General features: G+C 36.7%; 14 protein-coding genes and 4 long non-coding RNA genes across 81 annotated transcripts; 8 read left to right on the top strand and 10 right to left on the bottom strand.

Annotated features, from left to right (window-relative positions):
• Positions 1-64,804: 64,804 nt before the first annotated feature.
• Positions 64,805-84,094, bottom strand: LOC110834424 (uncharacterized). Its single transcript, XR_002544586.2, has 3 exons — positions 83,924-84,094; positions 83,237-83,282; positions 64,805-65,908 (listed from the first exon to the last, which is right to left on the bottom strand). It is a non-coding gene; the product is annotated as an uncharacterized LOC110834424 (long non-coding RNA).
• A 4,941-nt stretch (positions 84,095-89,035) lies between these two features.
• LOC110834425 (uncharacterized) lies at positions 89,036-130,165 on the bottom strand. Of its 2 annotated transcripts, none has more exons than XR_002544587.2 (4): positions 130,072-130,165; positions 97,208-97,477; positions 89,518-89,714; positions 89,036-89,410 (listed from the first exon to the last, which is right to left on the bottom strand). It is a non-coding gene; the product is annotated as an uncharacterized LOC110834425 (long non-coding RNA). The 2 variants fall into 2 exon arrangements; XR_015533931.1 differs by having other exon boundaries at positions 89,037-89,404.
• On the top strand, positions 101,723-148,128 carry Sdb (SAXO downstream of blistered). Of its 3 annotated transcripts, none has more exons than XM_087344260.1 (5): positions 101,723-103,264; positions 130,080-130,322; positions 131,389-132,940; positions 133,410-135,822; positions 136,096-148,128. In XM_087344260.1, exons 1-5 carry the CDS (start codon positions 101,865-101,867, stop codon positions 146,598-146,600), a joined length of 16,113 nt encoding a protein of 5,370 aa, XP_087200386.1. In that variant the 5' UTR covers positions 101,723-101,864; the 3' UTR covers positions 146,601-148,128. The 3 variants fall into 3 exon arrangements, with proteins under 3 accessions (XP_087200386.1, XP_087200385.1, XP_087200387.1); XM_087344261.1 differs by having other exon boundaries at positions 101,724-103,264; positions 133,410-136,851; positions 137,398-148,128; XM_087344259.1 differs by having other exon boundaries at positions 133,410-148,128.
• Positions 148,129-150,741: 2,613 nt separating this feature from the next.
• LOC110834426 (proton-coupled zinc antiporter SLC30A5) lies at positions 150,742-174,159 on the bottom strand. Of its 6 annotated transcripts, none has more exons than XM_087344262.1 (14): positions 173,828-174,159; positions 173,368-173,609; positions 165,640-165,857; positions 164,666-164,820; positions 160,946-161,113; positions 160,153-160,256; positions 159,605-159,792; positions 157,666-157,875; positions 157,032-157,188; positions 155,237-155,419; positions 154,004-154,116; positions 153,279-153,505; positions 151,883-152,011; positions 150,742-150,955 (listed from the first exon to the last, which is right to left on the bottom strand). In XM_087344262.1, the coding sequence occupies exons 2-14, from the start codon at positions 173,556-173,558 to the stop codon at positions 150,794-150,796; spliced, it is 2,205 nt and encodes a 734-aa protein (XP_087200388.1). In that variant the 5' UTR covers positions 173,559-173,609; positions 173,828-174,159; the 3' UTR covers positions 150,742-150,793. The 6 variants fall into 6 exon arrangements, with proteins under 6 accessions (XP_087200388.1, XP_087200389.1, XP_087200390.1 ...); XM_087344263.1 differs by having other exon boundaries at positions 173,895-174,159; XM_087344264.1 differs by having other exon boundaries at positions 154,004-154,104; positions 173,828-174,157.
• A 25-nt stretch (positions 174,160-174,184) lies between these two features.
• Positions 174,185-179,976, top strand: LOC110826787 (uncharacterized). 2 transcript variants are annotated; one of them, XM_022057774.2, is made up of 2 exons: positions 174,185-174,510; positions 177,587-179,976. In XM_022057774.2, exons 1-2 carry the CDS (start codon positions 174,407-174,409, stop codon positions 178,524-178,526), a joined length of 1,044 nt encoding a protein of 347 aa, XP_021913466.2. In that variant the 5' UTR covers positions 174,185-174,406; the 3' UTR covers positions 178,527-179,976. The 2 variants fall into 2 exon arrangements, with proteins under 2 accessions (XP_021913466.2, XP_087200396.1); XM_087344270.1 differs by lacking the exon at positions 174,185-174,510 and adding an exon at positions 176,402-177,452.
• Positions 179,977-182,585: 2,609 nt separating this feature from the next.
• Positions 182,586-240,167, bottom strand: Crtc (CREB-regulated transcription coactivator). Of its 12 annotated transcripts, none has more exons than XM_022057763.2 (13): positions 240,012-240,166; positions 234,949-235,050; positions 219,091-219,364; positions 218,061-218,184; positions 217,513-217,663; positions 215,422-215,652; positions 212,994-213,047; positions 207,960-208,256; positions 204,711-204,797; positions 203,013-203,198; positions 194,191-194,259; positions 192,925-193,141; positions 182,586-192,035 (listed from the first exon to the last, which is right to left on the bottom strand). In XM_022057763.2, exons 1-13 carry the CDS (start codon positions 240,123-240,125, stop codon positions 191,809-191,811), a joined length of 2,133 nt encoding a protein of 710 aa, XP_021913455.1. In that variant the 5' UTR covers positions 240,126-240,166; the 3' UTR covers positions 182,586-191,808. The 12 variants fall into 12 exon arrangements, with proteins under 12 accessions (XP_021913455.1, XP_021913457.1, XP_087200391.1 ...); XM_022057765.2 differs by having other exon boundaries at positions 215,422-215,631; XM_087344265.1 differs by having other exon boundaries at positions 192,937-193,141; positions 215,422-215,631.
• Positions 240,168-240,219: 52 nt separating this feature from the next.
• On the top strand, positions 240,220-243,907 carry LOC110826789 (m-AAA protease-interacting protein 1, mitochondrial). Of its 6 annotated transcripts, none has more exons than XM_087344271.1 (4): positions 240,220-240,270; positions 241,158-241,348; positions 241,703-241,904; positions 243,003-243,907. In XM_087344271.1, exons 1-4 carry the CDS (start codon positions 240,225-240,227, stop codon positions 243,233-243,235), a joined length of 672 nt encoding a protein of 223 aa, XP_087200397.1. In that variant the 5' UTR covers positions 240,220-240,224; the 3' UTR covers positions 243,236-243,907. The 6 variants fall into 6 exon arrangements, with proteins under 6 accessions (XP_087200397.1, XP_021913473.1, XP_021913471.1 ...); XM_022057781.2 differs by lacking the exon at positions 240,220-240,270 and adding an exon at positions 240,330-240,453; XM_022057779.2 differs by lacking the exon at positions 240,220-240,270 and adding an exon at positions 240,463-240,621.
• Positions 243,908-244,798: 891 nt separating this feature from the next.
• Positions 244,799-256,409, bottom strand: LOC110826788 (mucosa-associated lymphoid tissue lymphoma translocation protein 1 homolog). Of its 2 annotated transcripts, none has more exons than XM_022057775.2 (13): positions 255,792-256,409; positions 255,201-255,352; positions 254,338-254,518; positions 253,234-253,495; positions 252,391-252,486; positions 251,955-251,997; positions 251,662-251,865; positions 250,603-250,792; positions 248,836-249,041; positions 248,509-248,604; positions 247,863-248,053; positions 246,655-246,726; positions 244,799-246,015 (listed from the first exon to the last, which is right to left on the bottom strand). In XM_022057775.2, the coding sequence occupies exons 1-13, from the start codon at positions 255,929-255,931 to the stop codon at positions 245,878-245,880; spliced, it is 1,971 nt and encodes a 656-aa protein (XP_021913467.1). In that variant the 5' UTR covers positions 255,932-256,409; the 3' UTR covers positions 244,799-245,877. The 2 variants fall into 2 exon arrangements, with proteins under 2 accessions (XP_021913467.1, XP_021913468.1); XM_022057776.2 differs by having other exon boundaries at positions 255,619-255,927.
• A 23,982-nt stretch (positions 256,410-280,391) lies between these two features.
• Hr51 (photoreceptor-specific nuclear hormone receptor 51) lies at positions 280,392-330,943 on the top strand. 2 transcript variants are annotated; one of them, XM_022057782.2, is made up of 9 exons: positions 280,392-280,821; positions 293,379-293,706; positions 295,207-295,310; positions 298,036-298,101; positions 311,951-312,065; positions 319,922-320,019; positions 326,665-326,903; positions 327,445-327,688; positions 328,418-330,943. In XM_022057782.2, exons 1-9 carry the CDS (start codon positions 280,737-280,739, stop codon positions 328,654-328,656), a joined length of 1,518 nt encoding a protein of 505 aa, XP_021913474.2. In that variant the 5' UTR covers positions 280,392-280,736; the 3' UTR covers positions 328,657-330,943. The 2 variants fall into 2 exon arrangements, with proteins under 2 accessions (XP_021913474.2, XP_087200395.1); XM_087344269.1 differs by lacking the exon at positions 298,036-298,101 and having other exon boundaries at positions 280,401-280,821.
• Positions 330,944-334,168: 3,225 nt separating this feature from the next.
• LOC110826792 (spatacsin) lies at positions 334,169-360,197 on the top strand. Of its 3 annotated transcripts, none has more exons than XM_087344251.1 (35): positions 334,169-334,455; positions 334,814-334,962; positions 335,297-335,500; positions 336,309-336,513; positions 336,951-337,058; positions 337,649-337,773; positions 338,600-338,931; positions 339,193-339,343; positions 339,720-340,333; positions 341,705-341,886; positions 342,978-343,138; positions 343,810-344,116; positions 344,615-345,274; positions 345,816-345,986; positions 346,071-346,285; positions 347,191-347,450; positions 347,763-347,948; positions 348,430-348,681; positions 349,030-349,230; positions 350,020-350,139; positions 350,655-350,832; positions 351,036-351,259; positions 352,197-352,366; positions 352,699-352,852; positions 352,937-353,152; positions 354,028-354,199; positions 354,510-354,706; positions 355,439-355,613; positions 355,768-355,929; positions 356,191-356,321; positions 356,420-356,527; positions 356,864-357,139; positions 358,203-358,360; positions 358,858-359,019; positions 359,378-360,197. In XM_087344251.1, exons 1-35 carry the CDS (start codon positions 334,253-334,255, stop codon positions 359,589-359,591), a joined length of 7,503 nt encoding a protein of 2,500 aa, XP_087200377.1. In that variant the 5' UTR covers positions 334,169-334,252; the 3' UTR covers positions 359,592-360,197. The 3 variants fall into 3 exon arrangements, with proteins under 3 accessions (XP_087200377.1, XP_021913476.2, XP_021913475.2); XM_022057784.2 differs by having other exon boundaries at positions 336,306-336,513; positions 336,957-337,058; XM_022057783.2 differs by having other exon boundaries at positions 336,306-336,513.
• Positions 360,198-360,852: 655 nt separating this feature from the next.
• Positions 360,853-374,547, bottom strand: LOC110826795 (sodium channel protein Nach). Of its 2 annotated transcripts, none has more exons than XM_087344252.1 (11): positions 374,416-374,547; positions 371,567-371,786; positions 370,815-371,021; positions 370,218-370,374; positions 369,412-369,560; positions 366,121-366,253; positions 365,550-365,835; positions 364,845-364,898; positions 363,838-364,003; positions 362,128-362,237; positions 360,853-361,584 (listed from the first exon to the last, which is right to left on the bottom strand). In XM_087344252.1, exons 2-11 carry the CDS (start codon positions 371,743-371,745, stop codon positions 361,310-361,312), a joined length of 1,716 nt encoding a protein of 571 aa, XP_087200378.1. In that variant the 5' UTR covers positions 371,746-371,786; positions 374,416-374,547; the 3' UTR covers positions 360,853-361,309. The 2 variants fall into 2 exon arrangements, with proteins under 2 accessions (XP_087200378.1, XP_087200379.1); XM_087344253.1 differs by having other exon boundaries at positions 365,607-365,835.
• On the top strand, positions 366,247-624,490 carry retn (retained). Of its 5 annotated transcripts, none has more exons than XM_087344255.1 (8): positions 366,247-367,597; positions 484,634-484,756; positions 485,696-486,085; positions 548,896-548,968; positions 604,519-604,702; positions 614,521-614,810; positions 616,892-617,329; positions 618,372-624,490. In XM_087344255.1, the coding sequence occupies exons 1-8, from the start codon at positions 367,547-367,549 to the stop codon at positions 618,479-618,481; spliced, it is 1,659 nt and encodes a 552-aa protein (XP_087200381.1). In that variant the 5' UTR covers positions 366,247-367,546; the 3' UTR covers positions 618,482-624,490. The 5 variants fall into 5 exon arrangements, with proteins under 5 accessions (XP_087200381.1, XP_087200380.1, XP_087200382.1 ...); XM_087344254.1 differs by having other exon boundaries at positions 485,696-486,094; XM_087344256.1 differs by lacking the exon at positions 366,247-367,597 and adding an exon at positions 392,348-392,890 and having other exon boundaries at positions 485,696-486,094.
• Positions 368,422-369,042, bottom strand: LOC147874607 (uncharacterized). The gene is made up of 2 exons (XR_015533930.1): positions 369,003-369,042; positions 368,422-368,921 (listed from the first exon to the last, which is right to left on the bottom strand). It is a non-coding gene; the product is annotated as an uncharacterized LOC147874607 (long non-coding RNA).
• LOC110826797 (uncharacterized) lies at positions 455,940-457,453 on the bottom strand. The gene is made up of 2 exons (XR_002542154.2): positions 457,175-457,453; positions 455,940-456,210 (listed from the first exon to the last, which is right to left on the bottom strand). It is a non-coding gene; the product is annotated as an uncharacterized LOC110826797 (long non-coding RNA).
• A 2,017-nt stretch (positions 624,491-626,507) lies between the features above and the next one.
• Positions 626,508-720,561, top strand: Pde8 (phosphodiesterase 8). Of its 7 annotated transcripts, XR_015533929.1 has the most exons (22): positions 626,508-626,711; positions 643,643-643,792; positions 644,974-646,066; positions 678,421-678,518; positions 691,800-691,853; positions 698,936-699,126; positions 700,957-701,016; positions 702,001-702,058; positions 708,201-708,368; positions 712,119-712,333; positions 712,673-712,821; positions 713,708-713,835; positions 714,500-714,607; positions 714,796-714,980; positions 715,162-715,440; positions 715,759-715,886; positions 716,353-716,492; positions 716,719-716,880; positions 717,749-717,878; positions 717,975-718,144; positions 718,388-718,453; positions 719,782-720,561. XR_015533929.1 is itself a non-coding variant. In XM_087344228.1 (21 exons), the coding sequence occupies exons 3-20, from the start codon at positions 645,913-645,915 to the stop codon at positions 718,100-718,102; spliced, it is 2,535 nt and encodes an 844-aa protein (XP_087200354.1). In that variant the 5' UTR covers positions 626,508-626,711; positions 643,643-643,792; positions 644,974-645,912; the 3' UTR covers positions 718,103-718,144; positions 718,388-719,788. The 7 variants fall into 7 exon arrangements, 6 of the variants coding, with proteins under 6 accessions (XP_087200354.1, XP_087200353.1, XP_021913481.1 ...); XM_087344228.1 differs by having other exon boundaries at positions 718,388-719,788; XM_087344227.1 differs by having other exon boundaries at positions 717,975-719,788.
• A 4,046-nt stretch (positions 720,562-724,607) lies between these two features.
• Positions 724,608-803,770, bottom strand: nAChRalpha6 (nicotinic acetylcholine receptor alpha6). Of its 11 annotated transcripts, none has more exons than XM_087344239.1 (12): positions 803,186-803,770; positions 768,765-768,904; positions 765,818-765,862; positions 756,910-757,019; positions 750,720-750,900; positions 744,606-744,681; positions 742,936-743,130; positions 737,202-737,288; positions 735,418-735,504; positions 735,087-735,173; positions 731,765-731,874; positions 724,608-731,337 (listed from the first exon to the last, which is right to left on the bottom strand). In XM_087344239.1, the coding sequence occupies exons 1-12, from the start codon at positions 803,247-803,249 to the stop codon at positions 730,849-730,851; spliced, it is 1,671 nt and encodes a 556-aa protein (XP_087200365.1). In that variant the 5' UTR covers positions 803,250-803,770; the 3' UTR covers positions 724,608-730,848. The 11 variants fall into 11 exon arrangements, with proteins under 11 accessions (XP_087200365.1, XP_087200364.1, XP_087200369.1 ...); XM_087344238.1 differs by lacking the exon at positions 765,818-765,862 and adding an exon at positions 762,515-762,559; XM_087344243.1 differs by lacking the exon at positions 735,087-735,173.
• A 27,924-nt stretch (positions 803,771-831,694) lies between these two features.
• Positions 831,695-836,193, bottom strand: LOC147874606 (uncharacterized). Its single transcript, XM_087343822.1, has 7 exons — positions 835,162-836,193; positions 834,416-834,503; positions 833,899-834,060; positions 833,137-833,233; positions 832,545-832,649; positions 832,175-832,330; positions 831,695-831,883 (listed from the first exon to the last, which is right to left on the bottom strand). Exons 1-7 carry the CDS (start codon positions 835,910-835,912, stop codon positions 831,830-831,832), a joined length of 1,413 nt encoding a protein of 470 aa, XP_087199948.1. The 5' UTR covers positions 835,913-836,193; the 3' UTR covers positions 831,695-831,829.
• Positions 836,194-869,936: 33,743 nt separating this feature from the next.
• On the top strand, positions 869,937-998,010 carry LOC110826798 (neuronal acetylcholine receptor subunit alpha-7). 14 transcript variants are annotated; one of them, XM_087344233.1, is made up of 12 exons: positions 869,937-870,370; positions 955,108-955,247; positions 959,360-959,404; positions 962,160-962,269; positions 969,002-969,182; positions 970,799-970,874; positions 973,283-973,360; positions 973,515-973,709; positions 975,584-975,670; positions 977,570-977,653; positions 985,173-985,282; positions 987,942-998,010. In XM_087344233.1, exons 1-12 carry the CDS (start codon positions 869,941-869,943, stop codon positions 988,458-988,460), a joined length of 2,055 nt encoding a protein of 684 aa, XP_087200359.1. In that variant the 5' UTR covers positions 869,937-869,940; the 3' UTR covers positions 988,461-998,010. The 14 variants fall into 14 exon arrangements, with proteins under 14 accessions (XP_087200359.1, XP_087200360.1, XP_021913489.1 ...); XM_022057797.2 differs by having other exon boundaries at positions 869,952-870,370; positions 973,166-973,360; XM_087344234.1 differs by lacking the exon at positions 973,283-973,360 and having other exon boundaries at positions 869,943-870,370.
• Positions 998,011-1,004,620: the final 6,610 nt, after the last annotated feature.

The raw sequence follows: 1,004,620 nt of genomic DNA, 5'->3' as shown, positions 1-1,004,620 counted from the left end.
CTGGTCGGAGTTGCATCGAAAACCATACGTGACTGTTGCATGACGTCACTGGGAGGAAGAGAAAGATAATGACATAAAACAAGAAAGTGACAGAGTGAGTAAGTACATGAGAAAGAAAGGGAAGACAAAAGAGAGTATGGAAATGATTGATGTAATGAAAAAGAAGATGGAGTCAGGGTAGCGACAAAGTGGTGACTGTAGCTGCGTAAGTTCGAATGGGAAATAAATCGTTCTTGAGAGACCAAGTGATGGTTATTTGAAGGTGAAGAATTTTGTGTGGCTCATGTCATGACGTTCCCATAGCTTTCTGCCTCCAAATGTTTTATGAGATAAAACTACAGCTAGACGTTCACGCTGTCTCAACTTGGCCGGTATAGCACAATTCTTGCGTCGCTTTCAATTTGGATAAATACATACAAAATTTTAGTCTCAAAAAACCCGATGGGAAAAAATGACTCAGCATATCTAGCGTACATAAAAAGATGTTATTAAAATGGACCTTAAAGGAAACAGGACACGAAGTGCATTCATCTGCCTTAGGGTAAATATCATTGAAGCATTCTTGTGTCAAAGCAGTAAGAAACTCGGTGTTCTATATAAGGTAGCGGAAATCACGGATAGATGAGCAAATACTAGCTTATGAAAAGGTTGTCTGCTCCATTACGTCAGTTTATTCAGTTAATTTTAAATACCGAACATCCGGAAATTTGACAATTTGGGATATAACAAGACGAGGAACTTTGCGATTAACAGAATTCCTCAAGCATGTTAGGTCAGTAAAATTTAAGAGCTTAACACAGGATGCGCAAGTTGCTATGTTGGAAAGACAAAAAATACACACAAAATTTTGGTTTGTAAACCTTTTGGAACACTTCCATTTGTAAAATACATTAGACTGGAGGGTAATAGTATTAAGATCAATCTTAGAGACATATATTTGATCAAACTCGCTCTAGGTCATGTCGAAATGCGGGCTTTGGTGTTAGTGTTGTTTAAACTTAGGTTTAGTTAGTCAAATAGTTCGTGTTTATTAATATTCATGTTGCTGGTATTCCTATTCGTACTTATCTTGCAGCAGTCAGATGTTAAAATACATCATAAACCTGCAAAATTTTATAGCAATTGTAATCAATTTTAATAAGACTGTAATTAATTTTGTAACAAAAAATAATGTCTACACATGTATTTACAACAAAGCATTATAATATTATGAATAAACTAGGTATTTACTTTTACTGCTTCGAAGTAGACATTTTCCCCTTTAGTGAAAAAAATAAACTTGCACATTTTGCTTTTAATAAAAAAACTGTGGCACTAGAAATTAGTCGTTTAACTGGGATGGGATACGGGAGACACGTGACAAACATAGCATGCGGAATAACTGATAACTTTTGCCACTCTGTTAGAAAATTAAATTAAAAATTCTGCTACAAATTTTATCTTCCCCTGTCTCTGAAAGAGTAGTAACATACAATTACTACACTTATCAGGAAATTGTAATTACAACTGCACTGAACAAAAGTTACTCAAACTTTCTTTTACTTATTCATCTTGTTTGGCCTTAATCAAATATAATAATGTAGACAACTTCTCATTTCTGTTTCTGCTTATTTCGTTCTCTTATACTGCAATGCATAATTTCAGAAATTAAAGCTCTTTGATGTCGCTGTACGTGGGAATCTTGTTTACAACAGAACTGTAAACAAGACGAGACCAAATACTCAAAATTCCTTTCGCTTCCACTGCATAGCGCTTATGCCATCTACTGTTTGCACAAGTTAACTTAAGAAAATAACAGCGAAAGAGAGAGGGTAACAATACATTCAAATAAACCGACATCCAGACGGCTTCATTCTTCGTGTATCATCATTATCATATTAATTCAAAATTTTCTTCACTATCCTACACCCAGCTTACATCCGCACGCCTTCTATACTTGTAAATACTACTCCAGATCTGGACAAAACACGAGCCACAATATTAAACTAATTTAACTCCTCGATTAATCATATATTATTATATTATAGTATACTTCTGGATAACCTGATAGTCGCTGAGTAAATCACGAACTATCCTTCCCACTTTGTAAGGAAGGTGGGTTAATGTGTTAAAAATAGAATTTCTACCGCCACCCGCCACCCGCCACCCTCCTCCGACAGACCCTGTGCGTCAAATGCCTGCTTCAAGTGTACCCATTGGCCCGGCTCTGTCTCTAGCTCACTCCATCGAGTTTGACGATTTCCTTTCTCCCTAGAATTAACAGGATTATCACTTCAACCCTGAAGACGGAGACAGTAAGTTTCTCCAAAATGATGGCGTCTACCGACCAGTTCAACGACGTAAAAACCCAGATCATCATTAGAATCCCACCGGTTCATGTCCTGAGCCAGAGGAATTTAGTTCGCATCTTTCCACCAGGCTTCAAGTTTCCATTTGTAATATTCTCGCATCTATATCCAGAACTTCCAAGTTGCTTCTTCCATTATTAATCTGTTATTATTAACTGCAATATAAGTTAATTCGAAACTGCCAAAGATTGTGCTTGTTGCTTAATCTACCCACTTGTTTACACATTCATAAACTATATGTAACAATCAATATTCTTAAAGGTTTCCATTTGGTTTCCAGGAAAAGAACAAAAGTTTTCCTAAAGAAAATTAGAACAGAGTCGTAGAGTGTTTTCTCGGAGGTAAGAACTGAGTTCTAAAATATTACATAGATCAGTCTTGTACTTTCTCATACCAGAAGGGCGAGCGGGCAATGCCTGGGAACCTTCGTAGCCTTAAACCAACGTTACACCCCCCAGCCCATTTATAACAGTAGTGCCTATCGCTACTCCCCCACTTTCTCTTCTCTCTCTCTCTTGTAATTTAAGATAATTTGGAAAGTTAAGTAATTTAGTGGCCTCCGTTTTCTCTGACTCAAGCTTTTTTTGCTTACCCCCATTCGCTCAGAAGGACGAGTGGGCATTGCCTGGGAACCTTCTGACAACAACACATCCTCTTTTTTCCCTCAGAAATAAAATGTCTTACTTCTTCCCATAAATTTCTCTTTTCTCCTGCTATTCTATCCTCCTCAACTCTGTCCCTTGTCCTTCAAAGGGTTAAATGAGAGATAATTATAACTACTAAATACGAAACGCCTCTCTGCAATTTCTTTACGGGTAGGTGGTAGATCGAGGGGGGGGGGGGAATAAACTGGGGTAGAATTGAGCAGGAATAAAACTAAAATAAAAAGCCTCGTCTTGTTAAGGGTACATATAACTAAGCGAACGAGGCATAATGTATTTGGAGATGGGTAATTACATGAGACTAGCAATGAAAAATTCAGACCACATACACTCTCTTCGCCATAGCAATGGAGCCACGTAGTAAGCAATATGGCTACTACCCCCATCCCTTATACCCTTGTAATGACCACAGAAGCGTGTTGGGGCCCAAGCGTGTGGATTATTCATCACACAAACCACCCCCTTCCGCCCTCTTACTCCTCAAACCCTTAGTCCAAGCTCTTTCACTGTATAATCCTGTGTTGTTCCATGAATGCAGACAAGTGGGAACAATATCATGAATTTGAACTTTATTCCGGGAGAAGCATCAGTCAGGGTTCAGCTACTAAATGCTGTTTTAAACAGAAATGTCGTTAACAGTTTCATAACCGAAATGTACGACTGACTGTCTATTGTCTATAACAACAATAATTAATGATTATTGAATCTGCATTACACAAGGCCTGATCGCTATATGGTTCAGGTTCTGACCTCTAGAGCAGTGGCAGTCGAAATCGGAAATACCAGTTCGCTGTAGTTAAAATGGAATAAACAGAGAATGTATATACTCCATACAACAATTAAGATTTTGTTGTTATATGCGCCCGTAAAATTTTGTATCGCAGTCTAAGGAAATAATAATGATACAATGCTTTAAAAAAATATGCTGACGGTTGATTAATTACCACTTTATTATTTCATTTCAGGGTGTAGTCTAAAGTAGAATTAAACTAAAGTAAATAAAAATTAATATATACCAAAATATAAAATATATAAGCTAGATGAGCAGTCAAAATAATGTAAACTCAATGTCTGGGAGTCTGTCGGGGTGTGTTCCTGATTTATCCCGTCTGATTTAAAGTAAAACAGCGGGAAATGTTGTACCACGACCAAGGGCAACGTAATACTATGCAGATAATATACCCAGACACAGGAACCTGTATCGCGACCATTAAAGGGTACAGTATCCTTGCCTAAGCATAAATGTAAATATTCTGTCCCTTAATCATAAAAATTTTTTAGAAGAACAGCGCTTCAGAATATTAAGAAGCTTCCCACATTCAACCTGGACTGTACAGTAAAATCCGAAAGATTCTCCGACCTTTAGTTTCTCTCAATTACACCCCAAATAGTACCCCTTTATGTCTGCTTTAACGTCGGAATATACTGTGCGTATGTGTACATCAACATCCCATGCGATAAATCAAATGCCGATCTGAGATTCACATCTCTATTACCGAAACGTGTACACCGGATGAATGACGACTAATCAAATTTTAACCTAAACCCCGACCCATTACGTAAACCGTTGCATTACAAGTAACCACCTAGCCTCATGTGACATAAATCTGTACTTCTCTCTCTGAATCCATGTCCATGGATACAGCAACTTATTTTATTCCGAATGTTTGATCCATTCCTTCCTTTCAAGCCATTGACGTAATGGAACGTAAGTAATAAAGCTACAGAAAGCGCACTGGGAGTCTGCCCGACAGAGTGAGGCTCTGACAGACAACCTGGCATGCTAACAGTCTGCCAGACAGGCCGATCCAGTCTTACAGACTGTAAAGACAGACTGAATCTGCGTGCAGATGGAGAACGCACCTAAATTGAACACTGCAATATTCGCCACAGTTTTCACAAAACCCCATCGCCAGATACTCTCCTGAGACAGAGTAATCAAATTCACATATCACAACCATTCATCTTATGCCTAATATTATCCTTAGTTTTCGTCATATATAAGGTTTTATATTAAAATATTACATTTATTTCTTGTTTATCCCAGGCACGATATGTGTCTTTATCTACAAAATACAAATTATAAGTTTACGTGTTTGTTCCATCATAGCTCGTTAACGGACACATCGATTTGCACCAAACCTGGCATGAGTATTTATTTAGACAACAAAGAGATCACATGAGGCTCAAAACTAAGGAAAAGTGTCCTGAGTTCGATTCCAAATGAGGTCGTTTCCTGTAGCTCATAAACTAAGCACAATAGTAGAATATCACCAAGAACAAAATTGTTGGTTTCGTAGAGGAAGAAATGATGAAAACCTTGCTTCGAAGAAATCAGCGCTTTACGCTGTAAATCAGTAGGCAAAGTGAAGTTTAAGACACGATTCTTCTATTCTGAACAAAGAAGAAAGAAGTTTTAGCCTCCGGTGCTGTTATGAACATTCGAGACCATTTCAGTGAGAACTTTGGTTGAAGGCGCATCACGCCACGGATTGACTGGGGGGACTGAACCCGAAGCGGTTTGACTTCATATTATATTTGTTCGGTCTTCAGTAACATAGTGAAATTGTTGGTAGAATGTTTGGGTGGGGGGGGGGGGGGGGGGGAAACAGCCCTGCAGACCGAAAGAAATGTTGCATGAATTACGGAAAAGTGTCAGTTCGACCGCACTCGAGGATAGCGGGTTCGAGTCCAATTTCAGGAATATATTCTTCACGTAAGTATTTTTCATCTAACGACATAGGCAGTGTTATGACGATTCAAATACAAGTCTGGTTTATGTATAAAACCGTGAGACGGAGGAGGAGAAAACTAGTGAACTGGTTTAAACTCTTGGTACTAGTAACGACTTTCATTAGTCAACCACATATTGCAAACAAAGTATGGATAATAGGCCTACATATTCTGAATACATTCTGAAAGAACGCATAATTTTTTTCAAATTCTCAATATTTCAGGCTCTCGCAGCTTAGAGAATCAAGAAGACAGCCTTCTGATATACTGGGCCGTGTAGTCCCGTAGAAGTTGGCCGACGTTTCAGAGGTGATTACTACCTCCATAATGAGGGCGATCGCAATTTTCCAGAAGACTATAATCGTCATTTTACGTTTGTTTGTGGTTTAACTGCCGAAAGTTTTACAGATAATCCTTGTTCCCCACATACGCCACTAATCTCATCCTGTTTCATTTTATCATCTTAAAATTATTATCTTGGGTATCAAAACCCACGCTATGTAATTTCCTCCAGTCGCATTTTGTATTCCGTAGATTCAAATATATTTATCAGCTATATATCAGAACTACGGTCCATACATTGTCCTTGAAAAGCCTAAATATCGATCACATTAAATGTTCCCATCAACAGTCGCTGGAGTGTGATGTGTATTGAAAACATACAATTTACCAAATGTTTCTGACCCTGTATTAGAGGTTCAAATCATGTTCACTACTGACTGAGGGCGAAATGAAATGTTACATACATAAACCTGTTCAAGTTAGAGATATGAGGTCTGATCCCTTTATGTGGGACAGGGGGGCCCTTTATACAGCTACTGTTCCCACAGATGTCACTGGTCCCTAATGAAAAGGAGAAAAAATTTCGATTCCTCTAAAACTCTAAACTTTGACAATGTCAATGATTGGTTTGATTCCAATATGAATGCTACTTTTGTTTTTATGACATGGGAGCCATCTCTCGGATGTCAACTATCATACCAAAACAGAAACATACGCAACTTAATCAACTAACAATTCATGAGCAACTGTTTGTAACTGTATAGCTCGATAAACACAAATCACTTTACGTCACTATACGGATTTTAAAGTAAAATAAATTAAATTAAAAATCCGAAGTTTTGTTCCATCATGGCTGACTGCTAACTGGCTGGTTGATTAGTTCGGTGGCTGGTCAGTTATTTTCGGTTTACTAGAAACAGATATCTAACTTTTTATTTGATTCTTTCGCTACTGAAAATGTAGCTAGAAGGTACTAGATAATGTTAGCCTCTGTGAACATTACAGCATTAGGACGCCACTGAGACCAAGTTGGGAGATTCGTTGTAACGTGTACCTGCAGCTGACACATCTTGCAGAAAATAGTTTCTTCATCGTACACTCCTTGAGAACACGCCTTTCTCAAATATTTTTAGGAAACAGTTGCAACAATTTTCGTGCTTAGAACTCATTTTCAGAGATTGCTACAGAAAATTGGAATCCCCAAAAAGTTGACACGATGGTAACAATGCAAGTACTAATTCACTCGCACTACATTTCGACTTATCTTCAGCGCCACACTTTGCTTGTGGCCAGTTCCAAAACTCCTTCAGTAGCGGATCTGGCCAATACTATACGATTCTTGAGTTCATTAATGGCGCCGTATCAACTACATAAGTTATAAGCGGAGTGTGTCGTGGCCTACATAAAGATACTATGATGGCAACAGTGTAGAGAAAATGAGAAAAAATTACGAGCTGAGAATAGTAGGTTAATGTAAACTGGATTGAATTGGCTCACGAAAGAGAATACATGCTGACTTTAATCAGCATAATAACCAAACTTCAGGTTCTACAAAAGAAGTCAATTTATGATCGGCTAAGCGACTATAGAGTTTAAGACGATGGTTAGATTAGGTTAGGTTATGTTGGGTAGGGTTATGTTAGATATATTGCATGATTTCATAATTTGCATAACTCCTGTTCGTTGTATAAGAATTCAGTGAAACAAACCAAAAAATCTCCCAATTATAAAACCATAAACCAAGGCTAAAAATGAGACGTGAATGTTCGGGCCTTAATAAAAATGGAGCATAAATTACTGAAAACATAATAATTAGCAATGTGTGTAGATGTTATAATAAGCTCTACTATATCTTATATACGAGTTTGAAATGCGATTAGTTATACCCTTACACATTAATAAATCCTTTGAAGCCAAAGCTCATCTAAATAAATTTAAAAATTCAGTCCGTATTTCAAACAAAACATAACACTCCTCCAATACAAACATGTTTGTTAATGCTGTTTCAGGACACAATCGTCGTTTATTTTGAGAAGCACACAAGCTCCATAAATATACTCTGTGAACAAAATTCAGAGTTACTGAGTATCACACCCAGTGGTACCAATACAAGATGTAGACGTACCACTTAAAAAGCAGCCCAATAACAATTATGTACTAAGGCATACAAATTAAATCAGAAGCTGCTCCACCCCCCCCCTCCCCCCGGAGTGACATTTGCTTCACGGTTATCTATGTTGCTAGGCCGCTGCTCAGAACACTTTCGTAAAAGTTTTGTAGTACAAAAATGGCGTATTAACTAACAGAACGTGTGTTAATCCACTAACATTACTTCTCATCAAAATAATTTGCTGTTGTTCGTAAAGCATTTAGTGATGTATATGCTGACACCGAAATACCAAATAGGACAAAAATCTAATAACACATTTTCGGGACACAGAAATTGATTGTCTGTGACAAGTTCTCATCGAGTAACAGAACAGCTGAAATTATTTCTGTACCGATTTCAAGCAGTGCATCGGATACAAGGACGAGATACGGCAGCAATAATTCAATATTGCCATTGGTTTAGTCGTTTCGTGCGTGTAGGGATTCATGTTAGCAGTTAGGGTTGCGTTTTAAATGGAACTTACTGTAGATCTCAGTTTGAAGTCTTGGAAAATATCCTTCCAAGATACTGCTTCTTTCTTCTTTACAGAGAGACGAATCGTTTCTAATTTACGATGCTACTATGTGCCAAGTGAAACTTCAATGCGACAGAAACGCAGGAGAGACTAGGGTACGAAGCAAAGACATTGTTTTAAAACACAGCAAGGAGCTGATTAACCCTTTAAAGCCGAAGTTCGTCTAAATAATACTTAAAACTTCAGTCCATACCGCAAAAGAAAAATAACACATCACTATCACAAATATCAAGTAGATAACGCTGTTTAACGAAATGATCATTATCGTCTACGATAATGGAAACGAAATCCATTTAATACAGAATCAGTAAATGCAACTGCATTTACGCAGTTTTCTCCATGTCACTCCCAGTTCATCTTTCCATTTTATTCTCCCATATTGTGTTTTGCAACGTATGTAACTGAAACAATGCTGTTAAATAATGTTATATGAGAAAAGTTTCAAACACTAAGTTCCGGTTCCACTTCGCAAATATTAAGTTCAGGCGGCCAGTAGCAGACGTCAGAGGGCGGTGTCCCAGGTTCGAGCTCAGGGCAGCCCATGTAGGATTTGTGCTGGACAAAATGACACTGAAACAAATTTTTCTCCTAATCCTTGTGCTTTCCCCTGTAAAAATCATTTCACCAATGCTTCATATTCCCTCGTGTATCATCTCAGGGATGGTCAAAGGGCCTATTAGCGGGCCGCAGTTTCACAGAGGCGTAATATCACCCTATCCAAAGAATAAAAAAAATATATTAACGCGTATAGGTAGACAACTCGTAAAACTGGTTGGTAGGAAATCTGTTTTTTTTTAAAATGATCACCCACATTAAGACAATGGTCCACGATAGAAAAAAGAAATAAAAGAAAACAAGACTGCAGACCGCTGGACCAGACCGTATTTCAACATTTTGTGTCTGAAACGCATACAGAAGCACGGAGGTGTAATGTACCAGAAAAGAAAATGTAAATTTATGGCTAAAGAACTGTGAGCTCTGACCCCAAGCTCGCGGGAGCGTAAGTTGGGCTGCTATTTCTTTAGTCAAATGGGAGTTGTTCAAAAACTACGAAATTTGGTTTAAACTATATGTCGCAATGCCCACAGCAGGAACCAAGTGGCTGTGGCTTTGGCTTTGTCTTTTGACGTGAAAAGAACAGAATCCTACAAAATGATGATAAAAGAACTAACTACTTTGTGAATTTAAAACAAAATCTGATGTAGTAAAGCGCTTCCTATACAAGTTATTTTTAGTGCCCCGGTATGAGACACTTCTCTCTCAGAACAGTTGCACTAGCATGTGTAATCTTTACTCCAAAAATATCCCATACTTTTGTTGCCAAATTGACCGTTACTTTAACATGACCGCCTCATGAGTTTCGCCATGTAGTCTACTAAAAGTTTATTGAAGCTTCAAAAGGTTCTTGCTGCCTCCATCATCAGAGCGATAGCTGAAGCAGAGCTGATTCAATACAATGTACCCAGCACCACCTCAGATTTAAAACAACACAACATAATTTTCTCTCTATTAGCAATGTGTTCTACTGTGTGCCTCTTATATGTTTTTATGTTTTTTATGTTTAAATCTTTATTTACATAATTATATCACTCAATGTAGACAGTTTATGTATTTTGTGGGGTTAGAAACTATGACATACACTTAAACTCAGCCTACTGCTTTGTATTAAAACATTCCTTTCCTCACTGTGCACATATAAATCGCTAGTACTACATATATTTATATATTAAGTTCTAAACAAATACGAGATATTTAGATAATTAAATTATGTGAAATACTTGTCACAGGTGTGAGGATAATATTAATTAATTGAGTCTTGACGGTGTTTAATTGATCCATATGGCATATTTACCAGTGGATCCATTTACATGTTACGATATATCTGAAGGATCACATGAGAATTGCTACAAAGCTGTAAATTAATTCTGAGCATAAAGTGTCTAATACTTTGTAAACTTCAAGAGCTAGCAGCTAAAATGTGAGAAAGTTATACTATTTTAAATAATAATTTAGGGTTAAGACGATTATAGTTGTCTTTAATACCAGAGAAATGTAGTTGTAACATACACAAAGACATTCTATGTAGTATATCAATATTTTTGTTAGCGTAACCATTTGAGTTGAAAATTGGATTCCAGCATTCTGTCTCGACAGAAAGGAAACGGCTAATGGAAAGGCAGTATCTACGAAGCTAGATATCTGGAAAATGCCATAGGCAGAAATGAAATGCTTCAGTTTCAAGAGGCTTTGCAGCTTTATAAACTATTCATCTTCTTACGGCCTGAGGACCCGTTTATTTACAACAAAAGAATGACAAACTTCAAACAATGAAAAAATAAATTTATTTTTGTAAGCGTTTCGTAGAAACAACATTAGAGAAGAGCCTACTACTTTCGTGTCCGTCTGTCGGTTTGAAGTTAAAGATTTCTAGCCAACGGGCCCGATTTTAATCATTTAAATAAAACTGTGTCGAGTCATTTTTATCCGACTTACTTCAAAGGCAATTAACGTCGGGTAAGCTTTGCGTATCATCTCTTCAGCTCTTTGAGCGTTTAGTAAAACTCCATGTGGTCTATTACATTTGTGTCAGGCATAGTCCCAGCCCTTTGAAATTTGTTATGGAGATACATTACAAAATTATCTGTGCATTAAATTTTCTTTACACATAACAAATATTACACGACGACATTGCGAAATTTTGAGATTATGTCCGAGGAATTTAACGCAGGTAACATCTTTATTCATAACTTAAATTATTCTCCAAAAGCATAAAATAATAATAATTCGACACACGTTTAAAATTGCAAGCACTAAAGTAATTTGGATAAGGAAAAAGATTTATAACCATCTGACTCCGTGTTTTTATTTAATTTATGGCCGGATAAAGACATGAACTGATCCTACTTTGAAGTAAAAAAGCCGTTTGGTGCAGTAAAATCTGAAGCTACACAACTTTGAGTAGTAAACTGTTCACGCACTCGAGATGGGAGCCTGAAATGCGTCGTCATCATCATAACTCGTATCTACAGCTATAAACATAGGACCTGTCACTCCACTTCACACCACACTTCATCATACAGCGTGTCTGTGGATTATTTCCAATCACACGATTCGATTCCTCTTGACACTGCTGAACACAATCGAATTTCCATCCACTGTGACCGCCCCTAGTGGTCCTTCGTGCAATATGACTGTACTAAACCACTGCAGTCAGGGTCGATGGCGGTGTGATAGTTACATACCTCCAGTTTATGGCCATGTAAACTTACGTCCAAAGTGAATCGCGCTTATTTCTTTAAACTTTGGGGTCTTCTACGACTACTTTATGAAAATAACTATAGAATTTCGAATCACGAATAATGTTCAATCTAAAGTAGTAATAGAAATACATTTATATTCAAAAGCTTAACAAAGCAGCAAAAAAATCAAAAACGTTACTTACATTCCTTTAATAACGAAAGCTTTGAAGCGTTAACACATAATCTTCTGTTTTGTTGCCCTGTGTACAACTACGCGTACATTACAGACGATGGGCAATGTTTTCTGTTTCGGCGTAATATTTCCACAATTCTGCATATAAAAAACTGAATTAAGTAATGTTGTGTAAAACATTAATAGCACTATTATTTTGATTAATTAAAGAATATAATAATACTTCATGTAGCGCAATCCCAAGTATGATCTTACAGATAAAATGCAGACCTAACCGAACACTATTACTATGGCAACGGTTATAATATTACGCCATAAAGTCCAAAATCCAGTAACTGCAAATGATCACCATACCATGGTAAGAATAATAAGAATACACGAATTCATCAAAATCTAAAATCTCATAACACCAGCAAAAGATCAGTCAAGAAACCAAGCAACCAATACAACTCGTTATATAGGCAGATGGTACTAGACACAGAGATATATGTACATAACTGCATGAAGCATTGCCCTTCTTGAGAAGCTAATAGTCGCTCAGCTAAATAACAAGAGAAATTTACCACCTATGAAACGATTCATTGTGCAATATTTTCGTCTTTTTCCCCTTTATTTTTCATCGAAATATTTCCCTCAGTATTCTGTTGTATTTGTTACTATTTCGTATTCCTGAAAACGACCCTGAAAACCATAGCGAATCTGACAATTACAAACAGGTTGAAGGAGTTAACAAGAAATTGTTTCTCAAATGGTGTGGTGGCGATACCCCCTCCCCATTTCGGGTGTCAGGAAAACCAGGGTTACTGGCGCTGGCTTAGAAACCTAAGATAAAGTATCCGAATGGCTGGAAATATTTTTTATTGAAAACGAACAGACTGGGGCTAATGTCGCGTGAGATTGCACAAGTAGAGATGTTTGTTTCTTCATTTTTCTTCCACTCTTCTTGGTTTGTACATTTGTTACTTGGATATTGTTTGGGGTTGTACTTCTATTCCAAACATCAGCATTCACAGCAGATGCAAGTACAGTGTGGGCTTGCTTCTTTCAACGCGTTTCAATCACAATTCCAGTATTAGAGTATTACTTTTACAGTTATTCAAGTGTTCCAGAAATAGTTTGTTATCGAATCCGAAAGTTAATCACCACTGTCACAAAATTCTGGCTTTTAACCCAACTCTATTCTCCTTCATACATTCACAACCTATTAAGTGCCTAAGATTCGTTTTAATAATATCCTTGCTGAGCGTTTTCGTTGTTTATAACCCATGTTTCATATTCTGAAGTTCTTGGAATCTATCCAGGGAAGAATACAAGAGATATATATTGAAGTTCGTGGTTTTCCTTGGTTTCTCCAGGTATATACAGAAACTACAGCTGAAGTCCACATATTATTAATTCATTTTCATAACCACTTTGTCATTCAGTTTTACAATACACAGCTGAAACAGTCTTAACTTACGTCATGTAGCAAAGTCCTTGAAGGACGACGAAGCTCTCAGTTGTTCAAGAAATTCTCCTTCATTTATAAAACCTGAATGTTCATGACCGCGTTCAGAACAGCCCGATAAAAAACCCTATCCTGGGTCAGATAAATAAAGTCCAAACCCTTCACGACCTACTTTTTAAGATCCTTTTTAATATTATTATCCCACTTGCGTCTAAGTTTCTTCTTCTTTTCTTTGTGTGATTTATCTTCACGCTCATCAATGAAAAATATCACATCCGTTTCCCCTAAAAATGATGATTCCAATAATATTGATGAGCATTACAAATCCTATTACTCCCTATTTATAGGGCCAATATACTCGTATCTGTAGTCTGAACTCAAATATCCTTACACTGTAGTTTGTATTAGGGCGAGAGGCGAAATTTCACAGCCAGTATGAAATAATAATTATTAAACAGTTGAAATAGAGTCGTTAAATAGTTTGAGTCTATCATTATTTCGTAGTGACTGAAGAATTTACCAGACAATTCATGTATCACGCTTATTATAACGTACGACTTGCGATTTGAATTGGGTTTACTTCAGTAGAAAAAAAAATGGATATGTATTTTCAGTAATCCACCATGTGGGTGTTTAAACCTGCCAAATCAGCACCGGTTTGAACGAAAATAGGTGACACTTTCTAAGAAACATGCCAGTCTAGGTGGCGCCCTCTACGCGTATCCTGCACTATTTGTCTTCGCATCGATCACTTGGAGACCAAGAATCAGATCCCACAAACTTCCCCCGAAACAGCTTTATTTTTCTTCCTCACTTTCTCTTTCGTGGCTTCGAGGATTTCAATAGACCAGGAGTCACGTATGCTTTTTGCTATACAGAAGGTTAAAAAAACAACAAAACCAATGAAACGAGAAATAAAGAACTACGTAAACTACAAAGCTAAAAAGTAAATTCATCCACTAAATTAAGTAACTCGACAGGCGAGACAGAAAATAGGTTCCCATTCCCGGAATCCTGAGTTCAACATCCCTACAAACAAAACTGTAACAATCTCCTGTCCATCAAGTACCGGGATTAAAGCGGGTGGGGCCTGAAGTTGACCACTCACCACCTTCTAGTGCCGAGGTCAAGAAAGGGCGGAACTACCAATGCGTCTTCATAGCGCGGTGCTTAGGTAAGCATCAGGATTTATTTTTTCAAGAAACTGCCGTCTCTATTTCCCGCGGACAAGAAGTGAGGATCCCAAAAAGGCTTCATCTCCTACATCGATTTTACCAGCTGTCAAGTAAATCGAACACGGACAAGCATTTGCTTTTGTTATTGTCTGCTGTCGGGACCACAAGGTGACTTCGATTCGACTATTCCTCCTGCGTCATCGTGGCCTGAATCAACAGATGACGACTTCAATCTCAAGAAAGCATAAAATAAAGTGAAAAAAGGCTCCAGCACATCACCGATGTTCAAGGGTTCGGACGTGTTTTGTATAGAGAAATATCTCAATGGGTCCACAGTGGAACGTAAGGGTATCTTACTTCGTGCTGGTTTGCGGCACAACGCAGAACTAACCATCTATAGCCTCAGTGTATTTGAGACATAACAGTAAATTCCATTGGATACCATAATAGTCTAAATGTTCCTTATGGACAACACTGTGAAACTGAGCAGTAGTATAGAAGTTACAGAGCAAAGCCTTTAATACGTCTGCACACCGATAAGTGTAAAATTGTTCATCTCAAGAACAGGAACATGATGGCCGGCCATTTTGTCTCCAAGGCACAAACGCAATGAAAGTTGATGTCAGACTTCCTTCACTTTACACGCTCAGCGTCTGTATCACACTTTTCATGACATGTCTGACACAATTCAAAATTGCCTTACGCTTACCACAAGCGGAAATCTTCCTTCCGTACAGACACTCCGTCGGCTTGAAGCATATAGCCATAAACACGAAGTTCTTATGGCGCCTTACTTTAATAGCATTCAGTCAAACATGGTACCATTATGAGTTTATTTATTGATTTTAAATCATGATTTTTCGAAAGTGCAATGTCCGCCTTCACGCAAATTAGCTTCCTTGTGCCCCTACTTATTTTCCCAAACGCTCAACATGGCTACGAGTTTCAACAAATTTTACGGTGTGATGGATATTTACTATTCATTTCAATGTGGAATTTTCAATTAGGCATTTGTAAGGCAAACGCAAATTCCCGTCCACTTAATCTAGGCTTTTATTCCTACGTCATAAAATCCAACATAGTACACAAATTGTTCATTATATCGCATTCTATAATATGACAGCACTAAATAAATCATTTATTTAATATGAAACTTCGCTTTTCTGAAAATACCTACTACAGAAATTACTCAATTTGATTTATAGACTCGATTTTAAACATAGCTTCAGTAGAATCGAAACTTTACAGAGCCAGTACGACCCGAGGGCAACTAATATTTTATTTATACGTAAGGTAAAATTACACTGAGAACTGATAAAATGTCTGCAGGCTTCCATTCTCACCTCTAACGAAACTGATAAACTTCGACGAGCTATAATATTAACCATCAAAAACCACGCACCCTGAACATAACTGAATCATGACAATTCCTAGCTAGACATAGCAGACAGTGTGTTTACGATCAAAAATGTAAGCAATAATGCCAACAATCCTTTAGTAGCGTTACCATAGTGATGGTTATAATACTTTAAGAATAACACAAACGCAACATCATAAACATTATTGTATAATAACCACTACAAGTCTTATTCTCAGACATTCACATGTTCACAGATTTAGGCTTTAAAGAAAGACGAAACTAACAAACAAACAAATAATATTTATAGTCAAGTTTCTTTGCTACCCAAACCTAGGCGCGTGCCTATACCGACATAAATCCTATATTTCAGTATTATAGCAATACTGTGTCCTCTGAAAGTAATATATGTTCCTCGTTTTCAATTTCTTACCGTATCTCTGTATTTAATAATCGTGTTTTAAATACTTCACTGACATCTTTTTCATTACAATATATTTCCCTTCACATTTTAGATATTTTAATATGTAATTACCGGTCAGTCGTATCGATAGTAAAGCACTTTTTCTATAGAATATATATATATATATATATATATATATATATATATATCTGTATCAGAAACGTAATATTTATGCACTTAAACCATAACAAAAACAATTTAATTTTAATGGAGAGTCTGACGATACGTTTCGATAGTTTGCCTGTATTGCAGAATGGATTTATTACTTGTAAGTATAAACACGCAGGATTAAGTGATATTTTAGGTTCTCACGGCGGAGGGTATAAATATGATATTCCTCTCGGATGTTTACTGTTGTCCCGTAGATATTGACAGAGGCCATCAGCAGGCAAATGAGTTAGCCGGAGCTAAAATGAGAGTGAAGAGAGAGAGGCAGAACAAACAAGGTCAAAACGTTATTTGACAAATGGATGAACGGGGGAAGAGTACTTTTGTTGCTGATCTATGAATTCGTAGAAGTATGAAAGAATAATTATTTTATTTTATCTTTCCGCTTATGTAATAATAAAACACAGTTGACTTTTTCCTCGAACGATATCACTTTTAGAAGTTAACAAACGCACAAAGTGATCATAAGTCACCTCACGTTCATATTTTACACTCATTGTATTGTGAATTTGGCTTTTGTACAGTCCCATTGTAGGATCGCCCTATTATCATCCACCTGTTCAAATCTTTTTTCTAACGCCTCTCACGAACAATACTGTGGCATTGTTCTTAACGTTTGGTAAATCTCTGGCGCTCGGGAGAAAAAAATTAAAATAATCACAGTACACATATCACAAAATTAAAATACTTCTAAATGGAACTTCAAAGAACTGTCAGATGCAGTAAATCAGAACGAAGCCTCTGAACCAGGATATGTTACACTGGTGATCAACCCTTTAAAGCAGATTCTCGACGAAATAATATTTAAGAATTCAGTCCGTACCGAAAATAAAACACTACACCTCACCGTTACAAAGAGCAAATGTTACTGTTTGTTTATTGCGAAAATTATACAAAATCCACAAATACAAAATGAAAAGTTACTAACTGCAGAAACAGGTAGGCCAACTATTTATTGGTAGAAATATTTACCAAATTAATTGGTGTTGGTAGCGTTATTTCATACTAAAGCGAGTGTGTCTTCATTTATTTATGTTTTATTAACTCACAGTGCACAGGGTGGCGGTGGTAGGGGGATTTGTAAATGCTGTACTGGAAAGTGTATGGAAGGAAACTGTAGTGGTGTAATTCAATGTAATGCCCCCAACATTTTCTTAGAGTAAATCAGGAAAACCAAAAATAATCTCTGCCAGGATATCCGGTCTTCGGTCCGAAATTTAAACACGGAACAGTGTCGATCACTCGACCGGAAATTTGTTATATGAAAGTGATACTGGAGGCGCAATGTGGCAATGTTAGAAAATCCCTATTAGTAAATCTTACTAGATTACAACAAACTGGGAAATCAATGTTTCATTTTAATAAATAAATAAATAACTCGATGGAACAGAGTCTTTCTTCAAAATTTAGTAATCGTTCGTTGCTCCTGAAAACGGTGCAAGCATGTTTTTTTCCCGAAATGTTGGTATCTATCTACCAATCTACTCGACTTTACAACCCAGAACAAAAATATCGTCATTTAGTAACCTTGAGATAACCATATTTCATTCAAAATAAGTCTGTAGACCTCATACAGATGTTGCGTGGGCCTATACCTATCTGCCACAACCTTTCATGATGAGGCTGCAACCAATCTTTCTTATCGATTTCCGGGCGTCCCGATTATAAACAACGATAATTTACTGAGACTTCAAGATGATTTATTAAAAATTATTCTAACCTACCAACACAAAAAAGTTCACATATTTCTTATTCTTTTATTAACCACTTTGCTCTTTATTATTCATTTGAAATAAAAACTGTAAATCCGTGTAATATATAAACAGAGCTGATCAAAGTATCATCTCACGGATACGGTGAAGAATTCTTTACATAGTTTAATGCAGACCTTCAATACCAAGTTTAATCAAAATATTTTAAATACTTTCAAATAGGACGAATAAATCTCCCATGCAAATTTTCAGTTTCTTCCTACAGGCAGAACAATAAAACACTGGAACAAAAATAGTCTAATAAACAAGTAACGTTTATTCAATGTCCCGCCTGCTTTAATAATCAGACAGTCTGCATTTTTATTTATCTGTTTCGTATGATTCTCATAAAAAACAGTGGGTGTTTCCTCAAACAGCATTAACCTGTTGATCCTTGTTAATGTTAAAATTTTCTTTGAGGTAAGGACTGAATTCTTAAATATTATTTAGATGAGCTTCATAAATTTCTATTACCTTGTTGTAAATACGAAGCTAGGCCTACCTTCAATTCACATAATACTGAGCACATGCTATTAAATACCTGAGATTCTTTAAGTGGCATTGGAAAACACGTGTCCTTTACGTGTTTGGAAAAATAATACAAATAAACATCCGCCGAACTGCATTTTCGGTCCTCTACAGTTAAGCTGTCAGGTACATGTTCTTTTTTTTTACGGACTGCGCGTATATTTGAACCCGTTTCCGCCCGGCGCTCTGTGAGGACATTCTGAAATAGCTGGTGCGAGAATATCGTATGTTATACATTGAGTTCTTCTACCATACCCAGCATGACTCCGCTCCACAGTGAAAAGTCTATATCCCTGGGGCAGTAAATAAAATGTCCGATCATTACGACGCCATGATGAAAAAGCGCTTGCCTTCTGTACCGGGCTGTTTTCCTTTTCAAAAACAACTAAACTCTCGACATATCGTTTCCTACAGCAATAACACTACCCACCGAACTGAGGATTAGTTTGGCGTGCTTAATTTCTGAAAAATGCCATGATTGTGCCTTAAAACAGATCGAAAGACGATTCCAACAACTCCTAGAAAAAGTGTCCTTCTTGAAAAGCTAAAATTATGCTCAGCTAGTCAAGAAATTACCCACTTTTATATAGTCCGAAGGTTCATTACCGTGTTCAAACAAGCCCGCCACTACTCTATATATTTACTTACTTAGATTCTCAGACGACACGTTCTTCAGTGCCTTGATCATCTTCAGGCCCCAACTTTCGTTGGCTTTGATCTATAGACATTCGGTAGGACTCCTTGGACGAGGGATCGGCCCGTCGCAAGGCCTCTACCTGTACACAGGACAGCACAACACAGAAAAACGCGGACAAACATCGATGGCTTGAGTGGGATTCGAACCCACGGTCCCAGTGACCAAGCGGCATAAGGCCCACGCCTAAGACCACGCGGCTACTGTGACGGCACACTAGTGTATAACCTGACTCAAATTAATACATTCCACATCCTTCAAGACTACGTGTCTAAGATCAACTTTAATATTATCCTCCCACCAACGCTGAGTTTTCTAATTTGTGCCCTCTTTTAAGGCCTTTCAGCCAAATTCCATCACCCAAAAAATACCAGGCTACAGGTAGTTATTTAGTCCAGTACTTTGGGTATTATTAAAACATTCTCCGTTCATTCTAACTTTTGTCGCTAAGATAAACATAAAAAGGGAAGAAAGCTATACATCTACCTTTACACCGAGACCAACCAAGCGTCCGGTCAGAGCGGAAGCCCCTAATATGGGTATGATAATGTGCTGCTTGGTCAGGTCTATCGTGCACCTCGCGAGGTGGTGATCGATGAGTGTGGGGCAATGGTGCAATGATGATTAGCGGACAAAACTGAAGAACGAAGAGAAACCTGATTCAGTACAAATTCGTTCAACATTAATCACACTTGATATCACCCGGGATTGAACCCGGGTCAGTGGATGTCAGTATAATGACAACCAATAATAAGAAGATGAGAGTACACTCATCTACAGAGCCATCTTGTAAATCTATGTACAGTTCACCTCAAAAGTTACTACATGCCCATCATAATATTAGTTTAGTTGTTACAGACAAGACGTAGATTAGGCATTGTACTTTTAGGCACTTATTTATTTTATTTACAATGACTGTCAATTTTTGCTAAGTGTTGAATAAATTTATTTTGATGGAATCGTTTTATTTTTCTTAGGCATTGTACATAAATCACAAATACTGTATGAGACGCCAAAAGTCTTAATAGGACAAACCTAACGTAACCAAAAACAATGTGAAATAACCTAATCTAATTAAGGTAACTTAACCTAACTTAATCCAACCCTTTGGAAAGTAACGTAACCTAACCCAACCCGATATAAACTAACCTAACTTAACCTAGCTCGATGTAAAGAAATGTGACGCAGTGTAACCTTACCAAACTAAACTAAACTGCACATACAATGCTGATAATGTTTCAGTTTGTTAAGCTTGCATTTAACACACTACCAGAATATCTTGGCATTTTGAAGAATGCCTAGACAAACTTTGAAACCGATAAGGTTTAATCAACACTTTGTCTTATTATTTATTTTTACATTTTATGTAATTCCTAGTCTTTTTATACAGCGCCGCATTCGGGACTTCGCCTGTAACACAGTAAATATGATATATTTTGTTCATGCTGCAATATTTTGATTGATTTCGATGATCAGATGATTCTGGAACAGAATATATTGCTGATGAAGGCTGGTGAGAAGAAACTTTTTCGTGAAATATAGAGGCTGGCACCGTCAAGGAGTAGGAAAATAAATAAGGGATGTCGATCACTTGGTGAGCAACTCGGTAATGGATGTTCCAAGTTGAAGCACCGTATAAACGAGGCCAAACACAAACACAGAACGGATTCAAAGCGATTAGCATACTGTCATGAACGCTCATATTTTTGTACTTTTCAAGAGCAACCACTTCTCCATACATAACTTTGAGATAATTTATAGTCTCTAAAATCTACGTACGTAAGAGGCGGGTAGTGACTAGGCTACTGAGTGGACAAGTCGGGGTTCGATTTCTGGCAGGGGAAAGGTATTTTTCTATTAGTTAGAACGTCCACGCCGCTATGGAACCCACCCAACCACATGTCCAAAGGGAACCTGGAGTTCTTCCTCCGAGGTTAAAGCGAACAAGACGTGAAGGTAATCATTCAGATGCATCTACTGCCACGTGAAGAAACATTAAATTTTGAAATATTACTCATGATCTTCGTGCTTCATAATTCTGATAGAATGCAGTAATATCCTGTTCATCTTCTCTCCGAGCTACACTTTTCATTTATTTAAATTCTCCACTTCTAAACGCCTTGCTTTCTATTAAACCTACCTCTATTACAAGGACGAGTGGTCACCGCCTGGGAACCTTTATAGTCGAAAATATATGTTTCCCGCGTTAAATATATCATCTCTCACCTTCCCATCTGTCTCAATCACTTATTTATTCCTTCATGCTTCAGAGTTAAGGATGATTCTGTATGTCATTAAATTTTATCAGAGGCTCACAAAGTTCCGTCACTAGTTCCAATTCCCCTCGTAGCGTGGATAACAACCCTGGTGTCCTGGGTGACCTACAGGCACTGCGATGGCTAGATATCCCACCAAACCGCCTTAGCGAATGCTTTATTGTTTCACAGCTTCAGAATGAACGCTGTATCTAAAAAGGCCGAAGGGCCTTACCAGCTGAAGTATATGATGCATATTGTATTAACTGTACAGTTGGGTGCATGGGGACTGCAGCAGGTGTAATGGCTGGGTTCTGAACCTGCAGTAATAAACAAGATTAGCTTGTGACTTGTAGGTACGTTACTGTAGGTAATGGAATATGAGTCACTTTATCACGGCACGAGACAAAAATGTGTGCGGATATTACTTATACGGGTCTGCAAATTTATATTTAAATTTGTATAATTAAAATGGCGGTGAATAGAAGGCACATGGGGGAAACGAGAAATTCATATAAAATTTTTATGACAAAGTCTGAAGGGAAAATACCACTACTAAGACCTAGGGATAGACGAGAGGATAAAGTTAAAATGGATCTTTGAAAAACAGGGTTGCAGGGCTTACATAGGAGCCGTTGAAGTGTTCTTGGGAACACGGCAATTGCATTTAGGTGCCATAAAAGGCTGTACATTTTTTGGCTACATTAGCGACAATTAGTTTCTGAATATGAATTGTACAATTAATGAGAACGCATGAGGAAAACAAAAGTGTATTTGCAGTGAAAAGACACTGAAGGTCTAAAATCTATTGTTTTTATAAATATCTGAATTTCTGAATTAAAAATTTCCTTATTTAATCTGTTATGAAATGTAGTTTATATTGGAGACGTGTTATTAATCTGTTTAAAATATTATATTTTGAGGTCCAGTCCTAACACTCTGTGTAAGAAGTTGTTCCTTCACAAATGAGGAAAACTCGAAGTAATTTTAGTCCGTGAAACACAAAGCTAACATTCTCACATTATCATATAACACACATCAAAGCACAAGAATCATCCGTCTACGCCAATTATATTTAATTATGAAAGGGATATTTTACATTTCCAAACAATGTGCTTGCAAAACGGCAGCTTATAAGATTGAAAATCAAAGATAGTAAAATGTGAAAATTCCTTTGATAGTTGCGAATGTAAGCCCAATTCAGGTAATACGATAACAAGCTTCTGGTGCGGACAGACCGATTACTCTAGTAACGGTAGAAAGGGCATAGCTCGTTAATTAAGGTTTGTACACGAGCTTAATTGGAGAATCCCCACCTCCTGTATCAACACTCGGAATGGAAAGGTTTTGTTTGCCGTAAAGATGGAAGAACAGATAGAGATTGATGACTATTATTAGCAGGGCTTGGAGTCGGAAGTGAAAAGACGGCTACAATGTATTTTGCATTCTTTCCACATAGCTCCTTGGTATCGCTTTTAAGGAAACAGGATTCAACTCTAAGGAATTTATTACAAATCGTGAAAAAGACATGAGATTCTTATGAAGATCTATTAAATTAAGCTTGATTTTAAACAATAAAAATTGAGAATCAGGACTGTATTCACGAAGATGAGGTCAGAACCAGTGGTGGGCTGCTGTGAACACGGTAATGAAAAATCTCGTTTCATTAAAAGTGAAATTTATTGACTACGTGAGGTCCTATCTGCTCCTTATGAACTGTAATTCATGGAGTTAATTTTATATTAGCGTTCAAATACAATGATACAGGGAAAGGATCAAACACAAACTAATTGGATAGATAAGCTTTTATTTTCAAACGTAATTATTTTAAAACAATAAGTGCCACTAATGAGAATAACTGTTTAAAATTTTCTGGTAGATGCTGAAAATTATATGCTTTAATACATATCACATATTGAGGGTTATTTACTCTTTAGTTTAAGCGAAAAACACATTATAGGCCCGATCATATCTGTCTGTCGCTTCTTTCAACACATTGTTATAATAATGACCTCGTAGGACTTTATTGCAACAATGTGGGCCGAGATAATTGTTTAAACAATGTCGACAACGTTACTTCAGGAATTACCTTGGATGCCATTGTTGTCATTCCCTTGGTTTTCCTGCTAACGTCATTGTGGTGTTATTATTATTATTTAGTGTTCTGTCTGACGACAGGTCCATATGAACAGGATCCTTCCATCCTTTTCTCGGACTGGGACCTGTTCATATACGTTCTTGGCAGATGATCCAGAAGTGGTCTGCCATTGCCTTCTTCTGTGTGTGAATGGAGTAATTGTTGAGATGCCACGGAGAAACCGGGGAAGCCCCCGGAGGAAAACTCCGTGTTGCCTAGACCACGGCCTTGCCCAACACAAGTTATAAATTCGGGCACCGCCGGGAATCGAACCCGAGACCCCAGGATTACAAGGCCAGCGTTCTAACCGCTAGACCACCGTGGCTTCATTGTACTGTAGTGTAAATAATGTATTTGAAGTTTCATTGTACTCCACAGAGTACACATGTCCAATCTTGTTACAATATTTAGACCTAAATTCTAGTCTGGGTTAGGTTCGCTATGGCGCTGAAGCAGTAGTTCTGCGCGGACGCATATCCTTACTGTAAGGCAGGAGTTTATTTTAGAGAAAATCCCGGAATCCTCGATTTAGACGTGCGGCACAACAATTAAATAATACATACAATTGTGTTTCCATGGAACAGTTCAATCGATATCGAGCACAAATAAATTGCAAACACACTAATTTTATTCACTCCGTTCTGTTGGAAGAGAGATAGTCTGTGAAATGATTTATTGCCACAAACAGAATTTATCAGCTAGCTAAAGATATGAATAATTATGTAGGACTTGAGGTTCACCGCACTGACGATGAAGGCAGTATGACCTCTGAAACGTTGGTAAACATCGACCAGACTACACAGCGCAACAACCCAGAAGACAGAAATCTTCATATGAATTTTTATTTCGCTATGAAAGTTAGAAATGAAAACAAAACTGAGCACGAAGATGTAACAGTAACAATTTAAAATTATATTTGGATGATCACCGGTTCGAATCTCATCCAGGTCACCCAGTACACAACTTCAGCGGTCTTCCTCTCTCTTTCCAAGCTTACAGTGAAACAATACTCGTATACTGAAATACAACACAACTGACTCCTTCCAAATTCACACCTCATATTTCATTAAATGTTCCTATCTTATTCCACCTGTATAATTACAAATTATAATTGCCTCGATTTAGTTAAATCTTATCTGGCTATCAACTTTGTGAAAATGGAGTTGGTACCCAACTTTTCGGAGACTATTTCTGCCTCCATCATCAAGGGCCAATATCGTGAATGACGAGAGTGCTCTTTATATTCAGACAAATTCATACACCCGCTTCCAATTAAATACCTTGTTTTTGACACACGGTTTGTAAGCATACAAACATAAACGACGCTTATATAATACAGATTCTGCATTGAATTCGATGAAGGCACGTGGTAAAGTTCGTGAGGGAAACCAGCGCATACGGGAACTGCCATCACGTTCTTGTATAAATATGGAAAACACAACTGTGGGTCAAGGTTACATATTAGGTAGCTACACGCAGAGTAGCAAGGAAAGGATTTTAAATTCTATCCGATTATGAATACAAAGAGTGACGCCTGCGGGACAGCGTTTAGATGAAATGCTCAACACATGGGTAAGAGACGTTGCCGGTACGGAAGGAGATCCTGACATTGTTAATGGCTTAATGAGAAAAATACACGCGGAATAATTATCGCAAAGGAAGCTATTGTGAACCGCACGTTACTGGACAAAGTTAAAGTTGATCACTAGACCTCTAACATAACACACACTTTATAACACTACCATTTGTATGTGGTTTGATATTTACTACGTTTCGGAAAATGAGTAACAGAATTGGTGTTCTTCGCATAACCCGAAAATCATGATTTGACACCCGCGTAAAACAGGAATATTTACTGTTCCGTATATTTATTAATGAAAGCTAAATTATAGTACCGATGTTTATCATGTGGTTGTTTACACATTTTTATTTTAAGATAATAAGATTAACAGGTATAATAAAACATAGCTTAGAGAATATCATGCTGTAGGATTTGAGGTTATCACGGTGGTGAGTCTGAAGATGGCTGTCTGCTGGGTTGTTGCGCCGTACAGTCTGGTAGAAGTTTACCGACGTTTCAGAGGTCCTTGCTACCGACTTGTTGATGGATGCAGCAAGGATCTCTGAAACGTCGATAAACTTCTACGGGCAACAATCCAGAAGACGGCCATCTTCAATATCATGTTGAATTCATCTAATATTAGGACTTGTTTATAAAAGGAATGTCTTTGTATTTTGTCCTTAGCACTGTTTCATCAAATAACAGACTGAGTTGTTTCGGCATCAGTAAGCTTTATACAAAGAACTATCAGAACAAATGTTATCCCTTTCACTTTTCGTAATGTGTGTTCTTTTCTTATTTCAGAAACTATTAGATCCCGATTTCTCTCACTCTTTATTTTTCACTAAAATCTGCGCTGATGTCTATAACAATTCCGTTCTTCTCTGTTTTATCAACATTACGTATTTTTAATAACGATTTCTGCAAGTTTCGTCTTTACTCATCAAACCAGCCTCCACTTGGTAGTCCAAAATTTCTTCGTTTTATAATTCCATGTTTTAATAAACGTTTACGTATTCTTTCGTCATCCATTGACTGCACCTGTTCCATTACTCTATAGCTCCATTCCCCTTATTCATATTGAAATTAATTACGTGCACTGCCATTTCAACGGTTGGCATGTCGGCTTACTAATTTTCACTAGATAAAATAATCCACATAGGAGGCGGCCAGCGCAGTATTTAATTTTCATTTCAAATGATATTAATATTCAGCTTTATAATATGAAAATACAGGTTAATTAAATTTAAGTAACTTTGGAAATACTCTTCAAATATTTATAGCTTCTGTAACTATAACTTTATACGGGATGTAAACATTCACTAATATTTAAGTACAGACTGGTATATGAGGTTAAGTATGCTGTAAGCCAGGGGTTCTCAAACGTTTCCAGACCTGGGTCCATATTCAGCCTTCTTATCGAACTGCGCGCCACCAAGTTATATAAATTAGTACAATTTATTGAAATCCAAAGGCAATTTATTAGATATTCTACGAATATACTATCACAAACCGATTCGTATAGCTTTCATAAACAGAGTCAATTATTGGAGAGATATTTTAAACTGCTTTCGCTTGTGTAATCCTTCATTAAAAGTTTAATTTCTGTTTTGATTTTTCTATTTTCATGCATCCCTCAAAGTGTTCGCCAAGAAGACGCATTATAATTCTTGATTTGAAGTTCATCATTAAGATATATCAGACCTCCTCACAGCGACAGATACTGCCAATTACTGACAGCATTAACAAAACGTGTTTTCTGATCTCAGCGAAACATTTTTTTTTTCACTATACATGTTTACAAAGTTGTCATATTATAAAAATGTACAAGGGTCACACAAAACACAAGGGGTTGAAAACCTCTGTTGTAAGGCTTGATAAAACGGTAGCAAAAATGAGTTCAGATGAATTCGTGGTAAATACAATGCTATTATTTAACCATAATACAACCGTAAGAGGAGAACAGAGTAGGGCTGACAAACACGTTTACTCAGAATGAACACATCTTAAATGTTTTTTAATGAGAATGCTGGGAGTGGTAAACAGTCTGTAAAAGAAACCTCAATAAGGGCTTATTAGAGGGACTGGAGACTCCTTATTCGATTCTTATGTAATTTATCGGTACTATTTTAACTGAAGAAGTTAAAATAGTACAATTGCGTCATATTGTGAATCAAAATCTACTCTCTCATCTTTGGTATGTTTAATTTTACTTTCCAATTTTTAATTATTTCATTTTATTTTCTATATCCTTTCGTATTCATAAGTGTTTCTTTGAATCATTTGCTTTGCAGACCGATGTAGAACATCAAACGCATTCACTCCAAACAATACATTCGCTCCAATATGTGAAAATAATATGGATATGAGCATCACCAAAAAGCTACACAACAGAAATTGTAGTTGAGTTTTAAGTTTATTGATATAATTTTACACCTGAAGATGGTTCGATGAAACCAAAACATGTAAAAATGTTCCAAATGTAAATCGATTATTCGATGTGGAACATAAAATGATAATTTAATTATCTTATTTGTAAATTTTAAATTTTAAATATGATTGTGATTAGACGGACAAAACCGAATAATTAATTGAAGAAGTTAAATAAAGCAGAAACAAAAGGGGAGATAAACAAGAATGATAAATAGATATGGATTCATGATAAAACGTTTCTGACCTGTTCCAAAGAACTTCTTCATGTGTATAAAAAAGGTGGTATTTGGTAAGGGCGTACTGTATTTTCTTAGATCACTGCTTTTAAACTACTTCTGTAATATCCGCATAACCGTGTTCAGAACAAAAAGCCAGAAGTCAAGAGTCTGCATACAGAATGCTGAATGGAAAGCTTTAAGTTGCGAGCAGAGACTAAATCTGCTTGATAACGTACAAAGTTTGAAGAAAACGACCCTTAAAGCTTTGCGGTGAGTGTGTTTTTTTAACACAGCTTCATAAAACTCGATATCATATGCTTCGATGGATAAATCACAAAACTGTATTGAAAAATTTAATGGCGCCATATCACGTGCAAAAGTCATTTAAAGTTAATGCTTAAATTAGATCGATTGTGCTGTCAAACGGTTTTCCGGCAGAATTTAGTTTCATTAAGGAAGAAACTTGGTCTGTCATTCCAAGGGCTGTAAACACTGCCGAATATTTAAACTGAGTAGGACAGAAGATTTACGTAATACCGAGTTTAATAATTTTTACTCTTCATGAAATATTAATAGTATGATCAAATGAAGTATGATATGCCCAGAGCATGTAGCACGCATATGGAAATGAGAAATGTAAACAAATTTTTAGTACATAAACGTAAAGAAAAGAGACAATACAACATACTTGGACGCAGATAGGAATATAATATTAAATTGGGTGTTGGGGAAACAGAAATTAGACTGAATTAATTGGCTTAGGCAAGGATCCAACAGCCGACTTCTATTAACACGGTGAAGAACATTCACGACTCCATAAACCAAGGAATGCGTCGACTTGCTGAATAATTATCAGTTGGGAAAGAAACCCGTGTACCACGAAATTGGTGGACACAAGTGGTCTTTTTACCCTTCGCCCTTAATTAAAATAAACCCTTAGAAGAAGAAATCTCGTCTAAATAATATTTAAACACGTAGTCCTCAACTCGACACGCAACGTGTCTCCATGACAACGATCAACTCGTTAACACTGTTCAAAGAAATAATCGATATAATCGATGATTATTTCGATAATCGCATAAAAACCATAAAACACTGTGGTAAAAATTCAGGGTTGGTGAATGTCGCAGGTGATACGTACAGTTACCACAAGACTTTGAAGGGTTAGTAGTAGTATACAGGAGAACAGAAACTCAATTTAAAAATGCTACACTCGGTTGAACAGTTTCTCGCCACGCGTTTGGGGCCAGTTCCTGCGGTTTCGAAGAGGGGTTGGGGGAGGGTCAGTCATAGTGGCCGTCGCGTCATGTCAGGAGTTTCCTGGAACTATCAGTTTGTTGGTGACATGTCCCCTTGCCCTCGTGAGAAGCCATGACTCGCCAATGACCATTTGCGGTTTGGGTATTCGATAATGGCGACTTTAACTACGTGCTGCGTTGTAGGTAAAGGATTTTGGGTCTTGATAATTGAATTTCGTGCAGAGACTTGTAAACAGTCTAGTCCCATGACCCCTCAACACTTTTCTTTCTTCTTCTAGTCATGTATCTGCTGGCCTCTCGCAACGTCACAGCCTTGGTTCGGGGACCCTCTGTGCTACTTCACTGCTCACCACTTTCCACAAGCAGAGCAACAGAGGTAACCCCGCTCCCCGCCACGCGTTCACACGTGCTACTGCATGCCCCATCAGTTCGTGTTGGGAATACACATTACGTCACACGTCTACTAAAGGAATGTACTGAAATGACCGGAGACGTTGCATTTCTTGAAGAACACTAAACACATATCTCATATACAATCAGAAATACTTAATCTCCCAATATCAAAGTTATCCTTTTCTGATTAAATGCCATTCAAACCCTCTTCACTGCCTTCCTAAGATCTAATTTAATATTGTTTCCATCTCCTTCACGCTCTTCTAAGAGGTTGTTTTCCAAGACCTATCTGTATCGAGATGCTGCATGCATCTGTTTCTCCCATCAACTACATCGTAATCTTTAAGTGCCACAAATATAGGCTACTTTTTGAAGTGCATAAACAGCAAAGTTATTAATTTGTAATATCCATCATTTCAAACTTAATGTTACTTATAATGCTATTCACTTCAAAATAAAATCATTGTAGAATTCACAAAATAAGGCTGACAGCAAAGGATATGCAGAGTTGATGAAATTATTAAATAAAAGAAATTTAGTGAGATCTGAGATTCTCAAGGTGACGATTATGAAGATTGCTAGCTTTGTACCAAAGTAAGAGATTTTAAACTAAGCAAACTGTAGTTCCCCCTATACACTGACTATTATGGCAGTGGTGACTGACAGTGTGGTGTATAGGGACTCTGAAAACAGGTCAGTCTCTCAGCTTGTAATTTACAAATCGATAGCTGTTCTTATATTAGCAGTTCATAACTCTAGGGAAATCTGCTGAAAGAGCTCTTACCTAAACCAGTGAGAGTCGATCCCAGGAGCACCAGAGTAGTAATCAATAATTTAGGAAACCAGAACTTTAAAGGCAGCGACAAGATGGCAGGTGCAGACTTTCTATTTCAAACCTAAGCTACCTTTACGGAACAGACACTGAAAACGAAGACTTCCCTTTCGTACCTCAAATACAAAATTCGGGCGTGGCGAGGTGGATTAGAAATTGACCCACATATCTTGAATTCTCCTTTTTACTGCAGAGCCAAGACAGTTGATTCTGATGACCAAAGAGCCTGTAGTCTTAACTTTTAAAGCACAGTGGTATCTTCACGTACCACCTGATTTCAATACAGTGATGCATTTTGCCTACAAAATGTATTTATGGGTTTCGTATGATTCTCAGATTAAACAAATATTATTCCCCTAAACAGTATTACAGCTGATCTTTGCAATGGTGAAGTTTTGTGTTTTCTTTGCGGTACGGATCGAATTCTTAAATATTATTTAGATTAGCTTCGGCTTGAAAGGGATAGCAGGTACGTCGGAGAACATGAAGTTTATATTCTTCAGTAGGACGTGACCAAAATCAGCCATGGCATATTTTAGGGTAGCAACTACAGCATTTGTGTTTTCTTTGCGGTGCGAAATGAATTCTTAAATATCATTTAGATGAGTTTCGTGTTTCAAATTGTTATGCAGCCAATACGCTACGGCAGTGGGTTCAAAATCCGCTCTGCCCATGTGTTCTGTGTCATTCAATTAAAGTACGGACCTTATAATGAGCTAATACGTAAGTAATCCAACATAGAAGGGGTTATGAATTGTGTCTTGAATCGTTCAATCATAGGAATAAGCAATAATTTAATCACTCGTTATAAAATATATTACAAATGCACGCTCATTTTTTGATATCACAGTCCGATTCAAATGTTTGTCGCAACTAAAGATCTACAGGATTTTTGTATAAAGAATCGGGCTATCGCAAGGTACTGTCATCACAGGACAAAAATTAAGGCTAAATTAAGGCAAGGTTCCATGACCCGAGCAGACTTCAAAGTAAAGTTATCTGCACGCGTCCTTTAACCACGCACTAGTTTCAAGGCATGGCCACCAGAAGAAGAATTGTGGCCGTCTAAGCGCTTGTAATACGCTCTGACGGTAACGAAGACTAAGTCTAAAAGAGTACAATTAGCTAGTGGCAGTATAAAAGGATTTAAATCAAAAGGGCTTAAGAAACGAAAAACAATTTCTGATAAGTTTTCACAAGTCATGCTTATTGACCTTCCAAAGATTTACAGAAGTATTATAAAATACTTTAAGCATAAACGTAAGGCTCAGGTGATACTTCAGCTAAATTACAGGTACTATGAAATATATTCTGCAAAGTGGCAATTATACTTCGGCTGGACATATGCCCCTTTACTCTTAATCAGGCAAAATAGTGAATTTTAGAGCAGTTACAGAGAATTATTTGTTTCAACGTGAACTAACAATCTTTTCGATTCAACAATTCTGTACACCGTACAGTGTCCCTTCTTACAGTGGAGCAACTTCTTGTGTTCTCTTTAAGACAGTTCCCTCCGGGAGGAACTTGAAGTCCACTGGTGTAAGGACTCCTTGGGACAGCTAATCATTTGGTAGTGTCCGCTGAATACACGTTCTCAATTACATTGAGTTTCTTTATCTACTTCAAGATAGGACAAGAAATGTAACAAGATAGGAGCCAGTCCGAGGAGAATTGCGAAATTCGCGTTTGTAACATCGAATGAAACCTTCCCATAAGAATGATAATTTGTCTCGCGCATAGCGGACGTGAGCGTTATTACAAAAGAGAAAAGCAAAGGCGCGTGGGTGAGGGAGCGAAAATTAGATAACGAACAATCGACGAACCAAGACGCGTGTCTGAGACTTGAATTTCTTTACGTTTCTGTGATCACTTACGCTCTCCAGTTGCGTGTAACTTGTATTTGATATATGGAAAACATAAATAAGAAAAAATCAAAATATAAGAATAATGCATTCCTCAAATAAGTACCTCGTTGCTGACTTTTATGATAGACTGATTATAAATATCAGGATATACGTCCAGGTAATCTGCGTAATAAAACTTTAGAAATTTCATTTTTATAGTCATTAGTAAGGGAATTTAAAAATGTATTATGTAATAAAAGTTTTATATTAACTACTACAAAATGTTCCATTTAAAATACAATCCTAGCTATACCACATGAACTCCTTCACGCACAAAATGACGAATCGAATGCAAAATTGAATTCTTGCAACTTTATACCGTTATTGACTCGCTCATTACTTCACTGTCAACACACACATTGCTACAACGCTTCAAGAACAGCGGCAAACGATTTCCTTCCGTTGTAATATTTTCCCCGTTTCTTTTTTAAAGAACTAGAGCAGAGCGCTCCTTTCGGAGCTCCTCGGGGGGTTGGTCAAGTTTTTAAAACGCAACCAACCCCCCGAATGAGGAATTAAAACACTTGACCAACCTCCTTCGGGGGGGGGGGGGGGGGGGGGGTTTCGTCAAGTTTTTAAAACGCAACCAATCCCTCATTCCGGAGAGGTTGGTTGCGTTTTAAAATCTTGAGTAAGAAACTAAACTAGTTTAGTGTCCTACACAAGTCATTTGTCAAGTCATTTCTTTACTCGGCATTGTTGTGTTGGTACAACAATGCCGAGTAAACAAATATAACGTGACATTGTTTGATGACGTCATTTTTTGACGACAACGACAAATTACAATTTTTTATAGTAAGAAAGAAGATTAGGCTATCATAATCAGAACATGGGTACCATTGTTGGGATATGTTGCGCAACAATAGTAAATTAGTAAATGTAGTAATTTTTACAAACACGCTGAACAACAATGTTATCGGACATTAGGGCAAAGATGACCTAAGGACATTGTTGTGAACACTGCTCAGCAATGCCCTCGGATGACATTATTGCAACAATAATGCACGCAATGTTTCGTGAATAACAACACGGAATATTGCTGTATTCCAAACAGTACACTATTCCAGTCTGATAATATTTTACGTACCATACGGCATTATTCTCCTAATTACAATTCACACTTAACAATCATCCCTGTTTCGAAGTGTCCCTTGGAACATAACCAGCGCAAACACAAATCCAAGCTGGCACGCGCCTGCATTGTAACAAAGGCCTCATAACTTTGACGCCATGCTGAGAGACGTTCAGCGTTACACTCTGTATTGGCTGCAGCCATTGTTTATTACCCCTGTAACCAGCAGGGCTGAACATCCAAAGCTCCGGGACCCCTGAAGTTAACAAGAACAGAAGGAACAGTGTTATGAACACTTTGGAAACAAAGTGGCTGTGCCCCCCCCCCCCCCCCCCCAAATACAAGGCCGTTATAAATCCGTGCCGTTGCTCAGGCGGTTAGACACCGGCATGTACCAACGGAGGCACGGCTTAACATGTCAGTCCATTTGCCTCTTTCTGATTATCTTTATTTACATCCCAAAAGATTATCTGGAAATCTCAGTTTTGGCCATCGACGTATTTCTACTATTTGGCACAGCATACCCGAGTGATAAATAACTTTTTGGCAATGGCATGACAGCGATTAAAACAAAACACCGTAAGTTCCTTTAGCTTCAAAGTGGCTAGCGAATTGCCGTTTGAACGAACAACGATAGAATGTCACCTATTCTCAAATATGCAGGCAATCCTAAATACTTACGAATTTATTTATTTATTTATTTATAAAATAGAACATGGCGCATAAAATTTTGTTTTGTATTTCAATGGTGACGATAGAAAACACTACGCTGTATCGTCTGAAAAACGATGTAATGTAGTGAATATTTCAAAATAAGGAAATAAAGAAAAACTTATTTATAAATCCTTCCACTACTTCTAATACCACAATTTTTGTTCACCCTCACCATAAAGCAGCCCTTCTAGAGACTCTGGTAGCAGCTATTCACAAAACTTCCCACTTTTACCAAATCTAAATGAAATGTCATTATCATTTACACAAACACCCTAAGATGATTCCTGTTCCAAGCTACTTAAAAAGCTTCCAGTAACTTATATCTTATACATTTAACACTTTGAATAAAAATTTCCTTGAATATTATCCATCGTCTAGTAAATATAAAACGTAAAAAACGACGTTTCGGAGATGGGACTCAGGAACCTGAAGACGGAGATAGAGTCCCATCTCCGAAACGTCGTTTTACGTTTTATATTTACTAGACGATGGATAATATCCAAAAAAAATTTTATTCAATTGACTCTTCACCATCGTCAAGAAGTTTTCGATTTGATTTAAAACTTTAATTAATATTCTCCCATTTACGACTTGGTCACCTAAATAGTGTTTTCCTTTCAGGTTCTCCGATTAATATACCACATATATTTATTTTCACCACGACATGTGCTACTTTTCCAATTATAAAGCTCCTCATTATGTAATTATCTCCATATTTCTGTTGCTTAGTCTACCTCACTTGCAAATATTCTCGTTACTTCTTTGTCGTCAGACGCCCCTAATCTATGTTCATCTCTTAGACCGTCAAATGTTCACACCCATACAAAAGAGGAAAGAACTAAAAGTATAAACAGCAGTGTCTTGTAAAGGCTAGACAAGCAAGCAAGATACAAACTAAATTAACTGCTGAAAGGCGCACGTGGTAACTTACGGTGACGTCAAGTTAACTGCAAATCGAGTTATAATTGTCGCCGCAGGGTTACAGAGTTTGAGTCAGCAGTGCGGTGGGAGAAAATCCAAACTCATTTAATAAGATAGCGTACCAATTAAATTATAAATTAAATCGATCAAAACTTTGCCTAAGGTGGCAGATTGCTTCATTCTTTGCATATGGATAACAGAGTCGTTGTAGCAAGAAAAAAACTGTTTCATGAAAATACCACAAACAGTTATTTGTAATATGTAAATATATTAAAAAGTACCCCAAAACGTAACATCTTCAAAAGTTTCAAGAGACAGAGAACAGATAATCAGTTTAAGCTCCAAACAAAATTTTCCACAGTCTGCAGTCTCTTATAGGCGACAGACACACTAGAAGTTTGGTTTTGCAACAGGAAACTTTCCGTATTGAACTCAGGGCTACAGCGTTCTCATCTTGTTTTGAGGCGAGGTTCTGTCACGTCACACCAACTAAATGTGGTGATCGGAGATCACAGGCCAACAAGTCTTTTTATTAACCTCCGCTATACTTCAGTCACAAAAACATCATGAAAATAATGAAAGTTGGTAGTAGAGTTGTAGGGCTACTATTATGTGCTGGAAGAACCTGGTTCGACCGACCCTGAGAGTCTATGGACACTTTATTTCTCATTTCCTTTCTTCTCCAGACAAACACCGAGATATCATTAAATAACCCATGGTCACTTCCTTCACATTCATTAATTACAATCAATTATCATCTTCAGATCTCAGTGAGATTTCAGATTCTCGTGGCGGCGAGTATGAAGATTATAGTCTTCTGGGATTTTGCGTCATGCATTCTCATAAACACTGCCCCGTCATCATCGCCCTGATGATGAAGCAATAAGCATCTTCGAAACATCTGTAAACTATCACGCTACACGGCGCAACATACCATCTCGTTTTGAGAACGCGGTGTCAAAATGACGATCAACCTTCACAATGAAACAGACCTGTAAACACTTTCGCCCGTCCGTCCGCATCTTTCACTTCGAAACTACAGCACGGATTTCGGTCAGACTTGATAGTGGATTTCCGTGGTTTTCCACAGTCCCTCCATGCAAATTCTAAGACATTACTTTAAATTAGGCGACTACCGCTTCCTTCCACATATTATCTAATTTATTTTTCTATAATAACCTCTCATTCGATGTTATATAGCCTGCTATACTGAAAAAGCGTCTTTAAATAAAGTATGAATAAAATAAATAAATATTTGTAGTGGAACTTTGCACAGCATTTTCGGGAGACACTGGTCACATGTAACGTCTACAATACGTAAAGCTTAAATGAAATATATAGCTTTTAAACGTATAATAGTATAAAAATTTATCCTTCGTTTACAGAGAGCCCTCAGCTAATCAATAAATTCATTTATGGGACGTGCAAATGAAGCAGAAGGGAAGATAATACATATCGATCTTAGGGAAACTGAGCTGGGGATTGTGGATTGGGTTCATTTGGTACAAGATGGGGACTAGTGACAGATTTTTGTGAACCAATTCATAAACCTTCTTTATCCGTAAAAGGCGGATAATTCCTTCAATAGCTGAGCATACTATTAGCTCATATAGAAGGAGTCTGTTAAACGGAATTTTTTGGTTTAAAGACAAGAAATTCTGAACCCAATGGAAGCATTCAATCTCCGATTTTGATTTCGTCGTGAAGTAATTTTTTAATTACTGTCGTTTTCAAACATTTTAAATTCACGAATTTTTTTAAAATTATTAATCGCATCTACTGTCTGGTTTTCCTGCCTGTGGCTACTGTCATAATAACGACTGTTTTACGTTCTTCAACTTATGTCTTCTTGTAGCTACTTACAACATAGAAGTAGCAACATCCAATGAATGGTTAGTTGGTTTAGAGATCACGACACTATACCAACTGCAATAGTTTAATGCAGACGGAAGACGCCATGATGCATTGTGAATTAAACATTACATCCCTTATGTTGCCCTAGAACTGCGGTGCAGCAGAAAGACTTTGGTTCACTGATATTGAAACTGAGTACCATCTGAATATACCGTTCGGAGCGATACCGCTTGGTTAGACTCATCTGCACCGAAAGCTAAGAAGCACTCTGGAAAAAAAGATGTATAACCTCAAGGGGTACCTGAAGAAATCCCTCTCTTTATTCCTTCCATCTGTAAGGATTTCCGCTGTTGGCTCTTGATTCTGCAGCGAGTCCTCGTGGGATGAAAATCGAAGTAAAAGGGGACGCATATGGAGCCCTTCTTGCGGTGTAAAATGTGCGTTCGTCGAGTAATATCACGACACACGATAGTACAACAAACATTAATTTTAACAGCATATCTCTCACGTATAATATTAAAAAATATTTCTGTAAATTATTTTATTTGTAGTCTATTTAACGACACTGTCAATAACTCAGATCATATAGAGCCGAATGACAGGACGATTAATGATTAATTAATTCTAAAGGACACGGTCATTAAGTAATTTAAGATACTGTACGAGCGTTTGTCTGGATGGAAAACTACGAGAAACCTCAGGCAGGAAAATCGGTCTGCGGGACGAGATTTGAACCCGGAACCACTCGAACATGAAACAGGAATGCTAACCACTTGACCACGGTTTCTACGAATTAGGGTTTCTTGTCTGTTCCAATTCAGAATTAACTTCTGAAATTATAAATCCTTTTAGACGCTTGGTATAAACCCTTTGGCCAAAGATGGATCCTACACAGGACAGCACAATACGTAATAACACTGAAAAGGTGTACTCTTCGAGTACACATATTCAAATGTGTTCTTTACGCCACGGCATGTACGTCATTGTTGCACTGATGTGATCCGACTTAAGTTGTATTTTTGTACTGTACATGAAATATCGAAATAAAATCAAAGGGACATGTTCTACGCGCAGCAAGCATGAAACATGAAAACAATTTAATATAAACCCGTGAAGGAAAGTGATCAGTTGCTTACATGCAGATGGGAAAGCAGTGTGTGAAGATATTGATTGAATTAAGCAGGCTCAGGACAGAGTTAAGTTAGCGCCGCTTGTGACAAACGTTACGGACCCACAAAAGGAAAAGAATTTCTGGAAAGGTAAGCGACAATTAACTGTTCCATCGAGGTAACTGAAAAAACTTTCCAGTCATTGGTAAATTAAAATACAATAAGTAAACCCATAAAATGGTAAGAATAAAACGTAACAGGTAATATACCTACCAGGAAAAATAATTTTGAAAAACTTTAATAAATTTATTATAAGCCTTTCATACTCTGCTTCCTTCTTGGGAACTCATAAAAAGAAAAGTGTTCATCTCACGCGTCCGACAGAATTACAGGACTGAGTATTTTGGAACGTAAAACGATGGCACGGTGATATAGGTGATTAATGATCCGTGCGGTTTACTGGGCTCAAACCCGTAGCCCCTGTCACGAAAAGTAACAAGTTTAAGCTTCAGGACATTCCGCGAGCCAAGTTGAAGCCATCCACACACTACGAAACCAATGGGAGGTCGTGAGAGGAGATTCAGCATTTAATCGGGCATTCATGGAAAAGGCAGGAAGAAGGCACAAACAGTAAGAAATGGAGACATGGCGAGCAGAGATCGAAATATTATACAGACATTAAAAAATACATAGAGTACGATCGTGTCCTCCGTGATTATCTTCAGATCAAAAAGGCAAACTAGCAAAACTTGGCAATTAGCTGTTTATCCTCAGAAAACACGTTTGATTAACAACTTGTATCTAAGATCTTTTTGAGAAGCTGATAATCGTTTAAATAATCAAGAAATTACCTGCACTGCATGCAACCCGAAAGTTCATTACAGTGTTCAAAAGAACCCACCATGAGGCTACATCCTGAGCCACATGAATCCTGTCGACATACACCAATAATTATTTAAAACGACGTTGTAATTACATGCACAACCTTCTTTAACATTCAGTCACTCTACATTTTCCAATAAAGTATTTACTACTTCGAATGATTTTCAAAATAAACAAAGATTATTTCCGAAAATAATATCAACCAATTTATCTTTGTAATGGTGAAGTGTCCTATTTTATTTTAGATTATAATTCGTCCTTTACATACTGTTTATAACATCTTCGTGTTTCAAAGAATTAAGACTCATTTTAATTTCAATTTTAGATTCATATCTACACTTAAGTCTTCGAAGTAGTTTCTCCTCTTCAGTTTTCCATAAAAAAATTGTGTATGCATGTTTTATTTAATTCCATCTCATCCTCTGTTCCTTTGCCCTATTAGCTACTGCTCAATGGATGTGGTCTAGGGCTACGTATCGTAAGAAGCTGGTTCTCAGACCACGTAGATGGTGATGACTCTAATGGGCTAAGCCTCAATCTTCGCGGTGTGGCTGACACAATGATGAAATGTATTTCTTTGCTTGTACTGATCTCCGATGTTGCGGTATGACAGATTACCTTTCGTGCAGAAGCTGCAGTTTCGAAATTGATACCAGCGCCTGCTTGTCCCCGCTGTGGATGCCAGATCACGTTCACAGAGCAGTGGCCTAATATGGCGGCCTCATTGAACATTTTCTTCTTTTTTTGCACAAATAATGGGACGAAATAAATCATTGTCTTTCTCATGTGGCTTAATGGATGGGATTCTAGACATAAATAATTAGTATCAATTATGGTTCACACGACCAAGTTTTGAATAATAAATAGGATTTGAGGTTTTCACGGCGGTGAGTCTGAAGATGGCTGTCTTCTGGGTTTTACACATCGCGCTGAAGATGGAAGCAGCAAGGACCCCTGAAACTTTGGTAAACTTCTATCAGACTGCGCAACAACTCTGAAGACAGTCGACGAAATTACAAATCTAATTCGACATTGATATCTGCTTGAAATATTAAAAACTATACATCGCATTGATTCTCGGGGCACTCTTTTCGTGTCGATAAGAGAGTATCAACATGTGAACTAGGCCGCTCTTCTGTTATAACGGGGTGATGTAGCAAAGAGGATGAAGGGTACAGGACATTCGGTGTGACGTGAATCAAGCCAGATATGTCACTCCATTTTATATGCTTTCCTTTTTGGCTTAGTGAAAAGTCGTGTTGACGAAACGAACATTTCAGATGCAGGGGTTGGGTATACGTGTAAAAGGGATGGAGGATCTGTTTGGGACGGAAGGGGCGGGAAAGTTTCCTCCAACTCTTAGTGGTAGAAACCAACATCACCACCACACAAAATTAACAACTCATTAAAAAGTCTGACTCATAGAGTCAGAGTGGTCCTACACTTACTGCTCATTCTAAAGCCTAATTTAAAACCTCAGAGAATAATGAGATTTTATATTAAGAGAAGAAAAAGCTGGGAGAGTCGTAAAATGAAGATAAGAGTGAATCCTATCGCCCAGGACGTATGAAGTAAACGCTGTTATTTATAAATCTTGAAAGTTAAAGTTGAAGCATTCACTTCCACTCACGTATTTTGAAGTTAATGACCTAAGTAATTAAGAACATTTAACTGTAATCTGTGCAATGATACACGTCCTCTGATACAGGATTCACACTTACATTCTAGACAAGAGATATTCAATCGCGTGAAATAAATTACTTTTACGTTAGTAATATCATCGCACTATATATCAGCCTCTTAATAACTACGGATCTCGATGCAGTTATGAAGTTCACATTTCTTCTCATATCATCTAATATTATCCGGATACTGAAATTTAAGAATTTGCGATGGTCTGGGCATGTGTCTTAGACGGAGGAAACAAACAATTCATATAAAATCAGTGGAGAGGCTTCTTGAAAAATTATCACTTTGAAGATCAATAAGGAGATCGGAGGATAATATTAAAATGGATATTACAAGAATACATTGTAAGGAGAGCGGGTTTGTATAGCTGATTCAGGGTCTTGTTAGGCAATATTCGACTGTTCTTCTGCTCCTAAGTTCTGAACGTCTCCTATTCTCATACTTCACTCGTTTCCTAGTCGACCAGATATGCAAATCCATAACTCACATCCCTAATCTGGATTCCTGCCACTAAAAGCGATAATGTGAACGGAAGACAATAAAGTAAGAAGTTGAACAGCCATTGGAAATAAAACTATATGAGGAGGGAGCACATATTTTAAAATAAAACAATTACAGTTTCAAGAACCAAAGAACAGAACAGCTCACGTGCGTGTGTGTGTGTGGAGGGTAGGGTAAAAGTAAAGTAAAGTTTGTCCCACTATACGCCATGTAGGCGTTTGGGGGGAGTGGAGGTATAGCTCCTCTCTTCCTTGACCTCGGCACTAGATGGGGGTGAGTGGTCGGCATCACGCCCCGGCCGGCTTTACCCCCGGGAAAGGACCCCGGTACCCATTGTAGAGGAGGCTGGGTGGGCCCCAGAGCCGGTCTGGACGCAGAGGCTAGAGGAAAAACCCTCTGCGGAAGGGGGGGGTTACACACAGTTAAAATGGGGTAGCGATAACATTCAGACTCTCTGTAGCAGGAGATAAAAGAAGTGTAAACCGACCGAGATATTATTTAAATGAAATAAAAAATCAAAACACGTTTAAAAGTTAAATCAAAAGTAGGAGACGATTAGCAAAGAAAGGGAAGATTAAACGACAAGAACAAATCACAGCATTCGGGCTGTACTTGCAGTTCCCCCTCCCAAAATTACTTTGCAGTGTTGTTTCAAAACTTCGCTTCCCGTCGTCTGTTTTACAGTGGTTTATGTGGGTACTAGCTTCTTAACAGTTGGCTGTTGGCTGCTTCAATTCCTGTGACATACCGACAGTTGATTGGACACAATCTCGCTGTCAAGATGTCATTCAACGTAACAGACTGTTGTTTAGAAACTTGCTATGGAATTTCTGAAGTTCCTTTGTCACTCGCTGTAAAGTTCTCTCCCATTACATACAACCACCCTTCCCAACCCTCAAGCACTGAAACATTCTGTCCTACTGAAAATATATAATTGTGACAGACGTGTTCTTTACTCGCAAATTTCCTATAGAATTACGACAAATATGTTTCTACTTGATGTGAGTAAATTCACACGGTAAGAAAATAATTGCTTTTCTAACATCACGTCGTTCTTACTGAAATGGGTACAGCGACGCAGTGGCCCCTGCAAAATGGCAACGGTAAAAGTATAGACTATAGTCTATTCTATTCATAACGTTTCGACCGTCACCCACCAATGGCACACAAAATATTATGAGTTATATATGATATGTAGTTCCTACATCCAGCGCGTAGCCTCGGATGACCCAATTTGTAGGGAGAATGGCCACGTCCTTTGTGTTCCGCCTCACCGAGCACCTGTCCTAGAAGAGGTACCCACGCTGGTTTATCCATAACCGAGACAAATCCTATCCCGTTGCGTCACGCTGGGATTAACTTATCCGGTCAGCGTCGCACTGGTTACTTCGTCGGATATTTAACGACGTTGTACTATCTAACTCTATAATGAAGTCTTATTTGAGCAGACGACAGGTATTCTGGTGGACATAAACTCCATCCTTAATAAAACCAAAGGTTCAACCTCAACCCTGATAATGGAGGCAGAATTTCTTCAGAAATGTTGACGTTTACCTACGAGTCTGCACGGCGCCAAAACTCAGAAGACATCATCCATCACGAATTTAATCCGAAAATAAATAACCATTTTAGGCACATACCCAAATTAAGCTGGGGGGGGGGGGGTAAGCCTATCACAATACCCCTACCTACACAAGACTACACGATGCAAAAGCCACATACACAAATCATGCCACAAGTTTGGTTTGAGCTACTGACCCAATGTGTGAGTAGCCTTCTAACGCGCCTTAGAGCTTATATGATCGGTATATAACTAATCCCTTTCATTATCTTAATTACCCATAATAGTTAATATATGTAATTAAGATAATTTGCATGCTTGAACTCACATATCACATTAATATAGCTCGTATGTCCCTTTGATGTTTAGTGACCTCTGCATTTGTATATAATTATTAATGTATTAACAGCAAACGCGTGGAATGCAAACCTCGGAGTATGTCTCTATTGTGAATTGATAAGGTACAGGCTCATCCTTACAATAAATTATACACGTGCATGTACGGTCAGCGTAGAGCAGGACAAAATCGAAATGTAAAGGCAGTTGCAGTACAGAATGTTCAATTTAAAACGCAACCCAAGAACAAACATATACTACGGCACATAAATTAAATCAGAACCAGGTCCGCCCCTTTTAATAGACTTCCCCCTTAGCACTCTAGTCAAGGTCACCCTGGTTGCTAAGCCGGAGCTCATACCGGCTGCGCAGAAGCTATGCAGGGGCAAGCATGGTGTATTCACGCCAGAACGTGTGTTCATTCTCGAAAATCACTCGAAATCTCTTTTGTTGCTCGTGAAGTGTTTCGCAGTGTGTATCCTGACAAGGAAGTATCGAATAATACAACAATAGACACACTGATAACAAAATGGCAGACACAGGAAATGTCTGTGTCTGACACGTGAGTAGTGGACCGGAATCACCTGGTGCAAAGGTGGCATCCTGAGAAGAACGATAATAAACTACGTTTTCTTCTGCGTTCTAATGTCGAGTGGACTTCTAGGTAGATATCGACATTTCGGAGGAACATCCTCAGGGCTGAAGATGGAGGCAATATGTTCTTCCGAGACCTTGTTAACCACCTACAAGACCCTACCGCGTTGCAACACAGAAGACCAACATCTGAATCTTCGCCACAGTGAGAACCTCAAATCTCATATACGTTATAAAGACTCGGGTTTAATTAAATCAGGAAATTTTAAATCTAAAATATTCATTATTTCGTCCCATTGTTCTGCCTCACAGTGTTTGCTGCCTTGGACGAACGTTTCCAGCGTTTCAGAAAGTATGAATTAGTCAGTCCACAACTCAGCTCCTTAAATTCAAAAATGATAGGGTGACCGGAACTGGGGGAAAGTTTTCTGACACCCCGGGCTAAGTTCTAAAACTTCGTAAGTTAATTTCTACTTGGAATCCCTTCCTGAAAACCTTCAAACCCTGAAAACTTTAGAATTCTTATGGTTGCGGTCTGTAACCTTCAATATAATCTCGTATTGAAAGTGCCGTAGAGCTGTAATATGGAAAAAAAGTCATTCAACGTTTTAAGAATATTCTGTAACCGGACTTACGATTGGCTAGACGGCAGGTTAGGATTCTTGACATGTGTTAATATTTCTATCTTAGTCTGCGAGTTCAGACTGGCTCTGGAGCTCGCTCAGCCATATTGCACCACCTTGTGAAATTTCTGAGAATTTGTTCAGTTGTACATAATAACATTGTCATGAACCGTATCATATTATATGCGTATATCGTCCTTGATTTAATGTATTAATATCAAGTATGCTTACAGCTTCCAAGATCGAGACAATGTCCGTATTAATTGCTTACTGATACCACATGTCGTCATTTCAATACAGCCTACAAGCGAATGGAACACTTCCGTCTTATAGTGTGCATATATATTTTTAGGACAACTGTACAGACAAAAACATTTCTTTCCAGGAGAATATCAGCCAGTGCAGCACTGATAACCGGCACGGTAGATTTGAAACTCTACAAGCTACGAGGGTATGTAAATCTGAGTATCGACGCATCACTGCATACTTCGAGATCTCACAGCCATGCCAATTTTTTTAGCTTGTTACTGTTTAATATATTTAGTGGTGTAGTTTTAGCTGTAATATTGTAATAAATGGACAAAAATAAATGTGGATATAAATTTCAAAACATTCCTTAGATCTGAGTTCGATTTTTCGTTATGCAACCGCAAGAAATTCTATGGGATGAACTACCATTTTCCGCTACTTTAACTTATTTCGTTCGAAAGACTAGCATTATAAGATCTCAGGATTTTTTTATATGATTCTCTATCTCTCAGTACATCTGTATGCTGTGAAAGAATTTTACACAGTTAACACCCACTACATTTACACTTCCGATAATTAATAAAACTGGAAAAAGTATATTACTTCCTAAACACCATCCTTGCAATTTTTAATACCTTATTTTTCTTACTGCGTTACAGACAGAAATATATAGTGTAACTGATCACGTTAACGACAAAAATTATTAAGTCTTTAATCATGTGAGATCTGAAGTCCTCACGGCAGAGAAAATTTAGGTGTTGTTCTTCTGGAGTGTGACACACTGTGGATTTGCAGCAGGAAGCAGGAAGTTTTCCAAAAAGTTTATCTTCCTACAAGTCTACAAGGCGTCACAACCTAGAAGAACATTGACAAATTTATTTTACAATCACGCAGTAAAATCTATCAGAAACTGACCCTCGACTCAAAGGAAACCTATTTGGGGAGGGAGTTTTTATCTGGCCCAGAAGATTTGTGATGAACAGAAATGTAAAACGTAAATCCAGTGAATGTAAAGTGTATAAGAAGAAAATAAAGAACAAATTTTAGCGGTACATAACCTGACTGAATATTTATTGTTTTATTTTCACATAACAACTGCAGACGTATAGGAAAATGGAGGTAGAACTCGGCGCATTCCATTAGATACACGTGAAAGGTAGCGAAATGAGCCAGTCTAGACGTTATGGCGAAGACAAAAATTATCAGGTACAGGGAACTTAACCCCGACCATCCAGCCCATGGTGTAGTCACCATGCTGACGTACGCAAAAGTTTGTTTTTATACGGCACTGAAGACAATCTCAATTTTCAAAATATATTTAAAACACTAAACATATTATGCGGTCAGTTAAACCTGTACTGAATCATCGTTTTATTATTACATTGGACATGTGCTGAATAATTCCGAATTCAGGCAAAGCTGTGAGTTTCGCTGAAGCCATTAAACTAATTCACTAATTCTCCTGTGTAATTTTGGCGTATATAACTAGTGAATTAACATATTAATCGACCTATGTTTATTCTATTGTAAATGTACAGTGTGCAATTCACATTTCCTTCCTATGGAATTCAAACAGACCGCAAACCACGGTCATAATGGTATCATGGTCTAACCACAAAATACACTTGCTGAATAGATCGGAAGAACAGCTGACATCACATGTAATACTGCTCTGATATGAAGCACCCAACAAATACTTTGGCGCCTTATATCATGATTAAACGAGCGTCGTTAATCGTCAAAACACTTGCTTCTAACTGATTACGTATCGGTCTCGACTACTTGTTTGCTGTCCTTCGTGATATACACTGACCCCTCCATAAGAAACCATGAAGCACGTCACTACTAATTGCACAGAGCAGAGTACTTCTTGAGAAGCTAACCAGTACACTTAGCTAGTCAAGGAATTCACCACCTTTTATGGAACCAGAAGACTTGTTTGTCCCTATCCTGAAACACATGAATCCAAACTACGCACTCTTTCCGTATTTGCCCTAAATCCATTTTAATATTATCTCCCCATTTAAGCCTAGGTCTTCCGAATGGCGTTAGAGAAACAGGGCCCGCTACCTGTCCCTATCCTCAGCCACTTGAATCCATTCCACATCCTTCCGTCTCATTTATTTAAGACCGCTCGTATATCCTAGCGATGACGTAGATTCAATTATCTGGTTCAACATAGGCTGGCTGGTGTGAACATGGTAATGAACTTCCTGATTTTATAAAAGGCGGGTAACTTCTTGACTAGCAGAGGGTACTATTTGCTTCTCAAGACAGACTCTGCTCCATGGAGTTACATTAGTTTGTTAATATTCTTCACATCAAAAACTAGGTTAATTAACATGCAATAAATACTGGACCACACGACAATGCTTTTAGCCCAAAAAACCTCACGAACAAAGCTAATCGAATATATAAATTGAAATAGTAAAAAATACGCTTTGACTGTTGGAGAACAGCATTGTGGGTACCCGTAGTGAGCGCGCGCTTGGCATTGTGGGATTTCAGATGGTCGGATGATATTAATAGGGGTGTGGGATGAGAAGCTACAGAGTGGAAATGGAAGGGGAAAGCGATTTAACAATAAACCTAAATCGAATTGTCGGTCTATCTGAATCGGTTCCGCTCAGTGACACCGTGTACACTTATTACTGATCTAATGGACTCTCTACTAGCCCACAGCGAGCAATTTTGTGCATCTCAACATCAAAAATGGCTAGGAAAAATTTGTTTGCTTTCGAAATGGTTAACATGAATTAAAATAAACTATTTTAAGAAGTCATAAATTTAAACTTATAGATATACGGATAATATATGACAAGATGATGATACTGTACAAGCTGACTCGTTACACATGGTCTCGCTATTAGCGTATTCGCATATCCGCGGTATATTTCAATATGAGTTACGCGCAACCAGTTTCACTGACTCCCCTCATCATTTTGACTCCGGAGACAGCAAATTAAGTCCTCGCTCAGGAAAACCACGGACATGTAAACGTTTCCCGTTTTACGTGTTTTAAATATACGCGGCAATTCGCAGGAACGTAACACCCGCGTATAACGAGAGTCACCTGTATCCCGTTATAGGCATTAATATTGAACCGCGTTCTTTTATGGTCGTGTGTAAACACAGTCGTCGCGATGGGCCGATTTCCATCCAAGGTATCCTACAAAATGACTAATGGGTTCATAGTTGCAAAAGTTAATTCTGAATCGGGCAGGCCAGTGGGCACGAACCGTGATATCTAAAAAACAATAAAAAAAATACCTATACCGATATTAAAATTTCCCTCGGTTCTTTTTGCCGGTCTTTAAAACATTCTTTCTCCCCTGAGAACAATAATTCAGAGACTATATCTGGTATACCACTTTATTCCATCTTTTTGTGTTCACTTTATTGATTTCTGTAGTTTGAAATACATTCTACGTTATTAATCTTCTCCCTCTTTTTATTTTTTTGTTTCGGTATTTATCTTCTTTCTACTTCACTTTTAATTTTTATCTACATTTTTATTTTATCCTTTCTTTGTTTCTATTCTGTTTGCTCCTTTGTTTCTTAGGTCCTTTATTTGCTACTGTGTACATTTCCATCTATACACATTTGTATTCTTATTTATTTTTTATTCACTTTATCTCATCACTTCTTTCGTCCTTGTTTTCTATCATTCTTCACTAGCTTCATTTATTTTTCCTTCCCCCATTAATCTCCCCATCACCTTCGTGTGTACACACCAATACAAATAAATGAAGCAAGCGAAATACAGTTTACTATTCAAGATGAATTAATGCCATTAGAAAGTCTAACACATGGTCCAGTCCGCTATAATTACTAACATAAAGACGGAAAAAAAACTTCTTAAACCTTCGTTGTTTAGTACATTACAACACACCCTCTCACGACCTCTTAATCGTTTCCAGATATTTGAATACAGTTTCGTATAATTGCACTTAACATTCTCAAGAAAATTTAAGTTACGACGTGTTTCAACAGAAGAATAGTGAAATGATCTCCATCAGACCGCTACTAATCAGTATTAAATTTCGTCTGTCATGCCATGAAAACAGTAAATTATGAAAATTTAACTCAAAAATGCATCACCAGAAGGAAATTCTGACCCACAGTGCCTATTGGAAGCACAAAATGCAGCCTTATCTCAGTCATTGACCTTGCCACTTACTGGTAAGAAAGCAACTACCTGTTGGAACTTATTGCTTCAAAAGGAATGAGTGGACAACATTAATTTGTCTTTTTCCTTTCGAAAAAATCGTAAACATTTTCGAAGTCCTAATTTTTGAAATTTTTTAATAGAACTAAAAATTAGTGTGATAACAGATCATAAACATTCGTATTAATTTTGTTATAAATATTTTTTGGAAGTTAACAATTTTAAAACAAGGCAACGGTGCGAAATTTTGAGGCTGCCTTATAAAATCTGTATTAAACTAATAAGTTCTTCTCAACAAGAAAATAGATACAACAACAACAACAAAAACAACAACAACAACGCTCTGTAACACATTAAGAATTTTGAGCACACGAATCCAGAATGCTAATCCTAGAGCCAAATTGTGTGTCAGTATAAAACCATAAATTTACATTAGCTAAGGAAGATATTAACAAGAATGCGAGATTTTTAATGCTTCAATTAAATTTGTATATTTAAAATAACAAACGTATTTTATGACTAATTTCTTTCTAAAACTGAAACATTACGAAAAATCTTTACAACCCATACATTACATGAAATGAATAGTTTTTAGTATATAAATATAGAGTCACTGCCCTCTATTAATTACACTACAGTAAGTTCCAGTTTGTTTGTTTTTTTTCCGCGAATAAGACATAAGTCTTCAACACAGGTATTCGTTAACAGCTAGAAGCATTCAGAGCTCAATGATGTAAAGAACGCCTGCGGATTACACTTTTCAATCCCGCTTCAGATATGATCCCAGTGAACTAGTGGTGTACGCTGATAAGCGTCTCCTTCCGTCGAATCTTCATGCAGTGTACGCACTTAACGCCATCTTTTATACAGACGATGGAACAGGATAAGGTAAAAAGGCCACCGCGACGTCAAAATTGGGCCAGCTAAGCTGCTTTCAAGGGATTCCGCAACTGAAAATAGCCTTGTCGTGTCAACACGCAGTCTCATCTGCTAAACCGATCCGCGAGGATTACTTGGGCACAAAATAGCACGCCACGCGAGAATTAGTTCCAGAAGCTCGCAGAGAATATTTCTAGCTACTACGGTGGTTCTTAACATTTATCGTCTGCCGTCTTCCAACGTCGGATCTTCTAGAATGGTACATGTTCCCTCGCTTCGCAAAAAAAATGCTTCTGTCTACGATAGACCCTAAAGATTTTTACAAAATATTTATAATCTTAATTTGTTCTTTTATATTAAATGCGATCATTGCCCAACTTTAGATCTAATAAATTACACCTTATATCAAATAAAAAAGCAATAAATTTTAAAAATAGGGATCCTTTCTATTCAAACGTTAGGAAACGTACGCAGAACGTTAACAGTTCTGACAGGTTCGCCAGAATTTTACCATTCACCTTCCATTTACACATCTACACTAACCGCGGTAATAAATACAGACCTGAAGATTCCCCACTTTCAAGAGCATATACGAATGTGTGTCTTCATGCAAACAACCCGTTATTGTTAACCAAAATTGGAATGTGTCGACCAATGGTAGTAGAACTTACCAACATCGAATTTCATACAAATTCGTTCAGCCGTTTTCAAATTGATACAGACGAATGGTCAGACTTTTATAAGGGAACCGCGAAATTTCGATCTCGCACAAAAATAAAAATTCACCTCTCACTCTAACCTAACCTTACCACTGCAATATATAAAACGTCTGTAAATTAATCAATAAAACAAAGCATCTGTTTTCAGTATAAAGAAAGAAAATATAGCACATTCTGAATATGACTGTATTTTGGTGTCCGACGTTTCAGAGATGCTTTCTACCTCCATCATCACGGACATGAGTTTTATGTCCTGATGACGGAGCCAATAATAACGAGTAAAACTTCCGCCAGTTTCTACTAGACTGCACGGCACATCATCCCAGGAGACATTCATCTTCAGATTCGGCGAACTGAAAACCTAAACTCTCACAACACATATTCTGTTATGTCTCTTCTTCTGGCTCTTTCACTTCACTTTCACCTTCATTTTTATCTTGTTTTCCTTAGCATTAAAGCTTTCTCAAATTTGTCAGAATTCCCTCTCAAACAAACGGCAGTAGTTCTTAGGCAGAATACATCACGCAAGGCCTCCTTCTTTACAGAAAAATGTTGACGAAACATATACAGAGCTGGATTCGAACTAGCTATTCTTTTGTACGTTTTCTGGCCACGGTGTATGCCGTGAACAACTCATGGCAAAATCGGTCTTGTTAAACTTCGCATGAGAGGAACAAAAAATTAATATATCCCTTGGTGACAAACGTTACAGCATGAATTCTGTCATTACAGATGAGTCGAGAATAAAGCAACGCCTTCACAAAAAGAAGAATTCACGCAGATTAAAAATAAAAAGGATGTAGATATTACAGGTTGGATGATTCTACTGTACTGGGTATTATATTGTTCAGCGAGGTCAGTTTTTCATGTTTAAATAATCAAATCAATGTTTCTACTTACACGAAATAATTAGATTAAATTCTTTTGTTTGGGCTTGCTAGCTTAGGTCAGATTTGTTATTATTAACTGCTTGCAGAGAGGGAGAGAGACCTAAATTAAGGCAGCTCCAGCAATTAGCTCTGCTCCGCACTGCAAACTGTTTTAATTAAATCACGCTACTTTATTTGCATGTATGGGCCTAACTAAATTTTCCAAAAAAAAAAGTACAACACTTTTAAATGTATGTATATATTTAACAAATTATAAAAATTTCAACTCTGCCTTAATTTAATGTCGAGCTTTGTCACGTGTTTTTATTGTGTTCAGGGCCTTGGTTCGAGGTCAGACTTCAGATAAATTCGGTTTGAATGTCAGCCAATTTGTAGACTATCCTAATCAAGGCATTTGGTGATTCCACTCAACCACTCAAAACAAAAGCCTGTATAGTATATTTAAATAATCCATAACCTTCTACTTCCAAATCCTTGTTTTCTGATCATTTATATTCGTCTTCCCATCTCATTCGACGATAATTTCTGAAGTTGAATTATTTTCATTAAAAATCTTAAGAATCACCTGACCTTCTTCTATTCAACAAAGTCTTGAATAACCCATCAAATCGTAAACATTTAAGTTACAAAAGCAACATAACACCGAATGATGTGGGAAGACGAAAATGAATTGTAAGTAGATGACGGTCTGGAATAAGGATGCAACGTCCTATTTCAAGACACTATCCTGGCTCTCGACAAGCTAATACAAAAAAAATATTTCGTACCAACATAGGATTCACGACTCACAGTTTGCCAGTCACTGCTATATGCAATACTGGTCTTATGTCCATGTTACATTTGAATAATATGTACCCACTGTAGCAATTCAAATGAGTGAATCTGCCTTGTACCTTAGAACCTCACCTCTGTACGTGAAATGCATTATCGTACATTCTCTTCACAATACCATGGAAACCCCTTCCTTGATTACAGCTGTGTTCCTTTTGTTGTGACGGAGCTGCTTTACGGTACAATAATCGTCCGTGGTTACTATAGCAACTTGAATCCTTAGGAATAACTCGCAGAAACGACTGGATAGTGTAACTGAGCTGCTTCCTCCCAGACGGCGCTAACACCATAGTATAGCAGAGCGTAATAAATACTTTATGGGAATTCTCTTCGGCTTACTACATGAGGCATCTTTCGGCAAGACCCCGTGTCATCTAATGGAACAGTGTCATGTTGGAGAGACATCCTTACAACGGAGAACAACAATTAAGGAAACACAAAGAGGGAGAACAAATTATTGAGGACATTTCAGAATCCTTTGAGGTGCTAATAACATTCACGCCTCAGAAACGAGTGTCCTCCATCTTTTACGACAACTAACAGGTAATGAAAACAGAAAATGTGTGGTGATTTAAATGCTTAATTGCTTTCTGCTTCCCGTGTAAAGAACCATCTTGGATCTTTCCACTGTAAGAAGATATAATTCGTCCGTTTACTCTACGTGTGTATGAGTAGATTTATTCGATTACAGTCGGATGATCAGACGAAGTTTAAAAGTTTCTGATAACTCTATAATACAATATGTAGCAGTAATTATTCTGTTGGATTTTATCCATCGCCTACGTATTTTCTCTTAACTGAAATTAAGAGACAAGTTCCTGCATATGGCACGGGTGTTTTTCGTCGTAGTTCAGTCTTCTATAATAATAAAAGCTTTAAAATAGACTGAACATCATCTATTTTCATTTGTGGTACATTTAACGACCATGCAATTATCTCAGACCAGATTTGAATGGGAGGATAATCAATGGATTGAAACCGATAATGCAGGAAGTGGCCATGAAATCACTTAATGCAGTATCCCGGAAACTGTGAGGAGGGTCTGAGGAAAACCACAAAAATGTCAGTTGGGACAGTCAGTCTTCGAGCCAGAATTTTAACCCGAGACCTCTCGAACATGAATTAGGAGTGCTAACCACTCAGTGCATGTTCAGCTAAGTAGTCATAACGCTCATCTAAAAATGATTACAACAAACAAACAAACAAAGGAAGTCCTAGTAAGAGTCATGCTCTGGCGGCAGGAAGAAGGATTAACAAAAGAGATCTGACATATTAGGTGATATGTGCAGGTTAAATCATGATGTTCCTGGACACGTGATTTACCTAGATTCCTTCGATTCGAACATTTTATTCAACTTTTTTAACAAACACCTGTAATTTATGTTCTAATCTCAAATTAATAAACTATGACACTCAGACATATAAATCTCGTAACAGAAAGTAATTTTCTTACTCATATTTCTTCCGTAAAGTTCAATTACATAACTGGTGCTTCACTTGTTCACAGGGGCTGTACCTGTCTCATCTGACAGAGGCTACAATGGCTCAAGATTTCCTGCTACATAAGCTAGCACACTTTAACATCGCATGGAAATTAAGACGTCCCTCTTAAAGAGAAACGTTGAGGGTCGCCGGCTTATTTGAATCCCTGCCACCGGTCCCTTGTAATAACGTTGGCAGTACCAGCTGGAGGAACGGATCCAGAACTATTGCAATTCAGTCTTGGGCAAAATAAAACAAAATGACAACAGACGAAGAGGGAGGGTAGGTTCCTGAATTTAATCTGTGAAGTCGTTCTTTCTGCAGTAGTCGTTTTGCCGCTGACAGGCTCTGTCCTCATAACACTTTGCATACACCTCTCAGCTTCCCACATCGCACTCTGCTAATGTTACAAAACACTCCTGAAATAAATTCGCCCATTTACACAGCGTTAAGACGTCTGTCTCGCGTTCTTAAGGTACCCAGTCCAAATCCCATACGAGTCCCAAAATATTATTAAATTACTTAAAAATATCACCTTCTTCACCATCACTGTTATACATCCTTTTCCGCAAAATTAAAAAAATAGTGTAAAATTGGGAGATTCAGTCTTCAGATAGAATCACGAAATCGAGGAGGATGAGATAGACGAGGCATATAGTATGAGTGGGAGAGAAGAGGAATGCATACAAAGTTTAGGTGGGATAATCTAGAAGGAAAATTTGCAAGACATAGAAGTAGATGTAACGATAGTATTGAGAAATATTTAAATAAATAGGTAAGAAGAGTGTGGACTGTATTCATCTGGCTCAGAATCAGGACTAGTGGTGGGCTTTTGTAAATACGGTAACGAACCTTACGGTTCTATAAAAGGCAGAGAATTTCGTGTCTAGCTGAGCCTACCATTGCTCTGCTCCTTGTGTTTCGTTACTTAGAAAATAAAATGTGTGTTTGAACACAATACACAGAGACTCCGTACGGTAACATTTACTAAATACGAAACTACGGGCTACTGTCAACCAAAATACTCCCTTTATTTATATCAGAATGTTTTTCTTAACTGTGCACATTAAAGACGGGTGGATTTACATCGAATAAAAAATTTATGATGAATTGGGAAGGAAACAGCAGTGGCACATATTAAGGTATTATCCTAACTTTTGCATGAAGGGCCTGAAAAAATCTACAAGAAAATTCGCTGAGAATATCTGACCTCTGTCCGAGAATCTACAAAAATATGGACTTTACCAGAACAAAGCACCGCAGCTTTTGGTACAATCCCTAGCATCATGAAAGTTACCTTGTTCCATGTTTTATCTTACTACAAACATAGAGAATTACCTAACGCTACAAACTTCTTACTATGTATACAATTCAGCAAAGTTAAGTGGTTTTGCTTTAATTGAGTACTAAAGATGCTTAAGTAAAGTACGAAACTTCTGGAAATATTTCAGGATTTCACAAGCGGCACTTCATTTCCACGTTAAATTAATAGCAACACGTTACCATTTTGCTAAGATCAGTTCAAAGATTCGCACAATGTAGCATAACGTAAAATATTTTTTATCATGTAACAATTTACGATAATACGCTGACTTCTCAAGAGAAGCAAGCGATCAGTATGTCTCGACAATGAATACGGGTGAAATATCTTTAAGGGAACCCAATGTCGAGTTGCGTACGTCTGTCTGTCAGATATCGTCACGTACATAAGTAGTTCTGCAAATAAATAATGGCGAGTAATTTCCATGAAATTATTCATTCTAAGACTACCAGAAGTATAAACTAATAATTACATAATAAATTTAGTTATCCATCTATCTGCATTATTTTCATTAGCACTGATTCCCAAGATGTAAAACTTGTGAAATATAGTAGGATTTGAATTTCTGACGACAGTGAGTACGAATATTGCTGTCCTCAGGGCTATGAGGCCACATTACCCTGATGATGGAGGCAGCAAGGACCAGACTGCATGGAGCTACAGCCTAGAACACCATCGTCTTTGAAGAATGTAACCTTAAATATTCTCACGATCGCCATGTTTATGTCTTCCAACAAACAAAAGCAAGTGTCATACATAATATGTACGTAACCGATCTATCCCTTAAAAGTCCCGTTACCACACGTTTTATGATCCTACAATAAAAAATATTAGTAAACAGCGTTGCAAAAAATGTCAACGTTGTATATAAAACAAAACACGACAGACATCAGGTGCGTTTTAAACCAATAAACCTTACGCTTCAAAACAAATTTCAAAAACATGAGTTTTGCCTACAAACTGATTAAAAACTGCTGGTTGTGGATTCGTACCTGCAAAAACATAAAGAATGTTTATCAAAGCCGAACATAAGTTAGTTCCCTGTCCCTAGCACTACATGCTGCAGTATTGTTTGTTGGTTTATTCAACGACGCGCTTTGCAAACTGATGTATTACGAACTGAGAATATTGTAACAAGAAAGAGTATTGGTTAATTACAGATGATGATTTATCCTGCAATCAACTACACTAATTGTTAAATTTTCAGGCTTTCGCAACGGTTATGATATCTTTCTAGATTTAGATGCCATGTAGACTCATAGGTAGATACCAACGTTTCGGAGGAACATACTGTCTCTGTCATCATGACTAAAGTTATAAACAGTATGTTTCTGAAAAAACGACATGAACGCCCAAAACAATAACATCGCCAACTTCACTAGTAATAAACAGCTGATAACATCACAAAATTTCCCTGAAGTATTGGCTAAAAACCACTAATAATCCCAGTCAGGGTAGGCGGTATTCGGGCTGAGATATGAGGTCGTGACCTTACGAAAAGAAAAAGAGTTAAGACGTTCGGTACAAAGTATAAATAAATTGGTATTCTTCTTAATTTATTTAAATTATTATCACAAATATACTAATGTATTTAGTAGCAATTTTCTTGTGTATTAGCGTCCTCCGCACTAATGCATTATTATATTCTGCTTGTTTTATCTTCTATGTTTTTATTGTGTTCGTGCACTCATCTCTGTGTTGTATCTGTAATTGGCCTTCTGGCTGTTGATACAGCACACTAATAATAAAGAATTTAATTAAATTGAATTATTTGTACCAAATTAAGTTCGTGAGAATTCAACTGAACGTCACTGCCGTGACAATGCAGTGTTTTCACGAAGTTTATGCGAACCACCACTCCACTGCATATGGGTATACCTCGCAGATCAGCCTGGGAATCTGAGCATAGACCATACACAAACATTGAATAATATGTATCTATTATACCTCTATATTGAGACAGTTCAGTGCAACTCAATGAGCGATTACGCACGCAAACTGAGCCCGACCGCCAATGTTCCCAGGGATTCCTTGGCCACATTTATTTTATACTGCAATACGTGTTCAGCTACAACAGACATTAAATAATTCTCCCAGCTAATATTTATATTCCTCACTGCTTTATTTATAGCATATTTACCTTTTTAGGTTCATCACCGAATTAACCAAAGCCTTCCAAACGGACCCTGTTGTTTTAAACCTACATGTAATCTTTATTTCTGTATATCCTGATTATTTACCTATTTAGTTATTAATTTATAAATCTTTATATATGTTGCATATGACATATTTACCAATACAACAAAACAGAGTCTTTGTCCAAAAATGATAGTCTATTAATTAATCAAAAATCCACGCCTTTTATGAAACCCAGGACGGATAATTTTTTAATCAGCTGGGCTACAATAAGATTTCAATAAAGACTCTGATCGCTGGAGTTACTTAATTAGACGGCCAGCCAGTCAGATGTGCCCCACATATTTCAAAATTGTTCTCTGGTGTCAACAGTGTCAGCTTAGACCACATGTTTTCATTAAACGACACTTGTTGACACCAGAGAGGTAATTTGGCAACGCATACAAGATGCAGCAAACGAGATTTATAACGCACCTTGAGTGTTCAAAAGCGTCCGAGCTTCGTTGAACTGAAGTATGCGTTCATGACCATGGAGGACATTTCAAGCATTTCTTGTAATACGTGTAACAAGTAAATTCTCCCTTACTTAAGCATTTCGCATTTAAGAGATGCTGCAATAATATAAACTTATAATGTTATCCTCTGTAACTTACACAAAAAGTATTTCCAGATCTATGTTCATTGGACGTTTTTGGTTCATATGACATTAATCTCCCCTATCTTTTACGGTACACAATTCAGAAACACCCTGTATATCAACTGTACTTTCATTAGCTGTCATTAAAACCAAATTGAGTGTGTAATTCGCAAAGGGCGCATTCATAAACTGTCCATATTCGGAAATTTGACTATGCTTTCGACTTTAAAGTAGCTGTTAGGGTAACCAGAAACCAGTAGTATCAACTCAACACGAGTATCAACTACACACAACGCTCTAGTGAAATGAGATTTCTAAAGTGCCATTCCATATCGTGGTTTTCACTAATATAACTGTGTAACCTAATCCCTATTACATAGTCCCTATTTTCATTTTGGTAATTTCATAGAGATTGGAAGATTATTTGCGATTAATTTTGTAACGTAAATGAGAGATGTAATCTAGAATAAATACGTCTCTAAATAAGTGGATTAATGACAATCATTTCTGAAATAAAAATATATAGGCTTACTGTATCAATGCTGAGATCAGGCTTATCAATTCCTGTGTTTATATATAATGATGAAGCCAACTAAAATAGCATTATTTCTCTAAAATAAAGTTCTCTGATAGCTTCCATTGTCATACAGAGTTCATACGCAATGAAATATATCCACTTCATTATTGAAACTGATTTGGAATGTGAACACAAAGCCACCGTATTTAGGGACATCCGGAATATGATACTGGAGAGACTGCTGTTGCTAATCAAGGTTAAAGCGGTAATTAACAAAAATCCTCTAAACTTATAGTATTCCTCGTTAATCTTTAATCTACAGAAACAGGAACAAAGTGGCATTTCATGATCAGTACCTTGCATAATCAATTCATGTAGCTTTATAAAGGAGATATGGAATTAATTCTACGACCTGAAGATGATAGACTTCTGGGACATTGTACCGTGTAGTCTTGAATAAGTTTACCGACGTATCAGAGGTGCCTGCTGCCTTTAAATATTATTTAGACAAGCTTCGACTTCAAAGCTTAAATATGCTGACAGAAGACTGCTTGTTTCATTAAAACTCAAAGTTAAAATAGAATAAAATTCGTTCTAAATGCGTAAAGAGTTAATTTATTATTGCCGCTTTCATAAGCCAAGTTCTGAAGTTTATAATAATAAGCTGTTATTAATATTATGTACTTAAGGTTACTGTTAATTTAATTTTGAAATATTATTATATCATCAGATTATCTTTCGTCTCGTATCCGTTCTCTGGATAATATATACCATATTTTCCTGCAAATATATTTCATTATCCCAATGTTTTACTTTGAGTAATCAGTTTAATATGCGTCAAAACGGTCTATTTTACACTCATTCATTTTTAAGCTGCTACTTGGTTAGTTTAGGAAGGTTTGGAGCCCAATTGTAAGTAATTGTTATGGGTAAGGTTTTAAATAAAATAGCGTAGAATGTGACTTGACTCTCGTTGTCCATTTCCCCTCCTCTCATGAATAGCCTTTTTCCTACCCTAGGTCACTTCAGCTCACAGTTTTATGAAAGGGACGCTAACTGGAAATAATTACACCTCCTGCTTTTCAGGTGCCCGTGTTGGCACCACAAAAGGAGTACACGTATGTCTGTACTGTCATTAACAGAAAATAGGTTTTGTTTTGAAAGACACTTTTTCTCTGAGAGAGAACATGATGGCCATAAATATATCTACACAGTCAAACCTGCTTATAACGGCAACCTAAAACTTCCAGGAATTAATTCCGGCTCAAACCTCCCTTCGGTTTCATGGTCGATCCAAATAGCTTCTTCCTTTTGGTCAGGGTTGTCCAAATGTTTACTTCTCTCGGGCCAAGAATAGTATTGCCGTTGGCCTCAAGGTCAAATATACATGTCCTGACACTAATAGACAATTTTTGTTATCTTTAAAAATCTTCCGACCAGGTTACACGGCGCAAAAACGTAGAAGACAGCCATCTTCAGACTCACCGCCGTGAAAACCTCAAATCCTACATACTATAACACATGCTCTAGAATAAATATCTTGAAATGTTCACAAATTTCCATAGATTTACATGTTATTTTAAAATTCTCCCTGCAACACCTTGCATCTGACACGAGTTTTATCTGGAAAACCTAAATTTTAAGAAAGGCTTTTAAAGTCAGTAGCATATGTGGTACCTGGGTAAAACAGCATACGACATAAGAACCACTCATTTTTTTCCAAACCTTCGGAGTAAAGAAAACAAATGGGCTAATAGTAACAAGTTACATAATTCCGCGAGCCTGGTTACAAGTGGTCTCGGGCAGGATGTGGTCAGCGGGCCGCCAGTTTTATCACATTGGTCTATATGTTTGTTATGGTATCCTCCAGGACTAATTATCTGAAGATTTTCCAGCCGTCGAACTTTGCATTCTTTACTTTTCTACTGAAAACATCGTTTCATGCGTGTTTCCATTTAACACATGTACTTTATTTCCACAAAACAAAACACTACATCCGGTGCGTCGTATATATGAGCCAAATCACGGGTCAGAAATTCGTGATGCATACCAAGGTCTACAAAAACAAAGTTATTGAGTGGTGCTCATTTTCAATTCTCTTCGTGTTTTACTTTGTTTTGCTTGTGTGTTCGCTTTATTTCTATTAACCATGCTGTTCCATTAGTTTGCAAAGACCGAATGTTTTTATTACTAAAACTTTGAAACCGAAACTCATTTAAACAACATGTAAAGACTCAGTTCCTACTGCAAAGAACAAACATCATACGACACCAACAAATACACTCTGTAGGTAAACTTTAGAATTACATATTGCTAAATCAAGTGGTACATACAATTACCATTGAGCTCTAACGTTTTAAGGGGAGCGCCACAGACTTAAAAACGTTGATCTTTCTCTGAATAACTAATTCTCCGAAAAGCAGTGTCAATTCGTTTGCATTAAAGTCCTTAAAATTCCCTACACCATAATATTTCCTGATCAGACAAGCGTAGCTGTCCCCAGAACAGATCAGAGTAATCGACCCTCTCCAACTTGTGGCAGACTGGTAACTGGGTAACTGTAGGACCAGTAAGAAACTAGTGGTGATTTTGATGATGTTCGCAGCAGTTAACGAGCCATAAACTACAGTTGTGTTGGTAGGATTAACACAATTCACGGAAAAGTTGCAGACATTGCATATGTCAAGTTCTGTCACGTTCAACTGCAAAGAGCTTGTTATTTATAACAGAGTCCGCAGTGCTCGGAAATCCAACAGACGTTCATATTTATTATCAATTTTTACCGCCCGAAAGCTAAGCCATAGACCCCATCAGTCGAAACGTATTGTTGAGTATCAGAATATAATAATAATTATTATTATTATTATTATTATTATTATTATTATTATCAGCAGCAGCAGTAGCTCTAAACCCTATATCTTCACCAAGACTCAAACCTAGGAGAGTTTTCGGGTTTGTGACCTTAGCTCCTGCAACATCATCGCCAAAAAAGACGGGTTTGTACTTTGTGCTGGTCAATCGTGCTTGGTTTCCGAGCTTTATGTGTCGTATAACCGTTGCCATGGTAACGTCATTGAGGGATTTTTGGCCTTAATAAGATAATATTAAAGGTTATGTGTATTTACTACTTTAAATTTTCTTATCATTATTCATGAGCAATTTACTAATTATCTTATCACTCAAGATATATAGTTGTATTTATTACTCTGAATTAGATCTACATATAAATAAAATTACATCATCATTTCGAAAAAAATTATTTGCTTTTGGTCTAGTCTGGAAATTTCAGCGTTTAAATTATCCACGAAGGCTTATAAACACTATTTTCATGACCCTATGTTAAAATCCTGTAATAATTTAGAATTCGGACAACATAATAGGCATGTCCGAAGATATCGGATCCAACATTTCATACTTCTCTAAATCACCCTGTATTGCACGTAATTAAATTCTGGTAAAAATTTTGAAAAACAGAGAACCGGCTTCACGTTTGTGTTATGAAAATCTTCTCCGAACTGTTTATATATAAGAACATATATTTCTCAGAATCACCCTGTATTACATATAATTAAATTCCGACAGTGGTTTAAAAATTCGATCCCTGTTCAAGTTTGTGTGGTGAAAATCATGACCATATCATTCATACATTAGCAGACATGCTTTTATGAATTGCTCTGTATTTGATTCAATTCAAATTCGTCGTTGATTATGAAACTGGGATAGAGACTTGCGACTGCTGGCGAAGAGACGCGACTTGCAGATTCACAGAGCTCATTAAGGGTCTGGCATGGGATTTTAATAAACGCCCGGCTCCAGTGATAAAAGCGAAAACCCGAGGCAGTGCAGGGAACACGCGATACGAGCAGTAAGGCCTACTCGCTTTGAGATGCAGCAGAAATGGCGTTATCTGTGCTTAAAATCTTATCTTTATGCTACCAACGTACAGATTATTCAACCCACTACAACATAATCCGTTTATTCACTTATTCGCGACACGTTAACAATTTAAATGTCAAATATAGTCTACATAGTAATAATTCGGTTCCTACCGCAAATAAAACACGTTGCATTACGGCTGAAAAGTGTACAGTTTAATTACATTTAAAAAACTTTTGCTGTTTATTCTGAGAAATAAATGAAGTACCTAAAGAGACTGTGTGGTAACACACCGAGTTACTGAACGTTACAGTAGGTGGTACACATAGTTACCAATACCTATAAAGGATACAGAATTGGTTTTACCATTCCAGATGATACCCAAAAACAATAGCGTCAACGCACAAAAATTAAATCATAAGCAGGTCCAACCAGGTGTAGTAGACTCCCCAATCTCACCACTTCTAACCCGATGACCTGGTCGCTAGGCAACCGCGCAAAAGCTGTGCAGGCACGAAAACAGTACATCGAAATCGTCTGTCGCTGTTCCTGAATCATTTAGCAATTCGTATCCTGACGATAAAGTAACGAATAAGACAACAATACACCGACTGGTAACACGGTACAGAAATTACAATTTCTCTTTAAAAGGTGCAATCTGTATAAGGCTCGCAAATGGAGGCAGTACGTTCTGCCGAAACGTTGGTACCCATCACAAGTCCATATGGCGATAAAACCCGGACTAACATGGACACAGTCATATCCGTGTGAACCTCAGATCTAACGTAACCTAACCGTAAATCCACTTCAGGGTTTCATTTCAACACACGATCCACCCACCTTCGAGCCTCTACCAACAAGGACAAAAATCTGTGAAGTTACGGAAAAAATATTATTTCTCCGAATTGACTTTAAATACTTAGTTCTATATGTTACAAATGGCAAGAATTGCAAATTAGTAATTATACGAATTATCTATTCTCACACACAAACTTCAATAATACCTTACACTGGATTCGACCCCAGGCCCACTGCTTTTGCCACGCCTCAAACCATGCCGTAGATCAACGCTCAGTCTCCTACTGCAGTCGTCTACAAATCTCTCTGTATTCTCAGAGCAATACCTATATAAAAACATCTGTTTCAATAAAGGGGCGGATAGGGAAATTACGAGCGTCGGTTGGCCCATAAGAGAAGGAAAAGGGGGGAAAGTGGGTTCCCGTATCCTGACTTATAACCAGGAGACACTGCACCAGTCCTGGCTCGTACTCCACGTAGTCAGAGACCACTCTCTGAAGCGACAAATGAGCTTAACGCAAACAGCAAGACCTCATGTAGGTCAGCTTTCAGAATAGACCGACTAATGCTTGGGATTAGTGTGGGGAAGCTCGGGCAATACATACCTCAAAAGCCAGACTTCGACGAGGTTACAGTGACAGCAACACGGGCGTGCACCTGGGGTGTGACTACATGATCGCAGTCATATCCCCGTGGTCACAACCTCTGCTTCCATTCCCACCCTGGAGGTCACATATCCTGTAAGATTACTCCTTTTTCTTCAGTCCCTGCAGACAATGTTTTAATACTCCCTCAAAATAGGTCAGATGACTTCTACCTGGGTCCATCCCTATTCATAATCCACAGTAAACGTTCGATTCCATATAATATCTTAACTCCTTAAATAGATTAAGGAAACATACATTGTATTTAAATCACCTCTATGCTTTCAAGCGTCTCCCGACCGGACAGCACACGATTTTTTGTTACTATTAATCCATAATAGAACAGAAATAGATGAGTTTTATTATACGTTCATCACGCTATATAAAAAACATAAACACATAACAGGGATGTCCTTGCCTCTCCGCGTGTTTATTTAAGAACAAGTTCTATGGGTTCCGATTGATTTTATTTGGTGCTTTATGTCGTAGAATTTAATTTTAGTTCTGTCGATTTACTCAAAAAGAGCAAATCGTACAAAACACAGACTTCATTATGATCCCCTTCATTTACGACATTTTTCAAAATGATACATATTTAAAGAAATAAAATAAAATGATCTATGTCTATACAAAGTGATTAGCTTCTTAATAACATATATGTATTTGCAACGCTAACTTATATTTACAATTAACTCCTAAAAATAGTGCGGTAACTAGAACAACAAAGAACAGAAAGAGAAAACACCATTCTCGTTGAATAAATTATCATTCTGCATAAACATCAACATACAAATTAGATTCGGTCACTTGCATAGTTAATATTACCCACGATGTCATTAACGTCGGCATAAATTCACAATTTCCATGAGCTGCAGCTATTTTGTTTATGAATGAAAATTTAAACATTGTTTGTCCAATGATATTTCTCAAGAAGCAATTTAATTCATTCATGTGTACCAAATTCGGCATTAACTTCAGGAGAATCGTTATAGCCTATATATATATATATATATATATATATATATATATATAAACAAGTTTCAACTTCAAACAGTTAATATGATGCGTTATTACTAAATCTAATTATAGTTTTAATTGATGTGTCTAAAAAGTAAATTTGTTAGTTTTCAAAAGGAATAATTCAATTCATTTAACAAATATGAAACATTTAATAACTCATACTTTGCAGCAATTAATTTCACACATGAGCTGTGCTGGCATTGTAGCACTGTAACACATACCGCACGTAATTAAACTTAAACGAGAGTATCATGACCACGTCGATGCCATACTAAATAACATTGAACATGTTCCTGACGCATGGTATTACCGCTTCAGACATCTTATCACAGCATCAATTTATTTTGGTTTAAACACACCTGAATGGTCCTACGGCGGATGAGTCACTAATTAGAAGTCAGACTTTAGAAAAATATTAAGGTCTATAACACAGAACGTGAAAAACGTAAACCAATTTAGTAACGAGACTTTTTAAGAAACGGCACAAACGATGGGCGTCCAATATTTAAAAATAAGGCACGTACCTCAAAGAAAACACAACGTTCCTCCGTTATGAAGATCAGCAGGTTAGTGAAGTTTAATTAAATAATATTTGTGACATTTTATGCTGTCGCGGCGGTAATATGAGCGTGGCTTTCTTCTCAGTTGTTAGGTGGCGTACGATGACCTATCGCCCTGATGATGGAGGCGGCAAGTACCAGCGAAGCTTCCACCAGGCTACGCGGCGCAACAAGTAAGAAGACATCCATCGAAATGCCCGTTTATGATAACAGAAATACATCTTGGGGGACATTCCAAGTTACTGGACGCGAAATAGATGGCACTGCTCTGTACTCAGTTAATTGTTTGCAGAATCGCGTGGAGCTCGTCACACACATGCCAGGTACAAAGAAACGGCAATCACAAGGCAAGCGAGACGCTCTCGAGAGGCGCTCGTTGGAGTAACAAGAGCAAAGGACGAACGAACGACGACTGCAGCAGGCGAGCAGACAAGCAGTCGCCCAGGTAAGCAAGATATATCGTTGCTGTACATCACCAGTGTTACATTCAACACAGGCAAACATACTGCGCTCCTCAGCGGCCTGCAATTTGATTAATGAGACGGCTGAAATATTGTTGCAGATATACCCCTGTATGTCAGGCAGCATGCACCACACACACACACTATCCTGAAACAGTAAAAATGCGTCAAACTATCTGTATATTCGTCTTTTTCTGCCCTTTTTATTATTTACAAACGTTTCAGCTAATTCCTTCAAGGCACTGGGAATAGAGTAACAGATATAACTGTCATTACAAATGGCTCGAAAAAAAAGCCATGGCGATCTAAAAATTTCAAATATTGTGAACGACGTTTCTACAATTAGGTATCACACCCCGGCCGAATTTAGGGGCCTCATCAGAGATCCGCACTCGGCTAGTCTCAACTAACGCATTTTTTAAATTTTATTAACAGTTCTGCCAATCCGGGTCAGAAGTAACATGTCAGCTGGTCAGTTCTATCTCAAATCCCAGGTATCGAAGAACTCTGACAAAAACGTACTATTCTATCGACTTCGATACCACATGTAGTGTTTCGGGAACGAGGTGTATATCGCCTTGGTATGCGGAAAATATTCTAGCATTGTAAGATTTGAGGTTTTCACAGCAGTGAGTATGAAGATTTCTGTCTTCTGGGTTGTTGCGCTGTGTAGTCTGGTCGATGTTTACCAACGTTTCAGAGGTCATACTGCCTCCATCATCAGGGCGATGAATGTCATCGCCCTGATGACGGAGGCAGTATGACCTCAGAAACGTTGGTAAACATCGACCAGACTACACAGCGCAACAACCTAAAAACAAATCTTCTTACTCTAGCATTACTGTTGGGCACATAGTCTGAACACAACTCCACAGGCGTTTGCTACAGAATATACACCTCGCTAAGATTTTTCCAAAGAAAACAGTAAACTAAGTAGAAATATCTATTCGACAGAGACGGGATCGTTCCAATTTATGGAACGTGCTCTTGAAATCGTTTCAAGGTTTTGACGCAATTGTCCGTTTTCTGAATCTGAAGTACGTAAACACACAAGAGGTTTTGAAACAGGTGGATAACAAAGATTGTGTACAAAAGAAAGTGGATACTGTATTTTCAAACAGCATCTGTCTTTCGGTTTGTCTTCTTGAGAAACTGCGTGATATAGCGTATTTTACAGGAAAAACGGAAAATTCTACATGACAGCCTTCATTGTTTTCTATTTTCACACAGGCCTACGGTATGTAAAGATTCTATGTAATTGGTAGACCAGTAAAGAGAACAACTTCTGTGTTCTGAATATTAAAACTACAGTATCACACGTCCTCTATTCAATATTTGGACAGCAGTCCTGCATAACATTCTACTAAGTGAGAACATTGTGTAAAATATAAAACTGGACGAAATATGAATATAATTTTTTTCGACAACTTTCACTCAGACTTCCGGTCATAAAAACTACCATAAATTCGACTTGCAATCATTTTAAATTTCATAACTTTTATATTAAAGCTCCAAAACTTTTTAAGTACTAACGATAAGTACCACCACTTTCACCGGGATTCATAAGAAAACTTCTACGCTTTTTATGATGGTAACATTTCACACAGTGCTCTGTACACATTCTCTGTTTCAGTTCCTCTGACGTGTTCCTGGACGATTAATCGGATGCTGAATTTCTTACCCCGTTTAAATAAATTCATCTTACTTAAAAATGTAATAACCCTGTAATTATAAAACAATCAATAATTTTAGAACACGACTTTTATCAGAATCTCTTAACTCTCTCGCCTCTAGATTTCAAATAATAGTCTACGTATTTTCATATGTCAAAAAGTAAAAACTTTCTTTGGATTAGAAGATGAAAGAGATCAATGTTACTGAAATTTTCCGGTTGATCAATATTAAACGTAAGGATTAAAAAAAAACATTTTATAGTCAAATAAAATCATAAATTTTACTAACTCAATAGTAAATCTGTGTACAGCAGTGTTCTATTGTACGACGAATGACGTTCATACGTTGGTAACCACCTCCACGTTTCAAAGTCATTATTAGCTTGCTTAGACAAAAATAAAAACTAGTTAACCAAATTAATTTTTGCTTTGGATAAACATTCGCTATACTACTAATTAATTAAAACTGATCATTATGATCACAAATTATGTCATGTTCAGTTCAGTTTTTCCATCGCGATATATTCCGTCCTCTCCCTCAAATTTTATTTACCAAGATTTAAACTATTTGTACCTGCATCACTGCGTTGTCACGCGATTCCTAAAAACTTCACCTGAATTACACGGTGATACGATCCCAGGAACTGTACCAGGCTCCCTGTTGTGGCTCGAACTTTGTCATCAGTCAAAGTCCGCTGCCACCTTAGCTAGGACCTGAAGGCGAATTATTGCAGTATCGTAGCAGAATACTAACAAGTAATGACACGGTCCTGTAAGGGGGCTTGTAGCATTTTATTAGCAACACAAAGAAAGGCCTTAAAGGAAATCAGATCGAAGTTTTATTACATTTTTATGCGAACTTACGATCTTATTAAGTACACACCTTCAAATATTTCAATGTGTTGATACTAAAGCAATTTATTAGTTCTCAGTGTATAAAATTGTATAAAATAACGCATAACAGGCAGACAGCGTATTCGTGTTTCATCTCCCAAACTTTAATGTATTTCGGCGAAACGTGGTATTAAAAAACCAACAACTCACTCTATGGAGCAGGGACTTTCATAACAACCTGACAGGCGTTCAGCTAGTGAAGAAATCATCCGTCTTTTACGAAACCCAAATATTCATTACCGTGTTCATAAAAGCTCGCCACCGGTTCCTATCCTAAGCCAGAAGAATGTAATCCACACCCTTCAACTCTTGTTTCCGTAAGACCCAACCTCCCATCTAAATCTAGGTCTACCGAGTGGTCTCTTCGCTTCAGGTATTCCTACCAAACGTCTGCACGAATTTTTCCAAACACCCATGCGCGCTGCATGTCCCGCCCACCTAAGTCCCTTGATTTTATAATTCTAATAATATTTGGTGAAGAGTACAAATTATGAATCTCCTCTTTGTGTAATTTTCTCCAGTCTCCTGTCACTTCATTCTCCATTTGTCCAAATATTCCCCTCAACACCCTATTCTCAAACATTCCCAATCTGTGTTCCCTCCTTAACGAGAGAAATCAAATTTCACACCTACACAAAACAGCGGTATTTTATATTATAGTCTATAATTTTTTTTAGATGTCTGGGACCTATAAAAGTATTTTGGTAGTACATACTGGTCAATGATAACTTCCACGCATCAATTACGGAAGGGAGCCCTGCTTGAGCAGAAATTAATCCCTCAGCCAGATAAATATTGCAAATATTTAAAGATCTGTTACTGTACGGTGCTTTATTTAAGGACTCTTAAATTAAGTGGCTGCAATGTCGTTTCAACCCCACAATTTCGAGTGTTCGCCATGATGTTATTATCAATTGTAGGAAATTTAAAATTACGAAATTCAGACGGCCTCCAATGACATAATAGCCATACAAAATGTCGTTAAATTCGGTCAGTTGGTTAAAAAATTAAAGAAGACACACCCATAGACAAAATTATGGTCACAAAGTGTGCAGTTAATCTATGGCCGTGTAGCACCTCTACTGCTGATTAGCTCTAATGATAGTAGATTTGTGTCGTCGATACATGACTATCAAAACCAGTGATGGAAGTATCGGAAAGAATGAATCTGTAAACTCAGACCCTTCAAAGGGGAGTACACTTCTTCACATCCGCTAGCAGCACAGTGATATAAACAAAATGCAAATTACGTTAGAGTGGCCAACGGCGAACCTTCCACACCGAGTTCTATACGAACACAGAGCACCACCTACAAATCCGCAAGTCAAATTCTCGTTGCTAGGATACCGATTGACACCAGTCAATAATTTCGCCTTTGACTTGTCATAAACAGACTTACGTGAAAACTACATTAATTTTTATGGTTTAGGCATTATCAATTAGAGACTTTCAAAATTCATTTCTACAAGAATTTCCAAAATATGTCTGTCAGAACGGGTCACAAAATGTGAGTAAGAAATTAATTTTTAAAATATTATTTAGATAAACGTCTAGGTTCAAAAAGTTAACATTAACTAGTGAAAATCTAGAAAAAGAACTACAGTGTGAGAGGGCATGATAGTTTTGTAATAGTCCCATAGCACTATCAGCTAATCTTAAGACATTTCTCACCTAACGTGCAATTTTAAGTTTTCTCTAATTTCCCCCTCCTTATCTGTTCCTTTCCCAAGACTTGTTTAATTTCGTTCTCATTATGGGCAGGAACTTATAAACCTATTACTCGTCCTCTTTCATTTAGACAGGCTGTATTTAAACGATGCATTCTGGTCGCCATATCTTCTTATCTCTTAAGGATCGTCGACGGTCTCCGTCAATTATAAAGGTCAGTCACAGTGAGTTTCTCTAGGCCTGAGACCCAGTTGTACTCCGGAAAATATTTAAAATAACTGATACAATCCGTTTGCTTTACCCGTTAATGTTGTTAATTTATTATGCCTTTTTCAACAAAAAGGTCACTGGAGAGAACACAGCCAGATCGTACGCATATCTCAGCCCTGCCATGACTTCAGGCAAGCAGCAGCTTATTTAGTTCTATCTGTTGTAATTTGCTGGTTCCGAAGGATGATAATGTGTCTATTTATATGAGAGTCTGGTGCATTTTCGACCGCTTAATGTCTTCTAGGTTCAGCTCTACTTGACTACGCATGCTAAAATAGAACTTAATGCAGGCTTCATTTTGCCATTTTATGTTTTCGCCTTTAGGTAAGTTTGGGCAATCTCGTAGCATATTTCAAAGCCTCTTAGAATACCAGACAATTTTTGTTGGTGCTGTTGTTGTTATTATTTTTCGGCACTGGAAACTACCTCTTATTACACAGAAAATACACTACTCGTCCATCTACTGCTGACATAATTGATGTTTCATCTAGTCCTTCACCGTAAACACCTTCAAATTAACTTTGTAAAAGTAACAAAGAGCATAAGTCCTTCTTGAGAAGCTAACAATAGCTCAGCTGGTCACGAAACCCCTTAAGAAGAGCCCGCAAAATTCGAAGCCCAAAGTAACATTTCGTAATGTACTGTTCCTTACAGTTATAAGTCGTTAGCTCCCAACCAACCCCCGAGCTGAATGACTGCCCCTGTTCAGCTGTCTCCAACTGCTTATTCAACATATTTTCAGCTACCCTCCATACGTGGATACCGTCTACTCCTGCCGCAAGCCGAGGACGTACCATGCAGCGTACAAGGACACGCATTTACAAGTAAAAGTAATATTAATATGAACTATGAGCTAATAAATTTGTTAATACATTCTGGTTTTATGGCGTGTATAAAATTTCTAATACAGCGTTAAATTAATTTTCGGTGCTGCTTTGGAAAGTGCGCATCAAGTTTCGAGATTAGGAAACTTTTACGCCCAGCGGACAGAAACACCGACCCATACGTTCCAATCCTCTGTAACAGCCAACTGCGGCACTAATCTCTTCGAGAAGCTTTTCAATCCCACACGCGCGCAACTGAATTACGCCACGCCACTGGTTAAAATGCTTCTAGTCTCTGCGATCAACGAAATACTTTTGTATTTAACAGCTTTATCCATGCGCCCTACTTGGCACCACGAGTTCAGTTGAAATCTTAGGAGATTATTTTTGAACGAAAATGTTTCAGGGCTCCACTGCTTCCCTTTCGTGTTTCAAGGGTTTATATTTGATATTAAACGTATAAACTAAAATCAATAGGTTGAATTTAACTTTCCTGTACTACGCAATACGTCCCACTTTACAAGAAGACAAAATGGAATATTATTACATTTTCAAAAAAACTCATCATCCTAAATAAATATGTATAAATTATTACGTAAAATATCTGTACCTTTAAGCTATAAAACATGATTTTTTTAATATTCTACCAAATACGAAGAAATAAGTTCTGAAAATTTGTAATATAATTAATTTAAATATTACGTAATTGCATCAATAATAAATTAACATGGAAGCTAATTATGAAGAGCGAAATCTTTTTGAAAATACGTAAATTCCACACTTTTTCACAGTGGTCCTATTCAAAGTTCTTCGACGTCAATACGCTGCCCCCCCCCCCCTTTTCAACAACACTCTGTGGTGGTCTGTTGGGGCATAAACTGACCGTATTAGTGACTGCCAATCGCTCTTACCTGCCAGGACAGTCAACAATAAGCGAGTAAGTTCAAAGTTTGTGTTTGTATCTCCCAGTTTCTACCTCCTCACAAAGCCAATCTATCATCCTCCTATTATAGTCGTCTCATTAAGACTATTATGCGTTTACATGAACAAGTACACAGCTTGCCTGCAAGAAGAAACTATCAACCACTATCACACCTATTTTTTTTTATAAATTCCTTGCCTGGAATTTGGATGCTGAGAAAAAAGCCTTGTTTTGTTTAGAAAAAAGTTTTATGGCTTTAACTGTAATGTGGCCTTTAACTGAATTGTTCTCAAGCCTGGGATTTCTCTTTGTGTAAAGCACTAATCTTTAAACCGTGTAAATCTTCACTAATAGTCTGAATTCCCACAAGAGATGTTCTTCTGTTCCAGTTTATTGCACTGTAAATTTTATTTATCTTTGCTACTCTACTGCTAACATTACTTCATACCTCGCTTACACAATACAGCCCAGGTTTGAACCGACGTCTACTGAGCACGTATATCTCGCGATAACATCCTAAATTTGTAATCAGGACGCATCTCGGTTCGAATCCCGACCGCGTCAGCCTGTGTGCCGTAACGCCCGGATTTTGTATCATCCTCCAGTTAAATTCCAGGAAAGTGTCTAGAAGCGGGTCATGGCCGTCTCGTTTTAAGTCCTTATTTAATATTCATGACACTCTTTCCATCTCTTCAGACAAATTATAAAGTTAAATTACATGAAAACCAATTAACCAATATATGTCACAACGGTTTTGACGTAGCAGACACTGGCTGGTTATAGGATTATTTCACGATTCTGAATCAACTGGTGATTTAACGTAAGGTCGAACGGAATAACTACTAATTTTCCGAATTTCATCTCCTCTTGTTTTCAACATAAATGCTTTAACTGTGCAGAGCTAAGTATCCTTGTCTGTCCGGGATCGAAGAGACGAGATATTAACGTGCACTTAGTTTTTTCTGCGTTTATTTCCAGACCAACGTACTTAAAAGACTTTTACAGGGTTTCTGTTGTTTTAAATTCGTGGAACTTCGTTCTCCCAATACAATGGCAGACTACGGATTTATGATGTTTGAAGACAAACTGTAGAGGAGAATATTTTACCCTCTTTCTTATGAGAATGTAACAAGAGGAAAGAAAACAATTCATAAGGGAGTGTTCATCTGATATTGTAAACATGACTGAATCAAAGAGGATAAAATGGACTGAGTGGATCGGTGGGAGAACTGACAAATACTTCCACAATTTTAATCAGAAAAAACATTTATAAAAGAGACTACTTGAAATAACTACGCGTGGATGGGAGGTTAACGTATCTTGACAAGACAGGGTTTACAAAACTGGGTCCAAATATTGTCCTTAGAACTTTAGTCTTAAACGCCGTCATTACTGGGAGAGACCAAGTTTTATACTCATACGAAATACACAATTATAAGCAGGAGAAAAAACAGAAAGTTATAATGAGAAGCTGAAGCATTTGTACCCTTCGCCTCTCATTATCGAGGTGTTTAAATAAGGGAGGATGGGGAAAACATTTGGTAGGAATGATGGAAATGAAAAATATATACGCAATTATGATCGGAAAATCTCAATATTTTCCACGCTTGAGTACATAATATTGTGAGGGTAGTGACAGTTTTAAAATTACTGTCTTCTGGGGTGTATCGCCGTGTAGTTTGATAGACGTTACCGACGTTTCAGGTGTCCCCATCATCAGGGAGATGAGGCAACAAGCAACTCTGAAATGTCGGCAAACTTCTAGAAGACCACACGACGTCACAACCCAGAACACAGCCTCTTCATATTTTCAGCCGTGAGAACCTGAAATACTGCTCAGTGTCGGTTTATTTCTATTAAAAAGATTCAGTCACAAATATATGGAGGATGTATATGAGGCAGAGGAAGGTAGTTAAATGGCTGCGGTGGGGGGGGGGGGGGGAGTTCTAGACTTGCGTTGTCAGTTTTGTTAGGGAACAGATTAATGATCCACTTAATCGCTCTTGATGATGTGTTTTGTCGCACTATGTGTTCGTGGAAGCGTCTCCTTTAATACGTCGTCTCCACAGAAATGAAGTACCGCTTGCTTATGTCTGTCTGTCAAGTCACGGCCCTGAGAAATGACTTTCCGACGCAAACACTTCAGTCCATACGAGCCGAAGTGTAATCTTCGTAATTTTAATTAATTGTTTATAAAATACTCAATAGAACTGAAATCCTAAACACTTGACGTAAATGTTTGAACAAAAACCTGGGATACTGTTTACAATCTCCGTGCTATTATCAGACTAAAATTCGACCCCATGCTACGTTTCAAGTTCCGGCATTTATTTGAAAAAATGCGCCCTATCTGCTCTGTCAGATTTGAAGATGTCGGTGCTGTTATGCATAGGCTGTGGCGCCGATTGAACTCTTAATGTAGTGACGACTCCACACATCTTACAAGAACATCGTCAACAAATTATCTACTTATATAAACTATAAAATGCGAATTTCATAGCTGAGAAGAGAAAGTTAAAAAATATATTACTTTATTTTTAATTATTTTAAATTATAGTTTATTTGTCCCATCAACTCTCATCCAAGAACTGTTTTTATCCCTTCATCACGCGAGGTCTTTTTTTTAAAGTGAATTCGTAATCTCCGCTAATCTACACTTGTATCTTTGACAAATTAACATAGCCAATGAATTACGTCAATTCGCAAAGAACACATTTTGAAAATGTGTACTTGAAAATAAAAAAAATGAAAACATACAAAAGTGTTCATATTATTTTATACGTAAGTGATACTGATCTATACTAATATCTTATGTTAAGTGATCAATGTCTATTTCGTGCGTCTGAGAACGAAATTACAAACACTGGGACCTGTGAGAGGGAACAAATTTCTCGAGACAACTATGTTATAAGGAGCTTCATAATTTTCTCTTTCATCTTATATAATTAGGGTCATAAAATCAAGAAAAATCAGATGCGCGGGGTTATGCAGACCGCATGATTAAAACAATAAATGCATACAAAATTTTTACTGTAAAAACTGGATGGGAAAAGATCACTTGAAAAACAAAAGCTTCGTTTGTAAGAGAGCCAAAATGTATCGTAAAGAGAGAAGATATCAGAGCATAAATCTGTTTCAATCAAGTCATCAGAATCCATTACAAATGAATTTGTTCACCAGACGAACAACAAATATCTGAAAAGTACACAAAGGGATGTTGCATTACAGAGTTAGTCTGATCCGTTACTGTACCACATCCCCAAGAAAGTAACTGTGAACTCTTTATGAAGTAGTGAAAGCATTAGAATCCGTAGTTTCGTCAAATGGGACCTATTGTCTCCAGAACTTCGTATTCCCTCATTGTACTGCTATTCAAGTAACCACTCTGCACCTCTACAATGTTCGTTGCATCTACTATGGCCTGGAACTATTTCAATCATGGATCCATATTGTCTTTATTACAGGCATTAATTAAAAATACACACACGAATTTAAATTCCCTTTGTTCCTGGACCTAACTAATGGTAATCGAGATTTTCTTCATATCTCCTCTCACAAGAAAGGGATCTCTTGTCAGGCACTCTGATCTGTTTCAAGTAATCGTCTAGGAGCTGAACAATGGGATACGAACACACACAGCAGTGAAATCTACAATGCATGACAACCTGTCACTTGCGAGAAAACACAGAACCTGGAGCGCCTTGATGCAGATTATACGCCACACAATGCACAGTACTGAGTGATGACGTTCTGATGTCACTCCGAGTATTACGAAGTTAAAAAACTTGTACAGAGCGATTCAAATGTATTTCATCCAACAGTGATAATTATATGTGCCACCTGCTTTAACAGTCAGTAACCCTGCAAATTTACCCACAGAATATTTTACTTGGTAAAAATTTTCTAGCCATGAGGGGCGATCACTATTTAAAAATCAGCAATGAGATCCAAGGGATTTCATTGTTGCAAGAAACACTTGTGGTAACGGTCTGAAGACCTTGGGTAGCATTCGTGCAAGAATGTCCTATGACGCAACAATGATCTCGGATCGCATTTGTGCAACGACTACCTATACGGTATGGCGTGAATAACAGCTTTGTAATGTCGGTGTACTCCATGGAGTATGCACCTTTCCAATCTTGTTTCATACACGTATCCCTGTGCTTAAGAAACAAGCCATGCAGACGTATGGGTGGAAGAGTTAAAGTTCCACGAATTCTCAAACTCGACACTACACAGCTTCAAACTCCGGCCGCTCTACAACCAGCGAAAGAGTCTAAACACTCATTTTATGAAAATGACCCAAACCAAGACTAGACACGAATCGAACCCCGGACACCTCCGCCATGGTTAGGTACTATTGACAGCTCATTTTCCTCGATGTATTCCTTAGTGCATTTCTGGCTTGAAACATGTGTAGGCCGCCGAGCCGGCCTTATAATGTAACTTCTGACGTACTGCGCTGTGCTGTAGTGGCAGATCAAACCGACAGAGACCCATAACATACCGGAACTACAAGCCCATCATTTAACGTCGCAAATCAGCGGTAATACTGATGACGAGATGCCCCCGGTGGCCACAGCACACAGTACACACCGAACACACTGCTCACGGAGCTGACACACGGCTCTGAGCTTCAGCTATTAGAAAAGACAGAACATGTGATTCTTTATCACTCTTCTTCTAAATGCACGTCCGTTCCATTACGCTACCTTCTCTTAAACCGTATGAAGTCGAAGAGAGATAGATAAGAAGGGCAGCAGAAGATTAGAAAAAAAAATTGGTGGGGAGAAGTGAGAAACACTTCGATTTCATGTGGGGAGAAAGGCCATCTTATAATAAGAAGGTTCCCAGGCAATGCCCGCTCGTCCTTCTGGTAAGGATAATGTAAGAGTGAAGACGTTAGGGCTATAATTAGTGACAGTTTGCTAGCAGAAACGACATAATATGATGGAGTGCAGATTATCCATGTTTCCATTATCTTCTTCAGATGTTATCTTCTAAGTCTGTAGCTTCTAAGTCTGATAGATGGCAGGGGATGCAGCCTAGAGACTGGGTCCTCCGATGAACAGATTGCTAAAATGAAAAGAGGTTTGCCCAAAGTCCTGTATTATTGCACCCAATGTACAAAAATATATCAATAAAGCCTATGAAGTAGAAGCTCGTCTAAATAGTATTTAAGAATTCAGTCCGTACCACAAAGAAGACACCACACTTCACCATTACAGAGATCAACTTGTTAAAGCTATTTAAGGAAACATTAGTTGTTTTTTTCTGAGAATCATACCATAACATCACAAAATGAATAGTTGCTGATTGTTTCATGTAGCTGGCACAAGTCGTCACCACTGGCTTTAAAAGGTCAATTATATTACTTTAAAGCCCTTTTTATTACTTCCCTTTTCTCTCTCCCACGAGAAATAAACAATATTTAGGTTTAAAAATGAGGGTTAAGAGAAAACTTGGAAGACCTAGGCATAGACGGGAGGATAATGCTTCAAATATTCCTAAGAAAATAGGATGCGTGGATGTGGCATAAATTCATGTGGCTCAGTACAAGTTCCAACATTCCTGAAGAGACTGAGAAAAACTACGAAAACCTCAGTCAAGGTACGCGGTCTCCTGGCCGAGATATAAACCCAGCAGCTCCCAACCTGCCTCGACCTTCGATAACCCACGTCTCACTAATCTCTGCTCATAAACATCTTTATGACTAATGTTTTCGTGTTCTTCCTCAGTGCCGTCAGGGAATATGTTCAAATTGTGCTTCAAAAAAGCCAACGTCCTTACCAACGCCTAAACGCCCATAAGCGTCCTGTTAACTGACACTGCTTAATGAATGCAGTTAATAAATACACAATGAATCGATACATTATCGAATGTTAGTGAGCTTTGTACGTGACACAGTGACACAGATTTCACATGCCGCGGGTGCATGTCGGTATCGAAACATGAGTGACCGTGTTGAGATTGCAATAAAACAAAAAAACGTAAAGCGTCTATGTGCAATGTCAATTAATTTCTGGTAACTGACCTGACCTACTGGCTGTAGGTCGCAGAGATGGCTTTTTAATTAATATCGAACTTTTAAAAACCATGTTTTGTATCAATAATGTTTTCACATTTAATTAAATTCGTTAATTGACTTGTAGACTACAGTAACGGACTACAGGCCCCAACAATATGTAATTAAGTAGTTAGGTGAGGTTAACTGGAGTTGAAAGATGTAAAAATGGAGGTTAAATACTTTCCAAATGTGTCATCTGTTATTGTACTATATTGCTGGACTTGGGAGGATGAGACTGACGGGACATGTAGCACGCAAGGAAGCGATGCGAATTTATATAAAAAAAATTTTGGAGAAAGGTAGGGAAAAGAAAACTTGGATTACACGGGCCTGACTGGAACGATAATACAAAAATGTAACTAGAATAAATAGGATATTATAAAGTGTGATTAACTCTCTGGCTCGAAAGAGGAAAAACTGGCGAGCTCCTCTGAGCACGTACCTGCACATCTTCGTATTCTGAAACAAATGGTCGATTTCCACCAAACTTGGTAAGAACGTTATGCCATTCGAAGCTACCCCAGAGTGAGAAATTACGGGAAATTATTGACCAGCTGAGCGACTATCAACTTCTCATCCTCCTGTTTCTTTCCGTCTCCTCAGCATCCAGCTTTTAAGAATTCACGATCTATGGAGACAACCTACTACCTGTCAGAATTAGTACTCATGTAATTTTGTTAGAGCAATATGAAACCTCTGTCGGACACCAGGTGTTGGCATTTTGGTTTCCTCTTCGGACACTTTTCCGCTGACACAGATGGGAACATCTTGATGGCAGGGAAGGCGAACAATTACCCGTCCCATTGCACCCACTGACGAGGGTTACGTGGGAGAACGACACTCAGCGTTCAGTCTCCAGACTGCCATTAAGCACACTTACTGTGAGCATTACTTCAGATACTGTGCCAACTGTTGAGGTCGAATGACATGTGGTAAGACGACTGTAGACCGTAAAGTGACCTAAATGTTATGTATTTAAAAACGATATTCCAACTGCGGGGGTTATAGAGCATCAAATGTAATGGGAAGAGGTTAAATAGGTGCGTATTTGAATGGATGAGGTCCAGAATGAGCCTGTTACTTTGAAGTAACAAAATTCACTAAAGGTCAGTGTAAGTTGTTCTTGTGATTAATTTTTCAAAGCTCCGTGGTAACTATATATTCCATTTGCTACAGCAATCAGTAAAGCCCCATTTTGTATTTATGGATTTTGCATGATGCTAAATGTAAACAGTCACTATTTCCTTAAACAACATAGACCAGTTGATCTTTGTAGTGGCGAAATGTTGTGTTTTCTTTACGGTACAAACTGAATTCACAACCCCAGTAAAAGACCCCCTGTACACATTGGGTAGTCCTCAACACGTATCTGGAAATAGTTTCAAAGAAAAAATTCATCTGCCGGGAATTTAATCTCAGTCAACAAGCTCGTAACCTCGTTACATGGACAAGCAACGACCTCTAAACGATAATTTATTTGTTATTATTTAACGGTGTTACAGCCACACAACTCTGATAGGAATTATGTGAATAGGAGACCGGCTGTGTGTGATTATTTCCGAAATGATAATGCGTTGTATTGAAGTGAAAGCGGTTGACGTCTGTCCGTCCATCCGTGTGTATGGCTGTAAAATGCACGGTTGAATATTCACTGTTGTTGTTGTTGTTTCCATGGAAGGAAACGACCGATACAGTCCGCAGGGACGACAAAACATGACAGTGGCTCCCTCTGGGACTCAAGCAGATTGAAATGCTGACATCCAACTGCATTAATTAGCAACTATAATGCAGTACATCGAACAGCACCAAGTGTGGAAATCTGCCTGGCTTTCACTACATGAATAGTGTAATCAAGGGATATTTATTTGCATTATACAAACTTCTATTTTGCATATAACTTATGCTCGTGTGGTAATATTTTTCTCACTTCAACTATTCGTTAATGTAACGAGATATGCCACAGTAACACTACTAACTGTTTGCAGTACCAATATAAAAATTTTGCGTTCATAACCCTCATTACAGATTAAACAAAACTGTGAAGACGTATTCTAATCTCGAGTAAAAATATTTCCTGAATACTTTGTTTGCAATTCCGTATTATTCGACGACACTGAAATGTAACGGAAAGACGTCAATTTAGGGGTCTAGGCGTAGAAACACTTATAATATTAAAATGGATCTTAAATAAACAATATCTGAGTGTGCGAACTGTATTTAGCTTGATCTAATGGCAGACTCTTATGAACAGGGTAATTAACCGCGTTAGTTAATTAAGCTGAGTTTTACGGTGCATCAATTGTTATATCTTTGAATTCGCCTGGAATGACTAAGCAAAACAACGAAAACCAGAGTCAGAATATCCGTTATCCGTGTGAAGAGGTCAATTCCTTCATAAAATTCGGGCGCCTCAGCGCTGAGTCGACAAAGTAGAAACTAAATTTGCTTCTCATGCAACGGTTTAATAAACTCAAACTGCGCATTTCATTATCGCCAAGGAAATATCTAACAGCGTACCTCCGAAGTAAAAGTCTTACGCTTTCACCGTTATTCAAACCTGATCCGATGGCAGGAAGATAGTGTAAAAATGTTCCAGTGCTATTTGTGTAAATTTCTAAATACATTCCATATCATCTCTGCACAATAATCCAGTATGCCTTTAAAATACGTAAGACAGAGTATTAAATGCTTAGTATAATCTACCAACTGCCTACAAAGCTCGGTTCACTTCTCTTGACACATCCTGAACTCGTTGTCCTATCTCCGACTTTATTTTCATGAGCAGGATAAATAAATTAACAGCAGAGAATCAATGACGACTAATTTTAAGTTACAGAATATTTCTGGAGGGGCTGAGGAAATTCACGTAAATCCTTTCAATATATCAGAAATCTAGAAATAAATCCAGTGGGATGCATCTTGATTCAAATTGGGAACATTCCACAACATCAGGCCTTTTTGACAGGGAAATAGTCATGCTTCAGTAAACTACCCTTTGTAACAGTTTCCGCACTGCGAACGAATTATATCGTTAACACCACATTCGGTATTGAAAAGTAGTGTGTAATAATAGGCCTCGTAAGATAAGTCTGTTGACAATTCAAGGTAAGTTTACGACATGTTAATAGAAGTAAATTACACGTTACGTAAACGAAAGTCAAGTTTTATACAGATTAATCAGCTCCGATAGGTCTGATATGTAACTTCCATTGTCTGCCATCACTGCGAGACAACACGCCCACGAAAAATCCACCTGAAATGAACAAAACCTTATATCTGATCCTGCAATTGTTCACATATCTTGCATATTCTACTCCACCCATTCAAGTAAGAATATCACGAGGCCAGTACACGAGTATACTGTCTGATATGATGAAATCGGTGAAGCGTTATTTTCTGTAAATAATGAAAAAGCGAAGTAGGAGGGTTGAAATATGAAGTCGGCTCAAATTCACGTATCTTTTATCAACATTCCTTCAGTTCCAAGTCATTCTTCATTGAATTCTGAGGAGCCAGTAGATATATTTTCTTCTTTCCAAAGCTGTTGACAGGTAGTCGCATCCCGAAACATGTCTCACACACACTGAAACCAACTTCTCGTCGGTTTCCCGTGCAATGAAATCAACTGCAGGGGCAGAACGCTACGTGACTTTGTGAAAAATTGGAAAGGCGGTAACAAACCTATGACGCGCGGTATAACTTCAATATCGAAAACCGCAAACAAATTTTAATATGAAATAGAAATTTTCTGAGGAATCCACGTTCATACTCGGTACATCACAGAAAATAAAGGATATCAGAAAATTCAAAAGGTCCTGAGCCTGACCCCAAACGTCTCCACTGATCTTAAAATAATAATAAAAAAGTATATCAGTATAATGGCAACAAATCATGAGAGTATAGGACAAAATAAAATCCTGAAATGTTGTGTATATTAATTTTACCTCCCATAATAAACAATATTCAACATGACATTGGTATAATTAATCAACAAGTGTCACAAACCTCTACAGAACCAATTCTGTTATAACAGTTATAATATTTGAACAATTTGTTCTGTGAATTTCGGACTTGCGTATCTGAAACATGCATGGAATAACTGTAACATACATGTATCCGAATAATATCAGGATAAAAATATTAACAGACTCATAAAGTGATCAAAAGATATAGGATCCACAACGTAACAAAGATACCAGATTCACGCTGTAATATAAGCCCATCACATCCACATTGTAACAAAAAGGTACCAGATCCACATTGTAATAAGAGGATGTGAAATCCATACCATGTTAAAGTGTATCAGATCCAAATTACAATTAAAGATTATCAGAGCTACGAAATTCTTCCCTGAAATAAATTAATAAGCGCCAGGTTTACAGAAAACGTCGGTAAATTTCGTCATTTCGACCGGGTGCTATATTAGCACAGTCAGTTAAGTACAGATAGAACTAATAAAACTAGAATTGTCGTGATCAGTATTTGATTGTGTTTCAAGCCATTACAACACCAAATAAAGTTGCCATATCTAATAAGTACCACACAATATTACAACGGGGCTCCAATTATCCAACGGAACGGGACCATAATTGCCTCGAATAAAAAAAACATTGTTTTTCGTTCGTTAAAGCGGTCTGGGAATCATTTATTGCGCATGAACAATTTCAACTGATGACTAACTGATTCAGACCAGGGAAGTTTTACCGCCTGACAAGTTTATAAAGGACTCCACTACACGAGGCGTGATGCTTAATGAAGCAACCTATGGTTACTACTTACACCTGCGCAGAAACATTAGGTAGTGGAGGTAGTGGTGTGAGAAAACCGCTTTAATTATATGGGGAATGAATATTTTTTTCAATTCCTTATTCTCCATCTTCTTAGCCCTTCTTCCAAAAAACTGCCATTACAGAAGAAAAACTAACTAAAGAAAATAAGACGTACTACATTATTTGAACGTCTAGAACGAGGCATACACCCGTTTATATACATCGCAAGTAAGGATAATACAAGCAGTTTTCTATAAACTACATAATCCGAATGTCTTTCGTGGAGGAAAATTGTTCTACTTGTTAAAATATACTGAGGTTAGTAGCAGAATCTTCTTACAAGCAAGGTCCCACTGCACATCAAACATGTCTATGCAAGAAACACTTACCTGATTTGCTAGTTGTTGCTGACCTGAATGGTACTTATTCCAACACCTGAAACAAAATTAAATTTGAGGTTCTTAAGCCGGTCAGTATAAAGATGGTTTCTTCTGGCTTACTGCGTCGTGTAATCTGATACAAGTTTACCGATGTTTCGGAGGTGATTGATGACTCCATCATCAGGGTGATAAATGGGACAGAAATCATCTCTGAAACGTCAATAAACATCTACAAGACTACACTACGCAAGAAGCCATATCACATCCAAAAGACAGTCACAAGAAAATAGTGTCTCAGATAATTATAATACGATAGACTGTCCATTACAAAATAAGCACTCAGTTCTCGAAGCAACTGCCTTAACCTACGATTTCGTATGAATCTATACGAGGTGTGAAAATTAAGTTCCCGGAATGCCCGCATACTTGTTGTATCGAGTAAATGAGTGGGCAAGAACTAAGCTGCCACGTGTTACGAATTGTCTGCGCTTGCGTCTTGTGGGTTGGTGATGCAAATAAGGCAGCAGTAGCTAGGCAGTGGCAGAATTTCACAAGACTGCTTTTTCGCCCCGGAGTGCGACATTTGGCATTTCCCTAAACTGGAGACCGCTTGAACGGCCACATTTCGGACATTGCCAACATTCAAGGACATGCTACAACCATCATGAAGAGAATTAACATAAAGATTATAAATACCTTACGAGCAGGACAGCTTCACAACGTTCAATAAGCCACTAGATCACACAAAATATTACACAATTCACAAACAAACACATCACAACACAACGCAACACAACCCGACCCAACCAACGCTACACGTTAATACAAACAGCAAAGACGCTTCCTCTTGACTAGTTTAACAAATCTATCAAAAGATGTCGTTGGATCGCATCGAAACAAGTGACAAGACAACGGCGCAGCAAAAACAGCAGAAGAACATCGAGGCAAGAAGCAATCCTACACACTATCGATAGAGAAATAATAGGTTATAAAATCTTAATTTCCAATAACTCTCATTCTTAAGTGTGAATTTGCGTCAATAAAACGTGGAATACATGTATTCTGCAAATGTGATCTTTCCTATTTTGTGACCTTTATTTTTTGATGTGCATTTGTTTCAGATATAATCAACAGCACAGATACTACACTACATGAAATAACAGTCCGGTGCTGTCAAAACTGTTGAACAGTGAAGATACCACACTACATCAAATTATAAATTCGTTAGCGCATTTTGTATAACATACACAGATACGTGTGTGGTGGAAATTACTTCTCCTTAGATGGTGAAGGATATATTTTTCCAATTACAAAATTGTGTGAGAAGATAATAAGAAACAGCTAAGAGAGAAATATGTATGTTCAGTAACAAAAGCTATATAACTTCATCCAAAATAACAAAAATAAAATAGTTTATGTTACTGACATCAGAATTAAATATGTTAGAATAAATACATCGATAGGTTATAAATGAAATGTAGACGTGTCAGAATCCAAGATTATATGATTAACTGCAAACTACACGTAAAAAGAATGAATAAGAACAAATAACAATGCAGATTAACTATACAAGTGTTGACAGAAGAAAAGTTAACAGGACGCTGAACAAACAGCATATTACCGTAACAGGTCATACGACTTAATAGCTAGTAATATTACGATTATTATTATTATATCGCTGTTTGATACATTTTATGATTTGACCTGCTCTGCTTCAATAGACGGATGGGCCTATCATTACAGTTTTGGTATCCGAAGCATAAGGCGTCATTAAACCATAAGCTCCAACGAACTGCATATTACAAGAATCGCTAAACACATCTATTGTTTGTGGGACAGAATATTCACTCCGTTCACCTGTAATACAGCGCAGTTCCATTTTAATAACAAAAATCATGCAGAATCCATTAGAGTTCGTATTAACGCGGTTGGGCTGAATGAAGAAATTTACATTTGTATGACACATTATTGCTTTGTAAAACTGGATTCACACAACGCTTTTTCGCGTGAAATGATCCTTTTCACGACTTATCACTCGTATTACAGGGGGGACAAAGTGTACTGAGCTGCATTTCACTCATTCACGCCTACTGTGAAATTTTAAATTGATGTTGGGAACAGAATTTCTCAGATGTTCGAAAAATGAGTAACTACATAACATCAGCCACGTACAGTAACATATAATTTAAAAATTATAATTCCGTAAGAGCAAGAAAATGGCTTTGTTCTATGTTGTTGCGCCTTACAATCTGTTTTACCGACGTTTCAGACTATAAGGCGCAATAAACCAGAAGACAACCATCTTCATACTCTTCATACTTGCCGCTGTGAGAACCTCAAATCTCATTCTGTAAGGATAAGTTTGTAAAAACAACGTCATTTTATTAATATGTGATTATGTACGGAAGCCAAGTCCCACACTAACATGTTACAAATATAATGGGGTACTTGAATATTAACAACGCTCCTCTAAAATTCATACGAAATGTCTGCAAATTAAAATAAGACAAATAAGCTTCGGAGAAAATATGTGTGTGAAAAATCTGAAAGGAAGAAACATCTTGGAAGACCTAGGCATAGCTGGAAAGATGTCACAGGTTTAATTAAAGTTTAATCCTTTTAAACTCAACGGTAACTCTAAGCTTTAAAAATCATTAACTATGCGTTTTTATATATTAATTTCGTACGATTCTCGCTGCAAACAGCGATTATTTCCTTAAACAGCTTCAACCAATTGATCTTTGTAATGGTGAAGTGTTGTGTTTTCTTTTCGGTACGGACTGAACTCTTAAAATATTATTTCGACGATTTACTGGAAGGATGTGTGGGCACTGCCGTAAATTTGCTTTGTCAGGCCCCCCCCCCCCCCCCAGAACTTTCTATTCTTCGGCAACAAAGGGCTAAACAGTACCGTTTCAATATATCACCGTGCTAAACGATCAAAACATTTTATTAACATTCGTTTAAATTTCGCGACGTCTTCTCCTGTTTGCATTAAGAACACACACAAGGCACATGCTTTGCAGATAGGGTCGGTGCAGCAAACATCTCATTCATGTCTGTGCGTAAATAAACCCACTGCACTTTAATTAATCCACGCCCTCTTCTGCATCCTGTTTAACAGACATCTTTCTCTCTGTCTAATGAAATGTCAGTTCCGGATAACATCAACGTTCCTTCCTGCCTCTCGGCTTCTTCTTGTCCTGATTGCTAAACCTCTGCTTCCCTTCTAAACCTTCCGCCTTTACAAACCTTCAAATGTTAATACAACCCACACACCACCTGTAAAAGACTGCCATCTTTGGTGGTAACTTACAAAATGCTCTGTTGTCTTCCTCGTATTTTAAAATGTTCACAGAAAACTAAAAGTAAAGTAATGTGTGTAAAAGTACGTTATTTTGTAATACTTTCAAATGGGTAAAACACTTCAAATTCTTAGCTGACTAGGAAGTCGTATGTCACGTGGTGTCATTATCTTTTTTAATGGGGGCGACTTCTGCTTTGATTTTCCGGTCGCTACTTTGTTAGAAAATATTAAGTTAATTGGATGGTTGCCTGATTTGCAGACCACAGCGAGAAACTCACAAGTACCGTTGAATACCCCACAATGTTGATTCAAAAAGAAATATGTACTGCAGAAAAATTATTGCATAACCAGGGGACATGTAGTACGCATGAGAGAGATCAGAAATGGACACAGAATTTTGGTTCGAAAGCCTGAAGGGGACAGGTCACCTAAAATACCTAGGCGTAGTTGGTAGGATAATATTAAAATGTATCTTAAAAACATAATGTGTGGACTGGAATCATGCGACTCAGGATAAGAACCAGTGACCGTTTTCTGTGAATATGGCAATGAACCTTCAAGTTCTATACAAAGCGGGAAAATTCTACAGTAAATAAGCGTCTATCAGATTTTCAATAAGGGCTCTGCCCATGGAGTTATTTCACATAGCTTCAGTATAATCAGATTTCAAACTTTAGAAATATTGTCACTGTGTAAAATGTTTTTAGTCACACTAATTTTCATTTATTAAAAATAAAAGTAAATTTAAAAAAGAGCATAAATCTTATACTAAAGCCTATATCTTGGGTTTACAATTTTCTCTAGCACTGTTTCACTACTTTCGATGTCTAAAATATCGATTCAAACCCATATTAGAAATTATATTTAACATATGTTGATAACTGCATAACACTTCGTTACTTTAAGTGGATAAATCAATGCGGTGGTGTAGTGAAATACAGGATAACAGTGGACCACTTGGTACTTGAACCTGACCGCTCTTTTTTTTATATTTTATTTTTATTAAAACCTCAAGTACGACGTCCGAAGACCTATCTTATAAATACTATATCCCCCCATTCGAGCATTCACTTCAAGCGCATTGAAGTAAAAAGCATACAATAAAAACCTTTTCTCACAATGGAAACAACTTGATCTGGTTCTCTACTTAGACCACAGTCAAAAATGTTCTGCTCACTCGTCAGTCATGACCATTTATTGGCGCTGTCACGTCTCATAATCCGACTATCTTCTCAATTTCACTCATAGCCCAGTGCTTCAGATCGTAGTAAGTTTGGCTCCACATCGTGAAGTGAAGTCCCAACACCGAAATCCCAGTTTTCATAATGCAAGAATTCTAAACAAAATTACGTAAAACAAGAATATTTAACAAAAATTATACAAAGATTTGAAGTTCTCACATTGGTTTTGAAGCAGTGCAGGCTCGTGTTTCGGAGAAGAAAATTGTACCCATTATCAGTGTGCTGATGGAGGTTGTAAGCGCCTCTGAAACGTACCAGGTTACACGGAGCACATCCCACATTCGGCGCCTTGAGAACCCAAAATCCTTTTTACTTAGCGTGCTTATAATTATGGATAAAAGAAGAAGGAAGACTTTTAAATTAGCGTTCAAAGAAAAGTAGGTGAATGTATTGCCAACAGAATCTTGTTCTTTAATTTCCAGCCAAAGCCGAAATCAATTGTACACATCGCTGGGTCTGTTTCTGCTTGCTACACACACCAAAACACATCCGACTGCGCTTATCGTAGCCTGGATATTTCTTTGGTTCTGTTACTGTCTCTTTACATTCTTTTTCTTCCTTTGTAAATCAACTTGTCCCAGCCATTTTTCCCCTACCTTGTTCGCCTTCTTTCTCTCCACCTACTCCTTGCCTTTCCGCATTTCCTTTCCGTACATAAAGAACTCCAGTGATTTCTTTAATGGTTGCTAGAAAAGTTCTCTCCCTTTCCTGCAGTTCTGTTTGTTTCTCTCATCGCTAAGCTGTTACGTAATTCGGGTCATTCCTAAATAAGGATCGTTCATCACTCACTGACCCACCCATTCGCTCAATTAGACTCATATTACTTACACAGTCTCGATTATACGGTTCAGTTCCGGTCCTAACAACAGAACGTTGAGTTCTCTTGCATACACAAACACACATTCCGCTAAATCAACTAACTAAACAATGTTTCTGGTTTGTATAATTGATTGGTTAGCATCAATCGGACTTGAGGCATGCCTCTCAAAGCTCAAACAGATAACTGACTCAGATTTGTCGGCACTGTACCTCATTTCAAGCAGTGTTTATTCGTAAGATATTAAATTCGGAAAATGCTTGATACATTTCAGTCCATAATCTCTTATTTTCTACCGAAAGAAACTTGAGGATAAAAATATGCAAAATTATAAATTTTAGCTGTTGTTTTATATGGGGATTAAATTGTTACTCAGTGTATTATAAGGATAAAGACTGAGGGCAATTAACAACAGGGTGCTAAAAGTATATTTAATCGTAATAGAGAAGAATTGAAAGGAAGATGAAATATATAAATAACTGGTTCATATTTTGTACAATTCACTAAATATCAAAAGCTGAATTTATCGTATTATAAAAGAATCCCACAAATATCTTCGGCCGCTGATCTTTGCAGAAACCACACATCGACTTACCTACCGCCTATACCTGCATCTCCTCGCTTTACACTGACATTCCTGCGGTATCGTATTCGATTCCCAACTTTCCTAAAGATGACTGTCTTCTGGGATGTTGCGCCATGCAGTCTCGTGGAAACTAACTGACTCTTCAGAGGTGCTTACTGCTTCCATCATCAGGGCTAATCCTGTGCTGAGATGTTCTACCTCAAAATCGTCCGGATGCAGCCAGCAACTAAAACTAAAGGAAATACCGAGCTCGAAGATTTTAAGTTAACTAAAATATTAGATACCGAACTGCCGTATACTCATCCATAGAATAAAACTTAATTAATATCTAAACTGTACCTATGTTTCGATGATCTTCCTTTGTCTCTGGCAGTCCTCAACACATCGTGTTGGTTCTCGACGTAAAATCCGATGCGAAAACTAAGACTGCGGAAGGGAGACAATCAGGACTCCTCATTCTCTGCTCGTAGGAATCACTCTTTGAGGTTCACTGCACCGCGCATCGCAAGCCACACAGAGAGACATCGTGGATGTATCTGACAAAGCGAAGGGAGACGCAGTTTACTAACCGGCAGCATTTCAACATATTCCCGAGCAACCAAATGTTCCAAGGAAGCAGCTAGCAATTATGAAACTCTAACAACGAATCTACAAATTGTAAAGGTAAAATCATTCCTGCGCTTCCTAAGTACGAGGCTGTCAAGGCGTACGGGGTAGTGGAGATAAACCTCCACCAATTAAATCCCCGCACTACAAGGTTGGCTTCACGCTCTGGCTGTTTTCTCCCGGAAAAGAGTCACCTGTACGGACAGGAAGCTGTGAGGACCCACAGCCGGCTTTTACACGGTGACAATAAATCCCTGACCCTGCAGGGAATCGAACACCGATCGTCCAGGTTGCAAAAATTCGCCTCAAAGGCTTAAATGTAGGCCTCGCATTGAAGTAAAATTCGTAAAATTGTTCGGAAGAAAAAAATTATGAATGGAATGACAAACAAACTACAAGACACGAACTGCTCATTTCGCATTCTTTGTAGTCCGTGTAAGATCTTAAAATGCACAGGGTCACTGAGGAAACTGAAAGTAATTGACGCTGGAAATGTAACATACGCCCCTTTGAAGTAAATTGTTCTGCCAATGGCAGCTATCTACGTGTTGTGTAGGTGATGAAAGATGAAAAAGACCTATCTGCCCTCTGTCGTGAGATGGACAGTTTATACTTTGACCTCTCAGTAAGTAGAATCTCGTTGTAAAGAGACTTCTGTCTCATCGCATTTGGCACGAGTTTCCTCTACGATCAATAATACGTCTGCCTGGATAAGACAGTGGTAGCAGCAGGATACAATAATCTCCATTCCATGATACGTCTGTTATTTTGTGACGTACGCATGACCGACCTTGATCACAGAACCACGAAACAAATTAGTATGACATCTACGATATCCAAAGTAATGAAGTCTCATTAGGCATGAGCTGACGATGATCGTACAGACTACAGAAACGTATAACCCATCCATGTAAACCGGAGAAAAGGAAAACTTTCTACCGACCACGATAATTGAATGCTACTGCATGAGGCACAACGCGGACCCCTGGAAAATGCGAATTTGGAATTAGAATTTAGCTTTCACTTGTAAAGCTGTAGTTATCCACATTCGTCTTCTGTAGACACTGGTGACTGTTCTTTGTAATTGCACATTTGATACAGGATTAAACGACGTTTCAGGAGCATATTTCTGGCTCCATCAGTGTTGCCAATCGCACGACAAAAATATTCTAATGTTGCCCTCACTGTTTTCATTCTCTTCGTGTTTTTAGCTTACACAGACACAAGAGAAACATGATAACGCAAAGAACAATATTTCCTGATTACAGTGACACAGTATCGTTCCAGGCTAACACTGTGGAGGGAAGCCCAGAATGTACTCGGGATGGTTTTGAAACAAAACAAGAAAATGAAGGTAGATCGGTTTAGGATTGCAGTAACTAACGGTTTTACGATCAAGTTTTGCAATGAGTGGCATTTTGAACACAACATTTAAAAACAAAACCTGAGAGGAAGAGACCACGTCATGATTATTCTATTTAGTCGCTATTTTAATTACGTCGTTTTAGATCCATCTTTAACGCAGTTCGGTGGTTGGTAAACTACAAAATGGTAGAAAAAGATGTGGCGTTGAAGAAAATTGATGGAGACTCCCTGAACATTTTAATATAACTCTAGACGCAGATATATAAACATTTTTCATGAATAACATGTCCATAATTCGTTATTATTTGAGAGTTAAACTCTTCATTTACGTGGGTTTTTTCAGTAACTTGTGTACTGCGTAAATGAAGCACTGATTGTATAATCGTAGTCCTGGCAACTGCTATTTCACAAATGTAAACGAACAGGAATATTGGATTTCTCATCACCTGCAATTGAACTGAGTTTCAAGTCCTGCCACTGGCTGCGCTAGAAGGCGTGTTTTGTTTTGCGTTTTGCAATGCAACCGTTGTTGATCGTAAGTTAAAAGTAAACTTTATTGACAGTAACATCTTAACGTAATTACGTCTCCAGTAATTAACAATAAAACAATTGTTATGGTTGTTGAAAGAAAGTAAAAGATTTATAATTTGTAATGTTATTTCACAGACAATATTAAGGTCTCTGGAAGTTCTTAAGTTTTTTATATCTACAATTATCAATTTCCATATGTATTTTGTACGTTCTGTTATTTAACTGTGCTGTATCAACTGATAAGGTTGTGGAGACTCATGATTTTTAAGAAACAATGCTTTATTTTCAACAGTAAGTCTGGAATTGTCGCATTGGCTATTAACGTTTTATCAACCCAAAAGGTTTCTAAAGGATCCTAATAATTGTGAAGAGGCCTATAATACATCTGGAATTGATAGATTCGGTTTTTGTACAGTACGAAATGCTAGGAACCATAACGGGATTCGAACGTGTTACTCCAGGGTCCGACCGAGACCCTACACGTGCTTCGGAGTTCAAACTGCGAATGTTCAGATGGTACTTGGTTACGCAGCATCAAACAAGACGTAGGGTGACAAATCAGGATGAATGTGGGTAAATGTGTCTGCGAGTTTTTAAGACTTCTCAGTGAGGCTAATATCTCGGCCAGTAATATGAATGGCTGTACGCTGGATGACCGCTGTTCGAATCCCAGCAGGGAGCAGGATTTTGGTCTTCGTCACCAGACCCAGAGTCTCTCGGAGGTCGGAATAAAGTGTGAGACAGCATAGTACACATCGCCCTGATTATGGTGATGATGGAAGTAGAAAACACCTTCGAAACACTTTCAAACTCGACAGCCATCTTTGCCTTAATGTAATATAACAATTAAAACATATCCAATGAACCTTAAAGACGTCTATGTCGTAATTTTCAATTAGCTGCATGTTCATAATTTAATGTAATTTTAGTTACATATGCTAAATATATTAAAACTAATTCAGCATGTTTGTTTAGGAAAACTTTTTGACGGTCCTTCGCGGAGCCGCAACTTCCATTTTGCCAAATATAAAATAGACAACCATGGCTCAGTCCCAGGTACTGGCAGGTATCTTTTCCTTCTCCTCGAAGTCCAGACCAGCTCTGAGACGTATCTAGTTTCTCCACTGGGTACAGGAGGCTTTTCCCCAAGGTTAAAGCAGCCGGAGTGTGCAAATGACCACTCACATGTTGTTTCGAAGTTAAGTCAGTTCTGGTAATCACTTCGGATGGCCACTTATTTTCATTATTTTGCTTCTTGGTGTAGTCTGCAGCTTCCAGTATATTATTCTCTTTTCGTTCCTTTAGAATTCAGGTTTTCATTGTCTTAATTCAGCGTTACAGACCAACATTTTCTTTTATTAAGCTTCTGTTCTTACTCTCGGCTCTCTGCAACACCTTTAGAAACGTCGCTACCAAAACACTCCATATACAAGTTACTTAACTATAAGTAATTAATTTACACAGTTCGCTTCTCATATATTACGTTTAAGTTAGGTTAGGTTACTCCCATTTCTGATTAGGCGGATAACAAAAGACTTGCACATTTAAATTGAAGTCGCCTGATTACGGAAATCGGAACTAGAACGTAAAATGGGGGGTTTCAATGCTGTCTTTCAGTAACTGAGATGGATGAGTCCCTCAGGAGTCTACATTATACTCTTCTATGTGAAAACGAAGTGAAATTCTAGGGTTGCTAGGATACAGTCTCAAATGAGCTGCAGTTAGACTCCCCTACTTGTTCTAACCTGCACAGAACGTCAAAGAAAACAAAAAAAACTATCGTTTCTTACGACATGAAGAATCCCGACAGAGGAAGGTATTTTTTTTTCTCTCCGTACTGCGTTCAGACGGGCCATGTGGCCCACTTAGTCACCTATCCAGTGGGTGTAGGGTAGTTCGACCGTAAAGCTGACAACTCACTTCCATGATCCCTGAGGCTGAAAATGCATGGAGCTGTATCTCCACTCCGCACTACGTTTTCATAGTATCAGCTTAAGTAGGGTAAACCTGAGCACAGGAAAACTTTTCTTTTACCTTGGAGCCTATTGTGAGTGTTCTGGAGGACCAATTAAACTATTCCCTTCTTTCTGGTACGTCTTAAAAATGGTTCGTGTTTATAATCGCGATTAAGTATTTCCAGAATCAGCATAAGTCAGGATACATTAATTTATCAACAAAATAAATATTATGAATGACATCTTTTTGCGATCATGGCTTCAGATCACATGAGTATAAAGTACAGTACCAACTTTCAACAAATGAAAGCAGTGCATATTTTCTGCACACAATATTTAACTAACTGCACAGAATAAACTTCAGCCAACAACTCGACTTTCGGGGAGGAACAAAACGTGATCGATTGAATTGCATAATAAACTAACGAATAAAAAGGTATTGTCGACTTCAGTTTATTTGGCGTCTGCACTCCGTAGCACTAATCAGATCTGATCCTGTGCTGCCAATATTGTACTTTATGTTAATTATTATTATTATTATTATTATTATTATTATTTAGCTCAAGCTGTGACTAATGGTACATAAAGATTAATAATGGTCTCTACCATTCCTAACCCCTCAGGGTATCGAATTTGTCAAAAACACGCCGAAAGTTGCTGACGCAAACAACAACCATCGGGATTATATAACTCACACACGAAGGTGCACAAGATGAAAACTTAACAACAAATACACGGTAACCGGGTTAGATTCCAGGCTAGAACATGAATTTCATTTTTCCGACACTACTGAGTAGGTCTGCCAGGTTTTGATACACGTGAGTGTAAAATTCAGAAGTTACCTACTAACTAGGTTAAGATTTACCTACACGCCTCCCATACACCTCCAGTGCTGGAAAAATATTGGGTCGCGACTAGTGGTTAGCACTCCTACTTCTTATTCGGAAGGCCTCGGGTTAAAATCTCGACCAGAAGAACAGCAACCACAAAATTCTGAACAATAAATTATTTCCTGTGATTCTACATTTATATTCCGCCTCAGCTACGAAACGTGATAGTGCTGCCATCTAGCGGATGTTTTCAGAACTATGAAGTAATTGTTAAGATCCTCGGCTACGTGTAAACGTGTAAACGTTAGTTCACCTGCCACCTAATGGCTGAATTTTGAATCATTTCGAAAATAATGGCTCCAATCTGAAGGTCATAGTGTAAGTAACGGAAGCAATTATTCACAAAATTTATGCACATGGAACTTGGAAAGTTCTTTGTGAAAATATGGTTCCTCAGCAATGGTTCAATATTTATAAAATGTCATTTCGGCTGTATTTTGAGAAAATTAAAGCAAACTTCAGCCTATTTGTGGTTTATTTGGCGACGCTGTCAGTATCAAAGACGACACAGAGTCGAATAATAGGATGATCAGTAAGCAGAGAAATTGAAAAATTTGGAAATAAGCGGTCGTGGTGTAATTTAAGGCAGGCCACTGCTTTATCGTTAACGCAGAGCAAATTTATTCACATAAAAGTGGATTATTACGAGTCGAAGTTACCCAAGTTTAACAAAGGTGTTCAGAAATGTGATGCGTTTCTCACGTCATCCATGCGTTCTACATGTCCTAATCATTTAATTCCCCTTGATTTAACGACCACAATAATATCTTTAACCTCGTACTTCTCTCTCTTAGGTTCACTCCCATAGAAAATACTAGATAAAATTATATCTTTGCCTGTTTTAATATTTTATGTATATACGAAATAATGAACATCTTTCATTCAATTTTTAAAATGTTCACGGCAATGAAATTCCTAATTCATAACTCGCTAAGATCTGCCAATGAAAGATAACTTATATTTTAATTAAAATCAAATCTGTTCATCAAGACTTCTCCAACGTTGATATTCAGTCGATTAATCTGGAATTCTATTTCACGTTACACCAGATGAAAGTTGGAAAGTTCTAGCGTTTTGCATTCATAAGTCGTCACAGCCGTACCCAGTCGCCCTGAATTCTCTGTTTAAGGACAATGTCCTTAAAAGCAGCAGGGACTCCATGGTCATTATCGAGTCTAAATGCAACCTCACCGGGTGACCTCACATACAATCGCTTCGTCAACTTGATTTCTCATCTCCGATTTCCCTCTACCCCGCGTAAGTCACAAGACATTTCTAAGTAAGACGCAAGAAACACATGGCAATAAATCTTTAAAATACTGTAATGGAGATCTTAAAATAAAGACAGGTGATTCTCTAAATTAATTCTTTTGTGAATTTGTATACATCATCTGGTAGTGACGTTTCACTGTTGCACACGTCATACAGATATAAATATTTTTCCTTTTATTTAGTTAAATATATAGGGGCTCACCCAGCCTCCTCTACAATGGGTACCGGGATCCTTTCCCGGGAGTAAAGCCGGCCGGGGCGTGATGCTGATCACTCACCCCAATCTAGTGCCGAGGTCAAGGAAGAGAGGAGCTATATCTCCACTCACCCCAAACGCCTACATGGCGTATAGTGGGACAAACTTTACTTTACTTATATATAATATCAAAGTTATACGGGTCATCACAATCAAAATTTCATACGGTATTTTCAGAACAGCCATCGAAATATGTTCAGAAGTTTAAAATATAAAATCTGCAAACAAAGTGACTACTTGATTACGCATTCGTTGAGTAAGGCGTTTAAAGTTCTTCCCAGAATGTCTTTCTTTCAGACACACACTTATCTTGACCCAAATATTTTCCATTTTAGAAGCAAGTGCCATATTTTTCATCGCTCATTGCTTTCCTAGCTTCCCGCTGCTTTATCTATGCCTGTTTGAGTCAAACATTCTTTTTCTTACGGTTTACTTTCTTATCACACATTCCTATCAGCCCTTTAAAACCCAGTGGTAACCATAGATACAACACGATTTAAAATTAATAACTGAATTTTGTCCACAGAGTGTTTTTATTAAACCCATATGATTCTCAGGCTAAAAATCTGTTATTTAAATACTGCTAGCATTAAATAACTTATAATTCGTAATTATATAGGCCCAAAACAATAAAAGTGAATAAAAGTTAAATTCTATGATCATAATAATAAACCCAGGGTTCCATAATTGACGGGAAAGTTATTAACCAGCTGAGTGACTATCATCTTCTCAGTGAGGGCTCTCTTCCATTGCATTACTTCTCAGAAAATAAAACAATTACAGTTGCTACACAGACGAAAATGTGAGGATAATATTAAGTTCGATCTTGGGGAGAGTAAAAATGCCTCGTATCGTGTGCAATGGCGGTGTTTGGTAGAATCTATATTGCATTTAGTTTGCTGCTATTAGGGTATATATACAATAAAATATATATAATAATAATTTCATGTTCGATATCGTATTCTGTCAATGAAACAGTTCTTAAGTGTCTCTGATGACGCAATCCAGGCCAAGACATCAAATTATACAACTGGTCCGAAATCAAGTATAATTTTTAAGGGAACGTAAGCAGATTTTGGATCTGGCAGAGAAGTAAAGCCACACAAAGCACCTGACGAGAAACAACGAAGAAATCACACAAATAAGGCACTTACCAGGGACTGTGAACTGAGTCAGGTTGCACCCGTCCTCAGCGGCGCTCACACATTCATTATGGCTTGTCTGAAGTTGTTGTGGGCGTACAATGAATGAGTCCTGTTACTTGGTGTTTTGGTGTGAAGTTACCATGGCTACGCGTGGTGGAGCGTCGTGTGCAGACGCGGGAAGAGTTCAGTATGTGCAGTGCGACGCCGGAGCATGGCTCCACGACTCCACGCCTCTCTTGGGACGTCGCGGGACGAGACTGCTGTCAATCGCAATGTCTTCTGAAAGAAAGAACAGACAGAAATCGGGAAACGTGGAGAAATTAAGCGTTTTATTTCAAATGATACAGATAACAAAAATTACAGCTGCAACATTAATTTCGTAATTTGCATAAAAATAATTTAGGTCTAAATATTACGTTAAACTTCATCATAAAATACTAGTGAAAGATTTAATTTTATCAGGGTAGCTGCAGAGAGTTTGGCTCGTAGTGACCGGATTTAATAAATTAATCTGGTACTAGCACATTAATATTGAACAGCGTCGCAGTAGCGTCACATAAATTGTTTCGTGATGATAATCCTTAGTGAGTCTGTTCAGCTGATGATTTTTACGGTACCAAGATTTGACAGCATACGACAGATGTTTAAGCTTTTAAAGCACAGTTGTAACTACATAAACTTACGTTTAAAATTCCATAACTGTACATTTTGCCCACAGAGTGTGAGTTTCTCACGATTCTCAGAATAAACAGTGATTATTTCCTTAAACAGTGTTAACCGACTGACTTTTGTAATGGGGACTGGTTGTGTTTTCTTTGGGATAGAAACTGAGTCGATAAATATTATTTAGACAAAAATTGTGCTTCAAAGGTTTAAACTAATACTTTTATCATTTTTTCCCTTATTTAAAAGACACAGTTTTTATAAATTATAATCTCAAGCTTTGACGGCGATAGTGTCTATTCGGTCAGATGCCTTAATAAATTGAAAACACATTCCGACAACCTTTGCAAATCACCTTCAAATTCTTTTGTAACAAATTTCCTTTCGCCCAAAGTACCGACAAAATATTCCACTGAGTTTTCTTTATACATTCACAGGAGTACATACTAAATATTAATCTAATTTAATATTAAACTCAATTTCTAAGTTATTATATCATCTTTTAAGTTTACCTAATTCTGTATCAAAGGAATTGAATATATTCATAATTGTTAACATAGTATTCGGTTGTATGACGTGATTGGCATTGACGTTATGATGCTTGTTAAGTACAAGACAATTTATTTGTAAACAGTAAAGAAATCCATCGGTAAAATGCAACTAGGAATAGTCATTATCGTGTCATAAGATTATACATTTTGAAAGAACTAATTATCTGAGAAAATTCTGAATCGGAAATAAATAAGAACAATGGACAATTCATAGTATTACGTAATGAAATGTAGCCGTGTACACTCGTAGGTAGATGCCACCGTTTCGGAGAAACATTGTGTTTCCATCTTCAGGCTGATTATATACAGAGACCATTTGTTAGTGTCCTTCGAGTAGTGTGAAATTTGATAGTTTATGGTGGGGCTTAACATGGCATTGGAGCTAAGAAATGATAACAGAATTTTGATGAGAAAAAAACTGCTAACAGTAAGTTTGATAATATTAAGTGAAACGGGTTGTGAGGACGATTAGTGGATAAAACTGGCTCATGACTGCGCCCAGCGGCCTACTGTGGTATCAGAGGCGTTAAAACCTTCAAGTTTTGCTGTCAATATTAGATGTTAGACGACGTATTAATATGACATTCGTACCAAGAGGTGAATCTAACAACGGACAATAACGGGATAACAAACATAACGCCATGAATATTTACCAAAGTAATCGACAATTCTTCACCGTTGTGAGTCACAGTATTTGAATTATGACTGGTTTTCATTATGACAATTAGAAAAACAGATTTTGGTACTGACGTATAGACGTAGATATGTCCGTACCGATCCGTACAATCACAAACCAAATTAGAGATAACAAATGAACTGACATGTATTTAACAATTCAACAAACGAGTTACTGTTTGTTTCTTATTTTATTTAAGAAGAATATTACGTCAAATGCGTAGCCTAGACGATATAAAAATTCGGGATAATTTTAAATTTTAAATTTGGAATAAAGTGCAAATAATCTGTCGTGTAATATTTTAAAAAAAAAATAGTCCAGTAGTTTGCTGAAAATAAAACCCATGAAGAAACTTAATCTGGACAGACGTTCTTTGGGAAAACGCTTCCTTGATACAAATCAAGAATACTAACCACTGCACTTAAGTGTGAATCTGTAACAAACATAGATTTTACTTTTACTTCTGGTAACCCCACGTTGAAAATTAAAGCCTAAACATGAAAATGTGCCGACACAGTGACCTGTTTCTTCTTCTTCTTCTTCGTGTTCCTGCTAGCAGCAACAGAGAATCGGGTAGCTATAAAGGAAGGTGACCGCTAGAGTGAAAAGATGAGATGGCACCGGAAGAGAAGAGTTGCGGAACGATTAACAAGGTCACTGCGATTGCCGGGAACTTGCAATTGTTAACCGACGTATGTGATGTTGGCTTTTCCATTGTGTGTCCATGAACCGTGAACAAGTGTGTGAACCTAAACCAAACTTCGCCTTGCAGCTGTGTTACAAATTTCGGACGGGTGTGTTAATAGAGTCTTAGATGTGCTTACGTTGTTCCCATATTATTTTAAGACAAAAGTAACATTGGTAGTTTATTTATTTGCTTTATAAAACCACCTAAGTTTGTTTCACTTGCGTAGTTGGTATGTGTAATTGCACGAAATACCTTTCTCTCCAGATGAGAAATGACTTTTTAAGCATCATGTGGAAATTTAACTGCAAGCGTGTCTTAAAGGTAAATAAGAGACTCCTACATGAGAAATACTTGAGAAAAAAAATACTTTTGGATTTGGATCCGCGTAACCTGATCCTCTTCATGGAAGACGATGATGAAGTGACTGGATGTGACGATCTGTCTTACGTTTAAAAAGTGATAGTTGTCTGATGTAAAATGATATAAAATTTTGAAAATTGTTATCGCAACACCAAGATAAATTAGCAAAGGAATAAACAAAGCCGGTGTTCGACTTCCCTCCAGCGAACATCATGACGTCATTTATCTAACGTCGTATAAGGACTGAAATAACTGCACTTTTCAGAGGCGAGACGTGCCATCGCGTTATACGAGCCTTGGCTGATATCGTGAAGTGCACTTGGTTGCTGTTTAACATGATGCTGTTTCTCGTTAAACTGGAGGATAATATCATTGCACGTATGTATATGTCTACTTAAGAAATTGTTACTCTCTTCATAATTAATTCTGTTAACAACTTTCTAGTCATTATTTAATACTAACTCAATTTAATGCACAGAGCCAGAGGTTCTTGGTTGCAAAGAATGATTTAGCTTTTCCGATGAAGACATCCAACAAATTTCATACGATTTAAAACGGACATACTTAATTTATATTTGTAAACACTGAACACTGGTGTTACTTTAATCTCCTAAATCCAAAGTAATAACTTGAATCTGCTACTCTACGTGCTTATATTACACTCATTTGCTGTTGTTTCTCGGTTTTCAATTCACGTTGATAACGAAGAGACTGCATTTTCGCTGTTCTAATTACAGATCACAAGCTACATATGTAAGAAAAAGTCTTACTTGACACACAATGACATTTACACACATCACCTTCGACACGCTTCAGACTATAAAGTCCCGTGTTAGGCCAATAAATCTAATTTCCGTCTCTGAACTCAGAAATCGAATTGAGAAAGCTATGGATTCAAATCCCCGGCTGAAATTACACAAGCCTGCCTGCTAACCACCACGTCCAATTATCGCCGAGGTTAAAAACACGTGGAACTTTACCTCCACTCCTCCATACGTCCTGATAGATTGGAAATTAGGTACAAGAATAACTTAACATTTTACATCTCCAGGAATCGCCCTACCGTTAGATATCTCTGGCTCGTGAATTTCATGAATGTATCACTAGGCGGTCTGCATATCCTAGCAGGCTGAATTTGTACGGTTTCAAGAACAGGTGCAATGTGCAACCCCCCACTCCCGTCCTATTTCAACGAGCATGTGAAATTAACTAATTGATTATCCTGCTACACGCTATTGCTGGCCCGTATATAAGAGTGACGTAAACTTAACAGTGACGTTGAAATGACGTAGCAGGTAAGCTAGATTTTCGCAGTCATGCAGGAATCATTGACCAAAACAGGAGTAAAGGAAAACCGGCCCTCAACCTTTTCCTACGACACCTCTCGTGCTACATCCACTGATCAATTTGTCCTTTTCCCAACATGGACCACTTAATTTGACCTCAAGTGTCATGTCTGCAATGCGTAATGTTAAGTACTGGTGTCTCCTCGGCCCGCGCGTGGTTGTGGGATGCCTTCAAGGCCCCGAGCTGCGATTGGCCAACCAGAAACACTATTACGTGTAGGAGACGGCTCTGGTATCCAACACAACCAGACAGTCACTTCAGTAGAAGATGCCGTCATGTAAGGCGGTAACACCGACCACTGTCCAGTAGTAGTGACTAAATTCGCGAATTGTGTAGAAAAACGAACGTGACGTCGTGACAGTTAAATAAACGGGTGATAAAATGACGGTGACGAAAAAAGATGTCACGCCTAGTGGCAGTAAAAACAAAACAAAAACAAATGTTACGAAAGTTAAGGATTCGACATCGGAAAGCAGTAAGAAATCTGAATCAACCAATAAGCAGGCATTTACGACTCTTGTAAAATCATCAACTTCTGCTATTACCAAGGGCATGCAATCTTCTTTCTCAGGATCAAGATCTTCCTCTTCAGGTACAAAGGCAATTGAAGTCACAAATGGTGAGACGTCAGCTGCGCTTATTGACAAAGAAGCAGCCGTCAGCAAAGAATCTGCTTTTGCAAATGGGACATGCAGTGACATCAAAGACACTTTTGATGCTTCGACGAAGATGATCATTGCTGGATCTTCTGGTGGAGTTACTTATGACACTGTATCGTCCTCTGCTGAAGAAACTGTAATCAGTTCGACTGCTGCTAGTAAAACCAGCAGCAGTAACAAAATAGTAGAGTCCGTGTCCAGTAGTTCGTCAACCGTGGTTACTGGAGGAACCACCGAATTTGTTACAACTAACGAGAGCCAACAACTCCAACACGGATCTACCGGTCAACATTCAACTCTTGCCATCACTCAAGCAACAGGAGAATCACCGGTAATTAACCAAGAAAGTTTGTCGTTAAAACACGAGGTCGTTTCGGCTTCTGCGTCTGTTAGTGAATCTTCTCACAAAAGTGAATCTTCATCGTCCAATTTCAATACTGCTAAGTCATTTAGTAATAAAAAATCTTCCAACACTCAGAATATTCAATCACAACTGGACCAATCACTTGCTCTCACTCAAGATTCAGCTAGTAACGCTTATGTTGAGGAATCTTCATCTTCAGTAACACAGGTGTCACAAAGCAAACACGAATCAATATCAAGTTCCTCAACGTCGGAAGTCGTAACTTCTTACACCACACAGTCTTCAGGAAATCTACAACTTCAACACCAGAGCCATGAAGATTTCCTGGCAGCCTCCAGCAGCCACCACAACGACATTGTTGATAGTCAACAGCATCAACTTGCTACTTCAACGGAGACACGTAACGTTAGTCAGGAGTTCACCACTTCCAGCACCTCGGAGTCATCACAAAAACACGTGTCCAGTGGTCAGTCATCAGAAACGGTGGAGTCCCTAAATCAACAGATGTTAATCAGCGGAGACTCAGCATCGTCCGTTCAACAGGGCGGGACTGCAGTTCAGCATTCAACGACCGTCATCACTGATGTTCAAGGGTCCAAAGCAGCTGCCACCACTAGCAGTACCGAAATCACATCTAAGTCAGTCAAGAAGTCTGGGACGACAACCGACAAGAAGGAAGAAGGGAAAAAGGCGGATTTACACTACAAATATTCGGGGCCCATCAAGGAACAATGTATCTGTGAACTCTGCACGTGTGGGTGAGTAACACAAAGCCTTCTTATATTAAACAAAAAGTCACAGATGCCATAAAAATGTAGACACTAGAGTTAATGCATGTATTAATTTAAAAATGGCACAAATAATTTATGGGCCTACATTACCCGGAGTAGAATTCAAAACGCAACAAACGATATCCAGATACATCTTTGGTGTGTTACAAAATTCGTGTTGAAGATTTTATTATTCTGATGACTCGATGACCGGGGTTCGATTCTCGGAAAGGACGGATTTTTCCGGCCAGACGGGCTTTGGTCCGTACCCAGCCTTAAATCCAAAGGTAGCAGGAGCCAGCCGGGTGTTAAAGGTAACCAATCATGGGATTGAGAATGCTTAGAAGTTTATCTCCACACATTCAAGGCACAAAAATCGACCACTAAACTGTATACTTATTAATTCGTATTTCTTGCAACCCTCACAATTTTAAAGACAGCAACATCGTAAATTCTTGCCAAAACGTTTGGTTTTACCTTGGGAAACTGATTGTTTTAATCTCTCGTAAATAATTCAAATTTGTTTGTCCACACGCATGTGTTACAAAGCTTCGAGCGAAACCTCGCTCACTGTAAAAGCTTCTCAAGATTAAAACGACATTCAGACTGGGTAATTTCAACCACGAACTATGATGCGTCAGATTCGTATCAATGAAGTCGACTCATTTTTTACATCCGCTGAATTTTTCTTCTACTCTTATGACAAAACCGCTTTGCGGTTATCTATTTCAACATATGTCATGTTTATCATGAAGCTTGGTGACGTAACTATGCAGTAACGCAGCTGACTCTCGTCTGGAACACACCAGGTTCAAACCCTACCCACATGATTGGTTGATTAATACCTAGATTTCTAATGCTATTGTTTCATCAGCATACTTATTGCAGTCGCATGCAGTGGGAAGATGATAGGAACATACGTACACGTATGTGAGTTTATAAGAAAGCCGTCGTGGCCTATTTTATAGTTATATCTCGGAATTCATCTGGAGAGACTGAATAAGGCCTTATGACATCCGTTAGCAACGAACTAAGTAAAGTTTTACCGATACAACACACTGTTCAGTAGACTATCTTAAACTGTCACTGGACACCATTTAACCTCTGCAGTTGAAACAGTTTCTTCAAATAACCTAAAATATATCATTCTTGTGTGTCCGCCATATCATAGTTTCCTGCATAAAATAAGTTGGTTTCTATTTTTGTAGTTTTCCTCAGTTCCTCCATGCAGTGGTCAGGGGTAGTACCTTAAAATAGGTCTCGGTCACTTCCTCAAGGTCTGCCGTAATTTCGCTAAATAATATCAGCGGTTAATACAGTGAAATAACAGAATTAAAGTCGTGAGCTATGATATAAATGTTGCAAGCAATAAAAATGTTTCTAGGTCAGAAAGTCATGAAGTTCAGTACAGTAGCAAAGTCGAATGAGGATCATTAATTCAGCTTCGCTTTCTTTGCTACTTTTCAAGCCCAGCTGGACTTAGTGTCGATTTGTTGCAGAGACAAATCTGAGACAGGGATTAGTGGCGAGCTCTTGTGAACACGGTAATAAACTTCCGGCTTCCATAAAATACGTGAATTTATTGACTAGCAGAGCGCAGTATTAGCTTTCGAAAGACTCAGCTCCATGAGTTAGTAGGTGGCTGAATTAATCCAGCATTACACCACACACTCTAGAACATTCTCTTATTGAACTAACTATGGCTGTACGACATGGTTCTGGTCCTCTCTGAATCATACAGGCTGTTCACTTATTTGTTGAACATTCCTTATACAGAATGTCCCACTTAAGATGGAACCGGCCATGACAGAATACCGAGATCACAGCGAGCGAACTACCGGGAAATGAGTCGGTCATAACGCACAGCATTGACGTCGCATGCTAGTAAGTGGGTCCCAAGTTACGTGGGACATTCTGTAACAGCTCCGCACTCAGAAATACATTTTTCGGAGCTACGGTCAGGGAATTTGTTTTATGTAAGTGTGATCCATGTCCTTTGTCAGTATTCAGCGTGATGGTAATTTATTTATCAGAATATTTATCTACATGCTGATTATACAGCAGTGAATTGCTGCGTGATATGAATGATGGATTGGTACGAACGTAAATTTAAGCCAGCTCACCTTTTACGTCCATACGTATATCTGGAGGAAGCCACGAAAACCATTCAGTCAAGACAAACGGTATGTAACAGATAAAATCCCGTGGCCTTTTGATTAAAAAATAATCTTGACTTCCACATCATGATACTGGGTTCTGCGCTAATTATATCATTAACGAAAAGTGCTTTTGCCTCGAAAAATTACACTGAAGCTGAAAGACGAACATCCTTCTGTTTCTTTGTGTATGCTAGTGGTTATGTAAATTAATTTACTGTTACAATGTACTTAAACATGCAGGTGTCATACCTTGCCATCACGTGATGTCTTGAAAAGAAAGTGTAACTTAAAACTTTCAAACGTTTAAACACGCCAACATTCGCTCTGAGCTCCGAAATGCGGTTTCTATTAATGTTGCAGCGCAAAACCTGAAACCATCTTTCAGTATTAAAATCAAAGAATAGATTCAAACAAAAGCAATGCATGATGACAACAAATATTTTAGGGTCCCGAAGTTGAAAACGTAATTCACAGCGACATTAAACGAGTTGCGAGGCCGTCTGTCAAATTGTTCACTGATTAAATTTCAGGCGTCAATAATATAGACCCTGATCAAATAATTTAAACCAAAGAAACTTCATGAACATATAGAGATTTTATTTCAAGTGTTTCTCTACGTGGTAAATATTGAAGTAAATATAGTGAAACATAATTGCTTACTGCAGTGTGATAAGCTACGTAATGTGATTAGCCACGCGATGATTTGTGCACGCAATACACAAACGTCAAGGCCAGTGACGTAAGCAAAATTGCAAAGAGGGAAATTAAAAAGTATGTATACTCCATTGGAGTATACCTGGTAAACTTCTAGGAATATTGTACCTATTTATGTTGCATATCTGAGCACTGTTTCCTAATTTTCGTGTTGTTCCACCCCATTTTTTTAAATACTGGCGTTCTTGTTTTATGTCGTCTGATCCTATAAACAGCCATTCTGTTTATTTGAACGTTATAACAGACGTGGCACACATTTCGTATTCGAAACCAAAACACTTCACTGGTATAAAGTCATTACGAGACTATAAGTGTGTCGACATTCTTAGTCACAGCTGACATTGCAGAACAGCAGACAGCAGGTATTAACTGCTTTCTCTGTTAGCATGTTTCATTTTACAGTTAATATCATAGCAGTCATGTGTTTTCCCATGTCCAGTTACAATAATTCGTCAGTTATCGTCATCAAATGGAAATATGTCGTGCGGTCGTGTTCCTACAAAAATTGTCGTAATAAAAGTCTCATTTTCAATGTCAAGCAATTGAACAAACTACCAAGCACTCTACACTGAATTTCCAGCGCCATCTGTCTGTTTCACGAAAACAGGCCAATAATTTAATTGTAATATTGAAGTCTGTAATAAATAAGGCGGAATACGGACAGACAGACACTCGGTTCGCTAATAGATTCCAAAGGATAAAAATGTAACATAGAAATAATTGTGACTTCTGACATCACTCTTATCCTGTTGCATTGTTACACATTTAACGTCTCTATGAAACTGCGGCCACTTATGGGTCCATCCTCCGGATGGCAAGAGTGGAAAGATACGGAGAGCTTGAAAATTGGAATTGTAAATTCGAATCCCATAGACGTATATTCGCGTATTTGTGGACTCTGCTGTCCTGTGTATAGTACGCGAGTGTAATATTGAGACTTGCAAGGAATGCAGGAAGTCCGAACTCCTTCACCCCACTTCATCACCCCGCAAGTCTCAAGATTACAGTCTTAGACTGTAGATAGAAATAATGTTCAGGGCCGCCTCCCGTTTAAACGAATCCTTCCAAATGTCTTAACGGAAGGTTTGGAAAGCTGAGAATTATCAGGAGATCGTCTCGTGAGGGTTGTAAGTACCTTGAATAATTTAATTCATTACAACCAGTTGTATAACTTAATAGTTAATAGCCCAGGATGTAATTCGAATAAGCGAAATAGGAGATTCAAACGAGATTATGGTGAGGGAAACCGTCTGTAGATGGAGGTAGTGGAATAAAAATACAGATCAGTGAACTTGGGCACTCAATTATTCAATTAGGATCAGTCAGTTACTCGTTGGATAAAATAACAGTCTCTGCAGTTAGACGAACACTTTTGCTTATAGTTCGATTTTCTGTAACTTCAAACCCCTTTGTTACTGGAAGTACGAAACAGTTCCAGGCTTGCTTCCACAATACAGCACGGCAAGATAAATGAACATCATGGTCTTTCAACGGACGTGTCACGACTTTAATGGAAAACAGGTCACGTGATTACTGCAATAACACGTTTCTAAGCAACCAGTGGCCCTAATGGACGTGAATAGACTTCACGCTTTACCACTAACATTGAAATGATGTCATTTACAACTGATAATTTCGTTTAACAATCTGAATGTAACTTAAAAGCAGTCTGCAGGACACAGACTCGATAAATGCAAAACAATTTTATACGTTTTATTCCAACTTGACATATTTACACACGGCGTATATAATTGACGCATAATAGCACGGCAGGAGGTGTTCGCCACGGCTTGTGTGTTTTATCTCTGAAACTACTGAAGGATTTCGATTAAATTTCGTACTTGAAATCCACAGTTAAATTGTCAGACAAGTTTAATTTTGATGTGTTTGTATCAGTTAAACCATCTGCTTTACATGAAACCCTTAACTTTTATTTAAGAAAAAAAAGGGTTTCATCACAATAAATATGTAAAATAATTTTGATCCAAAACTTCCTTGACAGTCCTCTGGGTCGTAACTTCCTGTGGACTTGTATGAGACCCAACGTTTCGAAAGAACATACTGCATCCATCTTCAGGGCTGGTGGCAATATCTTCCTCAGAAACGTTGGTATCTACGCACAGGTCCACGCGGAATTATGATCAAGACCACCGTCAACACAGCTCAGGTGGTTAGTCGCCGGAATTTTAGCGCGGAGGCCGAGGTTCGCGCTTAGGGCAGTCCAGGTGGGATTTGTGGTGGACAGAGTGGCACTGGGACAAATTTTTCTCCGACTACCTCTGTTTCTCCCTGTCAGCATTGTTCCACCACTGTTCCGTATTCACTAATGTGTCAACTGGGGCTGGACAAAAGATCGCTGTTCCAACGTCGTCAACATGTCTACAGCCGTGAGCGCTTCAAATCTCGTACATCCCCGATGAAATCCAAACAAACAATTCCTTTCAAGCGGACGTTATCACCTATAAGTAGGAAGCGCAGGAATGTTAAGCCCATCCCATACCACGTCCGTCCTGTCTCCTCCACCCAGCTGTTTTTTTGGAACACACGACTAACTATTTCCCTTACTCGAAGTATCCAAAAATTGGAACAAAACTATTAATGTACCTTAAAAATCATGATGCAATTGTATATTCTTGTCACAGTGGCTTAGAACATTCCAGCACTTAAACACGGTTCGACTCCCGTTCGGGGTATAAATGTTCAGCGTTGTTTGTATAGGTAGAAGCATTGCTATTGGCCGACAGCCTGTAATCGGGAGTGCATCAAATGTATTACAGAACAAATTGAACATAAGCCTCTATACCGTTAATATATAAATGGGAAAACAGGATCAAAGAAACAAAGAAACGAAGTAACAGGGAAAAATGTAAAATTGCGGTATGAAAATTACATAATTTATATTCTTTACCACGTGTTTTATGATCAAATTAAGAGATTGGTAGGACATGTAACATGCATTTGAGAGAAAAGTAGGAAAACCTCAATTCAGAGGTTCTCAGTCCGTGATCGACGGAAGTGCATAACGTGGCCCGTCAACATTTCTGCTGTCATTCTGTATATTCAAAAATATTTGCCACCTATGGAAATCACACTACGTTACTGTAGTATCTGGCAGCAAATATCGCCGATAGAAAGTGTGCAGCTTAACAATTAATACAAAACCAAATCTATGACGCGTTTTAACTGATGAACACTTGCAGGGATGTGGAAATAGCAACAACAGAAATTAAACCCGATATTGAAAGTTCACTCGAGCAAACGCTGTGTCAAATATCTCACTAACGACTAATTTTGTTAAATAAAACTGAGTAACAACAAATTAACATGTTAAAATAATAACTTGGTAGCATTTTAATAAAGTGTCATGAAGTTTCAATACATCGACCTATTCTCATTTATTACCCAGTCATCCGAAAGTCGATGAACAAGGGTGAATGTGACTTTACGCCGATAAAACTTTTCAAAACCCTGCTTTAAGGAAATCGACCATTTAGAATACCTAGACGTATATGAGAGAATAATATTAAAATGTGTCTTAAATAGGGTATGAGTGTATGGACTAGATTCATCTGACTCAGATAGGATCCAATGGCGCGATCTTGTAAGCGGACTTTAAAATATGATTTGCCCACCAGTTAACAAATTTATTAATATCTTCAGCAATAACAGTTACGCATTAAAACGAACGAGTCAATTCTCGGCCAGTGTAATTATGAGATTTGACGTTCTATCCAGCTGTTAGTATTAACTCATCTGTCTCTGTCTAAAATACATTTCATACACAGTAGCGTTACTCTCCCCTGCATCTCACAGAGACACAGAATGACGTAAGGTTAATGCAAAGTAATTAACACACTTCTAAACTCTTAAGTACTGGTCTAGTTAGAGTATGATGATGAACATTTCTTTTACCATCAAAGGATAAAATCAGCAAGTCAGTTCATATGTGTGCTTCGATCGTCTAGTGACATTTAAAAGCCTACTACAATTGTAAGAGTATGGTTATTTTCACGAAACAAAAATCAAAGTACTTTAATTTAATTACAAAAACGAAAGAACACGAAATGAATAATGAACTAACGTCGATAAGTATTACTGTAATGCACTTAATACGCACCCAAAGAATTATTTATGATTTCAATTGGAAACGGCAGCTAGGCATTAACCAAAGGTTGCTGGTATGCGTAAACAGATATAAATAGTCCTGACTACAGTCGTGCTTACTGAAGTGTTAACTAAAGTCGTCCGGAAATGCTGAAGGAAAATTTCTTAGTAAATGTGGTACCTGGATTCCTGGAGTTTATAACAGAACATGCAGACAATATAAAAATCATTTATGTAAAGGCAAAGTCTTATTAACCCCCTGAATCCGAGGCTCGTCTAAATAATATTTAAAAATCCAGTCCGTACCGCAAAGAAAGCACCACACCTCACCATTACAAAGATCAAATGGCTGATGCTGTTTAGGGAAATAATAGTTGTTTATTCTGAGAATCATAAGAAACCCATAAAAACATTCTGTGGTAAAAATTCACTGTTAAAGTACGTAATAAAACAGTAAACACTATGTACAAAATGCTCAAACAAAAGAAAAGGCATTTGCTAGGAGAAGTGAGATTTTCCAATTCGAAACACGCGTCATCGGAACATTGTTTATCATGTCTAATAACTTCAACGTGCCTCATACCAGCATGACCGTATATACACTAATAACATTATACACTGTTAACGATGTCCAGCAGTATGTGACACCGCACATCGGCGTTGCCATGTCGTCAAAAGTAGCACGATGACCTACAGTCTCATTATTTGGTTACGTGCGTACTACCTTAATACCATAAAATTAATTATAATCGAAAATGTCCTCTCCTCCACTTTCTTCAATGGATTCGCAATTCTATGAAAGTTGCTGGGAATTTTATACCAAACTTGAACGTAAAATCATTGAAATTTAAAAGTTTTTATCGTTGTTGTATGTACAAATCACCATTAAAATGTGTACGTCTAATGTCGAATCACACTGTAAAACTAGTGTTTTCGAGAAAAATTATTAACGTTTGATTAAGTATTTTCGACACCTAATATTTTAGTGTAACTTGGTTTAAATAAAAGAAAAATGAACGCAACAAAAAATTAGAAGAAAAGATAAATGTACTTGAAGCAATGAAGATGAGAATGGCAGGACATACAGCACGCAGAGGTAAATTATAAAAGCATTAGAAATAGTGGTCTGAAAACCTCAAGACAAGGGAATACAAGGCATAGATGAAGGATAATATTAAAACGGGTTATAAAGAAACAAATATGAAGTTACTGACTGGATTAAACTGTTTCACGATGTAAGAATGGTAATGAGCAATCAGGTTTCATAAATGGCGAGGATTTCTTGACCTGATTAATAATCATCATCAACTCTTCAAGGTAGACTGTCTCGATGAGTTGGTATCTGTTTCAGACGCTACGTGATTTCGAATGAGATGAGAAATAAATTGCGGACAGACATGTTTGTTGTCACAACGGTATGACGCATCTTCTGGTTTCGGGTAAAGGGGGACTGAGAATAAGCAAACGCTTGCTGCAGTCAATTAGCAGACCTCGGACTTGGAGGGATTCTTCAGGGAACATAAAAGACTGGAATTCCTTAGTAGCTGAGCGACTATTAAGTCCCCAGAAGGCCTATGTTCCACGGAGTTTAGTTAATTAGATGGTCACAAATGGTGAGAATTGAAAAAGAACTTTCATGACAGTTCAAAGATGTCCCAGAATTATTCTGAAAGATCTAAGAAAAGTTACGAAAACTTCAGTCAGTACACGCGGTGTTCCGACCGAGATTCGAATCGGCCACCTCCCCAAATCAAGTCTGATGCATTCTCATTATTCCAACCTGTTGGGTGGCTTTCACTTCTGAGACTGGACCACTGTGGGATGCTGGAGAAAGCTACTCTGACGTGTTCCCGTTTATTTTAATATTCTAAATAAAAAAGAAAGATAAAACCGGGTAGTCCTTCCGCTTGACGGCAAGGCGTGGGGGTAACGCCTCTCACATTGACAACGATCCTTTTGCGAACGGTAAAACAAGGCTTTTTGATGTAGCAGTTCTGAGGGAAAACATGGATCCAAGACATATATCGACGCTTTATAGTCTCTAATCAAAAAGATCGTCAAATAAACTATAAATAAATAATATATATAAATTAACACAGCACCCTTCATAATTATCTAATGTAAATCCAATTAATCTGTTATTGTGAAGTTAATCTCAACACGGACGTCATAAAACACGGGCAGACTTTCACTTGTAAATCTTGCAAAGGGCGGTCCGACCCCAGTGCACTAGCATCCCAGAACTGGACGTTCATTAACGCATTGCCATCATTTCAATATTATTGAACAATTAATGAAGTTCGAAGTTTGCTATCAAACCCGATGGCCTACGAGTGGCGATGTAAATAAATGTAGGACATGTTGCTTACGTCAAATTAACTTGCAAGGGAAAAGTGGTGTCAGGAGGACAGACACAGCAGCGCACCTTACTCGGACATACAGACGCATTCATTTAATTCGTTCCAAGAAAATAACATGAAATAAACAAAGAAAATAAATGAACTTGTATCTGGCTGCGCGCTCCCTTATAAGGACAGTTTCAATATGAAAGAGAATTTCTAAGAAAACCATTTGATTAACTAACTCCATAGAGCAAAGTTGTTTTGGTCAAGAAATTTCCCGCATTTTATGGACCCTGAAGTTTCATTCCTGTATTCACAAGAGTACGCCACCGTTTATTATCCTAAGCCAGATAAATCCAATCCACACCCACAAACCCTATTTATTTAAAGTCAATTTTAAAAAGAATTATCCCGTCTACGCCCAGCTATTCCTAGTGGACTCTACTTTCCAGGCTTCCCAACTAGAATTTTGTACACATTTCTCATCTCCCCATGGGCGCTACATACCTAGCCCATCTCGTCATCCTTGATTTGATCATCCTAGTAATGTATGGTGGAGAGTACAAATTACGTAGCTTCCTCCAACTTAACTTCATCCGTCTTGCGCCCAAATTCTCTTCACAGAAGGCAACTCTCAGACACCCTTAATATATTCCCTTCCCTTAAACTGAGACCACGTTTTTCATACACATACAAAACTATATGTAAAATTACTGTTTTGTGTATTTTAACTTTTACATTTCCAAAATGCAAACAAGCTATTTAATTAGTTGCAAATCACTCAGGAACGCATGAAGCAGTTGAACAAGATAATAGTTTCTTTCTGAGATGACATAAGCTGATAAAATATTCTTATTGCACAGTCCAGGCATTGAGGAAAACATCCATCATTTCGTTACAACAGTTCAATCAACACAAGAGACAGATAAATATATATAAAACGCGCACTTTAAAAGGCAATATGGGTATAAAAGGAATTTGGTGGCTCACATCAGAGCTGAAGCTATCTTGACCACACGCTATATCGCACACACAGCCCTCACTCCATGCCATTCATTCACCACGCAAGAGTGGGAAAACGTACACAAGGAATAGTGCACTCTCTGCTCAGACAAGTTATACACAAGTTTAAATCACAGCAAATTGTACCATCAGTGTTTAACTATATGGAGACTAGCTTTTTAACGATCCGAATTTGTAAAATCTTCTCAAAAACAAAATAGATACCAGCATTTTTTATTGTTATAAGAACTGGGACAAACCCATAGCGAAATCCTTGCGTAAAGAATAAATTTTGGTCATAACGAACATATAAGGAATGTAAAAACACAGACTGTCAAATCAATAAACCTTGTTCTTCAAATGGGCAGTGTTCATGTAGACCTATAAAAACATTTAAAAAACGAATGAATTAACGTTTAATAAAACAAGTAACTGGTAGATAACGCTGTGAATAAATTACGTAAAGGAAAAATGGCACGTCATGAGAAATATGTGACGTAATTTGTGATATCTTTGAATTGCATGAGTCAGTTTTAGGTCACTCTGGTTCTAAGAATACTTCCCACATATGCCCACTTCCAGCACAGTGAGGCCGCCAGAACGTGTTATCAGTCAGATAATTACAAGCACAGGGGTACAGGAAACCGTTAATCAGCCGAGTTAGCGAGAAATGAGATATCACCTTCTATAATAGCAACATGACCTTAAAATATGCCGGTTTCCTAAAAATCAACAAAGTGGTAACTATACGTCCTACTTACTTCAACAATCAATAAATCTGCATTTTACCCACTGCGTGTATTTATGTGTTTCTTATGGTTATCAGAATAAACAGCCGATTATTTCCTAAAACATCGTCAACCAGTTTATCTTTGTAATGGTGAACAGTTGTTTTCTTTGCGGTAAGGACTGAATTCTTAAATATTATTTTGACCTACGTGTCTCTCACTTCTCCCCCCACCAATTTCCTCTTTGCAAATTCTACTCTTCTGCTACCATGTTATCTTCTCTCTCTCCACTTCCCAACGCCTTGCTTTCTCTTCATCGTACCTTTTCCTGAAGGACGAGTGGGCACTGTCTGGGAACCTTCACAGTCGTAAATTTTTGCAGTTTAATGTAGCATCTCACACTGGACTCCCTACAAGCCTGAAACACCCTTGTTCTACCGGTTGTAATGTCACCAACTGGCCCTTTGCTACAGACCTGCACAAAGCCAAATGTTCTGCAGAAATTCTTCTTGTGTGTCTAAACATTATAGGACACTGTATAATAGGGCTACATTTCACATTAATGATAAAAACACGTATGATTTTGATCAGTAACAAATTTTGTTTGCATAATTGAGAAAAATATTTTTTTCTGATGTTTAATTTAACACCATAACCTCAATTTGTTTATTTTAACTTACAATATTGTAATATTCTGAAGCGTGCACGCATATAAAACATGCGTGTGCAATATCAACTAACATTACATAGTAACTTTCTGTTTTCTAGAATTGTGTGCGTTTGTATAGATTGAATATGGTACCTCGGAACAAAACACGTAGCTCATACACAGTTCAATTATGTTGATTAATTATTAATGTTGTGTGGAACATATAACTACAATTCTTTTTTTATGAATACATATCATTGTTCCTATTTCATATTATGTGAAGGGAAGTCTTTATTCGGGTCTCTAAATCGTATGGGCAGGTCATTGCCTCTGGAATGATTTCTTCGCGGGCTGTGCCTTGCAGACGCTTGGCGTAGGAGATCTGGTTTCGGGATTTTATTTCAACATTTACACAACGAAGTGGAGTATAGGACACATACTGGCCTTCTTTCTTCAAGAAACACTGAACAGAAGTTGTTAATGTCATCAGTATTTTGTAGTGTAAGCAACTTTCCAATTAAGAACGTCAAATCAAGAACTGGGACGCGTCTTACTGACGAACACTTGAAAGTATTCATGCGATCGCAAGAGAAATTAAACCTGATATTGAAATAATACTCAGGCTAAATCAGTGTCAAATATCCCCCACTAACGATTGATTTTGTCAAATAAATGTACTGAGTAGCCCCTAAAGTCTCAACCTGTTTGCATAAACAGCAGAAGTGATCATCATTTTTAGAAGACTATCAAGACGTTTCAATAACATATTTTTATTTATAACCTTGCGGCCCTCGAGTCCATGAGGACCTGGGTTTGGAAAAGGTTGAGTACCCCTTTTGTAGATATTTAAATGATTAAAAAAATCTTGAGAAATGCATTTCATGAGGCTGTAATAGTGGACTGTCTGCTCGTCTGAATAATTTTTAAGAATTCAGTCCGTACCGCAAAGAAAACGCAACTCTTCACCATTACAAAGATCAACTGGTTAACGTTGATTAAGGAAATGATAATTTTTACATTTATAATCATACGAAATACATGAATACAAAATGCAGAGTTAAAGATTGCCAAATCAGGTGGTACATACGTATAGTTCTCACTGGGCTTTAAATGGTTGAACAGTTTCTCAAAAGTGTTGCTAAAGTTGATTACTTTTTGTACATGTAAGTAAAAGGAATAAATAAAATGTAATGTGATACCGGCGTCGCACGCTGAAAGTAGGAAAGTGCGCCGTTTGATAAGAAGGCCAGGACAAGTTTTCTTGTCAGCTACGGATGGACCAATCAGAGGAGAGAATATCGAGAGTGGTCCTTATTAGGATGCTGCATTGTGGGGGCCGTACTAGCAGCTGAAGGCTGCAGAGAACAAGAAGTAAGTAGGTGTCAGCCACTCGCTGCAACTTGTTTCCAGCCTCACTGCTAGCTGATCATAAATTCCACAAGACAGCAGAAGAGTGAAAAATAAATCTGTTATCGTAGGCAGTCACGGGTCAACGCGAAGTCAGACGATGCACATTTCAGTCTCTTCCGAAGTCTCATTTCAGTTCTAACAAAGGCATCTTTAAAGTTTGCTTTATCTGTGGAGTATTTTAAGACCCTGTCAGCAGCTCGAACTATGTATAACAAACAAACAAACATCAAATGATATAATGATTCATGAAAAATAATAGGATGATTAATAAATAATGGGAAAGGACATGGAAGGAAGCGACTGTTTCAGTTTGCTATTTTGGCATTTGCTTGAAAATACTGAGGAAAACCATAGGCAGTCTCTGGACCAATTTTTAAAACGAGACCTCCCGAATACGAACCACTAGATCACAACATTCTTAATCTTAGTTCGAAAGAGCACGTCAGGAAAAGCTGAACGAGATGTCATCACATTTGGGGCGTTCAGTAAGCGAATGAAGTAAGGTTTACTGCACCATGGAAACGTATTATCCGAATTCTCCTTATTGTAAGCCACTCTTCGCCAGATATTAGGATCATGAAATCAAAGATATTCATATGAGCAGGGCGTGTAGTGTACATGGGAACGATGAGAAATGCGTACACGTAACACATCAGAATAATAACTTTAAGAGATCGCTTGGGAGACCACGGCGCAAATGCAATATTAAAATGGATCTTATAGAAATAGGGTACATGCCGATGTGGACTGGATTCATCTGGCTGAAGTTAAGGACCAGTTGCTTTCTGTTTTGAACACGGCAATGAGCCTTCGAATGTTATAAGAGGCGGGAACTTCTTCAATGGCTAAGTGTCTATAGCTATCCCTCGATTTACGAACTTCAGATTTAAGCATTTTCGCTGTAACGATGAATGTAAATTAATACCTATTTTTCAATTCACAAACATTATTTTCGCTACACGAATAACTATTAATTTTTATCATTAATTCCTTCTTCTTATTATTATTATTATTGTTATACGTACAGTAATTAAGGTTATAATAAAGGGATATGTTTGTTTATTCTTTGTCGAGAACCAGCCAGAATTTTATTTATATGCAAATTAATGGGAACTTCATTTTATATTTACAAATGTTCACCTTACGAACAGTTTCTATTGAATTGATCACATTTGTAAATCGAGAGGTTGGTGTATTATTAGATTCTAAAGAACTCTGCTCCATGGAGTTGGAATATGTGGGCCTGTGTATTTTAATGCCGTACAGACACTGACTAATTCAGCAAAGTTCAGTCTACATGTATGAGGTTTTAAGTAGTACATTCCTTGGATTTCTCAAGTCAGTTGCATGTTTGTGCTCTTCTGCGCAACGCATTTCGTAGCGTAATCTTCCAATTACACCAAATAAAAATGAACGTCCTATCAAAGGATCACAGAGGAAGATCAAAGCGTTTCTGGTTCAAAGAAGAGACATGCAAAAGTATGCTACATTGATGGACGTCTACCCAGACCGTCTCACAAAACTGGACATCAACACGCAGCCTACAAAGCAGCGACCTCGGAGTTCCACCTTCGCGCTCTTCCATAAAGACTTAATTATCACTTGTAGATCGAGCAGCCATTTTGTAATTTGCCGGTTAGAAGTCGAGCTACAGAATACAGACTGCTTTTGATTGCGTATTCCTATGTTCATTATTTTCTTGCCTAAATAAAAAGTAAAAGAAACATAATTTGCGGGAAACAGACATGGCCTTTGGGGCAATTCTTAGAACTGGAACCACACCTTACTACAAACTCCACCGAACACAAAAACTGCAGTTGGATAATCGTCCGCGACTACAGCTTTGTTTTAGAACAAAAAGGTTGTCAGATATGTCTTTTTTCCCCTCCCAATTTTACCAGAGGTTACTGCACGTAACATAAAAATAAAGGTTAAAATTTGTCTCCCGACTTGAACACTAATCTGTTACTGTGTATGGAGATCATGGAAGTACAGTTCCACTTATTCTTAACCTTGGCATATGACTGAGGCCAGTGGTCAGCCTCAAGTTCCAGCCACCTCACCCTCCAGTGTATATTTGAGGCTAGATAATCCCCACATCTGCTTTATAAATGGTCAAAATATGATAAATAAACCCATAAGGCCCAAAATTCCTTAACAGCAAATGAACACGTACCAACATTCGTTTATTACAGAGACAGGAGATAAAAAATCGGAGAATGAGATTCCAAAGCCTGAAGGAAAAAGACCGCTATTAATAAGTAGAAGTATTGGGAGGATAATATTAAAATCAATCTTAAGGAAATTGAGCGGAAGTGTGGATTGGATTCATGTGGATCAGTAGAAATGAGCAATCTTGTTCCATAAAAGGTGAGGAACCTCTAGCCTACCTAAGCGACTATCCGCATCTCAAGAAAGACTCTGATCCATGGAATAGGTCAGTCAGTCCGATTCCCGGATAGGCAATTTCACTTGTCTAAAATGTCGCATTTGATGGACATCCCATGTGGCAGTTTTTAAATGTCTTTCCATGCAATGGAAATGGAAAACAGATGTCATTGATAAAATCGAACTACTGTGTACATATTTTCTGGATATCGATTATGTTACCCTACGGCAGGAAAGTAGGTCAGACTTATACTCCAACACTCTCTACACAGCAAGCTATGTAACCCAGACACGAAACGAACCAAGTGCGGGCAGGCAGATTGTATTATAAATTTGTAATAACTTAAGAGCAGAATTAAAACGCAGTGAGTGCAGTTTGCTTGCGTTTATCTACGAGAGATTAGCAACAGGTTGAAGTGAAAGCTACACCTAATGTTCTGATGAAGGAGGCATCGAGCACATCCGAAACATCGATAGACGTCTACCAGGCAAACCAGAAGACAACCATCTTCAAACTCGCCACCGTGAGAACCTCAATCCTGAGCCAATTTTCGACTGAATCCTCCGTTAATCTATAAGAATCTAATGCATTACTTTGCGTCAATTCTAGAAATGAGAGTTACTTAATTGCGTGTAACATTTAAATGATAAATCAAAGTGACATAAAATCGATAGGCATTCTTGTGGCATGTACGGGACAAGGAAATTAATATATCCCGTGCAGCGGCTGAAGTCCGAAAAAAGACACTTTATCTTAGTCAAGTCAAGTGCAAGGACAAAAACAGAACAACATAAACATTTCTGAAGCCTGTAATTAGCATAAAAAATCATAATTTATGACGAATATAATGACCTTGATTTTAGTAGTTCATTTCAAACTATAGTAACGGGAAAGCACCTGCATCCAGTGCCGAGGATAAGAAAACGTGGAGCTAAAGATCCACTCCCCCCTATGCCTTGGTGGCATGGTGCTTAAATAATGAAATGTTACAGCGTCGAAAAGAAATTTCAAATTTATGACGTGGGTGGTGTTAAACAATTTTTTATCGAGTTTGCTAGGGTTCTATGACATAAGGCAGTGCTCTGTTTTCTTAGGGCGCTAGAGTTACGCCGCCACCATGGCGAGACGAAGTCCTTTATTGCTTTCAAAGTACTTTGGCTTCTGGAGTGGTCAACGGTGGTTCTGTAGCGTGACGCGCTATGGCGGGGAGAAGGGGTTCACAGCTGATGAATGGAATGTGAAGAATGAAAAGACGTCACTTGACTTAGACATGTAGCTTAGTTGTCAGTATCATTTGTTAGCAGCAGGTTACGTCATTTGTCCTTTCCCTATTTAGAATTAATCCTCTGGAGAACGTATATAATTTTAATAATATATTAAATATTCAGTCCATGCCAAAAAGGAAACACAACATTTCACCATTACAAAGAAATAATCGCTGTTTACTGTGAAAATTTTACGAAACCAATAAATTCTCTATGGGTAAAATGCAGAATTAATGGTTGTTAAAGAAGGTGGTACTTATAGTTTCCACTGGATCTGAAATGATTTACACTGAAACTATGTATCTTGTAGGCTATATATTAGAAAAATAGCTCCCTTGACATGGAATCGGCCCAATGCAAGGGTTCTATGTTCAGCACAACACGCAAAAACACGTATCCATATACATCCATGCCGCAATTTGGATATTTAATTGCATGTACCACGTGATCTAACAACCAGTAACAATGCATTTCGCCCACAGGACGTATTTATGTGTTTCGTGTGATTCTAAAATTAAACAGCAACAGTTTACTCAAACAGCACAAAAAATTTTGATGTGAAGTAGCGGTTATAATTTTGAGGTTACGATTTTACGGGCATGTGGGAGGGTTGGAGAACACAATGACTTGATACAAAATTCTGATAAGGAAACATCTTAGAAAACAAATTTTTAATACCGAAAGGGAGATGGAACAGATAACATTGATGGCGTAATTTGTGAAGACGGGAGGTGGGTAAAACTCCCTCAGCGCTGTGTAAAACAGCGGCCCATGGTATTAGAAATGCTGCGCCTTCCTTGAGGCCTTGTTTTTGCAGTGTTATTGCCCCAGCGCAAATAGTGAAACGTCAGAGCATTTGTAAGCAAACCAACCGGTTTAGCTGGTTATTTTCCTATAGCCAGACTTTTAAAGTTCGTGAGACGCCTGCAACAAGGTAAAAGTACCACATGTGGTAGGAAATGTAAGGTATCGCCAAACATGCGACGAAAATTGGACTGCGCGTGACGTCATCTCTCATCATAACTACCATTTTTAATTAAGTGATACTGTAGTGAATATTTATAGAAGGAGAATATAAAATCCATTAAACGCAGGTATTTTTCATGTCTATCCGAGCAAGCTAACGAAATCAGAAACCTTTCTTGCCGTGTGGATATTTGTACGAGAACTAAGAAACCAACTTCCATTCTGCGCTGTTCATTTTTTCAACAACAGACGAGTCCTCGTGGGACGATTTTCACTTTTATCTTATATTCTTGGCCACGGTTTATAAACCCCCCTTTTAAGAACGCTTCATTCAGAATCGAGACAAGTGGAGTGGTAATTCATGACTGCGAATACAGGAAATTAGTCAGAAGAAAACTTGTAAAGAAATCTAAATTTGACTGCACTACCGCACTGAGTAGGTTTTCTGGAATTACAAAATGAAATTTCCTCCACTGTAAATGCAGTGGTTATGGCGCCATGTCTCCGTTCAACAATATCCAAGTTTACCACGTAAAGGTCAGGTTAGCATTAAGTTAAATGAGGTTTTACATTTTATTGCGAATCAAATTGCCGTCTGAGGAAAAAAAAGATGTCATTTATTAAAATTTAACTTCCATAGTATTCTGATGCTCCCTTCTTTATACCTTATTCGGAAACCACCATTTTCTCCTCTATACTGCACCAGATTTGCCTCACACCCATAACTTTCTCACCTGCCGCCTACCTGTTTTGCGATGACGTGATGCATCTTACAGCATCCCACGTCCGGACCAGGTGACCTGAACCAGTCCATACACGGGACAACCGCAGCCATGTTGCATTTATTATCCTACACAAAGGCACAGCCAACATGAAGGTCAGTACTATCTCCGCGCTGTTGCCGTATTTGCAAAGCTCATTTAAATAATATTTAAATATTCAGCACGTACCGCAAAGAAAATACAACTCTTTACCATTACAAAGTTCAACTGGTTAATGCTGTTTATTCTGAGAATCACTGAAACCCATAAATACAAGCTGTGGAAAAAATACAGAGTAATATATTTGAAAATCATATGGTACATATAGTTACCGTTGGGTTTAAAAAGAATAGTCACAACGTTGTCAGCATCTCCTGGCCTTTACACCACGTGCATAAAAAACTATGCTTAAATTAAGCAATCAAGTAATCAAAGGACTTACAATTAGATTAAATTTTAAATTTGGATTCTACCTAAAATAATAGTAAAACAAATTTTATTTTAATTTATATGGGAACCAATATAACCTCCGCTTTACGAATAACAATTTATTTGCAGCGTAAATCACTTAGACCTTGGAAAATTAATCTGACCATTATTCATTCTGCATTTAATAACTCTGAAATTAATATAAAATATTCATTACTTGCATCGAAGGAACAGCATAATCTCGTTAAAATTCTAAGAGATGCTTCTAAAAAAGATCGAATAGAATAAAACTTTTATATTTGTATCCACTTAAGACACGAAATTATTCGAATTGCTCCAAACACTACGACAGCGTTATCTTGTACTAATATTCAAGAATTCAAATTGAGTTCTTCCTTGTCACACACAAGCTTCCAGCCCACTTTACTTCAGTGCTTTTAACTCTATAGGAACGTTCAATATTACGTGGCTGATTGTGACATCAATGTTGCCGTAATAATGGTCAGAACAGTACTGTGAGACTTGTGTGGCTTTCGCTGCAAATAAATGAGAAGATTCCCGTGAAGGCGAACCTTTATACACTGAAACATGTTACGCGTAAAATAAACAGGTCTATAACATGAATGCTTGCTGTAATTGGATGGGTATTCCAGTATGAATTATGTGTATTACAACGGTGTGCATCCAAATGTAAAACATTAATTTCATCGATTTTCTCAAAAACTGCTATTTATATCAAAGCGTGATTTCAGGTTGACACCCGCGAAACATCGATTTTATATCCACTAACTTCCATTCGAATATTTTTATAAAACGCACACGTAACGAAACGCGTGGAATAATAATATAGTCTTAATACGGTGTACTTGATTAACTTTGCAAAAACACATTTTCACCTGCAGCAAATGAAAAGAACAGAGATGCAAATTAGCCGCTATTTGAGTTGTGCGCTATTGGGTTGACAAATCAAATACCAAGTGTAGAATCCTAATGAAACAGAAACCATACTTCAAGGTTCTATGGCATCGGGAACAGGCCCGAGGTCAGTGAGTCTCCTCGACTTGTGATTGCCAAAATCGTCGAAACAAATACAGGTAGCCTAGATTTACGCCGGGGATGTGTTCCTGGACGAATCAGGGCAATCGGAATCGGAGCAAATCGAGGGCTACCTGTACACTCAACCTACTGTTCCCACAATCCACCAATGCAATGGGTGGATTCTTCGTATAACGCCACCTTCTCTATTCGCCCGGACGAGTGCATGACTCACGAATCATTGCGCACTTCTGGTTACGACTGGAGGAGACGGCCTCCAGATATGGAAGGTTGCTTCGAATATACGAACAAGTCATCGTAGACAGCCGATAATGGGTGCTACTCTAGAGTGGGAATTGAGCATCTCACGAAACGCAACACAGAACCTCAGACTTGGACTTCGTCTCTTACCGTAACGGAAGAAAACCTGAACTGAAGAGATTACTTGGTAGACCTAAGTATAGATGGGAACATAATGGAACTTACATAGCGATTGTAGCTCTGGGCTGAATTCACCTGGTTCGTGACGCCTCACCGTCTCGAAAACCTCAAATCTCGCATGGTGATGCATGGTTTACATATTTCGCTTTAAGATACCATGCAGTCTTATACTCCTGCTGCACATTAAGCCAGCCTTATGGGTCACGTGTCAAAAAGTCACTGCAGGAACCAGTTTACGTGTCGACAGGAACTTGGCATTTGAACTCTTGGCTGTGTTATCGATTGAGATATCTAAACAAGAATAGCATGTTAGGGTTTGTTGTTAAGTAAGGGGCGAGCAATGGCGTGTGTTTTGGGGGCCTTGACCCGTTCAAGACTCTTGAACTTCACCGGTCGATTAAAAATTCAAAAGAAATTCTTAGAGTAGTTATAGCTTGTGCCGTTCACATGTGCCAAATTCTGCCTCGCACAGACCCTCCTACCTCACCTAGCACGATTACAACCCTGCTTTCTCTTGTCGACTGCAGTCTTCTGGGTTGCTATACGATGAGCTACATAATTTGTACTCTTCAGCAAATATTATTAGGTTAATCAAATCAAAAAGGAGGAGATGGATATGATATGTAGCGCTTATAGGAGAGATGAGAAATGTCTACAAAATTTTGGTTGGACGACTGAATGACAGAGATACTTTGAAGACAAAGGCACAGAAGGAGGATACTATTAAATTTGAATTTATAAAGATAAGTTGGGAGGCGGTAGACTGGATTCAACTGCCTTAAGATAAGGGCCAGTGGCTGGTTAGTTAGTGAGTTATTTAGTGTCATATGTCCTGCTAATCTCGCCCTTAATTTATCGCCTTAACAATTATATATGAAGAGTGTAGACTGCGTAAGTAAGTAATTTTCTTTAGTCGCTTATCAGTGATTAGCTCTGGAAAAAATATGTCGAGCCCTTGTGTCACGAAAAATAACTTCTGTGGAATTGGCCCTTATCAAGATTCCAGTCAATCACGAGTTCATTGACATTATTTTGGAGGTGTCTGTTGGGGCATTTGCCTCTCCTGTCTGACACAAAGGAGCTTGAAAACCGCAGTACGCATGTCTGGTATCGACACAGTGCCCACAACTTTTGCGGGCAAGCAGATGATCGCCCAGCTGGCAGTCTACGGGAGACGTGTCTTATGGCTCTCGTCTGCGCTACTTCGTCGGTTCCAGCACATCCGCGAATTATCCATCATCTAGTGTCAGCAAGGGTTTCTCAAAACGCTTCAGCCAGCATCATAACGGCCACACCGCTACTGACAGAATATGGCTATTTGTATAATTGTTTCCCCGTTGCGCCTTCAGCGGAGGTTCGTCGGATATCTCCAAATCGATCCTCCAACAGACATGTCTGGTGAGCCCTCGTTTGTTATATGTATTTAAAGTGCACGTAACGGAGATGCAATCACGTGGTACTGTAATACGGTTTTCGAAATACCCCACATCACATTAATCCCTTAAGCCAAATGGTAAATACATATACCACCAGTCTTAACTTTGCATTTTGACCACAGTGTATTTGTGGTTTTCGTATGATTCTCACAATAAACAGTGATTATTTCCCCAAACAGCATTGACCAATTTGACTTTGTAATGGTTAAGTGTTATGTTTTCTTTGCGGTACGGGCTGGATTTTCAAATACTATTTAGTTGAGATTCGGTTTCAAAGTGTTAAGCGAAATATACCAGCATGTAGCAAAGTGCATTAGCCTTGTAATGTCTAACTTTTCAATCTAAGTAATCGAGCTAATAACAACACTTTATCAATCGCATTAGTTACACAGCATGGAATCTGAAATTATATAAAATAACAAATGATACCGGTGAAGTTGGTGTACCTGGTTCAGATCCCGGTAGGGTCACAGGTCATTCTTACTGAAGTGTTTCGTTCTTCTCTTCAGTTCTTACATATAAATGTTTGGACAGCAGTTTAAAATAGGTCACGACAGCCTCCTATAACCTGAGATCCGTTGAATATTTCGGTTTTGGGTTTCCTAATTATCTTCAGTAGGCCAAGACAGTTTCTTTCCACGTCTCTACATACAAATCATCTTCCCAATACTGATATAATATTACACCTGTTGCTGAAACAGGATCGTTAAACAATCAATCAATCAATATTTCGTTCATTGAGAGACAACCATATCTACAAAATAAATTCGTAATCTGACATAATCCGTTCCACTAGATGTCAGCAGTAAAGTCTATGTTAAAGTTCTATCCACACTCTTAAATAATCAGTGTTAATTGATGGTTTAAGCCATCCACCTGCTTGCCTTTCAAGACACTCACACGGCAGTAAATAATTTCTATATAAAAATATAAATAATTAATTGATGCCACTAAGTATATTCCAAAATTTTAAAATTCTATGTGACCTTCCACCTAATTACATAAAAATGGGGTTGGAGTAGTAATATTAGGACTCTGGTTATTATTAACCAAGGACATATGAAATGCAACAATAGCATCAAAGACATTGTTTCAACGATGCGATGGATGACGCGAGAGGCAGACATAGACAGGCCCATATATGTTATTATAATCTTGTAAATGATATGCAATTCCTTCCCTTGACCGACTTTACTCTTGCAACTTTATTGACTGGTTTATTCGCGTCCTCCAGATCACAAGTAGCACATAACACTTCTGACCTGATAAATTTCAAGCTCAGCGCTGAAGTCACTTTGCCCGGCCAGAAATCTGAATTGCAAACTTAGAGCAAAATATTCTGCCGACTACAAGAGAACCAACACATTACAAAATATTTCCTAGTCGTTTGTGGAGTTATTCCACTCTTCACGGAAAATTAATAATAACAAACGCCACTGGCGCAGCGAATTAAATGCGAAGGATGAAAAGTTGTACATTTAATATAAATCATAAAGTAAACCGTCATAATTCTTTCAGCTGAGGATTATGAGATGAACGACTAGATTTGATACCCAGGGATAAATATGCCGGAGCGTGAAGCATCTCATATCCACTGCCGACATTCAGAAGGCGTAGACATATTCTTTGACTCTCCCTACATTCCTCTATGATGTGATGGATACAGACAAATCACTAATTTGCCATTACTACTTAAAATTGACACTTTTATTCAAAACTTCCTTCTTTTCTGTACTAAATAATTCAGGTTATAAACAGTTTAACAGTACGTCCGGACGCGAACGCAGGTATGAAGATTACTGTCGTCCGGGTTGTAGCGCCGCGTATTTCAGTAGAATTTCACCGACGTTTCAGAGGTATTCCTACCTCCATCATCATCCACCACCACACATCATCGCCCTGATGATGGAGTTAGCAAGCACCTGTGAAAACGTCGGTAACCTTTTACCATACTTTATGGCGCTACAACCCACAAGACAGCCATCTTCAAACATTTCCTCTTTTTTTTTTTTTGGGGGGGGGGGTTATTTAACAACTCTTTTACAATAACAGAGGTTACAGACCATGGATGCAGACGGCTGTCACCTGTTTCAATGACTGAGATCGACATTCGTTTGAAGAGAGTGAAAAATTAAAAAACGAAAAATTTCAGTCAGATTAACTGGTGACCTAAACGAGATTCGAAATGGGTACCTTCCTGACATTAGTGCAGAGCGCTACCGGTACATCAAATTGCTTTGTCAGACAGTATCGACTGAAATATAATGGTTCTATGCCGTGACAGTTCATTGGTCCCACGAACACGCTGTTTTCATGTACACGCATAGATATTAAAAGACGCAGACGCACGCATTTCTATTTGTGGGGGAACAATGAAACGCGAAGTAGTCAAATTCATGTAACCAGCGAAGTGTACATGCTTTTTAATGTCGTGCCTTCACCATCGTTCGTGAGGTCCCGGTCAGAGAGCGTGGGCAATTACGATACACTTCCTGGATCAATGCCACTTGTGCTTTGCGATCAGAACCCACAACCATGGAATTAGACCCAATTCCATGGGGAAGTTTCATCGAACTCGTGTGATTAAGGAATTTTGTTTTATGGGTCCCAAAGGTTCATCTCCGTATTCACGAAAAGTCAGCCACTGTACCACATACTAAGCCAGGTTAATCCAGATCACACCCCCACATCATAATTATATGGATTAATTTTAATATTATCCTACTATGTACTACTATATCTTACATGCCAACTTTTGTATAAAGTTTTTAAAAACCAACATTTATACGCTTTCCAATTTCGTCTAAACGAATTGCCCAATTAACCCATGAGATAATCATCCAAATAAAATTTGATGAAAATCGTTCATTATAGAATATTTCGTGCGTATTTCTTAGTTCATCTCTCCTAGCTCCAAAATTCTCCTCAACACTTAGTTCTCAAACATTCTCAAACAATGCGAGACTTAAGTCGGCCACTTCTATTTTTTTTAAAGAAATAACGGTGCAAGTGTAAGTACCAAAGATTTAGGTGAAAATGAAGGTGGATGGCCGTAGAAGACCGGATGAGACAGTTCTTTAGAGGGAGTTCAAATAATTAAAGTTATAACAATTAAAATTATCTAAAATTCCCTTATGTATTTTGTTCTAAGAAGCCTTCCCTAATCAATCTCACGACAGTTTCCGCTGCCACTGCATAAAAGGTCTGAGGAAAATCACGAAAACCTCAAATCATGATAGTCGGCCACGAGGCCAAGATATGAGTCCCGTTCCGCCAGGATACGAAGCGGGCTGCTAATCAATCGACCGCTGTGTTCAATATTCGAGATTCAAACCGGGTACCTATGGAATATAACTCCACGTCTTTACTCCTACACCGAATTGTTTTCTGTAACAAAGTTTGACACTCTGCCCGCGGGTGTTGACAAATTTATCCTTCACCTACTTACGAGCTCCTAAGGTTTTAACTATATTGGCCTTGTAAGTTAAGAAGTAAGTGAAGTCGACACACAATACGAGGTTCGACTGACTTATTCCATGGCCGACCAAACTTGGAACAGATGAGTATAGAGGCAATGACAGAAAGATGATTAGCAGCGGGAAATCAAATAACTCGGAGAAAAACCTTCCCCAGTGCCACTTCGTCCACACGAGTCTCACTTGCATTTACCCGGGATTGAACTCGGGTCTCCTTGGTCTACTCTTCTGATAAACAGCTGTAGAGCGAGTTGAGTTTGGAGTTAACGCAGGTTCAGAACTGTTTCTGACCAAGAGCTCTGAGTATCGGGATAGCGTTGTACTTGTATTCGAGAAGCACTGTTTGAATCTCGGCTGGACAGTACGCTATACGTGGTTACTGGGTCATGACTGTCGCCTTTGAAATTCTCTTAGTCACAATTCATAACAATCTTCTTACCCCTGAAGGGTAGAGACATCTCGGAAGACCTAGACTTAGATGGAAGGACTATGTTAAAATGTTAGGAAATAGGATGGTAGGATGTGGAATTCATTCTTATACTGAGGACAGCGGCCAGTGACGGGCTTTTGTGAACACGACAATGAACCTTCCGGTTCCATAAAACTCAAGCAATTTATTTACTATCTTAGCAAATATCAGCTTCTCGATGGAGCTAGACTCTGTTTCTCGTAGTTCGTTTAGTCAGTTACGAACGATAAAGTCTGAAACATCGGAAGTAAATTTTGTGCATGTATGTCCACGTTATTTTTCGCATATAAATGCACTTCTCACTCCTCATAGTCAAACCACACTGCTCTGTTAGAAAATAAGCAGGATCACCGCAGAACAGGCTGGACGGATGTAGAACGGCAAGAATTTATCACGTTGTTGCGCGTAAATTCTGGCACTCAAAATCGCTCAAGAAATGAGAACGTAAGTTAATAGTTCTTCCTCTGGTAACCGGAGATTACATGCGTAAACTATCTGTGTTGTTGACGAAAATTCTGGTAAACCTTTCCTCTGAGTAGTCATTTTAAATTTAGGTGGGCCTCAATATCTGCCATTATTAAATTCCTACATTAATGTATGACGGAACATTCCTAGCACGGACAATAATTCTTCAAATCATCAGAACCTCCCATCCAGCAATTACTGGGGGGGGGGGGGGGGGGGTACTCTTCCTGTCTTCGCCTCCTTTTTTTTCCAAACAAGAAGTGCTTTATTTTAATTCAGGAGTCTTTTTCCTTGTCAATAAAAATAAATATGTCAACCAAATTTTATATGGAATGTCTGAAGGGAATAGGAAGTATAGGAATAGATGGGAAAATATTATTAAAATAGATCTTATGAAACTGAATGTGGACTGGATGCATTTAGCTCAGGATAGGGTCCAATGATGGACACTTGTGAAAAGATTAATTAAACCTTCGAGTTCCATAAAAGGCAGGGAATGACTTGACCGTCTAACAACTGTTGAGCTCCTCAAGTTAATAATAATTGTGTACATACGTTCACAGTCGACATCGATGTCCTCATCGTACAGAGTCGGAAAAGCCTCCGTTCGACCTGCAGCCAGATGTGGGACTCGGTGGTGTTACTTCGCAGTCGCACGCCGCTTACCACCCATACACGTCAGAGGAGGCGCAGCGCCCCAAACTCCATCGCCTGCACACTGCCTTGGAACTGCCTGATGGACAACTGGACACAGTATCTTCTTACCGCGCCGACTACGACGAGAAACATGCAGACAGACAGTCCAGGTAAGACAAAGAGGTGACCACGCCAGCAACACTAGAGGCATCGTAGCATAGTCACAGTTTTCAAACTGGAGGTAAACTGCAGTGGGGGGGGGGGGGGGGGGCACATGTGAAATGGAGGGTCAGGAGGTCATCCACTGGGAAAATTCAGAGGAAAAACATGATTATTAAGCTATTGGAGCATGGTTGAAATTGCATATGGATTTTGACAACTTAATCTCCAGTAGTTGAATATATTTTTGGGCACATTTACCCGTGGGTTTAAATAAATGTACAGTTGTAGTAAAATAAAAAATATATAAGTAAATCATGTGACACATTTCTATTGTTCTTGTAGTAAAAATATGAGAAAAAACACAGTACAGTGACTAGCTACAGGTTGGGGAGTCAGGGTTCGATCCTCAGATGGGATGTTGGTCGTTACTTTCTTCATTTCCATGTAAAATACTGCTCTGATGCACCCTAACACCTGTTTGAAGGATGACATGCTGTTCCCAGGGGTAAAAACAGATGGATCTTGATGCTTTCTACTCAACTTCAACTAACATAATTAATAATGCACATAATGTAATTTCCATGTCGCCCTACATGCCCTCATGACACGAGCAGTTTAATCAAACAAGACACTCTGCCAAGAAAAGACACTTTTATGTAAGATTTGAGGTTTTCAGAGCGGCGAGTATGAAGATTTCTGTCTTCTGGGTTGTTGCGCTGTGTAGTCTGTCCGATGTTAACCAACGTTTCAGAGGTCATACTGCGATCGCCCTGATGACGGAGGCAGTATGACCTCCAAAACGTTGGTAGACACCGACCAGACTACACAGGGCAACAACCCAGAAGACAGAAATCGTCAAAAGACACATTAACAATATTTAATGGATGGTAACAATCACACATGTGGCAATGAAAAATTTAGTAAAATCACCACTTTTAAGCAAGTTCAGCATGAATGGCATAATATCAAGTGTAAACTGGACAAACACCATAATTGATCTGTTTTCTTCTTTGCCAATGCCAATCAGCTGCATACAAGACAAAACTAGTAACACTATTAAAACCTTCTTTCTAGGTATAAGTACGAAGATCATCTTCACCTAGAAGGCGAATTCCAAGGCACCCCCCATACAAGAGAAGATTTCAAGCCAGTGAGAGGAGAGCGGGCGCCTGTGCTTAGACATGAAGATCACCTGAAACTGGAAGGAAAATTCGGTGGCCAGAGTCACCTCCGAGAAGAATTCCAAGTTGTTCGTGGTGAAAGGGCAGAAATTCGTCGCCATGAGGATCATCTTCGCTTAGAAGGCGAATTTCAAGGCACCCCCCACACAAGAGAGGACTTCAAGCCGGTGAGAGGAGAAAGAGCTGAAATTAAGAGACATGAAGATAATTTGAAACTTGAGGGTGAGTTCAGGGGGGAAAGACGAGATGAATACACCATCACTAAAGGAGAACGTGCAGAAATTAAGAGACATGAAGATAATTTGAAACTTGAGGGTGAGTTCAGGGGGGAAAGACGAGATGAATACACCATCACTAAAGGAGAACGTGCAGAAATCAAGAAACATGAAGATAACCTCAGGTTACAAGGAGAGTTTATGGGTGAGAGACGTGATGAATTTACAGCACTCACAGGTGAAAGAGCACCTGTCAAAAAGCCAGAAGACAATCTGAAACCACAAGGGGATTTTACAGGTAGAAAGAAAGACGATTTTCCTGTTGCAAGGGGTGAACGGCCACAAATAAAGAAACCACAAGACAACCTGAAGCCTGAAGGAGAATTTGAAAGGCCACATCCTACTAAATATAGTCCTGGAGAAAGAGCAGATATTATCAAGCATCCAGACAACCTGAAAATGGAAGGTGATTTTGACAGACCTGAAAAAATAAAAAGCAGCCCAGGAGGACGCTCTGATATCATTAAACACCCTGACAACTTGAAACTCGATGGTGACTTTGATAGACCTCAACCAAGAAAATATGGTCCAGGTGATAGGGCTGATATCATCAAATATCCTGACAATCTAAAACTAGAGGGCGATTTTGAAAGACCTCAGCCATCAAAGTTTAGCCCAGGGGAAAGGGTAGAAGTCAACAAACCAAGAGACAATCTGAAGCCTGAAGGAAATTTTGAAGGAACTCCTAAATCTAAGGATGACTTCAAACCCTTAAAATATGAACGAGCTGATGTTAAAAAGCCTAAAGACAACCTTCGACCTGAAGGGGAATTTACAGGCCAAAAGAGAGATGAGTTCACAGCCATCAGAGGCGAAAGAGCTCCTGTAAAGAAGCCAGAAGACAATTTAAAATCAGAAGGAAAATTCATTGGTGAAAGAAAAAATGAATTTACAGTTGTTCGAGGGGACAGGGCTGACATTAAAAAACCAGATGACAATTTAAAACCCAGTGGAGATTTCACTGGCCAACGAAAGACCATTACAGAGTTCACAGGTGAACCGGGTGAGCGCCCTCCCCTCATTCGACGTAACACATGGACCAAACTGGAAGGAGAGATATTTGCACAGACCACTAGTCGTAGTGAGTTCCGAGAGTTCCAAGTAGTAGAAAGGGCTGAGAAAGTTCGTCGGCGCAGTGACAATCTCATTGTGGGAGGAGGAGAATTCCAGGTAAGGCATTTTTGATTATGAAAGAAATTCCCAAGTCATTACGAAAAGTTTCTTTGGAAATCAGGGCTCAACAAACTCAATAATCTGCTTGAATACGATGTGAGGAATAAAAATATATCTTTCGAACAGTAAATATATTACTGAAGTGGGTATGAAGGCCTTTGTTAATGTGACACTAAAGTCAGGTTGTAGGAAAACGTTTACTGCAAAATACAATTTGACTACTGTTTTCTATTCATTACTTTGCGAATAATTAATTGATTTAACACTGCAAATGTCAGATTTAATCAGTTCCTTCCAGGTTGATTACCAGAGCTTTTCAATTACACTACATCCAATCATAAGATCACATTCATTGCACTGAATTTCCTGCAACCTGTACATGATTACTAAATGCTATAACATATTCATTCTGAATAATTTCTTTTTAGCAGTTTAATTCATTACTTTGTCCAAAATGTATGTTTAGGGAACCTCCCACCAGAAGGAAGACTTCAAAGCTGTCACACCAGAGAGGGCAATTATTCAACGACACCCAGATAACCTTCATGTCCCAGAAGGCGAGTTTGTGAGTGCAACAAAGAATCGTGATGATTATCCCGAACGCTGGGCTGTTAGACCAGAACAGCCTCGCCGACACCGAGACAACCTCGTGCCTATGCGAGGTGACTTCCAGGGCATCTCCAGCTCTAAAGAAGCTTACCAGGCACACCAAAACACTGTGAGGACTGAAGTGAAGAAACATATTGACAACTTAACTACTGAGGGTACTATGACCTTTGAATCCTCATCTAAATCAGAATTTACAGAAAAGACTGGCAGGCGAGAGAGAGCTGAACGTCGTCGAACCTGGACAAAACAGGATGGAGAAATGTTCTTTGAGACAACTAATACAGAAGAATATAAGACACCACAAACACGGCAGGGAATTCAACGCATCATCAGACAAGACAACTTGTGTGTTGATGAAGGAAATTTTGAAAACTGCATCACTACCTCACAAGAAGTCTATAGGACATTCCATGACAAAGATGTGAGACAGACACAAAAGCGTTATACAGACAATTTAAGAATTGAGGGTTCCTTTGAAGGAACACCAAAATCAAAAGAGGATTTCAAGATGGTAAAAGGTGAAAAAGCATCTATGAAGAAACCAAAGGATAACTTAAAACCAGAAGGGGACTTTGATGGAAAAACTCACTCTCAACATGACTTCAAAATGGCAATAGTAGACAGACCAGTTCCAACTAAACCAAAAGATAATTTAAAACCTGAGGGTGAATTTGAAGGATCGCCAAGGTCCAGAGATGATTACAAACCAAGCGTGGGTGACAGGGCAAATATAAAAAAGCCTAAAGATAACCTGAGAACTGAAGGCATTTTTCAAGGATCACCTAGTTCAAGAGACGACTTCCAACCAACGAAAGGTGATCGTGAACCAGTGCGAAAACCAAAGGACAACTTAAGGCCTGAGGGTGATATTGAAACGCCAAGACCTCATAAATATGAACCAGGTGATCGTGCTGAAATTAAAAAACACCCAGACAACTTGAAACTTGAAGGAGAATTTCAGAGGCCACAAACACCAAAATACCAAGCTGGTGAACGTCTTCCAGCAACAAAACCCAGAGATAACTTGAGACCTGAGGGCGATTTTGAAAGACCAAAACCCACATTATATGGTCCAGGCACCACAGCTGACATTATAAAACATCCTGACAATTTAAAATTGGAAGGAAATTTTGAGAGGCCTCAACCAATACAATATGGCCCAGCAGAAAAATATGATATTAAGAAACCAGCAGACAATTTGAGACCACAGGGAAGTTTTGAAGGTTCTCCAAGATCCAGAGAGGACTACAAAAGACCTTCCAAAGGACAACGTGCTGATGTAAGGAAACCAAAAGATAATCTTCGACCTGAAGGACAGTTTGAAGGTACTCCAAGATCACGAGACGACTTCCAGCCAACAAAAGGAGATCGAGCTGATATAAAGAAACCAAAAGACAATTTGAGGCCAGAAGGAGAGTTTCAAAGACCTCAACCAGGTGAATATGGTCCTGGTGATAGAGCTGACATCATTAAGCATCCAGATAACCTTAAATTGGAAGGTGATTTCGATCGTCCTGAACATCAAAAGTATGGCCCTGGAGAGAGGGCTGATGTCAAGAAACCAAAGGACAATCTCAGACCAGAAGGAGATTTTGAAGGAACACGAAGATTAATGGATGACTATAAGCCCACCAAGGGAGACCGTCCCAATGTAAAGAAACCTACCGATAATCTCCACCCAGAAGGACAATTTGAGGGAACACCTAGGTCAAGAGATGATTACCAATGCACTAGAGGTGACCGAGCTGAAGTTAAGAGACCACAAGATAATCTCAGACCAGAAGGAGACTTTGAAGGAACACCGAGATCACGGGATGATTTCAAACCAAAACATGGTGAGCGAGCAGATGTCAGAAAACCTAAAGACAATCTTCGACCTGAAGGACAGTTTGAAGGATCTCCAAGATCAAGAGATGACTTCCAGCCAACAAGAGGTGACCGTGCTGATATAAAGAAACCAAAGGACAATTTGAGGCCAGAAGGAGAGTTTGAAAGACCTCGGCCAGATGAATATGGTCCTGGTGATAGAGCTGACATAATTAAGCACCCAGATAACCTCAAATTGGAAGGTGATTTCGATCGTCCTGAACCTCAAAAGTATGGCCCTGGAGAGAGGGCTGATGTCAAGAAACCAAAGGACAATCTTCGACCTGAAGGGCAGTTTGAAGGATCTCCAAGATCAAGAGATGACTTCCAGCCAACAAGAGGTGATCGTGCTGATATAAAGAAACCAAAGGACAATTTGAGGCCTGAAGGAGAGTTTGAAAGACCTCAGCCAGATGAATATGGGCCTGCTGATAGAGCTGACATCATTAAGCACCCAGATAACCTCAAATTGGAAGGTGATTTCGATCGTCCTGAACGTCAAAAGTATGGCCCTGGAGAGAGGGCTGATGTCAAGAAACCAAAGGACAATCTTCGCCCTGAAGGACAGTTTGGAGGATCTCCAAGATCAAGAGATGACTTTCAGCCAACAAGAGGTGACCGTGCTGATATAAAGAAACCAAAGGACAATTTGAGGCCTGAAGGAGAGTTTGAAAGACCTCGGCCAGATGAATATGGTCCTGGTGATAGAGCTGATATCATTAAGCACCCAGATAACCTCAAATTGGAAGGTGATTTCGATCGTCCTGAACCTCAAAATTATAGCCCTGGAGAGAGGGCTGATGTCAAGAAACCAAAGGACAATCTTCGCCCTGAAGGACAGTTTGGAGGATCTCCAAGATCAAGAGATGAATTCCAGCCAACAAGAGGTGATCGTGCTGATATAAAGAAACCAAAGGACAATTTGAGGCCAGAAGGAGAGTTTGAAAGACCTCGGCCAGATGAATATGGGCCTGGTGATAGAGCTGACATCATTAAGCATCCAGATAACCTCAAATTGGAAGGTGATTTCGATCGTCCTGAACCTCAAAAGTATGGCCCTGGAGAGAGGGCTGATGTCAAGAAACCAAAGGACAATCTTCGACCTGAAGGACAGTTTGAAGGATCTCCAAGATCAAGAGATGACTTCCAGCCAACAAGAGGTGATCGTGCTGATATAAAGAAACCAAAGGACAATTTGAGGCCTGAAGGAGAGTTTGAAAGACCTCAGCCAGATGAATATGGGCCTGCTGATAGAGCTGACATCATTAAGCACCCAGATAACCTCAAATTGGAAGGTGATTTCGATCGTCCTGAACGTCAAAAGTATGGCCCTGGAGAGAGGGCTGATGTCAAGAAACCAAAGGACAATCTTCGCCCTGAAGGACAGTTTGGAGGATCTCCAAGATCAAGAGATGACTTCCAGCCAACAAGAGGTGATCGTGCTGATATAAAGAAACCAAAGGACAATTTGAGGCCTGAAGGAGAGTTTGAAAGACCTCGGCCAGATGAATATGGTCCTGGAGATAGAGCTGATATCATTAAGCACCCAGATAACCTCAAATTGGAAGGTGATTTCGATCGTCCTGAACCTCAAAAGTATGGCCCTGGAGAGAGGGCTGATGTGAAGAAACCAAAGGACAATCTTCGACCTGAAGGACAGTTTGAAGGATCTCCAAGATCAAGAGATGACTTCCAGCCAACAAGAGCTGATCGTGCTGATATAAAGAAACCAAAGGACAATTTGAGGCCTGAAGGAGAGTTTGAAAGACCTCAGCCAGATGAATATGGGCCTGGTGATAGAGCTGACATCATTAAGCATCCAGATAACCTCAAATTGGAAGGTGATTTCGATCGCCCTGAACCTCAAAAGTATGGCCCTGGAGTAAGGGCTGATGTCAAGAAACCAAAGGACAATCTTCGACCTGAAGGACAATTTGAAGGATCTCCAAGATCAAGAGATGACTACCAGCCAACAAGAGGTGACCGTGCTGATATAAAGAAACCAAAGGACAATTTGAGGCCAGAAGGAGAGTTTCAAGGATCTCCAAGATCAAGAGATGACTTCCAGCCAACAAGAGGTGACCGTGCTGATATAAAGAAACCAAAGGACAATTTGAGGCCTGAAGGAGAGTTTGAAAGACCTCAGCCAGATGAATATGGTCCTGGTGATAGAGCTGATATCATTAAGCACCCAGATAACCTCAAATTGGAAGGTGATTTCGATCGTCCTGAACCTCACAAGTATGGCCCTGGAGAGAGGGCTGATGTCAAGAAACCAAAGGACAATCTTCGCCCTGAAGGACAATTTGAAGGATCTCCAAGATCAAGAGATGACTTCCAGCCAACAAGAGGTGACCGTGCTGATATAAAGAAACCAAAGGACAATTTGAGGCCTGAAGGAGAGTTTGAAAGACCTCAGCCAGATGAATATGGGCCTGCTGATAGAGCTGACATCATTAAGCATCCAGATAACCTCAAATTGGAAGGTGATTTCGATCGCCCTGAACCTCAAAAGTATGGCCCTGGAGTAAGGGCTGATGTCAAGAAACCAAAGGACAATCTTCGACCTGAAGGACAATTTGAAGGATCTCCAAGATCAAGAGATGACTTCCAGCCAACAAGAGGTGACCGTGCTGATATAAAGAAACCAAAGGACAATTTGAGGCCTGAAGGAGAGTTTGAAAGACCTCAGCCAGATGAATATGGTCCTGGTGATAGAGCTGATATCATTAAGCACGCAGATAACCTCAAATTGGAAGGTGATTTCTATCGTCCTGAACCTCAAAAGTATGGCCCTGGAGAGAGGGCTGCTGTCAAGAAACCAAAGGACAATCTTCGCCCTGAAGGACAGTTTGAAGGATCTCCAAGATCAAGAGATGACTTCCAGCCAACAAGAGGTGATCGTGCTGATATAAAGAAACCAAAGGACAATTTGAGGCCCAATGGAGAGTTTGAAAGACCTCAGCCAGATGAATATGGGCCTGGTGATAGAGCTGATATCATTAAGCACCCAGATAACCTCAAATTGGAAGGTGATTTTGATCGTCCTGAACCTCAAAAGTATGGCCCTGCAGAGAGGGCTGATGTCAAGAAACCAAAGGACAATCTCAGACCAGAAGGAGATTTTGAAGGAATACGGAGATTAATGGATGACTATAAGCCCATCAAGGGAGACCGTCCTGATGTCAAGAAACCTACTGATAATCTCCACCCAGAAGGACAATTTGAAGGAACACCTAGGTCAAGAGATGATTACCAACCTACGAGAGGTGTCCGAGCTGATGTTAAGAGACCACATGATAATCTCAGACCTGAAGGAGACTTTGAAGGAACACCGAGAACACGGGATGATTTCAAACCAAAACATGGTGAACGTGCAGATGTCAGGAAACCTAAAGATAATCTTCGACCTGAAGGACGATTTGAAGGATCTCCAAGATCAAGAGATGACTTCCAGCCAACAAGAGGTGACCGTGCTGATATTAAGAAACCAAAGGACAATTTGAGGCCAGAAGGAGAGTTTGAAAGACCTCGGCCAGATGAATATGGTCCTGGTGATAGAGCTGACATAATTAAGCACCCAGATAACCTCAAATTGGAAGGTGATTTCGATCGTCCCGAACCTCAAAAGTATGGCCCTGGAGAGAGGGCTGATGTGAAGAAACCAAAGGACAATCTTCGACCTGAAGGACAGTTTGGAGGATCTCCAAGAACAAGAGATGACTTCCAGCCAACAATAGGTGATCGTGCTGATATAAAGAAACCGAAGGACAATTTGAGGCCTGAAGGAGGGTTTGAAAGACCTCAGCCAGATGAATATGGTCCTGGTGATAGAGCTGACATCATTAAACATCCAGATAACCTTAAATTGGAAGGTGATTTCGATCGTCCTGAACCTCAAAAGTATGGCCCTGGAGTGCGGGCTGATGTCAAGAAACCAAAGGACAATCTCAGACCAGAAGGAGATTTCGAAGGAATACGGAGATTAATGGATGACTATAAGCCCACCAAGGGAGACCGTGCTGATGTTAAGAAACCTGCCGATAATCTCCACCCAGAAGGCCAATTTGAAGGAACACCAAGGTCAAGAGATGATTACCAACCCACTAGAGGTGACCGAGCTGATGTTAAGAGACCACAAGATAATCTCAGACCAGAAGGGGACTTCGATGGAACACCAAGAACTCGGGATGATTTCAAACCAAAACATGGTGAACGGGCTGATGTCAGGAAACCTAAAGACAATCTTCGACCTGAAGGACAGTTTGAAGGATCTCCAAGATCAAGAGATGACTTCCAGCCAACAAGAGGTGACCGTGCTGATATAAAGAAACCAAAGGACAATTTGAGGCCTGAAGGAGGGTTTGAAAGACCTCAGCCAGATGAATATGGTCCTGGTGATAGAGCTGACATCATTAAACATCCAGATAACCTTAAATTGGAAGGTGATTTCGATCGTCCTGAACCTCAAAAGTATGGCCCTGGAGTGCGGGCTGATGTCAAGAAACCAAAGAACAATCTCAGACCAGAAGGAGATTTCGAAGGAATACGGAGATTAATGGATGACTATAAGCCCACCAAGGGAGACCGTGCTGATGTTAAGAAACCTGCCGATAATCTCCACCCAGAAGGCCAATTTGAAGGAACACCAAGGTCAAGAGATGATTACCAACCCACTAGAGGTGACCGAGCTGATGTTAAGAGACCACAAGATAATCTCAGACCAGAAGGGGACTTCGATGGAACACCAAGAACTCGGGATGATTTCAAACCAAAACATGGTGAACGGGCTGATGTCAGGAAACCTAAAGACAATCTTCGACCTGAAGGACAGTTTGAAGGATCTCCAAGATCAAGAGATGACTTCCAGCCAACAAGAGGTGACCGTGCTGATATAAAGAAACCAAAGGACAATTTGAGGCCAGAAGGAGAGTTTGAAAGACCTCGGCCAGATGAATATGGTCCTGGTGATAGAGCTGATATCATTAAGCACCCAGATAACCTCAAATTGGAAGGTGATTTCGATCGTCCTGAACCTCAAAAGTATGGCCCTGGAGAGAGGGCTGATGTGAAGAAACCAAAGGACAATCTTCGACCTGAAGGACAGTTTGAAGGATCTCCAAGATCAAGAGATGACTTCCAGCCAACAAGAGGTGACCGTGCTGATATAAAGAAACCAAAGGACAATTTGAGGCCAGAAGGAGAGTTTGAAAGACCTCGGCCAGATGAATATGGTCCTGGTGATAGAGCTGATATCATTAAGCACCCAGATAACCTCAAATTGGAAGGTGATTTCGATCGTCCTGAACCTCAAAAGTATGGCCCTGGAGAGAGGGCCGATGTCAAGAAACCAAAGGACAATCTTCGCCCTGAAGGACAGTTTGAAGGATCTCCAAGATCAAGAGATGACTTCCAGCCAACAAGAGGTGATCGTGCTGATATAAAGAAACCAAAGGATAATTTGAGGCCTGAAGGAGAGTTTGAAAGACCTCAGCCAGATGAATATGGGCCTGGTGATAGAGCTGACATCATTAAGCATCCTGATAACCTTAAATTGGAAGGTGATTTCGATCGTCCTGAACCTCAAAAGTATGGCCCTGGAGTAAGGGCTGATGTCAAGAAACCAAAGGACAATCTTCGACCTGAAGGACAGTTTGAAGGATCTCCAAGATCAAGAGATGACTTCCAGCCAACAAGAGGTGACCGTGCTGATATAAAGAAACCAAAGGACAATTTGAGGCCAGAAGGAGAGTTTGAAAGACCTCGGCCAGATGAATATGGTCCTGGTGATAGAGCTGACATAATTAAGCACCCAGATAACCTCAAATTGGAAGGTCATTTCGATCGTCCTGAACCTCAAAAGTATGGCCTTGGAGAGAGGGCTCATGTTAAGAAACCAAAGGACAATCTTCGACCTGAAGGACAGTTTGAAGGATCTCCAAGATCAAGAGATGACTTCCAGCCAACAAGAGGCGATCGTGCTGATATAAAGAAACCGAAGGACAATTTGAGGCCTGAAGGAGAGTTTGAAAGACCTCAGCCAGATGAATATGGGCCTGGTGATAGAGCTGACATCATTAAGCATCCAGATAACCTCAAATTGGAAGGTGATTTCGATCGTCCTCAACCTCAAAAGTATGGCCCTGGAGAGAGGGCTGATGTCAAGATACCGAAGGACAATCTCAGACCAGAAGGAGATTTCGAAGGAACACGAAGATTAATGGATGACTATATGCCGACGAAGGGAGACCGTTCTGATATTAAGAAACCTACCGATAATCTCCACCCAGAAGGACAATTTGAGGGAACACCAAGGTCAAGAGATGATTACCAACCCACTAGAGGTGACCGAGCTGATGTTAGGAGACCACAAGATAATCTCAGACCAGAAGGAGACTTTGAAGGAACACCAAGAACTCGGGATGATTTCAAACCAAAACATGGCGAACGTGCTGAAGTGAGGAAACCAAAAGACAATCTTCGGCCTGATGGACAGTTTGAAGGAACTCCAAGATCAAGAGAAGACTTCCAGGCAAGAAGAGGTGAAAAAGTTGATATCAAGAAGTATCCTGATAATTTAAGACCGGAAGGTGATTTCAGTGTTGAGAGGAGCAGGGATGATTTTCTTCCAATTAAAGTTGAGCGAACACCTGTGAAGAAGCATGTAGATAACCTAGTTATTGAAGGAGATTTTGTTGACAGCAGGACAAGAGATGATTTTAGAGTTGTTAAGGGAGAACGTTTTGAGGTACAGAAACATGTGGACAATTTAAAACTGGAAGGAAATGTAGATGCTTATCGATCAAGGGATGATTACTCTGGAACAAAAACCGAGAGGGTTGAAATCAAGAGATATGAAGACAACCTCAGAATGGAAGGTGAGTTCATTGATCTGAGGAAAAAAGATAATTACAATGTGTTTGTTGGAGAACGGGCACAGGTGAAGAAATATGCTGATAACTTGAAACCTGAGGGTGAATTTGGTGGGACCAGGACACGAGATGACTTTACTCCCCTAAAAGTAGATCGGCCAAAGCAGATTCGCCATCCAGACAACCTGAAATTGGAAGGTGATTTTGAGTCTCACAGGCCCAGAGATGATTATATGCCATTGAAAGGTGAAAGACCGGAAGTGAAGAAACACCTGGACAATTTGAAACCAGAGGGCGAATTTGGTGGAACCAGGACACGCGATGACTATCAACCTAAAAGAGGAGATAAGCGAACACCAATTAAGCATTCGGACAACTTAAAGATGGAAGGAGAATTTGACCGTCCAAAAGAATTTACACCTGCTAAAGGTGAAAGAGCTGAGATAAAGATACATCCTGATAATCTGAAACTAGAGGGTGAATTTGGTACATTTAGGTCCAGAGATGACTTCACTGCCATGAAAGGTGAAATGTCCAAATCAGTTCGTCATCTAGACAATCTAAAACTTGAAGGTGACTTCAATGACCTACATCCCAAAGATGACTACAAACCTGTAAAAGGAGAGCGATCTGAAGTGAAGAAACATGTGGATAACCTGAGACCCGAAGGAGAATTTGGTGGGCCCCGTTCTCGAGACGATTATCAAGTTGTAAAAAGTAACAGGCCTGAGGTTGTAAAGTATCCTGACAATTTAAAACTTGAAGGTGACTTTATAGATACTCGTGCCAGAGACAAAGATACCATAAGTTGGACAGAGAGAACACAGATTACTAAACATAAAGACAATCTGAAAATGGAAGGCAAATTCCATGTGCAAAGAACACGTGATGATTTCACAGGCTTGAAAGGAGAAAGAGCAGAAGTTGAAGTTCATAAAGATAATTTGAAAGTTGAGGGGGAATTCTCAGAATATCGATCTCGAGATGATTATAAGGCAGTACAAGGGGAACGAACACAATTGATAAAGTATGAAGACAATCTTAAGCTTACTGATGCTAAGTTTGGAGGTAGAAGAACAAGGGATGATTATCAAATTGTACCTATTGAACGGGTTCAACCAAAAAAGCATGCAGACAACCTTAAGACTGAGGGAAATTTTGAAGGTACCCCAAGTTCCAAAGAAGATTTCAAACCAGTTCGAGGAGAACGAGCTGAGATAACAAAGCACGAAGACAATCTCATACTGGAGGGAGTATGGGATGTACATCGATCTCGTGATGATTATACTGCTAAAACAACAGAAAAGGTCAAAATTAGTAAACATGAAGATAATCTGCATATAGAAGGAGAATTTGTCAATATTCGAACCAGAGATGATTACAAACCAGTGAAGGGTGAGCGTCCTGAAATAAAAAAATATCCTGATAATCTAAAACCAGCAGGAGAGTTTGGTGGCCCAAGATCATATGAAGATTTCACTCCCAGTAAAGGAGAAAGGCCATCACCTATTAAACATCCTGATAATTTGAAATTAGAAGGAGACTTTGAAAGACCAGTACATTGTAAGACAGGACTTGGTGACCGTTATGATATGGTAAAACATCCAGATAACCTAAAACCAGAAGGAGACTTTGGTGGCCCCAGAACTCGAGATGATTTTACACAAGGGAAAGGGGAAAGGCCATCACTCATCAAACACCCTGATAACTTGAGATTAGAAGGCGACTTTGAGAGACCTCTACAAGAAACACCTGGTCCTTGTAATCGTGCTAGTATTGTAAAACATCCAGATAATTTAAAACCTGAAGGAGAATTTGGAGGGTACAGAAGCAGGGATGATTTCACTCCTTCCAAAGGAGAACGACCTAAGCAGGTGAAACATCAGGATAATTTGAAACTGGAAGGTGATTTTGAAAGGCCCACTGAAGTTAAACCAGGTCTTGCCGATCGTGCTGACATTATTAAACATCCTGATAATCTAAAGCCTGAAGGGGAATTTGTTGGTCGAAGATCAAGAGATGACTTCCAGCCACAGAGATCAGAAAAACAAACACCCATAAAACCTTCAGACAATCTTAAAGTGGAAGGTGAATTTAGTGATCATCACCCCAAAGATGATTTCAAACCTGTCTATGGTGAAAGACCAGAGATAAAGAGACACAGTGATAATTTAAAGCCTGAAGGCACATTTGAAGATCATAGATCCAGAAATGACTATACTGCAGTCAAAGGACAAAGAGCAGACATAAAGAAACATACAGAAAATCTCAAAGTTGAAGGGAATGTTGTATATACTAGATCCAGGGATGACTACATGGCAACAAGAGGGGAGAAGGCAGAAATCACTAAACATGAAGATAATCTGAAAATTGAGGGAAGATTTGAAGACCTGAGATCCAAGAATGACTATGGCTTGGTGATGAGAGGTGAGAGAATAGAGGTGAAGAAACATGAAGACAATCTGAAAATAGGAGGCACATTTGAAAGCAGGCGATCTCGAGATGATTATAAAATAATGCAAGCAGAGAGAGCAGAATTGAAGAAACATCCTGATAACCTCAAGGTAGAAGGAAGCTTCAATGGCAGTCCTAGGTCTAAAGATGACTACAAACCAGTTAAAGGTGAACGAGCCGAAATTACGAAGCACCAAGATAACCTCAAAGTTGAAGGTGACATCGAGATCCACAGATCTAGAGATGATTACCAGCCAGGTAAAGGGGAGAGGCATGGAATGAAGAAACATCCAGACAATTTGAAAGTTGAAGGTGAATTTCAGGGAAGTCCTAGAACCAAGGAAGACTTTAAACCAGGTAGAGGGGAGAGAGCAAACATCAAGAAACCTCAAGATAATCTAAAAACTGGAGGTGATTTCCAAGGTGTATCATCACAAAAGACACAATTCAAAGAGGTAAAGGGAGAAAAAGCAGAAATTAAGAAACATTCAGATACACTGACTGTAGGAAGTGGAACTATGGAAATCAAGACTACAAGCAAAGATACTTTCCAACAAAAGAGAAAACAGTCTGTACCTGCAGCAGGCAAGTCTACTGGCACTTTCAACAGAAAACAACACATGCAGTCACACATAACTCTTGGAGATGATAGTATCAATATGACAGCCACCAATGAGACAATAAATAATTCCTCAAGCAAGTCAGCACATGAAGACAGGAGCCAGAAACATAGTGGAGATACTACGAAGTCTGTCTCCATAAAAGAAACAAGAACTCTAGATGATGGAACTATAGTGATGGTCACCAAACAGGTGACTAATACCATCACAGGACAAGAGACCAAGGCAACTAAAGCCAAGTCTCTTCAGCAGCAAAGTGTTACCCAGTCTATCAGTGGCACTTCAAGCACAAAACTTACATCAGTTACCCCCCATGAAGCTAAGAAACTGGAAGTTTCTTCAAAACAGGCTGATATTTCTGAGAAAAAATCTGTTTTGAATGAACTCCACACATCATTTGATGCAAAAAGCCAATCCACAAACTCCCAGTCTTCCACTTTTGAAAGGAAGCTCTCAAAGACCCATGCTAACAGTAGTGAATTTAGACAAGCCATCAGTGGCACATCTGACAGCACCATTCAAAGCACAGTCACTGATTCTGGTACAAAATCAGGTAGCCATCACAGGAAAAGTGTTATTACTTCCTCTTCTGCTGATGTTACCAATGCAGTTCTCCATCGAAAAGGCACAACATCCTCAACAGAGGCCCTACATACCATCTCGTCAGCTGCATCAGCTCAAAGGAAAAGCATTTCGAACCTCTGTGAGATGGGTCAGTACATCAGTAACTCTTCACAAAGTCAGGACAGGAAAAGTTTAAGTGCTCTTCACAGGCAAGGTGTCTCCCCTGGAGAAGTACTTCACCAGTCAAACATCCTATCTTCATCAGATCAGCAAAGTCATCAGGGAGCTGTTCGAAGAAGCTCAGCATGGTCATCTTCATCCATTCAACAACAGCAGCAACAACAAGTACGGTCAGAGAGAATTATGAGGAAGGACAATCTCTCCGTTGGTGAGGGAACATTCCATGGACAGAGTGAAGCAAGGGCATATGGTAATTTCCACACAAGCAAAGGCACGACCGAGCGAGTCACTAAGACTCGACATTCCAACACTTCCCATATAATGCTTGGAGATCACTCTTCCTCCCATACGGCTTCGTCTTACAAAAAGGAATTTGCTCCAAGGGTTACAGGACCCTGTCCTGCCTCTCTGCTTGAAACAAAGGAGCCTCCATTTAAACATACAAGAGACACGCCGAAACATCGGTTTTACCTGCCAGTTGTTTCAAACTAGACTGCCAAATAGTTGTCCAGATATACGTATATAGCTGAGGTCCTCCTCTAGACTACCTTTCATACTTGATTTACTATAGCTCTCTGATAAATTTTAGATTGGCATGCATACATGAATGCCAAAGTAAAGGCACTTAATTTTCCTTACAATTAGACTATTAACTTATTATATAGCATCCACTCCATTCTTACATGAGATTAATTTCTTCCTGAAACAGAATCTAACTACTACAACCTGAGAAAATATAATCATTTAGACAGAATCTGAATACTAATGCATTAAACATATCTAATGTGGTTTAATGCATGTAAGAGAATATGCTAGATAATTAAATTAATAAACATTTGTGAATGGCCCAGTTCCTTCAACTGTGTTTAAAAACCCACGGTAAATCTGTGATACAAAGCATACCGTCCTTGTGTTGTATTTGATAAATGCCTTCTCTATTAAAAAGTGTTAAAGATGTTAACTCATATTATTATGTATTTAGCAAACATTTATTAACAAAATGATGAAAGAAATATATTTTAATAACAAATATGAAGTTGGTTGTGGGATAGAATATTAATGATATGCTTATGAAATTTTACACCGCTAGCGATCATTTTGTGGAGTATGTATGCATGCATGTTTGTATGTATGCATGCATATGCGTACATGAGTGTGTGTATGCTTGCAGCTTGAGTGATATATATTTCTACATTTGTAAGGTAAATATGTTCCTGAATCTAGCATGAAGTTTTTTATATGTATATTTTGCTTGGAAAGGTGAACAAATTACACAGATAATTTGGATAAAAACTTTGAGGTTTTCACAGTAGCAAGAATTTGTATTGTGGTCATTTCGGTTATGATGCCATGTATTCTAGTATGAGTTACAGGCCTCTGTAGGAACCTACTGCCTTATTTTTCAGAACAGATGATGTAGGTAACAGGTTCCTACAAAGTTTTTAGGATCACCATCCCTAAGATTACACAGCATCAACCCAGAAAACTACAATACAAATTAACATGTGTTTAACTTTGTTGTATGAAAGAATGACTTATATTTAATGGCAGTTGTGAAATGAAGCTCTTGTAGAAATATATAAGCACAAGTTACATTTATGAAAGCAAGATTGTGTAATTCTTTCAGTGACATTTATAGTATAACTTTTGTTTTACTCACGGTTTATGTATAATTCAATTTTGGTTTTAAAGTTTTGCTTCAGGGGATTTATTTGAGACTCTGCGCTTACTAGACAACTATTTCGTTTCAACCTTTATCGTCCGTATGATGCATCTCACGTGACCCAGCTCGTGGTGCATGGCACTAGCATTCTACCTTTAGGTAAAGCCCATCCACCAGTCCCATAATACAGAGATTCCCTATTCCGATACGATAAAGGTTGAAGTACAATGTCACTACTCAGTTTTGCAAAATTTCAATGAACAGCATGCATTATTAATGTTACACCATTATGTTTGCTTCAGTAGTGCCCAACAGTGTTAAGATTCAATAAAGTAACTTCATGACAGTTTCTCTTCACTTCTCTTTTTCTTTTGTTTTTTCAGCACACCACTCAAAGAATACAGTGTGTCACAAATCTGCTTCATAACACCACATACAACTGCACCTTTCATGTAATTTATCGACTTGTCCTAAAAAACCCAGACACCTTATAACCTAATATTTCAGAACTATGGTGTTCTATGTATCATAGAACAACTACAAGTTCTGTGAGAACTTTCACAGATTAAAAATCCCAAATTAATATTTTTGGTTATAAAGATAAAAGCATTCATACATGCATCATGAATGACACTTCCCTGTAAGATCACAAGCTTACAGGACAAGTGTCCTAAGTTTTTAAATTCTGTCACATTCTAAAATCTAACTCCCTTATACAGTATATCCACTGACAGTGTTTAATGCAAGTGTTACTTCTGGCTCCTGGTAGGAAAACTACATGAATCACTGAAAAGTGCTAACAACAATTGTTTTTATTTTTCATATGACAGTGCAACTGCATTTAACATCATATTAAGTACTGGTTATTGTGTGTGGATATGGTCTGATTTTACATTGAACAGTGTTCATCTGTATGAATCATGAAAAATGGTTCTGCTAAGTGTCAGAGAAAATGTCATCATAACTTCCTGGGACTGCAAGTGGTATTTTCAGTCAGTTCATGATGGCGAAGAAATGTTGTTTCATTTGCATGGACATCTTTCCTCCAAAACAATTAGTACAGTGTGCAATGATTGGTAAACAAATTATTGGACCAATGTTCTAGGCAGAAACAATTAGTTCTGATACGTATGTGAGACTCATATTGACAGAAGTGCAGCTCAGGTTTCAGCATAATTTTGCAACTGTCCGCACTGCATACTACTATATGACTACTGGAAGGGGTGCTGGTGACAATAAGTCAATTAACTTGAACCTGCCCCATTTTACTTGTCTATGGAGTAATATGAATTACAAAGCTTACAGAATAACCCTATATGGAAGAAAAGTCACAGGGAAACATACAAAGAGAAATTTTGGAAGAACTTCTTCAGGTAAATTTCAACTTATTTAAACAGTACAGAGACTGCACTTGTAAAGGGACAAAGTTCTCAGCACATCTTATAATATAGGTAAGTTGATTTTAATGTTTTTATGTAATGATACCTCAGTCACATAGAGAAAAATCTTGTAGCCCTTGGGAGTGAGTCATGCAGTTCCTACAAACAGCCAGGAAGTGACATCTGTGTTTAATTTTGTTAATGGATGCACTTTACAAACCCACATTAGTCGCATATATCATTAAGCAATTCTGAAACATACATTTGCTGTAGCCATATATACCAATAAAAGATTCTCAGTGGCAACATTCAGCTTTCAATAAATTATGACACGTGTTCTAACACATATATGCAGAAGAGAAACTTCCAAGATTAGATGAGACCTGACACCTCCAATAATCAGGTTATCTGTAATTATTTATTTTTCACTAAAATGACTGGAGCCTGCACTTGATATCACTGAACCAGAGTAATAAGATAACAATGCTACATAAGAATATAATCAGTTCCTATCTTATATGTTACTGCCAAGAATAATTACTACCATACCCTCTTAATTAACCTTAAAGACTGTTGTTGATTAATGATAAGTTTGTGACTGTCTTTATCTCCAGGAACACAACCCTCCCCATACTGTGAAGTACTTCAAAGTGAATTACACTATAGTAAGCATAATCAGTAAATCATGACAAAATTGTGTGGATTTAATAAAATTTCTCTGAAGAACACCAGCCTACTTCAATTTCAGTTTTACTCTGCAGATATACACCCAAAAAAAGACAAACTACTTCAGAAACCAGGCAAATAGCAATAGCTTTCAGATTTTAATTCAAAATGTTTTGTAAATTGTTGCATGACAAAAGACCAGACTAATAATTGCTTAGGTGAGCAATTTAAAATGTGACAATTCTGTGTTTGTGTCTACCACATTTCTAGCTCCAGACCTCTAGCTTCACCAGTTGCATACTCATAAGGAACACATCTCCAAATGGAAAGGGGAGAAACCACTGATTCATCAAAACTAACACATGGGAGCTTTCATGACCCATTTACAGTATTATCATTGCCTTGCATGGCTACAGCAATGATATCAACAGCCAAATATCCTTGATTCAATCTACATTGACACATTCCATGACAACCCTTTAGTTCTTCGTGCATCTAAAAACGGTAATTTAATAAAGTGGTACAGAACATCAAAGTGGAGTGGTTTGCTCCCCTACTCCATGTTCAGGTGATCTGAGGTTCAAATCTCAACCATGAGACTGGCTACCCTGACTGAGCTTTTTCGTGGTTTTCCTCAGTCTCTTCAGGCAAATGCCAGGATAATATCTCAAATTAGGCCACAATCGCTTCCGTCCAAATCCTTTCCAATTCATTACTGTCATCATCTCATCTGAGGATATACAGTCTAGATACTCTAAGCATTGTTAAATAGACTATAAATAAATAAAGTGTGTATACCTGTAATTAATGGTGATGGAATACATAGGAAATAGATTAAGATTATATATAGTGGAAATATATAGTGTAGTTCCGCAATAAAGGAATTGTTGGAATGATAGGTTTCTAATATTACTTACACAAACAATGAAAGATAGCAAACACGTTTATTCTAAATAATTTCTTACAACATAAAGACATTAAATGGCCTTAACCAAGATCAAAGAATCCCTACCTTCACCAGAAAAAGCAAAATCTGCCTTCAGCTGTGAACTCAGTCCTGCCAAGTGTGTGAAATACTGTTCTTTTTCCACCTGGACACTGAACTGGTAGAAACCAATCTCTTTAAAGACTCCAATAACCTGAAATAACATAAGTATCTGGTGAAACATCTAATAAAGACAATACAAAGGACAATACTAACCCTTAAATTTCTGGTGAAGAAAAATATTTCAGCTGTGTATGAATCACATCAGTGTTTACAACCTTTTCTACTCTTGCACTAGGTGGCGTATGAACATATGGTGAACAGCTCATGAAACATGTAGTATCATAAAGTTGAGTGTATGTATATGCACAAAATATGTTTATTCCAGTCTTCACTTACATAACTTTCTGGCCATGTTCACACTTTTGTGAAGGTCATATTACTGAAAATGCTTTGTTCATTTGTCAGCACAAATGAAAGGACTTATTAATAGCTGCACATATTTTAATGAAATTTTAAATAAGGAAAGTTTTTCTTGAATTGGTTAACACATTCCAGTTTTGGTTAAAATTTTACAAACATGACAGGCATTTTACATGTTGGTTACCATGGTTATCTTGGCTAGAGATCCAGCCAAATCCTGGCAAACACTACAGAATTATGTTATGCATTACAATTCCTTGAAAAATTTAACAGATCAACCTTTACAGAATATATAACACATTACTCTTTGATCTACCTCCCCATATGTGCGCTGCATGTCCAAAGAAACCATCCCATTTTCCATTATCTCCCACAGATTCAAGTATTCTTATTCTGTTCTCAAACACCCTCACATTCAAAACATATCAAAAATCAATGAATAAAAAGATATCGTTCTATACATAATCTTTATTTGGTGGGGGAGAGGAGGATAATTCGGAACATAAAATTATTCCGAAATGAATGGTAGCATGTATTTCCTATAAAGAATCTGCTCTTAATTTCACCATATTTTCATTTGTACACCCAATGAAAAGGTTTTTGCTATTTACCCTAACACTAGATCTTTATATTGTATTGTGTAAACATTTGCATATACCTCCTGAATAATTTTCTGTTCACTGGCTTCTGGCAAAGCTTGTACATGTATGGTCCCAATGATCATGTCTGATGAGTGTTGCCAAAAATGTGGCTGGCGAATTCCTACTACACCTTCTATGGCAGTTACCTATAAACAAACAAGTGAGTGAGCATACTGTCGTGTATAAAGTTTTGCACAAAAATTGCCATGGTTGCTGGTACATTATACACATGAAGTACAGCTGACTCAATTAATTTTGTCCCTCAATTAAATTACTGGCCCAAAGATGACTGTCTTCTGAGATGTTGTGCCATGTAGTCTGGTAGAAGTTTACTGGAATTTCAGAGGTCCCTGCTGCCTCCATCAACAGGACAATAAGTTTGCCTTGATGATGGAAGCAGCAAGAATGTCTGAAACAGCAGTAAACTTCTACCAGACGACATGGTGCAACATCCCAGAAGAAAGTCATCAATAATACCCCAGAAGTTTTTTAAAGCAAATGGCGGTAAAAAAATGTTACAAATGTTCCGCAGAAATACCTCAAAATAATACCATCTCTCATATGAAGTATGTAAATTTAAGTTTTACTAGACACAGTTATAATTGTATGCAGTGTGATTTTTAAAAATGTCTGTTTAACACATTGTAGCAAATTTCTCTGGATAATTTTAAGCATGCTGGTAAGAGGATTCTGAGCAAAAGAAGCATATTCAAGTCTCAAATTGAGTAGGCTGCTGTAAAGCATTATCAATCTGTCTGCAAAAGCAGGCAGTCATCAATCGAGGGAATATGGTGAAAAATATGTGTTAACATCAGCATAGAGAATAAAATTACGAAATAAATTTTATTACACAGATCATTAATGTATGTATGAAACAACAAAACTCCCAGAACAGAACCTTGGAGAACATTTGACAGCACAGTAAAAGTTGATGGAAAAAAAAAAGTTCAGAAAAACAAACATGGCACAGCCTTTTAGTTGGGTAACTACAAAACCAGTTGACAAGCTGCAGACCAGTAAACAAGCCTTAATATCATCATTACCCTGAAAATAATATAAATCAAATACTACACTGTGCAAATCTCATCTGTATTCAGATCAACTTGCAAAAACACAACAAATGACAGTGTAATATGTAAACACTGCAATGAACAAAGACAAAGAAGTATAAATAAAATCCACCAGAGGTAGGACCTGTCAGGAAACTACTGAACACTTGTTCCATCTAGTGAGACGCTACTCAATTTGCTGTTACAAATTTAAAAACAAGGATAATAATTCATAACTGCAAAATTCTAACTAATACTAGTTAACTTTTGAAAATACAAATATATTTAGAGGAACATTTTTAACCTCAGTTAATCAGTATAATAAGTGAAGCTGTTAAGTAAGATATAAATAAATAACACTAACCTTGCTAAGAGCTGTAGGAAGCTGATTCTGCACTCTCACAGGTGTTCTCAGCAACAAAACAAGTGCTGCATTCTTTAGAAGTGGTAACACACTCACAAATATCAGGACAGCAATAAATATAGAGCATATTGGATCTGCTATGTACCATCCAAAATGTTCAATCAGAATTGATGATATAATAACTCCAACACTACCCAGTGTATCAGCCATGATATGAAGAAAAACACCTGCAAATCAACATACACATGACTGACAAAGTGTGTGAATCCACGTAGTTTTGTGTTCACAGTGCAATTTTGATACATGAAGCAACATTTCTCAATTTTAAGCAGTCATAACACTATACAAAGTGTTTCATAAATATAACATTGAGTATCTGATACGTGTGATTTGTAATAACTGATCATTGTAACTAGATCTACATTACATGTCCTATAAACAAACTCAAAGTACTATACGAGAAGATTAAACAGGAATGTCATGTAAAATTTACATAAAATATTATTATCCACCCATAATACACAACAATTTCACATGTCATCACAGGTGAATTAAACACAAAACTAGGTGAAATTCCCTACACCTGAGGATGAAACAGATTCATTTTTTTGAAACATTGTTTTTTAGAATACCAGATGACAAAGTCCAAAAACTCAGTAATGCATACAGTGAAATTGTTGTGTATAGATGGATAATAAAAATATTTTACTGAAGAAGAAACTTACCTTCCATATTTGAATTATGTGAATGACCATGAGTCTCCCCTGAATAAATGTGGCCATGTGCATGGTTATGGTTGTGATGGGGTCCATGAAAATGACTGTGTCTGAAATAGGAACTAAATTCAAAATGCCTGAATACGTTGATGGTAACACTGACATTATCACCTTTTATTACCACTACCAACCACACCTGAATGTCTAAAAACATAAGAAAATGAAGTCAGTGCTTTCTTGTGGTACCAGGCACCAGTATAAAGTACCAGCACTTTTTCTCCAAAATACGATAAATTTTCAAACAAATAACCTCAAAGTACTGCCACCCATTTTCTTTAAAAAAAATTAAAAATAGAAAATTGTTTATAGGTAAAGGAAAAGTTGTCCCTGGTACTTAAAAATCCTAAAAATATATCATGGATAATTCTTTGGACATTTAACTAAATTTTGCATCACTTTAACAAGGATCTACATTGACGAAATAGAAAATGTTATTGCTATCACTGTGTTGCAGCAAAAATACATATGATTAAGCCGAAATATTGGCCACAGGCTGATAAAAATATGTGAGATTAATACATCACTTAAATGTTAATTTCTTTACTCTGAGTGGCATTAGCTTCTTGGAAAGAATTCTACTCCATAAAGTTAAGTTACTTTGTTGTTGAATGTTGGAGGAAAGCAGTAAGAAAAAAAATTTAACCGGTGTATTCTAGAAACACAAAAACTGTTCCAGTGCAACATTTGGACACAGTGCCAAGACATACACACAAGGAAATGTTTAACGGCATTTTTATCTCCTAACCAAACCAACAGAAAGCTAGAAGAGAAAAAGAAGATTTATATTTTGTACCCAACATTAGCCACAGGGAGATTTAAAAATATGCAAAAAAAAGTTTATTTTTACCACATTTCCATAAAAATAAGGAAACTGTAACAAATGGAACTGCCACAGAGAGCATACAGCAATATATACATCTTCATCTGCTCATACAAGAAGACCCTTAGTCTTGAATTATATTAGAAGTAAAAAGATCTCATCTTATAGTTAGACAATTCTATTAAATAAATGTTAACTATCATACTTCCTTAGTATAAGATGGACTTTTCCTCCTGGAAGATACGGCCTAACACCTGCATGCATTTTACAGTCAAAAGGTTAAGCAGGTTCTTTTATCAAATCAAATCTGTATTTATCTAACACTCCATTGCTTCTTATAGTCTATAAAATATGGTACTCACCTAAATGCAAGAATGCCGACTAGATTGACACACAGACCAGTGACTGATACAACCAACAGTCTTTGTGTATTGACATGGGGAGGATCTAATAGACGACTTACAGCTTCAGAAAAGACAAATAATGAGATGACCATCAAGAAAAGACCATTAACAAAACCAGACAAATCTTCCACTTGACTGTACCTATGAAAAGAAAACAAATGCAAAACAATATGCCAGATCTTGTACACATCTTTATATAAACACACATCATATCTGTAAGTGAAAGTTTCATGTACAAATATTGCCTAGTTTTATCCTTTCTTCTTAGTATCACGGATAAATTTCATATTTGGCCTCTGTATTGTTGAGGTCTCCAATTCCTTATTATGACAAGTAGTAAGAATTCTTGAATGAAGGACCATACTACTGTAAGGCCTACACCAATACAGGATAGTACAGACAAAAAGTAGAGAAGCAGAAATCAAGCTAGAAGCCTCAATATCCGAGTAGCCCTAGCCCAAGCAACTACTAGAACTGGTATGATTTTATTCTTTACTAAGCAAAATTAATAACTCCATTCTCTTCCTTCTTCTTCCTAACACATTTCAACTTCAAACGGGTCATCTGACACCAAGCTTCTCCACCTGTTTGTCTTCCTCAAATTCTTCCCATGGTCTTCTTTCCTCCTGTGACATCTTTCCTAATCTTTTATTCCCATCTTATTTTTATTTATAGTTTATTTAATGACAATTTCAGTATCTCAGACTATACTGTGTCGAATGAGAGGATGATAGTGAACATGAATTGACGTTACAGCCCATGCCCCACCTGCCTTAAGAGTCAACAAATCTTGCAGTTCATATATATGGGTTTTGTTTGATTCTCACTGTAAACACATATTATTTCCTTAAACATTATTAACCAGTTGATCTTTATAATAGTGAAGATTTATGTCTTCTGGGTTGCTGCGCTGTGTAGTCTGGTCGATATTTACCAACGTTTCAGAGGTCATACTGCCTCCGTCATCAGGGCAATGAATATGCCAATTGGGTGGGTGGGGTTAGGTTTATAGGAGCCAGACCGTGAATGAAGTGAAAACCTCAAATTTTATGTGAAGATTTATGTTTTCCCTGCAGTATGGACTAAATTCTTAAATATGAGCTTTAGCTTCAAAGGGTTAAATGGAAAAATGGAGAAACTACCAGTATATCAAAAGTTTCTGTCAATTACAACTTATGTCACATCAGGACTTTTCTGAGCTCCTTCTCTTCCAGTATTTGATATAACAGCAAAACCTACCTATTTTAAATCCTCACTTTCTTCTCATATTTTCAAAATCTTTGATCTCATCAAGTATTCTTCCATAACAAAACAGTCTTCAACATATTGTAGTTTTGACACAATATAAATTACACATCTTCTGTTCAACTGCAGCAAAATGTAAATTCAAAATTCACATAGCCATCAAAGAAAATAATGCAATCAGAAAATTATACATTTCTGACTTGATTTAAACAGCAAGCTTGGATCATTTAGTATAATATTGTGTTATCTTCAAGTGTGTCCTTATGTTTAAATTTCACATCACTTAATGATAATCATCACATAAACCATATTTTATAATGTATGATTAAAATATTTACAAATATCTTGATACAGTAAATACAATCTCCATGTTTTTACACTATTTTTAAAATCCACTTCTACACAATTCTGCATGCAACTGGAATAATTCTTTATTCAAAGAAAGAAGTATAACAACACAATAAACACAATACAGTACAGACTTGTTATTTATTTTCAGAAGTCTTACCCATAAGAAAAAGTTTTGGATGGCTTCCACCGAGCCATGACTGAGGCAAGAAGCCCCATTATTAACGCAGAACAATCAAAGAGCATGTGAAAACCATCAGATATCAGACCAAGGCTATTAGTCCAAATTCCATATAGAAACTCAATTACAGTAAAACCTGAAAAAAAGAGAAAATTATCGGAATGCTCGAAACCAAATCCAAAGTTCGGAGGATCTTATTATTACTATTATTAATGTGAAGATATATTATTAAATAATTAACAATTTTAAGATTTACTTCTTTGTTGTGTTATCAACCATAAATTCCATACTTGTATAATAATTACACAGATAAAAAGGAAACAGTAATAGCTAGTGCGTTCAAGAAACAATATCAGTATGTTTCTGCAGCAGCAATTGTAATGGAAGTTAAATTCTTTACATATTCAAACACATGATAAATTAAATTTCTGAATGATGTTGAACAGGAATGAATATTTTCAACTGATTTGCAAGTTTCCATAACATGAGGTAGAATGGAAATGACACAATATGAACATAAATTTTAATAGGAATTAAATCTGAATGAAGTTATAGGAAACAAAGTAATTCACAATTGTACAAATTTCACATTAAGTTCAACAATCAAACTTACTCAGATTCAAACACAGGAAGTAGAATATGCGTCTGCTGTTATGATCAGTCAGTATCTGCTTGAGGAATGAACTGGCTTGCATTAAAATTGATTGCGATGTTTGGTGCAGTGCACTGCTGGTAAAGTTGTATAAAGGCAGACCACTAGCAGAATAGCCTATGAATGAACCTCTTGCTCCACCCTTTGTAGTTGATGTGAGGCCTAAAGAGGCTGTTAAAAGAAACGGTGAAGTACTTCATACTACCAATTTCAGTGATACAGAATACATTATCTGGGAGATACAGATGCAAAAGATGGCTTGTGTCCCCTAAGCTAAGCTGACCCCACCTAAAACATCAAACAAAATGAGGAAAATCACTGGAATAAAAGCTTTGCTAATATATCATGCTGGGGTATCCAAGCCACAGTCTATTCTTTAACCATGTTGATGTGGTATAAATTTACAGACTTCACTTAATATTCCTGCATAACCTAAAACAAGGACATTATGAAGAGTTAAATATTTAGCAAACAAGAAAAATTAATGTTAAAGATGTTTGGTTGAAAAACAATAACAATTACGATATTGGGTTCTACAACAAGACAACAATAAATGTCTTAATTCATCTTACAATACCTAATTGGTTTGGTTTAGTCTGTAACAAAATTAAATTATTGTTATGATTAACTCAGAATCAAAAACCATCTAACTTGGCCTAAATTTTATGCCAGTCATATTATCGGTTCATCATTTCGTGAGTAATACTTGGAATGTTATAGTCACATTTATGACAAAACACTAACCTCACTGCTCCAGAATTCTAAAACGTATTTCCACTAAGTTTAAACTCCAGAAATCTCTGCTTCCTTCCACATCCTTTCCAATTCATTATTCACTATCATCCTCCCATTCGACGCTATATAGTCTGAGAAACGGAAAAAGTGCCGTTAAATAAACTCCATATATCTCTTGTGTACGATTTCAAAAGAGCCGCCGCGCTGGGGCAATTGAAAGTTTTTCATATTACATTTTGTTTCCAATCGCGAGCTGGTTATTTGCAACCGAAAAACTCAACTCCGCTGCCTATTATTATTTTCTTCCGTTTAAAATGCGTAAAATAATTTCATCACCTCATCCACGAAACGAAAATACCGGTCACCATATCAATATCGCTCATCCACTATCGAATGTCCTTCTACATGGAGTCGATAACAAGGCCACAGAATTAAAATCCGAGTCGATATTAATGAAGTCAAATATTCGGTGAAAATACGCGCCGATTCAAACGTAACAGCACTGTTTAAAGTCTTTTGAGCTAATTTGGGCGTTTCACAGCAATTGGGTTCAGGTTGTTGTCTTCTGGTTTGTTACACTATGTAGTGTTCTAGACTGTTGCAGAAACATACTACCTCCATATGAAAGTTACCTACTTAGTGTCAAAACCCAGATGACCACTGCCTCAATTAAAAATGTTCTTTATGATTTTGTGTGCCTCAGTGGATTTCAAGACATAAAACATAACCAACAAGATATATCAGATATTCAATCACACTACTATTTTAAACACATAAAAACAATCAATACAAGTTAGAGAAATTAGTAGTATGAAAATTCTAATTACAACATATTCATATATATTTCTGCATATTTCACACAGTTTTAATTCCCACTGTAACATACACAATTTAAACTGAATGTATCAAATAAAAACATGAAGGTTTTTGTAAATTATATTCTTTTGTAGTGGGAGTTAAAAAATTTTAACATCCACCAGACTACACGGCGCAACAACCCAAACACAGCAATCCCCAAATGTTAACAAAATAACCTTTAGTGTCAAATAGACGGGAGACAGTTTATGCACCAGAGTTGGTATGGGTATTTGGAAAAGGAAAATGTACTTGCTTTGGTTCCTTGTTATATATTCAAGCATATTAACATACTCATCATTCAGCTTACCTAATATGAACAACCCACATGCAAGAAGACTTCCAGCTGACAACAAATGTTCCTCTACAACAGTTGTAGTTTGAACATCATCTTGATTACCACTGGTTAAGAACATTGACTGCCACAACAATGCAGCAAGCAGGGCAAATAAAAACAATGAAATTGACCCAATTCTTGCTACTCGAGGAACCTCAAGCCTATGGAAAAATTAATTTTGTGAGATTTGAGGTTCTCATGGAGGCAGGCCACAAAAAATATTAGCAACAGACATGACTGATTTTGAATCTAAAATCACATACAAGAAACATCACTATCTTACCATAAGATCATCAAGTAACACCAGTGACCATGAAAAATATTGCTAAAAACGGAACTTCTATTGCATATTTCAGTCATACACCACAGTAAAAATTTTGAGTCACAGTTGAAGTTAGAAAAACCTATACAGCCAATGAAAACAGGCTGAAGAATAAACAAAACAGATTCATAAATTGTATGCATAAACATAATTGCCAATAGTCAACATCTGTTACAGAGAAAGAAAATGTTCAACTTACCTTTGAATGCATACACTATCCACATAATAACTGACCACAAACATCAGTGTAGCAACTGTTACAAGGAGAATAATAAATGATACAACAGAGATATTTTCTTTTACCTGTACAAGGACAAAAGTTAAATTAGTAACTATATAAACAACTGAAACACAATATGTTCTATTACAGACATCATCTATTAACATGCAATAGCTATTGCATAAAACTACATAGATCACTGCCTGAATTATAATTTATTAAACATGTTTTGGAAGGAGGTACTATCTTTTGATGAGCGGTTATAGTTGTAGTGCCAAATTTATTTTGTTTTTTCATCTAACTTTACATTTCTTTTAACTTTTAACATAGGTGGCAGCAGTCAAGACCAAACCTAAAATTCTAATAATACCAAACTTGTATGCTACCTACTAGACCAACGGGGGTTTTTGTTTTTATTTCAAATATTTTCAGTATTAGTGGCAATGGTCAGAAATGAATGCAAAATTCTTCTGATGATTGGTAAATAGGTTTCATACATAAAGAGTTTCAGATTAAATCCCAACTGCTGCCACTAATATTAGAAATAAAAGCAATAAAAATGTCAGTACAATGAGAAGAAAACACAAAACAATCACAGAAGTAGAGACAGCTTCTGAAATGTCTCAGATATCAAATATACCTCAGCTAATGGAAGTATTCAGTATACAAGTATAACTCTATTATCATGGCTCAATTTGTGTCACTATTTCCAATTATATACAGTAAACTTATTTTTACAATGAATATAATACACTTTAATATCTACTCTAACCTGTGTTACAAGTAATACAACCATCCATGGAAAGAGATATATGCCTTCAATAAGTGTGACAAGTGAATGCAGCTTCTTTACACCACCAATATCCGCTGCAATACGCTTCCCAACAGCGTTAACCCCAACTTGAACAAGGAGTAACACAAACAGCAACATCACTCCAAACTAAAAACAAAGATAATACATCAGGTCTGACAGTCAAATTTGCAAACTGGCAATTCTGGTGATGTGACCTGTGTTTGATCACGTGACTATAATTCATCAGTTTTGTGTCAAACAGGTCGGATTAATTTTCATTATGAATGCAGTGGTTTATTCCTTCTCGAAGGTATCACCACCTTGTCGAAGGCAATCTGCCGGGTGAGGAGGCTTGCGTGCTCAAATGACCCTTAGGGCTATGCCGGCCTGAGCTTCGGCTCATGGTAGGGTCACCCAAGCCGGACAGGTCTAAGGAGAGGCGCTAGACTAAGAGTGATACCCTGGTCCTCCAGGTTGGGGGTTGGGTGTAGGGCTAACAACCTTTCACCTTTAAAAAAAATATGTGTTACGAAAAAATCAACCAAGCCTCGGATCAGGACGGACTCTTTGGCACGACCACGGCAATTGAAAAAGGACATGAGATTTGGTACCTGGAACATTAGGAGCCTCTATAGGGCTGGGGCACTGAAATCAGTGTGTAGGGAATTAGGGAATTATAAGTTAGACTTAGTGGCAGTGCAGGAAGTGCGATGGGAGGGGGAGGGCACGATCCCAGTGGACAATTTTACATTTTTCTATGGAAAGGGGAATGACAATCATCAGCTAGGGACGGGTTTTTTTGTTCATAGCAGAATTAGGGCAGCAGTTAAGAGAGTAGAATTTGTTAGTGACAGGTTGTCTTACGTAATTTTGGAAGGACGTTGGTGCGACATCATTGTCCTTAATGTTCATGCCCCAACTGAAGACAAAAGCGATGATATCAAGGATAGCTTTTATGAAGAATTGGAATCAGTATTTGATACATTTGGCAAGTATCACATGAAAATTCTGCTAGGAGATTTCAATGCAAAAATTGGGAGGGAGGATGTCTTCAAACCCACAATAGGCAGCGAGAGTCTCCATGCACTTAGTAATGATAATGGCGTCAGAGCAGTGACCTTCGCTACGTCAAAAGATTTAATTGTAAAAAGTACAAAATTTCCACACCGTGATGTTCATAAATACACTTGGACTTCCCCAGATGGCAGAACACACAATCAAATAGATCATGTTTTAGTAGATAAGAGAAGGCAGACAAATGTAATTGATGTGAGATCATTCAGAGGAGCAGATTGCGACACTGATCATTATCTGGTGGTAGCAAAAGTGAGGGAGCGGCTTTCAGTAAGTAGACGAACTAAACAAAATTTTGACACAGAAAGATTTGATTTGAAAAAATTAAGTGAGGGAGAGGCAAAGGAACAATATCAAGTTGAAATTTCGAATAGGTTTCAAATTTTAGAGACAAATGAGGATAATGAAAGTGTGGACATCAACAGGGAGTGGGAAAATGTCAGAAACTGCATCAAAATTTCAGCAAAAGAGAAACTAGGATACTACAGGAGAAAGCAAAATAAACCGTGGTTTGATGAAGAATGTTCAAAATTAATAAATCGAAGGAAGCAAACAAAATTTCAATGGTTGCAGAACCCAAACAAAACAAATGCGGATAATCTATGTAACGTGAGACGTGAGGCTAGTAGAACCTTTAGGACTAAGAAAAGGGAATACCTGAAGGGCAAAATTGCTGAACTTGAGACAAATAATAAGGAAAAAAACATCAGAGACCTGTACAGAGGCATTAATAACTTTAAGAAAGGATATCAACCCCAGACTAATTTGGTAAAGGATGATAGTGGCAATTTGCTTGCAGATCCAATAAAAATTGTGAATAGGTGGAAAAATTTCTTTAGCGAGCTCTTAAATGTTCATAATACTGGTGATATTAGACAGATTAAAATGCATACAGCTGAACTGTTGGTGCCAGAACCTAGCTTAGATGAAGTGGAACTAGCCATTGGGAAGTTGAAAAGTTATAAATCTCCAGGAATTGATCAGATTCCGGCCGAATTAATTAAAGCAGGTGGCAAAGGGTTGCATATGAGGATCCATAAGCTTATTCAGTTAATTTGGGATAAGGAAGAGATGCCACATCAATGGAAGGAATCCATAATTATTCCTATTTATAAGAAGGGGGACAAGACTGAGTGTGGTAATTACCGAGGAATATCGCTGCTATCAACCTCATACAAAATTCTATCCAACATTCTTTTGGCAAGATTAACCCCATATGCGAATGAAACTATTGGGGATCATCAGTGTGGGTTCAGACGAAACAGATCAACGATTGATCAGATCTTTTGCATTCGTCAGATACTAGAGAAAAAATGGGAGTTCGGTGGGACTGTACATCAGTTATTTATAGATTTCAAAAAAGCCTATGACTCTGTGAAGAGAGAAGTGCTATATAATATTCTTATTGAATTTGGTATACCAAAGAAGCTAGTGGGTCTAATAAAAATGTGCTTAAATGAAACCTGCAGCAAAATTCGAGTAGGTAAATATGTATCTGAGACATTCCTCATCAAGAACGGTCTAAAACAAGGAGATGCTTTGTCTCCCTTGCTCTTTAACTTTGCGCTAGAATACGCCATCAGGAAGGTCCAAGGTAGGCAGGAGGGTTTGCAATTGAACGGGACACATCAGCTATTGGCATATGCTGATGATGTTAATTTATTGGGGGACGATATAAATACAATAAAGAGGAACGCAGAAGTTTTACTAGAGGCTGGTAGACAAGTGGGGCTGGAAGTAAATTCAGAAAAAAACTAAGTACATGTTAGTATCTCGTCATCAGAAGACAGGCGGGCAAAATTATCTTAGGGTAGCTAATAAATCCTTTGAAAGGGTTACAAAGTTCAAATATTTGGGAACAACAATAACAAATCAAAATGATACTTGTGAGGAAGTTAGGAGGAGACTAAATTCCGGAAATGCTTGCTACTTCTCAGTCCAAAATATTTTGTCTTCCCGTCTGATTTCTAAGAACCTGAAAATTAAAGTATACAAAACAATAATCTTGCCTGTTGTTTTGTATGGGTGCGAAACATGGTCTCTCACTCAGAGGGAGGAACACAGATTGCAGGTGTTTGAGAATCGGGTGTTGAGGAGGATATTTGGGCCTAAGAGGGAAGACGATGGGGCGTGGAGAAAACTGCACAATGACGAGCTTAAAAATCTGTACTGCTCCCCCAGTATTGTGAGGGTGATTAAGTCGAGAAGAGTGAGATGGGCGGGACATGTAGCGCGCATGGATGGGACAAGAGGTGTGCACCGGGTACTGGTTGGGAAACCTGAAGGGAAGAGACCGCTGGGGAGACCTAGACGTAGATGGGAGGATAATCTCAGGCGGGATCTATGGGAGATAGGAGTTGAAGGAAACTGGATTTTGTTGGCCCAGGACAGGGTCCGGTGGAGGGCTTTGGTTAATTCGGTGATGAACCTTCGGGTTCGGTAAGCCATCTAGTTAGTTAGTTAGTTAGTGGTTTATTCCTCCAATGTTTCGTTTGACTGCCTAAGTATAAAAACAGCCTTGAATACGGAAGCAGTACATTCCTGGAAAATGTTGATACCCACCTACAAGTACAGATAGAATCACAACCATGGACATACTTCACAAATGTCAAAGTATCACATTACCTTGTGGTCTGCAAACCCTAACCAGGAGCTTATGTTCGAAAACAAATGATTATCTCCTGGATGTTGCTGTCCCTCATCATGATCAATAAATAGCAGCGACAATATGGCACCTAGAAATAACATTGTGCCACGATACACTGCTGGAACACCCACTCCTGAAATACAGTTCACCCTGTCAATTAGCAGGTTTAACCCTTTAACCCCCTGAAGCCAAAGCTGGTGTAAGTATTCCTTAAAGACCCAGTCTCTACCACAAAGAAAACACAACACTTCATTACTACAAAGATTAACTGGTTTAAGCTGTTTAAGGAATAATCAAAGCTTATTCTGAGACTCATACAAAACCTATAATAAACACACTCTGTGAGCAAAATCTGTAACAGACTGTAAAAGTAGGTGATACATGTAGGTACCAATGGACTTTAAATAATTAAACTAGTGATATCTACATGTACAACCTAACCTAACCTAACTCCACTTTTCCTACAGTTCCCAACTCCAGCCAATTCACAAACTCCTTGTACCTCTTAAACATAAATAAACTTCCACCAGGCTACATAGCGCAACATCCCAAACGACAGTCATCTTCATAATTGCCACCATGAGAACCTGAAATCTCATCTACATTACTGATTTTAGTGAATTTACCTCAAAATAGTAGTGGAAGGGAAAATCTGCTAAATGAATACATTTTCAACCAACCCTCCAAAATAAGAACCAAAGTTTTTACAGCAGTGTGACTTAAGATATGTTTTTTTGACCATTACAATTCAAGGGTTCAATCCTGAACACTGAAGATGGAAGAAACATGTTCCTCCAATACACTGGTATCTACCAATATTACATGGTGTAACGATACATAAATCTAAAAACCTCTAAACATAACAGAGTCTGGAACTCATGTTATAGAATGATTCAGTCTGGCCTATACTCATTCAGAGTTATTACCATCTTACTTGATATAGAATACCTACCAGAAAACAAAGCTCCAATACCAGTGATGATGGCAAAATCATAGTGCTGAGTGATGAGAATGGTACGGAAAGGCCCACACAAACTCAAACCATAGAACCACAATACACTCTGCACTGTCCTCAAAAGAGAGAACTGAATCACATGAAACCATTGCGCTTGAATTAAAGGATGACCGACAGACAATGGCTTTTGCACATACACAAATATGCCACCAGCTCTGGAAATTTAAGACGGAAGAAAATTAAGTATACCACACTTATTCAAGCAAGTTATATCTCTGCCTACTTATTTTAATTCTAAGTCTGGGGTGCATTAATTTCATACATAAGTTTTCAGGAGATAATTTATTAATGAAAATGGAGATTAGGATTGTTCAAAATGAATACTATAATATTATGGTCTTTCTATAAATTCATATGATAACAGTCTTTCAAAGAATCCTTTTAGTTTCTCTCAAATACTGTATGTACTAGGATTGCCACTGGATATGATCTTGAGAGATGTTGATCCATTTCGCATCATCATAACTTCATCCGTAAGATTTACTTCAATATTCACCCTCATAAATTGTCTTCCAGAATAACCAGCAGTACAGATTCACATATCTTTAAAAAAAAAATGTTGATAGCAAATTACTTATCTCCAAGCATCTGATATCAGTCAAGGTAACTGATAAATACTGGAAAATACAACACATTAGTATCTTAATATCACCTAAGTATGAAATACTGAGTAACTCAGGGGTTTATTTCAGGACCAGTAGGCCAATTTATTTAAAAGGACATTAAACTGGGGACTGGTTGAATGTCTATAGGTTTTCATTTTTACCCTAAGTAATAAATAAACTTTCAAGTGTGGCAGTAATAACCTTAAAAACCTACACACACACTGGAAAAAGAAACTCTAGGTAATGACAACTCTCAGCCAGACAGAAGGCAGTGGATTTATGGTCAATAATGCAAACCATAAGCCCAAGAATCCTTTAACATTACTGATTCCATTATGTATAACTGACAGTCATAGACACAACCTATTCTTATATAAGAGTCTTTGTAAGTACTAAATCCTGATATAAATATGCCTTGTGAGCCAACAAAGGAAATATTAATTTTGAAAAAAGAAGGTTAAGGTGAAAGCAGAAGAAACAGACATGACTACTTACCAGACCACCAACGGTGTACATACCACATATTCTGAATACAAAGTAAGTTTTTAATATGAAGCTAACCACTCTTTAAAAAGTACTGTGGAAACTTGGACAACTCAGAGCTATTTATAGGTTTAATGAATGACATCTGATTTCTGGCAGGGGACAGATTTTTTAACCATATGTACTGTGGCCCACCCAGCCTTGTATCAAGTGAGTACCCTGAGTAAAGCGGCCAGAATTATGAACTGATCATTTGCCTCCATCAACTGCTGAGCTAAAGAATGTGTGAAACTGTGCTACTGCTACCCCTATATACTTGAAATACCAAAAGTAATGATAACATACAGGGGGTATGTATATGATGCTTCACAAATTCTTAACCTTGGCACTAGATGATGTTTGGGGACAATTTTTCACAACCTGGAAAAAGCCTAAGGTATCCAGTGGATAAGGATGGTTACAAATTTAATGTTCATGTTATGCCTGTGTGCATATGACATCCATAAGCTTAATCCTTTCTCACCTGCTCTTCAACCTATAAAACACCATATTATTTCACACAAACCTTGACAAAAAGAAAATATAAAATGCATCTTTTATGGCACATGATTTAATTTTCACAAGTAACAAAGTATTTAAAAACTTTATGTAATGTAATGTAATGGAATAAATGTTTTGTTTATTATCTTCCTGAACCAAATGATTATTTCATGTGTATGGAATCCTGAATATGTATCTTTCTTAAATGCAAAATAACCCATCATTATCTGATCCAGTGCACTGAAGAAATGATGGGAGTATATTAACAGTATCAGCCACTAAGTATGTCAACAGGATGCAATATCAGTAAAATCAACAAATACTTGTTTTATGTTCCTTAACTGCAAATAAAATTCTACTTAATTTACAATCTATATACAACACTACCATAATATTTACAAAGTTCAATGTAGCATCATTAACAATTATACAACAATTTAAATTAAATGACTACTCTAAAGAGACAACAGGGCATTTGTAGCTTTTGCAATTACAGTCCCCTACAGAACAGAATAATACAATTTTCAGTACACAGAAAAGAAAGAGAATAAAACAGATGGTGGTACAAAGCACAATTTATTACAAATCTTTCAATAGTATCATCAATGACAATGCTAATTATTACTTTACATAAGGGCCATGCAAAGTCCAGTCCACGCAGTCTCAGAATCTACGTATATTAATATAATGTATGTAATAATTCCATCAAGTCTTCATGGACAATCAGACATGTCAGGTAGCAGTAAAAAAAACATGTTTTGAGAGCTGTCTTGATCATCACCCAGGATATGATAATGAGGTCGCTGATGACAAGGGCTGAGACAGCTCTCAAAATGTCAGTTTTTTACACCCACTTGATGCGGCTAATAGCCTGTGAAGACTTCACTGAATTCAGTCAATGCAAGAGCTATAGATCATACATATATACCAATATCTTGTGAGAGCCAATTTTGCAAATGTCTAAATAGCTTCGTGTTAGAGGACAGGTTCCATAAAAGTTGGGAACTGCCCAGCTGAGCACTCTATTAGTTTCACAAGAATGACTCTGATCTGGTCATAAACAAAATACTGAATGAAATTTATGTACAAGGAAATTTGAATATTTTCTGCACCTCTAGCCAACTACTAATGTAAAAAATGAAGCCCATAAAGGTGTCTGTAATCCTGACTCTCATCTTCAGTTTGCATATCCCTGTTTTATATGTATGTATGTGTGTGTGTGTGTGTGTGTGTGTGTGTATATATATACACACCCCACTTAATGGTACCTGCACCTTGTTGTGGTGGTGGGACTTGAGTACCTCAGTGATCCCAAGAGCTATGCTGGCAGTAGCATAGCTACTGGTAGGGCCTCCCTAGCCAGATTGGTTGAGGGGGAGAGGTCAGACTAAGACAGGTACCCTGGTCCTCCAGGTTGGGGGTTGGTCGCAAGGCTAACAACCTTGCACCGTAAAAAGGAATATGTTTCGAGACCTCGATCAAAGCCTCGGACAGACAGACCTAACAGAGGACTGAATGGAAGAGGAGAATTGAGGAGGCCATGGACCAAATACAGACCGGAGAGTCATAGAAGAAGATATATACACATACACACATCATAACTTGTTTCACATATTTGTCTATCAACAAAGAAAAAACGAATTTCACACACAAAAATGATGTAACCTGAAAGACAACTTATCATGTAATAAATTCACACTGTATATGCAAGAGGTCAACTGTTAAGTTACACTTACAGCATATACTAGCATCTTAATATACTTATGACACTATTTTCAATGGTAGATGGATATTTTTGATAAAATTTATAATTATATACACAGAAATAACTGCTTATTTATCATTGCTTAAATCATCGATACATCAACTGAGGTTCATGTAGACTGAGTGCCATTACTTTGACCATCTTTTGCTGCAACAAGCAATGCTTCTATCAGCGTCTGCACAGAACTGTTATCACCACCAGCATCTCCATTCTCAGTTAGCATTATGCTAATCACTTTGGAAGGCTCGATATCTGCTTCATTAACATAATGAACAGGGCTACTGTCCACTTCTATGGTACTTGGCCCTCCTCCAGACACCTCTACTACTTGTTCTTCCATCACTTCTGTAGTCCCTGGCTTGTTCAGAGTGGCCTCGGCAAAGTCCTGTGTCTCAATAACAATTGACTCCTGATCCTGCGACTCCTCTGCTTCTACAATTTCCAACATATCTTGAGAATTTACAACGTGAATTAGATTGGGGGCCAACTGTTGCTGAAAACTTGGCTGTGTATGCTGAATAGACTGTAAAGCACTGCATTCTGAATCAGACCCATCAAACTGAATCACTACTGCTTCAATTCCCCTTCCCTGATTTTGATTAACCACTTGAGTGTATTGCTCAAGGTTTCTGTTTGTTTTTGGTTGCCCCATTTTTACCAAACTAGATAAATTTAAGTTTTTAACATTGATGAATTTTATTCCTTCCTGTCTTGATACATGATTGACATATGGCAATGTAACCTCTGGACTGACTGCATCATCTGTTGCGTGTTCCTTTGACTGGATTGAATTTATGGCAGCTGCTGCCACAGCACACTCCTCGCCCGGATCATCCACTGCTAATTCGTCTTCACCAAGTAAAGTTTTGGTCAAGGTTCTCAAACGATCTTCAGTCTCCTCTTCGTCATCTATTCTTTCGATATTATTTTCATCAAGTTCCAGACCACCTGGGATTGGATGGATAAACCTTACATGATTTTCCCAGTATTCACGCTTCCCAAATTTGAAACCACACACCTCACACACATAAAACAGCTTCTTATCATGATTCATAAGATGCCACCGGAGATTCTTCTTATCCCCAAAAGCTCGCTGGCAACGACAACACTTAAATGGTTTCTGCTTATTGTGCACAATGCGTACATGGCGTTCCACATCACCCTTGCGTGTGAATCTCGCCTCACAAACTTCACAACCAAAAGGCTTCTCTCCAGTGTGAGTTCGCAGGTGCTGCCGGAATGAAGATGGCTTTAAAAGTTTGTGGCACTCATTACACTCAATCTTATCATCAGGACTTAACTGACTCAGTTTCTGAATTGCATCTTGACTAAGACAACCTTTCTTATATTTACGTTTCATTTTCAGCATAGCTGTATCTTTCACCAACCCATCATGTTCTTCCTCAAACATGGCTTCGTCGTCAATGTCGGCATGCACATTTACAGCTATTCGCAAGCCCAGCCCTTCCTCGGCATCAGACTCTGGATCAAGATGAACCCCATCCTCAGGCAAGTTCTCCTTCTCTCCTTCGGGAAGAGAACCCACTTCTTCTTCCTGCAGACCTGTCATATCGTCCCCTGCCAGCACTGTCTCCAATTTAATTCGCTTAACTATACAGTCAACATTCCCAACTTCCTCTTCACAGGCCACTGTCATAAGAGGCTCACTTTTTGAGTAAATCTCACCAACAGCTTTTGATGTTTCTGTTTCATTCAAATATTCAGCTCTGAGCTTTTTGGCTCCTTTCTCTTTTAAATCCACAAGTCTGAGAGCAGAATCTGTAAAATAATGCTCTTGACTTTGGTTTGGGTGGATTTTTCTGGGTCTGCCACGAGTTCTTTTCTCTGGAGACCCATTAATCTTCATATCTGACCCCTCACTTGGGTCTACCAATTCAGTCACTGTAACTAAATGTGTATGAACCTTGTTTTCTCTCTGTTCCTTTATTGGTTTTGTAGTAGGTGCATCCAAATGTGAACCAATTTTAGAAAAGTAGTACTCAAAATCTTCATCCAACCTTTTTTTTGCTACTTTTCTGCGAAGACCATAACCACCATTAGATCGTTTCTGTCTGGAACTCATGGTACAGTAAACCTGCCTGATCCTTAGCTCCCTTCACAACCTACAAGCAAAGAAAGAGAGCTGATTCAATATCAGTACTAGGTCAGTGATCAAAACAATTACATATATTCTAAGACATGAAGTAACTGACCATACAAAATGATGAATTTAATAGTTTTGTTAAGGTTGACATAGGTGGGTCAAAGTTCTTATTTGGAAACAGAGTTTCCTGGGAAAAATCAGACTTAAACATGAATATGACAGACCATTAATTCTGTGTTTAATTACTACTACTTGGCCAAATGTCACACAATATGAAAAAAACCATCAAACTTACATTTGGTTCATATTGCCAGAGTTGCCATCAAAGATTAAATGAATAAAAATTATAAAGAACTGTGCGAGTTATGAGGTCCTCACAATGGCGAGGATGACGATGCTCCTGTTTCGGGTTTTGATGCTGTGTATATTCATCAGTAAATACCAATGTTTCAAAAAAACATACTGTTTCCATCTTCAGGGCTGATGATGGACACAGTTTGTTTCTCAAAAAAATATTGCCATCTACATACAAATCTACGCAGTGTCAAAAGCCAGAAGAACATCACACCAGTAAAGAACTGCTTACTAAATTCACAATTTAAGAATAGTATTAAAAAAATTAAACTGACTGACATCAAAGTTTAAATTAAATGTTTTGGGAAAATAATATATGTAATTCACATTTTATTAATGTTCAAAACTATCTATAATTACACATAGCTTAAATGTACCTTGTCTTGTTAGATAAAGTGATACCTTCAACTGGATCAAAGATACTAAAACAGGCACTCATCATTTTAAACTCAATTAGCATGAATCGTCATTCCATTCTTTAAATGCACTGAGACCTTTTCAACACAGCTTCAAATAAAATTGAATCAACTCCCTTTCACAAGCTCCTTTATCCTGATTTGTACATACTGAGTAGAAGGAAAACAAACAGAAATATGAATCACATAATTAGGAAACTCAAGTATTCAGTAGTTGCATTAAACACATATGATACAAGAAAGATCAAAATTTCCTTTACTAAAAGGAAATTATATGATTATGTATCCATAATCAGCTTTCAATTTCACTGATATTCATTCACAGTGTTATCAACAGAGAAGAAAACTTTTAAACTGCTTCATAAAATAAGTTGACAGCTCATCTGTTTTTTTTACCAACATGGCTATTTACAGTGAGACAGAATGAAGAGAAAGGCAGAAAAGCAAATAGCAATTACAGTGTTATGTGCATATATTGTCCATAAGCTGAATATTAAAATAAATCCTATACAATTCCCAAGTGTCTGAGCAGATTAACACAGCAGAGAGAACACAACCAGGGTAAGCACAGTGATTGGCTTTTAAAAGGTTTTATAAATGATCTTTAAAATCTCACCACGAGCACATTCTTCCAGTTCTTTCTACATGTAGGGCATATATTATATATATATATATATTGTGTGTGTGCATGTGTGAATGACAGAGAGACTAAAAATAGAGTTCAAAAAGTGTTGGAAAATCTGGCTGTCAGACAAATCTCATTATGGTGCTTACGAAGGCAGTGAGCTCCTTTGAAACATCAGTCAATAGCCACCAAAATACAAGATGCTACATCCCAGAAACCCACCACCTCAAAGACAAATGCAATCAACTGATCTTGGACAAATTTCAACGTACATCTACCTCTGTAAAACCATACTTCCAGCATTCACATGTTAATGAATTCATATGATTATTATCCTAACACAAAACGGCAGCTAGAACAGCATATGTTTAATATGTGCAAACTGAGATAATTACTGAACATAACTTCAGTCATCATAGCAAAAAGAAGAAAGGGTCCATGTTTGAAGTTTGTTTCTCATTACTTACAAAAGTACTCAAATCCTGTTCCAGTTCAGTTTAATAACACACAACATTTGTAAACACCAATACACAGAAAACAATGCATACTTTTTTCAAAGCAACAGGTATTTTATTCCACATCTTACTGTCATCTGGCTAACATATGGATCCATGGAAAGTAATAAAGATATATCTATGTATGGAAAAATAGTTTTAAGGTGCATGAGAATATAAATATTCACAAAAAATTAATATAAACAGCATGTATAGTTCTGCTTGAGAACAAGGCACCAAAAACACGAAATAACTATTTTGTTTTGAAAATATACTTACACCAATTTGAGAAGGCAAACAAGCAGAACAACATTGGCAACTTTCAGCAGATCATATGCCAGGAAAATTCCCACACAAAGCAATGCTTTACAGCTGATAATAAGAGTAATATACCAACTCTGCTTCGATGATGGGTAAATTGCTCTTGAAGTAGATGTGTCCCTGATATATCTTACAGGAATGCCTTTCATAATCCAAAATTCTAAACGTTTCTACGTGCAAGTTCTTCGCAGGCAAATATTCTGGGAACAAAAACGACAACTTCAGTGTTTGAACTACATTTTCATATAAAAATAACGGCATTCATTTGCAACATCGTATATTTATAAGCAAAATAGCACATTGTTTTCATACAAATACACGACCACGTCAATATTAATTAAACACTGCTCATTTTCAAAATCCCATCCCACGTCACACACATAAACTGTACATTACTTATTATCATTGTACTACTCACATAAAAGGAATAAAATGTTACACAATAAATTTAAGCAATCCCCAGTCATAAACCGGATAAGACCTACAATCGCTCAAAACGCAAATTGGCCATCTTGATTCTTCTTGCTTGTGGTTACAAACAGTAAACATAGCGGGCGAGTTGTGTATTTAAGAATGATGATTGTTACTATTGTCTACCTAATGGCGCTGCACACGAAGTACTACCTCGCAAACGATAAAGCTTAAAATACTTTAATTTGTTATGACATTCACATGCTTTCATGACATAAATGACGTAAAAGCTTCGCACAATGATCAGTTATTGAGTACTTGAAAAGTCTGCTTAATGGCTTATATGGAGGTATTAATAGAATAAATCCATGACAATTTTGTTTGAACCTATTGTTTACATGTTTATTATTGTCTGCAATTGTTTACACAACGCAGAATTAAAGTCATTATTGTGTTTCCATGGAAACGTATTACTGCAATAAACGTGTTGTTGTAGTATAGAATCATCCACAGGGTTCAAGAACTTTGTGTAAAGTGGTATACGTAAAAGTATAATATAAAAGGATTTTGTATTTGTGATATTACAATGAAGAAAGCAATAATGTTTACATTATTTGCATTCATTGCAAGTCTGCAACATGTTGACTCGGGATACATCCGGAATGTCTACCGCCACCCAGAAGAAACATTGTAAGTCACGTAATTTTAAAACATTCATAGTTTTTAATTTTTAAAAATATGTTATATTCATAAATAACTAACTAGATGACTTACCGAACCCGAAGGTTCATCACCGAATTAAACCAAAGCCCTCCACTGGACCCTGTCCTGGGCCAACAAAATCCAGTCTCCTTCAACTCGTATCTCCCATAGATTATCCTCCCATCTACGTCTAGGTCTCCCAGCGGTCTCTTCCCCTCAGGCTTCCCAACCAATACTTGGTGCACACCTCTTGTCCCATCCATGCCCCCCACATACCCCGCCCATCTCATTATTCACCCTGACAATCCTGGAGTAGGAGTATAAATTTTTAAGGTCGTCATTATGTAGTTTTCTCTAGACCCCGTCGTCTTCTCTCCTAATGTTATATACGTAGTTATGTTATACATAACCACCACAGGGAGTCCATAATGATTTATTTGTAATTGTAATTTGATCACTTCTCAAATGAACAAACTATTACATACTATATTTACGTTATCCCAATCGTGGATTAGAAAGATTTGTAAGGGCTTGTAACGCAAGCTGGTTATAGATAGTCAACATGGCGAACTGCGCATGTAAGACATATGAAAATTTATGTCTTAGCATAATGAGCACCTACTGAGGAACTTAAAAATGTATGCTTTAACAAGTATTAGATGGCTTATCATGAGCTATTTACAGATTGAAAACCCAAGTTTGTTTTGAGTGCATTGTTTCCATAAAGCAACATTAAAGCCATTATTGCATTTCAATGGAAACGTTTGAGCTCGGCTGACTAGCTGTGATAGCACGGAATGCGTATTTACGTTCAAGAATTTTGTATGAAGCGGTATTAGTAATATTATAAAACAAATTTTAATACGATAATTATAACGACGCTTTATGAGTACGAGAAAAGCTGTTATATATTGACTACATTTCCTGCATGTCTGCAACAAGTTGTTCAAACATGACCCATCTGGACTGCCCATCGCAGTCCAGGAGTAATATTGTAATGATTTCATACACAGCCACCGTATTAATAGGCTAATTAGGAATAGTGGAATGAGACTGTGGTAAGAAGAATGACAATTAGTCAGTACTTACGCCCTTCACTGTTTAAGAATGACTGGGAACACACCAACAAACTATCATTAATGTTGTTCTCATGAGCAACTGATATTGTATCTAGGGCTACTCTTCCAAAACTACTTACTAAAGCACCAGGTCTTTTTTTAATACATGTTAGAAAACAGTTACTGTGACTACTATATAACATTCACATAGGTGTGCATAAATGATATTCATGAGGAAGTTAAGAGGAGACCAAATTCTGGAAATGCTTGCCTCCTGATATCTAAGAACCTGAAGATTAAAACATACAAAACAATAACTCTGCCTGTTGTTTTGTATAGGTGCGAAACATGGTCTCTCACTCTGAGGGAGGAACATAGATTGCAGGTGTTTGAGAATAGGGTGTTGAGGAGGATATTTGGGCCTAGGAGAGAAGAGGATGGGGTATGGAGAAAACTGCATAATGATGAGCTTTAAAATTTGTATTCCTCCCCCAATATTGTCAGGGTCATTAAGTCAAGAAGAATGAGATGGGTGGGTCATGTGTCATGTGGATGGGGCAAGATATGTTTATCGGGTATTGGTCGGGAAGTCTGAGGGGAAGAGACCTCTGGGGAGACATAGATAGGAGGATAATATCAGGTGGGATCTATCAGAGATAGGAGTTGAAGGAGACTGGATTTTGTTGGCCCAGGACAGGGTCCAGTGGAGGGCTTTGGTTAATTCAGTGATGAACCTTCAGGTTTTGTAAGCCATCTACTTAGTTAGGTGTGCATATGTGTGTATGTATGTATTGATGTTGTACAGTTTATGGATGACAAAACACATGGGTTCATTTTATGCATCAAAGCCTTTATGCTGAAATGCTTGTTGTCATATTATTCACCCATTACTCTTTGTTGATGTAAGAACCTAAAATATCAGAAGTATTGTTCTTTAAAAATGACAAATTGTTAAATTGTTTTATTCAAATTAAGACATTTTAGTACCATCTGTATTTTAAGGGACATGAGTAATAGTACTGTTAAGTTATATAAATGTGATGGCTAACTCAGAAAACATGACTGCAGCAAAAGGCACTTTTGTTTAGTGCAACAAAATCTATAGCCATTTTAGCAAGTTACATTTAATTTGGCTAAAGAATTCAGTGGCCCCATGATATGACTAACCTGTCTGCTTATTATGCTAATACATTATAACCACCTGACATGCCTTTTTGGTAATAACTCACATAATACAGCAAAATAAATGTCAAAAATTTGGGTAACAATGTGATCTAATCATCATTGAAGAATGATTATAGTTTTATCAAATGGGAATAATAATTAAGGAACCTGTAGGTCATAAATTATTAAAATAACCTAACCAGCCTACTGACTGCTGTCCTTGGCAAAAGGATTTTCTCCCGGATTGCAACGTACTATAACAGATATGAGTATAGGAATGCTGAAAGATTATTATCTAGTATGATTGCAAGATTAAAGGAACTAAACATTTTGTGTGTTTACTGCACTTAAGTTATGTCTGTCGGTCTTTATGAATCCATTTCACATGAAGCTGAACCAATTTTTTTCAATATAAGTGAATGTAGAGGAAATGGTAAATGAAATAAGATACAGATCTGATTAAAATCTTTGTCTTCAAGATAAAAATTATTTTTGTGCTGTTTATGTTAAGAAATATTACATAGTACTGTTACATTACTTTTCCTAGTATCTGCTTCTTTTCTTACCTCCACAACATTGATTTGTACAAGCAAATAATTAAAGTTAAGATGAACAAAGGATGAAAAAAAAAAATAAACAATGCATTTGGTGAAACTGAGCTATATGTTCTCACTTATTGGACATGTGCAAAAACATTCTGAGTCAAAGGTAAAACTGTTTTTGAATTGATCATAGTTTTGCATTACCATCATATCCTTGCTTGTCCCACCCAAAGCTGTCAATAATAATGGATGACACAAGCACTAATTAAAATCATCTGATCATGTGGTTTCTGTTCACAGAATAAATAGACCTGCTCATTACAGAGGACATTGGCCAGTGTCTGAAACTTTGAATGGTGCTAAATATGACACTCTACAGCACAGTTTTGATAATGGACAAGACAAACTCTATCCTGAAGAAAGGTATTCTGAAAGGGAAACACCATTCCCAAGAAAGATTAAAGATGATACCATTATCAACAGACATGGTCGCAACTTCAGGTCTTCTCAAAATGAAGACGAGGAAGAAAACAACAGGAAAATTGAAAGTAACATTCAGTCTCGTATTGAAGCTTTGAAAGATGCTGTGAGAAAAGAGCTCAATTCTGGAAGGGAAACACCATTCCCAAGAAATATTAAAGATGATACCATTATCAACAAACATGGTCGCAACTTCAGGTCTTCTCAAAATGAAGATGAGGAAGAAAACAACAGGAAAATTGAAAGTAACATTCAGTCTCGTATTGAAGCTTTGAAAGAAACTGTAAGAAAAGAGCTTGCCAGAGGGGAAATGACAAGAAGGAACGAAAATGGACAACATAAGAGGAAAGCAGAAGAACCCCTATCATATAAGAACGATGCATATTACAGTAAGCAAGGGCCAAGAAGTTTCCAGCTTGGACAAGATGAACTCTATTCTGAAGAAAGAGATCGTGACAGGGAAAAACAATTCCCAAGAAAGGATGAGACAGAAAATAACAGGAAAATTGAAAGTCACATTCAGTCTCTCATCGAAGTTTTGAGAGAAGCTATAAGAAAAGAGCTCTATTCTGAAGAAAGAGATTCTGAAGGGGAAACACATTTCCCAAGAAAGATTAAAGATGATACCATTATCAACAGACATGGTCGCAGCTTCAGGTCTTCACAAAATGAAGACAAGGAAGAAAACAACAGGAAAATTGAAAGTAATATCCATTCTCGTATTGAAGCTTTGAAAGAAACTGTAAGAAGAGAACTGTAAGACAATGTAAGAGAAAAGCAGAAGAACCCTTACTGCATAATAATGATGCATATGACAGTAAGCAAGGGCTAAGAAATTTCCATCATGGACAGGAAGAACTCTATTCTGAAGTGGGCCATGCTCTTGGAGAGCCTTCTTGGCAGGAGGCCCACCATCTTGACTTACCTGGGTTGAATGTGGTGCAGCTCTCTTAGTTAAACTAAGAGACTGGAGAATCTGCCATTTGCTGTAACCGGTGTCCCAGGAAGTGTTCTTTAGGAAGATTTATTAAGTAGGATTTGAGGTTCTCGTGACAGTGAGTATGAAGATGGCTGTCTTCTGGGTTGTAGCACCATCTAGTCTGATAGAAGTTTACCAATGTTTCAGAGGTCCTTACCTCCATCATCAGGGCAGCAAGGACATCTGAGACGTTGGTAAACTTCTACCAGACTAGATGGTGCTACAACCAAAAGACAGCCTTGGCCCTGTGATCCAAAGTGGAAGCAGAGGGTATGTGGACGTCTTGTCCCAAAGAGCTGTCACGTCTCCTTTTTCCAGGAATGGAATATGGCCATCTGTTCAAGCCTCTCAGCCTCCATGGTTAATTGTTCATTGGTGTGGGGATGCTGCTGAAGTGCAGTAAGAACTCATCCAGTTTCTCCTGCCCATGTTTCCAGATCACCTTCACCTTCACCATGGAGGCTGAGATGGCCACATTTCCTTCCTGAATTATGATGTTCATGGGAGACCTCATGAAAGGATATAGAGTATACAGGAAACCCTCTATCTGAATGCCACATCTCATCACCATTGCCAGGTGATGATTGTGCTGTCCACCCTGGCTCACATGGCAAAGGCTATCTGTGATTCTGACATTCTTCCATTCAAACTAAAATTCCTTCATAACACCCTCTGAGACAGTGGTTACAGCAAAATTTATGGATTTTCTGGATACTCAATCCACCTAAGCGAGCTCCACCGTCGTGCAGAGAGGATCTAACTTCAGTGGCAACAGCAGGGTACTACCCAAATACAATGTCAAGGCAGTGGGCTTCCTGCCTGCCAAAAAAGCTCTCATTTTCTTTGCCAAACATGGATATAACCTGCCCCAAAAACATCAGGTGTATGCACCATTCTCTCACTAACTGTGCAGTCAACACTCTTTGACTTTTGTATGGAGACTCCCTATTGGCTTGTACCATTTCCCCTCTTGCCTGATTGTCCCACGCCCTCATTCTTCCACCAATCAGAAAATATAACAGGCTCAAACTTGGTAGCAGTCAAATTTACAACCATTCATCACTAAGCTGCCATTATAGCTCAGTTTAAGTAAGATAAGGCATGATCTGTTGTAGAGGGCCTCGACTGGCAGACTTCTTGTAAACATTGTACATATTATGTTTGCCTGACATTGTCACTTCAGGAGCAGTATAATGCAGATTCAAACAAAATAAATTTAAATTTTGTGTTACCCTATGAGAACATTTATTTCCTGGATTCAACAAGACATTCAAATTTCAAACAAAATGTAAATAGCATAAATATAAATGCTGACAAGACCAGTGTGATTCTTTTCACTGCTCAGGAATCATCATTGAAGATCATAATCTGTTCAGGATTGTATGTTCTTCATTTAACTTCTGTGGACTACAGTGCCTTGAAAACCAGTGTCATTTGCTCAGGACAAAATACAGATTTAAATAAAGTAAACGTAATTACTGAAACGTTCCCTTCTGCCCAAGCATCATGCCATGGAGGCATGTAGGAAGCATGACGGTAATGCTTCCAGTCCATCCTCAATCTCAATGTCATTGTCCTTAACACATCAGATGAAGAGTACAATGGGACAGATGAGCAGTGCATACAAAAGTGTAGTAGGAAAACCTGACAGAAGAGACACCTTGGGAAGGCCATAAATGAAGATAATATTAAAAATGGACCCTAAGGGAACAGAGGGTGGACAGGATTCAGCTGGCTGAAAGGTCCAGTGGTGGGGTCCTGTGAACACGGTAATTAACCTTTTGTTTTTTTAGAAAGTGGAGAATTTCTTAACTATAACTATAGTTTAGTATCAGCTTTTCTAGAAAGAAACCTATAACATCAAATCTGTTAATTACTGAAACATCTAGATTTTGGTGATGGAAAAAGTCACCAGGTAATGTGATTACTGCATATTCACAAATGTGTTACTCTTTTAACAATCAGGTGACAATATTACTTACGTTCATAAGTGATTTAAAAATAAGTGACTAATACTTGAAATACACATCCAGAATATAATATATTCTGAACACTATTACTATTAACTGCGAGTCATATTTCCATATAACCACATCTGTAACACAATATTAAAATTTCAGGCACAGCGTGCTTACTCTTCAGATATGGAGGGTGTTACACTTGCATTCATTACTTCAACACAAATGTCTAACAGGATAACTAATGTGTTCAATAATCAAATGATGACAATAACCTGCACATCCCAAAATGCCGTCAACAACCATCTTCCAGTGTTCAGTAGTCAACGGTGATTAAAAATGGGTTCATCACTTTACTGCATCATCAAATGAGTGAAAATGCACCACATCTCACCCAAAAGGGGGAGGGGGGAATCAATAGCATTCCTCTCATGAAGGTCCTTGACAATGGAGAAAAAATTAATACTGATCACTACTGCACAACACTGCAGTACATGAAGGGCACTATCTGGATGAAACACCTGTCTCACTAACAGAAAATGTTCCTCCATAACTATACAGACAGCGATACAGCCAGTGTAGTGACACAGTATTTCTTAGTCAGTTTCTCTGTGATTACACATCTTGCCCATCCAACATACAGCCTTGACCTTATGAAAGTGAATATTACTTCATCAGACTACTGAAAAAGGCCTTCAAATGAAAATACTTTTGGTACAATGATGGTGAAAAGCCAAGGTGTGCCTAATCATGCAAACACCAATCCTTGATTTCCTATCGGCAGGAATGAAATAGTATGTCAATGAGACAAATGTCTCAATCTATCTGCCTATTATGTGGAAAATAAAGAGTTTGTCTATTAAAAGTGTTGTGCTGGACATCTATGTGGTAGTAGCACTTCAGAGTGAAAAACGTTCCATTTCAAACTTCAAAAATAATTTTCTGTTAAAATCTTTAAATTAAGATAAGATACAAATATGTTCCACATAAATTTACCTACCAGTCCAATACTATTCAACACCATGATTACACTCCTGAAATAGTAAGTGGTAACTTGTACACAATTTTTGTTTTGGGAGCGTTGGTGAACTTTCCTAGATACTACATATGATCTAAATGGTACAGTAGGGCCCCGCTTTTCAATTGCATGCATATGCCCTACGCGCTCAACAGCTGAGTCAGAGAACTGCGTCTGGCGGCATTTTCTCTTCGCTGATTCAGTCTGTTTAAAGCTACTACTGATATTCATTTTACTTTCATATCGTTTTCTTAGGCCTAGCGCCATTGTGCACTTACTAATGATAGCGTAAACATCTTATTAGGCTTTGATATGCATTTGCAATTGAAAAAAGGCAAATATCTGCTTTTCGGCGGGGGTCTGGTCCCTAACCTGCCGTATATGCGGTGCCCTACTGTAATCAATGTCACAACGTTTTGTCATGTTAAGCGATATAACCACAAAGCTTAATGTAGTACATATAATGTGTACTGGGGGTTTAGGAAGTTTTAATACAGACCAGACAGGCAGCAAATGGGATGTGAAAGACCTGACTGGCAGAACAAGAGAAGGCTGCTATCCAAGCGGCAGCAAACACAAAACTGAGGGAAAAACTTTTTATGGGCTGCTGATAAGGATATGAGGTGATGAAAGCACTGGAAAAGGAGGTAATAAAAACACATTTACCCTGAAAATGGCAAATGCAATGTTTGCCAAAATGGAAAATCTACAACATTCAACACCAAAATTATACACATAATTCCAGCTGCAAAAACTTCTGAATAATTACAAATAATGGATCGAACTGAAGTGTACGTCGATGAATATACACATGTTACAAATCTGGAGAAGTTAGACTAACAGGGTTAGAAATTATACTCAATATTTACCAGAAAAATCATTTAATGAAAATGGTATCGTAATGGTCTGTGTGGATGAAAGGTAAATATGTTCCATTATGAGCAGTACACTTAACAATACTGTACAAAGTTAGAACAATATCAGACTGTACAAATCATTAAGGAGGAAGATAATGTTACTGCAGTAAAATATACTGAGAAGTACTGCGCTGATTTCTACTAACTATACAGCCCAAGCAGTCACAAAGAAACAAGAACTGTTAGTAGCTAACAAAATTTGTACTCTACCATGTAATGACTATAAAAAGATCTAGTAAAAAGTATCAAATATAATGAAATTATGAAATTACTTTAAATTGTAAAGAACAAGAAATAATGTCAACGAGATGGTTTTAATGTCTCATTAACGATTTGGTGCTTACAAGGTATAAGTTCATTTTGCTGGTCATGCCACTTACTTGTGGAAAAATATTATCTATTTGTGACTAGTGCTTAGGCCCTCCAAGTTTTGGACTGAAAGAGTTGCATTAAATATAACTCTTACCAGGTTAGTGACCAAATTATTTAACTTCCAAATTACTGATACATCACAATGCAGCATCAACATATTGAAGCAATATGATACTGTATATTAAATTTAAAACTGATATGCAATAGAGTAGCCTTGTTCTTGTAAGTTTAATTCAGTATCCATTCTACAGAATTCCATAAGCATCTAAATACCAATGTTGGTTTACTGTCTCTCATCATCACACACATTACTTGATGTGGAAATTTATAACAAATTTATGTTACAAAAACAAGGTTAGTCTTGAAGCAATTTATGTTGGAACAATTTTAAACAATGATTCATAACTATTGACATAAAGAAGGCATTCAAGAAAACCACATACTGTGTTTCAGTATCTAAAACAATTAACATTCTCAAGGAAATTGAAATGTGTAAGTACAGGATATAAGGATATATGCATTGTTGTGCTAAGTTTCTGGCTGATCTATGTAACTATTTAAAAACATAAAAGAGTGGAAAGAACTCTTCAAATGTATCATTCCAGGTAATATTATTTTAAAAACGTTTGTACTCACTCACACATTGTACGAAACATAAAAAATTGTCATTATGCACAATATCTAACAATACAATCTAAATTTTATAATTCTTATCAACCAAACGAGTAGTGAACGTGACGATGACGACTGTGAAGGTTCAGACAGTGGTATTGATGCAAGCCTTCAAAGAAAATAATTCCTGTCTGGCTGTATTGTATATGGACCCTTATGGTTTGCACAAGTCCTTTTACAAAATTAGATTCAAATTTAAGACTAACAACAATGGCTTCAATAAAGCATGCTATGTGACATTTCCAATTAAATTCACAAGGTCTATAATATTTATATATATATATATAGTTCTGTAAAAATTGTACAACTAAATATTTGTTTACCTAATATGTACAATAAGAATGGGTGTCTTTTCACCTTTAATAACAACAGCTAGGAGTAACACTTTAATGTACCCACAATCATGCATGAAAAACACTCACTCTGTGTGAAAAAGAAACAATTTCTCTTTAAAGCATTTGAACCATTTACTAACACATACTTCCCACAAAGTACCATGTTGGTAAAGACTGACTGAAGAAAAAATAGTCTAATTAACAGTTGATAATGCCAGATTATCAAACATTATTGTAACAATTGAGATCTGATGTTCTTTATACAGGCTGAATGTCCAAAACACTTTTAGTATACTGTATGCCCTCTTTACATAAAGTGATGTCGACAAAACCTTAAAGTCATTAGATCAACTAGCTCCAATTTAATTAAATCAGAGTAGATTAACTGAGTATGGCATGTAGCATACATGGGAGAGATAAGAAATGCACACGTGAACAGATTTTAGTTGGTAAACCTGAAGGGAAGGGACCACCTGTGAAATGAAAATGCAGATACAAGGATAATTAATAGATCATGAAGACATGAGGTGTAATGAAACACATTCATCTGGATCAGGCTAGAAACCAGTGGTGGGCTCTTGTTAACATATTAATAAACCTTTGGGTTCCACAAAACGCAGGGAATTTACTGGCTAGTTAAGTGGCTATCAGCGTCTCAACAAGGAATCTGCTCAATGGATTAAGATCATGAAGGTAACATTATAAGACTGAAAGTCAGAAAAAAAATTACTAATTTGCTATTTGATACTGTATTTTATATTACAGTTGGTAAATAGCCTCATAACATTGGTTCAGTGTTAACATGTAATAAATATCTCACTGATAAACATTTTTTTCACAAAAAAAATTCTTCAATAAAGGCAAGATGACAAAATGATGGAACCACACTGACCACGGAAAAGATAAAGAAATAAATATATATATTGACTCAAGAAAATGTGATAGAAGGTCTCTTAGGCAGGAACAGTCTAGATGAATGTCCTAAAAACACAACAGAAAACAGACACAACATTCATTTTGAATCTCAATTCTTCCTTGGTCAGGCATTTCTTGTATTGGTCTCATAAGAATATACAAAAAATGTTCCTGAGAAAAACAATTAACAACAACTGTTATCTCTTGTGTGTGGATATTCCGCATTAGAAATATTTCAATTTGACAGTAACACACCAAATAACCTTAAGAGAGAGAGAGTACTGCTACGGTGCGTACATGTATTTTAATATGTACTTGAGTGAAGTTTTGTCAACATCATTTAAAAAAAGGGAACATGAGCAAACATAAATATTTTCAGTAAGGTTTTGCTGAAGTACACAATAAATAAGATGCTTGTAATGACATAAACGTAAGAAAGCGATAAAACAAAACAGAAATACAAATACAGAGAGCAACAGCACTGCTTTCATTAATCTATCAATTTAAGCAGATATTTGTATAACATAATTTATAAAGAAACATTAGATCAATTTAGTTCTTTTGAACCAGCCACAGTAGTCATCCTGGACAACTAATGGCACTGGAAACTGGTTGTGAGGGAAGTCTACAGACAAAACATCTGCTCCTCAAAAATAATAATAATTACTTGTCAGAGAAAAAATTATTTTATAAGTAATTCAGATTAACATGATTTATATTATCCTGCATAATATTAAAGTTTTAAAAAATTTAACACACATCTAATAAAATATGACCAAATACAACACATATAAAACTCAACTTGAAAACAACATAACAAAAATTTGAGGGGGGGGGGGGAGAAGTGGCAATGACTACTGATGCAATATGCGACTATTAATGTGAAAATCCCTGAACATCTTAAGGAGAGTCAAACCTGTAACAGCATCCCTCCAGAAAATAAAATGTTAAAGCCAATGACTCAAATAAATGTAAAACCAGATTCACACATGAATGATCCATGTAATAGCAACACATTTTAAAACTTTTAATTTTGCTACTACAGTTAAAATTAAAACTCTCTCATACCTGCAGAAATTCCAGCATATAAAAAAAGATAAAATCTTGTATTTCATATTTTTAAAATTTTCATGCTTCTGGTATGAATATGTACATATATATGTACACACACTTCTCTAATAACTTATAAAAAACATTTAGAATTCTCAGCTATATTTATAAATTTGAAAATCTTAAATGTTGCTGTTTTATTCACATTTATCGCTCACAGGCAACAGAGTCTATTTTTATGCAATATACTTTATACAATACTTTTAAAGTAGTTAAATTTGTGCGTTCTTTTGTATGTATGTGACTACAATCTATTGCACATTACTTTCAGGGCATCTATTAAGAGTTTTTGCCAATCACAAAACATATACAAAATCCCTCAAAACAGTAAATGATTTGAACTCCTCTCAAGTGTACAGAAATAAGCATTGTAGATAACCAGGAGGGGGGAGGGGGTCCTCACTTCACACCACATGTTCTATTTAGTATATATTATATATGTTTACTAATATTTACTTTCAACCCAATAACAAAGATCTTGTAATAAATACTGTGCATGCTTAAACTCTTTAGACACAAAGTATTAAGTACTGATGGATCAACCATCTTCATATATTATTAATTTCTCTTTCTTAGCAATAATAATTAACTACTTACCCCTCCCCCTCACTCTTTTATCATGGCAGTGCACTAGAATGTCAGGGGATCAGAATATTGTATTAGGTGGTGTTATATAAGACACAAAGTAATAGTGATTTTTCAACAATAAAAGTAAGAAAGTATTACCAGAATTCAATTACCATATTTAGGAAGTGACTGTACATATTACTACAATCACTCTTCATTCAAATTCCTCTAAATCCACTGACATAATCCACGATCCATCTGACAGGCACCAATTATGTCTCCTCTAAGTCAACCGTAAAAGAAATACATGAAACTTAAATATGGGACTGAGTAAGCAAAGAACTAGGATTTGCAAACTTTTCTACTCACAGCAGTAAATTTGTTAACCATATATACAATTTTGAATGTGTTATTTGCCACATTGTACAAAATATCAAAATTGTTAAGTTCCTATGCTTTACAGAGTTGGCACAATTTGTGAGATACATGGTGAATATGCTTCATGTGTGTACTCAGAACAATATCCTACATTAACTTTTAATTCAATGTAATGAAGTAAAAAAGCAATACTGCTTGGTGCAGCTGATCTAAGAGTTACAACACACTGACTTCATGGACTAGCCATGTACTATTTTCATTCACTTTAAAAACCTCAATTTGTTCATATATTTTAAGATACAGTATTACTGCATGGCTCTCAAATGTCAGTTCCAACAACAAGTTTGATAAAAAATGAAACAAACTGCAACCAGAAATCAGAATTTAAGAATACAATTAAGATTGCACTCAATCCATTTACAGTACTGCTCAAGAAACAAATTCAAGACTAAACAATGTATGTGTGACAAAATACTACAAAAACTTTATATTAAATTAGCATGTGGTCATTGAAATAAATGATATATAACTTTTTCCCCTCCCTGTGCAAATAATGAACTAATCCTTACACTACCACATACCAGAACACCAAAATTATATAAATAACAAACATTTTGAGTACCTTCAAAGAAGGTATACAGATTACATTCCTTTTTCAGTGATGATAAATTAAACCTTCAGTCTCAAAAAGATTTCCAAAATATATCCTGTTACTTTTGTGAACTCCTATGCTGCGACATTGAATTTCAGATGAATATCCACACATCATCATAAACTGCACTGACTTTAGTCTACATCAAAGAAAAATACTCTACTCCTTTAGCTGCAACATTCCACTTTAACCTCTGAGCTATAAAAACATATTCTTTTGGTTGGCATAATACTGCCATAGAGTATGTAGAGTTTTAACACTTCAGCATTTCTCAATTTTAAGCAGCTATATGTAAAAAATTATGTTATAAATATAACACTGTTTTTTGATTGGTCTGTTTGTAATTATTCATATAGCATGACAATCAAAATAATCTTAACATTATGTTCTTCTAGCAAAGTGAAAAATACTGCACAGCACAAGGGTTAAATGCAATTTTGGACCCGTGAGCTCTAAATGTGACTGCCTTGCTTGGCTATGCAATGTGCCCACTGTATAATGTTCCATTCATCTGAACAGTACCTCAACACTGACAGAGGAATCCATAAAATGTCACACTGAAATCTATGGATTTATGGTTTATTCAATGACAACTGTCAGTAGCTCAGATCATACATCATCAAATAATGAGATGATAAGTGAATTGGAAAGAATGTGGAAGGAAGCAAGTCATGGCCTAATTCAAGGTACTATCCTGGTGTTCACCAAGGACTGAGAAAAACAACAAAAGAACCTCAGTCAGGATAGCCAATCTCTTGGCTGAAATTTAAATCCAGGACCCCCAGGAGTGACAACCACTTAGGCATAATGTTCAGTAAGGTCTATGGAAGAAAATAATGTGGCATCATCATGCTACTGATACCAAGTGGCTAAAGATATGGCAGACAAAAAGCAGATAAAAGACACCATTTAAACATAACCTTAAAATCTACTATGTTACTCACAAAGCATCACAGCATTGCACCTCCTAATATCCCTTTCACTCTTCTAGTATCTAACAAGGGGAGAATTAATAACACCTGATACTTTGCCTGAATAAAAAATTGTTTCCAAAAGACAAGGAAAGAAGCAATAAAAACTACTATGGTTCAGTAACGAATTGCAAGTTAGTTTATCATTGTATAAAATACAATGCTGCCATTTTTATATTATTCAAACTTTGTAACAGGCTACATAATATAAAAATACTTAATACATTTTCTGAATGCAATGGGTGAAATAAATGCATAATGAAGAAACTGTGCCCATCCATCTATTTTCATATTTATCTCCAACACTGGCCTACAAATGTCAACAAATTTCATATAGAAGTCTACACGTACCTACACTTGAAGTTGTCACACAAATTTAATTATGATTTGCAATTAGTTCATAATAATCACCACTTTACATAAAGCAGAAATCAAACTTTAATAAGACCCTAAAAAAATTCTGATCATACAAATGCTGCATGTGACATAAAATATAAATGTTATTAAGGTCTATAATTTAAATTTGGCATATTTTCCATATGGTGCATATTTTTTCAAAAGGCAAGGAAATCAGTTTATGTCTCTCTGCATATTTAATCAACTTTGTCAATAACAGATTTGGACAGAAGCAATAAATGAACATCAAGATGAATGAGGGATGCAAACCTGTGAAGAACTGATTTTCAAAATTATGTACTCCTGACTGGAATACATCTTCCTACTCTCTATTCCTCCAAAACATAATTGAATTGTATGAGTTAAGTAACACATCAGTGATAATGAGTAATAGCAGCTGATCAAATGTATTCATTTCAAAGTACCTAGTTTCAACATGAAGCTTAAAAAATGTCCACTTTCATTCAATGTGTACACAGATTAATATTCACATTAAAATGTTTAATCTGTCATTCATGGCAAGAAAATATATGGAATCTAGTGACCAACACTGTAAAGATAATACACAAAACTCAATGACAGAGTTAGGGCAAAATGAATAGTCAGCCTGTGAATGAAAATTAAACTCAGACATCGGTATAATTATCTGTTATACCCTATCAGAATTTTTTATAACAAAGAAAACAGAGTTCAAGCATAATATAACTTAAAAAAATATGTTTTTACATATTATGTGCTAAAGAAACTACACAAAATACAAAATTTTGAGTCATCTGGACTTACATGCTTAATGTACTCCACAGTCACAGAAGGGAGATAAAAGATAACTATATAAAAACCAAGTACTGTGCAAAACTTAGCACATCTAACAATACTGCTTATAATGGGACATCAATGTCTTACAAAAGTAAATTTTCAATGTGCCTCTAAAAAGAATGGTATTTACGTGCCAAGCAGACAATGAAGTCAGAAATTATACACAAAGAAATCAGTCTACTGACATATCACTACAATTTATTTCTCTAAAAAGCAAAGATAAAATTCAAAGTCTTCCTAGGTAATAAGATGTGAGAAGTCTGAAGTTACAATGCTACATTTCAGACTGTCCTGATGGTCAGACAGTCTCTGAAATGTTTGATTGTAACTCCATACTTACATAGCTGATTACCCAATAAGACTTCATTGTATTCCATTGCATCATAAGGGAAAACTGTCCCTGTGCCTAACACAACACTGTCTCAATGTATGGTGGGCATGGACATAAAGCTCCATGCATTCTAGGAGTTTGTAAATGGTCAGCTTCATACTTTGGCCAATTTTACCCCACAGAAGGAGCTTCTGGTACCCAGTGAATAGGAAGGACACTGCCTGCAACATAGACTAGGTGAGCATGTGGTGACTAAAAGTTCTTGCTTTTGCCAGAAATTAAATTTTGGCAGTATAGCCCACTGTTAATCATTTTACTGTCCTGCTTACAAAGATCTCCATATTAATCAATTATTTGGCACTCATCTATTGTCTGTCACTGCTACCAGTTTCCCATTCATCCAATTTTATTTCTCTTCCCAATTAGAGAATCCATTCTATTATTGCATGCACACAGCAGTCACAACTTAGAACTCACACATAACTGTTAGTGTAGAATCTTTTGTGAGGTTATGTGTTTCACTTAATGTTAGTCACAAAACAGTCATGAATATATTTTAAGCAAACTGACTGCAATTTGTTTCATTTCTACAAACCTGTTACATCTAAAGTGTATGAAATAAAATATAATGGTTTATTTCAAACCACTTTCAACTCTGAGCACTTTGCAAAATCAAATGTCTGTTAAACTAAGAACATTCTCAGTGACTACTTTCTCAATGCAGAAATCACATTTATAGGGCAAAACAAGATACCACAACTCTAAGCAAATTATTGTCTCATTTTTGTTTAAATTTCAGTAGCAGAATGTATAAGTAATTCAAAACTGAAACACATTTTTCTATAACAAATACTTAAAAGACATTCCTCTAGAATAGTATCTATTCCAGTGGTTCACAGTTTACGTATCTCTCAATAATTTCATGACATTAAGGTACTTTCTGGTGACAGACTTTGATTTTCTTTACCTTCTCTTAGCTTCTGAAGCAATATGCTGTATGGTCATTATAAACTTAAAATGATGTGCCCCTACATCAAGCAAACTGATTACACGTTGGCACACTCAGAACACTCAATCTGCAACAGCAGATGTCTGTACAGTAGGAACATAAATCAGCAACCCAATCTGCATTCCTTATATTAGAATAAACTTATTTAAACACACCTTGTGATTTTAAATTGGAGAAAATATTCCTCGTGGTGTATATACACAGACAAGTTAAAACAAACTCCAACAAGTTATTTATAATTCTGTTTTTTTAACAAAAGACAGACTTCTTGGAAAAACATGTTTTACACAGAAATTACACAAAAATAAGTGCCTTTAAAATATTGTCATATGGCATTGCAGACAAATTGGTGATGGTTCAAGGAAAGGAATGTTAATATCAAAAAGTGGAGGAAATTTTTTTCTATCTCCATGCTGTAGTTTCCAAAATACATGATGAGTGGCTCTTCACCTCGAAGGGTCCATAACTCTAGGCATGGCAGCGTGTGCTTGTCTAGTGCATCCGGACTTGCAGCAACAAACACTATGAATGGCACACAATGGATGTGGTCACTCACCTTTGGACACAAGACACTCTCCTTGGCTTGGTTGGTCTGGTCATGGGGGAAACCTCAACTTTGTTCGGCACTGAGGCCGTCATGCTGCTACTACAACTTGTCTAAACGGAAATTATCTTCTGTTGCAGGGTCTGTTATAACATTCATTTCTGGGTCTGTTAACATTTGCAGACCATCAAAGTCAATGGGCACAAGACCTTCCCTCAGCATTTCATCTGATGGAAGCAGATCTGTGTCAAATGATCCTGACATAGCCGAACCCAAGTCTTTGACAAATTCTTGCCGAGAGAGATCATCCCCTGTGCTTGAAGAGAAATCTGTAATTACAAAGCAGAACATCAATGTGGATCCTGTTTCAGGGTGAAAACACCATGTAAATGTATGAGTTATGAAGTTCATATAACAGTGAAAGTACTCATTATGGTTTTCTGGGTTATGAAGCCTTGAAGGTGGTTATCAACATTCTGGTGAAATACACTGTCTCCATTATCATAACCTAAAGACCACATTAATTTGCAGCTGTAGGCATCCATTATTTCAGAGATTATATTTCCACCTGTACCTACACCTACACGGTGCCATCACCCTGAAAACGGATACACAGTAGCACTGAATCACCATGAAAACCTGAAATACTGATCCATACTAGGACTGAACTTGCATAAAAGCCTGAAATTTTGCAGAGCATAATGTTATCATTTTACATCAAAAACGCCATACTACAAATTACAAATGAAGACAACAAGAAATTGTGGTAAAAACTAAGATTCACATTATTTAATGAAAATGTATTTTCTCACGATGTCACAGTGGTTATAATTTTTAACATTTAGCAAGAATAGTAAATACAAACTCTGAGAGGCATTATAAAGACAGACTTCACTTACACATGATGTCAAGGCAGGGCAGTAGCAGGGAGTCAGACAATGCACTTGACACACAACACTTAACAGATAAAAGGTAAAATTGTCTTGGTTCTTTTAACACGTCTAAACATAGCAGTAAGGATTAGAAATGCAGACTTTATTTGTATGTTACACTGAGGCAGAGAGGACACCAGTTCTCAGAAACCCTGCTGTCATTTTACTGCTCCATGACTCTGATAAGGCTGAGAACTGTCATGTTATGACATCAACTGCAGCTGTAAGGTATTAATAAATTTACTTCATATCCATACTAGATTTAACTTTCCTCATTTATATTTACCAGCAAGTATACCTGTCAGAATTATGTCTGGAATACTGGAAGGAGTGTTTGGAGTCTGCGGTGTGGTTTGCTGCGTGCTGCTCCCACTGGGATTGATGCTCACTGGACGGTTGTACTGCAGCTGTGACGGAGACTGGCTGTAGAAGCCTTGGTCTGTTGATAACTCCTGCGTTCCAATTTGGGTCAACCCATCCTCTGGACTGCCATGACTAACTGCCTGTAAGGGATTTACGCAGTACCTAGTAAAGTTTTAGTTTTAAAAATTCTCAAAATAACAAAGCACAATCAGAAAATAATACCAGCCATTACAGACAGAAATAAAAGTTGAATCTCATCATTTAAAATCAATATGGCATGCTATACAACAGACTGTAAACAAATTATATAATTTCAGGTCTCCATGATTAAAATGTGTTGCAGTCTTCTAGGCTGCAAAACAAGTTAGGAAATGTACACACAACATAACAATTCTGGTGCATTCACTCTAATAGTGCCATCAAGTCTTTCAGTTTGTGAATGCTAATGTGTGCTCTCTTAGAAACAGGCAAGGCAGATATGCAAAGATCATGAATATAAAATCTGAACAAACTCAATCTGATGGTTCTGAATGAAATGACCAATAGTTTACATTTAAAAAAGAAACATGAATATTAGCTTCAACAAGCCCACATAGAGGAGATACCTTCTTACCTGAAGATGAATATACAGCATCTCCAAAACACAGTATATTCCAGAAATGTTTAATTTTTGTATTGATATAATTTTAGTGAACACACTACAAAAAAAAAACAGGTCTAAACAAAACATAATAATGAAAGTCTGTTCACTTTTTCAACTTCAGAATTAAAATACCATCTGAACAATACCATCATTCATTACACTCCAATCAGATAAACTACATAATATCAAAATTCTGTCATCATCATTCTGCTTTTTAAAAAAACGCGGTATAAATCATGTCACTGCAATAATTTCAAATCAGTATTTTCACCCACTACAATTTTATAACTGTGATGAACTTCACTGTTCTCTCCATAAATTTTCTAAACAAAGATGAAAAATTGTCACTGAAATTTTGATGAGATGACTCTCACAAACTTTTATCTCAATCTGCTGATAGCTCTATACAAAAAGTTTCAAGTGTGAAATTTAATTATGGTGATACTCTTTTTCGCTGACCAAAGAATATAGTGATTAACCAAACAGTATATAATCATTCAAGCTTACAAATCTACACAGAACAGCACATCTACTATCCTCACTTACTTGTGAATAGTGCGTTGCATTACTTTGCGAACCAATGTAATTGATGCTAGTAGACACAGGATTGTCCATCTGTAATAAATAACATTTCACAGTTCACAAAATTTTGCAATTGGGGTATCTATTAAATGTAATACATGAAACACGAATTTAAAGATATTAAAATATGGTGTTAATTACATGTAACAAACATATTTGCTACCACAATCAGTGTCTGAACACAGTTTCTCGTCTGTTTGCTTCAGCATCTAATAAAACTGTGCAAAGACACTTTGTTCAAAGTTTATTATGTTCATCCTCACGCCATGACATAATTTACCTTTCTCTCAGTACATTAAACTTCTAAAGATATAATAATAAAATACACGATATAAGCTTAAAATACTATCATATTAAACAGAAATCTTCACACAACTGGAGCGATGCTGTGGTGTTTTTTCATTCATGGATTGCAGCGAACATGTTGAGGAAATACTGTCATTAATTCTTAAATTCTAAAATTAACAGTGACTGAAAAGTTATGCAATTCACACTTTTGACCTAATATTCCCACAGAAATATACAAGTGTATGGGGCAATTCTGGTGTATTCCAATGTGGGGTGCAGTGGGGTAATGATCTTCATTTACCAAGTATGATGTCAGCAGCAAGTTAGCCTCTGAGTTATTTGCAAGATCAATGTGTGCTCACTGTTTTAATTTATCACTTTATTTTGTCATTAAAACTAGCTGTATCATGATGCTATCAACACAGTTAATTATAATACTTTCTCCTGCACAAAGTGTCAGTAATTTAATACTTTGCACAATTCAAAGAACATTAAATTCTGCTACATTAGAAAGGGTTAAGAATGTGTATTAAACAAATAGAAACAAGCAAGCATTTTCAGAGAGCATGATTAATAACAAATTAATATTTTAATTTTACTGGATATGGAGTACAGAAAGTCTGGAATAAAATGTGTGCCACAAAGAAACAGTCACTTGCAAGAACTTTTATAAATGTGTATGCAATGTAAACAAAATTGATCAGCGTCAAGATGAAATCCAGTGGCGAGCTCTTGCAAACACAAAAACAAATCTTCGGGAAAGAAAAGAAAAAGCAGAAATTTCTTGACCAGCTAAGTGACTAATAGTTACTTGTGAAAGACTCTGGTTTATTAAGTCAGTGCATTGCAGAGTTATGGGATATGTTGGTAACATTATTCCATTTACACAGAATTAAATACAGGCATGAAAATTTAACTCAATTCATTTATTTAATTGTTTGCCAACAGCAAGAAGCCAATAACAGGCAAACACTGATAATACATACAATAATAATAAAATAATAATGAAAAATACTGCAAATGATAATTTGATGTAAACACATCGCATAATACAAGGACAGGTGGTATGTTAATATAATGAAAGTGTAGGAAAATGTACATGTTGGGGTCCAACTTATGACAATTTCCTAAAGGGAAATGCATAATTCCAATATTTGTAACACTAAAATCCATGCTTCCTGCCACAAACACAGAGAAACAAATTAGGGCTAATTTGCACTAGAACAATTTCATCATACCAGCAACTACCATGCTGTATCTTGCCTGCAAATCTTAGTATGCTATACTTAATGCGTGATTTAATTCAGAAGGGTATGAAAGCTAAAGATGTAGGATTTGAGGTTTTCATGGCAGTGAGTCTGAAGATTGCTGTCTTCTGGTTTATTGCGCCGTGTAGTCTGGTAGATGTCCACCAACGTTTCAGAGGTCATGCTGCCTCCGTCATCAGAGCTATGAATGAGCCAATCGAGTGGTAAGGGCTAAGTTTACAGGGACCAGACAGTAAATGGAGTTGCCTCATCCTAACCAATGGGAACCGGTGTCAAATCAGAAGTGGGTGTGGGGACCAGTAGGAGTGTGTGGGCATGTCATAGGGTGTGTGAGAGATAGAGAGAAAGGAGAGAGAGAGAGAGATAGGTCCAAGAAACAATTTACAACATACTGAATACACACTACAAAGAGATATATGTATACAGTATCCTGATATATACATACACACACACAAAGATTAAATATGTGAAAATCACAAAATTATGTTACAGATAATGTTCGTGGCAATGGGTGATCCTGTAAAAAGAACATAAAACTGAAAAACTGGATCTTAATAAGTGATGCTTTACTAAGACAGACAAAATGTAGAAAAAGTACTTTAGACACAAAATAATGTTTGTACTTCAACTTTGTTGAGAACAAAATATTGTTATATATAAAAAAAGATCAAACATGTAAATCTACCAGTTATGTAAAAAAGTAAAGTAAGTAAAACAAAAATCTATTACTTAAGCTCTACTGTATTTGTCCTCAAGAAGGAATATACATAAAAACTTTTATTTACAGAAAATACACCTGCATGAAATTCATATTCATTTGTGCCAATGTAGCAGTAAAGAATACAAATCATTTGACAAGTAATATCAAAATATAACTTCCATAAGTGTAACAAAACTGCGTTATAAGATAAGGTTTTCACGGCAGTGAACATTTGGAACCAATTTTTCGGATTATGAGACTGTAGTCTTACAGGCAGTTACCTTGAAGATGGAGATGACAGGTTCCTCTGAAATACTTGTGATCACCTAAAGACTAGATGGTATCATAACCCCAGAAGCTCACAACCATCCCTACCCCCATACAAAATATTAAGGTTCATTACCATAAAAATCTTCATCAGACTTTTCATCAAATCCAGTCTGCTCCTTTACATACAGCTCCTTCAGCATAATTTTAATATTATCCTCCCATCTATGCCTTTGTCTCCCAACTGTTCTCTTCAAGTGTTTTATTAAAGTTTTCAGACTAAAGTTTTGTATGCAGTTCTCATTTTTCAATGCATGTCACGTCCTGTACAATGGATCCTCCTTTATATAATCACCCTAGTTACTATAATATAAAAGACAGGGTATGAATTATGAAACTGCTCATTACGTGATAGCTACGTGATACCACATTCATCTCTCGGTGCAAAATATGTGCAGTAGGACTGACTGTCGAACTGATGCCCCAAGCCATATTTACCCTGACAACTATGAAATACACTTGGATCCACAGAGAGTAAACGAGCTGTAATGTTAAATGTTTCATTGCACACAATTATAAAGCCTTTATATATTTACATATGTTGAAAGGGGAATGCAATATATAGCACTATTACTAGCAGTATAGTGACTAGGTTATGGGCTGGGCAACCAGGGTGCAATCTGTAAAAGTGGTGTTTTGGACTTCGTCCAACATCTATTTTTCAATATAATAACATTTTGGAATCTGGACCAGGGTTCAGTTTTCAGTAGGGAGGATTTTTCTCCTCACCACAATGTCCAGACCAGCTCTGGGATCCACCCAGCCTCCTATCCAATGGGTACTGGGTTCTTTCATCTGGGGTACAGTGGCTAGGACATGAAGCTAACCACTTTTATTCATCTAGTACAGAGATTATGAATGCTTAGAGTTATAACTCCAGTTCCTCATACATCTGCATGCTGTGGTGCTTAGTTTATCACCAGGAACAACTTTACCTCATCGTTAACAGAAAACAAAATTTCTAATGACAAACAACATACCTCACATAAAAAATGTTTTAAAAACTCAAGATTTTGACACTCAACTTATTAACTAATCAAATTAAAACTAAAATATAGTTCCAAACTACTCTCGTCTGAACTATGATGAACTAAGAGACAGTAGTAAACTGTGTGAACATTTTTATTCACCTCGGGGTTCCACATCCCCCCTTACAATTTGAACAAATCTCTCACAACTCAATGTATTAAAAATCTTGAGTTGTCTGGACCTACTGCTGAAGAGAAAAATCAAAACAATGTCCATTAAAAGACCCCTCCTTTATTAAATTTACAGACATGATAATAATATAAGCACCATCCACAATCAAATTTACAGACCTACATCTCTACTCTTAACATAAAGAAAGAACTTCAAAGTGAAAAAATACTCAGACAATTATTTCTACATATATGGAATAAACAAAACAAATACATTATTCTCTTACAAATACATACATGTATAAATCATGCAATGACTTAGCAAAAAACACTTAGAACTACAACAAAACAAAAACCATTAAATATAGTCTGGATAAGTCAAAATGCAGTAGCTAAGTAGCAAAGTCTCTGCTGTTGCAGCTTGGGTGCCTGCAGATTCTGTAAGTTCCTTTGTGCTAGCTGGAACACATGCATCTCCTTTACCAAAGGAAACTATTGAGTTGCAACTGCTTATACATGAGAGCTCTCAAGTAATTCAAGACCAATTTTCTGGCCAAAACCAAATCAACTATCATTCTCCAATCAACAGAGATTATTTAATAATGCAGCAGCATAACTTGTTTGAGTTATTATTAAAAGTGTATAATCTGTTAGTAAGGAATGTTCAGAAATTTAAATTTGAAGAGGGGAGGAGTAATGACAAAAGATTTTAAATGCTTATCGATAGTTTTATTCAAAATTTGTTACGTTCTGTTTTCAATATGAGTGCATTCTTATAGGGCAAGGACACATATTTATGGCCATGCATAGGTTTGTACCTCTCTTTCATAAGGCAAACATTTGTGGTAGGCCTTGCAACAGGCCGATCCCTCATCCAAAGAGTCCTACCAAATGTCTATAGATGAAGCCAACGAAAAGTTGGGACCTGCAGTGCTCAGGCACTTGAGAACGGGTCGTTCCCAGTATCCAGTACCACTGAATATAAGATGCTAAAGCCAAGGTGTTGCTACATCTGAGGTCACTATGACCAAGTTCAACTGTACATATTCTGATCATTTGAACTGTGATAAAACTAATCCAAAAATCTTAAAGATCAATCAAAGACATTCCTCAATGTTATGCAAATCAATGTTCAACCAGAAAAATAGCCACGAACTGTAACAGCTTGCTATATAATAAAATATGATGCACTACACTCTTCAGCATACAACAGATAAAGGATTGCTAAAATTGAGAGTTCATATTAAGACATGCATAATAAATAATGATAATGAAAATTAGTTTTTGATGGCGGACAATCACCTGCAGTTCCGCGCTCCAGCTGCAACTAGTCTCCACTAAGCTGTGAACAAGCTGGCACCAATCCTTGCATGTTGCCAAAAGGGAATTATTGGTATAAATTTCTCTTCCAATACACATCCTTCTAAAGCAGTGGTTCTCAACCTTTTTTGATTCATAGACTGGTAGTACAGCAGTGGGTTTTCAGGTCCAGTACCCACCTGCCTCACATTATACAATAGAAGTAACAGTCTACAAATCTAATTATTACTAGCACATCTACAACATGTTAATTTACAATATAAAAATTACTGTTATATCTTCAAAGCAAACAAAGGTTAACTTATGCATGAGGACAAATGAAATAATTTCTGAGACCTACAATGTCAGTTATATTTATTTGTTATTTATTTAATGTGCTGTCAGTAGTTCAGAATATAAAGCATTGAGTATTAGGATGATTACTAAATAGTACATAAGGATATCATCGCTTAGGTTGAGGCATTATCCACGCTAACCAGTCACAAGGACAAGATCTGACAGGATATCCTGCATGCAAATGAGTGCTAACCAACAAAAGTTTTTGAATACTGTGTTCATAGTATTTAAAAACCTTTGTCGCTTAATACACACAAAGGGCCGCTACCCTTTAAGAGTGCTAACTACTTGGATGTGATGTTCAGTTTCATCTCGTATTAAAGAAGTGCGTGTGAACATATGTAAGCCCTGTATCCCTACTGTTGCCAGTTTAGGGTCACAGCATGAAAAGGTTGGTGACCACTGCTTAAAATTAAATCTACTCATTACCACTGTGACACTGCTCCATGTACGGAGTACATAAGATGGGTTATATAAAGAGCATCCTTTTTCAATAATGCAAGAAATATTATTCTTTGTTCTTTAAGTACCAGTAAAAATTCTTTCAATCAAAGCAACAAAGAATTTTTTCATAATTTAAAATACCCAAAATTCTTGCCATCTTATGTACAGGCTTTCAACACACAATGTTATTCAAGAACACCAATTTAGCCAACTTAACATGAAAATATTTCAGATTTCGTTACACTAAAATATGTGAAATTATGTGAATTATGAAAAGAACTTTTATATAAAAACTGAATTCTGGTAAGCTATTATTTCAACTCCTGAAGTTAAACATGTCAGGATGTGAACAAGCACCATTTCTTTAAACATGGCATTGACCCACCGACCCCCACCTTTAGCAGTAGAATAACAATAGCACTAAACTTACATTCATTTATCATAAACACAAACAAATTACAATATATATGAACAGCATAAGATTAATCTTTATGAATGGTGGCAGTGACACACTTTGCACCGATGGCCTTATGAGGGTGAAATGTCTGATGCCTGTCTGTCCATCTCATCACACAGGATTCTGCACACAGTTGTGTGTCTGGATGGGGATTAATGGCTCAAGATTACCTATCCAGTCACTTCCTTCTACAAATATGCATGCAGGTCTCCCTGAAGTGCCCATTATTTTTGTCCTATCACAGCCAAAATTGGTGTAGTGGCAAATTTCAGTAGAACTCCTCCACATAAAATACTACAAAAATCCATTTATCAGTTCTGAAGTTGTTACATGTGGACAGATGGACAGACAGACATATGGTGAAGCTAATAGCAGTATATTTGTGACTTTTGTGAATGGACCTAAAAAAGAAATGTTTAAAAGGTGCTGCTAAAGGTGAATGAAGGAAAGTAATAAGTAAACAAATATTCTGATAAAACTTAAAATGTAATTCTGAAGAACAAAGCAGTGAGATAATTGGCAGTAAGAGTTTCAAGAATGAGTTACGTACATAAATCTAAGGTTATGTCAGAGAATATCAATAAGAAGTCTGTTTTTGTTTGGCTATCTATCTGTCCTTCCCTCTCATCTCTTTCACTCACTCCTTTTCAGTCTTATTCCCTTCTGCTTTTTGTTTGCTATGTACAGTCAATAAGAAACCATCCAAAAATACTGTATTTCAGACCCACTTGTTATGTGTTAACCAACAGTGAAATCTGAAACAGCAGGCAATTATAAAAATAATGAAATTGAAAAAGGTACACCTATAATTCCTTTTTTCTTTAATGTGCTGTCCACAACAGTACTGGTTATTAACTTGTACTTAGTATGTTATATTCAACTAAAATATCCCCAAAATATGGAAACATCTTCAATTCTATGGTAACAAGAACAACATAACATTGTAAGTTCCAAGGGAAACTTTATTGCCTGTACAAATACTATGAAATGTGCACGTATAAAGTCCATTGTATATGAAACTCTGCTTCGGGCCATCACTCATTTCTCCTACTGAATTTAAATGAAATTACTGATCAGACTAGCACAGAACACTGTAAACTCCAAGTGACACACAGTACTCACAGTACGAGGAAAAATAAAAACTTTAATACAGAATGAATAAATATAGTCAATACTTACCACACCCTGGAAGCAAAAGGGATAAGAAATGTAAAAGTGATTTGCTCTTAGATGCGGTAAATAACACTACATACGTATCTAAAATTACTTGTATCAGTATTCTGAAATCTGAGATACTACAAAATATGGTATTTTGAACAGCTGTTTATGGTAGAATGCAAATCTTAATCGTCACTTCTTCATGCATAATAAATACTGAATTAAACCACAGTATTAATGCATATAAGATACTCGCGGGATATTTTATAACATCACACGCTGACAACCCAACCATTATAATTTATAATTTCAAGATTATTTTCAAACCTTTTCATTCTTCAGTTATAAATATTTCTGAACAAAATATCTTTACAAATTGTTAATGAATCTACATCTATTTTCACAACACCGCTGATGTATGTAATATTATACTTCTATTATCAGGTGACTTCAAGAAGAAACATCTACATATTTAATGAAATTCATCAAATTTTCATAAAGATTCACATGCCCACTAACAAGTGTGTTACAATTTCCCATGATTTTCAGGCCTGCAAGCACAATTGCCTGAAGTAATAACTAACTTAGATAAAAAATTTCTGAGTGGGTATATTAATATTATGATGCTTGCAAAGCATCTCTGATAAACAATTCTTAACACTTATGCTGCACAATATTTGTTCACCACTTTGCTAAAAGAATGTAATTTTAAAGTAAAAATCTGGTATTATTGTAAGGGTTACATTATTATATACGTGCAAAAATTTATATAAAATATTTAATATTACATTTAGAAAACATGCTTTTATGGTCTTATGACTGCTTAGCACCAAGAAATATCATGAGAAGTGTAAAAAAAACATACTCAAAAAATGAAATTCCAAGAGCATAACCACATGTAAGATTTGAGGTTTTCACAGCAGTGAGTATGAAGATTTCTGTCTTCTGGGTTGTTGCGCTGTGTAGTCTGGTCGATGTTAACCAACGTTTAAGAGGTCATACTGCCTCCGTCATCAGGGCGATGAATATTCATTATGACCTCTGAAACGTTGGTTAACATCGACCAGACTACACCATGCAACAACCCAGAAGACAGAAATCTTCATAACCACATGACATTTACATACAACTTAAAATTCTTTGAACTAAATGGCAGCACTATACAGAGGAACAAAAATGGTTTTGTTTTGCTCAGAGCAAAAGGAAAATATTATTATTTGATGTGGAACAAAGTTCAGTTTCAAAGTACATGGTAATGCATGAAAATTCAAACAAATTTTGCAGCATATTGTTTAAGAAAAATAATGTTCTTGGTATAACTACAGTGAGAATATTCAGCACTGACTCACCATACTGAACTGTTCGAAGTGTTGCTGAAGGGCGTTTGCCTGTGCCTGGCTAATGAAATAGTTGTTTTGGTCCGAGAATGGACTCGTGCTAGGTCCTATACCTGGGGAACTGGCTGGGGAAACAGGACTCTGTGGGCAGCTGTGACTTGTTTCACCAGGACTTCCACTTCGGTAAACAAGAGAGCCCTGAAATAAAACATGAGACTAAATGTACTCATACATCACTGGGTTATACATTATAATATGGTATTTTCTTCAAACAATTTTATCACCAGTTTCAATAAGATCTGGTGAAAACTTATTTCAATTCAGTGATGCCAGCATTATATGAAAATCCTTATCAATAAAACAACCAAAATATTTAATATAGAGAAATTTAATCTAAGGAAGCACATACAAACAAGTGCTTTATACTTGTTAACAAAATATTTTCACGAACAAACTGCTATAATGACTTGCCACCTGTTGAAACTCGCAAGCTACTGAGTAGTATAACATAAGTATTCACTTTTAACCATATTTATAGTACACAAGAAACTGTACTTTATTTTTATAAAAAATAATATAAAGTCAACATACCTTCAGGCAGAACAGCTTGTTAACAGAACACCTTACAATGCACATACATAACATCAGTAATGCAATAGCATGTAACATTAAGCAAGCTACTACAGTCACAAAGTCACACAAACTACTGCCTTCAGAACATGTAATTTATTATGTAACCTACATTTTACTCTTCTTACTGGCAACCACATGTCATATTTTCATACTACAACTGCCTACGTTATGTAACGTTGAATAGCAGGATGATCTATGAGTAATGAAATGGAATGATTGTCAACAAATGCCATAGTCTATTTAGAGTACTATCGTTTCCTGTGAAGGACTGAGACAAACCATGAAAAATACCATTCAGGATACCTCTGCACCAAGACTTGAACCTGGGATGCAGGTTTTACAATGTTATCATCATCGTGTCAAGTTAGGTAGCAAATTGCATTTTAATTGTCGTGATGATTATATATGTTCTCAGAGAATAAAGATTTTAAGGCTTATTCATTATCTTATAGCCAAAGATGATTTTAAATGCCAAAATGGAAGGTGACAGAAAAAGAGTACGTCCAAGGAAAAGATGGATAAATGATGTAGAGCAAGATCTCAAGAAGTTAGGGATACGTAATTGGAGGTCAAGAGCCGGGGATCATCAGCAATGGAGGACTGTTGTGAGGGAAGCCAAGGTCCATCCAGGATTGTATAGCTGGAGATCATCATTCATTATCTTATGTTTCTTTAGCAGGATTTAAAGTTCTCATGATAGTGAGTATGAAGATGGCTATCTGGATGTCTGACTGTGAGGGTGATAATCACCTTCATGATGGAGGCAGCCAAATGCCTCTGAAATGTTGATAAACTTCTACCAGACTACACGATGCTACAACCCAGAAGACAGCCATCATTATAATGTTTCTTCTTTAGACAGTCCTGCTGTTTCATATAATGCTTTAGTTACATCAAAGCTAGAGTATGACTCAGTTTTATGAAATAACCTTACATTAACCGATTATTATCAATTAAAAAGCATTAGGAGAAAATCTCCAATCTGTGTCATTGTGTGTTCTTTCAGCAATAAGCTGAAATGGATGCCAGTAAGAAGTGGAGCTCTGCAAGTTACATTCTGCTTTTCTTATTACTGACCTGTACGATTAAGCCAGGGGAAGTCTGAGGACTGGGCCTACTGAGGGGCTGTGGACTTCGATATGTACTCAAGGAATTCAAGTGATGCTGAAACATCAAACATTTCTAATCATGGAGAGAGTGATGAGGGTATTAGGTCCATTGCAAATTAAAATTTTATTCTGACTGAAGGGCAAATAAACTTCCCAAACACATTCTTCATGGAACTATAGACCATATACACATATTAGCTAACTATTTTGTCATACATAAAAACCAATTTACACACTAAAAATGCTTCAAAAATCATATGTTGATATATGATCCGCAAAATTTCTTTTTCTCATTTCTCTGCCCATTTGTTGATGGCCACTGCAAAATGGCAATAAATTACTGAACGAATGCCCTGTCTGGTATTGCTGTCATCTGGCACAAATAATTCAAACTCCTCAAAAAAATATGTAGTGACTATATATGATGGGAATTTATAATTCAAAAGGTGTTTTTATATCCCCTTGATGTCCTAGCTGCATAAATTACTTATAATGTTATGATGAGAAAGGGTTAACACTTCTTTAAATAGATGAACAAAAAATGCATAATTTTAAATTAGGTTCATACTGATGTTAAAAATCTACAGCTGGCCAAGTTACAGGGTGGCAAACACAGAATAACATCTAGAAACACAAGTGTAGTATGAGATCTTACACAATTCCTCAGATAATTATTCTTCAGGAATGGCAATAAGTATATCAGTTTAAGTTGGCTGAATATTTTGTGCTACAAACATCTGATACAACCCAGAATCTATTTAAGAACACAATCATTGCTGAAAATGTGAAATATCATCATTTTAATATAAAGTTGTCAATGTAATAAATTAAAAACAAGATATAAAATTTTTATGTATATGATTAAAGAGGCAAACTTATATAATGGATATATGGTCTATATATTCTATGCCTTCTAAAGTAAATGCTTAAACAACAACATGCATTTCAGAAATAACAACATCAAAAACAAAGTGCCAGAGACTATGCCCCACTGTATTTTGCTCTGACAAGCTTTCCCCTACTTGAATATCACCCTCTACATAAGAGGATGAACATGGGAACCAACAGAGGAAATGCATGAAGATACAGGTAGATGGAGAGGGGTGGCCCACAAAAAGTAAAACGTCTTATAAAGAAAAAGAGAATAAAAGATCATCACTGCCTAGGGGCAATGAGAAAAACCACAAACTTCAGTCAAAGACAGTCTCCAGAAACAAACGTGAAACCTGACCACAATGCATTAGTTTTCATCAGTATACAGTGATGTTCAGTCTTTGAACATAAGAAAACCATTTTAAACATATTAGTTTAAAGATTTTATGAAATTATTCAAGCTAAACAGATTACAAATTTACCCCTCCACAAACCTTCACTTCCTTTATAATAAATTTACTTTAGCTGAGTGAGATTTAAGGTTTTCACTGCAGTGAGAATGACAATGTTGCCATTCTGGGTTCTGATGGTGTGTAGACCCATAGGTAGGTTGGTAGATACCAGCCCTGAAGATGGAGACAGCGCGTTTCTCTCGAGCAATGGTACTTACCTACCTACAAGTGTACACAACATCAAAACCCAGAAGACCAATATCATTATCTGCAATGAGATAATGCTCACTAAGTTATGCTGCCTTTAACACATAAAACTGTGACCTGTGTCAGCACAGAGATCGATGGGTTACAGTAGGATAATGGGGCTAATTTGTAAGAAGTTAAATTATTTTATGCATCTGTTTTGTACAAGCTAAGCTGTCTGGATCATATAACTGCATTTTATGTCCAGCATCTTTAACTTTTGTTGGCCATATGTCACAGCTTTCAGCGGCCCAGTTGCGTATCATAACAGGATGCCACTAAACTGTTAACCCTGCAGATGAAGCCTGGCCAGTGGCCTCATATTACAGGGGTTTAAATCCTGCATTCCTGTATTGTAGAAACTAAAGTGCATGCATTGCTAAGTTCTACATATTATTTGATAACATTAATTTCACAATAACAACTACAGCAAATATTAAACACATTTGTAGTAATAACTTTACGATATCCTCAAGCGAACTATCAGATACTAATTTATAAAATTGTAAACTACTACATGACTGAAAACATAAAATAATGCATACAATGTCTATTTTAAGCAATAGCATCAACATTTAAAATTCTAAAAACTGTTTAAACACCAAATCACAGTAAAACACTATTGCAGATCCTTTCAGGAAACTCTGATTAATGAATATGATAATTAAGGTATGACATACGAGGGGCAGTCAAAAAGTTCCCGGAATTGTGGTATAGCACTGAAATGGTAGGACATATGGCAACACTTACCTAATCAGCTTCAAAGTAGGACCCTTGTGCGCGCGCACACACTTGCTCCATCGATCCTGCCATTGTTGGAAGCACCGGCGGAAGGCTTCGTTTGGAATCTTCCGGAGTTCGGCCGTCACATTCGACACATCGCTGTTTGTGCAGCAATTCCTCACCAAGAAAAGCATTGCCGTCATCACCCAACCACCATACTCTCCGGATCTCACTCTGAGTGACTTCTGGCTGTTCCCTACTCTGAAAATGGGCTTCAAGGGGACGCGCTTCGCAACCATGGAGGACATCAAATCGAATGCGACGGCCGAACTCCGGAAGATTCCAAACGAAGCCTTCCGCCAGTGCTTCCAACAATGGCAGGATCGATGGAGCAAGTGTGTGTGTGCGCAAGGGTCCTACTTTGAAGGTGATTAGGTAAGCGTTGCCATATGTCCTACCATTACAGTGCTATACCACAATTCCGGGAACTTTTTGACTGCCCCTCATACAGTATCAGTATTAAATTTTAATGGGTTACATTTTTTTTGCATAACATCAAATGATGTGATCATGTACAATGACATGGAATCAAGGGGATTTGCATTACACAATATTGTCATTCTTGTTACGATGCTAATTTTAAATTATCAGTTACACCAAAGAAAATAGTAATACAAGTCATGGTAAATATCCAGAATTTCTGATAGGCGCAAACTCACAATTATGTGTGTACTGTGCAAGTTATGTGCAAAAATGTAACAATAGTTTACTGTAAACAAGTATACAACATAAGAATTATGAATCTCAACAGCTACAGACAGAACGACCTTTAATAATTCCTCCAGAACTTCATCAGGCATGAATGCTTCTACCGTGAAAACAGTAATGACTTGTCATGCACTGCAAAAATCATGCCTACTTACAGTTTGCATGTTCTGTGAGTTTGAGATCAGACTTTGGCTGCACTGCTGCTGCTGCTGCTGCTGTTGTTGTGTTTGTTGTTGGTGTTGAGTGGTTGTTGTTGTTGTTGGCGACTGTTGTTGCTGCGTCTGTTGAACACATTGCGGAGATGTCCGATGACTCTGCATCTGTTGCTGCTGCTGCTGTTGTAGTGACTGAGGTGGGGGTTGCGGCTGCTGTTGATGCTGATGTGTTGGTTGTTGATAAACGTATTGGTTCTGTGGAAAGTTGTCAATTCCACTGTTATCCAGGGTCACACCCTATACAAAACACAAACAAAAGAACTTGCATCAAGCAATTTATTTTGGTAATTAATTCTGTTACTTATTGTTCCTAGTTGATACTTATATTCCAAGTTTTAAATATTAGATTATTTTCTTTAGCAGTCTCCATGTTATGTTAAATTAAACATAATTCACCTTTTATTGTAGAAGACATAGCTTTTAATATTTTTATAAACATGTGATGTTACCCAAAGCAAAGTAACCATGCGTAGATGAAAAATAGAACATAAAATCTGGATGTGAAACAAAACAGTGTGAAGAGAATACAGTACACAAATTGGTAAAGTGTTCTCTTAGGAGTACAGACAAATTCCAAAGGTGTTCTTCATGCCATATAATGCAGGTCATTGTTGCACTTATGTCAGTAGTTACAAAAAATGTTATTTGGTCATTGTTGCACTATGATCTGAGTTCACTGTTACACAATGTGCTCCAACAATTACTTTGTTCCCCACTGTTGCATAGCAATGTCCTTAGAACATTGATACACACTGCTACACTGATGTTATTTGATGCTCATGCTAGAGCATGGAAAACACCCAAAAATGTTGCAGATGTAGGATCATTAATGAAGAAAAGGTCCACTCCTGGCTGCCAGTCATATTTAATGTAAAGGCTTCAACAATAATGTCTTCTTGGGTGATAAGCCATGTCAATACAGGACAAAACTCAAAACTTCTGTAGACTGTCTCTGTCCATCAGTAAGTGTTGAACAAAGTGACAGACAAATCTGTTGATATACAGTGAAACCTCTATCTATCGTTCCCGGAACTATCGTTTTCCCGGATGCATCGTCCGTTTTGTTCGGTCCCGAATACATCCCATATAAAATAATGTTACATTTTCCCGCTTCTATCGTTCCTCGAACTATCGTTTTATCGCATCGATCGTTCAAAAATCTTAGTCCCGGCCAACAATTTTCCCGCAATGATCGTTTCTGAGAAATTAAAATGCTGGGTTTTGAGATAAATTAATACCGAAAGACGCACAATGTTTTTGGAATACACAGTAGCGGTAACCTGTTATGTCGCCCAACCAGCACAGATCCTTTTGGAATGAGGGGTCAGCGGTGCAGGGGTGATAGTTGGAGTGAATGGCGGTGCTCATTGTCAGAAATTTTACGATTTTAATTAGGGTGCACTCATATTTCGTTCCAGCGATGCCAAATGGCATGTGCACTGTGAATTTCTTCACAAATGCTTTTATTACAAGTACAAAGGAAAGGCTGGCGGCACTTTTCATTCTTCTGGTTCATCTCGTTTCCAGTGGTTCAGTGTCTTCTACGGCTACGTTTCGTCGTGTTCGGCAGTAACAGTACTTCCATTCTTCCTGTTATTGTTCCAGTCTATACTTTTGTTGTTGTTCCTGTAAATATTTTGTTATTCCTCTTACTCCTGTTAATTATTTTGTTATTATTCCTGTACCATGTCTCGCCCACTAAAGCAAGTCAGAACTCTTCAAGAAAGATTAAAAATCATAGAAGAAGTGGAGAAGAATCCATTTGAAAAAAGAATCGACATTGCTAAACGCCTTGGATTAGCACCATCTACTTTAAATTCAATAGTTGCAAAGAAGAAAGAAATCCGAAAACAAACTGACAAGTGCGGTAATTCATGCAAAAAAAGGAAATCCGGAAGAAAATCAACTTTCAGTGAGCTAGAAAGTGTCCTCTTCACTTGGTACCAGCAATCGCGGGCCTCAGGAATTCCTGTTGATGGCAACATCTTGCGGGAAAAAGCCAAGACGATAGCCGCAAGACTGAATATTGAAAATTTTGCAGCGTCGAATGGCTGGATTAGTAGGTTTAAAGAACGACATGGTATGGTCTACAAGAAGTTAGCCGGCGAAATTGCTGCTGTGGATGTGGAAATAACGGAGCTGTGGCTCGAGAGACTGCCAACACTGCTGGAGGGATATGAGCCGCGGGACATTTATAATGCGGATGAGACCGGACTTTTCTACAACGCCCTCCCGGATAGGACTCTGGCATTGAAAGGTGAATCTTGCCACGGGGGAATACGTGCAAAACACCGAATTACTGTTCTTCTGTGTGTTAACAGTGACGGTAGTGACAAACGGGTTCCGATTGTAGTTGGAAAATCACGAAAACCGCGTTGTTTCAAAAACATGAAAAAACTTCCGGTGAAATATCACGCCAACAAAAAGGCTTGGATGACAACAGACATCTTTACGGCGTTTTTAAGTTCTCTGGATGCCTCCATGGGCGCACAAGGCAGAAAGATTTTGCTGTTTGTTGATAATTGTGCCGCTCATCCGAAGGACACGACATTTCTACGAAATGTGAAAGTCGTGCAGTATCCAGCAAATTGCACGAGCGTCTTGCAACCGCTTGATTTGGGCATCATAAAATCTTTCAAGCAGTTGTATAGAAAGCGCCTTGTGCAAACAGCTGTATGTGCAATGGATGCTGGGAAGGATGTCAACATGAAAATTGACGTGCTACAAGCAATTCATTTCACAGTGGCAGCTTGGCGGCATGTCTCCCAACCAACTGTTCTGAATTGTTTTCACAAAGGTGGCTACGGGTGTGAACTTCGCACAGAAGCAGACTCTAACGTCAGTGTGGATGAGCATGATGGCTTTCACGAAGACTGGAATAGATTTGGCGCCGTGAAAGACGTGGTTAAATTTGGTGACTACGCGGCAGTAGACAGCGAGCTTGCTACATGCGGAGTCGACACGATTGATAAGTTGTGTGACGATCGCGAAGGGGGTGGGAGCGGTGAGGAAGACGACGAATGCGAGCCCGAAGCTGTGCCGAGTTTTGCCGAAGCACACGCTGCATTGGCAAAAGTGAAGTCGTTCTTTTATGCCCATAATATTAGCGAACGTGACGAGGAAAACATTTTGAACGTGGAAAGTACTCTGTTTGGTCTAAAACGTAAAGTTTCGACAAACCAGTTGTCCATTAAAGACTTTTTTGGTAAAAAGAAGTAACTTTGAAAGAGAAACATTGTTTTTTTTTAAAATTTTTAATGCTTTCCCGCATCTATCGTTTTCCCGCATCTATCGTTTTTATTTCCCACCCCCGCCGAAAACGATGCATCGAGGTTTCACTGTATATACATACAGAGCAAATTACATTCCCAGTATTTTCATATTCCTACCTTAGGTGTATGAGGAACATCTTATTAAATTAAGAAAATGTACACGTGACAAAATTAGACCAAATGTCACAGCAGAATAGATAGCATTTCTGCTTCATATTTGGGAGGTCTCAGGTTCAAATATCAGCTATCCTGACACTTTTGTGCTTTTCCTAAATCCCACCAGGCAAATGCTGGGATAGTACTGGTACCTTAAATCAGGCAATGACCACTCCCTTCCACATCCTTTCCAATTCATCATTCAATAATCACACTATTATTTGAAACTGCAGTCTGGGCAACTGACGGCACCATTCAACAATCCACAGGTAATAACAATGAACTTCACAAATCTTAAAATAACATACAATATAGCCAGATATTGAAAAGGCAATTTTCCATAACGACCCTCATATAGTTTCAACATGAACTTTTATAACTTTCCAGTCTTCTAACACAACTCACTTAATTTATTTCTACATACCTGAATGCTGTCAAACAGGATACTTTTTCCTATGAATGGCCAGTACCTATGCATATTACAGTGAAATGCTCTTATAACAGAACTAAGAAGACCTAAAATAATTTTTCAAACAAATAACTGCTAAAACAAAAATTAATGAAAATGTATACAATCTTGTACAATACTATGACACCTCAACACCATATCTTCCAATGTCTAGGAATGTTCACATCCTTGTGGAACACCATTAAATTGCTCCATCTGTCCTTTTGCCATCTGCATACATGTAACAACTACAGAATGGCCAAACAGATTTTCATAAAATCATATACTGGGGAATTTAATTAAAACTGTAATCACTTCAGCATTAGTTAAAATCGGATAACCCCAGCTGGATAATTCAAGGTCATTCACAAAGATCAAAGGTCCTCAAATTCCTGAAAGGGGACTCCCAACAGGGAATTTCCTGTCCATTTACAAACGACAAATTCTGACACATGTTGTAACTGTCATGCTGTATATACATTTCCAGACTTGTTATACGTCTCAAAATGTCATCTTTCAAGAAATCTAACAACTAAAAAACATGGTGTTATCCCAATTACTTCACACTTGTTGCTTTAGCAAGACAGATTTCTCCGGATATATAAAATTTAAATATCGTGGCTCTTTTAACATTGTGATATTTGAATGTATCAATGTATCTTTATTTTATTCTGGCTACTTCTTTAAGTGAGACAGTATATAAAAAAACACATCTTTTTCCCAAGTCATCATGAAGCAACACTTTCTGTTGTAGAAATAGTAGCCATGATGAATGATTTAAGTGTCCCTAATAAATACTCCCCCCAAATGATTTGGACTGGCTAACATTTTATTACCCGACACAACTTAATTCTCAACCACTCATTAAAATGAATTTATACAAAACCTACAATATCAAGCTTGCCAGGAAATAAAATATATTTTACATAGATAAAAGCCTTCATGAACAGAATATTAATTTTATTGGCATTTCACTGTATATGCTATTGCAGAGATTGGAGAGTTAATGAAGTTAACTTTTAAAGACTCATTTAAATTCTGCCAGTTAATCTTCCCAATCAATCATTCAATTTTTACATAAATCATGCATTAACTAACCTTGCAAGTATGAAGGTACCTTGAGTTCATAAGAGATGGCACTGAAAGATGATTCTGAAACAAACATGAAGAACAGAACAAAATACATAAAACTAACTACAAAAATAAAATGCAGATTAGCATGCAAAAAATAAATTAATAAAACTAAAACCATTAATATCATGAGAATAAGAGAAAACCACTTTAAAAAAATTAATGTACCATACAAATCCTAGTAAGATTAGACCACAAGAAAATCAAGCTAATTACAGTAAACCCGCTAGAATTTTATCAGATGCAAATATTTCTTTCCAAATCCATTCTAGTTCAACATTCACATAATTCTTATGTGATGTCACATAACCACTTCAGTTTAATAACTGCTGTCAAATAAATAAATATAATAAATCAGTCACTTCCTAGCACAGAATTCTTTCCTGTGTCTTCCGTGCGTTGAAAGTTCTTGATATAACGTGTACAGGATAACTAATAGGTCTCAAACAGAAGGGATAAATCAGCCCAAGCATGAAGCCGATCTCTCACCTCAATTCAGTGTGTGGTATATTTATTACCCCTACTCCCCCTAGATTTGTTCAAGTTTAAATATAGGAACAACTTTACCTTTCAAGTATGTTAAAAGTTCAGTTCTAATATAAAGTTTTAGATTTCTAAATTCTGAAGGGTTTACTGAAATAATGAAACAAAGCTTGAATTAATAAAGCCATGTTTACTACACTCACAAAATCATTAAAATGATAACATCATTACCATATGCTTATCGCAATACTGTATTCTATTAGTTCAACAGCTTTTCCATGTTATGCAAGTCACATCAGAAAGTTAAGTGATCACATGTAACTGTATTAACATTAAAAGTGCTTCAATTACAATGCATCTACAACAGAACAAGACGTACCACAATTACCTGTTTTAACAAGATGCTGCCTTTCAACTGCAGAGTACTTCATGTACCACATCTACAACAACTACAACTTATTTCTAGTACACCAATAGTTTAAAATTTGTCTCAACTTAAATCCTATGTATTCTACACTCTACTTAATATTAATATCATATTGAATATATTCTGTTATCTTAGGCAATATACTTTTACCCAGCAAACTTTAAGTGGCTGGGATCCATCATAACTAATTCAGAAACGCATCTGATTAAGAACTGGAAAAACGCAGTTCAATTCTCTGTAACGTTGTGAAGATTTTCCTCTTCAGATCATGGTCTTCTGGGATACAATGTTATCCAGTGCTGGAGGAGATGAGCTCATAGACATTTCCGAGAACCCTACACCAGTGGTCCCCAACCTTTTTGTGCCTACGAGCACATTTGAAAGTTTATGAGATCGTGGCGGGCACCAACCAATTAACAAAGCCAAATAATATGCAAAACAACACGACGTTTAATGATACAAGAAACCATGCAATCAAAAATATGTAGTTTTGCAAGTACAATTATTATTACTCAAGTGGGAAGTTAGTGTGATGTTTGGCACTGCATTTCATCGGCCAGTTTTTCAAATTTGGGAGTGTAGGATGATGTTGCTGCTCACAAACAATCGTCAAGTTGGGCGTCAGTAAGTCGAGATCTGCGCTTTGATTTTATAATGTTCATGGTTGAACGGCCTTCATTATTCAATATAACCTCTTTCTGTAACAACGCGGGCACCCAAAAAAAGGCTTGGCGGGCGCCACGTTGGGGACCACTGCCCTACAGCATCTACATTCTACCCTCAATATGGGGGTGAAATGTCCATCCAAAATGCTAGTAACCGAACATTCGTCAATGTGAAAATTTCATACCCAACAAAATATTTTCTCGTTATATACCACATACAGAACAGCTATGGGGTCCATTCAGCTATAAAAGCTGTATCAGGAAAGACTGGGCTATGAACTGAATGACCAGGGTTCTATTCTGCTTAGGGCATTGGGAGTTCTCCCTATAAAATATTCAAATCAGCTCAGCCCTTCTACACTTTACCACCTACTCACGCCCATGAATATGCATGCAGTATTCAACCCTCTGTCATCAACAATATCAACATGGCTGCCATACAAACTTGGTATGTGGAAACACTAACTTGTCATTCAATTACAGGGTCTTGACAAATATTTTGGAAGTAAGAAACTTTTATTAAATCAGCTAAAAAGACAGGAAATAAATAAAATGTCAACCATGTAAAATACTGTGGTGTGAAAATTGATAAATCATACTAACCTGATATATGAAATTCATATGATTACATGGTGTAAAACCATCTAAATATAGATAAAGTGGCATTAAACAATGATCCACATCAAGAGTGAGTGTTTTAACATGTATTATTTGTTATGAATCACATTCTATTGAGGTAAATCACTTTATACTGCCTTATTCCCCGTTGAATACAAAACATGTAAAGCTTGAAATCGTAGTGGCATTCCTTCAAACTTACTGCTGTTTGTGTGAGCTGTGTTGGGCTTTGTGGACCACCAATCACGAGGTTCTGTAGATGTTGCGGATACTGTCTCCGCCTTGTACTAGGTGAGTGGCCCGGACTGGACCCTTGAGACTCCTGAGGTGAGCCTCCAAACGTGAACCTGCCCATTTGTCGGGAAGACAGACTGGTGGGAGAAAGTGTGGATGGACTAACAGCCTGCGGACTCTGCACCAGGAAATCAACCAGCTGTATTAACAGGTTATCATTATATGAAATTATAGTTTAGATTGCTAAACACCACTAGTATGTGATATGTCCCTGTGATAAAACAATAACAAAATTAATTCCACAGAACCATAGAACAGCAATTCTCAAGCCATTTCCCACTAAAAAGGAACAATATTTGAGGTTTTAACAAGTTTCATTACAGTCTTGAATTTATTCTTTCCTGCATATGATAAATAAACTTAGTAGCTAACCAACTAACCAACCAACCAAAGATATAATTAACTAACGAACTCCACTGAGCAGAGTCCTTCTTGAGAAACTGACAGTCACCCACCTAGAAAAAGATTCTTTACTTTTTATGGATTCCATACCTTCATTACTGTGTACAAGAGTCCACCAGTGTACCCTAATATGGGATACTGGGGGATACTGGGAATGACCCGTTCTTCAAGTGCCTGAGCACTGCGGGTCCCAACTTTTCGTTGGCTTGATCTACAGACATTCGGTAGGACTCCTTGGACGAGGGATCAGCCCATCGCAAGGCCTCTACCTGTACACAGGACAGCACGACACAGAAAAACACGAACAAACATCCATGGCTTGAGTGGGATTCGAACCCACGGTTCCAGTGACCAAGCAGCACAAGGCCCACACCTCTGACCGTGCAGCCACTGCAGACCCCACTCTAATATGAGCCAAATGAAACCCATCCATATACATGCTATTTCTTTAAGAAAGATTATAGCTGAGTGGTTAGCACTCTGCTTTGTACTCAGAAAACCCTAGGTTCATATCTTGACCCAGAGACAGGCTATCCTGACTGAGGTTTTTCATACTGAGATGTACCTTAAATGAAGTCATGACAGCTTCCTTCCATATCCTTCTCAATTCATTATTCAATATTATTAATATTAATTCAATATAATTATTAATTTCTGTCGTTGCAATTTACATGCATCACTCCCAGCTGTTCATCTGTAAAAAGCGTCCTCATTCTCAAGCTGACATTCTTCATTATGCTTAGTGAACAACTGATCAAAGCAAGAAGTACTGCCAAATACAAATGATATTAAGAAACCGTAAATAAATATTTTTCATCATACAGTGTGAAACAATATTACAAAAACTGTATGTGGGCCACAGGTTGAGAACCACTGCACTAGGTAAACATACAATGCAGCATACTGTCTCTCTAGGCACACCACGTTATACACAAACACACATGCACATAATTGCATAAAGATTGTATTTTGTCCCAGTTACTTAAATTTTAACAAAACTGGACTGTGTTCTTTGCAAATTTTGAATTATTAATAAAAGATTATATCAAATATCTTACTTAGACTACTTTAGTTTCTAACCATACAAATCATGTCATCTTAATGCCATCGTTAAGTAAAGTAAATCAATATTGATGTGCCACATGAAGCATTAGCTCTATGGTAACATATGGGACTTGTATGCATGGGGTTATGGGATCAACTCCTGGTCAAATTGAAACATTCTGTTTTCTTTTACGCATCCACCATACTGTTATTTTACATTGTACAAAAAATCACTGCAACAAAATTTTGAATTTTCCAAAAAACCTATAACCATACATTGTATGACCCTTCTGCAAATGGAGCCAGTGTTGACCCCAACTTACAAATTTGTTTGGCTGCCATGATGGTATTACTGATCACAGGAATTTGAAAAGTATGATTTTAGGGTATTCCCCAATGGAGAAATGTCCATACCAAACTTAAACCAATCCATCCAGCAGTTCTCAAGTTAAATCATGCACAGGTTGGCAGGCAGAGACACATTCAGACATGACCAGACCTGCACGTGGTCATTTCATGCACACTGTGCAACCAAAAACAATATTCCACTTACTGTACTGTAAGAAGAACTGCTTGGATCCTCCTGATCCAAAGGTGTAGGCAAAGGTGGTGGAAAATGGAAACTGGTAAGGTCAGGTAGTGAGCCTGTATTGTTGCCGATGGGAATCTGAAGTGTACCGGGCTCCTGCTGCGATGGATAGATGCTGCAAGGAAGATAATACTGTACTGACATCTATCTGTTGGCCATCAACCAAATGAAAAAATTTGCAATGAAACATAATTTGTACAACAAAAAAGGTGAAATTGAACATACAGACTGGTGGAAAAGTCAGGACATACTGATCATCCCAGTCTACAAAGTTGCATCAACATGGAAGACACATACAACATTAAATTAAATTCAAACATATAAAGAAAAAACATATTCATATGCGTCTTCATTACGAACATGTCCTGACTTTTGTACCAACCTATATAAATTTAAAAAAATCCCTACACTGTGTGGCCCTAATTACTGCAGTAGCAATCAACAAAATGAATTGCACTGAAGACACAAACCACAGTCGAGAGAATAAACAGATGAAGTTACTAGAAACATACTTAATTCCTGGAACCCTTGGAACCTCACAGCATGACTTGGGTCTACCGTCGGAAGATAAATTCAACTGCTTTCTGCTAGGGTCAGTGTCACCTAACCCAATTCCTAACAACTGTCCATCAGTCACTGAAACAAATATAAAAAGCATTTGTAAGTACGAGGTTAGACTATGTCTCTGTGGAACTGTCACCACTGTCTTTCCCAGATGAGACACGAATGAATATGATGTAACAGTGCAATGACATTAACAGGGAAAAATAAGACTCAAGAAAAACCTGTCCCAATGCCACTTTGTCCATCATAAATCCCACACGGACTGCCCTGATAATGAGCTCAGACCTCCACAGTGAGAAGCCAGCAAATAACCACCTAAGATATGGCACAGACCGAAGTATGTGGTTACACATCGATGTTCACTTAGAAACATGCTTCTTGTACTGACATATAACAAAAGATTTCTAATTCTGATCTTGTTTTGGGGTAACGACACCACGTGGAAATTTTGCCAATGTTTCTGAGATTCTTATTTCCATCATATTCAAGTGACTTCTATGACTGTTTCTTTCATCTACCTTCTCAATTCATCAATTATTAACATCATATTAATGATATAATATTACTCGGACAGTTGATATGTGCTGAGATACAGTCTTCCACATTGGCAAGCTTTTTATGCAACTGCACGCAGACACAGGTGAAGTCTCTTTAAGAAGTTTATATATCTGCATGAAGCGACAAACAGGTTGTTTATTTTATTTATTTATGTTTTACTTAATGATGCTGTCAGTAGCTCAATCTTTACAGTGTAAAAACATAAGATGACTAATAAATAATGAATTACGAAGTACACAGAAGGATGTGGTAATGGCCTAAGTGATGGTGGTATTATGAAATTCACCTGAAAAGGATAAGAAACCTGTCCAGATAGCCAGTCTCCATGCCAAGATCTGAACCCACAATCTCCTAAATACAATGCAGAAGTGGTAACCACTCAGCCGCAAATTTTGGTTCGCAGGTCATAAAACAGCTCACCTCTCCTTTGTGAACCTGAGCTGTGTAAAGAAGTTTCACCTCCTATGTTCATGGCGCTCTGGTGTAGAGCTGAATCCGAGTTTGTGCGTCGCCAACTAGTGTCTGGAGGAGGCGAAAGATATGCGCCACTACTATACGGTGAGGTGTCTATCCGTTTCTCATTTGGTCTTGACCTCATTGGACCCACTCCCACACTCCGAACAACCCGTTCGCGATAAACCATAGGGCTGTCACTTCGTCCTGCTTTCATCTCTTCCAAGTTGCTCAAAGCACTCTGTAACAAAATGGAAAGCAAACTATGTGTATCATTTCAAGAAAATGCAAGACAGTATTTGCCTAAGGGAACTTAACATTTAAACAATGGATCATTTGTAATTCATCATCACAAATTAATAAGCACCAACATTATTCAATTTAAAACTAAATGTGCATTAGCGAAGGACAAAACCAATCAGAATGGTATAATACAATTTACTAAAACTTGTCCCGTATATGTACGCGCATGTAAGTTCTGTTACTACTGACACCCAATTCTAACTCCCTATTTCCAGTTCCAGCATTCATCTTACCAATACCTTCTTTTATACTGCTTGTTCCACATGACCTGTCCAACCTCTCCTAGCTTTGCCATGTTTTCACTTTCCTAACAAGGCCCATATCTATACTTTATCCTGCTTGTTTTACGCACATGTTCAAGATATCCACGTTGTATTAGCTTTCTGATTCAACTATAAACTTTATTTCCCTCCACTGTTACAACAATAAACTTTATAAACTGTCCTTCCGTATCCTTAAATATTCAGTATTCTATAATACTGCATTTAACTTATTCCTTACAAATTTTCCTTGTCGATCCTGTCTTACATCTTGATGACTTGATAAGTTTTTAGAAGTAACAACTAGCAAGCAACTTTTAGTGCATACAGGAAAAAAATACAGTATTTACAGAAAAATGACAGTGGCTGATCTTACTTAGGTCAATACATTATTTAAAAAGACTATACGAGGGGCAATAAAAAAGTTCCCGGAATTGTGGTATAGCACTGTAATGGTAGGACATATGGCAACGCTTACCTAATCAGCTTCAAACTAGGACCCTTGCGCACACACACACTTGCTCCATCGATCCTGCCATTGTTGGAAGCACCGGCGGAAGGCTTCGTTTGGAATCTTCCGGAGTTCGGCCGTCGTATTCAACACATCGCTGTTTGTGCAGCAATTCCTCACCAAGAAAAGCATTGCCGTCATCACCCAACCACCATACTCTCCGGATCTCGCTCCGAGTGACTTCTGGCTGTTCCCTACTCTGAAAATGGGCCTCAAGGGGACGCGCTTCGCAACCATGGAGGACATCAAATCGAATGCGACGGCCGAACTCCGGAAGATTCCTTCCGCCAGTGCTTCCAACAATGGCAGGATCGATGGAGCAAGTGTGTGTGTGCGCAAGGGTCCTACTTTGAAGGTGATTAGGTAAGCGTTGCCATATGTCCTACCATTACAGTGCTATACCACAATTCCGGGAACTTTTTGATTGCCCCTCGTATATGCCACGGAAAGTTTCACACTTATAAGACAAAAAAAGTATCACATAAGCACATTACATTAAATTACAAAAATAATGGCTTGCAAATACCACATAGGATTACACAAAGTACTCATACTGTTACATAACGCTTCCAAGTGTAATTACAAGACACTCGTTAATACCATTATAACAGCCTGGCAAATGTGCGGTCCAAGAGACAAGTTCTCTTGCCTGAGGGCTCTCGTCCAGCTCCATACAAAAATGCTGTGATAGCACCTTAAAGAACGGCCATTACTGATTTTCTGCATTTCATCGCTCACAATCACCATGCCATTTCAACATCCTACTGAACTTCCTTAACCACCAAAAACCATATACTTGCTGAAACTAAACAGAAAAGCTATAACACACAAGGCTTACGGACCAAGATATGAGATGTTTCACAGCTCACAGTCATAAAAAAGAGTATGCATAAGCATAATTATAACAAAACTTTGTCGTACAATACCTATACGGTCTGAGCTACTGACAGCATCATTACACACACCACAAACAAAATCCATCTTTCTTGAGAGGCTAATAGATACTCTGCTACTCAAAACTCCCTACTCTTTACAGAAACAGAAAGTTCATTACTGCGCTCACAAGATCCTGTCACTGAATCAGATAATCAACTTGACCCTACATCTTTAAGATCTATTTTAATATTATTCCCCCATCCATGTCAAGGTCTTCCAAAAGATCTCTTCCCTTCATATTTTCTGACAAAATGTATGCAGCCTATAAATTTATCGACTCATTTCAAATAAAGAAGCCATCATTCTCTTCCTGGAAACATTAGCCTCAATACCTACAGAATGGGGTCTCCCAACCTAGCTGGATATTGATGGTTCTCTCATGGAGGTTAAAGAGGCCGAAACTTGATGCTGATCACCCACCTCCATCTAATGTCAATGTCTAGAATGTGCAGAGCTTTGTCTCCATACTCCCTTGCAGTTCATACTAAGGAACAGAAAAATGTTATATTTACCTACACAAATAACTTTGTGTATAAACTTCGGCCTCTGTCTCTGCTAACCTTGTTCACCAACCCCCCAAGAGGTCCCACAATTTCTGTCTCTGCTTTCCTGTTTTTTTCCACACTCATTTTAACGACTTAGAGAAACATCGGGGAAATGAAATATCGTGAACAGTTAATCTTTTTCAGCTTTAATGCGAACACACCACAATGTTCATATACTTAAAATGCTAACGTCTGTTGAAATCTCACGTTCTTCAGACACATATTACATTTTCTCCATTTCCAATTACTTGTCCCTGTCATAATATTATCCACATGTCAAGAAGCCTGTACCCATTCAAAGTTTCATTCATATGTAATTCTAGCACAGCCTCACAAACCCATTCTCGGTACTATCTCAGGTATTCAATCTGTCTTTGTCATCTTCTCCTATTATATCACGTTGTTGGCATGGCCACCTACTGGCTACTACTACTACTACTATTGTCCACCACGTCACCTACCAGCAGAAGCCTTGTATTACCACAATCTCATGCAGTTCAACATTTCTATTGAATACAGAAACTAGAAAAGTGCATGAAAGCAGCTCTACAGCAGACCAAACCTATTTGATAAATGCATCCTTCATATGTAACCTGATCTCTGAAATGGTGAGGGCACAGACTTTTCCCATCATGTTAAAATCTTCAACTACAATACAACAAACATTCCAGTCGTCCAAATTCCCAACGATACTACACACTCCCAACGAATATTTTTCCTAACGCAACAACAGAAACTGTTAACACAAAGTCCACCTTATAATTCAATACGACGTTCTAAAATAATAAACAATTCAAACCACAGCCAACATCTGCTAGGAATACAGATGACACGTAAATAAACTCTGACGTCAAATAATGAATACAAATGAAGATATATAATGAGAAACAGACAATTCTATCTGACGAACAGTATAATTTTATAACATTAATTCCATTGCTTCCTTCATACGTTAGGTTAAAAAGTTAACAAGAAATTCCATGCAGAGGTACACGCCTTTTACAGAAAACATGTTTTGCGCTATAAGCTTAAGGAATCCGCTTAAACGGATAAGTTGTATGTTCCATCGTCTCTACAAGAACGTGTCAGGTTTACGAAGTTATGCATTTTCGTTTATAAAATGCCATAAATAAATTTATCTACAACAAATCTTCCGAAATAATCTCCACCACTATTTAAAATTGGCACATCAGTACAGTTATGCCTAAGTAGCAGGTAATGAAGTCGGGCAGGGAACTGATGATATATCACTACGCAATCTTAACTTCGACACTAGATGGAGGTGAGTGGTCATCTTCACGCTCCGGCCGCCTTATCCTCACGAAAAGAACCCCGGTACCCAACGGATATATAAGACCCAAAACCCGTCTGGGCGCTGGGACAAAGAAATAAATCCTGCCTTACGGGGAATCGAAGCCCCGTCCATCCAGCCTGTAGCACAGTCGCCACACTGACTGAAATACCACATGAAATATGAGAGAAATATTTTCCAAATGCGGCTTTCACTACTTTGCATATGCCATTGGCCTTGATGTTAATTTGTTGCAGATATGAGTGTATAGTCGTAAAACAAAGTTCACTGTCTGCTGCACACAAGCAGAAAGGATTTCCCTTGCATGTCCTTAATTATCAACGACGATATATCTGATCTGAGCGCCATGCAAAGTACGCTTCGCCACAGAACTGTCAATGTACATCACAATACTAAATTTCGACAAAATCCGTTCAGTATTTTCGAAGATGGATAAATCTCTCTCTAAACGCGTTAGCTAACTTCAAGGTTATGCAGTGCTTCCTGAGAAGCTAACAGTCGCTCAGTTACTAAAGAAATTCCCCGCCTTTTATGGAACACTACGGTTCGTCATTGTGTTCGCAACAGCCCGCCACTGGACCCTATCGTGATCGTGCTGAACACAGACCAAACATTCAAACCTCATTCCTTTAAAATAAATGCTAATATTATTCTTCCATCTGCACCTAGGTCTCCGAAGTGATCTCTTCCCGTCAGGTTTTCCAACCAAAATTCTGTATGCATATAGACCACATAGGACCACGCTAATATTTGGTGGAAAGTACACATTATGATGTTTCTCATGACAATTTTCTCCAGCCCTCTTAAACACGACTATTATTCTCAACACCCTATTAAAAACATCTCCGATGTTAACTGCTTCCCTTAAGACAAGTGGCCAAGTTTCAGTCCCATACAACACCACAGAAAAAGTACAGTGGAGTGTGGTATTCTGGAACGTACCGTCTCCACCTTCACTTACACCCTAAAGATGGAGGCGATACATTCCTCCGAAAAGTTGGTAATTACAAGATCAGGTGGTGAGGCACTAGTTATACATTCATATATTTCTAATTACGATGCATGACACGTCGAACTAGTTTCCGTACCAGTAACGTTATATGTATGTATTCATGAAGCATTCGATTTGACTCACGTTTATCATGAACGTTTCTTGTGGTAGTCCTAAGTCTCATAATACAAATGTCGAGATACAGGCAATGGACATCCAATTCAACATTTTGAAACGGCATCGTGAAAAACCTAGCGACACACAAATAAATGAATGTATTCATCACCATCTTCACAAGCATTCAAGGTCTTCAGACAACTTCCACATTCCAGTTATGACCCATTAGTTTTTTCTTTCTTTCTGTAACATGTTTGCCTTGAATGGCTCTAACTTGACTGTTTCGCACGATCCTTATCCCTTCATGTACGTTTCAAATATATACGTCGTACAAATTCCGAAATCGAGGCAAAAGTCAAAATTTCTGTCCCTATGGTAACGAGCGTGAGCTGGGCAATCAAGTAACTGGAAACGGATTGGCCTACCGGGATTCGTTTCCTGGCAGGGGTTTTACTCCGTCACTACGTCCAGACATACTTTGGGGCCCACCCAGCCTCTTCCCCAAATACTCAAAATTGGATGAAACGTGAAGTTAATCACTCACATTTAGTTCCGCTTTTGATGTCAAGGTTGCGATAAGTTACGTAAAGTAACAATTTCACTTTACTCAACATGTGAAATGTTAGGTAAATATAAAGTTACTCACAGCTCCAAGCACGGCGCCATGAAAGCGTAAAAGGGGCTCGCAGATAAAGCTACACATTAAATGCAAAATGAGTGGTCAATTAACTCTCTATAGGCGCTTTATCGCTGGGCAAAGAGACCTCATTTTCAGACTACGATCCTCTGGATTCTGACATTATGTAGTCTTGTAGGCTGACAGATTCCTCTGAAAGGTGGCAGACACCTACAAGACTGCATGTTGCCACAAGTAAAATGCCACGCTTCAAGCGTTATGAAGTACGACAGACATGTATACATAAACATTCATACTTGTGTGTCATTAGTATTACCGCATCCAGCTAACCGCCACACATAAACGTTATTGATCACAAGCAGGAATACAGCGTCAAGTAAGATTACTCCACCATCTGATTCACTGCTGATATCCAGCGGCTCGCGGACAGCTCCATAATTCTTAATTATCCCATGACAAATATTAATTCACTGGCATAATTGAAAGTCAACATCGGATACCGGTTTAAAACACAGACATATATGTCATTTTACCGCAAATATTTTGAGCAGACAAAGCAAGTAGTAGGCTTATATCAGGTTGGTAATATTTACTACTCATTCAAACGAAAAGAGAATTTATGTTGCGTAGAAAACAGACATTGCGTGACCGAATGACATACAATTTATTCTCTGCAATGCCTTAATTCCCTCAAAATTAGAAATTAATTTCTTCAGACTAAATATAACGATTGAAGATGTATAAAGTTCATTCCAAAGTCCGATATATTTGTAAGTATCTTTTATATGCATTTAAATCCGAGATTTATTACGCTGCATGATGTCTTCAGTCCATTACGATAATTATAGCCTATAAAATATTTCCTTCCTTAACCCTTTGAAGTCGAAGCTTATCTAAACGCACGCAAAAATTCAGTCCGTACCTCAAAGAAAACACAACTCTTCACCATTACAAACATCAACTGGTTAACGATGTTTTGGGAAATAATCGCGGTTTACAATGAGAATCACACCAAACCCACACACAAAAGTCGAGTTACATTTTACAAAGCAGGTGGTACACATACCACTGGGCTCTAAGAGGTAAGTAAATACATCCAATGGATTTGTGTAATTATGTAAGTAAATCGCTCCTAAATAACTAACCATAATTACATTCCGGTCGGGGTTCTTGTCCAAATACACAGAACTCGCTTTGTCTTTTAGCCAATGATTATTACGGCGACACATAGAAAGTCAAGAATGTCTAATCTTGATGACGTATGTATTATTTCCTTGTTCTCTGAAACCGAATGTGATCTGGGACTTAAATCACAAGATACGCCTTTATAACCTGGAATAATAGCCACGGTGGTCTAGCGGTTAGAACGCTGGCCTTGTAATCCTGGGGGGGGGGGGGGGGGGGGTCTCGGGTTCGATTCCCGGCGGTGCCCGAATTTATAACTTGTGTTGGGCAAGGCCGTGGTCTAGGCAACACGGAGTTTTCCTCCGGGGGCTTCCCCGGTTTCTCCGTGGCATCCCAACAATTACTCCATTCACACACAGAAGAAGGCAATGGCAAACCACTTCTGGATCATCTGCCAAGAACGTATATGAACAGGTCCCAGTCCGAGAAAAGGATGGAAGGATCCTGTTCATATGGACCTGTCGTCAGACAGAACACTAAAATAAAATAATAACAACCTGGAATAAATGTGGGGTTTGTGTTTCCGCAATAGTTAAATGAACCATAATTGGTACTTCCTCCAGGTAAACGACACTCTGAGCTTACTGAATGCAAGACTGGTCCCAGTGACATGCTACAGGGGTACTACCGAAAACAGGTTCACATATTTACGACTCCAGGTTCTCAAGACGGCAAATATGAAGTTCCACTACTCGGTGTAATATTATATAAGACATTTTCAGTTTCACATAATTACTCGACAATTTTCTTCGGCAAATTCATTCACTGATGACACATACGACACTGCTTTAGCCTGAGCTACCTTTCAACATCAGGTTTAATTTCTGCTGTTGCCATTACAACATCCCTCCACGTGTTCATCAGCAAGACAAGTCCTATTTCTTGATTTGACGTTCATCATTAAGCTGATCAATGCTCGCAGAGGAAGGTATCGGATACGGATCGTAATTATCTGGACACTTACTTCATGGGTCTGAGTCAGTAAATTCTATCTTCAGAAAATTCGTATTTACAGAAGTGTACAACTTTGATCGACGATGAGAAACGAATAAACAAAGTTACACATAATTTATCTCTTGTTACAGAATTTACGTCAATGTGGAATTAGTGCGTTTATTGTCATCCTGCCAGCAATGACGAATCCAAACTGACGCAATTAGATTATCTTATCTACAAAGTGGCGATATGTGCGAGAAATTTACAAATGTTATGTTCGATACACACTTCATTTGTTAAAGAGTTACAAGTTATCAACAGTACCATCATTTCCGCAAACTCGGGCAGATCACAGAAATGAACCAACTCTGACGTAAGGCTTCCTTCTTCAGAAGCTAATACCAGCTCACTTAGCCAACAAATTCCCGAAGCTCATTTCTGCATTCACAACAAATCACAACCTAACCCCTATCCTGAGCCACGTGTCATTGCTAATATGGGTAAAATATCGTATTGTAATCGAGAGAAGAAAATGACTTTTATTCTGAGATACTGCGCTGTATTGCCCTGATGATGGAGGCAGTAAGCATCTTTGAAACGTCAGTCAATTTCTACGAGACTACAAGGCGCAATATGCCAGTAGCCATTCATACTCGACGCAGTGAGAACCTTAAAACTCACCTACAGAATGCAATTCATGCTGACATATTACAATAACGAAAAGAATAAGACTTACCGTCACAATACCGAACCGCGTTTTTACGAGTCAAACATTTTAGAATTTAGCAGTTACACGCAATGAATTTTACTAATATTTCGGACCAGGTTTCAGTCAGGGAATGAAACTGCGCACTTCAGAACTTCCTGTATTTATGCGTAAGCGCGGAAGAGGATCTGACTGGTCTGACTGCTGGTAAGGAAGCCTACAGTCGATTTTAAGGTTAATGTAAATAGCCTTCAGGTGGAAGTAAATTTCATGTGCCATGATTACAGTATTCGCAAGACTGGTGTATCGAGGCACTTGCTACAAATACATGCTTTGCTGTTCACAGTAATCTGCAGACCTAAGTAAACAACAAGATGAGAGGTTTAATTTATCATAATAAATCACGATTTCGCTTGATATCGAAGCATTAAGAACAAACACAGAGTAACATCTTAGTTTTTTTTTATCGAATCAATCATTATCAACAAGGGGTCCACGAGTTGAGTAATTCTATATTGTTTTTATGCTGTATTACAGCAAGTTTCAAGCTAATTTTCATCAGTATTTTTTTTATTTCCACGGTGGAACAAAACTAAAAAAAAAATCCATACCTTACATCTATATTTCAGTTGGTCTACCTTCCATTTAATCAAAATGTAAGAGTTAATTTGGGGTAGGGGGTCTACGGTACTCATTCCAAAAAGTCTGAGGAAACTATTCGTGTTCATCACACTTTCCAAACTTGTTGGATGGATTCTGCCCCAAAACTACTGCCAGCAAACACATCAAGCCACCCAACAGAACGTTTTATTTCCGTTAAACAAGACACTTTCTCACAATAAACTGCGAATGATATAGTGAATTTATTTCAAGCGAAATAATTACAGTATTTAGACAGCAAGTTTACTGTCAGAGCACTGAAGAACTAATACATTACAGGTAAAATATGATTGTCTACCAAACAGTACGTCGAGACTCAAGGATAGTTTTGCTATTAAGGAAGTCGCAACTCAGAATTACGTGGCAATATGCCTCAGCGGATCTGGCATGCAGGAAATAAAGCAAGTAGAGAGACAGACTACAAAATAAATACAGCTAAAAAGAAAATCTATAAATCGCTCGCCACATATAATTATGCGACTTAAGAGTAGAGGTCTGTACGGATCTGGGCCTGGTTTAAATGACAACATTCAAATACAAAATTTCGGACTTTCTCCAGCCATTCTTTTTTCGACGCATTTATCTTACGCTCGTGAAACAGTCGGGCTCCGGAAATAAATCTTACAAAACTGTATATCCCATTGACTTGATTTTCTCGGAGATTTTTCACAGCTGTCCCCACCCGGAAATAGTTCGAGACAACACTTTACAAACTTGACATCCGATATCTTTGTACCATTCCCCAAACGCGAAATAATCTGAGATGTTTCAAAGCGTCGTTAAATAATTCACTAAATAATTACTGGCGTCTGTGTATTAAAGAAAACATGAATTAATGATACTACAATCAGGACGGATTGTAAATAGATCGGGCTTCATTCGGGCTGGAATAGAAGAAAGACGGGCTTAGGTCGGGTACGAGTAACATATCTGAACATAAACTTCGAGATCGGGTTAATTTCTAAAATACTGGCCCGTGCAAACCCCTCCTTCAGTTTCTTAAATGCAGCTATGGTCTTGAGACATAGCAATCGGTCTGTATGACAGGATTATACCAGATGTGAATTCGATTGAGTTCATCTAGCTTAGGATAGCGACCACTCTTGTGACGAATCTTCGGATTCCACAAAAAATACCAGGAATTTAATTACTAGCTGAGCAACTACTAGCTTCCCAAGGACGATTCTGATCCACAGAGTTTGTTAAAAAGTGTTCTGCCGAAAAATTAATAAGATACAAAAGAGACAGTGTTCCTTTAGACGTATACAATGAATATCAGAATATGTTGATAGCACACCATTAAATATTTTAATTCACACTGAAGCACATTCATTAAGGAATATAAAAGTATACCTTAAGTCTTGAATATGCAAGTTATTTCTATACCAGTTAATTTTAATCTCTTAACAACGAATAGGATATGAGGGCACGTATACATATTCATGTGCCACTAAGAAAAACTTTACTTAGCGGTTGGTTGCTAGGGAGGAACTAAACATTTCCTTACACATTACGACCAGCGAATGTCCAAACATTACTGGGCGAAAACCACAATGAAGCTAAAGATACACACTGGTAGCTAAAATTCATATTCTAAAATGAATTAAAATACATAATATAGAAAAAAAAATCAAGTTTCTCAAATACTTATTCACCCACTCCATTCACGTAACATTAGACAAACATGTGCAATTTTGGACTACTACTCTGAAACAGAAAATAATTTTGGTACTGACACAACGTAATTAGATAACCTATGACCTTATCAGTTAACAGAACTGCATCAATGCATAAACAAACTTAGTTCACCGACTTTCTAACAAAAACTCCCAAATGTTGTACTCATTTAAAACACATGCTCCACATTCAATTTAGGTCATTTCTAAAATCTCTGCAGTATTCATTTACAGTCCACTTTCCTCATTATATAAAGAAAGAGATAATTACGGTCAGGTCTACACAGATCTTGTGCGCCACTAACATAGCACCTAAAATGTTCAAGATTAGGTCTGGAATTTTCAGCACATAATATAATGGTTTTATATCTTATTTCTCAAGCAAAATATCTTCCACTCATGGTAAAAAAATCCATTCATTATATATCACGTTTAATGACCTTGCCATATCCAAAAATAAATATAAAATGAAGTCAACTGAAAAAAAACAAGTAAGCAACAAGTCTATTAAATAATGCGTATAAACTATATAAACAAATTTATTTATTTATTTAGTGTTCTGTCTGACGACAGGTCCATATGAACAGGATCCTTCCATCCTTTTCTCGGACTGGGACCTGTTCATATACGTTCTTGGCAGATGATCCAGAAGTGGTTTGCCATTGCCTTCTTCTGTGTGTGAATGGAGTAATTGTTGGGATGCCACGGAGAAACCGGGGAAGCCCCCGGAGGAAAACTCCGTGTTGCCTAGACCACGGCCTTGCCCAACACAAGTTATAAATTCGGGCACCGCCGGGAATCGAACCCGAGACCCCCTCCAGGATTACAAGGCCAGCGTTCTATCCGCTAGACCACCGTGGCTGTATAAACAAATACCAACCAATAATAAAGCGTGTCCACAGGAAATCTCACCCATTAACAAACCAATCAAAGTGACTACGACGTATAGAAACACGCGGCTTGCGAAACTCGTAGAACAATTCGAAAAGTTTATTTTCTTTGTTCCAGGTCTTTTAGGCAATCAGTAGCGGCGCTGAATTCGATAATACACTAAATGACGTCTCCACAAGAGAGAGCTCAATGTGTAGTTTGGTTTTCGGAAACGAAATCGCCGATTACAGTTCAAAGAAGTTATAACCGTGTTTTTAAATAGGATCCACAACACAAGAAGACAATGAAGGCCTGGTATGAGAAGTTTCTGGCTACAGGGAGTGTCTTATGGCAGTCAGGTTCAGGCAAAAAACCGCACGTCTGGCGAAAAGGTGGAGCTTGTCATGGAAGCCTTTTTGAGAGAAGTCTGACAAAGTCGATTCGTACATCGTCACTTGAGCTCAACATCCCACGTTCAACATTTCATAAGGTGCTTCATAAACGACTTCATTTATATGCGTACAAAGTCCAAATTGTGCAAGCCTTCCAGCCAAATGACCGACCACGACAACAGTTCGCCATCGAGATGCTTGACCGTATTGATCAGAACCCTAATTACTTATGGAATGTGATGTTTTTAGACGAAGCAACCTTTCATACTTGTGGTAAAGTGAATCGCCACAACATACGCATCTAGGGATCAGAAAACCCACACAGTTTCGGGAACACGTCAGACACAGCAAGAAGGTCAATGTTTGGTGTGGGATGATAAAAGACAGAATTATCGGACCCTTTTTCTTCATTGAGCCAACTGTAACCGGAAACATTTACCTGGACATGCTTGAACAATCTGCCCTCCCTCAGTTTGTCTCAGTAACCCAATGCGATTTTATGGACTGATATCGAATATCGCTTAGATATCCTGAGAGCTACTAACGGAGCTCATGAGGAAGTGTACTAAGTAAAACTTTTTGAGTTACTCTACATAACGCCACAAATCACGCAGCTTCCCCCCCCCCAATTTAATCTGTTAATGGGGGAGAATTCATGTGGACACCCTGTATAACTCAGAAAAACAACAACAGAAGGTGCACAATAATTTCTAGGAAGGACAATCACACACTGACTCACTAATCAGACAAAAATAAACCAGAAAACACAACACAAAATTACAATTACAAACATAGTAGTAAGAAGCATCTTATGCAAAACATTAAAGAAACTAAGCACAGAAAACCAACTTTAACCAGTCACAAATATAACATCAAACTAAATTCATCAAAGTTTAACACAACACAATCACTTACTTAAAAGGCATAAATGGAACAAAAGTATGTACAAATGCACCAATGAAGCACGTAACATCACACATGTTCCATGGTCCCGATGTCCATTTACTGCGTGAGTTAATTACATTACAGAGACATTACTGAAATCTATATTTTATGTGATGTAACAGTCTTTTGAATGATGAAGTGTTTGTAAGAAAATCATTAATACTTGATTTGAGCTTTATGTACATTGAAATGATTCAAATCAAAACATTGTGTTCCGGTGCTTAACAAAGATCCTTCGCTCTCCAAAAACACAATAACTGAAATCTCTTTAGAAAGTCTGAAAATATACTGAATTTCCTCAAAATTAAAAAAGCACTTTTACTCAAAATTTAAAATTTCTGAAATCAGAGTGTATCTATAAATCAATAGCGTTTTTTTCCTGAAAACCTATTAATATATCAAGGGTGCATCTTACAATCTATGGCAGGGGTCTCCAACCTTTTTGTGCCTACGGGCACATTTGAGAGTTTATGAGATCGTGGCAGGCACCAACCAATTAACAAAGCCAAATTTTCTTTTCTCTGGACAAATAAGAAATGGACACCAAATAATACACAAAACAACACGACGTTTAATGATACAAGACACCACGCAATCAAAAATACGTAGTTTTATAATTACAATTATTATTACTCAAGTGGGAAGTTAGTGTGATGTTTGGCACTGCATTTCATCGGCCAGTTTTTCAAATATGGGAGTGTAGGATGATGTTGCTGCCCGTAAACAATCGTCAAGTTGGGCGTCAGTAAGTCGAGATCTGCGCTTTGATTATATAATGTTCGTGGTTGAACGGCCTTCATTATTCAATATAACCTCTTTCCGTAACAACACGGGCACCCAAAAAGGCCTTGGCGGGCGCCATGGCGCCCGCGGGCACCGCGTTGGGGACCACTGATCTATGGTATATTAAAATTAAGGAACTATGGTAACATGCAGATGGACAAAAATTACTACCCCTACATGTGTTCATTCAACGCTACATAGTCTGAGCTACAGAAAAAGCATTGTTAAATAAACTATAAATAATAAACATGTGTTCACTCTGTACGAAGAACACATTTGGCGGAAATCAAATCTGCTCTGTAGCAAGTAACTACGCTGACTTATCAGAGGTTCCAATAAAATTACCAGGGCTATTTGAAAAGCACAAATTGGAGAAACAAAATCACTGTATTTTACAAATAACGCAACAAGCCAGAGCACCCCCTCCCCCTGCCAACCTGTCTAGACACTTACCACTGAATCTCATACTGAGCTGGTTCAATCCCTTTGCGACATAACACATCATTTGTTTCGAGGAGAGACCGTTAATCCATGCCCAACCTCAAGCTATAAGATCAGCCTTTGTCAGTGACTGTTTATTCTCCTCTATTTGTAACATCGAGAATTGCGCCATGCTGCACATAACACAGACATGATCAAATGCTGTCATAAAAATTAATGTTATTTCCATTTTCAGTTCATGCCTGCAGGACTTCTGCTCCGAACAGTTTACTCAGACAATTCACAATAAGTCAAGGCCAACGGAATGTTTCTGCATCAAATGTATTTGCTATTAGAACACAGCGGATCAAGCAAGACCAGCATAATATAAGCTACTTTCTGTTTATTTTAAAAAGTAACTTTAAAAATAAGATTTGGGGTTTTCACAGCGGTGAGGATGAAGATTTCTGTCTTCTGGGTTGTTGCGCTGTGTAGTCTGGTCAATGTTTAACATCGACCAGACTACACAGCGCAACAACCCAGAAGACAGAAATCTTCATAACTTTAAAAGATTTATCACCTTGTTGGCACTCTGAAAACACATACATTTCACATATAGTTTATATGCTTATAATATCCCACTATATAAAATGTTCACACATTTGGCTACTACTGTTCATTAGAACACTTCCAGCCACGAAATTAATTTTCTTAAGATATTCATTCTTTAAACGTCCTGCACTAAATATTGATACGGTTGCCACTACTTCAAAATTTATATAATCACTGTGCTGGAATCAGTGACTCAGTAACAGTATCAGAAGTCCTGGACATTTGTGAAGAACTGACGACATCAGTCTCTCCAGTTTTTGCAGTATGGAAGTGTGTGGTTGGTTATCGGGGTTGAGCCCAGACTCTTAGGCAAGGCATGGATAATCCCATCATATGTCTTAATAACCGGGGCAATTATATTGAAAAATAGTACAAATATGTACCATGATTTTCATCTAATAAGATAACAAAGTCCTCTCACAAAAAAATGTACATTACTTTTTGGACTCCTTGTAATAAGTATCTCTACTAAACCTGATTTTGTGCAACAGTCTGGCCCTAATACACTTATTCTGATCACTAACACTAATGTCAGTATAATCTTTTCATAATGAAAAATTCATAAATAGTGAAGACGTACAGAATACTTTTTTAATTAAGTCTCTCGTCGTGTAGCTTTGAATAATAAAAGGTGTGCTAACTGCCTGTTTCCAAGAAACTTGCATTACTGGCTACATAAACAAACTTGTGTTTTATCCTTAAAATGTCACAAAATCCAGCTTCGTTTATTCAAGTTGTGCCGAGTTGTGGGTAGCGGTGGCAAGTTGTTTGGTGGTAGCCATAAATTCTTTTATGCATAAGCAAATTGCATAAGACAACATTAATAAATGTTTATTTCTGATTCTGAACGAAGCAGTCTAAAGAATGAAACAAAGTCAAAGAATTTTGTTACGCAGCAAAAAAATTAAGAAGCGGGTACAACCGTCGGTTTCACAAAGCACAGAAGCTGATGACAGCCAAGCTGAATATTGTGCAACAACTATTATGGGCAAATAGCAGGCAAGTAACAGCACACCATTTACCCCTACCTTCAAATCTACTGAGTTACTGCCTATGTGGTTGACATTGGGCAGAGACCCACCTCGGTAGGAGCCAAGAGATTGGTTAATGAGAAGATGTTGCTTAGGCACCTAGAACACAAAAGCACACACAACTACTGAAAAGCACAAGCCCGATGCAAAAATAGAAGGAATCCAATAAACATTAGCCAAGATGCAGTTGAACCAGCCTCCCATCTACAAAACACATCTAGGCATCCAGAATGTGAGGCATAACAGAAACACAATCCATCAGAGTAACAGAACAGGGCTTAATTTCTAGAGGTGTGAGGACTGAAACAAGCTGGATACCCCTGACCAAAAGATAATACCATGCATAAAATTTTAAACCTTACACTAATTAGGTGCAAAAGATTAATTCTAAAAGAAAGTATTCATATTCCATGCAGTTATTATTTATATATAATCATTCTGAATTGTTCCCAACAGAAATTAAGCTCTGATGAATAACAAAATATATATTAACAAGAAACCATCTAGCCAGAGATACCAATAAGAATAGCGTAACAGATAATAAAAACAAGAAAATACAACTTTGGTCTCAGAAACTACTCTGAACTATAAATTGAAATACCTTAAACATAAATGGTTAAATAATATATTTTAATTTCATTCTCCCTACTTACCATTCGACTAAACTTTAAAACAAACTGAAATCCATTTCTTACTTTTGCAAATCTTGTAAATATGTCAGAGTTTATACGCACATATAAAATATATTATATATTTAAGATTAATTTTAATGGTGGTAAAAAATGTGGATCGGAGTGTGATGGGTTATAATGTCACAAATTCTTGTAAGTAGTTCAAATGACAGAAGATAAAGGTGGTATGTTCCTCTAAAATACTGATAACCACCTACAAGATTACATCACATTATAATCCAGCAGTCAAGAATCTCCCATGGTATAACTGAATTGTAAGTTTTGATGTTTTTGTGCCTCATTACCTGGTCATTTGACCACACAATACAAGGAAACAATGACCCATTATACTGTAACACTGAATTTGATGTGCAGGTACAATGAAAGGGCAAATATCTACAAACTGATTCTGGTTTATCATCAGAAGTATGAACTAAGTATCCATTAAGTGAGCTACTGAAAGGTTTAGCTTTATTAGTTATTTAATTATACTGTGTCAGTCAAAGGAGCTATTTAGTATCAAATGATAAATTGTAAGTAGCCCATTAACAAAGTTTCGAAGTGAAGGATTTGAAGTTCTTAGGATGGCAAGTATGAAGCCAGTTATCTTCTGGGTTGTACCAACATTTCCGAGGTACTTGCTGCCTCCTGATGACATACACAACAAATACCTCTGAAACGCTGGTAATTTTTTAACAGACTAAACAGCATTACAACCCAGAAGACTGGCAATCTTCAAGGTTTTTAAGTAAACGTAAACTATTTCAAGGTACTTTAAAAAACCCAGACAGCACGCATAATTATCTAGTTGAGATACAAAGAAACTTATATATTTAATAAAGGGTAGAAGAAAACGTAATGTGAAAAGCACTCTTAAACCAAATACACTCAAAGCAACAAATAACTAAGCATTTATTCTCAACATTCTGTTAAGTATTGGAGTAATTCTTCACAAAGAGCATTGATAAATCAGTTTAACCATAAAAATACCAAGATCTTACACAACAATATCTAAAAAATAAGTAAACAGAAAGCCAACACCAGTTAAACTGGTCCCATGAATCTAAATTGTCTGCCATTTTGTATTACAAGTAAATGCCCTCTGGTTGTAAAGAAACACATTTCATTCTTCAATGATTCAAGCTCAAAACATTCGCACAAAATTTAAACAAGTTGACAGTGAACCCATACACTTATTCCTGAAGGTGAACAGGGATGTAGAAGTAAAGACATGAAAATAATTCTCACCTTGGCCAACATTTGAAAAAAACAAAAAAACAATGAAATTTCTTGTCTATATATTATTGGCTATTAGGAGAATGACAATGAAAGAATTCATCAAAGTGACAAGACACTATCCCAGCATTTGCCTGGAGAGTACTGAAGAAAATCATGAAAAGCCTGTCAGGAGAGCCAATTTCTGAATGAAGATTTGAACCCAGGTCCTCCCAAATATGAAGCGCTGACCACTTGGCTGCAACATTTGGGGGCATCCATTTTGCTCTCAACAACAGGATGATAGTGAAGATGAAAATGGCAGCTGAAAGAGAGGACTTGCTGCTTATTGTGTAATCCCAACTACTATGATGGCCTGTAATACCTCACAAAGTTCTGACCTTGTAAGAGATATGGAATGGTGAAGACAGGCTTAAAAATCTGCACTGAATCAAGCTAAAGCAAAATCTGGAACCTTTTGCACGAACAACACCTTATTCTTAGACCACTAGGTTCCTGTGTGTCTTCTGTTCATTAAAAAACATTTAATTAAATATATTTTAAGACACATAATAACCTTACCTGAAAAATATTTTCATCACAGTTTCACTTACGCTGTCACAAATTTCAAAGGAATATGTGACAAAATAATCATGTATAAACGAAAATATTCCCACATAAATATGTATCAATCAAAGGAAAGTATACCTTTAAAACATATTAACAATAATGAGGGAATTTAATTTAAAACACAACCCCAACAATAATACTTGAACCCCTTCATGCACAAAATGACAAAAGCAATGGCAGTACTCAATTCTTGCAGATGTATCCTGTTGTATATATGCTGAATTGCTTGAAACAGGTGCAGCTATAATTTCAGCTGTTTTGTCACTTGATGAAAACTTTTCATAGACATACACTTTTTGCATTCTAAAATTTTGTTACCAGTCAGTGTATTGTTTCCTTACACTACTTCCTTGTCAGGATACATATTGCTAAATGTTTTGCAAACAGCAGCAAATGATTTCAGTATAAAGTAACATTCAAGAATAATCATGTTCTGCTCATAAATATACCATGTTTGCACCATCACAGCTTTAGCAAAACTGGTATGAGCAGCAACCTAGCAACCAAAGTGACCTTAGACTCTAGTGTCACAGGAGAGATTGAGAGTCTATTACACAGAGTTGGACATGCCTCCAAACTAATTTCTTTTACCACTATATATGACTGTTGTTGGGCTACATTTTAAATGGTATACCTTGCACTTCATCCTCAACAACACTACTAATACCGTTTTGCATGCACCAATAACCAACTCCATAAAGCAAAATCCTTCTTCACGAGACTGAATCCTATCCTCTGCCATCTGAGTTCAGTCCATAACCTTTCTTTAAGATATATATTACTATCCTCCCATCTATACCTATGCCTACCAATTATGTCTCATTCAGATTTTCAGTATGCACTTCCCACCTCCACCATGTACAATACATATATCATACTTCCCCCTCCCCAAGGCTGAAGATGGAGACAGTATACTCCTCCAAAACATTTGCTGGTATCTACCTACAAGTCCACAAGATTTTAACAACCAAGATCAACACTGATATTGTAGGTTACATTTTAAATATTTATAATACAATATAATCTTTATATTAATCACATGCTTCATAGAAAATGGTTTTATTTCCATTGTGTACTACGTATATACTCCCCACAAACAGCCTGTAGTCTAACACAAATCATTCTGACACCATAAACAGGCAATTTTTGTATGAAAGTTAAAACTGAAATCAATATTTGAATGTTGATTTTCACATTTTATCAGAAAGCTAATCATTACAATGTACCAATGCTCCTGACATTCAGTCACACATGGGCAGAGAACCCCTTGTGGATGTTGTACAATATGCAACAGGAAGTACATGAAAGTATATATTTAAAAAGTTATAAGCCAGTAATTTTACTGTTGTCAATAACTTTACTCTAGCAATTAAAAAGTATATTCTCTTCTTAGATCCTAGTCCTTAAAACTTTAATAACCTAACAGATATAAATGTACTTGGATGTTCTCACAGTTCTCTCATTTGAATATGAAGTAAACCTAACATCACAGAACTAAATGTTATAAAAACATTTTTTTCTCAAAGCTAAAACTCCTAATTCTAACCAAATGCATGTTTTCATGAAATAATATACACATCAAACTTTAGATTCAACTATATCAAATACAGGGCATTGCTATATCATCAAAACTGACAGAGCTAGTAGAAAAGTTCAAAGTGGTAACTCCATCTGGTCAACATGATTTATAAATTTAATATGAATTAATCATGATTCGTATTCTTTCAAAGCAAAACATTATCTCCAACATAAGATGTTCTATAACATGTAAAAATTGCTTGAAAGGAAAGAAAACATGTATCAGTTTCTCAAATGTTATTACTTTACATTTATTTCCGGCAACTTTTCCTATCTTAATTAACTTTTTGACTTAAGGAAAATATCTTTGAGAAGTTGTATGTTTACATAGAATGTTGGTTAAATCAGTCTTACATATGACAAAAAGGATATCCTTTTATCAAATGTCACAAGGACAGTTATCGACAGGTTTCTACAAAGATGTACAAAATTGTAAACTGTGTATGTCAAGATAATAGAATTACTAAGTACTCACACACTTCAGTAACCTCGTATTACCAGTTCATTTAGACTTGAACTTGAACAGCTAAGAGTTAAATATCTGACCTTGACTGATATTTACCAACAACACAGTTAAATAAATGACGTCCTCAAGCCAAAAATCATATTAAACGTTCGCTCAACGTTTTAAATTAAATTATGTCAATCGCTCAAAATGTAAACAACAACAAACGTTACAGATCTTTCGAAATAAATTGCCTCTTTTCCATGTGTTTCGTACAGGTGTCATTTCCGTAATTCATTAAAGCTGAAACGATTAACTGTGTGTACACTTAACATCATAAAGAATGATACCTCATACTTCTCCTAGCACAATTAGGCATTCCATTTCTCACACACACATCTCATTCTACAACAAATAACACTGGAAGCAAAAACTTAGGCTAGTTTCCTTCGTGGCTTGTTTATGTTAGGGCTAGAACAATAACTGTAGGAATAAAAACAATCAATGTCGCAATTGCTTACTTTACTAGTTGCATCTGACACTTCTCGCATGATCTGTTCGAAGGCAGCTGTTTCTTCTGCTTGCTTCTGAGTGTGTAACGCAATCTTCTCACTAAATTTTCTTGGGTTCGCCATGATGGCTGCTTTAGTTTTGACTTGCAAGGCAAGGCAAATAGCCAATGAAAACCTATTGACACAGTTTCCCACGCTATCTGTTGGTACAGTTTTATGAACATGGCCAACTCTAATACATTAAAGTTGGCAGAAATGTTTAGCAAAGGTCAATGTTGCTTTCAATTTTTTAAACATGTAACATGTTACATTAACTTCTGATAGATAAATGTCACTTCAGAAACATGCTACACATGTAAATCTAAAATTTATAGTTATGTAACCGTGTTTCCACAGACCGTTACATGCGCTTATAGAGACAAAAAATAGATATTCAGCGCGACTCTCGCTGGTAAAGTCACATTTATACAATATACCAGACTGAACCAAGTACTGGTCATGCTCATGAGTTTTTTAAATATTGTATTAGTGAGGCCTGCGAGGAATTTACAATAATTTTATATTTCTTGTAAAAACACCATTTTTCGAGAATGAGTGACAAATCAAGTTGTATTGTGAGGTAAATGGAATCATGGGCATTAATATAATATCAGCTAGCAACAATGTATTGCTGGTATAAGAAATTATGGTGGATTCTCAAGGACCCGTAGTTTAAGCCGAAGAGGGCAGAATCGTAAAGCTGCCTTCTACTCTTTTTATTCTTCTGTAACTCTTACGTGCCGACGAATGGCGCCTATACTATTATACCACTACAGTAGGATGATGTGTTTGCTTCGAAGATGGCCGCTTTCATGTGTAGAAGTAAAGTGATTTGTAGCCATTGGATAAAGATAGGTCGTTTTTACTACTGTTCAATGGTCGGCATGACTTACAGATCAGTGTATAATATTTCAACCTTTCGTAACGTAACTTCCATAACAGAAGTGCGCCTAGAAAGGATGGAACAGAACTTTAAAAATGAAAGGTCTTTATCAAAGAACAAAACTAACTGTATACATAGGCACAATGTAAGTTGTTTTCACATGATAGGGAGTTGTGACGTTGGTAAAGCAACACAATCAAAGAATTACCAAACAAGAAATTCAAACATTACAGGCATAAGTCGGTGGTACTCCGATGGCAGAGAACCACCAAGGGAAAAATTACCAAGTTTGATGGACTTTCCAGAAATAGTATGGCCTAATATTTTTAAGACACTGAGGAACTGGATATTGGCTAATCTCATCATTAGGCCATATTTTGATCAAGAATTTGGTCTTCCAGATTTTGTACTTGGATCAAAACAGGTATATCAAACAATGCAGTATTTTGCATATTAATCCCATTTAATTACAGGCTGATATTACAAAAAAGCCCATTTTTGTAGAAAAGTCTAGCATTTTGAAGTTCTTAAAGTATAGGTTTGAGTTGTCCGTGGTGCATTACATATATACCAGAACATATACTTTGTGAATACTTTTCACATTTAGTCCACTGTAAGTAAATTGTGTATTTATCTTTTATCGTGAAGATACAAAGTAATTTAGTTTTCTTAGCTTAGAGGGACCAAATCATACTGAACATGTGTACAGTTTCCACTAGAGTTCAAAGTTACTTATTGCATAGCAAGGCCATACAAGTTGATACATCCTAATTTGCAGGCTGTAGAATGTGTGTCAAATTGTTTATCAAGAGGAGACTTTGCAGCTTTGGAAAACATGGTAACACAAGATACATTGCAAGTAGTGAAAAGGAATATATCCACTTTCACATTACATCAGCGACAAGAACTGGCTCTTTCAAAGGAAGATGTCTACTTCAGTTTTCCATATCAAATTGGAATCATGTTCAATGATGATGACAGTAAGTTTATTAGGGTAAGGTTGAATTAATAACCTGTATACCTATTTGTAGAATTCTGATTTTTTTAAATGGTTGACTATACATATTATCATAATACAAGTGCATGACTTACATTTAGGACAGGATCTGATTTTAGTTTTGAATGGGACTGAGATTTTTTGGTTTTCATCTTTCCATTTCTCCATGCACAATCATTCTCCAACATCACAGTCATTCCATGAAAAAACAACATACCCACTGAATGCTGAAGTCTAGGACTGTGATTAAATTTGGCATACAAATTAGTTCTGTTACCAGTCACCTTTGTCTATTTTTATTTTAAATTTCTGTTAAGTGGGTTTTGAAATATGAGGTGATAACGTGTAGAGAAAAATTGTAGAGTTCACCGTAAATCTTGTGAAATTTATTGTCTGTATGTAAAAATATACATCACAGTTGATAAAGACTCAGAGTTCTAAACAGTCACATGTCATGAATTTTGTAAATTAACTGCAGAAAAGTAGCAACGTGGATTTGTTTAAAAACCTGTCACATGTAATATTGGGAATGTGGTAATTGTAATGTTGGGAATAATACAGTTTAACTTATCTCAGAACATGTTTTTATCCAGCTTCTATGTAGAAGACAAAATAAATATGAGAGCAATAATTTATGATTAACTTTGTAAGTCATGAGTTTTAAGAGATGCATCCTGTTGCGTGTTTATCAAGAATGTATTTTTAATAAACACTGAAACTATAATTTAAAAACTGTTCAGTAGACGGACTGTTAACCTAACGTTTGTTAGGTGAGTGGCACCCCTGTAGAGCACATATTAAAATCGCTGTCTTTCTGAATGCATGCAGTAACTTGAGAACTGGAAAACAATTTTTCAGGAAATTTCATATTGAAGTGTTTTATTGAAATTTGTTAACATATTCCAAATTTGCTTAAAATTAGACATTAAGACCATCAGAGTTTGCACACCAAGTGACTGGGCTTAAAATATCCATGGTTTACTATGGTTACCTTTGTTAAAAGTCAAATTTTGGTAAAGATGTCAGAATTATTATGCCAGTTACTTCTCCATTATTATATTGCTTTTTTATTTTATTTCAGAATATCAGCAGAGATTTGTAGAAATAACAATGTGCTATCATGTTCTGCAAGGCCTGAAGGAACTAAGACAGCAAGGGATAACACCACCTTTAAATATGGGCATGTTGCCTGAGTACAAGCACAAGATTTACATTTGCAATTATCGTTTCATCAAAGAATTCACCAAAGGTGTTGAAGACCAGTGGACAGTGAACATTGTGAATCACTTCAGGCCATCAGATTTTGTCAGTTAATAAATGTCTCAAGTGTGACTAGTACAAATATAATAATGCAAAATAAAATTTGTGCTCTTGAAATTAATTATAAATACGTGCACTTTCTTCTTTTGTAGGAATTCTTTTATACAGATTTGTTATTTAGAGCCACATGTGAAACTATAATGCTTTATTTGGAATGGCAGCTCATGATAAAAACATGCTTCATAGAGTTTGTAGAGATATGACTGCAGTTTTGTATTTGAATGACATGTAAATGTAATAAACTTTGTATGTGTTCTAGAATTAATTTCCTTGTAATTTTCATGTTTATTGGCAAGAGTATTATCCCTTAAATGGGTGTATCCGGGGTTCCAAAATACAACTTAAAACAGGTAGCTCGGCAAACAGTCGTGCAGTATGTTACATATATGTATTTTTTACTTGCCACTATCTTAACTTGCCTTTGGAAACTAAGTGATTATACTTTTGATGTCCCGAGTGTATAACGGGAGACTGAATTCATGTTTGAATAACTGGGGTGTGTGAAGAAATCAATGCAGGTATGGACAGTGTGTGGTACATATGATAAAATTGTTACTTTTAAGAGACTTAATTTGTGGGCATTCACTGGATGCTACATTTTGCAGAAAGGAATGGACTGATCTACATATACTGTAGTTTATTGAAAATATATCAAAATGAAAATGAGTTCCATACAGATTTCATCTATCATATGTGCTGTGAAGGTGATGTCTTATTCTGAATTTATTTATTCACAAGAAAAGAGCCTTTTATGCCCGTGAGATACGAGGCTTAGCCATTCTGGACATGGTGGTGAAGAATGTCATGAGCTCTTGACTCCACCCACCAGTTGTGATTGGCTAGGGTCCGGCCACGAGCACTGGCCGGGCAGGTATACATGGGAGACGACCGCAACATCCAGTCACATCAGAACCCTGATGATGGGGGACAGAGATGGTCCCTAAAATGTCAGTTTCTTCTTTTAACCAACTGATGCAGCCGATCGCCCAAGAAGATTTTATTGAAACATCAGTCCCCCTCACTTGGCCCATTGAGAATCAAAACACAACTGCCTAGTTTGTAGTGTACACAAAAGAAAACATAAATGATGTGAAATTAAGGAAAACCAAGTTCTGAGACTTTTTTCATAGAGATAACAAATTTACTAGAGTTATTTATGCAAACATGTGCTCTTGAAATAATATATTTAAAGATTCAACCGGTAAAATTTCCACATATAATTTAGTATCATTTGGCTCAGTGTGTTGGACATGTCTGAATTGTGTACTGTTATCTAAATACTGAAATATACAGGGTGGGTGGGAAGTAAGTAGGCATTGAGATGGTTATAACCTCTATATTTCCGATGCAATAGTGATTATTTAATGCCTACTTACTTCCCACCCACCCTGTATGACAATTTCTTTGGTTCTTTTTAAAAAATATGCATCGTTTCATATAATACTGAGCTCATAGTACCTGATATACATAAAAATGGCTATATGACCATAAGGTATTCCTGAATGCATTGTTTTGCCACAAAACACTGACTCAGATTCTTAATAAACACTTCTGACAGTGGTTATGGATGTTTTTTATTGATAATTCTATACATACATATACACATGCATTCACATCTTTATTCCATGGATCCATAAGCTAGTCAGATGGCAATAGGATGTGGAATAAATTGTACTAATACAATATATATTATACATCAGTTTGTACTGTTATAAAATTTCACGTTATAAACAAAAGTTGCACATAATTCTTAATATGGTACAAGTATATCTACCCATTACATACAACAAATAAATTATACTACTTATTTATGTTACATGAAGACAAGATAATGAGCATTATGACTTATTTGTGAACAGAAGAAATTCATCACAAGAGTAATAGGAGTGTATAATTAAGTATCTTTTTAGAGCTACTTTAAATTGTGCCTTTTTATTTCGAAGACTCATGAGACTTGATGGTAAATTGTTGAAAATGTTGATGCCTAAATAATATGCATTCTCGTGAAAACATGAGAGATTGGCATTTGGTATGCTGAGACACCTGGGACATGATGTGGTACATGGTTGCCACACCAAATAATTGCAACACAATTATTTGGACCCAAGAAGACGTAAGGGCAAGGTGGAGAAAATTGCATAATGAGGAAATTAATAATTTATACTATGTACCAATTACAGTTTTATTATGTTGAGCAAAACAAGATGAGATGGGCAGGGTATGTAGCATATCGGGAAAGATGATAAACTGCACACAGAATTTTAATCAGAAAATCTGAACAAAGAGACCACTTGGGGACGTACATGTAGACACAGGTTGGAGGATAATTTTAAAATTAATTTTTAAGAAGTAGTATGTAAGGGTATGAACTGAATTTATCTAACTGAGGATACAGGGAAGTGGCAGGCTCTTGCGAACACAGTAACGAACCTTCAAGTTCCATGAAAGGCATGAAATTTTACAGATGAGTGAGGAATGTTATCAGTAAATACTTTTAATTGTCAACATGATCATTTAGATTGTATTCAAGGCTTTAAAACTAACAAGTTTTTTTTTGTGGTTTCTCTAATTTTTTTGAGGCAAATGCTTGCTTCAAAAAGTCATGATTCACTTCGCTCTTCTTCCTATATGGTATGTTACGGACTGCTGGGTCGACTGCAGTTAAACCACAGATGTGCCTGAGTGATCAATGGCATTTCCAAGTCAAATGTGTAACTGCTAACCTCCTTCTTTGATTCAGGATCTTTCAAAATCACAGACAACACTATTGGCATCTGAAAAAGTGCAAATATGGCTGTATCATTCATATGATGAATCAGTTATTGAAATTATGAGCAATATGTTCAGTTGGAGATACTTTAAAATGGAATTTGCATTAGTGTTATTAAGCAATACTCTTTAGTTATGCTATACATAAGACATTTTTGTTCTTGTATATGTATCTCTTAATCTAGCATTTCCCCCAACCAAGCTACATATTTAATTATTAGCTTGTAATAGAATTTCTGCATAATTTTCTATGGTATTTATATTTTTTCCTGTTAAATTAGCAGTAAAAGTCTGTGGAACAAATTGATTTAATTCTGTCTTTACTAATCAATATACAGTGTCATGAACTGAAAATGCGCCATTAAATTAAAGGAAACCTGATATCCAAAGATGTGAAAGCCACCTTTTTCAGTAAGATACTGCCACTACACATTTATTTATATGCTATGTATTTTCATAGAAAATAGACTATGCAGCATATGGACAGCAGCTGCAGATGCTGACTGTTACATGTTAATGTAATATAAAGGACATTAGAAGCATCAATAAAGAGATTTTAGTTCAGGAAATTTATTTGGAATCTTAAAAATCACACATGGAAACAAGTGACTGATTTGCATACTCTATAATATGATGAAATTTACCTTTGTCTTCTGAAGGTTGTGAATAGTTATTACTAGGACATCTCCTTCTCTGTGAAGTTCTAACTTCAATTTCTGAAAAGTAAAAGTAAGACTTAAGTTGATCACAAAAACTCTCTTCACCGCCAGAGTTACATTTCATTCTCATCGCCATGATGAAGGCAGCAAGTACTCCTGAAATGTTTGTAAACTTATACCATACTACACAATGCTACAACCCAGAAGACAGTGATTTTCACACTTGCCACCATGAGAACCTCAAATCCTACTAAGGTTTACTCACACCATACATCTTGGCACTACTTTCCTCCCTCATACAAATGTGGAACATTATTTTTCGTATATACGAGATGTGACAAATAAGTTCCGGTATTTCCATGTCACATCGAGTAGCAGGTGAGCAGTAACTAAGGAGTGGCACATTACAACATGCCTGTGGCTGTGTCTTGCATGTTGGTAAAGCATTAACATCATGCTTTGTTCAAAGTTAGGCAAAAGTGCAAGTCAAACTCTGCAGATGTTAACAGATGCTATGAAAAAGTCTAGTGTCTTTGAGTGGCATAAAAGATTTAAAGAGGGTTGGGAAGACTACAAAAGAACTGGACCTTTTGTTAAACAAGGTAGAATATTGAGCCAAGTGAGGTAAATTGTTACACATTAATAATATAAAATGTATTAAATTATTTCTAAATACAGTAAAGTATCAATGTGTTAAATATTTTAAGTGTTAAGATTTCTGTCTTCTGGATTGTTGCGCTGTGTAGACATCGACTAGTCTACACGACGCAAACAACCCAGAAGACAGAAATCTTCATACTCACCGCTGTGAAAACCTCAAATCTTACATTTTAAGTGTTGTCTCTACATATAGAAAACAGGATCTACAAAATAACATTTATGGCAGCAGTGTCTAGTCAAATACCTAACAGAACTCAAAGTAAATCTTTCACGGGTTATTTGGAAGAGAAAGTATTTAGGCCCTTACATAAAATGGTCTTTTAAATTCTCATCTTAATTAAAACAGAAACATTTTTTTAAATTATCCAATATCAAATTTAATCAAAATCAGTTTACTTATTCAAGTTGTTTCATGTGTGCACAGTGATAGAGCAATTTTAATATTGGTCTGCAGGTTGCAAATATGTCTAAAACTACTCAGACTTGACTACCAACAAAATGATCCTATGTGGCAAGAATCAAACCAGTCTTACCTCACACGCCATGCAACACACCACAGCCCACTGCGCCATATTAGTAATGTAGATGTCAAGACTATTGTGGAAACAGTCTCTGTGTGGTTGAATTTTCACCACTGACTTCCATCCTATATTATCAAATACAATAGTATCCACTGCTGGTAATGCCATGAGTTTCTGGAATCTAATTTCAGTTTCTGGGTGTCCTGTCAAATGTACAAAATAATTTGATTGTGAAAAACAGTAACAATCTCAGGAAAAAGATCGTTGTCTTCTAGGTTGTTGTGGAGTGTAGTCTTATACCTCCAATCCACTATATAATATAGACATATTTTGTCATACAAAATACGTTATTTGTATATTGCCATGGATATGACATCCACAGATGTATTTATTTTAGTTTCACATGTATGTGGTATGTACTGGAGATCTCTAATATGTCAGTAGGCAAACTGAAGTATGAATGCAGTATTAAGTTTATGTTGTCTTCTCTCTTGGTTCTATCCGGCTGTTTGGTTACTTCTGCTTTCTCAAGTATGGGTTGCAGGAAGTAATGTAGCAGCCTTATAAGACTACTGAATTCAAAAAACTCATTATGCACTGTAAGGAACAATAAAAATATCTACACCCAAGTGAAATAAAGCAAAACACATAAACATACCTGTTACAGAGTCTGTCAGACAGAAATCATCAACCACATTTGAACTTGTTAATGGCATCTGTTTATCAGCTGCATCAGCTGATTCATTTGCAATCTCTAAAAAACAAAGATGGCAGTGGTCTGCTGCATTAGGTACGGCAAAGAGTGAAATAAAAAACTAATGCTAAATTAAGTAATTTAAATTTCAATTACTTGTCCAACTACAAACATCAGAAATCACGGGTGTAATAATAGCAACCAGTCAAAGCTTGGCATTTATGTTCACTACAACTTTTATGAAAATATCTAGGTGTCAGAATTTCAATCTCATATAAAATTAAGATTTACCTTTTTGAACCATTTTCAGGATATTAAGAATGGTAATATTCTTTTCCAGATGTTTCTTTAAGTGATTCACATATATGCCATTTACTTCAGTAGATCTCTCGTATGCCCCTAAGTTACTTGTCGTGGCATACTGTTGAATTAGATTCCTCTTTGGCTCATACAAGAATGCCTTTGGCAGTTCTTCATGGATGCCTGGATTTTCATTCCTGTGAATACAACAGGTTACCAATACAGATATTTTCTCTTGAACATCTTTTATATCACATTCCTGATTTATAATTTATCAGACTGTATTTTAGTTATTTCTTTGTGGTTTAGTTAATAATGCTATCAGTAGCACACAATTAAGATTAATGAACTGGGAATGATATAGAAGGAAGCAGTCACAGCCTAATTCAAGGCACTATCCTGGTATCTGCCTATAAAAAGTAAAGTAAAGTAAAGTAAAAAGAGAGAGAGAGAAGAAGCTCGAACATCTGTTAGGATAAGTAGTTTCTGGGCCAAGATGTGCACCTGGGACCTCTTGAATAAAATGCAGACTTGTTGACCCCAATATTATGAAATCTGGTGTGCTGTTTATTGGTTTATATAATGACAGAATAAAGAGAACATAATTTATTTACATTCCATAGATCCTTCAAAGGCCTAGATCAAGGATGTAGACATAGTGATAACAGTGATTTACAGTATTGCAACAAAAATGTTTACACAAGAAATCATAACCAATATTGATTACATGTATTTACAAAAGCTGAGAATTTTTGGGTAGAGAAATTCTTCTATGGAGTACAAAGGCTGAGACAGGAAATACTCATTTATTACTGCCTTGAACCTCTTTGAGTCATGGTTCAGACTTTTTATATTGGGGAGGGGGGATTAATGAATAGCTTAAATCCAGTATAGTAAACTCCTTTTTGATATTTACCGATGTTAGTGTTTGGCACAGGAAGGTTATATATCTGGTTTGAAAATTTTCAATGTTGTCCACTACAGATGGTAATAATGAGAGCAAGAACTCACTGCCTAGCAGAATACTATAACATTTCTTAAATAATTCCCTCTATGAGACTCTTTTTTAGCATCTACCATTATTCTAATGATTTTTTTATGTAAAATACTTCTTTGCTGTGTATTTTGATGCCTTTAGTAATCCACTCATTATTTATAAGTCTGATTCATTTCCTGTAATTATGATAACTGGAGATTTATCCCATACTTTTTGTAACTAGAAGTTCTGCATCATGATCAAATAGCCCATTTATCACTGGTGCAATAGAAACATGTTCTTTCCTGGAAATGTCTATAAAAACATTGTCAATGGCAGTAATGGAGTAATTCTGAAGTTACATGAGATTATAAGATGTCAGTAGGGAGTTCAGACATTACTTGTGGCAAATTTCAGTAAGATAATTAATATTAATGTTGCCACAAATTACAAATTTTGCTGTAGGTTTATAACAATAATTTATAATGCTTTCTAACTTGTTAAAGAAGGGTTCAAAATCAACTGTGGGAGCTGTGTATACAGCTAGGGCATCTATATTGGAGTGTTTAGATTCCAATTGCACAACACAGCGTTCCAAGTCAAACTAATGATGTTACATAGCATTGAACAAGAAATAACAGGATGATGTGAACAGATAATTATTTGACCTGTGGCAGGAAATGGCTGCACCATACTTTAACATCAGCATCTGTCTAGAGAAGAGATAAATCATAAAAGATCTTGATAGCTTGTTTCTTAATAAAGTGAGATATAATTCTGACCTGCTAGGTATTTTGAGACACATATCTAGCAAAATCAGAAACAGCTTTGGTTTTACTTTCATTACATCTCGAATCACTTCTTTTTCACACAGACTGTTACAACGGCGATATTCATTAGATCCTGGTGCATCCACTGGCAGCATGAATTTATCCTGGATTTCAAAACCATGCCCCACAAAGTAGAAAAATCCTAAAAATAAAATGAACAAACATTCCAACTAGTCATACAAGTAAAATAAAAAAAATACAGATTTGTGAGTCACATAATATTCAGAAAGATGTTTACATTTAGAAGTCTGCAAAAGCACTAATATGAAAATCTGAAATTCCTCCAGGTGTAAAACTTTAATAATGGATACTCATTAACCTTCACAGTGTGAAGTAACTAACCACATTGAGCACAGTCCAGCTTGAGAATGTGACTTGCTTAGCCAGTCAAGAAATTCCCTAACTTTTCGGTTTATTTAGTCGATCCTCTTCTACTGCTTGGCGTAGAGTCCCTATCTTTTATGGAACCTAAAGGTTCCTCACCATGTTCACAAGAGCCTGTTACCAATCCCTATCCTGAGACAAATTGATCCAATCCACACCCCAAAACCTTATTTCCCTTAGATCCATTTTAATGTTATTCTCCAATCATGTCTTCTGCATCATCTCTCCCCTTCAGTTTTTCCAACTAAAACTTTGTATTAATTTCTCATCTCTTCCATGTGTGCTACATTCCTTGCCCATTACATCCTCCTTGATTTGATCATCCTAACATTTGCTGAACAGTACAAATTATGTAGCTATTCCCTATTCAAACTTCTCTGGTGTCCTTTCGCTGCATACCTTTGTAGATGAAAATATTCTTACTGCATACAGCCTGTACATGTAAATATAGGATATGTATTTAACTACTGACTAAATACTGGTTACATCAAAATCCCTGAAACAAATAATTTTCTTGACTCTCTGATTTTGGACATAGACATGCTTCCTCCAGCACAGTACAATGAAATACAAATCAATAACGAAGTTATCGGAAAGTAATAATTAAATAATACGATGATGTCTTACCGTATCCTTCTTGTGGTAACAACTGACAAAACTCATATACAGCATTTCTCATCTCATTGAGCGTCAGATTATGTAGAGCAATCACCTTAAATCCGATGTCTTTCAGAATCGAAGCGATGGTAGCCACATCATTCCTCGGTGTGTTGAGATCACTTAGGTCTGTGTATGTGTCATTACCAATGAGAAGTGCTACCTTTTCTGTTGCTGAAATAAATAATTAATTTTCCAAGTTGTTTTAGTGTATACCATATGAATAATGTCACAGCACCGGCAAAGCCTTTTGGCAACATTACCTGTAATTCTGGTCCGAGACTCATCATCGGGGTTAGGAACTATCTGTAAAAAATTAAAGTTACATATTTCACACATTACAAATCTACATACAATATTATGAAAAAATGATTGTGTGAGATCTGAGGTCCTCATGCCAGTGTTAGTTTTCTGAGTAGTAATGTGGACTTGCAGGGAGCCATGAAGATGGAGGCAATATGTTCCTCCAAAACACTGGTATCTACCTACAAGTCCACATGACATTACTACCCATAAGACCACCACTGACAAATTGTAGGCTTAGCTCAAAAATACAGTGATCTATTTGTAGAATATAAGAGAAGTCAAAAAAACTACCAAAACAAACAGTTTATTCCAAACTTTTTCTTCTTCTAACAGAATTTACATTTTATCTATCATAAATCAAGGGTTAATAGGTGCTAAAGAAAGCAAAGTTACCATTGACAGGTTTGAGTGATTTGACCAAACAGCACCACCTCTGTTCTTTACATAACATCTGTAACTGCCTTCACAGCTTGCACCAACACCACCAATCTGAAATCAATACAACAAAAAATCACATGCATTTGAACGGCGAGGAAAGGGCTTGCTGTGCTGCACATAGGTATCGATCACATGAAACAGATCTGCACTCTGATATAGTCCACCAAGTTAAGGGCTTAATAAATAAATATTCATTAAACTTTTCTAGTCTCTCCTACACTGTAAGACAAAAGACAGTCTGCACTATGAGTTTTGATGTTATAAAAATCAAAAATGCACTTTGGCTTCACCTTTATAATATTAGCTACAAGGAATTTTTTTGGCTCTAGCTATATTAAAGCCTGATTTTGGCAGGGAATGTATTAAATGGTTGCATACTCATGAGAATGAATAATAATGACACCCTTATGAATGTGTTTAAAAGTCCAACCTAAAATCAACTCTGCTGCTGGCTTTACAGTAGTGAAAAGTTAAAAGTAATTATTTATGAATACATTACACGTGATTCTCATTATATGCTCTTCTGTAACCACACCTTTTGCATATCCATGATTTTACTTCAGTACATGTGGAGTATCAACACACTATCTGTTGCCACATTTGAAGCTGTCACACAGGAAGAATAAGTTACACCAACTCAACCCATTTTGACTCTGGAGACTACAAATTAAGGCCTCTCATGGTGTTTCACTCAGAACATCCATAAGCATGTTAGTCTCCCATTACACGTTTTCAATATTCACAGTGATGAAACCCAAAATATAACAAAAGCCACCTATATTAAGAGATCAGCCTTACAGTTAATGTATTGGTTTCTTCTCCAGGAAGCTGAAAATTCTCTTTGAACCACTCATACTGAGGCTCTGGATATCCAGTAGCAAAGCACGAGAGCGTTATGACATCACCTTCTCTAAATACAACACAAGGCACTGGGTGTTCATGTATAGTGGGAGGTACTGGGAGTAGCTCAACGTTAACAGTGTGGGAGTACACCTGGCACACCTCTTCGCCATCAACGTCCTGACTTACACAGCAGTAGTATTCACCCTCATGCTGCACGCTAGACAATAAAGAAGCAATTTATTACTATGAAATGAAATACTGTTTTGATGAAATTTGAGTTTAGGTGCTCACAGTGGCAAGAAAAAGATGGCTGTCTTCTGGGTTGTTGTGCCATGTAGTATGGTAGAAGTTATAGCCCTGAAGTCGATATATTTCTACCTGACTACATGATGAAACGACCCAAAAGACAGTGATCTGATAAATTTGTTTAATGAGTTATTTTATGGCACACTATACATTGCTAGGATTAACATAACACTGACTGCGAAATTACACAATAATTATGAATGATGAATAAAGATGAATGTGGTTTATACAACATTTTTAAGACAAATTCCTTATCTGGTCTTTCTGGGAGAATGAAGCATGACTTTGCAGGAATAGACTCTTATCCAGAAACAAAAAGGTTAATGTAGATATACTGGCCATATGTGAAGGCACCATGATTAAATTTATCTACAGTGACTAAGGAAGAAACAGAACATATTGGTCAGGTCAGATGTTCTCATCAAGATTTGAACCCATTACTTCCAAAATGTGGGTCACACCACATTACAAGCGTGCCTACTTGCTTGGATGTGTTGTTTTATAATCTTATATCCTGTATGTTTTGTCTGAAAAAATTAAAATTTAACAGGTATAACCTAGAGGTTATTTAAGCCTTCAAGCTTAGGAGCAGTCCTGACTAGCTGAAGTGATCCAAAGCTTCATTCTAAGTTCCCATTCTAGGAAACTTGAAACTAAATCTGTTCTGAAACTGGAAACAGAACTAACAAATTACGGGGCACATCAAATAATACATTGGAATAGAGAGAATTATATATTATATTGCAATTTTACCTGAAATCCCTTATGAGAAGAATGCTAGATGTCTGGGCCTTTAGTTCTTCATTGCCTTGAAACCATACATATTTGGGGGGAGGAAGCCCAAATGCTCGACACTCTAATCGTAAGTCTGTACCTTCAGGAATGTAAATGGTGTCTTCATCATCACTTGGCTGTTGTGTAATAACCACACGTTCTATAAATATAAACAAAGACTGTGGACTGACTGCACGTTGTTTATAAAGCAACAGACTTCCTTCAATCTTCAAGTAACATGGTACTTAATGAAAATAAGATACATTTTCAGCAGCATATTATAAAAATCTGGTAAATAATTCACAAATTGAATACCTGACAGATGGATTGATTCATAAATTATTTAACAACGCTGTTTTAAATGAGCTGACACCGATTTCAGGCAATCACAATGAACAGAAGGAGAAAAGTCATGTAAAGCCCAAGCCAGACTTATATGATAATTTGGTTGAAATCAGAACTGGGTGTAAGTATGGAGTGTTATTACTACAACCTACTCAATATAACAAAAAGGAATTATGTAATATATCCTCATCTAACTTTGACAGGTTATATATAATGGAGATTTAATGTTTAAAACTTTCATTTAATTTTATTTTCCATACGCTGAAACACTTTTGTATTCTCTTCAATGTAAGAAACAGTGGTGAAATGGCCTGCATTTTGATGAACACTTTTACCAATGATTGATGCCCATTGGGTTAATGTATGCTGTAACCAATTCTAGCACCAAGTTATAAGAATAAATGTGGACATCACTTTGAAATAATAAACATCTGTTTGAATGTTAGATCATATTTCATCATGAGCAAATTATTTTGTAAAATTCTAGTGAAACTTACCTGGTTCTCTCAGTAATGCCAATGCATCATACAGTTGACAATTCAGCAATATTTCACAAAGAACTCCAACAGTACAAAACCGATTTCCGATCTCATGTAGAAGCATCTCTGATGGTGAGGATTTACTCTGGAACATTCTTATGTCACATGCACTGCAACAGAAATAAAAAACTAGTTAAAATTCATACATAACAGCTGATTCCCCCTTCCATCATGATGACTGATTGTTAAGTTATTTAACTACACTGTTTCAACTGCAGAGACTTTATGAGATAAAAAAATTGGGACAAATCAGTAAGAGTTTGGAAGGAGTCAGATGCAGCCTATCTGAAGGTTCTATCCTAATGTTCACCTGCAAAAAATGAAATATTATGTAACTCCACAGGAGTGAGTTTTTGATAAGCTTGGAATCACTCACCTACTCAAGAAATTCCCCACATTTTATGGAACCTGAAGGTTCGTTTCAGTGTTTACACGAGCTCACAACTGGTAGATATCCTGAGCCTGACGAATCCAGTGCATAATCACAAATATGATTTCCCAGTGGTTAAATTTCCAATAAACATTCTACCTCCCTTATATGACACTTACCTAAATATACCATAACATTTATTAAAACCTTCAGCAAGCAACTTCCAGGAGTCATTGGTATCAAGTAACACTCTCAAACGTCTAGCTATTTCAAATTCAAGATTTGTTACTACAACATCGGGATGAGGTGCCTTTGACATCGCCAATATAAAATTCAATTGACTGTTTGTTTGCTATGTCAATGAAATTATACTTAAAACATTATAAATACATTACTATCCTATGACACTTCATTCATCATGGAACCAGCAACACGGAAAGTTCGCACATGTTTAATCACAAGGAAATAGTATGTGATTGGTCGAAATTTGATGGCAGACTCGTAACTAGTTTATCAATAGAATGACCGAACAATTATGAAATCGAATACTGAGAGATGCCAAGGATGGCGATGTGTATAATTAATGATCGACCTATTTTGAGAGAACTTTTACTCCAAATTTCGATATCAGAGTGCCAGTAGATATAAATATTGCAGATTTTTGTCACGAAAGTTAGACGAATCAAAGAAACAAACATGCAACTGGGATTACAATCCCTGCTTGCAAAAAACGTAGTTTTAAACAATAATTTTATATGACCGAAAGATGCTGTATAAAAACTATTCCAAAACAAACAATAAGAGTGGTTTACTTATTACCCAACAGATGTCGCGGAATGTGCAATTTGGCGGTTTATGGTGACTGCAGTGTGAATATTTTGTTTTTTGTGAAAAGTGCCTCTGTGTGTTTGATTTGAGGTTAAGGTAAAACAGCGGCAACTATGAAACGTCGGGCAGACTATAAGGCGCAGCAACCCAGAAGCCAGTTGTTTCTTAAGTAATGGTTATTCGTGATTCTCTATACATTAAATAATTGGAGCCAGTAAACTTCAATTTACCATACATTTGTGTTGTGGAATGTCTTCAGCAGCAGATGTTGGTTTATATTACCATGAATCTGTCTCGTTGTATTAAGTAATGGCATTCTAACTACTGCAAATGTAGTCTAGTCTGTGAAATCAAAATTGTAATTGGTAAAAGTAAGGAATTTCTTCACCCAATTAAAAAACACGGCACGTCGTTTTTTTATATATATAACGTGCAGAAGTAGGTCCTTTTGATACATCAGAAGGTAAACGTTATCGTGAAACCACGTTCGTACAGAAACATGAAGCTAATTATTTACTTTATTATTTATTCCATGCCTTGATCACATTTTTATGAAGGTCAGGATATTGAAGAAGAAGAGGACGAAGAAGAATAAGGAGGAGGAGAGAGGAAAACAAGAAGGAGGAAGAATATGAAGAAAATGTGGGAGAAAACTAGAAATTGAAGAAGGTGAAGGAAGGGAAGAGGAAAAGTCGAAGGAGGCGGAAAAGGGCAATAAGACGAAGAAATAGAATAAGGTAAGATAAGAAATAAAATTATTCTTCCTTATGTCATCAGTGTTGTTCAGAAAACAATTTCACGAAATCTGAATTCTTTCTAATGAATTGGGTCTGGAAGGGAGAGCATTCTTTACGTAAGTTACACCTGTTACGATGTACTCCACATTTTCAAGTTCCATTTGTGGGGCAATCGATGAGATAACGAAATATGTTATTCATAGGCAGACGCAATTTCAGGCCCACAGATTCTTCTCCAGAACTCAAGTAGGAAGCTACGTACGTCTTTTCGCTCCCTATTTCAATTATGGACGTCAGTAATCATGATGAACAAGAGCTGACCGATTTCCGTGAATCAGTAATTCTATGTTTTGCCCACAGAGTGTGTTTATCAGTTTCGTATGTTTCTAAAAATAATCAGAGATTATTTCCTTGAACATCATTAACCAGGTGATCTCTTGTTGTTTTCTTTGCGCTATGGACTGAGCTTTAACTGTTTAGATGAGCTTTGGGTTCGTATGAAGAAAGGCTAGGACGTTCAAATTTTTCTAATGGGTTTATATATATATATACATATATATATATATATATATATATATATATATATTGTTTTTGTTTTTTGGGATAGTTTGAAGAGCAAAGAGTAATACATTGCAATTGAGTTCAATGTAGACTGATCACCCGAAGAACATTATAACTTTTCCTGAAACAGACGAATTGCCATTTATCTCTCTTCTGCTTTCCTTGCCCCTTGAGCATTAGAGTATATGTGCAGCAATATCCTTCTGTCTCTTCTAGTTGCCGACAGGGCGGCGCTGTGGTCGAATAACAATTTTAGAACTTGTCTTTCCTGAACATGGTTCGCGCATTAGTGTGATTGGTTTCAGCTAACCAAGGGGGAGGTGGCGGGAAAACAGAAACTGGACAGCCAGGTCTGCGTCTTATAATAATTGTCTTTACTCCAGACTAGAATTAGGCTTTCTCTCCCTTTCATGTCTGACTGAAACTGATATTGAGAATATGTCTGGTTAGAAACTACAAAAACGACAATGAATATGGCTTCTTCTGAGTGTTGCACAGTGTAGTCTCGTTGATATTGAACGACGTTTCAGAAATCAATATTCCAGGAGACAGTCATTTTCAAGAATGAAAGAATCTTTAAAAATACGTGTAATATATTGATAATTGTTTATTGTAGGCTATTAGAAACTACCAAATAACAATGGAATAACTGATGGTTTGGAAACATATCTTAAATGTAAGCTCTAAAAATTACGATTCGCATGGCATCCAGAGGAGTTTTAAATTCTGAAAAATAATGTACGATAATCAAGTTTTAAGTATTTTAACTGTTTGTTTGTGCCATCTGTTGAGAGGATTTGAAAAAGCTAAACGCATTATTTAAGACGGTAGAGATTGAACAGCTAATTTGAAATTCAAGAAATTGTTTAATAATATAGATATAATTAGAGTTTATAAGGTAGTATATTTGCGTCATATTGTGAATTAGGTTAATATTTTAATATTTTCCGTCAAATCACAATTTTTAATAAGATAATAAAATATAAAATATTTAAAATATCATTTCACGTTCCGCATCGAATGATCGATTTACAAATTGGAACGTTTTTTACGACATGTTTCGGTTATATTTAACCGTCCTCAGGTATAAATTAGATTGGTAAATTTAAAACTCGAAATACAATTCTTTACAATGTTATGCAGTTTATTGAAGATGTTCTTATCAGATTACTCTTATATATTAGAACGAAGGTATTGTTTTTTATATGGCGTGGTTCATCTGATGTTCAATATTAGTCTGTAAAGCAATGATTTAAAGAAAATATTAATAAATATGGAGTAATATAGAAAACAAAATGATGGAAGTAAATAAATAGTAGAATGTATAAGTAAAATAAAGTAAATTACTTTAAAAACATACCGGTGATGAGTTGATAGAGACATGAAGTGTCTAGCGGAAGACATCTAGAAGTATTACTGTGTCGGGTCGAGGTTTAATACTGAATTGCGGTTGCTCGTGGAGTGCGTAGGTGAAAGGAGGTTGTTATGGTTGGGGTCAAGGATCTGGAGGGCATTGAAGATGGGGTTATTAAGAAAAATATTGTTGTCGTTTAGGGAAAGGTTTTGTTTATATGTTTGTTGTATGTAATATTTCTCTATTGTATCTCTATGTCTTTTGTTACGTTCCAATTTGTAAATCGATCTTTCGATACGGAACGTGAAATGATATTTTAAATATTTTATATTTTATTATCTTATTAAAAATTATGATTTGACGGAAAATATTAAATAATAATTAGAGTTATACAAAGTTGCTAAGAAGCCTCACTACGAAACAGTTATGATGACAGATTCTGTATGTGACTGTAGGCTTAATATTTTAAATATACTATGGTTTTGTAAAACTGTATGTATGTTTGAACCTATGTATATTTATCCCACATTGCAACTACACACATTACAAGCTCTTGTTTTACGTCATCCCAGACTCTTCTAGTACTTGTTCGTATTCCCAGGCTATATTTAAGATAATAACACTGAGGGGGGGGGGGCAAGTTATTCGTTTTACCAAAACATTTCTTTACAAAAAGGAGAAGTTTGCCTGTAAAAGAGAGAGTTTTTAACGGCAAGATATGTATTCAATCAGTGTTTGGAAGTGTGATTAATAGAGTGTTATCTTATATCCTTGGATGACGTAGATCAGCGTGATCCAATTGGCTGCCCGCGAGCCGGATCCGGCCGGCGACCACTTGTAATCCGGCCCGCGAAAGTATTTGTTATTTTTTACTAGTTAGTACAACCAATTTATTAAAAATAATTGTTGCAGGAGCAAATTTAAAATAATATACAACTCTGTAGTTGACTAGAACCTCGGTTATTTAGCTCGTAGCCTAATCACTAAACTGATTGACCACCCCCTGTGTCTGTTATTCGTTCTGTAAAGTCGTAATTCGACGCTTTCTTATGCCGTCAGTCTTTACCCATATTCGAAATACGTTCATGTGAGTCGTCGCAAACAGCATCAACGTATCCGAGTCCGTGTTGCAGACATCGAAACACTTTCTCCTGTGTTTCTAAATCACGTAAACTGAACGATAGTCCCCCAACTCCAAATGGTCAAAAAGTTGCTCCCTTTCATTCCACTCCCCTGACGCCACCACACCTCAACTTTTGAAACTAATTTGCTGCCCGTGTCTCTCAGTAACAGATTTGGAAATAAGTGTGCTATTGAATACAGAGAACCATATTATCTTCAAGTGCCTCCATGGAAAAGTCTCGCAGAAGGAGAATTGAAACTTGAACTGACTGCGTGAGGGGTGACCAAACTGAGATGATTTACAGCAGCGGTCTAGAATTAAGAAATCGATTCGCCTGTAATAAAGTTAAAAGTTAAAATCGGCGTATTTCAGTCAGTAAAGTGACTGGATGACCAAGTTTCGATTCCCGGGAGAGGTATAATACAAATGTTTCTTTTTGTCATCATGTCGAGAAAGATTCTTTGTCCCATCTCGGCCTCGTGAGGGTTCTTCCTGAGACAAAAAGGCTGGAGGGTGAAGTTGACCGCTTGAAAACTGGGGTCGGTATTTCGAATGAAGCTCGAGCATAAATAGGGTTCTATGTCTATTATGACGTATATATTCTTCTGTTCAGGTAGAGGCCTTTCGATGGATCGATTTATGGTCAAAGGCGTTCTACCAAATTAAATTAAATCCGTGGCGTAACAGCTCCAGAGAGCCAAAGCCGACTAGCTTGACTGCTGGCCTCACATTCACATGCCAAAGCAGAGGTGAACGATCATCCAACCAGATATAGGCTGACGTGTGGTCAGCACGACGAACCCCCAGCCACTGCTACCAAATATCTACAAAATTAATTTTGAAGGTGAAAGCAAAGTTTGCCTAGGCCTTTGCTCAATTAAGCACCAAGTCGTGAAGACGTTTGAGTGGAGTTATAACTCCACACATTCTTAGCCCCGGCGCTGTATGAAAGTCAGCTTCAGGCTTAGGGTCCCTTTGTGTTGGAGGCTGTGTGGGCCCCAGAACCAGTAAGGGCAATGTCAGAAAGAAACCCCCCCCCCGTCCCTTCTGGGAATGAACCCCCAGCCAATCGCTTTCCTGACTGATCTCTCCCGGCTCATAACATTAGAGTTCCCTAGTTAATTAATTGAAAATTTTATAATGGAATATTCTCCACATCAGTTGAAATAATTTATTGCACCATTATTCAATATTCTGAAAGTAGACAGTGACAAAAAATGCAGTGGATATGTAGCCACAACTCGATCGCCTGGGACTCGTTGATAAAAACGGTTGTACAACGTGAAGAAGAGACCTTGTGCTCCCCTCAGAGGACATGTAATGTTGTTGCACTAGAACCCGAGCGATGGCGAATGTTGGGTCGGTAGCGCGAGCTGTAATTGCAAGAGATGCGTGTCACGCAGTTGGGTCCCCCCCCCCCCCACCACCACTGCCCCTTTACAATATACATGTATAACCCTTCCCCAGCACAGATTCAATCAAATCATCGCACCGGGAGATAAACTGGTTAGTGTACCGGCATCTGACACCCCCCTCCCTCGATCATTCGCATAGGATTGTGTATGTAAAACCCACCCCATTACCTCCATCCCCACTCCAGTCACATTACAACATCACCCCATATACTCGACCATACCACACAGACGGACACCAATTTTATCATTACTGCACCAGGTTCTCGACTGGGTGCAAATAAGTTTGTTCAAACACAAAGATAATTTAAAATATGTTTTTAATAAACTACATGGAACAGAGACCTTCTTGAACAGCTATAATCGTCCATCTAACTAATAAATTCTTAACTTGTTGCTTGCAAAACCAGGAGGTTTATAACTGTGTTTACAGACCGTGTCGTAAACCAGAAAAATGTATTTTGCAGATACGCAATGTGGTTTCTAGTTCAGAATCAATTTTTGTAATCTTATTGATTTATAAAACACATTTAATGGTCATATCGGAACATCTTATGTTGTCCGTTTCTATTTCTGAATATTTTTATATCGGCCTGTTTATAATCTTATTTATTGTAAACGTGGGACTAAAATACATACTATTTTTATTCTGTACATGCTTTGGAAAGTGAATTAACTGTTCCACGTCTTATGACGTAGACTTTTAAACGAACTATATTTCGGCATAAATATAGGTGCACCAAACGATATTTATTCCGAAATTTCGTTGAGAAGAATTTCTTTCTTGCCTAATTTATTGCCAGGAACCTAATATTACTTGAGGAGCCGGTTAAGGTTAGGGACTGACTCAGAATGGATGACCGGGATTCGATCCCCGACGAGGGCAGTGTATTTTCCTCTAGCCTCTGCGTCCACATCGGCTCTGAGGCCCACCCAGCCCACTATCCAATGGGTACCGGAGTCCTTTCCCGGGGTTAAAGCACGGCCGGGGCGTGACGCTGACCACTCACCCCCATCTGGTGCCGAGGTCAAGAAAGAGTATGAGCTATATTACATCTCCTCCCAAGCGCCTACATGGCGTGTATCGGGACAGATCTACTTTACTTTTTACTTATTACTCGTTGTCGTCTCTGAAATTAAATTTCGAGGGAGAGATGTGTAATTTGTAAACCCGGAAAACCTCTATTAAACTCACGAAGCCTGAGTTTCGATTATTATACCACGATTTTCGACAGGCTATGTCGACCTGAAATTTGATTGCGCAGGGGTAAGTGATTAGTGTATGCTTATTTTCGGACAATCAAGGCGGGTATATATGGAGTTTGCTCTAAATGTGTAAATTAACGCACAATGGGTAGGATTTACGTACCGTTTGCATGTTTCGTCTATGTAATTACTCGGTGGTAGGAACCTGGATGCCTCAGTCAATACAATGACCAGACTACAGGGTAGATAAACAGGGTTCGATTCCCGACAGGAATCAGGTATTCTTCACTTGGGGTAATTAAGTATAGGAAGGTTGAGATCGGGATGTAGCACACACTAGAGAAATGCAAACAGAATTTTATTTTGAAACCGAAAAAGACAATATTTATATAATTATACCTTATAAGATAGAAAATGAAACATTAGGGTATTATTTTAATATACAACAGTACACTGGTAATTACACAGTTCAAGATTTGTAAATGTATTTTGTACAGTGTGCCCCGCTTAAAGTAGAGCCCGCTAGGTCAGAATGCCGTAGCAGAAATGTTTTAGTCACGACGCAGAACATAACCGCCGCATGTCAGGAGGCGGGTCCCGAGTTACGTGGGACACCCAGTAGTAAAATTCTTGGCTTTGTGTTAAGCGTCCTAGACGACATGACTTCTAATACCGATGGGCTTTTCCTGTTCGCCATAGTTTTACTCACATGGGCTCTGGGATTCGCCCGGTCTTGTCCATCGAATGCTAACGACTGGTTCCCCGGGGTAATAGTGGCTGGAGCTTGAACCTAAACACATCCATTGTCATATCCAGTCCAGTATGTAAGATCTACCTACACTCTTTTAATAGATCTAAGTCTTTATAACGCCGTGTTTAGGCACAAGCAGAACTGAACAAAACTATTTTAACTCACGGTTTTATTAATTTTACGGACTATAAGGATACAAAGACCTGAAGAATTCGTGATACTCAGTAATGACGGAAAAGTCGCGTTCTCATTAGGTCTACTGACTGTTCAGAAATAACGCATTCACTGTTTTGCCTTGGTACATATTGGCCACATTAGAAATTTATTTAATGATGTATGAGTCTGTAGGCTATATTAAACAATTAGGAGCCCCATTTCTGTGGATTCCTGAACGTGGATCTGCTACACACACGGGTTGTCTGACATTTAAATTTATTATACATCAGTTTATCCCCTGAAAAACCCCGAAGACTAAACCATACAAAACAATAAATCTCTCTATTGTTTTATACGTTTGCGAGACATTGTGTCTGACCTTAACAGAATATCATAGATTGACGGTGTTTGAAAACAAAGTATTAAGGAGAATATTTGGATGTAAAAAGAGAAAAGAACGAGAATGTGGAAAAACTTACAGAAAGAAGTTCATGGTTTGTAACCTTCACCCAGTTTTATTAGACGGTTTAAGTTAAGGTAGATGAGACTGGAAAATACATGAAGCATATGTGAGGAAAGAGATCACTTGGTAGACTTAGTAGTAGATGGGAAGATATTATTAAAGCTATCCTGTAAAACTAGTCTTAGTCCTAAGTTGATTTTTTATTTTATAAAGATACTTATGGTTTATCACAATATTCGTTATGTATGTTATGTCATTGAATGCCACGGCGTGTTCTTATCCTTTACATCATATCATAAATAACACCAACATGGCGGCTAAGCGAACTTCTTTGTTGGAAGCAGTACTATTGATGTTTAATATAGGACCCTGAAGCTTTGTATAGTGATACATATGGCCTATTGAAAAATTTATAACTAGACTAAAATATTTTTAAGAATAAAACAATATGAAATTATAGAAGGCTGGAAAAAGTTATGATATTGAGGAGATTCGTAATTTGTGTATTTATCAAAGTATTAGTCTCTTAGTAGGATCAACTCAACGAGAATGACGTAGGTGGGGCATGTAGAACTGACGGGAATTACAAGAAATACATGCGGAATTTTATTTGGAAAGCGTGAATTAAGAGACTACCAGAAAATAGAATTGAAAAAGGAGGATAATATTAAAATGGATCTTAAAAAATGGTGATGTAGCGCTGTGTATTGAATTCATGTGACTCGGAATAGAGACCAGCGGCGGGCTCTTGTGTATACGGTAATGAACTACCGGGTTCCATAAAAGGCGGATAATATATTTACCAGCTGAGCAACTGGTAGCTTAATAAGGACTCTGTGGTATGGAGTTAGTTAAAACTATGTGTTCATATTTAATAAGTGTATGTGGTACTGAATATTTTATTTTCATCTGTGAAAGTGGTATTTTGGACTTTGTCCATCGTCAGTATTTCAATAAAATTACAACTTTTAAGGAAGTTGGACCTTCTACCGTCTTCGGGTGAAAAGGGAAGGACAGAAACCCTAGATGTTGGGCCCTCTGGTTGAGCTGGCCGCAGTAAGAGATATCGCTTTTGCAGATTATACCGTACCATAATGCGACTTTATTTGATTTTCAGTTTATCACATTAGGCTTCTTTTAAAAGTATGCAAACTGTTTTTTTTTTTACGAAGACCAGCGATATCCACGTGCGTATTTGACCTGAGCAAACAACTGCTTGACGTGAATAACAACTCATGTACTATGCATGGGAACAAAGACAAAAAAACGTATAACTATATCCATTTGAAACATTGCAGATAAATTCGTCAGTGTAGCATATACGGAGAATGAACTGCCTGCTACGTGTAGGCTATATAGGCACCTATGGGGGTTGGGTGGGGAGGGCTTTATAACGTTTCATGGGATTATCGAATTATTCCATGTACTATGCGTGTTATATCGATCTAGGGACCTCGCTAGTGTCTAGGTTAATTCGGGGATAGGATGCACAGCTGGGACCAACTGGGATGTGGCAGGGGGGAATCATGGCTGTTTGACCCACCACCGTAGCACCCCCTACTTCTGGGTGTCAGTGGCGTATGCTTCCCTCAATAAACTAAAGGTTTCTGCAATGCGTCATTTCATACACAGAAACAATTGTGTGGGGGATGAGAAATTTAAGAGAAAGTGAAATCTCTCTCAGGCCTACTGCTCTCTGAGAAGAAGGTGCGCATGTGAGGATAGTACTGGATGTGTAAATGTGGACTGAATTAGTCTGAATCAAGACAGGGTCCAGTGGCGGGCTGAACCATTGGTTTTCATAAATGACAGAATTTGTTTACTAGCTGCGCAACTGCCAGCTTCTCAAGAAAGATTGTTTCGTGGTGTTACAACGTAAGACAAACTGTCTGCCTCTTATAATTCTAACATAAACAAGGCATTTGTACGAAAAGTGACAAATGCGTACACAATTGTTTGACGCATGGCTCAAGGAGAGTAGTCTACTTTGAAGGTAGCTGTTTCTAGATTGAGTCCGGGAACTGTTTGACGTATGGCTCAAGAAGATTAGGCTACTTTGACAGTAGCTATTTCTAGGTTGATTCCAGGAACAGTTTGACGTATAGCTCAAGGAGAGTAGGCTACTCTGAAGGTAGCTATTTCTAGGTTGATTCCGGGATTTGTTTGACATATGGCTTAAGAATAGTATGCTACTTTGACGGTAGCTGTTTCTAGGTTGATTCCAGGAACAGTTTGACGTATAGCTCAAGGAGAGTAGGCTACTTTGACAGTAGCTATTTCTAGGTTGATTCTGGGAATTGTTTGACATATGGCTTAAGAATAGTATGCTACTTTGACGGTAGCTGTTTCTAGGTTTAGTCCGGGACGTTTACTGGCCTATGTATTATGTTACTACGCACAGATGAAACTACAGTGCAACATAATTCATGGTAGTGAACTCCTCATACGTAACAAGCCCCTTTTGCCATGCACTTAAGGTGAGATACAAATCGCGCGCGAGGGTGTGTATTTGTGTTGAGGGGGGAAGGGGTAGTTTTGTGATTAAACCTCACCACCCGTCAGACAGAGAGACCAAATTGGTTCCATTATGTGCCCAGCACAGCCAGACTATGTTCGTGTTGCTTTATCCTCCGGCCGCCTCTGATTGGACTTGTATCAATATCCACGGTGCATGAGTCCGTTCTCATGCACCGATAATGTCATTGTGCCTTTCGCTTGCCCAAATTTGTATGTTCAGAGGACAGGTGCTAACAGAATTCACACCATTGCGGTCGGATTATTTTATATACTAAGGATGACCAAAATGTGGGTAGTCTTTGATGGTATTGTCACTTTGCAATTTTCCATCAGATCACGGAGCATTCTTCAGTATTTTCTCACGTCTCTCAATTCTGGAAGTCGCTTCTCGACATCCTCTTTTGTTATTTTTCTGCCTTTTTTCATTTTTTCGTCCTATTTTCTCGTCTCATTATGGTAACTTTGGCGATAAATTGTAGGCCTATGTATAACGACGATTTTTAGCACTTGGTACTCATGTTTAGAATTGTGCAGTCCTGAGGAATGTATTTCTAACAGATTTTTGATATTATTCACTGTTTCCAAATTAATAATTGATAATCATCATTACATTCTATGCTATGTGCCTTTTACGCATGTAATTCATATATCGTGTGTGTATATATATATATATATATATATATATATATATATATATATATATATATATGTCCTGACTGTCACATACTCCTGGATTTAAACATAAGGAATAAAATAACATCTTACAAATCTTGTCAGTATGTGACTTAGTCCATTATTCTACTTTCTGCCGCTGTGGTTCCTTACAGAAATTCGTTTAAATGTTCTCATGGTATTTCCTTCCCTTGGAGTTAGATACCAAGTTGCACACACGTATAAAACAAAATTTTATTGGTTATGTTTTTGTGTATATTAATAAATACTATGTTCTTTATTGCAAGCTTCTCCTCGAATATAATTTTTATTCTTTACTGTCGTTCCCAAATATATGAACTACCATATGCTACATTTTAGAGTCATTTTTATCTGTCTTTATATTATGATTTTGTACTGCAGTCTGGTGACGAGACTGCGTACGTTATAATTACTTTCTTTACTCTGTATGTATAAATTTTTGTTTATATAAATTTCCTTCCAGCTTATAGTAAGAAATTAAAATTTGTGTTTTTCTTTATTAAATTTGTTTTGCCTGGTGAAAATAATTAACAAGTTTACATGCAATAAATATTGAAATGTCATATATGAAGACAGGCAGTCGAGGATAACATGATATTATAAACATACGTGGCTAAAAGTACGAGGGTCGCTCATTAAGTAATGCCCCACATTTTTTTTCTCAGCCAATAATGAAGATAGAAAAGTGTACTTTTACATGCTTGAGATTTGATGTTTCCCGCGTTCGTGTACGGAGTTTCAAATGATTCCAACCGATAGCGGAGCTGTAGTGAACTGTTAAAATGGCGTCTGTGAACGACTCTCGTTACAAGCAACGAGCTGTAATTGAATTCCTTGTTGCTGAAAAAGAAACGGTGGTGAACATTCATAAACGTTTGTGTGCTGTGTATGGAAGCTGTGCAGTCGATAGGAGCACCGTTGGTCGCTGGGCTAAGAGAGTTAAAGCTTCAGGAAGTGAAGAAACCGAGCTCCGTGATCTGCCGCGCTCTGGGCGTCCTGCCACAGCCACCACTCCAGACATGTTGAACCGCGCGGATGCCATTATTCGTGAGGATCGGCGCATCACAACTCGACAATTGGCCCAACAGCTTTCAGTCAGCAATGGAAGTGTGATTGCAATTATCCAGGCTCTCGCATATTCGAAGGTGTGCGCAAGATGGGTTCCACGAAGTCTCACAGCAGACCACAGGATTCAAAGGAAAACGATTTCTTCTGAATTGTTGGAGCGTTTTGATGCTGAGGGAGAGGTCTTTCTGTCCCGGATCATTACAGGTGACGAAACCTGGATACACCACTTTGAGCCAGAGACAAAAAGGCAGTCAATGGAGTGGCATCATCCTCAATCACCGAGAAAGAAGAAATTCAAGACAACTCCCTCCGCCGGAAAAGTCATGATGACTGTCTTTTGGGACAGTGATGGGGTCATTCTTGTGGATGTGATGCCAAGAGGTGCGACCATCAATTCAGACGCGTACATCAGGACCCTGAAAACCCTCAAGAAGCGTTTTCGACGAGTTCGGCCTCACAAGCATCCAGCAGAAATTTTGCTCCTGCACGACAATGCACGCCCTCACACAAGTCTGAGAACCCGGGAAGAAATCACCAAATTGGGTTGGACGGTGCTACCCCATCCACCCTACAGTCCAGATCTGGCACCCTCCGACTTCCATCTCTTTGGGCCACTTAAAGATGCTATCCGCGGAACAAGATTTGAAGATGACGAGAGCGTGATTCAAGCAGTGAGGACATGGCTACGTGCACAGGACAAGAGCTGGTACCGGCAAGGCATGCATGCACTTGTTCCACGCTGGCGTAAAACCGTACAAGTTGATGGGGACTATGTGGAAAAATAGTATGTGTAAAGGAAACATTGATTTATATTGTCACTAAATTTGAGCCATCTTGAATAAATATGTTCTGAGGAAAAAAATGTGGGGCATTACTTAATGAGCGACCCTCGTAGAAAGGGTTTTGATAACTGTACAGACATTTTAAGTAAACCAAAGTTTTATTTGTTAATATAATAGAAAATTGACGTTAGTATGAAGTGTGGAACACGAATCGAAATTTAATCACCCCTGATACAATCCATTTAAAATTGACAACAGGAAACTGGTCTCAGTTTGTCTCTTTCTGTCTCGTGTTGGGCCGTGTAGGGGAGCTTGTGTCCGTGTGTGTCCTCTGGTTGCTACAACGGCCGAGGGTTCTCCTGTGCCGCCTGGAATATATGCATGGCAAATCAAAGCTACACTTCCGCAAATTACATTAACAACTAAAATATGGCGTTTAGCGCTCTATGTTAGTATTTATATGTGTCAGACCATATTCGCATGTGTCTATTAGGACGCATTTTCTACTCGTCTGGGTTGTCGTTCCTGACGACAAAGCACACACCCGCGCAATTGGTGTTTATGTCTGTTTGTGGAAAAGGATATCCAATGCTATTAGTAACCAATGAGTACACAAAGGTTCTCCCACGTGCGGATTGAAATAACTGAAGCGAAAAAAGTATTTTAGGCCTGCGTCATCAAATATGGGCTGCATGTATTAATATAAGCGGAAAATTACAAAACAGATTTCAACATAAAAGCGCTCGTGTTTCGGAAATATGTCTGCGATAACACAAGCCCACATTTTGTTTTTGTTTTACGCATGGTTTCCTGTGGTTGTCACTGTGAACTATTCTTTCCAAAATAAGTTTTCTTTTTAATCACCTTAGCCTCAAAAATATCAACATGGCGGACTTGATAAATTATGACGTGGTAACGACAGTTGTGTCACTAAATATACAACATAAAACCCACAGGTATAGTTTGTGGGCATCTCATCGCTGCATGTTTAAATTCAGACTTACAGACTAGTGATTCAAATGGCACATATAGTTGGTTACTACTGGGATAGAAAGGGTTAAGGATTTTTTTTGTTGAACCTGAAATAATAGCGCGAAATCTACATTTTTGTTTCCATTTGGTATCCACCACTAATGGATAATTAAAGCTAGGCTGTGAAATTTTGTATGCAGATGAATCTGAAATATATAGAACTATAAATTATCTATGCATGATTTGTATGATTTAAATTACAGACGCGTTGAGGGGATGAATTTTATATGGGAATTTTAATTTATAGTCCGAAACTTACTATGGAAATTAATACAAAGAAATTATTCACTAAATTCTATAATAATTAATTTTCAGTTTATTGCAGCATTGCTATAATGAAGGGTCTAAGATTAAGCCATTTGATACGAAAGTAGGCGCCATGAGAACTTTCCAGTAGGCTACCTCATATTGAAAAATGCTTTATTTTAATCCATTATTCACAGAGCTAGCATAAGTAAATGTATTTATAAAATAAATTAAATGTGGAAACTTCTTCAGGGCGACAGAAGCCAGACTTCTGCCAAACTTAAGACTCCACTACTACAGGTGCAACAGCCTCGTTCAAAATTTCTTTGCTACCAGGGTCGCCACGATCAGAGCCTGATTTTAATTTTTCTGTTTCGCACTGACGTTGCTTGCGTAGTCAGGCGTGACGGACATTGGCTTTTATGTTAGGAGTAGGTTTGGAAAGTGTCGACCGTGGTTTATTTAAGGGCAATATCTCAGTTTTCAAATTGAGAAACTGAAAAAAATATAATAACGGCCTGAGTCAGTATGTTACAGCTGGATGCAAACTGTATATCTCCGGAACACAAATCTGAAGCGTTACCGCTGTGATAACTTGCTCGGATTGACCGTATTTCGAAGTGCTTTATACTAATCTGTGGAGAAATTTCGCTAACACAGTATACCCAACAGCAAGTTCGAATACAATGATGTTATAACAATGTTGTTGCTTATGGTTTTAGTATAGACGTTTTCTTTGACTGTCCCACAATTGAATTACTCGTTTGTATAGAAGCCTAATTTATAAAGGGAACCCCCCCTTCTCACCCCTCTTCCATAATTCGATGAACATTCGGCTGCAGCCGACTTCTCCCGCAGTGAGAGTTTCATTTGTTTCTTTTAAGAGTCGCGCGCGTCTGTATGGCGACTCTCAACTCCCTCTTCTTTTTACGGATTCTACTTTTTCCCTCTCTGCCGCCCACTTGGACCATTTTTCAAATTTGTACTGCAGGAAAGTAAAATTACAATGAAAAATAACGTTACATCTTTGTAAGGAAATATGCATCCAAAATCTGCGACAAATTTCGTGTTGTTTGGTGTTACGTGTAACATTTTCCTTGATCGTCAAATTAGTTTAAAATGATTCGTTAATTTTTGTTGTTCCTTTGTTAAATTTCGAATATTGCTCTCTTCTGTTTTGTTCTGCCGTTTAGTTATGTAGGTGGTTACCAGGTTTCAACCCTGAAGATGGAAGCTATACGTCCCTCCGAAACCTTAGTACCAACCTATAAGACCACACGGAATCACAGTCAAGCCTCAGGGCTGATAGAATTATTGTTATTTGTCATTAAATTAAGGTTCTGTATCACCCCACGATAATAAATCTCTCTTGCGATACATCGCTTTATGCATTCGACCTGTATGGTGCCATAGCAATCAAGACGTTGACATACGAAGAAAGCGGAAGGGACAAAACAGTTACACGACGTTATGTTATCGTGATGTTATCACTGAATCATTCAAGAAATATTCACATCGAACTCATGGCTGTAAAACCTACTCTGATTGGTTAGCGCTGCTGCTGTGTTTTCGGGAGGTTCCGGTTTAAAATCTCGGTCCTGATACCGGCTATCCTGCATTAATATTTTCGTGGTTTTTCTCAGTCGTTTTAAGCAAATACCAGGACGATTACCTACCTTCCTGCCACGTCCTGTTCTGTTCATTATTCACTTATTATCTTCTCATTTGATACTCGTCACCTCTGATGTGTTTACCGAAGATTAAATTAGCCACACATAAATCTCGTGACACCACAAACCGACAATGGGTCATGAGCCTCAGGTTGGAAATCACTGCTCCAAATTCATGTATAGACTATTTTGGTCTAAGCTTGTAAAAATGGTTAAGCTTCCATGATTAAATTATATAGGGCTTGGTATAAGCTGTAGTAATGATTTCTTGCTTGAGTGTAAAGGGAAATACCTGTTCAAAATTAGAGATACGGTAATAAAATTAACATTTTATTACGTGCGCGTCAGGAATAAGTACGAGATCCGCAGATGAATGTAATTCCGTTAATTAACCTTTAATATCCATTGGTAACAATTTTAACTTATCACCTGGCTTAACTATAGGCTAACTTAAATTTATTTTTTTGTGTTTATGTGCTTCGCATGAATAAACAACGGTTATTTCCTTAACCAGCGTTAACGAATGGCGAAGAGTTGTATTTTATTTCCGGTACCGACTGGATTCATAAATAAGATTTAGACCAGCTTTAACTTCAAAGATTTAATGACCGCACATAATGCCTGTCTCTCGTTAGCAAACACATTCAACACCACTAGTACCGAGCCAGTCATTGGACACGATCCTTAACCCATCTTGAGAATCTACAATCCTATAGTCCATTTTCTTAATATTGTACTTCCATTGCTTTCTTCGTCTTCCAAGTAATCGTTTTTCAGAAGATTTTAAGAAATATAGAACATGTAAGATTTGAGGTTTTCACAGCGGTGAGTATGAAGATTTCTGTCTTCTGGGTTGTTGCGCTGTGTAGTCTGGTAGATGTTTACCAACGTTTCATCGCCCTGATGACGGAGGCAGTATGACCTCTGAAACGTTGGTTAACATCGACCAGACTACACAGCGCAACAACCCAGAAGACAGAAATCTTCATATACAGAACAGTTAGCGATACCTGCATGATAAATTCTTCAGTATAAGAGTTTGGCACGTTAACTAAGTCTGCAGACCTCCGATTCGTCCGTCTTTATGCAGCCTCTCGGCATCTGTATCCTCCCGCACGACCTCTGCGACACTATTGCCTGCCTCCAGCCAGCGCACTGTGCTCTTCTTTTGTTCGCCTCCAATTCAATTACCGCAGCATTAGGTTATGATGGAAGAGAAGAGACGAACTGAGAGGATGGGACACACAAGCTGTCACCGCCACTATTTGTCACCACTAGCTGCCTTCAGCGGCAAATCGTAACCCTGTTACTGCTTACTTACGCGACGTTTTTTACAGCAACGACACATTTCAATGGTTGCCTTCAGTTTTAAATAGGCGTGAACGGCGCTAATATAGGCCTATGAGGAATTTTAATTATCGGCTGAGCGAAACAAATGTAGGAGGTTCTATGGACTTTATTCTCGGCATGATACGAAAGTAAAGTTCAATGGAGTAAGCCTATTTTACAAATGATGTGCCACCTGTCTTGTGTCCGGCCGGGGCGTGATACTGAACACTCACCCCCATCTAGTGCAGAGGCTGAAAATGAACAGAGTTAGTGCTAGCTATATCTTTGATGCTTGATAAGAAGAGTTGAAGTGAAACGTAGTTTGTGTTTATTCAATCCTGTGAAACATGAAGTTTATCTACATAAGTAATTTCTTACGTCAAAGAAAACACATCGTAACACATTACAAATCAATCGGTTAAAACTGTTTAAATAAATAATTCTTGTTTATTCTGTGAATTGTATAAATCTGTGAGAAAAATGCAGAGTCAATTAACGTGAAAGCTGATGGTAAATATAGTTACCACTGTGCCTATGAACGTCATAAAGACATTGTAGACGTTGGTACTACTAGAGAGAGGCGATGTTTACTTTTCGTTTACTTTACACTGGGATAAATATTCCCCAGGACTTATCGGCGAAGATAAAAATAACTTTTTCTGCCGGGAATCGATAAGGATCTTCAGGTCCGAAGTCAGACCTTTTCATGACCGAGATCGCTCTGTAACTGCTTTATGGTTGTTGTAAGTCACTGAGAGATGTCATAGGTTTGATGGTACGGTAGACATTCGAATAAAGAGACTGTAATATTTTGAACGTGTGCTGTCTGCCACGCCTCACTAAGCCCCCCAGAGAATAGCACTCCTAGCAGGGTGCCACACACGAAAACCTCCAGGCCCTGGAGTTTGTGATAGCAATGTGACTGTTAACAGGGGATGAACTTGGGATGAGAAACACATTTTCATGTCTCCCACAGGAGAAAAATTCTGGGTCCACGGTGTAGACCTATTACAGACCTGTTAAACGCGTGGCACAAGAGGCTATGTCACGTGGCTTTGTTGACTTCGAAATAGAAGGAAAATAGACCATTCTGAGGCCGCAGTGTCGAAAGACTGGAAACGGCTGTGGGTATTCTTGAAAGTAAAATGAATCTTCAATAATTTCCATGTTATGAACGACGTATTGAATATAAATACTCGCACTTCTAATCAGGATTATTGTTGTGTTTGAGTAGATAAAGATTATAAAAGTATCCTTCCATTTAAACCTGACTATGGTTAACAATTTTAGCTTTCCAAAAATAAAAATTACTTTTTGCCATGAAAATTATTGACAAAACAAGGTTTTTAAAATAGAACTCAGCATGGAAATTAATAAGGAGATAAATAGCATAAATCAATTTTGGGAATCATTGGTTTAGAAAAAATAATCAGCCATTAACTATTTCAGTGTTGTGAAAAATCTAGCGAGCCTAGAAATACTGTCAACTTTATCGAATAATTCTTTAATTTTCTTTTTCGATTTCGTACGTACATGTCACGGATTGAGAGGCCATTTCTGAAAATAATAAATCGATTCGAAATCTCGAAGGAACAAGCCTGGCCGTCATATTAAATGCTACCAAAATGGAACCGTCATATTCACGTAACGTAGGAGTATGTTCGAATTATTTTTATTGTATAATATTGCATATGAAATTAAGTATACATAAGCATACTCAAAATGATTAATTTGGCATGTCTGTAAAAAATAGATATAGTTTTCTTAAAGCATCTTTGAAAATCTGAATCACACAGCCTATTTTAATCATTTAACAGTTGAATTAGGCTTGAAGTATACTTTTAGAAAGGCGTAAGCCTGTGTCGAATTTTTGACACGTGCTAAACCTAAGTTGAATTTATTATATTATCTCTGTGACGGTATGAATTCAGAAGTGCCCAGACATCAAGATGTAAACCAAGTGGTTAGTATAAAGGAGTTATGGAGGCGTAGCTCCATGCATTTTAAGTCTCGAGACTAAATATAGTTGAAAGGTGAATCTTTATCCCTGGGAAAGAGCAACCAATTCTCTTTGGATATATCCAGGTCTAAGACAGGGTAAGCCTCTGGTAATATAGAAGTAGACTCGAAAAACATTGCTACACCTGTCAAGAACTGTGCCTAGTCGCTTGCCAGTTACGTCACTGACTTATTTCGACTCGTCTATGTAGGTGCAATAGATAACTCATTGTTAAACAGAAATAAACCTAAACTGGTAGGCCCTACACTAAATAAAATATATTTTTTTCAATTTCCTCAGCACTTCAGAGTAAACGCCAAGAAATTGAAAATATATGGGTTCTTCTTCTTTAACGTCTCGTGTTTTTCTGCGCATCGTGAGGCTTATGCCCCGTTAATGGAAATGAATCGGGTACTTAATTACTTAACTAATTAATTAATTACGAAAGGAACACAGAAGAGATTTTATGTTGTTCTTTTTTCGATGTGTCATCCGGGCGAAGACGGCGACCGTGAATGTTCCGCCCCTGTTTCATAGTCCAGCAGTGAGACTGTCTGTCTGGTCTATGATACCAACACACACACAGCAGTTGCTGATTACTCTTGACAAGAAACTGAGTTGTTTCTTCCTTTCCCGACAGGGGGTCTGCAGGTTGTTCTGACACACTGCCGCTCTCGTCCGTTCGTACTCCTCAATGGTGGTCTGCGATGTCTCTAGGGGGTCTATCAAATAAACTACAATATAGACTGCCCTGTCACTCCGGATGCTGCAGCTACATTACAGACTGATCTAGAACACAAAACATCTAAAAGCAAGACCGTAAGGAAGTCATAATCCAATCCCGTCAATCAATTAGGCCTAAAGGTAACTGTCTTCTGGGTTGTACCAACGTTTCAGAGATTTAAGCCCTGATGATGGGGGTAGCAAGCACGTTTGAAACGTCAGTAAACTTCTGCGGGACTACATGGCGTTATAACTCAGAAGACAGTCATCTTTGTACTCGCCGCTGTGAGAATCTCAGATCTTAATTATCTCAATTAGGCCTTTCGACACCACGCGTCCTCGTTGATCACAATTCTTTCTTCGTGTTCGAAACGTGTGGGGTTATATACCCACCAACTTTTAGTGTATCCTTACAGAGGTGTTTCGAGGTTTTTCTCAGATACTCAAGTCAAATGCTAGGGCATTATGCATGTCTTTCCATAGACTATCAAGCCGACCCTTCAAAATTCTTAGTCACAGTGATGAGAAATCGCCCTTTAATTGAATTAAGAAACTGCAAAACAACATCTAATATCGGAGATGTAATGTCTGCATAAGTGTTTCTCCGTGGATCTAGAAACCGACGTTTCAGAGGTGCTGTCTTTCTCCATCATTTTCGAGCCTACACGGAGCAAAATCCCAAAAAGAAAGTTATAATCAAACTCGTCGCTGTGAGAATGTGAAATCTCACCAAAATCTGACCTTTACCATGCTGAGTTGCTTTTTTTTTTAAAACGTTGCCTCGGGTTACGTGTTTATTAGCGCAGTTTTGTACTGTAACCTACGACGTTGATAACTTCGCTGGTGCTGTCCACACGAAGTAACGCCATCTTACAACGTATTGGTACATCTGAGCTTGTAATTATAGGGCGTAATGCGCGGAAAATGAAGGGTGTAGGGAGGGAAGTAGGTTCTTCAGATTAGACCGCGGTTCATGTGACGTCAGTGCATGCTCACATCTGGTGCCCGTTTATACCACGGCAGCTCAGATTTCTCAATCGGCAGACGGGTCACAAAGGAGTTCCAGTTTTATCAGACAGTTTAACGTCGTGTGGGGAGACGGGGAAAGGGCCCTTAAAGATTTCCTCAGTATCTCGGTCAGTTGCAACGCCTACATGCTCGATAATTAATTTTCAATGTTTGTTCCATGTACTCTCGTATTTCGTATTGACGACAGTTCTTAGTTTAATAGTGTTATGATTTTAAAGCTGTCATTTAGTACAGCTGTGACATAAATATGCCTGCATAGAAATTAAAATGAAACTTTGGTGTACACTGTATGAAGGCAGGAAAACCTGTCTCTTCTTTTTAACTACGCATAATGCCATGTAGATGTATGGAGAAGTGGAGGTGTGTCTCCACGTAGTTTTTATTTAGGCACTAGATTAAGACGTGTTGTTAGCTTAATGCTCCAGCCATACAACCATAACTACACTCTGTGGGCAAAATGTAGGATAATTATTTGTTATGCAGGTGGTACATATAGTTACCATTGGGTTTTAAAGGGTTAATTTCCTTAGTTATTGTGTACGTTGTAGGGTTGTTCTGTTTTCTTTAAAATTCTGTACAAGGTTTGAAGTAAAATAGGACTCCCGTGTCCTGTGACAGACTGCTTCGATCGCATCCGATGAAACCCAACAGAGGCTGTGGTGTTCCATCCATCACACTGTGTGACGTGGATCTGACGGTTGTATCCGGACATGATCGGACCGTGGGACGTAGAGCGTCATTGTCACGTTCCTGGGTGATATGTTGGCCACGCCCGAACGTCCAACTGAGCAAAAGGCCACACAAAGAAGCTACAAATATTATTACATTATTAAAATGACCACTGTCAGACAGCTGGCTCTACGAGCAGTATGGCGTGGGGGCTGGGTTCAGTTTCCATCCGGTATTTCCAAGGATTGGTTGATGATTGATTAATGGGTTTAAAGTCAACTCCACTGCACTGGTCACTTCGCGTCTCACAATACAATGAACAAATTTAAACCTTAAGTTACGCACTAGTCTATGTTCAACGTTCTGAAGCTTTTCGTCAAAATAATGTTTAAGAAGTCGGCTCTTACCTCGAATAAGATGTATCTCTTTACTGTTACAAAGATTAGATGGTTAATGCTGTTTAAGGAAATAATCATTTTCTATTCTGAGAATCATACAAATCGCATGAATATTTTGTGTCGGCAAAATGTAAATTTACTGGAACAGGTGGGACATGCAAAGTTTATTTTTTCTCTAGACTTTTATAGACCTAATACCTACGTGACTTAGTTCTTCTTAATTTAGATCTATTGTACCTTCTCTCCTTTGAAAGTCTACATCCAATCGCAAAGACGCAAGAGAATTTATATTAAACAAGATCAAGTTAACCGATTAAAAGTAAACGTACTGCAGAAACATCAGTGTTACTGATGTCTGAAAATAAATGTTTATTTTAAATTACAAAACTTGATGATATTCCTTCATAACTTTCTCAAATTAATTAAAATTTTTCTAACCTTTAGTTTTGTCTAAAAGCGGCTGTATTTTCTGTTTGATAAACGCAGAATTATGATCCTACAACTTACAAGAAGTTACGGGCCTGTGTTTACGTAAAACAGTAAATTTATATATTACTTTACATGGTTGTGAAACGTGGTATTTTGTTCAAATTAATTTTTTTTTAAATAAGTTCAGAAAAATATTTTTCTTAAAGGAAACTAAGAAAGTGGTAAATCATAAAACTAGTATCATGATTTGTATGCTTAATACCACTAGCAAATTTAGAAGTTCGAACTTCGTACGATGTATCTGGGACGACACGAAATGCAACCCGCTGTTTTCTGACAAAACTTAGGTAGAAAATGTGATGTGGGATAACATTAAGACAGGTGTAGCTGGAACCCACTGAAATACGGGAAAGAGCCCTATGCCCGTCGTAAGCCTACTCTTTAAAGCAGCATTTCTGCCCCTTAAACCGTGTGACTTCCTTGTTGCTAACCTACATTGAAACATAATTGGAAAACGCAGAAACTGTTGGAAGAAATATGTTCGGGAATTCGAACCTCGGCCTACGGGCTGTTGCCTAAACATATTTTTCGTGATCGCTTTCAGTGAGGCCATTTCGAGACGAATATCGGATGCGACAGGTTCATTTCAAAACCTTACAATTCGTAAAGAAAGAAAGATAAATAGTGAAATAAATAAATAAATAACTAAGTCTGAATAAGCAGAGGAAATTTAGTTGAAGAATGAGGGAAAATAAGAGAGAAATAAAAAGATGGAGCGAGGTACACGAAAGAAATACAGAAGAAGGGAGCAGAAGAGAATGAACGATGCTTATATTTCTTGACGGGAAGAGAACTCCAGCAGCGTCGGATGGTCAGACAGAGAGAAAGACAGTAGATTCACCCGGGCTAAGCTAGAGTCACAGTCTCCCTCCACCATCTCGTGATGTCCTTGCTTTATTTTCATCTCCGTCTTGAGCTGGTTCTCTACTCCAACTCGGATCGAAGTCACATTTACTTTGCTGTTCGGGAGGCTAGAAGCTTTTTGAATGAGAATTAAGCTTCTTATCCTCCACACACCCCCTGCCTTGCTAAAATGCAGCGACCACTGCTTCCCTTCATGACCCCGCAACCCCTTACATCCCTTACAATTCCCGCCTCCTGATACACACTGCTTTTTCGGTGAGCCAATGAGATCACGACATCACGCTTCAGCCGACAGCAGCCGACGACCAATAGGATTAAGGCATGTAGGCACTTGCCAGCAGCGTCAACCAATCAATGGTGAATATCACGATGATATTATTTGTGATAGGAGGATCGTAGGGTGGATCTCCTCTTTGCCGACAGAGCTCTTCGACTCGTGGGCCGTATGGTTAAAATGAGAGCAGGGGGTGGGTGGGAAATCACGCCTCAAACATAACAAAGACGAAGCAAGCCGCTTCCGAATACTTATAATTCTTTTCGTCTGATCATCCGATTAAATTATGATCGTCTTCCACGTGTCTTGAGCAGTGACAAACTTCTGTCACAATCAGTAAAGTTTTTTTGTAGGCGGAGGGGCGGTAATGATTGACGGGTCACGTATACTATATACTCTGCTTGTCTCCCACCACTGGTGTCATGAGTAAGAGCAATTACTGTAATGCCTTCCTCCCCTCCCGCGCGTCACTCTTCACCCTGTGCGCTCCTTCAGTTTTGATCGCATGTGTACGACTGCGCTTGTCGAGATGGTGATGCTGGTAGGTGCATCAACAGCTACGCCAAGAGCCATCGTAGCGAGATTAAGCCACGTCACAGACGTCCCGCGGTTGCTATGCTAAACGTACACGAACTGCGTACTTAAATGTGGGAACAAAATTTGTAGGCTGTTTATTGGAATAACTAAACTGTAGAATAGGATTGTAATAAGCCGTGTGTTATTACTGAGAGCACCGCAGAGCCACCATCGGATGGAACCGGCAAGTTCTTCCCCGCCGGCAACCACAGCGGTAGGATCGGCTCAGCCGTCACTCGAATCGGAAAACGTCACTCGCGGTAAGTATTTTAGAGCCACTGTTTCTTATGAGGGTCACAACGGGACTGTGATTGTGAGTTTGATTCTGTCAATGGCTTGGTAATTGTTTGTGTGTTGGAAAAATAAAATGTTTGTGTTAATTTGAAAGTGATTTATGAATACATACACGCCTGTAGTCTACGTAAACACTTAAACCTTTGTTTATTTGCGATATTCATTTGACAGTGAACCGTTTTAAAGTTAACCTGTATGTAAATTCTAATTTGTATGGACTGTGATTATAAATCGGTTGCCGCATAACGCTTATTGAAATTATTACAAGCTGTTTTACTGCTTTTGTAAAAGTGTCGGGCTATTATTGAACGTTGTAGACACAGTGTGTAGTACAGGTTTTTAGATGTAATAATTTAAAAAAAACAATTTAAATCTGAATTAAATCGGTGTTTCTCAACCCTCGTTCCAAGTATATTTTTCATGTATTATATCACCTTGTAAGTATATCGTCTAATTAATACATTAATGCTACTTAAATTAAATATTTAATGTCAAGTGAATACTTTACAAAAATATAAATAATCATCGTGAATTGGTTTCCTCAAAATTGTTAATAAATTATCTTAATGTTTCACTTCAGAACAGACTTATTTACAATCTAAGTGCTAAGTAATTTCTTCCTAATCGAATAGGACCGGATGATTCTCATTTCATCTTATTATCATAATTTGTTGGTTTTGGGTAGGCTACAGGATAGAAGCCCAGGAAGTATTCGGTTTGGTTGGTTTTGTTTTGATATGATGTTTGTAGGGCTCTGACGTTTATAAACATAGGCCAAGGTCAAGTTTGTTTCTCTAGGCTGTGGACTGTTTCATATGTTTTAATTTGGTTCATTATGTCACACAATACGACACTGTCCGTTGTAGTCTTTTGAGTTGTGACGTCGTGAAGTCTACTCTGATGATAGAGGCGATGGGTTTCTTCGCAACTTTGGTATTTATCACACGGCGTCACAAATCACGCTGAACTATCGAAACCTCAAATCTCATCTGTTTTACAGTTTGCTACTTATCATTCATGTAAATATTGTTATTGGTAAGATTGTTGTTATTAATATATTAGTTAAAGTAAACAATTCTGCCAATTCGGTAGGGAATTTACATTTTTATTTTGACGGACAAGACCAGACCATGGATGCTTATCTAGACTCTAAGCATTTTAAACATCAGTGCCAATTTAATACCTGTTTCTTTGTGGCTAAGTGTGTTACGCTTGTAATATACGTTCGCTTAATATCAACATTAACTCTTTTAAGGTTTATCATTTACATTTAATAACTTGATAGGTCTGTCACCATGCAACACCGTTACTTAATGGACAATTTTACGGCATACGGGCAATAATACCGATAACAGAGCATTACAGTATGCTTTTGTGTTTAATGAGTCAGCATGTGTACTGTGAAGTCATGTTTTAATAGATTGAAGGTTAAAATATTTCAGGAAAACACAGGTAGATTGTAGCATATTTATTAAAAAGCATAACAAAATACATCGTGATAGATTCGCCGCAAGGATTTAAGCCCTGAATATAGCCTACAAATAAACCCATGAATCTGCTCTGGGAACGTTTTATTTATTTTAACGTCTCCAGAGGGTTGATCATTTTATGATTTGTAAGGCTGAATACGTAATGAGCGCGTTTCTTTAAAAATAATTTTGCACACACACGAGAGATACAGTGGAATGTTCATACAAACATGAGGGAATTTTCTTTTTAAGAAAAAATAGTAAGAAACTTAATGTTGTAATATCAGTAAGCCTAAATCATTTAAAATTTATTTTCCGTGCCATAGGGTCGTATTAAAAATAACTTTTATGATTATAATTTTCCGCTGAAATATTAAGGAGAGTGTTACATAAAATATATTTCTTTTGTTCATAATTTAGGCTAGTTAGGAAACGTAGATACTGAGCCTGTTTCGTGTTTAAGGTACAGAAATATGTGCAAACAGCGTGGTTAATAGGCTAACTTACGTGAATCTAGTTAAGTGTGTTTAATTGTGTTTAATGAGATGCAGTTTCTGTTGACTGTTTTAAAAAAAATACTTTCCTTTATCAAACCCAATTAGACATTTCTTATTATGATGTATTTACCTCTGTATCAAGTTCAAATAAGTACTGGTAACAACTTAATTCAACTCTTACTTAAAGAAGATATTAATAATACATAATTTCGCCCTATAGGCCTGTGTGCTTAATGATGAATTCTAGGTAAACTGTGCTAAATATTAGTTCGATCACTTATCAAACCTTTAGAGAATTATGTTTCTTTCCAGGCATTCAAAAATAGACTTATACTCTGCAGTGATTTATTGTCATTTTATAGGGCTAATGTACAGAGATTTATTTCACCCGACGAGGAGTTAATATAGTGCTAATTATTAACAGGCTAACCGCAATGATATTGAATATATAAACAGTACATGGTTTTATTCCTTCATCAATCACACCACGAATATACGTACGTATGAGCGTGTAACTCATTCCTCTTTTAGCTTTGGCATTAGGCTATTTAAGCTGTTTAGTTTTATCCATTTAGAGGTTAATAGTACTATTTCGAAACTATATGATAATATTTTTTGCCTTCTGGCATGGAAAATGCACTATTTATTACCAATCCACATTTAGACCTATTAAATTTAGTACCAAACCACAGAGACATGTGGGATTTTAGCATGTTTTGTAAACATGTGAACAGTAGTTGTAGTTATGTTGTATTTATTTGGTTCTTGATTTATTTAACGACACTTTGACAACTATATGTGCAAGATACAAGATTATAATGTTATCTGTGTGTCTCCCTTTCAACTTTTGAACCAGATTCTCGATAATCACTGTAAAGTGTTATGCCGATGCAAGCCACCCCCAACTTGACACATTCTAAAGAGCCGAAATTCTGAGATGGGGGCGAAACTAACGCAAAATATGCAATTCATTTTGAGGTGATTAATGCGAAATTTTTCTGTAGCTTTCAGTTTGACAGCGATAGACCTAATTGATGAAATACTGGAAAGGCATTTGAAATTTTATATTTAAACAGGTCATTAACACAGCCTACCTTCAAATTATGTATAAAATACTGACTGTAACTTAACGATTACATGTACATGGCGACATCGCGAAATTTTAAAGTTATATTTAACAAACTTAACATAGGCTTAGACTGGATCATATACTTTGGGGTAACTAATAAGTTTAAGTTCTTCCCGAAGTATAAATAATAATAACAATATTCTAATTAACATTCTGGGACATAATTAGAATAGCACGCAACAATAAAGAAAATGTGACTTAAGCATACGATTCCAAATATTTAAGACAGTCTTCTTTTCTAGAGAGCCGTTTATAAAAACTTTTTACGTTAATAATTGCGTCTGGTTTTCCTTATGAGAGTTATGCTTCACTGCACAAATGAAGGTACCAACTGCAAACCTCCCAGTTTCCTCGTTTCACGTTATATCGATGCTTAAAAAAATGTGCAATTAAACAAACATCAAATTTCTACGTGTCTGTTTTACTATTGTACATTATTTTTAGATTTCAGTATATGGCTTCAACCCTACAAAATTCCTCCAACGTCACATTTTAAGCCTAAAATTCTAGTGACCACAAAACAGAAGCTTTTGAATCTATTCGTGTAATAACAGTCTTCCTTCCTTCCCCCTCCCCCCAGAGCCCATTTCATGCTCAGTGTCATTTATGAGTTTCATCATAATCCACAGTTAGGATATGCAGAAAAGCCTATAAATTAGTGGCGAGCACAGTTGTGATTGCAGCTGGACAGACAGTGTTTTGGCAATTCGTCACAAACTGCAAGCGTATACATAAATCCCAAATGTATTATATCTGCATGATATGTATGTTATATATATAAATGCATGCAGGGTCCAGTACTAATTCTCATCACATGACCTAACCTCATCATTTGCTCGTTACTGGGAGTTTTCTGCGTTACTCTAGGGATCACATTTAGCGCTCTCTTCCCTTCGTAGTCATTTACCCTCCTCTGCCCCCAGAGTTTGTGAAACGTTCAGTTACATTTGCAGACCCGGAAACCCTGGATAACGAAGGAGTTAAAGTCTCAAATTAAACATGGCGGAGTAAGCACGGTTATGATAGAAAGATGAGTCACGTGTTATGAGAAGTATAAATCTGAACTTACGTTTCACTGAAGTAGAATCAGTCGGTACAGTTGAAAATTCGGCAGCGATGATTTTCCATCTTGTTGATGTTACTTAAATTATTTTAAAATTCTGATATTTTTATAGAGAAATTACTGAGGAGAACATTTGAACCTAAGGTTGGAAGAAATAGGCGGCAGGAATAAATTACGTACTGTACTCCACAAAATATTCCTATCAGGGTCACCAAATTAGAAAAAAATATGACTGTCGGAGAGCTGAAAGGAAGACGTTACTTGGAAGACCTAGAAATAGAGAGGGGGTAACATTAAACTCAATTCATGTGGCTCAGAGTAGAGAATAGTGGCGGACTATTGTGAACGGTAATGAACTCGAAACCCTGAAATGGAGTCAGTATGTTCCTCTGGAATGTTGGTATTTAAGTTTATCTACACGTCCACATGGCGTTACAATCCAGAAGACCGTAATTAACATTTTGGTTCCGTAAAAGTTTAAAAAAAATTTTGATTAAAACTATTGTTGTTTTATGAGTTGTAGCTCTGTGTAGTCTGATGGACGTTTTCCAGCGTTTCAGAGGTACTTGCTGCCTCTATCATCAGGGCGCTTGCCGCCGCCAGAACCTGAAATATCACAAATTCATCTGTTTGATTCGTTCAGTGACTGTTACCTTCTTAAGACGGACTCTGCTCTGAGGAGTTGGTCACGTTTTGGGTTGCAGGATACTTGGACCCATGTAAAGTGATGTCGACTGAACACAACTACTCCCGTCTGAGCGGTGTTTCCTGGTCTCAGGTGCGTTGTTTGATACCGCGGTTAAAATTCTGGCATTTAATCGGCGATTGAATAATGTACCGAGTTTTCTCATGGGTAAGGAATACGATACAGCGGTTGGTTGCTACACGAGGCAAGTCTTTCAAACGGGGAAACAGTGAAATGTTGATGTAACAAGGGACAAGTCTGCTACCGAATATTAAAACACCCTTATTAATTTTTCTTCGCCTTTCAAACATTAGTTCATGGCATGTCCCAATTCAAAAATACGGCACTACTTCCGAAATTATTAATCCGAATCGTCGTTTGGTAGGACTCCTTGGATGGGAGATCAGCTATATACACAGGACTACAAAACACATACATAAGATAATAAATGTGTGCGTCAGATATAATTCGAATCCACGTGAAAATGTTAATGCCTATCTACAGTTCGTTAACTTTTTAAGCGGCGATTTGTATCTGCGATAAACTGAGACGGAGATCAATGACACAGAACACATTCGGTGCAAACAAGAACAGAGGTTTGTAGTCTTGTTGCACCACAAGCTGACGACACTCGAGTGGGATGTACTCCGATGTGTGTCACCAGTCCGACACGTGTCTTCAGTCCCCGGCACCCCCGACAGGGCACGGAGTCAACACCCCGGGCTTTACTCTACTTACATATGAACGGATGCTTGCTTCCTTGCTTGCCTTAGGGGTGGACAACAACTAACTGCAATTGTTCATATATTTAAACAGAGACGGTGAAGTATTTTGAAACGTGCTTGTTTTGTCAAAGGAGTGTACAGTTTTGGGTCACTGCAATTTGAAGACCGTAGGTTCTAGTTCTTCTGTGGCCACATGTGTATTTGTGTCTTCTTTTCTTTGTGTTGTCTTGTGAGGGTAGATGGGTTTATAACGGGTGACGTACTAAAATGAATTTGGCAGTAGTGCGAAGAATTTTAAAGGGGTGAATAGATGAATAAGAAAGTGGAACTGACGAAGGAAATGGAGTGGAGAAAGAAAAGAACAAATAGAAGAAATAGAAATTGAGGAGGACTGAAGAGGCAAAAATGAGGGGAAAGACGTAGGAGAAGAATATGGAATAGGAACAGAAGTTGAAGAGAAGCATAATAAGGAAGTCTGATCTAAACCGTGTTTATTGGTGACGATGTGGATGCTTAGATCTTAATGTTTATGATCATACTTCATTTGTTTCATCATAAGCTAATTCTTTTGGACGTTATCCGCTGTTTCTCACAAGCTGGAACTCAGTTAACACTGTTCAACTTCGTCCAAGGACCAAGAAATGGATATATTTCTTGAGAAGCTAACAGTACGCTGAGCTAGTCTAGAAATCCCTACCATTTATGAAACCAAAAGTTTCATAATTATCTTCACAACAGCTCGCCACTGGCCCCTATCCTGAACCAGATGAAACCAATCAACTTTCTTCAATCTTATTTTCCTAAGATAAATTTCAGTATTATACTCCCATCTATGCCCAGATCTTGCGAGTGGTCTCTTTCCTTCAGGCTTTCCAACTAACATTTTTACGAATTTATTATCCCCCAAGTGCATCACGTGTCCCACCCAACCACACCCCCTTACTTCATCATTCTAATAATATTTTGTGGAGTGTAGAAACTGTTAAGCTTTGTTATGTAGTTTCAAGCCATCATTTCTCTCACTTTCTCTTTCTTAGATTCAAACATATTTATGTACATTTGATAATTGTATTTCGGAATATTTCTGAAATGAAACGCTAACACACTAAATAGAATGATGAGTAACATTCATACGCCTGCAATTAATAAGCGATCAACTTAATTGTTTTTCATTAAAATGTTATTTGTGGTCATTTTACTCTTAATTACCTTTATTTATAAATCATGTGACCCTCTAAATTTTTCACCAATATTCTGCTTGATATTACCTCCCAGTGTTATTTAGCTTCTAAAATATGTAACCTCAGACAATGCACTCTGAATGCTTTAGCCTTTTAAAAACAACTTGCAATTTTGCGGTAATTGCCGGAGTGTACTTCGGAGCGAGCCTATACGTCACGTCTCACACTGGTTTTGGAGTTCGCTCCCTATTGCACGCAACGTAGACAAAAATACACCATGAAACAACCTGAAAATAAGGTACGTTCAGCTAATCAAGAAATTCCCCGCCTTTTATAGAGCAAAACTGCTCATTGCCATGTTCAAAAGAGCCCGCCATTGGTCCTTATACGGATCCAGATGAATCCAATTTACGTATTGCAATTCTATTTCTCCAAGATACATTTTATTATTATCTTTACGTATGCCCGTGGGTCTTCTGAATGATTTCTTCTCTTCAAGCTTTCTAATAAAAATTCTGTATGCATTTATAAACTCTGCAATGCTCGCTGCATGTCCTGCCCGTCTCATCTTCCTTGATTTGACCGTCCTAACGATATTTGGTGAAGATCGGAATTATAGAACTCTGGGGATTTACATTTACCAAATTCTTCGGACGTGTTCTGGTTGAAGATTGCAGTTTTGTGGAACAGAAATTTCTTCTTCTTGTAAAATGATAAGGTAAACCATTTATTATCAGCCCATCACTGTAAAATCTGAAATCATCTACCAACTCCAGTTAATTATGTTATAAAAATTGCTACCTTCTGCCATCGTCCTGATGAGGGAAACAGCAAGTACCTCTGAAACGTGAGGAAATCTTGTACCATACTACACGACGCAACCACTCAGAAGATATTCGTCTTTTATTCGCCTCTGTGAGAACCTGAATTGTAACTTGTGTTGAATCGATCACTTTACGTACACTTACTTACCTATAAGCATATTATTATTCGTCTCCAGTCTTAGATTTGGTCATATTATTTATTCTGATTAAGGATTAATTCCAAAAAAGTTTCTCTTTTGAATATTCGGTGCGATTCCTTGGATAGTGGATCGTCCTGGACTGCAAAGGACAGCGGGACTTTGTTAAAACGCGGGCATACCCCAGTGTAAAGACGGATGCTAAGATACGCGATCCGAATATCTGAAAAGTCAATGAGTTCCGAATATTATTTTATGTTACCTTTGATTTGGAATTGATGACAACCGGTTTAGGAACACGTTGTTCACCCCTGGTGCTTAGGTTATTCATAGTGGAGCAAACCCTGTATTGTAAGGGAGGCGGGAACGAATTGGAATAACATTTGTCAGCCAACACGAGGTGTAATCAAAGGCCAGGATAAGCGAGGATTTGCTTAATAGAAAAATTTCATCAGAATTCTAATAAATATTTATGATTCCTTCTGTACAGAGAAAGAGGGAAGTCAAAGTTTTGCGTTTTGAATCCATCGCTTTTGCTGGCACACAAGTGTGTGTGCGTGTCGGCCCGAGGGGGGGGACTAATGTTTTGACCTGATTTGCAATGGTAAATTCACGCTTCGCTATTTAAAAGCATTGAGTCTTAGGGACAAGTAATGTTACAATGTTCCTATGCTCCTGCAGAAATTTAAAATGAACTCATAATTGTGATTGCGAGGTAATGTTTATAAGTGGGCTATATATTATTTGCAAAATTACTTTACGGATTTCGGTAATATTTGATATTGGAGGGGGGGGGTGACAACGTTCAGTTCAGCTCTGGAGCCCACCTAAACTCTTATCATCAGGGATAAAGCGGTCGGAGCGTGAAGCTGATCATTCACTTGTATAGTGCGTGGAGCTATGCCTCAAATTCCACATACGTCTGCATAGTGCGGAGTTTAGTTAAGTATCAGAAATATTAAATTTTGTGTACGTTGTTCAGTATGGCGTCTTCTTTGTATAAATATCGAAACATGTTTTATCTATAAATAAATTGTAGACCTTACATAGGTTATTGTAGGTGCGTCATATTGTGATTTTATTTAAAATAGTATTAAAATATATTAAAATTGTCCGTCAATCACAATAAAGTAATATAAGATAATTAAATGGTTAAAATATTATCCTTTGTTCCGTATCGAGTACTCGATTTACATATGGAACATTCTCGACATGTTTCGGCTTTCATAGAGCCGTCATCAGGTGTATGTTATAAACTCTTAATTCAATTACTAATTTTTAATTTTCGTGTCATTTCTTCATTTTTCACATTGTGTCAACATTTGTTGTTGTATTATATATCATTGATACAATCGTATTGTCGGAGTGATGTTAATGCTGCGTATATTGGTCTGTGAATTAAAGGATTCAAAACCATTAATGAAATTGAATATAGAAAACAAAATAAATAAATGAAAGTAAACGTATAAACTTACCAGAGAAGTAATATCGAAGTTGTAAGAGGAGAGATCAGAAGTACATCGTATCGGAGCGAGGTTGGTTATTGACTGCGGTGTTAGTGGGTGAAAGGCGGTTTGTCAGGGTTGGGGTCAAGGTACTGGAGTGCATTAAAAATGGGGTTGTTAAGCAAAATGTTATTGTCATTAAGGCATATGTTTTGTTTATAAGTTTGATATATGTGATATTTTTCTATTGTATCTCTGTGTCTTTTGTTTTTTTACTATTTTTAATATGTGCATTGTTTCATCAATTGTGTTGTAAGCATGTCCTGTATTGAGAATGTGTTTAGAGTATGCAGAACTATCTTAAAACACAATAAGAATTGCGTCACATGAAAGTAGGGAATTTATCAGTTGAGGAAATATGAAGTTTTGAACGACGTTGAGCGCCACGTTTTTGGAACCCCTGTGAACCACCCTCTGGTGTCCACTGACCCATCACTAACAAGTAGAAGTGAGTACCATTCTTGTCGCAGCCGATGATCACTGCTGACAGCCAGAGCTAACCTGATTGCACTAGTGGCGTGTAACCTTGTTAATGGACGTGGTGTGACGTCCGTCCATTGTCGTGTCGTGATGTCAGGACCCCGTTACTGTACGTGTTTCCTCTTGTGGAAGGAAACAGTCAATAAAAAGGAGCTTCAGCACACATCATTTGGCACAATCCGCTCTACACAGGCCCAAGCGAAAACAGGTTGAGACGAAGGAGAGAAGATAAAGCTATTCCTCGGTTGATTTCATTTAGCTTTATTTAACGACGCGAGGAATGCGTATAAACTTTCGATCAGGAAACTTGAAGGAAAAGGACAACTTGGAAGAACGACTGTACTCCATGGAGTTGTTTAACTTAAGTAGTCCTGTTGTATTTGCTAGTGTATAAAAATAAATAAGACTAAATTTTCACTATATTTACTTTAAAAAAATTTCAGTGTCAAAGATTCATAGTGAATTTTGGGGTAATATTTAGTGGAAAATTATGTCTTATAAATTTTTATTAAGTAGATTAATTGAAACAAAATAGTTTTGAAGACAGGCTACTGTAAAATAGTTGTGAATACATGCAACAATATCAAACTAGTATTTTTCGTTCCTGAGAAAAATTACGATTATTGCAAAACATCTACTTACGAAAATTGTGAATATTAGCTTCGACGTTAGTATTTTCTATAAAGGACTTTGGCGTTTCGAATACGCTGCAGGTAATTTCATAAGTTTATTGTAAATATTAATGCTATAGCATTTCTGAGGGAGATAATATTAATAATTTCCAGACTATGTTTTACGTGTAAATGAGCCAGTAGTAGATATGGACTAATGAACCCAGGGTTTGTATATCATAATTATAAAGGCGCACAGCACCTCCTCCCTGAGGTGTACCTACTTTTACGTCTGTATATTTTGCTAAACTATCTTCCTTTCCTTTTATGGCTTCGGCTCCAGGTTGTGGTAGTACATTAGTTATGTAACCCGCCTGCCACATGCGTGTGTTTTGCTCCCTTAAGCCCTATGGTTGTTTAGTTCTGCGGGAGGTGTGGGGGGTGTGAAGGGTGAGGTTGCACAGAAGTAACGTTAGCACTGAAAAGCGCACGTAAGGAAAATTTAGCAGCATCCACTGTGTTTGTTCGCATTTTTATCCTCCGTGTTAGGATGAGGAACTGCCTTACGGAGGCTAGAGGTGTTTTTTAGACGGTGAGGGGATTTTAGGGGTGTTAGGGGTGGTGGAAATGGGGTGGGTGGCAGGAATGGTAGGTTTAAAGGGATTGCTTGTAGTATACACTCAGCATAAAAAAGTGGTGTAAGATGGGGGATGAGAATTTGAGAGAGGTGTATATGCATACGTGTGTGTGTTTTAAGACGGAGAAGAGGTGCAAAATGGAGAGTGAAGTTTGTAGCTAGACAGACGATGGCGCTAGCAGCAAGCAGAAACAAGAAGCGACTCTGCAGATATATATGAAAGGAGCAATTTGCGAGATTTCATTAGCATATCTATTACCACGTAACGGCGTTCGCCCTTGCTCCGTCCCTCGCTTACTACGAAAACCAAAAGGGAAAGACAGAGAAAGAGGGTGTGTAGTGCCGGAAGAGGGTAGGTTCTACAGGAAGAGGGCGACCCCTTTCCGGCTTGATTAAATGGTAGCTCTGGGACCCCATTGGGGATAATTAATTTTCGATTGCCCTCCAATCTTGGCACATGCACCACAAATAAAGCGAAGTATGGGGGCGGGGGTGAGGAGACAGGGAAGGCAAAGGAAGATGTGGAAGGTTAGTCCCAGCCGCTCCCAGCTTCCAGCTTCAACAGTGATGGACCATTCGAGGCAGTTACGGCAGGCGTCCCTTCTAACGTGAGTCCTAACTCTATTGACACTCCCGCCCCCCGATAAAGCTGGAATGTTACTCGTGAAATGGCGTTACATCGGGAAGAGAGACAGAGATGGTACAAGCAGCCATTTTCTGAGGAGGGAAGCAGAGGTTTAACCTATGCAACTAACCAGACAGGGGGGACGGATCTGGGGATGCTTTATGCATGCCATTATGTTAGAAGCCGAGTCTTAGTGAATCCCTTCTGCGTGTTTTGTGTCTGGTAACCGTGGATATCCTTTTCGTATTACGGTTCTTGCTGATGGAGGTTTATTTTGAACACCAGATGGCACGATGAAACGTAATCTTGACGCTGGTAGTTTTAAATAAAGGTTATGTTGTACCTATTATTATGCTAAACGTATTAATAAATAACCAGTATGTCACGTATGGAAATTATTATATATGCATATAACTGCTGCAGAGTGTTGGAGTTAATGATTTCTTTATAAATGGGTAACATTTGCAGTGGTAATCGCAAGAGAAGAAATATGGGTGTCATGCTTAGGGTATACAAATCTTCTGTACGATTTTTCGTCCGTCATTGATCGAGTTTGTGGTGATTTTCAATGTATAGGTCGCAAATGTTTTGATACGGAATTACTATATTGATAAATATTTTTCTGTACCGAATATAAATCATTAGTAAACAGGATGAGAGATGATTTGGCTCATGGCAGGGACCAGTGGTGGGTTTTTCTGAACACGATAAACAACTTTTCGGTTGCAAAACATTCTTACATCCGAGCTGGAGCTGCAAGACATTCTTACGTCCGAGCTGGAACTTCCTACGTTCCACGCAGGTGGATCTAGGAATAAATATACATCAGCGCTAGTATAGTGCCTTTGTCTCGAAGGCGTGTCTGCCTCCATGTCCCTTATACGCCTGGAACACAAGGGTAGTTACACCACGGGACTGCCATTTGAGCGAGAATTTTTGTGTCCGATTGTTTCAGAGGCTGTGCCATCTCCGTTGTCACAACGAGAGTGTTATTCACCGGCGTCCTCGAGTCCTCATCCCTTGGCGCTCTGCCTGGGTCCCCCGTGTACTCCGTCGGCACATCGGACGCCCCCGCCGGCGCCTCCTTCCTTCCTGCTGGGGCCCGGTCACGGTCACGTGTCTTGTCCGTCGTCGCCGCCATCCGCCGTCAAGAACAAAGCGTCGCTGGGCCTGACGTGCGTCGTGTGCGGGGACACGAGCTCGGGCAAGCACTACGGCATCCTCGCATGCAACGGCTGCAGCGGTTTCTTTAAGCGTAGCGTCCGGAGAAAACTTTACTACAGGTAGGGAAATTTTGTCAGCAACTGGAGGTTGGTGGTATTTGAGGTTTTCGCTATGATGAGCGCCAAGATGGCTTTCTCCTGGGGTAGAGCACGTATTTTTGGTAAATACTGCGTGGAATCAACTACCGTAGTGACTCTGACTAAACAAAGCAAATGACTGACTCATTCACTAGGAATTCGCTTAAGTAGTCGAAAAATTACCTGCCTTTTGTAAAGCTCGAAATTTCACAATAGCCTGCCATCAGTTCCTAACCCGAGCCTTATAAATGTAGTCCATATTTTTTCATTCCATTTTTTTAAGATCCAATTTAATATTAACCTTTCGTCCGCGTCTAGATCTTCAGATTTTTCTAATTTTTAACATGCGTTCTACTTTCTCTTCCCATCTTATTTTCCTTGATTTGGTGACCCAAATAAATTTGACGAACAGTACAAATTAAAAAAAATACTTGGATATACCGATAACTAAATCTGTTTTTGTTACAGAATATCGTTATGTTTGATTGCCGGGAATATAGAATATATTTGTAAATCAATCCGTGTTAATTATCTTAACAGCTACCAGTCGCGGTGATTTAAAAGCTTTCTGCTGTCTGTAATTGTGGACTATATCGGTAAGTTGACTCGCAACCCTCCCGCCCTCACATCCTGGTTATCGCTTCAAGTGGTGTATCATGTCTGCGCGTGGTGAAACCCAAATCAATTAGTTTTGCCTCCTCTCCCCCCTTCCCGCCCCTCGTCCTACTCACCATAACTGTTAGACTTGAACTTGTAAAGGGAACCTATTGGGTTATCAGCTGGATTTAATCGAGACAAAATCCTTTGGAGTGGGGAAGGGACATGGAGGATCTTTCATAATCCGGTTTGCTTGGCTCAATAACTGATGCTGTCATGAATCATTCACCCGTCTGGACCAGATCCCTACAAAAGCATCCAATCCCAGCAAGCACTCGACCAAAACCAATCCTGCCCGCAGATGAATTCCGCCAACTTGGGATTTGAGAAAAATCCCCAAGGGGATTTCGGTTCATTTCACCCCCTCTAGAAACTATAACAAGCTATAGGTACTGCTGTTATGTCCTAACACTGCGAGATGGCCTCAATTTTGTATGGAAGGGTCAAGTAGATAGTTCATAAGACATGCGTCACTCGCCCAATCTTTCATTAAATTACTCGCCCAATTGCTCATTCGCTCAACCAATCACTTAATCGCTCGCCACTCATTCACTAACTCAACCGCTCATTCATTCTCAAAATCACCCATTGAATCCCAATTCATTCACCCACTCGCTATCCCAATCTATCGATGAATCGCTCATTTATTTCAGTAATTTCTTCAGTAGCTCGCTTATTCGCTTGTTTTCTCGTTCGTCCTGTGTCCTGTGTCCTGTTCGCTCACTCGCTGAATCATTGACTCGCACTTGCACAGAATATTTCAGGATCAGATGAGTGAAACCTGAATGTTCGTGTAGTTAGCTTCTCTGTTTCTGTTGTCCTCAGATGTCAGGCTGGCACGGGCCGTTGCATAGTCGACAAAGCGCATCGAAATCAGTGTCAGGCCTGCCGACTCAAGAAGTGCTTGCAGATGGGCATGAATAAAGACGGTAAGATTATCTCAGATTGCTATTTTAACATTTTCCATGCTACGAACGAATTATATCGTTTTGAAATCGGTTTTGTTTTGTGTGTGGAAAGAAACTTGTCGTGCAGTATGTTGACATTTTAAACTGACAATTTAAAGTATCTCTAAAATAAAGGTATACGTTACCAGAGAAAGGTAGAAACAAATTTGTTTATTATAGGATTTGAGACTTTCGCGGCGAGTACAACCAATAAAATCTTCTCGGACAATCAGCCGCGTCAACTGGTTACCGTAGTAAACCGACGTTTCGGGAACAAACTCTGTCCCCATATTCAGGGTTATGATGTCCGGTCACATTAGAACCCTGAAGATGGGGACAGAGTTTGTTCACGAAACGTCGGTTTACTACGGTAACCAGTTGACGCGGCTGATTGCCCGAGAAGATTTTATTAAATGTGTTTATTCCTCAAATCTCAGCATGTAAGTATTTAATACTCAGATTATTTACAGTGAACTTAGTGTTCCGTTTGCTAGATTAAGATATGGAAAAATTTTCTGTGTCATGAAATTGAAGAAAGGTGTGGGGGCAAGTTACCGCTTAATCTTAAGGAACTTTGCTGTTTAGTATTTAACACGTCTGCTTCATATTCAGGAGCATTACTTTACATTACTTTAGGTTTACTTCTCGGTTCATAGATTCTCCATACTACCTGATGGTTTTCGTGACCCTGTCGGGCTTTTTTCAAGGAAATACTGATTCGCCGTCTCGTTGACGTCTTTCCGAATTTTTAATTAATAACTATCCTAACATTCGCAACGATGTAAGCTGCAAGTTAATAAACCAGAAACAATGTACTTATTATTAACCATGGCACCAGTTAAAGTTGAACCAGTTTCACGCTCCGGCTGATTTTCTCTATCAGACAGATTTAAAGTTATTTCTTGTAAGGGTATTAATGGCTCTGTATCGACTCTGAAAATTGTGACGTACAGAAAGATCGCTGTCAATTCCCAGAATCGAACCATGCCCATCCTTTCCAGGTTAACATTTACGTAATGGGAGAGGAGATTTTACTTCTGTCAACTTCGAGTTTTTATAATCGATTTATTTAAAAACTTAGTTCGAAAGAGGAATGGGATTTATTTCGTACGCTATTTATGATCCTTAACAACTTCCTGGCTGACTACGACTCGGGTTCGAATCCAAACTGACATTTTCTTTTTGCCATTGCTTTAACATCATATCCAAATGATACCTTCGTTTTTTCCCCTTGAAGGTTAAGGCGAACAAATCTGTAGCCCTTTAAAGCTCAATGGTAACTATTTGCACCACATAATGTAACAGTCATTAACTCTGCCATGAAGGGTTTTGTGTGATTCTTCGTATTATTTCATTAGACGATATTAAAAAATTGGCTTTCGTAATGGGGGACGCGTTATATTTTCTTTGGGGTAAGAACTGGGTTTATGAATATTATTCAGGTGAACTTGAAAGATAAGGACTACCATTAGGGTTCTCGTATTTAAATTCCGGCTACAAGTCGATATGCTTCTGGAAGGTCCTGCGACCGTTCAACTTGATCAAGGTTATCTGTACTTTTCCTCCGTAATAGAACAAATTCTGAGTTGGTACCCAAACTCCACGCCTCTTATGCAAGCCTCCTAATATTAACATAAAATTTATCACTACAGTAAGTCTGTCTATGTCACCAAATACCGCCCTCCCAAATTTAATGTCAAAATTTAAAATCGTATATGAATTTCGCAGTAAGACCGCATTTAACGTCTATATTTACTCCATTTTTGATTACTATACCTTCTCAACTTTCGAAAGCGTTACCTTTTTAACCTCATTCACACAAGGACGAGCGGGCACTGCTTGGGAACCTTCATAGTCTAAAATGTATCTGTGTTTTCCAGGTTAAACACAGCGTCTCCCAGTACTCCTCCTCTCTTCTCGTTCATTCAGCTTCGTACTTCGTAGGTTTAAGTAGCATTAGAAAATAAGAATGAATGGGGATTTAGTGTCATATAGCCTACACCTTTATGACGTCATATTTATCGCAACACTAATACCAATGCTTGAATGGTTTACTCTCTTGTAACTTAAACAAAATGCTTAACCCGTTATATGAAAAGTTACTTATCTTTTTGTGTTTTGTGCAAGTCTTTGCTAATTCTAATATGCTTATTTAGTCTGCTCACTAAAGCAGACAACATGCAAAATGTTAGCTGTCAAGAGCACACGTTTAAAAATAAGAATGTAATAATGATCTTGCTAAATTTAGTATTTAAACATTGCTACGTTTCTATGCAGTACAATTGAACGTAAATTTTAATATTATCTTCTCAAGAGTGCCTACAACTTCAAAGCAGTTTCGCTTCATGCCATTAGTAACCAAAGTTTTATATTCATTTCTTATTTCCCTCATGCATGCTACACGTCTCGCACAGTTTATCAGTCTTGATTGATTTTAACACTATTCTTATTTGGTGGAGACTGCCTGGAAGCTTATCGTTCTATAATTTCCAACAGGCTTTTCAACATTTTCTTTCTTGAGTCCAAATTTCTTTCTCAGACTGTTGTTCCAATACGCTTTTAATCTGTAGACTTAGTGTACACAAAGTTTATGAAACGTAGTCAAATAAGACCGATAAAAGATAAACCCATATTGAAAACGCAGTAAAACAGCATGATGAGGTGTCTGTGTGTCTGTGTGTCCCCATGTCCCGGCCGGTCGCTGCAGATGTCCGCGACACTGACCACCGCTTGTTCGCTGCGGTCACCCTGTTCCGCTCCGACCAGTCCACAGGTAACAACTGCAGTTCCACTGTCAGACAGTGGCGTCTGCATTGCCACGGAAACCTTAAAATCATTAACAGTACTGTGCAATGGGATGTGTTTAATTCCGGTGGAATTTTGAGCTTGAAAGAATTTTAAATTAAATAAAATACCATAACATAAAAATTCTAGTTATGCAGGCCTGTATATTATAACATTTACTTCTGAGGTCGAGTAGAAAGGGTTTAATTTCGGAGGTGTTTAAAAAAACAAAAAGATTTTATTATAAAAATAATCTACAGGTTTTTATTTTTGTCAGTTTAACTTGAAAGAATTCTCCAACCCAAATATTTGTGTATGTTCAATACAGACCCTACTTTTGTGAAATAACGCATAAAGAATTTAGTTTTGGATCTATTATAAGAATAAACTAAACTTTACTAGTTGGATAAAACATTGTTTAATAGTAGTAGTGTAATAATTATTAAAATGGCTTTACAGGAATAAATAGCTAAAACTGTCGGTGTTTTTGAAGTGGGTTCTGAAAGATACAAATTTTTCTGAGGAACAATCTGCTCATTTATGTTTAATGTTTGCTCAGAAATTAACTATACGGCTGAAAACAAATTTAAATGTATTATTTCCAATTATTATAATTCCATTTTTTTAAAATCCCTCTCCCTCACTTTCATGGTTCGAAAGTTTTATAAGGGTTTAAACCCTCAACCTCTCCTATAAACAAGGCTTTATTCCACAAATTTCTGTAAGATATAGCTATTTTTAAAAAATCCTACAAATATCCTTCTAAGTTTTACAAGATCCTGAATTTGAGTATTTGTTTTAAATTGTTCATAATACTGCTTTTACTACCGGAGTTCCATTATTCGCAGAGCAGAAATTCTACTTCCATACCGGCTCTGGGGCCCATCCAGTCTCCCATCCCAGGTCTTAAATTGGCCGGAGCGTGAGGATGGTCACTCCCTTCTAACTTAGTGCCGAGGACTGCCATCCCGGTACCTTATAGCTAAATGACGCAGAAGAATGTACGATTTGAGGTTTTAACAGCGGTGAGTCTGGAGATGGCTGTCTTCTCTTTCAGAGGTCTTTGCTGCCTCCATCATCAGGGGAATTATCGCCCTAATATTGGAGGCATCAAGGACCTTCGAACGCTGACAAACTTCTACCAGACTACACGGCGCGACAACCCAGAAGACAGCCATCTTTGTGTTTCTAGGTCGTATGAGAGATCAAAAAAGTAAGGATTGTTTCAGAAGTAATTTAAATTCTCAGCTATCAATTACAATTCCGTTAACGTCCGCGTAAACAGCATTTCACATTCGCTTTTCCTCAGAGCCATAGACTTTATAGCACCAGTGCGAAAACGCCTCCGTGATTAATGTGTTTTGAAGCCACGACGTAAGCTTGAGACCAAAAATGTTGTTCGCGTGTAGAGTCGAAAGCTACTGGCGCGAAGTTTGGCTTCGATTTCAAGCTTCGATTTCTTTTTATTTGTACAGAGTTTTGGTACTTTAGGCTGCGAATCCAGAAAGGACGTTAAGCCGTGTGTAATTTACGATGTCGGATGAGAAGTGGGAAGATTGTTTCGAGTACAGGGAAACTTCCACAAGTGAGTAATCCTCATGTTGTGTGTTGGGACGACACTCGTGGAGGGAACCGTAAAACATGGCTGATAGGGCTTCAGTCAAAAACTTCTTCTTCTCTGTTCCTTTCCACTGTCAAATCTGAAAATTGTTTCCTTCTGTGACAGATCTGTCGAAAATAATGCCAGCGAATAAGTATGAATGTTGTTTTACTGTAAAGTAAACGGATATTAGATATTTCGGGGTAACTTAAATATCTACCGAGAAAATCAATATAAAATTTTCTCTAATAATCGTATAAATATAACAGAAAAATTGTCAATCAGGAATTAATTACTTGTTTATTTAGCGTAATGTTTGTGTTCATATTATTTTGTACCATAGTTTGGTTTCTGGGATGTTTAAGAAAAGAAACATTAATGTCAAGAAAGTGAAGAGATAAAGTCCGTTAATAGACAAAATATGTGTAAAATCGTTTATTTATAACGAATAAAATGTAAAGTTGTCCCTGTGTCTAAGCACCGAACCATGAAGGTATACGGACCACTAGGTGGAAATGAGGAATTGTCAAAATATTCATCATCAATGTCTACCAGAATACATAGTGTTATATCCCAGAAGACAGTCGTGTTTAAATAAATATTTTGGAAATGTGTGGATTACATGATCTGCCTCAGGACAGCGAATAGTGATGGGGCTTTTGTAAAGTCTAAAATAAAACTCGAGGTTCCGTTAGAGGTCGGGAATTTATTGACCAGTTGAGTAACTGTTAGCTCATGAAAAATAATTCTACTTCATGTAATTGGTTGGTTCTTATCCGAATCTTTAATTTTAAGTATACACAATGTTTCATATAAGTCACATATTAAGTAGGCTGCCCAAATTGTAATAACTATTTGGTTTTGAAAATTTTTCTTAATATCTGCTTGATCTAAATACCAAATAAAGCTAATTGCGAAATCAAAGTTTGTAATTACATTATTACAACATATGCTAAAAGCATCCCCCAACCTGCTGCAGATATAACTCAACCCGTTTCGACATATTCAGAGAAAATTTGCTAAGAGTGGCGTCTACAAGTCGAAAAATGTTTCATTTATTTGGTACAGCAGCATCAGAAAAATCCACCTAATATTCCAGTAATACAGCGGAACAAATATAGATTACTGTAAATTTTATTTTAGTAATAGCTGAAAGTTAAAGCAGGCAAACTCAATCATTCTGGATGGCATTAATGCCAATATGATTACAGATTAGTTATTAATAATCATCGAGTGTAAGGGATTAGTTTTAAATGTGTAACCCACGTCAGGTTGCTGTTAAATTTTGACAAATTCAATATAACGACGTACAAAAATATATTTAAAATTAATTTTCGATATAGTATTATGTTTCTCCGTCATTATTTATCTGTAATACAAGTACAGATTTAAATTAAGCTCTTAATATTCTTAATTTTAACATCAAATCATAATGAGAAGTATTATTATACAAATATCAGCCTTGTGTTCTATCTAAATAAGAATCATTTTAGTCATTAATATGTAATGACCCTCTACCTTCACCATTTTAACCTTGACTTTGCGCGAACATGAGAGTCACCAAACTGTTAAACAGTGTTTAATAACTACTAAGTACTATGCTTAATTCTGAGAAATAAATATCCTAAAATTACAAAATTGTGAATTCTGTTTTTAATTTCTTTATCTTTTACGTTATTTGCGTATTTTATTTTTTGTTCTTCTTGTGCTGTTGGCGTTTAGATTTTGTCTATATTTGCCCTTGTTTAGCTGAATAAATTAAATTATTCAATTATTAATTTTTTGTAGTTTCTATAAAGATGATCTCAGTAGGTCAGATTATGTAACGTCGAATGCTCATGCATTGAAGATTGTTGTCTTCTGGGTTGATTCATCGCCCTGATGACGGAGGCAGTATGACCTCTGAAATGTTGGTTAACATCTACCAGACTACACAACGCAACAACCCAGAAGACAGAAATATTCATACTCACCGCTGTGAAAACCTCAAATCATACAGGCATTGATTTTGAGTGATGAATTGGAAAGGATATCAAAGGAAGCGGTCGTGGCCTAATTCAAATTAGTATTATCACATTTGCCTGGGGACCGAGATTTTGACCCAGTAACGGGAACAGGTTATGTGCTCTGCATTATACACAGTGTGCACAGAGTGTTAATTTCTCAAGAACTTCTGTAGAAAAAGTTACATGTCTATATACGCCCATGTAGATTCTATATTAAATTAGTATGTTTTATGTGGTATTAGTTAGGTACTTTGAAATAATTTTATAGAGAAAATTTTCACTGAGTAGTTAGCAATTTTGCTTATTGTTTGGGAGGTTTTGGATTTGATTTCCGGTTTTGAGGTTCCATCTCTTGAACAGCTTTATACATTGAGATTTACCTTTGAAACAGAAGCTCGTCTAAATAATATTTAAGAATTCAGTCCGTACCGCGAAGAAAACACAACACTTCACCATTACATAGATCAAGTGGTTAACTCTGTTTAAGTAAATAATCGCTATTTACAGCGAGAATCATACGAAACACATAACTTCACTTTTGTAGGCATAACGCAGAGTTACTGGTTGTTAAAGAAGGTGCCACTACATTTTAAACAGTTTAAAAATCAGCTAATTAAGATTAAAAGTGAGAGAAAACCGTTAAGTCTGTTTGTAAATAAACACTTTAGTTAGCCACCTCAATTAAAATACGAAAATGGTGTGGTCAGACGGGCGTACAGTCTTTCATGAAAGGAAAAATAAACAAATATTACATTTTTAATCTGTTATTTGTTCATGTACGATATGAATCTTTTTGTCGGACTGAGCTGACACTTGCCACAGGGCAGTTCATTTGCACAAATCAAACAGAAATCCACGGATGACGTGCTCAATATTCTCTTGTGCCAGTTTTTTAAAAAACATTTTTTTCAGGATACGTGACTTGTTTAATATCTAAACGGAGAAATTGTGCAATAACTAACTATCACGTATAACTCATAAAATTGAACACTGTATATTTCTAAATTACTTTTATATGCACATTTACCAATAACTGTAAAATACAGAGGCGGTTATTGTAAATTGAAACGAAGCACGCTGGCCTCTGATTACAAAATAACGAAAGAATAATTGAGAAGAGGGGGGTACTGCGCCAGTACAAATCTCCGTTGCCAAAATCTCGTCACGCTAATAACTTGTAACGAATCATTCGGTTTTTATTTTTATTTTGCAGATTCAGAATTGATGTTGTGCAGACGGCCTTAGAAATTAGTAATATTTCAAAATGATTGCTAAATTCGTTTGCCATTTTGCTTCTTCTGTTAGGTCAGAATATCAATAGAATGTGTAAAATTCAGCTTGGTTTTTAAAATAGGGTATAATATTTAAGAGATCAATTAATAAAAACTAAAATTTATTGTACAAAACTTACAAATTATAGATGCTTTATGAGAGTTGAAGTTTACTGCTGGGAAAATGTCGATCTTGGTCTTGTGAGTTGTTACACTGTGTGAATTTGTAGACAGACATCGTTACAACCCAGAGATTAACATCGAAATGTCGCTGGTGGCAGGGTAATGGTGCAGAAGTCCCAAAATTTTAGATGCAGAATGATTCCTACTTTGAAGCCTAAATTTCGTATTAACCTATAATTCAGCAAAAGTTCGCTTTATGCTTAAGTTAATCTATAATTTATATTATTATATATACATTTTTTAAAAAAAATAAAGAAACTTTTTGAAAATAATTTTTGGTTTCCTGAACTTTTATGACTAATACTTCTTTACTTAGGCACCTACAATATAGCCTATGTTCTGTGTGTAAATGACTTTGACCTTACTATTAAGCATGATGAAGGAATAAAAACAGCCAATTTATTGACTAGACGAATACACCTAGCTATGTGCAAAACAAGTAGGAGCAAAAGAAGGCTTGTCTTCAGGTGACGTTATGTTCACTTTAGTTAACGAAGATCATTGAACTGTTTCAAAATTATTAGGCGTGTTGATACAGTATGCCTAGTCATCTTTACAAACGGACGATGTTCCAGACTAAAGTAAAACAGAAGTCATTCAAAGTAATTTTAATGGAGCATTTTACAGCTGCTTTTTTCGTATATGCATGAGTGACTTGGTGTTGTGTGTGTGTGTTCGCATCTCTTTCTGTACAAAGATGTTAAGTTCTCTGCTTAAAGAAGTTTAAAGCCCTTATTAAGATATTTTGAACCTTTGAAATAAGTTTACCTTACAAATAAGTTGTTAGAGATCTCTATATGGCTGACAGGGCTTATTTGCTCAGGTGAAATTTACCAGAAATCCATAAGACACAGGAGAAAAGGGTTTCTCTAAGCGTAAAATCGTTCTTTACTTCATATTAAGTTGTATACAAAATAAGAAAATGAATCTGAATTTTGATAAAAATTTGAAGAAGAAAAAGAATTTTACGAAAAATTGTTGAGACGTTTCAGACTTAACTTAGATCGAAAAAATTCAACAGATATTTTACATAAAACCAAGAATATTTTTTGATCTCATCTCAGTAACGTACTTGCCAAGAACAGTTTATAAATGAATTTTTTTTAGCTTACTTGCATAAATATAACAACATTAATTTTGAGACCAAATAAAACAGTGTAAGAAGAGAACCTTTTCCCCTTGCCAAGAATTGAACCCAGATAGTCTAGCGCGTAGTCAGTTTCTACTAAATTTTACGCGAAACCAAATTTGCATCTTTTCAGCAGAAGACTGAAACAAATTCTTGATTGATTCTGGACTGCGTTGAAATTAGACTCCTTTCATTTTGCTAATTAGTGTTCTGTAGGACTGTGATGTATAATAATGTATTAAACAAGTTACATAAACGTAATATTCTCTTGGTGCGTATAATAATAGTGAACAGCATCGTGAAATAACCTAAGTTTATGCAGTGTTTTAAAGTAATGGAATAAGCAGCCACAATAACCAAACAGAATCAAAGCAGTTTCACAGTGAAATGTTCACGTAGTGGAAGATTTGGTAACGCCATTCAAATTTAGCCAATTTGGCTGTAAGATGAAGTTAGTTTCCTCCAGACCCAAGACTGTAGTCACCATTTTTGAGGTTGGAGAATTGTGTTCAGAAGACGTAAGGACAAAACAGAGCGCGTTGAGGACCACATCGGGGTAGGAGGTTGAACAAGGCCGTTAGCCTACCTTTCTCTTCCTTCTGTCAAGTTGCTCACAAGATGAGGAAAAGTTTGATCAAGACTTGAATCTGAAGACTTATCTCTAACTGAGGCAGATGGCGTGATAAGCTGCCACGAAGTATTTGCATCGAACCTGTAAATGAATGTAATGCGAGACGGAAATCCGCCTAAAGACACGAGGGTGGAGAAAATTCTGCTTGTTTGTCGATCCTAGAGGAGAATGGTTTTCACAACAGGTTGAAGGGTGGAAGAAAGAGAAAGCTGATGTTACCTCGATGCCCAAAAGGGATTCGTGGCCCTAGGGACGTCATGTTCGTGCCATGTTACAAAGTTACCGTCATGCAAATCTGCGACACCAGCTAGCAACAGATTCTGCATGTATCTGCCGTTAATTATGAACTACCCCTGTCATCCTCACACCCTCACAGACACGAATAAAGTTATTGGCCTCGTTACTGGAGTCGGTCGACTTGTGGAGAACCCAACCGTACCGCGACGCTCATTTGCATTTTGCTGCGTCTTAACAGCGACCATCCTCATGCGTACGCCCTCCATACGCAGCCAACTTGAAGTACACTCGTGGAAACAAAAACTTCATTACTTCACGCGATTGGTAAAATGATACCTGTGTCTAAGCACCACAACATGAAGCCGTAGGTGGAGCATGTCTGTAAAATGCCTGGTTACGGACCGAAAAAAGACGTTTCGAATTTATGGTACTGGCATCAATTCCAGATTGGTTCTGTTGGCATTTCAACTTCTTCCTATTATTCTCTGTTGTCCGGCGAAGGAGCTGGAGTACATTAAAATACGGTACAACCGCTTCCTTTCGCATAAAGTTTAGTTTATCAGACAAAATGTCTTTTCATTCTACACTAATTATTCTGATACTTATGTTAGTAATATAGCTGAAGAAGCGACGTGAAATAACTAATAATCAAGCATTCATAATGGTGAGTAGGGGAAAGGATATAAATGTGTGTCAATTTCAGAGCCTACTTGTCTCTCACGCGTGCTACATGCCTCGTCCATCTCACCTCTACCTTTAGTAGTATATATTATTACACGTTAAAATAAATAAATCAGTGTCACTTCTAGGAACATAAATATTCAATTATAAAAAGTGAGTAGTTAATTTAATCATTTAAAGCCGCAGATTGTATAAATAATATTTTAAAAATTCAGTCCGTACCGCAAAGAAAACACAACACTTCACCATTGCAAAGATAAACTGTTTAACGCTAATTAAAGAAATAATCCCCGTTTACAATGAGAATCATACGAAACCTATAAATACAAAATACAGCGTTATTGATTTTAAAGCAGGTGGTACACATAGTTACCACTGGGCTTTAAAGGGCTAAGATCATGAAAGAAAGTTCGACATCATGACGCCTGTAGGAGCTCGTTATATGTGTTACTCAATTTCTTTGTTGTTAAATCGTATTCAAATTATGTAGTCAGTCAATCCTGAAGCAACCACACATCTCGTGAACCCTTCCTCGGATTCCCTTTGTTACATGCCCGAAAGGACTCAAGTTAAAGGATAAAATAATGATGGGGAAAGATAACTGTTTCGGCGAACCGTGAGGACAATAAAGGCCTGATGATGATGAGATGTTTGGAGGGGTACAGAAGACGCCCTTCTGACGCTGCTGCAGAATTTTTCGTCATATTTCTCCCTTTCCACTTCTAACTCCCTTCCCTTTGAAACAGGGGTCGTCAGTGACAATAATCTGCATTGTAACGCCGTGTGGATTTGTGGTAGATATGGACATTTTGGAATAACTTAGTGTCTCCATCTTTAGCCCTGAAGATGGAGGCTTTATGTTCCTCCAAAATCTTAGTATCTAATTACAGTCCACCTGGCGTTACAACCGAGAAGTTTATTATTGTCATCTTCACCGCCTTGAGAACCTCAGATTTTATGCAAATTTGCGTTCGTAACAGAGGCTCGGTTCTAAATTGTATAATTATTTTATTAATTTAGCTGAATTTGTCTATAATGTTAGACCAGCTGGCAGACATTTTAAGTCAATTGGATAAGTAGTTTAATCGCAAATTTGTCGTTTATTTTTTACGTACAAAATAATCATGTAAGTATAATAGCGAAGGAAATGCATTCGATTGCTCAACTAAGTCTGTGTTTCTCGATCTTTTCCACGTGATATATCGAAACTGATAGCAATTATTTGCTTTTACATTACGAGGTAGACTGAATATGTAATATTTTTTGGATACAGACTAAATGTTATCCTAATTAACCCTCCTTAAACGCTTGATCGAATGTATAATATAATTCCGTATCCCATGCCACACCAAATCACTTTTTTATTGCTAAGTTATGTGTAATGTTCATACAACAGGGTGTTCACGAAAGCTCTGAATAGCAACTTACAATAAGCACCCTCTGTTATGTCGTGCAAGATGCAGTTATCACAACTCGTGCTGTCAGACCAAACGCCGAGCATTATTTTACGCAAGTTTACCAACATCAAAACAAGAAAGACGTTCAGAAATTAAAAATGTCGTTTCGTGAACACACTGTGTTTTTAATTATTTGTTTTCTTTTGATTTTCTTTTGTATGTTTTTAAAACAACAGTGACTGGAACGAATAATTCATTTCTAGAAGATCAGAAACTGAGGCCGAACAGGGGTGAACAGTAATGTGGCTACGCTAACCTGTTCGGAGAGCCTTTAATGGCTCTACGGTTGTGCATCCTTGAATCAAATCGGCGGTAGGACGACGGTCGCCACAATATGCAGAGGATCATTAACTGACGCAAACAAATTATTAGACCAACCGCACGTTAGGGACGGCCTGAAGCATCGAGCGATGTTCCGATGTGTGGAAACTGATGGAGCATTGCGGTCACGCGTATTCAAATGAGTGATCGTCCTCCCCAGCCTCATAACCGTAGCGGTGAATCCATCATTAAAACCGCGAATGTTACAATCATCAAGTACGTGACGGATTCAGGACGCACAGCGATAAAAACTATTTGGGACACGAACTCAAAAGCATTGCTTTCGATATTGTTCTCGTTATATGAAAGATGGAACAACAGAATTTTATAAATGCTTTACTCTAAGAACATAAAACGCATAATGCTAACAAGATGATAGTTACCCAGCTGCTCAGTAAATTCCTTGATTTTATAAAGCCCCAAAGAAAGAATACTGGCACTATTTTATTTTACTATCCACAAAACGAATGAATTCCATTCTTTAGGATATTTCTTTAGATGTTTATAGTTCCTGATCAGTTACACTACTAAATGAACTGAACTATATATCTCGTGCGTAACGTGGAAAATGTTGAAGTACTTTCATCTTATTCTTTTTTGAATACTCTGTACTGCAGTCAGGATGACTAGCTCTCTAAATTAAATTCAGCGAAGAATTAAGTTACGCGATATTTTCATGTCATCTACCCATTCTAAGACCGTATTATAGCTAAGTAAGTCAAACATCGGCTTTGTAGGATGGAGGCCCAGTTTCAGTCCTAGGGCAGTCAGTGTGATACTGCGTTATTTTTTTTAAATAACACAGTCGTCGTCATTAGTCCATACTCATCTGTTAAAGCTCCTAATATGTGCGACAGGCCTGACCAGCCAGCATATCATTACAGTCTCAGATCTTAGTGGGTCTTGAGTTCTAACCTGTAGTCGTCTAGTAAAAGAAGTTAGCTTGGAGGTATACGCCCTGGATACTACATTTAATAATCGGACCAGAAACTGAACGCTGTGTTTAAAGAGGTAGAACACCCATTTGCCATCTTCCGCTGCAATTATAGCCATTGTGGTTCTGACGTCACGTGAAATGGATTCGTTCGACTGGCTAGTCTGTGTGCAGACATTAGGCCTAATGGGGGATAAATACATTTTGCCTACCTGTCAGGGACAGAACTGTTCTGAATTGTACAGCAGAAACACTTCTCTCGGTTTTCGTCGTCAGTAGCGGATTGGTTGAGAAATCGTCCCATGGTATTTCAGTCAGGGTAACTGATAATAAAATTATGCATGAAATACTTAGACATTTTGCTCTGAATCAATTTTACAGTAAATATTCTAATACCAATGGGGAAACATTTACATTTTCTTTCTGAGCTGATTCATTTTCATAGTTTTATTTACAGTGAGTCAAATTAATTAGCCCTTGAAGCCTAGTGTAAATAATTCTGCACACGGTATATTTATTTTTTTGTCATTCTCAGAATAAGCAGATTGTACATACAGGTAAAAATTTTGCTTTAAAGAGATAAAATATATTTTTAAATGTTGGGATAAACTGATGTGGTAATTATCTGCTTGACATATAATAGTTATAAGTATTGGATAATAGGATAATAGCTCTATTAGAGGCGGTTTTATCAGAGTTGTGTACCGATAAAACATGTTAGACAGACAGTCTTCAGTATATAAAACTCAACTCAATAAATTATTTATTCGTTGAAATGTGGCATATGAATTTTTTTCTCTTACCTACTGTCACATGTTTCGTAACATAACAGATGAATCATAACCAGATGTATTGATCAGCGTCATGACCATGAAAGAGTCAAATGAAGCATAATTTGAATCTTTTGTACTGTATTCGATATAAACTTGCCGTTGCATGATATATCATGATTATAACGTGTTACATTCTTCAGTACCCATTAGACTGTGATCGAATGAAACTTTGCCCATTTACCAGCCCGTCTCCCCAGTCCAACCCTGATGTAAGTCCACTTCTTTCTCCCCTATAAGCTGGCAGTATCTGCTGAGGTAACTCGGCATTTGGTAGTGACGTCCCGAGAGACATGTTCGTCAAACCTCCCGCGGAGTCCATTTTATGTAATTACTGAACTCGGTGCGGTAAAACAGTATTTATAATGCTCGACGGACGGACAGTCAAACCAGCAGAACGTCTATTTGTTCACGCTCTTCAGCTACAGGATCAAAATAATTGAATACTAATGGTTAATGCTCTAACTTCGGTGTAGGCCTAGTGTACTCCATAAGAAGTTCAAAATTCAGGCATATTTGACCTGATTCACAATTGTCGATGTTAGGCTGTTTTTAATTAGGATAGGTTTAATATTACACAATAATAATTAAATTCTTTGTTATTGTTTGTGCTGTATCAGCAGCCAGAAGGCCAATTGTAGATACAGCACAGACGACGAGCACACAAACACATTAATAAATATAAAAAGGTAGGAATAAAAATTACGTGAGTGCATGGTACATTAATACACAAAGGTAAATTTCTGCTGAATACATAAGTATTTTAGTAATAATAATTTAATTAAATTAAGTAAGTTGGATTATTGTAGAATGCAATTGAGGGAAGCAATTGTTGTTTCAAATATGATGACTAGATGAGCGACAGGTAGCTTCTCAAGAAATAAATCTTCAGTGGGATTAGCTAACGATTTGGAACCGTCACCGTGTATCTAAGACAGACTTATGAAATACTTAATACTTTCAAAATTGCTGCGTAAGAAACAGCTTATAAGTGATCTGACACAGCCAGCCGAAGTTACTAAGAATACATAATGAAATAATAATTTTATTGATTTAGTAACTTTGTACATTAAACTTAATTAATAAAGTTAGTCACTTTCATAAAAAATATGGCTAAAACTTTAATATCAAATGAACTTTATCGCAGACTCAGGCTATCTTTTGTCTTGAGCAGTTTTGAAGTCTACTTTACAAAGTAAGATTTTGAACCCAAAGTGTTTACTTCTGTTTTCAGAACATAATCTGTGAGCACATTGCAGCTTTTGCAACTTTAAGAGGGTTGAAGTAATTAATGTCGTCTTATATACAAAGTTTAAATTGTGGGTACGTGTGTTCGCTTATAGTTTGAGAAAGGATAAACCGATTTGAACCAAACTTGGCAAGTTTATTCCTTGAGGCCAGAAAGAGAATTACTACTTTAGATTTCGCGTCATTTTTGACGGGAAAATTTCTATTTATATATAACAAAATGTTGGTCTAGTGAATTGCAGACTACGATAATAGGATATGGCAATTTTAAGACAATTTGCCGAATATACACTGACAAAATAGACAAAGTAACGGATCGAACTCGGGACTTTTTGAGTAGTTTGACACGTTTTTATAGTAGGTGTTCAATTATACATTAATTTTGTTCTTAGTATATAAGACTTACCTTTGTTATGTTTTATAACATTTTCATGTTTTCATTGCAGGTTATTACACAGTTCGTCGCTATGTATTTATGACCTTATAATATGGGTTTCGTATTATCGACACAGATTTGAATTATATAATCTTACTTCTACAAAAACACTCATATCTGAAAACGTATTTAACTGTTTACGTTTATATAAAAACTGTCTATTGTAAATAATATTTTCAGTGTGATGATGACATTATTTGAAATATTTATTTAATATATGTATGGTTTATCATAAGAAAGTAAAATAGGGTTCTCTGTCTGCTTTCCAAACCACCATTGGCTTCTTTCGGTTCCAAACGCTGTAACTAATATTGAAAATAAAAATGACTGAAAATAATTATCTGTCAATGTAATGACATATACTTATCAAATTACCAATCAATCAACCAATCAATCACTTATTAAGTTGAGTTCTCTATACAAACGTATGTCCACCTAACACCAGTTTTTTTCGGTCTACAACTCTATTGTAACTACCTCTAGCAGAGCTTTTGTTCTCTTGTTATATAAATATTCATTATTATAAATATACATCTACTCCCCCTTCCCTAATTTCAATATAATATTACTGACTTTAATATCCGCTTTACGTATAATGTTCCAGGCTACATATATTTTCTTATATTTCTTATTTTTGAACATAAGTACAATTTATTATCCTCTCTTAAGCTGCCTTTTCAATAATAAAAACGATCTTTTATTAAAAAAAATTTCCCTCCGCGTTCTCTTTCGCGAACATTTCAGTGATATATTTAAAGCTTAAAATTACCGGAGATGGTAGCAGGTTGATTCTCGAGCCATGTGCAGGGTTCGACGTAATGACCCTGGGGTTCAGTTTGATGTGACGATGCCTTTTGTGTTTGGTGTGTCGCAGCTGTTCAGAACGAGCGCCAACCCCGGAACACAGCCACGATCAGACCCGAAGCGCTACTCGAAATGGACCAGGAAAGGGCGTTACGAGAAGCCGCAGTAGCTGTTGGTGTTTTTGGGTACGTATTTTTCGCCTTTACTTAAAAAAATAATCGTATAAAAAAGTTTATTTTCCGTAAATTGGTATTCTACGATGATTTATATCGAACTGCTCCGAAACATGTAAGTGACGAAGTTGCAAAAGCTTACGTTTTCCGACAAAATACAGAGTGTTCAATATATAGGATGATTCAAAAGGTTAGGGTCAAACTGAAGGAGCGTATAGAGAGACTCAGAGAGAACAACTTTTGAGTAGGAATCCATGTCCTCCGAAGTTATCCTGAGTCAGTCGAGGTCATTGAAAGTAGGGAAGTCTGATAACATACCGCTGAAATAGTTTAGTTTATAAGATTGCTAATGTAGTCCTTGTACATTAATAAAAAACAAAATTAAGCTAGTACGAGAATAGCAAAGTACGATTATTTCAGCGGTATGTTATCAGACTTCCCTACCTGTGAAATCAAGGAGATTGTGATGGGTTGGGCATGTCGATAGAATTGGGCAAGGAATTCGTACAGATGCTTAGTGGCGAACCGCTTAGAAAACGGCCAACTTTTAAACCAAGACGGAAATGGGACAATAACATTAAGATGGTTTTAAAGAGAAATTGAGTTGGCTCAAAATAGCGCCCAGTGGCGGGCTTTGTTATTAGCAGCGTTGAACCTTCAAGTTTCTTCAACAGAGATTTAGTTAATTTTTGTAGTTTATATAAAATTTTGAATACAATTTGAGAAATTTGCTAATTCTAAAAGAAGTCATAATCGTGTATTTCACATCCAACAGTACCAACAGAACATAATTATCTAACTAGCTTCTTCATAAGCCATAAGATTAACCTGGATACAATTGTGAGAACGAAACTAAATTGCAATTTGAATTTTTTGGACGCAATATGGGATAGTAACATTGATTTAAGCAGATAAATCACCTCCAAATGAAGGGCCATCATTTCACATTCCACCTCTTCAGCAAGTCATAGCCCACCAATAATAGCAACTACCTAAATAATCCTTTTACCAGAACATGGAACTTTATACCACATAAACCAACAACACCAATCCCTACACGGATGGGTTTTTGCTAAACAACAGACAACCAATAATAACAGCGAATCAAACAATAATAAAGCTATTGGATATACACGCCTCTGCAAAGGTTATTTTGCTCGTTAAAAGAAATAACTTAACAATGCATTCTCGTTTTGCATTACGTCATGATTCTACATTAATTTAAATGATAACGCTTCACATAACATGTTGTAAATACCATTTATTTTAATGGTTTATCTTTTAATTTACAGCGGAATTAACAATTTCGAAGACATGTTATACTCTGTGATATTATTATAGACCTAACCCAAAACTGTACAATTCAATTAATTATAGTGTATAAATTTTGGATTAATCTAATGCAATTCAAACGTAGTGTCATATTTAACTGTGATTGATTATTGGGAACAGACCAATGAGTCGTCATTAGCGATTTAAATGGTTGGAATTTTGGACATCAAACCGTGACGTAAAACTACATAATTCAGCATTATAATGGATTAATAAACTGTATTAAAATCCACGCACGTACCCTGTGATATCACATACAACAAAGCATATCTAGTAGGACTGCAGCCATTCATCATTATTTAGGACTGACAGATTTTCAATTTTAAAATGTAGGCAACAGACCTCTGTGCGGCGTGGGCAGAACTACAGTACCTGAAAATACAAAATCTCTAAAACAAAACACACAAATGGACATTATTCTGAACCACTTAAGTCTATTCATTTTCCCATAATTTACAGATTCATAACTTCTCTAGCTTTAAACTGATTGTTCCAACCAAAATTACGAATGTGTTTCTTGTTTCCTACAAACAAGCTACATGAAGATTACTCTTTGCATGCTACGCATTAGATATCTCATATAAAATATTGCCTCTTTCATTTTGAATTTATTTCGTGTTTATCAAGAACAATGTTTTCCGCCGACTCTTAATAGGAAAAAGTTAATTTTTATGGCTATTTAACGATAAAAATTATTCATCGTTTGAATACATTTTTATTTCGTGTTTTAAATGTCACGGGTTCAAATTTAGTCCCAAAACCGGTTGTTCTAAAATTTATCTTGGATTTACTCAGTCCCTCCAGGCACAAAACTTTGTCTATTTTTTTTTAATTAATTATTCATTAACCGTCCTGGAATTTAACTTCTGGTTATATATAATCTGATACGTTGAACGTATCGTTGAATATGCCTACACAAAAAATAATTTAAAATTGTAATTGAAATTGGTTAGAAAAAGATCTATTTAGCCTAAGTATAATTTTGCATGCAAAGAATGAGAGGATTTTAGTTGTCATTATTATTATTATATTTAAAATTATAACTGTAGACCAATTCGAGAATCGATCCCAGGACTTCGAAGATTCAAATCAGGACTACTGATAGCAAAACTCTCGCTTTTAATGTCATTTCCTTGTGCTGGAATCAGCAGATGATCTTTGCTGTGTCGTCGCTGAACTACATTGGACTGCAGAGTGTAACTGGTGTGTAACGATGTTTTCTCACCCGACTGAGAGCCATCTTTGACACATAACACGTGTGTCAACAGACCCGCAATGCTGTTAGGTCGTGCGTTCACATATTCATACGCGCCAGTTGTTATTTGAAGCTCATGTTTTCCACCTGACGTGCCAAGTCTCTCTTTGTACCCAAGGGAACTCTTGAAGCTGTTCTACGCAGCTGGATCAAAGTTTTCCTCTCTCCATACATATTTATACGGTGTTGCTTCTGTTCTGACCAACTGAATCAATAATTGACGCCATCACCTGAATCTGCCATAAATTAACGGGATAAACATTTTCATTCTCTATAAGTGTTTAATTTTGTGGAAACAAAAGCATACAGCGTCCCACAATTCTTACCAGAAGGTCATTGGTATCTCTGCGGTTATTTTAGGTTACGATGGAGATCGAAAATCTGACGACTCACATTAGAGGCGTTCTTTGCACAGAGCGTTTAAAATAAATACATGATAGGGAGGTCCCTTTTTTCAAACCGTTTGCTTTATCTTCAAAACTACTGAACCGATTTCGATAAAATTTGGTTTTGTGTGTCTATATTGAAATTTTTGAACAAATTTAAATTTTATTGTTTTGAATCTGTGTTCATCATGTTAATATAGTTTTGTAGCATTGCGTTCACTATTAACAGAGCTTGCTGAATTAAAAACAGAATCAGATGAAAAATACTAACGTAACGCTTAGCGGAATTTTATTACGTTTTAATTTAATCTCTCTTCAGCTTTTGAATTCCGTTTCTGTCCACATAATAGCGCACATTCCTCACTTCATAACAGAAAATATACCTGTGGTATACTGCGCATCTCCCATAATAACTCTTGAACTGACTGACGGATTTTCATTAAAATATTTATCATGTTAGTATAAATCACTCTACAGTTCCGCTTTCCCCTTTCCTATCAGTTTGTTTAAGAGCCGGGGTAGCTTAGTCAGTTCAATTCGTAGTCAGTCATTGACTACGGGTTGGACGACCGCGGTTAGATCCCTGGCAGGGGCAGAGAATTTTTCCTCTAGCCTCTACGTTCAGACCGGCTCTGGGGCCCACACAGCCTCCTATCCAATGGGTACTGGGGTCGTTTCCACTCGCTTTCATCTAGCGCCGAAGTTAAGAATGAACAGGCGCTATACTTTCTCCCCCCCCCAAGCGCCTATATGGCGTGTAGCGGGACGGCTCTTATCAGTTTGTTTAATTTACACATTTTACCAAATATTATTGACATAAATCAAGGAGGATTAGATAGGAGGGAAATTTAGCTCGCATAGGTAAATGAGAAATGCATATCAAGTTTTAGGTTGAAGACCCGAAAGGAAACGTCAACTTGTGAAACTTAGGCATAGATAGGTTGGCATCTATTAAAACAGGTGTTATAGATATAGGGTTTCAGGTCGCGGACTGAATTAATCTGGTTTAGGATAGCATCACAAACGAGTTCCATTACAATCGGAGAATCTCTTGGGCAATCATTCAATCTATTCTGCGAAGTTATCGGTGCCTTGCATATATTGTTATAACTGTTGTTGCTGTTAATACAGTTTGTTCTTTCTAGGTATTTCACTAACTAACTAACAAACTAACTGCATGAAGCAGATTTCTTCTTGAGAAGCTAATAGAGTACTTTCAGCAAGTATGGAACCATCGTGTTCACAACATCCAACCACTGGACCCTTGCCTGAGCCACCTTAATCCAGTCCACGCCGTTGATTACTATTTCTTTAATAACCACTTTAATACTATCCTTCCATCTACGCCCAGGTCTTCCCAGTGGTCTACTCCTGCCAGGTTTCCCAACGAAAATTTTGTGTGCATTTCTAACGTCCTCCATGCGTGCTATATTCCCTGCTCATCTCTTTCTCCTTTGTTTTATTATCTTAGTAATATCTAGTTCATAGTAAAAATCAAGAAGGTCCTTATCATGTAATTTACTTTAACCTGTTGGCACTTTATTCTCCTTAGGTATCCTCAGGGCCCTGTCCTCAAACACCCTCTATCGGTGTACTACGTAAGCAAACTCGCCAATCTGTGCTTTGTATGCCATGAGTACTACGTAATCAAATATGGACCAAAAATACAACTTTTCCTTTCATAAAGACTTTTCACAGAGGTATTAACTAAAAATAGCGAATGTCTGCTTCTGTGAGGACCAAAGTTCAAACTGCACCCAAAGCGATGGGCATGTGATTTGATCGGACTGCTGTGTTCTCTCACGTGAAACATGGCAGCCGTTCTGACGTCAATGCGGTTCCACGACGCTTTATCTGTTCCCTTCTTTTTTTAGATTTTTCTAGTAAAGAATTTGTAATAGAAGCATAAACTGACATAGCAGGACACGTTTGTGTCCAAATAGTGACTGTAACAAACTATTTATTTCACTTCGTCTATAAATGGGCCTTTCTGTAAAACTTGCTTATAACGTAGATTTAAAAAAAGTTTTGAACATTTTTTTGTATCATCAGAACTTCGGTTTCATGCAGATAGACCTACTTTTTATACTGCACAGTACAGGACCCATAAAACGCGAGTAGAAAAATCAAGGACGAGAGAAGGAATATTTGATGTTTTTCGTAAAAAAAACCCATACCGCTATAAATTTTAATTTTTCCACAGATAGGAAATAATAAGTCTTTAAATGGCGTTGGTATGAAGGTCTTTGTCAACTCAACACAGACGTGTGAGATAGGTTGTCAATCCCTGAAGATGGAGAGAGTATGTTTCTCCGAAACTTCTGTGTCTACTTATTGATCTAAACGTCACATAAACCCAGAACAACAACATCCATAGTTCGCGACTGTAATCTTGAGACTTGTGGGGTGAGGAAGTGGGGTGAAGGAGGAAGGAGGAAAGATAGCGTCTGCCTTTAAAGCTATGGACTTCTTGCATTCCTTGCAAGTCTCAAGATTACAGTCGCGTACTGTACATTGAAGTGTTTGTCGTTGGGATGTGGGGAAAAGATAAGAGTAAAATATAATTCGCGGATTGTTTTTGTTCGTTGCTGCGTGAATGATGGGTCGTTTGTTTCACTCCTACAGTATCGACACGTGTAAGATGCCAACAGCTGCTGATGATAGTGACTCACCTCTCCACTGTAGGTCAGCTGTAGTCAGTTGTTTCTCGACAATTGTGTGTGGAGTTGTCCTTGTGGAAGAAATTTCTCTTGGAAATAATTTTTGTCTGATTGGTGAAATGAAGCGACATTTGTTGACCTCTGACCACGTAGACTTATTTATATACTAGACAGATGTTGGACGATGATCTTTAAAATCACTATTACAGTTCAGACGATATATTAAAACATAAGTATTTCTCTTTAACTTTTATTTATTGACTTTTACCTACTTATTTTGTTATTAATCTTCTAATTACAGAAATATCGAATTGGAATCTAATGCGTGTACTTTCTACAAATTTCACCGGAATTCATAATCATACGTTGTAAATATTATTTTCTTTTTTCTCTACTTATTCAGTTGTTACAGGCAAACATAATATAAAATTTAATTGCCACATAATGTTTGAAATTTTCATTCGCTTGTTAGTTTAAAAAGCTAGAAATGATTAAGAATACGACGTTTGTAAAGCTGGCTCTGTTTATTTCTTCAGGTGAAACTAAACAAGCTAGTCATTTGGGTCAATTGGAAAGAACTAATCTCAATCCGTGTCCTGTTATGGTTTCATCCGTTGGCGGAAACCTTCCGAAACGTCTTATGTTTTAAATTTAAGTTAATAGACGAAGGGAAATATCCAAGAATATGCATAAATTTTATAACAAACCGTCACAAAAATCCATTAGTCATAACAAAAATTTTATTAAATAAAATATAACTTTTTATTTTTATCGTCTGTCTTTAAGCCCAAACAAGTTTTCTAGCTTTTAAATAACATTACTATATATAGCATTTGATGATAATATTGATGTAATTAGCATGCGTGTTCCACAAGTAATGTGCTTGTCTGGTATCAGTTACATGAAGCGTGTGAGAAGGTCTGTAAAGCCTCTAATAAACTCTGCAGTCGACTGTGCTGACAGTTTGTCACGGCTGTTGTAAATTCCCCCTACTGACAACTCCTCGCATCTCATTAGCATTACAACGAACTTTGCGCTAGGATCTGCAACTTGGAGGCTATGCTGTATACTTATGTTCAACAGATGGGCTATCACTAAACGACAGACGCGCAATTATATCCGTGATCTCTTGAGGGAAGTGCTTGATATTTTGTATTTCAAGTCTACCGAAGTGTTAACCTCATTTCTGTTGTCAATCGCCCATTAACGAAACTGCAATGCCCACTTAGAATACAATCTGATCGGGTTCACAGGTGCAGCAAATACAAAAACAGGAAGAAATGGGATAACTTTCAGTGTAGCGAATAGGTTATGGGACTGGTGATCGGGTTTACATTCCTGACAGGGCAGGTTCTTTTTTTCTGGGGTCCACCAAGCCTCCTACCCAGTGGGTACTGGTATTCGACGTATGATGGCTGCTGGAGACAGCAAGTACCTCCGAAACGTCGGTAAATTTATGCTAGATTACACGACGCTCCAACCCAGAATACAGTCATTTTACTACCGGGGTTCTTCTCTCGTGTGTAAAGTGGCCAGAGCATGAGGCAACCGCTACTGGAGCTTTATCTCCACTCACACATACGTCTGCATGCCTTGATACTTAATCAGGGTCAACTTTAACTTTACTTTCCAACACACGTAAAGGCATGATACCGAAAGCAATCGACTGTGTTAGAAAATACGAAGAAACAAATCTTGGTCTTTTTCTGTGACCCTCTGAAGCCGATAAAAGAGAGACAGGAAGAACAGCAGAAGAAAATTCAGGGGGGAGGTTCCCAGGCAATGCCCGCTCTCCTTCTGATAAGGATAAGACGGAGTGATAAGTAATGAGAGTTTTATAAGAGAGTCGGAAATTAATTTTCTTGTTGATGAATGTTGAAATTATAATTTTAAATGTTAAATTTCCAAGTACTTACGTATTCATTATTCATAATCATTCACCTATCTCAAGAATGTAGACTTGCAACACTTTGACGGATATTATTGGAAATAATATTCAGTTACATGTGTCTCAGGCTTGATACTGTCAAGACAGTGAAGATGCCTATCGTGTTTTCTTGTGTTAAGTTGCCAACGTTTCAGAAGAAAATACTGCATCCTTCTTCAGGGTAGTATGTTCCTCCGAAACGTCAATAACCACCTACAAGACCACATGGCGTCATGTCCCATTAGACATTTTTGGACTTGGAAGCACTTGCAAGAAAAATATAATTGTTCATTGTGTCCTGTTTCTAGCCCTCCAGTTACTCTAGCGATGGGTCTCTCGCCAAGGTATCACACTGGCATGCTGACGTCACCCATAGAACTGCCACCTAAACAGGAAGCGGAAGATGGTAAGTATTATTTATTCTTATCACACACGGCGAGTTTTGCCTGGGAAATTCAAAAACTCTACCGATCAAAATTCATCTAAAACATTTAACAAGTGCGAAAGACATGCCATACTAAAATTTCAGTTCATCTTTCTTTAATGTGCTATTTTAAATTACATCATTATACTTTATTTTTTATGTATTGATGAAATATTTAAAATGTAATTATTCTTTACGACATTAAACAGAATTGTCATTAGTAATTTAAATAAGACTGGAAGATAAAATTATTATCGAAGTACACAGTTTCCACATACGTTATTTTAACCTCTGCATTCTGAATGTGTCTAGCTGTGTGTGTTTATAGATACGTCGAGAAAACATTTCCACAAAGTCAGTTAACAATCTAGTCTTATGGTAACTGCTCTGATTATAATCATAAAATATTATTTTTTTTTAAGTTTTATATTGATTGTATTGTGCATATAAGAGTGGATAGTGAATTCAGTTTAATATTATTTCCTGTGAGCTGAGTTGTATAATACGTTGTAATTCATGAGTTGGCGTTCGTGACTCGTGCGCAGATGGTCATACGATCGAATTCCACTCGGTTCAGATATTTTTATTATTGTTCGCCATTTAATATATGTCGCATAACGTTAATTAACATTCTAGAGTAAACCTATTTTTAAACTTTGTAAGAACATGTTATATACAGATTCTATCCTCAAAATTTCGCCGTGTTTGTAATTGTTGACGTAAATAGAGTTTGTACTTAATGAGTTTATGTTTATAATTTATCTTCATGAAGAATTTTACAGTGTTTCATTAGTTATCGTAGTTAAACTGACGGCTAAATAAAATGTTCGCACTGCTCCATATTATTTTATATTCTGCATAAAATAACTTAAAGTTACATATTTTTAATTAATTATGGTAGTATTACACATATTTTCAGTATGAACCATATTGAAGTATGATCAAGGACATTTGTTGACCTCAGCAAGGTTTAATTTAGTTGTCTCGTCGATAGCTCGCAGTTTATATCAAAAGCCTCGACGTTGTCAGGGTATTCGATGAGGACGCACTACGTCATACGATCCAGCTTGTGTTTTGCTAAATTTAGTTCTTACAAAGAAGCAACGTTAATAAAGAGAATTACAACTTTATTATAAGTTCTTTACATTGGCGTGAAATAACCGAATAAGTGGAAGATAGTTTTCACCGCCTGTCTGTCCGTTCTTCTGCATACCTAATTTTTAAAACTACTGAATGAATTTAGATTAAATATGGTACTGAGAGGTCTGCTCTAAATTTCTGCGACGAATTTTATATTCGTTCGTTTCTGTCAACTTTTGATTAATGCTCTAACTGAAAGCGGAACAGGTGTTTAAATGTACTGATTCTCTTAACGACGCACTTAGGCCTATAAAAATTACTAATTATATTAAAATGTATATGTCATTAAGATTTCATCTGAAAATTTTTACATTTGGTGAATATTTAGCGAAATACAAAAAAATCATCATTTTTTACTCCCTGATAACATATTTGAAATCAAGGCCATTCATACAGAGCAAGAAACTTATGATCCAAGTCGAGTACACCACTTTTGCTATTTAAAATAACAAACAGATTAACTCGCAGGCAATTAGCCGTGCGGACTAATGTACTGGGTTCGAGTCCCACATGAATGTGTGTCCCCCTTTCCATGATGTGCAGTCCTGTGTAGGTAGAGGCCTTACGACAAACCGATTCTCCTTCCAAGGAGGCGTACAAACTGTCGAAAGTATTTATAAAATTTTAAGATTTCAGATTCTCACTGTTTCGAGTATGAAGATGATTGTCTCATGGGAAATTGGTAGAAATTGACCGATGTTTTAGAGGTATTTACTGCCTTCGTGATAAAAATTGTCTAGAATGGTCAAGATTCTTATTGAGCTGTAACGCTTATGCTGTAGTTTTCGTGGCAGAAGAACTCAGAGATAAATAAAATGGAAGTAGTGCTTGTACACGAGTTGTCATGATCGCGGGCGGGATTTCTTCTGCGGATTAGTTTCCCCATCTCTCTCTGGCTTTCAATATTGCTTCTACTTCTGAAGCGGGACCAAATCCGCTTGTGACGTCGGCAGCTTTTATAGGTGAAGCAGGGCGTAGTTCGATTTGATGGTAAAAGGCAGCCCGCGGCATTCGAGATTGAGATATCGAATTGATGTTGTTGTTGTTGTTGTTGCTTGCCTCACACTGCCTAATTCCAAAAAATTACCGAAGTCGTGTTTATGATTTATATTTCTTGCTTTTATTCTCCGATGTTTTATAATTGCGTACGGTCAAATGTTGCTGTGTTGTTGTTAGTATGATTGATCGACTCAGAGCTCATTTAATGATTGTTTCATCATCTCTAATTTATTTACCATAGTCGTCCACGGTTCTTAACCAAGCACCACGCTATGTATGTATGGAGAAGTCGATGGATAGCTCCATGCATTTTTGACCTCGGCACTAGCAGGAAGTGAATGGTCAGCTTCGTGCCCTAGGTAATTCACCCCAAAAGAAGCAACCCCGTTACCCCACTGGACACATGGTTGGGTGGGCCCCAGAGGTAGTTTGGACGTGCTGGTGAAGAGGCAAATCCTTCCCTGCCTGGAATCAAACCCAGGTCTACCTTAGTCATTATAGAAGACTCCTATGTAAGTTTATAAAGGGTCTGAGTACAATCACAAACACCCTCAGTCAGTCTACTGTCTCGGGGCCATATTTATATTAATATTTGTATATGTAACGACGTTGTTTCATCTGCAGCTGTTACAAATGTAATTTCGAATGAGAGGGGAAAGAAAATGCAAATATTGGAAACATTCGGCTGGAGAGACTGAGTAAAACCACAAATAACCTCAGAATAACTGATTGCTTGGTGAGTTTTTAACTGGTTACCTTCCTAACACATATAGAGATTGTGACCTCTACACGAAACTGCGTGGTACCAAGACTCGAACCCACGACGTGCAATCAAGTCGCGCTGACCAGCAGACTATTTCCCCCTCCCCCCATACGGAGAACTCGTTATGAAGTCCCGGGGGCCGCGGTGAGGGGCTGCGATGCTGGCGTCAGCTCATACGGGTCTCCTGTAGCCCGGTCGTTGATGTGACGTTGAGCTGAGCTGCCACCCGACCGATCGGTTCAACCTGGAGTCACATCGATTACTCGATTCGCGTTCCTTCACACGCAACACAGCAACAAAGAGTGTGTCGCTTCTAATTAACTTCTCTTTCTGACTTGACTTCAGTGGAAAGCTTTAATTTTAACTCTGTAAAATCATGTTTTATAAGCTGTACGTACACGAATCTAGTCAGTTTAAATTATTCGAGAGTTAATACCAAAACAAAGTTAACCGTTTGCAGCCGAAGCTCGTCTACGTAATATTTAAGAATCCATTCCGTACCGCGAAGAAAACACAACATTTCACCGTTACGAAGATCAGTTTCTTAATGATGTTTTAGGAAATGATATCTACTGAGAATCGTACAAAATACACAGTTACTGATTGTTAAAATAGGTGGTACATATGGTTACCACTGGGTTTTAAATGGTTAAAATAATGTTCGCAAGTATTTGCTTATTTTTACAGACATTTTAGCTTACTTGTCTTGTTTAATAAAGAAAATATACGTTCTACCCGTATGGCTTTATCAAATCCTTATTACTTAATACGTGTGTGCTCGTCCCTTTAAACGAATTTAATTTAAAAGACTGTATTAATATCATGCCATTAGCATTTGCAGATTTGTAGCATATGCAATTCAAACGTAACAGTAATGCAAACTTTCAATGTGGGAGAAATGCTGGATCCATTTAGGTGCAATGTAGAAACCTGACATTTTATTTGGGTTATCCTATAAGAATTTTTTATGCGGTATAAAATTTATTCCTTAAAAATTTGTGTAGTTTTCTGTTTAATAGCTGTAACTAGACACTCCTATATTCTTATCCATGGCTAATTATCACAATTCTTAATTTAAATATCGACAAGCATGAAAGCGAACTTTTCTAAATTCTATACACGGAGGAATGTTCATACCCATGCTCTTATATTGATTCTAATGTTGAAATTAAAATAAGAAGAAATGAAATGGCAGAAATGCATTTCTTCAGAACGGCTAAAGGATACAGAATTACAAGAAATAAATGTAATGATTATATTAGAGAAATATGGAGACTGACAAGTAACAAGAGAGGCATATGAGCTATTAAAAGAGATGGCTGGACCATTTGGAAAGAATATCTGAAAACGTAATCCAGGAGCTGCCTTTGACTCGAACGGAAAGAAAAGTCAGGGACGGCTTTAAAAAGATGGATGAAGCAGTTTTATTCCATGTAATCAGAACAGGTAAAGAACTTGATAATGATGATTATGACGATGATAGTGATGATTAATGTATGCACGTATGAAGAGTAGAAAGTGAAATCAATTTTCTTCCCTTGTAGTGTAACAGTTATTTCATTTGCCCCTTTTACTATGGTCCAAACATCTTCATCTTGTGTTCTTAGTTCATTTAATAGCGCCTTTTCAACTACGTAGGTTATATAGTGTTGAGGAATAGATTTGAAAAACGTGGAACGAAGCTGTCATGGGCTACTTTAACTGAGAAATCTACGAAAACTTTCAAGCAGAATATTCTACCTTTGAAGTCAGTATCGAACCCTGGACCTTTTTAGTACGAAGCAAGTTTGATAACCACTGCACATTAATTTCTTTCCCCATGATGCGGGGTTTTTATTTAGGTAACAGCGTTTGGTTAAACAGCGCACTATAGTATTCAGATACAAAAGCTCTTCTGACAGTTGAGCATCTCCGCTTTTGTGATTAATATAAACACAAGAAAGAACGGGGAAAGAGGGGAAAAATACGCCAGATTAAAATGACTAATTGGTATCAACTCCCGATGGAACTAAAATTAATTAAGAAAGTGATTTCATTTCACGGTTTGGAAGCCCCTGTCAGGACATAGTAACGTTGAGAGCGAAGTTAACGTTCGGCTCTGAATAAAGTAACTAAGCCTTCTCATACTTGTTCTCAAGTTTTAGAAGCGGAGAGAGAAAAGAAATTAATGTCTAGGTATTTAAACTTTACTCTATCACTTCCTTCTTTAGGCCTGCGCTTTGCTAAAGCTGTTCCCTTTCTTCGTTTAAAGTACTTAGTACTTTACGTAGGCCTTGCGATAAAGGTTAAGTTCTCATCGACCCAAGTACCGCGCCCTAACCCTTTGAAACCGAAGCTTATCAAAATTATACTTAAGAATTCAGTCCATACAGCAAAGAAAACACATCACTTCACCATTTCAACGATCTTCTGGTTAACGATGTTTAAGGAAATGATCGCTGTTTACAGTAAGAATCACACGAAATCCATAAATACAAAATACAGTATTATTTATTGTTAAATCAGGTGGGACACAATTACTTTAAAAGGTTAAAGTGTAGGCCAGTAAGTGGATTGGAAGTGAAGTTTCACGCATACTCAAACCCGATGCTAGGTGGTGATTAGTGATGATTCGCCCTCAGAGAATTTTGTCCCATAATGACAGAGACCCTGATACTTGTTAGATAAGACGTCTGTCTGGGCCACAGAATTAATCTGGTTCGCGGTTACAAATAGAACTGATTTCTATCCCTGCCGTGAACCGTTTCACTGCGATTTTGCATGAGTACAAATTCTACATTTCGCTGATTCGCCGAAATATTCGACTATTTAACGTCTGCTATTTGTGTGTGCTATCTTAAAACGTAAAGATTAAAATATAAAGAAATATAATTTTACCTGTTGTTTTATATGGATGTGAATCTCAGTCTCTTATGTTACTAGAAAATGAAACATTGTCTACGATGCACGAGGTTCTCACGTCGGTGAAGTTGTCGATGTTGGTCTTCTGGGTTGTAAAATCGTTTGGACTTTTAGGAATACAAAAATATTTTTTAGGGCTGAATTAAATAAACGCAACGTTGGTGTTAAATGATAGAATTTACAACGGATATGTAACGTGGACACTGCTTTACGCCTGAAGATGGAGGTAATTTTTCCTTCGAAACATTTATATCAGCTTACAAACTTACACGACGTTACAACCTACTAGACCAACATAACACAGATTGAGGGTACTGAGGAGAATGTTTGTGTTCGAACGGGATAAAGTGACAGAAGGCTGGACAAAACGGCCAAATGATTATCGCCATAATTTGTATTCTTTCCAAATATTATTAGGATGATCAAATTAAGGAGGATAAGATGGACGTGACATGTAGCGCGCATGGGGTAGATAAGAAATGTTTACCGAGTTTTGGTTTGAAAGCCTGAAGGAAAAAGACCACTTGGAAGACCCAGGCAAAGATTGGAGGATAATATTAAAATGCGTATTAGGGATATAACGTTGTTGTGTGTGAATTTGATTGATCTGGTTCAGGATAGAGATTGGTTTAGGTTTCTTATGAACCTTCGGGTGTTTAGAGTGTTGGAAACTTCTTAACTATCTGAGCGTCCTCTCATCTCCTCAAGTTACGTACGAACATACACACACCGCCATCGCGTCTGAATTCTTCTAGACGCCCGATTCGGTTCCGGGTCGAGATCCCGTATTTCAGTACAGTGGTCTTTGAACATTTTTCCTCCAGAGGACAGCATCGACGTTACCAACGAGGAGACCCTCCCCCCGGCACCCCGACCCCTCACCTGCTCTGCACCAACTCCGACGGTGTCATCGCTGGCATCTCAACAGCGGCCTGCTGAACCTACAGCCATTTATCAGCCGATCCAAGAGACGGTGTACGAGACATCGGCCCGACTTCTGTTCATGGCCGTCAAATGGGCGAAGAATCTGCCTTCCTTCGCTAGGCTTCCTTTTCGTGATCAGGTATCACACATTATGATCTATGCATTTATTATTATAAGTCGCTTTAATCTAAATAGTATCTTAAGCAAAGATGATTCTGAATTGTGTGTTGGGATATCTGTAAAACGAAGCTGTCACTTGGTACAAAATCTGTTTCATCTTCCTGTTAGCAATTATAAAGGTTAAAATCTTTTAAAGTATTAATTTTTTCTGAGTAAGATTTAGGGTTCCCATGGCGGTGGTTATGAAGATGCCACTCACGACGACTGATTTTGTTGAAGGTAATTAGTGAATAATAGTTTGTGAATCCGCTGATAATAATTAATTTAATTTTAACAAATGTCCATGAAGTTTAGTTAACTGTCCTTGAGGCCGGCGGGTTTATTAGCAAGGTTTAATGTGGCCTCAAGTTTGCAAAATGTTGAGAACCTCTGGTACAGAAACAGAAAACAGTAAATGCACTTCGCTTATTCAAAACCGCCCAGCGCTTTTAAAATTCTGCCGATGCATAAAACAGGTTTTATGTAGACTGTTAAGGGCAATATTACGTTGGCCTTTTCAGGTAATCCTACTGGAGGAAGCGTGGGCCGAACTGTTCTTGCTGAACGCCGTTCAGTGGTGCATGCCGCTAGAGACGAGTCCCCTGTTCTCCGTTTCTGAACACGCTGCTGGTGTGCCGAACGGCAAAGACAGCCAAGTGGCCTCAGACGTTCGCATTCTGAACGACACTCTACTGCGGTTTAAGGCTGTCGGAGTTGATCCGGCGGAGTTCGCCTGCCTTAAAGCAATTGTCCTTTTTCGATCTGGTGAGTTTCCACGCCTGCAGGACGCTTTGAATGTCTTACATAAGATACATGTAGGATTTTGTAGAATAATCTTCTTCAGATTGAACATTTAAAGACCATACATGACGTGAACTGGACTGAACTGGCTAAGGAAAGATTGACTATGAGAACATGATAAGAGCGAACAAAATGTAGGGGGCTAAGGAGGGAAAACCTCTTCAAATCTACCATTTTTGAGACAAACAATGAAATGAGAGCCAAGTATTGAAATTAACGCATGCTTATCTAGAACAGGGTCCTTGGGGGATCTGATAGTCGCTTGGCAACAAAAGTATGTCTGCATTTTATGGAACCCCAAAGTTTATTACAATGTTCACAATAACCCACCACCGGTCCATGACCTAAGCTAAATAAATCCAATACACATCCTCCAACCCTTTTATTTAAGACCCATCTTAATATTATATTTGCATATGTTCCCAGATCTTTCAAATTGTATTTTCAATTTAGTCTTTCAATCCAAATATTTTACGCATTTATCATCTGTCCCATGCCTGCTACATGCATCGTCCATTGTAATTAATTAGGTCGTGTTTGAAATAAATTGTGAGGGTGTGAATTAGGTTTAAGCCGAAAATGGATGGTTTAGGTATTAGCCATGTTAACGCTTTCTGTTCTATTAGTTAGGACGCCTAATTACTTTATTTAGCGAAAGTAACACAGAAAGTGCTTTTCCGGTTTGTGTTGCAGAGACACGAGGTCTGAAAGACCCTGCGCAGGTGGAGAACCTGCAGGATCAGGCTCAGGTGATGTTGGGTCAACACACTAGGGGTCAGTACCCAGGACAGGCCGCGCGCTTTGGCAGGTTGCTGTTAATGTTACCACTTCTTCGGCAAGTCTCCACAGGTCGCATCGAGCAGATTTTCTTCCAACGGACCATTGGCAACACGCCCATGGAGAAGGTCCTTTGTGACATGTACAAGAACTGAACTGATCTCGTGATGTTGAACTGTGGTGGGGGAGACCACATTGAAACAGGATAAGGTCTGCTTGTACTGATTACGGTGATACTAAGTCTCTTCCGAAAGAAGAAATGTCAGTGTTTGGTTGTAAAGTGTTGAAGGACAATTTTATATTTAGCAGAGGTGAACTAATTAACAAAGGATTGGATACAGTTACAGAATTACAAACATTATACCTTTTACTCTAAATCGGATATTGCTGGGGTGTTTAATGAATAAGTTAGACGGAAAATGTAGCATGCGAGGAGCTGCGAAATGTATTTTACATTTTTATCAGAATACTCAATACGTATATCAGACGTATCTGGACACCGTAGCGTAAATGAGAATATAAAATTGATCTTAGAGAAGTAGTTAAGCCGTGGTTAAACAGTGTGGAAAATGGCGTGCTTCGGACTGGCAGACCAGGGTTCCTTTCCTGATAGGGACAGGAACCTTCCTGTTTGTCGTCACGCCCAGATCGGCTCTGGGGTATACCCAACCACGTATTCAACGAGTACAGAGGTTAAGGTGGCTTCAGTGTGAAGCTAAATACTCAGTTTCTTGTTCAGATGTCTGGAATGCATGGAGATTTACTTGCATTCCGCGTGATGCTGAAGTGTGAAGGAAATTCTACCCTACATCGTGAAGAAATGTTCTTTGTACGTGTGGGCTGGATTGGACTAATTCAGAATAAGATTCAGTGGCGAGCTCTTATAATTATAGAACTCTATAGCATGGATGTCCTTAAGGAATGCCGTTCTGAGAGACGCAATAGACCCGCCTATTTTAAGTTGGTGTATCTCTTCTGCTGGTTGAAGCAAGGGACACTCAAATGAGGGTGAAACTCCTCCGTGTTATTTAACCAGCGTTCCAAATCTCAATTTCGTAACTAAAATATTTGTTTCAGATGCTTTTTTTTGTTGGATTGATTCTGTGCGAGACGGCGTATTGATTCCATTTCGGAAATGCCCACGACCACGCTGTATGTAATTTTTTAAAATAATATCACATAATGTTTCCAACTGAGTCAAACATAAGACCTAAAAAGATATGCTAAGTAAATATTTTAATAATTGTACTTCACAAAACATAAGTAGACATTTGCTCTAGCATTAATCTCAAAATTCGGCAGTTACTGTAACAGAAAACGTCTTCAGCAATTACAGATAAATCAGTCTTTCGACGTTTCTATATTGTGCAGAGATGTTTAATATTAAGTGAAAGTTAACAGCCTAAACAGATAATGGCTTCTATCTGTAATTGTCACAATTCCAACAACTTCCGGTTAACAATCCAGCAAATAACTAATTTTTAGAATATTTGTTACGTAGGATTTAAGGTTTTCACTGCGATGTGATTTCAGATAGTGGTCGTCTGTGTTAATCTGCTTCCATTTTAGGGTTGAAGATCTAGGCAACATGTTTCTCCACGATCCGTAACCGAGGTTGGATGACCGCATATTCAAAATACACCTCGGAGAAAACACAATTAAGTTGCTGTCCATTGGTATTTTAAAGGTCTGTGGGAATATTTGAATAATAATATTGAATTTATGTTGGGAATTGTCTATTGTCTAGAAGAACATAGGGTCACATACGACGTTTCGGGAGTTCGTTTTAAAATTTTGTGGAATACTCATCATAATCAGATGACAACCGTACAGCGAAATAAGAATATTCTAATGTCTGTGTATTTTATTTCACCTGTTACCATTGATTTAGAAAATAAAACATCGGAAAATAAATGTCGTTAGACTCTACACTGACAGCCAGTTATCTGAAGACGTCAGTAGAGCTAATGTCGTGTAGATATGAAGTACATTTCATGAAATTAACAATGCGATGTATTTCTTATCGAAATTTTGTTTTTATTAAAAGTTTATATAAGAGCGAAAGCTGAAATTTTACAAATATTTTGATTCATATTTGTAAATATTACAATTTACATAGTGATTAAAATTTCATCATGCAAGATGCCGGGGCAAATGTCTGCTTTTTATTTTCGTTGTAAATAACTTATGGATATAAATGTGTTCTTTCTGGTATAACAACGATGTGAATAAGACGAATAAAGTCATGACTGTGTTATCATGTAAATATTAGGGTGCATGCGCACGTATTTTGAGTCCAGAAAAAATAAACACGAAACACATTATGCAATTTATAGATTTTGAGCGTAATAAGATTAAATAAGTCTAGTCTCCTTTTTTGCTATAATATGTTTAATTGTGTAAATGTACACTGGTAATGTATTAAAGATGTGTGTAATCAAATTTTTAAAGTTGTTGAGTTCATTGTCAGGCTCGTACTTCGTTCACAATGAATAAAAAACATTCTGTGAAGAACGGAAAGTTTGATTTATAATGAACCGACGGTTACAGTGTCAGAGTTTGTAATTCTTAGAGCCACTTATCACAGCTTTTACACCAATAATGATGTAGCCTATGTGTAAGTTTATTCTACAGTATTCGTGAACAAAGTATAAACAGAAATCATATAACCCAAACAAAATATCATTACAATACTCCGCACACCGTTGTCAAACAATTTTAGAATGATGTTTAAACTAAATTGAGCTAAAATCAGCTAAAGTAAAGCTTTGTCCATGAATATATTAAGTAAATAAGGAAGAAAGCACAAATGACTTGTTAGCTTAGTAAAGAAATTAAGTCTGAAACAATGGAAGAGGTGTTAAAAACATCATAGCATATGAAAAGCCGTCGCTTCCAAAACGTCTATTTCATTATTTTCCTTCGTCTCGTTGTCTCGTTCAAGAACAACGAAATTTACTGTGTTGGTATTCGCCTTTAAATTGCACTTTGATTTGGGTGTTAAAAAAATACGCAAGGTTTTACGTGTTGTAGGTTTACTTGTAGAAAGAATAACTTTTATACATTTGTTAAGGGTGTACAAAAATAAAATAATTCAAGATTGCAACTAAACTTGATGACACTTATAACCGTTTAGAGCCCAGCAGTAACTGTTACAATCATCTGCTTTAAAATTAAACAATTGCGTTTCGCCTACGGAGTGTATTCATGCGTCTTGTATGATTCTCAGAATAAACAGTGATTATTTCTTTAAACAACATTAATCAGCCTAATGTTGCGTAGTGTTTTTTTACAGTTAATTGAATTTGTTCGTTGATGAACTTTGTGCTTCAAAGGGTTACATCCGATTTCTTCTTGTATGCCATACATACCTTCCCAAAGTCCATATAAGGAATGCAAAATGTTTATATTTCTCCGTCTTTCAGCAATTTTCGTGCGCATCTCTTCGATAGATTTCTATTAGATTTGGTATTTGATGTCACTTTTTATTTTGGAGGCCCCGGATTCAAATTTCGTTTCAGAAATCATCAGACAATCGGACAATGTCTTAAAATGAGACACGACCACTTCCTTTCACGTGTTTCCATTTCGATAGTGACAATCACACTACATTCCAACGATATGTACTCTATGCAGTTGAAAAATCGTCATTTAATAACCTACTCCGTAAATTAGATTATTTGTAGACGATCCTTTAGAATCATAAAGACGTAACAAAATTAAGAGATTTTTGTGCCTTGTCAATGTCATGTTTGAGAAGCTAATATTTGGTTATCAAAAAAAAAAAAAAAAAATACCACCTGTCATGGAACCAGACGTTTTACTGCTTTTATGAGTCCGCAACTGATCTTATCCTGAGACATTTAATCCTCTCTTATTTACAACATTTTAATATTATCCTCCCGCCTAAGCTTAGGTCTCCCAAGTGGTGTCTTCCCGTTAAGTTATTCTCATAATATTTCGTGTTTTACAACAGTTTTAAAAATATTGATGCTGTCGGATATTTCTTATGAATTTCTGTAATTGCATATTCGACGCTAGTAAGATTTTTACGTATTCCTACTATTTCGTTCTTGTTACGAATTCACTAACGCGGTTCATACACTACATTCAGTATCTACCCAGTTTACGTGAGCATTTATTTAAAAAGGGGGAGGGTGCGAGATATTCAGCCCCCCTCCAAAAAAAAAGCCCCAGTGATGGAGTTTTGGTGTAGAGCAAAAGGACTTTTAAGGGTTGGGAAAGTGGAAAGTATCAATCATGGCGTCTGAGCTTGCGCGTTAGAGTCCATCTCGAGAAAGAGGAACTTGGTGGTCGAGGGCGGGGGACGTCACTGCTGGTACAATGGTTCCCCTGGGAGATCGTGAAGCTAGGCTACTTTCCTGATGGAGCTATCTATCTGTTGCACTCTTCCTTTGCTTTTCTCACTCTCGTGTTAGAGCGATGGCCCTCCTCTCCTGCCTGTGCACATTGATTTATTTCCCCAAACCTCACACCGTCTTCCATCACTTCTGATGGTATCCGTTGATCAAAATCCTTCACAGGATTTATCTCTCTAGAATTAAAAATCTCTATAGGTATGTATAAAATGCTAAGGTACTTATCACATATTTAACCTTCAGAAGTGGAAACTCGTCTAAATATTTATTAATTCAGTCCGTACCTCTAAGAAAACACAACACAGCTCTGAAACGTTGGTCATTATCTACGAGATTGCACGACACAACATCCCAAAAGAATTTTTTTTTTTTGGGGGGGGGGGGGGAGAGATATAACTCTCCCACCAGAATTGTTAGAATGTTACCTGTTTCTGTATTCAGTTTGTTCTGTGCAATATTTTCAATTTTGAAATAAACGCAGCTGTCAGTGGCAGATTCATTTACTACGAACTGTCTGTATTTGGAATGTCACCATTTACGCCGCTGTGTAGGGCTTCTAAACCCTTACTTAAGATAAGTTGTAGGATTCCGCTCCAGGATGAGACAATCGCAAATCTTATGCCAGCACAGAGAAACACGAATAAATTCGCCTATATAACCCCCCCCCCCCCCCCACTAAGTTGGACCCGAATTTTTATCCCAATGTTTGTTTGATCTAAGATCTCAAGACAACTGGACTCGCCTTCATTTATCAATCCCTAAATTAATTCTGCATTTAAGATACTTTTTACTTTAAAGTATGTGCATGTGAGTTTTGTTCAATGATTGTGGTCTTTTGGTTTGTGACACCATGCAGTCTTATAGGTGGGAACCCTGAAATGGTGGTGATTCATTAAACCAAAACGTGACACGACTCGCTGTAACTAGTATATGGCTTCACAACCCAGAAGACTAAAGGCAACAAAATTTTATTTAGTTTTCTACATTGGTCACATAAAATAGGGCAGTCACATGCAAACAAACTTCGAGGAAATTCGTATGTTCACTCCATTTATGAATAAATACAAATTGTTCTCCTTACTGGATTAAATTGCTCTTGCAAAGCCTTTGAAGACAGCAAAGAAACTGAAAATTGCTGTCATCTGGGTTATGTTAGTCTGGTAGATTTGAAGCATAGTAGAGCTTGTGAGCCCTCTGGTGGACGTGATGAGAACTTACGAGAAAGATTTGTTCACAGATGAAACCGTAGACAAATCGTAAACTGTGACAATCGATTTACGACGTATTAATGACCCGTGATACAGTTCGTTTTGGATCGGGCGGTGTTATGTCGCCTTTGTAAGTGGTTGTTGTCATGTGTTCAACGTAATAAATGGAGCAAAGAACCGTCAGTTTGGTGAAAATATCACCAACACTCGCCATAACAGATTGCCATATTGCAATTATTTCACAGAAACTTTGCCATTTGTGTTTAATATCTAGTGACAAATATGCAAATGTGTATTCTATTTCAAGTAAAACAGAAAATGGACCATGTCTAACACTCATCTGGAAGAGCTCTTGGAAAGTTGACAGGTAACTAAATAGCTATAATCCTTGGGCTCACCCGCCTTAGAAGAGTTCTTTTCTGAGGGTAAAATAGACACATAAAAGTATTCCAATAACAAAGTGCCACTTCCCAGAAATCCACATATGTAAATATTGCTGTTTTATCAATAAACATCTTTACTGATTAAACCTCACATAACGTTGTAACACCATGTGGACTTCTATGTAGGTAGTTACCAGTGTTTCGGAGGAACATACAGCCTCCGTCTTCCACATGGTGTCAACCCAGAAGACTAATGTCAACATCTGCAGTGTCATGAGAGCCCCAGGTCACATGAATACAATTTGTTTCGTGGGAGAGAATTTATGTTTTCTTCTTTCTCAGTTGCAAATTTTCAGAAGATGGACAACAGTTATTTGTCATATTGGAAACCAAATCTTTTCAAATTTACAATATACATGATACCACGCTGGACTTTCTAGCTGAGGAAGACACCATACTGTTATCAGCTTTGCTAGAAAGCACTGGAATTGGTAAGAAATTATTAGATAAACTGAATATATTTTCAATATATTGAATTTGAAGTGAAATTGAAGAGTATTTGTATCGTTTTGTAAATGTGAGTGACTTTTATTTTTAGTTAGACTGAAAATGTAATGTAGAATCTTTGCTCATACAATTTATTGCCCATATTATTGACAAACAAACAAGATACTGAGCCAGTAAAGCACATACTGCAATCACAGAATAGAACCTCATATTTTTTGTTGATAACAGTGAAAGGGATATTGATGAAGATGCTAATTTTAAGGGAATTTTATATTAAAGTATGTGAGATTTATAACAAAATTAATTAATCTTTTGCAGATATAACAGAGTCTACTGAACTGAAAACAGTGGTATTTTCTAAATCACAACTAACAGTTCTGGTTGAAAATAAGTGGCTTGTAAGTTTCTGGATTCAGTACCCCACGCCGCTTTCCGTCACAAGCATTATCGAGGTCTCATCATGCAAAGCAGTTGGAAGTTCTAGTGAATATGTTTATTCTCTGACAGCTGGAGGAAATGTCAGTATCCTTTGATTTTGAAAGGTTGAATGATTGTTATGCACTTTCATGCTGAAGTGTGGAGTGTTTTTGATATTGAGTTTGACATGATATTATATTGTGTTCTATTTACCTTTAATAAATTAGTTCTTCTGCTTTTGATAGAAAACTTTAATTGATTAAATGCGGTAGTTAGGTTATGTATTGTCAAGGTGATTGAATACAGAAGCATGAGATTAGTAAAACATTTTCCAGGCATGGTGGAGACAATAAATCTAACAAAATTTTGGTTGTGAAACCAAAAATGAAAAAGTTATTTGAATGAACTACGAATAGACAGGAGGAATGGGGGTAAAGTGTGGTCTGGATTAAATTAACTCTGGATGGGGTATAGTGGTGGATTTCTGTGAAGATAGTCCAGACCCTCTTAAGTTTCAGAATGGGATTTCTTGATCACGTAAGTAAATATGAGCATTTAACTCTTTTATGAGTACAAATGTAATGGAATGTTCAGCATCCAAGTTGCTGCATGTAGTGTGAACATGTTCATATGTTTTCTACTTTCTGTGTCCTGTAAATTTCATACATACAGCAGTTCTTTGATTTTCTAAGGACTATACCTGATATCTATATTACATGAAGTTATCAGTGTGGCTCTCTCTTTTTTAAGTTTTTGAAAGTGACATGATAGGATTTTTTTATTGAGAAGAAAGAAATTCACTCTGGTTATGTTTTAGGCTTTTTAAACACCTTTCCTAAAATATTCTGTTCAATCGTGTTTTTAACATGTCATTAAATGAAAGAATGGAACTTCTTTAACTTTCTAACAGCAGCATATTCTGTCAGGAGTGGGAGGCAGATTGGAGTAGTAAATCTGTACTCTCTGTTACCACATGGTCAAGGCTCCGAGGTCCTTGAAACATTTTCTGCCATGACAGTGTCTACAAACGGAGACTTCATTGCAGTGTCTGATATAACCGGCAAAGTTTTTATCGCTAGGGTTCAGGAATATTTCAGCACTGATCTTCAAGAGGAAAGGTGAAATATGCGTGTTTTAAAACATAAATTTTAGCAGAGCCCATGTATAATCTTTAGATTAGAATATTTGCCTTGTTAATCTTACTCTTATCAAATTTTGGACTAGCAATATGTTCTGATGCTAAGTTGTTTGATCTTCCACTGCCTGTTTGATAATTTATATTTTTTATTCTCAAAACAAATTTTATTAGCAACTGACTGACCTAATTTGCTGTAACCTCTGACCAATCACACGTCATGATGCTTGAAAGATCACAATATTAAAATTCCACGTGTTGGTTTCTCTGAAATGTTGGTAGTCATTTTTAAATACATTTTGAAGTATTCATGTGTCACTTCAGTTGTATGATTTACCATAGACATTTGTTTTAATGTTTGATTCATGTAATGTTATGTCATGAGTAATGAGGAAACAATTTGAGAACCGAATTGTAAAGTTCTAGGTGGAACTGTGGAGACAGCGTTATCTCGGCAAGTTCTGGAACATCTCGTACTTCTGTTAGAACAATCAGTAGCCTGCTACGAATCCAACCATCAAGTTCAGTGTATGTGTATATCTTTAATTATTTTCAAGAATGTAATAGCAAATATGTAATGTTCATGCCGTCACAAGAAAACATCCTTTGAATTGATAAATTGAGACTCTGATGCTGTCTAGCAGCTAAAATTGTAATTGATGTGTTAGAAAACCTTTCAGCTTCAGTTAGATTCTCAGAAATACAAGTTTTCTTGTCAGGGTGGAAATTGTCTGTGCTCTTAACTTAAGGGTGCTAACAAAATGTATAACATTTTAGCTGTATGTCAGGGGAAATTGTGTTATTATCTTACATGAAACTTCAAAAAAAGTCTCATAACTATTTGGGTACTTCTGAAATAAAGTAAGTTTTGAAATGTGTGGTTCTTACGGCAGTGAAGATTTTGATGGTGGTCTTCTGGATTTTGACACTGTGTGGACCTGTAGATGGGTACCAGTGTTCCAGAGGTATATACTTATGCGTATATCTTCAAGCCTGAAGTGTTACCAACTTACAGGTCCGTGTGGTGTCGCAATCTGGAAGACAGCCATCAACTTTTAATGTCATGTACAATGTGTGCTCTTTATCAGTAATGTTGCATTACATTTATTTTTTGACAGGGGAGACAGTTCTTCCATATATATGTTTGAATTAACAGAGAAGGATAAAGTTCATTCCTACAAAATGACGTGGGATACCTATTTGCATTCACTGAAGCAAAATGAGTGTACAGAAAGTGTAACAGGTATGGTAATACTTTTTCATGTGTCACATTTACATCCAAGGAAACTTTATATTCTAGTGATGAAAATATGGATTTACGTCTTGAATTTAAGATCATCTTTGTCCAGTTCATATCATTACAAGGCAGATTTATATATAAAAAAATGAATAAGGAATATGGTTGGAGCTCATGTATTTGTATAAATCTGTTTCATTTGCACTGTACATATGCTGATTAACACTAGCTCTGTTATTTATGAAAAATCTGAAAGTTCAGCTGCATGGTAGTAGGTCAGAAAAAATTACTGTCTTGGTGTTGGTAACAGCCTACAAGACCATGTGACAAAATAAGAAAGAAGACTACAAATTTCACCATTGTAAGAATTTCATATCTCAAATGACTAAAGAAGCCATATCTGAGGTAGGGCACCTATGCAGATTCGAAGACATTAACGAGTTTTGCTTTTCTCAGAGATGAAGAAAGGGAAAGATACACAGAAAAGTATTGGCACATCCAAAATCTACATTTACAACATTTGTTTCCTGAAATATGTTGCATTCCTTCAAGTAATGTGCAAATCATTGTTTTGGAATCACTGATGTATTCTGATTTTTATGTTCATATTTCCAGATGTTGCACGTATAGAAGTAATAGTACTAAAATATAGCATGACCACTTAAACCATTATTATTGTGATCAGGTGTGTAAATTCAGAGCAGAAGTCATACGTTTGAGAGATCTTTCCCATCTCCATCATTAGGGAATGATGTGACTGATCACATGAGAGGATTGTAACACTTTTAGTCACTGTGAAAGCTTTGATTCTTACTTACTGTCATCCTTTCAGGGAGAAATAGAGGACACAAATCACAAAACATTAGAAGAGTTAATGAATCTGGATTACTTTGTGTGTCTGAGCCACCAGTTGGATTCGGTGTACAGGAGCTGCATATGACAGCTGCAGGATTGGCAGTTTGGTACACAGCAAGTGGATCATCTTTCGGTGGGGTGTATCGTCTTTATGATGTGGCATCAGGAGCCTTTCTTGCTGAACAGGTTGTACCCACTGACACAGTCGTGATTCCAGGTGGCTGCTTAGGGTTAATGGATGCCTTCCTCTCTCCCAGCTGTTTATGGTTGTTTCTAGGTAACCTGTCCAGAGATGTACTTATGAACAAGGTAACTATTTATTTTTCTCTTTACTGTACCTAATTTGTTTGTTTGTAGGTATTAACAAAACAATATTATTAAAGACTTTTTAAGCATATTCTTCTTCTTGAGATAGTTTGCATTCTTTGCATGAGATCCACCTGTATTTCCAATTATGTTTATTTTTATACTCCACATTGCAAATTTATCTCAGTTCTTTCCAGCTATTTAATTGATATGTGTTCATTATATATTTTTTTATTTGACAAATCATTTGTGTCCTTGATTTAGCTATTACACTGTGTGGAAACAGAGTCAGTTGGCCGATTACTGCGAGGAGGGGAATGGGGTGATTTGATTGTTCCCCTTCCTGCATTAGCTGATGGTCTTAGGCAGCACCAGATGGACGTGGTTCGATTGGCACTGAGTTTGCATTCTCAAGGTTTGGTTTAACCCACTGTTTCATGACGTTTCTTACAATATTTTAATCTTCACTGATATTTTTATATTTTTACAATTTCATTAATGTTCAAAGTATGTACAGGACAACATATGTGTCAGTATAAATTATTTTGTCTTTGGTTGCATGTGTTTGGTGTAAGATGGAAATGGGTGAACCATGTGGCCATCGCTAACTAACTGTATGGAGCAGAGGCATTTTTGAGGAGCTTATAGTCTCTCAGCTAGTCAGTCAATTATCTAATTTATCACAGTCACTATGCACCTTGTGCATCTCTTAAAATTAAAACTTAGATACTTGCAATCACATCAGTTTCTTATGAATTTTACATGGCTCACAATATGTTTTATTTTTTCAGCTTTCAGGACCTCATTTGTAATTAATCCAGGTGATAGTGATGCCGTTTGGCAGACAAAAGTCCAAAACATCAGTTTGAATATGGATAAGCTCTTTGCTACTGTGTTTGATTCATTGCTTGAAAACAAGAACAAGCTGTCATTCTCTGAACAGGTTGTTTTACTTTATTTAAATCACGCAAATGACTTACTTCAGTTTTTGCACGAATATTTTGGCACAGAGTCTGCACTACATTCTGTTGCGTTACATGATACATTTGAAAAGAAGAAAAGTGTGTTGGTGAAGCAAATAATGTTGCATGTTGTGGAACTTCGGAGGTACTTGCGGAAACATTCCAGAGATAATGCTGTTGCAAGTGGCACGTATCAGCCGCTGGGCTGTCTTGGTGATGTCTTGAAGAAAGAATGGAGCAAATGGCAAGATATGGAAGACTGTGATGTCATTTGTGAAGCAGTGGCAAGCAATAACATCCCTCTTCTTCAGACGTTTCTATCTACGTGTCGTGGCTGGAGCTCTAGTAACTTGTTTCAGAGAATTAAACAGGAAGTGTATGTCTGGGTACAGCAACTTCTGAAGCAAGACATTGAGAAAGCAAAGCAGATTTTAGTTAATCTTGTAAGTAATTCTTAGGATGACTAAATTATGAAGTCAGATTTGTTTCTCATATGAGGGAAAACATGAAATGCATACTCTCTCTCTCTATTTTTTTTAATTATATTGGGCAGTTGCCATCTGGCCAGCCTAGGCATGGGTCAGAATATAATATTACAATTAATTTAGGGTCCAGGGGTGGACTAATTTGCAGAGTGTCTGATGACTTTATGTCAGTACTTAAAGATTCTGTTTCTGAGGTCTTTCCTGTGCAGAAGTGAACATGGATCTGATTCTTATTCTATGTTATATTTCTTCCATTGATTTCTATTCTGATCTGTTGGGAGAATAGCAATTGTTTCGGGCAGTTCGTTATTAAAAACTCGTGATTGTATTTTGTGTATTTATTATTTTGAGGTTAAATTACAAAAGTAGTGATATGGGTAGTGTTACTCTGTTTTATAAAAGTACATATTAACTTTGTTTGTACATTCTTTGAGTTGGTAATATTTTTCCAGAAGAAAGTTGCTGAAATGATGTGCATGAGATGGGTCAGGTCTGGTGACTATTTGAAGGGAAAGAGGAGGTCATATAAAGGAGAAATTCTTAAATAAAATAAATGATTTTAATTAAGATTTACTTTTATAGTTTAAATGCGTCATGTTTGTGTTTTATAATTAAAATATATAATATAATTCAGGTCTATACACAAACTTTACTTACAGATGTTAAAATTTAAAATTTGCGCTATTCATCGTTACTACGATGTTACAATACTGCGCCTTCATTACTACATGTTTCGATGCGTAGCATCATCTTCAGGTTTTTCCTTTAAAACTACTTTATATTTCAATGCAAGTTTTTCATTTATTCATTTATGTTTTGTTTTCCATTATTATATATATATTATATAATGGAAAACAAAACATAAGATGCATAAAATAAGAAGATCAACAGAACACATACTATAATAATTTACAAAACAGATGAATAAATGAAAAACTTGCATTGAAATATAAAGTAGTTTTAAAGGAAAAACCTGAAGATGATGCTACCCATCGAAACATGTAGTAATGAAGGCGCAGTATTGTAACATCGTAGTAACGATGAATAGCGCAAATTTTAAATTTTAACATCTGTAAGTAAAGTTTGTGTATAGACCTGAATTATATTATATATTTTAAGATTTACTTATTCAGATTTACAGGAGTGGGGGTTTGTGGGCAGATGAAAATTTAGAGACACTGATCAGTAGGATAATTTTAAGAACTCAGTAGTTTATATGGTCCAATAAAACCTCTTCATCACTGTGTCTGATCACTTGAGAGGACATTGAAAAATAATTATAGTTTGTTGAATATGTAATTAAATTAACATGGTCTTTTGTTACAACAGGGCTGTGAACCATACAAAGAACTAAGAGATATCTGTTTGAAATCATTTGATAAGGAACTGCGTGATAATTTGGCTGTGTACCTTGCTGGCAGAGATCTGTTTACCTCAGATGAGTTAGAAGCTTGGGATATGTTAAAGTTAATGGAAGAAATACTTCATTCTAAATGTATTCCTAATATCAGGTGAGTTATTACTTGAGCTAATCAACAGTGTCTTTTTTTGCAACTTTTTAATGCTGCAGCTTGCATCAGACTGTCAATTTTCAGTTTCTGCCATATAATTTCTGTGACTTATTGAGTTATTGACAGTTCATAAAATTGAACAGTGTTGTTTCACAAGTATTTATTAACAAGCTTTAATTTTTGTTCTCTTATTATATAAATGTGTTTTTTCAAGTTTCATTTATGGCATCCTTCCCGTCCTGGGGTTGGCTAGAACCAAACATCGGTGACTGCGTGCTGCTCTACACAATTTTATAATTCAGAAGATGCAGTCCTCTTATTCATTGCTGTGAAAATTGAAGACCCATATTTTATAGGAAATGGTGGCTTATAATATCTCCATGAAATAAAAATGTTGTCATGCTGTGTGAGACCATGGTAATACAAATTGTCTGTTGGTAGATGGCTGTTCCAGTAACAGTGCCTTATTCTGCAAATAGGTGACTGCTAACAGCATTTATAGTATCTAATTCTACTGTAGATGGCTCTGAGATGATGTCAGGGGCAAGCTTCTATTACTATAAATACAGTAGAGAAAAGGTGACAAAAATAGTGAGAATATTAGTAATGGCACCTGGAACAAAATTATTAGACTTTTTTAGAATTATGGTGTGTAGCAAATATGAATGAAACGTGGTTTGAATGGGTATGGGCTTTTTGATGTGTGGATAATTGAATGAAGATGACTGTCTTCTGGGTCATAGCACTATGTGGTCTGGTAGAAGAGTACCTATGTCAGGCAAGACAGAACCCACTGGTCCAGTTAAATTTCTGTCTTGACTGACTAGTTCCTATATCTCAAAACCGATTTTTACGCATTGTTAACTCATCACCCTGGTGATGGAGGCAGCAAGGACTACTGAAATGTTGGTAAACCGTGCTACAATCTGGAAGGCAGCCATGAGAACCTCATTGTTTTGTTGTGTCTTATTGTAGGACTACTGCCACCGGGTAAAAACCCATTTGCAGTCAATAATAAATAATAATAAAAAATCGTACTTAATATGAATGAAGCTCAGACAACACTTCAGCAGACTTGTCTTCTTTCACAGTTTTCCTGTCAGAGCAGTACCTTCACGTCAGAGACATATTCAACCATATGATATGCCAGAGATATCTGAGAACTCTGATAATTTATCTATTAGCACAATCACACAACAATCGAGAGACTGGAGAGTTACGGTATTAGTGGAACTGTACTTTAATACCTTAGGTGAGTTAGTTCACTTGGCTACATAGTTCATTTTTTAACTCCGTTAGTTACAGGGAATTGAATGGTAGGAGGTTATGAAGAATGAATTGGATAGGATGTGGAAAGAAGTGGTTATTGTCCAGTTTAAGGTAATATCCCAGTATTTGCATGGAGAAATTGTGCCCATGAAGATACTCAGGATAACCAATCTTTGGTTCAAGATTCAAATGCACCTCAGGACCGTGAAACAGCAGTGATGATTATTGTATGTTGGGTGTAGAAGATTGGCTTTTCAGTTTGAGCTGCATTGTCTGTTGAAGTCCTTCTATGTCATCGAACATTGTAGCTGTTGTGGTCTGTGGAAACCTTTCACTTTTTCATTAATTGTTCAAAGAAAGGTTTACATCTCTTTCTGTACCATGTACAGAACTTTTTCCGTCAAATATAAATTCCATATTTTTAGTGAGATGAGCAGAGATAAGTGTTTAAGAATGTATTTTGTTATAGTGTCAAGTGTACATGAAAATAATGTGTAGTGTATAACCACTGCCTAAAATTAATTTATTTCCAATCCATTTTCAATTTGCATCCTGGTCCATAATTATTGTTAGTGGCACATAGATCCGTACAATATTGATACCGATAATCTTTATTTGGTATTCACAAGATATTGATTTTTTTATGTTTAACAGATGACAGACTGAAAACATTTATTGAACCAAACATAGCCTGGAAATATTTGCTTTCTAATAACAGAGAAGATATTCTGATAACTTGGATCAACACTTACTACAGTAGATTTGAAGGATGTATAGACATAATTACCAGAATCAGTGACCGGTCATGCACAAAGAAGCAACCAAATGCTGAAGGCACCGAAGAAATGCAGATACAAAAGTTATTTTCAGAGTGGGATGTAACACAGTCTATGATAGACAGTATTCATGTTGTGTGTTCTATGACAAGAACCAAAGAAGTGGTATTGGACCACTTAAGTAGGTGAGAGTTTTATTTTTATTTTATTTTAACTTAATTTTTGTATGATTTTCTATAAAACAAACTATAGGCATATGAAATCATGTTTACATGTCTGTCAATCTATTTATCCGAATAATATTTGGACCAGTGAATTATTTTTCACAAAACTTGGTATATTATTATATCACATGGCTTTTTTCTTTGGAATTAGTTTTAGAATGTAAGGTAACATTGTGACGGCCTTAAGAACTCATTATTTAGCTTTCAAATGAACCACTGGAAGGAATCATGTTAAATTTTATATGATTTGAAGCTTTTGCAGTGATGTAACTCAATAAAATCTTCTCGGGTGATCAGCTGCATTAAATGGTTAAAAGACAAAACCAATGTTTCAGGGACAATCTCTGTCCCCGTCATCAGGGTTCTGGCAAACGTTAACATTTTAGAGAGTTTGTCTTCGCTTTATGTGTGAAATTATATTATGAAATTTTGTTTGAACTAATATTACGTATTTTACAGGTTTGGAGTGTTCAGCAGCAGTGAGAGAGCAAATCCATGCACTATTCTTACAAGATTCTGCAGAACAAAATCCCTTAATGATATTGAACAAATTTTAAATCAGCCGTTGTCCAGTGTATCATACTGCAATTTTGAAGATTTGTTTATCAGTTTTTGCATTAAACACAAACTGTTTAATGTAATTTTTCCTTGTTTCCAAAACTCTGATTTTTCAAGTGATAGGATTGATTCCCTCTGCTCTTTGTCACTAAGTAAGCAAGAAGAAAAGGACTTGTTGAGGTTATGGTTGACTATGAAACAGCTGGATGGCAATTTATCTGATGAATCCATTGTGCACCAAGCAGTGTTAAGTGCGACTCATTTTTTGAGTAAAGGTAATACTGATTCATACCTTCAAGAACATCCTCTTGTGACTTTGGCAACAATTGTTTATGGAAACAATATGATAAAGGATGTGGTCGAAAAGAAAATTTCAGCGGATCTTCCAATCGACAGTGATTCCGTTCATTCTGTCCTAAGACATTTTCCTGTCTTGAAAGTGGCTCTATCGTCACAACAGAGTGATTATAATACCCGACCAGATGTGACGGTGTATCAGCTGCTCCAGGGCTGCTCACCATTTGACATTTCAAAGCTGTTTGGTTGGCAGAGCACACACATGTATGTATCATGAAGACGGGAATTTATATTTTGTATCTTTGTCTTTATAAAGCATGTATACAAACAAAACTGTTTACACTTTGAAGGACACTAATGCCTTTTACAGTATGCAAGGTTTTAAGATCTTTGTCTTTACTAACCTTTTGAAATGCAAATTTTGTATACTCCCATAATGAAAGGCGTGTGAACAGTCAAGTTTTTAACTGTGACAAAGCTTGTCATTAGAGCTTTATGTTTAACAAATTCAGTACATTTTACATCTTTGCAGCCAGTTTTTCTAAGATACGTTTTTAATATTATAATATTCATGCCTAGGCTTCATGTAGAGTGATGTAATGCAGTGTGAGACAATGTTTCATACAGAAAAACAAGACAGATGATCTACAAATTGTTCTCACTTAATTTATGATATTTTGAGACTTGTGTGTTTCAAGACACATTTTTGATTTTAAGGTATGTGTTAATGAACTGTTAAATTAACTTACAATTTTTCCCTTTTTCTAACATGAATGCTTAACAGAATTATTGAATGTGATTTCAGAATAAAGGATGAAGAATTTCCTCACTTTTCTTCTGAAAAACTGTCTGCAAAATATGGACACAATGTAACTTTAAGTTACATGTATTACTTGAAACAAGGGCGGCCTAGCATTGCAGTAAATGTGTTTATTGTAGATCAGCTGAGATTACATAGAAAGATATCCAGAAAAATGTGAGTATCAGTGTTTAATGATATTGTCTGTGTTGTTGAAATTCCATTTTGAACAGTTTTATTAAATCTGCTGTCATTTACCAGGAAGAAACAGGCATGTAACTTTGCCCATGGCTTGGCATTAAAACGTTTTGCAAATCAAAGCATTACTTGTGCCTGCATATCATTTATTGAAATGCTGGGCGTAGATTCAGGAAATGTGAGGATTCACGTGGCTGCAGCAAACAAGATCCTGAATTACCTAAACTCTTCTGTCTCTCACAGTACTGGCAAGGAACAGCTTCATGAAGAACAAGTTGGTAAGCTTGAATTGTTTTGGGTTGTTATAATGGGCATGTAGTAGAAACATATTCAAGAACAGGAACAGGAGTTGCATTAGGCTAGGTCACATTAATTGCCATAAGGATTGAGTCATGAAGCAATTGATGTCTTCCTTTTATAATTTTCTTCACTTCACCATTCCAGTGTTGTGATATTTATTGAGTTTCTTCACAGTCATCGTTTATTCAACATTTTCATGTTTGTTGCTGGCTGGTGGATTGTAAATAAATAGTGTGATGATGTAGATTCTATTTATCTGGTTCAGGATGGGGTTCACGGGTGGGCTGTTGTGAACATGCCTTCTGATTCCATAGAAGAAATGGAATTTCTTTAGCAGCTGCTAAAGGAGGACTCTGCTTTTTACAAATAATCATAGAAGGCTCCAGAAATATCCTTGCCACTTGTAATGGGTTTACGAACACTGTTGGTTTTTTTCATTTTTATTCCCATTTGAATGTTTATTAAAATGTATTTTTTAAGTGGCTAATAGATTTTATGTAGTTTTTCTGGAGCCTTGTTGTGAAAAAGGCCCTCTTTTTGCCGATGCATAACGTGTGTCCATTCCATTGTAATCTTAGTTTTACTAACTTGTAGTGTTTCTTCTGCTTTCAACAACATCAACAAAATATTGTTCATAAGCAAGAGAATAGACAACTAAAATTAAAATTGCAGGTTTGTGTGTATTTATGCTTTTCAGAGTGGGAGCATGGTTTATAAAACGTCATGGTTACAGAAACATTTAATGATGTTATTATCATCTTTCAACAGTTTTCATCTCTTTTAAATAACTAAAATAAATTTTCAAATTCAGAACATCTTTACTTACAGAATGACATAAATGTTGTTATAGATTTTATTTGGTTATTATAGTTTTCTGCTCTAGGTATGTTGATGCATGGGCTGGTAGTTTCAAAGGAGCAGATAGCGACAGAAATTCTGCTTCTATTAGAAACTGCACTTCTTCATAGTCACTCTTCTGATGATTCCACTGTGAAACAATTTCTGCATTGGGATTTGGCTGTCAAGTTTGCCAAGTTACACCAGGCAAAGTTACCAGAACAGTTTTTAAGGCATTGCGCAAGAGCAGATTTGTGGCTTCCATTTGTTTTGTTCATCCAAATTCACCAGTATCCTGTTGATCAGGTTAGTTCAGTTGTTGGTTTTCATAGTAGAGATTCAGTAGTATTTATCTAAAATCATAGGAAGAACCTAATTAACTGATGGAAACAAAACGCCAAACACTGCTAATACCAGAGTTAATCATTGGACACATCTCTGGGCCACTTACATTTTCATAACCTCCTTAATATCAAATGTAATGCTTGTAACATGTTACGAGTAGATTGAAGTTCATACTTTTTATGGTGTTAAATGATAGGTTTGTCTCCATTATTATTTCAGGGTAGCCTAAAACAACTGAGTGGTAATTTGGTTGCAATCTTTGACATTTTCTAGGTACTGTTACTTGTCAAAGAATTTCATTCGAGTCATCTTCAGGAACATCTGTCACATGCATTGAGTCACAAAATGGCTGTGAAACAGGAACATGTGGGAACTAAGGACAGAAGTAAACTGATGGCAAGGGATTCACGAAAAGTTCTGTATTCAACAATAGGATTTCAGAAAGGAGAGGCAGGCAGTGTAAGTTCTGTTTGTTATAAATTCTACAATATGTCTGTCAGTAAACTGACTCACTGCAGGCTTGACAAAGGTAAGAAACCTATAAACTTCTGGATTAAATATATGGGTGTTTCTGAAGAGAATCTGTTATAAAGGAATTAAAAGTTGTTAATTTAGCCATAAGAAATTGACATTGAATGTAAGTAGCATGTGACCTGCTTTATTGTTGTAATGATGAATTGAGACTATACTATGCCTCTGGAACTGTGGCCGCTAACAGGCCCATTGTCCATCTGCAGATGATACATGAGTGAATATAGAGTACCAGTGAAACGATGCTGACAGGAAAACCAAGGACCCAGAGAGAAACACCACCACAAATCCCACATTGACTAACCTGGTCATGAACCTTTTGCCCTTCGCTGTGAGCAGCTGGTGACTGCCTGAGCTATGTCTTGGCCCACCACATATTGTGTTTATGCCATACATTTTATCATTGTAGGAATCATTGAGCGAGTCTCCAACCCAAGGAACAGAGGGTGCAATGCATGTCAGCAGTAGTTCAAGTGAAGACTCATACCAGTCTAGTCTGCACGCTGTTACCATTTCAGAATTGACAAGCTATGAGGACAGTAATGATGTGTTTTGCACTCTCCTGAGTTGCCACAGAAGTCAGGATCCACCACGAGCTTTATTAACTGCTTGCCATACTCTTCGGAATCCACTGTTTGCTATTTTTGCGACGTGTTATGAGGTAAGGGAAAAGTCACCTTTACAGGTTACAGCCCTTTTCTTATTTTTAAAATTTCCAATATGGCGTTGTATTTCTGTAGCTTCACCTTAAAAGTTAAATAGGGTCTTCATAACAAGTTCTCAGTATGCTGTTTTTGAGCTATGAACCTTTTGCGTGTCTAATAATTTATGACTGCTTCCTTTAGTGCCCTTCCTATTTATTCATAGTCGTCATGTCATCTGCACTTAGCTATTGATCCGATGGTCCGGTGGCCGTAGCTGGTCTGTGGCGAGCCGTGGTTGCGTCATCCGTACCTGTGAACTCCAGAATAATATACTGCTAATAATTATAATTTTACAAATGTTACAGCCTTCATCAGTTTTGGCTTGCTTCTGTACATGGCTCATAACTTCCTTAGGCAGTTGTATATCAGCAAATTTAAAATCAAAACTTTGCTCTGCATTGCAACAAAATGTTTGGCCTGTGCAACAAGTGGAGTCACTCCTTAAGGAAATTGTTTCCACAGGTTACATAACGACACTTGCAAGAGGTTTCAGCATCTTTTTGCCTGTAAGTAAACAAAGTATATTTGTTGTTCATTAAGTATTTTAATGACTGACAAAGTTAGTGGCTCAGGATCGGACTTTTATAATTGACAAACGTGAGATTTAATGTTCTCATAGCAGTGACGATGATGTTCTCCAGGGTTGTGACACTGTATGGACTTGTAGGTAGATCTACCTATGAGTCTGCATGGTATCATGGCCCAGGACAACAGCGTTGTCATCTTGTTGATAGATCTTCGGGGGGAAATTCCCTGCTTTTATGGAATTTTAAGATATTGTAGCTAACTACATGATATAGGCTGCAATAACTCAAGTTAGTGTAGCAACTGGTTGCAGACTGGACCACTGCGGTTTGGTTTGTGGCCCAGGCAGGGACTTTTCTTGTCACTACATCTGAAGTTGCTCTGATTACCATCCATTTTCCTATTAATGGATATGAGGGTCTCTTTCATGTGGGGTAAAGTGGCTATAGCGTGAGACTTACCCTTCACATCCGTCTTGTTCTGAGATTAATATATGGAGCTGTAACTCCACTCCCACAACATCGTCATGGTGTTGTGCGAAAGCAAGGGCAATTTTATCTTTACCTTTTATATTTAATTACTTCTGTTAAAGAGTCATTAAATAATCTAAGCATTATCAGGACTTTACATGTCTTTCTCTTACTTCACCTTTCTTACACTTGTGATGAGCTCACATATGCATTAGCTTCCTGGGTAATAAATGTATCGCAAATTGCGTGACTTTTAACTTCTATAATACGCAGAGTAACAACAGTTACGTGTGTTTTCAGGAGAACCCATTATGTGCTTTTACTGAATTTTTAATGGAATGTGTTGCAAAGAAGAATTTTAAGGGGAGCACTGAGAGTATGAAAGCGTTCAAAGCTGGTTGGTGCAACATGAAGATAAATGTAAGTCTCTCTGCATTGTACAAGATTTACAACCACGTTTTTCCAAAATTAATTTATTTCTTTGGGGGTGGAGGGAAAAACAGGGTTCAGTATTGTAGTTAGACAAACCTGTATTTGGATTTCTTGATTTTACATTGGATTTTCTTTTCTATACCTCAGTCTGTTTTTAGTTTTGATAAGATATAAGAAGGTAACTGGAGCGTGTATTAGGTGTGATTGCTGCATTGGCAATGGAGCATACCCATTTCTGAGTTCAATGGTGAAGAGTAAAGTTACAAGTATCAGTGTTTTATTAGTCTTGTGTCATCTTGGAATTTATACTTTTAGGTAACAGTGGCTGATTAACTAGACTAATACTGCTTTAGGGATTTTACTTTAATACAGGGATAGAGAATGATTTGACAGTGATGTATAATACCAAAATTTGTTTTTTGTTGCTATGCACATAGACTATATAGCGTGGATCAGTCTGTGGTCCGGCACATCATCTCATGATGACTATTTGCTATTTCCAGCCATCCATTATGGCATGTGAAGATTTGGAGGCTACGTTCATCAACAGTGGACACTGGGTTGCATCTATTGCAGTCAGTATGGCGTGCATTGCGTTAGGAAAATGCTTCAGTTCATCGCATCACCAACTGTTATTTATTAACACACTTTGCAAGACTTCGTTTACAGAAAATTTACCAGGTAAGTTATTTGTTTCCTGTGCTTGAATAAATATTTTATTTGTTCTTATGCATATTGCATGAAATGAAGACATTTGGAAGAGGTTGTGTCCATCCGTTTGTCTGTCCATCTACATGTTTCATATTGAATATATATCATTTAAATTATCTTGTAACAGACTCATTAGTATTATAGCACATACGTTACTTATTACATGTGACCAGTGAGTGCTTGTGACTTCAAACTCCTGGCTCAGTTGGCGGAGTGTCTGGAAGGTACTGGAGTACTTGCAGATTGGGCTGCCCTGTGTCATGACAAGGGTTGCACTGAATACCAAGCGGAATTGAAGCACTGCGTAGACCAGCTGGTGGAAAATGGCAGATACCAGCAGGGTCTTGATTTTGTGTCTCTTGTTGGACTACCTAAAGATTCTGTAATGATTGCTCAGGTTAGTGTGTCATGCATGCCAAGTCATTGTTTGTTGTATAAAAAGGATATGTTTGTTGGAAGTCATTTGTCAGGTGAATGTTAAATTAAAATGGATTTTCATTAATTTCAATGAAGTAGAGATAATTTCACCAAAGACAGTACAATGATAAACAAAGGTAAATATATGCTACGCGTTCAGTACTATATAGTCTAACCTACTGACATGACATCATCATTAAATAAATCACTAATAAATAAATATAGTACATATATACATATCTATTTATTCATTTATTATAATAAGCTGATATTAATTTGATGAAAGATTCTCGGGCTACAAGCTGCATCAGGTAGCTGAATGTTGAACAGACCATATCTTCTGCCAATGTTTTGAGAACAATTTCAAATGCACACCACTAATAAAAACAAATATGCAGTATATAATAAAAAGAACAACAAAAAGTGTAAGATTTCAATGATGCAGTCATGTTTTTCTCATAATTGAACAATAATTTATTCAATGGGTAAGGTCTGTTGACTAAGGTTTTGAGATTTTTCTTGGCATGTGTTTGGTCTAGCATATTTCCATCATAGAAGAAATTTTGTTACCTATAATATTAATTTTTTAAAATGTGTTTATATAAAAATTAATTCCATAAAGGAGAATTTGATGTTCAACTTGTATAAATAAAACCATAATATATTTATACAATAATTTTATTCACCGTCTTTACACAAGCTTATAAGCTTGTGTAAAGACGGTGAATAAAATTATTGTATTGAAGAACACAAGCATGACGCAATTAAGATATAAGTCATAATATATTTACCTGTTCTGTGAAATTCTGACTTTGGTGGAAGACCTAGACATAGATGTTTTAAATTTTTGTTTTTTAGAAATATGACTGTGTGGACAGTCACATAGTTACAGCTGCTATGTGCTTGGTGTGTTACAGTGGTCGCATGAATTTAAAAATCTTCATGTGTTGAAGAACCAATCAGAAAGTGAATGTACAGCGTTTTGGTACAGATGTCATGAAGCATTTTGTGGTAATGGAGTCAGTCCTAAACATGCTGCTGATTTCTTCAAGGAACACTCAAAGAAGGTGTCATCAAATAAAGAGAGGTGCTTGATATAATTGGGTATAATATTTAATTATAGCACAGTAAGAACAGAAAAGAAGGAGCAATATTTTTATGCTCAAATAATATTTTATTAGGTTCTTAAAAATTATTCTTTGTGTTGAATTACGTAATATATTTGTCTCAAGTTCTGTAACTTCTGCATGATACATTTTTTCAGTGATTATTTCCAGTTTTTTCTTTAGTGTTTTGTAAGGACTGTTATTGGTGAAGTCTGCAGTTTTGCCATTATGTCTGCAGTCCTTAATAGCTACCTTTTGTTTAAAAAAAATTATAGCATTTATAGTGATCTGAATGTCTGAATACATTTTTAAGGTATCATGTTTTGAAAATGGCTTTAACATGGCTGAAAAGGATCCAGGAATGTGAAGACTCTGACAATGATGATTCATCAGTTACAAATTTTGAAGAAGACCATGTGGAAATGGAAATGTGGAAATGTTTATTACAAGTGGATACAGAACTGGAGGTAACAGCAAATACAAAGAGTTTTATGAAGGAAGTTCCTCAGCCTCACACTCTGAGTTACAGTAAAAATAATTGTTCTTTACAGGAGACTGTGCTGCAGAATCTCACTACTAGTAATACTACATCTAAATTGCTCTGTAGTTTGAAAAAAGATCTCCAGAAAGTTTCCAGAATACCTCGTGAAACACTGGCTGAAGAGCAAGAAATTGCTCGCCTTGATATGTTGATTGGTAGGTTGCTGGATCAAGCAGATATAAGTACTGCAAGCAGAATGGAAGCTTTGTTCAACCATCGTAATCAGGTATCATGTTACACTACAGATGTGTCTGACACCATGTTGTATATTTAATATTCATGATCTGCCTGTACTCCCATGTTTAGGACATTGTTATTATATTGTCATGTTGTTACTGTTTTTATTTTTGATAAGTGGCAGCAATTGGGATAGAACCAGGAACCCATAAATTAACTAAACTTGTATGCTAACCTTCACAGTCATTCTAGTGGTCTGTTGTACAAAAAATATAAACAAAATATCTCTCAGTATAATGACAATCAGTAATCTGAAGACTGAAGCAGAGGAAACTCACAGACATTGTGTGTAATTAAAAAACCTTAGACGAGGGGTATGCAACTGGCAGCTTATGAACTGCATGCTGCTCTTTAAGTATGTGACCTGTTGGTGATTTAAATCCTTTGTGGAGCCATTTTTGAGTGTTTAACATGAGTATAAAACACTTAAATATCTTGGTAACTGTTATTTGCATTACATTTTTAGGTTGCCTTCAATTCTACTGTGATATCTTGTATAGTTATTTATTTCCATGTAAATATTTTGCTTTTCCACACTTCACATCAGTCGCCATTACACATATGAGGAAACCACATGCTTACAGTAAAACAGAGATTTGTTTTATGGGAGAATATCACTTGTAAGTACATAAATTGATCCATCAAAGCTTTCTTCATTATCTGCGAAATTTTGAATGCATTTGAATGACATCTCTAGGAGATAAGAGCAAGTATATTTATGTCAGTGAAGGTGTTTGGCACTGGCAGTGTGATATAACTAAAACATTGTTTGACATGTTTGCCAGTGAATGTAAGAGAGCAATAGAGGGCAACTGATAACCAATCATAGAACAGGATTGTATGATGAAAATTTCTTTGATTTAGGATTTACAACTCCTGTGGACATGTATGAGTCTGGCTGAGGGAGAGATCACTCCATACCAAATGAGTGCAGAACACAGGATGTTACTGTCAGAACCAGCAAGTACATCCAGCAGCACCTACAAACGAAGAACTTTGAAATCAGTAAGGCTAACGTCTGTGTCATCAAGTGGAAGTAAGTGAATCTGTTTGATCTAGATTTAGATGTTGGTTGCTGAGTAATATTTTATAATCTGTAAAATTTGTATTTTGGACTTTGTCCATTGTCTGTATTTCAATAAAATTAAAACAATATGGAAGCTGGATCTTCTGTTTTCAGGTAAAACATTTGGACAGAAACCCTAGCTGTTTGGGCCCCTGATTTTGCTAGACTCAGACCTGAGGTCTGAGGTTATTCATATTTCACTTTTACAGTATGAAGTTATGATATAGTTAATTTATGTAATACTTCTTGTTGACTTTTAATGACTGTTGTTTCTTCTCAGTTAATAGTCCTGGGTCATCACACAGTCTATTGAACCAAAGCATCAGCTCAGACTATGTAGATGATAATGTCCGAGATAAGCAAGACACGCTGTCAGTTCTGGAAAAACTTGTTGAACATCTGCAACATGGGAGAAAGTTAGGCAGTCGACTTGTCTGTTGCTTCCGTGTCGCCATGAACTTGGACATGCCTTATCAGGTATTATTTGAGATATTTTCTTTTATTTATTCATGTTAATAAGTCCTACATTTTCAGTTGATCATGTTTATTGACTCGTAACAGACCGACCTCAGGGCCCACCCAGCCTCCTATCCAATGTGTACCAGCAGCTCATTCGATGTAGGGGTAGTAATGTTGAGATGTTCACTCACCTCTATCTAGTGCCTAGGTTAAGAATGTATGGAGCTGTGCCTTCACTCCTCATATATCTTCATAATGTAGTGCTTAATTAAGCACAGGACAACTGACCCTTACCATTATCATCCATTCTGTAGTTACGCATTTTATCTGAACCTTACATGAATTTATATAAATGTAAGATTTGAGGTTTTCACAGCAGTGAGTACGAAGATTTCTGTCTTCTGGATTGTTGCACTGTGTAGTCTGGCAGATGTTAACCAACGTTTCAGAGGTCATACTGCCTGATGGAGGCGGAATGACCTCTGAAACGTTGGTTAACATCGACCAGACTACACAGCGCAACAACCCAGAAGACAGAAATCTTCAATGTATAAAACTACTTAACAGACTTCTGTAAAATATGGTATTAAGTTTATTCTGTGTCATATGTGTGGTGAACTTGAATTTGAGACGACAGGTTTTTGTCTGTAATGAACGAATGAACATTATGGTTAGTAAGGTAAGCAGGAAACATAAAGCATTTACTGTGTAGATTCTCTTTTGTTTAGTGGCTTGAATTAAATGTTTTAGGAAATCTTGAAGTTGGAAGATCCTTTGAGGTTATTACACACTTCCCTTGCCAATGACTGTTGCAATAAGTTTGTTGTGGCTAGTGACCTTATGTTGGCAGCTCAGATGAACAGTGAAGAAGTGTCAAGATTTCTTTGTCAAGAAATTGTTGCAGCTGTCAGTAATCATGTACAAGGTACGGTATTTTAAGAAATTTTCCATGAAGACTTTGAGATCTTGGGTGACGGGTTTGATAATTGCTGTCTTCTGGGATTTTGCACCATCTAGTCTGGTCTTTATTCTTATCGTACATGTGTAATACTGTTTTTTTATGAATGTGTGTTGCATAGGTGAGAGTAACGTGTTCTCTGGAGTCACACTGTGGGACTGTGATCTGGATCTAAACTGTCATCTTGTTTTGGAGCTTTGTGATGACTTGTCTGGACTTGGTACAAATCTGTTGTGTGAGGCAACTCAAATTGGTGCCTCACAGCTGGAGGCAAATAAGGAAGGTAAGATCTGAAGATTGCTGTATTCTGGATTGTAGTGGTATGTAGTCTAGTAGAAGTTTACCACCATTTCAGAGGTCCTTACTGCCACCATCATCAGGGTGATGAGTAGGTTGTATGCATGGAATTGGTTTGAGATATAGGAAACAGACACTCTTGATATAGTGGGACAGCTTTACTTTAATAACATGGTTGGTTACTTACTGTTATTGTTACTGTTGCAACTTTGCAGTATGTTGGCATTACTTTTTGTGAATTTTGCAGTTGTGGAGATACTGATCCGTGCCCATGATTGCTACACAACAGCTTTGAATATGGAAGGAATTGTAGCTGTTCTGCATCGAGCACACATACTCACCAATAATCTACTGCAGAGGCAGGACTGGGCTCTAATGGTGACAACATTGGCATTAACCATATTTTATTTTCATGTTGAAGCACTGACATAGAACCAGCTCACCTGCTTACTGTATTTGTTTTATCCCTTATACAGGTTCGTTTGTTGACTGGAATTGGAAGATATACAGAAATGAACTACATTTTTCAAATGTTGAAAGATAATGAACAGTTTGAATTTCTTCTTGGAAAAGGATTAGATAAGGTAAGCCATTATGAAACTAACCGGCTAACAACCTTGCACCGTAAAAAGGAAGATGTTTCGAAACCTCAATCAAAGCCTCGGACAGACGGACCCAACAGAGGACCGAATGGAAGAGGAGAATTGAGGAGGCCATGGACCGAATACGGACTGGAGAGCCATAGAAGAAGAAGATTATGAAAGTAACCTCTACTCAGTAAATCAGTACCATTTATTACAACAGTAAATTTACTGTTTGTGCAGTGGTTCTGTTTGCTTTCATGGTATGGAGTTTGGGTGTAGGGACAGTTTTATCTCTTTAAATAATATGTGTGTTGCTGCTAATAATGTGGATTTTAGGTTCCAAATCTGAAGCTGGCCGTGCTAGATTTTCTGAAGCAGCACTGCCCCGAGGACCGAGAGCTATTCCGGCTCGTTTCTCTTCACTTTTCGTTGTTCAGTGAAGTTGCAGATCTGTGGGAAAGTGAGGGATGTGCTAGAGTACACACTTTGCTGGCAGTGATGGGACAGCAAACGGCAACTGCTCCTGTGTTGCTTACCAATACAGAGGACACGAAACTCTGCCTTAATACGGCAATGGTCAACTTTATGCATGCATCTGAATACTTCCTGCAGGTAAGACATTGTTTGTGGAAGTCTCTGCATTTCACCCAATTGATAACTTCTTATTAGGTGTTTCTCCTTGTGGTAGGTATTGGTACATCATATCAGCACCTGTTTTTCATAAATCACAGAAAAAAATGAAAAGTGTGTCATGAAACTTCCTCAAAGGCATATTAACTTTTTATAAGATTTATTTCTGTTGTTAACTTTCTTAAAAGGTTGTGTTGTTTTCAAGAAGGTTTATTTTTGTTCAGAGAGCTTAAAAATTTTGCTCCCTCACCTTATGTACTCTGTTCATTTGGGGTGGGAGGTGGCAGGCAGAGGAACTGAGCTGCGCAGATATTGATGAGCCAAATGGCTCAGATGCAGAAATTCTTAATCAGTATATTTATAAACAAAAGCCTAAATTACATTTTGATGTGTGCATTCTGTCTATTTGATAAAAGTAATTTTGTCATAACTTATATAGGCCACATTACAAATGTAAATTCATGTATATGTGACAATATATATTGTACGGCGTTCTTAGTTACTGTTGTTTCCGTATTAACAGTTTCATACCAACTTTCACAAAACCAGAGGTATTTATATTTGTACATAATATTGTTATAAACTGCCTTTCAACAAAGAAACTCCTGTATCAGAGAATGTAGTCACAGTTGAAAGTAAGAAAAATGTGTTTTTTATGCTAATTCCTCATAAAGAGCACAATTTGAATACATATTTTTCTCCTATGGTGGCACCTGAACTACAATATTAGGTATAAATGTGAAGATAACATTAAAATGGATCTTAAAGGAATAGGGTGTAAGTGATTAAAGTTTAGAAGTTTACCACCATTTCGGAAGTGTTTGCTGCCTCCATTGTCAGAGCAGCGCTGCAGGCACATGGATACAACTTGGAACTACAGCCCAGAATGCAGCCATCTTCATACTCACTAACTACTGTGAGAACCTCAAATCTTACTTAATTTGTAAATTTGTGTTTCTTCTTTAGAATAAGAGGCAGTGTTTCACAGCTAAGGCTAATGTGTATATTATCTTTGACGTAAGTGTTTTGTATGTTCTGGTTACAGACTAACAAACTGACTAGGGCCATGACTGCAGCACATCACGCAGAATTGGTTGCTTTACAATTATCTCTTATCAATTCTCTACCTCTTGGTCAGGGGGCAGACTGTCTTCTAGAACTGGATTCTGCCCAAGTTGCGTATATGGTCACACACAAATTGAGGTGTGTTGTACAGTGTGTAATTACTAAGGGGAAGGAAGTAATGAGTCGGGAGAAAACCATATGATGAGGAGCTTGATAATTTGTCTCTTTAATAATTATTATAGGTGTGATCAAATTAAGGAGGATGAGATGGTTAGAGCGTACAGCATGCATGGAAATGTTGAGAAATGCATACAAGATTTTAATAATAAAATCTGAAGGGAAGAAATCATTTTGGAGACGTAGGCACAAATGGGAGGATAGCATTTAAATGGATCTTAAAGGAATAGGGTGTGAGTAGATTAAACTGGCTCAGGAAAGAGACCAGTGGTGGTGTGTTGTGAAGAAAGGATGAAACTTATGAGTAGAATTATTAGCTTCTGAATAATGATTTTGCTTCTTTGAGTTAGTATTTAATTGTAATCTGGAATATTCTTGCCAAACAAATTAAAATTATTAGCATTTTAAGCATCTTTGTGTTGATAAGTACGCTGACAGTTTGTATTATTTCTTTATAGTTTTCCGCAGGCCTGTATTATGACTCGGGCATACAGCCATCCCGTCGACTGGGGGGCCACCCTTTACCAGCACTGCATTGTTCAGGGAGACGCAGCGTATCTAACAGACTTCATGTTTAACATGCCTCTTACTTCAGCGTTAGTAGAAGATGTGGCTAGAAGGTCAGTCTTTATGCCATTGGTGGCAACTTCTGTCCAAGTGAGTTGGGGGGGGGGGGGGAGAGAGAGAGAAGACACATTGCAAGATTTTTATCAGAGTAAAATCTGCCGAATGTGTTTTTACATATTTTGTTGGGATATGAAAAACAGTTTTTAGAAAGTCCTCACGAGTCAGGTTTATTAATTCTTTTTTTTTGGAATTTGTAAGTGCATAAGGAATAAGTTTATTAATATATTCTGATAAAATCAAACCTTATCCTTTAATTACAATATCTTATCACTGTTAGGAGGAGCAGCACGTTGAACGCCACAAAGGACGCAGCACAGTTGCTAGTTTTTTTATGTTATATTTCTCAATTAGATTTCAGTTGGAAGCAAATGTTACCCAGGAGATGGCTCAGCAGATGAAGAAATTTGTGTTGGGAATATCAGACGTCGAAATTAAATATCGCGTGGCTAGCCAGTTGGGCTTCCGAGATGTTATTGAGAGCCTGCTGACTGGTCCAGCGCTACCGTACCTGAAAGATACTGTCTGGCGGAGTGGATTCAACAAACACCGCAACTACCTTCAATGAAAACTTCACACTGTATGTTTAAAAGATGATATATATATCAGACCAACCGTGGCGCCTGTCCACCATTATCTGATGGGTACCAGGTGTTTTTTCCATAGGAGTAAAATTCTGGTGCAGGAAGTTGACCATTTAACTGCATCTAATGCTCAGATTAGAAGTGCGTGGGTTCTTAAGTTCACTCCCTTATACTTTGTCGTGGTGGCGAGCTTGGTTATAATGAAGTCAAATTTATAAACTTACGCTGAATGTCACATCTGAGTGGTTATAACTCTTGCTTCTTGTTTGGGAGATATTTGGATGCCAATCATTCTAAGGTTTTTCATGGTCTTCACGATTCTGTCGAGGCAAATGTCAGTAAACTTCTGTCAGACCACACGGCGCATGAACCCAGAAGACGGCCATCTTCAGACTCACTGCCGTGAAAACTTCAAATTCTTCATATTAATTGTTGGTAACAACCTACAATACCATATGGCATCATGGCCCAGAAGACCTTGCGTCGTTAATTAAGCCAAGACTTGTTTCCATATATATTTTGTTGTATGGAGTACATTTGTAACCAGAGCCAGAAAATTATTGTGCAAAATATAAATATTACGTACCTTACGTGTGTTGGTGATTTCACCAGGCTCTTATAATGACCTTGAGTGCCTCCCTACAAGTTAATTTTGAATCATCAGATGTATGGAGAGTGAAAACATGTTTTTCACTTGTCTTATTTTTGTAATAATTTTACTGTTATGAACCAGGATAGCTCAGTCAGTATAGTGACTAGCTACGGGATGGACGACCGGGGTTCGATCCCCGATGGGGCAGAGGATTTTTCCTCAAGCCTCTGCGTCCAGACCGGCTCTGGGGCCCACCCAGCCTCCTGTCCAATGGGTATGGGGGTCCTTTCCCAGGGGTAAAGCACGGCCAGGGTGTGATGCTGACCACTCACCCCATCTAGTGCCGAGGTCAAGAAAGACCCCAAGAGCTTGTATGGCACGTAGCCGGACAAACTTTACTTTTTAATTTTACTGTTAATGAAGATGTACATGTTACTCGTCTGTACATTAGCTAATATTCACCAATTTATTATCAGAATACCGTCATAATCTAATTATTTGAGTTCACATTTTTTTCGTTAGATTCGTATGGTGCCCACTATAAATTATAAGCTCTGCACAGTTGCCCATCACCCAGAAAGGGTTTGTGATCCCTGCGGTAGAGGAGAAATGCTTATAGATTCAAAAATAGTGGATATGTTGGATACACAGAATTGATTGATCAGCACACTTACTTTATTCAAATGTTTTCTTTAATTTTTCTTATACTTAGAAGACATTAATTAAATGACATTTTTTAGGCTTTTTCATGGTTCACAACTAATTTTGGTTTTAGAGTGATGATATGATGTGGTGGATTGGTTTGCTGGTGTTTCAGAAAATGTATGACGTATTTCACATTGTGATTGGTGGGGCTAATAGGAAAGCTCGTACACTTGCATTATAAAATTCACCATTTTTTTTCTTCTGGAAGGATTTTATGAGACACGTGAAAGAAAACCACAACATAGTGTTGTTACCAAAGAATGAGAAAAAGATCTCGTGAATTATAATTTCATCAGAAAAATTACATGCTTTCTAGTTTATAAATTAATAACACGTGGAATATTGTCTGATGTTTCATAGCCTCGGTAGACAGTACAGTGTGTATATTGCCGCTTGGGATGGATATTACGGAACCTCTGCTATGTCATACATGTTTCTGTTTCTCCAGTTGCCATACTGGATCGTACTAACACGCTGTGTAGAGATGGGGAAATTAGGTTGCAAGGTGTCATGCGTGCCGATATTCTGATCCCTTCTCATGTGTAGTTGTGACAGAAGCATATGTTCAGCTGCACGAGAACGAATCTTGTAGTACAGGCGGAATGTAAAGAAGTACAGAAGTTCGACTCCTCCGATAAGACTGAAGCCAATGAACAGACTGAGCAGGCCACCCAGAGATGCTGGGAAAAGTTAAACCGTCATTGTCATTTTGATAATACCGGAAAAACTTAGGAAAGGCGTCTAGGTAAAAGTCTAGGAGGTGCGACTCAACATAATCACAGTTGATACTTATTCATCTGGTCAAGAAATTCTGTTTTGGAACCCCAAATGTTCAGTTCAAATCTACACGTAGCTCCCCTCGAGATTTGCGCAGTAGCACATTCTGTTGTAGTATCATTTTCAGTAGATTTTGTTTTAAACCTTACTTATTTCTTCACGATCTTGTGATTCATTACAAAAGAGTAACTCAAAATTTACTACAGTTATTTAAATTATTTTATATTGAATTTTTAATTAGTCATATTTATTATTTTGTAATTTATATTAGATGTACCACAGGTCACAAAAAAATATTTTTTGCAACAAAGGTAAGCCACTGAAACAACAGGAAATTTATTTTTCGAACATAACGTAATCAGGTTTACCAGAAATATAAAAGTATATATTGCAATACCACACTATATAGTGACAAAAATGATGTGCATACATATTTTGTAACTCACCAAGTAGTCCCTTCCAGCTGTAAATTACATCTCTTCGGTAACGTGTTACCAAAAAATTGCTAAAATACACGTTGAAGACGCTGTTATTTTCTGTTTTTATGCCACTGCCACTGGAACATAGAAACGAACTATGTATAACATCTGCAGCATACATTAGGATAAGGGTTAAATTGTAGGATTTATGCCTCTCGTGCACGTGACATAGAACATTATTCACCTTTCAATTTCATAAGAATAATGGTGTAATATAGTTTTGGTAATCTCACGCATATTACAAAATTCTGTTCGTACAGTCTGGACCAGTGGTCCCCAACGCGGCGCCATGGCATCCGCCAAGGCCTTTTTGGGTGCCTGTGTTGTTACGGAAAGAGGTTATGCTGAATAATGAAGGCCGTTCAACCGTGAACATTACAAAATCAAAGCGCAGATCTCGACTTACTGACGCCCAACTTGACGATTGTTTACGGGCAGCAACATCATCCTACACTCCCAAATTTGAAAAACTGACCGATGAAATGCAGCGCCAAACATCACACTAACTTCTCACTTGAGTAATAATAATTGTACTTATAAAACTACGTATTTTTGATTGCGTGGTTTCTTGTATCATTAAACATTGTGTTGTTTTGCGTATTATTTGGTGTCCATAACTTATTTGTCCAGAGAAAAGAAAATTTGGCTTTGTTAGTTGGTTGGTGCCCGCCACGATCTCATAAACTCTCAAATGTGCCTGTAGGCACAAAAAGGTTGGGGACCACTGGTCTGAACCTTCTTATTATTTATTGGCTGCTTATGTTCTTCACCTCTATTCAGCATCCCTTGCTACATAAAGAAGACGGAATATATAATAATGCCACATATTTCAATATTTTGTGTGTTGCAAGTATGTGATCACTATTACATTTTAACTTTCATCATTTGAGATATGGGATTTAATTTTTGTTTAAACCAGGTTAATCTGCCCCTGGATAATCAGGAGGTTACTTTAGTTCTGAGATCAGGTGGTGGACTTTTGAAGATTATGATGCCAGCGTAGTAACTGCCTTTTCGATAACATTTATCAGTTGTAAGAGAACAACGATTCAGTTATTGAGTAATTTATAGGGCATATCTGTCTTGCAATTTTACCAAGATGGTAGTCAGACTCTTCAATGAATCTCTTGAATGGATGATGTTAGTTTATTGATGTAAAAAATGTTCTTATGTTATTAGTCACAAAACAGTGATTTACTTCTCCGATGTTTTCCATTTTGTTCTTTTACAAAATAGGAGTTTTGATGATTTATCAAAACTTGGCGTCTAATACCAGTACTAGGATAATAACTTAAAACAAACTAAAACTTTTAATTTCTACATCCTTCCTAATACCTCATTCACAATCATGTCATGTATTCTAGACTAATGACCGATTCTGTTGAAAAAACATCGTTAAATAACCAATAACCAACCTGTTTTACCTACTATGGTTAAAGCTGGAATAATATAAAAATTAGTGTCTTCTGGGATGTTGCACCATGTAGTCTAGTGTAGAAACAGACCAATGTTTCAGAAGTGGTTACTGCCCTCCATCATCAGGACCTTTGAAACATCAGTCAGTTTGTACCTGACTATAAAGTGCAACATCCCAGAAGGCGGTCATCTTCATACTTATTGCCATGAGAACCTGAAGTCTCACAACATGAATTGTAACCAAAATTAGCTGTTACTTACTATATCCAGTCCTTATTGTTGACTGTAACAGCTGCAAGTACGCTTTCTGAAGATTCTATGGGGTAGTAATAATTCAGACAGTCGGGGAGGCAGTTGCAAGGATAAGAGAAAGGTTCATTTTCTTTCCTGAAATCTTTCTGCCCTGGATTCATTATCTCCAGTTTGCCTAAAATATTAAAATTACGTGTAAGATTTAATTTCATTAAATACAATTTAGTGACGCATCTGGATGCCGGCTTAATCCTTTGAAGCATAAAGTTCATCAAAATAATGTTTGAAAATTTAAGTTCCTACCTTAAAGAAAACATGGTGCATCCCTGTTAAGAAGGTAAATTGGCAAGTGCTGTTTATAGAAAGAATAATTTATTGTGATACTCGTACACGAAAGAAATAAACGCGCTGTTGCTAGAATGCAAAAGTATTGAATATTTAAATATGTGACGTATAAGTGACGACTGTACTTCAAAAAGTTAAATGTGTGGACTGGCCATCAATTTCTAGAGCTGTTTGATTCATGATGGGTTGCTCTCCTGTGCAGATATAAATTTCATGCTGACAACAACAAAACTCTTTTCTTCAGTTTGCCAAATTTTATCTTAGCAAAAAATGCAAAATATATTAGGAAAATAATACACGTAGTTTAGTTTCATGATTAAATATGCATTTTTGTTATGTTTGTACAAAGATTGAAGCTTAGAAGGTTGTTTTAGAATATATTTTGTTATGTAATACATAATTTGTAAACAAAATTAAATGTAACGTTTTAAGATCTTAATACTGAAAATTCTAAAATTGACACATTTGATGTGCAGTTGATATCCTCTGGTTGTTACTTATGATTTCAGGCCATTATTCCCACCATGTTCATAAATTTCTGAGATTACTTCCATGGTTTTAGACTTCATGAATTCATAAGACTGAATCTCCTTGTAGTGTATAAAGTGTAGCAAGTTGATAATCAGTATACTCGTCAAAGAGGCGATAGGTAATATCGAAGTATGACTTACGTTTGTTCTTAGCCAAGCAAGGGATGTCAGTTAAATTACATATCCTGTAATCACCTGAAAACACGAGCATAAAATTAATATTGTTCTTCCTGCTCTGATGGAACGAACTGTTTTCATCATTGTAATTGCAATAAATTATTTGAATTTATTTCACATCTTCACAGCCTTGGCACAAGCCATTAGTTTATGAAGATTTCTGTCTTTTGGGTTGTTGGGCTGTGTAGACTGATCGATGTTAACCAACGTTTCAGAGGTCATACTGCCTCTGTCATCAGGGCGATGGCTTTCGCTCTGATGACCTGGAAGACAGCCATCTTTGGACTCGCTGCCATAAAAACCCTAAATTCTACTGAACGATTTTTGCTTTGTGGGTTTATTTTTCATTCTGCATTTAAAAGTGTAATGCTATTAACAGCGAGAAATGTCTCATGTTATGATTTATGCCTGTTTCAAGCTGCGACTGCATGCCGTGTCACCTGTGACACTTTGGTTTTTGAGACTACGCCCCTGCCACTGATCATAATTATATTTTGATTGAGTACCTCTGGGTTTATTAAATTTACAGAGCTCACGTCATGCATTAATGTTTCAAATAATGTATGAGAAATTTGATAAACTGTTTCAGAAATTTATATTCGGAAGAGTAACAAGTCCCCATTCTATGCAGAATAATACTACAGTATGTTGTTATGTAATTAGTGGTACCGTTGTTAGGATAATAAAATGGAGTACATCCACATATTTGAATGGTGTAATTCTCACGACACTCGGTGATACAGTTGTTGTAGGAATATTGCTTCATCTTGCGCATGTCCACCTCATCTGGGAAAACACATCCTCTCAAGCCACGGTTCTTTATGGGAATGTTGCGCACTTCTGGTGTTGAATATGTGACCCATGGTGGAATGGAGAAAAATACATCTGATCTCAAGGAGACCATCTTCTTCACTGTATTTACATCTGGATAATCATATGGGTCATGAACCAGTACCTAGTGATAGGAAATACAGAAGCTTATTCAAATGTAAAATTTTAGGTTTTGCCAATACAGTTATTGAAAGTGGTTATAAATCCTAAATCTAAACCTCGGCAGGAATTGAACATAGGTCGTGCAACCTATATTATTTACATTTACTGAAATGGGGGTCTAAAACTTTATTTGAAACTAAAATTAATGACATGTTTGTTCCTTTACATAATTTTTTTTTTCAGCATACATAAACTTTCAAAGAAAATAAAATAACAAACAAATGTTTATTTTGATTAAATTTCTTACCTTTACTCCATATGATGCAAGATTTGTGGCATAATACTCTTCAGGCTTGGTGCGTATCAGGACTGTAAGGCCCATTCGATAGCCACTCGTCGTTGTCTTTTGGGGTATAACGCGCTCATGTTCAAATTTGAACCTGTCAGAAGTAAATTTATATAGGAATCAGTCATATTTATTTACAGCAGTGGATACTTTTGAATGGAACGTACACAATCCAAAATATAATTGAAAGAGCATCGATACATTTAGGTGTAAGATAGAACAAATGAATGCCAGGTTGAATATTAATCTTTTTAGTGGTCTTTGAAAAACTGATTTTGCATTTCACGTCTGGTTTCCATATGCAACAAAAAAGATTGATCTCAAGATTTGTGATTGATAAATCTGATCACTAACTATGTCAATGATTAGTGCAAATAAAAGTAGAAAGATGTAGAACTACACATATTTTATGAGTATGTTCTTTGCTGAACTGCTCAAATAAGAGCAGTCAAATGTGCTAGGAGGTGAGATTTCAGGTTCTCATGGTAGCATGTATGAAGATTACAGTCTTCTGGGTTGTTGCACCATGAATGATAATTTGTGACATATGTGGGAGAAAATGACAAGGTATGCATGAGCATTCGCATGTAATATCCTACCCGGGTTCCAACCAATACCTCCCTCATAAGAATCAGACATCACCACTGCACTAACCTGGCCTGCCAGAGACGTGAATTAAATTATTTAATTTTCCTGATAAACTATGCAACCTATACCAATACACTGACAACAGGGCTTGCAATTACATAACCTGTTTACTGTTTATAATTATGTGGCATTATAATACCATCTTGAAATTATTTGTTGTTACGTTTCACTCTTGGAATTCCTCAAATCTTCCTGTCCGTTCAGAGTACCTTTCTTCAAAATTACTGCCTATAAACTAATTTATTTGTTCCTATGCCTGTTTCTAAATTTCTCATACACTGACGGTCAGCGTTAAATCAACATCTTGCTGTTACTTTCAAAACACGGCTTTGTAACAAAAGTTAGGTGGGGGCGACAACATCTGTGAAATCTTTAAACAAGAAAGTAGGGTTAAGTTGAAGGAAGTACTCCCAAATCGTGAAGTAGCCATATTGGTAATAATCCGTGATAGGATATGCGTCATCATACTAATCATGCCACCTGACTAAAGTCAAATAAAGTATTAAAATTAAAATTTACCGGGGGAAAACAAGTGATACGCTTTGGTTGTATATATAACGTGGTCGATGTTGTGTAGTGAAATGGTACTGACAAGGTTTCATCAGCAATTTTTAAATACCGAGATTATCATATGTAAAAGTGTGGTAGGAACGTTACATTTCTGAATTATCTGTGTCTTCTCTCAAAGAACTGTGACATCATTATAAGATTCCAGAATTTTGAAAATGATTGTGAAATCATGATGTGGCAAAAGGATGTTTCGTCATCTCAGAACACTACAGGAGACAAGGTAATGTTGGCATGCTATCAAAGCTATTAAACATGGGCTCTAAGGTTTGTTATAAAATATAAAGTTAATCTGGGCTTAGCACAATATTGGGAAGACGTTTGTAGGAGTGAATATCTAGCTTCACGCACTATTATCCGCGGTACGAAGTCAAGGTTATCGGCTAGCCGGCCACTTTACTTCTGCGTAAAGAGAATGCTGGGTGAATCCAGAGCCGGCGAAAGTAAATATTCCTGCCTAAGCTGAGAATCAAACCACTGTCGTCCAGCCCGTAGTCTGTAATTAGACTGATTTATCTCATCTGAAAGACTGTTTTATTTGTGCAACAGAGAAAATACATTTTTGTAGAACATAGGTACCGGTATTCGAGATTGAAATATACAAAATTATAATTTTGTTTTGTTTGGCATGGGTGTAAAACTTAGTCCTTCACCCTAAAAGAACATTATTGAGGATGTTTATAAACAAAGTACTGTGGAGAATGTGTGGATCTAAAAGAAAAGAATAAACTGGAAAATGGAGGGCGTTGATCAACTTGGCTGTACCGAACAGGATAATATTAATTTAATCAAATGAGGGAAGGTGAAATGAGCTGGACATGTAGCGAGCATGAAAGAAATGATAAATTAAATGTTTACTGCAAAACTTGAGGGGAAGAGACCACTTGGTAGGCTTAGATGAAAATCAGATGATAATATTAAAAAAAATCTTACATAAATGAAATGTAAGGGTGTTGATCGGAGACGTTTGACTTGGAACAGGATTAAATGGTGGGTTTTTGTGAACACGGTAGCTAATGAACATTCTAATTTAAAAACATGTTGAGGTTGGTTAAGCATGCTTTTATGCATCAGTAATAGTGACAGAAGAAATTATGATCCATTTTACAAGCGCTGCTACAATTAGACATCTTTTAAAATTAATTATAAAGGCGATAAAGGTACGAAATGATTACGGGAAAGGAAGGAACGGTGTAAGGGGTGAGGTAACAAAGAAATGGCTAGTATTAAAAATATATTAAAATTGGCCGTCAATCACAATAAAAGATAATTAAAAGATTAAAATATCATTTTTCGTTCCTTATCGAGTACTCGATTTACATGTGGAACATTTACGACATGTTTCGGCTATCAATCGTGCCATCATCAGATGTTATGTTATAAACTTTTTAACAGAATTACTGAATTTTACTGATTTTTTAATGATTTTTAGTTTTCATTTTTCTTATCATTTTCTCATCCTTCATATTGTATCTTCATCCGTTGTTGTGTCACATGTCACTAATATGATTGTATGTCGTAGTGATGCCAATGTTGTGTATATTGGACTGTGAAGTAAAGGTTTCAATACTATTAATGAAAATTGAATATAGAAAACAAAATAGATGAAAGTAATCATGTAAACTTACCCGAGAAGTAATATCGTAGCAGTATTAGGAGAGATTGGAGCTATACTGACTGTATCGGATCGTGGCTGGTTACCGACTGCGGTGCTAGTGGGTGAAAGGTGGTTTGTCAGGGTTGGGGTCAAGGTACTGGAGTGCATTAAAAATGGGGTTGTTAAGTAAAATATTATTATCATTAAGGCATATGTTATTATGGATGTTTTGACGGCGGAAATCTGTGTTTTTACAATTCTGTTGGGATTTATCCATTGTCAGCGTTCTTTTTAAACCATGACTTTTCGGAACTTAGTTTCGATTCTGAATAGATGCCCGGTTTGGGGGGAAAAAACCTAGTCTGTTGGGCTCCTTGGTCGCGCTGGTCCAAGACTGAAGTTAATTTAAGTCTTGAAACAGAACGTAAGCCTGTACATACTTGAGAATTTCTTCTTTGATGCCGATATAATTGAAAGAGCAACAGTAGCCTTCATAGCTCTTGTGTAGTCTGAACAATGTAGAGCATGATTCCTGAACACGACCCTTCCATCCACATCGCATCAGAAAGTCCTCACATTCGGGCGCAACCTAAGATAAAAGCGAGAATCAGAGAAGCTATTCTTTCTCTAGAATATTGCTCTGTAAATGACAAACAATTTTGAAGAGGAACAATATGCGAAACGTGTTCAAAGGTCATCAAACATTAAACAAAGGCGTATGGAGACAGCTCCACACATTAATAACTTAGGCACTATTGTAATTCTTTGCTGACATTTTCAATTAATTTTCGTGTAGAATGGAAGTTATATTGGATCGATTCATACCAAAATGAAATTCTTTCGGAAACTTTTATTTTATAAATTTTTCGGTAATACCAAATTTAATAGAAATCCGCTGGAAAGTTTCGTATATGATACATACGGACGGACAGATCATGTTTTCCTACTACACGTTTATTTATTTTTTGTTGTTGCAGTTTTTGCAAATGTCGTGAAGGGAAATAAAACTAGCATTTTCCACAATCTTGTAAGTAATCATTATTAAGCCACTTGTGTAACTGGATGATAGGAATCAGTACAAAATATATTAAGCTCCAAACAAGCATTAGCCAAAGACATTAATTAATCACATTATGTGACCTCGATTTTAAAATAGCATAAATTTAATTTATATTTCCATATCTTTGTGTCAGGTGTCCCTGTGACTAAGCACCATCCCATTGTTAGTAGAGATACTACAACTTACTCGCCTCATTACGGTCTCCACCGTGACGTTGTTGTAATCCAGGACTGACTGAAGTTGTAAAAATTTAGTCTGATTTTGTTCACTAGGCTCTAGCAGTTCCAATAGGAATTTCATGTCACTGAACACCATTTCCTTTGTTACTCCTGGCGGTAGATTTCTGTAACACGAATTTACACGTCACACCTTTGTTGTGTTGAGGTAGCTAAGAATAATTAATTGAACGGGAAAATTTTCTTAATGCCGCGTATAATAAGTCATTCAAGTTCGTATTAAAACAATATACCTATTATAAATCTGTTCAGAACTTTAAAATACACGACATATGTTATAATACTGTTTCGAAATATACAAAGTTGGTTTTTAAGTATAATTTATCAGGGATAGATTCAAACGAGAATTTATTGCGTTAAGATAAAAAGACTCTAGTAAAATATATGTGAATGTTGTTTTAAAATATGACAGTACGATTATTAACGTATCTTCTTCATGTCTCCTTGACCAGTTCCGGCCTCACAGAATGAGAAACCGTGGCTTGTAATCAACACAGCCACTGAAGCAGACTTTTTTTGTTGTTGTTGAATTTACATAAATACGTACAGTTCTTTGATTAAATCAATGGCTTGCGATCTCTGTACTTTGTTGAACCCGCAGACGGTGACGGCAGGAAACGGTACGCTCCACAGTGGGTGGTGCGCTGTGTCCACGCTCGTTATTGTATATTTGGACAGGTGGAAATTCCATTCGATTCCCATTATCAGAACTGCAGAAACTACGGCAGTGAGCACCAACACACTCCAAAACATCCTGTCCGAACAACACTTGCATTAAACGATGCAAATAGACGAGATTCGGCTTCAAATTATTGGGGAAAAAAAATTAGGAACGGGAAACAAGGAATTTGACACTTAATGACACACAGTAATAACGGACGAATGAAAATGTAAAACCACAAGAAACAGAAAATGTAATGATGGAAGAGAAGAATATGAAGATGTACTGGGATACTGGGAACGACCCGTTCTTCAAGTGCCAGAGCACTGCGGGTCCCAACTTTTCGTTGGCTCTGATCTATAGACATTCGGTAGGACTCCTTGGACGAGGGATCGGCCCGTCGCAAGGCCTCTACCTGTACACAGGACAGCACAACACAGAAAAACGCGGACAAACATCCATAGCTTGAGTGGGATTCGAACCCACGGTCCCAGCGACCAAGAGGCCACTGCGGACCCCATATGAAGAAGGAGAAGACTAAAGAAGAGGGAAAGATGAAAGATTAGTAGGAGATAGATGAATGGATGAAGAGTGAGAAGAAGACATTGATATTCTTGTTAGTTTCGACTGTGACTCACCTTTCAACGGGCGTCGCCTTAGGTTGAGCTATGTACTTGTAGCCGTGTTGCGAAGTGTACAGGAAGAATTCTCTTACATAGTCGAAGTAGAATCTGTGTGCAAACCACTTACTTCTTACTTTCTTCAAAGCAATCCTGGCGTTTCGTGTTCGTAACCTGTTTTTCACGAATACAGGCATCGCCTTAGGCGTGTCAGTTATTTCTCTGATAAGTTGCCATTCTGAAATAATTAATATCATTATGAGATTTGAGGTTTCACTGTGATGAAGATGTCGATGTTTACCTTCTGGGCTGAAGATGGAGGCAGTATGTTCCTCTGAAACTTTTGTATCTGTGTATGTCTACGAGGAGTTTCAAATTAGAAGACTTTTCCGTCGATAACAATTTCCATTTTCCGGACATGGGCCAACGATACAGTGACACTAGCTTTGGTCCAGCCTAGTCGGTACCACGAACCGACTCCACGCAGTTCCTTGCCGTCTGTTGTGATTGATTGCCTGAGTGAATGACCTGTCTCGTGGTAATCAATGCCCTGTCGGTCGCCTTGTACGCCAACAGCTCGAAGTTCCCCCACCCGCTTCGCTAGCTTGTCGCCAACTACGCACTTTGACGTGAGCAATGATCATAGTGGAGGTACTAAGAGCAATTATCTATAGCGTTAATCTTCCTGGTTTGCCTCAGTCCCGTCAGGTATTTTTATATGTGAGGATTGGGATTGTTTACGGAAATACAACAAAATATTTTCTGGCTATGTGAATTGTGTTGCGATTAGCGTGGTAACAAGGGGTTTCTGTCTGCAACAAGTGAACATCCACAACAGTGGGTTATGAAAAGTCGGAAAGGACACATTTAAGAAACTTTTTACAAGACACATTTCACTCATAGGCCTATTTTTCTTAAACGTTTCAATATTGTTAGTTTAAATTAAACTTACTTCCGTGTCTCTCTGCCATTCATCTCTGAAATATGAAAGTACATGCATTCCAGACTTCAGTGTTGTCCTGTTTTTGTTACATACAGTTTACACTTTAACGTGTCGTTACTGAATTTCACACGCTTTCAACTTTCAGGTTTTACAAACCGTTAATTACATTCTTCAGCTAAGATATGCAGGTTTCAACTTTCCTCACATAACATACGGTAGTTCATATATAGACTCCAAACTTTAATATCTTTATAAATTTTAAAGTAATACATGTAAAATGCAGGATACAGTTAACTAACATCCTGGCGTCGTATAGGCCTGTGTTAAGATATTTTATTGTTACAGAAATACATTCTTGACGTCAATAAGAAGGACCGTCCGTGGGTAGATATTAGACTATTTTATTCCAAATTATATGGCCTAACTTAGTTCATTAACCCTTTCAAACACGAAGTTTTTTCTGAATAATATTTAAAAATTCAGCCCGTACCTAAAAGAAAACACAATATATTTCCATTGCAAAGATAAGTTGGTTGGCGCTCTCAGGGAATTAATCGCTGTTTCTGAGAATCATACAAAACCCATAAATACAAATTGCAATTATGTATTGTTACAGCATATGGTGCATATAGTTACCACGGAGCTTTAAAATGTTAAGATCCACTTTAATATACCTCAATTTCCCGTCTCTTGTGTGCTGTATCTTTCGCCTAACTAACATTTTTCTTTTCATTACCAAAATGGCACTAAATGAGCATATAAATCATATAGTTTGTTTTAATTTGATACCATAAAATGCCTACTTACTTGATCCCTCTTATATTTTCCTGATCATTTTGCATTCAGACATTTATAACTTACGTTTTTCCCTCAAACTGAAGGACTACGCTCAATACAGATATATATAAATCGTTTATTTTAAATTACATTAATTTGATTCAAGTGAAGAGACATGGATTTTACCGAAAAGTAAACAACATGTAACGAATTATTGATAGCCGTATGTCCTTGTACTATGCAAGGACAAGCACATTTGGGACAGACATATTTCGTAATCTGAGAGTGGTTTATTTTTAAGTTCGTCGTTTCTTTGAAATTTAATCTAACTGTAGGTTGATTATATTCTAGTTATAGACATCGTGATTTTAAAATAAATCTGAATGACTGTAGCTAACCTGTAACGAAGGTCTGTTATAAATCGAATGCTCAAATACACCTTCAAAAGACCTGTATATTATAAAAGATTCATACAAGAACAAGAAGGTACGTGCAATTTGAGAGAATCGACCTTGTAAACAGTTACATTTATTTCATTCTTCGTATAAATGCATGAATTTTTCCTTTACTCTCACTTGGTACTTATCGGTGCGAATTAGTGCCTACATGTAGACGTGTTCGTAGAACTTGTGTTAGAAATGAGAAAGAAACACAGAATTTGGATCAAGATACACGGAGGAAAGAGAACACTAAGGACACCTATGAGTAGATGGGAGGTTAATATTCTTGTCTGGTTCGGAATATGATCCAAGGCCTCCGAGGAACATTCAGATTTCGTAATAGACATGGAGTTTCTTCACCAGCTGAGCTACTGTAAGCTTCTCAATGAGGACTGTGCCCCATAGAGTTAGTTAATATTCATGATCTTGTACTATTCCAAAACTTAAATGCTTCGACATCGTGATCTGCCGCTAAACATCTAAATACGTAATTTACTATGTAAGATTTGAGGTTTTCATAGCGGTGAGTATGAAGATTTCTGTCTTCTGGGTTGTTGCGCTAATCGCCCTGATGACGGAGGCAGTATGACCTCTGAAACGTTGGTTAACATCGACCAGTCTACACAGCGCAACAACCCAGAAGACAGAAATCTTCACGTAATTTACTGTTTTCTTCGTTTCAATATTTCACAAAATAGTTTACTTACAGTATTATTGGTGAAACTTTGCCTGCTCGCTGAGTGCTTTTTCCATCTTATGACACATGCTAGTTCCGTCTCATATGCGGCGTTGCTTTTCTGCTGTTTGATATGTTAATGAGCGTCGAAACGAGGCGTGTGGCGGTTATAAAGGCATATAAATCAACAGCCTGCTTCCTTGCCCAGGGTAAAACTTGTCACGTGACGGGATGTGGACAGGTTCCTCAATACACATGGTCTTACTCACCGCCCCCGGATATCGATTGTACATAATTCAAAATGTCGGTAACCCAATTAGTAATAACGACGTTATACATAGCACCGAGTTACTTTCTTTATTTAACGACGGAAATGCTCAATAATATTTAAGAATTCAGACCGTACCGCAAAGAAAACAACTCTTTATCGTTACAAAGATCAGTTGGTTAAAACTGTTTAAGGAAATAATTGCTGTTTACACTAAAAATCATACGAAACCTATTAAAAATGTTTGTTAAAGCAGTTGGTACATATAATTACCACCACGCATTAAAGGGTAAAACTTGTGGTATCTTAGTTTCCGTGTATCCCCCGTCTAACACGAAAATTGGTATGAACATTGTGCCACTGGAAGTCATAATATCACTGTAATTTATAATTTCCTACCGGCAGTAAAATTTACATAGAAGCCATGCGAATATTTGAAGCTGAAGCGAGTCCCAGCATATGGGATACTGTGATTCGGTAAGGCAATCGAAATAGTAAGATTTTTTTGTTTAATGTAAAATAAAAATATGGCTGTCGCGCAAATTTTATATTTAGCTAGCGGTTTGATGGCGTTAAGTTATGAATATTTATAGAATCCTTTCGAATCCTTATCTGTTCATCATTTATATTTATCTTCTCGTCTATGTTGGCGTTATGTAAACAAACCTAAGAATGATACAGACACACACGCGTACGCACATAAACAGCTCGTTCAGAATAAAAATAAATCTAAAAATTGTCCCTGTCTTAAGTCTTACGCCACGAAGACATGTGTTGAAGTTAATGTAAAGCTCTTCTAATTCTTAGCGTTTGTAGTAGACAGAATGGGTAGTTAGCTTTAAGCTTCATCCGCGTTACCACGGAGGAAGTAAGCCCAAGTACCCACACGATGTACCCCAGAGCCGGTAAGAACGTGTCTGCCTGCCTCAGATCGAAACTCGGTCGTGCATTTCCCAGCTGCTCGTTTTACAGATTCGTCTATGGCATAGTTCGTTATACTCCATTATGGAGAACGCGTTTCCCCATCCATTGGTATTAGTGTTATGACGTGTGTATGTGTGAAACTAATTTGTTGTTCAACTGAAGTTGTGTTCTCCCTCAGTTTTCATTTTAAAAGAATTAGACATTAAAGTGTTTGTTTAAGGAATAAAAAATGCATTTGTTGAATCTGCATATCTCTTAAATAAACACAAAACTAAACAGCTAAAAACAAGTGAAAGTTAGACTGGAATTGAGATTATACATGTTTTGAAAATGTTTTATTTGCTATTGTTGGTTTCGGTCATTGATGTGTTGAGCTTTGTTTTATGTACAAATTTGTTGTTTATAGACAAGGATTACTTTTTAAAATTGTAATTCCATAGGCCTACTCCAATATAAAATTGTATAAATTAATTTAAATTAAATTGGTTTAATTTGTTTTAGACATTTGATGACCATTTGAGTTTCTTGCCTAAAGCTGCCTGGACTGTATAATGATTCAGTAGGAGCTAGCATGAAATACGCTTGAGAGATGTCATTGTAGGCTCCAAATCCGTTAAATAAATTTGGAAATACGACATTCGAACGGTCAGAAAGGACACACTCTACCTCTCCATTACACGTTCATTCTATTTGATTTGTGAAAAGAACATGTAAAAACTGTATGGACTATAGGCAGAGTAAGATTTTACGTCATGGTATGGCGATAACCAAAAAGCACACTTTACAAATGACCGTTGTATATTTGTAATGTCGCTTGTAATTCCGGAAGTGTCGGACGTGTTAATTCGATTGTTGACTCGCAGATTATCGACTGTGTATGATGTCTGGCAGTAAAAACTTCTCTATTTATGTAAATATTTCTTCAGGTACATTTCATTGGTCCAGTTTGTAGTCCCATATTGTGATCTATACGTATTCGTATATTGAGTTAAAAGGATGAAAAGTTTTGTAAATAATAATCTAAAGTACAGTTCAATGCGTTGCATGCAAAAGCACACAAAATTGAAAAATAAATTGAATTATATCTTATGTGTCATCTCCAAAAGTGCTTGAGTATTTGGTATTGGTGTTCTGTGTTGAAATATCTTGAGCGAACTTAAGTTTGGCGCATATCAGTGAAGTAAATATTAAGTCAGGTTGCTTTCGATACTCGAAACTCAGATGAACTTTATCGACTTTCTTAAAAACGGTTTATAGTACAAAAGGTCGATATAATACCAAAATATGAAGGTTGTCATAAATTACAGCTTTGTGTTAAACATTTATTGACAAGTTGATTTTAAATTAAATATAAGGAAATACATTTTATGATTCTCGGTAGTTTTAATAAATAACTTTGTAACAAGGCTGCAGAAAATGCTTAGTTTAATATCTAAATAGCGAGTCATTTTGAAAATAAAATAAAATTATTGGAAACAAAATAAATATGTGTTCAATAAAGTAAATTTGAAGCTGTTTGTGGTTCTTAAGTTGGAAGCACGTCATGAAGACGTATGGATTAGTGGAGGTATAGCTCCATGCATTCTTAACCTCTGCATTATATAGAAGTGAGTGGTCGGGGACTGAGAACCCGGTGAATACGCATTGTACAGGAGGCTGTGTGTGCCCCAGAACGGGTGTGGACGAGGTGGCGAATATTCCTGCCGGGAATCGAACTACAGTCGTCCAACTCTCGGCTCATATCATTATCCATCTGGCAGGATTAAATGCTGTGATGAATTATCCTTTGACCCTTTGAATTCCCAAGCTGAAGGGAGAGAGAGAGAAAGATAAAAAGGATAACAGAAGAGTAGAATTTGCAAAGAGGAAATTGGTGGGGGGAGAAGTGAGAGACACTTTGATTTAGGGGGGAAGAAAGAGCATCTTATAGTTAGAAGGTTCCCAGGCAATGCCCGCTCGTCCTTCTGTTAAGGATAAAGTAAGAGTGAAGACGTTAGGGCGATAATTGGCAAAAACGACGGAATTTTGAATTGTGTTTTAGAAAATGCCGAGGCTATTAATTTGGAAGTTTAGGACATATTTTAGAGGTTTCTACTGGGATCATATTGACCTAATTGCCTGATTCGGGAGTTCTCACTTAACTGACTTTTAACGTAAAATTTATTTGCTAGCTTCCTGACGTGGTTTCGGAACGTCTCCATGTCAGTTTGCTCATGTAAAATTTCGATTGACGATACCCTTGGGAGTTTCGTGATAATTCTTAGTAACTTGTTCTAAAAAACTTGGAGCTTGCTAACGTGTGTTTTAGCCTCGTATCCCCATGCAGCGGCTGCGTACGTTATTATTAGGCGTAGGAGTGTTTTATAGATGGTAAGTGCGAGGTCAAAGTTGATGGAGTAATACTTGTTAAGGATTGGGTAACAAGTCCTCCTCCATCAACATTAGCTCATGTACCTAAATAACATTTAAGAATTCAGTCCGTACCGCGAATAAAACACCACACGTCACCATTACAGAGATCAATTGGTTAACGCCGTTTAAGGAAATAATCGTTGTTTACGGTGGGAATTAACGAAGCCGATAAATATACTCTGTGTGCAAACTAACTAACTAACTAACTAGATGGCTTACCGAACCCGAAGGTTCATCACCGAATTAACCAAAGCCCTCCACCGGACCCTGTCCTGGGCCAACAAAATCCAGTTTCCTTCAACTCCTATCTCCCATAGATCCCGCCTGAGATTATCCTCCCATCTACGTCTAGGTCTCCCCAGCGGTCTCTTCCCTTCAGGTTTCCCAACCAGTACCCGGTGCACACCTCTTGTCCCATCCATGCGCGCTACATGTCCCGCCCATCTCACTCTTCTCGACTTAATCACCCTCACAATACTGGGGGAGCAGTACAGATTTTTAAGCTCGTCATTGTGCAGTTTTCTCCACGCCCCATCGTCTTCCCTCTTAGGCCCAAATATCCTCCTCAACACCCGATTCTCAAACACCTGCAATCTGTGTTCCTCCCTCTGAGTGAGAGACCATGTTTCGCACCCATACAAAACAACAGGCAAGATTATTGTTTTGTATACTTTAATTTTCAGGTTCTTAGAAATCAGACGGGAAGATAAAATATTTTGGACTGAGAAGTAGCAAGCATTTCCGGAATTTAGTCTCCTCCTAACTTCCTCACAAGTATCATTTTGATTTGTTATTGTTGTTCCCAAATATTTGAACTTTGTAACCCTTTCAAAGGATTTATTAGCTACCCTAAGATAATTTTGCCCGCCTGTCTTCTGATGACGAGATACTAACATGTACTTAGTTTTTTCTGAATTTACTTCCAGCCCCACTTGTCTACCAGCCTCTAGTAAAACTTCTGCGTTCCTCTTTATTGTATTTATATCGTCCCCCAATAAATTAACATCATCAGCATATGCCAATAGCTGATGTGTCCCGTTCAATTGCAAACCCTCCTGCCTACCTTGGACCTTCCTGATGGCGTATTCTAGCGCAAAGTTAAAGAGCAAGGGAGACAAAGCATCTCCTTGTTTTAGACCGTTCTTGATGAGGAATGTCTCAGATACATATTTACCTACTCGAATTTTGCTGCAGGTTTCATTTAAGCACATTTTTATTAGACCCACTAGCTTCTTTGGTATACCAAATTCAATAAGAATATTATATAGCACTTCTCTCTTCACAGAGTCATAGGCTTTTTTGAAATCTATAAATAACTGATGTACAGTCCCACCGAACTCCCATTTTTTCTCTAGTATCTGACGAATGCAAAAGATCTGATCAATCGTTGATCTGTTTCGTCTGAACCCACACTGATGATCCCCAATAGTTTCATTCGCATATGGGGTTAATCTTGCCAAAAGAATGTTGGATAGAATTTTGTATGAGGTTGATAGCAGCGATATTCCTCGGTAATTACCACACTCAGTCTTGTCCCCCTTCTTATAAATAGGAATAATTATGGATTCCTTCCATTGATGTGGCATCTCTTCCTTATCCCAAATTAACTGAATAAGCTTATGGATCCTCATATGCAACCCTTTGCCACCTGCTTTAATTAATTCGGCCGGAATCTGATCAATTCCTGGAGATTTATAACTTTTCAACTTCCCAATGGCTAGTTCCACTTCATCTAAGCTAGGTTCTGGCACCAACAGTTCAGCTGTATGCATTTTAATCTGTCTAATATCACCAGTATTATGAACATTTAAGAGCTCGCTAAAGAAATTTTTCCACCTATTCACAATTTTTATTGGATCTGCAAGCAAATTGCCACTATCATCCTTTACCAAATTAGTCTGGGGTTGATATCCTTTCTTAAAGTTATTAATGCCTCTGTACAGGTCTCTGATGTTTTTTTCCTTATTATTTGTCTCAAGTTCAGCAATTTTGCCCTTCAGGTATTCCCTTTTCTTAGTCCTAAAGGTTCTACTAGCCTCACGTCTCACGTTACATAGATTATCCGCATTTGTTTTGTTTGGGTTCTGCAACCATTGAAATTTTGTTTGCTTCCTTCGATCTATTAATTTTGAACATTCTTCATCAAACCACGGTTTATTTTGCTTTCTCCTGTAGTATCCTAGTTTCTCTTTTGCTGAAATTTTGATGCAGTTTCTGACATTTTCCCACTCCCTGTTGATGTCCACACTTTCATTATCCTCATTTGTCTCTAAAATTTGAAACCTATTCGAAATTTCAACTTGATATTGTTCCTTTGCCTCTCCCTCACTTAATTTTTTCAAATCAAATCTTTCTGTGTCAAAATTTTGTTTAGTTCGTCTACTTACTGAAAGCCGCTCCCTCACTTTTGCTACCACCAGATAATGATCAGTGTCGCAATCTGCTCCTCTGAATGATCTCACATCAATTACATTTGTCTGCCTTCTCTTATCTACTAAAACATGATCTATTTGATTGTGTGTTCTGCCATCTGGGGAAGTCCAAGTGTATTTATGAACATCACGGTGTGGAAATTTTGTACTTTTTACAATTAAATCTTTTGACGTAGCGAAGGTCACTGCTCTGACGCCATTATCATTACTAAGTGCATGGAGACTCTCGCTGCCTATTGTGGGTTTGAAGACATCCTCCCTCCCAATTTTTGCATTGAAATCTCCTAGCAGAATTTTCATGTGATACTTGCCAAATGTATCAAATACTGATTCCAATTCTTCATAAAAGCTATCCTTGATATCATCGCTTTTGTCTTCAGTTGGGGCATGAACATTAAGGACAATGATGTCGCACCAACGTCCTTCCAAAATTACGTAAGACAACCTGTCACTAACAAATTCTACTCTCTTAACTGCTGCCCTAATTCTGCTATGAACAAAAAAACCCGTCCCTAGCTGATGATTGTCATTCCCCTTTCCATAGAAAAATGTAAAATTGTCCACTGGGATCGTGCCCTCCCCCTCCCATCGCACTTCCTGCACTGCCACTAAGTCTAACTTATAATTCCCTAATTCCCTACACACTGATTTCAGTGCCCCAGCCCTATAGAGGCTCCTAATGTTCCAGGTACCAAATCTCATGTCCTTTTTCAATTGCCGTGGTCGTGCCAAAGAGTCCGTCCTGATCCGAGGCTTGGTTGATTTTTTCGTAACACATATTTTTTTTAAAGGTGAAAGGTTGTTAGCCCTACACCCAACCCCCAACCTGGAGGACCAGGGTATCACTCTTAGTCTAGCGCATCTCCTTAGACCTGTCCGGCTTGGGTGACCCTACCATGAGCCGAAGCTCAGGCCGGCATAGCCCTAAGGGTCATTTGAGCACGCAAGCCTCCTCACCCGGCAGATTGCCTTCGACAAGGTGGTGATACCTTCGAGAAGGACTCTGTGTGCAAAACGCACAGTTAATTAATGTTAAAATATTTGGTATATATAGTTACCACTGTGCTTTAAACGCACAGTTAATTAATGTTAAAATATTTGGTATATATAGTTACCACTGTGCTTTAATTGTTTAAAGGTTTGACGGTCAGGGTTCAAATTTCGATAGTAGCAGTGAATTATTTGTACAAGACAGGTCTTAGGGTTGTCCAACTTCCTACCCTTATCTTCCTGGGTATAAAATGACCAAATTGTTGAGCTGACAGCTCTGCCCCGAGGCTGCCGTGGGTATTTTCTGCGTACTCTGTGCTTTCATGGCAAGTTTACCTTCGACACGTAAGAAATCGATAAAGCAAAGAGCATTTTGCCTTCTTGTTAAAAGCAGATTAATCTGGATATATTTATTTACTCCTAGGTTACCGAACGTCGCGACAGATTGAATAGTAGTCCTTCGTATTTGTGATGTCTCAGGTTCTCATCTCGTGCCGGAATCCGACTATCATGATAGATTTTTCGTGATTTTTACTAGTCCCTCTAGGCAAAGGCCGGGACATTGCCTTAATTTAGACCATTTCCTTTCGAATTAATTATTCATTTATCATCTTACCACTCGACGCTGTGTATTCTGATTGACTGATAGCGTCATTAAGTGAAACACAAATAAATAAGGAATTCCCTAAACCAGAGAATCAGAAAATCCCTTCTCAGACGTTGCTTGTTTTGTTATCATTTGTATCGATTGCATGTGTGTTGCATAGGCCTATGTTGTTTTGTCAGAGGATGTAATAAATAATGACTACACAAATAACTACGTAGTGGTTTAAGACAGAGTGGAATTCTGTACTGTCGATAAGTCTGTGTGCTAAATGGGCGACCTCCTTACCATTAATCATCATTTGTTAATGTTAGTGAATACCCTAATCAGAGACTAGTCATCTTATCCCAATTATTTGAATCTTTGTCGCGATCAATAAATATCATTTAATATCAAAGTATCTTTGGAGGATGGAAAACCCTTTTTTCATAAGTAATCATTATTTTCTGATGAAGGCAGTTCTCCGTTAACATCTGCCTCATTTTGCGAATTCATTTGTGGCCGCTTACTTAACCCTCTATCATACTCCTTTATGAATATTTGCTTTCTTAACTTATAAAAACTTTAAACTGTGACAGCTGTGGGACATTTTAGTGGGCCTCGCTGCAGATTGTGAATTAATATCATAGGGACACCAGAGCATAAAATAACATTTTGTATCATATTATTACGAAGTTCATGGTGACGGGGTTTTAGCAGCAGGTCTTAATTAAATTATTTACGTTTTTGCTGGAATTCCATTCAGTAACTAAGAATTATTGACAGCTGTTTTTTTTAAATTTTAAAATTGTGTAATTTTCATCTTGAGACTTTTCCTATCAGCGGTCACTTCGAAATAACTCTTGACTAGCTCCCTATTACAAATAACTTTCCATCCTTGCTTTAGCCCTGTGATGCTGGACATAAACCTATGTAATTTAATGTTTTATCACGCTGTAAAGGCTTTTTGAAATAAAAGTTATTCTTTTCTGTTTAAAACGCGCATTGAAATTAACAGTAGAGCTGAGAAAAAGAGAGGGGGAGGTGTGGTGCCGTGCAATTAATTATAAGTGCTAGTTTCTGTCGTATAAGAAGACAAGCACAAAGTTACGCTGAACCCTGGTTAGCAGTCAACCCGCACGACAGCAGACATTTGTTTATTGGCAGTTTTAGTATTAGACTCTTCTTGTGTGTGTGTGTGTGTTCCAAAGCTACAACCCATTGATAACGAACTCTACATAGCGAACCCTTCCTTATAACGAACTGTTTTAGTTCGTCCGCGGAAAGAATTTTGTTATTTCGAGTCCGGTTATGTGTCGAGTTGAAATTGGTGCCCCAACTATTTTAGACTCTTCTTGTGTAGCGATCTTACACGCAGAGCGACTTTTTAGTAGGAGCGTTTATGAATCAGGCAAACGCTTTGAAAAAAATAAAAATTCGAGTGCTCTTCTGTCTTGGATTCGTGTTACGTTGGTATTCCATTTTCTTGGCCATGAAACTAAGAGAAAATTCCTTTTTTTTAATCTTCAGAGTGTTAGCTGGGATAACACGGCTGACACGGTTAACATGAACGCTTCGACACTGATGTTGAGTACCATAATTTTTTTTGTTATGCAGTCCCGCACAGCGGAAGTCTGTTATGTTGGTCTTTTTTTCAAGGGTTTGATACCGACTAATAGCCAATTTCTTGTTTCATTGTACAGGTTTATAGTATTTGTAAAAACACTGTGATGGAGTACAGTCATGTTCACAAATGAAGATATGGAATAAGATGGAGGAAGAAGGGGGGGGGGGGAAGAAAGAAAGAAAGACGAAGACAGGGTCATCTCTCCTGCACTGTCTGTCAATAATAGTGATTACTCAGAAGTGCTTACTCATTCGTCCCAGACGTTACCTGTTTGTTTAGTCACGACATCTGCTTTAGAAAGTCAGATAAGCTGCTTGTTGCTTTAGAACCAGTCAGTGATGACGATCAGACTGATCCAGCAGAAACACTTTACAGTTGTGTTCTGTTCCAATATTGGCCATTACCATTATCTTATAATAGGCCACAACCGCTTGCCTCCAAACTCATTTCTGGTCAACTTTTATGATCGTCTTCCAATTACATTCGACGTTTTATTATCTAATCTCTGCATTTGGAATGTGGTAGTTAAATATTAATTAAGAATCAGTCCACTCAGTTATAATTTGGTCTCTCCTGAGGGAAATTCTTAGCAGTAGGCCTAATTATAATTTTAATTTTAATAACGTGTCCCACTTGTTACTTATAGAAGGTAAGTTATCTGTGCTCGAAGGCTGAATAGTGTTTTCGAGGTATCGATACGTGACGAAACAGTTTACTTTTTTAAGAAGCTAAAGTGTGAGACATCAGAATGGCTTGAAAAATACGTCGAAATGGAGAAAAGATTTGAATGAAAATTGTTAGTAGATATTTATTTTTTGTTACAGACGAAACGTAAATGATTACACATCAAATAAATGTAAGCTTTTTTGAGAAACTGTAGTTTTTGCACGACAGAATTGAGGATGGACTAATACATTCAAGGGAGCTGCTAGCAGGTATTATTTATCTGTTCGTGACAGAATTAACAAAATATAGCCATCTTCAATTAAGAAAATCATTGTATATAAAATATACTGTATATAAATGATCACAAGATCGTGATATTTGCACATTACGACAGAATAATACAATTCATCTGACAGAGAAAGGATTCTGTTATGTTAGTGACTGAGGATCCGAAGAGCATTGCCATCGTTAGAGCGGTGTTGTCGTTTCACGGGCGTTCGTTTCATCGCACTTCAATACTGGAAGTTGCTGCTGTGTATCCTTCGTAGGTCTCCGCTGACGATGTGGTTCGGGAGTGTAATTAATTTGCATAGCGCGGTGCTATTGCTGGCAATTACAACAGACAAGGCGAAGATTAACGATTGGCCCTGTGACGTTTTATTAAGCTCGCTGTCTCTCACGCCTACATTCCACGCGATTTTTGGGAACCTCATTTTCATAGCTTCTACAGAAAGACGCCATCAGTTAGTAGATTGATGACCTGGCTGTCACTAACTCCTGGAAATGGGACTCACACGTCATGATGTTTGGTGTTAACGTTTCTCTTTCTTGTCCGTATTGTCGCTCGTTAAATCGTAAGATTAGGTAAAATTTTATCTTATATTATTATTATTATTATTAACTGCAAATGGGTTTATACCCGGTGGCAGTGATGCTACAATAAGACACAAACAAACAATGAGACACAACAAAACAAACACACACCACACAAAATAACACACCACACTCAAAATAAAAGAACTCATAAAATTACAAAACTATAAGGCACACACATTACACAAAATAAAAACACAAGTATATCAAATCTAAAAATTCTTGACGATGGTGAAGAGTCATTTGAATAAAAATTTCCTTGGATATTATCCATCGTCTAGTAAAATATAAAATATAAAGTTGTGCATCGAGTTTCAAATTAATGTTCATATGTATTTATTCCCACATTTTGTGAGTTTTTGTTTTATTTGGCTTTATCGTGTTTAACGAATTTTATTTCTACTATTTATTCTTTTACGTCCCACGGATGGATGGTGTGGTGATGTCTTTTTATTCCGGGACTTTCACTTTTTTATTTTGTCCGGAGATAGGGATTAGCTCTATCTAGTGAGCCCAACTGTGTAGGAACCTGAAGACGGAGATAGAATCCCATCTCCGAAACGTCGTTTTACATTTTACTAGACGATGGATAATACCCAAGGAAATTTTTATTCAAAAAACACAACAGGTAACTTAAAAATTAATACCAACTAGACATAAGACAGTAACAGTAATGAATTACATACATCATGAACTGATGCACTCACATTTAATCAGGACCTTCTCTTCACTTCAATACAATTATGAAGCCTTCCCATCCTCACATCACTTACTTCACTGCACCCACCCTCGTATTCCCTTCACTTTACCTCATTTATCACTTTTCTAACCTTCTTCCTAAAAGTTCTTGGTTTACAACGTTATTATAATTGTACTTGGAGCCGGGGAAGCTTTAGAATGAGTCTGAGCTTTATACCTCTCATCCCAAGCGCCTACATGGCGTGTAGCGGGACAGCTTTAACCTTTTTAATAACTCTGCATAGTAGACATACCTTAACAGCATTACCATGGCAACGGTATCCGATAAAACCCAAAATCCTTTAGCACCAAATGATCACTATACCACACTCCCATTCATAAATGTTATTACATAAGACCCAAAATTCCTTGACAACAGGAAATGCTGGCCAACCAATATATTTTATTAAATAATTACGAAATTTAATTCTGTTTCACCGTCTTAGCGTTAAATTTGTAATTTAAATTCTCCCCACCTCTGTTTTCGTGTCTCATTCAGAGCAAACCCCTCTCTTCATTATGCACTAAACACAAAGGACATAACCTGTAAGTTCAACGACTTGAGGCAGCTTCGTTCATCCATAATTACATTAATGTTTGTATAAATAGCCTATCTGTTTACCCATTACGTGTCCTGCTGAGAACTACCTATCCCACACATTTCAAGGAAGAAACCAATGCTTATACAAATATTTGTTTAGTGAAGTTTGTTTAAAGCCTGTGCATTATAAATCTGTCCAGAGAGATATTATCAACCGGAATCCATCCTTGTTTTTACCACACCTTGACTCAGTCGTGCATCTGCAACAAACTTTCAGCGTAGCCTTGAAAATACTGTACATCCTGCTGTAGGGACAACATATAGGCTAAATCATGCCAGCGATTTATCAAAGGGCTTTGCTGAGGTAATCCTTTACATTAACCTAAATTACAAAGGGAGGTGTAAGAATTATAAAATATAAAGTTGTCCAGGAACAGCACGCCGTTCAGATGGCGCCATGTTCTGGGTATATATTGATTGTCGATTTATATGAAATCACTGCCTCCATCGTCAGAGTGACGAAGCCTGATTATGGAGGCGTGTAGTGTCCGGTATTTATGTCCGATTTATCCAAAATTGCATTGTTACCAAAGCTTAATAAAATTCTCCAATATCAGATTTCATAATAATCTGTTTATCACCTCAAGAGTTGTTACACGCGGACAGTAAATTAGGCCTGTCCAATAGGCGTATTTTTTTTGTATATTTCCCTTGTGAAAGTGCCTCTAATATTGAACAAAGGCAGAGCATGTACAGATTAAATCTGTAGGATCTATTGAAAATGTTGCCTGGAAGGTCTACAAAGAGTGGCCACTTTAGATACTTAGGCTCAGGTGGGATGATAATATTAAAATGTAAGTAGAGAAATCGGTTTGGAGGATATTAAATGGATTGATGTGGTTCGGGATACTGGCTGATGATGACTGTTAAGAAGTTTAAAGTTCCATATCCTATATCACTGAGTATCATGGAGTATCATTCAATTAGAATGCTAATTATAGGCCTAGTGCTGATAATTTGACGGAATTCTAAATTATCTTGTTTTGTCTTCCTGTCTCCTTCTTTCAAAGTAAATGTGGACATATTTTTAGGAAACTGTTAGCGGTTTATTTAAGCATCCACAAAAATAAAACCATTACAAATATATAGGCCGTTTCGTACTGAATGATATTGTGGTCAAATAAAATCAACTGTTTTGAAGGCATGTGTTGATAATTCTCTAGGTACTACATGACATATGAAAAAGCTATTGAACGACGTAAAAAATATATTTATGTCTGAAATATAACGCAAATTATTCGGTAAAATACAATTTTGTTCAAACTCATCTCAGAATCATTTCTTTGGTCAATATTTAAAGCATACAAATTTTACTCAATGGTAAGACATGAGAAGAAAGAAGTGTTCTATACAATAAATAATTCTTGAAACACGAATGAGCAACATGGACGTAGACCAACTTATTTATTCTCTTCCTTTCTTTTTCTTACACGGAGAAGGGGGGTACTTGCCCTTTACAGAATGAGAATTGATTCTGACATTATGTTTTATAGACTTAGCCTAACACGATAGGTCTCCACGGCCCATAGTCCTACGGAACGGTCTGATATAATAATTACAGTGTGTTCACACTGCTACACAAAATTTGAGCATAAAATATGTTACAATTCCTTTATATTTTTTTAAAAATTATTTTTCACTCTTTCCGATAATTATGCTGTTTGGTAAATTGGGTGAAAATTTGAGACGCACAGAAGAAAGCTTGTAACAGTTCATGTAAAATGCGGCATTGTCGATAGATTTTAATAAGAATTGGAGTTTGTTGACATTTTGGTAAAAAATCTCGAAGTGTCAAATTCCATTAAAATCCGCTTACCTGTTCTCAATTTATTACATTCGGAAAGGCGTATTCGCAGACAAAAGGACAGACGGGCAAGTCGGAACTAATGGTCATATTTTTACAATTTTGGAGTAAGTAATTTATGATAGGCCTTTGCGTTACTTCGTTATTTTTACTGGTCCCCAATCTGTGTAGCTAAGATAAAGTACACATGACTTCCATACAGAGTTTGATGGTTAAACTTAATGGAAAACGTCCATTTGTAAGGCCAAGAAGGTGATGGAGGCACAACATTGAACTGGCTTATTGCCCTGTCGATTGGCGAGCTTAATTGTTAGCGGCGTTGAAGGGTTCTTCTACCAGAGAGTTAGTCTTGGTGTTATGTTTCCATGGGAACTGAGACGAAAAAGAGATTTGAGGTTCTTACGGCCGCGAAGATGTTCTGGGTTCTAGTTCCGTAGAAACGTATAGCAAGGACAAAATGAATGTTTTGGAGGAACGTAGTACATCCAGATGGAAGCAGTATGTTTTTTTCTGAAATGTTAGTAACTACAAGTCCATAAGGCAAACTCAAATTACGAACGTTGACAACATGGTCTGTGATTTCTGCCGCAGAGGTGACACAAATAGTTGGTTTAACAGTTCAGAGATGGCGGATGACATTTCCTCCTCTAATCGGAAACGTAAAATAGCTTAAGACTTAAGCGAAATTCTTCGTGTGTAGCATGAAAAGGGTTAAATACAGACTGCGTAAAAATGTGGAGGCATTCTTAGCGTTCTTTGTACGATACTTTAGATCAACCGTTGTACGAAATTTGATAAAAATTCGTGTTGTGCCATTGGAAGTCAACTTTTTAATTCTCTGCCATCGGACGTGGAATTTTTATAGGCGTGGTTGACGCGATAGGCCTTAACAGTGATTAATGCATAGTTTTGATAAGTTTTTGTTGTTGTTGTTGTTGTTGTTTCTTAGCTCTACAACCCTGTTGTGGGTGTTTGCCACCTCCTTTTTAGGAGGTTTCCTAGCCTTTGAAGCGTGCATTTGTGAGTAGTGAGTGACCAGCCCACTGACTCTACACAATTTCTACTCAATCCTGATTTGACTGCCAGGAGTTTTGATAAGTAGTGACCAGAATTTGTAAAATTTTCTGTTGCAACCGTCGGATCATTGTGAAATAGGCGTTACACTGTTCAATGTTATATCCAGTCCATATAAATGTTGAATCGAGCATACAAAGATGTGCGAGAAGTGGGAATCGTGTATTGCCACAGTACCCAAAGCACGCATCATACATTCATTATTGCATTGATATTTTGTGTTGCTTACAACAAAAGTACGCGAAGTTCTAATTAAATAAGGCAACATCTTTTCTTTGACTTTCGTGAAGAGGTGGTATGAACGCATAATTATTGGACACAAAGAAGTCAGTACCTCTAAAGTAAATCAACACCTTCGCCTGCCCTTTGATATTCATAAACACGTCGTCGAACGTGTCGTTTAAGAAATGTCGAATCCATCCGGTGAGAAAGTTCAGTAGTTCTCAGACTGTGTTCGGCGAAACCCTAGGAGTTTTAACGGTGATATATCTAGTAGGCATAGGCCTATGTAGCCTGAATTATGGCGTATGTTTACGTATTGTAAGATCATATATTCTGAGCATGCAAATATTTATAGGAGGTAGAAGGTAGTGGTGGCCTACCAGAATAAAATAACAACACCTGAAGACGCTGATGAAAACCACAAAGAATCGTAGTCTAGATAAATATAGTTAAGCCAGGTTTTGTCAGAATGTAGGTCTAAGTCTAAAACGGGGGTTGTCAACCCTTGGCCCGCATAAATTTTTGTTCCTATTTTGTCACTTTGTATATGGAGAATAGTTACCTGATATTGGAAAATACTTTTTTTATGTGTTCAGGACTTGGAAGTATCATTGCAGGTTTATCATATCTGCAGTATAACCCTTTGAAGCACGAAGCTCGTCTAAATAATATTTAAGAATTCAGCCCGTACCGCAAAGAAAGCACCACACCTCACCATTACATATCTAAGCTTGTTAATGCGATTCAAGGAAATGATCGCTGTTTACACTGAGAATCCTCCGAAACACATAAATACACTATGTGGGCAGAATTCGTGATTATTAAATTTAACAGCAGATGATATGTAATTAATCTAGAATTTAAGGGGTTAATGAAGAATGTTAAATCAAGAAGTAGTTGATGAGGAATGCATTTGGTTCTCTACAACAGAACTTTAGGCTGATTCCGTCCCTTTTACAGGACGACAAAGTTCTTTGCACTGGTAACAGGTGCCTGTCGGTGGTCCAAATTCTGAGCCAGATGATAAGAATTCTCATTCTGAGATCTGTCTTAAGGAAATGTTGTATGAGGGTGAGGACAGAACGCATTGCTGTACTATTTGGAAATGGTGATGAAGTTTTGGATTCCAAAAATTTGGAATTTTTTTGACCAACTGAGTGACTGTCAGCTTGTCAGCAAGGATTCCGATGTATGGAGTTAGTTTTCTGTATGGTGAAGAACTAACATTTAGCTATGTCTGATTTGTTAATGCTTTTAACGTAAACCCTGAAGATGCAGGTTGAACATTTCTTAGAAATTTTGGTAACCACGTACAAGTTCACACTGTGTCACAATCTATACCAGGCGTGTCAAACTCAGTTTCTGCTAGGGGTCGCTTAAAAAAGGGACTAATCTTCCGGAGATTATTTCTGATCCAGGTGGGGAGAATCAAAACCCCTACATTTACAAATTATCAAGCTGAATAAATGTTATATTTTTCGTCCCTCTATTTTGTTACTAGCAAACAAATATTAATTTAAGTGAATTTAAATATTTAAAATTTATTCAACCTCACTGAAATACGTTAAACAGGATCGGTTCAGAAGTGACATACATTTGAAACCTAAAAATTTATTAAAATTGGGACACTTTGGGGCCGCACATCATGTGTTTTTCGAAAACCGTTTCAAGCCGCGTAAAACAGAAACATGTGGCCCGAGGTACCTCAAATCTCACGTCTTTTCGTAACTATTTCAAATACTGCTTTCTAGAAATGACATTTTAAAGTTGTTAGTTATCATACTTAATCACAAAATCTTTCTTTTGTGACTATATGCTGTCACAATATGACTGCCAGTGGAGTTCTGAACGCACAAATTTCCCCTCCCGTTATTCACTCTTAAACGTTGTCCCTCCTAATAGACTCTAATAGCCAATGTCCGTCACGCCTGACTCAACGACTGCGCTGTCCGTGTGATGCGGAAGAAATTGCAATTAAGTTCTGAAGGTGGCGACTCTGGTAGCAAGAAATACAAACGAAGCAAAGGTGATGCCTGTGGTGGGGTCTGGCGTCAAGCAGTCACTGTGAAAATATTTTCATGTTTAATTTAACTTCTTAAATTTTATAAATCTCGTTCCTTCAGTTCCGTTTGAAAATATAATAACATTAGTATTTAACATAAAATATGTTCATTTCAGTCAACTTTGACGTGTTATACGTTGGTTTACTGGTGATGCTGATAATAACAGTGGTCATAGAGTTGGATCATCAATGAACTTAAAGTTGGCTGAACTGAGAGAAAACATTGTGGCAGGAAGATGACATTTCTCGGGCACTGAACCCACAGTATGCCTTCCGAATGATAATGTGACGCTAGTGGCATTTTATCCATTGAATATGAGGCTAACCGTTACACGTTACCTCACCTCAGGTTTTGGTCTCACGTCGAGCGCTAAACCAGTCTATACACATGATAATTATTTCCTTTATTTACTTGTCATAATAACACTTAACAATATAAAATTCACGATTGCTTGTCCAGTGGAACATTCCACTGCAACTTCATCCCTCATTCCCATTGGTCAAACGCAGTCTTACCTGCTGTCTATATGCATCACGTTATTGGCTGAATTATCCGATGTTAAAAAGAGAGAATAATAGTCCCCGCCTCCAACAACCAAGCCTATCACGGCATGCCCCGCCCTCGTCTAATTCGATTGGCGTGTAAGACACGCATTTGACGGGACTCAGTGTGTAATAAGCGGTTGATCGTGGTTTTATGGCAGGGCCGAAGGGAGAGGGGTTGTATAGTTTGATGCTGGGGAGGAGAAAGTTTGGAACTCACTAATAATCCAGTGTGGGTTAGCAGCGGTGAGTAGTTGTGCGTGTCGAAGATTTGATTGAACTTTCTGCACTCTTTTGGAAATATAACATCGCCTGTCTACTTCTTCAGTTTTATTTATTGTGTTGTGTTTGGTGTTTTGAATTCGAACGGCTATCCCCAAGTCGAGGTTATTGTTTTTTTTTTTTTGTGTCAGAATAATAACAAAGTAGATCGAATGTAACTGCTAATAAACTTTGTCGTTTTGTTGATATTTTTATCTCCCGCTAAAACACGCGTTTGAGAACGCGGTGAGAGATATCCCGTGCTACTTTCAAGATTTGTTGTAATTTTAAGAAGCTTGGCTCTTTTGTTTTCCTTATTGTGTGTGGGTGTTACCCTAAAAAGCAGTCAAAATTCGGGTCAAAAATAGAGAACCTGTACCAGTCTACCAGATGGACCCCCAAGACAGCGACCTCGATGGAAGCATGGTGAGTTACGAGTTATTACTGGCCTGAGACTGGTCTGAGCTCTAGAACAGAATTTGACAGCGTTGCTTTGCCGGCAAAGAATGGCCTGTGTTGTTTAGTTTGTAGTGATCAGCTTTCATGAATGGCAAACAGCTCTGTTTATTTTAACGCGTCATTTGCGCAAGGTGAATAAACTGAACGCATAATTGGGAGGTCGTGTTTGTCAGTCCATATGTGTTTTTTTTTTCCTTCCGAAATGACACGAGTAATTTGGTTTGGATTTCGTAGTTTTCTTAACTGTTATTATAATCTACGAAAATTTACTTCCTGAACGTAATTCTGGCGCATTTAGATTCAAAATAACATCTTTATACAAATCAAATGTTGTTCCTACGGCGCGTAGCGTAAAAGAATAGTCCGACGTCACAAAGATGTAACTTATTATTACTTTTATTAAATATTTCTCGATGCTGTGAATGTTTACGTCGAGTGAAGTGAATGGACAATTATTTCTTTACGTTGCTATGTGAGTTCAACTGTCGCTCAGGGTCTGTGAACTAGGCCATGCAAACAAGAAACCGGAAATATTTAAGTACATATTCGCAGTTTTTCTTTTAGTAAAGAATATGCCACACTTGCCATAAGCCATCGTTTGTTGTACATAAAAATCATATTTGGACTAATGGATTCAAACTTCACAGTCGACATCTTCACGGTAGCGATAATCTCAATTCTCACATTTGGACGACCTGTTTGTAGATTGACAGTGAATGGTATCACTGAAGGAAGTCAAAAAGAATCAACATTACGTTGTTTTTAAACAATACACCTTGTACGAACGGTAACTAATTTTTTCTGTTCTTCAGTCTTAAATCGAAAGGTTACATTAAATCTCACATCTGTTGTGTTACTAATCCAATAGCAAGAAACGCCACACAACAGATGTATTTTTTGCTTTGCTCTAAAATGATTGGCTCGTTGACCCCTAGTCTTAAAGTTAATAGACAATTAGATCATTAATCGCTTTGATTTTGTCGACGTGCAGAAATTGATAATCATTTATGAAGCATGTTACAGTAACATCGATTTCACGTACCAAATATTACTTTACTTGCATTGTTTAGAATTTACATTGACCGATAAACAAGAATCTGAAATACCAGTTGATAGCAGTATTATTACCGTCAAATAATTTTCTATGTGCGAAAAAAGTGCAATGCTCAATCTCTCTTCTGTGTAAAAGTGTTCCACTTTTTTGTAAGTCTCATTGGTCTATGGACAGACACACAGAAATGGCCATAATTCGTAACAAATTGTTATCGTCTGTACGAATTCCTTTGCTAAGATTCCATTTTATGGAGCGTCTATGCTTGTTATTTTAACAAACCTGTCAGTACCTCAGATTAATAGCATCGATAGAAGGGTTATGAAAAGGGAAAGATGTGGAAGGAAGTGGTCGTAGCCTAATTTGACGTGCTTACGTGACAGATCGAAGCATGCTGTTTGCTACGTGACCAAGGAGACTTTGTTCATGTCTTTATATACATTTGAGGGGAGCTTTGGAGCCCCTGGACAAGTGATTTGCGGAATGGTCCGTCCGGGCTTTGTCGGCAAATTTCGCCCGTGGTTGATCCGTCGGTTCGCCATGTGATCGCTTACCGGCCGGCAGATCTCTTTCGGTTTCTAACTGTGGGTCGTGACCCAGCTATCTGCTTGCTTATCTCTTGATCAGAAGTCTGTGTTAGGCTTCACGTACGAGCTTAGGCACGTGTCATCAAGATATGTGACATGTTTGCTGGTATGTAAAGTTAGTGACGTGTTTTTTTACCACTTCTAATTTACAGTCAGCTTCATAAGTATAATCAGATTGTTCTTGTCGACATTTCTTCTGCTGGTATATAAACTATGTAGGCTAATTGAAAAATCTTTTATTTCCAGTTTATGCTCTTCAAAGTACATATAATTGTATTTTTATGCTTAATGGACAGAGCTGTGTAAATTCAGAAGAAAATTAATTGTAAAAGGATTTGTAGGTACTGATAGATAATAATTTATTTCTCTGGTTGAGATACTTCTTGGCTGTATAAGTAAACATTTTAGTTACGACAGTTTGTGTTTACTCGTTTAAAGCCTGAAGCTTATCTACATATTATCTAAAATTTCAGTCCTTACCACAAAGGAAACAAAATTCTTCTCCAACTGGTTGTTGCTGCTTCAGACGAAATAAACGCTGTTTATTCTGATAATCATATGCTACACCTAAATATTCTGTGTTACTGAGTAGTGAAGTAGGTGGTACATATAGTAACCATTGAGTTTTAAAGGATTAAAACAAGTCTTACATAAATCTGCTCACATTTAGCTTATTAACGCCATTCATCCGCTTGGCTTTTGACGTTGAAGCGCTGTCGGAACATAGGATACTTCCGCTGACTGTCACGGAGCGGTTTGTGGAAATATTTTACCTCAGAGCGTTTTGGCAGGCTGTAAGGTGTTCTTCTTGGTTAAATAAACGCATAGCATGGCGACATTCATAGATTCTGCCTGTTCAAGCCGGCTGCTACAGAGATAAGTTGGTTTTGCGACTTGTTTGTGCTTAGAATGCATGCGAATGGGTGTATGATTTGTTGAAAATACTTTTGCAAGATGAAGTAGATTGAATTCTAACACTGCTGCTATTTTATATTTTGGTTTCTGAAGAATCATCGAAGTACGTAAGTATACAGGATAGTAAATATTGTTTTTATCGGAAAGTTTATAATATTTGAACACGCTGAAGATGTACGAGGCTCTTAACATTAAACGTGTCAACGACCCACAGTAGGGGGAAAAATACGACGTTCAAACTATTCAGTTATGTTTTATCAACGAAACTGAGAATGTGCCTTCGATGTGTGGAATCCTCCTCAAGGGACAGGAAGTGTGTATTTCTCTGTTGTTTTACCCACTGTGGAATGGGCCTACTTTCTTTTAATCTGCATTGCCGTAGTGCGCCTGAGGTTGAAGAACGTGGAAACAGAAACGAGCTGATTTCTGTTTTCTTATACGTAAAACATAATAATTCCCACACGAAATTACTTAAAAGAAGGAAAAGAAAAATGGAATTCTTGGACTGACAGACTTGTTTGTCGCAGCCTGGTTCCCACAAATGTAATGTAATAAAATGTTTTACGCTTTGGTTCTTAATACTAAAACAGCAACAATTTTAACTACTGTAAACTGTCTCGTGCAAAGTAGAATTACTTCGTACCATTCGTGTCCATTTCTTTCTAGAAATGCGCACCAAATTAAATGCTGAAAAGAGAATAGGATTCAGTTGTTAAATGGAAGTGGACCTTCGTATGTTGATTCCACATATTTATGGAAAGAAAATGAAATCGAACTGTCATTTTCTGATATTGAGAAACCTAAAGATACTGTGTGTTCGTCTGTCCGCCGGCGAACACCAAAACGTGAAAGTTTGCATCAGAAACAAAACTTGCGGGAATTAAAGTTTTCCCCCCCCACACACACCTTTTCTTTTGCTTTCATGAACATTTCATTTTAAAATTTTCTGCACAACGTACAGTCAGAAGTGGTCTGAAATAGGCGTAAATGTGGGGCTGCTAATACTGACAGGTTAGGACCTGACTAGAAACTTTAGAAATATGAAGATGATGATAAGCCTGTAAGTTTATTTTCGTTATATAGCGCAAACTTATTTCCTGATGTAACACTTTAAAATTTTAGTGGTAACTATATATACCACCTGCTTCAACAGTCGGTTTGGCAGTAAGTCGAGTTTTATTTTGTATTTATGGGTTTTGTACTGAATTTCTGTATGTTATTTAGACGACCTTCGGCTTTGAAGGGTTGAAGAACAATCACTTTGTCATGTGAATAACTGGTTACAACACTTGATTTAAACCAGATTACCTTTTCCAAGAAATTGTCGTAGTTGATTTAGATCACAGGTTTTACCGAGAGTATGACAGTTAACCTGTAAGTAACGCCTAAGTTTCCCTCGCTTTGTCAGTAAGTTCCATCAGTGGACAATCTGCTGGAAACATAAGCAGGAAAAAAAACTACGATCCTTGGGCGGAATTATTTGTATTAAATCAAATATAGCAGAAATAGTAAATTTAATAATCCTTCATCCACTACTGATATCTCTTTCAATCGACATTTGTTTTCGGTGATAAAATTAATTGATTCAGTTCCGTCCCTAATTCTCTTTATTCTTGGTTTTATAAACATGTCTGGATTGTTACTGGTTATAATTAGATTCTGTCTGCAAATATTAACGTTAGTGACAACTATAACTGAAGTGCGTGCAATGTGCAAGTTCATTTATTCTTGTCACAGAGTTATATACCTAAATGCATTAAAATTGGAAACATTCCAGAATCTTGGAAAATATCTATGATAAAAATCTTGTATGAATACAAATCAGCCTGCATATAGTCTATTAAGAAACACTTAGTGAAGTTATTTTATTCGAAAACAGTATTTGACGGAAGTTTATAAGGCTCTAAATTATTTTAACCTAAGAATTTATCTGTTAATGACTTATCGGCAATACGTCTGTTACCATGGAAACACTATTCTTTATAAGCGATCACAGCAGTAAGATCTGCATTGCTACGTAGCCTAGTTACATAACAGGCTTTGTAAAATTAAATATTTTATAACCTATTCTATGACAAAGCACTTGTCTGTCATTCATCACAAAATGTTGAGCCTGTGAGAACTTAAATGGTTTGCTAATTTCTCTGTCTTATCCAGCAGTTATCGTTACAAATTACTGATTACTGAACGATTTATGACAGCTATTATGAAGTCGTACAAAAAACTTAATCTTACATTGTTACATAACGTATATATGGGTTTAATTTCGGAGTGCTTAGATAAATAAGTTTAGGGTTATTTTGTAACTTCGATTCACAAGTTAGCTAGACCTATGTTAATTACGCAGTTCTTAGTAGTCTATCTAAGCCAGTGGTATTCAACCTTTTTTGTTCGCGTACCCCCAGATATAATTTCTCTTCAACTTTGTACCCCCAAAGTTGTTGGTGTATAAGTCAAGTGTATATAATCTACATCTAAAATAAATTAAATAAATTAAATTACTGATTATTCAGTGTTTATTATAAAACATATATATATATATTAAATTTCACGTACCCCTTAAGATGTCTTCGCGTACCCCCGGGGGTACGCATACCCCAGGTTGAATACCACTGATCTAAGCCATAAGCCTTTCATGTAATAACTCCATTTGTCAGAAAATAACTATGTAGGACCATTTCAGCTTAGAATTTGTATTGATTTCATCTATAACTTATCTTCTAGACACATTTTGCGTTTTGTAATAGGCCTGTTTGATCGTTAGAAGACTTAATCGGCCGAAAGATAGGGTATAGCCGAAAGATCAACCCTTTAAAGGCAAAGTTCGTCTAAATAATATTTAACAATTCAGTCTGTACCGCAAAGGAAACATAACACTTCACCATCGTAAAGGTTAGTTGGTTAATGTTGTTTAAGAAAATAATCTTTGTTTATTGTTAGAATCATACGAAACCCCGTGATAGTCTATGGGCAAACTGCATAATTATTGAATGTTAAAAGCAGGTGGTACATATCGTTACCATTTGGCTTGAAAGTTTTAATTTTAAATCTAAATATGCCTTTAGAAATACGCTGTTTTATAAGTGAGTTTTCAGAACCTTTTTTGTTGTTGTTGTTGTTTTGAGAAGTCTAATTTGGGGTCGTATCAGTTTGAGTATTTCTGTACGACCTCGCGTACAAAGCATGGCTAGCAAGGTACTTAGTGTAGATATAGTTCCTCGTTGCGAAGTGCTGCTTTGTGCGACAGAGGGGCCTTGGGCCGCGAAGCTGACTCACACTTACCATTGATCCTGTTTCTACCCTCTACCCCATTGCGACCTGTGTCTCCTTTTTAACAACTGTGATAAATTACGAGAAAATGTTTTCGAGGCAGAATCCATTAAATCTTAAGTTCCTTCCTAAAAATAAATGTTACTACTTTCAGCAGGGACCTACTGTATTTTTTTCACTATTTCTCACATTTAAGATTCTCAATTTTACATTTATAACAAACGGCAATAATAATTTTGCTACATGATAATTATTATGATACTCCGCTTAAATTATACCTTTTTTTTAAGAACAGGAAGTTCTGTTAGCAGGATAGCGTTATTTAATATTGTAAAGGACTTACGGAAGGCGGCAAACGAAGTTTTTCCCAGGGAAGTTTAATTTTACAGTATTGGATGTTGTAACAAGGGGTAGAACGTGGTTGGTACTGGCTGTACGCCGTGTAGAGGTGAAGAATTCTGCAGATCGGGGAAAATATTCAGTCCTCAAGTACTGCAGTTGTATGAAGGATATACCGTGACTTTATCACGAACTAGCTACTTGTTGTCGCCATATTGGCGAGAAAAGTTGCCCTGGTCATTTTGTCGAGGAAACATTTCCTGTGGCCATATTCGTGAGTAACATTTTTTATAATTAATCAAAATTTACCGTGATCGCATCGCGTTTAGTCATTTTTGATACGAGAAACAGCAAGTAAACACTACCTTTATTTTACATACGCAAAAAATACGAAGACGATTTAAAGTAATTTCGTGTCAAATTATTTTACGAAACTCAGTAATATATATTAAAATAGATCTTGAAGAAGAAGGATATGAGAGTGTGGACTGAATTCCTCTGCCTCAGGACACGATCCATAGGTGAGATTTTATGAAGTCGGTAATGAACCTTCGGATTTCAGATTATGTGATGGATTTTGTGGCTATCAGATTCTGAAGAATGACTGTGCTCGTTGGGGGCAATTAATATCAATTTTACCAAAACTTTCTCGCAGGAAGGGACATGATACTGAAGGCGTGCCTTGGGGGAGGGGGAGGGTAGCTTGTGGTTCGTCCATGTAGAAATAATCCCTATTGTGTGACAAAAATGTAGAGACCACAGGAGGACGTAGCATGTGAGTGGGCACATCTTGATTTTGATTCTTTTTGTACTTGTTACATGCAGTAGTTTGAGTACCGTATTCAGCCATTCAGTCAGCCGAATCAATCGTGTTAGATCTATAACTTTCGCGGAGACTAAATTTAAAACGAAGTTTTCTGGGGGCAAACAGCAGCGTCGGGTGGTCCTAAAATATTGATAGTTCTCGAAACTTCGGTTTCTTGCGACCACCTCCCGCGGCTGATTGCTCGAGTAGCGAGGGCATGAAGCTGAATACTCAACTCTACTGCAAATGTAAAAGAATGCATGAAGTTATACCTTCACTCCTCCATACATCATGACATGGTGTTTAATTTAGTAAAGGGACAGTTTTTACTCTGCAGACACTTCACAGTTTGGCGTTAGGGGAGTTCAGGTATAGATCTACGCATTGTAACCTTTGTACTGGACGTTTCGGCCGCCTTGGAAGAGTCCCCAATGCTCACTCAGCTGCTGTTCGAACCACGGACATTCATGTACAAACCAACTGTGATGTAAAAGAAAGCCGACCCATCTCTAAAAGTCAAGACCTCGTGTTTAGCTCTCATTCTTATTCGGAAGGTCCCGGGTTAAGATCTTTGCTCGAAAACTAAGGATGTTTGTGTTTTACCTCAGTTCCTTCCTATCAAATACCGGGATAATAGCTTAAATTAGGCCACGACCGATTTATGCAGTATCCTTCCTAGTTCATTATTAATTAATTATCATATCGTTAGACGCTATATTCTATAGTCTGAAGATATCCTTGTTTACTAATTTACCGTGAGGTCCCGGGTTTAATCTCAAGGTAGTTGTTTGGGGTGTGGGCAAAGTGACATTGTGGCATTGTTGCATGGTCTGTTTTCGTCTGAGTTTATGCTGCAATAAGAACTTTTGAGGGCACAGTGCCAAGAGACAAGCTCATAATACATGAGTATACCCATGGAGCTGGACATCCATTTTTCTTCCGATGACAGGGTGATAGTAAAGATGAAGGTAATAACTGACGAAGTAGACTTTAAGCTCAATTGGAATTCGAAACAACATTTAAGGACCTGGTATTCCCTATATTTACAAGGATTTTTTAACTCTGTCAAGGAAATTGTAACATTTCTTTTAAATACAGGTGTGACAATTTTACAGTCCTGTGTAAAACATAAATTGTTTGTGGGTATGTACAAGTAGCCTATGTTCGCTAAAGCTCTAGGGGAAATCCGTCATCTTGTAACAAAATTGAAACCAGGAAGAGAATTTCAGTAAGGTTAAAATTTTGAAAAAAGTGCCCCGGTTCGAGTCCAGGTGATGATAGTTCTGTAATGTCCTGGGTTCAATGATTTTTGTAAGTTTTGATACCAAACACAATGAAAGAACATCACCAAGACTTTGTCGGGGACATCAGAGGAACAAAGGTCATAAACTTAAAAGAAATACTCCTGGGTGTCATTTAAGGTGAAAATGTATTCTGTACCTTGGAAACTAATGACGATAGAACATAGAGATGTCCGAATTAAAGTTGAATTGAATATGTACAGACCTTTAATTATTAGATCATCGTTTTATGCATTTAATAAGTCAGCAGTTTATGCTGTAAATAACGTGAGGAAGCGGAACGGGGACATATTTCCGTTGTATAAAAAGCGAAAAACCCCTTCTGCTCAGCTGATTTGCGTACCTTCCATGCAATTCACATTTTATGCATGCGAAATGCGGCATTGCTTCGCTCGGTGTCAACGTGGAGGTTGTGACGAGATGTAGGCTGTCGGTCTATGAACATCTCCCGGTTTTATTTTCATCACACACACACAAAGTGTCGGGAAGTTGCTAGTTTTATTTGGCAAGCGCCCCTGATAACTGAGTGACGCAGGGACCCTAACTGTGCTTATAAATAGCACATCGGTCTTCAAGGTTCGAATGTAATTAACTTTGTCACAATAAGTGATAAAACAAATGTAATGATTAGGCCTATGCGTTATTTAACCTCATATCCAAACAGAAGTTTCTAAATGCGCTGTTTGATATTATGTACAGCTCACGGACCTTGATGTTCATTTATTACAGAGCTATTATTGACACTTTGCATATACCACACAGCAAAACGTCAGAACGTAATTTCCCGTGTGTTTCATCAGATATTTGTCATATCGAGAAACGTTTCAAGTGAAAAATAGAGATCTTAATCGATCGATGTTTTGCGTGGTGCAACATTTTTAGATGTACAATACATACCGTTTTCTAGAGAAAATAGATGAAGCAAGATTTGAGATTTGTCAACCTGATGATGGATGTAATAAGCTCCTCTGTAATATCGGTCGGTATCTATCGTCCTCTACATCCAAAAAAGTCAGTAGATGCGGTAATTACATGCATTCTGTGCAAAGAACTTTATCATGTACAAGACGTGTTCTCAACCAGCGGCCCGCACGTTATGTGCAGTCCACTTGTTGGCAGTTTGTTGTAATAAAGTGTCACTCTGTTTGATGACAAGTAGTTACCTGATACCGGCGAATACGATTTGTTAATGATGTCTTTATTTGGTAGTGCCTGTCGTTTGCGTCATATTAATGAACACACTGAGAAATGCATTGGAGTAGCAACATTAAAAAGTAATCCTCATATTTATTACTCTAGTAAGAAAAGAGGAATCAAATAGCCCAGTAATGACTGATTTTGTTGAAGACATTTAAGAAATGTTTGAACCTGTTTGTAGTAGTAGTCTACGTTAGTATCATGTTTACAAATCTTCCATGAAGTTTCAAGAAATTACTCTCGTTTGTAAAACTGCGGCCCGCGAGTCTATAAGCAATTATCAATACAGCCGGAGTTTGATAAAGGTTGGGAACCGCTGATTTAGGCATTTTCGGAACATTAGCTTACATTTTTTATATCTGTTGTGTTTGAGGTTATATGTTTTACCATACAGAATTGTACCCCGTCGTGACTTACCTCTTATCAAAAGAAAGTACAACCTCAGACCCAAAAGTCGTAATTGTATTAGGCTTACTTTCGTATGTGTCATTGAGAATTCCCCTCACGTAAGACACAGACGGTATCAGGTCACCTCGAGACCTGAAGGCCGCAGAGAGCCACTAATGATGTATTGAGAACCGTAAGTGAAATCCTTGTAAGATAATACAGACTCAGTAACACAGTAGCTACATATTTTCGTCATTTAAATCAGCTGAGTGACAAAACAGTTGCATTATCCATGTTGTTGTTGGCTGAACTGCTTCTTATGCGTGAGGTCCTTGGTTAGATTTTTAGGTCCGAGTCCACATGTCATTAGAGGTTTTCCACAGTTCCTCTGTCCAGATTCAATGACATTTTGTTTCATCATCAATACCACTTCATTATTCGCACTTATCTACTCTTGTTATATTAACCTGTACAATTGAAAATCGTCGTTAAATAGGCTAAGAACCTGAAACAGTCTGATATATATATTTGTTATTGGTTTAATAAGTAAGGGTCAAAACGTGAAAATCCTTAATTTTAAGTTTTATTTGTTTGTAAATTTCTAGATCAAGTGTTCTAAACCCTTTCGAGGTCTAGGTCTGCATTTAATCTTTCTTATTGGTTACAAATGGTGATAGTTTATTGAAATATTATGATAATTAAATATTACTAAATTAGGTATAATGTTTCAAATAGATTTACAAATGATTCAGTATTTTTCTTTAACAAAATCAGACGTTAGTGAGATATTTGACACTGATTTAGCTTGAGTCTAAACCTTAAATATGAGGATAAATTTCTGTTGTTACCATTTCCCACGCATCTCTTGAAGCGCCCGTCAGTAAGACGAGTCCTGGTTATTAATCTGGCGTCCTTTATGAAGCTGAAGTTGCTCGCAGCGATATTCCTAGCTGGTGCTGAATGCTGAAGGCATTATCAAGACGTGTTTTCTGATATCAGGTAACTGGTTTTCATCGTACAGGGTTGGTACAAACAATTACTTGGGCTGCATAAAACACATCGACGGACCACTGGTTAATAACCAATGCTCTAGAAGATCATGGACAAAATTTGCAATTGTTTGAAAACAGGTTTATATGTTCATTATTGTTTGGGGTCTTGATGTTCTTAGGATGTGAGAAACAGGAAGTACACATAGAATTTCAGTGGTGAAATTTAATGGAAATGTTATTTTGTAAGTGCAGGAGATTAAAGGATAATATTAAGACGGAATGAAATTGATAGGTCTCTCAGTGGACCTGACTGTAAAATTAACGAATTTTCTTTCTGACTTCGTCCGTTGTGTAAATTTTAAAATTATAAATTTACTACGTTCCCGAAGTTCTACAGAAATACCCTGGATCAGCTAGCCTGAGACTTGTCCAGATACTTCAAAATAATTTTTGTTCTAAAAATTAATATTCCGGGAATACTTCTTTTCAAATGAATAGATCTTTCGCCTTCAATAGAAGCAGGGGATTTATTGTTTATCTGAACAACTATCGACTTTCAACAAACACCTGTCCATGTGTGAGGCTAGCTCAACCCCTTTGTTTTACCCGAAGGTGGAATCGGAATCCAGAGCCCGAAACGTTTTTAGTAAAAAGAACAATTTTGCATATTAATACGCATTTTCTTCAGGAGCGTTCAGACTATGTCTGGATGTGACTGGTCTCTGAATATGTCAATAAGAGTTGACTTTGATGTTAGTAGCATTTATTACTGGGATTCTGTAATAGGACACAACATCGGAGAATTTCAAAACATGTGAACGGCTTTCTTTATGTGCCGCGTGTGTGTCACATGGGAACAGGGAAAAGTGGTTCTTGCAGTAACCACAAAGGGTCCGACATTAAGCACCTGAGCTCGTAAAATGCTCTTTGCTTCAACAGCTGCCCCACACAACTCTTTGCGTATTGCTTCATACATGACAGTGTGGTTATTGTTAATTTGTAATACTCCTTCTATATGTCTTGAATTTTGCATAATTTTAAGCAAGCCACTTTCTAGATATAAGTTTAAAAAAATCTGTTATCTAGAAAGTAGTTAGTATTCCAGGATTCCTCTTAACTGAATAGATACTTTGCCTTCCGTACAAGCAGGGGATTTATTGATCATCTGAGCAACTATTAATTTTTAATAAGGACACTGCAATATGTAGTTCCTTAAATTATTAGCCAGCTGAAGAACTATATATTTTCTAAAAAGAAACCGGCACCAAAACGTTAGCTACGTAGATATATTTTTATAGTGTTTAGTGTAGGATTTTGTCGAATTGCTGCAATTTTAGGAACAAGTTCTCAGGATTATTAAGCCTTGTTTTGTGTCCAAGTATATTTAACGATGCTCTGCAGAGATTTTTTAACACTTTGAAGCCGAAGTTTGTCTACATAATATTTTAAGAATCCAGTCCGTACAGCAAAGAAAAGACTTTACGCCACAGTTACAAAAATTGTCTGGTTAATGCCGTCTAAGGAAATAATCGCTGTTTGCACTAAGAATAATACGAAGTACATAAATAGAAAACGAAGAGTTAAATGGATGTTAAAACATGTGGTACGTATAGTGGCAAAAAGATGGAAACTCAATTGGATGCAGAATGTAACGCGTTTGGTGACAATCGTTCAATTTATATGCGTAACACTTAGGTTTGTGCCCAATATTTAATTAGGCTGACGGACAGACGTAAGCGGTTTTTTAATACCATTTCCAAAATGGGCTTCTGATAACAGAATCATAAAATCCGTAACCTAGTACAGCGCTGTATGTCAGCATATATTCAAAGTCACCGGCTGTATATAGGGCTACTTACAAATCGTGCTTACATAAAAACGTCTTGCTGTTCGCTTCAACTTTTTTTTCAACTGAGTGTACAGGTTATCACCGAAAAGACCCTCTGCTGTATTTCAGCAATTGCTTGCTTCACCGCTTTGCGGTAAGCCTCTCAGTTGTGTGGTGCACAGACCACAGTTAAATTAGACAGTTTTATAATTAATCATTCGAAGTCTAACTTCATACAAATAATAATTAAAGATTCAGTCCGTACCGCAAAGAAAACAACACTTCACCATTAGAACGATCTTCTGGTTAACGCTGTTTAAAGAGATAATCACTGTTTATTGTGAGAATCACACGAAACCAATAAAAAAATTTGTGAACAAAATGCAGAGTAGTTGAATGTTAAATAATGTGGTACATATGGTTACCAATGGGTAAAGGTTAAATTATCGCTGTGCGTAAACACTACATTTGAAGGTGTATGGGAGCAAAATTTTTATGGATATTTATTTGAACTTTATTGTAAAATATTCAGTAGGGCTACAAGGCTTATGAGGATATATATTTATTTAATATAGACGGAAGTTGAACTGGGCCTGTAGGTTTATATAAATGAAATGAAAACAGAATAAGGACAACAGAATTATAAAATTTAGTACAGGATTAACAGTGTACTCCTTTGGAGTATGAAAGAAATTCAGGCATAATGAAAAAATTAAATACACAACCAATAATGAAAATTGTAGAGGGAACTGAAAAGAAATATGTTTATCGATTGTCCTCTCAAGAATAAAAATCAGTGTTCTTCGTCATCAACCAAATTTCGATGATCTTTGGCGTGACCAGGCAATGATGATGATTCCCTCTTCAGCTGTGCTCAGTGCATAACAAGAACAACAAAACGAAAAGATGCGAACCCCATGGTTGCTTCGTTTAGCTTAATTTAAAGTCATCTCAAAAATTATAAATCGTTTTTAACACACCGTATCAATGTGATTGACGCTCACTTACGTACTGAAATATTGTAGTATGCTGTTATATATCTTTAATGACGTAATGAGAATTTCAACAGGTTAATTGTTGCGTTATTTCTAACCACGTGATGTGTGTGTTCTTAGTTGTGTAATTTTGTTAAATTTATTAGAATATTGATAAAATACGACGTATGTTTTATCGCTGGAAGTTACGCAAAGCCTTGAAACTCACTGTATAATGTTTAATACCTCACGATAGGACATATTTTATTTAGAAACTACTTCATACTCCGATGTAATTAGTGTGTAATATCGATAATTTTTTTTGAAAACGTGCAAGTTCTTACATAAAAATATTATGTGTTTAGTATCCATCAACTATAATTTCGAAATGTTGTAATAATTTATACTGAAATTTTTAAAATAAGAAGTTTATAACTCACACGGAATGATACTGAAATTGTAATGTATAAGCTGTGTGAATATATACGTATTAAATATCGAAAATATATTTAGAATGTGGCCTAATCTTGTAAAATATTTATTTTAATCTAAGTTTGTTGCTACTAGGCTATTTAAACACACAGTAACTATCAGTATATTGATTTTGGTACTTTGGGTTGTAACACCGTTTCTGGTTACCAAGGACACAAACCGACATTCTCACCGTATCCGAGAAATTCATATTCTTGTTATCGCTAGTAGCAGGAACAGCAACTTGTCTTGATTCCAGAATTATTTGGGGCCGTGTCTCCTTTAGTATCAACGTCTTATTTCATATATCTCTTTAATAAGGAGTTGATAATCAGTACTTTCAAAGCTTACTTAATGATTATTTATTTGTTCTTAAAGAATTTTAGGCCAATTGTCACAATATTTATGATCAATGGACCAGCTGAAATGCTAATTCCGAGTTGAAATAAGATCGAAAAGAAACTTGGAAGTTAGGCATAATTTATAGTTTCTAAGACACAACGAGAAAAGCTATTACAGTTAGCTGCATTATCGCCCACACACGTGCTTTAACCCTCACACTGGTAACCCCATATGTTTACCATCTCCTTTATGATGCTGTCATCTGCTTCTTGTATCAACGCAAGGGTTTTGTGACATTTCTTGTTTTTATCTCTTCTTTCCACGAAGTGCATAAAATTAACGCATACTGGGGGCATCGTTTCTGAAACGTCTACTTCTGTTTCACACCCAAAACTGCTTAACGAATTTCATACATATTCACATCTTCATATTATTTTAATCAAATCTTAAAAGCTGATTTGGACTCGTTAAATTTACTGCTAATTTAATTCAGTGTACTGCTTGTCTCACTTGTTACTTTGATTAAATGGCAAAGTGGAATTCTTTTGTAATTGTTGTATTTAATCAACTTTAAGATTCTTTGAACTGTACTCCAGTGTTTTCCCTCCAGTTAGCCAATCCCATAATGACGACCTGGCTTCGTGTACGTTTAATTCGTACCTAAGAGTATAATTGAAGTCTTCCTCTCTTTGGAGTGTCATTGCCCCCAATTCAATAAGAGGGGGTTTGCTTATGACAGTCTTGTAGGTCATATGTGTGTTTGCTGGATGCGAGATGTGAGATGTTTGCGTATATACAGGTGTGTAATAACAAGCACTGCATGGCATTTACCAAACAAGTAAAGTTCATTCACTTCCAGGTCAATTCCTTTAAGGTGTTATAGGAAGCTACGTCTCGTCACATTCGACTTACCAATACTCTGATCTGTTAACCTTTTAAAGCGTAGTGGTAAATTTTTTTGAACATGCTATTAGAACCAATAAATTACATTTTTATTCATGTGTTTTATGTGATTCTCACAATAATAGCGATAATTTCATTAAACAGCGTTAAAATATTCATATTTGTAATGGTGAAGTGTGGTGTTTTCTTTGCGGTACGGACTAAATTATAAATATCATTTAAGGGAGCTTCGGTTTCAAGGAGTTGATAAATATGATTTTCAGTAGGATTTGAAGTTTTCACGGCGGTGAGTCTGAAGATGGCTGTTTTCAGGGTTGTAGCGACATGCAGTCTGGTAAGTTTACCGACGTTTCAGAGGCGATGGTGACCCTGGTGAAGGAGGCAGCAACGACCTCTGAAACGTCGATAAGGTTCTACCAGACTACAACCCACAAGACAGCCATCTTAAGATCTTTAGTGTCAATGTTTTTCTCCTAGTTTACAACACTGTGTGGATCTGTAGGTGGACATCAACGTTTCGGAGGAACTTATTACCTCCATTTTCAGAGATGAAAATGAAGGCAAGACCATACACCTATGTGAATAATTTACAAAGCTAGCTAGTATAATTGCCACTTAGCTCTTTGAAGCAGTATAATTGCACGATTACCCCCTATATCCCGCGACTCGTAGACGTACTTAGAATAAACTCAGAATAAACATTGACTGTGTATATATTAACAATGGATTTCAAAAATGTACTTTTCCTACGTGTGAATGTCAGTAATGTGAGAACTATGTATCTCTCCTAAATGCAAATTTTCCGGGAAATATACTGGGTTTTAACTGACTTAAATGCGTCGTCGGGTTTTTCCTGAAACACATTTATTGCTCATACATTCCCTTAAAACGAAGTAGGGCTGGGAAAAGTTTCTAAAGTTTTTTTTGAGGTCCGATATTGTTGGCCTATTCTAATATAAAGAAGTTTTCCAAAGACATTAAGACATTTAGACAATGATGCAAGGATTCTACCGTAATTACACAAAATGTAAGAAAGTGGACAAACATTCTTGCTTCATGCTGGATTGTGAACGCTTGCTACTAATGTTCGCTTTACGTTTGTTTGCAGACAGCAATATTTTTTAATTTGAATTTTCGGACATCGATAATAACATTGTAGTATTTCGAAATTTTGAGATTCGAAAGACACGGCAATATTTAACCTTTATAGCACATTGGTAACTATTTGAACTACATCATATAATATGCATAACTCTGTATTTTGCCAACACAGTGTATTGGTGTTTCGTATGATTCTTAGCATGAAGAGGAAATATTTTTTTTAACTACATGGTCTTTGTAATGGTTATGGGTTGTGTTTTATTTACGTTACAGACTGAAATTTTAAATAATATTCAGCGTGTACGAAATGGTAAAATTAATTCAAATTTGTTAGATCTTCGAGAAATATTCAACTCTTATTTATAAAATGTTTATTCCCTTTATTGTGGTGTGTGACAACAAATTCGTGATCTTGTGAAATCAATACTCGACTCTCCATTTGACAGCAGTAACTAAGGAGTCCCTTAGATTTAGGTATTTTGTCATTTGGTATCGTAACACGTTATAAAGTTATGTAGACTGTACTTTCTATCACGTAGATCCTTTTTATAATTGTTAAAAATTACGAGTTTGTGGCGCGAATCTTTCGAGATTGCGTGTGCAACTAATTGAATTTGGAATTTATAGAATATTTGGGCACAGACAATTTTTTTTTTGTATAATTGTTGCTATAGTCTTTATTTGGGCGTAATAATTGTAATTAGTGGTTTGATGTGAATGTGCCATTGAAGTGCTTGGCTATTGGTACAGTGGTTTACGTATGAAACCACGTTCAGTGGAATGTGTAGTTATAGTGGTACAATACCGGTTCGAAATCAAACAGTATCCATCAAACTAGTGGTTTAAAAACGAATAACTTTCAAAATTAATTTACTTTTTAAAGGAAAGTAGGCCTAGGCGGTTCTGCGGGGGTGAGGAAATATCGGAGGAGGGAGGAGGTATAGAACATGTGGAGCCCTACCTCTATGCCCCTTTGTATCTTCGTGACAGGTACAAGATAAATGTTATCTTTATTTTGTGAACGGTTAGGCTGCACGTGTGAGTAGGCCTTGATGAAAGGACACATGACCATCGAGACAAGAACATGAACGTGCTTTTCATATAGATCTCCGTCACGGTTAAGTGCCGGCGAAAAGCCGTTGTACTCCCTCTGTAGTTAAACAGTCTGCTGCCATCAGCATGTCACCCCCGAGTTTAATAGTGGCCGAATACCGAATGAATAACCTTTAGTGGAAATATTTATGTACTAATTTTGTCTGCACAGAATCCCGATGCGCTTTCATATGATAAAAATCGAACGTTACGTCTGAGTGGTTACCAGCCTTGCTTCTTGTATTTTAGAGGTCCTGGCTTCAAATTACTTCCTGGAAACTACCTATCCCGACTGAGATTCTATATGGTTTTTCAGGCAAATACCGGGACAATGCCTTAAATTAGAACACGGCCGCTTCTGTCAGTAACCTTTCCGATTTATTGTTCATTAATCATTCTACCATTTGACGCTATTTAGTCTGAGCTACTGACAGCGTTGTTAAAGAAGCCACAAATAAACATACGCCAGAAAAACGTAGGAAGAAAAGTGATTGGTTTTTGAATTCTCATATCATAAGGGATACAGATAGAAAGCGTTTAAAAGAAAGTTGACTTAGGCCTAAAAGTTCTTCCCAGAATTTCTTGTTTGTTTTAAAGTAAGTCTTTGTTAACCTTTTGTTTAAAGAAAGATTCCGACAGAGGAATGTGACGACAGAGGATTAAGCTCACGTGGAAGGCCAACACGGTGTTCGCTTGCATTAGCTGTGAGGCTGCAGGTAGAACAAGTTCCTCGTCACAACTCAACAAGGCGTCATTGAAAGACACCTCACACGGATTTCTTTTTTTTTGCTACTTGTTATCATTCACACGACGAGAGTTAAAAATCTTTTATGTATAAACAATGCGTAAGATTACAGACCTGTAACATTTCGAAATCCGGGATAAATTAATAGTATGATGGCGAGAAAAATGCGTATGATATAAGAAGAAATATTTTTATCTCTCTGAAGACAAATCATTTTGCTTAATCGAAATGTTGTATACAGAGTGATTCCAAGCTCTAATACAACACTTAAAAAGGTTGTTAGAAAAATCATTTGGAACAGAAATGAGAATACAATTTTTTTAGATCAGCAACCGTTTTAGAGTTACGACGTTTTCCTATGTCGATTTTACAGAGGGGAGATGATTTGTTTCAATATAACATGTTAGCTGGTTTCCTTGCTCACAATGAAAGGAATAAGTCAAGAAAATTTTGTCCTTTGTAGCATTTATTTCTGAGCGATTTTCTATTCGTATAGTGTGTATATGTGTGTCAGAGTCTGATAACTGCTCTACAGATAACTGCTTCCGCGAAATCAAAACGCGGAGCCCTCGTTAAACGATCATAAATATAAGGCGACATCAACGTAAAACTGTAACCACTAGGAAACAGAAGCGAATGTTAAAAACGTTTTCTGCTCCAATTTATTTCCCGGACCTTCATAATTATTGTACTATATCTATTAATGATCCTGTATATCCCGTCAGCGTTTTTTATCTGTTACCACTGTGTCCTGACACGGCCTGGTGGTCTTCCAGACCTCGATCCAGTGCATTTCAAGGGGCCGGAATATGAAGTTAAACACTCATGTCGATATTGTATCGAGTTTAAGAACGTGTGGAGCTTTAACTCCATTCCGCCAAGAAATCCCTCACTATTTTTGGAACCCATAGGTGGATACATTATTGGGTTTGTAGTAGCCGCCATTAGACTCTTGTCTGAGTCTGTCGAATTCAGTCTAATCTTATAACCTTTTATTTTAAGATTCAGACTTATTATTCTTTCGTCTTTGGCAAGGTTTCGTAGATTGTCTCTTCTCTCAGATTTTACAATCAGGATGTTGTATACTTGGGCTTTATCATGTCTCCCGAACATGCTGTATGTCCTGCCGATCTCATATTGCTAAATTTAATTAACCTTAATAACGTGTTTAGTGAACAGTTTTGTGTAACGCGTGGAGATCGAGTAGTTTAGGATATTCTGTGATTGAGCGAATGACCATAGGTTGTGGTTGTCCTAAAAAGTGGATCTTATGTCTCCATTTACTGACTACATACGACAGCTCACATTGCGATGTGTCGTCACAAACTTGATACTAATATGAACCGTGGGTTGGGGGAAATTTATAAGGGCCTACTTTACAGAATAAACTTTTAACTATTATAAAAAGTACTGTACTAAACGGCCATAACGAAGAATTATTTACAGATACTTGTAAAATGCAATTTAACCACTTTACCGTCCTGTACCCCGTAAATTTGGCACTAGACTCAGTAGGTATTTCTTGCTAGTAAGTAGTAAATTGATTTCTGTTCCACATATATGAAGACTTTATACGTATTTAGGTTTCATTTACGCTCTGACGTAAGCAAATAACCTCTTATGGTTCCGTCCATCATCACATTGCTGCAAAAATGTCCTCAAACCACGTTTAAAAAGTGGCATTATTATTTTATTTCCTTATCTTTCTTATTACCGTGTTCAGAAGAACACCCTATCCTGCCACATGATTCCAATCTACATCCTCACACACCGTTTATTTAAGATCTATACACTTTTCGTTTCCGCCTATATCTTCGTATTTTGGGACTAAAATTATGTATTTTCCTTTCCCATGTATGCTACATGCCCTGCCTACGTTATTCCCTTGATGATATTTGAAGAAAAGTGTGGCCTACAAATTGCTAAGCTCAACACAGCGACCAGTCTGACAGCTGCCTGGCACTGCATTGCTGGTGACATTAGCACAAGGAGGTGAAACTTCGTTTGGCTCGCAGTGCACTGCGTTCTGCCTCGCGTAAGCAAAGCTTACTTACTCTCTTGTGAGTTGCGCAAATATTTAGTCTACTTAGCACTTGAAGAAAACCGCCAAGTACTATGGCGGTCAGTGACTTTAAGACGACAGGTAAATCACGTGGTCAGATTAATAATACATTCAGCTGTGGGTGTGGGTGTATAAAATCATCTCGTCTCCCGAGTTCTGTCGTTTTTTACATCTGCTAGGCACCTCTGGGATGAGTTCACAATTCTGCGGAGCGCGTATTAAAATTACTGTATATTCGTCCGTCCGTACGATGAAAAAATTCGAAAATGGATAAACCGATTTTGATTAAATTTGATACTGTACATTTTTTACTAACAATTATCGTGCCTTATTAGTTTAATTTAGATCGGACAATTATAATTATCCTTTACGTAAGGGAATGAATATCTTTTTGTGCTTATTTCGTCATACAGAGAAACATTTTTTGTTGGTAACACAACACGTAATTTTACCGTCGGTATCCTCTCAATTCATTGTTGTGGGGAAAAAAGAACACAAAATGTTTTTCTTTTTCCCTTAATTACTATGTCATTAGAATTTTGATGCGGTAAATAGAAGTAATTAGGCCTAATTTCTCTCTTCTTTTCACCTGGTGATCCAAGTTCCAGTCTCGTACAACTCGGTTAAAACCGTAAGGGAAAATTATTTTTTTCGAAATTCGTTACTTTCATGGGGGAAAATCAGGCCGGGGCTTCTGGCAAGGGAGTAGGTATTATTGAACAAGGCCAAAATGTCATTGACCGAAGACAAATAATGACGTCTCTGGTACTGGCACTCATCGAAATAAAATTTAAGAATTCAGTCCGTACCGCAAAAAAAACACCACTCCGCCATGATGAAGATCATGTGATTAGTATCGTTTAAGGAAATAATCGCTGTCTATTGTGAAAATTGTACTGTACACGTAAATATAAATGTGGAGTTGTTGTTAAAGTAGGTGGTTCATATAGTTACCACTGGGCTTTGAAGGACTGAGTTCCGAAACGTGTCGTAAGCCTATTATACTGCACACGCAGTCTATTATATGCACCTCGGCAGAATGTGATTTTGGATTCCAATTTTTCTTGTAAAACATAAGGTTTATTCGTGACCTCTTTAGAAAGCAGTCGTGCCAACATTTATGGCCTCCCCGGGCAGTGGAACTAGAGCATGCAAGGGTGGGGCGTTCGGCAATTGTCATCTTCCATCTGGTGTAGGTGAACAATGGAGTCGCTGCAAGCAAGTCGGATCATATGGTCGGATTCTCGTCTTATTCCTTCGCACGAAGTGAGTAAATTGAGCAGGTCATATCTTCGTACGGATTTCGGTTACATTTTGTGTTGGAAGATTATAACAAGATTTTTGTGGATAAAAATATTTCGATTTACGTTGTGGGAATTAATTGGATTCGTCTGGCTCTGAATAGGTTTAGTGATTGCTCTTAGTATAAACGTCTTTGGGGTCCCGTGCAACGCGAAATTTTTTTGGGGCTAGCTTAGCAAGTATCAGCTTCTCCGGAAAGAATCTGTCCCTTAGAGTTAGTTTAATAAATGAGCGTCTAGACTCCATATGCATAGATGCAAAGCGCCGAGGACGCATTTGAAGAGCCTTCCTCTACCCCCCACCTGTTTATATGACGCAGAATCAGAATCGACGTGGTTTCCCATTGGTCGATATGTGCAAAACAACTCCTCCCTGAAGCAGAATCCCAGAGAGAGTTTTATCGAGCCGAACGAGGGTTATCCTGGGTTTTGTTGCGGGTTTGTAATCGTTTTCGTTTTATGCCCGTGGCAACCCGTTGCTTTCTCATCGCGATAACAGTGTCTGCCCCCGCCATTAAACAAGGGCTACCAAACACGTAAAGTTTTAGAAGCGATTTATACCTCCTTCAGTTCTTAGTACAGGAACAGAACGTAATTATTTTCCTCTTACCAGAGCTATGGTCACTGTAGATGTCCCAACGCAAATTGATGTTCATTTGACGTTTATTGAGTCTGTTGGTTGCAGACGAGTAACGTCGGGTATCACACCCTCAACTTCTGTGTTTTGTCCTTAACAATCTTTACTGCATTCTATATTTTTGTATAAGACTATACCACTATTTCACATCTTTGCTTCACCTCCTAATTTGTGAATATTTTTCATTGTATTATTTCGTTGAATTTTTTCATTCGTCTTTATATTTACTTATTTTTTTGCAATTTGTTTTTATTTTTATTTGCAACTATCTTTATGATTTTATTTTATGGATCGACATTTGAAAATCTTTTGTCTACAAAATCTCCTCTCTTCAGTTTTTAGCTTTAATATGTGACTATAATATCCTTCCTTTTCGTTACACATAGCAAAAATTTCCTGATCTGTATTCTCCCTTTAATCGCGAAGTACCCATTTTCCACCATTCTGTACATCTTCTAGCCTCTTGGGTACATACTTACATGATAATACCTTCTCACAATTACTCTTTGGTTCATTGTAAAATACAAATAATCGTTTCTCTCTCTCACTTTTCACATAAATTGGTGTTCGACAGATAATGACATTAATGGAAAGACAGATATTTATATTAACATGGAAATTGTAGTTTCCGGCATCTTAACGAATATTGAAACGTTATTAATATAATATAATATAAAGAAAGGCTCATCTTGGCAGGCGATCGTGCATGAAAATATTAAACCATGATAAACCGTTGGGCATCATGTGCCACACGGCGTCATATAGGGAAGTTAAATTTTCACACAAAATAATATTAACTTATTTATTAGCGATTAAACTTCGATCATTCATTTGTAATATAACACACGCATATATTATTAAGGTTTAAAACTTCCCTTGTATGAATTTCTTATCTCTCTCATGCACTGCAATGTCACCCACCAATTCCATATATATTGATGCAGTTAGTCTAAGAGAAATTAGGTGAAGTTTTTAAGCAGTTTTCTCTACTAACTTTTTAATTTTATTACACCAAAATATCCTCTGCACTTTGCGTGAAAGGCGATTACACTGCAGTGAGTTTTAAAGATATAAAACAGAATTTTTATGAATACCGTTAATAAAATCATAGAATAATTAAAAATAAATCTGTGTGTGTGGCCAAACCAAAGCTGTGTGTATATATATTAAAATAATAAGCTGGCTATAAGTGAGTTTAGAACAGTAATGATAACAGTATTAACAGTTAGTTTATTCGTTTTAATTTTACCAGGATTAAATGGAAGGTCGTCCTTATCTGATTTAACTCACAAGTCGATCTTATACGAAACTTCAAACCGTAACTAGAATCACTAGACTTTGTTCACTGTTTGTCTTGGTAGACTCCAACTTCTGTCACAAATTGATTAATTTGATCAAAGGTCGATCGTTGTGACTAACTATGTCCAGTGTGTAAAGAAAAGAGAGAAACGAGGCTCAAATCCCTCGAATATCGGTAGTTCAGACTTTGCATGTTCGACCTTTCTCGTCTTCTTTTGTTGCGTTCTTATCTGGTACTGCCATTGCGTGAGGTATTCATCCATGATTCCCGTATTTGTAACCGTCCTAATAAATTGCTTGAAAATTTTTAAAAATTTAAATATCTGCGAAGAACAATAATTCTGTGTGAAATTTGAGTTTCTCATGGCGGCGAAGATGCCGATGCCCTGGGTTGTGACGCCGTGTTGACTCGTTTGTAAATACCGACGTTTCGGAGAAAAGTTCTGTATCCATCTTTAACGCTTTCTATTCAAGGCGCCCGTGGCCTGTATTCTAACCTACCAAATTTCACACATTTTTTGAGTCATTTGTCGTTTCAGTCACCCACAAGTCTCACGCGCCGACCTCATGTTCCTTACGCCTAATTCATGTCGATAGCATCATGCCAGAAGGGCGTATCGGCAAAATGGTTGATTTACAAAGTGCATTATTAGTGTACATGCTCCCAAATAGAACTGGCTGTGTCTCTGCGTAAATCAGCGTTAGCATTACGCCCTTATCACTTTATGTTCCAATACCAAATATGTCATATTATGAAAATATGTTAATACTCCCTCCTGGTGTGATGCCCTCAATGTGGTTGTTGATTTGTTAATATTTTGGGAAGTTAGTCTGCATTTCTTGTTTTTCACTCGTTGTCTAACTGCACGGACACATCAAACACTGAAGTCTAGTTCTAAGGCCTTGTAATATTCAGGACATATTTGTTGCAAACGACTTATCCAGTATAAATCCCAAAATTATGATGATTCAGATTTGTAAAAGTAGTTTTATGTGGGGGTAAAAAAAAAATAATTCGTGGTTGAACGGAAATAACGCTAACCTTAAAGAACTAAGATATTTCACTGTATTTAAATTCGCGAAAGTTATTAATTTGTTTTTTTTTAAAAAGTTTACATTTCTTGTACATCAGCAGCTGCTATTCTACGTGGCACTGTCCTTAATATAGGCTGTATTTAAAGTCCTATTACAACAACACTTTATCGCTGACTGCCGATAAGAGGAAGTCACGCTAGTGTTAAACTGATGGTTTACGAGCGACTCCATGCAATAGGGATGTCCCACGTAAGACCTGGTATTGCCATAAAGAAACGATAATTTTAATCCATCGTGAACGATAAAAGACTGTTAACCTTGTTCATTTCACTGTTTTTATGGCTTTATTATAATATTAACAGAAATGTATTACAAATATGTCTTAAAACATTTCCTTTTAGGCGTATAGTGTCCCTGTAAGAATCGCATGAAAGAAACCTTTTAAGATTTTGTGTGCTTTATTTACGTGAAGTACATGGAATGAACACGTATGGAATGGTGATGGCTGTCCGTCTGTCCGAATGTTTTGTATACAAAACTATTCAAATTTTTTTTTATTTGCTGTTGGTCTATAGGCTACTAATGCTGTGAGACTAACTTATGTTTGCCCCCCATGTTGATCCAATATAAGCCTAATTTAACATGAAAATTTTCTATTTATTTGTGTTTATTTACGTTACTACAGGCAACAAACAAGTGCATGGTCAGAAATACTAAGTGCGTTTTGATCTATATAGAGTAATGAATATTCAAAACTCTTAAAAGGCAGTGTTTTCTTGGCCAACTAAGCAGCTCTCAGCTTCATAAGAACTGATCCATGGAATTAGTAGTTGTGTGAGGCAAAATATTGACACTTCGCTCAAGTACAGATCAGTTATGTGTACATAACATTTTGGCTTATGTTTTATTCTAATTCCTACAGTTTATTATTATTATTATTGTAATATATGGTTTTATGCCTGTTTAAGATAGACATTAAGGTATGTAAACGTTCTTCAAAATGAAATTGGGACGATGGAAATCTAACATGTCAAACGTGGGTCACAACAAATATCTGGATCTCACTTTAATTGCAATACCATGTGGCATATTGATAGGTTATTTAGAACAAAACAATCCCCCAAACTTTCTCGCGAAACAATTCCAGGTATGATTCGACTAACGGTGTTCCCTCGATGTGTTAGGGTTTATGGTTAGTAACACACGCCAGTCTTAATATCTTTAGCCGCAAAATTTCACTGCACGGTTCTATAACGTGATAGGTATTTGGACGATAATGGGTGGATACTTTCAGTAACATACCCTAACCGCTTTCTCTGGTGTTATGACTTCAGTTTGTGTGAAAACACTATGGCATGATAAATATTCCAAACAAAGTTATTTAATCAAATTATTTTAGAAAGTATGTAACTGACATTCCTTTTAACTTACGGTCGCCTTAGTTCATTCTATTTTCAAAATTTTCCCTACCCGATAAGGGGTGGATTGATTTTCTAAATGTTTGTGACAGTGGCTGATTCATTACACCCAAAATTCTTTCATAATTTTTCATTATCTGAGGCACAATCATAGGAATCATAAATACGCCAATTGCTTGTAACACTTTACCGTAACCGGTCTAGAACATAAGAAGGATTGGAAAGGAGCAGATTCCCTTTGAGGCATATCTACATCGAAATTCCAATGGTGTTCGTCACGCCCTTTCAGGGACGATGACGTGAGCAGGGTGACCAGTGAGACGACAAATACAATAGTGGTATCAAATGAAAGCACGGTTATTGTTGCAACAATGCGACCCTTCAGTGATCTCGGGTTACATTGTTGCAACACTGTGCTCCAAGAAACAAGAAATGCCTGAAGACGCTCAGACAAACAGACTTCGATGAGCCCATAAGGCGTTCTTCGCCCACGCTAAAGCATGAAGAACACTAAAACAACTACGTAACTCTGACTTTCGGGGATTGACGTCGAGAGTGATTTACCCTGAAGATGGCAACTGCAGTGTTTGCCGAAACATTCGACAAGGCTCACCTCCGAACGCCTAAGCCACGCATTGAACCCCAGCAACCGAAATCTAAGGACAACTGTTGGTGGTTACAGTCTAAATTTTGACCCACGTCGGCTGGTGACTTGAGAGACCTCGACGATGTCTGTCCGCCAAAACGGATGAACTGGAGCCCAGAAGTCGCCGGCTGTACAAGTGTAGAAGCGTTTTAATTGTCATCCTTGTTTGTGCCATACTGAAATCGGGCCCTTACACCCAAATGTCTGCAGTTAAAACGACCCTCGTGGTTGATCTTTGGAATACAAGAAAAATGACTTTTTCCTTGCATGGCTCCTACAGTGACGGGTGCTTTGGAGGGACGGGCGGGTTGACGATACAGGACGTGAATCCTCGACTAGGGGTGAACAGATTCTTCGGTCGTGCAATTTGTTAAGAGGAGACAGTTTAAGATTTTGTATCCTGTAAATTACATTCTGCTCTCAGTTATACAGAACGCTGTTTGTTTAATGTAATTTAGGCCTGCTGTAATGACACATAGGTCTACAAGAAGAAATCTATTACGATTTGAGGTTCTCACGGTGGTGAGTTCGAAGATGGCTGTCTTTTCACCGTGTATTTATTTATTTATAATTTATTTAACGACGACTTTTCAGTAGCTTAGACTTCGTATCGTCGAATGAGAGGATGATAGTGAATAACGAACTGGCAGTGAAGTGGAAGAAAGCGGTCGTGGCTTATTTTAAAGTACTATCCCGACATTTGCCTGAGGGGGATAAGAAAAACCACGAAAACGTCAATCAGGATAGTGAGTCTCCGGGCTGAGATTTAAACCCGGGACCTCCCGAATTTCCCTGATGTTGGATTTAGGAAAAATGTGACACGTTTGTTAACTTCTACCAGACTACATAATGCAACAACCCAGAAGACAGCCAAGATACCATCCTTTTCAAAGAACATACTGCCTCCACCTATTGGGATTGTGTTTTTAGTTGCAAATTCATCTGTAATATGTTAACGGAGTGAACTCGGCGTTGTGACGCTGCGTTGATACAGCCGGTCAGTCTTATTCTCTGTTGGAGTGGGTAGGAAATCAGAGGCGAACATGTGTTGTTTGACTCTCTCCCAGGAAAATTAGAACACCCTTATCTTCCATTTCAGGCAGAGGGCTCTCTTCCATGCGGTTCAGCCTTTCCCAGCTCAAGGCCGCTGATAGTGTCACTTGGGAGACCAACATTTTCACTTCCGATAAACGTACATATATTTCTAATAAAATCTTCTCGTTAATAGGACCAAGACTGCTTAATATATGTTACAAAATGTACATTTACTTGAGGTTTTGAACTACCCCCTTCGTGAAATGAAATCCCATGAACTACCAGACTACACGACAACCCAGAAGACAGCCATATTCTTTCTCGCCGCCGTGAGAACCAGAAATGTAAAAGCATTGGCCCGTTTTCCAGCCTTGATATTCATCAAGGAATATTCTTTCGGGCTCCATAAAATATTCTGCGACTGTACCATTGCCCTTCTGTCCCGAGTGGTACCCGCTAACACCCTCTCGATGCTTCCCTCCGCCTCCCGCCCCCGAACCCCGGAAAGCTCGTCTTTAAATATTTTCTTGGAAACGAGGCAAAAATGGGAGAGGCCAAATGACCATTCTGGTCGCAGAAATGACAACGTCGCTTCGGCGGCTACAGTAGGTCAGTTCTCAAAGGGAAGGACAATGGTAACCCTATGAGGTTGCGGACCTTGGGCGATATTCTCAAGGTTATGTGTTTGTGAATCTGCAGTGGGGCTGTTAAAAATAACCAGGGCTACCAATCCATTAACTCTCTTCGCCTTCGCCTGTTCCGTTAAATGTGTTACGAATTCATGATATCAATCTTTTTTGAAGTTGAAGCTCGTTTAAACAATATTTAAGAATTCGCAAATAAAACGCACTTCCCAATTTCAAAGATCAACCGGGTAGTGCTATTTTAGGAGATAATCGCTGCTTGCTGTCTTTGATTTTTGTTCAAAGATGGTCGTTCTTGCTGTATCAAGTCACGTTTTCTACCCGGGAGATGAACGCGATTCGTCCCTCAAAAATGTTGGTAACCACCTGCACTGCGTCACATTTTCAATGACCACAGGACCTGGACAGGTCACGGATTTTGTCTTTTGCCTTTGGAAAGAAGTCGTTTGGCAAATAGCCAATTTTTTTTACTGTTGTACCTAAATTATCTCCTGTAGTATAAGAGACCTTAGTTTCACAGCTTTAAGATCTCCTTGGAAAAACAGAAAATATGATCTGATCGTTTCTATTTGACAGCTAATAAAGTTAACTTTGCCATAAAATGTAGCCTTATGTCTTCGTTGTCTATTAATTTTATTTGTGCTTTTTATTTATTTCCTAGAACTAATACTTTTGCACATAAAACGTTGAAACATTTGAAATATCACAGAAATTAGTGTCGACAAGTAACTTTTCTTTTTTCCGCGTCTCTTAAACTTTTATGTTCAAAGTACCCGCTGTTAAAACATCCGCTCTTTTATAATATGAATTGTGGAATATTTGCATAGTAGCCTGATTTTGTCAGATATAGTCCATTTAAAAGGAAAAAGTTTGTGTTACTGTAGAAATCGCATTGGAGTGGTAGCACTGCTGCTTTGTATCTGCTTGTCCCAAGTAGACTGGAGATTCGGTAGTTCTGTTGGTTGTACTCAGTAACTTTTAAAATAGTTTTATATAACATGCCTTTTCTCACTCGGTTCTATATTACCCAACAAATTCACTAGGCGTTATTAAAAAGGCAAACACTAAATGGAGCACCTTATACCTCCAATTTATAGATAATAACTGCTTTTATAAACATTTGCTCAGTTACAAGATGTGAGATTAACCATTCAAATTATTTCCATTGAAATTGCTTATCTTCCAAAGCACAAAAAGTAAAGCAATGTCGTGCCTGGTGCCTTAAAGACGTATGAAGGAGTGGAGACATGGCTCTACTCATGTTCAGTATCATTCAGGGTAGTCTACCTTCCTTGTGTCTACTAGCTGACAAACATCCTTCGTTCTCATGCAGTTATAACCTGATTCACTTTTTAAAATTAGTTTTTGTTTTACAGGGTTGTAACAATTTAACCGGCATGACAATACCTCGCGAATCTCATCGTATGGCTTAAGGTGATCTGCCCAATGTCTCTTTTGTGAGTCATGGCAGTGAGACAGCGCAGGCAAGTGGGATCAAGGCGACAATGAAGTACTTCTTCATGCACATGTGATAGTCTCGTTTTATCTTCATTGTTTCTTCAATTTCTTTTTCCCTGCCTTCAGTATTTTCCCGCGTTCTTTCTCGTGTTTATTTTTATCATTTTCCTTTCTCTCCCGTCCTTATTTCTTTCTTTTCCTTATTTGCTTTCTTATCCGTCTTTTATATTATTTTTAGCTTGTTCTATTTAATTCTTATTTCGTCTTACTTTCTCCGTCTCTGTAATTGTTTGTTGTGTATCTCGCCCCATTCTCTTTGCTCCTTTCTCTACCCAGCTGTATTTCCTTTTCCTAACTTTATTTATTTCTTCGTTTACGTCTTTTTCTAGTTTTGTCTTTTTCCATTATTTCTCCTTTATTCGTTATTCCTTATTGTAACTTCGTTATTCTGCTTCCTATTATCTTTCCGTGTTTGTGTCTTTCTTGTGGTAATGTTTTCTGGGGCTCCCACTGTGTTTTAAATTCTCTTGGTGTTGTCCCGGATATTAGACCGAATGTTTTTGGACGCTGGGAGTTTTCGCATTCTTCCACGCATCGGTCTGACTTTCCCTTTCTCAGTGCTACTGTACCTGTGCTATGCAGGAGCTACCGCTGAGAGTGACGTGCGACGATAATGACCTGCAGGCAGGCCTGAGCGACCGCTTGTTCACACATGTGAACTGCTTGTTATCGGGAACGTCGCAGCCTAGACCTTTCGTGCGCATTGCGTCTACTAGAGGTACCATCTTATGCTCGTTTCAACTCGAAATTAAATGTGCAACTGGAATAGTTGAGGAAAGTTTAAATGCAGACGAGGAAGTTCTAGAACTGATGAGCCCTCTTTACACTAACGCACAAGTGTTCAATATGTCCATGGTTATTACCTGGTGGGAGTAAATAATTAAGTAAATATTTTACGTTCCTGTATTCGCAAGTAATTAGATAAGCTCAAAATGTATTCACTTGTTCATGTTAAATAGTCGTTAAAATTGTCAGAAATTCTTTTATAATTTTTCTAAAAAAAATCTCCAGTATCAAATGTTATTAAAATAGGTTTATCCGTTCTCGAGTTTTCATGGGTGCTCTGTAAGACGTCAACTCTCTTCGTCACATTAACCGCGCGCGAACAAACACCTTACTGATTCCCGCCACATGGACATCTATAGGACTGACATCTACAAAATGCGGTGTAGCAAATCGACCACGAGTTTGTACGATTTAAATTGGACGATTATCGACCAATTTTTGTGTTTGTGTGTGGGCTAATCTCAATTTGATACAGTTACTGTCAGAACAGACTCAGTTCTTAAATATTCTTTAGACGAGGTTCGACTTCAAAGGGTTGAATTGTAAGGCTACGTTTAACATCCATACAGAAGATTAAGTCAAATTATGGTTGTTTCTATTTTAGCTTTCGCTTTTTCATAAGGGAGACTGAAAGACGAAAGATTCTGAACTGAGCGCGGAAGGCTTAAAACACAGATAAAATTATATGTTATTTAAAGGTTTCCATAAAAATATCGTTTTATGTTTTGCCGACAGTGCAGAATACGAATGAGCATAGTAGGCAGGCCCGTGGCAACGAGCATAAATGGGAAATGGTCGGTCGAATTCTCCAGTGCGTCGTGTAAAATTTTGCCAGCGCACATTAATGCAGCGACTGCAGGCAACTTTAGTCCCTCTCAGAGGATAGACCGTGTGGGGGGAGGGGCGGTAAACATGGAAAGAGGAGGGTTTTAATACTAATTAAATTTCGGACTTAATTTCCGCCGAATTCTTGGAGCTCGGTCATAAAAGTTTGAAATGGGTTGGAAGGAATTGGTAGAAAGAGGTATGCTTGCAATTTGATTGGCTGTTTTTGGAGTTGATGGTATAATATGCATTCAGTTTAGTGCCTCGTGGCTATATTTTTATGAAGGCTTAGAACCTCTGTGTAGCGCGTGGAGGCCATATTTTTGTGTTTCACAGAAGGCGGGTGTATGGATTACATAAAACGTACACACCAATATTAATCTAATATACCTGGGTGTGTACACCTGAAGGCCTTTTGGTGCCGAGACTCATAAACCTGAAATATGTAACTTACAAGAAAATTCGGCCTTTAAGATATTGCAGTATATAATAAAGACTGAGTTGAGAGGCTAAGTGTTGACCCGTAATTGCATGAAACTTATATGCATTTTACATCTGACGAATGTACGCTTATTATTAATCTTGAATAAACCATGTGAAAGTTTTTAAGACACTTAGTTACCAAATAGTTTTTAAGTTTTTAGTTTCGCCTTCTGTTCTTATCTAATTAGGTAGTCTATGATTCTTCTATTATGGTTTTTAGGGTTTCTGTCAAAGAAATCTGCAACATTTTATTCATTTAAACAAGTTCAGGATAGCAGGACTAATGTTAATCAGTTTTAGAATAAAAATAATGAAAATAATGAAAATAATGAAACTTAAACCTGTAAATAATTGAAATAGCAATAAATCAATTCAAATGATTCATAATAATAATAACAATAACCTGATAATTTAATCTTCTGATAATTAAGTTATGAGAATTAATTGCGTATCTCAGTGTTGTAATCTTGTTGTATGTGGTTTGTTTGACCCCTTGAAGTCGAAGCTCGTCTAAATTGTATTTAAGAATTTTGCCAGTTTAGCAAGGAAACACCATACGTCAACATTACAAAGAACAACTGGTTAACGCTGTTTAGGGAAGTAATCGCTGTGTACTGTGAAAATCATAAGAAATCCATAAATACACTATGGGATCAAAATGCACAGTGATGATTCTTAAAGCAGGTATTTGATGTAGTTGACATTGGTCTCGAAAAGTATAACATTTGACCAGATCTTGTCCATCGACAGGTCCATGTTATTTTGGAATCTTTTTTCTGTGGTCAAATAATCGTCAATTTGTTTCATTATCCAGATTTAAAAGTAATTTAAGAATGTTGGAATAGCTAAAATGTTTCATAATTTTAATCGAAACTGTGTTTGATTACTGGCTAATGATTCATAAGAGATCTGTGTAATCTATTTTTTAAGCAGTCGGCGTTAAGCTATCATAGAGTAAGTAGGAGACGATAACTAATTTGGTCCAAAATGCTTTGTTTACTTGTAACTCTTCCCTACGAAGCCGTATGCAAATGTTTGGAAGAGAGGGCGCTAGTTTGTTAAGTTGTCCAAAATACAAATGTACAAACAGCCCTGTGTTCTGCAGTTGCGTGTTGCATATTGCCTTGTATAACTTCCTGGCAATTTTGCATTGCTGTTTCAAAGCAGGAAATGTGCAGAAAGAACTCATAATGTAATAACTAACTTTATTATATTGTCATATTAAAGTATATTGAAATGTCACAGTAAATTTTATTTTAAACAATTTTAATGTCAAGCAACAGAACAGTTCTACCTTGGCAGAAGACTTGCTATTGTTAAAATTATGAATAGTTTGTTGTAATGGAAATTGCTAGGTTGTTCTTGAGAATAATTAATTGCATTTGAATATACTCATTCTAATGTATAATTTATAAACAATTAACGCAACCATCACTGATTAGAACTCTTTATAGGAAATAAAATGTTACTATTAAAATATTAATTGGTGATTGCTTTTTAAGGAAATACTCGCTTTTTGAGAATTATATAAAATCCATAAACAGTCCTTGTTAGCAAAACGCAGAATTACTGATTATAAAATTATGTGGTATGTATAGTTACCACTAATATACTAGAGGTGTTGAAATCACAAGACGAGAGTATTACACGGAGATACTGATATTTTGACCACATTACGTATCACATTTATTTCGTTTCAAACTGACATCGTATAATTTTACATTCTTTTTTCAAAGACGGTACTTAATTACACTTTTAAGGAAGTTCAGTGACAGGAAATTAGCCACTTGTTACAGATAATTTCTGCCAATAAATGTACACACATTTCACTTTCAGCTGCCACATATCAAGTTTTTCCTGCTTTGTTTTTACACGACCTAGATAGGTAAGACCTGTTCATTTAATTGTAATGAATACGGCGAAGTAAATATTTTCTTCTTCAGCTATCACTGATTAGACACTCAGTACTGTACTGATACGCAATTAATTCCGTCACAAAGAAATCATTATATCTGGTAAGGCTCCTTGTTAGGGGTATTGACCTAACCACTAGTATACGACATTCGTGCATTGAGCTGATCCAGACCTCACGGTCACAATAAATAATGCAGAAATGAACTTCTCTGTTACCAAATGCAGCGTTAGTCCACCGTTCGATTAACCATATGAAGCCCAAATTTCATCTAAATAATATTTAAGAATTCAGCCCGTACCGCGAAGAAAACACAACTGTTCACCATTACGAAGATCAACTGCATAATGCTGTTTAAGGAAATAACATCTGTTTATTTTGTGAAGATCATAAGAAGCCCTTGAACGCACCCTGTGGACAAAATGTAAAGCTGTTGATCGTGAACACATGTGGTACATATAGTTAATACTGGAATATAAAATATTAAACGCCTAGACTATAATATTAGCCGTATTCTAGCCAAATTGCGTGTAGCTAATGGTCGAGTATCAAATAGTATATAGATTATAAAAAATAAATAGCTTGCCGGCAAACTGAGGTTATTCCAGAGTGCTTCTTTACAAGCTGGTAGTCACTCAACCAGTCAAATTTCCCTCCGATTACGTAACCCGACTGTTCATTACCGTTATTTCGTTTCAGCCAGAAAAAATTTGGTTTTCTTTGGCAGATTGAAATATGTCGGTCACAAATACGAAAACCATGATATTAGAGTGACGTGGTGTGTCCACTTGTGGTTGAACACAAGTCGAACAAACGTGAAATGATCGTGTTCTGTTGTGCAAGGATGTGAAACAATTCTATAAAGCAACAAACGCTTCAAGAACACGTGTCAGACACTGTCACCCAGACCACATTCAACAAAACTCGGTTTCTAGACGTACTTGTAGGTTTTCCACAGATTAAATTTTTAACTGCAAAATTTAATTTCTCTTGTGATCGTCTATAAAAGTCGTGATTAGTTTCGTTTTATTGGCAAAATTTTGCTGTACGTACGGAATTCTTAAATATTAAGATGAGCTTTGACAACAAATGACTAAACCGTTTGTAACCAGATTTAATTAATCGTATTTTGTCAATCGAAATTTTAATTCAGTCAGAGTCGACAGTGTAATGCTTGAGTTTCTTTTGTAGAATTATGTTCCGTACAAATTACTGTGGACTTTTTTTTTTAAATTTACGACAGGTTCCATGCCCCTTGCGTGGACGGATATTAAACTTGGTCTGAGTTTCGTCATAATTTCGTAACAATAATTTCGGAGTTGTCAACAATATCCTGTTATTTGCGAGTGCCATTTGGGCTTACTTTGGTTACATCATAATAATACTAATAGTGTGGTAATCAATATAATAATGACAATAAAATAATGTTATTGTGATTTTGATGCTAATGATGCTTCTGGTGAATTTCTTCGTAGTTTTGTAGAAGGAAGGCGTATAATGTCTAAATATTTCCACCTCTTTTTTTCTCTCTGTTCATTCTTCTCCAGCAACAAAGATTATTACCTTTACGTAAGATAAAATATTTGATGTTATGCAAATTATTCTGATTTATTTCTTATTTCCCTTAGTGTTGTTCAATGATGATCAACATATACAGATTTCCTTCTTGTCTCGTACTGTAAAACAACCTCAAAACAGTTCTGTGGATGATTTATTAAAAAAACGTAGCTCCTGGGGAATATAATTATTATACTTATTTCAAAACTGCTTACCTCTACAACACAATATTCCCGAAGGAAAATAACTTTTGTTTTGGCTGTTGCTAATATTGTTTAGTCTTTTTAGTTATTGGATCAAATTATTTTTGCCAGAAATCTGTTATAGGTTTAATTTTAATTCCTGTTCAAATTGTATTCATCTTAAAAGTTTTATCCCTGCAGCGCTTAATTTCTATCTTATTTATCTGCTAAAAGGAATTTCCTTATTATGTATTTGACGACGTTTTTTAAGTAGTTCAGACTATACCGTCGAGAATTTTCTTATTGATGAGTCTGCGTGTATCATCACTGTCATCAAGTTCATTTATCATCTGAGTAAAGTTTGCTTAAGGAATTATTTTTACCGTAGCTACAATTTGAAAATATAAATAATGAAAGTCATAGTATAATAGAATAAATTTCTGTGTTTCCTTGTTCACTTCCTGATTGACCAATCTCAGACGATAGACTTTGCTATTTATCTTTCACCTTATAATATTTCCCCTTTTCGTTTACTTATCTAATTGCCGTATGATTCATCTTTATTTTTGTGTTACAGGTAAGTTTCGAAACCCAATTTGTTGGATTCATATATTCTGTTCATCCAGAAGTCATACAGCGTTGCCATGTAAGTACTGATGTCATATTCAACTTCAAACTCAGTCGTTTTACCTCGATTGGATGCTTAAAATTCTCATTTTCTTTTTACATTTTAAGGACAAGATTTCTTATATCCCCAAACAATAAATCCAGTTTTTTCCCCCTCAGAAAATGGTCTCTCGGTCAGGTACCTAAACGCTAACAAAATTCCTCCTCCGTTGGGAATAATTTGTGATTTTATTGTTATCTCACGAACTTTGACCATAAAAATGCCTATGTTTCCCACTATTTTTCTGATACAATTTTGTCTGGATTTCCCTGTTTTCTTGAATAGTGGGAATTACCTCGGAGAATTTTTCGTCTGGGGGTATTCCATTTCTTAACCACAAAATTATTGGGGGGTGGGGGTGGGGAGAGGTTACAAATGCTCTAGGGTTAAATAAAGCATACTACTCAAAAATGTAATTACTTTTAGATATTAAGTAAGCTAATACTGGATACATTATTTTTACACACTGACATTTATTCTCAAGTACGAAATGAATCCATCTCACAAGGGCCAGTGCTTTTATGTTAAGTACACACTTCAGAGCGTAGCATTGAGAAGCTGATCACGAATTAAAACTGTCACGAATTGAAAATATATTATTTGTTGTCCCGGTTTTTCTTGAATTTTAAATATAGAAATTATGAAGCCCGAATATTAAGAATGAGACAGACATTTTTGTCCTGAATTTTCGGACACAAAGACTTGCTTATGCCTGAGTGTCACTGATTAGGAAACAGGGTATTTTGAGGCATGTACTGAAGTATTACACTGGTATTATTATCGGACCTAAAAGTAGATCTGAGTCAGTGATTCTCAATTAATCTTTGACAAGTGAATAGTTCGTTTCTGGACTGCAGAAAGAATTTTGTGTCGTTGTGAGTAAGGTAGGAGTGAATGTTGTTTATTCTGTGTTTGTGAATAGAAAAGTGACCTCATTGGCCCTGCAGTTAGGCTTAGTTTTATTGTATGTACATGTCTTGTTTGATTAATGTAGGAATGAAGTACTTCTTTCTGACCTTCGTCCGGTATAATTTAAACATAGTTTGTTAATATTTGGTGAAGCGTGTAATCTCTGTGATTTGTTGAAATGGTTCAGAAATACGATCTAAAGTTTATAGTAGATATTATTTATCGATCAGTCTAAAAGGCTTTCGACAAAGCTGTGTTATGAAACTGAAGCATGTATTTGAAAATCTTTCTTATGATAAGTTTCGGAAGCTTGTTTTGCTTCCGTTATCAGGTGAGAAACATAAACAGTTGTGTTCATTTGGAAGATTTACTCTCAGTCCCTAGATCGAGACTGAAATTAACTGTTTCTTATGAACTCAAATGATTAGTTTGCGTACCTGGTAACAGAAGGATAAGATACTTTAGCCTAGTTGTTCGTCAATGTATCGATGCATTGTGTTCACATTCCAGTATTAAATAATTAAGCTTTTTCTTGCAATGGGACGAACCTGGACGTCGGATTAGTGTAACCCGATATGCTGCTTATTGCATGGCAATATTCGCGAAAAAATATCAGGCAAGTGTCGTCCTTGAAGTTAATTCTGTACTTCATGTTAACCATTGACTTTTGAAAGTAGCCTATGATTAGTTGGATGACCTCTCTTTTCGTGTTTATGAATTCATCGCTGTGAAATTCCAAATATCAACGAATTTTCTGGAAGTTCCCATTGTCTATTAACGCACAATGAATGTTACAGTGGGAATGATCCTGGGAAAGAAGTAGTAGTAGTGAACTCATGCAGATTTAGACAGGAGATTCCTTGTTCTAAAATAAACAATTCTCCTTAGGTAATAATTCTACCTGCTCGTCGCGATGGTTCACTAAATGATTTCGAGTTCCTGTGTTAATTGATATTTGCATGTGCAGCTGCTGTGGTATGCATGGAAGCACTTCAATTTCATTATTTTAATTAGAACTTGCGGAAGCTTCAGGCTGATACTTAAGTCCATTGTACGTATATCTCGTCTCTGTTCATTTACCTCTTCTTCTGTACGGATGCGAAACTTGGTCTCTTACATTTAGGAAAAAACGCAATTTTAGCTTCGGATTCGAGGTTCTCACGTCTCTGAACATGTCGATGTATTTATTCTGGATTTTAACGCTGTGTAAACATGTGGGTAGGAACCATCTTCAGCCCTGGAGATGGAGCCATTTTGGGTAGAAATCATCTTGAACCCTGGAGATTGTGCCACTGTGTTATTTCAAAACATTCATTTATGTCTATAAGCCTACAATGCTTTACAACTCTGAAGACCAACATCGACTCTTCGACCTGTAGACTGAGAGTATGTTACTTGAAACTGGACTGCCTTTTATAACCTATTTATAACAAGTGTCCCAAAAGTCACGCAACTAAAAGTTGAATGTCATGCCTATTATACGTATTAAGGCTATAATTACATAATTACAACGTATGCTGAAAGTGTCCCCCAACCTACTGCAGACATAACTCAACCCGTTTAAAACATTCGTAGAAACTTTGTTAAGAGCGGCACCTTCGATTAAGAAGTTGGAAAATGGCCGACTTACTTGTTTCAGAAACATTACAAAAGTCCAATTGACATACCTGCTCAACTGCTTCGATATGAAACTGCATTCAAGATTAATGTTGAACAGTTTACACTCTACATTTTTGGAAACGAAATTTTGTTTGTCACACAAACAATTGATTCAAAGAGCAACGAACACGAAGTCACTACTTCGAACAACCGACTTTTTCGAGTGATTCAAGTTCAGTGTTGACACTGGATAACGCAATTTTAAATTTACTTATCGCATTAACGAAATATTTATCTTTAAACTTCGGTTTGTATGACTTTTGAGACATCGTATTGCATTAGACACTTTTGAAATCGTGATATAAGCAGACATTGTTGCATGTTCACACTTGTTTCTGTGCAGAGTGTACACTGCGTTGAAAAGTTCGAGGTATTGTTTATTATATAAATTGCAATGCATTATGGGCTGATTCTGCGTACTGTGAGAACTGAGGAATGGGACTCAGGATACTAATTGATGCTAAAGCGATAAATGAATTTGCACGCCACTGTCAATACTGAATACATGACGACACACTTATTAAAACTTACAAAGGAGCTTTGATTTCTGAGAATAAAATCTTAAAACTCTAGACTTGTATTATGTCCCGCTGACATTGCTTCAAACATGACAGCCAAGGGAAATGTGTTTTTCTCTCTGAGTTTCATACTGTTAATCTGTTTCTTTTCATGTCTCCTTTTTCTTCTACCCTCCTTAGTATCTTCTTTTCGCAATTTTGGTTTCTTCCGTTTCTCCGTTAATTCTTATAAGTTATTATTTTTCTTTGTCTGTCTAGTGTTGTATTTATTTGTTCTTAATTTCTGTGTTCCGCGTCTTTCTTTCTTGCATTGATTATCGTTGTTTGTATCTGTTTTAATTTGTATTTATTTCTCTATCTCTCTCCTTCCTTTCTTAATCCATTATTATTTTTTTATTCTTCGTCATTTCCAGTTTGTTTTTCGTCATGATTAATTAAGATTTCTTGGAAAGTATTCTTGTATTTATATATTAACCATTTTCCCAACAGCATTTTTACACATAATGGGAGACAAGTCACGTACTACCGTTCAAAATTAGACATTAGACATACAATATCTTGTATTATGTATCCAGAGTAAGGCTAATGTAATGGGGGCTCCAGAGAAGGCGTTCGAGCATCTGGACATGACATCTTAATCGTTAGATTTAAACGTAGGGTGGATAGTAGTATCAAAATTAATTTTATATGAAACGTTTTTGAGGGCGTGGATTGGATTAATCTGGATGGGGATAGGAACCGGTGACGAGCTTTTGTGAACACGGTGATAGAACCTTAAAAGTTGTGTAATTTCTTGAATATCTGAACATAATGTTAGTTTCCAAGGTGTTTCTCCATGGCTGGAACTGATTAAGTATATAAATTAACGTTGGAGATAACAAGGCTTTCAGTCGTTTCACGTCGTAAAAGTGAAGGTCACAGTGTGGCGCATGTTTTGTCGGCCACCAGCTGCTAGTAGGTGTACGTTACCCAGGACTTTAGCCGAACTTCATAAAATTACGCATAGTCGATCCACGTGTCTGTTGTACGAAATTTTAAACGGATTTGAACTAAATTAATATTGAGAGCGAACACTAGAACGTACGTTAATGGGAACCCGTGATAACTTTTGAGACAAAACGTAGATTGGCAGTCACTTGTTTAATGGGTGTCCAGAGTTGTTTGTCATTGTGCCACATTTCTCAAATTTTCTCCTTCACTTACTAAGATGACAGGCGAAAGACCGAAAATACATTAAATAAAGACCATCTAAATCATGTGCTTTCTGTTACATTCTTACGTTCTAACTTCCATCGTGCGGAGTCCTTATTGAGAAGCTAATAGTCACTCAACTAGTAAGAAAATTTATCTTCCTATATGGTACCCGAAGTTCAGTTGCAGTATTTATCACTCATTGGTTTCTTTCCTGAGTCAAATTAATCCAATTCACACACTGTTTTCTTCGATTCGTTTTAATATTATTCTTGTATTTATGCTCACATCTTTCAGTGATCTCTTCCCTTCAGGTTTCCCGGCCAGACGTTTTTACGCAGTTCACATCCTTTCCATGAATGCTACATTTACAGCCCATCTCATCCTCTTTGACTTAATAATTCTAATAACATATAGGGATGAACAGAGCTTATGAAGCCCTTCATTGTTAATGAGATTTTGACTTGTTACTACGGTTTCTCAATATCTTAATCTGCCTCATTTTTAAATGATTTATTAACTTCATTTATGTGATAATTTGTCCCAAAGTCCAGTGCAAATTACTCGGGTTTCTGTTCGATTACCTCCAGATCAGCGTTCTTGCTTGCATGTAATGAGTTTCTGTGGTTTTGTTTATGATATTTATAGTTTCACCCAATAAATTGACGTCATCAGTATAGACCAGATGCTGATTGGCCTATTCAGTTTCTTCATCTCTGTTATCATGGGCCAGCCTAATGTATACTTCAAATACACTTTATAAAGAAATGACGTTAAAGCATCTCCTTTACTGCAGCTGTGTTAAACACATTTTAATTAACGTAAAAGTTTCTATGCATTTACCGAATTCAGTGAGAATATTGTAGGATGCTTCTGTTCTAATTGAAAGCTGTTTTATAAGTCTATAAATAGCTGAGTTACTGCCCTATTGTAATGGTTTTTAATTTAGACGGTTTGCAATACTAACAAAGGTTTCTGAAATGTATTTTCACTTATTTGAAGAAATGTATTGTTAGACTTCAACAAAGGGTTAACTGATCCATCATTACTGAATTTTTAAAGTTGAAAAGGATTGTCAAATTAACGAGCACGCGGTTTGAGAAGGGTGTTTCTGTTGAGTCCCGTTAAATATAATTTCTCCTTCTCCACCCCTGCTACCAGCCACCCACTGCAGGTGGGGTCTTTTGGAGAGCGGTAGTAATGTGTGTATCCGTCAACCATTATTCATTGCACTTGGAAATGCAAGTGTGCATTGCACGTCAGCAGAGAATTGTACAATTTGACGGAAAGGAATAGAGACCAATCCTAATTTTTATAATTGTGAGTAAGAAAGAGTCTTTTACAGCAGCTAACTGTATCAGCGAGTAATTCTGCGTTTTGTTACCGATCTACACGCTATTTGGCCTGACTGAAATTTCAATTTTTGCCGGATTTTCTCCATCTTTCATCGGCCACAAAGCAAAAGTGTTCAGTCTCGGACAAAAACATAATTTAAGTGCGCACCAAATAAGTACTGCGATGTAAAAGAAAATAGAACTATTTGTGACTAATGGTTCTGAAGATGGCTGTCTTCTATGTTATTGCGCTTTGTAGTCACGTAGAACTTTACCGACGTTTCAGAGGTGCTTATTGTCTCAATTATCAGGACGATGAGTGTGTGATTATGAAGGTAATAAGCACTTTTGAAACGCTTGCAAGACTATACGGTGTAATATCCTAGAAGGTTGTCATATTTATTGATAACTACTGCGTCTCTTTCGTTCTCAGCTGCCACCCACGTAGTTGGGAAGTATGAATATGTTTTAGGATGCTTGTCTTTTATGGGTAAGTGCACAGTGTACTTTAATATTGTCATGTTTACGAACAGTGAAGTAATCCCACTGTCTTAATACACATGCTGATCTAAGAACGTTATCCGCATTGCCCTAACACTTCTTGCTACCTGATATGAGGAATGTTTTTACGACCGATAGTACAAAATAAACATTAGCGTTGTAGGGTTATTTGCACTGCAGTATATGTTAGATAGGCAAGTAATTTTGATGAAGTTGACTGAAATCTTATTCTCTTCGAAGTTATATCTTGCCTTGTGGCAATTAACAAGATTTCGTGTGTAACTTGGACATGATTTATGAATCACGGAGTTTAGAGCACGGAACTGTGTTTCTGATCACGCCACTCACGATAAAATTTCCCTTATAAAAATAATTTATCAGCTCAGATGTTTAATGTGATGTCAAATTTGAATATGTGATTTTCAAGAAGTTTTATGTCATAAGTTGGTTTCAGTTTTTACTGAATTAGCATGACATCTTTGTTGACTCTATAAAACAAAGGATATATCAGCCCTGATAATGGAGGCTACAAACATCTCCGAAACGTCGGTATATTTATATGTGATTACGCCGTCGCAACAACCCAGAAGAATCATCTTAAACTTGCCACCGTGAGAACCTTAAATCTCAATTAACAGCTTTTGGAGTTAATATAAATGAATATATTTTCATATTTGAAATACGTAGAATATCCATTAATTTGCGTGTGTTCTTGTCACTACAAATTATTAAATACTCTTCTTGTATATATGACATTCTGGACTGTTTAGAAAGGAACTTGGTGTTCATTCTCAAACAAGTTAACAAAGGGGTTAGTTCTAACGGTGTGGATGCACGTAGCGTGTTCCTCAGGAGCAACCTGCCTTTGGGAATGGTCTTGAAGCCTTGGTGGGAGGCAAAGATTCCACTCGGCTTGGCTTCATAACATTCTTTACACTCTTCTTCGCCTTTGTGCTGTGTTGTTTGTTAGGAGAATGCCCAGTGCATACCTAGAGGTGGTCACTTGTCAGTGTCCATTTTAAACAAATGAAACGAGGACATTTCGGACCAAGTCCCGTTACAGCGGCAGATTTCATCGTTGCATGAAGGGTCATTGGACTGTTCTGTCTAATGGGATCCCAGTTGCCGGATCATAATTAAATTTACACTGTGGACTTTCTGTATGTTTGTTCACACCTCACACGAAACTTGCCAACAAGACTTTGTATTACACTTGCTGTGGTAGTTAGTGATATATTTCAAATTCATGGAAAGAAAATTCAGGCTTTTAAGTTATAAGTGACCTTGGTTTATGGTACCAGTTCTGTAACAGCATACAGAAACTACTAATTATCTTACTTTAGGTTTTTGCTTATTTACAAATTGATGTTACAGATCTCGACCCTGTGCTAACTTTACTATTACAGCAGACTTCTGTAAAGTTCTGTTTTTACAGCTGTAAAAATTTGAATGGTTGTCATCTGGGTTATGATACCGTATACATTTGTCAATTTTTACCATGGTTCGGTAGGCAATATGGCGGCGATGTGTTCCTCACGTACGTTGTTAACTGCCAACAGAACAACATGGTGTCACAACGCAGATGAGTACAGTCTTGATTTGCAAAATATTGAAGGTATCAGTTGTTAGAGAACGCTGTGAACTGATTCAGAATGGTTTGCCACAAAATTATGACGTCAGGCAGAGTTTATTGTTTTGAAAGGATTCAATTATCGTGGAAAAATAACGGATCTGGATATTTATTCTTTCATAAATTTTCTGCTCTTTCATTGGACCCCTTCCTGTCAAACCTTCTGCCTTGGCTTTATAAGGCCCATGAAGCTGATAAGTTGTCGTTAAATCTGCAAAGAAACAATAACAATCTTACGATTTCCATAACCTATGATTTTTCAATAGGAACTTGCAGAAATGCTGAAATCTGTTTTTGGCATATTTGTTTAGTTTCGAAAAATGTAATAACAGTTGAAATCTAACATATTCTTGCCTGGCATTCGCCCATTACCGCCCTAATATAAATTGACCAGGTAATGAAAATGAAATATACTGAATAAGAGTCCTTAAGGACATGGAACCTAAAAGTTAATTTCCGTGTTGATAATAGCCCACAACGAGAACCTGTCCTGAGGCGAATGAAACCAGTTCACACGTTCTGTGATCTGTTTGAATATATTTTTCCATCTACTCATAGATCTCCCTGGTGGTCTTTTCTTCACACTTTGTATTCAAAATTTTATACGTATTTTTTTTATAATAACTTTGTCTCATCCTCGTTTTTATCCCTTTAATAATAGTTGTATAAAGTGTTTTATTTCATTAAGGTCCACATTTCTTTACCTCCGACTCACAACCTACTGAGGATGAAAGCCCATGGCACGGGACACGTCGTTTAGTCTCCTTGCAGGGGCGACTCGTTTTGCATTGTTCACAGTGCGTAACGCAATGTAACCAGAGTATATTTTTTGTCGTATGGATGGACGGCTTGTTTACAGGGACACCCAATATCTCTGGAGCCAAGGGTCAGGTATAAAGTCCGCAATAAGGCTATTGTATTCGGGCTTCCTCTCGTATAAATTATCCTAACGTCACGTCTTGGCAGGCCAGTCATCAATGCTAGAACCGTACCTCAGTGTTATATGACACATGCAAGGTGATGGTAGGACGAGAAGAAAACGGACTTTCAAAAAGTCATTATCAAATACTTCGGCGAGGGTCAAGTGGATGGAAAAAGCCAAGTGGTTTATAGCACTAGTACACTCCTGCGCCTTGTATTCCTATGTCTTCCCCATCCTATGGAATTCAGCTACGCTCATGTTTAGTGATTTGTTGCCCTTGGAATAGACCATACAAGACAATTTTCAACCCCCCCCCCCCCCACTATAAGGAAGCTTTCTTCGATTTTTCTTATCTCTTATTTTGACTTGCATTTAATACATTTTAAATCCTACAAGGCTGAACGTGTTTAATAGAATTATGACAAGTGAAACAAAAAATGTCACAGAAACTATTTTATCCCTTTTTAACTATTACAGATTATTTTCGTGCCAGCATCGTCATGGATAAGGATATTTATTCATTTTAATTTTTAAATGTACTTAATAGGTTGAATGGTGTTTAGGCTTTCAGTCGTTGTAATATTCATAAAATGTTTCTGTAGTTTATGTGTAGAAGAGTTCAAACCGGTGTCTCGCATGCATCTGCATGGTCGGGCGTCTTCAATTCTGATTACCAAGTGTTCATGAATTATCGGTAATACCTGGATGTATAAATATTCCTTCCTTCATAAATATTAGTTGCGTTTGTGATTCGTTTGGCTGTAAAGATTTCAATGTTGTTACTCTCGGTTGTAATGTCATGTGGACTTGTAGAAATATGCCGACGTTTCGGGGCAGCACACTGACTTCGTTTTCAGGGGCAGATACTTCCATGTGATGTTGCAACCCAGAAGAACATCGACAATTTTCTGTGTTCTTTATTACATCTGCGGGCATACAATAATGAACTTTCGGGTCCAATATTGATGATATGGCCAACTGTTAGCTTTTCAAATACGTCTCAGCTGCGTGACGTTATTGGAGCTTTGACTTGATGCCATAATGACATGGTTTATAGGCACTCCGTCACAGTACAGCAAAATCTAATTCCTCTGAACTAAAAGCATCTTTCTGGTTGAGATAAGGCAGGCAGTATTGAAGTTCTTATTCTTTTAACCATTCTGTCATTGCATCTAAAAGGGTTTTCCTGACCGATCTGTCTTCCTTATTCAATAGATTGTCCCTTTCTCCACAATGGTTGGCCAATAAATAACTTCAACATTTTGTGTCATTCAAAAAGCTATCTTTTAACAAGGCTGTGTCATGACTGTGTGTCTAGATTCAAAATGATTTGCTGGCACAAGAATCTGTTACACTTCATGAAAAATTGAGATATTTTTCTGTGAATGTGAACTACTCTCATGAAGGAATGAAGTATTGAATTATTTTCGTTTTATTGGAAGAGAATAAGAAATGTTTAGCTGTTATTCGTGTTCGTAAGTAGATGTTTACTTTCATATGTTATATAACTGGGAGAATAAACATTAAAGGAAAGTATAAATTGCAACGAATGAGACACTTGGTTACTCAGAAGACGTGTCTTCTTATATGTACACTTTTTCCTTGTATGTGAACTTATGTTTGTTTAGTTGTAGGAACACCGACGTAAATTGGTATAAATGCAAATATGTTATGCATTTATTATTGGTTTAAGGGGACGATCTGGAATAAATTTCACGATGTCTTGATGTCACGATATACCAGAGGTTTGCAGTTTCTGGTGGGTTTGTTGGTACAGAACAATGCACATGGTATGTGCGTGTTACATATGAGGGGTGTCCAGATGCTGTTGGTTGGGTAAGTTTGTCATTCATGTTGTCCACCTTTCCTACTGCATTTTGTGTTTCTTCTTTTGTATGTTCTGACATCTATTTTTTATGTTTTTATTTCATTTCTTCTTCCGCTGCCATTTTCTGTTGTTCGTACTTTCTAAATTATGTCTGCTTTAAATTTTTTCTACATTCTCTTTCATTTGTAGTATATTTCCCTAGTAACTTCATATAAACTTCGGTACTTTTAATGTTTCTTTCTTATTGCATTACATGAAGTACTTAGAATTAGCATATCTGTCTATACATCCCAGTGATTCATATCTGAAACATGGTATCAGGAAAACACATTAAAGGTTGTAGAAACAAGTTAATTAACTTTATATCTGTACTAGATTTTAAAAAAGTAGATTTTTATCTGCAACGAATAAACATAAAATCAATTATGTGGGAATGAGAAAAATGCATTTCGAAAACAGGCCTGTGTGTGTTATTGCACTGATCCTTTGCAATTAAGTTTTCTACAGAATGTCCCAAAAAATATATATACACATTACAATAAGGATTATTAACCTTATTATCGATCCCCATGTGTTGTATTTGCGGAAGACATGGATGGACGGTGGTCATTTTGAACATTTACACTAGATATGCAAATTCACTAAGTGCCAATGCTGACGTATGTAATGGTTTAGTTTATTAAAATGTCTTTATTCCATTCATTGATTGTGTTTGAAATTTTTTTGGAGACATTCTGTATATAACATATGGTACTGTTAAATTCCATATAGAACTTGCATTATTAATGAGAATTGAAGATGACAGCTAAGCATTTGTATCGACATGGGGCGTTTGGTGGTTCTTTAAAGGAAGCCCTTCGGGAAGAAAGTTACAGGGTTTCATATACCGTTGTATTGACCTCCAATTATCCGAAGTATTAAGGAATATCGCTCGGAGAAAATAAGACATATGGCTTTATAAACCGTTCCTGAACAACGACTTCTTTTGTAATGAATATTTCTATGCGTATTCTTTCCGGACAATAATTTATTATTGACCGTGTCTTAGTAGGTTGACGATTTAACACAGTTCTCAAAAGAACAAAAATAAATTCAAATAGTTACTATTGTCATTGGAATCTCCGTTGACTTTTCATGTTGAAAACATGTTGAATTACTATAAGATACTTTGGGGTGTCATGGCGGTGAAAATGTCGATGTTGGATTTCTGAGTTGTGACGCTGCGTGAATTTGTAGGTGGATGTCAATGTTCGGCAGAAAAATATTGCCTATTTATTTGGCCTTCAAGATAGAAGCTGTATTTTTTTCCCGAAATGTTGGTATCTGTATACAAGTTTACACTGCGTTGCAACCTACACTAAGACAAATGATTCTGTACTTAATGTTATCAAGTATTACCCAAAATTTATCGGCTTTTAATTTCTTCGCGAATTCGGTTTTCTAGTTCCCAAAGACCCACAGTTTTAAAATATTTATTAGCTACCTTTATATTATGAATTAACGTAATGGAGCTCGTCAGAATTTTCGAAAACGAAACTTTTTTATGCTGAACAATAATACAAGTTTCTTCAGATTTTTCACTGTAAAGGTATTGAGCCGTTCATTTTTAATAATGTCTTCATAAAGATTAAATGTGGAAAGATCTTCACGGTCAAACACCCCAATGTAAAACGAACCGCCAGACCCCATCATAGCATAGACCAGTGCTTCCCAAACCTCGGTAAAAGTGGTTTTTCTTTGGGTAACGACACACCCATTTCTGTGTGACTTGACTGAAATCCCCGATAGTGTTAATGGTTTTGCAGAGCGAATGATGGAGCTTAGGTCATGCAGTCAGTGCAAAATGTTATTTTGTAGAAAAAAAGGACCATTTGAAGTCTTTCTGGTTAACAACTCACGATGAATATCCTGTGGTAGCTGGGGAGGCCGTGATGCAATTATTGCAGTTTCCGAGCACCTGCATGCGTGAAGTAGGATTTTCCACTCTCGCCTTCATAAAGAGCACAAAACGAAACTGTCTGCTGAACCCCGAATACGATGTGAGGTGAGCTCTGTCTCCAATTGCCCCCAATTTTGCGGAACCAGTAAATAAGAATTAGCAGTGGCATTATATGCATTAGCTGGGACCTGGGTGATGAAATATTCATGGTGAATAATTACCAAATTGTTTGTGGCCGCTGAGATGTTTAAAATGAAGAAATTGCACCAAATATATTTTTTACTTCCTATTTTTTACCGATCTCTCTTGTCATATATATTCTCTGTGCATTAGTGTTTTACCTACATTGGGTAAAAAGGACCTTCTGATAAGCGGTTTTGGGTAATGAAGGAAAAAGTTTCGGAAGCAGTGGCATAGACCTTCATAGCCGGGACCTTAGAGCCACTCTCTTGTAGAATCAAGCGTGACGGACATTGGCTATTATATCACGAGCAGATCTGACTCGCGTTTTGGTTTTCGTGACAAGCCACACTGTGGTGCATTCTTTAAGTATAATTTGCTTGGGCCACGTGAAAGTGTTGCTACTTGGTCAGGCCAAGCTGCAGTTAACTGGAAGGGAGCGGCTGCCGAATGCCAATGAAGCTGATGTTTGATTTAGGTTGGCTGCATGTTGTACCACAGCAAACAGAACGAAATCTTGGCATTTTCTTCAGAGGAACCTTTTCCCTGGTTTCAAAAGAAATAACAAAGAAATTGGTACTTAAAGGATTGTTGGATGAAATGTTTTTCTTTTGAACTCACGGACAGATGGGTAGATACCATCTCTCTCAGGGAGAAATGACAAATCCTCTTTGGTCACTGTCAGGTAGACTACACTTACAATGATCTTCAATCTAACGAAGATTGTGGTAGAAATTTTTGGAAATACCTGCTAAACTGTTTTTGGATAGGTTGTTACAAGAGTGCCATTATTAGTTATCGTCTTAATAATCTTTTTCGTCATCAGTCTCGACCGAGTGTTTAGGACTCTGCTTCTGGTGTTCCCGTGCTCAAATATCCATTAGACGAAGAATAAGTGGAGCCTTACCTCTGCGCCCTTCGTAGCGTGCATCACAGAAATAATCTCTTTAAAGCCTGCTTTTGTTTTCAGCAACGCTAGTGTTCTTTTGTCAAAACAATAGACTAGTTTTGATATCAATACAAAACTATACTCGGCTTTATTTTGTAGATAGGCTGCAGTTTATTGGATGTGGATGCCCGTTGAAGCTGTAATGTTTCTACCTGAAGAGGAAATATCATGGCTCTTTTGGGGAAATATGATTTTAAACCTTACAGCGATTTATTGTTATTGTGATTATAGAAGCTTTTACAAAACATTTCTAGATCGCGGAACCTTACAATGAGAACATTTTATGTTAAATGCATACCACATTAACGTCTGAATGTAACACCGGAATTAGTAATACCCACATAGCTGGCACCTGCTTAAATCCCAGTTTCGGATAAGGGGCAGGTAGCGTGCCTTCAGCTTAATCAGAAGGGCAGTAGCTTTAAGGAGGGTCTGATTTCAGTTGTATATTTGGGTGGTGAGGGCGGAACGTGTCCTTTTATCCTAAGGTAAAAACATAGACTGAGAGCGAAGTGCTGAGGAGGATTTTCGACCTAAGAGAGAGGAAGCATTAAGGGGCTGTAGAAAAACTGCATGATGGAGAGATGTTTGTGTAGGCGTTCTCAACACATGGTCAGTTGTTCTATGTGTTTTGTGCTGCCCGCATGCAATTTGTTGAGTATCACATCACTCTAAGTAATTTCCGACTTCATTCAATAGGCCATATTCGTGTTACGTTAACACTAAATACAAGTCACGAATGGTTAACACGTCTGCTTCGGATTTGGGAGGTCCCAGGTTCAACAAATGTCGGTCCGAGGACCGGTCATATTCACTGATATTTTTCATGATATTCCTTGGTTATGTCATTAAAAAGTTCAGATTAGCACTTAAAATATGCCACGACCCTTTTCTTCGATTCATTATTTATTAATAATTCTTTCTTCAGTGTTGTATAGTCTGAGTTACTAACAGCGTTGTTAAATAAACCAAAAGTAAATTAATAACTACAGTTCAGCAGATTTGTTAGGGGAATTAATGAGCAGGTTAATATTTTGGATCTGTTTGTGTCAGTAAGGAGCGTTTCAATAATTAAGTACTAATAAATTTTCCCTTCTATAAATAGGCAGCCACCAAGTCGGTAAGAATGTGACCCCAGGTCTTAAAATATTGAGACCGCTTGTGTGTATTATCAAACCAAGAATGTTTGTATGGGCGTGGCATGTAGCATGCATGGGAAGGTTGAAATGCACGCAGAATATTGTTCGGAAAACCTGAAGGCAAGATACTACTTGACAGACTTAAGCTTGGATGGAAGGATAATATTAAAATGTATTGTGTATATATACAGTATATTAGGAGGATGTCAATTGGGTTAATCTGCCACGGGATAAAGACCGGTGGCGGACTCTTGAACTTTCAGTGTCTGTATAACAGATGGATTTTTTTAAGTACTTAGGCGAATATAAGTTGCTTACGGACTGCTCTGGTCCAAGGGGTTATATTGTGTATCTTATTCCTGATTGCTAAGATTCTGCGAGCAGTTGAAGACAGAGGGAATTATCTGAATCCAAATAATATTTTTTTGAAATTCTTCTCCTAATTTGGAAATCAAAATTATTTTGTTCACCAACATAGTTTCACTTTTATACAAGACTATCTGGAAATAGTGTTTGAATATAGTAGTCGATTAGATTATGATCGGATCGCTTCTTAATTTTTTTATTTTATCAACTGCTGGGTTTATTTAAGCGTGGAATGAGATGAGGCCGAATTATTGTTGATTCGATTTTTGTAACGTATTTTACTGGAGGTTATGAGGAATAGCATGAAGATTCAATATGGAAAGGTGATCTGTGAGGATCCAAAACTAGTGACTCAGTCTTGAAGGAGAGTCAAGATACCTGTTCATGCCTGCTGTATGTCTAATTGTGCTGTATTTACTTATGGAACGGCTTATAATTCCAGGTAAATGGGTCCTTTTCTCAGAACCGCCTGCTCAGTGCATTTGAAAGGTAAACAGTTTCAGGTAGGGAGCTGCAATCCGACCGGCGCAAGGCCCAAGCATGGCGTTTTTCCTACTAGAGTAACGCCAGGGAGCGGATTCGCGTCAATGAAAGCGTTGTACCGGAAAACGAGCGAAGGAGCTGCAAAACGCTGTTGTAGCTTCTAAGGAAATGCACCTGCTTGCAAAATGCTGATCTCTTTCCGTTTTTTAAAACTTTAAAAAAATAACTTGTTTTTCGAGTGATAACGTACTCCGAAGGTTAAGAGCTGTAGGTGTTAGGCGGAATGTATGGACATGATGAAGAGAAAATGATTCGGTAAAGATAAGTATTAAAATACACAAGGGGAGTTTTATAATTTATGCTTCTCGCCATCAATTTTTCGGATAATCAGGAGGATAAAATAGACGAGTCATATAAGATGAATGTAATAAATGAGACTTAGGTGTACGTAGAAATATGACCTTAAACTGAATCTTAAAGAATCGGGGAAGTGGCGGTGTGCTCTGGATTAAACACTGAGACTTATAACCATAATTAAAAACCTCCTACCACTTGAGCTTTGTAATCCCAATGGTGAAGTGTTTTCTTTGAGGTACGGACTGAGTTTTTAAATGCTATTTAGATAATCTCCGGTTTCAAACGGTTAACCTATATTCATGCCTTACGACGAGAGACGGCATTGAACTCTGCAGTACAAAAATGTAATAGAATCACAGTTCGTATATTGCATTGCTGAGGACTTAAAAAAGTCTCTCATTAGAAGGCTAATTGAAATTATATATGTTTTAAAGACGGTGGGTGATGTAGCAGGAAGGTAAGGAGAATTTTATGATGAGGAGCTCCATAATTTATCTTGAACAAATAATATTAGAATCTAACCGAGGACGATGAGATGGGTGGTACATGTAGTACGCATGGAGGAGATTAGAACGGCGTACATAGTTACTGTCAGAAATCCTGACGTGAAGAGGCCACTCGCACGACCTGGACATAGACGGGATAATATTAAAATGGTAGGAAGTATGGCTGGAGGGTATGGCCTGGATTAACGTGGCTTACTGGGGACCGGTGGCGCACTCTTTTGAACGTGAGATTGAACTTTCGATTTGCAACAGAGGCGGGAATTTTGACTGACAGAGCGACTCTATTTCATGGCCTTAATATTATTTATGTTTTTTCTCGTGTTCTTTGTCTGTTCCCTCGTCTCTTTCTTCAGGAGCAGACACGTAGAGCTCGCTGCATGTTGGCGTGGTACAACTTCAGAGGAGTGGCGAAAGAGTAACTGTATCATCAGCAGCTGTAAATGCACTAACCCTACTCGTTCGTGCGGTGTTCATCTAAATTGTACCATTTCATTGCAGTCGGCTGGCATTTACAACCCGACATACACGCTTTATTAATGTCATGTGACGTGTCCGGACTACAGACGTATTATATACGCTCTAGTCATAAAGCAGCAATGTGCTGTCTCTTCCCTGCACTGAACTGCTTCTCATGTGACTTTACTTTCTAATTCAGTTTTTAACACATGAGAAATCTACACGTCGCGAGGGCTTCAATGCCAAAAGACACGGAATAATGGGGCTCAAAGGGAATGTGTTTGCCGTTGAGTAAATAGTTACCCACCACGTGCCTAAGCATGATGTCATAGGCGTGGAGGTAAAGCTCCATGCATTCTGAGGGTAGGCCGTGTCGGTATTTCGGCTGGGATACTGGACAACATTTCGGGGTTCGGCGCTAAATTGCCTTCATTTACGCGAGAAGCCAAACTTTATGTGGTTTTATGTATAATTTTAGATATATATTTTAATTAAAAATAATTCAGAAGTTTGATTTAGTCGACGAAATATGTCATCTCTCGTGGACAAAATGTAAAGCAAACAAAGTAAAGCTGTCCCACTATACGCCATGTAGGCGCTTGGGGGGGGGGGGGAGGTATAGCTGCTTCTCATTCTTGACCTCAGCACTAGATGGGGATGAATGGTTAGCATCACGCCCCGGCCGCGGTTTACCCCCGGGAAGAGACCCTGGTACCCATTCGACAGGAGGCTGTGTGGGCCCCAGAGCCGGTCTGGACGCAGAGGCTAGAGAAAAGAATCGATGCCCCTGTCGGGGGTCGAACCCCGGTCGTCGAGTCCGTAGCCAGTCATGAGAAATGTATATATACCATTTTAGTGGGATCACTTAAATGGAGAAGATAACCTGGTAGATCTAGTTGCAGATGGGTAGATATTACATGAGTTCAGATACAAATAGTGCGTATGAAGGAGAGGAATGGATTTAAGTGGCTCACGGTGGAGTGTGCTGGCGGATTTTGATAAAAATTTTAACAACTCTCCCTTATATGCCGTGAATTCCTTGGCCAGGTGACTTGTGTCAGTTTTACATAAATAAACTTATGTGTGAGATCGTCGCATATGCAGTGAGATTAAACAATACCTTTAGCGTACTTAACATTTCTAGTCTTTTGTTTCTGTCAGTGAAGATTATTTTTTTTAAAAAAATTTGAGGTTATCTCGGCGGTGAAGATGCGGATGTAGGCCTCCTGGTTAGTGACGTCATGTGGCCTTGTAAGCAGATAACCAACTTTTCGGAGGAACATACTGCCTCCTCCTGGTAACTACGTACAAGCCCACATCGTCTTGCTTAGTAAAAAGATGCATGGGGTGAATTTTATTTCTTCCAGCTGCAAAACGAAGACTTCTATTTCATCTTAATAACTTTACGGACGCTGTTTACTTTGCTATGCTCATCTTTCGACGGAGTCAAAATGGGTGGTTGTGTGCTTATTGCTTCATTAGCTCAGAAAGAGAAGTCTCAGGTCGACGCAGTTTTTTTTTTTTTTTTGGGGGGGGGGTTGCACGCCGTTACAATAGTCGTACACTTAAATTAGGAGATGAAGCTCCTAATAAGTACATGAGTGTTTCTCTCTACATTTGTTTTGTGTTCCTTTTATTTGCTAAGTGGCAATTCATTCTTGAAAACAATCAGTGCTTCTACTCAGTGACAAGCCACTAAAACCCACTCCAAAAACTAAATTTAAGAAGAATATAAATAAATACGAACGAACATACTAGTGCGAGTTGAGAATCGCCATTCATTTTATATTTCTTACGACGTCATAATGGTAGAGTATGGTCCATTCATAAAATGGAAAAAAAGCTTATTTATTAATCTTATTTTTGTCATTTCTAATTCCGGTTATTGCGTGTTTTAAATTTAATTTTCACAGAATTTTAATGCGTTTTTTGTGTACAGAGAACAGTTTGTATGTACGCAATGTTACAGTAGTTTTTTATAGCCCACAATAAAAACTGAGCTACTGTCATGTTTGTGTGTGAAGTGAAATCCAAATTTCTTGGTCATCCTATACTAGACAGTCTTGTTTGGGATTTTGAATTATTGCAAAGGAAACACTTCTAAGTTACGACGACTACTTGGAAACGCAGTTTCTTATGAAACACATAAATACAAAATGAAGCATTATTGATTGTAAAAACAGCTGATACAAATAAAGTACATTTTCTATGATTCTAGCATAATTCTGGATGAGGTATTAAGCCCCTAACTTAGTACCGAGGGTGTGATAATGTGCTGCTTAGCCATGGCTATCGCATACCGCGTGGGGCTGTGGTAGATGAGTTGGTAGCAGTGGGGACGGAGTGTCTATCGGGGTTAGGTGTGACACAGCCTTATTCCCCGTCTTGACGGAAGAGAACCATTTCTTACCTACTCTGTTGTATTGATATTGTGAGATCCTGGAGGTAAGCTATTGGACAGGCGAGTTAGTGAAGCCGTATGATGATTAAATATTGCACGGTGATACTGGGAAAGACGAGTTTGAATTCCATCGGGATTCGATTACAGATGCTTAGTCATAAAGCTAGAACTTCTTCACGGTCTTCTCGGTCTTCCCTGAAGCCCCACTGTGCCTCCCTGCTCTATCGTTTGCTACAAAGACAACAGCCTTATAGTCAACTGTTGTACGTTGTACGGAGCTTGGACGTTCTAAATTTTAGTCTGTTACATTACTGCGAGTGAATAAAGAGTGGAAAGGGATATTTTAGGTTCTCAAGGTGGAGAATATAAATATAACTGTCTTCTGTGATGTTACGCCGTGTAGTCTCGTATAAGTTGGCCGGCGTTTCGGAGGTACGTAATGCCTCCATCGTCAGGGTTGATGCCCCTAATTCTGACAGGGGAAAAAAGTTTAATTTGTAGTTGTTTCAACTATATTTTAAGCGACAAATGTTATTTAGTTTTAAATGCAATGATTGTTTATTCTTATCTGAATAGGACTTGCGAATCACATTTTTATTTTCCACTACCAAATAATATGCCTGGCATTAAAACCCTTAAATATGGTAACGCGTATCATGGTCGAAATTCAAACCGTGTACTACCTCCCTAACGCAGGTTAGCTGTATTTCCTCTTCATGTTCAGGTGTGGGTACGGTACAAAACGGAAAGTGACGAAGTACTTAGCAGATATGGCAATTCTTCGTTTTTTTTTGCGTGGTGATATTGCCCGCATCTCCGATGCAGTTATAGACCTTCGCCCTTTTACTAATCATTAGACTGGTACCAGTACAATATGGTCACAATATTTTACGTGCCGGTAAATTAAAACGCGATATCGCTGTAAAAACGACGAAAATTTATTGATTTGGTATTAGAGACATTGCTTCCCGCACGGAGAATTGACCTTCAAGTTTCTTGGCAGCATGGAATTTCGTGAACCGGGAAACTTTCCGCATTTTCTTCACGAGATTGCTGATTGACTTTATCTTAGTATAAAACATAGCCGCTCCAGTACCTCACGAACTCGCTGTGACGAGTTATTATGAACAAATAACTTGTTAGTTGACGCAGGTACGTTGTCAGAATTACAGCCCAGCTATTTTATACCCTGAGGAAGGAGGTTGGTACTCGGCAGAAGGATAGTTTGATCGCAAAGCCATTTTGGACGCACTGGAGTTTGCCTCCGTCATACTAGTCGCCTTCACAACTTCAAATCTCACCATCGCACTAATATTGTTTAACGAAGCATAAATACGAGGCGATGACAACTGAATATTTGGTATTTCTGTAATGATATAATAATTATACGGAAGTCAAATGTATTAATGACCTACTTGCACTCCGTTATTGTAACTGCAGTTTCGCTTTAATAAATTGCTTCATGACGTCTTCGTTCGTGTCCGCTGATTACAATTCCTTCCCATTTTGCACAGGAATCGAACTCCGATTGCGACAATGGAAAGAAATAAGGATTTTCTTGAGGTCTTGGGTTGTCACCTCTGCGACTATGAAGAGGGCTGCCCTGGGGGTTGTTACGCCGTGCAGTTCCTTAGAAATTTAGCGACATTCCAGAAGCGTTTACCGCCTCAGTCATTATGGCGATTATCGTCGGTTACTTTCCACGAGACTTTGCAGTGCAACATCCCAGTAGTCTGTCATGTTTAAGGGTGTTATTGACGTTTCTTAAGAGGGGTCCGCAAGTTGAGTACATTTTACTTAATTTGTTTTTTCATGACGTTTAAAGCTTATCACATTTACGTTTACTTCTACATCCAATTAAAACATGATAACATGTATCTTCTACCGATGAGATAATTTTGGGGAGGGGGGTTCCGTGGAACCACAAAGGTTTGGAAACACTGATGTCGACGTTTCGGCAAAAGCAATGTTGGTTTCATCAGTTGTGTCCTGTTAGTATTGTGGGCTGCGGTGTCTCTGGATTAATTAAAAGTACCACCATGCAGAAAGGAAGTTGACATGTGTAAAGCAAGTTTGTGGAAGGGATTTATGTTGGGATAATTGAAAGAAAACCGGTTGTATCTTATAGGCCTACTTTTTATTACGTACAGAGACCTATCATTACGGTTGGTAAACGGTTAATAAATGACAGAATTAAAGTATAGAAAAAACAAGACAATTTTTCGTAAATTGTAATTAGCCCTTATTACAGTCACATTTTGTCCTTTTGGTTAGTAGTTATTTATTAATGGGTAGAATGCAAGATGTCTTGTCCATTACACGTGATAATATAACAAGTATGGATTCAAAGAAACCTCATGTTTGGGCAATAGACGAATTAAAGTCAGTTTTTACTTAAATGAAATTAAGTCCAAGGTTGTTATATGAAATTAATTCAATTGTGTGGCTAATAATGACCTCGAAGCCACGATAAAAACATTTGCATGAATGCTGCCAGATACCAGATTCGTGTCCTTCTAAGACGACAACAGACTACCTGATTTTTTAATGTATAGCTGTTAACACATTTTTGTATCCTGCATATTTTAGACACACTCTGGGATCTTCAGGCCTGTAGCTGTGAACTTCAAAATTCACTGTTACGCACTGAAAAATAAATAATGCTTATTATTTTAGTGAAGGGATGACACAAGAAATATCTTGAACACGTTAATAAATATTATCTGTCAGCTCAGCGGTTTAAAGTAGCTTTCCTTAGTGCCTTAAGCAAAATCCTGCGATACTTCCTAAAAATCACACACGACTGCTGTCAGAATTAAACATTGACATGTATCTGGAAGCTGTATGATATGAGTTAGTAACAGCATCGTTAAATAAAACAAATAAATAAATGAATTCGCAGTTGTCGTGCCATTAGATGCTGAATACTGTCTGATAGAGTGGGTGTGGCTGAACTAAGACAGGTGAATGTGATGGTTGCAGAAAGAGTGGAGTATCCTAACTCCTGAATGGCATTCCGGTGTCTGACTGCTCCTACCAGCTGACTGACTCAGCAACTTAGCTTCAAGTCGATGGAGTTCATTCAGAGAACAGGAAAATGAGAGACATAAGCTTGATAAGTTCACTTAAATTACGATTTGTTGACTTATTCTTGGGTTATATTAGGGTGCTATTTTAACTGCATCCAGTGAGCATACGGTCTTGTTCATGAATGGCAAGACAAGAAGGATTTGAAAGGAGACGGACTTGAAGAATTTCAAGATTCTATTCCATGGATCGTCTAGGGAAAAATATAAAATATATCAGTCTGGATTGTTGGTAACCCGGTTTCAGAGTTGCTTTGTTTATTTGTTGTATTTGCTGTTCGCTAAATAGATGTACCGTACTAAATGTACGTGTGCTCTCTGAGGACCTGTATTTGCCAGGTTCAGAATAGGTTAGGAAAATAAATTTAAGAAGCGAATATGAAAACATGAAAAATTGTTGACGCGGTGCCTACATTTCACACACACACACACACACACACACACATTCTTTTCTTTTGTTTTGTGAGCTCTTTGAGTCTGCGAAAATGTATGATCCCGGTAATGGTAAACGAAGTGCATCATCCAAACTTTCCTATCTCGTAATGACGACAGCCTTCTAACCCCCTGCCCGTCTTGGGTTCAGATATTTATTCTAAACACTCTTTTCTCAAAAAATGCCTTCATTGATATGGGTATCTCAGTTTTTCTGAGCTATTTGAATTCTATTAACGTCTTTAGACTATTTCAGCTGTATTTTAATATTATCCCCATGTTATGTATAATAGAATAAATTAATAGGAGAGGCCAGTGAGAGACGGATTATCAATCGATTCACTAGGAAGAGAAATTACTTTGCGTTTTGGATTTTCCGTTACTAGTGTCACACCTTCTTCTGTGCCACCAGCCACAATACAGCCAGCGCAGCTAATTGAAGGAATTGGAATGGCTTTCTTCACTTATGCTATTTTTCCTGCTTGCCATTCATTTTATTCTCCCCCTCTCCCTTTCTTTGGAAAGGTATGTCGTGTATTCAAGGTTGCAGCCGTTCTATAATGTACAGAATGTTCTTATCGGCAAATTGCTTCCAGTTACCATTTAGATTCCTTGATCGTTTACACAAAATTCAAACCTCACTTCTCCTTTTCCTTGGATCTGTTGCTGTTATTGTAGTCTCTGCCACGTCTGGCGCCTCGAATATTGCTAGGAACAGCTATATTCAATGCGTGCTTAACTTGATAACTCATTTCAAACTTTACAGTTGTTATTGACTGTAGAATTTAGCCTGCGGTATGAAGGAAGAAAATGTTAAAGTAGGAGCAAATTATGCACAGAGGAAGTTAATAATTTGTAGTTTATTATTATTTTTATTATATTATTCTATGTTCAATTAAAGACAGTCCTGTTAGATGCTCATCAGCTGCTGATGTCTGCAGGGACTTCGATGTATTTGAAAGAAAAAATTTGTTTCCCTTAATCACACACGACAATAATTGTGCTGCTATTCATGTATTAGATAGTAATTACACTCAATGAATTTATACATTCCCCCCCCTCTCTCCTCTCAACTACTCTCGCCTTTGACCAACAGTGTGTTATCATTCTATTCATGTGAATTCTCTGGTCTGGTAACTTGTTTTGCATATTTTCGTCTCATGTTGATCTGAATGACTGAAGTTATTTAATTATTTAATCTTTTAGTACAAAGATTTGTGTTCAATAGCTAGTTTCCTTTATCATGCCTATAATCATGTAATTTTAGATAATCTTTTTGTTAACTTTTTATATTCATTTTTGTAATCTTATTATTATGTGCTTACTGTTTTAGATTTTACCGTCATTCTTGACGGGCAAATTAATTTACTAGTTAATCAATATAAGAGGATGTATGCGTTCTGAAGGTTAACAAAGTGACCACAGATCAATTCCCGGATACAGGAGTAACGTACCAACCAGCTGCTCAGGGTTAAAGCTGTCTGGTCGTTTCTGCGACTACTCAGCTGCTTCTAAGTCTTAGGTCTGGAATGCGTTGGGTTTTGCCCCATGGGTGGTGGGTTAGTTGAGGGGACTTTGAATAACTCCATAAAGCAGAGACCTTTTAGAGAATCTATTATAACTATTACTATATGGAAGCCGAATGTTCATTACCGCATTCACAACAGCCCACCACCTGTCCTTATTTCGAGTGAGAAGAATCTAGTCACTAGTGACCTGTAAAAGGTATCATATATTTGAGGAGAAGCAGAAATAAAACCATTCAGCAAGTACTGTGTGAAATATTTTGATAGTTTAGTGGCAGCTGATGAAATAAACTTCATGTAATGACGTTTACTGATATTATTGCCTTAAATCCAGTACGGTGTATTTATTCGGATCCCTTGATATGCACTGAGCAGGCAGCTTATGCCTTTTCACTTGTTACTCTAAGAATACAGAATTGTATTCGCAAAATAATGCTGAATGGTAACTGTATATGGCAGCTGCTTCGACAATCAGCAACTCTGCATTTTGCATAATGGATTTCGTATGATTCACAGACTAAACACCGGATTATTTCCTTCAGCCTCTGAAGTCGAAGTTCCTGTAAATAAGTTTAAGGAATTGACCCGTACCGCAGAGAAAACACTTTACCGTTACAAATATAGACTGTTAAATATTGCTGTTTAGGGAAATAATCGTTGTTTATTCTGAGAATCATGCGAAACCCATAAATACATGTATAACTTACTTATTATAATTTGAATTGTAAGGTTTTTGAACTTTGGCCATCGTCTGATGTTATAAAATTACACAACGTTCCGAGGACTGGATCTGCCCTCGTCTTCAGGTGTGGTGTAGGGGAAGTGCTCCTACTCTGTGGGTTTCTTAAGAATGAGCTAATCTCAGTTACCCCAACAATCCGGATTGTATTACACCATCGTCAGAACCCATCAAAATAGTTTTTTTATTGTTGATGCAGGTGGGACACACAGTTATAATTGGGCCCTAAAGGGTTAAATAACATTAGGAAACTGATTTTCGCAATGGTGAAGTGCATTTTCTTTGCGGTATGGGCTAAATTCATGAATATAAAAATAATTCAGAGATGATCTGCTTTGAAGGGGCTATCATATTAACTATATTTTGACTATAACCGTGTTTTATATATCTGGATGCTTTCACTTTTCGCTCTTATCCCCACCCCAATTCCATCCCTTCATCTTTCTAACCAAAGCCACCCTCTTTGTCCCCAACTGAGATCACAGCCAGATTTAGGGGTGGGAAGGTTCTTCAGAGCCGATGTTGGAGTGACAACAGACCGTATACTCCATGTAGACCACCAGCCGGGGTGTTTTCTGCAGTTTTCTTATCCCTCTTGGGACATTTCGTTTATGTATTCATCCTGATAGAGTTTTATTTTTGGATCGTTGTAGAACTATCGTGGAAAGCGCCTGGAACCAAACATCGCGACATATTCGGACGGCCTGAGGTTCAAATCTCGACTCAGAGACTGGCTACCTTCATTGAGGATTCCGTGTTATTTCTCAGTTCTTCCGGGAAAAACCTACCTTCATTGAGGATTCCGTGTTATTTCTCAGTTCTTCCGGGAAAAACCATGATAATGCCTCGAATTACGCCACTGTAGCTTCCTTCCACATCCTTTCAAATTCATTATGTGTTAAACATATTATCATTGACACTACATAGTCTAAGGTGGTGGCAGTGTCGTTTAACCATGAACAAACTAAATAGGGCAAAAAGATGTACGTATTTTTTTCGAAATGTCGCCGTTGCGAAGATAATAAGAGTTTTTATAATGTTTTGTGCTGAGACTTGGTTTTATGAATTTCGTAAATATACGTCGGATACAAAATTCACACAAAGATGCTCATTAAGTTACCGTATTTTGTATTTTATAGACTGTGAACCGCTTTTAATCGAGTGGACAAGTTCAATTTGACCTTTTAAATTGCAGTTGGATCTCGGAAAATAGAGAGAGGATCGCTCACAATACGTTCAATTTATACACTTGCAAAAAATAATTTAACACAATTTTAATTGTGCTACGGGTTAGCTTTTTATTCTTTTCCTTATTTTGGCGTAAAATGTGCAGGGTAAATACGGCCAGTTTTTTCATAGCATTTTAAAAATTTGGGTTTCATTAACACAAACAATTTCATGAGCAACTGTGTAACTGTTTACGTTATGTCTTTGAGAAGGTAATTGTACAAATAGTCGAGCCGAACCATTTCTCTTCTCTTCTTTGAAACAAAATTTCTTTTAATTCGACTTTCATGTTATTCTTCTTTCTCTTTTTATCTTTCTATTCCTTTCTCCTTGCTTCTGAACTGCTGTATCCTACACAAATTCTAAGTGGTTCTTCAAAAAAGAGACGGAAGTGGACTCGTTTTGTAAATACCACTTACAAAAAACTTTCATAACAGGCACAAAAATCATTACATATATTTAACTGGCTTTGCCTCTAGGTAATATAATAGTGATTATCAAATTACAGGTCGAAAGATGTGTATGAAACGTAATTATTATCAGCTTACAGGTACTTGAACGCAGAGATGACGACTGTTAAAGCAAGGTGTTTGAATTCTGGATGATATAAAAACAAACAGTTGGATCAGCAGTCAGTCCACTGTTATGTACGTGTCATTAACGTAAAGTGGAGATTCCAGAAGCTGGATACTTTTTGTTGCCCTAAAAACAAAGAAACACATGTAATACATAAGCTTATTATATTAAATTTTAATAACATTTCTCATTTAGGTAAAGTTATTGCACAGCTGAGAACCCACCAGCTTATCAAGAAGTACGCTGTTAAATTTAGTTTAGTTAAGTTATTATTACTTAAGTGTTATTACGCTTTGTTAAATTTGTGAAGGATATCTAACTCTATGAAGCAGATATGTTCTTGAGAAGCTAATAGTTCATAAACTAATCAGATTCGCCGTGTTTTGTGGAATCAAGGGGTCAGTTCTGTGTTCTAAAGAATCCGCCACTGGTCTCTGTTTTGAGCTAGACTAATCTAGACCACAGTCTCTTATCTCTTTCTTCTGATATCAGTTTTTGTGTTATTCTTCTATCTTTACCAACGTATTCCAATTTTTCTCTTTACTTAAAAATTTGTTGCTAAAACTCTGTTCTCATTTCTCTTCTGTGCTTGGTAAATGACCCGTCCAAAAATATATTCAAGTCATATAAAGTTTATGAATCAACTTAGAGATCTGATATGCCTGCAAAACACCTTAGTATTTATTTGGATAACTTGAAATTTTGTACTTTGTATGTGATTTTCGCTTAACATAGGTCATGAATATGTTGATGGAACGTTTACGCTGAGACACTTGACTACCTTGTCAGGTGAAATTAGTTTGCTTAACGGTAGGTTCCTATATCTCTAGTGTATTGCATTGGCTAGGTTAAAGCTTGTTTGCATTGGTGTTAGTATCTGGGAAATTTCAAAAGTTCTCTGACCTCGCCTGTTGTGTTGGTATTTGTTTGTAGACGGTCTCCTAGATTTGACTCGTAAAGAAACTAGTTTCCCTGCACGATTTGAGTGTCTTTGTGATATCAGCTACCTACTTTATAAAAATAAAAGACAAATACTGGATTTATTTTTGTATAATATTCTGCTAACAAGAAGGCTAAGTGACCTACTCACTTTTAGGTCGCTGGTGACATGGCACGTTTCTCCGCGTCCGCCGTGTAGTAACTCGGCTGTCCATTGTGTTTCCTTATTTGTGTCAGGTTGCTGGTGAGTCGACTACAAACGATGGCCCACTGTGCAACTTGACTCACCCCTTAGATCGTAAACACGCAAGGCACTTGTGCGAACCAAGGGCTGTCTGAAGTCACCAACTGTTAACTGAGGATATGCCCAGCAAGACAGTCGAGACTGCTTCTGATAAGGAGGTGAAATCGAAACGATTAGTGTCCAACCTATTCGGCTACTGTCTGAGGTTTTACTTGATTTCCTTCAGTTGTAAGGCAAATGCTGGGGTATAGTTCAAATGGGGCACGAACAGCTTTCTCCAATCGTGGGGGCTTACAGCCTTTGAAATCCTCTCCGGTCTCAATGGCCTTGTGTTAAACCGGTCCCAAAAATTTCCTGGGTTCAATCCCCGGATTCAAAAGCCCATAGAATGAACACGTCAGAGCCATCAACAGAGACAATCAAACCGCGTTAGCGTAAGCATAAAAGGACTGATCAAGATTTCACTGCTGATGTCAGTACTTACGAACTACAGTATTGCAAATTTGGGTTCAGAATATTATGACACATCTATTCAAAACGGCACTGCATACAAATAATAGGAAAGTTGCTTAGGGAACCTCGTGATTTTACTAAGACATCTCCGAGAGGCAGGTCAGGCGTGTGACGTCATAGGTGTGCGTGATTTGCTGCTACTATTCGTGGCGGAGTTCTGTGCATCACACATGAAAGTACGAGTGGAGTTAAGCAACCTTCATTATTTCCTACCAGTTTAAGGTAGGTTTTTCCTCTTTTATTCTTGTTTCGCTTCGTTTTCTTCCTTCCTTCCTATGCGCCCTGTTCGACCCGCGCCGGCTCTCTGTGTCAGTAACAAAACTTCCCCAATTTAGGCGTTCATACACCCTTTGCTTTTGTTAAGTTGGTGTCATCGTTGTCTGTTGACCCAAAACTCTGAGGAGGGCTGGGCGTATAGCACGCATACACACACAATACGTGATGAAAGGAGACCATTTTGTAGATTTGAGCTGAGATGGGATAATAATAAAATGGAGTTGTAAGTTTCCCCTTTAAAAGCTACTGGTAACTATATGTACCATATCCTTTAAAAATTAACAATTCTTCAGGTTGTATTTTTGTCTTTCGTATTATTTCCGCTGTAAACAATAAATATTTTCTTTAGCAGTATTAGTCGGTTGAACTTTGTAACGGTGAAGACATGTGTTTTCTTTGCGGTTCGGACTGAATTATTAAATATAATTTGGATGAACGTGGCATTCTAGCGCACGCCCAGGGACCTGAAGCTGTTTGTCTTGCAGCCGATACCCCTGCCTTCCGAGCTACGCCGGACTATGGAAGATTCTTTGCTGGTGACGTCTTTGAGTCAGTGAGCCCAACTTGTTCTTTTGTGCTGACGTCTCCTGGTGTTGGGCCCTCTTCACGTAACTAGAAGCCATTCAAGAGACGCTAGTAGTCGTGTGCCATTGGCGCAACAAGCGTCTAAGTCTGCCTCAAGCATTGCTCCATGGTTCGGTTTATCCCCACAGTCATCTTGTTAAAATATGTTTTTCTGTTACGGATTCTAAAGTTTTGTCACTGTCATAACAACAGATTGAAATTATTTTTTATCCCCGGAAATTTCAAAGCAGTTTGCTTTTTCGAGAACTATTCGATTAAAACCAGTCTCTTGTTTTGTATATGGTTTTCTGAATCAAAATTTTGAATGTATTTCAGCAATCTAACCTTTAATGATTTAATAACTCTATGGATTATCCGTCAGCAGCTAGTAGCTGCTTATCTGCTCAATAAATTCTGAAGGTTCATTACCGTGTTTACAACAGACAGCCTCTGCTTTCTTTCCTGAGCCAGATGAATCCAGTTCACACCCTCATATCTTATTTCTTGACGATATAGCCTGTTATAATATTATCCCACATTTATATCCACTCCTAGATCTACCAAGTTGTCTCTTTCCATCAGATTTTTCCGAACAAATTTCTGCAAATGCAGTTCTTTTTTCTCCCATAGATGTTGTAGTTCGTCTTTCTTCATGCATTTGCCCCTCTAGATCACTTCTTGGTACACCCGGTCTCGTGTCCTACGTCCATTCACTTCCATCTTCTGCCGAGATGCAGAATCTTCAAATGTAATGCCTTTAAATACAATGTAAACTCTATTTACTCATAAACTAGTATGTTGCATATATGTAGTCGTATTTTTACAAGTTTGTGGCTACTAATGAAGCAGTTAGTTTGTTAAGTACACGTTGTTTTGAGTTTCTTTTTTGACTGCTTTGCAAACAATTTTATTTCTCTCATTTGTCTCATCTACCCGAACGTTGCAGCGTACAGATTACATTCCTCAATATGTAGCAGAGCCCTGGATAAAACCTCGGATAGAACATTGTCTGCAATGAAAGAGATTTTCCTGGAACTTTCTCTCTCCCGGTAAACACTGGACGTCGAATCTCAGAGTGTACCACGGCCGTTTATTTAAACACCTTTCTCAAGTCAGGATTTATGTAATAACATATACAGCTCACATTGCATCAGGAAATCATGTAGCTAAGTACTGCGGAAATTAAAGTGAGTTACAGCATTTCGTGTTATTTGGTTGTGGATGGACTACATTGAATGCTCACCATCAGACAGATTACAGGGGATGGTTTTACAGCTTGGAATTCAGTGGAGGCTTTTACTTTTCACTGTAAAATACAAATATATTACGAAATGTTAGACAGGGCTAAGGAGCCAAGGAGCTGGACGGATACTTTGGGTCGATTAAAATATATGTTGTGATAGTGTTCTTCCGGTTTTAAAACCAAGTACCTTATGTATTAAAGACGGTTTTTCCATCGCTATGATTAAGCCCAGAGGTATGTTCGGTGACCTTCCGAAAAGTATTATTTTACGTGTTATATGTTGTGGAAGTGAATCGCGTTCATAACTGGAGGAAAATGATACAGACGAAAAATGTCTGAGGTCGGAGGTACTGAGGATATTGTGTGTAAACAAGGAAAAGGAAGTGACAAAAGAATGGGTGAAAGCATATAATGAGAAACTGCGTAATTTATTCTCTTTACCTGATATTGTTTTGAATGGGTGCCAAACTTGGTTTCACACGTAAAGGGACAAGAATATTTATACCTAAGGGGGACGAAGTACATGATTTTGGAGAAAACTGCACAGTGAGGAGCTCTATAATTTGGACTCTGTGCCATTATGATATAGGCTGATCAATTGCTGAAATATGAAATGGGATGGTTATGTAGCACGCGAGAAATTCGTTCATCATTTTGGTTGGAAAGCCTGAAGGGAAAATACAGCTCTTAAAGCCGACTATTGGATGTGTGGATAATATTAAAATGGATCTTAGGGAAATAGATTTTCATGGTGTGGATTGTAAACATTTGGCTCAGGATAAGGACTGGTGGCGGTCTCTTGTGAACACGGTTATGAAACTTTGGGTTTTATAAAAAGCAGGGTAATTCTTAGCTAACTGAGGGTACTGTTATTAGCTTCAACAATAAATCTTTTTGACGTAGAAGAAACGTTTAATACATGTGGGGGAAACGTAAAATATAAAACTTTGATCTGGTATATACCACTGAAAGACTCGGTGATTTGTGTAGTTAAACTATTAGAGACATAATGTGTGAATGGTAGACTGAACTGGCTCAAGATATCTGATGAATCACCTTCCGGTGTCTGAAAATGGCGGGGAATTACTTGACCAGTTGAATAACCATAAGCGTTTAAAGAAATAGGCCTACTTTTCACGGCGGAGCGAAATCAGTAGACTCTTCGAGTTGAAGCCAGACATATAATGTCACTAGAATACCAAGATATTCTGTGCACTGAAATATAAAGATACGAATGGGCACGTGACGATACACAATGTATCAGCCACTTCTGAGTGGTTTAAAGGCAGATAGATTGCCCTTAATAGTTAGAATCACCTTGGATCGTCTGGTCTGTAATCTTCTGTCTACAGTGGCTCCTTGATAACATTGTTTATGGACCTTCACAGATGCTGGCATGTAACTCGCCTGCATCTGAGAAGGACCTGACCTAGGACAAGATTGGAAGCCTAGAGAAAGATCCTAAGTTGCTTATGTTAGAGAAACTGCTGCTGTTTGCTTGCCTTATAGCCAACTTTTGTGGAGTAAAAAAAAGCCGTGGTCTCTTGGACTTGATGGGCGGTCCTGAACTTAGGGGGATGGAGGCCCGCCGTGTTGACGCCCTTCCTGTTGCGGGTCGCACGCCTAAAATTAACCCCCGACTAAGAATACAGGGTTGGATCAGATTGCAGTAAAGCTGGTTAAGTTTCAGTTTGGATTTAGTCATCTGCTTTACAACAGAAAATGAAATGTACGTATATAGGATTTGAGGTTTTCACTGCGGGTTGTAGAGCCGTGAAGTCTGGTAGAAGTTTACAAACGTTTCAGAGGTCCTTCCTGCCTCTATCATCAGGGCAATGGGTCTTGATTGTGGAGAAACGACATATGGAACGGTTTGTCGCCTTATTTCGGTCTTCTGGGAGTACACACTTCTAATTTCCTCCACTCTAATCTCCGGCTGGTACCGAGGGCAAGAATGTGTGGATCTATACCTCCTTCACTCCGTGCATCTCCATGCCATGGTGCTTTATTCAGAACGGACTTATTTTATTTGTGTCTGTCCAAGGCTGTACAGATTCTTGGCTCATATTGCCAACTAGCATTTCCTCCACACCAGTTTCTTAATTATACAGCCATAGTTCTTTTGGTATTAGATTCGTTTGTAGAAACTGAATGCTTCAGATACACGCCAAATCGCTTACTGTACAAAGATACTGCATCCTCTATTCCAGTCCTATTATGTGTCTTAACGCTTTGATGCCCAGCGTACTATATGCATTCTATATGAACGACATGTACTTTATGCATTTCAGTTTTTACAGTACATTTTCACGTTTCGTATGATTCGTGTTTTCTTTTCGGTACGGGCTGAATGTTTAAATATAATTCAGATAAACTTCGGATTCACATGCAGCCCTCCCAGTGTTAACATCAAAATCTGACCCTACAGTGTCACCCGTAACAACGTAAACGTTTCGTCAAGATTTGCCCTCTTAAGGATAATAACATTCAAAATTAAAATCGAATGCAGCAAGATCCTTTTCAAATTCTCCCATTCCTCGACTTCTTATCACTCCACCTTTACTTCCGAAAGACTTACCTTCTCTAACTTACCTCTGCCACAAGTACGAGCGGGCACTGCCTGAGAGCTGAAATTTCTCTCTTTCTCCGGTAACATACAGTTAATGTCGCTCTCGGCTTCGAAGGGCTAAACTACTCGTTGAATTACGTGTGTATGGCTGACAGCGTTAACCAAAGTTGTTGCAACCAAGTGGGGGATGTAACAACACTGAGACAATGTGTGAGGGTACACTAGAACATAGGTGTTTCCATGAATAAAGTCCAAAGGAAATGCAATTTAATTGATTACCATCGTCACAATGAGTTTTCTTTGCTAAGTAGGTGTATGGGTGGATTGTGTTAGCTTTATAATGGTTTAATTACAGTTGTAATGTTTGCTCAATGCATCTAGTTGGAATGGAGAAATAAATAAGGAACTTCCGGTAATACAAACACGACTTCATCAAAATGCGATGTTGACAAACAATAGTCTATTGAAACTTTTGCTCAAGTCTCAGTATTGTCTAAGAAATATAAATTTGATACACCCGACAACAAAGTTATGTCCTTTATATTCCAGTGTAAGGAATAATATATGTAATGAAGTTTTGTATTTAAAGATGGCTATCTTCCGTGTTGTAGCGTCGTGTAGTTTGGTAGAAGTTTGACAGCGTTTCAGAGGTCCTTGCTGCCTCCATCATCAGGGCGATGACTACCAGTCTACACGGCGCTACAAACCAGAGGACAGTCATCTTCGTATTCACCGTCGTGGAAAACTCAAATCCTACTAATGTATATATTTATTCAGTTTGTAATTACTTTTTATTAAACATAGAAGGTGTCATGACGATGCTAAAATTTTGGTCATAACAGTGAAACATTTTAATAATACTTATCTCACGGTATACTTCTGCAAGATTATTAAAATATTACTTTCCAAGTGGGTTGGTTTTCCGGCGAGGTTTCGCCGTCCAAGTTTTGTTTTCTCCGTGTTTGTTAAATGTTCCGACAACGTTTTTTTCCACGGACGTTAAGTTGGTAACTGAAGCACTGTATTAGTTTCTTGCAGTCCTGATGAGAAACGCAGATTTATGCACTTTATTCTTTTATTTATTTAATTAAATACAATATTTGATGGACGTCTACTTTGAACCGGATTATTATATAATTCTTCATGACATACTGTGGCTTTACTCCCGGTCTAAGACATCCTGCCAATGTGTTTTAAGGATTTATAATTTCAAGTCTAATTGAGAATTACATCAGCATGATTAATTAACAACGTAAACACAGTAACTATTACCATGGAAACCAAAAGCCTCAACAACACATTCTTGCAACTAGCTATACATTATCTGAAACAGTAGTGACTTGTGAAAAACTCCTAATAACGTATGAAGATGGCTGCCTTCTGGGATGTTCCTACGTTTAGCCTGGTAGATATTGACCGACGTTTCAGAGGTACTGTGTATGCATGCCACCGTCTCTCTCTTAGTTGCTTTTATTGTGCAGATTTGTGTTTTTGAGCACAGTTTTAAAAATTAAGAGTTTTTCCTCACTTAAAACTTGGACCTGTGTGTATTTTTGCGATCTTACCCTGAATCCATTCCATATGTTGGCATGTCTTGATTGGACCAGTTCATCAGTGAAGCCTGGAGGCTGTGCCTAGTGTATGTCAACCCTCCTCAATCTTGAGGACTGCATCCTATCCCCTGCCTGCTGTATGTGGGGGATGTTAGGTTAGGTTAGTTTGTATCCTTTCCCCAAACCCTGCTGCATGTTGTATATATCAAAGATATAAATAAAGTTGTACAGAAATAACACAGTTCCTTGCAGTCTCCCCTAGGTTAGCTTCACATGGGTTTGCTTAAGATGGATTGTATCTGTACACAAAGCTTCGCAGCACTGTAATGTTTCTACATCATGTGATCTACATAGTAATAGAATTGTTGTGTTTCTGTCTGGGGAATGACAGGATGGAAGTGCATGAAAATTTGGGACGTCATTTTATGTCGATAAATTGATACGATATCCTTAAAAAATATTCGATTTCCATATAAATTTAGTGAATCGATGTATCGCTTGATAATTTTATTATTTGTAAAGAAAGAACGTTCTAGACTAAATTTAAATCTGTACCCAGTTGTTTGCAGAATATTTTAGCCAGCTACAGAGAAAGTACATATCTGTTTTATAAAATGTCGACAGCAGAACACGAAACATCAGATCTTATCACTGATACCAGAACAGAACATTTTAAGTAGTAGTGAAACTTTACATTTAATGTTGATTTATGTACGACAGCTTCTAATGCAAACAAGGGCAAGACGTAATATTTGAGACTGAAGTTAATTAGGCGCTGGAACAACTAAAAATTTTCAATACCGATAAAAGATTTTATATCTATTTGGTATTCGATATCGATATGATTAACATTCAAAATAATGACAAAGACGGAGGAGAATATTTGTCAACACAATAACGTCATTTTGGTTCCGTAAAAAGTGGTAACTTCCTCAAGGTTGTTGTCTTCTGGGATCTGGCAGAAATTGGCCGACGTTTTGTCGCCTTGATAATAGAAGCCAAAATAATATCTGAAACGTTTTGGCACAATATCCCAGAGGACAGGCAACTTTATACTGGCCGCCGTAAAAACCTGAAACCTGAAGCTGAAATTTCGAAATTATAATTTGTCCATTTATTGTCGCCCTTACATCTTCCTAACTGTAGTTATCACAGTGGTTATTCTCATGTTACGTTGAGGTCACTCCTAGGCCAAGGACAAGGCAAGGTCACGACAACATCAGTACAATAGTTTCCCAGATACAGGTATTTAAAGTACTCAAGGTCATATATTTTCACGCTTATTTCTGCCAGACCGTAAATACCTGGTTGACCATACTCATTCCGAAATGAGATCACGTATAGGTCAAGGTTATATGGCAGTCACAACAATATTGACCCAATAGTTTGCCAGATACATGCAATTAATATTCTCAAGGTCATATATTTTCACGCTTATTTCTGCCAAACCGTTAATACCTTGTTGACCATACCCATGTTAAAATGAAGCCAGATATAAGACACGGTCATATGGAAGTCACGACAAAATCGGCCTAATAGGTTGCCAGGTACAGGGCTTTAAAATACTCTAGATCATATATTTTCACGCTTATTTCTGCCAAATCGTAAATACCTGGTTGACCATATATATGTCAAAATGAGGTGACGTATGGGTCAAGGTCACATGGAAGTCATGACAAAATTGGACCAACAGTTTGCGAGATAGGTCTTTAAAATTATCAAGATCATATGTTTTCATGCTTATTTCTGCCAAACCGTAAACACTAGGTTGATCATACTCATGTCAAAATGAGGTCACGTATAGGTCAAAGTCATATGGAAGTCACGACAAAATCGGCCCAATAGTTTGCCCGATACAGGTATTTAAATTTTTCAAGGTCATATATTTTCACGCTTATTTCTGCCAAACTGTAAACACTTGGGTGACCATACTCATGTCAGAATGAGGCCACGTATATGTCAAGGTCATGTCGAAGTCACGACAAAATCGGACCAATAGATTGCTAAATACCGGTCTTTAAAATTCTCAAGGTCATATCTTTTCACGCTTATTTCTACGAAACCGCAAATACCTGAATGGCCATACTCATATCAGAATGAGGTCACGTATTGGTGAAAGTCATATGGAAGTCACGACAAAATTGGCCCAATAGTTTGCCCGATACAGGTATTTAAATTTTCAAGGTCATATATTTTCACGCTTATTTCTACGTAACTGCAACTACCTGGATGACCATACTCGTGTCAGAATGAGATCACGTATAGGTCAGTCATATGTAAGTTACGACAAAATCAAGAGATGAATTGAGGAAATCTGATAACAATAAATTCCAAGACTGTCTTATCCTCACGAAATATCCAAGACTTGACGATCAAAATATGTAGAAATTCGATTAATATTTTTGAAGCCCTGTTGGTATTGTTTTGACCCCAAACTGACTTCAACAGAAGAATTAAATAAAAAAATACCTTTCTCAAAGAGGAGCTTCTCGATTTTCTCTCTTAATCTCATTTTATATCTTAGACAGAGGACATGTAACGCTTAAGTAACACGATGTATATATAAATGCGTAGGTCTTAAGATGGACCTTTGCTGACCCCGTGTGACATTATGTGAAGCACAATTTCTAATGGACTTATTTTTATGCAGCTTTGCCAACCAGTCTATGTTTTAAGGTGATTTGATTATATGATTTTAGTGATGATTATTTCCAATTATCTGGTACAGATGACTAAATGGAAATGCTTGTAAAGCATTCTGGATACAGCCCATCGGATTCGAATCTCTGGATAGTTACCTCCGGATTGATCGAGGCTGTTCTCCTCAGTTCCTCCACCCTGGGGAATGCCTTATAAAATTGTCACATTATCATCTATGTCGTTGCGAAATAATTATTTTATGATAGGGGGTGATTTTTGAATGCCTTAGAAGTTTCTTTCTTGCACGGGCCCGATCAGCAACGTGCTGCACTCTAGCTTGAAATCATAATTACAGTTATTTATTTCTTTATTTGTTTTTACGTTTACATAATGCCTTATCTTTTCTTTGATTTTTTGTACGTGACTGTACTCCGTTACGATGTTTTTGCGAAGGTTGTATGTGTTCAAAAAAGGAACTGGCTGTTAATTCGTTAATGCACAGTTTATTGTGTGTGCTAAATTTCCATATTAAGTGCTTGAAATAAGACCAGTACAAGGGACATCAATGCGCGAGTTAAAAATAAGGAAACAATGAAATAAAGAGGCACTGAGACAGAAACAAGTAAGGCAGAAGAAAGTATCGAAGGAAAGATATTTGAAGCGATTTTCATTCCGCAAAGATGCTGAGTGTAGAATAGTTATTATTATTTCCGATGTAAATATCTGGTTGAACATTCAGCGAGGATACTTATTTGGCCGTTGCTAATGACTGTCTGAATTTTCAACTGCTTGCCTGTCATTCGCCGTGAGTCACCTTTTCAATTTATACATTTGATCTGACACCAGAAAGACACAAAAATAAGTTGGAACCCTTAAACATGAAACAAAAGCTATAAAAGAATATGAACAACACCGTGGAGTTATGAATAGATTTTTAGTCCTCGGTTTTAACCTTAATTACCATTGTAGTTGTCTTTGTCTTGTCTTCCGTGCTGGCACGATATCTATTTGGCAAGAAAACAAGTTTTGATGTTCCGGCCACACATGAATTAGGGCGTTAATAAGCGAAAATGAAATAAATAGATGCTTGGTAATTCTCGTTTGATATACCATTCGCCTTCACTCCCTACACGACCTTGATTATGTTATTATTCGTAATGTGTCGTGCATACGTATGTTATTAGTTATTATTAACTACAGGAATCGTATTTGATATTACATCAACCAAAATGCACAGGATGTTCTAATTAAAACATTATCTTAACTGCAAGAGCATTTGTAACATTTGGTGACGTCAACATACCAAGAGGAACAATTTGTCTCTTAATTTTTATGCGTTAGTACAAACGTACAGAACAGCAAATGTTAAAAATGTCTACCGTCAAACCCTAATTTTTGTTGCCAGTCGGTTTATTTTCGTCCTTTCTTTTCAGGATAACCATCCCGTATCGCTTCACGAACTATTTCCGTGCGAAGTAACGTTCTAGAATGAATGCATTTTCTGCTCGCCAACACACCATGTTCGCACTTTCACAGCTTTTGTGTGAGCAGAGGCCTAGCAACTAGTGTGGCCTTGACTTGATTGTCACGGTGAAGACTGAGTGTTTATTGCACGGGGGGTTGGTGGACCTGCTTTTGAATTAATTTCTGTACCTTAGTACGTGATTGTTTTGGAATTGCTTTTTCAGTTTCGCATTCTGTGGATGGAAGCCATTTTGAAATATATTGCATCATCTCCTCATTGTTAATTGATTGTACTGTGAATTCAAAATCCATTCTGCATTTTATATATATATATATATATAAAAGTAGTGGTAAATTCCTGTGGAAGATATGAGTTTGAGGGTTTAGGTGTGTATAGGAACGTAATGTTGAGAATATAATATTAATTGATGGAACACGAAAGAAACATTCGGAAAAGAAGAAGTGTATTAAAAATACTGGTTGAGAAATCTTGACAGATGGGACAACTCGAGCTAATAGTCGCTTGACTGTTCAAGAAATTTGCAGTTTTTTATGGTATCTGAATCATTCTCGGTTTTACAGGAGGTCGTCACGAACCGTTTCCTGATCCAGACTAATCAGTTCCACATCCTAACAAACTTTAAGATACATTTTAGGATTATTCTCCCATCTACGTCTAGGTCTTCTTAGTTGATTTTAGCCTTGAGTTTCAGCGACCAGAACTTTGAACGTCTGATCTCGACGGACATATTATATGCTCGTTCTATGGAATCGTACTTGATTTATTTGGTAGTCCATTAACACTGTGTGTTATACATACCGAATGGCCGATTCTCACAGTCATTAAGTAATTATTACTAATATTATTATTTGTCAGTTATGAAGCTTCATTTTGCATGCTTAAATAACAGTTTCTTTGTATGAATATCTTAATAGTATAGCAAAGTAGTAACTGTATGAATCACCCTCTGCTTCAAAATCAACGACTCACATTTTGTCTGGATTAAATATTTATGGGTTTTGTATGTTATCAGAATAAACAGCGATTATTTCGTTAAACAGCTTTAACAAATTGATCATTTTTATGGTGAAGCGTTTTCTTTGCGGTGTGGACTTACTGTTTAAATGTTTTTGAGAGGACCTTTGGTCTTCACAAGGTTAACTTTTTTAATTAAACGGTGGTTTATTGATATTTTTGATGCTGTTCTGTAATCTGGTCGTATGGGGCCCATATGCGTAATATGTACGTTGTTTCTGATTTTAGTTTTACACCTCTATTTAACTTGTAGGCAGATAACGCTGGAAAATTTGCTTTGGGACAATTTTAATGTGAGGGGGGGGGGGGGAACCTGAGAAAGAAACTTAGTCATTTAGACATGGATTGAAATGGAATAAATTACCTTTAATTTTTAGTTTGATATGTCAGACTGTTATAATGACTACTGTTCTTAATTCCAGCATGGAGGTTTACACGCAGGTCTCGTATTTTTCCTGTACAGTCATATCTGGATAAGTTAACGTTTGTACGTAAGCCTACACTCAGCATGGTCTTTTTGGGATTCTCAGATGTTAAAATTACCGATGTGGTTTTATTAACTGAATCATAAATCGCTTGTGATTTTAAGTGGCTTTTATATGTAACCTTGGTACATGATAAATGTTTGGAATTTGGCGGATTATTATATAGAGCTGTTAACATTTTTTAAGGATATTGTACTAACTCCTGTGTTATTTAAAATTGGTATATGCCCCCAAACAGATGTTTTAAATCATGTTCTACCAGAGAAAATTTAATGTATTAATTTGTTTATACACGTAAATTGTATGAGCATTTGATACAGAACATATAAATAAGTTACACAGGTGACAGTTGTAACTTAATCAAAATGTTGATTTCGCAGTGGGATTGTCATTTGTTTCTATAATAAATATTTTAACATTTTCCGTTATTTACGAATGTTTCCGCTACCAGGTGGGCCTACATTTAGAATTAAAGGTAACTTATATACAAGATTATATAGAATTATAAACACGTCAGAAACTTATTACATGTCACACATTTGAAACAGTTATTAGATAGGTCTGTAGGTAGGGATGGACAGATCATGTAGATGGAATGGGTAAGGGAGATGGACGAAAATATATGGGATTTTTAAAATTGATGGCCAAGTAGACGCCTAATTTTACGTTGACTGAACCTGGAAGTAATTAATATTTTGTAATTAGTGTAGATAAGACAGGGTAGATGATGGTAACATGGCTTCTGGTAGAATTTGGCTTCCATATCAATGAGTAGAAGCCCAGATCTTAGACATGAACTTTTGGTAGGAATCCAAGAGACTAATCACAAAATATGTCCTATTAACTTGCATGGGATTGTGTACGCTAATTATATACTTAAAAACTTGGCAGCAGTTGCGCAAAGTTTTGATTCACTTTTATGAATGAAAACGTGTTAAGTGAATATTACAGAACATTCACAGACGTTGAATCAATGTGATACTGATCTAAGATTGGCAAGAAATGTTGAGTTATTTTCTCGATATGTAAGATTTTGTTTTTTCTGTTTCTGTATTTCTATGCCTATTTATTTCCATCTCTTTTCTCTCTTTCGTTAATTCTCACACATGACGTAGATGTGTGGAATGTACAACTTAGCGTAAAAACGCGGAAGTATCTGGTTTGAACTCCGGCCAGGATTGATATATCAAGGTTCCGTGAACGTGTTTGGCGCCTTAACCACCTGAAAGCTGAATGGTAACTATATTTACCAACTGCTTTAACAATCAGTGACTCGGTATTTTGTATTTATAGGTTTGTTATATTATTCCGAGAATAAACAGCGACCATTTTCTTAAGGACCGTTAACCCGTTAATTTTTTTGTAATGGCGAAGAGCTGTGTTTTCATTGCGGTGCGGACTAAATTCTTAAATATTAATCAGTAACATCTAGATATTATCTTAGCAAATGCTGAGACAGTTCCCAAGTTCCAAGTTGCCACTGCGTGCTTCTTATGCAGCCCTCCGGATTTAAATTCTCTACGGTGACAATACATTTATGATTTATGATAACTTTCCAAAAACTGGTGATGTTTATTAATTTTTAGAAGAAATTGTAGAAATATAATGTTTTATATTTTTTTATAAAATTGGATGTGATAGTTTTTAATTTTGGTCGTAAAAACTGAATGAAAAAGAGCATTTAAAAAGATCTGTCGTTAGACATATAGAGAAATGTAGTATGTCGGTATTGGCACTGCTCAGCTGTTCAAGGAATGTCTAATGGAGATTTTTTGTGGACTTGTTAGGCATCTCAGAGTTTTGTCAGAGCAGGGAATTTATCAAGTAACCGAGCGACTATAATTTTCTTAAAAGGAGGTCCCTGTAGCGTGAAGTAATTAAAGTTTTCAGATGATATGTGAGAGCTAAACTTAGTCCTGTGTGCCTTCATAAGGCCCTCGCTTTTTGGTGTGGTCCCGGAGATTGATAGTTGTTGTATCATTTGTTACATTGGCACTTTACACCCCCCCTCCACCGCTCCTACTGTCATTAATCCTAGGATCTGTTAGCTTCGGAATCTGCGACAGCAGAAAGCGTCTTCCCTCCGTTTCTGTAGCCATCATGAGGTCTACTAGGGCCTGAACTTAATGAAAATTGTTGCATAGTTTGTGGATGAAGTGTTTCGCGAAGCCCTCGTGTTGAATTTTCCTTATGTTGTTTAACGACTCTGTGTCGACTGCAGAAGTTATGTAACGTCGAATAAGATAGGAATTTGATCATCTATGGTGAGTAGATATAACTTTTGAAGGATACTATCATGCATTTAACTGTATTATTTGTGTATTTGCTTGGAGAGACTTAGGGAAACCAATAAAGTATCTTAGGACAGCTATAATCTTGCCAAGATTTGTAATTGTTGCATGTCGAGAATAAGTTACCGCCACGCTAACCTACTCTGTTGTTAAGTCATGTTCAGAAATAAATGAAGTTGGCTTTGATCGATGTTGCACAAATAGTGTAATGCGGGTAACCTCTTGTGATGGTATAGTAGAGGTGGTGTAATGCAGGCGGCCTAGGCTGCTAGGATTTCGTATGTGCGTGAATAAAGCTTTCAAGAAGTATGAAGAAGTTTTATTTATTTTTTTGTAAGTTCCATGGAACGTAATAATAAGTGTAGTACCACACGACGCAAAGCATAAACCTACCATTACTTGGTGTGTTTGTGCTTAATTACACTTGAGAAGGTCAATCTTGGTCATGGCGTTCTTAGCGTCCAGCGTGGAAACATCAAATGACATTAAACCGTACCAAGGCTGATCTTAGAATCTCTGCAGCTCAAGGCCTCAGGGTGTCCTCTGCGCTGCAATTCGTGGGTTATATTCCCGCCCTAGGCATACAAGGCCGTATTTAGAATGGGATTTAGTCCCTTTGTCACCAAATGTTTCTCTCTTAAACACGTTTTGTCAGGTTATGTTTCATCCGATACTCTTTAGTGGGAGTATGAATAATGAGTCAGATCTGCGGCATGGGAATATTTAATATATCTTTCGTAGTAAAAAATTGCATTTTTAAACATATAAAAGATGAAGTAGGCCTAAAGTATAGAACATTAGGTCTTCGTAATAAAAAGATTGACAATTTATTATTGTCTCCTAGAATTATAAGATACATTAAGGCGTACCAATTTAATTTAATATTGAAGTTATAAGAACCATAGACTGAAACAGTAGTGATATGAGAGGATAATATTAAAAACGGATATTAACGATGTCGGATGTAATGTATTACTACACGATAGTGTACAGTGGAAATTTGTGCAGACCCAGTCTAATTATTCGGGAACCGTGACACATTTAGATAAACGTCCTCTGCGTTCTGAAGAACGTCTGCATGCCACGACAGTAGGTCGCTTATATCGTGTGCGAGGACAGCGATAGATCGATATTTTTCGACTTGGGAGGTGTCTGCTATTGCTGGCAGGTAGCCTTTATTACCCCGCGACAGAATTCCTTCGATGACTAAGCTGTGTCCGTGTTGTCATTAAAACGCCATTAGCTCACTTCAAATGACGATCATCTCCCCCACCTTTGACCCATATATCTTCGCCACGGCCCTGATTGTAATGGTTACATTTGACTAATTTGCTGACTTTTGGTCGAAGTATCTTTTGATTTCAGAGTTAAAATATTCTGACAGTATAATGATTTGTATAAATAAATAAATTTATAATTTAGAACAGCAGTGATTGGTCTACTGATCGTCTCATTTATCAAATTTTGTTGTCATTTAGGAATTTGGCCCATCAGTCGGTTTGTACTCTAAATAAAATTTATAACATTTTATGAACAACTCTGTTAACAATTATAAAGTCTGAAGCAAGGAAATGCAACACGTGGTTCGCATGCGTTGTCATTGACAGTTACACAAAATCATTTAGTAGACCCATAAATCTGAGTATTAGTGCCCAATTTATACTTAGTTACTATTACCTATTACGTTCCTGCTATTTCAAGTAAATTGCCATGGAATCTCAATAAATGTTTTGCATTTTATAACGTGGATGTCCGCGAGTCAATAAGGAAGCTTGTTTGTCTGTGTGCCTTAGTTGTGTTAACCAGTGTTAAACTGTGTGTTAAATCTGAGCAACATATTCGTTCATACGGATTCATGTTTTTATATTACTTACTACAATTGCTCTGCCATATCATTCCTACATGATCATGTCATCTTATTTTTTGCTTTCTCCTCCTCCTTCTTCTTCTTCTTCTTCTTCTTCTTCTTCTTCTTCTTCTTCTTCTTCTTCTTCTTCTTCTTCTTCTTCTTCTTCTAGTCACTGTCTTCGTCACCCCAAAATTGCGTGACTTTTTCTGAAACTCTCATATCTTCTTTATGGATTTATAATTTGTGTTTTTTACAACAGATTTTCGCACTACTTTTAAAAGAATTTTCTTCGGGTTATTTACCCACTTTGTTAATGTTTACACTTTCGATAATAAAGACTAAATTCATTTATTAATTCAATTCATTTATTGACTTCAGTTCTCTACACGCAAAGCTGAGTCCCTCAAACACCTGTTTTATGGAGAAAGAGCGCTTGGAACATGTAGATGGGAGGATAATATTAAAATGTGCGTTAAAGGAATAGTGTTAATGTTCAGAATCGTTTCCACTGACTAAGGATTGGGTCAGTTGGTGGGCTGTTTTCAACAGGGTCATGAACTTTTAAAGGCGGGTAACGTCTTGACAATCCGAGCTTACGATTGGTTCCTGAAGAAAGACTCTGGTCCAAGGTCTTAGTATTATGCTATTAACATTTCAGTACGCTTATGTCATATGAAACTTGAGACAGTAACCACAGAAGACGAGTGTGTTATTATATTTCAAATCGAATATTCTAAAGTACGTCGAACTGTTGACCTCGTGAATTTCCAACCCGTAGGGTATAATTTTTTTTCATGTTTTGTTCAAGCTTATTGTTCTTCAATGCCATCTACTCCACTGAGATACTATCAACATGGGATTTTCTGTTGCAGTAAATAGCCCGTCAGTATGAACAAATCTTGTAGGCGCAGCAGCCGATAATGTACACAATTTTTACGTGCGTACTCCGGGGTTTCCAAACGCGTTCCTGTGATCCCCAACAGTCCCTGTGCCTGCCCGAGCCAGTGTTTTAATATTTTCATCCCATCTATACCTAGATCTTCCTAGTGTTCTACTTCTTTTAGGCTTGCACCCAACATTTTGTACGCATTTCTAATCTGCCCTATGCGATATCACGCTCCTTGATTTGATCATACTCGATCAGCCTAAATTTGAACTGGGGTAGTCCCTTAGAATGAAATTACACTTTTGTGGAGCCTGAAAGTGTGTTACAATCTGAACGTGAGCCCGACTCTGACCATATGAATCCAATCCACTTGTTCAGCTCCTATTTCTTTAACGATTAATTTTAACGTTTTCTTTTTTCACTTCAAGATTCCCAAAGAAAAATGTATGTGTCTTCTCTCCGTGACTACTTCATATCCCGCTCAATATTTGTTGATAGGTACGAAGTATTAAACATCTTCACAGCCTGGAGCTCACTTAGTTTTGTGTCTGACTTCGAACTGGACCACCAGGGTTCGGTCTTCAGTAGGGGCAAAAGATTTTTCTTCTGACCCCTGTTTCGGGGCCCACCCAGCCTCCTCCCCAATGTGTGCTGGTGGTCCTTTCCCCCCGGGGAGGGGGTAAGTCACGGCCAGGACGTGACGCTGACCACTCTCTCCCCATCTAGTGCCGAGGTCGAGAACGAATAGGAGCCGCACAGTCTCTCCCCTCAAGCGTCTTTATGGCGTATATAGAGAAACATAAAACCCGGTCATTACCTTGTTATTGTGCTTTCATTTTGTGTCATTCGGGCAAATCAATCACGGTATATCTTTCTGCTTATTTTATGATAATCTTGGATGTTCACGTTGGGAAAGTGATGCCGCTGTGCGCCGAGCGACATGTTCGATAAAGTCGTGTAGAAGCTGCTTTCCCATCGCTGTCGCAGGATGATTTATCTTCGGAGATGATGTCGGGCTGATACTCTCGTGTCCGTGAGCACCCCTACGAGGTGGCTCTGCCCCGCTCTGAGATCATGCGCCATCGCTATCAGTGATGGGACTGTGTGGCGCCTTGTGATTATTGATATTTGATTTAAATCTACACAGATCCATTTATGAGGAGTGTTAAAAAGTAAACGTAGTTAATTTCAGTCTACCTGAGAAGTTATTAATTTAGTTTTACAATAATAAGTACTCGAATTGCTGTGTTACATGGCTCACATATTTTTGAAAAGTGAATATTTCACAGAATTACATACAAATTAGTTAGGGCTTTTCTTAGGAATATTTATCTGAAGATGGAACTAACATTTTCTCCAGAAACATTGATATGTACCTACAAGTCTACATGACGTCACAATACAGAAGACCGCCAATGACAATTTGGTATTTGTTATGAACTTGTAAATAGCAAATGAAGAGCGCATTCTGTTGATCATATTAAGCCCGATGCACGCCTAAATAGTATTTATAAATTAGCAATCACAAAGGGAAGTTGTTAAGGACATGATTACGGTTATATTGAAAATCTCTGTGGGTGACATCCGAAGTTGTTAGTACATGTGGTACGTCTAATTACCGCCGGGTTTTGAACAGTTGACGCGATGTGCGACACGTTTATGTAGCTTTTTATTCTCCCATGTTCCTTGCCAGTAGCATGTGCTACCAGGTAGGCGAATGATCTGACCCGCCCCTCCATCTAGTGGGAAATGTTTTTATCGCAGACCAAACAACAGCACTGGATGTATAGGGGACAGGCACACTGTTTGCCGGAGTCATGGTTATATTATACTAGGACCCAGGAGGTCGTTTATAGATTTATTTTTCTTTCTTACTAATTTGAAATGACAAATCGTTTCTTGCTGTGAGAAAGGTGTCTTGGGGACAGGCCAATAGAGATGGAACCCTCCGTAACATTTTTACCGGAAAATGGCCACCGGCTCATCGTCTTTATATCGAAAGTCCTCACACGACCTGAGCAGTAACGTTATCAAAATTCGATCTTAATTTCAGTAGAGGACAATTTGAAATGCAGGGTCATATTTTGAATTATCTGTTTAGTGGATTTTCTTATTTTTCCTTTTAGCATATTTTTTGTTTTGCGTTGTCATATGTTCCCACGTTGGGCATCATTTATATAGCGGAAGGGCTCGCTCATTTGTTAAACAAGTGGTTAAAATTCCATCAAACATATATCAATATAATACAACATAAATTACTTGTTTTATGAGACCCACAAGAGGTTGTTATCTACAAATTGCTTCTTTGTGTTGGACATGGTCATTTATATTCGTGGATTCTATTCTTTAACACTGAAGTACGAAACCGGAAACGAACATTTCCGTGTCGTTATGTTGACCGTTAGTCATTGGAATGGAGGAAATTTGAAGTAAAACTGTTTGTCGACGTTTGATTCCGGGTAATAAGGTGCGATATTTTTCTTTTCACTTCAGTGGCTTAAACGCCGATATAACCACAGATTCAGTTAATTTCCACGTGGTCAATCAGACGGAGCATAAAATAACCACTCACGTCCATTTACTGTGTTCATGAAGTCTGTGGTGTTGATAAGAATGCGACGCAACAATTATTGGGACAGTAGTGATAACATTTTGTCTGTTGCGGCCTGTTCCTTTGTAGCAGTGAATGTGGGGCTTCGGAGGAAAGATTACTTACAATGGAACACCGCCCGTGTCACTTTTCCCATCGCAGATTCGATTATAAGCTGTTCTGGGATCGAACCCTGACTGTCTCTACGAGAAACTGTTACGTCACTGCGATACTGGGTATAACGCAACCAGGAGGTCTCTTACCGAATTCTGACACACTATTTTCTCTGATGTCATTTAATAACCATACTATTTGTAAGAATCTAATTTTCTTGTTTTAAAAATCGTTTATTTGTTTTTTCCTATATAAATCTCTGCAATTGAACAGAACCTGAGCCAGTCCCCATAAGATGTAACCTAATGTTATTATATAATTTTCTTCTTCGTGGTTTTCGCTATCTAAGACAAATTTACGGGTATTTATCTCCTCCACTAGACCTGTATATCCAGAAATTTCGTGACCTTCTTTATTTTGCTGTTCTAACAATAATAGATGACACTCAAGTTGGAATATCTGCTTACAGACTGGTTGTCGTGAGTCAGAGTTACCATTGTTTTCATACGTTCTGCTGCAAATGCCGATATGCTGAAGTAGGCCACGGCCGTGTCTTTATTATCGTTAATTATATTATAATCCTAGTCTGAAAATCCTGAGCTATTGATAGCGTCGCCAAATAAAGTAAAAATAAATAAAACAAAAAAATAACAGCATGACCTTTCCACATTTATCCTCCTTGGGTTCAAATACTTACCAAAGCACTTTGTTTTCAGACTATTTATATTCTTCCTTAAAGTAAGAAACCGTGTTTCATGATTATACAAAACAACTTGCAAAATTATTTTGCTGAGATAACAAATAAATTGAATTCCTTGTAAAGAGCTTCTGTACAAGAAATGACAGGCTTGTAACATGTATAGCTACTTGAAACCCATAGCCCATTACAGCATATGAGAAAGCATTTCGTGGGCTTGCTCTACACTCGTAACGTTCTGACGCCTGTACTTGTTTGTAAACTATTTTGCTAATTATTATTTTTTATTTATCGTGCTAAGTACTGCATACCAAGAGCAGCCTCATGGTACTCCCCGGCGACCCGCATACCATCAACGTCTGCCCTTTACCTCCTGAGTCAACACACGTGTATCAATAGAAGGAAGGAATAGGACAGAGGAGGGGTTAAGAGTTGTCCTACTCGAACAAAAACGTGTTTGGCTTGTTGGCTATATTGCGTTCAGCAATGTTTGCATTTGGCCTCTTTGATGGGCTTTTGATTTGAGGTTGGGAAGAAGGTGGAACGGGTCCCAGGGGCAGGTATTTCTGTCCTTCTGGTTGACCGCGACGGCATCTGATGGGCATTGAGAATAAGAAGGCATGTTATCTCATGGGTGTGCTCCCTATTGAGGGCTTATCCTCTATTCAAATTCACTAAAAAACGCGATTCATTAATGAAACCTGTTTTGACGTTGAAAGTTTTGCGTGGGCGGAAATCACTTTCATGCTGAATTGCTCTTTCTACATCCAGTGATGTTCATTCATAGTTGGAACATATTCTCTCTCTCTCTTTTTTGTTCTCTGCAGTTTGAACAAGTCACATGAGAACGCAGTGCACTATGGGATAGGTCATAGGTGGCCGAACCTCGCCTACAGCTCTTCAGCTCTGATGAACTTACAGTAGGAGGGAAGACTATGGACAGTAATTGAGTTGTATTGTTGACTTTCTTCTTTATATTGTTGTTGTTTCTAGGCTTTTTATATTCATCGCTGTTAGCTTTTCCGTCTCTGCGTGGGCAAACCTCAAGGGTTCGATTTGGACGATGTGACAGACTGCCATTATAGGATCTTTGTGTTGACCTAAGAGACTTGTCACGGATTGCGATGTATCAGCACTTTGTACTTAGAGCAATTTTAGCTTCTCAGATGGAATAAAGGTTCTTATTACTTGAGACCAGCTGAGACCTCTTCTTGTGGCTCTGCAGTTTTCGGAGAACCTTGGCATCGTCCTTAAGTGTCCGTACCGCGAAGAAAACACAACTGTTCACCACTGCAAACGTCAATTGGTTGATGGTGTTTAAGGAAATAATCGTTGTGAGAATCACACAGATACAAAATGAAGAGCTACTGATTGTTAAATTAGGTGGTGCATATACTTACCACTAGGCTTTAAAGAGTTGATGTGCACGATCAATAACTAATGCTGTCAGAACCACGGGTACCTGAAGGAAATGATAGAATGTGGGTGGGTTGAATCGTGGGGCAGAAGTAAAACAAAACTAATATTGTCTCCTGATGTCCTGCTGGGACAGTCCCATCTCCGGACTGTTATGTTTGCTCTGTATTATTTATGGTCCGCCTCGAGTCAGCAAGGTCAGCAAGCTGCTAGGGTCCGCTGTATGTGTGACTGAGCCGCTGCGGGTGGTTGAATCCTGAAGTTTTCCCTGAAGCAGGGACCTCGATATCACAAATATATTATCTGAGACGACCGCCTGACGTACTAGCTGTAACGAAAGCATCTTCGTTGTTGACTGCGTCAAATATCTTAAAGGTTTGCGTCTAACACCAGGTATTTGACGGACTCCATAGTACAGGTTTTTTTTTCTTGGTCAAGGAATTTCCTGAAGGTGGCCCTGTAGTCTGATGGAAATTGACCTACGTCATCGCCCTAATAATGAAGGCTGTAGGCACTCTTGAAATGTTGGAAAATTTCTGCTAGAATTTACGCCGCAAAATCCGAGCAGACAACCATCTTCATAATCATATCCGCGAGAATCTGAAATCTTTCCAAGATATTTCCTCTTATTATGGTACCTGAAGGTTGATTGTTGGGACCGATTATGTTCACAATATAAATTCTAATCTGTTCTTAATTTGTCCGTCGTCTAGTGCCTTTCAAAGAACACAACGCTTTGGGGACTGGATTTATTTCCGTCCTCAGGATGAAAGGTGACCCATTAAACCCCAGTGGTATCTATATACACCACCTGCTTTAAAATACAATAACTCTGTATTTTACTGAGAAGCGTACTTTAAGATTTCGTATGATTCTCAGAATAAACAACGATTATTTTCTTAAACAGCGTTAACCAGTCGATCTTTCTAATGGTGAAGTGTGGTGTTTTCTTTGCGGTACGAACTGGATATTTAAATATCATTTGGATAGCCGCTATGCTTCGTAGGGTTGAAGATAAATTTCCTACATCAGAGTCGCTCTTCATATACGTCGAGCATTGCGTTAATATCCGATAACGTAATGTGTATAGTTACGTAAGAATTTGATTTATCTCCGGAGGAAGTGGAATTTAAAACACTATTATTTACATGCGTTCAAGGTTCATTAATTAACGAGCGTGTGTGTACAGAATTTGCTGTACGTTTCCATCATAGCATTTTCTGTTTAACGCATGTCTCAACATGGACACTTCATAGCAGTAGATTTATATTATTATTGACCTTTGCAATGAGAAGGAAATTACATAATTAGGAGCCTCGCAATATGTCGATTTCACTATATATTATTTTGTCTTCTGTATTACAACGCCATGTTAGACACCAATGTTTCGGAGATACATACTGCTTCCATCTTTAGGGTCGAAGATCTCTTCTCAGTGTAAGTAGTTAATTAGTTGCTAACCCTTTGGAAATCGAAGCTCGAGAAAATGATATTTAAAAAATTCAGTCCGTACCGCAAAGAAAACACATTTCTTCATGACAAAGATAAAGTGATTAATGCTGTTTAAGGAAATAAACGTAGTTTACAGTGAGAAGCATAGAAATACACTGTGGGAAACATGTAATTACTTAATATTAAAGGTAGCTATTCTTAAAGGTTTAAATGTTTATAGAATCATATTTGAAATTAGAAAAATACTACCACGGCATGTAGGTTTGAGAGACGAATGTAAAAATCTAATATTAATATTACCATGCATGAAACGTCAAGTGTGAGTGAATTAGGAACACATTGTTTCCGTGACGGTCGTATGTCTTAGGTCCAACAAGCGTGTTCTCATTAGAAATTAATCGATACAACACACCGTAATCTTATTTTCAATTCATTTGCATTAGATTAATACATTCAGAGCTAAGGTCAACAGCGATGACGCCACCCTCGTTGGTAAAGGTACATAGTGCAGTCAGTTTTATCAAAAGTATTCATGCTAGGAAAAATTCTCCCCCCCCCCCTCCTACCACATCTTCAAATAGTGACGTGTAAATATTAGCATTCTTCATATTATTCACTTCACGTTCTTCATTTGTCAATCACATGATGGTACGCAGATCATGCATTTAGTTAATATTAAACGTCGTCACATACTTATCTGAATAATAATGCTTGCAAAATATGTCCAAGGTCCAAGTAATTTTAATCACAAAGGCGACACAATTTAGTAAGGAGCTGTTTCTTTGTAAATCAGTGTTAGTACTTACTCACTGTGATGGCATGTGAGTGTAACAAACTGCGTCATTGCGTCGATGTACTGAACGATTTGGACGAGTTGTTGGCACCCCTGCTTCGTATTCGGTAGGTCCCGGTTTCAAATCTGGGCCGGGAAATCGACGGGCTTCACTGAGGTTTTCGTAGTTTTTCTCAGTCTCTTTAAGCAAATTTAGAGGCTGTGTCTTAAATTAAGCCACGACTGCCTATTTTCAAAATGCTTCTTAATTCGTTTTTTTATTAATAACTACCACAGATTTGCTCGACTTGTATGCAACTCAAATATTCATTACCGTGTTTACGAGAACCCGCCATTTGACCCGGTCCTGAGCCAGATAAATCCAGTTTGTCACATCTTTAAAATTTATTTTATCCTTCTACGACGAATTGTGATCTCTTCAAGTTTTCTGAGTAAAATCTGTTTCTCATCACTTCTATGCGTGCTTTATGCCTCACCCATTTAATCCCACCTAAAAAGTGTACAGTTTATAATATATTCCTATCCGATTCCTTTAGGCTACTTCACGGATGGAAGTACTGCTGTCGTCATAAGAATCAACAACACGGATTTTAATTATCGTCTTAGCCGTTCCTAGCTTCTACTAGGCCCACTCTTTGTGAGGTATAACGTTGTCACGGCAATGAAGCTGTGTGGGCTTCTTTTTAGATAGAAACTATTTAGAGGAACATAATGCCTCCATCTTCAGTTTATACTTATAGAGGGCTTCGAAATTCAAATACTCAAAAGGGTGATATCTTTCGGTTTTTATAAAAATTTTGCCAAGATTAGTAACTAGTAGCTTTCTAATGTAATTTATATCCTGCATTATGGATTTAGTTGGTTGATTGGCTGAAGGAAGTTGAAAGATTAGTGACTTCAGAATGCCCAGCCCATGTTTTGTTTTGAGATGATATCACCAATGCTCTTGTAGAGTCAAATGGTGTAGTTGGAAAACAAATGCAGACGATTTCCGTTTGATTAAGTCCAGTTCAGTGTGAGGTCTTCTGTTTGGTTTATAATTTTGTCGTGCAAAGTTTAACAGACCGAATTTGTATCTCTGCTTCTACGAAGTATTTACACTTACTTGGGTCTAAACATCGTGAAGAAATTGTAGCTTCTTTACCGACTGAGAGATCTTTGTAGATACTGTCTCCACTTCTTGAGTGGTGTTAAGAACAATTTAGATTCCATATCCAGTAGCGCCATGTTTTCTCACTTCGGTTCCAGCCCGTGTATAATCGATGAATGACGAAGGGAGTTTACACACGCACAGTTCGTTTTGCGTGATTTTATGCTTTTACAGTTCAGTTGTATAGATCTACAAGATTAGTTGTTTAAATAATAAATTTTGTAAGAGCTTGTTAGTTAAGTTTTTATAGAGCACGAAGACAGTCAAAGATATTATATTAAGAACGGAATTTCGACGGCTTGTGCGTTGTTTATAAAACTGAAATTAGATTTAACAATTAGTTGAAACACATCATTATCATCTTGTACAGGAAAAAAAAGGTTTCATCAAGATTTTGGCCGTGTGCAGCAGGTAAACTACACTTTTTTACCTCTCAGTTTTTATTATTTTGCCTTCTATTACCAGTGTTCGTGACCGCCCGGAGGATGGAAGTTTGCGTGTGGCCAGTTACAAGGAAAACTAGCCTAATTTCTCGACAGGATATGTTTGCTACTGGGCTTTTAGAAGACCAGTTGGTGTCTCATTATTGTTTGATGATAAGTTACCACAGTCTGCTGGATCGCTCTGTCTGTACAAAGTTACCACAGTCTACTAGATACTCTGTACCTCTTCAGTAAGAGGTATCTTGTCACTATATATTACGTTTGTAAGTGGCATTGAAATCAGTGTTAGAATTTTTCTTGCTTGAAGTCATGCATGCGGTGTTAGCTGGCATTATCATTATAATTATTATTAGTTATCCTACTTGCATTGACAGAGAGCCTCAAACGATGGATCCACTGTGCTAAGAGATCAATAGTATGTACAGCTGTTTGATTTGCCATCACTGCATCTGTTCAAAACCGGACAACATAAAAGACACGATGCGGACTTGAAAAATGTTGTACAATCTTATTGCTGCATGTCTTTCTCGTTCATTCTTTCTAAATTATTTAACTATATGCTTTATGGGCGTGGTAGCTCAGTCGGTATGATGTGTGGCTGGGGTTCGTTTTCCGACAGGGACAGGGTTATTTCTTTTCCCACAACATCCATGTGTTGTCTGTGGGGTTCAATCAGCTTTCTGTCTCATGGATACCGGGTTTGTTTACTCTTGACTCTGACAATTATCCTTCATGGAATCGATGGATGTATACATCCACTAATCCACACGTCTCTATCTTTGTCTCTTTCACCCCTTGCTACCCCTATGACTTTACTTTCATTCAGTAATCATCAGAATGACGAGCGGGCATTGCCTGGGAACCTTCTGACAGTAAGGAAATAAGATTCTTTTTCTCTCATTCTCCCCAAGGAAATATAGTGTCTGTCACTTACCCCCCGATTTCTGTCTGTTCTTCTACTCCCTTGCTATTTGTTCTCCCTGAATCTTTATCTCTTTTGTTTTAGAATGTTACTTGAGGCAGTTTCTTGTCTCGAAATAAAATCAGTATATGCAAGGTAAAAAATATTTATTATAAAGGATGTGGGTTCTGTACCAGGTGGGGGCAGTCATTTCTCTTTTGCCACACTTCCACTTTGGCAGAAAGTCTAGTCTCACGGGCACCCAAAACTCTTTCCACGGGGTTGAAACACTCTTGGGCTAAAAGTCGATGAGGTTTATTATGCGCGAGGTCTTACTGCAACGCCTTTAGACCTTGGTGTTCAGGATCGGAGGAGGATCTGGTGTTATTAAGACCTGCGAGTGGTGAACAGACAGACCGTGACTCTGACTTTCTCTTTCAGTCTAACAATGACGATGAACTGAGTGAGGCGGAGATGCCAGACGAGGACAGCGAAGACACTCTATCCAGACTTCCGGTGGAGGATGTGGGAGACCCGGAGGTCCTCGCCAGGCTCAAACAGCAGGTCTGTATCCATATCATGACTATCCACATGGACTTGTGTCGATTCCGAAATTTGTAGACGAACCACCCATTTTTTAAAAGTCTTTCAAAAATTCCTTAATTATTGTGAAAATTCGGATTTTTTAAAATGTTTAAGTTCTGTTCCTTCACTAGATAATTTAAATATCATGATATCCCATATTATGGAAGTGAACAAGAAGTTCTGGGAAGAATTTAATGACCCTACGTTGCTTCAGATCTTAACGCTTGAGAGTCGTCGAATCAAGGAGGATAGTCAGATGGGCGGAAGTGTAGCACGAACTGGGAGATGAGAAATGTATATAAAATTTGTATCAAGACATCTGAAGAAATAGACACTTTCAGAGACCTACGCTTAAATGGGAGAACGCGATTAAAATACAAATAGCCAGCGTAAGCCGGCTGGATTTCTCTTGCTCAGAATAAGATCTAGTTTTAAGCTTTTGTAAAGAGAGAAGTGGACCTTCGAGCATCGTAAAAGGGAAATCTCTTGAACAACCGAGTTTTTTGAGACTTAGTTTATGGAAAGAACAGAATATCACGCGAGATGCAATATGTGTAACAGATTAATAATTACTTGCAGACGAAAATCGGACTCGGAAATTGTGTAAATAGTTAAGGCTGTTAATATTATTAATGCACCAAGATCAGCGAACTGGTACTTATTAAAATTGCATTTATTATGCGTTAAAGTAATTTTGAAATTGAACAAACACACGGAGGCACTTCCACATTAGAGAAGAATCGGCTTCAGAGGGATAATTTATTCTCTGCACGCGTTTCTGCGGTTTTGTATGAAGATTCGTTTGTGTGAACTTTAATATTTTAAACACGGTTGCAATGCTGATAGTCGGTATTCAGATTACAATTGCGGTTTCACGGCAGTGAAAATATCGATCGCGATTTTCTGGATTTGTTTCAGGAACGAGAGGAACGCGAGGAGATCGAACGGGAGCTGAAGGCCCACGCTCAGTCACAGTCACACCACCAGCCTCCATCCCCCCGCAAGAGCCCCCGGGAGCATGGTGTCACCCCATCGGCCAACCCCATGGTCCCACCTGCCTTTTCCTTGCCACTGTCCTTCCCTTTCCATCATCCGACGTCCGCGTTCATGCCGCCCATCAGCTCCGCCAACTCAGCACCGCCTCCCATAGTCGCCGCCACTCACACGTTCCCGCCGCCGCCGGCGGCAGCAGCTGCAGCAGTCGCCGCCCTGCAGAATTCCATCAACGCGGGGTCACCGCGTTCTTCCGAGTCGCCCTCGCCGTCACAGCAACAGCAGACGTGGAGCTTCGAGGAGCAGTTCAAACAGGTGCGGCAGGCAAGTGACGTCCATTTTTTATCAACCTAGTTCACTAAGCGTCAGGCAATGAGTTTTATTGTCAGCGCAACCGTCAAGGGAACTTCCCGTGCTGTGGGTCGGCCTGACTTCACGGTATAATAGAAGTGACAGACTCCTTCGCTCGCAGTAAAACTCATTGTAGAATTAAAGTCTAATTAATACAAGTTAGGCTACACCTCCAAGTGGTCAAAGTACACTAATACCGATCAGGAGAAGAGAGTTTTCAGTAAGCTAGCTGTTTCTCCATCTTTGGTAACACAATTGCTTAATTTGTTTACTGGTTAAATTATACAGAGTATATGCAAATACAGTTGACTGTAACGTCATGTATTAAGTCTAGAAACTATTTCTGTTAAATTTTCATAAGAACTATTTCGTTTTTGGATGTTGAAGCGTCGTATTAAAGCGTGTCTCTTGTCACCACGTCATAGCACGTCGTGTTCAGGAGGCTAACAAACTTTTTGTTGTTACGAAATGTTGGTATTATTTTTGAAAATGCGAAGAATAGATGTTTCTTCTTTAGAATCGTAAAACGTCACGAGGATATTCTGTTAGTGTTATTCCAATGATTGATTATCTGAAGTTTTGTGATAAGAGTGGATTCATTATATGGTTTCTATATTGGGCATTGTCTGTTGGCTGAAGTATAGGCTTAGTTTGTATTTAATTCACCTTCGTCTTCTTGGCATTCCACCCAGAATAATTAATCTTTATAATAAATGCGCACCAACCCTTTTAAATGCGAAACTGATCTAAATAGTATTTAAGAATTTAGCCCGTACCTCAAAGAAAGCATAACGGTTCATCGTTACAAATATCATGTGATTGACTTGTTTAAGGAAATAATCGTTATTTGTTCTGAGAATCATATGAAACCTATAAATACAATCTGTAGGCAAAATGCAGAGTTAGTGAATGTATAAAGCAGGTGGTACATATCGTTACCATCTTACTTTAAAGCGACAAAGTATAAGAAATAACAGGCTTAGTGTCATTGAGACTAAACATGAGGTCCTCTCTCCGGCTTGACTTTGCTTATGTGTTCATTAGCTTACTTTTGGTTACTTGTTAAGTACTATGCCACCATTAGTTTAAGCATTATGTGTACTTATTAACTAACGATCAAGCAACAGGATCTACTTCAGTTATCTAATTGAAGACAGATGTATTTTTCTTACATCAACTTTAATTCCCTAATACCTTTATTTCATGTACGTGATACAGGAGGCGAGGTATTTGTCCACCAGGCTACATGCAACATGTATTTTACAGATATATTAAGTGTTGTTTAATAATACACTTAGTGCATGTATCGTTATCTACTATACTACGTTGTAGTTTTGGTCATAATTTCTTCAAATGGATTACAACAAACAATTTGGACTTCGAGCAGACGCTACGTACATAGAATGTCCATATAAATTATATATACAAGTTTATTGAAAGGAGTAAGGACATTTTAATAAACTGAGCAATTAAGTACGTCAGCATTGGGAGTTAGTGAATCCGCGAATATAAAATGACCACCGTTAGCTTCGTGGCATAGTTGACGGCGGTAAGCAACCGACTGGCATGAGACCACCGTAATTGCTGCTAGGGCTGTATGATGTTTCAAATGCTGATTCTCTGCTCTTTCTCTGTAGATCGATAGGAGACCGCCAGCCTCCGAAACGTCGCATTTATAATGAAATTCACCATTGAACATGCTTTTAAACAGTTATTAAAAATTTAAGGCATTCACTTGACCATTTCGGTTTGGAAAACGTTTTACTCGTAGCTTTTTGTATGGCACGAAATGGAAGAATATTGTGTATTTATATTAATCGAATTCCGACAAAATATTACATATACTGATAGCTTTATTTACTGGTTCTATAGTTTGTCAAATCTTTTGTTAAATTTCGTAGCTAGAGGCCTTAGATTCTACGGAAGTGGCATTTATACACAATTTTCTGTCTCTAACTTTACCTTATAGTACACAAAACACGAAAGTATTTTAGAAAAATCAAAAGTTTCAGAATCTTGCCAAGGACAACATGTAGTCAAGATCTGCATAATTCCGTAATCTTCTCCCTCCAACAAAAAACAAATCTCATCAAATTGTGCCCGGTGACAGATTTTTGGTAAATTTCAAGATAATCTTGAAGGAAAATGGGAAGCTTTGAATATTTTATTGTAATTGAACTTGGATTTTGAATAAATATTTTGCATTTTGCACACAATAAAGCTTTTCGCATGCATGTGCTTTGTTGCTTCTAAGACTTTGTGGTGAGTATAAAATAATAAATCATTGGAGAAATTGGCATGGGTCTGAGTTTCGACTTACCGCCAGAGTTCTTTAACCGACTCCATGGAGCAGAGTCCTTATAACAATTTAAATTCTCCGGCGTCCGTTATCTAACCGACAAATTATCCGACTTTTATAAAATTAAATATTAACAGGCCCTCATTCCCTAGTTATTTCACATGCGTTCTAGAACAATTCCTTCTACTACTACGCGCCGTAAGTGGCAACTTTAGTAAATTCTACGCGGCCCCATTTTGTGTGGGCTTATTTTATCCCTTTTCTCGCTTTATGTCATTTGCTTCCTTGAATTTTATCTGAACCGAAGCTCACACACATAATATTTAAGAATTCGGCCCTTTATTCAAAGATTATACAACATTTTACCATTGCAATGATCAACTGGTTAATCCTGTTTAAGGATATAAACACTGTAAGCACGTACTACCGGTACACATCATTACCACCGACCCTTAAAGGGCAAAAGGAGAGAATACACGATTTTTCAATAACTAAAATTTTTTAACGTAGCCTTCGGACTTAAAACTGCTTAAATACTCGGCGGTTTACATCGTGGCATTAATTTTATCATAAAGCATTGTCTTCAGCTGTCGCCTTTGTGAGTCGATGGCGGAATCCTATACGCGCCGCCGAGCGCCGTGGCAGCGGTCTCTGGTCTAAACTGCGGATAATTACAGTGACGTTCCCAATAAGCGTCACTCCACCCCACACTGCTGCATTAATTATGGCGTCATTTGCATGGAATAAGTGTAATGGAGACTGTTCTGTGTTGTGTGATAACTCTACTTAATGCACTCATAATATCTGATTCTAGGGAGAATTTGTGTGTGAATCTGTAGGCGTACATTTGTGAATTTTTTCGTTGTTATAAATCTTTTGATTGATTTTCTCCTTTCTTTATGTCGCCTCCAATTTTGTGTTTTACGTTCCCTTTCTTTGTTTCTTTCTCTGTTTCTTAATTATATATTTCTTCTATCTTTTACGTTTCTATTTTGGTGTACACACTGAGAACAGGTTACTGGGGGGGGGGGGGGGGGGCAAACAAATCGATAATATCTCGTCTGGTGAATCGTTTCCGTGACTCAGAACTTCCCTGATTTTGAACAAGACGTTGTTCTTGTAGCTCTTTTAACTTTTAAGGCTCAGTGGTAACTATTATTACCTCTTGCTTTAAGAACCGCTTTCTCTATATTTTTCCCACGCAATTTATTTGTGATTCTCACAATAAACAGCTGTTATTTCGTTAAAACGCATTAATTAATTGATATTTGTAACGGAGAACTGAATTTCTAAATGTTATTTAGATGAGCTTCAGATTGAGGCTAGGTTCGCAAAAGGCTATTAAAATCTGTTTTTGTGGGTGCAACTTAGACGCCATATTTCAGGTTTGCTCGGAATTTGTCAAGTTTTTGAAAAACAACGCACATATCACTGAAACGTAAGCAAACTAAAATTAAAATAACGCTTTCAAAGTTCATAAAGCTTCTAGAACACAATTGGAGTTAGTAGTTAATTAAATATTGAAAATTCTCCATCTTCACCGTTTTGTCATTTGTACTGATAGTTAAATAAAGTGTTTAATTAGTATATTGCTTATACATGAAGTATCTTAATTCGTAAATAAGTTGTTGAAGTGACAAAGCAACCCAGAAGACAGCCATCTTCAGTCTCACCGCCGTGAAAACCTCAAATCCGACAAGACAAGACAAACCGAACAGACATGTGTCCCTTGTACGTACTAAGAAAGGAAATGACCAGATGACATGTATCTTTTTATATAAAACTAACTTTGTATTGTGAACTCTAATTGAGACTTCAAGCGGTTCCAACCAGCACGGAGCATTTAATTTATGTCGCAAGTAAATAATAGGTTTAGGCATATAATTATCTGTTTTAAGTTTCTTGTGAGACGTTGAAAAGCAAATAATGTAACTTAACGTTGTATTGTGCATATAACCATTTATAAAACTACTATTTATTGCGTGTATAATATAAGAATTCTGTTTAGTATCCTGTATTTCAGGGATGAAGAAATCAGTGTCTACTAATGAGCCCTTTAAAAGAGTAGACTTTCTGGGGCCATCACGTAGGTGCGCAGAGTTATTAACCGAATACTTTTATTCTGTACTTAAGTTATAAATATGTTTTTATTTCCGTTAATTTTTTCGGAAGTTAACAGAAATGTGAATTTTACCGAAACACATTTCAACTCTTTTTATTTCAAACACAAAAAAGTGCACAAGTCGCTATTTGACGTACATTTGAAGTTCAGAATTTTTTACAATTGAGACATAAGGGACCTCGTAAAACATACGAGTAGAGGGCCGTACGCGGCCCGAGGGCTACGAATTTTACATTCCTTGTGCTTTTCTTACATTTAATTCCCCTGTGGTTTTGGCGACATTTCTTCTATGCTATAATTTTCTCCAAATTTAGTCTCTAGAAGAGGGAACTATGCATTACAGTTGTACATCGAAAAAATAATTCCAGTAGTACCATAACAAAATTTATATAAACTTACACAAAATTCTAGTAGTTTAATTAACATACGTCACTTATCATTAAATATTTTAACTACTTTTGAAAATACTAGTTTACGATGAACGACATCTGAAATGCTTACCAGGTCAAATGCCACTTATTATTGTGACTTGTTATTTTATCGCAAAATTTTTATTGTTACTTTGTGTTGTACAATTATAATAACAATAAATGTAGTATACTTTTGTGCGTAATTTTTACTAGTATGATAAGAAATTAGATGGCGCGGAAATAGAGTGATCCCTAGTGTCATGATGTTGAAACCTAATTTCATGAAAATAAATCATTTTTCTGAAAAACTGTCTGTACAAATCTGACGAGGACATGGACACATGATAATGAAATACGAGCATCTGTTTCTGTCGCCAACAGAGGAGATATTTAAATGAAAGTGAACCTCGTGGAAAACGACGTGGTATGGTTGATTATAAAACGTTTTTAGTAATACTGTAGATGGCATAATGCTACCATTTGGAAATTTTTTAAAAGTACTGCTATTGTGGGTTACGAAGAAGTTTTATTTGTTCTAAGTTAATAGGGATGATGAAGGAATAAAGTAGAAATGAGATAAGGCACGAAAGGCACAAAGAAAATAAAGAAATAGGATAGGGGATGGAAACACGAAATAAATAATTTCCCGTTTCATTTTAACGGGATTTTTCTTCTAGTGTTTCTATAAAATAAGAAAAGTATGCCTCGTACAAGGTACATCTACTTAGTTACATTTAATAGAATTTAATATAACTACAAATTAGTTACTACATGGTAGGATTATCAATAATTAAACAAAATAGGTGTATATATTTCTGATGAAATTACTTCAATTTTTAATAATTTAACGACCAAGTTTGTAACAAGGTGTCGAGTGAGAAATGAGAGGATCTTTAAGAAACTTTTGTATCTTATTTAAGGAACTGCCCTGTAATTTATCTCCTGAGTTAGGGAAACCTGAATACCCGATTTCCCAGTCGAGATTACGTCCCAAATATGAAGCACACATTTTAACAATTCTACGTAGACGTTCGGTGATTATTCGATATTGTTTTAACTCTTTAAATCCCGACTTTAACTATACGTACCACATAATTTAATTAATGGATTTCGTGTGATTCTCAGAATAAACAGTGATTGCTTATTTAAATAGCTTTAATTTGTTGATCTATGTAATGGCGAGTTGTGTTTTCTTTGCGGTACGGGCTGAATTTGTAATATTTTGTTCCAGCTGAAATAAATGAATGGCGTTGATTAATTAACTGATTAGCACTCTGGCAGGGAATGCTAGACGCAGTGTTAAGTAATAATCTAAGGTTATTCCAGACGTTTTGTGCTACTACAGCATGCAAGTAACGAGAATATTTCTCATAGCATACACTAGCTAGTTTACTTTTCATTGTGTAAACAACTTTACAACTGAAAGAAGGGGTGTTTTACGACAATTCTACAAAGTGCGTCATTAAAAGCTTTATGACATCAATATGGCTATCATACCACCACTCCTAAGACGACGCTACAATGTTTTTAATTTTTTAGCCTACATTTCTTATACAGAAACACAGACTTACGGTATCTTCATGTTCATAGCCTTATTCTCCACAGTAACTTTGGAATCTTTTAACGGATATGCTTGTAAATTCGTGTGAACGTAATGCCTTAAAAAACCTAGTGGTAACTATAGGTACTACCTGTTTTAATAATTATTAACTTTGCACTTCGTCTATAGTTTGTATTTGTGGATTCTTTGTTATTGTCAGAATAAATAGCGATTATTTTCCTAATTGGCGTTAATGGAAAAACAATGATTTTTAGGTAACTAGTGAACATGTAAATGTCATTTAGGAATTTTTTGAGTTGAAGGGGCTGTGGATCGAAATGTCTACAACCCGAAAACATTATTCGTCTGGTTTCGTTATTTTATAAGGAAACATAAATGTTGGTATTATAGTGTCCACCGTTCATCCATATGTCTGATAACTTTTGAAAGAGTCGGCAGGTTTTCATGAAACTTCGTATGAATGTTACTAGATCAGAATCAAAATATTCACTCACCAAAATGCTATAGTGTCATTTCTTGTGTGTGTCCAAAGTTTTAAGTTTTGAACCATACATCATAACCCATTTTTATGCTTTTAATTTGTCTGTTGTAAGAACATAACTATTGAACTACTGGAACAGGACACGTGTTATCTTGTATGTTTTATAACGGTCTTTTATTTATCAACAGTGATTAAAGTTCTACCTCGAGCAAAGAACACCTTGTGGTCCATTACCATATCTGTCTGTCTGTCGCGTTATTCGCGGTGGTACTGAACCTCCATTACCGGGAGTCATTGTTCCTCCGAGGGTAATCACGTGTTGCTGGGGCTATTGTTCTTCGGGTTACTCAACCTACATGACCGGGGTCAGTTTTCCTGCAGGGGTTCTCAACATACATATTTGTTCCTTTCGAGGTTCTCAACCTGAATACCCTGGGATGATATTATTGCTAGAATAGACTCAACAGTGGCCTCGGATTATATCAGTGCAACAGTGACCTACGTGAAAAACAGTGGTATTCAACCTGGGGTACGCAAAGACATCTTAGGGGGTACGTGAAATTTAAAAAAGAATTATGACAAACATTGAATAATCAGGGCCAGATTTAATACATTATTTTTGATGTAATTTATTTAATTTATTTTAGATGTAGATTATATGTTATGTATAACTTGAATTATAAACCAACAACTTTGGGGATACAAAGCTGAAGAGAAATTATATCTGGGGGTACGCGAACAAAAAAGATTGAACACCACTTGTCTAAAGAATACATTTGGAATGTCAGTGTAATCCAGATAGTGCACCTTGCTGATTTTCGTTACTATGGTGTAGCGCTGTTAAGGGATTTTAGACCTTGTGGGGTTATGTTGTTATTCTTAAATTAAAACCTTTGCCATGGTAACTTTCTTACGGCTTGCATAACTAACGATGAAACCACTGCTTCGCACGTCGGACTGTTAGCTTCCATAACTCACAGTTCTTTCAGTAGGCGTGTGTGTAATTCTTGGTTGTCATTGTCACACGCGAAAGTTTATTAATTTTTGGAGGTAAAACATAGAATTCTGCAAACATTCGATCAGTACCCAATTCAATTTTACTTTTAAATAATGGTAGTTGGCCGCTGGTTGTACTAGTAAGCCTATATAATCGTAAGACTGCCAACATAAATAAGCAATTTCAACATTTCAGTACAATTTATTTCAAGATACCCTGGTGATGAACAAGAGCTTTCGTCATTATGCAACCAAATTGTTTATTCATCCTTTATATTCTGTGAAGCTTGTGGGAATATTAGCACAATAAAATACCATTTTATTGTATTGTTGGGCCGTTATGTATACCTATATTATTTTCGTAGACAGTGTTTTGTTAAGTAAATTATATAAATTATCTGTGTAAATAGAATTACCGATATGCTCTGTGTTTCCTGTTAAAAGTGCCGTAGCTGTAGGCTGACACTCGCTTCGAAGTTGCCATCAGCTGGCAAGCGAACATCAAAACCTGCGTATCAGGCGCTGTGGTGGCATCATTGGTGGTAACCGAATGAGTTAGCACATTGTCTAACCAAACTCGGTAAATACCTGTGTTTCAGATTTCTAAGGCAGATGCGTCAAAGGAATTCTTCCCAAAGCATCCATTATAGCTCATTCCTACACTGAAATAAATAAAGAAATAAGCAAAATGTAGTAGACCTTATGAGTTAGCAGTGAAGTTTGGATCTTCATTGTCCAACAGGAAAACTATGGAATTGGACAATTAAGATGCGACGACTACAGGGAGTTTAAAAGGTGCAATTAATTTTAAGGGCGGGAGTTCGAAAGAATAGACATGGCCGCTTTGAACCGTACAGAAATGTCTGGAAGATCAGTAAAACATCTTTTTGACAAAATTCACATATCGGTTAATTTACGATGGCCTTGCCTAGCGCAAGAGGGGAATCAAGGTAGGAATAGTGGGGGAAAGTGTAACACCGAGCTCTAATATCAGTGGCAAAAGGAGGGCTAATGGCTGAGTAGCTACAGATCTGATGGAGTACATTAATCTTTTGTTGTGGGATTTGAGGTTTTCACGGCGATGAGTCTGAATATGGTTGTCTTCTGGGGTGTTGCGACGTGTAGTCTGGTAGAAGTTTACCAAAGTTTCACACGTCCTTGCTGCCTCCATCATCAGGGCTATGGTGGAGGCAGCAAGGATATCTGAAACGTCTTTGTGTTTCAATGATATTTTCCTTTAGACGTTTTGTTTTGCGTTTATATGAAAATTTCTTTTATACACTGTGGACTTCGTTGATTAAGCCGGATCTTTAGTATAAATTAATGATTAATTTCCGTTAAATGTGCATTTTATAAACAAAGAAATAAATAAATAGGCGTTTTGAGTTTTTCGACTGTGTCATTTTAAATTTTGGAGTATTTCCAGGCACAACGTTATGTACTTCATAGCCTTAGTGTTTAACATTGTCTGTACAGAAATTGAATGCCGAGCGATGTCTCCAGACTGCTTTGCGTTTTCCTCTCGTATGATTCCATTAAAATACTAATATTTGTTTGTCCTCGGTCTCTCTAGAGTGTTTTAATAAGAGGCGAAGCAGTGGAGGGGTACCAACTGTAAGGCACGTTTTTATAGCCTACTCTCACTGTTAATTTACATAATGGAGTCTCGTTAGTGTCTTGTTTTTCCTACTAGCTTATTCCTTAAACGATACTTCGATTAAATGTTGTAACAAATGGCGTAAGAACAGATTACTTTATATTTTTACTTCGCCTCCATAAATTCTGCGGACTGCCACTACTGAGTCGGTAAATTGACTCTCTGCTGTCTGGACAATCTGATTCGATTCTCGGCAGAGGATTTATCTCTTTTCTGCTACAGCGTCCTTGCTGGGTTTGAGGTCAATAGCAGCTCCTTCCTTGGGGTTATATCGGCTGGAGCATGAAGCTGATCACGATTCTCCGTTTAATGCTGAGGAGAAGAGGCTATAATTGTGGGTTCGAATTCCGCTAAGGTATTTTATGCGTATTTTGAATATCGTAAATTATTCTACTCATGACCCTGGCAACCCCCCCCCCCCCCCCCCCAATACAATAAACCCCAGTATAGAATTGTCGGAGTTGGTACTGAGAAATTTACGAAGTCGGAAAGTCTGAAACAAGTGCTCCGAGTATATGCTTCTACCATGTCTGAAGTAAAAAAAGTGTGTGTTATTTAGAATATTTTTGTAAGTTGTGTTTAGTGACGTAGTGAACACCAATGGCGGGTGGCTGAGATCCGGTTTCGAATCCCGCTCGGAACTTGGGTCATATTCTATGAAAGACGTGTTTATGAAAGGCTTTCTTACGTGTCTTTGAATGAAAATGTGGAATAAGGCACGCGTCTTGTGGGACAGTAGCGTCACGATGACAAATAAAGGAGTGGCGGACAAAGGAGAATGTAGAGAATAAGATGATGAAAGAACGAAAACCTGGAGGTGGAGTAGAAGAATAAAGGATGAACATCTAAATGAAAATAAGAAATCATTATGAATAAGTGAATAATGTGGAACAGAAGAAGATAAATAAGGATAAGAATACGGCGAGGAGCAGAAGAAGAAAACAAATAAGGAAATACTGGGAACGACCCGTTCTTCAAGTGCCTGAGCACTGCGAGTCCCAAATTTTCGTTGTCTCGATCTATAGACATTTTGGTAGGACTCCTTGGACGATGGATCGGCCCGTTGCAAGGCCTCTACCTGTACACAGGACAACACATAGACAATCATCCATGGCTTGAGTGGGATTCGAACCCACGGTCCCAGCGACCAAGCGGCACAAGGCCCACGCCTCAGACCGCGCGGCCACTGCGGACCCCAGAAGGAAATACAGTAAGTTATATTTTTTCTTTGTTGTTTGCCACTTCTGTGAGTCCGTCATAGAATTTCTGATAATTGCAATCGAATGACTCAGTCATTGTCAGCTGAACGGTGTCCGCCATTTGCCTCGCTACACACGCAGACAGAAAGATTCTGTTGTATGGCGCTATTTAATAAATGAAATCAATCATTCCATAGTTATTTAACAACTTCTAATGTATAGAATTTTATTCGTGAGGATTCCCTGCACGCAAACATTAAAATCCAAAATCTGACTTCGAACCACGGACTTTAATTTCCGAAACTAGTTTGTACGGCGTGATTACCCGGGTCAGTACTAGTAACCTAAATATCGGTTTGAGGTCCGTCTTGAATATCGGTTAAGAGCGTCATTGCGTGATTTCGCTGTCAAGTACAGTTGTATGCCCCTGGCGGACCCATCCACCCGCACCACTTCCACACATCTGAATTTAATTATACTATTCGTGTGGATTCTGTGGCTCATGTTGCATCCTCCAATTCCATTTCTAAGAAGTGTTAACCAGAAGTGAAATTTAACAAGAGCTAGGTGTTCTTCAATTCCGATTGCTGGTATAAAAATTACAGTAACAACATTGCAACAGACCTTGTATGCCTCATTGTTGTCGAAGTTGATCTGATAGATGCTGAAGGCTACACAGTCTACGCTAGTCTGCAAGGAGAAAGAAGTTATTTCTCCTTTTAATTCCTAATGTGTCTGAAAATAGTTCAAATAAAAGGTATAAATTAATATTATCAGCTTTTTAAGACTCTTAACCGTATTTATCCTTCGTTATCGGCTCGCGAATCGCCATGTTGTAAATGAGGCTAGCTTATGAAATCTCCAGGGAAATTTATTAAAAATGATTCGAAATTATTGTTTGTAAACACGTGCTTATTAGCCTATTGCTCAATTTTTATTAACAAATTTGTTTACAGTGATTATTATTATGATTATTACGGCCTACTTAGGTTTAGAAGCTAAAAAAGTATCATTTTATTATGACTGTTTCTTCTTAACACTTTAACATAAAAATAATATTCAAGAATTGAGTTCGTACCGCAAAGAAAACACCACCATTACAAAGACCAACTAATTAATGCTGTTTAGAGGAATAATTCCGGTTTATTCTGATAATCGTATACAACTAATAAGTACAGTATTGTAAAATACAGAGTTACTGAGTATTAAAGTATTTAGATATATATTTAATGGTATTTATTCTGAGAATCCAAATAAATACACTCTGTGGACAAAATGCAGTTACCGAATGCTGAAGCAAGTGTTATACATAGTTGCTGCTTTGCGTTAAAGGGTGTAAGTCTTTCTTACCTCCCTTTCTAGCAAACAAAAATTTGCAGATTTATTCTAAATTAAACAATAGATAAATTACGCTCGTACATTCTTTTCTACGGTAACATCAAATTCAATTTTTCTTCATCATATCAGAACATTCAGACACACGCCATGTTAATAAACATGTAGCTAGCTTTCGTGTGTTTTTCCTCTCTGTCTCTGACGACTAGGTACACACAGATATTGACAGGCCCTCAAAACGACCATGAAGCCTTACGATAGATGTCAGATGTTTAGGTCATATAATGCAAGTGTGTGAACACAGCGAAGGGGGGTTTATTCAAACGCGGGCTGGGCTGGTTACTGGGTCGATTGTGGGTGTATATTTTTACAGAGTTCAATTCATAACATGTCACTCCTCTTTCTTTTGACTCGTGCTTTTTTTTTATTTAGTGTTTCAGGAGTCCGCGTGTTTCCGAACGTCATTTTTTGTTGTCTTTTGTTGAAAGAAAGGACTAAAGGAACAAACTTGTATTCAGAAATCTTTACGTCTCTCTGCCCCACTATCTGTCTTTTTTTATTTTAAATGTGTGATCATATGCATATGTGAATCTATTATGGTATCTTTATGAATACATGACATATCTTATGTTTATGTATGTCTTAGGAGTGTATGTGTGCAGCTATGGAAATCACTTGAGCATATGCATCACCTGGGGTCAATAAGACCTCATGGGGTAGATACGTTTGTGTTTGGAACTCTACAGTAATTATTATTCTCTCTATTCAAAGGCAAAACGTTTTAGACTTTATGATTATCTGTGCTTTATTCTCAAGAAGGTGAATGCTGTTTGAATCTATGGTCTCAGGGCACTGTGGTCAAAGTATCACATCTTTAGTCTGAAAATAAACGAGTAGGAGTTTGGGATGATTTTCAAACTGTATTCCTCGAAACGCGGATGGTTTTATAAACTGATCTGTATGAAATATTACGATCTGCGCTTGTTGTGGGGCGGATTTAATTTTCAGTTGGTATTCGGATCTAGTTACATCCATAAGCCATTAGTTATGTCCAGGGGGTAACAGGGACTCTTTCGTTAGGACTAAAGCGGTCGGAACGCGAATCTCTGAGAAGTCTGAAGAGACTGGAACTCGCTGAATTCCTTCATGACGTGAAGTCGAGGCACAGACGTGACTTTGCTGTTTAAACCTCGCTTGTAGCTTAAGTTAAGTATGAGACCAGCATGTAGCCGAATGATGTGACCATGTGGTAGGAAGTTCTGGCTGCTGTACACATCCATAAAGGTAACGACTTGGTTTTTGAGTAAGGACCAAGCTATGAGGACGTTAGGTATAACTCCAGCTTACTCAACATCGGCACTAAATGGAGATTACCTATTCTTATATAAACTTTATGAAGGTAACAAGGAAAATAAATATTTGTCGAGTTTTATAAATTATTCCCACCGCGCGCTGTAGCGTAATTAAATCAAGGTTAAGATGGGTGAGGCACGTAGTACGCGTACAAAAATTTCTTGGAAAATGTCTTGCAAAAACACTTGGGTTACTTGAACGTAGATGGCAGTGTAATTATAAAATTGACGTAGAGTTTGAGGTGAATTGAGTAAATAGTGTGTTTTGGTGTTATGTCTGTTGGATCTTTGGGCTGTTATTTGGCTAAATCCAAAAGAGTGAAAGCAGAAATCTTTGGAAGAAGATATTACGCATGAGGGAGTGAGAAGGCATGACTGTGACCCTGGCACTGGAAAATTACACACATTCCTGCTGAGTGTGGAGGGTTGGTGTTTTAAAAATAACCTCCGTCTTCTTCGCCCTCAATATAAAAACTAATCTGATGTAGGGGAATCCAATCCGGCGTATGGGGGGAAGGGAAGGAGACAGACCCGGCTTGTGTTTACATTCCCCGGCCGACCAGAAGGTAGGACGCCGTTGCCTGCTTGCCCGAGTGCTCCTTCTGTGCCTGACCTATACCAATAACGACACTGTTTCCTGTTCACTGCAGTAGCTTTCGCTTGAAACGTTCTGACAGCTACGTAATCTTCATTGAAAATGCTGGAAGTTATTTCACTGATGAAGACTTTAAAAACAGAAAGTTTATCTATGCGATTCGCAGTATTTTGCACTTAGATTGAGCCCTTACCTACACGTACGTTCAAAATTTTAATCTATCGTTTAGCCAAGATATTTACCGAATTTTATGGAAAACGAAAGTTTATTACTATGTTCACAAGGACCCCTCATTCGTCCCTATCCGCAGATGAAACTAATTCACACCGTATTTCCTGAAGATACGTTTTAATATTATCATGTATTCGGTGGTGAGGTCCTTCAAGTCGCTTTTCCCCTCCGCAGGCTTTCTGAAGTAATTTTTTGTAAGTATATATTCGACATCAGTTGTAATATTATATTTTCATCTACCGCAAGGACAAGTGTGTATTAAGGTTTACTTTGGCTGTACGATTTGTTGGACGATTTGGATAAAATTTGGAAACGGGAGTTTGTACGAAAAGTTTTCTTAATTTAATGTTTCCGTATTGGTACACTGCAACATTTTTTGTCAAATTTCTAAAAGGTTATTTATTCTAAAAGAATGACGGCTCAAATGATATGTAGATTTTACCTGTGATTTTATATATGCTATAATATTTTATATTATTATTATTTAAACATGTACAGGCAGACTCAGTTCATAATTCATTGCAGTGAGTATAATTTATTAATTATCTTTGTTGTCTGCATTGAATGAACATTGCTGAATTATTCAGTAGTGTATGTGAAATCTGAGTTATTGCATTATTAGTCTTTCCTATAAATTGAGGTGGGAAATAAGAATTTGTAGTAGTCTTACATTAACCAGGAACCAAGATATAAATAGTCAATATATTTTTCTCCCACACGGAACTCTACGTGTTTTGACAAACCATGTTTCTATATCAGGCTTCTAAATTTACGTGTATAACTCTCCAATATCCACAACAAATAAGATATTTTTAAAAAATCTAAACAAACAAACGAATGAAATAAATCCTTCTTTCTGCTCTTTGCACTAACATGTTTCTTCATACCTAAATAACAAGGATACGTGTTTTCCCAGAAATGGAATGAGCATACGATGTATTATGAAATTGTTCTCTTTGGCCGAATAAGGATATGAAATTCCTAAAGGTAAATTATACGTGGCGCGTGTGAAAAGGAATCGGTTTGTTGCTGACAAACGTATGTGAATTATTATAAATACGAAGCAGAAAATATTAACGATTGACATAATATGATAAAGTATAAAATGATAATATAGTAGGAAGTGATGAAATTAAAATTAAGATCGCGTAGCCGATAATAAACATGGGAAGTGACGAACATCTTAACAAACAAGCATCAATACAGGCCGATGTGATGGTAGAACAGGGCTATCACACATATAAACATTTGTAAAAGTATTATAAAGCTTTTTAATTCAAAATGTCGTTGTCACACCTGTTGAAATGCGTTCAACTTGTCCACTGTATCACTTATATTAATTCGTTGTAATATTGTGTACCTTAGAACTTGTACGTTTTATTATGAATGGTCCTCCGTGTAATGTATGTATGTGTGTCGCGTAAATATTGGGCCGTATAAAAATAAGAAATATATAAAGTGGGAAGAGTTGTTTAGAAATCCATTTTAATAGTATTTAATCGTTTACGTATGTCTCAATAACAATTCTAGATGAACGGTATAAATTGTGAAAATATTTATGATTCAATTTTCGCATTTTTGCTGTTGAACATCAGGTACCAGTGTGGTTTCGCTGTTTGTTACTCTCATCATGACAACCGTGTTTCACATTGGCAAGGAACAGAACATGTACTATATATCTAGCAACTCCACTTTGGTTTGTCGCTGCCAGTCGCCTGTCTCTCTGCGTTACTAAGACGTGTCCAGGTTACTTTCTGAAGCACAGTCCATATGTCAGTCATATTCCGAGAACGCTGACTGCAATGTCAGTGACATGACATGCAGAGTGGTCATTGTTATTGGGATGCCTTTCACTGCAAACCCATTCAAATGTCTTGATACGTGCGTCTTCATTTCAGTCTAAAAAGAAAGTACGAGTTTGTCTGGGATCTTCGCCCCCAGTAGACCAAGAGTGTAGTCACATTAAAATATTGCTAGTCTCGTTACGAGTGTATAACTCGAGCCAAATAAATCGACCGATCGTCTTTACGAGAGAAAGTTTAACTCTAAGGATTGAGAGACAGGTGACATTATTATAGTGAAACTGGGAAGGTCTAAACTTATACATTTGTCACATAGTCTGTCTCCTGTGTGAATTGGGAACATCGCTTTACCTTTGAAGTCTGAAGTTAGTCAAAATATTACTTTAGAATTCAGAACACACAACATTTCACCAATACAAATATCAGCTGGTGAACGCTGTTTATTCTGAGGGTCATATGAAACAGACAAATGCACTGTGTAGGCACAACGTAGAATTATTAGTTGTTAAGTCAATGATACATACACTTACCACAAGGCTTTAAAAGGTCAAACGTATTATATGTGCTACCAAATTTCCGCAAAATCTATCTGAATTTGACAACCGCGCATGGTGACCAGGGAATGGCACATCGACTCTAACAGAACATGCCACCACAACGGCCCAACAGATGAGGACATCCCAGGCTACTGGACAGATGAGTGGGCAATGTTAACAGCACAGTGGCTACGAGTAGACTGACGATGTAGTAACAATGTTGATGGAAGAGAGGGGGATATGGAGAGTGCGGGACTTTTCAATTTTGATGTTCTGCGTCATGGCAGATTTATTTGACACACAATCTATGTAATGGGTTGTCTTCCTCGAACTTAGAAGTTGTTAGCTTTAATGGTGTCATTGCGAGGTGTACCGTACATGTCTCAGAAAATCAGCAAACGAGAGTGACTGAAGTGTATCGTGTTTTTTCTCAGCCCTGTTCAAGCAAATGCTATTATAGTACCTAGACCACTTACTTTAACACCTATTTTAATTCATTATCAATATCTGCTCTCTCTTTTGGCATTATATGCCTTATAAAGATAAGATAGTGGCGGTTATAAAACAAATAAATAAATATATAAATTAGGAGACAAACTGTTAGCACGTCCCCTAAATAAGACCTTGCCTGTTGCTAACTTGGGTTAGGTTAACCTTTCCCTTCAGAGAGACATTCGGAATTTTGATCACCGGAAATGGGGTTGTCTGTATCGTGTATGAAAGATTTTATGTGGGCCATTTCACCCCTCCTCCAGATTGCGCTGATCTGTCACATGGAAGTAATGGTGGGAAGTGAGCGGGTTCGTAGGCAGCCCGGAACAGCTGACCGCGGCTGCAGCCTGCAAGCCATCAATCCAACTACAGCTTCCCCTCGCTAACGTCAAAGTATCCCCAAACCTAATAATGACGTGGTACTTATTGCTGCATCAAGTATTAATGTTTCATCGCTTTGACTAGCGTAGCTTATCTTACTGTGATAACGACGTGACAATTATACAAAATTCTGATTACGTTACATTCTGTTACTCTGTGGACCATTGCGTCGGGATGTGAGTCTGAAGGTTTTATCTTGATTTCAAACGCGTTTTTACTCAGTAGTTCACAGTGTGTAGAAAAATCTATGATATCTTGTTAACAACAGTGCAACAGTGATATAGAGTGATAGAACATATTTTTACTGTAGTGTAGCGTTCAAGGTATAGACCTTTCTATTCGAATCTCATAGTTCTGTTCTACCACGTTAATTTTCTGAACTTACGAAATACCTAGTACCGGGGTTCGATCCCTGACGAGGGCAGGGGATGTCCCCCCCCTCCCCAAGCGCCTGCACGGCGTATATTAGGACAGCTTTACTTTACTTTACTTTACGAGAGCAAGAAAGTTTCTCTTCGCTGACACGCAGACGAGCCCACAGGTCCACCGAGTTTGTCCAGTGGGATAAAGCGGCCGGAGCGTGTAACTAACAACTTATTTCTTTCTATTTCTGAGGGTGATGGGTGTGAGCTATGCCAGGAACAAGCAACCGCCTGCCACTAATAAGAAGCAGGAAGCGATATAATAAAGTCTTTCTTCTAACAGAGCATTTAAATGAAATATTAAACTAAATTAATTATTTGGTTGTTTGAATGGGCATGGAATTCTTAATTAACCTCAGATGGTTTGGGACTAATAAAAGAACAGGACGGGAAAAGACCAGGGGGTGAGGTGCTCGCCAGCTGGGCGGATTCTCACCATGGCGAGGATCTATCCTGCTCGATTCGTCCCACAACGTATTGACAGAGAGGTGGAGGGCAGAGGCTTGGGGAGAAATGTTACCAGACTTAAAATTAACCCCCCCCTCCCATATACACACTGGTCGTGTCTAATGACCGTAGTTTCTCTATGCCATTGCGTGCATTCGGTATGATAAAGACATATATTTCCTGAAATCCCATCTGAGTAACTTGTTATAGTTTCTCAGATCCTGGTTGCTTAATCAGGGCCTGTTAATTTGTTTGCTGCGATGGGGAACACATTGCCGGTAATGCTGCTTTCTGCAGCGGAATCAAAATCTGCTAATCGATCGAAGATCAGTCTCCTGGGATATAGAGCCTCATTATCAGGAGGCTTTGATATTTTAGGCAGCAAGCATCCTTGAAACGTCGGTAAAATTTTGCCAGACTGCACGTGAAAAAATCCAAAAAGACGGTCATCTACACGTTTGTCGCCGTCACTACCTGAAATCTTACTGTTAATTGGTTGTTGTGATGGGAAATACATTCACGATGCTGAGGGTATCTGTAGATTTTTCAATAGCAATAAAGTTGTTCTTTGTATTTATTGGGGAGATTAGGTTGTTAATGTGGCTATTTGGATTTGTATAAAGAATTCAATCGCATGCTGTGGTCTGCAACAAAGTTTCACAAGACGTTTCGGTGCCTCAGAAAATGATAGTCTGAGAATTATGATTGCAGATATTAAATATGCCTATATAAGTAACCACAGTCTGTAAGCCATAAGTTAAATAACATATTTTATTCCATGGAGCAGAGTCTACGAAATAATAGTTACATAGTTGGTCAAGAAATTCACCGTTTTTTGTAGAAATCAACAGTTCTTTGCCATCTTGACGAGATTCCAATATCTGTCCTTATATTGGCTAGTTTTTATTAGTAGTAGTTAATTTTGTGTCCAAACAACGTCATATCGAAAATTTAAATCATTAAAAAGAATCGAACGATACAGGCATTCTTAGTTCAAATTATGATACGTACCTTGTGTACAGTTCCGTTGTTTAAACGTGGCCTCCGTAGAAGCTCTGCGCCATAGACTTGAAAGAATCAATTATCAGCTGCATGGAAATAAAGGGGTGTGTGGGGTAATTCAGCAGTAACTTAACTGTTACCACTGCCCCTTTGACTTCAACTCCCAGTATTTTCCCTCACGCGCTTCTCAGCGGCCACGTCAAAAAAATTGGACTGTACGATTACAGATGATAAGTTTAAGAAGACATCTGGATACATGACATGAAAGTTCATCAGGCCATACGGCCTGATATTTGACAGGAAGTTAATGATGGATGATATCATATTTCATATTTTCCAAAATTAATCGCTGAAATAAAACACGAAAGCGGTTTGAGCCAAATAAAACAATTCTTGAGATCTAACAGAATGATGCAGAGAGATTTAGGACAGGACACATTGAACTTATGTTGTGTTATTTCTTTTGTAACTGATATCTTCTGTTTTATGTTTGTTGTACCGGACGGGGGGTCAGAAAAGTTTTGCTCTTTATATTTCTTGCTTCCTGAACATTTTATATCAAATCTATTTCTGTTTGCACTTGACAGAACAATACGTATGGATCTAAACAGTGAGTGTTGTATTTTTATAAAGTCATGACGGCCGAGAATCCAAGAATAGCGTCAGATGTCATACAGTTATAACACAGACTTTACGAATAAGCTGCGCAAATTATTCTATCACTATTGGCACTGTCTTAGGGCTTCGGTTTGCATTTTGCTGGGTGACTTTAGCTTCTTTTAAATGTAATATTATGTTATTAAGCATTTAATATATATTTCATGCTGTATGTATAGCTAATGTAATCAACGTATGGGAATAATTAGAATTTCTGTACAGGTAAATGCTTTTCCATAGAGATCTGCACGTTAGGATGATTAAGTGAAATATGTTTTCGTATAAAAAATGCAGTAAATAGTCCTCCTGTAAAATGTAACAAGAAAATAGAATGATTTCCAAATAACTTGAAGTTATTGTAGGTCTGTACTCCATCATAAACACTACCCTCGTTGCATTCTTGCTACCACAGTCGTCACCGCCAGAACTTAATTTCAATGTTTTCCGCATCTCGCGAATGGCGCACTCGTAGAGTCAAGCTCGACGGACATAGGGTTTTATATAAGGAGGAGATATTTCTTTAGCACTTATTTCCGAAAAATAAGTTCGCTCGAAGGAATGAAGTAAAAGATTTTCGGACTGCGGTTAGATACACTTAATGGTAACTGTAAATTACTGAACCTGTAGCAATCCGTGAACCATCGCTTCAGAAACAGAGCTTAGGATTTTATTTAAAGTTACATTGCAGCTAAAGAAAATGTTTTGGCTTCAACCCTACAGCGGACAACACATTTCATTGGCCAGAAAACAGTGGAGTTCTGTGTGGCCTGGAATCCCTGGAATACTCGTATAAATGCTATACTAAAAACAGGTTCGAATATACACGAAGCTGCGGTTTTCAAGCAAAAGCTAAATTTAACCCCCCCCCTCCCCCCTTCCCAGTGAAGAAGAGGTTCACAAAGTTAAGAAACAAAGACCAAGTTGAAACAGACGGGACCTATTGCAACAGCATCAGAAGCATCTTGCCTCGGAGGAAAATTTATTAATCACACAAAATGGCATTTACAGTTGGTTTTATGTGGTTTTGGGAAGAAGGAGAACAAGAAAAGGATGGAATTATTGCAGTTCTCAAAGAAGAGAGAAAGAGATAAGATGGATTTCACTGGTCGTTCATGCCTTCCTTCCTTCACCGCACAAGACACGAACAGCAATGCAGATGGCTGGCTGTGACGTCACACCCACAAAGCGACGGAATTAAACTCTTTGTTCTTTGTCGGGCGAACCGCGACGCGGTTGGTGCTGGGTCGGTCCGACATTTACACCAGAGTGAAGACACTCCCAGACAATTAGAAGCGGTTACATCCTAGATGAACCTGTGCAAAGGAATATTACTGCCAGAGTTCTCTAATCTTATTGTGGTACAACCAGAATGCAACTTACAAATTATTAACACTATGTATCCGATCCTAGTCTAAGTATTAATTAAGAATTCAGTCTGTACCGCAAAGAAAACACCACATTTCATTATTATAAAGATCAGCTGGTTGTTGCTGTTTATTTTTAGAATCATATGAAACAATTAAGACAGCGGGCATAATGCAGAGATATTGATTATTAAACCAGGTGGTAAATGTATTGACTTTAAATGATTTGGGGATAAATATTCTGTACACCAGGTGACTGCGAAATTCCGAAGAACGTATCAACGACTAGAAGCTAAGTCGTGTACTTCCGCTCCACTCGTAGGTCTGAAGCTATTATATTTGCATCAGAGAGCATAGTGAACGTTTATAGCCGTCACTGGAAGCCCCTTCTATTGCTCGTCCATAGGTTAGTGGCCGTTGGTCAGGAAGAGCCCCTACTTATCGGCGTGTAATTAGCATCTAATGGTACCCTTATGCACACGCTTGGCTGGTTTAACAGTCCGCCGCAACGTGTAATACGTTTTCCTTATTTTTATATTGAAACTAGTCAGGATTGAAATGTTGAAACCGTTAACACGAATCTTGGCGATTTACATTCATTTGACACTATTATGTAAATTCCCTTCTGGTCATTATCGCGTGTGATCTCGTAGATTTATACAAACGGGGACGAACCTTGCATCTGCTCCCGCTGTTCGGGGCGTGTTCCCTGCGTGACTGTCGCCGAACTTCATTTTTAAAGCAGGATTTGCATATGATTATCGGAAAACGTCGTTATGACGTATTACATTTTGAAGTAATTGAATTTTCCGTTGGTTATCGTGTTACTTAACAACGCTGTGTCGACTACAGAGGTTATTTAATGACTTCTGATAACACAGATCATTAATTAACGATTCTGTGTAGGATTTGAGGTTTTCACGGCGGTGAGTCTGAAGTATATCGACGTTTCGGACGTTCTTGCTGCTTCCGTCATCAGAGTGATGAATAAGCCGTGGTATACTTTTACCAGACTACAAGGCGTAACAACCCAGAAGACAACAATCTTTATTTAACGATTCTGTTTCAACTGTTTCTTTGTGTAACGTCGAAAGATCTACTCTGTGAATGTGGGATGTGAAATTAAAAAAACTGTTGCTTGTTCTGAGATACTAGCCTAACTTTTGCCTGGGGGGACTGAGATAAACCACGAATAGCAAGTCATGATACGTCTGACCAGATAGAGTTTGGAACCGTGACCTCAAAAATACTAACCACTTAATTTTGACGTTAGGCGACAGCTCAAATCGGAGGGCAGTTACACGCTTTACATAAAATATATAGGTGATGTGTTGTATTAATTGTCAAATAATGGAATAGTCTTTCGTCCGTTCTTTCTTTGACGGCATTAAATCAATTATATGTTGTTAATGCGGTGATCTTAATGTATGGTCGAAATATCTCTAGCGAAAAAAGTATTTGGGAGACACGTGGAGCAGAGGATATTATTAAAACGAACCTTAAATACATATGGCATGGACAGGATTAATGTGGCTTAGGAGAGGGTTCACTGTCAGGCTAAGTGTGAAAGACGCGAGCAATAACGAAGTTTCGGGTTCAATAAAGAAATTGATAGGTTGTATACTTTATGGCACTGTAATAAGTTCGTTGGTCCCTGAGTGCTTCAGTGAATATTCTCTTGAGAAATTGATATAGCGTCGATTAATAGACCGCGTACGAATTGTTATTAACTGTGAATATATTTGGAAAGATTTCAGGTTCTCACAGCGAAGAATGCGAACCTGAATATCTTATGGTAAGTTGCGCATTGTAGTCTGGTAGAGGTTTACCGACGTTTCAGAGGTGCTTGCTGCGTCCATCATCAGGGCAATAGTAGAGGCATCAAGCATTTCCGAAACGTCGGCAAACTCTACCAGACTGCACTGCACAACAACTCAGAAAACAGCTATCTTCATGAATGTAATTGTCTGATATGAATTATGTGTTAACAAGGCACTTAACGTTAACAGGTTATATTTTATTTTACGTGAACTACAGAAAGAAACGTGTAACTTATTCCACGTTCTAATATGAAATAACCTTCAAACGAAAACGTACCACTAAATGTTATAACTGCTTGTGTAATTCATGATAACAGAACGTTAGATGTTAAATGCTTTGAAAATGCTGGTTTAAAAGCCTGAAGAGAAGAGAGAACTCGGAAGATCTAGATGTTGATGGGAGGACAATTTTAAAATGTATCTCAATAAAACAGGAAGGTGGAGGTATGGTCTGAATTTTTCTTGAACAGTAGTGGGCTCCGAATACGATAATAAACCACCCAGTTTCATAAAATGTGGCAATTTTTTTTTAGATCTGAGCAGCTTTCAAGTTATATAGAAGGTCTCTGTTCTATGGAGTTAGCTGGCAAGTTTATTCAACCGAATAGTTAGATTCTATCCTTCACTGGTTTATTGAAGTCCGTAACTTGGGGATATTAGCCGCCACGGTGGTCTAGCGGTCAGAACACTAGCCTTGTAATCCTGGGGTCACGGGTTCAATTCCCGGTGGTGCTCAGTAACTTGTGTTGGACAAGGCCGTGGTCTAGGCATCACGGAGTTTTCCTCCGGGGGCTTCCCCGGTTTCTCCGTGGCATCCCAACAATTACTCCATTCACACACAGAAGAAGGCAATGGCAAACCACTTCTGATCATCTGCCAAGAACGTATATATGTATGAGCAGGGCCCTGACAACCTGAAGAGGATGGAAGGATCCTGTTCATAATATATGGACCTGTCGTCAGACAGAACACTCATAATAATAATAATAATAATAATAATAATAATAATAATAACTTGGGGAACTACTTTAATATTATTCTTCCATTTACAAATAGGCAATGTTCTCGACTTTTCTACAAAATGTTGTGCATGCTTTTCCTAGTGCCACTTCTGTCTAGTAACAGAATATCTGCAACTATACTATAACTGCAAAGAAACCTTCACGACCTGGCAAGTTGTAAATAACTTCGCCTTTTTGAGATGCGTGTCTCACGATTGGCCGCCTTCTCCTTCATTTAATCACCTTAAACAGAATAATCGCGTGCCTAATAGAATGTTATCAGTTTCTTTGCTGTTTCATCTTTAAATAAATCAAATATTCCTCAACAGATGAAACATCATTGTCCTTATTGTTTACCATGAACGCCGTTAGAACTTCATCTGTTCTGTTAATTACTGCATGTGCTCTCACGTAACGATGTGTTAATTCTCACAATGGTCTAAGAGATGCTTTATGTCATGTGATGGGGCCATGAAAGAGAATCCGATGAAATATTAGGATCGATACTGATTAGTCCTGTTAGTTGAGAGTCGTTCCCTGCTGTAGGGTGCCTGATGATGGCTATATTTTGCAGGGAACTGCTTGTTCATTGCCGTGTGCGAGCTGTCCTTAGCAGATTTAACATCTGCAGCACAGTGATGAAATGCTCTGTACATCTGCTATGCGTTCTTTGTACCAGATAACGTATGGATGACTGTTTCTGTACAAGGTCCGCGTATTGTATTTCGTAAGATTACTTAAAACTTTAAAACCTAGTGGTAACTATGTTTACCATATACTTTAACAATCAGTAACTCTTAATCTTGTATTTATGTGCTTTGTATCATTCTCAGAACAAAAAAAGATTGTTTCCTTAAAACAGCATAAATCAGTTGATCTTCGTAATGATGAAATGTTGTGTTTCCTTTGCAGTACGGACTGAATATTTAATCCTAAAATGAGCTTTGACTTTACAGGGTTAATGTTATGTTGCACGCTGTGTTCTGAGTGGGAAAGGTTTTAGCTCTGTGCTTCGAGTTCAGAAAATCGCTGATTAAAATCTAGGTCGGAGGCTCCGTCCGTCCTGACAACCATAGTATCTCAAATTAGGTCATGGCCGCTTACTTCCATATTCTTTCTATGTTATTATTTATTAATCATGTAATCGTTCACGATATATAGTCTGACAAACTGATAGCGTCATTTAATAAATATAAATAAATAAAAGTGTTAATTCATAAGTTTATTACTATCGATTCGCAGAAATTCTATGGTGTGTGACCACGTGATTACTTAGTCTATTTTAACCATTATTTTAACTATTTTATTTTTAACTATTTTAACCCTTTAAAGCCCGGTAGTAATATATTTACCAGCTAACTTTGTGTTTTGCTCATGGAGTGTATTTATGTGGTTCTTATGATTCTCAGAATAAACATCGATTGTTTCCTAAATAGCATTAACCGTTTGAACCTTGTAATGGAGAATTGTTGTGTTTTCTTTGAGGTAAGGACTGAATTTTTAAATGTTATTCAGATGAACTTCGTGCTTCAAAGGGTTAATGAATGTGTCAGTGTAGCTCTTGGGTTGAACCGCTCATATGTTATAGGCTAGTCGGCTAGTCTACATTGGAATAACCTGTCATGATATTGAACCTCGTCTAGCATGATAAATTGTCGATTTCTGCAGCTATAGGCTGGAGGCAAGGAGGCAGAATGCCCAATTTCCCTCAACGCACTGACTGTAATGCCTCTTTTCCTCGCATGGAAAGCTTAATTAAACACAAGCAACTCATGATGTACTTCGACATGCTTTCGGTCAAGGGCAGTTTGGTCAGACATTAAACATTTAAACGTTTGTGATTCTTTGCATCCGCTTTGTGTATGTGCTAAATGCAATTATATTCGCTGTAGATTCATTTTTTCTTTGTTATTGTCCAGTTCTGTACATCAGAACAACGCACGTGTCCAAATTTATTTGTCCTCTGAAGGTTATTTGCATAGCGTTTTTGAAGGATTTGATAAAAAGAATTATATTTCAGATATACGAAATCGATTTAATACTTTGTAAAAACTGTAAACGATAATCGATGTATTAATTTTGTTTTAATCCAAAGCTCGTCAAAATAACCGTTAGTGAAACCAAACTCCTCAATTTGAAGAATAATTCCGATATCTAAAATAAGTATGATTTTAGATTTTTACACCGGTGAGTACGAAAAGCACTGTCTTCTGGGTTGAATCTTTGATGTCTAAAGTAGTTGATGGTGAAATGCCCTAGACTAGATTCGAACCAGTTATTCTATCTCTTGTTCGATCTGTAACATTGAGTATGGAACCATTAAGAAATTGAGTCTGCGCAGAACGGAATTTTGGTTTAATGTTCATTAAATGTTCTTTGTGTTGTCATTTTTATGTGATGTGTGGACGTTGACTATAAAATTTAACGAGTTGAAGTTGCCAGTTCATTATGGTGATGTTTTACCCGTTACAAGAAGGTGAATATTTGTGAAGAGAAAATACATTTTTTTTGTACACCACATTAATTTCGAGTTCTTCAGCGTTTAGATTATATCTCGAACTGTAATCGTAACTGGACTGACCGGTTCGATTAATCGTCTCCTTTAATTGATGATGAAATCTTTAGTTGATTCAACACATAAGAAACAACTGTGTTTGAAATTGTAATGAAACAGAGATACGATCTTCTGGTTCAGAGTTGATTAAAATTCAATTCTTTTATACTTGTATGGTTCAACATAACTTTTACCCCTCTGGAGGCGAAACTCATCTTAATAATATATACGATTTCAGTCCGTACCGCAAAGAAAACAACACTTCGCCATTACAAATATCAGCTGGTTAATGTTGTTTAAGGAAATGATATTTGTTTATCCCGAAAATCATATAACAAACCCGTAGGTAAAATGCAGAGTTACTGAAAGTTAGAGCAGGTAGTGCATATAGTTACCAGTGGGTTTTAAAGGTACTTAATACTTGTAGTGCATATAGTTACCAGTGGGTTTTAAAGGTACTTAATACTTATATTTTCAGTGGAAATGTAGTGCCTTTAATGTGATGATAATGACCCACATATTGACAATAATAGTAATGTTTTTTTGTAATTTTATTAATGTATCCTTATTCTCAGCTGTGGTAGCTTAGTCTTTAGTGATTTTATATTTGCTAGGGGACATAGTTTCGATTCCTAGTGGGAACAGAATTTTGTCTTCCCTTCCGCGTGAGGTTCATCCAGCCTATCCTATGGGAACCACACAACTTTCCATTGTAGTAAATATTCTGGAACAGAATCTGCCTATCACCTCTTTTATTAATAATAACAGTAATAAGGTTTATTTTATAATTGGGGCGATCAAACAAGATTATGAGTGGAGTAAAATTAGAATTGAAACTTAACCTTGGTTTTAGTCGGTTCATCAGTCTGCACTTTTATTGCCACATATTATCACCCCTTAAGGTCGCCATGTTAGTATTAAATTTTATTAAGGCACGATATGTTTTGGTAGTTTTTTCCATGTAAAGTTTTGTAATTGAATTTTGAACGTCGCTAGTGTTGTTTTCAAGTCGCTATTTCGCGCGAATGTGATGTTTATAGAAAGGACGTTTTAGGCTTGTTTGCAACGGAAATACAGAAATGTAAGCATTGAGTCACATTTGTCTTTCCATCTGTCTTCGATTTTGATAACTCTAAAACTGCTGAATGGATTCTTATGAAATTTGATACTGTAGAGTTTAAAACAATTTTGGTACAGTCGAATTTTGATTAAGATTGGGCATCAATAACGGAAATTTTACATGAGGATGTTTCTGCTTTCTAATGAATCGGTGGAGAATCTCGAGGTTACTGTGGGGAACCATGGTCATTTCTTGTTCGGCTAATGTCACCTAAAATACACCTGCAGGGTCACAAAGGAAGAACAGGGCCTTTATGGCTGCCCATGTATTGTCATCGATTCGTTTTGAAATCTGAATTTACAGGTAGTATATCTTCTGAAGCAGTTTACTTGTTGCTTGTGTAGAGTTGTAAATCAATCGATGTTCTTACAAAACGCAAGAAAGAGAGGACAGTGAAGCTCCGCGATTGAAGAACAACATCTTATCGAAACGTCTTAAAAGAAAATCAAATAACTGAATGGAAGGTAAGAATTTCCCTGTCATTTTAACGATCCATCTCGACGCTAAAGCTGATTGTATGGATTATTAATGGTTGTTACAAACCAAGTAACTGTAATTGCTTCAAAACGCGTATTTTTACATTAATATGGGCAATGGGATACTAAAATTCTTTGATATTTTGTTTACGGTCCGAACTTTCGATTCGTCTGTGTTCTTGTGCCTTGTACTGAAGAGCTAGTTTAAGGGAACCACATTATCTATCCTGCTCAAATGCATTAATAATTTTGTGTGTGCGTTCTTAAGAAAAATTCGAAAATCACTTGTTAATTTCGTATGTGTCTGCCACTTTTCTCCAAGCATGTAACAACACCCTGTCTACATGATCCACTTGTATCGAACTAAGTATTACCGGATCTTATTATATTGTATTCGGATGGGTTAATTTTAAATTTACTTTTAAGACATTCGACAAATTTTAACGAAACTAGATATATGTAGACATATACTGTGTTACTGCTTTCCTCTATGGATTAGAGTCCTTCTTGAGAAGCTTATAGTCGCTCAGCTAGTTAAGAAATTCCCCACTCTCTGTGGAACTCTAAAAGGTTAATTGCCTGTTTCACAATAGCCCTCCACCAGTCTGCATCCCACACGCTGTTTTCCGAAGATCCATTTTAATATTATCCTCCCGTTTAAGCCAATGTGTTCTGAGTGATCTCTTCGTCTCAGACTTCACAAAAAGTATTTCGCAGATATTTCTAATATCCTCATGTTTTCTACGTGCCCGGCCTATCTCATCCTCCTTGATTTGATCACCTTAATCCCTCCGAGGATAGACCTCGGTATCCATTAGATAGGGACCTGGGAATGTATCAGAGTGTGTCTGGACGTTTCGGCGAGAGAAAAATCCTGCCTTGCCGGGAATAAAACCCCGGTATTTCAGGTCGTAGACACGATATTGAAACGCAATATTTCAACAAAACTCACTTTTTCAGAAACATGACTAAGCCCATACATTACGTATAAAGGATGTGTAATCTCCGTGTCTGTCTGGTGATGGAGACTTAAAAGAGGAGCCAGTGGACTATTTGAAATTTATCAGATAATCACTTCTGTTATACACAATGAAATATTTTTTTTATTCTTTTAGTACTGCAAGCGCGTACATGACATACAGTCCTCATGCATAAATGAAATACACCTTTCTAATGTCCTCAAAAGTTGTATGCACATTATAACTTTCGTAGTTGTTCAGTGTCAGCTGTACCATAAAGCTAAAGGTGGTAATTTTGAACACATACAGTAGATACGCTAATTAACTGCTGATTTTGTTGTGGTATAGTTTATTAAAATGTATTTGTTTTATTTATTTAATGTGTGCATGCAAAATTTGAGACATTCTGTATTTGTAGTCACATATCCTTCAGCTTATCAAATAAATATTTAGTCCTGTGTCCTTACCGTTCGTTATGTATGTTATCATTTCAATAAAATATCGAGATTTTTAAAGGCAGTTAAATTTTACTCATTTTATGGGTTTTCATTGTGATATTTCTGACAGTAATTTTGAGGATACTAGCCTCAAGTTATTGTTGATATTGGTGTTCTTTTGGGTTCTGCAGATAGCGTGGAAATACCAGTTGTACGATCTCTTAAATATAAGCAGAATTATAACCAGAAAACATGAAGTTTAATAGAAATCGTTTTGGTGAGTCTTGTCATAAAATTCTTCTTTCATTTTGTATTACCTTCTTCTCTTTCATTTTTCTTCGTACATGTTGGATAATGGCTGTTTAGGGATGTTGAAGGCAATTTACGAGACGGCAATAAATTATAAATAGGAGGTGTACTCGTATTATGCCGGAAGATGGATGGATTCTTGTATGTGTTAAATATCTTGTGCATGTCTCGACGTTGTTCTGAGGTGGTCTCCCAGGCGGTCCAGCACGTCCTTCCGGACTCAAAGCTTGTCCCAGTAGGACACAACTAACGTGCCGAACTGCCATCACACTGTAGCAGTAGATTAGAGTCGGTACAGTTTTGATATCGCCAAGTACATTTTATGACTTCGTTTGCTCCCACAAGACACGGTTTTAAATTTGTGCCATTAAATTGTAACCGTAAGCCTATGTGACTAAGATGAAGATTGGTAAAAGGAAAATGAAAGAAATAAGAACTTGGTAAGATTTGAGGTTCTCACGGCTTTGAGTTAACTTCTATTAGACTACAAGGCGCGAAATCTAAAATGTTAGTAATTTGTACTCAACTCCAATTAGACGTACATTTGCGATAATTAAATAAATAACATCTTGATGGTCTAGATACCGATTTCTTTCTCACTTTAACATTTCTTACCATTAACCTTTTAAACCGAATGGTAACTATGCTTACCAGTTGCTTTAAGAATCAGTAACTTTGAGGTTTGTATTTATATGTTCTGTATAGTAACTAATTAAACAGTGATCATTTCTTTAAACAGCGTTAACTAATTTAACTTTGTAATGGTGTGGAGAGTTGTGTTTTTTTTAGGACGGACTATTATTTAGATGAGCTTTTGCTTAAAGCCGTTAATAACTCCATTTAGCCTTCTTGAATAGTCGATAGCTGCTCAGTTAGTCAAGAAACTTATCGTCTTTTATGAAATATGATATGTCATTGCGGTTAATACAAAAAATATATTTTGTTGTAGGACAAGTTTGGAAATTAATCTGTCTGGAAGGTTTTGAGACTAAAATTTTGTGTACATTTTTCATCTCAGGATTTCATGTCACCCTCCTTGATTTGACCACCCTTATAAAAAATATATCAAATTATTAAGTTCGTAATTTTGCAAAGTTCTTTTCATCTTGTTGTTCTTTCTGTCTTCTCAGTCACTCGTGGTCCATACGTTTTCTGACTTCGAGAAACGGCAGCCCATATTTTAATCTGACGTGTGAAATTTGGTTCTATTCACGATTTTGAACGCTGCTGAACTTGTGACTTTTTTGCGACGGTGAAGATGATATTTTTCTTCTGAAATATTGAACAAATGACAGACTGATGTTTTGGATTTTCACTGAAATTTTGTTATATGCGTCACACATTTCAAGCAATGGTTAGTTCTTGTATTACGATGAAGGAAATTTCTGATACGTAAGTTAACTTTCCTGATTTTAAAATTTAGTTCAAGGAATTCACTATCGACAACTGAATTTGCAATTTCATGAACAAAACCCTGCTCACTGAGGTCTTGTTTATAGTCGAAACATACACAATTAAATAATTTTGTACTAAAGGCCGATATGGCACTTTAAAATTGGTAGGCAGTTATATATTTTTTTATAAACTAGATTTCTGAAAAACCTTTTCTATATTTGTTTTGTTTAATTCTGATATGATTTATGATAGAAACAACCTTACTGCAGAATAATTTGTAATGAATATGTGTGTGGGGTGTAGAGGGAACCTGTGATCGCTGTTAGACCTACAGGCCATGTTTTGTGGTGTTCTGCAGTACGATGCCGCGGTGTGTTTCAGGTATGTATCGGCGCTTTGGCTAGGCAGATCTGGATGCTTGCTGAGTGATAAGTGGGTGGTACCTTTACATCTGTTAATGTCTGCCGGTTCTAATCGAGAAAACCACACTAAGCTCACTCTTTTTGTAACCAATTAGAACCTTTTGCGCATGCATCGCCATGCCCACCTCAATAATTATACCTTCCTCTTTAGATACCACTCCCCGACTTGTTCTTTATAACCAGCGCCCACCCTCGAGGAACTCACAAAATGATCTCCTTTTATTTTCGTCTTATTTCTTCATTTAGTTGTATCAATCAAGTTTCTTATCCAACGAGACACAATTCCTTTGTGTTCTAATTGAACGTCAAATCAAGCATGTTACAGGAAAAGCTCTGCTTTGGCCCTTTGAAACCGAAGTTCGTTTAAATAATATTTAAAGAAATCAATCCCGTACCGCAAAGAAAACACAACAGTTCACTATTACAAAGATCAACTGGTTATCGGTGTTTAGGAAAATAATCGGTTTCTTCTAACAATCGTACGTAACCCATAAACTCACGCAGTGTCAAAATGTGGGGTTGATAAACGTTAAAGTAGGTGGTACATATGGTTACCATAAATTTTTAGTCTAAGTCGAAAGGAACAGAGGTAAATACATATATCACTTGCGTTAATGTTAAGTGGACTTAACTCCGTTTGTTTCGCTTCTTAGATTAGCGATGCGGTGTTTTATGGGAGTTAGGAAGAGATTGTTAAATGTTAGCTGAATGTAGTCCCTTCTTTGAAAGACTTAAGCGAGGAACTGTATAACGAAAGAGATGACAGGGCAAAATTAAGGGAATTTGAACTGATCTTAAATGGGTAGGTAATGTCTATAATGGTGGCCTGTGGTATTAACAATGACGAAAACTTCGGTTTGTCTCTCCAGATAGCCCTATTGCTTTACGATGATGTTTTTTTATTTATATTATAGATCGCAGATTATATAGGCTCATGCACTTGACTATATTATTTCTTAAAATTAAGATAATCATGTTTAATTGCAATGGAAATAAATATATTTTGATTCCTGAACTATGAAGGTTTTATGTTTGCGATGTTGTTGACTAAGCCAGTGTTGGCACTTACGCTGATGATATTAGCGTCTGAAGACAGGCGTCTGAGGTGGATAAGGGACTTCTTGATCTATATTCTTCCAGTGATTCATTTCTCCATTCTGGCCATTGTTCACTAATCACTGGTGTCATCAGCGCTAAATAACTAATACAATTGAAATGTCTTACCTAAAACTTTCAAGGATTTCATCTGACATTTAGTCACATCCGAAAGGCTTGTGTCTTGACAGTGTAAGAAGAAGAATAAGTCTGTGTCGGGCGTGTTGGGGAATGATGTAAATATTCACTTTCTTAACTTCACCTTCTCCATGATGTATCCGCTTTATCCCTTTAATACATCCCTGCATACACAGGGTAAAAAATGGCCCTAAGATACTTCCGTCCGTCTGCATGTAAAAACTCGTAATCCACGGAACGGATTTTCACTAAATTAAATATTCCAAGGCTTTTGTCTAAAATTTATCAACACTCTTCAATTTTAGTTGAGAGCGGACAATAATTTTACACTAAGACGTACATGAGTTTTGACACCCTCGGCAAATATTTGGGCCGTTTGCAGGAAAAAATCTTAGTCCCATCACGAAATCAAGCAGGAAGGTCGTCTAGCCTGTAACCAGCCCCATTACTGACTGATCTATCGTCGCAGAAAAGACACATATCAGATTTTCGGTAGTCGCTGGTGGTTCGTGTGTTTGTAATCTGTGAGTAAACAAAATTAAATAGCTTCTTAAGTTATGCCAGACATTTTGGTCTAGTGATGATACTGGATAGTCAACGTAATGAAGGTTTTAGGATCATGATAAATATTTTTGAACTATATGTGAGTGTAGACCGCATTTGACATGGGTTTACAGAACTCAGAAAAGACGATATTTGGAAAAAATATTGAAGTGCGTTACATTTTGAACCGTGAGATGTAGGACAACTTAAAGATATGAACAAGAAATATGGGATTCACCAGTGCACTAGAATGTTATATCCCGAAAAAGGTCGGTGAGCACTAATGTCAGTGTCTGACTATTAAATATAAAGGTGAGGTCTATTTCCTACCACGTAATACCTTACCTCGTTTTCGGTTATTTTACGAAGCTGTATCAACTGACGACTATAGATAGGTGTGGACTGAAGTATTCGTACAAAAGTGACTGAAAATGAGCATCATGAAACACTTCAGGAAAGCCGTTCCTCAGGAAATGATTCGAACGAGACGCATTGCTGCTGTAATATCCCAGTCGGGTCCACGTTTTTTATTCACTCTGTTTAACGGTACGACTTTCAAAGACAGGCGTTAATTCACAACTCACGTTTTATCAAACTACCTGGTGTAATTTGTTCTCATGGTGTTGTATACATGTTTTTGAATCAGTGTGTATTTATTCGTTTTGTAATTAAGAATCCCATATACCTTTTGTACAAACAAACTATGAGAAGAAAGCTTTACTGTACCCACTTTTCATTAACAAGCATCCACTAAACAGGTCTACCTGGTTTCTTCTTGTTAACTGGAAGAAGCTTCTGTCTGTCTGACTGAAGTATCAAGAATCTGTCTGTATTTGTGTGCACAGTGGCGGTAGTTTCATAGATTAAGCCGCAACGTATAACACAAGTTGGTATCAGTAATTATATCCTGATATCTGTCAATTTTATCTCTCATATTAGATTTTAGATTTATTTTGTACCCATATTTGAAGGTTTTGTTAATAAAACCCGACCCGAGATCGCTCTATCAATTTAATAATTGGCCAGAAGCCATGTGACCGGGTTTTGAGTCCTGGTTGCTGCAGAAATGTTTTTATTTCGTCACTACTTCTGGTCCGGGATCTTTCTCAGTTGCTTTCTGCAATCGACTGTTGTTCTCTAGTGCGGATGAATGCGTGTTCCTGTTATGGTGATTGTGATTTCAGTGGATTGTGTTTGGTTATAAAATCTCGATATTTGGCTAAAATAACATTACTTGTCGTCATTGTCAACCTACGTATTTAGACATTTTAAAGCTTCTTTAAATAATACACCTCTCTGATGGTTCTTTCACTCCTATTTTCTCTGTGGTTCCTGTTTAAAAGAATATTTATGTCTGTTACTGCTCCAAAGTTTGCAAGAGAATGGTAAGTAGTGAATGGATTGCTAGTTGAGAATGACCAGTTCTTATGCATTACTGTTTCGCATTTATTTCTGTTAGAGTAAGAAAGAAAGACGAATTAAGAAAGTATAGTATCTTCGATTAAGAGGCGTGCACCGGGTATTGGTTGGGAAGCCTGAGGGGAAAAGACCGCTGGGGAGACCTAGACGTAGATGTAGGATAATGTCAGGCGGAATCTATGGGAGATAGGAGTTGAAGGAGACTGGATTTATGCTGGCCAGGATGATGGTACTTATTTTGTCACAGTTTTATCAACTATTTGTAACGTTAAACAATTTATGTATTTTCTGACTATTTTTTGATGGTTCAGAGATGTATTCTATCTTGCTGTTTCTTTAGACCTGATCCATCTTTCCGTATATTATTTTTATCGGTATCTTATTTTTACAATTATATGATGGATTTAGTTATGCTCCTGTGATTTCTTTAGGTTTTAAGCTTTCAGATATAATACCAGAAGTTTTATTTCATACCTTCTTAGCCCATTTATCAGACCCAATAGAATAGGTATTTCTTCCTGAAGAAGGGAGCAGAGCCAGCTACCGAAATTCTGTGGCTGGCTTAATTTCCAGTGAAACAGAAATGCAGAATGCATCATCATCTTTAGAGCTATTTTACAGTTTTAGTATGTAAGTAGCTTATTTGCATTAACAGGCTAAATTGCAAGACAGTTATTACATTTAGAACAATGTTTTACTCGGAAAATGTATGCAGTTGGTCGTGATTGAGAATTAAATTCGACCCGCAGTGTTATAAGCACGCTTACCGTATCACACCTCGGCTATATACGACGCGGTGTAGGACCCCTTGTTAACGCCGCGGGGTAAGGGTGGATGGAGCGGTATGAGGAATGAAGGAAAATGTGTTCACAGATGAAATGGAGTGCAAATGAGGTACAATCCCAATCCTGGGAGGCCAAACCCTTTGATTTATGTGCTTTTGAAATTAACTCTAAAAACATATGACGGATCCGGGCAAAAGGCAATTTATTTCTGTAATTGAGCTCTGTTCCGTGGTAGTGCTGGCTTTTGTAGTTGGGCGGTGGGGGGAGGGAAACTGGGAGAATTTAGGGATTGGGTGTTAGTCGTTGAAAGCCGTGTTGTCTTGAGATGATGTCTGGCGGTGGGGTGATGATGGTTCTTGATCGGTTCAATTATAGAGGATTGGTGATTGGAAGGCAGCGCTGCTTCGTGGTGATGAATCAAAACTTCATATACGGTTAATTCCGTGAAAGAAAAACTGCACGGATGAGAATAGTTAGGCCTCTTCAATCACGTATTTACAGCTGGTTTCTTACGCAATAATGCGTAAAAAATCGGAATAGGGGAAGGGGAGATATTTATGTTTTATTTATGTTTTCTTATATTTAGCAGTTGGGTATTTTCACTATTTTTTTCAAGTTTATTTTAACTACTAAAACACACTGGAACAAGAAATTTGGTGATTAATATTATGTTCTGCCTGATACCGTTGAATTGGAAGAAATAGGGACCTTACAAAGAACTCTTTTATTGTTTATCGGTTTTAGAAAAGCTTATGGTCCAATACCGCACAGTTATGGAGTCCCTAGTGACAAGATCTATGAAGGATAGTACCGGGTGTCCATAAATTAGCGAAATATCTGAAGGGCGTGTAATTATTTATTTATAACACATACCAAAAAACTTCATGTAGTACAAAACAGTCACACAACGTTCAAGTTTTTTCACATGTGATAACTGGAGTTAATACGTAAGTTTCACAGTCATTTTATTACGTCCATTTTATTAACAACCGATTGATAATAGCATAAGATGAAGATGATCTGGTATGCGTGACAAGGACATTACAAGTTGGATATAAAATATGAGGCATTTCATTAAAGTTAACAAAATGTGTATATCAACGTGAAACCCAGCGACAGTTCATCTGTCGAAGAAAAATAAACTACAAACCATCGTGATACGGGGATAAAAATTAATGAGCATAGAAGACATGATTTAGAAATTTAGGTCAGAATAAATTTAGTGTTATATACAACTTCGATGTTGAATATAATATTATGTGTTAAAAGTGTCACAATGAAAATTAAACAAACTGTTTACAAGAAATGAAAAGTGCTGTATTATAATTTTCACTGTTTTTAATTAGATATATGTGAACACTGTTGCCGCTACTGTTGTGAGTTCTGATGTTAAAATTTCTTTATTTACAGGTAAGTGCAATGCAGTGTCAAAATTTCTGCATATGACTGCCAGTGTAATAAACACTTAATCATGTCATTGCTGTGGTGAGTAGCTCTGTAGTCGTACATATCCTGTAACTTACTGCCCATTGAATTATTTGTACTGTTTTATTTTGGAATCAGTGTATTTACCAGTTCTTCACTTTATTACTCAAATCAACCATATTTTATTTCAACTGTAAGACTTCGGTTTCATTGCTAAGATATAGCTGCTGAAGTTTCTTCCACTGATTTCATGAAGCAGCATGTTAGTGTTTATAAGCGATGTAACTCGTGCGTAACACGGAAAGGCTGATATTCTCCTTTTATGGACGATACATTTTTAATTTTGCTATTAATACGACAAACGACAGTTTGAATCTTGCCACCGTCTATAAACTGCCTAGTAGTTCTCGCTTGTTATGTTTTCAGCTTGTTAATTCTTCTAATTAGGACACGAGTGACATTGAGAGTTTCATGAGTCACAAGGGGCAGGTGGGTCACTGACTGCTTGTCGTCTTATTCATAATTTGCAAATGGAAGACGGAAGTATGTGCGACAAATATGCTTAATGAAACAGGCAAACCAATCAGATTTCAGCTTGTCTTGTGCTTGTCCCTTCTCCTCTGCTACCTTAGTTAAATCCGAAAGTTATCTGAGTTATTTATAAAAACTTGTTGAAATTTTAATTAGTAGATATGTATCACTTCTATTACTTACTTTATCTAATTACCATACCCCGCGCCCCCTAGACACCTGTTAACGATGGTGTCTGTGCGTGATGTTACGTTTTCCACCGGAAATGTGTTCGCGAAACTAGACCACTGTGGGTAATTTGTGTTGATTTTGCTTTAATTTTGTAAAGAAATGTAATTTGTTTTAATTGGTGATACATTTATTTTATATTAATATAATCAGAAGTGGACTATCATAGGTAGATCCTCTTAAAATAATAGTTTGGATTTAAAAGAATTTGTATGTGTGTGTCTATGAGTGGACCTGTTTTCTATTCAACTTTTCCCTATATAATTTTGAAAGCATGCACCATTTTATATTCGACAGTAAAGATCTTGCTTCGTATTACTAGGATTAGTTTCCTGTCGTTTTTTGACCCAGAATATGGTCCTTTGGATGGGATATGGCCCATCATGTCGTCACAGAACAACATATAAAATTAGCTGACAACTATCACTGCCTCGAATGGGATTCGAATCCATGGACAAATGGTATGCATGTAACGAGCCATGGCTTGACCGCGTGGAATCGTCGCATTGGGTCAGTCATTGAACTGCAAACATCGCGATTAGACTTTGATATGTTGTACCATCAATTATAAGCCTATAAACATCTGTGTCCCTAAAACCTTCGTAATTGAAATGTACATTAAGTGTCGGAAGATTGTTTGTGTTATTCTGGGTTATAACGCCTTGCGGACTAATAGATGCTAACGTTTCGGAGGAAAATACTGACTCTAATTTTAGCCCTGAAGATGGAGGCGATTTGGTATTTAACTAAAAGTCTGCACGGCGCCACTACCCAGAAGACAAACATCTACATCTTCACAGGCCTGAAAACCTCAAGTCTCACATTGGAAAATCGTTGATTTTTTGGTACAATAATACGAAAAACTAATTAAATTTAGCCTCAGTATTGTTTGGGGGCACTTTTGCCAGCTGGATAACGAACCTGTTTCATTAGAAAGAGAGGGAAATTAACTTTATTACTTGGAGGAGTGTTTTTAATTAAAGAACACATTACACTTGGATACTTTAGTGGAGTTATAAAACCACTTAAATTATACTATGAGAACACAACATCAAAGCAGGTGAATCTAAAGAATGGATTTAATTAACAGAAAATTTATACAAGAGATGAATACCGTCCCCTTGCATGTAGGTGATATTTTAAATAATTTTTCACTTAGGCGTGTTTTTTGGCTCCTTGAACTCTGCGTTATTGAACTATTAATTTAATACAAAATAATTTTTTGATTTAGTATCAATTTAACCCATTACATGCTACAGACGAGATATCTAGTTAAGAAACACTATCCATTTTGTTAGCTAACAGTTAGATAATATAATTGAAAAGTTATGTTCTCTTCCACATGTTGGAAATTCAGTCTAAACACATTTGTTTTCTACAGCCAAAATTATAATTTTGCGATTTAAATACAAAAACAGAAGATAAGATTTGTTTTACAAATTGCCTCAGTACTTAAACTTTAGTTTGAAGTTGTTTCGAAGAAACCCGCTGCCTGCCGCATTTAAACCCTGAAGATAGAGACTTTGATACTCATCTGCATATCCACACGGAGGCAGGACCTCGAAGGTCTTCACCGTCATTAGAACCTCAGGTATCAAGGACTTCCCGTGGTTTTCCCGTCCCTTCAGGTAAATTTTGGGACAGCAACCTGCTTTAAAATAGGCCACGATCTCGTGAATATGAAGCACGAGTGGTAATCACTAATGAGTGACAAACTGAATAAGAACGTAATGATTTTTCGCTTGAAATTCAAATGAAGTTGGATACAAAGCCGTTAACAGCAAACTGGGTGTCTCGTGAACGCGTCTCGCTTCATTCACCCAGGTACAGGGGCTGCTTTACCTAATTTTGCATTATAATTGGGTTTAGCTGGCTCGGAAGTGAAGGGCGAATAAATTAGCCGTGGTTTAATGTGGTTGGATGGAGAAAAGTAAAGGGTCGAAGGACTTGAAGTCAGATGCTGTACGGGACAGAGAATCAGCCAATGGATTCCACTACCCCTCCACCGTGAAGTCTTATATCGGCTGTTATAAAACATCGTTGTCCTTAAGTATTTTAGTTATATATTATTTATCGACGCATTTTCAGTGCGTCAAACTATATAGCATCGAATGAATAATGAAGTGGAGAATATGTGGAAGGTCATAACCTAATTTAATGCCTGGAGGAACTGAGGAAATCTACGAAAAACCTCAGTGAATAGCTTGTCTCCGGGCCTAGATTTGAACACGAGATCCCCCAACCAATACGAAGGAGGAATGCTAACCACACAACGATCCGAATTTTGTATGGGTATTTGTGTTTTGGAGAAGCGTTTCAACTTTGAAGATTTAAATTAACGTCTTATCTTATATTTTCATCTTTAACTTCTGCTTGGAGCTAAACTTTCAATTCAGTCTTGGGCATTATTAATATTTGTTATTCCTTTCTAACTAGCCTTCTTTCCGTCTTTGCTTTAACGTCAGTGTAAAATAATTGGGATAGAAATTATTATAGTCTATAAATTCTCATGATTCTTCGTCCTTTCAGCAGAGATTATCGAATGTTTTCAATTAAGCAGTTTGAAATATCAGTGATATTCCAGAAAATGAGGTAATCAGTTGAAATGTGTGACTAAGTTTTACTGCGAAAAGATATGATATTTGTGTGAGTTGGGAAGTAATCTTGGATATTGTTTGTAAGAGAAACAGAAGATAGATTTATCTTGTTAAATTCTAAAGCAAACATCTGGGTTACATAAAAATTCCAAGAGTCATGACACCTCCTTGTTTAAATATTAACTTTCACAACGTGGGTCGAGATGAAATGTTTTATAGGTAAACTGGTTATTTGAAATTGTGTGAGGGAATTGATGAAATTAATGTTTAGTGCAATGTTAACATAAGTATTACTTAAGGAGACATCCTTAGTACAAAATTTACAGATCTAGCTAAATCAAGATAAATATACGCGTTTTATAACAATCTAATTGTTTTAGTATGCTGGCGAATTATCGAATAAATAAGTACCTACTATGTAAGACTTGAGGTTCTCACAGTACCTACTACTCAGTATTTTTTCAACATGTACCAAGAGTCATAAGAGTTTTTTTAAACATACATTTACAATGCAAAACTTTTGATAAATCTTATTGGATTAGACATTGTAATTGAAATTACCTATTTTTTATGCCTTCAGGTTTTTTCTTTTATCAGTTTGCAAGCACTTTTTTGGGATTTTTCCCGTTCTTTTACTATGTGGAATAAATCACGTGATAAACTATGACTTATCACTTGACCGTGCGTTTGCAAGGACAGAAATTAATAAATTGTTTGCTGTTGGGGTCTTATGAAGTGTGACAATGTGAATCGTTTAATGTTTGTAGAACTATGTATAGCAAGTTCAAATCCCACACTTGCAATTATGGATATTCCCGTTTATCTACATTGACCTTCGTGGTCATTGGCTGTGTGTTGGGAATACCCTGGTACCTCGTGGGACTGAACAGAATATAAATACATTAACCGTCATCTGAAACTATAGAAGAATTAAGGCTCAAAGTGAGAGGAATAAATGCGAGAGAGAAACTTGGGAATATCTAGAGAAAAAGTATAGAAAATTGTGAAAATATCCACTTCTTCACAATCGCCTGTCTTCATATTTATCATCTTCATCAAATCACCATTAATTAAAAGGCATAATTTTATAACCAATAATAATTTCTAGGGAATTAATGATAGCTGATAAAATTTGAAGGGAATTTATATTTAAGGTGACACTCCTAACAGACTATTATCGTGGTCTTTACTTCCTTCAAAAGCTTATGGTTTCTTAGTCGGCCAGATATTTGTGAATGTTAGTAACAAATCTATATTGATTGCATTTATGAAGAAATTCAGAGAAGATTAAATTCTGGAATGTCAATGCAATTAAACACTTTTTCCTCTTCTATTTCCGGAAAGCAGCTTGGCGGAGAACATAACTAACAGCTGGCGACGTGTCGTAACATAACAAGAACGTCGATAATTTTAACACAATTTTATGAAAAATTAAACGAACGTTGTACACCTTCAAATGATACAGCTTTGGCTGATTTACCTGCCGTAGAACGCATTGCGTGTTTAGCGCTGACATTTAATTTTGAAACCAAGTGATAGCAATGGATAGTGACATAACACACTGAGAAATTTGTTCTCTCTGTCATTATTATGAAATATGCAGTGGAAAATAATGAACAAAGGACATCACAAAGAACACCGAAAAATCAAATATAATCAGGTACACCGCTTTCGTTAAAGAGAACATATGTGTATCTCACTGTAATTTTATCCAATGAAGACCGTGAATGTATTTTTCATATAAAATTTTCGTAGCACGAAGATTCTGGCGTTAATATTTAAAAGCGGATCTAAAATTGCGGTAGAGCAATTTTTCCTTCCACGTCCTATATGTTGAGACCTGAAATTGGTCGTTTTACGGTCTACTCTTTCCAGAACTTGAACAGTGCGAGGAGAAGCGATAGAACCCAGTTTGCATGTAGAAGCGTCTTCGTGTTCATGCTTGCAAAAATTCGAGGCTTGATTTCACTCAATCATTTTAAGCACGAAGTTTTAAATAATATTTAAAAACTCAGTTCTTACCGCAAAGAAAACACACCACTTTACCATTACAAATATCAAATGATCAACGCTTTTTTCGGATATAATCGCCTCTGAGATTCATACAAAATACATAGAAATGCACTCTGTAGGCAAATTGCAGTGTTATTGAATGTTAAATCTGGTAGTGGATGCACGTAGTTACAACTTATATGCAGGGATAGGGTAACAATATGTAGTTTTGCATAACTGCATATAAAGAATCACATAATCAATGTTAGAATAATACATATGTTACAAAAACCCATCTGTGTAATATAAAATATGATTGCATCAAATTGCATGTATTATGGCGTCTGGTGGCACTGAATTATTAACGTTCGTTTCGTGACGTAATCAGAGGTCGTATCTACCGGGCGGACTCACATGATGATTTTGTCATAATGCATTTCTGTCTTTCAAAGCAGTACTTTATTATAGACGTGAGGTAAATCTGTCATGGCAGCCCGCGAGGTGTTAATAGACGCGACGGACGGAGGTTATATCTACCAGTGATGTACTCCACCGAAACGGATGGAACGTCACAATTCGTGGGGCTGAAATGTGACCGTTTCTTCTGCTCAACGGAGAATTACATTTATAGGACAACGCTATAAAGTCGATCGTGTAACCAGGCATCACAACATGAATGCTTACGGGGAGAATAGAAGTGAGACACGGCACATTCCCGTCTCCTCGCCGAGTTTCGAACCCGGGGTCTCCCGAGTAACTAATTACATAGGACATAATCCTGGTGAAACTGATAGTCGCGTAGCTATCTAGCTATTGAAGCAGGTCTGTGACTTTTGGGAAGGGTCATCTGTTTACAACAACCGGTCCTTGTCCTGAGAATAAACCTACCTTCTAATCGTATTTCCCCAATATAAATTTTAATATTTTTCTGCCATCTGTTTATAAGTCCCTCGAATGGCCTCTTTCCTTCAGGCTTCCCAGCTAAACGTTTGTACGCATTTCTCATCTACCCATGCTCTCTTTGATTTGATCCTAAAATTTGGCGAGGAGAACAAATTTCGAAGCTTCTCATTATGTAGATTTCAGTTTTGTTTGGCACTTCGCCCGTCTTTGGACCAATATTCATCTCAGCACCCTGTTCTCAAATACCCTTATCTGTGTTCTTGTAACATGGCAGACCGTGTTTCACACCCATACAAAACAACAGGAAAAATCGTGTAGTTTTATCTCGACGTTTTAGACGGAAGATGGGGGGACACGAAAGATTATAAACTGCCCGGAAGCAACCATTTATGAAATTTTGTCTATTCATTTTGGAATGTCCTAAATAAGAAGCAAAACTTCTGCGTGTTTTGAATAATAGCAAATTGAAGATTCGTGTGTGTGGGGAAGAGATTATACTGACGACCCCGAATGAAGCTGAGTATCAAACGTTGTCTGCTACGTCTTGGCGCGAGTGTTGACTGTAGACATTCCATCCCCGATTGTTTGCCTCTCACACACATAATACCCCTCTTCAGTCGGCAAGCCGTCGTCCCGTAACACCAACCTTCTTCTCGGAATGCAATTGGAATGAATCTTGGATTTCCTGTACCAGGCAACTATTCAAACAAGAGGCTGGACGGAACTTGTGTTACTTAATGTAAATGTCACTTCCAAAGTTGAGTAGGTAAAGAACTGGGCTGACTGCACGCAAGAAAAATGGCGTGTGTGTGTGTGGGGGGTGGGGGGAGACGGTTCTTTCTTCTATTTGAGAATCACGAATTGACCCTTTCAATGCTGAAAACGACGTACCTCGTTTATAAAGTTTTTATGCGGGCTGTGTTTATTACTTAGTGGTCCCTTTTAACAACAAATTAAGGCCTGTATGTCATAGCATTTTTATATATGAAAATTTATCAGTTGCCCCATACGTCAGCAATACTTAATTAAGTTATCCCTGGTACTTAACTAAGTACTGCTGATATATGGGGGGAGTGGAGGTTTATCTCTTTGCATTAACCTCGGCACTAAATGAGGGTGAGTGGTTAGCATCATTCTTTGTTACCTCCGGGGAAAGAACCCCGGTACACATCGAATAGGATAATGAGTGAACCCAGGAGTTGGTATGGACGTTGTGATAAAGATAGAAATCCTGCCGTACCGGGAATCGATTCCCAGTCGTCTAGATTGTGTACTGACTCACATATCTGGTCAACACAGTTATTATGGAAACCTAGAAACTGAAATATTCATTTAAAAGTGAAGTTTAGAAAGTAAAGTAGCAAATGATTTTCTGGTGTTCGATAATACGTCATAAATTATTTTTCTGCATAGTTCCCCGTGGAGACGTGAACTTGCAATGCTGTGGGACGATTTTCTTGTCTGACTGTCCATAGAAGTCATTGTCCCTTTATTTTAATCATTGTTTTGCAAAGTGTTAAACTTATATTTTAGTTTTGTTTGAAGTACGTGTTTTGAACTGGAAATGACAAAAATTACGAGCAAATTAGCGCGAAAGACGACTGCGTAGAATTCCTTCTTAAATCAAGGGCTGTTTTAAGGCAGTGGTGGACCCCGGAGCACTACAGGATGGGTGGGAAGTAAGTAGGCATTATATAATCGCTATACATTTGAAATATAGAGGTTATAACCATTTCTCAATGCCTACTTACTTCCCACCCACTCTGTATATGATCTTGGGGGTTCCCTTTCTTCAGTACTCTGAAGATGGAAGCAGAATGCTTCTCCAAAATGTTGGTCTCTAACTACAAGTCGTTAGGTTATTACAATTCACAACCCAGAAGACGACTAATATCGAAAAAGTTGAAGAAATATACTATTTTCATGCGATATGTCGAGGCATGGCAGTGTGTATCAGGCGTATGCATGAGAAGGGAGATTTTAATGGGTAATGCAGTATTAAAGAAAATGTTTGGAAAATTCCATTTATCCCTCTTACATTTTTTAGTACTGCTCTGAGAATTTTTTGGAATCGTATGGAGGCCTGACAAATGAAAGAAGTGTTCACATAAATATGTAATCTTCATAGAATGTACAATACAGGAAAAGAGGACAGGCGCTTTTGCAAATATTGAGGCAGGGACACGAAGAATTCCACTCTATCCTTCACCTTATTTTAGGTTTTACTTGAGACGAAGCCAAAATAAGACAGGGAGATGTAACTCTTGTTTGTCTATTTGCAAGTCTCATGTTTTCATTGCTACGAAAAAAAGTTAATATGAAAATCTTTTAAATAAAGAATGCATGTTTACTGCAGTTCTGTTTAAAACGTTGAATTGACTTGAAGTCCTGAGATTAAAATGCATTTACGAAAATTAATGTTGCCTCTCGTTTTATATATGTCTCTGGAGGAAGAAAGTAAGTCAATCTGAATAACTTTATTAATTATTTATTTTATAACGCCATACGTAGCTCAGACTACATGATAGGATCATAAATAAGCAATGGATTGGAAAGAAGCAGACAATATAATATAAAGTACTGCCCTACACATGCTTATAGAGACTGAAGAACACCCCAATAAACCTCCTTGGGCCGGAGTTTAGGTAAGATTTAGCCTGGAATCACAACTGTGTATAACAATTTCTGTAAATAACGTGGCCCATACATTACTCCGATAACATGAAGTATACACACGCTCAAATTGCATTTTCAACAACGAAATGCCTTGCGCGGAAATTTTTTACGGTATTTATAATATTTTATCGACATACACGTCTGTTCTTAACGCTCTGGTGAGCCCGACTATGTCCGTCTGTCGTGAGTTTTCTGGCATATGGGTAGTCCGCATGGCAAGGCCATTGTTAAGCAACAATATTAGCTGAGATCATTGTCGGAACATGTTCAAAAATGATGTCGGAATACATCAGCGCAAATAACGCCTTTGAAATGCTACCGTAATCCATGATTTGTGGTCTTAATCTGGAACAGAAATTGAATGGGCACTTTTCAGTGAGGTTAATTTTGATTTGAGATTCTCAGAGTGGTGAGTCCGAAAATGACTGTTATCTGGGTTTTAGCGCCGTGTAGTCTAGTAGAAGTTCACCAACGTTTCGGATTTCCCTTAGCCTCCATCATCAGGGCCCTGACTGTACGGTTTTACAACCCAGAAGATGGTCATCTTCATATATTTCCGACAGTTTTATTTCGCGTGTGAGTATCACCTTTTATGACATTAGTCGTAATATGTAGATGTTTCCAAACTAAAATACCACTTGTGTGACCGCACAAATTCGCAAGGCATTTTTCGGAACTGAAGCAAGACGAATCACAATAAGCCTGATTGCTTTTTGTTACTCTTATTTCATCTTTGGACGAATTTTTGAATAGAATTTAATAAATTAGGTAAATTCACATGGTGACTGAGCTCATAATTTGAAATACCTACTTACATTTTTTTATATCTTACCGTGAGACTCTGCACTATATTGAGTCCCGGGTACTTCTTTGAGCTATGATTCAGATGTTATATCTGGTTTACGTTCACTGACGGGTGAAAATATAACAAGGCATCTCTCCTGAAGAGATAACTATTGTTAAGGGAACTCTGACATGAGAATTAGAACGTCCACGAGTGATTTTTCATACCCTCTTCTCTTTTAGAGGTGTCCATGCGTATGTAAGAGGTGGTATCCTAATACGAGTTTGCGGAGCCGAAGGTAAACATCGGAAGGAGGCAACAGACGGAGGGATGAATAGTCCCTATAGAAGGGCAGAGGTTGAAGATCAAGTTGGGTTTGAGGTCACACAAGTTGTGCAAGTATTTTCCTGTCAAAGGCAAATAGATTCACTAGCTTTGTGTGAAATACGCCTTGGGCTGAGAGAATATAACAGATGGACCCTAACGCCTCATGTATTTCCTTTCACAATTAGTCCTCTGATATTATAAAAAAAACACCAGGACGTACCGCAAAGAAAACAACGCTTTACCATTTCAAAGACGAACTTGATAACGATGTTTAACGAAATAATCGCTGTTTATCCTGGGAAACATGATAAACCCATAAATGAAGATTTATTTAATAGAAAATCAGGTGGTTCGCCTTTTTACCACTCGGTTTAGAGGGTTAATTTCTCTCTATTCTGCTGTTCGACTAGAAATAATACGTTGTTGTAGACGTGCCTGATAATTATGGAATTAACGCCAGGTTTCTTCCAATACATAGCTGGATAATGTGTTTGTATTTAGAAAAATATATTCAGGTTATTAACTGTTGTGAGCGTGATGACTGGTTACAAAGACAAATACTTTATGATTTTAAAATCAGTTATTCTGGAAGAATACAAATGGCACAGTTGGAAAATTCTTGAAGTTTTTCTTTCTTTTTTCCCCCCCTTGTAGGCAGACCACGTTCCACGTACTAACACGTCAGAACTTGCAAAATTGTCGTAAGGAAAGTGCGTAGGAGTCTTAAGTGATTTCAGTTTCTGGAGCTGTGTCAAGTCGCAGGTTTACACACAAAGAATAATACGTAATAACGTAATTCAGAAGCGAATAAGTGCGCAGTTTCTAAACTCAGTTACGCTAGGACAAATTCCAAGAGACGTGCATTGAACACCTTAAAAATAACAGTAAAAAGGGAATCTTATGCAGCCTGTGTTTACGTTAACGATGATACCAGCATCTTAGATTATAAAGCTTCGAATATAAGATGATTAGTGCACAATGAATTGGAAATGTTTTGGAAGGAAGCGGTAGTGGCCAAATTAAAGTTACTAGGTCAGAATTTGATTAAAGAAAGCGAAGAAAGTCTCGGGTTTGTCGGTCTCCTGGCCGAGATTTAAACCCGTAACCTTCCGAACACGAGGCAGAGTTTAATGTCTACGCCCCTATGCATCTTATCAGGCATGGTGCTTGGTCACAGGGACATGTATCTTATTTAAAATAATTTTAATTTTAAGGCGTCAGGTTCACTTTACTTTATTTTATTTGGGTGAATATCCATATCCTAAGTGAAAATTAATGGCTGCTTGTAGGATATCACGTGGTCAGAACCTGGTGCTGTCGCTAAAATGTCTCTTCGCCGCATTTGTTTTGAATTTAAAAAAATATTTTATAGGTATTATAAACTCAAGTAATATGTAACATGTTAAGTAGGCCACGATTTATTCCAAGTTCTTAATTCATTCAGAACCTTCGACCCGTAAGATATGCTGTTGGGCTAGTATCGTTAAATAAACTAAGAGACAGACAATTTCCTATCTGATATAAAATATTAGGAAAATACTGGAAATGTGGTTGTTATGTAAGACTTTTTGATGATTGTTATATAAAGACAATGAAAGTGTTCTACATTTTTCCTACTATTAAATCATAATCAATTCATTGTTGTCATGTCACTTGTCATTAAGTTCTTTTACAGTATCAATCTCAGAAAAGAACCACTAAAAATTAATGTATACGCACAGATAATACTGTAGGTTTTTTTTACCAACGATGGGTTACTCCAGAAACACGTTTTAATATTATAGGTTTTGAAATAAACCCTAAATGTCAATTAAAAGGTAGTAGTTGGCAGTAGGTATTTGCCAACAGAAAAAGATTTCTTTGTAAATCCCTAAAGATAGCGGTTGTAACACACCCCCATTTCATGTTCGCATCTCCCCCCCCCCTCGCAAACCCCCTATCCTTCCACCTTGCTTGATTAAGTAGAACTGCCCTCTTTGCTTTGACATATGAATGCGTGTCATCCTTGGTTAGACTTTTTCCTTTGCTGTTGCTTGGCATTTTTCAAAGCTATTCTACGTATAAAATCATAGAGTAGATGTTCTTTCTAAATAGTCCACATGTGTTCGTATTCTCACAAGCAGTTTGCCCGCCTGACACAAACGACGCCTTGAATATCTTTTTTTCTACTACGTTTTTGGATATTGGAATGATAACCTTCTTTTGTAAATCAAGTTTAAATTTATCTATTGTTCATATATTAGATACGTCGAAACTTCCGCAAAGAACCTATACCTAGTAGCTGACCTAGTTAGTAGAGAGTCTATTAAATTAATATTTAAAATATATGTTATATGTTACTTTTAATGAATTTATGTGCAGTATCACACATGTCTTACGTTCTATGGACTGTGGATGATATGTAATCGTTCAAGTTGATACTGTGTCATTCATGTATTCCTGGACAAGATGTATTTACAATCTGATTGGAGTAAGGGGTAAGCATATTTCGCATTATCATTGTTATCAGCTTTATGGTTCATTTTGTTTTGATGTGACTACCTTTCATTTGGCTTCCAACGGTCTGGCCCCATCTGTCTTGTTTGGATATTCTGTATTTGCTTTATATCTCTTCATATTTTGTGTTTTGAAAAGCAACGAGACGATAATGGTTTTGGAACTGAATATTAAAAAGCATTCCCTTAATTTATTCCTCTCTCAATTTATTAATGAACCCGTTCTTTATTTGCTTTTCGTTCCAATATTTATTTTTATTTTCAAAATATTGAATGCGTATAAATATATTAAGGCGTTGTTTTTGTAACACACTTACGAGAAACGAAAAAGAAATTTACACAAAGATTTAGTAGGTAAAGCTGAACGGAAGAGACAGCTAAGGGGTTCAAGTTATAGAAAAAATTGTAATATTGAAATTTATCTACAAAGTTAAGTGAACGTGGAGACCTTGAACCTTCGAGTTTGTTAGGGGTATTTTAATCTGCTTTTCATATAATATCCGGAACGATGGAACTAGAATGTTATTACTTCTCTCTTTCCCCTATCGCAATTCGCGGTGATCCGATGAGTAGACTTACCACAGAAGAATACTTGATCTGACGTCCAGGAGCGGTGTCTTAGTAATGGATTTGTGGGACTTAATTATTTTCCCATCTATGCACAATTGAGTGATAGGCCTGTATAGTACAGTATAACGTTAAACAATCTATCAATCAATGTTGGCATTAGACAGCCATCGATTCGTTGTTAGGGGTAATGAATTATTTCGGTAGCCTCTTTAGGGCGCCAATCACGAACGATTTTCAAGGAGGCAAGAAGTAGGGGCAGACCGTTGCAGTTGAACGCTGTTTAACACCCAATTCAATCGGTGAGTCTGTTTGAACAGGATGTACACTGGTTCTCTTCAGCAGGTGGCTTGAACCTCTTGTCAGGGACAGGCAAGGATGAAGACCAGTCTCGTTTATTACCAGGGCTTAAAGGAAGGGATAATAATGTTGAGGACTGAGCATGCATGGATTCTTGGTTTCTTTCGTTTGAAAGAAAAAAGAACAAGTTTTTGGTTATAATCGTGTTTTGGGGGAAACTACATTGGAGACGACATTCAAATTTATTTTTGAATAGAGATTACTGGACCTTAATCCTGTAGCTTGATTTGTTTAGAGTCGTGATTCATAAACTGCTGTCCGTTTGCTTACGTGGCTACTGGCTCACCTCATTTAATATCCTTGAAAGTAGATAAGGAATTGACAAAATACGACCAAGGCCATATTTAGTGAAGCATTGTTAATAGCACTTTTACCTTCTTACGAATAGCATAGATAGTATTATAAATGCAAAATGATATTGTCCCCGTGTTTAAGCACCATACTGTTTGAGGCTCGTGAAGGAATGGTACTATACCTCCACACATTCCTTACCTGGACAGTCGCTTTACCGCCGGTTAAGAGCTTCTTTGAGGTGGTGAGTTGGCCTCAAAACCTGTCTAAACGGGGCGGCGAATAGAAAAGTCTTTGCTGGGATCGAACCTAGATTATCCAGCTGGTTATCACGCTGTAGACTTAAGTATAGGTTATTCCATTTAAAACATAAACGGAACAACTGCACATGAACCCCTTCACGTAAAAAAATATGAAACCAGTGTAAATATTACCTTCAGCAAGCAATATGCTCGCAGACTATGCAATTTATTTTTATAAATTATGTTGTTATTATTTTGGGTTTTTTTCATATTCTACTTAAAATATTTGTTGTGTAATTAATTACATTGCTAATTATTCGATTGAATTATTCTTGCCTGATCTTGAGGCTTGTAATATAAAATTTCACGTTATCTAGGGATTGTAATTGTGGATTGATTCTGTTTGTTTCCACATCGTCTTCTTCTTTTCATCACGGTTTTATGAGCAGAATCTGTGTCCCTCTCACGGCGTATCCAGGAGTATTTGAAATCGATGGAATCGTTCCATTGGCGTGGAATAAGCTGTCGCAATGCATCGCTTGGTTGACTCTCCTTTTCTTACCCTCACAAAGCACCGCGCCATCTTAATCCCTGCGAGAGTCTTCAAAGAGACGCACACCAATCACCAGTACCCACCATATCCCTGGCTGCAGTGATTATAGGGTTTTGGCGCTACCATCGCGTATGGTTTTACAACTTTTTTGAAAGAAGAGATTGCGAACCGTATTAGAGGAAATATGTCTTGGCTTCTGGGTTGCAGAGCATTGTAGTCTGTTAGAAGTTCACCAACGTTTTAGAGGTTCTTGCTGCCTCCATCATCAGGGCTCTTCAACCCAGAAGACAGTCTTCTTCTTACTAACCGCTGTGAAAATCTTATATCCTACTTGTATTAGTGGATATTAGAGCGTGGATTAAAATTTAATAATCGTGAATGGAAGAGGCCATCTGGAAGACCTACGTATAGATGAGAAGACGGTTAAAACGGTTTTAAAGGAACTGATCGGGAGTGTAATGGATTTATCTGCCTCAGGATAGAGACTTGTGGTGAACTATCGTGATCACGTTAATGAACTTCTGGGTTCTATAACACGCGTTCTTTTTATTGACTAGCTGAGCGTACTGTAAGCTTCTGAAGACAGGTTCTGCTTCAAGAAATAAGTTGTTTCCTAGTTTTGTGCTGGTTTCTCATGCGTGCAGTTAAAACATTTTGTCAGCAACGTGTAGTCATTTTATTTGTCTACATTAGTGATCAGTAAATCATCATTTAAATGACTGTGTTGTTGTAGCATTTGTGGCGGCAGAATTTAATGTTCAGTCCGGTACCACAAAACTGCCACAAAATGTGCTTCCTGGTGTTTGACTCCAACGCGAATAGCTTGTCATTTGTCTGTTCCTGATACCTGCATGATTACACTTTCTTGCCGGTCACCTGATGTCTGTTATTCAGTTGCCGTGATAAATTGTTTTCCTGCACATTAAAACAATGTCGTCTATCTACCCTCACAAAACTAATTAGTAATACACTTCTTATCGCCGTAATGTAGAATTTTCCTGGATGACGTTTCCTGTGCGATCATTATTCCTTTTTGCAATTTGGTGTTACTCAGAACAATTAAATAAACCCAGCGGGAAAAAAAATCGATAACACCGTAAACAGGCGTGTGGAAATTTTATATAGAGTTGACATATTTACTGGTAGGTTAGATAACTGGTAAGGTCCATTAAAATTATGTGGTGATAACATATTGGAATTAAAGAGTTTGATGCAAGAATGGCATAGTTCCAATTTTTTATCTTCGAGAACAGACAGCCATGTCGAGAGGGTTCTTTGTCATTATGACATGACGTATCCTCAGGTTGTACGCGAAGAATACAGTGACAGAAATCACATTAATGTGGTAGCAAAAATGAATTGTCGTTTCATAAATCCAAATTATATCCAAATACAATTTAAAATTTAGCTATGTCTCTTTTGCGCTAACAAACTTACTTTGTTGTTTTCAAAGAAATAATAAAAGGAAATAGTTCTGTAACGTCATAAGCTTGTATCATTGGCGGAAATAGACCACTAAAGGTTTTAAAACACAGTGTGTTGGTTCATTGTTGCCCACAGACCGTCATGCAAATGTTCACAGGCCGTAAACAATGGAGGACTACGAGTGTGGCTGTTTCTAGCCATTTGATATTTAATTCCTTTGCCAGGATTGATTAAATACGTTTGGTGACAATAATGAATCTTGGATTTCGTTTTGGGGAGTTCATTGTTCTAAAAATCAATGTTGACCGACGTTTCAGAGGTTTTTACTGCCTCCATCATTGGGAAGACGATTGAAAAGGACAGTGACTTGGAGCTATTTGGGGGTTGGGGGAGTCTCTTAAAGTGTATGGGGGAGAGATGAATGCAGAAAGGAAGATGCAATGTGAAATGAGGACAGGAGAGAACGAGTAATGAATTGACATATAAGAAAAGAATGAAAATATCAAATAATCTTGGCGATGTAGTCAGAAAATGCCCCTGAAACGTCGGTGAATTGCTACGATACTTCACGACCCAGTATCAAAGAAGGCGATTATCAACAGGAAACGACATCTTCTTTAAATGAATACTCGATGATTATGTCAGCTTTATTCAATTTCTTGTCCATAAACGGAGCTTGAATATTACTGTCGTGTGAGATGTGTTCTTTCTGCGACATTGTAAGCATAAACTCACAATGGTAATTTATATTAAATGACTTTGTTACAGGTTCTTGTATTTCTGTTTTTTAAACGGAAATTAACCCAGTGGTAATTATATGTTGAATAACTCTGAATAAAATATTTAATAAGTTTCGACCAATAAACCGTGTAAACAAGTTGATCTTTGTAATTGTTAAAGTGCTGTGTTTTCTTTGTGGTACGGACTTTGCAACAATGACGGGTAGAACACGACACGATTCTTCAATCTTTGATAACGATACCGATTTATCATTACACACGATATGAGAAAACTATACATCTAAGAATCTACTTCCTTAAGTTAAAGCTTATTGTTGTCTTGCCATTTACTACTCGGTCTTCCAAATGAACGTTTTTCACAAAACTTTATTAACTATATAGATAGTAATTTGACACCCCTGATATTTCTAAATAACCAGTCGTAGGATGATGTCTTATTTCGGTAAGGGAACTGCGTTGCAAGCATAAGTGTCATTAATCATTTGGTTAGCTTCAGCTATCATTTCACGGGCTAGATAGTTTAACCTATAATATTAACTACATTATAACAGTAGGTTCTTAATACTCTGCCCGTATAAAATGCTTCTTTAGTCCACAGAATCTAAGTATATTCTGAGACTTCAAGGCACATTCAAAGGTTAAATGACGTCATTAATAATACTCGTAAACTAATCAATGCGGAGTTCCTCTCATCAACAATGTACAGTCTCGTCAAAAGTGAAGAGCAGATGTTTCCAGCGACGAGGTGAACAGTAGTTTACTGATAACGGCGCTATTTTGTATGGTTTTTTTGTTACATAATTGTGGAATCGAGACCTTATTTATAAGCTGATAGTCGCTATGCTGAAATTTAGTAGATATACAAGAATGATTTTATAACAGCGGGACACATAGAACCATCATACAAAAGTCCATTCACTGCTTTGATGCAAAACTCAAATTACACATCTCGTCATGATCTACTGGTGCCGTGTACGATGATGTTTACGACGTACGTTGCAAAATGCAACAGATAGGATAAAATGTTATTTTTAACTTTGACCGTCAAGTAGTAGCTTCATTGGCTGTGACGTTACACTGACAAGGGAGGAAATATAAACCCAGCGTAATTTTCTGTGAGTGTACACAAAGAAGCCAACGGTTAGCCGTTTTTGTAACACGTGAGTGTGCAGTGTTCAGGGTCGAAAACCTTTGCAACGAGGTTACGTGAGTGTACATCTTCAATATGATACGCGCAAAGTCCTGTGTGGTGTCACGTGAGTGTACATTTTAATGTGACTGTAACGTGCCTCAGATGACTAACTTTTTAGAATAACTTATGTTTAAACAAAGCCTGGTCTAAAATTATATCTCTTCGCCCATTGTACGTGGTTTTTAATATTATTTTTTTGGGTAATGTTTTTCTTTATCGCATTATGCTTCCTTGAGCCACTGTGTGCAATTATGAGTAATTAGAATGAATGATAAACTACCATTGTCTTCCAGTTCTCTGTGCTGTCATAAATCAACAGACCGAGTCGCAAACAGAACATTGTACTATCATTACATTGCAGAACTTGCTTGATATCAGTCGCTCGCAGGGCCATGTTTGTCTTTATTCGCCATTGTAATCGACTTTTGTGCGATTATCACAAGCCATGCACCTATTCTATTTCAGCACATATAATCCCAACCGAAATACAGAACTAAGCGACAAACTTATTAACTGATTAGTTGGCTAATTGCGTGACTGACTATCCTGCTTGAGGTTTGTAGTTTCATTCTGTCCCTCGAGGCAAATTCTGGAATTGTATCTTAAATTAAGCCACGACCGCTTATTTCCACATCCCTTCCAATTCATTTTTCACCACTATCGTCTCATTAGACGCTGTACGTCGTTAAACGAGTTATAAGCAAACACAAAATATAGTGATGATTAATCAACTAGAATAAGGTACAAATTAAATATTTGGCAAAATAATTATAATATGACAAAGTAACTAAATAACTAACAAACAGTGTTACAGATGAATGATCCAGTTTTTTTTTTGATTATTATACACGTGCACCAATAAAATGTCTTGAGGGTAAGAAATTAGAGATTACAAAGGCTGGATAATGTTTAATGAAAATCTAACTAGTTCGCAGTTAAACAGGGAGAATATACACACGGAAATTAATTGTGTCTATCAGAGCCACGCAGAATACAGAGAAAAAATTTGTTGTATAAAAATAATGACAAGGCTATACGAGTCTAGCGTAACAAGATACTAACGAAGGCTATTAACGCTTTGAAGAGGAAGCTCATTTGAATAATATTTAATAATTCAGATCGTACCGAAAAGAAAACAACACTTCATCATCACAAAGAACAACTGATTGACGCTGTTTATGGAAATAATCCCTGTTTGCTCTGAAAATCATACGGAACACATGAACACGAAAATGCAGCGTTACTGATGGTTAAAGTAGGTGGTATATATAGTTACCATGAGTGTGGTGATAATCAGTACTGTACGATAACGAACTTATCTGCATCGTGTTCTGCTCATCGTTGTACGCAGCCCGTCAGCTGTTGGTGGAATGATATAATTTATTAATCGTGGTAATTAAAATAATGCAGTTGTTATCGGTTTGTTGATGACAGTTAAAGTTTTGATGCAACAATGATCTTTTTATTTTAGTTGTAGATCAACGTCAGATGAACATTTGTTCCATTTTGAATGTTGACGGTAAAGGTAGTTTTGTTGTATATAAGAAACTTGGAAATTTATTATCGGCATTTTTCTTCACAATGTATTTTTTATTTATATTTAACAATTATAATTGTCAACGTGTTTTAAACAGAGGGCATTTCCACGTGTAATCTATCGCACTTATTACGACTTATAATTGTGCTGGGGTGTCATTAACATGAGTGAAACGTGGCAAACAAGTTATAATTTCTAGTCTTGTCTAGCCTTCAACTGTCACAAAGGCACAATACTTTATTAACTGTTATTTAGCTATTGTACCAGCTGAATGTGAATTTTAACTTCATGGTAATGAACAGTCTTTCTTGTTACCGTTTGCCTTCGGATGTAGAGTTTGGGGCATAATGTTTTGTGTGTGAACACTTTCAAGGCCAAGTGGTCAAAATTTGGTCAGATTTGGGGAACTGTGGTTTCCTGAGCAACATGACATGCATTTATTATTACTGTCTCCACCTGTTGGCGCATTATTGGGGCCAGTTAAACGTGATTTAGACAACCAGAAGTTCCTACAGTGGGGTATTCAAACGCCACTTGTGATAAAATATGGTACTAACCATTACATTTGGAGTACGCGTTCTAAAATACTTTATGATTGCTCCAAACGGTAGTGTCTTCTTTGTGAAGCTAATACTTGTTAAACTTGTCAAGAAATCTCCCGCGTTTTAAGGAACTCGCAAGTTCTTTATCGTGTTAATACCATTTCGCCACTGGGCCCTATATTGAGCCAGCTGAGTCCAATTGACGCTTACATTTTTATTTGTTAAATTTTGAGGAATTTAGGTATTTGAAACTTATGTAGCCTATATACAAACAAGCTTTTAGATTTCATGAGTCTTTCTTCGCATGCGTGCTAAACCAAAGCACGCGAAAGCACTTAAACACCGCGTGTTATATAATTTTAGACAATTAATATATCGATATTTTCATTTACGGGAACCATTCTTTTCGTGCGCTGAATTTATATTGATGACTGTAACAACATTTTGTAACGTCATGAAATTTCAAATACGTATTTTTACTAAAAAAATAGAGACATGTCTTTTATTAAATAAATATTTGTGTGTATATGTTTTTCAAGTCTCAGTGTATTTTATTAAGAGGTTATGTGTCATAAATAACACAATGTTGATGTTCCTGTTTGTTAATTTATTTTTCAAACAATAATTTACATTTAAGTCGTATTATGACTGACTTGAGTGAGGCTCAGTCAGGAAAAAATTAGCAGATTTTGGACTCTTAATCTAACGACGAATCAGTTACATATTTCCAGTTCTTCCCTTATCACAAAGGATATTTCTTGCTGCTTACGAATTGTACATGAATGGCAGTCTACATGTACATTTATGTAAAATAATCAGTGATTACAGAGATATGATCCACTGACTTTAATATTTTAGGTAGACGTTTACTATTAAAATTAAGATGAATTATTTGTGTTTTACGTGGAACAATTTAAACGCGTATATCTTATAGTTATTGTAAATAATGAACTGGGATAAATGCCACTTGTGTGTAAATAAATGTAATGTTTTTGACGTAGGTGATTTTCCATGCCTTAAGTATATTTGCATTTTGTCAGCGTGATTTACTTGACAGGATACATTCGGTAGTATTTTTTGTGATACGAAGTGCAAAATGGACTTCAAGGTGTGAGATACATAAAAATAACTTTTGAAACGATAAGGACGACATTTTAACTACGTAGGAGTTTAAAATTGGAAGGTTTATTTAGATATGAAAGTATAACAAGTAACACTTATTTTTTGTGATGTGGCAGAATTTGGAGTTAAGCTTAAATTAGTTGTTGGATACGATGTTTTAAGGTGGACGAAGGAGAGAATAAAAATAAGTAATGGAAATAAGATAAAAAGTAAGAAGAAAAGTTGAAGAAAAATAATGGTAGAAGGATATAAAGATAAATAGTGAGAAGAGAGGAAAATAACGAGACAAAGGAAGTGAAAATAATCTTTCATTTTTCGTAACGCTTAATAGCCAGTCCTCCATATTAACAACATGGAAGCCGTACGAAATTGTGAGATGGTTACAACACAAACTTAATCCGTTCATTATAAAGTGTTTAGATTTTATAACAGTAAAAGCGCAAACAATCCGCAACTCTAGTTAAGATCAATTTTGATGTATATTTATAATAATGAACATGGCCAGTGCTCGAAAAATTTTAGTCTGCTGACGTAATGTTATCTTTTGTTTTTTTATACAACGTCAACATCCAAAAGGAAATTCTCTGAGGAAGTTAACGTTGACAAGTCTCTATTTTGAAAAAAAATAATTATACGATGAGCCGTTTATAATATATCCACGAACGACTTTTATTATATTAGACTTTCTTCTTTACCTTCATCTTTATAGTAATTCTCTACGATTGTTGGCGGGCAAAATAATAATTTCGGGACGCAAAGCGGCCAGCTTCATAAATTATTAATAATACGACCCTCTTTTAAAATGTTACTTTACGATATATTAATGTAGATACAGTATTATGTTTTAAAAGTCCATTCAGAAATGTAAATTCAGTTGCAAGTCTTGAGACCCTTCGTAAATTAATCTATGTGTTATTCACATACAGCTGTCGAGTACGACTCACTCCATATTCGTGTTTAAACAAATTGTGGGTTAACTAATTAAACAATTTTTGAACCAAGGAATTTTTCCCGGTGGGCTCATCGATTTGTGATCACTTCAAAATAGTGTTTTTCCTCCTATGTGGCGTCAAGTAAAAATAATATGCCTTCTTGAAAGAGCGACAAGTTGTCTGCTCATAAGTACAATGAAGACTTTCCGAGTACCTTTATCCATTGCGGTACCCGAGTATAGGCCAATCAAAATTTTGTACGTACTTGATATATGCAACTTAATGAGCAAAGGACCTTTTGATTTCAAGCCCTTTTTCCCTTCGTTTCTTCATCCATCATGCCACATGATTTTATTCATACCGTCATCACGAAGAAACAAAAAATGTTATAATTAAAGCTGGTTTCAGATTTGTTAATTTCTTTTCTTTATGGTCACTATTCGAATAATTAAAAAAAGGAAATTTGATGTTCCCCTCCTTATTAAAGAAGAAAAGATTCTCTAAAGGAAATTAAAAGTGTACAGGAGGTGTGGGAGAAACGTTCCATGATTTGGTCAAGAAAAATGAGGGTTATCAGTTACCGTCTTGAAGGGTCGGTGGGCTTTTAACCCCGTAACAGCCGAGCGGTATACATAGATATTCATGGGACCTCTCTTTCTCCTGGCTGGCTGATATAAAACAGCAACCAACACCTCTCCTGCGGGTTCCCTGCGAGTTAATCTATCATGCCTTTATCGTGCGATGTTGACGGCCAAGAAATTAAAAAGGAGGAGGTAGGTTTCTATACCAGTGAATAATGAGCCATCACAGGGTTATGAAGATCGTCGGATGAATGGCTCGGACTGTATCAGTCAGACCAGACCTTGAGTGTACATCTTCATGGAGATGTGTTTTTGCATTGTACTGTTCGGGGTTCGATCTCTGACAAGGATAAGTTTAAAATTCCAATCGAAATTCCTCTTCTGGGATATTACACCATGTTACAGACGTTTCTGGGTTGCTTGCTGCCTCCATCATCAAGACGAATCACTTATCGCCGTGGTAGAGACAGCAATTATCTCTGAAACGTCGGTAAACTTTTATCAGACAGCACGGCACAACTTCCTACAAGAAAACGTGAGAACGTGAAACTTCATCACGAAATTCAATTTATTTTTGCCTACTTTGTATACACACGTAGGCCCTTCATGAAGTTGATTCAGACATTTTTTGGATGCCAGTACATTCCTTAGACAGAACACACCACCGCAAATTGTCTGTCTGTTGAAATGGAAAGCAGAGTTGGGGGAGGGTCTTCACCCTTACCTGTAGGGTGTGGGACTTGATACATCTCAGTGTACGGTTTTATACTTGACGTCTGCATGACGTTTTAATAATGAAAGCAAACCACTGGTACAGTCCCAGAAGAACTGCGAAGTTGCGAGATTCGTGTTGCTTCTCGCTTTAAAACGAAATAAATTTTAGCACGCACGTTCTATTTGCGTTCCTATAAGGCTGTTTTGTGTTCACGATGGAAAACGAAATATTGATTGAACGACCAGAGTTCGATTCCTGGCAAGGTCATGGGATGTTCTTTTTGCTAACACGTCGAGATTGCTAGACTCCTACCCAGTCTTTTTACTCGAAGATTGTTCACGGGGGCGGGGAGGAGGCAAAAGCTGAAACAGATCAGTCGTCTCTTAGGCTTAGGGGAATTTTTTGTCTTTATATTTAAGAATGGATGGTTATATTTTATTGTTCTGTGTTGCTAATTAATTTTCAGCCATTGATATCACAGACATTATCTTTCTTTTGTGTAATTAGATATGAATATCATACAAATGTGAAGTAAATTGGAACTTTCCAAACTTCGTATCAGTAGTATTTAGAGAATAATGGTTGGATGATATTAAAATTGGTGCTGAAAGAATAGGGTTTGACGGTGTGAACCAGATTCTATTTCAATTTTCTCAGCGTAGAATCCGATGTCAAACTTTGAAAACGCAGAGACGAATATTTGGATTCTATAAAAGTGAGGGATAAATTATTATCTGAATGACTATGAGCTTTTTAAGAAAGATTTTTATACCATAACTTAGTTATGATTGTTTAATATTAAAAATATTTTCCGAAAGATTGTGTATTTATTTTTCAAAAGTTTAAGCAAAATAAATATCGTAATCTTAAACAGAAAGAAACCGCACAGTTAATGAAAGAGGTTCTTCCTTTGTTAGTTAACAAGGGAGTTTTCTTTCACTTCTTGACGAAGTGTTCAAGAACCGTGGTTCAGATTATGATGCATTAGACATTTGACAGTTAGAGAGTTTTCTATTGGTATAACAAATTTCGTTGTTTGTTATTATAATGGCCGATCATTATTTTCGGTTATTGTGTTAATGATTGTCGAACACAGAAAACTAAACTGAGGTGCTTGGGGCTTCTGGTTTTAGAATTTATTGGGGGCCACTTTGCCAGTAATATCTGCGTTCTTCAACCACCCTCAAGTTGGGCTGCACACATTTATTTAGACTGAGACAGGGCCATTGTTTTATCTTTTTTTTCTGCTGGAACTTGTGATCCTGTTGATTTACGTAGATCAATCACGAGGATTGTAATGAGTTAGGGTACAAATGGGTCAAGTTTTTTAATATATTTTTTGTTTATGGCAAACAATTAATTTTGCACTCTTTGCTACATCTTGAAGCTTCTTGTGACTGAAAGAGAAGACGAACTTTTTAAAAGGAGAATGAGACGAAAGATGGGGCAATAGAAACAATGCAATAGATTGTTGTGAAGAGGCGAGAATGGGAGAGGAGATTATTAGAGGAAGAAGAAGAAATAAGAGGGACAAATGAGGTGGGAGAGAGATAAAAAGTGAGTAAAAATAAAAATAATCAGTTGTACAGTCAAGTCAAGAAAGTGGCTGATTTGCGTCGGGTGTATGGTATAACGATACTGTTTCAGCTACAGAAGTTATGTGTAACATAGAATAGACAAAGAAGGTGATCATAATATCATAGTGTATATTAGGGATTTTGAAAGAGTCTGAGTGGAAAATTACTGTGTAAATATATAATAATAATATTAACTCTTTTAAGCCGAAGCTCGTTTAAATAATATTTAAAATTTTAGTCTATACGTCATAAAAAACAACTCCTCACAAGTACAAAGATCAAGCAGTTAACGTTGTTTAGAGATTTAACCGCTATTTATTTTGAAAATTATACAAACCCGTAAATATGCTCTGTGGGCAAATTCGGAGGTATTGTTAAAATAGTGTTACATATAGTAACCGCTGGATTCATAGACTATCGTTTAAAAAATGTTTATCCTTCATTCTGAAAACCATACTAGGCTGAGTGACATGCAAAATTTTGTACGTAAAAGCAGTTGGTTGTAGTTCTCGCTGGCTTGCGAAGGGTTACAGCCGTGGTAAATACTGCTGGTTGATGGGATGAATTTGTTTTAGTGACAGTTTTTAACACTAATCTGATAAACAACGCCATTTTTCTTCTTACAGCTGTACGAGATCAACGACGATCCCAGAAGAAAGGAATTCTTGGACGACCTGTTCAGTTTCATGCAGAAGCGAGGTAAGTCCACCTACTATTATGTGACAGCTAATAACACAAAGATCTTCTGAGTTTACGGCAGACCCAAGATTATATTTTGTTGCAGTTATTGAAATCTCTGCATCTACGCATTTTAACCTTCGTTTCGTCTTATTTCACTCATTTCATTGCGTAATTATATTTGCAAATCGCTTAACTGGACGAGTGTGCTTCTCGGGCAATGCGGAAAATATTTAAATTGTGTCGTTGGCGACACTGGTAGGAAGAAATGCAAACGAGGTGCTTCTGGTCGGGTCTGACGGAGTCATCGTGTAGTGGGAATCTGGAATAATGTGGTCGGATTTGTGTTGGTGCATTTGTTAGGGCTCTTTAACACATTATGTTTAATTAAAAATAAATTTTATAAATTTCGTATTTTCAGTGCGATTTATAAGGATAATGCTGCAATAAATTATATTACTTTTTAAGTCAAGACTTTCATTTCCTTTAACTATGACGGACTAGAAAAAAATATTAATAATCTTTGTGTTCTGACTTCATTATGACTTCATATACAACGCCATTTGTTTTCTGGTTATTTTAAAAAAAAAAATAATGAAATTAAGGGGGGAAAACATGGAATATTGTGCCTTGGGTAATTCAATTGTCGTACATAAGTTAATGTTAAATGGTTTTCAGGACGCAGTAATATTTATTTTACTGATAATTTTGTGGTTCTGAATTATTTGTCATACTCTGTAAACCATTATATTTAAATGTTAAACAATGCGGGTGGCAACAAGGAAGTGTGTATTCTAATTACTTCCCTTTCGATACAAAGTTTTAATTTTTTTAAAAATAAACCTTATCAGCTTACAGAAAGGCGGAGGGAAGTACATTATCAAACACGCATTAACACTAGCTGATGAAACAAGACCAATGGTTTCCACTACACAACGGTTATCATGTCAAAAACGTAGAATCAACAATAATTAATCAGTTTTCCCCATTGATGTAAGATATTTCTTGGAGTCGTAATGGTGACTTGCTAATTACGATTTCCTGATATCTACACCAATAAATGTTACGGTTATTTAATTTTAATGCAAACGCTCTTGAATTAAATACATATTTAAGACCAATAACAGTTACATGAATTATTTTCACAGAATACTTTACATGTCAAAGAAAGGCCCTGAGGCTTCTGATAGACACTTTCCATTAAGGAATCCCCGTTTAAACGTAAACATGTTTTTCTCCGATACAATTCGTGATATGTCATAAAGAATAATTACCAAAGACGGTAAGTGTTGTGATTGAAAGTAAAGCCATAACGTCGCTTGGTGGCAGACGGGCGGTCTACCCAGTCAAATCCTGGATATTATAGTTTCTCTGTTGCTCACAATTTCTCTCTCTTCTTACATCAGCGGCTTCTTTTATCGCCTATTTCTTTTGGGGCCAAACTTTGGAGCTTAAGAATTCCAACATACTCTCGTCTTCTCTATTAGACTCACGTTATTAAATTCATTTTAAATGCGTTTTTGGTAGGAACATAAAACAGTTTTAAAAATTGCTTTATGGTCTGTGTAGCTTCAAGGATGAAGTAACAAAAAGGAAGTATGTGAAATTAACATATGGATAGTATAAGGCAGCAAAATTAAAGCCCAGGCAACCGTGTTTGAAATTGTAAAAGTGTCAGGAATCGAAAGTGGTGTTCATTTCTTCAGCTGCATGCAGTGCGCAAAGTCAGCGGTTACCTATTTCTACGTGATTTTAAGGGCTCCAGCCGTGTCAACTTCGGTAGACCTACCATGTGCTTAAATTTACAGAATTTTAAATTTTTTGATGACTGGTCTGTCTTTAAATTCAATTCACATAACTTGGGAAGGAAACATGGAAATAACGAAGGGTTTTAATTAGTGTTCCTACCTCATCATATTTCTGATTTTAATAAGTACAAGTTGCGTGTTGTGTTTTCGAAGAAAACACTAAACCTAGATAATCTTTAGGTTGTGTTTTTTAACCCTTCTCTGTCATTTGTTCTTATTAATATCAGTAAACTAGTATCAAATTGTAGGACTTGAATTCGAGTGTATTTCTCCTACCATACCAACAACTGTTGAATAGTTTTTTAGATTTGAGGTTCTTATAACGAAGTTGTAGATTAAGGCTGTCTTCCATGTTACATCGCCGTGTATTCTGATAGAAGTTTACCAGTGTTTCGGAGGACCTTGCTGCTTTCATAATCAGGGTGATGGAGGCAGCGAGGACCTCTGAAACGTCAGTAACCTCTTCGTACTCGTCCTTAAATCATACGAGTTGTAGATTTTTTCTGGGCTATGACACCATTTGGACTTGCAGGCAGAAACAGAGGGTGAAATTTCAGGTTATGACAGATTTAAGTTTCAAGATGGTCGTCTTCTGGAATGTAGCGCCGTGTAGTCTGGTAAATATTGACCGACGTTTCAGAAGAGCTAACTGCTTTGACATCCAGAGACTGGCTAGTAATGTTTTTATCGCACTACTGTCTTTATGTATGAATAATGTAAGTAAACCACCTGGAAGAACTAAGAATAGAGAGAATATTGAGGTGGATTCGAAATAAATATGTTATGTGGTGTGGATTGGATTAATATGGCTCGAAATAGGGACTAGCAGCGGGATTTTTTCAACACGGCGAACCTTCGGGCCCCGTGATATCGGGGGAATTTCTTGACCAGCCGAGCGACTGTTAGCGTTGGGGATAGTTTGTTATGCACACCCTTTCCCATGAATATCTTCTGTAATATTTATAAAAATATTTTCTCTTTTTTAAAGATTTCTATACCAAAATTTCCTGCACATTTATTATGTCGACATCGATTTTTATGTCTTATTTTGTTGGATTGAATTCATATACATTGTTGGGTATTTGATACACTCAATGAATGTAAATGCTTTAGCATCCTTCGGGGGACAAGTGTTGTGTATTCTTTTTCTGCCGTGAAATTTAAGACCGCAATCAATGTACTGTGATTTTAGAGGGGCGAGTAGGCTAGTAATTGGGATGAGGGGCGGTCTCTATAAATCTAAATTTATATCGTAACGCTAAAATGACGCAGTTTAATTGAAAAAGCCTCTGGGAGAGTTGGACTGCAAAGAACGCCATAAGAAAGTTTTTATTCTTTGTTTCTTGATTTTGTTCTTCTGCAGTTAAAATGTTTTGTTTCTTTGTGGAAGAGCGGGATTTCTTTCCTGTTACACTGTTATTCCCAATCTTGCAAAGTCGCGTCGCGTCTCCACTAGATCACTCTACAGCAGAAATGAAAGAAAAGTTTACTGTACCTGCTGGGTCAAGGGTGCGCGGTTATGGGTCTTATTGTTTAATTAGTCATATAGAATTTCTAATTGTTCACAACCGCTTTTTTAAACGACAGAGTTCAGACAGTCACCGTTCTTAAGAATAGTTAAGTTTCTGGACAAAATTCTTAGAACAATTACATAAGCTCAATGTTATAACTGAGGTTTTAGTTTCCGACCGACAGAAAAATAAAGTTATGAAACAGTTATATTGCATGAAATAAAATATGCAGATAACGGAAACTAATATTGCATGTGTTATGAAAATATAAAAACGGGAAACCAGAAGCAGAGAAATCTTCCAGATTATACACCTCGAATCAGAGCGTAAGGTAATTCGTAATTCTCCAAGTTTTAATACTGATTCTACGGCGTTAATGTCAGAAACTATAAACAGTGACTGGATACTAGCACAAGAATTTAAATAGTGGCTCGTTCTCAAATTGTAGGTGGATACTAGCACAAGAATTTAAATAGTGGCTCGTTCTCAAATTGTAGGTGGATACTAGCACAAGAATTTAAATAGTGGCTCGTTCTCAAATTGTAGGTGGATATTAGCACAAGAATTTAAATAGTGGCTCGTTCTCAAATTGTAGGTGGATATTAGCACAAGAATTTAAATAGTGGCTCGTTCTCAAATTGTAGGTGGATACTAGCACAAGAATTTAAATAGTGGCTCGTTCTCAAATTGTAGGTGGATACTAGCACAAGAATTTAAATAGTGGCTCGTTCTCAAATTGTAGGTGGATACTAGCACAAGAATTTAAATAGTGGCTCGTTCTCAAATTGTAGGTGGATACTAGCACAAGAATTTAAATAGTGGCTCGTTCTCAAATTGTAGGTGGATACTAGCACAAGAATTTAAATAGTGGCTCGTTCTCAAATTGTAGGTGGATATTAGCACAAGAATTTAAATAGTGGCTCGTTCTTAAATTGTAGGTGGATACTAGCACAAGAATTTAAATAGTGGCTCGTTCTCAAATTGTGGTAGATACTAGCACAAGAATTTAAATAGTGGCTCGTTCTCAAATTGTAGGTGGATACTAGCACAAGAATTTAAATAGTGGCTCGTTCTCAAATTGTAGGTGGATACTAGCACAAGAATTTAAATAGTGGCTCGTTCTCAAATTGTAGGTGGATACTAGCACAATAATTTAAATAGTGACTCGTTCTCAAATTGTAGGTAGATACTAGTGCAAGAATTTAAATAGTGACTGGTTGTCAAATAGTAGCCGCGTACTAATACACTAATTTTAAACAGAAGAACGTCTACTACTAGAACGTGTGCAACAGCGTGACGGCTTACATATGTATCACAGCAAACTGGAGCCAATCAAATTGAGATGTAAGTGTGACGATGCCAAGACTAACATTTCGACCGGAAGTGAAGCTAATTTTAAGAGGACTATATAGTCAGCGTAGATCACTGTTGGGATCCACCTGGAAGGTCGGAACGCATTGTTCACTTCAGATAACTGGTACACACGATTCACTAGCTGTCTACATGGATATCAGCCGGTGGACGAAAAGTGCTACAGTTCTTTGGGTTTCCTGAGATAAGTACAGGCTGCTTCAGTTAGTATAGTGACTTATCACAAACTGGATGACCGCTGTTCGATTCACAGCAGACGCATTATATTATAGCTGACTTCTCCAGATAACCTCTGCAGTCAACTGTGGTCTCTTTCATGGGGGTAAAGTGCCCTGGATATAAAACTGACCATTTACATCCAACAAAGGGCCGAGGTTAATAACAAATAGATATTAATTATTTATTTATGATTTATTTAACGACGTTCAATAGCTCAATCTGAGGAGTTACGTAATTAGTACTGTTCAAGAAATATTGTTTGGAGCATGCAATCGAGGAGGACGAGATGGGTGGGACATGTAACGCGCATGGGTAATATGATAAATGGGTACATTTTGGTTTGGAAGCCAAGAGGAGAGAGAAAATTCGGAAGACCTAGGAAATATGATATTCAAAAGAAACTTCTGGAAATCTGGTTGGAGGGAGTGGATTGGATTCATGTTGATCAAGGAAAGCAGTGGACTTTTGCCAGACCCAAGAGTACTTCGCTAAGTCACACGAAACATATATTATGCTTTTTTCCATAATGTGGTCGGCATTTTCATCGTCTTGCGTAGATCCGTTCTTCGTAACAAATAAAAACTGAAAAAAAGCTGCTTTTTCTTGCAAATTCTGTTGTAGTTAGGGCTGCGTTCTGTATTAATTACTCAAGACGGACACTCACTGCTTCTTCAGAGTTAATTATTAAGCAGCTCAGGCTATATAACACTGAAATAATGCGGGAAGCTATAGTGTCACTATCCTTTATGTCTTTATGATGTGATGCTTAATTAAGTACTGTTACACACCTACCAATGAAGCTGAGGTGGGCTGAAAGGATATCAATATACGTTTTACAAACAGAAAGTAAAAGTTCTAAAGGCTAGTTCTAGTAGCCATGTTGTTTACGAATGTATCTTCTCCCAAATGTGAAATAGACATTTTATTAGGTGTGAATCATTTTAGGTGTGGTCAGAGCAAAATCTGTTTGAGGAAAATGTGAATCATATATAAATAAGTTATAACAAGATGGTCACGAGTGTAACAGGAAGACGTGACAATGTTGTGTTTGTTGGAAGGTGTGATTGTGCTTCTACCCACCTTGTGATGACCAACTTATTAGATAAATGGTCAGGGCATTATGCCTTAGACTGGCTGAATTGATGTTTGATACTTCACTGAGGCTTTATATTTCAACACTTTAACAGCATAATGTGAGGTGGGGCGGTTTATTTAGCATATGAATGAAACTTGACGTAAAGGATTTTAAATTTCTATATTAAAGAAAAAAGAAAAAGAAAGAGTTAATGAAAGAAGAGAAAGAAGTCTGTCACCAGAAGCATGTTTAAAAAGTCTGGAGAATGTCAGTAAGGACCTTGAAGCAATTGTTACATTACTTTTATGATGCCGTATCAACTACAGAAATACGATGAATCGAAAAGGTGTATCGGAAAATGTTAAACTTGTTTTCTGGACGCTTTATCAACTGTTAATATTAGTACTGAAATTAAATGTGTCATGTTGATGTTTAATTACAGTGAAGCGTATCTTTATATATTTTTCCTTTAGATAGATTCTAAATAGCATGTAACATAATATTCCGCCTTTTTTGAAGAATATATGTCAAACTGATATTTTTTTTTTTATTTTCCTTCGTTTGACGATTAAAACTTTTCTTGTGTCGTTGGGTGAAAATACAAAACTTAATTCTGCTAAGATCGATAATGATTTGGAGATCGAGATTAACTGTATCGAATGGACTCAACATGTCAGGTTTTGTACCTTTTCCTGATGACGAAATACGTGTTTTTAGCCAACAAGCAATGGGAAATGCCCAAAAATTTACATCGCTTTTATGTGGAACATGCTTTTCTTGTTAGAAATGGCCTAAATTCAAACACTGTAGCAGGAAATAATAGTATAATTAATGTTCAAGCGAAATTGAATATGTTGCAGGAATTCTGATTAAAGAATTATGTTTTACACCTCTGAGGAAACCTGCTTGAATACTTCTATTATTCTTTCTATCATTATTAAGTGAAGTGCTACATTTACAGTTTGAAGTAAATATTGTTGGACGTCTTACGATTGTATGACTCTAAGGCATTTAATTGAAACCCTATGCAGTGCAAATTTTATTAGCAGCCGTTACTTAAGTATGGAAAAAAACAGTCCACGTTTTGAATCTGAATGGTTTCTGACGGTGCAGCCACCTCTTATTTCAAGTAAATATTTATTTCGTTCTACTTAATTCTTTTGTATTGTAAGTAACTGGTAGTACACCGCGAAATTAAAATAAACTTTTGCTAAGGTCCGCCACTGATCACATTTCCCCTACTTTTATGGGTCTTTAAATATGCCCACGCCACTGTAGCCATCAATATTTCAGTACTACAGGGTGATAATATTTTTTATTTACCCATGTTTCTTACATCAGAGAAATAGTGTCGTGGAATTTAGCAGAAGGAACAATTCTTGTGTTCTGACACTACTTAACATTGTCACAACTGATGTTAAAAATGTTGAACTGCACGTCGAATCGTTCTCAAAGACACTGCTTATAACTTGATGGGTGTGGTGGTACTTTATAGGTTCACAAATAAAATAATGAACCTGTACAAATCGTGTTATCCTTATATAATATTCTAAATTGTTCACTTTCTTATGTTTAGATGTCTTCCTTATAACTTCATATCCTAACACTTCTAATTTTTCCCCCCTCAAAGAAATCGATCACTGATAACATTTGTACGAAACAGTGGCGAAATATTTTCGTACCTAAACACATTCCTTGATTCTTTTTTAAAAAGTAGACGGATGTTAACTATCCCACACTTCTTCATGGCGTAGTGTTTAATTGTAAAAAAATAAATTATCTTTGTTAAGCTACATAGCAATAATTATCTAATCAATAAGATGTAAACCATTTCAGTGTTTAAAGTTATGATTTTTATGTGTACTTGTGGTGTTACGTTTCGCAATTGATTCTAACCAGTTGGTTATAAAGATCTTTTTGTATGTGCTGGACCATAATCTAATAAACATTTACATTTTTGCATAATACGTAATTCTTTACGCCGTCTTTCCGGGCATCTGTAAATAAGTTATTAAATGCGATTTAATTTACACAGGATGAACATGGACCAGTTGTTTTCGAAGAAATATGACATGTTGGTGAATCAGTATGCATATCCCTTACTCTGTCTCAATACGCCACATTCATATGCAAATGGCATATTTAACGTGTTGGCTGTGAATGCAGGCTGGGGTATTTGAAAAGTAATGAATCGGTGCGATGTGTTTAAAAAAAATAACTTGTTTGCTGATAGCATCTCGAAAAGAAGGATGGATGCTGAGGTGTGGAGAAGAGACGCGGTGGGAGAATGCAGTGGCGGACTGGTCTAACAGATGTGATACCTCTGTAATACCTTTTGTTTCTTCATACAATATTGCCTTCAAATTACTGCATTTATTTGCATTTTTTTTTAATTTTTACTTTGCCGTTGAAAATCATGAATGTGATAAGGATGAAATTGTCCCTGTGTCCAAGCACCGCGTCATAAAGGTGTATAAGAGGAGTGGAGGTGACTGGTAATACAGACATTTTGACGTCAGACGCCGTCTCGATTTGTTGGTAAACATAAATACAGCCTCTATAGAGATTATAACACCAATCCCATGTTCTGTATAAGCAATTTGAATCGTTGTACTATTCACACTATTACTCTAGTGGATTTCATGGTTTTTCTCAGCCCCTTCTCTAATGTTCAGCAATAATTTCTAAATTATAATTACCGTTGCGCCATACGTCATTTGTTGATAAGTGACATCCTTGAATAAATCGAGAAGCAACTTAACTTTAATCTTTTACATTTTTCATACGTAGCCTGTGGAAGGAATGAACGGGAAGCCATTAGAGCTGTATTATACAAACAAATCGATTCGCTGCGACGAGATAATGCAGATGTATACGTCCCGGAATAATTATGGAGCACGGTACAAACATAAGAAGGAATCAAGGACAGAGTTTCAAGGATTTATCAGGCGAGCAGACCAGACCGTGTCAACAAGTTATATAGATCCTTGATGCTGATACTGATAATGGTGACGATTTTCAGTTTCATTTTACTTTAAATGGATGTATAGAATGTTTGCTCACTCATTTGAGAAAGGGAGTTGAGGAGAATAATAAGTAAGCGAGACGAAGTTAATGGTGATAATCATTTAACAAGGAAACTTATTTGTCATCTTTACCAATTGCCTTTACGGTGATTAAATTAATGTTTTTTTTGGAACACGCAGATGATGGGTACATGAAATGCGTAAAAAATTGTTTGTTTAGATTGCAGACAGCGTAGATGGATAGTATTAAAATTATTTGAATAAGAATTGACATTAGATTTGCATTGTTGTTAGTGTAAACCCGGCCAATGTTACCTATGTCTGTCTTAATGAGTTCTGCGTGCAAGAAAACTCATATTAATTGACCGCTGTGATGCACTCTACGAACCAGACTCATCGACCGAGTGGTTAGGACTCTTGCTGATTTGTATTTGGGAGGCCTAGGGTTCAAATCTCGCCCCGGAGACCAGATATACTGACTGAGGTTTTTCGTGATTTTATTTAGTTCCCTCAGAAAGGAGGCATAGTACCTGATATCAGACCAGTACTGTCATTCTACATCGTTCCCAGTTCATTATTATTCTCTCTGAGATACTGAAAGCATGTTTAAATAGACTGTGATAAATATATACTCCAAGACTTCATAGTGGCGTTACACGAGATAAGATGTTGAGAAACGTCGATGAACACCCGAAGAAATATGTGAGATTTTAAGTTTTTCACGATGATGAAGATGATGTTTTGGGTTTTGGCGCAACGTTTCGGAGAAACATTTTCAGCTCTGAAGTTGGAAATGGTATGTCTCTCCAAAATTTTGGCACCTCCGTACGAGCTCCAAAACCCATAACATCAACCAAATAATCAGTCTGTTAAGTACATTAAGGCTTTAATTACGCGTTTCATATCAGTAGGCACTAAAATATTTCCACAGAGAAGTCTGTAGTTCATTCCGTCACTGAAGGCGTGTATAGTGATCTAGTAGCATAATTTATCGAATGGAATATGTGAAATAAAGAAGGGACGAAGGAGAACTGAATAAAGATGATGGGTTGAGAATCGTGACAACCCTCATTAGTATACATCACGTATTAATGCGTGGACTGTGAAGTATATCACGGTCCGTGTTGTTCTTGCGTTGACAGTGTATCTGAATTAGCCGTACAGTGATCGTCTACGAATGCTAAGCTTCACACCCTGCATGACGCTTGTTGGAAATATAATCTATATTCACGTATTTTTTCATTAATTTGATTTGAAAGTTTCGGTATTTAGGGATAATCTTCTGACGCCAGCGATAAAGTATAACATTGAGCCAGATACAAGTGTAATTAATGTGAAGATTCAAGGTCATATAACCGTAGAATCATGAAGTTAACCTAAGTAATATTTAATAATTCGGCCCTTATCTCTTCCACTACACAACGTATTTCCATGACTACTCTCAGTTGGTTAACGCCTTTGTGAGAAGTAGTCGCTGTTTGTATTACGAATTACACCAAAATCGCTTAAGAACACTCGTGGGAAAAATAGAGAGTTACATATTAAATCAGGTGGTACATATAATTACCACTAAACTTTAAGGAGTTAAGAGTTTCTTTGATAACCCCAAATATGTTTTTATGTAGGTATGATGCATGTCATTCTAACCCACATTCGGTATTTGCTTTGTGAACGTTTTAAGTTTAATTTCATTTTAGAATATGTAAATTTTGCTCCTAAAATCAAAAACATTGCAGTAAAGATAATTTACTCCTGTAACGTCTGAAATGTTGAATTAATTTCTCATTTGGGATTTATCAGTACTATAGAAATGTAGTTTTGAAGTGCTGAAAATATTTCAGTTCAGTAATATTCCCCTGTCTCTTCATTTTCCATTGAATCTGGATATTACTTGACGGCTTGAATAAGGAAAACCCCACAACATGAAGTTAATCATTCAGTAAACCAGTTATCTTACACCTCCTTGTAAATGACTTTGGCCTGAACAGTCGATTCCCGACAGGCCGCTCTGGGACCCACCGAACCGCCTATATGCTTCTATAGAAGACTGTTTCCACTGGGGTAAAGCAGGCGGAGCGTGAACGTGACCTCATATCAGTTTAATACCAAAGATTGTTTGGAGTTTTGCCTTCGTTTACCCAAACGTATTGATGGCGTGGTACTTCAGTTAGCCGCCACCTCTCGGGCTGTACCTAGTTCTTGGCTTCAGAGCGCTGGTGGCCAAAAGCAGGAGTGTGTTTTGTTTCTGTGTGCTAGTACGAGCACTGTGTAGGGTTGTTTGCTGTAATTACACTGTGCCAGTGTCCTGCAGACGTACGGCTCAATTAGCTAATCACCAGCGGCATCCAAGGCTTCTACTAAACACACAAGAAAGTGGGAAGGACAACTGTTTATTTTCACCTTTGTTTTACTCCTCTTACAAATACAACTAATATAACCCGAAGCTTAACACCGCCAATATCACCGGAATCATCAGAGCCCTCTTCACTCGAGTGCACAGACAGTTTTACTAACGCGCATTTGAATTTTATTTCTCCATTAAAAAATTATCCATCAAGAATGACAGGAAAATCGAAAGTAATAAACACACATTGTAATAAATATTATCCCTTAATGATCGTAATCCCATAAACATTATCACGACAGAATGGTCATCAAGCAACCAACGTACGGACAGAAGACGAAACGTCCAAATTCCCTTAACTGCATTAACATGGCAAAGGTTTTAACACAGTATATTCTTAAATATTATTCCTTTCAAATTCTTCATGTTCATCGTACATTTCGATGATAGTAAACTAGTGTAGTTGACAAAGCGTTTGTTTTATTTAAAAAAAATCATCAGTAGCTATGACTGGGGTCGAGTAATGTGGTTAACTAATAATTAATTGTTAATGATATGGAAGGTGTGACCACGATATGATTTAAGGTATTATGTCGGCATCCATGTGGAGGGACTGAGGAACACGTCGATGAACCTCTCAGGGTTTTCGGTCTACGGGCAGGGATCTCCCGTAAACGAAGGCTTTACTTTGAACTGTCTTAATTTATGCAGTAATACGTAATATGAAAATTGCGACAAATTCAGTGACTGGAATTAGGGCATTTATTTTGTAAGCTGCTGTGACCAGACTCATAAATAACCTGCTTGTCTGTGTCCGTATCTTGTATTTATAGAAGGGCCTGGCCTAATGAAAGGTAGTCTGCAATTGTATCAAGATTACAGGTTTTATTTCTTGATAGTGGCTGGGGTTTCAAATTGGAAAATGAGGTAGGTGGCGTTGGTTCCCCGGGCCTCAGTTCGTGAGGCACTTCGCCGCAACGCAGCAGGTAACATTTTATCCCAGTGGGCGGCATGAGTTTGTGGGGGGGGGGGGAGATGGGCACTGATCTATGTCAGGGCTGTCAAAACATTTTCTTGTGCCCCTGTTTCATAAGTCGTATTTATGTTAATATTTCATGCGCCTCTATCTGAATTGTAGCCTTCACAAAATATTATTACGGCGATTACATGAAGAATGCCATCAAACTAGCTCAGGAGTATGATTTGAGGTTTTCACAGCGGTGAGTATGAAGATTCCTGTCTTCTGGGTTGTTGCGCTGTGTAGTCTGGTCGATGCCAATTGGCACATTCATCGCCCTGATGACGGAGGCAGTATGACCTCTGAAACGTTGGTATACACCTAACAGACTACACAGCGCAACAACCCAGAAGACAGAAATCTTCATAGCTCAGGAGTGTTATCAGTGGCGTTATTTTGTAAACATAACAAGTCAGTATTCGGGTTCTGTAAATAACCGGAATTTTTTTTCTGTTGGGCGCTTAATACTTATATGCACCCCTTAATACGCAGTAGTTTTTGTGTATTTAATGTATTTAACACAAGACGATAAAACGTTTGATTATTTTTAAGTATACAAATATATTCCTAAGACTTTTACTTTCAATTATTTAAATTTATTTAACGGCGTTGTTATTCAGTAGGATTTGAAGATCTGACGGTGGTGAGTACTAAGATGGATATATCTTGGGTTTTTGCTATGTGTAGCCTGGTAGAAGTTTACCGACGTTTCAGAGGTCGTTTCTGCCTCCATCATCAGGGCAGCCCTCGTAAACACAACGCACGCGGATCGACAACAAGGTTAATATTCCGTATTATAATGTATATACGTATTTTGGGAAACCTGTATGTTCTGTCGTGGAATATCTGAGCTATAGTCCATCGGAAGTCTTTATCAAAGACTAAGATGGAAGTCAGTATATTGTTTTATTAGGTGTTTTATTATGTTAATGCGTTAGATCGTGACACCCCTGTGCTTTGGTTGGATACGCTGATTATGATGGGCCCGTTCAAGCTGGGGTGTCAATAATTGTTTTTGGATATAAAGATTGATGGTGTTTTGATCGAAAGTTGATAACTGTAATCAACCGGTTGTCGGATTCTGAATCATGGGGCTGTTAGGCATGCACGTTTCCTTTGATAAAGTTGTGATTGTAGGGTGGGCGTGTGAGAACCTGTGGCTTTTAAGTACAGGATTCGTATCGCTTAGCCAGTAAATTGTTTTGTTATAATAAATGGGGCCTACGAGCTGCTAGTCACATCTTAGTCCATATTACCCACCATATTTGCCACTTTTTAAAATGAACTAGCAGAGGTACGTGTTTTTCATCCCTCTTTATAAATAAAGTTTAAGGGCTACTTAAATAATGACAGTGCTAACCTAATACGACAATTCTGTCCTTCGCCGCATGGCCTGTTTAATTTAAAAGAAATACTTTTGAAATTATTTATGTGTTTAGACATTTGGTAGCACTCCTTCCACTGGGCTTCAACTCTTCGCAAGCCCTCTAACTGCACACGACAGCACTACACAGAACAATATTGAAGCGTACACTAACACTCTAAACGTATTTCAATTAATTCAAGTTACCTCTTAAAAATTATGTCCACTGGTCGTGTAGGTTGAGTGTTCCTGTAGGAACATTGATATAGGACCGCGCGAAAAATGCAGACGGGCCCAGAAGTTGTTCTTAATTCATGTCAGGGCGTGAAGGACACCAAAAATAAGAGACGCTCTAAATGGGATCGAAAATTATAAAATTATTTGGGCGATATTTCGTTTTAAAACTTTCTGTAACAGATTTTGTACTAAAAAGGTTTTTTTTTTATTTTTCTCTAGAGTAATGGAAGGAAATTTTAAATTCTTATAGGACTTTGGTATTCAAGGTAGTGAAAATGAGGATAGTGATATTCTAATTGTGACATCTAAAAGTCTTAAATGTTACCAACTTCCCTCGGAAACTTTGCAATGACCAGTTGGTCTTTGTAAAGGAGACGCGATGTTTTCTTTGAGGTAGCAACTTAATTTTTAAAATATTTAGAGAGGGTTTCTCGTTTCAGAGTGTTAATAATATATGTTTCCCGCACTTTAGCATAAAAGGGGAATCATTAGTTTTACGTTATTTTACGTTTTGTTTGGCTGATGAAACCTAAAGGTGAGACACACCACGGCGGACCCAAATATCTAAAAAACTGTACATGAGTTCATTGAAATGTTTATAAGCATGGTAGTGCTTCAGTCTTCTTGCACCTGGAGGAGGGATATTGTGGCTAGAGGAAGGGTCCATTTTCGCGCATCGATGACTGTTGATTGGCAAGACTGGAGGATGGGAAGGTCACGGTCACGTCGATACAGATTCATCGACTAACGAGGATTGAACTCGATTATGAACACACTATAGTTTAGCAGTGTTAAGTGTGGTGTGTGCTAAAGTACATAAGTAATTTCAGTCATTGGAGATAATTGATTAAGTCCATGGAAGAGAATCGTTGTGGAGATGCTAATGGTCACTTAGTTAATCTAGAAATTTCCGAATTTTATGGAACCATTAGTTTCATTACCGTGTTCACAACAGCCAACCACCTGTCCTTTCTCTGTGCCAGAGTCTCGGGCTTTTGTGAACACGGTAAGGATTCTCTGTGTTCTATAAAAGACTGGATGTATTTCGCTAATTGTGCGACCGTCGGTTTCTCATAGTACTCCATGGAGTAGTTGAAATAAAGCTCCATATAAATTCAAACCTCGGCCTAATATGGAAGCCAGTTGTGAGCTTCACGTTTCCCCTGCTTTACGCTCAGTAGAGCCACACGGTGTTTACTAGGGAGGTCGCTGGTTTGAGCCCAGATCTTATCTGAAACTTGTGGATAAGGAAAGAATTTCTGTCCTCGTGAATTACAGAAACTCAAAGTGTCTTAAACATAGTTTATATTTTGTTTCTAATATCAAGATTAAGTAATGGGAATATACATTACTCGCACTCCTTAGAATCTGAAATACAAGCGCAATATTTAGTATTGTCCTTTCGATGAGACATCTGCATTCCTGGAACGTATGATTCAAAGTTCCAACAGCTTGAAGGATTTCTATTTATTTATGTCGTTGCATCATAGCGCAGACAACGGAGTTGAAACCGAGGAAAATATATTAACTATGAGTGGAGATTCCACTTCTGCCCCTGCTCTTACGAAATCCCCTCTGCTTAGCCACACTTTCTCTATTTTGCCGGTCGTGAATTTTCTTTAACACTGTTGTCAAAGTTAACGTAATTGAGTTATGCTAACATGGCAAACGACGTTTACAGTCGAAATACAAGTTAAAACTGTGTATCAGTGTGAAGAATAGTTTGCAATTTATAGTAGAGCTGTAATCCAGTCTCATTATAATCAATTAGTTCAGTTTTGCCCTATCAATACTAGAACTTCGTTACTGGAGAGAGAGAGAGGATTCCCCCAAAACTGCGAAAACGAATTCAGAGTTCTGACCCTTGACGCGGGTTCTGGATTTCGTCAGTTCTGTAGAAGATATTTTTCGCGAGACAGGTTTAAAAAGAGAGGATTTTATGTCGAATGTGGATGCCTGTGGTTCAATCTCTGTCCACCTGTCTTCACACCATTTGGCGCTAGTGTTTTGCTTTGAGAGCCTCTTCAGCTGGACCCCACCGGTCCTATAACACTCCCTTGTAACAGGGCATAAGCTGTATCTCCCGTTGAAAGACTGTCGTAGCAAACGATACCGCTTGAATGCTAACTTTAGAATGGGATCTTTTCTTCTGGAATTTTTCCTGTCTCTCCCCCTTACAGATGGAGACACGGTGGAAGTGAATTTGCGGATTCTTCTGAACTGACTGTGATAGAGTGTTCAAAATCCTGTCGCTTCTTTCTTCCACAAGCTGGTTCAGTATTAGTAGATATTAAGTGTCGTATTTGAAACGGGGTATTATTCATCACGGATTATCGCCTTTAATACCAGTACTGTCAAATTAAGTTTTTAAGGGTCATTCATTAATATAACACACCTTTACATTCAGCTGTTTGGCTTAGGTTGTAATATTTTAAACTTGCATGCAAGCCGTACCCGGTTCGAATATCGGCCCCTACACCCCTTAGTGCATTTATCAGTATAATGTTTGGATAATACCTTGAAATAGTCAATAACTGCTTATGTAGTATTTCCAGTGCCATTTTGCTTGTCTCCGCCAATTCCTTACAGACTAATCGTAACTTTGCATGTCTCTCGTCGATTTATATTTTTTAAATGTTGTTTTCGCTATTAGAAGTGAAACGTTGTTTTTCTAAAGATAATTAATGCAATTAACCCTTGTATCGGTTGTGTGTTCTCTTGGAGGTAGGAATTCATCTAAATATTAATGTTATTTAGTTGAGTTTTGTCACATTTCTGGAGGAAGAAAGCGTCATTTTGTTTAAGGTTCCCAGACTTTGCCCGTTCGTCCTTCTGATAAGGATAGAATGAAAGTGAAGAAGTTCGGACTGTAATATCCAGAAATGAAGCGTCTCACGCCTTCGCCACTTTTGTATCCTTGCTTATATTTTTCTTCCGTCCTTTGTAATTCTCTCTCCTTTTCTTCTTTTTAGTTTAAAGCGATAATACAGTAGGCAGAGACCCATGATGGTGTATGGGTGTGGCAGGCAGAGTACAGAATGGAGGTCTGCTCACTTGAGCTACAAGAGGACCTCGAACAAGAGTCTATAACTTTTGCTTTTAAAATTCTTAAAACTATACGACTGTAAAAAAATATAAATCCTCAGTATTCTGTCAGTACTGCCTACGCAAAGCATTAATGCGCCTGACTGCCATATTGCTTGAGTCATTGTCCAAGGTACAGCGTTTCATTCTCCTTGTTTCATTAGACACGTCTAATATTCCCAAGCTAATTTTAATATAATGCCAAGTATTGGGTCAGCCAATGATATTACAGAACAGACTGTCAGTGCATTGTGCAGTCATTGAGACTATAGTAATGCCATTTTCCTATACAATAGAGTTTCAGTGTAAATCAAAATCACAGCTTTGTGCTGAATGTGTTGTCACCAGTAGAGTCGCGTAACAGACCTGCATTATCAGGTTCCCAGTGTATGATTTGCATCAGCACTTTTCTACGTGCTTTAGAGACCCATACAAAGATCAGGCACAAACGGAATATTTATCCCCTGGAACACTCGCAGTATTTTTATAGCTCCACGTGGTAGCTGTAGCTACTTACGTTTCGTTTTGTTGGTTTGTTATCGGAACAGGTGTTGCAGACTTGCTACATTGTATTCGAATTGTAAATAACAATAACAGAAACAACCAAGGGCCTGTATGTGATTTAGGTTTCTTTACTGCAACATTTTCACCGCTGCATATACAGTGTGTTCAAAAGTTTCTATGCAGTAGGGAATAAAACTTTTGCTTAAATATTTTACTAGAAACGTTGTTTCCTGTAGACACAATGCCATTTTGCATTTAACATTATTCCAGTAGTAACCAGCTGTCATAAATTAGTGCTGCAAACCAAGAACGAGAATTACCACGTTGAAAGCATGGAAGTACGTGTTTACAAATGAGCATTTTTGAACATTCTGTAGATATATTGCTATTCTTTGAAGTGGTGTAGGAGAAAAGAGGAATGAAGCAAAGGAACAAAGAAAATGAGAGAGCGAAAAGAAGGAAGGGGATATAAAGAGGGAAGAAACATAAAGAAAGCGAATAGACGAAGATAAATAAAATATATAAAATAAAATAAGAGAAAAGAATAGAGAAGGAAATAGAAAAATAAAATAAAGACTCGAAGAAAAAAATCTATTAAGAATCTTAGATATGTTTCCGTCTGCCAATTTAACAAAAATACACATATTAAATAATAACAAAGTTTTGGTATGTTACGGACACTGAATCTTTATGGACATTCTGAGACATATTCATATAGATTAACTGGTTGCTAGGCATCTGTGCCGCTTCTCTGCACTTGGTAGCCTGTACCGTGTAAGGTTCTGGGGTAGGCATTTCTATCAACAGGCTCTATAAATAAGCTATTGAAGTACTGTTAAGTAGACGCATTCCCTGTCGCTCAATTATCAGCGGTGAGAGCTCAGACCAGTAGCTAGGTGGCGGGGTTTGGATTTCTTGCCTGGATCTTCTATCCACTGCGTCGCAAATAATGAAGGGAGGCAGAACTTTAAATGCACACAAAATTTTGTTTGGAAAGCCTGGAGGCAATGTACATCTCGGAGGACCAAGAATAGGTGGGATGATAATTTTAAAATGAAACTTAGAGAAATAATGTTTGCCCGAACTGATAATACCACTTGTGTACTTACAGTCATATCCTTATAAACTTATAATCTCCGAGCCTCATTCAGTATGTTAAATTTTGTAGAATGAGACTTGTGTGAAAATTTATTTTTCTTTTACAAGTCTTTCAACTTGATAAATGAAGAAACCTCATAGATTTGACAGCTGGTATCAATCTTTGAAAGCAGCATCCCTGTCTCTCCTTCCGGTTTCAAGAGAGAGCAACCCCTGACCGGCTTAGTGCAACACCAGACCACCCCCATAGCACCAAATCACCACCCATGAGCAGCATTAGCTACGGGGTTGATCTCACGGTCATAAATGTGAAAAGCACACATCGTGTCACAAGTGTTGGTCATATGGACACCATCAGTTTTAAATTATCTTTTCAAAATAAATATCAGAGCATTTCGTGAGGTGTTGGTTCAGCTGGGAAGAGGATTGTAGTTTTTAATTTCTGCTAGAATCGCAGTATTTCGCTCTAAAATAACCACGCACATTCATGATGTCTAACAGCAACTTTCTGAGGAGAACTGACACTCATTTCAGTAGGGACTGGACGTCCATGTTAACCGTGTTAGCCCGGATAACGCAATTTGAAAAAAAACGTTTTCTGTCTTCCGTGATTCAGTAGTACTGCATACACTGCGATACAGCAAAAACTATATAAAATGCGTCGATAGCCAATTCTAGCCAGCCAGGTGTTGTTAGCCGAGTAATCGACTCTCGACTTACTCGTAAGCCTCAAATATCTGGCTAACAACGCAATATTTTTAATAAAAAATGTAATAAAATCTTAAATTTCATTTCTACGCCTTCGGTTGTAACTGCTCACACCCGATTATATTTGAAATGTTTGTTAGAGTGTTTTATTCTGAAACCACGAATCGGATGAGGGCTTAAAAAATGTCTTAATCCACAAGTCAAGGTTTCAGTAGGGTGGCAGAGATGAGAATGATTTGAGTCAATGAGCACCCTGATGATAATTTGAGCACCAATAAAGGTTAGGCGTGTTAGAAGTTGAAGATCTCACAACTCACCGGCCGGATTTCCTGCCCTGAGCTTTATTTTCTAGCACGTCCGTTCTTTTACTTCTTTGTCTCTGCTTGACTGATTATTTTTTAAAAAAAGCGATTCGTTTCAGAGGTGAGAAAGTACGTGTCATTTTCTCTAACTGTGTGCCAGATAAGGACTAATAAGCTGGAATATATAGATGCTTAAACGACGCATTGTTGAACAAGTATTTACGTAGGGTGCTAAATGTGAAAATCTATGGAGCGTCTTTCGGCCAATATTGACATAACATGAATGTTCGAATAGTAAGCCGGGCTATTTACAGTGTGTGTGACTACATTTCTGATCAAGTCAAAAAAGGATTAGCTCGGCGAAGCATGTAGCACTCTTCGAGACGTGAAATGTATACAAAACTATAATAGATTTACATGAAAGAAAGATCTCACTTGGGAGAAGTATATCCATGTAATTTTAATTTATTATTATTATTATTAATAGAACTAAGGGTAATACCAAAATGCTTTTAAAGAAAAATATTCTGAAAGTGTTGAAGGGATTCAACTGGCTCAGGATAGGGACCACATAAAAAGGCAATGAACTTTGTGAGATTTCAGGTTTTCATGACGGCGAGTAAGAACATGTCTTCTGGGATGTTGTACCATGTAGTCTGGTAGTTTACCGACGTTTAAGAGGTACTTGTTGCCTCTATCGTGATTATGGAGGTAGCGGGAATCTCTGAAACGTCGGTAATCTTTCAGACTAATTGTAATACATTTAAAAAATGTTTGTGTGATTAAACAGTATAATAATTATGATTAAAGTTATAAATATGTCTTCTACATGGACCTGAATAAATATTTACATAACTTTAATTTAATACATGATTGGGTTTAACATTGGATGATAAACTCTGTTTTAATATTCCATCGTCTCACAAATTTTATTTTGGATTTGCGGGATTTAACCCTCGATATATGAAATGGATTTATTTGAGTAAATTTATTTTCGCTTTATATTTCTATTCTGCCAAGAAAAGTGTTTATGAAGCCACCAGTCTATGACATTTGCTGTTATGCGTTACTGAATGTGGTAGAAAGTAGGGAGTTGGAATTTAACTCCATCAAACCGCAAGCTGGATCTTTGACTTTGTGACCGCACCGTAGAGGGAGACAATCTAACCACATAAAACTACGCCCGCGGTCTTCCCATCTTTTAAAGTAAAATTTTATTCCATGAAACGAACAATGGTTCACTTCATCTGTTATGCACATCTGTGATGCGTCTAAAGTATTGCAGGAAGATATGTAAATGAAAATATGGTCAAAGAAAGCTGAAAGGTATTTCTCGTACGATTATTGTTAAATTTATACAATTGTTTCTTGAGGACAAGATTTTATACATTAAATTAAATAAAATGTTTCAACTCCTTCAGTGTTAGAAACGAGACATCTCGTTTACAAATACTGCACCATTTAGGTTCTACGTCATGTGATATTGTCAGTTACAAATCGACTTTCGCCGTAGGGAATTTAACTAATTATTTGTTGAATTTTCAAATAATACGTTTCAAATACCTTGTTAAACTGCAAATTCGCGTGTAACCCTTACAGGTCTCACTTCTAAGTTCTTCGTGGCTGAACACAAATGTCTCGCATATAATTTATCCAGGATTGAACTCACATGTCTCATGTCTAGCTCCTTCGGAACTGACGCATGAAAAACCCTAATCAGTATTGCTTAGCCATAAAACGGGGTACCACATAAATGAGACTTTTCCCTGTTCTGTTCTGCTGGAAGTATTAAACATCTACGTTAAGACGAAAGTGTGATACCAGGTTTGAGGATAAGCAGTGTCATTTGGCTGATATTACGTACTGAAGGGGAGAATGGGTTAAGGTATGGTAAGCACCAGCAGTGGGCGGAATCCTTATGAAATCCTGACTTCTAGGAATTGGTACGTCGCGCTCCGCCATATTTACTCAACGACCCACAGAAAACCCGTCCATAGCAGTAACTATGCCAACACTTAAATACGTGTTCTGAGCTTCACCAGAAAGACGATAATTGGTTACGGTCAGTATTGTAGCCTTGACTCACGGGTTCATGTCTGCGGAAGTTGAAGTTAGATGAGAGACAAGTCCAGTTTTAGAGCAGATTTAAAATAAAACGGTTTGTAGTTCATAGTTCAGTATTATGTTTGTCTTGTTGTCTTCTTTAGGCTAAATAAGACGCGAATGTGGCTTATAGCTTTTTGTAACGCCCTGTAGTCTTATATGTGGTACAGATTGTCGGAGGAACATATCACCGTTTATCTCTATCTTGATTTCTACACTGAAGATGTGCTGTCTTTCTTCGAAACGTTTGTAACCTCAAGGGCATACAGGAAGAAAGGGCTTCACAACCCAGAAAACCAACAGCTCACATTTTTATTCCCGCGAAAAATTCAAAACATAAGACCTGAAAGGTTTGAAACCGATCATGTTATAGGCATACATCAGAGTTTATAATTATTATAGTTTCTATTACGTTAAGTAAAACATTGAATAGAAATATGTTTTATTTAAGTTATATTTCCTTAATGAGCTTTGTATTTTGTCATGTACCAATCGTCCATAAGACGAGCCTAATTTTTTCAGAAAATTAAGCTGAATTTAACAGCCTTCTGGGGGACTGCGTCTGAAGTCTCATAGTTTTTGACCGGTGTTTTAGAGGTGCTTACTGCTATGCTTAGGACGAAGAGTCCTGATAATGTAAGCAGTAAGATCCTCTGAAACGTCGATCAAGTTCAACTAGATTACGCGCCGTAATATCCCAGTTGTCATTATTATCGCCGCGGTGAAAATCTGGAATTTGATTTCAGAAAATTAATTTGAGCCTCATATAAAAGTCCGGTAATTCGTAGGTGAAACGTGCGTATAGACTGACTGATGGACACGTCCTCCCGATTTTGCGTTCACTTTGCGCAATTTGCTGTAAGAATATGCACTGAGGGGTGCCGCAGACCTGCTATGGCAGTGCGCAGTTGGTACAAGGCACGCCATTGTCCAGTTTCACACCTTTCTTGAAAATGGGCCTCATTCGTATCTTGTAGCAGTTTTGTGTGGGTTGTCGAGTGTCCCACATTTGCCCCCCTCTTCTGTGTTGGAACTTCAATAGTACTCATTAGACGTGCATGTGTGTTGAGCCAAAGCCTTATTTGTTAAGGGCATTCCCCACTTTCAGCGGTCAATTATAACAGTCTCTATCAACTTGTACTATTATATTTTCTTATTATACATATGAACAGTTTAAAAATGTATGCACGCAAATTATTAGATGCTTCGGGCAGTTCATACACGAAGGATATTATGTGATATTGAAAGGTTTTTTATGCAGCTTTACAGATGGTCGGCAATTTGGCGTAATGACAAACTGGGATTCAACAGTCGTGATTGCCCGAGAGTAAGAAAAAACTGGGAGGGGGGGGGCTGCAGTGTTCTCCGTTTTATAGTCATATTCCGTGGGTGTCATTGGCGATTCCAAGAAGAAGCCAGTGGGCAAATATTTTAATAAGTACAGCAGTAGAACCACGTCTGTAGCGGTTGCCATGGACACAACGTACAACACAAAGACACTAAAAATCTAAACGGATATTAACACATTTGGTACGGCTGGACACTCAATGCATGACCCGTCAAACCCGGTCACTTGGCGACCAAGAGGTAACTTGCTGTCTGGTGTCGTGTCCCTTGTCACCGAGTCATTGCGCGTTCTCATGATGTGGACAGAGAAATTAGCTTCTAGATACGAAAGATATATGTGAATATGTTTAATGCGCAGTCGAGGACAGCCGACAAGGGGTGGGCCTCCAGATGGGGTGTTTGAGCGGGAGCCAACAACCACAAACTGCTAATAATATGAAAGGATACGAACTGGGTTGATCTGACTAAGGACAGGGTCCAATTGTGGGGGTTTGTGAGCACGGCAAAGAACGTGGCTGGCTGTATTCTGGGTTTTTCAGTCTTGTAGAAGTTTATTGACGTTTCAGATATGCTTGCTGCTTCTTTTTCGCCTCTGAAACGTCAGTAAATATCTGTCCAACTACACGGCGCAACATATCAGATTACGGCCATATTCATTATCGACGCCGTGATATCCTCAAATGTCGCAAATTCGGATTTCTTAAACGGCGGTGAATTCTTTAACTACCTGAGCGACTGTCAGTTTTTTTTAAGTATTCAGTGGATGTGACTCTTCTTATCTGAATTATTCAAATGCAGCATTCTGTCTCTCTCCCTCTCTCTGAAATGAAAGTCAAGACCCATCTTCGCGTGCGCGTGTAACGTTGGTATTATACGAAGGCGTTGTTGGTCTCTGCAATTCTATAAAGGAAGACACGATTAATGCCTTTTGCTAACAGAGGAACACCCAGGTTACTCTGTCTTTGTCCTATTGATTTTACCGTGAATTGAATCACCGTGTTTAAACGGTACCACTACGTGTTGAATATAACTGAGAAACAAACAGTAGAATTCACAATGTCACCAAGGTCCTTTGTAACATGCATTTTGCATTGAATAGTGAGTCTTATAGTACGATGTATATAAGATTGTTTTATCTTTTGAGGTGTGGATTTATATTGCGTTTGGAAATACCAAATCGGTTTTATTTCAAGACTAAATGTGTTACTCTTTGTCTTAGCGGAACAAATATTAAATATTTGTTTAAGTATTTCCTGAAGAAATGGAATATTCATGACTTGTTGACTTTATAATAATATTCATGAATTTCCTTTATTGCTCAACGTTGAAGATGCTGAAAGTCGTATACGATACCAAAACTGGATATACAAGAGCCCGCCACCGGTCTCTGTCAAGATCTGTTTTAATATTATATTCCCATCTATGCCTCAGTCTTCCGAGTGATCTTTTTCTCTTTAGATTGTCTAATCAAAATTTTGTAAGCGGTTCTCATGTTCCCCATTCTTGGTACGTACCCCGCCAATCCATTTCGCCTAATGTGATAATTGTGATAATAGTCTATTTGATTAAAATTACAAATTACGTAGCTCCTCAATATGCATGTTTTGGTCTCCTGTCATTCAACCCTCTTAGCGTTGATTACAAATATTTCCCTAAACACCCTGTTTTCAAATATATTTAGTCTGCGTTCTTACGTAATGCGAAAGGCAAAGTTTTTCGTCTTTTGAGTCCGAGGATGGTTGTAGCGCCGTGTAGAGAGACTACACTGCGCTACAATCCAGAAGACAGCCATCTTCTTAAATTTCTCGTCGTACAAAACAGCATAACATCTGAAGATGTTAATTTGATATGACGTCATTCACCATTAACTGCAACTTTCACTTCGAGCTTTGTTTGTAAGAATGACATTAATATAATTCGTATAAACGTTTTAAGACTGTTATTCATCGGTGGCGGGAATACGGAGGGCGGGGGTAGCCCAGGTGCAAAGTTCCCACTGTGCATGGTACCCGACCGACGTTCAACCTCATCTCGTGCCGCGTTTTACCTTTATAGCAAATCGCTGTGGTAAATATTTGTATTATCTGTTTAAAACATGAATAACCCTGCATTTTATCAAAAAACTTGTATTTCAATTTTGTACGATTTAGATAATAAATAGTGATTATTTCCGAAAATAGTTTTAATCAGCTGATCTTTTAATGGTGAAGTATTTTTTTAAGGAACGTATTGAATTCTTAAATATTATAAACTTCGTCCTGAGGATGGAAGACAGCGTAGATGGCTCTAAACTGAACTGTAATATCTTGAGAAAGAATAAGACGATTGAACAGATGACATAAAACGAGAGAAAATAAGTGAGCGGAAGAAACAGACTGAGGAGGTTTCTGCTGAGTTTGGATTGAATGCTCAGCTTTTATAGCTCACTGCCAGGTTTTACAGTCGAGAGATGCCCATTTAGGAAAGCGGGGCTTATTGGTGTGAAGAGGCGACAAGGAGTGCCTTTTCAGGGTTCCTGGAATGGAGTAAAACCGTGTGTTCGAGTCATGATCATTCAGATATTTCAGTCGTCGGCTTATTTTTATTTGCTTCTTCAAGGGATTGAATTTTGTCTATACCTCTTACGGACTACAGGACTGAAGATTGTTTCAAATTCATTTTAAAGATATTTGAAGGCGCAAGGGTTGACGCGTGTGTAATCGCTGTTTAGGAAAGCATCCACCATCTTTTGACACAGTCCTATCGTTTGACATTGTCCTCAGCAATTTATATTCATTTCGCATCTTCAAGCTGTTTTCTTAATATGGTTAAGTAGAAAAGAATGATGTGAAAATGCAAGAAAAATGTTTTTATTAAGAAGTTTAACAAAGAAATTATCTTTCCTTAATTTCGAAAGCTGCGACGAGTTAACGCAGTACCGTGGTAAAGGTTACAACAACACTAATATAAATTAATAAAAGCGCAGAAGGACTATTTAACAACAGCAAATGTTCACCAACGGACGTTGCTTACTATATATATAATTTGAAATATCTTCCCATATAAGATGTCTCAAGTGATACTTCCCTTGAGTATTCGAACCAAAATTTTGTATGCAGTTCTTGTTTCAATTATGTGTATAACATGTCATATCCGCATAATTATTCAATCACATTACAGTTAGCCAAAAGTTGTGAACTGTACAGCTCAACTTCACGTATGTTTCCATAATTTTATTTCACTTCTAAATATTGTTTGTGGCCCTATAGAAAAAAGAGTTAACACAGCTGAAACAAATTTCTTTCCACAAAGTTCTGTACCAGAATTTTATCTTTTCAGTGTGAAGGTGTGCTTAAGATTTTCAAAGGATTGTATTTTCACTTTGAATTGTATTAACTGGTGTCAAACTCGTGATATATGAATCCTAAGGACTGTATCCTGTAATAATGCTAAAGTGTTTTCAGAGTTATTTCTGTGAAACTGACAAGTGAACCCATAGGCTGTGAAGCCAGGCCACCCGGACTGTAGTAGGCCTGCTATCGGAAAGAAGGAAGCACTAGAACATTTTCCCAAACGTCTTCGCTGTCCACCCTGCTGCTGTCTGCCAGTTTCTGATTTACAGCCCCAATAAACCTATCCTACTGGGGTCCTCTCGAGGAACTGAACTTACTCTACACTTCTTTGTGTCCTCGCCATTCGCATGGAACAATGATGTTTTCTTCTAAGAAAAGGGAATATCTTTTTTGTTAAACATGGCTTTCCAATTTTGTGTTTCTCATTCAAAGAAATCTGTATTCCCAGTTCTGGAATTACAGACGTTTGGACACTATAATCCTCATGACACATATACATCCTCTTTCTTACATCGCTTAATGCAATTAGAGGAAAAGGAAACAGCAGCTGTTGTCCATTTAATTTCTTTCCATAGAATTTGGGTTCAGGAGAGAAGTGCAGGTAGGCTAATGGATAGACATTCCACAGAGACACTTCACGATTAATAACAATCTTATCACAATACCGAAAATGGCTGCCTTCTGGGTTGATGCGCAGTGTAGTCTGATAAGAAATTTACCATTTCAGACGTACTTGCCGCCTTCCATTATCAAGATAGTAATACACTTTATTACGGCATTATCTTTCCAAATCGCATTGCAAATTTAAAATTTTCTTAAAAAGCAAAAGTGTGAAGACTTCTTTATTGGCGACTGGAGCCAGAATCTGGTCAAAATCACTAACACTTAACGCCGAATGCAGTCTCCGCCAGACCCCACCGTAGACCTCACCATAAACCTCTTTTATTTTTTTTCTTCCAGACTTATCAGTGTCAGAATTTTTTCCCCCCTGCATAGGAAATTGTGACTCGTACAGTCAAAAGTGTGACGTACATTAGCTATTATATTGGGAATAAAATCTAAATCCTGCCTTTAGGCATGATTCTGAGGTTAATTTTTTTAAGTTCTTCATGACAACCACATATTTTCATAAGATCCATCTTAATGGGTAGTTTATTTAAAGATGCGGCAGCGATCGTCTATTGTTCATTTCCATGACTATTGGAAAATTATTGATCACAGTGCGATTAGGCAAAATTTTCATTTTCTCGCTTGATAATGTTTGTTGATTTAGTCGAAGTTTGTGTAAATAATTTTTAGGGATTAAGTCCTTACCGCAAAGAAAACACGACACTTAACCATTACTTGACAACGGTGTTTAAGGAAATAATCGCTGTTTGCAGTGAGATTCATACTTAACCCACTCGTACAAAACAAAAAAAGAGTTGCTGATTGCTGAAGTAGGTCGAAGATACAGTTTCCATTTGGCTTTAAAGGGTTAGAGCAACTGAACACTGTTCTTTGTCCCACTGCTGTCTTCAAGAATGTAATTAGTTTCAAACAAAACAAGAATATTAAGGAAATGTGTTTCTTATGCTATTTTTAACACGCGATAGCGTCACATCTTTAAGAAGACGTTAAGCATAGGAACTTGACAGTCGTTTCTTGCGTGCGAATGAACATCTAGTATCGGTTCGTAAAGTGTTCAGACAGACAGCAGAACGTCTGTCCGCACTGGTAAACAGTGCGCTGTCTTCGTTCCGATGCCAAATTACGTAGATGTTAATTTTATGTAAGAAAAGACGCTAACGATTTGTATAAATATGAAACAACAGCATGCAGTTTATATTACAATACACTTTTGTGGCAGTCTAGTTAGAATATGGCCGTCGCTTCTAATTTAGGAGTTTATTGGATCAAATGTCGTAAATCCAGAGACCGGAGAGAGAGAAAGGAAGATTAATTTTACTATTTTCTGCTATGAACGGATATATCGGTCTGAAACTTATGTATTTGGCATTATCTGTTAAAATACTGTTACCTGCCGTGTCCACACTTTTTTAAAAATAATCATTTGGAGTTTTATTCAAAATTATTTACGGGTTACTATGAAAATTTGAAATTTTATGTCTTTCTACGAAAACTCAGCACGGAATGTGTAAAAGAAAGTGTATTTATTCCTTGCTTTTATTGAAAACGGATGTTCACTACCGAGTTCATAAAATCCTTACATTTTTAGCCATTTGAATTCAGTCGACAACTTCACGTGAGATCAAAAATTTGATCTTTTACCTACTATGTTTCTCTGCCAACATTTTTATATAACCTATTTTTATTTTCTGTCCACGAGTAACATTACGTGTCTTGTACATCTCATGTTTTCTGTTTGTCTATATTTTCCACGTCCGAGGTATTACCTTCTTTAGCAGAATGACGAATGGGCACTGCCTGGGAATCTTCGTAGCTAATGAATTTATTTATTTCCCCCCCGTTAAATGTAGTGTCTCTTACTGCTGTTTCCCACCTTCACGCCTGTCTCATTCATTCTACTTACTTTTCGTCTTACGTGTTTTTCACCAGGTAGAACGTCACAACATAACTTTCTACACGTCTTCATGACGCTGTGTTGAGACACTCAGTTTCATCGCTACTCCGTTTCTGTATCACATAAGAGTATCTGATAATGACAGTGTTTTGAAGTTGGGTCCATGCGGGGGTGGTATATACCCGCCCTATTGTGTAATGCATTGAACTAACGAGGACCCTAAACAACTCATGATGAACGTCCGAACAAATGTTATTAGAAGTTGGATAACAGGTGTGATTTATTCTCACTCACAGAGAGGTGGGGCTCTCTATATTTTAAATTTTATAATTACCAGAACCCTAGTAATGTTTAAGTGTGGGCTGAAAGTACAGAATCGTTCATTGAAAATATCAACCCATTTTAATTTGTCGAGGGAGTACCGTTGTTTAAGGGAATGATTTGTGTGTTACCGATATTGGTATGAACAAATGCAAATAGTTTTACGTAACACGTTTGAATTATATTTACTTAAGCAGGGACACCTTTACCTTTTACCTCACCGTGAACTACGCCCCTACGTATAATTAGTAAAAATTTTCTTAAATTCTACTCTATCAATTTTATGTAAATGGAACGTGTTTTACGGTCGAATGCGCCTATTAGATGGGTGTTTACCCTCCGAGCGTAGTGGAAATTATATGAACACCTGCTTTAACAGTCACTAACTCTTAATTTTGCCTATAGAGTGTGCTTATGGGTTTGTTATTATTCTCACAATAAACAGTGTTAATTTCCTAAACAGCATGAAGCAGTTGATCTTCGTGATGAAGGCTCGTGTTTTCTTTTAGGTACGGATTGAATTTTTTTATTAACTTCTTGCTTCAAAGGATCTAATGATGATGTTACGTGTCTGATGTCTCCAGTTTTGTCATTAATTAGGTGCGATACTGTTATGGTTAAAGGAATGTATGATTTTAAACTTGCACTGCTGTTAGTAGCTAATTTTTATTGGTACTGTCTTGTCTTGATGGAGTCAGTAGAATAAGGATCTGCGAAACGTCGGAAATACAGTCTACATATACACAGCGTAATCACCCAAATACAAGAGTCACGTCAGCATTTTCGAAATGGACTATCCTTCCTGTTGGCACGATCGTAAAATTCATGGTGGTATGGGGTAAGACTGTGGGCACACGAATGGACAAAATTATCGGCGAGTACAGTCATTAAAGTTACTGACTGCTGGATGGAGTCATGAGATTCAACAATTTTTGTAACATTCTCCGGAATCAATTATGATAAAATCGGTTTACCCGTTCTTAAGGTGTGTTATTCGTACGGTCCTAAACGGACGGACAGACGGAGTTAAGTGATTTTAGTAGGCTCCTCACAGGGTTTGCGAACACGTTTGAAAGTGAAATGAAGGAATTTCAATAAAGTTTCTCGTGATATAGACACAGCATGCCTCAGAAACTAAGAGAAAGATACTTTTGATCATTTTGCTGATAACTGCGTCTGGGTATTTTAAAGACGTCTTAGTGAAATATCACATTTTTAAGGCGGCGACGAATTTTAAGCTATCTGTCTTGTGGGATGTTGTGACATGTTGTCTGATATAAATTAATTGACGTTTCAGAGGTTGTTGTCATAATCTGGGCGTTAATAGAGGCAGTAAGCACATCTGAAACGTCGGTTAATTTCTAGCCGACTGCATGGTGCAACCATCGAAGAATGTCATCTTCATAAAGAGGTATATTTATTTATAGTTTTTAAGTATCTCAGACCTTATAGCGTCTCGTTAGAAACAAAATATGTATGTTGTATCGGAAGATGTAATAAGACTGTTGCTATTTCAGTTACCAGAGATGTATGCATGCACATGTGTTTTATACGTAAGCGATGTTAATTTTTTTAATCTCATTTTGGGGTGGGGGCGCTGGCGTGCTAAGAGGCATAGGTTGGGCCCCCCCACTGGTGTAGTAATTGCAGGTCCAATAGAGCGATTACCAGTTCTGTCTGCTGGTAACTTTATGACCCTCCAGGAGAGGTAGAGGCATCTGGACACAAGAAGTGGCTCTGATGCTCCTAGATTACATCTCCAGCTCATCAGCCCGTACAACGTGAGAAACAGAGAGAGACCGATAATATGTGTTGCAGCGCTACATCATGCAACATTAAATTATTCAAGTTCTTTGCCTCTATCCCATACATCATGTTGGAAACTATGTTGAGGCTATTTTAAGCGTGTAAGCTAGCATCTTTTGTCTCTCTCTTGTGATATTAGATTTATGTTTCATAAGAAATTAATGTTACATGATACAATTTTTTTAATACTCGAAACAATAATTCATACTGCATAGCTTTCATTCCGATGTACGCTCACAGCAACATAAAAATATGCGTATAACGAAAACCGCGGTTGTGTGATTAAAATTCCTAATTTTGGTTCTGTAGCTGTAGGCTTTGCCTCTCAGTTCAATCGCAAATTTTCTCGTTTTTCTGCCCAGTTCCTTTTTCTGTCAGTTTCTAGGATAGTGCCTTGAAATAAGATACGCCCGCTTATTTGTCCTTTGTAATTCACAATCATGATCTCACATTACGTAATTTATGTATTTCAAAAATCGTCATTAAAAAAGTTGGAAGCCACCAGGTTCTAGTGAGGAAGCTAATACTGCAGTAACACGTTTGAATCTCATTCTGAAGACTCCATTTCGAACCTAGACCAGTTTCACTGTACCCTGACTGAGGGTACTCGTGTGTTTCCTCAGACCCTTCACATTTACCAGGATATAACTTTGATGTAAGTCGTAGCAACTACTCTGCATTCATCTGTGTTTAATATTCCATCTTTTGCGAGGCTAGATATTCCTTGTTGTTGATACGACGTCATAATAGGAAAGCCACATATCCAGGATCTCGGATAGAAGCGCATAAATTTAATCTGTCTTGAGGTAAAAGTCTAGTGTAATTTGTAGGGCCCAGTCGATAGAGCTAGACCCTATTTGTGGACTAGATAATGTCCAGAAATGTCGTCGTTTTAACGATACACCATCGCCACAAACTTCCATATTTACCCTTGATTTTATTTTATCCTTGCGCAGTAAGAATTGGTAACTGCAGCGAGGCCGGTGTTATAGCTCTCTGCCTTTATTCAAGTGTGGTCAGCCCTTGAGTCAGCGTAACCAATCACAATTGATGACATGAATGAAACGTGTATTACATGGCCTGAGGAATTGTTTGCGGGCTATATAACCATTATTTACAGCGACCATTTGTAACTCAGTGTCTGGTTAACCTTCATTTGAAATATTGGCCCTGCGCGACTTGACAGGGACAAATTTACCTTTATCAATAAGTTTTAGGACACGCCTAAACCTCTACATACAACCATAATCTTTTTCTTTAACCGAACGCTGTGCCTCGTTCGTTCAAGCTTGTCCGTCTTAATGTGAAAAACCTTTAAATTTTTGTAAAGATTTTAGAAGCTGTTAAATCAGTAATAGATTTTGAATTAAAACTCTGAAATGACATTTATTGATAAGAAAGTATTTTTATAAAGCTTTTCACGGTTCGTACTACGAGTTTTGAAGCGATGTACAGGTCAGTCTATTGCTTTTGCTTATATGCGTGGTCTTCACTCAAGACCTTGACGAACGAATAGTTCCTAAGAATTAATCAGACAGTGGAACCAAATATTAAAACAGGCCGCGACCACTTTCCTCACTACTCTGCCATTTCTCATTTGGTCATATATAACACCACGTTAGGGACCCTGTCGTCATAACTTTTAAAGCTTTTGAACCCAAACGGACCGAAAATCTAAAGTCTTCTTGTCGAGTTGGTAGTATTGGGCCCCTATCCTGAGTTAGTTGAATTCGAGAAACATGTCTCTAAAGCCCTTTTTAATATTATCTACCAGACTGGAAATTTGTTTCTCATGTCTCTCCAACCCTAATTGTTATGTGAAATTTTCATTCCTGCTAGGTAAAGTTTTAGTGGAAATATTGTACCAAGGCGTGCATATTTTAAATTACATAAAATGTTAATCAAAATTATGTTTACGAAACTTCGCTATACCATTAACGTTAGTAGCTGTTAAATTGTTTCGACCTGTTTACCCATTATCTTGAAGTGTCAGCCATTTTGATTGATTTTAATTACGTTTAGTGAGAAGGTCTGTGGTGACAGAAACAAGTGACAGTTACGAGATGAAACATTTAACTCCTTTAGATTGCTCAAGAAAATGCCGACATATGAGATTTATTAATATCGATAATTAACATTGATGAAGAGACTTTCTGGTATGGAAAGACATTGACATATTTTGTACAGCTGGGAATGGCACTAAACCTTAAGCTTCGCAGGTTTTAGTGCAAGCGGAAGAAACATGACGCTCTGAAAATGATTTTGAGGCCGGTACAAGCGTAAAATTAACTCGGTGTATGACAGTAACATTTTTAAGTGTTATAAGCAAGAGTTATAAATGCTACTGAAAATGTTTCCCGCTTTATAAAAACTTCATACAGAAATGTTTTTATATCGATCAGCAAGTATTTAGCTGGTTTTGAAATAGCACGCTATAGATGGCAGACTGAAGCAGGACCTTCGTGTTTTCACAAACAAGACCACGATGTGGCCCGTAGGGTCGTAACCCTGCAAGTGGTAACCAGATGTTGTAGTGGTAACAATATTTCCTTCCTTGTTCTATTCCACCATAGAAAGAGGATAAAACTAAGCAGGCAACCCTCTCCGCCATGTTTACGATGTGTAAAAGAACTGCCACGAGTTACTGGCTACTTTTCCACGTTTATGGTTTGGATTCTGTAGTCTGTGTGCATTTTAGTTGGATTCTTTAACAACTGAGCAGAATTTTTGTTAACACCTACTGTGGGAGTAAGGCAAATGGAACTGTGTTCTGAACATCATTTCCTTGGAGTAATAAGTTTTATATTGTATGCTGCTTTTCAGACCTCCAGGTTTATTTGTTACAGAAAAAGCAATGGTGAATCTTCCAGTCTGCCTCTCAGTGTCACACCAAGATTCACCACTGATACATAGGCTGTTTGTTGTCTGATGCAAATTTAAGGCAGCAAAGTGTAATAAGTAATTTATCGTTGTATTTCTGTAAGAATGTAAATGATGATGATGACAAAGTGAAGTAGCAAGAAAAGTTGCTGAATTATGAAAGCTACAAATGAATTTCCAGCACGTATTTCTCACCGACATATTTTTCTCTGAAGTGTGGAAAACTTAATTACTTTTTTTCCATTAGAGTGATTCACAATTAATACATTGACGTCACTTCGCTGGTGGTTTAAAAAATTGTCATTAATTATAACATTCAAGTTTATTTTAAGTTCCAGACATAACCGCCCGTCCCCCGTCTATACCGTAGTTCAGTCAGTATAGTGATTGACTACGGGGTTCGAGTCCCGTAGGAGACAACAATTTTCTCCTAGCCTCTGAGTCTACACCAGTTCAAGGACTCACCCAACCTCACCGGGGCTCTTTCATTGGGATTAAAATGGCTTATCACCTCTTTCAAGTGCCGCGGTCAAGAAATAGTGGAGCTGTACGCCCACTTCTCCATACGTCTTCGTGGTGTAGTGCGTAATGAACACCAGTGACGACTTTACATTTACCAATCGCTCTCTTCAGCATAGAGGTGCGGTGCCCCAAAGTTTTGAGTCAGCATTTCTGTGTCTGAGGTTTGCAATTGGCGGAGATCAAAGGGAAGGAGCTAACACATGTCGAGAGGCCAGGAAATATGGCCCACTCTAGAGCAGTGAAAACAATCCGGGGACAGAACCTTCCGGGTGAAGCGTCTTTACGACCAAAGTTAAACTCGGTTTCTCTCCTATTGACACCCCCCCCCCCTCCGGTCCTCAACATCAACACGCTGTCCCTCCCACAGTTAGCCGCGCGCCATTTTCATGATGATGATTATCATTATGATGTCCTTATTTTTTTTCTTATTCTTTCTTGTGGTTGATTCTCGTTTTGCTTTTTGATTTCTTTTCCTAGAAGTCGTTTCAAGTCGTGAAGTGTGGGATTTGTCGTTCTCGTCTGTTGTATGTTTCCGGCCCTTTGGTCTGTATTATTACACAGTATACTTCTCCCCGGTGAGATTCGGCGATTCCAAGAAGTGAACAGCTTCTGTTTCATGCAATTGAAATGTAACCGTTCCTACAGATAATTATACGCACATGTAATTTATTTGTAATACCTAAATGCTTGGGCTATATGTGCTCGCCACTATAAGCTGTAAAGTACAGTAGCAATACGGGGCAGACAGTTATATAAACGCGTTACATCTGCTTTCTTGTTAATTGTTATTTTAACTTTATCTCTTTCTCAGTTCTGAGAAGAAAATGATATCTTGTTTTCAGGTGGATTTAAAATTACTGTGAGGTTGTTTTAATAGCGATATTATTGAACTGTGCCGTAGAAGAAATTCACGAAAAATGATTTGCAAGGTTCTTACCCATAAATTCAGGGGCTTTTGCATTTACTGAATGAAAAGGGAGGGGTAAGATAACCTTGGATTGAAGAGGCGCGAATGTATTGGAGTCTTTCTTTATGTATCACGTACCGTGTCTAAGTGCTGCATAAAGGAAAAGCTTGCATCATCCAGTTAGCCACAGTCTGATGAAACTGTGATTCCACGTTTTATAGTGTGTATCTAATTAGATGAGTTTCATGGCAGTGTTCTGAGGATTTTGTCTCTTATGTGCGTACACCTTTACTCTGGTACATGCCAAATGGAATATTTTTTGTTTCTCTTTGTCTATATATATATGAAATATTTTAATTCGTAATAACTTTTAGGTATTTGATTATTTGTAGTAACTAGGTCGATTGACGAGAGTCTTTATTCACAAGTTAATACATACTAAGCTAGTCAACAACTTCCCTAATTTATAATCAAATCCAAATCCTTACACCCTGTTTCAGTACAATCCATTTTAATATTATATTCCCATCTATTACGTATCCCAAATGTTCTCTTCCGTGCGGACATTAAGACAAATTTGTATACCAGCCCCACACACACACATAGCCCATCTTCCTTTATTTGGGTACAGAATTTTTTCACGAGGTCGTTTTTTGCTGGCTGTCATATGGAAATGACCCCTTCCTGTCCCTTAATATAAATAATTGTCCACCCCTACTCCAGAAACAAGTTTTTGAAAGAAAGTCCGGGTTAAATTAAAATCATAACGTAAATATTGAAGAGTTATGAGAATAACACAGAAAACATAAGGCAGGAGGAGGTTTCGTTGGATGTCCTGGCACCATCATCCTATTATACAGTGGAATTAGTGTGACATTACAAAGGGTAACATTTAAGGTCTACGTTAATTTCAGAGCGGACTATGAACATTAAATCACTGCTCAGGTAATAGAATGTTAGATTCTAATGACTTGTTTTCTTAAATTGGCTTGTTCTCTTAATTTCTTTCTTTCCCTAGGTTATATTTCCAGTTGTTGATATACAAGGATCATCTGTAAAATAGGGATTTTAAGTAAAGGGAAATTTAATGAGAGCAACTTGTATATAATTTTAGGTACTTATACATAATAATTGAGATAATGTTACAAACAAGCTTGGTGTAAGGATATTCTTATATTCATAATAATTCCTATTTTACATTTCTCTCGCTCACCAGGGCACTTCACTTCGCCCCTCTGTTCTTGTCGGTTATTATACTGAACGAAATTTCCTTTTCATGTCCATTTAGAAAGATTTACGCTTTTCACGTGTATTACAAGAGCTTCTATGAATACCGACTTTTAGTACAACAGCTGAAACAAGTAGAATTATAATAGTATGTCTGGAAATACCGGCAGTATTCTATATTTATATTGTACATGGATAAAAAGATTTTAAACCTTATCTTTGGAGTGTTTTAATTTTATAGGCTGCGTCTCCAGATAGTCACCCAAAATAAATTACATCTAATGTTGTATCACGCCCACCCATTGTGAATGTAGTACTTAAATCACGTATCATTGTGATATGTCTGATCATTTTTTTTCGTTTATTTATTAGATTCTGAGACACACTTTTTCATATTTTAAATTTTCTGAAATTGAGTTGTGTCTTGCATTTGACGGCATCTGAGAATCGATACCAAAAAATTATACTATCTGACTAAAGTGCAAGGTAAATCTTCATGTCCATTGGAATTCGTCGTGGGACAGCAAATACTAAGACAGGAACAAAGAAGGTTTCAAAGTATTAATAAAAAGAAGTTGCATGTTGAAGATTCGTGTTGTGAATACGTATTTGTTTTAGAAAATCTATTACTTAAATAAGGGTTACGGTTTATGATCTACGACGTCTTAAAATTGAGGAAGTACGATATTTAACCACTTCGAAGGAAATGTAGCTTGATCATTATGGTGACTGTGCTAGGGACTGGACGACCGAGGATGGATTCTCGACACACAAGCAGGCTTTTGGATGTCCTGTTACGGGTTATGATCTGGGTGATGTTCGTCATTGTTTTTCATAGTTGGAATGGATGGGGAGAGAATACGAGAGATGGACCGAAGGAGGTAAAGGTGTGTAAGAGATGAATAACAGGAACGGCTGAAGGGGATGAAGGAATGAAAGAAGTGGAGTCTAAATAATTATGACAGCGGCGTGTTAACATAAAAATGATTATTATTTTGGGCGTCGCCCATTTTTTTTAGGTTTGAAACCGATGAATAATGCCCAAAATAATTTTGTATATACCCTGTTGAATTTCGTTAAGTAAGGATGTGTGGAGGAAACGATTATGACGTAGTTCATGATCATGTCCTAGCCTGGAGGCTCTGTGATTTCATGGAATCTAAAGTGGATTATTGACTTATGTGTGAAGTGAAGCTTTCGCGGCGACTGAAGTTGATGAATGATTCCCGGGTGTCAATCCGCGTCAGGTGGCTGAATGGTGAATAAACCATATCTTCTGCTCTCATCCTCTGGTAGATTTGTTACCCAGCAGCCCTGAGGATGACAGCAGAGATTGTTCTCGAAATGTTGGCAGAAGATATGGTTTATTCACCTAACGCGGAATATTGTCTGTTTTTCGTTGTTTCATTAAATCCGTCACTGCTGAACCGTTTTTTTAAGCTCGTTTTTAACGTGTGTACTTCCATTTGATGGCATATTACTTGTTCAGTTGATACAATACCATTATATAAGAGGCAAGAAATAGCATTGGAAACTTTCTCTTCTTTAAGAAACTAAGCGTTTGAATGAAGTTGCCTTTTCTGCGGCCCTCCATAGAAATGGGCAGGCTGGAAAGTAAATTATGTCAGACTTTTGCCAGACAAATTGTCTCATTTTAATGCCCTATTGTGTCCCGAGGACTGAAAGGGCGAGCTTTCAGGTCTCTGTGTTGCCAGGATGAAGATGCTACTTATTGATATCAAGGACAGTGGCAGGAGCTATTTAGGATCGTAAGGGAAAGGATAATAGGAGGGGAAACAGGCATCTTTTTTGTGTGTGTTCTTTTGAGGATCCCTTTCTGAAATGTAAGCACGCGCTCAACAGTTGTGCCTTTTTTTTTTTACCAAGGCCCTCTTCATACTATAAAGAGAATGCCATGTGAAGTAGGCCTATAATTGTATCCCTAGTAATGCTACAAACAGGGAGTCTTAACCTTTTTATTTACTTCAAATATTCCAGATTGAAATAAAGAGATAGAGTAAATTAACTCCGTGGAGTCGAGTCTTTCTTGAGAGGTTAATTGTTTACTCAGGCGCTAAAGAAGCACCTTTAATAGAACCCAGAGGTTCACTACTGTGTCTATAAGACTTCTTATCTGAATTCTGAGTCCTGTATACAGACTGTTTCTTTAAAATGAGTTTTTAGTACTATCCTCCCATCTCTGTTTAGGTCTCCCAAACATCCCCTTTCCTTCAGATAAATGTCGCATGCCAGATCATCCTTGATATTAACATAATAATACATAATCCTTTAAAGCCGAATTATAACTGTTTTACCAGCTACTTTAGCAATAATTAACTCTGTATTTTGTATTGATAGATTTTGTGATTCCCACCGTAAATAGCGATTATTATCTTAAACAGTATTAGTGTATTGATGTTCGTAACGTCGAAGTGTTATTTTCTTTGCGGTACGGACTAAATTCTTAAATATTATTTAAACGAGTTTCGGATTCAAAGGTTTAAGAGAAAAAAATATGAAGCTCCTCTTCATACGACATGTTTTATATTCTGGCCTAATTATAGTGTTATTCTTTAATGAATTATTCACAGACACTAGTATTTGAGGTTAACTTCGGTAGTTACACAATGACTATAAATTTATTGCATTTATATAAATCTAGCATTCAACTTTTTTCACATAAGCTTGCATTTGCACTACATGCCACGAAATGAAATAAGACAAACCATAATATTCAAGAGGATTATCAATTCAATTATTGCATTTTATTTATTTTTAACAAAGATAATTTAAATATTGCTTCTCACTCTATTCTATGTTCAAGATATATTTTCCAAAGACAGATTTGAGTTTGATACCTGTTCAGTTTTAAAGAAATTTTACCCAGAATGTTTTTCTATCAGAACAGGCTGGTTGCTTGAAGAAATATATGACTCTCCTGTGTATAAGACTGGCCGTTCCTCAACTATACAAAATGTCCACCAGTCTATTTGTCTGACTCTGCATCAATAGGATTCATGATGTAAAAGAAAATCGACTGATTTATTATTTTATGACTTCCTTCATATCTGTTGGAGGCCATTTCTCTGGGTAATTTATGACAATGGTTACAGAATCTTGTCTACAAACTACTACTCAGACGAAGCTGTTAGAAGTCATAGTGTGCTAAGCAATTTACGTTACATAATTAGTTTAACAGTTCTGTTAAATGACACTCTTCTTCAGCCCTACTACTGCTACTTCTACTACTACCATCAACAACAACAATTCAATTTAATTAATTTAATTCAATTAATTTATTTAAGTGCTTGACAACAGCCAAATAAGGCCAATAACAGTCAAGCACTGAACAACTTTACAGGATGAAATATAATACAATGATTACATTCATTTCAATAATAATAAAAGTATAACTTTACAAATACAAAATCAAACAAATGAAACTAAATATAAAAATGTATCATATTAGTAATAATAATAATTAAATTCAAATCCTTTATTGAGTGATAATTCAAAAGAAAATGGGCTAATTAATATGCCTAAGTAATATAATAATTCAATTCATTAATACTAAAAGAACAATAAACAATAAAAAACCAGAAAAGACTTACAAGATTAAATACCATAAAATATAGTCAAAATAAAGAATTTTGAATAATAATAATAATAATAATAATAATTCAGTTAATTTATTTACGTGTTTGCCAAAAGCAAGAAGCCAATAACAGCAAACACTTATTAATACATCACCCGAAAGACGCCTGTGTAAAATATATAGTATATATAATAATGCTTCAAAATAAAACTATATAATACATGCAACATGTATTAAGAACAAAATGTATTTCAGAAATAGCTGCTGCACTATGTACCTCAGGGGCAAGGTGTGTCTCAGAACATAGAAGTAAATACTCTATAAAATAATGAATGGATGGAATAATAATAGAATAGAGAATAATCATGTAGACCAGGGCGGTTAAACTTTTCCCTCAGCCAAGAATAGTTTTTTCCTGAATCAAAGAGCCAAGAAATTTTGGAAATATAATAGCAAATTTTCGTTTTTCTTTAGAATATTTATTCAGAAACGTTAAATTAACATCGTATATGCTACGATATAAATGTTATTCCTCTACAGTTACATGTTATTTTATATTTACTCCTGCAACGTCTTGTATCTTACACAATTTTTACGTTGCAAACTTTCATTTTACTGTAGCCATTTGTAGTCGAAAGCGCAGACTACACGGGCAATAAAAAACGATATTATTGCTACATCGAGGGCGATATGGAGACAGCTGATGCCAGGAGAAGGTGGGAAGTCTTAAGCCTCTTTTCTAAGTTGGTAATTAAGTAAGGACATGCACTTTTTATTCGTGGGTCCTATGATTACGCCCATTTATTCAGTAAATCAAACACAGCTGTCATTAAACCGCAAATACTGCCATTTATTGAACATGGTTTATAGCACCTGCCACTTTTTACATGCTTTGTACTTATTGTACGTAAAACAAAGTCTCCAGTATTATCGGTCTATTAAACACGGGTGTCCCCTTGTTCGAATCTTTCCCAGGACCGGGTTGTATTTTTGCTTGTGTTTTACATAATTAATTATCCAGTTTATTGCCATAATCAGTTTGGGATTAGCTTTACTGGAGAATAATATAAATACGGATGTCAAGGGAATTAATTGTGAGGAGCTTAGGTGGATGAAAATGGCTTCTCACAGTGTCTTGTTATTAGCTATGTTGACACTTCGGTTTCTTCTGCCATAGTCTGTCGTCGTGTAAGAAGATAAGGGAAAATGTAGTACAAGGTCTGACCCTCTTTTTGAACTTTGTACTTTAATCATAATAATGATTTTAGTGCCAAGGATAGGGAAGTAATTTTATTATTCACAGCAGCTTAATAAAGTGGCCTGTACTACCTGAATCTGAATTGCAGAATAAATGTTTTACCAGAATTAGTGAAGTTTCGCGTACATTTAAGAACGTCATTCAGCGCACTTTATCGCCAGTGTACAGCTGTTTGCTAACAAGTTCCGGAAGTGCACATCTACACGAGTAGGTACCATCTGTGCACTTAGCCACGGGCTAAATTCGTTACCAACCGGCGAAACTTATAAAAGAAAATGCTACACGCCTTTTGTCATTAGTTGTATACAGTTTATTAAGTCTAAAATATCAATTATGTTTCTGTCAACAGAAATTGTAACACTGGATGATTATTTCAAAACCCTTAGAACAGATAAGTAGACTAATTATACGTAGAAGATACATTTTTTAGAAGCTGATAGTCGCTTAATGCTCAACTGTAAGTAAATTATCCGCTGTTTATGGAACGGGATGTCTTACTGCCATGTTTACATGAGTCAGCGACTGAATCCTATCCTTAGCTACATCCATGAATCCAGTACACTACCTCAAAGCGTGTTCCTTTGAGATCCATTTTTCTCTCTCATCAGTGTTGAACACCGGAACGAAATTATAGTTACAGAAAACAATAAATGTTTAATAAGCAAACTATTTATCTTAAATTATGGGCTCCTATTTCCATTTTAGACACGTTATATTGTGTCCTGAACAATGTTTTATAACACTTGCTAAGATAAAGTCCTAAGTTTGCAACGTTGCAATTTGTGACACGTGTGTGTGACACCAAGCCAGTTTAAGTTGTGAACACACGTGGCGCTGACCTCTGTATGAAACTACGTATCTAAACTATGTTACTTGCCTGTCAACTTCCTCGTGATATTGCCAACATCAAAGAGGCTCGTTTAAATTAACATTGTTTCGTATTTGTGGCGGTGGAAACTTAAAAAAAAATAAACATCAACTTCATCGTCACAAGAATATAGTCGTGCGTGTCACTTACCAATTTTAATATCCCATGGTATGGGTCCCAGCTTTTATGAACGATCTACTGTCCATGTAAAGATACACAAGGAGATAAACACAAAAATGTCCTTTGCCGCATGTAGGCTATCATTATGGGTTTACTTTACGAGATTCACAAGTCTACTTGTAGGTGTGATGGATTTTTAAATTATTCAGCCTTAACGAAGAAGTCACACAGAGCATAATCCTTCTCATACATTTTTAGGTTCTCACGGAGGCGAGTTTAAAGGTTACCTGGGCCTCGTGTTGCCTCGTAATTCAACGACGTTTTAGATGTGTCCATCATTAGATTGCCATTAATGATGGAGGCAGTAAGCTCCTCTGAAACGTCGGCCAATTTCTACCAGACTACACCATGTAACATCCGAGAAGGCTGTCATCTTGAAGTTACGTGCAAGTGATAATTATTTGGATATGCGCTCGCCTTAAAAAAATAATAGTCGCTTAGATGTTAAAAATAACCGTTGAATAAAACGTAAATTGAATAGATAAGTAAGTCCCAAGAGCTTTGCTACTTAAGGTTAGTTAAAATATGCCTTGTGTTATGTGTATTAGAAGGTAAAATCTAACAAAGAGTCGTCGTTTTTATGATGAGGCTGTCTTTAGGTATGTTGAAACGTGTAGCATGGTAGACGTTAACCGACGTTTCGGAGGTTCTTACTACCTCCGTCATTAGGGTGATGTCAGACTACCAGAGTTCACGGTAAAACGTCCGAGACGATGCCACTTTGAAAAAAAACTGGATTTTCCGCTGTAATATTAACATCGTCTCGAACCGAATTTATTATTTTTCGAATACCTTATCCATAATTTGGGCAGTAAACAAGAGAGAAAAGGCAGAGCCGAATATAAATTGAGTTTCTAAATTTGAAAGCGATAGGAAACATTTTGGCTGGCTGTCGTGAGGTGATAGAAATAAACACGAGGCTGCATCCAATAAGAAATTTTATGACAGTGCAGTAAACCGTGTACCAATAAATTAATTTTGTCAAACAGCCATTTTCCAAGGCCTGTCTGAACTTTGCATTCACGATTCTGTAGTTTATTTGTTCCACTTTTACAGAAATGTTATACCACGGTTATAATGCTGCTTTCCGTGCACAAAGAGACGCGTGTAGGGGTTTCTGGCGCGCGAACACGGGCGGAGATTGTCCTATCTAGTTCCTCGCAATTCCATGTATATGTTTTTATGGCCTGGCACAGCTAGGTCTATTACCAGCGGACATGACATATTCTGGTATAAGCCATAACATATCTCACTTCGAAGACTTAGACGTTTACGGTAGGATGATATTAAAATGGATATTAAATAAATCGAACAGAACATTTCTGTCTTCTGGGTTGTTGCGCTGTGTAGTCTGGTCGATGTTAACCAACGTTTCAGAGGTCATACTGCCTCCATCATCAGGGCGATGAGTATGAAGATTTCTGTCTTCTGGGTTGTTGCGCTGTGTAGTCTGGTCGATGTTAACCAACGTTTCGGAGATCATACTGCCTTCGTCATCAGGGCGATGAATGTGCCAATTGGCATCGACCAGACTACACAGCGCAACAACCCAGAAGACAGAAATCTTCATACTCACCGCTGTGAAAACCTCAAATCTTACAAATCGAACAGAGTCGGGATGAATCAGTGACTACGTAGGGATTGGTCGACTGCGGGTTCATATACCAACAGAGGTTGTGGATTTTATTTTCACCACTGCGTCCAGACCGGCTGTGTGTCCCACCCAGACTTGAAAACACAATCAGAACGGGACATGGAGCCAACGACTCACCCTCGACTAGTGCGGAGGTTAAGGATCAGTGGAGCTACACCTCCACCCCATACGTCTTTGTAACATGGTGATCAGTTAAGGACATAGGCAATTTCGTTATAAAGAAATTAGAGGTGGCGATGTGGATTCAAGTGGCTCATGTTATGGTTCAGTGGAGGGTTGTTTTAAATACGGATTCAATGAAGGACTGTCATATTCGCAGGTGTTACCATGGAGATGGTTTGTATCGGAATATACGTAGTTTTACGGAATTGTTGTTATAAGGCATAGAAAAAGTCGTTATTAAAGTTTAGGCGGAGGGACTTTTGACCTCCATCTTCAGGGCTTCAGTGTATGTTAGCACGAAATTTTGAAAATGTACCTAAAATTACACTATGCAAAAGCCCCACATCGGCACGTTCACTGTCTTGAGAACCTCAGATCTTATGTAGTAAGCTTATACATGATTAAAAGGGTGTGAAACGTGACCTGTTACTCAGAGGAACCATCTTAGATTCGTAGTACTTAGAACAAGCGCTAAGATAATATTGTTATGCGTTTTTCATATCCAGTTTGCGTGTTACATGTCCCCCAACTTCACCTTTATTGATTTTATAATTCAAATGACATTAGAACAAATATTATGAAGGTTATCTTTCGTATTATTACCGCCTTTGCCCATTTATTTTTTCGTGGGCTCCGTGTTTTCATACACCGTTAATCTGTGTTTTCCATCCAGAATGAGAGAACAAGCCTCATACACACATAACATATGCATTTGTAATTTGTGTGTTTTTAATTTTTGGTAGTTAGCGGAAACTGAGAGATAAATGATTTTTAGGGGCACGAATTTACATTTTTTTCAATTTTATAATGGGCATAACTTTACATTTTTTAAAAAAAAAATTTGGTTTATTTAACGACTATATCAGTAGCTCAGACTACATGGAGTCCAATGAATTAGAAATGATATAGAAAGAAACGGTCGTGACCTACTTTATTGTAATGTTCTGGCATTTTATTAGAGATACCGAGGAAAATCACGAAAACCTTTAGTTTCAGATCGAAATTTGAACAAGGGCCTTGGAAAATGTGTGTTATTTTAGTTACCAAATAAAATGGTACGCAAAAACCAACTCTGACTGATAATGGCCGAACTACAGAGCTCTGGAAATGCAGTTACTACATTGACCTTTCATTTCGAAGTCCAAAATCTACATTCGATTATTACATATGAGTTCAATTATTTCAAAATCTCCAATTAAGCGTGTTCTGCCACATGGACCTCCTGCGCCTTTAATTTTTCATCCGATCTTCACAGAAATATTCGGTGTGTGGCCAAGACAAATTGTCGCTTCTTCCATGTGTACTTTTCTCGGAAGTAACCGGTGATATCTATATTTTACTTTCGTGAGAAAAAAGAAAAATACTTAGTCGGCAGCTTTGATATTTAAGGTTAAGGACTGAGTAGGTTTTTGTGACAGTAACGGAACTAAAGTTGTAATCAGGATCATCCCGGGATGAATATCCACGTGGTTACCAGGTATCTTAACCCGAAGTTTGTCGTGATTCTTCTCATTAGTGCCGGATAAATATATAGCTATGTTGAAGCCTTGAAACCTTTGTTGAACTAGTGAGATGTGCATTCATTTAGATCAGTGAAACACGTATCGGATCCCACCCATAGAGCAGAGTCCTTTTTGAGGACTCGATAGTCGCTCAGCTAGTCAAAAACATTTCATTCATAAAAACCTGAAGGTTCATTAACGTGTTCAAAAGACCCAGTTAGTAAACCAGTTGAATCCAGTCAACACATTCATATCCTGTTCCGTTAAGAACCATTTTAATATTATCTTGTTTAAGTTGTCTCTGCGTTTTCGGCTTGGATTTTAAGTATTGAGGTAAGCGAGAATTTAAAACCTATGCTTAATTTTGAAGGCTATATTAATATGTTTTGCAATATGTTAATTGTTATCGAACTTTTATCGTTATAAACCCATTTACGGCAGTAGGGTCGAATCTGCCCCCTTTTGCCTACGCCACTAGCTTGTGGGTAGAATGAAAACAAACAAATATATAATTTTGTTTGTTTGTCATCAGTCTTTCGACTGGTTTGATGCGGTTCTCCATTTTCGCCTATCTTGCGCCAATCTCTTCATTTCCACATCCTCAAAAATCTGCGTCACATGTTCCAATCTTTGTCTCCCCCTACAATTCTTCCCTTCAAATGCTCCTTCCATTAACAAATTAACAAATCCCGGGTGCCTCAGAATGTGTTCCACCATCCTACCTCTTCTTCTCGTAAGATTTTTCCATAGACTACTTCCTTCGCCTATCCTGTCTAAGACCAGTTCATTTCGTACTCAATCAGTCCACTTAATTTTCAACATCCTTCTATAGCACCACATTTCAAATGCTTCTACCCTCCTTCTTTCTGGCTTTCCCACTGACCATGTTTCGCTTCCGTAGAGCGCTGTGCTCCAAATATATAACTTCAGAAAAATCTACTATGTAAGCTAAAAATATTCGATTTAGGTAATGAGACATCAAACTATATACAAAGTACAGCCTCTAGTTAACAATGTTCGTGGTATTGACAGTGTATTCTTCCTTATCTGTTATCCTTTCCGGCCCTCTGATTACCACGTCTTTTACTCGTAACGGATCTAGAGCGGGCGCAGATTCGCCCCTACATCTGTAGAGTTTATTTTTGGTTACTCTTAAAGCCAGCTGTACCCATCGGTATTAGCCATGCACATAGGACAGAAAATTCTGGAAAGGGGAAGCAGAAGGAATAGATTTCTATAAAAAATGTTATAACTTTGAACGTGTTAAAAAGTTTGTGAGTCATTGTCTTTGGTCGACTTTCACTTTTTTTAATCTACGACTTATTTCTAAATTACTTATGGGGGCCCATAACCTGTTTTATGCTAGCTTCTGATAATATAGCTCCAAGCAGATATCGAATTTTACGATATTCAACAAGGCCTTTTGTCCTCTTGTGTGATAAAATGTTCATGAGACTTCAACTATGTTGTTGTTTAAAAGGAAAAGAAACGAATTATTACCAGTTTTTTGTTGCCTAGGTTACACCGTTCACATTTATTTCCTTGTTATTTGGGTAGCTCACGTCCCATTTGTCAACTGTAGAGTCGATTTGCTACATTGTAGCAAAGCTTTTGAAGTTTTTAACACGGCCCGAGTCCAGACTGTCACTGTAGACGGGGATAATAAAATGTCCCATATTTTACTATTTCGTTGTTTTAATGGCTAGACATTGAGTACATGTGTTGCAGTAATGCGGGACTCAGCGGGGCCAACATTTAGCTGGCTTGGTGTTCTTTCATTTCAAAGCGTTTTATGACATGTGTTCCAAATGAGACCACTCACTACATAGTTTATACCAAGAGAAAACATTCCGTATCTATAAGTACACGAGTAATTTGCTTATTAGACATAAAAATAAGAGTTGTATGTGATTTTTGGCGGCTTCAGTTCCACCAATAACGCCTCGTAGTTCAGGTGTAGGAGTAACAAATGACAAGTGTATAATGAGCGAATTGTTGCAAATTCACCCTTGTCATATCGCATAAATTAATACAGGGAGATCATCGGATGAATCAGTCAACTATCTCGTAAATATGCAAGGAATCACGTTCAAACTTTAGGTCAAAAATTGGAAGTTATGTTATTTTAGGACACTAAATTTGAGATCGTATAGTGTCGAATGAATTATAGTGGAAAATTTGTGAGTGATTACTTGAAGAAGTGGTCGTCGCATGTTTAAACTTATAACCTGAATATTTTTGTGTTTTTGAGTGAAACTACAATAAAGTTTCATAAAGATAGTTCCAGACAGAATTCAAGCCGTGTAACTCTCAACTGTGATTTCTGATTTCCTGGCTAAAGGAATAATATAATAATAGTTTTTTTTCAGGTGGTCACACTGTAGGATGAGGGGAGAACACGTTAATCATATCTGTCAGTTGCGTTTTTCAATTGTATTTTTTTATATTTTGTTATTCATATGTTAAAATATTCATGTTGCTATTATTCTCATTATTGTTATTCCTGCTATTATTGACAACTTTCCAATTGTTATTTTTATTCCTTTTTTATTCTTATCTCAGTTCTTGTTAATTTTCTTATCGAAACTGTGGTTGTCACTCCCATTATAATTGTTTTATTGTTATTCAGCAGTGAATGAAAATCACATTGACCTAAGATACAATTGTTGCATTTGTTATTGTTTTTGGTCGCCCTCCTGATGTCAGCGTCCGTGATGTGACATGAACAACTTTGGAACGCCCGTGTACTCCAAAGAGTACACCTTTCCAGTCATTAACTATGAAATATGGCAATGTTTCGTTTGTTATATTGGAATTATTTGCAGGGTGTTCTTGCAAACATAAAATTTTAAATGTTATTGTATGTGAAGAAATGTTTGTTATTTATGAAGTAGTATGATGTAATTACAGAATGGTTAACAAAAAGTGTGACATTAATAAGAAACAACTTCGTTCCTGTAGTACAAGAAAGTCAAAGGAATTATATAGGATTACAAGATGTCGAACAGTTTTCGTCTAATGATACTAATAAAATCACGTAGACAATTTCAGCAAGGGTATGATGTGCAGTTCGTGCAGCACGCATACTGAAAATTACATTTTTAATGTACTGTAGGTTGGAAGGCGACACCAGAAGAGTCACATGTTAGATCTAGAAGTAGACGGTAATATTACAGAAATGTGATACAGTGTACGGGCAGAAATGGATTGGACTGGTCAAGGTAGACTCATATCAGGGTTTTGTGAACGTGGCAATAAGCATTCTGCTTCTGTTATAACATAACATATAATATCATCATGTGTTGAAAGTGATTTCTGAAGATGAAACTAGGCCTTCCGGAACACCTCATTGTGTAACAGTTTCTGACGTTGATGGGTTTGTTATGGGAAAACTAGGATTTACAGAAATTTTGATTGCTTTAACAGCATTGAATGGTTATAGAACCCTAGTGCAACTTTAACTTACAATTTTGCTTGTTCCACGATGTTTGTTTCAGTTCATGCAAGACCCTTTGACTTGTGTCTTGCATACATTTGGCGTGATGCTTCTCCTTTGCATGACAAAAGTACGCCGTACAATACTGGGCCGAGAACAATTAAGATACGTCAGGATTGTCCAGAATGCATTTAACTGGCTTGAAGAAAAAAAGTTCTTGATCTTAGGTGATGTGTTCTAATCCTGCTTGGAGCGTGGAAGTTTTTTGATGTTGTTTCTAGGAGCTTTTGGGTGTTATTTTATCATAGCAGAGACCTTCTGATGGCGTTATTTTCCATCAGATAGTCTTCTGAGTGTCGGAATGTCATTAGCTTAAAATTAGGTAGTTTTAGTCAGAACAAACAAAGGGAACTACATGATTTTTTCTCTTTACCTATTATTTTTAGGAATAATAAATAAAATAAGGATATTATGGGTGAGTTATGTATTACGCATGGGAAAAGCGACACGCGGTCCCAAGTTTGGTTGAAAACCTCTAGGAAAAAGACAACTTGGATTACCTTGGTGTAGATGGCATTATGTTAGAATAAATTCTAAAGCAATTTCGGGTGAGGGATGTGGAGTGGAGTGAACTGGTTCAATATAAACAGTGTAATGGCAGGAATTTGTGAATACAGTAGTATTTTGGGTTCCTTAAAAGCAGTGTAATTTCTTGAATAAGAACCTGGACCATAAAATTATATGGTTGGGTAGTTAGTTTCTTTGTTTGATAGTTATGACGGCGTGCCCCTCCGTAGGCATTGCGTTTTGACATTGTAAGTTTTGTAATAGGCTTATATATTTCTAAAACTATTGCATAGCTTAAACACGTTTCCTTAGTAGCTGAGATTTATAGCTGACGGTAGAAAGAATCACGGTTCTACATTGTATCAGTATGTGTGCGTCACATTTTACGCGTTACACACAAGAGTTTATGGGTCTGGTAACGTTGATCTTGTAGTTACCACCCTCAATACACACACATATGAGCTACCGACACTTGGAGCGGGTCCATGAAACGCACATTGGATTCATCCATCACGCGTTCACATTCTTGTGTCGAGGAAGAAAAACGAAAAACGAGTTACGTGCTGACTTGAAATAGTCACTTCGTTAGTTGCTTTTATTATCACCAGAGGCTGTTACTAAATTTATTCTTGTGTTTATTGTTTGATTTGTTGCATTGAAAGGATAGGAGGAAGTTAATGACATTGATGGTTTCTTTATAGAACTTACCGTGGACGTTTGGTATTTAAAGCGATATTCGATAAGTCCAACAACGACTACTTCTGAGCACCATCTTGAAGAAAAGGAACATTGAAATTTGTTTTAATACCTTTTAAGCCCGAGATTTATCTTCTTACTTTTAAAATCCAGTTCTTACCGCAAAGAAAACATAACTAATCTTTATTGAAAGATCAATTGGTTAATGTTGTTTGGGAAAATCACAGTTTTTACTGACGTTATTTTGAAACACAACACACAGAGTTGACATAGGTGATACATACAGTTACCACTAGGTTTTAAAGGATTACGTATGCGTGCTACAAATTGGGGCTACCAGTTTTCATTCATAGGTAAAGTTGCAGATGAAGGAGGTACTTTTTATAAACTTAACTTTAAACTAAAGATACTGTAATCCATGTTGTGCAACAAGTCTTGTCATCCTTCGCATTTGTTCATGAGGAGGTATGCAGTTCTGGAATGAAATGCTTCTGTTCATGAATGTGGTAATTCTTAGCATTGAAATAATCGGTTTAAAAAGTGTTGAATTTCTCAGACATACACACGCGCATAAAATGAGTGACAATTAATGATTGCACCGAATGTCGCGCCCAATTGGTTAGCATTCCTTCGTACTTGAGAGGTCACGGGTTCAAATTTTGGCCCGGAAATCGGCTGTCTTGACTGAGAATTTCATGGTTTTATTCAGCCTCCCAGGTAAATCTCGGGACCGCTTCCTTCACTGACTGACGGACTAACAAAAGTATTTAATAATATTAATTTTGTTATTTATAATTCGTCTACTTACTTGTGACCTTGGAAATAGACAGAGGTGATTAGTAACATTTGAGCCGCTTTATCCCCGTGGAAAGAGATTCCATGCTCATTGGGAAATATAACGAGTTGAGTCCCTGAGCTGGCATGGGCGTGGTGACCAGTGGCAGTTTTAATTGAAATTTTAAGACGACCTTCATCAAATCGTTAACTTTACGTGCTTTGTCAGTATTTCGTAATAGTGAGAGAGTTACACGAATGTCAGTTGTAAAATTGTGACATTTACACTACTTGGACAGTGACGGAAGACGAGGGCGCCGTTAAACTAAAAAAAATGAGTACCTAATACAAACACTGCAGAATGTGTGGTATGTTGTTGAACACTGATATTCTAATCCTTGCCGAAACGTACGGTGTAAGCTGTGAGAAACGTTAAATCTTTCAGTACCACATTAACAGGCGTCTTCCTGAAGAAAGTTGTCTAAACGTTCTCAGCCTCTTCGCAACTGTGCTCTTATTTTATTGGTTTCATTGGTTATTTTGTGTTCCTTCCCATTTCGATGTTTGTAAGATTGCCTACGTTTCTCTCTTGCCCTTACTTTACTTCGTATCGCTTTAAGTCGGAACTACTCAGTCAGTAAAATGACTGGCTTCGATATCGACGACCTTAATTCGATTCCCGGAAGAGGTCAGGTTTTCTTCTGTAACATACAGACAGGTTATGCTTCCCCCCTGACTCCAGCATCCTTAGTTTTCAGTGTCGCTTTTCCTCTGAATAAGACGGCTACAGCTTTGAGCTCACCACTAATGTGTATCCAGTGCTGTGGTTAGGAATGTATCGAGCATTGCCATTATGGCTTCATGACGTAGTGCTCAGGTACAAGGAAGATTTTGTGATTTTATAACTGAAGTCTTTTCCGATTAAAAGTATTAACGTAATTTTGTCGCGCATTATTATGGGCACGTATTTGTGAAAGTCAATAATTTGTGTTCTTTGCAATGTTGTGTCATTTGTGTGTCTCAATAGTATTAATTTCGAGATGACGACCTATTGTTAATAAGTGCTAATCAGCAATACACACACACACACACCACTTACAAATCATCTTACAATAAATTACTTTTTCCTTATGCAGTATTTCGTCGACTACACACTGCAGTGATGAATAATTTAAATGCGATTTATATAGTAATTACTAATTGTATATTTAGTAATTATATAAAGTAAATAGAAACCACCTTTTTAGATCCGTGAGCTTGCTTTTACATAAGGCTTTTTAAATTTTGTATAGTGAAATGTTTGTCTCCTTACTGTTAACGCAAAACAAAATTTCGTCTAAATCTTTCGAGTAGATTGAAGATGCAAACGCTCTGAAGGTCTGCCGGCAGTACAAAAACATCTTTCGCGGTCTGTGTTTGTACACTTTGTGTAAAGGACGTAAATTTCCCTCTTGCATCAAAACTGCTTGGTTTAAATTTCATGACCTAGATGTAAAATATTTTTGACTGATTCTCTGAAAGATTTTGTGCCGTGATTGATTCATTATACAATTACTGTATTGGTGATGCTCGTTACCACAGAACTCTGGTCTTTATTTAATTGACGTGGTGTTGAAAAGAGTCCCGAGTGTAATCACAAACATCGCTTCCTATCTTAAGAAGAATATCAGTGTAATGTCGATTAGCCACCTGGAGACGGGAGAAGGGCCAACTCTCGAAACGTCATATATATACATTAAGCAATGGACAATGTCCAAAATAGTGGGCCCAATGCTGTAATGTGTTTTTTGCGTGTGATATTGTCTTACGTGTTTCTTTCTGGATCCTGATAATTCTATGTCGTTGACTGTATTTGTACTTCGGATTCTGCTCCTCTCTTGTTTTCATTTTTTTAGTCTAAAGTTTTGTAATGCCAGTAGCTATCTGAGACATCTCGTGTGTACAGTTCGCATTATTCTTTTGTCATTCTTTCTCATAAGTCCATGTTTAGTTTTCAAAACACAAACTCGGTTTGAATACTGTGTTGTGTTGCCTTAGTAAAATATTTATTTTTGTATTTCGGTCTTGAAACTTACTTTTTCAAACAACCAGTAGCTAGTCTTAACATTTCAAAGCCCGGTGGTAATTATATGTACCACCTTCTTTAAGATCAATGAAAGTGCATTTTGCTCACAGCGTTTATTTATGGGTTTAATATAATTCTCGCTGTAAACAGCGATTATTCCCTTAAGCAGCATTAACCAGTTAATTTTTGAAATTGTGAAATGTGTTTTATTTGCAGTATGGACTGAATTCTTAAATATTATTTAGATGAGGTTCGTGCTTCAAAAGGTCAACTGTGACTCCAATTGAAAATATTTTCTGTCAACAAGTCCATGTTCTAGATAAACTTGTCATTCTGATACAATAACTGGATAAACTTGTCATAAACATGTGACTTCCTTACCACTTAGACTAAGTGATGAAATTTAAACTGATCACTTAACAAAAAACCAAAAAAGAATTGAAGATACATTTTATAATTTGTGACTTTTACATTAGCATGTTTTGTGAATGTGAGTAAGTACATTATTTATTTGAATATCAATAAAATTCACACATGAAATATATCTTAAGAAATCGTATTAAGTTCTGTGCATACGGCAGTTGTGTATTTACATAACATGACCATAATTTATGAAAAGAGATTATAGTTTTACACTATTTTCTAAAGTTCACGATTGAATTTTAAATAGAGGTATCAGGTCACCAAAATTCTTATTAACTTAGATACTAAAATACAAAGACACAGGACAAAAACTATCATAAAATAACTCGGAGAACATCAAGGGATAAATTAGGTTTCGGTATATACACGACACTGATATTTGAAGGTCGTAATTTCGGTTTACCCCTCCTTTTTCTTCCCCACCAGACAGTTCATTTAACCTTGCGTTTAACTTGATTTCCTTTCCATTCTGAATTGGTATATGGAATTATGATGGTGCTTTGTAAATTTAGAGGCGGGACTTACTGGTAGTGTGAACTATAAAGGCCAGAGGATGTAATTAGGCACGCTGGCGGTTGTAGAACATCATGTGAGGTTAAGTATTAGGCTAATCACCATACAGAGAAGGCTAAGACTGAGTTTCTTGATAGACCTAAATTAAGGTTTAGAGCAAGGTGGACTAGATTGGCTGTCTTATTATACAGGTCATTTAAATAATATTTAAAAGGGTATATCTTATGGAAACAAAACCTAACTCGTCTTCATTACAAAGTTCAAATTAGTTAACGCTCTTTAGCGAAATAATCTTTGTCAATTCTGAGAATCTTACGAAATAAAAATGCCCTATGTGGACAAAATTTAAATATTTATTTATAGTTTATTTAACGATGCTTTTTCAGTAGCATGAATGAGAAGATGATAGTGAATAATGAATTCAAAAGGATGTGGAAGAAAACGGTTGTGGCCTCATTTAAGGTACTATTACAAAATTTGCATGGAGGGAATGAGGAAAACCAGACAAAATGTAAGTTATTGAATATTGACATGGGTGGTACATGTAGTAACCATTAGGTTTTAGAGGGCTAATGGAAAATACTATTAAAATGGTGACGCAACTTTTTTTATTCCTTGCAAGATACTTGTTCTTGGACTCAACAGGTCATAAAACAAAATGTTATATAGCATTTATATGTAGCATAGGGGAGGATTGAATTTAAATTTGACTATCATCTATTTCTTTGTTGTTCTAATGTTATGTCTTCTAATTTTTTTTTTTTACAAATTCTCGTACCATATACTGAATATCATATGCAAATGCAAAGAAACTACGTCCTTCTAGAGACTTATGTTATGCGTTAATGATTACGGTACTTCGCGACAGCTTGTCCTGTCACCAACTTAACCTAAATGCGCATGCTTAAGAAAGCAACTAATAACGGTTCTTGCCTTGTTAATTAATAAGGAAGATACAAGCGCATTCTCGCCCGGGCTTCATGATCATAAGAATATGTGGATACTTCAGTACGTGATTGTAATTTCTGTTATATGCTGTAAACGCTGAAATTTATTCCAATTAAAAGTGTCGATATATTTTTAAATAATGTATCTATAAGTGTAACCTTCATTGTAGTTTTTCATAGGTTCTGTCGTTTTAAGAACTGCGTGATTTGTTGTCGAGAGTTGGTATATTGGACATAAATTCTTGGCAAGAAATAGGCGCAGTTTAACTTGACCATTTGTTCTTGTTTGCGCAGGGACGCCTATCAATCGGTTGCCCATAATGGCGAAGTCCGTCTTAGATCTATATGAGCTGTACAATCTAGTCATTGCCCGTGGCGGTCTCGTTGACGTCATCAACAAGAAGCTATGGCAAGAAATCATCAAAGGACTGCATCTTCCTTCATCCATCACATCAGCCGCTTTCACTCTAAGGACACAGTAAGTAGAAGGATCTGTACAATCAATTTAATATTTCCAAAGAAATTGTTGAAGTCGTAGCGATAACAATATGAAGTACCTGTTTTAATTAATAGTCTTCTCGGGCTATCAGCCGTGTTAGATGGTGATTAATCGCCGACGTTTCGAGTACCATCTCTGTCCTCGAAACGTCGGCATATATCTGTTTTAACTTTCAGTAACTGTGCATTTTACCTGTTGAGTGTATTTATGTGTTTCGTATGATTCTAACTGTAAACAGCGATTATTTCCCTAAACAGCATTTACCAGTTGTGTTTGTAATAGAGGAATGTTGTGTTTTCTTTTCGGTACGGACTGAATATTTTAATGTTAAGCTATTTACATGAACTTCGTGCTTCAAAGAGTTAGTATGACAGAGGATAATGTTCTCGTTCACATTTCTGTTCCCGGAAGACAGCATTGAAATAGATTTTCGCTTTGCAATATTTATCACTACTGTTTAAGCTGACCTCCATGCTACTGGTAGAATTTTGCTAATATTGGTCAAATTTATTTTAATCTTATTAACTAATAATTGTTTCCATTTCTTATGAGTGGTGAATATTTTATGAATTAAAAGCAAACTGTCTGTCAAATATTGTCCGTAGGCGTATTTAAATCTTGCTTAAAAGTAGATTATTATTAATTTTGCTATGTCATTTGTTTATTTTATTGTTTCGTTTACACTTCTGAAATGTAATTAAATTTCAGTTTAGGCTATAGTTCAGGGAGCTTTAGCGAAGACCTTTCTGTCTTAATGAAATATTGAGTGAAGTCAGATATGCCAGTACAGTCCAACGTGCTTATAAAACTGTTTTAAAATGGCATATTAACTCGAAAGAATAAACATAATTCAGTTGGAACAGTCGAGTTGGTTGGAATATTTCCATATTCCTGGAGTATTTATTAACACAAATTTAAATGAGAGACTTAGACCTATTTTCAAAGTTTTACAGTTGGAATAATTTGTAAAATTTGAAATAGAGATGGTTTAATGCTTTTAATAGAAATACTTTAACAATTTGTAAAACGAATTCTTAATATGTACGCTTTGACTTGTGTCAGGCATTGTAATTATTCCTGAGAACGTCATGAGCACATTGTCAGTCCATCACTCTGTGAATGTGTTACCACCCTCTCATGTCATGAAAATTGACACCCCTGGAACAGGAACCTTGTAATTACACTCACTGAGCTAATGAGTGTGAACGAAGTATGTAATGGGATAGGGTTTGTTCCAGCGGTTGAACTGCAACGAACAAGAATTTGCGTAGTGTGGATGTCGGATCGGATACGTGAAATTTGCTGATGTGGTATTATGGAAATGTCTGTGGTTTGTCGTGTTTAATTTCCGTCTATTAAAGAGAAGTAGAACTACATAATGATACAGTTGCAAATGGTATATAGTTTCATTACGAGTGATTAATTATGAAGTACTTGAAAGATTGAACGTTTCCTTGGCAGCTGAGTCAAATGGCGATAAATCTCAAGTAACCGTCGTCCGGCCCGAAATCGATTTCGGAACAAGTACGGAATAGGGGCGCTTTTTCGAAAAAAAATAATCGGTTACAAATAAACAAAGGAATGGAGAAAATTACATAACTCGAAGCTCCATTGTTTGTACTTCAGACTTAATATTACTAAAACGAATATAGGTACAGTTTATCAGTAATTGACAATTGGATAATTTAACGCTGCTCTGCAAGAACATAAGTTAAGGTGGACTGAAAGTGTAATATGGGGGAACAAAAATTATTTTAAAATGCTTTTTGGAGGGCCTTGAGATACATGGACAGACGGAGTTGTTATTTTAAAATGGATTGTATGAAAAAAATCGAGCATGAGGACTGACTGAAATTGATGTGTCAGAGGATAAAGTCTAGTGGTAGGCTTTTGTGATGACGGTAATGGATTTAGGATTCCATGATACAGAATTTCGTAGTCATCTGAGTATGTAGAATGTGTCAGAATTATATATCGCATCTTTTAACGTGGATTCTGTGATATTAAAAAATACTTACAACATGCCCGATTTTGATTCCGCGTAGACATAGAGGGCTATAAAATAAAACTAAACCACCTTTCTTAGAGATAATTCTGTTTTACGAGCAGATACATGCAAGTAAAAGTGAATATAAATTGCTGTTAACATCTCCTATAAATAATACTAGTAAGTGCCTTATTTAAAGTAATGTTATTGCGTCATGTTTCAGCGTAACTCAGGTCCTTTGTAGGTCCGGAGTAAATTATAATCGGAGCAGAGTTATAATGATCATATAATACGTCCTGTAACATAGCAACTAAAATATTTCTGATATACGCTGTATATCGCTGAAGTTGGCTACTGCAATGTGATTTTAGGACGAAAAGACCTACTTTTTCCGCGGAAGAGAGACGGCTTGGAAGACTCGAGCGCAGAATGAAGGATAATATTAAAACTATCTTAAAGACTTTTAAGGAAATGGGATTTGGGATGTGGACTATGTTCAGGATAGGGACACGTGGAGGGTTTTTGTTCAACACTGTAGGTAAACTTGGGATTTCCTTCGTCTGTCGTAGTTAAGTTACAGTAGGTGGTAATCGAAAACCTAGCACGAAAACTGAGTGGACTCCTGGAGTTTTGCCTCACATAAAGATTACTTTGCCAGAACACAATGCTATGTCCTGTTAAGGATCGCAGACATTTTTAATGTTAATACGCAAATAAAACAGGGCCATACGTCTCCAAAATACTTGTTATTAAAGACGTCAATAATTTCCCTATAAAACGAAAGCTCGTTAAATATCGGTTCAGCTTTTAACACCAAACTCCCGCAGGGAAAGACTATAAAATAAGTATTCACCTATTTACAGTCGATTGATTAAAGAACTGTTTCATATTCATTTTTATTACTACTGACAACTCTTCAAATTCTTATTTGATTCTTTTTCGTCATTGTGGAAGTCAGAAGAATTAAACTTTTATTACTTATTCACGTTGCTTCTCTTCCTCATTATTATTTATTATTGTTTTCTCTGTTGTGGAGTTATTTTGGAATGTAGCCGTGCCAAAGAAAAGTCATTTTTTATAAATAGTCACTAAAACTTAAATAGCTGGTCTCTATGAGAGGCTGTTTTTTATAATCGTCATTATATTGCGTAGAGTTAATTACAGTTTCTCAGTCATAGTCAATGACCTGACATCAAGGACACTGGGATTCGGAAAAATGTGTGTTGTGTAGGAAAATAAAGCAATACTGGAAACAAGCAATTGTTTCTTAGTTATTTATTTATTTATTCAAAAAATAATTTAGATTTTGATAAAATGTTCCCCGGTCACTAACCCTGGTGTTCTGTTTCTACAGATGCAAATTTATTGTCGCGTAACTCAAGTAATTATGTTTTATTTGTATTTTGTTAAATATCTGTCATATTTAAAACTGTTACAATTGAAGGTTTAATATCTCAGCAAGTTATGCACAAATATTTTTGTAGCAAGGCAAAATAAGTGACGTCAAATTTTTGTTTTGTGCATCTCAGACCCTAAAGTAAGGTTTTTCTTGTACAAAAATTGAAGAAGATTAAAACAAATTTAATTGAATTCCCTTCAGTAGTTTAGAAGCTTAAATACCCTGTTGGAGTGATCGACAAGACCTCTCTATTATGCTTTCATTATACTGATTTTATCTGCTGTCTTCTGCGTTTTATTACGACGGCCCCTTAAAACACCAACACGATATGACATTTAGTGTATTCCAATTCAGAAGTTTGTCTGTGAAGCGTTTACATTTATTTCCAGCTTGTAACGGAAGTGTCACACATTGTGATTGGGTAGAAATATAGACCGTTTGGTTTATCATCCGTGCATCTTGTTGAGATTGGCTTATTTCCAAAGCTTCACCTGGCCAGACTTTGGCCAAGCTTGATGAATTAATCAGCTAGAAATAAGAAAGACTTGACATTAAAACAGGGCAGGATGATTGATGGCAGATTCAAGTATCACTTCCTTGAGTGCAGAGGAATGACGGAGGGGGGGGAGTGTTTTTTATAGGAAATACTTTTCATTTGGATGTTAGGTGTGTGTGATTATGTCACTGAGAAACAGAAATAGCCACCCGGTGCTCTTGAGCTCCGTGCGACGTCAAAGGAAATCAAGGAAGGGCAGCCTGACACATGGAGATGGCATCAGACAGCAAGATCTAACTCTTATGAAAGTATGTGAAATAAAAAAATACATCGCAGGATGGTGTTCGCACATCATTTAGAACGAAACGTTAGACATCGCGTCTGGAAACAGAACATTCGTATCATCACATCACTGTCCGTCCTTTTTGCCAGTTCAAACGGTGGCATAGTTCAGGGTGTTCAAGAATCATCTCAGAAATTAAAAAAAAAACTTTGGCTTTTCCCCGATCAGACAAAGCTGTAATACGTCAAAAACTTAATATTAATATGTAGGATTGAGGTTTTCACGGCGGTGAGTCTGAAGATTTCTGTCTTCTGGCTTGTTGCGCTGTGTAGTCTGGTAGAAATATACCGACGTTTCAGGGGTCCTTGCTGCCTTGGATGAATATTTATCGCCCTGATGATGGAGTCAGCAAGGACCTCCGAAACGTCGGTATACTTCTACCAGACTACACGGCGCAACAACCCGGAAGACAGCAATATTCTTAATGTTAATAGTAGGCGGCCTATGTTTGAAGACTTTACTGCTCATACAGATAGAAAGAGTTGAAATGTGGACAAAATAGGCGAGGAATTGTGACACGAAAATTATAAGCCTACAGGAGGAAACGTGGAGATGTATTATACGGCCACATTCGTAAATACAAGAAAAGATTAAGTGAAAACCGTAGCGGATTAAGACAGAAGTATCGTTAAACAGAATTTTCGTTGGGAAAATGGAAATGAGACCTATACTTAGATGGAGTGATACTATTGGAATTGATTTGAAATAAATGGGACTTGGGATTGTGGACTTATTCTTTCGTTTGAGACCAGGGTCCAATGGCTGGATCTTTAACTATTGTAATTAACTTTCGGGTTCCGTAAAAGCCGTGTAATTTTCTCATTAGCCGAGAGACCGTCGGCTTTTCGGAATAAGTTGGCTCATTGGTTCCTGTTGGCTTCGTGTACTTTGATTTTCAGGTAGGACATTGTATGATTAATGATTTTGAACTGCATGATTCGAACTTCATACACAGACGCATACATTTCAATGACAGTATTGTATGACGGGAGAATAATATTAAAATGCATCTTTTAGAAATTGGGTATGAGGGTGTGAAGTGGAATTAGTTGCCCCAGGATGGGGGTCATTGGTGGTCTCTCGTAGTGAGTAATGAGTCAACAACCGAGTTGCATAAGGGGGAGGGGTTAATAGCCGAACGCCTGTAAACTTTTCAAATATAATTCGTGAAAGATAAAAATATTTCGGAACCAAAGTGTCGTCAATAATAGCTGTGTGACCAATTAGCTGGAACGTGTCCTAATGATATATCTAAATGAAATTACTCACAAACTTCAAGAATCTATGTTTACATGAACGGGTTAGGGGGCCTAAGAAATGATGAAAGAACCAGTCTTAAACATAAGTCTAATGGCTTAAGCCGGGATGTATAAATGTTAATGTTATTTGATTCACATTCTTCTGTGGCGCATTCTTGTGTCATTAATTATAATTATTTTATATTTGTTTTTATTCCAAAGGTTTTTGTCCGATAAAGACAGGATTATTTTCAGTACTGATTCCGTTTTAGGCAGGTGTTACTGTTTACGGTCGTGTATGGATTATGACGAATTTTAAAGATCTGGTCATGGAATAGAAAACATGTCGAGAAGGACAATCAACAGGTGTTTGACGTCTGGCGGGAATTTAACGCCGTGGAAGAAAATAATTGATTGAGACAAGTCAAATAAAGTGTTGAAAGGTTTGGAAGCAAAGAGACAGACCGTGAATCTTTATATAATAAACATAGGACACGTACAATATCCTGTATCCTTTTAGCATCTTTTACTTAAAAATCTTCACCGTCATTCTCAAATAAGTGGATTTGCATGTTAATATGGTATCTGCCACGCCTTGCAGAACTCAAACATTGTCAACTGTCAGAGGAATGTCTGGTATTTAAAACGCCATAAAATTTTTTTTGCAAAGCAAATAACGAAGTTTCTTCCAAACACTTCACAGGAAAGTTGGCTGAATGTTCAAGTAATTATGTTTAGTGTGTTTAATCTGGCATGAGAAAAACGCATACATAAAAGTTAAAGGTCTCGGCGTATATGTTCAGAAATGCTAAGATCGGTTGCTTAGCAATCGCTTCAAGTTGTGTGAGGGCGCGCTGGATGAACGTCGTCGCGTGTCTAAGCACATTGAATGGCTATGAGAAATACAGAGTTCAAATGTGCACACTCTTTTTGGACTACACATGTCTTAATGCATTTGTGAATTTGCTTACATTACTCATTGCTTTTCGAACTTCATTTACTACAGATGCAAATGTATTATTTACACAACTAATTAACAGTGCACGTAACTAACTCCATGAAAAGCAGCATCATTCTAGAGCACCTGATAGTCGCTTAGCTCGTCAAACTCTTTCGTCTTTCATGAAATCATGTTACCATATTTACAAGAACCTGCTCGTCGACATTGTCAACTCTGAATTCGGTCCTTACCGTAAAGAAAACACAACAATACCATTACAAACATCAGTTGGTTATTGCTGTTTAGGGAAATAATAAATATTTATTTTGTAAATCTCAAAAAAATACGAAAGCATAAATATATTCTGGACAAAATACAGATCTAATTAATGCAGATGGTACACATATTTACCACTGGGATTTAAAATGCTAAAATTGCATATGGATCTATAACTGTTTAAACGCTGGCTATATAATAAGGCCGCAAATATATTTAGAGTTAATGAGGTCTACATTTTATTTTCTGCGCGTTGAGTTTCATATAGAGGCGTCCTCTTAACGATATAATGCAGGCTATATCAAGTTTTAGTCTTGGGACGGATCACAATGACTTAAAACCTGTCGAAGAAGTAAAGTTTCGAGTTTCAAGTACACGGCCAGCCATAGATTAAATCCGTCCGACAGTTTTGTATTTTCCACCAAATTTCGTACGTAAGGAAAAATATGACCACTCCATCGCGCAATCCGTTTCATGCATTTTAGGCAGGGAATTAATAATAAAATCATTATTTATGCTGAAAATTATGCGCATTTATAAACACGGCGAAATGCCATGACACAGAAGAATAAAGGCTGCTTTATAATATGTAATAGGATACTTCTGAAAGAAATGCTTCAGCTACATTTGTGCGTGAGTTATAATCATAAATTCAGCATCCTGCTTAGATATTACATTTTAAAAAGACCCTACAACCTGTTACATCCATAACCTTAAAATGTACTCACCACATGCGGGTCAAAGTAGACCCCTAAAACTTAGTGGTTGCTTCAGTTTAATGGACAACCAAAGGAGAAAACACGATAATACATTTTATATCTAAAGTTTGAGTGAGTCACGTAATAAATCACACATCATGGCGACGTTAAGTGTCAAAGCTATAAATCGGTTACAACACGGAATCAAAACGACTCCACACATCGCGAAGAACAGTGTTTATACGAACCTCATCCCAAGTTCATGACCGCAGTCAGTAGCACATAGACCAGTCCTCATCGCTTGACTGTACTCCCCCCCCCCCCTCCTGTTCTGCAAGTACAAAATTGTTAACCCTCGAAGCTCGTACCGCAAAGAAAACACTACACTTCATTATTACATAGATCAAATGGTCAGTGTTGTTTAAGTAAATAATCGCTGTTTATTTTGATAATGCTAAACTTGTCGACTCTGTGGTCAAAATACAGAGTTACTGAATTCCGAAATGGGTTTTATTTATATTTACCATTGTGCTTTAATGCTTATATTTATTGGGAAATTGTCTGACAGTTATTGACAATCGTGAATTAAAATCTGTGTACTCGCTTGTCTCAAATATAAAAATAGGTGTTCCAGCTTCTAAACACCAGTTGCAATTAATTGTGTTGATAATAATACAATTAAATTACTTATTCTAAGAACAGTTAGAAGTAGGCCTTGTCTGAAAGTTTAGACTTATTTTGTCCACCATGATTCATCTTTTTACGCCATGTTTTGTAGACGAGGGAACAGAATGACTTACGTACGTGGCCACAGCTGTTTTTTTTCCCAATCAGGTTAATATATTGCATATGTCCGTTTTTGTAACTTCCTAATATTTTACTCAGTTACCTGTCATTACATGATGGAATTTTTAATCAATAGCCAATAAAATCAGAAAATATACGGTTTTGATGATGCTTTTTCCCCATTCGTGATCTGTTACTCAGACTATAGGCCTATACCACCGAATGTAAACAACATAGAAGAAAGCTGTCGTGGCCTAATTTATCCAATCCGGAACATTCCTGGAGGGACTGAGAAAAACCTCAGGATATTTAGCCTCCGCGACGAGATTTGAACCAGGGACCTTCCGACTACTCGGTCGCTATGTTCTGTAATGCTAATGATGATTATGATGATGTGTGTCGGTCTATTAATACTCAGACACAGTGTTTCCGCAAGCTGACAGATCATCAAGGTGGTCTAGCACCAGGGTCTTGTGACCCGTTGCTAGGCAGCGGGCCAGATCACTGTCCGTCTCTTACTCGCACACGCTCATTGTGATTCACAAGTCATTTTTAATTCCGTAGGTGGAAGGGCGTGGACCAGGAGGGGGGGAGTCCTTCGGGTGTGCCATGTGTGCACATGTCTCTTCGCTCTGAGTGTCAGTCATTTGACGTTTTTGTCTCGTTGGAACCAACTCTTCCCATCGCCTGTCTTCTTAAGTGGCGTAGGATAGGTCTACATAATTTAAATTAACATTGGGTAATCGAAGATTTAAATAAAATGGTAATATTGCAACAGAACGTTTATCTTGTTATTTAATTCAATTAAATTCTTTATGAGAGCCAGGGTAGCAAAGTCAGTATAGTGACGGGCTACAGACGGAACGAAAGGGGTTCGATCCCAGACGGGGGCAGAAGATTTTTCGGGGCTGCGGAGACGAAGACGTGGAGTCGGTAAAAATGTACCGACTCCGAAATCGATATAAAATCTTAAGAACAATTTCTAGTGCCGAGGTTAAGAATGACTAGGAGCTATATATCTCTCCCCCCAATCGCCTACAAGGCGTGTAGTGGGTTAGCTTTACTTTGCTTTATGATGACGCAAGAACCCAGAGGCCAAAATAGTATATTGTAAAAAATATTATTAAAAATTTAGATAATTGTTCCATGATAGCGGAGATTTTGATCTGATGTGACTGTCACATTATCAAGATACATCCTGTGTGGACGGCTTGTGTGTTATTATCGTTCACTACTTAACCGGTTTGACCCTGAAACAAACTATATTTAGTGATGTATTTCGCGGTTATTCTCAGTCCCGCGAATTTGCTGTCGAGAAAGAACATTACATTTGGCCACAACCACACCCGTTTCAATATGTTGCTATTATTCATTCATCGTCCGATCATACGTACTCTTGAGTCACTGCGTCGTCAAATCAGAAATGAATAAGTTATATAAGTCCTGTCATACCCTGTTTATTTTGGACGCACTTCTATATAATTCTCCTTGGTCTGCTTGGATAGCATCAAGTCAGTGTTTGTAATTTGTATGTCGCCATTTAACATTCCTGATTCCCCCGCTGACGCCACTGTACATGTCTTGAAAGTGACGACTTTCTGCCGTGTTATATGTGTCCTGCCATCTTTTGACAGGTACATGAAGTACTTGTACCCGTATGAGTGCGAGAAGCGACAACTGAGCACGCCTGAGGAACTACAGGTAGCCATTGAAGGAAACAGGCGTGAGGGGCGTCGTAGTAGTTATGGTACTTACTCAGAGATGGTACAACGGAGTCCACTGCCTAACCTGCCGCCCACACACCCCTCACAGATGTCGCCCCTCAGCCTTGTGACAAGCGGAAGGCCTGCCATGAATGGCAACTCAAATCATCATCATCACCACCCATCACATCCACAACCACATGGACAGCCCCTGGGAGCAGGTATGCAACACTCAACGCTTCCGAAGAGAACATGTGAAGTGTCACACTGGAATTTTTTAGTGGATTTTCCGTCTAATTCTAGGCCTTTGGTGTTCTCAACGTTTTGGTGCTCACAGCATATTTCAGATTCTTTTTTCTTACGCAGCATAATAAAATCAGATTAAAGAAATACATTTATAGGACTACACATATTTTTATTGTGTAATATATAAAATTATTGCAAAACAGGAAGATGATGACATTTAATTAATATACTCAGTTACAGATAATAATGTGAGATTAACGATTATTTGATTTTTTAATTTGCCTTTATAATTTTGTGTAATCATTCTTCTATTCAAAGCCTCGTGGTACACTTGGCAAAAGCTTATGGCTTGTCTTATGTGTATTTATTGACTTTAATGTCACTGTTGTCTTCCGATTTACGATAACCATTCATCTCTATCCATCCACAGTTCTGCCACTCCCCTCTCTGCCGTTCTTCCATCCATCTTAGTTCTACTGTCTTTAATCCTATCATCCTTTTCTTCCAGTTCTTGGTTAATTTCTTTCATTTTATTCCCCTCATGTTCTACTTTTATTTCACCTAACTTTACTCCACCTTATTTCTATTTATACTTCTTCCATATTGTTTATTTCATACATATCCTCGTGAATATAGTAAATGTTTGACCAGCTAAGTGACGGTCAGCTTCACAAGGAGTGTTCTCCATGGGGTTGCTTAATTAGTTACAGATATGATATGCAGCAATTCACAAGAAGACATATCATGAGACGTATCCGTTAACTAAACTGTGGTTAAACTTTTCTGCGCGATAGATTCGATGTATAAAAACTTAGACTAATCCCTTGGGCTGGTAAAAGAAGTGATTAATTCGTTTGTGTGCGCTTAAAAATTGATCCACTAGCTTCATTACAATGCCTACAGAGAGCAGCGTGTCAATCATTCCGAAAGCTCGTTAGCGGAAGCTCATCCATTATCGCCTTGTCTTACCTCCCACCTTCTTCCAAAGGGACGCTACAGAAGTGTGGAACAGCGCCAACTATCTGTCCAAGCCAGAGCCTTGCTAACGCTATCTGTCATTTAAACTTGAATCATTCGTTGTATACATCTGTTAGCTGATTTTATCCAATCTTCGTAAGCAGTTGACTTGTATTGAACTCTGCTGTACTTAGTTCAGATAATGTTTATTCATTTATCCACTCATTGCAGTTCCTTCATTAGTTATATCGCATTCTGATGACGGTATATTCCAATCTACGTAGTATTCTAAAAAAACCCACACATATTGAAAACTAACCTCAATTACTCATTGGACCATCACGTGATTGAGCTCTTTCTAAAGGATCAAACAAAGGCGGTGTGTATGTGCACCTCCTCTTTACACCCGAGGACAAAGAGATCCGGTTTGTGCTTTCTAGAATACCCAGGCAATGGGTACAGTCCAAAAACTCACAAATCCAGATCAGTTTATTTACGTTTGTGTGTTCTCATGACGATGTATAATTTTTAACCAAATTTCTTTATCATAATTATATAATGTTTATATCAGAGCCTTTATTTATATAATTCATTATTTTATTTACTGTTAATGCAGTTATTAAATAAAGTGTTATTACATAATTTTTCAAACTGCAACATGTTTAAACATAACCTATAATCAGGTTTTTGATTTATGTGTAGTCTTACTGCATTTAATTTGAAATTTGTACTGGCCATTGTATGTATGCCTGGGCTTAAGGACTTACTACTACATGCATTAAACCTTCCTTCTTTCTTTATAAAACATGACTGTATGGTTGTGAGCTTAATCTTTAGCGGACAAACACAGGAGACTATTAATTTTGCCCAACAACTTTTATTATAGACCATTAGTATCAAATTTAACTGAATTTTATCGAGGTGTGCACCGTTAACTAACTCAGCGGGGCAGAGTTAGTTTTGAGAGGCTCAGAAGAAATTCCATACCTTTTATGGAACTCGTTGGTTCATTACTGCTTGCTCGAGAGTCCACCAGTGTTTCCTAGCTTGATTGATCCATTTTAATGTTACCTTGGTTTTTTATTGATATTATTTGCAGGTCATATTCCTGGAATGGCTCCATCAGAGTTTGAGGCCAGGATGATGGTGGATTATGTCAAATTTCTTCGCAAGGAACTTGGTGGTTCGACACCTCCTGGCAATGGAAGCAGTAACAGGCAAGGATCGAGCTCACCCCCGTCCTCAACGTCACCTCACGAATCTGCCCTAAATGCTCTGGGCATGTCCCGGCTTACGTTGTGGAACCTGTGTAACAATAACACATCAGTGGCACCTCCCTCTCAGGAGCCGCAGAAGGAAGCCCTGAACCTGGAAGTGCGGGAACAACAAGCACGGGCACTTCAGGACTCCATTGTGAAGAGGGAGAGCGAAGAGCCTCTGGGACCTCCGCCTCCCAAGAGGATACTGTCGTCAGAGGAAGACAATATGAAGGTGCACAGTGGAGTTGCAGGCACACACATAAAGATTGCCAGTAGAGGTAAGTACGTCTACACAGTTCTGGTAGTAATAGTACAGTGCGTCCACAAAGTCCCTTTGGGGCTTTGAAAAATTGTGGCGCGCAAACAAATTGAGCTAGCCACATGCGGTTTGTGGCAGATTACAGTGAAACTCTGGAAGTTTTTTACTGACCTCAGTAAACCTCAATGTGGGCTCCCTTGGTAGCACGGAGAACGTCCAGATGCACGTACCTGCAGACCCCAATGAGGTGGAGCACCATCTTGTTGCAGAATGATGTGTGGCTGTAAGTGCTCAATTTGAGGTACTGCGTACAGTTCCAGCATGTCCAGGTAGGTGTTCATGTTGATCGTCTGCTCTTGAAAAAAGAGACATTTCCAGGAAGATGGATCGGCAGAGATGGTCCAATGCCTTGGCCTCCACGTTCACCAGACATAACACCACTGGATTTTTTCCTGTGGGGTTATGTTAAGAGCAATGTGTTCCGAGCACCAGTTAACGGACTTAACGTGCTACCAAGGGAGCCCACATCGAGGTCTACTGAGGTCAGTAATAAACTTACAGAGTTTCACTGTAATCTGCCGCAAACCGCATATGGCTAGCACAATTTGTTTGCGCTCCACAATTTTTCAAAACCCTGAAGGGACTTTGTGGACACACTGTAGTATTAAAAAACCCAGCATTGCTCCTCTGATTACAGCTGTGGTCTTCCTTAGGAACCTTTCTAGTACTGCATAACTGTTGATTACTCATGTCTCCCTTTCATGAAATTCCATCCTTCCACCCCTATAAATCCAGTGTTAATGCCATCAATATGCGTAATGTAAAAACAAAAAAACTTGAGTTAATAAAATAACTCATTTTTTTACACTTTCCATTATCCCCATATTTAATAACAAATTTTAAATTACTCTAATTTCTATGTTTTATTAAAACATCCAGTATGCCTTACCAATGTATCACCAGAGTGAGCAACCCTGTAAATTTGTATTAAAAGTTGTTGTTTCCAGTCTCGTCAATCTACGCTCAAAACACTGTTATTGAATTGCTGTTGTTGCTTGCAGGAGATGGTCGAGCAGGAATGGACAACTCATTAGTGGTGAGCATGGAGATTAATGGTATCATGTACCAAGGTGTTTTGTTCGCTCAGAGTGCAAGGACTCGGATGACATAAGCCTTTCCTTGAGGCGCGGTGGATATTGTTTAGTAATGTTGTTTTGTGCCTTCCCTCACCCTCGACAGACCTCGTGACATTCTCCTTGTGGTAGTGTTTATGCAAGCTGACAATTCATTATGATCTGAATGGAAGGATGTCAATGGAAGGTCATAATTTTGAAGCACACGACTGACTCAAGTTTGCTAACGGCTGCGCATGCGTAATAGCGAGTGAGAACAGTGTGAATGCGTTATTTTAGAGTAGTGATATATATTATAATAATATATATCTTCTGATATGATGAGTGAATCTTATTAAAATTTTTATGTAGGGGATTTTTATATGACTCAATATTTTTATCTTACTTTTTTATAATCAAAATTCATAAAAGAGACATATGAATAGTTGAAATTTGTTGATTTAACATTAATTGATTTTTGAAATGTGCGAAGTTGCTTCCTTAATTCAGTTCTGGATTCAGGGTAGTAATCGTAAAGAAAAATGTTATGGAAAGAACTTACGGCATGTACTTAACTTTAACTTTCCTTGCTGAGGCTAAACTGTGAACCACGATTGCATTATTTAGTGATCCCCTTATTCTGACTGTAAAATTTGATGCCACAAATAAATTTGAAATTCCTGACATGTAAACGAGAGGTAATACAGAAGTTTTACGTATGTGATTTGTGGGACTTGGGAAATAAATATCTTAATGTTGGTCTTCTGGGTTGAATCACTAACATATTAGTACATATGTTTATGATGTACCAGTGAAATATTCTCACTGGTTCATTTGACGCGACCTTGAAATGTACATTTATTGTGACTACACTACATTAAGTGGCACTAGTTTTATTCCCACCTTACTAGTTTGCACAATTTGATATTATTGATGGTATGAAAATAAAATAAGGAATATAATTAAGAGATATTATGGAAAATCAGAGTGTATTTTGTTCATATTAAGATATCTGCCAATTTGCATGTAAAAGGTGTTACTGAAGTAAAGGGTGGAGAATCAAAGTAAAGGATGGATTTACAGACATGATGGTACTATAAACCTTCCACAAACTCCGATATGACTAATGGGGGAGAGACAGTGTCTCGACAAAAAATGTTAAATGACATGTGGAATTAATTAAAATTAGGAACTTAAATTTTAAAAAAAAATGCTTATAATTATTTCAGCTCGCACACATTTTAGCAACAGATATTTAATTTAATTTTATTTTTTGTGTTTGTATTAATGTTGGTGTTACAGTGTGCCATCATGTGCCATTCGTTTTGTGTAATACACGTGATACGTTAACCACGCTGTTTCAGTTTTATTGGACGTACTGCCCTCTTCTTTCATAATCTGTCACTGCGCGTTTTTACAATGTTTCATTTCGGTGTCTTACGGTTGTGGAGTCACTGTTCCATTTCAGTCAACGTATGCAAAAATGGCTGTTACATTTTTGTTAAATTTTAATTCAGTTTTTAAAAAAATGTAATTGTTTAGTAATTGAACACTTATATTTCTCATTGCTGGTGGCATAGTTTTTACCTTTTCTGTCATGGGGCACTTTTATGTTAAATACAAAAGGTTTGACACATAAGGCAAGAATTTGTAAAAGTTTACGATAACAACTTATTTATTATACCTCAATTATATTTGATAATGGCCATTATCCGAGCAATAATATGTCTGGTATACTATGTATTTCGAAATTTGGCTCTGGTATCGCCTCCAGGTGACTGACTGCTTGTCGTTATACTAGCAATATTTCTTGTATTTTATTATTCCTTTTTATTTTAAGATTAGTGGCAGCACTTGCAAATGAACCCATAATACAAGGTCTATATGCCACCCTGGTTAACTAGGATGGTAACAAAGCGTTCAGAATGTTCTGTGCTTGACTCCATCTGTCATCATTAATATTAAAATAAAATATCTTTCAGTATAATGACGAGAGTAAAGCCAATGCGGAACATGTATATGAAATACATCTCAACGGACAACATAATATTGGGGTAATGCCAAATAATGATGGTCTATCTTGCCGAGTCTTCAAATGCTTATATTTACTATCTTTCTAGCTGATCTTCTCACTATAAGTGTTAATATATTTTCATTTATTTCTGAAAATAATATAAAAGATCAGATTGAAGAATTAACTTTTATCTTGTGCTCTACACTGGATCCATAACTGTTTTATAGATAGATTTATTGTTCAAAGTTCAAGTATGAGAGACTAATTAGTTATCACAGTTCAGTTATTAATGACATACGCATGTGACAAATTAGTATTCGAGATGTATTTTGAAATCACTAGAAGTGGTATTTATGTGTGTACATAATGTAGTGGGTAAATGTTAATATGTTTTACCCAGTCGTCAGTATTTTCTTTCAGTAGTCATTAATTCATTATTGTATTCACCATGTTAACATTTTCTAATAACATTCAATACCAATAATTCGCTCTTCAATGGTACGTCAATATTTACATATAGCAAAAATGTGATATTCATTCACATGTGCGATTTAAGATGTTTGTACTACTATATTCTATACCAGTGGTCCCCAACTTTTTTGTGCCTACGGGCACATTTGAGAGTTATTGAGATCGTGGCGGGCACCAACCAATTAACAAAGCCAAATTTTCTTTTCTTTGGACAAATAAGGTATGGACACCAAATAATACGCAAAACAACACGACGTTTAATGATACAAGAAACCATGCAATCAAAAATATGTAGTTTTGCAAGTACAATTGTTATTACTCAAGTGGGAAGTTAGTGTGATGTTTGGCACTGCATTTCATCGGCCAGTTTTTCAAATTTGGGAGTGTAGGATGATGTTGCTGCTCACAAACAATCGTCAAGATGGGCGTCAGTAAGTCGAGATCTGCGCTTTGATTTTGTAATGTTCACGGTTGAACGGCCTTCATTATTCAGTATAACCTCTTTCTGTAACAACGCGGGCACCCAAAAAAAGGCTTGGCGGGCGCCGCGTTGAGGACCACTGATCTACATTTTTGGTTGCAATTACCAAAGGCGATCCTCATTGGTATAAGTCGAGATATATCAGGCGGCGAAGAACATACATTTAGTTGTATTGTACCAATGCAGAGAATGACCATCAATCAAACAGTAGATAAACAAATACAATTAGTCATATTTCTCTTTGTGTGATGCGATATGCATGTAAAGAAATTTGTTTCTAAATTTGTGTACGAGTTGTCAGTTATTGGAGATTTATATTTGCTATTGTAAATCATGTTAAGACTTTCTTGTGAGGAGGCTGTTTTTTCAGTTTGCATGCGATACTGAGGACGGTAGATACCGGCTGTCCAGCACTTCATTATATAAAACATTAAAAGGGCATGAGTTAAAAACTAAAGTGAAATTAGATTCAAATAAAATCATATTATTCCTTCCACAAACTCAGAATTCACAGTCGTTATGGTCAAGTTATTTATTTCTCATCACACATGAATGTTTGGAGTTTTTCGTTATGGAAATGCGTAAGTTTCTGTATGTATTTGCTGTATGTAGAATTCAGTTACGCTCCAAAAGGTACTGCTGAGTATAAAACGATAGAAATAAATTGTATATAGATGAAACCTGAGGTTCTCACAGCGATAAATATGAAAATGATTGTCTTCTGGGATGTTGTTCATGTTGATTTTTTCAGAGGAGCTTACTTTCTCCATCATTGGTAAGTTTCCCTGAAATGTTGGTCGTTATTGACCAGGAAACAACCCAGAAGACAGCGATTTTCAAATACAAAAGAGTTCACCTTCATACTGTTCAGGAAACAATACTCCCTACAGATTTTTTATATTAGAAGGCTCTTGGCCTGAAAGTGCTGTTTTAGGTGTAACTTATTTTAAAACTTTATTGTATAGCCGTCAAACAGTCCCAAATACTATGGGCATATTTACAAAATGAAGTTACATTTTATGTTAGTTTGTTATGAAATGTAGTTGTATTTACTTCCAGGTTATGATGCACTTCTTTATCATTATGTACTTTTCTGAAGTGTTGGTTACTTTCAGATTATAAATTTAATAATTATACTGTGAAGTTTTTCAAATTACTTTTTATGCTACTTCAAATTATTCTTGGTCTTTTACCCATATTTAGTATCGTCCCACAAAACAGAATAATTTAATCGTTCTCTTTTCAAAATTTTTTCAAGATATATATATATATATATATCTGGACAGCCTGTATTATTGTTATCAGTATTTTTGTTTCATAAAAGTTTTACTATTATTTTTGTATTATAAATTATTGGTATTTTAGAGTGACCAGAATAACAGATTGTTGGACATCATACCAATTTTTGAATAATGCTTTGTTTGGTGAACTCACTTTCAGATATGTCGTACAGCAATAGTTATAAACATGCTAGGTGCTCTTAAATAATCTTTCTTGTAAGATATGAGAATTAAGTACATGAGAACATTGTCTTGAAGGCCCCTGACAAAGTACCTTCGAACTAAAATCCAGTGTATGTTTCTTCTGAGTAGCCGGGATAGCTCAGTCAGTATAGTGACTGGCTACAGGCTGGGCGATCGGGGTTCGATCCCTGACAGGGGCAGAGGATTTTTCCTCTAGCCTCTGCGTCCAGACCGGTTCTGGGGCTCACCCAGCCTCCTGTCCAATGGGTACCGGGATCCTTTCCCGGGGGTAAAGCACGGCCGGGGCGTGATGCAGACCACTCACCCCCATCCAGTGCCGAGGTCAAGAAAGAGTAGGAGCTATACCTTCGCTCCCCCCAAACGACCTACATGGCGTGTAGAGGCACAGCTTATGTTTCTTCTGAGATAATCAAGAATAACAGAAGATGCCATAAAGGCGATAAACATTTCCATGTGATGGAGTGATGTGAACCTATTCTGACCTGGGAATGGTAGGACAATAGCTGGCCTGAATTTTGATGTGTTCTCTGGATGATGATGAGATTGATTACAAAATTCATAATTTATTTTCCAGCAATCTGCTTCTAATATTTATCTCATATATGCAGTTCTTTTACTATAATATTACTTTTTTGTTAAAGAGGTGTGATGTTTTGGACAATGCTGTGTATTTTAAAAGACTGTTAGATGTTATTTCCATCGCACTGTATTATTGTTTTAAATTATTAAGATTATTTTGCATTTATAAGAGAAACTTTGGTTATGTTAGAAGTGTGAGACAGTATATCGTTAGTAGCACTGGTTACTTTCTAATTTTATGCTTGACAGATTAGAATCACAATAATTACTTTTCATGTATATTTGAAATATTTTTTACTTGTTACTTTCAGATTCAGCCCTCCCAATTGCTGGTGTTTTCTGATGATTTATATAAAAAAGTTGAGAGTTTATCATCATCTATTCAGATATGGGATGGTGCAGAGGAAGTTCCAGGGTTTCTAATGACAATAAAAATATTGAATTGTTTCTGGTAGCGGTCGAGATAGTAAATTAATTAATTTGTGATAATAAAACGTAATGGAGAAACCGCAGTCTGACTGATAATTATAACAGTTCAGAAGGAAGACGAAACTACTTCTGTTAATGAATTTCCAATTAAACTCTATAGTTTAATGACTGGTTTCATATATGAAAAGTTTTCATTTGAGTTTATTCTGACGTAGAACAATATTTATTCCAAAGTCAGCCCTATAAACTGTAAGCTGAATAGATGATATGTTATTTATAGTGGAGTGTGCAGTACGAAACTGTGCAAGCATAATACTCAGGGATTTACGCAGTATCGTTGTGTACCTTTCATTGTTTGTCTTAATGATGTGAGCGTCTGTAAAAATCTTATTCATATGTGTTGTACTTATTACCATGTTATATTTATGTAGCGTAAATCATTGTAATAGGGTCACTGGGAATATATCAACCCAGCCAGAAAGCAATGAATAATTTAGTGTGGAAATGTGTACTGTGTAACCATTTTATTTATAAGTTACCACTTGGTTCCAAAGTACCAAAAACACTTGAATTGATAAAAACTATAAACAATTAAATATTAAAAAAATTATATGTTGTCTTTTTAGTTATCCTGTATTTTCAGTTTTTTATTTTATTTTTATTATGGACTTGTTTGGAAAGTTTCGTTTTCTGAGACAAGCTCATTGAAGCTGCCCCTTTTGGTTATTTGGATTTTGATATTTTACGTCATATGATTAGTGATGTAAAATTTGTGTGTATCGTTTGCATAAAATTAATGTGCAAGTGGAAGGTTGTTTATCTTTCATCGCCAAACCTTTTCAACCCATTTAGATAATTCTGATATTGGGGGTTAATCAAAAATTGTCACATCAATTTAGTCCATAAGAATCACCTAGTACCCATTATTATATAAATTCTAAATCAGAATGTGTTGAATTTCTTGAAAAAAATTCATCATACAAAACATCTTCTTCTTCTTCTATGGCTCTCCAGTCCATATTCGTTCCATGGCCTCCTCAATTCTCCTCTTCCATTCGGTCCTCTGTTAGGTCTGTCTGTCCGAGGTTTTGATCAAGGTTTCGAAACATCTTCATTTTTACGGTGCAAGGTTGTTAGCCTTGCGACCAACCCCCAACCTGGAGGACCAGGGTACCTGTCTTAGTCTGACCTCTCCCCCTCGACTAATCTGGCTAGGGGGAGAGGTCAGACTAAGACAGGTACCCTGGTCCTCCAGGTTGGGGGTTGGTCGCAAGGCTAACAACCTTGCACCGTAAAAATGAAGATGTTTCGAAACCTTGATCAAAACCTCGGACAGACAGACCTAACAGAGGACCGAATGGAAGAGGAGAATTGAGGAGGCAATGGAACGAATACGGACCAGAGAGCCATAGAAGAAGATTATTTGAAGAATCCCTCATGGATATGGATAATGTAAATTACTAAAAATTGTTTGTACTGTTATTCCATCTAATGTGTTTAGTGAGAGGTTAAGTAATTGCTGATATTTTGCTAATGTTTCTGCAGGTCAAACCGTTAGATGGTGTACTTCAGCGTCAGTGAAATGGCTGTCAGGGACTGGTTTGATTACCTAGAGAAGAACTGTATCAGATGTAACTTTTATATAATTTGTCCCATCTGAACTTCTCTAAAATTGAACCTGAGTTTGTATGTTGGAAGCAACCATCTGATATAAGCACAGAAGAAAAGTTAAATTGTGAAGTTTCACAGTCAGTCCTGTTTTATTTAATTTATCTAATCAACAAATATCCTTTATAGCATCATATTTTCAGAATAGCTGCATTAATGTGCCCATATCATATTTACTGATTTTGGTGGCATTTGTTTAGTATTCAGACTGACAACTGCTGTTAACCTATGGCTAACACTGTAAACCAAGATGGCTGCTGCTGGGTTCAGTTGTCACAAGACAGAGGCTTAAAAAATGAAATAGCTTTGACATGTGCATCATAGGACAGAAAATTTTCTGTGAAGAAACCAGCTCAGAAGATGATAGTAGGTAAGCAGCTTTTTCCACCACAGTTAATTTATTCTGAATTCAAGACCATATTTAGACAACTTCAATGCTCTCACTGAAATGTTTTCTTGGAAATGTTTAAGAGTGCTATGGCAGGGATCATGTGATGTGATACCATGCATTCCTGTTAGTAGTTAACTGTGTTTTGGTAGAACATATAGCCTCTATCTTCAGGGCAGACTACAATCGACACTTTCAACATCGTGAGAACAGCAAGTCTTATTATTATGTTCACAAATCCCCGCCATTGGTTTTGAACCGGAGCCAGATGTTATATGTAATCTGTATGCTGTTCAAAAGACCTAAAATAACTAAGAAACAATCGTAAGTTTTACCTGTGTCGTAAAGGCATGTGTCAATATAGTATATCCGCTTTATATCACGTCCTTCAGTTAAATTATCTAAAAGCGAAATTAAACTTTCTCCGGCCACCTTTGTTACGCTATTATAATTTACTGCTGTACCGATCGATCCACCGACATATGTAGAATAAAGTTACAAATATTTGCAACTAGATGTCAGATGCATCTCTGCGCCGTCGCATCGTGTCTTGCTTCCGTCTCAGAGGCAGTATGCAGCGCAACAGATTGCTGTCTGCAGACAGAGAGAGTGAGTTTAATGCGGGTTGTGGTGGTTTAGACAGGTTGGCTTCTGTCAAGACAAGCGTGTTTTACTTGTTTACGTGTGGCGGTTTGGTTTAGATTGTTTACTTTCCCTCCTGTTGCCACTGAAATATTGGAAAATTATCTTTGGACTCGTAGCATTGGATTCCAAGGTAATGTATGAACCAGCTGTCAACAGAAACCTTCTGCTTTTCCTGCCTCACACTGTCTGTACTATGTTTCACTTCTTGTTTTATAGGTCACTTCAGTAATGACCACGTTTGTTTTAAATGTAACAAATATAATCGACGTATAATCTACGTTGTGTTGCTGCCTATGTTACTGTTTCTTATATAACAGAATATTTTGATTTAAGGCTGTGATTTGAACAATAGAAGATAAGGGAAATATTCGTTAATAGGTTTAATTCGTTCGCGTGACATTACCTGTATTTGTGACCTTCATCGTCTGTGTTTTTGTGCTGTCATAATTTCCCATTCTTCTTTGCCTTTCAGTTTATATAAGCCACACTTTCTGGAATGAAAGTTGTTTTGTTACCAACACCCATCTGCCTTTCCACCACCATTCTCTTCTCATTCATCTTGTCTTGCAGTTTATCATTTTCCTCTTTATTCTGTCCTTCCTGCGCTCATTGTTTCTTTCTCGCATTAGTTTTTTCGTCCTTTTCTTTGTATTCCTAATCAATTGTACTTGTAATCCGCTTTCATAGCGTTACCATTATACCGCTACGAATATGAAAGAAAATTACCCAGAATTACTTGCTCTACAAAAAGCCGTTGCATGTTTGTTAGCAAATAAAAGGAAGCTTAGAACTGGGAGTATCCTGGGTAGAATTTTGAAATGTTATAGATGTTAATAAATTTGATATAGGAATGTATGAATAGAGAAAGAATGGCATTAAATTTTATTCTTTAGTTTCTGACGCTAATTTGATGTGACTTAACTTCCTGTCTTCATAAAACTGACTGCAGATTTTCCCAGTGAATTTATTTGCTTCCAACAGATCCACATTTAAATTCAAAATGTATGAGAACATCACTGTTCACAGTCGTTCTGCTTTAGTTCATTTGGGCCTATTAAACAATTTTATTTTTAGCCACACAGCGTAGCCTTCCTAGGATATTGTATGCGACAATGGGCGGGATTTGTAGCACGCTATGTAGTATGGTAGAAGTTTACCGACGTTTCAGAGGCGATGATCAGCCTGATGATGGAGACATCGAGGTCTCTTGGATTTTAAAGTGTTATCTTTATGTTTTTGATCTTTATGTTAGTTTATTGCAGAAACAAATTTTTCATAAAACTAATTACGATTGCTACAGTCATCATATTATATAATTAAAAAAATTCCTTTGTGTTCCATTAAATGTAAAGTATTTAAAATAAAATCTGTACATGATAATGAGATCGAAAAATTTAGTAAGAATTTCTTCTAAACCAGTTCTAATAAGTTTTTTCAAACCTTTCTGCCAAATGCTGGGTTAGTACCTTAAAGAAGGCCACGACCACTTCCCAATTAATTAATTAATTAATTTTCAAAGCCATTCTCTCACCCGAAACCGATGCTGTTGAGAAACTGAACTCCCGCCATTGGACATGATCTTGAGCCAGTTCGATCCTGTTTTCTATTTTAGTATTTCTTCAGACCTGCGTCTTCCTCTGTCCTATAGATGAATCCTTATGCTAGTTGAATGGTTAGCATTTTCTTCCGCAGTATAGAGGTCCTGTGTTCGACCCTCGGTCTGGAGGCGGGCTGGTTTCCCCCGCGGTTTTCCTCAGTCCTTCCAAGAAAGCTGTGTTATGAATATTCTCTTCCATTGCCTGTATTAATCGTTAATAATCATCCTCCGATTCAATGATGCATGTTACAGCCAACTGAGAAACAGTCTTTGAGTAAACTAAGAATACAACTGCTAGAATCCGAAAGAGGGATTTATTTACAGGTAAACATGAGTTCGAAGAGGGCAAGGCACGTTTCAGTTCTTGCAAGATCTCTGTTTACAGTGTAGCTACCATTTACAGTCCTCGTAAACCACTTAATGCATTCCTGTGACATTAAGTTAAGTGCGTTGTAAATACGAGTGGACGACCACCGGTTGAGCAGCCAAGAGAAGGCAAATTGGAGATTACAGCCGGTCAGATCCGGTGAAAACAGGAACGTGTAGTAGTCCTTTCTGCCACGCCGTTAGTCGCTCAGCTAGTCATTAAACGTCCTACCTTTTATTGAACCTGAAGCAAAATTTATGTGTTATCGTTGGATCAGACCCCGAGCTAACACAAAATGTATACATTACCCATTTCAATATTATCCCGTAATCTACGCGTAGATCTATAAATTGGTCTCTTTCTTACCCCCCCCCCCCCCTTGGTTTTACGACCAAAACGTTTATATGCGTTTCTCGTATCTTACATTTGTACTCCATGACGAAATTCCTCCTTTGAGTGACGTAATAATACTTGGTGAATCTTTCAAATTTTGAAGGTCATCATTATGTGATTTTCCCCCCTTTCTTTCCTGTCGTCTATAACATTAATATCTCGAAGCTTTCTCGTAGAATTGATTTTTTTTTAACTTACAGCGATACCAACCTCAGTTGAATTTGAGGTTCTCACGGCGGTACGTAGATGGCCAGGAGACAGTTATACCAACCTCGATTAGAATGCTAACTGTAAGGTATATCGATCGATATTGAATATCGAAAGTTAGTGTCCGATAGAAATGTTTACAAGTACCGGTTATTTTATTCATAAAGACAGAATGCGCCTGTCAACGAACACCCAAGTGACGTCAATGGGACGTATTGGTTGCATACTTTACTCATAATTTAGATGAAGAGAGGGTGGGGGTAAATATTGTTCTATAGGATGAGTCTACCTGCCTAGTAAAGGGATACTCTGATAGTACCTTAAAGATTGTGTACCTAGAGTTTGCAAACGTTTCTCGCATCGATCATGACATTTACTTGTGCAGAAATTCATCTGACGTTAAGTTGGTCATAAGTTAGATTTTAACAAATTAATTAACTATTGTAACATTATTTATTGCTTGTATTTTGTTAAATATCTGTAGAGAGAACACTTTTTCTTAACAGGCTAAAGTCAAGAAATTCCTCGCCTTCTTTAGAATCAGAAGGTTCATTACCATGTTCACAAATTCCCACCACCGTGACCCAGATGAATGAAATCCATACTTTTACTCCCTGTTTCTTTCAGATTCGTTTTAATATTATGCTCCACTATGTTCCTAAGTCTTTAACCGTTCAAGGTCCAGCGGGAACCATACATCGTGCCTCTTTATTTTGTATTTATCAGTTGATATGACTTTAACTGTGAGCAGTCATGTTGGTCTTCGTAATGGTGAACTTCAGAGACAAATGTCTCAAATCTTTGAGGCACAAGCTGCTTACGTTATGCGAAGTTTCGGACTTGGCGTGTGTGACGTTCGCCTTGTTTTGATGTCAATGACAGGTCAGAATGCACAATCAGCAGGTCTTCCGTGTTATCGGAAAGGAAATAACAGCGTTTTAGTAGAAGACACGCTTTCCGGTGCAGTGTTACATATCCAATGCGAAAGGAGAGGCTAGCAAAATAAACTGCTTTCTGGGCCAAAATAATTGGATGTTCTAAAATTACTGAGCTGGTTGTATATAGTTACAACACCTCAATGTCTACCTCGGGACTTTATTCATCCGTCATTTTGTTATCACCGCTCGTAGGATATTAAAATGTACTATTCTGAGGTCAAGCAGACTAGCCCAACATCGAAATCAAATTTCATCTAAATCCGTCCAGTGGTTTTGAAGTTGAGTCGGCTGGACAGACGGACGGACGGATACCAGTTCAGCACATAATGCGTATTGCACAGAACGCGTAAAACACCACAAATTAAGTGGATTTTAAGACTATGACCAGGGATGCCTATGAGCCGGGATAGCTCAGTCAGTATAGTGACTAGCTACGGGCTGGACGGCCGGGGTTCGATCCCCGACGGGGGACAGAGGATTTTTCTTCTAGCCTCTGCGTCCAGACCGGCTCTGGGGCCCACCCAGCCTCCTGTCCAATGGGTACCGGGGTCCTTTCCCGGGGGTAAAGCCGGCCGGGGCGTGATGCTGACCACTCACCCCCATCTAGTGCCGAGGTCAAGGAAGAGAGGAGCTATACCTCCACTCACCCCAAACGCCTACATGGCGTATAGTGGGACAAACAAACACAAAAAATGACCAGGGATGCCTGGGTTAGATTCTCGGCAGATATTTTACAGTTATCTTCTAAATAGGATTTAATTTTTCAGCAAGTTTTTTTTTTACCTGGGGAATCTGTTTCCCTGGGATAAAGCTAGATGGATCATGAAACTCACCACTTACCTTCTTCTAATGCTGAAGTATAAAATTTATGGACCTTCAGCGCTTGAAGTTACGTGTAGGGGGCTTGGTCGTTTTGTCTTTTACAGTGTTCTTCGAATTATTAATGCCAGGCGGCGTAGGTCAGTTGCTCTCTGTCGCCATGAGTTATTAAATATTAAACGAGCTTTGAACGCACTTAGCTTTGTAATGGTGCTCTTTATGATTCCGAAGGATTAGATATTATAGTCTTGTAAGTGGGTGAGTTTGTAACATGGAGTAGGCGGATAAATAGCCAACATGGCGGTGTGCTTTTAATTTTTATTTTAATATTTTAATTTTCCTTCCTTATCAGTGTGTTTATTCAGAAACTTTTAAGACTTTTGTTTATTTGTATTGTGATTTTTAAATATCTTTCTGGAGCCTTTGTAGAAGGTGCAACATTTATGTGTGTGTGTTAAATTTAGATTTTACCCCCATAATGCATTTTTTACCGATCGATACAAGATACGTCTCCTTCGACATTAAAAGAATGGTAGTTCCTTAACACAACACCTCTGTTTTTTTGAAATGCATTTCTGTTTATTGGTGTGTATTTGTTCACGCTTTCCAATGCCTATCAGCAATAGTACGCTGGAATATCTGACGGGAATGCAAGATCACCGAGTGTGTTGATTTTACAACTTTCCTGCAATCTGAGAGATAAGCGAATGTGGACTGAAATTTGTATTCATGTGTTCACAACTCACTGTGTTTATTTGTAGTTAAAAGCGGGAGTGAAGGTTCGTAAATACACTGTATTTGTGGCTACTTATTACTGTGGGTGTACCTTTATTTACACAAAAGTTAGTTTCCGAAGAGCTAGGCGTAATGAGGGAATAAGTAAAGCGAACGTTTTATTTATGGACTCAGAGTTAACAAGTTAGGAAATTTCAAAACAATTCAGGCGCGTTCCTTTTGCTAATTGAAATCAGCGTAATGGTTCTTGAGTGCTAAGGAGGCCCACCATAAAAATTCCTTTTGTTTAATTATCTCAAAAATCGTAAGACGTACAAAAAAGTATACTGGGCATAAATTGTTTTATTTTTTTATGCAGTTTTAGTTCGAAACATTTTTCCTTCTGATAAGTATTTGCCCAGTGACGCTGTAGAGGGAAGCAGAAATTTAGTTGTCATGTTTAGTGCCCTTTATTTCTGTCCGATTTTGAGCAAAACTGAAATGTTTTCATAAATTTTACTGAAACTTTTCAGTGTCGAATTTCATGAACTCCTTTTAAACTGATCTGGTGTCAGCATTCTACCGTAATAGCTAGCTATGACTTTCCTGTAGGTTAACTTAAACTCATTCCATTATTTACCCGGGTCGGTGGAGAAATACCACCAAATATATGTTAGGATAGTTGATTCTTGACCAAGATTCGAACACATGATATATCTAGAAGGAAATCACTCGTCTTAACGCTGTGTTATCCTGCTGTGTACATTTGTCGAAAGGACAAATATCACAGCAAACGTTATCACGTAGGCATTAGGTTGTTTTAAGTTTCCTGTGGCTTTCCTCAGTCCCTCCAGGAAGAAACAGGAATACGTCATGACCAATACTCCTTTTTTCGTCCTTTCGAGCTCACCTTCCGGTTGATATAGCGTTGTTAAATATCTTACGAAGCCAACTATTTGTCGGGGTACAAGTACATCAGTATTTCTTGTTTGCCTTTTTTTTTTATAGAAACATGAAGATAATAGACTATAATGTTGCTATAAATTTCACTTTGCATGAACACTTTAATGTGTGCCTGGCCTTAAACTTCAAACTCGACTTTACCTTGGCTTTCCGCTGGGAAGCCCGAACACTGAACAGACTTCTTTCATGTTATGTTTACTATTTTCGCTTTGCAACACACGCCGAACCTTATTAGAAGTTTATAAACACTGAATATTGTTTTCGTGTGTTAACGACCACATGACGTTTTAATAGGATATAGGATGATGTTAAGAAGGCTTCCTGATATTTAAAGCAGAAAGGTGTGTGAGCATGTCTTGTAAGACACTAAATACATGGTTTAGGGTCTTTACTGAAGGGTGAATACTTGTTAAACCTATCAAGAGATTATTCTCTTTTAAGCAACAAGTAGGTTTATTACCGCGTCCATTCAAAATATGATCACTGAACCAAACTTTAATTCATCGCTACCTTAACCAATCCTTTACATCTATTTTCTATACATTTTAATATTATCTCTGCCCGGATTTCCCATGTAGAATCTTGCTTTCTGAGAGCCAACAGACTTGAAAAATAGTAATCTAGGAAGACAAGTGAAACGATGGTTGAAAGAACAGGACACTGATATCGCACGACTCTCTCTGTTTCCAACAGGATCGTGTAGAGAAATAGTTAATAGGGCTTAACATTGGCATTATACGGTGTTATTATTCCAAAGTGCCTCTGCGTCTGAAAGAATACAAATATATATGTAATGCTGAACCCGCAAAACGGTAACAGAAAGTTACAAGCATTGAAATTGACGTACGTGCGTGCACAGGGACTTTCGATTAACTCTGTATTATTCGTATGTAAGTTTAACTGATTCATGCTAGGGTTGACATATAAACTTACTTAACGTTTGCGCGTTGAACATGCCTTGCTTTTTGATATAATCAGGCTGTTGTGTAACAAATGAGGTTTTATATCAGTTGGTGTTATCAATGCGTTAACCATATCCAGTAACTAACTCTTTTGTTCTGTAGTGGAGTTCCGCGAACAGACGCGTGTGTTACGTAGGCCCAGGGTGTTTCTTACATTTGTCTAAACCAGTGAATAGCCAGCCATACGTGTTACTGATAATCTCATATTATGCAGAGTAATTTAACCTGTTGATATACATGAATATGAAAAATTGATCTTTCATCTTAAGCGAAGAACAAACATTGACTACGAAGATGGCTGTCTTCTGGGTTGTAGCGTCGTGTAGTCTGGTAGAAGTTTACTAATGTTTCAGAGACGATAATCGCCCTGATGATGGAGGCAGTAAGGACCTCTGAAACGTCGGTAAACTTATACCAGACTACACGGCGCTAAAACCCAGAAGACAGCCATCTTAAAACCAGGGTATATTTAAAATTCGTGATAGTTTGGAAACAGACCGTTATTAGATTCAGAAGCCAGTGTGCGTGATCAGTTCTAATTGATTGATTAATCGGTTATTTAACGATTCTTGTTAATTGTTATATGGGGCCTAGAGAAAATGACTTGAAAGAAGCAGCCATGGCCTATTTTAAAGTAATATCCCAGACTTTTTTGAGGGGTGGGGGGCTGAGGTACTCTATGAAGCACAGCACTTCATGAGAACCTGTTAGCCGCTCAGCTGGTGGAAATAATTCCCGCCTTTTATGTAACCCGATAATTGGTTACTGTGTTCACAAGAACCTACTACTGGTCCTTATCTGATCCCGTGGAATCTAGTCCATATACCTCAATCCTTATTAAAATTCATCTTAAATATCAGCCTTTTATCTACGCCTAGGTTCATAAAGTGGTCTTAGATTTCCAGTTAACATTTAATATATATTTCTTATTGTCAGCATGCCTGTTATAGTCTGATCAGGATTGGATTCAGTGCTAGAATTCTGAATACACGTCGATAAAATTTATCTGTTCCGAAAGATCTGTTAGGTTATAATATGTTTACGGATTGAAAAACCGTCATCAGTTGCTGAAGGAAGATTGTACAGTGGAGTTGGTAAACTGAGTAGCGTTGAACTAAAGGCATCCAGATGTGTAGCTTTTGAGCTTGAGGGTAAATGAAGATGGATTCAAGTGATTGCACTGACTCACTGTAAAGAAAACTTCTCAATTAAAAGTCGATAAACAGACGCCCACTTGTATGTACAGAATGTTGGCGTATCAGACGAATCTCATCTGCCAACTTCATAACTAAAACCCGAATGACCTGCGTGTATTATCAGAATACTTGGAACGAAATATTTCTGGTTAAACTCGGCATTGGATTTGATTCTCTGTGGACTGAATTGAATCTGAAGTAGATGACTTCAGTCTTTGTTTGTGTGTGTGTGTGGGGGGGGGGATACAGGATGGACAGAAATTAGACACAAATAAATCATTTGAAGGCAAATATCGTCTAAATAGTATTTACAAATTCGTTTCGTACTGCAAATAAAACGTGCCTTCATTACAAAGATGATTTGGTTAATGTTGTAAACCTTTTGAAGCCGAAGATCTAAATAATAATAATTATTATTATCAAGGATTTAGTTGAGCGAGACAATTTGCTTGCTTTTTACATCCTTTTAATAACAGTGTTGGTTGTCATTTTGTAGTACTAATATACGTACAAACGCACACGTATCCGTGGAAATGCAATAGTTAAGTATTAGATGCCTCTTCTGATATTGGTAAGTTTTTCCTAAAATTTGTCGCCATATAAATAACGACAACTTTTCAGTCTGGGCAGATTCAAAGAAGTTTTCTTCATCACTTTGCTCTTACCGACTATGGTGTTTAGTCACATGGAAACTTTGCCTTTACATTACTTAAATAACGAGCTTAGTAATATGAGAATTTCTCGTCGTCGTCTAAGTTTCGTTTCACCTTTTAAACTTGTAGAAGGAGAGTTGGACTGTCAAGGATACGACGACGTGTGTCGTCAATAGCAGCAGGCAAGGCTTTGCGGGTTTTATCCGAACCCTGTGGAGATCTCCTTGCAAATTTAACAATTATAACTAATCTGAAGAAAGTGACTGACATTTTATGTAGGCCTCTGACGGGTTTTTTCAAAGTGACGTGAGAATTTGGTGCATTGAGTCCGAAAATAATAACACTGTGTTTGAGTTTGAAGCCGAAGCTCGTCTAAACAATAGTTAAAAAATCAGCCCATACCGCAAAGAAAACACTTCACCATTATAAAGATAAATTGCCCAATGATGTTTAAGGAAATAGTCCCATTTTACAGTGAGAATGATACGAAATCCATAAATACAAAATTAAGAGTTACTGATTGTTGAAGCAGCTGGGACATAAAATTATAATTATTCTTTAAAGGGTTAATATGTATCTTGTACTTGAAAGTTAGACTTCATTGTTTTTAATATTAATTCATTTGACAGTTTTAATTCTTAGCCTTAGTAGCCTGTTATTTTTATAATACGAGTCCACGATTTCTGCCTCTTATATATTTTTTTTATTTCTAACAATTCGGCTCTTTGTCACAGCTCGACTATTACATACGGCCTATCTCAAGTATTTATGGCCCAAATCGCTTGCCAAGAATCCATCTTACATATGTACGCCTACACTGCTCTGATTCTGAACGGTACATGTTTACAGTTTTTCTGCATAACTTCACTATCTGAACAAAAGTGTACAACGGAGTCCTACTTGAGAAACTGAGCTAGTCAAGAAATATCCCGCTGTTTTGAAATTTTAAAGTTAATTTCCGTGTTCACAAGAGCTTGACACTAAACCCTATTCTAAGGCAGGTGAATCCATTACATGCCCTCACATCCTAATGTCTGTTTTGGTGTATTTATTCAATTTAAGCCACTTTTCTTTTCTTTGGGCTTCCAAACCAATAATTTGTACTCATCTCTTATGTGTCCATATGTTCTAGTTCATCACTGTCTATCAAAATACTCGGCATACATTTTGTCTTCTGTCGTACGTCATATATTGTCCCCATTTGTCACAGTTTTCCTCAGTTAAGTTTAACAAGACTCCTACGAATTACATGAACAGAAAAGAAGTTTTGAAGTGAACGTTTTTCGTGAAATTCATACTCCACTTTTTCGTTTTCGCGTTAAACAGATTATGAATATTAAAACTTGTTTAGCATTAGATTTCGATCTGTGTTCACTATACCGAACACATTTTCCGATAAAAGCATTTTCCGGTCTAATTAAGTTTTCACTTTAAACAGGTGTTTATACGATGTGTTATTTATGTCTTGGGGTTACATGTTAATAGCAGCTTAAATAGAAATCGGAATGAAGTTTAAAAACAGATGGCGCCAGGAAAATTAATGTAACGATATTTTGTAATTTAGAAATGTCACCATACTGTTAAATTAAAACTCGTGTTTTTTCTCCATCGGAGCTTCGAATTACCACTGCGTTAGCTTGGTTATTTGTTTTTGACAATTGCTTACTGCGTTTCAGATTTCTCGTAATATAAAAGCCCGAACTCTACCGGTAAAATAAATTTGATAGCCCGTTATAGAGTCAACACGATGACTCCATAAATTCAGGTTCAAATTGATAAACATGTAATCCACTTCATATCTGAGTAATTTTACATTGGTAGAGTATGAACACTGGATTAGGGTTACTTAAGTCACGGTAAACTTTTCAGATAGATTAGATCCTATGCTATTTAACGACACTGTATCACATAACTAAGGTCTTTACAATTTATCGTCATTTGTGAGTAGATGTAGATTTTATTGTTCTGGGTAGTAAAACCTAGTGGACTCGTAGAACCTCAGATTTCATGAATTGATGTAGTTCATTGAGTATAGTTACTACGAACTGCGTGACCGGGCTTCGATTTACCATCAGTGGCTATTCTTTATCACAACGAACAGGCCTTTTCTGCAGTTAAAACAGCCGAAGCCTGAAACCAAGCTCTCATCTCCACCTAGTGCTGCAATTTAAATAGAATTTGGTGTGAGGAGAACTACATTAAATTTGAAGGTACAATGTTTTTTTCCTTGTAGCCCCCGAATTTATATGTAGCTTCGGTGGAACTATGATAAATTATTCGTCATACAAATTATGGGAACATTACTTAAAAAATGTCAAAGATTTCATAAATATGTATGCGTAACTTTCTCTTAAAATTATGGCGTAGTTTTGATATAAGGGAGATTAAGATGGGAGGGGTATGTAGCAGGCACGAGATTTATAAAATATTTACTGAACATTTTATCCGGGAACGCTGAATATTGGAGACCAATCCGGATATTTAGGAATAGATTATAAAGTTGTATTTATAATGTTCATTTCTAAATTATGTCCCTGTACAGTGTAGCGTTTTCGGCAGCTGATTAATTTCGTTGACAGCAAATCATTATCTTCACTAAGCGAACATCAAGACAGAAAGAGGTTCATACGCACTTCTTTCAGCCAAGTGCTTTACACCTTCAGTGCTCCGTATAAACCGAGGTGTATCTGATTATTGCCACTTGGAAATCTTCCATTTGGCTGTACAATCAAGACTGCAGGTTACTTTATAGTATACACCACTTCTCTGGGCATATTCACAAGTTCTATTTATAATGTATAATTTATCTGCGAGACATGCAAAGTGTTTCTTTTATTGCAATATTTATTTTCACAGAGTCGACTTGATCATTGTGTTATGTAAGATTCTATTTCGCACCGTTCCCATGTTTAGGCTGTCGACGAGATCTTACTAAGTCTTTAAAGCCAGTGGTAACTATATGTACCACCAGCTTAAACATTTAGTAATTCTTCATTTTGTGTCGATGGGTTTCGCATGATTCTCACTGTAAGCAGCGATTGTTTCCTTAAACACGATTAACTAGTTGATCTTTACAAAGCGTTGTGATTTCTTTGCGGTACGGACTAAATAAACATTATGTAGATGAACTTCGGTTTCGGTGGGTTAACAAATGTTGTGGAGTCCAGTTAATACGCGGGCGCAGTTTTATTTATAAAAGGACCTCGCATTATAAATATTGTTTTTATTGTTATTAACTTTATGGCGACGATACATGAACATTACTTGGTAACTTTTTAGGTTTTCACGGCGTCGAATAAAAATAAATTTCATCTGGACCCTGATGATGGAGGCAGCACACGTCACTGAAACATTGATAAATAAGACTACACGGCACAGTTTGCCAGAAGACAGTCATCTTCGTAAATAGTTATATCAGCGTTTATTTTATACCAACTTCCTTATAACCCCTTAAGCCGTAACTCTTCTACACAACTTAACATACGAATTTTAAATTATGAATTTGTTTGTTCGCTTTTAACTCGGGAACGGACATATACATATTTGCACCAAACTTGGCATGAGTATTTATTGAGACCGGGAAGAGATCATATGTGGGTCAGAACTGGGAAAAGTGTCCTGAGTTCGATTCCCACTAAGGGAGTTTCCCGTAGCTCGGAATCTAACCGCGATAAAAGATTTGCTCCTAGACCATAGTGTTGATGTGTTATGTATTAACGCTGAATTGTTACGAAACTTTGATGTTATATCTGACAAATTTAAGATACTTAATCCGAATGTGAACTAACGGACGTTGTACACCGAAATATATTAAATGTATAATTATTATTTTTTTAGTTTTTGGTAAGCTCACATTACACAGAGTTCTCCCCAAAAAGATGTATACACTTTATAATACGGAATATTTCCCTTGTCAGTCAGTTGCTCACTGCTTCTCAACTGTGCCACGAAGCTAACGGTAGTCATTTTGAACACCTACACTAGATTCGATAATTCACTGAGTGCCAATTCTGATGTATGTACTTGTTTCGTTTATTATATTTTATTTATTTTATTCATTGAATGTGTGTGTACATTTTCTTTACCACTCTGCATATTGACATTTTTGAACGAAGTTACTATGTTACGTTCTTTGCTGAACATGCTGTTTAAATTATGCCATGAACGATGGGTTGAATGTCAGTGGTAATTTTCAGATATCTCTATAGTGACATGAAATTTGAACAGTAGCAGTGAGACACGGTACTTTGTCTTCAGGTTAAAGAAAGGAGTACCAACTGTATGTGACCCTTTAGATAAAGTCCGTGGGATAACGATAAGCAGCTTATTGTTACAAGGTACATTTGACTAGCTTCTGGATTATCTAAAACAAAATAGGTGGACCACCTGTAGTACTGGGGCTTTGGTTTAGTTTTGAAACCCATACAGCTGCAGTCCCAGGGCGTGGTGGCGTTACGTTGGTACCTTTGTGCCAAAAGACATTTCCAAACCAACATTAAAGCCATCTAGAATTAACAGCGTTGATACAATGGTTTTAACTCATAAAGGCTACAACACAATATTATCGCAACCCGTAGTTCATGTTTAATTCATACTGCTGTACAAATGTGACGTCACATTGATATTTTTTTATTTGTTTTTAACACGTAAACAGTTAGTATTATCGGGCAGATCTAACAAGGCTCGAAGAATGTACAGTGGTATTGTGGGAAGAGTTTCCAAGTACTTTCTTTGTTAATTTGCTTTTATCGTGGTTGGTGGTAGTCATTTATTGAAGGTGATAGTGTACTGTAGTGTTTAAAAGTTTAGAAACAAGATCGTTAAAGTGTGAAGCGTTCAGCAGAAGGATTTATAAATTGCATGGTATGATGCTGTGTGTTTGTTGTGCTACTTGGTCAGGGCTATTACGAGCAATGCTGGGATGATGGTTGGCTTCTGAAAGCCGAAATACACTTGGAAGAATCGGTTCTAGTGACACTTCGTCCACCACGAATCTCAACTGAAATCAGACGGATCTGAAATATGTGGACTTATAAAATTACAAATAAATTATAACAGTAGTGCGTTGTCAGCATATATATAGAGTAAATTATCAATTAATACTACGGGTTCACTATTATATGTTGGTATTACAAATATAAAAGTAATTTCAACTCAGTCCAAACTTAATCAGTCCTCTGTTTCGTATATTTTTTTATGTGTTTCGATTTTCTGATAGAAGAAAACAGATTCAAATTAATGTTTTAGATGTAACTACAACGAGTACTGTTTTTATAGAAACTTTATAGTATCTGACGTAATTAAGTAATTACCCAAGTTTAATATAATTTGAAGGTTCGCATTTGGACTCTGTTCTCAGAGAGTTTAATCTGATCCCTATTCCACGTCAAATATCTTGAGGTGTTTTCATTTCTACAACGAGAAACGTTTCATTTTCCCTGAGATTCACTTGTTTATGGCACAGTGTGGCTGCTATGCAGAGTAGCGTATAAGAGGGCAGACATTGGCTCTGTCGTGACGTCATTACGTGGGTCAACTTCGTAATGAAGCCTGTACAAACGCAGGAAAGCAACAGTGGAACTTGGGAATTGTATTACAAACCAATTTCCTCGGCTGCTGATTACAAGGAGTCTTGAAAGAGGATAGAGAATTACCGCACTTTTAATTGCGGGACAACTTCTTAACTGTCCTGTGATAAGATTTAGACGCTGTTACGCAAATTCAGGTCGCTGTTCGAATACCGTTCGGGCCATGCTTGAAGTGAAATTATAATGATGAAGTAATGTCCGTCTATCCATACATTTGTTTCATATCCGGAATCAGTGGATTTATATTTAAAATTATCTATTATCAGGACTTTTTCCATCGTCTGTTCTTTAAATCCACGACGTTTCGGAGGCTGGTTCTGTCTCCGTCTTCAGGTGAGAGCCAGTCTCTGTCACTGGACCAGTCCAGTGACAGAGACTAGTTCTGTCTAAGGGACCCAACAGAGTAGGTACCTCTCACCTGAAGACGGAGACAGAACCAGCCTCCGAAACATAGTGGTTTTAAAGAACAGACGATGGAAAAAGTCCTGACAATGAATAATTTTAAGTGTAAATTACCGTCGTCAAAACCCTTTAGAATTGAATCAGTGAATTTATGTTAAATTTGATATTGAATAATCTATATGAAAGTTTATCGGGCTGAATTTAATACTTGTTTGTCCCGGTCCATTGTAACCCCCAAATTTTCATGGAGCCTCTTTTGTGCTTTGCCATTTTTTAATACTACAGGGAGCTGGTACATGGTATAAGTTAAAAGTGAAATTTCGAGAACTCTTTAAACACTGCTTGAATAAGTAATTAACTCTGCACGTTGCTTACAGAGTGTATTTATGCATTTCGTACGAATCTCATATTAAACAGTGATTATTTACTTAAAAGAACATTAATTAGTTGATCTTAGTAATGGTGAAGTGTTGTTTTCTTTGCGGTACGGACTGAATTCTTAAATAATATTTAGATTAGCTTCGGCTTGAAACGTCCGACAGTGGGAAGTTCTGTTTAATTAAATATCTGAGGAATAATAAAGCGAGTCTCATCACGCTGAACATGTCTTTGATCTTTATTACGTCTGTGGAAAAAAAAATATATTTAGGACAGTACGCAGTGGGGGCTGTGTACTATTGTTTAACTTTAGAAGAATTGATTTGTGTCTGCACTAAACGGCAAGGTATAGAGGAACGGACAGAAATTATACGAGCTTTAGTCTCGAGAACACCCTTTTGCCTTTGTGAATTTTAAAATGCATTGTGATCTTAGATGCTGATCCCTCATGAAGAGAGTCATGCTGTGCTTTGAAAATGTTCATTGTCTCATATTTAATTTTATGAGCGAAAGGACTAGAGTTTATAACCCGCGCAAAATAAATTTATCGAATTCTTCGGATACTTTTTCGAGCACATTTTCTTAACCTTTGGCTGTGTCGTAATGTGTTTAATATTCCTGTGTGTTTCTTATACAAGTCTTGCTTCATCTGCAAGGCTCGTGACTGCTGTAGATTGTTATCTGTTCGCGGTTTACTATGAGCCAACTGCGAAGGTTATGTAAGCTAAAGTAAAAAATAATGTGATTATGAATGGTGATTTGCAAATGAAGTGACAGAGAATAGTAGAAGTGGCCTTGCGTCTAGCTGGAAGTAGCAAGGAAAACCTCGAAAATCTTTAGTAAAATAATATCTCTTTCAGCCAAGTTTGGTTCTGGGTTCTTTCAAGTATCAGTTATCGAACCTAAATATTCAAGAACCAATTCATTAAAAGAGTTTAAAAAGGGTTATTAACCCGCGTTTCGTGAGTCGCATACTGCCCGCGTATATTTATTGTCGGCCCATATATATTTCCCTAATGTTACCACGCTGTGTACAATGGACAAAAATGTTTTCGGCTAAATACAGTATTTTATTTTAAGCGAATAATTAATAAAAATAGCGAATAAAATGTGTTAAAGAATATTAATGAGTACGCGTGTGAACAGGTAGTAGCCTAAGTTGGTAGCATTTTTAAATTATCACGACGTTGCGATAAATTGTTGTTATTTATATCTTGGCAGCCGGCGAGGGAATGTAGCCCACATGCCCGAAAAGTTGACAATCCTGCAGTGGAATGCACGCAGACTTCAGGAACAAACATTTAATATGGCGTCGTATAATAACTCAGGAATCAGTATTATAAAAGACGATCTTGTAACCAAATTTGAATATACTTAACGTCTACACGTATTACGTCCAAAACCGCTTATTATCCGGAATTACAATTACCATTTGTGGACATCCCTTTTTAGACCGACAAGAAAACTCTCCGTTCATTACGTCATAAATACTAACTTAATATAAAAAATCATTAACCTTTGCTGGAATGGTTAGGGGGGAAACGAGTGGAATATATTGGAAATGAAAAGTGATTATCTCTATAAACGACATTAACCAGTTTGTCTTTGTAATGGTGAAGCTTTGTATTTACTTGATTTTTTTAAGTATTGTATAGACGATGTTTCAGAAGGACATCAGAATGAGGTGCGGGTAGGTCCTGGAGACCATCGTAAGCTAGAAATTTCTTATTTCCTCTCCCTTCACTTTCTCTCCTCTTTCTAATTTCTATCTGTATTTCCAGAAGGACGAACGAACACTGCTTGGGTACCTGCATAACAAAAGAACTTATCTCTGTATGTCTGTTTGCCCCAGGGAGCCTCATATACTGTTTCTGCTTGTTGCAGGATGTAGCAGACATTCGTTTGCAAGCTGGACTGAGTGTGTAGAGGCCTGACTGATGTACTGCAAACACGTTTTACGGTTCAGGTCGCCCTAATCTCACGGCCTTCTTCTGCATGATACGCTGGTAGCTAGTCGTCCCGCAACACACATGGGTGAGCCTGCCCAGTCTCGTTTAGAATGGATTTAAGGATTTCCGTTCAGCGTCATCGCTTTGCGTTACCTTAGAACAGAGGTTGACAAAGTATGGCCCGCGAAACATATATAAACCTAAAATTTGAACTTTTCACCCCGGTGATTACGTCGATTCTGATATTTTGGGTTGCGTGTCGTGTAATATTGTGTTTCAAAGTGTTTCGGAGGAACGTAATGCCTCCATCTTCAGGGAATTTAACCCTGAAGCTGGAAGCGATACTTTCCTTAGGGACGGTGATGTTGAGGTAAGGTTTTATTAATTTTATTTTCCTTTTATTTATTCTTTTGCACGTAATATTATGATAACTGTTAAGTTATCAGGTCTGCGAAGAATTTGACACATGCATTCCTTCAAATTCTTCATGCCCTATTAAGAAATTTATATTCGATTACATTAAACCATGAGAGACAGCTAACACTATTGTTTACGTATTTAATACCCGACATGTTTCGGTAAGATGCCTTCTTCACAGGCAACATCGATAAATTTTTGTCTTGTTTACTTATAAAAAATTCACTGCCGTAAGCAAATTACAAAATGTATGATCTGCGCAATTTCAGTCTCGTCTGTAAAATTGTTTACGGAAAGCATCAAGGCTTGGGACAGCTTGGGAGAAGTAGGCGTAGATGGTAAAATAATATTAAAGTTGGTGTTATAAAAATTTAGTGTAATTAGTGTGGATTGAATTGATTTGGCTTCGGATAAGTTTCTGTAATGGGCTGTTATGATGACAGTAATAAATCTCAGAAGTCATAAAAGGATAGGCATTGTTTACATAGAACAACTACGAACTTTAAAGAAAGGCTCTTGGCCATGGAATTAATTAACATCAGATTATCAACTCAGTTTTGATATGTCTTGATTCATTGTCCATAAAGGCAATATTTTTTATTTAGTAATCTTAATATAAAACGTCTGTAGTATTTTTTATTTTTCTTTATAAAAACAGTTTCCGGGTATAGCAATAAAACTCGCTTTGTCAGCTGTTTAAGAATATCACTTTCCGGAAGAGGGGATTTTTATCCACGTCTGAATTTTATTAACGATGTATGTTGTGCTTACTTGTTTCTTTGTGTGATTACAAAAATTGCCAACTGGCAGTTAAACGGCTGACGTAAACATTGATGATCCCCAACGCAGGTGGAGTTGATGCCCGAGGACTAAGGACCACGAGTTGCATCAGAAGATTCGAAGGGATATGTCGACTACCACCAGCTTCTCAACTACGTGGTACGGAAATGTTGTCACCAAGGAGCTGTCATTTCGAGAACCCTTCCAGCGGCAGTGGTGGTTGCTGGGAAAAATGAATCTCGCCGACAAATGTTACGATGTGGTCAGATTACTATTTCTACCAGATACAAATTTGAAACAGATTCCCGTTCATCTGTAACTGACACGGGTATGATATTTTTTGGACAGTAGAAAGCAAATAATATAATTTTGGGACACGTGAAACGTCTTTCCACATGATAAACCGCTTCTGCTACCTTCGTCGAGATTAAATTCTTCAATTGGAGCAATTAAATTGCCGCCTGAGGCTGTGAAAATGAATTTAATACGCTGCTGAGATCCGAATGCTTGACAAATCTTGACAAATGTACTAGACGTGTTGGCAGTAGTGCTCATGAATTGAAATATGGTTTATTAAAACATTTGTTTAATTTCCCAGTGTAAATGGGCAACTGGTTCGTTTTATGATTCCTCAACTTTGATGGTGTTGACGTCCGGATCAGAATCAGGGTATATTACGAATTATTTTTAACAACCTTGGATTATACGTCGTATGAATTAAGAAGGGTTTTAGTGGATTTTAAAGGACGTTAATGAAATATGGTTTGTGCAAGTCTACAAAAGTGTACAAAGCTGAATTAAAAGTGACAGTTACATTTTATTAAATGGTACTTTTCAGGAAAAATGTCATAAAATAATCAGAATATTCTTAAGTGCAACGGGAAGGGTTTTTGTTCGCTGCTGAATGATACGTCTTTTAACCGCGTGTGAGACTAAACGATGTGGCGGTTCGCGTAGGTAGAACGTGGCAAGTTACGACCGGACAGAGTGGTGCCAGGGGGTGGAGGCATGGGTTGCACCCCAAGCTTCCTCCATCATCACCACCACTACCACCACCAAACCACTACCACCAGCAGCAACAGTAACCATCGCAATGGATCAGCCGAAGACACGGAAGTCGCTCCCGCTGACAGCACAAGTAACAGCACCCACATGACTTCAGGTAACTGTCAGCTCCATTGGTAACTATATGTACCACCTGCTTTAACATTCAGTAAATCTGTATTTGACCTACATAGTGTATTCATAACAGCGATTATTTCCTTAAACAGCGCTAACCACTTGATCTTTGTAATGGTGAAGTGTTGTATTTTCTTTGCGGTACGGGCTGAATTCTTATATATATTATATAGATGAACATCAAAATTTACCCCCTTAAACTCGTAAAAATTTACGATGCCGATGCCGCTTAATTACGTACTAAATTTCCAAATTATAGCTTCAGCATTCTCTAATAAGCAATTCAAAATGTTCGTCGTCTCTGCCAGCAAACTGTCACTAATTATCGCACTAACGTCTTCACTCTTACTTTATCCTTACCGGAAGGACGAACGGGATTTGCCTGGGAACCTTCTAACTATAAGATCCTCTTTCTCTCACTTCTCCCCCGTCAATTTTCTCTTTGCAAATTCTACTCTTCTGCTGTACCTCTTATCTATCTCTCTCTCTCTTTTATCGGGCTGCCTTACCAGAAGGACGAGTGGGCACTGCCTGGGTATCTTCGTAGACGTAAATGTATTTTCCCTCCTGCTACATGTAATATGTATCACTTTCTCTTCTCATTCATCATTCGGGATTTAGAGGGCTGGTAATGAATGTTTTTCCTCAGACCTGGCGGTAATGGATATATAATATTAATTCAGAATGATTCTACCATTAGTATCGAAAAATTATAACTTTGTTGGGAAAGTGTACAAAATAAATTAATAAATTGTAGTTCTCTGTGGTGAGGAAAATGTTAATGCATCTAAGAATACTTGAGCTAAGATGGAGGTATTCTTTTATTAAAATTGATATTAAAGAAATATGATCGGAGACATGGATATACTTCACTTCCTTAACGACTCTTAGCGTCTCAGAAATAATTCTGTGGCGCGTAGTTAGGTAATTAATTATTTTTTTTTATCAGATGTTCGTTCACCTATATCAAGTTCAGCGAATATGTCGATCACTGACAGTATGCGTCCGTAATAATCGCCTAGGATGATCACTCGTGCAACATTGCTATTCATACAGAATTCTATTGTAATAGGATCAATCTCTGACTTCTAAACGCTATAAATAACTTTTTATGATTCTTTTTAATTCAATGGATTAATGGCTTTCGGACGTTATCTCATACGCACTGTGAAATACTGCATAGAAATTTCATTATCCCAGAAGAATAGCTTACCGTAAATCATTCACAATCCGACGGCAAAATTTTCGGATTGATTTCTGAACACACCGGTTTAGGAAATTCAACATTAGTTCGATAACTGGTGTACAGAAAGTTGATTCCATTGCTAAATTTAGCGTTGTAAAAGGGACAAGTTTCACTAACAAGAAATGCAGGAGATATCATCTACTTAACTTCATGGAATATACTTAGTCTTTCATGGAACCAAAAGGTTTATTATCCTGTTAACAGGAATCCACCACTGGTTACGTGCCCTGAGCCAGACGAATCCAATAGATACCCAATCGTTAAAATACCTGAGAATCATGCCCTGAACACATTTTCTTTTCGTAAAACCGAAGAGTTGAAGGTAAATTGGTCCGCTGTGTGTTAAAACACAGAAGTACCGAAGTACTGCTGTTAACCGGTAACAAATCTTATGCTTAATCACGAACTTACGTTCTTGTGAAACATGAGATGGCATCTACATGTGAGCGTTGGCCGCTAAACATTCTAATTTACACAAATTAATACATCAGCACTGACGTGCAGCAAATACGTAAACATCCAGCTCTCACATGGGATGGGCGGGGCATGTAGCACGCGCACGTGAGCCATGAGCATAAACAATTTTGGTTGGAGATCCTGAAGACTTGTACATACGTAGATAGAATAATTTTAAATTGGTTCGTAGGTGAATAGGATGGATGGGTACGGATTGGATTCATCCGGCCTGGTTTAGGGACCGGTGGGGGTTCTTGTGAACACGGTTATGAACATTTTTAACTGAGAGTACAAGAGTTTTAAGTAATGGCTTTGATGAGTTAAGTGGTAATATACCATTGAACAACTGCGGTCAGCCTGCCTTCTACTTAAAAAAATAATGTAGGTGTGGTAATGTTCTTCTGGGTTTTGACGCCGTGTGGACTTCAGGACTCAAGCTGGAAACACCATATTCTCCCAAACGTTGGTGTCTACTGGCGCCAAACCCCAGAATACCACCAACCACCAACCACCATCATTCTCACCGCTGTGAGAACCTCAGGTTTCATGAAGGAGTTGAAACCACACATGAAAGCGAAGCTTTTGGCAGTCGGCATCATTTAATTTGAGGTCTATTTGAAGAAGTGTCAGGAGTAAGCGAGGGTGACATGCTCTGCGCATGCCCAGCTCCTGCAGAATAACCTTCTGGTGTACGTATATCAATGGAGCGAACACCGCAACTCAGAATAGGTTTTTAAACGGTGAATACCCGATTTACTGTCCCGTTGTACAAACGACACCCTAACTAGCGAAACCAAAATCACTGTTATGCAACGTGCGACCTTGTTTCTCCACAGACTAAGGCGCTGTCACAGGCTGGACAAACACTGATATTTGTCGGTATATAGCAGAGACTGTTCTGTAGTTACCAAGCAGGTTAGTTTAGCGGTTACACTCTAGACTCCATGGAGTGTGTTGGCATGTTAACCCGTTTGCTTACGTAATGCCCCGGTAAAGGACCTAAAAAAAAAATTAATATGGATTCCAGTCCACAGTGTTTCGTCATTCCTACTGAAATATCATGGGACTGATTTTTATGGTCTGTGACTTGTCGCTTAGCAGCCCTTAATGTGATAGATGACTATTGATCGTGTTCAGGTCAAGACGGCACCTTACAGATCTCGGCTATCTCAGTGGATAAAAATAGGTAGCTAAAAATGATAGCTGATCTTTTTTCTATCTTGACAAATATTGATAGACACGGATGGATTTCAAGTTATACGAATTTGTGCTGATGGGAAGTTTTTGCTACTCGTGTGTTCAGGATATTCAAGCACATAGTCACGAGATTAAAAGTCTTTGACATTAAGGATAAACATTTTGAGACTTCTATACACAATCATATAACTACTACGGAATGAATGTTCCGTGAAGACACCGTTTTAAACTCAATACAGCGGAATCTTTATTTAAAAACTGATTTTGTTCAACTTGTACCTGGAAGATCTTTGCAGTGTTCACAGTAGCTTCCTATTGGACCATACGCAGAATCATCTGAATCAGTTGCACTCACACATTATTTCTATAAGATTCATTTTAATATTATTATTTTACATTCGCTCAAGTCTCTCAAGTGGTCATTTTAATTTTTCTGAGTAAAGTTTCTGCGTGCGTTTAACATCTGCGCCATACGTGTTACATGTCTTGGTTATAGAATCCTCTTGATTTGATAACCATAATAATATTATTTTGTTCACAGTTTGTAAATGGCGGCTGAAAGTGACTCGGATAACATTGCAAGCTGATGTTATAGCCTACGATAATAGACCTGTTGGTTTCGATAAAAGATGCATCTCTTTCGTCGTGGAACTTTAAATGTTGTTTGGTTGTATTATTAGCAGATTTTTAAAATAAATGTTATGGCGCATTATGTAGACTCGCATGTCATAATTCCATTAGGAAAATGCTGTGAGCGAGGAACTGACACTGGCTATATGGATCATGAAAACGAATCAGGGAAAACAAAATTTCAGAATAAAAACAAATAATGCGAGAAGCAGAGAATAAATGGGTTAAAAGACTGGCGGACAAAGTTACACTGATTATGTTGGTGGCAGAAAGAAATATGTTCCTGGCGACAGGCTATCCTGACTGAAGTTTATGTGGTTTTCTTCAGTCACCTCAGGATGAATAAATCAGGAAGATGACAACAGCGAAAAGACAGTCTCAGCGGTTCGGCGTCATTAAGAAATTCTGACCTAGTCTACGCTTGCTTTGATTAAGTTATTATAGATATATTATCATTAATTTTATGATAATTTTACGTATAAAACTGAAAATTGAAAATCAATTAAATTTCACATAACGTTACTAAAAGCAAACCCAAAATTTTCTCGACGGTTATGTTAGAGGAACTGTGGCTACAAACCCAAAAACTCGTGGGTTCGAATCCCGGTGAATATGTTGAACGTAAGAATAATAATTTTTCCTGGGATAGTCAACGATACTTACAGGAATTTGTCGAATTTCGCTGCAGGAAGACTGCGGGCACTCTGTTAAGTATGTATCTTAAGTAACACTTTATGCAACGCAGCACCGTTACAAAGATCAACTGGTTAATGTTGTTTAGGGAAGTAATCGCTGTTTAATCTGAGAAAAATGCGAAATCCTTCCTGTGGGCGAAATGCGAAGTTATTTAATATTAAAGTAGGTGGTATATGTGGTTACCACTTAACTTTATCGATCATGATATAAAGTATAAATTTCATATAGACGTGGAACATTTAATACATTTTTGCATTATGGTGAATACTTAACGGAAAATAAGAATAACTATGAATTTTTTCGTATGTAACAATATTTATTTCTGAATGTTCATGACATAGGTTTATGACAATATATTTTAAATATTTTGACGTTTTCAATAAGTCTTCCTATAGCCAATGTGAAATAACAACCTTTTCGAAACTGTGTTCCTGTCGTCAGGAGCGTCTGTATGTGTGAGTTTGTGCGGAATCGAACCAGAATTGTCCATTAGTGAGGTGTGTTCTCATAACTGGTCTAATCCAATATCTAATCCAGCGGGAACTTCGATATCTCCCGTATTGAGCAGTGGACTTCCGCTACTTGTGAACTGGGTTTGAGGAAAGTTTGCATTGGGCATTTTGATGCTACGTTATAACGAAACGTTATTTCAGGTTCACACGTCTTCTTGGATGTTGCGTCGCGTAGTATGATAGATATTGATCAACGTTTCGGAGGTGCTTTTTGCTTTCATCGTCAGGGCGCAGATCATTATTTACCATATTACATGGCTTTGCGTCTCAGAAGATATTCTTCTTTATAACGAGATATATAATAGGTTATAAATGAATATAACATTGATTTGTTAATTAAAATGTTAATAATATATTCATTCAGGCCTTTGCATTTTACACTCTCCATTAACTGACCGTCTAGAAAGACGAATAACTTTCTCTTATAAGAACAGCAGACCTCTATAGTTTCTTTGCCGTGAGGCAAAAGTGTTTTATGTGGTAATTATCAAATGAGTACCAAGGTTAGTGATTGCATAAGCACTAGTAAACAGTTGTAATTTACGTGTAAGTCATCTACCTGTAGTAACTTAACAGTTGCTAACCATGCAAGTGCCCTGTGGGACTTTCCGTGTTTTTTATAGCGACTGACAGTGATTTTTTGTGTACTAACTGAACTGCAGCACACGTGGACTTCTTCACAGTTTATGTTATATTTAACGACACTGTTACTATCCCAGACTATACAGCATCAGATGATACGATTAGTGAATTAGAAGGGTTACGGAAGGAAGCAGTCGTGGCCTAGGTATTTGCTTGAAGGTATTAATACTGTGGAAAGCCACGAAAATCTTAACTCAGAATTGCCGATCTACGAGCCGTGATATTAACCCGGACTTACCAAATACGAAGCAGGAATTCTAACCACTCGATCGTGACGTTCAGTAGCACTGCCCGAGTTTTACGGTAGATTAAAAAGCACTTTGAATTTTACAGACCAAAATGTTTTTGTACACTTTACTTATGACGAAGTCTGGCGAAAGAACTGGCTTATAGCGAAACCTGTTGTGAGGGATTGTAACGTCACACTTTTTTTTTCAGAATAAGACAGATTAACGTCAATACATTATACAGTCTTGTATTCCTTTCAGAGTACGTAGTCTGTCTTTACTGAATTTATTATGGTAAAATATTTTTTTCTGCTAAGTGTCCAGCACTTATTCCTAATGCTTAATCCAGTGTACATAAATACATTTCGATTATAATATCAGATTAAATCCATGAGGTAGAGACCTTCTTGAGAAGCTAATTGTAATTCAGCTAGACAAATTCCTTCCTTTATGTGGAACGCTAAGGCTCGTTAATATGGTCTAGCGCCATGTAGACTCCTAGGTAGATATTAAAGTCTCTGAGAAGCATACTGTCTCCATCTGAAGATGGAAGCGCTGATTTCCTCCGAAACTTTGGTTAGCACCCAGAAGTCCACACTCTACAAATGAATTCATTCGACATCCTCATATTTGTTTAATATTATCTTTTCATCTGCACCTTTGTTTGAAAATTGGTTTTAGTCTTTCAGATTGAAACTTTGTATGCATTTATTACGTACCCCATTATTTCTACATTCCCCGCCCATCTGGAATTTTCTTGATTTTGATTATAACGTCGTGAAATGCAATCCTGTCATTGGGACACTGAAGAGACAATTTGGTCGATGTACGAGTAGCGGAGTCCAATTAAATTTTAATATTTTTTTGTAAAAAAAATAAAAGAAGGCTTTTTGGTCTATCGGGTCGTGGCAGATGGATCTTTGAAGTCGGAGGCAAACAAAGCACTGACGCGTTACAAACGAGATGTCTGCTTTGTGTGGAAAGAGAACGGATTAAGGATATAAGACATGTTGAGATATCAAAGAATATGAGAAGAAAGACAGATGTTAAGAGAGAGATTACTGAAATAGATTTTATATCGAAAGAAAAAAAGATCCATTAAGTTCAAGTATGGGATGAAAAGGGCAGTTTGTTTACTTCCAGAAGTCGTTAAAACGGGCCCGTATTTCTGTAGAAAGAGGAAGTAAGTTTATGTTTAGGGTTTTCAGTGTCTTGTAAATGTGAGGTCAATGTTTTAATATCACATTTTCATTTACAGATATTAAGAATGCTGAGATCTGTAAGAGAGTCGGTGTCCAGGGCAATGTTTATTTGCGTAGGCAAAATTAGGAAGTCCGAATGCTGTCGAACTAAGCGAAATATTGATAGTATAATTTCCTCATTTTTCGTTTCGAAGAGACTGTTAGGCATTTTGTGAAAACGGTAATGAACCGGGTTCCATAAAACGACAGGAATTTCTTGGGAACTGTTAGCTTCTGAACACGGACTCTAATACAGAGCGCTAGCTGTTTAGTTTAAAGAAACAAAGACTGTCATTATAGTCCACTACAATGACTACACTATGCTGAACACTTTTAATTTATTAACGGATTAACGTCATTCAGAACCTTGGCAAAATTTTGCCCCCCCCCCCCCAAATCGTCTGGATGTTTCAGCGTGTCTGAGGGAAGCTAAGAGATAACTGACTGTGTACAGACTGTAGTGTTTTTAATTAATATATTTTTATGATGGGTAAGGGTAATACAGTTTGATCCTTGGGAGTTACAGAACATTTTATCTTAATTACCGTGTCCTTCCCAGCTTGTTATTCAAGAAGCTGTTTACCTGACTACATCCGATAGCTACCAGTTTTAAGAATTTGTGGAGTTTCACCTCCTTTATATCCTTCACTGTATTTCGTAGTGTAATGGTGCTTTAGTACATTGATGATCGTAACTTAAATATTTTCATGTGAGTCATATGCAGTTATTAATGTATTACTAGGTTATTATACGGTATGCACCGTGGAACACGAATTACAGAGATATTAAATGTGTGGGCCTACCTGATAGTACTCGAAAAACGTTGTTGGAAGAGACCACATTGGAGATCTAAACGTAGATTGGATGAAACTAATAAAATGAATTACGAATGAATAGAGTAGAAATGCGTGGGGTCGGATTAATCTGGATCAGGATAGGATTTTAGGTTTTCAGGGCGGGGAGTCCAAAGTCCGAGTCTTCTGGGTTGTAGGTCTACACTGCGCTACAACCCAGAAGACATTCATCTACCATAAATGGCCTTTGGATTTCATCAGACGCCGAAATAATCTTGGGTAGCTGAATGACTGTCGTCTTCATAAGGACTCTGCTTTGTGGAATCAGTGAAAATATTCATCGGACCAGGGTTTGCACACCACCGAGTTTACAAGCATAATTCTACGCTTTTGAGTTCACGGCGGCGAACACGAAAATGCGTCTCTTTTGGGATGTTGAGTCGTGTAGTCTGGTAGAAGTTTACCGACGTTTCAAAGGGGCTTATCTCCCTGATGATGGAAGCAGCAAACATGTCTGAAATATCGGTAAACTTCTATCAGACTACAAGCCACAACAACCCAGAAGACAACTGTCTTTGTAATGCTTTGCTTATTTTCGGCTACTGTCTTTAATATTCGGATCCGTGTAACTGATAGCAAACAGGCTCGGCAGAAGAATAATGTTGCTGTAGATGTACTTAATACCGCGCTCTTGGGACCACGCGTTGTAACAGAACTTGGGCGTAAGAACGAGAGATAAAACTGTTGGAGCCATTGATTCGATGTTAATGCGCATCAGTTTGAAGACAAGTTGGCAGGTGCTTGACTACACCTAAGCGCTAAGAATATCCCGTTATAATAACTATATTGCCCATCACTCATCTAGACATATCTGATAAAATGCTATTTCATTATCACAATGTACCCGTGTGGTCTGCAAGAAATGTCTTCATGTGACTACAAAGTTTTATATGGAGATGTCGAATGACTTACAATCTTGTGATATTTGGATTTCGTCTGTGGCCAGGAGTGTCGATGTTTCTGAGTTTATTCATTGTAAACCATTGAATAAAGGCATGAACAGATCGGAATTATTCATGACAAAATAAAAGACGAGATCAAAGTTTAAGTAGGCTGAGGTTTTCATGGCGGTAAGTCAGGGCGATGAGTACTCGTCACCTTGATGGAGGCAGCTGGGACCTCTGAGACGTTGATAAACTTCTACCAGACTACATGGCTCTAGAACCCATAAGATAGTCATCTCCAGATCAAATTTTAGTAGTCACTTAGGATTGTCGGGGTATTGGAGATGTCGATGTTGGTATTCTGGTTCTAACGCAGTGTGGACTTCTAGGTACAACCCAGAAGACCAACAAGATCATATTTGGTTGTTTTTGTTTACTTGTGGATTATTTAACAATATTTTTAAATTAGAAGAATAATGTGTTATAAATGATTGAGGGTGTTTGTCACGGCCTCAGTAAAGTAGGCTACAATAGCAGAATTTTCCTGGAGGAACTGAGGAAGACGTTGAAAAATCTCAGGATAGCCGAAGATAGGGTGGTGTCTAAATAAATGTCTGTTGGTTATACGTACATGAATGTGGCAATATCATGAACAGACTTTTCGTTATATAATACAGAATGTAAACTAAAAATATCATGAAGAATCAATTTGAAGGTCTGTTTACTCCAATCACTGGTATGCCTGTTTCTCCAGGAACACTCCGGTCTCCTGGTAGTAACAAATTAATGGCAGACTCGTGGCGGGTACACTTTTAACTTCAGTCTAAATTTTTGAAAAAATTAATAAAAGGGTGATTTATTATCGTGTATAAAGTTTGGATAGTAAATAAAGCAGTGTCTGGTATTCTGGTTTCTGACGCCGTGTAATCTTGAAAGTGAACAAGCCGTTCTAACCGTTATGAGACACTCAAATCTTAAAACATTGCATTATTTTTTGTTCCCCGAGTTTAACATTTATTGCTTAAGGCCGAGTTTTTGAACCAACTCCGCTGTGAAGATGGCTGTCTTCTGAGATGTTGAACCGTGTGGTCTGGTAGACATTTACCGACTTTTCATACGCCCATCATCCTACAAGACATTTATCTTCATGTTCCTAGTGTGAAAACCTTAAATCTTAACTCAGGTGTGAATTTTTACTTCTTGAGAAGTTATTCAACCTGTCAAGATATTTTACTTCTTTCCTTATTTTTCATTACCGTGTTTTAATATTGTGCACAACTTCGTACACTGTTTTTTCTATTATCCATTTTAATATTATTATATCACATACGTATACGTCGATTACCTGAAAGTTCTAAGGTTACAACTTTGTATGCGTTTTCTGCAATGCGTGCTATATGCCCGGCCCGTCAGATTCTCTTTGATTTTATCTCTCTAATAACATTTCGAGAATCATAAACGTTATGAAGCTCCTCATTATGTAATTTTCTCTGGACTGCTGTTACATCCTCTCTCTTAGATAAAAATATTCTCCACGGTACTTTATTTTCACACCCTCGCTTTTGTGTTATTTCCTCTGAGTGAAGCGCCAAGGTTTGCACCCGCTCAAGACAAAACTTTTGAATCTATTATTTTTATGAAGCAATTTAGCGAAACTATGAACTTGTGAATTTTGTTAAATGGCCCGAAGGTTATGCAGACCGGACTATTTTTATCAATAGGAAGATGTGAAATGTTTATATGCATCTTTAAAAATTCACTTTTTTAAAAGTCTGCTTTATATTTGATAGCGTTCTGTCCCCTTGAAAAGTCTGTCAAGCGGATTCTGATGTAGATTGTACAGTGAATCCATGCATGTGTGTCTTAAACACTGCTTTGCTGTACCTAATAGGGAACGCTCTGTTTTGGTACGTTTGTGGGGGCGTACAGTGACTCAGCCCAGGTGTGGTCTATCATTTCAAGCTTCGTATGTGTGCCTCGTTGCAGAAAGTACGTGACCGCATTGTATGCACAGAATTGACCAGACGCCTGAGCTATAAGCCGGATTTGTCTATAGGTGCTGTTGGGAATGGATTTGTGTCCGAAATCTTGTGATCAGTAGCCAACTGACGATCATTGTCTTAAACAACAAGGCGAATATTTGAAATTAAGAAATAACAGGGAAAAACTGAACAGAAGATTATTTAGTGTGGAATTTCATGTATTTAAGAAGTATTATGATGAAATCAAAGAGGATTAGATTAGCAGGACATTATCATCAATAACTTTACGGATTAGGCCACTGGGCCTGTTTCATCTCCTCGGGTTAATCACAGCTGTTCTCTCCAACGTTTTTTTCGTACATCCGACGTGTGGAGGCGTTCTGGTCACGTAATCATACATCCTATATGAGCTGATAATACTGATGATGCTCTCTATATTAAACTTTTTACGAATATCTTTGTTAGCACGCAAAGGATAAACGATAAATAAATACACAGTTTTAATCGGAAAACGCAAAATGAAGAGAACACTTATTAGAGGAAGGATAATATTAAATATACATCTTTAATAAATAGGGTGTGAGGTTGTGGATTTGATTTATGTGATTTAATGTAGAGCCCCGTGGTGGGTTCTTGTTAACGCGGTAATGAACCTTCGAGTTTCATAAAAGCGTGGAGTTACTGACCAGCTGAGCCACTGTCGCTCTGCTTCGTGGAGCTCCCTTAGCGCAATGACATGGTGTTTGTAGGCTGTATGCCCTTGGTTCGATTCCTAATATGTGAATTGTTTTCCTTTTTTGCCACTATTTGAGAGAGGACCCGTTAAAATTCTGCGGGAAATTTGAAATTTATATCCCATTCCCCTTGTCTGCCTTTCCTTTATCAAGTTTGCACATATATGTCCCATAGAAGGACTTCTAAAATTTGCCTAATGGCAGCAGCACTTGTGAAATAGAACATTACACTATCTAGCATCATCACTAAGACCTTTGTGTTATGATTAACACATCAGTATGGTCATGAACCATGTCCTGTTATAGGCCCCATGAGATAATCGTGTGCTCACTCGCGGATAAAGGTGGAAATTACAAAAAAAAATTTGAATCACGGTTATATCACGGCTTTGTAAAATCATAATTTAATTTTTTTATGATTTGCATAAAAGACTATGCCATTTCTTCTCCACTCGCGGAGTTTTTAATTAATTAAAATTTAACAGACAGGATATTACGTCAAGAATGGTAAAAAGTATCATACTTATTTAATATGCATAGTTGGGCAGGTATAAAATTTAACATGCATCTACACTTGGCGTGGAAAGAATATTATAGAAATAATAATGATGATAGCAAATGACAATGAAATTGTATAAGAACCTGATGATATAACTGACTTGGCTGTTAACAGCCTATGAAGTTATGTAACCAAGCAATAGCATATTTTGGGAACAAGATTTTACACACACAAACGCACGCACGCACGCGCACACACACACACATGGCGAGTAGGTTACTAGGTCGACCACGTTCGCTGTATATACCCTGTTCACTTTAACTTAACAGCAACAATGTTGCTGCCACAATCTGCTTTATTCGATTCTTAGTTCTACGACGACACCTATTATATGCGTAACTTGTAATTTAGCGTCTAGATAGCTGTTGATCCGAAAAGACGTGGTAGGAAGTGGTCGTGGTATATTTTGAATTACTATTGGAGGATTCACCTGGATGAATTGAGCGAAATCATAGCAAATTTCATCGAGAGTGATCGATCTCCCGGTCTAAATCCGAAATTAGAATCAGGATCAGGAGTTCAGACCATAACTTTGCGATATTTATCAACTGTTTTTAAAATTCGTTTATATAGTAAAACCGATTATGATAACCATTGTTTTTAAATTCTAATGATATTCTTCCTTCAGACGTGTAACTTCGGGCTATGCTTATGGTACAACTCTGGTGTGTTATGTGCTGTCACTTTCATAACCCTGATGAAGGAAGTAGAGATAGTCTTCGAAACGTTGTATATGTAATCTAAACTCACACGTCTAATTGTATGAGAATACATTATTTGAACCATCTGTTAGTTTCATTATCTCCTTCCACATTTTACATATTAACATGACCGGAAAATATTTTGAATAAATCGTGGGTACCTGCAAGTTTATCATGTATTACGTAATGTTTTAGAGGTATTTACTGATATATCATTACCCGTTAGGTGAGCGCTATCGGAAACGTTTTCTAGCCTCTTGCTGCCGTCGTGCCATCTATTTGTGTCTGCTCGAACTACAACTCATTTCATATTCCTACACTTCAGTCAGATGTTACGTAGGAGAGAAACTTTTTTCTTACCACGCAAGGTCGAACTTACCCGTTTTTGCAATTAGGTTATCAAAGCTGTCCTCGATATTTTTTTTTGTTCGGGTTTTTTGTGTCTTAACATACGTGGCCATCTTTGTACACTCCAAGAGACTAAATAATGTCAGGTTTGTGTGTTAACGTACTTAAAACAAGCGTGTTGATATTGTGGATGAACTACTTATATAAAGTGTGTTCTGAATAAGTGTGTGGAATAAGTGTTCATCTGTACGTCGCTGTGTTATTATCATTTTAACAGTAGTTTATTTTTAACGACGGAAAGACTGTACATAGGTAGATATGTATAGGTTGTACAGAATTTAGATTCTGTCTCCCGCCACACGCCATGTAGGCGCTTGGGCGGAGAAGTTATGTAGCTCCTACTCATTCTTAACCTCAGCACTAGAAGGGTGTGAGTGGTCAGCGTCACGCTCCGGCTGCGCTTTACCCTAGGTGTAGGATCCCGGTACCCACTGGACATGAAGCTGTCTGGGTCCCAGAGCCGTTCTGGACGCACAGGTTAGAGGATTTTATTCCTTGCAGTTGAGTTGTTGACACTACTGATTCGTACACCGAATGAGTCGGCTTCGGCATACCTTGACGAAAGATTTTGGTTAGTTTTCCACTGTCCTTTCAAGCGAATCCTGAAATAGCCACTGTAATTACATTACACTTATTATTCGACACTGAATAGCAGGTACAGTTGAGAAAATGTCACTAAACTGAGAAGGTAATAAATTTGAATTTGAATTTGTTCTTATTTGAACACATTTCTATTGGGGAAGAGAAATTAAAAGCAGAAATAATAAAAAGGAAATATTGAGAAAAATAAAAATAATTAAATTGCGAATTAGGAAAGGGAGAAACAGAGAAACGGATTTGGGGAAAAAATCAAAGAAACCCAAAGAAAGAAACAAAAGATAATGAATGAGATTTGAAGCAAGAAAACAGTTGGTTAACTGGGTTTACCAAACTGCCTATGATATCCATAATTAATCGTCTGTTGACTTCACGTGTTCTTTAAGTTGAAGCGTTGTGTTTACTTATTTTATAAAGTAAAATAAACATGACCTTGAGAATACAAGATTTTGCTGTAAATTCTGTTTGCGTGACGAAAAGAGAGTTCTAAATACGCAGAAGACTTCGGTGTTTTCAGCTGAACGCAAACACGACTTCGGTATCTGCCCTTCTGTTTCTCCTCTGCTGTTGTGATGTCTGTGCAGGTGAAATTGACTGCTCTTTGTTACTGCTTCTCTTTTAGATACAAATATTCTCAAACACCCACAGTATACGCTGTTTCTTTAGGATGACAAAGTATTTTGTACATCAAACTTTTCGTCCGATGCTGCATGTGAGATTTGACGTGCTCTGGGGCCATGAAGATGTCGATGTTGGTCGTCTGGGTTGTGACGCCGTGTGACCTTAAATTCACATCGCTTGCCCGACACACCTGGCATATTCTCTAAAGAAACTGAGACACTGGCTAGTCTGATAACGGGACTTCTGAAAACGAACCGGAGTACGATACATATTGTAAATGTTAAACGCAGTAGAAGTGAATGTCGTATACAGCCGTTTATCTGTCCATATAAGGTACGAAATGCACGCCTGTTCCTGACTCAGATACAATTTCATTGCTAAGTGACGATATTAAATAATAATACTGGAAGTGCGATGGTTACCATTACTTTAAACTGCTCTGTATATAACCTTTTCGGATGCACGTACACCAGACTTAGTACAAATGTGGGATTAGCAGTGTCCTAAATAATAAACACGAAAATATAACCTAAGAGCCAATAACAGTGGACTCGTTGCCTGTGGTTTCAGTTATGTTTGCTCGAACACGGGGGGTCGTTGTTTCGAATTCCACTTGAGGCATGGATGTGTGTCCGCATTTTTCTGTGTTGGTAGTCCCCACCTCCCTTAAAGCAATCCTGCCAAAGTAGAAAATGATTAAAAAATCTCACAGTGGACTGTAGTGAGTATGTATTGGATGACATACTATAGACTTTTGTATGATATTTGAAGCTCGTCTAAGTGATATATAGGAATTCAGTCCGTACCGCGAAGAAAACACAACACTTCACCATTAAAAGGATCAACTAGTTAACTCAGTTTAAGAAAATAATTGATATTTACAGTGAGAATAATACGTAACATAAATTCAAAATAAAGAGCTACTGGTTTTTGAAGCAGGTGGGACATATATAGTTACCACTGCACATTCAATTGTTAATAAAAAAAATGGTATCGTACTTAGAGGCAGTAATTCCCTACGCTCGGGTATTATGCACTGACGAGGAATAAATACAGGTCTTAACGTGAGCTTACGGCTCGCATTTACTGTAGTACTTTGTGACGTTGCTGATGACGCTGGCCTAGGATCAGAGCCAATGACGTCAACGTCGACGATGTCGGCCTTGCCAAGCAAAGGTAGCTGCAAGCGAGTCACCGATTTATTAGCCGCGTTCTTGTTAATGGAATGTTGGCACAATTGCTATGCAATCTGCTTGGCACTTTGCAGGTGACGATGTGAAAAGCATGTGACCTAAACAACTTCATTTAAATATCCGGTCACAAAGGACAGTCATTTATTATATTTCAAACGACGATTTCATTATTTAAGATTATATAAAATGAAATAAAAGAATGGACAGTGGATAATTAATTCATAGGATGTGGAAGGAAGCGATCGTGGCCAAATTTAACTCACTGTCCTGGAATTCCCCTGCTGGGGATTAGGAAAAACCTTAAGTCAGGATATCGCGTTTCTGAGTCGAGATCTGAACCAAGGACTTTGCGAGTACAAAGTAGGATTGGTAATCTCTGTATCTCGACGTGATGTATGAAATTACAAAAATGTAGAGACATAAATTGTGAACATTTAGTTATTACTTGGCCTATCATTCCGATAGAGAGAGAGAGAGAAGAGAGAAAGTGGGGGGAGTAGCGATAGGCACTACTGTTATAAATGGGGGGAGGGGTATAAAGTTAGTTGTGGGCTATGACTTTATGCTCGGCTTAATAATATTTAATAATTCAGTCCGTACCGCGAAGAAAACACAACTCTTCACTAATAAAAAATATCAACTAGTTAACGCGGTTTAAGGATACAGTCACTGTTTATTTCGGGAATTATATGGAACCAGTAAATTTATTTTGTTGGCAAAATGCAAACTTATTTGTTAAGTAGGTGGTACATATATTTAGCACTCTGATTTAAATGGATAACTTCCTAAACGGGAGCCAAAATGGTGTTAAATAATGAACCTGTTGAACAAGGTTGTCACAGTCATTTTATTGTAAATATTTAGATTTAAATTTTTCTGGTTCATGTTACGTGGCTATACTTGCTGAAACTAAATACATGCTAATAATGTGAATAAATTCATACTTTATGTAATTACATAAATAAATCCGTCATTTAAAAACAAAATTCAACCTTCATTGAAATACATTTACATTTTATTTGACTTCCAGTTGCTTTTTTCGTACTTGTTTGTCCAGAGACTGAACTCGCCTTTGTTGTCTTCCGGACATCTACGTCAGAGGCTACCATTTGTTTTATTCTCTTTAATTATCTACCATTAGTAATACCAACATGGCGGCTGTATGAACTTCTTAGGTTCGGGGAACACTAGCGTCATGAAATTGTGTGTTGTTAAAGACCTTAATACATTCACAAATTTTGTTCAGGTGCTTTTAATAATATGAAACTACAACGTGGAATGCGCTTAAAATCTTCATTTATGTTGACGTGTAATTGCAACAGTGTGAGGCGTCATATTAAACAGTGTTAGCCACGTTAGCCCGGCTAACACCTTAAAACTGAAAAGTCGTTTGTCTTTTGTGGTTAAGTGGCAATCCATACACCGGAACACATCAGAACTGATGAGATCGTTAGCCAGCTACAACCAGCCATGAGCAGACTCTTATCATAATATCTCCATCTAACCATAGTTCCATGTGATTATATAGAAATATCACTAATTAAAGTTTTTAGTTTCTCTTGATGGATTAGCTCACGTAATTCAAGAATATGTATCATATAATGCAAACATACTGTGAAAACACAGGAAGTATATTTGAATTCTTTATTGCATTATGACGCATGGGTTAGCAGAGCAGCCAACTGGTTCATGCTTTGTCGGATATAGCCATAAAACACGCTCTGTCCACAGAATGGTTCCCTGACTTTTATCAACTCACTTCAGGGAAACTGTAGGCTTTAGAGTAAACATCGATACGTTATTACGTCGTGTCTGTACGTACAATGGACGAGTTTAACATCGATATTAATGCAAAATTGGAGTTTAAATTGAGGCTGTAACTGAAGGGAATCGAGTAGTGTTTCGGATTACAACGCAGTCCTCGAAAATGGAACTTGGATGAAATTTAAACTTCCCTTAACCCTTTAAAGTGAAATGGTAACTATGTGTACCACCTGCTCATTTTGTATTTATGTGTTTCGTATGAAAATGCAACAGTTTTCCAGTACAAAGATCAGTTAGTTAGTGCTGTTTAGGAAAATGATTTTCTGTTTATTCTAAGACTTGCACTAAACCCATAAATACATTCTGTGGGGGGATGTAGGGATGTTGAATTTTAATGCAAGTGGTACATATAGTTACCACTGTCCTTAAAAGGTCCAAATGGCGGGTTTACTTTTCAAATTTTCTCAACCTTATCCTTTCCAAGTTCTGTGGTAATATCTTTTGTTTCTGACTATTTGCAAAGATTAACATCGCACAAGTTGTAAGATTTGAGTTTTTCACAGAGGTGACTATGAAGATTTCTGTCTTCTGGGTTGTTGCGCCGTGTAGTCAGGTCGATGTTTACCAACGTTTCAGAGGTCATACTGCCTCCGTCATCAGGGCGATGAATGCTAATTGCTAATGTAATCCTTGTACATTAATAAAAAACAAAATTAAGGTAGTAGGAGAACAGCAAAGTACGATTATTTCAGCGTTGTGTTATCAGACTTCCCTACCTTCAATGACCTCGACTGACTTAGGATAACTTCGGAGGACATGGATTCCTATTCGAAAGTTGTTCTCTCTGAGTCCCTCTATACGATCCTTCAGTTTTGGCCTAACCTTTTGAATCACTCTGTATAATCCGATGTTAACAGGAAATCAAGACGACCGGATGTAAATACTTAAAAAGGCTTTGGGAACTTGTAAAAAAAACATTAGTCGGTACGTGAGTGCAATGTGAAGGCTAAGTCGGTTCAAATTGTGTATATTAATAGCCTCATTTTACCAAATGTCGCGTTAGCTGGTCGCAAATAGTAACTCCATCTTCCTGCACACTAATTTAACAATACATTAAAGCATTGTTCGCAGTTTTGTTCTCTGCAAAGAATAGCGGGTAATACCTAACATATCAGTCAAGTGGGTTAGCACATGTTTACTATTCGGAGCGTCCCGGGTTTAAATCTCGGCCAGGAGACCGGCTGTCCTAAACTTTTTCGTCGTTTTCCTCGGTATCTCCATACAAATGCCGGGATAGTGCCTTAAAATAGGCTAGTGATGGTCGTAACATATTGATTCCAGTTCATTATTAATTAATTATCTTGTCATTCCACACTTTATAACCTGAAGTTTTGAAAGCGTCGTTAAATTGCCCAAGACTAATAAAAAAAGAGATAGAGTTGCAAGCAGAGTTTTCAAAATGTCAGATTTGCCTCCATTTTTCTGATCTCTGATTCAATTACGAATCTCACTGTTATGCGTTAATCGATTTTCTGGAGATTCGGTATGAGGTCCATGTCATTCGTTGTCATCATATATGCGTACTGGGTACTCGAAAAAACTTTATTATTTTTGTTAAAGTAATATCCTGTACAATGTTAAACAAGAACATGGCGAATACACGAAGTCTGCATATTGCTTGAGCCTTGACTGTATGAAGATTGGCCATAAAGTTCTGCAAGAATATTAATGACCGATTTAAACCTGACAAATTTTATGTCCTAGGATATTCGCCAGTGGAATATCAAGCGGAATTTTCGAAAACATATTGTGTAATTTTTAATTTATAGTTATTGATATCCAGAGTAAAAATTAAGGAAAGTAGACGTCTTTGAATTCTTACCATAAATTTATGGGTTGAAAGACGGAATTTGCAGCCTTAAATGAACATAAAATCGCTGATAGGCTTATAATATTCTAGATTAAATTGCCTTGAAATTATAAATACACATTGTATTATTAGACTTGTGGCATCTGCAGATAGGTTGCTCTTGTCTGTGAATCTGTTTACATACAACCAGCCGAGAGGAATTCTACAACATTACTCACATATCAGCGTAATTAAACACGTGAAATTCCATCTAATTACTTCGTAAACATGGTCAATAAATTTCTTAATTGACAATAATTTACAGTCCTAAACTAGAAATAAGTGGGAAACCTGTTGTACAGTCAAGTCAGAAAGGAACTCGCACGAACTTGAACGCTTTGACCCTGGTTTATATCCTTATTCGATTTTCCTTTGAAATCCAGGTTTTATCGATATGTGTTTATTAGTTTGGCGTCCCACTAATCATGCGTTAATTTCATGGATTTTGTCGATTATAACTTTCTAATATTTGTGATAATATTTCCTAATTTTTTATATTATTATGATGCTTGCTGATAATCAAATGTAAATGCCTGCAGTTGATTCATGAATGTAGTAACAATAATAGCCTACCGCATTTATATTTTATGAATATAGTAAAGCTGTCATGTAAAGTGACGGGTCTTAATGTGAATATCTGTTGTATTGATTTATGTTTGCACCAGATACAGCAACCAAGAGGCTGCTTTTGTTCTGGAGCGGCATTTTATATTCTCACCCCAGAGATGTCTCTTGACATAAGGACCGACACGTTTAAATTATAAACTATAGTAAACTATCAATCAAGAATGGCGAAAAAATGTAAATTAGTGAACACACACAGTGATAAATATTCCACGAGACCCAAATTCTCTTAACAGCATTACCATGGCAACGGTTATAACAACACACATACCATAAACATTATCTCATGAGGCCCTAAATCATTTAACAGTGGTAACGTTTATAATAACACGAATTCATAAATATTATCACTTAAGGACGGATCAAAGTCCCTTAACAACAAATGATCATGAACTAAGCTACCAACCAACATCGCTTACTTTATAGATGGATGCTGACCAATATTATTATGTGGGACCGGAGGATAACTAATTAAATGAATAAATAAGCTTATATTCGTGACTTGACATGAGCAGAAATATGATGAGGACGAGTTTAGAATTCGTCTTGTTCCGGGCGGGCTTATTTTTACACGGTAATGAACCTTCTGGTTCCATAATTGGGGAAGAGACATTATTGTCTCTCTAACTGTCTGATAGCTCGTGATGACGGATTTGGCGCATTGGACTTAGTTTCGAATGCAATTGAGACCCGTCAAGTGGCTAAGTACTGTATATGAAATGTCTCGACAAACATGATCTGCCCACAATTCGTTCTCTGCATTAGCTTCGTGCAAAGAATGCGTAAAAGGGAATGGAGAATTATTAATGTGTTTGCATGCACGAAGCCTTCACTAGACGTGATCCGCTTTCGGATTACGTGGATGAGAAGTTCCCAAGAAGCGAGAAGTCACTGAGAAGTGCCATTCCGCTTTGGCACTCAGTTGACCACAAATGGTCGATATATTACGACGCATTTATGTTGAACATTGTTCAATATCTGAATAATCCTTTATGCATAGAAATTGGGTAACTCCCAAGTATACACTGCAATAAATTGAAAATCGTCATAAATCAGTCATTGCTACACTGTTAATTGCCGCATAACACGTGCGTTACAAATTTGACACATTTGGTGACTTTGTTACCTTATATTAATCGCTCGTTGCCCTAACTTCATCATAAAAGCAGCAAATCCCTAATACGTCATATATAAAATTGGCAGAATAATTAATCCTACAATATTACAGCTACTCACAAGTCTGACTATCATTTAATTATAAATTTCAGTATCCTTTTATGGTGTTTTAAGAAACATCTTCTATATTAATAGAACAATGTTTTAGTAATGTGCGTCTTTTATGCGTAAGAAGTTACAGTCGTTGGGATGATAACACTGTTAGGTGATTATTAATCTCATGGGACATTGTTCATGATCAGGCCTTGGTCTGTACATATTATGCTTAATTCATTATCATTTACATGATAAAGCAGTTGAATATTCGGCCTTATGTATGCGTTATGGTTAAGTTACTGTAGTTGTTGCCATGGTAACGCTGTTAAGTGATTCTCGGCCTTACAGTCTGCATTACTGGTTATAAAACCATTTCTTCCTACGTCTCGCTAACGATTCTTATGACCCTCTCTTTTCATTGTGTCAGTTGTTGATGGTTATTATACATTCTTTGCATGATATGCACACAGAATTAACTTACGTAGGATTGACCGTGTTTTGTCTGTCTGTCTGTATTGTGATTAAGCGAAAACGAAGAGTACAGAAAGGTCAGACTAGAGAGAAATAGAGAAAGAACTATAAGAAATACTAGCAAAGATAAACATAGGCAAGGAAACGATATTAGTACATGGAAGATTGGTTTGTTAGATTTGTTGTTTAAAATGGCTGTGAAACGTAGTGAATTCCTTTAAGGACTGGCGTATATACATTTATTAGAAATTTAAAAAAATATTATATATAATTTTCGATTTGTAATGCTGTTAGGGTGGGATGGATTGAACTGGCTCAGGATCTCGTATAATAGCAAGGATTGGCACTGGCTGTGTTGAATCTTGGGGGCTAATTACAAATGTATAAACTTTATATTAATTTTTTTGTGACAGTAGGCTAAATAATATTTGCTATTTCCAGCTTAGATTATTGCAAGATACGTGTTTCTTGTCATTTCTGGTACATAAATAATTTATTATGCAGCTGCTATTGAGAATATTCATGACATGATTTTGCAGTTTATTGTTGTTTATGTGTCTGTCTATCTGTGTGACGCAAAGTTTTAATATTTGTTGATACTTTTATTCCAAGACTGACTTAAAATTTTATAGCATTTTCTAAGGAGAATTCAGTTTCGTAATCACGCATTTTTCCACACAGGTAGGTTTGTGTAAAAATAAGAAAGCTTTCTTCATACTCGCTGTGAGTATCTCCAAAACTATCCTGGCGTTCACTTGGAGCGATAGAAGGAAGATGTCAGACATGATTGCCCGTCCCATGTTGGCTGTCGAACCTGGCGCCTTTCCGAATGCGTCTGTGTCAGATCTGATTTGTTTCTTAGGCGTAGACACAATGAACGTTTTAACTAGGCATTTCCGCTGTTTACTTTGCTATACGATTGAGTTTTATGAACTGTGCTACTGAGGTAGGTGGATTACGTAGTTGTAGTGATCTGTCTAGTTATAAACCTAGTTTTCTATATTATATTGGCTGACAGTTAAAATACGACTGGTTAGCATGGCGTAAGACGATAACAGATTAAACTTCTTTGCATGTTATTGTAAAGACTGGTTATAAAAATGAAGACTATAAATTTAAAATATAACGATCGGATTTATTTTTGTATTTTAGTATACAAGATTTTTTTTATTCCATAGCAACAAATTTATCTCAACGATTTTGATTTTCGGTGCAGAGGTGGCACTAAATCTGGGGTTGAATGGGTAGCTTGTTGTCCTGCGCCCACGATAAAGGAGAAAGTCGATCACAGTCAGACAAGTTATTAAGCTCAAATAAAAGTCATCACTTGATGTTTGTTATCGTAAAACAGAATACGGAGCAGAGAAAGAAGCCGATAGCTACTTAATTGGAAATATTAATTAAAGTCATGCATGAGTAATGTGGAAAGTGTTTGTCTATCTGTCTGTCCGCGTGTTTTTTCTCTGACACGTGTGGTTTCATTTATAAAAAAAATTGTATTGATTATTAACAATTAAATGTTCCGAAAATTTAAATGTTATGTGTGCTCATACTTCACATAAAGTCAAAATGTTACTTCATAAAGTGTCTTGAAAAAATTTCTTCCTTTGAATTTTATATGTTAGGTCCTCTGGCTTGTTTCAATTAATTACTTAAAGAAATCGTAACACGACAGTCCTTAACGCCTACGTATGGCAAAATGTAGATCTGATATCTGAAACATTTAAATAAAATCTTCTAAGGCGATCAGCCAGGTGAAATGGTTAAAAGGCGAAACCGACGTTTCAGGGACCATATCTGTCCCCATCATCAGGGTTCTGATGTGATGATTGTTTAATCAGATTCAAGGAAAATAATTTATACACATACGTATTGTTGCGTTGCAAGAATTACTTATTCTCAAGAAATCAATATAAAATCTAAATTGAAATTCATATTTACAAACATTATATGTGGCGAGTCTGTGTTGTCCGAGTCAACTTGTAATCTTAAAATGACACGTTTTGCGCATGCGCTGTTCAGTATTACCATTCGAAATAATATTTCCTCGTTGTACGCACAATATGACAATGGAGCGAACACCACCACGAAGAATATTCTTTTTTGTCGGAATCTTCTTTTCCGTTCCGTTGCACATACCAGGACGTGACGAGCTGATTCGAAACCAATGCTGTGTACTGCAGACGCCAGGTAAATTGATGCCGACTATAGCATACTGATTACAGTATGCTCTAAGTTTTCTTTTTTCCAAGTTGAGAGGTTTTTTCGGACTAAAACGTTTCGAAAATACTGATTCGTTCGTCTTACTAGACTGACAGTTGATCTCTTCCTGCAACTAGTGTCTAGACAAGTGATGTTTCTCTAGGCTGAACATACACATAAACAGATAATCAAATGCTGATATATGGGACTAGACTAGACTAGACAGAGATACCTGTCTTTAACATCTTTCGATATAATGATAACTGTGAGAAATGTAGCCTGCTGATTAAAGAATTTTTAACAACGAAGATAGATGGGTATTATCTTAGTTCAATCTTCAAAACTGTCATTGGGGCTTGGCCTTGTTCTTGAAGCAAGAGGTAGATAAATCCAATACACAAGTCAGTCAGCTCTGACACTGATGTGACAGATTTGACGTGTAAAAGGAAGTTAAAACTGAGACTTTAGTCTTTAATACAATTAATGCAATTATATTCTAAATGTCTGTGAGAATTATTGCTTCATTACACCAGATATATATATATATATATATATATATATATATATATAAATTCTTAATATTCACAAAGAGCCTCGACTCAGAAGTTATTCATAGTCTAATTAAGTTCCTCCAGATGAATTATTGAGTGATTTATTATAACACGCCACGACGTTTCATACACTTTTTGAACCGTGTCCTTCATAAGGCCGGTGAATTTTGACCAGATCATTAACACTGCGTCCAGACTGACCCTGGGATCAACCCAGTCTCTTATCCCATGGGTACTGGGGGCTGTTTCCCTTTGGGTAAAGCGACCGACGCTTGAAATTTAACCATTCTTCTCCTTTAAGTGCTGATGTTAAGAATGCGTGGAACTGTAACTGCACATACCCCTAGGTCTTTATGTTAACCTAATCACAGCAAGAAATTGTTTCTTCTACGTTATTCATGATTATCATGCGATTTCTTTGTCGTCACACTGAATGCCGCAGCCGAATAGTTGGCATTCTGTTTTTTACTCGGGAGGTCCAGGGTTTGAATCTCGGTCTGGAGACCAGGTATTCTGACTCTGATAATTTTGGTATTCCTCAGTCCTACTCAAATGCTAATCTAAGCTACTGACAACGTCGTTAAATAAGCCATAACTATAAATCATTTTACGATATGTAACCAGTGAAGACCACAAGGAATTGTTAGGTGAAGCAAAACGCATATTTTTAAAAGTATTTTCTGTGTTTTAAAATCCAAATTGTCTTGTGTCTTGTTTTATGCTATTTATTAGCGTGTTTCATACGTTTTCTGTTCGTTGTTTCAAGTGGCGATCCTGTATATCAGTTTACAGATCCTGGCAGACCAGTTTTTGGACTGCCAACTGACTAACGTAACGGAACATAGTCGGGATTTCATGTTAGAGTTGCCATGAGATAAAATCTTTATCTGAGGAGTTATCGTGTGTCTGTTACAAATGAGAAGAGACTTGCATGTAGGGCGAGTTCGACATGTTACGTCAGAAGGAACTTGTAGAAATTTATCATCCCGGATCATGTCACGAATCCTGTAAATGTTTTCCATCGTGGTAAAAGATGGCTGTGTTAAATAATGAGAAGTTATCGGAAGAACGTACGACTCCGAGTATGCTTCAAAGGCTTATATTTATATTGTGTGACTAGTTTATAATTTAATAGTCCATTTATGTGCGTGATTCCTGGTTACGTTTAATATTACCGGATATACCCTAAACGTTTATAATTTTTAATTTAAATGCATTAAAAATGTTCATTATAAAATTGAGCGTATGTTTTATCGTCTACCTTCGTATAAAATTTGACACTCACGGCTTTATTGTTGTATTAATCTTCACCATGATTAAGCTAAACGTTTGTTTAATGCACAAACATTTTATTGTTTTAGTTTGCCCAGAAATGTGACTCCCATAACGTACAGATTTTTCATTTCTAATTTCAGAAACCTACACGAACTTGTTATTTTGTTGCCACATCAGAACTTTGTACGGATGTTGTGTTGGTATCGACAGACATTAAAACGTACGAATTTGAAGTGGTTTCTGGTGTCATGGAATTTAGATTCCGATTCAAAAAAATCATTCAGATTTATTGAGGGGGGGTTTCGAAATACACATAATAGTTTATTTCCAAGATAAGGTAAGTAGACTTACATATGTCTTACATGGGTAAAGTTCTTTGTATTGAAGTTACAGATAGCGAGGCTGGGTTATGAAATCGTGCAAACTACGAAATTGTTTCGGCGTGCTAAGAGAACATTTTCTATCCTTTATTTTAATTTTGCAAGCGTGAGGATCGTGTATTCTGCTTGCTTCTTTACGTTATAAAATAATACGCAGGTGTTCTGTGAGCATAACCGACTAAAGTGTTACAAATACCGAATTTATTTTACACAATTATCGTAGATTTTTGCATCCTGGATTTCTGCCATGTAGAATATCTGCTGTATGCTTTATATACTCTTATGTACACGTAATGGGGTGGAATGGATGTGTTGTCTTCACACATAACTCATGTTTAATTTCCGACGGCAGTGAACTCTTAACAATTTTGTTTGGATCTGCTGGTCGAGTTGTAATAAAAACAAATGACAAAATAATTAACGCAAGACTGGCGCCATGAAAATTAATTTCAGCTACCGCACGGAACCCACCTGTAAAAAGCAATTAGAATTGTATCAACCAACATTTACTGTAGTACAGACACTTAAAATAGTAGAACAAAAAATTAAGCCTATCTAAAAGTAAAAAATTAGAAAAAAAATCTACATTTTTATTGGTTTTAATGTAGACCCCATTGTAACAGAATTTGAAATCGAAATTTATATCGAATTTATGAAAACAATCGCTTGTTAAGCATTCTTTAAGCGTATTTTATATTTATCGACTCAATGAAAGAGAATTCTGTTCCTGATTTTACATTCTCTTGTGGTGTATACGAACTCATTTTTCACAGGAAGGGTATATCTGCAAACAAAAGAGATTATTTAAAATTACTATAACATTTAATTTAAATGTTGTTTTCTCCCTAAGAGAACGGACTTTTGTTACAACCTGTATAAACTTTGTTTTACGAGAAATTTAATAATATATAAATGAACATGAACAAAGTTAGATGGACTGGGTTACCTGTTGTTTTTTGTTCTCCCTGACCGGAAGTCGTGGTCCAGTAAATGTGATATTCAGCACTAAAATGCCCATTTAGTCAACCATACTGTTACTTACTGCGATGCTAACAGGGTTTTTATTAAATCTTGATTACATTACATGCAGGGAAGTTCCCTACTACGTGAAATTCAAGCCCCTGGCAGGATGTGTTTTGTGAAACAGTCTAAACGAGACGGCCACGTTGCCAAGGGATGCAGTAGAATCTGCTGAGAGTGTAACAGGGTAGTTGCATTAACATGTGAAATAAGCCAGTACTGCATACGACTAATCTAAGCTGCCGGTTGTCATTAGAGTTGAGTTACGTATTATGCAATCCGCTGTACGTGTGTAACAGGTGTCCTGTTTGACAGGTTGTGCTAATGACTTTATTGCCTTTATTCACCGGTACATTTACCAAAGCAGTGTTAGTTGTGGTTAATCTTGCTGCTGCTGCTAGATAAATTTCAAATGAGGTTGTGTACGTACAGTCCTGTTTTTTTACGTGACGTTTGCCAACTGAATGCGCAGTCGACTTTGTCGAGTCGACTACCAGAGATTATGGATTAAAAAAGGTGTGTGGGTTAACCGGCCAGAATCTGTGAACTAGCAGTTATTTTATTGTTTTTCAATACGAACCAAAAAAATGCAAGTTTATACGTTATGAGGACCATTTAGAAGATATCAGGTTTTTAAGGCGGTGAGACTGTAGATTATCATCCTCTTGAGTTATTTCGCCGTGGTATGTTCTGGGTGGTCTTTTTTTGATGTTCCTTTGAATCATCGTTCAGGGCTGTCCGCCTCGAAACAGCATTGGCCGACAAGCATGTGTTTGCCTGGTGCATTATCACTTGCTCTGTTTTGAATGAATCACCTGCGGCTAGACATACTGGAAGCTTGCGATTGCACGCTTTCGATGTTCGGATTTAAAGTAACGGTCTGATAGTAAGGACTACATTGTTACGCCTGAGCTGGGGTTTCCTACGTCACACAGATCGGGCCAGGCATTATTACATCGCTGCTTAGTGTACACTGTATCAGATTCCACAAGACCACAACCAACATCATTGAGAATTTGGATAAAATGTTGAAATAGGTTTGAGCGCAACCCATGAAGTGTACAAGAAGAGGATTTTTTTAACTCTACGCGGCGCGTTCCGAATTGACGGGATAAGCGTGCAACTCTACCGTCAGTATCCGCGCTCGAAAATGAACTCCCTGTATTTCTATTCAGCCTCGTTTCGATGTTCTTACTTGAGCTTATAAATTTTCAGATGTTACCGTTTATAATGACAAATATGATTTCTTACAATTGTCAAGATTTTGTAAAGCGACTAATGAAATTTTGCTCAGCTGCACACCGTTCAATTAGATGTAATTTTTTTGAAGTCTTGTTTTATCAGTAGTTACAATAACCCACATGAATTTATATAATTCGAGCTGGGATTATGTTGAGTGAACTTAACTGCAGAGACATTGAGGTTATGGTTAGTTTAATGGAGCTGTCTTACCTCATCCTCTGATCGGATTAGACGTTCGAGACCAAGTTTTTCAATAAATAATGAAGCCTTCTTTCACTTAAGTGCCTCTATTCGTATCGGTACAAAGACTATCCTATAAATTAGTAATTAACTTGATTAACTGAGTAATGTTTATCGAAGAAAGACGGCGTAAGATGGGGAAGCAGACAATTGAATAATGAAAGTCGCAATGAATGTTATTCTTTAACTACTATTCCTAGAGCGAGAAATTTTATTGTTTGGCTGTGCATGCAGCACGCAACGGAAAGTGTGAATAAATATGACATTTTTGTCGAAAAAAACATGAAGGAACGAGCCCATATCTGAGACCTATGCATACATGGGAAGATCATATTAAAATAGATATCCATTAAGGAAGGCGTACATCTTGGAAGACAGCCATTTTCATTCAGCAAATATTTTCTCTGGCCATCAGTTGCGTCAAGTGGTTGCACGAAGGGATCACCGTCGTCTCCTACGAGACGACGGTGGTACCCGGTTACAGCAGAAACCTGATGATGGGGACAAAGATGCCCGAAACGTAGATCTCTTCGTGTAACCAACTAACGCGTCAGATTGACCGAGAAATATTTTATTGAGTTGAGTCGCCGCTAAAGCTTCAAATCATATGTGAGCCATTTTCATATGAATAATGTACATGGCTACAATTTTATTTCGCATCGGCAAATGAAAATCACTAAAAACAATGTTATTTCTGTTTTAGTCGTTCATAAGAATAATCGCATAGTTTTATGCAGAATAGCAGCTGTGCCTGATGCAGTATCGCGAAATAATTCATAATCCGTCCATGTAGACTGGCTGTACTCTTGTCCGTTAGATGTTTCGTTGTGTGCCCTAACCGTACACACATTAGGACGCAGCCCAGTGTGCCCGAGCGCTCCGTACACACTGTTATCACAGTGGCTAAATCCGCGCACGACGGAATTGCAGGTCAAGGTCATTTACAGAGCTCCTCGTCGCAGGAATATTCATTTGTAGTCTTTAAAATAAATGAGTCATATCTTACATTGGTGCTTAAGAGCGGTTTGTAACGTCTGGCGTGCGGACACCACGTCGGACTAGACATTCATAGTCGAACACGAGTCGACCTACGAACGACAAACCAAATGTGTTATTGTAATAGTAGAACCTGTGTGTAACGGAATGTCAGAGAAGTGAATTCGTTCCTGTTTTGAACAAGTTTACGAGTAAAGCTGGTTTCAGTATTTACATTTAGAGGATAAAAAATAATTTTAAAATTTTTGAGAGCTGCGATGATAATTCAATTTTCTAGGGTTTGATTCGGCTTGTTGTCATGCGGTCCAGAACGTTTTGTCTTCTTGTTTAATTTCTGAAATCGTAAAGATTAAAAATATACGAAGCTGTTTAGTACGAGAGTAAAACTTGATCTCTCACATAAAGAGAACACAAATTATATAATGAGCTTAATATTTTATGTCATTCAGACAGGTATTGATTATTTTTGTGCTTTGAGTTACTGCATGGAGCAGTTTTTGAAGAGCTCGTGATTTAATCTACCTAAGAAATTACCCGATTTTTATGAAATCCGAATATTCATTACCATCTTCCTCATCCTGAGCCAGGTTAATCCAAAAAAAAAATCCTCCAAACTTATTTACCTACTATTAGTTTTAATATTATCCTCTCATTTCCGCTTAGGTCTTCCGAATGGTCTCTTACCTTCAGGCCTTCCAACCAAAATTTTGTGCGCATTCTTAATATTACCCATGCTCCTTACATACCTCCACCCATCTCATCATCCTTGATTTGTTTACCCTGGTGCTGAGTACAAAGTATGGGGCTCCTCATTGTACAATTTTCACCACCCTTTGGCTCTTAATCCCTCTTAGGTTCAAATATTGTACTAAATGTGTGAGGCAAAATTTCACGATCGTGCAGAACAAAAGGTGAACTTATAATTCTGTACATGTGCCTTCTGTTGTAGAATTATCTCCCCACTCCCAAGTAAGTTTCGCATGCCATCTGTTCTCCTCAGACGTGTATGTTGTAGGTAGCGTGGCAGTCTGTTTGGAGATAAGGACGAAACAAGATGGCTCTGTTATTTTTTATCAGTCAGTCACGAATACTAGCGTCATCTACTGTGTTATTCGAGTGACATGCATGTATTAATGTCATGATTTAGGTAAAAAAAAAGTTGCTATCTAAAATAATCAATGTAAATGAAGTTAAGGGATCATTAGTTGCTTCGTGGGTTATTTAATATACAGTATCAACTTCAAGATGGTGTTTAGCGTGAATGTTTATGTATGGTGTATAGAAAATAAAGAGGATATTATGTGTTTTGAAGCACCATTATGCATTGTGCATAGAGAGAATTAAAACTATGGAAACCACAATCAGGTTAGGTTATGATTCTGTCAAGATTCGAATGAGGTATCTCACGGTTATAGCTCAGAGACACTGTCACCGTTCCAAGAATAAATAAATAAAGCCTGGTGAAACAATTATAAGCAAAGGTAGTTAAATTTAGAAACCAACGTGTAAAGCGTCTTTAGTACAGTTTATTTATCCTGTTAAACCTTCTAACCCGAAGCACGTGAAATAATATTAAGAATTCAGTCCGTACCGCAAATAAAACACAACACTTCACCATTAAAAAGACCTACTGGTTAATGATGTTTAAGGAAATAGTCCCTGTTTACACTGGAAATCATACAAAACTCACAAATAAACGTTGTGGAAAAATGCAGAGTTTGTTATTGTTAAAGCAAGCTGTGCACATGAAGTTACCGCTTGGCTTTAAAAGGTTAACTGAATTAATTCTGTGTTTTCAGAAATTAAACATGAGGATGGACAGATTTATTAGGGTCAGAGACACATAATATCTGGCTGTGTATTTTTTATGTATTTGTACAAAAACTGGTGTTGTTGAGTTGTAAATCCGTGCAAAAGAATGTAATGTCTGTCTTGCCATCTGAATGTTTTATCTTCTAAACAAGCGAAGGTGTCGAGGCTAAGAATTAGTGGAGCTATACCTCTAATTCTCAATACGCCTTCATGACGTGGTGGTTAATTAAGCAGCAGGGACGACTTTGCCTTTTAATTGTTTAACGAATCTTGACAATATTTGATCATGAATTCTGCATTAGTCCGTGTTTTTTATTGAGCTTCGTAAGTTCTCTCAAAAAGATGTTAAATATTACCAGAACATCGCTGTGTAACTTAAGTAAAAAGGCTCACCCCATTAAGGTACAAAACCTTATTTTAATTACATTTATAATGAATCTTAAGAGGTAGAGTGGGAGGTTGTAGATTGGATTTATCTGGCTTAGGATAAGGACCGATTGTGGGATATTATGAACACTGTAATGAACCTTTAGAATCCATGAAAGACGGGTAATTTCTTGATTAGATAAGCGACTAGGAGCTTCTGAAGAAAAACCATACTTTGTGGAATTAATTATGCTGTGTATTTAACGCGTTACGAAGGAAAATATATGTGGGCTCCATGTAATATTGTATTTGTCATATGGTTAGCTTTGTAGCTGTGATTGTCTTCTGTTTGTATTTACGCATCAGGCGACTGCTTGTACCAGCCTCAAAATTCCTTGGCTTGAATCTTGCGCGTTTCTCTGTGCATTTATAATCTCTCATTCTGTGTTTACCGGTATCACATTTCCTTCAGCTGTTTTATTGACCTTAGTAGGTGTGTCATGTGCTTCGATATTAGTTTGGTATGTAAAGTTCAGGAAGGTTAAGTTTACGTCAGATTACAATGCAACATTCCATCCTCTTTTTTAAAAAGATTTTAAACTTTAATTGTCATTTCACCCCCAAATAAAATGTTAAGACACTTTATTCCTTATGCCATTCTATTAACTCTTAGATGATATACATCATTAAGAAACGTTGACTATGTTTTCTGTGTGTGTAGTTTTGTATTTGGAAATCTAAACGAATAAATGTCGTGAAATCTCTTCATATTAAAACGAAATAATTTTTGGATTTTCGTAAGCGGAAATAATAAGTTACATTAGAAATACAATTGATCTAATTTAAACTGAACTTAAAGCTCATTTGTTTAACTTTGTTTCTATTCATTGCAGGTTCTACTAGTTCACCTAGAAGTTTGAGGCTGTTCAAGAAGTCGAAGGTTGATAAAACCGTAAAGTCCAGCAAATCTACTACTCGAGCCGTTCAAAACGTAAGTTGAAAGAACCAGATCGACTTTTAACCCCGTTCGACATTGACTGCGTCTTTCTGTTTTATGCTACTGATTGACTCCTCTGTCCAACGAGTCCTATAAGTGTCGAAATGGGTTTATAATTTCAAACATACTGGTACTTCTGAATTGAAACAGGTCCATAAGTCCTCATCAGTAAAAGCTCATATTGATGATGATGATGATGATGATATGATAATCACGCCATTTGTCTATTTCAAATCCGAAGCACATCGAAATATTTAAAAATTCAGTTCCTACCTCAGAGGCAATACGACACTTCAGCATTACAAAGATAAGTTGATTAATATTTTTATGGATATTATCACCATTTACTCTAAGAATCTTTCGAAATCCATAAACACTCTGTGGGCCAAATGCAGAGTTACTGAATATTAAAGTAGGTGGTAAATGTATTTACATGTGGGCTTTAGAGGATTAACTATGTATCTTTCTGACAGCAGAGCTCAAAGGTTCAACACTGTTAATAGCAAAGCTCGCCATTGGACACGATCCATTAACCTGCCGTCCTCACAGATCCGTCTTAATGTTATCTCCGATTACGATGTTCTAAGTTACTGATTTCCACGACGCTTCCTTCTCGAAATTGTTTATGCATTTCAAGTCTACTTCATTCAGAATATGTCCTACATGGTTTTATGTCCATAATGTTGTAAATTTTTACTTACAAAATACTCGATCGAAATTTTATTTTTAGACTTTCATAAATTATTACTGACTTTCATAGAAATTAACTTATGCTAGAATCGTTGAAGCTGGATAAATATCATTGTCATTGTAATCATGAAAGGATTTTTCCGTCTACACCTCAAACCAAATCAAAATCACAGCTGGTTTTCGTTGCCAAAGGTCAGGATTATCCGAACTGATATCAAAAGCAAGTCACTTCATTGTCATCCAAGGCTCTTGTTATAAATCAATCCTGCTTAACCAAGGATATGCCTTGTACTTAATCATGTCAAATTAAGTCATTCTGCGTCATAGTTCTGCTGTCTTTGTCAAAGGCAGCTAACTGGTTCCGTAACTTAGCGCAAGACTATTTGTTATTCGTTAGGCCAATATCCTGTCAGACTGACATCTGGTGTTGCCATTATGTAGACCACTCCAGGTGTTACATCATCCATATGCAAATTATGTTTGGTTATGATCATGAAAACCGCAGAGACCTGTATTTTACAAACTGATGTGACCACGAAACCTTTTTGGTTTTTAAAGTACCGATGGAACCCTTAGCGATTCTGTGACTCTCCTGTGGCACGAACCGTGAAGAAAAACTTCGAAAAGTAACGAACAGAACAAAGCAGTGTGCTCTACAGTTTGTGCCTACATACATTAGCTGAGGTATGAAAATGAGGTTAGTTTTTTGTGGGTCTTAAGACAAGAAATCCAACAGAAAGCTAGAAACAATACAAGTTAGTAGCTTAAAATGCATTTTTGATTTGTTAGTGGGAAGGTTATTTTTGCTTGTACACTTCAAAAATCTGATTAACCCTTCAAAGCCCAGTGGTAACTATATTTATCACCTAATTTAACATCCAGTAACCCTTTTAGATATTTATATGTTTCGTATAACTGTCAGAATAAACAGCGATTATTTATTAAAACAGCATTAACCATTTTATCTGGAGACGCGCTGTGTTTTCTTTGAAGTACGGATTGAATTTTTAGATATAATTTAGATTAACTTCATGTTTCAAAAGGTTAATAATAAGAGTGGTGCTGGGCGTGTGGAGAAACAGCTTAATATTGTTTATTAACTCCTGGAACGAAATTAGATATTTGAAGGAAAAGTCAGTTAATTTAGGTACAGTTTAAATCGCGTTTGGCTTTTCTCCGACCGTATTGTACATTTCAATTACATAGCCTAAGCTAGAACTTCCCAACGAGTTTGTCTGTTACAAAATGTTATATTAGTAATTTGAAAGAGCAATTAGTGAATTACTGTTTTTTTCGGAACCCCTTATTGCGTATAGCCCTGCGGGTTCCACGAAACAGAGTGTGGGAGACATTGGTATTTACGTACGTTGAGATTACATCAGCCGGTATACCCTAAACTTCGAAGTGACATACTAATTTACTATTTGTTAATTTTATTAAAAAATAGTGATGCTTTGTCATGTATTATAAAATTGTGTCTTTTGAAAGGAAGTGGTTATGAAGTTATTTAAGATCTACCTATCGATACGGGATAACTCATAGACTTGAATTAGGATATGCTATCTTCGTGCAGATACTTTAAACAGGCACTAATCATTTAACGATGTTTGATTTCCGGTTCGGGTCTTGCGATGTCGTATTTATTTTTCCCTCTGCCCTTTAGCTTCCTGTGATCGACCGTGAAGCTTCATCCTGCCCAGGGTATAAAAGTGCGTGAAGCTTCCTTATACGCATGGTTCTTCGTCACATGGATGATTTTAACATTTCCTCTGTGGAGATTAACTTTTCGCTTAACATACAAGAATTGTTTTGACGTTTACATTTTTAAATTTAATCCCGCTTTGTGAAAGGGCTAGTAAACCTATAACGAGCAAGGCTTTATAAAAGCTAGAAACGAAATCATATGAGAGACTGCACATTAAAATTTTATTTTATATTTTAAAATGATCAACTTTTGACCTTTCACGCATGGAATGTAGTCTCTTCCACCAAGTGAAGAACACAGACTGGGAGTGTTTTAGACTTAAGAAGGAAGAAGTGGGAAAAATTTGCCGAATCGGCCCGCTACTGAATAATGCACGTCGTGAAACATGAATGTCCAATTTCTTTTCTGTGGACATATTTTTGGCGCAGATGGGAATACAGTTTCAAAATATAGGATTTTTAGGTTTTCAAGGCGGTGAGTCTGAAGATGGCTGTCTTCAGGGTTGTTACACCGTGTAGTCTGGTAGATGTCCACCAACGTTTCAGAGGTCCTTGCTGCCTCCATCATTAGGGCGAAGACAGCCATCTTAGCACTCACTACCCTGAGAACCTCAAATCATACTTAACTTTTGTTTTACTACGCCATTAACCTGTTGTCTTCGAATGTCCTCAGTAGCAAATTACTTGAGTGTACTTATTGTTGTGTGACATCAATGTGTTCATTTGTAGCCATTTTCCATTAATTCGACATTATTGTGCGTTTGTTCATAATTTTTTTTAATATGGATCTTTTTCAGATATTAAAAACCAGTATACAAACTGTTTAACGCGTAAATGTAATTGAAAATAATTGGAACCTGTAATGGATCTGCATTGGAATTGTACAGGGATTATTATTTTATTATTTTTGATAACCTAACCTAACCTAACCTAACCGAAGTTTTTAGACAGTTGAGTAATACCTGTGAACACTTGTTCAGGAACGACATCTTGACATCGTACGTTTGTTGACTTTACATCTGTCTCTTTTCTCTGAGACGGCTTGTAGGTTGAAGTGTTTGGTTGAAGTTTGCATAGAGAGTTTATTTGTTTAACAGAATATGTTTCGTGAGAATATACGACCTGCAGGCGTGGTCAGTATTCTGGGAGTTGAAGTAGTTTAATTCATATTGCCATTCCCAAGAACTGCAATGCGGTCTCCTGGGCTTGTCGCTACATGAATTGAAAGCACCCCCTCTCCTTCCAGATATTTTTCTTTTCTGTGTAATGCAATTTTAAAATTAATTAGGGGCTGATTTTAAAGTCAGTTTGCATTAAAACCATTTCAACTTAAAATTTAATTAAGCGAGCAAGTAAAGTGATACAGTTTCTCATTGATCTTATAATTCTCACGAATGAGAAGGGAAGAGACGACTTGGAAGACTTGAACGTAGTTTGAATAATAATATTAAAATGTATCTATAAGGAAGTAATGTAAGAGGATGTTGATTGGATTTGTCTGTATTGGGCCAAGGCCGGTTCATATGAACACCATGACTCGTCTAGTTATATAAAAGGCGGAGAATTACATGACTAGATGAATGACTATCAGCGTTTCAAAGACCTTGCTCCGTGGAGTTACTTGTTCGATATCATTGTCTTCTTTGATTTGGTCCGGATTCTTATCCTTGAGGTAGAAACAGAAAGACTTTGTGATTATATCATAAAAATAACTCGCGTTCATTTAAAAATGTTTTGTTTTAAACATTTAAGAATATCATAGACTTAAAACTGTCCTTTTCTTTACACTCCAGGACATTTCAAATTCCCCCCTTCATTTGGGTTTATATTTATATATTATTATTAAACTACATGAATATTCTATAATTATTAAATACTCTTATTTGTGTGTTGATATAAACTACTTTTTCAGTGTCTTTCTTATGTCTGTCCTGTACTCATGGTTAGGTATTTAGCCACTGTTCTCAGATAAAACACGCATTTACTGATATTCTGCTTTTTTATATATTTTTTCCATATTCTAGCATTCTCATCCATACTTGGCATTGCCGCATCTTTGTACAATTTAAGCACAATTTTTTGTCCTTCTTTCCCAAGCAGCATTTTCTGCCATCCTGTAAGAGCTAAAATTGTAGACAACGAACAAATAATTGAACAGCCTCGAGATTCAATATTTAAAATATAGTACCACATTTACTTAGACTTGTATTAAAATAAATAAAACGATGCCGTAAAATCGTCTGCTCGTTTGTATGTTATCTGGGTCGAAAAATAAATGCGGATGTTTGATCGTCTTTCTGATCTGTTAATAACAGGTTCAATATTCTGTACAGTCATTTACGAAAATTCTGGTTATGAAATTTCACAAATACGAACATTTATAATGAAACTCATACCTTCTGTTTGACTCTTATTCCGAACGGGAAATTACTCCTCCGAAATGTTCCGACAAATTCTTTAAAACCTTGGACACTCGGAATCAAGTCCCCCATTCCAAAAGCCCTTTCAAATTCTTAACCAATAACATCACCATGGTCATTATTTTCCATAAAACGCCCCATAATCCATCTCACTTTCCTGGAAACGCATAAACCAAGATAAAGGAAGTTTAAGGCAATAAAAATGTTTATTTTTCCACTGTTTACAGGACGTATTTATAATAATTTTTATATTTTTTTATAAAATATTTTATAAATCAGTATATTTTTATTGTTTTTGTTTCGTTTCAGGCAATGAAATTGTATTCTAACTATTTCTTGTCATTTTTCGGTCGATCGGGAACGTAACTCCTCGTTATAACATTGTGCTTATGGGAAATAGCGACTCGCTTTATGAACTATCTCCAAGAACGTAAGAACTGAAACTTCCTGTACGACTTTGAATTCACCAATAAATAAAAGCAATGGACGCTACTATGGAAAAAAACTGGAATTAGACTGCTCGTTATCAAATTTAATATAAATTTGTCTTCTGTAACGTGATTTTCAGAAATGAAAAGTGTGAATGGACGGACATAAATTACCTCTCATCACTTTATAGTTTTATGTTAGTCGCCGAGTTAAAAGTATACATTAAATCTATGTTTATCTCATTAATATCTCTCGTATTTGAACTATTATTGAAAGTAAAGCGTGTTTGTATGTGCTGTATATCCTGCAATACATGAGATGTACAGTCACAGACAGCCTTTTGATATACAAACCTATCACCAATTGACAGGTTGGATCACAGGCTTCGTAAGGGGTATAGAATCCGCTAACATGACAGTAAATGTCGAACTAATAGTTCAAATGAATATTGGCCCAACATTTCAAATTCAACTCACACAACTCTGTCTGACAATATATAATCAATTTTGTATGCATGACTTATTATCTGCCATCATACCATTTGTATATTTAATGCATTTTACATACGAGACTGATTTACATCTAGTGTTTAATGCACTGTAGTGCTCTTATATGTTCTGACCTGTACAAACAAGTTTTTGTCAGGCTAAACACAGTGAAAGCAAGAGATGAGAAATTGGTCGATAATAGTAAGTCGTCTTTTAAGATAAAATATTTATCTGATACATTTTTGATTTTCGGCATGAAATACTGTTATATGCACTGAATTTGTGTTAGTTAATGGATATACGTTTCTTTAACAGGGTGGTTTTTCCTAAGCAAAAACTTTTTCTACCCTGAAATATATTTATAAATTTTCTTGTGGAAATTTTTGGAGTGTTGTTTAAGTGACGTTGGGTAAATAACCTGGCGAGAAATATTCTGTAGTTCAGAATTATTAGACAGATGTCAGTCATTTGTACCAATTGAATATATTTTATAAATGTGTCCACCAAAATACATAAAGAAACACTGTTAACGACCTAACTTCTTGGTAAAATGTTATATACTGGATAAGATAAATGTTTGTCTTCTAGAAGATTGTGTTATCTTCAGTATCTGAGGTAAAGCTTATCTATATTTTCTCAATAACGAATAGAAACTAACAAAAAAACAACTAATCTTGATATTTGTTACCAATTCTTACAAACACTGTTGTAGTTAGGTTTTCGTTCTAATTGATACATCCTGTACTTACATACGGTCGGATGTTATCAGAGTGAGCGATTTCCCTTCTCTTATTAACTTGGATTTTGTATTGTTATCTTCAGTTGACGTTTCCTGGATTGAGTAAGGACAGTTGATGTTATAATGTCCGTCTTTAGTATCTGACTGTTTTTGATCGTGAAGACATTGGTCACTTAAAATGAGTCGCTGTTCATTGCAACGTGAGGTCCCGTACAAGCTACAAACATGGGCGCAGAGGAATGACAATGCGGTTAATCAGAATGACCAACTTTATTCCAACGTAAGTTGTGAAAAGATGTGTGTAAACTATAGTAAATTCTGTGTGAGGACGTGGTTAAGGACAGCCTGCCGTGGAGGGCTTTTTGTTAACACGGTTATGAAACTTCAGGTTACATAAAATGCCCAGAATAGCTTGACGAGCTGAGAAGGTATCAGCTTGTTAAAGATTTCTCAACATATATTTGAGCTGTTACTTGTTATAATTACCACAGCATAAAGACTCTGAAATATGCATTAGCCTTTTGAAGCCGAAGATCATCTAAATATTTAAGAATTCAGTCCGTACCGCTAAGAAAACACAATTCTTTACCATTACAGGGATTAGATTTTTAATCCTGTTTAAGAAAATAATCGCAGTTTATTTTGAGAATAGTACGAAACACGTAAATACAAAACGAAGAGTTTATGACTGTTGAAGCAGCGGGCTTTAAAGGAATAAAAGCAGTTTAAAGCTTTGTGTGTGGAGGTACCATACCGTGAGCAGTGGTATTATGGCGTGACGTAATTAGGCCTTTATAAATATCGATTTAAGCTTCCCAGTTTTGCAGATTTAAAGATGGAGCTCTGAAGTAGTTGAACGTATATTCTGAATGAAGGCAAGCAGAAAGGTGGAACTCACTCTACAGGTTATGTTTGAGACAAAATTAAAAGTAATGAGAGTTTTGGAATGTTTTTGTTGTGATTGGCAACACTGCTGAGACATCGTCTTACTGTAGCTCAAGGTCGGACACTGACATGCTGCGAGTGTAGTTTAGTTGTAGTTTATTTATACTGAGTGTGGCATAATGCTTCCTGCACTACAGGTCCCAACAATGTTGCCAATTGTACAACGAAAATATTCCCATTCTTTAATGTCCTTCGTACAATTTTGTAACTTTTAAAACTAACTCCGTGGAACAAAATCATCGAGAAGCTGATTGTCATTGAATTAATCAATAGGTTGTCAGTATTTTATAGAAACTCAAAGCTCATTACCGTGTGCACAAAATCTTGCCTTTGATGTCTGTCCACAGCTAAATCCTGTACCCCTTTGTAAAATTTTGTTACATGCAGATTTTTGAGCGAAAGACTTGTGAACGTCTGCCCAGACCCCAAATTGAAGGACATCCTCCTTTCTGGATGCCCAAAACTAATAATTAAATATATTTTCAGCTACCCTCCTTATCCGTAGGCCTGTCAGAAGCCATCCGTGCCCCGAGGACGTATCACAAAGCGGTGTAATATTTTTTAATAAAATATACAACATTCTGTACAAAGACTATCAATATATTTGATAAAAGATGAAGAATTGTTCTAGAATGTATCTGCCGACACCAAAAACATGAAACCCTGAAGATGGTGGTGATATATTCCTCCGAAACTTTTGTAACCTCCAACAATACGAAAGTTGCAGATGTATATAGCGTAATACTGTGTTAATGCATTTAAACCATCCCTGCTACCTCCATGTATTTTATATTTCAGCAACAATAAATAACATATATGTGATAATATTCAAATAACTTTTTCTTTAATTTTTATTAATGTTCTTGCTACCACAGTTAGAATCATGCTTCAATTTATGTTTTAAAAGTCTGGGCGCGCTTTATAATCAATTATTGAAGTTATATAGCTCCTAATTTATATAGACTGTCTCTTATCACTGATATTCCAGTGATAAAATTTGTCTTTTGGGTGATATTAAAAGTATGAGAATGCACTATATTGAGAAATGTGTAAGGCAGGATTAGTCGAGCTTGGTCTGTAATAGAAGCAGAAGGTTTTATCACACGTCTTAACCTCAACGATTATTGATGGGTTCATAGAGAAGGCAGTGGATATTTAATCATGAATGTAGAAAATAACTTAATCTTTCAGTCTTTGTGAAAGATGTTATAAAAGACCAATTTATCTTTGAGATAAGGCGAAGAAATACAACATTTTGATGCTATACACATAATGGACGCTTATGTGTATGGCGCGCAGGTCTTATAAAGAGTCTGGTGAGTCGTGATGTGATGTGGAATTGGAATTTCTTCTGTGACATCCTAGGAATTTGTTTTCGACCCGGTCGTAGAGGAATTTTGGATCTCACGAATGAAAATTCGTCGCACAGTGATGAACAAACGGTTCGTATACCTCAACAATTTTTCCCAAATTGTTGCATAACAATTGAGTGTCTTTTTAAAATTATTTTACAGCGATGATAAACTTGTCTCTCGCTTTCAAGACTTAATGTAGACATGGTCTTGGATGTCAGGAATAAAAAATAATATTTATATGTCGAAACACGGACATATGCTTTGTGTGCTTGCACAATACAAGCAAAACATTTTCACCGTGTAATTTATATTTACGTATGTTTTTTAATATCCATATATAGAAGTGCTCATTTTACCAACTTTCAAGTAACGAATCTCAAAGAATCTTAGAAGGTAATTCTGTACCATTAATTATGATTAAAATGTAGCCTAATGCTTGTTATAATTTAGTTTTCTTACGTTATGAATTTGTATTTGCACTGTTATTTGTCCAAAACGCATAAAATGAACGCATGACGTGGATGTGATGTCTGTTAGGGACAGACTTTGGAGTCGTCAAATTGAATGGGGAATAGGATTTGTGGATTAGTTTTTATTCTTTCTCAAAAAATGAAATATCTGCGTGTCTCATCTTTCCGACCACTGATTCAGTTTTGAAACGTGTTCGTAAATATCAAGCGAGGAAGTTCATACACATGACATTGAGATTTGAAGATTTAGTTAACGTTGTGTCACAGAAAATAATTTTTGAATAACAAAGCATGTTACAGGTAAACGTTTAAGGAGTCCAGTGTGAGCTGAAAGTTGGAAAATAAATTATTCTTATGTTCTGTTTGTTGAAATCTTAAATGACAAGGAACTAATGTCTCGCGAAATTTGTGGTCTTCTACGTTGGTGTCGGTTCTGGGGGCCCACCCAGCCTCCTATCCAGTGGGTACCGGGGTCGTTTCCCGGGGGTAAAGCGCGGCCGGGGCGTGATGCTGACCACTCACCCCCATCTAGTGCCGAGGTTAAGAATGAATAGGAGCTATTCTCCTCTTCCCTCAAGCGCTTACATGGCGTGTAGTCGGACAACTTATTTTGTCGGCGTAGTTATTCTGGGTCGTGACTTCATGTGGACACGTACCAACGTCTCAGAGGACATACTGCCTCCATATTCAGGGCTGAAGTGTATCTGCCTACAAGTTTACAGTGTTGCTACCTGAACGACCGACAAAGGCAATGAGTGTCTTGTAACCATGGTAACAGTTTTGACTGATATTAAATCGAGGCCAGAGACTCAATTATCTTACTGTATCTTATTTTGTACTACTTAACCTCAGTAGTGAATGCAGCATCATAAAATAATCGAGATGGGGTTCAAAGCACAGTATTTTCAGATAAAGACATGATGTGGACGTCACTTATCTTATCAGCCGATTACAGTTTTTAGAGATAATATTCAATTTATGTTTATTCGGGTTCTTAGGTTTCTCGCTCATATTTTAAACTATCATGTACGGGATGTTAATTTTTGATCAATAACGTTACGGGAGAATTTTTTTTGGACGTGCGACATTTTGTTGGTTGAATATCTCTGAGATTTATGATTGAAAGAACAGATAGGTGTTTTAACATTATGAAGCCCTGTAAATTAGTAAATAAGGGATGTCAGAGGCCTAACTGTAATAAGCAGTGTTTCGAGGTAGCAGAATAGTTTATACATTTTTAATGTTGTGAGTAAACCAATGATTATGAGTCATATCTTAAGCTAACTTCTCACTAAATACAAAATTAGGAAGTGTATTTTGGCTGAATATGTTACTGTAGTAAGCGGCTGAGAACACAGGAAGTACTGGTGAATCCTAGGACCTATCATGAAGTCACTACCTGCTAGTGCGCATAAATGCGCAGTGGTAAATGACACAAAAATACGAGACCTACAGTAATACAGAATTATTTTGGAAATATAAATGTTCTCCTGGGGAAGACCAATGTCGAAGTCTAGAAAGGTATCGCCGGGATTTTAACTCTTTAATTTTTTGACTTTATGCACTTGTCTGTAAGCGGATCGTGTAAAATGGAAGATAAATTCTATTTATCTGGTGACATAAGTAATTGTTATTTACATATATGCTTCAGAAACTCTGTTTGCCGCTTGTGTGTCATTTGCAAAGGTGACTATGATTTATCGAGTTGAACTGAAATCTTTTAATACTTCTGATGTTTGGTGAACGTATCGGACACTCAGTGTTCTACACTTTTATCTTTGGTATCATTCTGTCCGTAGATAAAGATATCAGTTCACTTGACATTTCGAATTAATATCACTATGTCCAGTTTAGAATTTAGTTTTTTAGACTGTGTTCCGTGACCTCTTAGGACAGCATGTGCACTTAAAATGGATGAATGCTGAACGAAATTGCATAATGGGAAGTTTCATTCTTTGCTCTATGCAAATAATGTAGCAATAATTATATCAAGGAGGATGAGATGGGCGGGGCATGTAGCGCGCATTGGGCTATGAGAAACGCGTACAAAATTTTGGTTGGAATCCTAAGGGGAAGAATATCATTCCGAAGTCCTAAACCTAGATATGGGATGTATTAAAATTGATCCTAAGGAAATATGTATGGAGGGTTTTGGTTGGATTGATCTGTCTCAGGGTAGGAACCGGTGGCGAGCTTTTGTGAAGACATTATGTACCTTCGGTTCCCACAAACGTCGTGGAATTCTTAGACTTGCTGAGTGACTTTGATAAATTGTAATTCACAACTGAATTATATAATTTGTTAGTAACGACAGCCGATCAGGCAATGGGACTTTTATGTTCGTGACAGCGTGCAGACCGGCTAAGCGGACCACCCAGTGTCTTGTGCAGTTGGTACAAAGGGCTCTTGACCGGAGGTAAACCATCCCAAAGTGTATGTGTACGGCCATTCATTTCCCTCTAATGGTGTTAATTAGAACGAGAGGCCATTTCATTTGTTTCAAAATACAGTAGAGAAGCCATCACACTACAGACTTAAAAATCAGCAATAAATCCAAGAGATGTCTCCTGTCCTGTTGTAACCGTGATCACACTGCATTGACAGCCACGCGTCCTCACTTGAAAGAACCAAATCAAATAAGATATGATTCCTCACACTTACCTTAACTCTTTGAAATATTATAGAATCTGGTATAAATAATATTAAAGAATTCAGTCCGTACCGCAATGAAAACACAACACTTCACCATTACAAGCATCAACTGGTTAACGCTGTTTAAGGAAATAATCGCTCTTTATTCTAAGAATCATACGAAACTGAGAAATATAAAATGAAATGTTACTGATTTTGAAAGCAGGTGGTACTTACAGTTACCGTTCGGATTTTTAGTGAAAACTACCAAATCTGTCAACCTAACCTAACACATCCCTTAACGAAACCTACCAGTCGGCTTGAGAAAAAATACAGAAGAAACAAGACTCCGAAATGGACAGACGTCGTCTAAATGTTATTTACAATTAAAATTCTTACCTCAGATGAAACACAACACTTTCCATTTCAAAGATCACTTGGTTGTTATTATTTAGGGAAATATTAATCACTCTTTATGTTGGAAATCATATAGCATATACTTTTAAACTTCTCTTTGATCGTTTGAAGCTTTTGAATTCTCACGTTTGTTGCCTGTGTGTGACGACCTCTCACTTACGTCACTATTGTTCAACTTCTGTTTCTTTCCGTGGATTATTCCAGAAGGTTTTGAACTCCAGGTTGAAGAGTTTTATGTTACCTATTGCTTCTGGAACCTATAATTCAGCACGAAGTGTGATAGTATTACACGACTTACAAATAGTTTGTGGAGTTATCAAGAAATAATCTCAGAAACCAGGGTACACTCTAGGTCTGTCACGTACGTTGTTGTCCTTTGTAACGGCTCCCCTACCCGATCGTCTTCTTACTAGTGACGGGTTGTGAAATTGCGCCTTTGATATCCCAAGGGACTGATGTGTTATTTTCAAGGACCATGGCTTTAAACAGAATCCATTAACACAAACAACTACGTGTGTAGTATAATTGAAGTCCTACTAGTAACAGTGGCTGACTCACAAATTTGGAAACTGTGGAATAATAAAAACAAATGTAATCTCACTATCGCCTTTAGTTTTTTTTATAGAGGTGGGATAAGCTAATTCGGTCCTGAAGATGGAGGCAGCGTGCTCCCTTAAACGTTGGTATCTGCAAGTTAACATTTGTAAGAACCTCAGCTCTCGTATTTTATTTTTAAATACACGTCTTTAATGATGTTATGAAGTTGAACGCCATTTTTTTTATCTTCATCTGTGTTTTAATCAGTTTTAATGAAGCGTGAGTTAGCCCACTGTTACTTTGAGGTATTTAATTAATAGACATCACAGTAAAAATGAACTTTTAGTAAGGAATCTGTGTCGCACGATTAGTTTTTAAGGCACACAAGATCTGTACACTTAATTCATAAATGAAGCTGTCTTTTTTTGTCATGCATGTTTCTTCTTTCAGGAAACTGGCGTTCAGGGCGGATTTACCTTAACAGATGAACGCCACGCTACGAAGGTAAGTGCGTATTTACAAATAAATGATGTAGTATTGTTTGCTCTTAAAAGTAAATGTTTTCATTGTCAATTTTCGAGATGTTATGTCAACCATGTCTTAAAATTATGTAGTTACTGGTAGGCCTTCCATATTACCAGGGTTCATTTTCTGGCCGGAAGGTTTATTGGATCTTTGTTCAACCCTTCCACGAAAACGCTGACGTCACATCTTCAAACATTTGTACGATCGCTTCCATGGATTTTATGTAGTCTTGTAGGCGGTTAGCAGCTTTCCGGATTATCTGTATCTCCAACACTGAAGATATATTCGTAATATTGATACCACTTATTACACTAAATCGCGTTACAAACCAGAATACCGTAATCGATATACAGTATAACCCCGCTATAACGCGGGTCGCGGGGGACAGGGGTAAACCCGCGTTATAGAGAAACCGCGTTATTACGGGAGTGCATCGGAAAAATCGGTACAAGTACGGTACGTACAGTATTGATAGACTATCGCCATTTAAGAGTGTACATACTTATTTGACTATACGTTACGATTGATTACGGAAAAAGTAATAAATAATTAATTTGGCTTGCATTTTAATATACCGTACTAAAATATAATATATTACTGTAATGTATTTTTTATTTGCAAACAAACACTACGTACACACTATTTATACACTATTACATACTTTATATATATAAATTTAGGTTTAAATTTAGCAATATTTTTCTTATCAGTGTCCGTAAAAAAATAATTATGAGAAACTGTATTGTACTTACGTAAAAAAAATTTTCTTAGGTAACTTGCTTTACACTGCGCTCTTATACAGTACAATAATACATATTTTGTATGATAATTACACACTTTGAATATTTCTTACGCTACTAAAATTATACACTAACACTAAAAGAAAATATTAAAAACGTTTTGAACAAATCTTACTCATTTTGTTTCTTAAAATAGTCTGATATCGCTTTCTGTTTAGAATTTTTAGATTTTGAGTCATAGTACAACGTACATTATATAAATAAAGGCTTCTGAATAAAAGTACAGTATGCTAACAAATTATCGCTACTTCGTAGGTAATGTAACGGTACATGTTAAGAAATGAATCTTAAGTTCTGCGTGAAGGATAATTGATGCACTTTTTTCTTCTTTTCTCTCTTTGCTGCACTGTGGGGGGCATGAGGTACCCGCGTTATATCCGGAACCGCAGTATAGCGAACCGCGTTATAGAGGGGTTGTACTGTATTACTTACGTTGTCGATAAATCGCATCTAACAAAGAAGCAAACACTAAACAACGATGTATGCTTCATATACACGTGTCATTATATGATACTTGAACAGATTTTGTCGTGTGAGGAAAACGTTCGTGGAACTAGCATGACCTCATGTGTCACCCCAGTAACTTCATTTGATTCTACGTTTCAAAATGTCTCAACGGCAGAGAGAGCATCTTTTTCTAAGGAAACTGAGGATGTGGAGAGACGCGTAGACCTGCGTTAGGAAGCTGACATCAGATATACTGCCCACAGCTTTCAGGGCAGGAGATTCTTTTATATTTAGAAACTCAGTCCAGGGTTTCTGTGGCTTTATTTTATGTGGTTCTTGTTTGTTTTATTCGTTCATCCAACAAGAAAAGCAACTGACTAACAGCATGGAGCCTAGTCCATGTTGTGAAAGTAATGGACTCCCAGCTGGTCTGAAGTATTTGAACAGAACGTGTGTGACATTAAGTACCATAATAGCATTTTATAGGAAGGTTTCTTCAGCCCCCGCTAATTCGCAAAGTTTGAGGATCACCCTCTGTCGGCTGTCCGCCACTTATTGTTCAGTATATTCGCAGCTGCCGTCCATATTTGGAAGTATTCGCTGAGACATGCGATGTTGTGGTAACAAGGAACCTAAGATCTCGACTCAGAGACGGGGTATTATATGACTTACAGACCTTAAATTAGGCCACGACAGCTTCCTTCCACATTCTTTCCGATTCATATTTTGTTAAATACTCGATCAATCGATTCTATATATTATGAGCTGCTGAAAGCATCGTCAAATGAACCACTGGTATTTGCATATGGTGGCTTATTTTGACATTTGTGTGTTGTTGTCTGTTCGTAATAAAATGTTTCTTCTTTGCGATTAATTGTTCGAGTAATCGATCGTTTTTAAATGGTTAATTGTGAGACCTACATACTTTATCTTCAAGTATGTTGATAAGATAATGAATATCATATCGATTCTCTCTGTCACATTCTCTGATACATGAAGATTCCTGTGTCACGTGGATTTCAATAAAAACGACGAGATTTTATTGTGTGGTATTGATGGCACTTCTGTAATGAAGTATCGTATAGCTATCATTTAAAAATGTGTTTTTATGAATACTGTGTTATTTGAAACTGTAATTACATCCGTTGTTTTTTATGTGCGTGAAACCCGGTCCCTGGGCTTAAGCGAGAAAGACAGCTGAAAGGCGTTTGAGAACAGGGTGCTTAGTAGAACGTCTGTAACTGAGATGGATGAAATTACAGACGTCTGTAGAGGACTGCGTAATGAGGAGCTCCTTTCTTTGTACTGTTTACCAAATCAAGAAGGTTTAGATGGGGTGGGCATGTAGCGCGCGTGGCGATGAAGAATGTGTGCAATTTTTTCTGACACCTTTCTGTGGTTTACCTCAATCACTCCAGACAGATGACGTGGTAGTACTTTAAATTAGGCCACGACCACTTACTTCCACATCCTTTCCAATTCGTTATTCATTATCGTTCTCACATTCGACGATGTGTTATGTCTTAAGCTATTGAAAGAATTGTTAAATAAACAAAGGATGTTAAAGACAACGTGAAGTTTGATACCGAAAAAATATCACCTTTGATAGATGATTTGTCGCCATTGCAAAGTGGTGACAATGATGACGGCTACTTTAAAGCATTGAAATGTGTGTCGCTAAATTTAATGGGTATGGAGTGCTCAGTGGAACAGATTTCATAGAATTGATCAAGTCAATACGTTAGCAGTTCTCTGCTGTGGACCACACGTACCAGTAGTAATGGAAATTAGTATTGTAATATGCGAGTGAAGTCTGTAGATAAGGGAATAACTAAGAAACAAGTAAACTGCTTGCTTTATCTCTCCATTTCTGGTATCTATATAACCACCATTGTATACCATATGGCGTTTGTTTATAACTTTTTAGCATTTATTCTGAGGATCTTGGAGTTTAATTAACCAAGTATATTAATTTTCATTCTGTTCTCTGCGAATACTTGGGCTGTATTTAAGAAAACACTTACTATTTTACACCTGAAGACAGGTAATAATGTTTATACTTCTCGAATAAATAGCATGTTCATTTTGATGTTTATAGATAAAACGCGATGGATATTTAATTGTTATTGTCACTGTGTGTCTGGACTTTATCCATCAATCTGATTTTCTGGAAGGAATGTTTTTCGGAACCTCGTATCTTTTTGTTCTCAGACGAACGGCGGGAGGGCGTACTCTTGAGTTTCCTAGAACGAGGTAATTTTAATCACTGGACATCCTTACCCACTGATCTAAAGCTACATAATCTTCTAACACCAGATTTTGTCAGCTGTAGATAAAGAAGACAATTTTACATTAAAGATTGTGGAAATGGTAATACAGATCGAAAGCTAAGACAGAAAAATAGAATAAAAATTAACTCACTAATCAAACCAAGAACAAGACTAAAGAACACAGAAACACAGGTCAGTAATTTGCTAAGTAGGTTTATTCCTCACATTTTTTCCTGAGGGCGGAAGAATCCGATTTACAAACCTTTATATTCTTTGCAGAATACAATACGTTGGACAAAGTCAAGAAAGCCACTAATTTAAATTATAGATATCACCGACGTTTCAGACTACAAACCGTAACGTCCGAGAAGAATTTCATCTTCATATTGGCTGTCATGAGAACCTGAAATGTCATCCGTAATTAACAAAACGTCGTGGTTCTGCCTTTAATTATTGTTTCGTGTGATTCTCAGAATAAACAGCGAATGATCTGCGTTAACCAGTTGACCTTATATAGGCGAGCTTTTGCTTTAAAGGATTTAAAGCACTGCTTCCCAAACTTTTTCCTTCATTACCCAAAACCGCTTATCAGAAGGTCCTTTTTACCCAATGTAGGTAAAACACTAACGCACAGAGAATATATATGACAAGAGAGATCGGTAAAAATTAGGAAGCACAAAATAAGTTTGATGCAATGTCTTTATTTTAAACATCTCTAAACATTTTAGCAGCCACAAAAATTTTGGTAATTATTCACCATGAATATTTCATCACCCAGGTCCCAGCTAATGCATATAATGCCACTGCTCCATCTTATTTACTGGTTCCGCAAAATTGGGGGCAATTGGAGACAGAGCACACCTCACATCGTATTCGGGGTTCAGCAGACAGTTTCGTTTTGTGGTTTTTATGAAGGCGAGAGTGGAAAATCCTACTTCACACGTGCAGGTGCTCGGAAACTGCAGTAATTGCATCACGGCCTCCCCAGCTACCACAGGATATTCATCGTGAATTATTGACCAGAAAGACTCCAAATGGTCTTTTTTTCTACAAATAACATTTTGCGCTGACTGCATGACCTAAGCTCCATCATTCGCTCTGCAAAACCATTAACACCATCGGGGATTTCAGTCAAGTCACACAGAAATGGGTGTGTCGTTACCCAAAGAAAAACCACTTTTACCCATTTTTGGGTAATTTACCCAGGTTTGGGAAGCGCTGATTTAAAGACTGTAACTTCGTTTCTGAGTGTTTCTACTTTAATTTGTTGTTTGAATTAAAATCCTTATATTAATTGATAAGTGACAGAAAATATATGGAGGAATGTTAAAAATGTTGATTTGAATGTATTTAAATATTAAATTTCTTAATGGAAATACAGCTACATTTTTTTGTTTGTTCTTGTACGACATGTGCAATATACAAAGGGCGATAAACAAGCGAATCGACAAACAAACCGATCCACTTGTGCTTTGTTACAGTGGTTAAAGAAGTTTTGATAATTTGTAGTGGACTTTGCCGTAGGAACTTCAGCGTATGGACGTTTCTACAGAGACAGTGTTTGGCGGGTTACCTTGAGTTCACTGTTTGTTGTCTAGGATCGGATTATTTTTTTATCGGGGAGATGTCACTGCCTGGATGATGGATAGGGCACAGGTAACACGTGTTGCTCTTGGACCAAGCAGAGGACAAGGTACCATCAGACAAACGCAGGACTTCTTGCGTAAGGATACATAAGGCAGGAATTTTAGTAAACCGCTACTCCTCTCACCAAGATCTGAGATTTTCACGGCGGTAAAAATGTGAATCGGGATCTATCCTGAAGATGGATGTGATACGTTTCGGACCTTGTACTGATTTGAATGAAAACTTATTGCAAAACGGACAGATTTCTCTATTTATGTATGTTCTAAAGCAACCTTTTGTTCAAGACATGGTAAACCCGCTATTTATCTGGTTTATGAATTTGTTAGTCTTAGCTTATTAACTTCGTGAAACAGAGTCCTTTAAAAAGTAATAGTCGCTAAGCTGTTCAATTAGTGTTATTTTGAGATGCTATGTGTGTAATATCTACACTTACTTCAACGTGGCCTTCGATGTTTTAAGCATGAATCTGATCTGGATAATCACTGTTTAAAGATTCAGTCTGTACCTCAAAGTAAACTCAACACGTCTCCCTTAAAAAGTATCAGTTGGTAAATGCTGTTTGAAGAAATTATCGCTGTTTATTTGAGAATCATATAAATACACTATAAGGGCAAAATGTTAGTTAATGGTTGCTCATGCTGGTGGCACTTATATTTAGGAGTGGATTTTAAAGGTTTTACAATAAAATTTGCCGTTAGTAGAATGTGTTTGTGGAGACGCTATTAACTCTCTCCTTCCGCCGAAGATAGTTTAAAAATGAGTCTTAAACATATGTGATGTCGTTAATTGAACCTTGGTTTGTTTAACGCCGTTTATCAACATAAATTGTTTATGCAGCGCCGAATGGTACTAGGGTGGATTGCCCATGTGAGATTTCAGGTCAAACATGGCTGATATCATAAAGATGTCTGCCTTATGGGATATTGTGCCGTGTAAGTCTTGTAGATGTTGGCCACGTTTCAAAAGTGCTTACTGCCTCCATCATCAGGACTGGTCAAACTCTACGAGACTACAGGACGAGATATCCCAGATCTTGAAGAACTCTATCGTGGCCTACTTTGAAACAATATTTCAAAATTTACTTTGGAGACCTGTAAATAACGGACGAAGGCTTTAGTCTGAAGAGCCGCCCTGCGGACATTCCAGTCGACGAAGAGTGGTAACGACACTGCTTTCGTTGTTAAGCGGAAGGCGAGTTTTTGGAATGGGAGGAACGTTCTGTGACCCACTTCGTGCTAATATAATGAAGGTTATTGAGGAATTTAATTAAGAACTGAAGATGTGGAACTGTGGCCTTATTACAAAGAGTGCCAATTAATTTTCATCAATCAGATAAGAGGCTTGTGGCTAAACGTGAACGATGTTCAGTGAGATAACTTGAACAACAACTAGGATTCTGATCCGTTATGTTACAGTTATTGGGAAATATACAGGGTGTATAAAATATCTGCACACTTTATTAAGACAGAAATGTAATTAAATATGTATGCCGCGTAAGCGAGAATTTATTGGGATGGGTTTGAAAGTGTAATAGTTGACTGATAACTTGCATGGGTGGTTGATTCAAATCTTGACCAGTTCTGACAGAGGTTGTTCGTTTTTTCCCTCAGTATATATCGGAATAGTGCCTTAAATCAGGCCACAACCGCTTTATTCCATATATCCAGTTAATTATTCACTAACTAACCTATTATTCTACTCTTTGGTCTAAGCTACTGACAGCGTCCTGAAATGAATCACATATGAACGAATAAATGACTGCATAGGGAGAATTAATATGTAAATAGTTACATAGATTGGTAATAAATATGTGAATTGAAACAAAATTAATAATAGCATCTTTTCTGTATAGTGAAAGTACGTATTCACCTGACGAGATGTTTTCACTGTGTTTCAGGTTCTACTGGCCTTTGGAAGTGACGATTTACAAGGCGATGCCATTTGTTCGGCATGTGAGGAGCTGGGATATGAATTCAGTTTGGCAAGCACTAGGGAGACCGTGTTAGAAGCATTCCAGGCGACGAATCACGAAATTGTTGTCATAGATACCAGGAATCCTAAGATTATTGACGGCGAATCAATATGCAAGTACGTCTATTGACTTATTATCTCTAATTTTTATTTTAAAATATCACCGATTTTAACAGTTCTTCAAACTAATCCTACAGAGATTACTCTTAAAACGTGGTATTACTAATAGATGGAAGGATAATATTAAAGTGGTAAAGTGTTAGCTTTACAAATCTCACTTGAAGTAACCCGAGACTGATCCGCCTGAATTCAGATCTATCACTATGCTAAATTAATTCAGTCCGTACCTCACGTTTTTTTATTTAAGACAGACCTTTTGTGTTATCTTCCTATCTCCGCCTAGATATTCCAAGATGTCTCTTTATTTGAGGTTTTCCATAAGAGCTTTGTACATATTTCGCACCCAAATTGTGAAGCTCTTTATTGGGTGCAAACATTCCTTAATTTAATTGTCAGCCCAATTCAGCCGAGTTCATATTTGTGTTTTAAATTCGTCCCTTTGCGTTAAACAAGCTTTTGCAAGTAGACGACTGTTAAATAAAATGTCAAATAATAACGTGACAAACCAATTCCCTCGGATTAATGCCGTTAATAACGAGATTTCAAGCCCGTGAAATTTCTGGTCTTGTAACACATTTTTATCGACAATCTGTCAACGAAATTGCTGGATCCCATTTACCGCTAAGTTCGCCAGCTTTTTGACTTCTGTTTTCACTGAGTCTCCCCTTCCACCTGCCTTTATTTTCAATGTTTTTATCATCTATTGACTCGTAAAGCCAGCTATTTCATTCTTTTCCTTATTGATTTCTGATAAAAGAAGGATAAGTGTCTCTAAGTGAAATGAGACTCCCATTGTATCTGTTTGGAAGTCGTATTGGTTTGAAGGAAATTCGATACGCAATTAATTAGTTTTGGGTAGGATTTCTATTCGGACATTGGACGTTATTAAAATATTTTATTACTCTAAAGCTTAGTGGTACTATGTAGGGTCGTTCACCTGTTATATTAACATTCAGTAACTCTGTATTATTGATGTCTCTAGTGTATTTATTGGTTTAATATGATTCTCAATGCCAGTTTACCGTGCCCGCCCAACACAGAATGCTTTCGGTCCACAACTATTCGTAAATACCTCTTACTCTGCAATGTTTGTGATTATAACTGTAAATTTACTCCACGGGGGACATGAAATGTGCGAACAAAATTTTGTTTGGAAAGCCTAAAGGGAAGAGACCATTCGTAAATCGGACTAGTTGTGTTTTATTGAACCTTCGGTTACCAAAAAATGCAAGGAATTTATTGACTATATGAGCGCACTTTTAGCATATTAAGAAGGATTCTGTTCCAAGGAGTTAGTGAGATAGTCTGTTAGCTTGTGTCGAAGAATCGAACCGAATCAAATGTATTTTGTAACGATTTTCAACATATTAGTAACTTTACAGGTAAGGATATTGATATCGATTATCTCTCATGACAGAGGATCGCCCTTTGTTGGTTATCCATAACTCTTTATTAGATATATTTGCATGCTGTTCTTATGTGTGGGAGCCGGTTAATCTAATCTCAACCTCAATATGAAGATTTCTATGCAAGTGACAGTTTAAAATTTAAATATCTTCCTGTTTTTTCCTTATAATTTATAAATTATAGAGAAAAGGCCCATGTTGGTCTTCTGGGTTGTGGATTTTTAGGTAGAACGTGTTGCAGGAACATACTGCCTCCATCTTCAGGGCCGATGGAGACCAAAAACCGACACAGAGAGAGTAAATTTATCTCGCTTGTTGGGCAGATTTAATATTTGAGACATATGATAAACTGCGTTTCAGGTATAGAAGTTTAATTTTGAATGAGTGACTTTACTGCAGTTTGTTTTGTTCCTTTTTTCAGGGCTCTACGTTCCCTGAAGACAGCTCAGTACACTGTTATAGTTGGAGTTGTACGGAGAAGGTATGATAATCTTCTGTATGTACAGAGTGTCCCAAAAATATGAATACACACATTCGATGAATGTAAAAGACATTTGAATAAACTAAACCATTACGTACGTCAGCATTTGCACTTAGTGAATTATCGAATCTAGTGTATGTGTTCAAAATGGCCACCGTTAGCTTCGTGGCACAGTTGAGAAGCGGCCACACGTGTCTTTTAGGGACTACCTGTATTAGTCGGCTGTATTAATTACTTTAGAGTGTTGCGTCTAGACTGAGATTTGTTTCATTAACAGAACTGTACGAAATTCTTCACTTCTCAACTTCTTTTAGTTTCCTCTAAATTTGCTTGTTGTTAACACTTTCTGACGTCAAAGTTCAAATATAACGCGTTGTGGATTTATCCAATTAATAGCAATTAGTCCTCGAAATTATTTTTTTCTCAACTGTGTTATCCTTACTGTGAATTTCAAATGACTCTTGCGTTAGCCGTTGATTACAACGCACTCTAATATCATTGCCAATTTCAGCGGGGGAATTATTGGCACGCTGAAGCTGTTTTGAAGTGACTGGGCGTGGGATCGATTCTATACAATTATTGTGTGCTTACATAATTATCAAATTTCTACGGATTAGCCACACTGACATATGTACTATGTAGATATATTAAAATACGTAAAACACGATTATTAACAAGCGAATTAATTAAGTGTCGATGACAGCTGCTGTGCGTTTAATTAATTTTCTGGCACTTTTGTACATGACAATGAACCTTTTATTTCTGTAAAAATCTGGGGGATTTCTTGAATAGTTTCATAGTTTTCTCAAAAAACGTATTTTCTACCTGTGATTTATACGTGCACGCTGAAAACATAGATCATGTTAAGTTTTCTTAAACGAAACTTCGTAACTAATGTTTTTAAACAAAACCGAAATACTTATATTTAGAATTATTTATGATAAAGTAATTAATATATTAATTTGTTTGTTAATTTTCTTGCAGTACCACCGAGAAAGAAGATTCAAGTGTCGCCCCATTGCTCAGTATGGGATTCAACAGGGTGAGTACAATATGTCAGCAATGATAGCTGTCTTATAGGTTTACCAACGTTTCAGTGATACTTTTTGCCTCCATCATCAGGGCGATAATTAAACATAGTCATCCCTGCAACCCAGAAGACAGCAATTTTCGTATTCACAGCCGTGAGAATCTTAAATTCTACTTTTTGGAAATTTGCTGTTTTTTAAGTCATTTGTTTTTATTATACCGAATTATCGAAATTTATGGTGTTATTAAATTATTAATTTGTTGTTTATATTCTTTGAAATGCCTCAGACAATCACTGCATGACTTAGACCCTTCTCTGTTTTCGTATCGCGAGCTGCTGTGTGGGCGATTCTGAATCGAGAGGGGGGGGGGGGGGGAGGTTAAAAATTCATCGCTCTGCTACCCTGGCGTTGCCTTGGAAACGACACCTGTAGATCGGGGATGAATCGAGCACACTGAAAAATACGTCAGTGTCAGTCAACAAGACTTAAACCCTATAACTTTTTCAAATAACTTTTACACGAACACCAGTCCTTAACGAACGTAACAACTAAGTGATTATTACTCCTGATTTACGCTCGAGATCCTGGTTTCAAATCTAGTCTGTCTTGACTAAGATTATTTTGAGAGTTTCCTCATTTCTTCCAGGATAATTGTTTAAATTACTGCACGGATCTAGAGACGACCGCATCTGAATCGAATTTGTAATACTGTTGTGTAGAATTTGTCTAACTAATTGACGGAAATTAATGTGGAAGTAGCACGAAACGTAACGAATTGCCGAGATATTCCTGAGACAGATCTCGTCAAAGACGAGAATCTTTGGTCATCCGAAGTAAAATGTATAGTGACAGTATAAAAGAGGTTAATAACGTCTGGTTTACGAGCTGTTCTTGATATTGCTAATTCCTCAGGCAAACTCTGGGCTAACGGGCTTTGATAACATTATTTCGATATCAATTTCCAGTTGATCATTCATAATCTAAATTCTGTTACGTTATCGTCATATACAATCAAAACAATTTAATACAGAGAGTCCCACAAATCCGAGGCCATAGATGAACTCTGATATTTGGAAAAATAATAACAAATATAAATACAGGAAATTCGTTACAAATCATGTTACCGGCCTCAAGTATTGGAATTTTATTACCCAGGACGAGCCTTTATGACGGAACATTCTTTATGTTTCCAATAGTAAGAAGTAATTGTGATGTTGCCACGTTGTCATGACAGCGGAAAGGGAATGTTTTTTTTTTCCAGATTGCGGGGAAGTTACAAGCAACCAAACGTAAATAATACCAGGATACATGAATTAATAAACATGTATTAAGGATATTATTACATAATTATAACATGTTTAAAGTGTCCTCCACAATGCCGTATACATACCTAACCTTGTTTTAATATTCGTACCTTCGTGAAAATTATTGACGTTCCGAAAAAAATAATTGGTACTTGGTACATCAGCATCAGAAAGGTGGAACTGTCATGCCTGTTTAACTGATTATCTGAGTGTCGAAAATGTTCGACAATAATCACACACCGCATTTTGAAAACGTCATGTTTGTTACACAAATAACGGTGTAAATAGCGAGCGACAATCAAGAAGAAACTGTTTCAAACCACTTATTTATTTGGGTAAAAGGAGCCCAGTTTAGCCTCACGGCATGGAGAATTTAAACTTATCGATCACACCAACAAAATATTTACGTTTAAAGATCTGGTTGTATAGATTTTGGGACACACTGAAACAATTGATATTTTGTAGATATTATTCATAAATAAAAATAGCATGGCGTCTTTATTTCAGCCTCGTTATAAAGTTCGAGGTTTTTTATAAGGAAGCTGTATACACGTAACGAATTTTTGAAGTTTAGTTTTCTTCTGTCATGAACTACAAGGGGGAAAAGTGAAGTAAACTTATAATAAGCACTCTAATAATCGAAAACGTCCAATTATAAAAGTTCATTGCTAGGCAACTGTTTGCTTAGGAGTGTGTGACTGCTTTTAAGGGGACTTTAGTTACACACAGGCACATACACACACATACAGGATGAGTCAAAAGTATGTTTACAAACTTCGTGTGCATGTTTCAGGATCAAAAATAAGAAATAATATTCCTATGAACATGGGGTCTCAAATGTTTCATTTTCGAAATAATAGCCGAAAATAAATTTCATATTTACTTGTATCCAGCTTGGAGGTTAGGTGGGACTGGCGTGAAGTCGGTAATGGATTACAGGAGAATTTCATGACTGTCTGAGCGACTATAAGCTTTTCAATAAGAATTTTAATCCGTGAAGTTAGTTATAGAAAAGTGGTCTTCGCAAACGTCGAAAGTCACTGATGGTCTTTGTGTTCATATACAATTAATTACCTGTTAATGACTATTATCAAAATGTTTTTTGTGTTGGTGTGTCAAACTTAATGTTGTAATTAAACTTTACCGATGTCTAATCAGTAAATATACAGAATGTCCAGTGACTTTGTCGATAGTTGAGAATCTTTTTTCTGAGGTAAATCCCAATCAAACATTCCACGTGAACACAGATCCCCTTATCAATTATTACGGAGCTACGGATGCTTGAAATTTGAGATTCACACGTCGGAAATTTGATGATGTAGCACCTCTCTCCTCTTTGGTTTGTGTTAATACACCGTGATTTTTTTTTCTATAGAAATCTGAGGTTCGGTGACCGCAATGGCCAATTCTGTGGACCACTACAGGGAACTATTCATTCAGATATTCTGTCTAGTGTTGACTTATAATGGTCTTCCACGATGGAACTGGACTTGAAATCGCGTTTTTTTCAAGACATTCAAGACATATTAATGTCTGATTTCTAAGTAAAGTTCGAATCGAATTAAATTTACAATATCCGTAGCGCCATAACTGTTTAGAATTGCACTCATTTTTACATGTTATTTCTGACTGGAAATGGCTTTAGGAATAGGATTCTGAAGAACTGACAAAGTTAACGAACGTCCTGTGTAGGAACACAAAACAAATCTCTGTTGAATTTTTAATGGGTTTTGCATTTGTCTGGTTTTAATGTTTAGTAATATAAGCCTGTTAAGCTGGCTGGTCTGTTTATTAGCACACTTCTATCTAACGTTCGGGCCAACGTAAAAATAGCAAGTTCTAATTAATAAACGCTTTAGCTTGGGGTTATACTCCTGAGTCAGTCATGCGGATAATCACATTGCGTTACCAACGACAGTGGATTTTGAGTCTGCCCAGGGGAGCAGTATGTTACGAAGTGAGATGCACTGAGCTGCCTAGAAATAAAGTAAAGGAAAGAAACCCACGAAACATAAAGAGCTACTACGATACAGGGACGGTAATTTAATTAGAGAGCCAAATATTGTCATTAACACTCTTAAGCCCAGTGGGAAGTAAATGTACCATCTACTTCAAAAATCCGTAACTTCATTTTGTGGTTGCGTGTTTTGTAAGATTTTTACTATAATAGAGAGTATTTCCTCAAGGAGTCCGCAGTGGCCGCTCGGTCGCTGGGTTCGAATCCCACTCAAGCCATGGATGTTTGTCCGCGTTTTTCTGTGTTGTGCTGTCCTGTGTACAGGTAGAAGCCTTGCGACGGGCCGATCCCTCATCCAAGGAGTCCTACCGAATGTCCATAGATCAAGTCAACTAAAATTTGGGACCCGGTGCTCAGGCACTTGAAGAACGGGTCGTTCCCAGTATCCCAGTATTTCCTCAAACAGCATTAACCAGCTGATCTTTGTAATGGTGAAGTGTAGTGTTTTCTTTGAGGTACGGGCTAAATTCTTAAATATTATTTAGACGAGTTCCAACATTCTCTAATAAGCAACTCAAAATTTCCGTCGTCTCTGCTAGCAAACTGTCACTACTACACTTTCCTTACCGGAAGGACGAGCGGGTATTGTCTGGGGACCTGCTAACTCTAAGATAATCTTTCTCCCCCCCACCAAATTTTTTCTTTGCTTCTAATCTTCTTTCTTATCTCTCGTTTTTCCGGTTTCAAAAGACCTCGAATTCGAATCCAGAGCAGAGCGATAATTCTTATATTAGGCTCAAATCAAATTGTCTGTATGAAGCATGTAGCATGCTTGGAGGAGATTAGAAATGCATACATAATTTTGTTTGGGAAATCAAGTCAAGAGAATGTTTTCAAGACGTATTCATAGATGGGAAGATAACATTAAGACGAATAAGATATTAGGATGTGGCCCAGGATACGGATTGGTGGCGGGATTTTATGAACACGGTGATGAACCTTTGTGTTCCATTAAATACCAGTAATTTCGTAACTAACTGGGTGACTGTTAGCTTCTGAAAAAGGCAGTTGAATGTTCGTGAAATCGTTTGTTGGAAACTGTGATATTTTCTACGAACTAACAGCAGAACTGCACTAACACTAATGTTACGTTTGTAGAATCATTAAATTCTAGTCAGTTAGATTTTATGCTCTTTAATAAGATTGGATCGAGCGCTGATAACTATTAAAACACAATTCCGTTCCACTGTTTCGAAATGTTTGGTCTTCATTTATTTCAAACGAATTCTGTTTGTAGTGTAAAACAAAGTCCAAAATTAAAACTGAAAAAAACCCAACAAACTAATTCGTGCTTTTATGCGAATTTTAACGCTTTCTGAGCACATTTAAATGAAACTGACATTTTCTTTGTACTGTTCATTTCACGGCTTGACTACGCGAAATGGTCGGATGACATTTATCTGTGTAATAATTTTTATGTGACGTTTTATATAGTTTATTGTAATCTGTTCACGCATATATAATCTCTTGACAGCAAATTTATTTCAGGATAATAACATAATAACTTTTCTTAGTCAGGTTATGTACATTTCTATGCTATTTATGCTATTTTCATGTTGTTTTAATGTAGTGTCGTTTAGGGCTACAATGAAGTAGGTGGGTCAGGAATAAACATCCAATTGCTGAATGTGAATGTATGTATGTATTATATGATGGGTGTTATGCAAGAGGGTGTGTCATCACGAGACGAGATGATATTTATGACTGGGGTCTGTCCACATCAAACGCGATCTCTAAAATGTAATTAACGACATGTTGATGAATGCGTTTGTTTCAAAACACACAGCATTAAGGTTGATAGAAATGAAGGAAAATCACCCGTGTAAAGGATTTTCTCCAGTTGGACGTTTCGGTGTTATGTTTAGCCTGTGGGATATTTAGAAAACACAACTCATCTCCATAACAGTGATTAATGGGTTAATGATGTTTAGGTAATTAATCGCTGTTTACCCATATAATCACAGAAAATCCTGTTAAAGAATGCGGTACATATAGTTATCACTACTTTTTAAATAATTATAAGTCTGTCTACAAATTGGTTTTTACGTATGAATATAATGTGTACCATAAATTTCAGTTAGTTTGAGACATTTGTTGAAGCCCTGGTATTTACAACATTTATTCCAGACAAATATTTAAAAAAAATCATTCTGTAGAGATTTGTGATGTTCAGTCTAAAAATATACATTTATGTGTTGCTTGTAGTAATGGGTTCTGACGTCATGAGATCTTAATTACGCACTATGTAACGAATAATCTGACATTTCAAGCGTTTTAGTAAGGGTACGGTGGTCTAGCGGTTAGAACGCTGGCCTTGTAATCCTGGAGTCTCGGGTTCGATTCCCGGCGGTGCCCGAATTTATAACTTGTGTTGGGCAAGGCCGTGGTGTAGGCAACACGGAGTTTTCCTCCGGGGGCTTCCCCGGTTTCTCCGTGGCATCCCAACAATTATTCCATTCACACACAGAAGAAGGCAATGGCAAACCACTTCTGGATCATCTGCCAAGAACGTTTAAGAACAGGTCCCAGTCCGAGAAAAGGATGGAAGGATCCTGTTCATATGGACCTGTGGTCAGACAGAACACTAAATAATAATAATATAAATTGCAGAACATTTAATGACGCTGTATCAACTACAGCTGTTATTAACCATCAAATGACTATCACCAGAATCCTTCTGGAGCTACTGAGAAAAACTATGTAACATCTCAGTCGGTGTAAAACGTTTCCTTCCAGAATAGAAATAGGTGCTGTCCACTGGCGGGGATTCTGTACCCAGTAGGGGTAGTGAATCAATTCTTTGCCACCACATCAGTTTGCTTTCTGTTGCAGGTGTTCACGGAGACCTACAGCTTGGTGCAGTCCGTGAATGAACTTCTCCAGCTGTACGTGAGCGATGTTCAGCCGCGACTGCAGTTGTCCAGTGCACAGGCTGCGTACGTGGCACTTGATAAATGTAGTGACGTCGTTCACATAACGGATCAAAATCTCAACATCCAGGTAAATAAACGTCTGAGTAACAACTTGGCTTTATTCGCAAGAGGTGCTTCCTATTAAGGCGCGATCCCAATCCTACGAAGAGCGTATTAAAATCGCTCCACCCGTCTGTTCGTCTTTGCACAGATAACAATTTGACAACGGCTGATGACATTTGATATCGGGAATGTAGTTTATTTATGAGTTTCATGTGATTCTTAAAAAAAAAACAGCGTTTATTTCTCTAAACAGTAATTTATAATAGTTCGTTAATGCTGTTAATCATTTCTTGATCTTTGTAATAGAAACACGTCTTGTTTTCTTTGAGGTACGAACTGAACTTTAAAATTTTATTTGCAGGAATTAAGTACTTTATATCCTTACCACCTTAACTTATTCATTATCATTATTCCCTTATCGGAAAGGCGAACGGAAATCCTGGGAACCTCCTGACAAACAAATGCGTCTTTTACCTCCGTAAATAAATTAACTCTCTCTTTTCCCCTCATAATTTTTATCTTTGCTTCTAGTCTTCTACTCTCTCTGTCTCTTTCGTAATGTTTCAAAGGGTTAAAATGAAATTGTCTCTCATTTCCGTTTCTATCAGACTCCTATATCAAGACTCTCATTTCTATGGTCCATTCACAGAGTGCGGTAAGGTCGTATCCCCTCGTGCCCTAGCGTTCTATTCATGCGCTGTCCGCCTCCATGTTCTATCCAGGCAGCTAAAAAGTCCCCCTTACGTCAGACATCTCAGTTCACGGCTTTATGCGCCATCTCTGAATAAAATGTTTTATGCAAGACTCTTCGTTTGCTTCTGAAAAGGAAGTGACGCGCAAAAAGTTCGCTTCACCCTAGTCTCATCATTCATTACAGTTTAGAAACCTGTCCCATCTTGGACCATCTCATACTAGGTTTTGCCAAATATCTTTTATTGTTGTCGGATTTTATTTTAATATGTTCTTTGGTATGTACTTTTAATATAATAGAAAATTTACGTCACGCGAGCTTCTTTCATGCGATAAAGGGGGAGGGTGAATTGAAAATAAGTTCTGACTGTGGCGAGTCTGGTAGCAAGAAATTTAAACGAGGCTATGGCGGTGCGAAATGAAGACAGAACACTTCGTTTGTTTCTTTTTTAATATTATCCAGGTTTTGATATGGAAGCTTCATGTATGAAAGATATTCTGAGCTGCTAGAGGCAAATTATTTCGATACGATATTACTGAGGTCAACGATGGAGACTTTAATCGGGATAAAGAGATTCAAGCCTGGTACCTGTACATCGTAAATCAGGTCTCGTACTGCTACAGCTTCTGAGATAATGGGTGAGATGGCTCTAGCTGCTTATTCGCAAATATTTCTCAACTTGTTCTCCAGTATAATATTTAACGGGTGCAATTGCATTTGCTAAATGTTCTGAGAAAAGCAGATACAGTAGATAAGATTTGTGGTTTAAACTCGCCCACGTCACCGTTCTGATATGATCACTATTAGCCTTGAATCTTATGATACAGTCTTACGAGACAAAATGGCTCACATATCAAAGTCGATAATGAGACAACGTTATGGCCTGTCGTTAAACATACGGACATTTAAGTAGTAATGGGGTTAATGTGCCACGCAGATGTAAATAAATTCGTAGCCAGCGTCAAGTAACGTCACTAGGGTAGAAACAAAACACTGTCAAGATTCCGAACACCGCAAGGCGAGGACGCTGTGAGATGATGCTTCTAACGTGGAAATTTGGAAATATTAAAACATAATTTATGAGAAACTTTCGAATGGTTTTAGAACACGCTGCATCAATGTGCTCATACTGTATTACGTTTTTAAACTCCTGCAGATAGTTTTGCTCTGCCGAAAGTGATCTTGTGAACCGCGTTTGAGAGAAATAAATGTCTTGGCTGGCGGCCATAGGAATTTATCTAGAGTATTCTATTCTGCTATTTATTCATCTGTTTATTCTATCTACACAACAGTCTATTTTTGTGCATTAATTACTTCATGTTATTCTTGGCGACATGTTTCGATATTAAATGTGTCATCTTCGAACTATACAGTATATTGTAAACTGCTCAATAATTTGTAAATGATCAAATCTAGGAGAATGAGATGGGCGTGGCATTTGGAGCGCGTGAAGAGATGAGAAATGCTTAAAAAAATTGGTTGGAAAGTGTGATGGGAAGAGATCTAGGCGTAAGTGAGAGGATGATATTAAAATGGAATTTATATAAACAGGATTTAGGTTTGTGGATTGGATTAATCTGACCAAGGACAGGGAGCGGTAGTTGGCGTTTGAGAACACGACAATGAACCTTAGAGTTCTATAAAATGCGGGAAATTTCTTGAGTAGTTGTCAGTGGTATTAGCTTCTGAAGAAGAACTCTGCTTCATGAAGTTAGTGACGTAGTGTAACTCCGAGCGTATCGTGAACATATTGTAGTTGATTAACTTTCTTATAACAAGACTTCTTTTTCGGGTTGCAAGTTTAGCTGTGAAGGTAATAATGTTCCTAAGGTTTATATTCGTCACAAAAGGTATCCATCCATTGTACTCTGTTCTCAGTTCGAACCATTTAACTTTTTCACAACCTTTCCCTACCTTCGTCTTTTGTATCATAATCATCTTTCCCATTATTCGACATACTTGGCCTGTTAGGGTTTCAAGAAAAACAAAATCCCTCCAAAAAGATGACTATCTGACGTTTCAGAGGTACTTGCTGACTCCATATTCATCCCCCTGATGATGGGGGCAGCAAGTACGTCTGAGACGTCGGTAAACTTCTACCAGACTACACGGCCCAACAACACAGAAGACAGCCATCTTCGTACTCTCTGCCGTTAAGCACCTCAGGTCCTAAAGTCCCTCCATCTCTGTCGAAGTCTTCGTAAATATATTTTCACTGAGTTGGGACACGGTTTTTTTGCAGGGGGATACTATTAGGGCCCAATGATACGACTATTACTCTTACGTTGTTGCTATTAAGGTAACTCCGGTTTTATTTAGCTTGAGATCAAGAAGTGGTGGCAGTTGCTTGCTAGCTAATTGGCAACAAGATGGTCTTTAATTGGTTTCATCTGGTACAAGACGGAATCCGAAGGCGAGCATTGGTGAATGTGGTAATAAACTTTCGTGTTTTATGAAAAGCCGAGGCGTGATGCTGACCACTCACCCCCATCTAGTGCCGAGGTCAAGAATGAGTAGGATCTACCCCCCCCCCCCCCCCCCCCCCCCAATGTTCCTACGTGACGTATAATCGGGCAGCTTCGCTTTTTTTTTAATAAAAAGTGAAATTGGTTGTCCAGCTGAGCAACTCTCAAACAATAAAATTTTTAGTTGTTTATACAGAGACTGTCTTGGGTGTTATAATTCAGCTCAAAAGTTGTCGACGTGTTAAAATCAGCAAATATTAATGACGCACTGTATGATATGAGGAGTTTCTAGTGGGTGGGGAGTGACTCTCTGGTCTCCCCCCCCCGCATCACGCCTTTCGTACAAATTAATTTACGTAATCAGATTCTCGAAAAAAAGATCGTCCCATAGACTGTAGTCATTTATAATTTTCTTCTACTCCTCGAGAAGCTTTAAGTCTATTTTACATTAACTTTAAAATATTATGTTACATTTCATCTATCACAGCTTTTAACTTTAAGAAAGATGTTTCTCTTTTATTACCTAGTTGGTCTTTACTTATATCTGTGTTTATTGTCTCCTTTATTAATCCAAATTATCGTGGCACTCTTCCATTTAACTGTGCATTTCTCTTCGCAGTATATGAATCGTTCAAGCGAACGTTTCCTGGGCTTCAGCATGGAAGACGTTGCAGGGAAGTCGCTGTTAGAAGCGAACTCTGTGGATAACAGAGATTTGATGGTGCAGCAATTACAGCGGGGCCGGGAATGGGAAGGAGTCATATCCTGGAGGCGGAAGACGGGCGATTGCGTGGTTCTTAGTGGACGAGTCATTCCAGTCTACATTACGGGCAGGTTAGGGTTGTCTGTCGACACTCTTTACCTCGCATCTTTGAAGTATGACGTTAGGACCCTGATAGTGACTACCAGTTAACGAAGAAGGACTATTTTTTAAGGCGATAGTGGTGTGTGGTATGAGTCGTGATATTTTAGGTGCTGGGACCTGCGCAAATCGAGCTTAAGAAGGGTCGTTTAAGTGTTAAGTGCTATATACTGAATATGGTGGTAAACACACACCTTATGTTATGACTGAGAAAGATATGTTCACATCGGTTGCACTTTAAGACTGTGATCGTCTGTATGTCGTGTCAGAAAACGTGTTACGTAAGTGGCCTATCTCCTTTTACGTTTCAGGTCACCGACACATTACGTCTTCATACACGAGTCCCAGAGCGTGGCACTTGACAAGAGGATATCTGGGACTCTGGTCAAGAATCCCGAACTTCCAAAAGGGACAAATAATAGAAAGGGATCAGCTGACTTGAAGTCTATATCGAGTGATGGTATGCGTCTGTTATCTTTGTAAAAGGAGAAGACTTTAGCGGCTCATCCACGTACGAGTCTGGCTCGGCGAGCTTGACTCGTGAGCTGGGCTCAGATATATTTCACCGCGCATGCGTAGCAGACTCGGCTCGTGATACCCCCACCCACAAACGAGTTTGGCTCGATGGAACCCGAGCCGAGCCGGACTCGTACGTGGATGGGCCGCTTTTCACCCCGATTTGCAAGTGTGTTTTTTATTGGTTTTTGGAAGAATATTTTCAGAACAATCTTTTGGTTTTGTCATGTCTGTTTTGTGTACATTTAGCATGTGTGGGGGATATTATGAAATACAGGAAAAATTTTAATTAGGAAACCCGAAAGAAAGAGACTACTTGACGGACCTACATGTAGATAGGAGGACAGTATTAAATTGGGTCTTAAAAAATAGGGCACGATGACGTGGACTTTGTTCACCTGACTCGGGTTGTGAACGTGATGTTGCGTGACCTTTCAAGTTCCATAAAATGCCAAAATTTCTTCACTGAAGGAAAATGCTTCATGCAGATGGTTCATTGGTACATTTTAAGGATCGCTTTAACCTGAGAATTTAAAAGAAAATTGCTTATTATTTTTAGATCACTTATATTTTAAGTAAAAATTTATACGCCACGTCTGTTAGACGAGTATTAGGTCTACAATGGTTAAGTTACATTTATCTTAATTTAAACATGGCCCTAAATTCTTGTTTGATTTTACCCTGAAAATTGTTCATCCAAGAGAAAATGTGGATATAAAGCTGTTGGAACTAGAGTCCATAAAATAACACGTTTTGATTCATGAAGTTCGCTGGTTTGTGTTTTCAGGAATTATGTATTACATTCGTATACTTCAAATGTCGTCTTTCAGGTCTGCGCCGGCAAAGCATAGCGAAACTGCACAACCTCTCAATCGAAGCACCGATAACAAAAGTAATAGCACTGATTACATCTGTGCAAGAAAATGCAAGTCTTGAAGACATTCAAACTTTAGACAAGGTAATTAATTACATTTTAGGGTACTTGTGGTTTATCGGGACACATCGCTTTGAAAATACGTTAGGTTAGGTTAGTTTAGGTCAGGTTAGGTTAATGTGTGTGGATAAATGTATATATACTTAAAAGTTATTATATTTCTTTTCAATACATGACAAATTATTATATTTTATTTGAATATGCATGAAATGTTAATTGTTGTTACAACCTGTCTCCGGAGGCTAAAATTCGCTTATAGATTTTAGAATTGTTTTAAAAATATCGCCATTATCATTTGTATGCCAAAACTTATGTGATTCTCAATTTATATATTGTATTTTTGTTAAATGTCATGTGATTATTTAACATTACGTTGTTTTCTTTGAGTATTTTCTTGGATTGCATTTATTAAGTTACGATTGTCGAATCTGTCACGCGTTAATTTAAGCTTGGATAACTCGTTCAGTAAACTTCGTGGCTATACGGCTGAGATTTCAACAGCAGTCACAGATTAGTTTTAAACCTGTTCTGATTATATAATTCGTTTTGACCATCTCTTCCTTGGTCTACCAATTGATTTTCTTCCTCTAGTGTCGTATTCCTGTCTTTGTAAATTGTATTGTGTGCTGCTCCGTATGGGAGATACGTAGAGTACTTATGTACTGTATTCTTGATTAAAATTCACCAGGTAATAGATATTCTTCGCACCACGGAGCTGTACTCGCCACAGCTGAAGGACGACAAAGGCAAACCGGGAGACCCAGTAACGAACGATTTGATCGGGGCTTTGCTGTCGGTAAGTAGAACGGTCTCGTAGTAGAGGCAGAACTGTATTTTATAAAGGATTCCAAGTATTTCTGTTAATTTAATATGCGTATGACTCGAAGGGTCATCCATGCACTTCTTAAGAACAATTTTAACAATTTTAAAACTGAAGGAGGTGATTTAGAGGTCTGGGATACGAATAATAATTGTTTGTAACAGAGTGGCCCAGCTGTAACTCCCTTCGCTCGGCGTAGTTCAAGTGACTCGGGTTCGGTTTCGAGAATCGGGTTATCGAGAAGTACGTTCAAGCCAGTCAATATGTCTCATCAGATGAAGGAGCTCTTGGATACGTCTCTGCTGTGGGATTTTGATATATTCAAACTTGAGGAACTCTCCTCTAAAAGGTAAGACTTCATCGGGTCCGCGGCACGAATAGACCATTCAGTCGATTCAATTGAATTCTGCTGAAGCTGGTTTGAATTCCACGGTTTATGTATTTTTGTGTCTGATTAACGGATTAATAGAATTTTTATGCGTGTTTTGGTTTAGACAGAGGGACCTTTACTTTAATTTCTATGTCTTCAGGCCACTTGTGTATCTGGGAATGAATCTGATGAATCATTTTGATGTCTCGTCGTCATTGGGATGTGATGAGAATGTCTTGCACAATTGGCTTGTGATCATTGAGATGAACTACAATTCCAAGAACTCGTATCACACGTCAACACACGCCGCCGATGTCATGCAAGCCACCGCTGGCTTTCTAGAGCGGGAGCGATTAAAGCAGATTCTTGATCCTCTGGATGAAGCTGTGTGTCTGGTAGCTGCAGCTGCTCACGATGTAGATCATCCAGGAAAGTCAAGGTTCGTATAAGCGGCGATTTGTATTTTTCGTCATATCGTAATGGTTACCACTTCTGCTCTGCGGTGTTGAGGATCGAAAGCTAAAAGACCAATGCACGCCATCTCTTAACTAAAACTGGAACCATCTTTCTTTTATGTACCCATGATTCTGTTTAATAAAACATGTGAGTGTGTAATGGCAAAAATGGCGACTTCACTTCAGTCCACGACATTGGGAGGCCGTGAGTTGAATTTTGAACCCAGTGGTTGTCTGTTGTAAGTGAATTTCTCATAATCTTAGGAAGCTTGTAGTTACTTATGTGTTAATTTCTGTTTTAGCGCTTTCCTCTGTAATTCCAACCACGAGCTGGCTATATTATACAATGACTTGTGTGTGTTGGAGTCCCATCACTCGGCTCTGGCCTTCAAGTTAACGATGTCAGATGATCGAGTCAACATTTTTAAATGTAAGGTAAACCATCGTATGCTCTGTTGCTTGAATTTTTTATGACTGTTTCATGACGGTATAATGCAATAACAATTCTTCGTGTTATACACCAGGATTTGTTTACTGATTTGTTGACAAACACAAATAAACATATAACAATGTTGTACTACCCATTATCATATATACATTATCAGTCGGTTTATTTACATGCCATATAATTACATGTATTCGTGTTCTGTCAGCCAGTAACAATTTCTTTAAAATTGATTTGCATAAGCATTTGAAACAGTTATGTACTAATTAATCCTTTGATGAATGCGCATTTATGTATATTTTATTTAATGTAACATTTATATTTGCTTGATTTTGTGATTCATTATCAGTGAAAGTAATTTGATATTGTAAGGCTTTAAGTTCTTAAATAAAAAATTACTAGACAATTAAACGATCAACTTCCTTGCAATGTTTTCATTTTTTGTTTTCAGGTTTAGAACGGGATGTGTACAAAGCAGTTCGTCAGAACGTTATTGACATGATACTTGCGACGGAGATGACGAGACACTTCGAACATCTGGCAAAGTTTGTCAATGTTTTCTCAATCAAGAAAGAAGATGACAGCCCAGATGTAAGAATATATTTTTGAAGAAATTTCTGTCTGTTAAATGGTAATTTTAAATTAGTGTGAAATTAATAGTCTTTTCTTTGCGCAATACGGCCACCTTCGACACCTGCGGAAATTATTATTATTATTGTGTAACACCAGATTTATAATTCGTCATTGAGATTGAACCCGGGACATTTTGAATGGTAGGTCCTGGGATTTTTATTCTGTCGTGCTGTTTTTGTCGTAGGGTGGACGAAGTTCTCCAGATATTGGTGTATTGACTGCTCCCGAGAATATAACGCTGATCAAGCGAATGCTCATAAAGTGTGCGGATGTGTCGAATCCGACTCGTCCCGTCAGAATGTGCGTGGAATGGGCTGTCAGAATTGCTGAAGAATACTTCAATCAGGTATTTTTATTTCTTGAAATATGAATTCTTTTTACTGTTTTGGATATAAATTTTATAAAATTGAGGGTTCTGTTTGTTATTCTTACGTCTACACATGTATGAGATTTGTTGATTAATTAAAACCAGTTATAATTACAGAGTTCATATATTTGGAAACGACAATCACAAATCAAAATGACACTCATGAGGAAGTTAGGAGGACACTAAATTCCGGAAATGCTTGCTACTTCTCAGTTCAAAATATTTTGTCTTCCTGTCTGATTTCTAAGAACCTGAAAATTAAAGTATACAAAACAATAATTTTGCCTGTTGTTTTGTACAGGTGCGAAACATGGTCTCTCACTCTGAGGGAGGAACATAGATTGCAGGTGTTTGAGAACAGGGTGTTGAGGAGGATATTTGGGCCTAGGAGAGAAGAGGATGGGGTATGGAGAAAACTGCATAATGATGAGCTTTAAAATTTGTATTCCTCCCCCAATATTGTCAGGGTCATTAAGTCAAGAAGAATGAGATGGGTGGGTCATGTGTCATGTGGATGGGGCAAGATATGTTTATCGGGTATTGGTCGGGAAGTCTGAGGGGAAGAGACCTCTGGGGAGACATAGATAGGAGGATAATATCAGGTGGGATCTATCAGAGATAGGAGTTGAAGGAGACTGGATTTTGTTGGCCCAGGACAGGGTCCAGTGGAGGGCTTTGGTTAATTCAGTGATGAACCTTCAGGTTTTGTGAGCCATATAGTTAGTTAGTTAGTTAGTTATGAGACTGATTTGCTGGGTGTCTTGTGAGACGGCGGATTTTGGTCTTCGCCGAGCCGCGCGTGAGATATGACCAGAATTGTGACTGAAACTTTCTCATTTTTCCAAAGACAGATGAAGAGAAGGAGAACCACCTACCTGTTGTGATGCCGCTGTTTGACCGTGCGACGTGCTCAATACCTAAATCCCAAATAGGATTTATGGATTTTATCATCAATGACATGTTTGAGACATGGGAAGGTTTGTTATTTATTTTGCTTTGTTATTTTGTTGTCCTGTTGTGACATTGTAAATTGGTTTAATTTTCTGTTACTGATTTTCTTATCTTATCCACAGCATTCATAGAAATGCCAGAGTTATTGCAGAACATGCAACATAACTACAAATTCTGGAAAGAGAAGGAGAAATTCGGCATTCACCGAATACAAGACGTAATCACGATGCAGCGCACGTGGAAAGACTGACTCATAGACGTCATTTCTGTGTTCGTGTACATGTGCGTGAATGTAAGTTATTGTGATGTGGATTTTAAGTTTGCGTGTGAAATTTTTGAATGTGATAGCTACGCCATCCCCCCAAGAGCCAATGTTGATTCTTCCGACGCCGATTGCCAGAAATATAAATTAACGGTGTACGGTGTAACCGATTGTAAAATGACTGAATATGTTTATTTTTAATGTTAAACTTTGAAATAAAAAAAAATTACATTTAAGTGTTTCTGACATGTAACTTGCAATTCTATCCGACAGGTGTTTAAATGGTCTGTTGTGTCGTTTTTGACGGATCGTTATGTTGTTTTCTGGCCAAAGGAAAAGGTACGTTCTAATATGTATGACGTAAGTGAATTATCTTTGAATTTGGTGGTACAGAAAATGACAAGGTTTTAAATTATTAAAATTAATCTAGACAGATTTAAGATAAAATGTTTCTATGTTATGTTTGACCATTTATTCCATTCTCAGCAAAAGTGTAAGAGATTCATCGAGACTTTTCACTTATACTGATTTATGTTGATCGGTAATTATGTCGTCACGATGGTATTTATGGTTGTCGTCACACGAGAAATGTAAGTGGAGATTGAAACATTTTGTCTGAAAGAGTAACAGACGAGAAACTGTGAAAAGCGAGTTACCGAGGTGGACGAACTACTAGTACAAATGCAACTTTATTTGAAATTCTAACCTTAGTTTAAACTTGTATTCTGTATAGATGTATTATGTTTACCTGGTAAAAGAGATAGCCACAGTTTACCAATGGGTGGAATGTTGCAACACTTAAAAACAAAATGGGTACTTGTGGGTTATTGGGACACATTGCTTTAAAAAAGCTTAGGTTAGGTTAATGTGTGTGGATAACTTATATCTTAATTGCATCATGCTTGTGTTCCTCAATATAATAATTTTATTTTCCGTCTTTACACAAGCTTATAGATTGTTAAAATCACATAAAATTATAACATTTCAACATTTTTGATATTGTTACATTTTAAAATGACGACATGTTTCGATGTTCAATTCCATCATCGTCAGGTCTATCAATCAAAATTAAAATTAAAACTGTTGTATCTGCTGCTCTGCGTATACTGATTTTGTTTCTACCCGTTTAGATTTTATTTGTTTAATCTCCAGGCTTCTTCCATTTAATTTTGGAGGCTGCGCCTGGGTGCCTTATATCGGGTTGTGTGTGAGGTGCGTGTCCGATGTTACGGAATGGCAGACAGCTGTCTGCCATTCCGTAACATCGAAACATGTCGTCATTTTAAAATGTAACAATATCAAAAATGTTGAAATGTTATAATTTTATGTGATTTTAACAATCTATAAGCTTGTGTAAAGACGGAAAATAAAATTATTATAGTGTGTGGATAAATTACATATTCTTGAAAGTTAACCTAACCTGACCTAACCTAACCTAACCTAACTTAACTTATTTTTAAAGCGATGTTTCCCGATAACCCACAAGTACCACAAAATGTTTCAGTCTTCATCTTGAATGTATTGTATGTTATAAGAAGCTTATATGTGAAACCAAAGAGATATTTTCTAAATGTTGGCATCTCAGAATTTGGTCCTCGATTATGAAATAAGTACAGTAATAGAATGTTTGGATGTTTACTTTATGACATTACAGTGCTTTATTTCAGAATGGAACTTGCAGTTCTTTTCATTCAGCAGTCTGCCTTCATTAATTCACCCAGGATGATAATATTTCGCTGGTGTATGTCATCACTTTTACGAAGTAAAAGTTCGTATTAAAAATTCAAAGTATTTTCTTAAACGTATCTCCACTAATATGAATCATATTGGGGACTACTGGGAACGACCCATTCTTCAAGTGCCTGAGCACTGCGAGTCCCAAACTTTTCATTGGACTGATCTATAGACATTCGGTAGGACTCTTTGGACGAGGGATCGGTCTGTCGCAAGGCCTCTACCTGTACACAGGACAACACATAGACAATCATCCATGGCTTGAGTGGGATTCGAACCCACGGTCCCAGCGGCACAAGGCTGCGCCTCAGACAGCGCGGCCACTGCAGACCCCAATATGAATCGTACTTAATTCAATATGAAATTTTGATACTAAAGTGAACCCTACAAGGCAGGGAGAGAAGGAAGGGTAGGACAAGAATTGCATGGAAAAGAAAAATCTTAGTGGAACTGGAAGAAGAAAATGTATCTTGGAAGGAATTTGTTTTGGCCCAATGTTCCACCTAGGAATAACAGGAAATGATGAAAGTGGAACACAACTTTATCTTTTGTTCAGGCAAATGGAAGGAATATTCAGTTATACAGAATGAAAATATTTAACAGTAGTAATAAAATGTTATTTTTAGCTTGTGCCATGTTGACACTTGTCTCATTGCCATACATTTTGAACTACAGATAGCATAATTAAATAAACGATTAGTCAATAAATCAAACATTTCTTGGGTTCTCAAGTGGCAGTGGATCAGAAAATTATTTTTTTTTAAATTTATCAAAGTAGTGCTGACTTGTGGAATATAATTTATTGACCCAAACAAAATAACCAGCAAACTGACTACATGGAGCAGGGTCCTTCTTAAGAAGGTAATATTGCTTAGCTAGTCAAGAAATTTTCAATGTATATGTTGCAGAAACTGAATGTTTATTACTGTGCTCACCATCTGTGAAGTGTATTAGAATTAAATTTTGAGGGAAAGAGACCCATGAGGTGATGAGGAGAAAATGGATTGGTCATTCTCTAAAAGAGGAAGAGAGAGAGGAACTGGAAATAAATCGTAAAGAGAAAGTTTCAGAATTTTCGATACAAAGACGCATATAAAATGTGAACGACCGTAGAAGAAGATATTAAGGTTTTAACTTCATAGCTAATCGATAGATGGCATAGATAATAATTCTGGGGTTGTGTGAATGATACAGGCCGTTTGTGACGTAATTAAGACGGTCGATATAAAGCGATTTTCCGGTATCGATCGATTGTGAATTGTAAATCAGTGAAGTAGTTGCTTTGAAGAAGAATGGTTGTGTGTGCAGAGTTCGTGCGTTTGCGTTGTTATTATTTTGTAACTGTGTCAGTGGTAGGTGATAGCACAGATCGAATTGAAGTTTAATTGAACCATGAATGCATTCGGAGGAAACAAATGATAAATTGTAGTCATATACAAGTTTGTTTGTAAAGACTAGTGTACGTAAAAAAATAGTGACGCGTTTCACATCGGTACATTTATCTACTGATTTTACCATCCGTTAAATACATAATGAATTTTAAGACTAGAAATTGCAATGATAAGGTTAATTTGTGACTGTGGATGTTCTGTCTTCGGTTTCTAAACAATTGTGAGACAGCTTAGCATTCCCTAAAAGTTACACAGAGCAGCCATGTTGTGAAGGATAGCAGATTTTGGCAGCATGACTTAGGAATTGATATTTGTTGGAGTGTAGATTGTTTAAAGTTTAATACAATAATGTTTATTCATTTATTCAACGGCGCTGAATCAGCTGTTAGGATGTTTTTTTAACTTCGAGTTAGAAATGGTAATGAATAGCGTAATGACAAAGGATGTGGGGAAACTCGATCGTAGATAATACAATCTGTGAAACATGACATTAGGTTTTATGATCGATATTTTAACTGGAATCATCGAAATTTGGATCCGGGAACACTTTCTACGATGTGAAATTCGGTGTGGTTTAGAATGGTAATGTACGGTGAGCTGAAGAAAGCCGTCATACCCTACTTAAGAGGGTTACTCCAAAAGTAATGCACCATATTTTTAAAAAAAAATCCTGTACCTATCCACTGACTGAATAGCAAAGTTGTAAAACAATAATTGAATTCAAAAAATATGGTGCATTACTTTTGGAGTGACCCTCGTATTTGGCTGAGAAAAACCACTACACAATTAAAATTACCTGTGTTTGGAACAGCCTGTGTGCTAGCTATTCAGCGGTTTACTAAGAAACGTGATCAGTTAAAATGTTCCTATAAATAAAATATAGTAAGTGGTTGAACGTGATAGTGAAATAAGTGTTCAGTGAATAGACATTTTGTGCAGTGACCCAGTGCAGCAGCGCGAGCTGAAGACCAGGAAACCAAAGAAAGGTCAGTAAAGTATTTTCTGATTAATGTTTCGTGAAGCTGACAGGATTATTAATGTTTTATTGCACTGAGAGGAATTAACTGCGAAACCGAGTTGAAGCCTTATTCTCCAACGAGTAATACTCGAAGCATGGAGAATGAATGGAGTATGATCTGTTATTAGGCGTACATGAATTATGAATCCCCAAGATACAGGTCTGGAACACGATTCTGCTGTAATTGCCAAGGGTTGTAGCGTTGGTAAACAGTTTACAATGTGATGGCCGTGCATCCGAATTCAGATTTCTTTAAAATTTGTCTTTTGTGCCCCACAACACATGCAAGTTCTAAGCCATTTTTAGAAATTACGTTTTCACCCACAGCCGCTTTGGTGGGCAAACCAGAAGGAAATAGATCACTAGGAAGACCTAGACGAAGGTGGGAGGATAATATTAAAATGGATCTGCGTTAGGATAGGGACCAGTGGTGGTCTCTTGTGAACACGGTAATGGACCTTTGGGAATTTTTTGAGTGGCTGAGCGACTGTTGATTTCTCAGGAAGGACTAGGCCCTATGGAGTATGCCTAAGGTGACTACATCAAAAGCATATTTCTAACCGAACTTAAATGTACCTAACTGAAAGTAACTTTCCGAAACCTAACACATTATAACCCAAAATATGATATACATTTCGTATCTATTAAATTTCGACACTCGATAATACCAGGATGATGCCACCTTGAACTTGTTACGTAAATTGATGACGTCATTGTGGATGGTCCGCTCCGATAGCGCAGCCGAAGGTTACCGCTTACTTGAACGTAACTACGAACTCAAGATCAAGTGTACCGCAATCTCTACTCCATACCTTTTTTCATGGCGTAGTCCTTGATTAACAAGAAAAACAATGCCCACGACGGTCATGAGAGCTGAAGATTTAGGCGGTATGTTCTTCCGAATTGTTGATACCAAAACGGCTTTACAGCCTTTTAGACCACAGCTCCCTGAAAACCTAAAATCATGCCGGTGAGAACTTTATTTTCAACTTGCGTGTATAGGTCATTTGAGCCATCTGTAATTCATATAGTCCGTTTTTGGAGAAGAAACCACAGTTTTGATTTACAATTTTTTCTCTTCGGATTTTCTTCTGAAACTTCAGTTCTCATGCGTATGGGTTAAATTTGTAGTGTTTATTACGGGATGCTTTTAGAGAAAGGATGATATTAAATATTTTATAATACGGGTTTAATTTTAAATATTTTATTACAATTTTATTGGTAATATAAAACAATTCATGATCCTGTGAAAATCTAAGGTTTGCTGTTAGTATTTTGTGCGTGTCTAGCCTTTATTTTTCCATCGTCCTACAGTTCTTTGGCACATGCCTCCGTCTTGAATACATAGTCTTCGTTTCCCTCTACAGAGTTATAGAAAGGTACACATTTTATTTATACACCGTTTAACGTAGTGGTATTTTCTTATGGTTCATTTTAATTGTCTTTGTAAGTTTATCATGTGTTTGCTTTAAAATATATTTATTCGAAGAAATGTTACATGAATACAGTCATATATCCTGATTGTTCATTGATTTCTTTCGTAGAGTCATAAATAAACATAGTGTCTTTGGGTGGATGTATTGATTTGCTTTGGATTTTAAATTCCGGAGCTTTGCAATCCAAAGACACAGTCTAGAAGTTGAATGCAGCAGATTTTTAATTTTTTTTACGTGGTTTAGCTAACTTTAACTTGATTTCTGTACATTTATTGTGTTGATATTTAGTGTACGATAAGAACATTTGTACACACCGCCCCATAATTCCAAAATCGCAGGAAAATTCTGTTATGTGGGAAAATACTGGGAAATGTGAAAAGTTGTTGTAAATTGTGCGTCTTCCCATTTTGAAATGTTCCATCAAGCGATAGTAGAGGAGACACGAATATTGAACGAAACGAGGGAAATATTGTACACGTGGCAAAATCTCCATAAGTTTGTACTGTTGATAATGTGAAGTTTAAGGATGTCATGGCTTGTTCTAGGTAAATGATTCCAAGAGTTTAGATTGGGAAAACGTAATTTGCAACATTTTTTTTTACATTTTCTGCCAAATAACATTGTCGCCTGTGGCACTAGACTTATGGGCGAGACTATATTTTTTACCATACAATTTTTTTTAAAATAAAAAAACGGTACCATATGTTGGAAATTTAAACATAAGGTTGTAATTTACATGTGCAGTATAGTATTAACGCAACTCTTGCAAACACACACAATGTGGGTTTATGGGGAGAAGTTGTGGATTTCTATATTGAAGACAGGGAGAGCAGAAAAGGATAATTTGATACTCAGATATCAGAAATTTATTTAGAGGAAGCTGATTTTCAAAATGTAATGAAAATCACTGTTAATAACGGATGTAATAATTTTTATTTTAAGGTTCATTTACTTGTATCAGTTTAAAAATATACATTTGACGATATTTTAAAAACCTTCTTTAGTTTATGTATTTCTCATTTGTTATTTTAAAGAAATAATTTTATTTTAACATGAGCACTGTTTGTTTACAGGTTATCTCGTACACACACCTAAATAAAATTAGTATTGACATTTTCATATATATTTCTCACATTGGTACCCTACATTTATACAGGAAAACCATTTTCATAAACATAACAAGCATGAAGATAAATTTATATAATCTATCTTTCAAAACAGCATTTATTCATAATCATATTTCCTGAAGTAACATATTCATGGATCTTGCAGTATTTTGCCTTCCTTACGCGTGTTATATCACGTTTTTGAATTAGAGTATATTTATTACATGCGGAAACTAGGCCTAAAACCTACTGCCATTTCGTAAATAAATAAAATTAAACATGGGCTAGAAATCTTAATTCTTCACATAAAGTAATATTTTTTTTAAAATTTATAGAAGTTTCTTTTAAAATGCTGATGTTCTAGTTGCATCTAGAAAATAAAACAACTTTCAGATTCCTTTTTGGGGGTTCTGTTACCTCTTAGCAGAAAGAAAAAAATATATATTAATTCAGTGATTTCCAATTTTGGTTTTTCGACCCAAACTTTCCCACAAATATGAATTTTCGATTTTCAGGCATAATCAGTTGTGCACTCTGTAGCGTTAAATTGGAAGACAAATGTTCTGATGAACTTTTGTCACCGAACTGAAGACTCAGGAAAGCCTTGTTTGGGTCTCTGCCCCGTGTTGGGAACCACTGCATCAAAGTTATGCCAGGATGAAGGCAGAGTAACCGGGAAACAGAAAGCAGACCAAATCAAGCAAGGACTGTGGCAATTCCTGATATCTCAGATGAATAAATGCGTGTGAAGCAGTGAATTGGAAAATAATACTTTTGTCCTGATTGGCAATATTAAAGATAACACGTAGATGCGAACTGGTTTTCACAACGAGATCATAGCTTAACGTGCAGATTTATTGTCATGATGAAGTTAATTTATAATTCGTGTAAACATTTGGAATGTGATTATATCAGTTCTTACAAACAAATCTCATCATAACCAATGTTGCAATCGTCTCAACCGATTGGTTATCACAACTGCTTCTTATTCTGCGGGCTCCAGTACCAAATATAGGCCCGAATTGAGGAGTTTTCGTCATTTTTCTCAGTTACTCCAGGCAAATGCTATTACAGTACTTAAATTAGGTCTCGATCGCTTCCTTTCATATCCTTTCCAATTCATTATTCGTTAATTATAACAAAATTCGAAGCTATATAGTCTGAGCCACTCACAGAGTCATTAAATAAATCATAAATAAATAAAATACAACGTTATAACCTGATCTGAATATTTTTTCTTCTGACGCTGAGATTACGAATTGAAGGATCTGGTAATAATAGTAATAATAATAATGGAAACTTGTAAAAATTATCTTAGGTTCTGTCAATGGAATTAATAAATACCGAAATTCTCGTCAAGGCGATTTCTTAAGGCTGGCTAAAATAAAACGCAAGAATTTTTATAATAAATTTTGGAGTCGTGTAGTCACAAAAATGTTTAAACAATTTTATGCACGAAACTAATCAAATGAACGCTTAAAAGGGAGGCCGGGCTGTCCGTCCCCATGTTTCATGAATAAAGTTGCTGAAATATTTTAAAATATTTTTGATGTGTGTGTACGCTAACATTTTTGAAGCCAGTGTAATTTTAGTTTATGACTGTCCAGTGTAATTAACTAACTTTAAATGATACACAAATTGAAATATATACTTTTCTAAAAAACGAAACTGAGTGTTCATACTCGAACTAATGAATACAATAACATATATATTTAATTAAAGTCTATCTGAACCATTTTTAACGCGATGAATATTTGAAAAATGCAAGGGAGAATATTTTCTGTTTTAATGCAGTATAGCTTTACAGTAATCGATTTTTATCTGCAAACAATTTAAGTCACCTCTGAGCAGGTTTCAAAATAGGGAAGAATGCAAGTAGAAAATATTTGTGCGTAATTGGAACAAACCTTGAAACATTTGTTATGTTTTAGTCATTGTTCTGATTCTATTCTGTTTCCCAGCATAAATGCTATTTGTTTCAGTTTTCTGCTGACATTGTACTTAACACCAATCTTTTAACTGCAGCGAATTGTTAATAATATGCCGTTATGGAACAAAATATTTCGACTACCATATCTGATTAGCATATTTAAGAATAATATCCTGATATTTCATAATTACGAATGTATTAAACCCCCTATTTACATATTCTTCGTAACAGTGTGTGTTGTCAGCATTTTGAGTGTAATCAATCTTCAGTTTCGACGTGGAAATATTTCCCAGTTAACAATGATGTAATTTTGGAATAGCCGCGACTAGTACCGTCATTTGTTATTAATTCACATTCATCATTTGTTTACTCTGACTTCAAGGGCTTTTTAAATTAAGAAATCGTTGCTGTATTTAAAATAAAGTTGTATGTTCAGTGACATAACCAACAATGTATTTTACAGAAGAAAGCATGTTTTCGGTAAAGTTTGTTGAAAAAGTATTGTTGCGAAGGTACCAGCAATGATGCAAATTGCGAAATTGATTTCTGATCTGTACAGTTCTTACACAGTTGATTTTAAATTGATTTACCCTTATTTTACTGATATTAAATCATACATACGTTAATATTGACATGCAGCATAACACTTGAAAATTACTGTTATAGATTACTGCTATATTTGGCCGACGGTTAGAAACATTAATAATATAGAGTAAAGTATATTTATTAAAAGTAATTTTGTGATTGAATTGTTATTAATTTATAAATGAACTTTAGATACTTTAAATTCCGCGAACCATTGTTTTTCCCACATCCCTCTTTGTACCACCACAGAATACCTAAACTTGGTGTCAATCAGAATTATGGCAGGCAATAATGAAAGACGAACACAAAAATAACAATGTCTTTTGAGCGATTAGAACCCGCGATCCAGCCTTTGACTCTTAGACGATCTTATGTGTGTGTGTGTATATATATATATATATATATATATATATATATTTAAATTTTATGTGTTTGTGGTTCTCTTGAAATGACGGTAACTAAACAGGACAGCTAAAGCAACGATTCCTCGCGAGAGATTCGAACCTGAGATCTCAGTGTTTGACCGAGGTTAGATTTAGTGTAAGGGATATTAATTTCGAAAGCGGTTTACCGCAGAGTTAGTATGTAATAACGAAATAATAGTCACGGCTTTTTATTCCATTATCTCATCATTTGATTAGAGTGAATGAGGTGAAGTTTTGAAATTATTCAGATTACAATTACGAAACTGGGATTCGAATCGACGATTCCCATTTTAGAGACAACAGAACTCTACTTCTTTCATTTGAGCTGAACTGGATGAGATATATTAATTTATTTATTGATATGACTGTACGTTACCGAATCATCATCTTGTTCGTTTCAGTTCTGGAAGATTTTGTCGCAAATGTAGGGACATTGTTTACCAATCTGGAGAATGCAGTAGGAAACATTGAACAATTAAAAATCTTATGTATAAACAATGACTAATTTAACGTGAACATAAAGTTTTTCTATAGCTATCATCCTGTGAACTGAAAAGGGTTTTACAGAGGCATGAAGCAGAAATTAGACTATTTCAAAGAATCGGTGACACATGTAAACAATTGTAATTTTTTAACAGACAAATCTTAAGCAGCACTGCTTATATTCTTTATTATCTGGTGTTTTGTATTTGTGAATTTACTGCCATCTTTACTTGAAAATAAAAATTCATTGAATTTACTTTGATTTCCTTAGATTTCAGCAAATACGCTCAACTGTTTGCAGTTGAAGAGTAGATAGACTGTGTGGCATGTTCTAATATCAAAATAAGCGCTCAGTGTAGAAGCTATATCAAACCAACATGTGTCCAGTCTTGGTATTATAGTATTAATTTTGAAAGCTATTTTTATACCCAACTTATAATATCAAAACGGACACATTACCCCAATGATCTTAGCTGATGTATTATCCGTTATAAAATATGTAGAGCTTACATTCCGAGTAAGGAATTTAATATATTTTTACGTAGCTGTCAGAACGAGAATGGGTAGAGTTCAAGTTTACGTTCTGTGGTCATCAGAATTTTGGTTCTCTTCTGAAGTTTGACAGAATCTCCGTCTGAGAGAATGTAGTTATGATATACGTTGGACTTGTCAGCATCACGTGCATAAAATTTCTCTGTAATTAGGCTGTCTCTGTGAGAAGGTGTCCTTTGATATTATTCCAACAATTTCTCGTATATTACGCCGGTCTTTTAAGCGTTGGATATTAATCGGTTTCATAATTTTTTCTTATGCTATTGATAAGAGTATTTTATGTTATGTTATTTACGATACTTATTTAGGCTTAATTGTTTTGGGAAAATACTGCAGTGTTGCCAATCTAAACCAAACTGCAGTAGCGGAATATGGGAGAGTATTTTTGTGTGCAATGATTAATGCCAGATGATGTCGGTAACAGTACAGTCTTTAACGTAAATAAACCTAAACTCATATTATATATATAAATAAAACATGAGCGATACAAGTTACATAACCAACATTATTAAAACTGTCGTTTCACTTCTAGCATAACAATAGCGCTTTGTGTTTGTTGACTGTCCATATTTCTTCTTCTTCTCTCTAGATTTCGTTTAAATGTAAACCTACAGCCATGCATCTATATCCCAAAAAGAGGGATTTATTTGGCTTCATAAACACATATAAAAATTGTTCTTGATAAATGATGCTTTTAACTTTCTTTCTTCTTTTTCTTCAGAAATAACCATAATATAGACGAACAATATTGTGAAGTGATTGTTCAGTTAATTCATGCACACTTCCAAATTTCTGTCCATGCTCATGGGTTCAAACATAATCACCGTAATTATTTCATAGATGCACTTTGATAACAATATTAATTGAGCATGTTTTAATTGTGTTATATGTTTTAAAATCTGAACTAATTCTTCTCGAATATGTTTTAAAATGTCCGTTTCGCAACGAAAAATAAACTTTTAGTTAGATCTGCACTGTATTGTTGGGCGTTTGCTGTCAAATAGAATCGATTTAATAATTCTGTAATTAAAAAGGTTTATTTCAGTGGTTCTTATGTCGTTTAACAATTTCTTATTAATCATGCTGTTGTTATTAATCCAACAAGTTATTAAACATATCATGTCGAAAACAAATTGTGCGCAATCCTAGGACAATTCCCCCATAGCAGCAAACATTCTGTTGTTCTCCGTAAACATTTTGTTAATTTTTCGTTGCGAATCGGTTGATGAATATGTACAATGCAAAAAGTATTATCACTGATGCGTTAGTTCACGGCACTGCCTCTTTTAAACAAAACAAACTAATGTTTGTCTACAGTATTTTTTATATAAACGTACACAAAATGGAATTCAATTCCTTTTGTACATTATTTCATATCCCGGTAATTCTGCACTAAAATAAAACTTGATTCTCTGTTGCTTTGATTTCGTTTGCCTCTGTTGGTAAATCAGAAATAATGAAAACGAAATGACGCGGAGATATCACAAATGTTTGTGGAATAACTGTGTTTCGGGAGACACACATTCGTATGTAGTATAACTTTTTCTTTTGCAACAATCTTACTCTACACTTGAAAGTTAGCAAGAAAACATTTTTTTTCTTTTCTGCTTGCATAGGTAACTCGGCCGTGCGTAGAATTTGTCTCCAACATTATAATTTGGCCCCAAGTGTAAACAAGTTAGTGCATTAAGTTTCTTCAGTTAGGTAAACCACATTACTTACATACTTATCTTAAAATTAATAACATGATATGAAGATCATTGTTTTGACCTCAAATGCGCTAATGAAATTTAGCACCGTAACATTCTCGTAATTAGAGGCGAAAACATGACGTCGCTGAGCAAAACTACCTTCCGGTGGAGTCCAATAGAAAAGCAAGTTGATGAAAGGTTAAGAAAATTTAAGTATTTGTGAGATAATAGAGAGAAAATGACTGATTCAGTTTCGGAGTGTTTTTGTTTTCCACCCTTTTTCGAATCTGTGTAACTGTTAAACAGAGTGACTACAAGATCCTTATAAAGAAGTTGTGATGTTAACACACCGTGTCTGGGAACAACTGGGTGGACGAACGGCGTTACTGCACTATAATGTGAGGCGCAGATAAGAGAACGGCCACTGTAGCGATAATGGTAAACATGGTAAAGATAATGAGGCAGAACCTGTCCACCACCATAGCAGCGAATTTCCAGTCACTGATGAGTTCAGCCTCATCGTCCGCTTTTCTCATTCTTGCCGTGATGAACTGAAGCTCCTTAAGTATAGATTGCAACTCACGCTGAGCTGCAGAGAAGGTCGAACCGCTGGTATCGTCCAAGGTCGTCATCGTACCGCGGCCGCCACTTCGGATGAATCCGGCCGATGCCGAAGTGCTGTTGATTCCCGAGCAGTGCCGGATATCGTCGTCGATGTCCAGTACGTTAGCAATGAGGCTTTTAGAGGACCGTTCTTTGAGTTCCATTTCTTTCATTCGGTTACTCATGAGGATACTCTTCCGCGTTATCTTCTTACCGGGACGACTCATACCGAGCATCCATGGTAACCACTGCAAGAACACGCTTTTGATCTGCAAAGGAAAGGACATGTGAGTTTTGAATTTTTACGGAGATGAAGTTGACGGTCCTGTTTTGGGTTGACACTCCGTGTAGACTCGTAAGTAGACAGACGCCAGTGTTTTGGAGAAAAGTTCTGTTTCTGTATTCAGGACTGAAATGACGGTGATGAGAAGTAAATAAATTTATTTGTAATTTGCGTGTGTGTGATAAGAGAAATTGACACATTTGAAAGTTGTATATCAGATTCTCACGGTGGCAGGTATGATGATTGTGGTCTTCAGGGTTGTTGCGCCGTGTAGTCTGATACAAGTTTACCGACGTTTCAGAGGTGCTTGATGCCTCCGTCATCAGGGCAATGAGTCACGGTAAACTTCTACCACGCTGCATGACGCAGTAACCCAGACAGCCATCTTAACACAGAAGAAAATTGGAACTTACCCATTGTGGCATTTCGTGAATGTCTGCGGTTCTATGGTGGTAGTTGAGAACCACTACAGTCAGGACAACAGAAGAGGCGACCATGAACATGATGCAGTTGAAGTACGTCCCTGCAATTTAGCAGCAAGCCACCCGTTAAGCTCCATCAAATACCTGAATGACTACCGCTTTAATGAACACCAAACTATTGCTCATTAATTTTATGTTTTGGATATTTGAAATTAACTTAATATATTAAGTTTTGTTTCATATTACACACAAATATTTGCATCACATGATTATATATATATATATATATATATATATATATATATATATATATATATATTACTCAGGCAAACATCAAAAATAAACTGTCACAAATATCTAGGACAACCGAATAATGTCGTAGCCTCCTCAACGTATTTAGTTGTGAGTTTGCGGGGGTAAGTCTAAATATTGATTTCCAATAGTTTTTAAGTTCGATACGCCGTCTTTTAAGTGCCTTTGATGAATTAGGAAAATATAATTTTAATTTTTGTAGGAAATTATTTTGTTGGAAATAATTTCATGTTGCCTTGCTTTTAAGTTCACAAAGTAACCACAGAAACCAGTTTAATTAATTTACTTTAAGTATTAATAAGTTTTTAGACTTCTCTTTACGTCACGTTGCTAAAGGACGGTAGAACCATGCTATGTGTTATAATCTGTTACGTTAAAGAAACTTATTGTGGACGAAAACAGAAATAATGAGGTATGCAGAACACTGTCTTATGATTAACTATGCTACAGCTGGCTTACAGGCCCAAAATAAACTTGATTCAAATGAAATATGCATACAGTAGATGCAGTAATCATTCCAATTGGGAAAAATTAAAAAAAATCTGCAAGGAGAAGTATTTGCGTTATTTTATATACTTTGTAAAATAGAAAAAAAAGACTTTTGCGCTGTGTGATTTGTTGGATTAATTCACTTTATACTTCAGTTTACCTTCAAGCTCTTACCAAACTCCAAAGCCATTCCGGGATTTATTGAGATGGATGTTTATTAGGTCTGTCGTTAGATGGGGTGCCTCTCCTTGCATGAACTTGGCACTAAATGCACGACAAAATACATTTTAGGAACAAATTGTTTTGTTCATCCTCTTTTAAGGTAAATGTGTTATGAGTTTAGTGGCGCTTGATAAAACAATTTGAATTAAGGAATTAATTTCGTATTAATAAGTAAATTGAAGTCCTTTAAAATTGAAAGTTAATAGAGGAGGAGACGAATCAAGAATCAAAAGAAGTAACAATAAAACAGCAGTGATAATGAAAAATAGAACACAAAACGTACGGACAGACGCCTTCTTTTTAAACATACGGGACAGATTCAGTTGATACTTGGAGGTGGAGGGCGGCTTCGAAAATTTACGTTCTGATTTAGAGGTTCCCTAATCTGAAACTAATAAATATTGATACAGGTGCGTGGTAGTATAGACCGATGTGGGAATACAGAAAGCAACAGTGAAGATAGACGCTTTGCCGATCACGTCATCCGTTCTGCAAAAAGGACATTCAGATTCATGTAAAATTAAAGGAAGTACACTTTGAGAGGCAGTCAAATTTCCATCTCAAAAGCATCCTTAACGTATACGAATATACCACATAAACGGGGTAAAATAACACAAATGAAGATATATATATATAAGACAAGGTTTATGGAAAGTTGACATTGGAAAATTAAGCTCTTTTTATATCGAATATAGAGTGCGTTAATTTAGAGGCAATTTTTCCTGTAATTTAGTCTTTGGTTGGGGAAGCCCATAAGAGTGGACTTCCTAATTTTTAATACACAAGTTTTAAAACAAATGCACTTAAGGACATGGTATGTAAGACTAGCAAGGCAGTATTATTACCCTCAAATTAAACCCGCCCATTTATTCGTGCAAGCTTTTGTCCTTACGTTATTCTGCCATGTTTTTTTACGGAAGCAACGTAAGGAATTTATTGAGTGGCCAAGTAACAGCCCTTCATATAAATCCTACATTTCAGACTTTCTTTATATAATTTGAATGTTACAACATGTTATTCGGATAAGTCGTATATAGTAGTTTTACTTGGTTTTATTTAAGCACTTATTAACGTGATGTAGATTTTGATACCAGACCCGCCACGTCGGGGAAGTCAAAGAATGACATATCTGTCGATTACCTTTAGTGAAAACCCTTAATCAATAATAATTGCGATGCTTTGAAGTGTTACGGGCATCAGGTCACACGAGATAAGTTTCCAATGCAAACCTGCCTTATTCACTTACGGGACTGCTTATGTCCTCCATCGAAGCCAATTAGTGTCTGGATTATTATTGGTGTTGGTAATCAATCAGTCATTCAGTTATTAGAATTATTGAGGTTAGTGTTTACAGGGTGGGGCTTTAAGGAAATACGTGCAAATCTATCATCGGGGCTGGCTTGGGAAATTAAAGCAATTTAGGGTGTTTAACTCGGGGAACACAACATGCAGGACGAACAAAAAGCAGACGTTTGAGTCAAATACTATATGATGCTGCAGACGCGCACGTTAAAAGTCAGTGCGAATTTAATCATAGGCGAAATTTGAAAAAAAAACTTTTTTGCAAAAGTTGTCAGATCCACAGAGAACAATGAATCTGTAATACTGTATAATGTTAACAAACGCAATGATAGGAGTGTTAATCATTTGTTCCATTAGCTTTTCAAAGCCGAAACTCGTCTAAATTATATTTAAAAATTAAATCCGTACCGCAAAGAAAACACACCTCTTCACCATTACTAAGATAAACTGGGTAATGTATTAATAGTTTAAGAAAATAATCGCTTTCAATAAGAATAATCATGCCAGACCCACAATTAAAAATGAATATTTAGTAATTACTGAAGCAGGTGGTACATATATTTACCGCTGGGCTGTAATAGTTTGACCTGCGGTCAAAGCAAGGGTTTTGCGCTCTGTTAGTCTTCGTGTACAAAATTTTCTTTTCTTTTAACATTTTCACATCACATGAGAATCTCAAATACTTCAAAGTTTAAAAAAAATCAACAAACGGTACAGATGTGTTACAAATAATTAAATTTCTTTGAGAGGCTTCGTGAAATGTGTCGAAAATTTACCGTGTCCAATTTATATAAACATTCAGTTCTGTTATTTTAAAATAATTTTTTTTACAAACATAAGGGATACTTTTTTTTCCAGTGAAATAAATGAATGAATTTTAAGAACGTGTGGTTTCATTTGTGGTTTTGATAACCGTTTTTAATGAAATTAATGAGCGGTATAAAACATGCAGCAACAGCACCAGCAGCAGAATGGAACGCGGTCTAACCTATCAGGGGTACAGCATCAGAAGTCTGGGGTAACACTTGGGCCACCAAGAGGGACAATACGGTTACAGACAGCAAGATAGTTACACCTGGAACAAACAAAATGACACTGAACGCTTTCAAAACAACCAAAGAAGGGTACAAAAATAATAACACAGCACACAGATAATAACTTTCTTTCAAAAGAAACAAATAAATAACAAACATCGACTAATGTGTAAAGGCCATCAAATTGAAATAAATAAATAAATATGTGTTTATGGTATCCCCCTCCAACAATCCAAGTATCACAAAGCAAACCACTGTTAGTCACACACCAAACTGCGTCACTACCTAACAGAGGGATGGCATCAGAGACTTGGGGGAGGGTCTCGGCGACGAGGTTCAGGAAGACTGTCAACGAGAGCAAGATCGTCACTCCTGAAACAGAATAACCAGTTAGTAGATCTCTCGCTATCTGCTTTTGACTTTAAAAGTAGAGGCTTTGTGTGGATTTCTTTCTAATTGTCCTTAGTTAAGGTTAGGTTAAGTTGTGGCGGTGATGGTTGTGGCGGCAAGACAAATCACATAAATTTGGCACTAAGTTTGCTAAAGAGAGGGGGAAACAGGGAAGTAGACTTGGTTCCTTTCCACATGGACATGCTGAAACCATTCCACTTCTTCATCGGTGTGTTTTAACCCATTGAAGCCGAGGCTAGTCGAAATAATATTTAAGATTTCAGACCATACCGCGAAGAAAACACACCACTTCACCATTACAAATGACAACTGGTTGACGCTGTTTAAGGAAATAATCCCTTTTTAAGATCAGTCATATGAAAATATAAAAATTCAAAATTAAGTGTTATTGATTGTTGAAGCAGGTGGTAAATACAGTTACCATTCGGCTGTAAAGGGTTAAAGTTCACCGTGTGATGAAGTGTGTGTACATAAATTAATCTTCTTACGATTGAAAGTTTGTTACGCAATCTAAATGTGTACACGTAACACACATCTTGTCAGCAGAAAGAACCATGTCTTTGCCCTGGAAGGTACTCACTATCCAAGTAACATGCCATGTGCCATGACAGAACCACTATATCTAAGCCACTTTAATAATGTCATTACATGAAATTATTACCAATTACATGAAAAAGACACGCATCCAAGCGCTGCATTCACACGTACGTTGGTGCACAAAAACTGGAGACAGTAAACAGAAAAAGAAATTGGAAGAGAGTGAGAGGGATCAGTTAGGGGAGGTTTAACATCGACCAACACAGAAAAACCAGCCCTCGTCTTACTGACGTTACAACAGTATGCACTTTACTTCAGCATACACAACAGCACACACGACAGCAGCGGTGATTTTTGAAGGATGATCAGTAAATTTATTTGCTACAAAATAAGTAGCGGTGATTCGATACACTGAGCGTCAAGTCGACACTCTGCGACATGTAATTTTGCAAAGGTCTCTCTAACAATGCCTGATTAATTACATACACAGGTATGTCTAATTATAACCTTTCTTTCCATTGGCTGAGGTTGGAGAATATTTTATGTGCACGACGTTTCGGAAGTTGCCTCTGGTTTCGACTTCACGCTGTAATTACAACGACACAATTTTATCGACCGTGTTTTTGTAATCGTTGGCGATGGAAGAAGGTTTCGTGTTCTATTCCCATCGTGAAATATATTTAGAGACTTTTGCGTTTGATTCAACCTTACCCCCAGTATCGAAAATAAAGTAAATAAAAATGTCCATATAGTAACAGCCAATCACCTGACAACAGGAGTGGAGTCAACTCCTGAAATTTGGTGTAGGCCTGTATGAAATATACCTCGGACAATGGAAAATGTCCAACATAAATTTGGTGTCACGTGATCTGTAGACAAGCAACATCAATATATCCTGACCATCCCTCCAGCCATTAACACATCCTGGAGGAACTGCTACATTTGTAAAGGAGTAGGAAAAGTCCAAGTGGGGTTTCAGATATCATAACTTCGAATTGAGAACCTCAGCTGCATTTATAATTGAACTGATGGTGGTATCGATCGATCGTTCGACAGTGTGATGTCTTCCCGGCCACTCCAAGTATCAATATGTCTGCCCCCTGGGAAACACCAAGTCCTACCTATCAATGGCACAGCATCAGATGTTGAGGGCATCTTTTCAGCGACTAAGTTGAGAAATACTGTTAACGAAAGGAGTATGGTGACGCCTGTAACGAAGATTCCATATTTCATCCTCAGTATCTCTGCATTTTGTTTACTGACAATGTGCTACAGAGTGTTTTATTATAACGCAACCGGTAGTGTACGAGTACGTTCCTTGTAAAACTGATGGAGCGAATAGTTGTTGGTGAAGTCGGTAAAACATTTTTTGGGCAACAATTTTGCTGGTTTTTTATGAAAACAAAGTGTACTTTCATGGCAGACACAGTGTTTTCAAAGCAAACGAAACTCTTACAACAAAATCAGACATTGGGCATGATTAGTGGTTTTGTTTACGAGAATTTTAGATGAACATTTATTGCTTCTGTAACGCGCCGGGGAGGGGAAAAATATTTTTTTTCTCGAGCCCGCCCGGCTGTGTTATAAAAAACACTCTGTCATATACGAAAAGAAAACATACCCTTGAAATGTAGTGACTTTTGGCAACTGTTCCTTTAAATTTAAAACTACTTTATAATCATGATTGAAAATAATCTTGAAACCTAATGAAAATTTTTAAAGGTAAATGAAAATAGCAAAGGGAAGTTTTCTAAAACAATTACACACAACCAGTATCAGTATTATGGCCGTCCATCTTTTATTTGGTAATAGAACGTCGCACGACGTATAAAGGCTGAACACGATGACAGATGAGACCTTTTGTTTTAGGATTTATATATGTGAAGAGAAAGTTCTTGGGAAGTTGGAACGTAGATGTTATTTATTTGAACTGCGACATTTCATACAAATCTGGGAGAATATTCGAGATACAGTCATAGCAATTAGGTGATTTGTAACAAGTAGTAATTAGAAGGAAAGAGAGATGTTACGAAAGGAGATAATTTATTGAGGGTGAAAAGAGATTTCTGAGTAATATTATTAGTATACTCTTTTAATGTGATAACTCCGATGTGAATTAATGGATTTAATGGTTCTCTAAAACACAAGATTGCGAAATGTATTGAACTATGTTTTAATAGCAAATATTATCTTAAAACCTTCAGATTCTGTATAGAGGAATAAATGTTTGTAATAATGTAATGTGTTAGTAACTATATGGTTAAAATAAAATTTGAGAGCACTGAAAATGGATTTAGTGTTCTCTATCCGAAACGTTGGTATTTAACTTAGCATTATAGCCCGTTTCACCAACATCGACATATAAGAGATTTGTTCTCAGATGCCAGTGATGTGATAAAATATCAGGTGTTTTAATGTTCTGAAATAAATTTTTTATCGTGAAATAAAATATCTGAAAAGAAAGTACAGCGCCAATAATAAAAATAAAGAGTAACCATTACACAATTTTAATAGGAAATAATTATTTTCGTAAAATAACTTCCACATGTTTCAGACTTGTCAGGTCGTGTTTAGGTAAAGATTTATCTAGATTTAGCTAAACTATGATTATAAATTTTATTTTTTTAACCTTTATCGTCAGTAAAGTATCGTCACACACTATATACAGTTTCTTTCACCACGAAACATGTAACAGTATATAAGATTGACTAATGGCTTTGTAGTGTCGGTTAACAATCATAAATCTGTATATATATTTTTTTGTGTAGCAGGTCGCTGCATTTTAACTCTTAAGACTAAACCTGATAAACTGAAAAGGTTGAAATATGCTACAGAATGTATTTTACGAAGGTAAATATTTTGGAATAAAGTTGTGTGAACAGTTACACTTACTTCTGTTAGTTTAAACACACAATAAAGTGCAATATTTAAAACCATAGCAATATGTGTTTATATATTGCACTAAAATATTAATTTTGTATTTACTGATAAGAGATAGTATCCAAAAAAGCATAATACCCAACGCGTTATTTTAATTAAGCTACTGTGTCAGTGTGTGGTTGGGTATATGCGAGCGTATGCACACGAGTTGTTTAGGGGAGAAATTTGGTCTTAAGTTACCATGCATCGGCCTCGAAACGGGGAGTCGGAACAGTTCAGTTGCATCTATTGAAGTTTATACATAAATGATAAGAGTTAAACTATCGTCATGTTAATTGCTTATATTCTTATTTTAATATAATTAGACTTTCGGAATTTTACGTGCCACATGTTTTACATAATTTAACGTATTTGGAATGTTAATAATATTTTTGTATTTGCAAGGAATTTTAGTTGCAACGAAACGCCTTAAGTCGTGGGTACGCTACCAGCATTACCCAGAATCCCTCCTCACCCTCACACGGCCTGTCACCATATTTAAATTCCATCGATTGTACCACACTGTACTTAACATATTAGCCATTTCTTTCCATTTTATCTTAAAATATCGTTCCCTCCAAGACTTCTAGTCGCTCGTCAACATTATAATAAATATGTAATTATACATATACTCATCAAAATTACTTTTTTAAAACAAATCCGAGGGATCATACCGTATTTCAGACAGCCCTTCACAGAACCCTGTTCTGAGCCTCTTGAATTTAGAGTCTAGACCCTCACACCTTGTGTCTTTATGCTCCGTTTTAATATTATCGTCATATCTATGTTTGGATTTGCTAGTGACCTCTTCCATTTACATTTTTCGACTAAAATACTTCCATTTTAATCTTCGCAAGCCATAAAAACATATGTACTTTGACTTATTCCACAAGCTAAAAGTCTAACTTTTGGTTCTGTTGAATATTTGATATATACATACGTGTGCATAAGTGGCCACATGTCTTTAAATTAACGCGAAAGCCATGATATGTATATTTTACGAAACTGGGACGCCTGTTATTGATGTGTTGAAACAACTTCTCATCGCACGTGCCGCTACTGATAGTGAAGTATCAATGAAATTATCTCAAAGGACGACATCTGTACACAGTCCGAGCTTCCGATTCGCTGGTCGCACGCTACAGCCTCTAATTCTGGAACGATTAGCCACACAGCATACGATGCTGACGTAGTGACATGTGCAGTTACGTCATCAGGTCTGACGCTTGGACGTTTTGTACTTTTGATATGGAAGTCTTGGGTTGTTTTTTCAAGTTTCGCTTATTATGGATAAAATGAAGGGGTTCAGTGACCTTACCGTGTCATATTTTAAGGGATAATTCGGGTTTACTGAAGGTTTATAGCTGCTAGGTGAGAAAAGTTTTATAAACTGACGTTTTGGTTTACTTGGATAAACATTCACTCACTGTAATATTAAATAATCAAAGTTGATAATCGTGATGAAAAGTGACGACATGCAAAGTTCACTTCGTTTTTTGAGGACACCTTTTCACACCTCGATAAGTACCTGTCTAAAATCATCAATATTATAATTTCATATAATATATTTGTTTATGCCATATAAGTGTATCATACTGTTTCGCCTTAGTGTAGTGCCGTCCGGCATCTAATTATGAGGTGTCGTTGATTCTAGCGTGTTAACACTCTAACACATGGCAATGTAAGCGTTGAAACTGTATTGATAGAAATGAACGAGAGAAGACTGCACGAATGCGTAATTATGACATATTGCATTCAAGTAATACACGCGTCCAGCATTGTTTATTTAAACGGGATAATGTTTTTTGTGTCGCTCCAAATGAACTGTAACTAAATTAGTATAAAGGGTGCTTTACATATTTAATTGTGTAATTATTGTCTAATTTAATAATTACAATTAAACACCGTAATGGAAATTAACGTGATTTTGGAAACATATACAGGCCAAAATATTTAGCTCAGTGACGTTACTGGGTACGGGATGGACTAAAAGGGAGTGATTCCTTGTAAAGAAACAAATATAATTACCTGGAGTCAAAATAAGGTTTTGGATGTTTAATTTTAATAGTCCATAAGAATGTGAATACATAGGCCTAACCTAACACAAAATAAATTAGTACACGAGTATGGTCGACTCCTTTACTTTATTTTACTTTGTCTATCGTCTGTATGAAAAGTTTTAAACATATTGAAACGTTGGTAATCACCACGTTTTGAAGATTGGATCTTCCTACGTGTTCAGGAAAGTTTGTGCGTGGGAGGCACCTATTCTAGTCGATCCGGTAGGAGGACTTACCACTAATCTGCGAACTTGTAAGGTTTTAACATTTAAAGACTTTTAAGACAGACGACATATATTAGAAGACAGAAAGAAGTTACGTAACGCCATCGCAAAAGACATTCAGTGGAGACTTATTTTTGATTCGTTTGTATTTTAAATGTGAGTGGGAGAAGCAATAGAAAATAAATAAGATTTATATTTCTAACTAATTATGAAAGCCAGTTTTGAGCTTCGTGTGTTAGTTTATACTTGTTCGCAGATAAAATATTTAAATGTGAACGAAATAGCGTAGAACTTTCTGGAAAATAATGTAATACGGCTGATATAAAATGTTATCTGTAAAGACGCTAGACGGGAAAAGTCTGTAAAATGGGGAAAAAAGTAATAGCAGGAAATTGTTGATATGGATGCAACATTATGTTGTTCATTTTCAACTAGGAAGTTTAGAGAGATGTGATGGACAGGTGCCTGGAAGTTAACGTGTTCTGCTTCAAACTTTCACAACGAATTTGATTCGCTGCCTTAGATCTTGCACATTCAGAAGTTACTGTCTATCACACTTTTGTTATTCTAAAAATATCGAACGTTTAATTGTCCTAATTCAACACCCGTAAATTAACTTTTAGATTGATATTTTTATCAATTTCGTAATGGAAATTACATAAAGTGGTATTTGTTCGTCTGACGTTGAAAATTATTTTAGTGAGTTTAGGAAATAATGAACCGTTTTTATAATCACATATGGATTAATATTGGAATAAGGGCTTAGGTGTATGTGATCCAGTACGTTGGTGGAACGTAAATCATGTTGAATTTCATAGAATGTGAAGATATTTCCTGAAGGATTTTAAATTCATCGCACAGTAGTCTAAAATTAACATATTTCAGATTTAGGGTTAGGAAAGGAATTTATGTCTGTGCCAAAGGTACAGATTTGCCCCTTTGCGAATTCCAATGAAAGTCCGGTGTGTGAACATTACGTACCTAATTCATATGTCTGAAGGGTCATTTTAAGACTGGTGTACAATAAACAAAACACACTGCAATTAAATCATAGGTGTAATCCCTCGAAATTGTTTAAATTAAATGCAACATTAAATTGTTGTTTGATTAAAACTGAATTTGTAATTTGTTGATATTAATCAGTGATATTTTTCAACTTGGGCATAAATTATATATTTTATTTTACAGTGTACAAATATTTGCATCTGAATGTTTTTGATGATGGATATGAATTCTGAATTTTGTGAATTTCGATTGATGTTATGAAGGATCATACAGGAAATGAAATGATAAACACATTTGATACAGAAAAAAATCTAAAAATACTTAAATTAATAGTTTATCGTACGCATAAAGAAACTAGTCAAAATACCAGTCTCTTTTATAGCTTCTTCGTTTGTTTTACTCTGAGAACAGAGTGCAATTATACACGGAAGGGAATGTTAGAATCTAAGCGACAGAACACCAGAACAAACGAAGATAATGGATAAAATAAAATAACAGTATATATCTTTAATTAATAATAAAAAATATTGTGTTTATTGTACACCAATCTTATTCCACTGTCACTCTGAGGGCCGAATGAAGGAATAAATACCTGATGTAGCAGTGCCAAAAAGAAAAAGTCTCGTTGAAGAGGGGTAATACTTCACCTAAGGTGAGCTTCTCCCCAGAGTCGGGGGGCAAGGTAAAGCCAAGCAGAGCCATGGACGAGATGAGTACGCAGGGTACAATCAGGTTGAAGAAATAGTAGAGTGTCCGCCTTCGAATCTGGATTGTAAACGTCACATCCACGTAAGGCTCCGGACAGCATTGGTATACTATGGTGTTCTTTTTACCCGGCATTCCTGCATATTTTAAACAAATTTAACGACGTTCATAAAATGTCAGGTTAAATACAAATAGTTTAATAAAATATTAAACACAAAACAATGATTGGATTAATAGAATTAGCTCTAAAACTTCAAGTGTTTTATACTAGGCTAAACCAGGTGTAAAATGCAATTACAATTTTGTATGTTAACGTGTAACAAAATCCTGTGTTTAAGAATTAATACACAGTAGATGGCTTTACTTAAGCATGCGTTTAACGGGAACACATAAGCTGAGTAATTTCTGATTTTGTGATATTTTTTACCAAATGTTGGTATTCCTTTATGTCCTTGAAGAACATATTAATACGAATCTACAAAATTTTAAAGCCCATTTTCTTTAATAAAGACAATATTTATGAAACCCTAACCTTAAATTCTGTGAACTTGTGTGTCGTACATTTATAGAAATTTTATGACGCCGATTCCAATTAGGCAACCTGAAGTACTTTTTTTCTGGAACCTACGGTTTTCACTTCAAAGCAGTGTAGTTTTAATCCTTTGCAGGCTGCGTTTTAGTTTGTAAATGATGCCGTATTGTGTATGTTCACATGGCAGTGTGCATGTATTTTTCAGTGGTGAAGCCATTTGAAGAGCGTAATAATGTTTGACTTGTAAGAAACCTGTTTCAAATGACTGAAAGTAGTTTTATTTTCAGAGTATAAGTCAGTTTCTAGTTGAGATATTTCGTTCGTAACAGAAGGTGCTCTGCGGAGTTCTAAATTTCTCAGTTATTGTGAAATGTGCAACTCCATACAGCAGGGGCCTTTTAATAAAAAGTGGTTGTTACTCAACTAGTTAATACTCCCTCTTCTACGTAACCCAAAACTTTGCTACCTTGTTAAGAAAAGCCAGCGTCTCCTCTCCATCTTAAACCAAATTAATCCAGCCCACATGCTATATCTCCAACAATAATTCCAATATTTCTGTCTCATGTACATAAGGATCTTCGACGTTTCCTAACCAGACTTTTGTGCTCATTTGTCGTATCTCTCACGTGTGATATATGTTCTACTTTTCATATATTATTTGATTTGATCATCTTGTTGCAGAATGTTTTCACAAACTCAGATATCAGAGTCAGTAACTTTACTGGCTCTGTTGGTTGCGAAAATGATCTGTGCTTTCCAGTTTGTGGGCAGTTATGCGATTAATTAAATTTTCTCATTGATTTTCCTAACCGTTTTATTCATAGCGCAAAATCAGAAATCACGAATTAATACAAATATAAGATCAGTCAATTGTTCTGGAAGCCTGTCTAAATAATATTTGAAAATTCAGTCCGTACCGAAAAGAAACAACATTTTACCATTAAAAAGAACAATTAATTAATGCTGTTTAAGGAAATAATTATTGTTTACACTAAGAATCATATAAAGCACATAAATACAGAGGTATTGACTGTTAAAGCAAGTGGAATATGTATAGTTTCTCGTTCATCATTGACTTACCTATTAGATACCACTCTCCGTTGGTGATGAAGTCAGAGAGATCACCTCCCTTTTCCGAGTTGAGAACTAGGTCCAACTAGAAACAATAACTGGTGATTAACTACGTGAATAAATGGTTAGTTACATGCAGACCATTCGATCAAGACAACACACAGCAAGACAATTTAATAGGTATTTCTAGTTCAGTTACGTTTTATAACTAGGTCTGCGTATATTCTCTACAAGTATTGGTGCATGCCAAATATGCGTCAAAACGTACCAAGCCTTGGTTTCAACGAAGTAAGTTTTACACTCCAAGAGTAATACTCTTGTAAATTATAATTTTTTTTTCAGAAGACCGTAGAAGATTTATAGATTTTTCTGTGTGGTTTGGCATCGCCTCGATCATAACATTCTAGAGTTTGTAAATTGTTGTTACCGATAGGTTTTACATTCTTATAAAAAGTTTGACTTTATCGAAGTAAAGTCAGATTGTTGTTTGACGGTCTTATTTCATACAGCAATTGTAAACTGTATCCTAAAAATTAATTTTATTATAAACATAAGCTTTGTAACTAATATATATGTAACATACTCTCAGATAAGCTGTTAGACAAGAAGAGAAGTTAGTACTGATTAAAGAGTCAAGGTGGTGCGAATGTTCTAATTACAGATAATAACATTTGATAAAGAGGGTTTTTGTTTTGAATTGATGATATTTTACGATTTTAGGGGAGAGAAAGATTACCAGCTATTCTAAATCGTTACATAATTCATAACCAGAGTACAGAATACCGGGGTTCATTTTTAAACTTTTGTGATGGTAGCTTGCCTCTAAATTTAAAATATTTAGGTTTACATATATGACAATAAGTGTTTAGCTAATATCTCTGACTCATAAAAGCACTAAATTTCCTATTGCCTTAGAATTAGGTAAATATGTAACGTCTGATTTGCATTCGTTTTTATATTCCAACAAAGGCGCATAATTACGTGGTGAGAAATGGAATTAACAAACATTCCATTCTGTTTAATAGCCGGCATTAACATCTGCGCTATCACGTAGATAAGTACTAGCTTGTGTCAGTATAAACTAGAGCTTTCGTTTTGTTTAAGATTTTAATACTGTTCAAAAGATTCATGACAGTGATTTAGTATTGTCATGTGAATATTTTGAAGATTTCTGTCTTCTGGGTTATTGCGCTGTGTAGTCTGGTCGATGTTAACCAACGTTTCAGAGGTCATACTGCCTCCGTCATCAGGGCGATCGCCCTGATGACGGAGGCAGTATGACCTCTGAAACGTTGGTTAACATCGACCAGACTACACAGCGCAATAACCCAGAAGACAGAAATCTTCATATTCACCGCTGTGAGAACCTCAAGTCTTACATGTGAATATTTTCTTTGCAAATTAAGTATTTCCTATATTTGTAAGAGTCTTCGAAATTTGAAAGTTGCAAACATGCAACTGTTAGCTCTGCTATGTCTGTGTGTCCGTTTGTACCCATATCTGTGATCGATGTAACTTTGTTGATGTTCGCAGTTCTGGTAGCCTATAAAATATAGGAAATTTCATGAATAATTTCAAGCATTTATATACATATTATCTGAATATTTCAGCGTAATAAGCATTCTATTATTGAAGTTGCTGCATTGTGAACAGAACAATGAAGCTAATAGTGATATTTGAAGAGCCATGAGACGGCTTAATACTTAAAGTCGGAGGGGAGTCTATGTGTACAAAAACATAGTTACTGTTTTTATACATACAAGAATATCCATTCGATAATATGAATTATTCATATAACAAAGGCTGGAAACAGATGTTTGGTTAAGATACATTTAAGGGAATTAAATTCGACGTAGTTACAATTCAATTTTACGCTCATAACTACATTATTATGTTGGAAAGGACTAAACTCTCAGCCCGATTAAGTGGTTTTTGTTACGGAAGGAAATAATTTTGTTTCTGTTAACTTAAAGTTTTTTCTTGGGGAAAATGAAATACGTTTGCGAGATTACCGTGCTTTGAAAGATTGTGCCCAGAATTTTTAACTTCAGAGCAAATTGAGCGACTTTGAGGAACGTCTGAGTAAGCGTTGACACTGGTCCCAACCTGACCTCCTATTTTATTTATTTCTATTTCCTGTGATCAACGCAAATGTGTGACTTTGCATTCGTTTATGGAAGAAACTTTTACGTTACTTGTTGAAACCAAGGAAGATATTCACATAATATATTTAGGCTTATACAGTGTACAAAAGGTACTAAACGTGCATTACGAATATATTATTTAAAAAACAAATATATTGTAAAGAGAAAGAAAATATGTTTATACATTTAACGTTCTTCAACTTTGTTGAAATAATTAACATCCATGCACAAAACATTAGCTGAATGCACATATATATTACAGAGCATTGTGTACAATAGGATCAAAACTATTACCTTATAAAAGCAATTTTATAGTGACAAAATGCATTTAAGAAGTAGTATTTCTACAAATCAGACCTGCCCAGAACTTGACTAATGTTGTCGTGACGTCTCAACTCCTAGCTTTGTCGGGTGAGCAGAAAGATAGATGAAGGCTTTTTGTATAATTATGTTGAATTTAATTACAAATTTTAATGGACTCACATATTTCAAATTAGGATTTGTGAATGTATTTGATTCTTTAAACTGTAATAAGTTGTCTGTGATAAATTTTATGCTAGTTACATGTAAGAAATTTATCTTATTTTTCAGGTGACATATAATTGTATTGACAGATTCGATCACTAATTTCTTTACACTAGTTTCAGTTTTCGGGTCATCAAGAAATACTTCTCTGATTCTTTCCATACCGGTAATATAAACTGAATATATATGTTGCCTGAGGTATGAATTTTTTTAAATACTTTTAGAAGATTAACCTGCTTCTTGCATCGGCCACGCAACAAATTTTTCCTCAGTTAAAAAAAAGAGTTGGGCACAGTCTAGGTGCATATGTCTTCCTTGCTTTTAATAAAATTTATTTTTTTAGGGTTAAGTATAGTTCTTAACGGGATGAATACGAAGAGTCATTGGTAAAGGAAACAGTGTAGTACCAGGGATTTATGTTGTTCCGACAAAGTTAGATGAAGAAACGTCACTGTGTAGTCTAGCTCCATGCAAAATAGTGTTCAAAATCACGGTGTCCCCTCATGATGAATTAAATGCACCAGAAGCATAATCGCAATATAAAATAAAATAAAAGCTGACGAGCAATCGATATGTTTGTCCTTTATATGTTTACGAAAAAATATACGTATCCTAACTGTGAATCGGTGAAGACAGTTATATGGCAAATAAGCGGACACAGAACAGATGCATTGTGTTATAATGAAATTAAAATAATAATGACACTAAATAAATTCTGGCATAAAATAGCCGCACAGTGCCACTGCTTTGTACAAACCAGCCAGCCCTTTTATAAAGTTGCTTAGGCAGATTCCATATTATACAAGCATATAGTATATTCATAGTTCCGTTTCTCATTTAAAAAGAAGGCGTTAAGTACGAAATTCATCCCCGGTCAACTTGTCAGAAGTTTTAAGTCGAGCTTGAAGCATAGCCAAAATAATAAAACCATTTATAAAATACGATCTATGTGAATATCGTATTCGAATATCCTGTGTATTAGTAATACTACAATTAGAAAAATCTATAAAGAAAAGATATTTGGAAAGAGAAAAGCATTCACAAAAGTGTTCACTACATGGTACTCTGTGTAAGAGTTGAAGTTTTACCCGCTGTTTGTAGAGTCGAAGGTTTGCCAGACACTGGTAAGAAGCCTAAGTAATGATACAGAACCAGAATGTGAAGTGCCATATTAGATTTAAACCCACAGAAGTAAATGTTAAAATGACGACTTGTGTGACGAAGTTATTCAGAATTGTGATATAAATTATTCTTTAAGACATTTAAACATGAGATAGTTTCAACGGTTCTTCGCTAAAGATGATTATGGTAATATTTAACCGTTCTGATGATCAAGATCTATAGCAACAAACATCTTTCGTTTCTTTTAATAAATCTGTGGAGGCATTAAACTGTTACAAGAAGACTAGACAGTTGTTATTGTCCCTACATATTTTTCAGAACTTACAGGGTAGGTTCAACTGAGATATATCTTCTATCATGATAAATATGATTTTCTATCTGCAAGGAGCTCTTTAACACAACCGATTTATGATACTGACTGCACGTTTTACCCTTACAATATATATATAAGGACTGAAACATGTTTCATATGAATTTCTGCTCCTAACTCAAACTTTAACATTGGATTTGGCCTTCACTAGATACGATTTCTTCCAAATCCAAGACAAAACACAACAGTACGTTCGTAGTCAAAGAATTACTTTGGTCCCTGTCTTGATTTATAAAAATAATTAAATTTATTACTGCAGGTTTATTTAGAACATATATATTGTTTGAAATACATTAAATATGCGACGTTTCGGAAGTTGTATCGAGTCTTGTCTTCGGTTAATTGATCGACTGATCCTAACAATATCGAAAAGAAAAAAACATCAAACAGTGGGCAGCGTAGTTTATAATTGCAGTGTAGGTACCGTGTATTAGAACACTTTGCAAACGTCAAGAGTGGTAACATACTTTAAATTAAATCGAATATGGCAAGCACTTCCTCGGCGCTGAAACAGAATTGTCAGTTATAATGATGTAAGGTTATCAGGTCATTATTCCAAGGAAACTGATGTATTTTTGACATGACTGTGAGGACATTTTTAAATGTTAGACGTCTACATAATAGGTAAATGTTGGTTGGTGATTATTTATCCTTGGCCTATTGTATACATTTACTTATATACAACGCAGCAATATTGTTATAACTTTAATATGAAATTATGTTTCAGATAGAATTAGACTAAATCATGTTATATTATTTAATTTCCAAATAAGTAACAATTTTAATTTTTGTTATAAAATCATCATTCTTGTAAGCTGCTTCTTGGAAACAAGGAACTGAAAAAAAAGACTGTTCACTCATGTATGGCCTGGTATATACATGTACTTCTTACAGCGAATCAATGCGTGTTTAGGTTTTAACGCTTCGTAGGTTTCGTAATTAAGCAAATATAAGTGATTATATTAATTTGTTTACGTTACTTCGTTTGATTTTCTTATAAAAATATTTTTTAAAGTATTAATCTTGTGATAAAATATTTTTTGTCGGATTATAATATTTTTGGTAGAAGTAATTTAATATGACCGAATTCTGTGCAGAAAATATAACCAGCAAAGAAAATTACAGCGGTGGTTGTATTTTACCCGTACGGGTACGGCCGAAAGACTGTTAATGACGTCTTTCCTGTGCCTACCCGTGAGGTAGCTCAGGTGGTTAGACACTGGCTTCTCACTACATAGACCCGGGTGACTTCAGCTGAGAATTTTAGTGGACGAAGTTTTATTTGACCAGGTTTTCCTCTGTGATCTTCGGTTTCATCTCTACCCGGCGTTTGGTTGGTCATGGAGTAAAAGTAATTTACCTTTTAGTCTTAGATTTATGCTTACCTACGTTTACAGGCGAACAACTAAATTACGTTTCGTATCCTTCCGCTCGTAGTGTTTTACTTATTTTACAACTTGAATAGTAATAGATATTACTAATAGTACATACGTTTATTTGGAGTAGAGTTTCACAGTTTGAAGTGGGGGAGAATTAAACTCATAACCCGAGCTTAACACAATTTTTATAAATAAAGCAATGTTAATAATAATTCTTTTACTTTAGGACTGTAAATAAGATATGACTTCGCATTAGATGTATTTGCTTTCTAACCTTTTAAATTATGAGGCTTACTGTTCCCTAGGGAAGCATATATTTAACATTTCATTGTATTATATTAGATCCAGAATCTTATTATATGTCTAACATTTAAAAAAGTGGTTTGAAAATGAGGCATGAATCTATGTTTGGCGTGTCCCTGGTTTAATATACAACCTGAAGTACGAATTTCTAGTGCAAATTTTTGTCTGTGGAAAGACACAGAGAGAGATAGAGAGAGATAGGAGCATGGGTCAGTAGTAGAAATATGGAACACGAACGACGTCACACATCCAACTGAACAGCTTGTTGTGTTGGTACTACCTGGTTGCCATCATAGGTCCAACTACCAAACTTCATGTCACAATGTTGATCATCAAAGGGGAACCACGTAATGTCTATCTTGCATGTGCTCTTGAAGATGCCCGGTGGAACGTACAAGCAGCTACCGTTATGTCTGACCACAACGTTGGTGTGGTAGGTCCCGTCGAAACCCTCATCAGCACTTGTAACAATTTTAATTGTGGGTCGTGTTACTTTGTAGTCATGGGAACGTTCTGTTTCATATTTAATGTCTGAAATAGACTTCTGTACTCGCTTCTTTTTTTAGGTACGTGTTGTGTTTCTTACTGGCTGAACAGTTATTTTATAGGATATTTTAATGTCGTGTTTTTCTGTTTTCTGTGTATTTTCCACTTATATTGCAATGTGGGATGTTAAAAATGTTGTATAGAATGATAGCATACGATGGGGAGTAACGCATTTGAATTCAACAAAAAGTAATTATTATGGACAGCTGACTTAGTATAATAGGTGTGAAGTGGAATAAAATAAAAACTGATTAAAATAAAACACAATAGAAACTAAAATGTCATGATTATGTGGGCGTGTTTAAGAAATAAGATAACATATATTTATAAAATTAATTTTGTGGATGGAAGTGGAAAACGTTATAAGGCAGACCAAAATCTCGATTATTAGAAGGAAATTATAGGTAAGATACGTAAGAAAGGGATTTTATAAAAGTTGTCTGGAAAATTCAGTACGAAAATGAATCTATAAATGTGTAAACTACAAGGACTAGTCTACATTTATTTTTTTGCCTTTTTATAAGTTTCATGGGGTTTAAGAAAATGGCATAAATGATATATCAGCGGTAACGTAAGAGAAGATTTTGAAGTGCCTGGGTGTGTTCTGCTATGAGTGGCAGTATAAATGTATTAAAAATTAATCTAATTACTTGTTACTGATTATTAATATAACACCAATTGAGAAATACTGAACATTGTCATCGTTCACAGACAGTGATGATGGAATAAATAACTAGACTTCATGACACCTGTGACAAATAGTGTTTTTGATGATTTTTCTACTATTTTTATTATTGTATTATAGTGAAATTGCCAGGGAATTTATTTGTTAGACGCGATGGGCTCATGGGCCTAAATACACATTTAAAATGTTGTGTGTCTACACTACACACATGCAGTTTTGAAACAGCGTAGTTTTATCAGGTTACACTACTCAGTGTTCAGTATAATACACACAATTTTAGGCTAAAAAATATGTGAAAGGAAGGGAGGAGAGGAGAAATTTAAATGATTATTTCAATAACAGATTTAAAAACAAAATTATTCATTTCGTTTATTTATGACTCTACGCTAGGTAGGCCGAGTTTTATTGAAAATTTTATAAATATAATATAATTCAGGAAGTAATATATAATATAAAGTTAAATTATGAATTCATTTTATAACAGTGTTTATACAATATCATCCAAAATGTTCTATCAAACTTTATTAATATAATTTAACATGTTTAATCAAAACATTGGTAGACAATATGGCAGAAACTTAAATGTGTTTTTGGGACGTTAAATTATTGATATAAAATAACATTTTAAAATAATATAATTTATGTATATGGTTTTTTAAAAAGGTAATATGAGTTTAAGTTTGATTTCATTTCTTGTTTGACGACAGATTTTCTCAGGGACTCTCCCTTCCCAACGAGGAATGTTTTACCCACACTCTCGATCCTCCATAGCTATAGAGACTCTGATAAGTCAATATTATAAGTCTAATGTTTTGCTTGCGATTAGTAATGAGTGATCAGCGTCACGCCTCGGCCGAGTTTACCCCCGGGGAAGGAACTCGGTACCCATTGAATAGGAGGCTAACCCCGGTCATTCAGCCCGTACCTAGTCACTATTCTGACTGAGATATCCCGGCTCATTCTCTTAACATCTATCATTACAAAATCGATTACAGTCTAAAAGTATTATTTTAGCGAAAATGAATCTTCATACGATCTAGTTGTGTCAGACTTCGGAATACCGATTAGATTTGTTTTCTGCAGTCCAAAGTCCATAAATATACATACGATATTATTATAAAGTTGCCTCGCCTTGAAAGCAAGGGATGACAAGTCTGAACGAAGTCCTCGAAAGCTGATGACGTACGAGATTTTAGGTTATAACTGTTGTGAAAATATTGATTGAGGTCTTCTACTTTATGTAGATTCTTAACAACGTGTCGGAGGAACGCAACACCGCCATCTTCCCTGGAAGCTATGTGCATCCTGAAGCCTTGGCGCCAAATACTGGTCTGTTCATGATTTAAAATTTTGCCAAGCAAGATAAAGGCATTGAACACAGCTTTTAAACCATAATCTGATTATGGTTGCCTAGCAACCAGATGCTTAAGAAAAGTCGCGTATTTTCATAGAGATTGCTGATTCATGTTCTAAACTTCACGCTTTCAAATCTCGACCCAGAAACTGACTATAATTTAGACACTTATTTAATAATTTTTCTGTTACTCCATGCACGTGGTAGGTGATATTTAAGCAGGCCTTGGTAGCTCTGCGGAGTATTAAGTATCTTATAATAAGCTGAGAATTAAAAATTAGTTTAAATCTAGTCTTTGAAAACTGAACAGGGAATTTCAAGTTTGTCAAGTGAACTGGTTTTCTCTGGGACTTAAGAGACAAGTAGTGTCACCTAAGAAAGGGGCTATAGCAAGAGTCACGGATGATGGGTTCAGAGTGGGGGCTGGGCTGTTCCTCGTTGGGACGGAAGACTTAAATTGTGATGTGGCCCACAACAACGGCTAACTGTCGTTTGTACTTCCCACCAAACTTAAATTGATCGGGCAGTTCTGTTCTGACGGATTCATCCCTTAACTCCTATGTTGCTATTACGATGAGACATTTCATGCAATGCGGAAACAGTGTACTTCACCTCTGATCGAGACAGAGGAGAATACAATTTATGTAACCGTTTTGGCGAGGAGACAAATTGATAAACGTTTATACGATTTCCAACATGCATGCAGAAATATTTACAGCTGGATGCGTCCTTAGAAATATATATAAAAGATACACTGATGGGTTCAACTCTTAATGGGAAGCCTATTATGATTTGAAGTTCGGATGTTTTTACAAACACATAATGGTTGTCAAATCATGCAGATGGAACTGTGATCAAACAACTGAAAAAATAAATATCGACACACGAAGAAATTTCCAATTTTTATATCGCACGGTCACGTAAAATATGTCTTATTTCAGGATATCTATATGAAATTTTAGTTTATTCGTAGAAATTTATAAGACATCGGACAATGTATGTGTTCCTGATTGTAATACACTGCTTTCATACGCAGGCACAAATTAAATGATTGTTATAAGTTTTAAAATTTGAGCTCTTTTTAACGTCATGGCAAATTGTTTATGCTGCTAACTAGATGTGTCATGACATACCAGGTTCTTACAGCGTCGAGTATGAAGATGATTCTTCTGGGACATTGTCCCGTTTTGTCTGGTAGAAGTTTACCAACGTTTCAGAGGTCCTTTCTGTCTCCTCAGTTGTCTCCCAGATAGGTGGGGTACCAAGCCCTTCTGAAATGTCGGTAAATTTCTATCCGAATACACGGTGCAACATCCCAGAAGTCAGTCGCCTAGTTACGTCATCATGAAACCTGTTTTTTTTTCTCTCCTGAATATCTTGAATATGTGAAGCTGTTCGAAAAATTTCCTTGTAGATGTTGTTTAAGCCAAAAATGTGCAAATTTCCAAAAAGTTGGATTAGCTTTCATCATGTACATACAAAATGTAACCAAGGTATGTTTTTCGAATTAAGAAATCTTAGAACAGAATAGGTCATATGAATTACCGTGATTTTCTTCTGGTGCACTGGAATACATTTTGATCACTGTCTGAAAATATAGTTCTTTAGATCTGATAAATTCAGTTTGCAGGAAGGGTATTCAATTTAAACTTTATGTGTAATTGAAATAAAACTTTTTATATAATATTGACAAGATGCAAAATTTCTTATTCAGGATACAATTTGTGATTTCGTGTGCAATAATTGTGTATTAATTTAAGGTATTTTAAACGGTTTTACTGAACAGGTACAGAAAAGGTATCAGCAAATACGAATTGTCGTAATAATAGTGAGAGATCTTGTACAGGACACTAAATTTTTACGAGCAATTAATATTAAAACACAACAATGTGAATATGTGTTTGTGACACGAACTCAAATTTAATGAAAAGTGTCATTTTTTAAAACACTGTAAAGACAAAATTATGACGTATTATCCTTAAATGTACATTATTTCACGTGACCTATGAGAGAAACTTGGATGTCTAAAAATAAAATTCAACTTACGCTCAACTCGAAGTAATTAAAAAATTCCGTGATACGTATTAGGCTGTAATTACTAATACGTCAGTTGTGTTAAGTAGGTTGGAAAAAACTACTGGGTTTAAAACAAGGGACCATCATACCGTGATCGTAGGTGGCTCGTTGTTGCCGGCCAGTTCTCTTTAACAATCACTCGTCATTTAAGTATCTGGGATTTTATTGACTTTCTGCAGGAGATTGTAAAGTCTGTAAATCATCTTAAGATATAACGTTTCAAGCTTGGATCATTTTACAGGATAACATCAACAGCAAAACACAGTGAACAGAGAAGCATTATTGAAGTTGAAAAGTCTTTTCAATTTAAAATTATGTAACAAAATGTTTATAACTGCTAATAGCTTGGTCTGCATTATTTTGTTACCAATGTTTCTATTACAATGTAATAGAGAATTGTGAAAAACGCCCACTAAAGCTTTAGTAAATAAGTTTTCCTTTCAAGTGGAATAATTTTTCATCCTTCTCTTGTCTGTTTTGCAAACAATTGGTTCACAGAGTACGTATGCTACAGAGATGCAACGTTTCGGAGAAAATGCTTCTATTATTATATTAGATGGATTATTATAAGTACCAGATAATTTGTTCTTACCTATAAAGCCGTATGCAGTGCGTCTTGATTTTACAAAGACGTCTCTCGGAAAAGTTGCATTTTAAGTTATGTAACTGTTCAAAGGCTACTAGTACAATAATAAATAATTCTTCTTTAAAAAAATTAAAGATTTTGATTACGATATACGTATATCAACAATTAAAAATTGCTTCATCATGTAGTTTATACACACTGAAACATAATTGAAGTTAGTACATTCAACATGTAGCAAAGTAAAGAATACCACACTCAAAATGAAAAACACGTCAGTTAATACACAAGTGTACTGTTACTGGTCGCAACAGTGTAACATGTCATGTGTAATCTGTATATAAAGCACTTGAAATGAACACAAAATGATATGTTTACGTCCTTTTGTTTTTTCTTAAAAGAGTAATTAACGAATCTAATGAAATATATGCGAAGTTGCATCACGACAATCTATTACCTGACCAGTTTTGTTTGAACCCGTATTAGATCAATAAGTAAACACTACTGAATTTTCAGCTTTATCAAAATCCTTCTATAATGCCTCATTGCAGAGAATTTGCAATGAGGCATAGAACGCAGGACATAACTTTTATATTCAAACATTCTCCAAAATGGAGCGTATTTAAAAATGCGAACATAAATTCTCACAGAAGCATTATAGATTTTATACATCGTCTGAGTGTTTTAAATCACAACATTTCAGAAGTTGACTCTGCTACCGTCTTCAGGTTATCGACAATGGGGTCTACAGGTTTTTGTCTTCCTACTGATCCGATAACCAGAAGACGGGAACAGAACTAACTTCGAAAAGTCGTTGTTTAAAACACTCCAGACTCTGAAGTGAAACAAAATGATTTCACGAAAATTTATTTATTTTAATATGTATTGTGATATCTGTACTGTTGATTACAGTTTTCCAGCAAACGTATCTGCTTGCGATAATTTAACACAAAATCAGAGATGTAAAGTTCAGAAGAATGAATTTTAATATATTACATACTAATTCACACAGTTTCTTCACAGGAACACGAGCATTTTAAGTAGCATCTATATATTCTCTTCTTCACGTAGGCTAGATATCAATATAGGACATGTTTGTTTTCGTTTTGAGTGTAATAGCACTGAACAATACATGAGATTACATCACGTTGTACACATCACATAGGAAGGAGGCATCACGCATTTATACGGACGACGGACCTCACTGTTGTGTGGTGTTACTTTACCTGTTGTACATTAGGATGTCGGGTCTCCAAATTTTGTTGGGCGTTATCCTCAGATCCTTGATTCCCCCAAATTCCGATTCGTTCCACATGAGGTTGTAATCGTTCCACTCCTGCGTTGGACACAGATCAAGACAGTCCGTTACAGCTGAGAACTTAAATGTTATAATTCTGATGCCATTTGGAACACACGCTACGTAAAAAATGTGATTAATAAGGGATTTGTTAAGAAATGCAGGATAGGTTGTTTGTTCTTATGAACATGATATTCAAAACATTCTAGTTTTGTCACTTTATCTTTTTATAAAACTTAAGATAAAAATGTAAAATAAAAATTGTACACATTTTCTCCTTAAAAAGTTTTCGTGACCACTTTCTGTAACGATATTTTATGTATATTATTTTAGTATAGCCAGAATTTCGGTGAGCGTTACGACTACCATCTTCAAGGCGTATGTCTGTAATTCAATCGGATCTGGTTGAGGATAGTTGAGATATCAGACTTCACCCACAGATATAAAAACAGAGTCTAGACACGCTTAACGTGGGAGCTATAATTTTCAACGAAAATTCGGTATATTTAAAAAAGCGTCTGTTTCTTCGAGAAAATAGATTACGTGTTTAAAGTTGTTGGTTGTTAAAATAAAATTTTGTTTGAAATATGACTAGTTTGATTTCAGTGAACACAGTAAAGGTGATACAGGATGCTCCAACCAACGAATCTATGTTGCGTCTTGTCGGAATTCTACAATAAAACATGGGATTTTAAGACCTTTAGCGTCGTGTAATGTAAGTCGAGGTATAAGGTCAAATACTTGTTTAGACTGGTATTCTGTATTCCTAATTGCCAGTAGTGCTTATCCGAATGCTCAAGAAACGTCCTCGAAGCTAAAATATGTTCTCACAAGTATTTATCAAGTTAGTAAGCCCAAAACAATTAAGATATAAATATCTCGTATGGAAACTGTAAGTCAGCTTGTGGTATTAATTTAGACGTGTAATACTCCAACTTTTATGTAATGATTTCAGTGGGTGTCTCATTTCCGTTAATACCAGTATATCTTTAGTACTTAATAAGAGGGTTAATAGGAATTACATTTGATTCAAGTCTTATTTTCTGGGCAACAAATATATTAACTTCATTTTATTTTTAAAGCGAAGTTTGTATAAATGTGGAACAGACGTTAATTAGCTATTCGCGTGATGAAGGCTCGACTAAAATATACAGAAAATGTGAACAATTTTTAGGTATGGCGATCTGAAATGTCGTCATATCTCAAAGGAAATGAAATATATGAGTATAGAAGTTAGAAAATATATAGGGGGCATTAAATATTAACAGACCACATACTTCAAGGATTATTGAGTTTTGGGGCGTAGTCCATCATCTGGTATTCTAAGAAAACACAACGTTTGGAAAACTGGATCTGTCTTCGTCCTCAATCACTGAACAACCTAACATGAGGACGAAAATTCCCAGTTTTCCAAACTTTGTGTTGTCCTAGAATACCAGACGATGAACGAAATAAAAAAATCACTAATCCAGACTAATAAACCATCGTCAGAACCCTTTAGAATCGACTAGTAAACAAAACTTGGTAAGCAATTAATTCTAAATTTAATCATACGTAATAAATTATGCTTAATAATACAGTTTGCTTAATTAAATGTGCAAGCATCTACGCTACACTCTTAGTGACTTACACTGAAATACAAAGGACATTAAGTAAGTTTGCAGCCAACTTCAATAAAGTGAAATTTTAACTTTAATTTACATCATTTAACTAGGAGTAAATAAGTGCTTTATCCAAATGAAAGTAAACAGAGCTCTGTTTTTCCTTTATTGAAGCTGAATGACTTCGTCTAAGCTAAATAGCAAATAAACGTGACACCGACATATATCCATAGAAGGAGGAAAAAATGCCTAACATGCGTGAAAAGAAAGCTTTGTCTATGAGCAGAGATTTCGAGATTGAGTGGGCGAGAGGAAACATGCTTGAAGGTAGAAGTGGGCGTTTAAGTAATCTTATTTGTTAATGGAATGTGGATTATGTATGCCTTATTACACTTGCCAATTATTTATGCACAGGTTTAGTTACTATAAATATTATTCAAACTAGTGTGCAGTAACTACCAATTTGATCAGAATTAGCATTTTTATTTAAATGTTATGTGTATATTTGGTTAAAATATTAATATTAAAACTATTTAATTTTGAATATGAACATGTTAACAATTTGAAATATTCTTAATTTTACCACAAACTTTATGACAACTGAAATAAAAGGCTTCCTAGTTTGAAATGCATTTATAATTCGTTATATTATAAGAATTTAATTAAATCTGTCACGCATTGTCGTATTTAAAATATGCTTTTTCAAAATAACAGTTTTATTTCAAAGTATTTACTGCAAAATGGTGGCTGTCTTTTGGGTAGTTTGGCCATGTACTCTTTTAGTAGTTTAATACCAGACTACCGGACAACATGGCCCAGATATCCAGAAAACAAATATGTTCAGGTTTGCCGTCATGAGAACCAGAAATCTTGTTTTCCATAACAAAAAATTCATTGATGGAATAATTATTAACTTAAAATGCTAAATACAGGATAATTTCAATTTTATGTCACAAATACATATGATACTATTTTACATATGTCTCCAATTCATTTATTAAATTGGTAGTTTCATTTTGTTACTTGTTTAGTGGGTTTAACAGTTACAAGTTGAAGAAAATTAGAAGGTGAATTTTAGAAAATTGCACACACACGGCAGTAACACATTTCTCATTGGTGGACGCTGAGCGTCCTAGGTGCAGGCTGGACACCGTTTAGTTTACGTATGGCAACACATTCACCGATCACCGTAAACTTCTAACGTTACTATTATGTACATACATTCTGTAAGCATGCAAGTGGACAGAGTGTGAACATAGAAGGAAAATAATAAAGTATTTTAAAATTATTTCCAACGTTAGATTTAAACATCATGTCCTTCAAGCACGTTAAGTTTTACACATACTTCATGCTTTCTCAATTGCCTAAGCGTATTTTAAAGTGATATTTAAGCAGGCGTTTAAATTAATATATATTATTTGGCTGTTGTATTTATTAGGAAAATGCCATTCCGTGATGCAGTAAGGAGATATTTATAACAACCAATATTTTGTAGTACTGAATTCAGTTTTAAATAAACATTTCTACGCATATTCCAAACTTTATAATGAAACTCTGCCTTTTGACATGTAAAAATATTTATAGTCTGCTGACTTTGTTTGTTTTATGCATAAAGAAATAAACTGTAAGAATGAAATTGACGTTTTACGCGTCTGATATTTGTACTGAATATCACAATAGTTGATGTCGTCACTTTATGACTGCTGTCATAGACTATAGCTCTAGCCATGGAAGAAGTGGTTTATAGAACATGCATTTAGCGTCTCTTCATTTACTGTGTGTTTAACAGATGAGCAGTGAATGGTGCATAAGCAACTACATATAATATTCAATAACTGAATTTTAATTGCAAGCATTGAGTGTTCAGTAATTGTTCTTAAATCTCAAGAGAAGATATTCCTGGGATATATTCAAATAAATGTTATACAGTATAGTCTTGGGGACGAGCATTTATTTTATTTGTTGAGTTTCTTAGTAGAAACCATCTGTGTGTGAATATTATGTAAAATTAATAAATAGAGTGATTTATGCGTGGAAATATTTGATTTAAATTTAACCTGCTTCACAAATGTTCTTTACAACGCAAATGTGCTAAAATGACTCTGTATTTGTTGGATTATCGGTGTTAGATTCTCATAGGAAAAGATTTTCATGACTTGCCCCCAGCTTAATGTTCAGTGTTCGCTGTTATTTTCCATGGGGTAAAGTGGCTGGGGCGTGAACCTAACCACTCGCCATAGTATTCTTTACGAAACCTAGGGTGCAATGTTATCTATAGTTTTTATTTTTGAAAGACCGCGAAACATAGGGCAGGGACACTTGAATTTTTGTTTAAAACACGAAGTAAACTAGACAGAATCGTCAGTGCTTCTGAAATTACCAATGTGCAGCATTCTAAGGAATAAAAGAACACTGATTTCTTTCTACCTCTTAGAATTGTTACACATCTCTTGAGTTATCCATTTTGTTTAAAACCCACGAAAATACATTTGAATTGATTTAGGGCCCGTGTTCATAAGTTCGCTGGACTTGATTTTCAAAGACGAATTTCCTCTGTTGATATTTCCACACAATTACTGAACACACTCTATATACATACTTATTTTACTAACACAAAATGAAAATAATACACTCTATTACACTTTGTAAATATATTGCGATATTTAAATTAAAATGTGAAAATGAAATATATTCATTCATTAAAATTGTTCTCAAATTTATTCTACTGATGAATCGGTGAATGTGTTATTAAGAACCTTGGCAACGCGATGTCATGCAGTTGTGGCAACATTGTAAGCAGTCTATCTGAAGCGATGGATATGGTACAAACATTATTTTCGGAGAATGAATACTTGTATATGTAAGCCTACACAAGAAAATATATTTGATTTCTTCAGCTGGTCACAGGATATGACATTTAACAAATTGGTAGAAATTTCAATATTGTGGTCTTCTGGGATGATCTAATATAAACAGATACCAGCGTTTATTAGCAACATGCTTCACGATATAGCATTGCAATCTGTTCATTCATCCATTCAATCACTATTCTAATATAGGAAACCTCTGTAGATACTTCGTTTCAACCAAATAATATTATAACTTCAGTATACCAATTTTGTTACATAAATATCAAATCAAACTGTACAGTTTTTCTGAAATGGTACGTTTAATTAGTTATAATCCAAATCGAAATATGAGTCAGTTCGATAACGTTTATTTTAAATTCAGGGTATTTGTAACTCTATTTTTTGCGTGGTTTTATAACTATAAAATTATGTCTTTATAATATATTAGTAATTACAACAAATCAACAGGGCTGTTGGGTTCTGAAAAGTTTCAAAATATTCGTTTAAATACTGTGTGTGTGCTCCAGTTTAGTAATGGGTTTAAAGGCGCTACACTTGTATGGTTGTTCTCCAAAATCAAATAGGCCTGTGTAGTTTCACGCGCGGTTAAATCGATTCCAGCGTTATTCCTATAAAAAAGGCCTACTTCCAATTCTGGAACCATAAAATAATAAGCTTACTTATCAAGAATACTCAATCGTAGGAGCTGTAATTACAAAACTAACTCATATTATGGATATAGTAATACGTTGTATTGAAAATTATTTTATTCATCATTGTGTGCTCTTGATGAGGAATTATACCTATAGAAGAACTCGAATGAGACACAGAATTAATTTATATAAAACACTGAATTTCTGCCGAGTCTACGAGCATGGAAATTGCATTGCCAAAGGAATAGTCAGGTGGTTAACACATTCAATTACAAACAGGGACAGTAAGATTACATGTTTTTTACAACTTCTACTCGAAAGGGCTTACGTAAGTTAATATTGTAATGGTATAAATGTAAATGTACACAAATGAGAATAACTAAAATGTCTGCCGTGTGTGTTTTTAACTGAATCAGCTGTTAAAAACTTACCAACGAAAGCCAAATATTTGTTATTAGGAGTTGATTCTTCTCGTCCTATAGCAAGACACAACAAAAAGGGAAACAACCGTTTGTTAGTTACGAGACGAGACACATGCAGACGAACGGCCAGCGTACAGATTCGGAACCAGCCAAGCTGAAACCACCAGTAACTCAGTAGTCTGCCATTTTAATATTTCAAAGCTTAAATAAACAAGTTCCAAGTCACACGTTCCTCTTATTATTTTTTTTTCGCACTGGCATTAACAACCATCAAGACGCATTATAATATCATTAGTTGATCTAAACCTCGCGATATTTTAATGCCCAAAGTACACGTGACAACACTCGGCGAGTAAGAAAGCTTAACTCTAATGCTGAATTGTAGTTCCTCTGCCGGAATCCCTGTTTGTAAGCTACCGAATCTGCTCAGTTGGTATCACCGTAATTTTTCATTATTTTTTTCATGAACTAAAACGACAGCTCGTAGTTTATTTTGTGCTGTATTCAGTATTGTCATTGCACAGATTCGCAATATATTCTGTTTTATTGATACCAATCCATTGAATCCGATGTGTTCCTCAGTAATATTCAAGAATTCAGTCCGTACCACAAAGAAAACAAGACGTCACCATTACAAAGATCAGTTCATTAACATTGTTTAAGGAAATAGTCGCTGTTTATTATACGAAACACATAAATATAAAATGTATCGTTGCTGATTGTTAAAGAATGGGACGTTTAGTTAACAATGGGCTTTAATGGGTTATAAAGAATAAAATATTGCGAGGCGTGTTTGTCCCAGAGGCAACTGCATTAAGTCTGTTAATAAAACCAGGTAATTTTACGACGGAATAATACTTTGCACGAGGAGTTTTTGAATGTTATAACTCTTTTCAGTATCTCTTTCAATTCGAAGCAAATTTTGAATAATATTTTATCACTCTTTGATAGAATATTCTCTAATTGGTAATGTAGTTACATTGTTTGAATGTACCATAGTTTCCAGTCATTTCTTGAAACTCTGTTACTGAATGTGTATATTGTGTGCGGTAAACTACCCATTTTTCGCTATTTACATATAATTGCTTTTCTTGAACACTGGGTTCTGTACTGTGTTGGAATACAGATTAATGGCAAGTATCGACCTTAGTCGTCGTCCCATGAGGACCTTTGTAATTTCAATGTTTTACGTCGAACGAAAACTTTGTAATATGTGCGTACTACGGGACAGACTCTGGGGGTTCAATTCCCGGTATAAATACTTCTCCATTTACCACTACGCGTAGCCGATTCACCAGTTTCATATCCAGTGGATTATGGGACCTCTTTCTCAGGTAATAAAGTGGCCGGAGCGTGTAGCTGACGATTTACATTCACCTAGTGGGGAGCTTTACATTTACTTATTTATAAGCCTTCATGTGACGAGGCTTAGAGATGAAGTGAATAAAGCTGTCTCGACCGGTGGACTGAATATCCTGACAGGTTTTCCATAGTCTCTCCAGAAAAATGCTGGTATATATTAATTAGGCCACGACCGCTTCCTTCCATATTCTTTCTGATGTATTAATCTTTAATAATCCTGTCATTCGACGTTATATAATAGCAGTTATTTGTATACTTGTTAAGATAAATCAAAAATAAATAAAAGAATTAGTGATTAAGTGAAACTTAGGAAAAACGTAAATTATACGTCTTTCGGAAAGTCACACAACAGTTCTGCGTGGACTGTAAATATTCTTAACAGTTCTGTATAGTTTTAAGCACTGAATGAACCATGACGTTTTTTCTGGATTGTAAATATAATAATACACGTTTCCATTGTTTTTCTCAGAAGTAAGTATGTCAGAGATTTATAAACCACACATAATTTGCTTCACAGATACATAATAATAGTAAATTAAGGTATTATCGGTTATGGCTTAAGAAAACCTTGAAAATGGAGTTATTTTTATGGTGTTTGTCAATAGGGTAGTTCATTCCTCAGATATATTGGAAAACCAGTTTTCAGTACAAAGAGGATCACACGTCTGACACAAAGGTGAAAGCTGAAAACAGATTACTTGCCGGATATTCTGTTTAATAGTTATTTAAGGGGCAATTACAAATGGATTAAACTAAGAAGCACGTATGCCAGTTGAGTTATTATACAAAACTATTAAATTATCGCGATGAATTTTGAAATTGAACGAAATATAATTGTAAATATTTCTTAAAAATATAAGGTTGTTACAAGAAATGCGTTGACGGGTGATAAAATTAAAATTGTTTCATTCGTGTATTTTGAATGACAGTCTACTGGTTTATGTGGTTCCAGTCTGTGGTGATGTATGCACTAAACAGCTGAGCCTCTCGTGTAGTCGTAGCCAATCAACGGACAGCAGTATCGAAATATCATGACACATTCACCATATGGGCCATTGAGGAGCGCAGTAGTGCAATATGAAATCTGAATATACCTTAACTTGTCCATTTAGATTGCATTTGGTTACAATAGATTACTAAGATTAATACACAATATTTCATTGTTTTCAGTAGTTGCACGAGTGTCCGTAGAAAAATTGTTTTCCTTATGGAAATAACATAGAATATGCTGTTTGTTGTACACTTGAAATCAAAAGTAACAAAAGTAGAATTACGTACGCATATCGGATTTAGACACAGAACGAATTCCAATTTTGAATAAATAAAAACGTTTCCTTGGAAAGCAAGAAAATTCTTTTGAAGGTTTGAAATAAGACGTGTAGGTTTCTTTATGACTAGTCAGTGATGTATATTATTCCATTTTACATTATTTTGTCCGTCTTTGATTTTGTAACTTTTTTACATTAATACCCTGTGGTTGATGTGTCTTCTCCTAGACAGCTCCAGAAATCAATAGAAGTGTACCATTTGACGGATGAAGATCATTTAGATCTGAGTTACATCTTATCTAGTGCTTCATATATTAGATGTGTTGTGGTATCACTTTTGAGAAATTATTTCATTATATATATATATATATATATATATATATATATATATAAACTATTTATTTGGTGGAAATTTTCTGACCAACGTTTTAGAAAATCAAATAAAATTTTGATATCCCAAGTATTGTTACAGTACAACTCTGTTGTGGGTTAAGTCAGTAATAAATGATGTACATTAGTTTGTAAAGAGAAAACATCCTTTTTATGTGGATCAAAACGAAACAAGATTTTATGTTGCAAATCAGTATTTCTGTAGCGCTATTACGAATCCTCAGTGACCCAGAGCATATTTCTCAGCATGAAGATGAGAGCCGGACCATTTGCGTTCTATGGAGTCACTTACCAAATTCAACCAAGCGTTTGTTGTCAGAATTTGGTTCTTTTCGTCCTAGAAGAAGGGAAAAATAACACACACGGGTCAACTGATGTATTGATTAGTCTGAAGCACCACTAAACTTCTGTTACATCTTCATGCTGCTTTTTGAGAGTATATACATAAAACGTTTGGAAACAAAGGGGAAAGGATAATAAACTTAATGTAATTATATTATTCATTAAAACTCTCAGATTTACTAATTAAATTATTTTGCAGTAACAATAAGATTTGGTTCATTTAAGGTAACCAAAATTAACCCTTTCCATGTCTACTTCTCATTTAATTTGTTTGTTTGTGGGTTGAAGAACTTCGGTTCTCAATGCATAATTTCTACTACTGAAATGTCACAAACAGATTTAACTGTTGGTAACTTTAATTATTTTCGCCTGATATATTTTTGTGGTGACGGGTGATTTTCGCTGTTGAAAAAATTAAACCTACTTTCAAATGCTGAGAAGAGAACAGGAGACATTTTGATATTTTTATGTTCATTAAATAAACGAAAACAGGAACCGATATTTCTAAGCGAAATATCTCGTGCATGTAGTGGAAAGGAATGCAAACGTCTTAAAATGACAGTTACGATACTACTGAATTTACCTTTGAATTCGATTAATCATTAAGCTCATCAGTAAAACTAGTCTGTCAATCTGGATGTCGATAATTACGAGTACACCTAAATGACACATTTAAATGTTATAATTTCAGTTTGGATATAAGCTATCTGGTACGTGATTTTTCAGAGAATGATGATTCAACCCAAAGTTTATTGGATTTCCTATATATTACATAATTTAAATTGTATTTATAGCGTTGTGTAATAGTTTCTCACGCAGAAAGATAGAATTATACAAATTATTTGACAATTCACTAATACTTCCTTTTAGTAAATACATGATTTTTCACAAAGGATTCGTAAGCTTAATGATCTCACAATGGTCATGATCGTAACATTTAGATGCACGTAATGCTTTTTAACGTTGTTGGTTATGAAATACATCGCTGTCCACTTTATTAAACTTTTGTAAATAAACTGAAATTATATATATTGTAATTATTGTTGCCAGTGCGTCATTACAAAGCAAATTTTATTTTGGATTCGCTTTCAAAGAACAATGCGTAATTATTCTTTGCTGACAGATACACAGAGTGAACACATTTTACGCAATGTAAATTCAGCGCTTGGGGTACTGACATGAAGATTCCATTACATTCAGTATTGTTCTGTTCAGTGACTATTTTGTGCCCAAAACAAGGCGTTACTGCGACTACATTTTTATGTGACAGCCCAGACACGGAGTGGACGGCCGTGTTTCGATTCCTGGGATCGTCATTTGGTATTCTTCTTTCCTTTTATACACTGACAGAACTTTTGAATGGAAAAGAAATTGTATACAATTTTTGAACAAAATGTGTTGTTACATGGTGGTTTTAAATTTCCTGTGACTTTTACTGGCAGTATTTCAACTAAATCTTGTTGATGTCAACATCTCACATCTGATTTGTTGCTAAATACTGGATGGCTCATGTAATAAGCCGCAGGTCACTTACGTCATATCAGCTGCCCAAATTAATAACTTATATAAATATGTTCGATAATATACCAAAATGATGCAAATTATTATTTTTTTCTATTGTTTCTTCCACTCTTTCTTTCCTTTTGATCGACATGATGTTTTGTTGTTGTTGAACATTTGAGTAGAATATAAATCTGACATGTTGAGTCTGCCGGCTGAAAATAAAACCCGAACAAGCTTTCGAACACGAAATCCTAAACGATAAGTTAATCGTCTTTTCTACGGTTTGAATTATGTGAAGGAGAAACATGTTTTAATGTGGATAAAATTCTACACACTCTTTCATGTTTTGTACCTGTTTTGCTTATGTGTTATATATATATATATATCCATAAGTAGTAAGCTTGTTTCAGAATATCGTTTTATTAGATATGTAATTATATTTGTTCCTTCTATTAGTTACAACTGGATAGTCCATGCCGCTTCGTGTTAAATGGCAGTCTTCTTGTATAAAAATTTCTCGAATAATAATTTAGCGCAATGATATAATTTAATACAGAATGTACTGTGAATGAATGAAGGCTTATACAATATACAGGATCTCAGCTTTCGTTACCGAGTACGTAACTTAAATGTTTGTTTGAATATTTGAATGAAAACTGTCTATAGCATGAGAATTTTAACGGGATATTGTATGCTTTGTTATCGTTTTTCTCCGCCTCTTCACGGTACATTAATTTCTCTGAATTTCACTTAAAAACATACGTGTATTCCAGTGTTTCCGCCTACAAAGTAGAAATTTATATATCGCTAAATTCTCTGGTTTATATACGCTCACATATAATACTGCCTTATATATAAAGTTGTTTGCGAATGGCTCCTTTCATTCCATTCATATTTACATAATACTTATGTGTATTAAATCTGAAATCGTCACATATTTATTCATAAGTATGTGTATGACCTACATAAAACTTTTCATATGAATTCCTAATTAAATCTTCGGTTTTCATTTAACAGTTTACAGTTCAGTTTCAGATATGATAATGTTTCACTTTAGAAGATAAACGACTTATTTTGAAGTCATTTCTAGTTAATGTTATAAATCCAGTAATGGACCAACATTATCGCGTGTATAGGCCCAGGTTAAAATAAGTAGATGGACGAATATTTACACTATTAGCTGCACCTTTAGGAATAAGCAATTATACGCACATACACATCATTCTTATTACCATTTAAAAGTATGAAGATAGGTGTGTACACATTTGTGTGAATACACTTTTTTGTCCGTATTTGTAATATATATTACATCAGGTTTTATTCAAGAGACTCTTACTCAAAGTGTATTCTGAATGTTAACTATTATCCGAGAAAACACCAAAACATCAACTCACCACGTCAATTATCTGCTGAAGTGTAAGGCCGAACTTCACTTCCAGGGGTTCTGACTCATTTGCTACAGGCCTTTCCAAAACGTTGTACTTATCTAGAAGGTTGTTGAGGAGTTTCTTTTCGTGGGTCCCTTGTTCAGTGCCTGAAACAAAATACATTTCAACATCAACTAACTAGCTAACATAAAGGCAGCAGTACACAAATTATGTATAATAATGAAACCCACCATTGGACTCTCCTGATATTGCCTGATATTCATTAAGTCATTGGCCAATTTTCCATCTTCCACCCTGATCTTTGCCACTAGTAATCCCATCAAAATTTTACAAGCATTCCCCATCTCAGCTGTCTTATCCTCCTATAATAATAATAATAATAATAATAATAATAATAATGATACAAAGTAACTTGTGTAAAACACGCGAAATTTCAAGTTATCACAGCGGCTAACATGAAGTTGGTCGCCCTGATGATGGAGGCACAAAGCACATGTGAAACGTTGGTAAACGTTTACCAAAATTTACGGTGCTACAACGAAGAAAAAACCATCGTCGCTTGAATAAAATATTGAATTTTATTTTAATTGTGTAAGTAAGATTCAAGTCCTCCAATGCTTCTTAAATTTAGAAATGAAATTAATTTTCCAATTATTCATCCCGATATAGCCTGTGTGTTACATTGTGGATTTATAAAGTGGAAATTCATTTTCCAAACGTTTTCCTCAAATGTTGTCGTTCTTCATATCAGGAATTGTCCGAGCCGAAATTAGAATATGTACCTTCTGAACACGAAAGATGAATAGTGCATCGCGATATTTAATAGGTAATGAGTTTCCTTGCTTCTTTCGTTTCATTTTCCCTCGGTGTGTATGGCTTACGATATGATCTCCCTGTAGTACGGGGTGGGGTGCAGACACGAATTAGTGTCTGCATAACACATTTAGTGCTCCTGTTGAATTAATGAACTGTCATGTATCATTAATTTTAGAATGTTTCCTTACTCGTGTCTAATAAAGACGAAACTTGGTTACACTAAGACAAACAAGAAAACGCATCATGGACGTCATTTGTTATTAACTTATATTCAGGATTGTAATACGTGTACATAACCACGGAGAGGTTGTCTTGCTCAGTGTTTAAACGATCAAGATTCGAACGTTTATGAAACAGAACTTGTGTTAGGTGTAATTTGTTTGGTTACTATATTTTGAATATTATATAACATTTTTTTTTGGTTGCAAGAAATAAGGATACTAAGTTTGGGATATAATGGAAACCTCTTCTTGAGTTATAAATGAACACATAACCACAATTTTAATTTTATATCCAAGATAGATGGTAGAAGTAAGAAAATATATACGGATAGAGGAATATACACAAATCGATGAAGGAATGGGTGGTCTGATGGATTGAGAGAGAGGAATAGGGTAAGGCGAACGATAGTTTATATACATGAGTATAAACAAAGCGGAGTTAACACACACAAACACACAGTTAACTACATGGAGTCAGTGGCCTCTTTACCCTCCAGCGGTTGCCGATAAACATGCAGAATTTGCTGTGGAGGGCGGAATTGTAGCTGGCTGCAGAAACGAACGCCATGCCAATATTGGCGGCTTCTGCGCTGTACCTTGGTTTATATAACGATTCTTTAGAGATCGTGTAGGTATGCGGAGGGACTCGAAGCTGTGGTAAAATATTGAGGAGGTAGCTGGGGAGTTGCAGCAGCAAGTGTAAATAATGTTTTTGTCTGTTCAATACGCTCTTCGTATAACGACGTTTTACATTAAATTTTATCGTTTGATGGAGCTTCGCGTTGAGAGCTCGTGGAAGAACAGTTATCGGATTTGGACGGACAATAGTACCGGCTGACAAGAGTGACATGTCCTCACGACACGAATAGAAAAGTAACAAAAAAGTATTACTCTTGAAGCACTAGTGAAAAATGCTACAAATTCAGAATTTTATATATCAGTTGCTTTGCAATCATAGATTTGTTATGTAAAACGAACAATAATGAAAATTATGCGAACGTAAACGTGTTGTAAATCGAAAACTGTGTCAGATCTGAAAAAATTCCTATTTATGTGTTTCATAAGATTCTTACTATAAACAGAGATTATTATCCCAAACGTCATAAGCCGATTGAGCTTTGTAACGAAATGTTGTGTTTTCTTTACGGTAAGAGTTGAATTTTATATGCTATCTTAGGGCCCCATTTTGACAAACATGAAAGATTTCGAGCACTGTTGTTGGACTGATCTGTTATAGGGCATATCATATTACGCAATGAAGAAAATTGAAGTCTAATTCAAGGATTCAATTAGATATAGACGGGCAGTGCCCCATCGTAGATATCAAAGTTTCATAAATGTCTCAATTTAAATGATTTCCTGTGGCCTGTTGCATAATTTTTAATTACGAATGACGAATACATGTTTATAAGATCTATTCAGTTTTATTTTAAGATATTAATTTTTATGTTTTAATCAAATACTCGTGTCTGTGAAAGTGAAATAAATATTGATTGTTCTGTGTGCAGGTTTCCTGTAAAATATATTTTGACACAGAGTTCTTGACAGTAGAATTCCGATCCGTCATCCATGACCAAGAGATATTGAATGAAGGTTACATATATTTTTGTTGTTGGTTAATAAATTTCTATGTTATTACATTACCATGTTAAGGCGCGCTTATCATTAACAGCATGGAAGCAAGTTTACATGAATGAAGATATTTAAATTCAAACTCACTGACGCCTGTGAGCGGACAGCCAGCTAAACTAGTAACAAGTAGATGCCCCCCAGATCAACAACACCCATGCTCTGCGTAGTTGACGGCCTTGATGCTCATTTGTTGACAGGGTTGTTGTACAGCACAAAATCATTACTGCGTCGTAATAAACTTTTATTTTTATTCACAAAGATAAAAATAAAGCAGTTATTACACTTCACAGTTAATAACATGACGTCTTCATGTTCAATTTTGAAAGTTTGTGACGACAGTGCGTTTTCTGGGCATTATCCATCGTCCAATATTAAATAAAATCAATAAAACTACGACGTTTCGGAGATTGGGTTCTATCTCCGTCTTCACGCAAAACCTACTCTGTTGGGCCCAATCGATAGAGCTAATCCCTACCTCCGGAGATAGGGATTCATTCGACTCGTGACAGGGACCGATGGCAGGAAAATTATCTACAAGTGAACGACTGTTAGCCTATCACGAAGGACCCTGCTCCACGCAGTTGCAGTGTTGATGTTTATTTATTGTAAATATTGATCTTTGTCGCAAAGCTAACCAGAATTTCAGTATACACAGTAAATCCAAACATAAATGTGGTTGGCAACAAAGCTAATGGACACATTCCGTTATGCTAACACAGAGACGTACTTTGTGATAAGATAGGTTTATATTGAAGACGTATAGACAAAAATATAACGCGTGTGGCAACTTCAATAGCATAGACGAACGCTGGCAAATTTAATCGCAGTCGATTGAGTATTTTTTGGAAATGAAACTTCCTGACAAAACAGTCGCACTCCTTGTAATTATATTAATTGTATCCATTTCGTGAGGAAAAGAGAAACGTTCTTGCTAATTGTTTGGCTGTCGGCGCGTGTGAATGCATCAGGGAAATGGGAATTGTTTGCTATTGATACAGCTTGGAGCTAGGGCCAAGGCTCGTGTGCAGCGGGGTTCGCGTTGCCAGGCAACGGTCTCCCTGTTGCTGCAAATTCCCATCACCTACATCCAGCATCCACCACTTGCAGGCAATCGCTAACTTCGCTTTCTACATTTTATAGCTTCGCTATTTGATACTCGTGTTTCATACAAATGTGTGGTTACTTCACGTCGATACGCACTTACCAGTGACCGTTCCTTCCATTAAATAAAATGTAAAAAATCTTAGGTCGCCTATTTGTGTTAAAATATTCCCGTCTCTTTAAATTTAGACTTAAATCCTGAACTTATTCACCCATTAGGGGACAAAACTTAGACATGACAATTGTTAAGATAGAGATGACTGTCTTCTGGGCTAAAGCACCCTGTAGTCTGGTAGAAGTTTACGATCATCGCCCTGATGATGGAGGCAGCAAAGACCTCTGAAACGTTGGTAAACTTTAGCAGACTACACGGTGCTTCAACCCAGAAGACAATCATCTTTATACTCGCTGCCGTGAGAACCTCAAATGCTACTTAATAATAAAATAGTTATTAATTAAATGTGGTTTTGATCTCGCCCAAGATAGCTCAGTGGTGGGTTCCATAAAAGACGGGTATCTTTTCCTATGTAAGTCACCAGCAACTTAACTAGTAAACTGTATTAAACCAAAATTTCCTAATTTGCTAACGTAAAATTTCATTTTGAATTTTAACAGGAAATTCATAGGCGTAACGACATACTAACTTCAGTGATGTCGCCATGTGAAATACTTTGATATAAATAATCGTATTATAGGCAGGTCGCGAGAGTGTCTGAAACATGTCTGTCCGCTACACCTTTTGTGGGGGTTTCAAGGATTTATAGCCCCAAGTCAGGTGAACTCTCTTTCCACCTTAAAGCAACTGCTGGAACCTGATTCTTGTCTACCACTGGAATAACCATAGTCAGCCTGCTAGCACCCAGTTTATATCTCGTCGTCTGTGTTTATACAGAATGTTCTATTTAAAACGCGAGCCTATCTACTGCATATGACAAACTTCACGTACAAAACCGACGAATTCAATACTTGAAGGCTTACTGGCGTATCCCGTTCTTGCAACTGATGCACTGCTTGAAATTGGTACAGACATAATTTCAGATGTTTTATAACTCATTATCCGAATTGACAAAGAGCTTTATTTCGTTTCGTGGATGAACTTCGGTGAATCAAAACCTGGATGAATTAATTTCCGGACAGTTTAAGTTAATATTGTGTGTTAATGCTTCTTATCGACCGCGAAGAATTAGTTTCATTGTGTCCCCTTAAAAGGGTCGTCTTGTATGCAGTTAACTGGATAACGAGTTAGTGTAGCTTTTCAGGAAGAAAGTTATAATGTGGGAGACAAATTTCTGAAGATCAGAAGGACTTCAACCGCAGACTTCCTGTCATTAAGGACGCTGTCGTGCTGGAAATGAGCTGTCGCGAATTGAGATTGGGACGGTGTAAAACTGACAGTTGCCAGAATATCGACGCGTCTTGTGCTAATTGGATGGTCTCTGACGCCGAACGCAGCATCTGAGCTGGAGCATTGCTACGAGTTGTAACTCCAAGATCGTTAGTTAGAGTAATTTGTTTTTGATAGAACCTGCTTCAGAAATACAAAATCTCGAATCTAATGGTGCCTAGGCTGAGATGATTTAGAAATTGGGCTGTCATGTTGGAGAAATAACACAGATTGAGGGTGTCTGAGAGCGTGACTGAGAATATTCTGACCTAAACTGGAGGAAGTAACCGTAGAATAGAGACACTTACACAGTGAGGAGATTCATAATTTGTGCTTTATGTTTAATATTAATTGAAAATATATTTAAAAATGGTGAGGCGGGAGAGACATTTAGAGAGCACGAATGAGATAAGAAATGTGTACAGAATTTTAGTTGGAAACTTGAACGGAAGAGGCCACTTGGAAGGTTTATGTGTAGATGGTAAAGTGACATTAAAATTCGTCTTAAAGTGAGAGGGTGGAAGAATATAGACTGGATTCGTCTACCTCAGGACAGGAAGTAGTAAACAGCTTTTGCGAACATGGTAATGAACCATTGGGTCACATAAATGGCGGGGAATTTTGTAGCCAGCTAAGCGACTGTTACTTTCTCAAAAACGAATTTGCTTTATGGAATTAGTTTGTAATAAAATGACTATGTATGAACTGTTGATTATGCTGTTCACAAAGTGTTCTTGGTGTATTTGGACCAATTCAGAGATTGCACGTTAAAACTGTCCAATAACTCCGTCTTAAATCGTTGCCATCTAACCATTTATGATTTCAGTTGATACACCGTTGTCACGTAACCTAAAAATAACGTTACGAAGCAGAAACTTTCAAATGGCGTTGTTATTAGAAGACCGTACGAAATAAGGGTGGAGTGTTCATGTTAACTGCATTAGCAACGCCAGCACTCTGTACAATGAAAATAAAAAAAGTCTGACTTTCGTGGTTTAGTGGTTCTCCATACACCGAAACACATTAAAACCGACCAGATAAAATGCGTCGTTACCCAGCTCAGGCTAGCCTATCACAGGAGTTGTTAGCTATATAGTTCAGGTTAGGTTTACTTTCCTCGTCTATTTGCGCAGGCGCAATTAGAAGACGTGCGATATTGTGTTGACTTGTTGGTATTCCACGCTACGATGTTAACCAAACATCTGCCGCTAACACGCTACTTGCTTGTATTATGTTTAACGTTGCGCTGTGCATCATATTTTACTAGATTTTAATAGCTCTATCTTTGTTTTACTCGTATGCCTTGTTATTTGTGCATCATGCAAGATAAAATACGATTATACTCGGATTCCGAAATTTTTTACCCACCTGCCTCGCGATATGGCCAACGCTTTTGAAAACGTCACGCCATACCACTGGTATAAAAATAAAACAAGGTCTGTCATGTCAAAACAATGGCGCTACAGGAATGCCTTTCCTCGCTGTCAAGAGAGGAATAGAACGTTTTAGTAAAAATACTGTTTTACAAACTGGAAGGGATGAGAAAAAATATTCTGAGTCGCTGAGTAACCTGTTGATGTAGTCCTTCGAGGCCTCTTGCGTTCCTCTATAAATTCTGCCCCATAACCATAAAATATGGGGGTTTAGAACGGAGTATGTTTTAACGCATAGACTCTCAGGTTGTCTCTCTTTGATGCCTACGCTCGTATAAACAATATTTAAGGATTCGTACCGCAAAGACAACGAAATACTTTACCGTTACAAAGATATATTGGTTAAAGCTGTTTAAGGAAATAATCGCTGCGTACACTGAGAACCTTATTTGTTGTTTGATTTCGCAGTAACTTCGACTTTAAAGCATTGTACTGAAACTAACCAACAGAACCCGCAGGTCCAATACCGACAACACCAAAGCCCGCCACCGGACACGATTCTCAGCCAACTCCATCCATTTACATATCATTGTATTATATTCCTTTAAATACCGCGGTAAACGCAAGGGGTTAAATAGTTGTTTGGGCTCAGTTAATAGCCTTGTAAGTCTCTTCAGAACTAACTTAATTAACTGCATGGATCAAAGTCCTTTTTGAGAACCTGATATTCCCCCAGCTCGTCACGAAATGCGACACTTCCTGTTGAACCCGAATTATTGACCACTTTCATAGGGGCTTGCCACCGGGACCAATTCTGACTCGTATGAACCCAATCTACGTCGCCAAACAGTATTTTCTTAAGACTTATTCTAATATTATCCTTCCATCTACGTCTAGCGATTTCTGAGTTAGTACAGAAGTTTTAAATAGTGAATGGCACAGATTATTTTCGATTCAGTTATGTCGATTCATTGTAAGAAATGTAGGTAGTGTTTTCATAGCATTACTGGTGGCTGGTATTAAAAAGGCAAATTGTACTAGCGGCATTGTCCTTCTGCTTTATTTCACTTCAGTATTTCTGTTCATTTATACAATATACTGTAATTTCACATCTTCTTATATATTGATGTGGAACTTTGAGTCTTACCATAAGTTAAGAACCTATATTAACTGTGTTTAAGAACACTTTACTGAGGAGAACACGTGTTACCAAGAGGGGTTAAGTGGCAGGAGTTCAAAGAAAATTGTATAATCATGATCTTCGTAATTTGTACTCTTCGCCAGATATTAGGATAACCAAATTAGGGACCTTATGATTGGCGTAATTCGTAACACGCGCAGTGAAATGATAAATTTTAGTCTAAATTCCTCAAGGGAAGAGACTACTTGTGAGACCTAAGCATAGATGAGAGGACAGTTTTAAAATTTATGTTAAATAGAGGTTGCGTGTTAATTGGTGTCAGATGGTTTAGGATAGATTCCAGAGATGATCTTTTGTGTACAAGGCAATGAACTCTTGAAGCTGTAGCTCCAGATACGTCTTTATATTGTGGTACTTAAATTAGCACACAGAAAGTTTTAGTATTGTCTCCAACTTATATCTGTTTCCTGCTTATATGTTTTCTCCACCCGTCTTACATATCCAGCACATTTAATTGTTGTTTTATTTAATTTAATGGAAAATAATTATTCATCATTCGTTGTTATTAACAGCGTTATACAGAGTGATTCAAAAAGGACTTTACAACTTTGAAAGTGTATAGAAATTTATTCAGAAGGCTTACAGAATCGGTTGAGGTGTCATTTTGTAGCACAACAAATCAAGTCTTACCTCAAACAGTCATATTGGTTCGATGTGATTGCCATTGATGATACTGCAGACATCCCACCTGAAATCAATTTCTTGCCAAACACGATCTAGCATATCCGGTGTCACTTCTGCAACTGCGGCGGTGATTCGAGCTTTGAGCTCAGTGAGATTGGCAGGTAAGGGTGGAACATACACACGATCTTTAATGAAACCCCATAAGAAAAAATCGAGAGGTGTCAAATCTGGAGAACGAGGTGGCCATGCTATCAACCCTGTTCGACCAATCCACCGACCTGGGAAACGGTTATTGAGGAAATCCCGGACTTCTGTGAGGCAGTGAGGTGGTGCGCCGTCTTGCTGGAAGTGAATGCGTCCTTTTTGGTCTTCTTCGTCTAACTGTGGTATGAGAAAATTTTCGAGCCATTTTCAAATTCACTGCCGCTTGCGCTCGCGGTAACGGAATTCGGTACTACAGCACAACGTGAGTCCAACTTGATTTGTTTTGCTACAAAATGACACCTCAACCGATTCTGTAAGCCTTCTGAATAAATTTCTATACACTTTTAAAGTTGTAAAGTCCTTTTTGAATCACCTGGTATTGTCTCTTTAATTTGCTAACCTTTCTCTTTACAATGTTTAAGAGCTAATAACTGAGAACGTGCACATCTTTTGATGTTCTCTTTATGACTTTATAAAAAGAAAGTCTCATTTTTTCCTTGTACTTGCGTCCTCTTCTGTCTAGCTTGTTGTATTTCTAAATGGACCTCAAGTAAATCTTATGAAATATTTAAGGATCTACAGTATCAACCAAGTAAAGGGACTAGAAAGTCAAATAAGAGTCTCATAATGTTGAAATTTATTTGTCGCATGACCATTTTTGCAACAGGCATCCATCCGTAGTGTTTAGAGTTGTATTGGGCTGGTAATTCTTTCAAATCTCGACCGGCATATAGACTTTATTATTGAAATACCTCTTAGTTTTCGTTGGTCGCTTTATGCAAATATCAGGATAGTACCTAGGAAATGTACCGAATTTGCTTCCTACCTAATCCCTTCCACTTTACCATAGTGTGTTTTCCCCTCGTTTAATATGACGCAGAACACTTCTTCATTTGTTAATAATAAATGATCTCAGTGGAAGTGTGTTTGATACAAGATGCGTTATTTTGCGTTGCTTGAGATTGCTAAGAACTGAAGTAACGTGTAGGAAAGCAGACCGATTGCTTGCTTATCGGGAGAGTCGATTTTCATACGAGGCTGAATGTTCTTTCTGTTTCATACGTCGGACTATAAAAAGGGTAAAAACCAATTTCGCGTGTGTGTTTAAAACTAATTTTGCACCCGAATTGCCGTAAGTTAACGAAACACCTGCAGTTGGGGCATGATTTATGAACAGCAGGTGGAAGTGTCGGTAGAGATGATGACATTTGACCTCCCCCTCTAAAAAAAGGTTTTCACCCTCTTATGTCAATTTGGACAACACACTTTAAAGGCATTCTTTTAAGAAACACAACGTTTTGAAATACGATGTTAGTTTCACACGTAGTGGAATTTTTAAGAAGCGTTAATGAACTTGAGCTGAACTGTAAAAAATGTAATTGTGCTTGAAGTAGATAGACTAAAGGTAATGATAATCAAAATACGGCCAGCAAAAGAGATCGAATTTGCTTTGCAGTGATTTTTACAAACGTTTTGGAGGGGCGTATTGCATCTTTCTTCCGAAGAAAGACTTCAATAATCACAAAACTAGACGGCGTCACAATCTAGATCAGCTGTTTTGAAGCTAGAAATTCATATATACGTTCAAAATGTAAGTCCGTACCTGGAAGTAAACACACTTTACTACTACAACGGTCAATTTTATGCTGTTTTGGGGAAATATTTATTTTATATTCTGAGTATCACAGGAAACTTACAGATACACGATGTCGGCAAAATGCAGAGTTACTGTGTGGTTTAACCGATAACTGTTTAATAATTTGGGAAAGGAAATATGTACATATATGGGCATACATTATCTCCCTCTTATGACTTAATTTCACGTACCTTGTACACATATAATGGGAAATCGCACGTGTCCCGGACATTAATATTTGACGTTCCACTACGTTTTGATAGTAACTTTGGTTTCTCATTCAACTGAAGTGTAGTCACTTAGCGAGGTGAGACGATGTATTTATCAGAAGCCCGTTGACACGAAATGTCATCCGCCACGTTTCCGAAGGCGGGAGGAGTCGACCGCTCCCGGGACAACGTTGAATGAGTTTCAGATCGGAAATTAAATCGGCATTGCTGAATTTCCTCTCCGTTTCGCCACAGATATTAAGTTTTTTGAACGCAAAGGGTTCCTAGACAGGACGTGTCCTGTGATGGGATGGCAAAGGTGAGAAATACATTATATTACTGGAATTTCCTGCATAATTTGGTATTTATATAGATACAAACGTTTCGGAGAAAAATACTAGCTCCAACTTCAAGGCTAATTTTTCTACTTCTAGAATTTATTTATCCTAATTTGATCTAATTATAAGTATGATTTGGTTTCAGAATCTTCCTATACATTAAGATCAATATTAATGCGTTATAAAACACAGATAAACATTTGTCTTGTTGGTACGTAATTGTGCAGGCCGGTGAATTCAGCGCTTAGTAAGATTTGAGGTTCTCAAGACGATTCAACTTTTTGAAGGACAGATCTGTATCCTCAGTTATCGAGGAGGAGGGCACAAATTGTGTTGGAGATTTGGTGGAAGAAACTGCTTTTGGTAGATTTGAGGTTTTCACAGCGGTGAGTATGAAGATTTCTGTCTTCTGGGTTGTTGCGCTGAATCGCCCTGATGACGGAGGCAGTATGACCTCTGAAACGTTGGTTAACATCGACCAGACTACAAAGCGCAACAACCCAGAAGACAGAAATCTTCAAACTGCTTTTGATTTGCGAACCCAGAGCATTGACGATGTTGTGAGTTTTGACGCCGTGTAGATTTTTAGATAGATAACGTCTGACAGAGAGAATATATATTTCTTTGAAGTTTGGTATGTACATACAAATGTACACATAGCGGAAACCCATAAAATAATGTTGTAAATTCTCAGGGTCTGCAGAGTAGCTTCTTCTATCAAATCAATACAATTTGTGCCCCCTTCTTGATAAGTGAGGACAGACATTCATCCTATAAAGCGTTGTGATTTAGTAACAATAGTAATCGACTGACGATGGTTGAAGTTTAAAACAAAGTTACAATAGGTGGAGCATGGTTATAGAACACGCAGAGAAGCCGAATATGTTGAAAAGGGACATGTTGAAGCCCCTTTGTAACATTATGTACAATTCTGCCTGTTTTCAGCGAGCGAGGATTCACTTTCAGCTCCACCCTCAGGCTGGAGTACGACCCACATCGACTACTCGACTTGAAAAAGGAAAAATATATGAATACGAAACAGAAGAAACTGTATGTAGAATTTAACTGCAGAAATGGAACATGACTTGTGTAAAAACACGAACAATACTTTTATATAAAATGAGGAAGGAAATTATATTGTTCTAATACGGAAGTCATTTCACTGTGTCTTTAGGGAACTGTTCTGGGCGCTGCAATCAAAGTTGCCTGAATCTTCACTACACCTGAGACAGTCTCCTTATTGATCGGCTGGCTCCTACAGACGATTCCGGTTGAACTGGAAATGAAAAAGATTGGCCTTACAGCAGAAACTCACTGTTGTATTGATGTAAAGATAAAACGGATTGAAGCTGGTTCTTAAGCGATGCTGTTTTTTCTTCAAAAGCGGCCACTGTAAGAGAAAGAAGTCACTGTTGCAGAAACACGTCTTGGAACTGTGTCCTTGTGATGGAGGTAACAAGCACATCCGAAACGTCGACAAACTTCTGCCAGAGTACACAGAGGAACGACGCGGACAGTCATCTTTATACTTGACGTCTTGAGAACCTAAAATAATTTGGTCCTTTCCGGACACAGCTGAAGATACACACGGTACAGTTGACAATAAGTTATTCCGAGGTAAAATATCTTATTTCTGTCTGTAGACTGTAATTATATACATCTAATTAGTAACTGGACAAAAATAATGGACCTAGGAAAGCTTATATCGAATTGAAGGTCAACTTGTGTAGATAAAACAATGAACTTGGATTCAGTGTTTTAATTCGGATTTTCTGAAGGAGTGGAAATAAGTACTACGCATACTGATAAGACGGTTATTATTTCATGATGATTCCAAACTGCTGACAGATCACGGAAATAAAGACTTCTGTTTGCGAAGATGCTTCAGAAAGCAAGAATGTGATTCACAGAACAAAGGAAACGTCAAGTTTTCCAAATCACTGGGCATCTGACCTGGGCTCCATCGGAGGTAACGTACTGAAATGTAGAGCACCATGGAAATGTGGAAGTAGCTGGAAATATTGATTCTTCAGCAGATGATGATTCTGCTCGTCCCAGTCTGAACCAGAATGTTTACAGGGAAATAATACAATCATTACTGCGTATTTTCGGTCTGCAGGTTGCGTAAATTTAGGCACCAAGATGTCTAAAAGAACTCATTTAACTAATTCCAATAAAATTTTCATTATTAACGTATGGAATGTAGGAATTCAGTCAATACATGTTACACTGGGTTTCCTCTTTACTTATGATTCACAGTCAGACACGCATTAAATTCATACTTTTACCAGCTTTATCTCCGTGTAATATCAGAAGTGATATACTTCAAGATTCCCCGCACGGTTTTAATTTTGTACCTGTCTTCAGTTTCAGGAGGTAAATAAACACAGTAGGTAAATTTGTATGAGAGAGTTGGTATCTTGACGGCTGTGGGAGTTTAGATTGTGACCTTACGGTTTGTGACACCGCGCTGTTTTTGGGTGGTTTTTAACGTTTTGGAGGAACTTACTATGTTTATATTTAAGGTAGAAATTTAATTGGCATAGAAGATAAAGGCAGCGTGTTCATTCGAAATGTTGGTATACTTTTGCGTCAAAATAAAGGAGACCAGAATCTATGGTAATATTAAAGTTGTGTTTCATTTTCATGTGTTAGGAAAGACACAGAAAGACGGGCACTGAAATGAGTTGTAGCAAAAATAGTTAACAAAGAGATGTTATTCTTTGATCATTGGGTTATTGAATATTTTTCTGAGTGGGATTATACAACAGCCTAAAAATAGCTGACTGGGAAGTGAAAAGAAACTGGACTATTCTCCCTTACTGAAGTTTCAGTGGCTTCTTAGTAAATCAACAACACATTTTAATATTGGACGCTGCACGGATTCTTGAGCTTACAATATTTTACTTTGATATCACAGTTGACTGTGACAGTTATTAGATTAGAATATCGTTTTCGTATATTGGCCTTCAATATTGTATCAACCTAAATGTGAGTGAGTCGGTTTCTATGGAAACATACTTCCGAAGCACTTCGCTTAAGATGAATACATTTTGCTGTGCCTTCAATTTCCGAGTCCTGTCTGCACAACGCAACATTTACCTTCAGTTCCTGAAGATTTATCAGCCCTTTACTTGCATCGCCTCTTTTAACATCCATGGGCTTCATGATATCCGGATTAAGAAGATTAAATATGTAGTAAATGTTAGCGTTAGAGTAGAATATGCTATTCCCAACAAGAAAGTTTGACGCAGGGTTCTCGTTCAGAGTTAATGGAGCTTGGCTGTACCCACGCGTTCATAAAATGGAAGTTGATCATTATCAGGGTTAATATAACCTATGTGCCTAACAGAATACCATGAAAATTACCATAGACCTGTACCTAAATGTGGTATCGGGATTACGAAATTGAAAAAAGTGGAGTAAGTTTACGTACCACTGTTACGTAATAAAATAAATTTTCCATTAAATATCCTATACGCTTCTATTGTTTACACTCTGACATGCGCTTGTCAAATCTAGATATACAATATTTGGAAATTCTAACTATGCTAGGTGATCGAACAACGTAAACTCTGTTTAAACACATTTTGTGGTTCGAACACACATTGTTAAAGAAACAAAGAGCATTCGATTGAATAACAGAACAAACAATGTGATTTATTTTATTTTACCATACGTAAATTAGGAAATATCACAGCCTCATATAGGTTGTTTATATAGATCCGTAAGAAAAACATATTCTCTGTACATTAAATCCAGTGTTCAGTACACGGTTATAAATACGTAAATGTCTGTAATAAATCTTCCACTTATACTGTCCCTTATTTACCATAAAGAAGAAGTCTAGAATAACTTAAAGACTTATATTCTTCCTTAAAAGCTCCAAGTATATTTTGTGACGTCAACAAAAATAAATTGGACATGGACCAAATATAAATTCCATACGAAAGCAAATATATGTGAAAAATTTAAAAAAATATTTTAATTTTATGTAAGTGTACAATATAAGTAGTTGTTTTGAAAAGTACTATGAAGTCTATGTTTTTTGTTCTAAAATACGTATTCAAGATGTGCAATGTTTAAGATGTCCTTGCTGCCTCAGTCACGAGAGACAGCTATCTTCGTAATAATTTCCCTGAGAACCTCAAATCCTACTGTACCTAATGCATTCTGCACGACCACTATATATTACCCAAGCATCTACATGACAGTTCACTGCACTGTTGTCACATTTTGTTAATCCAATATGGCGGTATTCCGCATCAGTAACGTGTTACATATGTGTACCTCTCTAGTAATTTTACAATCAGTAAGCCATTCCGGTACACGGTGTCCATTAATAGAGATTCCGAGTTAAATGTTTCTTCGATAACTCCAAAGTTTAGCACCATCGCCATTTATGTGAATATTAATGCAGGAACATATTTAAAACAGAATTTGTAGTCTTTCCATTGAGATTTCACATACATGGGCCTAGCTGGAATAGAATCGAAAAGTAAATAATTACTTTCAGTTCGCTCTGTTGCTTAAAATTATACAATAAATTAACTTCAAAAATTTTATTTTTTAAAACATCCGCATAGAATTACAGAAATCTACATCAAGTGGTGGTAATGAAGATTTATTCTTTCTAGTTGGTAATAAATAGAAAATAATGGAAACTTGTAGTGGCTGTAACAGTTAGTTTAATAAAAATCTATCAATTTATGTGAGATTTACTCTGTAAGAAAGACACACGGCCATAATTACAAAGTAAGTAAACCTTTACTTCAAAAACGAAAGTAAGTCGCTTAAGAATACGGAATTTCTGAAGTATCAATTGCTTGTAACATCTGGTATTAGTAGGCTTCTATTAAGAACACGTGCTAACTGTATTAAAATGAAAATACTGATCGGGCCATGTCTGTAAGAAAGGAAGTCCGAAAGAATAGATGGCATGTTGCCACGCCTCCTTGGATTCTGCAGAGTGCAGACATCGATCTGTTGCTGCACCTCATTGCGGACTGCGGACACAGCCTCAGAGCAAGTTGACGGAAGAACGTGAAGGATGGGACAGCAAGGTTAGCTAACAAAACGCACAGAAAAGTAGATGGTAGTGTGATGATGTTACATGCAGCTGATGTCGCAGAATTCTTTTCCTGTTCTGCTAACGATAGCTGTGCTCGCTCTAGAAGGCGGATTGCTGCGCAGAGAGAGACAGAGATGGTAACTTGCGCCATTGCAATTTCCTGAGTTGTTTACCCCGCATATATCAGGACGTACTTGACATTTGGCATCGTTGTAAAACAATGGGATTTGAAATTTTCATGGCTCTGGAGACCTTGTAGGTTTGATCATGTTTTCCGTTTTTGGTCATTTTTGTAACTCATATTGACCAATACTGTCGTTCCTACTTTCTTCAATGCTGAAGATGGAGGCGACGTGTTCTGAAACTTTTTGTTACCATAATCTTGTCTGCAGAGTGTCATGACCAATAAGATAAAAGTCTGATGATGCGAACCTTCTGGGATATTGCGTTGTGTAGATTCGTTGAAGTTAAAGGACGTTTCAGAGGTACATAATTGCCAGAACCGTTAAGGCCGTGACAAATAAAGAATATGAAGGAAAACAAGAAGTGGTGAGACAGACAGACAGACAGGCATGACCGTCCCATTTTACGTTTATTCTGTTCAATTCATTTAATGATTTCGTGAGAACTTGAGTCTTAAGAGTATTTATTATTGTATGTTTTCCCAGGTAATAATAGCGACGTAGTAACAGTTCTTGTTAATTAAAACACTAAACGTTTATTTTACTGTTGAAGTCTTGCTTGGAAACCCACCAGGTTTATGGACCATTTATATTAACCCTAGCGTAAAGCAAGGTAGTCTCACTATGGTTGTAAGTAGCGAGTGTTGTGACAAATCCACAGAGCCTAATTTTGGATAGTTTTCTGATCCATTTCTGTTTTGAATTGTTATCGAGAGTCCAAATATCCTGTCTTGTTACTTTAAGATCCTGTTGAAAAGTATCTGCTTCTTTCGCTCACGTGCAAAACTACTATCAAGTTCATGTAATTATTCACTGGGCACTGCAGTAGCGTAGTAGATCCGGATAGAGTCATTAAATAAATAATATCTATCGTTACAGGCAACAATTTCGTATGAGTATCATTGCCGATAAGTAGAAGCAACACCGGAAACAGATCTTATGTTCTCGTTAAAAGTTTGTCGTTTCTTTTCCCCAACACGTGCGTCCTACTTCGTTTTTCTTCTTCTTCTTCTTCCCCTGATAGATAGTCAGCATATCGGTTCGCAGAAAATGGTGGTGGAGTTACCTGTGACAGAAACGAATTTATCTGCGACAAGAGTTGTACTTCGCAGTTTTGCCTGTCTCACTAGACTTAATGCTCATTTAAAGTTTTTGCGAAAATCTCATACTTGATACTCGTTACCTTGCCCTCTGAGGCCATGAACTTCTCAGAAATGACGCTAGATGGAAAACTGCAATTTTTTTAAAGTACTCATACCATTAAGTAACTTTTAGAAGTAATTCTAATGAGAGTGGCAAAGCCATTGGAATTACTTTTTCGGTATCACGGGTCATATTTATTTAAATTAAATAGAATTAGTCTGATTATTTTAATATAATTTTAAATGTACAGAAATTTGATGGATAAAACAAAAAGATGTGAAAGACAAATTCTGACAAAGAGTGATACAGTTGGTAAATTATAAAATTTTTGAACCTGTATGAATTTTGAATATTTATAATGGACACTAAGAATAAATTAAGATAATAAATAAAACACATATTAAATAATTCTGTAAGGTAAGCAAGAAGGGTGATTAAATACAGTCTTACGGTACAGTATACCACTAAGAGTCGATATCGAAATTGTGAAAAATAAAATTTTTCAATGAGGTTAATAGCAGTGGCTAAGCTGAAACATTATCGTTTAAAAGAAAAAGACAATACCTAATGAAGTTTTCGTAGAAATTAAATAACAAAGTAACACTATGATGCAGAATTTTCCTTCATATGTTGATAATTATTGGTGGGATAATAAATTACTCGCTGTTATTTAAGAAGAATATTTGCCAATTTGTATGCAGTGTCGTGAGCTAGTTTAATATAGTTAAAAGTTTTTATGTTGCGGCATTCCGGATTTTGACACCTCGACTTGGTGGTTGCGAACGGTAGGAGAAATCTACAATTCCATGTTTAGGGGTGAATATCTCCCTGAAGTAGGAGGTGATAAGATCCTCCGAAACATTATCTACCTACCTACGTATATGTAGCATCTTTGTCCTTATGTTACTTAATGTTGTTTGTTAACCTAATTAGAATATTATCCGTTAGCATGTCCGTGATGATTAGTACACATTATATAAACACTACAAAAAATGTAGAGGATTTGATCACAGATCAGACACAGGCAGGCATAAAATGTGCTATAGTACACGATGTAATGTGATATGGAATGTTAAATTGTGTTATAACACGTGTCTGTAACATGTGTGTAACCTTGTTACTCCAGCTGTATTGTGAGCGAAATTGCTGGCATTTTTTATTCTGGGTGGCGATAGTCGGACATGGGTTAAGTACGATACATCACTGGAACCGAATTAGCTTGTGGCTTCCTTGATGGTAGTACAGCGTTTTAAATTTGCTACAAAATCACACGACGTATCAACGCCTTTCTGCCTCTAGGTAAAGAGAATGTTCACACGAGGATGGTAAAGTTACATTTCATTAGGAAGATGTAAACGACGTAATATGAGGATAAATGCTACCCCTTAACACCAGATGGAGTTGAGTAACGTTACGTAAACCGAGGCCCTAATTTGGATTTTGGCCCAGTTTACAGGTACGTGTCTTGTGACTTCTAGTGAGACGATTATCAGGACAACGGCTCTCATCTTGAACATTTTTACTTATTCATCATTTAGTAACATCTCCCAGCCTCGTTCGATAGAATATAACTTCTGCAGTTGGAAAAGTATATATAAATAAAACAAACGAAGTCACGTTGGTACCCATTGAAGCGTCGAAAATGAATTTAACATGGGCCATCCATTTCGTATACCATCACTTTATTGAGCTTTACTGTTTACGGTAACAAGAGAACAAATCCATATAGCACCAAGGAGCTGTATAAATATGTACTATCCTTGTTTTTGTTTATGTTTTTAAATACGTCCTTAAAATGGAAATCTTATGGCGAGGTTCTTATCTATGTGTCTGATTATGAAATCAGTTTGGTTATTCATATTTTTATTTAGTTTTGTCAGGTAAATGTATTAAAGAAGGTCACGGTCGCCTTTCTGATCCTTCTCCACTCGCATCTTCTTCAAATAACCTAAAAATGGATAGTATTGAGAGATTTTGTTTCCTGACCAAAGCGTTCTTAGTTCTTGGCTGTCCTGTCTGACAAATTTGTCAGAAGAGACCATATTTATTTTTATCACAACCTGAACAAGTTATATAATTCATAATCACCCTGCTCATAACTGTTGGATGTAATAGTTTAAGAGATATATTTAAATAAGTAAATTAACAAAAGAGACGAATTTCTGACCCATTATTGGCAATAAAAATATCGACCCTATGGACCTATGAACGTTTCTAATGAGAACGTAGTTGAATAAACAACAAATAAACAATAAAAATACTGCACTGCGTAGTAATCAGTTGTGTTGTTGGTCCAGTTAACAGCCAGCAAAAATATTGCGCTGGGTAAAGGGAGCAGGAACACGGTAGCGTTGGAAACGGAGTGACCCAGAAGTCACAGCTCATCAATTATGTAATTTAACGCCGCGATATGGAAGGAAGGGGAAATGTGTTCCTTATTTGGCTTTCACATATTCTTCTAGTGCCTTCCTCGTGATTTTATGTTCGTATTTCTTAGTCGTTAGGTAGGTGGCGAAATAACGAAGGTAAAGATGGTAACCAAGGCGATCTTCTGTCAGTCATTTCCGACCGCAGAAACGGATGGAGGCCTTCGTGTGAAATGGCCGTTATTGTGGTCCTATTTGATCTAGTGTTAAAAATACGTCGACAAATTTTAATACAGTATCAAATTTCTAGAAAATCCGTTTCGTCGTTATCGAGTCAAGACTGATGGCGTTAAGATAATAGGTGAAATTTAATGACGTTTAGTTGCAAAAGCGCTTAAATCTCATGTGGTCATGTTGAATGCTCCTGTCTTGTATTTTGGAAGTACCAGATTCGAATATCGGACCACAGATTAACCATCATATATTTCGTGGAGTTCTTTAGTTTATTCACGCAGATGCTGAAATGTTATCCTCACAGACAGAAATATTCCTTTTGTTACATTCTTTCTCATAAGCCATTCACTGTAATATTATTATAAATCCTTTGGGTTTTTCTCAGGGTCAGAAGACACACAAAGATACTTTCCTTAACATTATCTTTTAAAGCACAGTGGTAACTATATGCACCATCTGCTTCAACAAACATTAACTCTTTGTTTAGTATTTATGTGTTTCGTATGATTCTCAGATTAAACAGCGATTATATCATTAAATTACGTTAAATAGTTTGCCTTTGTAATGGTGAAGTATCGTGTTTTCTTAGCGGTACGGACTGAATTCTTAAATATTATTTCCCGAGCTTCGGCTTCAAAGGGACCATAGACAGAAATGTATAAAGAATCTTGTTGAGATTTGTGTTTTGAAGTCCTAGGGCAATCAGCTCAGAATTCTTCAATACACCAACCTAGTGACCGAACGGTCCACATCGTCACATAGGGAAATGAATATTGAAGTCAGAGCGGATTGTTTTGTGAGGTTAACAGAACGGTGGTGGGGGGGGGGGGGGGGGGGGGGGGGTAAGAGGCAACCAACATGGCTCGACAGTCTCTGCGCCCTCTTGTTGTTGATTTAGTGTGACGTTCAGTTACGATATGTGGACGACATAGCCGTCAGCACTAGAGAGAGACAGTGAGGTAGTCAGGCAACTCCATGGTTGATAATGCGGATGATGGAATGCTGATGATTCGATCACCAGCGGCTTTGCTTTGCCGTGGTAGTCACAGAAGGGGGGCCGAAAGAACAGTGAACACCCGATTCACAGACATTAGCTGTCTGTATAAGCAAACAAGACAGCTCTCGTTTTCAAACGAATTTATGCCTCTAGACTAGAAACCATACAAATGAATAGCTCATACAAGTTTCACTTAATGCCAGCTTTTCTGTGATTCTGTGTTTATTATCATGTTCACAAAGGCTCAACACAGGACACTAAACTGGTCTGCCTAACACACTCAACACCGTCATAAGAATTTTCTTTGGAGTCTATTTTAATATTATCTATACATTAATTATTAGGTCTTCAATGTTATATGTTCAATTTCAGTGTCCGAATAAAATTTCGTGTTCGTGTCTTAACACAGATGCGTGCTTCACGCTCCTCTTGTCTTTTTCTTTTTGAAATAAACACTCTAATATTTGTTAAACAGTTCAGATTATGAAAATTCTCGTTATGCCACTTGACTTCTCTCAGCTTCAGTTATTCTCAAAAAAAAAATTTCTGCGTGAAAGATTAAACGGGCATGTGAAATGGGTTTTTAAGCTTTAGCATTTTCTTTTTTAATGGCCTATATGGGGAAAATACAGATTATGTACTGAATATTAGAAAGCGTTTTAAGATCCTGTTTGCTCTTAAATTATTCGTGAATACAATTTTGATAAGATGCGGTCTTTCCCAGACATGCATTTTCCAACTCTGCGACATATTCTGAGAATTTATTAGCTAATTTTAAGATTTTATTTCGTATTCGTGATCAACGAATCCTGATTTCCTTTGTGACACAGATGAGTTGTGTCTTTGAAAGTAGAAGCCAAATTTATTTATACCAGATTTCCGTTTTAGAGACTTACAATTAATGTTTTTGTAACTTTTCTTTATTCTCGTCTGTGTGTGGTACAAATTTAATTTGTGATGCTGTGTTTATCATGGGCGTATTAGAGTTTACTAGTATTTTATGAGTGGTAGAACTCCGGGGCTTTATCGCGAATTGGATACGGCAAATGTTATTTACAGCTGTTCGCAACAATAAGTCGAAAGCATTAATGAATTAAAGGGAGGGAAAACAGAGAACTGTTTGTGCCTCTTACGTTTAATGGGTGTATAATGGCATGCAACGCAAAAAGAACTTGGTGGCTACCGCAAATAGCTTATAATTTATGAGCATTCTTAATACACATACAAAGCTGATTGGGGAAATACTAATTTCACGGAGTACAGTCTTTATCGAGAAATTAATATTTATTTATCTAGTCACAAATTCTCCCTTTTATTTTATTATGAAATTCCATTTTCGATAGAGCCTGCCATAGGACCCAATTCAGAGTTAACTTCGTCAACTGTTAATAACATCTTCTTGGAGCATTAGACTCGTCACTTGGTTAAACTCTGCCGACGTTTCGAGAGGCCAGCTCTGTCCTCATTTTCAAGACTAGTTATGAATAGTCGGCGGAGTTAAAACAAGAGACGCGGCTGCTAGCGAGAGAAGATTTTAATGACATCTGCCGTGAAAGTTTCACATCATACGTCGTCAGCCATAAAGTTTTTAAGATCCATTATCGACCAAGTATGCTTAGGATTCCCTAAGCTGTCTTTCATAGATTTAAATTTCGTAATTCGTCTATAACTGCTACACGTTGGTTTAATATCGCACAGAATTTGCTACAAGTCTAAACTGAGGTGAATCTAAACCCTTGAGGAAATTATCATAGCTTATCCACCAGTTTTAACGTATAAGGTAAATATCATGTAAAGGTAATACGACTTTAATTTAAATTCTTTATTTTAGTGCGCTGTATCAACAGCCAAGCGTCCAATTACGGAACAAATAAAAAGTACAACACACAAATTATAACAAAGAATGAATAGTTATGCAACACAAAGGAAAAAAATAAAGAATGGTTATTGACATAAAAAGTTTTACTTAAAAATATGCTGAAGAATATGTAATATAAATATGTTGACACGTTTGCACACAGTATTTTTGGATAATTAACGTCTAGCGGAGGAGTAATTTTTAAGTAAAGGACCGACAGCAAAGAAATTAAGGCATCTAAAATTTGTACAAGGAGCACAAATGCTGTGTTGAGCTAAAAAGGGCAAAATATTTTTAGTGTGAGCATAACCACATATAATCTTAATCTTATATGTATATATAGACGTGTATTGTCCGACGTATTTTAGTGTCAGTAGTGACCTTTTCCTTTGCCAACAACGGGAGGTATCATCGTAATGTATCTGTAATGGGTTCTGTCATAAAAGATTTGTCTGTAAAAAATGAACATGCAGGGAAGTGAAACGTTACGTTGTTTAGCCAATCAGACACCAGTACATTGGTGAGTGAACTGTTTTCTTCTAAGTACAGTTTCCACTAATTAACAATAACTAATGTTATATGAAGAATTAAAATAGTTCATTATCTTTGCTTAATTTATTAAAGAATCCTGGCACAATTTTATGTAATCTCAAATATGTTTTCATATCTAAGTATACAATAGCTGTGTTGTGTAGTAAATAACACGCTGGATAAGTCACAACCAACGAATAAATATGTATTTATCTATTACAGAATAAGACGATGTCGTGTAATCCTTTTGATGAGGATGGCGGCAGTATGCGACTCCTAAACGTCGGTTACATATATTTGTCACCCTTATTTTGGACATAGGTATGACGTGATATGAGTGAGAACTGTGAATAGAATAATTTTGTAGGCTTACGTACATACATGCAAAAAAGAAAATACACATACACACACGTTATGGTTTTTGCGTTTCGTTGGTAACTGTTAAATGTGACTTCATTCGGCACGATTTGTGACAGGTGGAAGGGAAGATAGCGCGCTCTGCTTTTATAGTTAACTCATCTGAAAACAATAGTTTGATACTGACATTCCAAATCTGAATGGCAACGTTATGTCAATGAGAAATACAGGGAAATGGTCGTCTGCGTATGACATGAATATCTAGAAAGCTGATATTATACAGGCCCTAAGCTGGAACTAGCACTTGCGAGGAGCGGGTCTATAGGGACCCGTACTTATGTGGTGTTTAGAATTTGCGTTGTTTGTAAAATTGTACGTATATGCTAAAGACATAACGGGGAAGAAGTTTTTAATATAAAACAAATTATCGCTTCATTACTATGAGACTTTGGGATAGGGCTTTAAATTAATAGCTGTTTCGCATGAAGCTAAATTCGATATCATTTTCATTAGTAATATTACACGAGTTAAAATTTTTATCAGGAAAGGCGAATGTATTGACTTGATGATCAAATGTAATATCTTAGTTTGATGACAGTAAGTAATGATGTATTTTAATTTACACCTGAATTTTGTATGGTGACGTGTTTGAATATAGTAATTCCTAAATTTTTAATGTTGTGGAGCCCTAAATTGCATCTTCTTAACTGATTCTCCTATTAGTACTTAACCCCGAAATTGACCTGCGCAGACTAAGTCAAGCCTCGAGAAATGTCAGTCCTTTAGTTCTTGGCAAGTTATTAACAGAAAACTCTGAACTACTACTTCAAAAACGATTCCTTCCTTGATTCTTTATATTTGATTTTTAACAAGTTGAGCATTTGTAAACTCGTGAAAATTTTATCGTCCTTCAGTCTTGAAATATTCACTTTGGCTTCTGGGTAAATAATTTGGTTTTATTTTTTAAAAAAATAAATTTCTCTTGGTTACACACTGGTAAAACTTCGTGCTTTGCACATCATAACCTTAGTTGAAGTTTCTGCTTGCTTACATACTTAACATGCGCACATAAAAATTCTCACACACATAAGGTGTAACGAATGTAAATCAGTAGTTTCGCGGTTCTCTTTTTTTTTTGGGGGGGGGCGGAGTTCTGAAAAGAACTCTCCTTTTACTTAAAGCAAAGCGGCGTGAGTAATGATAACTAATTGGGTCTTTGTGTACTCCATATCTGTGATGTCATTATAAATGTGTTTTCATAATACAGCTGAAAATGGCGCGTATCGTAACATAAATTCATAAACTAGAATACTTTTTAATCCTTTATTTATTTATTGCGGTATATTTAATGACGCTATCAGTAGCTCAGACTGTTTAACATAGAATGGTAAGATGATTAAATTTTGATGAATTGGAAAGGATATGGAATGAATCAGTCGTAGTGTATATTCAGATAATATTCTGGCATTTACTTAGAGGGACTGAGTAAAATCACGAATATATAAATCTATAATGTCGGTCACGGCAAAGAGTACACGTATAATGAAAGTGAAAAGATTTACAAGAACATCACTGCAGTATAACTCATAATCAGCCAAACAATTCGTAGTTGATAATGCAGCCAGTTTAAAATCTCGGGAAGGATCCTGAGAAAATCTTTGTTCGTAGAGGAAATTTGAAATGATGAATAGATAAAATAGCGGTGGCAGATTAGAAGCTTTTGTAGGAGGCGTTTTTCTAAAAGTTTCAGAATGGCTTTTAACCCACAAAGATCTCTCCCTACACGTAAAGCTACAGAGAACGATTGTCTAAAATATGTTTCATACCTTGTTTAACGGAATATTAGATCCTTTGTCGATAATGATCTTAGATTTATAACGAAGGGACATTAAGTAGTCATAAATCTTGTTCCTCCGAAACGTTAGTAACCAACTAGAAGATTACTCTACGGCATTACATCCCTAATAACCACAATCGACACTTAAAATTAGTCGTATAATATGTAAATTTAATATTGAGTATCTATTTAATCATGTGTTTGTACCCGTATTTCCGATTGAAGCTTTTGTGTTTTCCGTAGTCCATATTCAGCATTCTGAAACTCCATTGTAACAAACAAACACACATACACACAGACAGAAGTATCCCTGTTGTGTCGTTACGGTAGGCTGGATGTCTTTGTTTTATACCCATCCTGTTGGAACTAATTGTACCCGGCATATGATATGTGTTCACATAAACACAAAGCAATGCACAGATCTGGTCACGGACTGTTTAGTGGTCCATATTATTCGGAACAATCAAGACCTCCGTTTCAACCGCTGAATTCCAGAATGTTCTGTCCACTACTGTAATTCCTTTTGTTTTCTATTGTCATGGTTTGAAATGATATTTGCGACATCGCTTTGTGACGTACTCCGTAAGCTTAACGGTCCTTTTGGATGTTAGTTGAAGATGATGTCACTTTATAGCATCGAGTTTTAAAGTGATGGATCAATGCACAACAACTAGGTGCAGTTAAGTGCACTTAAAAGACATGTTTGTTGCGTAAATCAGTGTTACGGAACCCTTATTCACCCCCGGCACATCCTAATATGTCAGACTTGACTGCGCACCACGAATTTAGCCTCAAGGAAACTACATAACCATAAATATGTATCTGCTTGTAAAAAATTGTCCCAATAAGTGTGCCGGCATATGAGAACAATATATATTGAATAAAACTATCGATGATGAAACGAATTCTAATTATGGAAGGTAAGGCATTGTCTTTTTTCGAAATATAACGTATGAATAAAAAATTTCTTGTCAAAATTAGCGCCACACCTGAGACCTTGCGGTGGAAGTTCTGCAAACAGATGTTACTGTAAAAAGTAACAATATTTAACATCCTTACAAAAAAGTATTTAGAGCATGGTACTGAGGTCTTGGTTTCAGAGTCATCCAAAGCACAAATTAAGTTCCTAAAATATTTACAGTGAATTGCTAGACTACGTATTGTACGAAACAAAGACAGCAGGAAAAATGTTTTGAAGGTCCTCAGCGAAACTGGCAAGTAACAAAACAGTTGCCTATAAGAAACACGCAGAATGAAGACAATATCAAAGCAGATAGTGTATCATAATCCATTAGAGTGAGGAGATCAGATTACCTGAAAAAAGTTTGGACCACCAAACAGCATCTAAGAATCTGTTGTAGTCTTATGGGTTGCAACAGAAAATTCTAATTTAAAAAAACACATCACTAAAAAAATATGCTGGAAAAGGACAAATTAGAAGAAAATTAAACAAAGACAAATAATACATCTCGACACTTTCTCGTGCACAGAAATTGTCTTGAAAAGAGACAATATTCTTTTTATAGAAAAGACAAAAACTCTGCGTACATTATTTGCAGCAGTGGGGCACCTAGTTGAATTACTATGTATTAATGTAGTGGTCACGCTGAAAGTTTAGATTAATAATAAAGATCCGAAATTACATTTATCGCAATCTTTATTAAATTAAATGCATAAAATTGTCACGTCCGATTTTGGAACATAATCGGACTAGAAATCCAATTAAATCGTGGAATAAGGCAAGTTGACAAGGGCTCTCAGTAGTGATAGTCGACCTTAAGCCAGATTTTTTTTAATCATTTCACAGCCGTTATTGATATCCTGCAAGTTTCAAAGCTCCTTTCCTATTCCGTTATCGGCTGTTATATTTGAAATACTCCTTCATAAGACGTGTTGTACAATTTGACACTTCGTATTACAAGTTTTATTAATTATAATGTTAAAGTTATTTAAGGTTAAGGAATGCTGGAATTTCTATTGGGTGGTTAACCACACGAGAATATGCCTCAAAACGACTAGACTGACACGCATCCGATATCTTTACGTTTAAAGATGACGTAAGAGGTGAGAGGTTGCAACTTTCATTATAGACGGGGGACATTTTAATGTTTCATGAAAGTTTTATTATAATATAAACTTAATTGTTGCATTATTCGTTGATTTAACCAAGTCTACGGTACACAGGTTGCAAAATAAATATTTTATATTATGAAAAGCGAATGTAGCACTCATGGGAGAGATGAGAAATACAAATGAAATTGTGCTTGGAAGACCTGAAATTGAAAGGCCATTTTGAAGACAGTAAACAAAATTAAAGTGGATCTTAAGATGGGTTGTGACGGCGTGAAATGAATTAATGAAACTCAGAATACTGATCAGAAGCGAGCTATTGTAAACACGGTAATGGACTTTTGTGTTACATTAAAAGGCAGGGGATTTGCTGTGTTACCTTTTCAAAGAGGGCTGTGTTCTATGAAATTTTTATGAATCGCAACGATTCATAGCCATGAATGAAAAAGTACGTCGGAAATGAACCATCATTAGTACTTACAATTTTTCGTATACAACCATGTGACAGTGTGAGATTTATAAATAGTAATTTATATATCACATACAAAGTAAATAGGTGTGTGGTTTCTAATTTGAAAACAGTTTAATTAGAAACACCACTGAAATTATTATGAAATTAATTTAATATGAATAATTGAATTCCTTCAGGTTTTGTTTGTACATTGAATACTGAGGTTCATACGAAAATGCATTTCCCAATAAATTGAACATTTATCACTCCACGGAGCTCAGTGACGGAATGGGATGCAAAATGTTGCGTGTACATGTAAATAATTGTTATCTGGTTCAATATATTTCTCACGGAGCTGAACACACAATTACCGCCATCTATTATGTGCATTCGGGTAAATTGAATTTAATTACCGTGGTCTGTGTTTTTAAAACGCTGTACGGCATTCTGGTGTCATAAATTTGAAAATGGATAAATGCATCACTTTCTTTTTTACGGGGTTATGTTCAAAGTAACAGATTTCTGGCTTTGTCAACCGATCATGAAGCAGGTTTGTTCCTCTGTGGTGTCCGTTGCGTGATAATTGTAACAGAAACACAAATGTTATTACTATTTACACCATAGCTCTAAAGTCTTTGAAGGACCTTGGTGTCCTCACATATGGGAGGATTCTTAATCTATTTAGACATTTGATAGGACTCCTTGGACGACTGGTTCGCCCATTACAAAGCCTCTACATATTCATGATAGCAAAAGACAGAAGGACGCGGATGAACACCCATACCTTGAGCGGGATTCGAACCACGAGCCATCCAGCTCGTCCACTGTAACCGACAGAAACATAAATAATACAGAAGTTAATCCTTTGAAGTCGAAGCTCGTGTAATAGTTTAGCCCGTACCGCAGGGGAAACAAAATTTTACCATTACAAATATTAACTGCTTAACGATGTTTAAGAAAATTATTATGTTTACAGTGACAACCGTACGTAGCCCATAAATATAAAATAAATATATATATATATATAGCTACCATTAGAGGTCAAAAGTGTCAGTTGACTTATTTATTTCAAACTTCGTTGAACAGTATTCGAGACTTTCCCCCCTACCTCATAACAGTACGGATATGTCGACTGTACAAAAATGAGGCAGCCACTGAATGTATGTTTTTAAAATTCTGTACGGTGATCGACCTTCAAGAAACATAAACGTAGCGTTTGTTAGGATGTTGTTGTAGGAATGCGTCAGCAGATCATAGGAAAGTGGGCTGGAAAAATGTTGGTTTAATCGGCAATGTTGATGAAACAGAGTAAATTGACCTTCAAAATAAATAAATAACTATAGGATAGTATGCTTTTTAAATTTTATATCTCTTAGTTTGTTCGCATTGGCTTTTCTAAATTACAATCCTTTTTCTTACACACTTATTTCATGTTTATATGTTATCTGATCTTTTGTCTCCTCTTTATTTTAATTCTTTTTTCTTTATTTGCATATGGCAGTATCTTAATGCGAGATCTTCGGCTGAAGTGAGTGAAAATGTTTAATTCTTTCCTAAGCATGCAGTGCCCCGTTGAATGACTCTCAGTTCTTCAGACGATGACGTGGTATACGATGTGATACCTTAGATAGTAAAGTGATCTCTCCGTGCGTTTGTTAACATGGGTGCCGGAGGATATATATATATAGCTTTGAAACAGCCTCTTCATATTTTATAGACTTCCTTTGCCGCTTTTACAAATAAGGGTCTGGAGGCGAGGTGGAGATGTCATTATTTGTAAACACTGCATTAAGGGCGAATTTATCAAAAATACCACCGTAAAAGAAGATGAAAGGAAAATTGAATAAGAATATTTAATTCTATGATATATTACAGGACAGACTTTCAAACAGCTACGCTATATTTTACTAGTATCGCCTGAGAATCATATGTTTTTACGGCATCCATAACTAATAAATCCATAAATAAAAGTGGGAGATTTATTGATTGCTATGGTAAGTGGTGTATAAGATTTCCACTGGGTTTTAAGGAATTGAACTCATAGCTTTTGAGTTGAAAATAATTTTTATCTTAATTTCATCATAAACTTAACTGTTACTACTTGCCACATGATAAGTACATTTAAAATCTTATAGTTTGGTGTTTAAGGTTTCAATTGCCTGAAATGAAGAGGTCTTAGTCGAAGGCTGTAACTGGGCGAACATTTTATAGACTGCAAATAAAACGTTATAGGTTACAGTAATGATAGTTAAATGCTGTGATAATGTGTACAAGGAGAGCTTAATTCACACAAACAAAACGATTGGTGGGATAATATAAATCTAACTGCGCACAAGAGTTCTCAGTCATTTGTTTGCTAAAACCTTTAGACGATGTACTGAGTTTTATGGATAATTAGGACCAACCTTAAACGTATTGCATCTCAGATAGGTTCGTTGACAAAATCTAAACAGACGCCAAGCAGACAGCTCCTTATTAATTTATTAAGCGCTCATTTTATAGAGATAACGAATGAATAGCTACATTATATCACATTGTGTAACCTCGTTTGTTAAAACACGAAACACGTAGCTTAAGAAAAATTAGTACCACAAAAAATTGGCAACGAGAAACAAAAATGTTTTTATTCGTAGAGCAGAATACAGGAACAAAGGTCAAAATTGAAATAAAATAAGAAATCCAAACGAAGGAAATGATATATGAAGGGAAATGGAGGAAGTTAAAAGTGTTAAATTAAGAGGATGAAAGTCGTATGAAGCACTGCAGGTCTCCATTCCACTTGCATGTTGTACTCCGAGTTCGCAAGAAGACAAACTGTAGTCACAGGAGGAGAACACAAGTTGTTAGTTTTTGAACTTCCCTTTTCTCTGCCTCTGGCAGTAACCTAGACTAGTTCAGATTTGTTCTTCAGAACAGTTCAGCCACAGCCAAAGATTTATTTCTTGTCTTTGTAACGCTGCATAAGTTTTCCAAGTCGCAAGATCGGGTGGGCGTTAGTGGTGATAGTCTTCTGCTACTAAAGATATTGAATTTGTGGGTGCAGTGTAAAGTCTAACATTCAGGCTTCATATAAAAGTTTACCTGCTTCTAAGGCTATATTTGTAGTCGCATGCGCGCCCACAAATTTGATGACCCAATAACCTTGCTTACGAAAATGAGAAAGGATAGTCTGAAAATTATTAAACGGTGACTTCAAATTCCAAAATATAAACACCTCTTTGAGGAATCCATAAATTGTATTTTTTCAACAAATATTATCAGAAAATCAAACCAAGTATGATGAGGTAGGATGGGCATGTAGCACGAATTATAGATGTGGACTGTGTGCCAAATGTTCGTCAGAAAACCTGAGGGGAAGAGAACATTTGAACGACGTAAACGTTGTTGTATTTGTAATATCAAAGTGGATCTTAAAGACTTGCTGCGACTGTGGGAGGCTCTGGTGTGGATTAATTTGAATCACTGTATGGACATACTGGAGGGCAGGTTCGTGTGAAAACTTTCTTGAATCTTTGGTTCCTAATAGGCAGAAAATTCTTGGCTAACTGAGCTATTACACTTGTTAAGTACGTGTTTGATTAAAATTGAAAGTTTTCTGTCATATTACTGAATTTCACGTGGAATATTTATCGCTTAGTAACTGATATATCAAGTTGTTTTAATAATATACAAAATGTAAAAAAATGAAGTAATTAAATTTGATCATACAGAACTCGGCACAAAAGGATAATATCGGTAGCATTTTAGATGCGGTGTGCGTCATTAAATGAATGAACTCCTAAACGAAAGTGATGCAATTTAGAACTTGCCTCAGCTTTGTACGTAATGAGTATTGGGCACTTGGGAGTAGCCGCCTATCTGTTGCGGCACAATTATGATACCAGATACGATGTAATTGTATTGAAATTAGTGTTAATACAGGGTGTAGCGGAAATATTGAAGTGTTCTGAAATTTTAATTGCATATAATTCCATCAGAGAATGCGAATATACACTTGATTTAAATATATAATACACCTTGTAGTTTAATTTACCATGGAGCGTTGGACTGGGAAAGAACTCTTGTTTACTGAGGAGCTGTTTGTTAGAACAGGTTAAATTAAAATATCTGAGCAAGGATTTCGACGAGAGTTTAATCAACGGGAAGTTCCTCCTCCCAATGAAATTCGTTGATGGATAAAACAACGGCGGGAAGAAGGGACAGCGAGAAATAAGAATCTACGAAGTTGTAGTCGTTCTGTACGTACGCCTGAGATCGTTGCTGGAGTGTTGGAATCTGTGCAACGCATACATTTTGTAGAACTGAAGTATGTAAGAGTTTCCCAGTAATTAGCTGGACGTACTGAGGAAAACTACTGTAATCTTAAGTGTTGAGCAAAATTGCTGACTACACAGCGACATTAGGCAGCTATCAGGACAGAGAAGAGCGAACACACTATGTCACGCGTAGCCGCAGAGTTTCGGCGATGTAAGTAAATTAAGTTAATTTCAGCTTTCGATATCGAGGCGTGGCCAATTGCCTCCCCCACACCCCCCACCGCCACTGGTCGGTTAACGTCTAGTACACCATGGCGGACGTGAATTCTTTGAGGTTCCGCAACAAGGACTTAAGTCCACAGGAAACGAGTGCTTAGGCCCTTCTTACCGACAGAAAGAACAAAAATATGTTTTGATTTTGCATGTCTCATGTTGGTAGACCTGTTTCTGGTGAAGTGTTAGATGAAGAACACAAAAATGGCGCTCATATTTTAGGACTTTTTATTTTTTTTGCAGACTATTCATCTAGAAGCCTCAGCTGAATACCTTGGGCGTAATAAGCTGATAGTCGTTCAGCAGACAAAGAAATTTCCTTCTATGAAATTTGAAGGTTAATTACTATGTTCATAAGAACTAGACATTTTGACCTTTTCCGTCCCAGAAGAGTACACTACATGCCCTTATAATGTTTGATACATATTTAATATTATTCTTCCATCTACTACTGGGTCTTACAAGTTATCTCTTTCCTTCAGTTGTCACATATTTGCAATTATATGCTCCCATAAATTCAATGCAGTATCGCAACAAGTAATTTATTTAGTAATAAATATAATCTGTTCCAAAATTAAGTCATTTTGCTTGATTTTACAACGTTTCTGCCCTATCCTGAGCTAATTGTCACTAAATTTTTACTGTTCCCACTGTAAGTCTTAAAACTCCTAAACCATCTGTCGAAGGGTGTCGTATAAAATTGTATTTTCGTGACTTCATCTTGCGGGCTTCACTCTATTATTTGACAACTTAGCATCTCGTGATTTTACTGTTCCCTAATGAAGTCTCAATTCGAACCTAATTTGCAGCGTTATCATTATGTATTGCGTTTGTTTCTTCAAAGGCTACGTACTTTTTAATATAAATGTTGCACTTGGGAGGGATTTCTCTGAAAGACTAGTTGTGATATTACCAATCAACCCCCTCGCCTCGCCTGGTATAAGGACGTCTTCCGAGAAAAGAATCCGCTTCAAAAGACCTGATGTCAACTAATTATAAACTGAGATTGGGATAAGATGACGAAGGAAAATAAGTGGGTACAGTAGTTAAAGTTGAACGTTCTTCCTTATTATTAATATATAAATTCTACACTAAAACGGAACTTGATTTGGGATTGGACGTTTATTACATGCATTGAATAGTTAGTTCATTATGTCGAAACTCAGTTGAAGATCTGTGTTTAAAACTAAGCTGTGTTTTTAAGTCACTTTACAATGAATACCATGCAGTCTGATACGTGGTTCTGTAATAATTAAGACCTTAAGCACATTGATGTTCTAAATTTTTTATATTCTTTTACCTGGTGACATGTTTCGGTATATAGTAATTTAGGGAGATCTCGACATCTGGGAGATCTCGACACTTTTAACAAATTTCACTCTAGCGACAGCTGCACTGTAGTGGCAAAGACTGTAATTGTACAGAAGATAGCCTACCATACCCAGGCCAGTTTTTGTATGTTATGCGTAATGTGGTTCAAAATATAATTAAATTGTATGAAGGTAACATATAATTAAAACACTTGTTACCAAGTGGTATAATGAAATTATGGTTAAAAGTAACAAGTTTAAAATAAAGTCATGATTAAAGTAACATAAGATTAATATGAAGTATAATGGGATTATTGAGGCAAAGAGACGCATCTGATACATAGATATTTTACAATCATGTAAACTTTTATGGTTTACGTAAACTGCATGTGTTAATTAATAAGATCGAAGGTAGTTTTTGATGTTTCGGTTTAAAGTACCGCCTCCATTTTCATGGCGTCACAGCCAAGATGACCACTCGTAACGTTCATTGCCGCGAGGACCTCATATGGCCACATACTGTTGAGAATTTATTTAAAGTCTAAATTTCTCTACTAATACCCAGCTGATAATGCTTTGAGACCCGCTCACCATTTGTAATTTTTATGCTGATGTTTAAAAGCCAATATTTATGTGCAAAAACAATTATAATTATTCAAGTTTTCTGTGATGTCATGAGAGTTGCCTACCAAAGCCATTATTTAATTCACACTACTCAGAACACCAAAATGAGAGAAATAAAGGAGACTTACCTTTCGGTAGAGTGATGATGAGCGTACATGTGAGAAGTCGAAGCACCTGGGAAAACGGTGTCATCCTCTGTCCCTGCTACAGGTCGACTCGTTCTAATTTTGCTTCCCACCTTTGCTACGTGTTCAATTTTCGCTTACTAAAGCTTATTTTATGATCTTTAAACTTGTCATAACAGATGTCCCTTTTGTGCATAAACTCCACCGGATTTGGCAGTCATAACACATTCTTATATTCAGTCTACTCCTCACACATACACGGATTTGTAACTTAATAGAATTATACTGTTTTATATTTGCATCTTACAGATGTATCTTTCACCGAAAATAATGTAGTGTGATTTCACTACAAACTGCGCTGCTTTGTTTGAGGCCACCTGCCGGAGAGACAAAACCAACTAAAAAAAGATCACTGGTCCAGATGCTGCCTTCGCTGCAGGGTTACGAACACAAAATATTGCAAAGATGTAGTGCGTTTATGCTTATGATAGATGTCCCTGTTCTTGGTCTTGAGCCAATACAGCTTTCTTCCCTGAGAGACTAGACGAGAATGTGTTTGCATGTGGCCGTTCGTGTTACGGAGAACAGAGAAAGAAAGGAAGGCGGATAGCGAGCATAATCAAGAGGGTAGTGTAGGAACTGGGATGGGAGGAGGATGATCAATATAATATATTGTCGTAATGCGCATGTCTCAGCATCCCCGGATTCCGTGGCATCGGCAGCCTCGTATTCAGCTCGGCTCGAGGGAACATCTCCTACTTTAATCTCCATGCCCGTGGTGTGCACAGACTTTTTGTTTCAAGGAGACTGTGTTTGCCTAATGGGTCAGCCCGTCCATAAGATCCTATTACGAATAATGAATTTTCTGCTCGTGAATACACTGAAGTTGTAGACACAAAATGTTAATCATCCCGACTACAGAATGTTTTAAATTAATTTCTAATTATTTTCCAATGTTATTGGAGATAAATGTTAAGATATCGAGTACGTAGGTTATTTTACAACGTTGTTTCAGCTATAGCTGTTAACGCCAAACGATATGAGGGCGTGGCCATCAGAGACGAGTACATGGAAATAAACGTTTTTGTTATAGAATCTGAAATGTTAGAGAAGTAATATAGCAATGTTGACTTAGAAATACTAAAAAAAAATCACGGAAATCCTCAGTCATGTTTGTTGGTAAAATAACGTGGAATGAAACCGGTTATTTACCTAATATAAATATGAAACATTAATTTACATTTTCAGTGTAAAGAAAGTTGGTACCTCGATATAGTTCACGATTTGTTATTTCCTTCCAGTTGTATCCTCTGATTTGAGCCTTGAATAATTTATTCGGACAATGCAGTGTCATTTTGAACCCCACTAACGTACGAAACAACTGCATGTGAGAGTAGTAGTGACACATGTCCGAAATGTAAAATAATAAAGAACAGGAGAAATTGCCCTGTTGAATAGAATTTCGAATAAATAAATTTCACTCGTGTTATTAGTAATTATGTATCCGATTTCGATCCACAGGTTTATTTGTCGTATATAAAAGATTGAGATTCAGAACGCTAATCAACATTCCAGATTATAAGCTTCATACATGTATTAATTTTACTTCCGCGAAAATTAATGTTTGCTATTCGACAAATATGATTTTATGACATAATGGAACCGAATTCTTGAGAAGCATTTCTCTGCCCTGTATACAACCCAAACATTTAGCTGCAGAATTCATAATACCATATAACCGTGCCTGATCCTAAGCTTATTTAATCTAAATTACGACCTCATATTTCTGATGATTTCTGAAACATTTGTCAGTAGATCCTGTATACGGACTGCACAGTGCGACACCCCAGAAGACAGCCATCTTCATACTCGCCGTGAGAACCTAAAATCATACACTGTCTAATTGATGACATTCGACTTCCCTTATTTGTCATATCTAATTACGACAAGTAAAATCTATCACATTAGTCTATTGCATAATGTGAGATTAATTTTATGCGTCCTAAATGTCGCTGTTGCATGCAAAGGTTTCACTTTTTAGTGCATTTGATTTTTATTGAATGTTCATTAAGTATCGTAATATTTGTTGCTATAAATTATGCGTGTCAATAAACGTTTGAAATTCGTCTAAATAATTCAGTCCTTACCACAAAGGAAACACAACACTTCAGTATTACAAAGATCAACCGGTTAATGCTGTTTACGGATATAATTGCCGTTTCTGAGAACCATACATAATCCATAAATGCAAATGCGGGACTACTGATTATTGAAGCAGTTGAAACATTCAATTACTAATGGGCTTTAAATGGTTAGAACGTGTCCAGGGTTTCTGCAAAAATAAAAATAAAAAAAAATTGTAGCGCTAATTTCAGACTGGATGTATTTTGAACGTCTTCGTTACAATTTTCTAATTTTCTATACATTATTGAACTTGGTCTTAATTTTTGGATATGGAGGTTTATTATTAAAAATCACGTGTCACACTAAATGTAGCAATACGTAATCATAAATATTTGCTTGTATTTGACTGAATGCACACATATCAAAAATGTTTTGAAATAAAAGTTTTAGGTATTGATTGTATATTTATATGACGTACAATGTTCTTGTTTGATAAACCTGTTTTGATAAACGTAAAATCAAAATGTTAATGAAAATATAACGTTGATATCTGAAGATTTCTGATGATGGGGTATGACAGACTTAAAAACGTTTACATGGTCTAAATTATAAAACAACGTTTCGGTATCTGGACTTTGTTTCCGTCTTCGGGTAAAAAAGTTGATAAAGAACAAAATCCCTATCTGTTAGGCCCCCTGGTTGGTCTAGCATCAAACCTGGATCTAAGTTATTGTGAAGACACTATTTTCTGACTTTAAAACTGTTGTGATATCAATTCATTGTTATTTTTATAAAACAGTACGTGCACCACATCAGTAGACATTCAAAATCGTACCCAGTAGCTATCAGGAATATAACGGAATTTGTTACTTGCGTGGAATTCTAGAAATTTTGGAACATATATTGATTGTGTATTAACTAAATTCAAACTACGTACGTGGTTTAAAATTTCTATCTGAATTGTCCATTAAATCTGACCCGAGTGTTTCGCTCTAGCAAGTGGTTCTGATGCTGCGCGTAAATTCAAAGACCCGCGTTGTAAGAAGTGTTCATAATAATAGAAGTCCCAGCGCGTGTAAATACGAGGGGGAAATTCGACAAAGGACAAGACAATTATTTTTTGTGCTCTAGCGAAAGTAGTGGAATTTTACAGTTATGGCGTCTGGTCTACGTGATTTATGTCAGCTTACCGGGGGAAAACACGAATATGCAAATAAAAGACTCCTAAGTTCTATCAGATACCAATAAGATAGATGTTCAAGAAGCAAACGCACAGATAATGTACCTTATAACAAGAATGCTGGACAAATTTATAATTTAAAGTTTGTTATCAAATCATTAAAAATATGGAATAACTTAAAAATGAATATAAATCAAAATTGAATTTACTACGAATTTAAGAAAAGATTAATTATAATCCACCAGTGGTTTTTGTCCTGAAACAAATGATTCCGTTCTACATCATCCTAAGCTGTTATTTATGTCCAGTTTAATAACATACTATTATTTTCTCTCTCTTCCACACGGTAATTTCCTTATGATCTTTTTACCTAAACTTTGTATGCATTTTGCATCTCCCGTGTGTGCTACATGCCGGGCCTATCTCATCAGCCTTGTTTTGAATAATAATATTTATGTTCTGTGTCTTATATCCATTTGTTTTCGTCAGACGCTTTTTACGATTCAGGATATTTCAACTTTTTTTTAAGAATTTCCGGAGTTGCCAGATGACACCAGATCTGTTGCTACCACTGACGTAATCATCGCTCTCAGAGTCAAGAACTGGGTCCTATAACGCCCAAAGTTGTTGAGGAAATGAGCCGGGACGGGCTTCGACGCCGTCACTTCGTGCCTTGCGCGACTGTAAAAAGTCTATGGGGCAACAGCAGTTTTAAACCGATGATAGAATCTTGCAGCTTGTCTGTCATTTATTGCGGGCACTTTGAGGAACTTGTGTTTCGGCTGGCATCAACGAAGCGTGAACGCAGGCGAAAGGAAAAGTGTTGAGCTTGAGGGAGACTATGTTGAGAAATGAAAACTCAGAAACATATAACAGGCTCACAAAGTACTGAGTAAAATTAATTTTTCTGGAATTTATTTGAAGCTTTTGATATATTATATCGCGTTATAAAACGTTCATTGTATATGTACAGAGTAAAACCATCTCGTACGCGGGTCTGCCAAATTGTTTATATTGTTTAGGCAATCAACTTTTCTTTGTTTTGAGAATCATACGAAACCCATAAGTACATTTTGTGGGTAAAATGAAAAATTATTTTACCTCAATTCGTATGGTATATATAGTAACAACTTTGTTACAAGAGATGACGATCACGCCTATTCTTACTGTAGAAGTTTATTTTACGCAAATTAACCCCAGGTCACATTAGTGTCATATTATAACGCATATCTGAACGGACTTCATAAAGTTTTGGCAGCGAACCGTCATGTGTCAACGCACGACGTATTAAAATGCGCTTCTGATTTGTATATTTATAGCTCATAATTCAAATACACGTGCTTCTGTGTTTATATTCATTAATCATATTTCAGACGCAACGTCAATTTTATGCGATAAACATTTATGAGTTGTTGAACAGGTAGTCTATGACGTACTGAAAACAGAACAAACCGACGGTTGCTAACACAGCTCGTCTGACGTTGTAGCGGTATACCTTAAAGGTTTACCACGGTTGATACAAAAGGTCATCTTTGGTCACTATATAGAGGCAGTTCTGCATTAAAATTATTCTCTCGTTTTCTTATCGGTATTAAAGTCAATTTGAATGTTGTTCTTTGGGTTGTAACGACATGTGAACTTGTGGGGTGTTTTGGACATACTTGGGGGTGGAAGAGGCAGTATGTTCCCCACAACGTTACAACCCAGACGACCAACACAGATGTCTTTACTACAGTGAGAATCTTAATTTTAATTTTCCACATTCATAATGATAGATGCCATAATATTTTAATCCGTGTGTGAACTTGGTCATTAAACGGCTTTAAAGCCATCAGCATTATAAATATTAGCTTATAAATAGATGGCTGTCTTCTGGGTTATGCCTCAATCATAGCCCTCAAGATGAAGGCAACAAGTGCCTCTGAAACGTCAATAAAATTTGTCAAACTAAACGGCGCTGTAACCAAGAAGACAGTCATCTTCGTATTAGCTAAAATTTGTTAATTTCAATTTACGTTATAACTGTAAGTTTAATCAATATTTGAAAGGAGTTATCCAAAGACACAACAAGGCACGAATTCATAAGAAAGAGTTGCTATATTTCGGATTTAATTAACTTAACCGTGAATTGACGAGTAACTATGTGTCTTAAAATTTAAATCTAATTAAATTATCTTCAACTCGCATGATGCCGATTCCAGAACACGTGCAGACAGACAAATAGAGAGACGATTTAACGCATAAACAATACGGTGATTAGATTAGTTTACGTCGTTCTTAAAATAAATCGACAATGAAATTTTTTTGAACTGCGTTTTATATATCCGTCTACACCGATCCACATTTCTGACTGTTTCTATATGCAAACTAAACAGTGTTCACTCATATACACATATATGATTATGTCAGTACCATGCACCAACCTTTCCCAGTAAATTAGAATAGGGAGCAGGAATAATTCAGCGACTGGTAATTCAAATTATGCATTGTATGTCACACGTACACAGTGCTTTTAAAGCTCGTGACGAATTCGTTGTTATTTGAGGGAAATAATTTTATCATACACAGTGTAATTGTGTGGTTGTAAGATATGATATCTTACTACGAAGGAGGAAAACAGATGAAAAGCATTTGAATACAAGGAGCTTTGGAAAATATTTAGATCTGAGATCATGAAAGAATGGCATTTTGAATATTACGTAAAGAGGAAGATTGTGGTATATGCAGGATTATATTTGTCATCATCATCATATTTCCCGTCAAAAAATGACGGGAAATCTTTCGTACTACAAACAATATGTCAAATATTTTTCCGTAAGGCTCAAAATATCTCAACAACATTGACCAGGGTAACAGTTATAACATCACACACGTATAAATTATCCCGTAATATCTTGTGGATTTGCAGGTAGATACCAACATTTCGGAGAAGCATTGTACCTTCAACTTCAGGGAGAAGGATAGAGGCAGTATGTTCCTTTTGAATCATTAATATCAACCTAGAAGTTAGTGGCGGGATTTTGTGAAGAAAGTAATGATCTAACGGATTGCATAAAATGCGAGTAATTTATTGACCAGCTGAGTGTCTGTTAGCTGCTCAAGAAGGGCTCTGCTCTATGGAGTCAATCACTATTTTGTAGAATGTTCTCTCTGTTACTTTTCCAGTTCTTTTTTAAACACTTTTTTGTGATAAAATGTTCCACATTTCAAGTTGCATAATACATCTATGGTGCGCATTTCACGATTTTTATCATAATAAAGATGCTATTAAATCTTCTAGTAGAAATTAGCATATCCATCAGTCTCACACAATTTTTGAGAATCATTGATGTCATTTTAACCGTTAGGGAATTTAATGAAATTTGAGCTAAGTAATGAGCAATCTAATTAAAATCACTTTAAATGTCATGTCAAGTTAACTATCCGAATCAGAACATTTCCCTTTTCACACAGAATGTAATTTAAAATGCCATTAGCTAGCTGTATCTTTTATTAATGGGTTTTATCTACAGGAAGTGCAGTATTCCTTCTATGGATCTTGTCGTTTGGGTATTTAAGATAGTTCTCTGGGTGCTACTACTAACAGAACAAGAAACCATGGAACAGCTTGCTTTGCTGTAATAAACATGAATAATATAAAACATATGCTGTATTCTTTTTATACGGAGTGTCCCATAAGTGCCAGACTACAGAACTCGGCTATTTGACAAAATAAAACAGATTTAAAAAGATTAATGTTGTTACAAATCACGTGTTTAGAGTCAAAAATGTCGATTTTTTTTACCTAGGACGAGACGGTACGATGCTACACTTTTTACGCCATGATAGTAAAAACTACGACGATGTTGTCACGTTGACATGACAGAGAAAGAGGGACTTATAAGATTGTTGTCAGTAAACCTTTACGAAAGAGTCACTTGGTAAACCTAGACGTAGATGGTAGTATAATATTAAAGTAAATTTAAAGGAAATGAGGATTTATTTTTCTGCGAGTTTCTTAAAATGCAGTGAATTTCTTGACTGTCTAAACGTCTATCATATTTTTGTTAAGAACTCTGCTCCACTGTCATGTTTTTTATACAGCTACACACAGTTGCATTCCCTGAAGTTTTTAACAACCCGTAGACTACATATCTAAAATTAAAGCGTAACATTTGTAAAGTCTGTTATACATCTCTAAGTTTTATGGTCGGGGATAGTATGTGCGTTTTTCTTACGACACACGATTTCTGGCAGAAAGAAAACAAATGCATATTATATGCAAATCAGATACGTTACCGACGTAGAAAATGAGAGCGTGTTGCAAAGGGATGCCGCTGAGAAGTTGGAAGTTGAAGCCCCCAGCCTTTTACTTTTAATGGTTCCAGAGCGCACAGAATTTTGCCGACTGTATTACAATGAAGTTTCTGAACACTTTTTGTGATACGTTGTGAGAACTGCGCTCTTTTCAAAGACTTGAGGAAAGTTTACCAGCAAGACTTACGGATTCATAATTATACACAGTTAGTTTTAATACAACGCGATTAGGTAGTGCCAGATGACTCATTATGTTCTTCAGTGGTTGTCTGTTCCGACCAGACCTGTGACGTATTTCTACAATGCTATCCTCAACTTCCGCGTCAATCTCCCTTCTCATTTACTCTACTTCTTTAAATTCTTCCTTCTTTTCCTACACTTCATGTCACAGACCTCTAAACAAAGGAAACTTCTTCCATTTTCTCCATCACCACACTCAGATTTATTTTGTTCCACAGGCGTTCAGAGTAAGACCGGTGTAAGGAACGAGAATATTTTCTGATTCTCGATTCTTGGAAAGGCAGAAGCGATATTCTCTGTCTGGGCGGAAAATTGACTCGACTCTCAAGCAATCACCCATCTGCGCAGGCGCAAAGCCATTCTTATACGCGATATAAAAACATTAGCTGACCTCAGTTATCCATTAGTGTTTTAGCTTTATAATATTTGGTATAGTTATTGTATAATTAGTATTTTATAATTTATATAAAATTTAGTATATTAGTGGGGTCACTGGTAAAACAACAATAGTTTCAAATATCATTTAGATTCCTTCAGCGAAACATGGTCTGTCACTCTGAGGGAGGAACACGGATTGCAGGTGTTTGAGAATAGGGTGTTGAGGAGGTTATTTGGGCCTAGGAGAGAAGACGATGGGACATGGAGAAAACTGCATAATGACGAACTTTAAAATCTGTACTCCTCCCCCAGTATTGTCAGGGTGATTAAGTCGAGAAGAATGAGATGGTCGGGGCATGTAGCGCGCATGGATGGGACAAGAGGTGTGCACCGGGTATTGGTTGGGAAGCCTATGGGGAAGAGACCGCTGGGGAGACCTAGACGTAGATGGGAGGATAATGTCAGACGGGATCTATGGGAGATAAGAGTTGAAGGAGACTGGATTTTGTTGGCCCAGGACAGGGTCCGGTGGAGGGCTTTGGTTAATTCGGTGAAGAACCTTCGGGTTCGGTAAGCCATCTAGTTAGTTAGTTAGTTCCTTCAGCAGTGGGGCAGTCTTTAGTAAGTGGCGATAATTTATTCACTAATCGTACTGTCATCCGGAGCGACGAACTGCTGGCAACGTTGTTAAAAACAGAAATAAATAAGAAACAAAGATAGAAAAGACGGAAGAAAAACCCATGAATTTAACATCTTAGCAGCCCTGTTTTAACGCTTCAACTTCAAATTAATAATGCAAACATTTCCTTGATGCAAGCAATTTCGGGGCCTCTTCAAGAAATTAATTATGTGGTGTCTTTTTGACTTCGGTCCATGACGTGATGCTGCCGCTGTGCGTCTCCGTCATGTCCCGTGAATGATGTTCCATTTTCTGTGTCCGCCTTGTCAATTATCCCAAGCAGCAGAGGAGGCGAAAGACAAGGCGACGCTTAGCCTTGGGTCTTCTTCTTCTGCGCTTGAATGGTTCGTATTCTGGAGGCCCCGCGGAGTTCGTCTATCCTGATGGAGTGTTTCGTGGGTTTCCTGAGACCTTCCTAGTGTATACCGGGATAGTACCTTAAATTATGTTACGACCTCGTAATTGTGTGCCCTATCGAAATCAATATTCATTAAACATCCTATAATTCGACGCCGTGTATTTTGAATTACTGACAGAAAAGTTATATAAACCGTAAATAAAATTAATAAATGAAGTATTTTCTTCAAGAATGACTTCAGAAATCTCCGCCACCAAACAGAGCAGAAACTTCTCTAGAAACTTGTGATTGCTCCAATGGTCGAGAAATTCGCCATCTTTTGTAGAACCTGGAAGTATACTAGTGCTCAGAGCTAGGTTATTCTAATGACATTCGAGGATCTATAAAGGCTGTGAAATTTGTCGTGTAGCTGAGCAACTGTTAGCTTTTCATACTCTGCGCGATGCCTCCTGTAAGTGTAAAGTAAATTGTGAAGAACTGATTGGATTATAGCGATCTATTTCAAAATACTAGATGGCCTATTGAGACCAAAAAATGTAGCTCTTAATCAGCAACGAATTGTTTCAAATTTGCGTATAGTGTGGTGCCCGACGGTAATATAATTTTTGAAATGAATATCCCACAACGTAAGTAGTTTATGACAGACGGTGCTGTGTGTGTGAGGATCAAACCTGGCACTTCCGGAATATAAACACGTGGCTTTACTGCTGTAATAACACCCTCAGTCATGTGTAGTGTACACACACACATATATGCAGTGTTTAAATTGCGTATTTGTAATATGAAAATGTCCACAATACATTGATGTTTTTAATGCCTAAAAAATACAGGCTTATACTGAATATTTACGTGTACAAAACTGCGTAACAATTTATGACATGCAAGTCATGAGGAATGAGAGGCCTGATTTTAAATTATAAATGTTAATGTTTGAATATTCACAATAATGACATAACGGAGACAAAACAGTCATAACACAAAGCGATATAAATAAATTTATGTTAAACAGTTTCGAGTAATTACATGTATAAAACAAATGTCAGATCTGCCCGTAAGTGACTAAAATAAAATAATATGTATCTTTGAATAACATAAACACAATAGTTTAATATATTCCCGATAGTATAAGTCATATTCTGGTACATAATAATCTTGTTTTCTTAATGTAGGAAGTTTGTTTTATTGATGTTTATCTAATGATGCTGTCGGCTCAGACTATGTAGCGGATGATTAATATGCAGCGAACTCGATGATCTGAGCTTTCGGGATCCATAAAAGATGAATCATAACGAAATGATTTCGGTTTCCGAAGGACTCTGCTTCATTATCTTAGTTGAATCAGCATCGTTTAATATTTAAATAATGAATCATTACGTTAGGGATTCTCATTGTATAATTTTCTTTATCCTCCTATTACTTCATCTCACTTAAATATCTTAATGGACCACAGTCCTATTTGAGAAACTGATAGTAGCTTAGCTACTTAAGAAATTCTGGGTACTTCATCTCCATTAGATAAAAATATGTTAATTAGGACTTTTGTTTCTGATACGACCACTGTTTCATTAAACGCAAGGGACGAGTTATCACACCAATAGAAACAGCAGAAAAGTTATATTTTTTTCGTATTTTCATTTTAAGATAAAATGTGAAGTAAAAATTTTGAACTAAATAGTAGGTAGCTGGATTAGAACAATCGAAATAATAAATGTATATATTCAGAATGGATCTGCTTCTCCTTGCTAGAGTCTTACTCGGAGATTAAAATGAGTGTGGAATAAAAGAATGTGTACTACACCCGTAGAATACAGTCTTGTTAGTTAGTTCTTGTTGCCCCCCCCCCCCGCCCCACTCCAGGGGGTAGGTGGCTGTGCGCATTGTTAAAGACTGTATTAGTTAATTCCGAACTCTCTTCAGGCTGTATATTTTACAAGACGAAAATTAACTTACGATAGAAATGCGTAAGAAGGTCAGGGCTACATTATTAATTTGTTTATAAAATTAGTTTCAAGCAAATATTAGCAACTCGTATCTGATCGTCGAACGAAATTAGTCTTTTATAGCTTAGTGAGAACTATATTTACCGCCTGCTTTAACACTCAACAATTTTGCGTTTTCTATACATGATTATATCATTCTCACAACAAACAAAGATTATTTATTTAAATGCCATTAGTTGATTTTTCTTTGTAATGGTTATGGGCGGTATTTTGTACAAGTTTGGACTGCATTCTTAAGTATAATTTATACGAACTCTGGCTTAAATATGTTACTTAAATTTGTGGCAAGGGATGTCTACTTTAAACATGATGAAGATTTCTGTCTTCTGGGTTATTGCGCTGTGTAGTCTGGTCGATGTTAACCAACGTTTCAGAGGTCATACTGCCTCCGTCATCAGGGCGATGAATAAACATGATATTTGATTAACCTCTCCAGATGTTCTTCAATTTTATGTAACCCGATGGTTGAAAACCATATTCAGAAATCCGCCATTTTAACCCATCATATGCCATGGCTGACTGAAATACACTCATCCATATCTCACCGACTCGCTGTTTGCTTTACTCACTGATTCAACTGATTCATTATTCGCTTACCGACTCAGTGAACCAAATAACCTCACTCTGCGTTGAATGTAACACATTTCGTACAAAGACTGAACACTCACTGATTTTGTGTGTTTTTGTTTAGTTTCCACAAACGAAAGTTAATATAATATAAAATAAGTCAACCTACCTCATTCCATTGTAGTCGAAACAGCGTCATTAATAACCTGATATAATACTGTTAGAATTGTCGGAGTTCATTTTGCAAGACAATGGTCAAGATAATCGTCTTTGCCCTGGAGTGAAAGATGTTTAAATGTTACATTTAGTTGAAGTCCGACCGGCGTGTGTCTGAGCCAGAAACACGAGACACATTTTAAGAGCAGGTAGCCTATGCTGCACGGCGTATGTTGACAAAAGAGAAGTGGATGGACTTTGCCTCAGAAATACGAGGTTTCATAAAGTGAGCTACGTTGCGAAATTACTGACTGCTTGGCTGCTCAGTAATTGATTTGTAATCTATCTGGTATATTGATTGATAGAATAGCTTAAAAACTGATTTAGTAGGTGGTTGATTGATTAATTTGGTCGTTCGACAGTTACCATAACGGTAGATCATCTTATTGAAACTGACTATTGATGTGTTCTTTGTAATGTTTCTACGGCTACATATTTTGCTTTCAGACGTACAAAAATCTCAATTTAATACCCGAAATTGGTTAATTTTCCAGTGCTATTTTGTTTTCTTGAGCCAAATTTCTCGTCATACAACGCGAGCGCAGTAAGCTATCGGCAATTTCTCATACATGTCAATTTGGTGGACTGGTCTATATAGCTTAGAAAGGGGTTTTCTCATAAACTCGAAGAACGGTATGGGTTTGTAGCCTACATTCACTCTCCAGAAACAAGTAAATCTTGTAAAACATGATTTTGTAGAATCTAAAATAACATGGCGGCCTCGCAACTTTCCAGCGATAATTAATTAATCATTTGACTTCTGTATGTGAAACTGTTTTTGGAAGCAGTTGATACATTGTATGAATGATTTTTGTGCAAGAAAAGCCCATAAAGAAGACATGGGCGTAGATGGGATGGTAATATTAAAACGAAACTTAAGTTTGGTAACAATGATAACTGTGTTAATTACTTTCTCTATCTCGATACATGATCGTCTTTTGTGTTTGCAGTATTGAATATTCGAATTGTTTACTCGGCTGTTACAGGCCTCAAGAAACATCCAATAATTTTTTGATATAACTGCACCAAAATTGTTGCATTGTGCTCATAAGAATATGCTTTTCTGAACGAAGTACACTAATTTCAGCTTATTGACGTTACTCATGAAATTCTATCGCCATATGACTAGTCCGTAAGCATAGTTCAATGAGAGGGAAATTTCACTTCCCTGCCATCTAGTTGTAGGAATGTTGACTAAGCAAGGCTTTTAGCGGAGCCTGGTAGCGAATAATGTAACTATAAGCTTTCATGCTGTGATAAAAATGGGACTGCGAAATGACGAAAGAGGGCCATGAATTTAATAATTTCGTTTAGAATAGAAATTGGATACTTTACGCCATTGGAGATCAAAATTTAATTCTCCATCAAGCTGTTAATGGAGATATTTAACATTCCGTTGCTCTTACATGCAAGTAGTAATTTTGGATGCTAACCATTTGAAGATGAAAACAAACCAGTTAATATTTAATAATTCAATCCGTACCGCAAAGAAAACACAATTCTTCACCATTGCAAAGATCGATTTGTTAACGTTGTTTAATGAAATAATCACTATTTACTCTGAGAATAATACGAAACACATAAATGCAAATTGGGCGTGTGTCTTTAATAAATTCTGAATTTATGTCATGGATGTACATAGCTCCTGAATTTTGCAAATTGCTGAATTGCTAATGTGAATATTTTATTTTATTTTCTGTGATGATCGTGCTTATTCATTTCACTATCTGTGACTAACGAAACATATAACGTACAATATTTATAAAAAACTGTCAATTTTGTTCTTTTAGCATCTAAATATTGATTGTAAGTTTTCTTGTGTTTTATTCAAATTCTGGATTGTGAATGCCCTTAGCTGAAATAAGACAAGTCATGCACAAATTTCACATGCTTTACTGTCAGTGTAACCCGCATAAGTCTAGCATTAGATTGAAGGCAATGCAGAAACATAAGCGTGTCTTTTTGTAACGTAAGATTTAGTCATTTACTTTTATTTTTTTATTTTCTTGTCAACAAAAATAAAAGTGCGAATTTCAATATAACGTGCACACGTTTCACAAGCTTCAGTGAAATACTTGACCATAGGTTTTAGATTATTTCTTACTTTTATTACGAAAACAGATTTCTTAGAGAACAACATAGATTCTGAGGTCCTTGACTTTGTGTTGCAAAGTAATTAATAACTCCAATGTATCTGTGATTAAATGTCACTTAACCTCTTTGTGTTTAAAGAAGTTATTTATAAACGATAGCGTCTCATATATCTTAAGCAGCATTAATTTTGAAGAACACAGACGTAAAAACATGACACAGTACGAATTAAGTCTGTGGAAGAGTAACAGAATCATGCCTATGTGCCCATGGGATCGAATCCCGGTGAAGTTATGCCAGGAATTACATCAACGTTGAGTGTTTTTTTCTAAAATCTGTTCCCCACATTATTCTATGACTCTAATGTACGTAAACTTAATTTCGATCCCACTTCACAATTTCGTTCGTTCGACATATTGGTATTACAGATTGCATAAAATTAGGAACAAAGATTTTAAGTTAGATCCCAGTGGTGTAAGGTCCATACCAAGTTTCATGCAAAGCCATCGAGCGGTTCTCGTGATGAATCATGACTTGAATGAATGATGACTTATTTCATAAGTACAATTTAAACTTTTTAGTTTGAGAATCTTTAAGTCTCCTAAGATTTTGAATATGTAAGCAAGCCTGTTTGAGAAAATATAATTTAATATTTATGTATTTTTACCAGCTCGAGTTAATTTTCTTCTGACGTCATGAGACATTGTGGGTGAACGCTTAAGGGAAATATGCATAGAAAAATTAACAAGGACAAAGCTTATGTCGCAGTATTAATTTTTTATTCACAGGCGTGGTAATTTCACTGAAAATCTTTATCGAGGCTCGAGTAAAGAATTAAGTGCGTCAATGTTTCAATTACAGCTTAAAAACATTTTTCCATTTTAAAGTGCAAAAGGCCGATCTCTACCGATTAAATGTAACCGGGTCCTTTAACTGAATTACTCAGTGAATTAATTTTGTGGTGGAGTACTGCCGGCCTGTGTGTTGCAGTTTATGGCAGCTTGACGTAGGAGCGCTAGTGTGCCCACAATTTCCGTTATCTGCAACTAGACGGCGTTCATGGTCGGGTCGATATGTTTCACATCTTTCTACCCACTTCGCCACTTTTCTACATCACACACGTCCTACGTTTGTTCCACACTACAAACATTCCATTTATTTTTCTTGTCCTTACTTATCCTACGTTTATTTTCAGTCTAGCTCCATCGTCAATTATTTTCCTTTATTTACTTTAAGCATATTAAATAAATAAAAAAACGCAGGGACACATCTAATGAAATCTCTATACGTTTTCCTTGAAGAAAAATAAATCTTTTATCTGAATACAGTTTTGGACCTTCGTTTGTTATTAAAGTGTAACTGTCTATATAAAAAAACAAGATTACATTACTGGGATAAATTATTAATAGGTACAATTTTCGGTTAAATTTTGCGTTACACTAACAGGACGGTGAACATAAACTCACGCCTTTCACAAATACTATTGTTACAACGAGTTAGATGAGTTAAGATGATTATAAATGATGAATTTGAAAGGGTGTAGTTCTGGTCTATTTTTATTATGGCGTTTGCCTGGACGCACTGATTAACGCTACGAAGAAGCTCTGTCCTTGTGTGGAATTTAAAGCCGGCGTTTACCGAGTGTAATTCAGACTTACTGTTTACTTGAGAAACAGTATTTATTCCTGCGATCTGTGTCAGAGGGAAGTTTGTGGAGTCATTAGTATTCTTGTCATTTATCCGATGTAAATTTTTACTTTTTTCTTTGTCGTAATACGAAAGGGTTGGTTTTACTACACATGACTTGAATACTTGGTGTCTTGATTATCTTTTGGATTAGTTCGGTCTCTTTTATACTTACCTATTCTTCTCATATTTATTTATTTTGTTGTGGTCAGGGAGAGGTCAAGTTCATTTAAAAGTCACACCAATCCCTGCTCTAGGGTTTGCCGCATAGAGGCGTTTAAATTTTGACAAGGTCACTTCAAGTTCGTTTTTTTCAAACGGTTGTTTCTGACGAACAGTAATAAACGAATGTCACGATGATTCACGACTAGGTCAAGGTGATATCAATTTCTGGACATTATCACATGAAGGGTGACATTGTGTTGAGTTAGGTTTTGTTAGGTTGGATTGGGTTAGTTTGGTTTAAGTTCGATTGGTTTACGTTAGGTTATGTTAGGTTCAGGTGTGTTAGGTTTCGTCGCTTTATGATTGTTTACGTTTAGGTTGCGCTATTTTTTTAAACCCTTATTACTTCTGAACTCTATGTACCAGAGTAATCATATTAATGTGAAGTTGAGGTTTCGGATATATCAAGGTCATACCAAATTCACGACATCATCCCTAGGGTTTGTCGAATATATACCATTAAAGTTTTCAAGTTTATTCTGCAGACCTGTAGTTATTTGGATGACCGTACTCATGACAATTTAAGGCCAGGCATACTTCAAGGTCATGTCAAGGTCACGACTATATCAGCCCAAGTGTCTGGCGAAAAATGCCTTTTAATGCTTCTTGTTCATTCTCTCTCGGTTATATCTACCAATCTTCAAATGTCTGAATTACCATACTCTTTTGAATTTAAGATCAAGGCTAGGTCTAGTTCATGTCAAGATCTCGATAGTATCAGTCCAATTGATAAGTTGTGTTGGGTTAGGTTGGATAAAGTTAGGTTAGGTTACGCTTATTAGGTAACTTATGGTGGATTGACTAAGTTTGGCTTAGTTTTGGTTAGGTTAAGTAAGTTTACGGTTTCTTTGTTGGTCCATGTCATGGTGTGTTTTAGTAATGTTTTAGTTAGGTTTGTGTTAAGTTTATTTAGCAGTGTTAGGTTATGTCAAGTTCATGGCAATGCGACGGCGATGCCAGCTCAAGGCTATGCCCGATAAGAGCCGTTGGAATTTCAATGCCATTTTTAATCCATATTTCTGCCGGATTGAATGTCCCATACGCATTTCAAGTTGAGGCCACATTCTCAGTCAATTTTTTTACATAATATTTTAGTTTAAAGGCAAGGAATAAGAGAGTGAATTGTAACGAGTCTCACAAGAGTTTATTTTATATCTTCGACGGTTGATGTATTGCTATTTTGTACCTATGATTTTTAACTGTCACAGTGCCGAATAAATTGAATAAAAACAAACAGAATTTTTCCTCATGTGGTCAGCGGAGAAAGGATTTTCAATTTCAGTAAGAGACTGGGCGTTGTAAAGGTTTTGCCAAACTTTGAATTAGTGTGCGCAAAAAGTTGAATCCTGTGAGTTATGATGATGTTGTGCAGGAACGTAAAAAATCAGGAGGTTTGGGGAGACAAAGCTTTCCTCTCCTTCCTACCCATTCTCTCCCCTTTTCACCATCACATCTGCTTCCAGTAGGATTTTGCGAAGAACAAGAAAATGACGCTCCCAGAAACCCCTTTCACTCGTTCAATTTATCCCTCTAGAGTCGCCGAAAATAACCGAAGTCATAACCTTACCGTATTTCCTATTCGTTAAAGGTCCCGAAAGTTTTCTTCTTGTTCTCCAAATGCTTTGTCTTTGTAGGTTTATAAAGAAACATCTGCATACATTTAATATAGCTGTGTGTACGTAACAAATCCGCGGTCCAACTAATAGACCCCAAAGGTCCAAAAAACTGCCATTGATTTATACTTCTTCTCATAACCTGTTTCTTTAAGAACGCTTTTAATAATATCCTCGTATCTACGGATGAGTCTTTCAAGCGATCTTAAATTTTCAGATTAAAATTTTGTATATATTTTAATTATCTAACGTGTCATACCCTACCCATGTTAACCTTGTTTCTTTGAAAATACTAATATTTGGTTAAGGGTACTAATTATGAAGCTTATTCTTATGTAGCTTTTTCTCGAGTCTCTGGTTACTTCTTCCACTTAAATTCAAACATCCTTAAGTCTTTCTTCTAAAAATATCATCGGTATGTTCTATTACGTTATGGTGGTGACCGAATTTCGCAACCGATATAAAATTAAAAACTAAATTACAGTTTTGTGTTTTTGGCTTAGAGGATAATTATGCATCTTGCAATAAATTTCAGCCTTTAATGTATATTAAGTCCAAATTTTTGTCTACATATTAAAAATATCTTAAAAATGATTTATGTCTTCTGTACTGTAACGCCGTGTAGTCTGTTAATGTGTAGTTACCATCATCAGGACGATGAACCATGATTATGGAGGCAGCATGAACCTCTTAAACGTCGGTAAACTCTTACCAGACTACACGGCGCTACAACACATAAGACAGCCATCTTCGGACTCACCGCGATGAAAATTTCAAATCCTACTCTTTTAAATACGCTTTTATGACGGAATTCCGGATTGTGTCCATCTCAGAATTTTGCTCCGCCTGTAAGGATAGCATTTTGCCCTGCTGCTACAGAACCGAATGTCGCAGAATAATGGTTAGTAGACCTATTGTCTCGTAATTGGAAAGTCTCTGTTGTCAGATTGAGTGGAGATCTTCCTTGCTTTTTCTGGCCACCTTTAATTAGAAGGAACGTCCGAACGCTGATAAAACGTGTTTCCTTCCCACTTTTTAAACATACACTGGCTGTGAACGAACTCGTGGAACGTAATGCAACCAATTGTAATGACTACCATTTCACGTGTAACACACTTTTACTCGGATGTTACGGCCTATTTATTTTCACTGTTTCTTCTACGTTCTTCGTCTTCTTCCTTTAGGTAATTCTTGTTTCCTTTTCATATTTTACTTTATTCTTTGCTTGCACTTCTGTTTCATTATCTTTCTGATTTTCCTCCATTCATTCTTTATTTTTTATTCTTTATCTTCTATTTTTCTCTTTTCGTTCATGTTCATTTTCTTTTCGTCTCGTGTTTGATTCTTCTACCAATTTCAGGCTTTATTTTATTCTAGTATTCTTTAACGTCTTTGATTTCCATTATTCTTATACCTTTTACCCCAATCTTATTCTCGTCCATTTCCTTTTCTTTCACTATTCTTTACTTGTTATCTCTCTTTCATTTCTTTAATTATTCCCCTTTATTCCTCTTGTATCTGCTACCCCTTGTATTCACTTGATGTGGTCTGTCATTTCTCAGAATTATACAGGACGCGTCTCTACTTCACTGAACGAGTACTTGCAACGTATGAGGCTAATAAGGCATGAGGCACTCAATATTTCAAGCCGAGCGCTATCAGCCTCTGGGCATCAGGGGCGAATTCCCTGGAACTAAGCTCTTCACATTTGTATCAACGCACGATGAGGTTTCTTTTATGCATTGCGTGGTCTCGAAGTAATGCCACCAAGCCTCGGAAGATCCCACGAAGCAAACGGAGCTGAACTGTGTATCATAAGTTACTATTTTCTTGTCATATTCATACACAATTTAATACAGCGAATTTCCTCTCAGGTTTGATAGCATTTTTATATTTGCAACTGCCTAATCTTACTTTTAAAAGCAGTGAATGTATTGTTTTTTGGATTTAGAGATTTTGAAACCATAGGAAAATTTTCTGGAATATTCCACGAGACGTCAAGAAATAAGCCGTTTGTCAAATTAGTAAAACGTCTGACTGTACCGAAAACCGATGTTCGAATTATACTCTGGTTCTCGAGAAAAGTGGCTGAATGCGTGTGAGAATATGAATATTAATTTGGCTCATATGGAAGTTGAATTATCGTTTACAACATTCTAAATATATCACCCACAGTTACATTCCGCACATCATTATGTTGTAAGCAAAGTAATTGTCTTAATATCCGATTAGTCTGCTCTATATTCTTCTATACTGTTCTCAAGTTGATTGGTATTATTATTATTATTATTATTATTTATGAATTGTTTAATTGGTCCACAAGCAGCCAAAAACTTCAGGCGTGTTGCCGTCATAACTCGGATGCTTGCAGGCCAGATGAAACTGTAGTCACGGCTCGAACCACGAGATGGACGGCTACAGTGAGTTGGGGTCGTGCGCACGTAGTAGTCGGAACGACCCAAGAAGCACGGCCTTTTGCATCCGGCTGATTAGTGCTTCAGCGTTACGCTGGCATGCCGGAATGAGCTTGATGTTAGCCAGCAGTGACGACTTGACTCCTCCAAGAACTCCAATTATAAGGACGATTAATTTGACAGTGAATCCTGGGTACAGCTGTCTTAGCTCAAACACAAGGTCTTGATACTTGGTCCGTTTTTCAGCCTCCTTCACAACTATGTTGGTTTCAGCCGGGGCCGAAAACTCGATGACATACATGGTGCATCCAGAGGTATCGATGAGAACGATGTCAGGTTTAGTGGCTGTTAACTGCCTGGTAGTGGGGAACGAATAGTTCCAATAAATTTTACATTTGTCGTTCTCAACGACGGACTCAATGTCCCCAGGAGCGTACGGCAAAACGGGTGTCTTATCTATGCCGTAAAAGTGTCTCAGGTGGTAGTAGAGTATACGTAAAGCAGCGTTATGTCGATGAATGTAGGCGCAGCTGGCATAATGTTTACATGCCGACAAAAGATGCATCAACGTCTCTGGTTGCATTCGGCATGCTCTGCAGACAGTATCCGCTACCCCCACACCCATCACCATTCGGCGGTACACAAGTGTGTTTACCACACCATCTTGGCACGCTAAGATGAAACCCTCGGTTTCAGACTTTAGTCCAGCCGACCATAGAAAGGCGAACGTCAGGTCTTTTGACAAGCCCATTTTTTCTACATTTTTGAAGAAGGCCCCATGCATGGGTTTATCTGCATGTTGTTTGAGCAACAAAGTTTGCTCAGCCTTCTTAACAGTGCCCTTGAATTGATCTGACGTCAGTGTCAAGAGGGGCAACTGTCTTCGCTGTCCAACTGAGGTGGTGTCGAAGTCAAATCCGAGGTCATTTGCTGCTCTCTTTGCCGCCTGAAATATAAACGCCCCTACACCCGCAGACTCATGCGAACATACGAATGTCAAAAGGGGGTCAGAGCTATTAATGATGGAATGAGCTGTGCCCAGAACTATTCTGTTGTGAAGATTCTCCAGACCCAAGAGACCTCTACCTCCAAGATGACGCGGGAGGTATATGCGTTGGACAGAAGATTTAGGGTGTTCGGTGCATGGTCATTATTTTTCTGGTGGCCCTGTCCAGGTTTTTCAACTCGTTAACTGTCCACTTCATTGCTCCAAAAGTATAGAGCAGGATCGGAACAGCAAGCATGTTGGTGGCAGTTATTATTATTATTATTATTATTATTTAGTGTTCTGTCTGACGACAGGTCCATATGAACAGGATCCTTCCATTCTTTTCTCGGACTGTGACCTGTTCATATACGTTCTTGGCAGATGATCCAGAAGTGGTTTGCCATTGCCTTCTTCTGTGTGTGAATGGAGTAATTGTTGAGATGCCACGGAGAAACCGGGGAAGCCCCCGGAGGAAAACTCCGTGTTGTCTAGACCACGGCCTTGGCTATAAGTTGATTGGTACTTAACATTTATTATTGGTACTTTGTTCACTTACAGTTTATTTTTTGTGCTTTCAGACGTGGTTGACTGTGGATAACAGAAATGGAGTTTCGCTGGGGAAGTGAGTGAGTATTTTAAAGACTTTTCTATGTGAGCTGACACAAATGACTGTGGAAGGGTTTGGCTCATTTGTAACTTCATGCTACTTGATGATGTTGATGATATTTTATGTGATTTGTTTGCAGATTATCTTACTTACACAAATAATATTTTCTTATTCACTTGTCTTCTTCTTGACATTTTGTAGCTGAAGTTAATACGAGAAAATAAATCGTAGAATTTTACATGAAGTGAAAAAATTATTATAAAATTAATCAGTACGTGTATATACGTCATACGCAAACTTTTGCGAACGTTTTGATATATCTTATTGTCTTATTTTTAATAAACAATGACATGGAATTGTATCAACGCTTTGGAGAATTTTACAAAGCTTCAATTATCTGTGTGTATTGTTTGTCAGCCAAAGTGTTCAAGTCTAATTTTGTGGTACAGCTTTATAACTTAATGAACTTTGTGTCAATGCAGAATCCAATATTAAAATAGAAATAAACGGCTTATACTTGATGTAGGATTAGGCAGCTTTGCGTGAGTCTTGTGTACCGAACAAGTTTGAAATAGACCGAACACAAAAACATGACGTCCATGCAGCTGTGCGGTGTTCCCAGAACGTTTCAGCAAAAATCTGCTGGTCATTAAGGGGTATAGTTTTTGTTAGGTTTCTGAACAAACAGCACAAAGAAAGGAGTTGTAACGCGGACTTTTTGTGGGTGGAAGCAAAGGACCAAAGTGTCAAGAATGTGCTTTGTTTTTTTATTTGTATTTGCCTGACCTTAGTGTCAATGTGTATTTGCCTCTTTTAGATATATATAACTTTATGTTTAGAAATTTACTTCTGTGAAAAAGCTGTCGCTTTGTCTAGATTTCTTTGTTTGTATGGTAACCTCAGAAATTATCCCGCTTTTATGTAAAATTTATGCCGTAAAATAAAGTGGATTTTCTTCATGGAGTTTGCATAAATTGTGGGTTGGGTAAGACCTTTGGATTATTTTAGACAATCCCAAAGCTACGCGTGTCTTATCTGCCTGAATGACCACAGCATGGGAAAATATCTAAATTGGGGGGGGGGGGGGAATCTGTGGAGATGCGCAAAGCAGTTGACACTGTAAAGAACCTCACAGTAACACACGTTCCCAAGATATGAAACCATCACCATAATGATTCCAAGAATTAGAATAGCTAGTAATCCGCCAATCCGTTTCCTCGTACACATCACTCATCGCCCTGATGATGGACGTAGCAAAGACCTTTGAAACTTTGGTTAACTTCTAACAGACCACACGGCGCAACAACCCAGAATACAGTCATCTTCAGACACACCGCCGTGAAAATCTCAAGTCCCACAAATTGTATGAAAATTCTTATGATATTAAAAATACATTGGGACAAAATACTGTTAATTCGTTTATGGCCTACTGAGAGGAATCTAGCTTCAATCGCCTAAAAAATTTACATAAAAGTTATATAAATGGAGAACGTGAACGTATGTGGGAGGATAATATTCATATCGGTTTTTAGATTTTTCGATATAAGATGAATTTAGTTGTCTCAAATTGGAGTTTACTATAGTTTGTTTGGAAACGTTAATTAATTTTGTGTTCCTTAAGATCGGCGAACTTCTTGATCAGCTGAGGAAATACCTTATGTTAGTTAAGACTTTCAGGGACCCTAATGATGGAGGCAGCTAGTACTTATGAATGTTCCTAAACTTCTATCAGACTACACGGCGTTATAACCCAGAATACAACAATCTTTATGCCAAGTTACATTAAATATAAAAATGGACCACTAAATTGTAGGTTGCGGTTTTGTGGATTACGACACCATGTAGACTATTGGTGGTTTACAATGTTTCCAAGCAACCTATGTCCTCCACCTTCATGGTATAAAAATAGAGGTTGTAGATTCATCCAAAACAAGATTACACTGTGTCATAGCGAAGAAGTTCTCAGTTCAGATCCTGGCCGCCATGCAAACCTGAAACTTCATACAAACCCCTAAATTTTATATAATTGTTTAGCTGTTTCTCTCTTCGACGTGTAGACAGAAACATTTTAAAGAATGAACTCGTGTTGGGATACCCGGGACGGTCTTGTTTTTACATAAGCATCGCTGTAATCCGGCACAGCACATGCTCCTGCCCCCAGGAGACACATTTCATGTTTTATGATCCTTACTTTTATAGGAGTCTCCACATCGGAGCACTACGTGTGAATAGTCAAGAGCAAAACACAGTCTTTCAGATTTCTATTCAACGTGTTAAATCACAGGGTAACGATAAAATGCTATCTATAAAATTCAAACCATCAATCACGACAACCAAGAAAATAAAGTTCTTTTTAATTAGTTGTTGAATAAATTAGTATGTGTGAACACGTCTAAATGTGTGAACTAGATTAAGGTGGCTCAGGACAGGCTCCCGTGAACATTATAATGAACCCTAGATTCTATAAAATGCGACTTAATTTTTTGATCAGATAAGCGGTAACTATATTTTGAATAAATTTTGTAAAATTTCGGTCTGAAGATGTACTGACCGACACATGAGCTACAGAAAGAAATGAATTTGCTACGTTGACATAATTTAGAGACAGGGACTCGCGAAACTAATGAAAAAGCGCAGACCAAAATAAAAGATGATAACGGTGTTGGAAGAAATAAACAAACCGTGTGTCTTGAGCCTCAATGTTAAGATTTGTATTCTTTCGTGGTGTGAAGTAAGTTTATTTGCTGTCTCTTTGAAACCTGAACTCTAGTAGAGCCAAGTCACGATTGAATGTTGAAGTGGAATGAGATATATCGTATTTTGTTCTCTAAGGATTACTAAGTTTCAGCATTCGCAATTCAGTACCTAAAACACAATTAACAGTATCAGAGAGTATATTCGATTATCAGCGTCGCTGTAACAGATACTGAACTTTAGAATCTATTCGTAATTAAAACTATCTCTTAAATTGGAGTACACTTTAATACACAGTTGAATGGATGGAGCATTTATACAACCAGATCGACATCAGTATCCCATTGAAATATAAATGTGTCCACGGTTAAGTAAGCGATGGAAACCGAAAAGAAAAATGCGTGGAGTAGCAATTATGAGAAATAAAAAATTTTAAACCCTTGTTTGACATTTATTTCGGTTTATGTTACTGTTTTAATTAACGAAGAGTTAAGGCTAGGATAGTCAGATCTTATACATATACATGAAAATTTTAATGTGGAACAGTTTTAAACTAGAATAACTTGGCGCTAATGTGATACGTAATCGTAAATTGTAAACATAAATAAGTAATAAATATTATATAAATTAATTTATAGCTTCTGTTACTTTTTCTGAACGTTTAGGAAAAGAGGTGTCATAATTTGTTTTAGAACATTTCTGTGTGTAGCAGTCTTCAGTGATTATTATAGGTCAAAATGCCTCTGTTTGATACTTATTTTTATACATTTTTCTTCTTCACTTTTCTTTGATTTTACATAATTCATTGACCTAGACATTTAGAACCTGAATTGAAAGACATTTGTACCTTCTTTATAACTATTGATGTTCTGCTAATGTCAGACTCGTTAATAATATTCAAAATTGTGCCAGCGAGTGATGACTAATGTCACTCAACTGTTGCAGTTTTATGTGAAGTGCTAATCAGTATCCATAAACTGCAATTAGGTTTTACGTGTTCGTCATTACAAAAGCTGCCAGTCCCTTCAACTTTGCAGCAAGGAAAAACGCCAGATTGTCAACTCGCACACAACGAACAGAGATTTAATTCCTTAATGGATATCCACATGACCATTCACCGTGTCATTCAAACATTGCAAGAAATGTTATGAGGTTTTTTATAATTTTTAATTAGCCAAATATTATTAGGGTGATGCATTGAAGTGGAATGGGTTGCACAAGACACAATACATTTTTAAAGGCGACAAAATACATACAAAATTTTAGCCAGAAAACCTGATTTTTCGTGAATGTTTTGACACTTTGGACGTTCAGAGACTAACATTGTAGGATGGAGAACTCTGCTCCATGGAGATACGTGCATGAAGAACCACTGAGATTTTTTGCATTGCCTGTTTCTAAGAAGATGAAGAAAACCAAGTTGATTCGGGGCTTTCATATATATTCAGAAGCCAAGGAAACACACTGTTAAACCTAGGTATAGCAGGTCCGTTCTCGAGTTGAGGAAAAAAAGCCGAAGCTAATTTAAAAATATATTATTTCTTCAGTAGCTGAGCCAAACCAGTAAATATAAAAATGATTAAAGCAACGGTAAAGCTCATGAATGTGTAGACACTTCCTTCGGAATCTAAGTAGAGCCACGGTGAAGCTTTTGCTGAAGTAGACATTACCTTTAGGAGCTGAGGAAAACCACTGCAAAGCTCAGCATGACATGTTACTAAAGAAGCTGCCGAGAAGTGTTAGAACGTCTGAGGATTTGTTTCTAAGGGACCCGTAGAACATGTTCTAATGTTTAGTCATGTTAATCGGTCTCTGGAGGAGCTAAAAAAAAGCCCTCTGTAAATCTCAGGATAGCAGGTCTCTGCGGGAAAAGAGCGGGCCATTGCGTGTTTTAGTCATGATATTAAGTCCCTGCAAGAAGAGAGGAAAACGTAAAACAGAGAATACTAGCTGGTTCTTGAAGAAATTGATTCATTTATGAGAAAGCACATGAGTTTGAAACTGACGTGGATTTTAAGTACTTGCATTCCAAACAAAAATACGACGCATTGCCACTGTGGTTACGTGCATAATGATGTGTGTACGCATCGACGTATTTACTCACATTTAATTTACATGTCTTTGTTGTGCAAACAGCTAAAGTTTTGTTACAATTAGTAGAGACACCGAAAATTTACTCATACTTAATAGCTTCTAAGTAGGTTATACCATAATTTTATCCGGTATCTTAACGAACCGGGGGGGGGGGGGGGGGGGGGGCAGGTAATTTCCGGAGAACATGGAGTTGCGGTTTTATCACCTCTCACTATCACAATTTGAATCTTTCTTTTGCTGAATTGACGATCACAGCATGCCGGAAACGAAGGATCTATTTCTTAACTTTATTTTCTGGTTTCTTTTGTTTCGTTCTAGCTTACGGATTTAATTTCTTTCTTACACGATTCTTTGATTATTTTTTTACGATGTTTCGATTCTTTTGGATAATAAAGGTAAGGAAGATAAACACAAAGCATAGAAGAAATTGACACAGGGAATATAAATGTAAAGTGGTAAGCGTATAAAATAAAATGTTAAGGTCAGGAAAAAGTGTTAAAAGTACAAACTGAAGCGAGATAAATCTGAACTTCATTTACGAAAGTCAGAGAGCTCCAATGTTAAATAACATTTCAAACTCAATGCGGAGTTGCAGGGAATATTACTTTCTGCCTATCTACATAACTCAGTTCGTGGTAGAGAGTTCTCATTTGGAGATCGTAGTTATTCATATGCCAGCATATTCTGTATTATACGGTTATAAGATAATTTTCAATGAAGAGAGAATTCGTAAATCGAAAATTATTATTATCATCATCATCATCACATTTATTCATTATTTTACCTGGTATTTACTTTTGTGTACCTGAGACAAACTTTGCCCCTGAGGTACAAGTGCAGCAACTATTTTTGAAATAACTTATTTATTATTATTTAGACTCGATTGCGGGTATTATACCAGAGTCGCACTTTTATTTAATGTTTGATGTTCCCGGCCTCCGACTCACGTCATGTGAATTGTCTTTTGTGTTTTCTTCAAGTGCTCTGCTTTTTCTTGGCTCTCACGACTGTGTTTTCTTGGAACTCATAAAACATATCCAGGACCAAGTTTAGTTGTGAACTCAATACAACGCCAACACAATACTTCTCAACTGTCAGTGATCTGTTATCGTGTTATCGCGTAAATATCGAAAGAAGACCAAATATATATACTGTGCACAAGAAAATGCAGGAAGTTTAATTCCAGCCATCTGGGAATGCGTAATAGTGGAAATGAACTTTAAATAAAAACTCTAGTCATACCAGACGCCATAATTGCAGATATTTAGTTGATTGTAAGTTATCCCTCAAGAATGACGGAAAAATTCAAGGTAGTCAACAAAAATATTGTATTATCTCATAACGTCAAAAATGCCTTAACGCCATTACCAACACTTTTAACAAAACAGAAACCACGATGCGCGAAATACCGAAACAGAAAATGATCAACCAAGTAGACAACCAATCAGGCTACCAATAAACATCTGCTTATTGTGGACAGATTTAGGATGAGTCGAATTTTTGGAAAGTTTAAACGTAATTTTGTATTTCTTAAAAATGTCTAAAAATTTAAAAACGTTGAATTTACGAAATTGAAAACAGGAACACGTAACACTACTTGAATTTATAAAATATCTTCAAAGTGACGCGTGTGATAGATACGTAGACGTACCAGAAATAAGAAAGGGACACTTGTTTCAGGCCTGTAGACATTAAACATCGCTGTGAGTTCAAAATACTTCGACAGACCAGTCTTTAGTTATGCTACCTGCATTATACAGTGTTCCAGGGCATGGTTTACATAGTGATTGAATGTATTTCTCTCATACATATTACGTAATTAACCAAATAGGTGTAATTATGGTTAGTTAGAATCAGAGTGTATAAAATTAGAATGAATACGAAATTTGTTTCACAAGGCCGGTTTGAGGTCAGAGGCAGGTCATTGTCATGTCAAGGTCACGACAATGTCAGTAAGAAGGTTTATCAACTTCAGTCACAGCGAAATATTTAATTTGTACATTAGTGAGTATTGTTATTATTTAGTGAATATTAATACATGATTACTAATTTATTCCACTCGTTATACAAGTTTTGCGTTTTAAATAAAGTTATTAAACTCAGCTCTTGAAATATTATTAAGTAAAGCACAATTGATAATTTACTTTAATTATTGAGCGAAGATGACGTAGTGGTAGACTAATTAACTTCTTCAAAATCACTTTGTCATTCCTCTCATGATAGTGAAATACGAGTATGAAGAATTGAGGATCTGAAACATAAGAGGAATTCATCACTGCCTTGACCAAGTCCGCACACGTCAATTTACTTGGCGTCTGTACTCAGCTGAAGGCTAACGGCTCGGTTTATGCAACGGGGCGGCAGAGCATGAAATAACATCTGAACAACAGCTAGCGCTTATACTTGTTAAATATTTTTGCTTTGAAGTAATGGAGGCAGACGTAAGTAATATCTGACTAAAAGTTTAGACGTTCAGATTTCTGAAGAATTAATACAATGTGAAGTAATTTTTCTGGAGAAATATAAACGATTTTCTACTTACCGTGCCAAACATTTCTAAGGACAATATTCCTAGCGGCCTTATCGAGATCTGGGTGGGATGTCTTGTACGTGACATGACGATTAGTATAGAACGCTGAAATCTGATTGGTTCGTTGTACCAGCTACAGTAATAAGCCGCATCTCCCACCTTCTCGCTCTGAAAAAAAGAAAATGTTTAGGACGCATATTAACATTAAAGAGAAAAAATATTAATGTATGTGAAAATTGATTGTTATCACGTTTAATTATCGTAATTCTGTTAAAGATTCTGGTCACATTTATTCGTTAGATTCAATAATTTTTTTAAGGAACCTAGCGAAATCCTCCTATTGTGTTAAATTCATTGTAGAAGTCTTTCAGTTATCAGTTACCTGTGCAGTGAGGCCGGAAGCAAGCCAGCAAATTATTCCTGTCTCGATCATCAGATGGCTAACATACCCTGCAGAATGCAGAAAATCTGTTGCCCTTTTAGCGCTCTGAAAAAATAAAATTGACTGATATTAATTTGTTTAATTCGGGTAATGTAAAAATTCCTCGAGGTTTAAACACAGGATTATATGATTCGGCTCCTGTTGCATACTGAACGAATGGAAAAACACTTGGTACAAATCGAAACCTGGGAATATCATTTCAGACTAACAAATCATATGAATAAACAGAGAAGATATAGGCAGAAAATGATTGAATCCAGAACAGGCCTCAACTTAATCAGTGGTTGACGTAACTTTAATTACGTCTTCAAGTATAAAACAAATTCGGAAACGAACTTTGATTCGAAGAACTGAGTGATTTTTTTTTTTACAATGGTTCGTGTATCATATGTTTGGTAACTGACTAAGTGTGTTCTCCGGCAGTGAAAGCTTTAAGCTACTAAAATTAACAACTTTTGCAAAATATTGCCTTTAGGATTTGTGTCTGTTATGGTATTATATCTGTATGTTTCTTGCTCATTTAATAACTTACTGTCAAACTGAAACCCATGACACCGGTAAGTATTCCTGCTGAAAGAATCTGCCAGAATATCAGAGGGCCGAGAAGTCTGTTAAGTAGCTTTGTGTTCCTGAAAGTACAGAATCATCAAGTACATCACGTATTATAAATTATGAAGATGGAGACAGAATGTTCCTCCGAAACGTTGGTATCTATCCACGATTCTACACGGCGTTACAACCCTGAAGGACAATATTCCTTTCTGAGTTCACTCTCTACAAAGTCAATGTTTATAACAATAAGACCATGTTTTGTTATTGGTGGGTATTAACCCCTTTACTTATGTTAATGTATTTAAACATATTTCATTTCTATTTGTTGATAATTTTGGCATAGGGGGACAAGGCTACTTCACCGTTTGAACAACGGATAGATGTACAAAATTGTTTTGCTTCCAAGCGATATATTTCCTGCGTAGCACGGGATAGCTCGACTTATTCCTGATTCTTTCCTTTGTTAAACCTATTTTATATTTCTGTTCCACTTATATCTCTTGCCATCATGATTTTCGCTCAAAATACAATTTCCTTCGAAAACACATCAGGCTTGAAGAGAGAAACCATAAAATTTGTTGTGACTCTGGATGTTACTAAAACATCGTTTAGAATGCAAATATATTGTTGTTCTTTAACCCAGATTCTATTCGTCTTTCACATTATTTGCCTTTACTTTTGATTCCACAGTTAAACTTGACCGCAAGATATGCAATCTCCTGTGTCATACCGATTTACTTACGTAAGACGTTTTTGGTGATACTGAATACATCGGTTCAGGTACTTGTGCATCTTGGTATGAAACCTGTCTTCGCAATCCTCAAACATATTTTCAGTTTCGGGATCGGCCAACATCTCATTAAAATCAGATTCTAGTTTAGCTTCATGTTCCTTCTCTTTGTACCTGTAGACAGGAAATGTTATTATTAAACGATATATATCGTTTAGAACACTGGCTTCTCTGTTCTGAAAATAATTGTAATTTTATAAGATCATGAACATTTAAACAATTTGCCATCATCTGTAAACATTTAAAGCTGACAGCTTGTGGTTTAAAAAATACAGAAGCTGTGCTATACTGTGTTATGTAAAATAGAAACGTCATAGTAATTGTTAAAAAATGTTGTTGACCTCAGTACCCCGTCAACACATTGTCACCTTTATAATTCATTATTTCTGTGAAGAACAGTTACTGTATTATGTTTATGGTTACTGGCTAACTCAGGTTACTGGTAGGCCCCTCAACACTTAAGTTTTACTTTTTAGTTCCGTAGTCCTTAGTTCTCTTGTCAAGTAGGAAATCCTGAAAACCACGTGGGCGAGTTCCAGTAAGATTGTTAACAGCGTCTGAAACACACAGCAGTGAAACAATCACGTCTTAATAATTCCGTACAGATATTCTCATATCCTTTACCTTCGGTTGAGAATGTTTTGAAATTGGTGACTTCAGTAAGGGATTGGGAAGTACGTGAACAGTATTAAGACGAATATTTGTCAAAACCTTTCTGTGGTTGAGACGGGCCTAGCATCGTCTCCACTGGCAGACTTTGGCGTTAGCGGTGAAAAAATGTTTGGTTTTAGTATAAGAGAGTTAGTTGGTTGTAGTATTTTCAGGTTCACAAGGCGCGATACGATTATGGCGGTTAAACGCGAATACACTTTGGTAAACGTGCAGGTATATTTAAGCCTACTGTTATATTAGTATTATACTGGAAATACACATAAATTTTATAGCAGAGAACTATTCTTAAAAATAAAATATGTGACAATGAGTAATAGAAAATATTAACATTTATATAATTTGTAGTTGATCGTGATTTTACTTATACTAACATGTGAACCGTAGTGATATAAACCTATAAAATGAAGGTACTTCAGATTTTATATAATAAAATTTCGAAAGTTAACTGTGCTTACATGTAGAACCATTCGGTATAAAAGATAAAAGCTAGAGATAGAATTTTAGAAGGATAGAAATGTATCTTATATATGAGAAGGTGCTCACCTCCAAGTGGTTGTGATCCTTCTGCTTCGCCTGCCATTTTCGTGACGTTTTCAGTAATGTGCTTCAAGGTGTCGGCTAGAAGTGCAAATTGAGCTGTTTCATAAATAAGAAGCAAGAAACCGAAAGTATTCAAGACTGTGGTGATGAAATATCCTATTGCAATAGCAGCAGTTGCATAAAGTACACGAAGTAAATAGAATGGACTATTGGCTGTTTGAAACGGAATTGTGACTCTGCTTGAGGCTTCCCACGCCGGTACAAAGTCTCTGTCTCTGTCATCAGGAGGTGTAACATTTCCCAAGAATATGATCGCCATTATTATCGAAGAATACCATATGCACTTTATCAGTTTGTTTGCCAGAACAAGATACGATTTAATTACTAATGACTGTTTCGCTGTAAGAGGTTCATCATGTATGAAAATGTCACCGAAACTGTGAATGAGATGCAGGTAATCTTCTTTGTTTTGAATAAGAGAAAACAATTTGGTCATGGTTTTTGTAATTGTTACGATAAATACAATTCCCTCCCCTAAGTCGTGAATGGTATTATGTAGTTTATACATTTCGACCACTGCCCCAACCAAGAAACTGATATATAAGAATATGGATGAATACTTCATTATGGTCATGAAGACTATTATTATCCGTCTGGTGTTAATAGAATCTTCCCGAAGATATCCACACCCTTGAATCAGTCTCACATTCAAATTTATAATATTTTGCTTTTGTAAATCTTCTGGCAGTTCCATTGGAGATTATTTTACCGGTTCTTGTAAGACAAATCTAAGTAATGGATTACACTTCTTTTATTGTACAGGCAGCTTCGGTTCACTGCAACCTTTACTCTCTATGTGATATGAATGGTTATTAAGTATGATCTCTCGGATATCAGATGAAGTTAAGCACTGGCACGAATTTTGATAAGATTTGATTTCTTTCCTCTTATACTATAATATTTCGCCTCTTTCGAAATGTTTAAAGTTTGTTGTGTCCTGTACTAATAGCAGAATCGAAATAATCACGTATCTTATGTTTCATCGCATAAAATTCTAACTTAAAATGCATGTATTTTATATTAATTTCCTTTTTATTAAGGAATATTACATATTTAATAGATAATAAATTTCATATTTTCAATTACAACCTATAATAAGTCACTCATTTGAAACAGACACATGCTAAAGAAAGAGCATATCGTGAGTTTTTTTAAATAAAATAGTGATCGCAAAAGGCAAGGCTTCAGGATTCTTTAATATTTATGTATTAAATTTCTTCCGACAATTTAACTACGGTTAAGTTTTTTTAAACTGTGATATATATCCAAATTAACTAGCATGTAAGCTTAATAATCACAAGAAAAAACTACACTGTCATACAATACTGAGTAAGCTAGTTTGGGTCGACATTTTAGAGTGTACTGCGTCTTGTAATTTGAGTAACATGATGCATTGCGGAAAAGGAATATATTTATTATTAGGCTAAATTATGTATGAGACTTCCTATCTCTAAAAGGCACAGGTTCGGAAAGAAATGTCAAGAACTTTGTGAATAAAATAGTGACAGATATGATGAGGACTTCAGTATTGTATTAACAACTTTCAGAAAGTCTAGAAGTGTTGTAAATAAATAATATAAACACACGTGTCAATTGTAGTGAATTGCAGAATATATTAAAATTGGAGCAATTTTTCCTTTTGTATTTTAACATGACACAAAAAATACCGGTAGCAACTTTTTGCCTATTTTAAATATATTTTTCCACCATATAATTATTGGCCTGTATGTTGGATGATTTAGGTGTGTCTCAAGTACTCAGGATCCTTCACAAGGCGTTAGGAATGGTATAATTTAGCGACAAGCTCTTCTACGTGTGAAATGTGTTCTTGGCGCAAAAAATTAGATCCGAATAAGTGTTTGACCCGATTATGCTCGTTTCAGATTTCTGAGATCACACTATTCGGCCTTAGAACCCTGTACGTGATGATGTTTTGATTCAGTATAATTCAGTTAATTTATTAATGTGCTAGACAGCAGCTGAAATGCCAATTACAGTTAAGCACTAAAATGAAAATACAGTGAAAAACATAATTATTTTTATTAAAAATCGAATATCAGTAAGCTTTATACAAACTTCTTTGTATATAAATTCTCCTATACACTACATTAGCAGTAGAAAGACAGATTTAAATTTCTTAGTATCTGATGAAGTATAGAATATTCGCAGAATAACAGTATTCAAAGCAAAGTAGCAACTATTTTTTTCTTTAAAAACATTAATAAAAAGATCAAGGTGGTTCCTGTTTAATTAGAGTATTAAGAAATTTAAGCTATTCAAAATATCTTCGTATTTATAGTTAGATGCGTTATTAAAAATCTTTCTTCGAAGTGATGATGATGATGTTAACTATACTAATAGTGATGAGGTACTGTTTATGAAGATGGAGCGTATTGTGCAATGACCCTTACCCCGAGATATTCTGGAGTTCAGTGTAAACTGAGATATTTCTAAGATGAAGGAACATATTAAATGTTTTTAATTATATTGTTGCATTGCGAAAGTGTTTATTTTTACATTTCTTAAAAGTAGTTCTTTGCTTTTTTACAATTTACACTCAGAATCTAATGTCGGAAGTGTTTTAATGAGACATATTTTATTACTTTCCTGAAAGACGGACATTGTTGGAAGCTTTCCAGACGGTCGACGTCTTACCAGTTCGTTTTTGGGTTTTCCCGGTATAAGTCACTTTCTCCGGAACAACGACTTCCAAGTTTTTGTGAGTCAAAATTCATCTGTACGAGTGTACATTAATCAAAGCGCAACTCGTAAAATTGTATGAGGTAATTTACTTGCATTCGTCACTTCGTTTACATGCAATTTTTATTTCACTTTCACATCCTTAATCGTAACAAACTAAGTGATATTGCTAGTTTCACTATACATTTTTAAAGTCGCTGAGCTAATGAATTAATTACCCTAATTTTACGGTAACCGAAGACTGATTTTTACATTCACAAGAACCCGTCACCATCGGAAACTTCATCCGTTCCAAACCCCTCGTAAGATAAATTTTAATATTATGCCATCTATTCCCAGATCTTCCAAGAGGTCTTTTCCTTCCTTGACACTTATCAGGTTAAAGCAACATATACATTTCCAACTTTTTTCCACTCCTTGCCCACCTCATTGCACTTTATTTAACTGCGTTAACAATATTTGGTGAACGGAGTAAATTATGAAGCCCCTCATTACATGTGCCACTCTGTTACATCAGCTGTTACTCTGAAACGTAGGTCCAATATATTATTCCGATTTTTTTGCCATAAATATGTAAACATTATCAATGAAACATTTTCGTGAACATAAATTCTTCTGAACTGAATTGTAGCAACCATTTCCTAAATTCGATTTGTCCGTAACACATTGATTCGTTATTGTTTTTTTTTTCCAAGTGCTTAACCGAAGACAAATGGAATCCTGCTCTTTAAGCGACAAAGGAGTCGCCGATCTCAGAGACTTGTGATTGAAGACGCACGCCTTAAACCCGCCTCCACACTAGATATACTGATTCGACCCCCAGTCAGGGCATATTTTGTACATTTCTTTCTGATATTCTGTCTGATGCCCTGTGGTCTAATTAATTATGTAGCATGAGTGTATTTGATTTGGAAAAAAATACTTGTTTCTGTCAAGTAATATATTCGTTATTATTTCTTCTCTATTTCACGATGTTGTCCAAAAATCACCTTATTTAACGGCTAAATATTTTGTTGATAACGTGGGGAAAGTTTATAAGCAATTGTGATTTAATTGAAAACATTGTCCATGTTTTATCTTTATGTACTGTATAATGCCTCAGCATGTATGCAGTATACTAACATTACTGATGATTTACTGGATATGTATCTTATATGAAAAGAACATAAAGGTCAGTTAGGTCTACAAACTAGTGAGGAACGCATTTTAGAAAATCTGGTCTACGTACAAAACTTAGACCTAGCGTTATAATTTTATACTGCTTTGACACGTCTCACAGAATACTTTTGATATTATATTGTTTGATACCTTCGTATATAAAAAACAAGTATTGATAGCTTAGTAGTAATAGTAATCACCGACGGATGAGGAATTTTAGTCTTTATGGGATAGTATTTATGAATGTGTTTGTTATTATAACCTTTGTATGGCGATGCTGTTAAGGGATATTTGGTCTCGTGTTTTTCTTGCTATACGATGTTAGGTTGGTAGACTTTTGCTCTTATGGAATTTTGGCCCTTTTGTGGTACATATATTTTTTGTTGTTATAAACGTTACTATGGTAATTCTGTTTAGGGATTCTGGACCTCATGAGATAATATTTATGGCTGTTTACTGCTTGAGTTTACCACGACTCTTGACGGGAAATTTACTAGTCCTAAGTGACAAGTACGATAGGTAGATACTGAAGAGGGATTAGAGAAATCAGAATGTAAGGTTGGATAAGAGAGAAGAAGCAGTCGCAGGTTGAGTTGACAGAACGGAATCAGTGTGGCCCAAACAACAAATGTTCGCGCCATTGAAGTCACGGAATGTGGCGATAGGAGAGGGTTGTGGGAACTTCTGTCGCGGGAAGAAGACGAATGATCAAATCCAATCAGCCACAGCTTCCCTCCGGTTTGGGTTTCTTTGCCGTTTCATCTTTCCTCGCTATTGTCCGCGAGGGGCGACTGGGACGTACTTGAACTCTTGAGCAAGTCTTCATATTTCATAACTGAACCACCCTCGCTTTTTCAGTCGCTGAACTTTTAAGATGGAAAAATTTTATATGGTTGTTGACATAAAACATTGGAGGTAAGCAGAATAAGAGTTATAGAGTAGTAGGTATGATTAAAATTAATTTTAATGCATTGTTTGCTCAGAAGGAATTAAATAATACGAGAAGTTGGGCTGTTCGAAACTCACGTGCCATCTTTGAAATTGTTGTGCGCATTTTGATTAAATTTGGCGTTGGGTTCAGAGCACACTCTTCATTTCAAATTCAACGACCCGTTCTGAGACAGTTGTTCAAGGCAGCTTGGCCCTATTAGTCACATTCTGTGGTTTAATTAAGATTTAAAAATATAATGTTGCAATAGTCTGTGTTATTGTTCCCGTCAAATTTGACGGGTCATACGCTAAGTTAGTATGTCAAATAAGGACTGACCCCGTGCTATGTAAGTCTGATGACGTATTATGCCAAGCCAATGATGGGTAGATACTGTAAGAAACTGCTAGTACCAATTGGCAGAAACCACCGCGGCGCTTTGCGAAACTGAAACTATGAAGTCTATTTGCATCACAAACTATATTAATCATTCGTATAAATGCTGTGCATTGACTGTCAAGCTGAACTCAATACGCCAGAGGGTGTTTATTCTGAGTGCAACCATTTAACCCGGATTGGTTGATGAGTTCAGTTATGGATAAGTCGATTGTTTGTTGCATTGGTTTCATACATTTATGAAAGCAAAAATGAAACTTTGAAGCATGACGTTAGGACTATTATAAAGAAAAATTAATATAAATATTGTACAAAATATCGATAATAATTATTAAAATTCGATTACGTTTACTTCAGATATATTGAAAAACTTAAAAGTTTGTCTAATTATTAATATCTGCCATGTTAATTGGTTCTGTCAGTAACAGAACTTCGTGTAATGTCTCCAAAGTTTATTACTTAAGGCAATAGTACGTTTATGACTACATAATAAAGTTAATCTACTTTTAATTAACGCTGTCAGCAGTGAATTTGTATCGTAGTCACGTAATATCCAGACCAGTGACAAGTAAAACATATCAACGTTGCTAAAAACATTTACTACAAGGCAGGAAAGAAACCTTATATTTTTTTAACAATGCAACTAAAATTAGACAATTTCTCGTGAAGAAAATCTGTAGGTAGGAAAGGCTATAATATTGCCCATTGTTTTGTATGGGTATAAAACTTGGTGTCTCGGGAGAAAGGAAACACTTTAAAGCAAACTGATGACCGAAATATTTGAACATAGAAGGTCTAGGATATTGGTGAGCCATGTAGCACGCATGAGAACATGAGAAATGCTTGGATATTTTCGACGGAATACCATAAAATTACTATTTGAAGCCACAGCTAATCAAATTATTTTTGATAATTATTTATGATGACCGTCTTCTGAGTGGTTGTAACGTTACCGACGTCTCAGAGATGCTTACTACCAGGGACCGTTTAAATTTCTACCAGACTATCAGACACTTTCAGTTACATTTTCTGTCAAGAAATAGCGGACGTACTTAATTATTCAATGTAATAACGTATGAAGTTACAAATAATTCTGGTACAACAGTACTTATTTGAGCAGGTTGACACAGTGATAAAAAAGTTGGCTCTTATTAATGAGATTTTTTTCTTCGAATTTCGGCCTATCAAGATTGAGATATCCATGGTTTTTGTGAATTATCCCATGCAATTTCTAGGAAAACACGTTAATATATATTCCAAAAGTTTCTTAAAGTTCCTCAAAGATCCTTCCTAATTTTCTCTACGTACACAGTTTATATTAAACCACTACACACGATAAAACTCTCCTTACGTGATACTTCATCTTTAACCAAAAACCAATCGAATTTCCGTCTTTGTCAGATAAAGACGATCATTAGTTTGATTTCATCTGAATGAAACAGACGAAGCTTTATGAATTTGCACAGAGACTGTTGGTATTGATTTCAGATTATAATATTTTAGTTATAATACATGTTTGAAGTTACATCTCCACATTCATATAACACGATAGCGAAGCTCATTTACATGAATTTTCAATGTTTTAGTTCAACTGAGATTCCTTCCTCATTCGGCTAATGTAAAGGACCGGTGAGTTATTCTAAATTCAGAGATCAGTAATTTACATCTGACCCTTAAAATCTCGTGAAGAGAAGCCAACCAAATTGAAATTAACACTGCCGACGTCAACGGTCGTCATTAAAGTTTGTGAATGTCGGACGCGGAGGGGGGAGGGGGTTTCTCAGTAATCGGAGGGACAGGATGACAGTACAATTTTATTGCTTTCCTCTATCAACCGCTGTCATTAATCGAAAGTGACAACGCTTAATTACATTCAGACAGAAACATGCCACAATTTTAAAGTGTGTGTCTCTGGGACAAGCATGTGTGTCATGAGACGTCTTGTCACATCTCTTTAATGAGGGCACACAGTGGGCACGTATAACAACAAGCCAGTGCCAAAATTACCCATTAAATAACCTTCCTCTAGATGTTTCTGGCTATGGCACTGTGCAACTAATTTATTTTTCTTGAACTTCATACATCGCGTGTTGAACGTTTTGAGGAATGGATCTTCCGTTGTCTTCAGTATACTGGGCTCTTTGAAAACAAATACAGAACGAATTTTACGACGCCCTAAATTTTTTTTTTGTCAGAGCGACTAGCTTCCAGTCTCCTTTTATGTGGATTTCAATAGACGGGATGGTGAAGATTTCTGTCTTCTGGGTTGTTGCGCTGTGCAGTCTGGTAAACATCGACCAGACTACACAGCGCAACAACCCAGAAGACAGAAATCTTCATACTCATCGCCCTTATGACGGAGGCAGTATGACCTTTGAAACTTTGGTAAACATCGACCAGACTACACAGCGCAACAACCCAGAAGACAGAAATCTTCATACTCATCGCCCTGATGATGGAGGCAGTATGACCTCTGAAACGTTGGTTAACATCGACCAGACTACACAGCGCAACAACCCAGAAGACAGAAATCTTCATACTCATCGCCCTGATGATGGAGGCAGTATGACCTCTGAAACGTTGGTTAACATCGACCAGACTACACAGCGCAACAACCCAGAAGACAGAAATATTCATACTCATCGCCCTGATGATGGAGGCAGTATGACCTCTGAAACGTTGGTTAACATCGACCAGACTACACACCGCAACAACCCAGAAGACAGAAATCTTCATACTCATCGCCCTGATGATGGAGGCAGTATGACCTCTGAAATGTTGGTTAACATCGACCAGACTACACAGCGCAACAACCCAGAAGACAGAAATCTTCATACTCATCGCCCTGATGATGGAGGCAGTATGACCTCTGAAACGTTGGTTAACATCGACCAGACTACACAGCGCAACAACCCAGAAGACAGAAATCTTCATACTCATCGCCCTGATGATGGAGGCAGTATGACCTCTGAAACGTTGGTAAACATCGACCAGACTACACAGCGCAACAACCCAGAAGACGGAAATCTTCATACTCACCGCTGTGAAAACCTGAAATCATAATTAGACGTGATGGTATTGGAGGAGTGAAGTTTTGCCTGTCTTTGATAACTAGTTCACGTGTGGGAATTTTGCTGTAGTGTAGCAGAAAGCTACCGACAGTTCAGAGGTGCCTGCTACCTCCATCATCAGCACGATGACAAATCCGATCGCACGAAAGTGGTTCGAGGTATGGGAACCGGTTCGATAAGGTAGACGGGACAAGCAAGATGTCGAGGATAGGATGAAAGCAAGAGAACCAGCGGGAGAAGGGTGGATAAGACTCTGGATAAAAATGAGCAGAAGGGGATTATGGGTATAGCTCGGACGTGCAAGGGAAAAATAGAAATTAGCCTTTATCAAGACACTAGGAGACCAAAAGGGAGGTCGCTGAACGAAAAGAAATAAATATAGATGAGAAAGTGGAGAGGGTTGTGAATGATGGAAAGAATTAAACGGGAGGGAGTGAGGATAAAAGGAAATATACAGAGGAAATAATTGAACTAATATTTACAGTGCGCGCTGTGAGTGCGCCTTCTTCTCAAAATTATCCGCTTTCTTGTTTCGCAGACGAACCGAACTACTAGATAAACAGTAAAAGTTTTTTGTAAGGGGCTAGAGGGTTCACGATGAAAGTTTGATGAAAACTTATGTTTGTTTCAAGACGTGTACGCCTTCAGGTTAACTCAGGTTACGTCTTAGCCACACGCATCCACAGTTCTTGTTGTTCGAATATTTCAATGTTCTCAAATTATAGAACAATCTTGTGTTTGAGTCACTACCATAGCTTTACACTTGAAAATTTTTACATTTGTTGCCTACCTGTGTACATCGCAAGACAATAGGCTCACGTCACTTATCCATGTTTTTTACGCAGTTGTAGTTGTTGACTTGCATGTGTGGTCTACTAACGCTTAAGAAATATTAATACACATGTTAAAATTTTATTTTAAAATATTTCGACTGCGTAACTCCTTCATCATTTAGTGGATGTTGGTGATCGTGGCCAGTTTCGCGTTTCTTCCACCTCGCGACTTTGATGCATTCGTGTGAATTTATTAGAAGTGTTGTGGCACGAAATTGTATGAATTTGTATTACTTACACGTGGCACGACGTCCATACAAAATTTCAGCAACTTCCGACCATGAATGGTCTATTTCGAAAATTAGTGCGCAGGTCGCCATGTTCAGCTGACTCAGAATACCCCTGTTCGGTTGCCCTGGCTTTGTTAGTTTGGGTTAATGGGTCATCTGCGCAGAAGTTGTTGCGCAGTGACGTGATGCAAATTGTCCGTGGTAAGGAATTGAATGAGTTGTAATAGTGATTGCGGATTATTAAACAATAAAATATTTCAATGTTCTCACATTATAGAACAATCTTGTTGTTTGAGTCACTACCATAGCTTTACACTTCAAAGATTTTACATTGGTTACCTTATTGTTGACCTCGAAAGACTATTGGGTCACGTCACTTGTGTATGTTTTTACGCAATTGTAGTTGTTGAATTGCATTTGTAGTCTGCTTACACTTAGGAATCATTAATACACATGTCAAATTTTTATTTTAAAAAGTATCGAGATATTACAAAGATCCGGCTTGTCAGAAATATATATGTATACATATGCACACACACGTCACATTTAGACACGTCCAACTTCAGTAAATCAGGTACATCTGGAATTTATTGGCTGTCACCATAAGAAACTCTCGCCTCTTTTGTGCACACGTGTAATTTCGAAAGTTAATTCGCGGAGTTTAATGACACATCTCGGCAATTCACACGTTCACGTACATCAGACCGTAAGTGTAATTTTCTACTTGACTCCATCTTGCATACGACACTGGAAGGAGAACGTCCTCTCGTCTTCTCTGTACGAAGCACACAGTAGTTTAATATGTATGGCAGGAAACAAATGTTGCTAATTATCCCTATGAACATATTTGTTTTTCGTACCAACGTCGGAAATCTTGAACTTAAGAAGGTGAATATCTCTTAGCTAAATTCCAATTCAAACATTGAATCACGGAGACTGCACCACTGCCTCTCGACGAAACTCAATAAGGACTGACTTTCACTTCCGGGGCTGACATCAAACTCACGTATTTGAAAGCCCATGTACAGGTCTGTCCAATCGAATGGGAGCACGTCATTTTCTGTTTAGTTTTCTCTCCGTTAGAGTTCGTAAATTTGTGAGCTCTGATGTCGGCCAATCGCTACGTAGAAGGGTTATTGATTTACCTGACTGCAACAGAACGCCATCACCAAGGTAAATCGGAAAGTATTTTTACACATACTGCCATCTATACGCAACATTCAATGAGAACGAACAATTGCATAATTTCCGAAGTGGAGTTTTATCTTTGCAATTCATAGTGCTTATTTATTTGTTGTTTTTATTAATTTGCATTACTTGAATGTGTTTGTGTTCAATTTTAATTCCCTCATTTACGTATGGTGATTTCTGTGCGCGATTCCTTACGTATGAAACTACAACGAGCTTACATAACCTTAGTCACTACCAGTTTCTTCGCAGTAAAAATATTTCTACACTCATTATGTACATTTTTTAGTCTTATAACGTATCTGTGCACGTATAGGTACCAGTTAGAAAACATAAAGAAACGTTTTTGTGCGTAATTACTTGTTGATAAAGTCGGATGTTGGTGATCGTCGCCGATTTCGCGTTTCTCCCACCTCGGGACTTTGATACCTTCGTGTGAATTTATTACAAGTGTTGCGACACGAAAGAGTATGAAATTTTATTACTTACCTGTGGCACGACGTCCATACAAAATTTCAGCAATTTCCGACCATCCATGGTTTTTTCGAAAATTCGTGCGCTGGTCGTCATCCTCAGCTGACGCAGATTACCGCTATGAGGGTTGAGTTAGGTTAAGTTAGGTTAGGTTAGGTTAGTGGGGCATCTGCGCAGAAGGTTATGCGCAGTGACGTGTGCAAGTTGTCTAGGTTACGGCATCGTATGAGTTCTATTATCGATTGCGGGATATGAAAAACTCGAATATTTCAATGTTCTCAGATTATATAACAATCTTGTGTTTGAGTCACTACCATACTCTTACACTTGGAAAATTTTACATTGGTTGCCTACCTGTAGACCTCGCAACACAATAGGCTCACGTCACTTATCCATGTTTTTACGCAGTTGTAGCTGTTGAATTGCATGTGTGGTCTACTTACGCTTAAGAAATATAAATACACATGATAAAATTATATTTTAAAATATTTCGACTGCGTAACTCCTTCATCATTTAGTGGATGTTGGTGATCGTTGCCAATTTCGGGTTTCTTCCACCTCGCGACTTTGATGCATTCGTGTGAATTAATTAGAAGTGTTGTGGCACGAAATTGTATGAATTTTTATTACTTACACGTGGCACGACGTCTATACAAAATTTCAGCAATTTCCGACCATCAACGGTCTATTTCGAAAATTAGTGCGCAGGTCGCCATGTTCAGCTGACTCAGAATACCCCTGTTCGGTTGCCCTGGCTTAGTTAGGTTAGGTTAATGGGTCATCTGCGCAGAAGTTGTTGCGCAGTGACTTCATGCAAATTGTCCGTGGTAAGGAATCGAATGAGTTGTAATAGTGATTGCGGATTATTACACAATAAAATATTTCAATGTTCTTACATTATAGAACAATTTGTTGTTTGAATCACTACCATAGCTTTACACTTCAAAGATTTTACATTGATTACCTTATTGTTGACCTCGAAGACTATTGGCTCACGTCACTTGGGTATGTTTTTACGCAATTGCAGTTGTTGAATTGCATTTGTAGTCTGCTTACACTTAGGAATCATTAATACACATGTCAAAATTTTATTTTCAAAAGTATCGAGATATTACAAAGATCCGGCTTGTCAGAAATATATATGTATACATATGCACACACACGTCACATTTAGACACGTCCAACTTCAGTAAATCAGGTACATCTGGAATTTATTGGCTGTCACCATAAGAAACTCTCGCCTCTTTTGTGCACACGTGTAATTTCGAAAGTTGATTCGCGGAGTTTAATGACATCTCGGCAATTCACACGTTCACGTACATCAGACCGTAAGTGTAATTTTCTACATGACTCCATCTTGCATACGACACTGGAAGGAGAACGTCCTCTCGTCTTCTCTGTACGAAGCACACAGTAGTTTAATATGTATGGCAGGAAATAAATGTTGCTAATTATCCCTATGAACATATTTGTTTTTCGTACCAACGTCGGAAAGCTTGAACTTAAGAAGGTGAATATCTCTTAGCTAAATTCCAATTCAAACAATGAATCACGGAGACTGCACCACTGCCTCTCGACGAAAATCAATAAGGACTGACTTTCACTTCCGGGGCTGACATCAAACTCACGTATTTGAAAGCCGATGTACAGGTCTGTCCAATCGAATGGGAGCACGTCATTTTCTGTTTAGTTTTCTCTCCGTTAGAGTTCGTAAATTTGTGAGCTCTGCTGTCGGCCAATCGCTACGTAGAAGGGTTATTGATTTACCTGACTGCAACAGAACGCCATCACCAGTCTAATTCGGAAAGTATCTTTACTCATACTGCCATCTATACGCAACATTCAATGAGAAAGAACAATTGCATAATTTCCGAAGTGGAGTTTTATCTTTGCAATTCATATTGCATGTTTATTTGTTGTTTTTCTTAATTTGCATCACTTGAATGTGTTTGTGTTTAATTTTAATTCCCTTATTTACGTATGGTGATATCTGTGCGCGAACCCTTACGTATAAAGCTACAACGCGCTTACATAACCTTAGTCACTATCAGTTACTTCGCCGAAAAAATATTTCTACACTCATTATGTGCATTTTTTAGTCTTATGACGGATCTGTCCACGTATAGGCACCATTGAGAAAACATAAAGAAACGTTTTTGTGCGTAATTACTTGTTGATAAAGTCGGATGTTGGTGATTTTGTACGATTTCGCTTTTCTTCCACCTCGGGATTTTGATACCTTCGTGTGAATTTAGTACAAGTGTTGCGACACGAAAGGGTATGAAATTTTATTACTTACTTGTGGCACGACGTCCATACAAAATTTCAGCAATTTCCGACCATCCATGGTTTTTTCGAAAATTCGTGCGCTGGGCGTCATACTCAGCTGACGCAGATTAACGCTATGAGGGTTGAGTTAGGTTGGGTTAGGTTAATGGGGCATCTGCGCAGAATGTTATGCGCAGTGACGTATGCAAGTTGTCTAGGTTACGGCATCGTATGAGTTCTATTATTGATTGCGGGATATTAAAAACTCGAATATTTCAATGTTCTCAAATTATATAACAATCTTGTGTTTGAGTCACTACCATACTCTTACACTTGGAAAATTTTACATTGGTTGCCTACCTGTAGACCTCGCAACACAATAGGCTCACGTCACTTATCCATGTTTTTACGCAGTTGTAGCTGTTGATTTGCATGTGTGGTCTACTTACGCTTAAGAAATATTAATACACATGTTAAAATTATATTTTAAAATATTTCGACTGCGTAACTCCATCATTTAGTGGATGTTGGTAATCGTGGCCAATATCGCGTTTCTTCCACCTCGCGACTTTGATGCATTCGTGTGAATTTATTATAAGTGTTGTGGCAGGAAATTGTATGAATTTTTATTACTTACATGTGGCACGACGTCCATACAAAATTTGAGCAATTTCCGACCATCCATGGTTTTTTCGAAAATTCGTGCATAGGTCGTCATGCTCAGCTGATGCAGATTACCGGTATAGGGTTGAGTTAGGTTAGGTTAGGTTAGGTTAATGGGGTATCTGCGCAGAAACTGATGCGCAGTGACGTGTACAAATTGTCTAGGTTACGGCATCGTATGAGTTCTATTATCGATTGCGGGATATTAAAAACTTGAATATTTCGATGTTCTCAAATTATATAATAATCTTGTGTTTGAGTCACTACCATACTCTTACACTTGGAAAATTTTACATTGGTTGCCTACCTGTAGACCTCGCAACACGATAGGCTCACGTCACTTATCCATGTTTTTACGCAGTTGTAGCTGTTGAATTGCATGTGTGGTCTACTTACGCTTAAGAAATATTAATACACATGATAAAATTATATTTTAAAATATTTCGACTGCATAACTCCTTCATCGTTTAGTGGATGTTGGTGATCGTGGCCAATTTCGCGTTTCTTCCACCTCGCGACTTTGATGCATTCGTGTGAATTTATTAGAGTGCTGTGGCACGAAATTGTATGAATTTTTATTACTTGCACGTGGCACGACGACCATACAAAATTTCAGCAATTTCCGACATTCAATGGTTTATTTCGAAAATTAGTGCGCAGGTCGCCATGTTCAGCTGACTCAGAATACCCCTGTACGGTTGCCCTGGCTTAGTTAGGTTAGGTTAATGGGTCATCTGCGCAGAAGTTGTTGCGCAGTGACTTCATGCAAATTGTCCGTGGTAAGGAATCGAATGAGTTGTAATAGTGATTGCGGATTATTAAACAATAAAATATTTCAATGTTCTCACATTATAGAACAATCTTGTTGTTTGAGTCACTACCATAGCTTTACACTTCAAAGATTTTACATTGGTTACCATATTGTTGACCTCGAAAGACTATTAGGTCACGTCTCTTGGGTATGTTTTTACGCAATTGTAGTTGTTGAATTGCATTTGTAGTCTGCTTACACTTAGGAATCATTAATACACATGTCAAAATTTTATTTTAAAATGTATCGAGATATTACAAAGATCCGGCCTGTCAGTAATATATATGTATACATATGCACACACACGTCACATTTAGACACGTCCAACTTCAGTAAATCAGGTACATCTGGAATTTATTGGCTGTCACCATAAGAAACTCTCGCCTATTTTGTGCACACGTGTAATGTCGAAAGTTAATTCGCGGAGTTTAATGACACATCTCGGCAATTCACACGTTCACGTACATCAGACCGTAAGTATAATTTTGTACTTGACTCCATCTTGCATACGACTCTGGAAAAGAGAACGTCCTCTCGTCTTCTCTGTACTAAGCACACAGTAGTTTAATATGTATGGCAGGAAATAAATGTTGCTAATTATCCCGATGAACATATTTGTTTTTCGTACCAACGTCCGAAAGCTTGAACTTAAGAAGGTGAATATCTCTTAGCTAAATTCCAAGGCAAACATTGAATCACGGAGACTGCATCACTGCCTCTCGACGAAAATCAATAAGGACTGACTTTCACTTCCGGGGCTGACATCAAACTCACGTATTTGTAAGCCGATGTACAGGTCTGTCCAATCGAATGGGAGCACGTCATTTTCTGTTTAGTTTTCTCTCCGTTAGAGTTCGTAAATTTGTGAGCTCTGATGTCGGCCAATCGCTACATAGAAAGGTTATTGATTTACCTGACTGCAACAGAACGCCATCACCAGGCTAATTCGGAAAGTATTTTTACACAGGCTGCCATCTGTACGCAACATTCAATGCGAACGAACAATTGCATAATTTCCGAAGTGAATTTTTATCCTTGCAATTCATATTGCATATTTATTTGTTGTTTTTCTTAATTTCCATCACTTGAATGTGTTTGGATTCAATTTTAATTCCCTTATTTACGTATGGTGATTTCTGTGCGCGAATCATTACGTAAGAACCTACAACGCGCTTACATAACCTTAGTCACTATCAGTTTCTTCGCCGTAAAAATATTTCTACACTCATTATGTGCATTTTTTAGTCTTATGACGTATCTGTGCACGTATAGGCACCAGTAGAAAACATAAAGAAACGTTTTTGTGCGTAATTCCTTGTTGATAAAGTCGGATGTTGGTGATCTTGTCCGATTTCGCGTTTCTTCCACCTCGGGACTTTGATATCTTCGTGTGAATTTATTACACGTGTTGCGACACGAAAGAGTATGACATTTTATTACTTACCTGTGGCACGACGTCCTTACAAAATTCCAGCAATTTCCGACCATCCATGGTTTTTTCGAAAATTCGAGCGTTGGTCGTTATGCTCAGCTTACGCAGATTACCGCTATGAGGGTTGAGTGAGGTTAGGTTAATGGGACATCTGCGCAGAAGGTGATGCGCAGTGACGTGTGGAATTTGTTTAGGTTACGGCATCGTATGAGTTCTATTATCGATTGCGGGATATTAAAAACTCGAATATTTCAGTGTTCTCAAATTATAGAACAATCTTGTGTTTGAGTCAATACCATACCCTTACACTTGGAACATTTTACATTGGTTGCCTACCTGTAGACCTCACAACACAATAGGCTCACGTCACTTATCCATGTTTTTATTGCAGTTGTAGTTGTTGAATTGCATGTGTGGTCTACTTACGCTTAAGAAATGTTAATACAATGTTAAAATTTTATTTTAAAATATTTCGACTGCATAACTCCTTCATCATTTAGTGGATGTTGGTGATCGTGGCCAGTGGCGTGTTTGAATATAAAGTCACATTAATAGGTTTGTAACGTGGTTTACTCTTCAGTGAGAATTGTGTTACGGTGGATGATTATAAGGATATGTGTTTTTTCTTTTAAATGACTGTATACGTTTATCAGACAACTGATGATGTATATTCATTGGGTGGATGACATAAAGAAGGGTTCTGAGTTCGGGACCCTCTGGTATTTTTTGTACGGTCCTGTTCTCTTTCTTGTAATAATTGTGTTAACTGATAGCATAGAATATGTTTTGATAATATAGTCGGTTTTTGGCTTAAATGTACCGCTATGAACGTCTTTACCGGAAGAATTAACATGGAATCAAAGTCTACTACATGTCGTATTGATGAACGTTTGGAGGTGTGAATGGGAATTATAAAAGAAATTAAATTAGGCACTGAAAGATTAATCAGTGAATAGCAGTATCAATTATCTCACGAATAGCCAGTTTTTTTTAAAAAAAAATATTAATATGTGAACATTAGTATAATACTAGGCCTAATTTAGTTTTTAATTTGTAATAAATTGCCATGACGACTCAGTAAATTTTCTTGAGTTATCAATTAAAATGTGAGTAGCGGAAGGTCTACATATAGCAACTGGAAGTGAATTTGGACATCGGACGAATAAATGAGTAGGCTGAAGATTGTATTCAGTGATGGAGCACCGTGTAGTCTGTCAATATTGTTACTATTTCCGGAATTGTGTAATACAGAAATGTGTGGACAAATGAAATACATTTTCATCGTAATGCCCTCACCCCTCTGTTTGTGATATGTTAACCTGATTCAGATTCATAACAACACTCAAAGCCCACTCGCATTTCGCCTTCAGACCGTATTCACTGAAATGTTGATGCTACAAGCGGTTCATTAATGTTGCTATGGTATCGATAACAGAATGAGGTAAATACATTCTCAGTGCTGTTGATCGGCGAAGCATTACGTTTCTGTACGTATAATCTCACTAGAAATGTTGATGAATAATATGAGATCGCTAATTAAATTAAACTGTGATGTTAGAAGCCAATTAAGAAAAAAATATTTATGCACGTTATTCTACTCATCCTATTAAATTTGTTGCTTACTTGAAAGGAATAAACAGAACTGTGGTATGCGATGTTCATGGGGCTTTATTATATAGGATGTCCCATAAAGATGTGTACACATATTCAATAAATGATATAAAGGAATTTGAATAAATTAAATTATTACATGCATCAGAATTGGCACTTAGTGAATTAACGAATCTTGTTTGAAACGACAGCCATTAGCTTCGTGGCACAGTTGACAGCGATAAGCAATTGAATGGCAGGCCACAGAAGTTTGCTGCTCTGTGTACACATTTTAGAGGATTTCCTTAAAAGAAATAGCTTGTATTTTACGCATCAGCGTAGTTTAAGAAAGCCATGTGGACATGCATGGTCCTTCCGTCCGTCTGTCGCGTTCTTCAGCCGTCCTCTTGGTTAACTATATACAGTCGACGACTGTAATCTTGAGACTTGCAAGGAATGCAGGAAGTCCATAGCGTTAAAGGCAGACGCTATATTTCCTCAAGATCACAGTCGTAGACTGTATAAGTTCTGATGCTATGGGTAATTGTTAAATATATTGTGATAATTATTGTTTGACGTATAAATATTATGTATGCTTTTATCGTAACGTTTTTATGAATTATACTCAGTCATGAGGACACGTTTAAACTTGAATCCAAATGCCAATTCGTCTGGTTCACAGCTCGCTTTCATGACGCCTTAACTACCATGGCTTTTCAATAATTTGGAAGAAGATAATATTTTTCATGTAAGCGGACAACTGTTGAGAAGAGAAGGCTGTGGTTCTTACGCTAATAGAAGTTATTCTCCCACATTTTCTAATTGCATTCACGGTGAAGAGCTCTAAACTGAAGATTCTAGGATTCTGTTGTTATAAATCAAGTACAAGATTTAGAATTAATATTGGTACGTATCTGACTTGATCAACGCTGTTACTATCCATATTCTATCATACTTATATGTGACATAAAATCTCCATTGGAAAGTGTATGTAAGGGCCTTCTTTATATAAAACTTTTTTTAAAGCATATTTCTCTGTTGAAAGTCAGCGAGATTTGTAGATGAAAAGATTGATATTCTCAAGAAGTGATCAGACTCTCGGAGTAGATGCCCTGGTTATACCCAGAAGCAAATTATAATCTGCCCTTCCCTTGTGTGTTGTATAAAGCAAACAAATATTACTGCCGTATAAGGGTATTCTGTTTCATCTCTGTGGGTCTTCCCTAGGGATAACCAAGCTACGTTCATGTCAAAGGACAAACGACAATAGCAGGGAAGGGCGGGTTCAAGACTCCACAATATATGCAGCGTTAGAACCTTGTCAGGGGGTTCTTGTACCATTCCACAAATCAGATGTGTTTGATAATGGCTGAATAATTCAAATGTGAAGGAAATTGAAGGTTGCAATTTCAGCCCTTTGCGGTTCTATGTCTTGCTGGTTAAATATAATATATAAATGTATTTTTCAAATTTATTGTATGCAACTGTAACTAGTAAAATAATAGATTAATTGTAATTTTTTAGTAAAGGATAAAACCAACCCATTATTACCAGAATTAATATAAATTAATTTGAACTTGCCGTACATTTGTTTTCATGTTATTTTTATGAGTTGTAATGTAGTATATATTTACAGGTAAATACCAACGTTCCAGAGGTGCTCTGTGTCTACATCTTCAGGTCTCAAGTGACGTGTTTATCCTAGTATATGCCAAGTCCGCTAAAGGGTCTTCCAACCAGAGGTGTATATATATATATATATATATATATATATATATATATATATAATGTTTCTCGCATGTCGCCCTTCTCATTTTTTTAATTACCCCTTCTATTAATTATGGTAAATACTGCAAAGTATGAAGTTTTTTGTCATTTAATTTCGTTTATACTCCTGTTAATATATCTTATCTCTTTTGTCCAAAAACTCTCTTAAATACTTTGTTCCGAAACACCCTGAATCCATGTTTCTTCCGATATATGACTAAGTATCTAAAATTCAAATTAAAGGGAAGCCTAAGGCAAGGAAAGTCTTTTTGTAGGGTCTCCGTTAGCGGATGTCTGCCTAATACAATATAAATTATTAAGTATATTTAACAAAGCTTTGTAATTTCCAAAAGAGATTAATACCAGCCTTTATTTGGTTACTTCTAGCAAAAGCCTATAATTTACATGAAAACAATTCGCATTTGTCAAGATTTGTATTCAGAAATAAAAAAGAAGAACATCAATGACATTTAGGTAAATTCGTTTACATTTTGAAACAGATAGAAAACTTTTAATGGGAGCCAGTTAGGTTTCATAAATTCTGTGATCCTACTCGTCACTTGTTTTCGCCTGACGAATGCATAATCAAGTTATTTTGCTTTAACTCTAATCAAAAATTTAGAGGCGACTTTCGAGGTATCCAGTCACATCAGAACCCTGATGATGGGGACAGAGTTGGTTTCCGATACGTCGGTTTAGTACGGTAAGTATGATATAGGATACACCGTGAGGGAACTCGCTAAGGGCACACAACTTTATAGCCTCTTGTTATTTACATATTGACGGGTATAATACCGTCTTACTGCATGACAACCAAAACGTTGTTTGTACTGGTTACGGATTCAACTATGAAGTTCGAATGCTATCGAATTGCTTCCAGGTCAAATGGTACTAAGAATGGAGAGGGTGTATTATATTCAGTTGTACTACGTGAATGACAGCGTACATTTTTGAACGTCAGAATCAAATACTGTTTAGTCTAGATACTAAAAGATACACTGAAGCCAATCTGAGATTAAAATGTGTGTATTAAAAGTAAATTTCGCTTAAATTAGAACTAGGTAGAAGTAGCTGTTCTGTAGTTTTATTTCAGGCGTATCAATTTTAAGCGCTTTTAGGCACATTTTACCAGAATGTTTGGAGAACTTTGCACAGAGCATATGATTTTCTACGCTCGAAAGTTACGTGTTGGTGAATTCCTCGCCTTGATTACCTTAATTTGGTTACTATTGTTACCTTGGTTGCCATGGTTACCCTGGGAATCCCCAGTCAGCCACTCAACTACATGGATAATCCCCCGTGATTTTATCATAACTCAGTAAAATGGCTTTCCCATCCTCTCAAATGTAATTTTCACTAGACAATTTTGACATCTCTGGTGAAATTTCCAGACGTCAAAATGTGGCTAACATGCCACGACCTTTACTCTATGCATACATTTCTTAACTTTTTCTTGAACAGTTGTTGGACTTATGAAATCGACCCGACTGATTATGAACAAACCAAACAGTTTGAATTGAAACTGTAAATATTTACGTAAAATTGTATAAGTGATGTGTCCTCGAAAACGAGTCTTAGCCTCGATCACGTGACATTTCATACATCCTGGTTGTAACTGTTATAACCCTTTTATTAAGTTGTACTTGAATAATCTAATGGCGTTCTCTGTGCCGTAGAAGTAATGATTATACCGTTGGTAGATTTTGCTCGTTTGTGGCAGTAGTTTGAGTTTCTTTGAACAAGAGGTTGAAATTGAAGCAGTGAAGTCCTTGTGATACGTAAAATATCTGTCTGTTTTCTTAAGCTTACTGTCTACCGAAAGCAGATGAAATCATTTACTAACATATTTCGCCTTTTATGCGATTATTTTGTGCTGGGATGACGTACAGTACGTCTGTTTTAACGATTTAAATCGGATTTTATATATATATATACCAGCTTTTTTAACAGTTATTAACTGTTCATATTGTATTTATAGGATTCGTATAATTTCGCAATTAAACAACATTATTCTCTTAATTAGCGTCAATCTGTTGATGTTTGTAAATATTTAAGGTTTATTTATGATACGGACTGAATTCATAACTGTCATTCAGTCGAGTTTTGGCAGAAGGACGAACGGGCATTGCCTCGGGACCTGCTAACTACAAGATGCTCTTTCTCCTCCTAGAAATAAAGTCTCTCTCACTTCTCCCCCGCCAATTTTTTTTACTCTTTTGTTATTCTTTCTAACTCTCTCTCTATTCGCTTTCGGTCTCAAAGGTTTTATTTACATATTGAATAAATAGGAACTAAGTGTCGCAGATTTCGGCAGGACATGCGAGGAATATGTTCATTCTCTTGTGTGTAATATTTAGTCGTTTATTTTGAAAAGCATTATAGTCAAATATTGTGGTTTTATTTTCACATGGATTTCATTTAGTTGGTATAATTTGAATTATTCGGTCATTCGGATGGACATATACAGTGTGCCAATATGTCATGCATATCGCAAACTGTGGTTAAATCAATTTGCTACATGCCGTCTTCCTGAGGTACTCATACTCCAGTTGTGATCAAAGAGAAAATTGGTTTCACAAAATGATGACCTGTCAGTGTATAAAGCCTATGTCAATAATCAAAGCGGTCGTATTTTTTAAAATGCAGATAATTATTGCTTAAAGTAGACTTGACGTTATTTTGGTTCGCAGTGGGTACAAACCAATCAGGTCACTTGTGGCTTGCGGTGGGGAGGGGTGAATATAATGTCGAGACTAGGTAATTTGCAATCACGTCAGCAGGACGCATCTCATCCCATAGAAACATGATGGGATGGACTGATGCCCCAAAGGCGTTGTGACCATGTTCCGGAAAAGCATCACAATTATTTAACAGTCCTTAAAATGATTATAGCAGGCAGTGATTCGCGCAAAATACTTCTGTTACTCATAAACAATTCCGATAAAATATGCAGCCGTACTGTTAAAATGTTCGTAATTCAATTCAATTCAATTCAATTCAATTCATTTATTAAAGTGCTTGACAACAGCCAAAAAGGCCAATAACAGCCAAGCACTAACAACAATACAGACATTACAATACAAAAGCAAACAAACAAAGAACTGAAAACATAACTGTACAATATTGATTTATTGCAAAATAAGTCATAAGTAAAAAACTAAATGCTATAGATAAGTAAACTAATAATTATACTAAAAACAGTTTAATATTGGACAGAAAACATACACAATAAAATGTTATACTAAGTACACAATAAAACAATGATTATTGTTTAAAAAGCTGACTGACATCAGTAAGCAAAATACGATCTTTGTTAAAGATGTCGATGCTCCTGCAGACTGCATTGGCACCAGAAACGCATCTGGCAGAAGGACTGGCCTTGAAATTACGTTGTACAGTAAACGTAGAGTAGTCTCTGATAGACCTAGTGGGTATGCAGAGACTAACTGTATCAAAAACAGATGAGCAACTAATTTTGCCTTTAAAAACATTGATGAGGAAAAGCGCATCCAAAAGCCTCCTCCTTAAATGTAACGATAAAAGTAATAAATCTGTAGGTAAAGATAGAGGAAAATGAGTACATTCTCATACCTCGTAACCAGACTACAGGAGAAATTCGTAATATAGAGGTATTTAATAGACCTTTCGAAATGTGACAAAGTTAATATATCTTATCTGGAGACGACGGCAACAAATAAAAATGACATCTACAAAGTAATTAAAAGTATATATTGAGTTCCGGGAATGCGTGCTTTCTTAAAGTTCAAAATATTTTGTCTTACTTCCTGCTTCCTGAAAATGTAGAGACAAAAAATACAAAACTCAAATTCTGCCTGACTTTTCTGTTGTAAAACTTGAGTTTTTATTTTAGGGAAATAATATATTTGGAGATTCTGAGAACAGGTGACGAGAATATTTGATTCTAAGAGGGGTGAAGAGAGAGTAATTTGGAGAAATCTGCATAATGAGGAGCTCGATGAAACCAAGTAGGATGAGATGAACAGGACACGTAGTATGAAATCGGATGTGAGAATGATTAGAAAATCTGAAGGGAGATACCACTCTACAAAAAGGTATAAAAATAATGAGACAGGAACGTAGAAAGTTTAAAGAATAAATTGGAATTAAATAAGGTTAAAAAGGGAGAAAGCGATACAAAAAAAAGTGGGAAATGAATAAGAAAAGCGTTGATAGGGCCGATGTCAATCGTAGAGGAAAAAATTGGTACATTTAGGTTCGTCGGTGGCCTCAGTTATCAAGTCGCACTGCTCCCAAGAGCGACATTTGTAACAACGCTCGTTTCTACAGTGACGTATCTTCACCGATGGCTGACAGGTGTCGTGTATTTCCCGTAAGGGACATTAGTGAAATGTTAATTTATTCATCTAAACTGTGGATACATTGATTAAGCTCCCATTAATTTGGTGGCATTTGCCCACAAAACACCAACCTACGTGTTTTTTTTAAAAAAATTAAAGCTTTTGAAACAGTCACTAAAGAATGCCCAGGCCTGCGTTGGGTAGTGAAATGGAAGTTTACAGATTCTGACACACCTACGCAGGAGTCAACTGAATTTTGGGTGGAGCAGAATTAATGGGGTGAATCACAAACTGAAAATTTGTTCTAACCGAGAAAGGAAGAAGCTGGCGGAATAGCCTCAGTGGTCAGATTACTCACGTATTTTCGACAAATAGAATATTTGGTTGGGTAAATTGAAAATAAGAACATGGCGGTTGGGCTACTTATTTATCAACGATTTTGCTGTTGGAAGAACTTGTTTATGTATGGTTTGAGGTTTTCACAGCGGTGAGTATGAAGATTTCTGTCTTCTGGGTCGTTGCGCGGTGTAGTATGGTAGATGTTTACCAACGTTTCAGAGGTCATACTGCCTCCGTCATCAGGGCGATGAATATGAAGATTTCTGTCTGCTGGGTTGTTGCGCTGTGTAGTATGGTAGATGTTTACCAACGTTTCAGAGGTCATACTGCCTCCGTCATCAGGGCGATTCGCAGACTACACAGCTCAACAACCCAGAAGACAGAAATCTTCAGAACTTGTTTAATTCCATGGAGCATAACCCGTCTTGACAAGCAGATAGTGTCATCATCGTCTTTTATGGAAATCGAAGGTTCATTGCTGTATTATCACGAAACCGCTACTGGTCTGTCTTGAGTCAGATTAATCCAGTGCAAAACTATTTTTAGATTGACTTTAATATCATCCTTTCCCTATCTTGCCCAGGAATTCTGCAGCTTGTCAAGGGCCCTGTTCATTCGAGTTTGTTTGCAAGTTTGTTATTTATACGCACATAAACGGGAAGCAGCAATCTGCAACCAATGCCACTTTTATAAGTGTCTTGAGTGCTGGATGACGAGTTCTAAAATATTAATTCTACCTTCAGGAGCCGACGGTGTAGTCTTATGATTAAGGTGAAATCTTCCATTAAGTTAATAATTAAATAACGTAACGAAGTTGCAATAAAATGTAAAAAGCATTTCAAGCAAGCATCTTTACAATTTAACGTCATACCTAATTGACATCGAATGTCAATTTAGAGTAGCAATATTTCAGCGTGGATATGAACAGAAAGGAAAAAGTCTAGTGGCAGTGTTAGTGCGCTGTAGCACCTGAGATCTTTTGCTAATGGAAGTTACACTCAGGAAATTTCGTCACGCGACTGGCCAAAGTACACGATTAATTCATATCAAACATTTTGGTGTTCAAACAGGGATGCACAGAATAGTAATTCATAAGGACAGTTGGAATGATTTATGAAAATGTAACGATAGAAACTGATGTCCCAAAAAATATATACGTTATGATATGAAATATTAACCATGTATGTATTAATCTTTTGGGACACTCTGTCTGTATACGTACGTGTATGCAAAACAGATTTTACCTGTTGTTTTGTATGGTCTTGAAACTTGATCTTCCACTCTTTGGAAACAACAGAATTAAGGCAAACCTCTTAGGGAAATATTTATGTCTAATAAACAGGAAGTTTTAAATGGGTGTAGAAAATTGAATATGGTGGAATCTAACAATTTGTAATTTTTACCAAATATTTTTGCAACGATTTTATCTAGGAGAATTAGTATATGAAAGATATAAGAAACTAGTGCAAAATATTTGAACAGGAATCACCGAAGGAAAGTTTCTTTCGCGTGGGGCACCTTAGCATAGGTGGGACGTTAATGTTAAAAGTCACCTTAATTTAAGTGGCTAAGTATCGGTTCCCATGGGGAGCTTTTTGACGCTTCCAGTTGGACGACAGGCAGTGAATTTGTTGACCGGATGAGCTACTTATTCTTAACTTGTCAATAAGGACTTTGATCCATGGACTTGGTTAGAAATAAATTAAGTTAAATTATACTAAAGTCATGATTAATTAAATCCTTATTAATTTATCTTGACAGTTTCAGTTAATAATATAAAGTGTAATTAATTAGTGACCATATTTATCTGTAATGCCTTCCAATTTCTTTATTTTTAAGTTGCGTTGTAGACCGTGAAGTCAAATTATAGATTTTTTCCAGAAGAATGTTAAATTCTGACAGGTGTGAATTAGATCGTACTTGAAACGAGAAAATTAGGAGAAACATTTGTTTAACGTTATTCAGGTTTACAAGATTAAACGGACTGAGCATCGTTCCCCATGATACATTTTAAAATGTCTGTTTTTAGGAATTTTTTATTGGGAAGAACAAGGAAGAGATGGAAGGACGATTTGAGATAACCTTGAAACGGATCGAAAAGTCTCTTATCTTGTAAGATTGAAGACTGGTTATTATATTCAAAGACTAATATCAAATTTAGATTTATGTCCTCCTTGTATTATATCCGAAACTCAATTTAGACACATTTCATACGGGCAGAGAGGACTTAAAAAATCTTTTTTGAAACTTTTGTAAAAGTAATGCGATTTTATGGATTGCAGCCTTTAAGAAATGGAGTCTACTTCATACGTCTTACGTGTGCCGTATTAAGTTAGCAAGTTTTATAAGAAATTTGTACTATAATAGGACTGAGTAACTTAAAAAGCAAACAGTTACTGTGATACATGTTTTACATGAGGATTTTTTTAGCGCTTTCTAAAGCTATCTAACTTTTATACTTTGCAGAACGAAATCATTTTGAAAAATGTGTGCTTCAATTTATTCTCTGTGCCATTACCAGGAATTTTTTAACGATTATTAAGAATTTTCTTGTAGAGTTGAAACTGCGTTGCTATCCACGTGGCTAATTAACCACCGAGATCGTGGGCTTAAATCGCACTCCAGATATTGGCTTTTTTTCTCCACGTTATTTTTGAGCTGTCTTTTGAAAGCATAAGTTTTCGATACATTAAACCTTCATTAAAGAAATCCTATAGAATTACATAGTTGAATTAAAAGCAAAACCTACACCACACTAGGGCAAATACTGAAAGGGACCATCGTACAATAAAGATAAACGTGAAGGAAAATAATTAACTAACGAAAGAATGAATCCAGACAAGCAAGGAACTTCTTGGAAAATACATAGACGCTCAGTTGTTAAATTTCCTCGCATTTTATAAAACCCGAAGGTTAATTGCCGTGTTCACAGGGGTCTGACTTAAACCAGCTGAAAGAATTGCGCATTCTACTTATTTAAAACCTACTTTAATGCTATCCTAAGGTCATACACTTTTATATTCCTTATATTACATTCTGACTTGTTGGACACTTAAGGTGTCCCTGTGTACGAAATATTTCTTAAATCGTAAAGACGGTGAGCGGGAACCCCCGAAAAATGGGCCCCAAGGCGGTCGTCCCGCTAGCCCCAAGACAAGAAAGTCCCTGGTTATCATGTTTTATACAAATTCAAAAAGTAATATTTAGTTTTGTGTTCTGTTTTAATATTTACATCTTTATAAAATGAAAGCAATGTCTCTTTTCTTTTGTGATATTTATTTAACAGTTGAATTAATGTGTGAGATATTTCTGTAATATCTCAGGCAGTAAAGTAATCAAATAGAACAAAACTGCTAAAACAGAACGTTAACGGAATTTTCAGATTTAAATCCGTTTTTAGTATTTTATTATTATTAAGTATGTAAGCCCTTAAGAATGTTGTGCGCTTGAAATTTATATATAAACTTCTGTTTCTAGACATTTTCTATATTCCATCTAAAATAACGGTTGCTTCTAAGGGATCCTACGTAACATATATTGAGATTCTGGGCACTGCAGAAGTCTGCAGGTGGTCGAGAGCATGACAATCATGAATATTGCATGATATGACAACGCAGTTGGTCGTGATTATTGTACATTCCTGATGTAAAAGAGAAATAGAGACCCCAAGAGACGTTCAGCACGAAAGAGAACTTCATCTTTGGGATCGAAGAGAAACTTAATTTTATGTATGAATTTTGAACAAAACTTCTGGTTCCAAACTTCTACGTGCTGAGTTAAAGTGCTGAGTTTTAATACAAGTGCTTCAACACGTCTTAAAGTTTGTTCGTAATTTAAGTTACGGGGTGGGCGTGCATGTCAGTTGCTGTTTTGTCTCTGATAATATTAAATTTATTTAGTTTAATTTTAGTATTAGGAGCCCTCACTGAATGTTATATTACGAATTTCGATTTGGTACATATCAGACAAATATAAGCATATTTTGTTTTATAAAACGTGTTGTAACGAAATGTACCGGTTTCGTCACAAACGTTTCGTCGTAAAGATAATTTGTACGTTATGGAACAAACAAGATTGCGATTTACAGTTTTGTTGGAAACGATTTTAATATTTTAGAAAACACGAAATAGTATCTCAATAACGTTTTCTCGGTTGAACAGCCACGTCAGATGGCTGATCACCAGAGAAAAGTTTATTGAGTTACGTCGCCGCGAAAGCTTCAAGTCATATATGACGAAAAAGTATGGTTACCCCGTTGAAAATGAAGAGTAGGTAATACTCAGTAACAAATAATAATTTATGAATGTGACATTAATATTAAAAATGTGCTGCGAAGATTTTAAGTCTGTATATTAATCAAAAACTGAAGCAGGTATACATCCTTCCTACGTACTCATGACGTTGATTAATAATAATAATCTCCTACTATAATATTTGTATTTAAACAACACTTTATTGCAATTTTGTGCACCTCGTTGGACTGTACGTTTAATCACTGGTGATACAAATCTGTTGTTGGCAGAGATAATCTTTGTTCTCACTGGAAATATTTCTGTTTTTGGCCAAATTAGTCAGCAGCAGAGATATTAATTTCATAGAGCATTAAATTACTATTTATTCTTTTATAAAATGATATTTCGAAATATGTCTCGAATTAAAATTAAAGATCTGAATGAAATTAGTATTTGATGCCATGCCACTGCGATGTTTGTTCACGTGTTTGTGAGTTGAGGTTTATTTTATAAAATGGAAGCTGTTTGGACGTTAAAGTTTGCAGAAGTTTCAGTAATTGTAAACGCACCAAAATTAAATTTTCCCATCTACATTTACTAAGGTACTACCGTATGAAATATAATAGCTTTGCTTGCGTTGTGTGCGATGTGAAGTATGCTAACATGAAATTGAACTTAGGCGTCATTTTCAAGCACTCGTAAAATATAACTTGGTTGTCAAGGTAACGTAATATAACTGATAAGACTTGTCTCTGTGGTAGCATAGACCGAATCGCATTCCACGAAATATCCCTCCAACATTCTGTAAGCGTGTGTTTTTTTGTGTAACCATTCTAGATGACCAGTGCATCATTGCGTCTTTTGTTTCACTGCCTTTACTTGATTTCTTGTTTTATCTATGAAGTTTATAATTGTGTGATATCCTATTCTAAATTACAAAATTAAAATTTCCCTTAAAACTGTTCTGTTAATCATCGTATTTAATATTAGTTTTAAATAAAACCAGGTATTATATTGTTACGTTAATAGATGGTATAACTTAATGGAGTGACGTAGTTTAATAGTAAAATATTTTATACCTCTTTGGCTCACAAATTTGAATTGTGTATGTTACTTATGTGACAAAGAAATTTATATTTTTCTCGGAAAATTAGTTATTTTCTATTTAAGAAAATGATATGAGATTTTGTCGTAATTTGTTTGCCAGACATACAAAATTAGAATCATTTTCTTTCTAAATGAAAATATATTCATTTTACACGTGGAAGTGGAGACAAATGCTAGAAAATAAATGTCAATGGGATCTTTTATTTTGTATCCTTTCTTTAATTTGTTCTATTCTTTTTAAACAGTGACTGTGTATAGTCGCGTTTGATGTTACTCTGTTTTATGATAAGGTACACGCGTGTTGAATGTTTGTCTTTGAGAAGGGTTGAGGGCCGTGTTATCCACAGATATTGATCCAGTGCTGTGCCACGCGGTGCCGGTAAAACGTGTCAACACTGCTATTCGCCCCCATTCCATCTTCACATTTATAATTACCGAGTCATCCAAATCGAATTGAATATTCAAATTACCAACCTGCTACATTATTCTTACATTCTGTAACGCTTCATTACCAACTACTACTAGTTTATTTTTAATTTCCTCCTCTATTACTGAAGCTTATCCTTAAAATATTGCCGGTATATTTATTTCATTTTAAAGATTCAGTATTATAAAATTAGAAATATATTTTACCTGTTATTTATGGTAATGTCTTAATGACTTAACACCAAAAGTGAAAAATATAAATTCAAGTTGAATATGGTTATCTTCCGCGTTGTAGCATCCTGTAGTCTAGCACAGATTATCGACATTTCAGAGGCACATGCTGCCTCGATTATCAGGGCGATCACTTGACTAATTCTTGCTTCATTTAGCGACTCGTTTTCAAGTGCATGGGTTTTATAGTTTTGCATCAAACGATAAACAGTAACATTGTTTGTGTAGAAGGAAGAATTTGCTGTCTGTTATAAGGCTGACCTACTATCCCACTGTTATGAGTAGATGTTTTATAAGATGTTTCAGCGTCACTTCAGTGAAAGTTCTAAAACACGTTAATCCAATTTAATATAATAGGTGTTATGTGTGCAACAAAAGTTAAGACATGCTTTTATGGAGATAAGCACAAATTCCTTGGTACTCTCTCTCACCTTAAGTCTCATACTAATTCCAGTCAGGATGACTGATCTATAATCCTCTACTTGTTCTTAAACTTCACGGTACAGTGGTTAGCATCCCTGTCTCTTAACTCATCGGGAGACCCAGACGTAAAGGGAGGTTATCATTAAATTCGCCCCTAAAAGGTGTAGTATATTATTGTGGTGATTGAATTAACGTGACTGGTGATGGCAGGCTCGCGAAGACGGTACTTAACGGTTACATTCCTTGCCAAACGAGGGACTCCCTGAACAAATTATTCACTATTAAGTTCTCAAGGCTGCGATTATAAAGATATCTGTTCACCGTGTAGTCTGGAAGACATTGTTCAATCACTTTTATTGTCGAAGATGTGTTTCTTATTAATTTTTACAAAATAATATTTTTTGTACGATTTGTTACTGCTTATTTGAATCAGTGGTGCCTGCTGTTCGGCATTAAATTTACAAACTGTGCAAGCCTGTGCCTTGGTCAAAAAAGTGTCATACTTTACCAGCTCCAGGTTCGGTTCAACTTTTCCAGTACTGGCTGGTTTCTCTGCTAGGTATTACTATACCAAATGGTCTCATCACCAACTACACATAAGCCCCATTTCGCCCAAATCATGAATCACTTATCATTTAATTATGTAACGGTATGTATTTTTTTACATATGTTTTAATTATTTATATACAGTCGTCACTTCCAGTTAACCTCGTAGTTTTATTTATTCAATTGTTTTATTACAATTTATATACATTTATTTCCTTAGGAACATTTTTTCGTATTTTTTCCAGTTTGTTATTTTTTCTTGTAGTCATTATTTTATTCAGCACTTTGTTGTCGAATATTTTGAAATCATGTTCATCTCTCGATAAGAAACATAGTTCTTTACAAAAAATAAATGTTTGGGTAATGTGTAAATAAAGTGTTTCAATAATCGGTTAGTTGGGAACTACAGTACAAATTAAAATAATATCCATGATGCCATCAAGGTGGGAAGGAATGTTTGACATGCTTAATTGTGTTCGATAAGATTCGTTTATCTCTGTTAAGAACACAAATATTACAACGTACAGAACTTGACATTCATTATTGGACCGCTTATTCAGCTGCTTAAATAAAATTTTCATCTTTGTAATCTATCTCTTTAATATACAATTTAATATTTTTCTGAATCCTCGCCTGCTTCTCCAAAGCGAATACATCTTAAGTTTCGCTTGCCCATATTTTTAAACATTCTATATAAACCGTTAAATTAACTTCTTTAAGTCTGAAACGAGATTTACAAAGTTTTCTTCACAGTTTGGTTGAGTGACACATTTTACTTTCGTAACTCTAAAAGGATATCTTAATATTGTCTTAAGTATATAACACGTCACATGACATTGCCTAAGGCGACGGTCTGTCGTAGTTTGTTTGGTATCTTACTGTATGAGGCACTTTAGCAAAAAGGTCTAATTCCGTGCATTAACCTATTATTTTACAAGTCTTATAGGACTAGGGGGAACATAATGTGTTAAACATTCGCAGACAGGCAGGGATTTGAAGAGTCATTAGTGTAATTTAAAATAACGTAAGAAAATTAAACTAGGCGTCTATTACTAAGCCAGTTACTGAAGTATGGTCTATTACACTCTGATGATCGCGTGACATAGGTTCCTCCAATACTGAAGTTCGAATACTATTAGACGCTAGGTTAGTTCTTTCATTATTTGCTCTGTTAAATTGTGACAATATGAAATTACGACAGATTTTAAACTCATTCCATTTGTATTAATAATAATCTTATTCTTCAATAATTTGGCCCTCTGTTGTCCTCAGTTTAGATTATTATTTTCCTCTGTCTTCTTGTTGGTTTGTGATGTTAAATTATCTTTGGAAGTCTGTTTTTGTCCATTCTTAATTTGTGTTGACGGCAAATTTTGTGTTTTTCTTCTGTTTCTGTTTCAGACTACAGATAAGCCAGTTTAAATATTTCCATATGTCTCAAACAAATTTCGTGGATTCTATTTAATTTCTTAACAGTAATCTATGAGTCGGCGTTTATTATTATTATTATTTGTCCTCGTATTTGTAATGTTTTACTTTCATTATTATTGAATTTAATTATTTATTATATCTTATCCTGTACTCTGGTTTAGTGCTTGGTTGTTATTGGCCTTATTTGGCTGTTGTCAAGCACTTAACTAAATGAATTGAATTGAATTATTATTATTTCTTTTTTCACATGTTATTTTATGTACCTCCCGGTTAGCATTTTCCCTTTTAACCCGATTTAGGAACTTACGGTACTCAGTTCATTTCGACACAAATCTGTAGTTAGTATACAACATACTTTCTAAGCTAGATTTTACCTTCAATAACGCTGTTTTGTTTCGTTTCGTTTCTCTATTTTCCAGTCATCGCCACTTTATTTTTAAGTAAAGTCGTTACTATTAATTATATTTTACTTGGGGTTTGCTCACTATTTGCACACATATACACATTACAATTTATCATGTTTGAGAACAAATGATCTTAACACTTTTGTATTTGACCTTTCTTGTTCGCTTATATATATTGGCTCAGGTCGCAGAATTCTTATTGAACTAAATGTCAAGTTAGTTAACTTACGTTCAACGAATGGGAGACTAGATAAAGTTACAAAATGAAGGGATTTTATTTTTGCTGTTGACGTAATGTTGTTAGTGACTAAATAAGAATGAGATTTGCAGGGAATATATTAAACGAAACGGGTATGCTTACAAAATTTTTGATTGAATATCTATAAAACGCAAGAGTACACCGACCACCTATATATAGATAAAACTTCAATGTTAAAACATTTTGCAGCAACATGCTATAAATGTGAGAAACGAATTTAAGTCAAATAAGTGGTCATTAGCAAGCTTTATATATAAGGTCATAAACCTCCAGTTCCTGTAAACGGAGGGACTTCCTTTATCGGTTGATTGACTGTCAGTTGAATATGGCTATCTAATATTGGCATAACATTCCCCTCTCTTCTTATAAAAATATCTGTTTTATAATTAGCGTTTATCAAAATCGATTCTTGGTAATGAAATCCATTATATTACAGGGGTTAGATGATCGTTTATCAACTTCAAGACGTGTTTTTGTGTAAGCAGACATTATATCGACTTTTTAGGATTTAAATTCTAATTTAAATACTTTTGGCAAGAAAACATGACTGACATTCTTCTGTCGAATGTTAGAAATTGTTACGTATTTCTATCCCTGAAATGTGACGACGTTTCTCTGCCAAAAAGATGACATTTTTTCGAGAAAACAGGATATTTTTTCTCTATTCTGTGCAATGTTGTACCCGGTAATTGGCGCTGCGTAGTTTTAATCCCAGGAGTATATGCTTCAGTCTCCAAACGAGACAGAACTCACCTCTTCGGGCAGTTACTTTCTTCATTGACGCCGAGAGGCGTTGCTTTGTAGATCGGAAACTTCCGCAGTTGACAGCGTACGCGTTCATTTTATTTTGATGCAATTAATGCAGAAAGTTTAGAACAATAGACACCTATACAAGATAGGTAAAAGGGGAAGGAACCATGAAATGTTTGCTACGATGGCTTACCTTTTAATGATGAGCGCAATTGTTTTACGGTTTTGGTGATGTTGGTAGCAGAACTGAAGTTTTAACGAGGACGCCTGTATTTTACGTTGAGTTGTTAATGCGGTAATTTATTTGAAATCTTTTTACATAAGAAATGGTGATCTCGTTTTAATTCGTGTTTTGGTTTGAATGCTGTATCTTTATCGTCTGGAGGTGTTGGTGTCATTCATGTGTTTGGATACAGCAGGTCGTTTAGAGACGTGTGTGCGTTCAGACACCGAAGAGCTCGCTGTCTTCTTCCGGAAGAGGAGGACGGTGAAGAAATGGACCCGCAGCAGTTGACAAAGACACAAAGATTCTGAAGGAGATTGAAAACAAAAGAACATGTACGGGCGTACATAAAAAACGTTGCTATGGGACAATGTTATATTGCGGCGGGGGAGGATGCGACGCGCTATGTTTGACATCACGGTTATGCTGCGATCTGATTGGACGAGAGAAGTTAAAATTTCGCTAGCGCATGCGTCCTTAATTATTGATCTGCCTGGTTGCGATCCAGGGGCCTGAAGGCCTAATGGAAGCAAGTGGGGGTGATGGCGGTAGCAGCGGCTGTACCGATCAGAGGGGAAGGGGAGGAGTGGTAGTGCCTCCTCCTTGCCTACTGGGCTTCGGTGCGGGAAAGAAGTTACTGGAGGACTGGTCCAGGGAAGATGTTGCGCTCTGCGTTGTTGTGTTAGCTGTGAGAGACACTCGGCTGACAGTGGTGGAAGGAAGGCGGGCAGGAAGGAAGAAGGCTTGTTGGAGATCAGCAACAAATAGGTCCAGAATCCGGAGGCTGGAAGAACAGTGGCACACCAATGTATTCAAAGAGCAGCAGGTGAAGACCCGCGCCATGGACTCTGTAGCAGCAGAAGCAGAAGGATGCCCTTCGGACCAAGGGCCTCCTCAGACAGCCATTCCCCGTTGGCTTCTCTTCGTCTGCATATGCATTTGTCTTCCACGCGGTAATGACGCTTTGATTTTTTTCTGTTTTGGATTCAGTAAGGGGAAGGTGGATTTATGAAACACTTCAACATCTCTATGTTGTTAATCTAAATGATAATTTGAGACGCGTTGAGGTTTAGATATTGGACTGTGCTTCTGTCATAAAACCACATTTTTCAGCAATGTCAGACTCAAACGAGACGCCTCTTCGACTGTATTCGTCTTACAAGAGACAATTTTTGTCTTCCACGCGTAGACACATTTTAGATTGAGTGACGTCTTCTCTAGAATCGGTATGATTCAAGTACCGGAACAATTCAGTTGCATTAGGATATTTTTGTAGGTGACGTGACTGATTATGTTGTCTCAGCAGAACCTTGGTTTAAAATACTTGTACAAACATCTGTTTTGCAGTGGAAGCATATGAGATATTCACTTTATATACCTTCAATAAAACAAATTTCTACTTCTGGTAAAGTATGATTGTATTTGTGTTTCTGTAAATACATTTTGCCTTTCACGTTGTGAGGATTCGGTCGTCCTTCTACGCAGAACATTGTCGTTTCGCGTTTGTTCTATCGGAGAAGCGGTGAAGCAGAATGACCTGATTTCCAAAAACCTGCGCAGAAATTTTTACTAATAACGGAAAAAAACCCCGATACTTTTACATATTTCCTTTCAGCTGTCTATGGTGTAGATTAAAACCTGTTAATGTAGCGTATGTCAAAATATCCTTCATACATAAGTAAAAGGATAATTTTGAAGTCGTTACTATCTGTTATTTTCTGAATGCGGCATAATAACGTTATTTTATTTCATGTACTAAATAAACATCAGATCGAACGTAATAAAAGTACAATAACACATAATATAAAACAGCAAATGTATGCAAATATTTTCTCAAAAATGAAGTTTCTGGTCTCGTTCTTTAACGAACATATTTATTGAACCTTTCTTTAATGTTATTCTTGCAATTTGAATGTAATTATTGTTTTTGGTCTTAATATTAGTTTTAATTCTAAATAAAATAGTGTTTATTATCAAAACGTTTGGCGTCATCTGTTCTCAATATTCATCGCGTACCATAATCCTTTGTATCAATATTCTATTTTCGTTACGTCATCATTTTTATACCTTACGAAACTTTATGTCCATACAGATTAAGATACTTGATGTGTTTTACATTTATATTGAAAATAATTAATTTTAATACTAAGGCTGGTGTATTCGGCTGTGTCTCTAAACAATAGTTTCGCAACGTGCTTTCAGTATGCATCTGTTTAGATCCATTTTTGTTTAAATAGATTGGCAATGCACAGGAAATTAGTCACAGTAAGTTAAAATGTAGTAAGTTTTATATTAAATGTACTTTGGTTTTGAATACAGAATGTTACATTTAAAATTCAACGTCCTCTACAGTATTTTTTAGTTTCATTTCTTACGAAAGACTTAACAGAACAGCTTTATAGCAGATTTTGTATTGTCATCTCGTGAGATTTATAACATGGATAAAATAGCGCTAACATTATTTGGCAAACAGCTAAAAGTTCTTAATGCGTTCTTGTATCCATATTCATAACAGATATTTATCACCTTCTCGAGGACACGCAGATTTTTCCTATGTCCCGAAACATTGTTGCCAGTCGGTGTATCGTCTTATTCGGTTACTCCTTGTTGGGATACGCATTGATAAATGCTTCGCGATCAGCAACAGACTATTTCGATGCGAATTAATGTTCCAGAATAAATAGACGGTCTGCTCGTGGATATATGATGTACACAACTTCAGGTTCTGCGCAACTGGCATGGGCAGCGGCCTAGCAACTAGGGTGACATTTTAATCGAGTGTCACGTGGTATGTTGGGAGGTTAAACTGTTTCTATTTTCATTTTTACCATGGTTCGTGATTGTTGGTTTGCGTTTTAAGTGTTACACTCTATATAACAATACAGCTTACAGCTCGTAAAACATCATAGAAGGTTTCTTATATGTAGTCCTCCCTTGTACACAGCGCATTCCTGTCGGCGCATATATTGTACTGTATGACGTGTGGACAGAGTGCAGAATGTCATGGAATTCGGAAGCTTGTCACTGTGGACATGAGTCTTTTGTAACAGGAGGAAAGCTATGTGGGGAGACGGTCACTAGGCAACCAGCTGAACAAAAGTTCTGAATTTCCTATTGTCTTACAGATCACAGTTACACATAAATAATCCTAAAAGAGTAAATGCTTGCATAAGCGTGATATATGAAGTTACAGTTTTCCAATCAATGACTTTAAATCGTACTTGTTTTGTGGTTCATTTTCATATTTTAGGGAAGTATTATCCAGTTACGTGATCTTACACTGACGACTATCAAAATTCAATAAAGATTGAATTACAGTCCTACAACGTTCTAGCTATGTTTATCCATTTATTGATTTTTTAAACTTGACATTTTATTTATGGAAAAGTATTAAGTTAAAACATATGGGAAACGGAAGTTTAAAAGAAGTACTTTGATCTCAAGCACATTACTAAGAACCAAATAATATATTTGAATATTTACAGCTTCTGAATTCCGTAACCACTTTCATAATTTTATACCTAAATGATTTATTAACATGAATATCAAATAGATTATAATTTATTACAAGGTAAAAATAAATTCACAATTGTCATACCTTAGTCCATAATTCAGTATTTGAATATATTTGTATTTTGTACTAAGTGTCGGTAAAAATGTTTTCAGTCGAAATCTGTCACTTTACTTCTGAACATATTTGACATTGACCTTGCATTTAATTAATAGTTTTGATTTGTTTCGGATCCGAGCTTCCGATACTTCGTACCTGTGGCTTGCTTTTGAAGGAAGAATATAATCATTCCTGCCCATTATATCGTTAGACGTAATCCAGTAATCTTTTAATCTGATGTACAGGCTTTGTCGTCCAATTGGATTATTTATGATTTATTTTGGAAACCTATAATATTTCACGGGTTCTCTCTAGTAATTTATTCAGCATTTGGTTTCCCTACTAATCTGTGGCTTAATCACCAGAGACATAATCATAATCGCCGTTAGGTCCTTGTCATCTTTTCATATATATATATATATATAACTAACTAACTAGATGGCTTACCGAACCCGAAGGTTCATCACCGAATTAACCAAAGCCCTCCACCGGACCCTGTCCTGGGCCAACAAAATCCAGTTTCCTTCAACTCCTATCTCCCATAGATCCCGCCTGAGATTATCCTCCCATCTACGTCTAGGTCTCCCCAGCGGTCTCTTCCCTTCAGGTTTCCCAACCAGTACCCGGTGCACACCTCTTGTCCCATCCATGCGCGCTACATGTCCCGCCCATCTCACTCTTCTCGACTTAATCACCCTCACAATACTGGGGGAGCAGTACAGATTTTTAAGCTCGTCATTGTGCAGTTTTCTCCACGCCCCATCGTCTTCCCTCTTAGGCCCAAATATCCTCCTCAACACCCGATTCTCAAACACCTGCAATCTGTGTTCCTCCCTCTGAGTGAGAGACCATGTTTCGCACCCATACAAAACAACAGGCAAGATTATTGTTTTGTATACTTTAATTTTCAGGTTCTTAGAAATCAGACGGGAAGACAAAATATTTTGGACTGAGAAGTAGCAAGCATTTCCGGAATTTAGTCTCCTCCTAACTTCCTCACAAGTATCGTTTTGATTTGTTATTGTTGTTCCCAAATATTTGAACTTTGTAACCCTTTCAAAGGATTTATTAGCTACCCTAAGATAATTTTGCCCGCCTGTCTTCTGATGACGAGATACTAACATGTACTTAGTTTTTTCTGAATTTACTTCCAGCCCCACTTGTCTACCAGCCTCTAGTAAAACTTCTGCGTTCCTCTTTATTGTACTTATATCGTCCCCCAATAAATTAACATCATCAGCATATGCCAATAGCTGATGTGTCCCATTCAATTGCAAACCCTCCTGCCTACCTTGGACCTTCCTGATGGCGTATTCTAGCGCAAAGTTAAAGAGCAAGGGAGACAAAGCATTATATATATATACATATACATACACATACACACACTCAGTGAGCATTTGAAGTGTTAAATAATTCCTTCACACACATCTAAGACACGTGTAAACTGTTCATATTGATTGACGCATTACGGTTTGAGGCAACTGGAATTTCCTCCGAGAATCCTCTGATAACCTGTAATTCTGTTGAGACATTTGTGTCTGTGTGCCGCGGACTTTCTCATTATTTCCTTCCTGTATAATTGTAATGTTGCTGGATGTATTTATGCAGCTTAAGGCTACAAGCATTTCGTAATTCCTAAGATAATGCTAATGGGCGAAGTTTATTGCCAAAGGAACATCTCAAGATAGATGATTTATTTACTGTCATGATAAAACTGCATTTCCTTGTGTTATGAATGTTGTGTTTCACACTGACATCTTACGAATCCGCACGTAATTAATTGATTAAGGTCGGTTATTCTCTTTACATAGAATATCACTTTAGTTTGTGGATGAACATTTCATTTCTATTGATCGAGGTGACACATCCTTTGCTTAGAGAATGCTAAAAAATTTGTGATTTTATACTTTTTCGCGTTAGATTTTGTCGTCCATTAAGTCTCGTATGTTACTTTCCATGGCTTATTTAATTCGTTCATAATTATTGAATTCAAATCTGCGTGGAATGTGGCACTGTTGAAATTAAGATATATAGCCTCAGTTGTACTTAAAGCGAAACATACTATAACGAGAGTATGCCCAAGGATGTATTCTAGGCATACTATCTACCAGGAACATTACCTAAGTATTTTAATATAGGCCTTCGTAGAAACAAAATAATGGTACAAATTAATGGTTTGTTTATTTTAAACGACATTAGTTCGAGAGTTGTGAATTTAATTTAATTATTCTTAAAACAGAAACACACAGATCAACTATACACAGCGATACTTAGAATTCTTCTAGATATGAGTTTAACGGTTCGTAAAATATATTTTGGATTTTAATAACTCAGAATAAGGTTATGGTGTGTGTATGAGATTAAAATTCTATGTTTACTAAGGCATACAAGAACGTCAGTAGATCTTGTGCATTATGGTTGAATAAAATGTATAAGAAAGTCTGTTGCCTGTGATACACCAAAAGTAATGAACACGGTGATACAACAAAAATACAGCTATTCGAATCATATCCGGTTTCAAGATGGCTGTCTTCTGATGTATTGAGCCGTGGAGTCTGGTAGATATTGGTCAGTGTTTTAGAGGTGCTTATTGTCTCCCTGAAGATACACGAAGTAAGCACCTCCGAATCATTGTCATACACCTACGAGTCTGCAGGACGTAATAGAGACCAAAATGTTGTTATTTTCATAAATATTGTACAGTCGAACTTCGTGCTTAAAAGGGGAACTAAAGCTTGCATATTGAGTGTCAGTTGCTAACTTTTTCTACAAGCTTAGCGCCTATAAACACTTTTGAATTTTTTTCGTATCTCGCAATGAATATCAATGTTCTCTCCCGTTTACAGAGATTTCAAAATCCCAGTGCTGTTTGATTTCCTCAGGTTAGGAAATAAATTTTTTCCGACTCTGTAAATGTGTATTGCCTTTCAAAATATTTTCCATGACAATGATTGGTGCGTTTTTTTACAACTGCTTCATGCTTTGGTTGTAAAATTATAACATAATGTAGCTGTCCAAAACAAATTATAGCAGGAAATTAATTACCTGTTTTCGTGATATTGTTTAGGTGTGTTTTATATAGTCTGATTTCTCTCTAAAGCTATTCTGAGGCGCAGATGCCATTTTAATTGACACCTACACATCTATAGTTACATTTGTTATGTTTAAGCTGTTTATGGATTACCGATTTTAAGAATATTAACATCTAATCTTATATGACCGTTGTAAATTTTTATTATGCAAGTCACGTTTTAAATAAGCAACCAAGATATTTGTATAATTATTCTTGTATGTTATTTGGGGTATCGCCAAACACGAACGTGATGTAGCAAACTTACCTTTCCTTGGGAAGAGAATGATTTGTAGGTTCTGTTGAATGAATTTTTAAACCTACTCCCGGCTTTATTCTAAATGAAATTCCAGCCAGATATGTTCTTTTCTCTGGAGTACATTATTCATAGTTTTCAGGTTTTTGCCAATCCATTCTTCCTTACAATACCTGTCATCTTCCTGAAAGTATAATTCCAAATTTGTTGCGGTTGTAACGTGAAGGAATGAAGGTCCGACAGTTGAATTTTTATCTTACACTTAAAAATGTTTTGTTTCCTTCCTGTATTTGAGTTTTAAGTAAGAATGACACCGCATGTGTCATTACTCTCTCACAGGAAGTGACAGACAGTGGGTTAAAAACGCTTTAGTTCAAATGTGTGAATAACGTGGTTGTCTGCTTCATAAAAGTGCCTCGCATTCTGACGTTGTTTGCGCATTCCACTGTAAGTTTAACGTTCCAGTGGTATAGCTGCTGCTGGTGGTGGAGGAAAGGCGTCTCTCTGCAAGACCAATACAGAATTCAAACTGCCTGTCTTTGAAAATTACTACAGGGGGTATTGGCTAAAATGTTAAGTATTTGAAGGGGGAAATTATTTAGATTATTTCCAGATGGGTTTTAGGTTAGGTTAGAAGAAAATGGATAATATTTGTATGATAAAGACAATAATAGATACATATCTAGAAAGGAAAAGCGACAGAGGTTTGGATATTCTTTGTTTTAGAAAAATACATTTACAATGGTCTGAGAAGTAACGCGGTGGAAAATAGGCATGATTGGGGTGTCGCACAAATTCATAGATAGATTAAGGGAAGTGTATAAAGAGATAGAAATATGGGTGAAGGCAGAAGAGAATGGAATATTGAATTATTTATAGTTTATTTAACGATGCTTTTTTCAGTACCGTCGAATAAGAGGGTCATAGTGATGAATGAACTGAAAGGGATGACTAGTTTAAAAACCGAATAATTATTTAATGTTAACTGAGGTTATCACAGGCCCACCAGCAGTTGGGAAAGACAAATTTTTGAAATTAGTTTTAGTAGACGATCTAGTAATAGGTGCCTAGACCAATATTAGTATGCAGACAACTATAAATTGTTTGAAACAAAGTTTCGATAAGTGGGAATTGAGAACAAATACGTAGCAAAGATTAAAATAGTGGTATTCAAGAAGGGAAGGAATTTTAAGTAAAAATGAGAAGAATATAAGTTGAGAATGAAATAAAGTATTTAGTAGTTACTTTCGAGGTTGTAACACAGTTCAGGGGACTACGTTATGTTTCTGATCGATCAAACCTGGAAATCTTGATGAGAATATTTGTTCCTATCAGAAACGAAAATAAATGTTTTTATCGGGTCTTCGTTATTTGTGCCCTTTACATTGTACCAACATTTTTCAATTCAATTCAATTCTTTTTATTACTAAGAGTTATAAATAATCTTTAATGATTTATTAAAAGTGTTTCATATTTTTTATGCGACAAGAATTAAAAGAAAGCTTATTATTTGTTTGTTGTGCTTAAAAAATGTTTCATATTTTCAATTTAAATTTTCAGAGAATATTATTTTAGAGAAAATGCGTGGAGTTCGCTTACCAAGAGATTTATTTACAACAATTACATATTCATTGTATTACAACACAGAAAAAGTGTTTGATAATATCATTGACACTTTGAAACAGACACAACAAGCAAGCCTCTAAATTATGCTGCATCTGTGAAGAAATTTAATTTGAAATAATCTGTTTTTCGCTAGTAAGATTCACGTTTAATTATGATACTGTACTGAAGCTTCACAGAGTTAATAAAAATTTAAGTCTGACTAAGGTACGCAAGAGAATTGCGTGTTATTTATTTTCTTGTTGTTTTCACTACGTACGTAATAATGAGAGATTAATTAACGCTGACTGGATTAATTGTAATACGATTGAAGCATTACGAATGTTGAAAATAAAGACTTTCTAGCTGGCGTTTCTCTCAGAAACAGTACTTTAAATCTTGCGACAGTAAATTCTGTACTTGAGTTAAAACTTAATTATCTTAAATTTGTTATCTCTCGTCATGCCACTTTTGAGAAGGTTAAGGTGTGTATGAAGCATGAATTAATTCTACAAGAACTGTATTTGTGTCTGTTCATACTGTGTAGCCTTCCTTGCAAATATTTTGCTCTTATTTGAACATTTTTTTTGCACATATCAGTCTACTATGACATTTGAGAAAGGCATTTCGGTCCAAAATTGACCATCATCAGTGTCCAGCACTTTATGACGGATGCCCGAAATTTGTGTTTAGATTTGTTTGATAGGGTCGTATAAGACGGATTTGTGATTCAATTTGTAAATTTTGTTTATGTTTCTTATGCGCTGAAGGAAATTTATATTGTGACGAGATTGAATTTTATATGCGACAGCTTTTCCCTTGTTAGAATTTATGATATAGGACTTTATGCTTGTAAATGGATAACTAATTTGTGCAATTAATAATTTATAGTCCGCGGCATTTTCCTTGTATACATGAAGGTTGTCAAAGCAAATTAATTGCTATGCTTTTTCACCATGAAACTTCCCCTTTATTATAAAAGTTCCTTTCTCTAAACTTTTGTAATTTTATGCAGTATTTCTTACGTTTCCTTAACATAATTATATACAATATTTCTTTCGCTTTGTTACTTATACAGTAGCTTGAGTGCCTAACATGACAGCATTTTGGCATATTGCGCAATGTACAGAACGATCGACGTTTCGGTGGTATTTATTGCTTCCATCATTAGGCCGTAGGTAAATTTTCACGTGACTACAAGAAGCAGTGTTTCAGAGGCTGCCATCTTCCTACTCGCTTAAGAGCACAATATTTCCCGTCGGGCCATGTGATATTTTATGCGTGTTTAACAGAAGCAAAACGTATAATAGCACCCGCCTTTTCTCATGATGGGGCTGCCGAAATATCTTCGAATTCCTCCGCATCAAAGCGAACGAAAACTAATTATTACAAGTTTCAATACTTGGTTGCCATGCATACAGGAGTTTAGAAAGTTTTAGAGTGGAATTTCTCATGCAAGATAAAATCATACACAAATTATTTTAATTACTGTCCGATTATAATGCACTTCACCACAAAGTGGTTTAATATTTATTTCTACTTAAAATACATGAGCTTAATTATTTGTGATTGCCGTATTTTAATGCAGGATGTCCTATCTTTTTCTTAGTTTAGGCCAACAATATTTTTACTGTTGGAAAAAGACACTTGTCTTTATCTTTAAAGATACATGTTCAAAAATGAATTAACATAGTATCCTACACACTCATTCATAAATTGTATTTAAACGTCTACAAATTACTATAGAGATGCATCTTCCCTTAAAATTTCCCGGAAATAATGTTTGCTTTTCTCACCTGTCTGATTCGTGCTACATGCCCCGTCCATATCATCTTTCTTGAATTGACCAGCGTGGCTGTGCCCTGGGATCTAGTGTATTGTAGTTTGTTATAAATTCACCGGCGTTTCGGTAGTATTTGTTGCCTCCATCTTCGGGGCTATCATCCTGTACCTCTGAAACCTCTGTAAACTACATGGCGTAACATCCCATAAGACAACCATCTTCGGACTACAAGCAAGTCGTAACATTTTAGTTCACGTGTAACAGAATCTATTTGTGTATTTATGTATGTCTGGGAAATGTATGGTTGTGTATATTTGTGTGTATGCATTAATTCCCACAGCCTGGTAGTAGGAATCCAATACAGAATTCTGCTCTTTGAAGCCGGCACCAAATAAATTTCGCTCGCATATGCCGTCCTGTTTCATGGAATTCCAACACTCAATAACCAGACTTGTTCTCTGCGTCATAAATTTATAGTTCCATTTAGTGGGCGAATTATATTTCGAGTGAACAGACCGAAATGTTTGGAGAGCCATTAAATTAGTGTAATAAACATGACAATAATAAAACACATAACAAGAGTTTTGAAACTTTTTGTTTCTATTACAATAAACTTATTTCTTATTTAAGTTCACTAAAAAATTCAGGAAAAAGTTCTTCTAAGCGTTAAAAGTAACTTTTACCGCCCTCAGATAAATTACGGTCACTTAGAAGAAATGATCTCTTATTATTCTCTACGTGTATACATCAGAAACAAAATCAAAAAGCTGTTTATATTTATAGTTTAATTTATGTAATGTTTGTTAGTATATCAATGATTATTTATTCTTATGCAACGTATGCTGTGTAATATAATATAATTATTATTCCATTACGAATCTAGACCTCAAATTTAGAACACAATATTATTAATAATAATTCAATAATAATAATAATAATAATAATAATAATAATAATGTAACGGTGTCAAATATTTTACTAGACACTGCAACCCTTCTTCTGAAATACAGGGGGTTTGACAAAAGTTTAATTATTTTATATCTTGATGAAACGCCATGTTTCCTTTCAGCTCTTAACAGAACGAGTGCGTGCGTGCGCCCACACACACACACACACACACACGAATGATGGAACGAGGGAAACTGAACTTAACTGACAACGGATTTTTATTGTTTCCAGACTCAATTCATCTCCAAAGCCCATGTTTCTGTGAGGATCACTTCTTGTGTTTAACGCTACACTGATTTTGCAATCACTCACTATTGAATGTTGCTATTAATATGTGAATAATAGTATTATAGGCGGTTGCCAAAGTCGACTCGATCAGCAGGGTAATCTCAGGAGAACAAAGTCCACATTTTTACAGCGGTGTTAAGTTAAAATCATACATGCTACACAATAAATAGATGTTTTGTGATAATATTTTAAATCTTTGTCAATAACAGTAATTACAAATTTTCATTGGGGTAAGAAAAGTAGAGTTTTTTCTATGTATTTAATGTATACTTACGATTCGAAAAACAGCACTGAAGTTAAGAGTGGGATGAAACCACAGCGCAAGGGGGCGGTGGGGGGTTGGAAACCCTGGGACTCCGTGTGGTCAGCTGGCAGACTTCCCATTAAGCAGACTCAGATTCTGTTCGTCATGAGGACTGTACTGCGCAAAACCTTTGTGGGGATAATTTCTCACGTTCTTGGAGCCTGTTTTTTTTTTTATTTTCGTTTCATCCCATGTCCATCTATCAGTAATTAAGTAACCTTAGCAAGCAGTAGCCCTTAATTATCGTGTTAATGGTCTTCCTTGGACGTTAAGTAGTTATTTTAATGCTTATATGAAATGTGAAGGTTCATTATCATGCTAAACAATCTACCAATTTGATTTTCCTGAGACTGTTTAATCTACTTCACACCTTACATTCCATACATCTAATATGTATTCTAATAATGAACTATTAACCATCCTCAGGCCTTCCTACTGTTTCCTGCCGTGAAATGTTGCAACCAAGTAACACCAGAAGTCGCCGCTGAGAAGTTAACGTTCCTGCTGTACTACTAGGGAAGTGTCGGGTTGAAATCTCGGCCCGGAAGCCGGATATTCTGACAGCGGTTTCTCATTTTCCTCAGTCCCTCCAGGCAAATGCCGGCACAGTACCGGATGTTGGCCCATGACCGCTTCCTTCTGTATCCCTTCAATAAACTGTCCGTCATTAATCATTCTGTGTTTCGACGGTGATGATTTGAGCTTATTTCGGCGTAATTATATAAGGTAAATAGCTGTAATGTAGCTAATAGCACGATAATATTTTTGTGAAATATGCAATATGCGAACATTTTAGGCTGACATGTTTGGTGGACAGTAAAAGTACAAAGCTTAACGACAATGAAAATAATAATACTAAGATACTAATGCTTATAGTGAATGAATTCCACTATTAAAGTCTATCATAAAATAAAATAAAAACTTTAATAATAATTGTAGAACTTTTAGAAGACGTAAGTACATCGTATATAATATCAATTCAATTATGAAAATTGGTATATTTAAATTATTTGATAGACAAGAAAGGTTACTCAGAAGTCTCAAATTCTTGTGGCGCTAATACCATAGACGTGTTTGATTTTAATAATGTTAAATGAATCTCTCAAGTCATTTAAGGAGATGTCTCCTGTTTGCAAAAAGATGCTGATATTTGTTCCCGTCTTTTATTTAGAATTTAAAGCAGGTCTGATATTTCACCCTTTGTCCTGTTTATATCCGAGTTGAAGCAGGCAAGCGTAGCGAGAAATATTTTCCATTACTTATTGCGGGCTCTAGGGAAATTTACATTGTCTGATAGCCTACAGTTAGTGGCCTGTTCTTATCAAGGCCTTCTCTTTAATGTAGATAATTTTCATTGTTTTTACCAGTTGAAACCAATTTTTGGCCACACTTATATCTCACCTATAATAATTTCGGTAACAGCAGTAAGTTAAGCAGACGTTTTCAATTTATATGTGTATTTCAGGTGGACCAGTTTTTGAATTTCTGCTTTGTAACAATTTCCATGATAACTTTTGTATGTTTTTCTCATCATCTCATGGGAGATGCGGTTTGATACTTTTAAACAGGCCAAGATAGTCCTTTTGAAAGTCCTTACATACGTATTTTTATTGCTTTTATATGTGTTTAGTTCTTTATTTACTTACATAAGTAAAGACTTTGCTATTTATTTACATTCTTAGTTTAGTTCCTTTACTAATTATGTACATGCTCGTTTATTTAGCTGCATTAATTAACTTTTAACTAGTTTGTGTTTCTCTATTTAGTTCCTTACAGTAGTTGGTCTATTTATTAGTTGCTACATAGTTGGATATTTATTTACTTAAGTAGATTAGTTTCTTAACTGGCTTGCTTTGTAACAGGTTGATCAGTTGTTGATTTAGACGACTCTCCCACGTTTGTTTAATGAAAATTTTGTTCCATACTCTACTCTTGAATTGCCGTCACAAAGTGCTAACCAATTTCGGTTTAATGATGTTACGTCACAACCGCTTGGTAACACGTCTTGAATGACAGTGTTGAATTCTTCTTCACCTCAGCGTGGGGGAAAGAGGGAATAGGGACAAGACAGGATGCGTCTCGTTGAACCTCTTAATTTATTCCTTCTTTGTAGAATTTTAAACTGAGGTGAAATAAAAAAACAGATTAGAGATTTTGAGACTTGAGGTACTAACTGCGGTAAATGTGAAGATGGGTAAAATGTTGATAAACTTCTACCAGACGACATTGCGCTATAACCTAAGAGACAGCCGTCTTCATGTTACAGATATTTATATTTTTCTGTTAATCGTAACTGTAATAGTTTGCTCCCGGTTTATTTTACTGGAATAATTTCCCAGAGGATAAGAAAAGGTGAAAGAATGGTTGCTTTGGTCTCTGAGTGCAGTGTGGTCTGGGAATAGGACGACATCCCTAGCTCCATCATGTAATTTGTCCACGCCCCTGTAACACGCGCCTCGCGTTCAGCCAGGAACGTCCCTGAGTATTGAAACAGTGTGGGATCAATAGAGTCTATGACACTGGCATTCAAATAGACCAGCGCTCGTTGCAATAGTCAAGCTGTGGTACATGTTATGGACGCAAGAATTTATTGATGGTCCAAAGAACATGTTTTTTAATAATCGCTATGACATTTCTAGCCATAACAGTTTCTCACCAGATTCATGCTGCTTTGATTTAAACCGGGTGTTCAATGTGCCAAGAGATATCCAAGATAAAAACTGTCAGTTATTAATTCGGTAATAATTTATTATTTATTGAAAACTACGTCTTTAGACACAAAAAATACCATCGCATAGAAGTTTTTTAAGTAAATATCCGCTATAAATTTTACATTTTTAAAAATCGGAGTAGTATTCATTCAAATATATTGATCCTATAATAACGTAGACGGACATCGTCACACCCACTTTTTTAGAGATATATTTTGATATTATTTTCCATTATACTTTTTCATATCACCTCTTCAGGTTTTGACATCCCCCATCCTCTTGAAAAGTAGAGAAATGTTATCTGATTCAAGAATCAACACTTAATCTTTTACTTATGAATTTAATATTTATCAGTTTAAACAGCGATTATATCCTCAAACAGCATTAAACAATTGATCATTGTAATCGTGAAGAATATGTTTCCTTAATGGTAAGGAATGAATTCTTAGCTATTGTTTAGATGACCTTTCTTCTTCAAGGGGTATAATACTTTCATAGAAGTATATCCTCATTGCACAAGGAACGGAATATATTTTCCGAGAAACCATACATTTTGTAAGTTAGCATTAGCTGCTCTTCATGAAGTAGCTACTAATTACAAGTAATGATCTGCGAACTTCAAAGGCAACACAACCATCTCTCACTGCTTACATTTCAGGCTTCTTCTTAACAGGCGTGCATTTGACAGATGTTTCACTTCATTTATTACTCATCTGCTTTTCTAATATGCCACGAACTAACTGAACGTATAGAGAAGTTTCCCAAGTCCACACTTCACCGCTTTCTGCTGCCTTCATTTCAACCTGCACCAATTTTAAATTGATGCTTAAACAACGAGATTTGCATCTCGCGGACTTTCCGCTAACAGCGTTAACCGGATGATCTTTTTATGGTGAAGTGTTCTTTGCTTTGGGTTAAATACTGAATTCTTAAATATTATTTAGACAAGATTCGGCTTCATAGGTTCAATTTTGTATACAGCTGTACTTCACGTTTAAATACAGTGCATTTAACAGACAGGAAAAATAAATAAAACTGGTTTTAAAATTCGAAATTTTTAACAACTTTAATTTTATTAATTCTGCCGTTTAAATATGGGGAGATATTTAAATTAAACTAACTTTCGACTAGATAATATGGTTGGTTTTATATTTTACAAAAATATTTTTAATTTGATGAATTTGATAAATTATAAAGTGTTTCTAATACGACTTGTGAATAGGAATCCTGTATGACAGGCAATTTTTTTTCCGTGCTTATGCACCTGTCTGTGAACACGTGTGGATAATGGAGGTAAATATCCGTTTTTTTATATTCTTTATGAAATCTCGATGTCCACAGTGAATTTATTCATTCGCTTCTACGTCTATATTGGAGGAACGGTTACCTTTACGTGGAGAAATGAGCACGAGAAATGTATTGGACAGGAAGTTGGCTGAGGTCCAGTTCCGGTCTGGACGTGCTTAAGAAAATAAAGTGCCGGGAATCGAACCCTGGTTGTCCGACTTGTGGCAGGTCGGTTCATTAGCTATATCAGTTGAGAATTTCACAATGTTAAACATGAAAGCGAAGGAAATATTGAAACCTTGAAAAAAAAATTGCATGTAATCTCAGGCGTCACGAAATTATTCCTGTAAGTTAACTAACAATGCAAATAGCTTACAAAAATTATACCGGATCAGATCTCACCTCATTTTGGTCGATACAAGAGAGAGAGAGAGTAAAAGGTAAATCCCTGCTTCCTTAAAAAAGACCTTGACATTGATGAGAGGATAATATTAAATGGATCTTAAATATGGTTTGAGAGCTCGGAATAAGGACAATTATCTGGCTTTTTGAATACGGTAATAAAAATTTTTATTCGTGAAGGGTTGATGAGTTATGGACCAGGTGAGTGACTATCAGATTCTCAAGGGTTGTGTTCCATGGTGTGAAGTAGGAAGACTGACCATGAGTTTTTAACAGTGATGGAGCGATAAGTAATACTTGCTTTGTTCCACTTTCATCCGTCTTCTCTCACAGCGTTATGACATATCGCTTTCAATTTAATCCAGACACCGAAGCTTGGCCTGAAACATTTTGCAGAGACAGAACCTCAGTCACTGTCAAATCCAGACGCTTCTCTCAACAGCTTCAGTAAGGCGAGGTTCTGGACCATCATCACATGGCCCTACTACATTTCCCATTGGTCATTATATTATGAGGGCACTTGAATCGAAACCATCTGTCCTTTATAGACGCAAGTAAGATTCTACCAAACATAGGCATGGTATTAGCGAAGTTTACAAAGCAGAATCCTTATTGAGATGCTGATAGCCTCTCAGCTGGCCAAGAAATTTCTCGTTTTTATTATATCATAAGTTTTAATGCCGTGTTCACAAGATCCCGCCAATGGACCCTATCCTCAGAAGATACCAACGTCAAAAGTAATGTAAGGAAAATTCTGTAATTTCAGATATGAATGTGGTATATTCAGGACAGCAGAATAAAGCGTGCTTAGTTTTACTGTGCTTAGGACAGACTGGGGACAGACAGACCATCGTGAATAATGAATTACAAAAAGAACCTACAGTGGCCAATTTTAAGGAAGTTTCCCAGTATTTTAGTGACGGAACTCGAGATGCCGTTAAGGTACCTGGGTCAGTATAGCCGGAATCTAATCCCATAAATTCCAAACAGTGACATTCTTAATTAAAAGTGATAAACACCTTACCTCGATGTTTCAGTTACGTTTAGTTAATGTTTGTAGTTAATTAGTTTGATTCAGTCAGTTAGTTAATATTATTTAATTACTTTATGCAAAGGCTTGTGTTTTTTGTGCATTTGATAGAGGAACGTTATGTCCTTCAAGTATAGGAAAACTAGTTTTGCACTTTTTTCATGCCCGAGGTTCAAACTGTCGTTACTTGAACTCCTTAGCAAGTCCCGCTTTAGCTTCTTCTAATTTTGTTTTTCGGACTATCATCCCTAAAGAAATACGGAGACTGTTAAACTCGAGATTGGCCAATTATCATACTAATGTTCTAATAATCTTCACTGCGATGTTAAAACAAACATTTGAAGAAGGAGAGGGGGTGGGGATTTTATGGATAAAGTTCTGAAGAAAAATTCTGACATCGATTTCTTAGTCAAGTTTTCAAAAGGACATCAACTCGTTTTCACTTTATCCGCTAAAACTGTTACATATTTGACGATCTTGGATAAAGTTTTGAATCCTGTCGAAATGAATTTGCATTTGGTATGCATGGACACGTTGCGTTACGTGAGTGGGGTTCTTATGGGTGGGTTTGCATTTTGTTCTGATAGACTTCAGTTTCATATCGGGTGTTATGACAGCCAAGGCTCTGTTATGTACAGGAATTACCCTGTGACATCTACTTATCCCTTAATATGCTTTAATCCATATAGATTAACCTTAAGTTAAGCAATTTAATAACTGTGTTATTTATTGCCCACTAATAAGTCTACATATTGTAAAAACGGAGTTTTCTTTTCAGGTATTAATTAAATATTATACAATTTTCTTACACGACGACGATTGTAAAGATTACTGTCTTCGGCGAACTTACGCCAAGTCGTCTGGTAAAGTTTGCCGACGTTTACGTCAAAGTAGCGCTATTGATATTCCCACCTCAGAATTTTTCTTGGTCGCATTAATGATGTAATTCATGACAAGAAATAAAGCCAGGTATGTGGAATGAGTTCTGGTACCTGATTTCATGATAATCCGTTCTTTGGTTCCAAATTCACCAAGGGAAATAAACACTTCCACAAGTTAACTTTCACTTATTCCAAGTTGAATATTGCCTTTTATGGAAAATTCATTACGTATAAACCAAAGACGGAAACGGATCTCTGTCCTGAGATATTTAAATCCAGTCCACAAATCAGTTTGTTTGAGACCCATTTTAATATTATCCTTTCACCCACACCTAAGTTTTTAAGTTGTCTCGTTTTTTTTTAATTTTAGGCCAGAACTATGTATTAGTTTCTCATCTCTCTCATAGGTGTTCCGTTTTCCACCAACAATATATTTTTTAAAACAAGTATCTAAAAAACGTCTAGGGTCGTTTCACTTATAATAATCCCGTACTATTTGTCAATGGCACTATTGAATCTTCATGTGGAGATGCGGGCTTCCTTGAAGTGTTTATCACAATGTAAAGAAGTGTACAGATGAGTAAAAAATCTGTAATCCAGACCCGGAGACTTGTTTTATGACGTGGACCGAAGCTTTGAAATCGATAACTTGCCTTTGTTTGACTTTCCTCTGGAACACTATAAATCCACACGTTCGTTGTTTCCTTTCTACCAAGACTGATGATCCGTTTCATAAAACTCTGTAAGCCTGTGTCGAAGTAAATACGATTGAAAAGAGTCCACAAACCAAGACATATCTTTAAGGTCCATTTTAATATTATCTCCCACTATACGCCTAGGTAAAATTGGTGAAGAATAGAAAATGTGAAGTCCATTAGTATGTAAATTTCTCAATTCTACTGTCAGGTTTTCTGTGCTAAGCTCAAATATTGTCGTTCTGACACTAAATCAACTCATGTTCGTAATTTAAGGTGACCACGTCTTACATTTTTATAAACCAAAAGATAAAGTTATGATTTTGTGTGTCTTAGTCATTAGTTTCAAGAGAGAAGATGGCAAGATAAAATATTTTTAGCTTGATGATAGCAATGGTTCACAGAATGTAATCTGCTCCTTAGTCCTTTATGAACGCAAAATACTTTACTCATTTTGTAAGCAACGATTTCGTAAAGAAGTGTTATTAGTGCAAACGGGTTATTTGTTTACAGTTATTTTATCATAGACTCTATATAACTTCTCTCGTCTTTTATCGCTATCATGTTCTAGCCTCGCTCTGCTTATGTATATCTGTCCTTGTGGGTCCGAATGTTTCTTTCCGTTTCCGTTACTGAATGTTTCCGCGTTATACAAATTCAGATTCAAACCCATCTACAGCTTGTCATAACCGGAAACTTTATCATAATACACAAGTTTATGGCTTTCACAGTATGTCTTGAAAGCAGTTCACTCGCTCCATCGTTCTGTCACTAATTGACGGTTGAACATTAACTTCACGTAATTAAAAATTTAAGGAATGTTTGATAACATGAGTTTTTAGAACTTTTCATGGAGTCCTGCCAAATATGAGAAATGTAGCACGCGTGGAAGAGACGAAAAATACGAACAAACTTATGGTCATAAAGCCTAAAGCGAAGCGTTACTTTGAAGAAATAAGCGCAGATTGTAGGATAATTTTTAATTTTGTAGAAAATAAATAGTATGAGAGAAAGAGAGGTTGAGTCATTTGGGGTAGATGACTGATTCTTGCGAGAAAAGTAATTAATACTCGGTTTTTATAAAAGGCAACGATTTCTTTGCTGGTTGAATGACTACTTTTTTTTAAAGAAGGACTGTTTTATGGTATCGGGTAATTATATATATAACCACGTACTCCACTGATGTGGATAGATTCCACAGCAGAAAATTACGCGTTTTCAACGAGACGTTTGGTTTATCTACAAAAATCCTTTTTGTACAGGTTATAGTCAGAGATTTTAAACTTCGTCTTCGGAGATATTTCTCCACGTACAGATCATAATTTATGCATATTCTGAATAATGGAATGCTGACGGGTTAAATACAACCAATAGGCATAAGAATCGCTTTTAAAATAAAGTAATATGGCAGGGAGCGTCTGAATGATGTTTTCTTAAATGTAGATTTGTTAGCGAGTACTTGGTCAACTTAAAATAATACAAAACATAGACAGACTAAAATATTACTTTTTTTCTGAAATTATATTTATTCAAAATCAAGAAGGTTATGTTTCAGTTAGTAAGGGTGAGTAGGTAGCAAGGTAGGTAAATGGGTGAGTGGGTAGGTATTTAAGTTGATGGTGAATAATTTACAATTTCTGCCCAAATAAAATATAGGACGTACATTTGAATACATAACTATATTTTAGAATGTAGTGTACAGAAGAATTGTCCAATGAAATTGAACTTGGAACCCACTCGAATTGACAAAGATGGAAGTGAGCAGTGTATTGAAATAAACTGTGGCCATTTAGTTTATAAGGTTAGATAATTAAAGTGCAACACATTCTTAATACGATTGAAATGATAGCATAATCAAATTATATAATTTATTAAGTTTATGATATCATTTGCATAAGGCTATCACCTATCACCTGTTTTTTTTTGTCAACAGCTCAGTCAGGTCTATTTTAATAGGGCAACAATTCTGTTATACAATAGGGCTACCTCATATTATAACTACAATTATAATTCATCCGTTTACATCTAAATTTATATCGATATTTTAACGTATTTTTGTTTCTAATTATGCAATATTAGTGTCATTAATTATTCCCTTATAAGCTATATTTTCATTAATATTAAGCTATTCACTACTATAAAATATGTTCTACACCTTTTCCATTAGTATAATTATGTTATATCATTGATATAAAATTAATATGCATAAGATTTACAAGGAAATCTAAATTGAATATTCACAACAAAGTTATAAAAACTTATTGTAGCCTTTTATAGGTACAGAGGCATTGTATTTTATATAAGATGGATGTGGAATTACTAGTAGTAGAAATTTAATTTTTGGAGACCGCCGGAAAGAATTTCAAGCGAGGAAAATTTCGAAATGACAAAATAAGATAAAAAGACAGAATTTAATACTAAAGAAATATAACGAGTAAAGCGAATGAAGAACGCGGGAAAGCACATAACTTATTTCCGCGTGTGCAAATTAAAAAGTATTCTTAAACAAATATAGATTTGTATTTGCAGAACATGTCCTAATTTATGACGATGATTATGACGGATGAAGTGAATGAGGATAACAATCTATTCGCGAGGGATTCTGGGACATATCATAGATTTCTCTTTGTGTCACATAATGTTCATTGGACCTCCCTTCATCTGTTAGTCTAGGTAATCATTTGATCATTCTATTCTACCAACAGGTTCGATTATTCACTCACTATCGTCAATGGGTCTCCACATTGTTATCGCAGATGATGGTTCGATTTGTGTAAAGCTACGCTTTCTATACAGAATTACAAATTCGCTATTTTTTTTTCTCAGAACAAAAACACGTTCGTCTACTTCATGTTAGACCACAGTGTCCATTCCACGTGCCTTTCACTTCTGATTTTACATCATTCTATTTCTACTAAAACATTTTAGTGTCATCCTCCCATATAATCGATTGTGGCTAGAATATGTGACCGTGACAATACCTGTTCTTATATTTTCTTTAATTTATTGGCTGTTAGTCTGTTACTACTATATTTGAAAACGAAAGCGCCTTCAGGTAGTAGATTTGTCTCCAGATACCTCAACATTCTCGTTAGCGTTTATGCACATTTCAGTCACTTCTTGCCAGTTCAAGGTTGAAAAGAACAAACATGAATCATAATAATAGTTCATTATGGTTGCTAATTACAGCTTCACGTTTTTAAACTCTGAAATAAAGAGTTAAATCCCACAAAGTTGCAGAACGATAACTTTAGAAAATAATTTCATATGCTTTGTGACTTTTATTTACGTAATTGTTTATTTCTAGAGAGACATGCTCTCTACGTCGTGATTTAAATTGAGAAATTCAAAAGTCTTTTGCCCTTAATCTGCGCCGCCTGTGTTTAACATCGCTTTCCTTAAAGTAAGTTCAATGGCACCCGCTCGGCTCTAAAAACAAGCGTGTCATTAAACCGCTGAGCTAAGCTGTAGCAATGCCTATAACTTCAACGTCTTAGTAAATATAGTTCTCATCAATGATTTTCTGCAATTATTAAGTTTTCTGACGACGGTATGTCTCAACTACTTTTACTCGGTGAAGTGGAATTTGTTCAATGTTTTTTTTTAAAGAACGCGACATTTCGAAAACTGTTTCCACCACCAGTTTAATGGGTGGGGCGCGTTTACTGAGTAATTATATCCGACGTTTCACCTTACTATTTACGTAGATAAGCAACCCCTTTTCAACTGAAGACAGACTTTCCGATATCCATAATCCGAATAATACTCATACTTTAAAGATATTTATCAACACCAATAAGAAGAACACTGATTCTACTTTTTATACCTTTAAATATTACAAATTAAATAGTAAGATTTGTTTCATTTGAAAATAATCAGCGGATTAATTTGCCATTTTATTAATAGGTGGTCATCAGTCAAGTGACAACCGAAAATGTCATTATTTCGGTAACTAAAAATAATTTATGACAGATGTTCGGCCTTTTAAATCACCTAAATGAGGTAATAACTCTGTCTACAGCGGATTACACATTGTACGCTTCAAACATCGTAATAATTGGCTCCAATGCATCGATGAACCAACGTGATAATGCATTAATTTCTAATTTTATCACAGCCCTCATTCTACTGTGGTTTTGAAACGTGTGCGGCTGAACACACTAAATAATTTATGAGTTTTTATCTCAAAGCAAATAAGTACAATTGTCCAAAACACGAATCGTCAATTTGGACAGCGAACGTTTGAACGCGTTAATAATGCACTTTGGCCATTTCTGTTTCTGCTGTACCTTTGTTAACCAGGACGATAATGTTTACATATAAATTTTAGGTACACACTGTTTATCAATAAACATTGCTATTTTGCATTGATGCTCGTATTATTATTATTGAATATATTCACCATTTTACAAGCTATTTACTTCTATGTACCTGAGACAAACCTTGCCCCTGAGGTACAAGTGCAGCAGTTATTATTATTATTATTGTTATCGTATTCAACGGAACTTTGTGTTCCAATACTCTGTTACAATGTTTCTTTTATAAAACTAATTACGTGTCTTTATTTATATGATAAAGTCACATAAGTTTTAATAGCTTATACACTTGGAAGCGCCACTTAAATATTCTTTTTCTTGTTGGTGTTTGCAATAGTTCTCAAGGTTCTCAAGAAGGGCTCTGTTTTATGTTGCTAGTCAGTAAGTTATTCAGGGATTTACTTGTTATAAGAACCTAATATAAAAGTAAAAATTGCATAAGTGTTCGTTGGGATTCAGACTTTGTGAATACTGCCCAAGAGATTCGTCTTGATATGAAATACACGCTTTTCTTGACTCTTTGTTTCTACTTCTCTTCGTCTCTTATTCTTCTTTGTATTGGAAAACGTTTGAATTCTTGGTGTAAGAGTCGAGAGGGATCCATCGTCCCTTTTCGAGGTATTATCCATATCGGACGTCTGTCGGAGCGCGGTGCCGTTAAAGAACACGCAGATTGTGCACTCGGAGAGCAAATAATTATTCTTCTAGCCACTAATATATTTTTCTCAAAGTTCTTCGTCCTTCTATTTCAGTACATTAAACGCCATGGCATTGTTGTCGACCAAAGCATGGGCTGTCTTAATTCTTCCCGTGTATTTCCTCGGTCGCTTTACGCTGGATTCGTACAAAACACGACCCGTTAGTAGAATAACTTTTAGCAGTGATATTCATGTATCTATTCCTAATACAGTAGCCCATCTATGTCAAGCTTGGTTGTACGAATGCACCGTTCGTACAGTGAGGGAAAGAAATTTAAATTAAGTTCTGAAGTCGCTGTGAAGATTTCACATTTAATTTACTACAAAATTATAAATTTGTAGTTTAGATATTCTTTGTAAAGACTACGGTGCAGTGACTTGTATTGCTGATTAGAAAACGCACAAAAGGTATATTCCCGTCAAATTTAACGGGTCATACTACGCTACTTATTAATAATAGATTACTTTAGAAGTTATGTGTGCCCCCTTTCACAGCGTCGTAGTGTATCCTCATGTGACATTCAGATAGCTTTGTGATTTTGTCTGGTGATCAGCACAATTCTTCATTCAGGTCCCAGAAGGATGGATCTCGTTTCATATCCTAGGAACGAACAAGCTGGGTTTGGAGATCACGAATCTCCGTATAGGACACAGTTCTCCTGATTGAACCGTTGAAATGTTTTTACAATATTTAGATGTCATCTGTCGTTAAGCGGCTTTTTTCAGCAACAAATCCCAAAGCCGGATTCTGTGGCCCATGTTTTTGGCTTTGTTAGTGGATATTTAATGTTTTTTACGTTTTTATAATCCAAAATAATCACTTTTATGAACCGTACAAAGTATGATCACTCTGAAAAATATTTATGTACTTACGAAACACAATATATATATATATATATATATATATATATATATATATATATATGTGTGTGTGTGTGTGTGTGTGTGTGTGTGTGTGTGTGAATCTCGGTATTACAGTTCATATTTTATAAAATTTACCCAATTTCAATCCCGATAATAAACATCGTAGTAATAAGCTCTATATTTAGGAGTCTCTGGGTTTGAATCTGAACCTGGAAACCTGCTATTTGCTCAAACATTTTCAACCTCTGGTCACTCGAGGTAGTGTGTTTTTTTACAGCGATACACCTCTGTTCTGATTGATAATATTTAATAATTTATTTTCTTCGTGAGAAATGTAGAACAATAGACCTTATTTTAAATAGGGCATTTTTGATTCCTTTTATGCATTTTAAAAATCATCTTCATTATTAGTCCGTTTTGTCATTAGACCTATTTAAATTATAAATCGCCCAGTCAATTTTAATCCAATCCAGATAACTGGGACTAGGGAGGGATGTAATCAGACTACAGGACACAGAGAAGCTTTAACGCATTATTTAGTTGGATCGATTGTTGTAACCGACAGCAATAAATTACTCTATGTATGTTCTTTAGAATCGTGAGTCGTAGTTAAAATTACCAAGACATTCTGCTTAATAAATCTCTACTCTGCTAATCCTTTACAAGCACTCTGAAAGTAATTGACGCAGTCAAAGTTTTAAACATAGATTTAGCCAACTTACTGGTTAATCTTCTCAAATTTAATCGAATTGTGTTTAATTTGATTCTCTAATCGTATTAAACAGGTATTAGTACCTCCCTTTCTGCATCACCCAAATGTATAAATCTGGAAACGCAGATTCAACTGTAAGCTAGTTGATATTACAAATGTATATTTAAATATTTGAAGCTGAAGCTCTTCTAGATATTACTTGAGAATTCAGTTCGTATGTCAAAGAAAACACTTCACTATTAAAATAGATTAACATTTTAATGCATTTAAAGAAATAATCGCTGTTTGCGGTACGTAACGATATGTTAAATATTATTTAGCCGAGCTTCGACTTCAAAGGGTTAAGTTATGTTGTGTTTTTCATTCAAGTTCTGGAGTCATCTTAATCTATTTCGACAATTAGCGACCAGCCGGTTCGTCTGCAAAGGTTCGTATTTCAAAATGTCTGCTGTGGTTCTGCGTTCGCCTGTAATCAATCCCCTGGGTGGGCGGGTGTTCCGCATTGCGCCCCTAATCCGCTGCCTTGGTCTCTTCTCTCTCCCCGATAAGACATCAGCCATCTGGCACCCTGACACAGCCAGCTAAGCAGTCCCACAACCAACGAGTCTTTTCCTGTCTCAGAACATCCAAAGAACCTCTGCTCTTCCTTCAATCTTATTTTTTTGTGTGTCTATCTCTTTTTTTAGACCCCCGGGATTCGATTCAGCTTACAGCATAACTGTAGCATTTATCCGTGTGGTTCAAGGCATTCTTAACGGGATGGACTTTCGTAGCGGTAATGAACTTTTCAATTTCAAATTTTAAATTTTTCTAAGGTTAATGCTGCTCACTGCGAAAATTGTGTTTATTTACTTCTTCTATTCTCTGGGTGTTACTACAAGAAAGTATACTGACTCTGACCCTGATGAAGGAAGCAGAATAGGTCTCCGAAACGTTGGCATTTGACTCAACATTGACGCTGCCGATCGCCTGAAAGAGTTTTATAACATTTATGTGCCATTAATATTTCAATACTTAAATATATACCGTACTCCTAATATTCTTAGTAAACAATTAAAATTGATTCAAGAACGGCCATGTTTGGCGTTTGTAATTGCAGATTGTAAATATTTGAGTGTTGTTATTTGATTCCCGCGTGTTGTTTGTACGTACAACAAGTGTTTCCCTGGTTTTGAAACGATGCAGAAGAATTGCCCAAATATGAGTTTTGGCGGTCGTGAGTGAATAGCAGGTGCCTAGGGGTGACAGATTGATGAATCGAAAACTATCCCCCGTATCAATCACAGGCCAGCAGCGTGTTCTGCGCCAAGGGTAGGAGGAGGTGATTCACTCCCACGCATCCAGCCGTTCAAAGTCATCTAATAAAAGTCAACTCAGTTACTGAGAAAGAAGCCGGACGTTCATATTTGACGAAGTTGGAGCTAGGGCAATTTCTAGGAGATTTAGAAACGCAATTTAGTTTTGTGGGGATGGATTGCAGACCCAACTGAGAGATGGTAGAATTAAATTTTAAATGTCGAATAAAGAATTGTTGTCCTTAAGGAAGAGGCTGAAACTAGACGTCAGTTTATGACGTTTTAATTCAGATTTATTTTGACGATTTCTGTCTTCTGGGTTGTTGCGCTGTGTAGTCTGGTCGATGTTTACCAACGTTTCAGAGGTCATACTGCTTCCATCATCGGGGCGATTCAGACTACACAGCGCAACAACCCAGAAGACAGAAATCTTCATACTCACCGCTGTGAAAACCTCAAATCTTAAAGATTTATTTTAATTTTATTTTCGAAAAGAAAGTTAAACTGTTATTCACATTACAAAAGATTCAATACTTACTGTTCGATTTGTTTCGTGAACAAAATTCGACTTTTACCTACGAAATGCAAGTCTAGAAAATCGCCATCACATCAACTGTTTGCTGTATTTAAGGCTCAGGTCATACGTTATTTTCTGTCCTTTATTTAATCTTTTAATTCTAATTTAGCTTATATTTTATTTACTTTGAGAGGAATTGCTGACCGAGTTATTATACTGAATTTTTCTATACGTTTAATGTCTTATGTGTCATTCTAAACGCAATCGAAACTTTATTTCACTGACGTGCACTGCTGAAAAGTTTATGAAACATTATATTAACATATTAAAAGGTACGTTGTTTTCTCTTCATTTAATTTAACCTACTTCCTTTAATTTCTCTGCATCTAAAATTCTTCTTTTCCGTCTTCATTTTTACAGTTATGGCCTTGTAATAATATTAATAAATCTAATGGCCAGACCATACGCATAGTCATTTGTTTTTTCCAGTCACTGCATCTGCCTTTACCAGTACCAAGAGAAAGCTCAAACCATGTCCCCTTAGTTATCAGAACTAAATTACAAAGCGAACATAAAAGTAAGCCAATTTGGTAAGCTATTAAATTAATTTCTTCATTTGGTTGACTCTTAGTTTATTTAATGACAAATTTCAAATGTAGCTTGTTTGTTATAGAACATAAAATGAACTGATTTAGGCAATATAATGTATATTTTTAACAAACTTCGATATATTGTAAGAAAATAACACGTCCATTCTTATAGAGAAATGTTTGGTTTGTCTCAGGTCTCTGACTTATAGCTTTAAGCCAAGTAACGCGTTTTTATAAAATAAATTATGAGGTTTGTGTCCTAGAAAATTATTACAGTTTTATGCAGGAGCTGAGGTTTTCACGGCTGTGAGCCCGAAGATGGCTTTTGGGATGTAGCGCCGTGTGGTATGGAAGAAAAAATGACGTAAAGAAACTAAGTAAGTAAAGGAAGAAAGCTGTAGGTGTTTGTGTTTCAACTGATTTAAACTCAAAGGTAAATGATGATAATTATGAATTCAATACAAGTTGACCTTAATGTTTCCCGTCTAAGTGAAGAAAAAATACTAAAAAGCTGGAAGGCAATGGATTCTTATAAGATTTCTCGCTGCTATCCGCAGTCCGTGTGGGGGATTGGAGAGGAGGAAAGGTTATTACTGTGGACCTGAAGACAGATCCAGTGCAGTGGAGGATGAAACTCCTGCGTTCAATCATTCATGGCTACGACGTTCTAAGAGAATCTCCAAGGAAAAGATTCCTCTTGCTTCGTACAGCCCCTTCGTGAGGGTGGAAAGCTATGACCTGCGCATTCTCAGTTTAAATATTTCTTGACTGATTCATCTTCCCTTACGAGCAGTGTAGCTACAGGCTGGGGGGGGGGGGGGGGGGGGGGGGTCCTTGCTTCTTCGGTAGACCCTACATCCAGGCCATATCTGAAGCGCACCCTGGTTCCTATCCCACTGGTATCTTATGCTCAATCCTGTGGATAACGTAGCAGGAGCGTAATTATAATTGGAGGTTTTGTGTGAGTTAGATTGAGCTTAACGTCTCTTATACGTCTCTGTTGTTTTTTGCGTACGTACAAGGTCAGGTTTATCGTTATTCTTTATGATTTCATAATAGCCTCATATTACTTTTAATACAAAGTTTAACCGTATTTTCCAGGGTATAATGTACATTTTTCTGTCAAAACCCCACCTAAAAATTGAGAATGTATCACGTGACCTCATTTTAAAAATGAGACGTATAGTGAAAGTTTTACGTAAATGTTAAATGCGTCATAAGTTATGACTTGTACTTAGAAATTATTTACGTGTTTTTTAAGTGATATGAAGAAGATTTTAATGTGACGCTTTTCACTTGGGTTTCATATTCTGCAACGAATTAAAGTCACTGAAAAGGTAATTTTTTTTATACAGAGCATACCCATAAGTAGTTTATCACTACGTTGAGTGAAGATTTGTTATGGGACCAGAAGGTCAATGAATGTTACCGTGTGTGTCCACCAATGAACCATTTAATGAACGAATTACAACCATTTCACATCAACACTTACTTCAGTCCTATACTCATTATTACTAACTTTCTGCTACACTAATCCTGATAGATATGCTGGTACTTTTCGGCGAAATATATGCCAGCAGTTCGCCTCGACCAGGTTTCTTTTGAGTTTCCCGTAACCCTTCAAACCTACAGTTAATATAGGATTTAAAAGTCCAGTACCTGCCTCAAAGAAAACGGAACTCACTACCATCATGAAGATCCATTGGCTAAGGCTTTATAGGGAAATAAAACTTACTGATTCTCAGTCATACTAAACCTACAGATACGGACTGTAGACAAAATAGTTACTTACTTTTAAAGCAGGAAGTGTGTATAGTTATCACTGAGCGGGAAGATACACCCAATATTACGTGGCTCAAATACTCTTATGTACACTGTAATTTTATGAGACCAAAGAAGGCGGGTTTTGAAATCAGAATTTTAGTAACGTTCTGACTTATGTATTTATGTATGCAGGATACAAGATCAATGCATAGGGAAAGTAGAATATAGTAGACAATTCTAATAAATATTTATACGAGTTAATGAAAGCTTTAGTATACTGACAGGGGATCTGTTGGGCTGTAACGGTGTGACTATTGAACTGTGAAGTTGTAGCGTCAAGTACATCCAGTAATTGAGTTCCTGTCCTCTGGAACCTCTGAGGTCATTTCCGTAAAGTATTTATGTTTAAAGAAATCTATTTCTGTTAGTGTATTACCATGGAAACGCGTAATTTATATTATTATAAAACCAGAAATCTGTAGACGAAATCTGAAGTTCCCTAAATATGATGACTTATAATTTGTAAAAATTTTCTATTTGAATTTTCCATCTTCTAAATTATAAAATAATAATACAAAGATTCAGAAGCTGTATTCTTCTTGTTCTTTATATAAATATAGATAAAAAGGACAGAAAGCTTATCTGCTAATCCCTCTGGTAGAACTAATTTCAGATCTGGACAAAGTGATAAGTGACATTTTTGGTGTTGTAACAAATTACGTCACATAATGGTGGAGAAATTTATAAAGAGGACCTCTGAAATGTCGGTCAATTTCTACGAGACTGTACGGTGCAAAATCATATAAAACATTCTTTATTATACTCCCCGCAGTGATATAATGAAATATCACTTGAACCTTCTAAGTTTTTGCTGTTTAAATAGGGTTAGTAGAGTGGGGAAGAACATATGTTTATGTTATTATCTGTAGAAAACAGACATAAAAATAGATTTGTTGGCTGAACTAGACATTGTAGAAAAACTTGTATTAAAGGTAAATATGATTTTAAAATATGTCACTGTAGCCAACTTTAAGGTCATTGAATAAGGTTAGTTATCAGCGTAAAATTCGCACTGTAGCTGTGTTGCTGTATATTATGACATGATATTAGAAAGTGCCAACATTTGTCTCTTCCAAAATTATGCTAAAGGTAAAGAGTCACACTCGATAATTGTTAAGACACCAATGAAGTAAAGCCATCAGACAAACTTACAAAGTTCTCTTACAAGATTTGGAAGTATGAAACATTTATTCCTCAGTAACCCTAAAAATAATCCCCAAACAAGAACTTGTTTCCAAAGAATAAAATGTGTGGTACAAGTTTTATCTTTAAAATGTAAGTTTTCTGTCTACACATACGTTACCTGCAATTGTTGGTTTCTGACGATGGAGTCACAGTTCGCTGACGAAACAATACCAGGCTTTGTTCAGCTAATGATTTTATTTCTGCCTTATTCTTTGAAAGCTTTGGGGTTTTCAAAAGAAAACAGGAAAGTGATTTTGTCAACTCTCTTTCCAGACGAAATGTTTTTGGAAGGATATGAGACCTCCGAAAAAATATTGGTTTGTGATACAGTTCCTTCGGCAAATTTTACAGAAAACTCTGAAGTACTATTCTGAAGAATGAAGCGTTGGGTCAAAGATGAAGCCCCTAACTTAGAACCGATGGTATAATAATGTGCTGTTTGGTCAGGGTTATAACACACCTCGCGGGGCGGTGATAAAAGTGTATGTAGCAATGGTGTGACGATGATTAACAGGAGTAAACCGAAGATCTCGGACAAAAACCTTCCCCAGTGCCACTTCGTTCATTAGGCATTGCACCTGATGTCATCTAGCATTGAAACCTAGTCCCCACGGTGAGAAGCTAACGTCTACCGGCCAGAGCTGTGACACCGTCAAATTTGATAAAACGTTCCGGAAAATTCAACAGATTGGGAAATTGCTTTCTGTTATGGAACACGGAAGTTCTTTGCCGTCATAAAAACTCTATTGGTGTGCGCGAGAAATTCCAGTTCTTTTTTTTTATGTTTAATGCCTCCATTTTTTAAGACTCTTTTAATCTTAAACACCATCTACGCTACGATCCTGCAAATTGTATCTTACTAAGATTTTACAGTAAATTTTTATGTTTCTATGTTACGTTTTCAAACCATAATATTCTTATTTGTAAATGTTTATTCAGAGACTCAGAGATGTATATCTGTTAATTCAGGGCTATTTTTAAGTCATTAGAATGATACCAAAGAAAGTAGAAATGGCGTATATCATGTTGGTAGCGTAATATGACTCACTAAATCTGTTTTTAAAGTTAATTAAATGTGGAGGCATCGTTACAGCGACTGAATCCAGATAAATACCAAAACCACCAACACAAAATCGACCCCATGACTCCAGACTTCTGCCAAACACAGGCTCCAAGAGACCACACCATACAGCCTCGTTTGGGTTTTTGCTACCAGAGTCGCCACCGTCATTATTTATTTTAATATTTTCCATCATCGCACGAAAGGCGCATTTGTACAGCCAAGCGTGATTGGAATTAGCTTCTTCGTTAGGAGTAGCTACATTATTTACTATTAGACTGAAGTAACGTTTAGAAAACACGTCTGTATTGGCGGTCGGCTTCCGAACCGAGGACCCACCGTGACCTCCGATATATAAATATTAAACTCTGATCATTGAAACGAATAGACGAGTCACATTCATTAAATAATTTTACTATTAATAGGCTAATAAGCTTAATCGGTGAATATGAGTCTAATGTGAAAGTTACTTGTGAGATCAGGTATTTGACAGGAGAGGCAGAGGAAAACAGCAAAATTTTAGAGCCAGAGTGAGTGGTCTACGAGTCGAGATTTTAAACCATGACCTACCAGTTACGAAAGCCAACTATTTAACCTCAACGTTCATTAAAATGAAACAAGTTCTAATTTTGTTTTAAATATTTGACCACTGACATACTGTAATTAATTTACATTAATTAATCATTTATTTTATACTCTGTTCTGCGTAGGCGTTTTCTGACGTATATTTTCTCAAAATCTAATGGTATAAATGAACAAACTATTGTTCCTTAGCAACAAAATGTGATACTGAAGAAAGTTGGAAGTCTTCTGATACAAAATCGAGCGCAATGCGATCTTAGATAGGCCATTATCCTGGACATTACTTTAATTTAAACTTGACAAAGCAATCTCATCAGTTTGAAGACGATTTACTTGGCTTCTGAGAATCGATGTCTCTTCGGTCTCCATTTCTCTTTTTCTTCTTCTCTTTCTTTTGTCCTCGTGTTTCACCCACATGTGAGTTCTCCGTTCATCCTTATTTGAAGATTGTCGTCTCTGCCCCCTATCTGTCCCGACAGCTGGCAGCACATGTCAATAACAGTCAAAAATCAAGAAATAGTCTTAATGAGTTATGTTCGTCCATCTGTTAATTTAAATAAAACTCTGTTTAATCCTCCATCGACTATGTACACAATGTAGTCCAAGATTCAAAGGTTTAGTGAAGCGTAAAAGTTATTTCGACTACAAATCATTTTAAGATTGGCGTGAACTGATAAATTAAGTTACACGTTTCATTAAGCCGAGTAGAATGAAAACTTTTATATAATGGCTGTCGTCTGGGTTTTTGCACCGTGTATTCTGTTGAAGTATATCGACGTTTCAAAGGCGTTCGCTACCTCCATCATCGCCCCAATAATGGAAGCAGTAAGCAGTTCTGTAACGCTGGTAAACTTCTACCAGAATACGCGGTGCAGAAAAAAAAATTGACGCAGTCGTCAATTTTCTTGCCGCTGAGAGAACCTAAAATCTTTCTTAATAAATTCTCTGCTTTTATTGAGCCCCAAGTTGTGTCAACGTGTTCTTAAGAGACTGCCACTAGACCCTATCCTGACCTAGATAAAACGGGTCCTCGTCCTTATGTACTATTTTCTGTCAGATTCGATTCAACTCGCATTTACACCAAAGTATACAAAACTGACTCTTACCGTCATGTTCTCTGAAACGTTATGTAATTACTTGGGGTTCCCCAGGCGTGATACGTATTTGTTCCGTCTCATTCGTTGTTAATTAATCAGACAAAGGATTTTATATTAAAGGCATGCAAATTTTTAAGTTTGTCCCTGTTCGAAAATCGTCTGGGTAATTAATCTTTGTGTTCACCGTGATGAGAACGGGATTCAAACTTGGTATTACTTGATACCTGTGTAAGATAACTATCGCTGTGTTATAATGTTAGGTTATTATTATTATTATCATCATCATAAAGGAATTCAATTAAATCATCATCGCTGTAACTGGCATTGTTTGGCTGTTATGAAGAGCATGTATTTTTAAGTTGAATTATTTACACTCCACGTTACTGGCTGTCTGTCCATGACCCAAAATCCAATCTTGTCCCTGAGGTTCACTTAAATTTTATTATAATCTTTATTATAGTTATTATTTTGTTGCTACATTAATTAAGATAGATTTATTATTATGAAGATCATGTTTTTTCGATGTTTGTTGTCACATTTGTAACGTCATATAGACTTGTAGGTAAGTTTCAACAATTCGGATAAACAAATTGTTTCCATCTTCAGGGCTTTTCGTCGCTGAGAGAACCTCAGATCCCACATTTGTGTTTTGTTTTAAAGTTATCGAAGTCTTTTGCCCTTATAGAATCCTGTTTTATGATAAAAGTAGTGTAATAAGTCTTCTTTGTCACAGACTGCACAGCGTTGGGTTACCAGATCTTCCTTAGTTTCTTTTTCGCTGGTATTTTCAATCACCTTCAATTTGACAAAGTCGCTTCGGATAAGCTCATGCGTTGAAAAGAGACAATCGAGGTATCAATTCTGTGCCAGACCAAAGGTTTTACTGTTCAGGCTACTTTTCATGAAAAATGTGAAGCAGTTTGAAATCTCACTGCGGGAAAATACTGGCACTCCTCCCCGTGTATATATGTCGGCCCGCATCACAGAGCTGTAGTGGGAGCTGCTCAGAGCAGGGCTCGTTATTGATTTTCACAAAACTTTGCAGTGGTAATAGCAGCTGCATTGGTCTGCCATATATGATGGTGCTTGTGGATGCCGTACCGACAAAATTAGTTTCTATAGAAGTTATTCAAGAGTTTCAGAACAAGAAAGACACAGAATAGATCGACCTTTACTTACAATGATGTAACGATCTATCGTTTCCACTTGAGGCCCCTTTGGAACGTCAGGTTGAAGTTGATATGAAGCGAATGAAGAAGAAGCCGCTATCCGTGTTAACTGAGAAATAAGTAGAGCGACTGTCTTGAAGTGCTTACCTTCTATAGGTGTACGTATAATCTCTTAACACCGCTACATTACGCAACTTTCGAAACTTGGCAAAGGAGTCTTATGTCTTCCGCTTATAAAAGTTTTTGAATGAGTATGGATATATTGACGCTTGCATAGAAAGTGTAAAGAAAATAAGTTGGATTTGAGGATCTCATGGCGGTGAGTACGAAGATGGCTGTCTTCTGGCTTGTAACTCCTTGTAGTTTGGTAGACGTTTACCAAAGTTTCAGAGGTCTGATGATGGAGGAAGCAAGGACCTATGAAAGGCTGGCAATCTTATATCAGGATACAACTGCTCTAAAACCCAGAATAGTAATCTTAGTCGTTTTTTTTAAATTTTCTGAAAATGTTGCAATCTTAACCAGAACATTTCCACGGGTTTAATTTTCCGATATTTTGGTATGTGAAATTTACAGATTTATACATTAATATATGTGTGTAGTGAATAGTGCCAGATATAAGTTTGTTTTAGTGTAATGAATAAACATAAATAAATTAATAAATTTGACATAACTTATCGAATAATTTAAAAGCGTGGTTAAAGGTAGTATATGAAGGATGAATAAATTAATTAACGTTATGCTTAAGTAAATGAATAGATGGGTAATGTAACTGAATGAATAAGTTAATTGGATTCTGGTAGTAACTGGCTGGCGGATTGAGTGAGCTGAGTGCATGACATTTTGCGGAAGCCAACAAGTGAGTAGGTGGGTGTAAGTCGGTGGGTGTGTAAATCGTGCTGTAAGTGTGTGACATGGCTGCTTGGACGTAGCTGATTTATGCTCAAAAATAAAATGGGTTCCTTCTTGAGATGGTTGGAAGACACGTTTATGATCTGCAGTTCCTAGTCTGAGGATGGCAAAGTACGTCAAAAGATACAATGAGGAAAAGGATACATAGCAGGTGGAGATGGATGTGGAGACGTAAGAAAAGCTTGCAGGAAGGATGGACACGTAAATATGTTTCTGCATGGAGATCCATCGCTTACCCAGGACTTTTATTCTGCACCTAATAAATAAAACTTCAAACAACATCACAGAATGTGATACGAAGCAAGCGATAAGTGACTGATTAATAATATTACAGGTTTGAAACAACCAGATCCTATTATTGAGAATATTGAACTACGTCTTTTCAATCTCAGGAGTTATAATATTGTGTGAGATGTGGTACGGTGCCCATAGAGGTGAATAGGAAGGGATTTGGAAGATGACTGTTCTGATTCAATACCAGAATATGTATCTGAAGAACTTTGGCCGCTGACGGGTCCATTGGTCAGCCGGCGCTACCATATGGAATGGGACAATTAAGGCGATGATGCAAAAAAGGGGTGCTTTTGTTAGAATAGGAGAATGTCTTCAAAATAAAGGGAATCGATAGTGAAGGAGACACATTTACTACAGGAACAAGTGAAAACCGCAACTATTAGCGGAATGTTATGTCAACGTGGCTAATTTAGGGCCGTAGAGGCTGTTTAACATATTTCCAACACATGAGATCTAAAACGCATGATTTTAAACGACATTTTCAATCTTACATTTGTTTTATTTTGGAAATTAACACAGCTCTCGTAGGCCTTGGACTTACGGGGCATCCTATACATGAAGAAACATTGACGAAGAAGGATTAATAAACGCGCCATCTTGAGTTCATGTGGAGTCGACTGTCTTACATGTCATATGTCGTAATGTGAACCAGATTGCTAATTCTGAACAGGCTCAGTTTCTATCAATGAGGAAAATACGGTTATGTCGTTGCTAAAACAACACTTGAAATTAGAGCTTGTATTCAGCCTATATCATGTTGATTTTCAGCAGTGGCTGCTATATAAAAGCAGAATTTGAGTTGAGAGATGTTTTAGTTATAAGGTTGCTTGGTATGTGTAAACATAATTATGCTTGAAGTTATATGGTAAAGTACACATTATTAGTTTAACATTTGTGATGGTATTGTTTGAATAAACTAAATGTCTCAAAGTTTCTACACGTGGAGATAGGCTAGATGTCATTGATTGCGTAATTTATTGTATTTTATAATTGGAATGATCATCACAGTGAGAAATAATAATTAATTTGCCTTCGAAACATTTATGCCATATTATTAGATGTATTTCTCGACTGAACCTTACTTATTCCTCGTATTAAACGCCGTTCATTTGCTTGTAGATTAAATGTAAATTTCTGACGGAAGTGAGTTTCCATATCCAGGAATTTTCTTCTATCTTTGAACTACTTACAGGAAATAAGGCCCTCTTTTTCGTACCTAGACATGTTCAACCCATCTCTCGAACAAATAAACTTACAAACATATCAGCGTTTTCGTCTTAAAACAACGTGTCACTTTATCAAATAACGGTCTACGTCTTTTGAAGAAATTAACAGTTTTAATGTCAACCGGTAAGTCAAGAGAGACATTTAACTTCCCCGATTCTTACCAATAAACTTTAAGATTAAACACATATTCTTCATATATTTTTCTGTTATTAGTGTGATGCTTTGTATCTAGTGGATTCGAAGAACAAAAATTAGAAATGTTGAGAATAAAGCGCTAAGGACAATATTTACAACTAAATTAGGGGCTGGAGGATGTAGAAAATTACGTTATTTTGTTAGGATGATCAAACAACCCGAAGGGAAGATACCACCTGGGAGTTATATTCGTTTATATGATAATATTAAAGTGGGTATTAATAGAATATGCAGTGTTTGGGAAAGACTCAACTAGGCTGTGGTAGCGGTTGACGGAAATAAAACTTGGTGATGATGGGCGATTGGGTCTTTTTACAGTCGTACCCAAAAGTGATTGATTACTCCTCTGTTTTCCCTGTCTTTCGTTTGTGAGAGAAAAATAGGGTTGTGGGAATATCGACTGAATGCTAGGTATACTCCACGACTGTGATCTTGATACTTGCAAGGAATGCAGGAAGTCCGTAGCGTTAAAGGCAGACGCTATCTTTCCACCTTCCTCCTTCACCCCGCAAGTCTCTAGATTACAGTCGCGGACTTATATCTGTTAGTGCTTGCTGGTATCGGCAGGATGAACTCTCAACATTACACATGAGTCCGCTGAAAGAAATCCCATGAGTTATGGGATGACGGATTTCGTGTATTTCCTTCACAGTCAGATCGATTATGAACTTTGTCAGTAAGTCCAAAGTGCTTGTCTCTAGAAAACATCTAGACTGCTGATGGTAATATGGGGTACGTTAGAGGGGAGTAATAGTTATAGGGAGACTTGGAGTTGGTCGAATCTATGGGTTTTCTGTCCACGGCCTCTGAAAAGCAACTACAAGTTTTTGGTTTAAGTACTTGATTAGAGAAACGAACTTCTTGCATAGCTGAAATTCAGTGGACGCCACAAATTAATTTCAGTGTAATTTGAAAGCCGGTTGTCTCTGTTTACATCTGCGTAAATAAGTATATAATCTATTTATTTCTCTAATAATCTGAAACGTTAATTTTAATGGTTGGAAATGTGTTAATTAGGACATGTTAAGTGCATGGTTTTGGGATACATTTGCATTAATTTACACATGACGATGCTAGGTCGCTGCTTTGACTAATTTGTGTTCCACGTAGCTTCAGGTAAACTGGAGAAGACCTTGCCAGACTCATGTATAACTTGATCCATGTTGCATCAATTATGCTATGTTTGAGTATGCCACTTTATAGGGTATTTTAATCCTAAAATGTGATTAATGACTTGTACCTTGAACGCGAGTCTGTATTGAAATACATCATTGTCATTTTCAGTGCATACTTATTTCATTAAAAGAACTTCATCACTGAACGCCATCTGTAGCAATATAAAACCTACCTACCTAGAAATATCTTTCAGTTAGCTCTTGAGAATCTCAAATTTTGGATATTTTACTAGTTGAAATTTTTGAGGCAGTCACTTGCCCACATTTATTTTCTGCGGTGTTTCCATGCGTAATTAAAAATTGTATTACGTATTTCAGTGCACAAATATTTTAAAATCGTTGACTTTATTTTAATGTATATTTCGTATTGAATGCTCAGTTACCTTATCTGATCTAACCTCGAGTAAATGTCATGAAACACTGGTCTTACAAAATGAAGCCATAAAATTAGAACCATGTTTGTATTTTCTCTAATGACATTTCACATTCATATTTGAAATCTTATTTGAGTCGTAAATGTCATATTTATAAAGGCACTGTCTGTACTGTGTAATTATGATTTTGTCTATAGAATTACACGCACAAATATAAATATCGCAGATTTCGATGGACAGTAGCGAACCCATATATTAATAGACACCCTTTCTTTATGAAGTGAATAAAAATTCTTGGTACTGGTAAATATTAATTTTAGTGTGGTATGTCAGACGTGTATTTAAATGGAAGATGGCTCTATTCTGGGTTGCAGGGCCGTGTAGTCTACTGACGTTTCAGATATCCTTGCTGTCTCCATTATTAGGCGGGACTTTACTTATCACCCTGATAATGGAGGCAGCAAGGATCTCTGAAACGTCGGTAAACGTTTACCAGACTACTCGGCCCTGTAACCCACAAGACAGCCATCTTAATTTTCGCTGCTGTGGAAACCTAAAATCCTAGATGTATTTAATTGTTCAGTATACGAAATTTAGTATTAAGCAATTAAATTTGTAACTGAAAGTCTCAGTTCATATTTTGAACGATAAATGTAATTTGATTTAATAATTGACTTAGTTATGATATTTATGTTGGCATTGTTTTTGTTATACAGTACTGTTATGTATATGTGTGTGTTCCACCTAATAACTTTTGAACAAATGAAGTCATTAATATAAAACTTTTTCTGAGCATTATGGTACTAGAGATTGATTGATTGATTGTTGTTGAATTTAGAGTCAACCTAACAGCAGTAGTTTTTAACTCGTAAGTAAAACCACAATCTTCAGTTTATCGTCATTTAAAATTCGTGCCGTTGTGTATCTGTGCCATTGTGCTTAGACACAGAGGTAACATGACTTTTAACTTTATTAAACAGCGTAACCGGATATTTTCGGATACCGCGAAGTGCTTTCAAAATGCAGGCTCACGTTATTAATTTTTCTTTGGTTCATTCTGCAATGCGTATAAGTAGTTCATATACACCAAATGGCAGAATGACTGTGAAAGATGAGTTGGAAGGGATGTGGAAGGATGCTGTAGTTGTTAATTTTGATACAGCCTCAGCGTTTGGCTGTAAGAATTTTGGGGAAACAAGACAAATCTCTGTATAGTCCAAAGTTGGAAAAGTTATTATTAGTCGCCAAATTTAGGGCGAAATTCGAACTGCTTTGTACATGACGTAATATTTAATAATAATGTTAATAATTAATAATAACAACAACCACGTTTAATTTCTAATGTGGCGAATGTTTATATCGCCTTAAACTGTTTTCGTTAGATTCGTTTTAATATTATTCTCCCCATTCGAGCTACAAGTCAAGTTTATTGCTTTCTTTTGTATTTTACTACGTTTAAAATGACAAACATAAACATCACAATTAAAATCACGAATTACGTCGTTGGTCCGTTGTGGTTATAAAGATTAAAACTTTTTTCGTCCTATTCTGTCTGACATATAAAATAATTGGGGCGTGTAGACTGGATTCATGAGGCTCAGAACAGGGACCGGTGACCCTCGAGATGAAGATTGTTTCTCCGAAACGTCGGACACTACCATTTATCTGACGGTACCAAAACCCGGGATAACATCATAATCATCAAAAAGAAACAAATTTCAGAGAACGGTGTGTTATAAAATCTGTCACTAGCACCATTCTCGCGTGCGTGATAATACAGAGCGCGTGCGCATACACTGGCCTCAAATCATTCGGGTAAGCACTCATGTGTAATGTAATTAACAGTCCTGCAAGTTTCTGTTGTAGCCAGAGGCACGGAAAGCTTCGAGGCATATTCTTTGGTTTCCACAGGTGATGTTGGCATATTAGTCCACTTGCTAAAATTTAAAGCAAGTGTTTTGCAATTTGTACCTACAGCACCACTGAAATTCACAATACTTATAATATATAGATTTTAAGATTTAATTTTGTGATATCTACGAGATAATTCAAAAGTCTCTGCCCTAAGTAGAAGAAATAACTTTAAGACCTTGACCGACATATTCCTTCAAATAGTTGTGCCATGTTTTAGGGTGCACAGATATATTTGAATCACTCTATATTAATAAAACTACACGCGATTGGACGTACAAGTAAAATGTGTTCTTGGCAAAAATTTCGTACCATCAATGCATGATTAATACGATCTTTTCCTATGTTACATCCTTTACATTTATCCTTCAGGATAAACCTTTCAGTAGTTTCTACATAACCCATTTAGTTCAAAACTATCTTCATGGTGTAGAGCCATTCTTAAGGTTAGATTGTCGTTTAGCCAGTCAAAAATATCTCGGTTTTTTTATCGATTCTAAAAGTGAATTTCCGTGATCACGTGAGTAAGCACTGGATCCTATAGACAAATGGTATTCAACCTGGGGTACGCGTACCCCCGGGGGTACGCGAAGACATCTTAGGGGGTACGTGAAATTTAACAAAATATGTATTATTTTATGATAACACTGAATAATCAGTAAAGTAATTTATTTAATTTATTTTAAATGTAGATTATATACTACGTATAACTTGATTTGTACACCAACAACTTTGGGGGTACAAAGTTGAAGAGAAATTATATCTGGGGGTACTCGAACAAAAAAAGTTGAATACCACTGATATAGACAAGCATTTTAATACAGTCCATGCCATAACAAAATACTTATTAATGTTTCGTTTTAATATTATACTCGCATTTACAACTTGGTCATTCATTTAGTCCAGTCCGATTTTATAGTTGAGAAATTGTAAACAAACAAACAAACAATGAAACTGATTGAGAACAGCTTATCAAGAAAACACTTTGAGGTTTACCTCTTCTTTCGTCTTTGTTGGTTTGCCTGCTGTGTAATGCAAATGAATAGCACTCGCCATCTATGGCTCAGGCACAAGGGATGAGGGTAGTTTCAGAAATCGTTATCCAATTACTTCTGAACACGGGTCGACCTCAGCCATAGCTGGGTGCCGTAAATAATGGCTAGCCAACTTAGGTGAACAACGCGAGACCCTGACCCTATTAATAAAATTCTCTCAACTATTATACTGCCTCTACCACTATTATTACAGGAAGCAGGTTATACGTTTCCTTCTTGCTTGCGTGATTTATGGGCGATCGCTGGTTTTCTGCTAGTCTTCGTTTTCGGATTAATTGTGAAAATAACGCTTTGATAAAATCCAGATCGGGTTTCACGATTGATAAAATTAAAATGTTGACTTTGTCACTGACCGCCTTAAACAGCGTTTAAATGTAAGTTTTTGTCGTGATGCGGTTGCCGTTACATCGGCTTTTGGATCGTGTTGTTCAGAGCTCGAATCTTGCCCCCAGAAACCGGTCATCCTGTTTTATATTTTCGTAGTTTTTCCTAAGGAAATGTTAGAGGCGACGTCCTGATATGCCCTTCACAGTTAATTGTTTTAATGCAGGCTAACCGTCAGTCGCCGTTTTAACTTACGCATTTGATGAAGCGTTGATAAATCAGTAATTTCTTGTTTCTTGGTTCATTAAACTAAGCTGTATAATCTTTGGATCACTTGAAGACAATTGCCTTCTGGCTTGTTCTGGCTTGTTCTGTCTGTCTTCTTCTTCGCATGGGATGTTGTATAAGTAATTTTTTGTTTTCTGTGTTTTATTCCTCGGTTAAGTTCTTGTTAATAAGCATCATAGTGTAATTTTTGATTTGGTGATGCACTTTTTCCTAAAATGCCCCTGAAGTCTTGAGTGTAATACGCGGAAGTAGACGATGAAACGGTAAAGACCGTCGGCTATGTCGCTCCTGGTGAATGCTCCGAAGTGCCCTTTCTGCGTTAATAGTGTCCGTATCTTGAGGCAGTCGGTTGGTGTTAACACGGATAGCAGTCCGGTAACAATAGGATAATTATTCTCGTGGGACCTTGTCTGATGAAACTATACCACGATATCGTTTACCAGTTTACCGTTACTTGAACCGCTGTGTTAATCTATTGACTGTACACTCTGAGAAACAAAGAAATAAAGACTTGTATCTTGTTTTTGTGGTCTAATGACACTTCATGGATTGGAACACAGCAGAACTAATAAAACAAAATGCAATGTTAGCCGGCTAGTCGGGGCTAACGCTCCCCTCGAGCGTAGCAAGGCGAACAATGCCTGCCTGGCTGGATCATCCTAACGATGCGGTTTATCAGACCGTTTTTACTATATTTCAGCGTGTGAGCTACCATTGGACGACAAATGTAAGGTAAAAGACTTTGTGTTTTGTTTACAAAGTGTTAGCTGGGCTAACGTGGTTCACGTGAAAGCTCCGTCATTTGCTGCAATGTGTAAGTAAACACATGGCTAAATAATCGCGTAATTTTTTTTGTCGAAGGAAGTCTTTAAAGAGTTACACCGTGTTCAGTCGATGTGATTGCCGGTGTCCTTGTCTAGAACTAATTGGTATAATCTGATGAAGGTACGAGGCACTTAACGAGATAGATCGCTTCCAATTAGGACAAATGACTGCGAACTGTTTATGTACACACAGGTATAATCTGGATCATATTGTTAACGGGGACTTTCTAGTGTACACCACTTCGTTAAAAGTGTATAATTTAAACTGATGTATTTTGTGATACATGCAAATCTAATACGATTTAATTAAATCCTATAAAACCAATTCTGTTAACTTCATTTAAGACTACGTAAATTTCTCCTAAAATATATTTAGGTAGGCTACAATGCAATTTCACTTCTGATGTGAGAAACAAGAAATATATAAATAAATTTTGGAGGCCGCTTTTTAAGAAATTTCTACTACAAAATCATGAGTATATTTTTATTGTTTTATGTCAGTACCACGTGCTCACCTTAGTACCTTAAAACATGTTAGATGAGCTATACCAATTAAGAAATTCCTCCATAAATAATATTTTTTGTTTTCAGTATCAATGACGTATCGGTACCATTCATATCAATCGACATTCACTGTCCGTCCGTGATGGTATCTTAAAAATTCAATAATTCTATGCTTCCCTGTCTGATCTACAGAAAAAGTGATTAAACAAGCCATTAAAAATCTTTAATCTTTGAAGGACTCACGAAAAGTACTTGACATTTATGGCTAATATGGTTCTTCCTATGTAAGATACAAAATAATGCATCGTCATAATCTCATCTTAATTGAGGAACTAGATCCTTCCGGCTGAGAGAGGTTTTGAGATGAGATTATTAGAAAGCAAGGCCGCATCCGGGTTAGCACCGTCACGTAATTCAGGGCTCAGGAAAGAGATTAGCTAAGTCTTTGTGAGACTCTTCACTAGTTTCCTGCCAGTTGGATTGGGATCAATGCTTTGTTATCCCGCAACTGTGCCGTAGGTGACCATGGCGACCCAACACAAATATCCGATCGGAATAGAGTGCCCCAGCAAAATGGAAGAAAGTTCTGAAACGTTTCTTAACATTATTTTGTAGCAGTATTTTTCTTTCTTTTATCGGGAAGACTCCGAAAAACAAGTCTGATGCAACTGCTTGTCTTATAAATGTTTTCCTGCTCTGTAACAATACATTATTAGAAACAGGGAAGAGAACTGATTTCTTTAAAGAACAGTTTCATCTGCTCTAACGGTTAATAGGTCTGCATTTTTATTTTATAGTCTTTGTTTGAATAATGTAAATAGCGAATATCTCTTTTATCAGTAAGATTGTGTAATTGCGTCATATTGTGAATATTATAACAATTATTTATTTTAATCCGTCTGATCACAATATTTAAAATTTCTTATAATTAAGATAATAAAATATCATTCATGTTCCATATCGATTGATCGATTTACATTTCGGAACATTTACACAACATGTTTCAGTTTTTATAAAACCATCATCAGGTGTAAAATATATCTAAGAACTTAAAACTCAATTATGATTTCTGTAGTTTTTTGGTGATGTTTCATTACGTTTGTTTTTCCATTTGTGGGCGAAGGTGTTGTTTTCCTTAAAAGTTATTAGATGTACATATCGGCCTGTAAGTAAATGATTATCAGTGTTGGCAACTTGGTCTTTGTAATTGTGAGGAATTGTGTTTTCTTTGCAGTACGGACTAAATCGTTAAATATCATACGGACGAACTCCGGCTTCAAAGTGTTAGAGATTCCGTCTTTACGAAAAATTATAACTTGTGTTTCGGAAGATTTACATGAAATAATGCGAGGTACTCAATTAGAATTCTCCGTCAATTTATTTGTTATTTATTCAAAAACGTTACCATTAGCCAGGACTTTGCGTCGGTTGAGAAGATTAATGAATTGGAAGGGGTATGGACAAATTAAATATTCTATCTTGAGAATTGCCGAAGAGGACCGAAAAACCACGAAAGTCCTTAATTAGGATAGCCGATTCTGGGACGCAATTTGAACCTGGGAACTCCCAAATCTGAAGCAGGAGTGCCAACAACTCGAAAGCGATTTTATTGTAAAATTATGTTTTAAATTATTATGACTTATCTAATTTTTTTTAAAGTTTGTTCTTTCTGTTGACATGTATGGTAATACTAGAGGCATTTGGTTGGAGGGTTGACTTAGGGTAGGTTTTGGTTGTGGGCTTTTGTTACCATATTAATGGTTTTTAGGTTTACATAAGTGCTGGGAAATATTTATCGAGCTTAAAAACCACTACCTTTATAAAAGTTTCTCTACACCATGGAATTAAAAGTACTTTGGAAGATAAGCTTTTCTAAAATTCTTCATTTCCTCCTGAAACAAACTATTTACGTAAACCGCCTTTTGCTTCCAAAATGGAAATATGTTATTTTATATGGTTCAAACGTTTTTAGTACAACAGAATTAATATGAGGATTGAACTCGCGGCAATAATTATTATGAAATCTGTACGTATCAGGTGGAAAGCTCTTGGATAAAGAGAACGAATGAAGATATTAAAGAGGGATCAGGGGTTAGTAATATTACAGGCAGACTTTGATATTACAAAAGGAAAACGATAGAATGATATTGAAAGTACGTAATAAAACTCCTATCCCAAATAACGAATTGTAGTCCACGGGAAAAGGTGTGTGTTGGAAGACCTACAAAAAGATGGATTAAAGAAATGAAGATTTTTGTCTTCTGGGTTATTGCGCCGTGTAGTATGGTAGATATTTACCAATGTTTCGGAGGTCATACCGCCTCCGTCATCAGGACGGTGAATCATCTCATCAGTGTTTCAGGAATCTCTTATTATAAACTTTAATATCAATGTTATCGCTTTAATTCATTATTTGCATTTCACGTAACTGTCATCGGATTATAAAACTGCATTAGGGTACCTTTCGACCTGCCGTATTTAAGTTAATTTGTGAAATGAAACAGAAGTATTATATTACCCATCCTAATTTTGTTCATGCATATTGGAAGCCAGAATAATGTTGAAAATTAGTAGATTAAAAGTTCAAATTTTTCTGTGGCACACACGACTGAAATGTAAATAAAGAGGAAATTATTTTTTCAGTTTTGGCCTTTATATTTATTCCATATCGGTAAGTTTGCCTCACTACAGACACAGCTGCAAAGTAATTAACTTTGTTTTTCTTTAAACATTCATATTATCTGGACATAATTTCACGCAGAAGTTGGTAGTCTTAACCCTTAGAACCAAAGTTTATATAACTAATATTTAAAATTCGGACTGTACCGCAAAGAAACCACAACACATCTCCATTACAGAGATCATCCGGTTAATATTTTTAAAAGTAATCGCAATTTTTCTTTAAGTCGTATAAAACCAATAAATATACTGTGTACATATGTTTGCCATTGGCGTTTAATGGCTAATGAGCTATGACTTAATTAAATTGTATGTATAAATAATTATACTTTAAAAATCTTCTTTAGAAAATTTACGAACTTGAGATCCCTCTAAATTAGGTCTTTGTTTTAGACCTGTGCTGACCGAAAGAAAATGACGTGTGGAAGGAAAAACATACCTCCCCGAGCGATGTTCCTTTGTTTCTTTTAACGCTAATGAAATTTACCCTTACAGCGAGGTATTTTTAAGTATATGTCCATCAAAACAACCTGCCCTAATAGGGGAATTCGAAGATGTTGATACTTATCACAGTCAATTATTCTAGTAGGAAATAACACATCCGTTCTTCCGTTCTGCCATTTCACTTCATGCCACCATTTTATTTCGGATTTGTAGGATGTCTTTTATTGCTATTGTCCGTCGAAAATTTACAAGGCAAATGGGAACAGAAAAAAGCTGTCTGAATCCATAGGGGTCTCATGGGGTTAACAACTCCCATAAATAAAAAAACACCAGCGAAGAAGTTTTAAGTTCCGTACTAAGCTTCATCCTGAAGGTTTATGATTCAAATCCGAAGTCGAGTCGTAAAAAAATATATGGGAGAAGTTATTTGAAATATCCACAGTCGTAATCCATAAAAGTTTAAACCTGTTTGGATACTGTTTCCAAGACACGTTCTTTGCGAGTTTGTATTCCGCGTTGTACTGATGTTGATTTTGGTATAAAGAGATCTGATAGACAATATATGTACAACAAAATTTACAATAATCTCTCTCGACTTCTTTACTTTTCTTTTCCACATCGACTGACCTGAGTACGAACCCGGGACCACGCTGTGTGAAGTAAGTTTCTTTTTGCTTAGAAGTCTGCAATTTGCAGCGTTTAAATAGTTAAATGTTTTATTTTTACAAAAGAATTGTTTCTGATTTACAATCCAGTTTGAAAATCCTTCATTTGTTCTAGCAATACAGATGTCATATGCATTACATGCATTAATTAATTTTCTTTATTATTAACCGTTTAAATCCGAAACTTTTCTATATAATATTTGAGAATTCAGTCCGTACCGGGAAAAAAAACCATTACAAAGATCAGTTGGTTAATTCAGAGTTGTTTATTGTTAAAGCCGGTGGTACATGAAGTTAACACTGGGCTTAAATGTGTTAGGGTGGATTTTATGTATTACTCGGTACAAGACTTCATCGCAGACTAGACGGGCCTCTTTTCGTCTGTCAGTTGAGTTATCAGGATGCGAGTCCAGCATCGCGTTCGTAGTTCCCCTTTTTCTTTACTCGCTTATAATGAGGAGGAAATCCAATTTGACGTGAAGAAACCCTCCTGCTATGTGACAAAGAACAATACCAATTATTTCTCAATTCCACGGATAATTCCGGAAAATACTTCCGAAAAAGTTTCCGAATGTTTTGCCTTTGAAATTATTGGACTGCAAAATTAATTAAAAAATGAAGTTATGGAATAACTTATTAATAATTTTGTTTCTAAAAGAAAATATTTGTAGCAGTTTGTATTGATTTCCGATAAAAAGGACTAGGAATAGGTGTTTCTATGCATTAAGACTTAAAAGCCCAATGATAATTATATACACCATTTTCTCTTTTAATGTGTTATTATTAATTTTGTATTGTGTTTCATATGATTTTTGTGTAAACCGCGATTGTTTCTTTAAACAGTATTGACCAGATAAGCTATTCAATTGTGAAATGTTGTGTTTTCTTTGCGGTATGGATTGAATTCTCAAACATTATTTAGAAGGGATTTGCCTTCAAAGGATTAAGACAGTTGAATATTAGGTAAGATCTGAGATTTTCACGGCGGTGACTCTGAACAGTCTTCTATGTTGTGGCGCAGTGTATTCTGGTAGACGTTTACCAAAGTTTCTGAGGTACTTGCTGCCTCCATTATCAGGGCGATGACCATAAACTTCTACCAGACTACACGGCGCTACAACCCAGAAGACAGTCACCTGAGAACCTAAACAATATTAGTGAATTTTAATTAATCTACTCATATAAGAAACGTCATAAAATAAGGCAGAAGTACTCAGCGTAGGTCAGGGTCATGTCCACCCAAGTAAATCTTCAATTTGGGGCTTTCGAAGCGCCAGCCAACTTCTGTTATATGGCGACCTAGTTCCCAGAATTGAAGGCAGTGGGGAAATTTGTTTTTCTTCTTGTTCTCTTTGTTAAACCTTTTTTCTTTGTCTTATCTCATATTTATCTTAGTCTTCGTTTTTTATCCATTCTTCCCTTTCTCTCTGTATTCTGTCTTTAATGGATCTTTCTTCCTTCCGATCTGGCTTTATCTTCCTTATGTTTGGTTTCTCTTTCCATTGCTACATCAGTTATTTATTTTATGTCTGCAAGAGTTTCTTCTAAGTTTATTTACTAACTTAATCATATGTTAAGTACACTCAAGACAAAGACGTTAAGTTCTTCCGAAACATTTTTTACCACCCACAAAAAATATACTGACGACACGAACCAGAAGTTCACAGCAAATCCACATTTTTGCCGCCATGAATACTTCTATTTTCATTTAATAATGTCTTCTAATAACTTGTTTCTTTTTATATTCCTTATTTACGCAACGTTCAGTTCGTTTAGCTTTTCCTTATCCGGGTTTCCTGTCTTCTTCAAACAAAGGACATACAAATTATTTACAGACATTCGTTGTGGTTTGCTTGACTGTCATTCTACCGTTTTCAAGAGAAATCTACCCCTAAAAGGACACTTACAGCAATAAAACTCTAGAATAAGTCCCACAAAGACAGCTAACTCGGATTTCTATGTTTTGTATAAATCTCAGGCACTCTGCATTCTGTATTAAATCCCTGGCGTGATTCTGAATGTCGCAGTTGATATTTTCTTTCCGTACAGTCACTTCTCTTGATCGTTACAGTAGCTTTTCGACTTTTGTTCGTTTGGCAACAGTGTATGACGACTCAGTTCCGTTCCGTATCTCTCAGCTTCTGTGGTACAGACTGGTCGATACACACACAGCATCAGTTGGCTTGGACTGCCCCAAAAACGAGACTCAAAAAAATAAAAAAACAGTGGTCAGTATATCAGAGAAGAATAAGGGAGACAGGACATAATAACCTACAAATCGACTCCCTTAAAACCAAATTAGGTCACACTTTAAACTAGTTCTGTGGTTGATTTTTATTTCTGTAGTTCCTGGTGTTATGGAAGGGTTTATAAATCCATTAGATTTGTTCAGAACCGTAACGGTAATGATAAAACTTAATTCTGATGTTACGAAACTTTTTAAACTAGAATAAATAAATAAAAATTCGAAAGGAGGCAATCTTGATAGATTCCATGTTCAACAAAAGTCTTGATAAACTGAATAAAATCATGACAGTTTCTTTCTACATTAAATAAGTATAACTTACCTTATTTAACATCAGTCTGCTCGTCATTGACCGTCAGAAGCAATGATACGTTAGCGGCCCATTTTCACAGAGATATAGACCCATATATAAAATATAAATATAATATAAAATAGTAGGAATTATAATTGACTGACGCCATTCGAAAATAACTTTTCACCCATAACGTTTAATTCATGAATTCATCCACCCAACACAAATGTAATGTACTGTGAATATTTTAATTGTTTTGAAAAGTATAATATGTGGATAGAGAGGTATCGACAGATGTGCATTTCATTCGTGAAACGCATAATATTTAAAGAGACTGCAATAATACATGTAGAATTGCAGTCGAATCTCTAAAATATTAGTACAGCTACTGATGTTGCAAAAAAGTGTAGCTATTTAGTTATTTATAAAGTGCACGTAGAGGTTTTTTTTGTGTCAGCGTGTAAACCCAGTTGTCTGCTGGATATTACAAATGTGGAAGTCAGGTCTTTTTTCCCTTCATTATCTCCTGTTACTGTCATGAATCCAAATTCATTGCAGTTGGCGTTGGGTGGGAGCTAGGCTGTATGAGTTCACAGTCGGCTTTCTTAATTAACCCTGTAAAGTCACTACACTAAAACAGTAAAATAAGTGTAGCCAACATTCATAATTAAATTCCCCTAGAGGTTAAATACCGTAGCAAATAACGTTGGATGAAATTAACCTGGAATTAAAACCGGTATTGAATTGTAATCCAAAGTTCTAAAATTAGTGGTGTGATACGTGCCACGTTAGGACACCCAAGGTTCGAAACGTCGAAAATATTTTGTTCATGTATAGTGTCTAAATATATCACCCTCTTACAATAAAGTGATATCGATTATCAGCCGGATAAACACGGACCACTAATATGCTTAAATTGTCATAATCCATTCCACACTTAAGTTAAGCAATATTCAGTGAGGTTAATTTTAATGTAGATGGCCTCTAATCGTCAGTTCTGAGACAATTCCCGAATTTGGCTGCAGTAAGAGTGATTCATTTATGGATAATTTCTTGTCGTCTCTCTGCTGAGTAATTTTAGCTTGGTGTTCCTTTTGATTGGCGGCAATTTGACTTGGCTCAGTATTTTCTTGGACAACGGAAGCGTCATTACGGAGGAAAATACTGTTCCCGAAACGTCAGATTTTTCCTTCGTATCGGCGCATCTCCTCGTTTAAGATGTTACAAAATTTGGTTGTCATAACAATTTATAATTTTATAAAAATGTATTATTATTTTATGTTTGCCTGATTGAAGTTTAAATATTGTAGATTTCCGTCTTCTGGGTTGTTGCGCTGTGTAGTCTGGTCGATGTTTACCAACGTTTCTGAGGTCATACTGCCTCCGTCATCAGGGCGACAACCCAGAAGACAGAAATCTTCATACTCACCGCTGTGAGAACCTCAAATCATACTCAAATATTGTAGTTTATTTCTTTATCTGAAACTTGAAAGATTTTGTCCGTAACACGCTTTGTAACTTGAAGAGTGGGTGATATGTGAAGGCGTAATGCTCTGCTGTCACTTTGTCGTCAGTGATAATGTGTAACATTCTGCCTTATCTCTGTGTAAAGCAAAGTTGGACGGCGCTGTAAACTGTGTGTCGCTGATCTATGCACTACTGATTTAGGCTTTGAAGTATTCAACTCTGGGTGTGAGGGGAAATGAGGGGAAGCACAAAACGTTCTCACTTTTGAAGAGATTTATCGATCGCTCGTTCAGTCGTAACATCCATCAAGTGCAGCAGCAAGAACAGAGGTGATATACTGTACTGTCTAATCTCTTCGCAATACAACACTGCCTAATTTGAGAGGAAAAATGGCGAGTTGGTATGAATAATTCAGGCACCACGACACAAGGAGAAAATTGTTTCTCTAAAAACTGCTTCTCCTGTTTAATATCAGCAGTAGGAAGGGTAAATAAATTAATATTTACGCTAGTTGAAAGAAGATCAGTAAGAATAAATTATATTATTAAAATGTATCTTAGTTAAATATGTTGCCAGAATACTAAATGAATTAAATTAATAACAGTTAATAAATACGTGTGACTATACGACTCTTGAATTTTAACTACTGGTTTCGAATCTGGAACGTGATAGAATATAGTAGTTCTCTGTTAGTAATTTTGTTAATACAAACTAAGATTACTGGGGTTTAATGTGAATGTTGGTATCACGAGATGTGTGCTTTAACCCCTTAAAGCTTATATTAGTCTAAATAATATTTAATGATTAAATTTGTACATTAGGAATCTGTAAAATATAAGCAGAAATAGATTACTAAGAGATAAATTGTTAATTTATGATTGAAATTATTCTTTCCACAATAGGATGCAATTTAGAAAATCATGCCGGTTTTTTCAAGTTGTTCCTATAATTTGGTCTGAGAGGGGAACGCAGTAAGAAGCAGAACATTCGCCATTACGTCTTCGTTTTTTCTGTATTATTTGTGACCGTATTAGGGCAGTCTGTCCATTGTATGCTCATGGACTTACACTGTAAGAAGACAAAAGCGCTCTATGAAACCTACAAATTCTCCAATATAGAAAACACCGCTGAAGCTCACCCCCGTCTTTTTGTTCACTGGTCTGTGCAGTATGCAATAGCTTGTATTTCCGTGTTGCCATGGAAACCCTTTAGCTCAAATGGCTTCATGTTACTATCTGCATGTACGGTCAAACTTCTCCTGTGATACCAACCTAACAAAACTAATTTCCGTATTAGAAATTAGCCCGTTTCTGAAGGCCCTTTTGATAAGTTTGTGGTTAATTAGTTATCAACAAATTCTAAATTGTTTTTAAAAATTTAACGTTTCATTACCGTGTTTGTCCTAAATTACACGAATCTAGCCTATTTTTAAGATTAATTTTAATATTATCCTTCCGTTAAGTCTGGGTCTTAGAATCTGTTTCTCTTTGCTACAGACTGACTAAAATTTCGTAAACAATTTGTATCTCTTCCGTGCGTGCTAAGTGATCAACCCATCACATCCCCCTTGATTTGATGGCCCTCAAAATATTTTATGAAGAATACGGATTTTTTAGTTGTTCGTTATGCAGTTTCCTGTGTCCTCTTGAAACTTAATATTTTCCTCAAAATCCCGTTACCTGGTACATACTTCGAAGAGGCAGGAAGGCGTTTCAAATTTTCCGTAGATTTTCATTTATCTAGACGACGTCTACGCTCTAAAAACATAACTGAAACCATGTTCGGTTTCATGAATCTTTCTTGTACTGCAGTGCATTTTGTTGAGTAGACTTTTACTTCCATGTTAACAATTACATTACTGTGGAAAATCTTATCGAGTTACATCAATTATCCATCATGCTACAAAAATGTTTTAAAAGTTATCTTTCGAATGGCGCAAATCTGGTTTCTGAACGTCCTATAGTTTTTGTTAAGTAGATACTTTAAGCCTTTGATATTATTTTTCCTCACCCTGTATAGACCTTGTTTCTGCTATTCAGTCCCACTCGAAATACAGTTCTTTTCTCTCGGTAATTTTTGCATATGATGCTAACTCAAGTAACTTTGTCATTCAGTTTGAAGTTAATACACCGTAAAATCGTGATAGACTGCATTTATTATATGCATATTTTATAAGTGATTAGGCAGAAATGAGTCGTCATGGAAAAAGGGTAGTACCACTACAAAGTAGAAAGAAAATACAGAAATATCCCTACAAAGTGCCTATATTTTATATCCTCAGTATAAAGTCTGAGAGATTCTAAATCGGGATTACATAATAGTGAAGAGAATTATATTCAGTTGGTCTAAAATTTAGTCTCGCTCACTGAGAGAGACCTAGGATTGAGAGGGTTTTTTTAAAAAAAATTGCCGAGGCGTAATTAGACTTAACATGAATTTAGTAATGAGTTACTTCACAATTTTAATCCTTAGATCTTGTTGTAAGAATTACTAAGTTAAGAAGGAAGAGGGTAAGTTAAAAATGTGATATTTGAGGTATTTACTGCAGTAATTATGAAGATGGCTCTGTTCTGGGTTTCGTCCTGATGGTGGAGGCAGCAAACACCTCTGAAACATCAGCAAACTTCTACTATCAAACTACACGGCGTAACAAACTACAGGACAGCCATATTTTAATCCAAGAACTCACTGTTTGTCTAAAATATGTTTTAATATTATCCCATCTAAGCCTAGATCTTGCAGTTTCTCCATAAGTTTTGTATGATTTTCTAGTTTCAGCCACTCTCTGTACTAGTTGTGAGGACGAAGCGATTTCCAGAACTCTTTTCCCTTACTTGTTAAGAGCCGATTGTTTCTTGTAGTGATATAATTGCTTGGTTCAGAGGAAGTGACTTGAAATAACAGTTGTTTCTGCAACACTCATTAGTGTCTGCAGTTGTTGTAGTAACACGCGCCAAATTAGAAGCTAAGGCAAAGGGACTATAGCTTTAATCTCACGTTTCAGTCTGTCTTTGGCAGATACATCAACTAGTTCTCCTGTCCCGTGTTGCTGTATCGAGTTTAGCAGACTGGCCACTTACACGTATTGCTTGCACTTTACAAAGTGGAGAATTTCCTTCAAAAATACTTAATTCTTTAATTCAATGAACCATTCGCATTTACGGATCTGACGAGATCTCAAGAACCAAGTGATAACCACATGAACCGTCTACATTAAGAACGTGTAACTCTGCTTTCTTCTCATAGAGATTTTATGATTCTCAGATTAAACAGCGATTATTTCCTTAAACAGCGTTAACCTTTAGATCTTTGTAACCGTGAAGTCTTGTGCTTTCTTTGAGGTACGGACTGGATTCTTAAATGTTATTTAGATGAACTTCAACTTGAAAAGGGGTAAGATCTATGAAAATCAATTTACATATTTTTATAAATTGCAGTAAAAATATGCAGTTTGTTAATTTCTTATCAGGCTTATATTATTGGTTATCTTAAGTAAACTAATGTAGAAGAATACCTTTTTGAGAACATGATATTACTCTCAGCTAGTAAATAATATATTTCCCCTCTTATGAAACCCAAATGTTCGTTACCGTGTTCACAAAAGCCCGCCATTGCTCCCTATACTGAGCCAGGTGAATCTAATCTACACCCTTCCATTCTATCTCCACAAGATCCATTTAAATAAACATCCCATGCTTAAAAGCTTATTTTAATTTGAGTGTTAAATTGAATTTCGTACGATACTAAATATTTAAACGTTCTACGGATTGAATATAGATTATAACCACAGAAACAAATCTGTGAACATAATTACAGTTTAGCTGCTTACAACAGAATCGTATTGTTTGACACGTGATTTAACATGACTGGTGGGAAGTTAACATCTGTGTTACTTGTGTTAAGCTGAATTGGCTTCATTACGTCTGATTTGTTCTCATATGCATGTATTTACACATAAAATTAATTCCTGACTGCGGTTGCCCTTTAGAAACCATGCTGATGCAGTCAGTCTTCTCTAATGATTTCACACGCGATTTGTTCTAGAAATCAAAATTACTGTGCATGTAATCTTAAATTTGAGAATATAAATATTCAATATCATTTTGTTTGTCACCAGCGTTTTTGATAATAGCCATAGAACGGGCGATAGTAACTGTCTTTTGTGTAGAAACTTCTGCCTACTACATTTTCGCACCATGTAGTCCGGTAAAATTTTGCCAGTGTTTCAAATGTGAATTCTGCCTCCATTTTCAGGACGATGATAGCGACAGCAAGTATTTCTGAAACGTCAGTAAAATTCTTCTAGACTGCATGGTGACGCAAGCCTTCAGAACCTGAATTCACGCTGTTTTCTGTGCGTTAAGTTTCGTTCCACGATGGCATTTATGTTGTTCTGTGTACTCAAAATAACCTCCATTTTCCTCGTTTAACGATGTAGTCTCCTATGTATTTTGAAACACACACATGAGTCTTTCAAATTAAAACTATTTGGAGTTTAAGTAAGGTTTAGTTCTTACTTGATAGTCCCCCTTCTATACTACTTAGTTTCAAGTCTCCTTTCCGTTGTGCAACCAGACAGCGCCGACGGGCGTAATGTAAATTAGCAAACTTGTTTATGTACAAGAATTGTTTCCTTGTTTCTTTACTTATTCTTCAGTGTCTTATTCATCAACCCAATCCTTTCTAGTAATAATGAACTGTAGAGTGTCGTTCATTTCATTTGTTTTGGTAGATTACTTCCTGAAGCAGTATCAAATCTCGTGGTTTCGTTTGGTTTATTCATACCACTGAAAATTGTGCTGAGTACTAAAATGAAATTAATACACGAAGCAAAAAAAAAAAAAAAAAAAAAAAGAGAGAGATAGAAATTCACTGAAATATTGTAATTATATTAAAATTCTGGGAACTCGTTTCTATTGACTTAACCTCTCGTTTTTAAATAGAACAATATTTACTGTATAAATGTAACGTAGTGTTATTAAACTCATACTTTTAAACTGTACGCTTTAACCTTTTTAAAGCCCAGTAGCATCAACCAATAACTGTTAATTTTGTATTTGTGATTTTCGTATGATTCTCACTGTAGAACAGCGATTATGTCCTTAAACACAGTTAACCAGTTTATCTTTTTAATAGTGATGTGTTGTGTTTTCTTTGCGGTACGGACCGAATGCTTTATTATGTAGGTGGGCTTCGACTATTTCCTCACCTCCACATCTGTTTTGTAACAATCAGTAACAGATAAAACTAAAATACTACGAATTTTCTTTATGTTTTAATAATGATAATGATGATGATGATGATGATGATAATAGTTCCGTATCTGTTTAAAGTGTTTCCCAATAGCACAGAACAAGAACAAGAACAAATTAAAATAATACGAAACAAAGATTAAAAATCATTCCATGTCATTGCGATAGTAGCGCACCTAGCCTATGTTTTGACGCACTACACGCTGCGAAGGCAGAAAATTATATTTTCGTTTTATTCACAAGAAAATCAATAGTGTATATGGGAGTTTTGTGTCCCCCCCCCCAAATATTAACAAGAAATAACACATCGAGATATCTGTAATAGTTTATAAACTTTAAAAAACTAAAAATAAATTCATAATTACTTAAGAAAGTTTACGCGATTCTGATAATAAATTTATTTAAAAGGTGAGACATGTAGGAAATTTAATATCACAAATTAAGATTTCTTTCTTTTATGTTCGGTCAGTGACCAATATCTTTCTCAGTTCTTGTCCTTGTAACCTCGACTTCTCTTCAGCTGTCTTCACACCCGCTCCGTTCTAAGACTGCGGAATACAGCTTCAAGGAGACTCTGTTTGCACTCAAATTACATCTTGCGGTGGAGAAATACTTGAACCATTTCTCTCGCTCGTGGGCGGTAGTGACGTAATCATGAAAAGAAAAATGCCGCTTGAATGAACTGAAGGGGCCGAAAGTGCCAGTCAGTGATTGGTTGTTTATTGTTTCTGTTAAACATTGAGGAAAATTGTAATATGTTAAAAGACATGATTGGTTTATGAGTTTACTTATGACAGTTCTCGGCTGTGTAATGTTCAGATAGATCATTTGTACCATAGAAGATATGAGAAGTTTACACAACATTTTTGTAAGAGAACCTAAAGGTAAGACCTTGGTTTAAGTAACATTTCTTGACTAACAGAAACTTTAATAAGCATTCTGTCCCATGGAGTTAGTTACTTTTTATGCAAATATAGGTTTATGCTACCATATTCCACAGACAATCAAATTGACTTGTAGTGAAAACTATTTGATTTTAATCTGCTCTTAGGTTCTTCAGAAATATCTGCATTGAGATTTTTCTATATTCTATATAGATCCTCTATGCCTGTATGTAATAAGATTTCGATTCTCCTTGTGGAAAGCAACTTATCTTTTCTCCGCCAATTAAAGGTGGTCTTTGGAGCCAACGTAGTATTCCACTTCGATCAGAACAGATTCAATTTCTATGACGGTTAAAGCGGCCAGAGCATGAAACTGATCACTCGTATCTATTCCCGAGGTTAAGAATGCTTCTTGCTTAACCTCCACTCCCCCATACACCTTCGTGGCTTTATGCCCGAGGGTATGCGCTGACAACAACGTTTAATGAGGAAATTTGTGTGGAAAAAAAGTGGTAAAATCTGTCAGTGTCACCAACTGTGCATAATTTATTGACGTATCGAAATACACAAAATAACAATAATTACTTCGGATCTGTTTTCTCTAGGTTAGCTGAATCTCGAGTGAGCCCTTCTGTATTGTGTCACATCTAGGGGTTATATGTAGTCAATAGTAATTTGAAACTGTAAATATAAATTTCAGGGATGTACAAACTTGTGCCTTTCAAAATTTTAATATTTTATATTAATTATACGTTTATCTATAATATATATGTCGTGATGTGTTATCAGCTTTACCTTAAAATCATTAGTTGCAGTATCCAAGCTCCTCATACAACTACTGCACAGCTGGATAAAATGGAATGTTGTATTTACTGCAGTGATCTGATCTGAAAGTCGATTTATTTTCTAGATTAAAAAAAGAGGGCAATGTTATCGGAAAGCAGCTTGGCTTTGCTTTTTGCCTTCAAAGTAAGCAAGTCCGGAAACCTGTATTGAAGATTTAATTTAACTCTCTCAGGCATGTGAATGGTTTTGCTTTGACGATAAAATGCTAAAACGCTGGACAGTTTAAAATATACCGAGGGTAAGGCCTCCTGAACAATTTTTTGTATTCCTTCGCCCGCTCTGTCCGTTTTGAAAACTGTTGGTCTCATTACGCTGCCTTTTTACTTCAGCTTATAATTTGTTTTCTGTTTACATTCATCTTTGATTTATGAAGAATTTCTGATCTTATATTTCGCATATGTAAGATTTCAGATTAAACTATAGACATATACCCAGTTACCCTAACTGAAGTCTGTTTGTTGTTTTTCTCATATATTATAGACAAATATTGTTGAGGTACCATAAGACACAAATACTTACTTATTCATCCTTGATGAACATCATCTCATCGTATGCTACGCTATATGTTTGGTGCTGTATAAGAATTTAAATAAAATACAATTTTTATCGATTTAATCCCTTATTATCGAGAGAAATCTATGTATTTTCTACAACTGAATCAACGTAATTTTCTGATGTGAATCGTTTTGTTAGACTTTTTTGTTGTCCTTATTTAATACTACTGCATCTCATAAGATACTGTATGATATTAGTTGGTACAGTGTCGTTAATTGTTTTACACACAGTCGTATTTCGTATTCGGGATGACTCCTTACCGGTCTCGGTCAAGAACATACGTCATACAGTTCCTTGACCCTACCCCATGAAACAACTTTCACTTATATATAAATAACCCTCAAACAACATACATACACCAGACACAGATTCTCTTCACCAGCCGTCAGACGCACGTTACTCTAACACCTCTTGGTATGTTCCTCGTTTACTATTTTAATATATATTTATACGATTATTTATTTATTTCCTATGTCAATTCATACTCATTCCAAGAAAATAATTAAACATTAATTCCACAGATAAATATAACGTCTGACTACAATAAGCAACTTACCATGAAAATGGAAAGCTACAAACAGAACTACGGATCATTATAATATATTGCATTAAATATCTAATAGTTTTTAAAATATTTTAAATTGATAAAAACCTGAAGACGACGGTATTACCCGTCGAAACATGTCGTTTTAATAAAAAGCGCTAAAAAATATAATGTAAAATCGTATTTACGATTAAGAGCGATAATATAATATTTTACACAACAAAATGTTTTAATATTATATAATTTTTACAACACCAATAAACTTCAAACGTTTGTGTATAGACTGTACAAAATAAATATATACAAAATAAATATAATAATTTTTGTTTTGTCCAGTCATTTTAGGAAAGTACAGTGCATGACATCTTACTAACGCTCACTTTTCAGGTTTGATTCACGTAGGGGCAAGATTTTACTTAACATTATTACTTTTCGTCTGCTTATTACTGCACTATCCTCGTCTACTTTCCTTTCTAGTTCTTTTTGCTAATATTTCTCTTCTGTTCCTTACTTCTACTTCTTTGAATGGTGTTAGAGCTCAATTTGAATCATATTCCACATTATTTCTACGTGTATTATGGATATATTAACTGAGGATTATACCATTTATCACAAGGACTGTACTATCACAGAGAGGAGAGATAAAGTCAGATAACATTCATGCCTCGGGCGGGATTCGAAATTGCGATCTCTGTATCCTAGCTGAGTCGTCACAGTTCCTCCGCGCAGATGTCGCGATGTCACATCCGGCAAATCCATTTTGTTCTAGACAGAAAAAGAGCTGTCTATATTCACTTCCATAATTCATTCGTATTTCTGAGAATCCCTACCACTGTGCTTCGCCTACCAAGATTTAGTCATGCTTATTCAATTATAACCGGAAGCACTCGAATCCCACTTAACCACACCTGCTTGCCGGTAATACAGCGCCCGTAAATTTAAGCTGGAAATGAAGCTAATTTGATTCTACAAACTGCTTCGTACTAAAGGAGACTCTTTAAACTTGTGTCTAATCTTCTGAAGCTTAAGTTAGCCTAAATATTTAATAATTCAGTCCGTACCGCAAAGAAAACACAACACTTCACTATTACAAATATCTAATGGTTGATGTCTTTTGAGAAATCAATCGCTGTTTTTAGTTAAAATTATAGAAACACATAAGAAACTGAAGAGTTTATGATTTTCAGATGGGAAGGCAACTGGTTATGTGGAAAAATGGAAGTATTTATTTAACATAATGTTTCGCATTGGAACTTTGCCTTTTTTATTGGTTACAATCTTCAGAGCTTTACAATAACCATTGGTATTTTTTGGGATGTGCTACACAAAGCTGGAATGGCAACTAGTAGATTGTTATCTATATCAAATTAAAACATTTTCGTCAGTGTCTTCAAAAATCATTAACGGAGATATACATACACGGTCATGGTGAGGTTAAATGTGTATTTTATTGTAAATATGGAATGTACGTTAATAGACTTGCAGTTCTAAACTTTAATATTATATTATTGTAATATTATATGTTGAGATTTTTTAGTAGAATTAAAGTTTAATTTTTTGGATTTTTATGGTGACATAAATTCAGTTTCCTGGATGCTTCAAATATTTACTGCAAATCATCAACAGATTACGAAAGATTTCTTATCACGGATATTGCTAGAATATGTTAAAAGAAGATTAAATTATATTTAAGGGATGTACGGAACATTTAAAAAAAATTGTGTTTTTCTTGTTAAAATTTCATTTTTTGACTTATTACGCAGTAAAATGCAGTTCGTATTCAACCACTGTGTGTCACTTCAACGCATAATGAAATTATATGATATAAACGCTGAATTTTATCACTTACTTGACTATGCATTCTTTATTGCCTTCTATAGTCCTATCTGCTCTATACAGGCATTGTCTGAAATCTGCTGAGGACATCAACAAACCATAAGTCATGTAACAAAATGTATAAGATGATTTGTTTTGTAGCCCCCATATCTTAAGGTGCAGACCCCGCGTTTTTCAAAATATTTTCATTGTAGTATCACATTCAGGTACCTTGTCAGACAGGGTCACGTTTCCAGTTTTTTTCTAACCCTTTAAGCTCAATGGTAACTATATAATCCACTTGCTTTAACAACCAATAACTATTCACTCTGTATTTATGTTGTGTATCGTATGATTCTCAGTTTAAACTTCAGTACTTCGACTTTAAAGGATAAAAAATGCGCACGAAGACCGAAACTATTATTCAACCACGTATAGGCCTGTCTGTAATTTGTAAAATGTTTGAGTTCAGAAAGAATATATTACTTAATTACAACCATGGTGAGAAGTCTTTCTCGGTTAGCTGGTAGTCGTTTGATGTTATCAGTAAACCCGTTCGCTCTGTGGAATCAAATGGTTTACTACAGAGATCACAAGAGTCCAAGCCTAGATTATATTTGAAGCTTACTGTATACAGTACCTGGTATAACATATAATATAGTCATTAGTTATTGGTTGGACAGTTGGGTTTCGATTGCTGATGGAAACATAATTTCTCTTCGTAAACAAAGTCCAGACCGACTCTGGAGCCAACCCAGGCTCCATAACAGCTGGTATCGGGTGTTTCTCTCCGGAGTAATGCGGCCAGAACGTCAAGCTAAATGCTCATTTCAACCTATTACTGATTTTAAGTATATGTGGATCTTTTACTCCTAATATCATGGATCCGAGTCCTTATTGAGAAGCTGATAGTTGGCCAAACACCAAGAAATTTCCCGCTTTTATATACCACAAAGAAATAATGAAGTGTTCTCAAGAATCCGCCATTGACGTATGACCTGACTCAGATTAATTTCATAAAATCTTCTCGGCCGAACAGCCTCGCCTGATGTCAGAGCCTTGATGATGGGGACAGAGATGGTCCCTGAAACGTCGGTTTCGTCTTTTAGCCATTTGCCGCGGCTGATCGCCCGAGAAGGTTTTATTGAGTTACGTTGCCGCGAAAGTTTCAAATCATATATCAGATTAATTTCATTTATATCCCCCCCTTCAGTGTTTCGTTGTAGCGTGATGCATAACGACGGAAAATATAAAAAATGTGGATGTCTTCTGGGTTGTAGCGTCATGTAGTCTGGTAGAAGTTTCCAAACGCTTTATAGATCTGATGTTGGACGCAGCAAGGACCTCTGAAACGTTGGCAAACTTTTATTAGACTACGTGGAGCTATAACCCAGAGGACAGCAATCTTTATATTCACCGCCGATAGAACCTCAGATCTTACGTAATAAATATTTAATAATTCTTAATATAGAATATAGCCGCTTGAGACAGAAACTTGTCAGAGAAAACTGTGTCAGGAATATTTTTTTTTTTATTTTAATGAAGGAGACTTACTGTTGAAGATATTCAAATCGTTTTGTAAGTGGAAAATAATGATGGAATTATTTTATATTTTAGAATATGTAACCTGTATTTGAACCTTTAACTAGGATAATTATGATTTCAGAGATCCTGAAAGAAGCTGTAAAAAAATCTTAGGGTTTGAAGTAACCAACTTTTATTTTAATTTAAAATTAATTGGCGAATAACAATTTACTGTTATAAAAGATTCATACCCCCCCCCTCCCCCTTAAACCAAACCAGTTCGACCTCACAAAGAACTTATTTCTCAGACTGACTCGCCAAAGCAAGGTGGAATTAACTGATATTAAACAGCAAGTTGTCGAAACGGCCAAAGCTGTACACCTTATGTTGCGTCCATGTTTGTCTGCCCACCTGTAACAATTACCTTACTTGATATGGCGTAAAGAACACATTTTAAATATCAGTGTACTGGAAAGAGCACCCATTTCTCCTGATTTTGTAATTTATATTGTCATTATCATTCTAATTTTTAACCATTTTTCGAACCACGATTCGAACTCAGGATCTTCCGAGCGCAGACAAGGATTATATGAAGTTCGATGAAAATAGTGAGTCTTCGGAACCGTAAAATGTCTCCCACTGATTTAGAGTGCGTTCATTTCTTTTTTGTAACAGAGCGTCGTAAGTCTGTGGAAGTGCAGAACGGGCGCTGTCGGGTTAACCAAGCAGCTAATGAGAGCAACAGCTGATCTAACAAGATAGTCTGTAGCTTGAATCAAGACCGGATACACGTGGCGGGGCACGGGGGACCGGGGGTTGTCCTATTACAGCTGACAAGCACAGTTCCAGAAGACGGGAAGTGACGTCGCGGGCAAACAGAGGTTAATTATAAAATCCTCAAACTTAAAACGGAGAACGCTTAAAAAAGTATTAACTCTTTAAAGCGTAACGGTAACCATATGTACCACTACTTTAACGCTCTGTGACTCTGCGTTTTACTCGCTGAGTGCATTTATGTGTTTCATACGATTCTCAGAATATACAACTTTTATTTGTTTAATTTGTAATGGAGATGTTTTGTTTAACCTTTTCAAGGTACGATGTCTTCCACATGCGTAGTGCTCCGCCCGTAGTTAGGTTTTTGGTTGGTTACCAAATACACGTTCTCCCTGAAGATGTCAACTATAATGTTTGTCGAAACGTTGGAAAATCTTCAACATGCGACACGTCGTATACCCGAAAGCCGAAGTTGTACATCGATATTTATTCAGTATTTCATTTAGGACGTTTGTCAGCTAGAATTGTGTGAAATTTAAGGTTGGACAGGAATATTGCTATTTTGTGGGATGTTGCGATAAGTCGCCCTGGCGCCTCTACAACGTCTGTCAGTTTTTACCAGACTACACGGTGCTAGGTCCCATTAGACATTCATCTTCAACTGGATATTTAGTTCGTTATCTTCAACGTCTGACGTAGATGTTTGGTTCTTTGCGTAAGGGTAGATGCCACTTCAGTGCCTCAATTTTAGTTCCACCTTGTTCCGCTCGTAAACAGGTCTCGAGTCTCCACCTTTGTGCAGTGTAACTCACACCTACTTCAAATTATGGCGACGTAGCACTCTCACCCCCCTCCTGCTACAGGTTAAAACAGCAGGAGAGTATTATATTGTAACCCGTGCACCCCTCCTCGCGTTTATATTGAATTTATTATATAGCACGCTGCTATCCTGCCGAATGACTGAGCATCAAACACGTAAAGACCTGTTCTCTTACACACTAAACGAAGTATTAATTGCTACCAGAAAGCTTCTGTCGCAGTAATGAGCGCACTCAAACTAGATACTTGTATATTTATACAATCATGTCTGACAAGAATAACATACACATTTCATGTCATCTATAAAATTACTTTGTTTCAGATTATGACTTCTGATATATCTAAGTAAGTGTCTTACGACTGAACTACTCACTTTATGGTGCAGGAAATTCTTTGAAAAGTCGATCGTACACTCGGCTTGTCAAAGAACAGCACACTTTCTATATAAAACCTTAAGGTTCACCACCATGTTCACAAAATCCCGCAACCGGACTCTCTTCCTTCAGGCCTCCCAACCCCCATGCGTGTCGCATATATCAGTGGTATTCAACCTGGGGTACGCGAAGACATCTTAGGGGGTACGTGAAATTTAAAAAAAATATATATTATTTTATGATAAACACTGAATAATCAGTAATGTAATTTATTTAATTTATTTTAGATGTATATTTTATACATAGAATTATACACCAACAACTTTGGGGGTACAAAGTTGAAGAGAAATTATATATGGGGGTACGCGAACAAAAAAGGATGAATACCACTGGCATATACCATCCATCTCATCATCTTCGATTTAATGACCCAAAAAGTATCAGGTGAGGAGTACAGACCGTAAGCTCATCATTATGAAATTTCCCCCTCAACACTACAAAATTTAACTCTTTAAACCCAGTGGTAATTATATATATATCACTTTAATATAATGAATTCTCTGGATACCAGCCGTGATTTTAATAATGAAAGCTTTTTATAGCGTGGCATTCGGTGTGGTTAATGATGGTTCTGAATGATGAATTGAAGAAAGTGATTGTTACCTACTTAGAACTAACAACCGAGGAAAACCACGACACACTTTTGACTGAAATGTGGTCGTTTGGAAGAGATTTATGATTCTGTGAGACAAGTGGTCGTGAAATGTGTGTTATGTGTTTAGTGAATGGACATTGTGTGTGGCGACTTGGTGTAGAACAGGCAGCTGAATTCCAGGAGACGTGAAAAAAGTCAGTCAAGTGCTGCTTGGTTATACTCGCTGAAATCATCTTAAAATATGATTAAATCAATATTATGTCATTACGCAAGATCTCCACATATTCGTAACTGACTAAAACTAACTTAGCCAAGTATCGCCTCTAGACAAGTGATCCGTATGGACGAAGTTAATAATTATTCAATGTCTAAAGCCAAATTAATGAAGCATGGCGTGAGATTTATCCCAGAGGTGATTTCTCGAAATACATAATTTTAAACTTCCTCTGCGAAGTGTAAAGTGACCTCATAGAAATTATTTTAAAGGAGGAGACATACGAATATCTTGCCAAGGACACCTGCGGAAAACTTAAGCTGATTTACTCCATCCTTACTTTCCGCAACTCAGTACCCACATTGGTTGATACCCATTAGCTTTTACAAGATCACAGGATATGTTAGATCCCTTAACGAGTTTATCTACGTTACGGAACACTGAAAGACGCTCACCGAAATGAAACGAATCTTGCAAGACGTCAGAAGAGCGCGAAATTTTCAATTTCAGACACGGAGACACTTTTTATTTAAGTCTAATGCACTAATACCCTTCAGAATTCTATGAAGTTAATTTCTTTGTTCCAGCGATTCGTATTTCGTGTTCGATAGGTTACATATTCGAATTTCGATCTTCAAGACTGTTATTATATCTGAAATTCTTTGAGATTTTTCTCAGTAGCTTCAGGCAAAAAATCTAATTAGCGTCTTAAATTAAGCGATGACTCTTTGTTTTGCCGTGCTTTGCAAACGATGGTTCCCGTTAGCATAATTTCACCCGCATGTTGGTAATTCGTTTAAACTTTAAATACCAATGGTAACTATATATACCATCTACTTTAAATAGCACTATCGTTATATTTTTTCCTACAATGTACACTATTTGCTTCTTACTAGTATCAGAATAAACAGTAATTATTTCCATAAATAACGTTAATATTTCTTTTGTATTGGAGAAAGTTTTTAAGGTGAAAAGTTTTAAAAATATCCTTGTTGAAACCCATGCTTTTAACTCTTTATATCTATTGGGATCTGCCTCATTCTAATGCTGGTGGGGATGTGTAATCAGTTCCTGAGTTTGAATAGCCTGTATTTGTTTTGAGTCCTTGCTGGGATATCAAGTACCATTTTATTTTAGAAGGTAGTATCGTTTCTATGGTCACGATTATTGAGTTATTTGTTGCAAATATCAGACACAATGAGTCCATATCACTAACCATTAGAATAACTGATTCGACATCCCTCTGCACTTTCGCGTTTTGAGCCGTGGCATAACAGACTTACAGTCTGGCACAAAAGTCAGGACACACTTGAAATGAAAACGCCTGAATATATTTTGTCCTTACGACTTTGCATGTAATGTAATGTCTGCCTTACAAATATATTTATAAGCATATATATATAAACACTCTATTAATTTAAGTATACACAATGTCCACCGTCCACGTTTAACGACTTTGACACTTGGGATGGCTATTGTGTTTGTACCAATTTGTACAGATCTTATTTATTAAAGAATTTAACAACATGGAGGACAGTCATTCTTCATGACTTGGCAGTCGATAACATATTTTCCTTCTTATCTGGAATTTCAATATTTATTCTTTGTTTAGAAGAAACCTCTATTTTTCCGTGTTTTATATCAAAAGATTACCACTCACTAGTTCTTTAAGATCTATTATAATATTATCCTAACATCTATTTCTAGGTATCGTAAGTTATCATTTTAGGTTTAATGACAAATCTTGCTACAGACATTGCAGTGTCTGCTTATGTAGGAGTATTTTTACTGTATTTAACTCATTTATTTCCAAATATATTAATGGCTACAGATATTTTAATAAATAAAATAGAGTAGTATATTAAGGGTGAACTACATTAAATATACATATAATTGTGCAATAAATGAACATCAACGGAAGTCAAAGACGGAAAATTTAAATAACACGTGTGGAAAGTATATACAAGTAGCTGATAGAATATCCCTTGTTCAGAAGCTGAAAACCGATTAACTAGTTAAGAGATTGCCAATAATTTTTGAAATCAGAAGTTTTAATACTTTTTTCACAAGAACCTTCAACAGGTCTCTATTTATGCCAGATTAATCCAGTTTGCACTCTCCCATCGTATTTCGGAAAGATTCAGTCTAATATTAACCTCCATTTCGTAAGCAGGTATAAGGGATCTGTCATATATAAGTAACAAAATTTCCGTTCTTCTTGTAACTTATTTCCAGGTTTTCAGAGCATACGCAACATAACAAGGCTTTAGTAACAACTTTTTTGATAAATTATGTATTATGCATAACCTTCACTGTATTTCCTTATATTTCGAGTTTCCTCTTGTATTCAGTACACATAACTAGGGCCTCATCTGCACAAATATCACTCATGATCAGAAGATTAATCAAACCTCTTTGTGGTCACAACGATTCACGGTGTATTTGAAAATGAACCCGACAAAAGATATCGTTGTAATGAAGTTTTCGAAATTTACTTTCTGGATACTTTATTGATACCGCAGTAAAAAGCTATACAAAGGGATTTTATTTGAATTTTAGCATTTAAAACCAACTCACCGTGAAATTAAGTTATAATAAAGTGCATATTACATACTAAAATATGCAATTTGAAAACACAGATCAAAGCATTATTTTACTATCATAAATACAGAATTTTAAAGTGTGATAATCATTTCAGTGTTTGTCACATAGACCTATGAACCTATTATTTTTAAATAATATTCACCCTTTATTTCTTCTTTGGATTGAGTATTTAGAATTTATTTTTATATGCTGTATATCCATCTCTCTCTCTCTCTCTCTCTCTCTCTTTATCATCACGAAAACTACACAACGGATTTCGATTTGAATGTAATTGAGAGGGACATCACTAAAATGTATCGATCTAATGTGATTATGACCCTTATGAACTCGTTATGGCCCTATTTTACTAGATAAGGCATAAACATATTTTTATAATTTTCTATTCTAGGTAGCGCTGACAAGGGATTATAATTTATTCATACCACATTGAACGTAGTATTTCTAATAATTACATACGTCATCATTGCATTTACATGTGTTTGGGAGACTCTTTATAGTATAAAATAAATTACAGTTTACTCCTTTTAATAATCTTATTTCATCTGCAATAAACCCCTGAGGCGACTTCTCGTGTTTAACGGTCAGCCATGTATAAATGCAACGCAAGTCATTGGGGTCATAAGTAAAACTCGATGAACTGACAATAAAAGTTAAAAGCTTCAGCCAATTAAAATATAATAATTTAATTTGTATTTGATTTTGAAACGTGTAGATGACTACACTTCCGTACTTTTGCTATAGAAACTGGTTCAATTTTTAAAATGTTATTGTAACTAATAATTTTGTTTCTATAACTCGATAAAAAGTTGTGAGTTTTATGAACAGGTTAACGAGTTATACTTCAGTTATTTTCCTCCATTAAGGACTTTTCACTTTCTCTGTGCGGATGTGATCAAAGTGTTTTTAAAAAATAAATGGAGTCTAATGCATTACTGAAATTCGTCTCTGTTTTGTGGCGCAGAAATGTGTGAAAGAAAGCATTCCGTGGTACATCTAGCTGAATAATCGAACGAGGAAGATTTGTTGTTGATTATGTGGTCAACTTATTCCCCATCGGCCCATTTCTATGTCTACAAAATCCCTGATTGTGTCTTCGGGTATTCAGACAAATAAATCTAGTCCTTCAAACCCTGCTTTTCTAAGACCAATTATAATATGATTTCGTCTCAGCAACACAGGCGAGTTCCAAGTGCAAATAATTTACGAAAAATGAAATAAATTAATCAAACAAACGTTTTTAGTTATTAACTTTGTTCCAGTTTCGGGACGTTTCATATTTCTTGACTGCGATGCGGTTAATCGAATTTGTTTCCCGAAAATTACAGTTTTTAGTCTGCCGCGACGTCCAGAACCCTTCTAAGGCCCACCCAGCCTTCTGTCTAATGGGCACCAGGGGCTTTATCCTTTTCAGTAACGTGGCTACGAGTGGAGATTTTCCTCCGCGTCCATATACGCCTTTATAGATTTTTATTTTAAAAAGATAAATTGGTATATTTAGTTATTTAATTACTTAATAAATTCTTTTGCATATCAAAATATTAAAGCTCTTTACAAGATTATCTTTTGGCACAAATGAAAAAATATTAGGTAGTGTGAAAAGCAGAATGAGGAAACGAACTACTTAAGAGAGAGACATAAAAAGGTCTACAGTAGGACTGTATATTTTTATGTGGATTACATATTTTTTTACTTCAAGTACATTGTATGAGGGAATAGGCCTAATAGATTTGTAACACCGTGCCTAAAAATGTCTTTCGTGCCACGTGTTGACAGTGAAACATTGGATTTATTTATATGAGATACGCACGAAAATATAAAACAAAGTATTTGTCGTTAGAATTTATAATCCAAGATTAATTGCTATATAACGTATAATAAAACATCAATTGTCGATCCAGCAATAATATTCCTGGGTTTTATACAGCCCCCTATAAAATATAATTTTTATTTTATCATATACACCGTTTATGAAACAAATTACTTCCAATAAGTTGTGTTGATAAACAGTATAGGATAATTTTTTACCCCGTAGATTTTGAGTTTAGATAACACAGAGGTTATCCAGCAATTAATGAGAAAGCATAATAGTGAGTAATTTGCTTAGATGGATCTGCCCCTGCAGAATTTAGCTGAGACTCTAGAGTACTCAGACCAGTTAATGTTGTTATCTGTATGACAGGGTTACGCAGAGCCATGTAAAATAAACAGAACGAAGAAGCTAACATTTCCATATGATATATGCAGGAAAATTACCACACACAGCAATTAATTATAACTTTGCGTGACCTGTTCATAATGTTGCTTCAAGCCTAATTTATTGATAAGTAAACGCCTCTTCCTAACTTAAGTGGTTGGGCAGTAAGTACACCATTTTGAATTTAGAGCTGCTATTAAGAATGTAAACCGCGGTGGTCCCCAGGGGAGTATCAACGCTAGAGGATCATTGGTGGAAACTTGTGTACGTATCAAGGTTTACTTTGAATTTCAGGTGCAACCGACGCAATATATCTGCGAGCTTGAGAGACCGTTGGCGTAGTTTGTACTTGAGTTACTGCGCAGAAGGTAGAGACTTATTTCTTTGTAATAACCGGTATAACATCAGTCAGCAGCAAGTATTTCTGTGTATTTAGAATATTCATATAATGTGTTTATTCAGTCTGTTACAAAAAAAACTAGGAGACTGAGGGGCATTAACCCTTGGTTTTCCCTAAACCTTCTAAATGTCATCCTTTTCCACAAATTCTTTAACGTACTCTGATCCTCCGAAAAGATCTGTACCCCTAGACTTCAGCCTTTCCTAAATTTTTTTACCTTTCACATTACATTTAAAGTCCAGCCTGAGTTTAATAGTTGGATCCTTTTGTTTGCATTCAGCACTTGGTAACTCTACAGAGGTATTCAGCCTACAACCTACGTCTGAATTTGTTTATTGGTTTCGTATGATTTTTAGGATAAATAGCGATTATTTACTTCACGAGCCTTAACTATCTAATATTAGTAATGAAAATGGCTTGTGTTATCATCGGGATAAACTTTTAAATACTATTTACACGGGCTACTGGCTTAAAAGTATTTTACCTCTTGAACGTGTTTAGTGTGTCTAATAGCAATTTAATATTTAAATAATATGCCATTTACAGTAGAAGATACACGCAGGAATAGTAAATATGTTTTTAATTTGAAGTTTCATTACTAATCATCTTGTATCCAATCACACTTTTTCTAAGACGTTACGCATAACTTGTGGTACGATAAAACTAGTGTTAGAACCCCAGAAGCCTTGATAATTGAGGCTGCAACCATCTCGGAAACGTCGGTAAACCTATTCCAGACATGATGCAACATCGCATAAGAGTTATGAACAGTTCGTTTCGTTGCTGTGAGGTCGAATGGGGTTTTAGTCGATCGGTGGCGATCAGAAACATAAGTCTGCACTAGTGGAAGTTGTGGCGGTGGTTACATATTAGCGGAAGACTAAAAGCCTGTCATAATTTAATAATAATACGATGAAATCACTGAAGAGCGCGTTTGCATAGTATGTTAACCAAACAACTTTGAGGTGTAAGACACAATGCCATTGCAGTGGCAAAATATCAGACTCTTGAATTAATATATTCCCTGATTATGCTGCATTGTTTATCCTGTGTTGACGTAACGTGAGATTATAACAGACCATACCCAGAATCAGTTCACCTACTTTTATCGTGTTATTGAAATATTTAGACTTACGTGGATTGTCTGAACTAATAAGACACCGATTTTTGGGCAAAAATAATGTCTCCATCATTAGTCCTAAAGATGAAGAGAGTTCTTTTCGACGAAATTTTGAAATTTGCCTAGAGTCCACACGACGTCACAACCCAGAAGTCCAGCATCGACTTCTTTACCTCCATGAGAACCTCAGATCTTACGTAAATTTTATATACTGGCGTATTAAATTATTGTAAAATATCCTGTTAACTAAAGTCAGCTCACGGAGACGAGATGGTCAGTGAATACATAAGCAAGTAGTTAAGCACGTATCAGTCATGTAACCTGGGGGTTAAAGCGTCAGTGATCTCGGTGAACAGAGAGTACTTGTAACAGCCCACAGGACAGGGTTTAGCTCAGAAATGTTTTATTTAACAACGCTGTAAACAATTCATTCTGCGTCGAATCATAGGGTGATTAATTAATAATTAATTGGGTGGATATGAAAGAAATATGTCATAGCGTAATTTTGAACTGCTGTTATAATAGGAATGACTGAGGAAAATCATTAAATAACACGGTAAAGTGGCCTGTCTGACAATCAAGACTTGAACACGGGGCCTTCTGGAATATGATGCAGGGCTTCAAAACACTCGGCTGTGACTATCTTACTAATGATAGAAATTTATGACATATAGAAAAATACAGGTATAAAATTTGATATAAACTGGGGAATAAATTTAGTAATATATAGTTATAAGAATAAATAGGTAATATATGATAGGAGATTATCGTTCTTATAATAGTTATGTTAGAGTTATGGGCAGAAAAATCTCGGTTTTAAGCGGACACATTTATTGCATAAGAGAAGACAATTTGATAAATTACACGATTTACACCTGAGGGTGAGAAACTATATCAGATGGTATAGGATTTGAGACTTTCGGGGCGAGTACAATCAATAGAATCTTCTCGGGCAATGAGCCGCGTTAACTGGTTTCCGTAGTAAACCGACGTTTCCGGAACAAACTCCGTCCCAATCTTCAGGGTTCTGATGTGACTGGATTCTCGGGAGTCGCCTGACACAGTCACATCAGAACCCTGAGGATGGGGACAGAGTATGTTCCCGAAACGTCGGTTTACTGCGGTAACCAGTTAACGCTGCTGATTGCCCGAGAATATTTTATTGGTATATCAGTTGGGTCTCACTATATAACTAATGGTTTAACGTCGCCATTAACTGTAGTAAATTATATCTTCAGCAGAATTTGGTAAATGTTAACTAACATGCAACTAAACTTTGTGTTCGTATAGACTGTGTAATTTGGTTGAGTAGGGCTTCGATCAGATTTCGCACGTCCCCGTAGGGCTTGTCTGGTTTCCCAGAGACGTGCTTCAATGTCTGTTTCAGTGTAAATTACAGCCGGACGAGCGAATATTAAAACTATTATCATAGCCTACCCCGGCTTCGAACTTTGTCGAGAACAATATTTTCAGATATCTTTTCGGAATGAAAGAAAATGAATTAGACACAAGAAAGCAAAGGTAACAAAGGAATTAGAAAATTTTATGACAACAAGCTTCGTAATTTTCTAACATGTACGAAGAGATGAACAGAAATTGTTACACGCAGAGGGACAAGAAAATGGCTTGTAAAATTTTAATCGGTCATCCTAAAGGGTAAATATAACTTCAATGACATAAGAATGGATGGTAGTTTTATATTGAAATGAATCTTAAAGGAAGAAGTTGTGAAAAGACAAATACGCAGCTCAGTGGCAGACTTTTCTGAAAACGAGGATAGTAATCCTAATGCATACCAGTAGTCAGTTACTTGCCCTCGGTGATGAATCTCCGGCAAATCTGTACAAAAAAACATGGCAGAAAGTCGCAAAATACAATCATCTTCACACTCACCGCCACGAGAAGCTAAAATATTATCGGTTTTTCCTTCATGTTTTTATACCAAAATATTCCATTCAATTTTAATGTCTCTCTTGCGACTTATTCTGTTTATTTCATCCTTCGTAATGTGATCAGTCTAATAATATTTGGTGAAGCGTAAAAAATTATGGATCTAACTTTTCAGTCTTCTACACCCCTCTATTTCCCTCTTGTATGTCAAAGTATTTACCGGCTGAAGAAGAAAATAAGGACATAAATAATACATTTACGAAACATTGTGAAATATTTTATGAGTTTTTTACGAGTGTATTTCATTATATTCTGCTATCCTTCGAATTTCCTTTCTCAGTTGTAAATCACCACTAACTCTTAACATTCGCCTTACTCGGCTGTTTTATTCTCGAGGTATCGCGTCTTAATATCCTGTCGATCCCTCGGGATATGTTCGTTTATCCACCATCTATCCGTCGTTGGCAGTCAACACACGAGTGTGGGACATCCAAACATGAACGGGGAAATCTCACGACGCGTGCTTAAAAAAGAAGAAAGCTTCTATTCCTATTTTGGACAACGCTGAGTCTCCAAATGCTTTCTTCGTTATTTTAAACCCCTTTTTGAGAATTGTAACACAAAGAAATACTATTGTTTGTTAAACCTTCTTACAATGTAGTTTTGTTCAGTATATCACAACTTACAAGATCATTAAGAATTCATGCCAGGTCATTAATTACGTTCATTACTCTTCCAACACACAGTTTAATTAGTAGAAAATTTAGTAGTTTAATAATCAATAATACGAAACGAATAATAAGGCAGGCAGTAATTAGATGCAATAGTCAAATGAAACATTACAATTAAACATGGCTATTTTGAAGAAAATTTGCAGTTCCGGTGTATGTGAAATATAAATTTATATTAAAAAACTGTATCAATTAAAATTTAACCAATAAATGGTGGACGTGTAGATGAAATTAAAAAAGGAAAAATTTGAAAATCTATTATTATTCGATTTTTTAACGACGAAGTGGAGGGACAGTCTATTAACGGATCAACATTTAAGATTAATATAGGATTCCGACGTTTCGTTAATTTAACAGATATATATTTAAATGAAAATATTGACTAATATCAACGGCTAAATAATGATCAATCCAATCGTAGTGATTATAATGAATTAATTATACGTTAAACAGGCGAAACCATGATGATGAGTTTGCTTATGTTGATCAGGAAGTATTTGTATCCTCAAGATATTGTTCTTGATCACACCAGAATATTCCGTGCCTCTGCTTTGGAGAGACCTTGGCAGCAGCCAGAAGAAAAACACAGAAATGTACACTATAAACCGATTCTTCTTATTCCTGATTTCAAGGTCATTGCTATGGTGCTAAGCATCTCAGCTTAGTTCTTCACTCTTTTAATCTGTATTTGTCGCGTTTCAGGACCCATCTTATGGGGAGAGGTATCCGGTTACCTAACAACTGAAATGCGAAGCTGACCTTTCACTAAATTTATGAATGCGTGGAGCCTTTAACCTACGCCCATTGAAATTACTTTCGTATTAACCCATAATTTAAACTAACGTTGCGTCGAATCTATGAATGATAATTGTAAAATGTGCCAACAGTGTTGTCAGCGCACGAGTGAGTTTCTGAATTAACTGTAGTTTGCGTCTGTTGTCGGATACGAAAGCCATTTGCAGTTTATAAATTTATGGCTGTTCCATATAGCAGGAAGTTTGCCAGTAGTTTGGAAGTCGGTAACATCTGCTTCCTTGTAGTGGATGTATAATGCCAAATTTATGTAATGGACAGCGGACCTTGTATTTAGCTAACTATAATTTTGTTCCATCTAAACAGATGTATTTCGATCATACTCTTGCTTCAATAAGTTTTCTTCAAGATGGCGATGCTATTCTACTGGATTTTTACCTCGTGTTGACTCGTCGGTAGATAAAACGTTTCTGGAATGCTCTGAAGACGGAGACAGTATGTTTCTCCGAAATTTTGGCATCTAGCGACACGTCACCAAAACACGCTAGAACAGCATTATCTTAATCACAGCTGTGGAAACCTTCAATGTCGTACACTTTCCTACAAAGTAGTGTCTCACGACGGCGAGTATAAGGATGGCTGTCTTCTGGGTTGTAGCGCCGTGTAGTCTAGTAGAAGTTTACTGACGTTTCAGAGGTGTTTGCTGTTTCCATCATCAGGGACAGCGGGTACATCTGAAATAGTGAACTTGTACCAGACTACACGGTGCTACAGCCCAGAATACGGCTATATTAAGTTAATTTCATGTTTATTAAATGAGTTTCATTCTTAGGGGTAATAAATTTACCTTTTTCTTTCATAGAGGATTAATATTTTTCCCGTGTCTAGTTACTGACTTTAGAACCGTGTCAGCTTTAGTAATTATTTACTCTTAATAACTAATTACATACTGAGTTTCATAATTTGTGCTTATCACCTAATTTTGTTATGGTGATTAATCAAGACGGGTTAAACTATCTATTCATTTAATGCACCTCGTGGTAGCAAAGAATGCTCACAGCATGAAAAATTAAGGAAAGGGGCCAATTTGGAGAGCTAGGTTTACAGTTACATGTAAAGGGCAGAAGTACAGTTGTTTGTGTGCTTAAAGACGTCAAACAGGACAATCATTGTTTTTTATCAACCTGTTAGAGGGTTATAGAACTCCATTCATATATACCTACCTGCAAAAAGGGTTTCCAAGGTCTTTACTTTTCTGATGACGATATAAACGAGACATACCTGGTATTTTAACACTCTTTATCACCCATTGTCTTCAGGGCTGAACTTGACTCAGTCATGAAAGTTTAAAGATGTGTTTCTCGGAAGGTTTGATATCTGCCTGCGAGTCTAAGGGACGTCAAAACCCACAGGAACAACATCAATGCTTTTCGGGATGGAATATATAGACGGAAAAACCCTGTATGTGTACGTAAGTTCTAGTAAAAATAATAGAGGAAACTTTTCAAAGTTAATTGTGTGTTAATGACTCGCCGGAATAGATAAAGTTCTTGTCGGAACACAAGGGTCATCCACAGTTTTTGGTGACCAGGGGAGAGGGGTAATTAGAACATTAGACTGGCTTTGTGCCATTTTATAATGCGGAGATTCTATTAAGATGTGACAAGGTGTAAAATATATGTCAGAATTTTCTGGGTTTCTGACCACAAACGCAGGTTAGACTTACATGAGAAGCGTGTGTATATTACCACAGGTCTGTATTATTTTCTTAGAACTAAATTGGAATTAATGGTCAGCTTCATGCTCCGGACTGACGTAATCGTGTTTTTTCCCCCAAAAAAACCTCCAGAAAAATTGTTGGATCTTGCATTAAAATAATCCACGGCCGTTTCATTCCACATCTATTCTAGTTAATCATTAAAAGCGACTTTTTATTGGTCATGATCCCGCCCTTAAAGGGAAAAAGACAGATAACTGTGTTCTTGAACACTGCCTTACAGTGTATTGCAGCTCACACTGACGAACATATGGAGTGGGATGCCTAATTTTGCAGCCCCAGGAGCTAATGGTAGCAACATTACCGAAGCAGTTAAGAGGAGTTTGACAGTAATTCAATATTGGTCAGCGCTGCTGGGCTTTGGTCCCGTCAGGTTGCGGGCCGAATTCTGCCTGCAGTTAATATCGGCGGACTTTGTTGGCTTATTTAACGACGAGTTACCATTTTCGTGGGTTATACAGCGTAGAATGACAGGTTGATTTTAAATTGTGTAAGGGGAGACATGGGGGAAGAAGAGATAGAGGAATTTTGTATAATTCTATTCAATCTTTTGTCTGGAGGAACTGTATAGGTCTATTCAGATTAGCTTTATAACAATGGTGGTTACTATGGAAACCTGAATTTTACCCTTGTCTAGGTAATTTAGTTCATAGCTTTACCGAATCGAGTTCCATCTTTAATTTCGTTGAGTATCTTCAGGTTTTAAGTAAACTATTAGTTGACGAATTCTATTGACTTTAAGCTGCAGTTTATGTGGAAAACAGTTTTTATGTAATAATACATTTTACCAGAACTATGCAAGCAAATGGGATGTACAAAACTGTGGAAATATTTTTTTTTAAAATATGCGTAGTTACTCCAGTTTGCGATGCGTGTTTGTTTTTCTCTTGCGTCTTACCTCCAGGAGGTTTGTGAAATGAACTGATTAGTTGAAGCAAACCTAAGAGCACGGAATACACGTCCTGCTACAGCATATGAGTATACATGCGTTTGTGCTATGTAACTTTATTTTTAAAGCCGCTGTCAGGTTTCATTTAATGGGATGGAAATTTCATTGCATACATCACGTTTGTCATTATCGAAAATTTAAATGGTACGCAGAACTGCATCTGGCAATCAACTTTACGCAACATTCAACACAGTCGTGGTCGCTTCGTTAATAAAGTGACAGGCTGAAGAGCCAGGGTTCGATTTCCAGCAAGGATAGCACTTATTTTCTTTACCATTACGTCCAGATTGGCTCTCGACAACCATCGGTCCTGTTGCTCAATAATCTTATCTCAGGTGTAAAACAGTCATCGTGTTAACATAATAGCCCCACTAACAATACATAAGTTATTTCCATGAAATTGTGTAGATGTTATTAAAATTGTAATCCTTCATTCATCTTTCTAAACTCTTGGTTTCAACTCAACATCGGAGTAGTGCCCGTTTCTGGAATGCGAAAAAATAGATATTGCGTTTGTTTCAGGATTTTTAACTTTTTTTAAAACTGAGATCATTTTTACACGTTTATAAACAAAAACACTGGATTTGCCGTATTAATTTGGGGTAATAATAATAATCTTATATATTTTAGAGGCTATTGACGTTAATCTAGGTGTGTATAACTATTGAAATATGTAGGTCTGTTTAGATTGATCGTCTGTTGAGATAAATATCTCGTCAAATCTACATATTTGAATTTTAAGAATTTGTTATATCTTGTTTCGTCTTCACAATTAACGCACAATCTCCCCACCAAAAACTCTCTATGATGAGCCGTCTACCGGCAGAATTAGGTGCTACTACTATTGACAGATCAACCTAACAGCAGAAGCTTTGTGTTAACATAATCCTACGCGGTATGTTGGCAGTTTTGTTGTGTGGAGAAAAATAGACAAATTTGTATACCATGTTTGTACTGTAGCTTTGTAACATAAATATCATGATAAATGATCATGACATATTTAGATATATATGCAGGCTTCTGCATTAGAGTAGAGCTGTGGACCTGTAGGTCTCCACTATGCCCTGTACAAATAGAAGTGCGCACTGGTACCTCGTGTTATCTGTGACTCAACCTCTCTGTTTTGTGCAAGAGTCAAGAGAAATCATTTGGCTTCATGACCTAGATTCAGGGATGCCATGTCACAGAGACGGCCATTTGCATTGTAAAGGTTTTTATAAACGGCGAGTTTCACAATAATTACTCAGAATTTGACATGAATATGACAGTTATATGATTAGTAATACTGTACGGAGTTACAGGAAACTACCAATGTTTCGGAGAAACACAGTGTCTCTATCCTCAGAGTTTTTGATGTTTTCAGCCCTGAAGATGCAGACAGCATGTGTGTCCGAAACGTTGTTAACCATATGCATTATTATATGGAGTCATTATCTGATTGAACATTCTCCCATGAACATTAATAATTGCAAAGACTAGTATAATGCATTTGGCTTTCTTTTTATTTTCCATATATGTCACTTTTCTTCTCATACCTCGTCCATGCTACAGGTGAACGTAACGATGTTAAATGTAGAAGTTTAAGGGCACGAATGTCTCTGGAGAATCTGACGTGCACCACGTACATTGAAGACAAGTGTTATCTTTTAACTCCGAATCAAACGCTTTGATTTCTAATTAATTGAATGGCCTGTTGTTTCTACTAGACGTAGGAGCCAAAGGAGACTACCTCAATTTTAGGTTTGTATCGGGTTAAGGAAAGATTCAGCTTTGACAGCTCTTTCGTCTTCCCATCTGTTCTTTTTCTCAGTTACACATCCTTCAACAAAATAAAAATATTTAGCAGCTCTTGAGACTTGCTGTCAATCTTGATATACCCAGTCCTGCCATCTATCAGTAAAGGCACAGAACTACGCAGGAAAGTAATCTGTTGAACTTACGCTTGTCAGTTTCTCACCACTGTCAAATGTGCCACGAAGCTACAGGTAGTCACTTTGAACACCTGTATTAGATTCGTTATTTCACTAAGTACCAGTTCTGACGTATATAATGGTTTATTTTATTAAAATGTCTTTATGCAATTTATTGAATAAGTGTCTACATATTTTTGAGATCAACTGTACAATCAGAAAAATAGTTAATTAGAATTTGAGATTCTCAGGGCGATGAGTCTGAAGATGGGTGTCTTCTGGGCTGTAACGCTGTGTAGTTTGATAGAAGTTTGCCAACGTTTCAAAGTTTATTGCTGTCTCCATCATCAGGGCGATGGGAATGAACGGTGCTATAACCAAGATGGCAGCCATTTCTATGATAATTGTGCAACTTGAGAGACTGTGATACGATATTAAAAGACAAATGAGGATTATTAGAGCTCATAATAATCGTCTGTATTTCCTTGTAGAGCAGAAACAGAATTATACCTTTCCGTTTTATTCGTTGTGATTCAATCTGTCCTCAATCGTGTGACGTTTCAAAAATCAGACTATATTAAATTTGTTTTTAATTTTGTTGAACCAATACACTAGAGACACTATTTTATAAATGGATACTTGTAAATCAATAATTGATGGGGGGGGGATTGAGTTCAATAGGTGGCTACACTGCAGCGGTTGCTTTCTCGGGGCCTATTTACTGCCCCCTCGAGATCCGAGAAACCGCTTGATCTGTGCGTACGTACATACTTCGGTGGCAGAAATGGGAAAGGCCAACCATCTCATGCTTAACGGATGGTTTCCTTCCACTTGCCGGTTTGTATTTGCTTTACGGCAGCCAAGCATGAGCCGGTAGTTGAGGAACCAACCGCAAGAAGGGCTTCAAAACAGCGCAACCATCGTCATCACTATGGCCGTCATAAACAGAAGAGAAACGACTGTGTTTTGGGATAACCAGTTTAATTAATCACTTAGCTGAAGTTCAGCGATATTGTGCCTTTATATTCAAACACGCCACTGGTACATTAATAGCTTTGTAACGTGGTTTACTCTTCAGTGAGAATTGTGTTACGGTGGATGATTATAAGGATATGTTTTTTTCTTTTAAATGACTCTATACGTTTATCAGACAACTGATGATGTATATTCAGTGGGTGGATGACATAAAGAAGGGTTCTCAGTTCGCGACCCACTGGTATTTTTGGTACGGTCCTGTTCTGTTTCTTGTAATAATTGTGTTAACTGATAGCAGAGAATACGTTTTGATAATATAGTCGGTTTTTGGCAGGAAAGTACCGCTATGAACCTCTTTACCGGAAGGAATAACATGGAATCAAAGACTACTACATGTCGTATTGATGAACGTTTGGAGGAGTGAATGGGAATTATAACAGAAATTTGTCACTGAAAGATTAATCAGTGAATAGCAGTATCAATTATCTCACGAAAAACCAGTTTTTTTAAAAAATATATTAATATGTGAACATTAGTATAATTCTAGTCCTAATTTAGTTTTTAATTTGTAATAAATTGCCATGACGACTCAGTAAATTTTCTTGAGTTATCAATTAATATGTGAGTAGCGGAAGGTCTACATATAGCAACTGGAAGTGAATTTGGACATCGGACGAATAAATGAGTAGGCTGAAGATTGTATTCAGTGATGGAGCACCGTGTAGTCTGTCAATATTGTTACTATTTCCGGAATTGTGTAATACAGAAATGTGTGGACAAATGAAATACATTTTCATCGTAATGCCCTCACCCCTCTGTTTGTGATATGTTAACCTGATTCAGATTCATAACAACACTCAAAGCCCACTCGCATTTCGCCTTCAGACCGTATTCACTGAAATGTTAACGGGACAAGCGGTTCATTAATGTTGCTATGGTATCGATAACAGAATGAGATAAATACATTCTCAGTGCTGTTGATCGGCGAAGCATTACGTTTCTGTACGTATAATCTCACTAGAAATGTTGATGAATAATATGAGATCGTTAATTAAATTAAACGTTGATGTTAGAAGCCAATTAAGAAAAAAGTATTTATGCACGTTATTCTACTCATCCTATTAAATTTGTTGCTTACTTGAAAGGAATAAACAGAACTGTCGTATGCGATGTTCATGGGGCTTTATTATATAGGATGCCCCATAAAGATGTGTACACATATTCAATGAATGATATAAAGGAATTTTAATAAACTAAATTATTACATGCATCAGAATTGGCACTTAGTGAATTAACGAATTAGCTTCGTGGCACAGTTGACAGCGATAAGCAATTGACTGGCAGGCCACAGAAGTTTGCTGCTGTGTGTACACATTTTAGAGGATTTCCTTAAAAGAAATAACTTGTATTTTACGCATCAGCGTAGTTTAAGAAAGCCATGTGGACATGCATGGTCCTTCCGTCCGTCTGTCGCGTTCTTCAGCCGTTCTCTTGGTTAACTATATACAGTCGACGACTGTAATCTTGAGACTTGCAAGGAATGCAGGAAGTCCATAGCGTTAAAGGCAGACGCTATATTTCCTCAAGATCACAGTCGTAGACTGTATAAGTTCTGATGCTATCGGTAATTGTTAAATATATTGTGATAATTATTGTTTGACGTATAAATATTATGTATGCTTTTATCGTAACGTTTTTAAGAATTATACTCAGTCATGAGGACACGTTTAAACTTGAATCCAAATGCCAATTCGTCTGGTTCACAGCTCGCTTTCATGACGCCTTAACTACCATGGCTTTTCAATAATTTGGAAGAAGATAATATTTTTCATGTAAGCGGACAACTGTTGAGAAGAGAAGGCTGTGGTTCTTACGCTAATAGAAGTTATTTTCCCACATTTCATTACATTACATTACCTTACCTTACATTACATTACATTCATCTACCATAGACCCATCTTAAGCGTAACTAATTTAAGTTAAATAAACAATGTCTTAATCAGACTTATCTCAATTGTAAAGGATGTATAAAGGAAATATTTATAACAAAACCAATAAATAAACTTCCTTTCCGTATAGACGTATTTACGTCTAATTCTCCGGAACCGTGGTTCCACTATCACCTTTTTTCACGACAATTTCATGCTGCTGAAACGTACACATTATCACCAGACACACGATTGATACCTCTCCTAAATACCAAAGATTGTATTCACAGAATGTAATAACAAACGAGAGGGATATAATGTCGTAATCAACACCGAAGACATGTATGGTGTAAAATAATTTCCTTCATTAAGTCTGATTTAGGTCACGCAGATATCGAACATGCTTCGTGAACTGTGACGTAAGATACGAGTTCACATGCTCAATCACAATTCACTGAACACCGCTCACAGAAAAAAGTATTATCGCTGAAACGAACAAATGAAGTCTGTGAAAATCGTAATGGCGACAGTGGAAGATCCATTCTTTCGGGAAGCTTTTTCATATCTACGTCTGAGAGATGTCGCTGAATGAAATTTGAAATAGTTTACTTATTTGATAACTGATATATAGAAAGACTATAATTTTATTCGAGTGAATGCAATGTAGAATAACTTCTACGTCAGTTTTTTCCTCCTAAGTGTTATAACCATTCAACATTTCTGATTTTATAAATTAATCGGAGTTCGAACACACATCCTGTGCTTAAGACTTACTTAACGCGCGTTAAAAATCAGAAGGTTGATTAAATCATGTTTATCCCAGAGGTCTACAATGATTAGACAAATGTTGACAGGAGGTAATTACAGTGAACGATAGTTAAAGCACAAGTTGTTACACAGACTCCTTTATTCATGAACAGACTATACCCTGCACTACAGTTTTCGTCTTACACCTCTTCATGAATAAGTAAGCCTCTTTCTATTTCAAATCTCTGTGGATGGCCGTGGGTACAATGATTGGGCCTGCACACTAGGCAAATCTTGCAATTCGTAATCTAGTCAAGCTAAATTATGTAAAGAACAATGCTAAGTGTATTTACATTTGGCAAAGTATTGTATGGTAAATCATATTGGTTGTTAATGTGCCTTTAATACAGGATCTGAAGTAAAATGAGACAGGTGTTATTTTAAATATTTTTTTAGCTATACTTAAATGGATCTGTCTATATATGTATGAGGCAGTTCAATCTCAAGGTGGGATGTAATTTACACAAAACTCAGGAGAAAGAGTTTCTTTATTCTGTATAGCGGTTAATTTTAAGCATCGATTCCCAAGTTACGTCTCGAAGAACGCTTTTACGGTCAGGTAAAGTCTATATACCAACCCATACAACGCAAAGTTAGACTTGCTGTGATTTGATTAATCTGTTTCTAGGTGACAGAAAGTCATTTATCATTTCTCCTTTGCTCATATTCAAGTTTACGCAACAGGGAAAACAGTTACAGATCTGTTTTCGGGTATTTCGCTGCATACAAAGAGAGACGGGGGGGAAAAGAAGTGGTATAAATTAAGTGCATTCATTTGTAATGTTTTCGGAAGAAGAAAGTGTCTCATACGTCTTGAATAACCTGCATGCCACATAATTCAATTCTTATTCATCTTAGAAAATTGTTCTATAAAATATATTTTTATAGGATATGATGCTAATGAAGGTAGCTGAATATCGTATCCAATTCTCCGTTTGGTATTAACAGCGTTTATCTATTCTGTGCTAAAAGGGAGTTAGATAGAATTAATACACTGTTTAACTAATTAGTCCCTAACATAGGCCATTTTAATTCTACCTACTTTCTTACGCTGTTTACTTAATATCCATTTTAAAAATGTTCTCACATCTTCACATAGATTTCCGAGTAATGCATTACTTTCAAGTTTTCCACCAATACTTTGTACACAATTCCCTCATCCTCACAACGCGTGCTACATGTCCTGTCCCTCTCATTCCTTATGACAAAAGTATTAAATTCAGCATGCAGTGTTGTTGAGAGACCGTCTCTGAGTACTCTAAAAGGCAACTACGTGTTATTTACGTTTAACTTGCTTCTTGGTGCTGGCACCATATAGAAACTAGTTCGTTGCCGACGTTTTAAAGGGCGATACGACAATTATCATTAGCTGTGATGATAGGGGTAGTATGGTCCTCTGAAACGTCGGAAATAACACGAATTTACGGTACCTACAAACATTTGCATCAACATAAACAATGTCAGTGATCGTCTTCTGGGTTGTTGTACCCGGAAGGCTGCTTCCAACGTCAGGGCGATTGGTCCTGATGTTGGAAGCATCAAGCGTATATGAAACGTGCGTAAATTTCTGCAAGACTTTAAGGCGCAGCAACCAAGAAGACAGAATTTTTTTATATTCGCCGCCCAGAGAACTTGAAATAAACGTCAATAATGATAATCGTGAATTCTTAGGTGTTGTTTGCAGAAGAGTCGGACGTAAACGTGGGCCCATGATTTCTGAACTTGTCCTTTTATGTTTGCAGAGTCGTTGCAAGGGCCCCATGAGAAGCGACTGCTGCACACGCTTCTGGATCATTACAACGTCCTGGAACGACCCGTAGCAAACGAGTCTGACCCTCTACAGCTCAGCTTCGGCCTCACACTTATGCAGATCATTGACGTGGTGAGTGTAGTCTGTCTCTGTGGTTATTTCTGAAAACCCTATAACCATGGCAACCAAGGTTTCACTTCTAAACCGCTGTCGCAGTGGTAATCACTAAAGCGTTGCTACATGTGTTATACAAGAGTATGTAGGACGTTGACTTCAAAAGGACTTCCCACTTTATGTTGCCATGGCAACCAAGGTTAAGAACTCAGATCGCTTTATTCATAATAACCAATAATAACTATGCATCTTGTGTAAAATTTGCAGATGTAGATCTCTAATTTCAGATCATCGGAAGTGGGGATCCTGTTAAATTCGTAAGTTTAAATTTAAAAATATCAGTTTCTGAATTTGGGACTTCGGTTTTAGTATTAGATTGACGAAAATATCCATAGCCAGGCTAACACTGTTAACATGAATGCTTCGTTTCTACCTGATTCTGTTTGTCGGGAAAGACTTTAGATATTTCCTCCTCAGCTAAGATCTGAGCCAGGGCAGTCTAAACCATCACGAGCTTAGTTTTACGCTATTAAAATTTCCATATCTCTCAGTACTTTGGTCCTGACTTCATCAACTTCTTCTGCGCTTCAGCGATTAGGAGTTTGTTGGTGCTTGGAACATGACCTGATCTGTGTTCCGGGTTTTCTCCGGGCTGCCATAATCACTCGAATCTCACTTGTTCTCAGATCAAACAAATCCATCAATCGAACACACCCGCATATATCTATATACATCCGCGAGTTATTGTGCAGTTTATTCGTCTATAACGATGATAAATTATAATAGTCTACTGTTTACGTAATACCGTTTTACGATTGATCGATCTTTTTGACATCGATCGATCGGCCTTAGACGTTACAGCCAGATCTGAATATTATTTAAACAGACTTTTTGTTTCCTGGACTTAGAAGGGGTTAAAGAACAGCTGATACCGTCTTAAACAAAAGTTGTTTAATGTTTATATTGTTTGTCTTTTCACATATTTGTTTAATTGTGTGCAGTTGATATCAGTTCGTTGTCTAACTACAACAAGGGTAAACACTGATAAATTAATTTTATTTTTAGCCATATATATTTACCTTTAATGACTTTCATACTACTGCATTATTAAAATAGATATTGTATACCACCAACCTTCCTTCAAATTCTTCAGCCTGTATGGTAAGACGAGCAAGAAGTGTAAATTACCAATTATATAATTTAGTGACCCATTTCTATGCATAATTTTTACTGGTTCAGATTTTGAACGTAAAAATTCCCACATATTACCTCATAATTTCGCTTAGTCGCCATATTTGTAGTTGTTAGAGTGTACAAACTTTCATACCGAATTTTGTATGTACGTATTTTCACACAGTCTGACGTGTATTTCTCAAATGGCTCTTTATTTGTCACCATAAAACTGAAAATTAAGTACAAATTTTGAGTAGCCCTTATGTTACTCTTTCTCACAGTGATGTTGGCACGATTATACCACAAGCCTGTTTCTGCGTACAAAATGAGGAATATAGCCTAATTAAAAATAACATTATAAGAGCAATATCATAATCCTTTTCTTATTTTAGTTACCGAATATTAAGAAAGTTGCTTAATCAAGCCTTGAAATTCATAAATTTTAAAAACCATGTAGATCTGTGAATCATAGTATCAGTGTGAATTACGCTAAATATATTTATATTTCGAGTTTGCCGTTTGATTTTAAATCTTCGATACATTTTAATATGTTTTATTCTTAATACACGTATGTGGGTCTAAAAAGCGAAGCTTTAATATTTAATATTCCCTTACATTTCAATCGGTTTTACTATAAATAATTTTAAATATATAACTTAATTTTATGGTAAGTGGTTTATCTGTGATATATAATAAATAGTCAGTCTTTACCCTATGAATCAACCAGAACTTGTAATTTAAAAAATAATACATGTAATTTATCTGTATAAACACTTCGTACGCTGAGAGTTATTAAAAATTGAGCCTGATTTTTATAGTCTAATATCCTTGACATGTAGAAAACTACAGCTGACAAACTTGACTGTCATACGTTGAAAAAATCATTGACACCGTCAAATTTAGTACCACTCAGGTCAGAAATGATGGAAATTTCTAAGGGACATAACTCATTTGGAGCATTGAGGATAAAAATAACGAAGCACTTGGTTTCTAATGTCATTGTTTGAACGAACCCATTAATGTGATGCAAATAATTCCTGTCTATTCGACTCTGATATAACATCAGTAAGGTAAGCGAATGCTCTCTAAACCGGAAGTGACATCATATTGACTGCCAATACTAGGACAGACAGGTTTTACGCGCCTTCACTTGTCAAGTGACCTGACATCACCGATCAGGTGTCAGCGATTTGAAATTAATCCCACTCTACTGCTGATACTGGTCTTATCCGGTGATTATTATATCGAGATTGATTTTATTTTGGGCGTGCTGATAACTGATTTTAGAGCAGTTGTAAGTAACATGAGAAGATCTTTTGAAATTTATATATTTTCTATAGGTAAATGATGTCACTCGATGAAATTGTTAAAATGTAAAACATTGATTAGAAAATAAACTTACAAAACCAAATAGAAAATTAAAACTTTAGCATTAAACAGATGAAAGTATGAATCAGGGGGGAAATATTATAATATCATTGGAATTATATTTTAAAAAATAGTTTTACCTGTAATAATTCATGCACAACTTGAAAGTAGTCATCGTCAGGATACAGAAGAACATCATCATCTTCACCAACGTGAGATAATCGTATCTCATTTCAACGTATTACATTAAATAATTCACATAGACCACCTGATTTGCATTCACAGAGAAAATCTATTAAACATAACCGGAACGTGCCCTATGGCATTGAAACTGATAAATAGGATAGGGGAGGAACTCATTTCTAATTATCAGACAAATTTTTCTTGACAGCTGATTGTTACATATTCTGCGTAATTTAATCTATATAATGCTACGTAAGTGGTTTCAGCATTAAAAGAAGTGTAGCATATAAATATATGTATCACCTCCTATAACATTCAAACTGAATTTTGCCTCCAGAGTATATTTATGTGTTTTATTTTACGCTATGTATGAACAGCCATTATTTATCTTGTATCATCAAGCAAATGACCTTCATAATGGAGACGTGTTGTGTTCTCTTTGAGGTGTGAACTAGATTTAATTACTATTTAGATGTACGTTGTGCTTCAAAGTGCTGAAATGTATAAATCCATTTTTTAATAATCTGATTCAGAAGTACAAAGTATTTTGTGTTAAGTGCAATAGTAAAAGGTAATTACAGCGACATTTTCAACTACCTGACTATGCCCACAGCACGAATTTTTCTTAAGAGAAATACGATGTAAATCCTGTAATCGTGTTTAATTTAGAAGAAACATGAGTTTCGAATAGTTAACAGATAAATGGTCTTCCTCTACAGGATGAAAAAAATCAAATCCTTACCACAAACGCTTGGTTAAATTTGGTAAGTTTTGTGCTGACTCAGGGTTATATTTGTACTGACGAGTCTAAAATATTCACATGAGACCAGTTCATTAGTTTTGTCGGTAGTAAATTATCAGAAAATTACACGTTTATCTTCAGAGCCATTGAGGGAGATGTGGACTGGTTTCCTGTGATAATTGGACTTACAGGCTTGCCACCATGATTATAAATCGACTCGGCTTCAAATATTAATACCTCAAAATTAAATTCATATAAATTTCATTAATGCAGATTCCGTGTTAGACATACCATGTAAGAATGTTCTGCAAATACGAGGAAGTTTAAAACATAAGAGTTTCTTAGTAGAGCTGCAATGAACATAAACTTGTTACCATAGTCAAAAGTTATAATTTGAAGAGGAGTCGTGTGTATTTAGTTCTAGAATCCATTAGTAAGTGTATTCTAGAACATTGCTTTTTTATGCTTAAATGTTTTCGGGAACTTTTGGTAAGGGAGGCGGACGACTTGGAAGTAATCTGGGTGGTGGAAGAGACAGGGCGTGGCTGTGTAGTCCGCCACCCTTCCCAGGATCTCACTACCCCAACCCCTTCGTGTGGTTTTGGTGTTTGCATTGTACCAGTTCACTAACAAATCACGTTTTCTTCTCATTGCATGTTAATAGGATGAGAAGAATCAGCTACTAATAACAAACATATGGTTAAAACTGGTAAGTCATACGAAGTGAAAAAAACATTTAAAATAAGAGGATAAAACAAGTTGACGGTATTGCAAACCATGAAAGGGAGAAATATTTCAATTAGTTTGCCGATTTAGAAATATAATATCATATAATTACTAGTTTACTGATTTAATTCAGTAATGTTCTTAGTTGTTATAGACATCTGAATAATATCAACTTGGTTTATCCTCAGTACCTAAATGATACTTTTAATATTGTTTATATTTATTAACTTAGTAAAAATTCACCTTTGTTTCGATTAATATGCATGGTAATGAATCACTGTTATCTGCATATATCAGGGTGTCCAATAAACTTACCTCCTCTTTCTATTATCGCTGGTTGTAATTGTTGTAGTGGCAAAGAAAGTGAAATTATTCAATGCATTTTTTTATTTTGCCCTAAGAAGTTACGATGCTTTTATGTGTAATTTAGTATACGAGTCCGTTTTTACATATTTTTCTTAATAATGATAATTATCATGCATCGTCCGTTGTGTTCGCTTGTCATCCATTTGTAAGTGATAACGAAGAAAGTAGAATAAAGCTAAGGTAGACTTGCTTCTAGTCTATAAAATTAATTTTGTTCTTAGTAAAGTCGTAATTAGTAGAAGTTGTATAAACTTATTTGTATCTTGTGTATTCTACTTGTTTCATCTGAAATGAACCAGTAATTTACGACCGTGTTGATAAGTGAAATAGTTGGACAATTTTTTTGTGCATCGTGGTGTGTATTGCCACTTGTAGTTTGGAACAAAAATAAAATTGACACCTTTTGTCCCTTTTCGTGCAAATTCACCACATTAACCGGAAGCTGTCTCGATGTAGTTGTTTAAGGGTTTGATCTGTGGGGTATAACCCAGCATAACAACTGGATGTAGGATAATCGAGGCATAAAACTCTGACATATTTAGAAATATACTTACTCTAAAAATATTATTAAGAGCCGCCCTCTTCAGTTTCATACACAGATTTATATTTTACGCTTTAAATAAACTGTCTCCATTATATTAAGTAGTATTCTTTTGTATTTTTCCCCCTATGAAACGTGATCTTTCACCCTGAAGAGAGAATATAGTAGGTTGTCTGAGAATCTAGGTCCAAGGAGAATATTTGTACGGAAGATGGAGAAAATTATATAATTAGGAGCTTTGTAATTTATATTTTTATCAAGTATTTTTAAGGTGGTACTCATTATAGAGATGAGAGAAACATATAGCATTTTGTCGGAAAACCTAAATGAAAGAGATCACTCAGCATTCATGGTGTTACAGTATTATGGCGCATAATAAAATTCTCTAGTTCCAACAAATGCATCAGATGTTAAAAGAGAATAATATATTTTGATAGATTAACACTGCTTGTGGGGTTTTATTGAGTTTTGTCGCGTGGAATATGGAGGCGGTATGTATCTCCGAAACGTTGGTATGTATGCACGAGTCCAAAGGACATCATAATTCAGAACACTGTCATTATCATTTGGACCCAGTGCCTCTCAGAGGCGTTTCGTTTGGTTGCTAACACTTGAGGCAGTTATATATAAGTGTAATAAATATTGTTCATATTGATTGTTAAGGTTTAACCACAAATACGATATCAAAATAACAAAATTATAACAAATATTTACCAAATTCATTAAAAGTGTGTTATTTAAAAGGTTTTAATAATAATGATTTAAAAATAACAGAGATGCAGTTACTTTAATTTCCAGCAAATCTAAACTTCTCCGTGCACTTAGTTTGCTGTTAAAAGGTTGTGAACGTGCTTGGGCATGGAGAAGACAGTCGGATAGGAAATAAGACAAATCGATAAATTCTGCTATCGATTTTTCTGATTGCATGTAGATGCACGAAGAGTAATCATATATTATGTTGCTCTGTAGGATACTCTTATTTATGCTAGTTTTGTTATAGTAGTATAATTAGTAATAATTAGAAATCTTTCGTGTTAATAATTGTTTTGTAAAGTAAATTTTGCATGTATATCATTATATATACAGAGTAATTATTGATTACATGCAGTTAATATAATTATTGTGATCTACTCCTAAAATCAAACAATGCAGTCCCTACAAGAATATTGTCACAACCTCTTCATTGCCGAGATATAGCAATATTGCCCAGCCACGAGATTCTCTTCTGACATAAATTTTCACACTCGTCGCTGTAAAAACCTCAAATCCTACAAATTAAGTTTAATTAAAAAGTAAGACACTATATAAGATTTGAGATTTTCACAGCGGTGAGTATGAAGATTTCTGTCTTCTGGGTTGTTGCGCCGTGTAGTCTGGTCGATGCCAATTGGCACATTCATCGCCCTGATGACGGAGGCAGTATGACCTCTGAAACTTTAGTAAACATCGACCAGACTACACAACGCAACAACCCAGAAGACAGAAATCTTAAGACACTATAAATAATAGGTCTAACTTGTTGCCTATATTTCGAAATTTTCTTGCCATGAAGTTATATATTTAATTAATATTTTCGTCGTAGTCTAATAACATTAGATAAAATTGATTTCTGAAATTTATTCCTGAATTTACGTCCAGTGGTTTATATACAATGGCAGGAATTATTATAGCCTTATTGGAATGTACTGTATGTCATAGTTATAGGCCCCCAGAGGTGTTAACTGAATTCTGAAGCACTCTTTCGTGGCGTTTTCGCCGTTAAAGGTTCGATTGATTTTGTTTTGATTTTTAATCTGTATTTTCATCGCTTTTAATGCTGATTGCTTCTCAGGAATGGAACGATGTAAATTTACGGTGGAACTCCTCGGAGTACGGTGGAGTCAAGGATCTAAGAATACCTCCACATCGGATATGGAAGCCCGACGTACTCATGTATAACAGGTATGTCAGAAAGAATAATAACTTTATATTGTGACTTAAGTCAACTTGTACGTTCAGGCTCATTTAGTGTCATTTATGGGAGTGTTAAGTGAATGCAAGTTTATAAAAATTGCTTCCGTTTGCCATATACGTTCCCAGATGCAAGGTGATATTTTTGGTACGAAATTAATGTCAGTTTAGACATTTGAATCGTTTATCCACTTTGCATTTGTCTTCGTATAATTTTATAAAATATCACGAGATAATTTTGAAATGTACAAACCCTTCAACACATGTTTTGTTTCAGAAGTTTGATATTACTAATCTTTTTGTCGATGGAATCACTCAGATCACAAATGTAATGAGAAATAAATGTAAAAATATGTCGATTGCGGTTTCCTGACTAGTGATGCATTATACACTTGTGAGTAATTATCGGATTTGCATAGAAACGATTTTTGTATGTTTTGCACCAAAGATGAAGGCGACATGTTCTACCGAAGCTTTGGTACACTGCGCCTTGTCGAAACCCGAATCTTATCCGGCGTAAAAACTAATATTTTCACATGGATTGAGGATATTTCCGAACGTAGTGCTTAGGCGAAAATATGAAATTCAGAGGGATAAATAATAGGACCGAAATGTTAGAATTATGTAATCAAAGAGTGTTTGATGGGGTATGTAGCACGCATGGCAGACAGAAAATTGTATTTATGTTGATAAGCATAAGGACCGGTGGCTGGCTCTTGTAAACACGGTAATAAACCTTCGGATTCAGTAAAAGGCGGTAATTTAATGACTGTCTAACGACTACAACTCTCATTAGAATTATTCTCCATTGAGTTATTATTATTATTATTCTTGTGTTTTTGTTATAATTGCATGTAGCAGAGTCCTGGAGAGGCTAATAAATCAGTCAACTAGTCAACAAATTTTCCTCCTGTTGTGCAATCTATAAACGCGATTTTAGAATACTGCTGTTGGTCTCCATCCTAATCCACATGAATCCAATCAAAATCGTGCCATACATTTTTCTGAAAATATATTTAAATATTATCCTTTATTTAACTTGATTATACGTGTTTTGTTACTCATAAAAGGGCCCCCAGAACTACAATTACTACCAATAATAATAATGATAAGCCTAATAAAAATATAGTATATTGCTCAAGTTTTTAATTTTGAACATTGGAATTTGCAATAATTCGTTAAACTACACTGAATAAAATCATGATTCTCCAGTAGAGTACAAACAAAACCATATTTTGACATAATTTTATCACATCTTTGTAATGATGTAATTAGTATTGGAATATGTTATAACAAGGCGTGGCTTTATAATATAGCTACATACCGCTTATATTTTGAATGCCTATAAAATCTCAGAGCAATTTTATCATGTCCAAGGGTGGCCTCGTTCGTAACTTGGCAGATCACACAAAGGCTTCCTACATCTTCCCTTTATGTTTACCCTGTAACTGAAATGATCTAGTTACGTATGGAAATGGAATTAACAAGCTAGATTTTATAGAGAAGGAGTGAATTGGATAAGAGAGGTTTCAGAACATCAATATAATACACCCACATCCAGGAGAGAGTGAATTCCTTGAAAAAGTCCAGCCACAAAGGAATACATTTAAGGAATTTGAAACCAAGGGATGGCTACAAATTACAAAGTAGTCAGAAGCACACATCTCTTAATATAATTCAGCAAACTGGGGTTTATCCATTCAACATAATCTTAGTGAATAATTTGTTTTTACTTACTTAACGAAAATTTGTCAACTGCGTTTACTTTAACATAGTGGCAGAATTTAAAGTATTTTGCATAGGCAACTGGCATATTCCTTTTAAAAATGATAAACAGTTACAGTTTCGAGAAATATTAAAATAGGTACGGGTTAATTTATTATAAATTTGAATCAACAGATCCGACAAGTTATGACATTGGTTTATGGTAGGAATGTCGAACAAGACAGAGTACGTTAATGTTGATCTTCTGGGTTGCATTTCATTGTGTATTTGTAGGTAAGACAGCAACGCTTCGGAAGAACGTACTGCCTCCACCATCAGAGCATCGACCCCCTCCGCTACCTTGAGAACGCGAGATCTCATTATTACAGAACACATTCTTTCTTGTTAAAAGTATACGTATTCTGTGTGTTTGGTCTTTTCATATAGGTCCATTTCTGTTCAAATCCAACTAAGAATATGCTCGTACACTTGTAGGACGACGCATAAAATCCGAAATATTGGCGTGACAGTCGTTTTAAATAACAAAGCCCCATAACTAGTTGGTTAAGTCAGGTGACGTTGGCGGCCATCTGGGATCGAAACGTCACCAAGCGAAATATCCATTTCGTTGTTGACTTAAACGTACGTGCGTTATAATCAAGTGGCTACAGGAGTGATTCCATCACAATTTCATAATAGAATATGTCTGTCTTATGGATTGTAACGCCTCCATCATCAGGACGATTAGCAAAGATCGCTCTGATGATGGAAGCAGCAAGGATCTCTGAAACGTCGGTAAACTTCAACCAGACTAGATGGCCATCATTGTAATTACCGCAGTGAATACCTCAAATCCTGTGTAATAGAATTTTAGGCATTTTGAATTATTGGCTGATGTTTTTCTATGTACCCTAATGTTTAGTATGCAATTGGATGCATCTTGAACAATAATGAATGTTAGATATTACAAGCATATTCATGCTAAGCCATATTATTGCAAAGTAGCCTGGTCAGGAGCTAATATTCAACAAAATGTAATGAAATGTGGGGTAGATGATTCCAGTTCTTCGTATGTCAAAGCCAGCATCACATTTTATGTGTTACGTATTTCTTGCATCTCGCAAATATTACGAGATTTCACATTCCCGAGAATTATTTCCGAGACCCATTTCACTGAAACTGTGTTTTATAAAGACAGATAGCATGTGGATTTTGGTCTTCTAGGTAGTTACGAACGTTTGGGGCGACGCTGCTAATCACGTACAAAATTGCACGGCTTCACAACTCAGATGACCACAATCCACATTTTCACCGCCATGAAAATCTCGAATCTGGATTTATAGAAATTTAGACTGTGTATAGAATTGTACAAACTTTCATGTAATATGCAGGATTCGAATTCTTAACGCTTCGAGCCAAAGCAGCAAGTCACACGCGCTGGTTTCAAGGCATTGAAATGTAAACGATTGCATACATTTATTAAATTATTTAATAATACTTTCGTTTCACTGAAAGTCTTGAAAACGGAGATTTCCAATTCTTCCTTCTAGCTTTAAATAATTTTACGTTTTAAATGTCTCTTTGTTTTTCACAACTCTTCTGCGTCCATATGACATGACATTTTGGCTTACCAATTGTTCTAAAGTTAGAAATAAATTAATGAAATTGTTGTAAATTTTGATAAAATGGTTAAAAATAGTTAGACTAGCTCTTCTTAGGTAATTGTCTATTGATGCATATGAGCAGCGAAACACAGTTTTTCGGACTCCAAACCTGGCTTCATTATCAAGGCTTTGATTTAATTGCACAGTTTCAACCACAAGCGTCAGGGCATTTGCAACTACAGAATGACACGTGGCTGAATCAATTACAGTTTGCAATGGATTTTAAATTTAAAAAATGTGATGCAAGCTTTTTTTGCCTCTTTAGAGTACAGTGGTAACTATGTACAGCCTGCTTCAACATTTAGTATCTCTACCTTTCGCCCATTATATATGGGTTTCATACGATGGAATAAACAGAGATTATTTTCTTAAACAACATTAACCAGTTTATCCTGCTTTTTATTTGGATGAATTTAACGCTTCAAAGAGTGAACAAAATATTACTGAAAATTTTCTACGTTGTTTTAGGTTTGAAATTTTGCAAAAAAATATTACTGATAATGAAGATCATATCAAAAGGAGAAAGAGAGATATTTTGAATTCATAATTTTAATTTATACCTCTGCTAATTGTCGTAATGCCGAAAATTTACAGTTTAGTTGGTTGTTGGTAAAAGTATTTTTATTTAATACATCCAAGCACTTAGGTTGCAGATACGTGTTTAATTTTCGAGTTTTATAAAATATTTTTCGTGAAGGTAACCGTTACAAATATATGAGAGAGCTTGGTGATGTCTGTTTTAAATAAATGGTGGTATTTTTATGATTTATTTTATTTAACGGCACGTTTCAGTAGCTTTGACTGTAAATCTGAATTAAATTAACATTTATCGTCCCTTTCTGTAATACAGACTTCTAACATGAATGTCGTATTTAAATATCAGTTTTAATTTGTTTCAAAGAGGTGATAATGCGTACGATAAATTATTTTTCTAGTCTTTGATCAAGTTTGGTATTTACTGTGAGAACGCGTTTATAGATAGATAAAAATCTGTTTTAATTGTACAAACAACAAACGTTTCATGCAAGAATTTGACATCTGGAAATCTAGAAAATTAAATATGTTGCTGGAGCCTGTTGCCATAATGGAAGTTCAGCAGGAACATCCAATGCGTAAAGTTTCTTTCTTTCTCCTTTACATGTCTTTGTTGTCTTTCTTCAAAGAACGATTCTTTTCAGTCAATTGTAACAATGTCTGAAACTTCCGAGAATCATGTAATGTGATAAGTTTGGTCGCATGCCTTGTCCATGTCGTACTATAGTTTTGTAAGATACTTTATAACCGAAGGAATCTTTTCAAGATATTTGGATAACTTAAAATTGTTTTGCAGTTATGACGAATTTGAAGTTTGTTGCATGATTTTAAAACATTTAAACTAATTTGGCGAGTTAAACATTGATATAAACCCAATTTATGTTTACATATTGTTCAAAATTATTTTCCCTGTTATTAATACAAATATTTTGCAAAGAATCGTTTTATTCGTTTTGAAATAACGTATAGAACACAGGTCAGCAACAATGGACATCTGGAGTTTTTCCTCGAGTCGTATGATTGTATCCAACTGGAATCCTGGTATGTAAAAGTTGATTATTCCCCATTACTGAAATATACATTCATCACCATTTCAGAAATTTGGATCAAAACCTAGTGGCAGTTGGATGATACTATCGTAACTTCTATAATGAAAACTTAATCACATCTTAAAAATCAAATAGTCTAATTATAACAATAATTAATAATATATATATAATTTATATTATTACCCATTTTTTTAAACACACGTTAACTTTTTTTGTGTATTTTCATAATTTTTAAGAATGGACGTATTTCATTGGTTATTTTCACGTGGGGAATCTTCATTTATTGTAAGACTCATAAAATAAAATTCCTCTAATATTAAATAACGAAGCGTATTGTATCACTAAGTAATCGTTTCCATTCTTATTACTGCTTTTTATAATAAATTTGAGAAATCTGCTTTCAGGACACATTAAGGTAATTTTTAAGCGATTTAAAAACTAATACATCTCTTTGTAATATAAATATTTAACATGTCTTTTTCAAGATCACCTGTGTAAATATTTCGCAGGGTTGGCAAGCGTATGGAACACCGACCAGTCCAGTGGCTATGGCTTGGTGGTTGCAGCGACGCCCTCTTGAGACGATGTCATGAGATGGGATTCCTTGGAAACGCATTTTTTTATATAAAACGTCTTAAAATTTTGTCTTGATGCTCAGATGCTGACACCAACTTTAAATTCTCTTATTCATGCGCATATAATACATCCATTTTAACTCTGATATTTTATATATATTACGTACGATATTAAGGAAACGTTTCGAAATCTTACATAGCAAGTGTTTTTATTTTATTATTATTTTTTTGTCACAGTTTGTGATGGGTTCGATACTAATTAATATATCACTTTACCAGAATTTCAAGGAGGATAAATGATTCTATATCACGTAAAAAATAAATACCATTAAAACTATTATCAAATTATTGGCGTATGTCTTAATGTATGTATATATTCTAAACCTTTTCTTTTAAACGTATTTAGATATCTTTCTTGAAAGAAACAGGATATTGTGGCATGTCGCAAATTTAAACCATATTCATCATATTAATTTTCTGCTATCCTTTCTTCGTTTTCTTTCTCACCTTTATTAAACATATAAAACGCCAAAAAGAAAGATTAAACCGCAGAAATTTTTGATACAGAAAAAATTCACTTAGTTTTGAACTGTCTGTGCGTAATAACTAAAAAAAATCCTCAGTAAGGTAATTTTAATTTTAAAAATGAATCAAAAGGGGAATCTAAATGAAGCTGCTAGCTCTGAATTTTATGACACTGTGCCCGGTGACAAGTACGACTACCAGATGCCGTTGTTGTTGGGCCACCGTGTATTAATTCCTTCGACTTGGTAGAGGACACATTGCCTGGGGCAATGTGTCTTTTCCTAGGTCGATTTCACCAGTGATTGTCCCACAAAATCACATAAACTCAATGATGACTACTGCTCCTGCTAACAACACCTATTTTAAAATCGAATCTGAAATAAGTTTTTAGTTTTATTTCCAAAATTCTTCCTTAATCGGACATTTTAACGAATTTCTTATACTAATACACTCGCCAAATCATAATAACTTTTAAAATTACAAGTATTATTTTAAACGAATTACTTTTGAAGTTTAAAAAAAATAATTGTGCATGTATATTATTTTTATTTCAACACAAATCTGATTTTTTTTTTACACACTTTAAAAGAATTTGACGGTTTATTTAATGTGCACTAATTCTATACTTCTGCCAGTAACAAGTTCTTTCTTTCAACTTTTCCCCGCTACAAGTGCTGATGAGGGTTTCGACGGGACGTATCCGACAAACGTTGTGGTCAGAAATAACGGTAGCTGCTTGTACGTTCCACCGGGCATCTTCAAGAGCACATGCAAGATAGACATTACGTGGTTCCCCTTTGATGATCAGCGCTGTGAGATGAAGTTTGGTAGCTGGACCTATGATGGCTTTCAGGTACATCTGTATGTGAAGTCCTGATAAGTTTGAATAGACTTCTGAGGACGATGGCTTAGCGAAAGAAAGGAATACTTCAAATTCTAGTCTCTCTTGGTACATCAACTGCTTACAACCCCGCAGATATTAACGGTTCTAATTTGAATATCTAGATATCCCGTATTATTATTATTTATTGGATACGTTTTGGGTGGGGTTTAAGTCTCGGAGTGAAAGTAAATTTTCGTCTCATCGTCGTCTCAAAACTGATTCTACGGTCCTCCAAGAATATCCAATTCGTTCACGAGGCTATTTCTCTGGGAAGTAAAGCAGTTCATTGCGTGGTTTACCAATCACCTTCATATACGCAAAAGTTAAGATTTCACGGAGCTCTCTCTCAATTCGCACACACCACCTCACATTGTAGTGCTAAGCAATTTTTTTTATTATATATATTTCACTGTTAAAAATTGTCTAGGGTGAACAACCATTTCAATATTGAGTTAGAAACAAACGTTTTAGAAATTCACCCTGCCCCTGTTGGAGACAGGGTGTCTCCGAGACACTGATATTTAACTCAGTACTGATATGGTTGCTCGCCCAACAGAATTTCATAAAGTTCAAATCTTTGTACTTATTTTTCAGTGTTCTGTCCACATTTTATAATTCACTACAGAATTTTTGCTGTTCCAAGGACGACCGCGCTTTTTAATGTATCCATTGAGAACCCTGAGGATTTCAAATGAAATTTTTCGGAGTCTGTCATTAATGTTTTTATATTATTATTGTCATTCTTATTATAATCTTAACCGCCATCATCATTGGTCATTGATGCAACAGTGAATGATTAGGTCTATTCACCTAATATTGATAGAATTTTACTGCAGGATCGAAAAAATATTGTTCAAGAAAATCTCAAGACGTCGTTGTAATAAAATATATGTTCTCTAGCACTCATTTTTGTTGAATTGGTTGTAATAGAGACGTTTGTATTAAAATTTGATTAACGGTATTTATTATATTAGTTGTAACACGTAATATGTAGTTTACACGAACATGCCAAACCAAAACTTTAAATGTTTAATATTCTCTTCCTTAAGTTTTAACTTACTATCTGTGAAACTTTTAACTGAAAGCAGAAGAGAGCACCTAATTCTTGAAGTATTCCATTACCACTCTCACAAAATAAAACATTTGCAATTTTTATAATCCCCCCTCCCTCTTCTATTTGTCGACTCCAGCTGAACGTCTCTGCTGGCCACATGCGTTTACGTTTTACAGTTAACACCAGGTTTATTTACTGAATATAATGCGTGACTATGCCACTATAGTATCATTTCTTTAATTATACATTTACCTATGAACTGTTGTTGAATTTAAGACGAAGTGAAAATTCTGACGTCTTCAGCCTATTTTGTCAGAAGGGTTATCAAGTATTAATGCACCAACATTTATCTTTAGTTCTTATTATGTGGTTAGAAAATTTAGTGATAACTTTAACGAATTACCTTATCAACTATATGACGACATACCGAAACCGAAATGTAGTATTAACAAATGAGTGACGTAGCCTTCATCACTGTTTGATGATGGCATTGTCTGGCTTTGTGACTTATTTGTGACGTGTTACATTACAGTTGGACCTACAGTTACAGGATGATAGTGGAGGAGACATCAGTAGCTTCATTACAAACGGTGAATGGGACCTTTTAGGTAGGTACTGTTCCATAATGATGGCTAGAATTAATTTTATTGCATGAACCCCGCAGGTTACATGGTGTATTTGTATGTTAAAATTGTTACAAAACATGTCAGAACATCAAGTAGTTCTTTTTAATTAGTAACCGAGCCTGTAAATATGTAAAAGAGATTAATGGGTCAGGTGTTGTTTTCTGATTTTGGCGTAACTGAGATGTTCGGTTGGGTACATACGCCATCGCGGAAGATTCCCCCATGTGACTAGGCGTTTGGATGGGAATTATCAACGCGGATATTCCACGAGTGGGGATCCCCCATGCGCAAACTCATAAAGGTTTTCATATAAAATGTCCGTTTTCCGATTACGACAAAAATTGAAAAGTGGCCAAGATTAGGTAAATGTGTGCGAATCAAAATATGCCTTTTGATCTGTTTTTCGTAGTAGTTATCCATAACAGAGTATTCGGTGTTCGGTTGTATTCCATTTTGTCGTAAAACTACAATTAAATACGAATTGTATTTTATTAGTATTGACAGTATAATCTAATATTAACGCAAGTTTTATGTTATGTTTACATATTTTAAAATGTAAGCGGAAATTTGAGCAGAGTTTTCATAGGCATATCTGGAAATTATTAATGAGATACGATCCTTCCTTCCTGTTTCTCAAATTAGAGCGACGTAATTAAAAAAAATTTAATTTGAAAAATTACTGCATGAAATTTGAAGATGTTGATGTTATTGTGAGTATTGATTTGTTAGTGAAACTAGTAATTGTATTTTCGTGTTAAGTTAATAATAACCTATTTTGAGTGTATTCTTTTCTAAAGTATAAATGTATTGATCATTTGTTGTTAGTGGGAGTAAATTTATTTTCTCTGTAAATATACTACATTGTTAATAAGAAAATGTCTATGCATGCGTAAATTTCGCTTTGGCCATTCAACTCTTATCATATTTTGGGCTCGGTTCTTAACACGAAACATTGGCAATCAAGATACAGATTATAGGTTCTTATACCAAAATAGTTAAGGGTGGATATCTTGAATTTAAGTTGGACTATTTCTGAACTATGGTGGCTGAATCTTGCTATTAACTAAAAATATGGAATGAATTATAAATTTAGCATATTTTAAAACTTTATTTCAGAAACATTTATGTGCTAGATCTCATTGAATTGATACTGTATTTTGTGAATTCATATAAAATCGGATTTAACTTCTAGCTTTGAAATTTTGCAACAAAACACTGTAATTCTTTTGTTTCGAGCTATGATGAAACAGCTGTGCTATCATACGAACAGAATTGTGCCGATTGGGCAAGCGACATCTGCGAATTTACGCATCAATTTGAGAAGTACGTTTGTTTCTACTGTATTGATTCATTGAGTTTATTTTATTAAAAATATTTACAGTCTTTCTGTATTTGGTTATATTTAAAACTCTTATAGGTTACTATATTTTCAGGAAGGATACAGTAGAAATTATATAATTTAATGTTAAAGATCAGAAACTAGTAACAACAATGTTTTTTTAATTTATGACTACATATCTTTGCTGAATCTGATTCTTAATCAAATGGTGGGGAAGAGCTCGTTGTAACCTAACATACGGCAGTGCACATCATACAAGTAAGTAAATCTTTCTTTGTTACTAAATTCAAGTGTTCGGCTGTCTGGCTGTAGGAAATAGCGAACTTTTTATACGAACGGGCAACTCTTGGTTTGAGGAAAGCCCTGTGGGCGCAGCACCTGTACGGTGGTTTAGTTAACGAGAGTCAATGGAAGGCAGATCTAAAACAATATGGCGTCGGTGACGCAGTCGCGTGCTTGTCTTGTGTAGGATCGAGTCGAAAGCAACCCTTTTAGGTAAATTGGTGGTCCCATCCAAGCATTTCATGGTACGCGGTCCAGACTTTACCCACCACCAAACCCCATGCTATCCCTTCTTCTATTCTTTCTGTAGTTTTAAATTATGGCCATGACAATATGAACTTGAACTCTCAAAATGGCTTTCCTAAAACCACATATAAATAAAGATCAAGATTGGGGCAAAGAAATAAGAATTGGTTGATTTGCCTCTATTCTTTGTGACAACTACATCTTCTGCTTAATTAAACAACGCAATTAAATAAAGATCTGAATAAACATGAACCTCTTAAATCAGTTGATTGGAATTGGAAAAGGCTAACATATGAAGTTATACGTTAAAACATTTTGTTTTCAGTTTCTTTGAACTGGACTTTTCTTCCTTGATGACTTCCGTCTCTTTTCCTGTCCTCTTTCTTTCTTTATTTCTTCATTCCAGGTGTTCCCGGGAAACGGAACGAAATTTATTACAACTGCTGTCCCGAACCATATATAGATATAACTTTTATCATTATCATTCGCCGCCGGACACTGTACTATTTCTTCAACCTTATAGTTCCATGTGTACTCATCGCCTCGATGGCTGTTCTGGGCTTTACACTGCCACCGGATTCAGGCGAAAAGCTATCTTTAGGTAATATTTCTAGTTTAGGAATTCTCTTACGTATTAATCCTCCTTCAGCCACTCTGTTTTGTTTAAAGGTTGGCTTCTTTTTCTCTTACCTATGATTTCTCAAAGTTTTTTATATTCTATTCCCCCCTTCTCCCTTTTTTGTGATATATTTCAGGCATGCCTGGAGAAAAGAACGTAAAAGAATATGCTTGCTGTCCAGAGCCCTACGTAGACATTACTTTCGCCGTGCATATTCGGCGACGGACTCTATTTTACACGGTGAATTTGATCGTTCCTTGCGTTATGATCTCATCTATGACACTCCTTGGGTTCACTTTACCACACGAGTGTGGAGAGAAACTGACATTAGGTACAGTAAAGTTCTGTTAGGAACTTCCTTGTGTCTTGCATTCCTTTGTAACTGTGTTAGCCTGACTGGTCGCGGTGTTACAGCGGCTTCACGTTTCCATTCTGGTATTTGTCGCCATGTTCTACCAGAATACTACTGCTGACACACTGGAAGTTCCTCAGAATATGTCATTTTATTAGTGCGGTTATGTTTCTGTTCAATTGCATTGCCTGGATTTAGGACAGCACTTAAGTTCGCATTATTTTTGTTTAATATGTTTTTATTGCTTTTTTGTTTTGGTTAATTAAGCCCTTGTCCCCTGTTCCCTGGCTTGCTGTGCATGTAATTATGGTTGTACTATTGTGGTATGTTGTCCGAGTCAATTAGTTCTTATCCACAGTGTTGCAGACGTCGGTTATCAGCTGACATCTAGTTTGTTGATGTGATGATTTTACATTTCCCGTTGCTTATCTTATGAAGACGTGAAATGATTGTCTCACAAATATGTCCTTCTTTTCCAGCTGAAATGATTGAATTAGTATTCCATTTGATGATATTTCCTTTTTTTTCCTGTATCTTTGTTCGTTTCTGCCCACTTTAGGGCCACGAGCTTCAAAGGTAATGTGATTAATTTTTTTCATTCCTAATAAATAACTATACGACAAATAACGCATTTAAACTCTATATTTAATTATAATTTATGATAACGTTTAAAATAACTTTGTCACTTATATTTATATGCGATGTTAAATGCTTAAACCGATGTAATTAAAGTTACGTTATGTTCCGGTGCTAGCCAGACAACAGAACTGACGCATCCTTGAAGAATTACTAAAACTAATAACTTATTTGATAAACTTGGCCACATGACAGGTGTTGGAAACATCTTACAATTATTATACTAAATATAAACACGTTCTACTTCAGTAAATGTTGAATCAACGATGAGATGCCGAACGAATTAATCACCGCTTCAGTAAATTGGAAACAACAGTTTATTAGGGACTAATTAAAGAATATCAATTATTGATTACTGATAATAATTAACTCTGTATGCCAACTTAATAACTTACAAGGTTTTCAGGTACATAGTCTGTGTGCACCGCGTAAAACAGCGATTCTCGCTGTCTAATGGCCCGTAACTGAGATGGAGTCACTCAGTGCACACAAACTATCTTTTTTAACAATTTTTGTTCGACATATACCGCTTTGTGCCTACTGGCCTTGGAGCGTGTCCACATAGGCGACATCCAACTTGAGCTATTTCTCCTGACAGAAAAGATGATCGGTTAATTTCAAGTCATTAAAATGATGCTGTACGAAGTTTTGTCAAACTTTCGGTCATATGTCTCAAGTTGGATGAATATTTTAATGAGAAAACTCAGGGTGGGGATGCGGCAATTCGAAATTATTTATGAAGCTCTGTCTGCGCTCATGAATTCTACTTAGAACTTTCAATGGGCGTAAATAAAAATTCTAATATATTTCTAAAGTTTCCATACTATTTTCTGGTAATTAAACATTTCCAAAAAAAAAGTTTAAATGAAAAGAATTGAGTTGACTTGTTGGCATTATTTGATGATTTGTTTTGAGTACGTTTTGCCAAAATGGAATTCATTCGTATATTTGAAATTAATTGTGAGTCAAAAATTAACAGAAACATATGTATGGTAAACGACATATTTTCCCACTACAGTCGTCAAAGTAGCTTTACGTCACCGAAAAAATGAGCAGACATCAGAATAATTTAATGGATAAATAATGCATTTAAATAAAATTTAATGTTTTTGATATCGAATAGTCGCTTCTCCACCTAACCATCGACTCACAGACCCAACACATACAGCATTTTACTTTATGAGCGAGTCCCTTTAATTTCATCTTTCTCCTTCCAGGTGTCACAATTCTTCTCTCTCTGACTGTATTCCTAAACATGGTGGCGGAGACGATGCCTGCTACATCTGATGCCGTCCCTTTATTAGGTAAACGTGTGTGACAAGACACACAACCAGATTGTTTGTGCTTGGGAGACAGAGGGGGTTTCTTTCCGAGTGCATCACCCCACCAACGGGCCTCCACTCTCGCTTCTTCGTCTCTCACGCAACACGTGTTTGGAGTACAGTCAGTTAAGAAAAAAGACAGAAAAAACAAACAAAAGAAAGGATTCGAATTATTCAGAATCTAATTTGAATCAGGTCATTGTTTTGGATCGTAGGAGAAAAAAAGAAATACGATTTACACTTTCATAGAAGAAAAGTTAAAAATCTGACATTGAAATCCATCCCACTTCCATACACCGACTTGTCCACTCACTGTTTTAGCCACTTTAGAAATTTTGCTGTTTCTTCTCCCTGCTTCAACTTTTGTGCCTTCACCATCGCTGATTGTACTGTTACTATTTCTGTCACTCTTCTTGCAAGCTGTCTACTCTTGTTCTAGCAATGTACTTTAATTTCTCGTCCTGTGCATGTCACTTTTCATCACTTTACATTTCACAATGCCTTTTCAGGAAGGAGGTTTCTTTGTCTTACAAATACGTCTTCTTCGAAAGTAATATATAATCTAATCAATATTTGTTTATTTATGTAGGTGAAGTCGATATGTAATACTAAAGAAAATAATATTTTTTTGAAGGAATTTGGATTCTTTCAGATTCACTTTACCCCTGTTTTCTATCGCGTCAGTCTAAACAATCCACGCCTCAACACCATCTGTGAGATGCTGGTTTCATCCCAAACCCAAAACCCTTCCTATTAACAAAGCATTTTATTTATTGCGACTCGAGTCCTCCGTTTGCATTCATTAATACACACACATTCCTTAATTAATAATTTAAGAGATGAAACAACTTCTCTTACTTTAAAGTAATGGAGACACGTTTAATTACAAACTTGGAAAAATTATTATAGATCGCGTTTATTTATAAAGTTAATAATACTAAACAAAATGTCTGGTTTCCGTCTACTATTTAAAAGATGAATTCGTTACAATCTCGTGACTCGCAATAAACATTTAGGTTCATATTCTCATACCTTAGTCATTCATAATAAAATTGCGTTAATGTAATAATATTGGTTGGCAATTAATATTTAATAAGTAATTAATGCGTGTCCAACATAATAAAATTGTAACACGTTTGTCGATTAACACATTCATAACAAATCTCACATTATTATATAACCCAATAATCAAATATATATTTCCTACTTGACTCAACATTTTGGTAGCTCCATAAAAATTGTTTGTATCCATGTGAAATGTTTCACTGTGTTTTTTTTTTTTTGTTAACACCGCGTGCTTTAATTTGTGTTCCCAGCACCCTTAAGTTTATCCCGTTGTCACATGAAATAATGAATTTAGTGTTGTTTTTCCTCGATAAATTGCTTGTACCCAATGACCTCAGTTGTGGATAAAAATATCTAATAGTAATGCTTGTTTCTTCTTGCAGCTAGTAGACGCTATCGTAAGAAATATTATCGTAGGAGCACAAATACCGAGCATGAATGCAGGCACAGAGTGATCTTCAATTCGATTCGTAGAGGCAGAAAGGTAGTTCGCATCACCAGTGTAATACTAGTGCCATCTGTTGAATCGACTGTGAAACTGTCCGTTTCATGTCACATCGGTAGACGCTGCTCAGGAAATACGTCATTCTGCATTCGCCGATCAAGAACTCAATTTCCTGTCAGTGTTGCATGACGTGTTTCCTGAGCGTTGTCAACTAGTGAGAGACAAACGAAAAACTAGTACAATGCTGGTACAGTGAAGACTCTTTTCTGACCTGTTGTAGTATGTTTTCATGTGTGTCACAGTGCCTACAAAATTGCAGTCCGTCATGAAGTTGATTGATTTCACTGTCAGCACTTTTTTTTCCCCCACAGATGTCACCGTTCTTCTTTCGTTAACGTTTTTCCTAAACATGGTAGCCGAAACTATGCCTCCAACATCTGAAAGACCCCTAATAGGTAAAGAAAATAGTCCCTCGTTAATATTACAAATTTGCTACTTGGACTGCAGAGGGATGTGGATTATTAAACACTGGTTTCCTGGCACAGGCGATCGCATAATTGAAAATTAATAATAAAAAATATTTTTCCATATGAACCAGTCCCTCCCTTTAATGTAACAAACATGTAAACAGGATTACCAATTTCTTTTACAGAAATGAAACCTTTCGTCTGTTGAATGTCCTTGATATGGCCCATATGGTTGTCTAGATACTTTGTATAGAGTCATTTGTACAGATTCAAGTATCTGGCAGTCACTGTTTGTCTTTTGTCCCACTAGATGGAACTGTCACACTTTTGTGCGAAGATATGCTTTGAGGAAACTTTTTTAACTTAGGATAAAATGAGTAAAGAAATGTCAATTCGTGTTGTATTCTTGGTGTTTTCTGTGTTACGTTAAAAGTGTGTGAATTTGTTTAGTTTCATGTTTAAATGTTGAATGTTTTTAAAGTTAAACCCAGACCCTTATTTACTGACGTTAACTTACACTCTTGGCGTGTCAGAATCGAACCAAACGTACAGAAATAAGTAATTGTTCATGCGATTCGTAACACATGGTAACTTTATTTTGAATGCATACATGTTTTAACGAATCATGATTTACATTTTAATACAGTTGCATCTTCGAGTACAGTCTGTTTCTGAACACGCTGGTGATAATGAAAATTAGATAACGCTCTTATGAATTATTTCCTGTGATGGAAATAAATCCTATCAAATAACCGCGAATTCTGCTAATTATTGTATTCTTAAGTAGTAAATAATATGTTATTATCTGGTACTCATAACAAGCGAAGTTGATTTTATTTAGTTTTTTTACGGAGAAATATCTGATTCCAAAATATGATTGTAAACAATTTAAAGTTACTACTTTTCAATAAACCTGTAAACCCGGTTAAAACAAGCGAATTTAGGTTGCTATTTATAAGTAGATTTATTCTTGAAATTATCAAAAATCAGTTATAAAGTATTATAATTATAAGATGGCGGTTTTTTATTTGTGAAAATGGTTGATACAATGATTGTTTTCAAATAGAATCGAATTCTTTAACAAATTATATAATTATGTTCGTTCGAGAAGATTGGCGATACAAATGTACTTTTTACAAACGTCCAGACAACGAATGAATGTCATTTTACGACATTCATTCAAGTTTTACAAAAATCTAAAATTTTTCCTATTCCTGTATTAGGTAATATAACAAATTATGTAACTGTCTTCGAAATGTGTTACTAAACCTCTCGGAATTTTACAGTTTACAGTGGAATTTACTGAGGTGTTTGTAATCTTTGTCTGTGTTTTATGTGTCGTTCTCTTTAAAATCGATGTTTATTTTATTTTTTTCTGCATCAATCTCTCACCAGTTTTTTTAAACTTTGCTTTAGTATGCAACCACAGCAGTTATCAACTATTATTTTTTGTTCTTCCATCTATTTCTTCCCTTCATTTTACGTTCTCTTTTCCACCGTGCTTTCATTTCATTTTAAACGTATTATTACTATGATTTTGCACCACCCTGTCCGTATAATGTCAATAATGATTGCTGAATGATATTTTACAAGTGACATCCGTTGGAAGTGATGAGGGGGTACATTTTATTGCTTTAGATGTTGCTGTGAAGAGTTATGTTGGATATACTGCTTATGTTTCAGTGACTGTTTCTTTCCCACCGTTACGTCATTTTGTAATGTTGAGGTCAGTGTTGCGTGCCCCACAAGTTTTGAGCCAGAAATGACTTTTAACCTTGCCATTTGCTTGGGAATGATACATTCTAGTTCATCATTTACTTTTAAATATAACAGTAAATATGTTGCTACGCATGCCATCCAATAACTACACATATTTTAATTTTTTTATATATTTTTTTCATGTCTGCATCAAATTTCGATCTCATATTTATGGACTTACAAGTTTTGTTTTGATATTTCAGCGGGAGATTTTCAACTGACGTCCACAGACCCTCGTTCAGATGGATGTTATTGAAAAGTTGGTTTTGAGTTTGTAACTTAGCTCTGTTTATATTTGTATGTTTATTTTATACGTAAAACTACACATTAGCGACTTAGCATAAAGATTTATTTACGTAATTTGGATGCTTCTCTGTTTAAGCAGAAATGAATCCTCGCACGAGCGTTTTGGATCAACAGAATCTGTTCTGAGAAGTAGATATAACAGCTGGATTGTTATAAATAATAATGATATATCTTCTGATTCTTTCAGTGTCGCCTTGATTTATCTGTGTCGTATGCATTTTGCTTTGTCGTTGTGTATAAAGCATGATATTAACGTGTCCCTAGAAGTAGTCACTAGCTGTTCTGTTCTGCAACACACAATCCCAGTGAATGATTAATTTTGCAGTTTCACGATATTAATTTTTGCTTGGGAATATTTATTTCCAGTTTAAAGTTCCGCACCTTGTATTTATCATTTCCATTTTTTATAGTAAGATTTTTTTATTTTTGTTTTAACGTTCACTGACTTGTCAACACACTTAGTGGAGCCTTCTGTGTTCAGTGTTTGTGTGTTAGATGTTAAGAATTAGACAGAGGATCCTTCGTGCTGTGGTGGTGCAGGGGCGAGGTCTAATAGATGTTTTGTCTGTTCCAGGAGTTACAATTCTCCTTTCCCTCACGGTGTTCCATAACCTGGTAGCCGAGACGCTACCTCAAGTGTCTGATGCAATGCCCGTGTTAGGTATCGGCAGTCTGAGACCATATAAATGTGTGGATTATTCCCAAAACATTGCTTGCCCCGTCCCTCACTTGTGCTGCACTGTTGGATGTATTTTTGATTTTGATACAGCTGTATTCAGTCTTTGCACACAGTCCAAAACTCTCCCGGAGCACCAGTAACTCGGCTCTTACTTGCTTCCACCAGATTCTTAATGTATATGTTTATTCCACTGTAACATGAAATATATTTGTGAAAAATGGTAAAAATTATTACGTAGGATTTGAGATTTTCACAGCGGCGAGTCTGAAGATGGCTGTCTTCTGGGATTTTAAGCCGTGTAGTCTAGTAGAAGTTTACCGACATTTCAGAGGTCAGGGCGATGAATGTGACATTCATCGCCCTGATGATGGAGGCAGTGTGACCTCTGGAACGTTGGTTAACATCGACCAGACTACACAGCGCAACAACCCAGAAGACGGCAATCTTAAAAAATTATTACGTTTCACTAATTGTTTTATTTGTGTATTGATATATGTAAGAGGAAATCTTTTGTTGAAAACAAGGTGTTTTATTTTATTATATATGTTTTTTTTAAAACCATGATATTTGTTACAGAACGACGCATGAAAATCAGATGAGATTTATTGTTTTACAATCAACATATGTTTTAGATTGCGTATGGCTGTTCAGCTTAATTTTTTATTTTCCCTGATCGATTATTCTCATGCTTAAGACTCGCGACTAATCATAATTTTAACATCAAAATGTACATACGAATTTCAATATTCATATTCATGTATCAACGATTTCATTCATTTAATGCATACCTCAAATTTAGTTGGTTAATACGTATTTCAACTCAAATTGTTGTGAACACATTCTGTGTTCATGCTGTATACCATTATTTTGAAACTCAAAATTCTATTTCGCTCACGTGTCTGAATCGGAAAACAATCTGCACTACTTTCTTCCATGTTCCGACTTAAGATAACACGGCTGTTCCTACTTTATTAATAAATTAGCGTTTCTCATAATACAGATTGTTTCTAAAAATCACTTAATTTACTAATTAATTTAAATACGGTAATATTCTATTATATTAAAATTTCGATTTCTTTACATCCTTGACTGTGATGCAATTAGCAACTTGTAACATCGTAACTAACGACATTACAAACTTAATTTTATTTTATCTTATTGATCTTAGGGGTATAGTCTTGCAGAGCTTAGCACTCAGATTCAGGTATGAATTTTTATGAGACACTGTCCTCATTGCCAATTAATACAAACTTTTCGCTTTTAAATGTGGAGTTGAACGATAAACAGCCCATAAGATGCACATACTTATGAAGTTTCCGTCTCAAACATATCTGAAATTAAAGTTCTTCCTGTCTTTTGTTTTTAAACAGGCATACTTCATGTCTTGTGTTATATGAAACAGGCTTACATTTATTGCACTTAAAAAATCCTACCGTGTTTAAAAATGTCATTTAAAGCAGGGCGCCTTTTTGTCCGTCCGGCATTATAAAATATCTTGACCACAGCCCGGATTACTGGTGTTAACGTAAATTATTCTGAAGCGTAGTCTAACGTTCATGTATAGTCGACATAGTAGTTTCTGGCCGTTGGAATTTTCAAGGGGAAGACTAGGAGCGAGTCTCTTTTGCGATTGTATAATGCTGACTGCACCGAGGAGCTTATCGGACTGAACGCCCAAACAAAAGAAAAGCACTGACCGTGCCACCTCAGGTACACAGAGTAGGCCCGTCCGCCAGCTCCGCTAGCTTCTCCACCGGCCAAGAACTACTGCGCCGACTATACCAAATACTAACATAAATATTATCATAATGTATTCGTTCGAAACTTTTGGACTGACAACAAAGAATATGACGTCTGAATACAGCTTTGTCACTAGTTTGGTGTTTGGAGGCGCTACTTAATTTCACGCTCATGTCAATTACGTTTCATTTTGTATTTGGGTATATGCAAGTTACACATATTCATTCACACAGACATACAAACTAAAGAAGAAACACATTTATTTAGCTAATATGTTATTCTCTTCCGAAGGAAGGTGATAAGACTTCCATTTAAGTAGAAGCCTTGTGTCTTAACACGCACAGGGGGAACACTAAACACAAAGGAAGTGGTCAGTATTTTACCAGGATCTTTTCGTTACAGGGGTCACAATTCTACTATCCCTCTCTGTCTTTTCTCTCATGATTGCCGATGCTTTACCGCAGACTTCAGAAGCAATTCCTTTACTAGGTCAGCCCCTATTGTTCTTGGAATGAAACGAAACAAATTCCTACTTGAGTTGTATTTATATTTCTTCCTACTGTTGTTAAAACCTCATATCCTTCCCTTGCTTGTTACTGGCCTGTGGTAAAGGTGACTAATAGAATGAATATATTTATCGCGATTTTAAACACCGCGTTAGCCATAATGATGGCAGTCCTTTAAAACTGATTGATGCTTCAGAGGTGTGTACTGCCTCCATTATCAGGGCGATTAGTCAATTTTATATATTATATAAAATAATAAATACGATTATATTACGATTGACAGAAATTGACTAGACGTCTTTATCGCAACTGTACATTTTTAACGCTTAGGAATATGTGGAGTTACACCTCTAATTCTTAATGAGTACATGGACAACTTTTAACATTTATCGGAAATGTGCCAGACTTATTAATAACCGATTACCCGTAATAAATTTTATTTTAAAAAAATCAGTAGGCATATGACAGTGGTTTGCAGCCTAAGATCACAACTCAGATCACGGTAAAAAAAAAGGTCATACGTAGGGTCGTGAATTTGATATCATCAGAATTATTTTATTTTGATGCTGTAGTGGCCGGAAACCTGGAAGAATTATTCGCTGGTCTGTCCAGAATCGCAATGAATCACTGATACATTTCAACTCTATGTATATTTCAGTTTCATCACGTGATCCTGAAGTGTTGAGAGCTGCTTCCATCTTTACCACAGAGCCCCATATGTTGCTATGCAGAATTTATAGATATCACATAAAAAGACGTGTATTATTGTATGCTGTGTTTAATTTTGCATGACATAGAGACCAAGTTTACGTATGTTGTAAAAAAAAGTGTTTCTCTGCATTGTGTATCTTCTTATAATTGTATCTGTTGATAAATTGGAATGACATGTCTAATCTGATTCATTAAAGCAATAATCTCAAAACCATGAGCCTGTGGGTGCATTCGTTGCCCTTAAAAACTGCTGCCAACTGCTGGAAAAACGAATAAACAACAAAAGAATAAAATACCTGTCTTCCTGACTGTTCAACTGCTACCAATCATTAACCATTATTATAATTATTATGTTTAATAAACCACGTTATTTTACAGATACTGCAGAGGTACTACTTCTACACTGATATCAGCTGACATATTTCAACAAGTGTTTCCTTCACGTTCCTTCCCGCCTTTACCCAACAACTTGAACCAATTACTAAAACTAAATCACCCAAAGATAATGAAATCAAAGTAACAGAAGTCGCATGAAAAAGAATACGATCTCTCATAGCGCCCCTCTGCCTCCAAGTAACAATACGAACGTTATTTAAACTTAACTAAAGTAGATAATTAAGTCTGACATCTAAACTCGATGTGTTTATATATAAAGTGGCATGGATAGATTAAAAAGCGTCCAGGGCATCTCCTTTTGAAGAGCCACAAGTAATCATCCAAGGTAAATCAAGATGTGAATAAAATATTTATACTCTTAGCTGAGTAAAATAAACACATGTAGTTAATATTTGTATGTTGTAAATGAACGTTTCTATTCTTTCGTTGTTACTAAAGTATAAACTTCTCTCAAGTTTATTATACATAAATTTCATTTTGCTAAATGGAATCTGGGAGGCAATTAAAAGTCAAGAAAATGAACACAGAGACTTGATAGATGCACTCTGAAGTTATTACACAAATTCTATAAGTAATTAATTGAATTTGTTCTCCTTTTTTAACTTTTAATATTATTTGATATAACAATACGATAAGTTTATCACAAAAAAATTGTTACACTACGTACATTTCGTAAATATCGATGATAAAAAATAGTCGATGTAAAAGTCGTATACCGATTTGTACTTTGTCTTATACAACTATATATTTTGCCATTATTTTTCGTAATATTTTGTTCTCATTCACATGTGAAGTAGGGGTACCGGGAACCGATATGAATAAAATTATATTGACAGCCACTTTAGATCCGCCTATATCAAAATTTTATCCACATCAATATACTATTATTGTAAATAAAAACATCAAAAACCTCTCTTCATAATAATTTATTTGCATCGTATAAATTATCAGTACAAAAGATTCTGCAGATTATTTTAACTCTCCCAGATTCCAAATCATCAGCGTCTTTGTCACTGTGCTGAACTATGACGTTAATGATGATGCGAAGTTTCAGCACGTGTGATATAATTGTTCTATACACATTATAAAGCATCCAGATTTCGTACTCAATGCATGGCTTTAATGTTCATAGTAAATACAAATTACTAAATGACTATATGACAATATATGTATCTGTAATATATTCTCGTGTAAATATTGTATTTATTGTGTAAAATGCACGAGGTAAAGGCACACTAATATGGTAAATGATCTGTGAACAGGCATGATGAATTAAATCACACTTGACTGATGAAATGATATTATCAGCCTGATCTTTATGTAGCTTGTCATTAAAAAATATAGAAATTAATATTTTAATACACTGCTGATATAAAGGTATACTTATCTTTACATGTGATTTCAATTTCAGGTACTTATTTCAACTGCATTATGTTTATGGTGGCTTCCTCAGTAGTTTCAACTATTTTGATTCTTAACTACCATCATAGAAATGCAGACACACACGAAATGTCTCCTTGGGTAAGTTCAGATACATTCCTACAAACTTGTCTGTAACTTAATGAAATATAATCTTATTTAAATAGTCTGTAATTCTTCAGTCGGTAAACAAATCCCATTTTATTCGGAACACAAAAATTGATTACTGTCTTCACAATATAAATATTATTGGATTCAATTCAAATCTTCATAAGATCCATCTTATTCCCTGTTCCCCCTCTAAATGTATATTTAAAGAGTTTCCTGGCTACATTTTTATTGGCAATTTTCGTTTCGTGTTGTATATTATTTTGTTTATTGGCTACGATGTTCAAGTCAGAAAGTACTCGGTACCCTTTATTCCTATTTGTTTCATATTTATCTATTTCCAAATGACTTACGCTTATAACACATTCTCTATGCTACATGAAAGTAAATATTTATGCAGGGTCGTGCTAGTATAACCCGTCTGACCACGTAGTGCCGGTGACGAATTGCGGAAACTGTTGGCTGGTGACGTAAGGCTCCGTACTGTAAATGTAGTCGGACAGGGTATAACAGGTTGTATCGCTGCCGGTCGCATTTCCTGATTATGTGTGTCTGCCTAGGGAGGTGAAGGACAGGGTCATTTGCCACATCTTTCCCGATCCACAATTCATGGTCGTCAACTTTACATTCCTTCAGAATTTGATTCAGCGTATTATAAACCGAATAAATGGCATCGTCCTAGTGACAAAGCCATGAGTACTCAGTACAAGCCTCGGAGATATGTCTTGCCCCGAGCAGGATTTGAACCCAATATCTCGTTATATGAGCAAGCCATTGTCGTTTGTAGTTTCAAAAACGCAGCCAATGTAATAGGCGTTTGTCATTTCATGATAGTTTGAATCGTTCTTTTAAGAAAACCTGTTTATGGAAAGTAGTTACCTTGAAGTGTCAGAAGATGGCAGGAGAGTATAACTTCATTTCTACTGTGAAACACCAGAAGTATTAAAATGAGGCTCCTGTTCGTGAAATCTTATAATTGACGTGGAGATGGTTAATTTTAATATACTTTATTGTTTAAATTTTGATTATTATAGCACACTTGTGAATAATGGTTTTAATTTCTGTGATAAAAATAAATTTACTATCGTATACAGAAAACAATCATTTAAAGACTAGTGGTAATTATATGTACCATCAATTTCTTTAAATATCAACATTGCATTTTTATCGCAGTAGATATATATTTCATATGATTTTCACAATATAATTTCCCTAAACAGCATTAACAAATTGATCTTTTGATCTTTGTAATATCGATTCATTGCGTTTTCTTTGCGGTACAGGCTGGAATCTAAAAAAATAATTTAGACGAGCTTCTGGCTTCAGATTGTTCACTTCGATTGAAGTTGGTCGGGTTATTCGATGGGTCGACCATGCAGCCACGCCCATTCCATATGGATTCGTCTGGAATCTCAGACGTATTGATTCGCTGTGTGTGTGTGTGTGTCTCTTACTGCAGTAGACGCATGCACCAGTCAGCTCAGCGCGACCCACATTCAAAATCCAAAATGTTCAGACCGTACGGCCTTCAAAGGATGTTACTTCGCGTAATTGCGCCAGTGACCTACTTTTAAGATCGAACAGAGAATGAATTAGACGGAGTATCTCGATTTAAATACCTATTGCTTTGCTCAAGGAAAATACTTTGCCTTATTTGCTGAGTGAAGACTTTCTTCTAATTCCTTTGCTTCATTATTTTACTCATTTATTTAATTTCCTTTCTGTCCATCTATCCATCCATCCAATCACACTTCCTACTTAGCCTACGTTCCTTCCTTAAGGAAGGTCTTATGGCTTTACCATGCTGCCTGTCCCAACCTTTTAACTCCAAAACGAATTGAGCAGTTTTCAAGGAATTTAGTACGGAGATTGATTATAAACTTACTTCTGAATTGTGAAAGACACGTTGTTTTATGAGTCAGCACTTAACATACATGGCGACTGCGCGTGTCTTTGGGGTTATAAAATATTAAATTTGGCAAATTGATATTCCCAATTGTTTCGAATAATAATAAAAAGCAAGTTTTTATTAACATTGGGAAACAATAAAATCATTGTGACAAGGGTATAATTCTATCTGGTGACAATCTACACACTAGCTCAGTACACGAACACTTTAGCTAAACTGCAAGCTGATTATTTTATTTACGCAGAGGAATTTTAAAAATTGAAATTCTTATCTCGTTTGCTGCTTTATGTAAAAGTTCAATACATGCTACTGAGTTCAAAACCCTGCCTTAAAAAATTAAGTTTTCTACGTAAGAATTTTCTCTTAACAGCTGCTGTAGGATAAAATTTTAAATAAAAATTTAACTCTCTACTAATCAGTACTCATTTTAATATATTTTATATTTGAACACGTGTTATGTTAATTTGTCGTTTTTAATAAGTATAGTTAAAGACGACGAAAATTTGCTGTTAGTTTTAAAAATAACAGCGCTTAGGTCCAAGACAAGAAAAGAAAGGTTGTTTCTCCGTGTAATCTGGTAGAAGATTACCGACGTTTCAGAGGTACTTGCTGCCTTCATGTTTAATTCCAGACTACGGCGAAACACCCCAGAAGACGGCATTGTTTATAGTCGCCGCCGTGAGAACCTCAAATCTGACTGATGTATGTGCATTCAGCTGATGTGAATTTGTTCATCTGTTTAAGATAAAAGCGATCTTCTTACACTGGCTGCCTTGTATACTGAGGATGAGTCGCCCAGGGGCGGAATCGGATTCTTCTCGGAAGACAGCGCAGAAGCGCGAGATGGAATTGAAGGAGCGATCTTCCAAGAGTCTTCTCGCCAATGTGTTGGACATCGACGATGATTTCAGACACCACCCTGGGGCCCTGCAGACATCGAGCGCTGTTTCTGCAACGGGATACCTTCGAGGTTCCCACGCGCACCACGACGATGGAGGGGGCGGTGGTGGAACTCTCCTACATGGGGGCAGTGGGAATTCTTCTACGTGCCTCGGCCCTCACCGAGAACTTACCCTGATCCTCAAGGAACTCCGCGTGATCACAGACAAGTTGAGAAAAGAGGATGAGGCCGCAGAAGTGACGAACGACTGGAAATTCGCCGCCATGGTGGTTGACAGATTGTGCCTCATTATCTTCACGCTGTTCACAGTAATTGCAACAATTGCCGTGCTGTTCTCGGCGCCACACATCATCGTGACATAATCGCCGTTTGTTATCTTTATTCATTATTGTATAATATTGGTAAATTTGTGCATCCCTGACAGGTTAGCATCACACCAAATCAAGTAGGGACTCGTGGTGCTAAGACCTGACTCGACTTGACTCACGAAACGGACGACAGATGACTCTGACCGGTAGGGGATAACAAGATATCTTAGAAATAAATAGCTAGAAATTGAAACTAGAGGGGAGATATTTATAAAACAGATGACTATCAACTTGCGCGATACAACGATTGGTTGTATTGTTAGCTACAATCCAGTGACTTGTTCGTAGTTATTATATAAATAAATTATTAATGTGTCACCACTTTATAAGAGAAAAAGTGTGTGGTTTTCACGAATCGCAATACAATAAATTTAGGTTGTATTGTTCGTATTTCTCGAGAACACACAATACAATAACTAGATATTGTTGAGCTTTGAGAATTTTGGTTGTGAATAAATGGTTGATTGTTCTTTTACATTTTATGAACGGGTTATCAGATGATTCTTCCGCGCATTTATATTGCTAATAACAAGTACGGACAATGTTAACTGAATCTTTTTTGTGAGGCTATTCAATCGAGTCATCGTTTTGATGACTTTTTTAATAGATACGTTTTTTATTGAAACAATGAACTAGGAATTGGTATTTCATATAAGTACCAGAACAAGTTAGTAGGACGATTCGTAGCCGATGTTTACATTGTAATTGAACATCACAGTCTGTAGTTACGCTGTAGAGACATGCATTATAAAGTTGTTCACATTTTTTGTAATGAGAGTGAATCTGATATTTAACTACACATACCGTCAAGCTAAATGTGAATCAGAGTGGTTAATAATTTAAATAATTACAGTTTCAAACACGCGCTGAATGACGTTTACCGATATGTGTACAAGTCAGACAAGTTACTGATCATTCGTGTAATTACGTACAGACAATAGATCTAACCTATCAAGTTTTCATTGTGCCTATCATATTCAGAGGTAACACGCAGTGCAACAGTGTTTTGTCATTTTATATTATACTGACGAAGTCATCTTGTCTTCAAGTAATCATTAAAGTCATCTTCTACCAGAGTAAGTTCTGTCTTACGTATTGTTTTAGATCGGCTTGGTATTATAAAAAGTAAGGTTATGTTACATGTTTTAATTCATATCCACATATTTCTCATCTGTTGAGAAAGAATCCAATGTAGCAATGACTATCACAAAGTGACTTTGTTCCATGAAGCATGAATACTAAACTGGAATATGCAGTAGCATGTAGTGTCGTGGTGAAGTCCTGAGTAATTTTTAGGTTAGGTTTAAAGTGAATCTTTGATCGTCATCGAATAAAACATGAGTATTGAACTGCACAGGCCAATGAATCGAGCCTCGTTAGCCCACGACTTATTTTACTAATCTATTACGCTGAACAGAGGGATAAATGCGAAATGCTCATTATATTAAACGTTGATGCTGAAACAATACTAAATAGGAAGTCTGCAAGTGAAAATCTGCCCTTTATTTCCATATAAATAGTATCGTAATATATTCCTGTGCCAAAAGTTAAATGAAAATTAATTTCTCATTTATGGTGACCCACGCTCAATGTATGATATCTTTAGAAAGTGATACATGTAGTTACTTCTAAAGCATAGTATTTAATTTTATTATTAAACAATTAAAAACAGTAAAGGCACTGGTAAAGCTATATAGGAATAACAGAAAGATAAATGTATTTCTAACCTATCAGTGGCGGTGTTATAGGTGATCAGTAGAAAATTGTAAATGTCTGTGTCTTATATGAGAATTCCAATGTTTAACCTGGAAATTTTAATCTGAAATTATGTCTTCAAAAGAAGTGTCTTAACAGGCAATGGTCTGTGAATGACCAAAATGTCACCAGACAGTCCTGTCGCTTAACAAAAATGATCTAAATGGATCTAAATGGGAATTGGGGATTTTTCTATGCCCTTCTGTAGACAAATGGCTAGTTAATTTGGGCAGTCTAAAGAACAAAGTGAGATTTCAGGTTCTTATGGCAACAGTCTTGAAGACAGGTGTCTTCACGGATGTTTGACAGGCAGTATGATAATGATGGAGGCAGTAACCCCCTCTGAGACATATGTTTGAATCTACCAGACCACGTCTTACATAATCCCATGGTAAAATCACTTTAATCTATTGTCCATATGCTTTTTCTTAAAATAATGTTCTGTGTACCCACTATTGTAGTTTAAGATTTGCCGTAATTGTTTCCTGAAGTTGTCCGACACTCACTGCAATAAACTTCTATCAGTTCTTTTGACATCTTCCATAATTCGATTTTTTTAGAATTTCAGTTGAATGAGCATAATTTTAAACACCTTGGTCCTTTGGTAGTCTAAGAAGTCGAGAGCTAGGTGTTTAGCAAAGAGACTGTGCTGATCTCCAAATTTTGAAATCAGATGGCATGGAAACTTTCTCTACAAAGTACTAATTATATCTCTTGTATTGACAATAAACTGCTTTAAATAAATTTCCTAATAATTTTTTTAAAATTTATTAGCCATTTGCCTTCAGTAGATCACTGGGAAATACTCTGTTTCATTGGAAGATTCTTTATATCCACCTGTTAAAGTAAATTAGTGTAGCTTTAGTTAATTAAATTTTACCCTAACACACGCAGTCCAAATATTTATTTTGTCAATTTATTTATTTTACAGTTCCACATTTTTGTACCATTTTTTTAAGAGTTTTATCATATAATGCAGTCTTCAAAGTACATATGTATGTAGTTATGTGCTTTGAAAACACTTATATAAACTGATAAAGAAGAGAGATAATACATGGGAACACAAAAATAGATTTTACCACTTATATTCAAAATTGTGAATAAATTTGGGTTATTAATTAATTAAATAAATCCAAGATTAAAAAAATTGCTTGATGCATGATTTATATCCCCTTTGGTAACGTGGTAGATCTAGATGATAATGTATGTCAAAATCTAGAGTATAAAAGCTAATAAGCTTGTATGTTTCAGGAACAATCATCGTAGTATTCAACAAATCCAGTAACTTCAATATAAAACTATAAACATAAGCATGATAATATATTACATGGAAGTCATAAAGATTTTGAAATGAAACATTGAACACAGTCAAGCGTAACAAAAAGCAATTAGGCTCTATGTCACGTTTTACTAAAGACAAAATATATAATTCAATTGAATTTGTATATCCTAATATTTCTAGAGAAATTTACATTATAATTGGTGATATTTCCATTATAAATTGTGAAATTACTTTTGAACTACATATATTGACATTCTATAAATGATCATATTTAAATCAACAAAAAATAATTTTTTTTGTGATGTAGTTACATTATCACTAACAGATTTGTCAATTTTATTAATATCTTCCATTAAGCATTTATTATAATGAGATACTCCCTTGTGTAGTGAAACAGGATACGGGTTGGGATCATGTTCCCCTGACCATAAGTATTTACTAGTGACCATATATACATGAAAATAAATTAATTTCGGGCTGTGAAAAGCACAATTATCTGACACCGAGTATCTTGCCACTTTTGGGACTTTAATATATTTAAAGTAGGTATTTTCTTTACTCTCTAAATAGAAAGGAAGAACAAAATTCAGAATAAAATTTTGATCTATCCAAGACAATCAGCAGAGTATTTAAGGAAAATATGTTAAAGGTCATAATTACCATTCAGACTCAATAATTAGAATACTCACCACAGACTTGTTAGATATTTATTTAAATTTAGGTTTTGTAACACCCATACCACCGCCCCAAAAATTAATTTTATTGTTTGCTTTATCTAGTAAATGGAAGGACCAATTCAAATCCTTAACCGAATAAATTGTAGCTGAAATAACTCATATTCAGACAGATAAATTCAATCCACATCCTTACGCCATTTTCTTTACACATTTGTTTTAATATTATGTTTATATCCGCTTCTAGGTTTTTAATATAAAAGTACTGTATAAACCCAAGCAAATATTTAATATATTTACAGATTACTAAAATGAAAATAAGTTCTGAAACAAAGTTACTTCAATTTTCAATAGCCTGATGGATTCAAAAGTTCTTCTGTAATTATTTGTAGTTTTGAAGGTTTACTTCAGTTCTTCCAACTGAATACCAGAATACAAGTTTGAATTATAAATTAAAACTCTTTTTCAACATTTCCTCCCACTTCATTAATCATTATGAGTTTTTCATCCATCCGGTCCCTTAGCTTCATAAATGGAAAACATGTATCAACAATTTATATGGCAACAAACTTTCTAATCAACCCAAAGTACTTAAAATCTTGGAGATGTGCCTGATTATGAGGCACTTTGATTACATTATTAAATATATCAATAAAACGTTACATTGATAGCGGTATTTATTTTTCAAAGGATATTTCTGGGCTGTATAAATATGAGTTATTCAGTCTATAATTAAGGTCCTTTTGAAGCAAGGAGCAAAATTAAAGTTGGGAACTATAATATATTACATAATAATAATTAGAATTTTTTACTCAATGCATTTTAATGTGTAAACTCTTTCACATTTCTAACGTTAAATGTGTTACATAAGGGCGCTATATATTAGAATCTCTATTTCTGTGCCAAATTGTGTGCTGAATAATACATTCAGGCATCTGAATATTAAGATTTTGGCTATATTCATAATGTATTCAAATACAATTAACATACTGCAACTATGAAAACATGGACAATTTACCCTTCTTTACTTACAACAGTCAGTATATTATTCGTGTCTGCTCCGCGACAGTAGTAGCCAAACACGATCTGAATTACTTGTCTAGCGACAGGCATGCATTATAACTGTGCCATAATACATTTGGTCATATCACAATTATCAGCATATCATAGATTGTATCCTGTTCCAATTAGTTCAAATTTGAGCATAGGTGTTGTAAAATTATTGTAAAATTCAATTACATTCTAGATTGATATTTTCTAGTATGCATATTGATTCAAAATCACAAAGGATCATTGTTAAATTTAGTTATGTTATGCCCCAAACCATATGTTCAAGTATACATGATGCCACAGAAATAAAGTAAATTTCTTTTTTTCTTGCTGTCAAAATGTTGAGATTTCAGAAAAATATTATTGGTTGACATGACAGTTTTCTTTTGATGCAAGTTTGATCCTCTCTTATAGGAGTAATTCTACTATTATGATGGAACGTAGTTGGTTCTGACAAATTTCATAACGCGTATGTCTAAATTTTGCGAAGATCTATCGCATGCACACAAACTGTTTCCATTCATCTCAATCTTTGGAATCTTATTAACTATAAATTCCATCTGTTCACTATTCCATTATGGAATGCTAATATCACCTCTACTAAAGATGAATTACGCCCTTTTTTATTCGTGAAGGCACACATTCAAAGGCATTTTATCGACACATTGAAATAGCGAATGCTAAAGGTTACTTTTTTGTTGTCGCTTGTGGTCTTCTCAGCTGTGATGCCATGTACCAACATTCTGGAGAAAGCTGAAGATATTTGGGATATAAAATGAAATTGATACGTTCCTCCAAAAACACCAGAGCCGTACTGCAACGACTCAGAAAACTACGATTATGATTTTGAATGCTTTGAAACACTCACATTTCATATGTTTTCATTTAATGTTGTTGTATAATTTACATTATATTTAATAAGTTCTACTAACAATGATTATGCCCTTTTCTGCCAAATCTTAGTATTACAGACCATAAGAATTGCTCGTCGGATAGGGAGAGAGGTCATATCCCAGATTAGAAGGGGAAGGTATGGAAAATTAACTGTTGTGTACAGTAAAGTACTGTCTTAGCTTATGTATGAATTAAATGCAGCACAAAGCTAGTTTACATATTTTGGACTGTGACAGATTAAACAGTGCCCGTGTTATTACCTTTTACAATTTACTTTCAGGGAGAGGTTTACGAGAGTTGAACAATAAAAGGTTGATACAGTAATTTTAACCAATGAGTTATATTGTAAAATTCAGTTTTAATTCACATTGCTTCAGTTTATGCCTCTGCATAATTTATATCTTTGAGGATGAAAATTTTACCGAACAAATCGTGTGATAATAACAGTATTGTCTTAAAATCCTCTAATACTATGAAGAAAAATATTTGCCAGCCATTTTTCCATGTAATTACATGGTCTGCAAGTTACAAGTTTGCAGTTTGAGATAAAATATAAGAAGTGCATGTCAACTGTCAGTTTCTCAGTTGCATGTGGACACTGTAGGAGTGTTCTAGCTCCATGCATATTAACAGCTTTCATTTATCTAGAAATGTTGGCATCAAACAGATGTAAAAGATGTCTTATAATGAGGTGTCATTTTAAAAAGAACCTACATAAATTGGTATATAACATAATTATGTGTAAGACTTTTCAGTTACAGTATTAACATGTTCATATATGTCTACATTTCACATATGTTTCTGAGTAGATGGGCATGTCGTATAGCGGTATCGTCTAGCGGGTATATTTGACCCACATGGAATGGTGAAAATTATCTTTCAGGAAATTTAGCTGTAATATTAAAGCATCTTGTCACGATATTGAATATTTATATTTATTCTATGACCTGTCATTGCAAACTTTTTTTAATGTATGTTACATTGCAGTGTAATATAACATTCACTTATAAAATTATGTATAGAAGTTTCGTATAACAAGCATCATCGTCGACTACGACATTCTCACAAACTGAAATGCATGACAAAATCAGACGTCGTATCAGATCAGCCACACATCTACAGGCTGCTTGTCCAACATGTAAGTTGCTCAGTAGAGTTTGAAGAATTAAAAATTAACATATTTTCTGCGTCGTGAACATGTTAATCACTGAGCAAAAAATAATTGTACTTAAAAACTACTATGGCCAAAATATATAATGGAATGTTGCATGTATAAATACAAAGCCTAATTATATATGCAACACCAAATTTTCATTTATAACAGCATTAGTCTTTTGTTATATTTTAAAAATGACCTTTGTATAAATCTTTGTGATTTTCCCTGTTGTTACAATGAGAGATTTAAGAAAACTTTGAATAATCTTTCCTTCTCTTGAGTGTAGTTACTGTTATTTCTCTAGGAAAAAGGAATTCGCAACATATTCTGAGTGAAAGTGTGGAAATTAATGGCAGAACAGAAGTAAAAATGTTTTAAGAAGTACAATTAACTTTTTTAAATAAGAAAGTAAATAGTGGCCAGAATGTGTGTCATCCTTCTTATTAGATAGTGACCATCATCGTCATTGCTCTGGGATTTTGTACAGTCTCCATGGATCTGTTACAACAGTACTAAAAGGTGCAACTCAAAAAAGTACTCAAGTACATTTCGCTATGGCTAATTACCTTCAAAATGTTCTGCCTTAAAGGCTTCATATTCTTACAAAGAAATATAACTTGTAATTATATTCAATATTTAAATTTCTGTAACCATTTATGCGCTATTATTTAAACTGTAAGAAAATTTATACTTTCATAACAATAGCTATATTAAATTTACCTAAATTTATCAAAGGAGTTTGTTTGTATTTTAAGTAAAGAGCACGTAACTTTGTTTCAATAAAATTTGTGTTATTTAAATTGGAACAAATTTAATTTAATACTTAATTGTATTGTACTCAGAAGGATACAAAATAGTGAGACAAATTATTATATTTCAAAGTATTTTACATAAATTTTTTGACAAATTAATTGTTTAAAAAGCCTTATTAAACACTGCATATTGGTAGCCTAAGAGAACAGATGTAATCACCTTCGTAGTCGTACTTTTAACTATTATGAACTTGATTTATTTTCAGTAATATTTTCTCAGTTTCTAATTGTAATTTTTTGTAATCATTACTTGCAAAATTATATACATATTTGTATTTCTCCATGCAAATAAATTATCAACTAGAGTTCTGTACAATGCAGTGAGAATGTCTCGTAACTTTTACACTAAATTACAAGTTTGTTTCACATGAACCACAATTTCAGTAAATATAATATGAATTTAGTATTGTTAAAGTTAAAGTTAAAGTTGAGTTTAACGCAGTCAGAATCCAGTAAAGTGTTGAGTGAAGCCTTATGTCAGGATTGAGGTTATGTTAACTTGCTGCCTTGTTGGGGCATTCCTATTTCTCAGGCAGTGGAGTAGAGGAATTTTGGTAGAATAATAATTTGCATGGGAAAGTTGAACTACCCTGAGAAAATTTTATCTGAATATCATCGTGCCCACAAAACCAACACGACTGCCCTTGGAGTAGCCCCATGAATTAGAAACGAAAGCTTAGTATCTAACAGTCAGAGGTGCAGCACATCTAAACTATTAAAAGATAAAATGAATTTATATATATTCAGTCTTCCAACTTGAATTATAGTTTATAAACATATTTACCTATTACAGATACCCAATTTATACAAAATTACTTTAGGTAAAATATTTAATAATTTTTATGTTTATCAAACTTGCATACATAAAAGATAAAATTGAGAATTTTATCAGATTAAATTTTCAAATTATAACACCATTTCGAGTCTGTATGATTTTAAAATAAAAATGTGATTACATCGATGAAAATATATCGATTAATCGCAATTTAAAAGATATTTTAAATTTTATTCCTGTGTTGTCTAGAAGATTTATGTTTTAAAAAAAATATTATTTTTTTTTTTGAAAGCTGGTAGTGCCGAGTGTGTTACATCCTACAGGTAGACGTACGAATTCCCAGAATCAACTTGACCTGTTTCTCTGCGACAATCTTTCTTCATTTTAAACATTCATGGTGCTGAGTCAGCTGTTGCATTCACATCAGCTGACTATAATATTTACTGTAAGTTAATGATGATAATGGGTCACCAAGAATGATCACACATGCTGTTTGTCAGTGTTATTTATGTAGATGATATTAAATAATTTAAAAATAAACACAGAGATAGGGACTTGTTAAATACTATATGAAAGTATAAGATACCAACCGTGAAATCACCGCGTTTCCGTCGGTGAGATACTTATATAATGTCTGTATGATATTAATATTTATTACATATATTATTCATGAGAAAAGAAGGGTATGTAAAATAAAGCCTGTTATTTTAATTGCAATTAATTCAAAGTTGCATGAGAACACAAAATACAATTCGAAAATATTTCGAATTAAGAACGCCTCTTTAAAACTGACTTTCTACTTGAATGGATGTTAATAAATAAACCAGTCTGTTGTAACAGAAGATATCACGTGGCCATTATCTTATGAATAATCTGACTATAAGGCTTCTTTAATTATAATTAGGCTTCTTCTACTGTAGATGTTTGTAGGTTAAAATATTCGCAATTCTGATTGCATGATATATATATACATATATCTGTAATGATACTGTCTTTCAGGTTTCAACATCCAATTGCTCATAGTGTTACCCTGTAAGAAATTTTGAGAAAAGATTGTTATCATAAAACAGTAATAAAAAATATATTACACTGTAATTATAATGTAAAATAACAACAATATTATGAAAATATATTAATTAAAGCATACCAGTCTACATAGAGACACATGTCACTTAATATTTGCCTCAGATATTTGTATTCAGTTAATTTCGATGAAGTATTGATGGTCATCTGAAATTTATATTGGCGATTACATCCGTCAATAATACGAGTTCCATAACAGATCTAGAATCGAGTATCCACGCGTTATTATAGCTCATACGGTGAGTTTAAATAGATTGAGAATTTTACTGTCATTCTAACACACAACTTGTAATATTAAATATTAAAATAATTTCTTTCAGATTTCCTACATGAAAAATATCAGATATACTTGCAACATAACAACTATAAGCATGTCTTGAAGATTATTTGTAGTTAGTTTTCCTACACCCAGAAGATAAGATTGCAGCGGGTACATGGTTTAAGGTGTGCATTGTCACTGGTAGAGCAAACGGATTCAAATCCTTTATGCATTTTTCAATGCCACTGTGAAGGTTATAAAAATTATCCTGTGCAGGAAATATATTTCTATATATTTTGGCTTTGATATATATGTTTGAATGCTCTTTTATCATTATCGGGTCCGCAGTGGCCGTGTGGGCCTTGTGCTGCTTGGTCGCTGGGACCGTGGGTTCGAATCCCACTCAAGCCATGGATGATTGTCTATGTTGTGTTGTCCTGTGTACAGGTAGAGGCCTTGCGACGGGCCAATGAAAAGTTGGGACCCGCAGTGCTCAGGCACTTGAAGAATGGGTCATTCCCAGTTTATCATTATCTGTCATAATTAAAATATTTTCTTATGGATAACCAGCTGCCCATTCACATAAAACATTTAGGGTTTAAGGATTTTTAAAGGAATTAAAGAATTGGGAAAATAGGAAAAGAGAAACAGATAAATTGTTGAGAGAAATTTTAGGTTATGTTAGCAATTATGAAGAATGCTGTCCTCTGGGTTGTTGTGCTGTGTAGTCTGCTAGTAGTTTACTGACTGCCTCCATCACTGGGGCAATCACCCTCATGATGGAAACATCAGTAAACAGGCATCTTCAGAAGAAAGAGCTGTGTTAAGTGTTTTTTGAAATACTTGAACCCAGGACAGGTATGATTATAAATTGTATTTTTTCGTATATTACATCCGGATTCTTCATTTGTTTCATGCTGATATTTTGATACGGTTGATTTTCATCCATCTGTGCCAGAACTAAAGCAGCAGTTACATTTTATTGTTCTTTCACAGTTTACTGTCCACTTGAGGGTGAACTGTTTACTCTGACAATGACATTGATAGGTTCTTAAAAGAATGATGACATGGCAAGACCAATAAAGCTAGAACCTCTTAGTGTGGCTGACAAGAGGGGAAAGAGAAGCTACACTTTCCTTAAAAATATAGTGGAGAAGAGACCAACAATGTACAAATATTTACCGGTTTGTTCTTTCTTATTCTTTGAATTGAATAATTGAAATGTATTGCTTCAAGATATTTTTATTTGCTTTAAGCAGACATTCTGATACAGTTTATTTTCATCTCTTTGCCATTAGAATTCAAGTATAAGTTTGAATGGATTTCTCTTCTTTAGTTTACTATCCACTTGAATGTGAATTGTTTATTGTTTGATGATGACAAGTCTTTAAAAGAATTAGCTGCATTAATAATATCGTAACCTCTTAGAGTGGCAAACGAGGGAAAATAAAATAAATATTTGATAGAATAGTTCTGACTATCTTCATTTGTGTAATTATTTAATTTGCTTAGTTGAAATTCAGAATTATATTATTGCTTACTTTTGGCACAGTCCCCAAATAACCTTATGAAGTAAGAGACCAGGAAGTGGTCAAGTGAACTTCTACACGAAGAAAGATGCAGTTCTGTTCACATGAGACTGTGATATTGTCCAAAAAGAGTCTCAGAGTTTTTTTGAACAGAAGGAGCTAAACTGAGCGTGTATCTGTGAGTCGAGGGACAGGAGATGATCAAATTTTGACTATGGGGAAGACATCTGACCTATTTGCATGTTTCGAAAAGTGTGTGAAGGAACCGGAATGAAACCAGATGAATGATTTGCATAGTTTTATAATATTCTTTGTGACAAGTTGCTGACTTTTTCTATGCAGATAATTGAAAATAGCTGACTAGTACAAAAGCGGTCTGCAAATATCAGTAATAGTAGCTCGGTTAACAAAAATCCGGACTGAAACTTATGACACCTTTGAAATAGCCTATAAATCAGCACGACGTTTACGTCACAAGTTTCCAGAAAGTTTTATAATATATATATATATACTTCCATTACCTGATTCGTAATCCCCCTCCCTCTCCTTCCATATTGCGGAAGTTGCAGTTCAATTGTTTCTTTCCGAGTGGGGGTATAGTACTTGTTCTCTTTGCAAAAGTGTAATGTTTGTTATATCTGTGTGTAGTTTTACTTCAAAAGAAGCACGTGGCTGAAACAGGTAAGCCTAAGACAAAGCAAAAACTGTAGTAATTTTTGTTGTTTATAGCTGTACTTGTATTCCATCTTTCGTTACCTTGGTATCTTGACGTGCTTTTGTAATCTTTGCTGACAAACCGAACTGTACTTCTGTTAATTTTATTAGTAGTAGGATGTTTAGACTTTGTTTGTGATGCGCTTTATGATGTTGAGGTTAACTTACGTTGCTTTCCTTTATGGGTGTTTACCTTACATTGAGGGGAAGTGGAGGGGGAGTTACTTTCGACTCTACAAAGTCCCAGGTTCTGTATTAAGCAACGTCGTGCAGATAAGTGTGACAGTGGGTGTATAACTACGAATTCCTTTTTCTCGGCACCAGATACAGGTCAGAGGTTAGCTTAACCCCCGACGAAACAACCAGTCTACATATTGGATAAGATACTGTTGGCCCTGGAGTAGATCTGGGTTTTATATTTTCTATATTTTTATCTTATTTTTCTCCAATAAATATTATTTATTTAGGAGGTTAGGTTAGATTGACAGTTCGATTTAAATTTTTAAATATTCATAATTCAGTCCTTAACGCAAAGAAAACAACACTTTGCCGTTAAAGCGATAATTTGGTTAATACTGTTCAGGGAAGTATTCTTTGTGTTTTAAGAATCATGCGAAAGACATAAAAACTGGAGAATTAGTCAGTGTTAAAAACAGGTGGTATTTATAGATGCAACTGAGCTGGCGTGAGGTATAATTATTATAAATATATGATCTGATTCATGTATTGACGATACTTTACACATGTATCAAAGAGGTTATCAGCTATTTTCACATAAGAGCAAAGACCCTGAAGCAGTAAGCAACTCTGAAAAGTCTGTCAATATCTACCGAATTACAAGGTGCACAATCCATTTTGATACTAAAACCTTTGAACACTTTTTAGTTTCTATATTTAGTAACAAATATACTTTGGGAGAAATTAATAATCTCTTAAATAAAAAATTGACGGTGGAACCACAGTTCCCTAGTTAACGTTTAACTGTAGAAGTATATTTGTACTGAAATAAAATTTTATTTACACATTATCTATACGTGACGTCATCCGCCTACAGCTTGTCTGTGTTACGTAATGTACTCGATACGCTCGCTCTGGAACCGTTCTTTGTTACGAAATAAATGGCCAAAACTCCTAAACCGTAAGAGTTATATCAAATCTGTTTGCAGATTTGAAAAGCCCGTGTTTATTTACGTATTTCACTCGCAATATGTACAGTTTTAACTCTTACGCTTTAGACGTGGCGAGCGGTTGAAATTAAGGAACGAGGGTATAGTTATTACATGTTTTGGATAATTATTTCAACAACGTGTAAAATATGCATTATAGAATAAATTAAACATCATATAGAAAAAGCCCTTTATTTACTCTTTAATTTACATAAGGTTTATATTCTCTATCTTACATACGTCTCGAGTTATTGGTGTTTGAAGAAGTTACACACCAGCGTTACCTTACATCTTACAGTTTCCGTCGAGTGTACCGTGATTTTATAAACGTTATTCAACGTTAAAAAAATTATCTGTAGGGACTGATGAAAATGGCATTAAACATTGAGAATAGACGTTACTCGGCCAAGACTCGAACCCGGCAACCGACGCAGTGAACTCGCATAGTGGATAATGCGTATCGTGTAAAGCATTGCCGCCAGATATCATCGCTATATAAAATAAAAGGAATTTTTAAACTGTTCTGTTGTTATAAAATTCTTAATTGAGATCCTGCACATAGTGTTAATTGTGGTTCCTCGTGAATTTTTGGAGAGTAACCCTCATTATCCTGCTTTCATTTAAGTAGAAGGAAATCTTTAACATTTATAATGTCAGATTAAGCCTATAGGGTTAGGTAAGTTTGTCACTTTGACTGCTTTCTGGTCAACGGTTTGGAATAATTATTTTCCATCTGTGACATGAATTTCCCGAAAGTACAGAACACAATTATTTATATAACTACAAAACAATGCATACCCCACCAGACTCTTTCTGTAAAATTGTTGTTTTCACATTTCGCCTCCGGCTTAGACTGTCCCCGCTTACTATGGATAAATTCAATTTTTAATTAATTACTTAGTTTAGACTTTCATCTTGATTATAAGACTGCTAGAGGCAAGATGTAGCAAATTACGTAATTTGTATGCATGCTCTCGTTCACTCGCATAGAGAGAAGACGCGTCTAGATTCAGACCAGATCGTTCTACTCGGTAGATTAATTTCAGTCCGAAGATCTATAGCTTAAATCTGATCCTATATATCAAGAGGCACATAGAAGTGTCTGTCTGGTTTCCTCGAAAGTCGGAAACATAAATATCAAGTGAATGAGGCATGTAGGAAAGCGTGAAGTACGCCAAGTGTTCCAGGAAACAGCAGAAAACTTTCTGCTTGGCATCTACAGCAGTGAATAGCACAGAATGTTCCATTGGCTGACGTTTTGATATGCAAAATATTTATTACAGCCTTCTCAAAAGACTCAATCCGCAAATTTCTTACCCACATATATCAGTACGTCACGACCGAGTTCTTATCAATTCTGCTTAGTATTCGGGAGGTCATGGGTTAAAATCTCCAAGTCCGAATATCTGATATCTCGAGAGATTTAGTACGGTTTCCCTCAGGCCCTCCTGTAAAATGCCGGGATTTTGCAGTAAAGTAGGCCACGACCGTTTAATTCCACATCCTATCAAATCAATTATTATTCTTGTTCTATAAAATTTGAGCCACTATCAATCATCCGTACCTAGTATCTAAATTAAGAATGAGAGAAAGCTATAGAGTCTCTCCCCTCAAGCGCCTACATGGCGTGTAGCAGGACGGGTTTTATAGAGTCGGCAAGTAAACCATAAACTTAACCACATGTACAACCAAGTATAAAGTTATTTTTCCTTTAATATTTTAAGTATTAGTTTTAAGCTCTTAGTCGTGGGAAGATAAAACACTCTTTAACACATTTCTTTGTGTGTTTCTTAGATTTATTTTACTTAATCTCTCTTAGGTCCAGTATCATTCTCGGCACTTTATTGTCAAACACCATTAATCTCTGTTCTTCCTTCAGGAAGACAAACCAAGTTTTACGCCCATAAAAAAAACATCTGTATCAAAGAGGTCAACAAAACAAAAACTTCAAGACTCTTCTTACATATCGTCCTATCAGCCACTTTCTTAAAACAACACGTGTTGGACACTGCTAGTAGTCAGATATGATACAGACGACGTTTCGGGAGTTTTCTCTACTCCCGTCTTCATTATATTGGTTGTTAAACTGACCCTCTTTAGTTTTATTGACAACCGTGGGGATAGAACCCGGTCACTTGAACGCGGCAGTAGAGCTAGGTCCCGAAACGTCGCGTATACCTCAGACAATGGACGATGTCTAACACAGCATCTTTGAAGAATCGGGTGCGTAAGACGTTTATCACTATGTTTCTTGGGTGTGATGTGCCCAGATACTAATCTTCGTGGAAAAGACAGGGACAGGGGACCAGAACACTGACCACCCTCCCCGTTCATCGACTAAGGACCGTCAACTGCTTTTGCGCCACGCCCGACTCCGCCTTCATTGCAGCCTCACTTTCAGCCCAGAAAATCCTCTGCCATCTTTTCATGTAAATCTTGCCCGCCCCATCGCGGTAAAAAAAAATTTTTCTTCTTAAACTCCCGCAGAGAGGAAATTCTGCAGAAATGTAACACATAAGCTCCATCCAACTGATATGAAGCTTCCAACTAATTTTGAGGTTTTTAAGTTTGCAGCGAAAAACCTCTTCTGTTTTAATACCAACTCCCACATTCGTGGTGCATTTGTTTCTGTTTAATAAGTCATTGTGATATAATCCTAACCATTATATGTGGCGTGAAAAATGTTACTCGTGAATTCCATAAAATGTAACCATGATAACGTATAATTACATCTAAACTTCGTTTTAATATTATACTTCCTTCTACCTCTATATTTTCAAGTGTCTCCTAAAACGTTTTAATAATTTCTTATTTCTCCATGCGTGCTACATGTCCCTCCCATCTAATTAGGCCTGAGAGCTATAGTTGTTAAATAACGTACCAAGACTGAAAAGATGTACTTCTTTGAGTACACTGATATTCCAAAATTTGGTCTTCAACCCACATCACAGGCGATGTCATCAGGAGAATAACCAAAGAATCAACAGATATTATCAACATTGATA

This window comes from Zootermopsis nevadensis, unplaced genomic scaffold, assembly GCF_977971745.1.
Source record: "Zootermopsis nevadensis isolate Lab colony 2312 unplaced genomic scaffold, Znev_1.0 Znev_ptg000007l, whole genome shotgun sequence".
In the NCBI taxonomy this organism is placed as follows: domain Eukaryota; kingdom Metazoa; phylum Arthropoda; class Insecta; order Blattodea; family Termopsidae; genus Zootermopsis; species Zootermopsis nevadensis.
Note: the sequence above shows the minus strand (reverse complement) of the source record. Positions and strands in the feature narration are given on the sequence as shown.

Coding starts and splice junctions, on each gene's coding strand:
- Sdb (XM_087344259.1), top strand. CDS start 101,865: ATGACGGTGACGAAAAAAGATGTCACGCCTAGTGGCAGTAAAAACAAA. Junction 103,265..130,079: donor TGTGAACTCTGCACGTGTGG/GTGAGTAACACA, acceptor ATACGTTCACAG/TCGACATCGATGTCCTCATC. Junction 132,941..133,409: donor TGGGAGGAGGAGAATTCCAG/GTAAGGCATTTT, acceptor ATGTATGTTTAG/GGAACCTCCCACCAGAAGGA.
- LOC110834426 (XM_087344262.1), bottom strand. CDS start 173,558: ATGAAAGGCATTCCTGTAAGATATATCAGGGACACATCTACTTCAAGA. Junction 164,821..165,639: donor TATTGGAGCTTTGTTTTCTG/GTAGGTATTCTA, acceptor ACTGTATTTCAG/GAGTGGGTGTTCCAGCAGTG. Junction 160,257..160,945: donor TTGTATTACTTGTAACACAG/GTTAGAGTAGAT, acceptor GTCCTTGTACAG/GTAAAAGAAAATATCTCTGT.
- LOC110826787 (XM_022057774.2), top strand. CDS start 174,407: ATGAAGAAAGCAATAATGTTTACATTATTTGCATTCATTGCAAGTCTG. Junction 174,511..177,586: donor CGCCACCCAGAAGAAACATT/GTAAGTCACGTA, acceptor TTCTGTTCACAG/AATAAATAGACCTGCTCATT.
- Crtc (XM_022057763.2), bottom strand. CDS start 240,125: ATGGCGAACCCAAGAAAATTTAGTGAGAAGATTGCGTTACACACTCAG. Junction 219,365..234,948: donor GTAACTCAGTAGATTTGAAG/GTAGGGGTAAAT, acceptor ATTTTGTTACAG/AGTGCTTTGAGCAACTTGGA. Junction 204,798..207,959: donor ACTCACAGAACATGCAAACT/GTAAGTAGGCAT, acceptor TTGATGTTTCAG/CATCACTTGAATTCCTTGAG.
- LOC110826789 (XM_022057777.1), top strand. CDS start 240,842: ATGGCCGCTTTCATGTGTAGAAGTAAAGTGATTTGTAGCCATTGGATA. Junction 241,349..241,702: donor TTGTACTTGGATCAAAACAG/GTATATCAAACA, acceptor CCTAATTTGCAG/GCTGTAGAATGTGTGTCAAA. Junction 241,905..243,002: donor CATGTTCAATGATGATGACA/GTAAGTTTATTA, acceptor ATTTTATTTCAG/AATATCAGCAGAGATTTGTA.
- LOC110826788 (XM_022057775.2), bottom strand. CDS start 255,931: ATGTCAAAGGCACCTCATCCCGATGTTGTAGTAACAAATCTTGAATTT. Junction 255,353..255,791: donor AAATGTTATGGTATATTTAG/GTAAGTGTCATA, acceptor TTTCTGTTGCAG/TGCATGTGACATAAGAATGT. Junction 250,793..251,661: donor GTTACCACAAGAAGGATACG/GTAAGACATCAT, acceptor TTTTATTTTTAG/GATTTTTCTACTTTGTGGGG.
- Hr51 (XM_022057782.2), top strand. CDS start 280,737: ATGGAACCGGCAAGTTCTTCCCCGCCGGCAACCACAGCGGTAGGATCG. Junction 312,066..319,921: donor GTAGCTGTTGGTGTTTTTGG/GTACGTATTTTT, acceptor TCCTGTTTCTAG/CCCTCCAGTTACTCTAGCGA. Junction 320,020..326,664: donor TAAACAGGAAGCGGAAGATG/GTAAGTATTATT, acceptor TTTTTCCTCCAG/AGGACAGCATCGACGTTACC.
- LOC110826792 (XM_022057783.2), top strand. CDS start 334,253: ATGGAGCAAAGAACCGTCAGTTTGGTGAAAATATCACCAACACTCGCC. Junction 354,200..354,509: donor GTCTGTGTCATCAAGTGGAA/GTAAGTGAATCT, acceptor GTTTCTTCTCAG/TTAATAGTCCTGGGTCATCA. Junction 356,528..356,863: donor TTGGAAAAGGATTAGATAAG/GTAAGCCATTAT, acceptor TGTGGATTTTAG/GTTCCAAATCTGAAGCTGGC.
- retn (XM_087344254.1), top strand. CDS start 367,547: ATGATGTGGCAAAAGGATGTTTCGTCATCTCAGAACACTACAGGAGAC. Junction 486,095..548,895: donor AGTTCAAACAGGTGCGGCAG/GCAAGTGACGTC, acceptor TTCTTCTTACAG/CTGTACGAGATCAACGACGA. Junction 604,703..614,520: donor GCTTTCACTCTAAGGACACA/GTAAGTAGAAGG, acceptor ATCTTTTGACAG/GTACATGAAGTACTTGTACC.
- LOC110826795 (XM_087344252.1), bottom strand. CDS start 371,745: ATGCCTGTATTCGTGAAAAACAGGTTACGAACACGAAACGCCAGGATT. Junction 366,254..369,411: donor ATCAAAGAAGAAATTCTCAA/GTATGTACAGGC, acceptor TACTTCTGACAG/GTTCAAATTTGAACATGAGC. Junction 365,836..366,120: donor TTGCATCATATGGAGTAAAG/GTAAGAAATTTA, acceptor TCCTATCACTAG/GTACTGGTTCATGACCCATA.
- Pde8 (XM_087344228.1), top strand. CDS start 645,913: ATGGGTTGCACCCCAAGCTTCCTCCATCATCACCACCACTACCACCAC. Junction 678,519..691,799: donor CTACTCGAGCCGTTCAAAAC/GTAAGTTGAAAG, acceptor TTCTTCTTTCAG/GAAACTGGCGTTCAGGGCGG. Junction 713,836..714,499: donor ACATTCAAACTTTAGACAAG/GTAATTAATTAC, acceptor AAAATTCACCAG/GTAATAGATATTCTTCGCAC.
- nAChRalpha6 (XM_087344239.1), bottom strand. CDS start 803,249: ATGACACCGTTTTCCCAGGTGCTTCGACTTCTCACATGTACGCTCATC. Junction 750,901..756,909: donor GACATCCTAATGTACAACAG/GTAAAGTAACAC, acceptor AATTGTTACAAG/TGCTGATGAGGGTTTCGACG. Junction 735,505..737,201: donor TGATGCTGTGCCATTGATAG/GTAGGACTTGGT, acceptor ATTCTGTTTCAG/GAGTGACGATCTTGCTCTCG.
- LOC147874606 (XM_087343822.1), bottom strand. CDS start 835,912: ATGGAACTGCCAGAAGATTTACAAAAGCAAAATATTATAAATTTGAAT. Junction 834,061..834,415: donor AAGGACTACGGAACTAAAAA/GTAAAACTTAAG, acceptor TCCTGTCTACAG/GTACAAAGAGAAGGAACATG. Junction 833,234..833,898: donor TATCACCAAAAACGTCTTAC/GTAAGTAAATCG, acceptor CTGTACTTTCAG/GAACACAAAGCTACTTAACA.
- LOC110826798 (XM_087344233.1), top strand. CDS start 869,941: ATGGAAGCAAGTGGGGGTGATGGCGGTAGCAGCGGCTGTACCGATCAG. Junction 870,371..955,107: donor ATGCATTTGTCTTCCACGCG/GTAATGACGCTT, acceptor TTATGTTTGCAG/AGTCGTTGCAAGGGCCCCAT. Junction 962,270..969,001: donor GACGTACTCATGTATAACAG/GTATGTCAGAAA, acceptor CCCCGCTACAAG/TGCTGATGAGGGTTTCGACG.